At 41.3% G+C, this 923505-nt stretch overlaps 2 protein-coding genes, 3 long non-coding RNA genes, 1 other non-coding gene and 2 pseudogenes across 23 annotated transcripts in view; 3 read left to right on the forward strand and 5 right to left on the reverse strand.

Moving 5' to 3' along the window:
• The window catches only part of SIPA1L1 (signal induced proliferation associated 1 like 1), a 387762-nt gene extending 180547 nt beyond the window's left edge, over positions 1-207215 (forward strand). The window contains exons 6-27 of the mRNA XM_049113648.1: positions 47188-47333; positions 48176-49975; positions 68826-68956; positions 73832-74020; positions 87993-88167; positions 97649-97752; positions 100819-100976; positions 115129-115702; positions 116332-116606; positions 134991-135260; positions 151760-151909; positions 156008-156132; positions 158419-158481; positions 158919-159037; positions 161853-162295; positions 181788-182030; positions 182954-183119; positions 187943-188186; positions 200634-200780; positions 202138-202252; positions 204526-204610; positions 205241-207215. Coding sequence (XP_048969605.1) covers positions 48478-49975; positions 68826-68956; positions 73832-74020; positions 87993-88167; positions 97649-97752; positions 100819-100976; positions 115129-115702; positions 116332-116606; positions 134991-135260; positions 151760-151909; positions 156008-156132; positions 158419-158481; positions 158919-159037; positions 161853-162295; positions 181788-182030; positions 182954-183119; positions 187943-188186; positions 200634-200780; positions 202138-202252; positions 204526-204610; positions 205241-205384 — 5418 coding nt within the window. The 5' untranslated portion in view covers positions 47188-47333; positions 48176-48477 and the 3' untranslated portion in view covers positions 205385-207215. The remainder of the gene's footprint in view (positions 1-47187; positions 47334-48175; positions 49976-68825; positions 68957-73831; positions 74021-87992; positions 88168-97648; positions 97753-100818; positions 100977-115128; positions 115703-116331; positions 116607-134990; positions 135261-151759; positions 151910-156007; positions 156133-158418; positions 158482-158918; positions 159038-161852; positions 162296-181787; positions 182031-182953; positions 183120-187942; positions 188187-200633; positions 200781-202137; positions 202253-204525; positions 204611-205240) is intronic.
• Positions 71608-72957, reverse strand: LOC125755667 (uncharacterized). Its single transcript, XR_007412709.1, has 2 exons — positions 72289-72957; positions 71608-72140 (listed from the first exon to the last, which is right to left on the reverse strand). It is a non-coding gene; the product is annotated as an uncharacterized LOC125755667 (long non-coding RNA).
• On the forward strand, positions 86886-87431 carry LOC112657592 (39S ribosomal protein L42, mitochondrial-like; annotated as a pseudogene).
• On the reverse strand, positions 188518-188655 carry LOC112658231 (U4 spliceosomal RNA). Its single transcript, XR_003135615.1, has one exon. It is a non-coding gene; the product is annotated as a U4 spliceosomal RNA (small nuclear RNA).
• Positions 207216-339008: 131793 nt separating the features above from the next.
• RGS6 (regulator of G protein signaling 6) lies at positions 339009-919143 on the forward strand. Of its 18 annotated transcripts, XM_049113649.1 has the most exons (24): positions 339009-339075; positions 339543-339692; positions 340942-341200; positions 342762-342920; positions 351641-351736; positions 359876-360252; positions 384813-384916; positions 737707-737806; positions 818717-818767; positions 821693-821799; positions 823018-823069; positions 829040-829104; positions 832552-832628; positions 835023-835104; positions 836824-836898; positions 838589-838687; positions 839795-839856; positions 857813-857923; positions 869082-869207; positions 876749-876935; positions 890347-890436; positions 894095-894148; positions 906338-906404; positions 915056-919143. In XM_049113649.1, exons 7-24 carry the CDS (start codon positions 384833-384835, stop codon positions 915220-915222), a joined length of 1656 nt encoding a protein of 551 aa, XP_048969606.1. In that variant the 5' UTR covers positions 339009-339075; positions 339543-339692; positions 340942-341200; positions 342762-342920; positions 351641-351736; positions 359876-360252; positions 384813-384832; the 3' UTR covers positions 915223-919143. The 18 variants fall into 18 exon arrangements, 17 of the variants coding, with proteins under 17 accessions (XP_048969606.1, XP_025299208.1, XP_025299219.1 ...); XM_025443425.3 differs by lacking the exons at positions 339009-339075; positions 339543-339692; positions 340942-341200; ... (1 more) ...; positions 351641-351736; positions 359876-360252 and adding exons at positions 374284-374445; positions 374790-374868; XR_007412708.1 differs by lacking the exons at positions 339009-339075; positions 339543-339692; positions 340942-341200; ... (1 more) ...; positions 351641-351736; positions 359876-360252 and adding an exon at positions 360818-360977 and having other exon boundaries at positions 894099-894148; positions 915056-915107.
• Positions 412404-412518, reverse strand: LOC112658236 (U4 spliceosomal RNA; annotated as a pseudogene).
• LOC112657408 (uncharacterized) lies at positions 661850-673149 on the reverse strand. Its single transcript, XR_003134984.2, has 3 exons — positions 671815-673149; positions 663511-663614; positions 661850-662122 (listed from the first exon to the last, which is right to left on the reverse strand). It is a non-coding gene; the product is annotated as an uncharacterized LOC112657408 (long non-coding RNA).
• LOC118355409 (uncharacterized) lies at positions 863090-865950 on the reverse strand. The gene is made up of 2 exons (XR_004817767.1): positions 864493-865950; positions 863090-863516 (listed from the first exon to the last, which is right to left on the reverse strand). It is a non-coding gene; the product is annotated as an uncharacterized LOC118355409 (long non-coding RNA).
• Positions 919144-923505: the final 4362 nt, after the last annotated feature.

Below are 923505 nucleotides of genomic sequence, written 5' to 3' on the forward strand. Positions count from 1 at the left end.
GCCTTCACCTCAGGTCATGATCTCCAGGTCCTGAGATTGAGCACCCTGCTTAGCGGTGAGTCTGCTTCTCCCTCTGCACCCCATTCCCCCCGACCGCCCTGCACCAGCTCATGCTCTCTCTGAAATGAATAAATAAAATCTTAAAAAAAAAAGAAAGGCTTTTAATTTTTTTTTTCTTTTGGGTATTCTCTGATGGTGCATTAGGGGTTTTGCCCAGTGTTTACTATCCTACTAATGTCTGCTCTAAAGAGAAAGACAAGCAGATTTATCTAATCCATAGCAAAAAGACCAGATTTTCAACTTGTAATGTCACTTGACCTTTTGATACATAGATAAATCTTTATTTTCATTTTGGAATATATGTGAGTGGGCATCTCATAGGAATGCATCTTTTGACAGGAAATAGAAGAAAGCCATTGCTCACCGTGTAATTTTGTATTCTGCAGGCATAACTACTGTTTTGTGTCTGTGGGTATATGTGCACAAGCATGTGAGGTTGTTTTTGTTTATCTAGGGCATAGCTCTTTGTTAGACATTGCCACATTCATTTTGGTTGTTGAAAATCAGGTGTTCAAATTAGAAAATTATTATTAGCACTTATGCTGAATTAAGCTAATAGATTTTAGAGTAAGTTTCTAAGAAACTGTGAAATAACTCATGAATACCCTTGACAAAATTCTGAATTATGTGGTTAGTTAAGCTTTTTTCCCTAATATGTCACAAAGACCTTCATATTCACAATTTAAGTTATGTTTATGAAGGATGCCCGTTCATGAAGAGCTGTGATCCTTGTTTGTCACGAGGACTTGTTTAGTACCCAATTAACCTTTCACTTAATCTCTTTCTGCAATTAGGAGCCAAGAGACCATGCCTCAGTACCAAATACAAATCACCCAACCTTACAACCCTTAGTTTGCATATTGTGTAAATAATTGGGTCATTAGCCAATACCTAAACAGAGGGGCATGAAAGGTATATCTCTAGTTAGAATTTAACATCGCTTTATGGTTTCCAGATTAGTTTCTATAAATTATTTCTTCCATGGTTGTCCATACCTCTGTTTAATGGGTGCAGTGAATTGTTAAACCTCAGTCATGAATTCCAAAGTTCTTAATGAGCGTTAAAGTACCTACAGGAGTTTAATGTTTGATTCTGTCCTATCCCCTCAGGAGCAAATACCTTCTGACTTTGTGCAAATGAAGTCTCAGTTTTCTGAGTGAATGCTAATCCTCGATGAAAATTTCCCATCTCTCTCTTTTTTTAAAGTTCTCAAATCAATTAAATAAAATTAGTCTGGTCTGTAGGGTTAGGTGCGCCTTCTGTAATCTGGAGAGCTCTGCTAAACTGTGTGTGAAGGTAGACCAGCTGTCTCTTTCTGTCTGGCTATTTTACCCCATCCCTAAAATTTGATAATGTACCCCCTCTACCCACCTTCATTGAGGTACTAGTCGATTGCTATACTCTGCAAATGTTTAGAGTTTATTGGTTGTAAAGATTTAGTCCAAGGCCAAGCATTAGTTGCTGGCATAACTTGATCCTTCAATTGTATTTTGATGATCATTTTGAATACCATCCATTCAGTTGTATTTATTCAAAGCATCAAGACAGTCTCATTTAACACTGAGCATATTTAAAAAATAACTTTAATACATGCTTATGGAAATGTAAAGACAGATAAACATAAAGATGAAAGTGAGAACTGTGTATAATTGTACTATCTATAAGTAGATGTTACTAACATTGGTGAATCGTGTGTTCTCACAGGACACAGATCCTATCACTAAAACCGATAAATCTCTCACACCACTTATTAATAAAGGACTGATGGGAAGTTGTGACACCCAGAAACCCTTCAGCACCTCTATCTGGTACGTGTTCAGCCTAATATCATCTAAACTACTGCCAGTGTTTATTTCCACGGGTAGTGACCACTTCCTCACAGGGTGAAGCTGGACTGTGGCCCGTACTGGTTTCTTTTGTTAACATCCATTTTTAGGGAGAGATTTTCATGGGTAGGGCGTATTTCTTGTTTAAGTGAAGGAGTATTGTGAAATAAGCTGCTATATAGAAAGAGTAGAAGAGTAGTATACTTTTAAAAGAAAGACGTTTTGTTGATAGGAGAGAAAAGTCAAGCGGCCGAAGGCTGTGTGTGCTGATTCTTCAGGGATCACTGAAAGGCAGAGTCTCTCGTGGGCTGGCTGTTTTTGAATCCAGCGTATCTGGCCCCTGGCACGTCCTCTCTGATGTCCCTCTTCTCCCTGCTCCCCTCCCTGTCCTGTAGCACCTTCACACGACTTAGCAGCACAACAGGGCAAAGCTGTGGAGCTCTGTTCTGCATTGACTCAGACCTCTCCTTATCCCACTCCGTGCTTTAGTTTACGATAACTTGGGTTATTGTCTGGTTTTCCAGACATCACACCACAAAAACTCAAACAACAGACATCTCCCTGGATCTGAAAGTATTTGTCCTTTGTGGTGGTGTGACAGTTTCTGAGCATTTGTTTGCTGGCCTCCTTCTCTGAGGCCCAAAATAACTTGGTATGCCACAGCCCTCTCAGCTTCCAATGGGATGCTTTTAAGTGGCCTTAAGTGAGGCATTCTCCATGAGCAGGGATGCACTCCAGCCGGTTGGCCAGTAATGACCCCCACAGTTTCTGGTCCTGAAGCCATTGTGGTGTAAACAGAACAAATGAGAAGAGCTCTGGCCTTTGTCCTCTCCTCCAAGGAAAGAGAGTAAAAGTCGCTTTAAAGGAAGTCTGCATTTTGTGGTATCATTCAGTTTTGGCGCAGTCTCTTTAAATTTTAGCCTGGAATTCTTTGGGAGGCTCCTCCTCTGGAAGTGGATGAGGATTTTTAAAAGAGTGTTAATGCTGAAGCTGTGAACATTAGCAAGAACATTCTTTGTTACACAGCTGCAGCTTACTGATTTCACGTTTGCCATTGCAGTGCCTTCCATTGAGAGGCCAGGGAATTATATTAGGCAAAAAAGGTCAGCTTTTACATTACTTGATAAGATTGTATTATTGAAAAACACTTCAACTTAGGTTCATTGGTGTCACAATGTGTTTTTAGTTTTTTTGTTTGTTTTGTTTTTAGTTTTAAGCACAAAATTGAGATCTTTGTATTTTAATGGTTGAAGAAAGCAAATTTTAAGTTTTTAAAAGTTATTAATAAATAATAATCCTATCTTTTCTACCTGTTCTACCTGTGGAACATTTAGATATTACACGATGATGTTCAGTAGTTGTGAACCATTGTCTTTTTTTTTTTCTTTAAGATTTTATTTATTTATTCATGAGAGACAGAGAGAGAGAGAGAGGCAGAGACACAGGCAGAGGGAGAAACAGGCTCCATGCAGGGAGCCTGACCTGGGACTCGATCCCGGGTCTCCAGGATCACACCTGGACTAAAGGTGGCGCTAAACTGCTGAGCCACCCGGGCTGCCCTAAACCATTGTCTTTTTATCCACAACGTTGGGATTGTGTATCAGTTGGATAGCACGAATTAGATTGATTTCAGGCAACTCTTCTCAGCCCTGGTCCTAATGCCATAAGTAAAGAACCCTCTCCATTTGTTTCTTTGCTACTTGTACTCTTAACAAGTTATAAGACTGTCAGTGGGTTCCTAATTTTATTAAGTTTACTACTCCACACCAAGACAGCTTGATGGGTTTTTTGTTTTTAGGTATGATTCCAATGTAATCCCTTTTTGGAAAGGATTTGGAGAAGTCATTTTTAGTGGGTCTCCCAGTCCCCTTGTTCCTTAGAGTGGACTACCTTTTTTCTTCTCTGTTTCCATTTGTTTCTCCTATTCAGATGAGATGGAGACATGGAAATGGATATGGGGTTGGGGGAGATGTATAGGTAGATAGGTTTGACTTATTTATTTTTTTTAAGATTTTATTTATTTAATAGAGAGCAAATGAGAGGGAGAGAGAATCTGAAGCAGACTCTGCACTGAGCACAAAGCCTGATGTTGGGGCTTGATCCCACAACCATGAGATCATGACCTCAGCTGAAACCAAGAGTTGGACGCTTAACTGATTGAGTCCCTTGGCACCCCGGGTTGACTTTTTCTAAGTGGAGAATGAGAATAAACTAGAGTTCAGTAAGGAATAAAGTGATGGACCTGATCTGGGGAAAAAAATTAGGGTAAAGAGTTTGGGTGAGGAATTTGTAGTCTAAAGAGTAAAACACCAAAGAGAAATTGCTAACTCTGCCATTATTCTGTCAACTGTTTTTTTCTCTTGACTTCACTTGCACTGAGTAGTCGTTATTTGCTGACCAAGGTCTGAAGACAGCTTTTGAGCAATAGTTAACTTGTCAGTGGTTTTTTTTCTTTTCTTTCTCCATAGTAGATGCTCAGTTAATAGAATGTTTGATTAGCTTGCTCACTTAACAGCAGGGGAAAAAAAAAAAAACAAAAACCAGTCCTTAAAATAGCCATTCTAAATTGCTACTAGGTGAGTTCCTCCTTCATTAATTCTCTGAGGAGGCTAGAAAATAAGTGGACCACTTTTTAAAAAAAAATTGGATCTTCTTCCCTACTGTTATACACTGAGATCTCCCCCCTCCCCTCCTGCCGGGAACGAAAAATGTGAGAAGTTATTCAGGTTTCAAGGTAAGAGGGTGCATTGTTGTCTAACTCCCAGAGAAGTGATTTCCAACCATTCTTATATTTCATTGTCCTCTGTAAATTGGATGAATTACAATTTTGTTCTGAAATTTTGTCACATCCTTTGAGATTCTTGGAATCCCTTAGAGGTAGAGGGGAAGCCACATCTCAGAATTGCTGTATTAGGGATAATCCCTTGGCCAGAAGGCAGTTAATCTGTCAGGTCTGGAGGAATGGGATCTGGAAGCTAGAGTGTTTCTCTTCTGCCTTTTCTAGTTTGCTGCCTCAGATCTCTGTCCTTATCACCACATCTTTAAACCTCAATGTTAAGTTTACTTTCTTCCTAATGTTACAAAATAGAGGTAAGGTCATGGCACTTCTTGGAGGAGTTTGTATGTGTTTTTTGCTATTTCTGGATGCAAAAGGCAAAGTCGGCCCATTCTTCTAGGTTTTAAATGCTTGAAAAACAGATGAAGGCGAAAGAAGGAAAGAAAGTCTGATTTCTTAAGTAGTTACTGTCTTTGTTTTGCAGACTTTTTTTTTTTTTGGTCATGATTATTGAATGTAGACTGACTATTGAATGTCCACTGACTACAGTTATGAAGTGTTTCAAATCTGGGAGAACACCATGATCTGTAAAATGGTTTCTTAGTTACTTTTTCTCAGCTGTTTTTCAGCACAAGAGAAGATGCAATTATTTCAGTTTTGTTAGTTGTTTTCCTCTGGAGGCAGAGGAGAACATTGTTTTTCTGTGACTTTCCTAAGGCCATGTGGTCTGTTTGATGCTGGATGTTCCCTGTAGTCCTGCATAGATTTGGCCCATTTTTCCAAAGGAGATAATGAATACAAAAATGCTCTCCTAGTAAACTGTAAAGTATAATAAATAGTTATAACTGTTATTCTGTGCTAGAGTTGGTGACCATAAATATTCTGTTCAGTTCGTGACCTTCTGTCCAAGAATGGCTACTTTTGACAGTCCTCTTTCCAGGGAATAGCTAGTTCTTGATTACACCATTTTTTATCGGCCTGGACCTTTTGCAGAAGAAAATGATTTGCATATTGAACAAATGTTGTAGTGTACATTGCATTAACATGAGTTTCTGACATTTCACAATATTTACAAACACAGGAGTCACTGCCCTTCATATACGGCAGTAATTGTCTGTTGGCAATGACCATGAAGTTCCTGGCCATGTGAAAAATTATTTCAGAGTCTCAATCTCCTTGTTCAGCAGGGGGACTGGACTGCTTCTCTGGCAGTTGGACATGTTGCCTTTGTGGAGCTTTTGTATAGCATATTGCTTTTTGTTTGGGCTTAACTCTTTGCCCTCAGGCTTTTCAGTGGTACATATCTATGCGAAAGACTATGCTGACTTAGAGATGGGTAACCTGGTCTACTAAAAGTATAACTTGTAAGGAAAATAAAGAGGGGGCAAAAGATGCTTGCTCTCTCTCCCAGAGGAACCACAAACCAGAACCGTTCTTGTCTGTTTTAAGTCCTAAGCCCCAGTAGGTGAAGAGACGCTGCTTGTGCAGATACTGTTTGAACAGGTGCCTTCTTCAGTGGGACAACGCCATGTGACACTTGCAAGCAGTACTAAAAGTGCTTCTGCATTGGCAGCAACCACCTCATCAGAAATGCTTCCTTGGGTTTCATAGTGAACCTGTGCTGACTTTCTGGGAGCTCTAAAAATACTGTCTTGTGGGGGATTTGACATTCACAGTAGCTGGCCGATAGTTTACATCGACAAGCCTCGTGGAATTATTTCCAGACGCTGATCGCTGGCTTATCCGAGGCTTGTTTCACTGAAGGGAGGAGATGGGCTGATTGATGATTGCGTGTATTCTAAGACTGCCTGATTAGAAGGACATTTCTGAGCATGTCACTGTATGTTCTTTCCTTTCCAGTATACAGATCTTCCTCAGCTTAGGAGGGGTTCCATTCCAGTAAACCTATCCTAAGTTGAAAATAGTCTAAGTCAAAAATGCATTTAATATACCTAACCTACTGAACATCAGAACTCAACCTAGCTAGCCTACCTTAAACGTGCTTAGAACATTTACATTAGCCTAAAGTTGGGCAAAATCATCCAACATAAAGCCTATCTTACAATAAAGTGTTTAATATCTTGTGTAATTTGCTGAACACTGTACTGAGAGTGAAAAAAAGAATGATCATATGGGTACAGAATGGTTGTCAGTGTACTGGCTGTTTACCTTTATGACCGCACGACTGACTGGGAGCTGCAGCTGGCTGCTGCTGCCCAGGAACGTGAGAGAAGATCTTAACATATCACTAGCCCAGGAAAAGATAAAAATTCCAAGTATGCTTTCTCTTCTTGCTTTTGCACTATTGTAAAGTAAAAAAGTCGTTAAGTTGAAGCATCATAAGTTGGGGACCGTCTGTATATTGAAATTACAATGTATGAAAGGCTGTGATAAAGTTGATTCATAGAATTTGTTTTTAGGCGTTTTGGGTTTTTTAAAGCACAGTATTATAGCTGGCTAACAAAGTTTTCAGTTATCTTGGAAGTGATGTCTTGGCTAAATAAGAAAAAGAAGAATAAAATAGCAGTGGAAACCATTGATTCATCCTGATGAAAACATTTTAAACTCTTGTTAGTATAGAAGTCTCTTCTCTTTGGAGGGCACCTGGGTGCCTCAGTGGTTGAGCGTCTGCCATAGGCTCAGGTCATGATCATGGGGTCCGGGGATCAAGTTCCAAATCAAGCTCCTCGCAGGGAGCCTGCTTCTCCCTCTGCCTATGTTTCTGTGCCTCTCTCTGTGTATCTCTCATGAATAAATAAAATCTTTAAAAAAAAAAGGTCTCTTTCAAATGAGAGATGATATTTAAACTTAATTATTGGGGCATTTTATTTTATTTTATTATTTTATTTATTTATTTATTTATTTATTTATTTATTTTTTATTGGAGCATTTTAAATTGGAATTAGGGTGAGATCAAGAGCGCTCAAACACAGAGAAAACCAAGTGTAAGTTGTAACTTCCGCAGCAACAGACTTGTTTATGCTACAAGGAAGCAATTTCTTGTCTCCACCTCTGGTACATATATATAATTCACTACCCCATATGAGGTGAATTAGCTCTTTTATTGGGCCATTTGTTAAATGTTAAGTTCCATCTATTGGTGAATAAATCAACCTAGTGAGCATGTTCCATATTGAGAATGTTTGTCTAACCTGAGGATTCTCACGTTTATTACTCTGTGATATCTCCGTTTTAAGGATAAGTAAATACAGGCCTAACTGCATAGTTATTTGTTAAAAGTAGCAAACAAGTCACTTGAAGGGCAGGAAACAGATGGATCCTTGCATACTTCTTCCTCTGAAAGATAATCCATGTTGACACAATGCATGCTTCATTCCAACAAGAGAGATTTCAGCCCTTTGCCAGATACTGTCTCATTATCTTGGGCGGGTAGTATGGCTGCTGCGCATGGTACCTAGAGGTCCTCCTCTCCATACCTCTCCCATCGAATGGCACAGAAGAGCTCTGCATACCTGGGGACTGACTGCTGGGGTAGGAGACGTGGAGGAGACAAAGGCAGCTCCTTCATCCTGCCCATCCCATGGTTCTCTTGCCTTCCAGATATTGATCCTCTCCCTGCACATCCCAGCTCTGCCTATGAACTCCATGATGGATCTTCCTACGTGTCTCAGGCCTCTCACCCTCTCTGGTTTCCAGTGCTGGGAAGACAAGCGTGGGGGAGGGGATGTTTACATCATCACTCCTTTATGCCTGTCGTCTTCCAAGATTTGTTTTGTTTTGTTTTTTGAGACATAATATATATGCAATAAGATGCATAGACCTTAAGTGTTAAGATTTAGGTTTTGTCTGTTGGCAGTTATGAATAAGGCTGCTGTAATTATGAAGTCATTTTCTGGGCATATATTTTCCTTTCTTTTGGGTAAATACCTGTGGGTAGAATTGTTAGTTCATGGAGTAGATGTATGTTTTGCTGTATAAGAAACTACCAACTTGTTTTTCCAAAGTGGTTGGGCCATTTTACACCAGCAGTTTATGACGTTCTAGTTGCTCCACATTCTTAATCAGCATTTGGTATTGTCAGGTTCTGTTTAGTTTTGTTTCTCATTTTAGCCATTTCTGGTGGACTAAGTGTGAAACAGTATCTCATTGTGATTTTAGTTTTTTCCTGAAGTCTAATAGTTTTGGGGATCTTTTCATGTGCTTCTTGGACGTTTATATATTTTTTTCAGAGTATCTTTTTTTCATGTCTTGACAGTTTTTCTAAATTATTTTTGAATTATCTTTTAACTCCATTTGTAAGATTTTAAATATATATTAAAATACCTATTATGTATATTTAAGTAATAAAGTTACATACAAACACACACACACACTTATGGTGCCTCTTTAGAAGAAGGCTCTGTTTGAAATTTAATTTATCATTTTTCATGATCATTGCTTTACTGTGTGTTATTTGAGAAATCCTTGCTTCTCCAATATTGGGAATATATTTTTCCTATATTTACTTAAAGATGCTTTAGGGTTTTATCTTTTGCATTTAGCTTGATAATCTAACCTTAATCTTTTTGGTATGTGAAATAAGGTGATTGTTGAGGTGAACCCCCCCATATGTATATCTAGTACCATTTATTAAAAGACATTTCTATTAACTGAGCTGGTCTTTTGTTGAAAATCAATTGCGCATATATGGGTGAGTCTATTCTTGGGCACTCTTCTGTTTCACGGGTCTGTTGTCTGTTCTTATGCCAGTTACACATTGTCTTGGTAACTTTATAATAAGTTTTGAAATTAAATAATGAAATCTTCCAAATTTGTTTCTTATTTTTATAGTTGTTTTGACTATTATAGATTCTTTGCATTTTGAAGTAACTTTAGAGTCAGCTTGGCTTTTTTTTCCCCCATAAAGCTTTCTAGATTTTTTTCCTTTCCTTTTTTTTTAAGGTAATCTCTACACTCAAAATGGTGCTCAAACTCACAGCCCCAAGATCAAGAGTTGTATGCTCTACCCATTAAGCCAGCCAGGTGCCCCTAGAGCTTGTTGGTTTGTGTATGTGTGTGTGTGTGTGTGTGTTTAATTCATGAGAGACAGAGAAAGAGAGACAGAGAGACAGAGGCAGAAGGAGAAGCAGGCTCCTCGCAGGGAGCCTGATGTGGGACTCGATCCTGGAATAATGCCCTGAGCCAAAGGCAGACACTCAACCACTGAGCCGCCCAGGCATCCCAGAGCTTGCTAGGTTTTGACTGGGATTTCATAGAGCCTAATTTTCAATTTGTGGAGAATAGACATTTTGGTAATACTAAGTCTTTCATCCACAGACCTCTCCATTTAATTTCTCTGAGCAACATTTTGTAGTTTTTAATATAGAGGCTTCTCACATATTCCATTAAGTATTATGTTTCTATAAATGATGTTTTAAAATTTTATTTCCAATTTTTCACTTGCTGCTTGTATATTGACTAGCAAAACTCCTACGTTCTCTTGCTGGTTCTAATATTGAGTGCGTGTATACTTTATAGGCTTATTGACATACATGATCATGATAGATGTCTGTGAATCGTGACAGTTTTACTTCATCCTTTCCCATCTTTAAATCTTTTTAAAGATTTATATCTTTTGAAAAGATTTGCTTATCCTGGCCTTACTGAACTAGCTAAAACTTTCAGCATAAGGCTAACTAGTGGTAAGAATGGAATCCTTGCTTTATTTGTGATCTCAGGAAAAAAGTTTTCAGTGTTTCCCTCTCAGTTTATACCTAAATTTTTTACACAGTGGCTGAGCCCTATAATTCTTGATCTCCTTATTTCCAGGAATGGAGTTCTCAATCTTCATGTTCCTGTTCTTTCCTTTGTGCATTTGTGCTACATTACCCTCGTTCTTCTCTTTGTTTTCTGCCTCATTTCCCCAGAAGTGACTCTATTTCTCTTCCTCCTCCTCATCCTCCTTCTTTATTCTTCTATCTCTGTCCCCCTCATCTTCCTTCTTTATTCTTCTATCTCTGTGAAAATAGCTTCTTTTCTTTTACTGGTTTTTCTTCTCATTCGTTTATTCTTCCATCAAATGTTTATTGAGCAGGTACAGTGTGGCTGACTATGCTGGTGTCTGGGCCTATGTAGGTTGATGAGACCTGGTCTCTGCTCCCAAAGAGGAGCACGGGAAGTGCTTCAAAAGAATGAATGGCTCCTTGGAATCCCTTGGCAGAGGTGAACATCTCACCTGGTCTGGGGGCCAGAGAGGCCTCCTGGGGGGGGGGGGGGGAGACTGTACTGTTCTCTCCTCTTCATGTGCGGTCACTTGAGATAGGGGTGGTTCTCCTTTATTCCTCCACGTGCGGTCATACCTCTTCTCAGTCATGTCCATCCCCAGGCAATTTCCACATCCAGTTGGAGGCACAGGTGTTAGAATTACTGTGCTGCTTACTGTTTTGTGTCCTCTGCGGTTTTATGAAGAGCTAGCCTAAGAGTTGTTCAGCACTTAATTGTAGTAACTTGCTTTTTAGCTTCAACAACTGTAGAATTTTATATGACTCAGAAACAATGTTTTTGAATACATGAGCTCCTTGAAAACCTTTTTTTTTTTTTTTTGGTTTATTTGTATCCTGTATTTTACTATTAGATAGATTTTTAAATTATGAAAATGATTTTGGAATGTGTTAATTTTCCAGGATTATTTATTTTGCTGGAATGTTTGCAGGCAGGGTTCCTTTACCTCTGAGCTACTGGACAGTAGGATGGCTCTCTGGTTTGTTACTGTTGGCAGAGCAGACTGTCTTTCCTTGACTAGCAGATGTTCATGAGCTATGCTTTTTCAAGATTCCTACCTAGGATTTTCATCTGTTTCTTTATCCAAACAATGTCTGTTTCTTTTCCTTTGTCTGTCAAATTGCTTCCCTTATTAAAAAGCTCTACTGATCCTTGTAGAGCCATTATGATGCCACAGAACACATTTCTTAAAGGAGGTACCAACTAAAGATTAATGTATTTTCAGATCATTAAATTATAAAGCTATGAATAGTGTCTTAATGCTAATGGAACAGATACACTAAGCATTGTTTAGTGATTTCACCAGAGTGAAGGTGAAGCAATGAAATACATTAAATATATACAAATTGAATTATATATTTCTTCTTTCAGGCAAATATATGCTACTTAGTATCCATTAAATGTGTCTGAATAGCTTTACTGTGCTTAAGCATCATGTCAGAAGTCTGTAAACCCAATTGTGTAATGAAAAGTCTGTTATCAGCATTTAATTCAATGTGTTTCTGTCATTTACAAAATTTAAATTACTTTGAAAGATAAAGAATTTATCTTTTATTACCAATGGATTTTTCTTTTATCCTTACAGAGAGGAATGTGCTGGTTATAGAAGGTATTTATGTATCAGTTAAAATCAGTACATAAGGATGTATGTTTTATTGTGATTTTTTAAGTGCCCTAAAAATGCAGTTATCAACATATAGTCAACAGGAGAATCACTATTTTAAATATAATTTACACTAGGATGCAAACATTTCTAATATTCTGAATTAAAAATAAAATAAATATGGTATTCAGTGTAAAAGTGAAATGAAAAGACATGATTAGACAGTGAAATCTTAAACTGTTTGACCAGAAGCAATTATTAAGCCTTATTCCTCAGAGGCTTATTATCATTGTTCTTGTTTTTAAACTCAGGTCTGCCTTTTCTGTTCTTTTTCTTAATACATGATTAAAAATTCTTCACCTTGGGGTACCTGGGTGGCTCAGTAGGTTAAGTGTCTGCCTTCATTCAGCTCAGGTCATCAGGTTATCAGGTCATGAACTCAGGGTCCTGGGATTGAGCCCCACATTGGGCTCCCTGCTCAGCAGGGAGCCTGCTTATCCCTTTCCCTCTGCTCCTCCCTACACACTCTCCCTCAAATAATTAAATAAAATCTTCTTAAAAAATTGCTTTACTTTTATTGTACCTGTTAATAGTTCATAGTGATTTAGTATGTTTTCAGCTCTGGAGAAAGATTTGGGCAGTCACAGTGGCTCCTTTGGCTTTTATAGAGGGCCTCACGATGAGGAGGGTCCATTTATCAGTAGATTGGGATTTGCTAGGTATAATTTATTTTTATCGATTGACTTCTCTCTGAATCCTACCTTTTCAATTATCTTACCATCTTTTAGGCAGAGCCTTACTTCTGAGAGGTCACTTTTTTTTTTTTTTTCTTTCTTTCTTTCTTTCTCCCCTGTTACACCTTGAGTCTTATTCTCCCTATGCAGGATGCTTGCTTGCCCTTGCAGGGAAGGGGCTGTCCCACAGGGAAGCCAGGTAATTCTGCTATGGCCATTCCAAGCCATTGGACCTCTTTTGATTATTTCTGATGTGTTATTTATCCTCTTATTCTCTGTGCCCAGATTGTCCAGATAGACAAGGTCAGCTGCAAACATGTGATATTTTCAATCACAAATTACTCAATCGGGAGAAATCTATTTAGTTCTTGAACTAGGTCACCAGACACATTGTGTTAATCCCATAGTTTAAATGGGCCATCTGTTGAGTCACCCTGGTAATTGTTCCCTTTTTGAATGCTAGTGTACCCAAGTTAAGCTGCAGCCAAGGATGTTCAGAGTCTTTTCAAAGAGACTAATGCATTAACTGTGGGTCCCTCTCAACTGAAACTTGCCCTTGGAGAGTTTCTATTGTCTACTTCCTTGCTACTGTATTCCTTTTCTTCAATTGTGAGAATTTTTTTTTTTTTTTTTAATTATGAGAGTTTGGGATTGGAAAAGTTGAAGGTCATGCTTGTTGAGGATAATTAGAAAAAAGGAGAAGTGAGATTGGGAGTAGGAAAAAGAGGCCAAACGTTTGTCAGTAGCAATAATGGATTTCTTTACTTGAGAAGCTTCGGGAAAGGGAAGGAAGAGGATGAACAGTAAACCTGTTCTGTATACTTGGGCTTCTCTGTGACTCAGGAGAGGAGCTTAGAAGGGTAGGATGGGGGTCATCAGAGCTGAGGATTTTAGCAGAAATGGGTTGCCCAGAGCCTCTGGAATGTGCATTTTACCTTGTGTTTCTGATTTTCTGGGGAGATCTGGAAAGAGTAAAAAACATGGAGTGTGAAGTCTGGAAGGCAGTGGCCATGTAGGTGGAGAATTGGACTGTCAACATGTTATCCATGAAAAAGAGAAATGCCAGCTCTGTCATGTTGGCCTCCTTTTCCTCTTGTCTTCTCTCGAGATGATGTCTTCTGGTTCCGGGACTTTCAGTGCTGTCCATGTACCTCAGTGCTACTCCATCCTCTACCTCCAGCTCAGCCTTGCTTCAGATTTGTATTTTCAGCAGCCTCCCTTATATCTCCATATAGATGTCCACTGGAAGTGTTCAACACAAAACTCTTGATTTCTATGTACAGTGAGCAACTTATCTTACCATGGCTTCTCAGGACTCTTAGGTTTTAATACCCTTTGGGGAAACTTCTTAGTCCCAGGCAAATCAGCATGGTTGGTCATCCTATTTCAATTCCTTTTTTTTTTTTTTTAAAAAAGATTTTATTTATTTATTCATGAGAAACACACACAGAGAAAGAGAGAGAGAGAGAGAGAGAGAGAGAGAGAGAGAGAGAGAGAGAGAAAGAGAGAGAGAGAGGCAGAGACACAGGCAGAGGCAGAAGCAGGCTCCATGAAGGGAGCCTGATGTGGGACTCGATCCCTGGCCTCCAGGACCACACCCTGGGCTGAAGGTGTCGCTAAGCCGCTGAGCCACCCAGGCTGCCCCCTATTTCAATTCCTTAAGCCTGCTTCTCTGCCACTCTGAATTTCTCTGGAGATTGATTCCTCAATTCATAGGGTTATACATTCAGCACTGTGTTATGTGGCTTACCAACATCTAAACTGTCAGCATGCCTTGTTGTCTCTATCTTCAAAAATACCCACCTTGTCCACTTCTCTCCATTTCTGCTGATCCTACCTTAACTCATGCCATGTGAGTCTCATGCTGGGTATGTCATAGGACAAAGCTGTGGAACACTGTGACGACTTCATATTGCTCTAACCAAGGCCTCCAAGCTTCCTTACAGTCTGATGCCATCACCTCTCCCACCACTGTAGCCATACTGGATCTCTTTACACTGGGCATGCTAAATCTGTTCATATTTTAAGGTCTTTCTTCTTGCTCTTCCTTCTGCCTATGATGTCCTCCCTTTGTTATTGTGGTGGTGGTGGTTGTTTAAAGATTTGTTTATTTATTTTAGAGGAGGGGGGATGAGGGGCATTTTATCCTTGAGGTCACAACCAGAGCCGAAATCAAGAGTCAGACACCCAACTGACTGTGCCACCCAGGTGCCCCAGGAATGTCCTTCCTTTGGGTAGCAGATTCCTTCTTGACATTTAGGTCTTCTTATCTTAAATGACTTCTTAACAGAGAGGCCTTCCTTGACCAACCAATGGATGAGAATAGCCAACCAGACATCTTGACCATATTACTTTTTTTTTTTTTAAGATTTTATTTATTTATTCATGAGAGACACACAGAGAGAGAGGCAGAGACACACACACAGGCAGAGGGAGAAGCAGGCTCCATGCAGGGAGCCCAATGTGGGACTCGATCTGGGACACTGGGATCATGCCCTGAGCCGAAGGCAGATGCTCAACCACTGAGCCACCCAGGTGTCCCTACCATATTACTTTTTAATTTTATTTTTCCGGCTAGCACTTTTCATTCTCTGACCTTTATATTATTTGTTGATTTGCTTGTTCTTGCTCTTCCCTACTAGAATGTAAGCTCTTTGAATGACAGCTTTACCCCTGTGTTCACCATCCTATCCTCAGGTTTTAGAACACTTCACAGAGTAGGTATTCAGGAAATATTAATTGAAGTAAAGAATAAACTTAATTATCTTAGATAAGGCATCTAAAAACTTTGAGTGAAAGAAAATTTTGAAAGATTTTTAGCAAGCAAAGTCAGTTAGTGGAAATTTTGGGATATCTGTCATTGCTGCCACAAAATGTGTAGAATATCATTGATGTAATTTCATTTAATGACATCCTTTGCTTTGTGTTGGTTAAAATTCTTTCAGAACCTTTCCAGGTTTATTTGTAAATATATTTTCCTATGTCTTATGTTTTCCTATGTCCTATATTTCTTTTTAGCTCATAAGTCATTCAGTGGCGAGCTCCCCTCTGTAGTTTTCATGACTGTACCCCTGAGTGTAAAAGTAGAATCATGGTGTACATCGGTCTGTGGGCAGTGCAGAGACCCTGAGAGCCTTCCTTACTTGTTTGACCTAAGGAACTAGTCTTGGAACTTGGGTGATTATAAATCATTGCATTTCATTGTCTACACCAGAGTCTGAACCTCTGGACCCTGGCACTTGAGGCCAGATGATTCTTTGTTATGGAGGCTGTTTTAACCAGAAGATGTTAGCAGTCTCCCTTGGCTTCTGCTCACTGGAGAAGAGCAAGAGCACACTGCTCCCCAGTTGTAACCATGAATGACTCCAGATAGTGCCGAATGTCCCCTTGGGGACAAAATCGAAACCACTGTTCTAAACAACCCTGTCTTTCCTTCTATATTCTTTACATTGGGAAATTACTATGCAAAGAAATCAAGTTGATGGCTGATTTGGGAGGGGGAGTGTAGCGGATTTTTAAAAAGCTATTATAAAGAAAGATTTTTCATTTTACATCATTACTAAGTTATAAGAATCTATTTTCAACTTAGTTTGCCTCTGTAATTCCACAGTAAGCTTTGCGTTAGAAACCCTAAAATATTCTGAGGGAATTTGTTCTTTCAGTGTTTCTATATTTTTCGCCTGCTCCCATCACCATGGAGCTAAATACTTTGAGAGACATGTTAGGTTAAAAACAGTAATGACAGAAGAGGGAAAAATGTGTTTCTTCTGCTTCATTTTCCCTTCTCTTTAGTTCTTCTTTACCCCTCAGTCAACTGAATGGGATCTTTAATTTGAATGTTGTTAAATTTGGCATCAAGGTAGGAAAGGCATGTTTTTCAGGAGGTGGTCTTTTTCCCCGCCCTTGGAGAATGCTCACATCAGAATTTGAGCAGACCTATGAATTGATGATATTCTAAGATAAGGGAAAATGTACCGGAACTGGGTAGGGAGGGAGCCTTTTCCCTTGGCCTGCACCTATGTTATATAGATTTATGTATATTAAAGGTCACATTGAACTGCTTAAGACTCTTCTACACCATATAGAATATTTTTACATATGAAAAGCAATTATCAAAATGTGTATATGCTCACTTTTAGTGTAGAGCTGATTCTTTGAAATAAATGCAGTCCTCATCAGCTTTCTTAAACTGAGAGCTTAGCACAGTACTGTATGTGAAGCATTAAGTACTCAGATAATCTATTAATTGAAGAATTTGAGTTTCTAATCTGCTTTATTAGTAGTGGAGATGTTGCAGATTGGTGAACACAGCATGCTGGAATCAGTCATTTCCTATCCACAAGAAACAAAAGATGGCTCTGATTGTTCTTTGTATTTTTCAGGATAGGGTTTTTATTTGAAATACATGCCCTCACCCAATTATATACTTTGAGCCTTGACCTGTCTGAATGGAACATTTGCTAGTACTTTCACAAGGATTACTCTCAAATCTGGGAAAATTCTTTTCACCTATATTTATGAACAGTAGCATCTTCTGTGAGTTTCTAGGAACATGTACTGATACATTGTTTCTGTTCAACAAAGGTGGTTTGGAGAGTTCTTCTGTTTAAATACTACATTTTTCTAAACAAATTAATTCATGTCTTTTAGTATCAGTAAGTTAGTGGGGGTTTCACTGTGCTGAAACCTTCAAACATTAATTTCAGGAAGCGTAGATGCCTCATTTCTTTTTAAGCAATATTACTGCTTCCTTTTGTATGAATGAAGACGTGGTATTGAATTTAAGGGTGGATGACTCTTAAACTATGGAATTTAAACATCAGAGACTTAAAAATAACTGCAAAGATTAAAAAACAGGAAGGTTAAAACCTTGTATCTCATTTTGTGCTATGGACTAGTGAGAAAAGACCATCTTTTTCTAGTTTCATGAAGTCTTTAGCTTCTTATCAGTTACCCCCAGGATGAAACGTAAGGAGACATTCTTTGCATTCTTCAGTAAAACTCCTGCCATGTGATCTTCTGTATAAATTGCTGGTGTGTGCTTTTTCTTTGTTCATTTGTATATTGATCAGAACAAAGATAACAATTCACAAATTACAACATCCTCTGGTTTTATTAAAAAAATATTTCTGGCATGTTTTTCAATGTTTTCTTTCTTGTTCCCCTTGCCTTCGGTACCCAGACTACCCTGCTTTTTATATTTTATAAATATAAACATACATACAGAAAAGTTAATCTTTACCTCTTATATTTTTAGTATTCCTATTCTTTTTGCAAGTATATATAGACACATCCACCCACATGCATGTATATTTACATTTGTATGTATATGATTCTTTTTTTTTTTTTAAGATTTTTATTTATTCATGAGAGACAGAGAGAGACAGAGACACAGGCAGAGGAAGAAGCAGGCTCCACTCAGGGAGCCCGATGTGGGACTCTATCCCAGGACTCTGGGATCACGCCCTGAGCAGAAGGCCAACGCTCAACTACTGAGCCACACAGGCATCCCATGTGTTTATTTTTCTATGTTAATGTTTTTCTTTTCGCTTTCCGTGTAAGCAAGAACCTATTTCTAAGTACCGGCTATGTGCCGAGTGCATTGCTTGGAAGTGTGATGAGCTGGTAAAGACCCTATCTTAGAGCCCATAGAAAAACAGTTTAGGGTTTTTTTCTTCTTTCCATTGTTGACATTGTATTACATAATTTTTTAAATTTAAACTTAACATTATGTTGTGTTCTCTGATGTAGTTAAACACTTGAACATAGTTATGAGGAGTATATAGTGTTGTGTTTGTGGACATTCCATAATCTCTTTAGAGAATCATATGGTATTTATCTTATCTCTGTCTGACTGACTTATTTTGCTCAGGATTATCCTCTCTAGCTACATCCATGTTGTTGCAAATGGTAAGAATTCATTCTTTTTTACAGCTGAGTCATATTCCATCGTGTGTGAGTGTGTGTCTGTGTGTGTGTATGTGTGTACCTCTTCTTTATCCATTCATCTATTGATGGACACTTGGGTTATTTCCATACTTTGGCTATTATAAATAATACTGCAGGAAACATAGGGGTGCATGTTTTCTTTTCAGGTAGTGTTCTTGGTTTTTTTTGGTAAATATCCAGTACTGTGATTGCTGGATTATATCTATTTTTAATATTTTGAGGAAGCTCCATACTGTTTTCCATAGTGGTTGCACCAGTTTGCTTTGTCACTGACAGTGCAGGAGGTTTCCTTTTTCTCCACATCCTTGCCAACATTTGTTGTTTCTTGTGTTTTTGATGTTAGTCAAATAACAGGTGTGAGGTGATAACTTTTACTGTGGTTTTGATTTGCATTTGCCCAATGATCTGTGATGTTGGGCATCTTTTCCAGGGTCTGTGGCCATCTCTATGTCTTCTTCTTCTTCTTTTTTTTTTTTTTTAAGATTTTATTTATTTGAGAGAGGGAGAAAGTGAGGGAGAATCTCAGATAGTTGCCCCACTGAGTGTGGAGCCCAATGCAGGACTCAGTGTCACATCCCTGAGACAATCGAGAGTCATACGTTCAATTGACTGAGCCACTGGGGCACCCCCTGCCCATTTTAAAATTGGATTATTTGTTTTTGGGGTATTGAGCTGTATCAATTCTTTATATATTTTGGATACTAACCCTTTACTGCATATGCTATATTTGCAAATATCCTCTCCTATTCAGTAGGTTGCCTTTTAGTTTTGTTGTTTCCTTTTTTATTTTAATGTAGTCCCAGTTTATTTTTGCTTTTATGTTCCTGCCTTCAGAGACATATCTAGAAAAAGATTGCTACACCCCATGTTGAAGATGACTGCCTGTCCTTTCTTCAAAGATTTTTATGGTTTCAGGTCTCACATTAAAGTCTTTAATCCATTTTGAGTTTTCTTTTTGTGTATGGTATAGGAAAGTGGTCTAGTTTCATTCTTTTTCATGTTGTTGTCAGGACAGTTTTCCCAACGCCTTTTGTGGAAGAGACTTTTTCCCATTGCATATTCATTCCTCCTTTGTCAAAGATGAACATATAATTGTGGGTTTATGTGTGGTTTTTCTGTTGTGTTCTATTGATCTATAAGTCTGTTTTTATGCCAATGCCATACTGTTTTAAATACTACCACTTTATAATGTAACCTGAAATCTGGAATTGTGATACCTCCAGTTTTGTTTTCTTTTTCAAGATCACTGACTGTTCGAGGGCTTTTATGATTTCATATAGTTCTTTTCTATTGTAAATAATGCTGTCGTGAACATTTTCTCCATAAGATATGTCTTTTGGGTATTTCCTTAAGTTAGTTAGTTAGTTAGTTAGTTAGTTTTATTAATTTATTTATTCATCAGAGACAGAGAGAGGCAGAGACACAGGCAGAGGCAGAAGCAGGTTCCACGTAGGGAGCCCGATGTGGGACTCAATCCTGGGACTCCGGGATCACAGCCTGAGCTGAAGGCAGATAGATGCTCAACTGCTGAGCCACCCAGGCATTCCTCCTTAAGATATTTTCAGGAATAAAATAGCTGGGTAAAAGTATGTAAACATTTTATAATGACCCTTGGTACTTATTTCTAAACGTTTTTTTTTTTTCTTCTTAAACTAGTTTTCACTCCTCCCAGTAGCCAGTGAGTACATTTTACAAAAAATGAGAACAACCCCTACCCCCCCCCAAAAAAAACCCTCATTTTTATTTATTTACTGAAGAGAAATTTTTTAAAAACGTTTAGCCAATTTATTGTTTTCTCCTTTGTGAATTGTCTGTTAACACTACTCTTCCTAATTCTCTTTTAGAGTCTTAGTATCTTTATTTACATGACTCTTCATATATGCTTAGTATGTAAATCTGTATTGAATTCATTCCAGTTTTCTTGCTAGTTTTAGGTTTGCCATTTAATACACAGATGTCTTAAAGTTTTATGTAACCAAATCTATCAGCCTTTCTTTTCTGATTTCTTGCATTACTTTTATACATAGAATATCTTTCTCTATTATATATCATTTCTCCCCTCACATTTTATTATATTTTTCGTTAGGTTCTTTGCAATCATTGATTCTGTAAGAAAGGAGGTCTGCTATTTGTTAAACAGGGAGGACGTTGTTACCAGTGATGGCAGCCGCGGGTTGTGTTTTTGTGCTTCTCTCTGAACAGAGGGACCCTGAAGCCATTTACCTTCTGACTCTGGTTCTGGATACCAGAGTGCTTGTTGAATTCATAGGCTGTAGTTCTATTAAACATGGTACTTTATTGAATACAAAGAATGGAAATGAACAAAGTAAAATAAAATTAAACTCATTATTGACTCCTACTTGAGTTCTTACTTGTTTTAAGAGGCCCTGCAATGAAGGTTGACTTCTTTCAGGTGTAACTGATATAAAGAAACATACTTTACTTTTCCGTGGTGGGAATACTGTTACATTAGGCTTGAGTTGACTGCCAGATAGAATGTAAAGTATTATTTCTGGCTTATTTTATGATGAAAACCACTGATTTCCTAATTTGTACAAGTTTAGTTTTTTAAAAAATATGTAACTCATTTGAAATGAAAACACTTCCAATTTGCTGGAAAATGAATACTGTTAAGCTATATTGTAGCTAACTATTAAAAGTATCGGTTTGTGATATGTTAATGTTGCCTTTCATGATTTTTTAAGCCAAAATTAATTTTTTAGAGTTAATATCTTTGGTGGCATTCTAGGTACAATAGCTCAAAATAATATTGTATTGAATTCAAAGCCTAAGTACTGTCTGTTACGTTTATGTCATTTTTACCTGTTTATTGTCTCTCCCACTAAATGTAATATTTTTAGGGCAGTGACTAACACATAAAAAAGTTCCTCAAGTATTTGTTGGATAACAAACACTTGCAAGTGAATATCAGGGCAGACTGAAAAAAAAGAAGGAAAAGCAATACTTTTTTGCTTGAGTGTCCAGAACGTATGAAGCATTGCACTAGATACTCACTGTTCTTAATGACTATATATGGATATAGAGCTTTGCTTTTCTAATGATGAAACTGGTTTTTACCTTTTCTGTTAATTTTCTGGATACCTTATGAGCAGTAGATTGTTAGACAGTAGGAAACTAGACATGTGGAGAATGCCAACCAGTTTGAAGTTAGATGTCTATTCTGTGAGAAGTTGTGTCAAGATCCTCAACAAACCACTTCCTGTGCTTCCATTTAACCAACTATAATCCGAAACGGCGTGGAAGGCAGGTGGAAAGCTGGTGGGTGCTATGGAATTGGCATACACACACATAGGTGATTTGCTCATGAAGGTTTAGTTTATGTCTCTAAATAAGTCACCTGTTTTATTTTCTAAAGCATTTTAAATGTATGCAAACTAGTAGCAGATGTCAACATTTTCATTTGCTGCTCCAACTTAACTATAGCTTCACTTTTTGTAGAGAAATGCAAAGCAAGATAAAAAAAAAAAGTATTAAAAGCTTTTCTTAATGTGCACATTTCACGGATTTTTTTCCCCCTCAGTGACATTGGACTCCCCCAAGAAAACCTATATACCAGGATTGTGTCAGAACATTATGAAAGATCAGGGTGCTACCATTTAGGACAGTAATAATCTTACAGAGATAGCAATGTGAAATATCGTAACTTTTTTTTTTTTCTGACAGGTTAATGTAGAATAATCATTTGATTACAGTCAATTTGATTTTTTTAATTAAATAATTTGGATTTTATTCCTGATTCTCACTAGAATACTTTGAACCTGATTCACCTTTACAAACAATACAAAGTTGGGCAGCCCGGTGGCTCAGCGGTTTAGTGCTGCCTTGAGCCCAGGGTGTGATCCTGGAGACCTGGGATTGAGTCCCATGTCGGTCGGGCTCCCTGCATGGAGCCTGCTTCTCCCTCTGCCTGTGTCTCTGCCTCTTGCTCTCTCTGTGTCTCTCATGAATAAATAAAATCTTCAAACAAACAATACAAAGTTTTCTGCATTTTTTTATATGTAAAATTTAATTTGGGGCATTTCCAAAAGCAGGTTTTCTAACTGTTGAAAAATAAGAAGCCAGCTCCCATTTAAAGTAGGAAAGAATTATATAAGTTTATTTTTTGTGTAAAGACTCATACTGTTTTCCTGAGAAAGATTTGACATGGTATACTTTTTGTGGCTAATCATTAAAATATAGGCTGAAAAGAGACTTCTTTATTAACACCCCAAATTTATACTTCATGTGTAAGATTTTTCATATATATTCTACTGGACTCTAATTACTGTAGGAGCTAAATTTAGAGAACTATCTTAAAGATCCTATTATAATCTTCCGTTTATTTATTCATTTGTTTCTTCATTTCTTCATTCTTTCTACAACCTCTTGTTTAAATATCTTTGGTCAAAATAGCATCTACTTTTGGTAAAAATTAAATGGCAAATATTCATAAATAGAAATCACCTTTATGCAGATTTATTTCTTCTATAAGTTAGGAATGTGATCTGCTTCAAGTATTAGAAAATCACAGTGGTTTAGGCAAAGGGAAGTTTATTTTCTCAATAAGTCAACACTTCCAGGTCTGGCACACATGCTCAGGGATGTCATGGAGGAACCTGGGTTTTGTTCTTCATTCCGTTAGTGTCTTTTCTCAGGCTGGCCTTTGTAAATATAAGATGCCTGTTGCTCTTCCTCGTTTCCTGTACTTCCAGAAGGAAGAAGGTGATAGGCAAAGGGCCCAGTCCATGATTGATTTAGAGAAGTCCTGCTTTCTTCCCTGGGGCTAGGATAGAGGATGCCTACCAAGGTGCTCCTTGGCTTCCTGAACTAATTAAGAATCTATAGTTAGGGTAGAATTGGGAGGGATAAATTCGAGGTAGGTAATGGAGGTAGGTAATTTGTGTCTTCCATACCTGCTGGAATGAGTACAGTATGTACTAGATAAGTTTAGAAGCTCTGTGCATTTTCAGTTCCCTATACCCCTTAACTTCTGGGAATAAATTATAGATATTTTTTCAAAATTTCATTTCAGATATTCTTATGTAGTCATAACCTGTCATTTTCACGGATGACTCACTAGGACAGCAAATGCTGTGTTTTCCTTAATATTATGATGAAAAATGGGACTTTAGGGTAATATTTTAAAATTGGATTTTGAAATCTGAAGAATTTGTACTTTATAAAAGGAGTTCTTTTTACTAGCTAAGGATTAATTTTGTTTTGTGTTTAAAACCTGAAGATGATTCATTTTCAACATGCATAAACAACTGTATATACAATTTTGCATTATACTTTTTAAGTTTAATATTGTATCATAAAATGTTTCCCTTGTAGTATTTATGCCATTTTAAAAATCCTCTGGGGTCTTAATTTATGTAACCATGTTCCAGTTATACATTTAGTTTACTTTCATTTTGTGCTATTAGCAATGCTTTTTCTTTTATATTTTTATTTGTATAGATTGATTTTTAATGTTATGGATTTTTATGTTGTTGTTAAATCCCCATATTTTAATGGCTTTTGAAACAGTTGTCTAATTGCATCCTGATAGCATTGTATTAAAGAATTAGTTTGAATTCTGTTTGTTTTTGTTTGGTACGGTAGTAAAGTGAAACATTTTCTTTCATATTTTCTGGTGAATAGACTCTTCCTGTTCTTTTTTTCAGTGTGTTACTTTTTAAAATAAGTACACTTTTTATACTGTGAAATTATACTTTTTCACTTTGAAACATTTGTTAGCCAAATGCTGTCATCTCACAAACTACTACTAATAGTTTCTGAACAACTTGTGTTGTTCAGAACACAAGTTCTGAACTGTGTTTATGCAAGTGATTATATATTTTATTCATAATATATATACTATTCATTTGTTTCAGTCTATGTGCCTGATAATATTAGACCCCAGGAATACTATGGTTAATATAACAGCTATCATGTCCATGATATCAAAAAACTAATGGTACATATGTCTCAGTTTTTTCTAATACTTGTATCATTTTTATTTTAGTCATAATGAATTATTCGATTTCCAATGATAATTTTTTTGTTGCCTAAAATAAGTACTTTTACCAAAAATAGAAGCCATTTTTATAGAATTCTTGCATAGAATTTTATTAAATCCCTACTTTGTGTCTATTAAGTGATCTTACACCTTTGTTCTTGTTTTAGTTATTTATGTGAAATACCAACAGCTTTAATAATGTTGCCTAAAATTTGACTTGTGTTTGTTGATGATGTATGTGAAGTTTTCATTACAGTACTTGGCAAATGGTTATTTCTCAATAAATAAAATACAAGAGTTTAGTTTTCTTTTCTCTAGTATTTGAATATTGAAATTGGAATTCTATTTAACTTAGAATTGATTAGATAACCTGCCAACTTTTATTTTATTTTATGGTTTGTATTTTGCATGTATTTTTTTCCTATGCATATGGAACATATAATACATGTTCTCTTAATTTAATTAAGAAATTAGGATTTCTTCAAGTTGGAAAGAATTTCCAGCTATTTCTGTATCTCATATTTGGGAGGTATTTTATTGATTTTTTTTTTTTTTGTTTCTTCTTTAGCTTTATTGGTCTTTTTTTGATATTCTAATTCTTCATACTATTGTTTTAATAGGAAATCACCTGTATCCTTGCTTATTCATTTTCAGAGGTTTAAAAATATTCACTAGTTTATATATATATTCTAATCTCCAATTTGCTTCTCTTTTATTCCTACTAATATGACTTTTAGAGATACAAAGATTTTATTATTTTTATCAAAAAATCATGTCTTAGGCATATTTATTTTATCATTTTATATTTATAACTAATTAAATTTTACTTTTTATTTTTTCTCTTGACATTTTTCTGTATTTTCTGAAGGTTATGAGTTGAATTCTCAGTTTATCATTTATATTAAGAGTTACAAATTTATCTCAGCATATGATACTGGCTTAGTCCAGTAGGTTAGAAATTTCCCTCTTCAGGTTTCAGGAATTCTAATAGTTCTTTTTTATTTTTAATTTTTTTAGTGAGAGAGAGAGCACATAGGGAGAGGGGCAGAGGGAGAGAGAAAACCTTAAGCCCTCTCCATTCCCAGCGCACCTGACTCAGGGCTCAATCTCACAATCCCTGAGATCATGACGTGAGCTGAAACCAAGAGTTGGGTGCTTAACTTACTGAGCCACCCAAGCACCCCACAATTTTCAGGAATACTAAACATCTTCTCATGTTTCAGTTTGCTCCTATCTGTAGTTATTATTTTGTTTTTATCGGACATGCCTAAAAGTTAAACTTTGATCCAAGTCTATAGACTAAGTTTTTAAAAATCCAATTTAGATTTTTTAAATACTTACTGTTGGCTCAGTTTATATATGTATATACACACACCATAGAGAGTGAACTGACTAGAATGGTAATTCTATTTTTAGGGCATAGAGGTCAGGATAATTTTTGTTTCATGAATTTTGTCCTTTAGTGTCTCTTCTCATTATTGTGTACACTGGATCTGTGTGACACTGACTGCCTTGTTCCCTTTTCACGTCTTGGCAGAAATGTCCACACCTTACTTTTGGTCTTCTCTGACCTTGTTTAGAATTGAGATTCCCAGGATACGTGGGTGGCTCAGCGGTTGAGTGTCTGCCTTTGGCTCAGGGTGTGATCCCCGGGGTTGGGGATTGAGTCCTGCATCAAGCTCTCCGTGGGGAGCCAATTTCTCCCTCTGCCTATGTCTCTGCCTCTCTCTGCCTCTCACGAATAAATAAATAGGGCAGCCTGGGTGGCGCAGCGGTTTGGCGCCGCCTTCAGCCCAGGGCGTGATCCTGGAGACGTGGGATCGAGTCCCGCATCCGGCTCCCTGCGAGGAGCCTCCTTCTCCCTCTGCCTGTGTCTCCGCCTCTTCTCTGTGTCTCTCATGAATAAATAAATAAAATCTTTTAAAAATAAATAAATAAATAAATAAAATATTTTTAAAAAAAGAACTGAGATTCCCATCACTCTTCTACTTTATTCTTTATAGCACTCTGCAGGTATAAAAAATATTATTTATTTTTTGCCCGTCTCTCTCCCTAGACTGTAACTCCACTGAAGGCAAAGAGTTTTGTCACTTTCATTCAGTTCTGTAGCCTGGGTGCCAAGAATAATACCTGGTATAAAGTAGACACACAGTAAATATTTGCCTAATTAATAATCGAATATGATTGTTTTCACTTGATTCCTCCTTTTTATGTTTCAGTTTTTCCTTGATTTCATTTGTTAGGTAGGACTTGACATAAAATGTCATATTTTATTACACATTTCTTTTATCATAGCACCAGCTTGGTTTTTTTTTTTTTTTAAAGATTTTTATTTATTTATTCATGAGAGACATAGAGAAAGAGAGGCAGAGAGACCCAGGGAGAAAGAGAAGCAGGCTCCATGCAAGGACCCTGATGTGGGACTCGATCCTGGGACTCCCAGATCATGCCCTGAGCCAAAGGCAGATGCTCAACTGCTGAGCCACCCAGGTGTCCCACTTGATGTTTTTATTTTAAACTTGATATCCATTAATTTTACCTCCTTTCTGTTTTTTTTAATCCAGTTTTGTAAAATATCACCCTTAAAATTTTCTGTCTTCTTTGGGGTTACACATTTTGAAAACATGTGGGAGTTTTTGTTTTGTTTTATTGCAAATTGGGTTCTTTCTATAAGTTGAAGTAATTTGCTTTTATTTTCATATTTATATTGCTAGATTCTTTTAAAATCTGAGAACCTGTATGATAGTGTTAAAAGCTTTGACCCCTTAAGAATTATGATAATTCCTTTTGACATTTGGACCATAATTTGTTTCCATTTATACCTTCATGTAATTTGGAGCATAATCTCTGGACCAAACCATTTCTCAAGACCTTTTTATGTATTATATTAATGTTCTTAATCCCATCATAATTCTTCTGTATACCTCATAATGCAGCACATATTTTGATTGATTCACCACTGCTTTAGCACCTGTTCCTCTTTTACTGAACTGTCGTCTTCAAGCTTTGCATCCCAGCTCCCTCCTATTTTATCTTCAGGCAGCAGCTCACTCTTCACTCCGTGAAGCCCTCCCTCTGCAAATCTTAAGTCCTTCTCCTGGGTCCTACTGCACTCTGTGTCCTCTAATGCAACATGTCTTCCGCGGTCCTTGATATACACTAAGTGCTGAATAAATATTGCTATCTATATTTTTTTATAATATCTTTTGTTATTTATACCACTTCCTATTCCCAAACAGGAAGTAAGGGAGTAGGGTGACTAGCCACCTGTATTTTTTCATCTTCTTCTTTAATGCTATTTTGTTTTGTAATTTATAAGGTAGTTGTACCTTTTTGTGTTCCTTTCTCTAGACTCACTTTTCATTGGCTTCATGTGAATAAATGATGTACTTGATGAGTTTTTTTTTTTTTTCAAATACCTGGAGGCCTACTATGTTCTGGTATGTAGTCCGCTTAGAAATATGCACAATATTTCTCTTCCTTCCTTGTTGTCATCAGTTTAAAAAAAAATGTTTTTTTTGTTTAAAGTAATCTCTTGGGACGCCTGGGTAGCTCAGTGGTTGAGCATCTGCCTTTAGCTCAGGGTGTGATCCTGCAGTCCTGGGATAGAGTCCCACATCGGGCTCCCTGCATGGAGCCTGCTTCTCCCTCTGCCTGTGTTTCTGCCTCTCCATCGCTCTGTCTCTCTCATGAATAAATAAATAAAATCTTAAAAAAAAAAAAAAGTCATCTCTCCATTCAGTATGGAGCTCCAACTCATGATCCTGGGATTAAGAGTTGCATGCTCTACCAGCTGAGCTAGCCAAGCACCCCACAGCTTTTTATCAGTACTTTTCTGTATCCCCAGCTCCTGACTTAAACTATCTTTTTTCCATTTCCTTTCATCCTCTGAATCATACCCCTCCATTTCTCTCTGTAGAGAAAATACTTGGATTTCACATCATCAAATTGGCAAAAATTAAAAGCTGTTGAAGAGAATGTGGAGAAATGGGTCCTGTCTTGAAGAACATTACTGCTTTTCTATTTGTTTATATTTTCTCCTTTGGAAATTATCATTTTTCTTCTAGCGTATTTCATTTTCATATATACCCTAATGCCTATCATTCACTTTATTTCTCTGACAATTTTCCCTTCACGTTATTGTCCAATTTTTGTTTTACTTATACCATATACAACTTTTTCAGTTGGTCAGCGTATCATTTTTCTGTTTTCTAAGTCACTAGGTCTTGGAGACCTAGTCTTTAAGGAGACTTTTTTGAATTCATTTCTTGTATGTGCTCTGAAATAGAAAGATCCTGAATTTGGTTTTGGGAAGGGGGTGGGTAGCCCTGCCTCATAGTTTCATTGAAGATTAGATCTTTCATTGATTTTTATAATCAAGTCCAAACAGCATTTCAAAAATGCTTTTGAAAGTGTAATCAATCTCTTTTCCCTACCAAAATCATAACAAAGGTAATGTAAGAACACAACCTAAAGTGTACTCCTTGCCATAGGCTTTAGTGAAGATATCGGGCTGTATGGAGTAGTGTCATATTTGTTAACTGACAGATCCTTTAACATTGCACAAATACCCATATATGATAAGATTTATCCCTTTTTAAAATATTCTGGCATATTTTCATGACTTTCTTACTGATTGATCTCTCACTAGTTTTAATAAAAATTATGGAGCATATGTTATTTTGTTGCATATTACTTCCAAAGTAGTTGTGGTTTTTTAAACTACTCTATAGCAAATAGCTATAAAGAAGAAAACCCTTCCTTCCAAAAAAAACTATTTCAAGTGTTCAACTAAATCAACTCTTTGATTTCCCTTGTATTTGAAGTCCTCGTGTTTTTACATATATAAATATATGTTTATAAAGTAGAATATAGCAAATCTTTTTTTTTTACTCAACGTTGTATCTTGGGCAGCCCCGATGGCTTAGGGGTTTAGCTCCGCCTTCAGCCAGGGTGTGATCCTGGAGACCTGGGATCGAGTCCCACGTCAGGCTCCCTGCATGGACCCTGTTTCTCCCTCTGCCTGTGTCTCTGCCTCTTTCTCTCTGTGTCTCTCGTGAATAAATGAATTTTAAAAAAATGTTTCTTAAAGGAAACCATATTAACCATTAGCCAATTCAATAAGGTAACAAAAAGGAAAAAAATATCATTTTTGCAAAAAATTAAAAAGAATCATTAAAATTTTAATACTAATAAGAGTTCAGGAAGATTACTGGATATGAAATAAATAAAAAGTCCATAGCTTTTCAGTATACTAGCAACACTGTATTAGAAAATGTGATTATATGAATGAATCTAGTCTGAATAAGAAAATACTATAATGTACCTGATAGTAAATATAACAAATGATAAGCAGTGACCTTTGGATTAAAAGATCTTAAGGAAGATCTAAATACATAGAAACTATGTATGTTATTGAATAGGAAGACTCAATATTACAAAGAATTTAAAGTTTTATGAGTTAATTTATAAATTTAATGCAATTCAAAAACAAAGCAAAATGACAAAACCAAGAGAGATTACCATGAAACTTGATAAGAATGATACTAAAATTAGTTGAAAAAGGAGAATTAATGGGGTCAGCAGGTTATATTATAATATTTTGATATTTGAATTGGTTCAGCATTGGCAGATAGAAAAACAGACCATCCAAATAGATAGGGAGACTATAAGAAACCTCTGTATACATGAGGACTTGGCTTGACATGGTATTAAAAATTAGTATAGAAGAAACAGGCAAAAAATAATGGTAGGGCAGAATGGTAAAATTAAAAATGTATTCCTATAAACAGATTTTGGCTGAAAAAGACATACATTTTAAAGAGAAACTCTTGGGGGCACTTAGCTGGCTCAGTTGGCACGTGGGACTCCCCATCTCCGGATCGGGAGCTCTAGCCCCACATTGAGCATAGGGCCTACTTAAAAAAATAAACGGGGACTTTGCAACTTTTAGAATAAAATCTAGGAAAGCATGTGTGTGGTGTTGAGGATTGGGAGGATTTAAAAAACAATTTAGGCTCCACATCCAGAATGGGGCTTGGACTTGTGAGCTCAATATCAAGAGTCAGATGCTTTGCCAACTGACTGAATCAGTCAGGTGCCCTGGAAGGATTTTTTTTGAGCAACATACAAAGAGCCCAAAATATAAAGGGGAAGAATGATAAATTTGTGTTAAAAATTTTAAATGTGTATATGAGAAGATATACTGTAAACAAAGGTAAAAGGCAAGCTACAGAATATAAGAATACATTCAAATACATAGGAAGGATCTCATTAAGGATCAATATCCATAGCATATAAAGAAGTCCTACAAGTCAGTAACAAAAGTGGACAAAATGTAAATAAGACCAATTATTTAAATGGTTTATTAAATTAAATTATTTAATTCTTACCTAGTTATCAGGGAAATGCCAGTGAGAGCAACAAGGTAACATTTTATACTATCATACTGGTAGTAATTTAAAGGCAAAGATGATGGAGCAAATGATGTCCTGTATGTTGTTGGATTATAAAATTGTTTCAAGCACTTTAGAGAGCAGTTTGATGTATCTAATAATGTTGAAAGATGCTCTGACTCAAGGTTTCAGCACTTCCCTTTCTAGAATCCTTTAGAGAGACTTTCACACATCTTCCCAAATAAGATATAAAAGCAATGGCTATTCTTTTATTGTTTGTAATAGCAAAAAGTTGGAAATAACCTAGATTTCACTCAATAAAATCTGTCATATACAAAGAATGGAAAACATACAGAGGTTATTATAAAGGCTCTATATCTTTTTGTATCAACATGAATAAATCTTTAAAAACAATTTTTTTGTGTGAAAAAAATTGTAAAAGGATGCGTTCCAAATGATATCATCTGTATAGATTTCATGAATACACAAAATTCTTATGGGACGAATGTATAGCATCTTTCGTTGAGAGGTTTCTTCAGAGAAGCTGAGAGTGGAATGGGATTGGAAATTGATATTTTAACTGTATTTGTAACATTTTATTCCTTTGTAATTTCCTTTGTAATCTGAAGGAAATTGGCAGAATATTGTCATTTATTAAGTCCAGATGATGGGTAATAGGTATGTCTATGTTTTTGCATGTTTCAAATATCTTGTCATTGAAATTTTTCAATTTAGACTAATAGCATCAGTCTCCAGTTTAACACATCAAATTGAACATATGCCACAGTTCTTTCTTTCCTCTCTTAAAGCCCTATGCCTTATTAGAAATATAAAAAATTGTAAATATTTAAAGACAAGAGGAAAATAGTAGATTAGAATTATCAACATAATTTTGGGAAGCAGAGAGGGATGGATGTTTTGTAACTAATTTCATGATGTGCACAAAGCTGAGAGTGAATGCCTTTACAGAGGGGCTCCAGGTAATGTTAACCTTGTACAACCCCAGAAGTGGAGGACCCAAGTTGAGGGAAGATTGGAGAGGTCGGACTAGTTGTAGGTAGATATTGGGGTCCCTTCCCTATCCTGGTATAATCATAAAGCCTCCAGAAAGCAGGAAGAATTATTTAAAATAGTTTTTGCTGAGCTTGGTTCTTGGAATGCTGAATGCTAGGCAGGAAATGGAACTGTTCTTTTCTAGAGAAACTGAAGTGTATCCTAAAAATGACCTATATACACTTGGCATTTGTGGGTTCCCCCAGTATAAAGGGAAAACCCTCTGTCTGACTTATGTTGGAAAAAGAATTTAGGGAAATAAATGACTTGCAGAATCACTGGGAAGGCTGCAGAACTAAGTTTGGAAAATAGACGAGTACAAGGGACGCTCAGTCACACAGAACACTGAATGTCCAGCTTTGTGTTACCACTGAGGGCAGCACTAGAATGAGAGGCACTACTGCTGCCACCACTGCCCATGTACATGGATTCACTACCCCTTGCTCTCTCCAGATACTGCCTTTCAATTCAGAGTTCAAGATGTGCATATCTCATTGACTGGGGGCAGGTTGTATGTCTGTCTGTACCCTGTCTGTAAGATTGTCTACTTAAGTGACAGTGTGGCATTTGTAGCTTCCATTGTGAAAGATAGACTCTGTATAAAGCAAGGAATTTCCCTGGATATAGGAAGAGAGGTCAGAGACTAAAAAGATGCTAGACAGTGATAATTATATTGTTCCCTATGTTCAGTTTTCACAACTAAAACAACTGGGTACCCAACCTCTCCCCTAGGAAAGTTTGTGTGGTAGTCAGCAAACCCTGCTTCAACACAGAGCTTTTGTCTTCCTTTTTAATGCCTGAATATGAAATATAAAAGGATAGCTAGTGATAGTAGATCTATGAACAAAAGCCTCCCAAGTGAGAAAGACAGTGATCACAATAAACAGAAGAAAAGTATGTATGTGGAAGATATTCATACTGAATATGAAGAAGCTTTAAAAATTAGTTTAATTTTAGTGAGGATGAGGAAAAAGTATTATAGTTATGAAATAAAAATAGAATTTATTTTTTTTAATGGAAGAAACAATCACTGAATGCAGTTTTTTTTTTTTTTTCAAAATTAAGTCCAAGAGCCAATATGAAACATTTTATAATATGGTTAGGAAATGAAGGTAAAAAAAATTCTCCCCAGTATCTGAAAGAAAAAGAAATGAGTGGTGGGAGAAAAGAGATAACTAACTATTCAGGAGATCCAGTATCCAATAAATACAACTTTCAAAATGAAAGGGAAAAGGAAAGGATGGCAATTATTAAAAAATAAAAAAGAAAAGAAAGAAAACTTCACTTAAGTGAAAGACATAGATTTTTTTTTAAGATTTTTATTTTTTATTCATGACAGACAGAGAGAGAGAGAGGCAGAGACACAGGCAGAGGGAGAAGCAAACTCCATGCAGGGAGCCCAATGTGGGACTCGATCCCGGATCTCCAGGATCACACCCCGGACCGAAGGTGGCGCTAAACCTCTGAGCCACCGGGGCTGCCCAAAAGAGAGAGATTTTTGTATTAAAAGGCTTAATGGGTATACAATACAAGGATAATAAAAAGACTCACAGAAAGGCTACTCCAGTATTTGAAAAGATCTTAAAAACTTCTTGGGGGGAAAAAAACCCTAAACATGTAATGTATAAAAGAACAGGAATCAGAATATCACTGGACTTTCAGTTCCAACAATGGAAGCTACAAGATAATGAAATAATACTTCTAAATTCCAGTGTTAATGGGCAGCCTGGGTGGCTCAGTGGTTTAGCGCCACCTTCAGCCCAGGGCCTGATCCTGGAGACCCGAGATCGAGTCCCACATCAGGCTCCCTCCCACATCAGGCTCGCTGCATGGAGCCTGCTTCTCCCTCTCCCTCTGCCTGTGTCTCTGCCTCTCTCTGTCTCTCTCTCTCATTAATAAATAAATAAAATCTTTAAAAAATAAATAAATAAATTCCAGTGTTAAATGTTTTCCTACCCAGAGTTCTATACCCAGCCAAACTGTCAGTTTAAGGCTAGACATGCCAAGTCTCAAAGCTTGTACATACATACTTCTTAGGCATTTGGTGAATGAAGGTAGTGGTCATCAAAATGAGAGAGTAAACTTAAGAATGATAAAGATGTGAGAACTGGGAAGCGTGGGATCCATGAGAGGGGAAGAGAGAAGGAACTGTCAAGATAATAATGATGGGGTGCTTCTGAGAATGCCAATGCAGTAGACCTAGTAATCAGCCAGGTCAGGTGGGAGTGCAAGGATGGAGGGCTTAAGGAGAGAGGGTTCCAGAAAAGAGAAATGGAACTGATAGGGCACATGTTATTTTTAACACTGGAAAGCAGTAACAAACTTTTTATTCTTCTGTTGTTGAGTTTAGGGGAGAATTAAGGGTAAGGTATATAGAAACTAAGCAAATGAGGGGGGAAATGAAGCAGTTGATAACTCCAGGAAAAATAAGGGGAGTAATTGAGCAAATACAGCCACAGTAAGATAAATCATGCTATATATGTATAGCTATGATACACACATGCACATACAAAAATATGTACATAGTATAGGGCTAAGGAGATAGTGAAGTATGCTTATTTCTCATTTTCCACAATAGAGCTTCAATAGATAATACTTTAGATAAATCAAGAAATAGCAGTATGAACATATTTAGGAATATGGAAATATTGAAGGGAACAATGGCATGAATTGAAAGGGATAGCTCCTGTGAATGGAGAAGACAAAGCATTCTTGTTTCGTTTTTATTTTATGTTGTACTACTATTTGCCTTTAATTATTGTATGCAGTACTTTGATAAAAATGTAAATGAAAAACTAAGTAAATAGCATAGCAGTGAGTATTCTTGTACAATAGGTTTTCCTTCTATGGATTGTAAGATCACTTCTTAGTGTTTGTTATCCCACTTGTTCTTGTAATCAAATGTGGATGACATTTATCATTAAACTTCTGTAGGAACTAAGTATCCTAAAGCTAAATAAGGCATAATCCCTTGCCTCATGGCCTACCTGTGGCTTAGTTGATGGTGCATCAGAAAACCTTGAAACAGCAGGATATTTTGTATGATTATCTTTTGGGAACCAAGGATGTGATGGGAGTGTTAGAGACTTTAAGACAAAAGAGTGAATATATGCCTAGAATTCATAAGGAATGGAAAGTCTGGCAGAGATTCCAGGGTCTGCTGGAGAAATAAAGATAGGAAAGAGCTGGCCTAAATATGAGGAGGAATTCTGGGGCTTACCAGAGGAAAATGCCTTTTGCTTCTGGACAACTATGCATTTCCAAATGTTGAAAGAGATTACAGAGCCCAACAATATGAATATTTTCTGGTTTATCTTTTTTTGTTTGTTTGTTTCCCCTGAAAGGGTTTTACCAATTTTTATTGCCTTTATCAACATAAGGATGTCTGGTGCTTTTTTTTTTTTTTTTTTTTTTAAGGTTTTATTTATTTTAGAGAGAGAGCATGAGCAGGAGGAGGAGCAGAGGGAGAGGGAGAAGCAGACTCCCCCGCTGAGCAGGGAGACGGTGCTAAGGATGTCTGTTTTAACTGTGCACCATTACCAGTGAGTACTGGCATTCTTAGGATTTTTCCTAATGGGTATAAAATGATGTACCATTGTTTTGATTTGAATGTCTTTGATGCATATTATACCCATGATTGTTTTAACACTAGTTAGGCCTTTTTTTGCACCTGTGTTCTGTTAAAGAATTTTCTTTACTCCAACATATTTTTTCTTTCAAACTTGTTTTAACTGCAATTTTGTCAAAAAAAAATTTTCAAAATCAATTATTTTGTCAGAAGACATCAAACGGAGAATCCTTCATTTATTGCCAGCAGAGCTGGTGTTAGAAGATAATGATGCATAGTAGTAAAGTGATGATTTCTTTAAAGTAGAGAATCCCTGTCTTGATTTTGAATCACCAGAAGTTACATGCAGTACTCTAAAGGGATGCTGTATAAAAAAAGATAACATGGCAGGGACTGGGCTGGAGTGTAGACAATGTCCTAGGAGAGGCTATACCCAAATGCAGTCTTGAGTAAGAGTTGAACAGGAGAAAGAGGGTGGTAGGAAAAAGCCAAGAGAATGAGGGAAGAGAATTATAGGAGGCTGTGTTCCATCACAGGTTGCCTACTTGGTTTTTCTGAAGTCTTATTCAGGATACATTCAGGGAATTGTAGCTGGTTCTCTTGCCTTTTGACTGGAGCTGAAGATGTAGAGAGTATAAAGAGACACGCCGTTAGCGGGATCTATCGTGCATTTGGAGATTGTTCTTTTGCCTTGAAAGTGGTGGGAAGTTATTGTGAGTTTTTTTTTTTTTTTTTAATTTATTTAATCATGAGAGACACACAGAGAGCGGCAGAAACATAGGCTCCATGCAGGAAGCCTTATGTGGGATTCGAGCCCAGGACCCCAGGATCATGCCCTGAGCCAAAGGCAGACATTCAACCAATGAGCCATCCAGGTGCCCCTATTGTGAGGTTTTAAGCAGAAGAATGTAAGTATTGTGCTTGCATGCATGTTATAAACACTCAGTGTGGAATGGAGTGATGAATTTTAAAGTTTGAGTGCTAATGAAGACACACAAGATGACATTTGAGGATCAGACTTACCATACCAGTCAGGGGATTTATTTCACTTTGTCACAAAAATGAAAAGCATGGCCAAGAAACAGAAAAAGACTTCTTGCCTCAAAATTTTATCTTTGAGCACTTGGTTGGTTTGCATTTTAGTTAGCTTTTTTTCTCGTTTGTAAATGAAAGTTCAAATGATAAAGTTAATATATTTGAGAATAATGTGGAATCTAAAAACAAGCCCCTCCCCCCCCAAAAAAAATCCAAGCTCATGGATATGGAGAATAGATTGGTGGTTGCCTGAGGTTGGGGAGGGTGGGGTGAAATGGGTGAAGGTTGGGAACCTGGGTGGCTCAGTAGGTTGAGCGTCTGCAGCTAGTCTGCTGCTCCCTCTGCTCGTGATCTCTCTCTTTCTCTCTCAAATAAATAAAACCTTTAAAAACAAAGAATAGAAATGGGTGAAGGTGGTCAAAATGTACAAATTTCTGGGTTTAAAATGAGTAAGTCATGGTGATCTAATGTACAGCATGGTGACTGTAGTTAAGTATGGTATTACATATTTGAAAGTAGGAGAACAGAACTTGAAAGTTCTCATCACAAGAAAAAACTTTGTAACTATGAATGTTGACAGGTGTTAACCAGACTTACAGCTAATATGCAGTTACCATTTTACAGCATATACAAATATTGAATCATTGAGTTGTACACCTGAAACTAACATAATGTTATGTCAATTATTCCTCAATTTTTAAAAATAATAAATTTGTCAGTAACTCTCTTTAGAAGTCAGAGATTTTTAAGTATGAGAGAATCAATAAAAATAACTTTATTTGAGGGTTACGTATAAATGCGTATGAGTATTTATATACATACATAATTAGTGAAGGAAAAAACCTGGGGGAATGGTGTACATTGGTTTAAAAAAAGTTACTTCATTTGTTTTTGTGTTAATTGCTGTTGACAAGTTGCCAGAAACATTTGTAGAGGGCTCATATTTTCAGAACCAGGATTTATATATACATGATTTAAAATATGCCAGTCGTGAAGTGTTTCATCAAGTATTTTATGTCAGCTTGGCAAGGGAGGAAGTCCTCTGCTTCTCCTGGATGCAAGTATACTTTGTACTTCACCATCCACCCCTTTGCCTTGGTTTCCTGGTTCTGTACTGGATTAAGTCTCTTCAGAAGTGAGCTCTCCTATGCCCCAGATCCTTGCCGGCTTCTGTTGTTATCATTCAGTGCCTGTCTTACTGTGAGTGCACAACCCACACAGTGTCTGGAGGAATTCACAAACTATTAGGAGTAACTGCCCATGGAGTTAATAAGTTAATATCGGGTGTCCTCAGTAAGAGAGAGATTTTTTTCCCTTTTTCTGCACTATTTCTGTTTTATGTTTTTTTTTTTAAAATAAAGCATATAATTCATACACTTGAAAAACAGTATTGCAAAAGGGGGCAGCACTTGTGTGGGAGAAAAAATTACATGAGCAAAGAAGATAATTATCTTGACCATAATGAATTTGATGGCAGTTATTTGTAATTTCTGGTTTCTGTTGTCCTTCCCACCTGTGCTGTACTAACCAGCCCCCTCCCTTTTCCTGTGAATGTGTTTATATACTTGACTAGGATTTTAAGAGCTGATTCTCTTGTGCATTAGTTTACCTTGTGGTGACTTCATTGTGATGGTGCCTTGCCCAGTTCTAATGGATGAACTTCTGGTGGCTCTTTTAAAAGATTTGCTCATTTGTGTGGCTATTTTTTCATGCCCTTTGATGGTAACTAGATAGAAGAGAAGAAAGTCAAGTTGCTATTATTTTTTATTCACTTCTGTTGTAGTTGTGAAGTCTCCCAAAGAAAGATGAAGCTGAAATCTCTATTACATTTTGGTTGAGTGGGTTTTTTTTTTTTTTTTTCCCTTGACCCATCCCCCTCAACACTGGTATTTATGAAATGACCATAACTGGGCAGCCCGGGTGGCTCAGCAGTTTAGCGCTGCCTTCAGTCCAGGGTGTGATCCTGGAGACCCGGGATCGAGTCCCACGTCGGGCTTCCTGCGTGGAACCTGCTTCTCTCTCTGCCTGTGTCTCTCTCTCTCTCATGAGTAAATAAATAAAATCTTAAAAAAAAAAAAAAAAAGAAATGACCATAACTGCATGTATGCATATATTTATTAGTTATAGATTTTATTTATTATTCATGAGAGACACAGAGAGACAGAGACCTAGGCAGAGGGAGAAGCAGACTCCCCGTGGGGAGCCCGATGTGGGATTCGATCCCAGGACTCTAGGATCATGCCCTGAGCTGAAGGCAGACGCTCAATCAGTGAGCCACCCAGGTGTCCCAACCATAACTACATTTTATAATATGAATTCTATTAATTTATCTGTTAATTTCTAATCCATTTTAACCAAAATCAGGTGATTTTTGTATCTTAATGATTTCATTTCAAGGATATTAAGCTTAAATGCTTTTGAGATTAAAAAAAAAAAAAAAAAAGCCCTCAGGAACCTAAACATTTAATTAGGGAGAAAAGGCAAAGCCTCGTGTAAGGTTAATCATGAATTTCAGAAAGGAGGAAGAGGAGAGGCATTTTTAGGAGAGGGCGTGTTCTAGTGCAAGCAGCATGGTTTAGGAATTGGACCCACGCACTGATCCAGTCTCTTTGGATTGGCAGGATCCTCACACATGAATTCTGTGGATCACACCTCCCAGCACTTACTGTGGGGAGTAAACAAGGTTGTGTATAGAAATTGGTACATAACGGATACTCAAACTATAGTTAAAACTGATGGCAACAGATCGTTGAGTGTGTTCGAGAAGAACATCGTGGCATGACTGACAAGATAGGAGCCTGGGAATGAGGAAATCTGGCTTCACACATGGGCTTTGCCCCTCTCTTTTTGCCTTTGGTGAACTGACAGTTGCTGAACCTGAGAGACACTGTAGAAGATGAAGGGTTTGGACAAGGTATTCTTTCTCATAATTCACAGTTTTAAATTTTGAATGTGAGTTCAGAGAAGGATACAATTCAGGTTCAGTCATCCAGTAGATATCTATGGAAAGGTGCCACAGTTTGTCCAGGCCTAAGTCAGACAATAACAGGGTGGCACTTGAGGAGCCATGAAGGTTCCCAAAAGACAAGTAACTTGACACTGGCATTTTAAGGAAGTTAATTATCAATATTTTTCTCCCACTAGATGTATTTCTGCTAGATGTAGAGATTCATACTGGAGTTGGACTTTAGATGTAATAACTTAGGCTATACAGGGAGACTTTTCTTCTTTTATAATATATTTTTGAAGTAGTTGTTTGCCATAAATTCTCTGCCAGTCAGGTATTTACTGGAGCAAGCTCACTGGATGTGAGCACTTTGTGTCATATGCAATCTACTTACCTCCCTGAACATGGAGATACCACCTCACAGGGGGCTCATGAGGACTGAAGTCATAGGATATGTGTTGGGGAATGAAATGGATGGGAGTCCTGGTGCTTCAAAGCTCCATAGGGAGAGCTTATTAAAGTCAGAAATAAGGGTATGATGATACAGACAAATGAACCATCTGCAGTCTGTATTTAAGGAAATGCTAAGACAGTGTTGGGTGATTTTTATGTTTTAATTATTTTTTTAAAAAAAGATTTTATTTATCTGAGAGTGTATGCACATTAGCAGGGGTAGGGGCAGAGGGAGAGAGAGGATCTTAAGCAGTCTCCCCACCGAGCTCAGAGCCCCACGTGGGGCTCCATCCCATGACCCTGAGATCATGACCTGAGCCAAAACCAAAGTTGGCTGCTCAACCAACTGAGCTACCCAGGCGCCCCTTTAATTTTTTTCTCTTAAGTCTTGGTCTGTGGGTGGTATTTTCAAGTCGTCTTAAGTGAAATATGGTTATTGCTGATATTAATCATGACTATCAATTATTTGGACATCAGAGTTGTACATAGGGATAACTTTTGTTTATCTATTATTCTTACACTACTTTCTACTCTTTTTCTAAGCTGAATTTTACATGTGCTTTTTCAAGTGTACTTTCTTACTTTCTTTTTGGAATATAAATACTCAATTGAAAGAACTGCAATATCTTTAATAAAGCTGTTTGTGATGTTCTATCTTAATTGACCCTCTGGATTCCTAAATTCCTCTCCTCTTGTTCCAGGTACTTTAGAGGGATTTGAGGGTGGAAATGTTCCCTCTGTGTCTTCTGGGAGGGTAACTTAGCATAGTGCAAAACACTAACCGGTGCCCTGGTGTTCACATTGGCAGCTGGACAAGCTGTCTTAATGATGCGGATTCTCTGCCTTTGATCCACACATGAGGAACTGTGTGTGGATCAAAGGCAGCTTTCATAGCTTATCTAATTTAAATCTGACTTAATACAGTTCAGACCTCTTTTCCTCTGTCCCCAGAGGAGGTCAATACTATTAGACTCTTCCTCTCCAGGTTATATACTGTTTGAATTTATTGAGCCATTGATATCTCGTGGGAGAGTCAAATGGTGACATTCTTAACGTTGAGTCTGAATCTCTGCAGGAGGGGGACAGTGAGGACAGTAGGTGAGATGTCTTCAGACATGGGGAAGTATCACTCCCCAGGAAGGGGGACGAGTGATGATGGCTCAGCCTCACTCCTGTTAAGCAGCCTCACCTGGTTTTCCGATTCACCACCACCTGATGAGGTGCTGAAATGGAGGCCTGTTGGGCAGGAGGAGACTTTTATATTGATACTAAGTTTAAAGAAATCATCTGTAAATGAGGAAGTCCAGGCAGTTGTGTTAATCATCTGTGTGAAGTAATTAATCAAATCTGTAAATACTGCTGATCTTACAGTCTTGAATACTCTACACTTCATGTAGCCCTCTTTGATTTAATTTAAATCAGGCAATTTAGTGGAAGAACCACAAATCTGTTGAACTTTGACTTGTTTGGTGATTTGAGTGGTTGGAGCTTTAACATGTTGCGGTATCTTATAATTAGTATTCAGATGTGTGTTCATTGTACTACATTCCCAGGTCTTTTTTTTTTCTTTTTAAGTAACAGAGTGAAAGGTTTATTTTTTTTTTTCTCTTAAGTGTTTCTTCTGATTTTTAAAGTTACACATGTTCATTTTATAATATAAATAGTACAAGTACCAATAAAAAAAAAAAAGAAAGAAAGAAAGAAGAAAGTCCAGAAGTTATTCTTAAATCCAATTATCAAAAGACAAGCATTGTAAATACTTTCAGGAATTCCCTTTGGCTTGCTTATATATCTACATATGACTTTAAAAAAGAGAAAAATAGCTGTATTTATAATGTACATACAATTTTGTTTGTATCCTAGCTTATCCCAAAATTGAGCATTCTTGTCCCTAATTACATTCTCAGTAGGATGCACAGTGTAAAAATGTTCTATTTTTTTTTTAAAAAGTGAATCCATGATCCTATTAGTTAAGAAATCCTAGTTTAAATAAACTAATTTTTTCTTTCATGAAACTTTTAATCTACTAAAAAGTACTATCATGTCCTGAGGGAGGTGATATATGGTGTGTCCCTGCCTTATATAACTATGGGACCCTTTTTTGTGGATTAATAACTTGCAGAATTTGAAGCAAAATTTGAGAAAAGCTGACAAGGATTTTCCTCCTGCATATGAGACATTTATTGGTTGTTCCCCTGACATCCATTTGTCACATTCTCCTTTCCCTAGATCATATTTAGTATTAATTGGTCTAGCACAGATCAGCTGTGTAGATCACAGTGTACAGTACTGAATACAGTTTTTATGTATTTTATATGAATATAAATGTACAGACTAGTACATTAAAAACACACATTTGTTTCACTGATCTAGTCTTGTCACTTAATATTGGTGCCAGGCATGGAAATGCTCAGTGCCCCTGATGAGTGGGTATGCTCCGATTTCTTTTCCTTGAAAGTATTTACTGTACCTCAAACACCTATTATTTTCTCTCTAATAATTCTGAGTCACCCTCCTACTTGTTACCTTTTACTTTACTTTCTACCTTGAGCTCTTCAAACCTAGCTTATTAACATTAGTAATTGCTGATTTCAGTCATATTTAGGTACAAGAGATAAATATTCCCATTTATTTCTCTTCTTGTTTTGCCAGCTGTCGAATCATTTCATTGTTTATCAGTAAGTCCACCATATAACTTGCTCAGTACCTTCTTTATTCTAGCATTCTTTTTCTGCCATCAAGCTTTCTGCCAGATTTTGTTGTTTCCTTCAATTAGGCCTTTGAAGTGTAACCTTTTTCATTGAGCTTTTTAAGTCAGGCAGGGGGTAGGAGCCAGATGTTACTCTCACTTTTGGTTCTTGCTCTGGCCTGACAGATACATTTTAAACTGCTTTCTTATCTACAAATTCAAATGTAACTTGATCCTGTTACATAGGTTTTGTATCCCATCAATTTTTTACTCCGTTAATTTCAGAGCAAGTTTTTTGAATCTTTTTTGCCTCCATCAGTGGTGTCTTTTTCAGATAGGGAATATTTTGAGAACAGGAACTAGATTTATCAACCCTGTTTTTCCTCATCCTTCCTGCTTTTTGTTGGAGGGACAGGACGGAAATGAAAGAAGGAGGAAATTCCTGTCTAAAAAGTTGTGTGCTGATTCATGAATCTTAAATTTTACAGGACATTGCACTGAGATGTCCACTGAGAGGACATTGCATCTCACTTGAAAGAGTGAGACAACCCTTCCATCTGAGATGGTACTTATATGTATTGTGAGTGAAATTCAGGAAAGTCAGGAAGGGAAATAAAGGAAAGAGTTTACCTTATTTGATTCTCTTAGCTAACCTCACGTTCAAACACTGTGAGGTTCTATTTATATTTTATTTTTTTTAAAGATTCTATTTATTTATTCATGAGAGACACACAGAGAGAGCAGAGACAGAGGCAGAGGGAGAAGCAGGCTCCCTGTGGGGAGGCTGATGTGGTACTTGATCCCAGAATGCCTGGATCACTAAGCCAAAGGCAGAGGCTCAACCGCTGAGCCACCCAAGTGCACCATTTCTGTTTTAAAATAATGCTTTCTAGGGGATCCCTGGGTGGCGCAGCGGTTTGGCGCCTGCCTTTGCCCCAGGGCGTGATCCTGGAGACCCGGGATCGAATCCCACATCGGGCTCCTGGTGCATGGAGCCTGCTTCTCCCTCTGCCTGTGTCTCTGCCTCTCTCTCTCTCTGTATCTGTCATAAATAAATAAAATATTTAAAAAAATAATAAATAAAATAATGCTTTCTAAAATTAAATAATAAAATAAAATTAAATATAAAATAATAAAATAAATAAAATAAAATAATGCTTTCTGTTACATTCTAAAGTATATTTATGGGTATTCTAAATCAATGTATATACACAACTTTGTAAGCTATTTCTATTGATATTTTCATAAATACTCAAATTTCATAACTAATATTAAATAAATACCAGTGAGAGGAATCTAACAACATCCCATTTTGGAGTGCAGACATATTTGATGAGCAGTGCTACATCTTTTTGGTGAACATACTATATTGTGTTATAAATCATTTCAGGACAGGAAGTATAATTGTTGAGTTTTTTGGTTTGGGGGTTTTATTTTGTTTTTTCCTTTCCACATTTTCTTGTGTAGCCTTTAAACTATTATTTATGCCCTTGGCACAAAGAAAGTTTCTCATGTTGTTCCTTTCAATTGGTTCCTTCAATTATTTATTGTTCTGACTTCCTTATCCCTCATTCATTTCTTGAAAAAAAAAAAGTTGTTTTTCCATTTTTCTGGTAGTTAATTCATTGTACAAAATGGGTAAATAAGGAAGATATGAAATGAATACTTGCATATATTTTATCTGGAGTTTACAGAGAGGGTTATGAGTAGACATTTGGAGGTAATTGCACAGAGATTATATTTGAAGGTTCAGGTACCTATGACATCACCAGAGCACACTGGCTACCATGCAGTCATCTCCCCCCATAAATCCATTATTCTGTTTTCATTCAGTTGCATAGGCAGCTGTGATCCAACCAAGTCAACAACATCCTACTCTCCAGAGTAATATTTTTATTTGAGTGTCCCCATGCCACCCCATACTGCTGTCTCATTTTGCTGTACTCAGTTCTCTCAGACATCCTAATACTCTATAAAGCCCCCCTGCCCAAGGTAGGAAGGATGATAAGAGAAGCCAGCCAAAAATGCCACTCTGGAGTCATTAGCTTTTAAGTGGAGCCCACCAGTGATACTGAAGAGTGAGCAAAAAGACAAAGCAAGAGAAAACAAAGAACATGGTTATCATGGAAATCTAGAGAAGAGCATTTTAGGAAGGAGGGAGGAATCAAGAGTTTAAATGTCTCAAGGAGCCAGAATGATTAGGATTGTTTTTACACCTATAGGTTCCCTTGAATGGAGGGTTTGTTTCCTCAAATGTCCCTAACACTAAGTGTGTGGTTGATGCTCAGAAGGAAATTCAGAAATGCTGGGAATGATTTAAAACAGAGGAGGAAGTCCTTCTGGAAGACTGGCATTATCAAAAAAGGATGGTGGGTTATGTTGTGATAGACCTTGAGTGATAAAAAGACTGTCAACCACTAGGATTTGAATGCATCTTCTTGTTTTCTGATAAACAGTGGGTTGATATTCTTGCTGAATGGGTCTACCATAGACTCAAGTAGTAGTACCTAGAGGTGGAAAGTGAAACATGTACAAAGAAAATTTTTATATAGCTTATCCTTCCAACAGATGGAGATGACATGATATAAATTAGTATTGTTCTATTTAAATCTATTGCTTTTTACTGTATGTAATGATGCTTAAGCAGGTTTGCTGATAATTAAGAGAATTATTAATAATTATAAGCATATGTTTGTTGTTCTCTAAACCCTAAGCAATAGGTCTTAGGTGTTACTGACCTGTCACACATGGCTGACATCTTTATTTTTGGCTAGTTTAACAAATGCAAAATATTCATATATTTCTACCTATACCAATCTCTGTCCAAAGTTCATATTGTGCTGAAAGGGGTTTGATGCTATAAACAGGATAGGGAGAAAGAAAGAGGGATGGGGCAGGGAGGGAATGAGAATAGTAGAGAAGATCCAATGACAGCATAAAAACCTCGTTATTTAACTTAGTTGTCTGTCTTCAATGCCTTAGTTTTTACAGGTCATTGAACTATGGGCACGTTCTCTCCCTATGTGCCCATCTGTATTTTGAAATTAAAAGAAAACTTGCAGTGTTTTACAAGATGTAACAAAAGTCTTGGCATTTCTTTCACACTGCAAAGAAATTTTTATGAAATATAAGATTTTTTAAAACTCATTAAAAAAAAAAATCCAGAAAGCCTTTGAGATGGTTCTGAAGAGGAGGTCTATAGTAGAGACAGCCAAGCCTGGGCATTTCCAAGTCAGTTCTATTTATTGTCTTTTAGGGCTGGCTTTCAGTTCCCTCCTCCAGTGGATACAACTTCACATATCCTAAAAAAGACAGTTCTGCAACAAAGTATTTTCTAAGGGAAATGAAATGTGACAAGAATGTCTTGTTATCACGGTGGCATTAGTGTGTTGGCCTTTTAGAGGCAAAGCTCTGGGAATAGTATATTTATTTGGGTTTCTGTGAGCTGGTGAGAAAGCATCTGATTTTTAGAAGAATCTACTCAGAATTGTTCTTTATGTCAGTGTATTCTTTGTTTGGAAGATATTTCATAGACTTAAACGCCCCACCCCACCCCACCCCCCCAGTTACAAAACAGCTCATAAATTCTAGCTTTGGTTGTCTAGAGGTTTTTTTTTTTTTTTTTTCCTTTTGGAGATGGACTGGAGATTACTTTGCATTTTGGCTCAGTTGGCTGGTTTTCCTCCCATTTTACGCAGAGCACTTCTCGAACCTCAGCTGTGGCCCCATGTGCTGCCCCTCGGCCTCTGGAAGCAACAGTTAGCACGTTATTCCACTTGAAGGCTTACCGTTCAAGAGGAGCCTGCAACGTTTTGAATTGTAAAGGAAATCCTAGCAATCCGAGGACAGAAGTATCTAGAAAGCTCCAAAGCCAGGTTTAATTAGGTAGCGGTGCAAAGCCTTTATCCGGGTCACAAAAGCAAGGGAAGAGGAGCCAGAGTGAAAACAATTGGCGTTTATCTGCCTGGCCTATGGGCCCTGCCCCGGAGCCCAGCTGGAGCTCAGCCGGCCCTGCATTCTGCAGGCGGCGTGCAGTTTTTGAAACTCCCCTAAATGTTCCAGCCTTTAAATAGCAGCGAGGCTTCTAAAATGATGCTGCGTACTGCAAGAGGAATTAAAGCGGCTGCCTCGGAGGCAGGAGGCCGACTAGCGAGATGCTTAATTATCGTGGAAGTAAGTGCTTGTTACCGAGGAGCGGAGTGCAGCGAGCGCGGGTCGTCCTCGGGGTGTCAGCCGTGATTTGTAGACAATGCAGCCCTGTCAGCGCAGTGCTGGTTCAGCAGCATCCCTCCAAACATGTCTTTGGCAAGAATTTAAAGGCCACCCCTTGTGTAATTTGTGGAGCCTTGGAACAGGGTCCTCTGCCTTTATTTTCAGGATGTATGCAACCGTGCGGGGTGTTGTACTCAGAATGTGTGCCTCTTGCCTCCTGCCTGACGGGCTCACGAGGAAGTTGGTGTTCTTCACCCATCACCTGCAAGGATGCTAACACTCCTCTGTCGTCTGTCGGGGAATATGGAGAGGTCTGTCCAGAGCAGCATTTTGTTTCTGCTGTCTTCATAAATCAGCACCGGAGGGTCGGGGAGGATGCAATGCGTAAGGAAATGCAGGCGTTTTGTTAATTAGCCGAATATTTCTAGCTTCAAGAATAGACTAAGGAGTGCTGGGGAAGAGGTGGTGGTGAATGCGGGATTCATCCCTTCCTCGCAGGGGTAAGTAATAAAGTGAGGGAAATACAGAGGAGTGCTAATGGATATAATGGCTCCGGGAAAACCCTGTTTATTTTCTCTCTATTGTATTTGCTCTTGCCAACTATGTTAAGCCTTTGTAAAGAAACCGAAAAAGCAAGTCGGGATTTTAAAATGTGAAAGATGGTAAAAAGTGAGTGTTGCAGTGTACTCGATAACACCATTTTTAGTCTTGTTAAAAAACTGACCATATGTTGCTCTGATTATTGAACTCTGTTGGTCACGTCTCGAACTTCTGGTCGGCACAGTGGTTCGTGACGCTCCACATTATCGGAGGTCACTGGAGCCTGTACTTGGTCCGTACTTGGGGTGGGAGCCTTGATGTCCTGGAATAAGATCCCCACCCTACCCTCCCTACTGCATGAGACAGTTCAGTGAAGTTAAAGTATTAAGAGTCTTTCAAGATGTGTATCATTTAAAAGATGGATTTTTATAAAATGCTTTCACGTTCTTCCTTTCTTTCAAACCTGCTTTACTAAAAAGATGGGCTCTGAACTGTGAACCACAATCCATTATTGAGTCTTTTATTTTCATGCGTCTGGGTTTAGCAATTGCATATTTATTTTTAGAGATATTTATCAAATGCTAATTCTAATTGTCCTTCCTCTCTCTTTTAGAGAAAGCATGGGATTGTGGCAGTCACGGAGTCCCCGTAATACAAGTTCCATTCAGTTTTTTCTGAAAGAAAGCTGTCTGTGAAAGTAAAGCAAAGGAACCATTGTGGATTATAATGTTTTGGAGATCTGGATTTTCAGCGGTTTGGAAATAAAGGATCGTTTCACCTTTTAAATGAAAAAGATTAAGATCTCATGCAACTGCTGTGTTTTCTGGAAACCGTTCTCCAAAAGGGAAGTGCACATTTAAAACTTAGATATGATGGTCCTTGGTGGAGGGATTTGAGTCTGATTGCTTCTACATCATGACCAGCTTGAAACGGTCGCAGACAGAGCGGCCTGCTGCCCCCGAAAGGGCCTCGGTTGTCACCACAGATGGCGCTCCCAAAGTCCACTCTGACGACTTCTACATGCGGCGCTTCAGGTCCCAGAACGGCAGCTTAGGGTCCTCGGTCATGGCTCCGGTAGGGCCCCCCCGAAGTGAAGGTTCTCACCATATAACCTCCACCCCCGGAGTCCCCAAGATGGGGGTTAGGGCTAGGATTGCGGATTGGCCCCCAAGAAAGGAGAACGTGAAAGAATCTAGCCGTTCAAGCCAGGAAATAGAAACCTCAAGTTGCCTTGAGAGCCTGTCCTCCAAAAGCAGTCCTGTGAGTCAGGGAAGTTCTGTTAGCCTCAATTCCAGTGACTCGGCCATGCTGAAGAGCATACAGAACACGCTGAAGAACAAGACGAGGCCGGCGGAGAACATGGACTCCAGATTTCTCATGCCCGAGGCCTACCCCAGCTCCCCGAGGAAGGCTCTCCGCAGGATCCGGCAGCGGAGCAACAGCGATATCACCATAAGTGAACTTGACGTGGACAGCTTCGATGAATGTATCTCGCCCACGTACAAGACGGGGCCCTCACTGCACAGGGAATATGGTAGCACCTCGTCGATCGACAAGCAGGGAACGTCGGGGGAGAGCTTCTTCGACCTGTTAAAGGGCTACAAAGACGACAAGTCCGATCGGGGTCCCACTCCAACCAAGCTCAGTGACTTTCTCATCGCCGGTGGGGGCAAGGGCTCCGGTTTCTCTCTGGATGTTCTCGACGGGCCCATCTCCCAGAGAGAGAACCTCAGGCTGTTTAAGGAAAGGGAAAAACCACTCAAGCGCCGTTCCAAATCTGAAACTGGAGACTCGTCCATTTTTCGGAAATTACGCAATGCCAAAGGTGAGGAACTTGGGAAATCGTCGGATCTCGAAGACAACCGGTCGGAAGACTCCGTCCGGCCCTGGACGTGCCCAAAGTGCTTTGCCCACTACGATGTCCAGAGTATATTATTTGACTTGAACGAGGCGATTTTGAACAGGCACAATGTTATCAAGAGGAGAAACACCACCACGGGGGCATCGGCCGCTGCCGTGGCCTCCCTGGTCTCGGGGCCTCTGTCCCACTCGGCCAGCTTTAGCTCCCCGATGGGCAGCACGGAGGACCTGAATTCCAAGGGGAGCCTCAGCATGGACCAGGGAGACGATAAGAGCAATGAACTTGTAATGAGCTGCCCGTATTTTCGGAATGAGATCGGTGGAGAAGGTGAAAGGAAGATCAGCCTGTCAAAATCCAATTCTGGTTCATTTAGTGGGTGTGAAAGCGCCTCCTTTGAGTCTACGCTTAGTTCCCATTGCACAAATGCAGGAGTGGCGGTACTCGAGGTGCCCAAGGACAACCTCGTGTTGCATCTGGACAGGGTCAAGAGATACATCGTGGAGCATGTGGATCTGGGTGCATATTACTACAGGAAATTCTTCTATCAGAAGGGTGAGTGGAGATCCTGTAGCATGCTATATAAAATAGTTAAATGTTACCTACTACAACTTACCTCTCTTTGCCTTTTTGAGTTCCGTCCTCCTTTTTGAGTGTAAAAATGTATACTTAATTTTTTTTTTAAGTTTAGTGGATGAAACTATAGTCTTTATGTAAAAAAACTAGCTCTGTTACGTGGAGAGGGAAATTCATAAAGTTGAAAATATTTTCTTATTTTTTTTAGGATTTTTATTTATTTATTCATGAGAGACACAAAAAGAGGCAGAGACACTGGCAAAGGGAGAAGCAGGCTCCATGCAGGGAGCCCGATGTGGGACTCGATCCTGGAACTCTGGGATCACACCCTGGGCCAAAGGTAGACGCTCAACCACTGAGCCATCCAGGCGTCCCGAAAATATATTAAATACAGCTTTTTTTTTTTTTTTTTAAGGACTGCAGAAACAATCATAGTGCCACCTTTTCTTAGCACTTTTGTAGTTTGTACAGAACCACTTCTTTCCTGCCTCAATGTTCTCATCAGCAAATGGGACTTCTACATTCCTATCCTTTTGATAGGAATTCTATTGAACATTAATTACATTATTTGACAAAAGTCACAGAGCTCGTAAGTCTTAGGCAGGAATCAAATCTAGGTTTTATTGAATGGGGTAGAAAAGGAACTAAAGAGTTAAGTACCCTGAACATGTTGGAGACTTCCTTTCTAGTCTTTTCTGTTTGGGGTGAGGGGGGAATACATATGCATATATTTTTGGGTTGTACTTTATAGTTTTATCTCATGCTTTGAAGAAAGGCCCAGTGATTTACTGAACAGTACGTAGTTTAAAAGAAGTCTGAGGAGCCATCTAATAGTATTTTTGAGCCACATTATTAATTGAAGAGTGAGCTTAAGTTCTGTAAGTACCCAAGCCAAGAAACAGGATGCTTGCCAAGGAAGGACCTACACTGTGATCCATTAGCTGCTCAGGAATCTCTGCAGCCTGGTTAAGTGGTCCCCTGGATGCAAAGTACTTAGAGCAGTGTTCTGACTTTCTACCTACTGCTTTGAGGTTTTTGAATCTTACTTAGTCAACTTCTTCCTAATAAAGTTCCACTTCCAGGGCTCTTGTAGTTATATTGCATTGCTCACATTGAGATAAAACTTACTGTAAGGTTATTACATCATAGACCTTATTCAGGAGGGTTTATTGACCGTAGGAATCTTGTCTTGCTGCTAAGTATCCATGTTTTCTAAATATCTCTGTCATATATATTTGACAATATGATAATGGAAATCCCATTTTCACTTTTAAGCAATCTATGCTCTCAATAATTTTATAGAGTTCTGCTTTTATTTTTTTTTTGAAATTTATTTATTTATTCATTCAGAGAGAGCGAGAGAGAGAGGTAGAGACACAGGCAGAGGGAGAAGCAGGCCCCATGCAGGAAGCCCGATGCGGGACTCGATCCCGGGTCTCCAGGATCACACCCCAGGCTGCAGGCGGCACTAAACCGCTGCGCCACCGGGGCTGCCCGAGTTCTGCTTTTTTAAATCACTTTTTCCTTATATACTGTCCTTTAAGGTACAAGGTTTCTCAGTGTTGCCATCTTGGCATTTGGGCCCAGATAATTCTTTGTTGGAGGTGGCTGTCTTGTGTGCATTGTAGGATGTAGGAGGATTAATAGCCAGCCCTGGCCTCTATATCCTAAATGCCATTAGATAGACCTCCCCCAACTGTGATGACCTAAAATGTCTCCAGGAATTGCCAGATATCTTTTGGGAGTTGCATCTAGCTGAGAACCCCTGCTTTATTGTACCTGGGGACATTTTCCACAGGTATTTCTGAGTGGTCTGTTGGTGGAGGCCATCTTGTTAAAAAAGATACATTGAGAACATATTGGTTATGAGTTTACTTATGGAGTAGTAGGCACTTTTTCTGTTAGGCAGTATAATATTATTAATGAACATTTTTGAGCACTAAACTATGTACCAGGAGCTTTTCTTAAGTATTTGATATGACCTGTGTTTTCTCATTTCAACCTCAAAATGCCCACTGAGATAGGTACTGTTAGTGATGGCATTCTCCAGATGAGAAGACCAGGGGTTATGTGGTTAAGCACATGTAAGCAGTTCAGCTGACATGGAGCTAGTAGTGTGGGAGCCAGGATGCCACTTCTGGTGTGTCTCATGTCATGTTCTTAACCACTGTGCTCTTCTCTCTACTATACTAGACTGAAGGGAAAGAATACGTTTTTGTGTTTAAATCTGGTAGAAATTTATATGGGATAAAAATTCGGACATCTATATTCCAGAGGAATCCAGCTTAGATCATAACACTTCATAAATTTAAAAACCACTAATCCAAAGTCATTTCTGTTTTGAAGCATGGAAAATACCCTCTTGCCCAGCATAATTGGAACTGGTTAATTGAAAATAACCAGTTAAAAGCAGGGAATCTTTAAAAAGTTATGCATACTCAAAGTATTTTATTTTCAGTAAAATATATAAATATATATGAAATATATTCAGACTCTTGTAAAGCCAAGGGTTTTTCTTTGACAGTGATCCTACTATTTTGAGTTTTACATTGTATTAAGAGTATAAGCCATAAGCACTACCACAGACACTAGCAAAACAATCCAGTCTTACAGAATCTTAGGTTTCATTTTTTTTCCCTCCTTTTTTATAGTTGTCTTGCTCACTTCTAATCCAGTAGCTTTCTTTTTAGTGACTTACTTTTATTAAGTCTTTCCAAAGCCTTCAGCTTAGTTTTTAATAGAAACAAGATTTATCTTTTATACTCTTATTCCACCAGCTTTCATAATACTTAATTAAATTTCATAATTGCAATAACAAGTCGACTGGCATGAACAGGTTTGGGAAGACACAGCCTGGCTTGGTCAGCATGAAGTCCAGCTGGTGGGAACAGCGTGTGTGGTGCTGGAGATCGCCCACTTGCGTTCTTGGGAATTGCGTTCTTGGTGTAGGGAGAGAACTCTGAGCACGAGTTAATCCAGGAAGTTGGTCCAGTAGGGGGCAGTTTCAGAGTGCTTACTGTGTTTTTTGGGGCCACACAACTTAGCATTTTCAAATCAGACAGGTCATTTGTCATAATATGGCAATAAATTATGGCTCTGAGTAACCTCATTTGAAGCTGAAATTAAGTCCCTGAAAGTGTAACTGCATATTTAAAAAGTTATATATCTGTATTCAGTCACTATATAGAATATGGTTAACCTGTAGAACTTGAGGCCTTTCCTTTATAACTTGAGTGTATTAACTCCTTTCTTCCTAATCAGAAGCTGAAAGTGAGTCCTCTTGTTGGAGGAGTACATCGATGTTAGGTGCAATTTCTCTTCGAGCATCAGAGTATAGCACTGCTGATCTGGCTGTCAGTCCAGCCTCTTCATCACCAGTGCTGTGTAATGCATTCCTGACTTCACTGTGGCTGTCTCTGGTGGGGAGGGATTCACTTGTGTGAAGTACCCTTGGCAGTCGACGTTATATGTAAAATTTAAGTTTGGCCCATGAAACTGCAGTCACTCTCTGATATCACACTGTTTTTATGCATGTTGTTATTTTGTGTATTTAGACTTCAGAGGCTATCTGGCTATGCCGTGTAAGCCCCGTCTGTTGCTGGATAGAGGCTGGGCCAGTGGAGGAAGCCCACCGTTTGCACTTACTAAAATAGGCACCGCACCATCAAGCTTTTCTGCTCCTCACTCCTTTCTCTTGCCTACTCCCCTTTGCTGGTTTGCTAGTGTGTGTGACACTTTATTATTAAAAGACAGTAATAATACAGTTAACATATATTGTGTTTTTACTTGGGGTTTTATGCGGACTTCTCTCTCTCAGGCCCCTGAAGCAAAGCTGTCCTTGTGATGAGTGCAAGAGATGAACCGGAGCCTTCCTAGAGAGACACAAGACAGGCAGTAGGATAACATTAAAATTAATAGAGTCCTCCTTCTTTGAGTCCATATATGTATTTTGTGTTTAGTTTTTTTTTAAAAAAGACTTATTCATGAGAGATGCACAAAGAGAGAGAGAGAGAGAGAGAGAGAGAGAGAGAGAGGCAGAGACACAGGCAGAGGGAGAAGCAGGCTCCATGCAGGGAGCCTGACGTGGGACTTGATCCCGGGTCTCCAGGATCAGGCCCTGGGCTGAAGGCGGCCCTAAACTGCTGAGCCACGTGGGCTGCCCTTGTGTTTAGTTTTTATTTGGATAGCATGATCAAAGTACCCAGGAAGTTTCTAAGTGGAGAAAACTGTTAGAGAATGGTTATGATGTTGCCCAGAGCCAACATGGCTTGTTGAGGAGGAGACTCTCCCAGCCATCAATCCCCTCACTTTCTGTGGCCATATAGGACTTTTCTAATTTTGCACCGAGTGTACAATTGTCAGGGAGGCAGGCCTTCTCTGAATCCCATTCAGAGTGATGCATGTGTGGAAAAGAGGGGCCACAGGTTGTCTCAGCAGTGGCGTCTGTTGCATTGTAGATCAACAGGGTTGATAGGCTAGTCCCTATGCCAGGTGGGATGTCGCTCTCAAAGTCCAGTTATTGGAGATGGTGTGGTAGGGACAGGCCTCTCTTTGTTGCTCAGTGGCTGGGAGAGACTGCCATTATCTGGTCTGAAGCTCATCTAAGAATAGTTTCCCACTCCTGATGCTTGTATATCTAATTATTATTCTGATAACCTTAAGCCATAAGATTTGATTGCTTTTATTGTTCACTCCCTGTCCTCTGCCTCCACCTCTCTTCACCCCACCACACATGTTTGGGTGTGTTCTCTATCTCACATACACGTACACATCAGTTACAGCAGTAGTGTGCTGAGCCCCAAACAATCAATTGATAATTGGATTTCAGTTGCCCTTGTAATGTCCACTTTTCTGTATAAGAGGGTGAGAGGTAAATCAGCCATCTTCAGCATCATTTCTTTAGAATATATATATATGCCTTAACTTCATGTGTACTTGAAGTGATAGTTTTAGCACTCTGATATATTCTCAATTTTGCTATCGAGAGCTGGTCTTGAAGCTCAAGTTTGTTAGATGAGCATCAAGGAGCTGGTGTTAAGTTTTACTGGAGGAGAGTGTGGTGCATGTAGATCATCAGGGAACACTGTCCAGCCAAGCTTACTTGAAAAATCTGTGTTTGTTGTTTAATCCTCCTATAAGTATTGCAGCATTAAACTTGAGAAAAGTTAGGTTGTCTTACAGTTCAGGGTTCTTTAAGGTTAATGATGCTGTTTAGTGTTTTGATGTGGACAGTTTTATTTTTTTTTTTCAGGGAGGTGATAAGCCAACAAGTCTACTTGACTGAAACATGTTGGGCTCTGTGTTCCTGAACTTAACAGTTAATTTTGGCCAACATTCATAAGGAAGGATTTTATATGTGTATAATAATTCGTTGTTTTAATAGCCTTGTTTTTAAACTGAGATCACATAAACTGTACATGATTGGTTTGAAGGTAGTTCTCTACTTAGGTCACCCTTTCAGGGAGATTTTGAGCTAATTTAATTTTCAGGGAGATTAAATACCTTCTTGAGCTAACCCAGGAGTGTGATTTGTTACCATCTTTTTATCTGCTCAGGGCTTCCAGAAGTAAGGAGGCCATTAGGTATGAAGGTTTGCATGTTGGCTCCTTTGGAAACAATCCTCCCCTTCTTTGTTGGCTGTGATCCCCTGAATTTTAATACTGATGATCTGCACTCTGATCTGTACGGAATTCAGGATGCCATATGACCTGAGCCATCTCAACTCAGAGGTTTGTGAAGTTGGTTAAAAAGGGTATGTGCCTCAGCTGTTCCTTCCTATGTTTTATTTTTATTTTTTAAAGATTTTACTTATTTATTTATTCCTGAGAGACACACACAGAGAGAGAAGCAGAGACATAGGCAGAGGGAGAAGCAGGCTCCATGCAGGGAGCCTGATGCGGGACTTGATCCTGAATCCTGGGATCATGCCCTGAGCCAAAGGCAGACAGACGCTCAACTGCTGAGCCACCCAGGCATCCCCCTATGTTTTATTTTTAAGTCAAGATAAACCATCAGAAGGCCACATTTGCGCAAACACTTGACTTTATTCAAGGTCATCTTTTTAAGATGCGGTCATATAAAAACAATTTATTGTTGCAATAAAACTGGAGATGAAGCATTGCCTATCATGTCATTTTTTAGCCTCTTTGGAGAGTTCCATACAAGAAACTTATTTTAGAATTAGATGCCAGGACTTGTTTTCTGGTAGCTCCTGAATGCCCGCCCGCTCTCTGGTGATAGGTATGCTTTATTGGTTTGCTTGCTTTGTTTACTGTGTCTCCTATTCCACTTCTGCTCCAACAACCAAATTTGATTCTCAGCTATCCAACCTTCATTATTAACACATTGTTTCCACTTGGATCTTTTATTTCTATTTCATCAGCATGATTTATTTATTTCCTTTATAATTAATGACCTCAAAAAATTCTCTTTGGAAAAGATAATTAGCATACTTCTCCAGTTGCAATCCCTGTGTGCCCAGGCTTTCCCTTCTGTTCTAGATCCCTTTTCTTTTCTTTCTTTCTAGTAGGCTCTGTGCCCAGCATGGAACCCAGTGTGGGGCTTGAACTCATGACCCTGAGGTCAAGACCCTGAGTTGAGATCAAGAGTCAGAAGTTAACCAACTGAGCCACATTGGTGCCCCTAGCTACCCTTTTTGTCAGCAGCTGTCAGCTGCTTCCAACTAGATGGCTGTCAAGTTGGCAACCCCAAGCCACGCACATAAATGTTGACTTCTTAGTTTTTTCTCCCTAACAAGCCTTCCTCATCAATGCCCTCTTGCTGTAAATGCCACTGGTTTCACCAGTTACTTGGTTTTGAAGCACTGCCGCCTCTTTGTCTCCTCTGCTTGTACTCCAGCTCTGATCAGTTGGGAGGGCTCCTTGAGTCTACCTTCAGATGGCTGCTGACTTCCTATTCTCCATGTCCTGTTCTCAGCATTCTGGCTGTAGGCCCTCATTGCCTCTTTTTTTTTTTTTTTAAGGTTTTATTTATTTAATCATGAGAGACACACACACACAGAGAGAGAGAAAGAGAGAGAGAGGCAGAGACACAGGCAGAGGGAGAAGTAGGCTCCATGCAGGGAGCCCAATGTGAGACTCGATCCCGGGTCTCCAGGATCACGCCCTGGGCTGAAGGCAGCACTAAACCACTGAGCCACCTGAGCTGCCCCCCTCATTGCCTCTTGCCGAAGCTTTAGCATAGATGTCTTAGTCTCAACATCTCTAGTCTACCTTACTCAAAATCCAGTCTCTTGCCTTTGCCAAATATAATCTAACCTTACAACAATGTAAATTTATATTATGTTGTGAATTTAGTCCTGTAACAAATACATTGTGTAACATGAGTCCTCTGAGAAGCAGATGTTGAGATGGTACAGACTTTCAAGTGGTTTGTGGGGGGTTTGGGAGTGATGCCTCGGAGAGAGGAAAGGGGAAGAAGCAGAATTGAGTAGGGAAAGCCTTCAGTCCATGATGTAGATGTGAATCTTGAAAGGAAAAAGAGCAGAAGTAGACAAGAGGAGCCTCAAACCATGGTGCAGATCTCCCAAAGTTGTAGTCAACACAGTGGAGTGAAGAATAAGCTTTAGAGGACTTCTGTGTTGGGCAGTAATGGCCAACCCCAGCATGCTCAGTTCATGGATGGGAAATGCCCGGGAACAGAGTGGCTGAGCTGGAAAACTCTCAGGAAGGGAGACTCAGGTGTTGCATGTCCATGGCTGCCACGTAGGCATGAGTGCGTACATCATGCTTGGCAAGGTTTCAGGTGCTGGAATGGTAGGCAAAACAGACCACCGTCATGGAGGGTGGAGGAAACTGGCAATAAACAAGTCACACAAAAAATATACATATGCTTATTATAAAAATTAATAATACAGAAGTGAAGAAAGTAATCCCTCTCCTAATCCCAAGATTTTGGTTTATAATCTTCTATATCTTACATATACGACACACACATTCATTATCCCACTTAGTATTAACAGGAGTGTTCTTCGTGTTTTTTAAAGTAGTTTTAAAGAAAGCAACAAGTAGGGGTACCTGGGTGGGTCAATCTGACTTGAGCATCTGACTCTTGGTTTCAGCCCAGATCATGTTCTCAGGGTGGTGAGATCGAACCCAAAGTCAGGCTCTATGCTTAGAGGGAAGTCTGCTGGAGATTCTCTCCCTCTCCCTCTGCCCTTCCTCCCACTCACATGTGGGCATTCTCTCTCTCTAAAAATAAATAAATCTTTAAAAAAAACAAAAAAATCAACGAGTACACATGGAGCACCTGGCCGACTTAGCCTGGTAGAGCATATAACCTTTGATCTAGGGATTGTGAGTTTAGGCCCCATGTTAGGCATAAAGCTTACTAGAAAAAGAAAGGCACATATTTATATCTTCATTCATTAAATAGTATTGATTGAGCATTTACTCTGTCAGCTACTATGCCTGCCAGAGAGCAAAGCACCTCCACCGGTCTTCATGGTGTTTAAAGTCTGATGTTGAGACAAATGAGAAACATTTGAGCGTTATGAGAAATACTTGAGAATTAGAAATAATTCAAGCATTATTTTTTCTGAATTTTAAGAAGTAGTTTTAAAAATCTACAGTTTATTTGTGCCTTCTTTCCAGAGTCCATTTAGATGAAGAGTGGAACCTCTGAATTTATCCTCCGTGCTTTGCTTTTGTAATTTGTTTCTTTTTTATTCTTTATTTATCAATTTTACCTCTTGGACAAGGGATTGGTGTATGCCTTTCTGTGTTCTTTTATCTAGGCCTTTCTCTTATTTCACTAATTGTGTATTTAATCCCCAGGATCTCATTATTTTTGTTTCCCTGTAGTTATGTTTGACAATAGCTTCTCCTTATTTTTTATACCCCACATTCCTCCATTGCTGTTCATTAGAAATTTTTTCACCTAAGTTCTTCTGGTGATCTGTATCTTCTTGGATTTATTTTGTTTTCTTATTTTTCTCTCTCACACTGTGATTGGTTTTCCTTAGTTGTCTGGTGATCTTGTTTATGGGAGAATTAGTGTGGGTGGCAGGCTTCCCCTCAGTGCTATGGGTCCCTTTCCTCAGCAGGCCTCACTGGACGGAGGGCAGGTGCTGGAACAGTAGTGCAACCTCCTAACACAAAAATGTCCCTGGAGAGTGAGAGGGCAGTGACCACCATGCAGGAGGTGATCCACGTGGGTGTCAGCCTTGGGCAGACTTCATGCTCTGTTCTGCCTGGAGCTGCCTTTCCTCCTCCACCCCGGTACACACATGTTGTATTCCCCTCTTAACCACCTGCCAGGCTCCTGCCTCTCGTGGGCCTTCCCTATCACTGCCCTAAGTCACCCTGTGCGCGTGTTTCTGTGTAGCATTTCCCATGATGCGTTGGTTCATAACCAGTCTGAGCACTCCTTGAAGGCCAGGACCCCAGACCAGGCAGGCTCTGTGAATGTTCCACAGTAGAATGAGTGTTTGGTGTGGATGTGAAGTCTAAGATCTATTGAATATGTCCCATTTTTATAGTGTCAGGGAGAGGCCACAAGGGCCCTCTGTGCACATGACCTTGTGTTCTACTACAGACCCCAAATAATATGTGGCAGTTCCTTTCCCTCTCTTTTCAGGAAATGAGACCACAGACAAGTCTGTGTGTGGTCATGGTGGTTTACTGAGAATTAACCAGGACCACCAGCTGATCCTCATAGGCCCAGAACACCCATATGGAGATTGAATTTTACTTTTGTGAACTGTATTAGACCAACTGATAGATGCCAAAATCTGTGAGTGACAGGTGAGGAGAAGCAGGGGTTGTGTAATCTCAAAAGATCTCCCTGCAAGATAGGACCTGGCAGGTGCCACCTTAATGGACTGAACCCCAGGAATTGATGCACTGGGAAGGTGACATCATTTCTGTGGCTCTCTTGCCCAAAGTACATACCCTCAGTCCAGTCATGTGAGACCACCAGGCAGACCCCAGTGGGTTGGTAAATACTCTGACCACCAGGTGCCATAGTCATGAAAGACCGGCAAAAACCAAGTAGCTATAACAGACCGCGGGGGACTAAGGAGAAATAACAAAGTACAACATGGGACCCTGCTGGGATTTGACTAAAAGCATTAGTTAATGGGAGTGAACCAGTGTGAGCCTCCTGGTTCTGATTATGATAATTGTTACTAGATGGAGTCACATAAGATGTTAGCTTCTTATGTGACTCCATCTAGTCCACATCCCAGGAGGACCCTGGGTCATGGTTCTATGGAAACTCCCTGTACCATTTTTGCAGCTTTTCTCTAAGTATAAAGTAGTCAAGTTGAAAAGCCAAAAACCAAAAACCTCAGGTGTGGTCAATTACAGTAGCTCACATAGGATACGAACCATCCACAGGGGAGGCACAGGAGTGCTTCCCCAACTTCCTGTTTCAAAGTGCATCGAAATGACTGCCATGCTTATGGATTCCCATATGCTCTTTCTTCACTTTGCTGTCCCAAGGGAAGAAGGGTTCTTTAGATCTATTCTTTCAGTACAACTTGACACATAATAAAAGCCTGTCTCACATGTTTTCCAAACATTATAACTTTAGACACCCAGTGATGATCCCTTCATCTTGAGCTCTTAAATTGGATGCTCAAGCTTTACTGTGTCAGTTCCTTTCCTGGGCTTCTCATGGAGCCCCTCTGCTGTACATGGAGGCCATTCATCAGATCTTCAGGGCAGCAAGAGTCTTTTTAAAAGATTTTATTTAGGGATCCCTTCCCTGGGTGGCGCAGCAGTTTGGCGCCTGCCTTTGGCCCAGGGCGAGTTCCTGGAGACCAGGGATCGAATCCCACGTCGGGCTCCCGGTGCATGGAGCCTGCTTCTCCCTCTGCCCGTGTCTCTGCCTCTCTCTCTCTCTCCCTCTCTGTGACTCATAAATAAATAAAAATTAAAAAAAAAAGATTTTATTTATTTATTTGAGAAAGAGAGAGCACATCAGTGGCAGGGGAAGGGCAGAGGGAGAGAGAGAATCCTCAAGCAAACTCCCCGCTCATCAAGGAGCCTGACACGGGGCTTGATTCCACAATCCTGAGATCATGACCTGAGCTAAAATCAGGAGTCAGGCACTTAACCGACTGAGCCACCAAGGCGACCTCTTTCTAACTGCCTTCAAGTCAAGTAGAAGTTTTGGTGTTAGAGGAGCATCGGCAGGAGCAAAGTGTGCAGCTGGTGTAGGCAGCCAGTTAAGTCTGTGGGCTGTGCTGTTTTGTTGAGACACCCTGTGTTGTCCCTGACCCCCTGAATAGCAGCAACTTCTCCTTTGACTGCATTTCTGGCTGAGATCTCTGAGGGACATTATTCCAGATCCTTCGAAAGCATTTTTAGGTAGGAAGACCTCTTGCTACAATATCTCTGGTAAGGAGGGACAAAGAGTGTTTTAAGTATAATAAAGTTGAGTTAGAGACCGGTGTTTCATTGTAATTTCTCTCATTTGAATGTTAAATGCATTTTTTTTCTGACCTGACATTTGAATTAGTGTTAACATGAAAAGTAAAGAGTTACTAATACACAGCCTTTTAAAGTGTTTTTAAGACTCATTGGCCATTTGCAAACCAAATACATTTTCTTATATTTTTAAAAATCTTCCCATTATGGGAGTTACATATGTATTCATTACAGAAAAATTAGTAACTATAGAAAATTAGAAAGTTAATCATGGAATTACTGGTGATTTTGTTTCATCTTTTTAATACAAGCCTATTCATTTTTTTAGTAGATAGGATCATTAGATACAGTTTATAAATTTTTTCATGGTTCCATAATTGGCTGTGCCATCATTTATTTAAAGTTTTCCAGCAAATGCAGATATAAGATTTTCCAGTTTTTCATTATTACATAATGTTTATTTCAGATATTCCTAAGGTTTGTTTCTTTCACTTTTGTTTTCATTTTCCCCCATTGACCTCTTTGGCAGTTTGGCAAAACCTATGGATTCTCCTTAGAATAAGCTTTTTTTTTTTCTTTCTTAAATTAGAATAGTATATTTAAGTGTATAAAAATACAAAGCAAACCAGGCATATTAAAATACAATTGTAAAAGTGTTTAAAGTTTTGTCGACATACCAATAAATATGTTTCTTTCTTCTACATTGACAAAGTGATCTAGCATCAGGTCTGATAACTTTCAAAGTAGTGATGAGCATAATTGACATTTTGATATGTCTGTAGCAACTATAATATGATGTGAAAATTTCTGTGGTTTCTTTTGGTGTCAAAGTCACATGTACAGCTAGTATATTATTGTAGTTTGTCTTACATTGACAGAAATGCTACATTTCATTTAGAAGTTGATGAAAATAAAGATACACATTTTTTTCATTCATGTTCATGGGCCCCATAATTTCTATCCATAGATAAGATTAAAAAATCTCTGACCGTACATAAATGACCTTGTTACATAACTTTCCCCCCACCTACCCAGTTACTTCCATAAGGTAGAGACCTGTAAATCAAATGCTGTGAACTTTATAGGACCATTGATTTTTACTGCCAAGTTGTTCTTAAGAAAGCTTAGAACAGAAATGTCTGACTGGTATGTTTAAGATTGTATAGATGAACATTATCTTGTTCATCATTCCATTACTTGGAATACTTATAGTTTACATTTTTGAATACTTATTATAGTCCCAAAGCATTTTTATTTCGTTCAAAATTAGTGAGCTTGAATTATTGGCTAATTGTCATAGATAAGGGTCAATTAAAATTCCTCCATTTTGATTCTGTTGCCCTTTATTGTCCCTTTATTTCAAACAGTTTTGTGTTTTTTTCCTTTAATCATTTTGATGTAAGTTATTAACGTCAACATAACTTCATATTAAAGTCTACATTTTATTGGCAAGTTAGGGGGCTGTTATGGGCTGCTTAGTCACATGCTCTCACAAGCCCCACCACTTCATGCAGTTTTGGCAAGTAGATCACTCTCCTTTTTAAGAATTACCTATGGTAAAAAGAATTGGGACTTCAGAGCACTGTGTGCTTTGTCAATGTGCACAATGACTCTTATGCAACAATAATTATAAGCTTAGTGGAGAGCTTTGGGACAGGCTTCTGGCATGTGGCCAGTCCTGTGTAAATGTCCCCATCCATTACTCTGACCTGCTTTTGATTATGATGCAAAGTCCTGGGCTATTTAGTTCTCATGGAACCTCCACCCTTATAATTAGGATGAGCCCTTTGGGGACCAGAGACTGAGAATATCTGAGTGGTGCACTTCTCGGAAAGAGCCATTCTTTACAAAGTTGGCCTCTTATTGCCTCTCCTTTGCCAAGCCTGTGTTTCATTTTTAAAAGTAGAATATGCTGCTGTTGCTTTCTTTTCTTTTCTTTTTTTTTTTAATTCTCCTAACTTTAGACCTGTCCTCTCTTTCTAACCTAATTATTAGTCTTGTTAAGATATAACAAGTTGCATGGAAATGAAACCTTTGTACAATTCGAACAGGCAGAGAGGAGCAGCTCTGCAGAAGCATGTGCTGCAGTGAGGGATCTTCCTGTTGGATCAGGATTCTCTGTCTGATGACAATACTGAAGGTCAGAGTTCAGGTTGACGGCATTACCAGTGCACACTAGTAACAAACCAAGTAGACTGTTATATGAAAAAATAGCTTAAGATACTGAAAATGGTGAAATAATAATAATAATAATAATAATAATAATAATAGTCAATTGTTCCATTCTCTGACCTGTAGACATAGGGAGACCCAAGTCTGTCTGCTCAGCACTTGTATCTATAGAGTTTCCTTCTGCAGGGACTTAAGATGCTTTTTTTAAGAGAAAATGGAAGGGGCCATTTTTCCTCCTGCATAGTCAACCAGGGTAACTAAGATGAGAATCTGAACATTTTTGTGATGTTAGCATATATTGTTTAGATGCTGTCTGAAATGGCTGGTATCAGTTCACAGTGCCACCAATGGAGTATGAAGGTGACAGCTCCACCAAGCACCATCTTTCACTTCAGAACTGTGGTTGCTAGTTTGCTAGGTGTGAAATAGTAGCCTAGTTTCATTTGCTTTCCCTTTGTTTTGTGTTTATCCTGTCTGTTTTCTCTTTTTAAATTTTTAAATTGACAATTTTAAGGAAATATTTTAACTTTACAAATTATTTAAAAAATATGCTTCTGTCCATAATTCTACACAGTGCAGATTGTGCCAATCTCCCTAGAGAAATGTACAACTGAAGTATTAATACAGAGTCTGCAAATATCATGAAGACCCAACTCAGATGATCCAAAAATTGCTGGTTGAACCCTATAGCTCTTGTGACTGTATTTTTCTTTCTTCCTTTATGGGTTACCAGGCTTATCTTTTTGTTGCCTTGTACACACCTGTTTATATGCAGCTCATAACCAGGTGATGTGACTGTACTTAATCTAATTACTTGGGGGTGTTGAGGGAGTTCCCCTTTCTCAGAATGTGAGATTACTTACTATTGTGAATGTGTTGACCAAAAATATAGTTATTTATGTGGAATATTCTAGTGATGGCACAACTGCTCATTGACATTCTTTGTTTCTCCCTTGCTAAAACTCAGGAACCAGAACTGAGAACTTCAGGGTAATTGTTGGTTTGGGTGTGTGGTGTGAAAAATGAAGGTTGGGGGGACAATCAACCATCTATGGATAAAATGTTAATATCTCTCCCTTTAAACACAGGGAAGCCGTGACTTATATCAAGGAATAAAGCTTTTGTTTTGATACAACCTCTATTTTTTAAAAACCTGATTTCAGATATTTTCAGAGATTTCTGATTAAGATACTTCTAAATTATCTTAACCTTTTCTGGTAATATTAAACCAATCCAAAATCCACGGTTTTTTTTTTTCTTCCAGAAAATGCATAAATCGCCCTTCTGGCCACTTGAGCAATTTGAACTCAGTAAAGCTTTCTCTACGCATGATCTAGCTAGTTAATCCCTTTAGGCATCCAATTTTATTAGACTTTTGTATTCATAATATAATTTCAGAAACTTTAGGGAAGATAATGTTAATATAAAATGGCTAAAAAATTGAGCTTTGAAATCAGTTAAAATCCTGTGTTTGAAATCTGTTACAGTTGTTTGCTGGTTGTGGCTGTGCAGTGACTTACTCTCTCTAAATCATAGCTGCCACATCTGTAGAAAAGAAGGGAATACCTATATTTTCATGGTGGATACAAATATTAGAGTGCTTGGCAAAGTGCCTCACTTCCCTGCATTATATCATTCTGATAGAGTGTTTGCAGTATCGGTTTCTGGCATTCCAGTATGCTGGCACTAAAATGTCATTAGTTTTAGTGGCCTAATACCTACCTGCATTTCTTTTTTGTTGTTGTTTTAAGATTTTATTTATTTATTCATGAGAGACACAGTGAGAGACAGAGACAGAGACACAGGTGGAGAGAGAAGCAGGCTACTGTGTGAACAATTTGGATAAAAGCCAGCCAGTTAGAAGACCTACAAATATCTAGGCATATGATGCTGAGGGTAAGCCCATGGCAGTGGGATGGGAAAGAAGGTAGGTAGATTTGAGAGCTGTTTAGGAGCTAGAATTCCCAGGGTGTCTGGCATGGGCAGCTAGGTCAATGTCATAGCAGTTGTTGAAATCAGGACTGCAGGGAAAGCTGTGCAGGCTTCTGTGGACGGTAGTGAGTTCATGTTTGTAAATGCTCATGGACAGAGCACCTTTGGGAAGATGTGAAGATAGTGGGTTTGAGATGTCTATAGTAGGCAACTAGACTTTTGAGAGTCCTCAAGTTTGAGATTATGGTAGAAGTTCTTTCTGAGTGTGGGTGAATTATTCACAATGGGAAGAGGAAGGGCGGTGGAGTAAGAACAGCCAGAGTGCAGAAGAAAAATCTACAGAAGAGTGCTGTCACAGAAGCTAGGAGGTGAATGTCTTTCTAGAGAAAATGATCGCCTGGGCCAGATGTTATGGAGAATTTGGAGCACAATAAGGGCCAAAAATATCTATTTGTTTTAACTTAAAAGTTGGTGTTGGTGGCTGTGCAACAAGAGTCAGGTTGTAATAATTTTAAGGTGAGGAACTAGGCAGGTCTTTCACAAAGTTGCCAGTGGAAGCAAAGACAGAGGAGACAACATGAAGGATGATAAGGAGTTGACAAGTTTTCTGTTTAAAGATGATGGAGACAGGAGTCTGATTCAGTGATGATGGGAATGAGCAAAGTAGAGAGGGAGATGCTGAAGATGAAGAAGGCAATTGAGGCATGAGAGTTCCAGGGGAGGTGGAATGAGTGAAGACCAGACTTTAGGTGGGAGATTGGGTTTGGGATTATAAAGAAAAAGAAGCAAAAGTCTGGCTCCAGGTCAGTTTGTGTGTATGATGGTGGAAAATGACACAGCTCCTTTATTTTCCATGTGGTGTTAGTGCTGTCATTTGCTAAGATTGAAGAGAAGGTAGATTATGGGACGGGGCTATGTGGAATGAGAACAGAGGACCTTTGAAGTATCTGCCCCAGGACAACTTGAAGGGAGTTGAGGTTACTGGCAATGAATTGATAGCAGCTTTGAACCTCTCCAGCCACAGAGAACAGCAGTCTCACCTGCCCTTCCTGAGGTCTATGAGGTGTGTTGGAGACCTTTCTAGAGTGTTGGATTCCAGTCAGGTCCACAAAGTGCAAAGAACAGAATATAACGCATGTGGCTCATACTCCCCTTTGACACATCCACTGTATTGTTCTGTTTTGTGGTATTAAAATACTCTCTGAAGTTCTTTAAGTGTGTTAATAAACCCTTTGCTTAAATGGCTAGGACCATTTGTTTTTCTTTAAGTTCTCTCTTGTTTTCCTTTAAGTTCTTGCTCACTTTTTCATACAGTTTCTGTCTCCTGCCTTTCTGTTTTCTTCCTTGTTGTCAGTTGTTCTTTCACATTGCTGTCTGCATGCAAGTCTTTGTCAGCCCTACACTCTGGACTTTGTCAACATCTGGAATGATCACACTTCTGAAATAAAGCCATGAACTTGAAGACCAGATAACCAAGCTTATTAAAATTTTATGCAAAGTAAGAATAAACAGTCTTGGAGTGCAATTCTCACAGTGCTGGGCTTTGAGGGTATACATGAGTGTTTGTACATAAATTTTATGACATCTGTTGGGTTGCTTCTCCCATTGTCCCATGTATGAGATGTTTGCTGCCTATATTCCCATTCGTTTCCTTCTTTTGAATTTCCATGGATTATGATAATGTTTTTGGAGAGCCCTCACTGTGTCATTATATCTTCCATAATCATTCTTTAGTACTTGCAAGGTAGCTTCATATACGCTACCTAAATTTTAAAACTACACAATCAGACATTTCATGCCGTTATTTCTTCTTATTCTCATGGATTTTCAAATACTTCTATATTTTATATGGGAAAGATATGTATTTTCAATTGTATACATTTTGTATGAGGATAACTTAACCATGTCATGACTCCGTCATCTAGCCTTGTCACATGTAAATGAGATAGGACCATGTGAAGAATTGTGAAGGTTTGAAAAATAAGTTATCTACTTTAGCTTTTCCTGTAGTTCTGTGTTTTATGGACTTCCTTATCTGTGAACATCTAATTTAATTTTTTTAAAGAAGTATATACTTATTGTGTAGTGAATATCATTTAAAAAATATTTTTGTAAGTTAGTTTAATTTTGATCCTGACTTTCCATCTGGTCCAGAGGAAGAAAGTATTCAACCCAAGTTATTTGGAGACTTTTCCCCAATCCCAAGGTTGTGCTAAGGTTTGGGGTCTTGAGCAGTGCCAGCACACTGAGAAAACGGCCCTGAGTCATCAGGCACCTGACCACACTACTTAACCCAGGAGAGACCTGTTATCCCAGCCCAAACCTGCCCTTCAGGTTCTTGGCTTTGCAGGGTGTCTCTAGTGCTCACTGTAGGGGAACCAGAGCCCTTTGTGTCTGCTGCTGTCTCCTAGGGGCTCTTAGAAGCTCTTTCCTCATAGACCCCACTCTTGGTGGGAGAGAGTAACTCACAGACCTTTCTCCCCTCTCCAGTTCTGGGAAGTATCATCATCATCATTAATATTATTAATTTGAGAGAGAGAGAGATGGAGAGCACAAGCAGGGGGAGGGGCAGAGGAAGAGGGAGAAGCAGACTTGCCACTTAGCAGGGAGCCTGATGCGGATGCCCACCCTCCATCCCAGGACACTGGGATCATGACCTGAGCCAAAGTCAGATGCTTAATGGACTGAGAGGCACCAGGTGCCCCCTGGAAAGTCTTTTTTAATCTGGGGGAAATCCCTCAATCCTCAAATTGTATTCTCAACAGGTGTAGGGTTGTTTTTTGTTTTTTAACAAAAGCTAAGAAGTGCTGGCACAAACCTTCCCTTAGGCAAGGAAGCCCACACTGTGTAGCCTATTTAAATAGTAGAATATGGGACAGAACACAATTTCTTAAAAAAAAAAAAAAAAAGGTAGAGTGTAGTAAGTTGCAAAATAGTTTAAAAAAAAAAAAATCCTCTGTTCAGTGCTGACCAAACTTGCGAAGCCAAGTCTGATTTTATTTTATTTTTTTAAAGATTTTATTTATTTATTCATGACAGAGAGAGAGAGAGGCAGAGACACAGGCAGAGGCAGAAGCAGACTCCATGCAGGGAGCCCAACGTGGGACTCAGTCCCAGGTCTCCAGGATCACCCACTGGGCTGAAGGCAGGCGTTCAACCACTGAGCCACCGGGGCTGCCCCAAGTCTGATTTTATAACTTATTGAAGAATATTTGTTAAATGTGTTGACATTTTATTTACATAACTTCTGAGTGATCTGAACCTCAAACAGATTATAACATTTTTAAAGTGTTGTGTAAATGTTCTAATTTTGTTTTCTTATTTCGCCTAAGAACACTGGAACTATTTTGGGGCCGATGAGAATCTTGGTCCAGTGGCTGTGAGCATTCGAAGGGAAAAACCAGAAGAAACAAAGGAAAACGGATCTCCATACAACTACCGAATAATTTTTAGAACCAGTGAGGTAAGTTGCAAACCAGAAAGATTGAGGCTTGATTGGAATGAGGAGCAGCAGTAGCAAAGCAATTAAATTTAATAGCACATAGCTACAAATGTCTTAGAATAAACAATGGCTCTTTTCATTTGTTCTGGTGGTGATGGGGGTGGACCTAATGGTTAGATTTGGGTCCTTCCTTTCCATCTACCCTGGGGTAGATGCAGTGAATGAATGGGAGTTTTGATTCGGAGAAAGATACCGCAGTTAAGCATGGCCCCAGGAAACTGGAGCCTGCAGGATTCCAAATTGGATGTTGCATATCCTGCTCCGTGGGCCGCTCGGTTGGCTGGAAAGCACTGAGCCCCAGCAGCCCTACAGATGAGAGAGGGTCATCCAGGAGTTAACCGCCCTTCCAAACTGTTGCTTCGGACAGTTCTTGACCCAAAAAGGAGGAAGGAGACTCTTCTTCTGCTTCTACTTTGCCCTCTCCTGGGCCTGTTCCCTAGACTGTGAGGAGGCTTAAAAATAACCCTGCAAACCCGAGGCTCTCTCCAGACCGGCTCTTGGAGCTCTGTAGGAATCAAAGCACACAAAATATTTGAGTTTTTATTTTAAAATGAAATTCAAGTCAGAAAAGAAAAGGGAAAATCAAATGGCCAACAAAGCAGTTTGTTGTTGTTGTTTGTTGTTGTAAACTCATGAACAAGTTTGGGACAATAAGGTTTCTCCTTTGTTTTCTTTCTAAACATGTCAGTGTGAATTTATTATTGCCTCCCTGCGCCAAATGCACTTTAGCATTGTTGTTATGCATTAATGCCTAATACTCCCCTGAGGTATCTAGGAAATAATGGTTTTGAAACTAGTTTAAATAGGGCATTTACTTCATTTCCCCCACTGAATACAAGGCCAGGTTTCAGGGGTTGGCTTCACTTAGTAATTGGTCCTCAGCTTGAACTCCAGGGAAATTAAAAATAGGATTTTTTTAAAGGCATGACTTCAGCATCTAATAGGTTGTGTGTAGTGGTCAGAGAGAACTGAAGAGCTCACATGCTCTACTGCACTGTCTCTCCACACCAGAGCTGATCGTGAAGAGGGTAAATGCTTTCGTTGAGCATGAAAAGCACAGAGAACATGCTGGTTTTGAAGTTGGACGTAGGGAGTCGCCCCTTTCTGGCTTCTTGGATTTCTGTGAGCATGTTACTTTGCTTCAGGTATTTTTGTCCTGTTCTCACCTGTTTCCCCTCCCAGGGCCACTCCACTTCCTGCTGTCCTTCATGCCAGAGGTTGGAGTGTTCTAAGTGAAGGATTTCTTCCCCCATCCTGTCACTGGTCTGTTGCCTGCAGCTTGCTCTGCGGGTATCCCCATCTGGTCCCCGCCCCTCTGTCTCCAGCTGTGCTAGGTGAACGTGATCCCCCGCTGTGGTTGGGGGCTTTGCCTCTCCTACCTCCGTCCTTTCATCCCTTCATCCCTTGCTACCTGGACCCAAAGTGGGCCCATCCATCGTCCCTTCGGTCCATTGCCTTAGCCTTTGACTGGAACATCCAAGTCAGATGTTGCTCATGGTTTAAGATACCATCATCACTTGCTTTTATGTTCAAATTAACGTTTAACTGACAACTCTGTTACTGAAGTTGTTCAGGCCAGAAACTTAAAGTCACACTGGACTCTTCTCTCCTCCTTGCCTCCCAACCCCCAGTCGGGTATGTCAGCACAGCTTGTTGACTATGTCTCCAAAATATGCCCAGAATTCAGTCCCTTCTTTCATTCCCCCACTTGGGCCTGGGCCCGGCCGCCACCACCTTTCTCTGCTCTGCGCCAAGCCCTGCAGGGACCCTACAGAAATGTAATCCCTGTGTGTTCTTCCTCAGTGCAGAACCCTTTAGCACTTCCCCTCTCCTGACTACAAGCCAGTCAAGGGATACTTGTTTTATTTCTTATACTTATTTCTTATTGTTGTTTTCTTATGCTCTGATATCCCTTGCTACTTAGGACACCATGCATGCTGGCCTCCTTTCCCCCTGGGCCACCTCCTCACCTCTGCCTCAGGGCTTCACTGCCCCCTGTTCCTCCTTCCTGCTGCATCTTCCCCTGGCCTCCTCCTGCTGGGGTGCCCTCATTTCCTCCTGACCTTTACTCCTGAATCACAGGGGCCTTCCCTGGCCACTGGATCTAACATTTCTACTCCCATACATCCCATTTCATGTCTAGTGCTAGGCTTTGTTTTTTTGTTTTTTTGTTTTTTTTTTCACAAACACTTCATACCATCTCACCTCACGTGTTGCACTTTTTATTGTGTTTGTTTTTTCCCTCCGCTAGAATTTAAGCCCCGTGAGGATGGGGACTGTTGTCTGACTTGCTCATGGCTACAGGTCTAATGCCTATAATCGGAGGTAGTGCTATCCCTTCCTCCCCATGGCCTGCCCTTCCCTCTCTCATGTGTACGTAATAAAGTATCCTTAGCTTTCATGTCACTTTTTCCTTTCCAATACAAGTCATCCTTAGATGTGGTCCAACTGTGATAGGTTACTGAGACTTTTCACAGAAATAAACTAACAGAAGTCCTTTGAGAGAAACCTCTCTAGATGGTTGGTCCCTGTCCAACAGGCACTTCACTCTTTCCTCTTTTCATTTTGGTAGAAATTGTAGAAATCGTCATTGTAAAACATAAACAAAAACATTTTTTTAAAGATTTTATTTATTTATTCATGAGAGAGAGAGAGAGAGGCAGAGACACAGACACGGGCAGAGGGAGAAGCAGGCTCCATGCAGGGATCCCAAAGTGGGACTTGATCCCAGGACCGCGGGATCATGCCCTGAGCCAAAGGCAGAGGCTCAACCACTGAGCCACCCAGGTGCCCCAACAACATAAACAAAAACATGAACATATTTGTAAGCCTCACAGTTGATGAACAAAACCTGACAACATGTGAGTGTTTTTAAGCAAAGGTGCACAGGGAATTAAAAGGATTCTTGTCTTGTTTCTGGAAATCATTTAAAAAATCCAGATATAAAAATGAGTCATTCTTTTTCTCCTCTGCTTTGGCTTCCTTGAGGTGAGCTGCTGTCTGTCTGTGGTGCAGGATTAGCATTCCTGGTTTTGGTTTCTCAGCTGAAAAGACTTCCAGCGCCTGCTGCTTCCTGTCTCTCCGGCACAGGTTATCTCATGGAAGGAGGAGCACAGTAACTGGGTTGTTGAGCAGTTTCCTGTGACTTAAAACACAAACATACAAAGCCCCAGAAGCCATTTCTGCCAAATTCGGTATTAAGTCACAGGGAAAATGATTTTTTTTACACAAGTGTCATTTGAAAACAAGTGATTTATAAACGAAAGAAAAGCTATTAATCAAATGAATAGTACCTTGTTCTTGTATGGAGAGCAAGATGTTGGTAAATTTTGCTTTTCCTGCCATCTTCTCTCTTACCCATCAGTTGGCAGATGTTAGGGATTCGACTTCCCTGGTGATTCTTCATTTGGTTTCCATTTCCCTGCTAACCCTGTGTCACGTCCTCTTTGACTGATTTCCCAGAATGTCTTGTCTGCCTGCGGCTCCTTCCTCTTGCTGTTCATCTTAGAGTACACATCACCTTCCCTGTTCAGACAGGGTCTGAGGCTGCCCGTGGGAGCCTGATGGGGTGCACACCCCTCAGGTGCACGCCTCCCCGCCCCGCAACCTGCCAGCTTCACCAGCCACCCTCTCTTCAGATCCCGCTACATGACAGCAGTGGCTCTTTCTGCCCCACTTCCTGTTCTTCCTTACCTCTCCACCTTTCACTTTCTGACATTATTTTTTATAGAATTTCCTCTCAATTCCAGGGCCCCTTCTTAGTGCCCCCCTCTTCCATGAGGGTGTTTTCTTATGCTCTGAGCCACAGCGCTCCACTTCCTGCCTTGGGACCCTTTTCCACCTGAACATGTTGCACTTCCCTCAGTAAACACAAGCCTTCTGAATTGCCATCGTGTACTTCTTCCCCCTGCCCTTTGCACACCCCACACCTGCCCATCAGCACGCACTCCTTCCTCGGTTAGCTCTTGCCACTCCTGCTGCAGTCCAGGGCCTCACCCTACCCCCTACCGGCTTCATGGGCAGGTGTTCCACATGATGGGTCACCATACAGTGTTTATGGTGTTTATGTTGTATTAACAACTGTGCAGCATGACAACGTTTTGGGAAATGAGACTGCTCTAGGCTTTGTATTTACTTCAACAGATCATTATTTCATAGGGAAATTGCTTATGTTTCTATTTCATAATAATGGAAAGTATCTTAAGAAATAAGGGGAAATTGAAAGTGACTTGCAGTGCTATTGACTATGCTGCTGTACTAACTACAGTCATGGTCTTACTGTAGTAGCATTTGGGGATACAGATAGCTTGTGCTTGTCAGCAGTATGTTATGAAATTTAAAACTTTATCCTTCCCCTTATCTTTTGTAATTAAATAATCTAATAAAATTATGTAATAGAATAACATAATGTAAAATAATTATGTAATACTATAACATAATGTAAAATTTTTTAAAAGGTGCAACATCTAAATCCTGAGCATTTGTTCTTCAGATATTTCTCTGGGATATCTCCTCAATTTGGTTAGTGGCAGTTTACAGCCATATGAAGACCTTGAGCTTACTGAGGTCTTTATGGAAATGCTTTATTTGTTCTTGAAGTAGGTGTCTTTGGAAGGCCTGATGATGTGTTCCTTTGGACTTGCCTGGGTCTTCTTGGAAGCCTTGGCCTCGTTTTTCATATGCAGAGTATTTTCTGTCACCCTCCTCATTCAGAAGCCTCTCCCCACTCTCAGGGGGCATCGCAGCCTCGGGTATGGGTGCCGTGTGGGTGCAGTCTGCGTGTTTGCACCTCTCCCACACCGAGAGAGGCCTCATCAGAGCACGTCTGTCTTTCAGCTCATGACACTGAGAGGCTCGGTCCTGGAGGATGCCATTCCCTCAACGGCAAAGCACTCGACAGCCAGAGGCCTGCCCCTGAAGGAAGTGCTGGAGCATGTGATTCCTGAGCTTAATGTCCAGTGCCTGCGGCTGGCCTTCAATACCCCCAAGGTCACAGAGCAGCTCATGAAACTGGATGAACAAGGGGTGAGTTTGGTTGCTGGGGGAAACCATTCTTGCTGCCCAGATTTCCAGAATACAGACCTTGATATTTCTCTTTTGACAAGGAAAACATATACCATTTATTGCCAGGGATGATATCTTTGCAGTTATTTATTTTCTTTCTTCTTAAGTCTCTGGGCTCCGAACATTTCTCATTTGACGAAATTTTCTACATCCGAATTGATGGATTTGGTTCTTTTTTAAAAAAATTATTTATTTATTTATTCATGAGAGACAGAGAGAGAGAGAGAGAGAGAAGCAGAGACACGGGCAGAGGGAGAAGCAGGCTCCATGCAGGGAGCCCGATGTGGGACTCGATCCCGGGACTCCAGGAACGCGCCCTGGGCCAAAGGCAGGCGCGAAACCGCTGAGCCACCCGGGGATCCCCAAGAAGTTTTTTTTTTTTTTTTTAAGATTTTATTTATTTATTCATGATAGTGACACACAGAGAGAGAGAGAGAGAGAGGCAGAGACATAGGCAGAGGGAGAACTAGGCTCCATGCACCGGGAGCCTGATGTGTTTTTTATTTTATTAGGCTGATGTGTTTGCAGGAACTGAAGTTAGGCGTTTTAATTTTTAGAAAATTTTAAGTTTTAGAAAATGAATACGTGCTTATCCAAGTTTTCACATTCTCCTTCCTGATATCCTTCTGGGCCTCTCACTATTTATTAATGCCCATGTCCATCTCCCTATACAGGGCAATAACCTAAGTGATATCACACTGTCAAGAATTTAGAACAGATTGTGGCTCAGAAAATTCAGGTCAACTTTGGATTGACTTTATCTGTCTTGGCCCTAAGATGTTCACTTATTAGATAATTAAGAGCATCATTTATGATAAAAACAAGGTAGACCAGTTTTCTTATTACACTGTTGTAAGCACTTCACCATGTCCCAATTTATTTATTTATTCCTCATTGCACCCTGCACAGAGGTTCTAATCATTGGCCTGTTTTATGGTTGAGAAGATGGGAGATTTTCTCAGCACTGTTTTCCCTTAAGAGTCCTGATCACTGGGTACACACATTTGTAGAATACTGCCCTTTGTTTTTACAGTTTGCAAGTTTTTATACCTTTGCATGTCTCGAATTATTTAGATTCTCAAAACTGTGCTGTGAAATATCAGGAACTATTCAAGCCAACTTTTTAATGATACAGCTAATAGTTACTTTTAAATTTGCCATGTCAGGGATCCCTGGGTGGCGCAGCGGTTTGGCGCCTGCCTTTGGCCCAGGGCGCGATCCTGGAGACCCGGGATCGAATCCCACGTCGGGCTCCCGGTGCATGGAGCCTGCTTCTCCCTCTGCCTATGTCTCTGCCTCTCTCTCTCTCTGTGACTATCATAAATAAATAAAAATTAAAAAAAAAAAGATTTAAATTTGCCATGTCAGAGCCATTTTTCTTCATCAGTCATTTAAAAAACACGTTTATGTTATCTACTCAGTGCAAGGGGAATGAAAAGCCCCTGGGCTCGGCACATGATACACACCAAAGAACTATTAACTGTGGTTGATAATGATAAAATAATACCTTGTTAGTAGCCCATTACATGCACTATCTCATTTAATCTTTGTAAGCATCCCATGAGAGAGCTGCTGGTACAGGCAGGATAATGTTATGCTCACCATCATAAGTAAGCACAACTGTTTCAAATCTAATAAATGTTTATTGAGAACCACTCTTTGCAGATTGTTAAATACCATGAAGAATAAATAAGCTAGTAAGACACAGTCCTCACCCATGAAAAAGACAAGGTCATAAATTACTATAATGAAAGTCAGGTTTAATATAATGAATATAATAAGAGAATTGCAAACGAAGAGCAATAGAGGTGCAAGCCAACAGGGCCAAGTCATGATTGCTTAGGCCCATTCCCAAGATGGGCCGTGGAGGGGAAGAGGATTTCATCAGGCCAGAGAGCAAGCAGTGCGGTGGTCTAGACTCAGAACAATAAGAACAAAGCACAGAGGGATGAAAGCACTCTAGCTGAACAGGAGTACGAGGCACATGGAAAAGAGTAATAAAAATAGATATTTTTTTTATTGAGCAGTGACCAAGCCAGGTACCATGTGAAGCAATTTACATGAATTACTTTAATTAGTCCTCAGAACTCTTTGATGTCAGTGCTGTTAATGTTCTTGTTTTACAGACAAGAACACTGAGACATAGAGGCCAAAAGCCCCCAGCATTCATAATTAAGGTCTGGTGGAGGCAGGTCTTGAATCCAGGAATGCAGATTCCAGAGCCTACATTCTTATGCAATGCACCAAACACCCCATTCTCCTTTCCCTCCCATGAGTGGGAGAAGAAACTGTGGAAAGATGGCTCCAGACATTATTGCTGCTGGCTTGAGTGCCCAGTATTAAGTATAACATATTAAAGTACAATTGCCAGTTTGTAGTAGAGAAAATCGGTAGTCCTGTTTTCAATAGGAAATGTCAAGTTTCATGTTCACAGTGGTGGTTTTACCTAAATGAGTATCTCTACTATTTTTCTAGATAGTTCTTAAAAATACAAAGAAATGAAAATATTCCTTAAAAACTTACCCTTCAAGTTACTGAAGTTAAAGGGGAAAACGATCATATCTAATTAGGTCTGTAATATTTCAAGAATAAATGTTAAGGAAAGCAGCAATGTTTATTTAATAATGGATAGTGCGGATTCTTTGATTAAGGATATGGAGGATATTCTCTGCTGGCGTAGCCTATTCATTGCCATATTGCACTATTTTACTGAGGACAAATGAGTTTGACCAGCCACTTTCTTCTTTGATTCAGGCAGTTAGATTTAAAGAATGAACCATAAGGAAAACATTTTTCCCAAAACCCATGTTATATGAATGAAGTTTTGGCAGAACAATTACCATTCCTGAAATTTTATTCTTCGTCTAGATTATGATAACAGCTAATACACAGTTAAAGTTCAGGTGGACACCACATTGGTTTTAGATAACTCAAGGATGTATATGTACATTATCAGGAGAGAAATACACGTGACAGTCATCAGGTATCACTGGTAGCTTTATCTTGTCTATTCACAAGTAATTATTACTCTGCACTAGCTCATCTGTGTTCTTTTGCCTGGGTGAGTCTAGGTTTGGATGACTGGTTGGAGTCCTTTCCAGTGGTAAGATTCTGTGATTAACACAGCTGATAGCAGTAGCATTTGGAAGACATTTGACTATGGTAGGACTGCGGTTTACTGGGATGGAGGTGGGCATGGCACAGACATGCAGTGAAGACTCTGGTTCGCAGTCCAAAAAGAGTAATTGGGTGCAGATATTTCAGTCCTGACTTTCAGTGGTGTATTGTGTTTTAAATTCAGTTTTAATATAAAAATCTAAACTAGTTTCTTTCCTGTGGAATGTACCGTAACTAGCTGATATCTTCGAGTGGTACAGAAATCAAAGTAATTAAATCAAAGTAATTATGTTTACTCAGAAGGATTCCATTCCTACTCTGTTCTGTCTGCCACCCCTTCCTACAGTTACCACTTTTATCAGTTTCTTAAGTATTCCTTTCTTTCTTTATATAGATATCATCAAATATGCATATAGAGACTTAATTCTTCCTTATACAGAATATAACATCTTGTGGACATTTTCTTTTTTCACTGAGTAATGCATTTTGGAGATCTTTCTATGTCAATATTTAGAAAGCTTTCCCATTGTTTTTATGACTGCATAATATTCTATTATATTGCTATACTATAATTTATCAGCTTCCCTATTGATGGGCATTTGGATTAATTCCAGTCTTTTCCTATTAAAAACAATGCTGCAGTGAAGAGCCTTTTTCTATATAATAGAAATTCATCTTAATGTCAAATCAAAACCAGGTACATTTGTTACCAATTTAATACCCATTATGAAGCATTTTATTTTTTTGAGAAATTTCACACATTAGGGATCCCTGGGTGGCGCAGCGGTTTGGCGTCTGCCTTTGGCCCAGGGCGTGATCCTGGAGACCTGGGATCGAATCCCACGTCGGGCTCCTGGTGCATGGAGCCGGCTTCTCCCTCTGCCTATGTCTCTGCCTCTCTCTCTCTCTCTCTGTGTGTGACTATCATAAATAAATAAAATTTAAAAAAAAAAAAATTTCACACATTAGATTATTGTGTTTGTTTAGAATTTTTTTAATGTTATGTGAAGATAAAAATAGCTTAGGATATGTGCACAAATATAAATAATTTTGACAGCATCTCAGTCAGATTTTTTTTTTCAGTCAGATTTTTTAAATAACTTTCCTACCTAGTATCTATGCCATTTTTAAAAAGCAATCTAATTTTTGTTAGTAATTCCCAATGAGGATAAATTTTCTAATTAGCATTTTTTGCTCACAACAGTGAATTTTTCCAGTCTCTTTGACATTCTTCTTAGGGGGCAGTATAGTGATGAGTCTTTAAGAAGTGGTTAAGAAAGTGGTCATGTTTATGAAGAACAAGCCAAAGTAAACTATCGGTGTGAATCATGAGGATTTTAAAAAATTAGCAAGGTCTTCATATCCAATAATGACAGAGTAGCTTGCTGCAGACCAGCCCACCAAATGAGAATAACCAGAAACACCGAACAAAATATTTTTTAGAAGTAAGTTTGTACCTTTGCTCCTGGAAATATGAGATAGATCTATTTTTTGCTTATTCTTCCTGCTAGTACAGGTAAAAACCTTGTACACTGACTGTATATGAAGCAAACATAAAGTGAATTTGCAAAGTAGAGAGGAGGCAGATTGACTAAGGACCATGGGATTTGAGGAACAACACAGTGGTCATTTATGATAAAAATGGAAGTAGAGAGAACTTACTTAACTTAATGAGAAGCATCTATAGCTCAAATCCTATTACTGATGAAAGACTTAGTGTTAAGAAGACAAGGATATACGCTGTCACCGTTGCTATTCGACATGGTGCTGGAAGTGCCAGTTAGCACAATAAAGCAAGAAAAGGAAATAAAAGATGTTAGATGAAGGAAGTAAAAAAATAAAACTGTCCCTATTTCAGGTGACATGATGGTCTGTGTACAAAACCCCCGTGAATCTACAAAAACTTCCTATAACTATGGAGATGTGTTCAGCAAGATTGTAGGATTCAGCATCAATTCACAGTGATCAATTTGATATCTTTGTTATTTCTTTTAATTAAAGTATAGTTGACGCACAGTGTTATATTAGTTTCAGCTGTACAGGGCAGTGATTCAACAAGGGTATACACTATGTTATGCTCCCCACAGTGTAGCTACCGTCTGTCGGTATTACAGTATTACAGTAATTACAGTACATTACAGTACCATTAACTATATTTCCTATGCAGATCTTTCATCCCCATGACTTACTCATTTCGTATCTGGAAGCCTGTACCTCCCACTCCCCTTCACCCATTTTGTCCTTGCTGCACCCACCCACCCCTGCCCTGCAACCACCAGTTTGTTCTCTATATTTGTGGGTTTGTTTCCGCTTTGTTTGTTGGTATATTTTAGATTTCACATATAAACAAAATCATATGGTATTTGTCTTTCTCTGACTTATTTCACCTAGCACAATGTCTTCTAGGTCCATCCATGTTGTTGTAAATGACAAGATCTAATTCCTTTTTATGATTATAATCATAATATCAGAGTAATATCCCATTGTATATGTATTCTACATCTTCTTTATCCATGCATCTATTGATGGACACTTAGGTTGCTTGCATATCTTGGCTGTTGGAAGTAATGCTGTAATAATCATAGGGGTTCGTTTATCTTATTGAGTTAGTGTTTTCACTTTCTTTGGGTAAATACGCAATAGTGGAATTACTGGATCATTTTCAGTTTTAATTTTTTTGAGAAACCTCCATTCTATCTTCTACAGGGGCTGCCCCAATTTGCATTCCCATCAGTTGTATATGAGGGTTCCCTTTTCTCCACATCCTCATCAACACTTATTATTTCTTGTGGTTTTGATTTTAACCATTCTGAGGTAATATCTCATTATGGTTTTGATTTGCATTTCTCTGATGAGTAGTGATGTTGAGCATCTTTTCATGTGTCCCTTGGCCATCTGTATATCTTCTTCAGAAAAATGTCTTCAGGTTCTCTGCCCATATTAATTGGATTACTTATATAGGGTTATTTTTTCTTTAGTGTTGAGTTGTATGCATTCTCTATGTGTTTTGGGTATTTATTAATCCCTTATCAGACATATTATTTGCAAATATCTTCTGTTCAGCAGTTTGCCTTTTCCTTTTTTTGATGGTTTCCTTCACTGCACAAAAGCTTTTTACTTTGGAGTAAAAGTAATTTGATTTCTCAATTTGATTTCTCTTAATGTGTGGAACCTAAAATTAAAATACAGTACCACTTACAATTCCACAATAAAAAATGAAGTGCTTGGTTATATATCTAACAAAACATATATAGGACTAGTGTGCTAAAAACTATAAAACGTTGCTGAAAGAAATCAAAGAAGACCTAAGTAAATGGAGAGACATGCCATGTTCATTGATTGGAAGACTCAACGTATTAGTGATTCAGTTCTCTCCTAATGGATATATAGTTAACACAATATCAAAATCCCAATAAGATATTTTGTAATTGTAGACAGGATTATTCTGAAACTTATATGGAAAGGCAAAGGAACTAGAATAGCTAAAACAATTTTGAAAAAGAAGAATGAAGTGGGAGAAATTATTATTCTTCCTGATTTTTAAGACTTAATATGTGACTATAGTAATCAGAACTATGTTTTATTATTGGGAGGACAGATTAAGGGATCAATGGAACAGAATAGAAAAACTAGAAATACCATCCATCTCCATATATATCCAAGTGATTTTTAACAAAGGTGTAAGAACAGTTCAGTTTAGGAAGGATAGGTTTTTCAAGCAAAGGTGCTGGGATAATTAAATATCCACAGACAAAATAAGAATCTTGATCTAAATATCACACATCATGCAGAAATTTATTCAGATGGATCATTGAAATGTAAAACTATAAGAGTTTTGACATACTCTTTGGGACCTAGGACCTGATAAAGAGTTCTGAAACATAACACCAAAAACTTGATCCAGGAAAGAAGTAATTGAGAAAATGGTATTCACCAAAATATCATGCAATACTTTTTTCCTTAGACATTTGCTATTGTATGAGAGGCTTGAGGCTTAAGTCCACATAAAGCTGCAGATAAAAGTTAGGTGACAGATGAACCTTAATTTCATGAGGGCTACAGAATTCAAAAATGAAGCTCAGGAATCACTGCATCTGTAAGACCATCAAATTGAAATTCTGGAATGGAAAAAGTTAACATTTCAATAGATGTGTTTAAGAACCATATTGAGCAAAAGGGAAAATTGATGGATTGAGGATAAGCTATGAGAAAATTGTTTTTCTTTTCCTTTTCCTTTAAAATCATGATAAATGTACTCTTTAATCTCCATCCCCTTCATCCCCTTCTTCTCCCCCTGCCCACCTCCCCTCTAGTAGCTATCAGTTTGTTCTCTGTAGTTAAGAACAAATGGTTTGTCTTCCCCCCATTTTTTCCTTTGCTTTTGTTTGTTTTGTTTCTTAAATTCCACATATGAATGAAATCATATGGCATTCGTCTTTCTGTGATTGAAGTGTTTCATTTAGCATGATACTCTTAAATGCATCCATGTTGTTGCAAATCACAAGATTTCATTCTTTTTTTATGGCTGAGTGATACTCCATTGTGTGTGTATATCCACATCTTTATCCATTCATCAGTCAGTGAGCACTTGGGCTGCTTCCATAGTATGGTTATGTAAATAATGCTGCAACAGACATAGGAGTGCAGTTACCAGAAAAGTTAAAACTGAAGAATGGAGACAAAAAAGAACCCCCCCAAAAATATTTTTTTAAAAATGAGAAATACAGAAAACTACATTAAAGGCATTGAGCCAGAATGAAATACATATATGTGACGGAATTCCCAGGAGGAAAACAAAGCATTATTTGGGGTACAGAGTCAATATTTGAAGAAATATTGGTAGAAAGATTTCCAAAGTTGATGAAAGATAATGGATTAAGATGGATTTATGGAGCACTGCCTGCCCTAAGCACAATAAATACAAAGAAAATCAGGCATATGTCCATCAGGATACAAATTTCTGAAAACAGAAGAACAAGAGAAAAATTACAAACCGTTGGAAGAAGGACTGTAAGTAGAATAGAACAATTAGTTGTTAACATCAACCATTTGTTGTGCTCAGAAGCCTAAAGAGAAGGTAGAAGCCGGCACAGGTTTCTAGAGTGCCAGAAGAGTAACCCTCACAGTGGATATTACCCAACCAAAATATTCTTAAAAATGTATGCAAAACTATTTTATAGTGGGGGAAAAAATACCAGTGAGCATCTGAGTGAGTTCATGCAGAGATTGACTACAACAGGAATCAGGAAACTTGGAGATAATGGAAATTTTCTGTATTTTGATGGTGGTACAGTGTATTAGAGCTCATTACATCAAATGGATGCAGTTTATTATTCAAAAATTATATACCAATAAAGTTAATTTAAAAATTCAAGACAGATTTCTGCTTCCAGCTACGATTAAGAAAAGAGGGACTAGATTTATCTTTCCATCTGAAACAACTTTAAAAACAACTAGGCAAAACAATGAAACAGTGATTTTTAGGACATTGGGCATTAGGCAGCAAAGGACAGTGATCTCTGGGAGGTGGGCTACAAATTAAATGAATGGTTAGATCACACCAGCTTTCTGCCTGAAGAGTTTCCAGACCGCACTATTGGGAGGGGCATCTGGGAGAAGCCCAGCAGTGTCTCTGGGTTGAGACTTAATGTGAGTTCAGGGAAGCCAAGGAGGGATGGGGTTTGCAGAGGTAAGTAAGTACTAGTAAGTGTGCGTGCATTTGAGGAAGCTACTTGAGACTAAGGTAAGAACCACCCTACAGGTTTAGGGGGGCAAATCCTCGGACCTCCCATAAGTCTGGGAAGAGTTTCTGCTTCCACCAGGCAGACTGCAGAACCTCATAGTTCATATGGCAGAGAGTAATCTCAAAATGGTTTTGCCTCAGTAGTGGGGCAAAATTATCCTCACATTAAACACTGCTGTTGTACTAATGAACAGAATTTAAAAGCACGAACTGAAAGGATCAAACTTTTTCCAAATAGCTATGTCCCAGAGCAAAGCTCAAGCACCCTCAGGGCTTTATGGCCCACACTCTGAGAACTGCCTCAAAATGAAATACTATGACTCATAGTGACTTTTAAATTTCTGGATTAAGTCAGACAACATGAAGATTTTACAGGAATTTGAGAAGTCAGTTGTTCTCATGGTCTTTGCCGCCCCAGTAGCCTTCCTGAGACTGGGACACTAGGCAAAAAAAGTTGAAAATGCAGAACTTCAGGTCAGTTCTGAGAAGCTGATGCTTCATCTGTTTCTGTTGCCAGAGGGCTCTGACTTTATCATTCATCTTCCCAGAAACTCAGGGCTTTGCAAATCAGATGGCAGTATTTGTTCCTTTGATTCTGTTGAAATATCCACTTCATTAGAGGAAGAGCAATTTTGTGTACTGATGGTTCCTAGCTGTGAGAGCCCATGTCACTTTTGGTAAGGGTTTTAAGGATACTTTGCTTTCAAGAGCTTTATCTCAAATATAGCCTTTGTCCTATTGACCATCATTACTTTTTTTTTTTTTTTACCATCATTACTTTTTATGATAGAACATTGTTGAGGTTCCAGACACTTCCATAATGCTCTCTGTGAAAAGCTGATATGCATACAAGACTTTTGTATAGCATGACCTTGAGATTATCCAAAGCAATAATCCTAAACTGTGGATAGATACAACCTGTTCTCAGAATGGCTTCTGGTGTCATCATAACTCCATTTTGAGCATTACATGGAAGTATTATATATTCATATATGTAAACCCATACAGATGTGTTTGTGTGTGTCTCAAAAAAAAATGCTGTTATATATATAACCTAATAATGACTCAAAACCCCAAACCTTAGCTCTGACTCCGTGTACATTTGTTCTTTCTCATGACACATTCCTTATTATATTTACATAACTCCTCCTTAATAGCTCCTCTTACCCTGGCAGGGAACATGGTTGCTGACTAAGGATCCCAGGAGCCTGCATTCAGAGAATACCACCTACCTTGATTTAATTGCAGTAGAAACCAAGAATAGTAATATTGTCACGTTAGAGGATAGAACAGTGACATTTGGCACAGTTTCAAACCGGAGGAAATTTGACATTCTAACACATTTCCTAATCCTCTTAAAGGCTTCTTCTTCTCACAAGCAGCAGACACCAGTTTGTGCTCCTAGTTGCCAATGGAGTTCACTAGAGTAGGAGAAATCCGTCAAAAGACGGCGGCACACTGTCTCAGTGGCCTCAGATTCAGCTTCTCCAGAGGTTTGGGGCAAGTCTCTTTACTTCCCTCTGTAGTGAACTCCTTTTTTATATAAACGAATCCTTTTGAACATTGCCCAGTGAAATCTTAGGCCTTTATCAGAGAAGTTTTAAAAAGCCATCTACAAATCCAGTGTCACTGTGATGCTTTCTCTGGAACAGAGTGACTTTTGTTTTGCATTGTGGCACAAGAAGGCTGATCTGAGAGGCACAGAGCCAAACAGCAAATCACTCAAAGCCCCTTCCTTTCTCCACATGGTTTCATCTCTTTGATAGCTCTCCATGCAGGGAGAGAGTAAGGATCTGGCTGTATTAAGGACTTCTTTTGTAGTTGACACAGAGCCTACCACTACTTTTTATTTGTTGAGACCTAACAGGGTAGGTACTCAGATTAATTCTAAAGCCAAGGTGTGATCTCTACCTGTGGGAGTCCCACTGCAAGCATTAGTCAGCCACGGTCAGACATTTGAAGCAGGCCAGCAGAGAGAAGGGTGCAATGTCAGTAGTGTGCAGTAGGTTTTATTCTAACTTCTTCTGTTTCGTTTTTCCTACATGTGGTTTATGAAAATAAGTCAAATGTGTTTCTGTCAATAACTTAAATGAAGTAGAAATAATATTCCATTATTGCTGTATCCAGTTATTTGAAAGTTTCAGACTTGGAACTTTACCTTCTGCTTGCTGGTATAGGCAGAGCAAGGTGGAGTCAATTCTGTGCAATTATAGCACTTTTAGGGAGCTCTCATGTCTGGGGGGGTCATATAAAGGCTGTGGAACTTCCTTGTCAAATAGGTAGTATGCAGTGGAGGGAGGAAGGCAAGTGAGAGATTTTCCCCCATGACATTTTCTTGTTACTATTAGGAGTCATTTGGTTTAGAAAGTTGGAAAGAGTAGCTCAGGTTCACAGTCACTTATGTAAAATGGCAGGGATTGGATGTGTTTCAGAATTCAGAAATGTCCACATTTTATAAGGATAACAATGTATACATCATATAGTAATATTCCCAGTGGGTTCTGAGCACCCCACAATCACATTAATATTTCTACAGGGGAAAAATGTGAATATTCATATAATGTAGAATAAATTAAAGTACTAATGTACTTAAATAAATAATAATTTAATTAATTTAATTAATTAATTAAAAGTACTAATCCCACATCGAGTTTTACTGCCAGATGTGTTTGCTTAAATTTGATTTTTAACCTTTCAACTTCAGAAGTGCAAATCAGAGGCTGTGGACTATGTTGGAGTGCTAGAAATCAAGACTGCTTGAATCTTGGTAATATTTAATGGTGCTGAGTCACGGGACTGAGTTTGTGGTTTTGTGTCTCCCTACTAGACCAGTCACTTCCTCTTTCTGTGCTCCTACTCTGCTGATATGTCACACAGGATAATATTAGCTGTATGGGCTGTTGTGAGGATAAGCTAATGTATCTTAAATACTAAACAGCAATTGACATATGGAGAATATTCAGTAAATGTTAGCTATTAAAATTTTGCCTCTTATCTTCCCCTTTTCACTTTGGGAGATGAAAATTAACTGATGCAGTGGTTGCAGTGCCACTCTGGAAAGAGGACAAAGCAGTATGGAGCACCTCGATTTCTGTGGGGAGTTAAAAGTCTAAATTTTTATATTGGAAGCTAACATCTTGGGGCCCCTGGGTGGGTCAGTCGGTTGAGCGTCTGACTCTTGGTTTCAGCTCAGGTCGTGATCTCAGGGTCTTGGAATCCAGCCCCATGTCAAGCTCCACACTCAGAAGCTTCCAGATCTTCTCTCTCTGTCTACTCTCCCCCCACCTTACTTTCCCACACGTGCACTCTTTCTCTCTCAAATAAATAAATAAATCTGAAAAAGAAAAACTAACATTTTGTTAAATGACTAATACCACCTTAAAATTTGTTTGCAGAATGACTAGACTTTTCAATGATGTATAAATATTTTGATTAATGTTATATCATATTTAAATCTCCTGAATGATTTGTTTTAATGTCTCTGAGGAAGGAATATTTGCCACTAGCTGATTTGCCATTATGAAACCCCTTTTAAGTTTAAAGTTTCTATTCAGGCACTCATCTTTTAGAAAAATACTTGAAAAGTACACTGTTGATGATGCTAAAGCTCTAACAAAGATATGTCAGATTTATAATTTAATATATTGGAAAAACGGCATTGGGAATGAAATCTTTTCCAGTTTTACCAAAGGCAAAAAACCTCACAAGTAGATTTATGGGCTTTTTAGTGTGAAACAATATATTTTTAAGTATCTTTTATAAAGTGAACCTCTGCTTTTAAATTTGTAAAGCCTTCCCTTTCTAAAAGGGGGAGATGATTTAAAAAAATAACCGGGATTGAGGTAAAATGGCGGGCTCGTGGTGCCGCTGACACAGGGATGAAAATAGTTACGCGTGGAAGCAGAATTTAAAATCCGTCTCTCTTCAGATCATCTTTCACAACACCCAATAGCATCTTGATTGACCATGGCATAGGCAGCAGTAAAATGGGCAATATCAAACAGAACTGTCTGGAAACATTTATTTCCAATTCAAAATGGAGCTTTATATTGTGTTTGTCATAAATCTACGTATTCTCCTCTACCAGATGACTATAATTGCAAAGTAGAGCTTTCTTTGACATCTGACGGCAGGACAATAGTATGCTACCACCCTTCTGTGGACATGCCATATGAGCTTACAAAACCTATCCCTCAGCCAGATCCTGTGCATAATAATGAAGAAACACATGACCAAGTGCTGAAAACCAGACTAGAAGAAAAAAATGAACACTCTGAGCAAGGACTCATGATAGAACAACTTGGCAAAATGTTCTTTACTACTAAGAATCGTTGGTATCCTCACGGACAGTATCATAGACGTCTTAGGAAACTGGATCCTCCAAAGACAGATGATACTGAGGTTTTCAGGAATCAAAAAGATGTTATCTTTTGTCACATTTGCCATTTGAGAAACACAATTGAGTATATTCACTAATATGTTATATAGCAAAATAATAATAAAATGTCTTTTCATATGTTAAAAAATTACCTTTTTTTGTCAAGATGTTTTTTTACAGACTCATTTTGTATTTGTAATCCATTCAGAGAAATTCCCTACAGTATCAAAATCTGTTCTAATGATGTGTGATCTTGGTGTACAGAAAGTGTTAATTCGTTTTCCTAACCTTTTATCTAAATTTGTGAAGATTATAGTTATAGATGCTTGTTCTACTGTCTTTTTTCTTTTTCTTTTTCTTTTTTTTTTGGATTAGAGGCAGAAAAATTAAAACAGAATGGTTTCAAGGGGGCTGTCTGGGTGGCTCAGGGCTTGAGCATCTGCCTATGGCTCAGGTGGTGATCCCAGGGTCCTGGGACTGAGTTCCCCATCAGGGAACTGGAGGGAGCCTGCTTCTCCCTCTGCCTATGTCTCTGCTGTCTCATGAATAAATAAATAAAATCTTTAAAAAAGAAAAAATGACTTGAAGAGAAGAGAGATGTTAGCTATATGATGGGCGTGTGCTCTATCGACTCCTAAAAGTTAGTGGGCAAGGTGGGTCTGTCTCTATATGCAATGTACTGCCTCTCTCCACAGCTGAACTATCAGCAGAAGGTTGGCATCATGTACTGCAGAGCCGGACAGAGCACTGAAGAAGAGATGTACAACAATGAGTCAGCCGGCCCGGCCTTTGAGGAATTCCTTCAGCTATTGGGAGAGCGTGTTCGGCTCAAAGGATTTGAGAAGTATCGGGCACAGCTTGACACCAAAAGTAAGAAATACTTAGACTCTCCTGCTAGGCTTATTTCCTTCCTGCTGTGTTGATGTTCATCTGCTAAATTGCCCATAAAACAACATTGCCATTTACTGCGGAACACTGCTGGTGATAGGGGAGAGGAAGCCAGAGAGGGAGGATGTGGCACCAAAACAATTGAAGACTATAATCAAAGTAGCTAGGATTGGACTGTTAAAAAAAAAAAAAAAATAGTGTTATCAGAAGTGTTGATGAAGTAGTAGAGCAGTGGGTGCAAATCATGCAGAATTGCTCCTGGATAGTGTTGCATAAATTTCACTATATTTAGCTGAATGTTGGAGTGAGTTAAAAATGCCAGAATCTTAGAACCATCTGGTTGTAAGCCCTAGAATTTTTTACTTTCATGAATTTCTTTCGTAATCCTGATGCAGTCATCTATGCAGTTAGCCTTTGTATGGTATGTATGTATTCTATTAACATTGAGGGCTTTTGTTTGCTTATTTTCTATTTTTATTATTCATAGTCTAATTGAATCCCTAAGAAAATCGGCTTCTTAGCTTTGGTATTAGTTTCGCTCCTGATATGTGTTGATTAAAAGTACAACGATGAAACAGTTGTTTTAGCTATGGCTTATGAACATACAAGGTTTTACACTGTCATTCCCCAAATCTTTAATAACATAGTTAAGTTCTTAAGTATCTATTAAGGTTAGAGTATGTTGATGTCTGCTGTGTGTCTGTGAGGAGACAGTTTTAAATTTTATCTCAAGATCCATCCATGGACACCTGTGACCTGTTTTTCTTTGAGAGGGTCTTTGGATTAGCACATCTGTATTGCAGTCTATAGTAATCTCTCCGATTTTCTGTACAGGAAATTAAATAAGGAGTTGAGTCATGAAAACAGAAAAGCATTCATAAACTCCACTGCAGGGAAGAATTTCCTGTTGCCATGGTTTTGCTGTTGCCAACTTGGAAACGACATGCAAGAGAGACTATTAAAGCCCATAAATAGCCTCAACTCTTAAATATTATTTTAACGTTCCATACTGTGCCTGCAAGTGCATAAAATGTTCAATCTCAATATGTCCTGAGACCCTTCTTTTCCAGATGCTCTGACATTTGCCCAATACGCTTCATTCATGTTGTCCCAATTTGTTGTGTTATATAAATTATCCTTACCACAAAGAGCTATATGAAAGGGTCTGGGAAGAGAATATAATAAGCACCCTGGTTCTTTTTTTTTTTTTTTTTTTTTTTCAATATATAGTATGTTAGTTTCAGGGGTAGAATTTAGTAATTCATCAGTTGCATGTAGCACCCAATGCTCCTCACATCAAGTGCCCTCCTTGATGCCCATCACCCAGTTACCCTATGCCCCCACCCACCTTCCCTCCAGCAACCCTTAGTTTATTCACGAGAGTTAAGAGTTTCTTATCGTTTGCCTCCCTCTCTGTTTTTATCTTATTTTTTCCTTTTCTTCCCCTAGGTTCATCTGCTTTGTTTCTTAAATTCCACATGTGAATGAGATCGTAGAATTATCTTTCTCTGATTTATTTCGCTTAGCATACATAATACCCTCTAGCTCCACCCACATCGCTGCAAATGGCAAAATTTCATTCTTTTTGATGGCTGAGTAATATTCCATTGTATGTATATACCACATCTTATTTATCTGTTAATCTGTTGATGGACATCTGAGCTCTTTTCCAGAGTTCAGCTATTGTGGACATTTTAAGCACCCTGATTCTATACATGAATGGCCAGATTAGAAACTGATAAGACTGTATTTTTTGTGCATTCACATATTCCCAGGCACTTCTTCGTGATGAAAGTCAGTGTGAGAAATGTATAGTAGGATGATACATTAAGCAGTGTAGCATCAATGGAATAAGCAAAATAAGCACTCTATGCATATTTTGTCCCAATATCCCAATGACTGTGAAAGCTAGAGGGGGATAAACCTAGATTAGCCAACTGTCTCTAATGGCACGTTTTTATAGTGTAATAATTCAGCAGGGAAGGAGTTCCCTTTTCACTTACAGTGCCCTCATGACAGGCCTCTATAACCTTTCAGGGTAAAACTGATGAGCAGAAGAGTCTGTAGTTTCTTTTTCTGCCCTTTCAGAGTATCAGTTTTTCTCCAGGTAACAGAAAGAGAATATTTCTATTCTAAAGCTCAGAACAGAGGCAGTTTGTTATCTCTCTCTGAGCTGATAGGGTCAAAACCAGCCTCTGCATACTCCAGCAGCCTCTCACTGACCATGGCACACCCAGAGATGAAACTTTGCTCTGTATGCTAGGAGGTCATTTCACCATATTTTGTCCAATCTTATTTTGTGTCACCTAAGTCTTTCTTTTAATATAATAATTGAAAACAGAAAATACTGGGGTGCCTAAGTTGGTTAAGCATCCCAACTCTTTATTTCAGCTCAGGGTCTTGATCTCAGGATCATGAGATTGAGCCCCAAGTCAGGCTCTGCTCTGGGCATGGAGTCTGCATAAGATTCTCTCTCTCTTCCTCTGCCTCTCCCCACTCTTAAAAAAAAAAAAAAAAAAAAAAAAAAAAGGAGAGGAGGGGGAGAGAGAAAGCTTTCCAGTTCAACTGTTCTTAAAGGATCATATTCTTTATATTCAGCAGTGTAAGTGTGATTGGATCTGTTGATTCATAGTTTTTATCAAATAAAAATAGTAATTGCCAGTTTTTTTTTTTTTTAGATTTTATTTATTTATTCGTGAGAGATTCAGAGACATAGTCAGAGGGAGAAGCAGGGAGCCCGATGTGGGACTCAATCCTGGGATTCCGGGATACCCTGAGCCAAAACCACTCAGGTGTCCCAGTAATTGCCAATCTTTTATTTTTTTTTTTAATTTTTTTTTTTATTTATTTATGATAGTCACAGAGAGAGAGAGAGAGGCAGAGACATAGGCAGAGGGAGTAGCAGGCTCCATGCACCAGGAGCCCGACGTGGGACTCGATCCCAGGTCTCCAGGATCGCGCCCTGGGCCAAAGGCAGGCGCCAAACCGCTGTGCCACCCAGGGATCCCAGTAATTGCCAATCTTGACTTATTTTTTCCTGTCCCCATCTTCTGAATATTCAATTATACATACATTAGGTCACTCACTGACATACCATGGGTTAATGAGGCTCTGTTGATTTATTTTTTTAACCTTTTTTTCTATGCTTCCATTTGAATAATTCTTTTTTTTTTTTTTTTTTATTTATGATAGTCACAGAGAGAGAGAGGCAGAGACACAGGCAGAGGGAGAAGCAGGCTCCATGCACCGGGAGCCCGATGTGGGATTCGATCCCGGGTCTCCAGGATCGCGCCCTGGGCCAAAGGCAGGCGCCAAACCACTGCGCCACCCAGGGATCCCCCCATTTGAATAATTCTTATTAATATATCCTCCAAATTCACTATTTTTTCTTTTCTTCCATAGTGTCTTAATCTGCTGTTAATCCAGTCCAGTGAAATTTTCATCTTCGGGGCCAGAATTGAATTTGGTCCTCTTTTCTTATATTTCCTACTTTCTCATTAAGTTATATTGTTCTTTAAATACTTGAACGTATTTATGATAGCTGTTTTAAAGTCTTTGCATGCCAGTTCCATCAACCTTCATATGAGGTCTCCATTTAACAGATTCTCTCCTGCTTTTGAGTTCTATGTTACTGCTTCATGTGTCTGGTTACTTTTGATTGGAGAGTGTATATTGTGAATATTTTATGGTTGAGTGTCTAAATTTTGTTGTCTTTAAAGAGTGTTGAGTTTAGTTTTGGTAGGCAGATAAGTTACATACAAAACAGCTTAATCTTTATAAACCTTTTTCTTAAGCTTTATTAAAGCATACCCAGGGCAGTTCTTTACTGTCTAATTTATCTCTTCTACTGAGGCACGATTTTTCTTATGTCTGAATACCTGCATGTTTAATGAGGTCTCTACTGTGGCTGGTTAGAACTTGAGTGTCTTTGAACCTTATGTGGACTGTGAGAATTGTTTGCTTTACAATTCTCTGGTAGTTTTTCTTTGCCTAATAGTTTTTCTGTTATTGAGGTATAATTGACACATAGTATTATATTAGTTTCAGGTGTAGAATGTAATGATTCAATATTTGTGTATATTGTAAAAGTCTAGTTATCATGTGTCACCATACAAGGTTACCAAAAATTTTTTTCTTGTGATGAGAACTTTTAAGATCTACTCTTCAACTTTCAAATATGCAGTACAGTATTACCAACTATAGCCACCATGCTATACATTACCCTAATAGTTTTTCTTTGCCTGGCTTTTGGAATCTTACTCTGTGTGTGCAGCTTATACTATTTAACCCAAGATTCAAGGGGGCCCTTATGCAGATTTCTGAACCCCTTTCACAGTGTAGCTCTGCCCAGCAAATATCAGCTACCTCAGGCTTCTAAACACAAGTATATTTTGGCTTTCCTCTTCAGAGCCATGCTCTGTGCTGTTGTTCCAAAAGTACCTCCAGGTAGAAAACCTAGTGGGATCAGAGGGTTCATCTTCTTTGGCTCTTTTTTCTCTAGGATCATTATCCAATGCTGTCTATTATAAAAATGTGTGAAAAAAGGCTGTTTCAGATATTTTGTCAGTTTTTTAGTTACTTATAATGGGAAAACAAGTCCTATACCGAGTACTTGTGTGGCTGGCTGGAAGCAAAAGTCCCAGGTACTTTTTATATTTGTCATCTCATGTAGCCCCTCACAGACCTTGCTGAGTACTAGTTATTCCCATTTCACAGACTTGGCTTCTTTAGATTAAAGTGCCCAAGGTTAGACAGGTAATAAGTACTTGGGAAGTAGAACAGACCCTAGTGCTATGGTTGATAAAGTGTTCAGAAAAAGCATAAATGTACAATTAAGTACAGTGAAGCCCAGAACTCTGCCTTGTGGTTGTGTCCATCCCTTTCTCAAGCCCTTGGGCTCAAAGTACCGAAGCCATCTCAAGAAACGGCTTTGCTTGTCATGCATTACAGTTCTATTCAGATTTTTGATGGAGCTATTGAACCATTTCTTGTTTTTCCCAGTTTTTCATACAAGTCTCTTTTCTTGGTTCAGAAATAAGGTCTTTTAGCAAACAAGCTACAGATGTGACAGGGGTTGGACCAGTTCTATAATGAAGACATTTTCATTGGTGGATTTTTTTTCTTCCTCACTTTGTCTCCGTATTTGGATGACATGACCTCTAGATAATTACCATCCTCTCATACAGCAGTAAAGACAAAAATAAACTTACCACAAAGCAGTTTGTTGTTTGAAAGCTGGAGACCACCTTCATGTTTAGCTGTGGATATGGATGATTATTTGGAAAATCATTTCCTGGATGAGGCTCATTTGTCAAGACCCAACATAGGAGACTTTAGAAGCCCTTGTAAAGCATTCCTTAAAAGCCTTGCTTTCATTCATTTGCTGCAAATTAGTGAACGCTTGTTGCTTCCCCATTTTTCAGCAGTGTTACGTACCTCTGAGATTCAGAGTCTCAGAAGAGATACAAGCTTTTTCATAAAGAAAATAAGTCCTTTATTTGGAATATTTAAACTTTGATAAAGAACTGGAGACAACTACCATTGCTTAAATGCTCTGTATATGCAGAGGGCCATATGGAGTTGTAGGCACTAATGAATGAAGAAAAGGATTCTTTTTTCACCTCTTTAACTTTGAACTGTTCTAAGATTTTTCTTGTGCGTGTTCCTGGAATGCACTTGGCAAAGAAATTAAAATATGTAAAGGTTCCTACTTAAGGAAACTACACTTTTTACCTCAACTGCACAAAATTCTAAATTCTAATCACATCTTGAGCATCTTCTTTATGGGCTAGCCCTTTCATATACATTATTTCACTTAATCCTCACAGCTGTAAGAATATCAACAGGCAGAGAAGTGAAATGACCTGTTGTCTTTTAGCAAATGATGCTGCTGTCATTCAAATTCAGATATTCTTACTTCCAAATTGGGAATCCAGGTAATTGTAGATGTCTTGCCAAGTGAGTCATTAGCAGAAAACAGTAGGGGCTAACTCCTGAGTGCCAGCCTCGCACTGTCTCAACTTTTCTCACCCCTCTGTTACTGATTTTTAAGAAGCTCAAATGTGAGGCTCCGTGCACAGTGTACATTCACATGCACACTCACACATGCCTTGAACTGAAACAGTGTGGATTCTTCTGTCATGGTCAAGGGCAGGACAACAAACCCTTCTTGGTCTGACCCTTACTGAAGTAAAGGAACACATCTCCTGGCCATGGCTGAATGTACCTTGAAAAAATACTAGTAGACACGGTGGATGCCAGAGTAGGTAGAAATTCTTGATTTCCCCAAATACTTCATTAGTGAGTGAGTGCGTAGTACCACAAGGGCAGAAGTGTGTCTCCTCTTGAATATGTGCTGATGTTCCAGATGTCAGTACGGGGCCCTGGCTGTGTTTCTGAGCATTAACTTCTGCATTCCCCAGACCCTGAGGCGAGGTGCATAAATGGGACATCTGAGGGTCTTCAAGGGGTGGTCCCCAGCAGCCACCTGACTATTATTATATTTCAAATTAAATAAAGGGATAAAAATGCGACCTACAAGCAATCTGATTTCATCTTGCATTTGACATGTTCTGTAGTGGTGAGTTACATTTAATTAATGGAGCTTAAGCCTTCTTCATTCTGTTGACTTTATTTAGCCAGCGTGTGTTTAGTTAATGAGATTACTTTTCTCATGTGTTCGTAAATATTTAAAACTAGGAACTTTCCTGAAATCAAATTCCATAGGCTTGTTTTCTTTCATCTAGCTTTTCTTAACTCCAATACATCTGTTAGTGACTGAGAAATGGTTGTTATGAAAGTCTGATTACTTTTCCTCATTCAGATTTATATACATTCACCTTATCAACGAAGGTTTCAGACTACCTAAAAGTAACAGAGTTGAGCCCAAAAGAGCAGTCAAGGATGATTATGACACAATCTGAAACTGTTCTCCAAACTCATTAATTAACCAGTTCATACCATCTTCAAATAGAAATACCTAATGTAGGATGTTATCATGTATCTACACTTTTTCAAAGCAGCTGAGAAAAATATTGTCACCATTCCTCAATTATTCAGTGCCTTTTATCTACACGGAATATTAGAAATTTTACTTTCTATGACTTAGCATAGAGTGCTGACCTTATTAGTGGGTGTGTGCCACTTGCTGGTAGTATGATTTGCAAGCAAATAATATGATTATCAAGATGACCCATAGGATGCCGGAATTTACTTTTTGACTTTTAAAGCTCCTCACCAAATATGAAGGAGCATTATCTTCCTTCCATAACTCTCTTCTTAAAGCATATTTCCCTTTAGAAAATTTTCAACATATGTTCTCTTCAGCCAGAGAGAAAAGGACTTTTGTCATTTTCATTTTCCTGATTGTCATGCTATTAAATTTTTCATGGATTCAGGGTTTCAGGGTCACTAAAAATATATAGTAATAGCAACATTGGATGCTGTATTCTTTAGAATATATAACAAACCTCATTTTCCATTCTCCCCGATAAAGGTTAACAATTTTGTTTTTATGTACTTAGTATTTTCAGGATTTTGGTATTCCTTTCTTCTCAGAAAGGAAAATTTCATTATTTTGGCCCTTTTTCATCTCGGAAACTTCTGAAACTATTCAAACTGTTTATCAGCAAAACTTGGGGGTTTCCAAAAGTCCCCAGAAAAAGGCTGGTCAAGCAGTGTACATTTTGTAAATGAGGCATGCAGAAAGGAAAGAGAGAATGTGCCAGCAGTAGAAAAACAGATTATCTTCAGCGTTGTCTTCCATATCAGCTTCTCTCTCTGGCAGTAGAATCCTTTTAGAATTAGACAGACATAGAAAGCGAAATGTAATTCATGAATACTAGATGACAGTCTCTTTTCTGGTTCATTAATTTTGCTCAAAATTGACTTGAAACACATGTAAGTACATGTCAAAGCTGACACGTTCACTTTAAGGTTTTAAAATGTCCTAATCAGTTCAAGAGTTATTTATAGCAAGAGTCCTTAACAGTAGATATGTTCTTCATACTTGAGACCTGTCTTAGATAGTTCAATTATTTATTGTAGTAATTTGTAGTTTTTGTGTTGCTGGTCATTAGCATTTAGAAGATTTTTTTTTCCTTGGGAAGTTATATGTTGGTACATATTTTTTCAATTTTTGAAGTGTAATCTATGCTTTATTTCACTTTTAGCTTGCTTTTAACCCTTTGCATCTAATGTCAGCTTTAAAAATTAAGATCTCCAAGAAGCTTGAGGTTGAAACACCAGGCCCTTGAACATTTTTACAAGTCTTTGTGCAAGCCACCATTGTGGTCTATTCTTGGAGCAGTGCCTAAGGGCAGTGGAGCTACTGCATTACAGTCACCCTGGGGGTGTTTATTAAAATAGATTCCTCTGCCCAGCCCCAGACCCACTGGGGGTGGTGCATGGGAATCTGCCTTTAAACCAGTTCTCCAGATGCCACTGTGCATACTAAATTTGAGAACAACTGCCTCATGGTGTATGCCAGGGGCTTTGTCTTGGAGCTTCTCTAAAATGCAGGAAACTGTTCTGGTCCTCAACGGTATGGTTGATGGAGGCTTCAGTTTACCCAGAATGAACGCACTTCTGTCATTTTGCAGCCTATTAAGTCCAGTGCCTTTAAGACTAGAGGTAGTACTCCCTTTCGTTTGGACACTTAATAATTCCCTTCTCTGGTGTCCAGTGGTTTGTGGCCAATTGGTTTGTTAATGATCAAGTGGGTAGAGGTTGCTGTTTAAGAAAGGTGAGAGCAGAGCACAGTCTTAAAACATTGTTGGACATTGCTCTAATATCTTTGTTATTCAGTGTTACAGTCTTGTTAAATTTTGTTTCTTAAGAACAAAACATTTCTCTTAAAAGTATTGGAAAAGATGTCCTTCTTCTGATGTCTGTGGACAGAATTTAGGGGTGTATAAACTTGGATGGGAAATAATTTTACATTTATTTTCACTGACCCCCTAATTAAAATTTAACACTTCCTTCAGTTTTGAATGTAGGCAGCCAACTACAGTTGTGTAAGTTCTACCTATGATTTTATTGCAGGCAGAAAGTGAAGATATTTTCATACTGTATTTTTCTTGGAGATCCTTCAAAATATTGCTTATGTACATCACTACTTCAAAATCATAGTGGTTATTATTAAATCAATTGCTAAAACTTGTTATAGAAATCTAACATCATATTTTAAAATTATTTTTGCTATTTTACAGTATAATGGAGTTCTATTGAAAACATATATATTATACATTTACAAATATTATTCTGAGAAGGTATCTTCACTAGACTACCAAAGAAAATCAGATACAAAAAGTGGGCGAGAACACCAATGCTAGATCTTATCTAACATCTTTTCATTCTAAACCATTTCCCCCTTTTTTTTTTTTGAGATATTTTCCTTAAGTGAACTATTTTTCCTATTCTTATAGTCATCTCATCATTATATATATACTTTTTTTTACTGTAGCTGACTCCACTGGAACTCATTCTCTGTATACAACATATAAAGACTATGAAATTATGTTCCATGTTTCCACCATGCTGCCATACACACCTAACAACAAGCAACAGGTAAGAGATCCTGGTGTTGTCTGTGTTTCTTCGCCCTTGTTCATTTCCCCCAGAAGCCTAAGTGGCAAGTTTGTAAAATCTTAAACCAGAATTTAATGTTGCACCTGTCACCGCGGCAGGAAGCTTTGTACTTTGCGGAAATAACGAATAGCAAATGAGCTGAAAACAAATGAAGAGACACAAATTCTAGGTTAACAGCCAGCTGGATGGCTTTGTGAATTAATCATTTGCTTTTCACCCACGAGGATTGAAGTTTTCATGGAATCTGAAGAGAACAAGTTGAAATCATGGTGATTAGGTGACCCTGCAGGGTTGCAGAGAACAAGTATGAGTGGGTGAAATTCCATCTCAAGAGGCTAGGGTACAAAACAGGAAAGTACTGATGTGTCATTTCAGTTTTCAAAGGAGTTCTGGTATACTAACTTGGAGAAAAACCAAAATAAATGTCAATGGGCTTTCAGAAAAAGGTTTTTTCTTAATGTTTGTCTGGAGACAGCAAAGAACATAAAAAATGTTGATTGCCTTTGTGTACATCACAGAGTTTCTTTTAAGAGGATCTAAAAGCACAATGCCTATCACTAAAATGTGGTCATTGACATAGTAAATGAAGAAAACTTAAAGTGGCAGATTGTTACAGAGCAAAATAGAAACGTGTACTATTGTTTTAGAAAGTATGTGGTAGTTGCTGTTTTTAAAAAAACATTTCAGAATAAATGATACCAAACTGACATTTAAAAGAGCCAGAGAACTAACAGCTTCTCCTTTCAATAGCAGTTATAAACACAAGTGGTCCAGTATTACTTCTGACCCTAAAATGGATATAGATTTTGTTATTGTCAACTGTTGTGCTAACAGAACACAGGCCAGCTGCAGAATGAATCACATCCTCTTTCCCAGAATTTAACCAAACACTGATCTAATCTAACACTTCATCACTGCAGGTTTGATTAAATCACAAATCTAGGTAACAAAATTTTGCCTCTTATGATTACCACAGTAATCAAAAATAGGAAGCAAAGCAGTGAATCAGTCACAAATCTGAAATAAACCTATTTAAGATAAATTCTATGATCTGGAATTTGTTGACAATTTTCTATGCAAATTCCAAGTTCTAGATTATCCAGAGAGGAAAACATCATGCTAAGAAAAAATATGTTTTTCTTATTCTGATTGGTAAGTAGACAAAAAATTTCAGAACATTGACAAATGATCTTTAAAGGATCCTTTTTTTTTTTTTAATTTTTTATTTATTTTATGATAGTCACACACAGAGAGAGAGAGAGGCAGAGACATAGGCAGAAGGAGAAGCAGGCTCCATGCACCAGGAGCCCGATGTGGGATTCGATCCCGGGTCTCCAGGATCACGCCCTGGGCCAAAGGCAGGCGCTAAACCGCTGCGCCACCCAGGGATCCCTAAAGGATCCTTTAAAGGATTATTCTTTCTACCTGATTACTCAGAGAAAGTATGATATATGTAGTTAACAAGATTCAATTACTTGTTTATTTCTCCTAAATGAGTTGAAGGGTGTTGAGCAGCATAAGTTGGCATTTAAATGGACAGCTATTTAAATTAGTTAATTTGGAGGCCCACTCAAGGCAAAAGTGTTTTTATGGTCCTAAATCAGAGTGAAGAAATAATTTGTACTGTTGCATATTAAGAGATTTTAGTTCTCTAGCTAGGGAATTTATTTCTTCTACATAGATCACTTTATGCTTGGGGGGGAAAAAAACCAGAAAGAACATATCTTTTAAAATCTGTGGCAAGAATTTGTTTATAGATACTGTCTTTCATTATAGATAATGTGAGATGGGTAAATGGATTTATTTCTATTTGGGTCCTTTATTAAGACCTTAGTGTTACATGTCAATCAATGTTTGAAGAAAGAACGACATTGCATCAAAAAGGCAATGAAATCATCTATGCAGGAATGACATGATACATAGACCAATTGATTTTGTTGTTGTGTCCAAGATCTTGAGTAGATTAATAATGTTTAATAATGGGCATATTCTGTATAGCAATCAGTACAGACCTTTATTTCTGTAACATCCAATAATATATCATGTTTAGAAATGAAAGTAAATGGCCTCATTAGAAGATAATTTGGGATGCTTTGAAATTCCTAAGGTTAAAAAGTACATTTCTGGAACATTCTAACTCCCAATTCTCAACCCTAATCTAAAAGGCTATTGTTTCTCCCAGCCGGCAGCCAATATTAGATCATTGATTTTACTGGTATGTAATTTGTGTAAGTTAAAGTTGCTGGAAAATTAAGAAAAAAAGTTTTATAAATGTAAGCTTATGCCTAACAGAGTTGATATCAATGGTATATTTCATTATTTTTCTCCTTATTAGAGGCTCTATATTAATAAATATGAGAAATACAAATTTTGTTCAACTTTATTTCACACTACTGAATTAAACTATCTAATAAACCCCTCTTGGCCTAGCCTGACTTGGGTTCCCTGAATTTGAAAGCCACCTTTCCAAAACACCATTAGCATTAAATGTGAAACAGAAGGTGGTCTTAAGCAGCTTTCATTGTAATTAAAAAAGTGATTTAAACTTGTAATTTAACCTGCTTTAAGGAATATTAGTAATTTCTGCATTCCCAGCTGGTGACACAACAAACATGTTCGAAAACACCTTAGCCACATTTCTTTAAATGAAGTGAATTAAAGCAGAACATAAATTGCATTGTAATTACTTCAGCCATTCTCTTTTCTAAAAAATCTTCCCTATGGCAAGTTTCTTTCTTATGTGAAAATGGAACAAAACTGTTGTTATGGAAACTGAGACTTTGGAGAGGCTAGAACTTGGCATAATATGCCAGATATTGGTTTGCTCCTGAACGGGCTCTATATTTTATGCAAATTTCAGAATACTCATTTCTATATTCTTCCTGGGAGGAAATAAGACAGGCTAAAATATTGACAGCAACTGTGGAGATTGCCTACCTTAATATGGCCTGATTAATAATGAATGTTTTAAATACAGTTACATAAGGGAATTGAGGAAAATGCAGAGTGTTGTCATTTATGGTGTTTGCTTATTTTTTGTTTTAGCTCCTACGGAAGCGACATATTGGAAATGATATTGTAACAATTGTTTTCCAAGAGCCAGGAGCACAGCCATTCAGCCCAAAAAACATCCGATCCCACTTCCAGCACGTTTTCGTCATCGTGAGGGTTCACAACCCCTGCACAGACGGTGTCTGTTACAGGTACTGGCACAGCAGCAGTAGCTGCATGGGTGTTGGCCGGTGGTCACACAGAGGGCCCCATCCAATTCTTTCTGAAGTGTCAGTGGGAAGCTATTACTATTTATTTTTGTCTTTAAACTGTGCGTGTAGATGGCCAAATTCACACAATGACGTAACCTGACGGCACTGACATTGCCCAGACACGTTGGTTAGACACCTGCTATTTCCATTTGCACCTCCTCCTTAGGTGGTGTCCTTCATCCATACCATCTGGTCACCAACTAATTACTCACACTGCTAATTATATTTAGCTTTTGGTGTGGCAAGAGCAGAGAAGAATGATCATAATAAGTAGAAAAGTTTTGTTTTGTTTTAATTATTATTATTGAAAAAGCTCAAATCCTTGCTTAGGACTGATGGGATTCACTCTAACATTTCTGACTGCAATCTTTGAGGCGTTTCTATTCTTTAGTAAGCCTCTGGTAAAATTATTTTCATGTTGCTTGTTCACCTAGTCTCATGAGTATCAGAATTCAGGCATCTGTCTGCAAGAGGCCTTTGGGTGTTGACAAGGATAAGGACCTGAATTGCTGGGTTGACATGGACATAGTACCACGAAGACGTGTAGGGCTATTCTAGCATTAGTAAGATGTTTCTAATATGAATCTGTCCTTTTAAAATACAGAATTTTGTCCTGTCTTTCCATCCCTAAAATTCGGGAGATTGGACTTTGTTAATGTTGGATATTTGCTTTTGAATTAGTATAGCCACCTACACAAAAAGTGGCCAACACAGACTGATAATTGGTTTGTTGTGAGATCCACAACTGTCTAATTCTGGGTGTCAGTGTGGGTTAATTACAGGAGTTGAACAAGTGGGTTCAGGGAACAAAACAAATAATAAAGGATGCTCTGGACTACTGCAAACTGTCACCTTCCCTGCACATCCTACGAGAACTATGTATGTTGGCCTCCTCTGATAAGCCTAGCACTAATTCTAGGCACTTTACCTGGGCTACCTCATTTGATTTTTAAAACCCATACATTTGGTACTGTTTCTAAAAATCCCCATTTTAAGATGAAGTTTAAGCCATGGGGACAGATAACTTGTCTGTAGTTAGCTGGTATCAGGTAGTTTATTTATTTGACAGAGAGACAGAGAGAGAGGGAGCACATAAGTAGGCAGAGCAGCAGGTAGAGGGAGAGGGAGGAGCAGGCTCCCTGCCCAGCGAGGAGCCCAACATGGAGCTCAATCCCAGGACTCTAGGATCATGGCCTGAGCCGAAGGCAGACATTTAACTGAGCCACCCAGGTGTCCTGGTATTGGGTAGTTTAGATTGTAATATACTAAATCTGGTTCCAGATTTAGTGGAACCACCAGGACTTGGCCCCTTCACTGGTTCTAGAGCCTAGCCCCTCACAAGGTCTGTGAAGCATGGATCTGTACTGCCCTTGCTGCTGACACACAAGCTATCCCAGAACTCTAGGCTAAGAGGTGGAAACTCTAACAAAAGAGACCTGGATCTGCAGCCTCTTAGAATATGGTCTCTGGAAGCTGCTTTATTTAGGTATAAAATGACAGACTAAGTGCAGAACTTTTAACTGGGAGGGATGGCTATTGCATTCAGAAAATACCCCAAGCAATTGAAACATCCTCTGTACTGGATTCATGCAAAGGAGTTCATACAACTTTGATAGAAAGCTAATCCCTTTTTGATTGGTCACTATGAAGTTTGGGAGTAGAAAGCTATACAGTTTGTTTTACAGAGAGATTCTGTCTAAATAAAATGCTGTTCAACAGAAATGTAATGTAAGCCATATATTTTATATTTTTGATAGCCATATTTTTAAAATAACAAGAAATAGGTAAAATTAATTTTAGCAGTATGTTTTTGACCCAATAATACATTTTATTTACCTGCTGTATCCAAATCTTATTATTTCAAAAGGTGATTTTTAAGTTTTAAAGATTATTGACCTATTTTACTTATTTTGGGACTAAGATTTTGAAATCTGGAGTATGCTTTAGACTTGGAGCTCATCAGGATGCTTGATTTTCTTTTTTTTTTCTTTTTTTTTTTTTATTATTTATTTTTTTTTTATTGGTGTTCAATTTACTAACATACAGAATAACACCCAGTGCCCGTCACCCATTCACTCCCACCCCCCGCCCTCCTCCCCTTCTACCACCCCTAGTTCGTTTCCCAGAGTTAGCAGTCTTTATGTTCTGTCTCCCTTTCTGATATTTCCCACACATTTCTTCTCCCTTCCCTTATTTTCCCTTTCACTATTATTTATATTCCCCAAATGAATGAGAACATATAATGTTTGTCCTTCTCCAATTGACTTACTTCACTCAGCATAATACCCTCCAGTTCCATCCACGTTGAAGCAAATGGTGGGTATTTGTCATTTCTAATAGCTGAGTAATATTCCATTGTATACATAAACCACATCTTCTTTATCCATTCATCTTTCGTTGGACACCGAGGCTCCTTCCACAGTTTGGCTATCGTGGCCATTGCTGCTAGAAACATCGGGGTGCAGGTGTCCCGGCGTTTCATTGCATTTGTATCTTTGGGGTAAATCCCCAACAGTGCAATTGCTGGGTCGTAGGGCAGGTATATTTTTAACTGTTTGAGGAACCTCCACACAGTTTTCCAGAGTGGCTGCACCAGTTCACATTCCCACCAACAGTGTAAGAGGGTTCCCTTTTCTCCACATCCTCTCCAACATTTGTTGTTTCCTGCCTTGTTAATTTTTCCCATTCTCACTGGTGTGAGGTGGTATCTCATTGTGGTTTTGATTTGTATTTCCCTGATGGCAAGTGATGCAGAGCATTTTCTCATGTGCATGTTGGCCATGTCTATGTCTTCTTCTGTGAGATTTCTGTTCATGTCTTTTGCCCATTTCATGATTGGATTGTTTGTTTCTTTGGTGTTGAGTTTAATAAGTTCTTTATAGATCTTGGAAACTAGCCCTTTATCTGATATGTCATTTGCAAATATCTTCTCCCATTCTGTAGGTTGTCTTTGAGTTTTGTTGACTGTATCCTTTGCTGTGCAAAAGCTTCTTATCTTGATGAAGTCCCAATAGTTCATTTTTGCTTTTGTTTCTTTTGCCTTCGTGGATGTATCTTGCAAGAAGTTACTATGGCCGAGTTCAAAAAGGGTGTTGCCTGTGTTCTTCTCTAGGATTTTGATGGAATCTTGTCTCACATTTAGATCTTTCATCCATTTTGAGTTTATCTTTGTGTATGGTGAAAGAGAGTGGTCTAGTTTCATTCTTCTGCATGTGGATGTCCAATTTTCCCAGCACCATTTATTGAAGAGACTGTCTTTCTTCCAATGGATAGTCTTTCCTCCTTTATCGAATATTAGTTGCCCATAAAGTTCAGGGTCCACTTCTGGATTCTCTATTCTGTTCCACTGATCTATGTGTCTGTTTTTGTGCCAGTACCACACTGTCTTGATGACCACAGCTTTGTAGTACAACCTGAAATCTGGCATTGTGATGCCCCCAGATATGGTTTTCTTTTTTAAAATTCCCCTGGCTATTCGGGGTCTTTTCTGATTCCACACAAATCTTAAAATAATTTGTTCTAACTCTCTGAAGAAAGTCCATGGTATTTTGATAGGGATTGCATTAAACGTGTATATTGCCCTGGGTAACATTGACATTTTCACAATATTGATTCTGCCAATCCATGAGCATGGAATATTTTTCCATCTCTTTGTGTCTTCCTCAATTTCTTTCAGAAGTGTTCTATAGTTTTGAGGGTATAGATCCTTTACATCTTTGGTTAGGTTTATTCCTAGGTATCTTATGCTTTTGGGTGCAATTGTAAATGGGATTGACTCCTTAATTTCTCTTTCTTCAGTCTCATTGTTAGTGTATAGAAATGCCACTGACTTCTGGGCATTGATTTTGTATCCTGCCACGCTACCGAATTGCTGTATGAGTTCTAGCAATCTTGGGGTGGAGACTTTTGGGTTTTGTATGTAGAGTATCATGTCATCGGCGAAGAGGGAGAGTTTGACTTCTTCTTTGCCAATTTGAATGCCTTTAATGTCTTTTTGTTGTCTGATTGCTGAGGCTAGGACTTCCAGTACTATGTTGAATAGCAGTGGTGAGAGTGGACATCCCTGTCTTGTTCCTGATCTTAGGGGAAAGGCTCCCAGTGCTTCCCCATGGAGAATGATATTTGCTGTGGGCTTTTCATAGATGGCTTTTAAGATGTCAAGGAATGTTCCCTCTATCCCTACACTCTGAAGAGTTTTGATCAGGAATGGATGCTGTATTTTGTCAAATGCTTTCTCTGCATCCAATGAGAGGATCATATGGTTCTTGGTTTTTCTCTTGCTGATATGATGAATCACATTGATTGTTTTACGGGTGTTGAACCAGCCTTGTGTCCCAGGGATAAATCCTACTTGGTCATGGTGAATAATTTTCTTAATGTACTGTTGGATCCTATTGGCCAGTATCTTGTTGAGAATTTTTGCATCCATGTTCATCAGGGATATTGGTCTGTAATTCTCCTTTTTGGCGGGGTCTTTGTCTGGCTTTGGAATTAAGGTGATGCTGGCTTCATAGAACGAATTTGGAAGTACTCCATCTCTTTCTATCTTTCCAAACAGCTTTAGGAGAATAGGTATGATTTCTTCTTTAAACGTTTGATAAAATTCTCCTGGGAAGCCATCTGGCCCTGGACTCTTGTGTCTTGGGAGGTTTTTGATGACTGCTTCAATTTCCTCCCTGGTTATTGGCCTGTTCAGGTTTTCTATTTCTTCCTGTTCCAGTTTTGGTAGTTTGTGGCTTTCCAGGAATGCGTCCATTTCTTCTAGATTGCCTAATTTATTGGCGTATAGCTGTTCATAATAGGTTTTTAAAATCGTTTGTATTTCCTTGGTGTTGGTAGTGATCTCTCCTTTCTCATTCATGATTTTATTAATTTGAGTCTTCTCTCTCTTCTTTTTAATAAGGCTGGCTAATGGTTTATCTATCTTATTAATTCTTTCAAAGAACCAACTCCTGGTTCTGTTGATCTGTTCCACAGTTCTTCTGGTCTCGATTTCGTTGAGTTCTGCTCGAATCTTTATTAGCTCCCTTCTTCTCTTGGGTGTAGGATCTATTTGCTGTTTTTTCTCTAGCTCCTTTATGTGTAAGGTTAGCTTTTGTATTTGAGTTCTTTCCAGTTTTTGAATGGATGCTTGTATTGCGATGTATTTCCCCCTTAGGACTGCTTTTGCTGCATCCCAAAGATTTTGAACGGTTGTATCTTCATTCTCGTTAGTTTCCATGAATCTTTTTAATTCTTCCTTAATTTCCTGGTTGACCCTTTTATCTTTTAGCAGGATGGTCCTTAACCTCCATGTGTTTGAGGTCCTTCCAAACTTCTTGTTGTGATTTAGTTCTAATTTCAAGGCATTATGGTCCGAGAATATGCAGGGGACAATCCCAATCTTTTGGTATCGGTTCAGACCCGATTTGTGACCCAATATGTGGTCTATTCTGGAGAAAGTTCCATGTGCGCTTGAGAAGAATGTGTATTCAGTTGAGTTTGGATGTAAAGTTCTGTAGATATCTGTGAAATCCATCTGGTCCAGTGTATCATTTAAAGCTCTCGTTTCTTTGGAGATGTTTTGCTTAGAAGACCTATCGAGTATAGAAAGAGCTAGATTGAAGTCACCAAGTATAAGTGTATTATTATCTAAGTATTTCTTCACTTTGGTTAATAATCGATTTATATATTTGGCAGCTCCCACATTTGGAGCATATATATTGAGGATTGTTAAGTCCTCTTGTTGAATAGATCCTTTAAGTATGATATAGTGTCCCTCTTCATCTCTCACTACAGTCTTTGGGGTAAATTTTAGTTTATCTGATATAAGGATGGCTACCCCTGCTTTCTTTTGAGGACCATTCGAATGGTAAATGGTTCTCCAACCTTTTATTTTCAGGCTGTAGGTGTCCTTCTGTCTAAAATGAGTCTCTTGTAGACAGCAAATAGATGGGTCCTGCTTTTTTATCCAGTCTGAAACCCTGCGCCTTTTGATGGGGTCATTAAGCCCGTTCACATTCAGAGTTACTATTGAGAGATATGAGTTTAGTGTCATCATGATATCTATTCAGTCTTTGTTTTTGTGGACTGTTCCACTGAACTTCTTCTTAAAGGGGAATTTTAAGAGGCCCCCTTAAAATTTCTTGCAGAGCTGGTTTGGAGGTCACATATTCTTTTAGTTGCTGCCTGTCTTGGAAGCTCTTTATCTCTCCTTCCATTTTGAATGAGAGCCTTGCTGGATAAAGTATTCTTGGTTGCATGTTCTTTTCATTTAGGACCCTGAATATATCCTGCCAGCCCTTTCTGGCCTGCCAGGTCTCTGTGGAGAGGTCTGCTGTTACCCTAATACTCCTCCCCATAAAAGTCAGGGATTTCTTGTCTCTTGCTGCTTTAAGGATCTTCTCCTTATCTTTGGAATTTGCAAGCTTCACAATTAAATGTCGAGGTGTTGAACGGTTTTTATTGATTTTAGGGGGGGATCTCTCTATTTCCTGGATCTGAATGCCTGTTTCCCTTCCCAGATTAGGAAAGTTTTCAGCTAGAATTTGTTCAAATACATATTCTGGCCCTCTGTCCCTTTCGGCGCCCTCGGGAAGGATGCTTGATTTTCATTGGAAATAACCTGTGTTTAGATTTCAGAGAATTTGCAACTGGCAAAGTAGATTCATATGCTCAGAATGTTCCAAACATGCTTTTTCAAAGCTTTGGAATAACTGAATTGTCACTTTTAAAATTATAATGTGATTTAATATTCCTTGGTCATTTAAAAAAAAAAAAAAAAAACCCTTGGTCATAGTTTGGAGTGCTCAGTAGCCTACATGTGGCCAGTGCAAGTCTAAATAGAGTAATCAGGAGGAAATATCTCTTAACCTTCTTCAACACTTTGCTAGATGAGGAATTGATGTCTGTCTTACTCTTTAAACCCCACCCCTTACTTCAGTCTTGAAAATCATGCTTTTTGTAGTCTCTTTTATTTTATTTATTTACTTACTTATTTATTTATTTGGGAGAGAAAGAGAGTGAGCATAAGTAGGGAGAGTAGTGGGTTGGGGAGAGAAGCAGGTTTCCTCCTCAACAGGGAGCCTGACATGGGGCTTGATCCCATGACTCTGATATCACCACCCAAGCCAAAGGCAGATGTTTAACCAACTGAGTCACCCAGGCACCCCTACTGTCTCTCTTATTTTTAATCTGTTGCCTGAAGAGCCCATCTTCTTAATCCCACCATGCGATATGATGTTGGACCCTTTATGGGAGGACACTGAACACCCCAGTTCAGGCCACGTGAGCTAGCCTGGGATTTCCTAGTTGCCAAACTTGTTTGAAGACCCAACATGCAGTTAAATTCACATATAAACTGTGAATTTGGGCCTTTTTTAAAATCCAAGAGAACGTATCAATTTGTAACGTCAAATCACAAGAAACTAAAGTAGTGATCTTTTCTTCTTGTAAACTTGTGGTGTATTAATTGTTCTCATGTTTCCTGGGGTGTGTGGTAATGTTAGGAGATGTTTAAAGTCCCTGAAAAGATAAGGCAACTCTCTTGTAGTTAATGCATGGGGGAAAGTGTGTAAAGGGGATTCGTGTTCTCGTGAAAATAAACCTATTATGGGGGGCCAAGGTGGCTCAGTCGTTTAAGCAGCTGACTCTTGACTTCAGCTCAGGTCATGATCTCAGGGCCCGGGGATCAAGCCCTGTGTTGGGCTCCACACTCAGCGAGAAGTCAGCTTGAGGATTCTTTTTCTTCCTCTCTGTCTGTCCCTCCCCTGGTGCATGTGTGTGCACACACTCTTTCTCCTATAATCTTTAGAAAAAAAACAAAAAGAAGGGACACCTGGGTGGCTCAGCATTTGAGTGTCTGCCTTCTGCTCAGGTCATGGTCCCAGGGTCCTGGATCAAGTCCCACATCAGGCTCCCTGTAGGGAGCCTGCTTCTCCCTCTGCCTATGTCTCTGCCCCTGTCTGTGTGTCTCTCATGAATAAATAAATAAAATCCTTTTAAAAAAAAAAGAAAAATATATTATGAAGCAGAATAGAAAATTTATATCAATTTTAAGATAAAACATAAGTGTTTCAAAGAGTTTCCGTACCTGTGAGTTTTTCTCCTACCCCAGCCACTCCCCAAACTACTAGGGATATGAATTTATGGGCCTCTTTTATTAGAGGTACTTTGGTAGAAAAGCTTAGAACTGCACTGATTTATAATAAATTCGATTTAAATGTAATTTAACTATATCCCTCAAAGAGTTAGTAATTCAGATACTTTTTATCATGGAAAATCTCATTTCAAACTTTCTCCCCTGAGAACATTCACATTTATTTATTGACATCTATCTGGTGCCTGTAATGAGGAAAGTGCAAAAGTTGTTTCCTCAAAGGAGCTTCTTGCTGTAATCGGGTAGAAAAGTGTAGGGTCAGTACAGGTTAAAGAAGTTACAGGGAACATTTAACTGAGAAAATGGGGTTTGGCGTGTTTTAAAGCACAGATGGATGAAATTCGGTGGGAGAAAGAGAACTAATTCTGGGAGTGGCCAGCATTATACAGAAGTTTAGACACAGGAAGGAAGGTGGAAGGTATAGTGAAAAGGCTGCTGTTGTAGATGGGGTTACCAGGCAGCAGAGGCCCTTGGAATGCTAGGCCATCTAGTAGCATGGTATAAATAGAGTTTTAAGGAAATACACCCAGTGTCACCATGTAAGATCTTTTGTATGCAAAAAGGCAAATTTGGAGCTTATTGTTGTTCATTTATTTTTTGCCAGTTTTTTTACAGCCTTTATTGTATATGTGCTAGGCATTATTCTAGGTCCTGGGATGCAGCAGGTGAACAAAGAGAAAAATCCCTGTGGTAGATGTAAAGAAGAGGTCCTGAAATAGTGGGTGTTATTTCCCTGAATACTGAAAAGTTTGTAACAGGAAAAACTGACTATTTCAAACTAATTCCAGAGGTCAGTTAACTTTGAACAGTAGACAGAGCCAAGAACTCAGAAATTAATCACTAACTCTGTACTATGCCCATACCTGATGAGAGAATCCTCCAGTTTCTTCATTTTATTAGGTATCATTACACTGAGCTTAATTGTCTGGTCCCGGTTGATAGAGCAGATTAAAAACAACAAATCAAAAAGATGAGGAACTATTCAGTGGCAAGGATATGCTGAAAACATCAATAAGTGATTACTGATAAGAGAAATGCAGAAAAACTCTTCACGTCAATGATACAAAGCCAATCAATAAGCATAGCAGTCTGGGGTCATTTAGTTTGGGAGCAAAGGACCAGATATACTTCATTCACACCTCAGGGCCTCACTCTGTAAAAACTCAGTGTAAAATTTTTTTCAACATTTTTTAGCAACCAGTGAATTAGGAGATCTAGGCATTGATCTTCAGAGAAGGCAGATATCACAAAAAGAGACAAACGTGTCTCATAATGGAAGGACACAACCCCACTTATGAATTAGTCTTGTTCCCTACCTCCCCCAGCATGCTGAACCTGAGTCTAACCAAACTTCTTGGAGAAGCCAGTTTACAGGAAATACAAAAGACAGAAGAACATGCCTGTATTCAGCAAAATTCAGATACCCCACAACAAACAGCCCAATTTCCTCAACACATAAATGCAAGAAGTAAAAGGGAAAGTGAAAGAAGTGGAGAAGAATTAACAGAATAAAAAAAAATTAAGATATGATTAATTGAAATATGTGGGTCTTATTTGGATCCATTTTAGATAAAAAGACTTAAAATTTTAGGACCTCTTCAACAACTGAAAATTGGAACATTGACTCACTATCTGACAAAATTGAAGAATTACTGTTAATTTTAAAACTAGTATAATAATAGGTGGTTATAATAATAACCTGAGTCTTCAGGTGTTAAACTGTGGTCAGTAACTACATTTAGAAAGGTAGAAATGTATGTTTCTCCTCTCAGAAAGATTTTCATATTCAGAGGTTAAAATATAATGAATGTTGAAAGGAGGTAGTATGATATAGTGCAGAAAGCACTTGGAACCAGACCAGATTGTTAAACCTCTCAGATCTTAAATTTCCTTTTTCTGCAGTGGATGGTTGCTTGACATCTACTTAAAATCCCATAAGTAAAGTATCTGGTGTAGGCTGGGACTGTGGTGTGTGCATATGAAATGTGCATGCCCTTCTCTTCTTGATTAAAAATAAATAAATATGCAAGCTTCAGCTAGGAAGAAAAAATCCAAGTGGGTCAAGTGGTAGACATTTCTTTTAGAAAGACTCTTCTAGGCCTAATCAGCATCCTTATTGTCCAGTGTAGCTGACCTTTTTTAAGAAAAAAATCTGAATATGTTACTCCCGCTGCTCAAAGCCATTTTGGAGAGGTTCAGACACTCTAGCGTACAGTCTACTGCATAAGGTCCTTTGGGTCTGGCCTTCCCACTCTGAGCCTCCACTGGGGCCTCTGCCAATTCTCCTCCCCACCCCTACCCCTGGAGCTGTGTGGAACTACTTACAGTTCCCAGAACATACTGTGCTCTGCCCCTCTTCTCTGCACATGCTGCTGCTCTCCAAGCAGGAATGCCTCGTCTTACACACCTCTGCCCCTCCTTCAGCAGATGAATTCCTGCTTTTCTTTGGGAGGGCTCCCCTGACCTCCCAGGTCTAGGTAAATTGCCTTTCCAAAGTGTTTCCAGTAGCGCTCCACACCTCCCACAAGAGCACTCCGACTTCTGTATGTAGCCCTGCTAGACTTGGAGCTTCTGGAGGGCTGAGCCTCTGACAGTTCATCCTCGATCCTCAGCATGAGCACAGTGCCTGACACATAGGAGGTGCTCAGGGAGCATCAGTGAGTGAATATTATTAGAATTCCAGAGCCCCCCAGAGAGGGAATGATGGGCACACATTTATTTCTTCTGCCACTGATCTTTCCTGTCCTTTGCCCAGGTCTGCTTTCTGAGTAAGCTCTCCAAGCTGGCAGTGTGATCCAGCTCCGAGAAGGGGAAAATTTCCCTCTACCATTCTGATGCTGAAGCCCCCTCCTCTAAATTTGGGGTTGGAATTGTTTATTGCCATTTCCATGGTGGTTCAGAAATTCAAACATCATCACCTTCTCACTTTTTTCCATTGAGACTTCTGTTCAGATGTCTCCGGAACAGTCTCATGTATCAACTTGAAATTGGCTTTCAGTGTCGAGATCTGCTACTTTATCTAATGTCTTCTATGCCAGCAAATGCTACAAAGCCCAGCTTAATTGGGGTCTCTTCAGCTGTGTGACACTTGCGGGTCGTACCTTTTTGCAAGCCCCTCAAGAGTTTAAAAATGTTCCTTCAAAAGGAATAATGTGGTACTATCTTAGAGCACTCTGCTGGCCATCTGCAAGTTCAGATTCCAGTCCAGGCTCTCTATATCAGGCTTTGGGCAAATCACTTTACTTCTCAGAGTCTGTTTCCTGGAGAAGTGAAGATTTCTTACCAGCCATTCAAATGGAAGTTCAAGGCTATGCCATCCATCAGTAAAACAGAACATCTTCCTAGTCTTAAATAGTACTCCCAAGATTTGGGGGACAGGATATCTTTTTGTGTTAAAATGAACTCTGATATTCCTCAGGAGAATGCAAAATCAAGATGACTTTTTAAAATGAAACTCAAGATTTTATTGGCAGAGTTTGAGGAACACTGAATTCACCATGTTCTCTTCCGGTGCTTTCTGTAATTGCTTCAGCCTCTGAGCTTCTGTCTGTGGGATAACTCTCTGCAGTGGAACATCCAATCCTGAGCACTGCTGAGTACATGAGGCATGGCTATGATTGTAAGGAATGTATTATTTCTAAGGTGATACCGTATTGCATATGAGGCTAACACAACTGTGTCCAAGCAGGAGCCCTTCTGAATCTGCTTTTACAAATAGCAAGAACCATTTATAATTAACACATCTTAAGTATCTATATATAGCAAACTGAAGTTCTAGAAAGGCTTCTTATGAGGCAAAAATATTTTTTCTTCTGAGCTGCAGGCAGGCCTTATTATCAGGAGTTTGGAATCTGTGGCATCTAAATCCATGAGCTTTTAACCTTGTAGAAAACCTTGAAGTTAGATTAACCCAAAGCAAGACCTTTCATTTGAAAAAAACATCCCAGGGCATCATCCTCCTCATCTTCTGCAAGGGTTCTATTTCTAATGATGCAAAACTGATTTTAGCATCTGTATCATTTACCTCTCTACTGATGAATCATTGATAATTATATGTTAGGGTTTCAGTTCTTTCCCTCATAGCTCATTCTAGAGGCTTCTAATTATCATTGGGTTTTCAATATATGTTTGTCTAAAGTTCTAGCAGTTAATAAATAGATCTGTAGAAAGCCAGGGTGTTTAAGGGGCAAGTGGATAGTTGGTGCTCCTACTGGCACCCCCTGGTAAGCATTTTCCTCTCATTTGAAAGAAGACTACAGCTGGTTCTTGAGAAAGGATAACAATTTGAAGTGAAATTAGCAAGAGAAGGAATTGCCAATTTAAAAATGGGTGTTTCTGGATCCTTATAGGATTCTTCTTTAGAAAAGCTGGAATATCTGGATTTTAACATCTTTTGCTTGATTTTTTTTTTAAACGATCAAATTAAAATTATACAGCTGTCAGCATTCAAGCCAGACAGACAGCTCACAATAGACAAGAAGAATTGCCTTTCTAATACTGGTGTAATTAGGCTTCTGTGAATTCTCCTCTCCAGTTAGAAAGTGGAGTTTTGCTTGCCACCTTTCTTGGTCATGAAGCCAACTAGATAGCCTTTTTTTTTTTTTTAATAAATTTGTGAAAACCAACCAATAGGCCATTCCATCGCATCTTCAGACAAAATAGGTAACTTTTGTCCTGGGTTTCCTGATTTTTATTCATGTATCCTATTTTCCTGAGAAATAATCCTTTTTTGAAAACCAAGGCTAAGTATCTTAAACCCTTCCAAAAACAAAACAGAACAAAAAATAGTAATGATATAGAGCTCATCAGTTTATTTGAAAGATATATACACTCTCTGATTATGATTTTTCCATTCTGGAAATTCAGAAAAAGCATTTTGTATTACTTCCCTAATACTTAGTACAATGCATAATGGACTGACTTTTAAAATAATTATATAATTTGAAAAGATGGACATTCAGTCTGTTAAAAACATCATTTCCAGCCCTCTCAAACTTCACTAAGGTCCTAGAATGTGGTCTTAGAACATGACAGAAAACTTACACAACCTTTCTGTTTCCATTTAACTTTTGTTGTTACTGTTTTAGGAAAAACATGATTTTTTTTCCTTTTTGAGATTAAAAATAACAGGTTATTACAGATGCTCGTAAGATCCTTATCTTAGTCCCAGTTTTAGCAATATTATGCAGGAAAAGTGACTGTGGCAAGCTTTCTCAAATCAATCTTGCTTAAAGGAATAGGAAAAGGAAACTATTTCCTCACAGAAAAATTGTCAGAATCATATACCAAAGGTAGAGAATGTGGACCAAAGAATAGCTCAGTCTAAAAATTTGATTTTAAAGCACTGTTGCTATTACTTAAAAATCATAATCATTTTAATATTGCAATTACAATTTTTATTTTAAAATTATGCTTTTTGGTCTGGTTACATAGGCCAACAAATAGTGATTTGTTTAATTTAAAAAAAAATCCATTGCTTTTATGTCATGCATCTTTGGATATTTTCATTATAAGCTGTGTGCACATAGACATTATATTTAAAATGGAGACTACAATTGTGTTCTTAGAAAATCTGTTCTAAAAGGTTATGCTGATTATAGTAACCCCTGCTTAGAAATAATCAGTAGGTATTTAAAGGTAGAATATTACAGTACACTTTTTTTTTTTCATGAAGTATGGTTAGTTTACCACCCATTAATGAGAGGAAAGTTTTTACTGTAAGTTTTTGGGTTTTTTAAGACTAGAAAAAATTTAATGTTCTATAAATCCTAAATGTGGTTGAATGAAAAGGTGTGCTCATGTTAAATAGAAATATATATTATTTCTTTTGGGACAGTGATAGTTCTTTTCCTCCTGAGGTATACCTTTTTCTTGGAGCAGGTGTTATTTTATTCTCATGTTGTGAGACCAAGAAGGACTGACGCTCCTCTTTTTGCCCTTTGCTTTGTCTCTTAGTGTGGCCGTCACCAGGTCCAGAGACGTGCCTTCCTTTGGACCTCCCATCCCCAAAGGGGTCACTTTCCCTAAGTCAAATGTGTTCAGGGACTTCCTTCTGGCCAAAGTGATTAATGCAGAAAATGCTGCTCATAAATCAGAAAAGTTTCGGGCCATGGCAACTCGGACACGCCAGGAATACCTGAAAGATCTGGCAGAAAAGAATGTCACCAACACCCCTATTGACCCATCTGGCAAGTTCCCATTCATCTCTCTGGCCTCCAAGAAGAAGGAGAAGTCTAAGCCATATCCAGGAGCTGAGCTCAGCAGCATGGGAGCCATTGTGTGGGCTGTCCGGGCCAAAGACTACAACAAGGCCATGGAAATAGACTGCCTGTTAGGGGTCTCCAACGAGTTCATCGTTCTCATCGAGCAGGAAACAAAGAGTGTGGTTTTCAACTGTTTCTGCAGAGACGTGATAGGGTGGACCTCAACTGACGCCAGCCTCAAAGTCTTCTATGAGCGAGGAGAATGTGTTTCGGTGGAGAGTTTAATTAATAGTGAGGATATCAAAGAGATTGTGAAAAGGTTGCAGGTGAGTCTTTTCCTTCCACTTACCCAGTTTCCCTTTCCTAAAGCTTTCAGAACAGACTTTAGAAGCAAGTTACGAAATGGGTGCTGTTTTGTCGGCTCCTCTGAAAACTCCCTTGATGGTATGAAGCAAGCGGAGTCTACGTGACACTCATTCTCCATCATTTTTCAGAAGGAAAAGTAGAACCAGTGGGAGAAGACACATTTGCTGTGCTTTTGTGTTGGAGACCATTTGCATGTGACCTGATCCCACTGCCTTGATGGCTGGTGAGGTAGCCCAGCCAGTCTGCTTTAGCTGTTGAGAGGAATTGTTCGATCGAGCATCTGCTGCCTCGAATTTTTTAAGGGCGAAGCAAGTAGCAGAATACAGCCTCTGTTGGCTGCCAGCTCCCTGTAGGTCTCTGTTAGAGGCTTCCTTGTAAGCTCACTGAAGCCATTGAGTTCTTTGGATGCAACAAGTATGTTCTTTTTGGCCTAATGAATGGGGGTTAGTGAAGGGGAAGTAACCAGACGCTCTTCAGCTGGCAGCAGGGTATTCAGAAATAACCCTGCCTGCGGTGTTTTTCCAGTTCCCTGTCCGCCACTTAACACCCTCTGGCATTAAACCATGATACCTTTTGTTTCCTTGTCCAGTTTGTGTCAAAAGGTTGTGAATCGGTGGAGATGACTCTGCGAAGGAATGGGCTAGGGCAGCTTGGCTTCCATGTCAACTATGAGGGCATCGTGGCAGATGTAGAGCCCTACGGCTACGCCTGGCAGGCGGGGCTGAGGCAGGGCAGCCGGCTGGTAGAGATCTGCAAGGTGGCCGTGGCCACCCTGAGCCACGAGCAGATGATTGATCTCCTGAGAACATCCGTCACAGTCAAGGTCGTCATCATCCCCCCTCACGATGACTGCACCCCACGGAGGTAGGTCTGAGTTGGCAGCTGTGAACCTGGGCATCCGAGGCCGGGTTTGCACACCATGTAGAACGCCTTCCACTGGGCCGGGGGGTAGTGAATCGTGCCAGGTTACATGTGGTGCTCCAAGTTCCATCTGTGGAAAGTCTGACTCGGGACTTAGCTCCCTCTTCGTTTCTTCGTTGTGGCAGCAGCAGCTGGAAAGAGTGAGTGACTTGGACCATCCCCAGGATTTACATCTGTGGGTTTCTAAACTTGCCATTACAGATAGAGAAGGCCAGTAATAGCCATCTTAAATATCTTGTGCCAGTACCTAAGAAACAGTGAGTGCTTAATATTAGGAGACACTCAGCAACACAGACTGTCAGGCTTCTTTCTTTTATGTTCCATGACACTCTTATTCCTTTTTCTTTCCAAAATTCAGAGTGCTGTTTTGACCTCTCCTCTCTGTCTGGAGCCCTGGACGTGACTTAGCAAGCATTTTCTTAACTGCATCTGTGTGTGTTAGGAATTGGCTTCACATGAGCTGGTCCTGCTCGTGATGGTTTGGCTGTTTGGTCCCCAGCCTTTTCGCCAAGGGAAGTCCAGGAGCTCCTGTCCCTCCTAGCTCCTGCCAAGCCAGCAGCACTCTTGAAAATTTAATTTCTCGGTCTCTGGGGAGGTTTCTTGATGGAACAAATTTAATCAACTGTTTCTTTTCTCCTTTGGGCATGTCCATGCTATTTTTACTAGGTATTTTGTTCCCCCCAATAAGTTAATTTGCTTTCAGCCCATTATTTTCCAAGAGTTTCTCTTAAGCTTTGGCAGTTAATTCTTAGGCCTTCTAAAGCCAAGACAACATCCTTAACCTGGTTTCTCCCCCCTAAAAACATGACTTGTCCTACACCTGAGCTCTCACAGATTCATGAACAGTCGATGGTAGATTGTGTAAATAGTTACAGTGGGTTATTTGTGTCCTTTATAAAGTAAGCAGCAATGACAATCTACATGTACTTCAGTTCATCAGACCACCTGTTGCAGACCAGATTGCGCTTGAGGTAGTGTTTCTGAACATTGCTGACTGCCTAGACAGCCCAGAGATGAGGTGCCTCTGTCAGAATATTGTGGACTCCCTTTGTCTAATAGCTTAAACACACATATCCTGCCTTAGTTAACCAGGTGTTTTCTGGTTTCCTGAAGCGCATTACCATTAATGTTTAGGCATTCTGCTGAACTGGGATTCAGGAATGACTCTGGAGGCGGGTCATATAGGTAGTTAGGTCCTTATGACACTCCCCAGCTGCTCTGCACTCATCTTCTGTCTCTTGACCTCTCCTTCACATCATCTACTTGATTGCTTCTAAATAGGCAGCTCTAAACTGGAGAATATAACCAAGCTTTGTAACTTGTCAACCTTAATTACACACAGTACAGAATAAAGACACTGGTCTAAGGACTAAAGGTCCGAGTGAGTCTATGGATAGTGTAGTGCCATCTAGTCTGCTCAGAAGCCTTTCCCCAGTCTTCTAGGCTCCCCAGCTTGTATGGGGTGGGGAGAGAAGGAATAGGTGCCCATGAGTGTTTGTGATGAATGGATGGGGCAACATTACCAACATTGAATTGTGTGTGGTTGTTCCTGGAAAGATGGGTTGGGAGGCCTGGCCCTGGATAGATAGATCTGTGGTAGGAGGTAGTTTATCTATAGCAATATACTAAGCCAGATATGTATGCTGTGTTGTGTTGGTAAAAACAACTAACATTTGCTGGAAATTTAATTTGCCAGGTCCTAGAAAAGACACTTTTACATGGATTCGGACATTTAATCCTTATAACAACCTTATGAGGTGTGTTAATATTATTTCTGTTTTAAGGAAACCAAGACTCAGATTAGTCATGAACTTTTCAAGCTTACCTGGCAAATTTAGATCTCACTTAGAATCCAAGCTCTTAACTACATCTTTGTATGCTTGGGGCACAAATCCTTCTTTTTTATTTTTTTATTATTATTATTTTTTTAATTTATGTAGCATAAGCAGGGATCTGCTGGTATGTTGGCTTTCTATTGAAGAAAAGAAGCTAGATTTGTAGCATTTGATGATTCCCAAGATGTAAATACTGCTTCTGTGGTCGACTTCTCGCTACCAGCATGACACCACTGTACTCAGAGTTGGGATAGATGCCCATGGTCGGCTCTTTGCAAGCCAAGACAGGCTGGCCCCTGCACACCCCTGAATAAATGAGCTATATTTGTTTCATCTTCTAGCAGTGCTGCTGAGACACTGATTGCCAATTTCCTGGCCAGTAGAGCTGGTAGTGACAGGACAGGAAGGTGTTAGGAACCTGCCCTCTTTAGGGTGTAGAATGGGAGATTGGGATGAAGGATCAGTGCACCGTACAGCCCCATGCCTGGGAAGCACACCATGTGCCTTTCACACTACGGCTTCCATGGATTCCCTCCGAAAAGCCAGTTACACCTTCTGGGCAGGTGTGAAATGGTGCCATGGATGCCTTAGGGGGACTGGAAGCCCTGCTTTTCCCTTCACTCCTTTAGAAACAACTTCAAAGGAACAGTTGAAGTATTAACACCTTGCTGTAATTTTCAACAAAATAAGATAATGCTCTTCTGTCACTTTTCTCTCCTCCACACTTCACACTCCCACTGCTGTTTTCCTAGCAACTGATTACTCTGTTCTTTGACTAGTCACTCTCTTTGTCAGCTGTTACTGCAGCTCCAGCGGGGGGGAATAGGCATCCTCTGGATCCCCTGTCCCACGGCCCCTCAGCCACCTGCTGCTCCAGGTGGCCAGGATCCTGATGGGTCACACGCGCCTGGCGTGCTGACCCTATGTAGCTACAAACACCCGTGTGTGTTCACATGGGAGAGTCCACAGTTTTGAAAAGGGAGGCTTTTTGTTTTACTGAAAACAGTTTAACAGTAAAGTGGGGCTTCAGTAATACAAAAATAAAATAGGACTCTTTCCATATTTCTAGGACATAAGCAGATCCTCTATGAATTGTATTCATACTAAAGTTGTTTTTAAGAGAAGCAAGGACAGGGGAAGTAAAGTAAAGTTCCTGAACCCCTGCTGTGTATTGGGCATTAAAAAAAAAGTCTTCCATTTCCACTAAAACAATGAGAAGAGGGTTTGGAGAGGTTCCATCACTGCCTACCCATCAAGTGGGACCAGTGAAGACGTAACTTGCTGCAAGCAGTCCTGCAGAAGGGATTCAGTGTTTATTCACGCCTCTACCAGAAAGTTTCCCAGGGGATGAAATGTCAGACATCAGGAGGGGCCCCTCACCCCCACCCGATCCTGACTCTGGAGTGCTGGAGCCCGTGACCTGTGGTTGTCTGTTGGTGCCTGTGATCTCCGAATCCTCAGCAGCCATTCTCTTGGCAAGATGAAAAACAGCCTGCTAGAGATTTCACCCACATGAAATCATGATGTTCTGAGTGGTGTTGCACAGGAGTGGTGGACCTTTATTCTGTAGAGGGCCACTAGCCTACAGCTTTTGAAGAAAGCAATCAAGGACCATTCAAGAGGAAGAGCTAAAAACAAACAAGTTACATAAAAGGACCAAATCACTTTTTACGTAGGACGGATCACAGAGTTTTGTCTTCATTTTAAAGCAAGTATTCAAAATGCAAAAGCATACTGCTTTGGAGCAGGAAAGGCTGTGAGAGATCATCTGGTTCAGATCTCTCATTTTTCAGGCAAAGAGCTTTGGTGCAAAGAGGTTAAGTATTTTTTCCAAACCCAAATCACATGACCTGAGGGACCTAGCTGTCCTCAGACATCAGACTACTGATTTAAGAGTCCATTGTTGAGATGATCTGTTGGGTATGCTGTACAATGGTTTTTTCTTTTTCTTTCTTTCTTTCTTTCTTTCTTTCTTTCTTTCTTTCTTTCTTTCTTTCTTTTCTTTCTTTCTTTCTTTCTTTTCTTTCTTTTCTTTCTTTTCTTTCCTTTTTATGATAGTCACACAGAGAGAGAGAGAGAGAGGCAAAGACACAGGCAGAGGGAGAAGCAGGCTCCATGCACCGGGCGCCCGACATGGGATTCGATCCCGGGTCTCCAGGATCGCACCCTGGGCCAAAGGCAGGCGCTAAACCGCTGCGCCACCCAGGGATCCCTACAATGGTTTTTCTATCTGTATTCTTAGTGTTGAAAGGTTGAGAGTAATGGGTAATCAGAAGCCAAAGGAGAAAGAAAGAATAAAAAGACCGAGAAAAAGAGTAGGGAGGAGGAGTAGCTTTTCAACCAGCCGGGTTTCAACATGGTGCCATGTGTCTTGTAGGCCTGAAATACTGAAATTGTAATTGCTGTCGCCCATCACTCTCTAAAGAATGTTAAGTTTTCCATTTTGTTGCAGACTGTGCCCTGAGTGAAATGAGTGGTCCCTGGAAGTGGAGAAGTCTGGGGATTTGGAGTAGATGTATTCTTCAGTTAGTGATTAAAATGAGATTAAGTTAGATTTAAATAATCTAATTTCCACATAGATTAATTCTGGGAGTTCAGATCCTGGCTCTGCCACTTCCTGGCCTTACAGTCTCTGGTGGATTACTCTCTCCAGGCCTCCATTCCCTCACATCTAAGAGAGTGGGGATAATGATAGTGCCTACTCTAGACCTGCTGCGGCGCTGCCAGATTAGCGTCTGGCCTGTTGTCAGCGTTCACTGCTGTTCAACATCACACCTACTTGAATGACGTAATAAAAATCCTTCTATGAATTTTCCTGTGTGTCACTAAAAGCCAGCTTTTATCTTTGTTCTTCAGTGTACAACTGACTTCTTGATTCCACATATCCTTCTTATATTTTCAGAGATAGTAAGTGATGGGAAGCTAGCAAGTGGTCTGTCCCATCGTGGATGGCAGTTAGACATGGCGAGTTGGCCAAGGTTTAGCATTGTGGATCTGCTGTTTTTCTTTTCTGTGAATGAGTCTTCTCTCCCTGCTGCTCTCCCTTATCATAATGCATCCCGTTATCATCGACTGTGCAGGAAGTTTCTAGCCCCACGTTAGAGGTGGTGGAAATGAAATACAGATTAAGAAAAGACAAAATTTTTGGCTACTGGAGTCTTCTAACCGATTTTACCATGAAATGTTATGTAGCTTAAAAGACTATTTGAAAGAGTTTTTTGAACTAGAAGAGACTTCAGTGATTACCAATTCCAAATCTTTCATTTCCCAAAGAAGCTAAGGCCCCAGAGATGAAAGCAGCTTGTCTGTTACATAATACATTAGATTTGTTTATATTATCATTAGTTACTTATTACCATCTGCCATGATGCAGTATGGACATGAAGCAGCCTGTGCCTGTAAAGGTGCATGTACGGGTACCACGGAGTTAAAGCCAACGGGAGAATCTGTTGGGGGGGGGGCAGGGAGGGGGTTGTGGATGTGGTGAAGAGAAAACATGACCTATTGGGACATTTTTGAAAAGTTTTTGCCCTTGGGGATCCCTGGGTGGCTCAGCAGTTTAGCATCTGCCTTCGGCCCAGGGCATGATCCTGGAGTCCCGGGATCAAGTCCTGTGTCAGGCTCCTTGCATGGAGCCTGCTTCTCCCTCTGCCTGTGTCTCTGCCTCTCTCTCTCTCTCTCTCTCTCTCTCGAATAAAGAAATAAAACCTTAAAAAAAAAAAAGTGCCCAAAATAGATGAAAATAATGTTCTGAATATGTGCTGGTTGCTAGCACCCAACAGAAAGAAGGTGTGTGTGTGTGTTGTGTGTATGTGTATAAATGCTGTAGAAATGATATGATTCATTTAATTTACAAGTTAAAACAGACCACTGCTGAAGTGAAGCAAGAGCTAGTCCTGATTTTGGGTGGAAGGAAATTTTCCCATGGATTTTTGCAAGTTTTTATTATTGCCCCTTTTGCACGCTGTAGCATTCTTGCATTATATTTATAGACCCAGAGCACAACTGACTGTATAATATGCCATATTTGGTCAGAAATGGAAGACTTCAAGCCATACTACAGTAATATCTCTATTAAGAACCAAAAAAGTATTGCAGCTTTTTTGTCGGAACTATCAGAATCAAAACTAAAAATTATGTCAAAGCTTGAGGTGACATTCCTTCCTTCCTATCAAGAGGAAAGGTTTATTACATAAGAAGTCATTATCTGCCAGAAGTCATGTCAGATGTGCCATAAAGCAGTGTTTTGCACACTGCAGGTTGTAACTCCTAAATAGATCATGAAATTCATTTAGGAAGCTGCATTCAGTGTGTTTCTTTAATGAAATGGACTAACAGAGAATATAGTAGAATAAAAGGGTGTGTGTGTGTGTGTGTGTGTATTTGTGGCTGGGCTGCATCACAGTGTAATATGTATCTCTTACTAGGCTCATGGTCCCAAATGTTTGAAAGCCACTGTCATTAAAACTTCTAAGGGGTACAGTGGAACCTTGGGCAGAGGATCAGATTAAGGTTAACTTAGGCTTTTAGGGAATCAGGAATGGTAAGAAAACTCTAAGAAAAGGTGCCTGTTGGATACTGAGGCTGAGACTGAGCAGGCAAGGATCCCAGCAAATACACGTGCCTCAGAAGCAGCCCTTCTGAAAACCCATGTCTCTCGTGGAGGTGTGGGAGAGGGCACGTTGCAGCATACACGTTAGAAATGCCAGGAGTCCTACCTGACACACTGGTGCCTTCCACTGTGCTTATTCTCCCACCAACACAAGCCCATTTCCCAAATCAAGACCCAAGCTTTGGACCTGTACTCTGTGTGCAGTCAGGAGCCACAAGTCACCTGTGGCTAAGGGGTCATTGTCATGTGGCTAGTCCGAAGTGAGAAGTGCTATACATGTAAAAGACACACCAAATTTAGATGAGTGTACATCACCTAATCGCTAATTTTTTTATATTGATTTATTGATTACATGTTCAAACAGTAGTGTCTTAGATATATTCACCCGTTCCCTTTTACTTTTTTCATGTGGCTGCTAGCTTGCACTGTCTCCATGGACAGTACTGTGTGGACTCTCCTTCCTCTCTAAAAGTGTTTTAGAATCACTTTTAACCCTTCCTTTACCAGTCCCCCCACCCGCTGCTCAGTCTTTGAAATTCCTTTAAGCAAAAAAGTCATTTTCTTGCTTAGTAATGAAAACCAAGTACACAGTTTGAGTTAATGCTTTATTGGGCATAGGTTTTTCTCAGTAATTTGTCCATCAGTCAAGTTTATAATAGACTGAGCCTTGGTTGTTTGGGTAAAGGAAGTGGAGAGTAAGTTCCACATATCTTAAGGTTTGGGGGTTGGGACAGTAGCACCAAGAAAGGGGGGTAAAGCAACAGAGGACATTTGGGGCATCAGTTTCACTCAGGCTGCTACGTGGGGTCAGCCCAGCTATGGGAGCTGTTTGCTGGTGGGGGGAGGGGGATCTGATTTCATATTATGCTTTGTTCCCTGGTGATAGGATAATTGCAGAATTTCTATAATTGGCTTTTTGTTTTCTCCTCCTGAGCTAAATTTGGCTCTCAATTTGGATTTCAGAATTTATCACCACTTAATTTTTTGACTATTAAGATTCCAAACAAATTCAATACCTTTTTAGGTCCCCAGTCATGACACTAAATGAAGGATGTGTAAAGCTGACTGCCTGCTTCCTCTGAGGCCCAGTCTTAGGGTTCTGCTGGCCTGTGGCCCACCCTCCTCAGGCCTCAGTACTGACTCTGCCCTTATCTGTCCCCCCCCACCCACCAGGGTGACTGTGAATCTCACTGCTTTTTTCAAGACTCCATATCTTAGATGCTTTAGTTGAGACTGAGCAAGAGAAAATATACCAGTATAGTACTTCCTGGGGTTCTGGTTTTTGAAAGGACAGTAATTACAGGGCCCAATGATTAAAAGACAGTTTGAAACAAAGGATGATGTGTTTGATCCATTTTAACTGTTAATGAGAAACAGTGTGGTTCCACCCACAAGAAAAAGCAATATTAATTTTTCTTCTTTCTGTGCCCCTGATAGGAGTTGCTCTGAAACCTACCGCATGCCAGTGATGGAATACAAGATGAATGAAGGGGTATCATACGAATTCAAGTTTCCCTTCCGAAATAATAACAAATGGCAGAGGAATGCCAACAAGGGGTCTCATTCGCCTCAAGTCCCCTCGCAGGTGCAGAGTCCCATGACCTCGAGGCTGAATGCTGGGAAAGGAGATGGGAAGATGCCTCCTCCAGAAAGAGCTGCCAACATCCCTCGAAGCATCTCCAGTGACGGACGCCCACTGGAGAGGCGGTGAGTGTGCCTTTAAAGGTTTGCTCTGAATCTCGGCCCTAGATTTAAAGAGCACCAAACCCACAAGCACTAGCTTTACATTGTCCCATATTTTCCTAGAAATCAGGAATTGTGAGGTGCCTGGGTGGCTCAGTTAAGCATCTAATTCTTGATTTCAGCTCAAGTCACAATCTCAGGGTTGTAAGATTGAGCCCCATGTCAGCTCCACAGTGGGTATGGAGCCTGCTTAAGTTTCTCTCTCTCTCTCTTCCTGCCTCCTCCTCCCCACCCCCCCAAAAAAAAGAAAAAGGGAAAAAAAAAAGAAATCAGGAATTGAAACAGAAACCGGTGCATGCCCTAGTGGCTTTCAAAGCATGGTATCATTCTAAAGCCATAAGGATGCATGAGGACACATTCCAGCAAAGCATTCAGCTCTAAGTTGGTGGTATTTGTGCTTTGTGCTTTCATTTCTGTGTGATAGCAACAGAAACCATCACGGCACACTTAATGATTTACGTGGGTTAGAACTTGGCAGACTCATTGAGGGGACATTGACCATATTATCATCTTTGACAGTCTTCGTCTTTTGGGGAGAAGTGATACAATAGTAGCAAAAGAATGCAGGTTTTTTTTATTATATTTGTGTCACTTTCTTAATAAAGATTACTAAAAATTTTAAATAATGATACTGTAAATTACCTATGCTAATGAAGGATACAGTTTAATTCAATAAGCTGATAGTCGCCCACTAGAAGCCAACTTCTTTCTGTTTGCCGCCCTTTCCTCAGCACTTCTGCTTGTCTTGATCACATCTCAGACCAAAATGTGAGTCTAGTTCAAGTGAACAACAGGAAACGGGGCACCAAAGAAAGTCGGGCCCCAGCTATGCTCAAATAAGTCTTTGACTGGTTCAGATTGGGAGCAGAAAGCTGGAGGTTTTAAAAACTACACTGATGTCTCTTACCTTAGTTTAACTTGTGAACTATTGCATAAGACATTGTCACTTAACTAGCTCAGAAATATTAGGATATCAGATAGAAATAATTTATGGGCAACAACATCAAAAAACGAGTTGTCTTTCTAAACTTCCTCGCTTAATCCTAGAGATCTACTTACAGAGCTTTCTTATTTTATCTCAATAAAAGACTACTCTCCCCAAGTGGCTGCTTTCCCATCTGGACTCCTCTTGTTTTCATCATTTTTGAGGAGGAAAAACATCCAAGAGATCTCTGAATAAACTCTTTGTTCTCCACATTCCAAACTTGGCTTTCCCCGAGGTGTGTGTATGAACTGGAATTCATGATTTGGCCCACATTTGGAAAGATGAACCCTAGGAAATCATTGTTTAGACAAGGACCTTCTTAGTGCTATTTTCTTTCTCTTCTGAAACAGTCATCAGACTTTTACAAGTTAAATTGTTTTGTGTTGTTTTCTCTATACAGTATTCCGTATAATAAAAGAACAGGATATATTTTGATTCTGTGTTGAATTTAATTTCTGCAACAGAAACTAAAGCCTGAAAAAAATAAAAAAAATAACTAAAGCCTGTTGCTGGACATCCTGACTTCAAAAGTGGGAATATTTTTTTGTAGTTAACTATCATCTTATAATGCAAGCAGCTTTTTAGTGCTAGAGAATACATCAGCTCCATTATTTCCAGATGGAGCTCTTTGAGTTCCAGAGGTGATTTCTGGAGGTACGTGACTTGTGTCTGCCGTTCCATCTTCACCACCACCCAGTCCCCCACCCCTGGGGAGAAGGAATTTGAGTGCTCCCCCTATAAGACCATAGGAGCAGCCCTAGGACTGTTGGAGCTTTACAATGAAAGTGGCAGAGCGAGGCTAATAGTGGTTTTCGGAGAAATTTAACCTCAGTTCCCTCTAAGACTGAGTTTCAGGTATTCTTTAAGACACTGGAGTAATACTTCAGCTCTTATGGTGGAGGCTTAGGTGGCTTATAAAATCTCAGTTCTACATATAGAGGGTATGTGGGTTATTTGGCTCATCTTCCTTTTGAAATATGTGGTAATTGGATATTCTTCCTCTGTGAAAACTTAAGCATTCAATTTCCTATTCCCATCATTGCTCACTTTTAGGAATACATTACATATTTCTTTTTAATTTTTAACTTGGAGTCACAAATAGAAGGTAATACTTGAGAAATTTTGTTTTGTTACTGTTTCGAGGATATTTAGATACAAAATAGACTCATGCCATTCATCAGGAATGCTTCTGAGTCCTCCATGAATCCTCAGATTCAGATATTTACCCGGGAGTATAATTTTCTCTATGAAATATAATAAAATATAACTGGAAAGCATCCCCTTCATGGTGTTACTGAGAACAGAACACCTTACTGAAATGGGTAAGAGAGGCCCCTGGCTGCCAGGCTCTCTTCGCCCATTCGGCCTTCCCCTTCCTACCAGTCCTGCCCTAGGTGCCATTTGCATATGTACCTGTGGAGTCTATAAAGTGTGACTCCTTTCAGATGAATCGCAAATGGTCAAAATAAATGGCAGGATCTGCTACACCTTAAATCTTCCTTTACCAATAATGGCATGAGCCTAATCCTGGATTAAAGTACTGCCTTTATGCCTTTACATAAGTTTCATTCCATTTATTTTCCTCCCCCACGTTAGGCAAGTTGTATTTAACTATAGAGAAACCAGCTGTATTTAAGTTGAAGCCAGCAGCTCTCTCAAGTGTGCCCTGCCGAGATTGCTACACAAATCTGCCTGATTCATTCACCCTGGCTGCTTCCACCACGGTTCACTGTAGATAACACCACCAGTTTACTGCTTGTAGAAGCATAGTTTTTCTTGCATTTTTATGCAAGATCCCAGACTTAAAGGTCATTAGAAAGAATTAAAAAAAAATACTTGTGGAACAGATTTTCCTTTATCCTTTAATACCAAGGGCATGATTTATATAACATACCAAAACGTGTTGGTGTTTGAAGTTTCTAAGAAGAATTATTTCACTGAATTGTGTTCTGGATACATTGTTTAGAGAAACTGATGCGGTAAAAACAGAGGATTCATTTGCTATCTAAATAGACTAAAGTCTAATTCTCTTTGGCTTACATATGTGAGCATTATGCTCTCCAGGTGGCCTTTTGAGTACAGAATTTTACAGTATTTATGGGGAGTAGTATTTATGAACAGAATAAATATTTATTCAACAAAAATAGGTAATAAGACACAATCAGTATTTTAGCCTCAAATTTATCTCCAGTGTAAGGGTAGGAATGGAATTAAAATATCTGCTGTTCATTGAACTTCTCACATCACTGTGTAGGGTTTTTTTAAAATTTTTATATATTTATTAGAGCACACAAGTGGGGGTTGGGGGTCGGGACTGAGGGAGAGGAAGAAACAGACTCCCCACTGAGCAGGAAGCCTGACCCAGGGCTCGGTCCCAGGACCCCAGGATCATAACCTGGGCTGAAGGCAAACACTTAACTGACTGAGCCACCCAGGTGCCCCCACATGACTATGTTTAAACATAGTGTGGGATCAGCCATGAAGCCCTGATCTGTGTTAACATGCTCAGAAAAGTTTAGGTATTTCAGGGGCTTTGCCAAACAACAGGCATCTTAGCGTAAGAAATTTTCCTTTCTCTCTCTCTCTCTTTTTTTTAAGTTGAAGCATCACCAGCCTTTATGCAGATATTTGCTGTTGGATCTTAACCACCATTGGTACTTTTAAGTCTTACCTGGATGCCACTATCCCCGCTTCCCTGCTGCTTATAGCTCCGAGCAGCTGGGGGAGCACCTCCCCACAGGAGGTTAAGGCTGGCTGCATGTGCAGCCTGGCAGAGAGCATGACAGTCATATGTCTGTTTAGTTTATAAGGAGATGATCTCTAAGATTTCAGCAGTCCCATACCAATCTTCACTGTCATTTTCTGCTTCGGCATAAAGCAAGCAGCCACTTAATCCCTCCTCCTCCTCCTCTGTTAAGGAAGTCAGCTGTGGTTAGAAGTTTCAGGGCTTGCACATTCCAGATGCTCTCCACCTGGATCATAGTTTTTTAGCATGACTTGAGGACCCTTAAATCCTAGAACTTTAGAGCTTCACTGGAATCGCTCCGGTTACAGCTAAAGCCACTGGATGTGATGGTCTTCAGTGATTCTGACCCCATTCGCCGCTCGCTCCTTCAGGACTCCTTTCCCTGTCCTCTGAAACTTTACTCCTGGTGCTTTTTGGTCAGCTCTTTGCACCTGTCTCCTCGACACCACCCCCTCAATTTTGTGTTCTCTGTGGCTCCCTTATCACTTTTCTTTTAATCCGATACCATGCAGTGTCTTGGGGGAGCTCGCTTATCTCAGCAACGTCCGCCGTCACCGTGTGCAGTTCCGTAATGGTGCATATCTGCCTTGACCTCCTTTGTGCTTTCCATATCCATTTGCCTGACACCGCTCCGAGTCTGCCCCGAAAGTCATGCGAGTCTCCTCCTCACAAGCCCGAGTGGACTGCTCCTCTGTCCCCTCTCCTTCCTCCCGTGTCACCCCCCACGGCGAAGGGCCGGCTCCCCGAGTGTCCAGGGCAGCGCCAGGATTCATTGGCAACTTCCTCTCCACCCTCCTCCCCGTCCCCACAGCCGTCTAGTGAGGAGCCCCAAACTGCTTTGAGTTCCTGGTTTTCCAGCCTCCTCCCTGTCATGGCCGTGGGGGCTGTCGGGTCACGCTAGGATTTTTCGGGCACGGCAGCTCTCCCCCACCTCTGTGCTGCGTAGCGCGGGGCAGGCTGATGACAGTGGAGGCGCCCCTCACCGCCGCCCTCTGCACGAGTCCGCCTCCCCGGGGGTGCCCACTTCCCACCTGCCACCCCAGGTCCAGCCCCGTGAAGGACTCTGTTGCCAGGTTTTCTCTCCTTGATGCCTTATGCGCGTGGCCCTACGCGGTCTGCCCGTCCATTCCTTGTTTCCGCAGCTAACAACTGGTGCTCGCAGAATTTATTATAGTTGACCCGTGAGCAACACAGGTTGGGACTGTGCGGGTCCACTTACATGCGGGTTTTTTTTCAATAAATACAGTGCAGTACTGCAAAATGTATCTTCTCTTAAAACTCTTTATCTGCTTACTTTATTATAAGAATATAGTATATAATATATACAATATGTATCATGTGTTAATCCACTGCTTATGTTATCAGTAAGGCTCCAGGTTGACAGGAGCTTATTAGTAAAGTTTGGGGACAATTGAGAGTTATACATGTATTTTCACCTGTGGGTATGGGGGGGGCGGTTAGTACCCCTCAGACTCACATGGTTCAAGGGTCAACTGTATATTTCATTTTAATCTTATTTGTCAGTTTTTCCAACTCTAGCCTGTCTTATTTATCATTGTATCCCCAAGGATCAGCTATAAATTCTGGCATTGTCATAGGTCCACCATCAGTTTTTTAAAACCTTATTTAGTAATTAAACCAATAAGCAAAAGAACTAAAGAAGCAGGAACCGAAGTAAATCACTTCAGGAGAAAATAAATCCTTTTTTATTTTTAATTTTTTTTTTACTTTATTATGGTATAATATACATAACCTAAAACTTCCCACTTTAACAGTTTTTGAGTGAGGGGTTCTGTGGCACTGTGTACAGTCACCCCACCATCCATCTCCAGAACCTTTCACCTAGCTGAACAGAAACTGTCCCCATGAAACAGCCCCTTCCTGTACCCTCCCCGCCCCTGGTCACCGCCATTCTACTTTACATCTCTATGAATTTGACTACTTACGTAAGTAGAATCATAAAATATTTGTCTTTTTAGGACTGGTTATTTCGCTTTAACATAGTGCCTTTGGTTTCATCTGCATTGGAATTTCCTGTCTTAGTAGTGGCAGCTATAGCAAAACTCCATTGGCCAGGCAGCTTAAACAGCAGTTGTTTGTTTCAGAAAGTTCTGCAGCTGGGAATGCCAAGATCAAGGCTCCAGCAGATCCAGTTCTTGATGAGGACCCTCTTCTGGCTTGCAGACAGCAACCTTCTTACTATACCCTCACATGGCTGAGAGAGGGAAGCTCTGGTTTCTCTTTTTCTCCTTACAAGGATATACATAATCCCATTGTGGATCATGACCTTACTTACCTAAGACTAATCACCCTCAAAGGCCCTCCTCCTGATATCATTACAATGAGGATTAGGGCTTCAACACATACATTTAGTGGTGGTGGTGGTTTAGGGGGGACACACATTCAGTCCATTCACACTTCCTTTCAAAGGCTGAAGAGAGAGAGGAGAGGCAAAGACACAGGCAGAGGGAGAAGCAGGCTCCATGCACCGGGCGCCCGACATGGGATTCGATCCCGGGTCTCCAGGATCGCGCCCTGGGCCAAAGGCAGGCGCTAAACCGCTGCGCCACCCAGGGATCCCTACAATGGTTTTTCTATCTGTATTCTTAGTGTTGAAAGGTTGAGAGTAATGGGTAATCAGAAGCCAAAGGAGAAAGAAAGAATAAAAAGACCGAGAAAAAGAGTAGGGAGGAGGAGTAGCTTTTCAACCAGCCGGGTTTCAACATGGTGCCATGTGTCTTGTAGGCCTGAAATACTGAAATTGTAATTGCTGTCGCCCATCACTCTCTAAAGAATGTTAAGTTTTCCATTTTGTTGCAGACTGTGCCCTGAGTGAATGAGTGGTCCCTGGAAGTGGAGAAGTCTGGGGATTTGGAGTAGATGTATTCTTCAGTTAGTGATAAAATGAGATTAAGTTAGATTTAAATAATCTAATTTCCACATAGATTAATTCTGGGAGTTCAGATCCTGGCTCTGCCACTTCCTGGCCTTACAGTCTCTGGTGGATTACTCTCTCCAGGCCTCCATTCCCTCACATCTAAGAGAGTGGGATAATGATAGTGCCTACTCTAGACCTGCTGCGGCGCTGCCAGATTAGCGTCTGGCCTGTTGTCAGCGTTCACTGCTGTTCAACATCACACCTACTTGAATGACGTAATAAAAATCCTTCTATGATTTTCCTGTGTGTCACTAAAAGCCAGCTTTTATCTTTGTTCTTCAGTGTACAACTGACTTCTTGATTCTACATATCCTTCTTATATTTTCAGAGATAGTAAGTGATGGGAAGCTAGCAAGTGGTCTGTCCCATCGTGGATGGCAGTTAGACATGGCGAGTTGGCCAAGGTTTAGCATTGTGGATCTGCTGTTTTTCTTTTCTGTGAATGAGTCTTCTCTCCCTGCTGCTCTCCCTTATCATAATGCATCCCGTTATCATCGACTGTGCAGGAAGTTTCTAGCCCCACGTTAGAGGTGGTTGGAAATGAAATACAGATTAAGAAAAGACAAATTTTTGGCTACTGGAGTCTTCTAACCGATTTTACCATGAAATGTTATGTAGCTTAAAAGACTATTTGAAAGAGTTTTTTGAACTAGAAGAGACTTCAGTGATTACCAATTCCAAATCTTTCATTTCCCAAAGAAGCTAAGGCCCCAGAGATGAAGCAGCTTGTCTGTTACATAATACATTAGATTTGTTTATATTATCATTAGTTACTTATTACCATCTGCCATGATGCAGTATGGACATGAAGCAGCCTGTGCCTGTAAAGGTGCATGTACGGGTACCACGGAGTTAAAGCCAACGGGAGAATCTGTTGGGGGGGGGGCAGGGAGGGGGTTGTGGATGTGGTGAAGAGAAAACATGACCTATTGGGACATTTTTGAAAAGTTTTTGCCCTTGGGGATCCCTGGGTGGCTCAGCAGTTTAGCATCTGCCTTCGGCCCAGGGCATGATCCTGGAGTCCCGGGATCAAGTCCTGTGTCAGGCTCCTTGCATGGAGCCTGCTTCTCCCTCTGCCTGTGTCTCTGCCTCTCTCTCTCTCTCTCTCTCTCTCGAATAAAGAAATAAAACCTTAAAAAAAAAAAAGTGCCCAAAATAGATGAAAATAATGTTCTGAATATGTGCTGGTTGCTAGCACCCAACAGAAAGAAGGTGTGTGTGTGTGTTGTGTGTATGTGTATAAATGCTGTAGAAATGATATGATTCATTTAATTTACAAGTTTAAAACAGACCACTGCTGAAGTGAAGCAAGAGCTAGTCCTGATTTTGGGTGGAAGGAAATTTTCCCATGGATTTTTGCAAGTTTTTATTATTGCCCCTTTTGCACGCTGTAGCATTCTTGCATTATATTTATAGACCCAGAGCACAACTGACTGTATAATATGCCATATTTGGTCAGAAATGGAAGACTTCAAGCCATACTACAGTAATATCTCTATTAAGAACCAAAAAAGTATTGCAGCTTTTTTGTCGGAACTATCAGAATCAAAACTAAAAATTATGTCAAAGCTTGAGGTGACATTCCTTCCTTCCTATCAAGAGGAAAGGTTTATTACATAAGAAGTCATTATCTGCAGAAGTCATGTCAGATGTGCCATAAAGCAGTGTTTTGCACACTGCAGGTTGTAACTCCTAAATAGATCATGAAATTCATTTAGGAAGCTGCATTCAGTGTGTTTCTTTAATGAAATGGACTAACAGAGAATATAGTAGAATAAAAGGGTGTGTGTGTGTGTGTGTGTGTATTTGTGGCTGGGCTGCATCACAGTGTAATATGTATCTCTTACTAGGCTCATGGTCCCAAATGTTTGAAAGCCACTGTCATTAAAACTTCTAAGGGGTACAGTGGAACCTTGGGCAGAGGATCAGATTAAGGTTAACTTAGGCTTTTAGGGAATCAGGAATGGTAAGAAAACTCTAAGAAAGGTGCCTGTTGGATACTGAGGCTGAGACTGAGCAGGCAAGGATCCCAGCAAATACACGTGCCTCAGAAGCAGCCCTTCTGAAAACCCATGTCTCTCGTGGAGGTGTGGGAGAGGGCACGTTGCAGCATACACGTTAGAAATGCCAGGAGTCCTACCTGACACACTGGTGCCTTCCACTGTGCTTATTCTCCACCAACACAAGCCCATTTCCCAAATCAAGACCCAAGCTTTGGACCTGTACTCTGTGTGCAGTCAGGAGCCACAAGTCACCTGTGGCTAAGGGGTCATTGTCATGTGGCTAGTCCGAAGTGAGAAGTGCTATACATGTAAAAGACACACCAAATTTAGATGAGTGTACATCACCTAATCGCTAATTTTTTTATATTGATTTATTGATTACATGTTCAAACAGTAGTGTCTTAGATATATTCACCCGTTCCCTTTTACTTTTTTCATGTGGCTGCTAGCTTGCACTGTCTCCATGGACAGTACTGTGTGGACTCTCCTTCCTCTCTAAAAGTGTTTTAGAATCACTTTTAACCCTTCCTTTACCAGTCCCCCCACCCGCTGCTCAGTCTTTGAAATTCCTTTAAGCAAAAAAGTCATTTTCTTGCTTAGTAATGAAAACCAAGTACACAGTTTGAGTTAATGCTTTATTGGGCATAGGTTTTTCTCAGTAATTTGTCCATCAGTCAAGTTTATAATAGACTGAGCCTTGGTTGTTTGGGTAAAGGAAGTGGAGAGTAAGTTCCACATATCTTAAGGTTTGGGGTTGGGACAGTAGCACCAAGAAAGGGGGGTAAAGCTACAGAGGACATTTGGGGCATCAGTTTCACTCAGGCTGCTACGTGGGGTCAGCCCAGCTATGGGAGCTGTTTGCTGGTGGGGGGAGGGGGATCTGATTTCATATTATGCTTTGTTCCCTGGTGATAGGATAATTGCAGAATTTCTATAATTGGCTTTTTGTTTTCTCCTCCTGAGCTAAATTTGGCTCTCAATTTGGATTTCAGAATTTATCACCACTTAATTTTTTGACTATTAAGATTCCAAACAAATTCAATACCTTTTTAGGTCCCCAGTCATGACACTAAATGAAGGATGTGTAAAGCTGACTGCCTGCTTCCTCTGAGGCCCAGTCTTAGGGTTCTGCTGGCCTGTGGCCCACCCTCCTCAGGCCTCAGTACTGACTCTGCCCTTATCTGTCCCCCCCACCCACCAGGGTGACTGTGAACCTCACTGCTTTTTTCAAGACTCCATATCTTAGATGCTTTAGTTGAGACTGAGCAAGAGAAAATATACCAGTATAGTACTTCCTGGGGTTCTGGTTTTTGAAAGGACAGTAATTACAGGGCCCAATGATTAAAAGACAGTTTGAAACAAAGGATGATGTGTTTGATCCATTTTAACTGTTAATGAGAAACAGTGTGGTTCCACCCACAAGAAAAAGCAATATTAATTTTTCTTCTTTCTGTGCCCCTGATAGGAGTTGCTCTGAAACCTACCGCATGCCAGTGATGGAATACAAGATGAATGAAGGGGTATCATATGAATTCAAGTTTCCCTTCCGAAATAATAACAAATGGCAGAGGAATGCCAACAAGGGGTCTCATTCGCCTCAAGTCCCCTCGCAGGTGCAGAGTCCCATGACCTCGAGGCTGAATGCTGGGAAAGGAGATGGGAAGATGCCTCCTCCAGAAAGAGCTGCCAACATCCCTCGAAGCATCTCCAGTGACGGACGCCCACTGGAGAGGCGGTGAGTGTGCCTTTAAAGGTTTGCTCTGAATCTCGGCCCCAGATTTAAAGAGCACCAGACCCACAAGCACTAGCTTTACATTGTCCCATATTTTCCTAGAAATCAGGAATTGTGAGGTGCCTGGGTGGCTCAGTTAAGCATCTAATTCTTGATTTCAGCTCAAGTCACAATCTCAGGGTTGTAAGATTGAGCCCCATGTCAGCTCCACAGTGGGTATGGAGCCTGCTTAAGTTTCTCTCTCTCTCTCTTCCTGCCTCCTCCTCCCCACCCCCCCCAAAAAAAAGAAAAAGGGAAAAAAAAAAGAAATCAGGAATTGAAACAGAAACAGGTGCATGCCCTAGTGGCTTTCAAAGCATGGTATCATTCTAAAGCCATAAGGATGCATGAGGACACATTCCAGCAAAGCATTCAGCTCTAAGTTGGTGGTATTTGTGCTTTGTGCTTTCATTTCTGTGTGATAGCAACAGAAACCATCACGGCACACTTAATGATTTACGTGGGTTAGAACTTGGCAGACTCATTGAGGGGACATTGACCATATTATCATCTTTGACAGTCTTCGTCTTTTGGGGAGAAGTGATACAATAGTAGCAAAAGAATGCAGGTTTTTTTTATTATATTTGTGTCACTTTCTTAATAAAGATTACTTAAAAATTTTAAATAATGATACTGTAAATTACCTATGCTAATGAAGGATACAGTTTAATTAAATAAGCTGATAGTCGCCCACTAGAAGCCAACTTCTTTCTGTTGCCCGCCCTTTCCTCAGCACTTCTGCTTGTCTTGATCACATCTCAGACCAAAATGTGAGTCTAGTTCAAGTGAACAACAGGAAACGGGGCACCAAAGAAAGTGGGCCCCAGCTATGCTCAAATAAGTCTTTGACTGGTTCAGATTGGGAGCAGAAAGCTGGAGGTTTTAAAAACTACACTGATGTCTCTTACCTTAGTTTAACTTGTGAACTGTTGCATAAGACATTGTCACTTAACTAGCTCAGAAATATTAGGATATCAGATAGAAATAATTTATGGGCAACAACATCAAAAAACGAGTTGTCTTTCTAAACTTCCTCGCTTAATCCTAGAGATCTACTTACAGAGCTTTCTTATTTTATCTCAATAAAAGACTACTCTCCCCAAGTGGCTGCTTTCCCATCTGGACTCCTCTTGTTTTCATCATTTTTGAGGAGGAAAAACATCCAAGAGATCTCTGAATAAACTCTTTGTTCTCCACATTCCAAACTTGGCTTTCCCCGAGGTGTGTGTATGAACTGGAATTCATGATTTGGCCCACATTTGGAAAGATGAACCCTAGGAAATCATTGTTTAGACAAGGACCTTCTTAGTGCTATTTTCTTTCTCTTCTGAACAGTCATCAGACTTTTACAAGTTAAATTGTTTTGTGTTGTTTTCTCTATACAGTATTCCGTATAATAAAAGAACAGGATATATTTTGATTCTGTGTTGAATTTAATTTCTGCAACAGAAACTAAAGCCTGAAAAAAATAAAAAAAATAACTAAAGCCTGTTGCTGGACATCCTGACTTCAAAAGTGGGAATATTTTTTTGTAGTTAACTATCATCTTATAATGCAAGCAGCTTTTTAGTGCTAGAGAATACATCAGCTCCATTATTTCCAGATGGAGCTCTTTGAGTTCCAGAGGTGATTTCTGGAGGTACGTGACTTGTGTCTGCCGTTCCATCTTCACCACCACCCAGTCCCCCACCCCTGGGGAGAAGGAATTTGAGTGCTCCCCCTATAAGACCATAGGAGCAGCCCTAGGACTGTTGGAGCTTTACAATGAAAGTGGCAGAGCGAGGCTAATAGTGGTTTTCGGAGAAATTTAACCTCAGTTCCCTCTAAGACTGAGTTTCAGGTATTCTTTAAGACACTGGAGTAATACTTCAGCTCTTATGGTGGAGGCTTAGGTGGCTTATAAAATCTCAGTTCTACATATAGAGGGTATGTGGGTTATTTGGCTCATCTTCCTTTTGAAATATGTGGTAATTGGATATTCTTCCTCTGTGAAAACTTAAGCATTCAATTTCCTATTCCCATCATTGCTCACTTTTAGGAATACATTACATATTTCTTTTTAATTTTTAACTTGGAGTCACAAATAGAAGGTAATACTTGAGAAATTTTGTTTTGTTACTGTTTCGAGGATATTTAGATACAAAATAGACTCATGCCATTCATCAGGAATGCTTCTGAGTCCTCCATGAATCCTCAGATTCAGATATTTACCCGGGAGTATAATTTTCTCTATGAAATATAATAAAATATAACTGGAAAGCATCCCCTTCATGGTGTTACTGAGAACAGAACACCTTACTGAAATGGGTAAGAGAGGCCCCTGGCTGCCAGGCTCTCTTCGCCCATTCGGCCTTCCCCTTCCTACCAGTCCTGCCCTAGGTGCCATTTGCATATGTACCTGTGGAGTCTATAAAGTGTGACTCCTTTCAGATGAATCGCAAATGGTCAAAATAAATGGCAGGATCTGCTACACCTTAAATCTTCCTTTACCAATAATGGCATGAGCCTAATCCTGGATTAAAGTACTGCCTTTATGCCTTTACATAAGTTTCATTCCATTTATTTTCCTCCCCCACGTTAGGCAAGTTGTATTTAACTATAGAGAAACCAGCTGTATTTAAGTTGAAGCCAGCAGCTCTCTCAAGTGTGCCCTGCCGAGATTGCTACACAAATCTGCCTGATTCATTCACCCTGGCTGCTTCCACCACGGTTCACTGTAGATAACACCACCAGTTTACTGCTTGTAGAAGCATAGTTTTTCTTGCATTTTTATGCAAGATCCCAGACTTAAAGGTCATTAGAAAGAATTAAAAAAAATACTTGTGGAACAGATTTTCCTTTATCCTTTAATACCAAGGGCATGATTTATATAACATACCAAAACGTGTTGGTGTTTGAAGTTTCTAAGAAGAATTATTTCACTGAATTGTGTTCTGGATACATTGTTTAGAGAAACTGATGCGGTAAAAACAGAGGATTCATTTGCTATCTAAATAGACTAAAGTCTAATTCTCTTTGGCTTACATATGTGAGCATTATGCTCTCCAGGTGGCCTTTTGAGTACAGAATTTTACAGTATTTATGGGGAGTAGTATTTATGAACAGAATAAATATTTATTCAACAAAAATAGGTAATAAGACACAATCAGTATTTTAGCCTCAAATTTATCTCCAGTGTAAGGGTAGGAATGGAATTAAAATATCTGCTGTTCATTGAACTTCTCACATCACTGTGTAGGGTTTTTTTAAAATTTTTATATATTTATTAGAGCACACAAGTGGGGGTTGGGGGTCGGGACTGAGGGAGAGGAAGAAACAGACTCCCCACTGAGCAGGAAGCCTGACCCAGGGCTCGGTCCCAGGACCCCAGGATCATAACCTGGGCTGAAGGCAAACACTTAACTGACTGAGCCACCCAGGTGCCCCCACATGACTATGTTTAAACATAGTGTGGGATCAGCCATGAAGCCCTGATCTGTGTTAACATGCTCAGAAAAGTTTAGGTATTTCAGGGGCTTTGCCAAACAACAGGCATCTTAGCGTAAGAAATTTTCCTTTCTCTCTCTCTTTTTTTTAAGTTGAAGCATCACCAGCCTTTATGCAGATATTTGCTGTTGGATCTTAACCACCATTGGTACTTTTAAGTCTTACCTGGATGCCACTATCCCCGCTTCCCTGCTGCTTATAGCTCCGAGCAGCTGGGGGAGCACCTCCCCACAGGAGGTTAAGGCTGGCTGCATGTGCAGCCTGGCAGAGAGCATGACAGTCATATGTCTGTTTAGTTTATAAGGAGATGATCTCTAAGATTTCAGCAGTCCCATACCAATCTTCACTGTCATTTTCTGCTTCGGCATAAAGCAAGCAGCCACTTAATCCCTCCTCCTCCTCCTCTGTTAAGGAAGTCAGCTGTGGTTAGAAGTTTCAGGGCTTGCACATTCCAGATGCTCTCCACCTGGATCATAGTTTTTTAGCATGACTTGAGGACCCTTAAATCCTAGAACTTTAGAGCTTCACTGGAATCGCTCCGGTTACAGCTAAAGCCACTGGATGTGATGGTCTTCAGTGATTCTGACCCCATTCGCCGCTCGCTCCTTCAGGACTCCTTTCCCTGTCCTCTGAAACTTTACTCCTGGTGCTTTTTGGTCAGCTCTTTGCACCTGTCTCCTCGACACCACCCCCTCAATTTTGTGTTCTCTGTGGCTCCCTTATCACTTTTTCTTTTAATCCGATACCATGCAGTGTCTTGGGGGAGCTCGCTTATCTCAGCAACGTCCGCCGTCACCGTGTGCAGTTCCGTAATGGTGCATATCTGCCTTGACCTCCTTTGTGCTTTCCATATCCATTTGCCTGACACCGCTCCGAGTCTGCCCCGAAAGTCATGCGAGTCTCCTCCTCACAAGCCCGAGTGGACTGCTCCTCTGTCCCCTCTCCTTCCTCCCGCGTCACCCCCCACGGCGAAGGGCCGGCTCCCCGAGTGTCCAGGGCAGCGCCAGGATTCATTGGCAACTTCCTCTCCACCCTCCTCCCCGTCCCCACAGCCGTCTAGTGAGGAGCCCCAAACTGCTTTGAGTTCCTGGTTTTCCAGCCTCCTCCCTGTCATGGCTGTGGGGGCTGTCGGGTCACGCTAGGATTTTTCGGGCACGGCAGCTCTCCCCCACCTCTGTGCTGCGTAGCGCGGGGCAGGCTGATGACAGTGGAGGCGCCCCTCACCGCCGCCCTCTGCACGAGTCCGCCTCCCCGGGGGTGCCCACTTCCCACCTGCCACCCCAGGTCCAGCCCCGTGAAGGACTCTGTTGCCAGGTTTTCTCTCCTTGATGCCTTATGCGCGTGGCCCTACGCGGTCTGCCCGTCCATTCCTTGTTTCCGCAGCTAACAACTGGTGCTCGCAGAATTTATTATAGTTGACCCGTGAGCAACACAGGTTGGGACTGTGCGGGTCCACTTACATGCGGGTTTTTTTTCAATAAATACAGTGCAGTACTGCAAAATGTATCTTCTCTTAAAACTCTTTATCTGCTTACTTTATTATAAGAATATAGTATATAATATATACAATATGTATCATGTGTTAATCCACTGCTTATGTTATCAGTAAGGCTCCAGGTTGACAGGAGCTTATTAGTAAAGTTTGGGGACAATTGAGAGTTATACATGTATTTTCACCTGTGGGTATGGGGGGGGCGGTTAGTACCCCTCAGACTCACATGGTTCAAGGGTCAACTGTATATTTCATTTTAATCTTATTTGTCAGTTTTTCCAACTCTAGCCTGTCTTATTTATCATTGTATCCCCAAGGATCAGCTATAAATTCTGGCATTGTCATAGGTCCACCATCAGTTTTTTAAAACCTTATTTAGTAATTAAACCAATAAGCAAAAGAACTAAAAGAAGCAGGAACCGAAGTAAATCACTTCAGGAGAAAATAAATCCTTTTTTATTTTTAATTTTTTTTTTACTTTATTATGGTATAATATACATAACCTAAAACTTCCCACTTTAACAGTTTTTGAGTGAGGGGTTCTGTGGCACTGTGTACAGTCACCCCACCATCCATCTCCAGAACCTTTCACCTAGCTGAACAGAAACTGTCCCCATGAAACAGCCCCTTCCTGTACCCTCCCCGCCCCTGGTCACCGCCATTCTACTTTACATCTCTATGAATTTGACTACTTACGTAAGTAGAATCATAAAATATTTGTCTTTTTAGGACTGGTTATTTCGCTTTAACATAGTGCCTTTGGTTTCATCTGCATTGGAATTTCCTGTCTTAGTAGTGGCAGCTATAGCAAAACTCCATTGGCCAGGCAGCTTAAACAGCAGTTGTTTGTTTCAGAAAGTTCTGCAGCTGGGAATGCCAAGATCAAGGCTCCAGCAGATCCAGTTCTTGATGAGGACCCTCTTCTGGCTTGCAGACAGCAACCTTCTTACTATACCCTCACATGGCTGAGAGAGGGAAGCTCTGGTTTCTCTTTTTCTCCTTACAAGGATATACATAATCCCATTGTGGATCATGACCTTACTTACCTAAGACTAATCACCCTCAAAGGCCCTCCTCCTGATATCATTACAATGAGGATTAGGGCTTCAACACATACATTTAGTGGTGGTGGTGGTTTAGGGGGGACACACATTCAGTCCATTCACACTTCCTTCACAAGGCTGAATAATACTACATTCTGTGTAGATACCACATTTTGTTTATCCATTCACCCTTCAGTGCACACTTGATCAATCAGTTCATTTTTATAAAAATTAAAAGATCAGTAAAAATGAAGACTCAGTAGTCTGACAAAGCTGTAGAATTAAAGCTGGATTCAAGTAGAAGTCCTTGATTTTTGTTGGCTAAGTTTCGAATGCTCCTGTTTTAAAAGTACATTGAGTAAAGCTGTCTCACACTGACTCAAAGTGAAATGTGAGTTGTTCTTGATTGAATTTCCTATAAAAGCTTTCAGTTTAGAGGAAACTTGAATTATGGTATTGTATTTATCGGCCAAGATGAGGAGGAAAAGCAGAGGGCCATACTTGACTTAAACTCACTGGTCTCTTAAGGCTCCTTTTCCTGCAGCTCTCCAAAGGAGCTGACATACTGTGGCATCCACACTGGGATTAGAGTTAGATGGTGTGCAGGCTCACATGTTCAGATTATACTGCAGTGATGTTTCCTATGTAAGTATTCAGGAAATGTGCACAGTGCTTGAGTTCCTCATACCCTGCCCCCGTTCCCTTTCCTTTATGCACTCCAGAAGGACGTAGGGAATGAGATCAGAATGTTCCAGTGTGGCCCCCCAGCTCAGGCTCTCCAAGTGCTCAGAAGTTACTCTCTGGGCCAGCTAAGTAGCTGTCGTGCATCCAGCCCAGACAGATGTTCCCACAGGGCTTCCACCCTACAGAGGTTCCAGGAGCACAGAGGCTTTGGTTCACATTCTGGCCCTACCACTTAGAAGCCATGTGGGAAGTTCCTTGTCCCCTCTGTACCTCAGGGTGCCAACAATCCAGTGAGCACCAGCCCCATCCCCTAGAGTTCATATGAAGATTGATTAAGGGAGTAGGGTGACCCTGTACCTGATCTGAACTTTAGGACAGGCCTGCCACATGTTGAGACTTAGAAAATGGTGCTTGCTCTTTGTCATTTTGTAGAGGCTCTTCCAGACACAGCTTCATGGAGGGGAAACAGATCATGTTCGGGGGGCTGGAGGGGCGCCTCTCAGGCTGTGGTGGCACTGCCAGCCTGGCCTGGTGAGTCCCTCTGCAGCCTAACCCAAGCTAAGTATCTGGTGGGTCACTGAATTTGCACAAGGAAGTCATGTTGTCTACAGCAACAGTGTCACGGTTTACTGTGCTGAAAACAGCCCTGGTGAGTTGTGCATTTGCAGAAGGTGTAGAAAATTCTGGAAAACTCATCCATGCAAATTAGAATGACCTTCAAGAGGATTTTATGAAAAACAGTTAAGAGTTCTGGGCAGAGCAGTAAGGTGGCATGTGACCACGTCACTACGGAACTATAGTCCTGTGAGCAGCCAGCAGCACGATCTTACCCCCCCTACCCAGCTCAAGGGGTCTGCTGCATTAGGACTGCCCGAGGAGGCCTGGCCTGGTCACACCTATGGGAGGCTCTACAGAGGCCCACCATGGCCCTGGGGCTTCCTCAATTCTTACACACACACACACACACACACACACACACAAGGCCAGCCTTCCTAGAAGCTAGATCTAACATATGTCCTGCTGTCACCCTCCTTCCCATGGAGAAGTTAGGCTTTGGTGATGAAAGCACATCAGCTACATGAACACGTGTATTGAGAATTTAACTCACAGAGAAAAAAAGTATATTCTGCTGCCTTATATTTGAAACCCCTGACATTTTTCTTTACTATTTGTTGATTGCATAATACATATATGTAAACTTGTAGAAATTAATGATAATTATGACAAATTAGCTACCAAATCCACTGCCACAATCATCCGGGTGAAATTTTCCCAAAAGCCTTTTGTTCAGAGTCCTGGACAGTGAAGGGTCTATGGTCAGCGTCCACTTGTGAGAATCAACACAGTATGGTTACAGAGTGGCCATTCTGGATCTGCTTAGCATTCAAGTGCTTGCTGAGAGAAGTAGATTTAATTACCTTTTGACTTGGAGAAACAGTTGCTATATATAACGGGATGGGCAGAGTGTCCTTAGGGCTGGTCTTCAGAGTTAAGTCGCTGTCCCACTAGAGAGTATATATTTCTGTGTTGGGTGTGTTTGTACTAAGTGCTAGGTGCTTGGCTGGGTCCCACTCGAGAGTATATATTTCTGTGTTGGGTGTGTTTGTGCTAAGTGCTGGGTGTTTGGCCATGTCACAAGAGGGCTTGTTAGACACTGCCTCAGGCCACATAAAGTGGCCCTGGACCACTTGCTATGGAGCTGCAGGCTCATTTTAAGGAACCTAGTGTGAATACATCAGGGGGGCTGGCAGGGGAAGGGCTGACTCCTATGCTTGTGGCCCTGCAAACATGTATGTGTAGGCATTCATTGTCCCAACCAGTTCCCGCTCTGGAGAGAATCAGGACCCAGTCTCATTGAACAGCCTGGAGTGTCCCAATCTGTCACTTTTTGCTTGACTCTTTTGGTTTCCCATTATATTTTTAAAATGACAGATGATGATGGCATATGAAATGGCACAAAATAAAAATAGGGATGTAGAGATGAAGATGTGATGCAGCCCTGAACCATGGTTAGCAATATGTGCTTGTGAATAATTGATGGACTAGTCTGCAGATGGTTCAGGCCCAAGTCCTGGTAGGGTTTTGTAGGAAAGGAGAGTGGGTTGTGTGGTGGTGTTTTTCTCTTCTCCTAGCTCAGGCCAGTTGTGTGGAGAGTGCTGGGGGTCTCAGAGACCCCTCGAGGAAGTTGCCTGTGGGCAGCCACTCTGAGCAGAGGCCAGCATGGCATCTATATTTCAGCTTCTGCTTCCCATGTTCTTATTTGTAAACTGTGATAAAGAATGAATTTATCTTGCCTGGTTTTTTCCAGTCTTTAAAATCTTAGCATGTCAAAAAAAAAAAAAAAAATCACTTAGCCTCTCACTAAAGATTTGATTGTGACTTCTTTTGATGAAAGATTAGTGAATGTTGGTGGAGGAGAGTAGGACTAATCGAAGAGACAAATGTTTTTAGTGGGCTAATGGGTTCATATTTGTCTATATCTCCCTCAAATTTGCCTGCTCACATAGATGCTCTGGATTAGCTCTGGCCATACCACTGCTTGGCTATAGAACCTTCTATGCGTCCCGGTTACCAGACAGAGAAGGGAAGTGTTTCCTCAGCTTACCATAGAGGAGCTCACCCTGCAAGACCCACAGTCACAACCCCTGCAGATCTCCCACCCAGGATAGTGCTCCAGCCTAACTCAGCATCATGGCAATCACATACACCCTCACACTCATGAGTCCTAGCTCCTGACTTCTGTGGAAATTCTTGGTTTCCTGCAGACTTATTTCACATGCATTTCTTCGTAAAGCTTCCTTTCTCCTAGTTTTCACAGTAAGAGTTGGCTTCTAACCTGCCTAAGCCCGCCTGCACTCTGTGTGTATTGCCCTCATGCCAGTTCCATTTTACTTGTGTTTTACTTAAAAACTTTTAAGTAGATAGGGCAGGCCTGGTGGCTCAGTGGTTTGGCGCCGCCTTCAGCCCAGGGCGTGATCCTGGAGATCCGGGATCAAGTCCCGCATCGGGCTCTCTGCATGGAGCCGGCTTCTCCCTCTGCCTGTGTCTCTGCCTCTCTGTCTCTCTCTGTCTCTCTCTCCTTCTCTCTCTCTCTGTCTCATGAATAAAGAAATAAAATCTATTTTTTAAAAAAGACTATAAGTATATGATATTACTGAGTTCATATTCTAGGCCAGGCTCTATTGAGTCATTTGTTTGAGTTTTCTCAGTTCATCTACCCAAAGCCCAGTTGCTCTTCATGCTCTGTTTTCAAATACGGATGCCCAGGGATTGAGAGATGGGATAATCAGTGCAAAGTGACAGGAGTTAATGGTGGAGCTGAGATTAGCATCCAGGCCATTGGACTCCAGAGCCTCTCTCTTAACCACTGTGCTACTTGAATGAAACCTACCACCATTCATAGACAAGAGTTCAAGAAATATTTGTCAAATGAGTGCATGCATGTATGCTTGGGAGGCCCAGTCACATGCACTGCAGTCAGAGCCAGCTTCATGGGAGTGCAGCCTTGCAGTTGCACAGACCCCTGCTTAGAAGGTTCCATACTGAGTTTCATGCTCTGCTGTCATTGTCTTAAAATTTGCAATACTGTGTCAACATGGGGACTTTCATTTTCATTTTACACTGAGCCCCATGAATTATGTAGCTGGTCCTGCAAGTAGTCCATTTTTATTTTCTGTTCTTTAGAGTCACCCTGAGATATAAAATTGACTCTTCCTAAGAGGCACCTATGATGTGTGCCAGGCTGTGAACTTCTAACAGCTTGCCAGCTACTGTGACGTGATGATCCATTTATCTCACTGTGATGAATTGCTGTATTTTCCTAACTGTGGAAGGGAGTTAGTCCTTGTTGTAAATTGACTTTGTCACAGGGGGCTCATCAGAACAGGATTTCCATGATTCAGTCCAAACAGCTGATATAGACTGGTCAAAAAGCCAGGGGTAGCTCTGGTTCACAAAGAACACGGTAGGAAGAGATGAAAAGACATAGAGACGAGTGGCTTGAATTTGAATATAGCTTGTTCAAACTCTAGTCTGGAGATAGCACCAGATTACATTACCTTGAATCATTTGTGAGGGTTTTTGTTTTGTTTTGTTTTTTACATAATTCTGGAAGAATCCTGGTTGATATATATTGCTGAAGACAGATTTTAACTTGGTCCTCATGTTCCCTGGGTGAACAGCATTTTAATTGCTAAGTTGTGGTAAAGTGCTGTGCTTAATTATGGACTCAAGTATCTAATTTGTCAGTCATTGGTACTATTTGAAACCTTCTCTTGTTTTTACCATCATTCCACCAATGGCGCTTGGGTTACAGAGGGCCTTATCTCCTTGGACACATCTAGGCAGTGCTGTCACTTTGGAGTACAAAGCAAGAGAGAGAGGCATCATTAAACCTACATATAATTACTCAGGAAAATGTCTTAGACGTAGCCACTTGGAATCTGAGAATTCTTTATCCATAAGTTGATAAGTTATAACCCATCACAATCTGAAGAGATCAACTCAGTGAGAATCTATTAATGTTAACATTAATAGATTGTGTATAGTCCTGTGTGCTGATTTATGGGAAGGGTGCTGTAAAAAAGCAAGAGTTACTTTATTAGAAATCTGAGTTTTGTGGGTAAGTCTCTTCTCCCTTTTACCCTGGTATAAGAATGATTCTGGAAAATGCACTGATTCTGAAATTGGACCACCTCTTCCTAAATGTCCATTCCATTCAGCTCTTTGTTCTCATTGCAGTGAAATGCATTGCATATAAATGAAAAGCTGGTGTTAGTGGAGTCTTGGAGACTATGGAGGTATTGTCTGTCTGGCTGATGATCATGACTTTTGCAGTTGCTGCATTTTTCATAGAATCAAAAGGTCCTGGTGTTTTATTTCTGCAGAGGGAAGTAATAGGAAGCTCCAGAGAACTTTTAATATCAGTTACTTTAAAAACATTTAGTTATTTCTTGGCTAAATTTACAAAAATGTGGAGGAAAGAATCTGCTGAAATTAACACTGAAAGGTTTAGATGTTTCCTTTCTCACGGTGACCAGCACATTCTTGAAAATTCTTACATTCCACAGAATTGAAAAATCTCATAGCAACTGAAAGATGTGTTAATGTTAGTCCCGTAAACCCATTTGGCATTAATACCCAGATGTCGGAAGCTCTTCAAGATGAAGAGAAAGTAGAAAGATCTCAGTTTATCTCAGAAGAGAAGAAAAGCCTTGGTTGGGATCTTTCACTAACTCTTCGCTGGCCTCAGCAACCCTTAAAGTACAGTGGGTGGTGGGGGATGGAGATTCAAGAAGTCAGCATGCTGGCTTCCTGTGTGAGCCAGTTTGGGGGGGTACCCTTTTTCAAAGTGGCAGGACAGCACACAGCCCAGCTTGAGTGATGACCACAGCTCTCTCTGGCAGAAGTGAGCTGCCAGGGCCAGGCCGGCGGCATCTCCCGCTCCCTCAACAAGGTCTGTTCTCAAATAATATTTGTGTGATGGTATCAGTGTCAATGTGTTTGAAAAGAATAGTAAGTCGTCAGAATAAGGGCTAATTCTGAAATTCTTTTGTCCGCGATACATACATCTAGATTGGTAAAAACATTTGGGTGGAATTCCATCAGTTTCTGTTTGTTTGTTCAATGTGTGTGAACAGACCGAAAACAAAGCCACTATTGAGTTATATAAATGCAAAAAAGGGATGGGAGTGAATGCTGGCCTTCTGGAAATGCTATTTTTTCACTTTGGGATGACTCCAGTAACCAAGTAGAATTTTCTGATACATTTGCCAAATAAAAGAGCTGAGGTTGAGAACTAGCATGAGATATTTTAAATTAATGTACGTTTTGGAGAGCAGAGTAAGAAAAGCAAGCTCTAAATACAAATGTAAAAGTTACATCTTGACTTTTCCTATGGAATCAGTGGTCACTTCTCACAGAAACAGAAACATTTGAAGGTTCACCATACATATAGTTCACTGGCATTACTCGCTTACCCTGAAGACAGTTGGAATATCACGGGCCTTCCGGATGTTGCACTGGCCCTGACCATATGAACATGCTTGTACTGTGTTTCCTTAATTTCCATCATTCTGTAATACCTCCTCCTCTGCACGATAGGAAAAGCAAAGCACCTACAAATGAAACTGCGTTTGAAGTTTCTCTGTATTATGAGTCTATAAGGGCCAAATTCTTAAGGCAGAAAGGAGTATGGTGTCTTGTTATATTTGGATCCATGCTGCTCCTTATTCCCTACCTAGTTTCCTTTGTAATTTACTTCTCCTATGCCTCCTCCACTCCAGCCCCCCTCTGATTATTTCAAAATAAACAGCGGGAAATTAGGGAGAGGTCTTAATGGAAAAGAATAAAGGTAGGTCTCTTTTACAGTCCTCAGATAGGTGTCTTGATCTCTCTTTTATCAAAACATGTTACCCAAAGTAGGCATGAGCCAGTGTTCCAGGACCCCACTGATCCCTGACCCACTGTGGCTGCCCTGCCCATACTCCTTTCCTGAGTCTGTATCCTCATGAGAGAACCAGCTGTGTAGCTAGTATTTCTCTGAGTCTGTGCAGCAATGACAAGACTGGTAATAACAGGAGGAACTTAGGAACTCTGCCTTTTTTTCCTAGCTTCTCATACCATTCCTCCAAGGGCCTGGCATACTTGGTGTCCTTACTTGCTCCACTGGATAATACCCAGAGGAGCCATTAATAGTAAGTTCTCTTGCTTACTATTACCATTATATGTCAGAGTGATGATATGCTCAAGGGTGTCTGGGTAGAAGTCCATCATTCCTTTTTCTCACATTTAAGGAAGAATATTAACTTTGAATCTGTTCTCGTTGCTTTTAGTATAATATTCAATAATTGGGGCCCTTTATTGTTAGCGACCAACTGTTTTTCAACTGATGTAGACCCACCATGGCTGAGAACCCCTAGCTTGGGCATCTGATGTCACTGTGGGCCTTTATTCTGAACCCACTTACTGTCCTTCATTTTCTGCACTACTGACAGGGATTCTCATTCATTCAGCAAACATGTTTTAAGCAACCAGAGATGTAAAGATAAAATGGCTCAGCCCTGCCCCTTAAGGGGCAAATCTAGTTGGGAAAGTAGACACATGTAAAACTAACCATGCTGAAGGATGTGCTGTGATGGCGCAAAGAACAGACTGCATGGTACTCGAGGAGGTTCTAACTAATCTATAAATTCAGGATTATGATTTTGGAATTAGGCCTTGAGAAAAAGGATTTTATATCAGAAAGGAGGAAAGAGAGCGGACAAGATGAGTAAAAGTATGCATATGGTAGCAGAGTCTAAAAATAGGACATATTGAATCTGTCCAGAATGTAAGGTGCATGGATGCAGGCAGAAAGCATGGAGGGGAGGGAGGGCTTGGACAAGATAGTCCAAAGCCTGGAAGAAGGGACCAGGGATTCGGCCCTCTGTTCTATAGGCAAAGGGAAGCTACAGAGAGCATGTTAGTAGTCAGATGACTTGGCATAGTGGAGACCGGAGGAATGGGGTGGACAGAGGCTGGAAATCGAAGACCAGTGGCATCGGCGGTAGACGGACGGGAGAGAGACATCCCTCTCCCTGGGCTGCCCCACCGGGCGCATTTCCTAGGGCGAACGAAGCTGGGGGGTGTGCCAGGACCTGGGAGAGAGAAGACGTTTGTTCTCAGGGTGGAGTCCATGACATGGTTCTGGCCTAAGATAGTTCTTCTGGCGACTGGCTTTTGGAGGATAAATTCTGGGGCTTTATTTTATTTTTTTTCTTTTTAAGATGCTACATAGTCAAACAGAATTAGATTGGTCTTTTATGGCATAAAATTAATTTACAGTCAAACTCTCAATCACTACTTGATGATTATCTGGAGCCTCTCACCCCTCTCCCACCCCCACCCAGCTGGTTCCCTGTCTGCTACCATTCTGCTGCCTCATTCCAAGCAAGGGCCACATGGGAAAGGTCAGGACCAGACTTGGGGCACATGTGCTAGAAGAATGAGTGGTGGCTGAGGGGTAATGAGGGAAAAAAACAAGATCAGCTAGTCTTCTCCAGTTAGAAAGGGTAACAGAGTTGACTGTTGCTACTAAGGACTTCCCTCTCTTTGACAGTTGTTATTTATTTACACAATGAAACACTTCTGGCAGCTGTTCTACAACATTCCACAGTTATGCCAATCCAGGCTGGAGATGGGGGAGTTGGGAGGGCGATCGAGGGGTTGAAGACCAGTTACTTTCCTAGTCTTTGTATTGTCAAGACCAGCACCCAGGGTGCCTGACACACTGTACTCATTAAAAGTTGAACTTAATTAGACTAATCGACATGGAAGATGAAGGGGAAAGGTGCTTAGCTTGAGATAACAAATAACAGGATTGACGGGGGACAAGGGAATGGAAAAACCTGTTAGGTTTGACATGATTTAATTTGAGTTGCTGTTGAGAGCATTCGGTAAAGAGGTCTAGGAGATGGCAGGAGATTCTTCTCAGAGCAGAGAGATCTGGATTCTCAAGTCAGATCTACCTCTTGGGCATAGATGGATTTGGGAGTAATACTCTCAGCACCCATCCTTATTCTTGTTCTGTTACAAAAGCTTCTCATTGTGTTTGTTATCTCTTCTGTCAACTTCCTGTACCCGAAACCCCATCCTGCCCTGAGACAGAAGGCACATGGGTTCACCTTTAGAAAATGCTCTATTTCAGTGAATCAGGTTCTCTCCCCTGGCTTCAGAACATTGGTTTGAGACAAAGGTATCTTCTCACGCAAAAGCATCTGACTGACCATGCAGACCCACTGCAGGCTGTCCAAGTAAGAAAACCCAGCCTCTTTGGCGTTCAACAATTGCTTAGCATAACGCAGTGGATTGACAGTCAAGAGGCCTGGCTTACTGAACGAACGACTTAGACTCCACTTTCTCAGCTATCCCATGGAAATGACTTACCCTAGTGCAAGAGTCAGGATTTGTGCCAGCTTTCACTCCTGAACTAAAATATTAGTAGTAAGCTGTATTTCACACCCAGTCACAGTTGCCAGAATCACTTACTGATGTCCCTGGGGTTGCCCAGTTGTCTGTGAGAGCAGAGGATCTACATCTGTCCTGATGACAGAGCTCTGATTTCTGTCCCCAGCGCCTATCAGCAAGGTGAGCAATCTGTGGAGTATACCTCTACTGTGATAATCTATAAATTCAGTAATTCCAATTAAATTCAATATCTGGCATTGTAGACTTTTTTTTTTTTCATGGAGATTTTTATATGGTGATACTACGCTATCAACCACGTTTATAAATACTAAACACCAAAATCTAAGTATTCATTCCAGGCTTTGAGTAATAAAATTGGAAAACAAAGACACATACAAAGAATCCACTAGTCTCACTGTGGTCATATACTCTGGGAAAATTAGTGTGAAAAATTGGAATTAATTGCTATGTTAATGTCACTGGGGTTCAATTATCCTCTGCACTGCCATCCTAGGAAACTGTATAAGCAATTCAGTGCATTGAATTTTGGCAGCTTTGGGAAACATACATGTTTCCCCCCCCCCTGTTATTTTTTTATGTCCCCTACCCCCACCCCCTGTAGGGCCATTCTCTAGCTGTTCCCTTAGGGAGTAGTTTTATGAGGAAGTTTCTTTTGTAGGCCTCCAGCTGGCTTCGTTTTCACTATCTCCATGAAGTCACTTTCCTTGTCACGTTTATATGATATTATCCATCATGCACTGCCTTGGGACTTCTCCTTGGATTGACTTACTATTTCTGGTTTGTGTTCACAGGCTGTCTCCTGGTTCCGACATCTACGTGACAGTCTCATCCATGGCTCTAGCAAGGTCCCAGCAGTGCCGTAACTCCCCGAGCAACCTGTCTTCATCCAGCGAGACTGGCTCTGGTGGAGGCACTTACAGGCAAAAATCCATGCCCGAAGGGTAGGTGTGCTGCCCCTTACATGTGGCCCCAGTCGACATCACTGCCTTTCATCCATAATAAAGGAGCAAAAGGGAAAATGTGGTTAATATTCCAGCTAGAAGAATGTTCTAATGTCTAGTTCAAACCACTTCTCAGGAAATTTATCATTCTCTAGCCTCCAAGGGCTCCGTGGCAAAGACATCAAGTCACATCATTTTCTCCAGTTGTGTGCATTGTCTAGTTTCATAGTACAGATTGTGTTTCTTCCTCCAAAGCTGACTCTTGTGGTGCTGGCTGGAATTCATGTTGATGTTAAAGTAGGGGAAATGATCATCCTATCCAAAGCTTAAAAATATTTTTCTCACACTCTCAAAGTCTTCTGTTGTTTCAGCTTATGGGTGGTTTTCTTCTTTTTGAAAACACAAAACACCCAAAAGTAAAACTATTTGCTCCTGACACGACTTAAAAATAATAGGCTAAATGTACATGATGTTAGAGGCTACTAAAAAACAAAAACAAAAACAGCCACAACCACTCCCGGAAAGTCTGAAGCTGGGAAGTTATTAGCAGCAAAATGTTACATGGCACACGCATGCCATCTTTGCCCAGAGGAAGAGTAAAAGAACCATCAAAGACTTCCTGCTGGGTTATGTCTCTGGGGGAGTTGGTGGAGAACTTGGAACCATTTGAAAATCAAACGTGAGGTATTTATAAAAACTGATGTTTCTATTCTTAGTTTCCCACAAATATATTTTTACCAAATACATAATTTGATTACTTTCTTAAAATTTTACCCTGTTATAAAATAGTCATACTTCCTAAGAGTACCTTTATAATGGGTATTTTTTTAATCCTATAGCATTTTGTTGGTTTTTGCAGCTATTAAGTGTGATTTTGTTGTTGTTGTTGTTGCCAAATATTTATGTTAGCAGAAAGTAGGTAATGAAACCACTGTAAAATACGCTTCCCCCACCTGCCTGCATCCTGATATTCCTGGATTCCCCTGGCAGTATTTCTAAAAAGCACATGTCTTCTTTTAATTACTTTAATGACAATCAGAAAAAAAAAAAACTTAGCTTTTATTTATGAGTTCCTGCAAAGGGTTTTATGAGTTAAGTATTACTATCATCCCATACCACAAGCTCAGCTAATTATTTCTTGTTTTAATTAGTAGATTTTAAATGGCTGGGTTTGACTTTGAAAATAAGAATTCACTGCAACTTCAGTGTTGGTACAGCAAGAAAACAGCAGCACTGTTTTCTTGTGACCGTGATACATTTTAAATGTGTACCAAAAATGAAAGCTGAAACATGAGTGTTTTGGTGAATTTTAATGTCAGAAACATGGTTTCTGCACAGTGTTTTTAATGAGGTGGTATTTATTGGACCTGATACAAAACACCAGTGCTACCACAGGTGGTATTGAGGGTTTCTCCATTGTTGGCAAGGTTACCCAGTGGTTGTTTACCATACATGTAACATCTTCTTTACCCTGGGGTGATCGGGGACAAGAAGATTAATGATACAGTGTTCTCCCCTGGACCCCAGTAGTTCCTGCCTATACCACTGATGCAGGAGACTGTGGGCTTCTGATTTACATACATTGTCCATGGGCTGGGTTGGATTCTAAAGTTACCCTTATCAAAAAAAAGAGGAGTGCATCGACCTGCAGCATAACCCATAAATGTAGGTATGCACGAGCTGACAGTGGAGCAGGACCATACATAATCCACTGCAAACTCAGTAATGCTCAACTCTAAGAAGCTCGGAAGTGTAGGGTAGTAACAGCAGATCAGATCAGGACACAGTTGCTGTCCACAAGTGTAATCTGCTCCTTCTTGGTCCTCCATCCACCTTCAGTGGGCCCAGTATATGCCAGGGGTGGGGGTGGGGGGTGGCGTGCTTGTCCGCTCCCTTTACTGATGCCATACAGATGGGTTGAGAGGTGAAATTTCACAGGATGACTAATAATGCCGTTCCATGCAGGTGGGGGGAAAGGCACCCACATGAGTTTAGGATGGCAACAAGAGATAAGTTACAAAGCAACACTGTTGAAAAGACAGAGTCTCTTCGCTCGTCCTTGCATCTAGATGTCTTCAGGCCTCATGCTTTGAGGAATGTTGACTGGGAGGCAGACAGTGGCCGGAGGGAGGGATGGGCTGGGTAAATAAGGAGCTTGGAGATGGTGGCCAGAAGCATTACTGAGGGCATATAGCCCTAAGACCTACCGGCAGGCAGGCCGGCCACCCACTGTAGCTTTCTTCCAGCACCCATATAGAGGAGAGAGGAAGCCTGTCCCCGAGGACCACTGAGACCAATAAAGGAAGGTTGCAGAGAAGTTGCCAGCCCATGATGAGGAGAGGCAGTGAGCCTGCTCTGCAGAGCCATGGACTGGCTCGTGAGGTGTAGAGAGTTCATGGTCACGGAGCAAGCCTCACATGCCAGCCTGATGATACATGCTTCTCAAGGCAGGGTTGAAAGACAGCCTTGCTTTATCGTCATTTAAAACCAGCCAGCCAGAAAAGCATTGGGCTTTAAAGCCAGAGGTTTTAAAGGGTGTCTTTGGTTTCGACTGCTACCAAAAAGGAAAAGCAAAATTAGAATCCCTGTCTAACTTTTATCTCTGTGCCTTTTTGTGAAAGTCTTCATTTATTGCAAATTTAGAATAAAATCATAGGGCCAGTTGGAGGCTGTTCACTGTTCTAAGCTAAATGAGGACCCTACTTAAGGAGATGGCAAAGATCATGATTAGTGACTCTCCCCCACCACCCTTTTTTGTTGTCATTGTTAATGAAAAGAAGGATTATTGCATCAAGTAATAAATACCTACAAAGATGCAGACAGTTTTAGTCATTTTCTTCCAGATGTTTGGATCAATTTACAGGAAAGGCAGAACTGAAATCTGCCTTTGGTTCCTTTGTAGGAAACACCTTCTTGTTTTTTAAAGAGCACCTTTCAGTGAAATTTTCATACATCAAGTTTTTCATGTATCACAGTGGAGGTTACTTGTTCAAGGAGGCTTGGATTGAATTTGTAAACAATTGTCAGTGTGCAGAAGTAATGAGGGAGATGTTACAGCAGGAGGTCAACATTACAGCCTTCTCTGCTTTGCAATGCTTTTGTAAAGATTTGTCTCCCCAGATCCATATGGTGGAATTGCCATTTTACAAATAAAGAAATGGAGACAAAACTCAAGTGTCTTTGAGAGAGGGAGGGGCTGGAACTTGGCTCCTCCTCCTTGTCTCCTGCTCTTTCCAGGACATCACTAACTGTTCTCCCCATGCATTTCTCAGGCTTTAGCAAATAAGACACCTGTCATAAGCATCAGTTAGCCTGGGCTCTGTTGATCTTTTATTGTATCGATTACTCATAAGCTCATTAGTAACCACACACACAAATGTATAAATGTCCACATGAGTCTTTGAATCTATGCTCTGGCCCATTTTCCTGGGCTCAGTCAGGATTTACCTACTGATACTGCTAATCAAAGCATATGCTTTAATTAAGCATATATTATTATTCTACCTAGGGTAAAATAAAACAGGCTCATGAAATAGCTAACTGTTCTTTCCAGAAGTAGACATTTGCCTTTATGTATGCCAGTTTACCTACTTCCAGATTGCCTTTCCCAAAGGCGGTTTAAAATTTATACGTTTGGAAGTCTGTAATGTAAATGACACCTTAGAGCAGATGCTCCGAAAATACTGACCCCACAAATGAGTGACTTAGTGATTTAGCAGGTTACCAAGTTCAAAGAAACCCCCTGACCTGTTCCAGTCAGAAGATATAGATGGAACATGAGGATGGTGAAATCCTTCCTTTGCCTGTCAATGAGAATCTGAGCTTGGCTACATGTGGGCTAGAAAATTTGGGTTTTCTTACTCTTTTTTTCTTAGGTTAGCTCGTGCTAATGTCTCCTGCCCTTTTGACAGTGTATGTACTGAGCATACTTACCTTTCTTGAGCAGAGTGAGGTGTGTTGACCGTGACACAAACACAGGCATGAGCATGCCAGTAGTTCCTGTTATTAGAGTTGAGTTTGATGTCCCCAGGACTGTCTTCCCCTTGTGGGTAAGGTCCCTGATATCCTCTTTGCCTTTGTTTGGGGGAATGGTCGTAGGTTTGGAGTAAGCCGCAGATCGCCAGCCTCCATCGACCGACAGAACACCCAGTCAGATATTGGTGGCAGCGGGAAATCCACGCCCAGCTGGCAAAGAAGTGAGGATAGCATTGCTGACCAATTGGGTAAGTAACTAATTCCTACAAGAAGCAAGCTGCTTTTATACCCAGGTGACTTTGGCCACCTATTGACGATGTCATTAAAGCCTTCTGTGATAGAATACAGTCTTGGTTAATGTGAATAAGAATTAAGTCTCAGTTTGATTATGTATGAGTAAGGGCAGCAAATCCAGCCTGAGAGAGAAGTCAAGGAAATCTAGGTGACACCCCTCCCCTCCAGTTTGAAACTAGAAAGGGCATAAGAATTATTTTGATCACTGAGATTAAAATGCCAGACTGCCAAACCACATGTGTCCTAGGTATCCCCCTCGGCCCTTGTTTGTTTGTTTGTTGTTGCCTACTATAAGCACCCTGAGAGAATTGTTGGTATTCTTAATGTCAAGTTAAAAAAAAAAAAAGCAAAAAAGAGCTGTACAAAGTGGGAAAGAAATGCAGTTGCTGTTCAGTCACATCTGTAGTGTGATTAGGATCTCTCTCCTCCCTCCTGTGCTGTTCCCCCACCACCACCGCCCCCTCCCCCTCCCCCCGCTCTGCTATTAAGCTGTCAGCTGAGGACATGTCTTGTAGTATAAAACAGCTGGATGGGAAAGATTTGCATTAGTGAGCTCTCATTTGGATTTCTGCATAGCCCTTTCTCTCTCTACATGCATTTCTTCTACAGTGACACTGTAACACTAGTTGATACCATAAACTTCTGCCATGAAACAAGACTAAGTCTCAGAACAGTAGCATCAAGGATTTAGTGTCAACAGAGTTGACACATCAGGAACTTGAATCTGGACTGTCGGGTGGGGAACCTTTATCCTATCTCTAGTAGCATTTCCACCGCACAGGTAAAAAGAAATAAATTTCAGGGCTGAAAAAGGTAAAATTTTAAGGCAAAGACCTATCTCTTTTATCTTTTTTGCAACTACATTATTTTGCTCTGTTTTAATGACTTTTCCCTTGTAAACGTACTAATAACCGCAAACGTAGAAAGGAGTGGAGACGTGTTTAGCTAAGACAGGAAATGAGGAGGAGAAATGTAATTCTCAGGTTCTGAAGATTTGCTTTGTTCCAGTAACTTCAGTGAGATGTGCCTTGTTACTGAAGCCATCTGTCATTCCCCACTGTCACAGCACCCACCCCCAACATAGAAAACCTGAGCATTTTCCGATCTGCTGTTCTGCTCTTGACAGAATGTTTTTAATCCCATATGTTTTGATACTGTTGAGATGGTAACGACACATATGAAAAGGATCCCTTCTTCAACATGACTTTAGCAGCTTTTTTTGGCTCGTAGTGCGGGCTCCGAACAGAGCTGCCAGCAAGCCCTTTGTACAGTGCTTGGTGCCACACTTCCCACTCATGTGAAGTCACTAAGGTATCTTGGGACTGGAAAGGGTAATTATGAGCTTTGTCCTAGACCCATATTCATTCTTTCACGTAAACCTCCCTCCAGTCTTTTTTACTTTGCACCTACTCTCATTTGGTGGTGTCCCACCCTTAATAGATTAATAGATGAGACTCTGAAATTAATATCAATGATTCTTTTTAACATGTTTGTTCATCCTTTTAGTAAGATACGCCTTTTTTTTTTTTTTTTCTTTGAAGTAAGATATCCCAGAACCTGCCAGAGAAGCCTTTTTACCAACTGGTGGCCTTTCTCTATCCAAAATCGAAGGCTTCAAATAAAATGTTAAAATATTTTTTCCTAACTTTTTTTATTCCACCATTCTAGAGAAATGACCAAGCTTTCTCTAACTGGCACATCAGCCAGAATTTGGGGCTTGGTTGGTATAAGCCATGCTAGGGAGAAATCAAGAAAAATAATTGTTCTGTTCTCGTTACTTGGCACACTGTATACAGAATGTATCAAGGGCCAATCCTTTATACATTCAATTTGTAAGAACGATTCTCTAATGACTTTCGGGTCACTGAGTGAAAATGCTGAGGAGACTTTTATTTGTTAGCCAGACCCACCTGTCTTTGTACATCCGTGTGTGACAGACTGGTGCCCTGGTGGAAATGAGTTGAGCTTAATTGGCTCACCCATCTCAGCGGATTTCATTTTTCTGCCTCTGCTGTTGGAGATGGTTGAGAGAGTAAAAGAGGATGTCGCCCCGTCCTTTACGTTTAGGAATGGTGTTGCAGAAGTGCAGAACTGTTGCTGTTAGCTATCGGTGTGTTAAAGAAGCCTATATCGCTTACCTTTTACCTTTGGAACCCCATCTTGAACGCCAGCTTGGAGTCCAAAAGGAAGCAATTGTCTTAAGTAAACTAGTTGCTGTGTGTCTTTTCTGTTGTGCTTAGCTTACAGTTATAGAGGACCTCAGGATTTCAATTCTTTTGTCCTCGAGCAGCATGAATATACAGGTAAAATATTTCCAAAGTGTCCTGGTAAGTAACACGTGATTGCATCCGTGCCTGTCTAGGTAATGTAGACCAAGCTAGGTTAGCCATACTTGGCAATGAATGACTTTCATAAATATAATCCATATATTCTCAACTTGCCCCCAAAACCAAAAGTTGATTCCTAACTTTGCCGCGTTGTTCATGGCCTTTGGTTTGGTGGTACTTGGCTATGCTAATGTGTATGATGTGACACACTGTCACCAGCTGCAAGCTTTACCCATCAGCCACTTAGTTTCTGACATGCTGTCTATTGTGTAAACTCTCAACAAGCTTATCGCTGAAATTCAGAGTTTGCTGGTCAGTGACCTGAGAGATGCAATGGCAAGCCGTCTTCATTTGTCAACATGTGCTTGTACCCGTTTAGTGCCTGCACCATAATGTCCTGTGCTGTATTCCAGAGCCAACGTGCCATCTCCCAGCAGTATCAAAGGTACTGCCTGCGTTCCGAGAGAGCCCCAGTGGGAGGTTAATGCGGCAGGATCCGGTGGTCCATTTGTCTCCAAACAAACAAGGGCATGTAAGTTAACTGTAAAATAATAAAAATGACAAGATTTCTAGCAGTGTAGCGATGTGCAAAGTGAAAATGGCAGAGGTGTGCTTTGCTGTTTCTTCCACATGGTCAAAGAAGTCATCCTGGCAGAAAGTGGAGCATTTGCCATGACCCTGGAATTTCTACTGCCAGTGGCCCTAAGGCTGCTTGAAAATAAACTCAAATTCCTCTTTGGTATGCACCTGCCACCCTCACAGATCTGGATGGAAGGCCATGTGATGCAGACACAAGCAGTCCTAAAATGTTGGGAACAGAAATGTGCTAAAAATGGATTTTATTTGCTTATACAGTTGCAAGCATGAGATATGGTTGGAGCATCAGTCAAGGGGACAGACAGCTTCCTGACAACTGCCCTTCCTGCTTCTCTTGTGTAGCTACACACATTTTTGTTTTACCATACCTATACATAATTCCTTATCACTTATGGGTAGAATTAAGAATAAGAGCTTTTGCTCTAGTAAAATGAATATGAAGCTAAGGAAACAGAGCGCACGCCCATGCCTGGGAAGGCACCTTGCACTAGGCTATGTGGTGAGAGATTTACTGAAGGAACGTGATGTTATCATAGTTCTACTTGTAAGTGATAAATTGCCCAATCTGTCAATTTCCCTTCCTTCATTAACACTGAAGGAACATCATTTACTGATGACATGATAAAATAATATTTTGAATAGATTGGGTTAGATTAAATACATTCTTAAAATTAATTTCACCTGTTTCTTTTTAACTTCTTAAAGTCTGGCTACTATAATGTTTAGGATTACAAATGTGGTTCATGTTGTGTCTATAGAAATCTGTTATGTATTTCACACTCTCAGCATATCTCAGTTCGGACTAGCCACGTTAAAAGTGCTCAGCAGCCACACGTGCCAAGGGGCCACCAAAGCCCACAGCACGGATCCAGAGGTGAAGAAGTTCTGTCCTGCAAACATTAAAAATAAATGAAGGCCTTCTAACATAAATGGTGGTGTTGCAAAAAACTAGAGCGGCACCAGTAAAGTCACGGGTTAATTGGTTCTTGTTTAAGAAGACATCTTCAACTTTGAGGTGTAATGTTTGTGTCCTCTCCTGCTGCTTCCCTTCCCCTGGGAAGAGCATGTCCCTTCCTCAAGCAACGGACACACACACTTGTAGCTCCTCTCTTCCTTTCACTCTGTCTCCACCAGCTATCCAGGCGTCCTGTCTCCCATCTAATTTAAAATATTATTTTATTCAGATACCTTTTGAAATATCATTTCTTTGGTGTAAACTATAGAATGTTCTAAACAACTAAGCCACTGTGTAGAAAGGGTTCTATACACATTTTAATTGAAATAATTCACATACCATAATATCCACCCATTTAAAGTATACAGTTTAGTGGGTCTTAGTATATCCACAGAGTTGTGCAACCACCACCATGATCTGACTGCAGAACGCTTTCATCACCCCAAAAAGAAATCCTGAATCCTGAGCCATGCTGGCTCTTCCTAAAATTCCACTCCAAGCGCTTGACCACCAGTCATCCACCTTCCATCTCTGTGGACTTGCCTATTCTGGACAATCATACAACATGTGGCATTTTGTGTCTGGCTTCTTTCGCTTAGCAAAGCATTTTTAAGGCTCATCTGTGTCATAGCATGTATTAGTACTTCTTTCTATGACTAATATCCCATTGAATAGATATACCACATTTTTTAAAATCCACTCATTGGATGATGGACATTTGGGTTGTTCCTCTGTTTTGGGCTATTATGAATAATGCTGCTGGAAATACTCATTTAGAAGGCTTTTTATGAACATATTTTTATCTCTCTTGAATAGATACTAAGAATGGAATTGTAATCATTTTCCCATAGCAGTTGTCCCATTTTACATTCCTACCAACAATGCTGACCATTATTACTGTCTGTCTTTTTGGTTAGAACCATCCTAGTGTGTGAAGTGTTACTTCATTGTGGTGGTGTTTTGTACTTCTCTAGGGACTCAAGATTTTGAGTATCTTTTTATGTGTTTGTTGGCCTTTTGATACATCTTTGAAGAAATGTCTATTCAAATCCTTTGCCCATTTTTTAATTGGGTTCCTTGAAGCACAGAAGTTTTTAGTTTTAATGAAATCCAGGTTATTTTTTTCTTTTATCTTTTGTGCTTTTGGTGTCCTATCCAAGAAACCATTCCATAAATAGGTCATGAAGATGGACACGTAGGTTTTCTTCTAAGAGTCTTAGAGTTTTAGCCTCATACATTTAGGCCGTTGATCTTTTTTAGTGTATTTTTCTGTGTGGCAAGGATTTAACTTCCATCCTCCCTTTTGCATGCAGATACCCTGTTGTCCTAGCACCATAATTCTCCCCCTCCCCTGCCCAATTGTATTGATTTGGCACCTCTGCATAAATTTTACTTTGAAGGACTCCTTAGAAAGCTGTTTTCTAAATAGCTGCCAATTGGGGAAGGAAAAGGAGATCTCTTTGGGAATAAATCTTATATTCTTCCTTATATTTATTCTGAGTGGAGGACTTTTGGAATCCAACATACTCTCCGATTAAGGTGATCTCAATACTATTGCTATTTTAGCCAAGTGAATGAAAAATTGATTCTAAAAAAAACCTATTTCTAGCACTCTTTGCCGTGAACATTCTGAATAGGCTTTTCCAGGCATCTCCTATCTGGTTTCTATCATTGGAATTTTTGTGCTGTGAGAACCCCATAGCCAGAAACATGCCATGGGGTCTTTGTCCCAGTATTTCTTCCTAGTGTTCAAGAAGCAAAACGTACACTTAGGTCAGTCTTGCTTCCCTTGCAGTCCGATAGCCACTACTCGAGCCACTCCAGCAGCAATACCCTCTCCAGCAATGCATCGAGTGCCCACAGTGATGAGAAGTGGTACGACGGGGACCGCACCGAATCTGAGCTCAACAGCTACAACTATCTGCAAGGCACATCTGCCGACAGTGGCATCGACACCACCTCCTACGGCCCCAGCCACGGCAGCACAGCCTCCCTGGGGGCTGCCACGTCTTCCCCTCGCTCAGGACCAGGCAAGGAGAAAGTGGCACCCCTGTGGCACAGTTCCAGCGAAGTGATCTCCGTGACTGATCAGACTTTAGAGACAGAGGGCCTCGGCCTGGACCGGAAGACCGAGTCCTCCCTGAGCTTGGATATCCACAGCAAGAGCCAGGCCGGCTCAAGCCCCCTGACAAGGGAGAACAGCACTTTCAGCATAAATGATGCTGCTTCCCACACGAGGTAGGTGCCCTCTCCTGCCTAGGCCATGCCCAGCCCAGCCCTGGCCCGGGTTCCCAGCCTCAGCTTCATCCCACTTCCCTTCGCTCAACACGTACGAAGAAGGGGTTTTCCATGCACTGACTGTTATTTTCACGTACGCCTGGTATTTGTCACCAAAGTACTTTTTTCCCTGTAATCCTAATGCATTATTTTCAACTGAGGAAGGTTTATGGATTTGGTCTATAAAAACTTTCTTTGTACCAGAATCAGAGAATTTTAGGATTCTGGCTTTCAGGTAGTGATAGAGAATGAAACAGTCTTAAGACACTGAAAGAAAATCTTGAGCATATTTTTAAAAGAAAGGGGTCTTTTCTAAGACTAATGCATCATTATTTATGATGCTAAACACATCCTTCACACTGCCTCTCTGTCAGAGAACATCACTTAACCAATGCTTGCATGGTAATTCCTCCTCACGAATTGCCTCCTGACAGTGTGTGTTGAGTTGAGGGTGGGGTGGGGGTATCCAGTCTAAGAGTGCAGCTAAAATTAGACATCCCATCTACCTTTCCAAATAGGAAAGCACACATTCTCCTATAGCCTTGGAGATCTTCTGATAGGCAAAATAAATAGCGTTCTTCATTTTATCTTTTAGATTTGAGCTCCAAATCCAAAATATGACAGGATTCTTCCTTTTTAAGGAAAAAATACTCCACCACTATCTTTTTGAGCCTATTGATGTCTGTGGTGGTTTCACCTTTTACCTTTTATTGTTGTCAGTCATTGGTTATTTTTCATGACAGCACCTAACCTTGCTGTCTGCTGGGCCTCCTTTATTATCATGCCCTAAAGAAAAGTAGCAGAGAAACTAAATTTAGTTTTACTTTTCTGCTGGGAATCTAGGCACATAATCTGTCAGTAAACCCCAGATCATCTTAATAACAGAGGATGTACTCTGTTTAATTTGGATTTGTTTAACATGATCAGTTAAATATTCAGTCCTCTCATTGTGTCTGTACTGTTACTGATGAGATTCTTGAGCTTCCCGTCTGAAAATGCCAAGCTGGCGTTTGAAGCACTTCACAAGTTTTATTTCTGTTTACTACCACATTATCCATCTAAAAACCACATGACCCCCCTACCCCCACCCCCAGCGTAAGCAAAAAGGCAATGGGAAAATTGTCTTGGTATTCTCGAGTACCAGGCATCCAGTTCCCTTTCCACAATTAAGAAAATGTTTGCTTCAGATAGGTGAAGGAAGTTTTTGGGAAAGTAGAACAGAAAGCTGAGTGAAATACCATAATGATGTACCGTGGACCTAGAGTCCTGTGACAGAATCATGACAATGACTCGCTGTTGAGGACATGCCCCACCATCTCATCAGCGAATCCTGTGCCCTGACTCAGACTGTTTTTCAGTTCTGAATGGTTTCTGTGTCGTTTCTAGGTTTAGCTCAACTCCTGTCTTGTTGGTATTCAGTTCTTTATTTTGAAAGGAGGCTATCTTTTTAAGAATTATACTCCATTTGGGGATATCGTGCTCTGGTCTAATTTGATGGCAGAAGAAAGTTATGGAAGTCTTACCTAGAATAGCATCCTCATGAAGTAAGGTTGAAAAGGGTTGGACCTCTGAACCCAAAGCACAAGATGTCAGCTGTGCCACCTAACAAACCCCAGGGGATCCACAGAGTTCTCCCCACTGAAAAGGAGGCACCTGGGCTTACATCCTCTGAATGTGCTGACTGGAGTTGCTTGCAGGCCTCAAAGGATTATCTAAATTTTCTGCTTCAAACTGACCATGCAGAAATCATTTAAATCATCATTTGGGAATAACTCTTCTGTTGAAAGTCAAACTTACTGGAGAAGAGAAGAATGTGGCCTTTCAGGGAGGGTGGCAAAGCATTCCCCCCCACTGATAGGTTGAGTCACATTCATTTCTAGACTCTGGTAAGCGAGGATGCTTTGTGACTTCAGTCTGTTGATCTTGGCAGAGTGAGCTGGATAATCAGAGCTTTAGCAGACTTCCTTCTCTGGAGGAAGAAGGACTTAGCCACCAAATGCACAGTGCTGGAGAAACTAAAATCACTGCAAATTAGAGTGTTTGTGTCCTCAGAAGACAGGAATAGCAATTAATGTGGAGATCTCTTGACAGTGCATAAAAGAGCTCGTACCTGGGTCTCAGTGACAAAATCTAAATTACAGTGATTAAGTTCCATTGCGTATTTCTGGCTGGGCTGTGTTCCTACCCTTCTGTCCTCCAGTCCCCCCCTGTTGATGATCGTGCAGGTTTTTGTGGCACCCCAGGAGAACTGCATTAATGTAAGTTGGTAATTACACAGGGTTGTTCTGTTCACATGTCATTAAGAGAAGCCATACACACTGATAACTTCCTACAATTAAAAAGTCTATTAATTGCTCTGAAGTGTTGCTCCCTAGAATATGTATATATTTTCTGTGAAGTTTGGAAATGTAGGGAGAGATTTTTATTTTTTCTTGCAATGGCTATTTCACTTTCAGGTCTTAAACCCCTCCAAAAAAAAAGGTTTATGGCAACCATGGGAGAGATGAAGACCATTCTAGTTTTAAAACATTCTTACCAGGGGCTCCAGGGTGGTTCAATCAGTTAAGCATCCAACTCTTGATCTCAGCTCAGGTCTTGACCTTAGGATCTTAGGTTCAAGCCCCACATTGGGCTCCATGCCCAGCATGAAGCCTGCTTTAAGAAGATTGAAAATAAAAGTTAATAAAAATAAGACTCTTACCAGCTGGGCTCGTCTTAGAGTTCTGGCCTGGGCTGTAGGCAGTGCTAGTTTGTGTGGTGACCAGAGACTCCCTTAGCATAGTGTTCTCGTCCTCCATAACGAGTAGTATTACTGACGTCAGAACTAGATTCAAGACACACATTTTTTTTTAATTTATTTTTTATTGGTGTTCAATTTACCAACATACAGAATAACCCCCAGTGCCCGTCACCCATTCACTCCCACCCCCCGCCCTCCTCCCCTTCTACCAACCCTAGTTCGTTTCCCAGAGTTAGGAGTCTTTACGTTCTGTCTCCCTTTCTGATACTTCCCACACATTTCTTCTCCCTTCCCTTCTATTCCCTTTCACTATTATTTATATTCCCAAAATGAATGAGAACATATAATGTTTGTCCTTCTCCGATTGACTTACTTCACTCAGCATAATACCCTCCAGTTCCATCCACATCGAAGCAAATGGTGGGTATTTGTCATTTCTAATGGCTGAGTAATATTCCATTGTATACATAAACCACATCTTCTTTATCCATTCATCTTTCGATGGACACCGAGGCTCCTTCCACAGTTTGGCTATTGTGGCCATTGCTGCTAGAAACATCGGGGTGCAGGTGTCCTGGCGTTTCATTGCATCTGTATCTTTGGGGTAAATCCCCAGCAGTGCAATTGCTGGGTCGTAGCGCAGGTCTATTTTTAACTCTTTGAGGAACCTCCACACAGTTTTCCAGAGTGGCTGCACCAGTTCACATTCCCACCAACAGTGCAAGAGGGTTCCCTTTTCTCCACATCCTCTCCAACATTTGTGGTTTCCTGCCTTGTTAATTTTCCCCATTCTCACTGGTGTGAGGTGGTATCTCATTGTGGTTTTGATTTGTATTTCCCTGATGGCAATTGATGCAGAGCATTTTCTCATGTGCGTGTTGGCCATGTCTATGTCTTCCTCTGTGAGATTTCTGTTCATGTCTTTTGCGCATTTCATGATTGGATTGTTTGTTTCTTTGGTGTTGAGTTTAATAAGTTCTTTATAGATCTTGGAAACTAGCCCTTAATCTGATACGTCATTTGCAAATATCTTCTCCCATTCTGTAGGTTGTCTTTTAGTTTTGTTGACTGTATCCTTTGCTGTGCAAAAGCTTCTTATCTTGATGAAGTCCCAATTGTTCATTTTTGCTTTTGTTTTTTTTTTTTTGCCTTCGTGGATGTATCTTGCAAGAAGTTACTGTGGCTGAGTTCAAAAAGGGTGTTGCCTGTGTTCTCCTCTAGGATTTTGATGGAAACTTGTCTCACATTTAGATCTTTCATCCATTTTGAGTTTATCTTTGTGTATGGTGCAAGGGAGTGGTCTAGTTTCATTCTTCTGCATGTGGATGTCCAATTTTCCCAGCACCATTTATCGAAGAGGCTGTCTTTCTTCCAATGGATAGTCTTTCCTCCTTTATCGAATATTAGTTGACCATAAAGTTCAGGGTCCACTTCTGGGTTCTCTATTCTGTTCCATTGATCTATGTGTCTGTTTTTGTGCCACTACCACACTGTCTTGATGACCACAGCTTTGTAGTACAACCTGAAATCTGGCATTGTGATGCCCCCAGATACGGTTTTCTTTTTTAAAATTCCCCTGGCTATTCGGGGTCTTTTCTGATTCCACATAAATCTTAAAATAATTTGTTCTAACTCTCTGAAGAAAGTCCATGGTATTTTGATAGGGATTGCATTAAACGTGTATATTGCCCTGCGTAACATTGACATTTTCACAATATTAATTCTGCCAATCCATGAGCATGGAATATTTTTCCATCTCTTTGTGTCTTCCTCAATTTCTTTCAGAAGTGTTCTATAGTTTTGAGGGTATAGATCCTTTACATCTTTGGTTAGGTTTATTCCTAGGTATCTTATGATTTGGGTGCAATTGTAAATGGGATTGACTCCTTAATTTCTTTTTTCAGTCTCATTGTTAGTGTATAGAAATGCCACTGACTTCTGGGCATTGATTTTGTATCCTGCCACACTACCAAATTGCTGTATGAGTTCTAGCAATCTTGGGGTGGAGACTTTTGGGTTTTGTATGTAGAGTATCATGTCATTGGCGAAGAGGGAGAGTTTGACTTCTTCTTTGCCAATTTGAATGCCTTTAATGTCTTTTTGTTGTCTGATTGCTGAGGCTAGGACTTCCAGTACTATGTTGAATAGCAGTGGTGAGAGTGGACATCCCTGTCTTGTTCCTGATCTTAGGGGAAAGGCTCCCAGTGCTTCCCCATTGAGAATGATATTTGCTGTGGGCTTTTCGTAGATGGCTTTTAAGATGTTGAGGAATGTTCCCTCTATCCCTACACTCTGAAGAGTTTTGATCAGAAATGGATGCTGTATTTTGTCAAATGCTTTCTCTGCATGTAATGAGAGGATCATATGGTTCTTGGTTTTTCTCTTGCTGATATGATGAATCACATTGATTGTTTTACGGATGTTGAACCAGCCTTGTGTCCCAGGGATAAATCCTACTTGGTCATGGTGAATAATTTTCTTAATGTATTGTTGGATCCTATTGGCCAGTATCTTGTTGAGAATTTTTGCATCCATGTTCATCAGGGATATTGGTCTGTAATTCTCCTTTTTGGTGGGGTCTTTGTCTGGTTTTGGAATTAAGATGATGCTGGCCTCATAGAACGAATTTGGAAGTACTCCATCTCTTTCTATCTTTCCAAACAGCTTTAGGAGAATAGGTATGGTTTCTTCTTTAAACGTTTGATAGAATTCCCCTGGGAAGTCATCTGGCCCTGGACTCTTGTGTCTTAGGAGGTTTTTGATGACTGCTTCAATTTCCTTCCTGGTTATTGGCCTGTTCAGGTTTTCTATTTCTTCCTGTTCCAGTTTTGGTAGTTTGTGGCTTTCCAGGAATGCGTCCATTTCTTCTAGATTGCCTAATTTATTGGCGTATAGCTGTTCATAATATGTTTTTAAAATCGTTTGTATTTCCTCGGTGTTGGTAGTGATCTCTCCTTTCTCATTCATGATTTTATTAATTTGAGTCTTCTCTCTCTTCTTTTTAATAAGGCTGGCTAATGGTTTATCTATCTTATTAATTCTTTCAAAGAACCAACTCCTGGTTCTGTTGATCTGTTCCACAGTTCTTCTGGTCTCGATTTCGTTAAGTTCTGCTCGAATCTTTATTAACTCTCTTCTTCTCCTGGGTGTAGGATCTATTTGCTGTTTTTTCTCTAGCTCCTTTATGTGTAAGGTTAGCTTTTGTATTTGAGTTCTTTCCAGTTTTTGAATGGATGCTTGTATTGCGATGTATTTCCCCCTTAGGACTGCTTTTGCTGCATCCCAAAGATTTTGAACGGTTGTATCTTCATTCTCATTAGTTTCCATGAATCTTTTTAATTCTTCCTTAATTTCCTGGTTGACCCTTTCATCTTTTATTTTATTTTATTTTTTTCCTTTCATCTTTTAGCAGGATGGTCCTTAACCTCCACGTGTTTGAGGTCCTTCCAAACTTCTTGTTGTGATTTAGTTCTAATTTCAAGGCATTATGGTCTGAGAATATGCAGGGGACGATCCCAATCTTTTGGTATCAGTTCAGACCCGATTTGTGACCCAGTATGTGGTCTATTCTGGAGAAAGTTCCGTGTGCACTTGAGAAGAATGTGTATTCAGTTGAGTTTGGATGTAAAGTTCTGTAGATATCTGTGAAATCCATCTGGTCCAGTGTATCATTTAAAGCTCTCGTTTCTTTGGAGATGTTGTGCTTAAAAGACCTATCGAGTATAGAAAGAGCTAGATTGAAGTCACCAAGTATAAGTGTATTGTTATCTAAGTATTTCTTTTCTTTGGTTATTAATTGATTTATATATTTGGCAGCTCCCACATTCGGGGCATATATATTGAGGATTGTTAAGTCCTCTTGTTGGATAGATCCTTTAAGTATGAGATAGTGTCCCGCTTCATCTCTCACTACAGTCTTCGGGGTAAATTTTAGTTTATCTGATATAAGGATGGCTACCCCTGCTTTCTTTTGAGGACCATTCGAATGGTAAATGGTTCTCCAACCTTTTATTTTCAGGCTGTAGGTGTCCTTCTGTCTAAAATGAGTCTCTTGTAGACAGCAAATAGATGGGTCCTGCTTTTTTATCCAGTCTGAAACCCTGCGCCTTTTGATGGGGTCATTAAGCCCGTTCACGTTCAGAGTTACTATTGAGAGATATGAGTTTAGTGTCATCATGATATCTATTCAGTCCTTGTTTTTGTGGATTGTTCCACTGAACTTCTTCTTAAAGGGGAATTTTAAGAGTCCCCCTTGGGATCCCTGGGTGGCGCAGTGGTTTAGCGCCTGCCTTAGGTCCAGGGCGCGATCCTGGAGACCCGGGATCGAATCCCACGTCAGGCTCCCGGTGCATGGAGCCTGCTTCTCCCTCTGCCTGTGTCTCTGCCTCTCTCTCTCTCTATCTGTGACTATCATAAATAAATAAAAATTAAAAAAAAATTTTAAGAGTCCCCCTTAATATTTCTTGCAGAGTTGGTTTGGAGGTCACATATTCTTTCAGTTCCTGCCTGTCTTGGAAGCTCTTCTCTCTCCTTCCATTTTAAATGAGAGCCTTGCTGGATAAAGTATTCTTGGTTGCATGTTCTTCTCATTTAGGACCCTGAATATATCCTGCCAGCCCTTTCTGGCCTGCCAGGTCTCTGTGGAGAGGTCTGCTGTTACCCTAATACTCCTCCCCATAAAAGTCAGGGATTTCTTGTCTCTTGCTGCTTTAAGGATCTTCTCTTTATCTTTGGAATTTGCAAGCTTCACTATTAAATGTCGAGGTGTTGAACGGTTTTTATTGATTTTAGGGGGGGATCTCTCTATTTCCTGGATCTGAATGCCTGTTTCCCTTCCCAGATTAGGAAAATTTTCAGTTAGAATTTGTTCAAATACATATTCTGGCCCTCTGTCCCTTTCAGCGCCCTCGGGAACACCAATTAAACGTAGGTTTTTCTTCCTCAGGCTGTCGTTTATTTCCCTTAATCTATTTTCATGGTCTTTTAATTGTTTGTCTCTTTCTTCCTCAGTTTCCCTCTTTGCCATCAACTTGTCTTCTATGTCACTCACTCGTTCTTCCACCTCGTTAACCCTCGTCGTTAGGACTTCTAGTTCGGATTGCATCTCATTCAATTGATTTTTAATTTCTGCCTGATTAGCTCTAAATTCTGCAGTCATGAAGTCTCTTGAGTCCTTTATGCTTTTTTCTAGAGCCACCAGTAGCTGTATAATAGTGCTTCTGAATTGGCTTTCTGACATTGAATTGTAATCCAGATTCTGTAGCTCTGTGGGAGAGAGGACTGTTTCTGATTCTTTCTTTTGAGGTGAGGTTTTCCTTCTAGTCATTTTGCTCAGTGCAGAGTGGCCAAAAAGCAAGTTGTATTGGGAAAAGGAGAAAAAGAGAGGAGAGAAAGAAGGAAAGAAAAGAGAAAGAGAAAAAAAAAGGAAGAAAAAGAAGAAAAAGAGAAAGAAAAAGAAAGAAAGGGGAAAAAAGGGTGGGGGAAGCAAACAAATCAAAAAGCAAAACAAAACAAACAAACAAAAAAAACCCACGGGGGAGTATCTTCTGATTCTGTGTACTTTAAGTCCCTTGGCTTCTCCTGGAAGTTGTCCGTCTAGCTGGTCTTCTGGGGGAGGGGCCTGCTGTGCTGATTTTCAGGTGTTAGCAGTTGGGGGAGCTGCTGTGCCCCTGCCTGGTGCAGGGCTCAGTGGGGGTTGTTTACCCCGTGAGGCCCCAGGAGCAACAGCCCTAGTGGCGGGGCCAGCTCTGGAGCCCTGGAGTCAGCCCCCACAGTAACTCCGGAGCTCTCGGTCTGCAGGGCCTGGAGGCTCCGGGGCGGGGCCGCTGATCTGCTCAGCTGGGGCAGGAGCGTCCTCGCTGTCCTGGGCCCTCCCGGCCTCTGCCTGTCCCGGGGGAGGCCGGATCCTGGGCTGTGTCCCGGCGCCCTGTGCTCCGGAGCCTGCGCTGTTGGATTCGCGCTCCCGGGCCGCGCAGCCCCCTCCGCGGAGCCGCCGCCCGAGCCCCTCCTGGCTGCTCCGGGTCCCGCCGGGTCCGCCTGCGCGCTGCAGCCCTTAGGGAGCTCGGGGCACTCTCCTGGGAGCGCAGTTGCTCTGTTACTGTCCCGGGGAACCCGAGGGCATCCCCGCCCTCCTGGGTCCTGCTCCAACTCCCCGCGAGCCCCTTTCCGCCCGGGAAGGTCGGTGCAGCTCCTGCTCCTCCGGGACGGGGCTCTCCTGTCCTGGGGACCCTCGCCCCGGCCTCAGCCCGGCTCCTCACGGGGCCCCTCCCCCTTGGAGGCCTTTGTTCCTTTATTTCTTTTTCCCCGTCTTCCTACCTTGATAGAAGCGCGAACTCTTCTCACTGTAGCATTCCAGCTGGTCTCTCTTTAAATCTCAGGCCGAATTCATAGATTTTCAGGATAATTTGAAGGTTTTCTAGGTAATTTGGTGGGGACAGGTGATTTGGGGACCCTGCTCTTACGCCATCTTGCCCCTCCCCCAGACACACATTTTAAAGCTAAAAACCCCACCACAGAGTTGCAAAAACACATTTCTTCTGTAATGACCTGACCTGACCTATTTCAGCATCCAGGCTTCTACAGCCACCCTCACCTGCCAGCCATTCTGCTGCTTCCTCTTGATTCCTGTAGGCCCCCTTAGAGCTCTGTAGCCAGTGAGCACCTACCCATGTGATGACGTACTTCTCCCTGCAACCGCTGGGATTTCTCAGATAAGGGACACCTTATCTGAGGATTTCTCACCCGCTCTGTTCATCCTAAGCACCTTTGCATATCGAGTGCCACTGTGCATATAGTAGGTAGGTGCTCAGTACATCTTGGTCATCAAATAGGGAGAACTTGTTCCTTTAAGTTTCCACTCTGTCGCCTGATGACTCCTCAGAGCCCCCACTAATAATCTAGTTCAAAAAAGACATGAATCCTCAACTCCCGACTACCACTGTAGTATTTCGTACTGTATAGATGTGTCAATATCTGCACACAGTTATAGTGCTTTTATGTTTAGATATATGTATATGTATAAGAGTATACAAAAGTCCCAGTACAGCATGGACTTTTAGTAGAGTCATCTCTATGTAAGATTTTTTTAATCTGCAAAGTACAACCAGGAAGCATTTCAATAGCTTATATGCAAGGATCAATCAGTATCTGGATGTAAGTTGGTCGGTGTCTGACATTCACTAGAAGGAATAAAGTCTAGGGAAAATGCCTGCCCATGGTCATCCGTATGGTTCAATTTCATGAATGTGGTTTTTCTGGTTGACCTAATAAGTTAATTCTTCATGCCAGAAACGCTGTTATGTCTCTTAAGAATAGAGGTAAAGAAGGATTTCTTATATTTAGTTTATGTCAAACACCAAGACGTGCCTTGGGCTTTTGGAGTACACTGGACCATCTGTGTGTGCAGTAGAGCTGGTGTGTTTAAATCTTGTTCTCTGCCCTCTCTGGTATCTGTATATGTGAAAACTCAGTCTTCTTTGTTTAGAAATTATCCTGTTGTCTTGATCTGTAATACTTCTCTTAAATCTGTCCTGCCTGGAATTTTTTTTTAATTGCTAACAATTAATTGCCTCTCGTCGATACTTTTTTCTTAAGGTGAGAGTTTCATCTAAGTTTTATGGGCCATTTCAGAATTTAAAAGTGCACCCTCTGGAATGATAAACCCAGAACCTCTCTTCAAAACATTGTTGGCTCTGCTTATCGTATGTTTGTGGGTCATTTGCATTAAAATTTCTTCTTTGTGGTCCAACACACAATGGATATTCAGGATTATATTATATTTTGCTTTTATATAGCAGAACTTTAGGTGACCCTGTGCTAAGCTCTTGTGCCCCATTTCTTTCAGTGGGTGATTATTTTATCCAGAATATAGTAAGGTTCAGCTAACCTCAAAGATGAGAAACAGAACCACTATGGTTGAAATTTCAAGTGAACATTGAGAAAATGAAATCTCTTTCAAGCCACAGATGTCAGATTGCTCGACGCAGCCCTCACTGCCCCTAAGTTTATCACTACTTTGCTCTGTGAGGCAACTAATTCATTCATCCTCTCAATATGAAAAGCCTAAATTCTCCAAATGCCATTAAATCATAAGGCCAAAAGGAATTCTGAAAGAACAGAGTCCATCCCTTATCCTATTAAAACCATCCTACCAGGATGAGAACTTGTCCAACTGCTACAACATCGGGGAGAGGAGAGAGAATCCCAAAAGAGAGAGTCCACACCCTTTCTGAGGATTTCCAGTGCCTACCATGTCCTCTCCCTCCTCAAAACTTTGTCCCATGTCTCCATATCTGAAATTCCACTCGCTGCAGCTTAAATACACAATTAAGAGATAATAAATGGTTTCTCTGAGCTGAATTTTTTCTAAACATTAAGATTTTTGAAGGCTAAGATTATAAAATTTATAGACACCAACAAGAGACCATTGGAAAAAAAATTTTTTAATTTTGTAACAGCCCTCCACCTCCAGGCAAGTCGAGAGGGATGTTAGGGAAACTAGATTGGCATCCTGAGATGCAACTGCAAGTCCACTTCTGCCACTGACCAGCGCTCTGGCCAGTCGGGGCATTTCACCACACTTGTCCCTTATCTGTGCTCTCATAAACACCCTGCCTTCTTACTGAATTGTCATTTTTATATGTCTGTGAGAATAAGAAAAGGTTATGGAGTATATTGCAAACTGTAAATGTTCTTTTGAAATGAAAGGTTTTCTGGCATTTCCTTGTTTAAGCTCTCCACCACCCACCCTAATGAGGCTTATCTTGCTACTTTTCCTTCAGTTAACACATATCTACCACAGGTCCTGTGATTATCCTTTACGTGTCTCATTCTACAATTACAGTTTTGCTTCTCAACTTTTGTGCTTTGTGTTCTTTGTCCTTTTTAGATGCCAAACCCGAACGTGACATTCTTATCAGCTGTGCCTAAAAAATGATAATATTTATAGTTCTCTTGTTAGCTCCCTACTTTATAACTAGCTCAGCATTGCAGACTTGTTGAGATTGTGGTCCACTGTGACCCCTGAAGCCCCTCCTACTGTGTATGCCCAGCCACCCATCTCCCTGTGCTTTATATATTAGTGTGCCTTGTACTCATGAAATAACTCCTGTTACTTGTTTTTATTCTAGTTAACATACAGGGCAATAATTGGTTTCAGGAGTAGAATTCAGTGATTCACCCCTTATAGGACGCAGTGCTCACCATATAAATATCTCATGTTGTAGATGAACAGCTTTCTTTACCACAATTACTTGGATGTCCCCTTTGCCAGCTACATCATTCCGTACTTGTTTCTCCCTGATCCTTTAGAATTAGTGTCTCCTGAAGCCCAGTATTGGACAGAATCGGCTAGTGTTAAAAATAGTAGGAGCAGGAGTCCTCCTCAATCTCATATCCTCCACATTATTTGTCACCCGAAGGCTTATTTGTTATTTGTCCAAGTAATCACAGGAAACCCAGTCGGCTCCCCTTCCCTTGGTGTTAAGCCAGCACTCAGCCTTTGCGCAGATTTTGTCGTAGTCATTAGGTGACTAATTGCTGGTCTCCCCTTCCTGAAAAGATCATCCTTCGCAGACTGAGGCAGTCTAAAATCTGGCCCTCTGTGTCACGTCTGGATAGTAGACAACCACGTGTTTCCTTCGGCAGCACAGTGTGGCCGATGTGTTCCGCAGGGGCGGTGGTCTCAACGACAGTGCAGAAATGCAGGACAGCTTCCCAGGCCCTCAGCGCTTGGGCACTTGGGCCTTTGTCTCCTGACACTCAGGCTGCTCCATCCTCTGCAAGGTCGACAAGCAGATGTAACTCCCACTTTGTGACGTGGTACCTGCCGTGACCAGCAGATTGATCATCCAACAACCTCTCCTATAAAGTTTTACCACAGCGGGGAATGTAAAATAACCAGGTTGCAGTGCATTTGGTTCATGGTTTCATTGGATTGAGACTAGAAGTTTGGACAGACTGTCCTGCATGTTGAGTAACACTGTCGCCTCTTTTCTCTTTGTATGACATACCCTGTGTGCCCCTGTGCATGCAACTCTCTTCCATTTCAAAATTTATGTCCTGAAATGACCAAATAAATCAAAGCTTGGTCCCTTTTTAGGAAAGGGGGAATGCCCTGTAGTTTATATAAAAAATAAAGTTAGTGGCTTCTTCGTGTGGCATCCAGGAGCACTCTGACCAAATTGTGAGTGGCTCCTGTTTGGCCATACAGTTAAACTCACTCTTGATACCATGAGAAAAGTAGCGGGTATTGTGTTTGTCATGTCCTAACGTACTGATTACTTTTCTCATTTTGTTACATATTACTCACTCATTACATCCTTACCCAAGTCCCGTGGAGAGATCTCATTTGCCATGGGTAAAAGCAGATTGCAGCATATTGAATTAACTTGAAATCTCCAGGATAACGAAACAACCCAGCCACACAGTTCCTCTGTAAAAGTGAGCTGATGGCTTTGTTTTAGTTGTTCTGTAATTAAAGGCACCTCGCAGATTCCCAGGGGCAACATGCACCTGCACGGCCCGCTAGGTGGTCCAAGGCCAGCAGGTTAGTCAGCTTCAAGGAGCCCCACCAACATCAGGGCCTGGGGACGAGGCTACAAAAGAAGGAGACCCCCCATTTTAGAGTGGGAGGAGATGAGAGGCCAACACAGTAGTCCTTAAAACTCTAGGGACATAGGAATCCTTTGGGAGTTCGTTAAACTACAGCTCTCTGGGGCCCTCGAAGATCTGCCACAAGCCAAGGAGTCCTCATTTATATAGATTCTTGCAGGTGGCCGCAGGAACACTGCTCTGTGGCTTCACCTTCTTGATCTTGACGATATGAAGTTAGATTTTTGATGAAGTCATAACAGTATGAATAATTCAGCTGATTCCAGCAGTTCTCAATCGGTGTGCACGCTTGGGGGAGAGTTGGCAAAAATACATATAACCCAGGCACCACCCCGACTCTATCAGATTAAAATCTCTGGGATTAAGGCCCAAGAATGTGCGCTTTGAAAGCTCCCAGGTGAACCTCCCGTGCCTACTTGGAATTAGAGGCCAAGTGAACCAAAGTACTCACCTTACTTCATGCTGCGAGTTGTATACATTAAAGGAAGGACTGCCTATGAGTTATTCATTTGTTTTTGCTTTTACCTTTGTTCCCAAATCTAATCAATCGTTAAGTAGGGCTGTCTTGATTATAACCATTAGTGAATACGAGTGTGCTTTTATTTCACACTTGGGAGCTAGTGCCAGCCATCATGTTCACAGATAAAACCAATAATTGGGTCTGTGGCCTTATTTAAGCAATTATCCTTTTAAGAATACACTTGTAAACAGAAGCATAATCTGTAGATTGGATTATTTCTTTCAATAAAAATAAATCGACACCCAGTTTTAAATACAGCCTGAGTAAAACACACTGGTTTCATGCATAAATCTCTCATACATTTCAAATGAATAGCTAATTTATTTGACAGTTTCTTTCATCACATATTGAATGCCTACAATGGCCAGCGACTGTGGTGGGCATGGAGAATATAGCAGTGAAAGAGAAAAAGTTCAGCCCTTGTGGGGGTTACATTTAAGTGGGGGAGACAGACTCTCGACAAGATAGAGGAGTAAATAGCACACTCCATACATGCTAAAGAGATACCCTTTGCCCAACAACTATTTCATTGGCAGTCTACTGTATTCTGACATTGTTAGATACACAAAATAAAAATTCTGCCTTCAAAGACTTATAATCTCGTACAAAAATTTACTGAATGCCCCTCAGGGAAATGATACTAATTAAATTCACACAGGAAGCAAAGATCTCTGAAAACTGTATATGCTCTATATATTGCTCTCTCTCTCTCTGATGTTTCCAAGCCTTTTCTGTAACTTCCCCTTTTCAGGCAGGCTGGACATTATGGCTAAAACCAGCATAGCTGTTTTGTAAAACATGGAGAAATGATTTTTTTTTTGTTTTTTTTTTTATTGTTTTTAAGGAGAAGTGATTTATAAATTAATTGGACTATGCAATTTGCTTTTCTTCTCATGCTAATTATTCCTGTTTTGACCAAGCATTTCATCTTTGAAAGCCCCAGGGTTTTGAATGCTCATGCTATCATATCAAGATTCTTGCTGCAGAGAAATGGAAACAGTGGGCATTTCAAATGCACATCTGGTATGGTGGTTTTCAGGTTATGAGTTAAGGACCACAGCATCAGCTGGGAACAAGTCAGAAGTGCAGATTCCCATGTGCCTGCCAACCTACTCCATCAGAATCCCTGGGGTAGGGTCCTGCAGTCTGTATTTTAACATGCCCAAAATGTGAGCACTAGCTCTAGTAATGCAAAAGCACTTGCATTCACTGGTGGACGCTAATCAAGGCAGGTAGAGCAAGCAGGTACATGATTATCCAAGACCAGAGGTGTGCATGTTAGGCCCCAATTTGTTGTTTTTCACTTTATGGGAGTCTGCTTCAGACCAGGACTACGGAGGAGGCTTGAGACACCCCGACATCTGTGTTATATGTGTGCATGAGGCTAGGTATAGTCAGGTGGGGAAAGTGCAAACCTGAGATAAGCTCTTGTTCCTAAGTAAGCAGTAAACAGCCACCTGCCTGTCCTCTTGTGGCAAATGACCTGAAGGCTACTGCATGCTTACCACTTAGGAAGCTCCTTTTGATGCTCCTGGAGTTACAACGTGTTGCTGATAACCTGTGTCTCTGGTACTGCTCCTCGTACTACTACTGTCCTTACATCCCTCCACTTCATTTTTCCTTCTGGTTCATCTTGCACTTTTTGTCTGTTTTCCATAACAGACCTACTATTATTTTGTTCTTGTTGATTTAACGTATGGCATTTGTGGAAGAGTTCTGCATTCCTTTTCTTCATTTTAAAAGCAAACAAATGGGATATTTGTTATCAAGAGGTAAAAACTAAATGAGATTGCATGGCTTTTAAATTTATGTTGCCCTTTGAGGGGTTGTGAGGATTTTGTTTTTTCTTTCCCTTCCTCTCTAGCTACAAAAATCTCTGGGAAAAAAGGAAACTGTTGGAGCAATCAGAATATGGCTAGTCGTTTCTTCTTATCATATTTTGTGTGTGTGTGAAGTTTGAGCCCGGTACCTCCTCCTAGTTACAAAAATAAAGGAAATGTTTATATCTGATCTGCAGCAATAAGGCTCAGTTATGTGAAGAACCTTCCAGATCACCTTCGTTCTGTGCCCTGTTCCCTTGTTCCATCCTTTGCCCCATCCCCTCAACCTGTGACAGAGCCTCATGGACTGATAGGGCCTTCTTCACCTTTCAGGTCCTCTACTTTTGATTTATTTTTTGTAGGTGTGTTCTCGTTGAAGTATAACACACATACAGAAAGAGGTTCAGGTCATACCTGTGCATCAGCATGAATTTTCACAAAGTGAACATACCCACGTAATCACCATTCAAATCAAGAACTGGAACATAGCTGACATCCAGACACCCCTCCTCTCACTTGCCTTTCCTGGTCATTCCCACCTCCTTCCCAAGATAAACACAATCTTGAACCCTAAAATCACACACGCATTTTGCCTATTTTTGGCTTTATATAAATGGAATTGTACCATATGTTTTATTCTGTGTCTGGTGTCTTTAAGTCCGCATTATGTTGGTGAGATTCATCCGTGTGTTGTAGGTAGTAGCATTAGTTTATTTTCATTGCTGTGTTATATTTACATTGTGAGAACATACCACAACTCGTGTATCCATTCTACTGTTGAACATGTGGAGTGTTTCCAGTTTTGGGGGTATTACAGATTCTTGTGTATGTCCTTTGATACATATATGTGTGCATTTCTGATGAGTATAAACCTAGGAGTAGTGTTGCTATGTCCTACGATACGCATACATTCAACTTTAGCAGAGAATGTGAACCAGTGTGTCACAACCAGACTGTGACAAGTAGCACTCGCATCAGTAGAGTGTGAGAGTTCTGGTTGCTTCACACCCTTTCTAGCACTGGATGTTACAAGTCTTTTTAATTTTAGCTATTCTGATTGGGGTGTCCTGGTTCTTCTTTTAGCTGCAATTTGCATTTTCCTAATAACTGATGATGTTAAGCACTAGTTTATTGGACTTTTAGATATCCTCATTTGGGAAATTCCCTTTCATCTTTGCTTATTTTTCCTATTAGGTTGTCTGCCTTGTTGATTTTTAGGAATCTGTTCTGGATAGGAGCCCACTGTTGGGTACATGGTTTACATCTATTCTTCTCCATGTCTTCTGAGGAATAGAAGTTCTTACTTTCAGTGGGGTTCAATCCTTTCCTTTATGATCCTATTAAAGAAACCTCTGCCTCTATCATAAAGATGTTCTCATGGGATGGCCCAGAATCTTTAGATCTGCATATAAATATGTAAGCCAACTGGAATTGATTTTTCGGTAAGGTTGTAGGTGGGGGTTCAAGACTGACTCTCATCTGTGTGTGTTCTCTCAGCACCACTACGATTTGGGTAGTTTTTGATTTTTGTTTTGTTCATTCACTTTTTTTCCCTAATAAAAAATTGTTTTTATTTTAGAATAGTTTTTGATTTGCAGAAAAGTTACAAGGCAGTACAGAGAGTTCCCACGTACCCCTCACCCGTTGTCTATGGTACATTTGTCGTGGCTAAGTAAAATCCATACTTTATTCCGATCAGGACCATTGGTTTTTGACAAAAAATGTGTTGCTGGCAAATGCCATGAGACCACATGCTGGTAACTAAACCTTCAGGGACAAAGTCCCCTGTCGTAGGAGCCAGTGTCTCTGGTCTCAGCCTAAACTGGAGAACTGAGCGGGGCTCACGTGTGGACTCGGATCCTGTGAGGTCATGGGGAGGGACGTGTGGAAATTCTACCACTGAAGGGCCTCCAGCGTCGTGGACCACCTGAACTCTCAGCCCCAGGCCTAAAACTCCTGAGTTGTAATGTGTGATGAGTAGCCTTCTCCTTGAGTCCCTTAGACTTTAATTTGTAATCTTGAAGCAAAGTTTAAAATGCATTGATGATGAACAGCTTTGTACTTTAATATTTAGTCAGCGTGCTGTACATTTCATCCCCGGGACTCCTCTTCTATGTGGACGTTTGTAGCTTTTGGCCCAGTTCCTCCATCCTCCACCCTCCACATCCCTCCCCCTACTACTCCTCTCCCCACCAGTGGCAACCACCAGTCTAATCTCAGTATCTGTGAGCTCAGTTTATTTTTAGATGGCATACAGAAGTGACATTATACAGTATTTGATTTATTTCAGTTAGCATAATGTCCTCCAGGTCCATGTATATTGTTGCAAGTGGCAGAATTTGCATTTGCTTTTTTTATTGGCTGCATAATAGTTTATTGTATATGTATACCACATTTTCTTTATTCATTTATCCACACTCAGGTTGTTTCCACAGCTTGGCTATTGTAAATAATGCTGCAGTGAACATGGAGGGGAGTGTAGATAATTTCAGATTAGTATTTTCACTTTCTTTAGATCAATACCCAGAAGTGGAATTTCTGGATCATATGGTAGTTCTATTTTTAATTTTTTGAGGAACCTTCGTATTGTTTTCCACTGTGGCTACACCAATTTACATTCCTGCCAATGGTACAGAAGGGCTCCCTTTTTGCCACATCCTTGTGAACACCTGTTATCTCTTGTCTTTTTGATAACAACCATTCTGACAGGTGTGAGTGATAATTCATTGTGTTTTAGATTTGCATTTCCCAGATAATTAGTGAGGTTGAGCATCATTTCATATACCCATTAGCCATCTATATATCTTCTTTGGAAAAATATTTATTCAGTTTCTATGGCCAATTTTTAGTCTGATTTTTTTTTCTATTGAAATTTTTTTCTATTGAGTTATAGGAGTTCTTTAAATATTTTGGATTTTGTGCCCTTATCAGGTATACGACTTATAAGTATTTTCTCTCATTCACTAGGTTGCCTTTCATTTTATTGATGGTTTCCTTTGCTGGACAGCTCCTTAATTTGAGGTAGTCCTCAAATTATTTTTGCTTTTGTTGCCTTGCTATTAGGGTCAAGTCCAGAAACATCATTGCCAAGATTGATGTCAAGGACCTTACCCCCTGTGATTTCCTCTAGGAGTTTTATGGTTTCAGGTCTTATGTTCAAAGTCTTTAATCCATTTTGAGTTGTTTTTTGCATATGGTGTAGGATAGTGGCCCATTTTCATTCTATTGAACAGCTTTTTAGAGAATCCTTCTTCATGCCAGACACCATGACGAAGGAGACGTCCGTGGGCCCCTTTGGCCTTGGATGTGGGTGTTTGGAGAACTGTATGCTGATCCAGCTCTGACCTGTGGAGCCATCATCATGACCCTTAGTTCCGAGGAAGGCAAGGCAGACAGCCACTGAGACTGCCAGACATTTTATTGCCAATTCTCCTGTTCCTGTCTCTTCTAGACCACCATAACAAACTCTGGTGTGCCAGCATGTTTCAGAGCGTCCCTGACAGTCCCAGCTATTTTTACCTTTTAATTTAAAGTGCAGACGAAGCCCCAGTGACCATGTTTCATTTTTACAGCAGACATTTAAATTATTGCGAGAAAACAAGAAAGACTAGTCAGCCCATGCCATTAATATTTTATGAAATAGTCATTGTTCTTTAACCTGGCCATAACCCCTGTCCTGGACGACACTTTTACAGCCATCGTGCTGACCCCGGGGATGCACACATGCACACTGGGGTTCTTCTTTGTCATGCTTCTCCTCAGTACCATGAGCTCCCGACACTCTGCCAGCCCGGTGGTCTTCACCAGTGCCAGAAGTTCCCCTAAAGAAGAGCTTCATCCTGCCACATCACAGCTCGCACCTTCCTTCCCCTCCTCCTCCTCCTCCTCCTCTTCGTCTGGCCCTAGGACCTTCTACCCTCGCCAGGGCGCGACCAGCAAGTACCTGATTGGGTGGAAAAAACCCGAAGGAACCATAAACTCCGTGGGATTTATGGACACGAGAAAGTAAGAATTCTTTTGCTTCTCTTGCTGGGTGGTTTGCTTTTATTTTTTTTTTTAATTTTTATTTATTTATGATAGTCACAGAGAGAGAGAGAGAGAGAGGCAGAGACATAGGCAGAGGAAGAAGCAGGCAGGCTCCATGCACCGGAAGCCCGATGTGGGATTCGATCCCGGGTCTCCAGGATCGCGCCCTGGGCCAAAGGCAGGTGCCAAACTGCTGCGCCACCCAGGGATCCCTGGTTTGCTTTTAATGTGACAGAGAACAGAAAAGGTTGAGGCAGTTTCCTACCCCAGAGGAGTCCAGCTGGGGTTTGGTAGGGAGAGGGGCTTTTTCCTCCCGTTATTTCTCTGCTTCATTCCTTAATAAGTTGTGTGGCAAAACATTGATTTGAGAATCTCGGATCTCATAGGAAAGATTATGTCTGAAGAACAGACCTCAGAATAATTGACCCTCAGGCCCAAAGACAACACGCTCCCTTGGATGATATTAATCACAGCCTTCCCATGTAATTGGTAACTCAGGAGCCACCAGAGGGAGTGCTAGAAAGTGACTGCCGTGAATATAAAGAACTTTTTGACAAAATAGTACAGAGAAAAGCAAAACTACCTCTAAATGATTCATTCAATTATGTTGTTGGTGTTTGTACAAAATTTACATTTGGGATTCATAGCCTGTGGTCTTACTAATAAGTCTGGCTAATTTTGGCTTAGTGGAGCTAATAGTTTCCTGTAGAAGGACAATTTATCAATCAGCTTTTTTATTTTGTGTTTCCCATCAGTTGTGTCTCTTTCACAAGCATTTATGTGAGCAGATCGGCCTTTGTCCTCCTTTGGTATTTCCCCCCTGACTTACAGCCTCAAGGTGCATCATGCCCTTATGTCACCTGTGTCTGTTGGTCTCTCCCATCTCTTCCCTTCCTTTCAAGGCGCCATCAGAGTGACGGCAACGAGATAGCGCACACGAGGCTGCGCGCCTCGACCAGGGACCTCCGGGCGTCCCCCAAGCCGGCCTCCAAGTCCACCATCGAGGAGGACCTCAAGAAACTCATTGACCTGGAAAGCCCCACCCCCGAATCCCAGAAGAACTTTAAGGTACATGCGAGGCAGAGCCCAGCGCGTTCGGGAGGCCAGACGGGGTGGAGCTGCTCACCGCAGCGGTGCCCTCCGGCTCCGGGAGGTGTAGGCTCCGGGCTCCTGCCACCGCCTGCTCCCCAAAGTTAGCTCAGTGTTTTCCAAGTGTTCTGTCCCCGCTCTCACACCTTAGGCCAGCTTTATATCTGCCTGTCCCTGCCGCCAGTCTTGTATCTTCTTCAGTGTACCCTGCTCCACTGCATGAGCCACGCTTTTTCACAGACGTTAACTCGATGACATTGCTTCTGAGAACTTTGCAGAGGCACCCGTGGTTCCCTCATCAGAAAGTTTTCTGTAAATGCTTTAGTGCCTTCTATCTGAAGGGTCCCTCCCAGTACTAGGAGCCCCCAATTCACCTCCTGCACTGAGGCCCCGCCTCTGCCCCCTGAGCCCCGCTGGGCGAGCCTACCAGCTGTGCACCACATCCTGTTCAGTCTCTCGGGAAATAGCCCGATGGACACCCACTCTCTTCACCCTTCATCCCCAAAAGCCACCTCTTCAGCCCAGAAAACTAGGTCTACATACTTATCTTCAGAACTTTCTAGACTCTTTACTTCACAGAACCTTCTCTCCACTTGCCTCATGGAATTTCAGACTAGAAGTGTCTTCTTTAAACCGAGCCTCCCTCCCCATCGAGCACATATTCAGGGTTTACGTTTGTGTGTCAGTGGCCAGAACTTTGCAAGACCCTGTGGAAGAATTTGTTTTTCCCACCTCAGCTCAGAGGACCCCTGAAGCTGGTACTTTTAAGGCTCTTTGCTTTCTTGTCCTGAAAGTGTCCAGTCTTGCCCTCCCGGGGCTCTGAACTGGTGTTTGTTGGGTGGGGCCCAAAGGTACTGCGCTCTGAGCACAAGGCTTCTACATGCAGTGTGTTGTGTAGCCCTAGGAGAAGGGACTCTACCCCCAGGAAGGTCAGGGCAGCAAACTTGGACATGTTCTCTTGTCCAGGCTCTTAGTTGAACGACTGGGTAGTCTGTTTAAAGTTACTAAAGAGTGTAATTTAAGAAGAACTCTGGCATTTGATTGAAAAGGTAAGCTGAAGTATTTCCCTCACTGCTTGCTGTCCTCAAACTGGAATCAGAATGCAGGGGCAAACCTAGTGGGATGAGCTGTGTGCCCTTGTCCATTCCCATTCACGCTTTCTCATCACCACTCTGGTGTGTATGTGCATGCCTTCCTCAAGGGTCAGATAGACACCCTAACCTTGAAAGATCAGCATTTACAGAAATTATATGTACTCCAAAAGCCATTCTGGGGTTCTGCTGAGAAACAAAAGGTTTATTAACATAAACATTAACATCATAAATCATTTTAAAGACTTGCCATTCTTGATTTCTGTGATTTTTGTTTCCTAAGCCAGCACTTACCAGTTCTGAAGCATCATCCAGGGTATAAATGGTTTCCTTAGTAACCTCGCAAAAGATAGTCCTTGAAACTTCTCTATCCATCAGAACCCACAGAGGTGTATTAAAACGTTTAAGTACCAGTTTCAAAATAAATTTTTTTTTCAGATTTTTTTCCTTTGAGGTTAGAGGAGAATAAAACTTGCCCTGAAAGGAGTCTTCCCCCAATTCTCAGTTTTAACATTTTTGGAAAGGGGCAAACTCAGAGCTTTCATTCTTTTGATTTACTGATGCAGTGGAAATAATTGAAAGCAAATGTCTGTTTTGTCCTTATTCCAGTTCTCGGCTTTTATTTCCAAAATGAATTATTTTAATATTCCTAGTTGAAGCAGGGGTGCGCTTTCTTTATGTCATGATGGCATTACAACGAGACCCTCTGCAAAGAAAGCATTCTGCTGGCTACTCTGTTACTGGGCAAGACTGGAAAGCAGGGCCTGGAAACAAGGATGTTTTTTTCTCTAGTATCCTCCTTTCCAGCTTGGTTTCAGATGAGTTTAGCTAAGTAGCTCTGTGTGTCTTTGAGATTCTCCGTCAGAATGCCCATGGCTGTGCTGTGTCAGGAAGGCCAGCATGCCCTTGAGAATCTTCCAGGCTGTGCCTGGCTCAGGGCACTGAGCCACTGCATCAGGTGTCAGGATCCCAGCAGTGGCCAGCTTTGGGCTGTGACACTTGGAACCCATTGGCTTTCTTGGATAGCAAGTGCTTCCTATGAGTTATCATTAATATCAAATGACCATGTCCCTCCCCGGCTTACTTGCCAGCAGAGCGAGCTATCTGCTGCAGGACATGGCAGGCTCTGCAGGGCAGGCCTGTGGCTCGGAGGTAGGTGGCTGCAGGGCCTAAGCAGTTGCCGCAGAGCTCCTGCCTCAAGGGAAACGGCGGAGCTCTCACATTCTGAGGAACCCCATCGGCAGGCAGAGAAGGGATCACCTTATCTTCCCTGAGGGCTATGTCCAGCGGCAGGTGAACAGAGCAAACTACTACTCGTGCTTTGCAGCTGGAAGTCTCAGGCAGAGACCAAAGGGAGAGGCTTCGTGCAGCTCCAGGGTTCAGGCAGAGCCGTCCTGCTTACTGCAGGTGCTTTACCCACCTCCCGGAAGCCAGGACGACTGGCCTCAGGGAGCGAAAATATCACTTCCCTAGGCCTTGTTCCTCAGCTTTGAAATAGAGACCCGGAGTAGATCAGTGACGCCCAGATGATTTTAAAATTCAGGGAACTTTTTAAATGAAATTATACACAGAAGTCCCATACGTAGAACTGAGAAAGCAGAATTTCTCTGAAGAGAGGGGTGGGTGTCCTGGATGCCTGGGCCCCTGCTGAACGTCCCTTCTCCCCAGGCAGGATGCTGGGAAGAACCCATAGAGGTGAGAACCCCCCGGCCTAATGTGTTCTCAGGTCCCTTCCAAGCCAGCTGTTGACTCCATCTTGGTTCTTGCCCAGGGCTGGCAGCACTGGGCACCACCCAGCAAGCACCCTGCATAGCAGGGACAGGGCGCTCCTGGAACTAGACCAGTGTGCCTACCTTCAAGACTGGAGTAGAAGAGGGACAGAGTGGGGGGCCACCCCAGTAACTTGGGACAAGACACTTGTTAATGGGTGGAAAGCAACAAGGCCGATTGCTACCTTCTGTCTCCTACCCTGCTTCCCTTTAGCACAAGATGTTAAAACTTTTAATAAAGAATGCTGCCTAAAGGATCTCTTCAAGGTAGCAGTTCACTGCCTCGATTAAATATTTTAATATTTCCCAAAGAGGCTAAAACTAGAATTGGTGGAAAACCACCTTCCCATATAACCATCCGGGTAAGGATACTCCCTAGAAAAGGATGTCCCTTTGCTGAGCTCAGAGGTGCTAAAGAAGATCGGGAGCAGTGTTTGAATGGAGAGATCTGGGGCCTGGCCCGGTAGGCAGGAGCCTTAATGTGATAGTCCTAGAAGCTTGCAGATAGGAGAGAGTGAATCTGGCTATATTTTTTAAAATTATAATCAGCAAGCCATTTAACCTCTGTAATGCCCACCATTATCTATGAGGTGAAAAGAGAAATCACTGTTTCCATACCCAGTTCTCTGCATTTAAAGACACAGAGCATTTATCACAGCAGCTTCATCTTCCGGGCAAGCATATATGTACCTTCCACTTACTCATGAATTTTTAGAAGTGAACACAATTTTACACAGTTGGCTACATCTGGGGCTCATTTACAACACGTTTGATCGATAATTGCAGCAACTGTGCACACCACTTTGTGGGTAGCTTTGGCTTAATTAACTCTTGGGTTGAGGAACAGAAGCATGTTAGACCCAGAGCACATGAATGAGCCAGGTGTCAGTGCTGTTCTCAGGGTCCTAAATGGAGACGTGGCTGTGTCACTATCTCTCTGCCCCTTCAAAGTATCATGGAAAGTCCCACAGAGGCTTTCTGCCAGCTATGACTCAGCCCTCCTACTCACATCTTCACCTGTCCTCCACATTGTTCTCCCTGTCAAGGTGAACACTAATCTAAGGAGGAATGAATAAGTATAACTTTATTGCTAACAGACCAAATACTCTTTTGGCTCTCAGGCTGGAAATTTAAATATTGTTAATGTGTCTGTTGTTTCTCAATGCATGGGAGTCGAGCTTGCTTTCTGCAGAAGAATCTCATGTAAAATCAAATTGGTAAGCAAGGCAAAAGACAAGAGATAGCAGCTATTTAGAACTTCTGCCATTTATATATAACTGTATAAATATTTGTCACTTACTAAGACGGCTTCCCTATTTTAATTTAATGAATAGAGATCCATCCTAAAAAACAATATCTGAAACTCATTAAATACACTATTAGTAGTTGATGTTTATCAAGAGGCATCTACTTACTAGAGTTAATCTGTTCTGATGATCTTTTGCTCGTTGCCCAGCAAACATGGCATCACTTGCTAGGCTTCTGGGGACACCCTCCTGGCATTGTGGCTGTTCCCCTGGGGACCACTGACAAACGCTATTGTGATCAGTCCAGTGGCTCATTTAATCCTGAGACATATTGGGCTCAGATTCGGTCAGTGGCACATGATTCAGATAAAACACCTCTTTGTCTGATTGTTATCTTGCTCTTACCACAACATGGTCCTGCTCTATCTACTTACTCTCACATCTGAATCGTGTGGCACCGACAGGCTACAGGCAGCATGTTGAGCCACAAGGATAAAGGAACTCCCACCTCTGCTCTGAAGGATGTGTAGATAGAGACTCTGGAGCCTGGAGGCTTCCTTGCCAAGCTCCAGGATTTGAAAGGAGTGTGCCCTCTAAGAGCAGTGAGTTTTGTCAGCCCGTTCCCCCCACCCCAACCCAGGACCTGGGGGTGCGGCCCAGGAGACTAACTTTGTTGTCGTGACTCTGTTTTACAGTTCCACGCACTATCTTCTCCTCAGTCCCCATTTCCTCCCACCCCCACCTCAAGACGGGCCCTGCACCGAACGCTGTCAGATGAGAGCATATACAGTGGCCAGAGGGAGCACTTCTTCACCTCCAGGGCTTCACTTCTGGACCAAGCCCTGCCCAACGACGTCCTCTTCAGTAGCACATACCCTTCTCTTCCCAAGTCTCTCCCATTGCGGAGGCCTTCTTATACCTTGGGAATGAAGTTGCATGGTAAGTTAGTGTTCCCACCGCAGCCCTGCAAAGAGGCCAGTCCCCAAAGAGAATGGCCACTCCGTGTGCTGACAGAGTGGTGCCTGGAGGAGGTGTGGCCTGCCTGTTCCAATTCTCAGCTCACCAACCTCCCTCTATCAGCCTGGCACCTGTAATCCTAGACCGTGGGGTACAGGTGCTCAGCCTCACCAGACCAGAAGAGTCATCTGGGATGCTTGTTCTATTTTTTATCAAGATGTAACTAACTTACAACATTATATTAGTTTCAGATGTACAACATAATGATTCGATGTTTGTATCTGTTGTGAAATGGTCACCACAGTGTCTAGTTAATACTCGTCACCTTGCATAGTTGCAAAGTTTTTTTTTGTGATGAGAACTTTTAAGATTCATTCTTAGCACCTTCTATTAGCAATAATCGTGCCTCGGATAACCCTCATTGGCTACGATACTACCACTGCACAAAGCTCATTCTTAGCACCTTCTAAATATGTGGTAATTATTACTGTAGTCACCATGCTGTACATTACAGTAAGCCCTGTGACTTATTTGTCTTTCTTTTATTTCAATCAGCCTAGGACCCTCAAGTTCCATCCATGTTGTTGCAAGTGGGAAGATTTCATTTTTTCAGACTGAGTAATATTCCATTATATATATATATATATATATATATATATATATATATATATATATCATCCATCCATCAGTAGACACTTAGGTTGTGTCCGTATCTTGGCCATTCATGCAGTGAACATGGGGATACTTTTTTTTTTCAAGAATGTTTTTGCTTTCTTCAGATAAATACCTGGAGTGGAATTTCTGGATCATATGGTAGCTCTGTTTTTGAGAAACCTCTATACTGTTTTCCACAGCGGCTACACTAATGTACATTCCCATTAACCATGCACGAGGGCTCCCTTTTCTCTACCACCAATGTTTGTGTCTTCCCTTTTGGATAATAGGTACTCTAACAAGTGTGAAGTGGTATCTCACTGTGGTTTTGATTTGCAAATCCCTGATGATTAATGATGCTGAGCAGCTATTCCATTTACCTCTGTTGGCCATCTGTATGTTTTCTTTGGAAAATGTCTATTGAGATTCTCTGCCCATTTTCTAATTGGTTTGTTTTTCGGTTATTGAGTTGTAGGAATTCTTTATATATTATGAATATTACCCCTGATCAGACCTGATTTTCAAATATTTTCTCCCAGTTCATAGGTTGCCTTTTCATTTTGTTAATGGTTGTCTTTGTTCCACAGAAATTTTTTCATTTGCGTGTAGTCTACTTGTTTGTTTTGCCTTTGTTACCTTTGCTTTTAGTGTCAAATCCAAAAGATTATCATCAAAACTGATGTCAGAGAGCTGACTGCCTGTGTTTCTTCTGGAAGTTTCAGTTTCAGGACTTACAATCATGTCTTTTATCCATAAGAAGTTAACCCTTTTTTTTTTTTTCCCATAATGAGTTAACTTTTGTGGATTGGTATAAAATAGTGCTCTGGTTTCATTCTTTTACATGTGTCTGTCCCCAATTTTCCCAACACTGTTTATTAGAGACTGTCCTTTCCCTATTGTATATTCTTGGCTCCCTTGTCATAAATTAATTGACCACATATGCATATGTTCATTTCTAGGCTCTCTGTTCCATTGATGTGTCTGTTTTTATGCCAATAACGTATTGTTTTCATTACTATAGCCTTGTAATGTAGTTTGAAATCAGGAAGTGTGATACCTCTAGCTTTGTTTTTTTCCCAAGATTAGCTTCGGCTATTCAGAATCTCTTGTAATTACGATTTTAGGATTGCTTGTTCTACTTCTGTGGAAAATGTCATTAAAATTTTAGTAGGGATTGCACTGAATCTGTAGATTGCTTTGGGTAGTATGAACATTCTAACAATATTAGTTGTTTTATGAGCATGGAACATCTTTCCATTTATTTGTGTCTTCAGTTTCTTTTATCAGTGTCTTAGAGTGTACAGGTTAAAGTTATTCCTAGGTATTTTATTCCTTTTGATAGACTTATGAGTGGGATTGTTAATTTCTCTTTATGATATTTTGTTATTAGTATATGAAAGTGCAACAGATTTGTGTGAATTGATTTGGTATCTTGCAACTTCACTGAATTCCTTTATTAATTCTTAGAGTTTTTTGGTTCAGGGTTCCCAAATATAATATCATGCCATCTGCAAATAGTGAGTTTTGCATCATATTTGGATGCCTCTTTTCCCTTGTCTAATGCTCTGGCTAGGACTTCTAATACTTTGTTGAATGAAAGTAGTGAGTGTGTGTATCCTTGTCTTGTTCCTGACCTTAGAGGAAAGCTCTCAGCTTTCACCATGGAGTATGATGTCAGTTACGGGCTTGTCATACACGACCTTTTTAGGTTTAAGTATATCCCCGCTATACCCACGTTTTGAGATTTTTTTTGTCATAAATGGATGTTGCTTTTTGTCAAATGCTTTTTCTGCATCTACTGAGTTGATTATATGATTTTTATCCTTCATTTCATCAGTGTGCTGTATCACATTAATTGATTTGCGGATGTTGAACCATCTTTATTTTTTTTTTTTTTGAACCATCTTTATATCCCTGAGACAAATCCCACTTAATCATAGTATATGGTCCTTTTAATGTTTTGTTGAATTTGGTTTGCTCACATTTTGTTGAAGTTTTTTATATCTATGTTCATCAGGGATATTGGCCTGTGATTTTTTTTTCTTGTGGTGTCCCTATCTAGTTTTGGTATCAAGGTGAGTAATGCTAGCCTCATAAAATAAGCTTCAAAGTGTTCTTTTGCTGCTTTTCCTTTTTTGGGAAGAGTTTTAAAAGGGTTTTCTTTGAATGTTCAATAGAATTCACCAGTAAAGTCATCTGTTCCTGGGTTTTTGTTTGAATCAGTAATCACAAACCTCCCAACCATCTCCTTACTAGTTTGTTCAGATTTTCAGATTTTCGGTTTCTTCATGATTCAGTCTTAGTGACTTAGCACAGCAGGTGGCATGCCAGTCTCATAATCATGATTCAGTCTTGGCAAGTTGTATGTTTATGGGGTTTATGCATTTCTTCTTCTGCACAGTTTGTTGATGTGTAATTTATTATAGTAGTCTCAAGATCCTCTATTTCTCTGGTATCAGTTATAATGTCTGCTTTTTCATTTCTGATTTTGAATCTTCTCTTTTTCTTGGTGAGTCTAGCTAAAGCTTTGTCAGTTTTGTTTATCTTTTCAAAGAACCAATTCTTAGTTTCACTGATCTATTTTTTTGTTTCGTGTCTTAATTTTTGTTTTTTTATTTCCACTCTGATCTGTTCCTTTCTTCTACTAATTTTGGACTTTATTTGTTGCCCTTTTCCTAGTTCCTTCAGGTGTAAATTTAGATTGTTTATCTGAGATGTTTCCTGATATGTAGATATGCATTTGTCACTATGAACTTCCCTCTGGGAACTACTTTGTCCACATCCCATAAGCTTCATTCAGTATGTTGTATTTCCATTTTCATTCTTCTGAAAGTATTTCTTGATTTCTCTTGTGACGTCTTCTTTGACCCATGGTTGTTTAGTAGCATGTTATTTAGTCTCCACGTATTTGTGACTTTTCTTGTTTTCTTCTTGTAATTGGGAAGAGATGTTTAATTTCATTTCAGTCATCTTAAATTTATTGAGACTTGTGGTTTTTTTTAATTTATTCATGAGAGACACATCGAGAGAGAGAGAGAGAGGCAGAGACGCAGGTAGAGGGAGAAGCAGGCTCCACACGAAGCTCAATGCGGGACTGGATCCCAGGACCCCAGTATCACGCTGTGGGCCAAAGGCAGGTGCCAAACGCTGAGCCACCCAGGGATCTCCTTAATTTTATTAAGACTTGTGACCTCACATAATGATCCATCCTGGAGAATGTTTTATGTGTGACTGAAAAAGAATGTATATTCCTTTGTTTTGGGATGGAATATTCTGTATATAGCTGTTAAGTCCATCTGGTCTAGTGTGTCATTTAAGGTTGATATTTCCTAATTGACTGTCTGGATGATCTGTCAATTGGTGAAAGTGGGTTATCAGAGTCCCCTTACTATTACCAAATTGCTATTTCTCCCTTTAGGTCTGATTATATTTGCTTCCATATTTAGGTACTCCAATGTTGGGTACATAAATATTTTACAAATGCTATATCCTCTTATTGGACTGACCCCTTTATCATTATGGAATGCCTTTTTTTGTCTTTATTATAGTCTTTTGTTTTAAAGTCTTTTTTGTCTGATATAAGTGTAACTATACCAGCTTTCTTTTGGTTTCCATTTACCTGGAATATCTTTTTTCATTCCTTCACTTTCAATGTGTCCTTACTTCTCAAGTGACTCTCCTACAGGCAGCATATAGACGGGTTATGTTTTTTAACCATGCAGCCACTCTGTCTTTTCATTGGAGAATATAGTCCATTTACATTTAAAATAAATAATGATAGGCATATCCTTTTGGCTCTTTTGTAGTTCTTCTGTGTTCCTTTCTTCTGCTGCTGCTCTCTTCCTTTATGGTTTAATAACTTTCTGTAGTGTTAGGCTTAGATTCCTTTCCCTTTATCCTCTGTGTGTATCTATCATAGGTTTGTGCTGTGTGGTTGCCATGAAGCTTTCCTATAACTTATATTTATTTTCAGTTCATAACAACTTAAGGTTAGAATGCATTCTAAAGTTCTACATTTTTACTCTCCCAACATTTTCTGTTTTTGATGTCACAGTTTACATCTTTTTATCATGTGTATCCCTTACCTAATTACAGTTGACCCTTGAGAAACAAGGGAATATGGTCAAAAATCCATGTAAACCTGACTTCCCAGAAATATTAACTACTGAGAGCCTAGTGTTGACCAGAAGACTTACCAATAACATAAACAGTCATTTCAAATATTTTATATGTTATAGATCTTATATACTATATTCTTACACTAAAGTAAGTTAGAAAAAAGAAAAGTGAAAATCATAAGAAGACACATTTACAGTACGGTCTTTACCAATACCATAAGTTTACCTTGTCTATTTACATGATTAACCATCTATCAGTACCTATCCCAATTTTGTCTAATATGATACAAAACACTGTAGATATTATACACATTGCTAAGACTAGACATCAAAAGTGAAACTGTATCAAAAGTGAAAAAATCTGTACTTATTTACAGATGTAACAATTCATGCATTGATAGTGAAGCAGCAGCAATATGATTGCTCTATGGTAGCCTAGTGGAATTGATACAATTCTTCACAGTAGCCTTGCATATACACTAATGAATAAATCAATAAAAATATTTTATGGCATAAAGTACTACAGTCATATTCATAGTACAGTTTTAGAAACATTGTTACATTTTTAAAAAATCACTTACCTGTGATAATAGGCTGATACAGTTTCTCAGTTACAAGAGTGAGAGGCATGCTTTAATGTAATTCCTTGAAAGCAAAATTATAAAACAGTAAGAAAACTAAAATATTAATTTTATATTAAACATCACTCACAAATGCCTAGGTAAGGACAGGCTATCCGGTTCCATACAAGACTTACACTCTCAGTTTTCTTTCTATATGATGAATACTTTGGCAATGATGATGATGACACAAAAGCATCTCGTACAATTCTTGCTGTAGAGTTATTAGATTTTCACACAAAAACAACAGATAAGTTTATTAACTATATGGCTTGATGATTATTTATTATTCATTAAATGGAAGTGGATCATTGTAAAGGTTCTGCACCCTTGTCTTCACATTGAATAGAGGAGAGGGAAGAAGATGAAGGGATGGCGAAGATGGAAGGGGAGGTGGGAGAGGCAGACATATTCCATGTAACTCTATGGAAATTCATTGTCATTTTTGGCTTTTCTGCTTTTTTTTTTTTTTCCTAAATATGTTTTTATACAGTACTGATCCTTCCACTGTGAACTTTAGTTTTGGGGCCCATATCCTAAAATGGTTCATGTTGTAAAAGAAGTCAGAAGCAGTCTTGGAGAATCAGAACCCTTCTGCCAGACTATCTAATGTCAATTTGTTTTCTGGCACTTCTTCTAAGTCTTGTTCCTCTTCATCTGGCACTGGTTTGGAAGCACTCATCTCCATCAAGTCATCTTCTGTTCATTCCTCTGATGTGGTGTCTATTAGTCTTGGATTTCTCCAGGATCTGCATCTTAAAACCCTTCACCTCCTACCTTTTTTGCCATATTCACAGTCTTTTTCATGATTTCCTTGATTGGCTCTGTCATAAATCCTGTGAGGTTATGTACAACATCTGGACGGTTTTCTTCAGCAGGAATCCATTATTTAGGGCTTGATGGTTTTCATGGCTTTCTCTGTTACAATGATGGCATCTTTGACGGTATAATCCTTCCAGAATTTCATGATGTTCTATCACAGTTCCCTTCTATAGTGTTGACAATCCTTTCCACAGAATACTGTGTGTAATCAGCCTTAGAGGTTCTTATGACCTATTGATCTGGAGGTTGAATTAGAGATGTCCTGTTTGGGTGCAAGTAGACCACTTCGACACCTTTGGTGTTGAACTCATGGGGTTCTGGGTGGCCGGGGCATTGTCCAGTATCAAAAGTACTTTAAAAGGCAATTCCTTACTGGCAAGGTACTTCCTGACTTCATGGACAAAGCATCAATGGGACTAGTCCAGAAAAAGGGTCTTCTTATACAGCCAAAAGTCTGGCAGCTGGTATTGTTTCCCTTCAAGATTCAGGGGTTGGTAGGATTATAGAAAAGGGGAGTTTTCATCCTAAACCAAACTGCATTTGCACAAAATAGTAGTCTGTCCCTTCCTTAAATCCTGCTGCTCACTTCTCTTCATATGGAGTAAATAATAAATGTCTTTTGTGGCATTTTATTCCAGAACAGGGCACTTTCGTCTGCATTAAAAAGCTGTTCAGTCAGATATCCATTCTCCTCAATGATTTTCTTAATGGTGTCTGAGAACTCGTTTGCTGCCTCTTGTTTGGCAGAAGCTGCTTCTCCTGTTATCTTGACATTTTTAAAACCAAACCTCTTTCTAAAATTATCAAACCATCCCTTGCTGGCATTAAATTCTGCAGCTTTAGATCTTTCACCTTCTGTTTGCTTTGAGTTGTCATATAATGACTTTGCTTTTTCTTGAACCATACGAGAGTCTGTAGGAATGCCTTTCTTATTAGCAGTCCTGGACCCACCTAAAAGCCACATTTCTGATAGGAGATAAAAAGTTCTTTCACAAAAAGTACAAGGCTTTTGTGCCTACTGGCACCACTGCGGTGACAGCTTCGTGCATTTCCTCTTCTTTTTCCACAGTGGTCCTTAGGCTACGTTCATTTACCTTGAAATGGCAGGCAACTGCAGCAGCAGACCTCAACCTGTGATACATAGCAAGCAATTCAACTTTTTCGTGTTAGTTCATGTCTTTTCTCTGCTTTTTGGAAACACTTCCAGCATCACTAGTGGCACTGTTAATTGGTTCCAGTGATGTTATTCAAGGTTTATGGTATGGCACTAAACATAATGAAAGTACATGAGAATGGAGAGCAGTTTTTACCCTGATACCCAATTTACTGGTTATATAAGATAAACTGCTCATATGGAGATGATTAGCCTCACATGCATTTTAAATGGCTACATTGAACACTAGGCCTCACTGCAGTAGCAACAGGAGGTGGCTACAAAATTATCACAGTAGTACACTGCACATACCATAGTTAATTTTGTGCAATTATGACTTAATACTGCATCTTTGGTCACATTCCTCTCAACTGTGAGTGTGCCATGTACAGTATGTGCACATTTTGGAAAGTTGTAGCTTTTTATAATAGATTTGTATATATTTTCTGTATTCATGACATCCTAAATTGTTGTTTGCCAGTTTTTGAAATTGTTGCAAATCTTCAAACATTTTTCTGAAATATTTATAGAAAGTCCACATAGAACTATACCCTTGCGGTTCAAAACCTGTGTTGCTCAAGGCTAACTGTAAAACAATTGTTTATTATTTCTGTCTTTTAACCTTCTTACCAGCCTTGTAAGTAATTGATTTACTATTCCCTGCACTGTATGTTCACGTTTTCCAGTAAGATTGATACTTTTATGTTTTCTTTTTACTAATTAGCACTCCTTTTAATATTTCCTGGCAAGGCCAGTCTAGTTGTGTTGAACTCCTTTAGGTTTTTTTTTTAAGATTCATTTATTTTAGAGCACAAACAGGGGAGGGGCAGAGAGAAAGAGAGACAAGGAAACTCCCCACTGAGCAGGGAGCTGAATACAGGGCTCAAAATCCCACAACCCTGAGATCATGACCTGAGCCAAAATCAAGAGTCAGACACTTAACTGACTGAGCCACCCAAGCGCCCCCTTTAGCTTTGTTTTTCTGGAAAACTCTTGATCTCACCTTCAATTCTGAAGGACACCTTTGTTGGGTAGAGGATTCTTGATTTGCAATTTTTTTCTTTCAGCCTTTAAATAGGTCATGCCACTCTCATCTGGACCAGAAAGTTCCTGCTGAAAAGTCTTATGGGGATTCACTTATACATACCAGGTTGTTTGCTGTTTTTAAGATGCTCTTGTCTAACTTTGGGGACTTTAATTATAATGTGTCTTGGTGTGGGTCTTTTTACATTCATCTTATCTGGAACTCTCTGGTCTTCCTGGATCTAGATGTGTATTTCCTTCTCCAGGTTAATAAAGTAGCTTAAGCTATTTTTACTCCTTTTCATTCTTTTTTTCTTTTTGTTGCTCTGATCGGGTGAATTCCATTGTCTTGTATTCAAATTCACCAATCCTTTCTTCTGTTTCATTTGATCTGTTGAACCCCTCTAGTATATTTTTCAATTCAATTATTGTATTCTTTGGCTCTGTGACTTCCATTTGATATTTTCTTACATTTTCTTTTTGTTGACGTTCTCAATGTGTTCATCCATTCTTCTCCCAAGTTCAGCAAGCATCTTTATGTCCATTACCTTGAACTCTTTGTCAGGCAGATTACTTATCTCCCTTTCATTAAGGATTTTTTTTTCTCTGGTTTTATCTTGTTCTTTTGTGTATTACATATTCCTCTGTTTCCTCATTTTTCTGGACTCCTTGCATTGGTCTATCTGTTAGATAAAACAGCCACCCCTCCCAGTCTTGAAGGAGTAGCCTCGTGTGGGAGATGAACTTTATTCAACCCTGCCCTAGCTCTTTCTTGTCTCTCAAACATTTGTTTGTCCAAAAAGCCCATTTCATTTTTAATAGATCCTAGTAGTTGAGAGTGTGCCAAGACCAGTGTCCCAAAGGGGAGCATCTCAGTCAGCACCAGATTTAGGCTGATTATAAGCCAGACCCTCTGGCAGCAGCTCTTGAAGTATGCAAATATATAGTCTTTTGGAATCTCAAATGTAAGCCCCACTGACCACCAGAGCCAGGTGACCTCAAGGTGTCCCCTGGGTGGCAGTCATAAAAACCAGGGTGCTAAATGCATGTAGAAGTTCCTTTCTCAGAGGTAATAGTGAGCCAGAGGAAAGCAGAGGGCAAGCACAAAGATAGCATGCACTGGCTTCTATGTCCCTTGGACACAGCCATGGTCCCTTAGTTATGTGCCAAACCCGAAGCATATCCTTAGACCAAAGCTCTGGAACCAGCAGATAAGCCTCTTTTACAGAAAGATTGGAGTTTGTGTCAGTCTGCTTTCTGTGCAGTGCCCTGCTTTCTGTAGCCTGTCAAGGACCATCCCTCCAATTGTTAAAGTCCCATGGGACCCAGGAATGCAAGCTCCCCTGGCCACCAGAGCCAGGCAGTCAGGGGGTATCCCTTGGATGCCAGCCATAAATACTAGGGCACCAGATGCATATAACAACCTCCTCCTGGCATGCTTGGTAAAAATAAAGATTTCTAGAACTTACTCAAGACCTGCTGAATTTCCATTTTAATACAGAGGTGTAGTTCGGGGATTATATTTTTACCAAACAAACCATATGCTACTATTATTGGACAGATTTGGCTAACATTAAATTATTTTTTGGAGACTTGTATCCACTGGCTCCTTCAAGCCACCATAAGAACCTGGACTTACCATTGTTCTGTCTCTCCTGGACTGTGAGGATACAGCCTGTGGTGTCAGCCAGTCATGTGTTAACTGATTCATTCATTCAGTGAAGAGCAGGTATTGGTTTAGGGGAAGGTGTATTGATGCCAGGCACCTCCTTGTTCTTGCCTTTGGTTCATAAATGCCTTGTTTGCTCTGTTACCTAACTAGGTCCCAGGCTAATCAAAGGCCACATTCTGGGACTATGGGTTTACATTTCTTTTCCTTTCTCTTCAGTCTGTCCACCTCCATTCCAGGGTTCTGCACCCACCCTCCCCAACTGTGACCCACCCAGTAGTGAGCCTGCTATGGAGCCTGGGGTCCTGCTTGTTCATTACACATAAGCTCTAACCCTGGCTCCCATCTGCCCTTTTTCCTTCTGGGCATTCTGCCTCTATTCATACCCATGTTTCTCTTTCTTTCTGCTGCTTCTCTGAAGCAGTATTTTCTTTGGATATCCTGCTTGCCTCGTTCGGTTTCTCCCCTCATCACACCTGAGCTCTCAACCCACTCTTGTGCGCATTCCTCCAGCACCTCCATCCTGCTCACCTTCTCCCCAATGGCAGACATCACTCAGGGATCCTGCCAGCTTCCTCCTGCTGCCATGCCCCCATCTGACTACAGCTGGAATCTGGCTTCCATTTTCTCCATGATGTCACCCTCCAAAGTTGACATGTGAAATGACCAATGTTGCCATCCTGACTTTAGGAGAAAACTTCATGGTAGTGCCCAACTAGGCCCTAACCTTTTCTCCCCATGTGCCTCCAACTTGGGGCCACTCTCCACTGAGTTCCACTGCTCCTGCACCAATAAACCCTTTGTGAAGGCATGTCCACATGTGTCACGTCGAAGTGGACCCTGTCTTTTAGACGTGTACATTCTAAGAGCAATGTAGAAATCGCATGTGTGGTCACGGTCCAGCTGTGGGAGGGAGGGAACGGGCTGCCCTCCTTGAGCCCCTCTCATCCCCTCTTCATGCTTTCCTGAAAGTCAGGCAGCAGCACGGTGACCCCACATCCTAAATGGAGCAACCCTAGTTGGGCTTATCCCCAACCTGGCCTTGTTTCAGCGACTGTCACTGGGCAATGGGGAGGAGCGGCTTCTTTTATACATATGGAAATTCGGGTGCCAGAGATAAAAGGGCAGAAGGGCTGTGAGTGACACACAGAATTGTGTTCCACCTACTTACCCTTGGTGGGAACACGTTTAAATAGATCAGAGCATTTAATATCTGGCAGTATTTGTTGATTTCCATTTACTCATCATTTTGCTAATTTAAGCACATTAATAACTAGCAGCTGTACTTCAGAGCAGTTCTTTATGTAATTTGAAAGGGAAAACAAGCACTAAATATACTCTAGTTTACCAGGCTATCATCATTTGGGAAACTTTTTAACTCCTTGTAAACAGGTATTTCTGGAGTCACTCAGCAACTTTAACTGAGATTTTAGCTTGTGTTGGCATGGATTTTTAGTATCATCACATTCCGAGGGTGGCCTCTCTCCAGGAGTTGCACACTCTGCCCTCGTCCCTGTGCCAGCTCCTGCCCTGTTGAGAGCATGAGCCCAACGACACCCCTGCTCTGTTCTCTGCCTCTGTGAACTTGAGCAGTAGCAGCCCGCGCTCAGATGTCACACAGTGGCTCATTGTGCCTACTCCTCCCTGCCCCAGGCCAAGCGAGGGTTAGTTGTTATGACGGTTTCATGTATTTTTAAAGTTGTCACCTTAGAAGCAGCTCCTGCTATTGGACTGCTCTGATCCAAAACTGATCCCAAGAGTTGCTGCTTATGTTCTTGGGAAGGGGAAGAATGCCAAAATCAACCCTAAACTCACCTTCCTATAGTAACTCCATATGAATAATCAAGCCCCCCCCACCCCAATCTGATTTGGTTTTCACATCACCCTGCAGACACATCCAGCCATGGAAACCAGCAGGCCATCCCCAGGGGACAGGGAGTCCACGGGCAGGTGGGTCAGATCCCAGGGCCCAGTCTAGTAAGAATAAGCCTCATTATCCCTCACGACAGGTATCAACAAGCTTCTCTGGTCTGGCTTCAAAATCCAGAAACAGGCCTCATTGACCTACCCTGAATCCTTGGCTCTGTGGCAGGGAAGCAAGACACTGGAGCTGCCCTGGATCCCACTGTAGACAGACAGCTCCCACAAAGACAGATGCAAAACTAACTTTTCTAAGTCTCACACTACTAGAAATGAGACAGTGGGAGATGATTAAAAAATGAGCTAAGACTGGAGGAAGCCAATTCCTAGTTCATGTCAGCTTTAGAGTAGCCCCTGATGGTCTACTGTACTAGAAACGGATTTTGGGTAACAACTGACTGGTTGTCCTGTGGGCACAAGAAGGATTTTACCTCTCATCTCTTTCTACAGGAGAGTTCTCGGCCTCAGACAGCTCCCTCACCGACGTCCAGGAGACCCGAAGGCCTCCCATGCCTGACCCTGGCCTGATGCCCCTGCCTGACACTGCTGCGGATTTAGATTGGTCCAACTTGGTGGATGCTGCCAAGGCCTACGAGGGTGAGTCCGCTGAAGAGCCAAGCAGGAAAGCGCAGGACTGACAAGGCCAGGCTGAGTTTTGGAGGCAGGGGAGGTGTGAGGCTCTGGTCAGTCTCCATCCACTCTGCTGCTGTGAATACACTGACGGCACATGTACTAAACTGGCACAGCTGGAAACCAGTGGAGCTAACAGCTACTGGGCATGCAGTAGAGGCTCACGCTGTGGGATTCAGTCCAGTGGAGCCTGACGTTCGCTCTACCTAGGAATTCATAGCATGGATGTCTCACCTCCCCATACGTGGGAGGGGCAAGGAGTGGGGGAAGCCCAGCAGTCACTGGAATGAAGAACACAGGTCTAGAGAGAGACCCTTCACCATGTCCTAAGGGTGGCAGTGCTCATGTAGTGCTGCATGTGTTAGGGCCTGGCCCCAGGCTCCACACATGTCGGGGACTCCCTGACCTCTCCCAACTCCATGTGCATTCTCCTGTGCCAGCCCACCATTGGGGTGCCTGCCTCGGTGCAGGCCCTCACACTGCAGCTGCTTTCTCAGACATCCTAAATGCAGTGCTATCTGTGGACGTGGACATAAATGCCTTTTTTCACTCTATGGTCATCATTCTAAATTCTTTGGTGCTAAAATATTCTTCATCAAACAGTGATAGCAGATGAGTGGTTTGGGTTTTGTTTTGTTTTGAATTGCTCATGTTTAAAGAATTAAAAGTGGCTATTCCATCAAGTTACAGTTTTCAGAAGAAATCGAATAGGCAACCATGGAATAGCCCATGAGGCCATCCCCATGTTAGCAGATGGCAATTCCCCAGGACTGCACTTGATTTTAAATTTCAATTTGTTAGTCACTCTCCTTTACAGGAGGTGGCAATAGTTTTGTGTTTTTAATGAGAGGTTTTAAACTTTTGATTTTGGTGTCTTGGCTCAAGTCTTTAAGTTGGGTATATTTTGAAACACGTATGGTTGGACTTTGGCTAAAACCCACTGAGGTAGCCAGGAATCTTGTGGAAAACATACTTCTAGAAGTGCATTTTATATCCTCACGAGTGGAAAAAGCCTTGGTCTGGAAATTTGGCCCAATGCCTGTTTCCAGGGAGACATTTCACAGAATGCTACTTTGATGAGTAAGAAAAAGAGGACTACAGATTGATTCACAACAAGTGTTTTCAAAAGGGCTCTTACAATGCTACTATCCTCTTACCACTTACACCATAATTCTTTCCTCCACGGGTCAGGAGACAGGGTTCCTGATGCAGCCCCACATGTAGATTAGATTTGACTGTCCTTGTGGGCCAGCTGTCGACCTTTGATGGGACTAGACCCAGGACATGGTTCCAAATACTGAACAGCTTCTTCTCTCCCTTCCAGTCCAGAGAGCCTCCTTCTTTGCTGCTAGTGACGAAAGCCACCGGCCCTTGAGTGCTGCATCCAATGGTGACCAGCTTGAGGAGCAGGCTCTGGCCCAGATGAAGTCTTATAGCAGGTTGGTCACCCAGCAGCGAGGTCATCACTCCGCACCGTGTGTCCCCTGCACTCGTGACAGCGAGTGTGGGGAAGAGATGGAGGCCACATGGATTAGCTGATTGAAGCTCATCACCAGCATGCCAGACTCTTCACATTCTAGAATGCTATGTAACTAAATACTGTAAACATAATTAAACTGTTCTTGATGACTTAGTCATCATCATGAATATTCATTATTATTGAATGCCATAATGCATTTATGCTCTCAGGGTTTATCGTGTTAAGGTGAGAAAAATCATTTGCCTTATTACATCCTTGAGCCTGGGTTTTGAGTTTCTCTCCCTACTCTCAGTTGGTCAGACTTGTAAATCTGCCTGCATCTTAGCAGCTTCCCAACATGCTGCTTTGGATCTGCATTAGGTCTGGGTCATCAGGATAGGGAAGATTCAATATAGAATGAAAAGCAAATGGTAGCTGAGGTCCAGAGAGTTTCCTTAGGAGTTAAGAGCAGAAATTTTGACTTTTGTTTCACTCTGCAGAGGCGGTCTTCCATTTTCCCCTCTTTCAAGTGGTGAGGATGTTGGATAGGTGTGTCATATTACTCTATATGACCAGAGGCTGCTGTGCTATGTGTCATAGGTGCTCCCTGATGCAGAAGAATTTTCATCGATTTGAAATCTCTCCTTTTAAAACCTTTTGAGGATGGTTAAGAATCCAGGTTACCTATAAAGTTGGACAGAAACAGACAACAATAGGAAAAGTGAGGCTGGCTTAGGTTGTTTAAATAGCCCAGGGGAGGGGGCTGGTTCCTGAAGACCTCACTGAGCAAATGTGCAAGGAAATGCTCTTGACAGAGAAAGAAGAGTTCATGGATAGTGCATTCACTCTTCTCACTGAGGCATCTCGGGAGGGAGAGGGGCAGTTTGTTAGTTTGGCTATTGAGAACTTAAAAAAAACAAACTGTAGAGTCAAGGGTGCAGTGAACCCGAGGTGTACCTTCTTAGTACGGGGCCTCCCACAAGGAGAAGTCAAAGTGAACAAATCCATTCTCCTAAGAAAGGATTATTGAACAATAGTTCTTAAAGCTTAAGCTGAGGGTGATGGTTGGCATTTTTCTTCAGTGAACAAATGGAGTTAAAGGTGTTTTTAAAAATCAGAGCATATACAGACATGTAATTCACTTTGGAAACCTTCAGACATCAAGATAGGCTGCTAAGAATTTTCCTTGGCCATCCCATTTTAAAAGTTTGAAGATCCTTATCATTTTACTTATTAACAGACTTGAGACACACATGCCACTGTGAGTTTTGCCTTATGGGCTTGTAGATCTAGAATCCTCAGGAGACAACAACACAGCTCAAGTAAAGACTGCCTTTTATTCCAGCATTCATCTGTGTTTTGACCTCTGGAAAGAGGCAGCTGCAGGTTCTCCCGGTGGAGGGCTCGAGACTCTTGGTTGTGTGACTCTGAGGTCGTGTGTTCGGTGAGAACCCAATTGGAAACTTTCTGCAGCTTGAATACAGGTAGACGGGAGTTGGACAAAGGACAGTTGACAGGGGTCTTCAGCCCTCGCCTGCTGGTCATCTGTCCAGGTAGTTGGGTGACCTTCTCATGCTCTAACTCCCTGGGATTTTATTTTTTGGTATTCCACTAGCAAGGCGTTACTAGCACTTCTATAAATTGGGAGAAAGAAAATGGGGAGGCCTAGTTTGCTAATCATGATAGTAAAGGAGACATTAGCATCAGACCAACGAGCTTCTGAAACATATTTTTTAAATATTTTAAGATACTTAGATAAGCTTTCAAGACGGAAGCACAGTAACTTAGCTGTACCTGGACGAGTAACCATAGACAACTGTTTTCTGGGGGACTCAGAGACCTCCCCTGTCCTTATCCCGGTTGCCCCGAGGTAGAACTGACATCAGCCCTCTGCACACAGGCGCTCTTCTTGAAGAGCACAGGAAACACTCCACTGCTTGACACCTGTGCCTGCCAGAAAATACCTCTCCTGACAAAGAGACCATTTTCACTTACTGTCCTATATTCCTTTGTCGTGAAGATCCAGCATCTTTAACAGAGGAAGCTACTGATTGGCTGTGGTTCACCCTTGTATTACCCTTTGTTAAGATTACCATTTTCTTTTTTAAAGTGAAAATGCACATTGGGCCACCGTACTGAGTAATTTGACATTTAAAAAACCATTTTGCAAATACAGCGGCCTCGTTAAAAAATGCCAAACAAACCCAGCCGTGGAGGCTTCTGCCAACACCATCTTTTGTTTCTTGTCCCCAGCAGTAAAGATTCCTCCCCCACTCTGGCTTCTAAAGTGGACCAGCTGGAAGGTATGCTGAAGATGCTCCGGGAAGATTTGAAGAAGGTAAACACATCTTCCCAAAGCAGAGTGCCTGGTCTGTGCAAACTGCCCTTGAACAAACGCCCTTTTAGTGGAACAACATGTGGGTGTTCTGTTTTCTCGGGACACACATTCCACGAGCTGCTTGGAGCTCTGTTCCCACTGACACCCCTGTGCAGGCAGGCCTGCCTTGTCATGTGTACAGAAAGGTGGTTCCCAGCTCGTGAAAGCCTTCAAACCCCAGCCAGCCCCTCTGAGCCCTCTCTCTCGACCTCCCCACCTCTTACCTAATGGGTCAGTAGCCCAGACCCACACACCTCCATAGGCTTTCACACCAGGAGAACTGAAGGTTGCTTTGTCTCTTCCATGGCTTTGACTGTATTAAGACAGCGGCCAGCAAAACCATAGTCCAAAAGTCAGGACAATCCTTACCAAAGACATTAAAGTACACGTTAATGTCTTTGCATTCCAAAATAAACTTTAGTGGGTCTCTGGTAGACCCGTTCCCTGGCTTGAGTAGCCAAATGCCTACTATCAGGCCACACATAGAGATGTTTAGCAGATATTCAGGACGAAGAACAGAGTTGGGTGAAGGGGACAGATGGATCCGTAGCCCCCCGTCCCAGCCCTTTTCTACCCTGCTCTACCTCCCAGGAGAAGGAAGACAAAGCCCACCTGCAGGCAGAGGTCCAGCACTTGCGGGAGGACAACCTGAGACTGCAGGAGGAGTCCCAGAACGCCTCCGACAAGCTGAAGAAATTCACGGAATGGGTCTTCAATACCATAGACATGAGTTAGGGCAAGCAGCCATGGCCGGTCGGGCCAGGGGGCCCCGGGGTGCGCTCTAGTGAGGCCCGGCAGTCCCTCAGCCCTGCCACTGGACGCCTTCTCCGCACACCCGCCCTCGCTTCCTACTTCGGCCCCTTTTGGGGAGCGCACAACACAACAATTGCAGATCAACAATCATTATCTGCCTTTTGTAGAAAAGAAAAACAAAAAAGTAAATAAAAATTTTAAAAAGTAAAATAAAAGTTTAACTGCTAAAATGTGAATGTCTTTATTTTTTTGCACAATATCTTTATCTGTTACGTATTTAAAAAAGAAAGTGGGCCAAGGCGCCCTGGCCCATCTGCCTCTATTTCCATTAGCTCTTACAAGTTCAGGTAACCCAAGCTTTCCCTCGTTATACTGACAAATGTCATTGCTCCTAGGAAAATAGAGTTTTTTAAAATTGTTTATTTGGGGAGGGGGGTTTCCTTACCTTTATTCCTAAAATGCCTGGGGAGGGAGGTGCTTTGAGAAAATGCCTTCCTCCCCTGAACAACCTGTGCATGAGCTAGCGCCCTAGAGCCCCTATCTCCCCATGTCCGTGTCTGGTAGGGGCAGAGTCAGCGCCCCAGAGACAGAGCCAGGGCCTCGAGCCATGCCCCTTTGCGGTCCTGCATTGTGACGTCACTCCCCCCTTCCTTTCCTGGGGGAGATGGGCCCAGGTGTGCGCTCCTCAGAGCTAGAGCCCTTTTGATCTGGTTTAAGGGAGTCCCGTCCAATTGGAATCCATGCCCCTCCAGCTTCCTGGCTCCAAACATTAATTGGTTTCAGAATCCCTCCAGAGTGAAATCTTACTTGTATGCGTTTTGGTCCAAAGTATAGCTTTTGTTTGAGATGTGTAAAGATGAAAATGTGGCAAAATTGTATTTTTAGTGGACTCAAAATGGCCAGATTAATCCTTTCCAAAGCCAGACTTCACCAGTACTTATAACTAGGGAAAGTGAATGTTAAATTGTTTAATACTTGCTTGTTGGGAGCAACGACTGTGATCCTAGGACGGGCTTATGAAACCTGCATGTCCTGGTGTGCACTTGAAGCACGGTGTTTCCCGAATCCTTTTGTGGCCAGCCAGAGGATTCTGTTGCAGAAATGATTGATGTGCTGTTTTTCCTGTCTAGTGATGCAGCTGCTCTGGGCCTCTGGCCATTGTCCCAAGGCCCCCAGCCCTGCAGACAGACACACTGGGCCCACCAGTGTTGAGGGACCCGGGGAGCCCCTGGTGGCCTTGTTTCTTGCCTTCATAAAATGTCATGCAGCTGACACCCGTGTCCCTTCAGTGGCAACCTTGATGTAGGGAACGTTCAGCAATTTAGTGTCATCTGCTTGGAAGCTCCCCACCCCAAGTAATCTCAGCTCCTTCCTCCATCCCTGAGAGAAACTGGATGGATTTTCCCTCTACTCCTCCCACCCCCTCCACCAGACTTTTATGGTTTCATTCATGATTGTGATTTTTTTTCCATGGAATTTTTTTGGGGGGTGACATTTCCATCATGGAAATAGGAAGATTTCGGAGTGCTTTGTAAAGATCTCAATTGTCTGTCTATTTTCTCTCTTTGACTTGTATGAAGGAGATTGTTACGTTGCCTGGTATCTCTTTGTAAATGAGAAATATCGCTAACATCCAAGCATTCTGAAGTCTTGCTGATCCTTCCGAGTTTTAGTTTTTATTTAGTCTTTCATTTGTTTGGGGGCTTGGGGCAAGCTATTTATTAGAGTTTTGCAACAGAGTTCTTGTTTGAAGTCTTTAAAGACTACTTGTAAAATTCAAACAATAAAATTCATTTTAAACGCTCTTTTAAAATGCCTTGGTATTATTGCTTGAGGTTTTCTTATTTGAAAGACCACCCAGTAACTCATTGACCCTCCTTGCAGCCGATTTTTTTTCATGAGGTTCCATAAACACTGAAAAAGGGTTCTTCAAAGTTTCTGTCCCTCATAGAATGTTAATGACCTTTTTTACTCTCTGTACACATGTCCTTAGAGAATTCCTAATTTGGCTTCTCTGCTTATAATTTAATATTTGCTGAGCACTTCCTAATTAGTTCCCTCTTCATTATCCATGTGTGGATTTTCCATAACAACACCATCATTCCCTGAGCCCAGCACATTTTTGGACCTCCGCTACTGCATCACTCGAATCTGTGTTAGATGTTGTGTGCTCAGGGAATACAAATGCCTGTTAATATTAGGCTGTACAAAATATAATTAGAAAAGTTAATCTACTGAAAAAGTCATAATGCATTCCAAAGCCAAATGGAACCAAATTTTTAAAATCTTACCACATCACTGTTCCTCTCCACTGGTGCAGCTAATTGAGAACTGACAGTTTCTTCCTTTTATTTGGTTCAACAGTTCTACAAATTCTAGAATTACAAGACAGGGCAAGACTGGATGCCACAAAATAAATCTGATTAGCAAGCTAAAAGGGTCTGTCTGGACCATGATTCTTACCTGGAAGGAAGGGCTTATCCTTTATTTCTGAAGGGCTTGGAAGTAGGTTGAGAGTCCCTGGGAGACATTTCCTGCCTCTCCTCAGGCCATTAGCCTACGTTGATGGAGGGTCTTCATCCTTGAGCTGATTGGAGGGCCATCTGGTTGTGCTTCATATCTGCTGCCTGGGATAAACAGATGGGGTTGGGTTGGATTACCAACTCCTCAGACGGGAATAAGATGGGAGTCCAAGGGCAAAGGAAATAGGCCCAGTGAGGTCAAGCCCCTCGTCTCTAGTTAAATACAGAATGATAACCTGAACAGATTCCAGTCTTAAAATTGATTCATTTCAGCAACCTTTTGGTGCTGCTTCCCCATCTCAACCAAAGTTGAGATGAAAGTGCAAGATGGCACACCTGGGCCAGAAACACATGACCAGTAGAAGACCAGGGCATTGTTCAACAGGAATTCTGTTACTTTTTAAAAGAATGATACCACAATAATGTTGGATGCCTTTTCTCTGTATGAATTGTGCCACTAACGACCTATCTGTAATGAATAAACCTTGGATCCAACAGATAAACATTTGATGTGGACTGAGACTCAAACCCCACCCACTACACAGCAGCTGTGACTTTAGATAAATTACCTAATCTCAAAAAAAATAAAAATAAAAAGTTAATCTCTGAGCTTGGTTTCCTCATCGGATAAAATAGTAACAGTTTCATATAGTTTGAAAGATTAAATGGGATCACACATGTAAAGCCAGTGATTGGGAAACCAAAGACACAATAACTTACCTTGTCCTCCATCTCCAATATTTTAAGGCTTTTGTGTTGTTTTCTGGGCCAGTGTCCTGGCATGTTAATAGCAGAATGGGACGGAAGGGCCAACATGAGCTCCACCCCTCGGTTTCCTGTCAGGTGCTTTCTACCCTTTGCTATATATTTTAGAACGCTGACTCAACACTTACGTTTCCATCGGTATTACTTGGAGATTTTGTTAAAATGCATCATCACAGGGCTGCATCCCCAGAATCTGATTTAGCAGGACTGGGATGGGGACTTAGTGTTAACATTTTCTAGAAGTTCCCAGGTATTGGTTTAGAAGCAAGGCTTTCAAAGAGTAGAGTTAACAGGTGGACATCCACACCCAGTAATAATGAAAAGAAATAGATGCTACTACTGTAGCACGTACTACGTCCACATGCCCAAGTATCATTTTTGATGGGTCAGCCAACCACAGAGCACCTTGCAGGGGAAACGGGCTTAAACTATACTAAGGAGAGGGTTTAGGTACAATAAATTTTTTCTTTTTTCTTTTTTCTTTCTATATTTATTTATTTATTTATTTATTTATTTATTTATTTATTTAACTAAAGAGGTAATTTAGATCCCCCTTTGCATGAATCTTTTTGCCACTTCACTATTTTAAATTCCTGTGTTACCTGGACGGTACTAGAGTGTCCTCACGACTATTAATGGGATGAAACTAGTTACCAGGTCAGCAAGAATGACCTAGGTTACCTTGCTGGGGCGGTGGGTGGCTGGCTGACAGTTTGGATGGCAGTGCTGCCAAGGAAAGCAAGACATGGGAAAGCAGGTGAAGAGCCCTTGGCCAGGCCCACGGTGTGTGGCCACTGGGAAGTCCAAAAACTGGGAGACTTGGTTCTAGGCTGGAATGCTGAATTCCACTCACCCACTTCCAGATTCAGTCCAGCCTGCTTACCCCAATCTCCAGGAACCTATCAAATCTCAAAGTTACCTATCAAATCTCAAGTTTTCAACTGCCCTCATTCCTGCCGCTACTGTTAAGAAACCAAATCCTCATGCTGGAAGACCAGCCCATCTTCTCCACTTCTGTCTGGAGAAGAAGAAAGAGTTGCTTATCTTCCATATCCTTTGGATAAGCTGCAGCTCAGAGATCTGAGGACAGTGGCTCTCTTTCCTGAGGTGATCATCAGAACCTTGGTTTTCTGGACTCCTGCTTTGGCCCCTCATTGTTGCCCTTTCCAACAGATCTCCTGCCTCTCCTCAGGCCTGCCAGCCTTTGCTCCCTCCGTTCCTTGTCAGACTAGCCCTCTGGCCTACCATCCTTGCAAATCTAGCTTTTCCTGCTGTCTTGCATTTGTGTGTCTGCGTCATCACACCTGAGACCCGAGAGATTTCACCTTCACCTCCCTTCACCTCTCTCTTTTTTTTTTCCCCCTTCACCTCTCATTACACCCCTCAGCCAAGCTCGCCTTCAGTGCTGGGAGCCAGCAGCTCTCACATTGCCTTCCCTCACTTACTTTGAGCACATCCCTTATGCCTCCCTCCTTTACAGCTCCTCTGCCGGGCTCAGCCCCTCCTTTAAATACATGCAGCTCGTTTTATTCTTCAATTTGGACCTCTCATGACCCAGTTTCAACCTGAATGATCTCCCGGACAAAATAACTTAAGCCTTGGGTACCTTACTCTGTATCTTTAGACAAATGCTTTCCATAAGGGATCTTGCCACATATTCCAGAGATGCATCCACCATTCTTTTTTCCTTGACCAAAGTGTTCTGTGTTCCTTTAAATAGACCAATCTCACTACATGTTTTTTGTTGTTGTTACATATTTGTTAGCACGCCCTCAAATCTCTAGTGAGTCCACCCAGCCTCATCTCTCCTCTAGAGGCATTTCTGTAATTCAGCATGTAAGAAAAGCACCATAAAATGATATCCACCAATAAAATCCAGCCTCCTTTGCAAAAGTATAAATGGCTTGGGAGGGTAGGGGCTCTCCAGGGCAACACAGACGCCTCCACCCCTACTGCCTTCCACACTTCCCAGCTCACCACACACATTTATGTAACTGGCCTGGTAAATAGGCATTCAAGTGGCTGTCCTCTGGATCCTCTTGCCAAACCCAAGAGAGCCATTAGCTTCACCAGCCTCAGGCCCTATCATACACATGCACTCCCATCACACCCCCACCCTCACCCACCTGCTGTTCCCGGGAGTGAACACTCTTAGAAAATACATGGAAGAAAGTTGTCAAGTTCAAATAGCAAACTAGAAGTGACTAAAACGTTGCCTGGAAGTGTTCCTTCAGTACCTATCTTAATGAAGAGGGAGGACGGATTTGTTAACTGACCTAGTAATTTTTCTAAAGAGCTTAAAGGTATCTGAACGCAGTTACTTTTTTAAGCTGCTTAAATGTTCCGTCATCTTAAAACAAGGAATAGGCTTAGCAAACTTGTTTTAGTTGGTACAAAGATAAACTCGGCCCAATGTAGGTTCATATCAGATCAGTGAGGCTATGCCTCTTAAAACACACATCATAAATGCAGTCTAGCTTATTCGTAAAGATTCCAGCTGGTGGAGATGCTCGGGCTTCATTCACATATACTAGGAATGAGCAATTCGACCACCTGAAAGAAAAGACGGGGTGGAAGATCAGAGCGGTGGGGACTTGGAGTTCCTGACCACCGCCTTTAAGGATTTGATACCCTGCACTATGAAGGAGAAACCAGCTTCGATGTCTGGGGTTCTGGAGGCAAAAATGGAACCAGTGGATGTTTGTTGCAGGAAAAATTTTGTCTCCAAGATAGCCAATCGATGGCGACAGGGTGGTTTCCTGGGCTTAAAGCCAAGAATTAAAGAGTCATACTAGGATCCACCTTGTGAAGATGCCATCCCTTCATCTATTCAAGTGGGCTGTTCTCCTTTTTTTTTTCTTTTAAGATTTTATTTATTTATTCATGAGACACAGATAGGCAGAGACACAGAGGGAGAAGCAGGCTCCATGCAGGGAGCCCGACAAGGGACTCGATCCCAGGTCTCCAGGGTCAGGCCCTGGGCCAAAGGCGGTGCTAAACCGCTGCGCCACCCGGGCTGCCCTCTGGTTCTCTTTAAATAAACTTGGAGTCATGAGTCACAGACTCGTGGATAGAAGGGGACCTTTAAAAACAGGCAATTCTACCTCCCGGCCCAGACAGGACTGAATCTCATCTTCATCCTCCAGCCACCTGAGCGTGAGCACCTCGGGTGACGGGGAACTCATGACTTCTGGGGCAGCACACTGTATCTTTCAACTTCTCTTTTAAGTCATTCCTTTCAGGGACGCCGGGGTGGCTCAGTGGTTGAGTGTCTGCCTTCAGTTCAGGGTGTGATCCTGGAGTCCCAGGGTCCAGTCCTGCGTCGGGCTCCCCACAGGGGAGCCTGCTTCTCCCTCTGTCAATGCCTGTCCCTCTCTGTGTCTCTCATGAATAAATAAAATCTTTAAAAAAAAAAAAAAAAGCAAAATAAAGACACTCATTTAGGGAAAATCCACTTCCCTGTAGTTTTTGTGACTGCTCCCAGTCCTGCCATTTCAAATTACACAAACATAAATTTCACTCCCCAAGTAATAACCATCAATATGTTGGAAAATATCAAGTCTTCCCAATGTTATTTATTCCCTGGACAAATGCCCCCTATGCTCTCAACTTTTCCTCCTGTATCATGGATTCCGGCCCCTGCTCCACAATCGTATAATCATATATCATATGCATCAAGGGCACAAATGCCCTACATGCATCGGCCCACTGGGCCCTCACACCCACCCTGTGGGCTGGGGCTATTATTGTTCCCATCTTACAAAACTAGAAACCAAGGCCTAAAGAGGTTGAATAACTTGTTTGCAGTAAAATAGCTGGTGAATGGGTACAGCTGGGATTCAAACCCACACTTCAGATTCCAGCACTGATATTTATTGAATCTATATTTTCTCAACTCCATTGGTCCCACCTATGGTCCCCTTATTGCCTGGTTTCATGGATCCCTGCTGAAGGGAGCCAGGCAGTGAGCATCACGGACACTAACTCATAAATGGGGTGGGGTTGGGGGCCACAGAAGACAACCAAAAGTGTATCTAAAGACCAGAAAACTAGGATGAAACCACCCATTTTGGGAGCTCTTAACAGAGAGAGGGGGCTCTGAGGTGCTTCAACCTTCTCTCACATACAGTATAGATGTTCTCCCTGCAAATTACAATTCAGGAAAACATCTCCGTCCAACCCCAGGCCAAGTGTAGAGGTACAAGAATCTTTGAAAGCCTGAGTCAATGGTTTTTTGATGTTAGCACCATCTGGACAAGTTGTTTAATTCCTATTCTTTGACTCTAAGCTTAGGGATTCAGTATTAATAGGTCTGGTGGAGTCAGGGAATCTTCATTTTAATAAGCATACCAGGTGTTTATGACATGGATGATTCCTGAATCCATTTCTTTGAGAAATTCCACCCTAAGCTTTCAAAAACCGCTGGCCAGCTCTTCTGAGCCAGGGAGCAGCAAGTCCCAACAAATGTTATAGGTGAATATATAGGTTATACCTGGACACTTGGCTGGTTCTCGGGAGAATGGCTAGCTGGGCCCAGCTGGGCGGGCAAGATTCTCTATGAGAGGAAGGTAGAGTGACCCTTTGAAGAGCCATTTACTCAGTGGCTAAAATTTTCAGCTTCACCCCACCGTATACCCAGGTTTTTTTTTTTTGTTGTTTTTTTGTTTTTTTTAACCAAGAGGCATTTGCTTAGTGGGAGTCAATGAAAATCTTCTTTTAAGATTTTATCTATTCATTCATGAGAGACACAGAAAGAGAGGCAGAGACACAGGTAGAGGGAGGAGAAGCAAGCTCCACGCAGGGAGCCCGACAGGGGACTTGATCCCCAGACCCCAGGATCACGCCCTGAGCCAAAGGCAGACACTCAACCGCTGGAGCCACCAGGGGTCCTGAAAATCTTTGTTTTAAAACCAACTTCTAAATGCTGTATATAACACTCATCTTTCCTTAGGATAAATTGCAACGATGTTAATTTTACAGTCTGGTCTAATCAGATCTCATTACTGATGTTCCTGTAATATCCTGCTACCAGTTCTGTATCCTTCTCAGTGAGCAGATCGGGGTCATAGATTTCAAAGTTGCTCCCAGTTTTCAGCAATCAAATAAAAAAAGAAGAGACTTTATGCCTCTAAGCACATCTCTTAGAAAACTGCCCAAGGTCCTCGGAGTCTGCTTGCTAAAGCAACAGAGGGACAGAACAAGCCTAGGTTCCCACTGTCAATCCTGGCAAAAGCCCAAACTCTTCCCAACTGCCAGCCGACGTGCACCTAGGGGGCAATGTTCCTGGTCAGGATCTCTTCCTTTAGTTGGTGTTCTGGTTATCAATGGCCATCGAAGCTACTTCATACTTAGTACTTAAAACAACTACCACTTTATTAGGTAGCCATACCTCCTTTTATTGTGCTTCACCTAATTGCACTTTGCAGACATTGCATTTATTACAAATTGAAGGTTTGTGGCAACTGTGCATTGAGCGAGTCTATTGGTGCCATTGTTTCAACAGCAGTTGCTCACTTGAGGTCTCTGTCACATTTTGGTAATTATCACAATATTTCAAACTATTATTATTATACTTGCTATGCTGATCTGTGATCAGGGATCATAGATGTCACTATTGTTTTGTGTGCCGAGAACCATGCCATCACCTTAATAAACAACCATTCCTCCATCTCTCTCCCTCTCCTCAGGCCTCCCCATTCCCTGAGACACAACAATATTGAACTTAGGCCAATTAATAACCCTACAATGGCTTCTCAGTGTTCAAGTGAAAGGAAGACTGGCGTGTCTCTCATTCTAAATCCAAAGCTAGAAATAATTAAGTTTAGTGAGGAAGGCATGCGGAAAGCCAAGACAGGCCAAGAGCTAGGCCTCCTGCATCAAACAGTGAGCCAAGCTGTGAACGCAAAGAAAACGTTCTTGAAGGAAATGAAAAGTGCAATTCCAGTGAATGCATGAATGGTGAGAAAGGAAAACAGGCTTGCTGATATGGAGAGTTTTAGTGGTCTGGAGAGAAGATCAAACCAGCCAAAGCCTAATCCAGAGAAAGGCCCTAACCCTTTTCAATTCTGGGAAGGCAGAGACAGGTGAGGAAGCTGCAGAAGAAAAGTCTGAAAACTAACAGAGGATAGGTCATGAGGTTTAAGGAAAGAAGCCATCTCCATTACATCAAAGTACAAGACGAATCCCGAAGTGCTGATGAAGAAGCTGCAGCGAGTTATCCAGAAGATCTAGCTAAGACCAGTAGTGAAGTAATGAAGGTGGCTACAGATTTTCAGTGTAGACTAAACAACTTTTTATGAAAGATGCCATCTGGGACTCTCATAGCTAGAGAGGGAAGTCAATGCCTGGCTTCCAAGCTTCAAAGGCCAGGCTGACTGTCTTGTTAGGGGCAACACAACTAGTGACTTTCAGTGGAATCCAGGGCTTGTGGACCATTCCAAAAATCCTCCGGCCCTTCAGAATCATGCTAATCTACTTTGCCTGTGGCACTATAAATGAAAAAACAAAGTCTGGATGATAGCACATCTATTTATGACATAGTTTACTGAATATTTTAAGCCCACAGTTGAGACTACTGCTCAGAAAAGAATTATTTCAAAATATTGCTGCTTTTTCATTAACAACTCACCTGACCACCCAAGAGCTCTGATGGTGATGTACAATGAGATTACTGTTTTCAGGTCTGCTAAGACAACATCTATTCTGTAGCCCATGGGTCAAGGAATAATTTGGGCTTTCAAGCTTTATTATTAAAAAAAATACATTTCATTAGGCTATAGCCACCACAAATAGTGATTCCTCTGATGGATCTGGGCAAAGCATCTTGAAAAACTTCTGGCAAGGATTCACCATTCTAGATGGCATTAAGAACATTCATGACCCCTGTGGAAAACAGGATGGAGGTTCTTCAAAAAATTAAAAATAGCATTACCATATGATCCAGTAATTCCACAACTGGGTATTTACCCAAAGAAAACAAAAACATTAATTCAAAAAGATATATGCGCTCCTGTTTATTGCAGCATTATTTACAATTGCCAAGGTACTCAAGCAACCCAGGTGTTCATTCATAGATGAATGGATAAAGAAGATGTGGTATGTATCTATAATGGAACATTACTCAGCCATCCAAAAGAATGAAATCTTGACATTTGCAACATGGGTGGATGTAGAGGGTATAATACTAAGTGAATTAAGTCAGTCAGAGGAAGACAAATACCATATGATTTTACTCATGTGTGGAATTTAAGAAACAGAGAAAAAGAGACCAAGAAAACCCAGACTCTTAAACATAGAGAAGTTACCAGAGGGGTGGGGAGTGGGAGAATGGTTGAACTAAGTGAAGGGGATTAAAGAGTACAATAATCATGATTAGCACAGAGTAATGCATAGAATTGTTGAATCACTATATTGGATACCTGAAACTAAGATAACACTGTTCACTGTACTGGAATTATAAAAAAAAAAAAAAAAAAAACAACTCGTGATTCATAGGGAGAGGTCAAGATATCAAGAATAACAGTTTGGAAGACGTTGATTCCAGTCCTCTTGGATGACATCAAGGGGTTCAAGTCTTCAGTGGAGAACATAACTGCAGGTATGGTGGAAATAGCAAGAGAACTGGAATTAGAATTAGATTCTGAAGATGGAACTAAATTGCTGCAATTTATTGATAAAACTTTAATAGATGAGGAGTTGCTTCTTATGGTTGAGCAAAGAAAGTGGCTTCGTGAGATGGGATCCTCTTCTAGTATGAAGGATGTTGAAAGGACAACAAACGTTTTAGAATATTACAAAAACTTAGCTAATAAAGCAGCGGGAGTGTCTGAGGATGACTTCAATTTTATTTTATTTTATTTTTTAAAGATTTTTTTTTAAATATTTGATTTATTTATTCATAGAGAGAGAGGCAGAGATACAAGCAGAGGGAGAAGCAGGCTCCATGCAGGGAGCCTGATGTGGGACTCGATCTCGGGTCCTGGGGATCACACCCTGGACGGAAGGCGGCACCAAGCCGCTGAGCCACCCGGGCTGCCCAGATTATGTATTTATTTATTTATTTATTTATTTATTTATTTATTTATTTATGAGAGAGAGAGAGGGAGAGAGAGAAAGAGAGAGAGAAACAGGAAGAAGGAGAAGCAGGCTCCATGCAGGGAGCCTGATGTGGGACTCCATCCCAGGTCTCCAGGATCATGCCCTGGGCGGAAGGTGGTGCTAAACCACTAAGCCACTGGGGCTGCCCTGACTTCAATTTTAAAGAAGTTCTGTGGGTAAAATGCTATCAAATAGCATCACGTGCTACAGAGACTGTGTTCATGAAAGGAAGAGTCAACTAATGTAGCAAACTTTTTTGTTGTCTTAAGAAATTTCCAAGCCACCTCACCAAGCAGCTACCACCACGATCAGTCAGCAGCCATTGACATGGAAACAAAACTTTCCACCAGCAAAAAGATTACAACTCACTGAAAGCTCAGATGATGGTTAGCATTTTTCAGTAATAAAGTATTTTTAAATTAAAATCTATACATTATTTTTAGACATAATGCTATTGCACACTTAATAGACTACAGTATAGTGTAAACATACTTTTTTTTTTTTTTTTTTTTTTGTAAACCTAACTTTTACAAGCACTGGGAAACCAAAAAATTCATGTGACTTGCTTTATTGTAGTGGTCTGGACCCAAACTTGCAATCTCACAGGGTAAGCCTATATACAATTCCAGAGGTCAGGAACTTGGGCAGGGCTCAGTTGGGTGATTCTTCCACTCCCTGTGCTGTTAACTTGAGCGACTTAGTGCTGTTCAGCTGGGATGGTTTAGAGAGTCCAGGATGGCCTCACTCATATTTTTATCCTCTCAGCAGGGCCCCTTCTTCTCTCTAGATAGTCTCAGAGCCTTTCTATGTGCTCTTTTTTGTTGTTGTTGCTCATGAGAGAAAGAGAGAGAGAGAGAGAGAGGCAGAGACACAGGCAGAGGGAGAAGCAGGCCCATGCAGGGAGCCTCATGTGGGACTCGATCCTGGGACTCCAGGATCATGCTCTAGGCCGAAGGCAGGCACTAAATTGCTGAGCCACCAGGGATCCCCCTCTATGTGCTCCAACTAACAGTGTAGTTGGGCTTCTAACATGGTGTTCAAAGCTCCAAGAGACCAAGGTGGAATCTGCCAATCTTCTTAAAAGCTAAGTCCAGAAATGACATGGTGTCACTTTCCCAAGTTCTTTTAAGTCTAGTAGAAACAGACTCCACATCTCCGGGAGAGGCTTGTCAAAGAATATGCACCATCTTTAATCTCCCTCAGTTGGCCTCTTCTCCTTTGGTCCTGATGTGATCAGAGTCATTCTCTCTCAGACTCCTAAATCCTTCACAAAAACTAGAATATGAGGTTCTAGCTCAAGATGGCCATGTAGGGGGATCCTGAATTCACCTCCTCCCACAAACTCTGAATCTACTGTTATATATGGAACAATTTCCTCTGAAAAAAAGAGCTTGAAACTAGCTGAGTGACTCTTACATATTAGGCAAATGAGGAAGAAACCCACATCAAAGTGGGAAGAAGAGTCTGAGATACAATCCCATCCTTGGTGTGTGGCCCACGATGGGGAGGGAACATACAAACCAGAGTTTGCTGAGGAGCAAAGGGTTTGAATCCCACATGTAGCACCTGAACTTTTAAGACCTGCACCTGAGAGATAAGCTCCAAAAACATCTAACTTTGAAACCAATGAGCTTGCATCCATGAGACCCACAAGGCTATAACAAATAGAGAAATAGTTCCTAAAAGGTTCACAGAGGCAGGCTCTCCACCCCAGGACCCAGAGTAGAGGCAGAGGCTTATTTGTTTATTTTAAAGTATCAGCCTGAGGAGCAGGCATCTAATTTAACATACATCTATCTAAAGGGCTATTCAAAAAAACACTCTTCTAAGGCTGGGGCCAATGGGCACCATTTTCATCCTCTCCTTCTATTTCTTCCAGTTTACCAGTATCTCCCAGAAAGGAGCTTTACTTTCATCTGGCACCTGGTTTTTGTGGCTGCCACCAGAGGGACACAAATTTCTTGGCTCTGCTAGCCAGGAGGGCTTATGCTCATCATGGGCGTCACAGAACTATAATATATGGAGAAAGAGTACCTAACTGGCTATCATCTCTAGAGCACAGCAGTTAGGAGAGAGACTCCCAGTCTCTCTATGAAACAGGCCTATTAGTCTATCTTCATAGCTCTGCCCTGAGGGCCAGGCTTCTAATTAAATACACATCTAAAAGCCAACTGTAATCATCTCTGGGAATATCCTCCCACTCTCCCTCTGCAGTGCTCCAGAGCACAGGTACTCTAGAGGGGAGCCTGTACACATGTCTGGTGCCCCAGTTTTTAGTCTAGTGCCCTGATTTTTGTGGTTGTCACCCAGGAGATATCCCTTGATCACCTGAGTCTTGTGGCCAGTAGGACTTGTGTTCATTTCAATGTGATGGTAGCCAAGAAAGAAACAGTTCTTTACTGGCTATCATCCCAGGGCTCAGGACAGAGGGAGCAGAGAGAACTACCAACTCCCAATGTTACCCTCCAAAATATATTTGCATATTTTAAAACCTGCAGCTTAAGGGGATGGCTTGCAATTAGCCTGAATTTAGATGCTGACTTAGACTCCTCTCCCCCTCTTTGGGATACTGACAAGTGTTAACACACTGTCAACTAGTAGGAGCCACTAAAAATAAAGTTGGCTGCTTGGACAATCACAAAGGTTTGGGAGACAATTAAGAGCTAAAGCAGGGTTGAACAATAAGCTTCATCACCTATACCAGACCATTCCTTCAAGATTGGGAGAGGTAGCTGTTTTATCTAATACATAAAAACCAACACACACACACAACCTACCTACAAATAGAGTCAAGAAAAATAAAGAAATAGATGAATACATTTCAAACAAAAGAGCAAAATAAAACCTCAAAAAAAGACCTTAATGAAATGAAGATAATTAATTTACCTGATAAAGAGTTCAAAATATCAATCATAAAGATGCTCACTGAGCTTGGGAGAAGAATGAGTTAAAGTGAAAATTTCAACAAAGAGAAAAATATTAAAAGTACCAAGTAGAAGTCACAGAGCTGAGGAATACAATAACTGAATTAAAAAAATACACTAGAGGGGTTCAACATCAGACGTGATAAAGCAGAAAAAGTAAAGACAAGTCAATGGAACTCACCCAGTCAGAGCAGCAAAATGAAAAAAAAAATAATGAAAAAGAGCAAAGGTAGTTTAAGGGACCTATAGACAATATCAAATGGACCAAAATTTGTATTTTAGGAGTCCCAGTTGGAAAACAGAAAGAGGTAGAAAATTTTGAAGAAATAATGGCTAAAAACTTCTCTAACCTGAGGAAGGAAACATACATCCAGATCCAGGAAGACCAGAGTGTTCCAAATAAGATTAACTCAAAGAGACTCACACTAACACACATTATAAAAGTTAAAGACAAGGAGAGGTCCTCAAAAGCAGCAAAGGATAAAACAACTTGTTATATATACAAGTGAACCCTCATAAGACTTCAGCAGATTTTTCAACAGAAACTTTATAGGCCAGAGAGAGTGCATGATATATTCAAAGTGCTGAAACTAAAAAACCTTCCAACCAAGAATACTCTACCCAAAAAAGTTGTCTTTAACAATTGAAAGAGGGATAAATAGTTTTCCAGACAAGCAAAAGCTCAAGAAGTTCATCACCTTCAGACTGGCCTTCAAATTATTTTCAAAGCGACTTTAAACTGAGACAAAAGGGTACTAATTAGAAACAGGAAAAATATATGAAATATATATCTCTATGGTAAAAGTAAATATATAGTATAGTTCATAATACTCTAATGTAAAGATGGTAGATTCATCACTTATAAAGCTAGTATGAAGATTAAAAAACAAATGTAGTAAAAACAACTATAACTACAATAATACATTAAGAGACACACAAGATAAAAAGATGTAAATTGTGGCATCAAAAACAAAAATGTTGGAGGTGGAAATAAAAAGGTAGAGTTTTAGAATGTTTTCAAACTTAAATTTTATCAACTAGAAATATATTATTATAAATATACATTCTTTTATGTAAGTCTCATGGTAACCCTGAAGCAACAAATCAATAGTAGACACACAAAAGACAAAGAGAAAAGACTCTAAGCACAACACTAAAATAAAGCAGTTAACAAAGGAAGAGAGCAAGAGAAGAAGAAAGGAACAAAGAAACTACAAAATAGCCAGAAGACAATTAACAAGATGCCAATAAGGGCATACCTATTACACATCACTGTAAACGTAAATGTACATTTTCCAATCCAAATACATAGTGGCTGAATGGATATTAAAAAGAAACATAACCCACCTATATATTATATGCTGCCTACAATTTGCTTTAGATATAAGGACACACAAAGACTGAAAGTGAAGGGATGGGAAAAGATGTTCCCTGCAAATGGAAACCGAAAGAATGTCAGAGTAGCCATACTTACGTCAGAGAAAATAGACTTTAAGACAAAGACTACAAAAAAAAAAAAAAAAAACATAAAAAAAAAGACAAAGACTACAATAAGAGACAAGGCCATTACATCATGATAAAGGGGTCAATCCAATAAGAGGATATAACATGTGTAAATATTTATGCACCTAGCATAAGAGCACATAAATATATAAACCAAATATAAACAGACCTAAAGGGGAAAAGAGACAGCAATATAATAATAGCAGGGGACTTTAATATCCTACTTGCATCAATGGATAGATAATCCAGACGGAAAATCAATTAGGAAACATCACTCTTAAACAACATGTTAGATCAGATGGATTTAACAAATGGATGAAATAAATGGAACATTCCATCCAAAAACATAATATGTATGCTTCTCAAGTGTACATGGAACATTCTCCAGGATAAATCATATAGTAGGCCACGAAACACATCTTAATAAATTTAGGAGGATTGAAATCACATTAAGTATCTTTTGTGACCACAATGGTAAGAACTAGAAATCAGTTATAACAAGAAAACTAGAAAAACACAAATACATGGATATTAAACAACAACCAATGAACAATCAACGCATCACAGAAGAAATAAAAAGATACTTTAGACAAACAAAAATGGAAATGTATCAAAATTTATTTGATGCAGCTAAAGTAGTTCTAGGAGGGGAAGTTTATAGTTATAAAAGTCTACACATCAAGTAACAGATCTCAAATAAACAGCTTAAGTTTACACCAGATGAAACTGGGAAAAGAAACAAAGCCCAAAGCTAGTAGAAGAAAGAAAATAAAGATCAGAGCAGAAATAAAATAAAGACCCAAAAGGCAACAGAAAATATCAATGAATTCAAGAGATAGTTCTTTGTAAAGATAAACAAAACTGACAAAACCATTAGCTCAATTAACTAAGAAAGAGAGAGGAGGCTAAAATAAAATCAGAAATGAAGGAGAAGATTTTACAACTGATACCACAGAAATGCAGAGGATCATAAGAGACTACTATGAACAATTATATGCCAACCAGTGGAACAATCTAGAAGAAATGGAAAATTCCTAATCATAGAACCTACCAAGACTGAATCATGAAGAAATAGAAAATTCACGGACCAGCAGATTATACTGGGAAATTCCACCAAATGTTCAAAGAACAATTGATACCAATCCTAAGACCTATTATCAAGTAGAATTTATTTCAAGGAGGTGAGGATGGTTCAACATCCAAAAATCAATCAACATCATACACCAGATTGACAAATGAAAGATAAAAAATATATATCATTACAATTGATACAGAGAATAGTATTTAACAATATTTGACATCAATTTATGATAAAAACTCTCTCAATAGAGTGGATATAAAAGGAACATACCTCAACATAATAAAGGCTTTATAAGACAATCCCACAGCTAACATACTCAATGGTGAAAACCTGAAAGCTTTTTTTCCAAGATCAGGAACAAAATGAGGGTGACTACTCTTGCCACTTGTATTCAACAAAGTATTAGAAGGCCTAGCTAGAGCAATTAGGCAAGAAAAAGACAAATAAGGCATCCAAATAAGAAAGGAAAAAGTAAAACTGTAATTTTGCAAATGGCCTGATACTATATATAGGAAACTCTAAAGATTATACCAAAAAATGTTAAAACTAATAAATGAATTCAGTAAAGTTGTAGAATACAAAATCAATATACATAAATCTGTTGCATTTCTTTACACTAACAATGAACTATCAGGGAAATTAAGAAAACAATTCCACTCACAATTGTATCAAAAGAAATAAAATTCCTAGGAATAAATTTAACTAAGGAGGTGAGAAACTTGTACACTGAACAGTGTAAGATATTAATGAAAGAAATTTAAGACACAAATAAATGGAAAAAATACATTCTCAAGGAATGGAAGACTACTGTTAAAATGATAATTATTGATAACATTTTATCAAATTTGGGTGTTGAATATTGTTAAAATATCCATGCCACCTAAAGCAATCTACAGATTCAAACAATCTCTATCAAAATTCCAATGTGGGATTTTTTAGAGAAATAGAACAATCCTAACATTTGTATGGAACCACAAAAAATTTAATAGCCAAAGCAATCTTGAGAAAGAACAACAAGGCTGGAGGCATTAATGATACATTTTCCAAACTATATTACAAAGCTATAGTAACCAAAATACTATAGTATTGGCATAAAACAGACACCTAAAGAAATGGGACAGAATAGAAAGCCCAGAAATAAACACATACATATGTGGTCAATTAACTTATGATAAAGGAGCCAAGAATATATAATGAGAAAGGGTGAGTCTCTTCAATAAATGATGCTGAGAAAACTTGAAAGCCACATACAAAAAGATGAAATTGGACCACTATCTTACACCATACACAGACATTAACTCAAAATGGATTAAAGACCTAGATGTAAAACCTGGAACCATAAACTTCTAGAAGGAAACAGGCGGTAAACCCCTTCACATTGGTTGTGGCAGTGATTTTTTATATATAACCCCAAAAGCAAGAAGAGCAAAAATAAACAAGCAGGACTACATCAAACTGAAAAGCTTCTGGATAGCTAAACAACCATCAACAAGATGAAAAGGCAACTTACTAAATTGGAGAAAATATTTGGAAATCATATCTGATAAAGGGCTAATATCCAAAAAAACATATAGAACTTTCACAACTCAAGAGCAAAAAATCCAATCTGATTAAAATATGGGCAGAGGACCTGAATAGACATTTTCCAAAGACAGCATATTGATGGCCAACAGATACATGAGAAGATGCTCAGCATTACTAATCATCAGGGAAGTGCAAATCAAACCCACAGTGAGATACCACCTTGCACCTGTTTGAATGACTATTATCAAAAACACAAGAAGTAACAATATTGGCAAGGATATAAAGAAAAGGGAACCTTTTCTAGTGGGAACATAAATTGGTGCCACCACATGGAAAATAGTATGGAGGTCCTCAAAAAGTAAAATTAGAACTAACCAGAAACGATCCAGAAATTCTACATCTGGGTTTTTATCAGAGGGAAATGAAAACACTAACTCAAAAAGGCAACTGTACCGCCACGCGCATGGCAGCATGATTTACAACAGTGAAGAAGTGCCCATCAGTAAATGAATGGATAAAGAAAATGTGATACACACACACACACACACACACACACACACACACACACACACCGAGGAATATTATACAGCCACAAAAAATAAGGAAATCTTGTCATTTGTGGCAACATGGATGGACCTTGTAGGCAACATGCTGAGTAAAATAAGTTAAAGACAAACACTTTATAATATCCCTTATTTGTGGAATCTAAAAAAATGCTAAAACTAACAATCCCCTCTACCAAACTCTGAAGTTACAGAGAACGGATTGGTGGTAGCCAGAGGTGGGAGGTGCAGGATGAAGGAGGTGAGGGCAGAGCATCAAAATTTACAAAGGTCCACACAGAAGAGGAGTCCTGGGGATGAAATGTGCAGCACGCTGACTAAATATTAAAGTACAAAGCTGTTCATCATCAGTGCATTTTAAACTTTGCTTCAAGATTACAAATTAAAGTCTAAGGGACTCAAGGAGAAGGCTACTCATCACACATTACAACTCAGGAGTTTTAGGCCTGGGGCTGAGAGTCTACGATGCTGGAGGCCCTTCAGTACTAGAATTTCCACATGTCCGTCCCCATGACCTCACAGGACCCGAGTCCACACGTGAGCCCCGCTCAGTTCTCCAGTTTAAGCTGAGACCAGAGACACTGGCTCTTACAACAGGGGACTTTGTCCCTGAAGGTTTAGTTACCAGGATGTGGTCTCATGGCATTTGCCAGCAACACTTTTTTTTTTGTCAAAAACCAATGGTCCTGATCAGAATAAAGTATGGATTTTACTTAGTGATGATGCATTAGCCACGACAAATGTACCATAGACAACGGGTGAGGGGTACGTGGGAACTCTCTGTACTGCCTTGTAACTTTTCTGCAAATCAAAAACTATTCTAAAATAAAAACAGTTTTTATTTAAAAAGGCAAACTAAGCAAATGAACAAAACAAAAATCAAAAACCACCCAAATCGTAGTGGTGCTGAGAGAACACACACAGATGAGAGTCAGTCTTGAACCCCTACCTGCAACCTTACCAACAAACCAATTCCAGTTGGCTTGCATATGCAAGCGTAGATCTAAAGATTCTGGGCCATCCCATGAAGGACATCTTTATGATAGAGGCAGAGGTTTCTTTAATAGGATCATAAAGGAAAGGACTGAACCCCATTGAAAGTAAGAACTTCTATTCCTCAGAAAACATGGAGAAGAATAGATGTAAACCATGTACCCAACAGTGGGCTCCTATCCAGAACAGATTCCTAAAAATCAACAAGACAGACAACCTAATAGGAAAAATAAGCAAAGATTTGAAAAGGAATTTCCCAAATGAGGAGATCTAAAAGACCAACAAACACTGATATTCAGTACCTTCAGTTTTCAGGAAATTGCACTTTTATCACCAGCTTGGTCTGAGGGCCATGGTCTGGCAGAGGACGAGGCTATCAAGCTTCATCCCAGGCCCTCTTCCCATGAAGACCAAGAATTTGATGCTACAGCCCTGGCAAAGGTGGACAATCGCTGTAAGTCCCCAAACCTGAAGGGCTGAGAAAGAGCAGTCTCTCTAGGCCCTCATCTCATTCCCGAGAAGGTGGGTTTTGCTCTATATTTGGGGGAGCCCTCACAGCCCCCAGAAGAGCACCTGAAGCTCCCAGAAGGACAGGGGAAGTGGGGCAGCGAGAAGGTAGCTGGCAGGAAGTGGTAAGGGAGGCCCCAGCCAGCAGCAGGCCGCGCGTCCACCCCGAGGCCCCGAGGCCGGAGCAGGTGGCCGAAGCTCCAGGAAAATTTCATAGCTGTTCTGGGAGCAGGAATGACAGCACTTCTGTTGCCAGGGAAGGGATGTGCCCAGAATTGCAGTTTGCGGGGCCGTGACACCCTCTGCCTGCTGTCTGGAGGTATGGGCGGCAGCCTGGCTGCCCTGCCTTCTGGGCCTCAAGCCTGGGTGAGCTTAATGGGGGAGATCTGTCAGCTTAATCCCCTAAACATCCTCCTCCTGTGAACCTTGTGCTCGGCTGTGCGTCCTGCCAGCTGGCCCCCATCCTTAACTTGCCAGAGAACTGGTCACAGGCAACAGCAGGCATGGGGATCAAGGAAAGTCCCCAGCTGGGGTGCAAGGAGCATCTCCTGGTACCACCGTGACTCTTTAAGAAAGATGCCGCCGGATGAGGAAGGGACATGCCCGTCCCCCTGATGCCTACAGGCCTCTTCACGTCCCGGCCACCTCCGCTGGTGTCTGCCTTCACAGCTCTGGGCCCCACTTCGTAGCAGTGACGGGAACCACTGCCCCAGGTTAGGGACAGCGTCCCCGTGTTTAGCCAGGGGGGCTTCACGCCTCCCCTTTCCTGGTGGAAGGGGGTCTGCGCAGGGTAGTCAGAGAGGAGCCAAGCACAGTTCTTCTCTCAAAGGCACGAAGAGCATAATCACTAAACTCTCCCTGGAGGTAAAAGGAAATACTTGCCATCAATCTCACTAGGCCAGCACAGCACACAAAACCGTCCCGTCTTCTGCATTATAACCACCCCAATGTCCAAAAGCTGCCCTCTGTGGAGGAGAAGCCCCGAGTGCTAGAAGCATCTTTTACACTTAAACCAAAAATTGTCTCCCTCTAACTGTTGTGTAATAGTAGCCAGAGGGACACATTATCAAGCACTTACAGGGTTTCTGGACTCTTCACGACTGTGGTCCTGTCCTGGGGGTGGTTCTGGGGTGCAGCTGAGAAAGCCAAGGCCCAGAGGCCTAGGGAGATCCCTGAGTCACTCAACTGGGTTTGGACATGGATCTGCGGGATCCCGATGCCTTGGGCCCATGTGCCTCCCAGCCTGCTGGGCCTGGTTCTATCCTCCGAAGCCCCAAAGTGTCACCCCTCTTTCCCACCACCGTTCCACATCCCTGTCTTTGCTCCTGGACCAAATGAACATCCTTGGGTCTCTCACACTTGCCAGCTTTGGCCTCAGTCCCCTCCCTATCCTGGGGCCCTGGGGTCCCTTCTAAGGGTGACGAGCAGGAGTGGACACAGTCTCCAGCACTGGGAGCCACCTCTCTGATTCTGGATTCAGTATCCCTCATTACGCAGCTGATGCTTCTCACGGCGTGTGTTTTCCTTGTGTGCCAGGTGCCGAAAAGCAACTCCGACACCTGAGAGTTTTTCACACGTGGCGTTTTAGTTGTTCCTTCCGCCTTCAAAACTTCACATTTATCTCAAACTTCATCTGGTTCAAAGTGACTATTTCAGTCTGTTGAATACTTTTAACAAGCAGAATCTGTCATTTAGGACAATGGCCATCCCTCAAGGTGTGTCACGGTAACCGTGATTGACATGCCTCAAGCCGCCATGGCCATCCCTGAGGACCGTGCTGAGTGGCTGAGGTGGTGGCCTGTGGCCACCACCCTCCAGACCGGGACCCCTCGCTTTTAAACAGGAATCCTCGGGAGCACTGTTCAGCCAGTTATGAACCGTCCGCTTAATCCAAAGCCATGCCCACCCTTCCAGGCTCCCTCCCGGCCGCCACTGCCTTCTCCTGCCCTTCAGGCTGTAGGCTTGTGCGTCTGGGCAGATGCAGGCCGCCTTTGACTCCTGCGGTGAAGAAGCATCGTCGGCGTCTGCCCCGCTGCCAATGTTCTCTGTTGATGGTTGGGTGGCTGAGGCTTCCTCACGTGGCCGGGGGCGGGGGGATCAGGGCACAAGCGACAGGAGGAGGCCCTTGGGAGACAACCGGGTAACTCAGTGGGGAGGAGGAAGAGGCAGGGGAAGGTGCTCTCCTGGAATACGAAGGTCGGAGCGCTTCTGAAAGCAGCCGGTGCTGATGGTCAGGAATCTCCAGCACCTGCCCTGTGAATGTGTGGAGAGGCCATGGGCGCTGTGGAGAGCTCGAAGCCTTCGCAGAGGGAAGGACAGAAGACCTGGCCTGGCTGAGCCCACAGGCGTGGGGAGCGGACAGACGTTGCCTCTGCTCCTTTTTTTTCTTCCCATTTTGCTCAAGAGGGGTTGTATCCCACATTTGCTCTGACTGGGCTCAGCCCCTCTTTGGAAACGATACCACCACAGCCCCAAGTGCAGGCTGCCTCACTTTAGGGATCCCTCTCCCCACATCTGGCATCGGAGAGTTGGCTGAGTTGATGACTTCATGGCCAAAAGGTGCTGCTTATAGTCGGTGCATTCATTCAGGGCCCTCGGAAGCTGGGAGCAACTCTAACGCTTTCCCACAGGGCCACAGATGAGCCATTCAGAGAGAGCCGGAGGGAGGGGCAAGCAGTTCAGCTCCAGGAGAGGGGCAGACTGTCTCCTGCAAAGGAGTGGGACACGAAGGGAATTCCCTCTGCAAGTCTGAAAGCTGTTTCCGCCTGCTTCTCGAAACAGGGCCACTGTGGAAGGCCGGGTTGACATGCAGACGGACACAGGCCCTGACCTGGGAGGGAAACCACAGTGGGCCTTGGGAGGCATTCACCTAAGTGACTGTGTCTCCAGTGTGTCCCAGCGCCTCGGGGACAGCCACCACGTCCTCCAAGTTACCAGATGGCAGCCTGAGCGCGAACGGCAGGCCGCTGGCTCCCTCTGCTGTCTGCTTCTGCGCTTGGCCTTCGAGGGAAGGAGAGCTGCGGCCCAGAACATCTGAAGGCCAGAGGCTCGGCTCTCCCAGGCCCGGCCGAGCCGGACCCACAGCCCCGTCAGTGTCCGGGCTACTGGCTGGGGTGGCCGCTCTTGGGCCGGGTGAGCCCGGCGCTTCTGGGGGGGGGTGAAGGGGAGTCCCTGAAAGCAGACGGATCCCCAGAGCGCTGAGCAAATGACCAAGACATGGCCTCAACCCAGGAGGCGTCCAGAGGAAAGGCTCAGAGGGACGCAAAATGTCCTGCCACCGTGACCTCGCTCCTCCAAGACCTGAGCCAGCGTGGAGAGAATAGGGACGGGGCTGGGGATGAGGTGCTCGAGTGCGGGGAGAGCTGCCAGGCACTTGGTTTCTCCGCCCGGGGCTCCTTCCACTCTGACCTGCGCAGTGTCCAGACGCGGAAACACAGATCGTTTTTCCCCTACGGTATGTTCCCGAAGCACCACGGAAGGCCCCAGTGCCCACTTTTCTCCACACCATGAGCTCCCCCTCACTTCTAGATTGCGGGGCAGAGAAAAGGGGGGAAGAGTGTCAGGATTCACCAAACTTATTTATGTGATAGATAATGATTTTGTTGAGCACAATGGTGTGTACGAAATGTCGCATTTCTTTTTCCTGCTCCAAATCTGGCTAATGGGGTCTGATCTGGCTATGTTGAAAGGTCATTCTAGTTTGGAAACTACCGAGGCTTTCACCTGCCCTCCAAGTGTCATCTAAATGTCCCGAGGGTCCCAGCAGGGAGGTCTCTGGCCTCCCCATCACCACATCCCCGTGTGTGTGCTCCTTGTCCTCAGTCGCTGAGCTGCGGCCTGGAGGTCACCGCCCAGCCCGGGGTCCCTGCCTCTCCAGCTGTGTGCAAGCAGATATTCCTCTGAGGTCCCCTCACATCCCCGGGACACTGCGCTCAGAACCCAGGAGCTCCTGTCCCTTTCCCCAGGCTCGGGGGATGCTCTCAAGATGTCATCCTAGACTTCCTGCTTTTCTGTGCCCAGTGCAGCCTGAGGCAGGTGGACCCCAAAGAAAACGTTCCCTGGGGCAGCCCAGGTGGCTCAGTGGTTTAGCGCTGCCTTCAGCCCAGGGTGTGATCCTGGAGACCCGGGATCGAGTCCCACATCGGGCTCCCTGCATGGAGCCTGCTTCTCCCTCTGCCTGTGTCTCTGCCTCTCTCTCTGTGTGTCTCACATGAATAAATAAATAAACTCTTAAAAAAAAAGAAAAGAAAAAAAGAAAACGGTCCCTCAATTGCAGCAGCACCCTTAAACCTAGGTAACAGGGGGGCCACGGTATACAGGGCTCACAAATCATGCACCCACGCAACATACACAATGTGCAAGAGAACGCCTAGGTCACTCAGGTTGTGCCCCCAGTGCTAGTACAGCGTCACTTGCAACCCTAAACCATCCTCAATAACACTGTCAGGAATCAGAGAAATGCCTGTCTTTGCCTTTTGCTCTCTGGTTTTAAAACAAAAAGTGGCTGAGGTCGACGCCTCTCAGGTTTAAGGGTACCTGCTGCTGCTGTGAAACGTGAGAAGGATTTGCACCCCGGCAGTGCTTAGGGTGGAGAAAAGACAAATTAACTTGTCAAATACTTCCTCATAGATGGCATCAAGGGAATAATTTTGTGCACAGTAAAGTGTTGCTCCTGGTGGTGTCAAGTGTCCATTTTCTTGTTTCTCTTTGTGTGCTCATTCAGGATTCCCATTCTATAAGACGACAGATGCATGTGGTGGTTGAGGAATGTTTTGTAACATGAAACAGTTCAAACGACTCTTAAATGCCTGTTTGTAAAGCTCTAGAGGTAACCGGTTTGAAAGTGTGATACCGATTCATTGCTATTTTTACATTTATGGTAATTGACTTTTTTTTGATAAATAGATACAATTCATTTCATTTTTCTAGTTCCTTGAAAGCATGGGAACAAGTCAAGATAATGATAAAAATAGAAAATATGACAGCAGAGCTCAGAAAAGAAAAAAACCAAAATCTTCAGAGAAATGAACTGCTTAAATTCTTAAAAACTGGAAACACTAAGAGTGAGCAGGTTTGCATGTCAAAATGCACTCATACCATTATTAAAACTGACAGAAGAAAGCCGAATAAACAGCTACTAGTCACGGTATTCAACAAAGACAAATAAGTATCAAGGCCTAAAATAATATTATACATCAACATTTAGCCAAATATAATGATGCTTTTGACGGCAATAGGAGTGCAATATTTACAGAAAACAGTGGATCGTTTTTAACTTTGATGGAAATGATTTTAAAATTTGATGCTAGAATGGTTGAAAAGTGTAGTTTGGATAAAAATCAAAGACATAACCCCTCTATAGGATGGGAAATTCCAAATGAGATTACTAATTTATGAGTAATAAAGTGAGAAAAGAAATCATACATATAATATAGCCAATTGAACTAGATTATACTAGGGAGGGAGAAAAGTCCTAATGCATAACTAACATTTATTACACATTGAACTACGAGGAGAAAACAAGGAAGCTGCATTTAATGTTGTTAGCTGATTTTACAAATACTGTAAAAGATAATATTCTTGTTCTGAGTGAAGGACTGAAAAAGCTTAAATTTCAGGCATTGATTTAAAGTAGAAGTCCACAACCTTTTTATGTAAAGGGCTAACTAGTAAATATTTCAGTCTTTGCAGCTGACTGTGCCTCTAATTCTAGCTCTCTCAGGCACAAAGGGCAGGTCCTGGGATCATACTGGGGTCAGCCTGTCCGAGCCGGAACGCTTTAGGAAATGCTGCAAGACATCACGGGATCCCCGGCTCCGGATGCGAGGCAGGGTTCCTGTTTACAAATGTGCCCACGAAGGGGCTTGTGCAGAGTTAGGACCCCCATCTCTATTTTTCAAACATCCTGTTTACCATCTGCCACTGGAAGCACAAAATTAGACATGCCTGTGGCACATTATGTTTAATACTCTTATTGATGCTGCATATTTTCTTTGTGAAAATTTAGGACTTTTCTCATTTAACTGGAGTCTGACATCCTCTACAGGGATCCACCCTCTTTAACCAACCAAGTTGAGCCTTGACATTGAAAAGCCAATACAGAAGAATTTCCTGGTTCTTTTATATTTTTTTAGGTTTCTTTCTTGGGTCCAGCCCATCACCTTCGTATTTCTAGAAGAAGGAACATGAAAAGAAAAAGAACAAAAGCCCTCACAAGCTCTTGGGGTTTCTATTACCAGCATGTCATGCCACTATCCTAAGGAAAGCTGACTGCAGAGTTACAGGGAAAACTTAAGAAGTTGAGACTATATTTTACTGTATGTTCTTAAACAGTTTTGTTATTTCTCTAATAATACATGCAGTCTCCTTTGAAAGAGGGAAGACAGAGTCTGAGAGAGGGAGGGAGGCCTTTTCATTTTTTTTTTTCTAAATGTACCGACGGGCCACCCTGGGCTGGGATTAGACCCAGAACTTCAGAGAGAAAAGGTAGGAACTCCTCATCTCTTGAAGTTTGCCTGCTGGTCTCCTAGCAACTGGCTTCCTGTCGGAGGTACAGCTGAGCTGTGTGGGGACTCAGAACCCTGTGAGGGGGCACATAGTTGCCCCCCCCCATGATGAAAGTGTTTGTAATTAATATAAATGCTCTATGTAAGCAGCAAAGAAGGAAAGAGGAAGAGTTTTCAGAAAGAGCTTTCTTGAGTTGCTGTGCCTGCTGCTGGCACCAGAGGCAGGTGTGTGAGGCAGGGCTGCTGGAGGGAGGGACCATGCTGGCTCTGCCACAAGGGCCATAGGGCCCAGGGGGGCTACCCGACTGAGGTGAGGCGCTGGAGGGCAGAGCCAGGTAGGAGGCATTCACTCTCACTCGCAGGGTGAGGCAAATGCTGACTCCCCTCCAGCAGGACCCTGAGAGGGAATCCTGCTGGCATGAGGCAACAGGCTCACTCAGCTCACGCCCTGCTGGGAGGGGGCCTCATCCAAGTCACCTGCAGAAGAGGGCAGCATGTCTCACCTGAGACAGCATTTATTTGCCCTGAGACTGTGAGCCCAGTTATCAGATAGTTTGCTTTTTCAAGAAACAATAGGAATCTAGATTTGTGTGTGTGTGTGTGTGCGCGCACAAGTGTGCACTAAACTCTCCCAGTTCAAAATATTTTCCCTCAAACTTTTTCCACTCATTGGAGACCTGTGAGGGCCACAATCTGAACAATAACCCTCTGCTTAAATCTTTTCTAAGCAATCTTTGCTGTTACAAAATCTTTTCTCTCCCATTTTTAAAAGCCACACCCCTCCTCTTGGAGCAGGGTGATGATCTGGGAGCGTGAGGGGCATCTGACGCTTTCCAGTCTCACAGACACGGGGGGTGGGGGGGTGGGGGGGGTGGGGGGGTGGGGGGGGGCTGGTGAGCCCTGTCCCCAGACACAGGGGGCTGCGGCCTCCTAGAGCTGTCCCCCGCTGAGGCAGATCCCTAGTGGAGGGCCATGCTGAGAGGGGGGACCCTGGCCACGGGGGACGTGGAGGGACCAGGGCTGGCCATCTGCGTGCATGGGGAAAAATACTGCAGAGCAAGGGATGGAGAGTGCACATTGAGGGGGGGTGGGTGGCAGGCACAGGGTGGGCCAGGGTGTAGCCAAGGGCAAGTCCGTGAAGCCAAGTTCTGCTTCTGGGTAGGTTACATGGATCAAGGCAGGCCAACTCCCCGACTGGCAAAGAGCAGGAAAAAAACCTCGGTGAATTCCCAAAGTCCTATTTTTGTATGGCATCTGAGAATTGAGGAAGGTGCAAGAAATAATGGGCTAAAATTCTAGAAAGAGGCAAACCGTTAGAGGAGGGAGACCGTTGGCTGTGCTTCACTTTCCTGCATCGTTTCCTGCTGGTGGTCTGGGCCCAGGCTGCCCAGTCGGCCGGGCTGGGGCAGAGGACGTGGTGGTGCTCACGGTGGCCCCATGGGGTGGGGTGTCCTAAGCAGGGGTTTGAGGGGCCTCCCCCTGGATTCTGGAAGCTACCAGAGCCTAGGAACCTGGGCTTGTCCCTAAGTCGGCTGCTGGAGGACCAAGAGCTTATGACATTTATGAGACACCGAGGAGACCCCATGGAAGATCAGAGACCTCAAGCAGATGGTTGGGCTCCCTAAGGTGAGGCACTCAAAGTCTCAGCACAACACCTCTGGAGGCAGGGCTGAAATCTCCCGCAGCCTTTCCGAGTTAAGGGGCTCTAACTGAATTCTCTGGAGAGTCTCACCCTGGGACCGGGGGCAAGCTGAGGGCAGATGGGGTCTTCCCATAACTCTAACTGGAACTGTGTCCATGTCTTGATCCAGCTCAACCTTTGATGAGCAGTCTCCTGCTGGGTGCCTGAGAAGAAAAGGGCTGATAGCATTATCTGGAGCCTTTGGGGGTCTTTATCAAAATGTCTGGCATGCAATAAAAATTTGCTAAAGAGCAAAGATCATGTCACAGACAGCTAAGTTAAAAAAAAATCAGGCAATAGAAATAGACCCACAGGTGGCCCAGATGTTAGCAGTTGCAGAAAGACCTCTGTTCCCTCTCTGCTGCTTGGCTAGATCTTCTAATGGAAGGAGGCATATTTTTTGGACTGCAGAGTCAGAGAAGTCTGATACTTCTCTGCCACATATTTCTCTATTTGGGGAGGCTGATGTGTTAAAAATGTCTCCCACACATGGCCTCCCTCTCTCTTCTGCATTCAGCCTTGTGTGAGGCCGTAAACAGGCCTGCCTGCTGCTGGCTGACTCTGCCCTGCTCATCGGGTTTCCTCTTGAACTCACTATGTGCACAGTTTCTGAGATTTAGACTTTGAGAGAAACATAACGATGATTTTTTTTTGCCTGTAGGCCCAAGCCTCATTCTCTAATCCAGTCTTACATGCAATATTTGACTCCCTATTATATTTATTAATTGCTTCAAACTCCAAGGGGATAGAGTGAGCTTTATTATCACCCTTAAAACCCCAATAAGACACACCTCAAAAGTTACATCTTCTCTTAAGCCTTTCTCAATCCTTCTCCCTTTCTCACTCTCAAGCACTTTATTATAGCAACCTATTGCCTGGTAATTATTTCTTAATCTAGAAGCCTTCCATGCTAGGGCAGGCTCTTTGAGGCAGGCACCATATCTGATTTGTTTTTGTTTCCTTGTATCCTCTGACAGCATCTGGCACATTCTAGGTATTCAAGATTTGTTTAGGGAAGGAAGGAAGGGACTCTGGAATTCACCAAATATCACGGTGTGAGAATCACTAATGCTAGCAACTAGCTCTTTGCTGTGCAGCTGTTTTCATTATTGGGTTCAGTGCCATTGAGACAGGGACACTGAAAGGACCCCAGGAAGAAGTGCTTTTTTTTTTGCTCCTTTTCCTGCCTCTATTTTTGTTAGCACCTGCACGCCTGCCTCCACATGCTGTATGCTACAAATCATGTATGTCCCCCTTGTGAAGGTCAAGGAGTTAATGATTTTTTTGGAGTCTTGCAGCACGATAGATAACATCTAAGGAGTGACTGGGTGGGGTGGTCATGTTCCTTTTTCAAGACCATGGACTCCAGACACCACTGACTCCTGATGCCAAGACCCCTGGCTCCAGGGCATAAGTGACTTATGGAGGACGCCTGAGCACTCATCCTCGCTTTGACCAGTTCCTGGATGCCTGAGAGGACTTGTACCCCAGACTACCATCCTCAATAAAAACTCCAGACCCCAAGTAAAGATGAGACTCTCTCCTCTTCTTTCCTTTCTGAGTCTCCTAGATGCTGTGTCTGCATCTGCACTCTCTCTAGGTCCTCAATAAATCTGCTCTCACTTCCTCCCTGCTCACATTTGATTTCTATTCTGCAGGAAGCCAAGAACCCTCTTAGCTGGTCCTGCAGGACCCTCTCTGGGTCCTCAGACTCAGCCTGGCTCCCTCATAACCAGGAATGGGCAATTTAAAAGGTTAGCTCTTAGATTAAAAAAAAAAATTCTAAGTGTCAAGTCTAAATTTTTTAACCTCTTGGAAAAATAGAGTTTCCATACATTTGTAAGTATATTACTATATAACTTTATTATATATATTCTTTTGCTCTCTGAAATAGCATATCTTGAGCATACCATAATGTTCCAAAGTCTCAGGACTATATCCCACAAAGTTCTATTGAAATCTAAGTCTCTTTGTACATCAAGTGACTGCAATAATTTTCAAGTTCAGGGCTTTTTATCTTCCCTTTTCTGTTCTCTGACACTCATTGCCTCTGACAGGGCTTTAGCTCTAACAACCTGTTAGCCACTTCCAGTCTGATGGTGGTTAGGAAACCAGGTAACAAGGGCTGTCATAACTACGTGTTTAAAAAGAGTTAAGGGCAGCCCAGGTAGCTCAGCGGTTTAGCGCCACCTTCAGCCCAGGGCCTGATCCTGGAGACCTGGGATCGAGTCCCATGTCAGGCTCCCTGCATGGAGCCTGCTTCTCTCTCTGCCTGTGTCTCTACCAATCTCTCTCTCTCTCTCTCTCTCTCTCATGAATAAATAAATAAAATATTAAAAAAATAAATAAAAAGAGTTAAAAAAGATTCTGAGAAGCTCTTTTAAGAGTCAAGAGCCTGGTTTAGTGCATGGATGTCATGAGAGCCATATTAATGGTCTACACTGCTGGGTGATTTCTGTGTCTGTCACCCCCATACTTGGATCAGGTGCTGGGGAAAGTGTAGGTGTGGGAGTAAGGGATATATGTCAAGGAGCACAAGAGAAAGTGAAAATCCCAGCTCTGGAAGAGGTCCCATTTCTTAAAGAGATAACAAGCATGGGGAGGAGGAGCAGGGAGGGTGAAAAGACAGCTGTTGAAACCACTTATGGGAGAAAGATCGGATTTGTTGTGCTTCATTTATTGATGAGCTCACACTTAGCAGTGACTCTGAATTAATTTACTTTAAACATCTTAAATACAGTACAACAATATAGTTTGGCTCCATGAGCGAAGCAATCAGCCTTCCCAGACTGAGCTGGCTTAGGAATGAAAGGGTCCTCTAGGGAATTTAACACAGAAAGAATTTGGCTTATTTTGTAAAGTAAAACAATTTTTAATAGCATGTCTTACTAATTACCAGGGAACTGAAATATCAGCTCTGGAATCACTTAGGAAGTTTCAGCCAACATCAGGTATATCCAGATGTTGACCCCACTCCCAAATTGGATTGTATATATTTTGGGAAAGACCTGTGCAGGTGGTTCTTATCAACAGTGTTATACACAAAGCAGGAAAAGCAAGGGAATCATGTATAAGACTTTATTTCTCCCTTGTATTTATCTTAAAATAATTTTTTGTTTCATATAAAATTGTTATTGCAGTTTTATTTGGATATTTTCTCCCACAATTTATGGACAAGTGTAGCTTTGGATATTTTCATTTAAATGAGAGAAATGACCTGTGTCCTGCAAAGGATCTCTTGTGAATCCCTCTCAGTTATGTAAATACAAAGAGAGTTAGCCTCATTGGTCTAAAATCAGGGATAAAAAGATTCTAGAGTTTTTTGAGCATCCTAGAAAAAAACACCCTCTCCCATGGTATGCAGTGTTGATTTCCAAAGAGGAAATGAATTGATGCAATGATCTCTTTGGTTGCTGGCTTTTTTTTCTTCTTTTCTCTCTCTTTTTTTTTTTCTTTTCTTTCCCTTTTTTTCATTCTTTCAATAGTTTTCATGAGATATAACTCACATGCCATGTCTCAGTCTACTTGGGAGCTGAAACAAAGTAGACAGGCAGTTTAAACAACTGATTCTGGACTTCCAGACTCACAGTTCTAGAGGCTGGGAAGTCCAGAATCAATGTCCTGGCAGATCCTGTTCTTGATAAGGGCCTCCTCCTCGCTTGTATGCAGCACCTTCTTGCTGTGTGTTTACAGAACGTTCTTGCTGTGTGTTTACCTTCTTTTCAGTGTGTTCCTTGATGCATGCACCTGGACAGAGAATCTCCTTGTCTTCCTTACAAGGGCATAATCCCAGTCTGAAGGTCCCACCTTCATGACCTAATCTAAACCTAATTATCTCCCCAAAGCCCAGCCCTTAAATACTATTATGATGGGAGTTAGGGCTTTGACATCAGAATTTTGGGGAGACATGTTCAGTCCAAAACACCCTATAATTCACCCATCTAAAGTATACAATTCAGTGATTTTAGTATACTCACAGATACATGCAACCATCACCATAGTCAACTTTAGAACATTTTTTATCACTTTAAAAAGAAATCCCATACTCTTTAGCTATTAGCCCATTCTCCCCCTAGTACCCAAATCCAAGCAACCACTAATCTACTTCTGTCTCCATAGGTTTGCCCATTTTGTACATTTCCTCTGAATGAATTCATATAACACATGACCATTAGTGACTCAGATGGGTGGTGTGGATAAGGCTCTGTCATGAACTTGCAGTCAAGATGCTGGCTGGAGCCTTCATGGGCAGGAGATTTCAGTTCTTCATGACACAGACCTCTCTCTATGGCTGCTTGAGTGTCCTCACAATGTGACAGGTGACTCCTCCTAGAGCAAATTACCTATTATAAAACATTTTATGACCTTGCCTGAGAAGTCACACATCATCACTTTCACTACATTCCTTTTGTTAATGCCAGTCACTAAACCTACACTCAGAGGACAGGAATGAGATCCACCTCTTGAAGAAAGGAGAATCCAATAATATGCGGACATATTTTAGATCACCACAGAAATATTGCTGGATTAAAGATAAGTTAAAAACCAATACCAGGGATGCCTGGGTGGCTCAGCGGTTGAGCATCTGCCTTTGGCTCAGGGAGTGATCCTGGAATCTGGATCAAGTCCCGCATTGGGTCTCCTGTGGGGAGCCTACTTCTCCCTCTGCCTATGTCTTTGCCTCTCTCTCTGTGTGTCTCTCATGAATAAATAAATAAATCTTAAAAAACCCCAATACCATTTCTGGGGTGCCTGGGTGGCTCAGTCAGTTGAGCATCTGACTCTTCGTCTCTGCTCAGGTTACAATTTCAGGGTGGTAAGGTAGAACCCTGCATTGGTCTCTGTGTTCAATGGGGAGTCTGCTTGAGATTCTCTCTCTCTTCCTCTCCCTCTGCTCTTCACTCATGCACAGGAGCACATTCTCTGTCCCTGTCTCTGTCTCTGTCTCTCTCCTCAAATAAATAAATAAATAAATAAATAAATAAATAAATAAATATTTTTAAAAAACCCAGTACCATTTCTTTATACAAGCAATAATAAGCTAGAAAGTATAACAACAACGAAACACACTACTTATCATAGTCTCAAATAAAATGGATTTAAGAATTAACTAAGAAAAGCAAGTCCTTTATAAAGGATATAAAGAAAGATCTGATAAATGAAAAGATATTCCATGTTTTAATCATGGGACAACACACAAATATAAAATATTCAGTCTCCTTCTTCAGTTATCTAAAAATTTATTATTACCAAAATGAAGATTCAGTTTTAACTGAGATTTTGATAAGCTTATGCTAAAATCTATACGGAAAAAGGGCAGTCTACAAATAGGTAAAATAATTTTAACTTTAACAAAGAAGCATAAAGAAGGGCACTTGTGGGGTGCCTGGATGGCTTAATCATCTGGATTTAGCTCATGTCATGATTTCAAGGTCCTGGATCCAGTCCCAGGTCAAGGCTCCCTGCTCAGTGGGGAGTCTGCTTGTCCCTCACCCTCTCCCTCACCCTCCCCACTCATGCACACTCTCTCTCTCTTTCTTTCTCTCAAATAAATAAATAAATAAAATCTTTTTTTTTTTTTAAAGAGGGGCATTTAAAAAAAAATAAAAGAGGGGCATTTGCCCTATCATATATTAAATGTATTGGAGAATTATAATAAAAATCACACCAAGCCCCAAGCAGTGTGATATCAGCACAATAACAGTCAAATGGACTGTTGGAACAGGGGAGAAAGTTCATTAAAAGAGATACAAATGTATATTAGAACTTACAATAAATATGATGCCACAAATCAATGGGGATTGCTTCGCTTGTCTGACAAATGGTACTGGGAAAGCGACCACTATATAGTGCAAAGCACAATGCTTGCCTACCTAACACCATGTAAAAAGATGGACTCAAGATGAATAAAAAAACTAAATATAGAAGACTAAACTATCTGATTCATAGGAAAAATGTCGACAATATTGCTCTAAATTAACAGTATAAAACTTGACAAAATTATATTTGTTTAAATAAAAAGTATTGCTTTTCAAAAAAAATAATAAACCATGGATATCTTTTGACAGAATGAAAGATGTTCGTAATGTCTAAAACTGAAAATTACATTAATATCTAGAATGTTGCTTCTGAAACTTTAATAGGCATACTAATTCCTTGGGGATCTTGTTAAACTTCAGGTTCTAATTCAGTAGGTCTGGGGTGGGGCTCTGTATTCTGCTTTTTTAACAAGCTTCCAGCTGATGCAAATGCTTCTGAAAAGCAAGGATCTAGAATATATAACAAACTTCCCAAATAGGAGAAATCCCAATAGAAAAATGGTCGTGAGCACATAATTCATAGATAAAAAACTCAAAGGCCATCAAAAATATGAAGTCTCAAACTCATTAGTTATCAGATAAATTCAAGTTAAAACAAAAGCAAGGTATTATTTTGCCAATGTGTCAAAAAATTTTAAATTTAAATTCAATTTGCAATGTGTCAGGAATTAAAGAAGATTGAAAATGCCAATTATTGGCATGGATTTGAGGAATATGGAAACACTCATGCACTGCTGGTGGGAAGGTAGATAGACATAGCCATTTTTCTGAGAAGTCTAGCACTATTTAACAAATTTAGATATATTCACATCAGATGTATAGGCACTCTACTCCTGGTTACATTTTTCCCAAAAAATTCTCACAATGGCTCATAAAAAGACATGCTTATTTATAAAGATGTTTATTAGATTGTCATTTATGGTGCCAAGAAGTTGGAGGTTCTCTGGAAGTCAGTTCTTGAGAGAGTGGATAGTGCCCATTTTAGAATGTGCACCATGTTAATGGATCAGAAAACTTAATGTTGTTAAAATGACAATACTCCCCTAATAGATGTACAGATTGAACATAACGCTATTAAAATCCAAGCTACTTTTTCTGCAGAAATTGACAAGCTGATCTTAAAATTCGTATGATAATGCAAGAGACATAGAGTAGCTACATGAGGAGTGCCTAGGTGGCTCAGTTGTTTGAGTGTCTGACTTCTGCCGAGGTCATGGTCTCCGGGTTTTGAAGTCAAGAGTCCCACGTTGGGTTCCTTTCTCAGCAGGGAGTCTGCCTGAGATTCTCTTTCTCCTTCTTCTTCCTCTGCCTCCCTTCCCTCTTTCTCTCTCTCTCTAAAATAAATAAATCTTTTTTTTTTTTTTTTTTTAAAGAATAGCTACATGGGACTTTTGGCACGGTGGAGTGAGGATTTAGCAAATCCAACAGCTAATCTTACTCAATGGTGAAAGACTGAATGCTTTTCCCCTAAGATGAGGAACAAAACATTTATGTCCTATGTTGCCACTTCTATTCAACATTCTGCTGGAGGTTCTAGCCAGAGGAGTTAAGCAAGAAAAATAAGTAAAAGGCATCCAGATTGTAAAGAAAGAAGTAAAACTATCTCTATTTGCAGATGACATGATCTTGTATGTAGAAAACCCTAAAGAATCCACTTAAAATATTATTAGAACTAATAAATGAGTTCAGTAAAGTTGAAGGATACAAAATCAATACATAAAAGTCAATTATATTTCTATATATTTGCACTGACCAATTAAAAATAAAGTTAATAATATAATTCATTTATAATAGCATCAAAAAGAATAAGAAACTTAGGAATGCATTTCAAAAGGGGTGCAAAACATGCACTCTGAAAACTATAAAACATTGTTAAGAGAAATTAAAAGAAGACCTAATAGGTGGAAAGTCATTTCATGTTCATGGACTAGGAGATTTTCTATTTAGATGACAAAACTCCCCAAACTGATCTGCAAATTCAATGCAATCCTTATCAAAATCTCAGTTGGCTTCTTTGTAGAAATTGACAAGCTGATTCTAAAACTTGTATGGAAATTCAAGGAACCCTGAATCATCAAATAATCCTGTGAAAGAACAAAGTTTGACAGTTCACGGTTTCAGAACTTAACTATAAAACCATAGTAACCAAGACAGTGAAGTACTGGTAAAGATAGACATAAGGTCAACAGAATGAAAATTAGAGATAAACTGTCATATTTTTAATCAAACATTTTTTGACAAGGATACTAAGATAATTCAATGAGTAAAGAATAATCTTTTCAATATATGATGCTGAGACAACTAAATATCTACATGTAAATTCATACTTTGGACTCTTCAAACCATGTACAAAAATTAATTCCAAATGGAGCAAGGCCTAAATGGAAAAACATTGAAACTTTAATATTTTTAGACAAAAACATAGGCATAAACCTTCACCACCTCCCATCAGGCAATAGCTTCTTAGATATGACCCCAGAGGCACAAGTCAGAAGAGAAAAAAATTTGGAGCCCAATGCAGGGCTTGATCCTAGGACCCTGGGATCATGACCTAAGCTGAAGGCAGATGCTTAACTGACTGAATCACTCAGATGCTCCCAAATTTAAAAATTTTTGTGCATCAAGGGATACCATTAAGAAAGTCAAAAGGGAACCCACAGAATGAGAGAAGACTTTTAGAAATTATATGTCTAATAAGGGACTGATATCCAGAATATGAATATATGGAAAGAGGAATAAATATATAGAAAGATAGATTTGCAAAGAACCCTTAAAATTCAATAATAATCTAATTAAAAATGGGAAAGGATCTGAATATTTCTCCAAAGAAAACATACAAATAACCACTAAACACATGAAAAGATACTTAACATGACAGGCCATCAGAGCAGTGCAAATCAAAACCACGTGAAATAGCCAGATAATACAAGTGCTGGTGAGAATGTGGAGAATTTGGGACCCTAATAAATACATTGCTAGTGAGAATATAAAATAGTACTGCCATTTTGAAAAACATTTTGGTAATTTCTTAAAAGGTTAAATAAACTTTCTATATGGTCCATCACTTCTATTCTTAGGTATTTACCCAAGAGAAATGAAGCATGATGTCGACACAAAGACTCGTAAGGCACACGTGTAGAAACAGGAAATAGACCAGTGTTGGCCTGGGTCTGCAGGTGAGAGCGGGTATTAACTGCAAGTGGAATGAGTGAACTTCTGTGGTAATGAAGACATTTTTAAATTGGAATTTTGTGAGGGTTACACAGATCTACAAATTTAGTTAACAGCATTGACTTACATGCTTACAGTGGGTGAATTTTATGGTATGAAAATTATACCTTTGTAAAACTGTTAAAAAAAATAACCAGTAAGAGGTAGGAGGAATGGTGGTATGGATAAATTAAGACTGGAAATATGTTGGGGTACCTGGGTGGCTCAGTCAGTTAAGCATCTGACTCTTGATTTTGGCTCAGGTCATGACCTCAGGGTCGTGGGATCAAGCTCTGCATGGGGAGCTCGTGCTTAAAATTCTCTCTCCTTCTCCCTCTGCCCGTCCCCTTGCTCTCTCTTTCTCAAAATAAATGTATAAAATTTTTTAAAAATTAGCGATATGTCAAAAATTGTTGAAGCTTCATGATTTGCAGAGGTTCCATTATACTATTTCTTCTACTTTTGTATATACTTGAAAATCTTCATGGTACAAATTTAAAAAATAAACTAGTAGTATTCTAAGAAAACTTTGAAACCAAAAAAACCATGTGACAGGAAAAGTCTACTTAATGATAAGACTATTCAGAAAGAAATTGCACATTGAGATTAATTGTACACATCTCTAATAAATTCAAACAAAGCATCTGAGTTGTCTTTCTTCAACTACCATTTAAAAAGGTAAATTTTGAAAATCTGTATCACAATGCTCACAGGTCTGTGTTCCCCAAAACACCATTTTGCTAGTGCTCGGCATCTCCTCCTGTGGGCAACTGAGATTGTCCACTGGGTGATCCCCCTTGCTCTCTGCAGGTTGCTTGGCAACAAGCTACCTGGGATAAGTAGGTTTCCCTCCTCCAACATAAGGGACTGCACACAGTCTTGACTTTCCACAAGGTCTCCAGGTGCTGGCAGCACTGGTCTGCAATCCCCCTGGACAGCTAGAGTTTATGTTCAGACTATTTTTTCCTTTTGTGAGCCTACCCTATAAAAATGCAGAGCAACAGAAAGAAAGTTTCCACATGAAGCACATAGAGCTTGTTTTGCTTATAGATTTGAAAAAGTTAACGGGGTCAGTTAGATCATCCTTAGTGTGGGAGACATGGCTCCAGGGGGCAGTGGTAGGCCACTGGCCTAGCTGAGATTGTCAGTGACCATGTGGTCCAAGATTTATGCCCATGGACTGCAGGAACCATAGAGTAGTGGTTCAAACTATAAAGAAGATATATAATGGAAGATAAGCCTGCCAATAATTCTATTACTTAGCTTTTCTGGAAAATAGGACAAGAAGAAAGGAACAAAAAAGGCTTTCCTAGGCCACCAACAAAATGGCTTGGTCATCCGAACCAGTTAGATCTGAAATCTACTAATATGCAACAACCGGGATCATTTTGTGGATAATCAACAACTGCAGTGTGAGTTGGCTCCCTCCATCATTGCCACCACTGGCCAGAGGAGTCCTGAGAAGTGTGTTCATTTATAGGACATGAAAGGGCCACATAGGAGAAGTTAAGGGAAACCAAGAGGCAGGCAATAGAATGGGTGGTTAATCAAGATCCTCTGCTGCTAAGTGAATTGTCTAGAAACTGTCCAATTTGTTTTTAACATTTATTTTATTTTTTCACCATGATAAATGTACTCTCCAATTGCCACCTTCTATTTCCCTCATCCCCTCACTCACCTCCCCTTCCTTTAATGATCAGATTGTTCTCTATAGTTAAAAATCTGTTTCTTGGTTTATCTCTCTCTCTTTTTTCTTTGCTTTTTTTGTTTGTTTCTTAAATTCCATATATAAGTGAGATCATGTGGTATTTGTCTTTCTCTGACTGACTTATTTATTTTAACATTATATTCTCTAGATCCATCTATGTCATAGCAAATGGGCAAGAGTTCATGATTTTTCATGGCTGAATAATATTCCATTGTTTATATACACCACATCTTTTTTATCCATTCATCTATTGATAGACAGTTGGGCTGCATCCATTATTTGGCTACGGTAAATAATGCTATAATAAACATAAGGTCGCAAGTATCCCTTTCGATTATTGTTTTTGTATTTTTCTTTTTTGGGGGAAAATACCCAGTAGTATGATTCCTATTTTGTAGGGTAGTTCTATTTTTAATTCTTTGAGGAAGCTCTGTACTGTTTTCCACAGTGGCTGCACCAATTTGCATTTCCACCAACACTGCATGAATATTCCTTTTTCTCCACATCCTCACCAACACCTGTTATTTCCTGTGTTAATTCTAGCCATTCTGACTGGTATGAGGTAATATCTCATTTGTATTTCCGTAATGATTAGTGATGTTCAGCATCTTTTCATGTGTCTATTGGCCATCTGTATGTCTTCTTTGGATAAATGTTTATGTCTTCTATTCATTTTTAAATTGGATTATTTGTTTTTTGGGTATTAGGTTGCATCAGTTCTTTATGTATTTTGGATGCTCTCTTTCAGATATGTCATTTGTAGATGTCTCACCCATTACGTAGGTTGGCTTTTTGTTTTGTTGAATTTTTTCTTTGCCGGGCAGAAGTCTTTTATTTTGATGAAGTCCCAAAAGTTTATTTTTGTTCTTATTTCCCTTGCTTTAGGAAACATATCTAGAAAAATATTGCTACAACCAATGTCAGAGAGATTATTGCCTGTGCTCTCTTCAAGGATTTTTATGGTTTCAGGTCTCACATTTAAGTCTTTAATCCACTTTGAGTTTAGTTTTGTGTATGGCATAAGAAAGTGGTCCAGTTTAATTCTTTTGCATGTAGCTGTCCAGTTTCCCAACACCATTTGTTGAAGAGACTGTCTTCTTCCCATTGGATATTCATTCCTCTTTTGTCAATGATTAATTGACCATATAATTGTGGGTGTATTTCTGGGTTTTCTATTCTGTTCCACCGATCTAAGTGTCTATTTCTATGCTAGTACCATACTGTTTTAAACACTACTGCTTTGTAATATAGAACCTATACAGTCTTGAATTGGGTGCCAGGGGATTTGGGTCCACAAAACTGAACAAAGGAGACATCTCTAAGTCCTTGGATGGAGAATTCTACTGATGTCATCATGGTCATTTGAGATAGTTTGTGGTCATCATGAGGAGCTTTCTACAATACACCCCTGAGTGAGAGTCTTCCAGATGATTTACCATGGACAGAGATTTCCAAATAGAAAACACACCTAATCTTGTTCTGTTAGTGAGGGGGTGGGGAAGTATCATGAGATGTAGGATAATGATTTTAGCTGATGTCTACCATGACTCAAGGGAGAAGATGGAGTTAAGGAGCCAAATAGGGACCCACATGTCTGGCTGCAATGGAAAGAAAGGGGTGGAATTAGGAGTGAGCAGAGAGAGAAGACCTAAGGGTCAGATTCATATAAGACAATGGCTGTTGACCAAAGGGGTTGTTACTGGGGAAGCAGACTGACTGACTACCCAATCCTAATCTGTGAGAAAAATAAAAAGGCAGATTTCTGAATTCTGAGCTGCTGTGGGCTCTGGGATCCCCCTTCCTTCCTGGGCCAGGAGCCTAGGAGGGTCCTGAGGGGCTGTATCTGTCTCCTTGCTGAGCCTTAACAAGTGGCTCTCTGGCCTGAAGACCTCTCCTGGCCAATCTTGGCCCCTGCCTAGAGGGACAGAAAAGACAGAGGCCACAGAACAGTTGTGGGGGTGGAGGAGGTAGCTGGTAGGACATCCTGCTTGGACATGTTGCAAGCAGGGATCCTGGAGGATACAGTCTTGGGTCTAGGGGTCATCTAGTGGCTTCTGTTTTTGTTTTTGTTTTTTAAATCTCATTCTCGCTTTTTTTTCACCTCCTTGTTCCCAGGAACCTGTCATAGCCTGAGTGATCTTCATAATGGACAAGTCCTGGCTTACAATGGAGAAAGTGTGATGACCACGCGGGCTTTGTTTCACTGGGAAGTGACAACAGTGGCAGCCATAGTAATAGCCAATCCAGGCTGATCCCTCTCCCAGTGAGGACTTTGCACATATTAACTCATAAATCCTCACAATGACTCCAACAGGTAGATTACCTCTGCTTTACAGATGAAGAAACAGAATCACAGGGAAGTTAAGTAACTAGTCCAGGGTAATCTAACCAGTGAGATGATGTAGGTGTTTAGAAGAAACCACTGTGACATGAATGCACAGACATGGAAGGACACAAAGACTGCCTCTCAGACCACAGAGTACACACCTGTGCCGCTTTCCCATCTCACCTCTGCTGTTTCTCAGAAAGGCTAGGGCAGTGAGTTGTGGGGTGTGGTATTAAAGAAAGTGAACTATGGAGTCAGATGGTCTGAGTTCAAGTCCTGGCTCCACCATGTGGTCCATGGCAAGTTACTTAGACTCTCTATGCCTCTACTTCCTCATCCTTAAAAAGTAGATGGTTATATTAGCACCTCCCTCATAGGACATTATCAATATTAAATGAGACAATGTGTTAATTCTAGACCCAGGGCTGGTTATGTAGGAAGCCCTCAGCAGATGGTGGTCATTGTCGTTACCCATACAGCTAGAGGTGCGACTCACACATATACGACTTATTATATCCATACATCCATATATACCCAGGCAGCAGGAAGGAGGAAGGCAGGAAGGACAAAAAGCTACCTTCTCTGTTTAAAGGAACCCTTTAGGAAGTCCAATACAACTTTCCAGCTTGCATCTCAGAGGCCAGAACTTTTGTCACGTTGGCCACTCTGGGCACACAGGAGACTGAAATACATGGTGGTCCCAATTCCAGGTTCTGATTCCAAGGAGGAGGGGATCATGGATGATGAGATCCATTCTCTGCCACACTTCTCCAGACACGTGAAGGTTTTCAGAATTTCAAATTAATCATGGAGATGGACGATGCATTCAATTTCACATTGTAGCAGAATCTTCTTGTGGCTTCCTCAATCAATACCCATTCTCTCTATCTCCTTTCTAGCACATTCCTTATTTTTGAGGAAGAGAAATTCAAGTTTGAAAGAAAGCTGTTTTCTTCACTTCCCTTGTGTAAAGTGAAGCCAGGGGGCCCACTTTGGACCTATGAGGCATAAACTAGCATCTTGCTCAATATATGCTCTCTAGGAAACCCTTTGCTTCCTAGAGAGAGTCCCTTTCTGTTGTTTCCCCTCCTTCCTGCCTAGAATGTGGATGTGCTGGCTTGAGCTGAAGTATCACTTTGAACCCAAAGGCAAAGGCCAACTATAGAGGAGACCTTAATTTTAATATCCCAAAGCCTCTCAACTCACATCAGCAACCATGCATCTAGACTTCTTATAATGAGAAAAAAACAAAACCCACTTCGGTGTTTAAGCCACCACCAGCCTCTAGAACTGTGAGAAATTTATAAATGTCTGTTGTTTAAGCCACCTATGTTATGGGATTTTGTTTTAACTGTCTAAACAGACTAGGACAAAATGCATACGAATAAACTGAAGAAATTAAAAAATTCCCCTGCATGGATGTATATAAGACTTGAAACAGATGGAAAGCTAAAATATTTCTGATAAGAAAATTCAAATTTTAGAGATGTTATTTTACCTATGATCATTTATGCCATGATCCTGATTAAAAAAGGAATATTAACTGGATATTATTGAGAATTGGACAACCTGAAATTCAAATGGAAAAATAAATGGGTAATGGAGCCAGGCTATCTCCAACCCAGTTCTTCAACGAAAATGGAAGAAAGCAAAAACAAACAAACAAACAAACAAACAAAAAACAAACAGAAATGTTCTGGTAAAACTTAGCATATCCTTCATTTAATTGGTAAGATGGAGTCATGAGGCCAGACCTGGCTGCTGGTGAGGGGGTGGGGCTGGGAACATGGTAGCCTCCCAGTGGCCCAGTACCTATGGAAGGGGATCCTTTGCCTTAAGTATTTCTTCCAAGAACTCGCAGGAAGATTATTATCATGCCTGTCTTAGAGACCTTTCTGAGCTTTAGGGAGGTTAAAAACCTTCCCGAAGTTCATAATTAGTAATTGTCAGCACTAGGAATCAAACTGGGTTTGTTTTGCAGCAATGAATCCCAAGTCTGAATTTTTTTTTCTCCACGGCGTGTTAAATTTTAGAGCTGGAAGGGAATTTAGAGATTACTTAGTTGCCCCTGAGGCTGTAAAATGCATGTGGGCATCTCCTGGAGTATCCACTCAATTATACACGTCGCCTGCCTGATTCTCCTCCAGATGAGCAAACTGAGGTCCATCCAGCCTTTGAAGGTCCTCGGGTAGTTAATGGCAGAAGTGGGATGAGGCCCCGTGTCACCATATCGCTCCGTCTTCTCGGCCACAATACCATGACGTCCCCTCTCCTCTATATGAACACTTCCCAGCCCATCCAATCCTTCTCGCCACAGTCTGTCCTTCATCCTGCACTATGAGGGTAAACGTAGCTCATAGGCAAGCCCTGTGCAGTTCTACATGCAACAATAATTTCACAGAAAGGCTTGACTTCTCCTCTGAGGTCCTTCATTTCACTTCGGAGGCTTGACCAGCCTTCTTTCTTGCTGATCCCACTTCTGAACAAAAGCAAAGTTTCTTCTGGCTTTCCTCCCTCCTTGAATTCAGTTTGGAAACGGCCCTAGACTCTTCACACCTGGACCTGGTTTCTCTCTCAGCTGCTTCTTTACAAATCTGGACTCTCTTAAATTGTCATTCCCTTACACTCCTAATCTGAGGCCAGATCCACGTTTGGTTTAATTCCAAATGCCTTCTGCCTAATAATTAACCATTGCTATTCCCCGCAGTCCCAGGGAAGAATCTTGCATTGGCCCCAACCCTATCCCCAGATGTCTGCTTTGGGTCACATTTGCTCTGCTCACACCAGGACTCTACCACTGAACTTTCCTGCATGGTTTAGTCCCCACCAGTAAGCTTCTTACCTATTACCAATTTGCACTTACAGGACACACATACATACACACATACCCCTTACAGACACATACAGCCTCACTATTTTTATGGGTTTGTTCTTACCTGCACCTAAATACAGATACATGTATTATACCCCCAGAACCAGTGGGTTATTCATCACAGCAGTAATGAATCTGGGAAAGCCCAGATCTGCCCTTGGAGCTGACTTCACTTTTATTCATCAGGAATGATTCTCCTGGGTGACAGGTGGAAGTAATTCACTATCATTCACTGAGATGCAAGAACCGAACCAAACCAAACCTCAACAACTCATAGCCTGAGGCACTGAAGAACTCTAATTAAAACCTCTTTAAAGAAATTTTGAGAGGCAATGGTTATCTTGCTAAGTAACCCCTATTTTAGGTGTCGTCCTTAGTAGGAAAATTTCTGTCTGAATAGGCCAGCATACTTTAAATTTCATGCTGATGAAAAATGTGTCATAACATTAAAGATACAGGAATAAAAAGAGTTCCTTAAACTCATGTATTTATTTGACACTGAATATAAGAGCTTTCATCACAAGTAATATTATGTGATGTCTTGAGCCTACTAAGTTGGACATTCGGTTATATCATTATATCATTTATCCACATTCACATTATACATTCTCATCTTATTTCAGGGAAAAGAATGTAAATGCAAATAATCACAATGTAATCAGGCCATAAGGATTCGTTACAAATCCGCAACAGACACTGCACCTCTCCCTTCCTATGATCGCTTCTTTCGGCTAAGTCTAAAACACAGATGGTAGAACTGCAAGGACCAACCCCAGCTAAAGTCTTGGGCTCACTCTCTCTCTCTACATCAGGAAAAACTGAGGGCCACATAGTCTGAATGCAACATCATTGAATTTCTTCCTGTTCATGTCCTAAACCTCCTGGTTTATTCTTATCCAGGGAAGGAAAAGGAAAGTTAGATGTTCCCGTTGAAAGGAGGTTGCTGTGTGAAAGTCACCCAGAGTGAGCTGCCAGGGAGGAGGTTCTATGGAGAGAAGGGAAGATGGAGGAGGAAAAACCAAAGGTGTTCACCAGGCTAGGGCCAAGGCAAGGTGGCTATGCCAACAATTTGCCATCTGTCTGGAGGCCATCACAGGGCTGTGGTGCAGGGGTGGTGAAACAGGAGGACACGTGAGGGGTCTAGCCTGTGTCTTAGGAACAGCAACTGAGGCAGGAAAGACCATGTGTATTGGGCCAGAGCACATGAATGATGCGCTTTATTGGGTGTCTTGCGGATGGATACAAGAACGAGGCAGAGGGATGCCTGGGTGGCTCAGTGGTTGACCGTCTCCCTTTGGGTCAGGTCATGATCCTGGGGTCCTGAGATCGAGTCCCAGTTGGGCTCCCTGCGAGGAACCTGCTTCTCCCTCTGCCTCTCTCTCTGTGTCTCTCATTAATAAATAAAATCTTAAAAAAAAAAAAAAAGAACGAGGCAGAGTGAATGCTGGCAGCAGGAGAAACATCCTAGTTTTAATAAAATAGTGAGAAGAGATGCCTTTTATATGGGTAGCGTAGTTCTATTCTTGGATCTCCAGAAGCTCATCGGATAGGCCAGTGCAATGGGGTGATGTTCTTTATTTCCATGACACCCCTGTGGCCCTACCCTTCCACTAGCATCGATCAGTCTGTGTTCTCAGGGGAGAGCTGTCAGAGTGAAGTGCTAAGGACAAATGCCACCCATTTCTTGGGTTTTGACTTTCTGAATGGACGTTTGTTTACATGGCTAATTGGGCAAAAACCCAACTTGTGAGTACCAAAGCCACAGTTTGTGCCATACATACACAAGGAAGCTGGATGCTGTTGTGGCCAATTCTCTTGCCCTAAATTTGATCAAAGGTCTGCTGGCTGAGGAGAATCAGGGAAGAAGATGAGAGCCATGGTGCTGATGTGTGGCCCTGTGCTCTTGCCCCATCCTACCTCTTTGGGGGCTGAGTCTGGGAGACAGATCCCTTTAGGAGTATAGGGGGAGAGAGAGAACATGTGCCTTGCTATCCATCTGGTGCCCTGAGAGCCTCACAAATGTGTGGGTAGAGGCAGTTTTGGCTTGGATGGTGTCAGGGTATGAAAGGCTTGATGCTGGCACAAGGGTAGGCAGCTAAGAAGGGCGTTTTCTGTGTGAGATGGGGAGGGAGGAGATAGACTAGAAATGGAGATGGTAGAATGCCCAAGGTCATTAATCTCTGCAGGAGTTTGAGTGGGACGGGATGAAGATGAAAACCCTACTGGGATTTACAGCTTTCAGCCCATCTCTCCCTCCTGGGATCAGGAATTCCACAAGTTTATCTCTTTGATTGTTAGTTTGCTTGGTCATTACTTGATCATTCATTTCCATTGTTTTCAGCACCTACTATATTTCTAGAGTTTAAATCTTAAAAGAACTACCTAAACAGCTCTTCCCAGCTTTAGGGAATGTTTCCTCATTCCATCCTGGGAAGTGCTGATCAACTGGGAGTTGCTCTGCCCAGACTTCTCATTGTTCTGGTTTCTGTGATCATACTCACTTTCAGCTGGAAAGGTAAAGTTTTTAGAAATTTTAAACCATCAAATATCCGTGTGGTCATTTTGCGGAGAAGAGAAACACATATTATCTCTCTGTAGAGCTTCCTGCAGCTCGGCCGTTATTGCACTTATGAAAAGAGGTGAGAGAACACCTAATTTTCAGAAGTCAAAGACATTTAAACTCTTCCTCTTCAGGATGGTGAACATAATAACTTCTTTGTGGATCTCAAGATCAGAGGGCTCAGAGAAAAGTTCCAACTGCCTTTTAACTTCAAGCCCCTTGACTTACTATTATTCTTCTCGCGCAAATAAGGCAGTGACTATGTTCCAAGCGTTTCTGAGGAATAGACTCCATAAACATTGGAAACTCAGTAAGTGAGCCATAGAAATTTAAGTGATCTAGGACAAAAGTGTAATGGCTCCCAGAGGCTGTCAAGAGCCGCTTTCCTCAAGCTTCTTTTATTCTTAGGTTCCTCTGGGGGAAAGAGGGGTGGTAAGTGGATTTATGGACCATACATTGGGTGGATAATCAACCTCGACATTTCTAGAAGAATCCATTAACATAGCGGTAGACATTCAGACATCCTGCCTCCTGTGTATAGAATTCAAGACAAGGTTATTTTCTATACATTTGCAAAGGGGACTTTTTCGATACCCATTTCCTTAATGTAAAGAACAAGAAAAGTGGCTGAGGTATTTTGCATGTCAAAGTGTGTAGATATCTAGGCTGATCACCGTAGTAATTAGAGCAACAGTAATGAAGCTAAGGGGTTAGTCCCTACCTACACTCATTAGCTTCAGTGTCTGCCCACAACTTATCCTCCTAATGTGACTTGCAAATGCCTAGCATTGGTCATGAAAACTGATTGAGAAGTACAGATGGCTCAGTGCATATCCATCACCCCCAGTGGGGAAGTAATGCCAAGTGCATGCTGACAGCTTATTCCAAGCGACAAATGGCTTCCTTTATGGTTGTGTTGAAAGCTGAAGGTTTTTCTTATTATAAAAAGATGCTATTTAAATTATTGTTTGCTTTTGCTCTGATGTGAGAAAGGAAAAAAAGAAAGTGTGGATGCAAAGACCCCTTTCCTGCTGAGATGAAACTGAGAAGGATAGGCTGCAAGCTGAGAGGGCATCTGTGGTCTCTGCTTGCCTATAGATCCCGGGGTAGCAGGAAGACACCTTCATTCCATTATAGGGGTAACATGGATTCAGAAAGGAAGCACAAAAGCCTCCAAGGTCACGGGCTTTCTCTGAGAGGAAAGTCACTAATGAAGGAAGCCACAAAAGAGATGGCAAGGAAACCAAAAAGGAATGAGTCTGTCAAGAACAATTTTCCATTGGCTTTTGTTATGCACGAGACAATCAGGTGATATTCAAGGCCATGTCCTTTGAGGGCAGTCATAAACAAAGCTTTCTCCAGCATCTGCAATAGGATCACAGATTACCTACCTGGGTCAGTGACTCATTTGCAATTCAGCTGGTAAATGATGCCCCTGCCCTTCAGACATCATGTGGCAGGTTGTTCTCTGGGCTTTGAGGAATTAACGAAGATAATTGATAAGATGAAGAGTGACGTTCAGAGCATAGCTGGTATCACCTGAGATAGAACCTTTTGGGGGAAATTGAGCCTCATTCTGAGCAGGCCCATACATTTATTTTTGGTTTGTGTGTTGAGAGTCAGTGCCCAAGGAACTGACTCACACTAACGAAACCCACAAGAGGCAGAAGCAAAAGCCCAAATAACAACTCATTAATTCGTAGCAAGAAATGCAATCGTGGCATACTATTTCAGCTGGTCAACATGTTGGCTCCCCAGAGGGATGGCAAACCCCAGAGCTGATAAGGCCAAGCAGGTAATCAAATGACCAAAGATAAGGTGAAAGGGAATCATGGAGATTGTACTGAACAGGGAACCCTTTCCCCTGATAAAATATGCAGCCCGTGTGATCTCTACCAAATTGTTGGTCAGAGTTTGCTGTGTCCAGAGTTTCCTGGTTTTTCAGAAGTTGAAGATCTAGATTTATATGAGAAATTTCCTGATTTATAAATATTAGCAAATAATTTTTAAAAGTTTAAAAAAATCACTGTGCAAGCCAAACATGCCCACACACTTCTCATTTATAACCACTAATTAAATTAAAACCAGATTGCCGCTTTGAGAGCCAGTTTTAGGACAAAGGAATTAGTTGATTGACCTCAACAGTTAGTGTCATCAAACTGTAAAATTTGATGCATCTGTTTCCATCCTGCAGCAGGCATCTGCCAGGAAGGATGGAAATCTCTAGTCCAGATACTCCGTCAATTTGCCCCCGCCCCAATAGCAACTCTCTTCATTTACACTGCTTTGCAATATTTACCAATTAAGGCTCCACCTTTCCGTACATCTTCTGGGACTGCATTCTCATTCCCCAGTTGGATTTTACCAATAGCCTGCTTTTTACCGAAGGATTCAGGAGCGTTCTGTCCATGTGGATACACAATTCATTAGGAATTGATTTTTCTTGTTTAATTTTCCAAAGGAAATAATGACAATACTAATAATATTCATTAATTCAACAAGCGTTTATTGAGTTCCTACATTGGACCAAGCACTGAGCAGGACATTAGGGATGCATTAACAAACAAGAAGGAACTCAAGGAGCTTACATTCTAAGCACTGCCAACATTTATCAAGCTCTTTCCAGGTACTAGGCTCTGTGGAAAACATTTTATGTAATTACCTCATTTAATCTTCAGGCCAACTCTACAAAGCTAATATTAGAATTATTTCTGTTTTATGGTTAAGAAAACTGTGGCTAATCAAGATCAAATTGAGACAGGGAAACTAAAGGGATCCCGTGAAAAACTGCTTTTCTTTGCTCCTTTTCCTGCTCCAGTTCTCACTAGGACCTGGACTATAGTACAAATGATGCATGTCCTCCTTGTTAATCATCTCTTTGAGTCTTGCAGCATGGTGGATAGTATGTAAGGAGTGACCAGGTGGGGTGGTGGTCATGTTCATTTTTCAAGATCACTGCTCCAGACCCCTAGCTCTGGGGCATAAGTGACTTGAGAAAGACACCTGAGCACTCATCCTTGTTTTGACAAGTTCCCTGATGCCTGAGAGGATTCCTACACTAGACCACCGTCCTTGATAAAAACCCACCATCCTGAGCAAAGATGAGATTTACTCTTCTCTCCTTTCTGAGTCTCCCAGACACTCTGTCTGCACCTGTACTCTATGTCTTCAAATAAACTCTGATCTCACTTTCCACCCACTCATACTTGATTTCTATCCTGCGTGAAGCCAAAGATCCTCTCTACTGGTCCTGTGGACCCAACCAGCCTGCATCAAAATGACCACATCTCCACTCTCTAGAGAGGCACTATGGGTCTCCAACTATCAGCCTCAGTGTCTAACTAGGTTCTCATGACTCAGCTCCATTTCACACAATGCTGTTTTAGAAGGGGACTTGGTGGAAGGTAGCAGCTCTTCTTATGGAAATTCCATGTAAGTGTTCAAGATCTTTCCAATTCAAGAGTTATTAATAATAATTATTTTTAAAAAAGATTTATTTACTTGAAGGAGTGAGTTCAAGCAGGGGGAGGGGCAGAGGGAAAAAGAGACAAGCTGATTCCCTCTTAAGTGGGAAGCCTGATGCAAGGCTTGATCCCAGGGTCAAGGTCAGATCCCAGGGCTCTGAGATCATGACCAAAGCAGAAATCAAGAGTCAGAACTTTATCAACTGAGCCACTCAGGCATCCCAAAAGTTATTAATAATAATTATTAAAAAGAGACATCCTTTTCTGAGTGATTACAGTGTGTTAGGCCCATGATAAGTACTTTACAAATGTAATTCTATTATATCTTCAAAACTTTCATATGAAGTAGGGATTATGGCCCCTTTTGACAAAAGTAGAAACCGGAGCTCAGAGAAGTCAATAATTTGTCCAAGGTTACACAGGGGTCACTTTATATCTCCAAGAGGCATGGATACTATAGAGCATAGAGTTAGGTGGTACACAATCTAGTCAGTTGTTCACAGAGTTAATACATAGTAGTGTCGAGAAATAAACCACAGCAAATACAATGAGATTGGAGCATAGGTGAAGGTGGAGAGGAAAGAGAAAGCCAAGGAGGGATTTGAGAGAGACCTCCCAAAGTAAATAGGAAAGGCCAACATATATATGGAAACAACCTCACCAACATCCTGATTTTGCTTATGGTCAATCCTACCCATTGGAAGAGCTGGCTCAGCTAATAATCAGCTCTAAACACAAGCAACTGCTTGCTTCACTTATAAGATAGAATCTTGTAAAACTGATCAATTTGTTCAACATCTTTGATCTGACCTCAGAACAGAATTGGCTTTCTTGGCCAGATATTTTGACATCGTGTGGACATGTGGTATAAACAGTCAACTCTAAGAAAGTCTAGGTCAAGACGAGATTAAGAAGAGTCAGAATGACAAAAAAAAAAAAAAAAAAAAAAAAAAAGAAAGAAAGAAAGAAGAAGAAGAGTCAGAATGTTTTGTAGATCATGGGGCTTTCCCTATTTATTGGTTTGTCCTATTGTGCTACCTGGGTTTGAGGAAGGAAACATTTTCTTAAGGTTTAAAAATATACAAGTGGAAAAAAAATATACGAGTGGAATGCTATCAGAAGCTATAGATGAAGACAGTCCCTGGAGAACAGCCAAACAGGATTTCTTGGTGTGGCAGCCTTCCTGAGGAACAAGACAACTCCCCGACATGTCATATGGCTTGCAAATGGTAGTCTTGAAATTCTAGAACATTACACCTGAAAGGGATTTCAGAAGCCAGCTAGGCCATCTCTCTTTTTTCTTAAATGAGGAACAAACTTAATGACCAAAGAGACAGAGTTACTTACCCAAGGTCACACAGCCAGTTATGAAGAAATATTAGGGTGAAGTCTTCCTGAAGCTCTTATAATGTGCATTTCTCTAACCCTAGCCCTAACCTTAACCCTAACCCTAACCCTAGTCCTAACCCTAACCCTAACCCTAACTCTAACCCTAATCCTAACCCTACTTGGAGCTATTTGGGGGATTTAAAATAAATAGTTGATTTTATTAGTGTTATAAATTCAAAAACATAGTTTTTCTCTTTTATATTTAATTTATGTGTTATATTTTATATTTATCAAACAGCTTTATTTAACCCAGTTAATAAGATTCTTTTAAAATCCATTAAACATTATTTATAAAGGTCATAGATTTCATTTTCATTTTTAAAGGTTTTAAAATGTCTGAACTAATAAACAACTTTCCCAAGTACTTAACCCTAACAAATCTAATAAATCTAGTAGAATTTTTAGTGACCATCAATCTTAACTGCTTCAGTAAAATGGTAAAATTCTCCTAACATCTATGAACTGAAAATTGCAACCTAGAGTCAACTACTCAATCTTACATTTTTAAATTGGAATCACAAGGCAATGTTTTATTCTCTAATATACCAAATTCTCTCAAACATTTTAGACATTGTAAGCATCAAATATACACAGACTATCCCAATGTTCATAAAATCTGTTCTTAAAATTAATAAGAAAGTATCAGTTCTATGCAGTTGGTATACTTCATTATCTCTTTATTTGAGTCTAAGGACAAAGCAGCCATGACTCCATCTTAGGTTGAGGATGTCATCTCAAGAATTGAAGTTGCTGATGGAGAGCCCTGAAGAACTTGGCTGTGATGAGCAGTTGAGAGCTTTAACAAGTAGGGGAGTCATCCCAGGATGTGCATTACATTTTGAACACTTTTTAAATTGTTGCTTCAATAACATGGTCTCCTAGCCCAGTTCCTTTGGTTTGAAATGATACCTAAATTTTTTTTTTTTTTTTTCTTAGAGAAAGAGAGACAGGGCACATCCCTGCGAGTGGCTGGGGGGAGGTATAGAGGGAGAGAGAGAATTTTAAGCAGGCTCCACACTCCGCACGAGCTGATGGGGGTGGTGGTGGGAGGCTTGATCTCATGACCCTGAGATCATGACCTGAGCTGAAATCAAGAGTCAGATGCCTAACCAACTGAGCCACCTAGGTGCCCTGATATGTTCTTTCTTTTGACTTACATCTCCATTCCCTTCCCACCCCTAAGTGTGTTTTGCAATTTGATTGGATTCTGTTAATCTATTTACTGCCTGGTTGTGTTCAAAGATTTTCCCTTGTTCCTGTTGCCCAGACTACAACTCTTACAGATATTTAAATGACATTTGTTTGGGTGTCTCAGACCTTTGTCCAGTTCTGTGGTCTCTGTGGTCACATAATCTAATGGCACCCCAGAGGTCTTCCTATCACATATCTTTCTCTGTTGACGTGATGGTCAGTCTTTGGGAAGTGTCTGGTGATAGTAGCCCTCTCCTTACTGTCTCCCAGAAAAAAATATCCCCCAAATGCTGATTGCCTCATAGGCCTCTGAGCCAGGGCCCAATTCTTCCCAGGGAACTAGTTTCCCAAGTGTATACAGGAGCCTATTATGGCAGTGCTCTTTCTTTTCTTTCTTTCTTTCTTTCTTTCTTTCTTTCTTTCTTTCTTTCTTTCTTTCTTTCTTTCTTTCTTTCTTTCTTTCTTTCTTTCTTTTTCTCCCTTTCTTTTCAAAGCAGTGTTGTTATATGGAAGAAATTTCAATAAAAAGCTTTTTAAGATAATGAGATTTTTGGTGTCTCTTAATACGTCATATGAATATAAAATTTGGAGGGCATATTTTGGTAGAAATAAAATAAAATAAAATAGTTATGTGGTATGCCCAAATTGTACTTAGAAGAGTCCTGGGAGCTCCAAAGTGATTGGGAGGCACACTTTAGAGAAATAGAAGCTCAGGTATAATAGGAAGTCCAAAAGGCTTTTAGTCAGGAGTAATCTATTCCATGTATTAAGATACTGTAAACAGGGAAAATAAGCAATGGTTTAAAACATGAGTTCCTTATCAAAACTCACCTTGAATTACAGGTGTCGATTTGCAGTCGAGATACTTCTATTGTTAAGCATATTCCTGGGTACAAGGCAGTTGGGGATGAATGATTAAACAAGGCTCCATGATTATGTGTTCATATACGTGTGTACTTTTTCAAATTAAAAAAAGAAACAGGGGTGTCTGGGTGGTTCAGTCAGTTAAGTGTCTGCCTTTGGCTCAGGTCATGAACCCAGGGTCCTGGGATCAAGCCCCACGTGGGGTTCCCTGCTCCATGAGGAGTCGGCTTCTCCCTCTCCCTCTGCCTGTCACTCCCTTTACTTGAGCTCTCTCTCTCATTCTATGTCAAATGAATAAATAAACAAATCTTTGAAAAAATAAAAATAAAAAAACCAGAAGTTCCTTTAGCTACTTTATCTATAAAAATATTTATCTGAGCTTGACAAAATTTCTGAGCATGTGCAGCAGACATTATAAATTTGTGCTCCTCTGGTAAAACCCAGCCTGTAGATAGGGTAGTTTAGTCCACCAGCAAATATTTACGAGTAGGAAGGTAGCACATAAATCTCTGAATTTCTTAACAGTATCCCTACTTGGCTATACAACCAGGGTTCCCACAGGGTGACAATGCTGTCCCCACTAGAAGTGGTTTGCATTCTCCAATCCATCACAGTCCTCATTGGTCTCCATTTCTACCTGACATTGCGTGCCGGTTGCTGTTTATTATCACTCTCACCCTGTTCTTTTTCTTACAGTGGCATTAAGAAACAGCAGCATAATTCTATCCAAAATGGAAAAATAAGACGAAAGGAGTTGTGTGTTTCAAGGAATAAAAGAGTATTTCTGTGCAGAAGTATTCCTGTTTTTAACATGCGAAGTTTTCTTAGACCTGACATTATGCACTGACCTGGGGTTTAGCACATGAATACGCACGGCCCTGGGTAGACTGTGCTTGGGAATAGATCCTTATATTTGGCTTCCTGACAACAATGAGTGTCAGCATCCTGTAATGTACTGAAACTTTCATCGCATGGAAGGTTGGTGAACCTCACAAACTTCAGTTTCTACTTCTTATGCTCCCTAAAATCTTAGAGTGAACCCTCTTTTCTTATGAAACTTTCAAGCCAGTTGCATAACTCCACTTTACACAAACATAATTGCCTTCACTGGTACCTTTGCTTTTCCAATCTCCCTTGAAATAACTGGGTTATTGCATTAGAAGGGTTCCTGCCGATAGAAGCTAATAGAGATAGGTAACACAGAAGGCTCAACGCTCCCTTAGGAAATTAGAGTGGAATAGAGTCGAAAAGGGAAGATATTAAAACCAAGACAATGTTGAATGAGATTGAAAAGGACACATGTAATTGAGGGGAGGAAAAGAAAGTCGTTGGAAGGATTTCTTGATTTTAAAATTCATTCTACTGAGGCGCCTCGGTTGCACAGTAGGTTGAGCATCCAACTCTTGATTTTGTCTCAGGTCATGATTTTAGGGTCGTGAGATTGAGCCCCCCAGCAGGCTCCTTGCTAAGCAGGAAACCTGCTTGAGATTCTCTCCCTCTGTCCCTCTGCCTGCTGGCTCTCTTTCTCTCCCTCCCCCTTTCTCTTAAAAAAAAAAAAATCATTCTATTAAAAGGATGTTGGTTTAGAATAGGCCCTACTCTTAGCTTTGATTAAAAAGTTGGAAGAAGAAATAAATATTTCAAGCTTTAATATGGGCAGAAATAGGGTGGTGGATCACTCATTTCAAAGGAGAAAAAAAATGTTTTCTGACAGTAGTGGAAATAGTACTGAAGAAGAGGCATATTTTTTCAGACAGTGAATCTGATCTACTTAAATTCAGGGTCTGGAGAAGCATAGAAATAGCAAAGTGCTAGGGAGTCACTGTGATCATGTCCTCACTTTCATATATGAGACTCGCTTATGGAAAACCACAACCAATGCAATGAACAGAAAGGACTGAGTGCTAAGGTACGGCCCTAAACAACCTGACTGGTACTCCTACCCCCAGATCCTGGCTCAGATCTGCTCTATATAGCTCCTTTTCCTGACTCTCTTGAGATCTAAGGCACATTCCAGATTATCTTGGTCACTTGCAGATAAGAAAAAAAAAATCTGAACACCTCGAGTCACAAAATCAGTCTCCTCTCAGTAATTAGGATATTTGGTTCTATGAAATCATCAAAGTTCCAACTACATTTAGAGTTACAGCTTCTTTCCTTCTTTAACTCAGCTGGGTCCTAGGAAAAGGTTGGTTGATTGAATTCTTCATTTCCCAGTCTAGCACTTAATAACAACTGTCTCCACCCTCCTTCCTCAGTTTGCTAACCACCATTTCTGATCATTCTAGGGCAAAGGAAGAAGAGGAAAGAGAGGGAAGTTGTCAGGAGTACACTTACCTGACAGAAATGGACATGACTGTCTTGGGACACAAAATTCAAGGGCCCCCCAAAGTAGTAATCAATATAAATAACATTTTAACATATAATTCTAAAGAACTAACTAATGCAAAAATCTCTGATGAAAAAAAGGTCAAAATTTTAAATAAAGACAGGAAAAGTTGAAATTCATTAAAAATTATTTCAGTTAGTTAGACAAGGAAAGCTGTCAAACACAGCAATTCTCTTCATTGAAAGTGACACAAGCAAATACATTTATTTTGAAAATATTGTTGATAAGTTTATGTCCATAAAAGCCAGAAAATTAAAATGATAGATAGTAAATCAGTTTGGGATATAAATCTGTTTAGGATATAAATTAAATATTTAAATTTAAAGTAATGTTTCAATACACTTCAATTTTTCAATATTTTTTCAACTCTGTTAATGTTCTGGAAAAAATTTACCATGAAAAAGACACATTAAAAATGTATACAGGGGACATATACCTTTCTTTTCACCTTAGGCTCCAATATGGCTTGGCATGACACTGTTACTAATTCCTTCTATATTTTAAATTTTATTTTTTTGTTTATTCATCGTGGATGTTTTAACTTTAATTTTTAAAAATGTTGTATCAAAATATTATTCATCTTGATTACTGAGTTTTTTGGTGTCTCCTTAAATTTTGTGCCCACCTGAAATTCCTTAGTCCCCTTACTCTAATCCTAGCCTGGCTGACACTGTGTTTGACAGTAAGCTGAACAGATGTTTAAAGGTGACTTTCACCTGGGTGGCTCCCTTGCTGCAGGTGCATACACTCTGTCTCTAGATACTCATAGTTTCTCCCTCAGGCTTTGGACATCCCACAGGACACTTCCAGGCCTTTCTGTAGCTCTTGGGCATGGTCACTAAGCACACCTAACCGACAGTCAGGTGCCCACACCTTTCCCAGAAAGCAGGTGCCTTCAACCCACTGTTGGTGGAGTATAGATATATTTCAGCTATAGCCCTCTCTTGCTGTCACTACCTCCCGCCTTTTAGAGTTTTCATGTGTAAGTCACTGTATGCCCCAGGGATTCATATCTGGTTTCTAAAGTGATGTCTCTCTCACTAATCTTGAAGTGAAGGAAAGGTAGCCCTACATTACCCCCCTGGGGGAAATTCCTCTGATCCTCTCTTCAGTATCCAACAACTGTTTCTACCTCTACAAATTCTGAGACTGGAAGACTTGGCTTGCAAAACTTTTTTTTTTTTTTTAAATAATAGCATTATTGAAATTTAATTTACATATAATATACCCATACAAATTTGCATACAATGAATCCATATAAGGTATAAAATTCATTGATTTTTGTATTCATAGAGTTGTGTAACCATCACCACAATCAATTTTAGGGCATTCTTACTAGCCCCAAAATATAACCCATACCCATTAGCAGTCATTCCCCATATCTCCCAGTAGCACCGCTAACTCTAGATCAGCACAGATCCACTGTCTCTATGGATTTGCCTATTCTGGACTTACCATATAAATAGAAGAATCATGCAATGTGCCGTCTTTTGTGATTGGCTTTGTATAATTAGCATAATGTTTTTAAGGTTCATCTACATTGTAATATGAACCAGTACTTCATTCCTTTTTATTGCCAAATAACATTCCATTGTAGAAGGAGATGTCTATTCATATTCTTTGTCTATATTGTTAAGTATTCATTTACGATAATGCTGTAAGAGTTTTTTCTATATTTTGTATAAAAGTCCCTTATCAGGTATATAATTTGCAAAAAAGATTCTCCCATTCTGTGGATTGTTTTTTCACTTATTGATAGTGTTCTTTGAGGCAAAGAAGTTTTGAATTTTGATGATGTCCAGTATATTTATTTTTTTCCTTTTGTTACTTGTGCTTTTGGTGTCATAGCTAACAAGTCACTGCCTAATAGAAGGTCATGAAGATTTATATCCATATTTTCTTCCAAGAATTTTACAGTTTTAGCTGTCTGATTGAGGTCTTTGTTGAACTTAGAGATAATTTTTGTAAATGGTATGAGGTAGGGGTTCAAATTATTTTGTATTTTGTATGGGGATATCCAGCTGTCCCCGTACCATTCATTGAAAAGATTGTTCTTTAGTCATTTAATTGTATTTGTACCCTTGTTTAAAATCGACTGTGATTGATATGGTTTATTTTTCAATTCTGTTCTGTTGACTTATATGTCTATTTTATGCCAGTACTTGACTGTCCTGCTTACTATAGCTTCATAGTAAATTTTCCAAATCAGGAAACATTCATTTTTTTCTTCCTTTCCAAATTGTCTTGGATATTCTAGTCTCTCAAATTTCCACACTAATTTTAGGGTCAGCTTGCCAGTTTACACAAAGAAGCCAGCTGGGATTTTGATAGGGACTGCATTGAATTTGTAGATCAATTTGGGAAGTATTGTCATCTGAACAATATTAAATCCTCTGACCCATGAACAAGGGGAGTCTTTCTATTTATTCAGTTCTTCTTTGAATTTCTTCCAACAATATTTTATAGTTTTGAGAGTATAAATTTTGCACTTTTTGTGAAATTTATTATATTTTAATTCTTTTTGATGCTATTGTAAATGGAATTGTATTATTAATTTTATTTTTGGATTTGCAAATCCAAAATGCAAATGTATAGACATAGAATTGATTTTTATATATTGATCTTATATCCTGCAACTTTGTTGAACTCGCTTACTAATTCTAATTATTTTTTAGTGGATTCCTTAAGGTTTTCTATGTATAAGACCATGTCATCTGCACAGAGGGATAGTTTTACCTCTTTCTTTCCAACATGGATGCCTTTTATTTATTTTTCTTGCATAATTGCTCTGGCTAGAATCTCTAGTACAATGTTAATAGAAGTGACAGAACAGGACATCATTTTTTGTTCCTTATTTCATATATGGCATATATCAGATTAAAGAAGTTCCCTTCTCATCCTACTTTATTAAGTGTCTTTATCATGAAAGGTTTCTAAATTTATTCAAATTTTTATTCTGTAGCTATTGAGATGATCATGTGGTATTTATCTTTATTCTATTGATATGTTGTAGTGTATGTGAACTGTTTTTTGGATGTTAAATCAACCTTGCATTTCTGGGATAAATCACACTTGATCATGGTGTATAACCTCTTGTATGATGTTAGATTGGTTTGGTAATATTTTCTTGAGGGTTTTTGGGTCCATATTTATAAGACATATTGGTCTGTTTCCTGTGATGTGTTTATCTGCTCTTGATATTGAGTAATAATAGCCTGAAAGCATGGATTGGAAAGTAGTTTCTCCTCTTCCTATTTTGGATGATTTTGAGAATGATTGGTATTAATTCTTCCTTAAATGTTTGGTAGAATTCACCAGTGAAGCCATTTGGGCCTGAGATTTTCTTTATGGGTAAGGTTTTTTTGTTTTGTTTTGTTTTGTTTTTGTTTTCCCTAATTCAATATCTTTACTTGTTACAAGTGTATTAGTATTTTGTTTCTTCTTGAGTCAGTTTTGATGATTTGTGTCTGTTAGAAATTTTCCCATTTTAACTAGGTTATCCAATTTGTGGGTATGCAGTTGTTAATAATATTCTTTTATAAACCTTTTTTACTTCTGTAAGATTAGTAGTAATTTTCCCTCTTCATTCCTGATTTTAATAATTTGAGTCTTCTCTCTTTTTTTCTATGCCAGTCTAGTGAAAGGTTTGCAATTGTGTTGATCTTTTTGAAGAATCAAGTTTTCTCTATTGTTTTCCTATTCCCTCTTTTGTTTATTTCTGCTCTAATCTTTATTATGTTATTCCTTCTGTTTACTTTGCACTTAGTTACTCTTCTTTTTCTATTGTCTTAAGGAGGAAAGGTGGGTCATTGATTTTGAGACCCTGCTTTGTTATAAAATAAAGTTTATTTGTAGAAGTGTTTTATATTTACAGAAAAGCTGAGCAGATAGTACAGAAGTTTCTTCAATATCCCCACCACACTTTTCCCTATTTTAACATCTTACATGAATAAAGTACATTTGTTACAATTAATGACACAATATTGATATATTATTAATAACGAATGTCCTTAGTTTATTTTTATTTTCTTAATTTTAACCTAATATCCTTTTTAAATTTAAATTTTATTTTTATTCAAAATTTTGTAAATAAGACTTAATTTTTTTAGAGAAGTTTTAGGTTCACAGCAAAATTAAGAGGAAAATATAGAAATTTCCTATATACCTTCTCCCACACACATGGATAGACTCTGCATTATCAGCATCTTCACCAGAGTGGTACATTTGTTACAACTAATGAGCCTGCACTGACACATCATAATCACCTAAAGTCTATTGTTTGCATTAGGATTTAGCCTTGTGTTGTCCATTATATGGATAATAAATTTTCATAATGAATAGCAGAGACGGCACTACAAAATCCATCAATATCTCATTGAAAATTTCTTTAACTTGACCAAAAGAACACATTTTTACCCACATATCATTTAAAATGGAGCAAACCAAACACAATGATATGTCAAATTCATTAATCGCTTTAGTTCAATCAGAAGTAAAAATGTGATTGACTTTAGTCTCTCAGAGTTCAGATATGCCTTTGGAACATGTAAAAATGCATCATCTCAGTTTGGCTATCTCTTTTTCTTCTTCTTTTCTTTTTCTCCTAGAGGGGGAGAAAGAGAGAGCACAAAAGCGAGCAGGGGAGAGGCAGAGAGGGAATCCCAAGTGGTCTCCACATCCCACATGGAGCCCAATGTGGGGCTCAATCTCACCACCCTGACATCATGACCTGGGTTGAAATCAAGAGTTGGACGTTTAACCGACTGAGCCACCCAGTCGCCCCACTTGCCAAAATATGAAGTGTTTCTGAAATTTTGAAAGAAGCTTTAAGCAATTTTATTTGCTTTCCATTGTTATTTCTAGCTCTGACATCTTTTTTGTTAGCCACAGAACTTCTGAAACTCATTCAAAACTGCATGATTGATTTTTAAATGACACTGCAGTAATGGTTCTTTATTGATCAGTTTTATCACACAGAGTTTTGTCATATCAGAGTTTATGCTGATTTGCATCTCCACAATGATAAAGCCCAGGTTTAAAATGAGCATCTATGTACATCCTACACTTAAAATTACCCACAAATTACTTGTTATGGTTTTGGAAATACCATCTTCTTTTTTATAAGATGACACCTAAAAGGTAATGAACATGCATTCAAGCAGCATAAGGAGATGCTCATGTACACACATGGGCAACGCTTAGGAGAAGCAGCCCACACCAAAGCCATGGCGATGCACCAAGAGTCATACCACACTTATTCAGATCACCGTGCCTCAAGGGGTCTGTATTTGTCAGGGTAGAACCAATAGGTTACATATAGATATATGGAAAGAGATTTATTATTTGGAACTGATTCAGGTAATTATGGAGGCTGAGAAGTCCCACAGCTTCCTGACTGGCAGCTGAAGGTTAAGGAAAGCCAGCATTATAGATCCAGTCCCAAAGTAAAGGCCTGAGCCTTGGGGAGCAGATGTAAGTCCTAACTTGGGTCCAAAGGCCTGAGAACCAATAGTGCTAATGTCCTGGCTTAGGCAGAGAGTAAATTCATCTTCCCTGTGCCTTTTTGTGGTATTCAGGCCCTCAGTGGATTGAATGGTGGTGTCTACCTGCATTGAGAGGTGGGGTGGGGGGTGAGGATGTTTTCTTTACAGTCTACTGATTGAAATGCTAGTATCTGCGGGAAACACCCTCACAGAAACACCCAGAAATCATGATTTGCCAGCTGTCTCAGCATCTCTTAGCTCAGTCAAGTCAACGTATAAAATTAACCAGCATAGGGTCTGAGTCATGACCTTCTTGGTGGGCATCAGTGCTCTCACTTTGCTCACTGGTAAAAATAGCATATAAATTATGTAAAGACCAGTAATTCAAACACTTGCTCCTTTTGAGAAAGTTGAAAGTGTGTGCCAGCACATATCTACATGCTCTCCAGGCTGGGACAAAGCGCTCATTAAAATTTTCAGGCCAAGAATTAAACTGTTGTTTGTCTTTGTGGAGACAACGTTAGACCTTGTAGCAAAGGTAAAAGCATGAAAGGGAAAATGATTTTATTGTTAACCTTGATGATAAAAAGTGACTCACAAAGTTGTCTTTTTGCAGCAGATATTCTTTTCAAGATTGAACATTCTCATTCAACATAAAGGCTAAAATAAAATTTTTAATTGCACTTGATCACAAATAAAACTGAAGTTTGAGAGCTTGGTGAAGGCAGTCAATTGTGAGGACAATGAGTCATTCCAGATGCTATATACCTGCATCCAAAATTGGTAAAATAAAGAACAACATTGGTAGTTATCTTTTATCACAGAAAAAGCCACTTAATGACTATTTCCTAAGAGAGTTAAAGAACCAGACAGGGGCTCCTGCAGGACCTCATGTGACAAGAGCAACTTGACCTCTTAACAAATATACATTTGTTGGGGTGCCCGGGTGGCTCAGTTGGTTGAGTGTCTGACTCTTGATTTCTGCTCAGGTCATGATCTCAGGGTCAGGATCTGATGGGTTGTGAGATGGAGCCCTGCATTAGGCTCTGCACTCAGCCGTGAGTCTGCTTGAGATTTTCTTTGTCCCTCTCCTTCTGCACCCCCGTTCCCCAATCATCCGTGCTCTCTGTAAAATCAATCAATCTTTAAAAAAAATACCCATTTGTTGACTTTGCATGAACTGAGTTTCAGTAGCCTGAACACCCACTGCTACAGACCTCTTAGGTATACTTCTGGCAACTCTGCTTGGTAGTTACTGTGACATTTTTTAAGCTGTAAAAAAAAAAAAAAAAAAAAAAAAAACCCACTTGTAGCCATTATGTTTATGTAAATCTCTATTTATAAACATATGACACCGAGGTAGAGAAGAGATGTTACCTCAGTGGTGGACGTGCTGTGCGTTCCCTTACACACCCCAGTCCTCTGTCCTGCCAAGACAGCTCCAGTTGGCAGGACTTGGCTCCATTTCCCCTGTTGCTTCCTCTTTGTCAAACTTGGGGAAATCAGTCACACAATGATCACTTCCTTCCTGGGATGTAGTGAAAAGAGTTCTTATTGACCTGGGAGTTTTTTGCAAAATGCTCTTTAAAGTCTTTCTGGCCCAGTTCCCAGGTTATCTGGTAGGTACTTCATCAACATGTGCTGTTGAGTGGTGTTCAGCTGCTGTGTTTTGTGGGCTTTCCCATTTGGGGTACTTGGGCTCTCATTGCAGTTTTTGAAAAGCGTTTTCATTGTGGCATTCTTTTTGACTTTGCTGGTTTCGAGTGCTTGGTATTTTTGGTCTTTGGCACACTCTTCCTGGGTTTCCAGTAAGAGGCCATTATTTAAATAATGTCTCGCCTTCCTGTGAGTTTGTTTGCCTGTTTTTGTTTTTTTTTTTTTTAAATCTGCTTCCTTCTCACGAGTGTCCACATGCTGTCAAATTTCCCTTTTCTAACATTGAATGGCTATCCTTGCTTTTCTCTCTCCCTGTGGGCAGTGGAGGAGAGGTGTGGTTCGTGTTGAGGAAGAGAACGTTCATTATAAATACAGTATAGCTATACATGTAATTTTATTTAATCCTCACAAATGCTTATGCCCAAGGTTATTATAATAAAAGAGGCAATATTTACTGAGCATTTACTACCTCACTAAAGACTCAGCTTTTGCTAAGCGTATGTGTACTATTTCATTTGATTCTCAAATGGAGTAGAATATAGTATTCCCACCAATTTTATTGTAGGGAAGCAGAGGTTCAGAGAGGCCAAATGACCTGTCCAAGGTCTCATGTCTAGGAAATGGCAAAAATAGACTTCATGCTCTGTCCAGAGCTTTAGCAGCTGTGCACTTGAGCATCCTGTTAACAGCTGCTGCGGGCAGGGTCCACAGCCCAGCTGGCCTGGCTGTGTTGGCCATGCTCTTCCATTACAGCAACCCTACCTCCCTCACCACTATGTACTTTTAGGCTTAACTGCAGCATGTGCAATTTAATTGTCTTGCAATTATTGGCCTGTGGTGAAAAGGGAATATCCCCATATTGCCTCTACAGATGTAAAGCCATAATATGGCTGAACAACTGTAGGCATATGGATATTAAGGGAAATAGATGATCTGAAAATTTATGCTGAATTTTGAATAATTTGCAATAGGTTAAATGATATTAAGAGGCTTTTTCTGTACAGGATGCAAAAGATTCACTAGTCCTGTATGTACTTGACCGTGTACAAATGACTCCAATTCATTCATGTATTCATTTGTTCATTCAACAAATATATATTATTAAATCCCACCAATGTGCTAGGCATGTGATTATATACTAAACAATGTGATTATATACTAAACAAGACCAATAAAGCCTCTGTCCCCTTGGATTGTAGTCTAAGGATGACAGGAGCCACTGGGAGGTTTAAGCAGGGTTGGTGGATTGTTCTCATGTATGTTTTAAAAAGATCACCTTGGGGCTCGTGGGTGGCTCAGTCAGTCAAGCAACTTTGGCTCAGGTCATGATCTCAGGGTTGAGATGGAGTCCTGAGTTGGACTCCATGCTCAATGCGGAGTCTACTTCTCTCTCAAATAAATAAATAAATAAATAAATAAATAAATAAATAAATAAATAAAATCTTTAAAAAACAAAATAAAATAGAAGGATGACTCAGGATGCTGGAGGTCAAGAGTGGAGGAAGGTAGGCTAGACGGAGGGATTTTGTAGTGGTCTGCACAAGAAGTCATGGCAGCTTGAATGATCAAGGTGATAGGGGTAGAAGGCTGAGGTCAGGATGTATTCTGAAGGCACAACCAATGTGACTGCCCACAGATGAGCTGTGTGGGGTGAATGAGAGAGAAAGTGGAGGATGCTCCCAGGTCGGGGGCTGGATGGTTGGATGCATGGAAATGCTGTGTACCGTGTAGGCGAGACCTATGGGGGAGCAGTGTGGGGAAGCAGTTCTGTTTTGACACGTCCATCAGGTGTACTTTCAGGTGCCACTTCAGGGTGATCGAAGATGTGTGGAGCCCTGGGGAAAAGTCAGATGCTCCCTGCATCTGAACTGCCCCACCCAACACGGGTCATTCAGAGGTTGATAAACTGGGACTAAGGTTTCCTGCCTCTTCCACTAGCCAGCGATTGACCTCACAATGCAAGGACCTAGAGGAGGCATATGTGGTTTCCCTGGTGTGCCCTCCTGAGGGGCACCTGCTCCCCCAGTGCTCCTCACATTTCCACAGAAGAAAATTTCAAGACAGAGGACATGGCTTCCAGGGCTCTGGAATGGGGCACCCAATGGCCAGCTGGAAGAAGTTTCAATTAACTCTCCCTGCTGGATTACTTTGCTACCTCCACTCTTCCTTCCTAAATCTGTGGTGAAATAACAACAGTAAATACTCACAGGAGCCAGACGCTGTTCTAAGCACCTGAATCGATCATCCCATTAATCCTCACAATCCCATGTGGAAGGAGCTCTTATTATCCGGATTTCTGAGGCACAGGGAGGGTATGCAATACGTGACCAACAGGCTGGGCTGCCCCCCCATCCTTCTGATTCCGATGAGGTCCCCCTTCCTTGGACCTGCTACTTACCCTAGTCCCCCACCTCCAGTCACAGCCTGGCCTAGGTTAGGTGAACCCCACTTCTCTGTTTGACCTCTGAAGCACCTTGAGCATCCTCCATGAATTTGCCAGACAAAGTATGACTGAGGAAGTTCCAAATACAGGAAGAGAAGGCCTCATGGTTCCTTATACTGCTTAGAGCTCGTCACCTGGATGAATCAGTGCAAGAGCTCCCCACTGACTGTTTCTGCCCTACTTGATCACATCTCCTTCTGGGTCTCTCCATAGTGTTTAAAAATTTTCCTTCCTATATCCTTGTACACTTTTTGCTAAGTATCTTGTTAGGTATTTTATCTTTCCTTATTGTTACTTAAGTTAAAAAGAATTCCCACTTTACAAACTGGTTACCATTTATATATGTGTGAAAACTACTGATTTTGTATATTTATGTTGTATCCCACAAGGGCACTGAACTCTCACTGTTAGCCATGACTTTTCACCTAGTTTTCTTGGGTTGTACAGGTAAAGAGCAATATCTTCAAATAATGAGGATTTTAGCCTCTCCTTTTCAATTTTTTATATTTTTAATTTCCTACTCTCTCCTGACTGTGTTAGCTAGTCCCTCCAGGATAACGTTAAATAATGGTGGTGAAAGAGAGCAGACTGACTTCTTGACTTTACTGAGACTGCCTCTCCTAGCTCCTGATTCACTCTACATCAGGCATGAAGGAGACACATCACATTGAGAAAGATATATATATATTCCTACTTGATTGTGCGTTTTGATCAAAGTGGTTTATTAATTTTGTCAAAGGCTGCTTTAGGTCTATGCACATTATTACATGATTTTCTCTTTAGAGTTATTAATATTGGTAAATTATATTAATAGTTTCTTTAAATATTGAATCATATGGGAATTCTAGGAATCAACTCCACTTGGTCATGATATATTGGTTTTAAATGAGCTGTTAAATTCAAAAATGATATCCACACCTGAGATTGATCTATAGTTGGTTTGCTTTGTACAAGTTTTGACAGATTTTATCATTATTATACTGACTTCATAAGAGGAATTTGAGCTTTTTCCTTCTTCTTCCACGCTCTGAAACAGTGTGCGATAGAATAATCTGTTTTTTGAGGGTTTGGTAGAATTTAATGGAACTTCCTGACACCACCTTGGTGGTCAATTCTTTGACAACTTTCTCTCCTTATCCTATGGAATAGGCCTTCTGTGATTTTCTCTTCCTTCTGGGTTGGTTTTATTAAGTTATATTTTCCTAGAGAATTGTCCATTTCATTCCTATCAACATGTTGTAACTCTCTTAATTCCCTGTGTATCTATGGTTATTGTCCTCTTACTGTTGATCATTCTGTCTCCGTGTACTTTCGTCCTCCCTCTGCTGACTGGAACTGGTGGTTTGCTGGGAGTTGGATTCTCAGGGTAGTGGGCTATGAGGAGAGTTTAAGGTGTATGATGTTTATTAGAGAACACAGCTAGAATCAATATCTGTGGGAGGGAGAGGGAGGAAGTAGGAGCAGTGCAGAAGTGAGGCAGGTCCCAACAAACTCTGGTGACTCCTTGAGCAGTTCTGGAACGAGAACATTCCTCCAGAGTTGTTCCCTATTGGGCTGGGTGGCCAGGCCTCTATTCCTGCCTCTAACAGATAGTGGATATGGGTCACTTCCGAAGAGCTGGATCTCTACAGCTGAGGCAATCCCCAAAGTTGCTGACAGCTGAAATGACAAGTCTTTCAAGAACAGAGAATTGGGTTTTGTGGCACATCTCTGCATCTCCCACGTGGGTTATCAAAGTTTTACTCCTCGAAGAGTCTCCTTTTTGATGTATTTACTGCCTTTGCTGTTTTTTCCACTAACATATCAGTTTCTGCTTTTATCTGTATTAATTTCTCCTGTCTTCTTTTCTTGTTTATTTCCTGACTTTCTGAGTAAGATGCCTAGTTCATAGGTTTGGTTTTCTTTCATGTTTATTTTTATAAATATTTTTAAGGTTCTACGTTTTCTTCCGAATGTGACCAGCTGTATTCTGTAGGTTCTAATACATCTTTGTTATCCTTTCTTTTCCTTTCTAGGAAGTTAAAATTTCTGTTTGCGTTTCCTTTTGGACCTCAAAGTTCTTTAAGAGCGTTTAAAATTTGCAGATGGAAGGGACTTTGTTTTCTGATTGCTATTAATTTCTAATTTTATTGCCTTTGACTAGAACATGTTGTCTGTGCAATTTCTACTACTCGAAATTTACTGAGGTTTCTTTGCAGATTCAATATATGGCCAGTTTTTAGGAAAGTCCCACAGGCACTTGAAGAGAGTGTACACTTTTAATTTTTAGGAAACACAGTTTGATGTGTATCAGTTTAGACAGACTTTATTAATTATTTAGGCATTCTACATCTTATTTGTTCTTTGCTCCACTAAATGCTTTTTAGCCTATATTCTAGCTGAGCTTATATTTAAGACTGTAACCTCTGCTTTTTTTGTTTGCTTGCTTTGGTCTAGTATATTTTAGCACAGATTTTTGTTTCCGATTTTGCTGTATACATTTATTTTGGTTTTTTTTTATGGGTGTATTTTACATGTTGCATAGAGGTAGTTTTTGCCTTGTGATCCAATCTGAAAGTCTTTCTAGTTTACTTAAAAAAAATTTTTTTTTTAAATTTTTTTTACAATTTTTTAAAGTAGTCTCCACAACCAATGTGGGGCTCAAACTCATGACCCTGAGATCAAGAGTCATATTTTCTATCAATTGAGCCAGACAGGAACCCTTTGAAAATCTTTCTATTTTCATAGTAAGTTAAGCCATTTATATTAATTGATGTGACAGATATATGATTAAAGTTCTATTATTTTTATTTATATTTTCTGATTTATATTTTCTGAAAAACTTTTAAAGATTTTATTTATTTATTTATTTATGAGAGACACAGAAAGAGAGAGAGAGGCAGAGACTCTCTGCAGAAGGAGAAGGAGGCTCCCTGTGGGGAGCCTACTGCAGAACTCGATCCCAGGACCCTGGGATCACACCCTGAGCAGAAGGCAGATGCTTAACCACTGAGCCACCCAGGTGCCCCATATTTTCTGAATTTAAAGAAGTTCTTGTTTTTTTTTTTTTTTTAATGTTTTATTTATTTGAGAGAGAGAGAGGGAGAGAGGGAGGGAGCACACACAAACGAGTGGGGAGGGGCAGAGGGAGAGGGGGAATCTCAAACAGACTCTATGCTGAGCACAAGCCCAATGCAGGACTCAATCTCTCAACACTGAGATCATGACCTGAGCAGAAACCAAGAGTTTGTGCGCCTAAGCAACTGAGCCACCCAGGTATCCCTAATTACTTAAGATTTTTGTTTGTTTGTTTGAAAGATTTTATTTGAGGGAGAAAGAGAGAGAACATAAACAATGGGAGGGGCAGAGGGAGAAGCAGACTCGCCCCGAGCAGGGAGCCAGATGTGGGACTTGGGGCTCAATCCCAGGACCCTGGGACCATGACCTTGAAGCAGGAGCTAGGTTCTTGTCTCACAGAGTCAAAGAATGAAATCTCATGGACAAAGGAGAGTAAGTAAAGCAATAGAAGTTTATAAAGTAAGGATACAGAGAAAGCTCTCAGAAGTGAGAGGGGTCCCAAAAGGGTTGCCACTGAAGGTTTTTTAGGCTGGTTTTTAATTGAAAAGTTGACTAGGGAGGGTGTGGCCTTGAGATTCTTGAGCTATTTTAGTTTGAGCAAGGACTATTGATAAGACTCTTAATGACTTACTTCTTTGTGGTCTGGTCATTTTCTGCGATTACATTGTACCAGCCAAAGAAAATACTCCCTAACACCTGGAGCCAGGTGGGCTGGTCTATTCCTTTATCTCTGGTTTCCTTACATCTCAGCATTTTTGGGATTTCTGTGAGCCTGGACACATAGCCCCCTATCTCTATCTCCTTACTTAGCCTGCCTGTCCCTTATTCAACCTGAGTTGAAGGCAGATGCTTAACTGACTGAGCCACCCAGGTGCACCTTCTTGTTAAGTTTTAAATGATATCTTTGGCTCCTATTTTTACAGATGAGATCATCTGCAAACTTACTCTACCATCCCTAATAAGCTTCCCCTCCCTCTCTCCCATTTTCTTATTGTTTAATTTTTACACTGTCAGGAATAAGTTTCCCTGACATGTGGTGTGCCATTTCAATATGCAAATTTAAGATCAAGGAAAGAGCTCTTGAATTTTACTTGTTCTTCTCTTTCATTGTCTTGACGTTTTTTGCTTTTGATTAAAGGCATATCTAGTTTAATTCATACATTCTCCATCTGTTTTCTCTAACCCTTTTTCCTTTGCTGACATTTCATTTTAGTCTTGGTTTTTATTTCGAAGCTCTGTGTCCCTTATTACCTTTTTCGGGAATGCCTGTGTTCCCTGTCCTCCTTCCACATTTTGCTTTTTTTTTTCCTTTGACATTTTTCTGAGTTCTACTAGCTCAGGTTTTATCTCCTCCTGAAGCCTGCTATCTCCTCCTTGATTTCTTACATTTGTGCTTTGTGGATCTTCCTTTGCAGAAGCAATTACTTCATTAGGTTAATTTTAATTCTTAGCAAAATATCTGCCAACCATCTCCATCCATTTCATTGTAACATTTTTCTGCTAGCAATTTTATCTGTTGGTAAGTTTTATTGCTCTTCTCTGCCTTTTTTTTCCTTATGGTACCTTTGTATCAATATTGTGTCAGTCTCCTTATGATTACTCGCCTTTGAGTGAGCTATATTTTTGTGAAAGCTATTTGCAAGAATTTTCCTTGGGGTAGGGAAGCAAGTAACTTTTAAGGCTTCATAATTCAAAGGCTCTCTACTATCTGCTGCTGCAGAGAATGCCTTTTGCAAATATGGCTCATGTTAGACTGCCTTCTGCAAACATGGTTCATCTGGTGACTCTTCATATAGCTCTTCGCACTGCTTCTCTGATGTCACCCAGACCCAGGAGGTCACCTGTTCCCAGCCCTACTCAATTCAGTTCCCATACTTGTGTTGTAAATAAGAGATATTTGCACTTTGGGTGAGCCTTGTCACTTTCAGCAAGAGTATTTTATGGCACTTTCATAGATATCATACCACTGAACCTTTCTGTAATTCTCTATGTCTCACCTTTACGTTCTATCCTGTTTTAGCTGCTTTGGGGCATCTTTTAGCATATTTTGAAGACTATGAATATATTTGTCTCCTAGTATTGCTGAAATTGAATTTGTGAGTTTTCTTTCCCATTTTCTTTATTGCTTCTGTATAGTTTCCAGGAGAAGGGAAAACATATTGATTTGGATACTTTGTTTATATCAGAAGGTCTGAAAAATGACCTCCTTAAAAGAAAAACCAAATCCTCTCATTCCCAGCTTGAAATTCTTTGTGGCTTCACATTTCATATAGAATAGAATCCAAATTCCTTTGTACTAATAAATCTTGTGTGGTGGCCTAGTCTCTGTTCAGCTGTCCAACTTAACCTTAAATCTCCCTCACACATGTCATGATCTGGCCACATTGATTATCTTGCGGTTCCTAGGACATACCAGGTTCTTGTTCACCTAAGGGTCTTTGTCCATTAAACACCCTTTCTGCTCCCCCTCTGGTCTCGGCATTCTTTACAGTAGGTCTTTTACATTTTATAGGTCTCACTTAAATAACACATTTCCAGTGACGGCCTTCTCTGACTATCCTATTCCAGCCCCTTGCTTGTGATGGCAGCACAAAATGCCATTCTAAGTGTGCACTGTTGGCATATTGATTATTCTGAGCTGCAGGAACTTGGAAACCAGCAAATACAAGGAGAGGCTTTCCCTGAACTCCCCTATAGGCCTCAAGACAGACCCTCCAAAAGGAACTCACTTGTCATAAATCCCCTTCCCCAGAGTTTCATCAACCAGGAAAGATGGACACTTAACAACAGGAGGGGAGGCCAGAAGTCAACACCACGCCCAGACAAACTTTGTCACAAACCATTCTACCTCCCACCCATTTGTCTAAGGACCCATTCATCTTCCCTAGAGACCTACAACCCTTCTCTTCTTTCCTCATTAAGATGGTATTAAAAAAAAAAAAAAAAAGATGGTATTTAATCCTGAATTCGAATGGTCTGGGGGAGTAACTCAGTTTTCCTGGGTATCTCCCATGTGTATGTGTAGTATACATGTTAATAAGCTTCTGTTTGTTTTTCTCTTGTTAATCTCTCTTTCATCATAGGGGTCTCAGCTAGGAACTCGGAGAACAGGAGGAAATTATTTCCACTCTATGCTTGCTTCTTTCATACATTTCGTGATTTTTTTAATAAAGATTATTTGTTTATTTATTCATGAGAGACAGAGACACAAGAGAGGGAGAAGCAGGCTCCCTGTAGGGAGCCCAGGATGGGACTCCCATGACCCAGGATCACTCCCTGTGCCTAAGGCAGATGCTAAACCACTGAGCCACCCTGCTGCCCAACATTTCGTGATTATTTGTCTCTTTCCCTTCTCTCTCTCCTTCTTTTCTTCTCTCTTTTCTTTTTTCTTTTCCTTATTTCCCTGCTTCCTCCCCCTACCCCCTTCCTTTCTCTAAGCTTTAGGAGGACAGTGAAAGAATCGTGATTATCTTGTTCTCTGTTTATCTTCAGCTCTAACACAGTGCCTATCGTCAACATGTGCTCAGTCAGCATTTGTTAAGAGAATTAATACATTAATACATGAAGATTGTTTTCACATATGAGTGTCCTATTTCAATAGGGAAATCGATAGGATCTGTTGTTTGCATTAGAGAACACACAGGTTGGAAGGAGGTTTGGAGACTATCTCTTGGAAGAGTTGGTTGTAGGAATAAGGGATATTTCATTTTGGACAAAAGAAAAGTTTGGAGATAGATATTAATGACCTTCAAATACCTAAGTTTAATCTTGTAGAAAAGTGGTTTTCATCATCAGAATCACCTGAAGAGCTGTTTAAAAATATGGAATCCAGGCTGTTCCCTGATCTTTGATTCTGTGAGTATGGAGTAGGACTAGAGAATCTGAGATTTTCTGTTTCTTTGGTTGGTTTTTTAACCCCAGTAGTTCTTTGTATCAGAAAGTGTTGGGAAGTGCTATCTGATAAGAGGGCAGTTTTGTTACTGTGGGAAAAAACTGGAACGCACCGGTTGAAGTCATAGAAAGGCGACTTTGATTCAACAAAAGGAAGCTCTTTCAAACTAGAAGGGACCAGAGTGGCTGAGGCTGCCTCCCTGGGGGGATGTCCGTAGAGCTCATCACTCTCCAGGGGCCAGTTTTGCTGTGGATCTTGCAGGGAGTGAATGTGAGCTGAGAGCCAGGCCAACATGGAAATGTAGAGTGTTTTAAATGCTTGGGGCTCGCAGCTATTGTGCCAGTGGGAAAAGGCAGGAAACAAACAACCCCAAACAAACAAGAAGAAAAAGGAAAACCACATACACAAGCCCAAGGGAGATTAGAAGCACAACAGGGGATATAATAAAAACCTCAGAGGACTGGAAAAGCAGAGGAAACCTGACATTTTCAGTACAGGTAGAGCCACAGGACAAACAACGATGACTGTGAAGTGAGTTGTAGTCTCAGTAACTAAGTGCATGAGCCTCAGCAATGAACTTGCCCAACTGCTTTGCATTTGCAAACAGAAAATTGTGAGGGAACTGATTGGGAAGCAGCAGGGGGATGAACTTGCCAGTAATTGTTTCTCTGTGGCAGGTAATTCCCCAGGTGGTCCCAGGGTGCAGGGAAGCCTGTGGCCATTCTGACTTCCACAGGGAACACAAGTCTAAAGCAAAAGGTCTGGTTTGTTTCTGGATCCTAACGCTGCTACAGAAACAAAGCCTGATTCTAGAAACTCATCCTAGACTGGTCTGCAGAAGGCTCAGAAAGTTGGACTTGATCATCAACACTGTTAACATTTATTAAGTCATGTATATTATGATTTCATCCTCACAAAAATCTTGAATGATGGATCTCATCACCCCCATTTTACAACCAGGATACCAAGCTTCTGTTTCTTCTTGTTATGTATGTTGCCCAAAGGAACATCGCTTTCTCTGAACAAAGACCTTGTTGAGTATTTTCTGGTACCAATAAGTGAGAGTTTAGATTTGAACTCGTATCTAACTCTAATGCTCACACTTAAAAAAAAAAAATCTGTTTTAACAAAAGGTCAGTTTTAACAATAAAGAAAAGGCTATTACAAACCTGTGAGAGAGGGTAGCCCCGGTGGCTCAGCGGTTTAGCGCCGCCTACAGCTCAGGGTGTGATCCTGGAGACCCGGGATCGAGTCTGCATCGGGCTCCCTGCGTGGAGCCTGCTTCTCCCTCTGCCTCTCTCTCCTCTCTGTGTATTCTCATGAATAAATAAATAAAATCTTAAAAAAACAAAACAAAAACCTGTGAGAGAAACTCCAAGAATCAAAAAGGAGAAATGGCAAAGGGCAAGAATAAAGAGGCTACCAAAAAATTAATACAAGTGAATTTAAAGGACATAAACAGGGTGTAAAAGTTTAAGGACATCACAATAAAAGGAAGGCAAGGAACAAGCAGTGGCATATTTGTTGGAGAACATATAAACTAGTGCAAATTTTTTGGAGGGCAAGTTAGCAGGCAGTACCTATGAAGATTTCAAATACACATTCCCTTTGGGGCACCTGAGGGGCTCAGTCAATTAGGCATCTGACTCTTGATTTAGGCTTGGGTCATGATCTCAGGGTCCTGGGATTGAGCCCCATGTCAGTCTCCATGCTCAGCAAGGAGTCTGCTTGAGGATTCTCTTCTTTACCTCTTTCCCTCCCCTGCTAAAATAAATTTAAAAATCTTAAAAAAAAAAAAAAATTCACATTCCTTTGGCCCAGAAATTCCACCCTAGGATTTTGTATATATGTATATCAAATATATCAAATATATAAGCATAAACATACATACACACACATATAAAAGCAAAGATGTATCTGAAGACACCTCAGTGTTTTTGTTCAGACAAAAGACCAGAGAAGCAACTCAAATGACTTTCAATTAGAGACTTAGTAAGCAAATCATGATAAAACACAAAATGAAAAAAAAATTTACAAAGCCCACACTTCACTATTAGGAGGTTCTGTTCCTCAATGATAATAAGAAGACCCTAGTTATGGCACAACAGAGAGAGATGTTGAGTTTTGTACTATTTACAGATCACTTGCAAACTGGCCTTATTTTGAGACTTTTAGCAATGTAGAGAAGCAGATAGAGCAGGTGTTGTCCCACTCTGTAGATAGACAAGGAAACACGGGAGTACCAAATACATAAAACATAAAGGAAATAATTGATAATAACATAATAATAGTAGGGGCCTTTAACACCCTGCTTATATCAGTGGACCAATCGTCTAACCAGAAAATCAATAAGGAAACAATGGCTTTGAAAGACACACTGGACCAGATGGACTTAACAGATATATTCAGAACATTCCATCCTAAAATAGCAGGGTACACATTATTTTCAAGTGCACATGGAACATTCTCTAAAACAGATCACATAGTAGGCCATGAAATAGGCCTCAACAAATACAAAAAGATTGAGATCATACCTTGCATCTTTTCTGACCACAAAGCTATGAAACTAGAAATCAACCACAAGAAAAAATTTGGGAAGACCACAAATACATGGAAGTTAAGCAATATGCTACTAAACAATGAATGGGTCAACTAGGAAGATAAAAAAGAAATTAAAAAATACATGGAAACAAATGAAAATGATAACATAACAGTCCAAAGCTTTGGGATGCAGCAAAAGCAGTCCTAAGAGGGATGTATATAGCATTACAGGCTTGCCTCAAGAAACAAGAAAAACTCAAGTTAAAAGTATGTTTGTAACCATCACACTGTCAATAACACAAAAAGTTGAGGAAATATTCCTCTGGCATTCAAAGTCATCAATTAAATGAAGAAGAATTCACTTATGTTATTGACAAGTAGAATTCTGACATATTTTTTATGTGGTTCACTTTCATTTTCTTTATTAACATAAATGAAAATATTAACCAACATTCATGTCTGAACTACATTCCTTTGTCAACTGCAACCAAAGATTTGGACTGTTATGTTATCATTTTCATTTGTTTCCATGTATTTTTTAATTTCTTTTTTATCTTCCTGGTTGACCTATTCATTATTTAGTAGCATGTTGTTAAACTTCCATGTATTTGTGGTCTTCCCAAATTTTTTGGTGTCAACCAGGACTGTAGGAGTTCACTAAAAACCAATGACAGCATTCTGTGAGATTTAACGGGCTAAATGGAATTTATTAAAAAGGGTCTTATGTTTTATTTTTATATCTAAATTGTGGTAGTATACATATCCTTTACATTACTAACATTTGTAATAAGCTTATGTAGTATATGTGTACAGAGTTTTTGTTTTTTTGGAGAGCTGGTTGGAAACAGCAACACAGTGGAACATTAGCAATAACAAAAAATGGAGCCTAACTGCATAGAAAGGGGAGGTGTGCAGAGCTGACGTGTCTGGGGATGGCTAGGAACACAGAAGATTAGAATGGGACCCTCAGTATCACAGAGTCTACTGTACTTCCTGTGGTGGACCCTGGCTGTCATTATCACTGAGGACTTCAACAACCCCTGAGACAGCCACAGACTCCCTGCAGCTGTCATTGCAGAGGACCCCATAATGTTTGTTGGCATGGACCCCAGTGGTCTGCTCCAAAGAGGACGCCCACACCTTACTAGGAAACCAACAGTTATCACTGCTGTGGATCCCTTGGAGAGGGAGATGTTACTGTGCCCTTTGCCCCAAGAATGAGTTATTGTTGTGCCAGCCTGGGCTTGGAGGTGATACCCCTCCACTGAGCCCTGCATTTGCCCTGGACCCAAGGGCCATGGCTTCCTTGTGTGCACCTGTCCTTAGTTACCAGATCCACTGTTATGGTGGGCTAACCTGTGCCTTGAGTTAGTTCTGGACCTCAGCTCTGTGGCTCCTCTGTGAGTTTCCACACTGGGGAAACTAGAGCCACCACTGTAGCAGGCGTGCCTGTACCCCGAACCCGGGAGCCATGGTCCCTCTGCTCGTAACCCCACTTAGGACCCTGGCTCCATAGCCATTCTGTGAGTACCTGTGCCTAGGACACTGGGCCACCACCTCAATAGGCATGTCTACATCACGAACCCCAGAGCCATGGTTACTCTGCACACATTTGTGCTCAGGACAGGACTCTGCAGCTACTCTGGAAGTGCTCATCCAAGGGCACTGGAGCCATCTGCAGTGGGACCTGGACCAACTATAACTCTGCACATGTCTGTGCTCTAGATTACTGGCTCCATGGCTGTCCTCTGGGTGCCTGGACATCAGACACTGGTGCCATCACCATTGGGAACACTCTCAAAGGCCAGAACTAGTACTAGAAGGATTTTCTTGGCCACAACTTCCCCTGTGGGAAAAAAGACCAGGAAGAGCCCAGAACCCTTTGCCACCAAAGACCCCAATAGCTCTCACTGTTTCTATGATTACTTACAATGTTGGCTGCTGAGGACCCCTGCAATCCTTGCAAACACTGGCCTTGGTGGATGCAGAAGCACTAGACTACACCACTGTGCCCTTGCTGGAGCAGGAACTGCCACTCTCCACCCAGCCAGTGCCCTTGCCCACACCCATAAGTAAAGGTCATTCCCCACTGAAACCAGTTCCTAAAGTCTGGAAGATATGACTGCTGCATCAAATGCAGAGACATCAACATCTACAGAACCATGAAAAATCAAGGAAACATGAGACTGCCAAAGGAACACAGTAATTTTCTAGGAACTAACTAAATGGTATATAAACAAATGGTAAGTTCAGCAAAGAAATAGAAATCATAAAAAGGAACCAAATAGAAATTCCGGATCTGAAGGGTACAATGAATGAAATAAGAAGTACAATAGAGGGCACCAATAGCAGACTTGAATAAACCAAAGAAAGCATCTGAAAACTAAGAGATAAATCGTTTTAAATAACCCAGTTAGAGGAACAAAAAGACCAAAGAATGAAAAGAGAATGAAGAAAGCCTGCCAGTAAAGGAAACCACCAACAAAATGAAAAGGCAACTTAGGAGTGGGAGAAAATACTCACAAACCATATATCTGATAAAGGATTAATATCCAAAATATATAAGGAACTCATACAATTCAGTAGCAAAAAAAAACCTCCAAATAACCCAATTAAAAAATGGATGAAGGACCTGAATAGAGTTTTTCTTTTTAAAGATGAAGGACAGTATATGGAAACATGCTCAACATCACTAATCACCCGGGAAAATGCAGATCAAAACCACAATGAGATATTACCCCACACCTGGTAGGATGGCTATCATGAAAAAGTTGGAAGATAAGTGTTAGTGAGGTTGTGGAGAAAAGGGAGCCCTTCACACTCTTGGTAGAAATGTAAATTGGTACAACCACCAGGGAAAACAGTAGGAAGGGTCCTCAAAAAGCTAAAAATAGAACAACCATATGATCCAGCAATCCCACTTCTGGGCACATAGATCCAGAGGAAATAAAATCACTCTCTCAAAGACATACCTAAACGCTCATGTTGGTTGCGGCATTACATTCACAGTAGCCAAGATAATATGGAAGCAAGCTAAGTGTTTGTTAATGGATGAATGGATAAAGAAAACATATGTCTCTACCTACCTACAGTGGAATATTATTTAGTCCTAAAAAAGAGGAAATTCTGCCCTGTATGGCAAAATGCACAGACGAGGGGGACATTTTGCTAAGTGGAATAAGCCAAACAGAGAAAGATAAATACTGCATTGTTCCACTTATAGGTTGAATCTAAAAAGTAAGTCAAACTCATAGTAACAGAGAGTAGAATGCTATTACCAGGGGCTGAGGGATGGGGGAAAAGGGAGGTGTTTGGCAAAGGTTATAAGGTGGATTAAGTTCTGGATACAGAACGTACAGCATAACAACTATAGTTAATACTATTATTAGTTATACTATTAATCACGTATTATATACTTGATTGAAAGTAGCTCTCAAGTGTTCTCACTAAAAGGAAAACAAAAGGTATCTATATGAGGGGATGGCTATGTTATTTAGCTTTTGTGGTAACCACGTCATGATGTATACGTATACCGAAACATCTCAGACACCTTAAATACAGTTTTCTTTTGTCAGTCAGACCTCACTAAAGCTGGAGAAAAATTGCTAATACCTGGATCCTGTTCCCCAAGTTTCAACTGTTACAGGTTTCTGCCTTAACAATTATGTCAGCCTCAGGCTGGGAATTAGTGCCACAGAGATTTTCAAAATTAAATTCTAGAAAGTCTAGGTGGAGCCATTGGATCAGGACTGGCTTCATGGAAGAGGACTCCCAGGCTCAGATGACTAGAGGGCAGCTTTAACCTCTGAGATGCAGCCAGCCTATCATCAGGCAATGATATACAAGCTCCCAGTTCTCAAAAAGATTCCAGGTAAGGCAGGGAGGGAAGCTTGGTATAAATGAAATATGATGAATAATGCAGAGCTTAAGAAACTAAGCTCCAGATTATGGGAAGAGGAAGAAAGTGTGAAGATTGATTTGTCACAGGCAACTAGGTATGTACATGTTGGCAATCGTATACTATTAGAGATCTTTCTGAAGGAGGCCAGGAGTAGCCCAGGGCCAAACTTAAAGAGGTTACATTTCTAATTAATAAAACATGTTAAACTACACACACACACACACACACACACACACACACACAGCACAGCACAAGTGAGTGCCAGAGGCTGAAATACAGATAGTTTAGAGAGAATATTGTCTAAATCAGTAGTTTCTTTTTTCCCCCCCCTCTTTTGGTTTCAAATTATTCTTTATATATTTATTCCTATCAATTTCTTTCTTTGATCTTATAGTAAACACATCTTACTCATTCTTATTGAAAAGAAGCAGAGTAACTCCATATTCTTCCCAAGCCTCCTAAGAGCCAGCAGACTGCTAGGAGGCTGGCCAATTAGCCCAGGATGAGGCTCTTGGGAAGGTAGGAAATGAGGGCTAGAGGTTGCCAGGAAATAAAAGGAAAAGAGCCATTAAAAAGTCAGCCTATGCCTATTTCTTCTGATCACACACAGGTGAAATTCAAAAAGACCTTCAGATAGAGTGAAGCCGACAGGGGTAGGGAGGAGGGGTGGCAAACATCGTCCTCTGCTGTGACTCACAAGTTGCAGCTGCCCTGACATCCCTCCCAGGGTACTGCAGGGAGACTAGTGGAGAATGCAGACAAACCTGGATTGTTCTACAATAATCTCATCTTCTATAATACATTGAGACTGACTTCAGTGCTGTACACACTTTAGATATTTTTAAGAGATAAGGATTAGAACAAGATATTGGAAAGAGCTAAATTGAGGAACTTGTGGCAGGCTGTTACTTATCCCCCATAGTTTAATTCTCTTCTTTCTTGTTAATACAGTTACCATTTCTTTTTTTTTTTTTAATTTTTATTTATGATAGTCACACAGAGAGAGAGAGAGAGGCAGAGACATAGGCAGAGGGAGAAGCAGGCTCACACACCGGGAGCCCGACGTGGGATTGGATCCCGGGTCTCCAGGATCGCGCCCTGGGCCAAAGGCAGGCGCCAAACCGCTGTGCCACCCAGGGATCCCACAGCTACCATTTCTTAACCAGGCAAATGATTATCTAGAATAAAACCCACTCTGCTGTTTGTTGAGGCTTTGTGGCAAAGTTCGGAAAATAAGACAAGGTTATGTGAGATTGTAGAAAATGTCCTTCTGGTGAGGATATGCATTTTTTTATCTCGTCCTCCTTCTTATTGACTGGAATGAAGATGTAAAAACTGGAATATTGCCAACTATCTTAGACCATTGGGGATGACAAAGAGCAAGATGGAAGGAGCCAGAGTTCTAATTGCTGGTAAGATGGAGTAGACATTGCACCTTGTTGCTCCCACTGAACACAGCTATAAAACCTGGATGGAAAAAAAAAAAAAATAAAACCTGGATGGAATACTTGGAATGGATATTTGAGGATTCTAAAATTAAATGACTGTATGAAGATAGGGGAAGAAGACCAGAATTCAAAGAATCACCAAAACGGTGATTTATTTCCCCCCTTTTTTCTTCTGTTATCCCCCAGTCAGGACTCAAGGTACCCTGAAACTAAAAGTAGGCACCAAGGTATGGATGTCAGGGCTCCAGGAGAGGCCTTTAGCTCTGGCTTGAAAAGTGGGAAAGGGGATCCCTAACATATGGAGAAATCTTCCTTGTTTTCTTTATTCTCTTGCATCTTAGCCCTGAGGCAATCCTATGATGGTAGTGTCAAGAGCAGTGACAGTGGCCCCACTGGAACCTGCAAGTACCTAAAACTGAAACAGAGAAACCTTCCTCTCTCATCAAAGGGACCATGGTCCCAAAAGTATAAGGCTAACTTCTATTTTGTTTTGTCTCTTTGACTTCCTGTCACTTGTCCTCTGTTAACAGGTGCAGTTGTGGGAAATATGTAGCAGAGCAAAATAAGAAATAAGCCAGTTGTCTGGCCAGTGGATCAAGAGGAGCCCCTGGAAATCAGAAAGTACCAGGAATATGACAGAAATGGGGGATCTTGGGGAAAAGAATCTCATGAAGTTCCTGGGTTCGTCCTCAAATTGTACATACTTGGACCTGACCCCAAGAGCATACCCTAGATGTGGGGAAGGAGCTACTGGTTAGGCTACTGCCTAAGTCCCAGACTGGCCACGGAGGGGCATACATGACTGACATCTGAATAGCACAGTAAAGACTTTAAAAACAGATTTGATGCTGGCATTACATTCCACAGAAGACCGGTCAGAACTTGATGTCCAAACCCATGCAGGTCTATATGCTGGCAACACAAAAATATCAATGTTCTCTGTGGTATTTAAACAAGACTTGGGATCTCATAATATTCAAAATGTCCAAGATACAAAATAAAATTATTTGGCATATTAACGACCAGAAAAATCTCAATTTGTATAGAAAAAGACAATCAACAGATGCTAATCCTGAAAAGATATAGATGTTGAGATTACTGGGCAAAGACTTTAAAGTAGCAATTACAAATTTTTGTAAAAAGTAAGAGTGATTTTTTTTGTAATGAATGGAAAGATAAGCTCAGCAAAGAAACAGAAGATATAAGAGAAAAAAGCAAATGGAAGTTTTAGGACTAAGAATATAATAAGTGAACTAAAAATTTCACTGGTTGGATTCAACAGTAAAATGGATAAGGCAAAGGTAAGAGTTAGTGAACTTGCAGATTAGAACAATAGAAATTATCCAAGGTAACTGCAGAGAGAAGTAGATTGGGGAAAAAAATTAAGAGCCTCAGGTACTTGTGGGACAACACTAAATGGTCTAGAGTCCTACAACATGAGGAGAAAGAATATGTTACAGAAAAGAACATTTGAAGAAATAGTGCCTGCCAAGAGCTTCCCAAATTTCTCTCAAGACCTAAATCTACAAAACAAAAACAAAAACAAAAACAAAACAAAACCCTAAATCTACAGATTCAAGAAGCTCAGCAAACATCAGACAAGATAAACCAAAGAAATCTATGTCTAGCCACATCACAATCAAACTGCTGAACACTAAAGACAAGCAAAAAAATTCTTAAAACAGTGAGAGAAAAACAACACACTGCTTACAGTGGGAAACAATTCAAGGGATTATGGGTTTTTCATCAGAATTCACAGATGCAAATAATAATAATAATAATAATAATAATAATAATAATAATAATAATTCACAGATGCCCAGAAAGAAGTAGAATAGCATTTTAAGGTGCTGAAAGAAAGTAAATATCAACCTAGAATTGCATTCCTGGGATAAATCAAACTTGCTTATAACACAGTCTTGTTTTTATAACTTTGCTGGATTTGGTTTGGTAATATTTTGTTTAAATTTCCCCCCATCTAAAAAAAATAAAAAATAAAAAATAAATAAATAAATAAATAAATTTCCCCCCATCTTTGCTCACGAGTAAGAGCACACAAAGATGTGTTTTACTTGTCAGATTTTGGGTTCAAGGTTATGTTGCCTTACAATACAAATAGGGGAGTGATCTCTCTTTTTCTATACTTGGTAATAGCTTGCGTAAGACTATTTTATTTGTACTAAATTTATTTGGTAGAACTAGTTAGGAAGCTATGTGGGGCTCAAATTTTCTTTATGGGATTTTAAAAAGTCAATTAAATTTCCTTAATGTTTTTAGGGCATTCATATTTTCTATTTTTTCTTGAGTCAGTTCTGGTAAGTTACATTTTTCTAAGTATTTACTCATCTCATCTAAAGTTCTGAACGTATAGGCACAAAGTTGTAGATCTTTTTTTTTTTTTACAAAGTTGTAGATCTTATTATTTTTTAAATGACTGCATCATTTAGAGTATATTTCCCTTTTATTCCTAAAATTGTTTAATTTGTCTTTTATTACTTTTATTAGGAGTTTTTCCAGAGATTTTTTTCAATTTTATGAGTTTTCAGGCAATCAGCCTTGAGTTTTAACTTTCTCTATTTGCTATTTCATCAATTTCTGTATTTATTTTTATTATTTTCCTCCTTCCATTGCCTTTGAGATTATCTTACTAGCCTTTTTCTAAATCTTTATCTCATTTTCTAACTATAGCTCAATAATTTCCAGCCTTTTATCTTTTCATATATACACATAAGCATGTAAGATTATAAATATCCTTGTAAGCTCTACTTTATCTTATCTCTTATGTTGTAATATGTAATGTTATTTTTATGATCATTCATCTTGAAATAGTTCTAATTTCCTTTGTGATTGAGAGACAGTCTAGCATTTTGATTACAAGTGTGGAATCTAGGACTTTACTGATTGAATGTAGCATTGCCAGCTGTGTGAGCTTGGGTAAATCACTCCTTAGGGACATTGATTCTTTGTTTGTGGAAATGGGAGAAAATAATAATGATGTGTACCTTGGGTGAATTTTTGCACAGATTAAATGGAGACTGGTACCCCGTAGAAACAATGCACATGTTAGCTATTATTCAGTAGCTGTTATTTCTTCTTTGATTAATTATCATTTCTTAATTCCAATTTTTTTCTAGTTATATTTTACAATTTATTTCTAGTTTTATTACCTGTAATCCAAAAACATTTTCTGTATGATTTCAACTACTGATGATCCAGTGAATCATCAAAGCTGCAAATATTCTGAGCAACTGGGTGGTTTAATCAGTTAAGCATCGGACTCTTGATTTCAGCTCAGGTCATGATCTCAGGGTCATGAGATTGAGCCCAGTGTCAGGCTCTGTACTGGCATGGAAATTGCTTATTATTATTTTTTTAATAAATTTATTTTTTATTGGTGTTCAGTTTGCCAACATACAGAATAACACCCAGTGCTCATCCCGTCAAATGCCCACCTCACTTGCTTAAGATTCTCTTTATTCCTCTCCCTTTACCCCTCCCCCTGCTTGCTCACCCATTCTTCTCTCTTGCTCTCAAAAAAAAAAAAAAAAAAAAAGCCGGAAATATTTCAAATATGTTGGAAAAAACCAATGTATTCTGCAGTGTTGAGTGTAGTGTTACACTCTGTTGGTGTATCAGTATCCTCTGAGCAAAGTGGAAACCATTCTAGGTACTTTAGAGATAATTTAATACAGGAAATTTGTTACAAATTTGTTAGAAAAGCAAAAAAAAAAACAAACAAAAAAAACGTGTGTGTGTGGGTAGGATGCTTAGTAACCGTAGAAAGCCAATGCCAGCCATTAACATTTCTTAGAATTTCTCCCAGGAGAAAAAGTTAACATGGCTTTATCCAAGAACCCAGTATTTCCACACATCTGAGGATGCTAGAGCACCCACTCCGACATTAGAACCGTTGCTGTTGCTTTGTGCAAATAGGAGCCTGGACACCTGAAAAATGATGTAGGAGCCCAGCAACCAGCAGTCATATGGATTGCTGCTGCTGGTGGAGTTGCCATCAAGAAAAGAAAGGGAAAGAAAAGAAAAGAAAAGAAAAGAAAAGAAAAGAAAGAAAAGAAAAGAAAAGAAAAGGAAAGGAAAGGAAAGGAAAGGAAAAAGAAAAGAAAAGAAAAGAAGAAAAGAAAAGAAAAAAGAAAAGAAAAGAAAAGAAAAGAAAAGAAAAGAAAAGAAAAGAAAGAAAAGAAAAGAAAAGAAAAGAAAAGAAAAGAAAAGAAAAGAAAAAAGGGCTTCCCTTTCTCTTCTGCCTTATGATCTCTGACCAGTACCTCCCTTTGGTAGACTATAAACTGTTGCCAACTGACAAAGGAATCTGGAAATGTACTTTGTGGGATTCAAGCCTGTTCCAAGACAAAGCAATGCTTGGGAAAGTCAATGACTAACCAACTTAGATGTGTTGTTCAAATCTTCTCTATCTTCACTGACTTTTTTATTGTTTGCTTTATCAGTTATCGAGATAGTGGATTGGTATATTTCTTAGAATTCTATTCAGTTTTTCCTTAATTACTTGGATGCATACAAATTTAACATTTTTAGAGCTTCCTAGTAAACCGGATCTTTTATTTTATTATTATTATTATTTTACAAATTACGAAGTGACCCTCTTTATCTATCTCTAGTAAGCATCTTTGTCCTGAAGTCCATTACTGTGATATGATAGTTTGTTCTAGGTTGGGTTCCCTAAGAGCAGAACAGAGACAGCGATTCTGATGCAAACTTTATACCATTTTACTCATTTTTAAGTGCACAGTCCATTGGCATTAAGTACACTCACATTGTTGTGTAACCATCATTGCTATAGATTTTTAGTAGATGCCCTCTATAAGGCCGAGGCAGTTTCCACTTTTCCTGGTTTGCAGAAAGTTATCATAAATGTATGTTAAATTTTATCAAAATGTTTTCCTCTAAGATAACTATGTTTTTTCTTTTATTCTGTTAATTTAACAAATCATAATAACTTTGTATTAGAATATTCCATGAAAATATTTTGGATTAAAACCTACTTGTTCATGGTGGACTACTATTTTAATATATTGATGGATTCATTTTACATTTTGTTAAGGATTTTAAAGTTTATGTTCATGAGTGATATGGCTCTGCAATTTCTCTTTCTTTTAATATTTTTGCAGTTTTGTTATGGCTAAGCTGGTCTCATAAAAACAAATTGGGTAATGTTTCTTCTATTATTTGAAAGAATTTTTGTGGGATTAGAATTATTTCTTCCTTAAATGTTTGCTAGAATTCATCACTAAATCCACATAGGTCTGAAGTTTCCTTTGTGGAAAGGTTAATTACAAATTCAATTTAACGGATGTTCTATCTCTTCTTGTGCTTTGGCAACTTGTATTATTGGCATAAGGATGTTTGTAGTATTCACTTATCTTTTCATCATATGTGATATTGTCATTATCTTCTGACATTGGCATTTAGAGTTTTTTCTCTCTCTTTTTAAAAATTCAGTCTCGTGGGATCCCTGGGTGGCTCAGCGGTTTGACGCCTGCCTTCGGCCCAGGGCGTGGTCCTGGAGTCCCGGGATGGAGTCCCATGTCGGGCTCCCCGCATGGAGCCTGCTTCTCCCTCTGCCTGTGTCTCTGCCTCTCTCTCTGTGTCTCTCATGAATAAATAGATAAAATCTTAAAAAAAAAATCAGTCTTGTTAATGTTTACCAATTTCATTAATTTTTCAAAGAAGCAATTCTGACTTAAATATTTTATTGTTGTTTTTCTATTTTCCTTTTTAAAATTACTGTTCTTACTTTTATCATTTCCTTCCTATTACTTGTTTTGTGTTTAATTTGTTTTACTTTCACTAGCTGTTAATCTAAACCATTGTTTTAAGCCTTCCTTTTTAGTAAGATCAGCATTTATGATTATAAATTTTCCTTTAAGTAGTGCTGCATCTTACACATTTGTTGTATTTTCAGGGTTGTTCAGTTTAAAGTATTTTCTAGTTTCTTTTATGATTTCTTCTTAGACAAGATGTTGATAAGTATGTTGAATGATTTTTAAAATATGGAGTTTTTATAAGTATCTTAGTTATCAATTTCTAATTGAACTTTATCATGGTCAGAACATACACCCTGCATGATTTCAATATTTTGAATATTTTTGAGATTGTGTTATGGCCCAGCATGTGGTCTCTTGTGGATAATATTCTATGTACACTTAATGAGTATATTCCACCATTTTTGGTCATTATGTTCTAGAAATGTCAATTAGGTTGAGTCACTTTTTAGTATTCATTTTTTCTGTATTCTTACTGATTTAAAAAAAAATTTACTTGGTCTATCTATCATTGAAAGAGAACTGTTAAAATTTCCAAATTTGTCTATTTCTACTTTTAGTTCTACCAAATTCATTTCCTGCATTTTGAAACTCTAATATAAGATACATATTGCCTTAGGATCATTATATTTTCCTGAAGAACTTAGCCTTTTATCTTTATAAAATGTTCCTCTGTATCTCTGGTTACAGTCCTTATGATTTTTTTCTCCCTCTACTTAGTACCAAGGTTCAAGACAATTCACTTTCCTTATAGTCTCATGATTTTGTGGGGGCAGACATAACTAACTTTATACCAATTATGTAGTTATTTGGGGTTCCATAAACAATAGGTGCCACTTTTTTTTGAGATAGAGAATGCTGAAAGAGATGTAGCATCTAGGTAAACTGAAACTTGTAGACTTGATATATTTGAGATTCCTAAGAGCTATACAAATATAAGTGGAAATATTTTTTGAGCCTTTTCTATATGACAAGCACAATTCCAAATACTTTACACATACTAACAGAATTGATATTTGTAACAGCTCTATGAGGATAACATTATTTTTCTTTCTTTCTTTCTTTCTTTCTTTCTTTCTTTCTTTCTTTCTTTCTTTCTTTCTTCCTTTCACTTCCTTTTCTTTTCTCTTTTCTTTCTTTTCTCTTTTTTATTTTCCTTTCTTTCTTTCATCTCTATACCAAATGTAGGGCTTAAACTCGTGATCCTGAGATAAGGAGTTGGATGCTCTACCAACTGAACCAGCCAGGTACCCCCCCCACAACTTTTAAAAAAATTATTTTTTATCAATGGGAAATGGAAGCTCAGACAAGTTAGATTATATGTAGGGGTGCCTGGATGGCTCAGTGGTTGAGCATCTGCCTTCAGCTCAGGTCATGATCCCGGGGTCCTGGGATTGGGTCCCACATCAAGTTCCCCACAGGGAGCCTGCTTCTCCCTCTGCCTTTGTCTCTCTGCCTCTCTCTGTGTCTCTAATGAATAAATAAATAAAAATCCTTAAAAAATTAGATCATATGTAGAGCTAGTAGAGGGCAGAGGCAGAATGTGAGCTTAGGCAGTGATGCTCAGGGACCCAACTCAACCACTATGAACATATAGTGGTAGAATGATCCCAGGTAAACTCTTAGGTTCCGAATCTGATATGCTCATCTGATCACAATATTTGACTGCTCAAATCCTTTTAATGGCTTGTCATGGTTCTTAAGCTGAAGACCAAAATTCTTTATCTGTTCAAGGAAGATTTATCTCCTGCCCACTTCCCCAGCTTCGTTTTGAGTTACTTTCTCCCTTGGTCTACCTCATTCATACCATTTAGAGAAATCATCTCCAAGATTTTCCAATCTAGTATGCTTTCTCCTTCTTCAAGAGCATGACATATACTGGATCCTTGGCTTGAAACTCTCTTTCCTTCTATCTTTGTCTCATCATCCTTTAAGTCTCAAATATTATCTCCTCCAGGTAGCCTTCACTAATGCCCCTTGATTAGATTCTCCAGCCTTACATGCTCATAGCAATCTCTAACACAGCATGCTTGGAAATCCTTGTTGGATATATGCCTTCTCTTCTTGATTTTAAACTCAATAAGACCAAGGAGGGTAACTATCTTATTCACAACTGGGTCCCTATAGCTTAACAAAGGGTTTGACATATAACAGTCATATAAATAAATATATTTTAAGTCCCAAAGTAAAACTGGCATCTTTAAAAGATAGTCCTCTCTCAGGGCCACAGTCTCTGAGAATTTAGATATCTTCAGGCACTTTATAAGGCTTACATCCAGGACATAATTCACTATCTGAAAATTAGTTTAGCATTCTCCCGGGACCAACCCTCAGGAGATGAGATGTTTGGGAATTTTGCTTTATAAAAGTTAGAGAAGCATTTCTTCTGGTATTTTGACCTCATAGATTCCAGTCCCATCTGGAGCCTACAAATGCAAAATTATGTATACTTATGAGGAAACACATGGCGACAGCTGTGAGCTAATTCCTGTTTTTCAGATTCCAAATAAATTTGTTTTAACCAATGAATAGAGGGCATAGGGGATATTGTGTATAGAGGGATTGATTTAAAGTATGAAATATATGTCAACAAATCCCCCATACCCCGAAGCATTTCCTTGATGCTGCTTTTTAGTTCCTCTTGCAACATTTGTTTATTTTGGATTAAAGCAATTGCCTCTTTCTTTAAAAAAGAAAAATTTATTTATTTATTTGGGAGAGAGCATGCACAAGCACAAGAGCCTGAGCAGGAGGAGCGGAGGAAGAGGGAGGGGAAAGAATCTGGAACAGACTCCACATGGATCTCAGGACCCCCTGAGATCATGACCTAAGCCAAAACCAAGAGTTGGTTGCTTAACCTACTGAGCCACCCAGGAACCCCACAATTGCCTCTTTTAAGATGCAAATATCTGGGCGCCTGGGTGGCTGAGTCAGTTCAGCAACTGCGTTTAGCTCAGGTCAGGATCTCAAGGTCCTGGGATCCAGCCACCACCCCTCCCTGCGAGTGGAGAGTCAGCTTCTCCCTCTGCCCCCTCCCTCTACTTGTGCTCTCTTTCTCTCTCTCTCTCTCTCTCTCTCTCTCTCTCTCAAATAAATAAAATCTTCTAAAAATTGCAAATATCACCAGGGGTTGAGGGGACAGAGCTAAAGGAGGTAGCACAATGAGCTGCTTTTCGTGTTCACTTGTTTGATTCTTTCTCCTCCAATTTTTTGCGAATTAGTAAATCATCTCCTTCCCAAACCCACAAACAAGTTGAAAACAGGTTCCATGAGGAGGAAAAGGGAGAGAAAGGACAAGAGGAATCACTGTCAAGGTGATCCTTCTTGGAATCAGTGTGGCAAACCCTGGATGCCAGGTCAGCAGGAATTCCACAGAATGCCAGGGAAAGAGGAGAGGTCCCATTTAGGTAGAAAGGAAAGCTTCACAAAGAAACTGCGTCCTGTTCACACTATTTCAAGGGACAACTTTTTCTTTTTCATTCAGCATTGCTTAATGACCAACACATACCTCTATCCTATCCCTATTCATTTGAAATAAGATATCTTTCTTTAAGGACAGTTTTATTGAAGCATAGTTGGCATACAATAAATTACACATATTTAACATGTACAATTAAATATTTTACTCTCTGAATACACCTGTGAGCTTTTACCACAATCGAAAAAATGAACGCATTTTGCCAACTCCAAAAGTCTCTTTGTTCTGTTTGCAAATTCTTCCTCCTTCCCCTTCCTGCCCTCTTCTAGGCAACTACTGATCTATCACTATAGATTCTTTTGCATTTTCTTGAATTTTATACAAATGGAATCATGTTGTATATATTTATTTCATTTGGCATAATTATTTTAGATTCATCCGTATTGGACATATTGATAGTTCATTACTTTTTCACTCCGTTGCCTGTATATGCCACAATTTGTTTATTTATTTGCTTATTGCCCATTTGGATTGTTTCCAGTTTGGGTCTATTACAAATAAAGCTGCTATAAACACTCATGTATAAGTCCATGTAAGTCTCTGTGTAGACATATGATTTTAGTTCTTTTGGGTAAATACTAGGACTGCAGTGGCTGGGTCATATGGTAGGAGTATTTTAACTTTTTTAAGAAAAATGCCAAACCATTTTCTGAAATGATTGTATTATTTTGCATTCCCACCAGCAGTGTGAGAGTTCCCATTTTTTGGCATCCTTGCCAGCATTTGGCATGGTCACACTTTTTAATTTTAGCCATTCTATTAAGTGTGTAGTGGCTTTTCCTTGTGGCTTTGTTATTTCCCTAATGGCTGATGATGCTGAGCATTTTTTCATGTGTTTATTTGCCATCTGCATGCCTTCTTTGGTGATATGTCTATTCCAATCCTTTGCCCATTAAAAAAAATTGGGCTGGGGGGCAGCCCGGGTGGCTCAGCGGTTTAGTGCAGCCTTCAGCCCAGGGCCTGATCTGGAGTCCCAGGATCGAGTCCTGTGTCAGGATCCCTACATGGAGCCTGCTTCTCTCTCTGCCTGTGTCTCTGTGCACCCCCCCCCTCCTCTGTGTGTGTGTCTCTCATGAATAAATAAATACAATCTTTTTTTAAAAAATCGTGTTGGTTTCATATTTTTGAATTTTGAGAGTTCTTTATATATCCTGGATATAAGCCCTTTATCACATATATGCTTTGCAGATCCTTTCCTCCCACTCTTCCAGTTATTTTTTGTTGTTGTTGTTGTTGTTCTTGTTCTTAACAATGTCTTTCAGAGAAAAGTTTTTAACTTTTGTGAAGTGCAATTTTTGCTGTAATGTATTATGCTTTTGGTATCACATCTAAGAAGTCTTTGTGTAACTCAAGGTCACAAAGAGTTTTCTCCTGTTTTCTTCTAGAAATTTTATAATTTTAGTTTTTGTATTTGGGTTGTGATCCATTCTGAATTAATTTTTGTACATCCTGGAAGACTGAATAGAAGTTCTAAATTTCGGCTTATGGGTATCCAATTGTTCCAGCACCATTTGTTGAAAAGACTGTCCATTCTCTAGCAAATTGTCAAAACACAGTTGTCCATATATGTGTGGGCCTATTTCTGGACTCTCTTCTGTGCCATTCATTTATTTTTTAGTCTTTATGTCAATGCCACATTGCCTTGATTATTATAGTTTTATAACATGTCTCTAAATGAGATAGTGTTAGCCTTCCAAATTTGACTTTTTCAAAGTTATTTTTGGTTAGCCTATATCCTTTACATTTATCCACTAAGTGTAAAATCAGCTTATGAATTTCTACAAAGAACCTTTTTAAATTTGGATAGAGATTGCATTGAATCTATAGAGCAATAGGGGAAACCTGACATCTTAACAATTTTGAGTCTTTCAATCCATGAATAATATATCTCTATTCATTTTGGACTTTCTTTAATTTCTCTTAGCTATTTTTGTAGCTTTCAATGCCCATGTTTTAAACATCCTTTGTCAGATTTATCACTATGTATTTCACATTTAACACTATTTCAATTTTTGGTTCATTGCTAGTAAATAGAAATATTACTGATTTTTTAAAAAGATTTTATTTATTTATTTATTTATTTATTTATTTATTTATTTATTTATTTATTTATTTATTTATGAAAGACACAGAGAGAGGCAGAGACATAGGCAGAGGAAGAAGCAGGCTCCAGGCAAAGAGCCTGATGTGGGACTCAATCCGGGAACTCTGGGATCACGCCCTGAGCCAAAGGCAGACGCTCAATAGCTGAGTGACCCAGGTGTCCCATATTACTGATTTTTAATATTGATCTTGTATACTGCAACATGGCTAAATTCATTTAATTCTAGTAGCTTTAAAAAATAGATTCCAACAAATTTTCTTCTTCTTCTTTTTTTTTTTTTTAAAGATTTTATTTATTCATGGGAGAGAGAGAGAGAGAGAGAGAGAGAGGCAGAGACACAGGCAGAGGGAGAAGCAGGCTCCATGCAGGGAGCCCGATGTGGGACTCGATCCCAGGACTCCAGAATCATGCCCTGGGCAGAAGGCAGGCGCTTAACTGCTGAGCCACCCAGGGATCCCCTAAATTTTCTAAATAACCATATTAAATGTGGGCTACATATAAAGACAACTTTATTTCTTTCCAATCTGGATGCTTTTATTTCATAGTCTTCCCTTGCTGTACTGACTAGAACCTCTAGTACAGAGTTGAATAGAATTGGATAGAGTGACATCCTTGTCTTGTTCTGGATATTAATGGTGAAAGACTGAATGTTTTCCCTGAAGCATTATGTTAGCAGCTAAGTTTTTCTAAATTGGTAATATCTAGGTGAGAAAGTTCCTTCTGTTCTCAGTTTGCTTTTTCTGCATCTATTGAAATGATCATATGACTTTTCTTTTTAAATAACTTTTAAAAAGTGTGTTACTAGGTGAATTATATTGCTTTTTGAGCATTAAAACAATATTGTATTCATGCGATGAATTATATTTGGTCTTGATATGTCATACTTTATATATTGTTGGAATAAGTTTGATAATATTTTGTTTAGAAAGTTTACGTATATGGGGGGCCTAGGTGGCTCAGTCAGTTAAGCATCTGACTCTTGATCTTAACTGAGGTCATGATCTCAGGGTTGTGAGATTGAGCCCATATTGGGTTCTGTGCTGGTCAAAGAGTTTGCTTAGGATTCCCTCTTGTTTCCTTTCTTGAAAAAAGTTTGCATATATGCTCATGAGGGATTTTGATCTGTAGTTTTATTTTATTGTAACCTGTCTGGGTTTTGGTATCAGAATAAATGAGTTGGGATAACATTATAGAATGATTTGGGAGGTATTCCTTCCTTCTCAATTTTATGGAAGAGTTTGTCTAGAACTGATATTATTTCTTCCTTAAATATTTAGTAGAACTCATCAGTGAAGCCATCTAGGCCTCCGATTTCCTTTGTGTGAAAGTTTCTAACTACAAAGTCAAGTTCTTTTTGATATAAAGTTATTCAATTTGTCTATTTCATTTTGAGTAGATTTGACCCATTTCATCTAAATTATCATAAAGTTGTTCACCATATTTCCTTATTATTTGTTTAATATATATAGAATGTGTAGAGAAATAGCCATTCTCATTCTTGATTTTGGTAATTTGTGTGTGTGTTTTCCTGATCAGTCGGGCTAGAGATTAAAGAATTTTATTGATTATCTCATAGAATTAGCTTTTAATTTTACTGAGTTTCTTTATTGCATTTCTGTTATTTAGTTCATTGATTTTTGTTTTAATATTTATTGTTTTATTTCTTTTGCTCTTTTTTTTCTAGTTTCTTCAGGTGAAAACTGAGGTCATTGGTAGGATATCTTTTTTTTCATAATACAAGCATTTAAAGATGAGGGATGGAGGAGGGGCCAAATGAGTGAAGGGGAATAGGAAATATAAACTTCCAGTTATGGAATAAATAAATCATGGAAATAAAAGGCATGGCATAGGGAATATAGTCAGTGATAATGTAAGAGAATTGAATAGTGACAGGTAACAGCTACACTTGTGGTGAGCATAGCATAAACCATAGAGAAGTTAAATTACTACATAACAACATCTGAAATTAATGTAACATTGTATGTCAGCTATCTTAAAAACAAACCAAAAAAACAGCTATAAATTTCTCCTAAATAATCATTTTTAGCATTCCTTAAAATGTGGATTGCTATATTTTCATTTTGTTCAGGTGAAAATACTTGCTAATTTTCCTTTTGATTTCTTCTCTAATTCATGGATTATTTAGAAGTGTGTTATTTAATTTTCAAATAATTGGAGATTTTCCAGAGGCCTTGGCAATTTAATTCTGGTGACAGAGAACATTCTTTATATGAGTTGAATCCTTCTAAATTTACTGAGACATATTTCATAACCCATAATATGGTCCATCAGGGTAAATTTTTCCTGTGCACTTGAAAAGGATATGAATTCTGCTATTGTTGAGTGGAGTGTTAATTAGGTCACCTTGGTTAATTGGTGTTGTTCAAGCCTTTTCTATTTTTACTTATTTTATCTTTTTATTTTACTAGCTATTGAGAAAGTGGCAATACAATATCTGGCTATAGTTACAGATTTGTTTGTTTTTCTTTGAAGTTCTACCAACTTTTATTTTATGGACTCTGAAGCTCTATTATTAGGGGCATAAACCCTTATTATTGTTATGTTATCTTGATGAATTGATGCCTCATCATTATGAAATGACCTCTTTATGATTGGTAAAATGCTTTGCTCTGAATATTACTGATATTAATTTAGTCACTCCAGCTTTCTTTTGATTAGAATATACATTTTTCCATTCTTTTACTATTAACTTGTGTCTTTAAAATAAATGAGTGTTCATTATACAGAGCATATATTTAGGTGCATCTTATTTTTCCCCATCACTCTGACAATCTTTACCTTTTGACTTTTTTTTTACCTTTTGATATTTTTGATATTTTTGTCTTCCTAAAAATGTTCCTAAGTTTAGTTTTTTTTAAAAAAGATTTTATTTATTTATTCATGAGATACACACACACACACACACAGAAAGAAAGAGAGAGAGAGAGAGAGAGAGAGGCAGAGACACAGACAGAGGAGAAGCAGGCTCCATTCAGGAAGCCCAAGGTGGGACTCAATTCCGGGACTCCAGGATCACACCCTGGGCCGAAGGCAGGCACCAAACCGCTGAGCCACCCAGAAATCCCTCAAAACTAAGTTTAGTTTTGAGATACAATTAAACTACTTAGAAATATTTTGCTACTTTCAGGTTTTGCTTTTAAGATTCTTTAGGTGGTATCAGAAGGTCCCAAAACCCTTCTCAGTAGTCAATTTCCTTGACAATTCTGAGGTTTTTGACTCTCCTATCTCATCTTTTAGAGTGGTTCTTTCCCTGATCTTGAGTAATTTCCTCACATGAATGTAATGATCAGTATGTTGCTGAGTACTCAAAGCAGACCCTCTGCATATCTTCCGGATTCTTGCTGTGTAGTGCTCTTATTTTGATACTCTGCCCTGGCAGCTCTGCTTTGGTCTCCACTAGACTCTGTTCCGTGTCTTCAAATTGGGAATCTGCTGGGCTCTACATAGGATTCCCCTCCACACACCACAGCTTGGAAATTCTTTCAGGACAGTAAGTGAGGACAATTGTAGGGCTCACTATCTCTTTGGATGACTATCCTTCATTTTCTAATGTACAGTGCCATTGATGTGGAAATGTTGGGGTTCAGAGCAAAGAGTCAGAAAGAATTCTTGTTAGAAATGCAGAATCTCATACTTTGCCTCAGAACTGTTGGGTCAGTCTGCACTTAGTAACAGAAGGTCTGGTAGGAGACACTTCATTGAAGGAAGAACATCCAATCTGAAAGCTGAAGGACAGGTAGATGGTTTCCAGGTAATATATGGGCCTGGTGACATCTTTCAGGTAGAAAGAACAGCAAGTGAAAGGCCTTCGAGATAGGAGAGAGGATGCTTGAAAAAGTGAAGGAAGGCCTTGCTGGCATGGTTAACACGTTAACTCAGGATAGAAGGGATTTAACGAAGGTAACAGTCAATTGCAGTAGCTTGGTTTTGTTTAGATGCTATTTTGAGGAAACCTATGATAAAAAGATGTTTTGAGACAATTGAAAACTTGAATACAGAGTAGATATTAATACCATTGGCTTTGGTGATGGTTATGTGTTTATATAAGAAAATGTCTGTGTTTAGTAGAGATATGTATGGAAAGATTTGGGGGCAAAATGACCTGATGACAGGAACGGGCTTGAAAAAATAACTGCAGAAAATGGAAGGCAGATGAAAAGGAATGAAGAAAGTAGAGCTCAAAGTGAGTGACTGTTGAATCAGGGGGATGTACACATGAGGTTCATTATATTATTCTCCCCTCTTCTGTGTATTTTTGACAACTTTTATAATAAAAAGTTAAAACATTTTGGACTTCATCAAATCTCTTATCTTTGCTTTTATATGAAGTTCAGTTCATGATTAAACTATCCCAAGAGCTATGCACAAAGCAATATTTTCCTTCTTTGAAGACAATTCAGAAGCCCTTGACAGAAGGTCATTTTGAGCCCTGTGAATCTACATGCATTTTCTTTTATTGGAAAAAGCAGAAAAGCATGGCTTTGTGGAGGTTTGACTCATTTCTTTAAGCAGATGCATCTGGGTCTAGGGCTGGGGAGCATCTGCTCAGAGGCTGCAAAGACTAGTGCCCAGAGGGTCTCCTGTGGTGCAGGCACAGCCAGGCCTGCAACTTGGTGGGCAGCACTGTGCTCTGGACATGAGAAAAATGTACACTTTTGTGCTCCTGAGTTTGAAATCATGTGTATACAATAGTGGCTTTTGATAGTGAGGATTATGGATTTTTCAATCTACAGAGACATTTACCACATCTCTGGGAGGATCAATAAAAAGGAAATGAGGACAGAGTAGAAGGGATGGCTTTGGAGCCCCCATTTATCAGCTCTGTAGCCTTAAGAGAACTACTAGGTCTCTTGAGGCTTCATTTCATCACCTGTAAAATGATTTTACCTGCTCAGTTGGGTGGCTGTGAAGATTTAATGAGATAATTTGTCTAAAAACTTGGTCTCATTGGAAGCTGTAAAAAATGATCAATAATGTTGCATTTTTCCTGAATTGGACTTCTTAGTATTTTCCCCTCTTTCTTAGGAGGCTTAGAAAACTTATTTTTGGCTCTCAATTTGACTGCTTTCCTTGAGACCTATCTTCATTTCTAATGCAAAAGGTGACCTTTAGCATGTGCCTCTTAACCTGGATCTTCTTTCTGCCTGCAAGGTTGATGTGATCCTGGAGGTGCAGTAGCCATCTTGTCATCATGAGGCTTATCCTATACCCTAAAGGTATCAAGGCAGAAAGATAAGGAGACTTCGGTCCTTACTGGCAGTGTTGGATGGTACCAGGGTTGGACTACCCACTGAACCTCACCTTTGAAGACCACATATTCTAGAATTTAAAACTCCAAGTGTCACTAAAATGAGAAAGATAATAGGTGTAGGTAAGAAAGCATTGCAGAATACTGATAAATGATGATCTGAAGATTGGATATATGCATTTACTCTCTTTTTCTACTTCTGTGTGTGTGTGTGTGTGTGTGTGTGTGTGTGTTAATGTGCACATGTGTATGACAATTTTCATAATAAAAAGGAAAATATTTTTTGATCTTCAAAATATTTCCTGTCTTGATTCTCGTATGATGCTTCACCTCATGATGAAGCTCTTCCAAGTGCAGAGCACAGTGGTTTCCTGTTGGCAGAGTTTCATTGGCCTCACCATATACCCAGGCCTGCCTCCACGTTCCTGCCAAGCTGCTGCCCCCTGCTGGCACCTGACATGTTGTACGTCTGGGTTTAAGCCTTCCAAACACTTCAGAAGGTCCTGGTTGTAGGCTCTCTCTACTGAAGGTATTCAGGGAGACATCTGTCTCTTGATTTCAAATCATATTTAATAAGTGAATGTCCCTTCTATTCCAAATTTCTTTTTTTTTAATTTTATTTATTTATTCATGAGAGACACAGAGAGAGTGAGGCAGAGACACAGGCAGAGGGAGAAACAGGCTCCCTGCAGGGAGCCCGACCCGGGACTCGATCTCAGGTCTCCAGGATCACGCCCTGGGCTGAAGGCGGCGCTAAGCTGCTGAGCCACCGGGGCTGCCCTATTCCAAATTTCTTAATGTCTGCTTTTTACAAAGTACCATCGGCCCTCAAAAATGGCAATATGTGGAAATACAAGAGACATAAAACCCTATTCATGTTGTGAGGATGAGGATTCAGAAAGCCCCCCCCCCCCCCCCCCCCCCCCCCCGCTGGAGTTGATGCCCTCCTTTTTATTCTCATTCCTCCGATGTCTTCGGTTATCTACTTGTGGACATGTTCTGGGATAGGATTCTGAAAGCCCATCCTTTCGATTTTTATTTGATCTTAGATTTCATGGGAGTGATGCTGGTGAAATATTTGAGATGGATCAGGGAGAGAGAAGAGACTGGGTGTGCAGTTCACCAAGGAGATTATGGAATGACTTTTGTGACCCCAGATCTAAATAGAAATTGTATCACTAGACTGACTGGCAAGAGACTGAAGAAGTTGCAATATCTTTTCAAGTTTGGAAAAAATGAACAGATTCACATCCTCCTTTCTTAATATTATTAAGGCTGCAGAAACTGCCTTGTAGGAATAACATTTTTGTATGTTGTTCCTCAAATTCCTCATGGCTTCTGGGTGACCAAAGGCAAGGCTTTGCAAACAGGTTGTATCTTCCATGTCCATTTATTCAGGAGCAGATAAAATTGATTTGTTATTCCTGAGGGACGAACAGGAAGGAAGCTGTCTCATTCCTGCTTACTCATGGGAGGAGGATATGTATTAAAGACAGGCACTGATAATCTAGATAATCTAGAGATTATCTAGTTCATTCTAATTTTAAGTACATGGGAACAGAGGGTCATATGAGATGTGGTGATTTACTAGATGTCCCATTGCTAGGTCAGTGGTAGGCAGGCACTGGAGCATTGACATATTTTCAAGTGCACTTGGACTATTTGCCAGGAAAGATCAAATCCTGGAACACAAAAGAAACCATAAGATATTTAACAGAATTGAAATCATACAAGTATGTCTTCTAATCATTATGGAGCTAAACCACAATCCATCAACAAAAAGATAATAGGAAAATCTCCAAACACATGAAAAAAATCAAATAACACATGTCTAAATATTCATTCATCAAAGATATAAGTCTCAAAAAGTATGAATATTGTGAATTGAATTAAAATGAAAATATAATATATTAAGACTTGTGGAATGCCACTAAAGCAGTGTTTAAGGGGAAATTTATAGCATTAAATACTTGTATTGGATGATAAATCTTTCAAATTAATAATCTCAACTTCCACCTTAAGGAACCAAGAAAGAAGAGCAAAATAAACCCAAAGCAATCATAAAGAGGGAACTAAAGATAAAAGTAAAAATTCATGGAATTGAAAACACCAAAAAAATAGGGAAAAATCAATAAACCAAAAACTGATTCTTGGAAAAGACTAATAAGATTGATAAACTTCTAGCAGGACTGCCAAAGGGGGGAAAAAGGAAATAAGAGCAACCACTTCATCCTGGTTTGCCTGGGACTTTCCAGTTTAAGCACTTTAAGTCCTGCATCCCAGGAAATCCCCCTGTCCTGAGCAATCTGGGATGGTTGGTCACTCTACAACAAATTACCCAGATATGAACAAGGAAATTTCACTACAGACCCTGAAAAGGATAAGAAGGAAATACTAGAAACAACTTTATATGTATAAACTCAACCAAACCAGAAGAAATGGACTAGTTCCTTAAAAACTATAAGTTAACCAAAACTCACCCAATATGAAACTCACCCATATAAAACAGACAACCTGAATAGCCTTATAAGTACTAAAGAAATTAAACTCATAGTTAAAAACCTTCTTTAACAGAAATCTCTAGTCCTAGATGGTTTCACTAATAAATTCTACCAATTATTTAAGGAAGAAATAGCAGCAACTCTATACAATCTCTTCCAGCAAGTAGAATAGAAAGGAACACTTCCCAATTCATATGATTATTCAATTACTCTGATAGCAAAACCAGGAAAGAGATTACACGGAAAGAAAACCACAGACCAGTATCCCTCATGAACATAGGTACCAAAATTCCCAATAATACATTAGCAAATTGAATCCTGCACATTGTGTCTATCTATCTACCCATCCATCCATCCATCCACCTACCTACCTCTCACCATGACCAAGTGGGTTTTATCCTGGGAATGAAAGAAGACTGGCTCAAGTTTTAAAGAACAACAAATGTAATACACCATATTAACAATCTACAGAAGAAAAACCACTTGATTATATTAATTGGTGCAGAAAAAAATGCTTTTGACAAAATATAATGTTCAATCATGATAAACATTTTTGGTGAACTAGAAATAGAAGGTAAGATTCTCAACCTGGTAAAAAGCATCTATAAAAAAATTTGCAGCTAACATCTTACCTAATGGTACAATGTTTTTCTTCTAAGATCAGGAATAAGACTGGGATGTCCACTCTCCTCACTCCTATTCAACTTGGTACTGAGTCTTATTTGGTAAAATAGGGCAAAAAGAAAAAAAAAAAAGGGCATACATATTGGAAAGGAAGAAATGAAACTGTCCCTATTCACAGATGACATGACGTCATTAAGAAAATCCAAAGGAATCTACCAAAAGCAAAGACAAGACTTCTCCCAGAACAGGTGAGCTTAGTGACAAGTACAAGGTCAATTTCCTATTCAGTTTTATTTTTGTATATTAGCAATAAATAATTGGAACCCCAAATTTAATATAAATATAGTAGTCAGCACCCCTTCCCCAACAAAAAAGAGAAAACAAGAAAGAAAGAAATACTGAGGTCTAAATCTGACCAAACATGTGACCAGACATACATAGGTTCTGTATACTAAAAATTACAAACTCATGAAAGAACTCGAACACCTAAAAAAATGCAGATATATATCTTTTTCATGAGTTGGAAGTCTCAACATAATAAAAATGTCAGTTCTTCCTAAATTGATCTACAAATTTAACATAATTTAATACAAATTCCAGAAGAACTTCTTGTAGATGTGGCAAGCTTACTCTAAAACTTATTTGGAATGGCAAAGGAACAAGAATAACCAAAACAATTTTGTAAAAAAAAAAAAAAAGTTTGAGGAATCACACTATACAATTGTAAGACCTATTATAAAAAGCTACAAAAATCAAGACAGGGTGGTATTGGTGAGGGAACAAATAATAGAACAACAAACAGAACAAAGACACCAGAAATCAACCTACACAAATATGGCCAATTGATTTTTGACAGAGGTTCAAAGGCAATTCAATGGAGAAAGAGTTATCTTTTCAACAAGTTGTGTTGAAACAAGTAGACATCTATGTATAAAAAAAAAATGAAACCTAAACTTCACACCAAAACAAAATTGAACTAAAGTAGATCATAGACCTAAATGTAAAACATAAAACTATAAAACTTTTACAGGAAAAGGTAGAAGATCAAGATCAGGATTAGGCAAAGAATTCTTAGATAGGACACCAAAAGCATGACCCACAATAGAAAATATTGGTTAAATTAGACTCCAACAAAATAAAAAGATTTCTCTGATAAAAATACTGTAAAGAGCATAAAAATACATGTTACATACAGGGGGAATGTTTATAAATCACATATCAAAGGTCTTATATGCAGAGTACATAAAAAGCTCTCAAAATGTAATAGGAAGAGCAGGATTGATCCAACTATCTCAGTCCTCCATATTTACCCTAGGAAATGAAAATTTTGGATCATGCAGCTCTATCTAAAGTCTACCCAAACTGAAAACAACTCAAATACCCATCAAAAGGGAATAATAGCCTTGGTGGCTCAGTTGGTTAAGTGCCCAACTCTAGATTTTGACTCAGGTCATGATCTCAGGGTTGGGAGATGGAGCCCCATGTAGGACTCCATACTAGACATGGAGACTGCTTAAGATTCTCTCACCTTCTCCCTCAGCCCCTCCCCTCTCTCTCCCTCCCAAAAAAAATTCATTTAAATAAATAAAACACATTTTTTAAAAAAAAGGTAATAAGTAACGAACTAGCACATCTATACAACGAAACTTTATGCTGCAATAGGAAAGACTAAACCATTGATCCAGGCAACAATCTGGATAGTCTTCAAAGCACTATGCTAAAAGGTGATATATTCTTGAAAAGACTAAAGTATAGTAAAAGGAAATAGATTGGGGTGGTGTGAAGGTGTAATTACCCTGCTGTACCTTTTTGGGTTATGTGAACTGTTCTGTACCCTGATTGTGGTGGTAGTTAACAGAAATCAATACATGTGTTAAAATTCACATAACTTTACATCATATGTTAACTTAAAAAATAAAATAATAGCTGGGTCTTTAATAATAATAGACATTTACTTTCCTGCAATAATTTCTAAAAACTTGAAGAATTGGGGGTCAGACTAAATGACCCCTCATGATTCTTCTAGCTCTAATTTTTATGGAGCAGTTCTTTTGGAAAAGACTAAGGAGAGATTCATCTATATTTAGTTTAACTGATTACAATACCACAATTTTGGGGCAGTACTCACCCTTCAATACTCAGGATTGAATGCTCAATCTTTAATTATAGAATAACAGAAAATTTTAAAAGTAGATATTTTATTTATCATGGAAACAGTCATTTTTGTTAATGTGTGAGGCAAAAGATAGGTGAGAATAGAATAAGAGTCATTTTAACCTAATTAGAACACATTTTCATTTCAGCCAGGAACTGTTTTGACCACAGTGGTTTAAATATAATAGGGACTCAATCTTCTATTTTTCGCTCCCCCATCCTTAGCATACAGCCTGCATCTTCAAGGATGCCTCATGGGCCAGAGCTGATTATCTCCAATGATTGTGTTTGCTCTCCAAGGGAACAAGAAAGATGGAGAGGAGTATTTGCAAAAGGGTACATCCTCCAACTGAGTCAAGTCCTTTTAAGGAGTTTTCTTTGGTGTTCCTTATATACTTCTCCTCACTGGCCAGACCTTAGTCACATGACTATAACAATATGCAAGAGAGGTTGAGAAATGTAGTCCTTTAGCTGGGCCCAATGAGCCCAGGATAAAAACCAGAGTTTTGTTACTTAAGGAAGCAGAGGAAATATATGACAGGAATTGACTCACGAGATTATGAAGACCAAGAAGTTCTATGCATTCTGGAAGCTGGAGAACAAGAAAGGCCAATGGTATAGTAAGGTCCAGGTCTGCAGGCCAGGAAACCAGGAGTGCTAATGTCCAAGGGCAGGAGAAGATGGGCATCCTGGTTCAGGCAGAGAGCAAATTCACCCCTCCTCCACCGTTTTGTTCTAGTCAGGCCCTCCATGGATTTGATGATGCCCACCTGCATTAGTGAGGCCATTCTTCTTTACTCAGCCTACCAATTCAAATGCTAATCTTTTCCAGAAACACCCTAGCAGACACACGGAAAAGGTTTCACCAGCTATCTGGGCATCTCTAGCCAGTCAAGTTGACATAAAATTAACTACAGTGACCTACATTTATTTGGCATTTGAGCACAGGCATGGAAGGCACTGAGAAGCCACAGAGCTCTGAGTGAATTTGGGGAGCTCTAAAGTGATAAAATGTGGCAGCCATGATAACGACAATAATGAAACATACAGACTTACAGCCCCGCCCCTCTCTCAGTGTAACCCCCTAGACCTTGTAGCAGTCATTGTCAATTTCTGGCCCCTCTGCCCCCTTCACCCCCACGCCCCACCCCCCAACCAATTTCTTTGGGTAGCACTTGCATTTCTTTGCCTGGGAACCTTCTCTTGCTACTGGAGCCCACTTTGCTGCTTACACAACAGACCAGAAATAGTGGGGAGTTAATGCCCTCAACCAATAGCTTATATGAATTGGTGTATAAATGGCATCCCGTGTGGGCCAACTCTGAGGCACCCACTTTATGCGGGCTGCCAGGGTCTTCCCAACGGGGATAAGCAACAAGCATCCATTTGGTAGTTGCCTTAAGAACATACTCTTAGCTGCCACTGGTCTTCCCTTCACTTCCCCTCAAAAAAAATTTATCCTTAGGGTCTGCTTCTGAGTGAACCCCAACTAAGACACGTCCCAAGTGAGAGTACTGTGAGAAACAGCACGTACAAGCAGACAAAAGAGACATCACTAATTTCGTGCACTTTTCTTTTTTGAGGAGCACTGCTGAGTCTCACCCTAATGACTTAGCTATCATTATTTCATATCAATTCTAAGCAATCTTAGATGTCTATTTTCTAAACCCAGAACAGGAGTAAAAAAATTAGAAGGAAGTAGTTTTATGCTCCAGGAAGGAATAGAAAGAACCAAAAGATGAATATAAGGGAAGGGCAAAAAATGATTGAAAATATGCAGCCATGGGCAGCCTGGGTGGCTCAGTGGTTTAGCGCTGCCTTCAGTCCGGGGCCTGATCCTGGAGACTCAAGATTGAGTTCCACGTCAGGATCCTTGCATGGAGTCTGCTTCTCCCTCTGCCTGTGTCTCTGCCTCTCTGTGTATCTCATGAATAAATAAATAAATAAATAAATAAATAAATAAATAAATCTTAAAAAAAAAAAAAGAAAATGCGCAGTCATAATTCTTGGTAGCCTCAGCACATGGGAGCCACCTGTTTAGTTTAGGACTTGCAGCTCTACACAATTCAGGTGTGGCCTCAATGGATCAGTGTTTACAGAATTACAGATGAAATGGTTTTAATTACTAAATCCTTGCTCTTGACCTGAAATAGTAATCCATTGGCCACTGCTGTTGGCCAGGTATAGACTCCTCTTATTTCTTGCTTAGACTCTTGCAATAGCCACTTACCTGGTCTCTTTGGCTCCGCCTCACCTCTCCTTAACTCACCCCCACTGGTGTTGCCAGAGAGAGCCTTTAAAAATGCAAACCAAGTTATGCTTTAAATCCATTAGTATTTCCCAGCCAGTGAATGTCTAAGATGTCCTAGGGGGTTTATGCCCTTAAAGATTTTTGTTTTTTTTAATTTCCAGCTTCGGTTTCTATTTTTCTGAATATGAAGTTTAGAATTACATAATTATTCCCACCTGTTGAGGCTGAAGCATTTGCTCCCTTCCAAGTGGGTGTACAGGGTGGTTATGAGGTGGGAAGAAGGAAAGCTCTCTTAAAGCAATTACTCAGCTGGGATTTCAAGGGACCACTGATATGCATGGTGGGTTTTTTTTAAGCTGTTATACTATTTTAAGTTATTTGTATTTTAGATCCTATATCTTAAAACATATACCCACAAAGGATTAAAAGCTAAGAATGGATACCTGTAGGTACTTATGTTGAAATGCAACAAACGAATGGAAAATATAAGAAAGACATTTTCTAAATCCCAAGATGGTTTCATCAGATCTATAAGTTGCTGTTATATAATAAAACATCTTAGACAGTTTATCAAGCTACTGCTGATACTTGTGACTCGTATCCAGTTTATTGGGTACGGAGACCACTAACACCTGTAAAATGTTCTTTGCTAGGAAGGGGTGGACAAGAGCAGCCTGAAGGCTTTTTCTAATTTCATCATTTAGAAACAAACATGAACGTTTCAAAAATAAACCCGTTGGCATTTTTTTTTTCATAGCAAAGGCAAGCATTCCAACATTAGGTCATGAAAGGAGTTTTCATCTATTTTTGATGCTGTAAAATGTCCTCAAAATCATTCTATATTAGGTGTGTTCACTCTCAAAACACACAATGTAAGATGTTCATATTAAATGTACTGGCCAAGAGACGATGCCTTTCTTTGCATAATTAATAAGGTAAATTAAGGAGTGTGAATTGCTTATTAATGGAACAAAAAAGAAATATGTATTTTAAAATAGATGTTATGAAGATTATTAAAAAGTGAAACTTGTAATCTGTTAATATGCTAATCTGAAAATATATATTTTAAAGATTTTATTTATTGATTGATGAGAGACACACAGAGAGAGGCAGAGACATAGGCAGAGGGAGAAGCAGGCTCCATGCGGGGAGCCCGGTGTGGGACTCGATCCCAGGACCCCAGGATCACACCCTGAGCCAAAGGCAGATGCTCAACCACTGAGCCACCCAGGCGTCCCCTGAAAATGTTTTTTAACTCGAAGATAATTCTTTAGCATATACCACATACAACTGACCCTAGAAAATCCTCCAAGAATGTCTCAAGCCTACTTATTATCTATCTCCAAAGGGCATTCTAGAGTCCTGTTTAGACCTCTCTGTGTGACACGCTAGCCTCTCTGAGGCATGGACCGCATTCCTGCCCTTTAGCAATGCACAGTGCCTTCCCAAACTATGAGAAGTTTCACTAAACGTATCCTCAAACTCTGGGTTTTTGCATGCGCTTCTTTTTGCCTGGAATGTTGTTCTATCATTGTGACCATTTGGGAACGGAAGCATTTCTTACTTAATCTTTGACATCAATTTCTCTCTAAACATTTCCCTTTCTGAAAGTCAGGGAGAGTTAGATGTTATGTTCTGTGTTTTCAAACCACCCTTTTCACAATCCATTTAATTATCAGGAAGTTTTGTGAGGAGTTGATTAGTCCCCTGTCTCTCCCACGAGGCTGTGGAGCCTTTGCTGTGGGGCTTGTGTCTTATTTATGTTTGTATCCTTTTGGCATAGTGCCTGGAACAAAAATTGGCCCCCAATAAAAGTTTTAAATGACATACCATAAAGTGACCCTATCAAGAAAAGGCTTAATTATACTCTACATATTCTTCTTTGAGAGCCAGGAACTATAAAATGCATTTTGGAGAAGATTACCATCACAAATGACTAAAACAGAAACAAAGATATTGACGCTTAAAAGGGTGTCTTCTCAGATCTTCCTGGCAATGGGCTTCCTGCAGAGCTCATTCCCTAAGGGATCCTGGATGGGTGGACTGTGCTGGGCTCAGAGTTGCCTATTTGCTTCTCAACACTGACTTCTCGTTATCTTTGGAAAGGGCCCTATTGCTGGAATTAATGGGATAAAGTTAGAAAAGGGCAAAGGAGCCAGGCTACCATTGCCATAAGACATTATTTTAGTGTCTCAAGAGGAAAGAACCCCTTGGAGAAAGGAATCCATGTGCATGAGCATGTGAGGTACATTTAATTTCGCTTCAGAGAAATCCTAAGAAAAGCTGAAGGAAAACAATGATTCCTTTTCTCTTTCTGGCACAAGAATAAAAAGAAATGAATGCTAAAAGCCTCCCCGTTCCTAATAAATCAGGGCAGGGTGGGGCTGCTGGGCATCCTCTCTTTATGTCTGATGAATGTCAGAACATCTCTAATTAACTATTTGAAAAGGTGCTCTAAACTTTTTGGAATTTGGTCTGAGTAAAACTCCAGGGATGAGGAAATAAAAAGTCAGGTCTTAAAGTCTACTTCTGTTTTCTGCTTGAAAGGGCACTAGTGCATTCGACCAGCTTCATCCGCACTTCCCTAAAGAAGAACATGCAGGTTAAGTGGGTCACCCTTAATCCTTTCCAAGAGAGTTTAATTATTTAACTCAATTTCAGGTGATTTAGTTGAAAGCAGTTTAGGCAAAGCAATTTGGTCAAACATAAGTTGGCCAATAAGAATATTTTGGTCAAAATGAATGCTTCTTAGTCATTGATTTCTCACGAATTAGTCATTTTGGCAGAAGGTGCAGGAGGTTTTGCAACCCTTACTACATACTTTTGAGCATTTTTTTGGGTCTCTTCTCCCTTTCTTTTTTTAAATACAAGAAATTTCCACCATCCTTCCCTTATTCTTTGGATATTTAAAATTTGGAATTAATTTTCAAGTAACTATTCCAGTTTTGTGCTCCATATGATAATGAAAAATTGGAAACCTCCTAAATGCTTAGCAAAGAATATTAGTTGAAGTAGCCTCTATGTCCAAAAATAGGTGGACTGCTCAAATAAATTATGCAGTTTCAAAGAAATGTGAAAATCCTCAGCTATTCCCCTCAGATTAGCTATTGGTCAAGACTCAGTCTTAATAACTCTATATTTATCAAGAGCTATAGATGTGTAACTCATTCTTATAGTAAAGATATATAGACACACAAAGAAAATATCTGGGGACTCCTGGATGGCTCAGTGGTTGAGCATCTGCCTTTGGCTCTGGGTGTGATCCTGGAGTCCCAGGATGGAGTTCTGCATCAGGTTCCCTGCAGGGAGCCTGCCTCTCCCTCTGCCTATGTCTCTGCCTCTCTCCCTGTGTCTCTCATTAATAAATAAATAAAATCTTAAAAAGGGAGTGGTGGTGGACAGGGCCCTTGCCCTTCCGTTCTTCTGTCCTGTTGTCTGAACTGGGATGTGATGATTGACATTCTAAAAGTTAAGACTAGGGATAATTGACTGAAAATAAACTAAACAATAAAGGAAAAAGCAGCAAACCTCACTGGCCAGGACATGAAGATATTTAGAAAAACAGACAGGCATTCATAGAGGTTGTAAAATCACCCCAAAAGGCCCTAGAATTGCTAATATTAAAAAGGGTCTGTATGTAACAGGATGAAGACCAGTACCAAGTGAGACTTTTTCTTCATCTTGGTTGGAACTGATAACTAACTTTACTGCTGGAAACAAAATCTCAAGTTTCCCTATATTGTAAGTGCAGAGAATGGCCAGCTGTTGGGGATGGCAACATTCCAAAGTGATTTGCTGAGAGGCAACATTTCCAGCAGATCCTACACCACCACTCCATACCAACTCCAACCTTCCAGGGTCCCTCCAACCCCACCCTAAACTTCCACACCACCTCCCAATAGAGGACCTGAGGGAGAGAAATGGTCTTCTAAGTAGGGGGATATGATGAAGAATGGCGATGTCTCACCTTTCTTGCACCCCTCATGGGGATGGGGAGTATGATCCAAGACAAGGAGAAGGAGCTGGACCTGAAGAGATTCACTCGTACAACTTGGAAGTGTCTTCAAAGAGGCAGGCCAACATCTCTCATCTTCTGGCTGGGACTAGAAAAGGCACCTTGGATGAGATGAGAAAGCCAAATGACCAAGCAAGGCAGGAACAAGGACCACACCTTTAACTTCTCCGTTCCTGGGGTCTGGAAGATGGGTTCCACTTATGCTGGCATATTTCAGGATTATGGGCCTTCTCAAGTTGATGAAGTGGGCATAGGGCTCACTGGGGTCCATCATAGCAAGAAGCAAAGAGCCTAGATCTCCCAGAGGTACAGTTTAGACTGCTCCTGGGGGTCATCCTGAAGATGGGATCACTCCTCTTGAGGGATCCCATGCACTTTGGGAAACTGAGTCTCACATTGATGAAGCCTATTGAGACCATCAACCATCCACATCCAGATCACAGAAAACAACTAGGACACTAGTTATGACAAATCATGGAAAGGGTCATATATCTACTAGGCCTTCATGGAGACAATGCCATTCCCTGCTCTTTCTTCCTCCTACCCTGACCCCAGGGGAAGTACATAGGAAAGAAGCAGGGGAGGTGTTGGGGAGAGTCCACCATGCCCCCCTCATGGTCCAATCCAGTCCAGGCTTGGTAGGGATGTGAGGGGATGGAGAGCTTTGAATTGAATTTGAAGTGGAAAGATTCAAATACACAGGACTGAACTAAAGGACTAGAATAAGGCGACTTTGATAACTGGAAAGAATTGAAAAGGTGTGAGCTGAAGTTGAAATAGCATTAAGGAAGCTCCCTCCTCCGTGGGCACGGGTGTTCCACAGGGCCTGTAGTGAGCAGAGAGAGAAAGCAGATTCATTTCGTGTTTACACCCCAATGTGGGATTCCCTCTTCTGAAACCAATTGTAATCCTTTTCAGAAAAATTGTCCAGCTGATTATACTGTTTCTTTTCTTTCTTTCTTTCTTTCTTTCTTTCTTTCTTTCTTTCTTTCTTTCTTTCTTTCTTTCTTTCTTTCTTCTTTCTTTCTTCCTTCCTTCCTTCCTTCCTTCCTTCCTTCCTTCCTTCCTTCCTTCCTTCCTTCCTTCCTTCCTTCCTTCCTTCCTTCCTTCCTTCCTTCCTTCCTTCCTTCCTTCCTTCCTTCCTTCCTTCCTTCTTCTTTCTTGACTATATTGTTTCAAACCAAATGGCATGCCATCCTGAAGTCTTGACAGGACCTTGCAATGAAGTGCTCACACAGTGCAGGTATGGATGAAAGTTCTAGAAAGGCACCTTGTGGTATATTGTATCGGATACATTTCATGCACCATTTCCAATCCTCTGGATCTCCCCTGTCCCTGGGACCTTTGACTACCTGACCGCTCCAGCAAACATTTCCAGCAGCCACTTTCAGGAGGGCATGAGCCCACAGCCCCTTAGCCTTTTGCTCCACTGCGCTCTTTCTAACTCCTGTTCTGGGGCATCCCTGTTGGTGGGAGCTGCAGCTCTGCTGTGAGCTCAGCTGGGGTGCCAAGACAAAAATCATGGGGGTTCACGCCCTGTGGGACAGCCATCTGCCCCACAAGGAACAGAATGTGCGAATACAGCCTGTCTTGAGCTGCAGTTTACAGCACCCCTCAGGAGGCAGGTGTTTGAGGTGTCAGTCAACTCCCTCCTTTCTTGCTCATCCTTGTCCTCCTCACTCGCACTTCCCCGGGGTTGCAGTCTTTAATAAGGAGCAGCATGCCTTGGGCTGTGCCTCTGGGGGAGCTCAGGCGGGGACAGGTGTGCAAACCCACCTCGGTTTCAGAGTATTGCTTCCTGGGTTCCTGGGCCAGATTCGCCTTGAGAATCACCTTGAGTGTCTTGAGTGCTAGAGCTGAGGACGCCTCCCACTAGAGGTTAGCCAGCAGGGTGCTTCTCGGCCTTACACCCAGCGCCCACGGGGGTGCAGCGCCCATGAGGGTGCAGGTAGAAAGCCCGGAGCAGACCCCAGCCGCAGTGTGAGTGCCGGGACTGGACTGCAGCTCCCGGGGCCCTCTCCCAAGTGAGGGAAGGGAGACTGTCCTTCGCTTCGCAAATGCAATCAAGTTGAAATGACAGTTCCTGGAGACACTAAGTGTCTCTCCAGACCATGTTGCTATCGTCACTCTGAGACTAAAACCCAACCTGACACACTTTCCCAACAAAGGAAAATGACACAATGTGCTAAGTTCAGAGTAAAATAACCGTTTTGAAAGAGAGAACATCTGTTTCGGCTATAGAATGCCTGTTAATAAAATGAGGCAAAACCTTTAGGTAAAGCCCCCTAAGCCACTTTAGCATATCAAACCATGCTTAACACAGTATAGTTTACCAAAGGAAAAAACTCCATGCCGAGGTCTTTGGACCCCACCCAGTTGATCCTTTTGTAAGGATGTGGTACCCCAACAAAAGGCCAAACCATCTCTACTAATCTTTAGCATTTTTTTTGCTTCTTCTTCCCATTCAACTATTTGTCCCTTTGCAACTAGGTTCAAGAAAGCTGAGTAGAGTCAGAATAACAATGATGTCGACGTGGGATATATATATATATATATATATATATATATATATATATATATATATATAATGGAATATTACTCAGCCATCAAAAAGGATGAATATCCATCATTTGCTTTGATGTGGATGGAACTGGAGGGTATTATGTTAAGTGAAATAAGTCAATTGAAGAAGGACAATCATCATACGGTTTCACTCATATGTGGAATATAAGAAATAATGGAAGGGACTATAAGGGAAAGGAGGGGAAGAGTAAGGCACCCTTCCATGTGTGATACCCGCTCCATGTCTGGGAAGTACATCCAAGCTGCCAAGAGTCCCCGGAGGAAAGGATTCTGAGGCTGCGAGGCTTGGCTGCTGTCACTGCCCAATGCCTGCCTCAGGCCCCCTGGAGCCCTGGCACAGAACATCTGGAGGGGACCACTGGCAGGCAGTGATGCTAACCAGAAGTCCAGGGGAGCCACTGCCAGGGTCCTGCCCTCTCCAGCCTGTGTCCCGGGTGCCAGGACTGTCCCCTGAGATCGCAGAGCTAAGGGCTGCACTGCCTCCCACCCTGGATCACTCTGTAAGGCAGACATAGTGTCGTGCTTGAACCTCTGGGGAGAACAGAGGTTGTTCACGAGTTCCGTGGAGAGGAGGCCGGCAAGGGCAATAGTGCGGTGGGAGTACCCGAGAAGTCGGATCGCCTACTTCCCAACTCTGTTGAGGTTTCATGCTGACTTCTGGGTCAGAATGGAACAGCCCAGGTAAAGCTTCCTCCACCAAGACCCTGTTCTCAATGACTGCGCTCCTTATGGGTGAGGAGCTACTTGGTGAATTCAGAGTAGTTAGGAGGTTGAACCAGACCCACACTATCAAAAAATGACTGAAGGGGAAAATCCCCAAATAGAACAGTTCCCCTAGAATCTTCTACTCACACAAACGGAGGCTAACACAGACCACAGATATGTAGTTGATAGAAGCCAAACTGCCTCCCAAAGACACCAAAACACCTTTTTTTGCTAGCTCCTGAACAACTATTGTGTTCCTTCCTTTTGTCGCGTATTTGGTGACTCTTCTTCCTTTAGACCATTCACTGAGTATCCCAAGATTTGGTCTTGATCGTCTTTGTTTTGAATCTCTTCTCTTTTGAGAGCTAATTCTCAAGAAGCCCGATCCCCAAATATTACTTCCTTGGACTCCTCGCAAAATCCCTCTCTGGTCCTGCCTACCTGTGAGCCTGTCCATGTGAACGCTCCTATGACCCAGGTGTCAACCCACAAACTCAGAACCTGGATGTGTCTCCTACCCCGACCACGTTTGATGGCCATCGAGTTGCACGATTTCCTTCATCTCCTTCCTTTTTTGCTGTTCCCAGGCCTGTCACGCTGACCTCAGCTCACCCCTGAGTTACTGTGCCAAGGGATCCAGCTTGCAGCATCCTGTGCTCTCCCGCTCACTGCACATCTCATCGTTGGATGAATCGTCCTCGGGCATCCTTCACCACGTCCTGCCACCCACTCGCAGCCAGACCTCTAACGACTCTTTCCAGATGCCCCAAATTTGAGCCTGACCTGTGTGGGGATGGAGGGGGAGGCGAGCAGAGCGACAGGGCAGGCGTCCCTCCTTGACAGCTCTGCTCGGAGCAGCCGTGGGCAACCGCCCAGCAGGGCTCTGGCTCTGGTTTAGACTGAGGTTTATTCGGTTCTAATTACAAGTGAACACAATGCCACCCCCTCTCCTTAGCCACTAACTCCTGTTACTCTCACTAAGAGGAGCTGAAAAATGAGCAGTTTTCCACACTTCCTCCCACGAGATCGGATAAAAGAAGAATCGATTCGGTGACTCAGGGCTTCCTTCTCCCACTGACAATCCCACCCTCCCGCCCGAGGGGCACCCAGTTTCCCAGGATTGGGCCCGCCTGATCCTGGCAGCGGCTGGGTGGGGGGATTCTCTAATCAGGATGAAGAGGGGAGCCACTCCTTTCCCCTCCAGCTCAAGCAAATGCTGCTTCTCCCTATGGGGCCTTACCCGGTGTGAGGGGGTCTCAAACCATTCATTTCCTTTGTCTGGAAGCCCCAGGACTTTTCTAGGTCTTAAAGGGAGTTTTTAATCAAATGGTACAATTGATCAGAATCTAGCGAAATTGAAGTAATATTATGTATAAATGTAGAAAATCTATTCTAAACCCTCATTGAAATGATTTTTAAAAATCCAGCAGTTTTATTCTTGCCATAGCTTCTTTTCTTTAGGGATGGTGATTTAGACTTTTATTTCTTAGAGTCCTACCAAGACTCTGCTTCTGTGTCTGGTGGTGTGCCGTTTTACCAGACATATTCGGCATATTTGTTTGCTTTTTTGGATGTCATCACTTCCTGGTCCATTCTCTTTTCCGTCATCCACAGACCCCTTGTCTGGGTTCTCAAACTTTGTAGGATGCTGAGCCTGAGGATTATGAAAAGGGAGAAAAAATTGAGACTAGAGCTGTAAGATCTCGTAGGGAAAAACTCGCTGTAGATTTATGGGAGAAAGTTATTTCCATTCCTTCTCTTGGAAAGCACAAAATGAAAGTGCTTGGAAATATAACAGCTAATTCTGAAATTTGCTTTATTCCGAAGTGGAAGATTTGACTGGAAAGAGGAGGAGGGACAGTGAAGAGGACTGGTGGAGAGCACGGTGGAGACTGAGCTAGCTCTGCTGTGTGACTAAAGGGAACTGACTTAACCTCCCTGAACCTCTGTATTCTCATCTAGAAAACAAGCAGGTTAAGTCCTCACAGTGTTGTGAAGACTAATGAGAGGGGGCTTCGCACACAGCCTGACACACAGTAGCAGACAAAAATCACAATCCCCCAAAACTAAAAGTAAGCCCAGCAATTGAACTGCACTTTTTTTCTCTCCTTCCTTCCCCTTCCCTTCCTCCTTCCTGTCCTCCCTCCTTCCCTCCCTTCCTTCTTCCCATTCTTCCTTCCTTCTTTCATTCCTCTTTCCTTTTTATTGTGGTAAGATATCCACAATATAAAATGTACCATTTTAACTATTTTTAAGTATATAAAAATGGCACTAAATACATTCACACAGTCATGCAACCATCACTACTATCCACCTCTGGAACATTTTCAGCATCTCAAACAAACTCTGTATCGTTAATTCCACATTCCTTCCTCTTGCTCAGCATCTGGTAACCATGATTCCACTTTCTGTTTCTACAAACGTGACTATTCTAGGTGCTTCATATAAGTAGGATCGTGCACTATTTATACTTCTGTGACCGGCTTATTTCACTGAGCATAATGTCCTCAGGTGCATCCATGTCCTTCCTTTTAACAGCTGAATAATACTCCATTGTGTGACTCTATCACATGTTGTTTATCCATTCATCTATTGGTGGGCTTTGGGTTGTTTCCTCCTTTTGGCCATATTGTGAATAAGCATCACAATGAACACTGGTGTACAAGCATCTCTTTGAGTTCCTGCTCTCTGAACAGCACTCTTAAAAGCTGTAGTTTGTCATAAAAAATTGTCCAAAATTTGGAAACAGACAAATGGGATTATTGGATGTGCTCTCAGGGCTGTGCTGGGTCCCATTTAACAAGTCAGTCTGGTGTCAGGATGATCTGATTTTCTAGGGATGTTTACCTTTGGTTGATTTCCTATTTATGATTGATTCAGTTATTTTATAATCTGTAAAGGTAGAGAGGTTGCAGAGTAGAAAACCAGTGTTACAAATGATGCTCGTCCAGTCGCAGTGCAAATGATTTCTGCGGAGGAAAGAAACTTAACCCCAAGGTTACAGTTAATACCTGGTAAGATATTTTGGCAGGTTTAATGGAGGCAGTGAAAGAAATAGAAAATCTGTATAATGTGAATAAGGATGGCTTTTGCTTCTTGGTATGTCTTGCTTTGCTTCCCAAAACAGCAGTGTTTTGTGGACTTGCTTGTTTGGGGATCGGAAGATTTTTTGGTCAAGAATCCTTATTCTTGATTGGAGTCTTCATTTCTTATGGAGAATTCTGCTCCCCCTTCTCAGCAGTTCAGACATATTTCCCTCCCCTACTTCATTTTTATGACTTATATTTGTGTATTATTTTAGTTTGGTGATGGGCAGGGTGTGGAAAAGAGATCATGAGTGAGCAGGAGGGGGCCAAACTGATACGTTGAGTTTTTATAACCAGCCCTCCTAGTGCCCTCGAGAAAGTGGCCCTGTCTCGTCTATGCCAAGACGTACTTCATTCTTCTCATCTAGAGAATAAGGTCTATTCTGTTTTAGTAGTAGAGCTGTTTACCAGCTGTTCACCAGTCCTGTTTTCCACCTGTTTGTGCCCATTTGTCATGACTAAGAGAATCTGTGTCTGGATCTACTCATTCTCTTATATCCTTGACAGAATTCAATTCCCTGGAGCCAGAACTAGGAGCTAGATGCAGGGGAGCCTGGACACACAATGCCAGGGTGGTCCAAGGGCAGGGTCGGCACCCTGGAGTGATGATGCCTGCTTCCTTGGTGCGTCAGAGCTGCCTCACTTGCCTTACCCTGGCCCCGGCCCTGCTATTCCCATCCCGTGGAAGCTGACACATGGCCAATCAAAACTTTCTCTCCAATGCCATCTCTCTCCCTCAGCTGACCTCAGACAGTTTCACCCATCTCCCTTTACTCCCCTTAACCCTGCCATTCTTCTACCTCACCTACTGGAAGAAACAATTCTACCGAGATTATTAACAAATGGTGGTTTAACCAGCACTAAGGAAAACAAACATTTCTACTTCCCTAACGTGACCAAGTCCATTTCTTTTTCTTTCCTTCATAAACTAACTCAGTATATACTAAAGACACATCACATTGATTTCTAGAATGCCTGAATGAGGCAATAGGACAGCCATCTCTGGATGTTAGAAATTAAAAGTATTCTTCACTGCAGTTCTTACAAGAGCAAATTCTAAAGGAGGCAGCTTACAGTTTTGGGGAGCTCAAGTGGTGGAAAGAGAGCAGAGCACATGGGGAAAGTCTTGGTTCTCCTCCTCTTTCATGAGGGCTCCCTTGGTGGGTCAGCAGGACGCAGAGGGGATTTGAGGAGGAACAATGATTGAGGCTTTTGAAGAGTTTGAAACATAAACAAGGGTTGCAGCATTAATAATATAGTACATTCTTTTGAACATAGGAGAGTTCAAAAGCTCTTCTTTTGGGATATTAGCTATTGTTTCCAGGGCAGGCTGCGTTCAGAGAAGCCCCTCCCCTTCGGTGTTGTTTTTTACCAGTAGAACATCTCTCTGTGGCCACAGAGGAGGAAGTGTACTTAAGGGGAGGATGAAACTCCTTCCTTCCCTCCCACTCCCCCCTCCTTCCTTCATTCCTCCTTCCCTTCCTCCCTCTCTGCCTCCATCCCTCCCTCTCTCTTTCTCCTATCTCTTTCTCTGCCTTTCATCTTCTTCAGAAATGCATGTGATCCTAAATTCCAAGAAGGGAAATTCATCATCTAATCCCTTAGAAAACAATACACTCTCAGGACCTGGACTGTTGAGGTTGAAGTAATTATGGTGTAAAGCCATATTGATGACAGTGAATTGTGCTTAAATATGGCCTTCTTGGAATATTCCAGGATAGTAGATCCACTGCCTACCCTAATTATAACTCTCTGAGACTCTTCTTTTTCTGTGTAAGAATTGATGGTCTGTCTCTCCCATTAGAAGTGAAGCTTGTTGAGAGCAGTGACTTTGCCTTATGCACATACCGCTGTGCATATCACATCAATTAATGTTGGATAAATGAATGAACAAGTGTATGAATGAGTTGCATTTCAGTAATGAGTAATTTAAATGCATCAATAACAGTGTGTTGAAATTTTTCTATTTAGTCATTGTTCTATCTAAAATATCACTGGGGACGTATGCCAGGCAGAGTGCCAAGCACTGAGGATAAGGCAATGAACAAGACCAACATGGCTCCTGCCTCATGGGGCTTAGAGTCTGGTAGGAAGTACAAGCAATAAATAAGTAATTTCAGTGTACTGCATTTTTCATAAGGTAGAACTTTAATTTTGTTTGTTTGTGGGAAAAATAATTGAGGTATAACTTGAAGGCTGCTGGGTATAGCTTGACAAATTCTTGAAAGACATCCAGGGCTTCTGATAGGCCATTATGCATTAGAGGTTGCTTTTGCTTGCATATAATGGAATCTTGACTCTGGAAGTGTAACCAAATTGGAATTTACATTTCCTCATAGAGAAATAGGCCAGCTGGGCAGCCTAAGACTGGTCCAGTGGCCCCCTGATGCTATGATTGTTTCAGAATCTTTCCATCCTCCTGCTCTGCCATCTCAAGCATTGGACTTTACTCTTCAAGGTGCAAAATGGCTGTTTTACCTCAGGCCTCATATCTACTTTCCATTCACTAAGAAGGAAAAGGAAGAGACACTGTGGAGAGGGAGGTGCCTGTATTGGGAAATTAAAATCTTCCTTGAAGTCATCAGAGACTTCTTCCAAAACTGTGTCAGATGTTCATCCTCAGATGCAAGGAACTTTTTGACCTTGGGCAAAAGATGTATTGAGTTGAGGGGGAATGGCAGGTGCCACTCCATTACAAAATGGTTCCTATTTCTAAGGGAAAGGGGGAGAATACATAACAGGTAAACGATGCGCAATTAGAAGAATCTTCCACAGAGGACTCATTTCCTCCCAAACTCGTTCAGATGGACTGAGCTGGCCTGACTGTTGGTTAGTGACTGGAAACAAGAACTTAGTGAGTCACGTAGAAGAACACACCTTCTGGATGCTGAGTTTTTAACAGGTGGTGACAACAGACTCAAACACCAACAGCAGGTGCAGTGACAAGGCCCAACAATGTACCTCTCAGTTTGGTGACAGTAGCAACCAGGATCTGGTGCATGTTATATTAAACAGGGGACAGATTAGAGTGATATAAGAGAGAGCCCAAAATACAGTGTCTTGAGCAAGATCGAAATTTATTTCCCTTATATGTAACATTCTAGAGGTAAGTTGTCCAGGGCTATTTGAGTAGCTGTCATTCTCAACTTGTGGCTTCCATCTCAGTACAAGAAAGCTACTCCAATTTTCTTTATGTCTTGGCCAGAAGGGAGGAGAAAAGGGCTAGAGATATATATGCCAATTTTTTTTAAAGCAAGGGCTAGAAATGGCACACACTTCATTTCTCTTCATATCTCATTGGTTGGAACATAGTCATATGAATACCCAGATCCCAGATGCATGGGATACTGGAAAATGTAGTCTTTTTAAAAAATATTTTATTCACTTATTTGAGAGTGAGCAAGATTGAGAGAGAGAGAGTGTGTGTGTGTACAATCAGGGGTAGAGCAGAGGGAGAGGGAGAAGCAGACTCACTGCTGAGCAGGGAGCTTTATGTGGGGCATCCTGGGACTCTGGGATTATGACATGAGCTGAAGGCAGATGCTTAACCAACTTAGCCACTCAGGTGCTCCTGGGAAATGTAGACAGTTATGTACCCCACTAAGACTATATAACTAAGTAAGAAGAGGAGGATGGATCTCAGCAGACAACAACCTCTCACACTTATAAGATCTCCTAGCCTCAAGGGGTTATTTTGATTCTATTAGTGATTCAGGAGTGTCCAAGTCTGATTCTCTTTGTGTTAGTAAGATCTGAAGTCCATAAGAGGATGAAGATTCCACAAAAAAGACATATTTTTAATTAAATGGGCAGATGAGAGCTGAAGTATTGAACTAGCAGATAAGTTATGAACTGCTGGATAAATATTGAACTACTGGATTCTATAGGAAGGCTTTTATTTGTACTCCATTCTGTGAAGTGGAACTCCAAGTCTCAATAGTAAAATGTGATGATTAATAAAGGGAACTATCTTAATCTGAGTACTCCAGAAAATAAAGCCTGAGGCAAGGATTAAAGTGCTAACCCCCTTTTTAAGGATGCAAGCCCAAAGCAGGAAGAGTTAAGGAAAAAGAAATGAAGGAAAGATGGTAGGACATGATGTTATGCAATGTATCACCACACTAGTCACCACTTTACTGAACTACAAAGAGACAAGGGACACAGCTGGCTGTTCAGCAGATGTGCTCATTCAGCATCCAGGACTTCTCCTGGGAGAGTTGTAAAGAGAAATCACACCCTGGAGTAGCTAACAGGCAAAAAAGAGGAGGGACAATTTATCGATCTTCGTCCCATTCATATCCTATTTCTCACTGATCAAGGTTCACATTGTAGGAAGTTCACCCTCAATAACCACTCAGATTGGCCAGATTCCATGCTCTGCAATACAATGTTCTTAAATCCATAAGTGGAAGGGTGACTTGATATAGGTAGACTGCCAATCAAGAGAGAAAAAGAATGAGGTAGGCAAAGGAATTTCCAAAGATGTACAAGTTTCTGTTCTAATTATAAGGAGATACAAGCTGTGATGAGACCTTAAAGGTCCAAGAAGACCTACTCTGGTCTAAAGGGTCAATTGAGCTGCACAAATGTATCTTCTCCATTTGGCTGCTAAGGGGCTAAAAAAATATCCTTAGACATATCCCTAAGAGTTACTGTATTATTGAAAGCAACAAGAATAATAGGACTTAAATATGTTACCTAGGAAAAGTACTTAGGAGTTTTTCATATAGATGAGCTCTTCACTAAAGCATTATTGTCATCTGATATAGGTTGAGTATGAAACATGGTGCACCAGAGATCCCAGAGATGCATGCTATTGTTACTGCCCCATATGGAGAAAGAAAAATAGAAATACACGAATAACATTAAAACACAGCACATGCTAAGTGCCAGGTGAGTGATCTAGAATTCAGAGGAGGACATGATGACTATGGTTTGCCAGGAAAGAAGCATGCTTCCTGGGGGTGGTCAGATTTGATGTGGGTCTTTCAAAAGAAAGGTGGACTTGGGTATGTTGGAGTAGGTGGAGGGCATTCTGTGTTGGGGGAAAAGCACAGACAAAGACATGGTTGTAGGAAAGTACATGTGAACAACAGCAGAAGAAATAGTTGATATCTGCCTTTGTCTGAAGGAAAGATTGAGAAATAGCTGTAAGATGGGCTAGACCTTAAATTGTAGATATTCTTAAATACTTAGGTATAGAATTTGGATCATTTCCCTAACAGAGAGTTGTGGAGGGAATTTAGCACTCCGAGAAGGGGACACTGCAGAATAGCTTTCAATGACTGGGGGGAGGGGGTTTGGGAAAAAATCCCATTATGGAAACCCTCCCTTAAAAAGGATCCTTTAAGGGTGCTTGAGTGACTCAGTCGGTTAAGCTGCCTTCGGTTCAGGTCATGATCTCAGGGTCCTGGGATTGAGCCCCACATCAGGCTCCCTGCTCTGTGGGGAACCTGCTTCTCCCTCTTCCTCTGCTCCTCTCCTCCCCTTCAAATAAATAAATAAAATCTTTTTTTTTTAAAGGGCCCTTAACCAAATAGGTCATACCCACTTAGCCAAAGGGGATGATTAAGTGGGATGGGTATGTGGGACTGTATATTTCAGGGGGGTGTAAATTGCAGAAAGGAAAAAATAGGAGACAACAAAAATAATTTTTCTATGTTGTCATTTTGCCAAGTTTCTGCTCTGAACAGACCAAAGATTTGGCCAGCCCAATTCACATGGAGTCCTTCTAATGCTCTGTGGGCAGCATAATCACACAGGAGAGGTCTGCCGTAAGAAACTGCAGGAAGAGGTATTAGTATGATTTTAGGGCTCTGTACTTAAGGTTTCCTTTCAACACATCACAATTCCATGGCACCTGCCTTCCTGTTAGGCCAATTGTCAGGTGTTTTTTGGTGAGCATACAACCTTTGCTCGAACCCACCCTATAAAAGGTTATTTTCCAGTTTATTCCTTTTCTAATCATGTACCTGCTGCTAACCTTTAGTGCAGTTAATTCTAGGGCTTCCTGAAGATTGTGGCATGGATGTTTTATAACTGTTACAACTTACTTTTCAAAAGCATTTGGGATGTTTTCCCTGTAGTAACTTACCCTTCTAGAAAGTCTTTAGTTGCTGCCCACACACCACATGAGTCACAATAGACCTTGATTCACAGCTAGTGAAACCTTTAAGAATAAAACTGTTATTAGTTCAGTTCAGGAGCAAGCAAGGAGGATTTGATTCAGTTTGGGCTTAAAAACAGTAAATTCTTTTCAAATAAAAATTTTCTTTCCATCTCAAATCTATGTGTTTTGAGAAAATGTTAGTATTCAGAGGGAGTTCTGATAAAATGTGACAAAACTGATTCAAAAAAAGAAAGAAAGAAAGAAAGAAAGAAAGAAAGAAAGAAAGAAAGAAAGAAAGAAAAAGAAAGAAAGAAAAACTGATTCCAGAATTAAGAGGTGATTTACTTCAGTTTTATTTGATGTCTGGAGGACAGGAGGACTTCTCTGGGTCTGGAACAAAAAGAAGGCTCCACAGTTGTTAGGACAGTCTGCCAGTACCAGACAAGTCCACTTTTTTTTTTTTTTTTTTTTTTTTTAATTTGCCTACTGCAGTTCACAGAATATGGTAGTTTGTAACATTTGTTCCCAGATTTTCTTTAGGTCATTGAATCAGTCCTGGTTCTGGTTACCATTGTTGTAAGACAAATTATTCCAGGGACAGAAATTCCAAAGGGCTTGGCTGGGTAGTTCTCACTTGGTGTCTCTCATGTAATTGGTCAGATGTCTACTGGGGTCACAATCATTCGAAAGTTCAACTGGACTAGATGTCCAAGATGGCTTGTCACATGGCTGGCCACTGATATTCCCTGTTGGATGTAGGAATATCTACACATAGCCTCTCCAGTGTGGCGGTCCTAGGGTAGTCGGACTTCTTTCATGGAAGCTGGTTTCCCTCAGAGCAAACATCCCAACAAACCCAGGTGGAAGCCATATGGCTGTTTCAGGTCCAGCCTTAGAAGTCATATGGTGCCAGTATCGGTTGAAGCAGTTAAGCCCACCCACACCCAAGGGGAGAAGGCAGAGACCTACTCTTGATGAGAAGGTATCAGATAATTTGCAACCCTTAGGATAAAAAGAAATGTCAGCAAACTGCTATCCTCATATACAGACAGCTTTAGGTCTCTCTGAGCACCTTTCTAGGGATTCCTATCAAGTTCACATCTAACCTGGTTAGTATCCTGATATCCATTTAGGTTATCTTCTCCACCTTCTTCCCAGAACCTCCTTGTCACATTTTTTTTTTCCCATTTCTTTCTATCTACTTAGATAAATCACCTGAAGGGGATATCTCATCCTTTTTTTTAAAGCACTTTCTACCTGATTTGGTTTTAATCAGTTAATGGATTCCTAACGTGTATAACATGTCAGTCATAAAATTTTATTTCTGTATTTATTACAAAGCAGATATTTTAATTTAATAGCTTAGTTTTTGAATGATCTTTCAAATGATTGCATTACACATGAATCTTCTTATAATACACTGAAATAATCATTTTGGTGAAGAGTCAGTGTTTTTCATCTTTTTTTAAATAAATTTATTTTTTATTGGTGTTCAGTTTACCAACATACAGAATAACACCCAGTGCTCATCCTGTCAAGTGCCCCCCCCCCCCAGTGCCCATCACCCATTCACCCCCACCCCCCACCCTCCTCCCCTTCCACCACCCCTAGTTCGTTTCCCAGAGTTAGGAGTCTTTATGTTCTGTCTCCCTTTCTGATATTTCCCACACATTTCTTCTCCCTTCCCTTCTATTCCCTTTCACTATTATTTATATTCCCCAAATGAATGAGAACATATAATGTTTGTCCTTCTCTGATTGACTTACTTTACTCAGCATAATACCCTCCAGTTCCATCCACGTTGAAGCAAATGGTGGTTATTTGTCGTTTCTAATGGCTGAGTAATATTCCATTGTATACATAAACCACATCTTTATCCATTCATCTTTCGATGGACACGGAGGCTCCTTCCACAGTTTGGCTATTGTGGCCATTGCTGCTATAAACATCGGGGTGCAGGTGTCCCGCCGTTTCATTGCATCTGTATCTTTGGGGTAAATCCCCAACGGTGCAATTGCTGGGTCATAGGGAGTGTTTTTCATCTTAACAGCATCTAATTGCCCTTCTATTTCAAACAATACGATGAAATTCCTTCCTGATAAAATATTATGGACAGTCCTTTGGAAACAGTTGTAATGAGTTGGGTCCATATTAGAAAAGGAAAGATACTGAGAGCTGGTTGATTGCCTGAGAAATTGTGTTCTGTCAAATATTTCAAGCAATTAGTCACCAATAATCCTCATAAAAATAGATTCTTCCCTGCTTTAAAAACTGGATAATTGCCAATAATCTTCAGCCAAATGGGTACAGCCTTCCTACAATCACCCTAGAATTTCCTTCTCAGTCTTCCTAGGGCAGTTTGAAAGTTATACTCCCATTACTTGCTTCATAATGAATGGGCTGAGATTAACAGACTGGGACCCTACTTGAGTAAGGATACAAGAGTGGTCTCTCTTTTTGTAGGAAGAGGTTCCGAGGATGGATGGTGTCAGGGAAGAGCAAATGTCACAGTATAATCTGAGCACTTCACACTGAGGGCTTCCAAGGGTGTGGACTTTGATTTGCAAACTGTTTAAACTGCTCTCTGAAGCAAAAGGAAATGGTAAATTTAGAGAGAATAGCATGAAATGCCAATAGGGTTACTCAATAAACTATGCTTTCTTAGAAATTAAATGTAGGTTTTATCAGACAATGGGTTATTAGGGATCTACAAATATAATATGGTTTCTATAATACAATGGCATTTTATGGCTTTTCATGATGATTTTGTATTAATGTTTTGTTTTGTATGCAGTTTGGTCTTACAGAAGTAGTGTAACAGGACAATATAATGTGCTCTACATATAGATCAATAAGTGACCTGAGCCAGTATCATAGAGGCAGTGTTCTGCCCAAGGGTATTTATTTGCTATGTTGTTTGTAATTTCCTTTAAAATATTTCTGCGTAGATACTGTAAAATCTGTATTAGTTGGTTTTTATCTACACTTCAGAAGCAGTTAGTTAATATTTGAAGTACTCTAATCGGAAATTATACACCAAAGGGATGGTTAATTAGCATTTGAAAGTTCTAAATAAAGTCTATACTCTAGAGACAGCTGGTAGGAGAGGGACTTAAACATTCCTTATCTCTGATCTGCACTAAAGGCTTTGATGAATAGAGTGGATGTTATAATTTTGTCATCGGTGAAATGAGTGCTCTTTAAATATGTGGACTTGCTAGAAGTATCGTGTGGGCAGTTCCACCTTTAAATAGATAGAGTATAAGGATCAAGCAGGGCCAATACCTCTCTCTAGGATTCTTTTTTTTTTTTCTCTCTCTAGGATTCTGATTCCACACTCATCTTGTGCTCAGATACTGACTGGAGAATTTTCATGACGCTGCTTTGGGTTGGCAGCTGAGTCTGCTGCTAAGACTATTCACATTTACTTTGAGTAAACTTTACCTGAAAGATGCTCAGTACCCACAAGGGCAGAAATCTGGAACTTTATTGAGTGTACAGAATAGGATGCATGATTCATTTTGTGCTTATATTATGAAAGTAATGTCTCAGGCAAATTAATGACAAGCATGTATCAAAGGTATTTTTCAAACTTGCTGCCAGGGAAGAGTCTTATGAGTGCACACTAACTTAAGTATTTCCTACTTGATACAGATTTTGTAGGAAAAAAAAAAGTTGTTTAGATAGTCACTATTTGTATTATTTTTTAAAAAAGAATGTTTAAATAAAGGTTGTTAAACACTTGGGAGACTGGTCACAGGTTGCTAAACAATTCCTGAGGCTGACAGTAGATGTGTTAGTCGAAGTCTTAGTAGAAAGCAATGGCTCACTCAAAATGGGTTATGTAAAGACGCTGGAAGAGAGACTGTTACGGTACATACAGGGTTTGTGGATACCAACAAGGGATGGTGTGGTCCTCAGGGCTAGCGACAGTGAGAGCCATTTCTACTTCTGGGTCTAAAGGGGCAAGGGAAGGGTAGACCCGAAGATGGGAGCTATATAGAAGGTGCCATCTGCCAGGAGCAGAGGCCTTCAATAGAGAGGTAGAGCCCACCCCTCACATCTCTGCAGGGACAGAACCAGGCTGTGTATATCACCTCCATTCTGCTGCCCTTTGCCTTCCAGTCTCCTGCTGGTGCTTCTCACTGGGCCAGGCTTAACTCAAACTGCAAGGCCACGAAGCCCAGGAATGCAGTCCATGCAGGCTAGCTTCCAGGGCCCAGGAGGGTGGGGAAAGGTGTGGAGTAGAGATGGGGGGCAAACAGAAGATCTAGCACAATAAATATTCTAGAAAGGGCTCTTGAGCTCATTGAAGTCTATCAGGAAATAGCTTCTGTGATTTATCAGGAACAGTAATTACTTCTCCAAAGGAGCAGCTAATCACTTCAGACCACAAAGTTCTGCTTCAGTTCAGGGACAATTTTCTTTCTCAGTGTGTGTAGCAGAAATTGGTCTGACCTGGCTTTTATTATAAATCACCACCTGGTAGGAGGCCTACTGCTTCATCTACCTATAAGTAGTGGTAGCTATGAGGAAGGGATTTTCTTCTTGATACCTCATATTTGTGAAGTGTTAGATTGGATTAGGCAAACTTTCTACATCTTTATACAGAAAGCATTTTGTTTTTTTTTTCCTCATCATACATGTTGCCATTCATAATTATATATTTCTTAACTTCTTGATTTGTTTGCCTATTATTCCATTCAGTGACTATAATCCATGAACACCAAGCGATAGGTCTCTCTACACTGCCTAACATGGTGCTGGGCACATAGTAGGTGCGCAATAATTATTATTTACTGAATGAAGGAATAAATGAGTACTCTGGTTATCTGTCAGCAAGGCAGCTCAGTGAAGTGGAGAGAGTGTGAGCTCTGGAATAAGGAAGAATCAGGTTTTGAATCTTGGCTGTACTTAGGAGTTGAGAAGCCTTAGCAAATTGCTTAATCTCTTAAAGTTGCAATTTCCTCCTCTGTAATATGATGATTATAGAATTTACTCACCTAAATTAACTCACTTAAGTTTGAATCAGACACACTGTTAAGTGCCTAGTAGGGCTGGGAACATGGAAGAAGGCAGTTGGGAATTAGAGGGACACCTGCTGCTGTCCTCATCCACCATTGTTGTTTTTGTAAAATAATATTTACAATAAGGGAAGACTCTTTTTAAAAGAGTAATGATCATTAAAAAAAGTAATTTTCTCAAAGGAACAATGAGGGGCTTGACATATAAAGTCTTCGTCCTTTTTGAAGGTTATTGGTATTTCTCTTTTAAATGATCATTGGTCACTAGTGTTTAGTAGAATATATATGCAGCTGAGTCTGAAGCATCTGTGAAATAGGGTATTCTATGAAGTTGGCATGGTATATGCAATAGAAATGTTCTTAAAATATGTAGGAACACTTTTATTGATTATAACACATTTTAAATGCATTAGGAGCATTCATCCTGTGAGTTTTCCTCTAAAGCTAAGAATGACCTCACTATCAGTTATTTTAAATCCAATTTCCTTTAAGTGATGTTGATGTGGGGAGAACCCATACACTGATGATGTCCTCTGGGCTGGCTTTCCAAGTACTTGTCAGTAAAGCACTCTCCCCCCCCCTTTTGTTTTGGAGTGGCCTTTAAATTCTTTTTAACCATACAAGTAGACTATAGAAAGAAATACAGTTGAACAAAAATAATTAAAAAAAATAATTAAAATTAAAACCCACCCAGAATCAAACTTTTCAAGTGTGAATTTGTATTTACCCCTTTTTTTCCTTTTTTAAAGATTTTATTTATGTATTCATGAGAGACACAGAAAGAGAAGCAGATACATAGGCAAAAGGAAGAAGCAGGATACCCTGATGTAGGACTTGATTCCAGGACCTAAGGCAGACACTTAACCACTGAGCCACCCAGGTGCCCCTGTACTTACCTCTTTATGGGCTTTACTAAGAAAATTCTTCATCAGAGGTACTTTTTCCTCCCTGGAGTATCAGTAGGGTTTCAGGAGTTTGAGTATTTTTGTAAACTGGATCCCTTTTGCAAATTTCCTCCACTTTCCCACGGCAAGAAAATGCGATTAAGAACCTGTGATTGCCTCTCCAACATTGACTTGAACGCCTCCACAGTAACAACTATGTTGTTTAGGTGGAAATGGCTCAACCCCTCAGTTTTAGGGATGGACACTATGGGGTTTGAGCCAGTCCAGGTAATCTTATTTTCCTTTGCTGATGTGATTGGTTCAAGCAACCTAGATCCTGCAGCCCAAACATTTCGAAATTCCTGGCTTCCCCCAGCGAATTCAAGGATTAACTACCTATATCAAGAGTATGGACTTTAGAGTCAGATTGCTTTGATTTCAAGTCCTGACTGCTCCAAACCATTTGTGTGAATTTTGGCAGTTGCTTCACTTCTCTTGGCTCAGGTTTTCATCTGTAGAATGTATAAACCATGTAAAGTATTTCATACATTGCAAGCACATGGTGAGCATGTGATAATGTCTCACCCAATTATTAATGTTGTTTCCAATCTGACTCAGAGTTACCTTGATTGGTAAATTCTTGTCTACATGCCAGCAGACATGGGTTACCTATTGGTCTTTCTTTTTGCCAATCAGTATATATACATTTTAACAAAGACATCCTAGAGACAATATACTTAGTTCAGATGCTAGTGGAACGGCTCCAGTCATTGAAGGCTCAGGCCAACCATAAGGTGAGAATTGTATGACTGCCTCAAAGTTGCTTGGATCCTCATCCCATCCCCATCTCCTTGTTTTTCAGTTGGTCTTGTGCACAGAAGCTGTTGATTGCCCTCATAATATCTATTTCTCCTTGCTAATAGAAACCTAATTTTTATGTTTATTGGTCATATGGCTACTTTAGGGGATTGAATCTTGATGATACCAATTTCTAGGCCAGTGATTGGTTTAGAAATGAATGTGTAAAAAAAAAAAAAAAAAAAAAAGAAATGAATGTGTAATACAATTTTCGTCAAGGAAATGTGAGGAAAGCCTTTTCACAGGCTTCTGGAAAAGAAAACTTTCTCTTAAAAGGCAAATAGAGATGGAACATTCTGTCTTTGGATATTGATATGCGAGGAGGTGATGCTTGAGGTCACTGTAGCCATTTTTCGATTATAATGGGTCAAACTTAAGACCAGAGTCTACATTCTGAGGAGAAAAGACTCTGGTTCTTGAAGACACTGTTGAACAACGGAAAACCAAAGTCCTTCAGGACTTCTTGTGGCGTGGTAGATTAAAGCCTTTTATTGTTCAAGCCACTGAGAGCTGAGTTTTCTGTTACTTGCATAAAAAACAAAACAAAACAAAAAAAACTTCTAAATGGCTCAACTACGGGACGTGAAAAACCTATTTTCTCCTCTTAGATATTGTTCTTTCTATTCAGAGAGAAGCAGGCTGTGGAAAAACATGAATTGCTCCATTCATTTTGTAGACAAAAAAATTACTAACGGTTCTTTTGGCAACTCGCTCTTTTCATAGCCACTTCAGTGACATCACATCTTATTGGCTTAAAGAAAAAGCAAAACCTTTTGTTTCTGTTAGATGTGGAGACTTGGGTACTTCCAAGAGAAATTTGGGTATCTTTGGCACATTTTACTTAGTACAGTTTTTAAAAATCTGTATGCTCACAGAGGTATGGAACTGTTGGAGAAATAGAAGATTCAGACAGAGAAAAATTCTCTCCTTAAGGACAGAGAGGAAAACTCTTGGAACTGCAACTTCTGGCAAAGTCGATATAGTTTAGAATAGATGCTGTTTCTGGACATGACAAAGGACATAAATCAAATATATAAGCTTATTTGCCTTTGGAAAGTAAAAGATTGTGTGATATTTATTTAAAGGCAGATCAATTCCTCTCTCCGGCTAAATTAGGAAGAGATTAAGTGAAATCTTAATGAAGCATAAAATTGGGCATTGGCGATATTGCCTGCAACCATTGTAGATCGAGAGATAATGCGGCCAGTCTGTTTACCTTATTGGAATGAGCCCTGGGACGTGATGCGCCTGATTCCTAATCTGGGAGTCTAATCTTTACTCCTTAGATTTTGTTGACAGGCTGATTTCCTGACTCACTGGATCACCCAGGTATAGATCCAGTCTCCTTTGTTTCTACCTACAAAAGATATACTGACATTTGTCTAGGCATGGCAGGGTTCCAGCACTCTATATGGAAAAGAACTCCAGAAATCTGGGCTGCAGGAAGACCTGGTCGTGTTAAAAGCAGTGCTCCCTTTAAAACTGCATTAGAGAAATGATACCTTTTGAAGAAAGCACATGTGGTAGCCATCCTCCCCTCTCTATATGTCAGCCACCTTTATAATTACATGACTTCTTTTCCTAACTAGTTGAGTTCCTTGGAAGAAAGGCCTTTCCCTTATGAATCTCTTTATCTACCTCTTCCTGGCATAGTAGGTGTTTGATAAATCCTACTTGGCTGACTGTTGAGGTCAGCCTGTTTTCCAACCTACATTTTGAAAGGTTGGGTTCATTAACAGTGAGGCTCTAGATAAAGATCACCAGGAATTAATAGATTGTACTACTTGTGTTCCACATTGAGTGTGCTGGGTCAGAAAGAAGGTGGGTGTCCCACTTCAATGAGGTCAGCTTCTGAGAGAGAGGTCCTGGGGTTACTCAGACAAATCAAAGCATCAGGCAGTGAGTCTGAATGATGCTGGGTGGGAAGAAGAGAGACTGGAGGGTGGGAGGCCAGGAACTGGAGGAACAAATTAACAAGTGGAGTTCACATTCTTCTCTTTGGGCCCTTTCTTACCATTACCACTTCTGAACATAATGAGTAAGTCATTGCCAATCCATATATCTGTATACTAAATGTTAATAAAGCTTCCTTTTATCCCCCTCCAAAGTTAGGTAAGAAAAAAATAGAAATTCTACTACTGTTGTAATTCATCACTTTTTTGCGCATCCCACTATAAAGACTGCTTGTCGGGATCCCTGGGTGGCGCAGCAGTTTGGCGCCTGCCTTTGGCCCAGGGCGCGATCCTGGAGACCTGGAATCGAGTCCCGCATGGGGCTCCTGGTGCATGGAGCCTGCTTCTCCCTTTGCCTGTGTCTCTCTCTGTGTGTGTGTGACTATCATTAAAAAAAAAAAAAAAAAAAAAAAAAAGACTGCTTATCTGCACATGGATAAATAAGATAAATACAGTTTCTGTCCTCATGGGGTTATTATTCACTGGGGAAGATTAGTGACAAACAGGCCATTGCAATAATATAATATCTATATTCAGATATAGGTCTCTATAGTTAATATTAAAAGAATATTAAAATAAGTAAATATTAACTGATATTATGGAAATTAATACAAGAAAACTCCTTTAGAATGGAGTTGGGGGCTGGCAGGGGGAGCTCTTACCACCCTAGCAATCCTGGTCAATCCTAGACCCAACAGAAATAGAAGGATGGCACATGTGGATACTACTTTACTGTCCCAGCAGGAAGAAGACTTACCTCCTTCCCTGGTAATAGCCCAACCAATGAAAGAAGCCACTACACTTCCAGCTTCCTAGTTTACTCCAATGGACCTTTTGTTTATGACAGCCATCCCAACTTCCCTGTTTGTTTGTTAGTTTGTTTTTTTCTATAAAAGAGCATTCTTCTCCTTTGCTCAGTGGGACTTGTCAATGGTTTTGCAGTAGTTTACTTGTCTTGGATTACAATTCTCCACTACTCTCCAAATAACTCCCTTTTTTTTCTACTGGTAAAATAACTGGCAGAATTATTTTTCAAGTCAACACAGCATTTTTTTATGTAATTAAACAGACAAAGATATTTTTCAGCCATTGTAGCAGACCATCAGAGCTTCTACTACCCAGAATCTATTTCTTGTTTTTTGGGGAAGGAGATCTGGAGTGTTTTTGTAGGAAACTATCTCTCTTTTCCCCTGTACTTTTAATGCATGGGGTTTGGTCATCCCTCCATCACCCCTCCCCCCAGATCTGTAGGTAGGAAAATGATCCAGATCTCAGTGATATTGTATTTTAATCCCAGGCTAGAGAAACTGTTTTGGAAGTAGTCATGTGACCCATGCTAGTCCAATCAGAGGTAATCCTGGGATTTTTTTTTTTTAATGGAGTAACATAGAAAAGGCGTTTTCTTTTCTATAGACTTGTAATCAAATATGAATGATCAGAACTTCAGGCAGATATCTCCTCCATAGGAGGAGAAAAGAGAAACCAAGATAGAGGTAATATTCAAGAGCCAAAGGCAGAGCAATTGAGTTTTAATGTTGTTGAGCTCCTGAATCCCCTGGAGACCCCTTCCACTACTTCCATTTACATGAACCAATAGATTCTTGATTTTTTTTTGGCTTAAGCCAGTTTGAATTGGGTTTTCTCTCACTTAACAACTGAAAGGAAACTTGGTACCTGATTTACGAATTTGGAGCTGCTTTCACTCAGTGGTAAGCTAACCTTGGTCTTGTCTCATGTCTGAATGGAAATCACCTTTCCAAGATCCTGAATTTTTCTTGGATTTATACTTAATATTTGTCTTTCATTCCTTGGCTTTTAACAATGACAAGGAATTCTAGATACCATTGTCCTCCCCCTGCCCCCAATTGTGATTTTAGCTATTCTAGCATGGCTTTTCCCCAGGTTGTTTTGGAATCTCATGTGATGCCCATTGAAAGTGCAGATGTTGAGCCATATGCCATGAAGATCTGAAAATCTGCACTTTTTGAAAAAGATTTTATTTATTTATTTATTTATTTATTTATTTATTTATGAGTGTTAGAGAGAGAGAGAGAGAAGGAGGGACTGTGTGTGTGAGTAGGGGAGGGGCAAAGGGAGAGGGAGAAACAGACTCTCCTGCTGAGTGGGGAGCCCTATATGGGGCTCCATCCTGGATCCTGGGAACATGACCTAAGCTGAAGGTAGATGCTTAACTGACTAAGTCACCCAGGTGCCCTTCAAAATCTGCACTTTAAAAATGCTCCCAGATGATTCTGTTGTAAAGTTTGAAAAACAGAGTCCTAACACCAGGCCCTCATCTATGATTGCTTTCTGCTCTTACCCCTAAGCCCATAGGTGACTCTCTATCCCTGATCAGTTTCTCTTCCCATCCATGGGTAGATCATAAATAAGAAATAGTAGAGCTACATGGACTTCCCATTGGTTACTGTGACTCTGAGCTTTCCCTGTCATTCACTTAGCTAGTAAAATTTTCCTGGATGAACTATCTCAAAACTCAGTTCTTTGCCCTTTGGAAATCTGAACTTATGCCTTCTAATAAGATATATTGGTGTAGTCTTCTGTATTCTTTGGAGCTGTAGTTTTTTTTTAAAATAATTTATTTATTTATTTTAGAGAGAAAGAATAGGGGAAGGGGCAGAGGGAGAGGGAGAATCTCAAGCAGACTCCATGCTAAGCATGGAGCCGAATGGAGGGCTTGATCTCATGACTCCAGCACAACCTGAGCTGAAACCAAGAGTCGGATACTTAACCAACTGAGCCACACAGGTACCCCCACAGCTGTAGTTTTTGAAAGGAGCACAGAATTCCTAAAACTCAGCTCAAATCAGAGATTGAAAAATATACACTTAGAATTTAACACCATATTTAAATATTTTCCTTTTTCTTCCACTTGTATGAGAGATAGGAGAGGTCTGAGGCTGCTTTCCCTCTCTTCTGTAAGGTGAGTCCATTTATCCTCTGGGCTTTTAAAGCAGCACAATATCAGGCTCTTTAAGCAAAATATCCAAAGATTTTCTCAAATTTGATGGATTGTTGATGATTGTGATACACAAGGCTAAAGGAAAAGTCATGGGACAGACATAGAAGCCAACTTTGAACTGTAAGGCTTTCCCAGGACCTGTGCCCCCAAAATAGTAGTTCTCTGCCAGTGACCATCTGCAGCCTTGATCTGACCCTGCCCCAAACATTTGGCATGTGGAAGCTGGCCCAGTTGTCACAGAGCAAGAAGATTAATTTTCCAGTGCTTACAGCCTTCTCTTGGGCTTCTGCATGTCCTCACAGTAATCACTGTTTAAAAACACTGATAAAATTCAAGAATGTGCCAATAATAGCTCCCTCATCACAGGCTGGGGTGGATTTCCAAAGCACCAGAAGCTGAATGCTGATCCTCCCGGGAAGGCGGTGAGTAGGGTGCTAGCGGGGGCCCTACTGGGGGCACTGTTTTCATATTGGCTCCCAGACCCACCTTATGCCAAAGCACAGGACAGGTCTACTGCAGGACAGGGAGATATGGGTGGGGCAAAGTGGACAATAAAGGAAATCTCACTTTTTACATTAGCCTTTCTTAACTTTCCTCTGCCTTGAGGATCCTGCTGCTTGTCTTGCTGTCTCTGTCTCTCCTTATTCCCCATGGAAACAGATTCCTTAAAGCTTCATATAGAAAGCTTTGGGTCACCTCCCTTGACACACCATTCATTTTTCCTCTTTGCCCTCCTACCTAAAACCTCCTTCACTATTCAAGTGAGTACCTAAGACTTCATCTGCATTGAGATGTTAGAAAATATGTATTTTTAACTCACTGGGGAAGACGATATATGAGATCTTCCATTTGAATCAAGAAATTGAAAGAGGCACTCTGGTTTATTTAGGGACAATTCCTTCAGAAGATCCAGGTTGAAGTCAGACAAGTTAATGGTGAACAGCATAATACTAATGCATTCCTAGCACTTCAGGGAAATTCAAGGACACCCACCCCTCAACCTATTGTCTACAGAACATATCCCATCAGGAGGACTAAGGTAAGGGTGAGAAATAAGAGGGTTTATGGGTTTATGGATCGAGGTAGAGGAAGTACTATAGTTGAATGCGATAATTCTTTCCTTTCTCTTGGGAAGGATCTCTGCAAGAAAGAGAGGCATGGGTCCTCCAGAGGATCGATGTTTATATCCTTCAAGAAACATTGAATGTCTGTTGTGTGGTAGGCACAGTATTAGATATGGAGGATACAAGGATGAGCAAACAAAATTGGTCCCTGCCTTCATGGAGCCACCATCAGGAGGGATAACATTAGTAATCAATTAATCATTAAATAAATGTGCAAATGAAGCAGTGATGACCGCTGTGAAGAAGAGGTCTCTTTTGGGCTAGGACAGGCAATATGGGAAAGGATTTGACCCTTGTCTAAAGGGTCAGCAAAAGCTTTTCTAAAAGAAGTGATGACTAGGTTGAGGTCAGAATGATGAATAAGAATTAGGCAGATAAAGAAGGAAGGACGGGGCATGAGCTAGGGCCCTGTGGGGACCTGGTGGGCAGAAGGCACTGGAGTAAGGACTGTGCATTGGAGCAATGAGAGCAAAGGGGTGAGGGGGTGAGGCTGGAGAGGTTCTAGGACACAGATCAGGGAAGACCTTGCTTGTAGACCTTGTCAAGGATTCCAGTCTTTATCATACAAGCAACTAGAAGCCATGGAATGGTTTTAATTGGTGGTGGTGGTGGTCATGGTAGCGGTGGGGGATATGTCCAGCTTTGTGTTGGAAAAGATTGGTTACAGTGTGACTGGGAGTGGAGGGGGTAGATTCAAGGAAGAAAGAACAGGAAGGAGGGTCTTGTAGCAGCCCAAGCAAAGAATGGTGGTAGTATGGACTACATTGGTGGCAGTGATGGAAAGAGACATTCAAGAGGTAAAATCAACAGGGTGTGGTATGTATGCTCCCCTTATCACCTTCAAGCTTCCTCAAGTGTAAATCTGACAGGAGCCCGAAGGTAGCATGCCCACTGGTGCGTGAGAGAGCAGGTCGAAGCTAAATTATGTGTATCTGAACAAACAGCACTGGTGCAAGATCCCAAGGAGCATTTTCCAGCCCTCCTGCATCTTCAGCATGAGCAGGCACTGAAAATGAAGTATGAGGGAAGGAAGCAGGCCCCAGGTTATTTTTAGCAAGCTATAGGAAATAGCCAACATTCTAATTTGAATTCATCTCATTAAAACCCAGAGCCTAACCCCACACAGTTCTTGTTTCTAATGTCTGCAAACTTCTCTTTCTCCAGATAATTGACAATAGACCCCCGTAGAAGTCTTCTCAGCATTTCTGCAAAAATTTAGCAAACATTAGGTTTGACACCATCATCATGTTTGCCAAGACAGCAAAAATCCCAGCCGGCGAAACTTCAAGTGTGATGAAATGGAACAGAGAGGACAGCATGGAGTGACTGATCATTTCAGGATATCTTCTAGCCGGTTTCCAATGTTGGAGTTTTCCATGGTCTTTGCAGTAGGAGCAGTAGGGAACATGTCATGGTGATGTAGGTAGGGTTTACTCCTCTTTCTTTCCTACTTTTCCTCCTTGCCCTCAAGTGGTTCCCAGAGTTAATTTTTTAAAAAATATTTTCATTTAATAACAAAAAACACTTTTTTATTCAGTAAGTTCAAATTGTATAGTCAGTGTTTGGATTCTGGCCGAACTGATCTTTATGTTAGCATTTTAGGCCTTCCCCCAGCTTGACCCAGGACATGTTATTTAGCTTCTTTGGGTCTAGATTTCTCCACCTGAGCTATGAAGAGGTGTTAGACTAGCTCAGCATTTCTCCAGCTTCAGTTATTTGGCTATCACCTTTGTAATACTCACCATATTGACTTTTCACTTATTTTTAAACATTTTTTAAAAGATTTTATTGATTTATTCATGATAGACACAGAAAGAGAGAGGCAGAGACACAGGTAGAGAGAGAAGCAGGCTCCATGCAGGGAGCATGATATGGGACTCAATCCCAGGACTCCAGGATCACGCCCTGGGCCAAAGCAGGTGCTCAACCACTGAGCTGCCCAGGCATCCCTAGTTCTTAACATTTTCTTCTCTAAATCGATTCATTTGTTTATTTAAGTCCTTTAAAAAAAAAAAGGCTTGGCAATAATATATGTGAAATTGTGGGACTAAAGTGATAGTGACCTTTTTTTCTAATACACAAAAGTAAGCACATAATGAAAATAAAAATGTAGGGATCCCTGGGTGGCGCAGTGGTTTAGCGCCTGCCTTTGGCCCAGGGCGCGATCCTGGAGACCCGGGATCGAGTCCCACGTCGGGCTCCTGGTGCATGGAGCCTGCTTCTCCCTCTGCCTGTGTCTCTGCCTCTCTCTCTCTCTCTCTGTGTAACTATCATAAATAAATAAAAATAAAAAATAAATAAAATAAAAATGTATATATATGTACATATATCTATATAAAATCAAACTACACTCTACCTTGATGATCTGTAGACCCCACTGTAGGAAATTCTGGACAAGCCAACCTCTAGCTCTCTTGCAGTACTAGTGTATTATCATTCATATCTGGCTTACCTACCTAGACTGATTTCCCATAGCTTCCTAAAATAAAACCTCAGGTTTGGCCAAATCAATGTCCCTGTTACTCCTTATGGACAGGATGTGCAAGCTATTCCCTTCATCTAGAATCAATATTTTACTAAGGAAAGAGAAACCAGACCTAAGTAAGAATTAACGAATTGGGAAATTTTATGATTGGGTCAACAAGTTACCCTTGATCAACAGGCCAAGAAAATCCTTAGGGTTGGCAGTTGCTGGGGGAAGGTCAAGTGTAAAGAGTTGAGGGATTGGTCATTTATGGGCTGTTTCTTTTCCTTGAAAAAGAGGGTTATCCATTCATAGGACAAATTTGCTGGGCAAAGTTTTGAGTATCCTCTGGAAGTCTTCAACCTTATCTAACAGAGAAAAGATCTAACTTGAACACCTGCTGAGTAATCATTATTTGATATAGAAATTTATTAATTCATTTATTTATAATGTATGATGTTTTTTCCATGCTAGAGACTGGACACACAAAGATCATTAAAGATATTTTTCTACCCTCTAGGAGCTCAAGTTTGGCAGGAGACGGAGAGAAAATAGATGAGCATGATAAGGCATCGTAGACCCCCAAAGTATGTCCAGGGTACAATGTGGCACAGGATGGATAGTGTCAGTTCTATTGGATCAAGTATAACTCCCTAGGGGATGTAACTTGATATATAAGGTAGGTCTTAACTCATAAGGCAGTGCTGGTTAGGTGCATGGGGGCAGTGTAGGATGGAATGCCCTCCCAGGGACAATAATTAGTTATAATATTTTCTGGCATATTCAGAAAACTGAATGCAATTTAGTAGGGGTAGAACATATAGTTGCCTCTCTGTGTGTAAGAGAGAGAGAAATAGAAATAGAAAGACAGACAGGAAGAACTCTAGAGGTCAGACTTCTTAATTCAAGAAGGAACTGTTAAAGACTTTTAAGCAAGTGGGAGATATGTCCAGAGCTGCATACTGAGAGTTCACTCAAGCAGCTGGGTGGGGGATGATTGGGTAGGGAAGAGTTCCCAAACCATAGGCAGAAACCCATCGAAAAACACTATTCCAATGGTCCAGGAGAGAGATGATGAAGCAGCGGTGGGAAAAGAGAGAGGACAGCTCTGAGGGATAGTATGAAGGAAGTGCTGATGAAACTGGGAGGTGTCTAAGCAGATGTCAAGGCTGCCAGCTTGGCGATTGGGTAGCGGTGCCCTTCTCAAAGTTGGAACCCAGCAGGAAAGGTGCAACCTGGGGAAACATGAATTCCTTTGGAACTGTATCCCCTGGGCCCTGCATGGCAAAGTGACAGGGCATGGGGGCAACAACACCCGAGTTCTTTAACTAGCTCTGTCGCTATGACCTTGTTTGACTTCGCATCATTTCTGAGCTGTCTCTTTGTCCCTAAGATGTATTGCCTGCTCTGGTTTCATTTGAAGTCTCGGGGAAAAGAAATATGGGCAAGTACTTTGTAAATGTCTTCACAAATGTAAATATTTATGTCTTCAGGGAAGTGCAAGGTGTAAAAAGCAGAGTCATCACACATTTAGCTTGTAAATCAGCAGAGTATGTGGCTCCTGTGCACCATGGCAGAGCGTGCAGCAGACATTTCTTTGCAGGATTGCCAATATCACCGCTTGTCCTTTGGCCAAGATGGCTTCATTTCTATGAGACAAAAGGTATTCCTTTGTTCTGCCACACACCAATGCACCAGACATTACATCTCCGTTTTCTTCTAAATCTTATAAAATCATTTTTCCATTCCCACTTGCTAGGGTGGGCAAAACAACCACCTTTGGATCACATAAAAATCTTGTTTTTCACTGGTGAAATGAGTGAGGTTTAAGAAATGTAGGTAGACTAGAACTACTACACAGTGTTGGTTTGCAGCCCTCTCAGGAGCTTTCCTTGTATAATCTAAAACTGGCCTCTGCCCTCAGAAGGCAGGGAGAGATGGAAGAAAGAGGTGGCCCACTCCAGGTTGGTAGATTGCAATTTTAATAATAGCAAAGGGAGCTTACATATGAGGCTTGTCTTGAGCAGCAGTAAGATGAATGGATCCCTGTCCCTGCCCACCAAATGTTAAATGTTATAAAGAGGCCTTCACTGGGTTCAGGCACATAAACTGTGCAGGTGTTCTCAATGGCATATCACTACCTCAAGGTTATGTCCTCGAAGTAGCCTCTGGGAGTGGGAAAGGCAAGCAGAATGCATATTTCCTGGACAGGGGAAAAAGGGAGGGGCCTCCAAGTGCCTGGGCCCAGCTCATGGGTCAATTGGTAGTCACTTTTTCTTTTCTTTCCTTTTTTTCTTTTTTCTTTTCTTTTCTTTTTTCTTTCTTTCTCTCTTTCTCTCTTTCTTTCTTTCTTTCTTTCTTTCTTTCTTTCTTTCTTTCTTTCTTCCTTTCTTCCTTTCTTCCTTTCTTCCTTTCTTCCTTTCTTCCTTTTCTTTCTTCTTTATGACATTCCCAACTCAGGTAGAGCACCCTTGCATGAACAGTAAACTAGTTGTCCTAAGTTTAGGAAAGCCCATAACACCTGTTGATTCAGACCCAGGTCTTTGCAAGCCATTCCCTCTAGGACTGTGGAGAAGGGGAGACCAAGGTACCCATGCCCAAGACATATCAAGACATACCTAAGACAACTCAGCAGCACTGTTATCCAGACCTTTAGGAATTAATTTTGGTTGCTCTTGTGTTCCCGGTTTGCTGTAGAATAACCATGTTCTTCATAAAGAGGAGAGCTGTGATGTCAACAGTGTGGGGAAGGTGAAGGTGAAGGTGGAAGGTGGGGCTGGTGAGGAGGGCTGATGGCTGAATGCGCATGATGGAGCAGAGGTCTGCTGCAGAGAAGGAGGGAGGAAAGAGAAACTTTGTCAGGAAAGGAGGTCAGATGGTGAGAAATAGGAATAAGAAGGCATTTTGAGTTAATGGCAAAGAACTCAAAGATCTATCTTATAATTCTTTCTTGTGAATGGAGAGAAGATCAACTTGGGGTAACTGCTCTTAGAATAGCATTTCTGATTGGGTATCTTAAACGCTAACTCAGCTCCTGGGAGGAGAGAAAAGGCCATCTCTTAGAGCAATGTTTTGAGGGTGGAATAAATATTCTACTGGTGGCCTGTAAGAGGATGGTTGGAGTTAAACATTTGAATATTCTTCTATTTTAAAAGTTGCATGTTTATTTGATGACAATCATTATCTTTGATAAGTATACTTTTCTGTTTAAGGCACTGGCACAACATTTTCTCTTAAAATTAATTTGAGGGGGGAAAAGAGAGCTGATTTAAAGAAAAAGGACTTATTATAAACAGGTGAGAGAGTATGGAAAACATAGGCAGTATTAGAACGACTAATGCTTGGGAAACATCAAAAGTTGTTCTCTGTTTGGGTGGAGAAGCAGGAAGGAAGGGAAATAAGTACTTGGTTTGTGATGGCCCACAGGTGGTGTCCCATAGGTGATAACTCACACGTGATGGTCCATAGGTGCCTTCGTAATCAACTCAGTTCATCACCCGGGCTCTTTTCTCATGAAGATTATTCTCTGAAAATGGAAAAAAATCCAAGTAGAGAGTCATATCTTAACATATGATTAGCAGGTTTTGAAATGATCTGCCTACATCCTGACCTGGGCATGTCTGGAAGAGGGAAAGAGATTTCCCCTGCAGTGGGGCTGCAGTCAGGGGAAGTGGAACCCACCCCAAGGCAGTTCATCAGGCTCACAGTTTCACCCACCTCTCTGGTGGAGAGAGTCCTAGGGTAGCGACACTTAATCTAGTGCAGTGACAAACAAGTGAATTGAATGAAAATGATCTGAAGGTTTAGCTTGAATGTGATGATGAGCACCCTCTGAGGGTAGTATATGTATGTAGATCCTGCAGTTCTTAGAACCATGCTCTGCACATACATGTGTGCTCAGTAAATAGCATTGCTGATTTCTGTGGTGTAAATATGTGCATTCAAGCTAACAACCGTTTCACAGCTAGCTTGCAAAATTCCTGCAAATCTAAAAATCAGTTCTCATAAACCCCCAGATACTGTTAACCACTGGATGTAATGATACCAACCCCACAGGGGTGTCAGTCGCTCTTGGAGCACTCACTGCCTGCTAAGCACTGTGCTTGGATGATCTCATTTTGTTCTTGTAGCAATGCTATGAGGTAGTCACTATTATTATCCCTATTTTAGGGATAAGGAAACAGGGTGTTGGAAAAGTGAAGGGATTTGTGGGTGGACACACAACCAGCCTATATTCTTTCTACTAGACTGCCTCATCTATTCCTTGAATGGAATCAAAACAGGGCAAATACTACCTACAGTGTCTGGTACATAATAGATACTTAATTCATACCACTTTCCTTGCCCTCTTTTCTGTTTCTGTAAAATTTATATTGGTAGAAAATGTCTTGGACCAGATCTCATAAATCCCTGGATAGGTGTTAATATTGGGGCAGGAAAAAAAGAACAACGTAAGAAACTGTGAAGATATGATAAAATCCAGGCATTGTTTTAAATATTTCAAGGATCAATTTGTTTTCTAATGACCCTTTTAACAAGCCAAGGACTTTGAACATATATGATTCTCCTACGGGAGGACACACACTACCTCCACTAACTTTCTGCCCAGAGAGCTTTGTAATGATTTAAACCAGCAAAGTGAGAGCTTCTTCCTTGCCTGCTCTCTCTGCTGTTGGCATTTCACACAATGAGCAACTCACAGGTGTTTCTAAGAATTTGAATCCAGCTATTCATTAGATATATAATATTTAGAACTAAGCTGATAGATTATTATGTATTTTGTGCTAGAAGAGAATGAAATTCTTCCTTCAGAGAACTTGGGTTGAAAGAAGTTGGGCTGGAAGATTTGGCTAAGTAGACAGGGCCTCCTACCCAGAAGTCATTCTCCTCCCATGTCCTCCTGCCTGACAGAGCCACCTCCATGAGATGCTGGAAGCCACCACCAAGGTACTTTATTAAAGGGAGGGTAGCTGGGCAGCCCCGGTGGCCCAGCGGTTTGGCACTGCCTTCAGCCCCCGGGTGTGATCCTGGAGACCCAGGATTGAGTCCCACATCGGGCTCTCTTCACAGAGCCTGCTTCTCCCTCTGCCTGTCTCTCTCTCTCTCTCTCTCTGCCTGTCATGAATAAATAAATAAAATCTTAAAAAAAAAAAAAAAAGGGAGGGTGGCCAGGTAATCTGCCCAATTCTGGCCAATGAGATTTAAGAGGAAGTATGCTAAGTGGCTTCAGCAATTTTCTTTCTTGGACAAAATAGAGACGTGAAAAACTAAACAAAGCAAACAAACAAACAAACAAACAAAAAAACCAACAATTCCATGTGTCCCTACCAGCTTTCTGACATTGCTATCTGAGGATGAAGTCTAACTTCATTTTGAAGTCTAACTGGATGGATAGCCTAGAAGTACCTACCTACTTGTTTCTTTTCGTTCTTTTTTTTAATTTTTAATTTTTAATTTCATTTTTAATTTAAATTCAATTTGTCATCAAATTGAACAACACCCAGTGCCTACTTATTTCTTGATAGGAGAGATCAAGAACTATCCTTGTTGTTTAAAACCTATTCGTCATGCATTTTGTCATTTGCAGCCCCAAATATCTACCAATAATAAAAATGGATTGTCAAGTTTACCTGCTTGAATTGCCAAGTTTACCTGCTTGTTAGAACTGTTTGGGGTTACCAAACCCCACTGTGTCTGTAAGGAAGCTTTCTGCTGCAAGTAATTCAAAGTCTTGACTCACGCTGGCTCAATGTTGGGAAGCTCATTACCTTATGTAACAGGAAGAACAGAGTCAGGACAGGCTTCAGGTGGCACCCATGCCCTGGCTTTGCTTCTCTGAGACTCTCCATCCTGCTCTCCCCTGTGAGTGGGTTTGGTCCTCAGGCCAGCTGACTGCCAAGCTCTAGGGACCACATCCCAATGAGACAATGCCTAGTGGAAGCAAAGGGATTATCCATTCCCATGTCTCTTCAGAGAAGCGAGGAGAAGTCATGTCATGGTCATGGAGAAGTCGTTTGTCAGTCATGGTCCATATTCAGGCTATCCTAAGTCAGTCCCTGGCAATGGGAGCAGGGTTGTGGCATTCCTCACAGGCTACCTCCTATCTGGGGGTGGGTGGTGGGTGGGATGGATTTAGGGAAACCTTCACCAAGATACCAACTCCAGGTGTCACTTGTCTTGTCTCTGCTTGGAGAGCTTGTTTTTCATGCTGGGAACCCTAAGTGATCATGTATTTTTTTTTTCTTCTGGCTTGGCTTTGAGCCTTCACTCACACAGGTCCCTCCTAGCTGACAAGTGTTTCTTACATTTCGCCAGTTAGTTTCTCTTAAAAGAATCCATTCTTTTTGTTTCTGGGTCTTTAATGTCCCAATTATAAAAACAGGTTTTCTTTTTTTAAAAAATATGTGATATCAATGTCTCGACAGAAAAAAAGAATCTAGACATACACACTACTGTTTTCATGATTAAACATGTTTCACTTCCATTTGCTCTTCTGCTTGAGCACATTTTTATGTTCACAAAGAAAATAGGTACCATGCCTTTAAGAGTAGATACCTGTCAGATTTTTAAATTGATACAAAATTACTTAAGGAATAAGAGCAATTAAATGTGAAGCCACTTTTATCTGGGGAAAACTTGGAGACTCGACTTGGAAGAGATAGTAGAGGAGAGAAAGGTGTGTGTCAGGGAAACCCTTTGATGGAAGCCCTGCCCTTCTTTCTCCCCTCACGGCTCTTTTTCCCCCTCATGACACCTTCACCTGTATTCACCTGTAGCGGATATACCGCCAAGGTTTGTTTTGTACCTGATTTCTGCTGCTTTGAGTCTAAGAGATGCCTGTGAATCCCCTGGGTGTATTGTGAGCCAGCAGTACTGGTTTGGCCATGGTTAGGAGACTGCCTGGTACCCCATTCCTCCCTCCCTCTACCCTAATAGGACCCAGTGTCCATACACCCTGGATAGCCTGTGCTATAGGGGGAATCTGAGGCCACCCCTGGCTTTAAGTTGGGATTGGTCGTCAGCACATCTGCTGAGATCTTTTATTTTTTAATTACAAGGGAAAAGATACAAACAGGGATCTGATTTACCCTAAAATAATTTTGTGTTCGCATTTGAGTTGATACAGTAGTTAAAAAAATCTCCTACTTAAAAATACTCTCTCAGTATAAATATTTATGTGTGTATATTTTCTTAAACCTCGATCTTTTTCCATTACATGAAATAGTTTTCATTCCTGGTACGCAATTCTATTAAACAACCCATCATCTCAAAACTAAGCACTCTAATAATTTCCCCCTGGCAATTAGTTTTTAATCTTAACTTTCATCAGTTCTATTTTTTGGGGATAATACGATTTTACCACATTTTAAGATATTTAAATGAAAGGCAAACAAGTGGGAAGGGAGTTATTATGATAAAGATTTGTTTGAAACCCACCTAAGGTACAGGACAGCTGTGGATTCTAAGCAGTTACATTTATTCAAATTTTCCTCTTCTTGGTTAGAGAATAATTTTTCTTTTTCCCAAAAAAGGATGTTCCTAACCAAACCATGACCCGCCCCAGTGCTGGGGTAAATAGGAAAGAGACAAGGGCCCATTTCCTCTGTGGTCATGCGCCTGGAGAAGCTTGGGGAACTCCAGATAAGGAAAGGAGTGGGTTTTGTCATTTGTGTCTCGTAAATCCTCCAGAGTTGTTCCCAACTTGTGCGCGGCTTCTAGCATAGTCTGAAACTTGGAAGGGAAGAAGAATGAGGGCTGGTTCTTTCCTTGACTTGTTTAGATTTTCCAGAGTGAGTACATGTAGGGGCCAGGACAGCAGGAGTCCTCAAACTTTCAGCTGTATCTGAACTACCCAAATTACCCAGAGAGCATGGCACCTCACTGATTTTTAGCTCCATTGTGAATTTCCGATTCAACAGAACTTTGGGGATGAGGAATTTGTGTTTTTAAACTGCATGTCAACAAGATGTACATGTGTTAGTGATATTTAATGAACAGATAAGCCTAATATTTAAAATATCCTAGTCAGGAGTGCCTATTCCGGGAGTAGTTTAGGGAGTTCCTAGAGACTCCTCTGAAGCCCATGTGTATGGGGAAGGGAGGTGGGCTTACTAAACACAGCTTCAGTTATCTTTATATCCCATCAACACCAGAGGGTCTATTAATTAGCACAATGCACATTAGAAATATTTTTCATTGGTAAAATTAGCAGCACTCAAAATACATAGAAAGGCTAAAAATATTACACAGGCAGCCTGCCCTTGCATTAATGTGGTAAACTAGTTGTCCTAAGTTTAGGAAAACCCATAACACCGGTTGATTCAGACCCAGGTCTTTGCAAGCCATTCCGTCTAGGACTGTGGAGAAGGGGAGACCAAGGTACCCATGCCCAAGACATATCAAGACATACCTAAGACAACTCAGCAGCACTGTTATCCAGACCTTTAGGAATTAATTTTGGTTGCTCTTGTGTTCCCGGTTTGCTGCAGAATAACCATGTTCTTCATAAAGAGGAGAGCTGTGATGTCAACAGTGTGGGGAAGGTGAAGGTGGAAGGTGGGGCTGGTGAGGAGGGCTGATGGCTGAATGTGCATGATGGAGCAGAGGTCCGTTGCAGAGAATGAGGGAGAAAGGAGAGACTTCTTCAGGAAAGGAGGTCAGATGGAGAGAAGTAGGAATGAGAAGGCATTTTGAGTTAATGGCAAAGAACTCAAAGATCTATCTTATAATTCTTTCTTGCAAATGGAGAGAAGATCAGCTTGGGGCAACCCTCTTCTTAGAATAACATTTCTAGTCAGGGTATTTTAAATGCTAACTGCTTGCTTGCATGTATATTAAATCTAGTGGACACACTTATATCTTGCTGAGATGCAAGTTAAAATCCATTTAGTTCCTGATGCTCCAGCTGGAAGTCTCTTAAGAAGGACTAGAAGAGTGATTTTCAGTAGGAGGAGTCCATGGGCTTGTATCAGGATATATGTGTGTGTATGAGTACGGGTAGTGAACGCAAATTATATGCTTGGAGGATTCTCCCAATTTTGAACCTGTTTTGATGTCTGTCACTGCTACAGAAAATTCTCTAAGTTCCATGGCTTTAACTTCCACCTAGGTCATATCTCTGGCCCTGATTCCCCAAAGTATTGCAGGAACCCCCAGCAGATTTTCCATCAAGTCTCATTGGTCATAACTCTACAACATGGCCACAGAAATGGAACTCCCACGAGTAGTGTAGTCTAATGAAGATCCACTCTAGTGGAAGTGGGACTAGGCTGACAAAAGTGGAGGAAGCCAGCAAAGAAGTAGAGAATAGAGAGGGGTCAGAGATGGGGATGGCACAGGGAGTAGGTTTGGTAGACAATAAACAGTGTCTGTTAGAGAGTCTATTTTTATGTTCTACAGGTCAGTAAATTTCAAATGGGTCCTGTCCTCCTGGGAGAAGAGCATACCAGAAGTGTGATACTTATCAAGACAGCCAGTATGGATACACAAAATGTGGTATGTCCATACAATGAAAACACTAGCTGGCAGTGAAAGTAAACAGACGAGGCTACTTGCACCATTGTGGATGGATCTCAAAGGCATTATGCCAAGAAGCCTGACACAAACGACTGTGTACTGTATGATTTTGTTTATATGACATTATGGGAAAGGCAAAACCATATGGACAGAAAACAGACTGATGGCTGCCTCACAAGGGTGGAGGGAGGTGGCTGGATACAAAGGAGAAAGAAGGAACTTTTTGGGGTCATGAAAATGTTCTACAGATTAATGAGAAAACTGCTACTGAGTCTTGGGTGATGGTGTGAAAAGGGGCAAAAGCCATTGCAGGAAAGTTTATTTTGGGCAGAGGATACAATTCTGTTGTTTTGAAAAACAGGGTTATCTGCTCAGGCTTTGGCTTGGGCAAATGGCACAAGTTTTATTTCTATGTTCTTCAGGATATCAATGAGTGGGCAAACACAAGGTTGAAGGGGGCAGAGAATACCCTGTGAGCTGAGCCCCAATTCTTAAACAACTGCTAATGGCCTCTAATGGATTAAAATACGGTTCTTCTTCTTTTTAAAAATATTTTATTTATGATAGACATAGAGAGAGAGAGAGAGGCAGAGACACAGGAGGAGGGAGAAGCAGGCTCCATGCAGGAGCCTGACGTGGGACTCGATCCCGGGACTCCAGGATCAGGCCCTGGGCTGCAGGCAGCGCTAAACCTCTGTGCCACCAGGGCTGCCCAAAATATGGTTCTTCTTAAGAAGAAAGCTTTGCCGTGTTTTAAAGAGGGTGTTATATGTTCAATGTTGTTTTTTTGGGTTCCCTGTGACCTTTGGTGGCTGGGAATTTTGATAGAGTTTGTAACTGACAGATTTTGCCTCAATAAAGGATCCTTCTTGTTGAACTACCTCCCTGGCCATTTACCATGGTCCTAAACAAACGTGTGTAACTGACTTTGATAAACTATAGGAATCCCAGCACCTAGCAGGAGAGTGCTGGGAGGAGGTATTTTTAGTTTAGGGGACCTATTGAATATTTCAAGTCACATCACACAAGCAGTTGCCTATTCTGTGGCAATTCTGACCACAACATCTGGATGGTGGTTATATGAAATAGCGTCTCTGAGGTAATCTGGTGAAGAAGCTTGGTCCAAACAATTGGTGTGAACAGAATCCCATGGTTATTTTGGGGCTGGTGTGGGTTTTTAAAAACTTATTGTTGATATAAATTTTCTTTCATGTGTATTGTATATATACACGCATATTCCTGCATCCTAATTATTAAAGCACCGGGGCTTTGTAAATAAGCATTCCGTTCTGACCTAACATTACTTCTGAGTTTCAGACCATATCATTCCAGCACCATGAAATAAACACATCCTTTCCCAGACACATGTTTTTCAAAGCCATAGATTAAGTGCTAAACTATCATCATGAAATCCACTTCATGTTGTAATCTGCTTGCCTCCTATGGCCCTCTCCTGGGAAAGAGATTATGTAATTAGTAGTGACAGAAATGCTAGGTATTCTAGGAAGGAAGCATCCCACAGGTTGTGGGTCAGTCACAAACTATCAGAGGAGGTAATTGAGAAGACATGACCACTGTTTGGCCCTCAAGCTGGTTGTGGACAACTAGAGGCTTCTCATCCCTTCCTCTGTCCTTGGAATGTATGCTTCATCCATTGTTCCTGCACTAGGAACCATTTCAAGGATGCAGCCTAGTGAGAATAATGTGTTGTTGAGACCATCTGGATTGGGTATGTGGGCTGGGCTCTGCTGAGGCCTCTACAGAAACTTTAAGATTCTAGCAGGCGGGTGCAGAGATCTACTCATCTTGTGGCTGCTCAAGACAAGCCTCATATGTAAGTCCCCTTGCTTATTAGAACTGTTGCCTACCGCTCTGGAGTGGCCTGCCTCTTTTCTCAGTCTCCTTGCTCTCCATTTAGAGGCCGGTTTGCAAACCAATGCAAATTTTTATTCAAAAGCACATTCCCTGATCCCATCCTTAGAAATTTCAACTGATGTCGGAGGTGGGGTCCTAGAATCTTTATTGCTAAGTTCTCATAAATGCCCCAAGTGATATGGATAATGTGGCCTTCAAGCCATCCCTTGAGAAAGATCCTTTTCCAAAATACCTAACCATTTTTGCCTCATTAGTGGCAAAAAATGGTTTTGCATTTTTGACATTAGTTTTCTCTCAAGATTGGACAGGAGGCAACATTTACTGAGAATCTTTTTTTTTTTTTTTTTTATTGTCAAAGTGCAAAGAAAATAGGCCTTAACTCTCAGGAAAAGAAAAAAAGACTGCACTACAGAGTGAGGAAAAGAAAATGTGGGGAGGGGGGGTCTTAAGAAAAGCACATCAGTTGTCAAGTGTCACAAATTCACAGCCCTAGGAAATAGGCCACGTGGTGCCAAAGCCCTTATCCTCCCTGAGGTCATTGCCATGCACATACGCACCAGATGCACTGACACTAATCACATTTTTGACCTTCACCTGCCAATACAATCATTGCAACTAAATTGCCAACTTGTTTTCATTCTGTTCAATTTGTCACCAGGTTTGATCGATTCTATTACATACTTTCCTGCAACACCTCACTTGGTAATGAGGTAATCAAAAGACACAGGAAGGGCACCTGGGTGGCTCAATGGCTGAGTGTCTGCCTTTGGCTCAGGTCTTGGTCCGGGGGTCCTGAGATCGAGTCCCGCATCAGGCTCCCTGGGGAGAGACTGCTACTCCCTTTGCCTGTGTCTCTGCCTCTCTCTGTCTTTCATGAATAAATAAATAAAATCTTAAATAAAGATTTAGGAATTTACCTATATATTTCATTTTATATTTTAGAGGAGTTTTGGGAAAGATCCTGTATACCGCATAATTTCTGAGTGAATGAATGAAATGTCTTGCTGAATCACATTATTGTGTATATTCACAAAATAGTAGATCAAATCATATTTTCAGTACAGTTAACAGAGAGCTGATTTTTAAAGAAAATCTATGGTGAACACTTTTGAAAGTGAAGGTGATTTTTATTGTTGTTTTGTTTCCTTTTTTTTTTGCAAGAAGAACAATTATACTATGATATATTTTTTTAAACTTTTATTTTGAAATCATTTTTAAAAAAGATTTTATTTATTCATGAGAGACAGAGAGAGAGAGAGAAAGGCAGAGACATAGGCAGAGGGAGAAACAGGCTCCCTGCAAGCAGCCCGAAGCAGGACTTGATCCCTGATCCCGGGGCCATGCTCTGAACAGAAGGCAGACACTCAACTGCTGAGCCACTCAGGTGTCTCTGAAATCATTATAAATTACAAAAAAGTTGCAAAAAATAGTTCAAAGAGCTCCCTCATATTCTTTAAGGCATTAACATTTCTGAATCATCTGACAGTAAGTTACGAATGTGATGCTTCTTTATCCAGTCATATATCAGTGTGTATTTTCTAAAAACAAGGAAACTCCTAAATAACCACGTACAGTCTCACATCAGGAAAATAACATTGATCCAATTTAATCTAACGAAGTCCACTGGTGAATTTTACACCAGTTATGCCATTATTGTCATTTATAGGTCTTGGATCCCATTAAAGATCACCTGTTGCATTTAGTTGTCTCTTAGTGACTTTTAACCTAGGAGAATCTATTTTCATAACCTTGGCATTTTTGAAGAGTACACACGAGTCACTTGAATTTCTCTCAGTTTGCATTTGTCAGCTGTTTCCTCGTGATTTATATATTTATGTAGAAGAAGTGCTGCCGTGTTCTCATTGTATTATTCTCACTGTATTATATCAGGAGGCAACATGAGGTTGGTTTTCTCCATCACCAGTTTTTACTTACGTGAACTTTTGCCAGTTGATTAAGATGGTATCTCCCAAGTATTATAGCTGTCATGTTTATTGGTAAACATGTTGTGGTTATTAATTAATAATTAATAATATATTGAGAATGAATGAATATTTTGGGGACATACATAGAGACTGTCAATATCTTGTTCCTCATCAAACTTTTACTCGCAAATTTTAGCATCCATTGATGATTCTGGCTTGAATCAGTTACAATGATGGTTGCAAAATGGTGATTTTCTAATCCTATCTTTTTTCTTCATCTATTAGTTGTATTCTACTGGTAGAGCTTTCCTTTCCCCTTTTTTTCTTTCTACCACCATGAACTCATTGATTTCTATTTTACTCAAAGTTTGCAACTTGTTGCTGTCATTATTTATTTTGATGCTTATATTGTTCTAGATTTGGCCAGTGGAGACCCCTCAAGGCTCCTATATTCTTTTGACATGTCTCCATAATTCTTTAAGTACCTTCTTATTTTCTTGCACAGCAAATTATTCCAGTTTCATCCACTACACCATGGAGCCATAGTTCCTTTCAGTGGAAAATGGTATTTAAATATCAAAGTTCGAGTGTTAGGTGTGTTCATAGCTACTGTGGTACTATTGCATTTAGACTCTCTCAGGGGACAGAACTAGGAAACATATCAACATATACACACACATATACCTATACTTATATTTTTCTTTTTATCTATGTAAAGTACAAATTATTTCATACCATCACCTTTAATTTCCAGCCACATTACTGGAGTCTATTCCAATCTTTCTTCCAATGTGTAATTCCCTTCTCCAACAGTGAGAAAATTGCCTACCGAAATCCTTATGTATTTATTTGTTTGCTTAATTCCTGGTGTGTAAACTAATTTGTTGGCCATGGTAGCAAAAAGTGTGGGCTTGTTCTATGAAGTTAGTTATTTTTTATCATTTTAAAAATATATATAAATTATATTTATAATATAAATGTATGTTATATTAAAATTATGTACAAATTATATATTAGAATATATGTGTCTGTGTGATATACATATATGTATATGTGTGTAATTAAATATTTTATATGAAATGGAATATAATGAAATAAAATGTTTTTCATATGTATACAAGAAATTATATATATCACATATTAGAAAGCCCATATAGTACATAAAATATATCAATATAAGTAAATACATATAAAATATCTGATTTTATATATATGTTTTCCCCTAGCTTTACTGAGATATTACTGATATATAACATGAAATTCAAGGTGTACTATGTGATTATTTGATATATATTGCAAAATAATTACTACAATAAAGTTAGTTAACACTTCCATCCCCTCACATAATTACTACTGTTTTCGTATGTGCATAACTATGACAATTTACACTGTTAACAACTTTCAAGTATAATACAGTATTGTTAATTGTAGTCACCATGCTATACATTAGATCCCTAGAACTTATGCATCTTATAACTAGGTTTGTACCTTTTGATCAACATCTCCTCCTTTATCCCACCCTCTGGCAACTACCATTCTACTCTGTATTTCTATGAGTTCAACTTTTTTAGATCCCACAGCGAGTTCATACAGTGTATATGTGTCTTTCTCTGATTTATCTCACTTAGTGTAATGCCCTCAAGGTCCATCTATATTGTTGTAAGTAGCAGGAAAATGATTTCCTTCTTTTTTGTATGGCTAATAATGACTCTTCCTGTGAAAAATGCCACTGAAATTTTGACAATAATTTTGATAATCATAAATGTGTATATGTGTGTGTGTGTGTGTGTGTGTGTGTGTGTATGATCCATTCACGTGTCCATGGACACTCAGGACATGTTTCCATGTCTTGGCTATTGTAGATAGTGCTGCAATGAACACGGGGATGCATATATCTTTTGAGTTAGTATTTTTACCTTTTTTTTGGATATATATCCAGAAGTGGCATTGCTGGATCAGTTGCTAGTTCTTAATTTTTGAAGGAAACTGCATATTGTTTTACATAGTGGCTGTACCAGTTTACATTCCCATCAACAGTGTACAAGGGCTCCCTTTTCTCTAGTTCCTCGTTGATATTTGACTTTTGTCTTTTTGAAAATAGCCATTCTAACAAGCATGAAGTGATATCTCATTGCGGTTTTAATTTGCATTTCCTTAAAATTAGTGATTAATGATGTTGAACATTTTTTCATGTACCTGCTGGCCATCTGTATGTCTTCTTTGGAAAAATATCTATTCAAATCCTTTGCCCATTTTTTAACCGTTTTTCCCCCTATTGAATTATATGAGTTCTTATACATTTTGGATATTAACTCTTTATCAGCTAGATGGCTTGAAATATTTTCTCCTGTTCTATAAGTTGCTTTTTCATTTTGTTGACCATTGCCTTTGCTGTGCAGAAGCTTGTTAGTTTGATGTAGTCCCACTTGCTTATTTTTACTTTCGTTACTTGTGTTTTTGGAGTCATATCCAAAAAGTTGTTGCCAAGCCCAATGTCAAAGAGATTTTTCTCTGTTTTATTCTAGTGATTTTACCACTTTGTGTCTTATATTTAAGTCTTCAGTACATTTGGAGTTAATTTTTGTGAGTCGTATAAGAGAGGGGTCCATTTTCATTCTTTTGTATGTGAATATCCAGCTTTCCCAATATCGGTTATTGAAACGACTATCCTTTCCCCACTGAATATTCTCGGCTTCTTTGTCAGATATCCATTGACTGTATATGAGTGGGCTTATTTCTGGGCTCTACATTGGTCTATGTGTCTGTTTTTATGCTAATACCATGCTGTTTTGATGACTATACCTTTGTGAAATCAGGTAGTGTAATGCTTTTAGATTTGCTCTACTTCTCTATATTGTTTTGGCTATTTTTTTTTTTTATCGTACCATATACATTTTAGGATTCTTTTCCTACTTCTGTGAAAAATGCTATTGGAATTTTGACAGAAATTATGTTGAATCTGTAAATGGCTTTGGGTAGTATGAATGTTTTTACAATATTAATTCCTTCAATCCATGAACATGGGATATCTTTCCTTTTATTTGTATCTTCTTCAATTTCTTTCAGGAAGGTCTTGTGATTGTCACTGTATGAATCTTTCACCTCCTTGGTTAAGTTTATTCCAAAGTATTTTATTATTTTCAATGCTACTGTATCAAGGGAAGCACACAGTAAGGCCTTTCTTCAGATGCACCTGGAACTCACTGCTTCTATTTCCACATGATTGTTCCCTTATGCCTAGCCCTCAAGAAACTGCTGGTCTCAGAAATGCAGAGCTCCCCAGAGGAAGAGCCCTAATAACCACCCATCTCTCAGTAAGCATCCTATTCTCGAAGTGTTACAAACAGCTGCAGCCAGCTCTACAGAGATGCTTAAGCCAAATGCTAAACCCAGGGAAGGAAAATTTTTATATTTCAATTTTAATAAATGAAATAACTGGGGTATCCATTGAAATTATATTTTATTCACTAAGTTAAGTGTGGTTTCCCTAGGTTGCAGGTTTTCTTCTTGGTTTTGGAGGTACCACTTCATGACTTAGCCCAAGGTGGTAATACATATATCTGCTTGTGTACTGTTCCCATTAGGCAGAATGGTAAGGGCGGGACTTATTTCATCAATTTCTAGTCCTTAGCAGAGGGTCTAACACATGGTAGGTGCTAATTGCTGTTTATTGAATGGAAGAGTGAATATATTCATCAATCAGTATAGAATGATGGGAAAGGAGATATACCTCGGGAAGAAGACTTTAAATTTCAACCTCTGGGGGATGCCCGGGTGGCTCAGTGGTTGAGCATCTACTTTCGGCTCAGGTCCTCATCCAGGGGTCCTGGGATCAAGTCCCACATCTGGCTCTCTGTGAAGTGCCTGCTTCTCCCTCTATGTCTCTGCCTCTCTCTGTGTGTCATAAGTAAATAAAATAAAAATCTTAAAAAAAATAAATATCAACCTCTGGACCCACATGGATGAAGACAGCCCAGGTCACCCGTCCTTAGAAACCTTTAGATATTTTATGTCAAATTTTTGTTTTCCTGGTAACACAATACAATTCAAGAATAAACCTTGAATTCGTTCTCGATAATGATTACGTCGATATTGCACACCAATCCATGGTTGCCATCCAGCACCAACCATCTTGTTCTCTTTTCACCTGCAGCTTCCTGAGTATTTAACTAAATGTCTGATTTCAGAAATCCCACATTAAAGAATGTTGTCCGTTCAAGTCACCCTTTTTCATTTTTGTCTTCAACTTTTTTCTTTCTTTCCCCAAGAATACCCGCAAGAGTTAATTTTTCTTGAAAATTCTTTTGTGGTGTTCCAGATACGAACGATCATAAACCACTCCAAATGCAGCACGTGGTGTAAATGCTGAATCGATAAAAATGACGAGGTTAGCCACAATATCCCTGACGTTCGCGGTGGCCCGTTTTAATTTAGAGGGCGCCAGCTACATTGAAGCGACTCAAAGCTCCCGGAGCAAACCACTCGGGACCTGGAATCCCTAAGACAACCCTGACTGACGCCGCTGAAGTTTCCAGACGCGGCCAGCTCTGGAGACCAGACCGAAGGAGGAGACTCCGCATCGCTGAGCCGGGCTCCCAGTTGTCTGGGCGGCACCTAAACTGCCAGGAATTTCCAGGGTTTCCCTTCCTCGGGCGAATCACACACAGTCTGCACGGTCCGCGGCGCTGGGAGCAGGTGAGCGCGGCGGCGGCTCCCCAGGGACGCGCGCAGGTGCTTCGGCCCCGCCCCCCGCCCCCTCGGCCCCGCCCCTCGGCCCCGCCCCCTCGGCCCTCGGCCCCGCCCCGCGCCCCTCGGCCCCGCCCCGCGCCGTGCAGCTCGGGGGCCCAGGTGCCGGCGCCCAGGTGCGCGCGGTCCGGGGCTGCAGCTCCGCTCCACACCCGACAGCGGGCGCCGCTGCGGCGGTTCGCGAGCGGCGGGGCTGAGCGGCTTCGCGAGTTGGGGCAGCTCCTGCGCCCGGCCCTGCTCGCGGCGAGAGCTCCGCCCGGCTCCGGCTGCCCTGCGCTGCGGGAAGCGGCGGGCGCCGAGGGGGCGGACCGACCTCCGCGGGCCCCGGCGGCGCGGGGCGGGCGAGGCGGGCGAGGGCCGAGCGCCGGAGACCCCGAGCGCCCCGCGCCCAGGCACCATGCGCCCCGCCGCGCCTCCTCGCCGGCGCCGGGCTTCGCTCTCCGCTCGCTGAGCCCCGCGCTCGCCGCCGCCGCAAGTCGCGAAGACGCGGCGGGTCGCTGGAGAGCCGCGGGGAGACCGCCTCGGACGTCCCCTCCGCCCCGCGGAGGCTGCGGCCCCTCGTCCCCTCGTCCCCGGGGCTGCTCTCTAGCTTTACCATGAACCTGGCGCGAGCTTGGCTTTAGGAGAAATTCAGAAGCCGGAGGGCGAGTCAGTGCAATTCTTTGGTTGCTAAGGTAATTGTAGTTGTGACAGAAACGGGCGAGAAACAAATGGGGGGAGAGAGGTTTTAAGACGGCAGCTCCCCCTCCCCCCATTCGTATGTGTTGCTTTCATCTCATCCCCTGAGTGTGGACGCTGTCCATTTCAGATGCGTGACAGGTGTCGGAGCGTGTGTCTGCGTGTGTGTGCGGTTTGGGACTGTAGAGGCACGAGCTTACATAAGTGGTTAGGCAAGCTGGCGTGCGGACTTGTGTGGGATGGGTGCAGGTCTGCATATAAATCATGTTCCCGGGGTTCTGGTGCCAAGCGCTCACTGACTGGGTCCAGCGAGCACAGGGTGCGTGCTCCTAGGTACCTCCCTCCAGTCTTAGGATTTTGTGATAGCAGGTGGGGCACCTTTACCCCAGAAGCAGACGTTCATTAAGTTTTTCTCTGAAGAAGCTCGCCCTTTTGCAGTTTGGAGGAAAAGAAAGCAAGTGGTGGTGAGGTGTGGAGGGCAGGGTGGGGGGAGGTCAGCCCTTTGGGACCTGCTGCGGGACAAGCAACGGTAAGGCATCCACGCTCTTAGGGCGACAGCTAAACTGCTTGCATGAAGAGACCCTATCTACCGCCACTGTCAGGCTGTAGACGTGGCCCCGGGGAGACAGAAAAAAAGTGACCCAGAAAATTTAATGTTGTTCAGAATGGAAGCTGTTGCATTCAATTTTAATTTTTAAATTTGATGGAGGAGGCACGTTATTTCTTGTTGAGAGGAGCGGCTTGTCTGTGTTACAAATCGAAGGTATTTTGGGGCTTGTTGGCTTGGGATTGTTCCCTCAGCATTGATCAATGCTTAGAAGCTGGGTCTGCCGGTACTTTTTAATTAATACCTTTTAGCAGCCCCAAAGTAAGACTGCAGAAATAGGCAGCCTTAGGCAAAACCCCCACATTGGACCCTTTTCTCACCAGAGGGGGATGAGCGACGGAAGAATGAGAACTAGGCTTCTAAGTGTCTGTATGGAGTTACAGACCCAGCCACAAGTTTGTGTGCGTTCTGTCAAAAAGTGTTTGAAAGGGGACTGTTAGGTTTAGCTTCATGATAACAGCGAGCCGGCTGTAGATCAATTTGCGTAGGCAGGTGGGGTAATTATATGGTTTGGGAACTGGGGGTTGGAGAAACTTTCTGAGAGTTGTATATTCTTTATATTATTTATTATTACTAATTTATCAATTTTGCAGTGAGTGAGACTGCTCTGTGAAAAAAAGTAAGCAGAGGACTGAGGGAAATTTAAGGGTCTTTGGCGGATGCCCCTGTGTAAGTGAAAGCTTGCATGCTCAACAGCCAAACCCAAGATAATAAGTTCTTTTGAGTTCCCTAATACTACTGTTAAGCGAATTGTTGCAAAGTCTGGTAATCTTAGATAGTATAAATGTTGAGGTATAATATATTATCTGCACCCCCCCCCCCCACGCAACTCATTCTTTCCTGAAAGCATCTGTAAATTCTAGAAATGTCAGCTGTTGTGAGGTATTTTGGTAAAACAGGTAGCCGCTAGAATTTCCTTTTTCGTAGTCATCACATTGGTTAACTTAATTTTCCTGCCTCATTTAAAAGGCTTAATTAACACTCACTGAATTTATTTTGCTCAGAGTTTCAGTAAAACAATGCCAGTTTTTCTTCAAGGGAATGAATTTGTCTTATCAAGTGAAACATTACAGCAGTGCTTCTGCAGCAGAAATGTCTCTTTAAATGAGACGTTCTTATTTATTTATCTACTTATTTATGGCTCATTGAGTAAGGTAACTGATGTAGATATTTTTTAAATGAGCAAACATTTCTTGAGAAAGAAAAACATTTTTTAAAGGGTATCAAGGACAATGAAATTTGCCAGTAATTTTGGATGTCTTTTTGTCCACGGGGACAGAATTTTATATGAAAGTAGGATCACTCTCTGTTTCTTATTTCTCTGATATTTTCCCATGCATTTTATCCCCTGAACTCCTAAGACATTGCCAGGAATTGCTGAACATTCTGTTTTGTGCCAGGGGTTAAACATCAGGGCGGTATGAGTAAGGAGCTATGTGTCACATCAACGTTTTTCAAAAGGGATGCTCTCAGAGATTTCAATAAATGTTTCTTTTAGCTTCACAGTTAGCTTATCTTAATTCATAGTGCTTTGAACCTAGGAAAGCATTTAACCTCTTCATTTTTAGTGCCTGCTGGAAGGAATGTATTTACAGAATTTCATCTTCATCGTAACATATGGCATGATATAAATAATTACTACACACACAGTATCCTGCTGTATGGAGAGAAATGGAATTACAAAATAAGCCTTCATGTTGAGTGATTTGGAGGTAACATTTCAAGAAGCAGTTTTACTTTTCTTCTTGATTACCAAAGTAATATACAACCATTGGGAAAAATTCAGAAAAATACAAAGAAAAAAGATCGTTTATAATTCTCCCCTGGAAGGCGAACCACAGTTGACACTTCTGCATACTGTATATTTTTCCAGATTTTATTCAGATCACGTTATTCATTGTATTTTTATACTTCTCTCCCCCAGCCTCCCAATTTTCAAGTCTTGTAAATGGAACTTGGATGTGTTAAAGGTTTGGGAAATTACTGCTAGTTTACTGGATGGTTTCAGTAGATCAGATTTAAATTTTTGTTAGTGGTCCTTATTTTCAAAGACAGTAGTTTCTCTTCTGTTTTCTTTGAAAAGGGAAGGTTTTTCCTTTGGGTTGGTAGTACTTGGGGTTCCCCATAAGATTTGGGGATTAAAGCATCAGAAAAGAAAAAGGATGTTGGCTATATGTAGAGTTGGGTGTGTGTGTGCGGGGGGGAGGGCAGGTAACTGAGTTCCAGTTTCAATTTCTCCACCTCATGTGGCCTTTGGTCCATGGGCTTCTGTTTCCTCAAAAGATAAATGAAACTTTGAGATTTAGTTAATAAACACTAATACTTGTTATTTTGACATTTGATGACAATGATAGTTGTTTGAAGCAGACTTTTTCAAACACAAATGGCTGAGGTCAACCCCAGAGTTTCTGATGTAATCAGGTCTGGGGTGGGGCCTGAGAATTTACGTTTCTAACCAGTCCCCAGATGATGCTGACTCTGATGGTTTGGAGACCACACTCGGAGCTAGATGATGAGCTCTTTGGGGGCAAGAATCCCTTTTTCACTTTTCTTTGGATCCATCTGCCTTGTACCTAGCAACGCACCTGCCAGTAGGACCTCAGTAAGCATCGGTTGAATCAATATTAGTTTTAAACATGGAGAAAAACTTTCTGAAATAGTCAAGATGAGAAAGATAATCATCCAGAATTTGGAACCATTAAGTCTATAGTAAGAGCAATAATCAGTCATGAAACCCAGTTCTTTAAAGTGCAAGGAAAGCAAAAGTGCTTATAAGTAGGCCGTTAAGATGAACATTAAACCTAATGAGTTATCTTAAATAATAGCTCAGAGTACCTGCTTGAAGTGTTACAAACTGCAAAGCTTATGAATGCTTCACTGTTGCCTTCCCGAGACCTAGAAGAGGCAATTCATTTCCTGCCACATGTACATTCCCTAAAGGGTGTGTCTATGTGTGTAAATTCACTATTAATTTTCCTGGCTACCAAAGCAGAAGATCAAGGAAGCAATGGCCTAGATTCCTGCCCCCGACCCTGTCCAAAAGGTAGAGCAATGCTCCTTAGAACATGGCAAAATGTTCTAAGACTTAGAACAAGCATTAATCTACATAAGTCTACAACACTGCTCAGTGGCAGCACCAGAAATCAGACCCAGGCCTGATTTCTGACTGACACCCAAGGATATTCTTCATCACTTCCCCCTAGAGACAGGACACCGAGTGAATGCATTTGATGGCCTGGAGATTACAGCTGGCTGAAATACCCCCATTACAACTTTTGGTCATCCTTGCGTGGCTGCTTTGTGACTAGAAAATTAATCCTTCTACTTAGGTGTTAGAAACATAGGGTGCAGACAACCTCCATTGGTATGGATGGAGAGTTAAAAAGCGTAAATATTCGAGTAGGAACAAAGTAGATGTCACATCACCAGGCTATCCAAGTGAGTTGTGAGATGCACGGTCTTGGCTTTTGTCAATACTTAGTAAAAAAGGAGAAGTCATCTTGAAGTTTTTGCATGGTAGAGTTCTCTTATTCACTAGTATCTGCTCTACCCAGGAAACTATTTCCTTGCCTGGAGGGATGCACACCTCAGGCAAAGCCCTCTGAGATGAGCACTGCATGAACCTGTGTGAATGGGATGAAGTGGTGACAGCCCTTGGTCACCTGTACCGGGCTTCCTGAAGACCTGGCCAGCCCCCCGAGCCCAGAGACCTGAGACTGGTGGGTCTTAAAGTCATACAACAGGCTATTAAAACCCTGTTGATGGTGTTTCTGAACGTCAATTTCCTCATCTACCAGACAGGAATAACCAAATGCCCCTGGAGGCTGAGTGGTTGGGAGGAAACGAGAACCTGCTGGCATGCTGCACAGAGGAGGCACAGTGACGCCAGGAGGTGGAGCCTGTCACACCAACTGCCTATTATGTAATAATTTTGATTAGAGTTGTTGGTTTGCAGCCCTGGGAGTTTCTCGGGTGTAATCTGAAACCCAGCTGGGTACAAGGAGGGCAAGGGGACAGAGGAAACAGGTCACCTCCGATTGGTAGGTGGCAGGTTTAATTAGCAAGGAAATTTACGTATGAGCTTTGTCTGGAGCAGCTGCAAGATAATAGACCTCTATACTGTATTGCCTGCCGGAGTCTTAAGGTTTTTATAGCAGCCTTAATGGGGTCCAGGTAGGCATTCAGTCTGGAGGGAGTTCAACAACACCTTATTCTCCCCGGGCTGTGTCCTTGCAGAAGGCTCCCACTGTGGGAACGGTGGGCAGAGCAAACATTCCAAGGACAAGAGGGCGTGGGGAGCCTCTGAGTGCCCAGGTCCAGCTCCTGGGTCACTGGGTGGTCACGTCCTCTCAATGACCTCCTCCAAAGTGAATCTCTTGGGAAGTCTGTATTTCAGGGTAATGGTTCCCTCTTCTGTTCCTGGGGACCTGCATTTGAGGCACTCCCAAATCCCTTGGAGAATCTGCTCCATAGTTCTAAGAGTGGATTTGAGAAGGCTCATAGAAAACAAGTGGCCCAGACACTAGGTGGAGAGGGTGGAATGGGAAAGATCTGCCTCTGCAGTCGCCGAGGATGATGAGTCTGTTTCCTCAAGCCTAAAGGCCTCTAATGCCCACGGGAAGAGACGTGAAAATGAGAGACTGCTGCTGCCTGGCTGTGTCTCGTGCCAGATTGTGAGCCACCCTTGAAACACCTTGCGGTGTTTTTCGTCTCTACCCTTGGTATCTCTTACAGTGTTTGGAATAATAGGAGTTTGGTGAACATTTGTAGAGTTATTGACTTGTAGAGTGGCAGCTTGAGGTGGGTGAATATGGGAGGGAGGATGAACAAGTATTGGTAGAGATGCATGGACTAGTCTGGGTGCAGGTGTGTGGGCAGGTGCAGGTGTGGATACAAGGTGCAAATGGTTATTACCCCCATTCTTATTGTTTACTTGATTTTGCCTGGCTAGATAATCTTGGATTGATGATATACTGAAGTCCTCATCCTGGTTTGTACTTACACTAATATTTGTCTCACCCACTGTCTGTGGTCTGCTTTTTTTTTAAACCATGATTTTTATCCTGGATCCCACACAAGGCCACTCACATAGTATATGCTTGAGAAAGCACTTGTTTTTCTAAATAAAAAGTCGCCAGGCCTACAAAGCTGTGAATCTGTCTTAAAGTAGTGGACTGATAATTCTCAGCACTTGTAAAACTTTTTGTAGATCACAGCCTCTTAGCAAGAATTAGGTGCTATTACTCCCATTTTATGGACAAAAGACTGAGGCTGAAGAAGAGGTTCAACCACATGCCCTATGTGAGATAGTTATTGAGTAGAGGGACACTGGGAGATTTATTTTTTTTGTAGATATATATTTTTTATTGGAGTTTGATTTGTCAACAAATAGTAGAACACCCAGTACTCATCCCATCAAGTGCCTCCCTTAGTGCCCATGACACAGTCACCTCATTCCCCTGCCCACCTCCCCTTCCACTACCCCTTGTTCATTTCCCCGAGTTAGGAGTCTGACGCTGAGAGATTTAAACCCAAATCTTATCTCACCACAAAGTCCTGAGTCTCTCTGACCTATGACAAAGTGGGGGATATACAGAGATTTTACTTTTCAGATCATTTTACTTATCTTGGAGAGAGATATTAGAAATAAACAGAAAATTTACAATGAAGGATGTTAATGACAGTTTAGGAAAAAATTCATGGAATTTTATAAGTCAGATTAGATAGCAAATAGATAACAAAGCCAGTAAGTACAGTTCGGTGCAGAGGAAGAACATTGTATGATCAGACCTAGTAGAGACAGGCTTTGAGAAATAGGTGGAAATTTCATAGGTGAAGAGAAGGATAACAGCAAGCTTTGCAGGTAAAGGTGTTGATAATTGGTGAGTAAAGCAATTATTGTTTGCTTTCAGAGTTAAGGACCTATGTTCCTGGAAACATGGGGCCTTCTGACCCAGTTTTGATAGAAATATGGGTACCAAACAACACTTTTATTTTTTTCTAAAAGCAAACCAAGCCACCCATGTGTGATGATGAATGGCGTGTGACACTGAACTTCAGGGCTGGGAAGGTATCAGGGACAGGTGAGGACTGTGTTAAAGCAAAGGGTATGTATGTGCTGCTCAGAAAGCCTTGTTGTTGCCATTCATTTTTAGTCACTAGCAACTCATTTCAATTAGAAAAACATGATGTAGATGTACATTGCCCAGTCCAAGCCAGACACTTGTTTGAGCTAGCTTTGTTTTTCATGTTTGTGACCTCTCTAGGAGAAAAGCAACTTGAAAAAAATGTCCAATGTATTTTTCCCTGAAGCTGCTATGTAAGTGCTACTGTATTCAGATTCCAAACCAAGCAGGAAGATGCCATTATATCATTTTGCTGACCATACATCCTAAAACAAAGACTGATTCAGCAGCTGGTCAAAATAGAAAGGATGCATTCCCAAAGAATAAATTTATTGATTATATTTTAGATTTTTTTTTTTTTTTTAGGGGAAGGCACTTTACCTTTTAGAATGGCAGATAGTTTAGGGGCTTGGCTGCTGGCTGGCTTCTGCCGGAACCCCAGGGTCTGTGACATTGCACAAAGTAGCTCAACACTATTGATCTGCATTCTCCCCAAATGAAGAATAGGGCTGAGAAATTGTGAGTGCTCCGAGGGCATTACTGAAAGAGAGATTGTTCCTGGAAGTCTCTGGTTCAGGCAGCATTTAGTTGGGGTGAGGGTGGGGGTTCTTCCACTAGGGCACAGTTTGTCTGAGGTCTCTGCTGTTCCTCCCTGCTTTTCGCCTGGCTTGTCCTCATTGGCAGTAGGTCCCACTACTGAACAGCCTTTTCTAGATGATGATTAATGAGGTATGACTCCTGTTTTTGAGAAGTTTAAATTCTGTGGGGGGAGAAAAGAGAACCAGAACGTGGTAAGACAGGCACATGTAAATGGGATGGGGGAGAGATTTACCAAGAGATTTCATGGAAGATGTTGGATGGGTGAATTGGACATTTGATAACCCAGGGCTTTGTGGCCTGCAGAGATGGGGGTGGGGGATAGAGGTAGCGAGGATATACTTGAGGCATTTCAGTGTAAATAAAAGGACAGAGATGAAAAAGTGGGCAAAGAATATCCCCCTCTTGAGAATCAGGTTCTTAACAACCCTTTAGGCAGGACAAGTCCATGTTAGTGAACTTGAAACTTAAGGGGATACAGGGATAAGGGAAATCTAGATGGTAAGCAATATTGTTTAATAAATATTTATGTTTACCGAAAGTAAAGAGAAAACAAAGTAGATCGAGAGTGACGTTTTCTTCACATTCTGTTGGTAATAGAGAGTGTGTCATAGTGAATTTCTAGTTGCTATTTTTCTAAGAGGTCACTCCCCGGCTGAAATGCTTGTAATGGTTTTGCTTTATTAGAGTCAATGCACAATTCCCGTGCAAATAAATGAGTACTTACTTCCCTGCACGGTGTCAGGCTGTCTGTCCAAACATTCAATACCTTTTAGACTTTCCGACTGAGAGCTTGACCGCTGACTCCCAGATCTTCCTGTGGCTCAAGGGTAAAGTGGATGAATCTGGGATAAACCTCATTTAACTTGCTTGGCAGAACTGATTAGGAAGTTCTCAGATGTCTCACCCCAATGCGTAGGGTATTTAGCTTCGTGCCAAAGCATATGCTGTCAATTCCAGGTTTTCATTTCTTTGGCTTCCTGTAGCTTTCAAAAGCTTCTCTGCAAAAACCGCTTCCCCTGCCTGCCATCTGCCTTACAACCTCCCTCCCCCACTTTACAAAAATCTGTGCCTAAGCCCCAGTTTCTTGTATTTTCTAATCATCCATACCAGGAATGATGTGTTGGCTATCAAATGTGTGTTTGGGAGTAGATTGGTTTAAGTTGAACTTGGCTTATTGGTAATTCTTGGATGGAGTATGTTTCCTGGGCTTGAGATTGGACATGCTGTTGGCCATAGGAAGATGGACAGTGGTTGGACAAGACTAGAAATTCAAATTGGGTCCAGTCTGTTGGGTACTTGAATGCCACATACATACATAGCGGTGGGGGTGATAATGGAGATTCAGGGCTTTCTGGCTTATAGAAAAAACCTGAAAGAACTGAATTAAAGCAAAATTTAAACCAACTCAAGAAAAGGAATTTATGTGACTCATACATCTGAGAATTCAGGCATGGCTGGATCCAGGGACTTGAATGGGACTGTCAGCATTTTTAACTTGATACCTCATTGTCTTGACTTCTTCCTATGGTGACACTAGAGAAAAAGAAGATGGTCTCTCATGTCCACCTACTAATATCCTTTTCACACTGTCCCTCACATGAAAGGGGTCTTCTTTTTTCCAGTGTCCTTATCTTGGTCTCCAGGAAGGATCCTGATTGGTCCCGATTGTCTAACTTGATCCAATTAGTATGCCCAGTGATATAGCATACTCTAACTGGGATAGATAATGGGCCCATCTTTCCCTCTAAGAAGCAAATTCAAGAGCAAAAAATATACTGGGTAATAAGAAGCAGTAGCTGTCTCAATCTTCTTACCTGGTTGAAGGACTTTGGGTTTCATTTACTAGACAGTAGAATGAATGCAGAGTATTTCAGCCACTATTTGAAAATTGTAAGATACTTTGTGTAAGAGTTGGAAAATTTCATTATCCAAAATAAAGCTTTTGGATAATGTGAAACATTCCCTCAATTGTGTGTTTCTAATCTCGTTTTGCTTCTATACCAGCTTTCTCATTCAAGGATTACTGCTTCTGATCTATAGCTGCTGCACAGATGCCAGAGCGAGTGTGTCTAATGGTGACAGACACCACCTCTGGCTCATCCACCATCCCTGCAATCCTGCAGCTCCATCACTTTTTGCATTGCTATACCTGAGATAGCTCAGGTGCCCCCTTGAGAATAAGAGGTGCTGTATCCTTCTCCCAGAATATTTGCACTATTCTTCTTTAAACATACAATTTTAGAGGGTAAGACATTCACAGAAAAGTACATAAATCATTGCTCAATATATTTTCAAATAGTACATCCATCCACATTTTCACTCCCAGATCAAGAGAGAGAGTATTACTGTTCCCCTGGAAACTACCTCATGTACCCTCCCAGTAATTACACCCTCTCTTTCCCCCATTGTAACTACTAAACTGACTTCTAATACCATGGTGTTCCAATTTTGAAAGTAGATGAAATATACATGGAACTTTAGATATATGTATATACCCCCTTTTTTTGTGGCTTCTTGTGCACATTACTTGAGAGAGTCCTCCACATTGTGATGCGGAGCAGTAGTTTCTTTTTATTGCTGTATAGCAGTCCATTTTATAACATTTTCCAGATGGTTCATTCATCTACTATTTGTTGATGGGCATTTGGGACATTTCCAGTTTAGGGCTACTATGAATAATGCTGCTCTAAACTGTTTTGTGTGTTTTTTGGTGTACATGTGAATGCATTTCTGCATGGTATACCCCTAAGACCAGATTGCTGGGACTGCAGTATGTATGTCCAAATTTAGTAAGTTCTTACAAAGAGTTTTTCTAAGTGGTTGTACCAGTTTATATTCCTGTCATCAGTTTGAGTGTTTCAGTTTCTCTACCTACTTGTCAACACTTGGGATTGTCAAACTTTTAAATTTTAGACATTATGGTGGGTATGTAGTGGTGCTTCATTGTGGTTTTGATTTGCCCTGGTGACTAATGGTGTTGTGTCTTTCTAATATTTTTTTGGTCACTTTTGTTTTCTTTTATAGTCTCTGTTCAAGTTTATTGCCTATTTTAAAATTGGATTGTCTTTTCCTTATTGATTTGTAGGAATTTTTAAAAACAAATCTGAATACAAATATTCTACCCAGTTATATGTATTTAAAATATCTTTTATTATTCTGTGGCTTGCCATTTGACTCTCTTTGATTAGGAGATCTTGCTATAAGTGTAATTCAACTTGCTAACCTCTTCCTTTATGGTTATTGTTTTCTGTGACTGCTGAAGAAATGTTTGCCTACCCTAAGGTCATGAAGTTACTTTCCTATTTTGATTTGTAGAAGCCCAATTGTTTTGCCTTTTACCTGTAGGTAAAAAATCCACCTGAGGTTGATTTTTTTTTTTTTTTACCTATGACATAAAAAAGAGATCCATATTTATTTTGTTTTCCACATGTATATCCAATTAACCTCCTATGCTACTTATTGAAAAGTCTCTTCCACAGCTCTGAAAGGTCATTTCATTATAAATCAGGTGATCATTTATATGTAGACCTCTATCTGCTTTCTAGCACTTTCTGTTGTTCTATTTGGCTATTCTTATTCTGATACCACAGTCTTAATATAGCTCAATAAGGAGTCCATATCTGATAGCATATGTCCAGTTTTGTTCTTATTTAAGAAGCGTCTTATTCTTAGACATATGCATTACTCTACAAATTTTAAAAGCCTCTTTGATGGGATTTTGATTGGGACAGAATCAAATCTCTAGCCCAATTTAGGAATAAACTAATGTCTTTTTTTTTTTAAAGATTTATTTATTTATTTATTTATTTATTTATTTATTTATTTATTTATTTATGAGAGAGAGAGAGAGAAAGAGAGAGAGAGAGGGAGAGGCAGAGACACAGGAGGAGGGAGAAGCAGGCTCCATGCCGGGAGCCTGACGTGGGGACTCGATCCCGGGACTCCATGATCGCGCCCTGGGTCAAAGGCAGGCGCCAAACCGCTGAGCCACCCAGGGATCCCCTAATGTCTTTTTTTTAAAACTAATGTATTTAAAATTTTGCCCAATTTAGGAATAAACTAATGTCTTTAAAATTTTGCCTCTTTCAATTAATTAATGTGGTGTATCCCGTCAATTATTTAGATCTTTCATCTCTGTTCTCCATGTGGTAAAGGTATGGCACATCTTTCTTCAGATATAGTTGTAGTATTTGAAGTCAGTTGATGCTATTATAAATGATAGCATTTTAAAACATATTTTCTGGTTGTTAGTCTGTGGGTATACAGAAATACAGCTGATTTTTATTTATCCAATGACTTTCCTAAATTCACTTATTAATTCAAATAATTCTGTGTAGATTATTATGGAATTTCCATGTACACAATCAAACTACCTTCTTCCTTTGCAGTCTTCCCTTCCTTCCTTTCCTTTTATTTTCTTGCCTGTTGTGCTGGCTTAGACCTCTATGATAACACAGAATAGAAGTGGTCATAGCAGGCAGCCTTGTCTCATTCCTAATCTCAGTGGGAAAGTTTTCAAAGTGTGACTATTAAATATTATGGTTGCTATGTTTCGTAAATACCCTTTATCAGGTTAAGCAAGTTCCTTTACTTTCGAAATTGGCTAAGAGTATTTTCATGGATAGACGTTGAATTTGACTACATGCTTACAGAGTAGTTGCATGGAATATCTGGCTCACCTTTGCACTTCCCTTTTCTTTTGGATCTTGGTCTCACATGTCCTCTTTGCCCCGGGAGCTCTCCTTTTTCAAATTTTATCTGTCTTTTCTAGTTCTTGAGGGTTGTTCTGTAATAAGGTAGCCGCCCCCCCACCCTGTAGGAAGTGGTACATGCTAATTGTACTGTTTTTGTCTTCCATCAAATACAAGTAAAAGTGTAAGCAGCCCTAGAAACCTATTCAATTGTTATTTCTTTGACCTATATTGCTTCTGCCTGATGAGCTTCCTGAATAGATCTTTTTTCTTTGTTTGTTTCTTAAATCTTGCTATCTCCAGAAGAGAAAAGGGTATTACTGCTGCTCCAAATGTAGGCAGTCTGGAGTCATAGAATAGATGCACTTGATATTTAAATGCCTAGTTTAGGGGTAAGAAGATACCGATTTTACCTGTTTTAAAAAAGAAGAAAGAAAAAAAATCAAGGAATATAACTGACATTCTTAAAAAAAAAAAGCCAATAGGAGTGCCTTTCTTCTTGGGTCCCCTGGGAACACGCACTCCTCTTTATTTCTTAGTCATCCCCTTCTTGTGTATGAAAATTGGCAAAGCTTCTCTGTCACTCCTACTTCTTCCCTGGCAGTGATACAGTCTTTATCATGTGAAATCAGAGAATAATAAGCATTGCTTCTGCAGTCCCTATAGTCAGTAGTATTAGACACAGGGATCTTAGAGCTCATACTAATAAAATGTAAGTTCTCTCATGTGGGAGGAAAGATCCTTGGAACCTGAAGACCTAAATTTTAATGCTGCCTCTATTACTAACCAGCAAGATGACGTTAGAATATGATTTGATCTCTCAGACTTTGGGTTCATCCTCTGAAAAAATTAAATGATTGGGCTTGTTCAGGAAACAGGAAGTTTTTTATGAAAAGGATCAAAACAGTAAATACTTTGAGCTTTGTGGGCCATATGGTCTCTCTTGCAGCTACTCAATTCTGCTGTTGTAGTGCAAAAGCAGTACAGACAATAAGTAAACAAAAGTGTTTATTTATAAAACTTTATTTATGGACACAGAAATTTGATTCTTGTATAGTTTTCATGTGTTAGAAAGTATTCCTCTTAACTTTTTTCAACCTTCTAAAAATGTAAAAACCAGTCTTAGCCCACAGACCATACAAAAACAGTCAGCAGGCTAGATTTGTCCCCTTGGCCACAGTTTGCCAACCTTTGAACTAATAATTGATTGCAAAGCGCTATTCCAGAGCTCCGTCTTAGGCCTTAATATACTAATCTCTCTCTCTCTCTTTTAGGATTTATTTATTTTGAGAGGCAGAGAAGTGGGAGGAGAGAGAAATCTAAGCAGACTCCCCATTGAGTGTATAGCCTGATGAGAGGCTTAGTTTCACCACCCTGAGATCATAACCTGAGCCAAAATCAAGTAGGACACTCAACCAACTACACCACGGAGGTGCCCCTGGTATGCTAATCTTTAAAAAAAGTATGTTTTTTTTTTTCTTGTCCCTTGAACGTTCTTCAAGAATGTCTATTCCTTTCTCCTAAATCAATTAAGAATAAAAAAGGAAAATATTTTATTTTCCCTTTATTTCTTCCTTGATGGTTGTTCTTTATTTTTGTAGACCCAAGTTTTTGACTTCTATAATTTTCTCTGCCTAAACTAGCATTTCCTGAAGGGCAAATCTACTAGTGATAAACTTACTCATTATTTATTTGTCTGAGAAAGATGATTTTTCTCTTCATTGTGAAGAAGAATCTTACTAGATGTGGAATTCTAATTTGGCGTTTTTCTTTTCAATATTTTAGCTATTTCACTCCACTCTCTTGCTCTTCTGTGGTTTCTGATCAGAAGCCATCTGTGATTCTTGTACTTGTTCCTTTTAAGGTAAGAGTTTTTTCCCTGTGGGGTCTTTTGAGATCTTCTCTCTGTCATTGATTTTTTGCAATTAAATATATACACCTAGGGGGTATATATATATATGTGTATATATATATATATATATATATATATATATATATATATATACATATTGAATTTATAGTGATTTGTGTTATCTGATATTTCTATGTTTGTGGTTTGTGGTTTCTAGACCTTTCTAGATTTATTGGAATCTTTTTAAATTCCAAAAACCTTGGAATGTTCTCAGTTATTATACCTTCAGATATTTCCACTTCTTTCTCTTTCTTCTCCTGGCATTCCAATTACACTTATGTTTTATACCTTTGGCTATTGTGCCATAGTTTTTGACTATTCCATCTCAGTTCTTAAAAATTTCTCTCTCTCTCTCTCTCTCTCTCTCTCCCCATCTCCCTCTCCCTCTCCCTCTCTCTTTTCAGTTTGGAAAGTTTCTGTTGACCTTCAGGCTCACTGATTCTTTCCTTGTCCATTTTGAGCCTACCAATGAGCCCTTGGAAGGCATTCTTCATTTGTTACAGTGTTTTTGACTTTTAGCATTTACTATTTTTTTTTAAGATTTATTTGTTTATTCATGAGAGGGAGAGAATGAGAGAGAGAGAGAGAGAGAGAGAGAGAGGCAGAGACACAGGCAGAGGGAGAAGCAGGCTCCATGTAGGGAGCCTGACGTGGGACTCGATCCCGGATCTCCAGGATCAGGCCCTGGACGAAAGGTGGCGCTAATCCGCTGAGCCACCTGGGCTGCCCCTAGCATTTACTTTTTTGAGGGTTTTTTTTTTTAATTTTTTTAAAGAGTTTCTATCTCTCTGCCCTCATTACCATCTGCTTTTTCTATCAGAGCCTGTAGCATATTTAATCACAGTTATATTAAATTTCTTGTCTGATAATTTCAACATTTGTGCCCTGAGTCTGGTCCTGATGATTGTTTGTCCTTTCAGACTGTGTTTTTTCTTGCCTTATATATGCCTTATAATTTTTTTGTCAAAAGCCACGCATGGTGTATCCGGTAGTGGGAATTAAGGTAACTAGGCCTTTCGTGCAAGGTTTTATTTAATTTGGCCAAGAGTTGAGCTGTGTTTAACTGTGTATAGCTGTAGCTGTAGGTGCTAGAAACTTCAAATTCCCCTCGTGTCCTTGTTTATGTATCCTCTCTTGACTTTAGGTTTCCCTAAGAAGTCCTCAGAGAGTTTGTGTCTTGCAGATGTTTGGCCTGTAATCCATTGTTATTATACTAGAGCCCTGTTGGTGTGGTGCTAGGGGATAAGTGAGGAGGAATATTTTATCATCTTCCAATTAAGAGCAAGAGTGGAGCAATTTCCCTTTAGTAAATATGGCAACACTTCCTCTATTGCAAGAGGAGGGAAGTCAAAGAACATGGTGGTTTAGATGACGGTGCCTCAAGATGAGAGACTTGCCTTTTGATGGCTTCCATTTCTTCAACGAATTTTGAAGTGAGCCTATCAACTGAGACTGTGTGTGAAGCTTGAGCAAAAAGAGTACATGAGCTAGCCAATTCAGATAGGGAGACAGCAAACTCGTTGGGAAAACATCTTAGATTTGACAGGCAGTGTTGACTAATTTAAAGTTTGTGCTCATGAATTTAAAATACAGCCAGTCTGGTTGTGTGATTTCTTCCTCACTCCCACCACAAAGAGTGCACCTGCTTGGGTGTGAGTTTAGATGTTGAGATATGTGGATATTATATGGTGGATATTCTGGGTCCATCAGCATCAGAGTTTTGCCTGGAAATCTGCCACAGAAAGGGCATATTGAGGCAGTTGAGGATGTTTGCAAGGGTGTGACTATGAGTGGCTAAAATGATGGGACTACTGAGAGAAGGATGTGAAGGCAGAGTGAGGAGGAGTAGTAATGGAGGGTAAAAAAACCTTATGAGTTCCATGGATTAAATGTCTAAATAAGTTTGAAAAAATGTGTGCATTGAATGTCAAGTAAGTAGATTGGAAAGAACTGGTAAGTGAACTGGGATTTGAGGTGGTATAGTCACCAATGATGATGGGGTTCAGCATGTGGCCATGTGCAATGGTGGCTGAGGTAGAGGGGTGGAGGAAAGTGTTTAGGTTGGGAAATAAAAGGATGGAGAAACCCACCTTCCAGATAGATCTTTGACTCTGATGTTCAAGTCATTGAGATTGATGAAGGAGTGAGGGATGGAGAAGAAAACCTCTGAGAATGGGAAGCAGGAGTTCTTAGGAGATGAAAAGGCTTCATGGGAGGGAGGCAGGAAATAGTAGTGAGGGTGGGTAGAAAGTGGCATAGCTGGATGGTCTGAGTGCCACAAGTGCAGGAACTTGTATAGGAAGATGGAAGGGAGATAGTTTGAAGCAGCAATGGGGAGCCAGGAGGATGCTTCTCTTACTTCCTGGTTTGAGATATGTGGGGATGAGAACAGCTGGGCTCCAGGGGAGGAGAGTGTTTTGGGGGGAAGCCAGGTTTTCATGAAGGTCACTGAAGGTCGGAGTTCAGAGAGGAGGTTGGAAGGACATAGTGGGCATACTGTTTAGGGAAGAGTTGGAAAGGCAGGAAGAATGGATGAGTTGGCAGGGTCTGGGGCTGTCCAGGGAAGTGCGGAGTCCAGAGCCCTGGTGAGAGAGGATGCTGGGTGGAGCTGAACTTGGAGTAGGAATTGCAGTAATAGGACTGTGAGCCATATCATATGACCAATCACATCACATTATGCGAAAAACTTTCTGCTTTTCCCTCCCAGATTAATTTTTTTAAGGACTTTTGTTTAGTATGAAGAATGCAAAAATATTTATCTTTATAAGCAGCTTTTAACAAAAATTTAGTTTGTTTGGGCTGTAAGGCAGCTGTGGCAACTTAAAGAGGATTGTATTTATATGTCTTAAGGTTGGGTTAGTATGGGGAAGTCAACCTCACTGATATACTAGGAAGCAGTAGGCAGGAACCACAAATCTGTTGAGGTCCTACTATGTATCAATTGTACTATGTGTCATAAGTACTTACTACTAAGTACATTATATGTAGTATAGAGTTGCTAACTACTTTATATTTAAATATATACTAAATTTTGTATATTTACAAAATATTATTTTGAATATATTTTGAATTTTGATGTCACTGGAGACCAAGTCTGACAAGTTGGAAATTATGTGGGCATTGGAGGCAGTCCTGGGTTTGGATTTTAGTTTCTTGGTTGACAAGCTGCTTTACTTTTGGCAAGTGACCTATGTTCTTGGGCCTCAGTTTTCTCATCTGTCGAGTGGGAATAGTATCAGCCACTTGTTAGAATTGCTGTGATACCTTTGCTGGGCAATTCTGAGAGGCAGACAAGGCTGAGAACCCCTGATACAGGTAATCAGTATTTGTTCCATTTTATAGATGAGGAAACCAAGGCTCAGAGACGCTAAGTAAGTATAGCCCTAAGTTGTTCATGATCACATGGCCTGGCCAGGATTGAAAGCCTGTTCTTTGACTCCAGGACCCTTGCTTTTTTTTTCAGTACAGAGAGTTTCTGCCTAAATACAAGGGAAGCTGAAGGAGCTCCACCTCCACATGGTTGCCCAGACAGTAGGCAGGGTGGCTGGGGTGGAGAGGTTAGGCGAAGAGAAGAAGAGAAGGCAGGCTCATGGAATCCAGGTCAGTGGTTCCCAGACCTGACTGGGCTTCCACATCACCTGGGGATTGCTTACATTATAAATCTCCAGGGCCCACCCTAGGCCTACCAGATTGGAATTTTGAGGGGCATGGGACCCAGGAACCTGTGTCTTTAGAGTCCACCCTGGGTGGTTCTGTGGCTGCCAGTCTGGTTCAGGTCGTTGGACCAGCTTTTGGGAACCACTGAATGCTAACTAACGTCCTGAAATGATCAAATGATTACATCCCAGCAGAATCCTGGGTGCCTGGCATGGCCACCAAAACTGGCCTCTAGGGATTGAGCTCTAGTACCTTGCTTTAAGATCTTTGGTGTCAGACCTGCAGCCGACTCTTGCTCTGTCACTGAGCACCTGGAGTTTGAGTTCGCCTATATAGAAGCCATCACGTCAGCAGGACCACTAAACAGGAAGAGTCACGTGTACTTCAGAGTCGTTGTTCTTTCTTTTTCCCCCCTGGAGGCTCCTGCCCACTCAGTCAGATTACAGCTATATAAACAAGCTTGTACTACTGAGCTAGCACACATCTTGTAAATCTTTTTTTCCTCAAGTGCTTAACATTGCTGATGTCAGAAAAAAAAATCCATTGGGTTTTAATGGGCTGAGGCAGACAATGTGAAGTTGATACAATATGGAGGAGAGGAAATCACATCAACAGAAATTCTTCTTTGGCAGCACAAATATTCAGGCTATATTAGAGTCAGGCTTTGTTTACCTCTCCCACAAGATATTTCCCTGAATAGAATTTTGAGGGCTAGATACAGAGAGGGGCAGGCATGACGCTTAACACGTTCAGTGGCATGTGATGGTGATCTCAGCAGCACTGGCGTGTCACTGAGGTGGTCTGCCTCTTAGTTGTGTGTCAGGGTCACCAGAGAGGCTTGCTGAACAGCTGATGGCTTCATCTCCGAATCCCTGAGGTGGGGGGAAGGGTTTCTCCAACGATTTTGATGCTGGTGGCCTGGGATTTCCTGAAACCAGACTGCCGGTCAGTCGCTACCTTCATTCTGCACCAGGGAATTTGCATGCCTTATTTTATTTCCTCTTCAAAAGCAACTCTGCAAAGTAGAGGGGTCTCATCTTCCAGATGGGAGTGAGGGGGGAGGTGGTCAACTGCCAAAGGCTACCCAGCAGTCTTGGTGTAGCCAGAGCTGAGATGCTATTTCAGGTGTGACTTCAAAGCCCCTTCCTTATCCACATTACTGAGGTCCTTCTACCTGCTGGGCTCAGCATTGTTATCTGCTGGACTCTAGGCTTTGCTTGCTCTAGAGAGGCTGGCATTACAAAGGAAGACAGCTGGCATTTGTTGTAACTGCAAGCTACGGATGCAACATAAGTTTGGAGTAAATTGCAGTCCTGATTTGCAGAAGATTCACTAATCAGAGTTTGAGTCATAGAAATGCTCAGTTGTTCTGTTATTCACAGGGTCTCTCCTCACTATACTTTCCATCCTCCCACATATTCCTTCTTATCTAAATTGCTCATGGATGGAACACCTGGGCAGCTCAGTCGGTGAAGCGTCTGACTCTTGATTTTCATCCCAGGGTCGTGAGATCCAGCCCCATCTTGGGCTCCGTGCTGGGCGTGCAGCCTGCTTAACATACTCTCTCTCCCTCTCCCTTTGCCCCTCTCCCCCCTCCCCAGCTTGTGCCACATGCTCTCTCAAATAAATATAGATAGCTTATGGATTCCTGAGTTCAGGGCTGACTCATACCAATAAATTCTGGCGGGGAAAATCTGATTCTGTACATAGTTCTTTGTCATTAAAGAGCCTTCTTTGTGGGGCAGTTTTAATGACATTTTATCTAGATGAATGTTCCTGAAGGAGTGCCCTGCATCTTGGTAGAATATTATCAATTTCATCATTTAGGAATATTTGAATGCCTACTATGTGCCACACCCTCTTCTAGGTGTTGGGGATAGAGGGGTGAACCCCACCGACAAAGACTCCAACCCAAGCAGAATTGGCTTTAGTAGAGATCCCTGTTGAATGAGTAAACCAAGAGAGGTGCGAAGCCCTGTTTTTTCTTACCCCACATTTGACTATCCACTTAATCTCCTTGAGATCATATTGTCTTCATGTTTTTTTTTTTTTTTTCTCTCTTGGGTGCCTACTGCTTCTGGGACTTCAGATGGCCATGCCTGCATTGTCCGCTAGGCTTAAATGGCCTCTTCTGCCTCCCCCAGACTCCTATCCATCCTTCTGCTCTGATCTCAGTTGCCAGGTTCTATCCTGTGCCAGGATAACCAAACACCCACATGTTACGATGTCCTGCTTCTGTGGACATGTCTGTCCCCCCTCCTGGACTCTGAACACTTTAATGAGAGCATCTGTGTCTGATTTATCTTTATATCTCCAGGGCCTAGCATGCAGCTTGAGTGAGTGGATGCTCAGTGTGTTTGCTCCAAGAAGAAATGTTGAGTCCCACCGCACCTGGTGGTGGGTGGTGGTGTTACGGAAATTGCTTCAAGGGGAGGGATGCCCAGTCTGGGAGGGGACGCTTCACTCCAGCAGTTCTGTGATTCTTTGACAAGTTCAGCATGAGCATTGCCATGACTCAAGGACACAGGCTAGGATATAGGCAGTAATGATTGAAGAGAGGTGGTTTGAAGGAAAGTTAGAAACGAGTTCTGAGGTTCTGGGCAGCTGGGAGGAATAGTGAAGATGCAGGGTTTTACAGTTATTGTCCACCTGGGGTCCAGAGACGCTGTGGCCTCACCTGGTTCTGACAGCTAGTTAATTGCAAATCAGTTTTGGGAACCAGGCCACTCAGTTCAGAAGGCTTTCTACTATGCTGGGATGGTGGTGACAGGTAAGGAAGCAAAGGCACAGAGAGGTGAAGTAGCTTGCCTCAGGTCACACTGCTTGTAAGTGGTGGAACCTAAATTCGGATGTGGATCGGTCTGATGACAGATGCCAGCTTGTAACCACTTAGCTACCTGTCTCTTCTTGGGGACTTCAAAAATCAAGCTCTTAAGGTGTTTTCAGTTCTCCCCTTTGTTAGCTGTAAGCCATGATAGGAAAGGAATATCATTACTGTGCTTTCTTTCTGTTGAAATGTAGGTGTGTGTTTTCAGAAAAACATTCACATTCTCCAAATATTAAAATAAAAGGTCATGAATTATTTACTTTGTATGTGTACATGCAGTATATATAAATAACATGAAGAAGTTTTTGGGGTTCTCCTACCATGAGATGTAAAATATTCCTATTTCATTTCTATTGTACTTCATTTAAAAATAAATATTTCATGCTATATTGTAATGAATGAAAATATAGCCCTTTATGTCATGAACTCTAGCATCATAGTCAATGAATATAATTATAACCTCCTTACCTGTGTAGGTTTTGCATCCTGTTTCTCTAACATCTGTTGACACATGGCCTGGAAAGTGGTTATATCACTATTTTAGAAATGATCCTTTCTAGACACAGGAAAGTTAAATGACATTGAGTTTCAAAATGAGCTGCTAGAGGAACCAAAAATAGAAGCTTTTCTACTACATACTAGACTCACTGAAATTCCTAACATGGAGACTGTCTGCCTGCACTTGTAGTCTGAAGTCCCAGTCCTGGCCCAGTGGCTTGTTGTAACACCAGAAATGTTTCTGTAGGGGGCGGGGAGCGGCCAGGGAAAGGCAAAGGCAGGGCTGACAGGATTGTTTCTAGGTCATTCCCAACCTTGCTGTTTTAACAGTTTTCTAGGTGGGAGATAATATGGTCATTAAAGTCAGAGTGTTCATTTACAAATAAAGCCAGAAACCCAAAAATGGCTCTATTACATATATAAATGAGCAGACAAATGGACTCAATTTTTGTTTTTCATGCTCTGTTATATTCTGTATTCGGGCAAAGGAGTAGGCAAATAAGTAGCTGTTGAAAAATAAAAGTGTGTTGTTCATTTAACTTTAAAAGTCGCTGATTGGAATTAATAATCAGCGTTGCATGTAGCACTATATTCACAGAAACACTGATATTACAATGTGTAGAGAGAAGAGAAGTATGTTTTTTATCTCTTCATGTAATCTAACTTTAAAAATGCATCTTAATTCACAAATGATGAAGAAAGCAAGCAACATTCAAATGGTTATACTGTGGGCATTTAAATTCTTAGCACAAATGACAAATTCCTGTCTCTTGCCCATCTTCTATCCAAATCTGTTTTTATGGAATGACCTTTGGTACCAACTTATTTTACAATAAAATATTTCTTGCATTTTTATTTTGAATTGAAATGGCCTTTTCTGCCAAGTATGGTATTTATAAAAGTTTCTTTGATGAACAGCCTATGAATTTTGTGCAAATAACCCAGGCAGGCTCTCAGCTTAGTGATAACATTTGTATAGGACTTTTATGGCTTTATATGATACATTCACATTCAGTTTATTAGACCCTCACCTGTGAGTACTCCATGGAATTCACATTTTACTGATGAGAGCAATGTAGAGGGAGGGGCCTCAGCATGATTCTGGGTATACAGCAGGCATTCAGCATTTTGTTTTAAAAGGAAGTTAACAAAGAGAACCGAATAGGTTAACTTGTTCATAGTAGCACAGCAAATAGAGTATGATACCAAGAACTGAACTTCTTTTCTCAAAAATTCTGTCATTGTTTCACTGATACCTTTTCAGACTTTTTAAAAAGGTCAAATTAAAAATATTCACTTAATTGAGGTAAAATTCACATAACAGAAAATTAACTACTTTAAAGAATATATTTCAGTGGCATTTAACACATTCACAATGTTTTGCATCCTTCACCCCTATCTAGTGCAAAAATGTTTTCGTTATCCCAGAGGAGACCCCATATCCATTAGGCAGTAACCCCATTCCATTCTCTGCCCAGCTGTTGGCAGCTACCAACCTGCTTCCTGTATCTACACATTTACCTGTTCTAGATATTCTACATAAATGGAATTATACAATATGTCTCTTAGTCTGTTTAGGCTGCTGTAACAGAATATCATAAATTGGCTGGCGTATAAACAACAGAAATTTATTTCTCATATTTCTGGAAGCTGGAAAGTCCAAGATCTAGGCTTGAGTAGATTTAGTGTGTGGCCCATGGGATGGCTTTATTCTCACTATGTCTTTAAAATATTTTATTTATTTATTCATGAGAGACACAGAGCACGCACGAGAGAGGCAGAGACACAGGCAGAGGGAGAAGCAGGCTCCATGCGGGGAGCCCGACATGGGACTCGTGGGACTCAATCCTGAGTCTCCAGGATCACACTCTGGGCTGAAGGCGGCACTAAACCACTGAGCCACCTGGGCTGCCCTCACTAGGTCTTCACATGGCAGAAGGGAGCTCTCTGAGAGTTCTCTTATAAGGGCATTAATCACCTCCCAAAGGCTATACGTCCTACTACCATCACTCTGGGAGTTAGGATTTCAACAAATGAATTTGGATGGGGGTGTGAACATTCAATCCATTGCAGTGATTTTTGTGTCTGGCTTCTTTTACTAAGCATGATGTTTTCAAGATAAATCTATGTTGTATCAATACAGATTTTCATGGGTGAATTTTATTCTGTGGTAGGGATAGACCATATTTGGTTTATCCATTCATCAGTTGATGGACACTGAGTTGTTTCCATGTTTTGGCTGTTGTGAAGAGTACTGCTGTGAATGTTTGTATTCAAGTATTTGTTTGAATACTTGTTTTCAGTTCTTTGGGATATAGTTGAATTTTCAGGTTATTGGTGATTCTGTGTTTAACTTTTGAGGAACTACTAGACTATTTTTCATAGCGACTGAACCATTTTACATTCCTACCACAAGACACAGTGCTTAGATTTCCCCACATCCTTGTCAACACTTGTTATTTGAGGTTTTTCTTTTTTACTATGACCATCCTAGTAGATATAAAGTGGTATTTCTTTGTGGTTTTGATTTGCATTTTCCTGATAAAGTATTTCAGATTTTAAAACAGAATTAATCAGAAAGTGAGCTTTGGTAAGACAAAATCAACATCAAAATGAGTGTGCTTCATCTGTCTTCAGGAGATTATTTAGAACTGGCATGAGCTTACCTTTAGGGTACAAGATTCTGGGCTGAAAATAATGAACATGTTGCTTTGGGATTAGAAGAATGTATGTGGATAACAAGACCCCAATTTCCCCTAAACATTTTTTTAAAATACTGCTGAAATCAAGAGGAAAAATATGAAATTCTTCATGTTTTATTTTCATATCACCTGCCAAAAATGCTTCTTTGCATTAAGAGGTTTCTCTATAGAATTTTTTCATGTCTTAATGGTCTGTTCATTTATTTTTGCAGCGTGAGTGAAGACATCCGGCATGGCTCAGGGATCTGGGGACCAAAGAGCAGTGGGGATTGCTGACCCAGAAGAAAGTTCTCCAAATATGATAGTCTACCGCAAAGTAAGGCTCTCATTAAAAGCTGGGGGTGCTGCCTGTGTGTTTGTTGTGTGTAGGGTTGACTGATGGTTGACAGCTTGACAAATGTTTTCTGCCTAAACTGCCTTGACTGATAAATGAATATCATTTTCTTCTCATATCCTCTGATTTTCCAATTCAAAACTCAAGGAACTTAGGTTTGTCATACTTGAAAAATATGATTTGATTTTCTTTAAAGATTTTATTTTTAAGTAATCTCTACACTGAATGTGGGTCTTGAACTTAACAACCCTGAGATCAAGAGGCACATGCTCTATAGAGTGAGCCGGCCAGGCGCCCACCCAAATCTTTAAAGAAGATTTGGTTTTCTTTAAAAAAGCAAAGATTGCCCAAGCAATGCAGAGGGAGATCTATTCTCCTTCAAGGTAAAGGCCTCTGTATAACATAGTTTTTGAACCCTTATTGTACAAGAACTGGTCTAGATGCTATGGGAGATACAGAGGTGTGCATGTATTCGCAGTTGGTAGGAGACATAAGATGTACAGAAATAACTGTAATAGTCTAAGTGTTAATTAAAAAAAAAAAGAGGTGCAAATAGAGTGTTACATGAAATCAGAGGAGAGGGTGATTACTTCCAGGCTCAGAGGTCAGGTGTGGACTGGTGGAAAAGTAGTCTTTGAACTCAGTTTTAAAGGATGAGTAGGACTGCTTTATGTGGAAAGCAGAAGGGAAGAACAACATTCCAGGTGGTGAGATGCATTCAGCAGAGGGAAGGAGCTGAAGAAAGTGAACAGCAACCAGAACCAGTGAGCTTGGGGGCATAGGTGGCTTACATGGAGTAATGGAGGTTAGGTTTTGGGAAGAGAGTCTGGATGGAGCCAGATTTTTAGATTGTCAAACCATAGGCAATTTAATCATGAACAACTTTTGTGCCAAGAGTTGTAAAATTAATATCTCTTTGGAATTGTGAGTCTTGCCCCAGGGTGCCAGATGTATGGTTGTGAAGGTAGATTTGAGGCTTGAGGGGGTGCTGTTGATGTTTTTGTCTCTGTGAGAAAGGTAAGGAGGACGTTAATTTAGCAGGAGAAATGCCCCCTCAGAATTGAGTGAGACTGAGCAAAGGGATTAAAGAGTCTGCATTAAAAATGACTTGGAAATGGAATGAATATAGAATTAGGAGCGGAATAAAGAATCAAAGATGACTGCGTTTTGACCTTGGGTTATAGAAAGACATTGCTGCTGTTCATTCAAATGGGGACATTTGGAAGACTGTCTTAAAGGAAGGAAATATGGCACATAGGTTTTATTTGTGCATATGTTGAATTTGAGGTAACTGTGGGACCCAGGAAATTGAACAAAATCCCCTACCCCTGGACAAGCAGAGCAGGACTGATACTTGGACCCAGGCTCGAGCTTGTAAATAAACCCTCGTGTGATTGCATCGGTGTCGGCTCCTTGGTAGTTTCTCAGATTCGCGATCTTGGGCACAACAGTAATAACTGCTTCTTATTAATACAGCTTTTTAAGGCTTCAATGTTTGTGAAAGTTTCTCCTAATTGTATTACATATTAATAAGGAAAATGAGTTTATGGTCATTCATTTCACTAAATATTTGAGTTGTCTGCTGGGTTCTGTGTATTCTGCAAGACTCTGCGTTTGATCTCTGCTAACCATGTGGGCAGGGTTGAACTAGATATATTCCTGGATGATCAATATGGTGAATTTTTCCCTTTTCTTATAAAAATAGAACTCAAACTAATCTTGCTTAGAGTATCAAATTTTTTTAATCCTTTGCTTTGTAAGAGAATGCTTAGATGCATTTCTAATAGAGATGTCTATTAAGTTGTCGTAAAGAAAAAAGAGGTTAACAGGGCTAACCAATTAGTGAGGCATACAGAATAAAAGATGTTTATTCATTATTACCTTCTTAACCCACTCCATGCTGGGAAACCCTGTGCCAAGCTCATAGGAACATGAGCTTTGGAATCAGATGTAGATTTAAATGATTGCAACTCTACCATTTCCTGGTGGTATGACCTTGAGTTCGTTATTAACTTCTGTGAACCTCAAGTTTCTTCATTTTTGGAAAAAAAAAAAAGGTGGGAGAAAGGATGGTACCTCTTGGGGTCATTGTGAAGATTCATTTAGACAAAGTAAATGAGACATCTCCCATCTTGTTTTGTATGGAGGCGGTCCATAATGAATGCTTCTTTTTCTTTTATCTTTAGGTCATATGAAGACAGTGTCATTTGTAGAGGAAATAAATTATAAAATGTGTAGATGTTGGTGCTGTTAATTGACTAAAGTATGTTTATAGAGTGAGTTGCTTTTTTAAGACTCTGGAAAACAATACAAATATTTTTATATTGTTCAGGAGACTGTAAACCAATGGGTTAGTAAAGGTTAGTAGGAAATGTAAAGGTCATGCAACCCAAACACCTTTCTACTAGAACGTTTGGTATTATGTTGAAAGGAAAACTTCCTTCAGATTTGTGGGAACTCAGTTTTTACTTTTTAGGTAGTAGGAGGGGACTCTTTTCTGGTTTAATTTAGATACAAAGTTGTCGATTGCTGTAGTTCTTCAGAGATAGAACTACTAGCCATTTGGTTTCTATATTGGAAATATATCTTGCTTCCTTATGACAAATTTGTATGTGGGGTATGCATGTGTTCATGTTATCTGCTATATTAGTTAATTAATATAAAAGGGATATTGCATCTGTTCAATTTATTAGAAAGAAAGAAGGCATTGCTTAGTATGGGTCTAGGGCCTGGAATCATTTAAACCTGGTTAATTTGACTAAATCATGGTTATGTTCCAACTGTGAGAGATTTACCTAGCTCTCTGCTTGCACTGCTGTAGATCAGCTGTTGGCTACAACCAATACAACCAATATTGCAGGACACTATCCTCAAGGTGTCAGTAAAGATTAAACCTTGAAACCAAGGTCAATTCAAAACATTTACTATATAAGTCCTTTTCCATAGTGATTTTTTCAAGGTTGTAAACTCTAAAACCAAATCTTTTCTTAGAGGTCTACAACAAAAATTTACATTAAAAATTATGCAAATAGTGCTTTCCTTTTTTTTTTTTTTTCTCTTTGTTGTTTCTTACTCATGTCAGATGTTTTTAGTGTGAAGTTTTTGCTTGGACTGTGTTGTGTTGATTCAGATGCTGACATTTAAAAAGCCAAATCTAGAGAAATGGAGCTTTTGGGTAAACTTCCGAGTAATAAGTGGGATGATTATGTCCATAATGTTGTTGTGACTTTTAAATGCCATTTAGGATGGTAACCTTCTGACATATGAGTAATGATGGGTGGGTTTTGTAAACCTACACTCTCAGAATCCTCTTCATTTTCTTTTCATGTTTTCTGTGTCATTAACTGTGAGAAGTTGTACTTTCCCAAGGCATGATTTATTTATTGAGTGGAACAGACTTTCTAATTTAGTTTTTCATCCTTCACATTCACATTTTGGATTGGCGGTGTGTATGAAAAATGTATTGGTCACATTAAAAATCTATTTAAGAGAAAAAGCTTAATTATTTATTAAGTCACCCAGACCCTTTTTTATATTCCTGGATTCAAAAGCTCCTGGGTCATTGAATTGTCCGATGTAGGGATGATATTTGAACCTGACTGAACATCAGATCACTTAGGGATGTTTTATAAAAATATTGATCCTCAAAGGATCCCCTCTCCAAGATATTTTTGTTTCATTGGGTCTAAATTGGGTCCTGGGGATCTGAGTTTTAAAAAATTTTTTATTAAAATTTTTTTTAAAAAAGATTGTATTTATTTAAGAGAGAGAGAGGGCATGAGCAGGGGTGGGGTGGGGGGAAGAGACAGAAGGAGAGGGAGAAGCAGACTCCTGCTGAGCAGGGAGCCCGACACTGGCCAATCCCAGGACCCTGAGATCATGACTTGAACCACAGGCAGACACTTAACCAACTACCCAGGCACCCGCTGGGAATCTGAGTTTTAAACTCTTCTCAGGAGAATCTGAGTTTGAAATGTACTTATTTAGTATCTTTTACAATATCCAGGTAGAGTACATATGGCAGAGTAAAGGGAAAGTTGATGTTTTGAAGTGGGTTTTTACTTTATTTATAGATCTCTCAGATGTGGAAGGACCAGTTTCCTGTCATAGACTTACAAGTAAGGGATTTTTTAAATTTTTTTAATTTTTTTTATTTTTGTAAGGGATTTTAGTAACAACATCATTTATATGAGCAAACTGAAGTATGGAGAGAGCGTGTAACTTGCATAATGTTACCCAGCAGTTTCCCAGTGAAGCCATGATTGTGTTCAGATAGTCTGACTCCCCCCATCGGTGTCCCTTCCACGACAATGTTATCAACCTCAGACTGCCATTGCCACATAGTTGGGGCTCGACAGACATTGGATAAATTAAATAAATGAAAATACTGTGCAGCAGATCTTTGCTTTCATGCTGATCCTCAGAGATTTGACTTGAGTAAACGTTGAACATTTGTAATGCTAAAGCTTCCTTCTACTTGCTGGTGCTCTTGTTTCTTGGGTAAAGATATTCTAAAATGTTTACTTTCTTTTATAAACTCAGGATTCTTTTGAGTACAAGTAGGTTGCTTCCCGATTTTGTTTAGTTCTCTGAGTGGTGTTAATAACATCTCTTGAAAAATTTCCAACTGGACTGGTAATTTGATTTAGAACTCTGGGCAATTAGATGGTAGTTGGACAGAGAAAATTGTAGCTTAACTTGACCCGGACTTGGGTCATGAGGCAGTACAGTGTGATGGAAGATGCCAAACAGGGAGCAGAGAGCCCTGGATATCTGGCCCCAGCTCCTACTCTCACTGCTTTGGTTCTCTGGATGGGCAACTTCATTTTCCAAGCTCCGTTTCATATTTTGATTTCTTTCTCTCTCCTTTCTTTTCCTCCTCCCTTCCGAACCACAAAATACTTCTTACACAAACAGAATATATTCATTGTCCACATAAAGTAAAAAGAAGCATGATAAGATGAACCCTGTGTACCTAGCAACCCATCAATATAATAAATAAAACACTACTTTGGCTTCATTTCCTTTTCTGTAAAATGAGAGGATTGGACTAAATATTGTAAACATACTTTTCTGCAATGATTTACAAGTTTCATTCTGTAAATTTTTAATCATTTAGAAGTTAATAAACTTTCCTGATGTCAAAACAGTGTTGTGAGACTGTAGGTGTACTTAGGGTCTTTTGAACTTTTTTCAAAAAATATTTTATTTATTTATTCATGAGAGAGAGAGAGAGAATGAGATTGAGAGAGAGAGAGAGGCAGAGACACAGGCAGAGGGAGAAGCAGGCTCCATGCGGGGAGCCCGACATGGGACTCGATCCCGGGTCTCCAGGATCAGGCCCTGGGCTGAAGGCAGCGCTAAACCGCTGAGCCACCCGGGCTGCCCATCTTTTGAACTTTTCTGGAAATATTTTAAGCAGTCCTACAAAACCTAAACTGAATTGAGATAAAACCTAATGTAGTTTGGCATCAGAAGAAAAATTGTACTTTAATGATTTAACATTCAACAGTTAAAGTGTTTTCTGGGTGGCGACTTGTTTCTTTGGCTGGCTAGTAACATTTAAAATGTTTGTACAGGTATCATTTGGTGGTACTGATTGTATGTTAGATAGTAGGAACTGTGTTTAAATAGTATCACTGGGTACTGTCAGTAATGCATAGTGTTAGGGATGAATTAGAAGTCTTAGAGAAAGGAGAAAAGGCTAGTGTTATTATATGTCATTGCTGGCTTCCTTCACTTGTTAGTTTCCAGTTTTTTATTCCTTCTCTGCTGGAATTTTGGTCTTGCCTTTGTGTTGCCCTGATACTCCAAGGTCACTTTCCCTAATATTCTAGGACCCTTGCAGTCTTGGGCAGAAGTTACTTTAGGCATATTTCCAAAAAGTAAATGTAGCACTATTTTAGTTACACAGGCAATGGTATGCAGCACGAAGGTAGGGGGCAGGGGAAATCTAGCCTGGAAGAGACAAGCCTGATGAGCAAGCTGGGAATAGGACATTGTTTTGGAATTCATGGAAGGCAGTTGTAGTGGCCAGCACAACTGAGAGTCAGGGAACCTGTAGATCTTGGTGACCAAGGCACAATGAGGATTAGGAATAATTTAATCAACAAATATGTATCAAGTGTCATTTGTGTGCCAGATGCTAGGAACGCAAGAAGAGGTCTGCCCTGACAAAACCTAATGGGTTAGAGTACCTAGAGAGTTGCAAGAGGCAATTGGTAGAGGTGAGCTGAGGAATGTGGAAGGATGTAGAAGGGTCAGAAGCCCATATCAAGAGAGAGGATAATAATGTCATAGAAGACATCCTGAGGATTTGGCACCTACCTTAATTCGTGAAAGATGACTAGGAATTACCCTGGCAGAGAAGGAAAAAAGATAAGTGCAGGAAGGAGAATGACTACCACATGGAAAGGGACAGAGTGTGATGTGATAAACTGAGTTGGGGGAACGTCAAGTGGCTGTTTTCTTGGAGCTAGGTGTATGTGCTGGAGGTTGAGAAATAAAGTTGGCTGAGGAGATTAGGCCTGGATCATGGAAGACCTTACATATCATGCCCAAGATTTAGGACACCATGCAGTTATCTTCCCTTTGCATCTGCACACTCACATTTGACCCTTCCAGGCCCCAGGAGGTAGACTCACCTGCAGGGCTTTTGGTATCTCTGGCTTTGATTCAGATTTGGTCAGTAGAAGCCTGGAGAGAGAGGGGAAGGAGGAAGTAGAGCAAAGCCAGGGTGTTCCTTCTCGTGGCTCTCTCTCTACAGAGTCTTCCTTCTTTCTTGCCCATGCCCCTTGACTGAAGGTCATTGTTGCTCCCAGGGCAGACTTTTCTCCTCTGCGTCCTGCTACCCTTGTCTTCTCCTCATCTTTTTGTGCATCTGGGTGGCTCCAGTTTGTGTAGTCTTCTATGGCTGTATAGCCAATTACCTCAAAATGTAATGGGATTAATTGGCTTAAGCACATTTATTACATCATAGTTTTCATGAGTCAGTATTCTTAGGTGGGTCCTCTGGGTCATGTCTCTCACAAAGACCACATTAAAGATGTTGGCAGGATTGCAGTTTCATTTGAAGGCTCACCTGGGGAGAGGTCCACCTCAAGCTTCCTCATGTAGTTGTTGGCTGGATTCAGTTCCTCTAGTGCTGTGGGAATGATAGCCTCAGGTCCTCACTACCAGTTGACTGGAGCCACTCTCAGTTTCTTGCCACATGTGTTTCTCCACGGGGTAGCTCCCAACACGGCAGCTTGTTTTATCAGAGTGAGTAAGAAAGAATGGGAGTTTCACTCTTTGATAACCTAATCTTGGACATAACATCCTATATCCTTTCTGTTAGGAGCCGGTGAGTAGGTCCACTGCTAGGTGAGGGGTTTATGCACAAGTCAGAGGTTCCTGAGTGTTCTCTTGTGGTTCTCCTATACTCTGCCACTTCTTTATACTTTATCCTTTTTGAAATAAACCTTTTTTGAATTGTCTTATGTGTGCCATCTGTTTCCTGACAAGTCTCTGACTCATGCAGGTATTAGCCCCAAAGCAAAGGAAAGCCACTGAAACTTTGTTTTTCTTCATAAAGAAAGTCACTACAAAAGAACTTAAAGCTGGGAAGTCATATGGTCAGTGGGGAGAATTCACTTGTGCTGAGAGGGTGTAAGAGAAATGGTAAGATTAGTAGACAGAATGGTTTGGTGATTTTACAGGAATTCAGGTGAGGACAGGATGATATGTTAATGGTAGTGGTAACATAGACGAGGGGATGTATTTGGAAGGTACAACCAACAGGATTTAGTGACCAATAAGATCTAGAGCGAATCTGAGGGGAATGAGGAGGTATCTTTTCACCAGGTTACACCTGGGAAATGTCAGAAGGTCTCCTGGAACCAACAAAATTTTGAACCAAATAACTGTAGAGCAGGATTGCCCGCACCTCCACTCCTTGTGTGTAGAGAAATCAAATGTCATGGAAGGAGTATGTAACTCGGCCACCGTGTCTCTGTATTGATTATGGCTACACCACTAGCTCACTTTGGGCCATGCCCAAGTTGCTTCTCTTTTAAGTCTAGTTCTACAATTTGTGAAGTGAGGAGTTAGCTAGGCTGAGTCATCACTTTCAGCTCTAACATGCTAGGGCTTTCACAATCTAAAATAAAGACATTTACATTTCCTTACCTGTTTATTCTTCTCATAACCGTCTTTTCTTTTAAATTTTCTTTAAAAAGTTAACCTAAGCAAAACTTTAAAAAAGTCATGTAAGTCAGTATGTTTCAAACAAATGCTTTTTGGTCTCTTGAACATTTAGGCCTTCTTTTTCTTTTCTTTTCTCCCAAGGACTAACTTCAGAGAGGTATTCTGGGTAACTAATTTAATTGTTCAATCTGCATTTTAAGATTCCTCTCATTAAGTATTTTGAAGGTTTTTTATTGCCTTAGGAAAAAACTGTTCTGTTTTCCTTTTCCCCTAGGATTGGACTTGCTAGAGGAAAAGCTCCCCATCACATTATCTTGGTTGGCAGGAGACAGGAGTGTGGGCAAGTCCCCGACCAGTGGTATCAGTGTCCACAGATGAAAGGGATGGTATTTTTAGTGTCGAGAATAGCTCAGTGTGGTTTAATATGATGTGTTTCCACGAGTATAGGTTTCTAATTTGGAAAGCCCTTGGTGTGTTCAAGGCTTTGTTTCATTTTTTCCTATTTCCCACTCTTCATTTCATTTCAAAGAGTCTAAGATTTTACATTTTGGCAATTTATTACTCTCATTATTGACACTCCTTTGCAGTATCCCTACACTGTGGATAACTTGAATAGCCGTAGAGTGAAGGCCTCATTCTAAGGATTTGAACAAGAAAAACTAAAAGCCTACAGATATCTGTGAAGGGAAAATACATAAATATTTCAATCATTGCGATATAGGAGCATTATTGTTAAGAAATGTTTGCCAATAGAAATCAAAATGGAAAATGGACAAATCTTTTGACCTGCATTCTCAATTCTAAAAATGTATTATAATAAGGGAATGGAAAAAATATACAAATATGGACATATAGATATAGACACACATTCATAGCAAGAGAATATTCATACCTCTATAGTAAAGAACATCAAAAGATATAAATCAATTGAATATTTGTTGAAAAGGAATTAAATAATCATGGGGGGATAGGATTTATATTTGGGTGACCCCTCAGTTAGGTTACTGAATCCCTGTTCTGGTAGACTTACTAATTTCATTGAAAGGAAGATGGTTATTGACATCCTAGGATGTGGTCCAATCGAATATTCTGTACTTTTAAAACCCTACAAGACTTTGCCATTTTAGTTTTATTTGCTAAATACAATCGATGGTGTAGATTTACAAAAAAATTATTGTTTTCATTGCTTTATTATTTTCTACATCTCTGTGCTTACCTCTTGGATCATTTTTTCTTTTGTCTGGAGAGCTACCTTTAGTATTTTCTTTAGTCAGGTCTGTTGATACAGATTAAGAAAGATAATAGGGATTTATTGGCTATCCACTCTATACCAGACACTGCTGGGTACTGCACATACACTGAAGCATGTAATCACCAGAATGGCTTGTTAGGCAAGTGATGATCACCCTATATTTACATGTAAGAAAACAAGATCAGGGGGATCCCTGGGTGGCTCAGTGGGTTAGCGCCTGCCTTTGGCCCAGGGCGTGATCCTGGAGACCCAGGATCGAGTCCCACATCAGGTTCCCTGCATGGAGCTGCTTCTCCCACTGCCTACGTCTCTGCCCCTCTCTCTCTCTCTCTCTCTCTCTCTGTGTCTCTCATGAATGAATAAATAAAATCTTAAAAAAAAAAACAGGATCAGAATAAATAAGTGACTGGTATTGAGATTTGAATCTGGGGTTTCCTTTATTCTAAAGTTTGTAATTTTTTTAAAAGAAATTAAATTATGTAGAAAAAAAGATCTCAAAGTTGTTTGTGGTTAATTATAGGAAGGTTGGTGTCGACAAGGTGGGTTTACAGAGGAGGAAGGAATTTTTGTGTGTGTTTTTTTAAGATTTTATTTATTTATTCATGAGAGACAGAGATGGGGCGGGGGGAGGGGAGAGAGGCAGAGACATTGGCAGAGGGAGGAGAAGCAGGTTCCATGCAGGGAGTCTGATGCGGAACTCGATCCTGGGAGAGCTGGATCATGACCCGAGCCAAAGGCAGATGCTCAACCATTGAGCCATCCAGGCATCCTAGGAGGAAGGAATTTTAAGAGAAATAACTTGAATTGCATGTTTAAGAAAGGGGAGAATTTTGTTCTGTAGGAAGAGCCAAGAAATGATTTTAGGTGATGGGAGTTGTGGAAGCAAAGGTATGGTGATAAGAAAGCATAGATATACTTAGGAGGCAGCGTATTTTAGAACACTAAATCTCGGAGGTGTGCCTGGTGTAATAATAGCCTTATTCTTCATATGGAGAACCTGAAGCAAGAAAACATTAAACATTTTTAGTTCTGAAACTCACATGGTAAAATATTGGTAAAGCTTCTGCCAACTGCTTTTCTTTCTTTCCTTCTAAAAATTCATTGTTTTCTATTTTAAAACTAATAATTCATTTTTAAAAGAATATACAAACTGTAGGAAAAAATATCTCACATACTCCTATCATGCAGATATGACCACAGTTAACATTTTGGCCTATTTTCTTCCAGGCTTTTATATAAGTAGTATATATATATATTATATTAGCACATATATAATATATAATATTCAGGGCTACCCTGACTAGCCAAAACAATCTTGAAAAAGGAGAACAAACCTGGAGGTATCACAATCCCAGATTTCAAGATATACTATAAAGCTGTAGTAATCAAAACATTATGGTACTAGCTCAAAAATAGACACATAGATAAATAAACAGAACGAAGAACCCAGAAATAAACCCACAATTATATGGCCAATTAATCTATGACAAAGGAGGCAAGAATATACAATGGGGAAGATGGTCTCTTCAGTGGTGCTGGGAAAACTGGACAGCTACATGCAAAGGAATGAAACTGAACCATTTTCTTCCATCTTATACAAAAATAAACTCAACATGGATTAAAGACCTAAATGTGTTACCTGAAACCATAAAACTCCTGGAAGAAACATAGTAATTTCTTTGACAATTGTAGAAATATTTTTCTAGATGTGTCTCCTCAGGCAAGGAAAACAAAAGCAAAATTAAACTATTGGGGCTATATCCAAATAAAAAGTTTTTGTGCAGTGAAGGAAACTATCAACAAAACAAAAAGGCAGCTGACTGAATAGGAGAAGATATTTGCAAATATATTTGTTAAGGGTTTGTTATCCGAAATAGATGTAGAAGTCATACAACACAACAAAAAGCCTCCAAATAGTCTGATAATGGGCAGTGAAACTGAATAGACATTTTCCAAAGATATGCAGATGGCCAGCAGACACATGAAAGATGATTAACTTCCCTGATCACCGGGACACCTGGGTGGCTTGGTGGTTGGGCTGCTGCCTTCGGCTCAGGTTGTGATCCCAGGGTCTGGGATCGAGTTCCGCATCGGGTTCCCTGCATACAACCTGCTTCTCTGCCTGTGTCTCTGCCTCTCTCTCTGTGTCTCTCATGAATAAATAAAATCTTTTTTTAAATAAATAAAATCTTAAAAAAAAAACCTTCCCTGATCACTAATCATCAGGAAAATGCAAATTAAAACCACAATGAGGTATCACTTTATACCTCATAGAATGGCTAGATTCATAACCAAGAAATAACAAGTGTTGACAAGGATGTGGAGAAGAAGGAACTCTTATGCACTATTGGTAGGAATGCAAATTTGTGCAGCTACTGTGGAAAACAGTATGGAGGTTCCTCAAAAAATTAAAAATAGAACGACCATATGATCCAGTAATTGCTGTACTGGGTATTTACCCAAAGAAAATTAAAACAGTAGTTTGAAAAGATATATGCATCCCTATGTTTATTGCAGCATTATTTGAAATAGCCAAGATATGGAAGCAATCCAAGTGTCTGTCCATGGGTGAATGGATAAAGGAGGAGTGATATATATATATATCATATATACATATATGATATTACTCAGGCAATTAAAAGGATAAAATCTTGCTATGTGCAACAACATGGATGGATGTAGAGGGTATAATGCTAAGGAAATAAGTCAGGAAAATGCCATATGATTTCACTAATATATGGAATTTAAGAAACAAAAAAAAAACCGCAAATAGACAAAAGACTTTAAAAAATTTAAAATAAATTAGCATAGTGTATTACTAGTTTCAGAGGTAGAGTTTAGTGATTTATCAGTTGCATATCACACCCAGTGCTCATTACATCAAGTGCCCTCCTTAATGCCCATCACCCAGTTACCCCATCTCCCCACCCCCACCCCTCCAGCAACCCTGTTTGTTTCCTATAGTTAAGAGTCTCTTATGGTTGTTTCTCCCTCTCTGATTTCATCTTATTTTATTTCCCCTCCCTTCCTCTATGTTCATCGGTTTTGGTTCTTAAATTCCACATATGAGTGAAATCATATGATATTTGTCCTTTTCTGACTGATTTCATTCCACATAATACCTTCTAGTTCCATCCATGTCATTGCAAATGGTAAAATTTCATTTTTTTGATGGCTGGGTTATATTCCATTGTATATAAATACCACATCTTTTTATCCACTTATCTGTTGATGGATATCTGGGCTCTTTCCATATTTTGGCTATTCTCAACATTGCTGCTATAAACATCAGGGTGCATATGCCCCTTTGAATCGCGATTTAAAAAACTCAACAACAGGGGTGCCTGCGTGGCTCAGTCAGTTAAGCAGCTGCCTTCAGCTCAGGTCACTATCCCATAGTCCTAGAATGGAGCTCCACGATAGGCTCTCTGGTCAGTGCGAAGTCGGCTTTGTGTTCTATCTCTCAAATAAATAAAAATCTTAAAAACAAACAAACAAACAAACAAACAAAAAACAACCGACTCTTAAATACAGAGAACAAACTGGGAGTTATCAGAGGGGAGGCAGAGGGATGGGTACAATAGATAAAGGAGATTAAGAGTACATTTATTGAGCACTGAGAAATGTATAGAATTGTTGAATAACTATATTGTATGCCTGAAACAAATATAATACATGTTAATTATACTTCAATTAAAAAATTAAAAATTAAAAAAGTATATATTAGCCTCGTGGGTAATCATAGCATATATACTATTGTATGTTCTCCTTCCATATCCTAAGTATTTATCTGTGCCACAATATACCATCATAATCATAAGTTTTGAAGATTGTATTATATTCCAAGTAGATAACGTGCTGTAATTATTCAGTTCTTTGTTATTATTAGCAAAATTTGGAATTTCTAGGTCAGAGGGCATGACTTGTGTCATGACTCCTGATACATATTGTTTTCCAGAAGGTCAGTGTTAGTTTCTACATATATAGGTTGGCCTTCCCTGGGTTGCTGTCAGTGTTCATTGAATGTCAGAAAGAGGGTGAAGGGATCTCTAATAATTAGGGCTGGAGTATGTTTTCCTCTCTTACCTTGAAACCAGATCCCTCCTAAAGTCTGACTGGCTTTGCAGCACCACCCTTATCTGGAGAGCCTCAATGCCTGGGTATTGAGAAATTTTCAACTTGGAACCTTTCCAAGCCTCTTGCTATTTTATTCTCTATTTGTTTTTCTTAAAGCAACTAACTAAATAAGAATAACATTTCAACCTCTTTCTACTCCCCACCCCCTGCATTTTTCTTGCCCGCACCACCTCTGCCTCCAGTTTAACCAGGGGGTTGCTTCTTATATTTTAAAGCTAAATACAAAAGCACAGTTCTGAGATGCAGCCAAGTTCTGCAGCCAAGTTTGAAGAATAAAACTTTAAAACAGCTCTTCTGTCACACACTTGCGAGGGGAGGCAGGCTTTGCTATAAATAAGGCACATTCCATTTCTATCTCATCCTTTGCAGCCCTCTTGGATAATGCTTTTTGTATATGACTGCAGTGTTCTCTTGCTGCCCACTCACCCTTTCAACCTTCCCTTTTATATCGCATTTTATCTAAGTGTTCAGTAGTTCTGGAGTTTAGAGACCCTGCTTGAGAGAGGAGTAGAAGTTTCCTTTCATTCTTCAGGGTTAAGTGTACTGAGATAAAGTGGCTGACTTGTAAGAAACTACATTTTATCCGGGACATTTTTAGCAACTGCTGTATTAGTTTCCTATGGCTGCTGAAACAAATTACCATGAGATTAGGGGCTTAAAACAAAACAGATTTATTCTCTTATGTCCTGGAGGTCAGAAGTCTAAAATTATTTGGCAGGGCTGTATTCCTTCTGGAGGTTCTAGAGGAAAACCCATTTCCTTCCTTTTTTCTAAAGGCTGCCCACATTTCTCGGTTCTTGACCCTGCATCCCTCGGACCTCCTTTGGCCACCGTGTCTCCTTCTCTGACTCTGCCCCTCTTACATCCATCCCTCTTTTGGGAACCCATGATTACATGGAGCCCACCCAGATAATCCTGGGTAGCTGTCCCATTTCGAAATCCTTAACTTACTCACACTTGCAAAGCCCCTTTTGCTGTGTGCGCCAGTATATTCCAAGGATTTGGGAGTTAGGATGCAAGTATCTTGAGGGGGAGGAGGGCATTATTCTGCCTACTACACTATCTTAGGGAAGGAAAAATAATTTTGGAATTTTATCTGTTTTTCATAGCTACAGAGAGGATGTGCTGAAGGATTGGTTTTCCTTTCAGTATTTGGGATGGTAGATGTATGACAACCTAAATTAAGTCGAGGCTATCTGTTAGTATTTGCTAAGGTCCATATGAAGACAGGAAAGAAAAGCCTTTCAGTGACTGGCCACAAGGAAGGGGATGGGTGTCTTAGTTAAAGGCCTTCCTTCCCTCCTTACTGGGTGCTTATTTTAGGCTCTTCATAGGTCACTGAGGGGAAATGACCAAGCAGGTGCAGTTTTTTTTTTTTTTTTTTTTTAAAGTAGGCTGCATGCCCAACGTGGAGCCTAATGTGTGGTTTGAACTCATGACTGTGAGATCAAGATGGGAGATTGAGATCAAGAGTCGGATGCTCAACCAACTGAGCCTCCCAGGTGCCCCCCAAGCAGATGCATTCTAAATAAATGAAGGGAAACCTCCTTTACTATAGCCTCCTACAGTGTGATTTTCTTATGGCACTGTTCATCTCTAGTTATTTTATGTTTTGGAATACATAAAAACTGTGATACTGAATAGTACAGTTAATAAACACTTTCCTGGTAGTTAGCCAGAGAGTACAGTAGAAGGAAATGACCTTACGTTCTTTTCTCAAGCAGTAAGAGAGCACTGGCAAAATGCAGCCCCATTAACCTGAAGGCATGTACCAGTCTGCTTGTTGACTCCTGAGGCCTCTCTTTTCGCCATTATTCATGTTCTGGTGAGTCATGATACATAATGGCAGACAAAAGGTACACAGGTGATAGTGTTGGCCATAAAACCATCAAGCAACAGGGTTTCCTGGATGTTAAAATGACTCAAGGCAGATGAGTCCCTCCAAGGAGCTAGTCAAGGAAACAGATGATAAAGCCTAATTATCAGCAAGGGCATGGAATGGGCTTTTTCTTCCTAAAAGAAATGAGTACTATCACTAACTTCACTGCCTTCTGGGGAAGGAGAGGTCACTAGTTGAAAACAAAATTTACTGTGGCTGATGACATGTTACAATTTTAGGGCAGAGTTCAGCAAACTACATGCCCTTGGACCTAACTCATCCTCATATCAGTTCTTATATAGCACTTTAGCTAAGAATGGTTTTTACATTTTGAAATGGTTGGAAAAAAATAAAAAAAGAAGCAGTATTTCATGATGTGTGAAAATTATGCAAAATTCAGATTTCAGTGTTCATAAATCACATTTTACAGAAACATAGCTGTGCTATTCATTTATTAGTTGTCCATGGTGACCATGGACGAGTTGAGTGGTTGTGGTAGATGTTGACTGCATGACTGGCAAAGCGTAGGATATTTTACTAATTGACCTTTTACAGAGAAGTTTGCAGCCTCAGCTTTAGAGGACATGGAGGAGACTGAGAAAGCCTCTACAAATGTCCTTGTTGGGACGATATTTCCATAGGAACCAAGACCCCGTGATTCTGCACAGTGGGAACTCATTTCTAGGAAACTATAGGGGATCTAGCTGGAGAATGGGTATACAAGATAATCTGGAAATCACATATATTCATATGATGCTATAAATAATACATAGATCCTGCCATTCACTCTTTGAGTAGTGTGTCTCCTTCACTAAGGGGTCATGGAGTTTATTCCAATACTTTACTGAAGAGATTTTATTTGGTTGGTTGTTTGTTTTTTTAAATGAAGAAGAGCATATTGAGCTGCTGGAAGTGTTGGGCTGTGTGTTCTGAAATATCCCAGTAGGATAAGCGCCAGCTACCTACGTTTCAGATGCAATGTCCAAATGGCTCTCATTTCTCCAGGACCCACTTTGTCCAGGCATTGGGCCAGTGCTTTGGCACATGATGGCTCACACTGACAGCACCTCTGCAAGATCATTGGTGCTGTTCCCACTCTGCCTGGGAGGAAAGGGGCTCTCAGTGGGAAAGCCTATGCCTGAGGTCCTGCTTTAAGTGTGAGGCCACTTCTTCACAGCCCTTGCTCTTTTCACAAGACCTGGAAAGAGCAGGCCAGCCACTTGGGGCACCGCTTAGTTCTGGTCTTTTCTTTGTGATAGCAGGGCTAAAAGAAGCTCATGAGCCAAATGCTCTAATCACTGAGTTATAGTACTCAGGGATAGCATTAATTTCCATCACTTTGGTGGGTGCGATATCTTGACTATAGGGACTAGTGCTGCAACAAACAAGGTGCAGGGATCTTTCTGAGATACTGACTTTGTTTCCTTCGGCTATATACCTAGAAGTGTGGGATTGCTGGGTCATATATATGGGAATCCTGTTTTAATTTTCTGAAGCTCCATACTGTTTTCCACAGTGGCTGTACCAACTTACATTGCCACTAGCAGTGAATAACAATTCCCTTTTCTTCTCATCCTCACCAACACTTGTTATTTCTTGTCTTTTTGATAAAAAACATTCTAACAGGTGTGAGGTGACATCTCATTGTATCCTTGATGTACATTCACAATAGCCAAGATATGGAAACAACCTAACTATTTGTCAGTGGATGGATGGATAAAGAAAATTTGGTATGTATATACAGTGGAATATGATTCAGGCATAAAAAAGAAGAAAACCTTATTATTTTAGAAGACACGGATGAGTCTGGAGGACATTATGCTAAGTGAAATAAGCCTGGCAGAGAAAGACAGATACTGTATGATTTCACATTTCACTTATATATGGAATATAAAAAAAGATTAAAAATAAAAATGAACTCATAGAACCAGAGAGTAGATGGTGGTTGCCAGGAGCTAGGGAGGGGAGGAAACAGGGAGATGTTGGTCCAAGGGTGCAAGCAGTTCTGTTATAAGATGAATACATTCTGAGAATCTAATGTATGGTGACTACAGTCAATAATACTGTATTGTGTGATTGAAATTTGCTAAAAGAGCACATCTTAAGTGTTCTCACCACACACACACACACAAAGGTAACTATGTGAGGTGATGGATGTGTTAATTAACTTTGTTGTAGCAAACATTTCACAATGTATATCAAATCATGACAGTGCATTTTATATAGGTACAATTTTGTTTGTTAATTATACCTAATAAAAATATTACCTTCCATTTTATAGTTCCTTTCAGCAGTCCATAGCCTTCATATTATGTTTGTGAAAGTCCTGAGATAGTTTATCTAAACTTAATAAATGAGGAAACTGAGGCTTTTGTGAAGTCAACCAGCCATTAGTAGCGGAGACAGACTTTCTGACCTTGGGATCTGGTGTCCTGCACACTACTTCTCATAGCTGCTCTGGGCAGGGCCAGGCCTTCAGTCATATAGCCATGTCACTTACACCAATCTTAGCAGAGGTCTGTGCTACAGTCTAGGCATCTGGTACTTGGGTTCATCCTGGTGGTGGTCACCAACTGATCTCCAAAGACCAATTTTACATCCTAGGTATTTTTTGGCATTACTCTAAAATTGTGACTCTGTTGAGCATGGTGTACTGCTCAGTCTCTTTCTTTTCCTCATCACCCCACTATTGCTTGTGTTACAGCCCCAAACCAGCCAAAGCAAACCAAACCAATAATGGATTCCCATTCCCATTCCTCTTACCACATGGCTTCAAATGAGGAAAGGTATAATGCATGTATTCTGTTCAGAAAAAGGCTGAAAAATTGTGGGAAAACACACTTTCAAAGAATGTTTGTGTTCTTTGGGACATAGGAATATAGCATTCATCACAACTGCTGCTTACAGCTGCACAAGTTATTAAAAGAGTTCATTTTCAGCAAATTTTAAATAGTGGAGATGGTTCTTGAGTGCATTTAACAAGCACTCTGTCCTGGTTTTGCCCCAATCCCTGCATGTTCCTTCTCAGTCTTCATCCCTCGAGTGGCCCCCTCTGTTCACCTTGTAACGCCTTGGCCCCCTTCCTTCTCTTCTGTATGCTGTCTAGGGGCAACGTCATGTTGTGCATACACTGGTTTGGGGATTCCTCCAAATGCTATCTCCTCTCCAAACTCCAAATGCCTATACCCAGCTGTCTAAAGGACATGTCTGAATCTTCCTTACTTATTACAGATTCAGTAGATAGAACATAACTGAAAGCGTTTTCCCTCTGGAACTCAGTGGTTGGTGTGTCACATTCATCCAGTTAGCATCTTGACTAAAAATCTGAGCATGATTCTCCTTTATGGGACTCACCACTCCACCCTCTTTGCTATGTAAATATTTTTATTTTTGTGTGTGTCACCTTTTGTGTTTGGCTCCCTATGATACTGTAAATGCTTGGCATCAGGTAGGCAATAAATAAATGTTTGGTGGACAGTGCTATTGATAAGCATTCCTGAAACGTATCCTGTTATCGTTCCCAGATCGTTACCATGTGACTTCTCCTTATACTGGCTTGATTGTGTAACTCAAACTTTGGTGCAAAGATTCGTAGCATCTCTCTGAGCTTTGCAAACTTATTTATCTTAGGAATTATTGGGCTTGGCAGCCATCCACATCGTGTAACAACTCTGCTGTCACATTTCTCTCCTTGCTTGCTTTGCTCTCTCCCCACTTTTCACATTCCTATCTGTGCGAGAGAATGAGAAGAAATGAAGAATACAAACCCATATTTCTCTCACCAATTAAAAATATCTTTCCATCTTGTTTTACTATTAAATCAGTTCCTTGTCCTCTTTCTATATCACAATTAAAACAACTTCTTTCCTATTTGGTGTCTTTAACATTTTTTATGGCATAAATGATTCATGTTTATTATACAAAATTAGAAATTCTATACAAACACAAAGAAGGAAATAAAATGCATAATCCTCCTCGCTCGGAGAGCTATAGTCAACTTTTATTTTTAATTTTTTTAAGTTTTATTTATTTATTCGAGAGAGAGAGAGGCAGAGATGCAGGCAGAGGTAGAAGCAGGCTCCATGCAAGGACCCTGATGTGGGACTCGATCCTGGGACCCCAGGATCAAGTCCTGGGTCGAAGGCAGGTGCTAAACTGCTGAGCCACCCAGGATCCCCTATAGTCAACTTTTAATATCATACTACTTCCATACTTTTTTCCCTATACACTTATTTCAACAAAAATGTAGACTTCTTGTATTTGCTGTTGGAAAGCTTCTTTTCACTGAATAGATTGAGAACATATTCCCATGAAAGCAAACATTCCTCTAGATCAGGTGTCAACAAACTTTTTCTGTAAAGGGCCACATAGAAAATATTTGAGGCTATGTGGGACATACAGTTTCTGTTTCAACTACTTTACTCTGCTGTTGTTGTACAATATGTAAATGATTGAGTATGGCTATGTTCCAATAAAACTTTATTTTTTTATTTTTATTTTTTTTAAGATTTTATTTATTTATTCATGAGAGACACACACAGAGAGAGAGGTAGAGACACAGGCAGAGGGAGAAGCAGGCTCCACCCAGGGAGCCCAACGTGGGACTCCATCCTAGGACTTCAGGATCAGGCCCTGGGCTGAAGGTGGCGCTAAACCGCTGAGCCACCCGGCTGCCCCCAATAAAGCTTTATTTTCAAAAATAGCCAGTTGGCAAAATTTGGCTCATAGCTGGGCCATGGTTTGCTTATGCTTGCTCTAGAATACCATTTTTAAGGGCTAAACAGTGTGCTGCTCATCAATGTATCATGATTTACTTAACCAATCAGAATAATAGCTAATGTTCTTTGAGGCCTTACAAACTCTTTGAAGAGTTTGTTCTATCTCCTTTTTCACTCTTCCTGCCCACAACTCTGTGAAATATAGGTATCATTTTTTCCTGTTTAACAGATGAGGAAACTTAAAGAACAAGTAGGTTATTTGCCTAAGGCTAAATGAGTATCAAGTAGAAAAGACAAAATTTAATTTGATATTTAGAAGCCATGCTTTTAACTATTCATTATATTTTTATGCACATCGGTGGTTATTTCCTGGAGACAAATCTCTAGAATTAGAATTACAAGTGCATCTTATGGCTTTTGATCTGTGTTTCCAGGTTGATAAGTATGCCAAGTCCTATTTCCTGGGTGATCTAAACCTTAGTGATAATACTTCATTGTTTCAAATCACATTAGAAATTATAAATTTAAAAAATTATAAGTGCAGTGATAGACATTTATGCATATTTCTCATCTGTATTTCCTCTTAGGTGAATTTCTCATTAATGTCCTCTTATTATTCTATAAGAGTTGTTTTTTCTATTGATTTATTGGAGCCTTATATATGGAACTCCTCTGGTGTTTTAGTTGATAGCACATGGCTTGTTATAAAAAGGGTCTGTTTACTTTAAAGAGCTATTGTCTTTACAGTTAAAGAGAATTAAACAGAAAATTATTTGGTTTTAGCATAATAACACTAATTAGACTTCTGGAATTAAACAAATAAATAATAATAATGATAAAAAAAAGCAAAACCCTATAAGGTAAGAGAGAACTTACTGCTGCTGAGGAACTTGTCCCTTTAGTTCACATCTTTTAAGTCACTAGGATTTGGGTTCTTTAATTGGAACTACTGCTTTGCTGTGGCTATGGCAACATATCTTAGCTGCCATGAACAGCATACACCTTGACAAAATATTTTTTAGAGAGTGGGTTTTAGATGGAATTCATTATCCAGTGTATTCATGGAGAGTCTAGATGAATTAATGGGTGGTAGACCAATAATTGTATAATCATAACAGTAATAAAAATAGTGAAATTAACAGTTACTGTCTACTGATCACTTACTGTATCCCAGGCACAATGCTAAATGCTTTATATTTATTTTGATCTTAACTGTAATTCTAGATCATAGATATTGTTATTACCCCTGTTTTATACATGAAGAAACAGACCAAAATCCTAGGTGCCCTGGACTCTACAGCTCCTAAATAGGAGTGGAGCTTGACTTTGACCCTGATGCTCTACTGTCTGAGACTTACAAATGTATTACAGAAAGATGTTAGGGTATTTGCTTACTTGTATGCACGAGTATGGCATATATCTTGATTGTCAAATGTTGAGTCAGTACTACTAGACTCTAATAACACTAGGATCAGTGGGCCATGAATCTGACCCAGGATTCAGAACCCCTGCTCTTATAAAGATGAGAGTTAGGATGATTTATGAGATTCAAAGAGCCCAAACCCAAAGGGTAGCTGCCCTAACATATTCTATCTTGGGTTTCTCTTGAGGACCATCAAATTGGAAGAGGATTTATATAATGTGGAAAGGTAGAGTTCTAAGACATCTTAGGCAGTAGAATAGAACACACACACACACAGGGACATAATCATTTGAGAATGTGCATATTATGAAATATTTGCCATGATAAAGGTAATGAGCACATTTGTCACCTCACATAGTTACTTTTTTGTGTGATAAGAATGCTTAAAATCTACCCTTTCAGCAAATTTTATATTCACAACACAGTATAATTAACTATAGTCACCATGCTATACAGTAGATCCTCAGAACTTATTCATCTTATAACCAAAAGTTTGTACCTTTAACCAATATCTCCTCATTTTCCCCCACTTCCCAACCCCTGTCAGCCACTCTGGTTCTGAGTTCAACTTTAAAAAAAAATTTCAAAAATAAATAAATAAATAAATAAAATAAAAAATAAAAAAAAATTTCACATGTAAAGTGATATCGTACAGTATTTGTCTTTCTCTGTCTGGCTTATTTCACTTAACATAATGTCCTCCACATTCATCCATGTTGTCAGTTTCTTCTTATTATAGCTGAATAATATCCTGGGGTGTGTGTGTGTGTGTGTGTGTGTGTGTGTGTATGTATATCATATTTTCTTTATCCATTCTTCCATTGATAGACACTTAGGTTGTTTCCGTTCTTAGATACTGTGAATAGTGTTGCAGTGAACATGGAACTGTAAATATCTCTTCAAGATACTGGTTTCACTTCCTTCAGTTTTATACCCAGAAGTGGGACTGCTGGATCATATAGTAGTTCTATTTTTTTTGAGGAAACTACATAATGCCTGTACCAATTTACACTCTCACTAACATGTATACAAGGGTTCTCTTTTTTCCACATCCTCACCAACTCTTATTATTTCTTGTCTTTTGTTAATAGCCATTCTGACAGGTGTGAGGTGACATCTCATTGTGGTTTTAAATTTCATTCCTCTGATGATTAGTGATGTTGAGAATCTTTTCATGTACCTGTTGGCCATTTGGATATCTTCTTTCAAAAAATGTTTACTTAGGTCTGTTGCCTATTTTTAGATTGGATTATTTTTGCTATTGAGTTGTGTAAGTTCCTTATATATTTTAGATATAACTCCTTATGAGATAGAATTTATGAATTAGTTCTCCTACTCTGTAGATTGCCTTTTCGTTTTGTTGATTGTTTCCCTTGCTGTGCAGAAGGTTTTTGGCTTATTGTAGTCCTACTTGCTTATTTTTGATTTTGTTGATTGTGCATTTGATGTCACGTCAAAAAAAATCATTGTCCAAACCAATGTTAAAGAGCTTTTTTCCTATGTTTTCTTTTAGGAATTTTACAGTTTTATGTTTTACATTTAAGTCTTTGATCCATTTCTAGTTAATTTCTTTTTTAGAAAAGATTTTATTTATTCATGAGAGACACAGAGAGAGGCAGAGACAGGCAAAGGGAGAAGCAGACTCCTCGCAGGAAGCCTGATGCAGGACTCGATCCCAGGACCCCACTATCATGCCCTGAGTTGAAGGCAGACACTTAACCACTGAGCCACCAAGGCATCCTATTTCCAGTTAATTTCTGTGAGGAGTGTAAGATAGAGGTCCATTCTCATTCTTTGAAAATAGATTACAGGTTTACTAACACAGTTTATTGAAGAGATTATCCTTTCTCCATTGTGTGTTCTTGCTTCCGTCCAAGATAACTTGACCATACATGTATGGGTTTACTTCTGGTCTCTCTAGTCTATTGGTCTCTGTATCTGTTTTAGGTCAATGCCATACTATTTCGATTACTAGAGATTTGAAATATAGCTTGAAATTAGGAGTTGTGATGCCCCAGCTTTATTCTTCTTTTTTGAAATTACTTTGAATATTCTGGATCTTTTATGGCTCCATATAAATTTTAGGGCCGTTTTTCCTATTTCTGTGAAAAATGCATTGGACCTTTGATAGGCATTGAATTGAATCTGTATATTGTTTTTTGTAGTATCGATATTTTAGTATTAATCCTCCCAATCCATGAATATGGGATATCTCTTCATTTATGTGTCTTCTTCAGTTTCTTTCGTCAGTATCTTATAGTATTCAGTGTATAGGTCTTTCATGTCCTTAGTTAAGTTTATTCCTGAGTATTTTATGTTTTTCATTCCATTGCAAGTGGATTTTTTTTCTTAATTTCTCTTTCAAATAGTTCATTTATAGTGTATAAAAATGCAACTGATTTTTGTATGCTGATTTTGTATACTGCAACTTTACTGAAATCATTTATTTTACGTTTCTTTTTTGGTGGAGTGTAGGGTTTTCTATATATTAGGATCATGTTATTTGCGAACAGAGACAATTTTACTTCTTTCTTTCTAATATAGATGCCTTTATTTCTTTTTCTTGCCTAATTGTTCTGGCAAGGAGTACCAGTATTGTGTTGAATAGAAGTGGTGAGAGTGGGCATTCTTATCTTGTCCCTGATCTTAGAAGGAATGATTTCAGATTTTCACTGTTGAGAGTGATGTTAGCTGTGGGTTTGTCATACGTAGCTTTTGTTATGTTGAGGTGCATTCCTTTTATACCTAATTTGTTGTAAGTTTTTATCATGAATGGATGTGGAATTGTGTCAAGTGTTTTTTTTTTCTGCAGCCATAGAAATGAACATATGATTTTTATTTTTCATTTTATTAATGTGTTGTAACGTATTTATTGATTCGCATATATTGAACCTCCTTGCATCCGAGGGATAAATCCCTCTTTATCATGGCATATGATGCTTTTAGTGTGCTGTTAAATTTGGTTTGCTAGTATTTTGTTAAGGATTTTTACATCTATATTCAACAGGGTTATTGGCTTGCAAATTTTCTTTTCTTGTAGTATTTTTGTCTGCCTTTGATAGTGGGGTAATGCTGGCCTCTAAAATGAGTTTGGGAGTGTCCGCTCTTCAATTTTTTGAAAGAGTTTGAGAAGGATTGGTATTAATTCTGTAAATGTTTGGTTTAATTCAGCAGTGAAACCATGTGGTCCTATGATTTTCTTTGTTATGAGATTTTTTGATTACTGATTTAATCTCTTGACTCATTGCTGGTCTGTTCAGATTTTCTATTCCTTTATGAATTAGTCTTGGTAGGTTGTACGTGCATATGAATTTATCTATTGCTTCTAGGTTATCCAGCTTGTTGGTATGTAGTTGTTTATAGTAGTCTTTTATGATCTTTTTATTTCTATGGAATCCGCTATGTCTCCTCTTTCACTTCCAATATTATCTGCTTGAATTCTCTCTTTTTTCTTAGTCTAGCTAAAGCTTTGTCAATTTGGTTTGTCTTTTCAAAAAATTGTCTTTCCATTTTATCTTTTCTATTATTTTTTGAGTAGCTTTCATTTATCTCCACCCTAATCTTTATTTCCTTCCTTTTGCTCATTTTGGCCTGAGTTTTTTTTTTTTTTTTTTTTCTATTTTCTTGAGGTGTGAAGTTAGGTTGTTTGAAATCTTTGTTTCTTTTAATGTAGGTGTTTATTGCTATAAACTTTCCTCTTAGAATTGTTTTTTCTGTATCCCACAGATTTTCCCATGATGTGTTTCCATTTTTGTGTGTTTCAAAATATTTTTTGATTTTCCTATTATTTCCTCAGTGATCCATTGACTGTTTAGAAGTATGTTGTTTACTTTTAACATTTGAGAATTTTCCAGCTTTCCTCCTGATTTCTAGTTTCATACCATTGTGGTTGGAATAGATACTTGTTACGATTTTAATCTTATTAAATTTTTAAAAGACTTGTTTGTAGCCTAGCATATGATCTGTCCTAGGGAAAGTTCTGTATGCACTTGAGAAGAATGTGTATTCTGCTGCTCTTGGATGGAATGTTCTGTGTATCTGTTAGGTCTGTTTGGTCTAAAGTGTAGTTTAAGTTCAGTGTCTCCTTATTGATTTTTTTGTCTGCGTGATCTATCTATTGTTGAAAGTGGAGTATAAAGTCCCTTGCTATTTTGGTATTGTTGTTTATTAACTCCCTTCAGATCTGTTAGTATTTGTTTAATATGTTCATGTGCTCAATGTTGGGTGCATATGTATTTACAATTGTTATATCCTTTTGATGAATTGGCCTCTTTATCATTATATAATAACTTTATCTTATTATAGTTTTTGATAAAATCTGTTATATATAAATAAACATATAAATATTTAATGATATAAATGCAGCTATCCCTGCTCCCCTTTGGCTTTCATTTGCATGAAATATCTTTTCTCATTCCTTTACTTTCAGCAATATGTATCCTTAAAGTTGAAGTGAGTCTCTGGATAGGCAATATATAGTTGGGCCTTAAAATTTTTTTTAATCCATTCAGTTACTATATGACTTTTAATTAGAGAATTTAATCCATTTACACCCAGTGTAGCTATTGATAGATAAGGATTTACTTTTGCCATCTTGTAATTGTGTTCTGGTTATTTGCTAGTTCCTTTGCTCCATTCCTTGTCTCTTGCTATCATCCTTTGTGATTTGATGATTTTCTATAGTGTATGCTTAGGTTTCTTTTCCCCTGTCATGTATGTAATATAGCTTTTGCCTTGAGGTTATTATGAGACTTACATAAAATATCTTATAACAGTCTATTGTAAGAGGATAACTTTGCATACAAAAATTCTGCCCCCCTTCTATGTTTTTGATAGCACAATTTACATCTTTTTATATCATGTATCCATTAACAAATTATTATACCTATAGTTATTTTTTTAAGATTTCTTACTTTTTGAAGTAATCTCTATATCCAACGTGGGGCTCAAACTCACAACCCTGAGATCAAGAATCACATGCTCTACTGACTGAGACAGCTAGGTGTCCCATACATATAGTAATTTTAAGTCTTTTTTTTCTTTCAAATTCTTTTCTTTATACCAGACTTAAGTGATTTACACACTACCTTTACAGAATTAGAGTATTCTGAATTTGACTATATACCTTCTTTTACCAGTGAATTATATACTTTTATATGTTTTTATGCTATTAATTAATATCTTTTCATTTCTGCTTGACAAGTCTCTTGGTGTTTCTTATAAGGTGTGTTTAGTGGTAATAAACTCCCTCAGCTTTTGTTTGTCTGGGAAAGTCTTTATCTCTCCTTCATTTTCAAAGGGCATCTTTGATAAGTATTCTTGGTTGGCAGTTTTTTTCTTCCAACACTTTGTATATGTTATCCTATTCTCTTTGAGCCTGCAAGGTTTCTGCCAAGAAATCAGCTGATAGCTTTATGAAGGTTCTCTTGTATGTAACAAATTTCTTTCTCTTGCTGCTTTCAAGATTCTTTCTTTGTCTATGATTTTTGACAGTTTTATTATATTGTGTTTTAGTGAAGTCTTCATTGGGTTGAATCTGATTGAGGACCCATAAACTTCATGTACCTGGAAGTCTATATCTCTCCCAAGATTTGGGAAGTGTTCAGCCATTATCAGAGGAACTACTTTTTTTTTTTTTTTTTTAGATTTTACTTATTTTTTCTTGAGAGACACAGAGAGAGAGAGAGAGAGAGAGAGAGAGAGAGAGAGGCAGAGGGAGAAGCAGGCTCCATACAGGGAGCCTGATGTGGGACTCGATCCTGAGTCTCCAGGATCAGGCCATGGGCTGAAGGCGGCACTAAACCGCTGAACCACCCGGGCTGCCCAGAGGAACTACTTCTGTTGGCCACCCAAACTACTCCCAGGTGCCTACCAGTTTACACATGAAACTCCCTTTCCTGACAATAAAGCATTCTACTAACTGATCCCAATTAGCAATAATCGCGCCTTGGATAAACCTCATTGGCTACGATACTGTCACTGCGCAAAGCTACTAATTGATCCCAAACTATGATTTTAGTCTTCAATCACATGACTCCATAATATGTACCCAATTCTCTGGGCAAACAGACCTGATTCAGACAGCTTGTGCTCTTTTTCTCTTTTGTTTAACCTGTTTTATCTACTTGAAATGTCTTCAGTTTCTCTACCTCAAACCCTCAAAGTCTTCTCTGTCAGAATTCTCTGCATTCCTCAATACTGGGTTAAAATTACTGATTTTTATTTTTTACTTTAAAAAATATTTTATTTATTTATTCATGAGAGACACACAGAGAGAGGCAGAGACATAGGCAGAGGGAGAAGCAGACTCCTCACTGGGAGCCTGATGTGGGATTCTATCCCAGGACTCCAGGATCATGACCTGAACCAAAGGTGGATGCTCAGCCACTGAGCCACCCAGGTGCCTCCCTCAATTCCTGATTTTTATAGAAAAAGTGACTACCCTACCCCATTTGATTCTTATGGTATTCATATTACTTTCAAGTCAACTATAACCTACTTATTTGTAGGATAGCTTTTGTGAGTGTCTTCTCACTCGGGCTTCATTGGAAGGCCCTTGAGAATTAGGATCTAATTCATTTTTGTATTCCCTGTAGGACGTGCATGGTTCTTTGAACATAATGATTTTCCAAGAGAACTGTTCTTATGGAACCTGATTTTATAAGAAAGGAAATCTCCATTTAAAGCTTTGATATAGATTGAATTGTGCCCCCCCCACACAACTATATTGAAGTCCTGTCTTTACCTCACATTGTGACCTAGTTTAGAAAGTCATTGCAGATACAATTAGTTAAGATGAGGTCATACTGCAATAAAGTGGGCCCCTAATCCAATATGACTGATGTCCTTGTAAAAAGGGAAATTTTGACATACACACACACAGAAAGAGAGAGAGAAAGAGAGAGAGAGAACACAACATGTAAAGATTGGAGTTCTGTTGCCACAAGCTAAAGATCTGTCAGAAACTATGAGGATAGATGGGAACAGATTTTTTTCCTGGACTGTTAAGAGAGAGCATGACCCAACTGGCTCACTTCTCTAGGCCTCCAGAACCATAAGGCAGTACATTTCTGTTGTTTAAGCACTCAGTTTGTGTTACAGAAGCCCCAGGAAACTAATTCCAGCCTTATTTTCACCATCCTCAGAACAAACAAAAATGGGGTGTTTTAAATGATCCTTTTCTTGGTAGAACTGAGGGCTGAGGTGGAGTAGCCTGAGAACAAAGTAACCAGAATCTTCTCTATGAATTTGTACCCCTGGTCCTCTGTTCCAGTCTGAGTTTTTATGGACCCTCAGAGCATCTTTAGCACTGGAAATTCAGCAAGTCAGAACTGGGCAATGTTTTATCTTTAACCCTCTTCCTCCTTCATAAGGCTCTCTCAGTTATTACTACCATATTCCTTTCAGTCCCTCTGGCTAAAACCTTTTACAATCCTGCCCTTTTCTTATCCCCAATTTAAAAAATCTAGATTTCAGGTCACCTGGGTGGCTCTATCCATTAAGCATCTGACTCTTGGTTTCGGCTCAGGTCATGATCTCAGGATTGTGAGATCAAGACCTGCATCGGGCTCTATGCTGTGTGTGGAGGGTGTGGAGAATCCTTAGAATCCTTTCTCTCCCTCTGCCCTCCCACCCCTCCCTTAGCTTGCACGCATGCTCTCTCTCTCTCTTAAAAAAAAAAAAAAATCCTCAGTAGTGATGGCAATAATTGGCCATATTGAGGGGCAGATCCTTAACACTGTAACAAGACCCTCAGTCCTGCCTGATAGCACATGCCCAGCTTTGTTGGCATTGGGGACTGGGACTCTGGCCAGATGAGGTGAGAGCACTGCCCCTCTATCACAGGGATGTAAGTGTAGATTTTCTGATCCTGGGCTGAATCAGACTGAAAGTTTGCATCCTGCTATGTCACTTACTGGCTGCAGGGCAGCCATGGAGAGGCTCCTTAATCTCACTGGGCCTCTGTTTAATAATCTGTAAAGGAGATAATAATGGAACTCACTTCATAGGGGCATTGAGAGAATTAAATGATTTAATGCACATCAAGGGGTGAGAATCTGGCACATGGCAGGTGCTTCATAAATGTTCACTTGTATCGTCATACATGCAAGAAAATCTCATTGGCATTTATCCAAACAGCTTGATTATTTTTTTCATAAGGAAGGGCTATAATTAATCCTCAGTTTTTCTTTGCCTTCCCTCATCCCCTACCAGTTTTACACACATTAAGAAATGTGGTGGTAGTTTATACACACATGCTAGGCTGGCCTAGCAGGGAGTTTGCAGCAAAGCTTCTGGGATCTAACTTGGCTGAGCTCCTGGGCCTCTCCTAGCTGTCAAGTCCCCTGTGCTTACCTGTCTTCGATGTTGTTTAGGTTCCGGTGACCAAGGGCACAGCTTGGTGACTCACCTCCCGAGGCCTCTGGAGTTGCCAGGGGGTGCCTCTAATTAGGTACACTGTTGAACATGCAAGTTTTTATCCTAGAGGCAAGAAAGGCTACTGGGAATAGCTGCTTAACATGAAATGCAGGCAGCAAGTCCAGTTGTTAGTTAGAAGGATGTTACCTTTGATTTGAATCATTGGCAAAGCCCAGGCAAGCAAATAGGACCCCAACCCCAGTTGTTTGCATTGTATTCTCCTTATAGGGTCACTCCTAAGCTGAGCTGATTCATTCAGCTGATATTTACTACTGAATTTTCATAATCAATAGGGATTTATTAAGCAATTCCTAAGTGCCAGTTACAGTACTAGGTGTTGATGATAAATGAAATGATGAATAAAACACAGTCCTGCCTATAACAAGTTTGTAGTCTGGTCATTGAGATAGATGGTTGAGCTAATAGTGGTCTTGGGGTTGGGGCACTAAAGATGTGGTATCCCAGAGTGGGGGGGCGGATCCTGGCTTAGCCTGGGGGCAACTACAGGGCCATCATACTTGTCATTTTTGATCTAATGCCTCTATAAGACTGACTTTGGACAGGATAAGGATTGTGACTGTCTTTTTATTGCTGTATCTCCTGTGCTATTTGTGGTTGGCATGTGGTAGAGGCTCAATAAACATTTGGTAAATAAGGCAATAGTATCTAAACTGAGTACTGAAGGATGGGGTGTTAGCAAGGAGGAAAGTGTGTGTTGGGGGGTGGTAGAAGAGTGGCAGTAGGAAATAAAATGGTGAGGAAGGACATCATGGGGAAAGAGTGACATGTACTCCTTGGGAAGGACAAAGATTGGTACTGAAAACTGCTCATATGGTAGGGTAGTATGGAGGCAATTCAAGAGGCGTGGGGAAGGCTGATGGTGAGAATAAGGTGGAATTATTAAAGGTTTTAAACAAGAAAGACTGTTTGGATCTGACATGCATGTTTTAAGGTGTAGGAAGGGGATTGGAGAAGACAGAATGGAAGCAGAAATGCCAATTTGAGGGCTTCTGTAGCAATCTTGATTAGAGATGGGGGTGGCTGGACAAATTACTGACAATAGAGAAGGGGATGGGGATAGATTAAAAAGCAGTTAGGGATGTAGAATCACTAAGACCTGGCAATTGTCTTTAGAGAAGGAAGGAAGGAAGGAAGGAAGGAAGGAAGGAAGGAAGGAAGGAAGGAAGGAAGGAAGGAAGGAAGGGCACCACATCTTTAAGGAATGCTAGCATCTTTCACATACTTGATAAACAACAGAAGAAGAGGAGCAGTGGAGAGATAAAACCATGTGTGGACACACTGAGCTTGAGTTGCCTACACGTGGTTCAGTGGGCAGGTGTATACATCAAGGTTAACCTCAGGATAACAATCTGGTACTCAATATACAGGATTAGATGCTCATTAGCATAGAAGAAAAAGGTTTTATAACTTAGAGATCCATTGACGAAATTCAGAAGGCCCATGAACTCAGAAATCACATTGAAGTTTTAATGCACGTGCATTGTTCTGGAGAGCTAGCTTTGTGTCAACCTTTTAAAATAAGTTAACCCTTGATTCTTAGGGCTGTGGGAGCTAGCAGGAGTGATGGGATTGCTCAAGTAGAGTGAGGAAGAAGAGAGCTGTGGGAGCATTGGGATTTTGGGGGTGGGGTGCTGTGCTGAGTCAGCAGTGGGGGTCAGTGTATGAGGGATGAGATGAAGATTTACAGAAAATATTAGCTTTACTGTTTATAAAGTGCTTTCACAGATGCTGTCATTTCATGTCTCAGTAACTCAACTAGATGTTTATCATTTGGTTCCGTGTCAGAGTTCAGTACAAGACACAGAAACTTGGCTATAAATTTTAAACAAGAAAGGATTTAATACAGAAAATTGGGTGCTTACAAAATCACTGGAAGGGTGAGCCTCAGGGAAAAGATTTCCAGAACAAGGTGGAGCCAAGGTAAAAATGTGCCCCTGCCATTGCCATCCCGGCATTGGGAAGCTGGGATCAGAAAGTCCCTGTGGCTACTGCCCTTGCTGCAACTGCTTCTCAACCTACGGAAAGCTGGAGTAAGGCACAAGGACACTGCCGGGGATCAGAAGTCTCATGTTTCCATGAATACTCAAGGAGACAGAAGATGGCCACCATCTTTATCTACCTTCTACAACTCCTTGCATGCATGCATGCATCTAATTAGTGGAACCCAATTAACCCCTTTACCCCTAGATTCAGGGAAGTCTGGAAAATATCTACCTCTCCACCTAAAAAAGAGAGTGAATTGGAGGTAGAGGTTTTTCTTTTCCCCTAGGGACCAGATAATAAATATTTTGGTCTTAGCAGGCCATGTGGTCTCTATCGTAGCTACTCAGCTTTACTATTGCAGTGGAAAAGCAACCATAGAAATTACATAAAAGAATGAGCATAGTTATATTTTAATAAAACTTTATAAAAATGGGCAGTGGGCTGGATTTAGCCTGTGGGCCATAGTTGGCCCACCCCTGAGAAGACAAGTTAATTCTCAATAATTACAATGGGTTCATTTTACAGGCAATTAAGCTGAGAGATTTCGCACCACTTAGCCAGTGTAAATGAAAACATACCCTCATCATTTTGGTTTCAAAGTTCATGCTGTTTTCAGCAAACCTTGATGCTGAGTCCATCCCTTTGAGAGACTTGTGATCTAAAGAGGAGATAAAATGTGCACCTCACTTACAGATGTAAAAGCCCCAAGAATGGTACAAAATGCTTTTGCATACAAGACATGTTTGACAGAAGAAATCAGAATAGCCTTCACTGTGGAAGTTGTTTGATCTAGGTGTTAAAGGGTAACTTTAATAGGTGGAGATGGTGGTGGAGCAAGTGGGGTGCAAAAGAACATTTAAAGTGGAATGGGAAACTTCAAGGCAAGTTTACAAAAACAGCTAGCAATCCAAACTCATCTGAACATTGTGGCCTTCTAGGGTTTTAAGAGAGAAAGACTGGCTTATGGACAAGACAACCTTGGATGTTACAATTAAAAATCTCAATTTAAAAAGCAGAAGCCTTGGTAATTTTTGAACCGCAAAAATTACAGGCCGCAATGTACATGTTACTATAAGAATAGTTATCTGGTATTGTGGTGCAGAACTTTTTGACTCAGAAGCTACGGTCAACAAGAATTCACATAGGAAGTGATTGTAGTATCTTTTCATACAAAGGAAACAATGGACATGAGGGATATCTTGAGCCATTCATGGTACTTGGAAACTTACAAATGTAGGTGGGATAGAGAAGAATGGCTTTGATAGTGAGAAACAAAAATAATAAAACTTGGAAAGCCAGGAGCAGGAGGTTTTTTTTGTAGGAAAGATGGTGGAGGATGAGAGAAATGGACATATGGGGCAGGCAATTGGAAATATGGGCTTGATTTTCAATAGAGAGAGAGGTCGTTGGGAGTTGTTATATATAGCAGGACAAAGAGCCATAGAGAAGCTTGTGTCTCTGATGGTTGTGAGTAGTAGAGGATTTCCAAAGCAGAAGCCAGGGGACTTAGGTCATCAAGAACCAGGAGAGGCACAGGGACAGGGAAATGGAGTAGGGAAGATAGGTGGAGCATGTTACCAGAGGAGTCAGGGGAGGAGCTGTTTCCAGAAAAAGGAATGGCCAAGAGTGTTGCCTCTACTGGGAGGACAATAAGCATTCATGAAAGGCCACTTGGCTTGGTGATGATGCAGTTGTGGTGGGTGAACCCTGAGAGAGCCTTTTTTTTAGTGTATGGAGAATAAGTGGAGGCAGAAGCTGTGGTCTGTTCACTTGAGGAATTTGATTTGGAAAGGAAAGAGGAGAGAAGATCGGAGATTGAAATTTGTTTGTTTTAAAGTTGATTACTTCTTCAGTGCCCGAACACCATCGATAACCTCACTTGTCAGGATGTATCCTGATGTCTCCCGCTTCCTGACCAGACCTCCCTAAGGAAACGGTGGTTGAAGGAGGAGCACCATCTATTCTCTCTTGATTTCAGGATCCATTTTTTGGTCACTTGTTTGCATCTGACTTGACTTTGCTTTTTGGCTCTGCGGGTGGCCTCTCCTGGCAACCTGTGAGGTAATACACAAATGTGTGCAGTTGTTAAGCAACTGCTTCCAGCCGTGGAGGCTCTGCTAAATTTGGAACACACATGAGTCCCAATCTAAGTCTTCATTCAGCAGTGAAAAAATAAGTCCCTGACTTTGAAATTTCAGAGGTTATACATTTGCAGAATATAAAATCAGTGCGCTGAGGATTTTTGTCTTACCTCACAGGATTCCTTTAAAATCCATTAGAGAATTGCTGTGCAGTGAAGATTGCGTTCCCGCCAGCATCTTTTCTAGAAAGAAACTAGGTATGTCCAAGCTCCAGAAGGAATGGAGTCTCTTACACCAGTGCTTTCTGTGGTACTAAACAAAAACAGAATGTACACAACACCACCACCACCACAAACTCTAGAGTCTCAGATGGAAATGATTTTATCAGTCTAAATTAAGGCTCTTTATTTATTCTAACTCACATTTCCTTTCACACCTTAGTCAGTAGCTTCTACTACGTAATCAGCTGAGTCTCAAGTAGGTTATGAAATGGATGCATGAAGAGGTAACTTGGATTAATATTTTTCCCTCTGTCGAATTCACTTCCTTGCTTTCGTATTTAAACGAAATACAAAATATGCTATTCTCAAAGGCCCTCAGCTGTGCTGCTCTGGAGCTATTTAGAGATTGGAAGTGTTCTAGTCCTCTTTCACATTTGCATAGAACTTCAGTTTTTTTTTTTTTTTTTACTAATTTTTTAGGGATCCCTGGGTGGCGCAGTGGTTTGGCGCCTGCCTTTGGCCCAGGGCGCGATCCTGGAGACCCGGGATCGAATCCTACGTCGGGCTCCCGGTGCATGGAGCCTGCTTCTCCCTCTACCTGTGTCTCTGCCTCTCTCTCTCTCTCTGTGTGACTATCATAAATAAATAAAAAATAATTTAAAAAAATAATTTTTAAAAAAGATTTTATTTATTTATTCACTCATTCATTCATTCATTCATTCATGAGAGACAGAGAGACAGAGAGGGAGAGAGGCAGAGACACAGTCAGAGGGAGACGCAGGCTCCATGCAGGAAGCCAGATGTGGGACTCGATCCCGGGACTCCAGGATCACGCCCTGGGCTAAAGGCAGGAGCTAAACCACTGAGCCACCCAGGGATCCCAGAACTTCAGTTTTTGAGATGTTTAGACATCCATTAATTTCACTGGACCTCATAATAATCTGTGCGATAGGCAGTATGATCATTAAGCCCATCTTACAGATAAAGGAACTGAGATTCAGAGTAGTTAATTAATTAGATCAGGTCACATAGGATGCCAACCCCAGATTGAAGACTGAAGCACAAGTTCCCTAGATTCATATTTATCCATTTTTTTCCCATTGTGCTCCGGGTGGCGTTTTGGACATGAGTGTTTTCTTTCATTCTTAAGTACTTCAATGAATAAGCTGTGTACACCATCATGTTGGTTTCTGGTAGTACATTGATTGTGGAGGGCCAGGAGCAGAAACCACAGACTCTAAATGACAGTTAACCCTTATTGGAGGTTTGGCCTTTATTGAATGAAGAGCTCTTGTTAAGGAAAGGTATGCATTGAGATAAGAGGCTTGCCAATCTTTCAAAAAATGGAAATTTCTGGGCTCCTTGGGGATGGCTGATGATAGTGATTATGGAAGAGTTTGCAGATGTGAAGTACTTTATAAATCCTGGAGGAGTGGCAGTAGACCATGTTTCTGGGGAGATGGATATTTGCATTTGTCATCTTCTGGACATTGCTGCCGTTGGCACCTTCTTGTTTTTATAAACAAGCCTATTTTGCTTCTCTTTAGAAACAGATCTGTTATCTAGCTTCACGGTGGCTTTCTATATGTGTGAGCTGGTGCTCCAGTAAAATGGAACATTTGTACTGCTGCAAAACCGAATTTAGTGACGTTGCCAATATCTTAGCCCTCAAGTAGTCTTTAAATATTCTTAGTCCTGGGAGCTGGCCCAAGAAATTGCTTATTCTTTTCCTCATACCACTCAGCATATAAATCCTGAATTACTGCTGACCAAAGATACGTAAAGTACAAATCAATAAGCATTTTGTTTCTGTGTTGCAGGGAATGAGACGATGAGTGAGAGAAAACCCTTCGATGGGGGTTTCAAATTATTGTCACTGTCCTATGTATTAACAGAGCCAAGACTATTACTTTACTCATTTGTTGACCACTGTGTCATTATGCTGCACTAAAAGGATTTTTTTAGTAGTTTTTTGAAATATAATCCACATACCAAAGATGCACACAGTTAAGGTATACCATGCAATGGTTTTTGGTGTATTAATTTTTTGAAGTCATGGTCAAAGGCATAAAACATAAAATTTGCCATTTTAACCGTATTTAATGTACAGTTCAGTGGCATCAGCTATAACTCAGTTTTGTGTGACCATCATGACTATGTCCAAAGTTTTTTATCACCTCCAACAGAAAACCTTGTACTCATTTAACAATACTGCCACCTGAAAGGATGTTTATGCTTTGATTACTACCTTCAGATGGAGAGATACTGTGCCTGGTTTAATTGATATGGAGTGAGAAGTGGGTGGCAGGGGTTTTAAGAGCTTCCCAGGTGACTCTGAAGAGCAACAGTTTGGGAGTGACTGCCTTGGTCCCTAGGAAGCAGCAGGTCAGCACAGCTGCCACCCCCACCCCCACCCCCACCCCCCACCACTACCACCACTGTGGGAAGAGGCTGCATTTTGGAGTCAGGGAGTTTTGTGTGTGGTGCAGCCATTTACTAGCTCTGTGAGTTCTCATTTATGTTCTGCTGATAAGACTTTTTTGCTGGCCTTAAAAATAAATATGAATGGAGGTGCATTTGGGTGGGTGGGAGGAGACTTACATATAAATCAATACAAAAATGGCGAACACTTCCAAGAAAATTTGGCAAAAAATGAGAATGCATAATTTACAAAGTTCACATAACTTAAACATTTGAGGATAGCCAAACTGTGGAAGGAGGATATATTGTCTTAACGTATTAATTGCCTCTCGTGTCTGAAGAAATGAAAGTTAAAACTATTTACTTCTAGCACTCACTAGTGGTCTAGGTGGTGGCTGGAGACATTTTTACACTCTTGGTATGTGTACATTGATATGGCATTTGTGGTGGAATATGCATGCAGATTCTTAGGTGAGTCAAATCTAATTCCAGAGGTTTACCCTGAGGAAATAACTGATTGGTGTGTCAAGATGTGTGCATAAAGGTGTAATTACTGAGCCTCGTTGCAATGGTGGGAGTTTGAGAGCAGGACAAATGCTCATTAATAGGGCATTGGTTAAATAATTTATGGTGCATATCTATCCTGAAACTATGTAGTCATTAAAAAAACAATATAGCGTGCATGTATTAACAGAGAAAGATAGCACTGTGTATTTTTAAATGAGAGAAGTGGTAAACAGTGCGAGCCTATTTTTGCATTAAAATCATATTTGCATTGAAAATGACTGTAAGAAAAATACCAGATGTTAGGAGTAAACAGTGTTTTTACCTCATATCCCTCCATAATGCTTACGACTTAAAGAAATCATTACTCGTATATTAATTTTTGTGTTAATTTTATATTCAGGAAAAACAGCCACTTCCAAAAATGACATGTTTCCAAAATTAAACACACACTTCTCCATCCATATGTGCTTATGTATGTGTGTCCACCCTCGTCTCTCCCCGAGTGCTCTGAAAGGGAACAGTCTATAATTTAATTAGCCGTTATCCCTAGAATTGGGGGTCATGGGTGATTTTTGTTTTCTTCTTTATGCTTATTTATACTGCACAAATTTTTATATGATTGTATCACTCTTTCAATGAGAGATAAAAAAGAGGGAGATTTTAATATCTCAGCATGCTTGCCTGGCCTAGTTTTCTATCCACACTTTAAACAAGGCTTACATCTATCTCTTGTAAAGGGTCCTTTGGTTCACATTTCTTTCTCCCTGCCTTCTTATTTAAATAATCATTAGTATGTGTTGCATAGTTGTGTGCCTTACAAAATTAGGGGCATTTATTCTGACTTGCACATTTGTTATCAAGCTGTGCGCTTTCACTTTATTTATTTTTTTTTACCTAAAGTAAATCTGACCTTTAGATGAGGCATTTCCAAGCATAGCATCCATCATCTACCATTATACTTCTGCTTCATCTGTTAAATGGTAATGTGTCCTCTAAAAATATTGATATTAAATTAAGTCATTCCATATTTGCTCTTAGGAAGAACTTTGAGGTTATCAAATTTACCAGGCAGGTAGGATATGCAAAAAGAGAAATGCATGGAAAGCTTCCAGCAGACCAAGGCTCTTCCCTGGGTCTGACAAATTTCATTCATTCCTCTAAGCCCTAAATTAAACCTCACCTCCCCTGTCCTATATTCTTAGCTCCCCCAGGGTAAGCTGGTGCTGACTTCTCCATATGTTTATTATGGCCCTCATTGAATTTAATTTTAAGTAGTTGTTGATGGCTGTCATCCCATTAAGACTTCCAGATAGGTGGCCACCCACCAAGATGGTCCCCAGTGAATCTTACCTCTTGGTATTCATGTCCTTGACAAATAAATTATAATAGAAGTGATGATATGTCATTGCCCAGACTAAGTTATAAAAGACTGAAGTTTTGGGGCACTTGGGTGGCTCAGTGGGTTGAGTGCCTGACTCTTGATTTCCACTCAGGTCATGATCTCAGGGTCAGGAGATTGAGCCCTCGACGGGCTGCCTGCTCAGCCAGAAGTCTGCTTTTTTTCCCTCTCCTTCTACCCTGTCCATACTCATGCCCTCTCTGTCTCTCTCTGAAATAAATAAATCTTAAAAAAAAAAAAAAAAAGACTCTGGTTTCTATCTTGGGTTCTTTCTCTTAAATCATTCACTCTACGGAAAACCAGCTCCAATATTGTGAAGACAGGCAATGTGTGGAGAGAAGCTCATGTGGCACGGCTGGCCAACAACCACGTGAGTGAGCTTAGAAGCAGGTCCCCCCCCTTGTTGAGCTTTCGGATGCTACACGCCCTACTGCCAGCTTGATTGCAACGTCATGAGAGACCCCAATCCAAAACCATCTAAATGCCTTTTGATTTCTAACCTTCAGAAACTACATGTAACAATCCATGCTGTTGTTTTAAGTACTAACTTGGAGGTGACTTATTATTGCAGCAATAGATAATTAGTATGAAACTGGTACTGGAAGTGGGGTACTGACATAACAAAAAATGAAAATACGGTAGTGGCTTTGAAACTAGGGAGAACACAGTAGAAAAGCTGTAAGGATTTTGAGGAATGTGTTAGCAAAAGTTTAAAGTGTCCTGAGTACACCATTCACAGAAGTTTGGACTTTGAGGAGGCATAAAGGAAAATGAGGAGAATCATGCTGGAAACTAGAAAAGGCAGTCTTTATTATGTAGTGGCAAAAAAAAAAATGTAGCAATGCTGTCATCTACAGTACTGTGGAAAGTCGAAAACGTATCTAATGAACTGGGTGATGCAGTTAAGGAGATTTTGAAACCGTGTTGTGCCTTCCATTTTTTTCCCGTTGCTTATAGTAAAATTGCAGGGAGAGAAAAACTGAAGGCAGAACTAGTGAACCAAAGGAGCTGGGACTTGCTGTTTTTGAAGATTTCCAGCCTCTCCAGATGTTACATGATATTAAAATTAAGAAATGGTTTTGAGGGAAGATCAAATTTGGGGGCACTTTTAGGAAAAGAAGTTCCAGACATTAAGCTGAGGGTGTGACTGTAAAATCTTTTCAAAATCTCAAAAATCAAAGATAGTGTCTCAGAGAAATATGCAGTTGGCCAAAAGCCCTCTCAGGAGATAAGAGTTTGGCTTCTAGACCCTCTTGGTCAATGGTAGGGCTTCTTGGAAGCTCAAGGACATTGTACCCGAGCAATAGTACAAAGAGGAAGGCCTTGAGTGAGGAAGGCCTTACTGCAAAGAGATTTGTGGGTGTGGCCTTTGGAATGAAGCCTAAGAGGATTCACAGAAGACCTTGAACGGTTTTAAGAGTTAAACTTGAAGAGACACCATCAGATTGAAATGAAAGGGCCACAGAACAAAATGAAAAGAGGACTTTAGACACCTAAGTATCAAGTGGGAAGCAGGCAGAGAAGACTACTCAGCAGCAAATACTTATCTTTCATGAAAATGGAAGGCCCACCTGGAGGCCCAAACCCAGAGTTCAGAGGCTGGACTTAAGAGTCCTAGAGAATTATTTCCAAGCCTCAGCAAGGAACTCACATGTGTTTGGTAGGATTTCAGAATTGCTAGCCCTACATGCTTCCCATTTCCCCCTCTGTGTGCAGGAGTGTTTATAGTGGTTATCCTCTGCTTGTCTCCCTGTTGTGTGTTGAGTGTGTGGGGACACATAACCAGTAGCTCCTTCCATCAGGAGGAACCGTAGTCAGCTGTATGTCAGAGACCATACCCAATGTACCTCATCCGTGTCTAGACCTGATTTAGGCAAGGGGAGTCTGGACTGGGAGCTGACGCTGGGGTCCAATGAGACTCTAGGGACTTTGGGAGAGGCTAGTGTATATTGCATGTAGGACAGATGGGAGTCACTTGGAGCCTAAAGATGACTGTGGAGCCAACCTCTAAGATAGCCCCCATTAATCCCTGATTCTTGGCATTCAGAGTTGTTAATTTCCTCCCAAACCCGCATTGTGCTAGGATTGGTCTTTGTGACCAAGAGCAGAAGTGATGGTATGTCACTTTGAACTAAATTTATTAGAGATGGTAGCTTCTATTTGGGGGATGCTCTCATTCTCTTGCTGTCTTGGATTGCTCACTGTGGGGTACACTGTATGTTGAGGACATTCAGGTATCCTCGTGAAGAGAACCACATGATGAAGAACTTCCAGCCTCTAGCCAAGTAAGTGAACTTTCTTATAAGTGTACCCTTCAGCTCCAAACAAGGCTTCAAATGATGGAGTCCCAGCCAACAGCTTGACTGCAACTTTATGAGACACCATGTGGAAAGGAATTGACCTAGCAGACTCAATACTGCTATCCTTAGAAAGGCCCACTTGCAAGATTGGCCCTTGGCTGCTATCTGGGAACTTGGATTTAGAGAAGGTTCCCACCATTCTCTAACGATGAGCAGTTGACATTGCCGCAACTTGCAAACAATATTATTTATGGTGAACACCTGCATTTATCTGGGTGTCTGGAATTTTGTTATGTGCTAGGCAGAGGGTACATGCGTGAGCACCCCCCAGCAAAACCCTTGGACATTGAGTCTCTAATGAGCTTCCCTGGTAGACAATATTTCACAAATTGCTGTCATGGTATGATGCTAGAGGAGTTAATTCTGTGTAATTCCATGGGGGGAGGGCTCTTGGAAGCTTGTTTCCATGGACTTCATTTCCTATGGACTTCATTCCATGTACCTTTTCCCTTTATTGATTTTTGCTGTATATCCTTTTGCTGTCATCAAAGCCACAAGTAAAACTATATGTATATGAATCTTCCTAGTGACCACTGAAACTGGAGGTGTTCTTGGGGACACCCAACACAAAGACCCAGAGCAAGAACCACCTACTCAGAAACTGAGATAAAATTTGTTTATTATTTTAAGGCACTAAGTTTTGGAGCAAAAGATAACTAATCCATGAAGCCAATTATTTCTCTCTCCCCAACATTTAGCTTAGTGTCTAGGACATAGGTGTTAAATATTTGTCAAGTGAGCTGATATTTCTGCCTTTGAAGAATTTTACAGTCCATCTGGTGCCTTTGCAGGAGAAATCTAAATCTTTGCTTGATATTACGAAGCTGGCTTACCTTCCCTTTCTTTTGTTTGGAACAATCAGTCCCAGTGGCCGCAGCCTGCCTTCCCGCATCAGATTCCGCTCTCTTCCTTTCCGGGTGAGGCTCACGTGCATAGAAATCAGTCTATGCCCATGCTTCTCTGTTACTTCTTAGCTTCCTTGTTTTTTTTTTTTTTTTTTTTCCCTCTTCTATACCTTGGTAATGACAGCTATTCTTACCATTGGAATAAAACCTTCTTCCTGCTGAAAATTTAATTGCTGAGTGTTTCAGGACCTTATAAGATATTAATATTTCTCTCTTGAATCTTGCCTCTTAGTCTGTCATATGATGGCCTTGACAAATGAACGTTGTTGTTTTACATTGTCCCCTCCTCTGCACAGTCCTGAAATAGAGTTATATACAAAGATAGCAATCATTCAGGCTAAGATAACTTTAATGTGGGAGAAAAACCCAAAATATATACTAGAAGTATACTTCCTGGAGTTATCTACAGTTTCTGAAAGAAGTATTTTAATCAAAGGGTGTGTGTCTATGCTAGTGTATAGATGTGTGCATGTGCACACAAACTCACACACCTACTCCAAAGTGTTGATTTCTGTGACCTACCTTCTGGTACTTAACAGAATATTTTCCCTCCCTTCAAGTGTATTCCAGTCATAGCAGATGACCTTAAGTCCTATTTTCCTGATAATCTGAAGGTGATCCAATAGTTCTCTGATTTGATCTCCTTTTCCTTTATTAAAAAAAATACGTTCCCTCTTTTATCAAAAAATCTATTCTTCTTTCAAAGGGTCCTCTCTATAGTCTTTCCTCCCTCTTCTTGAGCATTAGTTTATCCCTGATTCTGCTTCTTATTCTTGCATTTTCTTTTTTTCCTCTTCTTACCAATTTCAATAAGGATGCTCAGGTTTCTCTAACTCTAAATAGAACAACCACCCTTTTCTTTGCCTTGCTCTCTCTTGGAACTGTAATTCTATGTACTTCCTTTATTTTGTTGCCAAGCTTCTCAAGATTAGTCATTTCTGCTGGCTGCCTCACTTCCTCATCATTCACTCACTGCTTAACACTTAAAACCCACTATGTTACCCTTCTACTCTGAAATTCCCTCTAAGGTATTTTTATGACTGTGTCTTTTAACACTGTGGCCCTCCCATACCCTGCTAACAGATTGTTTACCTTACTGAAGCATTTATTATTGTTGTTGTTACCTTCTTTGAAACTACTTTGTCTTCTTTATTTGACCTATGATATTTTTGCCTTGGTTCTTGTTTTATCTTTTATAGCTATATTTCTTAAGATTTTATTTATTTATTTATTCATGAGCGATACAGAGGCAGAGACATAGGCAGAGGGAGAAGCAGGCTCCCTGTGGGGAGCATGGCGTGGGACTTGATTTTAGGACCCTGGGGTCACGCCCTGAGCTGAAGTTAGGTGCTCAACCACTGAGCCACCCAGCTGTCCCTATAGCTGTATTTCTGATTATTGACTAATGGACCAATCAATCAAGACTTATCCAAGCTGGAAGAAATTGGTTTCTGGAATGAATAGTCTATTTAAAATAGGTCTGTTCCCTCCCTAGAATTTTTAATTCCCAGAGGTTCAGTTGCTTACATAGAATGTGAAACCATTGCATCTGAATGTGCCATCTAGGTACTGTTTTTAGCAGTCTTGTTTATTCTAACATTTGGATATGACTCCAAAATTCTACCTTTCAAGTCTCCTATTTCAACCAGAAGGTGAACATATCATCCTAACTTAGTTTTCATTCCTCCCTCACCAGATAGCTCCTTATGACCTCTCTATTTTTATCTGATTCTAAGATAGGGATCAACTCTTGTCCTTCTCTTAGATCCTTGTGTCCAAACAATCCTCAAGTCCTATCAGAATTTCTTATATAATATTTCCTTTGTTTGATAGCTTTCTATTCCCAGTCCCACAATTACTGTCTCCTAGCTCCTGCCTGTGTCTCCAGTCCTATTTCACTTCCATATACTTGGGACCAGTGGCTCTTTTGAAAGTGAAATCCTCACCCATCATGGCACCATCTGAAAATTGTGTTTCTGACAAATAAAGGGTAAATGTTGCTCTTCTCTTCCTCCCATATGCACACTGTGCCCTTCCCTTGTAGGTGCTATGGCTCTCCTGCCTCTATTTTGCTCATGATGCTCCCTTGAGTTAGCTTATGTAAGTAGAATGCAACTTGGCAGGCAATTCTGGAGATCAAACAGAAAACCAAGAGTTTGGAAAAAATATCTATTTGTTAAGAAACATATACATGTATATCATTGTTACCTGTTGTTTTTACCTTAAGCTTCATTTCAAGTTTGCAGTTTTTCCATGAAGGTTTTCGTGCTTTCCCAGTGATGGCTGCCGCTTTCTTCTGCATTAGGTTGTGCTTTTTTTCCAGTACTCCAATGCTTTCCAGTACTCCAGAACTCCAGGCTTATGAGTGTTTGTGCTCTGTTGGCACTAAGGGTTTATGAATGATAATTCATTAGGATATAAAAATGTGATAGTAGAATTGCTATTTATTTTTAATCTTTTTACTAATTTTTATTGTGATAAAATATATGTAACATAAAAATTTAACATTTTAACTATTTTTAAGTGTACAGTTCTGGAGCATTAAGTACCTATTCACATTGCTATGCAGCCATCACCATCATCCATCTCCAGAACTTTTCATCTTCTCTGAATGGAACTCTTACTCATTAAACACTACCTTTTGAGATTTCTATCTTGATAGAAATTTAAAATGTATATAAAGTTAGATAGTCTATGTATTTTCAGAATAATGAAATTTTGATGTATGGAAAGTACATGCTCAAATTTTTAAGTGACGGGGTAACACAATTGAAAGATTTAGAGGTCAATAACAATCCTGTGTCACTTGGCATTTTTTATACTTTAAGATAAATATTTATAAAAGTCACTAGGCATTTTATAAATATTCTTTGATGTTAACTTTGGATGTAAGTTGTTGACTGACACTTATCATTTAATTATTAGAGGGATTTCTGCTTTGTAGAGAAAAATTTTAAATAGACAAGCAAAAGTTAATAAATTAACATCACCTGTAATAAGATAATTCCTATAATTATTAACATTTGTATATTCTTTTCTGCTAGTTTTCTAGGCATACAGATATGATTTCTTTTAAAAAGGAAAGGTTGTGTTCAATTTTTGTAAATTTTGTACACTGCTCTTTGCACTTTCAAGATTGTCATGACTATTTCTTTTGGTACTAAACATTCTTTTCCCACACATTTTAATGGCTTTATTGTAAAGTATAAAAGTAATTTATTTAAATACCCTAATTCCTGTGCTTTTGGATTTTTAGGGTCTTCTGGGTTTTTTCCCCCTCCTCTTTTGCTATTTAAGCAGTTCTATAAAATAGATGCTATTAACCATGTCTTATATACCTGTGACATTTCTTTAGGAGAAATCCCTGAAATCTGCATGTTTCTTTAGGAGTAGAGGTTTTACTCCCATCTTTTCTGTCTGTGTCTGAGGCAATTTTGTGTAGTGGTGAAGAGCTTGGATGAGAATTTTAATTGTACCTCAACCATTTACTAGCTGTGTGACTTTGCACAAGTTGTCTTTGTATGCCTCATTTTTCCTCACCTATAAATTGGGGATAAAAGTAATGCCACGTTGCTGGGTTGCAGTGAGGATTAAATGAGTTAATAAGTGGAAAATACTTAATAGTGCTTGGCATAGAGTAAGCAAACAAGAAATTTTGGCAATTTTTTGTCCTCCTATCAAGTAGGGGACATACCTACCAGGTATCATCAAGTAGCTCCTAAAATAAAGCAGGGTTATATTCTTCAGTAAGATGAATTACATATTAATGACTCAATTTCATCAGTTCTACTAGGTAGAGACCGTGAATATTGCAATTGCAGTGTGTCGTAGTTTGTAGGGACAGAGTGTAATCTTGTAGATTTGAAAGCTTTATACAATCCCTTTTGTAGGTAGATTTTTTTTTTTTTTTATATATTTTTTTAAATTTTTATTTATTTATGATAGTCACAGAGAGAGAGAGAGAGAGGCAGAGACATAGGCAGAGGGAGAAGCAGGCTCCACGCACCGGGAGCCCGACGTGGGATTCGATCCCGGGTCTCCAGGATCGCGCCCTGGGCCAAAGGCAGGCGCCAAACCGCTGCGCCACCCAGGGATCCCCTGTAGGTAGATTTATACGGTGACAAATGAAGGAGGAATTAAAGTCTTCTTAGAAGAAGTTTGTTGTCTTGTGAGGGAACAATGTGGTAAATTTCTAGGCACCTGATGAGGGCGGGGATATGACTTCTTTCAGTTCACCATTTGTATACTGGTCTAGCATTCGGCCATAGTAGGCACTCAATAAATATTTGTTAAATAAAGCAATATTTATTAATAAACATGCCCATGCTTCATCAAATGTATTGCAATGTGTGTTGTAAACATAATGAAGGCTTTGTATAATGAACTGACACCTGCCAGTGGAACTCTTGTCTGCAGAGTGGGCTGGAGGCTTTCAGGCTCATCTGATTATTATAGGATTGGAGAGTGAGCAGATTCAGAAATGATGCAGGGGCTTTTGCTTTTGGTGAATGCCTCACTCTATGCCGGTCAGGTTCTCTGATTCCTCTACCAGTCCTGGGTGTGTGCCCTGTCCTTACTGCTGCTGCTGGATCTGATCTCACTGTGAAAATTGTGTTGCCTTTCTGCAGACCCATGGGGTTCAGTGTTTGATTAACATGTTTCCCATTTTCTGAGCAAAATACCTAGGTAAATCCCCCTTGGATGAGGTGAGGATCTGCAATAATTTACAACCACCGTGTGAGCATTGTGTTGAATCACATGCTCTTTGTGAGGATGTGGTGTCATTTTAAGGCTGGCACCAGCATCCACTCCTAGGGCACTCTCCATGTGATGTGTTGACTCCCACATTGGAGAACACTGACAGTCATCAGAGGAATGACTTAGTTGCTGCTGAATTAAAAAAAAAAAATCAGACTTACAGTATAAATGGATTTTACTCCCTTCAAAGTAGTGACCTTGGGATAGATGTAATCCTATGATGCTTCCACTAATGCTGCTATTGCCCCAGATGTTTCTGGAATCCTTTTTAAGTTGCCTTCAGAGCTATGAATATGAAATGTTCACATTCTTATGAATATTTCTGAGTTTGACCAATATTCATTCTTTGTAGGAAGCTTTGATTTTGGAAAAAGGAAAGTGCCAGTGGCATTGGGTCCAGCTTCTGAAGTGAATGTGAGGGCTGTGAGTATTGGTTCTTTCCAAGGCAAAGCAGGGTTTTCGACGTCTTGTAATTATGTCATGAGACGTACATGTGTGTTCAGAACATGACTTCTTTTGTAAAATAACGTTTCAAGTTATAAAATACATCAAGTGTAAAGAACACTATGGCATACTACATGACAGGCATGCTACCAGCCCTGTTATACAGATGCTAATGTTTGCTGTGTATTTGTTGGTCCTGTGTCTTTTCGTCTTTCTTTCCTTCTCCATTCTTTCTTTGACAGAAGATATTGTAGGTACTCCTGAAACGTCATCCTTCCCCTTGCCCATTGCCCACCCTCCTTCCCTCTACAGTCACCACCACCACCACCACCACCAGAATTCCTGTGCTTCATTCCCAGGTATGTTTATACTTTTTGAAGGAAGTGTTTTAAAATTTACACGGATTCTATTTTATTGTACGCATCCCTTTGACATTGTTTTTGAGATTTATCCGTGTTGATTTAATTTTTCTATACGAATAAATCAGTTGATCCATCCACTCAACCTAAGAGAAGGTTAAGATGATTCCATCTATTTGTTGTTGCAGGTCATGCTGTGGAGAACATCGTGTGCATATCTGCTTAGGAATATGCACTAGGGATTGTCTAAAGCAGGTATCTGGGGGAGAAATAGCTAGTTCTAGAATATGCACATCTTCAGTTTGGTGGATGTTTCCAAGCCGCTCTCCAGGGCAGTTGTAATTATGTTCCCATTTGCAGTTGTTTCCCTGCATTCTCTTGATTGAACAGATTTAAAATTTTTGCCTATTTGATCATCATCGATTGTATCTCCTCATGTTATCTCCCATTTCTCTGCTCCCTAGTGTGGTAGAGCATCTTGTCATCTGTTTGGTGGTCACTCGAGTTTCCTCTTCTGTGAATTGGCCATTCATTCTGCCATTGGCCTTTTTTTAAATTAATGATTTATAAGAATCATTTATATTCTAGGTATTAATTCCTTGTATTTTGATGGGCTACAAATATCTTTGCCTAGTCTGTGGTTTATGTTTTTACTTTTTAATGATCTTTATTTAACAGCAGTGCTAAATTTTAATGGAATATATTAATTTCTTTGTTATGGTACATGCTTTCTTGTGTCTCATTTATGAAATCTTCCTCTACCTAATTTTACAAAAATATTTCTTACACCTTCTTTTAAAGGTTTTGAAATGTAGTGTTTTACAGCGACTTAGAATTAATTTTTGTGTATTAGTAGGACATTGGAATCTAATCTTTTTCCATATGGGTGACCAGTTGTCTCATTCCATATACTGAAATTTCTCAGTGCTGTCATATACCGCATTCCCATCCATATGTGGATGTGTTCTGTGGCTTTGTGTTCTTCATTAATGGTGTGTTTTTCCACTGTGCCCCAGCCACTCTTTTACTTACTTTGGGCTTAAATTCCTCCTTCAGAATGGCTTTGACTACACCAGGCTCTTTACACTTTCAAATATATTTTCAGACTGTAGAGACCTCGTTTTGCTTTGTTGGAATTACTCAGTTGTTTTAACAGATACATGTGAGAATTTATCCTCTTATTTTTTTCTTAATTTTTATTTATTTATGATAGTCACAGAGAGAGAGAGAGAGAGAGAGGGGCAGAGACACAGGCAGAGACACAGGCAGAGGGAGAAGCAGGCTCCATGCACCGGGAGCCCGACGTGGGATTAGATCCCGGGTCTCCAGGATCGCGCCCTGGGCCAAAGGCAGGCGCTAAACCGCTGCGCCACCCAGGGATCCCGATTTATCCTCTTATGGTACTGAGTCTTCTCATCCACAAACGTGGACTAGTTGTGTTTATTTAAGTTTTTTTTTTGTCTTTCAATAGAATTTCATAATTTTTACCATACTTGCATATCTTTGTTAAATGTATTCCTAAGTATCCCATCATCTATATTGCTCTTGTTAATGGCATCTTTTTATTATCCCTTCCTATTGTTGCTGGTGTATAAGAATATTATTTGTTTTTGTACACAGTCGAATTCTCATTAATTTTCAATTTTTATTGTAGACGCTCTTGCATTTCCTACATAGATGGATATATAATCTTTTGATAATGACAGATTTTTTTTTTCCTAAGTTGCATGATTAAAGGAAAGCTGTCTCTCTACTTGGAACATTTCTGACACCAAATATGTGTTTTCCCCACATTACATTTTCCAATTTTTTGTAGACACAAACTGGGTGTCATACAATTTAGTTCAGTGGCATTAACCATCTGGAGTTAAACACAGACCTCACACGTTAAAGGACTTAGTTCCACAAGACCACCCCCCACTTCAGACACCATTTACAACTCTAGGTCTCCCATACTTCTAACTGACTGGCTATAAATTGGCTACCTTTTGAGTAGGAAAGACATGAGGGTTTGAAGCTGATGGCCAAGAAAGAATTCTTGAGATGTCTTTGGTGCAAAAAGGTGGTTTTCTTAAAGCACAGGGATAGGACCTGTGGGCAGGAAGAACTGCACTAGGGTCATGACTGATTATATACTGTCAAGTTGGGAGGTGGTTAAGGAGAACTAAATCTCTAAGGAATTTTGGAAGCAAGGTTTCCAGGACATTGGGGGAGCTAGCTATTGTTGGGAAAAGGTCATTTATTACTGTCTAATAAAACCTGAGGCATGAGACCCTTCAGACATATATCAGTGGGTCATATTCTTGGGGGATGATTGCCAACATGTATCTTGGGAAGGTAGAGACAAAGGAGGTTTCCAAAGGAATTTTTATATCTTTAAGTAGACTCACAGGATCCCCAGGGGTCAGGCTAAGATTGCCTTTTGCCCTTAGCAAAGTACTAACACCGAGGCAACAGAGTTCCTAGAGGAATATCACTCTGCTTGTTTCAAGGACTTGTCAATGGGCTATAAGTAGGAAGGAAATTTAATTTTTTTCTTGCCTTCTTTCTCACTTATTACCCCTTCCTCAGGTTTGATAATATGTTGGAATGGCTCACAGAACTCAGGAAAGTGCTTTACTTACCATTCCTGGCTTATTATAAAGGATACAACTCTGGAATAGCCAAATGGAAGAGATGAGTAGGGCAAGGTATGGGGGTGGGGTAATTGGAGTGTCCATGCCCTGTCTAGATGCACCACTCTCCTGGCACCTCTCTATACTCACTAACCCAGAAGCTCTTCGAACGCCATCATTTTGGATTTTTCTGGAGGTTCCATTATATAGGCACAATTGATTAAATCATTGGAAATTGTTGACTGAACTCAATCTCTAGTACCCCCTCCCCCCTCCATGGTAGCCAGCCTCTTTCCTCTGGAGTCATTTCATTAGCATAAATTTAGGTATGGTTCAAAGGGGCTGATTATGAATAACAAAAGATACTCATCTTACAAAATCCAAGGGTTTTAGCTCTGTGCCAGGAACCAGAAACAAAGATAAATATAAATTTTGTATTACATTACAGTATCAGAGTGACTTTCACTTATTTTTCTTGTATTAAGGTACTGGCCTGGATTATTACTATACTGCCTTTATAAATAGTTTTATTAAAACAAAACCACACTCATATTGTCTATGGCTCATTTTGCATTACAGTGGCAAAATTAACTAGTTTGGACAGCAAATTTCTAGTTTGCAAAGCCTAAAGTATTTGCTATCAGACTCTTTACATATCATTTTCTGAGGAGTGATAGAACCTTTTTGTCTTATTCCTGACCTTAAAGGGAGAGCTTGTAATGCCATGTGGTTAGGAATGTTGTGCCTGTAGGTTGGTTGATGTGGCCCTTTTACTGGGTCCTTCTACTCTCAGATTTGTAAGAAGTGCAGAAATTCATGAATGAATGTTGAATTTTTATCAAATGCGCTTTTAGCATCTGAGATTTTTCTTTCCTTTTAAACATACTTAATTATATTCTCTTTTAGATTATTCTATTTCCAGCTCTTGAAGCTAGAATCCTCTTGTTTAATGTGCTTTTGTAACTTGTGAGTTTCGTGGGCCTTTTTCTGTGGGAATTGTCTGTGGCATGGGTCATGGGGGGTTTTGTTCTAGTTTTTCCATGCCTCTTAGTGGCCGAGGACCAATTGCTTTGTTAATTTCTCAGGTTGGGCATTTCTGGACCATGCAGGTAGCCTGAAATTGTACTCCAGAAGGAGAGATCTGGGGTTTAAATTTAGCAGAGAGCTTTTTGTCTTCCTTTCCTGAAGTTAAACAAACATTTACAAGCGACCTGAGTTAGTGGGAGAATGCTTTTCAGCCCATTTTTCCTGTGGTTGCCACTCTTTGCAGGGCCTCCCTTAGGGCAGCAACCAGAATTCCACCTTGGGCAGGCCGTTTGGGCTTTGCTTCTGGTCCCTATGTGCTAGGTGAAATCTAAACCTGGATTTCACCTTTTCCTGGATCAATACTTGTTCTACTCCATCCTCTTCCTCATGATCTACTCCTTTTACCCTTGGGGGCAGTTGCCCAGTTGATTCCTCTGCTTACTTCTGATTTTCAGTTGCTGCTTCATTTCTGGCACCTGCTAACTTCTCTTTCATCATTGTAGGTTCAGTTATGCATTTAAAAGAAACCTAATATTTCCAGGTGCTTGTAGCAGGAATATGTGAATGTGTCATTTTAGCTTATCATCCTGCTAGAATGAGAGAGGCTGCCCTCTAAATGTAATTTCAGCATTCAAGAAACAAAAGCAAAGCACAATCCAATAAAACAAAAAACAAAACTCAAAAATTGGCTCCCTAAAGGAAATAACCATGGGCCAGGCAGCACACAAAGTCCTTTGCTATCAGCTCATATAATTCTTACAAAGACCTCATAAATTCTTTTTAAATGGAAAAGTTAAGTAACTGGCCCAGCAGTTAGTCAGAGGGAGACCCAAGCAAGGAACTCAGCTTTGTCAGACATTCCTTCCTCTTAAATGGCCTGAACAGTGGTAGTAGCACTGGTTATTAACTGTGCTAAAATGACTACTGTAAAAGTCAACACTAATGTCTATCTAACATTCCTATATATTGACACAATCATCTCACCTGGTAATTCTAGAACAGGCTCATTGCATTTGTGAGAATTTGCAATTTGGGGTAGATTTAAATCAGTCTGAAAAGCAATTTTTTAAGGGTTTTTCAACAGTTGAAGAAGGAACATGGGTATACTTCCTTTTCAGCATAACAGAGGCTCAGGGAATTAATAGGGACCTATTGTTTCCATGTTGGTTAAGATCTTGGAGAAATGTATCTTATTCCCAGGTCTGCTTTAAGGATATGGTTTAAGTATATGCTTTAAGGATATGTTGTCATTGTCATGCCTGTGGTTTCTGGAAGGCCACAGAGAGTTAATTTTTATATCCTCTCTTGATTTGTTTATTCATATTCTGAAACCAAGACCTTTATAAAGATGGAGTCTGTGGTCATTATATTTTGTGATTAGGGGATTGCAGACGGCTAACATTGTAATCTCACTTAATGGCTTGAGGATGGACTTCAGGGCACTCCACCACCACTCACCCTTGTTCACCATCTAATTTAGCAGCATCTTAACTTGAATCGAAAGACAGCCTTGGAGATTTTTGCTTTTGTAAGAGAATTCTGAAATATTGCATGTTACCTGATGCTTCCTGAGAGGAGGTGCTTGAGCAGTTGTGGCTTCCCTGAGGTCTGATCTGTTATCTAGGAGAGGTTGAGAAGTGGTAGAACTTCTATTCCACCAGCAGCATAGACCTGTTGCACTGTGAAGTTGTGTTAATGACTTTGCCAAAATTTTTCTCAATGCATAATAGGCGTATTTGCTGGAGGAGCTGATCTTGCAATCCTGTATATCTGGAGCAATTATGAATCTGCTAATTAGCTTGATGTTTGGTCTCCCAGCTAAGTGAGCTCTTGTGAACTCTGCCAGAATCTGGATTTCCAAATGACTTGACAAGAGAAAAGGGAAAGTTTGGGCCAAAGAGGCCATCACAGGTCAATTTATTATAGTCGGAAATTTGCTCAGCCCAAGCTCCTTGCTTTTCTGTTGCCAGAAAATATCCATTCTTCCCCTTTCATAGCTGTTAGCCTGTCCCAGTATAAACTAGTTTTGCCTCTCTTTTCTGTCTTCATCAGTAGCTTGTGGAAAAGCCTATGGCTATACAGCCTCCCCAGGGACAGATCTCACCTCCTTCCCTACTCTAAAAAAGGCCCAACCTTTCTAATCTATAACCCCAGTGGCTCTGTTAATTCTTCTTCCTCTTCCTGGGGAATTAGTGTGAATTCTCTAAGGTATAGTACTTTTCATCTGTCTCTTGCTTTTTACAATTTTTTGGAAATATTCACTAATAAATGCTAATCCTATTGAATGTGTTTTATATGCTAGGCACTTTTGAAAACACTCTAGTAACAACAACTAATATATATTGAGTAACTACTGTGTGTCAGCACTAATTAAGCAAAACAAAACAAAGACTGTCTCTCCTAAAAGCATATGTTTTATTGAGAGGCAGCCAGACAGTAAAACCCACCAGGAAACAAACATATACCATGTCAGGTAGTTCCATGTGCTCTGAAGGAGTGGGGTGGAGAGTGATAGTGCAAGTAGGGGCTGATTGGGGAGAGCTTCTGGGATGAGGGGATATTTGGGAAGAGCAGAGTCTCCAAGGGATTGAAGGAGCAAACCCAGTTTGCTTCCGACCTCCTCCTTCTCATGTCCTGCTGATTCAGATCCTGTGCAGTGTAGAACTCCAGTGTAGAACCCCTTGTCTCTGCTGGTGGTACCATTTTCTTCCAGAGCCCAGGCTGTGGGCCTGAACCTGATCCTTCCCTCTTCTTATCTAATCACCAAACCTCTTTGATTTTCTTTGAAATATGTGTGGCTGCAAACCCTTTGTTTCCACTGCCTTTGTGGGAAGGACACCATTGCTTGGCTGAGCGCGTAGCCATTCCATTTCAGAGTTATGGTAACAGCCTCCTACGTGATCTCTCTCAGCTGGTAGGCTGTCTTCTTCTGATCTATTACCACCAATGTGCTGGAACACATAAGCTGTCATTTGAGTGCTCACTTGGTGTTAGACATGAGATCCTCACAAGGACTTGATGACACTGGCATTATTCCCATTCTGCAGATAAGGAAATAGATTTTCTCACAGCCATGCACTAACCCAGTAAGTGGTAAAACCAGGATTTGAACTCCCATCTGACCAAATCCACAGGCCTCTCCCAATCTTCAGCCTTGGCTGCCTCTGCCCTGATGTTATGTGTGATCAGACCCCACTTGGATCTCTTAGCTCCTTTGCTCAGAGTTCTTTCATGCTTCCCAACATTCATAGGGAAATGTTCAAACATTTTGGCATAGTATTCAAAGCCTTTCATAACTGGGCTGTGCTCCACCTGTCTTCCAGTTTTACATCTAACTTCCCTCCAGTGACAACATTTGCTGGGCATACACAAATGTGTCACATAGGTAAATATACCCATGCTCACAAGGTGAGCACTTTTTCATTTCCTCTATGCTTTCTTGATGCTCCAGCTCAGACTTACCTCCTCTTACCTGTATTCATCTTTACTTCCAGTGTCCACGCAATTAGAAGGGTGTCCTGCCTCTTTTAGGCCAGTCCTAACTTCAGAGGATGTGCCAGGTCATCCTCCCCGAGCACCTGTAGCTCTCCCAGTCCTGATCACCCACCTGCCATCCCCATTGATTTCCTTAGTACTTTTTCACATGTGATCCTAAAAATGTTGAGAAAACTTATGCATCTGAAATGAGTATAACTTTTCTAAGTAAGGGCTTCAGGAGATATATACTTATTTCACTGAAGCTTCTCAGAGCCCAAAATACATTTGGAGGAGCTCCCTTTCTAAATTGCCTTCTAGCTACCCAAGAAAGTCAATTTCCTTCTTTAATAGCTACGACTCATTTTTGGACTCATGATGACATGAACCCAGTTCAGTCACCTATCTGAGTCATCAGTAGGGACTCCATTTAAAATTTGACTATTTCCCCAAATCAAGTTTATCCTCAAGGGATTAAAACCAGATATTCACTAGAATGTGCCATGGGAAATTCTGAAATAAGAGTTCTGAAAATGTCTGCTTAAAATGTCAGGGGATGAAACTGGGAAAAAGGATTGGAATGTTCCTTTTATTTCTTAATCCATTGTCTTTCACCTGTCTGTTTCTTAGCAGAAAGAGAGGGAGAAAGGGAAGCGTGGGAATGAAAAGGGAAGCATTCCAAGGCAGGTTGAGTCATGGGAAGCAGTTAAACCATACAGAAAAGAAAATGAACAACATTGCCCCCCCAAATTCAAGTCTTCCTCAGGGGAGGATTGGGCAAGAGATTTTATTTTGAATGTTGAGTAAGACCTGGTCCTGGTGCAGTTGTAATGATGGATAATAGAGGCAGGAGGAATGAGGTGGAAAGGCCTTTGTGCACTCAAGCAATGGAGAGTCATTTATTTGCAAATACTTCTCCTGAGGTGAGGGAGGTTGGAGGGCGCTTGGTCCAAGTTCCATTGGGAACTTGATCTCTACTCTTTTGGCTACATGTAACCGCATTACTCAACAGTTGTCTTGACCAAGGGCTCATTGAAAGCTGCCACTGAATCTTATTCTGCTATGTATATCCAGCACTTAGCACTTCTCTGGTGCATAATAAGGACTCAGTAAATATTTTCTGAATGAATAAATACAAAGCAATGAATGGGTTACTAGGAGAGATCCAGAGGCTAATTCTATACTGTCATTTCTGGTAGCAGCCACTAAGTGGTGCCTTCATGAGAGCAGAAGTGAATGAGGTCTTGACTTCAGTGGATAACTGGAGAAAAGCCTTAGGCCTCTCCCAGAACTCTCACTGGAATGCACCCCTCTAGCAATTCACCACACTTTCTTGTTCCTGATGTTGAATGTGCATACAGAATTCAGATATGTGGCTAGCCTTGACTTTATTTGGCTCAATTTCATAGGAGACCCATAGGAATCCTTCAGAAGGTTTTAATCTATGGCTCAACTTTGGGATATGAAACCAATTCTACTCCAGACCTTCACTGAGTCAAGGGAGTTCTCATTGTTCTGGATTATCCCCTATTCTCCAAGAGAACATATACTCCTACTGATCCTCTACTTTCTCTGAAATTCTTTTCCAAAGTCACTGATGGTCTTATACCCAGTTTTGGCAGCCTGTGGATTGAAGTGTTGGGTACCCCTGCATATTTTATGCTGCTGCCTGATAAATACCTGCTCTGTGCCTGGGGCTTATATGTTGATATTCTCAAAACACTTCCACAAGATGGGCATAAAACCGCTCAACAGGCATAGGCAACTTTCCCAGAGTGACACAGCTAGTAAACGGGAGAGAGAAGATTCAAACCCAGGGCCATCTCCCCACAGGCTTTACTGTGGTCTTTATTACATTTCACACAGAGCACGGTTTAATGTATCTGTATTAACGAGATCCAGGGACAATAATACTATAATAAAATTCAGATAATGTGAAACAATGTCTTACAGAAAGATTATAGTTCACTATCAGTGTGAGCAGATACACTTAGCTCTTGTCAGTTTTCAGACAGTTCCAGAGGAATAAATACTTAGCCTGAGGCTCCTTTGTGTCCATAAACCTAATTAAAGGTACTAGAGCTTCTGATTGGCAAGAGCTGGGGATGGTGCTGCTGAGTGAAGTGCTGTGTGTGTGTGTGTGTGTGTGTGCACGTGTGTGTGTTTGTGTGTGTGAGAGAGAGAATGTTAAATCTCACGAAGACCTAGAAAACTATCATTTTTGCTGGGACTGGACTTGGGCAAAGCAACAGTGTGGATGGACTTTACCTTGAACCTCCAGGCCTGTAGAGTCCTCTGCCTCAAAAGGTTCCTTTAAAACTTAACCTTTGCCTTGCTGTGTCAGGTTTCTGCTATATCATAAGCTGCAGTGAGTTGGACAGGGTTAGCCACATAAATAGATCAACATAGTGCACTTGCCAAATAGTGTTTCTTTTGGGAGAAAATTATTTAACTAAGTTAACATATCTACAGGCTTGGGAGATATTAATGCTGGGAATATCAGGAGTGGTTGGCCTGTGCAGGGAGGATGAAGGAAGGCGAAAATTCAGGTGGTAATGAGGTAGTTGAGAGGGTTGAAGGAGAGGGGATGAGAGGGCTTAGGGTCAGGAAGACCTCTTGGAGCCTCTTATTTCAGAACCTGCTTTGTTCCTTTCCATAGGACCAACCCAGAGCAGCCTGGGTTTTATGATCTGAAATGTTTTCTTTGAGCCTTTCAGAGACCTTCCAAGTAGTAATATATATGATTCATATTTTTGAACACTTAACATGCTAGAAACTGGGCATTATTTCCATTATCCTCAGAGACCTTGGGAGGTAGATACTTGTGTTCTTTCCTCCCACTCTTCTTTCAAATAATGAAATGGAGATTCACGAAGACCATAAGCTAGTTAATGGCAGTCAAAGTTGAAAGCCAGGACTGTATGACTATAAAGCTATGCTCTTCACTTCTACAGTATGCTCCGAAAATAAAGAGGCAAACTTTAGAAGTGCTTATTATCAGTAATCCTGCCAAAAAAATACTAATTTATTCATCCAATAGTGAATGTGCCAGATGCTGTAGTAAGTACTGGGGATATCAGATGAATAAAACAGACAAACCTGATCTCATGGAGTTTATTTATCTTTATAGGATAATACAAGATTTCCCACAGACTTAAGAAAAGCCTGATTTTTCTGTAGCTATGGTGACAGGTAGCTTTCAGAACCAATTTTAAATCTGTTCATTAGGTCAATACCAACTTGTCTTGGTGAAAGCTGGTTTTAAAACCAGCCAGTGTCAGCTCCTCACTTCTGAAAGTCAGCCAATCAGGGATAGATACTCTCCAGAAACCCTGCCTCTGAGTGCCAGCCAATTAATAATAGCCTTACCTGAGCATCCACCTGATGTTAGTCCACATTTGCCTCTGAACACCTGCCAGTCAGAATTTTATGTTTTCCAAAGCCTTCTATGAGATCAGCCATCTGTTTTGCTTGGAGAGGCCTTTTGGCCAGCATTGCTTATCTGTATTATAGTGAATAATAAATTTAGTCTTGTGGTTTGATTTCAGATACTGAGAGGTGTTCTCTTTGTCCTTTGATAAAATAAATACGTGCACCACATCGGCTAGTGTCTGGCTACAGAGAAAATAGCACAGGCAAGAGGTTGGAGCATGTGAGGTAGGGAGCCATTTTTACATGGAAGCTCAGAAGAGGCTGTTTGGTGGTGGAATATTTGTAGAGAGCCTAGAATGACCAGAGAAGTGTCCAGACATGTGTCAATCTAGACCTAGAGCTTCCAGAAAGTGGGAAGGGGCATCGAAATAGGAGAGGATGCCTGTGGTGGTGGTGGAGGGGGGAGTAGAAGACAAGGCTGGAGAGGAAATGGGTAGAAGCTGATTCTTCAGGGCTGTGGGGGTTTAGATTTTGTTCTAGGTGTCCTGGGAAGGCAGGAAACTACCCAAGAATGGGTAGTTATGTTTTAAATATGATGTGTATATGCTTATGTATATGTTTCTACACAAACATACACACACATTTGGAAGTGAGGTTCAAAGAACTTTTAGTTCTATAATAGTGTTTATTATGCCATTGAACTTGTGGGTCTGTGTGCCTTCCACAGCATTCTGCTGAACCTGCTACTCTCTCCAATTGGAAGTCTCATAAACAAATGATTTACTACCAAAGATGTCACCCAGTGACAGGCAATCAGCGATGTTAAAAATTGTGGGCCTGAGAGGTTGTTCACTTTGTTATAAAGTTGCTGTATTGTCTGGGTACAGGGGTGACATAGAGTTCCAAAATACTGTGAAACCTGCCCAAGAGTTGGGGTTGGTCCACTCCTAAATATATTAGCCCATTGTTTTCCTTAGTCACTACCTGCAAAGCTCAATGTCTATATTTTGCCATCATGATTTATCCTGATCATTGTTCTTACAACGGGATAGATGCCAATCAAAGGCTGAAACCTGCTCCATTTTTATTCTTTTTACATGATTGTTTCCTCAGCAAATGCACCTGACCATCTTCTGTTTTTGTTAATTAATTGATGAAACATGATTGAAACTGCTTTAGGCTATGAATCCCATATACACTCATCATTTCATCGACTGATGCTGGACTGGATGACTACATGTTTGTGCTGCTGGCTCTTGCTGACATTGACATTGGATTTACACTGTGCAATGACAGGACCAGCCTCACAGCTTTGTGTGGGTAGGTAGGCTACTCTCTGATTCCTGGCTGTTTTGCTCTTCTAAAAGCATTAACTCAAATTTGGCTAGAAATCATTCTCAGTCACAGCTGCTGAACCCATTCCTTTAGCCACACCTCCAAACTACCTTGGACACTTGGGTATGTGTTTTGCTTATTCATATTTGAATTGCAGCTTTGCTTGTGGACTCTCCCTCACCTAGATTGGTGGTTGTTTGCTGAATTCCTGAGTACCAATTACACTGAGTAGCAGGAAATAAAAAGACAAGGAACTAGTAGATGCTCAGAGGGTAGCCCTATATCATTCTCCCTTCTTAGCTAATACAGATTATTATTATTTCTGAAAGGAGAATTTATTTAAATCCTGTGGATGGTGACTTTTATGTTTGTCATAATAATATCACTGCTATTGCTTTCCTTCAAAATACAGTATATAAATCTTTAAAGAAATATCTTCATAATACAGTTTTGAAGGATGTGATCCTTCTGTTACATGTTGCTAATGTAGTGTTGTTATTGTTTTAATTAGCACAGAGGAATCCCATTCTGAGGTTGTATCTGTGCTCCATTATAATGTGTCTGTAATGGGTACAGAAGAATTGAATAATGTGGGTAGCTGAAGTATCTAGAGAAGACTTAGTACTTACTTGGTTTTGTGGCTCTGGTGAAATTCTCAGAAGATATAGTTGAAAAATAAACATGGATTGACTCTTTTATTTGTTGCTTTTGGTTGTCTAGTGAATTAAAAAAAGAAAAAACTCTGTAGTCTTCTTGCAGTCTTTTTTTTTTTTTTAGATTTTATTTATTCATTCATGGAAGAGAGAAGCAGAGACACAGGCAGAGGGAGAAGCAGGCCCCATGCAGGGAGCCCAATGTGGGACTCGATCCCAGGTCTCCAGAATCAGGGCCTGGGCTGAAAGCAGTGCTAAACTGCTGAGCCACCCGGGCTGCCCTTCTTGCAGTCTTTCTGATAGTTCCTCATCTATAGGTCCAGTTGTAATTGACATATGACCAGAATGGTTGGAATCATGAAACAGAATCCTTGTGACCCATTAGCTGGTTTCTTTTTTCTTTTTTTTAATTTTTATTTATTTATGATAGTCACAGAGAGAGAGAGAGAGAGAGAGAGAGAGAGGCAGAGACACAGGCAGAAGGAGAAGCGGGCTCCATGCACTGGGAGCCCGACGTGGGATTCGATCCTGGGTCTCCAGGATCGCACCCTGGGCCAAAGGCAGGCGCCAAACCGCTGCGCCACCCAGGGATCCCATTAGCTGGTTTCCAGCATAATATGGACTCTTATTATTTGGGTTCCATTGATAAGTTAAGGCAGGGTTATATTTTATTAAGAATCTCCTATCATTGGGAATAGTCAACAGTGGATGGATAACATGGATTGGATGTGAACATTGATTGTAAGTCACAGTGCCACCTGAAGCAGGACTCAGTTTCTTATGATCCCTCTTGCAGCAAGCACTAGCTGGGTCTCTGTTATGGAAGCCTATAGTTTCAAGTGCAGCAGCAACTGCATAATCCATGTGAGCCAAAGACTGCAAGTCTTGCCAGAAGTTGTCCAATAGTTGCCTTGCTGATTATTGACACACATTTATCTTGTCATTTGGCCATGTAAGAAATTTGGAACCATCACTATATTTTAATGTGTCAGGCTCTGCATCCTCTGAATGTGATTCAAGTCCTGGGTTTCTTGGTCATGGAAGTATTGAGACCACCTGATGCTCAGTGATGTGAACTACTATGGAAGTTCCCAAGGCTTATTCTGAGTTCTAAAGTTGTACCTTACAGAGAGGCTCTTCCTTTGCAGAGTCTACATCCAGCACCCAGAAATACTCTCCTTTACTACAGGAACCAAACCAAATGGCAGATGTGGTTGGGAACTGTGTATTCTGGTTCCTACTGACTAGTGGTATGATATAATGAGCTTCAGTGCAATGCCTTATGGAAGTGTCCCCGACCTTCATGTGATGACAAGCATTTCTCTCTTTTTTTAGATAGAGGGAGGGGCATTGGACAAGAAAAGAATGTTCTTCAGTCTCAAGATGGGGAGAAAAAGGTCATATGTTTTGTTCTTTCTGTGATGAGAACCAGCTCATTATAGAACTGAAAGTGAATGCTGGGTGTTATATTTAAGCTAGGGCTTGTGTTGAAGTCTAAGTAGTGATGGGATTTGTTTTTTTCCCGTGAGGAGGCCAACAATCTGCTCTCGAAGGTTGAATGGGAGTCTGAGTTCTAGGCAACATATTGAGGCTTTTCTCTTTTAATTCTTCATCCTGTCTGTTGCTCCCTCATTGTTCTAAGGGAAGTTAAAAGGTAAGAAGTCCTGAGATCCTTGCATTTTCTGGGACAAAGTAGAAGTATCAATTGATTTTAGTCTTTGATAAATTAATTACATACTGTGATTGTTAGAACAACCCCTAAAAGAATAGTAAAAGAGTGAATAATTTCCATGCTAACAGGTTAAAAATAAAATAATTAAAAATAAGCCAATGCTAATAAAAGAAGAGGAAAATTTGCACATTGGGACAAAGGTACTGTACACAATGGTAGATATAAATCCAAACACTTTAGTCATTACATTATATATAAACAGACTAAACATTGCAGTGAAAAAACAAAGACTAGCAGATGGATTTAAAAAAATTTTCGGGGGACATATTCAGAAAATAAGGAAATAAAAGTTAAAAAAATAAAAAGATGGCAAATATGTCATGCAAATACCAAAGAAAAGAAAAATCACTTGATATCATTGTTGATCATATCATGGATGTGGTTGACTATGGTAGGGCTTTATACTTTATGTCATATGTTTTCATAATCAGTGTTTATTATAGTTAGGAAACAATGATCAAATTCTATAATTACTAGAAAATATTCCATAACTAGCTGATTTCTTTCTTTCTTTTTTAAAAATAAAGGTATATGGTATTTTTTGCTGCATCTGATGAGGTCTTCAGCCATGATGTAAGCTACTATACATCATTACATAAGATAAGTGGACCATAAATACTTTAAGTCACTGTAAGTTATTTGGAAATATCTTATGTTAGCAATGTCATTATCTTCATGGTAAAATGGGTGGCATCGCAGTAGAAATTAAGTTCCCTGGGAAATATGTTCTATAGCTAAAAGTAAAGTCATTCTTTCCTGACCAGTGACTTAGCTTATTCTGAGTTAAACTGATCAATGATGTTCTTTAAATAGCAATATTTAATTGGATTGATTTAACTGATATGGATTCTGTAGGCCTGAATAGAATGAGGTATTGAACTGGGAATCTGGAAAGGAGAAGAAATAAGACCTTTAGCAACAAAAATATTCTAGTGTTTGAGCTTAGTTAAAATAGGGTACAAGATAAACAGTGTTAGATTTTAAGTTTGTGGATAATTATAAATATATGCTGAATAGATTAAAACGTTGTCCAAGTAGCTCCCATTTGTCAGAGGGACATGTTTATGGAAGGATAATCCCGTCTTTCTGGAAAACATTTAGTTTGCAAATATTAAATGATAAGAGTTCCCTTCTGAACTTTTTTATTGTGATATCTATGCTCAATAAGAATTGTTATTTTTACCCATTAGACATAATCTATGAATGCATGCTATAAAGAGATAGGAAAAATCCCCACATATCCCTCAAAACACAATCACTATCAATATTTGGGTGTGTGTTCTTTGATCTTTTTTCTAGGACTAGGATGTCTATATAGTATGCAATGTTTATTGTATTCTTTTATACTACTTAACGTAATTTGCATTTTTTCCCATGGAGTAGATACTATATCAGTGTAGATTCTTGGTAATATAACTCCTCAAACCAAGAACCATATGATCCTCTCATTAGATGCAGAGAAAGCATTTGACAAAATACAGCATCCATTTCTGATCAAAACTCTTCAGAGTGTAGGGATAGAGGGAACATTCCTCAACACCTTAAAAGCCATCTACGAAAAGCCCACAGCAAACATCATTCTCAATGGGGAAGCACTGGGAGCCTTTCCCCTAAGATCAGGAACAAGACAGGGATGTCCACTCTCACCACTGCTATTCAACATAGTACTGGAAGTCCTAGCCTCAGCAATCTGACAACAAAAAGACATTAAAGGCATTCAAATTGGCAAAGAAGAAGTCAAACTCTCCCTCTTTGCCGATGACATGATACTCTACATAGAAAACCCAAAAGCCTCCACCCCAAGATTGCTAGAACTCATACAGCAATTTGGTAGCATGGCAGGATACAAAATGAATGCCCAGAAATCAATAGCATTTCTATACACTAACAATGAGACTGAAGAAAGAGAAATTAAGGAGTCAATCCCATTTACAATTGCACCCAAAATCATAAGATACCTAGGAATAAACCTAACCAAAGATGTAAAGGATCTATACCCTAAAAACTATAGAACACTTCTGAAAGAAATTGAGGAAGACACAAAGAGATGGAAAAATATTCCATGCTCATGGATTGGCAGAATTAATATTGTGAAAATGTCAATGTTACCCAGGGCAATATACACGTTTAATGCAATCCCTATCAAAATACCATGGACTTTCTTCAGAGAGTTAGAACAAATTATTTTAAGATTTGTGTGGAATCAGAAAAGACCCTGAATAGCCAGGGGAATTTTAAAAAAGAAAACCATGTCTGGGGGCATCACAATGCCAGATTTCAGGTTGTACTACAAAGCTGTGGTCATCAAGACAGTGTGGTACTGGCACAAAAACAGACACATAGATCAGTGGAACAGAATAGAGAATCCAGAAGTGGACCCTGAACTTTATGGGCAACTAATATTCGATAAAGGAGGAAAGACTATCCATTGGAAGAAAGACAGTCTCTTCAATAAATGGTGCTGGGAAAATTGGACAACCACATGCAGAAGAATGAAACTAGACCACTCCCTTGCACCATACACAAAGATAAACTCAAAATGGATGAAAGATCTAAATGTGAGACAAGATTCCATCAAAATCCTAGAGGAGAACACAGGCAACACCCTTTTTGAACTTGGCCACAGGAACTTCTTGCAAGATACATCCACGAAGGCAAAAGAAACAAAAGCAAAAATGAACTATTGGGACTTCATCAAGATAAGGAGCTTTTGCACAGCAAAGGATACAGTCAACAAAACTCAAAGACAACCTACAGAATGGGAGAAGATATTTGCAAATGACATATGAGATAAAGGGCTAGTTTCCAAGATCTATAAAGAACTTATTAAACTCAACACCAAAGAAACCAACAATCCAATCATGAAATGGGCAAAAGACATGAAGAGAAACCTCACAGAGGAAGACATAGACATGGCCAACATGCATATGAGAAAATGCTCTGCATCACTTGCCATCAGGGAAATACAAATCAAAACCACAATGAGATACCACCTCACACCAGTGAGAATGGGGCAAATTAACAAGGCAGGAAACAACAAATGTTGGAGAGGATGCGGGGAAAAGGGAACCCTCTTACACTGTTGGTGGGAATGTGACCTGGTGCAGCCACTCTGGAAAACTGTGTGGAGGTTCCTCAAAGAGTTAAAAATAGACCTGCCCTACGACCCAGCAATTGCACTGCTGGGGATTTACCACAAAGATACAGATGCAGCGAAATGCCGGGACACCTGCACCCCAATGTTTCTAGCAGCAATGTCCACAAGAGCCAAACTGTGGAAGGAGCCTCGGTGTCCATCGAAAGATGAATGGATAAAGAAGATGTGGTTTATGTATACAATGGAATATTACTCAGCCATTAGAAATGACAAATACCCACCATTTGCTTCAACGTGGATGGAACTGGAGGGTATTATGCTGAGTGAAGTAAGTCAGTCGGAGAAGGACAAACATTATATGGTCTCATTCATGTGGGGAATATAAATAATAGTGAAAGGGAATATAAGGGAAGGGAGAAGAAATGTGTGGGAAATATCAGAGGGGGAGACAGAACGTAAAGACTGCTAACTCTGGGAAACGAACTAGGGGTGGTAGAAGGGGAGGAGGGCAGGGGGTGGGAGTGATTGGGTGATGGGCACTGGGGGTTATTCTGTATGTTGGTAAATTGAACACCAATAGAAATAAATAAAAAAAACCTCAAATCTTAGTGACTTCACTTAACAAAGGTTTATTTTTTGCTCATGTTACATGTCTAATGTAGATTGACAGAGAAACTGTTTATTCTAAATCAGGCATCCATACTGACATTGATGGAGGCACCATCTAGACATAAACATTCACAGTCACCAAAGTAGAAGAAAATATGGCCACCTTGCATGGGCTTTTAAAGTTTTCCTAGAAGGGAAACATCACTTGCTTACTTTGCATCACTTTGGTTAAAACAAGTCACACAGCCAGGCTAACTTCAAAGAAGATGGGCAAGTGCAATCCTACTAAGTGTCCAGAAGGAAGAGAATTAGAATATCAGGGAACCGAGATGCCTGGGTTGCTTAGAAGTTGAGCATCCACCTTTGGCTCAGGGCGTGATCCTGGAGTCCCGGAGATCGAGTCCCACATCAGGCTTCCTGCATGGAGCCTGCCTCTCCCTCTGCCGGTGTCTCTGCCTCTCTCTTCTGTGTCTCTCATGAATAAATAAATAAAATCTTTTAAAAAATGAATATTTAGGAACAGCTCTAATGACAATCCCAGATGACCACTGAAAATATTTTTTTGAACAGTTGGGAAAATGTCCCAATGAATGTCTATGCCATAGTTTATAGAGTTAGCTTTTCTGTTTGTGTTTCCAATTCCAGTACTTTATTAATAATGCTGAAATTAACATTTTGGTTTAGTCACCATACCCCACCCTGCCCCTTCTTTTGGGCACTTCACTAATCCTTATACATTATAGACTAGCTTAAGTTCCCTGCTATATACTAATGTAGCATTTAATTTCTGCCACCACAATCTAAGTTTCATATAAAGACCATGCCTTTTTTTTCCAGAGCTGTATCCTCTAAATGGAGCATAATAAATGCTGAATATACATTGATGAAGGAATGAACAAATTATAAGAGAATGGTAAAGCTATTATTAAATCTTTTTCTATATATTGCCAAATTACTTTACAAAAAGATCAGTTCACTACCTATTGCTATCACTGGTTATTTTTCTTTGCTAAGTGGAAAGGCAGAGTAAAGAGTATCTCAGCATATTTTCAGCATTTTAATTGATTACCATTAAGATTAAATATTTTTCGTACATTTTTAAAATTATGGTAAAAAAACTTATCATCTTAATGATTTTATTTTATTTCATTAAAGGTTTTATTGTTAATTTATTTGACAGAGCGCACAAGCAGAGGGAACAGCAGGCAGAGGGTGGGGGAGAAGCAGGCTCCCCACCAAGCAGGGAGCCTGATGCAGGACTCAATCTCAGGACCCTGGGATTATGACCTGAGCCAAAGGCAGAAACTTAACCAACTGAATTACCCAGACACCCTCATTTAAACGATTTTAAAGTATACTGTACAGTAGTGTTAACTATATGCACATTATTATGCAACAGATCTCTAGAACTTTTCAAAAAATTAAAACTCTATACCCATTGAACCCTTATTACCCTCCCCCAAGCCCTTGAAACTCCCATTCTACTTTGTTTCTAAGGGTTTGACTACTTTTGATACCCCATATAAGTAGAATTATTCGTCTTTTTGTGGTTGGCATATTTCACGTAGCATAATGTCCTCAAGATTCATCCATATTGTAGCATATGACAGTTTGTTTCTTCCTTCTTAAGGCTGAATACTATTTCATTGCCTATGTAGATCACATTTTATTTATTCATTGATAGACTTCTTTTTTCTTTTACCTCTCACCTATTGTGAATTATTTGTAATGAATATCAGTGTGCAGATTCTCTTCAAGATCCTGTTTTCTTTTTTTTTTTTTTAAGATCCTGTTTTCAATTCTTTTGGATATATATCCAAAATATTTAGAAGTATGGTTGCTAGATCATACGGTTACTCTACTTTTAAGTTTTTGAGGAACTTCCATACTGTTTTCCATAGCAGCTGCACCATTTTGCATACCTACTAACAGTGAGTTCCCACTTCTTCACATCTTTGCCAAAGCTGGTTTTCCACCGCCCTTTCCTTTCCTTCCTCTCTCTCACTGTCTTCTCTCTCTCTTTCTCTTTCTCTCTCATAGTTGTCATACTACTGGGCATGGGGTAATATCACATTCTTATTTTGATTTGCATTTCCCTGATATTAGTGATGCTGAGGATCTTTTCATGTTTGTTGGCAATTTGTTGATTTTCTTTAGAGAAACATCTATTCAAATTCTTTGCCTATTTTTAATTAAGTTTTTTTTTTCTTGTTTTTGAGTTCTAGGAGTTCTTCATGTACTGTGGATGTTAACCTCTTACAAATATTTTCTCCTGTTTGGTAGGTTGCCTTTTGATTCAGTTGATTGTTTTCTTTGCTGCACAATTTTTAAGTTTAATGCAATCCTGTTTGTCTATGTTAGTTTTTGTGGTTTGTGAGTTTGGTATTATTTCCAAGAAACCATTGCTAAATCCAATGTTATGAGGATTTCCCCTAATTTTCTTCTTGGATTTTTATAGTTTTAGGCTTTACATTTAGGTTCTTTAATCTACTCTGAGTTAATTATTGTAATATGGTGTAAGATACAAATTCATTCTTTTGTATGTGAATATACAGTTTTTCTCAGGACCAAATGTTAAAAGACTATTCTTTCTCCTTTGTGAAGTCGTGGAACCCTTGTTTAAAACCATTTGCACATGTACCTGAGGGTTTGTTTCTGGCCTCTCAGTTCTGTAATATTGGTCTATATGGTTTTTATCCTTTATTCTGTTAATGTGATGTATCACATTGACTGATTTTTAAAATGTTGAACCATCCTTGCATTCCAGGAATAAATCCCACAGTCATGGTGTACAATACTTTTAACATGCTGTTGAATTCTGTTTGCTAGTATTTTGTTGAGGATTTTTCATCAATATTTATCAGGGATATTGGCCTAGAGTTCTTTTTCTTGTAGTGTCCTTATCTGATTTTGGTATCAGGGTAATGGGCTTTATAAAATGAGTTTGGAGGTATTCCCTCCTCAAGTTTTTGGAAGAATTTGGGAAGGATTGGCATAAATTCTTTAAACTTTTGGTAGAATCCTTAAGTGAAACCATCTGAACCTGGACTTTTCTTTGTTGGGAGGTTTTTGATTACTGATTTAAACTTTTTACTATTCATATTTTTATTTCTTCATGATTCAGTCTTGACAAGTTGTAGGTTTCTGGGAATTTACATTTATTCCAGGTTATCCAACTTGTTTGTCTATAATTATTCACAGTAGTCCCTTATGATTCTTTTTATTTCTGTGGCATCAATTGTAATGTCTTCTCTTTCATTTTTTTTGTATACTTTTTATTGGAGTTCAATTTGCCAACATATAGCATAACACCCAGTGCTCATCCTGTCAAGTACCCCCCTCAGTGCCTGTCACCCTGTCACCCCAGCCCCCCGCCCACCTCCCCTTCCACTACCCCTTGTTCGTTTCCCAGAGTTAGGAGTCTCTCATGTTCTGTCACCCTCCCTGGTATTTATTTCCCACTCATTTTCTCTCCTTCCCCCTTTATTCCTTTTCACTATTTTTTATATTCCCCAAATGAATGAGACCATATAATGTTTGTCCTTCTCCGATTGACTTACTTCACTCAGCATAATACCTCCAGTTCCATCCACGTCGAAGCAAATGGTGGGTATTCGTCCTTTCTAATGGCTGAGTAATATTCCATTGTATACATAGACCACATCTTCTTTATCCATTCATCTTTCAGTGGACACCGAGTTTCCTTCCACAGTTTGGCTATTGTGGACATTGCTGCTATGAACATTGGGGTGCAGGTGTTCTGGCATTTCACTGCATCTGTACCTTTGGGGTAAATCCCCAGCAGTGCAATTGCTGGGTCATAGGGCAGGTCTATTTTTAACTCTTTGAGGAACCTCCACACAGTTTTCCAGAGGGACTGTACCAGTTCACATTCCCACCAACAGTGCAAGAGGATTCCCCTTTCTCCACATCCTCTCTAACATTTGTTGTTTCCTGTCTTATTCATTTTCACCATTCTCACTGGTGTGAGGTGGTATCTTGTTGTAGTTTGATTTGTATTTCCCTGATGGCAAGTGATATGGAGCATTTTCTTATGTGCTTGTTGGCTTTCTCTTTCATTTCTAAATTTTTTTATTTTAGTCTTATTTTTTTCTTATTGTAGCTAAAATTTTATCAATTTGTCAATTTTCTTAAAAAAATTACTTGTAATTCTATCAAGTTTTCTTTAGTTTCTTCCTTTGCTAACTTTGGGTTTAGTTTGTTCTTTTTCTCATTCCTTGTAATGTAAAGATCAGTTGTTGTGATGAGATCTTTCTTCCTTTTTAATGTAGATATTCACTACTATACAGTTCCCTTTTACTACTACTACTACTACTACTACTACTTGTACTACTACAGAATCCTGTAAGTTTTGGGACATTGTGTTTTCATTTTTATTTGTATCAAGATATTTTCTATTTTTTTTGTGATTTCTTCTTTGACCCCTTCCTGTTCAAGAGTGTGTTCTTTAATTTCACATATTTGTTAATTTTCCAGTTTTCCTTTTGCTATTAATTTCTAGTTTGACACTGTTGTAGTCAGAAAAAATACTTAATGTAATTTTAGTGTTCTTAAGTTTGAGACTTATTTCTTACCTGACATATGATCTATCCTGGAGAATGTTCTGTATGTGCTTGAGAAGAATGTATATTCCACTGTTGTTGGGTAGAGTGTTCTGTATGTGTTCAATCACATCCTTTTGGTCTATAGTGTTTTTCAAGTCCTCTCTTTCCTATATTCAGTTTGGTTGTTCTATATATTAGTGAAAGTGGAACATTGAAATTTACTATTTTATTGCTGTCTATTGCTCCCTTCTAATTTTGTCATTGTTTGTTTCTGTATTTGAAATATATATATATGTATACACAGACACACACACACATAATCTCTTGGTGAATGGACACTTTTATCATTATATAACACTCTTCTTTGTCTCGTGACAATTTTTGACTTTTTATTTGATATAAATATGACTACTGTCTTTTGGTTACCTTTTGCACAAAATAACTTTTACTATCCTTTCACTTTCAGCCTATGTATGTCCTTATATCTAAAGTGAATCTTTTATAGATAGCACATAGTTGGGCCTTGTTTTTTTAATCCATTCAACCACATAATGAACTTGAAGGACGCCCTTTAGCATTACTTGTAAGGCAGCTCTAGTGGTGATGAACTTGCTCAGCTTTTGTTATCTGGGATAAATCTTTATTTCCCCTTCATTTTTATAAAATATATATTTATTTTTTGGTGGGGAGGGGAAGAGGGAGAAGAAGGGGGAGAGAATCCTCAAGCAGACTCTCTGCAGAACATGGAGCTTGTTGTGGGGCTTGATCCCAGGACCCTAAGGTTGTGACCTGAGCCAAAATCAAGAGTCGGCTACCCAACCAACTGAGCCATGCAGGCACCCCTATTTCTCCTTCATTTTTGAACAACAGTTTTACCAGATACAGTATTCTTGGTTAGCATTTTATTTTTCCCCCAACACTTTGATTATCCCACTCTCTTCTGTCCTATAATGTTTCTGCTGAGAGATCCACTGATAATCTTATAGGAGTTTCCGGGGATCCCTGGGTGGCGCAGCGGTTTGGCGCCTGCCTTTGGCCCAGGGCGCGATCCTGGAGACCCGGGATCGAATCCCATGTCGGGCTCCTGGTGCATGGAGCCTGCTTCTCCCTCTGCCTGTGTCTCTGCCTCTCTCTCTCTCTGTATGTGACTATCATAAATAAATAAAAATTAAAAGAAAAAAAAAGGAGTTTCCTTGTATGTCATCAATTACCTCTCACTATTTTCAAGATTCTCTTTTGGTCTCTGGTGCCTCAGCATGGATTTTTAAGGCACATCTTAGTAGGAGTTCATTGAGCTTCTTGAATTTGGTTGTCTGTTTCTTTCCTAGTTTAGGAAGTTTCTGGCCATTATTTCTTCAAAGAAGTTATTTTCTCCTCTCTCCTTCTGGGCCTCCTGTAATGTTGTATATTGATTCAATATAGTGTCCTATAAGTCTCTGAAGTGGTCTTTTTTTTTTTAAATTTTTTATTTATTTACGATAGTCACACACACACAGAGAGAGAGAGAGAGAGAGAGAGAGAGAGAGGCAGAGACACAGGCAGAGGGAGAAGCAGGCTCCATGCACCGGGAGCCCGATGTGGGATTCGATCCCGGGTCTCCAGGATCGCGCCCTGAGCCAAAGGCAGGCGCCAAACCGCTGCGCCACCCAGGGATCCCTGAAGTGGTCTTCACTTTTCTTCATTTTGTTCTTCTTACAGGCCTGACTGGATAATTACAAATGACCTGTCTTCAAGTTCACTGATTTTTTTTAAATGTTTTATTAAGTTGAACTTCTCTAGTGAATTTTTCAATTTAGTTTCATTGTTCAGCTCCAGAATTTCTGTTTAGTCTTTTTTTATAGTTTTTATCTCTTTGTTGATATTCTCCTTGTGTTCACTCATCGATTTTTCGGATTTTCTTTGATTATCTATCTGTGTTCGTTTAGCTTATTGAACTTCAGTAAGAAAATTTAAATTCTTTTTCAGGTGATTAACAGATACCCACTTTTTAAAGTTCAGTTCTAGAGATTTATTTTGTTCCTTTGATTGGGCCATGTTTCCCTTTTTCATGTGGTGGTGTTTTTGCTGGAATTTGGCTACTTTAAAAAATCCACCTCTCTTAGGCTTTATGGACTGGCTTCATATAAAGGAAGACCACTGGTCAGCCTGGTAAGAGAATCTGGGGACCTCTCCAGCCTTTTCTGGGAATCATCTATTCTGGGCTTGTATGTATAATTTCCCAATCAGAGAGATTTGCTGATTTCTTTTTCCAGAGCTCATTTTCATTTGCTCTGTCTGGCATTTCTGCAGTACTATAGGTTCTTCGGTGCAGCAACAAGCTACCAACCTCTCCTTTGTTCTCAGTGGCCCTCAGGCATCCTAATTATGTCAGTTCCCATCAGTGCTCTGAATCAGGCCCTCCAAGTGAGGCAGCCCCCTGAAAAGTCAGAATGTTGGACACACATTTCAGTCTTCTGTCTCCTTCCTAAGGGAGAAGTTGCTAGTTGGGTGTTTTTTCCTGGTGACCCTAAGCTGTGCCAGGGAAAGCTTATCAAAGGTGAAATGCAATGGCTCTGTCTTACTGGTTTTAATGAGATTGTTCTTGGCTTTGTGCTTGCCTGGGCTACTGTGACTTGTTCACTGGTTTCTGGGTTTCTCATAAAGGCTTTTTGGACTATTGATAAATCAGTGTCTCTGAGAGGGAACAACATCTGGGGCTGCTTATTCTATAATTTTGCTGATGTTACCTCTCAGGAAGATCAAATTTTATACCTATCAGTGTAGGGGAGTGGAGAGACCGTTTTATTGGGAGTCAGGAGATAGGGTTCCATGTCTGTTTCTGTAACTAATAGGGGAACCACTGTTATCTTATGAAAAATTAAATGGTGCTAGAATAGAGATTATAACAGCATATTGTTGAAACTATAAAATCTACAGGAATTTATTGCTTATTTCTTGCCTACTCTCAAAGTTGCAATAGTGAAGAAATTTCCTGTGGTAATTTTGGTATCTTTCAAATTATCAACCTAATGAATGCATATGTGAACCTAATGCATATGTGAACCTAATGAATACATATGTGCATTCATTAATGTAATATATATTAGTGTACACATTTGATAGGTTCATAATTTAAAGGCTACTCTTTCAAAATCATCTGTAACCCATTCAGCTTGAGTAATGACTGTTAACATTTTAGAATATTTCTTTTACATTTTGTATGTACCTGCATAATGTGTTCAAAATTACATATATTTAAATTTTATCTGTACACAGTCATGTTCACTCTCTGATCACCAGACTTTATTTAATGAACTTTTTTCCCATGTTAAGCATTTAATGATTTTTCAATAGCTATATATTCTAAAATATGGCTGTATTGTACCTGATTTAATCATATAACCATATCTCATATCTATTTTGGGAGATTATAAAAATGAACATCTTTGTAGAAATATTTTATATACTTTAAAAAAATTTTAATCTTAGTTAAATTTGTTAAATGCGGTTAATTAACATATAGTGTATTATTAGTTTCAGAAGTAGAATTCAGTGATTAATCAGTTGCATTTAACACCCAGTGCTCTTTCCATCACATGCCCTCTTTAATGCCCATCACCCAGTTACCCTGTCTTTCCACCCATCTCCGTGCCAGCAACCCTCAGTTTGTTTACTATAGTTAAGAGTCTCTTATGGTTTATAAGTCTCTTAAAAGGAAGATTTCATTTTATTTTATTTTTCCCTCCCTTTCTCTATTATCCTTTGTCTTGTTTCTTAAATTTTACATATGAGTGACATCATATAATAATTATCTTTCTCTGATGGACTTATTTCACTTAGTGTAATATCCTCTATCTAGTTCCATCCGTGTCACTACAAATGGCAAGATTTCATTTTTCTGATGGCTGAGTAATATTCCATTTTATTTATTTATTTATATGTATACACACACACACACACACACACATACACACACCACATCTTCTTTATCCATTTATCTGTTGATGGACATCTGGGTATATGCTTTTAAAATGATATTTTCTTCAAATAGATTTTTGGAGATGAGGTTTCTAGATCAAGAAAGAGTGTAGACATGAATGGTTTTATACCATATACTAACTACTATTGAACAAAGTAGACAGTATCTCTTCATTGCTCTTTTTCCTCATGAGTATTTAAACATTTTATGCTAATTTGATAAATTATATTGCATTTTATGTATATTCTTTGACCATTACAGAGCTTTATTTCTTAATTATTATGCTTTTGTGGTTGGTTTATTCTTATCCCTTTTTTGCCCCTGTTTTTCTGCTGAAATATTAGAAATTTTTCTTTCAATTAGTTTTTACTCTTTAGATATTAGGGCATTACATCTTCTTAGTTTTGTGGTAAACATTTTTCCTTGATTTATAGCATATGTAGCTTTTAATTTTATCTCCTGTTCTGGCGTGTTGAACCTTTTATTTAGTCAAATTTATACAGCTTTTTAGTGATTTTCTTCCTTTGTGATTGTGCCTATAGTATGTTTCAACCAGATATTAGATAAATCTCCATGTAGATTTTCTTTTGACTTTTAAATATGAATACACATTTCTGACCTTCTTCTGAAAGAACTTCTTTTGACAGTTTTTGCAGGACAGGTTTGATGGAAATGAGTTCCCTCAATTTCTTTTTGAGAAAGTCTTTATTTTCTTCTTCACTTTGAGGGAACATTTTGTTGGATATAGAATTCTAAGTTGGTAGGCCCTTCTCCCCCAATACTTTAAATATTTTACTCCATTCTCTTCTTGCATGGTTTCTGACAAGAAGTGCACTGTAACTCTTACTTTTATTTTTCTGTAACATAATTCCTTTTCTCCCATGATTTCTTTCAAGATTTTCTGTTTAACTTTGTTTTTTGGTAGTTTGAATATGATAGCCTAGATATAGACTTTCTGGTATTTTTCCTGTTCAGTGTTTCCTAAGCTTTCTAGATAAATATTTTGGTGTCTGTGATTAATTTTGGAAAATGCTCAGTCATTAATATTTTAAATATTTTTTTATCGTCTTTTTCTTCCTTTTCTGATTTTCCAGTTAAACATATATCATACCTTTGAAATGTCTCCACAGCTCCTGTATGATTTCCTCTTCTTTCTTCTCCTCTGTTCTTCTCATCCTCTCCAACCCTTTCTTTTTCTCTTTCCATCTCTGCATTTCCATTTGAGAAATGGCTATTGACCTATTTTGAAGCTCTCTGTGGTTAGTCTCCTTACGAGCCCATCAATGGCATTCTTCATTTCTGTTTTAATGTGTTTCATTTTTCTCATTTCCTTTTGATTCATTCTTAGTTTCCATCTCTTCACTGATATTACCTATTTGTCCTTGTATATTGCCTACTTTTCTCATTAGTGCTCTTAGCATATTAATCATAGTTATTTTTAAATTCCCTGTCTGAATATTGCAACATCTGTGTTATATCTCAGTCTGGTTCTGGTGATTGCTTCATTTTTTCAGACTGATTTTTCCTTGCCTTTTAGCAGCCTTGTAATTTTTATTGAAAATTGAATATAATTCATTGGATAGTAAGCCTTTAGTGTGATGTTTTATTTTAATCTGGCTAGAAGTTGGGCTGTGTTTAGTGTTTGCTATAGCTGTAGGTGCTGCTGGCTTAGAATCCCTCTATGGTCCTTATTTTTGTCTCTCCTTTTGACTTTAGGATTCTCTAAAAAGTCCTCAGAGTCTGTATTTGGCAGTTTTTTCAGCTATAATCTACTTTCTTATGCCGATAAAGTTTCATACTAGCTCTAAGTTTGTGGGAAAAGGGTAGCATTCTGTGACCTTCACTGGTATTTCTTAGCTTTTTTCTTCTTTTTTTTTTTTTCTTTTTCTTTTTATCTTTGTTAGCTGAGATAAGAAGGCTAAAAGTGTGTTGGAGTGGGAGAAATGTCTTTCCCCCAGGTGGAATAAATCTTCTCCCTTGGAGAATATGCCTTTGTTATTGAGAATGCTTTGGGCATATTTCTTAATGGTTACTGATATGGACTGGATGTCTCTCAAAATTGATGTTTTTGGTTTGTCTCATTTTTTCTCCCTTTGTTCATTTGTTTCTTAAATTCCACATATGCATGAAATCATATGGTATTTGTCTTTCTCTGACTAGCTTACTTTGCTTAGCATTATAACACTGTATGTTAACTACACTGGAATTAAAAATTTTAAAAATCATGTGTTGAAGCCCTACACTCCAATATCATGTTATTTGGAGATGGGGTCTGGGAACATGATTAAGGTTAGATGAGGTTATGAGGGTGGTGCTCTGCTCAGATAGGATAGTGCCCTTTCAGGAAGAGACACCAGAGAGATTGTTCCTGCTCTCTTTCTCTCTCTGTTTGTCTGTCTCTCTTTCTATGTGTACATACTGAGGAAAGGCCATGTAAACACAGCAAGATGGCGGTAATCTGCAAGCCAGGAAGAGGGCCTTATTAGAACCTGACCATGCTAGCATCTGATCTTGGAATTCCAGCTTCCAGAACTGTGAGAAAATAAATTTTTGTTGTTTAAGCCACCCAGTCTATGATATAGTTCCTCTTCTTCTATGAGGGAATCTTTGGAGTTCTTGAAGGTAGGTAAAACCCAAAAAGTGTGAGGGTCCCCTCAAGAATGCAGCCTTTAGGAACTTCTTATTGCCACATTAGTCCACATTCAGCTTCCAGCAACTTTGGAGAACTACCCTTTAAGCATCCTTACATGGTCCTAACAGCTTCTGCTTCAGAGAAACATATCTTGGATGTGATGCACTGAATTCACCTGTCTCTCCAGATTTGGGGTTGGTAGTTTGCCCTACAACCTCAATTCTTTGACAGGTACAAGAAACATCGTTGAACACTTCTTGTTGTAAGGATGGGAGTGAATACTTCTAGGTTCTTTATATATCAGAGCTGAAACTGGAAGTCTTTGTATTTTAGAGTTTTACTTTTTTCCCTTGAATTTCATAAAATATTTAGTATGTGAGGTAAAGAATATTTTGAATTTCCCCACAAATTACCAGTTAAGTAATCCATCTCTTTCTCAGTGATTTATGATGCTTTCATTATCATGTTAAATACATTTTCTTTCACTTTAGTATTTTTTTCAGTACTATCCAGCTTGTGTCGTTTAGTCTTTTTTTTGTTTTTTTTTTTTTTTTTTTGGTACTTGAGTCATACTATTTTAATTTTTTTCTTTGATACATTTTGTTTTGATGCAGGGCAAATATTCCCTTGTTAACTTTCTTTTAAGTCTTCCATTCCCCACTAAGTATTAGTTCAGATGAATGTGGTTATTTTGTTATCTCCCTAAACCCATCCCTCCCTAGAACAATCCTAATGGGATTTTGGTCAGAGCTATACTAAGTCTACAAATTAACATGTGGATAATTATCATGGCATTAATAAGTCAAGTTATGAGAATTCCTAATGCATTTAAAAAATAAACTTTATTTTATTTTATTTTATTTATTTATTTATTTATTTATTTTTTTTATTCTTTTTTTTTTTTTTTAATTGGTGTTCAATTTACTAACATACAGAATAACACCCAGTGCCCGTCACCCATTCACTCCCACCCCCCGCCCTCCTCCCCTTCTACCACCCCTAGTTCGTTTCCCAGAGTTAGCAGTCTTTACGTTCTGTCTCCCTTTCTGATATTTCCCACACATTTCTTCTCCCTTCCCTTATTTTCCCTTTCACTATTATTTATATTCCCCAAATGAATGAGAACATATAATGTTTGTCCTTCTCCGACTGACTTACTTCACTCAGCATAATACCCTCCAGTTCCATCCACGTTGAAGCAAATGGTGGGTATTTGTCATTTCTAATAGCTGAGTAATATTCCATTGTATACATAAACCACATCTTCTTTATCCATTCATCTTTCGTTGGACACCGAGGCTCCTTCCACAGTTTGGCTATAGTGGCCATTGCTGCTAGAAACATCGGGGTGTAGGTGTCCCGGCGTTTCATTGCATCTGTATCTTTGGGGTAAATCCCCAACAGTGCAATTGCTGGGTCGTAGGGCAGGTATATTTTTAACTGTTTGAGGAACCTCCACACAGATTTCCAGAGTGGCTGCACCAGTTCACATTCCCACCAACAGTGTAAGAGGGTTCCCTTTTCTCCGCATCCTCTCCAACATTTGTTGTTTCCTGCCTTGTTAATTTTCCCCATTCTCACTGGTGTGAGGTGGTATCTCATTGTAGTTTTGATTTGTATTTCCCTGATGGCAAGTGATGCAGAGCATTTTCTCATATGCATGTTGGCCATGTCTATGTCTTCCTCTGTGAGATTTCTGTTCATGTCTTTTGCCCATTTCATGATTGGATTGTTTGTTTCTTTGGTGTTGAGTTTAATAAGTTCTTTATAGATCTTGGAAACTAGCCCTTTATCTGATATGTCATTTGCAAATATCTTCTCCCATTCTGTAGGTTGTCTTTGAGTTTTGTTGACTGTATCCTTTGCTGTGCAAAAGCTTCTTATCTTGATGAAGTCCCAATAGTTCATTTTTGCTTTTGTTTCTTTTGCCTTTGTGGATGTATCTTGCAAGAAGTTACTATGGCCGAGTTCAAAAAGGGTGTTGCCTGTGTTCTTCTCTAGGATTTTGATGGAATCTTGTCTCACATTTAGATCTTTCATCCATTTTGAGTTTATCTTTGTGTATGGTGAAAGAGAGTGGTCTAGTTTCATTCTTCTGCATGTGGATGTCCAATTTTCCCAGCACCATTTATTGAAGAGACTGTCTTTCTTCCAATGGATAGTCTTTCCTCCTTTATCGAATATTAGTTGCCCATAAAGTTCAGGGTCCACTTCTGGATTCTCTATTCTGTTCCACTGATCTATGTGTCTGTTTTTGTGCCAGTACCACACTGTCTTGATGACCACAGCTTTGTAGTACAACCTGAAATCTGGCATTGTGATGCCCCCAGATATGGTTTTCTTTTTTAAAATTCCCCTGGCTATTCGGGGTCTTTTCTGATTCCACACAAATCTTAAAATAATTTGTTCTAACTCTCCGAAGAAAGTCCATGGTATTTTGATAGGGATTGCATTAAACGTGTATATTGCCCTGGGTAACATTGACATTTTCACAATATTAATTCTGCCAATCCATGAGCATGGAATATTTTTCCATCTCTTTGTGTCTTCCTCAATTTCTTTCAGAAGTGTTCTATAGTTTTGAGGGTATAGATCCTTTACATCTTTGGTGAGGTTTATTCCTAGGTATCTTATGCTTTTGGGTGCAATTGTAAATGGGATTGACTCCTTAATTTCTCTTTCTTCAGTCTCATTGTTAGTGTATAGAAATGCCACTGACTTCTGGGCATTGATTTTGTATCCTGCCACGCTACCGAATTGCTGTATGAGTTCTAGCAATCTTGGGGTGGAGACTTTTGGGTTTTCTATGTAGAGTATCATGTCATCGGCGAAGAGAGAGAGTTTGACTTCTTCTTTGCCAATTTGAATGCCTTTAATGTCTTTTTGTTGTCTGATTGCTGAGGCTAGGACTTCCAGTACTATGTTGAATAGCAGTGGTGAGAGTGGACATCCCTGTCTTGTTCCTGATCTTAGGGGAAAGGCTCCCAGTGCTTCCCCATTGAGAATGATATTTGCTGTGGGCTTTTCATAGATGGCTTTTAAGATGTCGAGGAATGTTCCCTCTATCCCTACACTCTGAAGAGTTTTAATCAGGAATGGATGCTGTATTTTGTCAAATGCTTTCTCTGCATCCAATGAGAGGATCATATGGTTCTTGGTTTTTCTCTTGCTGATATGATGAATCACATTGATTGTTTTACGGGTGTTGAACCAGCCTTGTGTCCCAGGGATAAATCCTACTTGGCCATGGTGAATAATTTTCTTAATGTACTGTTGGATCCTATTGGCCAGTATCTTGTTGAGAATTTTTGCATCCATGTTCATCAGGGATATTGGTCTGTAATTCTCCTTTTTGGCGGGGTCTTTGTCTGGCTTTGGAATTAAGGTGATGCTGGCTTCATAGAACGAATTTGGAAGTACTCCATCTCTTTCTATCTTTCCAAACAGCTTTAGGAGAATAGGTATGATTTCTTCTTTAAACGTTTGATAAAATTCTCCTGGGAAGCCATCTGGCCCTGGACTCTTGTGTCTTGGGAGGTTTTTGATGACTGCTTCAATTTCCTCCCTGGTTATTGGCCTGTTCAGGTTTTCTATTTCTTCCTGTTCCAGTTTTGGTAGTTTGTGGCTTTCCAGGAATGCGTCCATTTCTTCTAGATTGCCTAATTTATTGGCGTATAGCTGTTCATAATATGTTTTTAAAATCGTTTGTATTTCCTCGGTGTTGGTAGTGATCTCTCCTTTCTCATTCATGATTTTATTAATTTGAGTCTTCTCTCTCTTCTTTTTAATAAGGCTGGCTAATGGTTTATCTATCTTATTAATTCTTTCAAAGAACCAACTCCTGGTTCTGTTGATCTGTTCCACAGTTCTTCTGGTCTCGATTTCGTTGAGTTCTGCTCGAATCTTTATTATCTCCCTTCTTCTCTTGGGTGTAGGATCTATTTGCTGTTTTTTCTCTAGCTCCTTTATGTGTAAGGTTAGCTTTTGTATTTGAGTTCTTTCCAGTTTTTGAATGGATGCTTGTATTGCGATGTATTTCCCCCTTAGGACTGCTTTTGCTGCATCCCAAAGATTTTGAACGGTTGTATCTTCATTCTCATTAGTTTCCATGAATCTTTTTAATTCTTCCTTAATTTCCTGGTTGACCCTTTTATCTTTTAGCAGGATGGTCCTTAACCTCCATGTGTTTGAGGTCCTTCCAAACTTCTTGTTGTGATTTAGTTCTAATTTCAAGGCATTATGGTCTGAGAATATGCAGGGGACAATCCCAATCTTTTGGTATCGGTTCAGACCCGATTTGTGACCCAATATGTGGTCTATTCTGGAGAAAGTTCCATGTGCGCTTGAGAAGAATGTGTATTCAGTTGAGTTTGGATGTAAAGTTCTGTAGATATCTGTGAAATCCATCTGGTCCAGTGTATCATTTAAAGCTCTCGTTTCTTTGGAGATGTTTTGCTTAGAAGACCTATCGAGTATAGAAAGAGCTAGATTGAAGTCACCAAGTATAAGTGTATTATTATCTAAGTATTTCTTCACTTTGGTTAATAATTGATTTATATATTTGGCAGCTCCCACATTCGGAGCATATATATTGAGGATTGTTAAGTCCTCTTGTTGAATAGATCCTTTAAGTATGATATAGTGTCCCTCTTCATCTCTCACTACAGTCTTTGGGGTAAATTTTAGTTTATCTGATATAAGGATGGCTACCCCTGCTTTCTTTTGAGGACCATTCGAATGGTAAATGGTTCTCCAACCTTTTATTTTCAGGCTGTAGGTGTCCTTCTGTCTAAAATGAGTCTCTTGTAGACAGCAAATAGATGGGTCCTGCTTTTTTATCCAGTCTGAAACCCTGCGCCTTTTGATGGGGTCATTAAGCCCGTTCACATTCAGAGTTACTATTGAGAGATATGAGTTTAGTGTCATCATGATATCTATTCAGTCTTTGTTTTTGTGGACTGTTCCACTGAACTTCTTCTTAAAGGGGAATTTTAAGAGGCCCCCTTAAAATTTCTTGCAGAGCTGGTTTGGAGGTCACATATTCTTTTAGTTGCTGCCTGTCTTGGAAGCTCTTTATCTCTCCTTCCATTTTGAATGAGAGCCTTGCTGGATAAAGTATTCTTGGTTGCATGTTCTTCTCATTTAGGACCCTGAATATATCCTGCCAGCCCTTTCTGGCCTGCCAGGTCTCTGTGGAGAGGTCTGCTGTTACCCTAATACTCCTCCCCATAAAAGTCAGGGATTTCTTGTCTCTTGCTGCTTTAAGGATCTTCTCCTTATCTTTGGAATTTGCAAGCTTCACTATTAAATGTCGAGGTGTTGAACGGTTTTTATTGATTTTAGGGGGGGATCTCTCTATTTCCTGGATCTGAATGCCTGTTTCCCTTCCCAGATTAGGAAAGTTTTCAGCTAGAATTTGTTCAAATACATATTCTGGCCCTCTGTCCCTTTCGGCGCCCTCGGGAACCCCAATTAAACGTAGGTTTTTCTTCCTCAGGCTGTCGTTTATTTCCCTTAATCTATCTTCATGGTCTTTTAATTGTTTGTCTTTTTTTTCCTCAGTTTCCCTCTTTGCTATCAACTTGTCTTCTAGGTCACTCACTCGTTCTTCCACCTCGTTAACCCTCGTCGTTAGGACTTCTAGTTTGGATTGCATCTCATTCAATTGATTTTTAATTTCTGCCTGATTAGCTCTAAATTCTGCAGTCATGAAGTCTCTTGAGTCCTTTATACTTTTTTCTAGAGCCACCAGTAGCTGTATAATAGTGCTTCTGAATTGGCTTTCTGACATTGAATTGTAATCCAGATTTTGTAACTCTGTGGGAGAGAGGACTGTTTCTGATTCTTTCTTTTGAGGTGAGGTTTTCCTTCTAGTCATTTTGCTCAGTGCAGAGTGGCCAAAAGCAAGTTGTATTGGGAAAAAGAGAAAAAGAGAGGAGAGAAGGAAGGAAAGAAAAGAGAAAGAGAAAAAAAAAGGGAAGAAAAAGAAAAAAAAAAAAAAACGAAAAAAAAAAAAAAGAAGAAAAAGAGAAAGAAAAAGAAAGGAGAAAAAAAAGGGGGGTGGGGGAAGGAAACAAATCAAAAAGCAAAACAAAACAAAAACAAAAACAAACAAACAAAAAAAGAACCACCGGGGAGTATCCTCTGATTCTGTGTACTTTAAGTCCCTTGGCTTCTCCTGGAAGTTGTCAGTCTCGCTGGTGTTCTGGGGGAGGGGCCTGTTGTGCTGATTTTCAGGTGTTAGCAGTTGGGGGAGCTGCTGTGCCCCTGCCTGGTGCAGGGCTCAGTGGGGGTTGTTTACCCCGTGAGGCCGCAGGAGGAACAGCCCCAGTGGCGGGGCAGCTCTGGAAACCTGGATTCAGCCCCCGCAGGAACTCCGGAGCTCTCCGTCTGCAGGGCCTGGAGGCTCCGGGCGGGGCCGCTGATGTGCTCAGCTGGGGCAGGAGCGTCCTCGCTGTCCTGGGCCCTCCCGGCCTCTGCCTGTCCCGGGGGAGGCCGGATCCTGGGCTGTGTCCCGGCGCCCTGTGCTCCGGAGCCTGCGCTGGTGGATTCGCGCTCCCGGGCCGCGCAGCCCCCTCCGCGGAGCCGCCGCCCGAGCCCCTTCAGCTGCTCCGGGTCCCGCCGGGTCCCGCCGTGCGCGCTGCAGCCCTTAGGGAGCTCGGCGCACTCTCCTGGGCGCGCAGTTGCTGTTACTGTCTCAGGGAACCCGAGGGCATCCCCGCCCTCCTGGGTCCTGCTCCACCTCCCCGCGAGCCCCTTTCCCCCGGGAAGGTCGGTGCAGCTCCTGCGTCTCCGGGACGGGGCTCTCCTGTCCTGGGGACCCTCGCCCCGGCCTCAGCCCGGCTCCTCGCGGGCCCCTCCCCCTTGGAGGCCTTTGTTCCTTTACTTCTTTTTCCCCGTCTTCCTACCTTGATAGAAGCGCGAACTCTTCTCACTGTCGCATTCCAGCTGGTCTCTCTTTAAATCTCAGGCCGAATTCATAGATTTTCAGGATAATTTGAAGGTTTTCTAGGTAGTTTGGTGGAGACAGGTGATTTGGAGACCCTGCTCTTCCGCCATCTTGCTCCTGGAGGAATAAACTTTATTTTAGAACATTTTTAGATATACAGAAAGATTTTAAAGCTAGTACAAAGAATTTTTACACAACCCACTCCCAATAATTTTTATTATTTGATATCTTATATTAGTATGGTACATTTGTCCCAACTGATGAATCAGTATCAATAAATATTGTTATAACGAAATCCCTTAGTTTTTACCTAATGCCTTTTTAAGTTCTCGGATCCCATCTGTAGAATAACACATTATATTTAGTAAGTTAAGTCTCCTTAGACTCCTCTTAGCTATAACAACTTCTCAGAGTTTGTTTCAGAGGAGTACTACTCAGATAGTTTGTGGAATGTCCCTCACTTAGGCTTTGTCTGATGATTTTCGCATGAGTAGACTGGGGCTTGGGATTTTGGAAAGAAGACCGCAGAGGTGAGTGCCATTTTCATCACATTATATCAAGTGTACATTCTATTAACATGATTTATCACTCTTGATGTTAACCTTGATCACCTGCCTGAGATAGTGTTTGTCAGGTTCTCCACTGTGAAGTTACTCTTTTATCCCCCTTTTCCATATGATCTTGTTTGGGTGGAAGTGCCTATGTGCAGCCCACACTTAAGTGGGGAGTTATTTCTTCTCCTCAAGAGCACCCCATATATGTATGTACGTATGTATGTCAGTATGGACTCATGAGTATTTATTTTGTACTTTGAGTTTTAGGCCAATACAATTTTGTTCCAATTATCACAGCTTTGGTCATTCTTGCAATTGGCTCCTATGTCTCTTGGATAAACCCCTAGTTTGTGTGTGTGTGTGTGTGTGTGTGTGTGTTGAGCACTTTCTTATTTTCCTGTATCAGAAGATGCTCATACCCATCTTGTATATTTTCTGCCCACCTATGGAATCTACCATTTCTCCAAGGAATTTTGGCTCCTTTTATTGGAGAATAGTATTAGAAACTAATATCTGGGTACTGGATGTTTTATTATCTTTTAAAATCCAAATTTAACAGAAACTTGAATTTTTGGAGAAATTTTCTTTACCAGATGAATTTATTGCAGATTTGACGCATTTAACTTTTCAGGAGGCATAAGAGTCCAGTGGTGGTTTGGTATTTATCCGGGTCCAGTTATTATGCCAGCTGCTTAGGAGAGATTGGGAAGTGATATATTTTAGATTTCTGAAGTACATATTCTAGTTTGTGTTTGGTTGGTGGGGGAGGGGACATGGGTGGGTGGAAAAATAGACAAATAGATGATTTTGATGAAAGAGAAGCAGGAAATGAAAGGGTAATGTAGGGAATGACTTAGGATTGGTTCTACTTAAGCAGTGGTCACTGGGGAAGTTCACTCAGACGAGCTCCTCTGAGTTACTTGAGTAATGCTAAGAGGCAACTCTCAAGATCAGGGAGCAGATTGTTCCCAGAAAAAGGAACCAGAATCCAAGGAAATGATTTGACATGTTGGAGGGACAGAATAAAGACTAGTGAAGGGTCATTTGGGAAGTAGTGCTTGAACAGGAGCATGGAAGCAGAGGAAGTCAGAGATCTAAAAAGGACCAGGGTGGTAATCATTGTTTTGGGGTAGAAAATGGGTAGAGCAATATATCATGGGAAACCATGCCTGGGATTCTGTCCACTTTAATTTCTCTCCAGACTTACCTCTCTCTCCCAAACCCTGATTGCATTGGCTTTGGGTTCCTGGGGGGATTTCAGGCCCTTGTCTGTTATTTTAGTTTTGGACTAGAAGACTTGCTTTGGGAAGTGGCTCAGTGTCAAAGAAGTATTATGGTTTTGGATTCAGAAAGTTCTAAATTTTAATTTGTATTCTCTTGAGGAATTTGCTTAACTTCTCTTGACCGTGTTTTTGTTAGAACCTCGCAGGAATCTTATGTGGATTGGAGGTGATATACATAAAGTGCCTTGGAGGTATACAATGCATATGGCCTATTATTTGTCATCAAAGTTTAATTGTACACTGTGAAAAGAAGTCTCTGGTACAAACTGAATAGTTGAATCATAACTAAGACTAACTCAGAGTTATATACTCTCATGAACTGTTAAGCAGTTAGAGGATTTGGTTTAGATTTAGGAATTATCCTTGTAGAAACCTCTGGGCAGTGGTGACTTTCCATGGACCCTCCTCCCAGCTTCCACTGGTCTTTTCTGGTCTTCCATTCAGTATCTAGACATGTTTCTGGGTTGTCAATGTTACACCACTTGCCTTCTCTACTTGCTGTCTGCTAGCTGGCACTGAGTCTCAGGCAGGGACCACCTTACCCTGGGGCTCTTACAACCACTTGGGCTGTTTGTGATTTTCCGCGAGCCCACCAAGCATTTCGTGGGTTCCAAGACTTCAGTGGAAGCTGGTGGTGGAGGTCGCCCACAGAGTCATAGTCCCTTCTGCTGGGCTTCTCTCCTTTCCCCTTGTCTTTCTTCTTCCCCCTATGCTTCAGAAGCAAATCTGTTCCTTTCCATCTGAGTCAGTCCTTTGGAGACACCATCTGCTACTTCAAACTGGCCTACCAAGACATTTCTTCTCAATAAATAGATCAAATCTCACTAAGAAGAAATCCCGTGATTAACACTTTTCTCTGTATTTTTTTAAATTTGTCTCTCCTATTTTTTGAGTGACTGCTCAGATGTTATCTCCTAGGAGAGACCTTTTCTGATCATACTATCCAAAAGCTTTCTTCTTTCCCACTAACCACCCCTGCCCCATCACTGTCGCTCTCCTTACCTGGCTTTATATTGGTTCATGGTATTTATCACTACTTGATGCTATTTTATGGGTGTGTTTATTTTATTTTTTTTAAAAGATTTTATTTATTTATTCATGAGAGATACAGAGAGAGAGAGAGACGCAGAGATACAGGCAGAGGGAGAAGCAGGGCTCCATGCAGGGAGCCCGACATGGGACTCGATCCTGGGACTCCAGGATCAGGCCCTGGGCCAAAGGTGACGCTAAACCACTGAGCCACCAGGGCTGCCCCTATGGGTGTGTTTATTGCCCCATATGGCAAGAACTTTGCCTTATTCATGCTTCCTCTCCAGAGGCTAGAACAATGCCAGAACATGTAGGTCTCAATAAATTGTCAAATGCCTATCATTTGACAGTCTATTGTACTGGGTCCATGGCACATAGAGATGAATTAGATGATCATATCATGATTTTGTATAGAGACAGACATACATATGCAGTATGCTGTAATGAAAGTGTATACTATAGGCACCCTAAGAATAGCATCTTAATTTGGTATGGGTGAGGGAGGTAAGGATGATCTTTCTATAGAATATAGGAGAAAACTTAGGGACTGAATTGAAAGAAATCTAAATCTCAGTGAAGAAAATTCAGTCTAGATGGGGAGTGCTAGCTGCACAAAGATATGGAAATGTGGCACCACCCGCATGCTGGGGAAACTGCAAGTGAAGGGAACAAACAAATGTGCAGGAAGACCGAGATAAAACTTCTCGGGATGGAACTTGGTGCACATGGCCAAACTTGTATATTCCAAGCTCTCACTCTAGAAAATTTGATCTTATTAGGTCTTATCTGCCTGGATGTGTATACTTTAGCCTCTAGATTTTTCTCTTAAAACACACTAAGATTCTGTTCTTTAACTCTTATGGATTCCATTCAAGGCTGTAGTGTTGCCAAACACTAAGGGGCAGTGCTCATGGCAATTCTGATTTGCTTCTATTACTTCTTCTGTCAAATACAGACCCCGTCCCTGCTTTTGATCCTCTTTTTCTCTTATGTTTTATGTTGTGCTTATTTCTGGGATCTTTGCCTTACCCTTCTGCTATTTCATGGTTTCTTTGGTTCCTACTCTACTATCTCTGGTTGATTTTTGATACTGCACTATCATAGTGCCAAGGGCTACTATATATCCATAATTTCTTGACATCACATAATGTGTGACATCACATTTATATTTTAACAGGGTCATATAGCTTGAGTTGAAAAAGACTAGAAGAGTAGAAACCAAGTTAGAAACAAGTTGGCAGAGGAGGTTCACACCAGATTTGAGTAGTGTTGAACCTTGATGTGCTCCCAGAGGTCTTGCTGCTCTAAGAACTAAAGCAAATGCTGCTGTCTTGGGACGCCTGGGTGGCTCAGTGGTTGAGCGTCTGCCTTCAGCTCAGGGTATGATTCCAGTCCTGGGATGGAGTCCCATATCCCACGTGTGTCTCCCTCCACATGTGTCTCTCTGTCTCTCTATGTGTCTCATGAATAAATAAATAAATAATCTTTTAAAAAAATGCTGCTGTCTTAATCTATGGTGACTATGGTTCTAGGACATATCGTAGAATATGTCATGTGTTATGTCCGTTTGTGTGTTGGTCAGGTATTGGGGAATTCAAACTCTTCCTCAAAGAGTTTGGTAGTCATGAAGCTCTTGGAGGTCTCTCCTTTTGTGCTATGGAGTCTCATTGAGATTATCCATTCTTGGTTATAGAGGTCAAAATGTTAGTATTTTTCCTTGGGTGTATTTTTTTTTTCTTTTGAAATTGCCATGCTAGCGTAAGGGACAGATTCACTCCTTGAATTTTGTTTTTCATATCTGACCATGGCTATAATGTTGAAATTTCAGTTTTGGACTTTTGGACATGGCACATGTACACATCTCTCATTTTATTTTATTTTAATTGCTTTTAAAATTCCCGTGTCCAGTACCTATTTTTAACCTTATATTTGGCAATCTGAGACATTTATTTCTAAAATTATCTAATTACATAGCACTTATATGATTTGTAATAAAGATATCAGTTAGGTAGTCTAGATTCCAACACTTAGTATTTTATTATTTTATTTTTAAGAGTACCTTATTTTCATCACATAGAAGAGGAGATTGAAGGGTTCAAATGTGAGATATAGTGTGTAAGAATAGTTATTCCTTTCTCCTTCATCCTTCTTTTCTCCCCCCCCCCCTTTTTTTTTGGTCTCATCCCCCACTCAAGGGAGTTATGAGGGCATTAGAAATATCCCTTAATGACTATACTTTTCAGAAATTATCATTGTTCCAGAATTTGCTGGCTGATTACAGGAACATTTGGGACAAATTATCACATAGGACGGGCTCTTTGAGTTCAGACATGGCAAGAAATTATCTCCCTCAATTGAAGTTGTATTCGTTTTCAGCCATACTGAGCAACTCCTGGTCTTCTAATATTAACAAAGAATAAAAAAAATTGATACTACATAATAACACATTTATTCACCTAATCGTATGGTCCTCTGATTTTGTTAGATGATCCAGAGGCTGAAATATGCACCAGGACTAATGTTCACATAGTCCATCCCCATTTTTACGGTGGATACTTTCCACACAAATACCATCTGTAGTAGTCATCTGAACAGGCAGCTGTTCACACATGTGTAATATGTACACCTAGAAGCTGTGGCTGGACCAGATAATATTCTGCTCTGGCAAACTGTGGTATCTAGGATTTCTTTCTGGCCACTTCAGACTGTTAAACCTTAGAAGTCCCCGATTAAGCTGTGTTGTTTCTGGAAAGAGTAACTCAATCAACAGAAATGGCTATTTTATGAGTACTTATGTGTGCCAGGCCCTGGGCCAGGGGCTTTATGTGCCTTATTTTGCTTAATACGACAAACTTGGGAGGTGGTATATCCCCCTTTGGCACATGAAGACACTGGGAGGCAAGCAACTAATAAGTGGAACTGGTAGTAAAATCCTATTCTAGCCATGAACGTCTATTGCCTCCATCACAGAGACACACTTTATCAGGTTAGTTAGCCAGTCAAGTGACCACTGTGGGTAACCAGGTAAAGGAGAGGTCAGTACGGACTGGGGCAGAGGGCGAAGAAAGTTTCACTTGCCATAGGAATGTGAGTCTGGGGTTACTGGATTTAATGCTGAACAGATGTGGCAGCAACATTGATTAATAGGCTTATTCCAAGTGTGACATTTGACCTTTGCCCTTCTATCACAGTCTGAGTCTGCAAACCTCAGAAAGGGACATTAGCTCCTGTGGAGGCAGCCCACTGTTGAGTTACGTGGCACCTGGATGAGGATCTCCTCCAGGCAAAGCAAACTGAACTGAAGAGAATGTTGACTCGGGTTTTTTGGAACAGATCATACCTGTGCCCTAGGGTGAATACTGATAGCTAAATCATCATGACCTGCCTTTAAATGTCTTCACTTTAGCAGAATTACCAAATGGCACTTTAACCCTGATTTTCCATCAAGCTTCAGAACTACAGAATTTGTTTTAGTCCATCCTGGGATTTTCTAAATCAGTGAGGCCCTTAACCCACTGCACCAGATGTCACAACTTTTCCAAAGGTGAATGCAGGGGACTTGGTCTCGTTCCTTTAAGTGGAAAGCACCTATCTCCTTGGGCACCTGCTGCCTGTCTCCCCTTACAGTGCAACGACAGAGAAAACATGCAGCAAGTAAATAAGAAGTGGGAGCCTTTTCAGGACTGATTTTCTTTTTGAATCAGAATGGAGATTTGTGGCCATAACACTTTCCATCAAGTATTTGCAAGTTTTGGGGCAATCAGTGCTCTTCTGAGTGTCTCTCACAGGTAGTAGGAGGTTAGCCTGCTCTCAATATAGACTGCCCTTTGTTACACTTTTACTTTTAGCAGGCTTTTTTTCCACTGAAGCAGAAAATTCGAGATATAAAATTGTTTATGCCATCTCTAAAATAACATGAAATCATCGACATTCCTATTTTGTTAAACTTTTTAATTTCACCAACAGTACATGGTGATTGTAGAATTTTTAAAAGAAAAACCAAGAAGAGAAAACAAACAAAACAAAACAAAAACCCAATTAACTAAAAGCCTATAATCCCACCCAGCCAGAGATAAGGTCCAACTCCATCAACTTCGCAAGTTCTGTGCAACGATTGCATTCTGTGTTGCTGATTCACTGAATATTGAGAGACTAATATAACTTTTATTATGATGGTGATTGGTAAATAATTGCACAGAGTTAATTCACAGAGATTTGAAATTATGGCCATAATAGAAAGCCAGGATTTTATTTTCTCAATTGGAAAGTAGAGAGTAAAAAATAGATAAAGAGTGAGAAATGTTTTTCTAAGCATGTATTTATTGGTGGTGCTTCTAATTTTAAGATAGAGAAAAAGTTTTAACTCCTGCCTTCCTGATTCATTCTTAGAAATAAGATGAATCATTTTCCCAATAAAACCTTGGAAACCCCCAAGGAAAGAGGCACTGGGATAGCAGGAGGAATATGGGAACGGGACCTGGTGAAGTAAAGGATTTTAATTTTAATATGGGAATTGGACCTGGTGAAGTAAAGGATTTTAATTTTCTTTTTGGAACACAGAAGAGTTGCTGGTAACACTGGCCCCAGCTTTACTCTTCTTTAATAAGGGCATTAGGTTGAAGGGGGGGGCTTCTAACCACAGGTCAGGATATTGGGAAAGCACAACAAAATATTAAGTATCTTATGATGTCTAACTTTATGCTTACAGCTTCTCTGTAACAGTAAAAACAGAGCTAATCTTTTGAAAAATGCCCTAAGATCCCACTTTTGTTAGAAGCAAAGGAGTAGGTGAGTCAGGAGCAGTGAGCCAGGAGCAAACAGGTGGGATTGGACCTGGCACCCCCGCAGCCCACACAGAGCGGCAGGGCTATAACACCGGCCCTTAGAATCCCCTTGGTGCTCACAGTTAAACATAATTGGAACTTTGCCTCTGAGCTTTGTCCTCTTGCAATCACCTGCCTCATTGCTGATGGATTTCTGCTCATGAAACCCTGAGAAGGAAACCTTCTGTTGAGCCATCCCTACTTTTCAGACAAGAAGGGGCTATTGATTTTACCTGTCATGTAGTCTCTCCAATTCTTTTATTTTTTTAAAGAATTTCTATATCAAAAAAGCGATTTTTAAAAAAGCAATTTAAAGAAATGGAATAAGTAAAAATAAACACACAAAAGAGTGACACTTGAAAAAAAATCTGAATGATAGGCCTGTGTAAAATTGACCATCATCTGACTTTGGAGTAAAGACATGTTTATTCGGTCAGTAAGAGGAAAGAATTAGAAATTCTTAGGGAAACAAAACTGCAAATTCCCGCCCGATGTGGGAATTAAAAATTCTGGGGAGGGAACAGATCTATTGTAAATGGACTATTCATTCCAGAAACCAATTTCTTCCAGCTTGGATAAGTCTTGATTAATTGGTCCATTAGTCAATAATCAGAAATACAGCTATAGGGACAGCTGGGTGGCTCAGTGGTTGAGCACCTGCCTTCAGCTCAAGACATGACCCCAGGGTCCTGGAATCAAGTCCAGCATCGGGCTCCTCAGCAGGGAGCCTGCTTCTCCCTCTGCCTGTGTCTCTGCCTCTTTCTCTGTATGTCTCATGAATAAATAAATCAAATCTTAAAAAAAAAAGAAACTGTGATAAACAGTTATGCCATTATATTTCTCTATTAGAAGACAGAGTCTCAAATGCAACAACAAAAAAAAGCACAATCTGCCTCCATGTTGTTTACAAGAGAAGTACCTGAGCAGAATGGCACCAAGTCTGACAATGAATAGACAGGCACAGATTCTAGGCAAGTACGAGCAAAAAGAAAGCAGAGCTGGCAAAATTAGTCTGGGACAATTCCAAGGAAAAAAGCATTACGTGGACAAGAGGGGATATTTTGTAATGGTGGAAGTTACAGCTCACTGTTAAATTACTATCATGGATCTTTACCCATGGAAAACCAGCTCCATAATTGCTAAAACAGAAACTATTAGGAGAGAAGAGAATTAAAGAATAAAGTAAGAGAATGTTAGCACATAGAAAATTAGAATAACAATTAAATGGCTTATTTTTATATACAAACCCAGAATATACCTAAGAAAAAGTCTGCATCTCCAAAGAAGTCTTAAAAGGCAGGGCTCTTGGGCTTGGGGTAAGTGGAAGGTACAGTTTATTCTTATCAGGTTTCAGGCACTTTCTAGAAAAAGGAATGAAAAGTTTTATTTCTGTGACATTTCCTCATGGTAAAATTCCATAAAATTGAAAACTTGGAGATAAAGGTATTATCAGGAGATACGGTCTTGGGATCCCTGGGTGGCGCAGCGGTTTAGTGCCTGCCTTTGGCCCAGGGCGCGATCCTGGAGACCCGGGATCGAATCCCATGTCGGGCTCCCGGTGCATGGAGCCTGCTTCTCCCTCTGCCTGTGTCTCTGCCTCTCTCTCTCTCTCTGTGACTATCATAAATAAATAAAAATTTAAAAAAAAAAAAAAAAAAAAGGAGATACGGTCTTGATTTTTAGTATATGAGCTGTGAATTCTGTCCTTATCACTAAGTCACCGAGAAGATGGCTGATTTTCCCAAATCAGTAAAACAGTGACCCAACCAAAAATGATTCTATTGACCTTCATTCTTCTGCATCCAAACCCTAATGCCCTTCCTGCTTATATAGATTCTAGTCGATACAGAAATTTCAGTGGCATGGTTTGTTTCCTCTAATGGAAGCTAAGATTGAAAGCAAAAGGAGGTTTGCTGGGTACCTGCGCAAATGTCAGGTGGAGGGGAAGGGTGGCGGGAAACAGCCAGGAGACTGAGAAAGATGTGCTTTGAGCACCAGCAAAAGCTTCTCTAGCATCAGAGACTTGGGAGAGAAATCTAGCTCTAGGCCAGATGAGTACATTTTGTTTAAAAGCAAAAACTTCCTGGTATATACTTTTTTTTTTTAAAGATTTTATTCATTCATGAGGGGGTGCGGAGCAGAGACACAAGCAGGCTCTATGCAGGGAGCCCCACATGGGATTCCCACCCAGGCTGCCCTATACTTCTGAATCAAACAGCATTGTGATCTTATTACAGTCTTTGGACAACAGATATTTTTAGTACATTGGTACTTAACATAGAACATGTTGATGTGCTATTTCATCAGAAATCTTTCAAGGAACATTATGGGCAACCATAATGAACATACATGGTAAGATTTCCTTACCCTCAACCCCCACCCCTTTCATAATATAGTGAATTGAAACACTCATGAAATCAATACAGATAAATTAACTTAGTGAATACTCCCCAGTGTCTGGCTATAGTGATGAGGCTCATTCCGGATGGACTTGATCATCAGCTGGGATACACAGCTTATCAGTGTTCTGAGCCATACTGTTTAGATGTCTTAATCTTTTATGATCTCAAGGAGCTAGATTCCCTCACATGAGGAATTTTTCTTACAGGACAGGACTTTTGCATGCCATTATTTGGCAATAATTATTTGAATGAAGGTCTCAGGAGAGCCAAGGAAAATAGCATTTTCAAATGATTAAAGCTACTTCAACATTGTTGCTTTTTGTTTAGTCCTTTAAAAATGATCAGGCTTTATGGGTAAGAGAGGGAATACTTTTTCTGAAAGCGTATTATTTCTCAAAGGCCACAAGAATATCTTTTAAAACTTATTGATAAAGTCGAATGAATACAATTTCAGACCCACAGAGGTTCTTTCAGTGTGCCTGATGTCCAGGACAGAGCATACGTTTGCTTACATTTTTATTGTCATCATAAAACAGCATTTTCTGCAGAGTGTGGTTCAGGGCTTTCTTATATCAGAATGGCCCAGAGGGCTTATTAAGAATGCAGCTTCCTGGTCTTCTCCCCCAGTTTCTGATTCAGTAGCTCTGGGGGGATACTTAGGAATCTGCTTTTCACCATGGTCTCCCGCAAGTTTGTAGGCATCCCCAAATTTGAAAACCACTGCTAAGGGGCATTGCAATTCTGCAAACAAATCTAGTCTTCTGTTTTCATTTTATATCATACAAAGTAGGAGTTTAAGAATTTATTTTTGGGAGGTACCTGGGTGCCTCAGTGGTTGAGCGTCTGCCTTTGGCAGCTCAGGTCATGATCCTGGGATCCTGGGATCGAGTCCTGCATCTGCCTATGTCTCTGCCTCTCTCTATGAATAAGTAAATAAAATCTTAAAATTTATTTTTGGTAACACTGGAACACTGTCTTCAAATTAATAGGACCCTGTTGTTTAGGAGAAATAGTCTCTGCAAAATTCCTCTATGAAATTGATCTTAAAAAGACCTGCTGACTCACATGCTAAGCAAATCTGTCCTCTCTCCGCCTGCTGCCTGTCAGAATTGCTGACCTTATGCCTATGTATTCAAGTGCGTCCTGAAAGTCAAAACATATTTTCTGTAGTTTTTAATGGAAAAGAACTGAGCCTGTCATTTGGTTTTAAAAGGAAAAATTGAGAAAAGACACATGGTTCAGATAAATTTTACATCAAAGAGTAGAGGGAAGAAGAGAATAAAAATTTCCTTAAGTGTTGTCAGTTATCTTTTGGGTGAGGGTATGTAAAATAAATAATTCCTCCCTCCCTCCCTCCCTGAATGACAGTGAATATTAGAATATTAGGCATCACGCCTCATGATTCCTGCTGTGTCAGAGACTAAATTACAATTAACTTCATACTGAATCATGAGGATTATCACCCTTAAGAAACTGGGAATTTTTACATTAGAAATTGGATTTTTGTGGAGTTTTTTCTTTTCTTTCTTTCTTTCTTTCTTTTTTTTTTTTTTTCGCACTTGGGAAATTTTTCTTTTTTCTTCTTCCTAACAGTTTTCTGCTAGGCTGGCAGGTGCAGGAGCTGCTTTGCTCTGAGATGACAATTCTGTATTTTGGCTGGACAACTCAGATTCTTTCTAGGTAGAACCTAGGAGATGGAATGATCCTAGCTTATTAGTATTTGACTTAAATTAGAATCATCCCAAATCCATTGAATTTCCCTCTCACTGGTATTGGGTTCTATTGTGTTATACAATTTTCTTTTCTTTCCATTCTTTGGACCTCTAGTGCACAGAATTAGAATAATCATAATTCTTGATCCATGACATACCACCAACTGTCCATGCATGGCCTTCTTTGATTTTTCTTATTTTTAAAGTGAAGACTTGTGAACACATTGTCTAATCCAAGAATCGGAACATTATTTCTTTTTTACATCAATCTCCGTCATTCTTTTATCCCTCAGCCTCTCCATCTCTCTGCCACCAGAGGTAACTACTCTGAACATTATTGTCCTACTCTTGCTTTAGCCAAATGTATCTACGTGAATGTTTAAGCAATACATTGTTTCATGCAGCCAGATGAAGAGGCATCATCCCTGGTTTATACGGTCTCCTAAAACTTGCTTTTCTCTCAACCTTGTGTTAACTGAGATTCATCCATGCTCTAACTGCCATGTAATGTTTTGTTTTGTGATTATAATGCAATTCCTCTGTAAGCTATAGTATACTTTATACTGTAATTTTTATCCATAGTGCTATCATCGGTCATTTTTTTTAAAGATTTTATTTATTTGTTTATGATAGACATAGAGAGAGAGGCAGAGACACAGGCAGAAGGAAAAGCAGGCTCCATGCAGGGAGCCCGACGCGGGACTTGATCCCGGGACTCCAGGATCAGGCCCTGGGCCAAAGGCAGGCGCCAAACCGCTGAGCCACCCAGGGATCCCCCATCATCAGTCATTTAAGATATTTCCAGTTTTGGCTTTTATGACCAGCGCTGCTATTTGGTGACATGTGCCGAGGTTTCTCTTGTGTGTGTATCTTAAGGTAGAGGAGCATCGACTCTGTGTTGCAGGATGTGAGACTGTTCAGCTTTACAGAATAATATGAAAGCACTTTCCAGAGTGATTGTATTGGCGTCCACCCCTACCAGCTGTGCAGGACATGCTCTGTTAAGCTATATCTTCACGACCCCTTTGCATTTTCAGACTTACTTGTTTTTGACGATTTGTGAGTCTAAATCTACGGATACACTTTAAAGTATTTTGTTGATCACTTTAGAAAAAAGATGGGGCGTGAGATCTGGCTCCCTTCATGTATTTCAGCTAGAAAACAATTAAATTATTATGCCTGCTTCATTTAACAGCACCCAAGTTTTTCTCTCCATTATCTCACTGTAGGCTGCTGGCATTCTTTTCCCATTATTCATGAAAATATGAAAACTTTGCTTGTACAATGAAATCACTTGGGAAATTTTTAAAATGCTAATGCTTAGACCCCTACCTCCAGAGACTGATTTATTCGTCTGGGGTGCAGCTTTGAACGTGGGAAGTTTTTGAAAGCTTCCCAGGTGATTCTGCTGTGCAATCAAGGTTGAGACTCACTGCTTTAAATTCGAGAGATCTTGATAAGCAAGTATGACCTTGGGGTAGCTGTTAATTATATATATATTTCTTTTTTCTAAAGTATAAGTTTTTTGTTGTTTTGAAGAACTCTCCTGCCTCTCATTAACCTTTGAGAGATTGTGTGTGTGTGTGTGTGTGTGTGTGTGGTTGATAGAAGTAAATAGACACTCAGTGAAAGTTATCATGGGTTAGCATTAAGTTTGGCACTTACTTTATACTTACAACTATGGATTTTTAGAGTACATAATAATCACCTGGGAAGTATTTTATTTGTTTTTTACAGTGTAGACTTTGGTTCAAAAACCCAGGAATCAATATTCTAACAAGCATGTCGGGTGATTCTGAAGCAGGTGGTTCCAGGAGCATCCTTGGAGAAAAATTGCCTCCTCATAGGCCTGTAGTGTAGATGGTCTCATTTCCAGATGAGGGAATGTGAAGCTCAGAGAAGTTAAGAAAACTGCATCAGATCACACAGCTACCCAGTGGTGAAGCCATTGCTGTTTCTTCTTAGCCCTTTTCATGGTGAGCTTCTAACGAGGCCCCCAGAATTTGGGGGAGTTTGGAACGTGTATTCTCCACATTTATGTTCCTTCCTCATCTGGGGAAGGATTCTCTCCACCAAAACAACAAAAACAACACAAAAACCTTTACTGTTCCACCAAAATCCACCTCATTCCTGCAGACCTTCAGGAGGGCTGCATTCTGGGTATGGTCCTGGGCTGCCCTCTGTGACTCATTCCTAAGGTTTATAACCAAGAGCTATGTTTTCCTTTAGACTTGCATGTATAAGTTTTATTCGCCCCTGGGTTTTGGTTACCTGGGACCCTTTGAGTTGCCTAGGAGAGAATACTAAGCTGAGCAAGCAGAAGGGAACTTAGGGGTTTACATAACAAAGAGCAGAGCAGGGAAGTAGCTGGGGTTCAGATATTTCTCAGCCCTCCAGACCCGGATCCTAAACCTGAAACCTCCTTTCGATGATGTCCTTCTATGCCTGGCTTCTCCCACTTAGTGGCTGTTGTAGATTTTGGTAAGAGTGCTGATTGTGCCTCATGGCTTCTCTGGGAAGGGAACACTCCAGAATGTACACCCTGGGAAGGCTCTGGCTTGGTTTTGGTTACATACCAGTCCAAGATCAGTTATCTGTGCATAGAACATGGTGGAAATGATTGTCAATCTCATGGTAGGAATGGAGAAGGGAGCAGTTTTCCTGTAGAAGGAGGGAATGTGTTCCAGATAAAGGGTAAGGCGGTTGCTGGGCAGTCAAAACAATCTATACTTAATTTGGTGTTGTCTGTGTCTAATTTTGGAGGGGGTGTAAATGACTTGATGTATTCGGCGGCTGTTTGTATAGTAAAAGTGTTTATTGATGTGTAAATCACTTTCTCTGGTACAGCCATCCCCATAGATAACCAAAGATAAGACTAAAAATGTTTACTTGCCTGCCATTGGCTCAGAGCTCTTGATTTTGATTTTGAGGTGATTGATTCTTCTGAGAAAACTTTGTATAGAGAATTCTTTTTTTCTAAAAATTGAGCTTGCAAACAAATGAAATGTGCTATATTTTTGTTCTTAGTTGGCCCTAGAACAATGGCTTTAGTTGTTGATGACACATGTGTAACTCTAAGAATTATTTCTAGGGAGGCCTGGGTGGCTCAGTGGTTGTGTCTGCTTTCGGCTCAGGGTGTGATTCCAGGGTCCTAGGATCTAGTCCTGCATCAGGCTCGCTGTGGGGAGTCTGCTTTTCCCTCTGCCTATGTCTCTGCCTTTCTCTCTGTGTCTCTCATGAATAAATTAAAAAAGAATTATTGCCAAACTCATGTACAAATGAATGGAAATATTTCTGCATGCATTTTAAAACTTATATTCAGTGCATATTCTCTGCACCCCCCACCAAATTAGGGCTTTCCTATGAAATCCGGGCCTTTGGCCTGTGTGTTTCAAATTACGTTCATATTGTACTGCAGCTGCAACCATCTATAATACAGCCTTGCATGTCTACATGAAACACAATATGCTTTTAAGTTTCCATTCCCTTTGTGAGCAGATGGTAGCTTGTCAAGGAAACATCATGAGGGTGCCAGTGTCTATATCTTGGCACATAAATCTTATAATCACTCTCAAGAATTACATATCCTTTCCATGTTACCTATAATAAATGCAATGCCTACATGTGTGTTGGTATCATGACAGACCTCTTTTTTATGTGAAGACAATCTTCTTAAGAATGTTTTCTGCTGTAGGCCCATTTCTCTGTGCACTGTATGTATTGCAAAGGTATATGGCAGTTCGTATCTGCAACTGCTTCAAGAAGGGTGTGTAGGGTCTGTGATTATGTTCTTGCTTGATTCTCACATGGGTATTTCCCAGTGCATTTGCTCCAGAAGAGCTACTGGTTCTCTTGGCAACATGTCAAGTGTGTTGGTTTGTTGATGCCGTTGCCTGTCACAATAGTTACCGCTGAGCTACTTTAGAAAGCTTTGCTTCACTGTCATCTCCTCCTCCCTTACATGTTCTCATTTTAACTCCTTATCAAACTTGCAGACTTGCATTACAGTGACTTCTTGAATGACTTCCAAAATGCTTCCTTCCAAGGACCTTTTGAGGGTCATCTTATGCTTTTTTTCCTTGATGCTCATTGATGGTACAAGGTCAGTTGTTCAAGAAACAGTCCTGTCACCCACGATCTCTCCAGGTTCTCAGTATGTTCAGACAGTTAGAATTTTATTCTTTGTAGAATTTCCATCTGGATTGGCAGTAAAGGCTGACATAGCTCCACATGCTCTCACCACGTCTCTTAAAGGATATGCTGATCTCTTCATTGAATGCTCCTCCCGAATCAGATCTCCTCTGGATGCCATGAGGCAAGAATGACAGTGATAAGTGACTGCCATTAAATCTGCTGTGATGAAAATGTTTGTTTATCCTGGGATATGATGCTGGTTATCATATTGTCAGTTCATGACTTTTATTTTTGCTTGTGATCCTCCATGTGAGTATTTCCAGCGCACAGACATTGACTTGCAGAAGGCGTGACTGCAATCAGTCCGGTTTTCTGAGCTGTGCTGAGGCTCCAACAAGGGTCTTAAACACTTGCGTTAGAAGACCCATTGTCAGAAAATTTCCTCTGAAGTTGGTGCAATGACACAGCTGCCAGAGAAGCATACATTTTGAGGCAGTTTTCTTTCCATGGAGTATATACGCAACCTTACTCTCTCTTCCTGGTGTTCTTGATATTAAATATTTTAAGAGAGCTGGTTAGAATTTGGGAGTGCTAATTCAGTCATGAAAAATGATGAAGAAACTCTAAAATCACATGGTTATGCATCAAAAGCATTTTTTGCATCCAACAACTCATTCATTTTAGTAGCCTCTGTGAGGTAGGCTTTTGTAAAAAGTTTTTTTTTGTTGGTTTGTTTTTAGTCAAGTGTTACTTAAAAGCAAACATAACATTTGAGAAAGGGAAACCTAATTAGTGATCACAGAGTCTCATTCTTTCCTAGACAGAGGAAGAAACTAAATTCTAAAGAGATTGAGTCACTTGCTTGTGGTCCCATAGCTACCTAGTGGTCCAACTTATGATTTCCCAGCCCAAAGATGGTTTCATGGATAAAAACACATTGAGACTTGATTTTCATATTTTTAACCGGGTGGTGTTATACCAGTAATCTAACATTTCTGGGCCTTAGTTTCTTTACCTGTAAAATGGATTATTGTCCTTATTACATTAGGCTGCATCTAAAGAAGCAATTAACCCAGTGCCTAGCATCAAGTAAGGAGTTAATTATGTTAGCAGTTCACAACTGAATTTATTTTCAATATTCTTTTCTCAGGGACCTTGAGAATCAGAACAGGATGGAGATTTTTCAATTTTTTAAATGACTTTGGAAACTTTATATGTATGTATCTGTTTCATCATTTATAATTTTTCTAATACAATTAGAAGGCCTTACCCCGGAAGAAGAGCAGGGACACTGTTTCGGAGAGTCTGATAGAACATGTCATGTTCACTCAAAGGTGGAATTGAGGTCTCTTTTTCTTGTGCATTCTCATTTAACTTGCAGTGCCTTGGTACTTAAGACAGGATGCCATATTATTTGGCACCTGGAACTGTGTTTCAAACCCATGCTTCTGAAAAGAGTCCATGTTTCATTACTGTCCAGTTATGGCATGTGTGTTACCTCTTGTTATGGTTTGAATATTTGGTGTGCCCCCACCCAAGTTGATATGCTAAAAACCCTAATGAAGCCTGAAACTCTAATGCTAAACGTGATGATATTTGGAGCTAGGGTCTTTGAGAAGTGATTAGGGTTAAAACTGGTCATGAGGGTAGTGCCCTGGCAGTGGAATGAGTGGCCTCAATAAGAGGGGAGACGAGGGAGGGGAGGAAGGGAGGGAGGGAGGGAGGGAAGGAGAGAGAGAGAGAGACTGATCTCTTCTGGGTCCAGAGAAAAGGCCATGTGAGGACTCAGTAAGAAGGTGGTCATCTGCAAGCCAGGAAGAGGGCTCTCACCAGAACCTGAATCCTATCAGACCTTGACCTTTCCAACCTCCAGAACTGTGAGAAAATAAATTTCTCTTGTTAAGCTGCTCTGTCTATGGGATTTTTTTATGGCTGCCATAGCAGACTAAGATACCTCTGCTGGAGTGTGTGTTGTTCAGCTGCTTACTTCCTTGTTTGCCTAAGTTACACACTTTGAGCAGGTCTCTGTGGTGGGAGAGACACGATGTTCAGATGCCCTGAACATCCTATGTTCTCTTCTCTATCCACCATTATCCTATGTTGTGAAGACAGTACTAGGTGAGGCACACAAAGGGGCAACAGTCAGCACACCCCTTTTCATTAGGTTTTTGATGTTTTAAAATCTCCTCTTCTATAAATCAAGAAGTTGGGCAGGTATTGATTGTCATAGATCTGTATAGAACATGAAAGCTTTATAACAGTTATTTGGTATATAAATAATTCCACTGCAAGCATTCATTCATTTGCTCTTTAGTTCCTTAATTGTTTATCGTCTTTATATTTAGCATTTCTGCCTCCCCACACCCAACTTTTTTACTATGGTACATGCTTTTATGTAACATGAACCTTAGAAGCCTGGAATATTGCAGATATGTCTCCACTTTCATCCATCGGTCATATCTGTCATTGTCTTACAAAACATATATAATCTGTCATATACAAATCTCAGGATAGACACCAACACTTTTTAGCTATTCATTAATCTTATCGTGTTTCTTTGGCTTCTAGATCATCTTTAGCTGAATTTGAAATCATCTGAGGTCAGAGCTCATTTTTATCCAAATAGATAGGGTGAAGCTAAACCTGGATTATAGCCAAGAAAGATCTTACATCAAGTGCCTACAAAATTAGAAACATCACCAGGGAAGCATCAGCAGAGTTTTGTTTACTGGTGTCTTATTCTCAGAGTTTATGCATTGGTGATGGAAGCTTTCGGTTGCTGCTGTGAAATGCCTAGGAAGTGTTTAATTTTGCTTTTGTTTAAAGTTAATTAATTTAATTTAATTAAACAGTGTTCAGTATTGTTTAATTTTGCTTTTTATTTTGGAAACATGAGTTCTTTCCTTCCTTCCTTTCTTCTTTCTAGGGTTTTTGTTACTCGGGGTTGGGGCTATCCATTTAGGGCCATTTATGTGCTCACACATGTGACTGGGAAGAATGTATGAGGTCACAGGAATGTCTTTAGCTGCTATTAACAAGTTATTATTCAGGGCTTTGTAAGAGACATATGGCAGTCATGAAGGCTGCAAGTATTCTGGCAAAATTGTAGGATCTCTTCCTTTGAAAGTAGGGAGGAGCTATGTGACTTGCTTTGGCCACTGAAATGTGAGTAAAACACGTGTTGGAGGCTTTAAGAACTGGTACATGATCCACCACATCCTATCCCACTGTCATAGTGATCTTTCAGGGTCCTTAATTAACTATGATAAACTGAATTATAGCCAACCTATATTAGCTATGTATCTTTTTTTTTTAAGTTCTTTTTTTTTTTTTTTTTTTTTATTTATGATAGGCAACAGTGAGAGAGAGAGAGGCAGAGACACAGGCAGAGGGAGAAGCAGGCTCCATGCACCGGGAGCCTGACGTGGGATTCGATCCCGGATCTCCAGGATCGCGCCCTGGGCCAAAGGCAGGCGCCAAACCGCTGCGCCACCCAGGGATCCCATTAGCTATGTATCTTAAGTACTAGTCCTTTGTTGCCATTTTTGGGGAGGATAAATACCTGATATAACCTAACCTATTCTCGTTATTAGAGGGAGACTTTTATACTCAGGGAGCTTGAGATCTAATTGGGCAGAGAATATGCACTTGCATAATGAAGAAAGAACTGGCACTTTGACTGTATCCCTTATTTAGCCATATTTATTACTGAACAATAAAGATGCTGATTATGGTGCAAGATTGAGCTTTTGAGCATATTTCTGAGACCCTAATTTCAACCGGAAATTAACTTTTTTCATGAGCTTTCAGATCACAATTGATCAAAACACCTATGCAGGGAATTAAAATTTGCTATTAATTACCCAGTGGATCCATGATATCTTTTTTTTTTTTTCATGATATCTTTAATCTGAAACTGGGGGTAAGGAGACCAATTTGAGTTAACTCTCTGTTATTCTTTCTACCTTATTATCTACTTAGGAAATGGAATGAAATTCCTTAATACAGATTTGCTTTGATGGCATCTATTAATCAAAATTATACTTTATCTTTTTGGTATGTGGGGGCAGCCTGTCTGACTACACATATTCATAGCTAATATTGGTTAAATTGGTTATTCATTCATTGTTTAAATTGGTAATTCACTCAGCAAACATTTATTGGGCATCTGGTATGAACCAGGGTTCAGCTCTAGATGCTGTGGGTACAATAAAGAACAAGACAGAGTCTCTAACTTCATGAATCTTACATTTTAGTGAGGGATCTAGATAATAAACAAAGATGCAATATGACACTAGTGAATGAGTGCTATGAAGACAAAACAGGGAGACAGGATAGAGAATGGCAAGATGCATGGTTTTATATTAGGGGGCAGTTAGGAAAGACCTTTCTGAAAAGGACTCAATTGAACAAGAAATTAAAGGGAGTGAGTGAAAATAAACCCATGTGTATTTACTGGAGGAGAATACTTCAGGCAACGGGTGTAGCAATTGCAAAGGCCCTGAGGTAGGGACATTGTAGGGTATTTGGAGAACAATCAGGAGCCAGTGTTGCTCAGAGAAGAGGAGTGAATACAGTAGAAACTGGGAGGAGAAAAAGCCAAAAGGGTGGTCAAAGAAGCCAAAGAACAGGGCCTTCTGGATCTTTACCACATCTGATGGGAAGCCATCAAGGTTTTGAATGTGGGATAGCCATGATCTGCTTCGTTTTAAATGGACGATAACTCCAGGATAGTCTATAGAGGGCAAGAGAACAGACAGGAAGATGGGTTCGGAGATTTCAGCATGAGTCTAGGTGGGGGATTATGGGGTTTGCAAACAATTATAAGTGATGATCTTGAGAAGTGACTGGATTCAGAATATATTTTGAAAGTATTGCTGTTAGAATTTGCTAATTGGATGTGGACTTTGGCCTGGCCGTCTGGCTGAATGATGATGCTATTTTCTTACATGAGAAAAACATTTGAGAGGCTATTACCTATTTAAGAGAAGATGGTCATTGAATATATGTGCCTGGAGTTCCAGCCATTGAATATATGGCTGGAAGGGTAAGATTGGGTGTTTAATTGGCAGGTGGATTTAAATTCATGAGATTGATCATGAGATCCCTAAGGGATTAGTATTAAGGGCCAAGAGAGGTTGCCCGAGGACTGAATCCTTGGGGGCTCTCAACATTTAGAGGTTGAGAAGCTAAAGAGGAACCAGTAAAGGGGACCAAGAAGGAACAGCCATTGAGAATAGAAGGACACTCAAGTAAGTGAAGTGTCTCAAAGCTTGAAGAAAAGAGTGTCAAAAACTAAGAAGGAACGCTTCTAAGAGATTGAAGACCTTCCCCATGGACATAAATGTTGGATGTAGCCGCATGAGATTGTGTTGCTGTTGACAATATCAGTGTCACTAGTTGGGTGGAGGCAGTGCTGGATTGGAATTAAAACAGATCAGGTGAGATTGAATGATGAGGAAATGGAGACAGATATATAGTTCTTGAGAGATTTTTGTTATGTGGGGAGTGTGAGGGAGGAGAGCTATGTAGGATATGAGGTCAGAAATACTTAGCTTATTTTTTTAATGGGAATTATTATAATATGTTTGAAAACTGATGGGACTTATTAGAGATAAAGGAACTGACAGAGGATCTCTAAGTAGGTGGGGATGAGACCTAGTGTATCAAGTGGTGAATTGGCCGCTTTATCCAGCGCTAAGAAGGTGCATGTTCTAGTTTGGTACAGACACTTGTAGGTGAGTACACATAGGTACTGAAAGGAGCTCTGTTGTCTTTTGCTTGCTCCTATTTTCTGAGAAAAAGTAAGAATCAAGAGCATCAGATCAGTATGAGGAAGTATAAAATGGTTTTCTAGCAATCAGAGTATAAATTGGCCAGGGAAGTGTGTGGTAAGATTATTGAGCAGAGCTTGAAAGCCTTTGAGATTAGAGTCCTATCTTTAAAGCAAAGCCAGCCAGGACAGTTGTTTATTTTCTCCAGATTGGGTCAGTTTCCCTGGTGTAGGGAGAGAATCCAAGGATAATTGTATTTAACCAGGGTTATAGCTTTGCCAACTGAACAACATGGAACAGAGAGAAAGACAGAGATGGACTGGGGACAAATGCAAAGGGGTGATTCCTGTGAAGCTCAGTGGGTCAGGCTGGATGACTGGGATGGTGGAGCCATGAGGTGGGGGATTGACCATGAAGAGGTGGTCCAGTCAACAGGTTCAGGGGCCACAGATATCAAATAGTTGACATTGGGGCACTGGAGGGAATGAACTGAAAATACCTCCGAAAATAAGAGTTGGCAGCTTTCCTCAAGCTTAATCTCAAAAAGAGACAGTTAAAGAATTACTTACTTTGCTGCATGGCTGGGGACAAAAGGTATTTTTCAAATATGACTTCAACTCATTTTGTGCCAGGATGTTCACCCTGATATTCTTGGGCAAGTCATTAAAACTAGGCAACTATTTCTGTGTCTTCACCCATAAAAGGAGATGAGCGAGAAAGCAGAACTGAATACTTCGTGATTGTTCGATTCCACGGGATTTCACTGCTTTGTTGCAGTTTCACTGACAGGCTAGAATTGCAGAGATGTCATTTCAGTTGGGCTACCAAGCCTCACATAAGGAGATAAAATTGGAATATATGGTCTTGGTTGGCGCAACAAAAGAAGCTCAGTGTGTCACAAATGAGAGGTCATTGGACAGATGTCATCTATTTGGTTGTTAAATAATAAGCACGCAAAGAGATCTCCCTCCTATCAATTTGTCCTGTGTATTTATCTTGTGAAGCATCAGTGAATAAAAAACTTGCGTTGAAAATATAATAATATCCCCATCAACGATACAATTGCAAAGTGTATTATATATGCAAATACACTTAATATCACAGGTAAATCTTGTCATTTCTTTTTGCAGTATCTTGGGCATTATAGTCTATAATATTGCAATAGTCAGAATTATTTTATATTTACCAAAAATCTACTGTAAGCTTTCTCACATACATTGTGTTTTAAGGGGAAGTTTTACCAGTGCTTAACATATGTTGTCTAGAAGGAGAGCCTTCTGAATTGAAACTGAAATAGGATAATTGCCACTTTTATTAAATATCCAGCTGGCACACTTTGAAAATGTTATCTCAGCATCTAGCACTGGTTTTATTTTGGTTTCCAACTTCCTATTTATTTTATTCTACTTTTTTTTTTTTTGGAGGGGGATTTGAGTCACAAATTTTATTTTTTCCCTGCATTACTGGTTCTTATACAGTAGTTTACAGGTTAAAGTTTGTGGATCTGTTGGGGGCTTCATCCCAGAACTGTTGGCACTATTTTTTGAAGTAATTTTAGATTGTTGCTTACAGTAATAGTTGTTTGGGGTGAATCGATGGTGCACCTCCTAAGTCTCAATGAGTGTTGGTTGATTTGGTAGAGTTAGGGTGAGGTTCACTCATTGTTTAATTTACTCATCCTAACTTCCCAATAACATTTTTCCCTGTTAAAGTGATCTTTCTGTAGCCATATTCTTCTTGTCCCTAAGACAACAAGCCATCAAAAGCCACTGGGATCATCAGGATGTTCATTTTCAAACCTTTGATAGAGCCTCTCTACTAACTGAGGGTCGTCAAATGACTATTTGAGAAAGGGCACAGTGGAAGGCATTTGTGTCTCCTATGGCTTTTGAAAGTGGCCCCATCATTAAATCATGCCTGTTAATGGATATGGTAACTAGTTACTTTATGGACTGAGGTCCGCATCTACTATAAATGATTGGTAGTATGTTGTCTTTCTGCACAGGTGAAGTTTAAAAGTCCTCCATAAAATGCATAGGGCTTCCAAAAGGAACAAATGTAGCAATGCCTGATGTGACCACTTTATTGCTGCCTTTGGAAGTATTTTTAATCTCTGAAGGTGTATGGCTTGACAGTGGGAGGGGATAGGTCACTGGAAATTTTACCTTTGCTGCCTTTCCAGGTTTCATGCTTTGAGAATCAAAGATCGATAACAGTTGGGCGAAATCCTGTATGGGGCCAAAGATTTTTCTAAAGGTCTATATATAGACCCACATATCATTACTTCAAGCTCTGCAATTGGCAGTTTGAATTTCACTGAGATTGTGTTTTCACAATATAAGAACACTTTCATAGGAACCACATTTTATATAGATATATTTTATTTAGCCTCATCAAGAGTTTTTTTTTTTTTTTCTGGGTTTAAGTTAATTTGGCATCTATCTCAGAGAGTGGCATATCCAAGGAGATAACCCTGCCTCTAAAGTACTCAGTGGCTATCCACTGAGAGCTGAAATTAGGTCAGTATTATTTTGTTTTCAGGTAACAAAACTCCATGTGAATATTGACGTGGGATTTTACTTAAGTACTTCACTTCCTGGAAAAACAAGTTTTGAGACTGAATAATTATTATATTACTGAATAATTATATCTTTCTTTCCTCTCCCAGTGTTCTTAGACTTTAGAGACAAATGGTTTTTAGAGACAAAATCTCCAATTAGCTTAAGAATGAAAGAAATGCACTGTGGATCTACAGTGGCTTACCAAAAACCTTCAGGACAGATGTATTTTGGAATTCAAGATTTTTTGGATTTTAGCAGGCCCCAATATGACACTTGTTAATCATACCCATGGGGGTCTTACTCGGTGAAATGCAGATATTCAAACTAAGTAGAATAAAGACTAACCTCCCATCAGTTCAGGGTAAGGTTTTGCCTCCTTTTGAATCTTGGCAATCAAACTTAAATAAAGCCGGGTAGCCAACCAACCAAACAAAACTTTGTTTTCAAGCTTTTGAAATTGGGACTTGCGGTTAGATTGTGGGCCTATGCTTGCTTTTCTCTGGATTATCTACCTTATTTATTATTCATTTATTTGTAAAGGAAATGAAGCCTGTGTTTACTATATGCTCTAATATTTTGCTACTCAAAGTGTGGTCCAGAGCCAACAGCTTCTGCATTACCTGGGAGCTTGCTGGAAATGCAGAATCACAGGTCCTTTCCTAGAACTGCTGAATTAGAATCTGCATTTTAATAAGCCCTCAGTTGACTTATGTGGACATAAAAGATCAAGAAGCACTGATCTAGTATTGAATTGAATTTAGGGTTCAAGTTTGGCAGGACAAAGGCTCACGTGGGAATGTTTAGTTTTTCAAACTCTTGGAGAATCAAGTTTTCTGTCTCCCATCTCTGTCCCATGGCATCCCCTTTCTCTGCAAGCCCCATCCTATGACCCTAGCGTGACTGGCTTTTATACTCAGTATTTCCTCAGGCTTTTATTATTATTTCTTAATCAGTCTGACAGCATTTGACTTTTAACTGGATCATCTAGTTCGTATATTTACATCTGTCATAATTCTTGATGCATTGGGATTTATTTCTCTCATTTTGTACTTTATTGTTTGTTTTCTCTTGTATTTTTCTGGATTGACATTTCTTTTCTCATCTCATTTCCTTTCTCTGCTAGTTTGTTGCATATTACATTTCTGTATCATAACAGTACCCTAGGAATTTGACCATATACACTCATAAAAGTCTAAATTTAGCCAATCTCTTTCCTCCTCCCAAATAATACCTTAGAGTATTTAGCTCCTATTACTCTTGTGCTGCATGCTGTTGTTATTATGTAGTCTATTTAAAACATTATTAATCACATAAGAGTTTGTTATTTTAAGGAGGCTGTTTATTTACATTTATTCACATATTTGCAACATTCTTTGCCTACTTATTTTGGTATTTTAGATCTTCTAACTATGATAATTTTTTCCACCTAAATTTTGTAGACTTTCTTCCAATAGAGGTGACATGCTCTCTATTTTTGTTTGTAAATGTCTTTATTTTTGCCCTTATTCTAATCTGTTGTTAAATGTATCTATTTGGTCTCTTATTTCAGTTTCAATATTTTTATTTCTAGAACCAATTTAGTTTTTTTTTAATTCTTAATATTTGTTCAGTTTTTTATAATAGTATTTTTTCTGACCATATTTTCAAATCTTACTGCTTAAACATATGAAAGAGTATTTTGTTCTGAATTTCATAATTCCAATATCTGAAGTCATTATGAGTCTGAATCTGTTGTCTGTTATTCATTATGTCTTGTTTCCTGGCTTTGTACACGTGTGTGTGTGTGTGTGTGTGTGTGTGTGTGTGTGGTGTGATTTAATTAACCAGTTAGTTGATTCATTTTTAACTGTGACCTACTCATTTTTCTAAAAACTTGGCGAGGATTTTTCCAGATATAGGTTAACAGATGAATTCTTCCAGAAAATATTTAAGGTTGCTCAGGTATATGCCTGAGGTATTACCAACTATGACCCTTAACATTAAATGTTCTGCTTCAGGGTTTTGGGGGACCCTGCTTGTATGAATTTGCGCTACAAACTTGCATGAGTTTTGGTTGGTTGCAATGAATACCTAGGATTGATTTCCTCCCCCTCTTCCATCCAAGATTAGGGACAGGCAAGTTTCTTTGCACTCATCCAGGAACACAGTGTAATGGGAAGTTTGTGGTGGTTATACTGGGACGGGTGTCCTCTCCATGTAGTCACACAGCTTGGTAAAGAGAGCATAGTCTGGACTTGGGCAGCTTCCCTGTTTGCTGTGGTACTTCCTGCTGGGCCTTAAACCAGAGCTCATGTACTTGAGTTAGACAAGTGATCTCAAGGCAAAAGCCAGCTTCAGGGCTTAGCTTACTTCATAGGATTCATGCTCAGTCAGATCTCTATATGCTTATATGTGCATATAGATACATATGTCAGACTGCATGTGCATATAGGTACATATGGAGCCATCTGTGCACATACAGGTATGTATATGTAAGGAGCAGGAGATGTAAGAAGCGTTTTATTTTTTATTTTATTTTATTATTTTATTTTTATTTTATTTATTTATTTATTTATTTATTTATTTATTTATTTATTTATTTTTTGTAAGAAGCGTTTTAAAGAGTGAATGGTGTCAGGGTGATGGACAGTATAACTGGTTCCTTCTAGTGCTATTGTAACCCATCAGCCTTTACTCACACATCTCTTTAACCCTCAGTCCTCTTTTTTGGGGGAAGTAAATGTAGGTCTGGGAAGCTTCATGTGTTTTAAATGAGGAGGCAGAAAGTTTCCTGTTCATGAGAAAGCAGTGGTTTATAGTCCTTTTAGGTAGTAACTAGTCCTCCACTCAATTGGCAACTTAACCTGTATCTTACAGATGAAGTTACTGGATGTTAATTTTCATGTCAAAGAGATGCAACGGCATCTTAGACATAAAGTTAGCCTTGTAACCATGAAAACAACATTGCATCCTGCCCTGGAGCTCAAATATGGCTGCACATCAGATCTACCTGGGAAACTTTAAAAATACTGCAGCCAGAAAGTTACCCCCAGAAACTGGTATCTCTGGTCTGCATAAAGACTGGGGCATCAGGAGTTTTAAAAGCTCCTCAAGTATTTCTACTGTGCAGATGAAGTTGAGGATTACTTGGTAGTAGCTAATTTATGCAGGTGCCACATTCACACTACCTAGGTTGGTATCCTAGCTCTGCTGCTCAGTAAATGTGTGACTTTAGACAAATTTAATAATGTGGCTCGATTTCTTCATCTGTTAAATGGGGATGATGATAGTAGGACCTGTGTCTCAAAGTGTTGTTGTGAAGATAAGACTAATACATAAATGCAAAACTGCATAGACTAGGGCTGGCACAAAGTGAACATTTATTGTTGCTATTTTATATATATTATTGATGAAAATTATTACTATGACGGGATACTTTTCTGTCTCAAAAGCATTTTGGGGATTAAGAATTTAAATCTTGTTTTGAATAGTACCAACCTAACTGTGGTGTTAGATTCATTTTGCCTACTTTTTTGTTTCACCGTTTTATTTAAAAGTTAGTCCTAATCACCCTCTAAATTTAGGCAGTATCTGCTGGAATCATTTAAGATGTTTGTTTCTAAAAGACTGCAAAAATTAAATCAAGGTATTTGCAGAGAAAAGATTGACAGCTTGTCAGTAGCCTAGAGAAAATGCCCCCCTCCTTAACAGAGAAGAATGTGCAATAGGGAGCTTTTCCTTATACTAGAAATTAGTGCCTCCATAATAATTTAACATATGCTATTATTGCTGAAGATATTCAGATTTTAGAGGAAAGCTTAACATAAATACATAATTTTTCTGAAGTTGTACCAATGTAGAGCCCATTTTTTCTGAAGATATACATACTCTATGCTTTTTCTCATTTTCCAGTGTCACCTCAGTGGTTTCTATCTCACATACAAGGTGGTTTAAATGTTTTGTATTCTTGGTTTTATACTATGACTGTCCCTCAAGTGAATAGTAAGACAGATATCAGCAGATATTGCATTTGTAAGTCATATTATTTTCCCATGAAATTACTGGATAATTTATTACTGGATAAACTTTATTCCTATTTTTGATTCATTTTCAACTGGCAGTGCCCCTAATTTCAGGTCCTAGATTTAGCTTCTCTTCTTATTGATTTAGAAACAACTTTTATTTTTTTAAATCATGGCGATTTTTTTCAATCTTTTTTTTTTTAAGATTTTATTTATTATTAATGAGGGACAGAGAGAGAGCAAGAGCGCGAGAGAGAGATAGAGAGACGCAGAGACAGAGGCAGAGGAAGCAGGCTCCATGCAGGGAGCCTGACACGAAACTCGATCCCGGGACCCCAGGATCAGGCCCTGGGCTGAAGGCAGCGCTGAACCACTGAGCCACCCGGGCTGCCCCAACTTTTATTTTTTTTAAAGATTTATCTATTTATTGAGAGAGAGCATGAGCATGTTGTAGGGAGGGGCAGAGAGGTAGAGAGAATCTCAACCTAACTCCCCACAGCAGGGAGCCCAATACCAAGCTCTATCTCATGCCCCTGAAATCATGACCTGAGTCAAAACCAAGAGTCGGATGCTTACCCAACGCACCACCCAGATACCCTGGAAACAAACTTTTAAATGAACTACCTTTTAAGGAAATATTTTAGAAAAGCATCTTTTGTAATGTAAATCATGTTTTGTTCAGGGTTTTCTGCAAAAATCTGCCATGTTCCTTTAAATCTTTACCTCTAGACTGGATGTACTTTCATTTATTTTGGGCGTAAAGGCATGTGCAAGTATAATTTCTGCTTATTTCAGTCTGACCTCTCCAATTAGATATCATCATTAAGAAAATCAGCTACTTTTCCCATCGAATTTAAAAGTAGACTAGGACTTGTGACATCATACTAGTCAGAGCATATATGAAATATTATTTAATTTCTTTGTTCTCATTTTGAAAAGTCATTTTCATTAATTCATAAATTCACATATGTATTCATTATTTGTGTACCCAACAAAATAATGTGATGCTATCTTGCACTTAAAGATTTTATAGTCTAGGGCAGCCCGGGTGGCTCAGCCGTTTAGTGCCGCCTTCAGCCCAGGGAGTGATCCTGGAGACCCAGGATCGAGACCAGGGATTGAGTCCCACATGGGGCTCCCTGCATGGAGCCTGCTTCTCCCTCTGCCTGTGTCTCTGCCTCTATTTCTGTCTCTCTGTGAATAAATAAATAAAAATAACAACAAAAAAGATTTTATAGTCTAGGAAAAAATATATGTATACACACTATGTCTGAAGATGTGAACAGACATTAAAGCAGAAGGTAGAATCCAAATGTCTTTTACATTTTGTTTTTCCCATGATCTAGCCTGTCTTTTCCTTCCCACCAAGTAGAATAGATTGCTTTTTATTATAAACATAATACATGTTCACTGTAAAAGAGATAATGAAAGGTATCTAAAAGAAAGAGAATTACCTGTGATTCCCCACCTAGAAGTAATAACCATTGTTAATATTTTGTTATTTACTCTTACACATTTTTGCAGGCTGACCTTATTTCTTGCAGGCATTTTCTCTGTGCATTCATAATCGGCTACAATTTTTGCCGTCCCTCACCAGTTTATGCAGGTCATCAGACAGCAGCGCCAAGTGGGCTGAAACCTAACCAATTGACTTTATTGGTCCAACCAAAGTCAATAGAAGGAATAAGTCAGGAATACCCAGGAATTTTTCCCAACACAGAGCTTGAGTTAATTTTGGTGCATTCTTCAAATTCTTTCCTCAAATTCTAAGACTTTCTCCTTTTTAGTGGAAAACATGCTCCCAAACTCCTACCTAGACCCTCTCTCCAGGCGGTCCTGGCCAGAGCCTGTGTGAGTTTACATCTGTCTTCACAGCATTAACATTTTGCTTCTTCTTTTTATAATGCCATTACTAGAAGGAGAATAGGCCAGTGCCAGAGCAAGCTGGGGGTGAGGGTTCGCTGTAGGACCCACCATGAGCACCATAGCCTTGCATGGCTATGTTCCTGTTCCATTCTTCACTCCACAAGGTAAAAAGGATGAAATATTCTGTAGTCATACCCTTCTTCTGTTCCAGTTTTATTGTCCTCACTCAGGCCTTATTGCTGATCTTACTAGTTTTTTTCCCCCATTTATTAATCTAAGTTCTTTTCATTTCTCCTCTTTGGTATAGTTTTGTGTGTTTTTTAAGATTTTATTTATTTATTCATGAGAGACACAGAGAAAGAGAGAGGCAGAGACACAGGCAGAGGGAGAAGCAGGCTCCGTGCATGGAGCCCGATGTGGGGCTCGATCCTGGGACTCCAGGACTACGCCCTGGACCGAAGGCAGGTGCTAAACCGCTGAGCCACCCAGGCGTCCCTCTTCAGTATAGTTTTAGTGTGTGTGAATTTTCTCACAGACCCGTACTGACTGTTAAGCAACAATGGGTCAACTTATACTTGATGCTTTGGTCTGTTTACCTCTTTCTTCTCTCTTTTCAGGTATCTTTTTCTTTTCCTACGTCATTGTAACTACATAAAAATAGTTTTTAATAGTTACATAACATTCCGTTGTATGGTTATCCTATTACGTATCAACTGTGTAGCATTGGAGTTATTTTCAATTTTTCAGTATACTCATTAACACTACTATTAACATGAATATCCTTTTACTTGAGATCTGCTTCTAGGTACAGGGTTCCTGAATTAAAAGGTGTCTAATATAACAGAAATGTGTGTGTGTGTGTGTTTGTATACATGTGTATATCCAAACTATCCTACAGAAGAATTGTACCAATTACATTCCTGCAAATAAGGCCTTATCATTTCCCAGAGACTTGCCAACACTGGTTATTCATAATCCTTTTTAGCTTTGTGATTAAGATTAATAAAAATATATTGATTTATAACTATTTACTGGTAAAATTGAGGATCTTTCTGTATCGTTCTTAGACTTTTGTATGTGAGTTTCCTCTTCATATTTTTGCTTGCTTTTCTGTTTGTTTTTCTTATTGATATATAATCACTCTGTGTATAGGAAGAACCTTAATCTTTGCCTATTTTGCGTAGTGCTAATGTTCTCCCCAGTTTCCTATTAGTTGTTTAACCTTAGTTTAATGTTTTTCTTCTTTCAAAATGCTAAATTTTATGTAATCTTATCTTTCAGTCTCTTCTTTATTGCTTCTGGCTTTGATGGCATGCAGAGAAAGCAGTTCCCACCCCAACGTTGTAAAACTACTGGAATATGATGTTGAAATGACGTGTTTAATATTTACTAAGTTCTCCTGCATAATTTGATCTACCTTGAAGCCCTCTAATTCTTGCTTTATCTGTTCATCTGTTCCTCTCTCCCTAACTATTGTGTCTATAGCAGGATACATATTTATATCTACATAGAAAGCATATATATATAAAGCAAACACACCTGTTACTCTCCCTTTAAATTTTTTTCCTTTCTATTCTTGAAAGCTTATTTTCTTAAATGAGCATTCAACATTTTGTAATGTTCCAAGAAAGATTCCATTGGTGCTTGTGTTTAGGTTATATCAAATTTTTAGCTAACTCATGAGAGAATCCCATCTTTGTAGTATTGTCTTCCAGCATGTCTAAGCTGGCATGTAGGCATTGTCTGCCTTTATCTCCTTAAGCTTTTTCAAATTTTCAGTAATTAGATCAAAATTCTCAAATACCTCTGCACTGAGATTCCTCTCCCCCAGCACCCACTGATGGCCCCCAGTGCTCAGACTGATGCTACACTTAGACTTCTCTTCGTTACTCTTTTGGATCCATATCTCCAATTTCATCTGCTCACCATGGTTGTAGTTTATGTCTTTGATTTTATTCTTCCATCTTCTACACCTTATTTAAGATTTTGTTTTCTCTATTCCCCTTTTATACTTTTACTGGATTTATCAAAATTTGTAAACCTCCTTTACCCCTCATCATTTGTTAATTGAATATATCTGTTTTGCCGATGCTTCTCTTCCTGTTTTTAACATCCATATATCAAACTGTATTTCTCCACCAATATACCAAAATTAAAGAGCCTCTTAGATGCCCTCCCTCAACTCAAGTGTTTATTACTATGATCCAAACCCACACATTCTCCCACAATTGAAGTAGAGCATTTAGAAAGCTTCTGTGTCCTTATTTTTCCTTCTTATTTCTTCTTTAAAAATTCCGAGGCTAGTTGAATTCATTTAGAATTTTAGTTTTAAGATGCTGTTAACTTTTGGGATGCCTGGCTGGCTCAGTTGGTGGAGTGTATGACTTTTGAACTTGGGTTTGTGTGTTTGAGCCCCACATTGGCATGGAGCTTACTTAAAAAAAGATACTGTTTTTAATTTTTTTACAGCATGCTTCTGCTGTTTAAAGAATCAAAGCTTTAAAAAAAAAAAGAATCAAAGCTTTTAAAACACATCACTAGTCACATTTATATACTCTATTTGACTTCCCTACACTATCATGTATTTAACCTGTTTTTGCTGTCATTCTTACATTCTAACTCTTGAGATCTTTGCTTCTGTGTAAGTTTTATTTTATTGGGGTGCTTTCTTAGAGTCCACTGTTGTTATACTTTTTTAAGTTTGTTTCTAAAAGTATCTTTTTTCCCTCAGTTGTGTGGTCTTGGATTGCCCTTCTCTTCCTCCACATGTGTGTAGACAAGGCTTCATTGTTATTTGCCTTTCAGTGTTGTGATTAAGAAGTCTGATGTTAGATGAATTATTTTTCCTTTTTTAAAGTTACTTGGTATTTTCAGGAAGATTTCAGAATTTTCCCCTTTATCTTTGAAGAAATTTCTCCAGAATATGTCCAGATGAGATGTGCTTTTTATTAAGCCTTCCTAGGATTTCTAAGCTTTTTTTTTTTTTTTATTCTGAAACTACAAGTCTGTTTTCGACTCAGTAAAACTTTTCAATCTGAAAGTTGAAGTTTTAAAATCAAGGATGCTTTAGAGGTGCCTGGATGCCTCAGTTGGTTATGAATCTGCCTGCAACTCAGGTCAGGTCATGATCCTGGGGTTGTGGGATCTAGCCCCACGTTGGACTCCCCACTCAGCAAGGAGTTTGCTTCTCTCTCTTCCCCTCTTCCACCTCTGATGTACTCTCTCTCAAATAAACAAATAAAATCTAAAACAACAACAAAAACCCAAATAGCTTTAAAAATAGAAAATCAAGGAAGCTTTCTTTTACTTTAAAACAAAATTACTACTACACTTGCTTTTTTCCTTATGTTTGTTTACATGTTTTCCTTGAAACAATAACAGCAACAAATGGCTCCCCTAACCCCCCAGACAAATCAGCCTACAACAGTATAGAAAGTAATGTGGTAAGTTTTCATTTAGCCAAGGCAAGAGTTAACTGTTAACTTTTTGTTATATTTGTTTCAAATATTTTTTAAAGTATAGTTTATATTGAAATACTATCCAGAATACTAGAGTTTGAGCCATTTAATCATTTCTTCATTGTACTTAGACTGTTAATTGTGAATGAGGAAATGGGTAGCAGGAGTGCCAGAAATGGCAGAAAGAAGTCTTGGGGTTGGGAGAAGCATATTTTACAGCTTCAATAAAGTGAATCCTAGATCTCAATATTGTTTTGTCAATACTTCTAGTACACAACACAATGGGGGCATTGCTGTTAAAATTTTTGGGCTGTTATAGAGAACCCCAAATCCACTTGGCATAAAGGGAAATGAAACAGTTCCTTTCCAATAACAAGGCCTCCTCAGCTTTTTTTGTTGTTGTTGTGTTTAGTTCTTGTATAGTTAACATACAGTCTTTGTGTGTGTGTGTGTGTGTGTGTGTATACCGACTGACCACCCAGGTGCCCCTATGGTGTTAGTTTCAGGTATACACTATGCTGATTTGACAACTTTCTACATTATTTAGTGCTCAGCATGATTAAGTGTATTCAAGGCCCACTCAGCTTTACCCCAGACCAGGCCCTCATGTGCTCACATTGTGGGTACAATGATTCCAGGTGTACTCACACCTGGATCCTTAGCTCCAGATATAACAGTGTCCTCAAGAATGGGAAATGCCATCTTTTGTGTTATTTCAGAGTGAAGAAATATACTTGGGGATTGAGGTCTGAAGGACAGAGGGGAGGTCTTCACACAAACGAGCAGAGATGTTCATTAGTACCTGTACCTCCAAGCATCAGGGTTGAGAATTGGTGGAAATTCTCATTGCCAAAAGTAGCCATGGTAATGTGATTAAATTCCACATTGCATGAGCCTTTACGTTTTTTCCCCTCCCCAAAACAGTGGTCTCGGAATTAGTAATATATCAGAACTTTCTGGATTAAGCAGTGAAGGGTTTCCTGCAAGTCCTAGCTTGACCACTTTGAGAAGTTGTTTTCAGTTTGGGTCCCTTATCTGTAACGTTAAAAACCTTAATTATAAGATCACACAGGTCCTGTAATTCCTCTTGCCTCAGATTAAAAAAAAAAAAAGTTTTCTTAATTCGAGAGACTACACAATTGTGATGGTAGCTACAGTGAGCATCTACTTGCTCTTTTGTTGTTTTTAGCAATCAATGAGAAGTGTATCAGTTGAAATCTCTAAAGCCTGCATATATCTGGTCAAAGCTCATTTATTGATTTTTCTGCTGAAACTCGCACATACATAGAAAACAGAGACCAAAGTTAATTTTCAGCAGCTCAGTGTATAATACTGTGGCTGCTTGACTCCCTGAAGCCTGAGTTATTCTCAAGTAATAAGCTAAGTGGTAAATATTTAAATATTTGACCAGGTGCACAGCCTTTCTGGAAGGATCCTACATATGTGCACATGCTGTTTAACTTTAAATCCCTTGGCCACACCCCTGATTGATTTCTAGGGGGAATCTGATGCATAAGGAGCCACCCCACCTTGAGCAGCATCATCTTCACTGTGGACGCGTGCTTTATTTGGAGCAACTTTCTTCCTCACAGAACCTGGTGGAGACTCCAGGTATGTGGAGGGACTTAGAGTAATTACTGTTGCAACAGTAAGGCACAGGGGAAGGAATCAAGGAGGTGAAAGGGAAAGGAGTTAATGTTTACAGAGTGCCTTCTGCACACAGCTGCTTAGCTATTTTATTTTAATCCCACGAGGTCGTTATCATTGCCTTAATTTGTGTATGCAAGGAAATTGTTGCTCAGAGAGATAAACTGGCCCAAGGTCTCCAGTATTGATTGGTAAAGCAGTGATTCCAACCCAGGGCTGTCTGGCTCTGCACACGTTGGCCTCCATCTGGAAGCACTGAGCACCGAGCCCACATGTGAGACAGGGTTTCTGTCCAGGGGCTCTCCTGGTCCATCATCACTTGAGGAAATAGATTATTTCCAAGAGGGCAGACACTGGGGCTGTGCTTAATAGGAAGAGAACAAGTATCAGAAGGGTTAAAATGATCCTCCTCGTGAGAAGGAACTTTCCTGACTATAGCATGTTATCTTTGCTTTTTGGCACATTAAATGCGAAAGTTTTGTCTTCCTTGGGCTCACTTATATTGGCCTTTTGTCATTCCTTTTCTTGCATAGAATGCCAAGACTGTGTTTATTTCTGTTCTTTTCTCTTAGAGACATATTAAAGTTGTTTTTTTTTTAATATTGGAAATAAAAATACAATGAATTATTACTGTCCTAGAAAAGACTCAAGTGAAGCTGTGTGCACATCCAGAAGAGCAGTAGGGCTAACCAGTTTCTGCCTCCTGCTCTCTACTGCTGTAAGATACTATGGAGAATAAAGCAGTTTTCCCAAAGATCTGGAACAAGGTCTCAGAGATGTTTGCAGAAGGACACTTGTGCCCTCCCTTGGCCCAAAAGCATCAGAGTTTTTCTCCCCCATTGTTTGGCTTTCTTGTTTTTTATTGATGACGATCTGGTTGTTGGGGTTCTGCTCTTTGCAACCGTGCCTAACTCCAGACCTCCAAAGGAAGCCATATACACACTTTACGTTAGGCTGGATATTTCCACTTCGTAACTTTGACAATGTTTCCAGCAATATTGTGCTTGCTCTTAAGGGCTGCTCCCTTTCTTCTGCTGTCCTACAACTTCTCTCTTCTCTCTACTACACTTTATCAGTATTAGCACATTTAATTCTTCTTCCCCTCAAAAATAATCCATACCTGAATGCTGAGCAGGAGATCTATGGGGTTCGTTTCTGGCATGCTCTGACATACCTGAAGTTGACTCATTCCTCAGCAATTAAATGACAAAATAAACTCTTGTAAATTGCTTCCTAAAAGCATGCAATAATATAGTTTTCTAACTAGAACTTGACAAATAAACATTTTCCTCTTGATTCAACTGCTAATCAGTCAGCTAAATAGTGCTGGATATTTGTAGCTAATAAGCAAGCCCCTCTCCACCCTCCTAACGGTTGATGGTCTTGACCAGACACTAATATCTAAAGCCCATTTCCCCTGAAGTATTTATCACCACATGCTCTTAGGACCATACTTATAAAATACTGAATTAGGGAGACTTGGAATATTTTATTGTGAGTATTTTTACCTCCTTTATCAGGTCAGATGAAACACATTTTTAAAAAACAGAGCTCAACAGAATATTATGTAGTAGTGAAACTCGATTCAAGTATAGGATATTCAACATAGATAAATCTTAGTAATGACTCAGTGAAAAAGGAAGTTCCATAAGGACACAATGTGTGTGATAGCTTTTCCATAAAATTCAGAAATAGAAAACCTTCAACAACTACTGCTCCCTGTTTTTGTTGTTTTGTTTCTTTGTTGTTGTTTTATTTTTTTTTAATATGTTATTTATTTACTCATGAGACACACAGGGAGAGAGAGAGAGAGACAGAGAGAGAGAGAGAGGCAGAGGGAGAAGCAGGCTCCATGCAGGGAGCCTGATGTGGGACTCAATCCTGGGTCTCCAGGATCAGGCCCTGGGCTGAAGGCGATGCTAAACCGTTGAGCCACCCGGGCTGCCCCTTGTTGTTGTTTTAAAGATTTAAAGAGAGGCAGAGACATAGGCAGAGGGAGAAGCAGGCTCCATGCAGGAAGCCCGGCGTGGGACTTGATCCGGGGACTCCAGGATCATGCCCTGAGCCAAAGGCAGCCGCTCAACTGCTGAGCCACCCAGGCATCCCTGTTGTTGGTGTTTTTGGTTTTGTTTTGTTTTGTTTTGTTTTGTTTTTTTAAGAAGAAAAGGAATGCACAGATCAGGAGTTTGATTACAGCAGGGGGAGGGTGAGCACATGAGTAACTATTGGTTTGTTCTAATTTTTGGCTTAAATCATTGGTTCATGGCTATTCATTGTTTCTTATTTAAACTAATTTCTTTAAAGGCCTCATGTGGACCAAGGAGGATCATTTCTCCTGATTATGAACAACCGGTTCTGATCCTGCAAGATCTTTTCAAGTTAGTCACATGGATGAGGTCATCCCTCCCAGATTTGGGATTTTTTAAAGTTTCTGCTATTCCCTATTTATATTGATGATTCTAATCCTCAGGGTACCGTTAAAGAAAAGATGATTCAGTCATTTGTTAAAGATAGTAAAGAGACTTTTTTTTTTTTTTTTTTTTTTTTAGTAAAGAGACGTTTAATCAAGGTGGCTACTACAGTGGAATTTTGCAGTAGGGGAGAGAAATCAGGCCCAACTCTAAAATACAGCAAGGCGTAGCCAAACAGCAGGATGAAGATCAGTGGACACGAAATTTGTAAGGAGAAACACCAGGGGTGAGGATGGTTCTTGCTGAAGGCAGTCTGGCCAGATCTGGAAGGTGGGAGATAAAGAATTGGATCAGATGTCAAGGATGATCAGATACCAGGGTGGGGGATTTTTCCCTAAATGGTCTCAGCAGGATTCTTGCTAAAACTGGAATAAGCAGGTCAAGGACAGAAACCAAGGGCAAGGCCTGGTCCAAAAGAGGACTCAGAGGAATCTAACTAGGGTTTGATAAGGGAGGAGTCTTAGGATGCCTGGGTGGCTCAGTGGTTGAGCGTCTGCCTTTGGCTCAGGTCATGATCCCGGGGTCCTGCAATCGAGTCCCTCTTTGGGCTCCCAATAGGGAGCCTGCTTCTTCCTGTATGTCTCTGGGTCTCTCATGAATAGATAAATAAAATCTTAAAAAAGAAAAGAAAGGATAAAGAGGAGGAGTCTTTGTCAGAGCTAATAGGCCTCTAGCTCCTAATGGCAGAAATAAAGGTCAGAAAAGTCTTAGAACCTCAGGGCCAGGCGGGAATGGGCAATCTATGGGATAAAGACCAGGGAGCAAGAGTTCATGCTGTGGGCTAAGCAAAGAGAAGACCAGAGTCTTTTTGAAACATCTCTTTCTCTTCACTGAAGATAAGAATTTGTTAAAAAAAAATCAATAAATAAAGGCAGTTGCCCCTCTGTCTCTGTGTTGCCAGGTGTTGGTGGCTGGGTTTGATTCAGTGGCATCCTATGCTCATCAGTGATTTCTGGGACACGTTGTGTTCATGAGAAATAAATGTGGGTGCCCTTCACCTGAATCAAGGATGGAAGTGCCAGCCGTGATGCGTGCCTGTTTCCCACCAGCACATAAACGCGTCACGGAGTGGCCGGCTTCTGGTCCGTGCAGCTCCTTCGCCTGCTCCGGGTGCCGGCAGATGTCATCTCCGCATTCGCCACGTATCACCACATTTCCATTAAGGCTTCTGCTCTCTTTGGTGAAACCGAAGTGGGATTTCATTTGAAACGATTCATTAAAATAATTTCGCTGCTGTTACAGACACTGTCACCATTATCTTTTGTCTGGACAGCGAGGTCTCTGCTCCCTTCCCGCCACCCCCGCCCCCACCTCCCTGCGCCCTCCTAGACCATTCTGCCCTCCGCCTCAGTGATCTGTTGCAGGCTTAGATTTAGACCAGATCATTCTCTTGCTTTCAAAACTCTCCATAGTTTTGCATTACCCTTAGGATAACATCCGCATTTTCATCAAGTGCCCCTGGGCTCACTGCAGTCTGGCCCTTGCCCTTGTCCCTCACGTTGTCTGGTGGCGCTTTGCCCCTTGTTTTGGGTCCTCAACATCGTGGCCTCCTTTCTGTTCTGCAGCTGCCCTGAGCTCCTTCTCTCCTCAGGGCCTTTGCATATGCTGTTCCTTCTGCTAAAACGGTTCTGCCCCAGATCTTTGCACAACTGTTGCATTCTCATCATCTCCAGGTGGGTCTTCCCTGGCCACCCTGCCTAAGGTAGCCCCGGCCCCACCTCGAGGGATATACTATCTCTTTGTACCTTTATATTCTCTTCACTGCCTTTACTGCTCTCAGATATTATTCTGGTCATGTGTGCCCCAGTGAGAATTAATTTCCACAAGGAGAATTGGAATCTTGACAGATTTCACCACTGGGTTCCTGATGCCTCGAGCACTGCCTGGCACATAGAAAAGCACTCAGGAAATGAAAGCGGGACTGGAGATGGGAACTTACCCACTGCTCTGCGCGTCTGCCACATATGTAACTGAATCAGATTGCTTCCAGTGTGAGCATGGGAGAGGCCTTCCTGTTTTTCTGGAATAATATTAAAAATGATGGAAAATAAGTGCACACAGCTGGAATGACACTAAATAATGCAGTGACCTGCTGATATACATTTAAATATCGCCAAAAGAATTAGGCCAGTGTGAGGTGACCTGAGTTGATATTCCTATATAGTGTACATTAGTTTCCCGGTGATCAAAACTGGGTTAATTAGTCTACACTATGTGTTTTCCTGTTGGGGATATGGGGATTATCTGCTCTATCCAATTTGTTTGTTTTTTTTCTTAGAAAAGGAATCATTGTTGAATTTAAAAAGCAACTTGCCTGGCCCTGTTTCCTGATCTTTTGATGGAAATGTTTTAATGGGAAAAAAATATTTACTAGAACAAGATAATTAAATCGTTTCATGTATTTTTTTTTTTTTAATGTGGATGCTTTTTCATTCCTTTGAGGGATAACTCCATGGCATAAAGCAGCAGTGAAGAGGATGACCAGTCTTTTCCCTGGCCAGATCTGGAACCTTCTTCTTCTTCTTCTTTCTTCTTTCTTCTTTTTTCTTTCTTCTTTCTTCTTTCAACTAAGTTACAGTTCAGCATGGGTGAAAGGTCCTCAGGTATGCATGGGACAGCCCTTCCTTCTCCCCTCACACAGCTCAGCTCCAAATCCCCAGAGGGGCTGATGCAAAGGGAGATGGAAATAGCCTTAGAATCAACTGGTACTTTTGGGAGGCATGTTGTAAGATGTTAGGTAAATGGAACACATCATATTTTATTAGCAACAAAAATTCTTTCAGGAATTTTATTTCTACACCCTAACTCTTAAGACTCTCCTTAAACCAGAGCTTACATAGATTTGAAAATAAGCGAATGAGTAAATACCCATAGCAGTCACCTTGTTTCTAACTCTCCACCTGGAGTCAGATAATCAGACTGTGAGTTCTAGGTGGAAGAAGAGAGAGAGAGTCTATGTATTGGGCTCTACTGTAGGTGTTTGTACACTCAGCCCATCCTCATGTCCTGAAGGAATGAAGGCAGATCTCACATGTTCCACTTAACAGTTGTGCAAACAGAGGCTCTGTGGTTTGATGCAACTTGCTCCAGAGTGAACGTACTGGGGCTGGCCCCTGAACTGGCAGGCAGTGTGAGTCCTTGGTCCATTATGGCACACACGCCCCCCGGCTCCATCATGTAACATGGGACTTCTGGCATATTGGCTTCCTCAGTGTGGAGGGGAGATGAGAAACCGGCAATACCTCCCTCCCAAGGTGACTTGAGAGTCCACTGCTATGGGAAGGCAGCTGTGTGGAAACGATGTGGAGCCCTTTGAGGATGAACAGAACAAGCAGCTAAGTTTGATTAGCACTTGAAGCCAGAACCCACATTCCATCATGGTCCCTTCTCTTCTACTCTTTCCCTTTGTTCTTCTAACCCCTCTCCTTGAATTTATCTCTCTTTCCTGCATAGCCACAGTCCTTCTTTCTGTCAGACTGAAGTTGTGCACCCGGAGGACTGAGCTTTGACTGTAGAAGGTACCCTCCTTCTCTCTTCCTGTTCAGTGTTCAACTCACTGTGCTGGGGCTCTGTCCCCTCCACTCTGCTGAGACACCAGTAAGTTCACGAGCACGTTTGGTGTCTGTGCCCCCAATTAGGGAACACACATCCCTTCGCATGAGGGGAGGAGCACGGGGTAGGCTGATGTTCTTGTTCAGTCAACAACTTGTACAGCTATATTTGGCTGGGGAATCCTGCCTTGGCAAGGTCATCAGTGCCATCCTCCTGGAAAAATCTAATAGACCCTTGTTATACTTCATCTTAAATTCTTTTCGACACTTGACACGGTTAAGAACTCCCTTCTAGAACCAACCTCCTTTCCTCAGTAGAGCTGATACCATCATCTCATGAGTCTCCTCCTAAAACCTGATGGTTTCTTTTAGTCTCCTTACAGGCTTTTCTTCTTCTAGCTGCTCTAGGTTCTGTCTTGAGCCTACATTACCACCACACAACATAAATTCTTTAAAAACCTTCTATAAAAGCCTTCAGTAGTGGGATGCCTGGGTGGCTCCATCAGTTAAGCATCTTCCTTTGGCTCAGGTCATGATCCCAGAGTCCCAGGATCGAGCCCCGCATCAGGCTCCCTGCTCAGCGGGGAGTCTGCTTCTCCCTCTCTCTCCACTCCTCTCTCTGTCTCCCCCACTTGTGTTCTCTCTCCGTCTCTCTCTCAAATAAATAAAATCTTAAAAAAAATGTCTGCAGTAGTGGCTAGACATAAAACCTGAATCCCTTTAGATTTATGGTGCCTTCATAGTTCCCTTGTTGGCAAAGTTGAATGAGTTTTATAGGCAGCTCTCCTTTCAATGGTCAAATCTACACATGGACCAGTGAAGACCTTCCTGGAGAGGGTTAATGGGACAGTTGAGCAGTTTCCACAAAGCTCTCCTTTTTGGAGACTTCCAGGCTAGTCTACTTAGTGGAATGGAGCATTAGCCAGACCCAACATGGCCTTGCTGATGTCCATGCCCTTAAATCTATGCAGCATTGACTCATGCCTCTGGTGCCACACTCCATGAGAGTCTTTGGTCCTCCCCAGTATTTCTCATTTCCAAGGTATTACTTCCTCTCCATCATCTGGGCACAGAAGTTCTGCTTCAGTGATTTCCACAAAGCAGACCCCTCCAAATGAGCATTTGTGAGTGTGGTGGGCTCCACTAAAGACAGGGGAGATCAGTGTTTAAACGCAATAGGGCAGGCCACCTGGGTGGCTCAGTGATTGAGTGTCTGCCTTTGGCTCAGGTCATGATCCTGGGGTCCTGGGATCAGGCCCCATATCAGGCTCCCCGAGGGGAGCTTACTTCTCTCTCTGCCTATGTCTCTACCCCTCTCTGTGTCTCTCATGAATAAATAAATAAAATCTTTAAAAAAATAATAAATGCAATGGGGCAGAAACATCAATACCAGTGTGAACAGGCTCTCCAGCCACTCTGGCACAGAAGGGCCGCTTCCTCAGAGATAGACTCTGCCCTTACTGTCTCTCAGGCTCCCGGCCTTCTCTCCCTGGGCTGTTCTCCCTCGGAGTGCCATGGGCATTTCCTCTGTTGCACTGGCCTTCCCCTAGCCTCACCCTCCAGTGCAAGCAGAGAGGCTTAGGCCAGTCCCTCCCTCACAGGAGTCCTGGTCACTGCTGAGGTCCCATTTTCCCTTGTTTATAGAAGGAGGGCATTAGGCGCACTTAGCTTCCTAAGGGGCACAGTGGAGTCAGGGGGCCTTGACCAAGTCACTTCAACTTCCCAGACGCTGCTTGACTCATCTTTAAATGAGGAGGCCACAGGAGCTAAGCTCTAGCGTTCTTTGTGGATCCACACTTCTGTGACTTTCATCTCATCTGAGCTTACTTTGACAATGCAATTCAGTTTTTAAAAAGTTTTAGTTAAATTCAGTTTGCCAACATAGAGTATAACACCCAGCACTCATCGCCTCTCATGCCCTCCTTAATGCCTATCACCTGTTACCCCATTCCCCCACCCATCTCCCCTTCTGAGTTAGGAGTCTCTCATGGTTTGTCTTCCTCTCTAATTTTTCTCAACCCAGTTTCCCCTCTTCCCTTATGGTCCCTTTCACTATTTCATATATTCCACATATGAGTGAGATAATACAGTTTTCTTTTTCTGATGGACCTATTTCGCTCAGTATAACACCCTCCAGTTCTATGCACATTGATGTAAATGGTAGGTACTCATCCTTTTTGATGGCTGAGTAATATTCCATTGTGTATATATACCACATCTTCTTTATCCATTCATCCGTCGAAGGACATCTTGGCTTCTTCCACAGTTTGGCTCTTGTAGACATTGCTGCTATAAACATTGGGGTGCAGGTGTCCTGCTGTTTCACTGCATTTGTATCTTTGGGGTAAATACCCAGTGCAATTGCTGACTTATAGGGTAGCTGTATTGTTAACTTCTTGAGAAACCTCCACACTGTTTTCCAGAATGACTACACCAGCTAATGCAATTCCTTTTAAATGTATTGGATTCCAGGTGATATGCCTGTATTTGTCGTGCAATCTGTTTTACTCTCTTTTCCCTTAAAGAGGTTGTAAATAATTTGGCTTCAGTTGACTATGAAAATGGCCTAAACAAGGAGGACAGAGACACTGCTGGGAGAGATGTTCAGAATAGGAAATGGCCACGCCAGGTAGGAAGCTGTTTGCCCTGGGCCCCTTGTTCTCAGATGGACTCACTTCTTGGGAACAAGCCCATGTTTGACTAGTATTCAACATTTACAAAAGGCAAGCTTGAGCCACTTGATGTTGGAGGGATAGTAGCAGTCTAGGAAATGTATTACCTTGCTCTTCTCTACATTCTCTTCTGCAAGTCAGATGATCAAAAACCAGCAGGCTGGGACAATAGGAAGGCCGTTACTGAACATAGTGGTTTATTACAGCATATGCTTTTTTTTAAAGTATTACTGTAGGAAAAGTCCCCTTGAAGAATATTTTTGTGCTATTTACTTTTTAAAAAATGAACTTACTTTGAAACAGTTTTAGATTTACAGAAAAATTGTGAAGGTATTTCAGAGGGTTCTCATAATACTGGTGTATCCAGTTTTTCCTCTTATTAATATCTTACATTAGGGTAATGAATTTGTTACAGTTAATGAAGCGATATTGACATTTATTATTAACTAAAGTCTATCCTTTTTTCATACTTTCTCAGTTTTTACCTAACATCCTTCTTCTATTCCAAGATCCAGCCCAGATTACCATGTTACACTTAGGTGTCATGCCTTCAGGCCCCTTAGAGTCCTCTTGTCTGTGACAATTTCTCAGACGTCTCTTGTTTTTTTTTTTTTTTATTTTGAATTATCGAGGCATTAAAAAAAAAAGTGTGTGTGTGTGTGAGGGGGGGAGCGAGCATGCACCCTTGGCGCGTGTGTACACCACATATGGATGGGGAGAGAGGGAGAGAATAGCCTCATAACCATCATTCAGCCTCAGAAGCAGAATAGCACAGATAGGATTGAAGCCCCATGTGTATCCTTCTCGATCCTATCCTCCTTCCCTTTCTAAAAACAAACCAGTATCTTAGATTTGGTGTTTTTGCCCTGTGCATACTTTGAAACAACTATATATAGTGTTCTGTTGCACATTTTATTTTTTTATTTTTATTTTTTTTAATTTATTTTTTATTGGTGTTCAATTTACTAACATACAGAATAACCCCCAGTGCCCGTCACCCATTCATTCCCACCCCCCGCCCTCCTCCCCTTCTACCACCCCTAGTTCGTTTCCCAGAGTTAGCAGTCTTTACGTTCTGTCTCCCTTTCTGATATTTCCCACACATTTCTTCTCCCTTCCCTTATATTCCCTTTCGCTATTATTTATATTCCCCAAATGAATGAGAACATATAATGTTTGTCCTTCTCTGATTGACTCATTTCACTCAGCATAATACCCTCCAGTTCCATCCACGTTGAAGCAAATGGTGGGTATTTGTCATTTCTAATGGCTGAGTAATATTCCATTGTATACATAAACCACATCTTCTTTATCCATTCATCTTTCGTTGGACACCGAGGCTCCTTCCACAGTTTGGCTATCGTGGCCATTGCTGCTAGAAACATCGGGGTGCAGGTGTCCCGGCGTTTCACTGCATCTGTATCTTTGGGGTAAATCCCCAACAGTCTGTTGCACATTTTAAAATAATATGAATATTACTCCATAAGCCTTGTTCTATGGTCTGCTTTTTTACACATAACATTTTTAAAATCTACATTGCTCCAATTTATTTTAATTTCTAAGGAAGATTCTATTACATGAATCCACTCTCTTGTTGGTAGACATTATGTTTTCTCCTTTTGATTGTTGCCAGGGTTATTGTAAACATTGCTGAGAAGACAGGTTTTACATATCACCTTATGCACGCATACAAGTGTTGTACCTTGTGGTTTGGGAAAGAGGATTTCTGAGTTTCAAATTTTACCTTTGACAAAATTACCTTTTACCTTTATTTGATTCAATAAATTCTGATTGAAAATCTAAAATGGGTCAGAAACTGAGCCGGGTTCTGGAAGAAAACAAATAATCCCACCGTCCTCATGGGGTTTATAGTTTATTTGAGATGACATATTAAAGAAGAAATTGAAGATATGGATGTAATACACAGATTTATTCTAAAAATATGGAACAATAAATTGTGTTGTGTGCCATGAAAAAAGATAAAGGTGGCAGAGAGATGATGAGACTTAATATTTCTTGTATCCTAAATTAGCAAATGAATTCCCTACCAGGACAGAGCTATTCTCTTATTGATATATATGCTTCCTTTTATCTAATAATAGAAGCAACATAAAGCAAAAGGTTTCTCTTTTTGCCTTAGCTACCAGGAATCTCACATCTAAATGTAGTGCCCAACTACAGTACCTGCCTCATCCCAGTTACTTGTACTATATTTTGGCTTTATGAATAAAAGGTTTTCTTTTATTTTTACATATCATCTTTTGCTCATTCCAAATCATTTTAGAAGTAACTAAGGTATAAATCTTGGGAGGCAAGACAAGCTCTTGAAAAGCTGTTAGTCACCCTCACTTTAGCCTTTCAGAGATGAGCAGCCTTCCTTTTCTTGGGGTTTGGGTGTTCGTATAAGGGTCTTACTGTACTGATATGCTTATTTGATTCCAATATGAATTCTTCAGATTAATTTATTATCCATCAAGAGGCAATTTGTTCCCTAAATAATTCACTTGGATGATGATTCTTTTTAATCACCACCAACACACACACAAACAGAGCTCCTTAGCAATTCCACTTGGCTCTGCTGCTATCTTTAGGCACATTTGTCTTGCCTTAACTACTCTCCTTTAAAGACATCTAGTTTTTTTGTGACACTGTTTACTTTCATTATGCCTTAATTATGGGATTCTGATAACCATGGAGGAGTAGAGAGACAATAAATAGGGTTTTGTGGGTGATTAAATGCTAAAGCAAAGCTGAGATGTTTGATAACCACAACAGTTGTTTCTGCAAGTATATTCCAAAGGCAGGAATATTATTGCTATTACACAGCAATCAAGCAAGCAAAAAAAGTCCTCCCACAAATCACTCCACTCATTACACTGTGCCTTTGAAAGCCTAATGCTCTTTATCTGATGTTCTTTTGACTGTCAGTCAGAGTAGTCGGCTCTTCATGGCAGAGCGTTACATGAAGGACAAGTTCTCAGTGCTAAAATGTCGTTTATCTAAATGAGTGGTTGAAGTGGACAAAATGTACCTCATCAACCATGAGAACCATAGTATAGAATGAAGAAAAATTATATTTGAGTAGGTATAATTGAACTCAATCTTACTTGTTAGATTGTAATGGATAATCTAGCACTATCAAGCAGAAATGCATTTGGCTGCAGGTAATAAAAACAGTCAATGGTGGTTTTAATAACCAGGGTATTTTCCTCACATTACAAATGTAGAGATAAGCAGTTTATAGGCTTTGTTCAGCTGCTTGGCAGTTCTATCAGAAATCCCGATTATTTTGTATTTTCTGCCCTGTTCTTCCTAATGTGTTGGCATTTATCCTTATGCTTATTGCCTCACAGTTGCAAAATGGCTGCTGCTATGACTATAGGCATCATGTCCACATTTTAAAGATTTATTTATTTATTTACTTATTATAGATAGAGAGAGGGCATGAGCAGGGGAAGGGACAGAGAGAGAGGGGAAGAACATCTCTAGCAGACTCCCCGCTGAGCATGGAGCTCCATGCAGAGCTTGATCACATGACCCTGAGATCATGACCTGAGCCGAAATCAAGAATCAGATGCTTAACCAACTGAGCCACCCAGGTGCCCTCCCACCCCCATCATGTCCATACTTTAGAAGGGAGATGTGAAGTGATGGTGCTGGCCATAGCTCTCTCTTTTTATCAGGATAGCAAAAGTTTCATCAGAACTCCCCCATAGTCTTGCTCTTAATTCTAAATGGCTGTTATAGTGTCCAGTTTCAAGAATAGCTCTGTATTTAGCTGGCCCATAAGGCTTCAAACAAAATGGAGGGCACTAACAAAGAATACACAGGGAATGGATGCTAATGGGGCAACTAATTGCTGATCACCAGCCTATCATATATGGCACATAAGAGTTTTGCTACTAAGCATTAAATGTAAAAACAAATCCCATCACCATGAAAATGGAAAACTGTTACATTTCTAATGTCATGCCAATTTCATAGTTAAAATGGAAAAAAAGATAGGAAATGCTGGTACAGAGCCTGTATCAGTATGTTTGAGTATTGATTTTAATACATGAACGATTCTGGTGGAGACCGACTAATCTTGCTTTGTTCCTGAAGACTTTGCTTTTGTTTTTCTAGGCTAAAGAGTGAACTTTGAAGGTAATTAAGAAGAATACATAGACCTACAAAATGAGGCCTGTTAATTCTGTTTCTATTCCCAGAAAATGCATGCATTTATGCCTTGATTATCCTCAGGTGATCACTAGGGAAATGGGGTGAGAGATAATTAATAACTACATTCAAATTTAAAAATCTCAGGCCACAAATTTCAATCTCATTTACCGTGTTGCCACAAGTAAAAAAAGTCTGGTTTAATTTCAGGTTTTCCCTTCTCTTCTGGTGATATCTGTCTTCTGGTCCTGTCTTGCTGTATATTAAGTTGCTGTTCCAGGAATTGGTTTTGCTCAGCTTGGTTGTCCTTGCTGGGTGGGGGAGTGTCTCATGCCCTTGCTCTCAAATGGCACCTGGGGCTGGAGTCCTCTGAACACTCGCTGAGCTGAACGTGTCCAAGATGGCTCATCATGTGGCTGGCTGTTGATCTCACCTTGGGTTCTGGCACATGGCCTCTCCATGTGGCATGGGCTTCTCCTAGTCTGGTGGTTGGGTTCTGAAGCTGAAAGTCCCAAGAGATCAAGGCAGGTACTGCAAGGCTTCTTCTGATTTAGCCTTAGAAGTACTACAGCCTTAACCTTCTGTTAGTTATGCAAGACAGCCCAGACGAAGTAGGGCAGGAGGTCCACTGATGGTCCACTGGGGACCATCTTTGGAACAAACCACCACAATCTCCTTTCTTTCCTCCCCTTGGGGATTCAAGGGCCATCAGGAGCCAGTCAGAGGAAAAGGGTGAAAATACTGCTCTATGTAGCAGGTAATGGAGCCAGGATTCTAAAAGTTACTCCCCTAATACCCCGAGAGAATCCTTTTCATGGCATTTTGAAACATGACAATGGTGGTCCTAAGTTGAAATCTTTAGCTTTATACCTTTTGAACACTCCTTTTCTGAGGAAAAAATAAGTACTAACTTAAAGACTTTTTAACACTAATAGTTGTCAACCAAACATAAAACATACAACCACCCTAAGCTCAAAAATCAAAACCAACCCTGAGCTTTGTTTGTGCAATTTCTATTCTTAATAAGTGAACATCTCCTCATGTATTTAGAGGCCAAGCAGAGAACATTCTATCCCAAAATAAATGAGATCAGAGTTGATTTTACTGACAGCATTGTCCGTGTGCCCAGACTGCACAGACACAGTGAAATGCATCTGCGTGTAACACAGGCAACTGTAAGACTTTCTTTTTATGTTGGTCTTTGGTGGTTTTTAATCTTTGCTGCTTTTTCATGTGAATGAACGGCACACTAGAGCAAGTTTTAAGAATCTTTAAGGATCTTCAGAGATTCCCGTCTTGCTGAGACACAGGAAGGCCGTAATTAGCAAACAGACCAAGAATGAAGAGGTGGAAAAGAGGGCGGGGATCTTTGCTGCTATAAACTACTAGCTTTCACCATTCTACGCCTTGGCCTGTGTTGCGGCAGCTACCTGGAACACCCCTTCTCCCCCTTGTCTGTCTGGCAGACTCCTACTTACCCCCAGATGCAGCCCAGCTGGTGGCTTCTGTGTGAAGGCACCTCAACTCCCTGGACACAGTGTTCCATAGCTACCACCCTGTCGCTGTAGAGTCACACTCCCTCACTGGACTGTGGCTTCTTATGGGCAGGGGCTACCTCTTGGCCTAGTGCCACCAGCCAAGCAATGCATAGTGTTCGGGAGCTCAGAAAATGTTTGAAAGCAGAATTTATAGTCAACGACACCAACATATGGGCCATTTTTATGGTAATTGGCGGCAGTTGTGTTAGGGGTGGCTTAATACCTTTCCCTGACCAAAAGAAACACTAAAAACAAACTGGACAGGACAGACTTTTCCAATGTTCATAACATGAGACAGCTGTGCTGCTGCTCATTTCTCCTCTATTATCTGGAGTGTACCCTTCTATCTTCTCCAGAGGCCCCCCTATCCTTATGATCTGGTTCAGGACCCCTGTCCCAAATCCCTCTGGTGCCTTGAATGGGCATCACACAATTGGACAATTATGTCCCATGTAATGCTTGCTGTCTCTTCACGTGCATGTGTCTGGCCTCTTCACTGAGAGGATAAGTTCCCATTCCTATTTCTCTGTCCCCTGAAGATGGGTAAATAGTCGTGGTTTAGTGTATGCAACAGGACCTCCCCAGAACTACTGTTGACCACCCAGAAATGGCACAGTGTTGGGGTATTTGCTGAGCACTAAGGCTCTTCGCACCTTCAAGTGGTGGGAACGTAGTGGGAATTAGTTCTTGGGATGGTATGGGGCCGGGGGACACTGATTTAGGGACATGGTTTTTCTCCAAGTGTAAAGAGGACACACTATCAGAGTTAAGGCCAGATTTGTCTCACAGATATATTTTGATTGACCTGTTTTTAGAAACAATTGAAGTAGTTGCCAACATTTAATGATCCAGAAACTACATAAGTATACAGAGTTCTAGTTTCTTGTGAAAATTTGGAAGATTTGGTAAAATAGGGCCTGGATTCCAATTACTAGTAATTGCTTCAGACGATCTGGTGACTGTTCTGTTTAGACAGAAGATGACCTTCCTTTCCTTTGTCCCCTGTAAAATTGCACCCCCACACTTTCTTCTTTCATTTGTGTTACCTTCTTGTTTCTTAGGTAAATTATTCTAGAAAATGCCTTTTATATAATAATACTGCTAAATGCATGGAGCCCTAGTACACACAGGGTTGCCAAAAGAAAACCTTGTATACAAGCAGTTTATAAATGGACTTCTTTCTCATTTTATACATTTGAAAAGATATATGAGCTCTGCACATCTCTCAGAATTGTGATGAAGAACCAGTTGGCTTATTTAATAATGATCCTAACCACTTCCTTTTTATTGAGCACTTACTGTATACTAGTGACTGTTTTGAGTGTGTATTAACTCATTAATTTCATAACAACCCTGCCCATGAGATTGGAAGTGTTGTCATCTCCATCTTACAGATCCTCATTTTTTTTCTTTTTTTCCCAGTTGAGAAGCTGTGAACTTAGGACCAGGTTCACACAGCTAGGAGGTGGTCTACAGGCTTTGAACTCGGACATGGGTGAAGAGAGTTATTTTTTTAAATTTATTTTTTATTGGTGTACAATTTACTAACATACAGAATAACCCCCAGTGCCCGTCACCCATTCACTCCCACCCCCCGCCCTCCTCCCCTTCTACCACCCCTAGTTCGTTTCCCAGAGTTAGCAGTCTTTACGTTCTGTCTCCCTTTCTGATATTTCCCACACATTTCTTCCCCTTCCCTTATATTCCCTTTCACTATTATTTATATTCCCCAAATGAATGAGAACATATAATGTTTGTCCTTCTCCGACTGACTTACTTCACTCAGCATAATACCCTCCAGTTCCATCCATGTTGAAGCAAATGGTGGGTATTTGTCATTTCTAATGGCTGAGTAATATTCCATTGTATACATAAACCACATCTTCTTTATCCATTCATCTTTCGTTGGACACCGAGGCTCCTTCCACAGTTTGGCTATCGTGGCCATTGCTGCTAGAAACATCGGGGTGCAGGTGTCCCCGCGTTTCATTGCATTTGTATCTTTGGGGTAAATCCCCAACAGTGCAATTGCTGGGTTATTATACACCTTTAAGATTTATTTCCAGGACAGTAATATAATCTTCTTTACATGGCTGCTTCATGGGCATTTAACTGCGCCCTCAGATATAGATATCTAGTTTTGGGGAGGGATGTTCCTGTTGCTTATCCACAGGGCTAGTTCATGATGTAAACAGAAGAACATATAGATGACTCTGCTGTCTTGTTAAATAACAGTCTGCTCTGAAGAAAGTTCCTGTGATGGCAGGGAGGGGAGGTCCTGTTAGTTAAAATGTTCAGTATAATTGGCTCTCAGAAGCCATTACATTTCTTGTTTTTTTTTTTTTTTCCATGAATGTAAAAGAGGATTTAGAGGTGAAATACTTATAGAGTGGCAGATTTATATATTTAGTCCTGATCATGACCTTGAATCTTGTCTCTGGAGCCACCTACTTGTAGCAGAGTTCCCAAATGCTCATAATCCTACTTGATTATTCCTTTCCCTCTCCTCCAGCTTTTCCTACTTTCCCGGCTCCTTTCTCTTCTCCTCCTCTTTCCTCTTTCCTCTCCCTTTTGTATCTCTGCCAACATCTTTGAGTGTGAATGCTACAGAGAAAAATATGGTAGTTTCTTCTCTCTGAAGACTAAGTTTAATGGAGGCAGGTAGACATGTAAAAAAAAAATCACTTTTTAAAAACCTCATGTTGTAGTGCATCATTTTTCATCAGTTTTATGCTCAAAAATACAAACAGAACAAATGATTCCTAATGCTGGCAGAACTATAATGGAATGGGTCCTCTTGTACATTATTAGTATTATAAAATACTTTAGCATTAAAGAAGTATGTGACTTTTACATTATCCAATGTACAAATCAACAGTTGTGAACTTCAAATAGGTTTGCATTTAAAACACACTGGTCCATTGAGGAATAGGCATCTGTGAGAAAGATATATCCCATCTGTGAGAAAGTTCCCTGCAGAGAAAAGGAGCCCCCAAGGAACACATGAGGCATGACTTTTTCAGGGAGTCCTGGACCAAGGCAAGACATTCAGGGTGTCTGTGGGCAATTGGTGTTTCCACAGGATAGATTGTCCACAGGTGGTGCTACAGACAATGTGGAGACCAACTGGGAAGAAAGAGTGAGTGAGGATGTAAGGGAGAGTAGACAAGGTGAGTTGCTTGGAAATGGCTGAGATGCAAATAGGTACTTATGCACAAGAAACATCTATATACTTGTCAGAAATGATCTGACAATATATATCTAAGCCCATCACAGTGCCCATTTCTTTTGAGCCAGTAATGCAATTTTGGGGCAACTAATTTTAGGAAATATTTCAAAATATGGAAAAATCCAAATGCATGGAAATTATTCACTTTAGTTCTATTTATAATAGCCAAAAATGGGGTTGCTCTGTATGTCCCTCAGGAGAGGCATACTTAAGTAAATTAAAAACATTTCCTTGGTGGAATGTTACACAGTAATTCAGTGATGCTCTTTGAAGACTGCGAAATAATTTGAAAAATGCCCAGATAATTGAAAAGTGCAGCAACAATTGTACATTTGAAACTATGTATGTACGTAAATCAGAACCATGCAAACATGCCTAGAGGGGGAAAAAAAGTTGGGTGGGAAACCCAGCTGAATATTTATGATGTGTTGGATGTGAGAGTATGGATGCAAAATGATGATTATTATACTAAGCCTGATTGTAAGATGAATTTGCAATCTCCTTAACTATGAAAATGACATAAATTTAAGCATTTAACAATAGTACTCTGGTTAAGTGCATGATAGATACAGACACAGGTGCCTCAGCGTGTTATGTGAGCAGAATTAATGGATATTTTATCTGGAAGATAATGTCATAGTTGAGTCAGTAAGGTGTGTGGCTTGAACCAAGGGCCCAGGAGATGAATGCAAAAGGGCTGCAGAGGTGGGCAAAGGATAGACAATGATGGCCCCACTGAGTTGGGAGTGTGAGCTTTGATGTGGTATGTGTATCCAAACATCCAAATCCCATCCTGTCACAGCTGGTGTGCCAAGAGAAATACGGATTTTTTCTTTCTTTCTTTCTTTCTTTCTTTGGAGCCCTTTTCTTCTACTTGATTAAGGTTTCGTAGGTCTGGGGTTGCTCTCCTTGGGAACTGTTGAACCCTAGAGAAAAGCTGGGCCAGATGTAAAAAGATAGCTCTGCCTTTGGTCTTATGAGGACCCTACTCTCTTCCCTTTGGCTCCGGCTAGTATTAATTGTCATTGGACTCATTACTTTTTATGGCAGTGACGGTAGCGATAATCATCGTACTAGTCCCAGATACCTTTGTTGAGCCCTCACAGTGTCATATGCTATTGTAAGCACTCTCAGACTTAAAGAGGAGACATTTATTACTCTCCCCATTTTTTAGATGAATGCATGGAGGCTTAGAGAGGTTAAATAATTTACTCAAGATGACGCAACCAAGCCACTGGCAGAAATACAATTAACTTTTAAAAACCTGTTTATTTTTTTAAAAATAATTTCATTGGGTGAAAGTTGGCAATCCCATGTCAGTCCCTCAATCACTATTTCCCCCCATAAAAGTTTACTTGTTTATGAAGTCACAGAGTCTAGGAAACCCTGAGCCAAAATTGCATTGAAGATTTCACAGTGGAACAGAATATTTAAAATTGGAAATGTTCTAGAAAATCCAGACTACAAGATTACCATAAGTTTCAGAAGAAGGACCAAAAAATTGGCTCGCTGCTCAGAATTGCAAATGGCGTACAAAATATCTTTAGAACTTGATAGTGCCATTAGTTAAGACCTAGGTAGTACCCTGTTCTTAGCACTTGTATAGTCCCCCCCCCCCTTTTTTTTAAAGATTTATTTATTTATTTATTCATGAGAGACCTAGAGAGAGAGAGGCAGAAACACAGGTAGAGGGAGGAGCAGGCTCCCTGTAGGAGCCCAATGCAGGACTCGATCCCGGGACTCCAGTATCACACCTTGAGCTAAAGGCAGATGCTCAACCACTGAACCACCCAGGTGTCCCAGTGCTTGTACAGTCTTACGTGTGTCTCCACAAGTGAGGCCCCCTCATAGCTGTGTCCCAGCTGTCCCAGCACTGTCCTTGACCACTCGGAATCGTCTTTAAGCATGTCTCCAAACTACGGTATAAAGATATGTGTCAAATGTGGCATGCGCTGTATTTAATAAGTAGGATTTAGGAAGAAAAGCAAAAACCTTAACACTTTAATGTGACTTTTAAACTAATGGCTATGCAACTAAATAACTTCTGTATGATTTTAGTCAAGTTCTTGAAAACACAGGAGGTAAACAATACCTTTTCATCCTGTCTCCTTTTTTCTCAGCAGTAGCCATCATCAAGCTAATTTCCACCTCCTTCTTGCTTTCTTGAATTTATATATTTCTATATATACAACAATTTAGGGAAAGTCATAATCGTAGAAGACAACTTTTCCCTTAAATAAAAAATTATAGAAGATCATAATTCCACTGTACCCATCAAGGAAAGAAAATCAAATAGTGAATTTTTCCCCCTTAGATTGAATGAATAGGCCTGGGTTTATTTGCATAGTAGACACAGGGTTCTTAAGAATGTGCTAGATGGGGACACCTGGGTGGCTCAGCGGTGGAGCGTCTGCCTTTGGCTCAGGGCATGATCCTGGGGTCCTGTGATCGAGTCCCTGCATCGGGCTCCCTGCATGGAGCCTGCTTCTCCCTTTGCCTGTGTTTCTGCCTCTCTCTCTAGGTCTCTCATGAATAAATAAATAAAATCTTAAAAAAAAAAAGTGTACTAGATGCATGCAAGGCCACTTGAAGCCTAGACTCAGAAATGGTACATCATAATTTCTACCATATTCCTTTGGTCAAAGCAAGACCAGGCAATTCAAAAGGTGGAGAAACAGATTCTACCTATGATTGAAGGAGTACGGCCTTTCTTAAAATCTACCAAAGGAATGTGTCATAGGTTATTAATAGAGATAAATGAGCTAATATAAGTGCTCAGAAGAGTCCCTGGTAGTAATTGCTATTTTGTTGCTGTTATTTCTATAAGTTTCCCCAGGAGCTTATTGAATATCTTTTTATTTTAAGATTTTATTTATTTATTCATGAGAGACACACAGAGAGAGGCAGAGACACAGGCAGAGGGAGAAGCAGGCTCCATGTAGGGAGCCCGATATGGGACTCTCTCCCAGGACCCCAGGATCATGACCTGAGCCAAAAGCAGATGCTCAACCACTGAGCCACTCAGGTGCCTCTTATAGAATATATTTAATCTTACTTTTGCTTAGTTTTTTCAAATGATGTGGGAGGAAGAGTAGTGATTTTTCAGGCCCCAAAAATGCTATTTATGGGCTGATGTCCTCTGCCATCCAAAGCAAAGGTATGTGAGGTAGGAGAGAAGTTTCTTTGGCCTCTCAGAGGCCCATCTGGGTGGTGCTGTTGGGGACTCCTAGGTATCCTGTGTTTTCATGCTTTTTCCTTTCTTCTGTCAAAACTAATGCCCATGCTTTATTTTTACCATTGTAGGGTTTATTAAATATGAGAAATATTTCCCTTTAAAGGAAAGCAGTCGGGCAGCCTGGGTGGCTCAGCGGTTTAGCGCTGTCTTCAGCCCAGGGTGTGATCTTGGAGACCCAGGATCAAGTCCCACGTCAGGCTCCCTGCATGGAGCCTGCTTCTCCCTCTGCCTGTGTCTCTGCCTCTCTCTCTCTCTCTCTTTCTCTCCCTCTCATGAATAAATAAATAAAATCTTAAAAAAATAAAATAAAGGAAAGCAGGCTTGTGAATATAGATGTGGTGTTCCATTTTTTTTTCTAAAGATTTTATTTATTCATGAGAGACACAGAGAGAGCAGCAGAGACATAGGCAGAGGGAGAAGCAGGCTCCATGCAGGGAGCCAAATGCAGGACTCAATCCCAGACCCCAGGATCACGCCCTGAGCCAAAGGCAGATGCTCAACCACCAAGCCACTCAGGCATCCCTGGTGTTTCATTATTATTATAATGTTACTTAACCATGTGCAAACATAAAGCCATGTATAAACTAATTATGCTTGCTTATTGCCTTTATGCATCTATAAAACAAAAAATTGAAAATGAAATTTTAACAGAACAGATTTAAAAATTAAAGGTAAGGAAAACTTCAGAATTTCAAAATAACAGCATTAACCTAACATGACAGATGATGTTATTTTTACTAAAATGACATCCTGACTCAAAACCACCATGGCCTTTGACGCCTTCATTTCCCCACAGTTTTCCCTGTTAAGATGACTATAAACCCTTCCATTTCACAGTGTGCTGCAAATTATTCATCCTTTGTTTGGTATGAAAGCACCATTAAGACATCAATTCCACCTCTGTCCACTTCTCTGTAGCCTACAGTAATTAGCATGGCACTACTTGGTGTCGACTTGATTATAAACACAAATATGAACACTGAAATTACCTGGCATTGCTTGATTATAAGATGGTTATATAACCTAGTGCCTTTTAAATTTTAATGTGCAGATGAATCACCTGAGAATCTTGGTAAAATGCAGACTGGGGTGGGGCCCAAGATTCTGCATTTCCAACCAATTTTCAGGTTTATGATCATGCTGTTGGTCCAGGGGCCACTGTGAGTACAAGGAACTGATTATGCCTCTATGAGTATTTTTAGGTTATTATTTAAATACATAAATGTTTGTCAGTAGAAAATTTACATGTCTATGGATATGTCCCCAGTCTAAGAATAACTACTAAACCATAAAAGGCAGCTAGGTTATTAGAGTATTATATGGGCCCTGTAGGAATCAGATCCTGACACTAGGTATGAAGCCGAATGCACTAAATGTCAGGCATCAGCCAATAATATACGAGGAATGAGGATTGTATGAAGGCCTCTCTGGACATTCCAGATATAACTCATAGATGACTCTTCTATCAGTGGGACAGGTCAGCTGTGGTTTTTGCCTGTCATAAATTGAATCTCTCTCTTTTACCCAAGCAAACATTTTTCGTACCTTGTATCACCACTCACATTTTTCCTGATCTTAGAGTTAAAAATGTAATAGAGCTTCCTTTTTCAATTTTAATGTCCTGAGGGCAGGGATTATGTTCTATTCATTTTTGTACTTTCATGCAGCAAGCATATAAACAGTTGTGGAATTGAATTTATTAGCTAGATAAATCTTGTGAATGCCCTTTGCTATTTGCATAAGTAAGGTTTGATTTTCCTAAAATTCTAGAAATTTTGCTCTCTTTTATATTTCAGGACACTTATTATTTTATTTACTACTTCCACTTTTTCTTTCTTTCTAGGAAATACTCCCCAACTTAAATGACTGAAGCTCGGTCTCTGATTTTTGAACTCATACAACATGTTTTATTCTTGGCTCTGAAATACTCTTTGCTTTTTATTTTGGTCCAAGGGTAAATGTTGAGAAGATAAGAAATGCTTTAGATATATTTTTTAAAAGATTTTATTTATTTATTCATGATTGACACATGGCAGAGGGAGAAGCAGGCTCCATGCAGGGAGCCTGATGTGGGACTTGATCCCAGGACTCCAGGATCATGCCTTGGGCTGAAGGCAGGAGCTTAACCACTAAGCCACCCAGGGATCCCTGCTTTAGATATTTAATTGATAATTTGTATGACCAGGATTACTCTTTTCTAAATAGTCCCACAGAAGTCTTCTAGAGAAAAGTCTGTAAGAAGATGCAATAGAGTGAATTTGTCTTTAATAAGAAACTTCAAGATTCTAGAGAGATTCTGAGGTGTTGGCTCTGTGCATAAAATGTTTTTCCTGTGGGGAAAAAAACAGTGCCCAACCTTATCAATAAACCATTAGAAGTTGTCTTTGACCTGGGCTCCAAGTACATTTGAGTCCCTCCTTTCGATTGAGAAGCTCAGATAATGACTGGGAAAGAAAGCTCCAGAGGTCACAGAGGGATACCTAGTAAACATGTGAACACCTTGGATAGCACATCATTGAAAAAAGAGAGACCAGGTATATAAGATAGGAGTGGTAAGGCAATCTTCCCATGGTTTGATATGATTTTTTTCCCTAGTTCTGTTTGTCAGTCTGTCTGTTTTTCTACTCACCCACCCAGCCTACCTGCCTGTCCATCCATCCATCTATCCATTTAGTCTTTTTTATTGAAAAGTAAGACACAGACTCAAAACCAGACAAAACAAGGATAGCTCACTGCAGAGATTCCTGAAGTGTGGTCTCCAGATTAGCAGCACCAGTATTGTCTTAGAACTTGCTAGAAATATACATGTTTGAGCTTCTGCGTAGACTTTTAAGTCATAAACTATGGAGGTGGGGCCTATGTTTTAACAGATGCTCCAGAGGCTTCCCATGCATGTTGGAGTTTGAGAACTTAGCTTAGTGAACTATGTGGTAAGGTGGACATTTTTGTAACTACCACCTAGATCAACAAATAGAACTTTGCCAGTCAGGTCAGGAACCACCCCCCCCACACACACACACACACACTCCCCACCTCCATGTCCCTCTTCCCAACCACATCTCCTTCCTCTTTCTGAAGAAGCCACTATCTTGAGTTTCACAGTAATTGCTTCCTTGTCTCTTTATAGTTTTCTTCCTGAATCCCACATCTGTAGGTACTATAGTTTAGACTTCCCTGTTGATAGTAACTTTGTGTCTCTCAATCTACAGCCCCCTCACCACCATTTCTTTTGCTTTCTTTTTCATACTGTGCATCTGCTAAAGAAGCTAGATTGTTTGACTTGCCCTAACTTACCAGAGTGTAGATTTTGCTGATTATTTACTCATGGTGCGGTTCCATGTGACCCTCTGCATTTCCTGCATGTTGGCAGGTAGGTGTGGAGGCTTTGTCAAACCCAGGCTTGATCCTCTTCCCAAGACTGTAAGTGGGTTTGCGTCCTTTCATCAGGAAGCATCTGGTTTTACAGTTTGTTTGCTTTTTTACAGTTGTTTGATGTTATCAAGCATAGCTGTTCAATACCTGGATCTGTTGGAACGTGTATATTGGCAATATTCTGTCATTTTGTTTTCACTTTTACTTATTAGCTGGAATAATTTATGTAGAATGAATGTTTATCACTATGTAGCTCCCCAGTGATAGAGTCATCCATGAAAAGCAGATCAAATGCTCATCTTTCCTTTTATTTACCTAGTTTTCAAGATGGTGAATTATTTCCCTGTCATGTTCAGAAATGACCAATTATTTCTTACAATGTCCTTCTGAGCTAGTAGACTTAAACATACTGGAAGGCCAGCAAACAAGCTATTTTATCCTTTGGCCAGTGGGAGCTTCTTTGGCTTGCTTCCCGATTCCTCTTGATCTGACTCTAGTTTTCTGACTTCTTCCTTCTTTGTTTCACACCCATCTGGTACATTACTTACCCTCTACCAGTAATCAATTTTATCTTTAATGGGAAAATGATAAATAAAGCCACAAACTAGGCACTCATAGCTACTGGCTTTGTCTTTTTTTCTGCATCTTTTCCATGATGGAGGTAAGAAATATTTATATCTACATGTCTTTTTCTATACCTACATAGAGATACCATGAATTTATATCTATTATAATTAAATATGTATTTAAATAAAGTTAAAATACTTCACAAATTTATCCTCCTGTTTGCAATTCAGGACTACAGAGTTTTTACTTCTTCTAAATGCTATGCATATCTCCTTTCTTCCATCTAAAGAATCTTGGTTCTCAAGGGCATAGAGGATGCTAGATTTGAATATTTCATAATTATTCATTTGCTCTTTGCCACATTATACACATTATTACCACCACCAATTATGATCACCGAGAAGAGTTTAAAATTTTTTTGTGCACATTATTTCAATTTTCCCTATACTTTATGGTTATACCAAATCTGTCTTATCAGATAATAGCTATATGTATGCTATACTTTCTCTCATTTATCCCTCATTTCACATTAACTCTTAGTTTTATATATTTAATGCTTACCATCATCTCTATGTCAATGGTTCTCTTGTCTCTTGGTTGTCTGAAACTCATTCTCTAGTAGATTCCTTAGGAAGGAGTTACAGTTCAGTTCTGATGGATATAAAATGCTTGGCTTTTCTTTTCTTTCCTTGCATCCCTAGATGTGTTACTCAGTTGTCTTCTGGTGTAAAACATTGCCACACATTCTGATAATCCAGGGTTCTTTCTCTTAGAAGTCATGTTCTGTTTTTGCCTAGGAGCCCAGAGTTTTTTTCTTTCTTTAAAAGTCTTGAAATTTTGGTAGTGTATGTCTTAGTGTTTGGTAGTTGTGGGTCATTATTCTTACATGTGTAATTTCTTTATTTCACTACGTGTTAACATGCAGTTTCTAATGTTTGTATTTTAGGAAAGATTTCTTTATCAAAGTTTTTTTTTTCTCTATATCCATTATGTTCCCTTGCTTTAGATTTTCTTTCCCCTTTCAGAGTCCCTTGTTATTTTTATTTTGTTGTATCTTTTTTGCTTGTCTTCAAAATTTGTCACTTTTCCTTGTAACATTTTCTTGGTTATCTCAAGGTATTATTATTATCGTTTTGATTCACTCTTAAGTTCCTTCTAGTTAAGACACTATTTCTAAAATTGCAAACCCTCTCAAGTCTTGTCACCTCATTTCTGAATTTTATTCTTATTTGTTCTTGTTTCTTTATGGCTAATACATATTTTCAGTGTCTATTGGCACATTAGAAATTATATATTACAGTTGTGATCTGATTTTTGAGGCTGTTTTCTTCAGTGTGCTTTTATTACCTGCGGAGATGTTATTTTATTCCCTTTTCTCTTCTTCTTATAGTAATATTGGGTAGAATTTGATCTCAGTGCTTCTCTGTTGCTCATTTTCCTCAAGTTTTACCAAGAGACTTGGTTCAGGGATGCCTGAGTGGTTGAGCCACCTGTCTTCAGCCCAGGGCCTGATCCTGGAGTCCCGGGATCAAGTCCCACGTTGGGCTCCCTGTGTGGAGCCTGCTTCTCCCTCTGCCTGTGTCTCTGCCTCTCTGTGTGTGTCTCTCATGAATAAATAAATTTTAAAAATCTAAAAAAAAAAGAGACTTGGTTCAGATAATTTTTTCTAACTTCACAGAATTCCCTCTTTTTTTTTTTTTTTTTTTTTTAGAATTCCCTCTTCTATTTGTGTAGTGTTAAAAAAACAGACAAAACTTACTGTCTGAAATTTCCTACTATCCCTTTCCTTCCCCACTGTTACCTGGATCTTTTGCCTTTTCATCTTTGTTATTCCTGTTTTGCTCAATTTTGATTTTTCTCTCAGGAGTTTCTCTCCAGTATGGGGCTCTGTCCTGGGAGCAGGAGCTGGCTAGTCACGTAGCTGTTGGTGATTTATCCTTACCTGCTTGAATTTTGGTGTTTGAGGGGGAAGGTATCTTATTACCTAGTTTTGTTATAAATGGTATTTATATGTTTTTTATTTTTCTATTTAATTGCTGCATGTTTATGGATGGGAATTCCAGGAGACCTCAAAAAAACTCAAAAAAACCCCCCAAAAAACTCAAAAAAACACCACCATCTCCAACCTCAGTTTTTAAAGTGATGATTATAGAACTTTGGATTCTAGAACTTGAGAGGCCTAGCATTTTTGGAGCTGGAGCAAAATGTTTTTAAATGTAATTATGAGAGGTAATGAAAGGAATTGGCTTCTAAAATGTAATGGATTACAATTCAGAGATGGGTAAATGTGCTCTCTGTGTTTTGCCCAATCACAGGGCAAACTAGGGATGAGGATGACAGTACAGAAGGGGAAGGTGTGATCCAGGGCAGCAGTAGGGTATAATCCACACAGTTAAGTCTTCCTTTCAGAACATACACTTTATTTTTTCATAAAGTGAAGAAACTTAAATAGTTCTTGCAGTGGACACATAGTATGTTAAGTGCTTTAAGACTGTGCCGCCCATGGCCCTTGTATCCCACCTCACCATGCTGGTGTCCACCAGTGTCACTCACAGAGGTGATGCAGTGAATGGAAGTGACTGGCCCAATATCACATAGGTGCTTTAAGAATTAGACCTCAGTTCTGCGTTTGCTTGACTCCAATCCAAGATTCCTTCCACTGCCATGTTTTACCTTGTCACCAACTAGTAAGAAGATGGATTTATTAGCCAAAAATAAAACTTGCTGATGTGGAATGTATGCTGTTTTTTTGAAGAATACTGTGAATTCTCCTTCCTTAAAAATCAGTGTTATAGCTATCACTGTGACATTCTTTTGTTCAGGCTCATGTACTCACCTAGCTGAGGCTATTCAATGAGTGGCTTACTGTATTCCAGACCTTGCTGGCTGCTCGGCACACATGTTCTTATTTAATGCTCACCACCTGGCAAAGTATTATCATCATCCCTAGTTCATACATGAGGAATCTTAAAATAACTTAGAGTATGTTACCCCGAATTACTCTGCTAATAAACTGTGGATCTGTGGAAATAGACCCTCTCTGATTCTTGCTGTTTTAGGCAGCAGATAATAGCTTGTCTTCTGTCACCATGGCCATCATAGTCTGTGTCCCCCAGTACCCTCCCCTCTCTGCCCCATTGTATGCAGACACACAAAGAGAGGAGGTGAAAAGGGGCCTCATAGGAGCCACTGTTTTCCTGTCTCTCCCTTTTCCATCTCCCTCCCTCCTTAGCGATCAGTTCATTGGCAACCAGACTGTAGATCTAGTGTATCTTCCCTACTCATGCCAACCCAAATATCCTTGTGCCATTTTCTATGTAAAATTTCTACCTGAACTCTTTATAACCTATTGCTTTGGATATCCACAGCTATACGATAAGCAGTAACTAAAACTAGAAATGTTTATGGCAAAAGAGCTTTACAGTGATTCTTTATCTCCATTGTCCCAAATCATCATCATGAGGACTGTGTGAGGCTGTGGGGCAGGAGACATGGCCCACACTTTGCCAGGCTTCATCTTTTCAGGGGCTCATCAAATCTACTAGCTTCCTCACTGTCTCCTTTTCTTGAACTTTATCTTTCCCAAATCCATTCAACACACTAACCAACTCAGGCCCTAAGATTCTTCTTTTTTTTTTTTTTTCTAAAGATTTATTCATTCATTCATAATAGACAGAGAGAGAGAGAGAGAGAGAGAGAGGCAGAGACACAGGCAGAGGGAGAAGCAGGCTCCATGCAGGGAGCCCGATGCAGGACTCGATCCCAGGACCCCAGGATCGTGCCCTGGGCCAAAGGCAGGCGCCAAACCGCTGAGCCACCCAGGGATCCCCCCCTAAGATTCTTCTTTCACTCCGTCACCTTCCTACCTGGCACCATTGATGCCTTCTTCTCGTACCCCAAATCAAACCCAAACTCCTGCCTAACTTTGAAGACTCTATAATCTTGCCCTCACAAAGCTCTTTGAGAGGAAAGTCTAGATTTGTAATTGTCTATGATCTTTGTCTTCCTTCCATCCTGCCTCTCTCTGCCCCCTTTGCTTTTACTGAATAACGTTTTCTTTTCCACAGTTACTGTAAAAAGAAATCAATTCTTTTTAGCTAAAGTAAGTTATATCCAACTCTCCTTATGTGGAAAAAAAAGCGCTAAAGTGCTGACGGATACCATCTCAGAAGTGGAGGGATGTCCTTGCTGTTTTCCTTCCAGGATGACCAGAAACAAATTTAACTGGAGAATGGCCATTCCATGTGGCAGAGAAGTGGTAATTAATGCTGAATTAGTAGACCTCCCAGTAAAATTCACTAGTTTGCCATTTTCACATTACAAATCAAATAGAATCTCAATTGGGAAGACAGGATGGGCCATCTACTCTGTCCACATTTATGTCTTTACAGTATAGCTTGAGTAACAGAGCCACATAAGCATGTTAAAATTTCTGGAGCATTGCCATTAATATTATGCATGACACCCCCAACAGGGTTTTGATAAAATGCCATTTCTTGACAGAGGGTACCACTTCTGCAGATAAAGAGACCTGAGGAGGATCTCAGGTGTGTGTCTGTGGCTAGCAGCATCCGGGGGTGGGGGAGGGGAAGGTATGGAGCTCAAGGGAACTTCAAATAGCCATTCAACATGGACTCAAAAAGGGAGTCTCAAAAGAGCAGACAGGCCATTTGCCTAAATCAATGTATGCCCATAAAAATTGGCAGACTTCAACTGGTGTCCTGATAGATTTTAATCCATGTCCAGGATGTTTCTTAACTTAAATATCAAAGGAGCGGAATGGGTCCCTGTCTGTGGGCAGTTTCTCAGTTTTGCCCTCTTTCTTGGCTATGATGCTATTTTTCTCTTTGGTATAATCTCTCTGGGAAGCCAGAATCCATTGGCAGGGTTCTGGGTTTTAGAGAAATATGGCTATAAAATGCATGAGGTTTATTCTGTTGGTACTTGTCAAGCTGGGCAGATGGTGGCATTTACCATGTTGATTGGTGAGGAGTGTTTATGCTCCCAGCCACAGATGGGCCGAGAGGCCATCCCTGCAATCTCATATCCACCCTCTCCAACACACATCATGGCTGCTAGTTAGCTGCTCCCTCTTTTTGTTTCTATAGCACTTGTGCTTGTGTTTCTTTCATGTTGCCCATTGGGGGTGATTGTGATCATCTGTCTTGATGCATACCCCCTGCAAGGCTGGCTGTCAAGTCTTCAAGGGCAGGAACCTGGTTTCTACTCCAGGGGCTAATAGGTTCTGCACTGTGTGCAAGGTCACCACTCAGTGAGTGGCAGCAATGCAGGATTCCAAGCTTCAATCATCAATCTCCAAAGCCCAGGCTCTTAATTAGAAGTCCTATCATGTTATAGCAATCATAATGGTCCTCTGAGGGCAGAATAATGGGTGTAAAATAGTCCCTCATCTGTTGATAATTACAACAGTAATTGTTTATTGGGTTCTTATAAACTGCACTAATCATTTTATAGACATCATTTCAGTTAATCCTTCCAATAATCCTATACGTAGATCATATAATTGCTATTTTCAGATGAAGAAACCAAGGTTCACAGAAATTAAAAGACTTGCCAGCCAGGTTGTACAACTAGTACATAGCTCTACCCCTCACCCAGATTGGTCTGTTTCCAAGACCCTGGTCTTACCTGCTATGCTTTAGTGCCTGTTGGCACAAATGGGCCCTTGACATCTGAGAACAACTCCAGACAGGGAGCCACTCATCTGTGTGTCTCTCTCTTGCTTCACCAATGCCCAAACTCGGTAGATCATTTCTTGTTGCCTTGAGCATAAGAAAACACACAAAGGGATAAGAATATTTTATATCTATAATTTGTTATACACTCAAAACAAAGTGTAGAAAGTAATTATGTGTTGCCCCACGTTTCATTTGAAGCCACTGGGGGTCTTGGGAGGGACCATTGCAAACTACCAATCATATCCTCTGTCAACCCCCCCCAAACACACCCACTTTTGTTTCAGTCCTGGTGAAGGGCATGGCTCTGGCAAGTCTACCCTACAATGCAGATGATTATGGTGGTGATGGCAATGATACTTTCTATCAGTCTACCCTCTATTTGTTCACGTATCCTTGTATAACCAACTTCAGAGAGTGGTGGACAAAGCATCATACATTATTATTCCCTTTTTCCTCACATAGGAAGGAACTGAATCTCAAAAGTGGTTGAGTGACACAGAGTGGATTCAAACTCAGAACTTCTATTTTCCAATCCAGTGCACTTTCTGTTAGAGTGATTGCTTTCAGACTCTGGTGTGTAGAGGTGCCTCAGACCTGTCATGATGAGGCAAGGGGGCCCAAGGACCTACATCCTGCCTCAAATAGAACAGACCCACTTTATCAGATTGATTTATAGGGGTCTGCATGAGGTTTTGTTTGTACAAAGTTTCTGGCATTCCAACAGTTTGCTATTTCTGTGTAACCATTACAAAACTTAGTAATTATTGTGCATGTGGGGGGCAGGTTGGTAGGGGTTTGGCTAAGCTCTGCCAGGCTGCCGTACTTCTGGAGGCAGCAGTGGGGCGCTCTGCTTCTTTTCTACAGGTGTATGGTTCAGCTGCGGTGGCTCTCTTCCACTGGCCTCTCATCCTCCTTGGACCAGTGGACTAGCTAGGGCATACTCTTCACATCTCCTAGGCTTAGACTTGGAACTGGTGTACTGTCTCTTCCAAAGCAAGTTGCATAGCCAAGCCCAAAGTCAGGGGTGGGGCGGTTCCCTGCTCATTTATGGGACTGTGGCAAGGCATGGATGCAGAGAGGCATGAAAAATTGGGGCCAATAATGCAATAATCTATTGCAACTACTTTTAAAAATTGTAATATCACTGTACCATCTGTTAAAGTTCTTCCAGACTCATGTACTCGAAAGCTCCACGGAAGGTGGCTGTACAGTAAAAGGCAGGAGCTTTGTACTCAGATAATCAGGCCCAAGGATTGTTGCTTGTGAGTGGTGGCCAGGTTTGGTTGTGGCCGGTGTCCTCACCTCATCTTTTCATTGCTTGCTCAGGTAGGTTGACATTTCAGTGTGTGTACATGTGCATGCGTATATGAGAGAGCTACAAGATAGAGAGACGTGCCTCTGCTTACCTACTCATCAGCTTCCATCCTCGCTGTAGCTGAAGGCTTTCTTCCGCACTTCACCTTCCCCTCCTATCCCCGCTGTCCCCAGCATTCACATTAGATTGCTCTATAGATCCAGCTCTCTTCTGCCACCAGCTCCCTGGCTGTCAGTGTCAGCTACACATCTGAGCTCTAAGCCTTTACCTGCTGAAAGCCATTCCTAGGTGGTTTGTACCTTCTGACCCTAGTCTGGCTAATTTGCCTTCATAAACTGTCAGATTCTGCTAAGGTCATTTAATTCTGTCATCTTTGTAATGTGGTTCAAGAAAAATGGATAAGAGGCCAAACGATGAGCAATCTGCCCTGGAACACAACATGCCAGCAGTATTCCATTTCATCATCGAAAAAGTGGTGCAGGAGTTACCAAGCAGAATATTTATTAAAATGGACTCCATGAGGAGGTTATAAAGACAAATGCAAAAGATTTAAATGCACAGAGTTACAGGCACAGAATAAAGGTTATTTCTGGAGGATTGGGGCATGCAGAGCCTCCATCTTACCGCCTGCTTTTGTTCCCAGTAAGTTTCTTTACTTGGGTGACAGTCATTAAACACTGCAAGCCATGTATGCCAGTTGTTCCAAGGGCTCCTCACCAAACATCTGAGTGGAAGGGCGATTATGCCATGGCACAAGTGATTTTGATAAAGGGAAACGAAATTATCAGACGATACAAAAAGCCAGGCATCCGGTCTGTTTAATCAAAATCGATTCCAATGACATTTAAAAAGATGGAAAGAATCATAACCATAGGCACTATATGAGTATGACTACTTTATCTGATTTAGTAAGTCATTTTCTAATTATCTGGAGTCAAAGCTGAGTGTATCCACATGCTAAAATCCATTTCCTTCTAATAAGATCCCATCTACCTGGGCCTCTCAACTATGTGGCAATCTTGTCAACATGGAGCATGTCTCAGAATTCAGAAGGATGTGGGAAGGCCACCAAAGCATCATCCCAAGTGTTTCAGTCAGGGTTTGATCAGAGAAACCGAGCCACGAGGATTTATTATCTGGACTTCCCTTACGTAGTTGTGGGATCTGGTTAAACAGTCAGTGGAAGGTTGTCACATCTGTGGCTGATGCTGGGGCTTGGGGTCAGTGGTGCAGGAAGTGGGGAGGAAAGATGCATGTGAAGTCGAGGAGGCAAAGATGAGTGGAACCCATGAGGTTAAGCTGGCATTCACATGCATGGACTAGAACCTGTGTTATTAGTCTCTTGCTGCTGTCAAACATTCACTATGGGGTCGACCTCCAGGGGCAGCTGGCTGACCTTCATCACGGAAATGAGCATGCACCTGGCCAGGAGTCAGAGAAGGTGAAGGAGGCATTCCAGAAAGGGCTGGGTACGCCTGTTCGCTGACTCTTGACATCTAGGTGGCCGGCAGCAAACGATGACACCCAAGAGCTGCCGTTAGCACCTGGTATCTGCACTGACCTATCAAAACAGCTCCTACTCCACTTCCTCCTTTCCGTCTCACCCAGAACACGTCCTGGGGTCTGTGCTAACCCAGAGCATCACAGGGGAGGCAAGTGTGGGAAACAGTTCCAGCTTGGTTAAGTTAGCACAATGAAGACCTACCACCCTTGATCTCTAAGCCCATTTATCACCCAGATTGGAATAATCCTGGTTGGCTCACCATTTTGTAAGGGCCACTACTTACCTCATTTGTCCAATTCTGGCACTAGGTGCACAGATGCAAACATCAGTCTGGACTGCCCATTAATGAACTGTTTGCCTGATAGGAATCTTTTAACTCTCAAGTTTGTAATGACATCAAAAGGATTATTTGAGAATAACCAGTGACAGAATGTTAGCACGTTGTACTTATATCTGCTGTGGATATACATAAACATAAATGGGTAAGACTATTATACACACATATGTGTTACAAATATCATACAGCTATTGATATAATATGGTCTAGCAATGACACACACAGTCCTTATCAGTGAATCCCAGGAACGAGAGTAGTTTAGTGGGTTGACAAATACTGATTAAGCACCCACTTTGTGTCAGGTAGTGCTAAAGCCACAGAGGATTCGACAGTTTGTTGGAACAGTATCAGCCCTAAGGAACTTACATTTCATCCCAGGGTCACTCAGCAAGGCACTGTTGACACTCCTTGCTGGACACTTCTTGGCTGTGGGATTATTCTGTGCATTGTAGAACATCTAACAGCATTGCCAGCCTCTACCCACTAGATGCCAGTAGTCTTTCCTCACTCTTCTCCCAGTGAAGACAACCAGAAATATCTTTAGACATTGCCAAATGTCCCCTGGAGGGCAAAATACCCCCAGTTGAGAACTACTGTTTTAAAGCAAAAGACAGTTAATAAGTCCCATTGAGACCCTTTCTGGTGCCAATAGGTGTCACTAAGAATATTACATGACCATGTTCAGGGTAGTTAAGAAAGCCTTACAGAGGATTGGCATATGAGATGCAGATAACTCTTCAGAGACCTGGGGTCACAATACTTGTAAGCAGGAGGAAGATCAGCACCCAGGCCCTGGGTCAGGGCAAGCTTGGGATGCTGGGCAGCAGAAATGCCACAGGGACTTGGAGCACACATGATAAGGGGAGGGAGGGTTGCATGGGGAGGCAATGGGACCTTGACCTGGGGGTTTGTTACAGGGGCCATTGAACAGACTCTGCATTTAATCTTGGCTACTCTGGGAAGTTGTGGGAGAGATTGGATCAGGGAAGTGATAGAATTATTCCTTAGAAGGACCACGCTGGCTGCTCTATGGTGAGTGTACCAATGCCTTGTTGTCCTGTAGTGCTGGGCACTCTGCTTTCTCTGTCCAGTGGCCTGTAGGGATCCATGATAACCCCTGCAGCTGGCTGTTTCCATTAACAGACTAATCAGCTAATGCTAGAGAGTCTTGAGTCTCTGTGCCTGCTGGTAATGGAAATTGGACTTGAAAATACGACCACTTTCATCATTAGCATTTCTTAAATGCTGGTTACTTCTGTTTCTGGTCCTTGCATGTATGCATTAATATCCTTGCTACACGTGCCAGGCCCCGTCCTCATCACCCTTTTAAAAACATGCCTTCTGCAGCCTTTGGTAAACATCGGTTTCTAACTAAGGCTGTAGTGGAGGGACCTCCATAGAGTTCAAGTTTGGGTGAAATATGAATGTCTCCTGCCTGCTTGCTGCCCATATTATTTTCATTTTGATCAGAAAGTCTTTACTCTCTGGGTCGCTTCTCTCCCTCTACTACCTTCCCCTCCCGCACATACCTCATACCGTCATGAGATGTTTCTCTTTAGGTTTTATGCCCTCATGTATATTTGAATTATACAGATGAGTATTCATGCTCCTTACTCATAGAAGGGACATTCTGTTTTTTCCTGGAAAAATTATTTACTTTCATTTTGGACAGCCGTGAATACACGGGGTTGTCTGAGTGGAAGCAGGAAAGTAGATCGCAAGACGAACCACTACAAGCAGGGGCGAGATGTGGCATCTGACAGCCCATGATCAAGAAAGTAGGTCCAGGTTTCAAAAGCATTGTCCTGTGGTCAGTATAGGGTCAATAGCCCCAGACATTGCCATACCCAAGTCCTCCTCAGGCATTCTTTGGGTGGCAAGCCAGCATGGCAATGGGTTTCCTAATGAATATCATGAAACCTTGAGATAAAATTAATTTCTTTTTAGCACAGCCTACTTAGCAATGCAGGGAAATGTTATACTTTTTAGTTACTCTTTAATTGTAAATGATAGGGAGAAAATTGAGTGGTTTTGGTGCTTAAAGAGTTACTTGGGGGGAAAAAAATTGATCCTCCAGAATGCTTCTCTACAGCTTACTCCTTTTCCAAATTTTATTATTTGGCATAGGTTTCAGTGGAATCTTCCAAGAGACATTAATCCATTCCTTTGCTTCGATGCATGTTTTCTTGATGGATATTATCTATTTTTCTGTTATATTGTAAGGTTTCCAGGGCACATAAAAGTTGGAGGATTTATGGTCGATGCAAACTAATTCTAAAGAGTAATGAGATTGATTTTGAGGGGTAGTTTAAGGAATACAAATGCCTTTCTTTCAGTTTTCCTAAGTAGATGTAAAAAGGAAGGGAAGGAAGAGTATCTAAAGCTAAGGAAGGAAACATTTGAGGTGAAGAATCACTAAATAGGAGTCAGACTGAGCTTTTTTTTTTTTTTTTAAGATTTATTTGTTTATTCATGAGAGAGAGAGAGAGAGGCAGAGACACAGGCAGAGGGAGAAGCAGGCTCCATGCAGGGAGCCCGACGTGGGACTGGATCCCGGGTCTCCAGGATCAGGCCCTGGGCTGAAGCTGGCGCTAAACCGCTGAGCCACTGGGGCTGCCCAGTCTGAGCTTTTTAACAGTGCTAGATAGCAGTTGCCTTAGACCATGGGGCAGAAATGAGCACAGCAAGCACTTGGGAAGCTTTTTTTTTTTTTTAAAGATATTATTGGGCTTTGACAGGAAATCACACCCTAGTTGTCCTGAAAGAAAATCGGCAGTAGTTTTCTATGGGCCATTTGTGCCAGTGCTAGCTTTGTGGGAGGCAAGATTTACAAAATTGACCATGCATTTGAAAGGTCATTGAGCAACGTAAGCTTCTAAGTGAAGGTTCCATGGATGTCCTTTAGGTTTTGCTCTTTCTGTGAAAAGCCTGCATTTTCACTTGGCTTAAAGATTTAGGAAAATAACAGTCATACATACTCACAAATCACATTCAGCCAGTATTGATTTTAGCCTTGTATGAAAAAGGACTATTCTTGGTGCTATACATGAATCAAAGGAGAAAGGGAGGGAAGGAGACTATCTCTGGCTCTTGAGATTTAGAAGTAAGCATCTAGGTGTATGCACATGTAGCTATGATACTGTACGCATGGATAACATATGTATTCTTATGGACCCAGATAAATATCCCAGGTTTATAGAAAAGTGTAGATTTCAATCTGGTTTAAAAAAGGATTGGACCCTGGCAGGTGAGGTCAACAAGAATATTCCAGTAACAGAAATAACTAGCGTGAAGGTACAGAGCTGGGTGTTACCAGCTCTGTTTTGTGAGGACAACAGAGTCCTGTGATTGGAGCGTGAGGAAAGTGAAGTATTGGAGATGCTCCTTGAAAAATATCCAAAAATATCCCACTGACTGGGAGAGCAATTATAAAGGTCTTGCTGATGAATTTGTATTTTCCAAGCAATGCAGGATCTATTACAGGATTTTGCATAGGAAATTGTCATGGAAAATTTAGAGGACCTCATTTAAGTATAAACTGTGAAATATTTTATCTGAAAGCATTAAAGAATCATAGATTTTTAGAGCTGGAAGGGGCATTAGCAAGTACCTATTGAGGTGGTTTTGTGTGAAACCCTTCTTTCCTCCAAATGATATCTTGGTAAATGCCTCATCTATAAAACAGATGGAAGAACAGTTCTGGTGGAAACATGATGGGAAGAGTCTTGCATTTGCTCCTTTCGCCTCCCTTTACCCTTGTAGCAATCCCCAAGGTACCTGCAGAGAAAGCTCATAATCATGGGACAACCTGCCATTTTAAAGATGAAATTAAAACACATTTACGAAAAGACATGTATGACAAGGTCACTAGAAGCCTTATTTATAATAGCTGAAAACTGGACCTGACCCAAATGTCTATCAATAGGAGAATAATAGATAAGCAAACTATGGTGTACTCACACAATGGGGAATACTATATGCCACAGTAAAAGGAACGCCCTCCAGATACACATAGCAACATGGATGAATCTCACAAACACTGAGTGAAAGAATCATGACATCAAAGAATTCACATTCCCTAATTCCATTTATGTGACATCCAAGACTTTGTAAAACTAACCTATGGAATTAGAAAGTGGTTGCCTGGATGGCGGAGGGGAGGGTTGACTCAGAAGGCACACAAGGGAACTCTCAGGGGGGTTGGAACTGTTCTGGAGTTTGTTTTGTGTGATGGTTACATTTATGTGTTCAACTGTGAAATCTCATGAAACAAAACACCAAAGATGTATGCATTTTGCTGCATACGTTATACCTTAACTAACAGAAGTTGAGTTCCCAAAGTCCTGAAGGGCAAGTTGCCAGTCCCCAGAGCCAGTGATGAGGAGGACTAGGGTTTGGAGCTGAGGTTTCCTGGATTCCTGGTCCAGTACTTTTCCGCATATCCCCCTCCCTCAGACCCATGTATACTCTTGACCAATACAACATCAACACTGATTCACCCCCCACAAGATACCCCCCGCCCCCCGCCGCTAGCTCAAGAACTTCACTGTTGCTGAGAAGCATTGACTTGATAGCACTGTGGAGCTTCTGACTCAGCTCTTTAAATTTTCCTACAGTAGACCAGATCTGGCAAACACTTTTCACATACTGTGCTTCATCTGTTTGTATTGCCAGCTGATTGATAAATGGTGTTCTAATCCATAGTCATGGGGGGGCTTGTGTCGCTTAGCCGTTTAAATGCTAGGTGGAAGGAGGGCAAAAGAGAAGGCACTGGTGGCTTCCATTATAAACCTGTCTACCCCAGTATGATGTCAGCTCTCAAAGTGTACCTGTTGGATAGCCTAGAGGTTCACCTACAGAAATGTACAGTTCAACTCCATAGTGGTCACCAGTGAAGTGCCACACACTGCTCTGTTAAGGGTATCATTCCAGGAGAAGGTGGGAGGTAGTGGGTGTTTATTACTCCCTTCCTGCTCATAGAAGCACTGGACAGCAGGGCAGCCCCATTGAGTCACTGACTGATCTTCAGGAGCATCGAGCTCTTTTACCCTCTGAGGGTTTGCTCATGGTCTCTCTGTCTGGAGTGTCCTGGAGTACATTGCCCATCTCAAATGTCACATGTATTCATGTCAAGCTTTCTCATACTAGTTAGAACTTTTCAAGGACTGAGACTGTATCTTAGTCTTTGTGTTCTCAGTACACACAACAGTGTCTTAATCTGGAAAGATGGATCTTAACTGGGAGCTATTTTGCCCCATTACCCCAGGGGACATTTTGCAACATCTGAACTTGTTTTTTTCAATGTCAAAACTTGGGGGCAGGGTGTTACTGATACTTAGTGGATAGAAGCCAAGGATGCTGCTAATCATCCTATAATGCATAGGGTAGCTCTCCACAATAAAAAATTACCCAGCCCAAAATGCCAATAGTGTCCAGGTTGAGAAAGCCTAATCTAGAATATACTTTACTGTACAGATGATAGGCAGTCAGCATGGAATAATTGCTTGCTCAGGGCTGAGACCAATACTTTCCAATATTATGATGGTTCTCTTGGCTTCTGTTACCCCTTTTGATTCTCCAGGCATTAAAGTCAAGCTGCTTGAGTTGGTGGGAGGAGGTGTCTGACTGAGTCAAGTAGTCACCAGCCAAATTGGAACAACCTTTGGCAGAGTTTGAACCAGTCCATCTCTTAAGCCAATGTTGCTATAGCTTAGCTTTGGATGTCTCATCCCTTAATCTGTAGCCAAAACAACAGGGGCCCTTGGAAAAAATAGTGGAGATCTGCTTGCTCTGTTTAAAAGAGGTCTGTGGGGGTAGAAAATGAGCTCAGATTAAATTTACTTGCCCATGGCCACACGGCAAGTATGTTTTGGAGCTGCATTCAAATCTAGGATGCTTCCTTTCTAGCTTTCTTGGATTTCATTACATGTTCCTACCTTTCCCTGGTAGAATTGATTTCCCGTTGTTACCAGTTCTCTAGGGACCTTGGTCCAGGGATGATGTTCTTCAGTCAGTACAGGGACATCACTGTTTGTCACGAAACCTAGTTTTACCTTCTCTGTCCCGAAGTTGAATCAGGCCAGCACTCTGGATTCTAGTTTATCTTTTTTATTCATCTTGTACACTTCATAAGAGTATTTCTTTTGTTTATGGTAGAAATTGAAATGTAGAAGAGAAATGGAATGGAATGAAAGACCAAACATTTTCTAGTTAGATTACTAATTAACTAGATGACTGAGGGCAAGCCACTTGTAAATCTTTCATCTTTAAAATAATAAACAAGACTTCATTCTAGATCTCAAAATTTATGATCATAGGGCTAGGGTTCTTTTTTATGATAACATATCCATTTTTCTTGGTTTAAATCTTCAGTATTCAACAGCTTAATGTGTAGGAATTAAGAAAGAACTGTTTTAATATAGAAGAATCAAGACGATGTAATTGGCAGAAATCCTGAAACTCAGGTTTAAACTCTGAGTGTGGATTTGGAAGCTCCTTCTTTTTTCTCTAAGAGGACTCAGTTTCTCAGATAGTCTCTGTCTCAGTTTCTATATATTTTAATGAATGGACTAAACACAGAGCATCATCATACATGACATGATCATAGAGCTAGCTATGACTGATTCTTTGGAAACCTGTGGCCAAAATCAAACTCAGAATCAGGTAAATTAGGAACTGTCTTTCGTTCTTGTGATGAAGAAGTATTCATAATGCTGGAAAACTAGTAAGAAGGTTTTTTAAAATAACAGACCCAATTTTGAATTTTAAGAATGCAATTTTCAAAAATGTGACCTGCACAAAACCTTTCCCCAAAAAAACCTTATATAGAGCAAAGATGGTGTATCTTTACTGAGAAATAAATATTCCTCTAAACTTTGAAAAACATTCAGAAAAATGTTGCAGATGAAAAACACAGAAATGCCGTCTTCTTGACTCTGTAACAGATGCCCTCTGTCCCTAGTCTGTCAAGGACTGACTTTATCTTCAATTGGCCAGAGCTTGATTACTCTGGGTAATCTGACTAAAATGACCCCAAAGTATCAATAAGGAACAGTATATAGAGTCACAGTATATAGCAGGCGCTTAAAACTTCCCTTAAACTGCTGGCTGAAGCACTAATTAAGATCTGACATGGAAGCTAAGTGACACACGCTTTTGTGGTGTCCTGCAGTGTGAGCGCACAATGGAACTGGGTTCTTTCACCTACTACTGTATCATAATAAAACAAACATTTAATGTCTCTGCTGATACAGTCTGCTTTATTATGTTGTTTATTCCATGTGAGCTCTCAATAGTAGTTATAAAAATGTCTCTGTGTCTGCAGCTGCATTTTTCATCTTATAAACTCCCAGGGATCTCATCAATTCAACCTGCTTTGTAAGGTTTGCAGCAAACCACTACAGGCAAGGATAGGCTTAATCAAAGTTTCTTCTTCATAATGAACATGACACACAGAAAAAGCATAGCAACGAATGAGCCTGTGATTGTAGGTAAAGACTTATTATATGAAAATCTATATTTAAATTAAGAGCTTTGCAATAGGATTCTTCTATGTACAAGAAAAATCACCATAGGATGCCTCCAAATAGCAAGTGTGTCCTAGGCACTTGAATAGAATTTAATCTATAAACAGTTTACCCTAGGTTTTAAGCAATTCATTGCTGGTGTAAAAAAGAAATCTGGATTCTTTAAAATAGAAATAGAAAAGCATTTGCAGCAACTGGGCATTATTATAGCTACAGAAATCCAAAGCTAATTTTCTTTTGTGTAATTTTTGAATTATAAATTGTTTATCTTTCCTTAATAACTTTCACTATAGAAAGAACTCTCTTTTTTTTTTGTTCAGTTTACATAAAAGTGCCTGGAACAGTTCAGGGACACAGATGTTGGAAATTAAGGACTGAATTCAGACCAAAGCCTTTTATCTCCAGCCCTCTCCCCACAATGCTTTTATCCAGTATTAATTAACGTAAAGGCTAAAAGTCAGACAAAATGATGTGTAAAGGGAAGGTAACGGCACTGGGGACAAGAACAAGGCTGTCTTATATAATGGAGGGACTCCAGTTGACATTTTTCAAAGGTTTTCAATGATAATCATTTTCAAAGGTTCTCTTTTACTAGTCAACAAATATAAAATACGTCAACTTCCTCCAGACTTCCAAAAGCTTGTAACAGAAAGTGTTCCACCTTTTCCTTCCAGATAGCCAGAAAGGATAGTCCTTGTTGGCAGCCTGATGCTGAGCCATTCATACCAGCCTGGGAAGGCTAGTATCATCTGGCTTGAAAGGGAGGCATAAAAAGGGGGAATTGACCCACCCATCGGGTGCTGAACGGAGCTTTTTAGACCACCGGTTACCTGGCAAGGTGATAACCATGCAGTTTGTGTCTCCTTAGTTTTGTTGTAAAAAAATGCTAACTCACCAGTAGCATGTACTAGGTTGGGGTTTGCTGAATTGTGAGGATGTGTGCCTAGCCTGTGCTGGCGACCGGCCTCCTTTCCTTCCCCACCTCCTCAGGTCCCCTTCCATCCCCCCTTTCTAGGTCATCTTTTGCCCAGTAAAGTACAGGGAACAGATAGGACCCAGCTAATTCTCATGTGCTTTTTTTCTGAGAGGTCTGGACTGAGGGTCTTTCTTCCAGTTGCCTGTTCAGAGAGGAAGGCCTCATTTTCCTAATGTGTTCATTTGTCTGCAGTTCGTAGAGATTGATGGCAGGCATGTCGCAGAAGGGCTGCTTGCTGGGGTGGGCTGACTTCCTAGCACGGACCACCATGCAGCGAAGGGGTTTCTCTCTGGCTGCCTGTCCAGTGAGGGAGAAGGCCGCTGTGTAGTTATGCGGGTGGTGGCTACTCGGGAACATTCCTGTCCTCAGAGCACAGACGGTGGGCAATCAGATGTGCTGTGCCCAGTCCTAGCTGTCTGGTGCCTTCTTCTCAAGAAGGGATTGCCTGCTCACACAGTATCTTTGATAAAGGGGTGGTACTCATTTTCCACAAGAGAGGTGTGATGATGGCTGTGCATCCTGCTGGTTTAGTACTTGGGCATCAGGAGCATTTTTATCTATTTGGTCACCTGATACCTTAGAATTCCTTCAGGCCTTTTGGGTGGGTGTTATTTAGGTGAGTCTTACTAAGAAAATAGAAACACCTGAGTTCTCTGTTTTGCACGCGGTGATCTTTTAATCAGGGCATTTGGAAGTGGCTGACTCTATGTAGCCAATTCCATGAGGTTATTTTGATTAGGAGGACATTTGACCTGACTGGACTAATGGGGCCGAATCTAAGACCAACACACTTTCTACTTTCTTGTGTCTTTTGAATGACTAAGTAATACACATGATGATTCCCCTCATTACTCTATGTAAGCCCCCCACTCTGGACTTCACAGCCCATTTTCTCACTCTGTCTCTCAGCTTCAGCCCACCCTTCAGTAGGTGGAGGGGAGTCATGAGGTGGTGGGTGTGGGGGTACATATGTGGATTATGCATTACTCAGTAGAGACAAAGCTGATGCTTGATTTTTTTTTTTTTAGGTTTTATTAAAAAGTTCCCAAGACAAAAGAACAGTGCTAAAATTGTCTTATCAGAATGTCCTATACTTTTGCATTTTCCTATGTAAGGAGACTGCCACACATGAATTATGGGTCCTGCCTATGTGAGGGTCTTGAGAATGTGATTAAAGTGATAGGGAAAGTGATAAAAACAGGAAAAAACAACAACAATGTACAAGGGTTTCCCTTTCTTCATATCCTTGCCAACATCTGTCATTTCCTGACTTGTTCATTTTAGCCTTTCTAACTGGCATGATGTGGTATCTCATTGTGGTTTTGATTCGTATTTCCTTGATGCCGAGTGATGTTGAGCATTTTTTCTTGTGTCTGTTAGCCATTTGTATGTCGTCTTTGGAGAAATGTCTGTTTATATCTTCTGCCCATTTTTTCACTGGATTATTTCTTCTTTGGGTGTTGAGTTTGATAAGTTCTTTAGAGATCTTGGAAACTAGCCCTTTATCTGATATGTCATTTGCAAATATCTTCTCCCATTCTGTCAGTTGTCTTTTCATTTTGTTGACTGTTTCCTTGCTGTGCAAAAGCTTTTTTATCTTGCTGAAGTCCCAATAGTTCATTTTTACCTTTGTTTCTCTTGCCTATGGAGACGTGTTTTGCAAGACGTTGCCGTGGTTGAGGTCACAAAGGTTGCTGTGTTCTCGTCTGGGATTTTGACATTTAGGTCTTTCATCCATTTTGAGTCTATTTTTGTGTATGGAAACAGTCCAGTTTCATTCTTCTGCATGTAGCTGTCCAATTTTCCCAACACCATTTGGGAAAAAGACAGTCTCTTTTTTGCAATTGGATATTCTTTCCTGCTTTGTCAAAGGTTAGTTGACCATAGAGTTGACAGTCCATTTCTGGGTTCTCTATTCTGTTCCATTGATCTATGTGTCTGTTTTTGTGCCAGTACCATACTGTCTTGATTACAGTTTTGTAATAGAGCTTGGAGTCATGATGCCACCAGTTTTGGTTCTCGTTTTCAACATTCCTTTGGTTATTCGGGGTCTTTTCTGGTTCTATACAAATTTTAGAATTATTTTTTACAACTGTGAAATAGGTTCATGGTCTTTTGATAGGGATTGCATTGAATGTATAGATTGCTCTAGGTAGCATAGATATTTTAACAATATTTCTTCTTCCAATCAATGAGCATGGAGCATTTTTCCATTTCTTTGTGTTTTCCTCAATTTCACGAGTTTTCTATAGTTTTCTGGGTACAGAACCTTTGCCTCTTTGGATAGGTTTACTCCTAGGTATCTTATAGTTTTTAGTGCAATCGCAATGGCATTGAGTCCTTAATTTCTCCTTCATCTATCTCATTGTTAGTGTATGTAAATGCATATGATTTCTGTACATTGATTTTATATTCTGCCACTGTTGAATTCCTATATGAGTTCTAGCAAATTTGGGATGGCATCTTTTGGGTTTTCCATATAGAGTATCATGTCATCTGCAGAGAGGGAGAGTTTGACTTCTTCTTTGCCTATTCAGATGCCTTTTATTTCTTTTTGTTGTCTGACTGCTGAGGCTAGGACTTCTGATATATACTGAACAGCAGTGGTGAGAGTGGACATCCCTGCTGTGTTCCTGACCTTAGAGGAAAAGCTCATAAGCTGGTGCAGCTATTCTGGAAAACAGTATAGAGGTTCCTCATAAAGTTGAAAATAGAGCTATGCTATGACCCAGCAATTGCACTACAGGGTATTTACCCCAAAGACACAAATGTAGTGATTGGAAGGGGCACCTGCACCCCAATGTTTATAGCAACAGTGTCCACAATAGCCAAACTATGGAAAGAACCCAGATGTCCATCGGCAGATGAATGGATAAAGAAGATGTGGTGTATATATACAATAGAATAGTACTCAGCCATAAAAAAATTGCATTTGCCATTTGCAATGATGTGGATGGAACTAGAGGGTATATTATGCTAAGCAAAATCAGTCAGTCAGAGAAAGACAATTATATGATCTCACTCATCTGTGGAATTTAAGAAACAAGACAGAGGATCATAGGGAAAGAGAAGAAAAAATAAAACAAGATGAAATCAGAGATGAGACAAACCCTAAGACACTCTTATCATAGGAAACTAAGGGTTGCTGGAGGGGAGGGGGTGGGGGGATGGGGTAACTGGGTGATGGGCATTAAGAGGACGCGTAATGTAATGAGCACTGGGTATTATATAAGATTGACGAATCAGTCAATCTGAAACCAGTAATGCATTATATGTTAATTAATTGAATTTAAATAAAATTAAAGAAAACAGAAAAAAATGCTTTGGATACAAAGTCACCTTTAGAATGATGGATGAAGATAACAGTATTACTAAAAGAAAGGTTGGAATTGTTACCTTTACTTTGAAATCAGTATGCAAAGGAACATATTATTCCACTAACGCTTCATCTTTAATTTTTAAAATTATGAGATTTATAAGATCTAAGTATAGTCTGAGTACATTTTAATATTTGTTAATTTTTTTTTCTTAAACTATGATTTAAAAACAAGTCATAATTTTAAAGCTAGGTTTCATTACTTAGGGAAACAATGATGTTTTCTAGTAGAACACATTAATGGTTTAAAAATGTAAGGTAATGAAAAAACAGTATCCACCTCAAAGTATTAGCAGAGTTCTAGCACAGGACATAATTAGCCAGAACTTTAGAACAACTTTTTAATTTTCAGGTCAACATAGATTCACATGCAATCTTAAGAAGTAATGCAAAGAGATCCTACATTTCTCTTTACCCTGTTCTTCCTCCACATCCCCTTGTAACATCTTACAAAACTATAGAACAATATCACAACCAGGTTATTGACATTGATACAGTCAAGATATACAGAACAGTTCCATTAACACAAGGCTCCTGTGAGCTGCTCTTTTGTAGCCTAAATAGGAAAGACTTCAGCCTTCTACCTGAATTGGGAAAAATCTAGTTCTTCCCTACTCTTTGTTCCCTGTGAGTCGTCTTCATTACTCACACACAACACTTCACATCTGACACTTCTAATCACCAAATGTGCGAGTCTCCCCCACACTGGGCAATTCTCTGTGACACCAGCTCTGTGCCTTAAACTCAATTCTGGCACTATCTACATGGAGACAGCATCAGATTCCACAGGTTAAGAGTTCAATTCTTTAAGAATCTTCCCTACCCTCTACTTCAGATGCCAGTCATAAGCCCCAGGTTGTTACCTGTGCTTCTCATCAACCAGCTACAGTTTGGAGATTCCAGCGACCTCCTCAGGTTTGATTAATCTGCTCGAGTGGCTCACAGAACTCAGGGAAACACTTATCAGTTTATTTAAGGATACGAGTCAATAGCCAGATGAAGAGATACATAGGGTGAAGTCCCAAAGGAGCTTCTGTCCTTATGAGCTTGGGGTCAGGCTCTGTGGCATGGGGAAGTATTTTGGTTCCCCAAGTATGGAACCTCTCTGAAAAAGGCCCAAAAGTTTTCCTCTTGGGTTTTTATGGAGGCATCATTATATAGTCTTGATTGACTAAGTCATTGATCATTGACTGATTCAACCTGTGGCCCATTTCACCTCACCAGAGGTTGGGGGAGTGACTAAAAGTTCTAACCCTTTAATCACATCATTGGCTTGCCTGTCAACCAGCCCCTGCCCTAGGGTAGGGTCCACAAGTCACCTTCATAAATAATAGGACACCCATTTTACCTTTATGGCTCTGAAGCATTTTCAGGAATGTGGGCAAAGACCAAATTTATCAGAAATATATTTCAGTCATCCGAATGACTAAAAATAAATTTCTTATAAATCATCATATCACATAGCTACACTCCTTTCTCCTGATCTCTGGCAACTACTAATCTGTTTCTGTTTCTAGAAATTGTCATTTCAAGAATGAAATCAAGCAGTATGTAACCTTGTAATATTGTCTTTTTTTCCCTGAGCACAATTTCCTCACAATTCATCCAGGTTGTATGGATCAATAATTCAATTCCTTGTTTATTGCTGAGATGTATTCCATGGTGTTCATGTACCATTCATCCACTAAAGGACATCTGGGCTGTTTCCAGCTTTTGCCTATTCTTAAAAAGCAAGGAGGACCTTTTTAAAGACATAGTTATAGAGATGCTTATGACTCTTATTACAGTGTACTTATTAGACTGAGGAGAGTACGATTCAAGGCTTAGAGGCATGTAGGACTAAAACAAATGTTATAAGCTATGCCAGTGTAGCTCAAAGTACTTTGATTTCATTAATGTAGTTTATTTTTGATGTTCAGTCAAACTTAAGTTTATTATTGGCCAATGTCCATCAGTAGAATGTACAAATAGTTGTAACGTTTTCCACCTAAAGGATTGCTCAACATACACTGTAAAAAATCTGCTTTTATAAGTTGTTTTATAAGTGTTGCTCACATATCTCATTGTTGTGTTCTGGCACTGTGATTGTACATGATTGTGTTTATTTTTTGCAGCCAACCCCAATTGTTGGGTGTTTAAAAAACATTAAATACCCTTATGCACTTGGAGGTCTCTGATGAAGAGGCTTAATTAAATAAACATTCCATTATGAACAGAAGTGCCAGCACAAGCATAGTCTGTGAAGTATACAGCTTATTGATGGATGGTAGGTTATCAGTTGAGGGATGCTCAGAAACATGTGGTTATATTGGTAGGAAGTAGAAAGAGCCTGTCTACTTCCCCTTGGATCCCACAGAGTATATGCGTGCATCTGTTCATGCTCCATGTTAGCCCTGGCAGAGATAAGAAGCAGAATAACTGACATCGTATCTGCCCAGCAGGTGCTTCTAGCAATGGTCATTTGTTGACATTACTTTTAATATAATTCACAGAATTTCTCTAGGCCAGATATGTTAGGGCTGACAATAAATGTCATCTGCTTAGTAAATTTTTCCTACAAGACTTAAAGGATTTAAAAAAAAATGCTCTGGTTTGATCTCATTACTATCTTTTGGAAATATTGTTAGCCCTCTTTGGGGCCTTAGTTTATAATTAGAGAAACTGAAATATAAAGACCAGGTTGGTCTGGGAAAACTTCATGGAGATAGAGAAATGAGTTGACTCCAACCCTAGGTTCCCCTAGAAAATGGGGACTCTAAAGAAAGAAATAGTTCTGGAGGATACAAGTTGACAGCTTTATTAAAGACTAAAGGGAATGAGGTGATTAGGCTGCACACCCCTGAAAGCAAGGATTCTCTTCATCTGTGTTCCCAGTACCTAGTTCAAGTCTTGCCCAATGGATGTGTTCAATAAATATTTGTTTAATGCATAAATAAACATATGGATGAACAAACTGCAATGATTCCTAATGTGATTAAAAATGCCTTTCTCAGACTGTTCCACTTATCCTGGTGATGTTGTTTGTATCAGCTATTTATTGCTGCATAACAAACTAATCCAAAACTAGTGGCTTACAGTAGCAGTTCTGGAGGTTCACTGGATGCTCCTGGACATTTCTTCTGGTTGTCCTTGACATAGCTCTTGTAGTTGGATAGCAGCCGGGATGGAATCTCCACTACAGGGATGTCAGGCCCCTTCTCTCTCCCGGTGGTCTCAGGGCCTTTCCTCTTTATATGGCCTTTCCAGCAAAATAGCTGAACTTCTATCTTGGAAGTACAAGGTGGAAGCTTTCAGGTTTTTCAAAGGCTCAGGCCTGGAACTGTCAGCGTGCTACTTCCTCTACCTTCTTCTAGTTAGACACCTATGGGGGCCAGCTCAGATTTAAAGGAAGGGGAAATAAATCTCACCTTTCAATGAGGCACCACTGTGGTTTTCTAACAATTCTCCAATACCAACTGGGCATTTTACAATTCCATTTGATTCTGACACTATCCAGAGTTAGCACAGACCCCCCAAGTTAAGTGTTCAGTCTCACAGAAATGCCCCCGACTTCAGACCCAGCCACAAGCAAAGGTATTCCCAAGTTATCCACATTTCTCCCTAGCTGACTGCAGGTTAGGGGTTTCCCCAAATCCCACCTCAGGCTTAGTAATTCACGAGAATGACTCAAAGAACTGGAGAAAATGCTATATTTAGGATTACAGTTTATTATGAAGGATACAAATGAACAACCAGAGGAAGAGGGATATGGGGAGGGCCAGAAGGATCCTGAGTATAGGAGTCTGTGTCCCTTTGGAGTTGGAATATACCAGCCTCTTGGTACACCAATATGTTCACCGACCAGGAAGCTCCCAAACCTCCTTGTTCAAGGGTGTTCATGGAGGTTTGTTGACTAGGAATGATTACTTAAATCATTGGCCATTGGTGGTTGTACTTGATCCCAATTCCCTCTCCCCTCCCCAGAGGTAGGGGGATGAGGCTGAAAGTTCTAACCCTTTAATTACATATGTAGCCAGCCCTTCTTCTTAAACTATCTAATGGCCCATCTTGAGTGACCATGGTAGCATAAACTCAGATAAAGTACACAGGGTTCTTTATGTATAACAAAAGGTACTTCTATTATTCAGGACATTTCAGGGGTTTGGGAAGTTCTGTGGCAGGAACCAGAAATGGAGACAAAGGCAAAATGTTTTTTTTTTTTTTTATATATCATAGGAGTAATGACAAAGAATTGTGGCTACCTCTAGTCTACCATGCTAGACTCAAGCTGGCCTGTAATCTTACACAAAATAGAAGACATTTTAAAAGTGACTATTTTCCTATCATTCACCTTGTTAAATAACAAAAATCTAACTCATACATTTTAAAGATTGAAGTGACTTTATTAAGCATAATTCACAAATTGGGCAGCATCCCATCAAGTAGAGGAGAGCTCTAAGGACTTGTACAAAATTTTTAGGGAGGTGGGTAGGACAAGAAGTTAAAGCAAAAGAAAAAAGATTGTTTCAGGCAGGGTCACCTTCCCTTAGGGGGAAGGGAAGGGGTCTTATTAGGTGGGGGGATAGAGAGAACCCACGTGACAGATTCCTCACTGATGCTGATCAGAAAATTCTTGACTCACCAGTTAAGACTACATTTCTGGGGGAGATTGAAACTGTGGTTAGGTTAGATATTGAGTTTGGTTAACTGGTTTGGTTATCTGGCTTCCATGATACCATTTTAGACTTGTGTTATTGTTGCTTTTTAACAATTCCTTCCTTTTGATCAGACTCTCAGCTTAGTTGAGAGATGTGATCAAAATTTAAGGCATTTAGTGCCGCTCTCATCTATTGCTCTGAAGTTATCATAGTTCTTTCTTTGGTATCCAGAAATCATGATGTTTTTGCTTAACCTCTGGGATCTTCATAGGTCATGACTTTGGGATCACATTCTTTAAGTTGGTCATTTTCCTTGTTCCCTTTTTGACATTCCAAGCTTAGAGAGAACATTTGTTTACTGGTTAGTGGCTACAAACATGCATTTAAAGCTTTTGAAAGAGTACAGTGCCCCAGGGAGGTTATTAAGATGATTATAATAAACAGGATCATTCCCAGTGTTTGGATTGCACTTCGGAGCCATGGTCCCCAAGACCCAAACCAAAGAAAGACTCTGTTGAAGGAGTCACCCTTTTATGCTAAGTGGCTTGCTCTATGTAACTGAGTTTCAGCTTCCCCAGATGTATTCGTCCAGGTACAGCATACGGTGGTAACCACAGTACAGATGCCTCCTTGGCTCAGCTGAAAGATACTCAAAGGCTTTCCTGTTATCAAAAACAATTTTTGCCAGAGTGTCTAAGAATCTTTGTTGGGCTGCTTTAGCAGTAGATTCTGCAATAATTTCAAGAATTAAGGAAAAGTCGCTCATTATGCCTCATTTACATTTATCTCTAAACACAGAGATAGAGACCTGCAAAAAGGGTGAGTCCTGAATCCTGAAAGCCTCCTGTAGGCTTTCTTTTCTTTTCTTCTCTTTTCTTTTCTTTTCTTTTTTTCTTTTCCTTTCTTTCTCATTTATTCATTCATTCATTCATACATCCATCCATCCATTCATTCATTCATTCATTCATTCATGAGAGAGACAGAGAGGCAGAGACACAGGCAGAGGGAGAAGCAGGCTCCAGGCGGGGAGCCTGATGTGGACTCTATCCTTGGACCCTGGGATCAAGGCCCTGAACCAAAGGCAGATAGATTCTCAACAGCTGAGCCACCCAGTTGTCCCTCCTGGTAGACGCTTTCTAATTCAACAATGTAAATTCAGGGGAGTCGACCAATGAAATGTCTTGTTTTCTTTGTGAAAAGTTAGAGGCACAATTTGCTTTTCTTTTAGCCTGAAATAAAAGGTTGTTCTAAATTCCAGAGATTACTTGCCTTAGCAGTGGCCTGGGAGATACAGATGAGGGCATTCTCTTTCCAGGCTAATGCCAGAGTAAAAGAAAGGAAAATAAGGAGAAAGGGTTTCATGTTCAGTTAAAGTGTGAAGTCTTTACCTGTTGTCTTGGGCAGAAGCAATCAACTTTGACGTCAGCTCCTTCCCTTCCTCATCAATTTGATTCAAAGCTCTCCAGCATCTTCGAGTTTTGCAGCAATATCAGTGGTTGGGAGCACTTGATAATGTCCTTCCAACAGGACTTGAACACTGTCTTCCTCTGATAACATTTCCAGTGTACCCAGTCATCAGGCTCTAGACTGTGACCATCAGCAACCTCTGAATTGGGACCTAGAGAGACTTCTTTAACCTGTTAATGACATTGGTTGGCTAGTTACTGTCTCATGTAGAATGAGTTTGTTTCTCAAAGAGGAAATGCAAACAGTCAACAAGATCAAAGGCAATACCTTAGCCCAGGGAAGTCTAGTAGTTCCAGCACATTTAGAAGTTTCAAGTTGGAGAATCCTATTTTATCTTTCAACCTTGTCTGACGATTGAAGTGATAAGGACAGTGAAAATTCCAAGAAGTTTGCAAGGTTTTCATTAAGGCTTTTATGATTTTTTCAGTGAGATGGTTTCCTCAGTGACTGGAAATTGTGGAAGGTTCCCAGTGGGAAATACATTCTATAATGGTGTCTTTGTCACTAAGAGACCTCAGCTTTGTGGCAGTGGAAGGCCTCAGACCATCTAGAAAACAAACTTAATGATAATAAGAACACAGTGATAACCCATTCTAAGTGGCAGTTGAATGAAGTCCAGTTGCAGGTATGCCAGGGCTCCAGGGGGAGAAGGTCTGAGGCCAATGGGGACAAAACGTAATTTTTCCAGGATTATGGACTTGACTAGTCAGACATTGCTAGTAGACTATTTTTGCAATTTTATACTAGTCTCCCCACCCATGTGTGTTCATAATTTGAGTCATCTTAAATGCCCTTTGGGGGATCCCTGGGTGGCGCAGTGGTTTAGCGCCTGCCTTTGGCCCAGGGAGCCATCCTGGAGACCCAGGATGGAATCCCACGTCGGGCTCCCTGTGCATGGAGCCTGCTTCTCCCTCTGCCTGTGTCTCTGCCTCTCTGTCTCTCTCTCTGTGACTATCATAAATAAATAAATTTTTTTTAAAAAATGCCCTTTGGTAGGTGAAGGAATTTAAAAATCGAAACATGGGGTGTGCCAGGGAGCCAGGAAGAACCAAGTGGCCATCTTGGGTTTCCTTTAACTATGACTGTTTGTTGAATTTACAATGATCATTTGCCCATCTTGATTATTCTGATCTGGGAGCTGACTGTTATGATGTTGGAAGGACGTCAGGATTGCAAAAATTCATCAAGAAGAGATCAGTTTTGTAGAAGCAGAATGAACTTCACATGTGCCATAACTTTTACAGATTCTGTTGCTGTTGGCCTTTGCATCAGACAACTAGTCACATATTACATTTTTTTCTAGATATCCCTTTTCTACAATCCTTAGTGGCTTTAATTACATGTATTAGCCAAACTAATACCATGTTTTTTAAATCCTCAGAAACCTCGCTTTCTAGTGAAAACCAAGTAATAAGCAATTATGAACTGTTACACCAGCAATCTTTAGATCTGCAAATTTATGAATACATTTCACAATTTTTAGAAGCCTGTTCCTTTTTCATTTTCCAGTGTAGCATGAACACATCCAAATATCTCTTACTTTAATAAGAAGTCAAAAGTAGATAAACCTATGTTCAGTAATTAATGTTTTTGTATTTTACCTTATTTGGAAATGATCTAGATATTAAATAAATTTATCATTTCGTCTAACTCAGCAAAACTTTAAGGTTTTAGGTTACCAAAAAAGATTTGGGAGACCATTTAAAGTCTGCCTGAACTTTTTAATTTTATTTACATCTATTCAATTTACTTGCTCTTAACAATTATGCTTGAATTGCCCATAAAAACTTAATGAGACGTCAAAATCTGTCATTATCCCAAGCTGTTTTTAAAAAAACATTTTATAACAGATAACATTGATGTATTTGACTTTAAATAAACCCAGGCAGAATAAAAGTTTTAATTTTAATGCTGATTACTCTAAAGACCCGTCTATTATAATTAAACCAACAATGGAATATTTTCCCAGATCACGAGACCTTGAAAAACCGTTTGTGTTAGTTTCTTTTTGAGAATTCTAGAATGCCCAATCCTTACAAATGCTTGCCTTCAAACTAACTAGATAGAGCTCTTTTACAAATGAATTTTAGCGGTACTATCCAGAGGTAGAAAAATATCTCACTCCTACAACGTGTGTGTGTGTGCCTATATATATAGGCACAGACCCATAGTTACCAGTGTTTGTGGAGAAGATTTTTAAGATTTGTGTTTGTCCCTGGAATTAATCTTAAGGAGGCTGTGCTGTATAACTCTTCTAGCAGTTTTTACTTTATTTTGTTTTTAAAGATTTTTTATTTTTAAGTAATCTCCACACTCAACGTGGGGCTCAAACTCACAACCCTGAGATCAAGAACTCTCCACTGACTAAGCCAGCCAGGAACCCCTAGCAGTTTGTATTTTATTTTATTTATTTATTTTTTAATTTTTATTTATTTATGATAGTCACAGAGAGAGAGAGAGGCGCAGAGACACAGGCAGAGGGAGAAGCAGGCTCCATGCACCGGGAGCCCGATGTGGGATTTAATCCCGGGTCTCCAGGATCGCGCCCTGGGCCAAAGGCAGGCGCCAAACCGCTGCGCCACCCAGGGATCCCAACAGTTTGTATTTTAAAAAGACCTCCTTTTAAAATTTCTTATTCAGTCTCAGGTGATTGTGGGCTAGGCCGACAACATTTCAAAGACATAAGATATATAGCTTTAAGGGCAAAGAAAGGATGCAAGTTCTGCCTAAAAAGGACTTTGGTTTCCCAGAGCCAATATCTTATAAATTGTTTGAGATAAGAAGTTTTGGAATTGGTAAAAGGAGTTGCCTCTAGAGCTGCATTTCTAGTTTCGTAAAGATTTGTAAGATAAGGACAGTTATTTCAATTCCTCAAAGAATTGGGTCGTAACTTAAATGAGATCATGTTGTCATTACCCTCAACTTGTTTCTTTCCTTCTGGGTACGTAGTTCTATTTTTTTTTTAAGATTTTATTTATTTATTCATGAGAGACACAGAGAGAGAGAGGCAGGCAGAGACATAGGCAGAGGGAGAAGCAGGCTCCATGCAGGGAGCCTGATGTAGGACTTGATCCCGGGACTTCAGGATCATGCTCTGGGCCGAAAGCAGGAGATAAACTGCTGAGCCAACCAGGGATTCCCAAGGGACTCTCACTTTTAAGTGCACTTCTTAAATGAATGATTGTCTAATTGGAACATTCCCTACACTGGCTATTGTACTTCTAAGCTGAAATTCCCCTGCGAGCCTCAGCAGTTTGGTAGGACCCGAGCTGCAAATGGAATTAACCCATATTTCTTTCCAGCCATAGCTAGCCACAGCGGGGGTGTAACCCACATTTCTGTCTGGCCTTATTTTGGGGCCCCCAACCTAAACCAAATTCTTCAGGACACAAAACAAGCTTAGTATGATTTTGCCTTTTTTTTTTTTTTTGAGCTACCTGCAACTCCCAAGATTATAATTCTTAGACATAAAATAAGCAGGTGTGCCTAAAGGTAGGATGCTTGACTCTTTAGAATGTAAGGATTCTAGTAGCTAAGCCTTTGGGTTTCTCAGAGCCAAACTAATACCTGGAAGGGATGTGCTGCTGGGTTGGGGATTGTTCATGTTTTACAATGTACCTCATTGCATGGAAGCTTTCTTGAGGTTGGTGACTGACCCACCATCAATCTCACCTGTTCCATGACCAATTTATCCTACCACAAGAATCTTCTGGAGGTGGTGAGTACTCTAGCCTTTAAATACTTGGCTTGTTCCCACCAATTTTTGCTGCTTTCTGGCTTCTGAGATTCCCTTAGCAATAACTTATTTTAAAAATTTTTTTAAAAAGATTTAGTTATTTGAGAGAGAGCATGCGCTCATGCATGTGCATGCAAACTGGGGGAGGGGCAGTGGGAGAAGTTGAGAGAGAATCTCAAGCAGACTCCCTGCTGAGCACAGAGCTCGATGTGGGGCTCCATCTCATGACTCTGAGATCACAACCTGAGCTAAAACCAAGAGTCCATCGTTTAACCGACTGTGCCGCCCAGACACTCCAGCAATGACTTATCTGCACAAAACAAGACAGACAAACATGTGCACCTTAAGGTATCAGCAGTAGCCAAGAGATGTTACTGAGTCTTGGCCACAAGAAGGCCCTGTTCATACCACTACCAGTTCCTGTGGATCTTTGGACCAGGGGGAAGGGGTTAAAGCAGCAAACCCCAAGGAATGGGGATCGAGGACTGATTCCAAACAAAATGGAGAACTCCAGCTGCCGCCAACAGTTCCCAGTGGGAACCCAGGGATAGATCAGGGCTAGGGTTTCCCCGCTGGGGAATTGTGGTCTGAAAGGCTGGAGGCTTGGGCTCTGGGAAGTTACCTTTTTGCCAGCTCAGTTGGGCTCCAGGCAAAACTACCAGCTCAGTGGGGCTCTGGGCAAACATGGAGCTCAGTTGGGCTCCAGGCATCACAGTCTGCCCCGTCCCCCGTCAAGCTGACCCCCCTGTAAAGGAGAGCCAATTAGATGGAGACCTTGAACGCAAAAGAGGGTGGAGCTCGGAACTGAGAGGGGCTCACTCAGCCCTCAGAAAGGGCAGGAGAGACAGTAAACACAGAGGGTTCATGGGGTACCACGCTTGTGTTTCTCGTCTCTGGATGCCACTGGAAGTTCGCTTCAGATCCCAGCACTGCCATCAAATCTGTTAAATAATAAAAATCCAATTAAGTACATTTTAGAGATCTAATTGGCTTAATTAATCAATTCACGCAGCAGGCTGTATCCCATCTAGCAAGTAGAGGGAAGCTCTAAGGAAGGTTTTTATAGGCAGGAGGGTGGGACAAGAAGTTCTTAGCAAAGGAAAAAGAAAGATTGTTTCACCTTCTGTTTAGAAGGGCAAAGGTCTTATTAGGTGTACTACCTTATCTTTATTTGGGGTATAGAGAAGACCCATGTGACCAATTACCTCATTGATGCTGATCAGAAAATTCCTGCCTGGCCAGGTAAGACTACATTTCTAGGGGAGGTTAGAACTACAGTTAGGTTAGGTATTGACCCCCGGTTTGATGGCCTGGCCTATGTGATGCTATTTTGGGCCTGGAAAATGACCCTGTGTCTTATCCCATTGCCACTAGAGTAGGCTCCTGGGTGGTCAATGCTATACCTATGGCAAGTGCCAGACATATTCATGGATTAATCAGGAAAAGCTACTGAACTGATGTGTGTGGGGGAAGAGGATGGTAATAGGAAAGCCCCCTCAACAGGCCTCAGTGTTGGACTCTGGTCCTCAGTCATGGCTTCTTTGGCAACTACTCCCTAACCTCTCATGCCTGCTAGGCTCTGACTTGAGGACAACTCAGACTCTATGGGTTCCCCTAAAACGTGACTGTCTCCATCATTTATTTCCCACCTCACCCCGTCTGTTCCTTTCTCCCAAGGCTGACTCAGCCCTAGTTTTTGCCTGTTTGTTTTCTTTTGCTCACAGACTATTCTCTTGGGGCAGATTCCTACCCCTACCCCCCAATCATCTTATTCTGGCTCCTCAAATAGTTTTTTCAAACCAATCTTGCTAAAAGCTATTTTAGGGTTTGACTGTGGCTGTTTGACATCATTATCTAACTGGGTCTAGTTTGAAGATTCCAATAGGATCTCTTGCTGGAGTCTTTTCTTTTTAGGATTTCCTAGTCTAGGTCAGAACATATAGAAAATCATCACTTTGTCCTGGGAGAACTTTATTTTCTCCATTCAGATACTTAAAAATCTTAATGCTCCACATCCAGAGTTTTATTTTGTAAGGGACATTTTCTGGCAAGCTGCCAATAACAATGTGTAATATGAAGTTCCGTATGCCCCTTTGGGTTCAACTGTAATCTTTATGAGATAATTTTATCCTCTTCTCTCTTGCTGTGGAACTGAAATCCTCAAGTGCAAAGAAACTTTCGTATCCCTCCCACATCCCAGAGCTAGCTTGGAGTTTGGCCTCAGGCAACAACCAACTAACAGTGCCTTGAAGATAATTCTGTGGGGAGTTAATTAGGATAGACTGAATAATTTAAGGGGCAGTTTTGGTGAGTGAAGTAGAGGAAAGCATTTTGGGTGTCAAGGGTTGATGCATCCCCCTTTTCATTATTTCAGCTCTTACCTCTACTTTCTTAATGAACATTAAAGAAAAGTAAACCTGTTTTATAGATACCGTTAATTAATTTGGTACTTACTATGGGCTCACCTCTGGGCTGGGTTCCATGAAAATTTAAGTTGTGATTATAAAGTAAGTTTTTTAATTGCACAATAAAATCCTAGACAGTCTTCAAGATCCATCCCAGAGGCCACCATCTCCTAGAAGTCTGACCAAGCTCTTCTTTGGATTTGGGCACTCCCTCATCCATACCCCATAGCACTTTTTTTTCTTTCTTTCTTTCTTTCTTTTCTTTTCTTCCTTCCTTTCCTTCTTTCTTTCCTTCTTTCTCTCTCTCAAAGAAAGAAAGGGAGAGCATGAGCATAAGGAGGAGGAGGCAGAGGGAGAATCAGATACCTCACTGAGCAGGGAACTCAACTCAAGACTTGATCCCAGGACCCCAGGATCATTACCTAAGCTGAAGGCAGATGCCCAACTGACTGAACCACTCAGCACCACCCAGCTGTGTGATTTTCTACACAGCTATATTACAGCTTTTCAGATATTGTCTTGTAGCCCTTTGTTTATCCATCTTACCTATTGGTAAGATGAGCAACTGGGTGATTGGAATGGTTGCCTTCATTTGTTTATTCAATTATTTTAATTAGGTATTGAATATGTATAGGTGTTTTTGGTCCTGGTGTTTCAAAGAATGAAGACAATCCTCATTTAGTGTATATTCTCTATATTTGTTGTGTACATCATTCTGTGGCTCTATTTCTGCTTCACACTCTTTTTCCTGTGGACAATTGAGAGATTCAGCCATTTTGAAGAATTATTTGACTATGACTTGTTAAATGTTCTCTAAGCTTTGTTAATACATCAGCAGGCAGAGGTGTAGAAGCTGGACATATTTTGTTTATAGTCTTTTCTCTGCCAGACACAATCTGCACTATCAGCTTCTGATGGATTCTTTTAGGATGGTGACTTGGCTTCATTGATCTTGGTATCTTCAGTAGCGTTTTGCTAGTATTTAGTGCAAAGGTGTTTGGCATTGAACTAAAGGAAAGGTGCTCCACTCAGCATTTATATGCCTGTGGTTTATTTTTAAAGCCATGTTTTATTTAAAATGAGACTGACTTTAAATGTACAGGGTTGGCTTCTTCTTAGAAGGAATCTGGAAGACCAAGGAAATATGGCAGAAGGAGAAATGACATGTTTTTTTTTTTTTTCTTATTGAGTCATGATTGCACCCATTTATCTGTTCCTACATCACCTTGAAAGATTGATTTTTGGCTCCAACACTAGCTGCATTTATTTCATCTGAATTTCAAGATCTTTCATGATGTTTCACCGCCATACCTTTTATTTACCTTACTAGCTTTTCAATATTTCCAATACTTGCAATTTTTTGCCCTCTTTCATCTACTCTTTTATGTTTTATGAATTTAAAGATGTACTCTATTCTGCTCCAATCCTAGAACTGAGTTGCTGAAGGAGTCTAGAATTTCCCATTAGGGACTCTTTGCTGTATGTGGAAAAGGGGACCCTTAGACTTTAGCAGGAAGATCAGTAGATGCTGACCATGCTGACCAATGAAGTCTGTTAATACTTCCTGCTTCTCTCCTTCAGAGAATTTACTAGACTTCCCCTCTCTCAGGCTTGCAGTAACCCCCTTCTCTTTGAAAGCCCATGCCTTATACATATGCCTTTTCCAGTGTTTCCTCCATTCAGAGGATAGGAAGATACTATATATTAGGGTACCCCAGTGTGTGAATTGATAGACATAACTGATATTACCTATTCTTCAGTATCAGGTAAGTCCCTAAATTTGTGTGACTCCACTACTTTCTCTGATCACCTTCTGCCATGAACCAAGCTTGTCTATTATGGTAAGTAGTCTACTCATCTCTCAAAGCAAAGGACATACTCTTATGTGATTGGTGGACACATCATATTACTGCTTTATGGAGAACATCATTCATATTCAGTCTGTTTTCTACACTTACCAGTAATGTTATGATGTAGACTTTGTGGAAGTGTGTTTCTCTATGGAAGATGATAATCCTCTTTCTTGGCTTAGCATTTTTCTCAACACAGAACTCTAAGTTACCACTATGTCAATTGATTGAAGCTGTTATTCAAAATGAAGCCCATTTGGCATTCCTAGCAGCTAGTCTTCTCTTGCCTAGATTATTCTACGCTGGTTTCTAACAATTTCCATCAACCCCCTAAGTATATTGCTGCCAATATTTTTATCCCATTGTCAGCTTTGACTGGATTACTTATTTATTGAAGCTCTCTGGTGATTTCCTGCTGCACCTAGTTACCTCTGAATGTGTTGGCTGTATCTAGAAGGATAGGTATCACCTGTTTCTACACCCCCCTCCCACATCCATTCAGGTTCTTGTCTCTATTTGGTCCATAAGTCTCTCTTCATAGGTAGTGGCCAATGCCGCATAACTCCTTTCAAGAAAGACAACACATAGTTGTTCTAGGATTGCCTGGAATGCTATGCTAATATTTCAGTGTTGGGGCTTCAGAGTTAATCCAACAGAGGCATTTCAGTCTTCCCTCGTTCTATGTGCATAGACTTACTCATTAATTAGATCTCTGGGGCCACAAATTGAAGCAGGAATGTGCCATTTAGTATGCTTCCTACATGTTTGAAAACTAGTTTAAATTTTTTGCCTGTGTTTCTTGTACATGTGCAGTAGTTGAGTTACTATCTTATACCTTGACTTCATCAACCACTGGGGTAGGATCAGTGTCTTGTAATTCTCTTTATGGCATTTAACACAATGTCACAAAAACTTTGGCCTTCAGTATTTCTTCTTGTGATAAACTTCATGGGCTCTTGGTATCTTGAAGAACTTCCTGGCCTATGGGGCAGGAGATTCACTTGGTTCTAGACCTGGCACAGACTCTCATTTGATGCTACTCTGGGGTTCAGCTAAGGACATGGGCCTCAGTTTTCTCAGCTGTGAAATGTGAGGCTGGGATTATCAGCAAGCTCCCTTCCAGATCTAAACTTAACTGAGTCCTCTTTTTCCTCTGTTCTATATCCACCACTTTCTGAAATGTCTTCTGTATTTAATAAATTTGTCCCCACTTTCAGAGCTGTTTATGACACGAGAAAGAGGTGGGAAATAGTTAACATAAACGCGTTCTGAGCAGCCTAATACTTTTTTTCCCTGCCAAACTTCTCTCTCTTCCTCTTCCCCCGATATTTTTTTGGGGGGTGGGTGGATGGGTGGGTGGCTTTTGCAATATTGATATTCAGAGAAGAGTGGAGAATGCAGGACTGCAAGGGTTCATAACAGATGGTTATATACTGCCATTTTAAGAGGGTTATTAAAATAACACATCTATTTTCCTGAATAGTAGGATGTCTTAAGTGTTTAGGCTTCACCCTACTGTTGAAATAGAAAGAGGAGGAGGAATCAAGGAAACACCTAGCTAGAACATTTTTGCATGATCTCAACTTTCTTATTGTTCCTGAGTATCTTAATTTGGACAGTGGTATGTGTTTGAGATTGAATGCAAGGAAATTCATTGCATCATTTTTCTGGCACATATTTCTCTTCTCTAAATCCTGCTTTGCTGGTGCTGCCTCCTCCCCTGACCGAGTAGGCCTGTCTTCCCAGATCACAGCTGCAGTATATTGACACAACCTTTCTCTGGAGGAATTATATTGCACTCTGGGTGGATGTAATTCATGGACTCACTATCCCCAAAAGGAGAGGCAGTCTCTGTACTGCTAACTACAAAGAAAAAACTGACCTTGTATCCATAGTATAGAGCAAGTCTATAGTTTATGTTAGGTGTTCAATAAAATATTTCTTAACTCTAAGACAACTGAGATATAAGGAAGTAAAGAGACTTGCCAAGCTTCTTTGGGATAGCAGCCTTTGAACATTTTTTTTCTTTTGCTCTGTTCATTGGAATATGCTGCCTGTGAAATTGTCACTTCAGTGGATTATCATACACTCAGTTGTATTAATGTAATTGCTTTCCTTACATGCTGAGTTGAGAACCTAGTTCCTTGGGAGGTATTATCCCATTAAATTCTAAGTGAAATAGAAAAAGGATGCCTTAGACTATTACTTTTCTTGTGCTTACATTCCAGCCTTGCTTTAATACCTTTTCTTTATCCACCCCTGCCCTTGCATGCTTTTCAGTAAAATAAAAGCCATTGGGATTGCCGTACCTCATGGATGTTAGTGAGAAACATCCTGAAACTTGAGAGAATCCCTAGATTCTCAAGTACTACAAACTGGGTGGCAACCACCAGGTGTCAAGCTGGATTTCCTCAGTGGTTTTATTCCCATTTGTGCCAGGAGCCTTATGTATATATTGTTTTGTATAATCCTTTCTGCAGCCCTATATGGTAGATATTAACAGTATTATAAAGTTGATACTGTAAGAATAGAAGGCACAGATACAGGGGCACCTGGGTGACTCAGTCCATTTAAGTGTCAGACTCTTGGTTTTGGCTCAAGTCTTTATCTCAGGGTTGTGAGATTGAGCTCATGTTGGGCTCTATGCTCAGTGCGGAGTCTGCTTGAGGTTCTCTCCCTCTGCCTGTGCCCCTCCCCCTGCTTGCTCGCTACCTCTCTCTCAAGTAAAAAAAAAATAATTAAATCTTAAAAAGAAGGTGACACAGATATGGAATCCTCAGATGCAAGGGCCTGCTAGATGCCCTGAATGAGAAAGTGAGTTCTGTCGCCCATTATGGAGACCAGAATGCAAGTGCAAAATGGATAAAGACTTCCATGGGGGTGAAGTTTGATGCCTTTCCAGCAGCACAAAATGTCACAAAATGGACATCGTGAGTACACTGAGAGGAGGAGTAATGTCCTCATCACTCTTCCTTTGCATCATTCCTGATGGAAACATACTTTATTGTAGTGGGTCTTTACCTTTGTTTCTCTTCTTTTGGAGGGGTGGTTCTTCTGTGTCATACACTGAAATGGCTGGAGACTGTCTCCCTGCTCCCTGGCAGTGAGAGCAGGGGTACGTGGTGACTTAGGCATGGCCAGTTGGTCTCTTCTGCTGCACTTGGGAGCTGGGGGACATGCTGTAGAGATCAAAGGACGCTTGAGAAAGTTCTTAAGGCAGCCATGTTGACAGGCAGTGAGAGAAGCAGCCTGGCATCCAGTGTGCTGCTGCCATCCACCAGACCTCATATAGGTAGCTCCTGGGGCAGCCACCCTTGGTTTCTGCCTGGTTTTCTTTTCTTTTCTTTCTTTTCTTTTCTTTTCTTTTCTTTTCTTTTCTTTTCTTTTCTTTTCTTTTTTTCTGCCTGGTTTTCTAACACTTCAATTAGCTCTCTTTTTCAGTGTTCTTTCAACACATTTCTTTTCTGCTTAAGGTAGCCAGACCGAACTTCTGTTGCTCACAACCAATGACCCTGTATAATTCAGTCACATAATGCAGTGTGGTTTTGCTTAGTCACCTGGCATAACGTACCTTCTGCTCAGGCAGTTTAGAGACATCCATACTCCATATGAATCACTGTTAATTTAACTTTTATGGTGAAAACTTGTTCCATGTGGAAAAGCATGATTATTTTGGTTTGAGTTTAATAAGCAGAAAACAAAGAAAAAGAAATACTGTGTTGGCTCTGAGCATTAAAATATAAGGAAATAAAGCTCATGATAGAGTTTTAGCTAAGCTCCAAAGGTTTATGTTTTCCATCTATTCATTTAATAAAAGGAACTAGGAAAGTTCATGGTAAGGAGAAAAAGCATCAAATAATATAAAAATATTGAATAAAATATTAGAAGCCCAAACACTTAAATAGTTAACATCTATTATGAGAATATTTCACATTTCTCAGGCAGATTATTTTCCACCACTTGGTATTCTGTGCCTACACTTGCATATTTAAATAAAAAATTTTAAAATCACATAAAAAATGGTCAGACTTTTTTTTCCTCATTTGACTCTGTTATTTCACTTCCATGAGACTTGTTAAAGAAACCATTAAGAGTTGTAAATGCCACCAAGTCATTCCAAAGTAAAGATTAGAAATTCTCTTGTCGATTGCTAGTTAAAAAGGTCCTGACATTTCTCTATGGATTTGGCCCATGTGATCATTTACTGGTGACCATCTGACCTCCATGCTGAACTGCTTCTCACTGGAATGGGCATGATCTTTGCACAAGGTAGAGCGACACTTCGTGGGTAACAATGGCTATAATAGCTTCTTGAAAAGCAAATTAGATTCACATTTGGCTTGAATGCTGGGTAAGATCTTTTGCAGGCAGAAAAGCAGCTATACATACTCCTATTGTCATTTCAGCTTTTATATGGCAAATCTTTATAGTTGAAAAAGGCTTTATAATCATATTTAATTAGTGCTTTCTCACCAATGCTCTGGGTGTGACATGACTGGCTGGCACCTTTTTCTAAGAAAACTGTAGTTAATGACATGGAATTGACACAAAATACTAATTGGTGGTGAGCTGGTGATAGCATCAGAGTGATGGCAGAGAGGCTCTTCCACAGCCTAGTGAGCCAGGCTGTTTCCCCTATATTTAGAGGGTTAAGGAAGGAGGAGGGAAAGGAGCTGATGACTATGGGATTGTTACAGTAAAAAGGGCAGACATGATTTCCAAAAGCATCATTAGAAATGTTAACAGAAGTCCATTTCAAAATTAAAACAGGATTTCTCAAAACTCACACCAGCACTAAAACATTCTCAATACATTAGCCAGCATGTAACCATCATCTGAGATCACATTTGGATTTGATCCTTTCCAGAGTGGCTGTTTGTGCTGGCTTCTTGTCTTCACCTGAGAGTTTTCAGCTGGGCTCCTGAGCAGGCTGGGCCTGGGGAAAGAGGTGAGCGAGGCACAGGATTTTCAGGCTTTTTGCAGTGGACTGCTGGCAGACCCACCTTAATCCTTCATTCTTAGGCATGGACTACACCCCAGCTGCCTTTCCTTTGACTTGAGAGGGGTTATTTGACCATTCTAACTCTTTCTTTGTAAAATGTGCAGGCATTCTTCTCAAGACATAAAAAACTCTATTTGAACATTACTATTTACTGTTATGTGTAGATGGTAAATACTGTGAGGTAAAGACCTGTCCTTCTCCATTCACATCATAAGCAAGCATCCTGGTGTATTCTGAGTCTGTTTGATCACAGTCCTCGCGTGAAGTTTCCGTAGCCATTCCCTCACTCAGCAGACCATGACATGGCACATGAAGGGAACAACACCTAGCTAAAGAGTGTTAACACAGGTCTTTAGTGCTCTGACCCCCATTTTGACCACTCATCTGTGACTCAGGAACTCCTGTCTTCATGGAGATTCCATCACCCTGAGGACCGGTTTTAGGAATAAGTATCCTCAGCTTCCCCAAGGTTATCTCTGTCCTCAGCGTGCAGCACTCGAGCTGCTGTGTCTGTCAGTCTCTGATGATTCTCAACTGTCTCCCAGGTCACTGGGCAGTCACAGTGCCCAGTGGGCCTGCAGGGACAATTCTGAGTTCCCACCCCTTTTTGCAGGAGTTGATTCTCTAGGCAATATCTTAGGCTTTCAAAAGCTGCAGAGAGACATACATCTCTGCTAAGTCTCAGTTGTCATCCTCATGATTCTCCTCGAGCTTGTCCTCCACTGGACAATGAGGAAGGGCACAAGGCCAAAGTTCTTTACTCCAGGTGACTTCTCATACTCTACAAAGATGTCTGAAGGGTGTACTTCTGGAAGCCCGTCATTTCTTCACCTGGATTCCTACAGCATGTGGCATCAGCCCTAAACACATCTTTGTTTGCCCTGCACAGGATCTTGGGACTCAGAGTACACTTTAGTACCAGAAATAACTTCCAGTACCATGTTCCATACACTTCCTTATCAAATTACATTCCTAGACTATGTATTTTACACTGAAAAAAAATCCTCTCAAATATCTACTACCATACTGGGCCCTAAGTAAATGCTTGTTAACAGTGTGGCATCCATTAAGTATATATTGAAGTAACTTTTTCTCCTCTGGTGTTCCTCTCTTGATCCCTACTATTAACTTCCCTACTTCGAGGAGCCACTCAGCCAGGACTTTTTGAGAGAGAAGAATTGGTATATTTAGCAGTCATCAGATAGTTACTGTTATGGTGCTGAGTTTTTAAGAACCTGTTAATTGTACAAGCTTAAACCTAAATTGCATGTTCCTCTCTTCATATGGTGATGATGATGATTTTATAAATGCTGGTTGGATAGCACTGTAATTAGTGGGCACCGGCTTCTATTTTGGTAACAATTTATTCTTATACCACATTTGAGAGGTTTCTCTTTCCCTGTGGTCACAAAGAGGTAAAAAATAAAAATGACATCCTTTTTAATAAGGCATCCCAAGTAGGCTGAGTACCTATGAATTATAAATGAAAACTTTTCAGTGATTAAAATATACTGATGCAGTCCCCTTTTCTGCGTCATTGCTTCACTAGGCTGGCATGAAAATCACTCAGAGGAAGTCCCAAGGGTCTCTGAGATCACCTCCATCTGTTTCATGCATTTCTCTAATGTAAATCAATGGGAATTAAGGACAATGGCATATTAGCTGGTTTGAAGGGAGGGGCTCTTTCTTCCAGGGGAGTCATCAGCCATTTGCTGATGGCCAGGTAGGGCCCTGAATTCCAGCTCTTCATATACTAGTCTTTATAGCTATGGTCTCATAATATAACCTGGTCCATGTTTTGTTCCCTCAAGAATCAGTTTCCATTTCATTTTCAAGGATGCTTCCATTCCTCTTTTTCACACAGGTAAGGCTTTATTTAGTAGTGACAGTTGAGAGCAGGTGCTAGGGCAGATGATTTAAGGGGGTCCTTTAACTTATGAGCAAAAGAAGCTCATAAATTGAGGAGCCTTGAAGACTGTCACTCTAAAATAAGAGCCAACACAATCTCAGATGGATACTAATCAATATAAATTAATAGCATTTGCAGGAATCCTCCTTTCCCACTTCTCAGAGCAAAGCTCCTGCTGTCATCAATGGCCATTGGGTGAGAGGCAGGTAGTAGAGAAAGAGCTCTTAAAGACCATGATGAGGTACAGGAAGAAAAAGAAGTCTGAATAAAGAAGAAAATTTTCTTCTAGCTTTGTTATTCCTCCCTGCCTTCCATTTGCCTTTTATTTGATCGGTTGTTGATTAAATAACATTAATGTCTGTTGCAGAATTGTGCATGAGAGACTTCTGGTCTTTTGCTGTTCAGGTTGGAAATGAAGGGTTATAAGCATTGCAGGTCATCAGATCTGAAATGGCCCATTTGCCAACAATTATTGACTTTTGGGGGAGCGATTAGCTTTCATCCCAAGATGAAAGCAATGAGCCCTTCAGCAAAATGGACAGTGGTTTCTGAGCTAAGGGAAAATTCAGCCTTTCATGACTTTTCTCCTGTCAAAACCTGTCTTTAAGGTCCAATATCTGATTATTTTTGACTTTGTATCTCAAATATCCAACTTATTTAGAGTTATTTTGATGGTTTGTTTAGATTAAGTCACACTTTTTTCTCAGCAATATATACCAACAAAAAGTAACACAAGAAAGATAATGCTTTAATGTCAATGATATTTATTGCCATCAGATTAAAACCAAGATAATATCAGATTAGTAAGTGGCATCTCAGTCACAGGACTTTTTTTTTTTTTAAAGTAGACTCCATGTCCAGTATGGAGCCCAGTGTAGGGCTTGAACTCATGATCCTGAGATCAAGACCTGAGCTAAAATCAAGAGTCAGACATTCAACCAACTGAGCCACCCAGAGTGCCCCTAAATCATAGGACTTTTAGAGATGTGAGGTAAAGAAGATGAATGGAAGAAGCAACTGGATTCATCTTTGGAGAATCTCAAAATCATGAATGAGATACTGACAAAACTGAGAAATCATTTCTGAATCTTGAGCCAATGACATCCTATGACCAGATCATTTAGCTATTATGTGTTTAGAAAGTCATCATGCTTCTTGGTGTTTTTAGTCTAAAAAACCTTTATCCACAAAAATTAGAGAAAAATTAGTGATGGTTGCTGGTTGGAGCTGGGAGGGGGGGTGGTTGGGCAAAATGGGTGAAGGGGAGAGGGAGGCTTTCAGTTATGGAATGAAGAAGTCATGAGAATGAAAGGCACAGCACAGCATAAGGAATATAGTCAATGATATTGTCACAGATGGCAGCTACACTTGCAGGGATCAAAGCCCAGTATATATAAACTTGTCCAATCACTATGTTGTAAACCTGAAACTAATGTAACATTTTGTGTCAATCATACTAAAAAAAAATTTAGAGAAAACTTACATAGTAAATTGATTTAAACTGGTCTCAATTGCGTGGATCACGAGACTACTTTCTTTCCATTTCTTTCTCTTTAGTGTTATTTTCAATTACTGCCCACTCAACAAAGTTTGGGAGTCATAACTGACAAAAAAAACTAAGGCTATAATGAAAAGTTTACAGAGTTACATCTTCTATTTTTCAGCCCCTTTCTTCTAGTGGACCTTGCCAGACCCATAGAACATTCTCTTTTTTTGAATCCACAGATTACAAGATGGTTGTATTTTTGAGCCTTGAAGCTCTTCTAAGCCTTTTATGATACAAGAACCCTTTGGAATGACTTGAAATAGCACTCTTCATTTATTCATAATTTATTGAAAATCTATTTGGAGCAAGGTATTATGCTAGATTTAAAGATAGAGGAGAAATAGTTCAGTCACTCAGCAAATATCTGTTGTGCACACAGTATGTGGGTAAGAACTAGGAATAGTGGAGAGCAAAAGAAGACATTGCTCCTGCCGTCTTCAAGTGGAGGTTAGTAGAGGAGACACTTATAAATAAAAAAAAATCACACATATAGGTACACGTACAACTATAATGTGTGATGTGAGATGTAAAATAGAGGAATCACATTATCTGGGAACAAAGAGCTTCTATGAAGAAGTGATTTTTAAGGGAAGACTGAAGGACAAGGAAAGATTAACTTAATAAGGACTGGGGTGCAGAATCATATTGCAGGCAGATAAAGTAGCTGGTGCTGAGGCTTGGTGGTGAGGGAGAGCTGAAAGAGCGTATCAGCATCATGGCAATGGAGCCCAAAGAACAAGGGGGAACTCAGAGTGAGACGAGTCTGGAGTGGGAGGTAGGGGCCAGACCATGCAGGACCTGACAACCATCTTAAGAATTAGGAGTTTTATCCTAAGAACAGTGGGAAATTACTGCAGGGTTTTAAGCATGAAAAATGGAGGGAATACATCTATCATTTGCAAAGATCACTCTAGTACCATTAGAGTGGAGTGGTTGCAAGATCTGTTAGAGCACTGTTGGGTCCAGGTAGAAGGTGACAATAACTCAGGAAGACATCGTGAAGAAGGGAGCCACAAATGGATTCTAGAGATGTGGAAGAGGCATAAGCAGTAGAACTTGGTAGTTATTGAATATGGTCTGGGAGAGAGGGGTGCTGGCATGATCTCTAATGTTTCTAGCTTGCTTAGTAGGGGGAACAGCGGTACCATCGACTTAGGTAGAAAACTAGGATAAAATAAGCTTTGAAGGGCAAGCTGAGTTTTTAGACAAGTGGAGTTTGAACTATTATATGGTGCTGTAAAGTAAGCTCTTGTTACATAGTCTAAACAAATGGATCTTTTTTTAGAGGTAGGGGAGGGGCAGAGGAAGAGGGAGAGAGACAATCTTAAGCAGGTTCCATGCCCAGCAGAGCCTGATGCAGGGCTTAATCTCCTGATCCTGACAACATGACTTCAGCCAAAACCAAGAGTCAGACACTTAACTAAGCCATGCAGGCGCCCCAGAATGGATTTTTAAAAACTCAAGTGGCTAGAGGTAGAATGTTCTAGTTATCTAATATTGCATAACAAACATCCAACAGTTATGGCTTAAAACAGCATTCGCTTTGCTCAGGAATCTGCAATTTTAGGAGGCATTGGTGTAAATAGCTGATCTCTGCTTCACTCCAGTGTCAACTGGGGTAGCCTGAATGCAGGAGACTGGAATCATTAGAAAGCTGGCTCACTTCTATGTGTGACAGTTGATGCTGGCTGCCAACTGGAGCCTTAGCTCAGGCTGTGGCCAGAACACTTAAACATGACCTTTCCATGTAGCTGTTGGGCTTGTTGGCTGAGGTTGTTTGGTTGTCTGGGTTCCAAGGTGACTGTCACATGAGTAAAGCGAGAGACAGGCAGAAGTTCCATCATCTTCCATAACCTAGCCTCAGGAGTCATGCAGTATCACTTCTGCTTTCCATTGTATTCTGTTCATTAGAGGTGCCTCACTAAAATAGACCATGTCTGGAGGAAAGGAATTGGTTTTCCTTTTGATGGGAGGAATATGGAGAATTTGCAAATATGTTTTTTTTTTTTTTTTTGCAAATATGTTTTAAAACCACCCCATGGGGTAAGAAGTTAGGAGAAAAACCAAGGAGCATTCCAGAAGGAGGGAACAGGTTGAAGCAAAAAGTAGAAGTTGTATTTAATAAAAGTGCTGCTGACTGAAGAGTCATGAATCATGAGAAATACAGCTAAAAAGAAAGTTTGGGACCAAATGATAGTAGAGCCTAAATTTCTGGAAATCCATGGTGTTGAACTCTGAAACAAATTGTCAGAGAAGAATTCAAGTTCATGTTCAAGTAAAGATCAAAAGTAGAGGTGACAGGGGTACCTAGGCGGTTCAGTCGGTTAAATGTCTACCTTTGCCTCAGGTCGTGATCTTGGGGTCCTGAGATTGAGCCCCACATCGGGCTCCCTGCTCAGGGGACAGCCTGCTTTTCCCTCTACCTCTGCTACTCCCCCTGCATGTGCACGCGCTCTCTCTCTCTCTCTCTCTCTCAAATAAATAAAATCTTAAAAAAAAAAAAAAAGTGGAGGTAACAGTCCAGTGGCTGGCTGGCATAGGTTAGGAATAATTATACTGGATGATTAAATGATGATAAAATGATTCATGCCAATTAGTTCTGGTCTACAAATTTTGGATCCTGTGTCTCCAAATTTAAACTGCTCACATCTTCAAATCTTTTTATTTGGGCTTTGTGGTTTGCTTTATGCCAGTTGGAAATGTGAGCCAAAAAAAAAAGAAGCATGCCTGCAAGTTTCGTTTCATTACAAGGTGCTCCTCCTTTATCCTTTGGTGGATTAGCTACAGGGATCTTGGTTTTTCTGTTCCTGGTTGTGGGTTCAAATTTTTCCATGTTCCTGTTGGACTACCCCAAAAGTCCTGGATGAGTATAGTTGGTTGAATAATGTCTCCCCAAACTCATTTCCACAGAGAACCTTATTTGGACATAGAATCTTTGTGGATATAATTAGTTAAGAATCTCAAGGTGAAATCATCATGGGTTTAAAGTGGGCCCTAAATCCAGTGACTGGTCTCCCTGTATGGAAAAGAGAGAAGTAGTCCATGTGAAGATGGAGAGGCAGAGGTGGGAGTTAACGCTTCTGCAAACCAAGGATTGGCAGGAGCCATCAGAAACTAGAGGAGGTGAGGAAGGATTCCCCTGTCGGGCTTGTGAACACCTTGATTTTAGACTTCTGGCCTCCAGAACTGAGGGAATCATTTTCTGGCTTTCTTGCTTTCTTTTTTTTTTTATTTATTTATGATAGTCACACAGAGAGAGGGAGAGGCAGGGACACAGGCAGAGGGAGAAGCAGGCTCCATGCACCGGGAGCCCGACATGGGATTCGATCCTGGGTCTCCAGGATCGCGCCCTGGGTCAAAGGCAGGCGCCAAACCACTGCGCCACCCAGGGATCCCTCTTTCTTTCTTTTTTTTTTGGTAGGGTTGTGTGTGTGTGTGTGTGTGTGTGTGTGTGTGTGTATGTATAGCTTTTTTTTATTTATAGTTTTTGTGGGGTTTTTTTTTTGGCCTTTTTTTGTGCTTTTTATTTTATGTTTTCTATTTGTGTGGCTTTTTTTTTTTCATTTCATTTTTTCTTTTTCTTTTTTCTTCAGCCACCCAGTTTGTGGCATTTTGTAATGGCAGCACTAGGAAACCAATATAAGGAGTTTGAGCCAGGCATAGAAAATATGGGTGTTGGTTTGCCAGATGCCAAACAGAAACAATTTTGAGTCTGTTGATAACTGGGTATCATTTTTGTCATTTCTACCTTCAGGAAATCAGAGAGTCTAGTGTATTTTCTTAATGTAATGGCTAAGTATATCACACTGGGAAAGGGATAAGAGGAATAGATAATGGGCTCCATCAAGTGTTCTCAGGTAACTCTGGGCTGGCACGTTATCTGCACCGGTGGATGGTTACAACAAAGGGAAATGTAGAATGAACACTCCCTTGTGTAACCTAGTGGCTAACGGTGTTCATTCAATGCAGGAGGTGTTGCTGCTGTGTACCGAAGGAGGGAGCCTGGTTCTTTATCTCTATTATGGTAAATAGGGAAGAAAGCAAGCCTTCCTATGGCAACAGGGGATTTTTAATGAAGTAAAGGAGACAGAAGAAGTGTCCCAATGGAGAATGAAGTGTGTCAAAAACAGATTGTGCGCGTAATTACTTTCTCAGACCTTCCTGACATTATCAGCAGGACTGGTGTTTTGATGAAAAAAAACTTAATTAAAATTTAATTTTTTTTAAAGTGGAAAATATTCAGCATGGTTACAGGAGGATTGAAATCAGGGCACTGTGTAATTTTAATTGCTTTTAAGAGATGCGCTCCACGAAGACTAGCGTGGGGAAAAGAAGCCAAGGGACAAAATCGGAGGTGAGTGGCCGTGCTGCATCTCCAGCATGGGCAGGATAGGTGGTGACTGTGCTTGGGCCGGGTTCTTCCCACTGTCATGGGTGATGGGATGTGAACTCCATATCCATTGTGGGGCACAGCAGCCCAGAGTAAGAAAGGGCGTGGATCTATTTTGGAGTGTACAGGTCAGGACACACTTGGGTAACACCGTGGAATCACATGTTGATTCATTAAAAATGAAGGTTTCTTCCCCCAAAAAGGGAAACCTCAAAAGTTGAGGAGGTCAAATATTACACAAGGCAGCAGTTTTTAAATGCTGATCTCTGAATTAGTTCTATCAGAATCATCTAGTTCTAGTTTGTTACATCTCTTAGAATCTATGTGTTTCTATTTTTAAAATCATCCTTCCCAGGGTGTTCTGGGGGTCAGATGTGGGAACGGCAGGCTTGTAGTAAAAGGAGTGTGGCCTGGAGAACAAGTCAATATGGGCTCTGCCCTCTACTCTTGTGTTGATTCGAGCTGCTTGCTTAGCTTTTCTCCATCACATTGGGATAATAAGCTTACCTGATGGGGTTTTGTGATGATCAAAGATCACATCAGGAAAGTGACTGAAACACAGTAAGTGATCTAAAAATGATAAAACTGTATAAGAAGAGTTGAATCAGGCTGCTTGCTAAATCGGGGAGATAAAGCAGCTTTCTTCAAATATTTAGAGGGCAGCTCTGTGGAAGAGGTAACAGATTCACATTTTATGGCCTTTCAAGGTCAGACTCTGGCCCAGCAGACAGAAGTCACAGGGAGATGAGTTTCAATGCAATATTAAGTGGATATTCTTTCTTATGAATGGTCTAGGGATGACATCGGCTCATGTCTGAGGGCTGTACATGCCCCATCACTGGAACAGCTGCCATATTGGAGCAGCTGCCAGTGAGCACCTGGAATCAGCTCTCTGATGGGGTTTCTGGCTTCCGGTGGAGCAATGGCCAGCATATAATCATTTTGTAAACCATCAACACTTGTTTGAAAGAAGTTTTGGCAGAAAGCATATACAGATAAGACCTATAAGAGCAGGGATGTCCTATCAGGGGTCCTCTATGGGGGACAATGTTGACGCTCTTTCCCCAGGTCTTTCAGAAAACAATAGGGCATAGTTAGGTTTCTCTAATATAACTGGGGAGCTCTACTGGCATTTTAGGGGAGGGGGCTAGTGCTGTAAAACATGCTGAAATGATCAGGACAGTCCCAGACAGAAGTTATCCCAACCTACTGCCAACAGTGCTCTGTTGAGGAATCTTGTACCTTGGTGAAGGTCAGAGGGATCCCCTGAATCAGTCCTGGAGGGTTCTCTTTACAGCCTAGTTTGGAAACCTCTGGGGTGGGATGGGTTACAGGGCAGCTCAGCCTTCCATCCTGGCACTCCCTGGTGACCATGAGTTCAAAGCAGAACCTCAGGTGGAAGGGGCACTGGGCCACTTTCATAAAGCAGAGTGCAAAGACAGTGGTGGGAGGGAAGGAATTTACCTCGTTTTCACCGGGGATCATATTTGGATAAACGCTGACTCATTTTGAGAAGCACAGTTAACCATTTTCCCAAACTATTCCTTCGTTATTAATGAGACGTTGGAGGACCGCTTGATGGGGGGATGGGGCATAGTTTGTGCTCACAGAGTTTGGTCTCCCTGCATGGTGCTAACCAGCTGTATGGAGATCAGATGTCTGACTTTGGCCTTGGCACCAGGCTCCAGCCAACTGACACATAGTTCTTTTTAATTAATTTAATTAGTTCCAGTTAATTCAAGTTTCCAGATTTTCTCTTCTAAAGAGATAAATGATACTAAGTGTTCCTTCTGACTCCTTTATTTATTTGTTTGTTTTTAAGTGCCTCTCTCCAACTCTTACGTCGTTTGCTCTGATTTCCTAGTGAGTGGGAAGATCCCACATCCCTTGTCTGAGGCTCTTCCCCAGGGAGGCTGGTTGTCCCAAGACACCTTGATGAGTTATAAGTGCAGGACCATGTTACCAAGCAGCATGCTAAGAAAAATACATCTCAGTGCTCTGCAAGCCTAGGAGAGGCGAGACACCATCAGGTAGTGGGAAGTAACAAAAGGTCTGAGAGAATTTGGTCCTCTCTGCAAAGGTGGGCCAGGCCGAAGTAAATATTTCTAGTGCTACATGGTTCACTCTGCCGGTTTCATGTTGGCTTTCTGGGAAGCCGGTAAACAAGGCAGAGAAACAAATTATCCCCTCCAGAGTACAAGGGCCCCTCTCACCCACACAGACCTCCTGGTTGTCACTTTGAGTCACACCCCCGCCTTTCTGGAACTGGAATGATTGTCTCTAGTTAGCTCGGGTCTTACAGCAATGACAAAGCCACCCTCTGACATTGTCTGAACAGCAGGACATTCTTTTCCCCCTGGCTTGGTTTAGCTCAGTGGAGCAGAACAGTGGCCCAGGTGAGCAACAGGTCGCTTCCTCCCTACCGTGCTCTAGAACCTTCAGGGCTTGTCACCTGGAATCAAAGACTTGTCAGCACTAAAGAGGATCTTAAAGGTCAGCTAATTCAACCTCCCACCCAGGAAATGCCTTCCAGAACAAACCACCCACGTTGCTGATTAATAATATTCTATGTGGTTACTCAGTGCCATTGTGTCATTTCAGGAGAAAGGACTCATTCATGGGGTGTCATGAAACCCATGGCAGTGAGCTGGGCCCTGGTAGAGGTTTGCTCTGGTTATCAGCCTTACATTATTAGTGGTTTAGATTCCTTAAATTTATGACGGGTTTTTTGGTTACCAATTATGATTCACTACATGCCATCTTTTAAAAAGATTTTATTATTTAAAAAAAAGATTTTATTATTCATGAGAGACACAGAGAGAGGCAGAGACATAGGCAGAGGGAGAAGCAGCCTTCTTGAGGGGAGTCCAACGCAGGACTTGATCCCAGGACCTGGGGATCACGCTCTGAGCGGAAGGCAGTCTCTCAGCCACTGAGCTGCCCAGGCATCCTTACATGCCATTTTTTGAATATAACATGAAGCTCTGACCCATTTTCTACAGGACAGTAGCAAATGTCTGACAATCGGCTGTATCCCCTTCTCATATCAGCTGTTTGAATCTACTAGGGTGGCTGGGGCCCCTTTACCTTCATTCTCTCAGTTTGGCGTTATATTACCTATTTAGGTACAGCCCAATGCTGTGGTGGGTGGAACCTCAGCTCTGTGCCAGTGAGGAAGTGAGGTTCAACCAGGGAAAGGGGCTGTGGGTTGTTCTCAGACTTCACTGGACAGCAGAATCACCTAGGACCTTTAAAAACAAAACAAAACAAAACAAAAAAACTGCTTAATCACAGTATGCAGGCAGGGTTGTGAACCAGTGGCTGGGGAACTGGTCATCAAGAAGAAAGGCAATCCAAATGGTGGTGGCCAAGAGGGGTTAGGAACAGAGTTGTGATAATGTGATTGTGTTTTAACCCTCAAGATCTAATTGGATGGTAGCAGGAGTTTCAGCGGGAACGTTTTGATTCATCAGGCAGGGACGGGATGTGGCTGCAAGAACTAGAAGGGTGGCAGGGACTGAGCAGATTGACAGTTCTCTAGCAAATAAGATGGGATCTACAGTTCTAGTGGGAGGCAGCAGCCTGATTGTCATGCTCACGTTGGGCTTACCACTTGCAGGGACAGTGGGACAGCAGGACAGCGGGACAGTGAGTCTAACTACAGAGCCTGCCTGCTGGCTGGGTGATGGGGCTCCTCTTTCATCTCCAGGCTCAAGGCTGGAGTTCTTATGTCAACAAGACAGAGGCAAGCAGAGGCTGATGGACTCAGAACAGGGAGTTCTGGATAGAAAGACTGGCTCTGGCTCTGTGGTAATTATCAGGGCAAGTCATTGGGACTGACTGGAAAGGTAAAGATATTCTTTGCTGTATCTTCTTGTGAAAGTAACTTCATCTCCCAAACCACACTGATAACATCCTTCAGCTCCCATTCGAAAGGCCTGAATTAAGTAATGTCTCTGAAGATCTCTCTCGGCTCCTTAGGAGAAAAGATCATTCAAACAGGGTGCACAGATAGGACAAAAATGGTGATTGAGCTAAGCCATGCCTTACAGCATTCAGTATTCACCCCAGAGTGGGCTCCGAGTAGCTGGAGGCAAAGTCATCAGGGTGGGAAAGCTGAATATCTGGCCACTGGAGTAGGGCTACAGCTCAGGATTGGCAAGTGCCAGAAGTTCGAGAATCTTTGGATTCCCGAGTACATATGTCTGTTACTCACTTGAAACTGGGGAGAGTCTCTCCTGTAGGAAATCTGGCTTTTGTCCCTTTGCAGCCCAGGTGGTGCCAAACATCCTCCTTGTTCTGGGAGGTGAGTCCCAACTCTCCTTGACCACCGTGCTGTGGATGTGTGCTCCTGAAAGAGTACGTTTTCGGTTCTGTGTCCTATCAATGAGATATCTCCAGGGGAAGAATCTGAACTTTTCCCTTGGGACAGCGGGGAACTATTGGATATGTATAGACAGGTGGACAACATGCTGGAAAAAACTTTAGGAATGTATGCTGGGCTGTCGTGTAGGTGGGGGATAATAATACTTGACTGCTGGCTTGCTGTGAAGAACAAACAAAATGGTATAAGTGAATGTGAAGATGCAGGACCTCCATTCCTTCACTCATTCTGGTGCTTTCTCTGATGCCTCATGCCCCCAGTGACACAGTTTTTTCTTGACCGGTGCATTAGTTTGCTAGAGCTGCCATAGCAAAGTACCATAGACTGGATGTTTTAAACAACAGAAATTTATTTTCTCATAGTTATGGAGGCTAAAAGTCCAAGATCAAGGCATTGGCAGTGTTGGTTTCTTCTAAGGGCCATGAGGGGAGGATCTGTTCCAGGTCTTTCTCCTTGGCCTATGGATGGTCATCTTTTCATTGTCTTCCCTCTGTGTGCGTTTCTGTGTCCAAATTTCCTCTTCTTACAAGGACATCAGTCCTATTGGATTAAGGCTCACCCTAATGACCTTATTTTAACTTAATTCTATAAAGCCCTTATCTCCAAATATGATCATATCTTGAGGCTCTGGGGATTAGGACTTCAACATATTAATTTTGAAGGCACACAATTCAGCCTATAACAACCAGTCTTCTTGGAGGTGAAAGAGAAATCTTTTAGGACCTTATACTTAAGTAATTAGAGTCTATTTTAAGGGGTATTTAAAGACCCAACAACTACCCCCCTCAACGTACCATCTGCCCAAAATTATGTTCATCATCTCTTGGTACTTTGTGTCCCATCACTAGAATTATTTGGTTGAATAAAGAAGTTTGCTAAGATAATTTCCATATATATACACTCCTTTTATGTAGGAGTAATAATAGCAGCCAATTTATTGGATGAATTTGTTTCCCAAATTATGAACAAATGCTAACATATGAGCACTAGTTAGGGAGCCAAAGAGCCTACAGTACAGAATATATAGTCTATCCCTATAACACTGTGGGACATAGCAAGGGCTCTGGAGCCAGTCTGCCTGGGTTTGAATTGCAGCTCTGTTCTTTTCTCTGTGTGACCTTCGGCAAATTATTATTCTCTCTGTGATTTTTGTCTTCATCTGAGCAATGGGCATAATAGTAGCACCTGCCTTACATGGTTGTTTAGAAAATAAACAAACTAGGGTGCCTGGGTGGCTCAGTCAGTTAATCATCTGCCTTCAGCTCAGGTCATGATCCCAGGGTGCTCCCCACTGAGCAGGCCTGCTTCTCCCTCTCCTTCTGCCCTTCCCGCTGCTTGTGCTCTCTCTTTCTCTCTCTCTCTCTCTCAAATAAATAAAATCTTAACAAAAAAAGATAAATGAACCAATACATATAAAGTACCTTGTCTATAGTTAGCTTTCAATTAAAGTTAGGTGCTGGTATTGATTGTTGTTATTATAATGTGTTATGAATTATGAAGCACAGCCCTGTTTTCTTCTTTGCTCTTGAAACAACTCTGTGAAGTAAGAGTAATTAGTTCCACTTCACAGATGGAGAGACTGAGGCTGTAAGACATCAAGTGAGCTATCCTAGGACATATGCAGTGTTCCCAAATTGTATCTCACCACTGATGATGCCTTTTGGAAAAAAAGTAGAACTCCAAAATGGCAAGCTTTTTCCCTGGAAGGTAAGGCCAGAGTGTGGGTTCCTACAGGACAACCTTTGGGCCGAGCAAGAGTGTAAGCTCCTGCTCTGGGGAGAGGCATCCTGAGGAGAAAAGTGATGAATGGAGCAAACAGGTGAGAAGGATTTCAGAGAATTTTGCCTCTTAGTGCATCACCGGTTGTGACACTGTCCAGGAGGTTGTACATGAAACTTTCTAGGCTGTTTGATGCTAAAGGCAGTCTTTGTTTTTGTTGTTCTTTTTTAAAGATTCTATTTATTTTTTCATGAGAGACATAGAGAGGCAGAGACATGGGCAGAGGGAGAAGCAGGCTCCCGGTGGGGAGCCCGATGTGGGACTCGATTCCAGGACCCTGGGATCACGACCTAAGCTGAAGGCAGATATTCAACTGCTGAGCCACCCAGGCGTCCCCTAAAGGCAGTCTTGGATAGGATGGTTTCCTCTATTGGATTTGTGGAATTCATTTCCCTCAGATTTCCCAGTCCCATGGCTGCTGTGCCAGGTGGCCCCCTTGTGTGCATTTTATGATGCTTCCAGAGCTCAGTGTACAGCCTATGGGTTTTTGTTGTTGTTGTTGTTGTTGTTGTTGTTTTCAAGACTCCCAATGGTATACTCAATGCACTGACCCAAAATAAGTTCCTCCCTATTCTCTGAAGTGTGGCCCTCACCAGGGTCCATTGCATCCTTAAGCATGGGCACCAAAAATTAATGGGGAGAAGGTCCGTATTCTCTTAGTGATAAGGCAGGGTTGGAGGAGGACACTGTTAACACGTCTATATATTGCCAACTTGGAACTTTGCACATGTCTGTAAAGTTGGCCAATCAGGTTAATTTTAAAAATTTTAAATCAGTTTAAAGTGCTTTATGAAATTATTTTTTATAATATTGTAGTTCTTTATGCATGTGTCTTTTCCCCATTAGGTGATGAGCCAACTTATGGATGAGCACCAGAACCCACTTAACTTTGCACCAGAGAGCTCAGTAATGCCTGAGAAATGGGTATTTGGTAAATGTGGTCCAAAGCTTAGATGTAATCTATAAAGATTTTATTTATTTATTCATGAGAGACACAGAGAGAGAGGCAGAGACATAGGCAGAGAGAGAAGCAGGCTCCCTGTGAGGAGCCCGATGTGGGACTCGATCCCAGGACCCTGGAATCACAACCTGAGCCAGAGGCAGACGCTCAACCACTGAGCCACCCAGGCACCCCAGCTTAGATGTAATCTAAACCGCCTCCCTGGGCAACTGGAAATGCCTATATTGTGGTCTGAAGCATGCTGAATTCACATGCAAAAATAGAAGTTATTTTAACAAAACTGCGTGTTTTGATAAAGGCAGAATTATAGCTATTTCTTTCCCCCTTCTTCATCAAAGCAGCCAATAAAACTGGAAGCTAATAAATATATAAAACAGTGATTAAATGCCATAGGAGTAGATTACTATTTGGTTTACAAATGATTCCTCTTGTTGAGTTGCATGTGACAGGAAATGGACAGAGATGGTGTCAGGCAGAAAAAGACTCAGTTCTGTTGATAAATCGTTTACCTTGACTACCATTATGGGCTGATTTGTGTTCCCCTCCAAATTCGTATGTTGAAGCCCTAACCACCACCACTGCCACCACCCCGCCCTAGCCAGTACCTTAGAAATGTGATTATATTTGGAGACAGGGCCTTTAAAGAGATGATTAAATTAGTTTGGGTCCTAATCCAACCTGACTGGTATCCCTATAAGAAGAAGAAATTTGGGCACATGGAATGACACCAGAGATGTGTAGCCACAAAGGTAAGACCACATGAAGACACAGTGAAAAGGCAGCCATCTGTAAGCCAAAGAGAGGCCTTGGCTTCAAAAGAAACCAAACCTGCCAACACATTGATCTTGGATTTTCAGCTTCCAGAACCATGAGAAATGTTTATTGTTTAAGCCGGCCAGTCTGTGGTATTTTATTATAGCAACCCGAGCAAACTAATATAAGCACCTACTTTTCAGCATCTGCAGGATCCAATGAGTAGAGATTTCAGAAATCAAATGGGAGGTGATGGGAATGGACACAGACTTTTTCTTGTTTAATGGAATTATTATATCCCAGTGGACTATGAAAAGATCTATGAGTTTTGCAGCCTCTCTCCTTGGCTTACAAATGGCTCCCTTCTCACTGTGTCCTCATGTGGCCTTACCTTTGTGCACACACATCCCTGGTATCGTTTTGTGTGCCCAGATTTGCTGGTATCTCTCAAGCAAGTAGGATTTTATGGCCAGCCTTGCTTGAATTAAACTATTTGACCAAATAATAAATGAGAAAAACAAAATGTGAGTCCTTCCTTCTACTGTATGATGATGCTTCTGTTTTCCTCCTGTTCTTTAAGTTCTGTGGGAAACCCATGGGAAGGGAGAGATGCTAGCCAGGGGGCTTGACTTCAAATCCCTTCATCTCCTTTGTTCTTCTTCTCATCTATTCCACTGTGTTTTTATAATATACTCAAGGGCAAGATTAATAGCAGAGCAGAATGCTGCTATGAAAATTTGAGTGATGTGAATTCTTCATCAAGATTTCAAGAATCAAAACTTTGTGATATAGTACGTAATTGGCACTCGTATGCACTTGACATTGTTAATTTACATAAACTAGCATAAAATGCCTAATGAGTGTAGTAGAAAGGCGGGGAACTGCTATATGGGAAAAAAGAAATGATTGTTCTGTTTCCCATTCGAGGGAAGGGTTGGATTTATTCTCAGTTCTTTATGGAGGAAGATACTTTTGGTGGTCTTTTCAGAGTGGGAGAGCAGTGGGACCCAGCCTGCCTCTGTTTCCCACCAAATTGTCTAGAGGGAACACTTCTGAGTAGAAATGATGCAGAATTACTCTGCAAGGTGAAATCAGGGGAATTTTATGAGTGGTGGAGAGAGAGAGGTGAGGTGTGATGGGAATGAGGGTCTGGAGCCAGGGATTACTGAGAAGCTCAGCCCAGCTGGGAGATGGTTGCCAAGGTGGGGGTCAGGACAGCAGGGACTGTGGGAATTGGCTAGGATGTGACCTCTGCCCATCACAGAGGTCATAAAAGACTGCCAAGCGACTGGAGACTCATCTCTGGGAAATGAAAACTCCTATGGTTTCCTTATTAGAGTTAGTATGTGGGGCAAAACAGCATCACAACAGGAGGTAAAATGCGAATGACACTTAGTAGGACCAGCAGATCAGAGTCAATAGATGATAGTGACTGTAAACCCTCCAGGAGTATACAGAAATTTTGAGGAGGGCACTGGACTCCCACAAGAATGTGCAATTAGTGAGACTTGCTTTAAACCATTATAAATAAGTACCTTCGTAGTAACACCTAGAAAGCTGGAGATCTTTGGAGAAAGCCAGGCCCCAAATGTTTGGGTTTTGCTTTGTAGAAGCTTTGAGATCTCTCCTTGAGGATAGGGAGAGAATGTTTCTGTTCATATGCCTTTGGAGACAGGGACTGGTTGCCTTTCCCAGGGGTGGTGGCAGGAGAAAGGTAGGCAACGAGGGAGGTAAATAAGATGGACACATCTCATGCAGCGGTGGGTCATCACCTAAGAAGGTTTCAGAAAAGAACAAAAAATGCCCTATTCTAGCCAGCAAGCTGAATTGATTGTTAAACTCCTACTCTCCCAGGATCCACTGGCCCTCCCTGGCTGGAAGATGCCTTTTAGAGTGTTTTGTTTTGTACTGTTTTATGCAAAGAGATTTTCTGAGAAGAGTAAAAGAGAGCTCGGGAGTGGGGAGGGGGAAAGGCGGTATCGGTTATCTGCCTTCCTGGCACAGGGTTGTGGAGGTGTGTAGCTCTCTGGAATTAAAAAGAAACCTGTGTGTGATCTGTAGGTTGTTTGTTTTGCTCTCTGTATCAAGTACAACTCCGAGGGACTTTTTCATCTGGCAGCTCAGTGAGTGCATTCAGTGCCTGCCTGACCTGCTGCAGGAGGTGGGCAGGGGAGGGGGTGGACCCGGCATGCAGGGTTGGAGACCATCTCTGTGTCAGCTATCTCAAGTGGATCATCTTACCCAGTCCTCAACACAAGCCTTGGCTATGGGGTTGATTTTTCCATTTTAGAGATGAGGAGACCAAACCACAAAAAGCCTTAGCAAGTAGCTCCTTGTTATGCTCAGAGTTCTTTTGTCAGAGATGGGAAATTTCATGGCTAAAGCCTCCCCATCCTTCCCCCCCTTCCCCTCTCCTCCCTTCCTTTCTTTTTATCTGTCATGAAATCAAGGGTGGTTAACTCTTGAGGAGTACAGGTACAATCTGAATAAATGATGACCCTTAAGTTTATAATCATATTTTATTCTACAGTTTTAACATAGGTGACAGGTTTCAGGTTATTTTTCAACAGGCGTGACAAGGTGGTGTTTGACTGTGACGTTGTCATTTATTTTCCGCTCCTAAATTCAGGGCCAATGTGCAAACCTCTAAAGATGACATGGTACCAGCAACCACCTAGGGCTGGGGTGGGACCAGGAAGGTGGGGTGTGTTATAATAGGTCTATCTCTTTTGACTAAGGGGCACTGCTTCAGTGGTCACTCGACGACTACTTCGTGAGTTCCAACAAGGAGCCAAGTATTGTGCCAGGGATAGAAAAAGCAAAGAAGCCAGGGCTCACTTTGGGTTGTTCACCAAGCCTAGAACATGAGTCAGACCCCAGCAAGGAAACACAGTGCACACGTGCTCCAGCCTAGAGATGCAAGGAACACTTTCCAGGGGACTTGGACCCAGCAGATGGACTCACGTGTAGGAAATAGAGCATGAAGGAGGAATAAAGCAGTCCTGTGGTTGCATCGTCAGGAGGAAAGGTGGCGGGCGGCAGCGGTGTGTTTAATCTGGCCTTACTTGGCCTTACCTGGCACGAGCAGTTGGGTCCCCACCACCCCACCTGCAGGTAGTTATACTTTACATCCGATAGCTTTCCCTTAGCTCACAATTTAAAAGAGTGTTGCTGGGTTTCCTTTGGGGCCCTGCTTTTATTTGTTGTGGTCTGGCAAAATGTACTGCACGGATTTTTACAGCTTGCTTTGTGCTTGGGCATCTTTCCACCCAAGCAACATGTTTACAAATGCCAGCCCTTCGTTTTCTGAAAATACCGCTGAAAAGAGCAACTGTGTTGGGATGTGCCACGAGTGTGAGGAGACCAGGCAGCCAGCCGCCAGTACTGGCTCTTCTTGGTGAGGTTTCTGCTCAGACTCATGCTTCACTATGCCTGTGCATTGTGTAGTTCCCCAGCACTAATCCAAAAAGGGCCTGTTCTCTGTGGACACACTGTTCTTTTGGAAGTCAAAACCCTTTCTGGAAATTCCTGCTATGCTTAGTGTAATAATGTGCTGGCATAAATTTGTCATGCATTCTTGAAAACCCCTTTTTATAAATTTCCCTGTATTACTGAATGTATCAAAACTCCATAGGGAACATACGCTAAGAGATCCTAGAGTTATTTTGCAATAACTAACCTGAATGTTGAAAAATTTGCCTTCCCTGCGCAAGTCCTTTCAAACCACCCCTCCTTCTAGCCCCATTTTGAGAGAGACAGACAGACAGGGACAGACCCCACCATACCTTACTTTCAAGCAGTTAAAAAACTGATTGGTTAGGTAAGCCCCTCTTCTCTGCTACTTCCATTATCTTCTTGCCATCAAGATCAGTCCTTCTATTGTAGTTCTCTGTTTCTTTTACTATGTTTCTTACTTTCAAAGATATGCAAGAAAGTGGAAATTAAAGGGCATTTGTTATATTTGCAAACTTCTTTCCACTGGTAATCCGGAATACAGACCAGCAAATTCTTAGTGCAAGAGAGAACAGAGGGTTATGCTGCTTCACACATTCAGGAGCTTCCCAATTGAGGAATTTTCAGGGTTGGGGAAGATCTCATGACATGGTGACACTCGTCAGCCTGGTGTCTTACTGGACCTGTCAGTGATAGGTCTCAGAAATAGACCAAAGATGGAGGGGAGTTTGAAAAGCCCAAGTAAGGAAGGACGGGAGCTGTTCTTAAGACTCAAGGTAAAGATGATCAGTCAGAGGGATTCCATCTCATGACTGGAAAAAGTATAAGGAAAAAGTACAAGTACTTGTCTATGGACCTTTTGATTTCGGCAGATAGAACAGTGAGAGAGGAGGGCAGTGGTCACACTCCGGACCTTCCTTCTTCTTCTATGTTCTATGTTCTTCCTTCTCAGATGTTCTCAATTTATTCTGAATGTTTTCTCTACCTAATTTTCGATGGCAATTTTTGAGGGCTGGTAGCTGGACTATTCTTATTCATTCATTTGTTCACCATATCATTTTGTGTGTGTTTTTGCTACTGTTTTAAATGTTGGGCACTGCTTTGGATTCAGTAATTTATTTCAATTCCTTACCAATTCACTAGCACCTTTCGAATGAATAAATGAATCATTCTTAGGGAAGTTTTTTTAATTTATTATTATTTTTAATTGGTTTTGTTTTTAGTGAGCTCTACCCCAATGTGGGGCACGAACTTGTGACCTGGAGATCGAGAGTCACATGCTCTGCTGACTGAGCCAGCCAGGTGCTCCCTACCCCCTTCTTATTTTTTAAAGGGATAATGTTTATTTATTGAGGATAGTGGCCTAAAGAAGAAGATAGCAATGGGCCCACCTACCCCACTTTGAGTTCCCAATCCTCAGCGTTTTGCATTCAGCCAGGTGGGCTGATACCAAATGCTGTGTCAGTGTTGCCTCTTGGTCTAAGACTTGATCTGTGGGCACCCCTGTTTCTGCTCTTTGTTCTTAAAGGGGAAGTTTGGAGGGAGGGGTCAAATGGGATTAAAAGCATCAGGTGAACCACAGCACTGCCTCCTCAACACAGTTTGAGATCTTTAATAAGGCACACCCCTGCTCCACACACCTGAGGTCCTACCTGTGAGATCAGCAAGGCTAGCCCTTTGATGATCCCTTTCTTGCAAAGCTAGTGCATCAGAACTAGTGGACTCGGTTGCATTTACTTAATAATCTTATTCTAGTTAGAAATACAAGATTGAAACCCTAAAAATAAAAATATTTTCTTGAACAGATTGTATTATTTGGAACAAAATGGTTTCAAATCTATTGTACATTTAAACTAGATTTTTTCTTTTATTTATAAAAATGTAAACACAGTGACAAAACTAAAATAATACAAAAGCTTATACAAGCAAAGTAAAATCTTCCTTCTCTCCCCTGAATCTGAGTGTAACTTAACAAGTAACACGTTAAGGTAAGAGTTTATTAGTCTAAGAATTTTATATTTGTACACACATTTATACATGTATGTCTGTGTATACATGCATATTTGTACATTTCAACCAAAACACACTTGCAAACTGTGTTAGCTATCTATTTCTTTTTCTTTTTTTTTAGCTATCTATTTCTGTGTAATAAACTACCACAAACATAGATGCTTAAAACAACACATATTTGTTATCTGACAGTTTCTCTAGATTAAGAATCTGGGCCTGGCTTAACTGATCTTCTGTTTCAGGGGCTCTCATGAGGTATTTGCAGGACTGGCTCCTATCTGCAAGTTCAGCTAAGTTCATTTTGAAGTTCGTTTATGTAGTTGTTAACAGGATTCATTTCCCACAGAGCTGTAGGGCTGAGGTCCCTCAGGTCCCAACCGGCTGTGGACCAGAGACCCCCTCAGTTCCTTGCCAAATGGGCCTCCCCATCATGGCAGCTTGCTTCATCAAAGCCAGCAAACAAGAGAGTTTGCCAGCAAGAACGGGTTACAGTTCTGCATAATGTAATCACAGAGTGACATTCCCATCACCTTTGTCATATACCATTGATTAGAAGCAAATCACAGGTCCTACCTACACTCAAGGGGAGGGGATCACACAAGCACATGAATATTAAGATATGAGGGTCATTGGGGGGCCATCCTAGACTCTGTCCTCTCCACTATTTGAACATTGAATATTAATATCATTTGTACGTCTGCATAACAATGCTCTCCAGAGGAAAATTCGCCGTGTACCAGGTGATAACCCTGATCTTCTTGCTTTAATTCCTTGCCCCATCCGTGATTATAACTAACAAAACTTTAGGACATATCAGTGGTAAAACAGAATCCTTATTCTAGAAATGTAATTAATAGCCAACATGAGATAGGACCATTTGTGTATTGTAGGTAAACTAACACATTATCACCAGGAGAAATGGGTCAGAATATATAAAACACAGTAGCTAATATTAACCAGCTAGGGGTGATAGAATAACGAACAGCCTATACAGAGGGTGTTGATCAAGGACTCTGGCACTGTTGGAGCCCTGCCTGGAAGATCCTGGCTGTGCTTGGTATTAAGCCATCGGTTGCTGAATAGTGGGGAGATTTCTGGTGGAAATTTGGGGGAAAGAGTCTGAGTGGTAGAGATAGAGGACTCTGGGGGAGCTCAGGGTAATTAGATTTACTAACCATTAGAGACGTATTTTAATAACAATAATTGGTACACCTGCCAGCACATACTGTCTGAATATCAGCTCTTGTTATTAGCTAATAATTATAGCCAGTACATTGTATTCATAATGCACAGAAAGAGAATGCAACCAATATTGCCTGTGCCAGTGTCTAAGCTCTATCAGAGGGACTAGCAGTCCATGTGATTTGATTTATAGCTTTTCATATAAAGGCCCAAAGTAGAAAGGATAATTTATTCAAAAACAGTTTGCCAAGCACCTGCTATGTGCCAGGCCCTGTTCTAGTTTCTGGGGAGTTGGAGTACACAAAACAAGGGAACAAAGGCATAGTTTAAAGTGCAGTGCTTTTATTTCCATAATATAAACATGTCCAGCAATATCTTTAGCCCTAAACTTTTGAGGACACAGACTTATCTGAAACCTCAATGCATTTACCTGCTGGGGCATATTACAAACAATAAAGTACTGGGGCCCAGTTCTGACCAGGGGAAGTACGGGACAGTAGGAAGTTGTCCATCCTCATACAGGGAGCTAGCTCTCTGGAGCTTCACAAATCATCCTAGGTTATCCACTGCCTTGTTCTGAAATTAGAGTAAGAGGTTCTTTTCCTCTGCCCTGGGTGATTGCAGATTTTGTTAGTAGTCCAAGCTTCTACTGTTACTGTTTTATCAGATTTTTAAAGCAACTCCTACTCCCTTAATATTATGGGGCACTGGATCAAAATACAAATAGATGAGCAAATATCAAATGGGAAAATATTTAAAAGATATAAATCAAGGCAACAAAATAAATGTTTTCTATCTTCCAACCTTGACAAATGTGCCTCTATAAGGATCTCCAGGCCAGGTTTGAATTTAGAATTCTTACATACTTTCAGGGCCTGTGTGACCACTTGGTGGGGTCAGGGGGGGAGCCAGTTTCTGGCCTCCACCCTGCTTCCTTCCATTTTCCATCCCTGCCACATTCTTTATTGTGAAATGCCTGGCACACCTTCAGGGATGCAGCCTGCATCCCCATGCCCCTCAAACACCTACTCTTTGGTCCCCCTCAAAACTTGGAGCATGGGGCTCGGCAGAGGCTTTCCCAGAACCTGGGAGTGGACATAGGATCCTGCCAGTAGGGAATTCTAGGATCAATAACCCAGAGCATGCTCTAGAACTGTGCTCTGAGACACAGCAGCCACTTTGTGGCCATTGAACACTGGTTGAGATGTGCTATAGTTGTAAAGCACACACTGGACTTTGAAGACTTAATATGAAAAGGGAAGTGAATATTTTATATTAACGATTACTATTAAAATACTAATATTTTGTATATATTGGGTTAAATAAAATATATTATTAAAATTAATTTCACTGGTATCTTTTTTACTTTCTAATGTGACTACTAACAACTTTAAAATTACATGAGTATCTCCTGTTTGTAGCTCCCCTAACCTTTCTATTGGGCTCTGCTGGTCTAGTAGGAGGAAATAGAGGTCTGCTAGGGTACATCCCCTTGGTACCTTGGGCTTCTTGCCTTGGGAGGAGGAAGAGCCACAGCAGAGCCTTCTAAAGCATGGGGTCCCAAGTCCCTTGTGGTTTTGCTTTAAGGTGATGTTCAAAATTAATTTGCTTTTCCGTCCTCTCCTGGCTAAATGACCCCCGACCTCACTCCCCTTTGCTCATAGGTGGTTTTACCAGAGGCAGAAAGATCACCCTCACACCCCCACTGTCACAACCATTTCTGAATCAACATGTACCAGGCACTGGAAGTAAAGCTGTTGTATTTTGACAATGATCTTTTGAGAAGCTGTCTGTCATTCTTTGGTTAAAACAGAATCCAATCACTGAACAATTTCTCTGCAGGCACAGAGCCTCCTTCCTCCCTCTCCTTTTAGTCTGGAGAGCACATTTATCTTTCTGAATTGATTCTTCTAGTAAAATGATGACAAAAGGATCAGGAATACCTTTCTGTATTCAAGAGGCAAACATTTTGCTGTATTTTAGGAGTTAACACAAACTATTGAATTACAACACGGATACTGTCTTAGAAGAAAATTTATTTATCTAATCTCTAGAGAGAGAAAACTGTGGCTAGTCCCTTATGACTTGTTTAAGAAATTCATGTTCATGATATATTGCTTTATGACAGCTTTAAGACTTTACAATGAATGCTTTAGATTATGGCTTTAGGGTTTCAATAGAAACAATGGCTTATGGGGGGGAGGGCAGGTTGTGCCTTTTGTTCCCGAATAAATCTGATTTGAGTTTACAAGTAGGAAGGATTAATAATTTAGACATTTGAAATCTCTTTAGTTCATTGCTTCTTTTCTTATTTGAGGCGGAGGGTGACTAATTCTTAATAAAACTGTTTTTTCATCCTGAACACATAGCTGGAGTACATTACCCAGGCTCCTTTGGAATTAGGTGTGGCCATATGACTGAGACAGGCTCTGAGATGTTGGGCGGTAAGATGTATTCCTACCCACATTGTCATTTACTCTGTCCTTTTCTTCCTCTGCCTCTAGATACAGTCTCCATGGGAGAGATTCAGAATCTGCATTTTGACAAGATCTTCAGGCCCATCCCTATGCACATTAACATTTGAGAAATACTGCCCTAGGAGATAACAGCCGCCTAGATGGAGGGAACACAGGTTCCTTCCTTGTGGCTTAGAGGGGAGCCACGCATCCACATGCTGGGAGTAAAAGTTTATTGTAGTAAGTTACTGAGATTTGAAGTTAGTTTGTTATAACAGCTAGCCTTCCGTGGCAAATATATTCACAAAGTATTTGAGGAACTCTGCACGTGTAATGTATTCCCTTCTAATACACTCTGCCCATCAAAATGATCTTATATACCTCCATTATCCAAATTATTTAATAAACACTAAAGTAGATCGTATAAATGATATTTCTGTAACCTGGTGGATAATTTTTAGAAATCACCAAAATTATAAAACATTGGCAAATTTGCATTTGCCCTATAAATATTTTACAAATTTCCTCTTTCCATTCTTTTATTTTTTTCAACTGCTCCTTCACTTCCCAGTAGTACCAAAGGGGTGAAAATTGTCTTTGCTTCCATTATGGGTGAGGAGGTCACTCATTTACAAAATCCCCATGGAAGCTGGAGTATAGGAAGATGCAGAGGCAAGCATATACATTTTCATTTCTCTTAACTACATTATCTTAATTTTCATGGGACGATCTTTAATTTCCGTAGGCCAACATTGGTTTCTATTGCTTAATTATACAAGTTGAAATAAATTCAATCTTTATCATTACAAGGGGTACAATTATTTGTATATTCATCCGTTCATTAATTCTAGGTATGGAGACTAATCCAATCAAAAATAATCTGTTATACCTATGATAGGTATAGAACAGCCCTCAAAAAAAAGAAAAAAAGCCTCTAAGGCAATAATAAGAGATTTACTGATTCCCCCCCACCCAAAGATTTGGAGATGCAAGGTATTCACGAGATGGATGAGTTTATTGGATGTCTATGTGTATTTCTGAGTGTATCCAAGTAGGTAGCTGTCTGTGTTGGATTAGGCAGAAACAATATTTTAAAACCTTCATCAGAATTCCCTATATTTATACATTTTAAATTAAGAAATCCAGGTAGTATTTTCTTATTGGCTTATATTATACATAGAACTAAATTATTAAAGCACCAGCATGTCTAAATCTCATCATTTTCCTTAGACACATATATGCATGCTTGCACATACATGCATGTACAGATACTCCCAGGCACACACACAGACACAGACACATACATTATAAAGAAAGAAGCTGAAGGGGTGTGTGCACACATGCATGCACATATCCTTTCAGCTTCCCCGTTTTTCTTCCAGCCAGTCATTGCAGTGAGGAATGACAACTTCCATTTATTGCAAAAATTCAAGCAGAAAAGTGTAATATGCAAGAACCACCAGCCTAATAGTAGAGGAAAGAAGATTCTTTGAAGCTTTTTGCAACTGGGCTATACTAGCAATAGACAGATGTTTCCCAACACAGAGATTCATCAAGGCATTGACATTAGGTGCCACTGTGACAGAGGTTTTACCAAATTTTAGCTTTCCATCACTTCCTACCTAAAATATTGTTGAGGTTATATGTGCTGAAATGTCTTTTTTTTTTTTTAAAGATTTATTTATTTGAGAGAGAGCAAGAGAACACAAGCAGGGAGAGGGGCAGAGGGAGAGAGAATCCTCAGACTCCCCAGTGAGCAAGGAGCCAAATCCAGGGCTTGATCTCAGGACTCTGAGATCATGAGATCATGACCTGAGCTAAAATCAAGAGTCAGCTGCCCCACCAACCAAGCCACCAGGTGCCCACCCCTCTACTTTTTTTTTTTTTTTAAAGAGGAAGCTGTCTTTTTCTGAAGCGGGAGGAGGAAACACAGGTTCTCTGGTTTCTATTGTAAGACTTCACAGCCTGATTGTTACTATCCTTGATGGCAAAGGAAAGGGAAACAGACAATTACAAAATACGAGCTCAATTAGCCCAAACTTCCATACTGAAATCTAAATTATTAACAAGTGCTTTGTGTACCTTTTTTCATTTAATTCTTACAACAACCCTATGAGATGGGTACTATTATTGTACCATTCTGCAGAGGAGGAAATAGGCACAGGGAGTTAAGTTACATGGCCAATGTCTCATGGGTTCCAGCCCAGGTCATCTGGCTCCAGGAGCTGGCCTCTTAATCAGCCTTCATCTGCTGTGGAGTCGATGTGCTTGCCCACATCTCATGGTCATTCCCTGAGGCTTTGCATCCTGTGATTCTGGCTAACTCCCTTACATTTGGGAATTTCACAAAGATTCAGATTGCTCAGGGATATGAAAATGGCTCATGGGTAGGGTGGGGCTTCTAAGGAAATCCATTTCATTCCCTTCTTAATGGGCTCTGCTAGTTTGCAGAAATCAAGAACTGTGATGATTTAAGATGTGTTTGAACTCTTTCAGATTTCCATAGAATCTCACTCAGCAGTCCTTTTGAGATGATGTCATAGTTCTTCTGTGTAAGCTAGTATTGCCTTCCAGGGGAGGAAGCCAATGTATTTTACAAATGTTATCTTATCCTTACAGCACCCTTGAGGCTCAGTGAGTGGTATTTAGTTACTGTTTTATAAAAATTAGGTTGTGGTTTTTAAAGTTTATTTTTATACAATTGAAAATTCATATACTTACATGTGTATGCTGTCTGCATAGTATTATATACCATGTATCATATGTATCTACACATGCATATATATATGTTTCATGAAACACTATTAGTGTATGTGATGTATCTTGATATGTTGCATTCTGTTCCTTTCTTCTCCACTAAGAATGCTGCTTGTGATCCACAAAGCTGACTGTATTACCTACAAATGGAGTATAACCTACAGTTTGAAAAACATGGACTCTGCAGTGTTTATGGACATAATACAGGCAGTGCCCCCATTGACCCCCTTCTAGTATTTTGCAACTACCACCAATTGTGACTTTAAAACATTAATTTTTTTTTAAGTACATGGAAAGTTAGCATTAGATCTAGCACCATGTCCTAGAATCTCTTCCACATGCTCAGAGGATATTTTTTAAGTGCAGGCTATGTGTCAGGCCCTGGCATTACAGTAGTGACTCAAACAGAGTCAATCCACTTGAGGACCTGGCCGTCTAGTAAGGGGAGCCAGAGAGAAAATAAATGTATCCTCTAACAGGTGGCAGGAAGTGCTTCTGAAAAAAGATGAAGTCAGCTAAGTCACAGTGACATTTCAGCAGAGGGATACTTCTGCAGCTTTTCCCAGATCTCACTTCATCTGAGGCTTTTCTTGCTCTCAAGCAATGGTTCCCAACCAGGGGCAATGTGAGCCTCCTAGGGACATTGGCAATTTCTGTTGTCACAACTTGGGGAAGCAGTGCTGCTGATATATAGTGGATAGGGACTGAACATGCCGCCAGCATCCTACAATGTGCAGGACACCCCCACCCCCTGCCACAAAGAATTATTGACCTCAGAATGTCAGTAGTGCCAGAGCACAGAAATCCTGCTTGAGAGCCATACTCAAGATCTAGTAGTAGATCTTCTGAAGTAGACAAACTCCTTTTGTCAGGGATCCCTTCTGGCCCAGGAGAGTCTATGCCATAGCCTGTCTAGGTGACAGAATTGTCTTCTGTTGAACCCCATGGTTACTGGAACCAGGATGCTGCCCTCATGCTTAGACTTGCCAAGAACACTTGCAGTACAATGTGCATTCAGGAAGAGGGCCATAGCGATGCGACACAGTTCTCTGTTCTTCTCCATTAACCTCCTACCTTGAATGGGTGCTGGAGAGTCTGACAGGAACTGCTCATCTGGACTTTGGGCCTATGTCGTGGATTTTATTTAAAAATACTCCATGACCCAAGGTTCTTAGGATTAAAATAACCGAATGGCACCCTCCTGCCCCTTCTCCGTCAATAGAAAAATAAAATAGAAACATCTACTCTGTTATGGCTGTGGCTACAAAAGAAGATGAGAGATTTACTTCCTTTTCAAAAACATGTCATACTGCTCCCTTTTGTGTCCTCTTCATAACTGGCCCTCAGCTGCTAGAGTTCCCTGTCCATGAAGTGGTTTGAGAGGATGCTCAGGCCACTTGTGCAAGGAAATACCTTTGCAGATTTCTAGGGCCACAGCCTCTTGCTCTGGGTAGAGCACACCAACAGGCCCCTTTCCTGCCCTGGTGTATAGGAGAGAGGGCCAGCACGGTGGCTTCTCCCTGGAGACATGCTTCAGCCCCATGCGCCCCTGACTTAAGGCAGCACCATGAAGGATGGTTAAGCAACCTAGTAGGAGCCAATGCTTTGGTCTCCCATGATTCTTGGGAACAGTCTTTTGAGCCTCCCAACCAAGTGGCCCAGAAATTCCAGGATATTTTTAAGAGTAAGCTTAAGAAGAGGGGATCTCAGAAAAAAAACTCCTTAGAGTTTTTTCCAGCTCCTGGAGATCTTGATGTCAGTATGTAGCCAAGCCTTAAGTGGGCCTGGTCAGGGTGTATGGACTGTTTGTTAATTCTGCTTATGTCTGGGTCTTCACCCCTTCTGTAGGCCAGGAGCCTCCCTGGTACCCTCAGATTGAGAGGGACTTAGTGCCATGTTATATCTTTAGATAACCCACAGACCCATCAGAATAATCAGTCATGTTATGGCATGGCGGTGAGTTTGAGGGTCATAGTGATGTCAGGAGATGGCTGTTTGGGTGGCTGGTGGCTCACGCTGAGGCCCTCATACAGAATGAATCTATCAAACATCTTTCTCAGTGGTTATAAAATAGAAAAGGAAAGAGGACATTTAGTTGTTGCAGAGAAAGGAAAGGAGTCAGGTTGGTTTTCTGGGCCTTCAGAGCTCAGGTGTGTCTATTATCTGGGAAATACATTAAGAGATTGATTTACCCTTCCTGGGAGCTGTTCCACATGTGGGAGAGGCAATGTACTGTATGTCATGGAGTGGCCATTCAGAACTTTTTTGTTACTGTTGGCTGATGTGTACAATTATTCAGTGTTTTTCTGGCAACTTCTCTGTTTTGATCAGGAGTCTCCCCCACCTCAAATCATCTTCTCTACCCTCTCAGAAGCCTGGATAATTCTCTCATTCTCTTTGCCATTTTCATATCATGCACCTGGAACTCCTATTCTGGTTAAATATTCTAGCATAAGAAAGAGGAAGCAAGAGAAGGCATGAGAGGGTGTGTCTAAACACACTGTTACTGCTAGAATTTTCAAGTTAGTCATGCTTCATAACTTCTGTGCCAATTATCAACTTTCTTTTCCCACTAGAGGCAAAGTAGCATGGTTGTAACATCTCGTATGTATAATGACTTACTTCATTCATGCGTACATTTATTAATTCATTCAACAACGTTTTATTGAGTACATGTTATGGTCTAGGCATAGGGCTGGGCTGGCCCTGTGGGAAGTGCAAAGATGAAATAAGACACCTTCCCTCTCTCAAGCAAGTTTGAGTGGTATGGAGAAGACTAGGTACTGGCTTAGGAAACTGTAAACTATCCTGGATGACAGTGGTTTGAGATGAAACAAGGCACTGCATAAATGTCAGATGAGTGCTTCAGTCAGTGAGGCTGGGTCAGAGCTTCCTTGAGGGTGAGGACCGTGCTGAAGAGTCACTGGTTGCCACTGTAGTGCCTGTTGGCTGATGTGTGCTTCTTAAGTGTCAACTCAACTGCTATGGTAGTGCTGAGGGGGAGGCAGAGGAGATGCTTTCTGGAAATGATCCATGAGGGATAAGAAGTTGAGGAGACTGGCCTAGGAAGATGGGCAGCACTGGTCCCCACCATTCCTTAATCTTGTAATGAATGAACTCTCAGCTCAGGGGGTTTGGATGAATGTGGCTGTATCTCTCTGTCATGAAGCATCACTAAGACATGCCCTTCCTTGCTCCCCAGGTTATCACTAAAGTGACTCCTCTTCCTCATCTCAGGAGTAATTGGAAGCACATGGAATCTTGTAGAGGGAGCTTTCAGTTGCAAACAAAGGCAGCAAATTCCAAGGGAGGAATCTCATGTGGAACCCCAAGTCAGTGTGCAGATTCTTCCAATCCACACCTTAGGTAGAATGAGATAGAGATTGTTTAGTGTCATGTATCAGCAAGCTAAGTTGGCTATTTTCAAGCAGTTGGGAGTGAGGAAGCATGCATTTGTAGAACCATAGTTGTGTAGCCCAAGAATGTGATGCACTGTCCTTTGTCCTTTTCTTCCCCTCCCCCTTTGGGGAGAGATGACTTAGGGCGTGCTTCCTCATGCACTTTGGAAGATTCTGCAAGAAAGGGAGAATGGCATTCTGCTCCTCCACTTAAGTTATGAAGTAAGGGCCTGCAGACCTGCTCTTGTGCCCCCAGAACAAGGGGGAAAGAAGCAGATGCCATCAAAAGGGGTGAGGATTCCAGTTAGCACACAGAGCTGGTTGAGGAGGTGGCCGTGAACCAACTTCACTGTGTCCTGTTTCCACTGACATGCCTTTACCCACATGCCAGCCTCTTCTCTGACTTTGATGCCAAGAAAGAGCAAAGAGCAAGCCTGAAGCCTTTTGGGAAAGCAATGCTAGAAAGTAGGAGAGGAGGCTGAGAAAGAACCAATTTAGGGCTGTGAACGGTGATGAGTTAAACTATTTGAATCTGCCTGAAAATTTACTAAGAGTTTAAAAGAGGCTGAAAATATAAGATGCACTAATTTTGCCTGTCTCGGTGAACTTCCACACACATACGTATATAACCTGCACTTGGGTCAAATATAGAGGACTCCACCACCCAGATGACCTCTTGCGTTCCTTTTCAGTCACTGTCTCCCCAAGATAACCATTATTCTGACTTCTATCTCCCAAGATAACCATTATTCTGATTTCTATCACCAGTGATTAATTTTGTCTGTTCTTATTTTTTAACTTCACATAAATGAAGTCATATAATAGGTACTCTTGTGTGTCTGGCTTCTGTCCCTCCACATAATGTTTATGAGATTTTTCTACATTGTACATATCGTTCATTTTTTTCTCATTTTCAAATACCCTGTATCACTCCATAGTATAAATAAACCACAATTTGTTTATTTACTTGTTGATGGAAATTTGAACTTTTTCTAATGTGGGTACTTTTGAGGGAACCTCCCCACGTGCATGCCTTTTGATGGACAAAAGGACTCATTTCTCTTAGATACACGTTTAAGATTGAAATTATGTGTTGTGAGATAGGTCTAGGTATAACTTTATACCTGGTTTGTTCCCTTCTTCTGCCCAGGATAAAGGTAGCAAACAGGGTATCTGAAAGCAGGGAGGTTGAAAAGGCTTGAGCAGGATAAGTGGATGGCTTGTGCAGGCAGGGGAGCAAGTACTGGGGAGATGCTAGAGGAAGCCTGAGGCTAGGCCAGCCAGAGACTCGGGAAGATTCATTAGGAATCACTTTTTACTATGTCTGGGTTCAGGGAAAGCTGAGTAAAGGGCCAGAGGGGTAGATTTAAGAAACTGGAAGATTTTTAGTCTGTCTAGTTTTGTCTACTAGCACAACATAAAGTAATTCACCTTGGGCATATCACAGGATCTTTCAGCTCTAGTTTCCCATTTATAAAATAAAAAGGCCGTTCAGGGTGATTCCTAAATGATCTTCGAGGTCTCATCATCCCATTATAGGAATAGTAGCTTTGTTGTGAATTACCAATTACAGTATAAGAGAAAAATCACATGGAGATTACTAGGAAAAGCTCAGCAGTTGCTTCCTTCTGTTGTCTTAACATCTACCACTGGAGGTTAAGAGAATATGAGAATTCTTACTAGGGTTAGATCAGTCCAGCTAGGTACTCTTGGTCCTTTATGGGCAGCGCCCGAGCCTCTTCTTGTCCCCTGCCCCAACTACATGTCTTGCACCCTACCCAGTAGCACTGTGCCCCACAGATGCCAATCCGTTTCCTCCCCATATCTCACTGATTCAGCCACTGCTCCTGGCTGGTTTGCTGGCTGTTCTGATGCACTCACTAAAAACCACATGTGAGGGTAGACACAGGTAGGTGGACGGTGTTCTTTTACTCATTTATCCATTCACAAAGTAACTCTGGTTAGGGCCACTGCTGCCATCTCTGAGCCACACTGAGCTATGATACTCTTCTTGATATTTTTCTATGGCCATGGCTGCCCAGCCCTGGTCTACCCCTAGAAATGGCCTAGATCTCACTCACCTTTCTTGAGTTGGGCCAAATCATCTCCCCAAATCAGCCGTCCCCAGAGGACACTCCTGATTCCTATTGCTTCTCCCCAGCTTTTCAGCTCAGGGACTAGAAAGAAAACAGTTCAACCCCAGCCTTTATGATGCTCATCAGGGGATGTGAAATAAACCTCCCATCAAGATGGTGCTCTTGGGGGCTGCTAAATCACAACCTACTGGATAGAGCCCACGCTTGTGATATCTCAGGATGCTTCCACCTAAAGAGCCCAACCTCCTGCAGGAGGGAAACCCCTTTATCTCCTAAAACTATCCTGGTCTTGGAATGGACATATAACCAGAGACAATTTATTCCCCTTCTACCTGGGAAGTTCTAGACCTCACCAAGTTCTAGTTTTTTTCCTTCTTTTAAGAGCTGCATTAAAATACCTTTACAACTTGTGTTTTATTGTTTGTTGAAATTTAGCTACTTTTAAAAAAATTATATTTGTGATAATGTAAGGGCCATATCAGTCCATCTTCCCTATTATTGATTCTTAGTTTGATATCCAGTATATACAAAGCATTCATGCTGAATGAAATGAAAATGGGAAGTAATTTTGCCAAGAACCTTACTCGAGGCTGAGAGGTGCTGACGTCTTATTGCCAGCTGGTGACATATTACCTAAATTTCAGGAATATGCAATAAGACAGGATATTGATAGTGAAAATTTCAGATAATACCACAGAATATTTTAAAGGAGAATGGTCTTCATAATTAGTATAAGTAGTTCAACATTTAATACTTAGAATAGTTCTGCACTTGTGGCAGTACTGTGATAAAAAAAGAATGGATATCTGGGGGTCTGGGGGAAAATCCCTCCCTTAAGTGTAAATATCAGTCACTATAGTCTCTAAACATTTTTATACCACATTTTGTCACGTGGAATTAAGCACATAGTTCTGATCTGGTGAAAGCTAAGAGAATCTCAGTCAAAAAAATAATCAGAAAATTATAAGATAGAAATTGGGCCCAAGACTGTTTCTTGGAAAAATAAGGTACTGCTTTGAGAAATGAAAAAAAGACAAATGAGTCCTAGCATTGGAATAGATTTTTCCAAAAACTGCAAGCAAAGATCTTTTTTTTTTTTTTTCCTGTTATGCAGGTTATCTGATTTGCAATTCTCCAAGGGCTAAAATGTGTGCTTAACCTGCATCTGAGTGTTGGCCCCAGGTGTGGAGGGCCTGTGAGGATCCCTCAAACCCATGTGACTTAGTTAAGGAGGGCTATCAGACTGGATTTCATATTTCAACAATTTCGACCCAGCCACCCTGAGCTGGCAAGGGCTGCTTGATTTATAATAGAGCCTGGCACATGGTGGGTGCAGTGTTGATTGAATGAGTAGATATTCCCACCAGGTGTAGGCAGCAGCACTGGTGATTAGCTGTAACATAGCCCCTGGCAGTGACAGAAAAGACAAGCCTTCTTTAAGCCCCTGCTGCACACAAAGCATGTCTCTGGTCATAAAAGGAGCAGGGATTATTCAGCCAAGTTATTTGCACTTGGCTCCTGCCAGCACGAATTCTGCATGACCTAGATGTCTCCTTCCTCCACTGTTTTATTAACTCCATATTTGAAGAGGCTGTTCTTTTAGGTTATTTGTGAATGGAATCCTCTAGTGTAACAGTGATTCTCAAAGTTTGGTCCCTGAGCCAGCAGGCTGACATCACCTGGGAATTTGTTAGAGAGGTAGTCTCAGGCCCCACCCCAGACCTACTGAATCAACGATGGAGAGAGGCAGCAATCAGTGTTTTAATAGGCCCACCAGATGATTCCAAAGCACATAAAGTTCATGAACCACTGCTATCTAAGGATTGATACTAATCTAGTGTCACAGTCAGAACACAACTTTTTACCTGTTTGTTCTGATAGGTCAGGTGTTGTCTATGTTGATCCTCTGGCAGATCATCTCTTGATAATTACTTGGATTTTCAGCGGTGGGAAATGAATGGGAGGTTAAGAAGGAAGTGTGAGCTTTTACTGATGGGAGAATTATAAGAAAATTTAATTCTTCTCCATTATTTATGTGATGACTGAAAGTGGCTGGGGTCTGTTGAAACTTCAGTGAATTACACCAGTGCTTACATTTGAGCCGCCATGTTGGTTGTAGCACTTAGGTAACATGTGCCCCCCTATGTGAAATCTTAACACCAAAACTCTTGAGCTAGACTAGACAAAGGGACTTCCTATATAGCAGCTATTCTTATGACTGAATGTGAAAGATGCTCAATGTTTAATAGCATAGAGTGGTTGCAGTTGTTGAGTGGCTCTCTCCTACCTTTATAAACAACAGATAGCAGCAACTTGATCTTAGCCTTTAGGATACATGACTTTTCTTCTCTTAAGACAATCTCAACCACAGGTCATTATGCACTCAGTTGGCTATCATGGGAGACTGTCTCAGAAATGCCCCCAAATCTATTCTTCTGAGGCATATTTAGGTTCATCATCCATTTTAAGAATTTAAAATTCACCCCATGTGTCTTGATAGCCAGAGTCTTTTTTTTTTTTTTAAGATTTTATTTACTTATTTATTCATGAGAGACGCAGAGAGAAAGAGAGGCAGAGACACAGGCAGAGGGAAAAGCAGGATCCATGCAGGGAGCCCGATGTGGGACTCGATCCCAGAACTCTGGGATCAGGCCCCAAGCCAAAGGCAAACGCTCAACCACTGAGCCACCCGGGCATCCTGATAGCCAGAGTCTTAGTAAGAGCCTCCTGTCTTATAATTCCCTACCTATATTTGTATTCAAGTGCTCTCTTAATCCTGGCAAGTCTGCTCGAGGGATGGAAACTTGACATTGTAATGCATGTCTTCAGTGTCTCTGCAGTGTTGATTTAATTAAAAATACTCAGCTTTATTTGTTTCCACTAAATAATAATTCATATATTAGAAAATCATTGTTGGAAGCTTTGGTTAGTTCAGAAAATGGGGAATGGTATTTCCTATCCTTGACCTTCATGACTAGGTGAGTAGCAGATGAAATAACCTGTGTTGCTAGGTAGTTGTTATGCCATCATGATAGGGAAGGCCGTGTTACCTGACGTTTGATCCAGGCCCTTGTAATTGCTGTACAGACAGTGTTCAAAGCCAGGTCTTTTCTGACCATAAGGTGCTGACAGGACACTCATTTTTGCCATCATTTAGAACTCTGCGAGAGGGCAAATTGCTTGTTACTTAAATGTGTCTACCTTTGAAGAATAAAAAGCTGAACTGACACCACTGGGATTTGAGCCTCTAGGTTGTAGGGATTCAGGAAACCTATGTATGGCATGGAGCGTGGCTTAGCAGGACTAGATGGATTCTGTCAGCATAATCTACTATACACAGTTTACATTGTGTGGAGTGGAGACCTCTTCAACCACATTTGGAAGATGGGTATTTTCTTGGAAATATTTCAACAATGTGATAAAAACCATCAGGTTCTTGCTAACCGAGAACACAAGCAAACTAATTCTGTGGTAGTCCTACCAAGAGTATGAAGCTCTTTTTTTTTCTAACCAGCATTTGAGTGCCTTTTATGTGCCTAATACAAGGTGTAAGAGTAGCTCACATTACAATTAATTTGAGTTATCAACAATTTGTCTTTATTATGCAAATATACAGTGGCAGCAATAGGAATGATTGTTAGTGATGAATGTCTGTATACTCGCAGATTACTAAGTGACCAATTTACTACAAAAAAGAGAAAGGAAAATTACTGAGATTTGTTGCTTTCTGCTCCTCGTTTTGCATTATGGTTCAGTTTGGATTTTTGCAACAATTCAGAAATGAAAATTGTTCTTTCCGTAATGACATCAGGGTTGAGTTTTCTCCTAATTTTTTTTTCTTTAGAAAATGTACAGCTTATTAGCTCCAAAAAAAAAAAAAAAACCACCCCAAGTTTTAAAATGCAAGGTTGGTGCTGGGGGTGCAACCCAGCAGCACCGTGGGCTTTTTAATTCAGTGAGCGAGAGATGGTGGGTGGGCTATTCTGGGAAAATGCTGACAGGAACATCCATCCATGTTGAAAGTCGAGTGGAAACCTGGTCCAGATGAGAGCAAATTAAAATACGGATGATGTTTTCAAAAAAGCAGGGAGTAGCAGAAGAGCACACACTGTTTTAGATAAGGTCAGCAGCAATTTCATAGTGTGTGAGAAGGAAAATCCATCCTGGGGAAGCCTGCCAATGACTGTTTTTAGTTAAATGTTGGAATGGACAAGATTTAGCAGTATTTTACAAAATGCACTCTGAAGCTTTGAGAAAGACATCTAGTGTTGTGGTCATTGATGACTTCTTTTTCACACTGTCTCTTGTACATGATACATGTAAGAGAAAGAAAGAATGATGTAGGGTTAATCCACTTCCCTTGGCCCATCCTAAGCTAGTGCTTTCTTCAGCCACATAGTAAAGTTCCTGTAACACTTGATGGAGACCATGGAGGGCAAAAGGTAAATGCTTCTGTGGCTGTGGTTTTGGAAATGCACTCTTATTAGCCTTCAGATTTGCTATTAATTACAAGATGAAAAACCCCCTTCTATTTGATCTGATAGGATAGCCTTACTTTATGTCACTTTAAAACAAGAAGCCAAGCACCACAGATATCAAGTATTCAATGGCAGTGCTCCATTTCTGCTAGGACAAAGAAAGCCTGGCATAGGTAATTGTGCTATAATGTTCAAACCTGGCTGTATTGCTTTTGTCCCCGCAAACCTCTCTTTTATCTTTTACATTCATACAGGTGCATCTCTGCTGCATGTACACCCAGAACTTAGTGTAGCCTCTGATATAATTTGAATGATTAACGGACTCTAGGTCCAGCCAATTCCTTATATTGTAGGTCTCTAAGTTACCATAATAATATAGGCATAATTGACCTTCAACCCCAAGGCAAGACACACAATCCCAATTTGGTACATAAACAGTACATCAATTTACAATTGGGTGAGGAGCAGGGAGACAGTGTAGTTTAAAAGACATAACCGCTAAACCTGAAAACAGGGAGAGGGACCTTGCAGCAAGTGGGGAAAGAGATTGCAGAGAAGTTTAAACACAGAAGAAAAGAAATACCAAAGCAAATGTGCTCACATCTCAAAAAGAATGCTTTTTCCTTCCTCTGTGAATCTGAGCTGCCTCTGTGTGACTGGGTCTGCCTTGGGGATCAAAGGGCCTGGTCAGTGTTGGGAATCAAGGTTCTTCATCTTGGAAGGCATATTTACTTGTGTTGGCTCGACTCTGGGTAAATATTCCAGATGATCAATGTACCAAAACCCAAAATTATGCCATTTAGAGGATTGTTCATCAGCAGTCTACACATTTAAGGAACTTCCTGCCAGCTAGCACCCTCTGTAGTTTCTGTGACATTAGAGTCAGAGGTTTAGCTTTTAATAAGAATTTTCTAATTAAAAGCAAATTTATTGTCCCTACATCTTGTCTCCGTGTATCCCCAGCTCACACATTCTTTGAGGCACCGATCAGATGTTGTTTGAGCAGCTCTCTCAAGAAGCTTCTTATGGGCAGAAATTGGACCTCATGGGTCTTTTATTTTTTACAGTGCTCTCCACAAATATTTACTGACTAAATAAATGATATAATTTACAGAAAGAGTCTAACTTTCCAAACATCTTCTTTGAGATATTTAATAAAGCAATAAAAAATACTGGCATTTAGCAACTACTTGTTCATATAACAAAAGTATTTTATATACATAAAAATAAAACAATTCAACAAGCCACTTAAGGGAAACCATTAAAATGATATCGTTGTTGCTAGTTATTGAGTTTATAGTTCGTGTATGCTTTCCCTGGATGTATTTTGTATGCATTATATAATAGCTACAAACAAACAATGACCATTTCCATGGTTAACACATATTCCAGGCCCAGAAATGCTTAGTTTGAAACAACAGGCAGGATAAGAGAACTTGTGTACATTCCTTTACATGGTTAGTCTTGGGTTTCCTATGGAGTTGATGCAAGAATGTCACATTTGTTTTTCTGTCATTTGGCAAAGCGTATCATTTGCCTAAGCACAAGAAGATATATACTTTTTTTTCCTCCTGGCACAAGGTATTGTTTGCATAAATGTAAATTGTTAAACGTATTTATATGTATATTCCTTTCTGAGTGTTTCTGTAAATGACATGCTTCATTTTGTGCCAGGTCCAATCTTATTAAAATCCCCTCACAGAAAACTCTTGATAACCTTCGTGATTATACTCAAGTCTTCTCAATAACATATTTATTTCAGTCAGTATTTAATACCGCAAAATGACAATACTACACATGAGGGACAGGATGTAGCTAACTGGCATTCAGTGAATTATTTGGATGGGATTATAAAGTAGATCTAAATGCTCTGTATGAAAGAGATTGCAGTAATTAAAAATCATGAACAGTAGCATCTGTACCCAATTTTCTGATGTATTGACTACTTTCCAAACATTATGTGGTTGATCTTCAAAACAATCCTGTCAGTGTCGCTATTATCTCTTGTATCAATGGCAAAAATGAGCCTCTCAGAGGGGATCGGCCTTTGGGCAGCTAGTAAGGCGGTGCCGGATTTGGTGATCTGAGTCTGGTGCTTTTACTCCAGAGATGTTGGCCAAGCTCACTGCTCTTGCTCTTTCAAAGACCAAAGCTGATGCCACTGTCTGATCCCATTTCTCTCTCACTGAGCCAAGTGAAGCCCAAGAATCCGCAGTGTAGACAAAATCTGTCCACTCTCCTGCCCTGTATTCCTTCAGCGTGCATTTTTTCTGGGCATTAGAAATGCCAGAAATGAATAGTGCAAATGAATAGTGCAAATGAAACACAGCCAGAGTTGGTGTAAGAAACGTGTGGCCCATCACCAGTGCCTTAATGTGAGCCTCCAAGTCTCCATGGGTTGAAGGAAGTAGATTTCCTGTAACAGGTGTTGATTTATCTTCTCCAGAACTTTTGTCTGCTTTGGGAGAGGAAGGGGTCTTCTGCTAACCATCCATTCCCTTTGTTTCTTACTTCCCAAAAACTTTAATTGGACAATTTTACATGTGCTAAGGTGACCTATTTCTGTCCGGGATAACAAAAACATTCCGGACGACTGACGCCTTTTATTGGGGACAGTTTGACCTAATTCTCACCCTCCTGCTCTACTTGCCAAGGAAGATGATCACTGATAGGCCTTAGTGCCGACCTCTTTTTATTTCTCTACATTGTTTTTCTATTTTCTTGCAAAAATAGCAGACTTGTCCAAGTGCCTAGCTACTATGGCAATAAGTGCTATTTAAATAGATGCTGAATACATGTGTCCCAGCTTCAGTGAGTCAGTGGAAGCAGTTGTGGGATCTGATTGCATAAATGCATGGGAATAATGTTTGTCTCTAGGGCAACAGAACTCCTTTTGAGCCCTTGAGAGGACTGTGTTCAGATGCAGAAAGGCTGATGTAATGATCATACACGTTCAGGTGGAAGGGTCAGTTTCTCCCTGAATGCAAAACGTCAAGAAATGGCCATTTGGGTTTTCTGCTTTGTAACCACAGCAAATGCCTCAAATAAAAAGAGAATGAATAGAAAAGCCCTCAAAAAGCTCAAAAAGGACCTGGAAAATGTAAAGCCATCATGATTGGCTCATGGTCTTTATGTGTCTAAGCAAATAGCCTGGCTTATTCAAATATATGTATTGATATATTTTTTTGAATATACAACTGACATTAAGAAACTTGGTCCTAAATAAATGAACTTTCGGAGAATCCTGCTGACCATGTCTTGAATACTCTGGGAAACCACTGCACACTATTACAAACACCTAAACTTGGTGACACAATGACGACATTTTCTGGAGATGTCTCTGTCGTGTGGCTACAAGTGTGTTGTGCTGAGTCTACCACCCTAAAAAGCTTAGGGCACATGGGTGGTCCATTAGTACTAGTTAGTTACTAATTCTCCCATTAAAATCTAGCTTGGTTCCTTAGATCAGATTCCTTCAGAATTGGCAGTGGACTTGAGCACCCACATATGCCCAGAGATTAGCAGCCTATTTCTGTCTGTCAGTAGGCAAATAAAGGAAGGGGTCTGAAATTTCAGTCAAAGACAAGTTCAACATTAGAAAGGCCTTCCTGATTTTAAACACCCATTAATGTTTCCTTAAAAAGAAAAAAATGGGGGATGGGACGCCTGGGTGGTTCAGTGGTTGAACATCTGCTTTCAGCTCGAGTCATGATCCCGGGGTTCTGGGATCAAGTCCTGCATTGGGCTCCCCATGGGGAGCCTGCTTCTCCTTCTGCCTGTGTCTCTGCTTCTCTCTCTGTGTCTCTCATGAATAAATAAATAAAATCTTTTTTAAAAATGCAGGAATCTTGCAAGCCTTCTCCTTTCCACTCCTCCCCCACCATTCACTCCTACCTTTTCCTTTTTCCTTTCTTTAGAGATTTCCCATCTATAAAATGGGGAGAATATTAATAATACATTTGAATCAAATCCTTAGACTCCTTGCTTTCACCCCTTATGCTGTAAACAGTGTCTTCTTATCCGCCTATTTGGTGCCACATTTTTTGCATTCTTTGTTCTCTTGGTTGGTGATTTTACTGTGCTGTCTTGTGCTCCTAAGTGCAAGAAGGCTGTGACGTGACTCAGAAAATGTGTGTGTTAGGTAAACTTTGTTAAGGCCCCAGTTACAGTGCTGCCGCCTGTGAGTTTAATGTCAGCAAATCAACAGAATATATTAAATAAGGTGTTCTTAAACAGAGACGTGCAAGCCAACTTTTTGTGTTGATTGGTTGATGAAAATGTGACAAAAGGCTCTCAGGAACCTAACTCAGTTTCTCCAAGGAGCAGTAGTGCGGTATTCACAGAAACTTTGTAGAACATAATTATCACAAGTAACAAGAGTAGACTGTGCCTTGCTCTGGCGTTGTCGTGAGGACCACATGAAGTAAAGCTTGTTGACTGTGGGGTGCCTGGCATGGTGGCCATTGGCATCATCATCAGTAGAGGTTAACACATAGGGAAAAAAATCACTGATACTCCACTATTTTATCTCAACATCTTGCTTCATTTTGAGTATTCCTTTCAGACTTTGTTTTTCTGTATTCACATTTTTATACTACTCATTACAATGCATACAATTTCAAATAACTCCTTTAAATTATTGTCCTGTCATGTGCTTCTTTCTGTGTTATGACACAGCCTTCATTTCCCTGGTCTTGTTGAAAACTTGGTTCCTGGGATGACTTCAGTGCAATCTTTTTTTTTTGGTTTGAAGCTGATTAATCCCTCATGATCCCAACAAGCCTTAAAATTCTGTAATTAATTGTTAAAAAAAAAAAAAAAGAGCTCAGCAATGGAATAGAGAGAAGACACTGAGCAATTTACTATGCAATCTTTTTTTTTAAAAAAAAGATTTATTCATTTATTTAAATAGAGAGAGTGAGTACAAGTAGAGGGAGGGGCAGAGGGAGAGAATCTCCAGGGGACTCTCCGAAGATCATGGAGCCTGATGCAGGGCTCAATCCCATAACCCCAAGATCATGACCTGAGCTGAAACCAAGAGTCAGGTGCTCAACCGTCTGAGCCACCCAGGTGCCCCAACTATGCAATATTTTTATGTCTAGTGAAACCTGTTTTTTAAGCCCAAGGGTCTGGGGCATTATTCAGTGGCAAAAGGGTGCTGGGAGTACAAAGGAAGAGTAATTCTAACCTTAGTGAAAGCCATGGTCTAAAATAGAGGTTGGCAAACTTTTTCTGTAAATGGCCAGATAGTAACCACATTAGATATTGTGGGCCATATGGTCTCTGTCACAACTACTCAACTCTGCATTGTGACTAGAAGGTAGCTGTGGATGATACCTAGCCAAACGAATGTGGCTATATTCCAGTAAAACTTCACTTACAATTAAGGTACCACAGAATGTCTGAACGCTCAAGGGGGCACTGCCTGTGTTACTCTGTTACCTACACTTCTAGTATGTGTCAGGTCTCATTCTGCCTGGAAGGAACACCAGCAGGAGTACCAAAACACAATTTTCCATGTCTTGTGAGATTTACAGTCTAGAGGGGAAGAGAGAGATCTTAATGAATAATTATATAAATTAACATTTAATTACTTATGCTGATAAATGCTGTAAAGGAAGAGACTAGTTGGGCAATAAGACTAAAGATATGCAGACATTAAGTTAAGAGAAGGAACTACATTTTGAGGATGCATCTAGAAGTTCACTGGAGAAGTAGGGCCTTGATCATTGTGGAATAAGTGAGTTTCATTAACAAGAACTTGATGTGCAGGCCCTGTGGTGAGTAGATGCTAGCTCTTAAGAGATTCGCAATGCTCAGTTGGTCATTGAACCAGGGCAAAATTTGGAGCTTTCTACCTTGAACAATTAATCCCTCAGATTACCCCTCAACTTTTACCCTGGATGGTTATAACAACCATGCCATCTGGATTCCTATTCTAAAACTCAGGGTTTCTCCCCCCCACCACCTCTTTTTATATAACATCCTTTTTTTCTTATGGTTTTACTTACCAGTTCCTCATTTGCTGACCTGGGGCTAGATTTATTAGTGTTGACCACTCCCTGCATATTTTATGTACGCATGCATGTATGTATGTATTATATTATTGTTTATTCCTAGGAAGAAATGAGTAGAGTATGGTTGAGACATGCACAAGATTCAGAGTTATCCTTAGCTCTGGGCAGCTTTCTGTTAATTCAAAGTTCTGTCCCCTTTACTCAACCAACCTGTGCCTCCTTTCCCTGGTGGAGGGGCATCCAATGAGTACCTGCTCCTGCCTCTGCCTTCTCATCACCTGGCGCCTATAGAGGCTGCCTGAGCCTAGTAGCCCTGTGGCTCCTCATTGATCGTCTTCCCTGGGGAGAGCAGTACAAAGAACTCTCTGGGAAGTGCAGTTGTTCTCTCACTCTGGTAAATAAAATGTTCTACTTCATTACACTCTACTGACAATTTCAATCACTCTTATTTCTGTATGGGAAAGGACTATTTTTCCATGGTTTGATTCTGTGAATCAAGTGTAGAATAAAAAGAGAGACATCTTGGAACTCGTATGTGTGGGAGATAGTGGGAAACAGCTGGCTCGGGCTGACATTATAGCCACTCATAGGATTACCCGGGGTGACTGTGGCAGGGAAAGAGGCCCCCAGAGCAACTGCCCAACAGCTGCCCAGCAATTGATGCTTCAGGAGCAGTGAAGAGTCACTGGGCTCATGCTCCAGACCCCAGCCCTCCACTGATTTTGCTGGGGCAGGGTCTGGGCACCCATAAGGGGCTTCCTGGGATGAGACATGTTGGTCCACTTACATGGGAAAAGACCAGAGACTTTCTAAAACTATGTAGAGCAGATTCTAAGGGATGAAGGGTGGTCAGCTGAGAATTTGATTTGTACAGTTTCTTGCTGTTTTAAGTTTGTATTATAGTTTCTTACTGTTAATGTGATCCCAGTTTTCTGCTGTGGATGTGATAGGCTGTGCAGCCCATCTAAGCATGGATTACATTGTTAATGTGCAGAAATTTCTGGTGGTGCCTCTTTTTAGCTGTTCAATACTTAAAGTAGTCCTTTTGAAATCTCTGTAAGTCTTTGAGATTAGAAGTGTAGGTTGTCCCATATAGTGAGCTTGTCAAACCACTACTGGGTATCAAGTAGAAAGAGATTTATCTCTCCTCCCTAGCAATGTATTTATTTTTATAATGGGTTTGTTATCCTTTGTTCACTTTCTCTGGGAAGGCTTCCTTGCTACTCTACCTTTCCTGTTTTTAAGTAGGCTCTATACACAGCCTAGAACCCAACATGGGGTGTGAACTCATGACCCTGAGATCAAGACCTGAGCTGAAATCAAAAGTCAGATGCTTAACCAACTGAGCCACCAAGGTGCCCCCTTGCTACTCTGTTATTATATTATATTTTTATTTTTAAAAAGATTTATTTATTAAAGAAAGAGTGCATGTGCATATGTGTGTGTGAGAGTGGGGAAAGGGGCAGAGAGGGAGAGGGACAGAATCTTCAAGCAGATTCCCCAGAGCGTGGAGCCTGACACAGGGCTCAGTCCCTGACCCTGAGATTATGACTTGAGCCAAAACCATGAGTCCAATGCTTAACTGACTGAGCCATCCAGGTGCTCCTGCTACTCTATTTAAGAAATTATCCCATCATTATTATTCTAAGTAAATTCTGTAGTATCTTTTAAAGGGGGAAAACTAATCATGTGACTCCTTTTCTTAAAACCCTTCATAGCTCTCCAAAGATGTTAGGCTTAGGGGGTGGAGACAGGATGCAAATGAAAAGGAGTACCAAAAGTCAATAATCAAGATACAAAATATTTAATGCACTATTTTCTAAAAATCTAATAGGCAAACTATGGCTCACATCTGTATTTACAAATGAGGTCTTGACCCACACTCATGTCTCTGTGAGGCCACTGTAGGCCTCATCACACCTCTCTACCTCCTGTGTTAAACTCCATCCACACTGACCTCTGTGGCCACTTTCCTTTCTGGAACCCACAATGCTCCCTCCCCTCTAAGCCCTTGCATGGGTTGTTCCCTTTCTGCATCCCTCCCTGGGATTGCCCCAGCTCACCCTTTAGACTTCACTCAGTGTCCCTCAGGGTCAGGCAGCTCTACTGTAAGTCCTCATACAAGTGAGTGCCCTTCCTTAAAAGTGTTGTACAAGTAGACATGCACTGGGGCATTTTGCTTATTGACCTCTAACTCTTCCCACTGGCCATAAGTTCCCTGAGAATAGGGCTGATTCCTTTATACCTTTCTTAGCACAGTGGCTCCCACCTCAATGATTAATAAACAATTAATGGGTGTTTGTCTAATGTGCTTCTGGTGTACCCCCACAATACTGGATATGGAGAGTTCAAATGGTTGTTTTCCTGGTAGTGGGAGGAACAGCATACCTGCCCACCATTTGTGGAGATCTTTCTCATCTTCACAGCAGGCAGCAGGTAGATTAGGATACACCATTATCTCTGCTTATCTCTGTCTCAAATCCTTAAGAGGAAGGAGTACTATGGTAAAAAGAAAAACGAAGCCATCACTCTACAGATGAGGAAAGTGAATCTCAGAAAAGTTAATCAGCTTGCCTGGAAGTCTGTGGCACAGCCAAGAATTCACCTGGGTGTTATGACTCTTGGTGTACATCCTCATTTTACTCGCCTCCATTCACTCTGTCAAGAGAAGGTACTGAAGGAGATTTTCCTTTTTCTTTCCAGCAAAAGGGCAAAGGAGATTAGGAACCATTTCTTAGCATTAATGCCTTGACAATTTCTAGACCTCTTTTTCCTGTTAATCCCTAGAACATCTAATTTGCACATCTCTGCACTCAGAGGCTGAGTATTTGGTATCAATTCCACAGCGAATAAAAGGCAATAAAACAAATAAATAAAAAGCAAAGAAAAGTGTGTCCTAGTAGAAGATAATTTTCTTTCTCTTGTCTGCTGTCTCAGGTTAACTTTATCCTCTTCACTGTGAGAGACTTAATTGGAATTGGCTCTTATTAGCCCTCAGGTTAAATTGGCTTCCAGAGAGATACTGTCTCTTACTAGTTCACTTGACAAGCCTTCACGGAAGCACTTATTCATCAGTGTAAGGACGGAACCATAGTTCTGAATGGCTCTTTGTGGCCATGCAGAAGCCCTTGGCTGCTGTTTGCACTTCAGCCTAAACCCCACTGTAGTAAAGGGTCAGGCCTGGGAAATACTCCGCTAATAGCATTATTAACATTTGTTCCCTCTAATAAGAGGCCACATCATTTCCCACCTCCCCACCCCTCCCCACCCCCCGTAGACACTGCATGGTTCAGAGAGGATTGGGCGCTACTGCAAAGAGTTTTTTTTTTCTTTTTAAATAAAGATTTTATTTATTTATCTGAGACAGAGAAAACAACCAGTGGGGGCAGAGCAGAGGGGGAAGCAGACTCCCCACTGAGCAGGGAGCCTGACTCAGGGGCTAATCTCAGGACCTTGGGATCATGACCTGAGCTGAAGGTAGGCACTTAACTGACTGAGCCACCCAGGTTCCCCTCTCAATGGTTTTCTATTCATTCATTCAGCAAATATTTACTGAGCATCCACTATATGCCAGGCATTTTGTAGGCTCTGGGCATATGTGGTGAACAACTTAAAGCTCCTGTCCCTTTGAAGTTCACATTCTCATGAAGGAAACAGTCAATAAACAAGTAATCAAATAAGTTTTATTTCCAGTACAAGTGCTGTGGAGAAAATTTGATTAGGGCCAATTGGGATAATGTTTGGTGATCATGGAAGGTGGCATATGGGGTGGTCAAGGAAGGCCTCTCCAGAGAGGTGACATTTGAACAAAAGGCTGAATCATGGGAAAAGGGAGCCACATGAATGTCTGGGGAAAAGTTTGCCAGGCGAGGTACAGAGCATGTGTAAAGCTGAGTCCAGAGTAAGGTTGATTGTCCATCAGTTAGCAAGAGGCCACTATGGCTGGGAAGCAAGGAGTGAGGGGCAGAGTGGCAGGAAGTGAGACCAGAGATGTGGGCAGGACCAAAGCAGGAGGAACTATTATGCAGACCACAGTCTGTAATGGAAGGAGCATGATCTAATTTATGCTCTAAAGAGAACATCCTGGATGTTTTGTGCACTGAAGAATGGATTCTAGTTGGGCAGGGAGATCCAGTGAGAGGCTACTGGAGCAATCCAAGTAAAAGAAGAAGGAGACTTGGAATGGAGTATTAGTGGAGGTGGTGAGAAAAGGTCTGGTGCTTGTGTGTTTTGAAGGTGGTGCTCACTCACAAGTGATACTGGACCAGATGTGGGCTATGAAGGAAAGAGATGAGTGAAGCATCACTCAGGAGCTCATTTATGAATATTTATTGAATGTCTATTATGGACCAGCCATGGTTCTATGTGTTTGGATATACCAATGAGTGAAATAGTTAGAGATTCCTAACCTTGTAAGGCTTACATTCCAGCAGGGGAAGGCCAGAAACAGAAAACAAAGTAAAAAAAAAAAAAAACAAAAAAAAACAAAAAACAATAAATTGTATTGCATATTTAGAAGATGATATATTTTATGGCAAAAAGGAAAAATTGAGCAGAGGAGGGACATTTGAGAGAAGGATAGTTACACTTTTAGTGAGGGTGGTCAGAGCTGATCTGCTTAAGGAGTCATCCAAATTCTTGGTCTGAACAGTTAAATGGGTAATGTGGCTATATAATGAGGTATATAAAAAGAACAAAGAGATAAAATCAGAGGAAGAAACAGATTGAAAGGGTGGTGATGAGCTGTTCAAGTAGTGATCTTGGACTGCCTCTTAGAGAAGATATCAAGTAGGTAATTGGATATTCAATTTTGGGCCTTGGGGAGAGGTCAGAGCTTTAGATTTCAGTTACCAGAGTCTAGAAGGTCTTTTAAAAAGCTACAGCACCAGGGGTGCCTGGAAGGCACAGTTGGTTGAGCATCAGACTCTTGGTCTCAGCTTAGGTCCTGATTTTGGGATTGTGGGATTGAGCCCCAAGTTGGGCTCTGTGCTCAACGTGGAGTCTACTTAAAGTTATCTTTCCCTCTACCCCTCCTGCTTGTGCATGCTTGCTCTCTGTCAAATAAATAAGTCTTTAAAGAGGAAAAAAAAAAGCTATAGCACCAGATGAGACCTCCAAGGGCATGAGTATAGAGACTGAAAAGAGGGCCAAGAGTTCCTGGGTCCTCCAAGGGGAGGAAAGAAAAGAGGAATTAGCAAAGGAAACCCAGAAAGAGTAGTTGGGAAGGCCGAGGAAAGACCCAGAGCATGTAAGAAGAAAAACAGAAGCTGGGTTGAAGAGGGAGAGAGCAACTGACCGTGTCCAAAGCATCCAATGTGATGGTGATCGTTTGGGGCAATGAACAAGATCTTTCTCACAGGCTACTTTCTTGGGTGTCAAGTCATTACATTACCTTGTGTCACCATTTCACTGTGGTGTGTGGAGTTACAGAAGGGTGTGCTCTCGCTGTGTGCCAACCAAGGCTGAGCCCTTCATGTTGGCCAGTGTTGGTGTGTGGTTCACTTAAGAATAAGTGCATGTCCTCTAAGGCAATGCCATTGGTTCATTCAGATCATGGAAGACTCTTGAGTGCCACGCACAAAATCGTGGACTTAATTTTGTAGGGGGTTTAGGTAAGCTTTTTTTAAGCAGAGAAGTGACATGTCTTAGCCTGTGTCATGTAGATCTTTTCAGGAATGGAGGGAAGGATGAGGTGGAGTGGGGAGAAGTGGGGGATAAGTAGGGAGACTTGTTATCAGTGGTGGAGACAAGAGATGGGAGGTCTTGTGCCAGAGGAGAAATGGAGAATGCAAAGGGGTGGAGATGTGAGAGAAGGCAGATTTGACAGCATTTGGTAGGTGATGGGGATGGATGTTGAGAGAGGGAAGACTGAAGACAATTCTTGTGTTTCTCTCTTGTAGTGACTCAGGGACGGACCCACTGTGGATTTCCGTCGGGAGATGAAGGGAAGGGGCTGCCAGATTAACCAGTTTATGGATTAATTATTAAGACACAGCAGGGACCTGGGAGCTCCCCTCTTCAAAAATTAGTTAGCTGGTAATTAGGCAGTGGCTGATTAATGCTATTGCCTGCCCCCTGTGGGGTGGGAGGAGAGCCTCTGAGCCTCCCCCAGAGTTGCTGTGGTGCAGGAGGGAGGGGGACCCAGAGTCTCTGCCACTATATGACAGCTCCTCTGCTCCTCCCAGAAACCCAGCTCTGAAGGGACATTCTGGACATCCAATTCTGTTTCCCCATAATTCTTCAGATGTTCTTTGCCTAATGGTGAAAAAACAGGGAAAGAGGACAAAATGGGCACCACAGAATTGTTGTTCTCAGTAGCAGTGTTACACAAAAACACCATGGCAACTTTCCTTTTCAGGTAGTTGAGGTCCAATCTTCATGCATTTGTCAAGTGCACATCAAAGTTTTTTTTTCCCACTTTGGAGCTACGACCTGAGTCCCTCTTCCCCCGCCCTGGGCCCTGTCCTCCTGAAAACTGCCTGGTCTAATATGAAATGAAAATCCCCCAAGGCTGATACAGCAGCTCAACCCTGAGTGTTGGGGAGAAACCTGAAGCTGAATTCAGTAAATGCTTTTGAAATCCACAAATTCCATAGAGACCTAAGTTGCTTTAATTCGTAAAGTACGTTTTGACCTCCTGTTGGAGCCATGTGAGAGCTAAAGAAAGGGTGATTGAGTTGGAAGGAATGTTCAGGATCTCCCTCTCTAGTCTCCTAAATTCCAAACTTTCTCCGATCGTTTGTGCAAATACTCAGGCCAGACCCCATTAAAGATACCTCTCTCAGGCAAGAGTCATGCATCTGCAAGGTTCCCCGACCTGCAATGGACACATGGACAGAACACTGCCAATGCAAAAGGGCCCAGAAGAACAGTGGGCAAAGAGCAAAGAAGACAAGAAGGGGGCAACATAAGGGCTGAGTGAGGGCTTTCTTTAATAGTATTTTTAAAAATGAACATTAAGTGCCAAACTTTTAAAATTGGTAATTTTTGTTTAACAAACCCAAAGAATCCTGCTTCTTTAAAAAAAAAAAAAATCAGAAGATGTGGCACATCAGGGCCCTAGTTTCCATTTGGCCTCCATCAACTGGAGGTGAGTAGATGTCCTTCAGAAATGAGCCCATGTGGTCCCCAGAGGGTCACAGCCCCCACCCTGCTTTGCTGTCTTGGCTTCATAGCAATGAGGTCCTTTAGGACTCACTGGTGAGTGATGTTCTCCCAGAAGCTTTCCTTAGTCCTGCATGCCAGGGTCAGGGGCCCACTGATGCTTTATTGATCAATTGACACATATGAGCAATTAAAATATAGCAAGTGTCACTCTGTGTGTGTGTATGTGTGTGTATATATATATGTATATATATATTATATATATATAATTTTTTACTATTTTATTTTCATTTTTTTCTGACTTATGTCAGCCCCTGCACTGTCATTTAGGCTCCATGGGAGCAAGTATTTTGTCATGTTTGCTATTATACCTCCAACACCATGCACAAGGCCCAGCCCAGAGCAGGCATTCAAATCAATGAATTCACAAAATAAGGATAGTAGATTCAATGAACTCTATGGTTTGTCTTAGTTGTGTATTCTGTAGTTGTGATGTTTTCCTTCAAATGTGAACCAGCATTCATGAGATTCCTTCTATGAGGAAAATATTCTCTTTGTCTCTATGTACACCCAAGTAAGATGCTCCTCTTTGATTTAATTTCCTCCCTTTTGGCTCATAGCAGTAGAGGATGTGAGGGATGGAAAGGATTGTGGAAGGTAGCCCCTTGCTCCACAGCTGGGAAGCTGAGGCTTGGGGAATATAAGTGACTTTTGTAAGGTCATGCGGTCATAATTCAGGTTAGATCTTGAGCCTTCAGAGAGAATAGTCTACCTGCCTCCAGCTCTTGGCTGAAGAAGCTGAGCCAATGATCAATGTAGAAGGAAAGAACAAAGTGTCTCCTGCCAGTGTCTCCCGAATGGTGAAAATAATAAGCACTAGAGGGTTTATAGGAGGATAGAAATCCCTTCAGAAACATAATTAGCCTTCAGTAATCCAGTGTCCAAAGCAATTGGCTTCAAACTGGGGTGTTCAGGGGCATTCCCAGGGAAACTTTGGGTTCTCTTTGGAAATAGTGAATATGTGTACATTTGGGTCACCTGATGCTGAATTTCAGGGGCTTTGTTTCTCCAAGAGGGTTTGGCACTGTCCTGGCCACTGAGGGGGAGAAAGAAGGGAAATGGATTTGTAAGTGGTGTCATGTATTAAGTGAAGTCCCAGTGATGACATGGTGCTATTTTGTTGTGGTTCGGGGTGGTGGCAGTTAGTGAATTTCATTCTGCAAGCAATGATTTCATTGCAGCAGACACCCTCACTCATTGTGTTATTTTAACATAGTTGACCATCACTAGTTTTGTATTTAATTTTTGTATTTATTTTGGTTTAAGAATTACATAAGAACAGTAAGTAAGCAAAAGCATTTTGCATCAAGTTGTGTTAATTTTATACATACTTAAGCAAAATTGCAATAAAAATAATCTAAAACAATGCTGAAGGTACAGGAAATTTTATCTTTCCTTTAAAAAGAGCTTATATATTATTCGAGGTTGTTGCATACACTGACTTCCTGTCACATTTGCATTTAAGTTACAAGGCCCTGTTGACATGAGAGAGAATTTCACTAGCATGAGCTCTTCTTCAGAGTGAATTACTGAGAAGGAACTCGGTATGGGAGATGTGATATACTATTCTCTCAGGAGGTAGCTGTTCCCACAGGTGATTCTAAAATCTAAGAGGTAATTCTGACTATTGTTTTGCTAGTCTTAGAACCTAATCCATTGTAAGATATTATGATATACAACGTCTGAGGGGTGAAAAGGTCTATCTTCCATTTAACACGATGTAATATGTTTAACATGAGGTCAGGAGACTGTATAGCCTGTGGGCCAAATTTGGCCCACAGATTATTTTTGTCAAGAAAGTTTTGTTGAAACTTAACCACACCTATTTGTTTACAGATTGCCTGTGGCTGCTTTTGCAGTACAATACACAGGAGGATAGTTCTGATGGAGACTGATGGCCCCTAAAGCCTAAAATCTTTACTATCTGGCATATACCTGACATATGTATTCTAAATATAATCATTTCTGCACTGTGCTTTCAGCTTCTGTACATTTCAGTTATTTGATTCTCTAAAGTGACCTGATCTGTTCAGTTTTTACAATTATGAGATTCAAATGATTGCCGTTTTGTGTAAGATTCTTTGATTTCTCTATGAGGGAATCTAGTCTGTCTCAACATCAATTGCTAGTGTCTTAAAATAGTTAGGAAATTGGAGGCTGGTGTGATGCTGCTGTAATCCTTGACCCCTACCTGGTAGAGCTGGCCTGAGCTGAGCTGTGAGTTAGATGTCTGTGTTTTCATCTGTTGGCCTTTCCCCTCCCACCTGTGCCCTGGCTCTCTCTCACCACCTCTGGGACACAGTGCTCTGACTCCTTGTGTTTCAGCCACATCACTGAAGACTCTGCTGCCTTACTCCCAATCTGCATTCAAATTCATTTTTCCACTTCTCATTTCCTTTGAGGTATTTGCACTTATAGCTTTTACTCCTACTGGGGAGTAAGCAGCATTGGCCTGTCTCTTAATGATTTGACCAACTTAGAGGTGTTGGGGGAGATTGGTAAGATGGGAATGGCGGCACAAAGAGAAAGGATGGGGACAGAGATGACCCTGGAAATGGCACGAGTCCCCCTCGGTAACTGTATGGTTCAGTACCTCTAATTCCTGAGTTTTCTGTGAACATCAGAATCTATGCCTCTCTTACCTCAAAAGCCCCAAATTTTCTGGAGGATAACAGACTTTAAAAAAGTTCTCTCAATGAAGTTGGCTTTTTTATAGAACCACCCAAGACTAACACAAAAAACAGAAGACTCAAATGCTGTTTGGGACACTTGACTGGGGATGACTTTTACTTGGACATGACCAGGGAAATCATTGAAGCACTAGGGTAGTATGGGATGATGTAAGGACAGTTCCTAAAAGGAGATATTTACTGCTAAGTTTACATTGCTTAAAAAAAATAAGTTCGTGTGGGACTAACCAACAAGGTGAGACGCCAGGGGTATCTTAGCCAAAATGTGTCATTCCTGATCACACCAGCATTGCTCGCCCTCTGAAGATTAGGTGAACTATAGTGAGCACCCCTGACTGGTAAAAACAACTTGGGAACTAACACATTGGTGCATTTAACATTGGTTACGAATCTAGGCAGAGTTGGGTTTAAATGAAAATCACATATCTACCTCTTCTGTGGGAAGCATTAACATGGTGGCTCTGAGGACTGTTGAGCACTTCCTTACTTCAAGTCTCTATTGGTTTCATGTGGATGTCTCTTTGTACAAGTTAGGGACTACTCTATACTTGATGAAACAACCCATTTTCACCAGCAGGAGAAGATTAATACTGAAATCTGGTGATGAGGTGAGAAGGGGGGAGACCAGGCTGCACCACCACGACATGATTAGAGGAAAGCAAAGTCACTCAGCTGAGGGTACAAAATCTCTTTGGGAAAGAGATGTCTCAACAGAGTAAGAGTCTGTGTGGTGTATCTCAGTAAAGTTTCCCTTGCCCTCCAGATTCTCCAGCAGTCCAGCACAGAGTCCATCCTGCAAGAGGGCCTCTCTCTGGATCTAGAAACTCAATTCTTAGCCATTCTGCAAGCCTTTATTTCAGAGGCTCTGGAAAGAACTCACACAATCAGCCTGTGCCCTGTGTTTCACAGAACACTTTAAAACAACTGGCTCTCCTTATCTGTAGCCGAACTCAGAATGAGCAAGTCCCCTCTCCTGGGAGCAGAAGGAAGACCAGCGCCCAGGTGTCCCTGCATGGCATCTTTGCCTTCAGCTTTTCTGCAGACTGGAGATGCCCTTTGTCCACAGGCACTGGAGCAGCAGACCCCTGGAAGGAAGGAAGGAGGCAGGGAGTGCAGGAGAGCAGGCCTGGGGGAACAGGGGTGGCAGATGGAAACATGCATGGCTGCAATTGCCCACCTCTGCCTAACTGGCAAGTTGGTCCCATGATGTGAAGCCAGAGCTTATGTAGAATGGATCCTGTTTTTTTTTTTTTTTAGAAAAGGTAGACTCTTAGTACGTCACTCCAGAAATTGTTCCTAGCACGGCAGATACCAGGTACGTAGGGATCCTATGTCTGAGAGAATGCATGCATTAATGAATTAAGACCTCAGACTGTGGAGACAGGCAGAGTTGGGATGAAATGCACTTTTGCCAGTTGAAAGCTGCTTGTTCTCTATGGCCACATTATAAATTACTTTCAAATTGAGAGGTTTCAGTTCTTCTCTGACAGTTTCTGTGGGCAGGCAGGCTGGTTATGGCTTTGCTGGGTCCCTCTGCTTCAGAGTCTCTCCCAAGGCCTGACAGTCATCTCAAGGCCTGACTGAAGGAGGACCTGTTTCCAACTTGACTTACAGCTCTTGACTCCCTCTGTCATGAGGCTTGATCCCTGGACCCTGACATCATGACCTGAGCTAAAGGCAGACACAACCCCCTGAGCCATCCACACACCCCAGTTTACTCTCTTTCTTCTGTGCAAATTTCCAAACATCTCTTTAATGCATCTCCTCTCTTCCCTGATGAGCTGTCCTATGCAGTGAATAAGAAACAGTTCCCCTGGAGCTCTGCACATGGGATTATGTAATGAATAAGGAGGCTTTTTTTAAAACTATTCCTTAAAAATTTCCAAAGTGGCATTATATGTATCTGTCCTTGTCCTGTCTCACAGGTCAGTCCTACCCAGGTCAGAGTTTCCTTCCAAACCCCAGCATACAGAGGTGTTCTGGGGTCACCATACATTCCAGCCATACCTTTATACTTCTCCTTCCATAGTCCTATAGGAGATTATCAATTTGGATCCATAACTAATCAGCTAAAAATTAATTCAGATTTTAAGTCAAAGAAGTGAATTAATATTCTGTACAAAGGTTTCCAGTGATGAGTATTTTGGAAAGATTATTGAAGACATTTGAAATAAAAATAGTTTCCTGGCTAAGGCTCAAAAACCAAAAATAATTACTGTACAGTGTTTCCCAAAGTGTTTCTGTGGAATGAAATGCTATTTGCTTGCCCACTGACCAAAATTAAATTGATAATCTCTAGGGTTGATGAGAATATGGTGAAATAGTCATAAATTGTTTGCTCCTGGGATGATAAATTGGACTCTTCTTTGGGGAGGAAATTTGTAGTTTCTATCAGAATTTAAAACGTATGTACTCTTTGACCCAGAAATTCTACTTTTAGAAATTAACTTAAATCATCCTTGCACACCTACAAAAAGGTACATAAATAAGGAGCTTCACTGTGATATTGTTTGTAAAAAGAAAAAATTAGAAATAATTCAAATGTTCATTAATAATAGACTAGGTAAATCAATCACAGTGTGCCTCTATTTTGGAGCACCATGCATTAGTTAAGACAATGAGGCAGATTGATATGCCTGCACATGGAAAGATGGGTAGTATTTTGTTACTTGGATGAAGCAAGTCATAGAGCAGTATTTCAGTATGACCTCTTCTGTAGGAACTCATATATATATATGAGTTATATATATATATATATGAGTTATATATATATATGAGTTCATTTATATATGAGTTCATATATATATATGAAATATATAGGAATATGTATGAAATCATTTATATATAAAATGTGTATAATATAAATTATATTTATCTCATATATATTCTTTATATATGTTTAATATTATATATATATGTATACTCACATAGATTTATTTGGAAGGATACACACCAAACTGTTAATAGTGGTTACTCTTCCTCTTGGGAAAGGAATGGAATTTTCTAAGGGATGGGATTGTTGCTTTTTACTTTTTCCACAGCCTTGCATATCATTTGAATTTTTTATAATTACATACATTGCTTTTTAAAACTTACTATGGAAGTAACATATGCTTATTTTTAAGCAATAGAAGCAAAAAAAAAAAAAACAAAAAACAAAAACCCTGTAATCCTTCACTCAGATGCAATTACCAATAATCTCTTATGCCTTTTCTTATGTGTGAGTTGTTTTTTTAAAATGTAATTATTTAATATAGACTATTTTTTTAAAGATTTTATTTATTTATTTATTTGAGAGAGAGAGCTCAAGAAGGGGATGGGTAGCAAAGGGAGAGGGAGAAGCAGGCTTCCACTGAGCAGGTAGCCATATGTGAGGCTATATCCTAGGACTCTAAGGTCATGACCTGAGCCAAAAGCATATGCTTAACCAACTGACCTACGCAGGTGCCCCCCTATAGACTTTTTTAAGCTACTTATTTTAGTTAAAAAAATGATAGAAAATATAATAAATTTGATAATTCCCTAAAGAGTTACATAATAAACATATTTATATATCAGTATGTATTCAGTTATGTCTAATGGTTATAATATTGTGGTTTTTAGGTACTTGAGATCACTAGAAACTAGGAATTAGAAATGAGGAAGGTCAAGTTTTAATGCAAATACCTTTTACTTGGTTCTGGGCATTCAGTCTTGTCCATCTCTACACCCACACTATCCATAGTCTATACCTGAACTCTGTCAATGTCTTAACAAATCCTCCGTAGCCACCTTTGCCCTCAAAATCAAATTTTACCTTCCTCATATGGATTACAAGGTCTGTCATTTTCTGGCTCACGATTATCCTCCAGCACATCTTTGGTCAACCCCTGGACCTGCAATTCCTGCCAACCTCCCTCCTCACCCTGGCTTTCTCTTCCTCCTTCACGTTTCTGCTTTCATTCCTCCATTTCAGATTCAACCACTTCTCTGATTCCCATAGTGTCCTGAGCTTACCCTTAGTCCTGGACAGCTCTTATTTTTGGTACCCAACAGGCAGTCTGCCTTTTCCTCACAAAATCATTAATTGTGTGTGGAGACCTGGGGCAAGATTATTAGGCAATCTCTATTTTTCAAGCTTATCATCCATGAATAGGATAATAATAATATCTACCTCCTAAAATTCCTAATTGGACCAAATGAATGAATGCATCTTAGTGGCTTAGAAGTGTCTGGTGTATAGTAAGGGTTCTGTGTGTTTATGGCTGCAGATGCTATTTTACTTATTTGGTTTGGTTGAGATTGATTTTTCCTTCTGCTCTAGAGGTAGATTATGGATTAGCTAAAGTGATCAGTTATCTCCTTTTACATTGTGTGATTGGTCCAGGGAAGGACATGCAACCCAATTTGAGCCCATGAAAGTCACTATGAAACCTTTAAAGTTTGAAGGAGAGAAACTCTTCTTTCTCTGGGGTTGAGCGTGATGTATGCCAGACTCACTGCTGCTGCAGCCAAGAGCCAACATAGAGGCAAGCAGAGCAGAACAAAGAGAAGGAAAGAATGGTGACACTGTAGGGCCCTTTCATGAAGCTGAAGCTGTGCTTGACCAACTCTTCTCTCCACTCTTTAGTCACTTGAGCCAGGATGTTCCTTTTTCTGCTAAATCACTTAGGGTTGGGTTTTCTGTCACTTGTGACCCAGAGTTTCAAGACATGTATCCCGTGTCTAACCAACATCAAACCTTCATGTAATCTTGTCTGTTTGTCTTTCCTTCTCACTGGGACTATGCTCTATGGGGAAAAGACCTGGGTCATACTTACCTTTGTACCTCCAGCTCTTAAGACCGTACTGGAATATTAGATGCTATTTCTCAAGTGAATAAAACACCCCAGAGGCCATTTCAACATATCATTTGAGTGTTTCAATATAGCCTGTTTTGTGCTGCTGGCTTATCCAGGCCTAAAATTCTCCTGATTCATTAGGAAGACATAGTGGGATAAGGGGATGGAATTAACATTATTGAGTACCTGTTAGGAGCTATGTAATATATACCTTAGTCCCCTCTTATCCACAGGAAATACCTTCCAAGGCCCTTAGTGGATGCCTGAAACTACAGATGCCTGAACCCCATATAGACTCTGATTTTTCTTATACATAAATGCTTATGATAAAGTTTAATTTATAAATTAGTCACAATAAGAGATTAGCAACAATAATAAAATAGAAGAATTTTAACAATATACTGTAATAAAAGGTACATGAATATAGTCTTTCTCTTTCAGAACACTTACTATACTGTACTTACCCTTCGTCTTCTTGTGATGGTGTGAAATGATAAAATGCCTATGTGATGAGGTGAAGTGAGGGGAATTACATGGGCATTGTGACATAGTGTTAGGCTACTCTTCCCTTTACGATACATCAGAAGGAGGATCATCAGCTTCTGGATTGCGGTTGACCCCAAGCAAGTAAAACCACAGAAAGTGGAACTGGGGATCAGGGGAGACTACTGTACAATACTTTACATAACATGATATCATTTAATCAAGAAGCCCAATTGCTCTTCTCCCCTACCTGTTTTCCCATGATGGGAGAGTGATTTTATAATATGGAATAGTGAAATAGTCACTGTGCAAGTGAGTGATGAAATAAGAACAAACTATGAACTATCTTCAGGCATCTAATAAGAAAAAATGGAAAGCAGATAAAAAGCACACAAGTTATGTATTTTAAAAGGAAGCAATCATTTGAGTCTTTTGAGCTCAAGATGCTAGGATTTATAAATTATTACCATTGTTTTTGAAAGGAGTACTTTCATTAAAATATGTTTAAAAACGTGTCAATTCAATTACAAAACATTACAATTCAGAATTCCCTTAAGATACAGAAGAGTGAGGCGCTTGTACTCAACTCCTTAATTAGCTGAGGGAAGTGACGTGGTGGCCAATGGACAGGCTAATTTGCAAGTCACGGGAAACCCTTTCCCCTCTCTAGGCTGCCAGTTTGTTTTCCTCTTCTTGGTGACATTCAGTTTGGGGACAGGTTTCCAGGAGAGCAATACTCAACAGCCTTCACTCCAGGAGGTTTTTTGTGTTGACTCTGTCCCTGACTTCTTTTGCTCAAGGAGTGTGCAGTAATAAGAACATCAAAAATATAATGCTTGTCCTCCATCTATAGGACACATATGTGTAATGTCATGCAATATCCTATTGGCTTCAGGTGTATATCATAGTGATTCGATATTTTTATACATTATGAAATGATCCCCATGGTAAATCTAGTTACCATCTGTCTTCATACAAAGTTATTACCATATTATTGACTCTTCCTTATGCTGTACATTACACATTGTTTTGGGTTAGTTTTTCAGAGTATAAGAATGAAGATTATAGTATGGCCCAGCTCTTTCTTGTGTAATTACTCTTTATAAAGCAATCTATACAAGTATATTGACAAAGTAAGAGGAGTTATTAATCACCAAGTTATCTGTATAATGCTATTTAAGAATTATTGAAACTGATTATTGCTATATTGATTAAGTGACCTATAGAGCATCACTCTATGGATCAAATTCTTTGGAATAAAGAGATACCCAGGGAACAATGGGTCTCTTGTCTATAAGGAGCTGATAATCAGGCTGAGTTGTCCTTGAATCACTTTATTTCCTTTGTGATGTGAATTTTGTGGATGGAGGAATTTATCTAGAAGTTGATTTATCTAGAATGTGGTTGGCCTGCATGTGGGTTAAAGATTTATATGTTAGTGAGAGCCAGAGACAGACCAAGCACACTGTTCTTAGGTCAAACGTAGTGGGTTATTCAGAAAAGAATGTGTAAAGGCAAACTGGAACTACTGCCTTTTTGCTCATTGTCAGAAAGGTGAGTTTCTAGAGTCTTCTAGATCAGGTTGCTATGCCTTTCTCACATACTTTCGTGCCCCCCAAATCTTCATTTTATCCCCAAATTAGCCCTAAGTTTAATACCTATTTGTGCCTAATAAGGGAGAGACATGAGACCATATTATGTGTACTTTGAAGTGGAAAATCTTTGTGAGAAATCATTTTTATGTCATTAGAAGGAAAGAATTTGAGTTTTGAGTCCTTGCCAATTCAGATCTTTGTCCTAAGAACAGAATCAATGTTATTTATATTCTGCCTCAGTGAGAATGATCTTGGTGGAAAAAGCACTTCCAACTCATTGCATCCTATACTCTAGAAAATGCAACTAACGTTAGCAGTAGAATACCCCTTTAGGATTGATCTACTTGGTCGTCGTCTTTTTCCTTTCTCCATCCTGTCTTGAATCCCCAAGTACCACATCTTAGAACTCTCCTAAAGCTATTGACTCTCCTTCCCTGCTGTCCTTTCCCTGCTGGTTTGTTTTATAAATTTTCACCATCTTATAAAGGGATAGATTCCAAACAAGTCTTAAGTGAGTGATAAAGGACAAAGAATAGTAAACGTTATGTGTATGTATTCATATTATCAATCAATATACTTAATAACAAAATACTACTTGAAAAATGACCTGGGTCACATTTTTCATCCTTGGTCAAAATCAGAGCTCTCTTTTATTTTTTGCTTTTGAATTTGAGAGAGCCTGAATTCCTAAGAAAATGCCCAACATATCCAAGAAATTGAAACAGATATATGTGAGCAGAGGAGGGCACTGACACTAATCTTGGCCATAGCCTGGAGTCACTCAGAGAAGATATCAAAAGACAAATCTTGCAGGTTTTCAAGGGCCAGAAAGATAAAGGAAACCCAGGATATTGAGGTGTCACAGAAGCTAAGGGTAGGTAGTGTTTCAAGAAGTAAGAAGTGGTCAAAAGTGTCAAGTGCTACTAAAATATCAAGAACAAAAAGGACTGAAAAGTATAGTTTGGGTTTAGAGACTTGAAAAGTCATTAATAACCTTTATAAGCATTGTTTTAGAGGAGTTCTGGGTCTTGAAGTCAAATTGGCAGGTGGACAGATGAGTGGAAGAGAAAGAAATTGCAATGTGGATATAGACACATCCTTCAAATTAGCTATGAAGGGAGTAATAAAATAGTAGCTAGAGGAATATGGGGATATGCAAACTAGAAAGTATTTATTTCAGATGGGAGATGTTTGAACAGGTTTAAAAGCTGATGAAAGAATTCAGCCAGGAGGAAGAGACTGAATAGATAAGAGTGATGATACATGTAATAGATGATGTTAAGTTCCTGAGATCCACAATGACCCCAAACCCAATAATCATCTTAGAATCGACCTGATATACCAGGTTCACCTGGAAAAGACCCTATTTTAAGATTACCTTTGGATTTAGAAAACCCAAGGTTCACCAAATTAGCCTGAAGTTGAGGGAAGAGAGGGGTGAGTTGCCATTTGCTCCTTCTTTGACTCTAAAGAACTCAAAGTTATATGAGACATTTCATCAGGCCTTGAAAAATAAGGAAAGGAGAAGGTGATGAGGATGTATATGGTTAAAAAGAAAAACTAGACATGGCCAGTAAATTTATAATAGATACATCTAGCTACCTTTGCCATAAGTTGAGAGAGAAATGGGTGGTCAGGCAGCTAGGTTTTATCTGAAGTTGGACTTGCAAATATTGAAAGCTGTCACCAAAGAAATTAATGTAGAGCCAACCCATTAGCTGGGGAAGAATACCTAGCGCCATAGATCTTGGTGTGCCTGAAAAAGGCCAGAATTTCAAAAATAAAATTAAAATAGCTGTGACTAATGAACAGCTCCCTCCTGACACCTCATTTGCACACCACTCCTTTTATGTCCATTTTGAGGGCTCTCCCCCAAGACTTCTAAGACATGAATCACTGGACAATGCTTTGGAGAGGTGACAATGCTAATTATGCTGAGTACCCATGATTAGCTGTCTGGTCTTATATTCATATCGATAACTTAATCAGAGTCTCAGTTCAGCCAAGCTGACCTTACTGATTGCCTGTCTTGGCTGCCGACAATTTCAACAGGGAGGAGGGAAATGGGGAAACTGGAAACAGATTGTGTTGTGATTTATATGGAGCCATGAAGGTAGTGTTTTTGTCAGTGGGAGCTGTGAATAGATGCTGTGGGTAGCTGGATATGGTTGGGATTTTTCAAAAATTGGCAGGCATGTTACATTTGGAAATTCTCCAGGGAAACATCAGAGATTTAATAAATTATTACAGTTTTGTGTTCTTGCTCTCTGTGACATCTCTCCTTTTTATGCTTTATCAATGTTTGTTTCTCAGTATGTGTCACTGTTCTTAATTTTAGAAAATACAAGAAAACCTCCAAATTAGTACATGGCATCTAAGAGTGATTTTTCTATGCCTTTTGTTAGACAAAACCCCACAATATACCTCTTTTGTAGGCTGATGAAAAGGTACTTGTGCATAGGTACTGGACCATTTATTCCTTTTGAAAGACCCTCCTATCAGGTATATAACCTCATTGTATTCCAAAGGAGTAAAGTGGTGGTGGCGGGGGGAGAGAGTTGGACAGGATGCCAGAGTAGTGAGACCAGCATTCCCCTGGATTATTTTATAATTTCTTGTGTTAACACTAAGGGCTTGCTTGTTAGGTCTGTAGGTTTCTTCTTGGAGGAGAAATAGTCTTGCGGCATCTTTGGGCTGCTTTCCCAATTCTTACCATTACTTCTATATATCTTCCCTTGGAAGCTATGAAGTAGGTGGGATGGCTACTCAAAGCTTCCTGAGTACCTCTTTGATGTTATTCCCAGGAGCTTCCGGAAGGGGTCAAGAGAGAGCCCTAAAACAGGACACTATACATGGGGTTAACTCACATACTCTTCTCTCTCCCATCTCAGATTGCACTCTGTTACATTAACTACCCAAGCTGGCTGGAGGGTCGTATGAAATATCGTGGGAAACAGCACTATCTAATGGGACTAACAACATACTGGGTAACAGTGTGTGAGGGCAGACTTTGAGCTTAGTATTAGAACCATAATACACTGGCAGCTGCCATTGTCTCGAGTACAGATGGCAAACAGTTCCTGGTAGGTGAGAGTTTATTCATAAACATCAGAAATTTGGGAGTTAAATGGAATTTTTTATTTATTGACAGTGTTGAACTTCACCTGAGCCCTGTGCTTCTGGAAAAGAGTGATGATTAAGAAACATCCCCATTCTTTTGTGTATTGGGAGACAGCTTACTGCAGAATCACCTTCCCCATGTGACTTATATAAGATGCACGAATGACCTCTGTGTTTACCTATAACAAGGCCAGATACAGACGCTCCAAAATGCCATTCTTGGCCTCATAAATGATTAGTGAATGTGCCCCACCAATCAGGCTGGACAAAATGCCTGCTAACTTGATTTGACCAAACTTTAGTTAAGCCCAGAAGCCTCTGCTTACCCCTGAGTTTCAGCAAGCATTGGAATAAGGAATAATCCCTCCTTAATGGTGCTTCCAGAAACTGCTGGCTGTGAAGAAAACCTTTTCTGCTCAACTGTTAGATTGTGCCACCTGATTATCCCTCTACACCTGCTCCTCCTAGCCTTGTTTATTCCTCCCTATTAAAAGGGAAGCCCTTTCTGCCTAACCTTTGATGAGGCAGAGGCTTAGAGATTTTATGGTCAAAGCATTGTCCCTATTGCACTAACTCCCCTCCCCTTCTGAAATAATCTTTTAAAATAAAGTCTCTCCTTATCTAAATCCGGATTTGTTTTAATTTGACACTATTTTATTATTTAACACTGAGTATATTGAATATGACTTTTTCCTGGTGGCTTGGCTTCCTCCTTGAGACTGTAAGTCATGGTATTGTGTTCAAAGGGTGGTTGTTGATGGTAAAGCTAATGCTGGGTGAGATATTGACTCATCTGACACTAATACTTTTTATTAGTTTATTTTGTGGTATTGGGCATCTACTTTTCTTTCATGTATTTTTTCATTAACATTGAGTTCATTGGGTAGAGTATAATGGAGACCTTTCACTTAGCTGGAAACAAAATGAAACACTGTTTAAAAAACAATCAGTTCACATACACATACACACACATATATATCTATATATCTTGTAGCTACTTTCTAAATATGAGTTTTTATTTCACATATACATACATATGTAAATAATATGCATATGTGTTTATGTAATATATATATGTATCAAACTATTACATTTAGAAATAGGCCATAAGAATCAGATGTGAGGTAACTTTCTGAAAGGCTACTGAGATATAACACAGGCATCTGGCTGCCATCTTATTTTTATCCCTGGTACATGCAAATGTTAGCAGAAAAAAATTAAGTAGCAACTTGTTAGCATAATTATTTAATTATACCTATAATATCCAGAAGAACATGTAGGTACAATCCTTTTTCAGAAAGTAGTAGGGAAAGAAACAGTTTAGGGTAGAAGAAAACCATCCTGCCATGAGCCTGTAAGAGCATGTGATGTCAAAATTATTCCCATATTGCAGATAGAAGAAATGAGATTTGAGAAAATGTGATTTGCATGGTGTCATCTTACTTGTAAGAAGTGGAGCCACAACTGAAATAAGTGATTCTATCTTCTAGACTAGGGTTCTAATCAGTTCTCCATGAAGCCCTCCCTCTAATGATTCCAGAGGAGAGTTCCAATTTTGCTCCTTGTTACTCATTTCACTGTCAGACTCTGCAACTTGTCGCCTTCATTGCTGCTTTCAGCACCAGAAGCCACTAATCTCATCTTCCTTTTCTAGCCAGCTGTCTTATTCAAGCATGTAGGAATACATTCCTGATATCTAGCCAGAGGCGTGATCTCCACTCTGTCCATTGTCTCTTTGGGGTATTTCTGAGAACCCGAGGGGCTACTGCTTTCCTGGCAGAAATGGGGATAGAAAGAGAGAATGCTTTGTTTCTCTTTCAACTTCCCAGCTCTCCTGGAATTCTTCTTTAGCTTCTGAAGGACAGAAAACATCTTAGATACTGAAATAGTGTTGTATTCCACTCAATATCCATTCTATCATCAAAAGATCTCATGATTAACAGTGTGCATAAGCACACATTTTACTTTATGCAGTGTAGCCAAATTCTCTTTTGAGAATTACATGGACTACAGATCTAGTTTGTTCCATGGAGGTGGCATTTTCATTTCAGAGATTGGGTGATAACCTTAGAGCCTCACTTGGTGAGGCACATGCCTCACCCAGAGCAAAGTACAACCCTTTAGTCTAGCCAACCTACTGGGTGCTGTCCAATATTTTAGCTGTCAGATCATACTCTCTATAAATGCAAAGATGCCATATATATTATGGAGAGAACACAGATGTATTCAGAGCATGCAGGCTTTGCATTTATCCTAACTCCTCCTAATAGCTACTGCCAGGACAACAAAATAATTGTAAGACATAGCCCCAACACGAGGAGTTATCAATCTTGTTATTGAGGGGAGAGAAGAATTCTTCCATATAGGGTAAATTTCTTTCCAGGCTCTTTAAATGTGAAATATAGTAAGATATTTAAAGATCATTTCACTAACACATAAAGGAAAATACGAACACATGCACATTAAATTGCAGGTCTCACAATTTTGTGCTAAGGAAACAGTAATTAAAGTAAGTTCAAAATGATACTTGCTGACTGGGAATGGATGAATTGAAATAGTGAACTTGTAAAAATAGTATGGAAGAGCTAATCAGGCTTAAACCACCCTCCCCTTCCCCAACCTCTCTCTCCCTCTCTGCTGTTGCTCATCTCTTGCTTTTTCTCTTTACTTCCCTTTTTCTGTGCCTTTCATGAAACACATAATTTTTACATTGGGCAACAAAGTCACAATTCCTTTTAGTAATTACATAGACTGAGAATATATTTGTTTTTGGAGGGAAGAAACATTCACTTTGCAAATATAGAAAAAAAAGAAAGAACTTGGACTTTGTGGTACAGATAGCCAAGTCCTTCCTTCAGCAAAGGAAAATAGGCACACAGAATATATGGGTTTCACTATATAGTGAAGGCTTCTCCTAATATGGATCTCATGACAAAAATGACAAAGTTGTTGATTCAGGGGCTGACTGCAGACCCCTCAACTAACATCTTGAAGATAAGGAAAATCCAGGTGCTCCCTAAGGGTTAAATGAGGTAAGTGCACACACAACAGATACCATTAGCCATCTGTGGTGGGAAAGAAACAGAATTTCCAGCAATGCATGGTTGAAGAGTTTGAGAACACCCATAGCTCCCATCAAGGTGATATGGGAGCTACTTCATGGAACTGGGTGATAGTTGCATTTAGTTGTTAACAGTCTCATCAGTGATGTTCCCTTAGGAAGACTGGACGGAAAGGGTGATGTTAGTCCAGAGCTGGGTTTCTCAGGGTGGTGAGAATCACCAGCCCACCTAGGAATCTCCTGAGATGCCTGTGAAAATGCAGATTCTGAAGCTTCATTGCACAAACACTGGAAATTTGGGGGTGGGATAAAGGAATCTGCACTTGTTTATTCATATCCAACTGATTATTTGTTTTTATGCTTTCTCTTTAAGTTTCTTAAAAATAAAAATTTGTAGGGCACCTAGGTGACTCAGTTGGTTGAGCATCTGACTTCCATTTTGGCTCAGGTCATGATCTTAGGGTCATGGGATTGACCCTGACCCTTAGGTCAGGCTCTGCACTCAGTGGGGAGTCTGCTTGGGGATTTTCTCTCTCCCTCTTCCTCTGCCCCTCACCCCACTTGTGCACGTATGTGTTCTCTCTCTCTAAAATAAATAAGTAAATATTTTAAAAAAGTAAAATAAATAAATCTTTTAAAAAATATGTTCATTGTAAATGAGAATACAAATATGATTGAAAAAGGTAAATCTTACCAGACTCTGTTTCTTCTACCCTGAAGTAACAATGTTAGTAGCTGGGCGAGCATACTTCCAACCCCATTCTCTGCATTACCCATTCAAACATATATACAGTCTTTGGAGGGTTTTTATTTTTGTTTCTGTTGTTTATTTTTATAAACTGGGTCATATTACATATATTGTATTAAAATCTATATTTCTCAAGTCATAAAAAAACCCTCCAGGTTTAAAAAAAGTATGTTTATATACATTTGTATGTACACACACACACACACACACACAAATATATGTGTCAGCTCGCTTGGAAATATAGCTCAATGGACGATAAACTCCATGTAAGGCCAAATACTGCCCACAGTAGTTAACCAGTACCATAAAGGAAAGTTGAAAAAAAAAAAACTCTGAAGTTAGATATAGATACAGATATAGATTTATATATTTGTTTATTTATCCATTCATTCCTTAAATTTGTAAAATTTCCCATCGCATGGATATATTCAGATATTCAAGCATTTCCCCATCAATGAATATTCAGGTAACTTCCTAATATTGTTATGTGTTTTGTTGCCATTATAAACATTGCTTTTATTTGGGGGGAATAGATGTGCAGAAATGATATTTCTGGATCAAAAGCTATATTCATTGTTAATATTATTAGTATTATAATACTAATTTCTTAAAAGCTCGAGTCAAATTACGATTGATTAGGATTCCACTTAATTATGGACTATAAAGTCAAAGAAAATGGAAGATTACCTTGTTTGACACCAGCTGGAAATGTGCACAATGAATGACTCAAATTTTTCACCCTTCTGCACATATCCATGAATGACCACAAACGGCTGAAAAATCATTGCAAGTATTGATTCTGAGGTTACAAATAAATTTCAGGGCAGGGTGCCTGGGTGGTAAGATTGCACCCTGCATGGGGCTCCCTGCTTAACAGGGAGCCTGTTTCTGCTACTCCCTCTCCTGTGCTGTCTCTCTCTGTGTCAAATAAATAAAGTCTTTAAAAAAATAAAACAAAAAATTTCAGGGAGTAGGTGAATTTGTACGTACAAAATTCTCAAATAATAAAGATTAACTATATTCCCACCAGAAATGTATTTGTCATGCTCATCATCATTCATCTTCACTGAATGTTCTCACTTTTTGAATATTTGTGAAATTTTTGTGAAAAATAATTCCTTGTTGCTAACTACTAGTGAGGTTGAGAGTGTTGTTCTGCATTTATTGTACATTTGATTGCAGTCTTTGACCACTTGTCTGTTCATGTACTTTGCCTTTTTTAAGTAGCTTATTTATTTACATATGTATTTATGTATTTATTTATTTTAATTTATAGAAACATTGGATCTTTAGGGATGTCAACCCTTTGTCATATATTATACAGATATTTTTTCACTCTATTGATTGTCTTATTTTTGGTTTGAGTATCTTTGTCATATTCTTTAATAGCGAAGTATATCTCTCCCTTTTGTGACTTAAGGTTTTTTATCTTCTTATATTTCCAAGATTATCTAGACTTCAAATTTTCATCCCATATTCTTAGGATATAATTTATTTTTAAATCTGGAGTTAACATTGCATCATTGAGATCAGCCATCCCATGGAACAGAAAATAGAAACCTGGTAAGTTACAAATTAGAAGTGTCCATTCAAGCACTGTGTAAGGAAAAGAACACCCTAGCTCAAAGACATGATCTTTGTGTCCACATGGTAAGTGTATCTCTTAAATCAGTTAGGACCCTATGTTAAAATTAAATTAAATTAAAATGACAGGGGATCCCTGGGTGGCGCAGCGGTTTGGCGCCTGCCTTTGGCCCAGGGCGCGATCCTGGAGTCCCGGGATCGAGTCCCACGTCGGGCTCCCGGTGCATGGGGCCTGCTTCTCCCTCTGCCTGTGTCTCTGCCTCTCTCTCTCTCTCTCTGTGTGACTATCATAAATAAATAAAAATTTAAAAAAAATAAAATAAAATAAATTAAAATGACATATTAATAACAAATTCATTCACTTATCTCCCTGGAAAATCCAAGGTAGAATGGATTTTCAGGGGGCACCTGAGTGGCTCAGTGGTTGAACGTCTGCCTTTGGCTTAGGTTGTGATCCCAAGGTCCTCGGATCCAGTCCCACATCGGGCTCCCTGCAAGGAGCCTGCTTCTCTCTCTCTGCCTGTGTCTCTGCCTCTCTCTCTGTGTGTCTCTCATGAATAAACAAATAAATCTTAAAAAAAAAAAAAAAAAAGAATGGATTTTCAGGTTGCTTTGATCTAGTAGCTCAATGATATTTCAAAGACTTGGTTTCTTTCTCTTTATGCTTAGCCTTCCTCAGTATCAGCTTTAACCTAAAGCTGTCTTTCTCCATGTTCGTAAGGTGTTTACCAACAGCATTAATGAGGACTATATATTCTTTCTTATGCATGATGGCTAGGGTGGACATACTTCTACATGGATGTGGTTCTTCTATGGTGGTTGAGTTTCTAGGATCTAGAAAAGTAGTGTTAGTGTCACATAATGAAGATCATTGTCAATGTGTGATGTGGTTGAGTGTTTTTTCCTATCTGAATTATTTCTGGATCTGCCCCCATCTGAGCCTATTTCCAGGCCCTCAGGCAATTCTGTGAGCAACCTAGTATCTTTTATTAATTTCTTTCTTCTTAGCCTGGTTAAAGTCGATTCTGTTTTTGCAACTAAGTGTAGTAATTGGTGCCTGAAATGTTTTCATATAACAGACTGTCTGGGAAATAGGAATCTGGGATTAGTTATTTAACCTAGTTGGGTTTGAAAGCATATGCAATGAAATATTTTCTTAAACATTGGCTGTGGTTAATTGAAGTGAACTGCCTTTTGAAGTCAAGACTGGTGGGCTCAAGGGGCTGCTTCGATATAATATTTCAAAGAAATGTGTTTGCACTGGCTTTGTGTAATTGTGCTAGAGAATTTAAAGAAATAAAAAGAAAACAGGCTCAAGATTTTCAATTCTTGCTTCAATGTAGGTTCAGAAGACAAGGGAATTTTCTATGCTTGACCTTAAAGAATATCATCTCTTACAGACATGTAGTTGATGAAGCTGAGCATAAAACATAGGTTCTGATCCTATGCCTTGTTGAATTACAATATAGGCTGAATTCACAAACTTGCTAGGTCCCTTAAGTGAATGCTAAGGCATTAAGAAGGGAAGATAGAACCCTGAGAATTGAAATGGAGACACTTGAGAGAATTCAGATGACTCATAGCTCACTTATTTCTGAAGACCTTCTAAGAGGATGCTGATTCTTCATTACCCACTCCTCTGACCCCCCACATTGCTCCATTCCTCTATCTGAAACCAGATACCAGTATATCACACAAAGCTAATCATAACATCATCTCTTGCAAAAAAAACCTATTTTTTCTATTATTTCTATTATAGTTTTTTATATGTCAAAGGAATTTACAAGATTTTTCAATTTTTAGTCACAAAGATCTGCATGATGTTATCCATTACACACTTTAATTTGCTTCCTAACTAACATGAACATCTGTTTTTGCAATGACTCAGCTAAAATACCATATTTTCCAAACTTCCTAACATCTAGAGATGGCCATGTGACATAGCCAATGAGACACAAGTGTAAGTCTACTGATTATTTCTTTAAAAGCTTTGTTGCTGGAACGCCTGGGTGGCTCAGCGATTGAGCATCTGCCTTTGACTCAGGGTGTGATCCCAGAGTGCTGGGATCAAGTGCCACATCAGGCTCCCTGCATGGAGCCTGCTTCTCCCTCTGCCTATGTCTCTGCCTCTCTCTGTGTGTCTCTCATGAATAAATAAATAAAATCTTAAAAAAAAAAGTTTTACTGCTTTCCAAAGTGCTGTTCTTCCTTCTTGTACCTTCTTCCATTCTACTGCCTGAGAATGGTCATTTCTGAAACTGTAGAAGTCATCTTGTGCTCATGAGGGAAAGATGGGGACAACTGATTGGACCTTAGATCTGACCTTTTTAAGACTCTGAATAAATGACAGGGATTACCTACTACTACTTTTCTTTTTATTACTTAATAGAGGGACAAAGAAAGGAAGAAACCTAATTTATTTAAATCATTGTTTTAGTTGAATTTACTTTTATGTCCAGCCATATACCATCATGAACAGGTGATGTGGCAGATGGAAAGCTTCTATTTCCCCTATGAAAAAGTAAAAATTCCTGAGGTTCACTGATTAGGCCAGTTTTGATACCATACCAAGCTCATGTCCAATTATGTTAGCAAGAGGAGTGCTGTGTGCTAATTGGTTAAAGCCAGTAAGAACCCTCCCTTGGAGCTGGGTCAGTCTCATTAAACATATTTGCAGCTCCACAGTGTAGAAGTGCTGACAAGAAGAAGAAAGGGAGGTATGGATGTGAAGTAGGCAGGTAACTTGCCCACTCCATCTCTATTGTGGGCATGCCATTGAAATTTATTACTAATTACTCTTACTCTGCTTTGATGGTCGCTGAGCAATCTGCTAGTTTTATTGGACTCCCAAAGAATTTATAATAGAGTGATAAGCACTTCTGATATGAGCCTTGTGGTCTGATTGCCAGTTTAGTTAATATACTTACATACAAGATTTCGTGACTCAGCAGATCTGAACTTAATTAACGTGAGTTCTTTATCCCCATCTTCAAGATATAGATCTGGTCTGCCTGTAATAAACGAGGTTTTGAGTCTGGGAGGCTGAAGACCACATCCCAGAGCAGGGAATACTCCAGATAAATGGCACCTTATGAGCCATCCTGGCATCCATCCCACTTGCCTTCTGGGGAATGCCCTCTGCTACACTTCTTAGCATCTACTTGAACCCTTGAAACTGACATGAGTGCTATGAGTGTTACATTTTCCTTATGAAACATTTCAGCAGTAACATTTGCCACATCTCCAGAAGAACCTAAGAAACAGTGCAAGGTGGGACAGATTCAATTCATATCTTCATAGAGTGAGCATGATTGAAGAAACTTCACTACTATAAGATGGAGTCACTTTGATGAGCTGCAGTTAAGTTTAAGGGTTATGTGACCGATGTAGCTAGGATCATTACCTATATTGTAGAGAGAGAGGGTGAATCTGCAAAAAGAAAAGTGAGATTGAGGGACACCTGCGTGGCTCAGTCAGTTAAGCATCTGCTTTTGGCTCAGGTCCCAGGGTCCTAGGATCCAGCTCCACATTGGGAATCCCTGCTCAGTGGAGAGTCTGCTTCTCCCTCTCTCCTTATCACTCTCTCTCTCTAGCTTGCTGTCACACTCTCTCTCAAGTAAATAAAATCTTTAAAAAAAAGTCTGATGGATTCTGTAACCCTCAGGCCACCAAGTACTTAGTAAAAATCTGGGCTATAGGTAACTGGCTAATATTTATGAGTATAATAAGAGATAAATATTTTTAAAAAATTTTATTTATTCATGAGACAAAGAGAGTGAGAGAGAGGCAGAGACATAGGCAGAGGGAGAAGCAGGCTCCATGCAGGGAGTCGGATGTAGGACTCGATCCTGGGTCTCCAGGATCACGACCTGGGCCGAAGGCAGCGCGAAACCGCTGAGCCACCTGGGCTGCCCAATAAGAGATGTATCTAATAGAAATATTATCAATGATAATCACTAGGATGATGAGGGTTCTGGACTGGAATAGAGGAACCCTAAGTGCTGATATTGTTTACTATGGGTGCAACTGAGAATCAATCACCTCAGCTGAATGATCTTGAAGTTTCCTTTCAGCTCCAAAACAGTAATCATGATGATTAAATGTTTCCTGAGCAGTTTTGTTTATCTCATTAATTTACTTAAAAAGGCCTCTCTTCATATCATAAAGCCCAACTTTATTGTGGGTTTTTTGAGCAAATTATAACAAATTTTGTGTTTGTGGAATCCAAATTAATGAGATTTAACTGCATGCTAATTAAAACTCCTTAGAATTCTATACAGACTTTCCCTTCAAGAGTTCAAATTTGTTGATGAAATTTTCTCATTAGTCTTTCACTGTGAGCTTGGGAAACAAATGATCAGGCTATCAACCATAAAAAAGAAAAATTCTGAGCTATTCTTCATACTTTTTACTAGGAAAGGCACTAACCGAACAACATAGAAACCTAACCTTCTGGTTTTAACATCTTGCAAATAAGTCACTCTCTTAAGGAGATTTTTATAATGATTAAAAACCAAACTGAAATGTAGCAGTGAAGCTCAATTAGTAGATTCATTAGTTGGGTCTTGATCATACCTCTGATTGTCACCTCTTTTAGAGTGAGTTAAAGTGTTCATTCATTATAGTCGTTAGTCCCTGTCCTAATGAGTGTGTTAAGTGATGTCTCTGATGAGAACACATATTGGTTGTGGTTCAGGGTGGTGTAGCTCATTTAAATGCCATTCATGTAGATACAGCCTGGGAAGTTTGTAATGGCTGGGACAGGTGACACCACCCAGTCTAGTAATAGAAAAGGACAGTTTAGAAGACCAGACCTTCCAGAGTCAGGAAGGAAGGTGGTTTACACCTAAGGGAAAGGGTAATTGCTTCAGCCCATCCAGGAGGGACTTTTTGCAATGGAAAGAAGGGTTACATTAAGCCAGTTCTATTCCACATTGGGTGGGAAGACCACCTTCATCAGAATCATTTAAGAAGCTTGTATGAAAAAAAAAAATGTCACCTCTTAGGCCACACTACAGACCTTTAGAGAGAGGGTCCAGGGACCCGTGTGGTTAATAAGCCATTTGGGTTATTCTGGGCAAGCTAAAATTTGAGAAACACCACAGAAGACATCTGCAAGAGGAGATAGAAAAGCAAATTAGGTGTGGCAAAGACATCAAAGCACTTTGTAACAAAATTTTGGGGAGCCATTCAACTTGTACTTATTATTGAGATTTTTTGCCCTAAACAACTGAGGTAAGTTACTGAGAGGGCAGGGGTCTAATTTGCGACAAGTAGCATGAGAATGAAGTTTTTTTATCCTTTAGACATTTTGATTTTTCTTTTGCCCTTATATGTGGTCTTATTTAGTTATGTGTGTTTGACTTGGCTACATAAAATAATTTTTGTGTTTCTTATGATATATATAAGAAACATGGATGTGCTGAAACCTTTTTCCCTGCTTCTGAAAAGTTGCACATCAGTAATTCAAGATACTTTTTAAGGTACTTTATATTTCAGGGGTCCCGAAACCCCTATGGGTTCTGATTTCCACAAATCGTAAGTGTACATAAATATATAAAGTTTTATATTTAATTTCTGGTGCAATTCATAAACCTCCCCTAGATTATGAAGCCCACATTGAGAATCTCTGACCTTTAAATCACCCACTAGCTGCTCTATAAACTCCAGTAGCTACACCTAGCACACAATTAAAGTATAGAGAAAAGGGCATAGTATTTGTGGAACAAATGGATGGTAGCAAGCCTGCAAAATTCAGCATCCCTCAAAGCCTTGACCTGGACCTTCAAATCTGTCAGAATTGCCACAAAAATATTTGCTTCCCTGTAACATTAGAGGTTTACCTAGCTTGGGTGGCAAGTCTCAGATGTTCCCCTATTTGCTCATTAGGGCCTGATGGGAATCATAATTAAGCACAGGTTCAAAGCTGGTCTGCCTGGGTGGCTCAGTCGGTAAAGCAACCAACTCTTGATTTCAGGTCATGACCTCAGGGTCCTGGGATCAAGCCCCACATCTGGCTCCCCACTCAGTGGGGAGTCTGCTCGAAAATTCCTTCTCTCCCTCTCCCTCTGTCCTGCAAAATAAATAAATAAAATATTTTAAAATTTGTATTTAAATTCAATTAACATGTAGTGTATTATTAGTTTCAGAGGTAGAGTTTAGCGATTCATCAGTTGCATATAATACTGATTGCTCATTACATCACTCTCCTTAATGCCCATCACCCGGCTACCTCCTTTCCCCACCCACCTCCCCTCCAGCAACTCTCTGTTTCCTATAGTTAGGAGTCTCTTATGGTTTGTCTCTCTCTCTGATTTCATCTTATTTTCTTTTTCTCTCCCTTCCCCTATGATCCTCTATTTTGTTTCTTAAATTCCACATATGAGTGACATTCCATAATAAGTGTCTTTCTCTGATTGACTTATTTCACTTAGCATAATGTCCTCTAGTTCCATTCCCATTGTTGCAAATGGTAAGATAATTTTTTGATGGCTAATATTCCATTATATTATATATATGATATATATCATATATATATCACATCTTCTTTATTCATCTGTTGGTGCACATCTGGGCTCTTTCCATATTTTAGCTATTGTGGACATTGCTACTATAAACATTAGGGTGAAGGTGCCCCTTGAATCACTATGTTTGTATCCTTTGGGTAAACAATATTGCAATTGTTAGGTCATAGGGTAGCTGTGTTTTTAACTTTAACTTTTTGAGGAACCTCCATACTGTTTTCCAGAGTGGCTGTACCAGCTTGCATTCCCACCAGCAGTGTAAGAGGGTTCCCCTTTCTCTGCATCCTCGCCAACATCTGTTGCTTCCTGTGTTGTTAATTTTAGCCATTATGACTGGTGTGAGGTGGTATCTCATTGTGGTTTTGATTTGTATTTCCCGGATGCCAAGTGATATTGAGCATTTACTACTCTCCACGTTAAGCCCCTGGTCAGATTTAGGCTCTATATTTATATTTTTCAACAATAAATAAAGATGCTGTTTTCTAGCATTTGAACTTTGCATTCTTGTTTAGTCTAGGGATGTGTGGAAGTAGGCCCATTATAAATTAGATTTTTTTTTAAACTGTTGACTTTGGAAAAAAACATATTCTATAATACCATTATCAAAATACCTAGTATTCATAATTTAGAGTGTTTTACTCTAGCAAACATTGTACACTTTTTCCCAGAATTATGATCATACTAAATGTAATCAAATATGATTTCTTCATTTAATGTATATTAAATATCTATATCAGTAAATACATCTACTTTGTCATATTTACTGGTGGCTGGTATGTGTATACTTTATTGAACTAAGTGCCCATAAATGGATGCTTAGGGTCATTCCGTAAGTTTGATTTTTCTAATATCTTTCTGTGCTTAACAGCTGTTAACATGTGGAATTCTTGCCGCTGTTAGGACTAATCTTGGAGTCTCTAAAAAAAAAAATGGGTGCTTTGTAGAGTTCAGTTTTCTTGCTTAAAAGCAAATTTCTCAGAGTCAAGGGTGTTTAGATGTAATTTTCACTTCATTCTGGAAAACTAAGAATAAATAAAAATCCAAATCTATAACTGATGCCCACCCACCTCAAGAAAGTAATCAGCCTCAGTCTCTGAAATTTCAAAGGGAAACAGCTGAAAATGCCACTTAAATCATTGTTAATTAGGCATTTAGCAGTTCCTGAAGCAAGTTATAAGTTGGCCTTCAAAACCAGTATTTTTAAAGAAAGGGCCATTTTAATTGGTATATTCTTGTTTAGCATTTTATATCAGATGGTAAGTTTTAGAATTTAGATCATATCTAAGTGTACCAGACTAAGAATATGATTTCTTCTGTCTTCTAACTAGCTAAATGATGGCATATTACTGGATATATCTGTGTGGGTCTCTGGGCGAAAAGAGAAAATTTCCTACTCACTATGGCTTGATACCATGTTTGGGGCTCTAGAGCTGCCACTTTTATCATGTTCACCTTGTAGAGCCTCACTACACACAATATGGTCCATGGGCCAGTGATATCAGCATCACCTGGGACCTTGTTAGATGAGTAGAACCATGGGTTCACCCCATACCTCCTGAATCAAAATTGTCCTATTAGCAAGAGTCCCCAGTTAATTTTTATACACTGTAAAGTTTGAGAAGTACTGCTGGACAGGACACCCAATAAATCAGACCAACCAAATATATAAACACTGTCCATCTATGGCTCCCCATTAGATAAACAGAATTTCTTTTAAAGGAATTGATTCTTGTAGTAGTGTTTATAAAGGGACTTGAATATGAAGATGTTGTATGTGCCTTAATGTTAAAATGCTTGTATTCAATCAAATTGACATAAAGGAAAATTTTACATATCGTGAATTTTCTTTCTTATTTAATTTTCATAATAAAATTAGATACTTGCAGATTAGAAAAATATCCCAGTGTGTAATATTATAATGAAAAACAAAGAGCAAGTGAAGGTATTCAGCAAATCCCTGGTATTTTGGTTGATGGTGATCTTAAAGGTTTTGGAGCCTCTTCCCAACACCAGCCATTCAACAAACTATTCATGAGCACCTACTGTGTTCCATGTACTTCACTGGGGATGGGGGAAAAGCAATTCATGCACCAACAATCATAAAAGCAGAAGTGCCCAGAGATTAGAGAGGGCACCTAATTTTGCATGAGGGTGCCAGGAAAGCTTAATAGTGGAAGAAGCATTTGGACTGAATCTTGCTGGATAATCTTTCCCAGGAGGAAAGAACACATCAAATACCAATAAGAATGAATATAAATATACAAAGATAGGCTGCCATTGTTAATATATGTGGTTGTCATCTTGGTAGTGGGGAACTGCTGGGGGATTTTTTTCAGAGGCCTGACCTGATAAGATTGTATTTGGGAAAGATAATTCTGGTATTTAGAGGAAATAGGGAGAGGTGAGGGGGTGGGGGGAGATAAACAAATATGTTGTCACAACAGTGTGAGTGGTAGAAGCTGATCTTGAAGAAAACAGTTGTTGTAGCCATAGTAATGAGAGGACTGAGTTCAGAGAGATGTTGGAAGTGGAATTGACAGGATCAGTGGAATTGTCAGGATCAGGACATTGACAGTAAAGAGGATAGGGAGAGTAAAAGGACAAGACAGATTGAAGATTCTAGCTAGGCTAACTTGATAGTTGTCGGTGCCATTAAATGAAGATAGAAATATAAAGTGTTTTCCTGCTTTTGTTCTACTACAATTATTCCTTGTTTGTATGTCCCCTTCTGTGTGAGACCATTGTAGATACATTGGTAAGAAATAATACAGAGAGAGCCACATGCCCTTAACCCAATTTCCCCCAGTGGCAACATCTTGCAAAACTATAGTAAAGTGAGCTGTTCTAAAAATTGTATGATCTGGGGGCACCTGGGTGGCTCACTTGCTTAGGCATCAGACTCTTGGTTTCAGCTCAGGTCCTGATCTCATGGTTTGTGAGATTGAGCCCTGTGTCAGGCTCCATGCTCAGTGGGAGTCCATTTGGAAATTCCTGCTCACACTCTCTCTCTCAAAAAAAAAAAAAAAAAGTCTTTAAAAATAAAAATTGTATGATCTATGAACAATTTTGAGTTAAAATATCCATATGCTTTAATGCTGATTTTTATTTTTTAGTTTTTAAATTTTTTTTTTTTACTTAGAGAGTACATGTACACATGCACACATGAGTAGGGGTGGGTAAAGGAAGAGGGAGAGAGAGAATCTCAAGCAGACTCCACACTGAGGGCAGAGCCCAATTCAGGGCTTGATCTCAGAGTCCTGAAATCATGACCTGAGCCGAAACCAAGAGTTAGGACTTAACTAACTGAGCCACCCAGGCACCCCAAATGCTAATTTTTATTTAATCAATTCTCTGATCCCTTGCCTCCATCCTCATCCTATCCACTGGCTGTAAGTCCCAGCTCCTGTTCCCTTTCTCCCCTGGTGGAACAGGTCTTGACTTTGGTGTGGAAAATCATGTCCCTGGTGGTCAGTAGATGCTTGGTGTCCATCTGATCCCCTCAGGGCTGGAGTTGTTCACTGTAGGCTGGTGGTCCCACAGAGCCACCCTCTGGTGTGTGCTTGTAGGGACTATAGACTCAGCAAGACTCTTTACCATATTGTTAAACATGTGACATGTCATTGATTCTGGCCCAGCTCTCCCCAGATGACTGATAGAGTCTTTTAGGGTTTTTATTCCAAATTTCTGGAAAATCTGTTCCTATAGTATTCAGGACTTTGGTATGCAAGTGACAGATGCACAGATTAAATTAACTTGGAGAATCATAAGTGTATTGGCTCACTGAACTGGGAAGTCCAGGGATAGAGTTCCCCTCAGAGATTTCTGACTCAAACAATATGATCAAGGCTTTCTTTCCTTTCTCCCTTTCTTGCCCATCTGTTGACCTTATGCTCTTCCTTGTATAGTAGATCTAACTCACATCCTTATAGCTCAGAGTGATGCCTGAGGCATAAGACTTGTCCCTGTACCATTCAATATAAAACCCTACTGAGAAAATCTCTTTGGCTCAACCTACATTTTATGCCAATCTCATAGACCACATATTCAGAGTCATGTAGTATATTTTGAAGGACTCAACCAAGCTACTTTTCATCTGATGGTCCTGGGATTATTGAGGTATCAAATTAGCAACCTTGACAGATCCCAATGGAAAGAAAGGATTCTTCCAAAGGAGGGAAAATGCAGTGCTGGGAAAAACAACTAGTTGATGTCTAGTTTAGTTTCTCTAGGATTGGCATTTCCTCCTGTGGTGAGGAGAGAAGCAAAGTCACACAGTACCTGTGGATGTCCCTTCTGGGAATTATGGTCAGTGTTGATAGAAAAAGATAAGGGTGACTGCAAGTAGGGTGACTTCTATACATGTGAGGGTGGAACTTGAAGTTCAGACCTAATAGCCTTAATTGTCTTCATGAAGTAAAAAATAAAGTGGCCTGCTACAAGAGACTGGGGCAGAGTATGAAGCTTGAAGAACTAGTTGAGGGTTTGAGGAATAAGGGCATAGATGACTGGGGATGATAATAAGAACTGCTAAGAGATATTGGAGGCCCGACTAAGATCGGAAATTCTATAAGTCAGGATTCTCCAGAGAAACAGAATCAATAGGATGGAGGTGGATGTGTGTGTGTGTGTGTGTGTGTGTGTGTGTGTGTGTGTACACACATACGGATTTATTTCAAGGACTTGGCTTAGGCAGCTGTGGAAATTGTCACGTCTGAAATCTGTAGGGCAGGTCTGTAGAAGGAAAACTCTCAGACAGGAACAGATGCTATCTTGAGGCAGAATTTCTTCTTCCTCAGGGAAACCTCAGTTTTGCTTTTAAAGCTTTCCCACTGATTGGATGAGGCTCACCAACATTCCTGAGAAAAACCTCCTTTACTTAAAGTCAGCTGATTCCAGATGTTAACCACATCTGCAAAATACCTTTACAGCCACACCTAGGTTAGTATTCGACTACATATCTGGGTACAGTAGCCTCGCCAAGCTGACATGTAAAGCTACATGTCACATAGAGACCATGAGCTCTAGGGACCAATCTGCATTTTCCTTCCCTCTTCAGTTCAGTAGAGCAGGTGGGAGCAGAGAAATGAGCTGTCAAACTGATAAAAGATTTGGGGTGATTTTCAGGGTGGGGACAATAGAAGTTGAGAGGAGATGATAGGAAGTCACTGCTAAAGAATGGGTGAGTGCCAGCTCCCTGTGGGGAGCCTGCTTCTCCCTCTGCCTACGCCTCTGCCTCTCTCTGTGTGTTTCGCATGAATAAATAAATAAAAACCTAAAAAAAAGAAAAAAGAATGGGTGAGTGTTGTCCATTGGGTAGAGGCTGGACTAAGAAGCTCATTCCCCAGCTGTACAGTGGAAGTAATGAGGATATCAACCACATAGGTTAAATAATGCATGAAGAAGACTTATATTGGACACTGAACTAAGCACCACATGTAATCATTGTTGTGGTTTCATGTAACTGCCAAGGAATGGATAGTTCCCATAAAGTCAAAAAGTAGGTTCAGTGGAAGTAAGAATGTGAGGTAGGTGTGATATATTGGAGTTTATTTATTCACTCCTCCAACAATTATTGAATGAGTACCATTTATGAGCCAGGCACTGTTTGAAGTGCTGTTGATATAGCCGTGGACAGAAGTCTCTGCCCTCACATGGCTTATGTTCTGTTGGTGGCAGGAGGCATCAGCCAATGAGCAAATAACTTCAATGAACCAAGCAGCAACTGGTCCCATGGTAAAAGTGCTGGGAAGAAAAATAGAGTTAGGCAATAGGGATAAGGGGGCCAAGAGGGCATGGGCAGGATGACAGGGTCACAAGGAAAACCTTTGTGGTAAAGAGACATTTATATAGGAACCTGAAAGAATGAAGGGAGAGTGTTCCAGGGAAAGAAAGTAGTACGTGCAAAGGGCCTGAAGAAGTAGCCTCTTCTTCCCTGTCAGGAGGAGAGAGGTGGGAGATGAACTCAGCTTGGCGGCAAGAGACCAGATAAGGTTGAGTGTGGTCAGTCATCATAAATTCTCTGGAGTTTATTCTCAGCAATCCAATGGAGAGTTTTGAGCAGAGTAGTGACACCATCTGAGTTCTCTCTCATTAGGGTCATTTTGGTGGCTGTGTGAGGAATGCACAAAAGGAGGACAAGGGTAGAAAAAGATCAACGTGGTCCAGGACCTTAGAACAGCATTTCTGAGGGAATCTTCTACATTGACATGGAACTTGTTCATGATGTGGCAGGATAGATAGGGCTAGGGATAGAAATATGGACAGTGATCTCAGCTCTAAAGTCCTTCATGAGGGGGGATATAACTAAGAAAATGGTAGGGGACAGCTGTAAAAGGGTGTAAAAAGGATTTAGATTGATGTCAGGCTCCTGCCTCAGGTCCTTTGCATTCACTGCTATCTTTCCCTGGAACATTCTTGTCCTTTTTCTATTGAGGTTTCTATTTATAGACTAGAAGACTGTTGGTCAGGAAATAGTATAGTAAGAATTAAGGCAAGAACTAAGAACTAAGCTTCTACCCCTTTATCACCTGGGATGCAAGAGAATGGGCAGCTTCCACCTGAGATGTCTAACATGGAACTAGTGTCCACAGGGATGAGGTGGGTCAGAGCTGGGCCCAGAGGTGGAGGAATTATCCTGTAAAAGGGGTAGGAAGGCCAGGGACATTATTGACCGTGAACCAAGAGTCTCAGTAGGCACAACAGGGATCATCGTATCTGAGGAAGGTCAGTAGAGGAGGAGAGAACCAAATGGGGAGGAAGTCCTGAGAGACCTGGAAGGGACAAGAGAGCTGAGGAGACCAGACAATGTGGTAACTGAACTTAGAATCCTGGCAAGCCTAAAGCCAGACACTTCCTGACTCCGGCACTGACAGTCACCCAATTGGGCTGATAATATTCTTCCTTTAGATATTTTAATGCTAGGTCTTTGGTCTTTGGTCAAGTTGTAGTCTTACTTTGAGAGTAAGTTTCCTCTGTGTAGTCTTTTTTGCCAATCACTGTTTCTATCCGTTATTTCTGTTTTACGGCTGTAAGTTCTTTGGGAAATCTTATTCCATTTCCAAATTTGAGGAGAAGGGTAAGAAAAAAGTGGGAAAAGTAGGGAGGCACTGTATTGTCAACCCCGTCTCCCACCAAGAAAGAATATTACTCTCTCCATTTTACTGTTGAGTAAATAAGGTCACACTGCTGTTTTTTTCTGTGTGTTGTTGTTGTTGTTTTTCCCAAGCACTCATTGCCATCCAACATAGTATTCACTTAGGTGTTTGTTTGTTTATTGTTGACTTCTCTCATTAGGATGTCAACTTTGGAAGAGCAGGGCATTTATTTTATTCACGACCATACTCCCAGTACCTGGAACAGTACTTAGCACAGTGTAGGTGCGATATATATATGTATATATAGTGTGTGTGTGTGTGTGTGTGTGTGTGTGTGTGTGTGTATATGATGGATGAATGATCAGACACTCAGTCTTAGGTCTGTATGGCTCTTAAGATGCTGTAACACACCCCAGACTCAGTTTGGTGAGACAAACAAAGGGAGAGAAATCTAACAGTATCTGAGTCCAAACAAAAATCAAGTGAAAATTCAGGGCATGTTCTAGGGTGACTGGTGTCCCTCCCTCCTCTTAAAGAACCAGGCTGGCCTAGTGGAGACTGGAGCTGGTGACATAGTGATGCAAGAATGTTGAAGGCCTTTCTGAGCCTTCAACAGAAAGTCTTGATTAAAATGATTGAATTACCAGCATGATTGAAATAACCTTGATGCTAAAGAAGGAAGCAATTTGTGCTGCTTTTAATATTTTTATAAATGGTATCTGGATCTAGATGAGTCATTTATAATTTTTCCTTTATCAATTTTATTTCACATATTTTTATCTATATGTCACATGCAAAGGAGACACTGTTTACCTGGTAGCAGCTCCCTGCATGTCAGACATAAATATCAAAGAAAATAAATTGGCTGAGAGTTGCTTTTTTGCACCCCCAAACCCAAAATGTGATCAGATGACTTCACTATAGTCTGCTAATTTGCTAGTTGTTAATAGATAGTTGATAGACATATATATTATTCTGCATATTTTATTCTGAACAATAAAATTTGAATAGCCAACATATTTTAACTTATGTGTCCAGTATTGCATATCAGATGCACCTCTGGTACAGAGATAACATAAATTCTAGAAATTGTTCTATATTTATTGTGTTAGTAGAATTATTTTCTCTGAGTCTTCTGAAAGGCCATTAAAAAAATATCTTGTTCCAAATCCAGTGGAGCTACTTACTGTGAGTTTTGTACCTTCTTCAATAATTAAAGAAAGCAAACAAGATTTATAGACAATGCAATTTACATGATGCATTGAAAAATGTGTTCTCATAGCAACTGTGTTTATCACCACTTTCATTTTCTTAATATCTTAAAATTACATGGCAAAATGAAAGGGAGAGTGGTTAGGGGCCTTTACAACATTTTATTAGTATATAAGAAATATATAATTATATTATTAGTATATAATTTTCAAACAAATAGAAAATCTGAAGGAATTATACAGGAGTACCCATGTACCTGCCACCTGCATCTTACGATTAACATTTTGCTATATTTACTTTGTCACTATTTATCCCTCTCTCCACCATCTTATTTTTGATGCTTTTTAAAAATTTTTTTGAGGTTTTATTCATTTATTTGACAGAGAGAGAGAGAGCACAAGCAGGAGGAGTAGCAGAGGGAGAGGGAGAAGCAGACTCCCCACTGAGCAGGGAGCCCAATGCAGGGATTGATCCCAGAACCCTGAGATCATGACCTGAGCCGAAGGCAGATGCTTAACTGATTGAGCCATCCACGTGCCCCTGATGCTTCTTAAAAAGATTTTATTTATTTCTTTTCAGAGAGAGAGAAAGAGAGAAAGAAAATGTGAGCAGGGGGAGGAGCAGAGAGGGCAGGGGAGAGAGGGGAAAGAATCTCAAGCAGACAGGGCTTGATCTCATGACCCTGAGATCATGACCAGAGTGGAAACCAAAAGTCGGATGCTTAACTGACTGAGCCACCCAGGCACATTTGTCATGCTTTTAAAAGTAAGTTGCAGAAATCAGTACACTTTACCACTAAATAATAAACACTGCTAAATCCTAAATAAAATAATACTTATGGATTTTTCAAGATAAAATTTTTGAAACTTTATAAATTTCATTTTATAAATTTATAAAATTTGGTGACATATACAAAGTCTAAATTTTCTATTTAATGACCTAACAAGTGCTTATACCTATGTAATGCCAATTGCACAGAGGTAACCACTGTTTTGATTTCTCTCTTCTAGATTAGGTTAGCCTCTTCTAAACTTTATACAGTTCTAGAATTTGAAAGTATATATACTATTTGGGGGTAAATAGATATAGTCTATACTATTTTTCATAAGATTTTCATTCAGCATATTTTTGAAATTCATCTTTTTTTTTTTAATGTATCAGTAATCAGTGCCTTGTTGAATACTGACTAATATTCCTTTGCATGGATTTGCCAAAATTTATTTATCCATTTCCTGGTTAAAGTTCCCCTAGGTTGTTTCTAGTTTGGGGGATATTATGAATAAAGTTGCCATGTACATTCTTATCTAAGTTGTTTTGTAGGTACATGCTTTTTGTTTATTTTTGAAACCCCTGGACTGTGTAGCCTGGCACAGGGTTTATATAAGTAGTGGATAGCTTATTGACCTGGCACAAAACTTACATGACACATTGGGCTTTACAGTGTAGCTGACACTTTCTTCCTCATCTATTCTTGTAAAAGCTGCTAAAGAGACAAAGGAGATTCACCGAAAAGGAAGCTGAGAAGTTAAGGTCCTTGCTAAGTGTCATAGTAACCTCAAACCAAGATTTCCTGACTCCTAATCCAGTGCTCTTTTGACTACTATCAGAGTACCAAACAAAAGGTGTTCCCACTTCACATCCTACCCTTCCTTCTGTGAAGCATTTGCTATACCATGGTTATGACCTTTCATAGTTTCTGGTTTATACTTTGGCAAAACAGAAAACTCATGGTTGTTGCCACTTAAGCTCCTGCTCACTGGATGTATGAACTTTTTTCTCTTCTCCATCATCTTGTTTACCCACTGCTAGGCCTTCACAGTGTGAGGTGTGAGGGGGCTGGAGGAGGCTGTGGAGGGGAGATGTGGAGAAGTGGCCTAAGCCAATCTGGTAGCTCTTGTGGGGGCTGTCAGTTACCTCCAGTGAGAGAATTCAGCCATGAACACCCAAAGTCTCTCTCTACCATCTCTCTACAAGTGGGTCTGTGACAACAAAAACCAGCCTCAGGCCTGATTCAACAAAATACAAACATTTATTAGCAAGAAGATTCAAAAGCTCTTGTACAACCTGTTCTATAACCTCAAGGATTCTTCCGTCTGTCCTTTTAGGCATCCAGTGAGCACCGCTCCCAGGTAGTGGTCTAATTGCAAGGTCCAGTAGCTTCCTACTCAGGACAGAGAACCAGATGAAGTTCTGGTTGTATATGTTGTATATGGCACCAAATTTTATACCTCCTTCCTGCAAAGCGTGAGGTTTCTACCCAATTCACACATCACTCATATCCCTCCTTCACCACTGGGAAATTATTTCTAATATCCCTTTATGCCAATCAATGGACTTTCTGGTGAGATTCAGAGAGGGATATTTGACACTTTTGTGAAAGCTACCTCAAGGAGCATGAACTCCAAATGGGATCTTTCAAATACTATCTATATATTTCTACTGAGGATACTCCACATGTTAACTAATAACTCTCAGGGGTGGCTTAAACCTGAATCCATGTACACAAAGCTCAATATTAAAGTATTTCAGTGCAAAATACAGATCATGCTGGGGAGTTACGAGAGTTCATGCATACCCTTCAACCCCCAACCTCTCTTTCCTCCAACCCCACTGGAGTCCCCCTGTAATCCTGGCTTTTCTGTAGGATCTTCAATTTTTTTCCCATTTGACGTGTTGAAAAATAAAATTCAATTGTGTAAATTTTGTCCCTGTAATACTGGCTTTTCTGTAGGATCTTCATTTTTTTTTCTGTTTGAGGTGTTGAAAAATAAAATTCAATTGTGTAAATTTTAAGACTCTTATTGGCTTTATTCAGTGATTCATGGATTGGGCAGCATCCTGTCTAGCAGATAGAAAGGAACTGTATAAAATGGAAGAGATTTATAGGCAGAAGGTAGCAGGACAAGGAAGTTATTAGCAAAAAGTGGATTGCTTCAGGCAAGGGGAAGGCAGGGGGTCTACTAGGCAAATAACCTCACTAATGCTGACCAGGTAATTCCAGACTAACTGGTTAAGATTACATCCCTGGGAGAAGCTGAAACTGCAACCAGGTTAGGTAGTAAGTCTTGGTTTGATGACATGGCCTTAGCGTAGGTGTGACTCCATTTTGGGCCTGTTTTTTCTTTTTAAACAGAGGAAATCCTTTATATTAGTGTCAGTTTCTGCCTCTAGATTTAATGTGATTTTAGAGTTCCAGCCCTAATGCTATCTCCCTCATCCCCTCCCACCCTCATTGATGGCAAACCAGTGTGAGTTAAGGATTTACTGAAATTCATTCCTGGGGGATTTTTAGATGCAAGTCTAATGTTTAAATGCAGCTCTCATTATGGCTCTTGGCTATCGGAAGTGACTTTTATTTGGATAGAGAGCTGTTATGCTTAGGGCAAACAGCACAGAAACCGAGCAGCAGTGTATTGCTTTCAAGTGACTCTTCAGGCTATTAGAATGCCACCCGTTTGGTAACTATTGCTGTTAATTAAGTTTACAGCCTCATTATTAGTTCCTGGCTCTGCTATTGTTATTAATTATGTCAATATCAGTTTATAGTGGAAGGCGGTTCCTCAGGGGATTTTTTTTAATTGTATGTTAAAATTAAAAATAAATATTTGTTTCCTTATCAATATACTAAGAATTTGGGGATTTTATTTCCAGAACTTCCTAAATTTGATTGTGTGATGGCTTGAAAGTTATGTTATGAATGTTATTTTTGTGGTTTTGTAGCAGAAATTTTTACATTTAACTGTGTGGTTTAGTATTTCAGTGTTCACCCATTCAGTGGTAACTTGTAGCTAATTCCAACAATTAAAATCATGCCTTTATAAGGGAAGGAAAAGAAAAGGTCTGGCATGGGACTCTGTGTACTGTAGGAATTGAAATTGGGTTGGACAAATGCAGATAGAAACAAGCTGGTGTGTATGTTGACAAGAACCATCCTTCTCCCTTTACTTAATAATACTGTGTGCTATATTGTTTAATTTTTGAAAGCTTTAAATCCTTCCCTATCCCTTGATCCAACTTTCTTGATGATGTTTGCTAACTGGGAGCCTAGGTAGTCATGGTACATATTGGCTCTTTTACCTACAGCTTGGTTTTGGTTTTTGGTTTTTACTCTTGTATCAAGAAAAAAGTCAGGTGCTCAACCACTGAGCCACCCAGTTGTCCCCCTCTAGACACCTTTTGAAGCACATATATCAAACATAATTTAGATCACAGTTTTATGACTTTATCTTACCCCCCTTTTATTTAACTGTTCTTTGTTACCAGGCATTTAAATTGTTTATAATTTTTGGGATTATGAAAATAAACATATATTGAGCAGCCCTTTAAATAGATATTTGAGAGCATCTCCAGTTATCTCCTTAGAAGCCTAGAAAAGAAATTTTTCCTGAAGACATGAACATTAATGATACATATTTTTTATTTATTTTAAAGATTTTATTTATTTGACAGAGAGTGAGTGAGTGAGAGAGAGGGGCAGGAGGAGGGGGAGAAGCAGACTCCTCACTGAGCAGGAAGCCCTACACGGGGCTCTATCCAGGGACTCCAGGATCATGACCTGAGCTGAAGGCAGATGCTTAACTGACCGAGCCACCCAGGTGCCCCTAATGATAAATATTTAAAAATTGCTTTCCAAGGAACTATACTAATTTCAAATCCACTAGAAGCATTTCAGAGTGCCTGGCCCACTGTAGCCATACCACTTACTGTATCTAATAAGCTAATAATATCCACTTGCTAATTTAGTAATTTTTGAATTTAGAAACTTGATGAAGGATATATGCTGGAATATCAAGTAATGACCTTTTCTTTTCAAGGCTTCATTTTGCTTTTGTTGGGGAAAAAAATATCTTTTCTTTTTTCAAATTGGATCCAATGGTTGGCATCCTGCAAATTAACAGTAACAACAATTGACAGGAGAAAATACAAAGTTTTTTTTTTTCCATAAGCATGTGAGAACTGCTCAGTAATTAGTTACTTTAGCCAGAGGTAAAGTTTTATATATCAATTTAACAAAGGACAGGGAGGTGGGAGTGGTGGGTGTTAGGTCTTCAGTGGGAAAATATGGGAGATTCTATTGGTGTTTTGATGTTAATGGCAGTGAACAGTCAGTATCCCTGAGATACTGAATTTTACAGCAAACTTTGAGGGAGCTCAATGACAGTTGTGTGTTTGGGAGACTCTGCTTTAGTCAGATAAAGGAAGTTCAGATAAGATTTCTTTCTGTATCTTCTGTAGCTCAAAAGTTTTCATGTCAAAATAATCTTTATACCAACAATGGGGTTCTGAGTCCCTATGCTCCATTTTAAAAAATATCATAAGTAAGTGTGCTGAATGATAAATATATTTTCTATCATGAATTATGCTGAGGGTTAGTAGTAATGGTGTTTTCTGTCATTTATAACTGGATCTCATGCCAGTGAGGGGTGATATAGGAGAATAAAAGAAGAGAAGAAAGAAGTTCCAAGTATAATTTTTATCATAGATATGAAGATATTTGCTTGGAACTAACAATTAGTTCTAGAAGAAAATTAGGCAGAAATTGACCCTAGTGTGTTGGGGGAGGGGAGAGACAGTAGTTGTGTCTTTCAAAGAATTTTTAACATACCTTTCAATATAGTATTACCTGGAGTTCATTTATTTTAGATTATAGTCATGGGATATGTTTAAGACTTCTGAGCTATACTCTTTGGGATAGTCACAAATATCAGAGACGGAAAATTAGATTAATTTCTCCTTGTGTTGTTATTCCCCTAGGAAACAGTTTGTTCTGCAGATATTATTCAAACAAATCTCAGTTCCTTGAATCTTGACTTTTGCAGCCACCCCTGATTTAAATATCCCCTAGCAGCTTTGTGGATAATGCAGTGTGAGAGACATAATTGAAAGGCATGACAAGTAACAAAATGGATTATATACCTCAAAACAAAGGCTCATTATACACGACAATGCGATTCATTTTGGGCTCTCCATTGCATACTTGTCATATATATTCATTGCCTTCCAATTCTTCCCAGATCCTTTGGCACATCCTACAGGCATAAATCACGAGTTGGAAAACGTTTCCATTTTAACCAGATAGGCCCCTTCCCGCTTCATTTAGATTTAATATGAAAGTTAAATATGTTGTTTGCCGTGAACCACCTTGCTTCCTTTTATTTTGTTTAGGGAGGGGGCATTTAAACATTTCCTCTAGGAAATGTACATTTTTTTCTCTATCTTCATAACCCTGGCATCTGGTGTGACTGATTCAGCTCTTCAGTCTGGGACAAAGCGACTTTTAAGTTTCTAGAGCTATGAGGAAGCTATAAAGGGAATGCAATTCACTCTGTTAGAGAAATAACAGCCTGGGAGCTCAGGGACCAGAAATGTTGCTCTCCAAAGGTTTGTTAGAGCTTTACTTTGAATTTTATTCCTCAATATTTTTGTTGGCCTGAATCAGTGACTCTAATTATATATAGAAGATAGAAATAGCAGATATATTTAGCAAGTTGGAAAAATTCCTGCAGTCTACCCTAGGAGCAGCTAAACATATGGAACCAACCTGAGACTCTGAAGACCCAGTATATTCCCTAGGAGTTATTGATGACTTAATAGCCATAACCCAAGGAACACAGCAGAGCTAGAACACCGAGAAGGGAAGGTCATCAATAAGACCTCCAGGAGAATCCTCAGTCCCCCCTCCATGCTTTTATTTCTTATTTGTCTAATTTTTTTTTAATTTTGGAAATTTTCTGTTTCAAACTTTCATTACTTTCCTCAAGTGTCAATTCTACCTACCTCTCTCTAAGCAAACAACCCACACTTACTACTTCACCAAGAAAACTGCCACCAGGGGAATAATAGTTCCCACTGTTTTGTGATCCTATTTATTCCTTAGCCTGTGCTTCTACCTTTCCCTTTCTCTCAAGAAGGGGATGGTTGTACATGATCTCATTGTGTCATTCCTTGGACCTCCACTGGGAAGTTGCTCCAAGAACAAACTCCCTCCACCAGCCACTGGTTCCTTTCCTTACACCAAGAAGCCAGTTAGAGTTGCATAGTAACTGAAGGGAAAAAATGATGTCTCACCTGGGCCCGTGGGTGCCAGAGCACCCAGCTCTGAGGTCCCAAATATACCAGGCTTGGCCACTCACCTTTGACAAGATCCAAAGGCAGAGAGATGAGTGGTGGTGAAACAAGAAAGGGATTTATTTCAGTGAGACCAACACCAGGAAGTCAGTGGACTAGTGTCCCAAAGATGGTCTCCAAAGTGCTGAAAATACTTCCAAGTTTATGTAAGGAAAATGTGGGGCAACAGGTGATGGGTATGTGCAGATGAGCAGTAAAGGTCAGGTCAATCATTGTCTTGGGGTCAGTTATACAGGGTCTTGCTGGTGTCAGGGTAGTCCTTATTGCTTGAAGGAATAGTTTTGATTCCCATCATAGGATCCTTTGCCCACCAGATCTTTTGCCTGAGTTAAAAAGGTAAGCTGGAAAGAACTTAAGCAGTATGAAAGTACAGACTGAGGTCAGAATGTAGGTAGATGAAGTCCTCTATCAGATGGAGGGAGAGCTTGTGTGGGGCCTAAAGCAAGGTTCCCCCCACCCTGAATCCCACACAGATATACCCCCCGCCATGTCTAGAGTGAACCAAGGTGAGGCCATGAGTGCCATCCACCCCAGGTGCAGGTAATAGGGGATGTGTCATCTGTGGAAAAAAATGCTAACACAATAATAAAATAAACTAAGAGTTGATCTGCTTTTTATTATTACTAGGTTCTAGCAATTGTAAATTGTCAGCGAAACAATATTCCTCCCCAGAAAATTCTTTTGTTGGTTTAAGTTCTAAACAATTGGTACAATGATTGTTTAGTCTTAGTAATAATAATAAAGTATCACTGTGTTAACTAACTGGAATTTAAATAAAAAGTTAAAAGAAAAATAAAAAAATAATAAAGTAGCATCTTAATGACTTACTAAGTACATACAGTTCTATTTTATGCTACTCGGAAGTTAATTTGGAGAACTCTCAGATATACATTTTGACTTCTACACACATGGACTCAGTTACACACAATAAAAAATGTGATGGTTAATTTTATGAGTCAACTTGACTGGACACAGGGTGCCCAGTTTAAACATTATTTCTTTTAAAAAAAATAAAATATTATTTCTGGGTATGTCTCTATGTTCCAGGTGAGATTAGCATTTGAACAAATAGACTCAATAAAGGAGTTTGCCTTTCCAAAATGTGGGTAGGCATCATCTGATCTGTTGATGGCCTGAGTAGAAAAACAGAGGAAGAAGGAATTCACTCTTTTTTTCTGCCTTGCTGTCCTCGCTGGGACATCTCATCTTATCTCCTGCCCTCAGACTGGCATTTATATCTGGCTTTCCTATTTATCAGGCCTTCAGACTTGGACTGAATTACACCTCTGGTTTGCTGGGCCCCCAGCTTAGAGAGGGCAGATCATGGGACTTCTTACCCTCTGTAATTCCTCTTTATCTATCTATCTATCTATCTATCTATCTATCTATCTATCTATCATCCATGCATGCATGCATCCATCCATCATCTATCATGTCTCCAATTGACTCTTTCTGTGGAGAACCCTGACTAATATAATTAATAAGAGCTGGAATTATTTGAGGTTGCTTTCAGCACAGTCTGTATCTCTAAGCCCTGTGATATAGTCCTGTGTTTAAAAGTAGATTCAAAATAAACAATGATGGCGTAAGAATTTTAAGGATAAAAAAACAAGGCTTGCCTGACTGCATAAGTCTTTCTCTGAACCTTATAAAGTTTACCCCTTTAGAGGTGCTTCTTTTATATGCCTTTAAAAATACTTTATTATAATTAAAAATTATTAATCCATTACTTTTTCCCTCTTTTTTGTATTATAGCAATTAATTACTGGCCTAATTATATATGCACAAAATTTAATAGAAGACAATTCTTATATTTTAATTTCTTTTCTGGCCTTTATTATTGTTTGCTTTTTTTAAGATCATTTCTTTTTTTTTTATAAATTTTATTTTTTTTAATTTTTTTTTAAATTTATTTATGATAGTCACAGAGAGAGAGAGAGAGGCAGAGACATAGGCAGAGGGTTCGAAGCAGGCTCCATGCACCGGGAGCCCGACGTGGGATTCGATCCCGGGTCTCCAGGATCGCGCCCTGGGCCAAAGGCAGGCGCCAAACCGCTGCGCCACCCAGGGATCCCTTAAGATCATTTCTGAAGACAATTTTGTTGTATAGAGGAGGGAGGTCTTTAATGATCCACTCTAGGTACAGCTCCACTCCTATCCCCACTGCTCCATGCTGTCCCCACTCTTTCCTTCCTCATTCCCATGCCTCTATAAACACCTAGAAGTACTTCACTTTTGTGAATACTTGTCCTGATTAGTCTACCTCCTTTCTTTGAATTCCTCTAACATGTCATGGTATCCCACAAGACGTAGCATGTGGCTGTATGCTTAGATTTCTTTCTAATATATTCTTTTCTCAAATAGAATGTGAGCTGCCTGAAAGCCTGGGTTATGCCTCAGGTCTATTCTTTTGTGTTCCCCAAACACACTTACTAGAAGTATCTGATTGATGGAGATATGTGCTCCCTAGCACCAACAAATCCTTCCATAGTAACTCCTCCACCCTTGAGAACATCATTGTAAGAGCTCTTACAATTTTATATGATCATTGTCTGCCATCTTTCCTGAAACTTTGATCTGAGTGACCAAATTTAACTGCTTATCTTCAAGGAAACAGAGCTTGTTTCAGACATTCATTCTAAAGGCACATGCAGTGAGAAAATGGGAATCAATAGTGGGAGTTAATTTCTGACTTTATCCCCCCATGTAGGTTCTTTTACAGCACTGAAGTGGAACTGATTGGAGAGATGCTAGCAGACTCTAAGCTTGGTCAATGAAAACCAGCTTTATTTGCATCTTCTCTCTTGAGGCAGCAGTCTCAAAGTATGATCCAGGGGTCCCCAGGAGTCCCAGAGACCTTTTCAGAGGTTCCATGAGATCAAATACTTTTCACAACATCACCTGGACATCATTTGCTTCTTTCATTCCCCTCTCACAAGCATATACTGGAGTTTTCTGGATGCCGCCTGACATGTAGTAGTTTAATAGAGTCAGTGTGGAAGCAGAAATGAAAATCTAGTGTGGTCCGTTAAGGCAGATAATCTGTAAAGAGATTTGCAATGAATATAAAACTGTGCCAGTCTTATCACTACATTTTTTGGGGGAAATATTAGTCGTGAAAATATTCTATTTGTTAGCATGTAGTGGGTTTTTTTTTTTTTGTTAACTTTTAAGTATAGCTTTAAGTACATATATTTTTAATTCTTCCAATTAAATCTAGCAAGTAGCACTAAATGTAACCCACAGAAACAAAAGCTCTTTGAGGTCCCTCAGTAAGACTATGAAAACCAAAAATTTTGAATATCTCTGTTTCAGGCCAACTGTACCCATCTATGCCTTTCTGAACTAGTCCATTATTCCACCTTCTACCCATCATGCTGATCAACTCTCTCTTTCTTTCTCTCCTAAGCCAGGTTTTCAGCTCCAACTCAGGAATTTTATCGGATAAAACTTAGCTCCTAATGAAACCTGATGAGGGGCTAACCTGCTGACATGTGTATTTACTCTGCAACATGAATAGAATGAAGGATCTATTTGCAGTTGTGTTTTTGATGGCCTTTTGGATTAATGGAGCACAGAGGAGTGGAGTTAATACGTTAAATCAAGTAAAGGAATAAGCAACTGCCAAAAAATACCAATGTTTCCTTCTGTTTCATCATCCTTATAGCCTCTCCCATAAATTCCCCTTGTGGATATTCTCCTGGAATTCTCCTACCTTGAATTCATAGGGAATTGGACTTTGTAAATTGGGTGATCAAAAAATCCCAAGCAATATGAAAACATTGACAAGATTTTGCAAAGAAAAATAGTCTAACATCCGATGTAACTTTGATAATAAAAGAAACTCCCAGGATCTAAGAAGGTATAGGAAAATATTCTGGCACTCAAAATTAAATTCATTTACTTAATATTAGGGAAGTAATAGTTATTGATATAGGCCGGTGGGTTTTGACCATGGACACACATTAGACTCACCTATTAGCTTGTGAAATGAAGTGTTCATGTCTGGGCCACTGAATCAGAATCTTGTAGTGCTCAGGTACCTCTCCAACATTTTTAAAGTTTTGGTGAGGTGATTCTGATGCATAATGAGGATTAAGAACTAATGGTACAGCCCAATACATGAGCAAACACCAAACAAAAATCATAATTTTCAAGTGTATGGATTCAATCACTTATTCATTTAGCCTTTATTCAGAGCTAGGACCTGCCCAGAAATTTGAACTACAGTCCTATATAGGACTTTATTTTCTGACTTTATAGGCTAATTGTTAGCCCCAATGGAAAATTTGTTGAAGGTAGAAAGAATTTTTGTTCAATTACTCAATTGTAGTTTACTCCCTGGATAAGCAATGTCATTGAAATGAAGACCCTGAATTAAACTAGAAGCAATGTGTTAGGTTAGTTTTTACACTACAGGATGAATTTACCTGTGTTTCTTTGTCCCAGTGATCCCAACCCATGGGACAGAGATCCCTGGAGGGCTAAGAAAGTATCACAAGGAATGCAAATCAATATAAACATCAAGCATTATCTGTAAACGAAACATATAATAGGATTCACTCACACATATATCAGACTTTTTTTCAAATGTATGCATGGGTTTAAGTGACAGAAAGGATAAAAATTATCAGAAAGCATATGGAACACATGATTCTTTTTATCAATTAATTAAAAAATATTTAATGAGTACAACTATGTACTAAGTCCTGGGTATTGAACAAGATAGCCCCAAGCCACAGACACCCACAGATTAACAGATGATTGTCATCTAATGAGTTGAGTACCAATCCCATTGTATCTATCTGTGGCATAAATTTAGGTGTCTGTAATTCTAGAATAATTGCCTTTAAAGCCAGCATGTCTGCTCTCATCTCCCTGTTAGCCTGTACAAATCTGCTCAAGTGGTAATTAGCCATCCCAGGAGAGAAGTAATGTCATTCACAACTGTCTCAACATTACCTTTAGATATAGTAAGCAATGGTTTGTGATTGATGACTATGATGGTTTTAGCCAAATTCATTTTCTTAGTCTGTAGTTAATCAAAGTAGAGCAATAGTCATGTGGGGTGGGGATAGGGGCACACGGTTGATCCTCAAAATGCATTGACATGAAATGGTTGAAAACACTGATGCCTTCTGATCACCTCCTTTTACAGAGGAGGACTCTGAGGTTCAGAGAAAGACAATGGCTTGTTCTAGATAAACAGCTTATTAACTCTTGGTCCTTGGACTTTTCACTGTACTGAGCTGACTGTAGCATACCAGGGTAACTTCTTACTGTCTTTGCCAGCCATTGCTGCTTTCTCCCCAAACTCTAACATGTAGGGATGGTCAATTATGTTATTACTCCTAATTACTGTTGCTTGTTTGTAAGAGTATTATATATCCCTGTAAGTAGTCAGGTAACTGACAGTGCCTCCTTGTGGTGAAGAGTACACTTCTCCATCTAGTGATTGATGTCAGGCTGGGCCGTGTGACTTTCTTTGGCCAATAAAATGTGAACCAAACTGATATAACTATACACATCCATGCTTAAGCTTTAAGAACCATCATGGGATTAAGCCATGCTGTGCCATGCTAAGTCACCTCTGCCATGAAGATGGCATATTGTAACAGGGAATTCTCTACTAGCTTTTGAGGAAGACCCAAATCAGAGCTACAGCCTGCCTATAACTGATATGTAATGTGAATGACAGATAAATTTTTGTTTTGGTAAACCTCCGTGATTGCGAGGTTGTTACTTCAGTGTAACCTAGTGAAAGGTAATTACTACAATAGGCCAAAGATCCACAATTTTGTTCTTAAAGGATCAAATAGTAACTATTTTAGGCTGTAGACCACATACAGTTTCTGTCATAGCTACTTAACTCTATGGAAAAGTAGCCATAGACATATGAAAACAAGTTGATGTGGCTGTGTTCTAATAAGACTTTATTTACAAACATAGAAGGCTATAGTTTCCCTACCTCCTTGAAGTTGGATATGGCCAGTGAAATTGGATATGACACTTGCTTTGGCTAGTAGAATGTAAGCCATTTTAAGAATTAGTGCAAGTGGTAGCTTCTCTGTCAGCCTGAATCTTGAGAAAGAATATCAGAAAGCTGAGTGCTAGCCGACCCATGTAGCAGGACTAAGAAACAAACCTTAGTGATTTAAACCAGTAAGATCTGTGGAGTGTTTGTTACCACAGCATAACTTGGCCTATATTTATAGATAGAGGTCTCTCTGTTTTAGAGAACCTCTGCTTACTACCATCCCAGTGGTGGCATTCTACATTACTGGCTTCTTTATCGCATTTGGGTTGTTGATCATAATGACAGAATTTACTTAGATGATGTTTTGATTGTGGTAACAGTGTGTGGGGAGGATTGTTCTATTGAACCAACACAACCACAAATATTTTACAAATAGTTCGATTAATGAGTTCTTGAATTTTTTTAAAGTATGAATCCATCTGAAATAATTTTTAAGTTAAATTTGTGGTAGATAAAATCTTTTAGTGGATTGATTCACAAGGCTGGTCTTTGGAAAAGCACGGAGGCCATCATATGAGCTGTATTTTCTGTGGTGTGTAAAGGTTAATTATCAAACTTGGTGCTTGGAGACAAAAACATGAGTTCATAGAAGTCATCACATTATGTAACCAGAAGCGTCTTTCTTCAACACTGTCAAGTCTAGGCCAATGTGTGATGGCCTGCTCAGACCTGTGGCTTCCTTTGCGTTATGCCTTCCCTTGTAGAGCTGTGTCTGCTTCTTGGCAGTGAATAGATGAGAGCTGTCCTTTCCACATTCCCCCTCAGATCTGGTTAATTGCTTCTCTGTATAATGTGTCAACCAGCAGCCTTATACTGTTATCCAATTTGAGCTTGCCAGAAACACCTTTACACCTACTCCATGAACTCCACTGTTATTTCTGGAAAACCCGATTCACAAGGGGCTCTTTGCCTCCCTTCGTTATGCCCAAGGGAGAGCAAATCAGAGAGAAGCAACAATCTCTCTGTGTCTCAAGCTACAAGTCCTGGGTGGAAGAACGGAATGAAAGATAGAATCCCTTTGTTGCCCAGAGAATACTTAGTCCCTGTGCAGCAATCACTCACAGCGGGTGTGGGCTTGTGGGCACCATGACAGTGGCTCATGCTTTTCAGATGTTCTCTATAGCGTCACCTACAATTAGTCTTAGAGTTTTTGTTTTTAGTGAAAGGTAATAGATTAGTGTTTTAATCATGTTACCTTGGGTGAGGTATGGTGAGGCCAGATCCAGATCAAGAGAGAGAAACTGGGGAGTTACAATTTTGTTACAGCTCCCTGGGGGGAGAACACAGGGCCACTCAGTGGAGGCTCCAGGTCGATCGCCAGAGTGGGGTGGGGAACAGTGGACAAGCCTGCTTATTGTGGGTAAGGAAAGGATAAAGCAGAGCAAATGGGTTTAGGATTCGATAATTTAAATAATTTCACAGACTCTGTGGCAAAGGGGCTAATTAATCCTGGCTGTCTGGTACCTGGCCCAAGGTGATTAGGGTGGGTGCACAATGACCCACAGTGTGAGAGCCCCATAAAAGAGGTGACTGGGGATGTGGACTTAATTAGCCACTCAAGAAGGGGAACTGACTGGCCTCAAGACAGCACATAGAAAAACAATAATACAAGAGACACCATGTGTCTCTACTAGGGCAAAGGCCCTAGTACCTGCCACAGTTCTTCCATAAGCTGTGTTTTGTTATGTCTAGTTAGAGTGTCATTAGTGGTTATTTGACTGAAGTCTGTGTTTGTTTAGATAAAAGTTCTGAATTGAGTTTCCTACTGGCTCCCAGAGATGGACAGAGACACGTGGATACCTCAGGCAGGCGAGGAAGGGGACACTCACATTCTCCAGCTCATAATTTTTGGGGAAGCTTATGAAGAAGCTGATTTTCTGTTAATAAAAATTCCATACTTCTTTCTTTATGTTCAGAATAACTACCACACCCAGTACATATAAAAGAGAATTTTTACTTATTTGTAAAACTTTTATTCCCATTTCACATTTTCTGCCATTCCTTATTAAATAGAATTCATTGCTCACATTTACTAGGGATAGAAATAAGTAATGATTTACAAGGAAAATCCAATTCAAACATCTATATTCTTTCCTGGTTTTTATGTCAGTAAAATGTCTCCCCTTTTTTGTTAGCTTTTCTTTGTGACTTCTTTTGTGATTTTGGAAACATAGAACATCTTCTGACACATGTTAAAAATTCTCAAATTTAAATACTAAACCACTTGTTCCTTGTAAGCAGTATCATACTATGCTTTATTTAGTTTTAGAATTTCATGTGAATATCACTAATAACTACAGGCATCTATCAATTTACTGGTCTTGGGATTTGGGGCAAGATCTGTAACAAAACTCTGTAACACAAATGTGTACCCTGAAATGTGTCATAGAGATGAGTTGACACCGACAAAGAGGAGTACTTTTGAAAAATTTTTCATGTGATGATTCTTTCTACTTCAGTGGGAGTTTTGCCAGTGTTGTTAGAAGTTGCTGTGGAAACCAGAATTATCTGGCACTATATTTTTGATTTGTTTTAGTGATCTTGTAATGCCCCTCATGGATTATCACCCAGGCAATTACTAGATTGACAATATGTCCTGAAAAAGAGTAGTTTTTGAACTATGTTCCGTGTAGCCCTAGGATTCTTCGAAATTACTTAGAGGTTCTGCTAACCATCTGGATCACATTAAAGCAGGCTCCTTAATAAGACAATAGCTGAGGAGCCGTGAGGGTTGGCCACCCTGGAGGAGAGAGTGGAGGGGTCAAGCTGTCTTGACAACAGCTCTGGTCTAGAAAGAGCAGCCCACCCAGGGCCAGCCCACAAGCCTCACTCCCAGTAATCACGTAGCCACAAAATACTGGAGGTGCATGCAGGATTTGGAAAAAAAAGAGATTTGCTGCCTAAAAGGCTTAAAAACCACTGCTCTAGCATTGTTTATGAGGAAAGAAACTGAGATTAAGAACAATACAGAATTTGAACATCTAATGTCTTAAGACCTGGGAACATCCTGTGCTCTTATACAGTTATAATTTAATCAAAATACATTGGAACCACACTATAATTCAATTCTAGCCAAAGAACAGAGTTTTGTACACAGCTGATTCATTTTGGAACACACTCTGGGGATTTGGTTACAGAAAAGTGCAAAGGACTTGTTTGTGTTCCTTCACCCATAAAGCTGCCCCATAGCCTGATTTCAGAGACAGCATTATACCCAGAGCACTCGGTGGACATTTTACTTCGTTTTTACAAGGCTCATTTGAGTTGCACTCTTTATATAATGCATCCACGTATTATATTTAGCCAGATTCTATAGACTGGTTCTCAAACTGGAGTTCCAGATCAGCACGTTAATTTGTAGTTATTAGCACAGTGGATTTTAATGCCTCCCAAAGGGGCATGCTGCATACAATGTACGACTTTAGAGGGCACCATTTGTATCGTGATCATGTTGTGTTCTAGGGAACTGTTCACCTTCACAATGCAATAGCTCTGGGCAAGCCCTTCTCCAACTCCTATAGTATCCAGGGGTGGGTTACATCTGAGTTTGAGACTCCTGCTATGGAACTGTGTTGTTTTGAATAGTCAGTTGAGCATTTGACATGGAGCCAGAACAGATGGGTTGGGTCTTCACATTTCCTGATTCAAGTGTCAATGATCAAGTCAGTTAGCCTCATGCAGGCTCAGTTTACTCAGTTGTCATATGGGATCAGAAATGTCTATTTCACAGAAATAATGTCTATTTCATTGAATGTCTGTTTCAATGTTGTAAAGATCATTTGTAACCTGCTTTGTTCCAAAGAGGATTTAAAATGGACCTATATCTCTACCTCTCTCTCTGTGTCTCTCATGAATAAATAAATAAAATCTTTAAAAAAATGAAATAAAATGGACCTATACATTTGTATGAAATGCAGCAAGATGACATAAGTTAAAAGTAGATGAGAAATAAAAGTGGACAAAAATGGTTAGGGGGTTGTACCTTCTGTCCAGATCTATATGCTTGCTAGGATTGGGCCATAGATTTGCTTCTGTGCTCTCTGGCAGTCAAAGAGAAAGGGGAAGTTTGGTCATTTTCTTTCATACCAGTGTCCACAAGATCAACAACAAACTGGAACTTAGGAAAAATATTCCTCTTCCAAATACCTTAACTGAAGGAGACTACTCTCAAGGGTCTGCATAGAGAAGATCCTCCATTTTGGAACCAACAATATCTGCTACAAAGGGAGGTCACAAACTAGCAGCCTGCAGATATCAGCATTTGTGGGGTTTATGTTTTGTTTCAACTTGATGTTTAAAAATTTTGATTTAGTATCAATTTGATTCAATACAATATCAGTAGATTTCACAACACCTGAAATTTTAAATTTTCTTTAAAAAAAAAATCAGTTAACATCTGAACTGCACACCAAAGTTAGTTGGCCCTGAATAGCAGCTATTTCTTTTAATAAAGATATTTATTTATTTATTTATTTATTTATTTATTTATTTATTTATTTATAGAGCAGTGGGTGGGGCAGAGGGAGAGAGAGAATCTCAAGCTGACTCCATGCTCAGCATGGAGCCCAATGTGGAGCTTGATCTCATGACTGTGAGATGACCTGAGCTAAAATCGAGTTGGACGCTCAACCAACCGAGCCACCCAGGTGCCCCTAGAAGCTACTCTTTTTATGTAACATAAGATTTCAAGTTTGTCACAGTCCCCACTCTTCTCTACTATTACTTTCTACTTTATATTACCTGCTTGGTAACTTAGGCATCTGAGTAAGTGACTCCTATATTAAAACATCCTTATTATAGGCCCAACATTATGTTTTATCCCTGAGAGGACTAATTGAGAGAAGATATTGGGAAATGCCAGCATAGCATACAACATTATACAACAGCAGAAGTGTACAATATTTTCATTGTTAGTCTTCTGAAATCAGGTCATTGAAGGTTAAAGAAAAACACTTAATGAACAAGAATTTGAAATAGCTAATTAAAACTGCTTCAACAAAGTCATAAATCCCCCAAAGTACTTTGCTTCTAGCAAGGAGCTTTCCCAGAGCATCTGTTCCATTTGTTTTCAATCAAATAAAAGTTTAAGAATATTTAATTTAAATATTTGCATAGCTGTATATTTTAATCAGAAAACAGTATTATAGCAAAGGCATGTTTTATGTAGGCCTTTACATGTATAAAGTATGATTATTGTGCTCTATTATATGGTTATAGTGGTCATCACTATTAGAGCAGAATCCCTGTAAACTTGGTGTTTTAGTCAAGGTGAACTTCTGGCTCATTGACTTTGGTAAGATGTTTTCAGCACTGAGTTGCTAATTTTCCAGCAACATAATTTGAAGTGAGGATGCTGAATGGGACATTTTTAATTATCAGAATGAATTAATACTCCAAAGTTGAAAATGAGTGATAATTATCTAATGTTCTAAAATGGAGTGCTAGACATGGCTATGGAGTGTTTAATAAAGATGTCAAAACCAGTCTAGTGACTACCAGTCCTATCCCAGCTCTAGCCTACATTACAGATGACTAGTGACTCATAAGGAGATTGGAGACAGTGGTTTCCATAAGGAGCCCTGGGCTTCATAAAGAGGGCTGGGACATTTCCCTCCCAATGCCATGGAGCAAGAAGTGGAGTGCTAAGGGGAGTTTCTCTCATATGGAGACTGGAACAAGAACTCCACTCCCCAGGGGGCTGCCTGCTGAGCTGCCTCCAGCCAGTCAGAGTAGAGCACAGTGAAGACATGGGGGTTTGTAAATATAGAGGCAGGTGTCAGTAGCGGCAAGCTCAGCTTCTGCCCTTTGATGCAGAAAAATGTGTATGTTCTCCTTGAGTCAAGCAACACTGGAAAGGTAGAGAGTTTGAGCAGTTATTGCTATCTTTGCCTGGGAGATAGAACTTTTGGGGTAAGTTGACCCAGGCAGTGGACCCAGACTGTGATGTGCATGCTGAAGTAGGAGATTTTGTGTGTGTGTATGTGTGCATGCACATGAGTGTGTGTGTGCTTGTGCATGAAGTGGAGTGGGAAGGTAGGTCATAAAAGACCAGTCAAATGGTTGTTCAGCCACAATAGGGAACTAGCCCTGGGCAGTTCCATGGGGCCCTGAAGAACCTACAAATGAAAGCTTCCCAGGAAAGTTCCAACATGTGACCACTTGCTTCACACAGCTGAGTTTGATAGTCAAGAGAGAATTGCCAACAGCACAAACTGATGATGTAAAAAGATAGTCAGCCTCCATTCCATTGATGTCTCTCTCCTTGTGCTGACCCTAGAGGAGCTACAAGCAGCCAGGTGATGGGGGGAGCAGTGAGCAAAAGGAAAGGCCACTGCAGGTCACAGAAGATGGGCAGGAGGAGAGAAACTTTGAATTGGCTGAAATTGAAGTTTTGATATGATATCACTAGACCTTTAATAAATGAATGCACCTCAGTTTCTACAAATGAGACTGTTCTTACAAGTGAAAGTGATTGGAAATCTATGAGGTCTTTCTGAGATGCTGTCCAGCCATAGGGAAGCGAGGTACGACAAAATATGCCACAGATCATGATGAGAGCAAAATGAAACCATATTCTTAAATCCCTACCGTCAATAACCAGTTACCAACCCCAGAGAACACTAATGATAACACTCTATAGAAAAATTGATAAGATTCTAATATGAATCTTTCCAAACAAGGGAGCCTCTTCTCTTACCATCTTAAGTATGTTATAACAAATTTTTTTGGGGGGAGGGTGGTTCTTGTCTACAACTGAAGTCTTCTAGCCAAAAAATCAAAATCATCCTCTTGTAAGCTTTACTTGAAATATTTTCTCTTACAATTGAATTAGAGCAAATTGTCTTCATTAGTTAGTGTCAAAGGTGAATTTATTCTAGAGAGTTTTTTGAGTCATGATACATAATAAATTTAAAACAATATTGTGATTTTGATCTTCAGTCATGGTGATTTCGAATGAGGTTATTAAATTACTGTAACTTTTGAAGAAAATATGAAAAAAATTAGCCTAAAGCATCTTGGATTTCTTCCTTTATTATGTTAGAGTCACTAGTGTCTTCTAGCATTTCCAGATTTGGAAGGCAGGCTCTAGTTTCCTCATCATGGCTTTTCTTTTGAGGGCTGTTGGTGGTGAAGAAAGCAGGACTGGGGTGACCCTCACAATGGGACAAACTGTTGGTTGCCTCCTTCAGAAACTTCACAGGGAATGAGTAGTAGGGAGCCTGCTTGAGCAGCCATAACAAAATACCACTGACCAGATGACCCAAACAACAGACATTTGTTTTTTCACAGTTCTGCAGGCTGGAAGTCCAAGATCAAGGTGCCAAGGTGCCAGAGTTGGTGTTTGGTGAGGTATCCCTTCGTGGCTTGTTTATGGCCACCTTCTTATTGTGTCCTCACATGGCCTCTTGTCTGTGCAAGGAGAGAGAGAGTGAGAGTGCAGGAGAGCCCTGGTCTCTCTTCCTCTAAGAACACCAGTACTACTGGATCAGGACTCCACCCTGTGACCTTCATTACCTCCCTAAAGGACCTGTCACCAAATACAGTCACATTGAGGATTAGGACTTCAACATATGAATTTGAGGGAAGACATAATTCAGTCCCTAACAGGGAGGAAGGAAGAAATTCTTTTAAAGTTTCTTAAAGTTGACATGTCTGAAAAGAATATATTTAATCTCCAAATTTGGAAGACTTTTCAAGCCAATTGCTTGTGGAATTTTCTTCACAAGTGACTGAAACCCAGCTCAAATAAGCTGAAGCAAAACTGGATATTTTTTGGCTCACATAGCAGATGGCAGAGGGTCAAATATGTTAGCCACAGCTGGATCCAGGGATTCACATCATCAGGTCTCCATTCCCCTCTCCCCAACCCTGTTTTCCATGGTGTTGGCTTCCTCTTCAGGTGGGTCTTCTCTCTTGGTGGCACTGATGACTTGGGGCTCTAGGCTGACCTGATCCTTAGCATGTACAACTCTAACAGGAGAGCACTCTCTCCCAAGGGTCAACTCTGATTGCCCCTGCATGGGGTGGAGATACTTGCCGGCAGCCTGGACCTCTGCAGTTATGAGCTGGCCGATCCAACAGGTGGGAGAGGACCAGCTCTCAGAGAAGATTCTGGGCAGATTAAACTGTAAGATATGCCACAATCTTAGTTCTAAGTTCTTCCTTCTAAGTTCCTGACATAAAACCATTTGTTTGTACCTTGTACCTTGTACCTTGTAACTTGTATAATTCTATAAAAGTTAAGAGAAGGTTCAAGTTCACCTTTATCATACTCTAAGACATTCGATTTTAGGATCATTAGAATCTTTTGGAAAGCCAGCTGGTATCATGTTGACCTTTGCAGGTGTCTCTGCAGACCCTTCAGACTGCCTCGCCTTGTCACCATTGGCAGATTTGGTTATGGCTTCTTTGCTGCCTGCAGGCTGTCTAGAGATATGGCCTTCATCTCTGGCCTGCTCCTTAACCTTTCCTGTCTCTGCTCCCTTCTGCACCCTCAGTAAGCCCCTCTCATGTGGGTTCAGGTGTCTGAAGCCTTGTCCAAAATTCTTGGGCTGAGATATATTTCTAATTTTAGAAAGGTCACACTGTACATATACTGTATATTGGCATTCCTAGCAGGGTCTGGGGCAGCAGCCGGAGATCCAGCTCATTAACACATCTGCAGGGCAATATGTGAATATTAACACTAGGTGGAAATAAAGGAAGTCTATAGTAGCTTCACATAAATCAGTTCGGGTCAGGTGTGACCCTCAAACAAGTTAGGAGAGATTTGTTTTCAAGGCTCATTGTATGTCAGATTTGTAAACAAAGAATCCCAGGACCTCTATTTGCTTGTGTATGGTAGGTGTCCATGAATGGTTTGTTGGAATCTCACTCACTCTGACTGGTGTCTATGAAATTTAAAACTTAAGGAACATTTTAACGTAAAGCACTTACAACAGCATTTTCCAGTGCTTCAAATATGTAAGTGTATCCATGTGGGTAGATAACTATAAGGAGGAATAGACTTCACGCCAGTGTCTTCACTTTGAGATGAGAGCTTTCTGGTGGGCAAAGAGTTAGAAAGCCACCAAACCTGAAATTAAAAGTTTTTATTTATTCATTTCTTTAAGGTTCAGCCTACTATCCAGGGGAGAGGAAAGCACTCTCACCAAAAATGTTATTACCAAGTGAAATGAGGTCAACATGAAATGAGGTCCTAACCCTCTTTTTCAGGCCTTCTGGGGTTTTCACAAAAAGATTTTCCAAATCTTTTGTCTCTGAGCACAGAAATTAGAGAGCACTCTTACCAGGAGTGAAAGCAATTCAAGCATCCAAAAATAAATTAGTTTACCACTTGGAACTATGAAGTTCAAGAGAATTTTCAAGTTTACAACATTTGGTCTCTACCAGGGAGATGCAGAGGGCAGAATCAATTCTACTTTTGCTAGTGTTGCTGCCAGCTTATGTCAACCATTTACCATCATGGTATCTCAGTTGTCCCATCTGTCAGCTCAAAGAGTCTTTGATGTATTTCAACATATCATGTTTTTAAGAACTTCTCAACACTACATTCTGGTTCTTGGCAACTGTCATGGATGGATTTGATGCACCTCTCCCTGATGCCTGCCAGGAGGGAGCTGAAGGAAGGGCTTAGAGAATCTTCTCATAAATCCACATAATGATCACATACATGCTGCCATCAATGTGGGAGAATGGAATTAGGGGTAGCTGTCTTACTAGAATTGTGTGAATTCACTTGTCAAATACTCTATGTGAGAACTTTGGGGTTGGCCAAGTGCATGTGAAATGTCCTAATCTGGAAAACATTTTGGGGTGATAAAATTGGTGGTGTTTGAAAAACATGCTTGGTTAGAATGGTGGCACAAGACTTGGCATCCTTGCATAAATGAGGCATCTTCAAAAACCCAGCAAGCCGAGGAACTCTCAGCAGAGCAGCATTTCCAAGCTCACTGATCCTGGGTCTCTATCCTCTATTCTGAGGATAGAGATTCATGGGGAATCTGCCCCCTGGGTCAGCCATAGGCCTGGTGGTTCAAATGGAGCATTGCCAGCTGGGGCTGGTCATGGCATTAGTGGGCAGAGAAGACCTCTTAGGAATTACCTGCCTGTATAGAACCTCCCTTTCCTGTTTAAGCCAGCCTCCAGTTTCTTTCCTTCCAATAGCTTTCCTAAATTAGTTAAGCCCATATTGACCTTTTGTTTATCTAAAGTTTAGTCATATCACTTTGGGGGGGGGGGGTTGGAGGAATATATCTCTTCATACTCATGCTTATCTATGCTATGCAAAAAACTACCCCCAAATTGAATGGCTTAAAACAGTTAACATTTTATCATGTCATATCTTACAGTTTTGTGGAGCAGAAATCCTTGCAGAGCCCATCTAGGGGGTTGTTTTGCACCCTGTGGCAGCAATTGAGGTTAATCAGTGGTTTCACTTGGCAAATGGGTGAACTGAAGGATTCTAAACTACACACACATGCCTGGTGCCCTCGTGGAGATGGCTAGAAAGGGGGGCTCAGGTGGCATATCCACTCGAACACCTATACCTACACTTGGTGGTCTCAAGACTATTTGCATGGCAACTGGTTTTCCTAAGAGTGGCCACTTCAAGAAAAAGGACATGGAGGCTACATGTCTCCTAAGCCTCGGCCCAGAGTCACTATCGCCATATTCTAATGGTCAAGCAGTTAGAAAGTCCTCCCAATTTTAAGGGAAGAGAACCTAGAACCCACCTCTTATTGGTGGTATGCAGAGTTGGCTGCCATCTTTAATCTACCACACTTGCCTTCCATGTTATCCAAACTTCTTCAGTGTTGTGCTGCTTTCTCCAAATCAGATTGTCTCATAAGTTTTTGGTATGTAGGGCAGGATTCAAGAAATATTCATTGAAATGAAAAGAGAGGAGAGAAAATTTCTGCCTCTAACCACTTTCTCAAAGCAATGTCAGGGCTTCTTGGAACAATTTGGGAATACTTCTTATAATCTCATAGTTTAGGGCTCAGAACTAACCTGACAGTCATTTCTGGATTTCTTTCCAGGTGTAGCAGGTTGGGGATATGAGGCACTGCTCTTTCTATCCAGGGCTTAACCACATCCAGGCTGAGCCAGAGAGCGGTTCTGTCTGGCTGCATGAAGACTCATTTACTGCCCACCCACTCCGCCACCACCCCCCGCCCCAGTCACAATACTTTATTTATTTTATTTAAATTCAGTTTGCCAACGTATAACACCCAGTGCTCATCCCATCAAGTGCTCTCTTCAGTGCCCGTCACCAGTTACTCCATTCCCCCACCTACCTCCCCTTTTGCAACCCTTTGTTTGTTTCCCAGAGTTAGGAGTCTCTCATGGTTTGTCTCCCTCTCTAATTTTTTCCACTCAGTACTTTAGATCAGGGTCCAGCAAACTGTGGCCCACCGGCCAGATCCAGTATGCTTCCTATTTTTAGGAATAGGAATAGCTCACCCATGAGCTGACTGGGTGATAATATGACAAGGGACAAAGATGCAAACCATGGTGACAAATATATTTTTTGTCATTCCAACTTCCTGGTGCAAATGACGTACTAAAAGTCAGAGAAGAAACTAATTACTTGGACTGGGAAAAAAAACGAAACCCTTCTGTTGTTAGAATATTCCTAACACTTGAATTTCTTCTTTCAGCCCACTTACATTAGTGATTCTTAATATAAGCAAAAAAAAAAAAAAAAAAAGTATTTTTATCCCCATAGCCAATTAATTTCTACCCTGAAGGATATGATTATTTCTGTCATTATCTTAGTTCCCAGAGCCACTGATGACTCAATGACATACATATCCACACACTCATATCCACACATACAAACATTTATCAGAAGGATCTGACTTAACTTTCAGGAGTGATAATTTCTCCCTAATTATTTTACAAATGGTTATTAAAGTTTTTGTGTTCTATATACTGAGATTTGCTGGCATTTATGCTTGCCTTGTAGACTGTTGTTCTCCAATCCAGGACATCATAGGAGACGCTCATTTGAAATAGCCCACCCCAGTTTCCGGTGAGCTCACCTTTCTGGAACTCTTATCAGTCCCGAGGGAGGCCCTCTCTTGTTAACATAAGAATGACAAGCCGGTACCTGAAAGTGAGTTTTTTTCCCCCAAAGATGTGGTATTGGGAGTTTTCTGTGTTTCTCTTTCCCTCTTATATGCTTTGTTTTCCTTTTAAATTCCATGGCGATTTTTTAACAACCTCCCTGCCGGTTTGATAGGCAATGAACTTTCTCTCATGGTGGTTTCCACCTGAGGGAACAGAGATAGCATTCCCCACGATATTGTTCTTTCTTCCTCCCACTCTCCATTACAGATTAAGGAGGACGGGGGTGGGGGGGGGTGGGGGCTGCATCTGTGTGCTTATTAGCATGGGCTCCTTAGCATATGAATATTCAGTCACACTCACCTGAAATAGGATTTCATTCGCCAGTTCCTATAAGTTACTTGTGACTTCTAATGGACTTTGCCGGAGTTATTCATTTGCCCTTGGCTCAGAGAGAGAAAGATTTGGGGTGAGGAAGGATGGTAGGGAGAGGGGAGATAGGGAAGCAGAACAGCTGTAGCAGAATCCCTCCCCACAGGCCGTAACAGCCTTTGGCGTTACATGCTTTATGCCAAGAAAGATGGCACCTTGCACGTTTCCTGGTTGGTTCTTAGAACAATTCTGTAAAGTAGACTGACATTACCAAACACAGAGGGGGAAACTGAGGTTCAGAGAGGCCTGTAGGGGCTTGCCCAGTGATAAACAGCTTGTAAGTAGACCTGATCTTCCTGCCAAAATATGCTTCTTCAGAGCCTTCTCATTTCAGTAAATGGCAGTGCCATCTTCCCAGATGCTCACGTTAAACACCTTGCTATGATTCTATTTCTCCCACACATCCCACATGTTCTCCTTACATCCTTCTTTGAGAACAGTACTGAATCGCTGTGAATCCAGCATCTATCACGTCTGCCAGTCTGGCCCTCTTCCAAGCCGCCAGACCAATGTGCTATCCTCCTACCTGGTTTCCCTGCTTCTCCCCGTGCTCCCCTACAGTGTGTTCCCAACACATGGGCAGATAAGCCAGACTGAACTCTTGACTGGAAATCCCATTTCATTCCTAATAAAAGCAGAAGTCTGTACAGAGTCTGCAAGCTGCCCCCTTACCCCCATTACTCTTCTGGCCTTATCTGCCATTATTGCCCCCACTTGGTCACTCTGCTTCAGTTACACTGGTTTCCTTGCTGTCTGGAATAGTTGGCGCCTTTGCACTTAATACGCCTTCTGCCTGCAGTACTCTTATCCCAGGTAATGGAAGGACTTACTCTCTAACCTTCTTTATGTCCTTGCTGAAAGGATACTGTTTCAAAGCCTATTCCATGTAAAAACCTTTCCCACTCTCTCCCTGAACACTCAGGATTCCTGGTTTCTGATACCTGCTTGAGTTTTCTTCATAGCCCTATTCATAATTTGACACACTGCACAGTTTACTCATTAATTTGTGTGTTGTCTATCTCCTACTAGAACGTAAGCCGCATGAGGGTATGACTTCTGTCTGTGTCATGCAGTACTGGGTCCCTAGTACCTCTCCCAGTGCCTGCTACATAGTAGATGTTCAATAAACTTCATGAGTGAGTGAAGGAATTATTCAATCTGAGGACTTGAAATCCAAGCATGTCTGCTCTTTCCAGAAGCCCACCATGCTGCTGGTTAATTTGTATATGATCATAGTGATAGAAAACACCTCATTTCAGGAAATAGATGAAGAATGGGTGTATAGGAGAGGAAATTGGCCCTGACTTCTGAAATCCATTTGGACTTGGATATTCTATGACAAAGGCTGGTTTTGTGAGACAAGATTTTATCTGAGTTCTAGAGGGTGGGTTTCCCAGATATGGGGTGTCCTTAAGCTTTGGATGTCATCTCTTTGGTCCTCAGCTTTCCTGTCTATAAAATATGCAAGTTGGGTAGACAGTCATTACTTTTATTTCACATCAAAAATGATATCCTTTGATCTGTTAAGTTAAATAAAACCTGATGCTTGGTTTGTGTTGCCTGTTACTAAATGTGTACTAAAAGTTCAAGCTCTGACAACCAGAACTGAGCTTTCTTTCTCTTGATTTTTTATTTCCTCACATTCCTATATGTAATGTCCTGTGCTCAGTTGCATTCAATATCCTCTGTTGACACAACTGAAGACAAAATTGCATTGAGTGCTAAGCTCACCCTCAGTTTGAATTCTGTTGTTTGATAAATTAGGTCTAAGAGAATAGTCCCTGTTGCCAACATCAGAAGTCATTACCTTTCTGTGCACATATGGCTGCATCCACAGTCATCCTAATCAATAAGACACTTCTGTTTGGTAAAGTTAATTTCGCACAGAGATCAACATTACAGGCTATCAAGAAATGTTAGAGATATACTGAAAATCTTCATGCTGAAAATCTTAGGATTTATGGGTTGTAAGAGGTTAGAAGTTCAAAAGTCACCTTAAATGAAGAGATGAGAGTTAAGACACCAGTGTGGTTCGATCAACATTGGTGGGCTACTGCTTATTATAGAAGATTAGAGGAAAGTGTATATGGGAAAGGAAACAGCTTTCAGTATCCCAAATATGCAGCCTCAAAGAAATTAAGGTTTTTGAAATATTGAAAAATGTTTTAAATCTTGATGGACCTTTAATGACTGTGATTCTGCTGCTAAAGATTTTTAATGATAAGAAACACAGGTGTGTTTTAATGTCACAGTCGCCACATTTTAGTAAGAACTGGTTGATTTTCCTTTACATATGAGATTTTAATGTATGTTATTTTAATAAGATATTATAGATGGTATTATATGATAGGACAGAATGTTTTCTCCCTTCAAAGGAGCACTTCCTTCATTTTATAGAGAAAATAGGTTTTGAGAAGAGCTCATGCTCGAGAACCAACTCTCTCTTCCCCTCCCCCCACCCCCTGAACATTTTATCTCAATGAAGTGCTACATACCTTTAATTTTATGTATCAATGTGGGCTTAGTCTCTACTGAGTAAACAATTCTGTAGGAATATTAGAGGATAAAAAGATGAAATATATATATAAATGTGTATATATATATATATATATATATATATATATATATATATATATATTCAGCCCTCAGGAAGCTTACATTTTGGAGAAAGGAAAAAACAAAAAGCTAGAATTTATAACCGCATGACATACATGCCAACAATGTTGCAAGGGGAACATTCAGAAGAGATTTCCTGGAGGAGGGACTAGGAGGGGAGACACAGGAATGCAGATGATTTAGATCAGGTCCCCTTATGCCACATGCTCCTGTTTGCATTCAAAATGCACTTGTGTACAAGATGTCAGCTTATGTGCAACTTTTCTGCACTCAACCATCATTTGTAACGAGGTTCATGCCCACAGTGTTGGTCCATGGAAAAGAATGAGACTGGGTGACAGCCAGAACAAATGGAATCCTCCCGGGCAGGAAGCAAAATAGAGGAAATGAAATGGCATAATCCCAGGAACTACCAATGGGAAAGGCTGGGAGAGGACAACTGGCAAAGATAACGACGTGGTGTTGTCAACTGGCCAGCCTCTCAGATGTCACCAGAGGACACCGCCACAATTAGCATGCAACCAGACATGCACAATGACTACACATTTTGGCTTGGTTGGCGGCAATAGTTGAGTCTTAAACAAAAGCAGTTTCAGTTGCAGATCTTGTGCCAGGCTTTCAGAGAAAGAGAATAAATTAGGCTGCTGTGACAAGCTGTTCCACTGCAGCGACAATAGTTTGGACTTCCAATGCTGCCTGTCAACCAGGCATTGAAATACATCTTCATTTGTTGCTGGGCGGTTGGGGAAGATGAGTCATTCAAAAACTTTATGATATATTAGAGACCATGATTGTCACCTCTCATGCAGACACACCTGACCCCAGCCCTCATCAGCCACAAGAAACTATTAGGATACCTAAAGTGAGGTAGAATCCTTTTATTCATATGCTGTGTACATATTTTTGAGAACTGCAAAAAGACACAGAGCATCCTCTTAGACATGCATTTCAGTTCTACAGGTGTTTATTGACCACCTCGTGTATGCCACGCATTATACCAGTTGATGAATAAAAAAAAGTTGTGGCCAGGAAACCTGTGCCTCTCATTCAGTGCAGGAGAAGGAGCATCCATGTTGTGTTCAGAAGATCAGGGAAAGGAGAAGTGGTGCTTTTAAGAAAGTGAGAAACTAGTGTGTCCATTCTGCTTATTTCCATTGTAGGCACCACCGGTTCACAGTTGGTCAAGAATCAAGGAGCTGGTTGGCGAAATATGCCATTCCTTCCACATAAGAACAAAGCATTTTAACATGTGATGGATTTGTGTGGCATCATTCCGACTTTGCACTGGGTTTTTAGGGTGGCTATAACCAATTACAACAAACTTAGTGGCTTAAAAGAACACAGATCTTACAGTTCTGGAGATCAGAAGTCTGGCATGGGTTAATTGGGTAAGATCTAGGTGTTGTTGATACGATGTATTCCTTCTGGAGCCTCTAGGGGGAATTTGTTTTCTTGCCTTTTCCAGATTCCAGAGGTCACCCGCATTCCTTGGTTCATGGTCCTCTTCCCTCTTCAAAGCCAGGAGCAGTGAGTTGACTTCTTGTCACACAGCAAGTTCTTGTCATCACACTGACCTTTTTTTGCTTCTTTCCACTTTTAAGGACTCTTGTAATCGCACGGGGCTCACCTGGATAATCCAGGATAATCTCCCTATTTCAGAGACAGCTGATTAGCTATCTTAATTCCATCTGCAACCTTAATTCCCTTTTACCATGTGACCTAACCTACTCAAAGGTTTTAGGGATTAGGATGTGGACATATTTGACAGGGTGGGGCATTACTCTGTCTACCATAAACAGATCCATTCAGTTTCCCAAACCAACAGTTGTGATCAATTGTATAACAGCTAGGCATGTGTACTCTAGGCTCAGGAGAGAGGAGAGTTACCTGGCCTTTGCCAAAAGTGGCCTCCTCTCACCATACCCAATACATTTGAGGTTATTCATTCAAGGGAAAAATGATGAACAGTATGTTACAAGGGAGCAGCACTTGCCTTATCAACAAAAGACCTGGATTTTGGTTTCTCTTCTGAAAACAAACCACCTAGTTATTGTAGGCAAGTCATTGGATTTCTCTGGCTTCCATTTTGTTCTCTATAAAATGAAGGTAGTAGATCAGGTGTTCTCAAGTCCTCCTTCAGTGTCTTGCTTTCCATGGCTCTTCACTAGGAAATGTACTGAAAATAAGAAAGACTGGCCTATTGGAAATGCACTGCCATCATGACGGTATCAAAATGCTAGACTAGTGTGCCAAAGGTTGTCTATATAGAACTCAGTGTCTGTACCCTCCTGGGCTCAGCCCCATCATTTTGCCCCTGATAACTGTAATGCACAGTAGCCACCCACATTCTTTTTTCCCTAAATTGGAAATTATACCGAAAGAGTAATGCCAGTGAATTAGGTGAATTAGATATAAAATCATGGCTCTACATTTGAGACACAACATTAAGAAAATCGACTTGGAGATGTCTGAGGTCACATATAATTGAAAGTGAGCATTCTTGGGTGACTTGAGAAGGTTGAGTCACCCTTTCAAAGCTTGTATGATGGGTAAGAAACTTGAGCCTAAGGAAATAATATGCATGTGGGTCATTAGACAGCCTCCTCCCTCAGACAACCTCCTCCCTCACTACCTTTTTTCCTTTAATCAAAGAACCATACATATGCAAGTAACTGGATCACCTCTCTTCTCTCCTTTTTTCCCTTTAATCACAACGGAGAGGAAAGTTTCCAGCCTAGCATTAAATTGGGTCAACAGCTCACACAGCATGAAGGGAGACAGCAGAGACAGCAAGGGGTATAGACACAGGAAGTAAATGACAGTGTGCAGCCGGTGTCGATAAGCTCTTGAATAGTGCAAGGGCCCTATTAGGATGTAAAGGTAATAAAAGATGGGAGGAAATATGGTTACCAGCAATGGATCGACATTCTTGCCTTATAAAGGCGTTCATTTCACTTACTGGCTTCTAGTGCCTCAGGTGTAATCTCTCATGGTGACCTTTATCCCCCAGAGCCAGCCCAAAGAACACCTAGAAAATGTCACCTTTGTAGTTGCTCAAAGAGTAACTTTGGGTGGCTGCAGGCAGATCTGACAAAAGTAAGTGTGGCAGGTGCATGCAGTTGCATCCATTTGTGAAAGCTATCGTTGATTCAGCTTAAGGAGAACTTCAAAAGCGTTTTAGAAAAGGATCATAGGAAAGCTGCACTAGCCCTGGTATATGCGGATAGACGTGGCATTTCATCAGGAGGGTGTATAGAAATGTGACTAGCTGCAAAGCACAGGCATTCTCTGCTCAAGTATGGAGATGATTTGGAAACATTTGCTGGTGCCCAACAGTGATATTTCCTCACCACAAAACACTGCTAATATTGGACTCTGACCATCCATGTCTGGCAATATCTAGATTGTTCCTGGAGATCTGGGGGAGTCATGGCTTCCCATGCCATACCCAGTTAGGTGTGTACCAGATAGCTATTTCATTTCCCTCAGGCAAACCTGCAATAGCCAAGGCAATGGGGTAGTAGTGGTTCTAGCATCAGTCCTCACTGGGTCCAGAAACATCTTTACCTGTTGACCTAGGAAGTAGGATCATGATCTACTTGAGTCTATTATCTGACTTGTCTCACTACCCACCAGTGTGATTGGAACTCAGGTATGTGTCCATGAATCCTCAAACCAAGGCCTCCTCAGTGCTGCATCCAAGGCTTGGGGATTCTGCTCCCTGCACTGGTGACCATGTAATTAGGGCAGCTCAGTCCCCACCACTGGCACCTTCCAGACTTCCAAGACTGAACCCAAAGGCCACAAGCATCAGGCCCAAGGCTTACACAGTAGGCAAAATACTGGTCCTCAATGATGTCCATGTTTGAATGCCCAGAACCTGTGTATATATTACCTGAACGTCAAAAAGTCCCTTGCATATATGAGTTAAGATCTTTAGTAAGGAAAATTACCCCAGATTATCTGCCTGGGCCTCATGTCATCAATAAGGGGATGACGGGGGCCAAAGGTCAGAGTGGTGCTACCACTGGCTTTGAAGAGGGAAGGAAAGAGTTGCAAGCCAAAAAAAAAAAAAAAAAGAGTTGCAAGCCAAAGAATGTAGACAGCCTTTAAAAGCTGAGACAAAGAAGGAACAGACACAGCCTTGCCACCCATGTTAGACTTCTGACCTCCAGAACTGTAAGAGAATAAACTTACGTAACTTGAAGCCACTGAGTTTGTGATGAATTGTTACAGCAATTGGAAACTGCAGTTTACCTTCTTCCCTGCCTCAGAATTAGCCACTTTATGGGTTAATTCACAAGAACACATTCATTTCCTTTAACAGAAGACTTAACCCTCACTCACCACCTTGGTTCCAACAAGTGCCACAGAGCCCTGTAGCATCAACCCTTGTCTGCTATAGTATTTTGCTTTCATGTTACAATTAACAAAATGTTTATTTCTCTTGTGTGATGGTTAAATTTGGTGCGTCAGATTACTACTTCTACTATTCTAATTTTCTAAGTGTGTCTTTAATGAGCATACATTAATTTTGTGATTAGATGATGTAATAATGTAAAATGCTAAAGGATTGGATTGTTTGTTTCTTTGGTGTTGAGTTTAATAACAAGGCAGGAAACAACAAATGTTGGAGAGGATGCGGAGAAAAGGGAACCCTCTTACACTGTTGGTGGGAATGTGAACTGGTGCAGCCACTCTGGAAAACCGTGTGGAGGTTCCTCAAACAGTTAAAAATATACCTGCCCTACGACCCAGTAGGGATCTGTTGCACTGTTGGGGATTTACCCCAAAGATACAAATGCAATGAAACGCCGGGACACCTGCACCCCGATGTTTATAGCAGCAATGGCCACGATAGCCAAACTGTGGAAGGAGCCTCGGTGTCCAACGAAAGATGAATGGATAAAGAAGATGTGGCTTATGTATACAATGGAATATTACTCAGCTATTAGAAATGACAAATACCCACCATTTGCTTCAACGTGGATGGAACTGGAGGGTATTATGCTGAGTGAAGTAAGTCAGTCGGAGAAGGACAAACATTATATGTTCTCATTCATTTGGGGAATATAAATAATAGTGAAAGGGAATATAAGGGAAGGGAGAAGAAATGTGTGGGAAATATCAGAAAGGGAGACAGAACGTAGACTGCTAACTCTGGGAAACGAACTAGGGGTGGTAGAAGGGGAGGAGGGCGGGGGGGTGGGAGTGAATGGGTGACGGGCACTGGGGGTTATTCTGTATGTTAGTAAATTGAACACCAATAAAAAATAAATTAAAAAAAATAAATAAATAAAATGCTAAAGGAAAAGAGAAATCTGTCATTTCTATAGTGCATTAATCTGTGTACCTAATCACTAATGAGAATGTGAGTGTCGTTTGCCCAAATAGAAGGTGAAGAAGGGTAGAAGAGCAGTCCTGTAAAGTGAAAGCAGTTAATTACCTCACATACCAGGAACAATGCGCAAGAGTGAGTGTAGCCTGTAGATTTCCAGATTCTTAGGAGTTTACTAAGGGCACTGTGATGGGTAGAATTCTAAGAGGGACCCCAAGAGCGTACCTGCCCTGCATAATCTCTGGCTTTATGAATATGATGGATTTTACTTCTATGATTAAGTATATTTTATGGCACAGACTTTATGACAGGGAGATTACTTGGGTGGGCCTGATCTAATCACATGGAGCCTTTAAAGGCAGAGAGTTTTCTCTGGCTAATAGCAAAAGAGGAAATCAGCCTTGAAGTATGAGTAGGAATTTTTGTACCATTGATGGAGAGAGAGAGGAGAGAAAAAGGTTATAAGGAATTGGCTCATGTAATTATGAAGTCTGACAAGTCCCAAGATCTGCAGTATGAGTCATCAAGCAGGAGACTCAGGAGAGCCAATGGTGTAGTTCCAGTCCAATGACTGGCGGCTCAGGACTCAGGAAGAACCAATGTTTAAGTTCAAGTCTGAAGGCAGGAAAAACAACAACAATAATGTCCTACCTCAAAGACAGGCAGGAGGAATTCTTGTTTAGGAGACCAATGGCCTTTTTGTTTTATTTAAGCCTTCAACTGGTTAAACCACATTACAGAGGATGAGGGGCTCTACTAGATTTGTCCATTTAAATATTAATCTCATCTAAGAATACTCTCATAGAAATCCCCAGAATAATGTTTGACCAAACATCTGGGTACCCATGGTCCAGTCAGTTTGATCCACAAAATCAACTGTCACTTCATGATACAAAGAATGTGCACATGGAGTCAAGTCTCAGCTTTGCCATTACCAGCCCACCATTTATAATCTCAGACTACCAACATGTGAGGTGGGGATGATGTATTTATCTCCCAGGACAATTGTGAAAGCCAACTGCTAATATAGTTACTCAACAGATGTAGTGAGCACGAGCTCTAGGCCAGGCACCGTTCCCCACACTGCAGACATAGTAATGAAGAGAGAGACCATGACCTTGTTGTGCTCATGGAGCTCACAGTGTAGTGAGAAGAGATAGAGGAAAGCAAATAAATCATAACTGATTTAATCACTCAGTGCCCAGTATCAGATTATACAATCACTTGCATCCTGAGAAGTAGTTCTTATTTTCCTTTCACAAACATTGAAACAGAAGTAATTTGCCTAAGACCTCTCTAGGATCAAGTGTCAAAGGTGAGACTCAGCCCAGGTCTTCTGACTCCACATCCTGTGTTCTTTATATAGTCAAATCCCTTTCCTGACAGAAAACATAAGTGTGCAGTCCTCACATACTTACAGAACATAAGTGTGCAGTCCTCACATACTTACTCTGAAGTAGAGTACAATATCTCATGTAGACAGATGGTTATGGCTTTATATACTAACAAAATCTACTTAGGCAGATGTTTAGTTGATGACAATAAGGATGAACATGACCCTAATGGATTTGCTGAAAGTTATTGGTTCCTATTAATACAGAGATAATTTATTGGTGTATTAGTACAGAGAGTAAGTCTTATGTAGCAAGCTAAAAGTGAGAGTTAAACAGGATCCTTAGGACAAGAGAAACCACTGGAAACTAGTCACGTTTATTTCATGAATTCCAATGATACTGAGTTTCTAACACTAGAGTGGTAAATACAATGAAGAAAATAAGAGGGGATGGTAGGATCAAGTGACTTGGGGAGGAGGTTTCTTTATGGCCAGGCAGAGCTTCTGTGAGGAGGCAGATATGCGAAAATATGGAGAAAGCCCACTGTAGGAGAGAGAATGCAGGGGGCAAGGGCCCTGAGGCAGGGGAGTGGGCTTAGTGTGCTTGAGGAACAGGATGAAGAATGCCTGGAGATTGATAAGCAAGTGGGACATGATAATCCACGGGTTTAGGAAGGTAGAGAAGAGCCAGATCCTGCAGGGCCTCATAGCCCACACTGAGGGATTTGAATGTTATACAAAGTGTGGGGGAGGCCATTGAAGATTTTAAGCAGACTGAAATGATCTCATTTGTGTGGTTTTGGTTGGTTGGTTGGATTTTTTTTTTTAATCATTGTGACTGCTATAAAAGTATCATCACTTATAGGGCACTTCTAAACTTTGAACTCTTTTCAAAGATCGTTGTGAGCTGGTTCATTCATGCATTCCAGACTTGAGATGAACAAGTGAGGGAAAATGTGGAACTGAAAGAGTAAAGAACTGCTAGGATCCTGGCTATGGTGTAGACCTTTGAGTCATGGCATCCACAGAGGAGTCTATGATGAGTACAGTCCCCTGATTGTCACTGCTTCTCCATCAAGCATACCTGACCTTCATATGACCTTTCCCACTGCTTGGTGATGGGGTTCCACGAGATTAGCATTGATCAATTTCCAGGTCACTGTGACAGATAGTCAATGTGTTATCCTTTTCAGGTAACAGGGTTCCTTAAACCATTTGAAATGCCCAAATTTTCAAAAAGCCCTTAATATGTGGGATTTCTAAGTCTGTAGCATACTTCAAGGAGAGGGGCTGGAAGATAGGACAATAAACATAGGCCATGGTGGCCGCATGCCTCTGCTCCCTCAGGTTTAAGACATGAATCAAAATTTCCCTTTGGCTTGTAGGATAACAGATATATTAAACATGTATAATTTTATAAGTAAAAACTCTCCTTCAGAAAGTACTAGAAAACTCAATTCTTGTTAAGACTCTTCTATTATTCTCATGTGTTGGCTTCTTACGTAATGCCACGAAACTGAGAATCATTCCATAATACTATGGAATGAAAAGAATTCACTGCTAAAAATAGACTTTATATTCACCCAAGTACAGCCTCCAATACTACGATAGGTTGGTGAAGGGGCTTCTCCCCCTACCCCGCCCGGAGATAATAAGGGGGCTACTCCCCCGTCTGGGGGGTAATAAGCAAGGAAGAAGGTCCTCGTGGTCCACTTGACATGGCAGAGGAATAAAACCTCAGTGGCCTGCCAAGGTCTGCCAAGTCAAAGCACAAAGATGAAATTGTAGGCAGGGGGAAAGTCAGAGTCATAATGCAAGGAGACTGGCTTGTGTGCTGAGCTGAAGACACAAGTCTAGTATGTAATGGTGGATAGCTGTAGGGTTGCTGGCCAAGGAGATTTAGAGAATGGAGTGAGACCTGGGGTAAAGAAGACCAGGCACTTCAGACAGCTGGGGATTCGAAGAAGTGTGGGCAAGAGTGCTGGGTAGGACGGCTCCTTGAAGGAGCTACTTTGGTATCCTTTTATCATAGAGGTCTCACCCTGCCAAAAATGTCTTGTTAAGACAGCATTTTAAAGGGAGACAGTTTCCCTGGCTTTTCTTACTGGGGGTACCTGAATCTTTATTCTAAGACTTAGCTAAGGTCTTACGTTGGCCTAGGTATTTATAAATGCCAATATCTAGGGGAGCCCTTGGAAGGATAATTACTATGAGGATGGCAAAGGGCCTGGATGAGCCACTAAGCCCACATTTTAACATGAGGATTAAAACCAATATATACACAATAAACCAGAAAGGATTATGCAGTGTTTTCTGATAATAGTAGTGAAACTCTCCCTTCCAGGAAATTGGTATTCACCCCTAATCAGCAGCTCTGGGAATCATCCTTAGTCAAGTGTGAATCTCCATGTTTGTATCTCCTCACTGTCTGGTGATTGCTTTCCACCAGCTTGATCTGGAAAGTGATGGCTGATTCCAGATCTCTGAAGCTTATGCTCTCCCTCTATATTTTATTGGCTCGAAAGTTCTCCCTGTGGGCTTCTTTTTTCTTTTTGTCACTGTGGTGTTCAAAACCTGTTGTCAGAGAACATGAGAGACTCCTAACTCTGGGAAACAAACAAGGGGTAGTGGAAGGAGAAGTGGGTGGAGGTGATGGGGTGACAGGCACTGAGGGGGGCACTTGGCAGGATGAGCGCTGGGTGTTATACTATATGTTGGCAAATCGAACTCCAATTAAAAAATATACAAAAAAATAAAAAAGAAAGAAAAAGAAAAGAGAACCTGTTGTCAGGATGAGTCTTTTACTACTTAAGACCCAATATGTGAATGAATTGCCCACCCATTTCCCATTTCACAGAAGCATGAATGTCATGCTGCTTCCTGGGCAACACAGCTAAGTAGTAGCATCCCCCTCTTAGTAAAAACTCCTCAGGACATTATGGTTTAATCACTCAATGCCCAATATCATAGAAGTTATACATTCTCTGTATAACTACAACTTGCATCTTGGGAAGTAGTTATTACTTCCCTTTTACAAATACTGAAGCAGAGATCTCTTGCCCAAGACCTCTCTGCTACCAAGTGTCCAAGGTGAGTCTCAGCCCAGGTAGTCTGATGCCACGTCCAGCATTCTTTATGCAGCCAGAGCCCCCTTCTGACAGGAAACATAAGCCTGCAGTTCTCACATACTTACGAACCGAAGTAGAGTACATTATCTCATGGGGACAGATGGTTATGACTTTATATACTAAGCAAACCTATTTAGGCAGATGTTTAGTTGATGACAAGAAGTGTAAACATGACCCTAATTAATGGATCTGCTGAAAGTTTTTGGTTACTCCTTGTCAGAACTGTTGTTTTGCCTGTCACTCCTCACATTGGAAACAAAGAGAGAAAAATAAGCATGAAAAAAAAAATTGGCATTTTAAAATGTGTTCATTCTTCACCATTAAGCCCAATGGAACTCTCCATTCAAAAAAGAATGAACTTTTCATTTTGGTGTGGGGCACCACAAATCAGAAAGAAGGAATAGAGAAATCCTAGGAAGATCCATCTCTGGGAAAACAAAAGGACAAAGGAGAAAGGAGTCCTTGGTAAGGATCCTGCCGCAGCGTGAGGGCTGCTTGCACTGAACTCTGGGCTTGAGAGCCACAGGTACCCTGTGCCCCGCCTGGGTTCATTCTCACAGAGACAGCATCATTCCCACGTTCCCTCCCTGCTGCACCTGCAAGCTCCTCAGGCAGCTTCCATGCCACCCTCTCCCTTCCCACGTGCCTCCCTGGGCTTTTGCTTCCTGGGTGGCTGGTGGTCAGGCTTCCCCCAGGCGGACCTCTTCCTTCCCAGCTCCTTTCCACCCTACAGCTTCCGTGTAAGGTGTCTGGGAAGCCCCTTTAAGCTGATCCTTTATCTAGTCTCAGACTTCAAAAACTTCTTAGACTGACAGGATCCCCTCTCCTAGCTGGCAGCTGGATTGGGGGTTGATTTGCTGGGTCGGGGGTTGATTTGCTGATTTGATACTTAAGCGTTGCTTCTACAGAAGCAACAGGGGAACAGTAGGTGGGGAGTGGGAGAAAATACACCTACTTAAAAATGGGTCCTCACAGGGGTCTCACAGGCCTGCCCCGATCTCAGCAGATCCTCCCACTAGTTAGTGAAAGCAACTCCTCCAACCAGCAAAACCTCTGCAGCTGGGTTGAACCATTCGCAGCTGGCAAACTCGTACAAAGAGGTGGAGGGTTTGAATCTGGGTTCTTTCCAGTTCAGAAGGTTCTTTCATTCTGCAGACTCTGGGGAGCAGGCATCTCAAGGCCAAAGATACTGAAGAGCAGGGGGTGAATTTTGCCCCTTGCTTTGGCCTCTCCCCAGATGACCACTCTGCCAGTCAGCTCTACCCTCTGCTCCCCTGCGGTGCTCCAGCTCTCACACTCCCCATCCTGGGCTGCCCTGGCCAGGCTGCAGCCAGATCCGTCTAAGTGACCTCCCAGGCTCCAACTTCCAACTCCTCATTCCCTGCATTACTAAATTTAAGCCCTTTGCATGGTGTTCTCCGTGTCTCCTCTGTGACACTCTCTACCCTATGTCTTTCCATGAGCCTGGTAGGCAAGCCAGGCAGACAGTTGCTTGTCTCCTACACACCCTGTCGACACCCAGGTAACATCCTCCCATCATTTCAGCCAGGCTACCCCTTCCTTCTTCCTCTCCTAGGGAGGCCATTCTGTTAATTCTTCACCGCTCAAACCCACCTCCTGCACTCCTTGGTAAGAGTTCACTGTTCCTGTCCTAATGCTGCTGAAGTACTCCCCTCACACCAGCACCGAAGCACACATTTGTTCACCTTTGTATTACAGTGGTGTATGACTTTTCTTCCCACCCAGCTGAAAGTTTTTAAGATATGGGTTGTGTCTCCTATCATCTCTGGAAACGTCATAGTACCTGATAGGGTACTATGACAACATCAGGGTACTAACCTGATGTTGAAAAGTATTGTTGAATTGAGAACAGCAAGCCAACCTTCCTGATGAGCTAGAAAGATAGAGCTAGAAAGGCAGAGCAGATTAGCTTTCCTAAACATGTGAAGGGCAAGGCAAACTGAAATCTTGCTTGTAAGAAAGATTCCCTCCGAGGACTCATCCCTCCACTGCGGCAGATTTGGGGCTGGGGGGAGTGATTGCTGGGTTCATCAGCAGTACTGACGGAGTACACATGTGTACAGGGCCAGTCATGTGCACAGTAGAAAGCTGCAAGAGGAAGAGTAGATGCTTTTCTTTTTACTTCAGGAGCTGGTTGTTTTTCAGTGATTTTTATCTAAGGCCCCAAAATACCTTCTAAAATCGTTATACATGAATGTCCAGCTGTATATCACACACATGCACGTTGGTATGTGTGCATATATGTATTATATACCCATACACACATATATGCTAATGTGTTTTTAATTTATTTTGTTAAAGATTTTATCCATTTGACAGAGAATGAGAGAGACAACATAGGCAGAGCGGCAGGCAGAAGAAGGAGAAGCAGGGGGATCCCTGGGTGGCACAGCGGTTTGGCGCCTGCCTTTGGCCCAGGGCGCGATCCTGGAGACCTGGGATCGAATCCCACATCGGGCTCCCCGTGCATGGAGCCTGCTTCTCCCTCTGCCTGTGTCTCTGCCTCTCTCTCTCTGTGACTATCATAAATAAATAAAAGTTAAAAAAAAAAAAAAAAAGGAGAAGCAGTCTCCCTGCTGAGTAGGGAGCCTGATGTGGGGCTTGATCTGGGGACCCTGGGATCCTGACCCAAGCCAGAGGCAGATTTTTAATCAGCTGAACCACCCAGGCACCACACCTCGCCCAGTGGGTTTTTTGAAATCCAGTGTTAAGTCACACATTTCAGAGGAAGCCTGGTCTAAGGGACATGAGCACAGTAACTTGATTGAACCCAATGCTTCAGAGCAGTAGGATCCAGACAGTCTGGGTAAAAGAGGCTATGGGTACAAATCCTCCCACCAGATGTGGAGCCTGCTATCCCCAGTTTATTGGTTTTCCCTGACAGGGTAAAATAAAGTTAATCCCTACCAGGGCCTCAAGCACTGTATTTAGTAAATTTATATTCGAGTCACAAGCACAGATTTGACCTCTGGATGGCCACCTCTGACTGTCAGCGGTTCTGCTCAACCCTCTTCTGGCACAGTGGCCAGAACCTGCATCTCAGATGTCACAACACTTCACTTTCCCTGACCATGTGTCCACAGGAAGAGTGACAGCCACATCTCCCTCTGCCAGGGAAAGGGGAGAAGTTGAGAGTCTGGGCCAACAGAATGAAGGCTGACACAGGACAAGGAGGACTGTGGAATTAAAAATGGCTGAGGAATCCCCTAGACTTAAAATTATCCATATCTGTGGACCAGAGGGGAAGGAGCTGGTCCTTGTCAAAAAACAAACCTTTCTTTTCCTATGTTCCGTTTACTTACATTTTCCCATCAGGCTGTTTTAACGGTGCCCTCTACAGTCTCTTTCTAAAACTACAGAGCCCTGCAGACCTGCTTCCCTCCATCCTCTCCTTGTTGAGGATTTTTTTCCACAGGAAGGGCAGAAAACAAAGCTTTCGTGACTTAAACAATATATTACGGATCTGTAGCTTTCTTAAAAGCTTAGAAGTGAACCCTCCCATTCCACCGGATGGAGGGACTGTCACCCTCATAAGAGATCTCTTTGTAAAGATCTCCCTTCTGATCCTGAACGAGGAAGAGAGGCCCAGAGCTGTCCTGAAAGACAGGATTCAGGACCCTTGACATGGGCAGTTGAATTGAGAACAGTGTAACATTTTCTGAACACGTGACTTTGCTGAGAGCTGTCAGTCTTCTATGACGGTTCTTTCGTATCCTTAGGGCATACTGATTTTTCTCTGGTGATATTTTTATTGTCGTTATTCTGCATCTATCAGAATTTCAGCCCTTTTTAACTCATCTTTTGCAAAAAAAAAAAAAAAATCATTCTGGGCTTGTTAGCTCCTTTTACCTCTCAAACAGACACTAAACAAAAACCTGCAGGTAGTTACACTAAACAGGTGTTTTCTGACTAGATATTTCCAGTTGAACCCCCATTCCTCCTATTCATCAATTTTGGTTCATTCTAAGCCACTATCATGTAACAAGTGCAAGAAATTGTGTTTTGATCCCCTATTATTATTCTCGATCCCTCTGCAAAATTGAAGATTCGGGAAGCAGCACAGAAAAGCAGTCAAGCAACAGATGAGGCCATTTACGAAAACTCTGGAACTGGGACATGTGTTCCACACATGGTGATTAGGGGAATGCTTTGAAAGTTTCTTCTGATGGGCTAGAGTTGGGCTTTTGTTCTCTCTTCCCACCCCTGAAATAGAAACAGAATCACGCAGATTCTTTTAATTAATAGACCTAATTTACCTTGCCAGAGAACACACCGAGAGCTCCACCTTTGGGGTGTAAATGGATTCCTTTGGGACCCCAGCATTGCACTGCATGTATAAGCCAATATCAACCAAGGGGCCTACATCCCCATTCTATTCCGACAATTGAGATGTGTATATTCTATACCCCGTGGGTGGTTCATTCATTTCATTAAGAACAGACCTAAGGAAAATGGATGTCAGACATGGCTAGGTCCTTTTCTGTAAAGGGCCAGATAAGTACACATTTTCAGCTTGTGAGCCATGCGCGATCTCTGTCGCAACTACTCAGCTCTGCTGTTGTAGTGCAAAAGCAGCCACAGACAATAGAAAACACATGGGCATGGCTGTGTTCCAGTAAACTTACTTATAAAAACAGGTGGCAGCCTGGATCTGACCCAGAAGCCCTCGTGTGCCAACCACCAGGCTCAGCAGGGCCATTAGTGATGTATATGCAGGCTGGGCCCCTTCGTGGTTGTGCCGGGCCAAGGGAGTGAGTGGGACCTGAAAATCAACCCAGGCTGTGCTTCTCCCTACCTCCTACCACAAGGGGCACTTATAATTCACACAGAGGTACCGTCTGCTTCCAGGCTGTGTCCATCCAGAAGGAGTTAGGATTTTCCAGAGAGACAGAACCAATAAAATATATATAAACAGGAAGAGATTTACTATAAGGAATTGGCTCACACGATTATAGAGGTGGGCAAGTCCCAGGATCTGCGATGTGAGGCAGCAAACTGGAGGCCCAGGGAAGCTGATGTGTAAGTTCCCATCCAAGTCCAAAAGCTGAGAATCAGGAGAGCTGACGTTTCAGTTCCAGTCTGAAGGCTGGCAGGCTTGCGACCCAAGAGGAGGCAATGTTTTGTTTCGAGTTTGAAAGGAGGAAAAACTCCCTCCTACTCAAAGGGGTGTCAGTCTTTCTGTTCTATCAGGCCTTCAGCTGATTGAATGAGGCCCACCTACGTTGGGGAGGGCAATCTGCTTTACTCAGTTTACTGAGTCAAGTGTTAATCTCACCCAGAAACACCCTCCCAGACCCTGGAAAATAGTTTCTCCAGATTTCTAGGCACTTCATGGCCTAGTTAAGCTGACCCATAAAATTAACCATCCTACCTAATTAGCAAAAAAGATGCCAAATGTACAAACAGTGGTGCTGAGTACTTTTCATTCTTTGGTGGGCTTTATTTTCAAAAGTAGCATCTTACTACATCTGTTTTAGTATTCCTATCCCTCTTTTTTAGACACAAATACTGTCCAAATGTAAATGAGTGGTACCACTGTTAGGACCATTTGTCTGCAAGGAGTGGAAGCCCATTTATTCTCCCACCTTAATAAAGGGTCTAAAAAGAACAGAGGGGCAGAAGATCAAGCACAGCAGGCTACGAGCATAAAAAGCAGAAACTGTTCCCTCTCGTAGAACCACACATGGTCCCCTTATCATTGCCTCTCTCTATTTCTTCATTTTCTCACCCATTTCTATGTACACATGGTCTGCCTCAGCCCTAGATCCATGACTCCTTTCATTTTAGGCATTTGCCTCTCACCTCCAACCACCTAAATGATCTGCAAGTTAGTGCAGATCACAACTGCTAGTTGTCCTAACCCCAGATTGGACGGAGAGGGACCTCATTCTCCTGGATTAGCATTAGGGTCAACCTTTGATCTAGTCGACTTTCTGAAATGAACAGAGTCACATGGTTGAAACACGGCTTCCTTGGCCAACACCTCAGGCTTGGGAGGAGGTGATGTGAGGAATTCTAAAGGAGCTGTGGACCGGACAGGTACTCCAGACAAGGGGAACTCTGAAGACCATGTTTCATTTGTTTAGGGAGTGCTATGATCTGAATACTTGTTTCTCCCCCTCCCCAAATTCATATGTTGAAACCTAACCCCCAAGGTGATGGTATTAGGAGGTGGGGCCTTTGGGAGATACTTAGTTCAGGAGAATGGATCCCTCATCAATGGAACTAGCTCCCTTGCCTCTTCTGCCACTTGAGGTCATAGTGAAAAGATGGCCATCAGTGAACCGGGAAGTGAGCTCTTACCTGACACCAAATCCACCAGAACTTTGATCCTGGACTTCTCAGCCTCTAGAATTGTGCAAAATAAATGGCTTCTTTATAAGCCACCCAGTTCATGGTGTTTTGTTATAGCAGCCTGAATGGACTAAGACAGGGATCTTGTTAGGGGGTATTGCCAAAGCCATAGTCCTGTTAAAAATTGTGTCCTAGGCTGCTAATCTCCATCTTAGAATAGCAGAATTTTTAAAGTGGGAGGAAACAAGGCGGGACTTTTTTTTTTTTTTTTTTTGCATTTTAACACCAGAATTCTTTTTTCTCAAATAATATATCTTGTATGGAGCTCTAGTACACACCACTGAGAAGGCAGAGTGAGAGCTCTGGTACAATTGGAGAAGGAAGCTCACAGCCCCTCACTGTTCATTTCCCTCCTTGGCCTCCTGTCAGCCCCAGGGCGGCTGCTGAACCTCCTCCAGGGAACCCGTGTAGAAGCTGCTGATGTCACTCTGCACAAAGAAATGAGATAATTTGTGTTAATAACGTATTCTTCCAGCTTCTATTTGGAAAAAAACACCTTTTCCTTTCAAACTTCCCCCTCTGTAAACTTCTTCGATGCACATATATTTAGAATATTTTATAGAGATTAGTGTATAATTGTGAGGCTTAATGTAATATTGGTATTTGACATTCTTTCAGATCTAAGCAGCCACTGAGGGTGGAGTTAATAAAAATGACTGCAGGAAAGAAACTGCCATTACTGTTAGTTCGCATGGGGATGGAACTGCGTGTCAGCTGTGCATATAAACATCTGGATAGACATTTTCTCAGCTATTTGTTTGTATAGAAGCATATTTACATACAGTGAAATGCATAGCCCAGTTTGAGCTGTGCTGACAAATGCCTATACTTGGGTAACCCACAGCTCTGTCAGAATCTACAAAATCTCTATCACCCAAGAAAGTTCTCTCGTTTGCTTCTCCCCTCCCAAGATCCCTCCTCACTTAGAAGGGAACCACAAACGTGATTTATATCACTATAATCTGTTTTTCTATTCTAGAATGTCATATAAATAAAATCACACTGTATGTGCTCTTTTATGTCTGGCTTCTTTCTCTTAGCATAACATTTTTGAGATTTGGGGCACCTGCTGGCTCAGTCCGTAAAGCATGCAACTCTTGATCTCGGGGTTGTGAGTTCGAGCCCCACGTTGGGTGTAGAGATTACTTAAGAGATTTTGAGATTCATCCATGTTGCAGAATATGTCAATATTTACTCCTTTTTATGTTTGAGTAGTGTTCCCGCTTGTGATAGAACATACCATAGTTTATCCATTCTCCTGTTGATGGATGCCTGCAATGTTTCTGGTCCTTGGTTAGTACGAAAAAACTAGTAAGAATTCTTGTCCAAGGCTTTTTGCAGACATATGTTTTCATTGCTGTTGGATAGTACCTGGAAGTAGAATCACTGAGTCACAAAAGAGATGTAGGTTCTCTTTTTTAAAAACCGTCCAAGAAGATGGTAGCTACACTTGTGGTGAGCATAGCATGATATATAGAGAAGTTGAATTGCTATGTTGTACACCTGAAACTAATGTTAGCACTGTGTGCCAACTATACCCAAATAAAAAAAATCATTAAAAAATAAAAACCTAAGAGTTTTCCAAAATGGTTGTCTATTGTACACATTCAGTGGCAATATATGGGTACTCTGGTTGTTGCACATCCTTGCCAATGCTTGATACTATCAGCCATTTCAATTTAGCCATTTTAATGAGTATATAGTAGTATCTCATTATAGTTTTGATTTCTATTTCCCTGTAACTAAGGACATTCATTGCCTTTTCAAGTTTAGTGATTGGCCATTTATCTATATTTTGTGAAGTTTCTGTCAAATTTCTTGCTGTTTAAAAAAATATGTTGTCTTTTTGTTGCTAAACTGTAGGGATTCTGGATACAAGTTCTTTGTCAGATATTATCTGGCAAACATTTTCTCCCAGTCTGTGGTTTGCTTATTTTATTGAGGGTATCTTTTTTTTTTTTTAAGGTTTTATTTGTTTATTTATGAGAGACACACACAGAGAGAGGCAGAGACACAGGCAGAGGGAGAAATAGGTTCATTGCAGGGAGCCCAATGTGGGACTCAGTCCCCGGAGCCAGGATCATATACCCTGAGCCAAAGGCACATGCTCAACTGCTGAGCTACCCAGGTGTCCCTGAGAGTATTTTTTGATGAGCAGTTTTAAATTTTGAAGTTCAGTTTATAAATATTTTTTCTTTTATGGTTATTGCTTTCTGTGCTTTAAGAAATCTTGCCTTTCCCAAAGTCCAAAGATATTCTCTTCTAATTTCTTCTAGAATATTATAGTTTTAACTTATACATTTATGTCTATAATCCATTTTGAATTAGTTTTTATGTATGATATAAGGTAGAATTCAAAGTTTTTTTTCTTTTTCCATTAGGATATCCAGTCATTAAAGCACCAATTGTTAAAAAGATTTCCTTTTTCCATTGAAAAAGCTTTGATGACTTTGTTGAAATTTATTTGACCATATATGTGTAGGTATAGTGGGCTTTTCTATTGTATTCTATTGTTCGATTTTGCTTTCCTTATACCAGTGTCATAGTCTTGATTTCTGTAGCTTTCCTGGTAAATTTTGGAATCAGATAGGGTAAGTCCTCCATTTCTAGAATGTTTTGTCTATTTTGGATCCTTTCCTGTAAAATTTTAGAATAAGCTTATCGAGCTAATCACACGCTTTCCCTAGGAACAAGGAGATACTTCATCCTTTTTTACTACAAAGTCTGTCTCCTATAGTCCCTACGGGCTACACTCCAGAGTACGTGGCCCAGCATGACATACAGTGTCCTCCTCCCCCAGGTTGTGAGTATATATGACTGATAAATTGCCATCTATCTCATTTGCCTGATGTCAGGCATTATATCTTTCAGCCATCTCCTACTATCTAGGGAAGAGGATCCCCCCTCACTAACTAGGTGAATAAGAGACAATTAGAACAATTCCACATTAGTATGCATAGTAATAACTTATCCTTTTAGACAGCAGCAAAGAATTTCACAGTACAAACTAATTTACTGATGCGGTTCTCCACTAGTGGACATTTAGTTTCCACTCTCTGGTAGCACAGCAATACTATAGCGAATTTTCTTGAAGAGGTCATCTCACCTCTAAAGGAGTAACTTCTAAGAAGTTGAAGTATGGATCAAAGACTATGCACATTTGAATTTTTCATAAACAGTACTAAATTGCTGTCCATAGAATATAAATCAGTATTTAGACTCCCACAGGCCATCCCCACAACCTTGTCAATCCAGGAGGTTAAACTTGCTGATCTTGGTCAAGGTGATGGGTGAAAAAAATGTCAAGTCACTGTGCTTTAGTTACGTTCTTCTTATTAGAAGTGAGGGTATCTTTTCATATATTAAAGAGTCACTTGTATTTCTGGTCTTTTTCATATTGACTTGAAGAAGTTTTCCTATTTAAGTAATTAGAAGTTGAAAACTTGTCATTTATCATTGGACTTAATTTATAGTAGGTTTTGCTGTCCAGATTTTTATTTCATTTTACGTTGTTAAAACTACCTTCATTTGTGGATTCTGGTTTTGGGGTCATACACAGAAAAGTCTTCTGACTATGTAGTTGTATAGAGATTCTCTGTATATTTTTGTCTGGTTTAGTGATTACATTTAAATCTTTGATTCATCTAGAATCTATATGATGATGTAAGTTATTAAAGATCCAAAACTTTTCTTTTTTCAGTTGACTACCGATTTGAGAATAATTTGTCTTTTCTCTACGAACATGCAATGTCACCTTTATCAAATGATAAGAGATTGCTTTTGGTATGTGATCTGTTCCATGGATCTGTTTCTTCCTGTACTAATACAAGAATGTTTTAATTATTATGTATCCAAAATATATTTTCATATGTTACAATTTCCATTTTCCTTCTTTTTCTTACTCTTCATTTTGTTTTCCACGTGAACTTTAGAATTATCTTGTCTACACATATTCAATTGCTGTTTTTGTTGAAATTATCTGAAATTTATATACTAAAAGAGAATTGAATCTTTAAGATGTTGAGTTTTCCAGTCAAAAGATATGATATGCCTTTTGTTTCTTTAATGGTCTTTATGTCCCCGAACAGTGTTTTAAAAGTTTAGTTTATACAGATCTTGCACATTTCTCATACATTTATTTCTAGGTATTTATGTAGTAGTCTTTACTTCCTTTGATATTTTTCTAACTAGTTATAAATAGTAAGGGCACTGACTTCTTGATATGAACCTCCCCCAGACATCTACTTGAATTTTTTAAATATTTATAATAGTTTTCCAGATATATAGTCATATTTCTAAATAATAATGATTTTACTTCTTCATGCTGTTTTTATAGTTCTTATTTCTTTCTCTTGTCTGTTTTGGGTTGGACTTCAGAACCACACTGAGTTAAAGATAAAGGATGTCTTTATCTTATTTTTGACTTTAACCTCTGTGATTTTCCCACACCAAATACCAACCAAGTATCCTCTATATTCTAAGAACCAGAATATAGCAAATCCAGCCGTCATTCAAGACTCCATTCAAATCCACCTTCTTCCAAAGCCCCCTTTGATCAACTCAAGCAGAAATTGTCTTTCTCTCCTCTCAACTTCCTATTTTCGTCCCTTGTGTCCCGTCCTACTTTTTATCCTGTTTTAGAGTTACTTATGTCTTTGTTATTTTAGTTATTTTAGTCTCCTAAAAAATAATGTTCAGGGGAGGCAGGGTCTTTGACGAATCATCCATTGTGCTCAGAATTCTGTCTTGCACACAGCAAATGCTCAGTGCTGTGCTGTTCAGTTCATTTTTAACCCAATAGTATGAAGCTCTGCTCCAGGAAACTTCAGGTAAACATCTGCTCAAATAAAATGCCGGATTCTCATACAGAGCACTTAGCCATGAGTAATAAATATGAATCCAGCTGATAAAACACACACATATGCATGTTTATATTCAGCACTAGCTAAACAGGGGGTACAACATTGCCCTTTCAATTGTTAGGGAACAGAACAGAAAGGAAATAGCCACTTGGAGCCAGAGGGCTTGGAACTTCGGACGTTGGTGAGTTTTCTAAATCTAGGCAAAATGATACAAATCATCAAGTTATTTCATACCTTTTAGGTTTATCCTCAGAATCTTTTTCTCTAAAAGGCCTCTCTCAATAGGGATAATAGAGTGAGTGACCTTAGTATTAGTGCTTGGTTTCTCTGTAATGTGCAGTTGGTTTTATCTGGTATGGCATGACCTCTGGATTTTAAATTCCTATTTTTAGCTTCTCCACATATTATGTTGTGTTCCCTTCACCATTCCCCTGACACAGTGATTTACCCTTTGCAAGTCTATGTAAAACCTTTAATGGAGAGCTGAAGCTATTTGGGGGGACCTGTTATCAGCCCACTGGCACCTCCTACCAATGTCCTCAGAGGCCTGAGTGAGGATGGGCCTAGGGAAGTGGCTGTGGGAGCCTGAATTTCCTGACTCCTCAGGTTATAACCCATAATAGGAAGAAAGTGTATCTTGTCTAGGAACCAGTGATGAGGCCCTGAAATATAGGACACCGCTGGCACACGTGTAGCTCTTCATCAATATCTATTCCATGAATGACTGACCAAATGGGGATGAATGAATGAATGTGCTTAAGTCTCCACAGGAGCTAGATCGTGGACTGACTTTCACTAAAGGCTTTTCTGATTTGCCTGTATGGTTGAAGCTGGCAGCTTGTACGTTCGCATTTGGTTTAGGAAAGTTCCTATATACTGGTCCTCATGCAATATTGTGAAGTTTAGGTCGCTGGATAAATATGGTTTTATTATTAATTCATGCATTTGAAAGAACACATGCATTGAAAGCATTGGCAAATCTTCTTAAGCTATGTGCTCTCTTGAAGAGGTTATTTCTTTCAAGTTCAGGGGAAAGCTCTGGTGATAGTGGCTATGTGCTTGGTCTGCCAAATCTCTGGTCATGGCCTATGGAGGAGAGTGCTCACAGCTACAGGCCACCTGTATCTTCATTTCTGCAATTGGCCAAATTGCATTTTCAGGATTTAATTCAAAGAATGATTTTGTGATTGGGGACATATTCTGGGCACTGTGACCAGTAGTTGGTCCCAACCTTTCTTCTAAGGACTATCATCATTTCTTTCTCCCCCTCTCATCACTGGTATAAAGTGAGTTTTGTGGGTGCACACTGCCTGTGTGGGCTCTTTCAGAAGACAGCTCCTCTCCCCCTTTGCCTCCCCATCCTTCCCTCTCCGCCAGCTCTTCCCGGCATGTTGGTCATGCATTATTGATGACCTTCAGGTCCTCTCTCCACCCCAGTGTTCCCGAAGCCCTTGTGCACCGCTGAGTGGAAACAGGTGCAAGGCCTAGTGGGGGGCCAGGACTGCTGTTCCACGGCTGCCAGGGGCTCCTTTCACTTCTTGGCCTCCGGAGAAGACCCCTGGCACCGGAGATAGGGCAGCGGCCAGGGCCTCAGCCGTATTAGGGAGGGTTTCTTTCTTCCTCTGTTCTCTAGGAAGTGAAAGGTTAAACTGTTCATTTTAAGAGACCCCCTGGGTATAAAGTACTGACCTTTGTCTTTCTGGAATTGGCTGATTCCTAGGCTCTTGACCTTTACTCCAACACATCAGCTGCCCATTCCTCACAGTGGTTTCCTTTACTTCCTATTTGGTCACGACGAAGGAGGCTAGTGTGTGTCATTAGCTTAGTTATTGGGGGCAAGCACTGCAGGAGAGGAAACATTCTCTTTGTTCCCCCCTTCTTATTCAACCAAGTTTTGACAAGATACAACTGGCTGAATAATTTCCACAGAGTGCGCTTTCTGAAGATTCTCTGCTTGAGGATTCAGCAGAGAAGCCTGGAGTCACACCGCTGGGACCTGCCTTTACATTTGTATGCATAATTTACACACATTGAGCTCCGTCCACACGTCCACAGCCAGCCTCTCCTGAGGCTTCACATGACACAGGCTACTGCTTCAGGGAATATTAGCAAGCCACCCTTCAAGGGACTCATTTGACTTTGACTTCTTCCACAATGGTCAGATTTCCTATTTAAGGATTCAGAATTCACAGGGACCGGGGTAATGTTGGCAAAAGAATCAGATATCTACTTCCCAGTTCTGAAAAGTTAAACTAAGTATTCTTGAGAGAACTACATAAAAAAATTGAACTCTGCTGTGTGCCAAGCACCAGGCAACCTTGTTTTAGAATTATTCTGGAAAATAAGGAAATGATTTGTATGACCGCTCTAGCTAAGAAGTGAGGAGAGAAGGGGAGACTATCTTTTTCATCCTAGTCTCCTACAAGGGACAGTGCACCTAAAGCTTTTTGAGCCTTGCTCACAATCGTGTCACAAAACGAACAGTCCTTTGCTCCACAAAATATTTTAATGAAAGCCAGAGATTAAGAGCCTCATGTACTACTGGTCCTACCTAGTTCTCATCTTCAAAGGCCTTTAATAATCTCCATTATGTGGCTATGTGATTTTTATCACACAACCTCAGACTCTTACAATTTTTAAATAATTTACCACCAAGAACCAATGTCAGAACTAAACGCTAATAAGATTTGGTCTGGAAGACTAGCATGGTAAGATCGTTAATGTTTAATGCACTCACATCAAAGTGGGATAATCCTGTGGCTGAAGGTCAAGAAATCCTTTTTAAAAAAATAAATAGGACAGAAAACAGTGTAGATGTTCCTTTTTTTTTTTTTTTAAACCCCCACTCAAATGAATCTAGTATAAACTTATTTCAGCCAAAGCCAGCATAGACATTTCCTGGTGATCTGGCACTTCCTTGTGTCATTCTTGTGGTCTGACTCTTTCCTCTTCCTCTTTGTTTCTGATGATGATGATGATGAAAAGCATCTCTGGGATATACCGCATCTTCCAAGTGCTCTCATTGCCCCTCCAAAAGACCGCTGTTAGGTTTTATAACAATCCTTTACATACACAGCCAGTTTGCATACAGAGTTGTGGTTTGGTTTTAGAGCTGTCGTAATAGAAGTTATCTCTTCTGATGGGAAAAGGAAGAATGACCTTCAGCAATGCAGTAGGCAACTGCAAAGAGTTGGACTCCCTGTTCCCTTGCTAAATCAAAAGATTACAAGGGTCAAGATCAATTTCTTCATTTTCTTTAGGCAGTATTCTGAAAGGGCCCCAACAGAAAAATCCAGCCCTAAGATTTCTGGTAATTGAAAAAAGAAGCAACAGTTCTTGGGTACTGTGTGATGCCCATAAAAGGGCACCAGCTCGTGGGGGCAGCCTCGAGTTTTGGGGTTCAGTTGGCTTGTGCTGTGCAAGGATGGCTCCTGCACTTTCTGCTGGGGTATGCATCCTAGTGTTCATTGCTAAGCTTCTACTCAAGCTTATAGAGTTGCTTAGTTGCCTAGTGTTATGTGTTTTTGTTTTAGAGTTCTTTTTTGGTACCCAGCCTCAATTTTCCCTGGCAAATTATTCCATCACTTTGAGATAGATGTACCTATTGAAAACTCTGGAATAAATTTCTATGTGGTTCTACTATCACTAAGCATTTTGTCAAGAAATGTTAGTGAAGAAAGCTACAAAGTGGCCAATTTTTTTTGTGGTTTTTGTTTGTTTTCTTTGGTTGCTGCCTTTTCATCTTATTGTGTTTTAGTGGGAGAAGAATCCACCTGAGATGAGAGGGTCAGGTTCCAGTTTTAACTCTGCCCACGAATAATGTGTTTCTTTATGCAAAGGTCTGAATCTTTTCAGGAATTAATTTCTTTATTTGTCCATTGATGCTAATAATACTTGCCCCAGCCATCCTATACCATAGTGGTAAGGGTAAAGTGAAATCACAGATGTGAAAGTGTTTGCAAAATTCCAAAATGTTTAGATAGTGTTTCCTCCTGTGTCAAGGGAGTAATGAATTACACCTCTGCTGCAAAAAGACGGTTGGGATTGAATGTCAAAGGGCTTAGTGGAGACCCTGGCACATAAATAGCATCCTATAGATGGCAACTGGAGGACCAAACAGCAGGGGTGTTACCCCCCGAATCTCTTCCATAACCCTTCTCCCATATGAAGCAAAGGAATCCAACTAGCCTCAAAGGTCACTTCAGTGCTAATATTTTTTTGACTTTGGGGATTCTATCTCCTGGAATCTCACATTCCTGCTTCCCAGATATTTGCAGAGTTTAACTATTCTTTGGAAGGGAATGAGGCATCAACCAAGAATGACGTTGGAGCTAGAATGACGCTGGAGCTGGAATGACCTTGGAGCTGCAGCAACTTGAGTTAGAATTCTACTCTGCTTTTTGCTTGCTGGATGTGGCTTGTGCTTCTCTTTCTTCATCTGGAGATGGTGTTATACTGTCTCCCTCACAGGGAAGTTATGCATTAAAATGGCACAATGTCACTGTCAGGAGATACCACTTTTCTTGCAGGGTATAGTACAAAATGAAAATGTGGGGTTCCTTGTTCAAACATTATTAAGAATGTCAATATGGCAACAGCAGAGCTGTTTAAACACAGCGTGGGGGCCCTTCTGAGGTCAAAGTCCTGGATAAGTGTGCAGGGCACACCATGAAGCCAGCCCTGGCCACAGTTCCTGGCACAGTGACAGTCTGCTACCCGGTAGGCACTCGTTGAAGACCAGTTGTTTTTCTTTCTTTTCCCCTCTCCTTTTCTCTCTTCTTTCCTTTATAGCTTTATATCCTACTGTAGTTTCTCTTACAAGTCTCTTAGGATTAAGTTCTCTCTGATGATGAAACTCCTTCTTCCCTTTTGTCCTGAAATCAGGGAGCCAGGTGGTAGGATCGAGAGAGGACAGTTTACCTCCAGAACCCCTCCATCTCTGTATCTGTTATTTCCCCAGCTCCTTCAAAGACAGTGCAAGAAAATGAGAAACAGAATCATGATGCAAAACATGGGGCTCTTAACTCTGGAGAACACACTGTAAATGCTGGAGGGGCTGTGGGTGGGAGAGAGGCTAGATAGGTTATAGGCACTAAGGAGTGACCTTGTTGTGATGAGCTCTGGGTGTGATATGTACATGATGAGTCACTAAATTTTATCCCTGCAACCAATATTATGCTGTATGTTAACTAAAATTTAAGTAAAAATTTGAAACGGACAACAACAACGAAACAAAGAAGGAGCTAGACTGTATGTATATGGGACAAAAGGAAGGGAAGAAGGATGGAGAAGACAAAGAAAAAAAGAACACAAGAAAATGAAGGTATTAGAAGAAGATAAACCCTGCATTTCCCAAAGGATATCATTTTGCTACCATATGTCCAAGCACAACTGTGGCTGATTATATAATCACCTTCTATGCTTTCTTCCCCAAATCTCAGCCATTTTCTTGAAGTCAAAACAAACATTTTCTGAGGTCTTGGCTCTCTTGTCTCTGAACTTTATAATTAACAAAGTATTTTGTTATGCATTACTTTACAGAATTCACAGTACTTGTGAGTTTGGGTATGCTACTTATATCTTCATGTTATAGAGGAGGAGAGAAATTAATTTTCCATAGTTACTGTGTCTGTTGGGGATGTTTGGCTCCAAGTAGCAGAAAATCTGAATTACTGTGTCTGTATTTGGGGAGAAGTCCTCTTTAAAAGAGGCTTGGAGGCAAACTGCTGCCTCAGGGGTTGGGCAACTCACAGACATCATGGTTCCTTTCTGCTGTTCTCTTGACCTTTCCTTCAAGGTCACAAGATAGCTGCTTTGACTTCAGGCATCGCATCACATAGTCAAGAGAAGAAGAAATGTGAGAAGGAGCAGTATCAGCCATGCTGATGTCTTTTCTCATGGAAGTTAAACATTCTTGGGCATTCCCTGGCTTGCAGACTTTGCTCATGTCTCATTGGCCAGAACCATGTCCCGTGGAAGTCTTGGCTGCATAAAAAGGCTGAGAGAGTGTTTAGTTTTCCCAGCCTTTATACTGATGATGAGAGAGAAGGGTGTTGAGACACCTCTTGGGTGAAGCATACAACAGCGTAGGCCATAGTGACACAGATAACAAGTGGCAGGAACAGGGACTGAACCCAAATCCTCCATTCCTGAGTTGAGTGATTTTACCACTGCCACATTGCTTTTCTTTTTAAAATGTGTTCAGCACCATCCAGCTTGGCCACTTCCTGCTGAGACAAGCAAACAGAAGTCACTCCCTCCACATTATGGAAATTTAAAAACAGGGAATACATTTACTATGCCCTGCTTTAAGGCTCCTCAGAGAACCTCTTCCAAATTATGTAAAAGTGAGAGATAGATGGTTTATAGAGAATTTTTTTCTTACGTGAGAAATTCTGTGCATTCGAAGTTTCACAAAACTAGTTGTATATTTAGAACACATAACAGAAATTGTGTGAAACATTACTTTAGGCTCTGTGCCCTGGAATTTCCAGGCTTAAGCTGCCCCTCCTCCCACCCTGCTTCAAATCACAACTAACTTGTTTTTTGGTAGGAACTATTTACATGTGAAGATGATATTTAGATACCCTTAATAAATTGTTAAACTTGCCTTCCTAAATGAGACCAGAGTAAAAAACATGCATAGATATCACCCTGAGAGATTAGAAACAAAAGCCAAGATGGAATTTCTCTGCTGTTATCACCACATGCAGTTATGACAGCAGAAAAGCTGATATGAGTGATTCAGTCCAAGGTAGAGACATAACAGAATCTGGAAATGTAAATATGTTCTTGTTGGAGATATTTGAAATAGCATTATCATCAGCTTCTTCCTTTTTAGCTGGGGAATGTTGTTTGAGGAATTTTTGTTGTGTTTTCTTTAAATGCTCCTGGCAGTAAATTGGAAGTATAGCACCTGCTAAATGTTTAGTTGTAGTTGAAGCATTGAATAAATCATGAAATCTGTGTAGGGCGAACTGAATAATAGCTGCCCTGGAGAGAACTGTAATTCAATGTTGACAAAATAAATCACCTTGCATTTTCTGGAGAATCTTTTTCTTTTAGCAAGAGTGTTTGATACTCCTAAGTTAATTAAGAGTTTTGACAGATTGAAATGTTTTAAACCTAGCAGTTATGTTTAAGAATTACCATGTATGTGCTAGGCACCAGGTTAGACAATTTTATAAGCATTAGGCCATTAAATTCTCCCCCAGCCCTGTACAGTTCTTAGCCATGTTTTCCCAGATGAACAACGGAGATTCTGAGAGGTCATGTAAGTAGGCCTTCTAGCTAGGAAGGAGTGAAGTTCTTCCACCATTTATTTGTAAAAGTTTTTCCTAGGCAGTGTGACAGACCTGACAGACTGGCTCATTTAACCCTTGTCATGACTCTTTCTATCCTGTCTATTTCCACCACCAAGGCCAGACACCTCAAACTCTAGCCTTCTCAGGGTTGGTGTAGCAGGAAGTCCAGTTCCTTGATGATATTGGCCAGTTGCACTAGCCCTAGGCTGTGTGATGGGAGACTCCCTGTGAAACAAGAACTATAATCTCTTAAAGTATTCAAGGGGTCATTTATTGCTGTTCTGTCCACCTCCTCATCCCACATAGCCAGATCAATAAACCTGCTTCCTCAAAGTGGCCATGTGGTAGCTCCCAGTATGTAAGTTGTTCCTTAGGTATAGATGATTGAGAAATGTGATTACACATACACACTTACATACACATTCAATGTTGCTGTTAAGAATTAGAATGCAATTTCATTGAAATGATAGTATTAACTAGATGACTGATGACTTATGCTGATTAGAGTAAAAGATATAATAGCACTTATTGATTTTGTGATCTTGAGCTAATTAGTTAAACTTACCTCATCCATGATTGGGGCTAATAATACTTATACCTCATAGAGACTTGGGGGGTATTTGGCACTGGATTGGGTACATAATAAGCACTCAGTAGGTGGTATTATTGTTACTACTACTAATAGAATTAGTCAAGACTTGCATATTGAGGGAACATTTATAAAATATACAGCCAAAGTAAAACTGTTCTAATTCTCTTTCTCTCTCTGGATTCATCTGTTACGGTTCCTTTTAAAATTAACATTACTATCCTTCCAGAATTAAATCAATTATTTCTTAAAGGTCAATGATTTCTCTCTCATCCTAGGGAAGCTTCTTTAAGGCCTTTTGGATGGTGATAATGTGTGTGTTTGCCCCTTCTCTCTATTTCCATTGTCAAAGGCCAAAGCTACTTTACCTAATTACCCTAGCTAACTGCTTCCCAACACATCTAGGGCCTCAAGGTTCACTACTTGATTTGGTTTCCTTTGACTCCAGTGCCCTGTGTGGTGTTGATTTGTAAAACAGCTATTCTAAATGCTAACCTAGAAAGAATACCTATATGAGTCTGCTAGAAACTCTGGAGTAGTAAAAACATCATGGTAACACTTTAAATTTTAAGATGTCCTCAGAAAGAAAGCTCTTCATATTTTCTTATTGAAAATCCTAAAACAGAAAAACAAGATGAGGTACCTAGGTGGCTTAGTCAGTTAAGCATCTGCCTTCTCCTCAGGTCATGATCTTCGGGTCCTGGGGTTGAGCCCATCATTAGGCTTTCTGCTCAGCTTCTCCCTCTCCCTCTGTCTCTCCCCCTACTTGTGTTCTTTTTCTTTCTCTCTCTCTCCCTCCCTCTCAAATAAATATATAAAATCTTCTTTAAAAAAAGAAAAATAAGAGTTAAATGTATAAATTCCATTTTCAAAGAAGCTTGGAGACTCTGTATCCATGAAACACAATATATGACATAGGGCTGGCCAAATGCAGTGAAACAGGGGTTCAGGAAGAGCTAAGAGGTGACTATGACCAGCCTGTAGTTTTTGATAAACTGAGCAGAAAATACATCCCCAAAATTGGCACTCCAGAGTAGATATGCCCTGAACAATAAAACCAGCAACCCTTTGACAAATGGCAAGAGTATTACAAACCTGGACAATAAAACCAGCAACCCTTTGACAAATGGCAAGAGTATTACAAACCTGGAAGCATAAACATTCTTGGACCCTACCTGACACCATGTGGTAGTCGATGAAACTGAAAAGGTAAATGCACAGATATGCTGTGTATAGAGGAAACAGTCTGTTGGTAAGACATTGCTGCACCCTGTTGGTTGAGAAGAAGCAGTGGCAAAAATAACTCGTAAACACACAAGCATTCGTAGTAAGACTTAATAGTGAATCAAGGCAAATTTTTACCAATTCACAACATCCTGCCTCCTACCCCACATAAACTTTTTCCAAATATCTGGATCAAAAAGAATTCTCTGCATTCAATTCAGAGTGACAATAAAAAACCAGTGCAGGATGCTGTAACATCCTACATGCTAACACAGAGACACTACAAGAGAAAAGGAGAAAAAGAAGTGGAAAACAAATGGTAGAAACAGAACTCTCTGTAGTGATTCTAACAGCCAAATTAAAAAATAATGTGATCATGAACTCAAAAATTTAAAGAAACCACCAAAGAACTCAAAATAGAGATAAGCCATCAGGGGTGATGATAGAGTGAAAGGAGAAGAAAAGAAACAAATGATATCATTCACCAAAGAAGTGAAGGACGAAAATCATCACAGAAATGAAGGTGATTTTAAAGCATCAGAAAGTAAAATAGACACTGCTGAAAATAGAATAGGGGCTCTGGAAGATGGGATTTTCAAAGCAAATAAAATAATACGGAAATAACAGATTAAAAGGGAATTAGAGATAAAATGGTAGACTTGGGTGACAAAGAAGACCCAACAGATACATAGTAAAATATCTCTGAAGAAGAGAACTAAACAAATAGAACACAAACCACCGAGGATATAATTCCACACAACTTTCAAAAAAATAAAAGATGATTTGAATTTATAGATTTAAAGGATCTACCATTTTCCAGAAAAATTTGCTAAAGAGCCATCAACACTATGCTATGTTTTAGATTTAGGAGTATTAATAAATTTTAGAGATAAGAAATAATCATTTAGTCAACCCAGCAGGAATATCAAGTGACCTAAATAAAGCCATAGATTTTTAAAAGTTAGCTTAGCCTAACATCAAAAGATAGCAGAGATAATGCCTATGAAGCCCTCAATGAAAGAGGGGAAAATGTGTGGCCCAGTAAGAATTTGATGCACAGCCAAACTGTCATTAAAAAAAAAAATAGCAATAGGGGATCCCTGGGTGGCTTAGCAGTTGAGCACCCACCTTCGGCCCAGGGTGTGATCTTGGAGACCTGGGATCGAGTCCCACGTCGGGCTCCCTGCATAGAGCTTGCTTGTTTCTCCCTCTGCCTGTGTCTCTGTCTCTCTCTCTTTCTTTCATGAATAAATAAATAAAATCTTTTTAAAAATAAAAAATAAATAAATAAATGGCAATAGATAAAACTTGCCCCCCCCAAAAAAAAAACTTGTCCAATATTTCAGAACCCATAGTAGATAGCTTCCACTGAGTCATGCTTTAAAAAACTATGAAAAGGAAACTAATAAAGAAAGGACTTTAATGAAGAGATGAATGGGGAATTCCTGGCAAAAATAAACTTCTGGGGATCCCTGGGTGGCGCAGTGGTTTGGCGCCTGCCTTTGGCCCAGGGCGCGATCCTGGAGACCCAGGATCGAATCCCACATCGGGCTCCCGGTGCCTGGAGCCTGCTTCTCCCTCTGCCTATGTCTCTGCCTCTCTCTCTCTCTCTGTGTGACTATCATAAATAAAAATTTAAAAAAAAATTCCTTTATAAAAAAAAAAAACTTCTGGTGAACACTGAACCCACTTAGCATTTAGACTCCGTCTAAAATAAATGTGGAAAGTTTGGTTGAAAAAAGTATAAGCTCTGAATGTATATAAATGTTAGAACTGATGTAATATTAAGAATGGAGAAGACAGAGCAGCCCGGCTGGCTCAGTGGTTTAGTGCCTGCCTTCAGCCCAGAGTGTGATCCTGGAGACCCCGGTTTGAGTCCCATGTCAGGCTCCCTGCATGGAGCCTGCTTCTCCCTCTGCCTGTGTCTCTGCCTCTCTCTTTCTCTCTCTCTCTGTGTATCTCTCATGAATAAATAAATACAATCTTAAAAAAAAAAAGATTAAAAAAAAAAAGAGTGGAGAGGGCAGAAGATGGTGTATGTTGATTTTTTTCATCATTTTTAGCCAAAGATTAAAGGATCTCGTTTAAATGTGATAAATCAAGGACTTGATACATAAGTACAGTTAAATATACAAAGGTAAAAATTGTAGGAGTAATTGTATATATTAGTTTTATGTGTATATATAATTACATATATATTACATGTATATTTTTAAGTGAATTCAGGTGATAGAAGGAAGGGAAAATGCAGAACAATTTTTATTATTCATAGTGAATGTCAGTGTTTCAAGAAGTAGAGGATTTAAATAATTAAAGTTTAGTTATAAAAGGAGATCCCTGAAAGAATTAATCATAATACAAACCTGCCCAAATAGTGTAAGGAACACTCATAAGAACGAAACAAAGAAAATAAAGACTTAAGAGTATAATATTTTTAAAAAATAAAGCAATAGAAATGTAAAACATGACAAAATATTGTGAGTGAAGAAAAAATGTGTCATAGCAATATATATAAATGGGTAAAACTCACATATTAAAAGGAAAAGATTCTAAAATTGAATAATAAAGTATTAATAAAGGAATTAGGAATAAAGAATTAATAAAGGAATAACATCAAATGCCAACAAAAAGAAAAGCAGAGGCCATGATCTTAAGTATAAAACAAAATTGAATTTAGAGATGAAAGCACTAAGCAAGAAAAATAAAGATACTTAGTATGATAAAGTGTGTCTTCCACACTGATCTAATAGTTATATGTGCTTCTGCACCAACTAATATAGTATGAAAAGCCATTAAGCAAGAACTACAGAAAATACGAGGAAAAATAGAAATACTTTAGTTACAGGAGGCTTAACAGATAAAGTGGACCAGAGAATGTAATGATATAGATGGCCTAAATGACATAATTAGTAAAGTGAGATAGATCAAAATCTATCCCTAAAAACTCAGAGTAGATCTTTTTGTTTAGATGTCCATAACACATTTCCCAAACTGTACTTCAGACCACACAGAAACCTAAATAAACTTTCCAAATAAGTGGTATAGATATGATCCTTTAATCACTATGAGTCAAAAGGGATCAATCTGAAATTACATAATATTTAAAATGACTAACAGTAGACTGGGTATTTACCCAAAGACAACGAAAACACTAATTTGAGGGACACCTGGGTGACTCAGTGGTTGAGTCTGCCTTTGGTTCAGGACGTGATCCCCAGGTCCGAGATGGGGTCCCACATCAGGCTCCCTGCAAGGAATCTGCTTCTTCCTCTGCCTGTGTCTCTGCCTTTCTCTCTGTGTTTCTTATTAATAAATAAATAAAATCTTAAAAAAACAACAACACTAATTTGAAAAGATACATGCACCCCTATGTTTATTGCAGCATTATTTACAATAGCCAAGGTATGAAAGCAACCTAAGTGTCTATTGATAAGTGAGTGTATAAAGAAGATGGTTCTAATATCTGAGTTCATTTCTTTTTGTATATAGATCCAGGGGGATATTACTCAGCCATAAAAAAGAATGAGATTTTTGCTATTTGCAACAGCATGGATGCACCTAGAGGGTATTAAATGAAATAAGTCAGAGAGAAAGACAAATACAATATGATTGCATTTATATGTGAAATCTAAAAACAAAACAAATGAACAAATTTTTTTTAAAAAAAAGCCAAAACAGACCCATTAATACAGAGAGCAAACTGATGGCTACCAGAGATGTGGAGTCAGGGGGATGCATAAAATAGGTGATGAAGAGTGAGAGATACGAGCTTCCAGTTATGAAATGAATAATTTACATGGATGAAAGGTACAACATATGGAATGTAGTTAGTGGTATTGTAATAGCATTATATAATGACAGATGAGAGCTACGATTCTGGTGAGCATAGCATAGTATATAGGCTTGTCAAATCACAATGCTGTATACCTGAAACTAATGTAAATGTTGTGTGTCAACTATACTCCAATTAAAAAAATGACATAGTGGTTATAACCACATTGCATATCCTATGGGATTAGCTAAAGCAATTGCATAAAGAAAAATTCATAGGCAGAACTACTGAAATTAATGAACAAAAAGGAAAGGAAAGGAAAGGAATTCATTGTCTTATATGCATAAGGCTAAAAAAAGAATAATTAAACTAAGAAAAATATAAGAAAGATAGTAACAATAATAAAGTCAGAAAATAATAACTTAGTTAAAAAAAAGAACAAATACACTGGTTGGTTTATTAACCAGGTAAGTTGGTTCTTTAGGGAAAAACCAATCATTAGTAAACTAATCAAAATAGATGCAAATAAATCATTTACTAGGAAAATATAAATACCAAGCATGCCCCAAATAGATAAAAAAAAAAAACTAAACTAATTAGCATAGAAAAAAAACACAGAACATGGACAAAAAATAAACCTCTCCAAAGAGAGCAAGAAGCCCAGAATGTCTCACAGATTACTTCTACCAAACCTCTAAGGAAAAAAGTAGGTCCCAAATTAAACTCTTTCAGAGTACATAGAAAAAGAAGGCTTCCAAATTCTTTTTTCTAAAGCTAGGATACATCAAACACATCCTGATAAAAAGAGTACAAAAAGGCAAAGCAAAAACCAATATTGCTTATGAATATGAATACAAGAAATCCTAATTAAAATATTACTAAATAAACCCAAGCACTCACAAAGACAGAATTCACTACAACCAAGTGGATTTATTCCTTTAAACTGTAAGAATGTTTTGAAATCCAGAACCATGTTAATTTAATTTACATGACATATCAAAATTAAGAATCATTATTATCATCTCTATAGATAACTGAAGAGGCATTTGATAAAATTATGCTTCATTCTTGATGAAAAACTCATAATAAAATAGTTCATCACACACACACACACACACACACACACACACACACACACACATACTCTCACACATACGTGATAACATATGTCCCCAGAGCTACTAATATACTTACTGGAGAAAGATTCGAAACAGTTCCCTTAATGTCCACTACAAGAAAATATACCTTAATCAACAGTATTTGTTAACATTACTCCAGAGATCCTAGCCAGCCCAAGTAGAAGACAAAAAGAAATGAACTCAGATATTAGAACCAATAACTATTTAAACTTATCGTGACACACAGATTATATTATTATACATTGTAAAACACAAAAATATCAAATGGAAATAGATATACAGGTGTAGATAGGTAGTTCTGTAGATATACATATATAGATAACAGATATAGATAAACATGATAGATGATAGATAGATAGATAGATAGATAGATAGATAGATAGATAGATAATAGATATAGAGTTGCACAGTACCATACTTGAATAGCCAGGAAGCTCAATGGAAGAATGTTTAGAAGTAGACTAGACTACATATGCTAAATATAGTGTTACATAGCAATGTAAAAAAGCTGTATTCAATATACTATTGAAATAATTGGATACTTCTTTAGGAAGAAGGATTCCATCCTCAGAAGAACCCTGCATTTCATCCTCAAAACTTACACCAGAAGAAAAGCCAAATAACTCAAAAATTTAAAAACAAAACAAACAAAAAAATACCACAAAGGCACTGGAAAAAAATGGTAATTTTTATGAGCCTGATGTGGGGAAGACCTATTTTTTATTCAAAATGCAAAAGCTATAAATTAAAATATTAACAAATTTTGTTTGCTCTAAATAACACATTTGCATTGCAAAAAAGCACCATAAACAAAAGAAAAGAAAAATAACATGCTGATAAAAATAATTTGCAAAGGACTTCTCTTAACATATTAAAGATGATAGTTAATTGTTCAGTATTACACACTTAAACACTTATGAAGAGATGTCACATTAGGGGCACCTGGCTGGCTAAGTTGATAGGGCATTTAACTCTGGATCTCCAGCACATGAGTTTGAACCCCACATTGGGCATAGAGATTATTTAAATGAATAAATATTTTTTTTAAAGGGCAGCCCCGGTGGCTCAGCGGTTTAGCGCCGCCTGCAGCCCGGGGTGTGGTCCTGGAGACCCTGGATCGAGTCCCATGTCAGGCTCCCTGCATGAAGCCTGCTTCTCCCTCTGCCTGTATCTCTGCCTCTCTCTCTCTTTCCTCTCTGTGTATTCTCATGAATAAATAAATAAAATCTTTAAAAAAAAAAAGAGTTAGTGTTCTCACCACACACACACACGACAAAAAAGGAGCAGGAGGAAAGTTTTGGGTGTGCTTTAACTTGATTATGATAATGGTGATGATTTCATGGATGTATGCACATCTCCAAATAAACCAAATTTTATACATTAAATACATCTAGTTCTTTGTATGTCAATTGTGCCTCAATAAAACTGCTATTTAAATATAATGGAAATGAAAAAGGACAATGATTGCAAATAGGTAGTTCTGAAAAGAAATATTCATGATGCACACAATGGAAAAAATGTCGATTCTCCCTCAGAATGAGAGAATTGTACATTAAGACTACTGAGAGATACTGATTTTCAAAAACTTAGCCAGATTTCACATTGACAAGGATCAAAGAGTTTAGTCACTCATTGTTGGCAACATTATAGGAAAATCAAATACTCTCATAGATTTTTGGTGGGACTATGAATTATTACAATATTTATTTGGAACAAATTGCTAGTATTCATCAAATTATAATTTGCTGAGTCTTCTGACTTAGAAATACTGTAGAAATTTATCCTATATTGCATTTGTGTGCAATTGTGTATGTGCAATTGTATGAAATATTGCATGTATAGGAATATTCCTTGCCACATCATTTGTAAGAACAAAAGATTATAAACTGAGTGATGTTTAAGATAGACCCATTATTGCAAAGATCTGGTCAGTTTATATGAAAGGTTATTATGTCCTTTAAGGAAAAGGGCTCTAAGAAAACAAAATGCTGAGAGTGCTGTAGGGTATGCTATCGTTACTCTAAAATAATGATGATGGCAATCATGGCTACTATATATAAAGTGCATGATTATATGAATAGAATATAAATGACAGTATACATGTGAACCTAGTAGCAGTGGATGCCTCTTGAGAGGGGGCTTCGGAGCCATCGGTGGGCAGATGATACCTAAGCAAGGTGATACCTAAGCAAAAAATGAATCCATCTTCAATTAATTTAGACCTCAGTTCAAATCCTACATCTGTTCTTTCCTGCTTTGTGACTTTGAGCAAATTGCACCCCTGTCTCCCTCTCTGTGAAGCAGGGACGATCAGAATGGCCCCTCGAAGGCTATGATCGGGGCTACATGAGATAATTGTGAAAAAGCACCCTGCCCAGCGCCCAGCAGTGACATGTAATTGCTTAGCAAATGCCATCCACCTCTTTTATCCAAGAATTAAAGTAAGCTTCACCTAACTATCACAACTTAATAAGGTGTATAACTGTCCTTTGCTGTGTTTTTAATTTTCTTTGTAATACACAAATGACTTCAACATCTGGCTTCCTTAGGCATAATTAAGTACAAGGGAGGACAGTATACATCACCAGTCAGGCATACCTCTTCCCCTGCTGGAAAATAACACTTTTTATTTCAAGAGCCAAGTCCAGGTGTTAACTAGTCCTTGGCACAACTAGAATAAGATGAAATGGACTAAAGCTGCCAAAGTACTATTTTGTACTGGCCTTGGATCTCAGAGACCTGGGTTCAAACCCCTCTCTGTCCCTCCTGACTGCCACTTAGCAGTCCTGTGCTTTACTTCTCTGCCCTTCCATAGCATCACCTTAAAAGAGAATACCCTACAGAGCTGCTATCTGGATTAATTACAATCAGTCTAGACAAGCATGCAATCCATGCTAGGCACCCAACAAATATTTTTGGAAGAGTACTAGACATTTACTTGTGCAAGGAGCAAGAAATGGTCTCTACCTTCAAAGTCCTTACAAACTGACAGATGAATCAATGACTCTGGTAACTCGAGCCAAAGCCACTTCATGGTAGAAAGTGAACTGAAGGGGCCTCTGGGTGGCTCAGCGGTTGAACATCTGCCTTCGGCTCAGGTCATGATCCCGAGATCCTGAGATCAAGTCCCCCTTCGGGCTCCCTGCAGGGAGCCTGCTTCTCCCTCTGCCTTTGTCTCTGCCTCTCTCTCTCTGTGTCTCTCATGAATAAATAAATAAATAAAATCTTTTTTAAAAAACTGTCCTGGGAGGATGTCATAGGGCAGCCTTTCTCCTTATCACTTCTGACACAACTTACTGCCCTTGTCTCCATAATGAATTTTGAGGTCAGAGGCCACTCCATCAAACTTCTAAGTGGAGTAAAGACTCCCACGTGGGGGCACCTGGATGGTTCAGTCGGTTGAGTGGCTGCATTAAGCTCAGGGTCTTGGCATCCAGCCCCGGGTCCATCGGGTTACCACGGGCTCCCCTCTTAGCAGAGTCTGCTTCTCTTTCTGCCCCTTTCCCTGCTCTTGTTCGTTCTCTCTCTCTCTCTCTCTCTTTCCCCCTCCCTCTGTCTCTCATATATATAAAATCTTAAAAACTAAAAGCTCGCATGAGGTGAACTATTAACTCCTTGACAGTATTGTGTACATTTTGTGTTGTCCACAATACCACACGCAGCAGGTGCAGAGTGTCAGTGAGGGATGGACATTGTAGGTACATTGGTCTCTCCAACGTCCAGAGTCTTGCTAGGCTCTGCTACTGCGACTCCAGCCCAGTTTGGTTTTAAACGTTCAGCCACTTTTCCCCCTACTTGGAGGGCTTTGACCGTGACAATGACTACATTAAATGCATGTATTAGATGCCCACCATGTGTGTGTGTAACACACAGCCCATGGGGTGCTAGGGAGGCCCCATGGAAGGAGCGATGCTTCTGCCAAGGAGGTTTTCCAAGCTCTTGCTGTCTTTCATTGGCATGTCTGTGATTTTGAGTGTACCCTGCAGCACCCCTCTGCTATGAAGAGCAGACTATAAACGAGGGAGAAGCGCTTGAGAACCTCGGTGAGTGCCTTAGGGCAGCAGCACTCTGCATACTCCTGAATGGGGAAATGGGATGCTGGGTGAGGACTTAGCATGGTCTCCCCCACCCATACCAGGGACGTTGTTGACAGGTTGAAAAATCGAGGCATTTGCCATGTCTCTCCCTGAGTTTGATTCATCTGCAAGGGCATTAACTTCTCCTATACCTCCGCTAAGCAGGATTTGAAAATCTGTGCAAGGGAACGGCTATTTCATTTCAGATCCACTGGGCCCACATCTCAGCTTAATATGGCATGCTCATCAGAACGAGTTCCAAACCATCTCACAGCAGCCTTGCATGGGACTTAGAGACTCCTGGCCAGATGGAGGTGACATTTTAAAAGTTTTTGGTGTGTCCCATCTGCACAGACAAGATGTGTGTTTTTGTCAGTCTTACCTCTTTCCAGAGCCCAGTGGTCTGCAGGGTGCCTTGGAGCAGAGCTTCCCCTCCCCCCAGCTAATCCGTTTATCAGAGATGATGCAGGCAGGGCTGCCAGCCCAGGCAAGCGAGGGCTTTCAGCAGAGCCCATCTGGAGGGGTCAGTCCACAGAGGGATGCAATCAAGGCAAGCGACAGGCCCGGGATTGTGCTGGGCACAGAAGGCTGCCTGGCTGAAAGCGGTGGTCAGGAAGACTCAGGACGCTTTTCCCACTGCTGTGGTAAAGCACACCCACACCTAATGTCAGGAAGATGGAGCTGTTCATTTGCAATCTGGGAATAACTATGAGGCTGTGTGTTCTTACAGGGTTTGTCCCTGTCCTCTGCTTTGCGAGACGGGACTGCCCAGCTAACTGGTTATTATAGAGGGTTGAATAGGATGAAATCCTGTTGGAGAGTTTTGTCCAGGGAGGGCAGCCTACAGAGCTGCATTTCCACTTGGTGTCAGGCAAGGGCTGCCTGGCCTGGGGCTTCAGTGTTCCTTTCAGACCAAAGCTCCAAGGTCAAGGGTGTGCTGCCTTTTTCTTTTGTCCCCATTCTTTCTCTGTCTCTGTCTCTCTTTCTGTCTCTGTCTCTTTCTCTCTTCTTCTTCCTCCCTCTCCCACTTCCCCCCTCCTTCTCTCTTTTCCACTCATTCTTTTCTTTCACTGAACTTCCTTCGATGCCTGCACAAGCAGTATCTCCCTCTGCCCTTGAGAACCTCTCTTTAAGACTACTCCCAATAGAAGAGAGAAAGGGGTTTGTCCAATTTATTTTTGTAACAAATACCCAATTTTGTATTTCTCCATGGCCTCTCCAGATGAATGCTTCTTTCACAGTTCACATTTGCGGTATTTTGTTCCTTAGAGAGAGAAAAAAAAAATTGTTTACAAAGGTGAAATTATTCCGATTATCTAATCTGTTGCATTCCTCTGCAATGCAAAGAGTTAAATGATGCATGAAATCACCTGTCAGCCCACATTAGACAGGGCTGTGTCTATATACCCAGGGGTGGCTTGTGAATTATTTAACCGAAAGGACTCTTGGCTCTGTGTCTGGCTAGACACGGTCCAGCCCCAAGTTACTCTGGAGGTACTGTTTGCAGCCCTGAACTTCCACTTGGCTGTGGAAACTGTCTGCCAGACACTGTGGGCCGTTGCCAGCACCAGGTCTCCTTGAGAACAACTTGAACTTAGCTCCTACAGGCTCCAGATGGCTCACAAACTAGAATGGAGTTTTGCAGGGCCCTGCAAAACTTTGCCAATAAAGAGAGCTGGCAGTGTTTGCACCCAGGCGGTAGGTTTGCCCTCACGCTGTGAACCTGAGGGTTATTGCTGGGGTTTAGGAGTTCATTTAATAATGACACCCCCAGTTTCCACCGGAGTTTGGATGCAATGAAAGCAAGGGAAGAATGAGGTATGGGAAAATCAAAATATCACCTTTATTACCGGTTGACCTGCTGGAGAATGTGGGGAGATGTCCTGATTTGAGACCCCAGAATGGAGGCACGCTTCCTCACCCAGGGCTGGAAACCAGCCTCTCTTGTGGAGGAAGGGGAGAGGCTGCACCAAGAGACAAGGGCAAGGGGTTGGGGGTCAGGTGGTGGCAGCAGCATTTCCTGTCTGTGTCTGTCCTGAGCAGCTGTGAGGAGCTCTATCTTGGGTGGACAAAATTGTAGAAACTGGAAGAGCAGGTTTCAGAAGCCATTGAAACCCTTTTGTTTGCAAAAGGAAACTGAGGCACAGAGCTATTAGGGACTTGCCCACAGTAATGCAGCTTTCTAGAGGCAAGGCTGAGTTCTGCATGCGTCTTGGTCCATGGGGGGCCAATTGTGGATCTCAGGCCTCAGGCCCACCCCTACCTTTACTGTCCTCCATGGGAACAGGACATGCTTCAGGGATGCACAGTGATCTGACTGCTGTGTGCACTAAATGGTAATTTAGAAAAAAATTACTATTCTGAAATCGAATCAAGTCAAGGTCTTTGTTGATGCTTTGTCTGAGCTTTTTCAACTCTGAACACGCACTTGGGAATGCAGTCAGCTCCTGCCTGAGCCATAGGGCAGGACTGGCAGCTAGGGGAGAAACCAGAGAGGGCAGGGGCCCTCATTGGTATGTCGCCAGGAGAATGCTGTTGCCTCCCAGGCAGATGGCAATCACTGTCCTGCCTGCTTCTGCAAGTGCTCAGAACTCTAGGCAGCTCCTTGGCTTCTTTGTGTCCTCTGGACATAGTCCCCACTGCTGTATTTTGCCCCATCAATGATTTTCCACTGTCAAAATCTTGCCTCTCCCAGCCACTCTCTGCATGGTGCTAGATTTATGAAGTGTTTCCCGCAGCCGGTGCTTGGGGCTCAAACCCCAAGTGTTTTGCTCTGGGCCCCAGGCGAGCACCAAACCTGGGAGAGGGCCCTTCCCGATGCCCCCAGTGACTTCGAGGAGGCACTCACTCTTGCCGTCACATTCCTCAAGGGCTCTCCTTCCCTCAGGGCCTGAGGAGCCCCTGACATCGAAATGCCCACAGGCTGAGCTATCTCCAGCACTGCAAGGTAACACGTTCACACGCACACTCACGTGCATGCACACATGGACATAAGCACACACGCATCCCATTTCTATTCCCATCAAATCTCCTCATCCCAAAATGACCTACGTGATGGCAAAGGCTTTTTACCTGTCAGAAGTTATTATCAAATGGAAGCTTCCTCTCTCTGTGACACACACATTATTGCAAATGCAGGTTGTACAGTTTCCCTCCATCCTGCCCTGTGCCCTCCTAAACCCTCTGCCCCCCCACCTCTCCAGGTTCCTGTAACATCCAGGGAGAATGTCTGAGCCAGCAAGTCAATGGTCCAAAAGGAGGCCCCCCCTTGGGGATAAAAGGGACATGTTTGAGAACTCACTTATATTTCAGATGGTGCTGTCCATCCCCCTAAGGCCCCCCACTATGGCAGAACCCACCTCTCCCCAGGGGCAGCTGGGCCTGGGGCAGCCTGAGCATAGCCCCTCCCAGCTCTCGAAAGAGCTTCCCATACGTCTCGTCTCGTTTGAACCCTATGCTGACTTGGGGAGAGGCAGAGCAGGTGGCTAAGAGGTTTAGGCCACAGGGTAGGCCAGGGACAGGGAGCGCTTCTTCCTCATTTCTCCACCCCTCCCCATGGAGCCATCATTACCTTGTAGGTAGGAGGGATGAAGCAAGCTGGTCCAGATGGGCCTGGAAATACCCAGAAACCCAAAAGGTACCCATACCAGCACTGGGATTTCAGGGAAATGAGGGAATTTATCTGTCTTAAACATTTTCTGCAAAACCATGTTCCATGATGCAGCCAGTCCGATTCATTCACAAGGAGACTAAGACCCTGGAAGGGGAAGTGATTCCCTCATGACAAAGCAAGGGTAAGACCCACATGTAGAAAGGCCACTCTGAGGACTTATGAGATGAGACATCTCTCCTGCCTCCAGGACACTGTGCCCCCCACCCCTGCCAGGCTCTGAGGGATCCTTCTATCCCACTGTCACCCACACCCCTTCTGCTTGCAGCCCCTCACCTGGACCTTCCCTACCTTAGAATTCAAGTCTCAGGCTCCCCCCTCCTGCCACATCCTCACTTCCCTCAGTCCCCGGTCTTCTTTGTGGTCCTCTTCTCTCAGTTCCCTGGTAAAAGTTAGCTCATTGGATGGACTGACTCACCCCAGGGAGGGCTAAGCTCATGGACTAACAAATTTCTCTTCCAAACTGACTTAGGATCATTTTAGGTTGCAAAAGCAGCTTCTAGGGGCCATGACTTGACTCAAGAAGTGCTTTAAGAGTTGGGCAGTAGCATCTCCAGAATCTCTACATAGAAAGAAAGGGCTGTGGTCCTTGCTTGGAAGCTGCATTTACAGAGCAAACACATTTTTTACTGTGTGTATTTTTCTTTTTAAGTTGATATTTGGGATAAAGGAGTAATCACTGCCCTACCAACTTCTACCTCTGCCATTTAATGCTTTCATTAAGATCTAGGTCACTTGCTTTTATGTTCACTACAGTTGGTGGGTCCTCTTCAGTCTGGTGCTAGAAGGGAACTTGGCATTTTTAAGTGCAGCCTCATCAGTACAGATGAGGGCCCTATCACCTCCCTCATTAAGGGCAATATGTTTCTGCTAATGCATCCTAAGATCAAATTAACTTTTTGGGTTTTGTTCGTTTGTTTGTTGTCACAATACATTTTAAGTTTCCAGTTGATTCAATGGCAAATTAGTTTACATTTGGGCTGCTAAGTCATTTATCTCTCAAATTATTTGCATGGTGTTCATCTATATGTCTGTGCTGTACGTGTAGGAGTTTCTATATATTCCTTATCACAGATAATTTTAGAACAAACAAAAGACCAACTCTAATTGTGATACTCTTTACTCTTGATTCTGGAAAACAAGAGTCTTCCTGACCTTCCTAGTTATGCATCTGGTCTGTGAATCCCAAACCTAATGTTAGACGTAGTCTTGGCTTTCAGAAAGCCAGAGCTTCAAAGTAGTATGCTGTGTGGCTTCCTGGGGACCAGACAATACACAAGATGTCAAATTAGTTAATTTTGCTCATGGAACACTGTCTAATCTGAATATAATTAGTCATCATCTCCTGGGACAGTGTGTGTGTGTGTGTGTGTGTGTGTGTGTGTGTGTGTGTGTTTGGGGAAAGGGAGCCCAGGAAGGGAAAGGAGATGGGGAGGAAGAGAGCATGAGAGGAAATTGTTTTCATTGCATGCTGAACGGAAATAGCTGGAAAAATTAAAGTCTGTGGCCTGTAGTCAGGAGGAGTGTATCAGTGTGCTAGGGCTGTAACAAAATGTTGCAGGCTGAGTGGCCTAAACTACATAAAAGTTTTGTCTCAAAGTTCTAGAGTCTCCAAATCGAGAATCAAGGAGTCAATAGGGCTGCTTCCTTCCAAAAGCTGCGAGGGATGGATGTGTCCCAGGCCTTTCTCCTTGGCTTGAGGAGACTGTCTCCTCCCTGTCTCTTCACATCTTGCCTTTACACATCTCTGGGTCCAGATATCCCCTTTGTATAAGTCTTATTGGATTAGAACCCAACTTGATGGCATCATTTTAACATGATGAGCTCTACAAAGACCCTATCTCCAAACAAGGTCCCATTCTGAAGTAACAGAGGTATAATTTGAAATATTATACTGAAATATATGTATAATATGGCTGAAATAACTGTTCAGCCATAACCAGGGGCTTCACAATGAGGCATATGAAGAACATCACCATGCAGCAGGGGGTTCCTGTGAAGCAAGAGCCAACTTGTGGAAGTCACACCTGAGACTGGGTCTTTCTGCTGTGAGTCAGCGGAGTCAGGGCTGAAATTGCCCCTCACCCACCAGCCATTGACCTAGTAGACACCCCTCCCCAGGTGACTTAGGCCCTGTGAAAGCCCTCCTCAGGTGAGGGACAAAACCCACTGCCTCCCAAATTGTCATGGTCAGTGTTTCAAATCCAGTAGTTTCTTGATAGGTATCCCCCCCCCACACCTCCTAGATCCCCGCAACTCCTTAATCCGTAAGTAGAGAAAGAAATTTCTTTTTATTGGAAAGAGGCACAGATAGTTTTATTGGAAAGAAACATAAGTTTCTACTTACAATCTTTTTCTCCTCTGTTCCTCCTGATGACTGTGAGGTAGGCAGCATGGACTAATGACTGGCAAGCAGGAGGACCACGTTCCCACCCACCTGCCTCCCCCATAGGTGGGGGCTGGGCCCCCATGGCTCCTAGAGCCTACCTGACTGGTCAGCATGCAGGCACCACCTGATGCTTTCTTGCCTTCCTGCTGCAGAAGAGATGCAGGGAGACTGTAATAATAATAATAATAATAATAATAATAATAATAATAACTACAAAAGCTACTTAATCTGAGTGATAAATAGAAGTCATTGGCAAATGACCCTGCCATTCTCCCTGGGGGCTCGCCTGTTTTATTTTCAGATATGGGTATTTACCCCGGGTTTTCCGACGGTCCATCAGATGCTTCCCTGAGTTGCTCAAGCTCCTTAGAATAAAATCAGAATTAAATCGGAGAGATGCATACTGCCTTAAATCTCATTTTCTTGAAGATGAAAGTTTTTCTTTCAGTCTGTAATTTCAGGAGCAGTAGGCAAAGGGCTTGGAGATTAAAAAGAACACCTGTTCCTGGGCATGCAAAGCTTGTCCTTCCTTTAGGCAGATATGCACCCCCCCCCCCCCTTGGCAAATTCTGCTGCTTATCCTGGCTTGTGGTGGGACTTGGGATCTAAGGCCAAAATAAGACTGCTCTGGGGAGCTCAGGCTAATACAGAGCTGGGTAATGAAATAATAATTTTCTCTGTAGTTGGAAACCTATGCAAAGTGGGTCCCATTCAGTGAGAAGTGACTTTAGGGACACCTGTTTGGAAAGCGTGGCTCTCCAGGAGCAGCTGCTGTCCTCAGAGGCTCCCTTATAATCTCCAGGGAGCAGTAGAACCTCCTGTGGTTACTCCCTTGCCTCAGATGGAGAAAGAAATTAAAATCTATTATGAAGGAGGAGAGAGTAACATTTCTCGGGAGCAACTATCTATGTGCTAAGAACTTTTGCCTATATACTCATTTAAATCTTAGAAATAAATTGCTGTTCTTGGAAATAAAGTGGTTCCTTGATTTTAAAGAAATTTGGGGAAATATCAAGCTTAAGAAGAGGATGAAATTACCCATGATTCCTTGACCTGTTCTGTTTAATCCCTTGGTGGCTGTAATGAGAGAGGCCAGCCATTTCAGAAAGACCCGAGTGTGCCATGGTCTTCTTCGAGTAAGGAGGGAGAAAGGGCATGCAAGGGGGCGCTTTCTGGTACAGGAATGTAGGGAGGGGAAGGACTCGAACTCTGCAGGTGGGATCACAACCTCTGGGCAGTCAGTTCAGCCCAGGAAGGGGAGTCCGTACGGCATCACTTAGGTATGTATTCCAGAAAACATCAGCCCCTGGGGCTGTATATTCAGAAGTAGCATTAATTATCCACAGGAGAGCCTTGAGATATGAGACCCCAATTGGAAGCCTTGCTTTGCCCACTGGCAGCACAAATCAGTTGTCCAGAGCCCTGCCCATGGGGTCCAGTAGGATGCTGGATGCTATGGGCAGTGGCTAAGGGGCTTCCTCAGGAGAAGAGGCAGGAATCACCTGAAGTTAATGGTGTCATTGCAAAATCTTTTGCATGGCCCCCTTGGGGACTGTACCCCTTTTTCCTTTGGCTCATTAAACATCCTGGAGGGGCCTCCCCAACTAAAAGGTGAGCAGCGAGGGAAGGACCTGCCTGTCTGGTTTCCCAGCCCCTAGCACATCGTGAGTATTCAAATATATTTGGAACAAGCAATGATTCACCTCCCATTTCTCCTTTAGGACTGCTTTGCCTGATTTTGCCTCTATGGAAGCTCCCCCCACCCCACTGTGATTTATCTCAGTCTCCTCCCTCAGGGGTGACTCTTGCACTCACTGGAGCAGCTCGGGCACCAGACATGAAGAATGGTATAATCAAAGAAAAGGCCCCAGGAAGAGAAAATGACACATTTGGGTGCAGAGAGGCTGTGATCTGAAGAAATGAAGAGCATGCCCCTTGGGTCAGGCCAGGGAGGGGGGACAGATGAACTCACACTACGTAAAATCACACTCACCGAGCTGAGGAGAGGTAGGCAGGATGAGCCCTCGAGGACCAAGGGTGGTACCATGGCCAACTTCAATGAGATGCTTAGCACCAAGAAGTGGTGCCACCTCAGGTTCTTCTGTAACAGGCAGTCCTGAGCAAAGCAGGCAACTTCTGGTTCTTGCCTCACATCCTTGGAATGGAAAAAGGGGAGCAAGAAATATAGACAATTTATAATGCATATGTGTGCATGGACTGGAAACATCAAGGGTCATTTCCTAGAAGAGGGGCTTGCTTTGGAGCAAGACCTAGAAGTATGACTAGGATCCAGGTGGGTTTGCAGTAGGTTAGATGAAGCATAGTGTGGGCCAAGAGAGAGAGCAGGGAATTTTTGCAGATAGGTGTGTCCAGAAACAAAAAGCATTATAGGAGTTGATGCTGGAAAGTTAGTTTGACACCAAATAATAAAGGACCCTGAATTCCGTAGGAGGAAACCTGGCATTTATTTTGTGGCAGGAGGGAGCCACCACAGGTTTCTGAGGAGGGGATAATTTACATAAATTATTTCAGGCCCTGAAATTCATTCTAGTTGCCATTTCAGTTGTTCAGTTTGGAGTAGGACAGGGTGTTGAGGTAGAGTCAGAAAGGAAGTGAGCCAGAAAGAATAAGTGATTTCAGCATCCAGGATGTCCTTGGGGTCAGAGGGAGGACAAGTCTCATGTCCTTCAATCCTTTCCAAGCGGAAAAAAATTGCAGCGATATTCTAGGACACTGGGTGGACTGGTTTTTCCTTGGAAACAAAAGTATTGTTAGGCTCTTTCCAGCAGTAAGGGGAAGGTGATATGCATGTTAAAACTAGAATCTTTCTATAGAAACTTAATATGAAAAGATATATATTCACATTTGGAGCATTTTATCCTGCTTACCTAATTATTTGGGCTGTGTTGCCACGTCATATTCCTTGTGGGCTAGTTCTCCCTTGGCGGGCCAGGTTGAAGAATGTGGCAAGATAAAATTTGAGATGGGAAATAAAAAAGGATATTTGTTTTTCCATGTATAGAATGTTGTGTTGGCATTAATTAATGGGCCACTTAAGAAGCCCTTAAAAGTAACCTCTGAGCCACCATCTAATTGGTCCCAGGTAGACCGGAAACTGAAGCGTTTAAAATGTCATGGAAGCAATTACTTCAGGTTATAGACAGATGTTTTTGTTGTCCTCAACTCTGACATCTTCCCCCAAGCAGACTATCACAATTCCTTGGTTTGTCTGTTAAGCTGTTCAGATGGAACAGTGGGGAAATCCACCCACTTCCTCTCCAAAATACTAATCTGTTTTGGAAACAATGCAGACTACTGATTTTCCAGACATTTATTCATGAGTATGGGTCACTATATGTATTAGTTTTCTACTGCTGCTATAACAAATTACCTTAGGCTCAATAGTTTAACACAAGATACATTTACTATAGTATAGTTCTTGTTGTCCGAAGTCTGATGTGGGGGTCTCTGGGCTAAAATCAAGATCTTGGCTGGACTGCATACCTTTTGAAGGCTCTAGGAGACGATCTGTTTCCTTGCCTTTTTCCAAGGGGTCACCACATTCTTTGCCTTATAGTCTGTTCCTTCATCTTTAAAGCCAGCAGAGTCTCATGTCTCGGACATTTTTTTCTGTGGTCACATCTCTCTCTAAATGACTTAGCTGGGAAGAGTCTTCATCTTTCAAGATGATTAGACTGAGTGCACCTACACTCACCAGGATAATCATTCACCCACCTCAAGGTCCTTAACTTGAATCACACCCGCAAAGTCTCTGTTGCCATACAAAGTAACATCCTCACAGTTTCCAGCAATTAGAATGTGGACAACTTTTGAGGGGATCATTGTTTCTGCCTTCCACACTGTGTACTAAACGTTGAAGCATAAGATGTGGCCTCATCATCTGCATTTTCTTCCACTATGCTAAAGACTTAGGTGAACCAGGGTCTGCTTGGAAGTTGCCCTGACATCTGGGATAGTGATCCCAGGAGACAGCTCTGGGGCAAGACTGCCTGGGTTTGATACCAGTGATATCATTATTCAACAGCCTCATGTGGCCTTGGACAATTTGCTTGCCCTAAGTATCAGTGTGTGTTTTTTTTATAAAGGGTGGAGAATGAGAAGCAGATGGCATGCAAATTAGGGCAATTTGAGAAGATTACAATAGAGATTTTAGGTCTTTTCCCATTGCTAGAACGTATTCTTGATCAGTGTCCCTTTTCCTCATAGCTGGCCTTCTGCAGTCAGAGATTCCTTATTCTATGGCTCACCCAAAGGACCCGCTCCACTTATTTCCAAGCAAACATAGATGCTTATACAAGAGACACTATGCCTTCTAAAGCTTTGCCATTCCTTCAAGCTGAGGGGAGTCATTTGCTCTAAAATATCATCAGTAAACCATTTTTTCACTAACCAAAAACGTCATTCTTGTCTGTTTTTCTCTTCAAGTAAATGGGGGAAAATGTTTTCCATAAAAGTAATTTATGAAGCACTACATATAGTAATACTAAGACCATAAAAATAAGCTTCCAGGAGACAATACAAGTAAAACAACTTTGTCCTTTTACCCTGGCATTGCCCCTGGGTAATGTCAGGCATAGTACACTAGGGAGCTGCTCTAAGGTCAACTGATACTCGGGTGCTTATTGAACAATTCTTTGAACATTGTTGCTAAGATTCATTTATTTAATTCATTTCCAAAGCAGAATGATCTTTAAAAATGTAAACACCAAGTTCACTTTAAAGTTCAGATATTAGGGATCCCTGGGTGGCGCAGCAGTTTAGCACCTGCCTTTGGCCCAGGGCGCGATCCTGGAGACCCGGGATCGAATCCCACATCGGGCTCCTGGTGCATGGAGCCTGCTTCTCCCTCTGCCTGTGTCTCTGCCTCTCTCTCTCTCTCTGTGTGACTATCATAAATAAATAAAAATTTAAAAAAAATAAAGTTCAGATATTACTACCCATAAGATACTAATATATTAAGCATCCCATTTAATGCTGGAATCCAAGACAAAGTTCTTGAAGAATATAATGCTTATGGTGGGTGCCGGGATGGCTCAGTTATTAAGTATGCGACACTTGATTTCAGCTCAGGTCATGATATCAATCCCCATGTCAGGCTCTGCACTGGGCATGAAGCCTGCTTGAGATTCTCTCTTTCCATCTCCCTCTGACCCTCCCCAACCCTGCGCACACATACATGCTTTGTCTCTCTCTCCTTAAAAAAAATAGTACGCATGAGATGGAAGCAATTTCAATGTCCCTCAATAGGTGAATGGATAAAGAAAATTATATATATATGAAATATATCTATATCTATCCATCCATCCATCCATCCATCCATCCATAATGGGATATTACTCAGCCATAAAAACAGAATGAAATCTTGCCATCTGCAGGAATATGGATGGACTTTGAGACCATTATGCTAAGAGAAATAAGAGAGAAAGACATATGACTTCACTTAAATGTGGAAAACAAAGCAAATGAACAAACAAAACAAGTGCAAACAAACTCATTGATACAAAGAACAAACTGATGATCCATGATGAGAGAGAACAGACTGTCTTTTATTCACTGGTGGCTGATACAGAGAACAAACTGGTGGGTAGGGAGATGGAGGGATGGGCAAAACAGGTGAAGGGGATTAAGAGGTATAATCTTACAGTTATAAAATAAAGACAAGGGGATGTAGAGTACAGCATAGGGAATATAGTCAATAATGTAGCAACTGGGTCTGGTGACAGTTGGTAACTAGGTTTATTGTGGTGACCATTTTATATATAAATATTGAATCACTATGTTGTACATCTGAAACTAGTATAATATTGTATGTCAATTATTCTTCAATTTAAAAAAGGAATAGAATAGCACTCGTGTCATTCATATAATTATTCATCAGCAAATATTTACTGAGCACCTACTATTAGGATTAAATGATCAGAAAAATAGTCAAATGGGAAAAGCAAGCACAAGTTAAAGTGATAATTGATATAGAGAAAAGACAGAGGGTCCTAACAGACCTTATAACAGAACAAGCACTGAGAAACCATAGACAGATTTTAAGCAGGGGAGTTAAAGGATGAATTTTTTCCTTTAAGGATATCACACAAGCTACAATATGGAGAACAGATCAGAGAGGAGTCAGGCCTGCCCGGTCATCCTTTATGAATGTTCTTTAATACAGGATCTTTGTGGCGGACAATGTTATTTGGTGAACCCAACCCTGTTTTTATTCCCCCTCTCCCATGCTTCCATGTGGTATGGAGGCTGGATAAACTGAATACCCTTTGCCCAGCTCCCTTTACCATGCAACATGCTCTGGCCAATGAGACTAGAGCACAGATCTCTTGGCCTCTTCTGGGAAGGTGTGTGCTTCTACCAACACTCTGCCCTTCTTCCTGCCTTTCTTCTTGTTGTCAAAGGTAGAAGTGATGCCTAGAGCTGAGGCCACTCTCTGGCAAGCACGAGGGAAAGGCCAAGATGATGATTCACATAGAATTGCATAACCCCAGTAATGCTATCAGCCATCCATGCACACATTGCTTGTTATGTGGGAAAAATAATTCCCAATGTTTAGAGGTTGGATTTTTTTTTTAACTTTTATCAAAAGTATTTCAGGCTGATACAATGATTCAGAAGTAAGTTTAACTGAAAATAAATTAACAGGCATTTCAGTCACTGTCATAGCTAGCACAAGGACTCTGAGGATTCCCCTCCTGCTGTTGAAATCACCATCTTTTGAATGGGATGGTGAAAGAGGGAGGGGGGGTTCCCCTTTTTGATGACCTCTGAAAGTAGTATTCCTTAGTGTTTCACTGTCAAGCTCTTTTGAGCCTGTACTTGGCTCCGCTGCCACATCCTTAACTTTGAACCCCGATGCCAGAATCTTTCTGAACTGTATTAGTCCACAATGAAAGGGAACAGACTTTTACCCACTTCTGTAACTGTAGAAACTAAAATTGTGCCTGGCACTTTGTAGGCGCTCAATAAATGTCCACTAACCCGGTAAGTGAAGCTGAGTACATTTATAAGTTGAAAATAGCAAAGTGCTATGTTTTTAAAAATAAAAATGAAAAATAGCCTGATCTTATGGAACACATATGGGGACAGAGCATGCTCAGTGAAGCATACACATTTTGGATTAAGAAATATGATTATCATTTGCCAGCTCTGATTCCTGCCTCTGGGCTGATAAGATGTGTCCAAAGAGTCATTTTCACTCATTCATAGACACCAAAACAGAAAGGGTCTTTAATGAAATGCAGGAGCTGGAATGACAGGCATTAGTGGCGAGAAATAGGCAATTGATTGCAAAGTCAAGATGAAACGCTTCAATAGAAAAGACCTTCACGCCTGAGGCATACTTTTTTGCTAAAATTGTTGTGGGTATATATATATATTTTTAATAATGGCAATATAGTTTTCCTATTCTTGAAGTTTTTTAATCTTCCACTGAGGAAAAATTGGAGGAGCTAAATAAATCAGTTCATTGGATAATTAATTTACACAAACAAAACTAATATTGGCCTTTTGTCATTTCTGTTGGGAGTGTCATCTGTATAAGCAGAGATGAGCAGGCAAGGAACTGATCAGTAAGGAACAGTGTCAGGGCCTCTTTAGATCATGTCTCTGTCTGGCTTCTAATGCCGTTTGTCCAAAATGATTTCTGAAAACGCCAAAACTTCCCGGTCCTGCTGTGCACATCACCTTGCACCTCAGCCCAGGGAAGAGTTCTGTATGGAGCCATCTGGCCAATGGGCAGCAGGGAGAATGGAAAGCCAGAGACGTGATTGCCTGTCCTGTCCTTTTCTTGCAGACACAGCCTTACATTTGTCAAGTCAGGGAAAGTTCTTGTGTCTTAGAACTAGAAATCTTAGTTTAGCCATCAGGCCTATCACTGTAGAGATGAGGGCACTATATCCAGAGAGGTTAAGTAACTTGTCCAAGGTTGACACAGCAAATCAGTGAAGCTGAGGCTAGCCTTTCTCCTGGGCCTCAGACCAGTGTTCCTCCTGCAGTCCTGCTTCGGCCTCACTTTGTGGAAAGGTGGTTGCTTCTCCCCACTCCTCTTACACACCACAGTTATATCAGTGAATTATGTCTACTGTCTCATGATATTCCTCAATTCAAAGGAAACCCACCCTATAGTGTAACGGTTCCCATTTTCCCTGCTCTTTGGAAGAATGTTCTACGTGCATGTCAGTGCTGAGTCTTGAGCTCCTTTGTAGGAGGGTGTCCTGGTTGTTGGGACTCATCCAGGCAGAACCGGATGAGTTGGTCAAGGAGCTTTTCTGCATTACTTGCTGTCAAATAACAGCCATGTCTATTGATTGGCACAGGGAAATTTAGGTCCAACATTCTCCCTAATGATACAGAGCTTCATATTAAAGGATGTCAAGAAGTTGATGTCGCTCTTCTTTAGGAACAAAAGGTGTCTGAAGTTAGATGGGACTGAATAACCAAGAAAATATAAATAGACACCTTCCTATCTCCCCAGTCCCCACCCAGGAGCTGTGATCCACCATAGAAGATAAATCTTGCCAAGTCTCTGGGACAAAGGAAGAAAAAACACAGAGCAGCTAGGCATCAGCAGTCATTGGACCAAAATAAATTCTGAGACGGTTGATAATCTGATTATCTGGATCAATTTCTCTGTTTCCTTCTCCACCCCCTTAGGACTGAGCTGAACTTCCCCTTCAATGCAAACAGTATTAGGTGCCTTGCATCTGAAGAGCATGTCAGCAGACACTGGTCAAAAATAAGAGGAATCTTGGATTTGATAGAGTTTGGACATTAGAGTCAGGAAGACTTGGACAAGAATTTGGACTTTGCCACTTACTAGCCATTTGTCCTTGGATAAATCTAACCTTCTGAGCCTAAATTTCAAGATCTTTACTAAGTAACTTTTAAGACTGAGAAATTAATTAGATAATTTATTTAAAATAATACTGGGGACAGTGTTGATCATTTGTAGATGTTCTGAAAATATTTGCCATTATAATTTATATAGCCTCCTGGGATCCCACTCTGGATTTTTTGGTAGGTCTGTACTCTCAGCATCTCACCAGAAAACTTGACCAAAAAAAAAAAAAAAATCAGAAGCAGTATTATTAGCTGATGTTGCAGAGGACCATGCTCCAGAATCAAACTCAGCTATCACAAATTTTCCTGACACAACAGAATGGGCTAAGACGAGTATAGGCCCTAAGAATTTTTTAAGTAAATTGTGGATGGTATTATTGGAATTTCTGCATTCTTAAAAAGCATTGAATTTTAGGATACCCCACCTCTGGATTCTTGATTCTTATTACTAAGTGTTTGTGTGGCTTCAGCAATTTTTGATAGGTGCATTTATTTTAGAGCCCTGCTGTGTCAGTAAGCTATCGCCACAATTTTTCTGGATAGTAAACCACCCAAACTCAGGGCCATATAACAATAAACTCATGAGTGTGCAGATCAACTAAGGTTTGACCTATCTGGCTGTAGGTTGGGTCCCTTCTGATCTAGATGTCTCTCATCCTCCTTGCGACAACTATCTGATATAGGAATGCAGGAGAAGAGGGTGAGCATGACCATGCAGGTACATTGAAGGCCTCTGCTAACCTCACGTTCAGTATCCTCCCATTAGCCAGGCAAGTCACATGGCCAAGCCCAAAGGTCAAGGGGCAGACTCATGGATTTGGGTAAATATTAATACTATGGAGAAGTCAAGAATTGGGGACCAATGAACATTCTTCCACATTTCTGGTGTTGTAAACTATTGCTGCAATGTAATTCCCTTTCTGGTCCCTTAAGGGTGTTGTCTTTTTGACCTGGCTATAACCTCTGATAAATAATATACCTCATACATCTTGGCATATTGTGAGCCCACATGAGAAGATAGGTAGGTATTCTTAAATAAATATGTCCTTTTAAGATTTGGTGTTGGGATGAAATGACTTCATAGAGCATGGAAGAAAAGAACTGTGGAGCATGCCTCTGCACAGCCAGTCCTTCAATCCAGCCCACATCAGCAGGGAATGGTAATTACTATCATCTAATGGCAAGTCAAGAGTGTAACTGAATTGAAATATTGGCTTCCCTCCAATTCCCAATGATTTTGAGTCCATTCTATAAAAAGCATCAATGTAACTGATACATGTGGGTTCAGATAGCACACCAGATCAAAAGCATAGATTACTTTGAAAATATGACCATTTTTTTCTAGGAATAACTCTTCTTGACTATTTGTAAGGAATACTCAGACTACTCTAAATCATTGGGCTGAGGTGAGGGGCAGTAAGGCAGGGCAGTAGCTGAGACGGTAACATGAATGTGGATGAAAAATCTTCTTATCCTGTCACTTACCAGAATGTAGGTCTTCAGAGAATAACCTTTATTCTTAGCATGATATATTCATCTACTCCCTAAAGGGCCAGGAGCTTAAGATTCTTTCTCATTATCACTACTTCTCGGAAAAACCCAGAAATAACCAGAGGAAAGTGGTCTTCCTGCTTGGCTACTTTTCTGGGAATCTTATTGAAGGCAGCACAGCTCAGGGGTTAGAAACCTGAGCTCTGAAGTCTGTGGCTGTGTTTAAACTCAACTGGGTAGCTGTGTGACTTTGAGAAGGTTGCTTAACCTCTGTGGTGGTCATTGGGGCTGTTCACAGATGGTCAGTTTCCCTTTCCTCCTGGCACCCAAAAGACTCAACCCCCTGGCTCCTTTGTAGTTGGGTGGTGCCATGTAACTAGTTCTAGCCAAAGAATTGTGAGCAAAGGTGTTGTATATAGGGTTTCTTGGCTACAACATTTGACAATCAATGCAAGATTCTCCAGAATTCTCTCTTGTCCCTCTAGCACAATGATGAGCAACATTCAAGATGGTGACCATTCCATCAACCTGGGTCACAGAATAACTACAATGAGCAGAAGCCCCCTGGTGACCTGTGATAGACTTGAAGCATGAGAAAGAAATAAACTTGTTTGTACCCAGCCATTATGATTTTGAGGGTTATTTGTTACAATAACCTGATCTACCCTGGTTTGATATGTGAAAAGTGAGGGTAACATAGAATCTAGATTATGAAATAATCATGAAAATTAAGTAGGTTAATATATGTACGATATTGTGCCACATAGTAAATTCTTAATATAGTTTATCTATTGTATTTAATTAAGTAATTTTGCATTCTAACTAGTCTCTAATGAGTTATTTATATCTTTCAAGTAAGTTGCTGTGTGATTTTGAGAAATTCAACCTCAAATTGCAATACTAGTATGTTAGACTAGATGAGCTAGAGTTTTAAATCTCTAGACTTAAAGTTATGTGCATCTTTTATGGAAATACTCAGAGGACCCATCCTGGTGTTTCACAAATATTCTGTTGAGTAGGGGAACAAGATATGTGATAAAACTAAACATCATTTTCTCCCTTTTCCCAGTTGCTCCCTACCCCCAACTTCCCAAACAATAAGATCTATGTCCTTGTCAAAGATTGTTCTGTATTCTATTCTGAAACTTTCTGCCCAGGAAATTACATCTGGCCTGTAAATTCTTAGCTACAAATTGATTTCCCAATTTATGCACCTATATTCTTAGTAATCCATCTTCTCTCTTGGTTCTGTATTCAACATAAATACATAATATATTGTTTTATTAATAAAATCTCACTGGCTTCAAGCCACAGCCCACCATGGTCTTTCTTTTGGCAGTATGGTCTTCTTTAGTCCAAAAGGAGTTCCGCTTTAATCCTGGCTCAAAGTGACCACGCTCACACCACCGCAACCAACCACTGAAACCTGTCCTCCAATTTCTCTGGATCAGAACTTTCCACATCTTGATTTACAGTATTTATTTTTTTCTCCTTTGTGATACTGTCTGGATCCTACACTGGTCCCAAAGGCCACATAGCTCATATTGTTCAGCCTATATATAAACCAAATGTGGGAAAGAGGAGGAATCTCATTGCATACATATTGACTTCCATGTTGGAATCAGTTCATTAGGAATCCTAATATTTTTCCCTCCTTACCTTCTTGATCTAGGAGTCTTTAGACCATGCTTTATGTTCCTGTATATAACCTCATGACCTCCCCACCCACCTCTAGTGCTTGGTTTATTATAGATCCTGCTACTGTGTTTATTGACTGTCTAGGTGGAGGACTTTTTTTTTATATCTATTGTTCATATATATTCATACATGTTCATTTTGGGAGGAAGTGACATTTCTTTATCCTCTTTCAGAGGATTACTTTATGGGAGGAAGTGACATTTCTTTATTCGCTTTCAGATTGAAGATATCATTACGAAGATGCAAGATGACAAGACAGGTGGTGTGCCCATCAGAACAGTTAAGAGCTTTCTCTCCAAAATTCCCAGTGTTGTCACAGGTAAACATTGTCCTTTTGAGTGTTGGTGGCAATAGGAGAAGGCTGCTAAAAAGAGTTGTGTAGTCTTGATTGTTTCCTGGAATGTGTCTAAGAATTTGTGAATAGTAAAAACGATACATTCAATGTGCTTCTTAATGTAAAATTCTGGTCATGGTTTCTGAAAGCTACTCTTTGCCACTGATTCAGAATGGTCTTACCATGACCAACCCTTCTATGTACAGGTTGAGGCTTCTGGAAAAAAACAAACTCATTAGTGAACTGGATAGCCCATCAGTAACTTGGCCTATGAGATATACACAAGCACAGATATATTAAAGAAAGTACTTTAGTTATAACAAGCTTTAAGAAAGTCTTACGTACAAATTCTACAAAATGCTTGTATTTTAAGTTTTTAAACTCATTATACTTGAACTTTTGAAAGAAGTGATTTTAGAATATTTTCTGCATTACTTTGAGTACTTTGTATATTTTGTATGCTCAGACATTAAAAAAATTAACTATGAGATGTGGCAAACACATGGGTATAGTTTCAAGTATAATATTAAAATGGGCCACCTGTGCCTACCACCTTTGCTTCCTAAATAACATTTCATCAGTATCTTAGAGCCCCTCTGAACCTAATGGATGACATCTGCCTCCCTTTCGGTTATAAGTAATCACTATCTACTTTTTATCCTAATCAGTTTCTTTTCTTCATAATTTTACCACATGGGTGTGTGTCCCTTTTATCTAAACTAAAAAACAAATAAATTAAAATGAAATTTTAGGTAGTTTTCTCATTATCAAAATATAGCTATTTCCTTCCCAAATTATAGAATAATTAAAATAAAAAATAAAAAATACTAACAATACCAAGTGCCAGTGAGGCTATAGAGCAACTGGAACTCACACATTGCTGGGAGAAAGGTAAAATGCAGCTACTCTGGAAATTTCTTATAATGTTAGACAAATGCTTACCATCTAACCCAAAATCCCACTCCTTTGGTATTTATCCGAGAGAAATGAAAACATGCATTCAGACGAAAACTTGTAAATATATATGACAACTTTATTTATAATCTCCAAAGCCTGAACACAACCCAAATGCCCTTCAATGGGTGAATGAACAAACTGTGGTAGACCCATCTTCATCAATGAAAAGGAGTGAATCATTGATATAGGAACTAACTTAGATGAACCTCAAAATTATTTTTCTGAGTGAAAGAAGCCAATCTCAAAATATTACATGCTATATGATTCCATTTATATAACATTCTAAAAAAGCCCAAAACTATAGTGATGGAGAATGGATCAGTAGTTGCCAAAGATTGAGAGCTGGGGGAGCATATGACTATAAAGAGGTCACACAAAGGAGTTTTATAAGGTTACAGTGGAACTATTTTGTATCCTGATTGTGGTGGTGGTAGTGACATCTATACATAGGTCAAAATTCATAGAATAGCACACCAAAAAAAGAAAAAAGGCTAATATTAGTATGTTACCTTAAAAAATAAATACACTCAACTGAGGTACCCATAAGTATCCTAAATCATTATTCAGACTGTCACTGTTTGAACTCGGGTACCAAATAGATCTGGATAATGAAGGATCATTGTATTGTTAGTATGCTCTAATTTTGAAATTTATATAAATGAAATTATAATATTGGCTGTGATATATTTTTCATAAACTTCTGGATTTTGCTTGATAAAATGTTTATGATTTTTTTTAAATGTTTATGATTTTTAAATCTATTTTCATGGGAAGATTAGTTTGTTGTTTTTCTTACCCTTGTTGCTGGCTTGGTTATCAAATTTATGGTAGACTACTAAGATGAACCATGGAGTATATTTCTTTTGTTGATATTGTGGTTGTTCTCTGAAAAAAATTTTCTCTTTAATCTAGATTTTAGGTGTTTAGTTTCAATTATTTTATTTATTTTTTATTTTTAGAAATTCCATCTGGTTCTTTTTCCAATATACTTAGTCATTCATTCAACACATATCTATTGAGTGTTTACTATTTTCTAAGTGTTACTAGGCAATGGGGATTCAGAAAAAGTAAATGAAACAAATCAAAATGTCTGTTCATGGAATTATAGATTCTAGTGGAGGAGACAACAAAATAAATAAGGAAAATTTGCAAGATTTGAGGTAGTGATAAAAGCCGAAGAGAAAAATAAAGTGCAAAAGGGGGATAGTATCACAACTTTGGAACAGATGGCCAAAGAAGAATTCTCTGGCCAGGTAACATTTGAGTAAAAATGGAAGAGAGATGAAGGATTGAGTCACATGGATATTGAGGGGAAAGAGCATTCCAGAAACCAAGTCCTAAATCTCCAAGGCAGGCATGTTCTGGAGTATAAAAATCAGGTAGAAAAACAACAATAGCAACAACAGAAGGAACAGCTAGAGATGAAGAGGAAAATCAGGAGGACATGGTTTCTTGGATGCCACAGTTTCTAGAAAGGAAGAATAGTGTGATCTACTGTGTCAAAAGCTGTTGCTAATCAAGTAAGATAAGCACTGAGAATCAACCATTGAATGTAGCAACAATTGAATTCCACTGCTGACCTTGATAAGTGCACATTCCATGAAGCATTTGGGGGAAGGGGTGCAAAAAGCCTTATTGTAGTGGGTTCAAGTAAGAATGGGAGGAGGGTGATTTGAGGTAGTGAGTATAATTAATCTTTGAAGGAGTTTTCCTTAAAAAGAAGAAATATAGCAGGATCTAGAGGGGTAAGTAAATAGAGTCAGGACATGTAGGTTTTTTAAGTAATATGAAAGTGACAGTACGCTCATATGATGATGGTGATGACTCAGTAGGGAGGGGAAAATGCTGCAGGAGAAAGAGGAAAAATTTAAGAAGCAATATCAATGAATAGGTAAGAGATGGAATCTGGTGCTCTTTAGTTGGGTGGCTCTAGCTAGAAACATGTACAATTTATTCATAAAAGGAGGAGTAAAGGCACAGTAGATGAACCAAGTTACAAATAAGCATGGTGATGTGGTGGGAGCTTGTAAGAGTCTCCTTCTAATTGTTTCTATTTTCATAGTAATTTGGAAAGGAAAGAAGGTAGAGATGTCAGGTTTGAGAAGAGATCAGAAGCTGTGACTTAGTCATTTAGGGGTGTAAAGAGGTTGTCTGGACTAAAGAAATAGAGTTTTGGCTGTGAGGTAGCATTAAGGACCCTCTTGAGATTATTAATATTTATGAATTTAAAGAGAGGCTATTCTTTCTCCATCCACATTTAGCTCTCTGGACTTGGATATGTATCAGGTAGAAAGCTGGACTTAATTAAAGCTATAGCAAGTATGAGAGTATAATAAATCAAGAGAGAGGGAAGAGAGTGACTGAAATGATTGACCATTAAATTTTAACTGAGTAAGGAAGAAAGTGAAAGATGAGATGCATGAGCAATAGCAAAAAGTAGTGATGACCATGAACTGTAAGTCCAGTAGAAAAGGAGTTTTGGAATTGGAGACCAAAGTAAGAGAAGTAGAAATGTAGGGAGTGGTGATTGGATACTAGAATGTTTGAAATTGGGATTATGAAGGGGTTTCAATGTGTTGGTGGTCACTAGATAAGAGGTAGGTATGACCATGGAAATAAATGATTGAGATGGGATAGAAGGCAAAATCATTAAAAGAGAGGAGGTCAAGGAACTAAGGGGCCATGATTTGGGAAGGCTGAGCTATGTAAATATTGAAATCACTATTGGGGGATAATAAGAGAGGGAGATTGTGAGTCTGTGGTTAAAATCTTCATGGAAGGAGAGACAGAGACCTAGGCATCAGTAGATGACTTTCACAAATAAGAGTTATAGGTGGTTTAGGGGGATCCCTGGGTGGCTCAGTGGTTCAGCGCCTGCCTTTGGCCCAGGGTGTGATCCTGGAGTCCCGGGATCAAGTCCCACATCGGGCTCCCGGGATGGAGCCTGCTTCTCCCTCTGCCTGTGTCTCTGCCTCCTCTCTCTCTCTCTATGTCTATCATGAATGAATAAATAAATAAAATCTTTAAAAAAAAAGAGTTATAGGTGGTTTAACCTGATGTTATGAGAGTTTTTGGAGAAGAGGCAGGGAATGAAGACAGTCTAAAAGAAGACATGAGAAGCTAGGGCATTGCTTACCTGCCTTCAAAACCATGGTGTGTACAGCATGGGAGAAAAAATAGCCACCACCTCAGAGGGCTGCAGAGAACCAGAGCCACCAGGGAAGAATAAGAAGATGAAGGGAATATTAATTGAAAAGGATGAAGATATGAAAAATTTTGCTTATGACTGACCATGAGTTCCAGAGGGCAAATTTCAGGAAATGGTACATACATAACTTGGGTAATAAATGTCCACAGTTTGCTATGTACCAGGCACTAGAGTAGTCATAGGAGATGTAAAGATAAATAAAAACCCAATCTCTACTTTTCAAAAGGTGTTAATCTAATGAGAGAAACAGTCACAGGCAGACCAATAATTACATGAGCAATGTGTTATGACAGAAAATGAACAAAGTCCAGAAGAAAGAATCATGTGTTTTTCTTGAGTAGGTCTAGAACATTTCTCTGAAGTTGTGTATTATTTTTCTATTGCTGTGTAACCAGCTACCACAAATTATAGTGATTTTTTTATTTCTCGTGATCTTGATTCTATGAATTAGTGATCTAGCCAGTTCTGCTAGTCTTACCCTTGAGGCCCTAGTCATCTGATGGTTGAGTGGAGACTAGAGGTCTATGATGGCCTTACTCATTTGTTTGGCAGCAGTGCTTACTCCTAGATGGGGCTGCAGTTCCCCTCTGTGTCCCCTTGTATCACCCTGCAAGTTATACTGAGCTTCTTCATGGTCTGATGATCTCAAGTTTAAGGATTCTTAAGGCCTAAGCTCCAGAACTCATGCAATGTTAAGTACATGCAATCTGTTCTTCAAAGCAGATCACAAGACCAGCCTAGATTGGGGAGGCTGGGGAAACCAACTCTACCTTCTGGTGTAGAAGTAGAATGTCACACTGACATAGGGAGATATGATTCCTTAGAGGCCGTTATTATAATGATCTACTACATGAAATAATTTTAGAACTGGATCTTAAACACAAATTGAAAATGGGGGAAGGTCATTCCAGGCAGAGAAAATAGACTTTTCATGGGCCCAAATGCATGAAAAGTATGCCAGGTTGTAGCAAAGATGAGGTCATTTATGTATGTGTGTATGTGTTTGAAAAGAGGAGCACATTGGCCAAACACCCAGAGGAATTAAAAGGATATGAGACTTAACCTTCAAAACAGATTATAGGGGCACCTGGGTGGCTCAGTTGGTTAAGTGTCTGCATTCAGCTCAGATCATGATCTCAGGGTCCTGGGATTGAGCCCCACATCAGGCTCCCTGCTCAGTAGAGGAGCCTACTTTTCCCTCTCCCTCTGCCACTCCCCCTGCTTTTGCTCTCTCGCTCTCTCTGTCAAATAAATCAAATACATAAATACATAAATACATAAATAAAATATTTTTTAAAAATAACAGATTATAAAGGAACTTGACTTATAGACTTTATCCCTAAGGTAATTGTTGTAAATAGGAGGGGCATCACATCCAATGTTAGAAACAGGAAGAGACAGGGAGCATGAAAACTGGTTAGGGAATCTTTAGATGAGGGAGTCTAAGCAGGAAATAAGGAGCCACAGTATCAACCGGAACCACAGCTTTAGAGCCACACCTCATTTAATCTTCCCAAAAATCCTGTAAGGTAAGAAGTGTTATTATCTCCATTGTACAGGGGAGGAACCCACTAATTTAAGAGCCTAAGTTACTTTTCCAAGGTCACACAACTAGTCAATCACAGGACCTCTGCCTCCAGCGCCCTCTATGGAAGTAGAATGACTGTAAGATTCCAGACATCTGAGAGAAAGCTACAATATAGAATTGATAGGACTTGGTGACTAGATGTGGGGCAAAGGGGGACTCATTCAAAATACGATCCCAGTTAACATGATGGATCGAATATATTCATCTTTTTCTTTTTTGAAACTCCATAAAAATGATAATAAAGGATTTTTTAAAGATAAAATCCCAAAGTTGGAAGCCATTACTATAACATTCCAACGTGAAAAGTAAACATCTTTGGATTAAATAGCCTCCAAAAGATAGTCCAATACAAAAGACAATCAATGCCTCACTCTCAAGATGTGCAGATATGTGAGATCCCCATGGAGAACTATTTCCCAACACAGGAGACAGTAACAACAAAAATTAGGGATCTGAAAAACAAATGGGTATATGGTAGCTGGCACAGCTCTGAGGCAATCTACCATCACTAGTCAGTGGAGAAAGCTGAAAAACACCTCTATTTATGTGATGAAGTCCTCAAAAGGCTCAGACACTAGTAGTTCTATCTAGTTAGAATGCATTTTGCCAACATACTTTCTGTTTAACCACCACTGCATGGGCCAGTCACTAACTCAGTGTCTACTACTGAGCACTTTCAGGTCCCACACTGCCAGCACAGCTCAGGCTGGAGTTGAGGTTGCTCCTAACACTAGTCAAACTCCAGGACAAAAGATAAATCTCATGCTCAACCTGTTCAAGGTAGCAAACATGACATTCAGCCAGCACCTGCTGTGACACAGGGAACAGTTAGCAATTGGAATATAGGAACCTCAGTTGGCAATGCCAACAAGCACAGAAGAACTTAAGTCTGCACCAGTGGATACTCAGCAGCCACAGACTGAAACAGAATTTAGCTGTAATATTGTCACATGGAGCCACAGTCGTAGCCAGACCCAGTCCCATGAGCAGTATGTTTAAACCCATAGCCAGAGTGCTAGCACCAACACAGCAGCCCCAAGCTCTTCACCTCCATCAACGTCCTCTAGAGAAAAATCTAGGATGATATTTCAAGAAAACATTATACCTCCTTGCCCTCCTAAAGTTGCTGGTATTAGAGTAGAGACTACATCCAGAAAAAATCTAGATTGCTGAGACCTTCTGGTATGAAACCCAAGGTGGAAATCCATGAATATATGACCACTCTGCTACCGTGCCAATGGAGATTGTATGTACAGAGCAGTAATCAGCACACACTGTAGCCTTTTCTCCCACTCAGCACCTCCATCCATCTTTCTAACCTTTAGTGAAATAGTCAATCACCCATCACAAACCAGCAGATACTCTTTCACACATTTAGGGAGTTTTGTCACCAACATTGAAGTTTCGCCTCCATGGGCAACAACTACTCCTAACTTTCTTCTGTATTAGGACCCCAGTTCCTCAGTAAAGATCAAATGGTAAAGATTTAAAATGATGAATGAAATGAGGCTGCTACTCAGTGTCTACTGTTGAGCACTATCATTCCCATACTACCAGCACAGCTCAGGCCAGAGTTGAGGTTGCCCTTAACACCAGTTTTATCCAGGACAAAAGATAAATCCAACACAGTGTTTCTATCACTTATATTGATGGACAATAAACTGTCCATACCTAAATGTGACCCACCAACTGAATAAAATAGAAAGTGACTTCCATGGGAGAGGGAAGGAAGATGGAGACAAATAGTACAATAATGAGTGTCCTGTGGTGAAAGCTAAAATGTATGAGATTCCTCCAAAAGACTGTATTGATGAGGGCATGTAAGTTGTGTCCCAGGGCATCCAAGACCCCATCACTGAGAGAAGCTCTAGAAAGCTACTGATCACCACTTTCTCAGAGGCATGGTGAAAACCATAGATGAGAATACCATTAATCTGAATGTATCCCTGCTAGAAGGCCCATCTCTGTGCTGTCCAGCAGCTACCCTGAGTTGAGAATCTCACCAACTTATCCAAATCATCCCAAAGATAGAGAAGAATCAACTGTTAGTGACCTACGCCAAATAAATAATACATGGGAATATGCAGATGTGTATGTTTGTAATAGATCAAATGAGTGGGTCTGGGTGAGAGATTCCAAACTAAAGGTTCTAGAGTATAAGGAAAACATCCCATATAAAGAATGCATTTACCAAAAAAAAAAAAAAAATCAACGTTGAAATAAAGGAAAATATACAGACTCAGTAAATAGACTGAAAAAAGAATTTGTGAGGCATAAGGGTATTGGTGATGGGAAGATGGAACACTGAAACAAAGAAAGCTTTCTGGAATTCACAGGTGACATTAAAAGGATCCATGACATCCAGTGACACAAAAAGATCAGAGTTAAGTGGACGTTATTTCTTTCAGATGATTCCCTTTGAAACAGGCTTTATGGTACATTTGTTTACAACTTTTCTAATGTGTTGATATCTGTCAAATGAAACTAGTGACACAAGAGGTGGTAGGCATTTCTTGATCTTCCATCTTACAAATTAAATTTATCTGGTTAATTCATGCAGGACCCACAGAGAGCCTGTGGCAGAAAGTACCTATTTGGATCATTTATGCTGAAAATAAAACATTTTCCTATCATATTACTCTGTTCTTTTTTTTTTCTCTAGCCTTTATATATTTGACCTAACTTTATTGGTCACATCTTTATTAATAATTATTATTTAATAAAAATAAATATAATTTCAAATTCCAATACAGTTAACATACAGTGTTATATTAATTTTAGGTGTACAATATAGTGATTTAACAACTCTATGCATTAAGATAAGTGTACTCTTAATCTCCTTCACCTATTTCATCCATTCCCCTTCATCCTCCCCTCTGATAATCATCTATTTGTTCGCTAGAGTTAAGAGTCTGTTTGGGGTTTGTCTCTTTTTTTTTCCTTTGTTCATTTGTTTTGTTTCTTAAATTCCACATATGATTGAAATCATGTGGTATTTGTCTTACTCTGACTTATTTTGCTTAGCATTATACTCTCTAGATCTTCATTCACGTCATTGCAAATGGAAAGATTTCATTTTCTTTTATGGCTGAGTAATATTCCATTATATATATACATATAAAATATATATATAGTATATATGTGTGTGTATATATATATACCACTTCTTCTTTATCCATTTATCAATCAATGGCTACTTCCTTAATTTGGCTATTGTAACTAATGCTGCAGTAAATATGGGAGTGCATCCTTTTAAATTAGTGTTTTTGTACTTTTAGGGTAAGTACCCAGTAGTGTGATTACTGGATCATACTTTAATTCTATTTTTACTTTTTTGAGGAAACTTCATACTGTTTTCCACAATGGCTACACTAGTTTGCATTTTCACCAACAGTGCAAGAGGGTTCTTTGTTCTCCACATCCTGGCTGGCACTTGTTTCCTGTGTTTTTTGTCTTAACCATTCTGACAAGAGTGAGGTGCTATCTCACTGCAGTTTTTATTTGCATCTCCCTTGATTAGTGATGTCGAGCATCCTCTCATGTGTCATGTCTTCTTTGGAGAAATGTCTGTTCATGTCTTCTGCCCACATATAATTGGATTATTTGTTGTTTTGGTGTTGACTTGTATCAGTTCTTTATATATTTTGGATATTAACTTTTTATTGGATATGTCATTTGCAAATACCTTCTCCCATTCCAAATAAGTTGTCTTTTAGTTTTGCTGATTTTTTTTCTGTGAAGCTTTATATTTTGATGTAGTCCCAAATGTCCATTTTTGCTTTTGTTTCCCTCACCTCAAGAGACCTATCTAGAAAAATGTTGCTCAGCACTATGTCAGAGACATTACTACCTGTGCTCTCTTCTGGGATTTTTATGGTTTCAGGTCTCATATTTAGGTCCTTAATTCATTTTGTGTTTATTTTTATGTACAGTGTAAGAAAATAGTTCAGCTTCATTCTTTTGCATGTAACTATCCACAGTTTTCCCAACACCATTTGTTGAAGAGACTGTCTTTTCCCCCATTGCATATTCTTGCCTCCTTTGTTGAAGATTAATTGACCATATAATTGTGGGTTTATTTCTGGGCTCTCTGTTCAATTCTATTGATTTATGTGTCTCATGTTGTGCCAGTACCATACTGTTTGGGCTTTGTAGTATAACTTGAAACTGGAATTATTCTACCTTCAGCTTTGTTTTTCTTTTCCAAGATTGCTTTGACTATTCAGGGTCTCTTGTGTCTCCATATAAATTTTAGGATTGATTGTTCTCGTTCTGTGGAAAATGCTGTTGGTATTTTGATAGAGACTGCATTGTCTGTAAATTGCTTTTGGTAGTATGGACATTTTAACAATATTTGTTCTTCCAATCCATAAGCATGGAATAGCTTTCCATTTGTTTGTGTCATCTTCACTTCACTTCCTTCATCAATGTTTTATAGTTTTCAGAGTACAAGTCTTTCACCTCCTTGATTTATTTCTAGGTATTTTATTTTTTTTGTTGCTGTTGTAAATGGGATTTTTTTCTTAATTTTTCTTCCTGCTGCTTCATTACTAGTGTATAAAAATGCAAAGAATTTCTGTAATATTGATACAAATCCTGAGACCTTACTGAATTTGTTTATCAGTTCTAATAGTTTTTGGTGGAGTCTTTAGGGTTCCCTATATATGGTATCATATCATCTGCAAATAGTGAAAGTTTTACTTCTTCCATATCAATTTGGATGCCTTTTATTCCTTTTTCATTTTTTAAATAGTTTATTTATTTGTTCATGAAAGACACAGAGAGAGAGAGGCAGAGACATAGGCAGAGGGAGAAGTCGATGTGGGACTTGATTCTTGGACCAGGGATCATCCCTTGAGCTGAAGATAGATGCTCAACTTCTGAGCTACCCAGGCATTCCTCCTTTTTCTTGTCTGATTGCTGTAGCTAGGACTTCCAGTACTATGTTGAATAAAAATGTTGAGAGTAGACATCCTTGTTTTATTCCTGATCCTAGGGGAAAAGCTCTGTTTTTCACCATTGAGTATGCTGTTAGCTGTGAGTTTTCCATTTATGGCCTTTATTATATTGAGATGTATGCCCTCTAAAATAAATAAATTTAATAAAAATAAAAGACCTTTATTGCTCTAACCCTATTAGACTTTACCCAGTATAAAAACTTGAAGAAGTTTCAGGTTTAGAAGAGAAGACACAGGATCAGTATTAAGCATGTTGAGTTGGAGGTTTTGAAAGGATATTTAGGCAGTGTTATCCAGGAGACAGTTGGAAAAGAGGAAATGTCTGGGGGGACATTTTCTATAAGAGATTTGAGTTTAGGAATCATCTGATCCTAAGTGGCAGGGGATTTCAGTGATGTGATGATGGGCCCCTAAAATTTGTATATCTTCATGTATAGGTTATATGCCAGTCTATCCTCTATCTAGTCTGAGATAAAGCACCCCCATATTCTGTAATTTTGAATTTGAAATTTTCCTACTGAGGTGAGAAAATTATCTTAACCTCTCAGACAAAAACTCATGTACAAATTCATAGATGCTGCTAGGATGAAGAAAGTGAAGGGATGACCATTGGCTTACTGTAAGTTAGACTTTTTTTTTTTTTTTTTTTTTTTTAAGAGAGAGAGAGAAAGCATGAGCAGGAGGGAAGGGCAATGGGAGAAAGGAAATCTTAAGAGGCTCCATGTCCAATGCACAGAGCCCAATGCAGGGCTTGATCTCATGTCCCCGAGATCATGACCTGAGCTGAAACCAAGAGTCAGATGCTTAACCAACTGAGTCACCCAGGTGCCCTGTGTGTTAGACATCTTGGGTTTGGGAAGGTCAGCCCAGAGAGTAAATATCCTGAGAAAGAGAATGAATATGTTTAGAAGAAAAAGAGCAAACATAAGAGATAGCCATTAGAATACAATCCCTCCCTAGGAAGTGAAAAATTAAGAGCTATAAGAGATGAGACTTGAAAATAAATGACCCTCAGGGAACACAGATAGAGAATAGGAGAGAGAAAAAGTAGTGAAGAAAAGTGAAAATAGAACCCAAGATCAAAAGCCAAAGCTCATTGACTTTTGGGGGCAAGGTTCATTTGTAAGAAAGAAAAATAATACTAGCCTATCTCACCTTCCAGAGGCTTGGTATTTCTAAGCAAAGTGGACACAGAAAGGGCACCTCGTGATCACCTTAACCACTCCCTCTTCAGGACAGCAGAGCAGCATCCTTGGGTCCTCCTTTTTGAATAATAAGTAGGTAACAAAGATGGTTGGAGTTAACATGGTGAGGTTTCTGAGTTTCCAACTTCTAGCCTGCCAGTCCTATCTACTCCCCACTTGCCCTGCATGTGACAGACACATCCTGGGCCGAATGCCTGCCAACTCCAGGAAACCAGCCAGATTGCAAGGCCTTGCCCAGCTGTCACAGACAGTCATTCCAGGATAGTTCTCTGTCACTTAAATGTCATGAGGAATTTTCCAGGGATTTCAAAGTTTAGTTTCTCCTAGTCCACCCTCAGCAACACAATTTCCTAGCATGTAAGAGCCATAAGATTCATCTAGTCTCACTTATTTGCAGACAGGAAAATTGAGTCCCAGAGACATGATGTAATGTGCCCAGAAATCACACAGCTTGCTAGGGACTCAACAAGATAGGACCTCGATTTCATACTAACTTTGCAATGCTGTTTCCACTACTTTATGCAAAAAAATTATAGACTCTTGAATTATAATAGTTTAGATGACTTATGTATTCCCCGTGAACATGAGAATCACTTGGGTAACTTGTTAAAAATATAGATCCCAGGGCCTCCCCAGGGGCCTGGGGTCTATTTTTACCCTCTGCCCAGATTATCTAATACAACCTGTCTGAATTTGGGAATCAGTACAACCACTGCATTCCTGCCAAATGCTCTCCATTCTCTGCTTTAATGGCTGCCAATGATGAATATCATCATCTCTTATTCATCTTTGGACAACTTTGACCTTTAGAAACTTCTTCCTTATAATGGGTAGAAACTTATCCACCTCCCCATAGCTTCAATCCATTAGTCCCAATTTTTACCTCTTTATCACAGTCAGAGAATAAAGTAATGAATTTGATTAAAAGTGCATCCACCTAGCTCTTCCTTATGAATTTTTATTATACAAATAATTTTCAGATTATACACTAGGTATATACATGTAGTTTAACTCTGCTTATCTCAACACATTTCCCCATATGTGCATTTCTGTCTCTTTTTATAGTCTACAAATTTATTTATTTTTTTAAAGATTTTATTTATTTATTCATGAGAGACACACACAGAGAGAAGCAGAGACATAGGCAGAGGGAGAAGCAGGATCCACACAGGGAGCCCGATGTGGGACTCGATCCCCAGGACTCCAGCATCACCCCCTCAGCCGGAAGGCAGGCACTTAACCACTGAACCACCCAGGTATCCCTACAAATTTATTTTTAATGGCTTTATGTTGAAATAAAGATTTTAAAGTGTTTTCCTTATGGCTTCTTAGCAGTACGGTCTGGGTAAAAGAATCTTGGGCTATACACTGCTTCAGTGACTTGAGCTGGTAAATGTGTGAACTTTGACCTTCTTTGGGCCTCAGTTTCCTCATCTGTTAATTAATAATTTGGGATTAAACAACATCTGTGGTCCATGTTGGCTCTGCTTTTCTGCAATTCTTCACCAGATGTATATGAAGGCCTGTCTGAAGTTACTGCTTTCCACTTGGTGCTTTTGATATTCTGACTGAATATACTCCTGGGTTAAACTAGGCCATCAATATTCTCTTAAACTGTGATACTTACAGATGAGAATGTAAGAGAATATGGTTAGGAAACTTGAGAGGTACCCCCAAATTAATCAACCTTCTTGATCTTTGTTACTCTCTTTCTGCTCCTATATCATCAAGAGGAAGGGGGAACTTAAAAAAAAGACTCAAAAAAAGAGATAATCTGTTGGGTGCCATGGCAGGCTTAATAGTAGTGTCCAAAGATATTAATGGTATCCGTGATAAAGGGTGTTTACCTATGTGATTAAGTTAAGGATCTTGAGGTGGGGAGATTATCTCAGATAATCTTGTGGGTGGACCCTGAATGCATACACAGATATCCTTATAGAAGAGAGTCAGAGAAAGATTTGACACAGACAAAAGAGGAGAAAGTCACATGATGACTGAGTCAGATTGCAGTGATGTGACCAAAATCAAGGAATGGGCCAAGGACCAGAACTCCCCTAGAGCCTCCAGAAGTAGTATGCCTCTACCAACCCCTTGGTTTTGGCCCAGTGAACCTGGTTTCATACTTTTGACCTCCAGATATAGTAGAATAAATCTCTTTTATTCTATGCTGCAAAGTTTGCAGTGGTTTGTTATAGCATCCATAAAGAACTAACACTGCCAAAATTGTACTAAACATATTGTAGCATGAAGAAAATGACAGAGTATGTGATGTCATAGAAGGCTGGGATGTTATTAATTGAAAAAAAAGGGCACAAGTTTATAAACAATTTCTTTCAAAGTTTAGTGGAAAATATAAATTATAATATTAGTCCTGAAAGCGAACTGCACTGACATGTACTTATATTGTATAATTACTCAATGAATAATTAATTAGCTTAAATTACTTCATAATGCTATAATACAAATTTTATTTGCCCAAGTCTCAATGTAGATACCTTTTATATATCCTATTTCTGTTATTCCTGCATTTGTAATTAATTATATTAAATCAATTAGTAGTATATACATATAATTTATTTTTAATTAGCATTCCAGAATTTATACATATGTATATACTATTCCCTTCAGTGACCTTGAAGAGTGGCATATTTATTTTAAGAATGCTGTCATTGCTTTATTTCCAGAATTTCTCTCTGATAAGAGGTTTTAAAGCTTTATAATTTAAGTATCTTCAACAGAAACAAAGCCATAAATCCATATCCATAAATATATGCATACACACATACATATTGTCAAAATAGATTTTCAGTTTTCTGCTTTGGAGAATAGGGAACTAACTAGTCTACTCAAACCAACTGGCTGAGAGCAATGCTGAAATCTGAAGGAAAAAAATAAACTTGATATTATTGTAGAGTTAATGAGAGAATGAAGAATTACTGGGCCAAGATTCATGATGATATGAAAATCCATAGATGTAATCCTGGCTCAGGGGACTATTTTTGCCATGGAGAAATTTGACAATCCAAAGAGGCAATGACAAAGCTGAGCAGTGCTTTTAATAACATAATGGAATAAAGACAACTAAAATTGGAGCTGAGAGACCACTGAAGATGGGCATTCTGGTAAATTCAGCACTCTTTGAATTGAGATCCTGAAAGGCTAAAAGTGAAGTGGAAATATTCAATCTCCACACAGACTGAAGGCCAGCTCCCAGTAATTGACACAGACCACAAAAATCTAACTGCTTGATGAAAAGTGATCCCAGGTTGTTTGTGCCCCTTGGCACTGGGAAGAAGCAGTTAACTTTATTCTAGTCCTCCAATTATTTCTACCAATGACTTTCCAAATATAAAGTTGGTATGCAATCAAAGATAACCAGGCACATAAGGAGACAACATGAATGAGAGCTGGTAGAAACAACAGATGACGGAAACAATCTCGAAGGAGCTCCAGACTGAAATTACCAGACACTAACTTTCAAATAATTGTCATGACTATGTTCAAGGAGATAGAGAGCAAAAAGGAAAATTTCAGCAAGGAACTGCAAACCATAAAAAACAAACAAAAAAATTCTTAGAACATCTTTTTTTAAAAAAGATTTTATTGGGGATCCCTGGGTGGTGCAGCGGTTTGGCGCCTGCCTTTGGCCCAGGGCATGATCCTGGAGACCTGGGATCGAGTCCCACATCAGGCTCCCTGCATGGAGCCTGCTTCTCCCTCTGCCTATGTCTCTGCCTCTCTCTCTCTCTCTCTCCCTCTCTCTCTGTGTGACTATCATAAATAAATAAAATTTAAAAAAAAAAGATTTTATTTATTTATGCATGAGAGACACAAAGAGAGGCAGAGACATAGGTAGAGGGAGAAGCAGGCTCCCTGGAGGAAGCCTGATGTGGGACTTGATCCCAGGACCTGGGATCACAACCTGAGCTAAAGACAGATGCTCAACCACCGGGTGTCCCTCATAGAACATTTTTTGTGGATTGTGGCTGAAAAGAGAATCACTGGACTAGAAGTTCATTCAGGAAAAAAGAAAGAAGAAGAAGGCAGAAAGTGAACAGGATTTAAAATTGGGAAGAAAGGGTAAAAGGCATAGAATATATGAGAAAGTGAAACAAATGTTTAATGGAGTCTTAACATATAGAAGAGAGAATAAGGCAGAAACAATATTTGAAGATAAATTAACTGAGAAACTTTCCAAAACTAAAAAAAAATAAAAATAAAAATAAACCAGCTCACACATTCAGAAAGCCAAATAATCCTCAAAAAAACAAAAATCTACACCTAGATAAATTCAGGAAAATTACAGAAAACCAAAGACAAAGAAAGATACAAATTATAAAGACAGCAAGAGGGGAAAAAAACTAACTTTAAAAAAGTAACAATTAGAACAACAGCTAGTTTTTCTTGAGAAACATGGATACTGAAAGGCAATACACTGAAAGCAAATAATTGTCAATCTAAAATGCTGTATGTAGCAAAATTATCTTTATGCCAACAAATTTAACAGCTTAGATAAAAGGTAAAAATTCCTTGAACACAAATTACCAAAAATGACAAATAGAGAATCTTAAAATTATATAGAACCCTACCTGCTTAAAGGAATTGAATTCATAGTTGAAAATGTCCCCACAAACAAACAATCAAGCTAATTGACTTCCTAGGGAAATCGAATTAAAGATTTAGAGGAAGAAATACCAGTTCTACATTGAGAAGGTAAGAATACTTCGCGGCTTATTTTCTGAACCCAAGATTATTCTGGTACCCAAAATAGACCAAGATATTGCAAGAAAACTATAGTCCAATGTCTCTCATGAAAATAAATGCAAGATCTTAAAATATTAGCAAATTTGAATCAAGCAATATATCTAAGTCAGAGGTTGGCAAATTTTTCCTGTAAACACCATGTAGCAAATACTTCAAGCTTTGTGAACCATACAGTCTTTGTTAGAATTTTTTTAAAAGATTTTTAAATTTTATTTATTTGACACAGAGAGAGAGAGTGCATTCATGAGCAGGAGGGGTAGCAGAGGGAGAGGGAGAGGCAGGCTCTCTACTGAGCAGAGAGCCAATGCAGGGCTTGATCTCAGGACCCTGGAATCATGACCTGAGCCAAACACCTAACCGAGCCATCCAGGCACCCCCTCCTTGTTACAATTAATTCAATTCTGCCATTGTAATGAGAAAGCAGCCATAGATAATATGCAAATGAGTAGGCCTGGCTGTATTCCCATGCAACTATATTTACAAAAATAGATGGAAGGCTGTAGTTTGCCTCTGGTTGTCTTAGGTGTATCTCATGAACAATATATGAGCAAAAGAAGGCAGAAACAAAAGGATATATGGTATACAATTTCATTTACATAAAATTCAAGAAACAAACTATGGAATGATAGTATTGAGGGATATAGAATAGGTAGTAAAAGTTACAAGAAAAGTATGGAAGTGACCACCATTTATCTTGAAGGGGCAGGGAATGTATCATGATTGAGACAATACATCTGGAGTATTAGAAAAAAGTTTTAAACCTTAGTTATGGTAACATGAATGTTTTCTTTAAATTTTAACTGTTTTGTGAATGTAGTGTTTCAAAATAAAAACTACTTTCTGGGACGGCTGGGTGGCTCAGTGGTGGAGTGTCTGCCTTTGGCTCAGGGGGTGATCCTGGGGTCCTGGGATCGAGTCCCACATCTGGCTCCCCACAGGGAGCCTGCTTCTCCCTCCGCCTATGTATCTACCTCTCTGTGTGTGTCTCTCATGAATAAATAAATAAAATCTTTTAAAAATATATATTTTCTTTTTTCCTCATTTTATTATAAAAAGTAATTGGAAGTCAGTCTGGTGATGAAGGTCTGGGAAATGCTAACTGCCATGCAATTTTGTCTTAAATAAGGTATGACTCTGAATAAATGAAGCCGGTTTTCTTGTTGTCCTTATAAACTTGTTTATGAGTTTATTTCCAGAAGATTAAAAAAAAAAAAAAAAAACATTTGTAGCACAGCCAATACAGATTGAAATAAGGGTGTAGCCTCTGAGGGGCCAACTCTGAAAAGGACAATGCTTAATTAAATATTGACTATGCTGTGTTTGCCTTAACAAATATAACTCTACTAACACATTTTCTTTAAATGTATGCATTTTAACTTTCTTCTGATGAAGTTCCTTTTAGTAACAACATCCTGAAATCCTGTCAAGTTATAATTGTGAAAGCAAAAGGCATAACTCTGGTATTCTTGGCTTTTGTGCCATTAAAATCTTACTCTAAATGTCACATTAATTCATCTTTTTCACATTTTTCCTTGTTTGATTTTTTTCCCTTTGAGAAGAAATGCTAAGTGGAATGAAAGCAGAAAAAGACAGCTCATTTATTAAAAGTGAAACTATACCACACAACCCTCTAATTTGTTCACTAAATTTTTTTTTAAACACTTCTATTAAAAAGTCTGTTTCAGATTGAGATAAAACTTAAGAAGAGACTAGGTCCAGATTTATTGTAATTGATCCAGGGTCACTGGTTTCTCTTTTAAAGAAAGAATCATGGACACTGTGCCCTGTAACAAAGGGGGTTGGGTTAGCAACAATGACAGTTGATTTCATAGCACAGAATTCTAGACACTGAGGTGGCTAGATATATGGCTGGTAGGAAGAGTAGCAAAATCATGTTACTGGTAAGAAGTCTATATAAAGATGGTGACCATGGAGACCATTAGTTTACAGCTTACCAATTTATGTAGTTGATTTTTCATTCTGTTCCTTGGTGGACAATGACACCAGATAAAGCTTTAATTTATGGAAACACAAAACATTTTTACTGGCATATTAAAATAATTATGGCATGTGTTATATATAAAAAATCTTAAAGCCAAATTTAGAAGTTGTCATTGTGTCATCTATGAAGGCTATTTTTCCTCCTTAAACATATTGACTTTAATATGTTCTGCACAAATAAAGCCTAATTCTTCCCTCAGTTGCAGCCAGGGGAAATTTGAAGTCATTTTTATATAAAATTGGATTGCAATACTATACCTAGTCTATTATTCAAATACATCATTTTCTAGATCTAAGAACAATATCCTTGGCTCAGGATCTTTTGCAGAATCCTACCTTATGTATTCTGCAAGTAACATGCCACTAGAGCATTATTTTCCTGATAATTAATGATGACAGCAACATTTATTGAGCTCATCATAGCTAACTAACATTGGTAACTATCAATATTGTCTAAAAAACTCCCATTTTTATCCTGATACCTATGAGCAAACTGCTAGAGTGGAGGGTGGGTTGGAAAGTCCCAAGAAGGGACTCTCCAGATTTTATGGATTTTATAGCTTTTACTAAACAATACTTCCTAAATCCAAGTATTTCCTTTCTCTAAACCAAGGGAGAAGGGCTCCAGGAAAATCACTGGTGATGATAAGAGATGCCACAAGAAGAGACACATTGATTTCTCACCCTAATTAGATTATTGCTGAGCTGTTGAACCCCTAATTCTTTACTGCTTCTGTCACCAAGAAGAAAAATATAGAAAAGTTCATGGGAAGCTTGACAGGTACCTCTTTGAGTTTGTGGCTATACGTGAATAAAGAATGTCTGCTTCTTGAAGCTAAGAGGCTGGATGGGGCAGCTTGTGTTGTCTTAACAAATATAACTCTACTAACACATTTTCTTTAAATCATCACACCAACAGGCAAATAGGGACCATAGTGTGGTATAATGCCCAAGGAGAAAAATATGGAACTCTGAACCCCAGGATCCCTGTGACCCTTGGAGGCTCAAGGAAGGATCTCCATGGAAACTGAAGAAGAGACAGAGAAAGGAGAAATAGAGGAGCAAAACTTACCCTGTTCCACTATAATATCCCCTGGAAAGGGCTGGTAGAAAAGAAAGAAGAGTCAATTGGGACTTAAATTTTAAATAGACCTGATTGCAAGTAGCCAGAAAGCTAAAGGCTCTAAGAAGGCAATAAACAAGGGCAGTGGAGATTTGACTTTTCATGTTTCAGGGCAGTGATCAGGGAAAAGCAAAATCATTTCGTATTTGTGCCTCATTTAGTTCATATTGTTCAATAAACTATATAATACTGAGTGACAAAAGGAATCTGGGGCTTCTATCTCTGGTCATACAGCCAACTTGATGTCAGAAGGACACCCTTTGGTACAGAACATGGAACTGATGAGAATGTCAAGGAAATCTTTAGAGGCCATAAACTGAAAAGTAGGAATACAGAAAAGTTACTGAGTATTATATTAGCCTTTTTTAAAAAAAGGGGACATCTGTTAACCCTGGCTAGTCCGGAGCCTGGATTTTAAGAGTCATGCATGTGAGTGTCAAGAATCAAAATTGAGTAGGGAGACAATCTTTTCATAGATTCCTGAGGGGCAATGCCGTCTTCGTCTGGGGTGAAAGGGACATAATGAGAATAATCATTTTAACTTGGGTTATTATTAGAGTGAAATAAAGGGGGGAAAATTATCTTCCTAGATAATTCCTAATTCCAGATTCTAAGTCTCCTCTTGCTGGTCTGTTTCACCAAACTCCATGTGACCAACAAGGGCCAAGCAAAAAGTATAAAGTTTCTCCATTTCAGTACTTCCCCCAGGTACTGAGAAAACACATTTCCACTTTAAATATGGACCTCAAAAATCCCCAGGAAAAAAAACAAAAACAAAAACAAAGATCACTAGAAATATAAGAAAACAAACCAACATGTGTAAAAACATGTGTAGAAAGCACAAACTACAGAATAAAGATTGTGGTTGCTGGAATTATCATACAAATATGGAATGATTATTATCTATCATATGACATATTTCATATGTCAGACCATATGAAATCATCATTTCTGTAGCTCAAAACTGGTCAATATCTGCAATCTCGTATGTTTAACCTAATATTTTTAAAGAAATGAGATGCTATTGGAAGTATTTTGAAGGACTGAGGATCATGTACTCTCAAAAAACAATAGAAGTTTTTATAGAGCCAAATAAATAGAATCTCTAGAAGCAAAATATTTAAGAGTTGAAGCTTAAAACTTAATAGAAATGTTAAACACGTGGATGGAACTGGAGGGTATTATGCTGAGTGAAGTAAGTCAGTCGGAGAAGGACAAACATTATATGTTCTCATTCATTTGGGGAATATAAATAATAGTGAAAGGGAATATAAGGGAAGGGAGAAGAAATGTGTGGGAAATATCAGAAAGGGAGACAGAACGTAAAGACTGCTAACTCTGGGAAACGAACTAGGGGTGGTAGAAGGGGAGGAGGGCGGGGGGTGGGAGTGAATGGGTGACGGGCACTGGGTGTTATTCTGTATGTTAGTAAATTGAACACCAATTAAAAAAAAAAAAAAAAAAAAGCATCAGCCCTCAGATTCCAAAAGTCAAACCAATTTCAAGCAAGATAAATGAAAACAAATCTATCCAGCTACATTAACATCAAGTTGCAGAAACACATACCAAAAAGAGATCTTCAGAACAACTGGACATAAGGGACAGATTGCTTATCTAAAAGATTATTTCTCATGCAGTGACTTCTCATATATCAAAATGGAAACTACTGGGCAATGAGAGAAAATCTTCAAAAATGCTTAGAGAAAGAAATAGTCAAAGTTCTACGTGCAGTGAAACTATTTTTCAATAAGAGTAGAACTCTCATATAAAACTAAAGGGAATGTATCATTATAACCTACATTAACCAAAGAAATTCAGAAAGAAGGAAAATTATCCTAGGGAAAGTCTGAGAATGGTAAGTAAGAAACATGGTAAGTGTGGGTTAATCTAAGCAAATATGGACTACATGAAGGAAAATCAATAATCTTAGTGTGAAGAGTGAATAAAAAAAATACTTCGAAATACTGGAAGACAAAAGCTTGCAAATTGAGAGGCGGATGATCAGTTAACATGTATAAAGGTCCAGTATTGCTTAGAAACAGGATAAAGATACTTAGTAGTTCTAGACTGGCACTGTCCAATGTGGTATCCACTAGCCACACAGGGCTTTTTAAATCAAGATTAAAGTTAAAATACAAAAATTCAGTTCCTTAGTTGTACTAGTTTCATTCTAAGTACTCAATAGCTACTTGTGGCTGGTGGCTACCATATTGGTCAGGACAGAAATAGAACATCCCCATAATTGCAGAAATGTCTATTGGATAATGCTGCTCTAGACTTTAAGATTTATATATGTGTGTATTAGCTTCCCATTGCTGCTATAACAGATTACCTACCACAAAGAGTGGCTAATCAACACAAATTTATTATCTTTCAATTCCAAGTGTCAGAAGTCTGAAATGGGTCTTATGGTGCTAAAATTAAGGTATTGGCAGCACTGTGTTCATTCTAGAGGCTCTAAGGGAGAATGTGTTTCTTGTCTTTCCTAGCTTCTAGAGGCTACTCGCATTCCTTGCCTCATGACCAACACCTAGCTGAGCCTTTCTTAGACTGCATGGCTCTAACACTGAGTCTTCTGCCTCTCTCCTTTACATTAAAGAACTGTTTTAACAATGTTGGGCCCACCTGGATAATCCATGATAATCTCCCCCATTTCAAACTCCTTAATTACATGTCAAATTACTTTTGTCATGTAAGGTAATATATTCATGGTTTCCAGGAAAAGTATGTGGATATCATTGGGGGCCATTATTCTACCTACCACAATGTGTACTAAAATTTTTAGGGACCATAAGATAAATCTCAATAAATGTTAAAGATTTGGTGTCATATCAACCATATTCTCCTATAGCAATGCAATTACCTTGGTAATAAAAACAACAATATAAGTAACAAGATTAGAAATTTAAAACATACTTCTTTTCTCAATGCCTCAGATCAGAAAAAAATTATGATAGAAATTAGTAGAAAAAAAAGAAATTAACAGAGACATAAGTCTTTACTGAAATGAAAACACTTTGTTTCAAAACTTGTAGAATCTGGATAATGTAGAGGGAAATTAACAGCTGAGAACAAAGGAACTATGATTCTAATTTGAGAAGTATAAAAACAAGAGAATAAACCACAGAAAATAGACACATAAATTGATAAAACAGAAAAATCTAACTAAAAGGTCTAAATCATCTTTGAAAAGATTGACCAAGATGACAAACCTTCAGCAAAATCAATTTGAGAAATATAGAAAGATGTATATCAGAACAGCTAAATATCAGAATGGAAAGGACATACAACCACAGATGATGTTCAAAGTATATATATTAAACAACTTTATGTCCCAAACTGAGAATTTGTGTGAAATGGGCAAATTTTTAGAAAAATATAAATCATCAAAAATGACCAAAAAGTTATGATTATTCCTATAATTTTCAATGAATGTTTTAAAATATCCCTACAAGTATAATACTAGTTCCAGGTTCTTACACATAGGTTCTGCAGACATTCAAGAAGAAAATTAATTCAATCTTACACAACTCTTAGAAACAACAGAAAAGACAGATCATTCCTCACCTCATTATATAACATTATTCAACCTTGATATCCAAACTAGCCAGTGCCAGTATGGCAAAGGGAAAGTATAGCCCAATTTCTTTTGTGAACATAGAGGCAGGAAACATCACAAATAAAATAATAGATGCTAAATCTAGAAACACTGAAAAAAGGAAAACACAATCATAGCTTTTGTGGGATAAAAAAATAAAAACTCAAAGAGAGGGACTAGCTCTTGCAGAAAGTGTGAAATACTGGGGGTGGAGACACATGGGATCACAAAGGGACTGGTATCACTCGCTTGCTTTTACTGGGTTGTGGGTACTGTCGGTGGTTGTTTGATTATCATTGCATATTTAACACCAGCATTGTTTAGAATTGAATGATGAAACCTATACTTTAGGTATATTTATACTTTATACCTTTTATGTGTGTATATATATTTTTGAGATATAATTGACATATAAAATTATATTAGTTTCGGCTGGACAACATAATGATTTAATTTTTGCGTATATTGTGAAATGATGATCACAATAAGTCTAGTTAACATCTATCACCACACATAATTACAAACACCTTTTTCTTGTGATGAGAGCTTTTAAGATCTACTCTCTCAACCATTTTTTCCAAATATATAATACAGTATTATTAACTATAGTCATCATGCTGTACACGACATTGCCTGACTTATTTATTTATGACTGGAAGTTTGTACCTTTTGACACCCTTCACCCATTTTGCCAACCCCCTACCCACCACCTCTGGCAACTACCAATCTATTGCCTGTATTTATGAGTTTTGTTTGTTTGCTTTCTTGCTTTTCAGAATCCACATGTAAGAGAGATCATATGGTATTTGTCTTTCTCTGTTTTACTTATTTGACCTGGCATAATGCCCTCTAAGTCTACCCATGTTGTTGCAAATGACAAGATCTCCTTATTTTTATGGCCAGATAATATTCCATTGTGTATATCTACCATATCTTTATTCATTTATCCATCAAATGACACTCCTTTTGTGTATGTATTGGTAATGTATTTTTCAGGAGTTTACAACTGTATATATGTATACACTATAATTACAACCATGTGAAAATCATGTATACATGCACTGGTGTGTCTGGATGGGTGAGAAAGAGAGAGACTGAGACTGAGATTTTAAAGAAATATAAAATAAAAGCATATCATAAGATGGAGATAAACAAGCACATTTACTTTTAGAAGATAAACTTGATCATGCCATGCTTTTGAGTTATACATAGCCTCATGAATCTAACTTCGGGCTTTTAGCAGACAGGAGACCATTGAAAACCACTCAAGCTCATATGTTTTTGAACAGGCTGTCTTACTTTGGGTGTTGTGTGTTTAACCCATACTGTCAAGTTTCTGTAAACACACCTGCAACGTGATCCAGCTGACTGCTCCCTGGTTATTATCCAATTATCACCTATTCTGCTTATTAACAACCTTAAGTGGGCGATATTCCTACATGGAGCTGACACCCTCCCTTGATGGGTCACATGCCCAGCTCTACTCAAAATTGTGAAGGGAGAAAGCAGAGAACTTCATCTTCAGTACAGAATTCTCTTTCCTAATTCCTTCTGGTTTACTGTTTCCCAAGGATGGTCACCTGTCCTCCAGTGGAGAAGCCAGGGAAGGGCTGTGGGAGCCTCCAATCCAAAGGCAGACATTAAGGATGAGGAGCAGGGGAGACATTATCTGTGGGGAATTTTAAAATGATAATAAAAAAGAATGAAAGATCTTTATGTTATCACCATACAAGTCTAAATAATGTTGGCATTAAAATATTCTTCCCCCTGGAGTGCCTGGGTGGCTCAGATGGTTGAGCATCTAACTCTTGGTTTCTGCTCAGTGGTGATCTCAGGGTCCTGATATGGAGCTTTGCATCAGACTCCGCACTGGGTGCAGAGTCCGCTTCAGCTTCTCTCTTCTTCTCCCTCTATTTCTCCCTTAGCACTTGCACTCTCTCTCTAAAATAAATAAATAAATGCAATCTTTAAAAAAAAAAATTCTTCCCCCTAAAATTTTATTGGCCTAGGAGTTTATTGCTACAGTTACTATCAAGATATGTTATATATGTATGCTTCAAATTAGGACATTGTAATTACCAATCCTTAATAACCTCCTAACTACATGGAAGTTAACCCAGAGAACCAATAGTTATAGGGGACTCCTAACCCAATTAGCAAGGCATCCATCATTCTGAGACTAAGTGCTTAACAGTTTGGAATTAGGCACAGTTCATGCCTCAAACCTCTACAGCACCATTTAAATAGTTCTAATAGATTAAAATAAACACTGATAGCACAATGAGGAGACATATATATGCCTGTTTTAACAATGAAACAGACATAAGCTATTTCAATTCTGTCATTCTGCGTGACCACTTGGCATTTATACTTGAATTTAAATTTTATATTTGAAATGGAAAACTGTGAAAAATGCAAAGTGTAATATTTTTGTTTGGTAAATATAAGTCTCAGTCTGTGCACGAAATATTTACTGCATTTTAGAAATAGCTTTAAAAGTGAAATTTATTCTTTTTGATCATTTTGGGGATTGAAAAGTAAGAAAAAATATCAAGAAAGTGACATATTATGTTACTGAGTGGTATGATTTAGTACCTACCTAAATTGTGCTGTTTTTTGCAGTTATTTCTGTTTTATTAAAGTTCACTTGTTAGCTATTGTCAGTGAGGAGAGCATGTCCTAGGTGTCAGATACATAGGTACACCCTGGAATCCTCTTTTCCTCCTACTTCCAGAGTCTCGGTAGGAAATCTAGAGCTAAGGGCAAGTGGAAGTCTTTTCACTGGAGGGGACATGGTTTGAATATTTTTAAGGGAATTTTCAATTTCTACATATTTCCCTAAACGAGCTTTGCTTGCCATTTTCGTTATATGGCAGTCCTTTTCCCATGAACTAGATGATTTGAGTCTCTGAGGTTTTTGTCAAAAATAAATTTAAAGCTTGGGTGTCATATACATTGCACCTGAAATTACATCCTTGCAGCCATTTTAACATCTTTTTAAATGTTTAGATGTGATGCGAACATATGTAAGAGGGTTCCTAGTTCTTCAGTATTCTTTTGGGGATAACATGAGGGAGAACAGCATCTGAGGACCACCGCTGTGCAATAGTGTTAGCAGGCAGGGTGTACATTTGGGGGGATTTCAGCAGTCAGCAGCCAACTGTCCTCAGTATTGCTGCCAAAGAATTCTTAAGACAGAAGGCTCAGGCAGTTGGGATGTATTCCTTAAGTCACACAGTAAGGAGCTTTGCTTTTGGAAGTTTGTTTGCTCCTGGTTAACCACTACTTAATACATGTTTTCTTATTTAATACTCCAGACAAAAAAAAAAAATACTCCAGACAATGATGTGAAGCACCACTACATAGGACTCTTGATGAAGGTGAAGCTGACTCACCCTGCTGGGGAACCCCAGGGTTGGTTCTTAATGGGGCTGGGATTTTCACCCAGACAGCCACAGGCATCCCCCTACCTCCCCTGCCATGTGTCTAGGGCTGGCTCTGACCTGCTGTGTAATGTTGAATTAAAGAGTTCCTGCCACATTGCTGAATTGCTGTATGAGTTCTAGCAATCTTGGGGTGGAGTCTTTTGGGTTTTCTATATAGAGTATCATGTTATCTGCGAAGAGAGAGAGTTTGACTTCTTCCTTGCCAATTTGAATGCCTTTTATTTCTTTTTGTTGTCTGATTGCTGAGGCTAGGACTTCTAGTACTATGTTGAATAACAGTGGTGAGAGTGGACATATTCTGTTCCTGATCTTAGGAGAAAGGCCCTCAGTTTTTCCCCATTGAGAATGATATTTGCTGTGAGCTTTTCATAGATAGCTTTTAAGGTACTGCAATTCAGCAATGTGGCATGATACAAAATCTATGCACAGAAATCAGTGGCATTTCTATACACTAACAATGAGACTGAAGAAAGAGAAATTAAGGAATCAATCCCACTTACAATTGCACCCCAAACCATAAGGTATCTAGGAATAAACCTAACCAAAGATGTAAAAGATCTATACCCTAAAAACTACAGAACACTTCTGAAAGACATTGAGGAAGACACAAAGTGATGGAAAAATATTCCATGCTCGTGGATTGGAAGAATTAATATTGTGAAAATGTCAATGCTACCCAGGGCAATTTACACATTCAGTGCAATCCCTATCAAAATACCATGGACTTTCTTCACAGAGTTGGAACAAATAATCGTAAGATTTGTGTGGAACCAGAAAAGACCCTGAATAGCCAGGGGAATATTGAAAAAGAAAACCAAAGCCGGGGGCATCACAATGCCGGATTTCAAGCTGTACTACAAAGCTGTGATCCTCAAGACAGCGTGGTACTGGCACAAAAACAGACACATAGATCAATGGAACAGAATAGAGAATCCAGAAGTGGACCCTCAACTCTATGGTCAATTAATATTTGACAAAGCAGGAAAGACTATCCATTGGAAAAAGGACAGTCTCTTCAATACATGGTGCTGGGAAAATTGGACAGCCACGTGCAGAAGAATGAAACTAGACCATTCTCTTACACCAGACCCAAAGATAAACTCAAAATGGTTGAAAGATCTAAATGTGAGACAAGAATCCATCAAAATCCTAGAGGAGAACACAGGCAACACCCTTTTTGAACTTGGCCACAGCAACTTCTTGCAAGATACATCTATGAAGGCAAGGGAAACAAAAGCAAATATGAACTATTCAGACTTAATCAAGATAAAAAGCTTCTGCACAGAAAAAGAAACAGTCAACAAAACTAAAAGACAACCTACAGAATGGGAGAAGATATTTGCAAATGACATATCAGATAAAGGGCTAGTATCCAAGATCTATAAAGAACTTACTAAACTCAACAGCAAAGAAATAAACAATCCAATCATGAAATGGGCAAAAAACACGAACAGAAATTTCTTTAAAGAAGACATACACATGGTCAACAAGCACATGAAAAAATGCTCTGCATCACTTGCCATTAGGGAAATACAAATCAAAACCACAATGAGATACCACCTTATGCCAGTGAAAATGGCAAAAATTAACAAGAGGAAACAACAAATGTTGGAGAGGATGTGGAAAAAAGAGAACCCTCTTTCACTCTTGGTGGGAGTGTGAACTGGTACAGCCACTTTGGAAAACTGTGTGGAGGTTCCTCAAAGAGTTAAAAATAGAGCTACCCTATGACCCAGGCAACTGCACTACTGGATATTTACCTCAAAGATATAGATGCAGTAAAACACCAGGACACCTGCACCCCAATGTTTATAGCAAGAATGTCCACAATAGCCAAACTGTGGAAGGAGCCTCGGTGTCCATTGAAGATGAATGGATAAAGAAGATGTGGTCTATGTATACAATGGAATATTACTCAGCCATTAGAATGGATGACTACCCACCATTTGCTTCGACGTGGATGGAATTGGAAGGTATTATGCTGAGTGAAGCAAGTCAGTCAGAGAAGGACAATCATCATATGGTTTCACTCATGGGGAATATAAGAAATAGTGAAAGGGATTATAGGGGAAAGGAGAGAAAATGAGTGGGGAAAAATTAGGGTGACAAACCATGAGAGACTCCTAACTCTGGGAAATGAACAAATGGTAGTGGAAGGGTAGGCAGGCAGGGGGATGGGATAACAGGGTAACAGGCACTGAGGAGGGCACTTGATGGGATGAGCACTGGGTTTTATACTATATGTTGGCAAATTGAATTCCAATTAAAAAAAAAGCATTCCAAAGGGACAAGTATGGAAGGTGACATATTTCTTGAACTGTGCTTTAATTTGTAAACATGGCCAAAATCTATTCTTCAATCTGGAACACTTTTAGTCATGAATGAGGGTAGAGGAAAGCTCTTACAAGTTGACCTTTCATTTTTGCCTCTGAGAAGCTCCCCTTGAACGTTGTGAGAGAGAATTCACTCTTGCCAGGGGGAAAATCTGAAGAACTTCATGCAGTTGGGTGAGCATTTCTCCTCCTCAAAGAGCAGTTCCTGGGGCTTTTTGACTTCCTCATGGTCATGGGCAAGTACAGGACGTGGACCAAAGGGAGAGGACTGGCATCTTGGGCAGCAGGACTTTTCTGCCTTCTATCCTAGTCCTGGCACTTAGGGCACCCCCCCCCCCCTTCCTTCTGTCCCACTTCCTCCCATCTGAAAATGCAGAATCATATCTGATGGTAGCCTGCTTTTATAGTAATTAGTATTGGGGCAAATTTTTTTACAGAATTTTTCAGAAAGCATTTGTACACGAGTGAAGTCAGTGAATAAAGGGCCAATGCCATATAAATTGGAGCAGGAGCTCAGATTTCAGCTGCACTAATCAGGCTCTGCCTCTCACTATCAGACTGTGTGGCCCTGTCTCGTCTCCTGCAAAAGGGAGACAGGGGAACTTACTGCATAGTATTATTATGAAGAGTGAACGAGAAGATGTGCACAGGTGTTTACTGAGGGCTACCTCCTTAGTCATTGTCATCAGGATCATTATCATTATGAAAGGAACTGGAACCACTTATTTCTCTTTACAGGAAATGGAATAACCCCCGCCAGGGTCTACCTCTAGGGCAGAATCATAGAGGCCTCCCTCACAGCCCCGAGACCCAACATCTGGGTCACTCCTGACCCAAACTAAGACATTTTTTTCCAACCCTGAGTTCTTCCCCTGCTGCCCTCTCTTCCCCTAATGCATATAATGAGAAAAAAAAAACCTCTTCATTTTTGTCTCATAATTGGCCTACTTTAAAATCCTAAACTGTGGGATGCTTGAGTTGGTTCAGTGGTTTAGTGCCTACCTTCAGCTCAGGGCATGATCCTGGAGTCCTGGGATTGAGTCCCATCTCGGGGTCCCTGCATGGAGCCTGCTTCTCCCTCTGCCTGTGTCACTGCCTCTCTCTCTCTGTCTCTGTCTCTCTCTCTCATGAATAAATAAATAAAATCTAAAAAAAATTTTTTTAAATAAAAGATTTTTTTAAAAATCCTAAACTATAGAGTGACTCTTCATTTGTGACATAGTTTTTGAATCCCAGTATGTCCTGACTTCTAGAGGCCATGTCTTTGTGAACAGCAAATACCAGGCACCATTTGTGACATCCAACAAACTCAGAGGAAGAGGTCTGATTTAAGTCCTTGAAACATGAATGTAAAGAGAATGAACCCACCATTTGCTGAGCTAACTGTGGGTGTGCATAAGTTGTACCTTCTTCACAGGACTGTTGGAAGGATTATATGAGTTAATATATAAAAACATTTAAAATAGTGTCTGCCCTATAGCAAGAGCTATATTCCATATATGTTTCTTAGGATTATTAGTTGTAGTATTCCTCTTGTTTTTCATGTACTTCATCAGTGCTTCTTCAGAAGCACATAAAATACTCAGTTTACTCCTCAGAGCTGTGAGAAATCCTCCTGGGCATCTCAGGCCCATCTGCTAGATGTATTATTTCTGCTCCTACATCATGCTGAGAATATCAGATACCAATTGTGGGGCTGAAGTGCAGAGATGTAGGACCTTGCAGACTCCCTCTGTTAACCTTGGGAAGTGTAGGGGTACAGGTCATCTGTATCCCAGAAGCCCAAGTCTTTGCTCTGTCAACTGTGCAACCAAGTACCAAGGCCTGTCGGGGTGCCTGGCCCCTCAGCTTCCTTTTTTCTCTCCTTTGCCACCATTCAACCCATAGACTGCTTTTTCTGGGAGGCCCTAAAAGCTTAAGTGGGCTTTTTAGACTCATCTGTGGAGGACTGAATCCTGGTCATTCCCTCCCAAGACAGGGAGATCTTCCTAGCTGCTGCCTGGGGCAGGACACAAGTGAGTCATGGAAGTGTGGTAGGGGAAAATCACATAAATTAACTTATTGAAGTATTACCCAGCAATGCCAGAGAAACTTTAGAAAGGCCCCTCCAACATCCGAGAGTGAGACTTTGTCACTCGTGTCTCCACCGGATCCCCAGGGCCTGACGCATGGTCTAGGAAATATTTGGAAACTAATTGTCATGAGCAAGAGCCATCCTCAGTAGTATAGCTGTTTACTTCCCAAGATCCACCAATAATTATGGCTAGTTAGTTCGTTTTTTTGTCATTTAGACACAAACTCTTTCTGAAGACTCAGAGAAAAAAAAGTCCCACAATAAAACTGTTTGGATAATTTATATTCAAGTTTGAATAGTTCATGTAAATTAGTAAAGTTGAAGCCTATCCCATGTGAATAAAAATATTGGAATCACATTAACTAAATGAGTCCATCGAATTAATTCTCATAGATTTTTCTGATTCTATTGCACGTCCTCAAATTAACAATAAAAGTCAAACTGAAATTTAAAGTTAAGGTCCAAGAGGAGCACATGCTGAATAAACAGACTTGTGTAGTTAAAGACTCAACAACAGATGGTAGGAACAGCAAAGTGTAGGAAAACTGCAAAAAAAAGAAAAAAAATCTTCAAAAAAATAAGTGGGTCCTTAAAATAGATGAATGCCAAATAAAACAGAAGAGTGTATAAGCCATAGTTTTAGTGAAGCCTTTCACATCAGCTATTGTGGTGGTTTGGAAAATTCCTAAATATGGACATGAGAGAAGGTCTGATGGGGGGATAAAAAGGAAAACATTGGGACAGTTATGAAAAAATTTAATTATAAACCACAATGTTCACATGAAGTGAAATTATGGGATACTTTGCAAAAAATGTTGGATTTAAAATGTTTCTGTGGGAAATGTTCAGAGGTAAAATGTTTTAAGGGAAAAATAGAACAAAGCTTGTGATTAAGTAGTAATTTCATAAATTTAGCTATTACACAATCTTCCTAAAAGTTACTGTATCTGTCTAAATAAGAGCCATTTACTATGATTTCTGCCAGAAACAGTAAACCTTATAATCATAATATACCAGAGTTTAAAAGGCCTTTGTGATCCCCTGGTCCAACTGACTCGTTATGCAGGCAAGGAAGTAGAGAGTCAGAGATGCTGGTTAAGTGAGCTAGTTAGTGGTGTAATCAAAAACTAAAACTAGGTGTCCTGGCTTTTATTCCAGGTCTGAGTTCTAAAGACATGACCCTTCCAGTTGCTGGCTACTTCCTTTTGGGGCCACAGATAAACACTGATCTTCTAGAATCTTCCATTCAGACTTCATGCTCCAGGGTTGTATCCAGAGTTAAGGAAGGTGCTGTGCTAGGCTGGAAGCAGAAATTGTGAAATTCAAATAAGTTGGCAAATGCAAGCACATGGAAAAATCAACTAAAATCAGGACAGAAAGCTTTTCTTATATAAATTACCGTTGGAAAGAATGATAAAAACTTACTCATAATCCATGAATGTGTTAATTGTTTTCTTTCTTCCGCAGACACTCACTAATTTATTCTGAAGGGAATGATACATTTCCAAATTCTACTTTTACTTTAAAGAAATTCAAACTTCAAGAAAAAAAAGTTGAACACAGTATTGTGATTTCAATAGTTAAGAATATCAGCTGTCATGACTTTGAAAAATCATTAGCAAAAATTGGCCATGGAAAAGGGAAATCTGTCTAGTTCACAATAAGCATTCATCTTATACGAGTAAGTAATTCCTAATCTCTTGTTGGAGAGAAGAGCAACACCTAACTGTGCTGTCAGGATCAGCTCCTCCATCCCCCCCACCAGTGGCTGGCTCTGATGGACCCCGAAGCCTGGCTGGACTCCAAGCCTTGGCTGCCTTCACACCTCATCCCCTTGGTGGTTTCCTGCTGCTCCTCCTCCATCTCCTTCATCTGTCTAGCATCTTTTGTTTATTCTTATTCCACTGATATTTCTTGTGCCAAGAAAAAAATTGCGTGCCAAGCAAGGTACTGGGTAGGTAGAGAAAATACAATGGACAGGAGAAATAGCCCTGTGTGCCCTCCCAGAGCTTAGAATCCAATGGATTGGATTGGAGAAACGTTAGGCAAGGTATCCCACAAATAAATGAACAAGCATTGAGTGAGGACCCTCAGAGGAGAGCTACACAATGATGTAAGCGATCAGCACAGAATTTGAGTAGGCTGACTTGAAGCTAAAGTCTGACAGTCAGGTTGGTGTGAGCCAGGTAGAGATGGCTAAAAAGAGAGAAGTGGGCAGAGGGAACAGCATGTGCAAAATCCCTATCACGAGTCAGCACCTCAAGTACAGAAAAGATGATGATGGTGGCAGGAGCAGAGAGAAGGCAGAGGGACATGGTGTGGTGTGAGGCTGCAAGGGCAGACAAGAACTTTGGTCTCCAGAGCAGTTGGAGCCTCTAATGATTTCAGATAGAGGTAACATTGGATAAGAGTATTGAAAAGGTTACTCGGTTCACCCAGAGAAGCAGAACCACTGGGAGGTCACATTGAATGTCAGTATAAGTATAGATATGAATGTATGTATTTGTTACAGGGATTGAATGTTATGCAGTTATTGTGGTTGTTTGCGAGGTCTCTGTAAGGCTGCTGTCTTCATCTTGGATCCTCTGATGTTGGAGCTCAGAAGTCCAGAGGCCAGGCAGTCAGCAGGGGAAGATGGAGTGCAAGGAGTAGCTGGGACCCACACTGGAACCCATAAAGACTGACTTAGACCCATCTCAGTTCTCATTGCCTCCCTTGATGATATAGCTGTCCTTTAGCACATTCTGGCTCCCATGATTACAGAGATAAACATGCACCTGGCCCAGGAGTCAGAGAACCTCAAGGAAAATCCAGGGGAAGGTGGGGCAGCTGCAGGTCCGGCTGCTGCCCCATCCCAAAGAGGTGAGCCCACCAATAAGACAAGGTATGAGTTATGTTCACTTCCCCTCCATTCCACAAGGTATGCCACCCTACCTGGAAACATTGGGGAAAGGGAACCTGGGGAAGGTGGTTCAGCCTGGCCAAGTTGATGCTTTACAAAGCTTCCCACCCTAGGCGGTGGCCAATGTGGGCAATGAGTGTGCAAAGCCTTCCACAATTCTCTCTGGATGCTCCCACCCTCGTCTCCTGAGTCAATGTGTGCTTTCAGGGACATAGCCTCTCCACTCTGTAAGAAGCTATCCTGGGGAAGGATTTGGAATTCCCAGATGAGCTACCAACAGGCGAAGGTAGGGAAGCAGTAACTAATAACATTATAAGTCCATTTGGCAGAGATACAAACCTCCACCAGCACAAGTAAGATGAGTGGAGGGAAAAGAGGCTCTCTTAATGGACAAATCAAATAAAAAGTGGCAGGCTTCTGAAGATAATGCTGAACCCTGCATGACATGTCAGTGGAACAAAGAGTCTGATGTCATTACATCTTTGGTATGTCTGCTTAGATAGAGGGTGTTTTTCTGTCTCCTCCTACCTGAGAATCTCTAAGTCATATGCAAGAGGGTCTAGTACAGTTTGGCCACCACTTTTCTCAGTGTTGGGGAAGCAGAACCATGCTTGTCTTAAGACCTCCTGTGATTTAAGATAGGATTTGAGAAAAATAGAATTTGAGTGGTCACATAGCTCAGTGGTCCTTCAAACTGGCTGTGCCTTAGAATCGCCTGCAGAGCTTTACAGTCTGTCCAAACCTAAGTCCCCCCACAGCTTGGGATGAGGACGAGGCATCACTAGTTCATTAAAGTCCCAAGGTGACTCTGATGTGGAGCAAGGGTCGAGAACCAGGGATCCAGTCTAATCTTGTTTCTAGGTAATGAAGCTAACCCATAGAGAAGTCAGGCATGTTGGCCAACAGTGCATACAAAGGAGTGGGATCCCAGTGTCCTCACTCTTAAACTGGGGTACTTTCCACTGTGTAGACAATATCCCCTGTCAAAATGAAGAAACATAAATTAAAACTGCATTCTCTACTGTGTTCTGAGAATGTGGTTTCAGAAAACAGGTTATTTATAGAAGACAAGACTGATAACTCAGTCATTCACTCAAACTCTTGAAGCATGTAGACAAACACATGTGACCCTATAGTTTCCATACTTCCCAGCAGTCTGCCTTAGGTTACCCTGTCCAAAGTATAAGAAAGAGAAAGGAAAGTAGGGTAGTTAGGAATGTATTCCATGAGATGCATTTTAGAACGATTCTAGAAATGACAGGACAGCCTTAATAGCCAATAATTAGGTCTCCTAAAAATGGAACCGTCTTAGCTAGCATATGGTCACATGCTCAGTTTAGAATAGAGCCAGGAGCCCCTGTGACCGTTGCTTTGAAAAGAAAAGCAATAGAGAGAAGGAAATGGTGAATTGGAATAAGAAAACTTTTGCAAATAAGCAAAGCAAGATTCAACCTACAGTCTGTCCTCATAATTATCATTAATTATTTTTTAATAGAAACAAAATCAAAGGATCAAACATTTTCGTTCTGTAGCGATCAAATGTTGTACCAGTATCTACTTTACTATCTCCTTACTTTATTGAAAAAAATTTAAGTACCAAATAAATACATTTTAATGTTAGAGCAAAGTATCTAGTGGTAGGGAATATGATGTTCACATTTATGACATAAATATCCACAGATTTCAATTCAAGTATAATTGACATGCCATTGTTATATTAGTTTCAGGGGTACAATATAGTGATTTGACAAGTCTATACATTACTTAGTGCTCACCATGATATGTTGTATGGTGACAGATGGCGAGATGGTGACTATTTTTATAAAATTTTAAAGAAATGATTGCAACATTGTTTCTATTAAAATCATACTTTCTCATTTCAAAGAATTCAAGAGTTGTGGACAAGTACAAAGAAAAAAAAAAGTAAAATAATCTTCCAGATTGCACCATCCAAAAATAACAATGTTGAGTATCAGGTAGACATTAGTTTAGATTCTTTCCAAGAATACGTGTCTGAGAAAAAAGCTGGCTGGCTAGATAGACAAACTGTAAAATGGGGATCACATGCTAACGCCTTTTTTAAATTAAAAAAATATATAGTTAGGTCAATTTTACTTATATACAGAAGTAAAAGAAACTGAAGTAACACTGGGGAAATTCCTTTTTTTTTTTTTTGAGATTTTATTTATTTATTCATGAGAGACACACACAGAGAGAGAGGCAGAGACACAGGCAGAGAGAGAAGCAGGCTCCATGCAGGGAGCCTGACGTGGGACTCAATCCCAGGTCTCCAGGATCAGGCCCTGGGCTGAAGGTGGCACTAAACCAGTGAGCCACCCAGGCTGCCCACATTGGGGGAATTCTGAACCTCATGTAAATGTTTACTACCCAACATATTGTTTCCTTAAAGATGCCTTAACAAAAAAGATTATGAGAATGATTGGAGTCATAATATTTGTATTGACTCATGGTTCAGTTTTATATCGTATCAATCCACTCCCTGCTGTGAAAAATATACATTAAAACTTCCCATTTTGCTCTCTCCCGCCTCCCCATTTTAGCAGTTCATTTTGATTCTTTCACTCAACAAATGTTAACTGAAGGGCAACTTTGTGCAGGGCACTTTCAAGGTACTGGGCTTGTCGCTACCGGCTGTAGACAGAACATACAAAACTCTCACCTGTCATGGTTCTTACATTTTAACAGAGAGAAAAAATAAATGACAATTTTGCCATTGTACTGATTCTGTTCACTAAGCCTCACAATTGTTCAGTGGTGTTTCTATAATTGAATTCGTTCAATGCATATATCTAAATAGAGGTCTGGCAGACGAAAGAGAGAGCCAGACACCAGACACACTTTATGAAAATGGGAGGATGCTTGAAATTCCCCTCCATCATTGAAAGGCAGCCTATCCTTGACTTACCTTCTTACCTTCATTTGTCCCACATCCCTCACCACTCTACCTCTTTAGAAGAAGGAAAGGCTTTCTCCTTGTCAGATTCACAGGAAAGTTTCCCCATTCTGCTTATTCTCATGTTTGTTTTTGAGAAGCAAGGACCAGAGTAAGGGTTGTGGTTACAGGCTTTCCCTTTGTGGTTGCTGCTAACAACATTTTTATTTGGTTTTCACCATTTTGATGTTGTAATTATTCATTTTATTAAGTATCACTAAGTTAGAAAAATGTTATGATCAGAAATTGCTATCTTATTTACTTGAAAATACCATTAAGAACACGAATCCCTGATATAAAATCAAACCATCATGTGTTTCCTGGAGTGGGGTAGAGAGGTATGTTAACTAAATTTTCCTTGTCTGCGTCATGTTGGATCAATTCCTAGAGAATAATTTCCACTCTGTCTCTTTTAAGCTTTCCCAGCCCTGGCTTGCTCTCGTGAAGGGCTTCAAAGCAGATGGGAGAATCTTTGATAATTGGCTGGGTTCACAAGACTTATTGTTGCAACACATTCCATCACTTGTGGGGGTATCACAACTACTTTGTTACTAGAAATAAAGAGCAAAATTCACAAATGATTTTATATCTGTGAAATGTTGCTCAAGTGAGGGGATGATCAGTGGAGAAAGTTAGGCTGCATGACCTCCCAGGTCCCTTCCAACCTTGCAATTCTGTGGCAGTTTGGGATTTCTGAGTGATTTGAATGAGAAAGAAAAGGAAAGTATTTAAATAGATTTTTTTAAGCTACATAGGAAGCTTTCTGTAGGGCTTAGATAATAAAAGGATGCATGCAACAAAGCAAGGAAGCTAAAGAGAAAAATATAAAGTATCCAAAGCTGAAAGAATAATATTCAAATAGGCTAACAGTGAGAAAGGTTGGAGTCTTGTGAAACATCCAGAGGTCAACAGCAACAACAAAATCCAGATTTGGAGTCACGAGAAAGGTGAGTGAAGATCTCAGAGGAAACAGATGGCTCACTGAGGATATTTGAGGGTATTTTAATAAAAAGACTTTTAAAGGTATAGGTAGAGTACAGAAAGGAACAAGAGATGAAGCAAGTCAGAACCTGAAGAGAGTGATTGGGAAGCTCTCAGTGGTGGACCCCAGCCAAGCCAAGGAATCACACAGGGGTGAGCCAACCCCACTTTTTCTTTTCCCTTCTCCCTCTGCTGCTACCTTCTATTGGCTGAACCCAACAGAAACCAGAAGGTAAGGGGACCCATCGATGTGGTCAATTCGGGGCCCAGAGCATGGTGGAGAAAGGTGGTGTTTCTCAAGGGATAAACAGATGTCCAGCAAAAAGGACAAAGAGGGAACAGAACTACTTCCTGCCTAAAGAGATTGAGTTGTCACCGTACTTGACAATAAGAAAGCAGGTGAATTCAGTACCAACTCCGTGTTTATCCTTCCCATCAATGGCTGTGTTAGGTCTAACTGGAGAGAAATAAGCAAACAGGATTGAAGCCCAAATAGTCGAGACCATAAACCAATACTTAATTATTTTAAACCAATTCAATCTATAGGCCTATGTGAATTTTATCTGAGAGTGCTGAAAAAAGATGACATTCAAGTTCCAGAAAGGGTCAAAATAGCAATTATTGAATCTGTAATAAAATTACTGAGATGAAAAGGAACGGTAAAAGTCTCAGGTATCGTAACTTCAGGAAGATATTTGATGGTGCCCCTCACAGTTGGGTTGGGGATATATTGCTGGAGCCATGCTGGTGTGGAGTAATGTTGTGTTTACCCCTGGCCAAACAGTTCTACACAGTGAGGGTTCACTAGCAGGGATGCTTCCATGGCATAGAGGAAAGAGAGCACGGACCCTCTGTGACCCACTCCTGTTCAAGCTCTTGTGAAGGACTTGAGTGAAGACAGGAGATATATTCATATCAAAGTGTGACAGATTCAAAACTGGGAAAGAAGAGCTATTCTGAGCTAATTCCTTTTGCAGGGCATGATGCCATGCAAGGGGTGGAAATTCCGGAGCATTGGAATAATACTAACAGAGGCTGGAGGAAAGGTGTTTGATGTGCTCTGGATGGAACCAGAGCTGGGACAGTCCTTTCGTCTTGGCCTAGTGCTGCATCTGAACTTCAGACGCCAGTTCCTATGGATGCCCCTTCACCCCTCAGGGAAACCCCTGTTGCCAGTCCCTCTGCTGCCACCCAGCAGCATGCTATGTGAGTTGTTCCCAGGAATGCAGAGACACCGCATGCCTCAAGATGCTCTCTGTGGCCCCATAGAGCAAGCATGACAAATAGGCCACATGACAGTGTTTTCAAAGAATTCAACTAATGGACCAAATGAAATGAAATGCTATGTGATGGAATGTTATGGCTTATAGAGCTAATTTGTCTACCCTATGCAAAGAATGGGCCAAAACTAAAGCTGAGTGACAGGACTGCCACTGCAGTCACCGCCACAGGTGGAATTACAGTGTCTAAATTAGAAGTGACATAACAAGAGCACATCAGGAGTGCTCTCTACATCGTAAGGCACCCATTTTAAGAGAACAGTAACAAATCTCAGTTTCTCACGGGGAGTGTGACCCACAGGGTGATGAGGCTGAGAAATTCATCAGTGTGAAGGACCATGCAAGCCAAGGGGGACCCCAGAGAAGAAAAAAATTCAAGGGGATTTACAAGAAGCTGAAGAAGGCAGAACTAAGAGGGACGCAGTTGCAGGAAAGCTGATTTGAAGATCTGTGCAAATGGAAAAAAATTCCTTGACAATCAGAGGTGTTTCACACAGAACCAGCCACATTTGGAGACGGGGTCACTGGAGCAAGAACATGAGGAGAGAGCTGGGTGACACCTGTCAGAGAGGTTGGACGATCTCTCGCTCATGAGCCTGAAGCTCACGCAGGACAGTGGAAGGCAGTGTGGAAAAGATGGGGAAGAGGACCTTTTCACAATATCTTCACGCCTCCTTTCCCCAATAAAAGTGACTAGTTCTTCCTCCCTGAGCATTATAGCGAACTGGCCCCAAATGACCACTCTACCCTGGGCATAATACCTTACATTTGTTTAGCTGTTTAAACTCTCAAAAGGACATTTTAAACAAAGCCAGGAGTAAAGAACTCATTTTGGAAGAACCGGGTTCAGAGTCTGGCCCTACTGAGGACTGACCGTGGCGCCCTGGGCAGTCACTTGAGCCTCAACGCCCCGCCCCCGGTGAAGCAATGCTGCCCACCCAGGCTGGTGGGCATAGACAGCACTTGTGTGTGCACACATGCAATCGTGTACATTTGTGGAAGCAGCTGCCACCTGTCACCCACACAGCCTCATGTCACCGCACACAAGCTCATGGAACTCCCAGCACTCAGAATTTGGGGGAGGCACAGACCTCACCCCTTACCCTGGGGCTCTGTGCCTGCCCTTCTTAGCTGAAGGAGTCACTGCCACTGCCTTGGGTGACTGGGATTCCCTTTTCCACTTCCTGACGTGTCATCAGCTCTCACTTCCAACTGTGGTCACTGCCTTGTACCTTCTTTTGAAAATCAGAATGCCACCTTAGTTTCTCAGGGCTGCTGTCTTCTTTATAGAATGCTGCCCTCTCCTGTGCAATGTGTCCTCAGGCTGCTGGGGCTGTCGTGAATCCAGATTTTAACATTACTGTAGACACTAAATGGGAGGGAGTGGAAGGGGGTGTTTTAATGTTACCCAAGAGCCTTGCAGGAGGTTCTCGACTGTAAAGGAAAATACCATTTTAGCAGAACATCCCCTGGGCCCTGTGGCGCCGTCTGCATGTTCAATGTTGTGAAATTAAGGTAGAGGCAGTTGTGTGTGGGTATAGGGGACTGGCGCCGGGAGTACACAGGGGCTGTCCAGTGTGCTGGAGGGAAGTATAGGCTGGGGGGCGAGAGGGAGTGCTCAATCCTATCCCTGGCTCTCAGACTTACCCCAGGGATGAGAAAAGCCCATCTGTAGCTACAGTCTCCAGGTCTGTACTGTCTATGTGCTTGGCAATGTCTGTTCTTCCCTTCTTCCCCCTAGTTGATGTGCACCTGTACAGGTGTATTCACCTGGGCATTTCAGAGCCCAGACTCACAAGGCCCCCACCCCATCAAGGTTGGTTGCAGGTAATAGACTCAGGGAAACCGGCCTTCCTAAGGCTGTATTTGGTAAGAAGGGAGGAAGGAAGACAGCAGCCTGCTGTGGGCTTTTGGTTTTGCCCACTGTGGGCATCCAGTCTTGATTGCATAGTTGAGTTGGCACATATAATTGAGGTACTACATGTAACATTAACCCAGATTTGATGAAAGCAACTCATGAGAATGCCTCAGGCCACATTTGGTAATGAAAATTACGTATACTAGACCTTTGATCAATGCAGGCATTGGAGCACCAACCCGCCTACCCTCCACCCCTGTGCAGTCAAAAGTCTGCATATAACTTTGGCTCCCCCAAAACTTAACCAAGACCCTACTGTTGACTGGAAGCTTTATGGATAACATAAAGAGTTAACACCTATTTTGTACATCATATGTATTATATAGTGTATTCTTACTAAAGAAAATGTTGAGAAAATACATTTACCGTTCTGAATTGTATTTATTGAAAAAATCTGCGTATAAGTGGACCAGTGCAGTACAAACCTATGTTGTTCAAGGGTCAATCAACCGTACAGTGTTCTTTAGTTACATTGACATTGGGACATACTGTTCATAATTAATTATATTGATTTGTAGTGTATTGTGTCATATGTCATTGTATGTTCTAATACCAAGTACCAAGGTCCTCCTCTTAAAAATTGGTAGCCATCATGAGGTGCCTGGCCATCTCAGTTAGAATAGCATGTGACTCTTGATCTCAGGGTTGTGCGTCCAAGCCTCACGTTGGGTATAGAGATTACTTAAAAATAAAATCTTAAAAAAAAAAAAACAACAACTGGTAACCATCTCTAATCCCTATGGCAGAGCATAGATAGTTCTGGAATGCTTTGGGTTCTCTCCTGTATATCCCATGCAGCATCACCCCAAGCTGCCTGTGTTAAGGTGCCTACATTTTTTTTCCCTTCAAAACCATCAGGTATGCTTATTCAGAGAACCATCTTGGAGTAATGAGCCTATATTGGTTAATTCTATGGAAAGTTTTCCTTCCCTCCAGTACTGTCTGATACTGCTGTCCCCTGTTCCTCTGATAAGTGCTGTATTACTTCGCTGCCCCTTTCACCCAGCAATGTAAGTGTTATTCCAGGCAGTGAACTAGAATAGCTCCCTTTTAAAGCCCCCTTTGTTAGGAAGCATTTCTTCCTTATAGAATCTGACCTTGGGTGAAACACAGATGCCATGACCTATCCAATACAATGACATTAAAATCCCCCTTTCCTCCTATAGTTGATGCTCTGGGAAAATAGCTGTGATAATGGGACCATCTCATGGTCTCCCAATAGACCAATAATAACATCACCATCTTTTTTTCTTAACTCATGTTTTACTTTTTTTTTTTAGATTCTATTTATTTATGCAGAGACAGAGAGAGCACATGAGCAAACAGAGGGAAGAGCAGAGGGAGAGAGAGAATCTTAGGCAGACTCCCCCCTGAGCACAGAGCCCATAGCATGGAGCCTGACATGGGGCTCGATCCCATGACCCTGAGATCATGACCTGGGCCAAAACCAAGAGTCGGTTGCTTAACCGACTGAGCCACCCAGGCATCCCTTGTGCTTTACTCTTATCATGTTTGTGGTGATCGGTATGAAATGGGGAAGGTGATCAGTGTAGGAATAGGAGCCCTATACTTGAAACAGCAGAGCCAATGATTAAACCTCCGGGTTTGCTTTGCTTTCTGCTCTCGGACAGTCTTCCTCTCTACTCCGCTGGAGTAGAGTCATCTGAATACTTGGCTCCTGCTTTCTACAAAAGACATGCTCCTAAAAAGGTTGTATTTCAAGCAAGTTTTAATAAACTGCTCTCGTGAATGTATGAATGACTCTTCCTCATTAAAGGAAATGTTGAGGGACCTTTTTGTTGTGCCAGTGCAAGGCTGACTTCCATTAAGATCTCTAAACTCTTAATGGTTCTCAGATTTGAAAATTCTGCTACTCTTTATAATTTTGTCTCTTGACTTTTTAAATGATCATTGTTTTCAATTTTTCTGGTAATCTTTTCAATGCTTATGATAGTTATCTGTATATGTAATGTAAACGACCACTGTATAACTAGGAATGCCACAAGGTATCAGTGCCTAAAACCTAGACATTATCTAAAATAACATCATTTAACTTTGAATGGTTGCAAGGCATAACGGGCTGTCATTTCGTTGACAACATCTGTCTTGTTTTCATTTCGTACTGTGTTGAAATCTATCACCAGGTGCAAAAGCAAAACTTCTCTTTTGCCATGAGAGTTCACAGTTGAATGACATTTTTCTAGACTGGAAATTTAGTTTCTTGGGGTAGTTAACAAATCGATTTGGCATCATAGAAATGGCATAATACATCAGAGTCACATACTACTTGAAGTGTCGCAGTCTAATGATAAAGGACAGAAAAGACCATATTACGTAATTGATACATTTCTGCTAAATGAAGTTGTGGCAGTCTGTACAAATAGAAGTTTCATAGTAATTTGGAAAGATAAAAATGATAGGGGAATAGAGTCATCACAGGGAGCCTGTAGCATCATACCTGTTTTACTGTGCTAGCAGATTCTTCTTTGAGTTCCAACTTGGTACAAACAACTCAGCAGAAAATACAAAATGGCTCTATTTTGATGAAATAATGTGCTTTTAAGACACCTGGGCTGCTCAGCAGTTGAGCGTCTGTCTTCAGCTCAGGTCGCGATCCTGGGGTCCCAGGATCCAGTTCCGCATTAGGCTCCCTGCAGGGAGCCTGCTTCTCTCTGCCTGTGTCTCTGCCTCTCTCTGTGTGTCTCTAAATAAATTTTATTGTTTTTTTTTAAAGATTTTATTTATTTATTCATGAGAATACACAGAGAGGAGAAAGAGACAGGGAGAGACACAGGCAGAGGGAGAAGCAGGCTCCATGCAGGGAGCCCGATGCGGGACTCGACCCCAGGTCTCCAGGATCACACCCTGGGCTGAAGGCGACGCTAAACCCCTGAGCCACCCAGGCTGCCCTCTAAATAAATTTTAAATAAATTTTTTAAATCTTTTAAAAAAGAAAAGTAAAGAAACAAAGTTTCTTTTTAAGTTTTTAAGTCATGTATCTCAGGGTACACTTGGATTGATTCTGTAAAGGAAATACATTATTTTAAAAATAGTGATGATAGCAAGAATAATAATAATAAGAGATTCCAGGAAGGGGATTCCCCATAGTTCATTGTCCAAAGACTGAAGTTAACAAAAAGTACAACATGTAAATTACTTTTTTTGCCACTGGTATTCACGACCTACAAAAATGGCAGGTGCATATCATTTGACCGAAGAAGCACAAGAGTGGCAATTTAGTGTCAGCAAAGCAACATCCATCACAAGGATTAATGCTTCTTAATTTGCACTTCACTCTTCTGTATCTCTGTATTGCACATTCATTGGCTGGATGGCTTATGTAAGAACTAAAAGCATAAAAAGCTTATTCCTCATTTTATGTTTATGACATAGAAATAAAAAGAATGTAAATACTGCAGCACCACAACAATGTGTTCTTAAACAGAGCTCCATATCATTACTCACTTTTGAGAAACGTTGATGAATATTCCTGCCCCTGGCGGACCCCAAACTCTTACCACAAACGTTCAAGCTGGTGTTCTTTTCTTCTTATTATCTGCCTGCAGCTCTGAACGGGAGAAGTTTTGCAAATATTCCAGAGCTGCATATTAAGCCTAAAACTCATAAAGTATCAGATTTGTCATGGAGTTTGATTCTCTTTGATTCTCAACATGTTTCCAGTTCAGGTTAGCCCCAAAGTATAAAGGGACACTACCACCTCCAAAAAAAAGTCAAGCAAAGTCATTCTGTTTAGGTCTTTTGGTGGAACTCCATGAGTGCTGTAAGGAAGTGGCATTTGACACTTGACGTTAGGCCCCAGCGCCAACATAACCCGAGTCAGTAGCTGCCCACCACTAGCAAGGAGCTGATCCTCCAGACTCAGGCTCAGGACGAAGCAAACATTTCTCTCTTTGAGGTTTCTGAGCCAGCTGAAGAGTGTGCTTACAAGTAGGGCCTTTGACAACAGACTGCCTGGGTTCAAATCCCACCTTTGACACCAGCTATGTGGTGTTTAATTTCTCAGTGCTTCCATCACAAAATGGGTCTGACACTAGTGTAAGTACCCCTGTGGCAATGGTGTGAAGGTCAGACAGCTTAAAGGGTACGTGGAAAATGCTTAGAATAGTGCCTGGCACATGGTAAGCATGCAGGAAATGTTAGCTGCCAGCATCATTACTTCTACAATCACTATTGTTAGTACTGCGGCCGCCTAGGAGGGCCAAGGGACCTAACCCTCCAGGTATTCCAGTGTTGCACCCTGATTGCGACATCTGCATAAAGAGAAGAAATGGATTGTGGGCAGCCAGTGTTCTGCTCCCTGCCAGCTGAGCTGCATGATAAGCATCAGGCTTGGAAAGAACTGGAAAGATTTACCAATATATTGATTGATTATGTCATTGTCAAACATGTCCAGCCTCCTGAAACCTGCCGGCTGGTTGGCCTGGGAGGGTTTGGTTCTTCATTTATTCTCTCACATCCATCTATACCTTCCCTCGGCTAGCAGTTGACAGAGGCTCATGCACTGGCAAAAAAGTGGCAGCTAAGTGGAAAAGATGGCTTGGCAATAGGCCAGCAAGGGAAAGAAGGCCAAGCTGAATATCTTGGGTGTGTGTGTGAGTGTGGTTTTCTTGTTTTTTTGTTTTTTGGGGGGTTTTTTTTGCCCCAAGACAATAGAGAATCTGAATTTGGAGACAAGAAGTGCTTCTAGAACTTGTGGCACTCTATCAACAGTGCAATTGTAAATAACAATGAGCCTACTGGGGAGGCAGGATCATTGGTAAGAGGAGATGCTGGGGCTGGTTCTGGGTTCCATCCTGGTTCTGCCATTCATTGGCTGGATAATCTTGGACAAATTACTTAGCAAATCTGTGCCTTAGTTTGCTCACCCACAAAATAGACATGAAATATACATAAAACAGGACCTGGCGTGCCCTCAGTTCTAAGTGGGTGTCTGCCATTGTTTCCTGTCTCTTTGGGCATCAGAGACAAGACACAATTGGACCACATAACATCACATCCTCTGTACTCAGGGTTTTAATGGGCAGATCAAATGCCCTGCTTTTGGCTTCATATGGTGGTGGTTTATAGTGTGGCTCAGGAGATGTAGGGGATCTTGGAGGCAGGAAGACAGGTTAGGATGTCTGTTGTTTCCATGACTCTCCATCTGTCCCTCTCTGCCTCCCTCCCTCCATTCCTCCTTCCCTCCATGCCCCACACATCCACCTGCTGGAGCCATGGTCCCAGGTCACTGAATCCAGGCATTGTGGGAGAAGTCAATGGGGCAGCCATAACCTCCTCTTTTGGTGCCAGGATCTACATTCAAAATTACCTTCTTTGCCAGGAAATGGAATTGGAAGTAGGTAGAAAAAAATTGCAACAAGATCATGAAGACAGGAGGATGTGTCTGGGGTTTCTTGAGGTCTTTTTTTTTTTTTTTGTATTTTGGTTTTGTTTTTTGTCTTTTTCAGAAATCATGGTGCAGCCGATATGCACTTGCCATTTTTGTGGGTCATGAGCAGGTCCACGGATAGGGAAGCACACTCATGGCTGACCTCTAAGCTGGAGAGAATGTTCCAGACCTCCCCTCACAGAAGGTGACTCAGAGCACACTTACTCTCCCGGGTTGTCCTTTCTCACCTCTTTTCATCCCCTCTCCTGTCTTCCTGGCTATCCTTGAATCCCAGCGGATAAAAGCACATATCTGCTGAGAGGATACATGTCACAAGTGGTCAGGTGAATTACAGCCATAACACCACAGAGATAAGAAGCAAGACTGGCGCCTGGGTGGGCCTGGGAGGGGGATGCAGGATACTCACCATTATCAAATTGTGCAATTTAGCAAGCGGCCGGTGGCAGGCTGGGATGATAGCCAGTTAATCTGTTTTGCATGCACTCTGAAGATGCGAAGCTGGAACCCACCCAGGGAGCAGGCTGTCTTAGGTGGCTTTTCCCAGCTCGCTGCACAGAATGCCAGTAAAACTAACCAGAGATGTGAAGGGGCATAGGGATAAAGACAAGGGTGTGTGTGTGTGTATGTGTGTTGGGGGGGGGGGTTAGCCATGAAAGAAAGATATTACTAATTAGCAAGAAGTCCTAGGTGTTAGTATTGTAATTAGTAATGATAAAAAAATACTATTCAAAGCTAGCATTTATGGGGAGCTTGCTTTGACTGGATACTTTTTCAAGTGCATGACTTTTTTTTTCCCTTGCTACCCAGGCAGGTGACCCAGGTGGGGACAAGGGGATCAGCCAGTTTTGGTTACTGGGTGAGTGATAGGGCAGGAGGCCAGGCATGGGAGTCACTAAAGTGTTATCTTACTTTTAAAGGGCAGCCCATGAGAGGTTAATAGGAGCTCCATTATCTGGTAGGTTTGGGAAGCTGGAAATGAGGCTCCCACAAGTAAATACCTTCTCACATCAGAACATAGAAGTGGTGCCATGGATTTTCCCTGACTTGAGTTTAAGTCACTCTGATAAGGCATTTTTTATCCTCCCAGCACCCATGGGAAATGGCTGTTCTCATGACCTTCACCATATAGGTGAGGCAACAGATGCACAGAGAAACCCCAGAGCTTGCCCAAGTTTATCCGGCTTGCAAGTGTCAGAGTCCGGCTATGAACTCGGGTAGTCTGGCTCCAGAGTCCCAGCACTGACCATCTGCAAGCCCGGTCATGGCGCAGGAGAGACAGTGTGAGGGCACCAGGGACAACATCCCGCCAGCTGAACATCAGAGTATTTAAGTCAAACTCAGATCCATTACGCGAAATAGAACGTGTGTGTGCATGTGATTGCTAAGTCCTTCAGCCATCTCCTGGGTCCCTGTGTGTGCCAGCCCCTGGGCTGGATCCTGTGGGATGGGTGAATCAGATGCAGACATGGCCCTGAAGACCCAGTGGGTACAAAAACATTCCAGAAATCATAACACAAGAGGAAAATGGTAGATGCTAAAAGGGAAGTATAGACAAAGTACAGCAGATTCATAAAGGATTCATAAAGAATTCATAAAGAATATGAATTCATAAAGAATTCATAAAGAATTGAATTCATAAAGAATTAAAAGTACATTCATATTCATAAAGAGATAAGCTCCATACCTGTGAAGCCAGGGAAGTCTCCTCAGAGGAGGTGGCCTTTGTGCTGAGACTTGAAATAGGAATAAAATTTGAGAATGGAGCAGAAGGTAAGAAGGGCAAATAGGAAAGGGGGGGGTTGGTTCAGGGTGCAGTTAATGGTCCAATTTGGCTACCTGAGAGTACGGGACAGAGAGATAGCCTGAAGGACCAGGAAGGCTGTCACCTGTGGGCAGGATGGGGGGAGGAGAGGTGTGTGTCACACTCAGAATGACTCAGAAGGCAGCTTGGCCAAGTCCCCCAATTTGCAGATGACAGACTCAAGACTTAGGAATAAGTGGCTTGCACAGTGCAATCATTAGTTCACGGCAGAACCCGGTCTCAGACCTCGGGCTTGCCCCGGGTTTCTTTGTCCTCCTCCCCAGGTGTAAACACGGGCATGTTAAGGGCCTCACATTGCCAGAAAAGCTTTACTTTTCAATAACCTGTTCTCTGCGAGGTTCCCCAAATACATGGCCTGCATTTGGAGTTGGATCAGCTAAAGACTGCCCCTGCCTGCAGGCAAAGCCGAGCACCCATTCTATGAGGGGAGAAACTGAGGCTTCAAAGAGGCAAGGTGGCTGCAGACACTTGGGAGAAGCAAGGCCTCCAATCCAGTCTCCTGAATTCTGGCCCTGCCGGCCTGATCACACTTCTGGACTAAGCAGCCATCACAGCTGCGTCATTTACAAGGCTTGCGCCACCTGACTCGGCTTCCCCTCTACCATTTTTTAAAGATTTTTGTTTATTTATTCATGAGAGACACACACAGAGCGGCAGAGACACAGGCAGAGGGAGAAGCAGGCTGTACACAGGGAGCCTGATGTGGGACTCGATCCCAGGACCCCAGGATCCCCCCCTGGGCCAAAGGCAAGTAGGTGCTCAACCGCTGAGCCACCCAGGTGTCCCACTACCATTTTTTGATAGAACTAAAACTCTTCTTTCCTGCCTACTCATTTGTTCCCCTGGTATCTCTTGGACCACAGCAATTCACACGTTCATCTAATCTGTATAACCGGAAGGTCCAGAACACCCCCTTTTTTTTTAAGGTTTTATTTTATTTTACATTTTTTAAAATTTAAGTTCAATTTGCCAACATATAGTATAACACCCAGCACGCATCTCATCAAGTGCCCTCCTCAGTGCCCATCACCCAGTTACCCCATCGCCCCCACCTCCCCTTCCACAGCCCTTTGTTTCCCAGAGTAGGATGAGAGTCCAGAACACTCCTAAACTCAAGGAAGAGCCTTTGCAAGGGACCTCAGCTGGAAGCAGATTCCCCTTGGCCTTCACTGTGTGCCCCTGGAAAAGGCTGTGATGTCACACAGACTTCAGATACCGCCTCTAGAACTAAGAAAGGAAGCACTTTGATTCAGAGCACCGATGTTTATTAATTTAGGAGAAATAGGAAATCAATACTGCCGGCGTGGATCCTGGCGTGTTCTTTCTCCTGCCTGTGGAAGCAGTGTGGCTTTCAAGGGCAACAGCGCCCCCGTGTGATGATGGTGCGCATTGCGCCCCAGCAGCGCTTGAAAACTCTGGGCTGGAAAGAATGCCAGCGCCCTGCAAGGACGTCTATTCGCCCCAAAATAATGTCTGCTTTAAACCCACAGGCGGGGCAGCCCAGGTGGCCCAGCGGTTTAGCACCGCCTTCAGCCCAGGACGTGACCCTGGAGACCCTGGATCGAGTCCCACATCGGGCTCCCTGCATGGGGCCTGCTTCTCCCTCTGCCTGTGTCTCTGCCTCTTTCTCTCTCTGTGTGTCTCTCTCTGTGTGTCTCTCATTAATAAATAAATAAATTGCCTTAAAAGATTTAACTCAAAAAAAAAATAAAAAGTAAACCAATAGGCCGTGTCTGCCGAAAAGATGAGGGCAGTGATGTTTTATTGTACCTGATGTATTGTCTTAAAACTTAGCGAGGATCTCTTTTCCTCTGTGAAATGAGAAAAGGACAGCAAGCAGCAGGGGTTGGTTGAATCATGGCCAGGATTTGAAAGCGTGGGGTGAGTGGGAGGCATGGGACTGGAGAGATGGAGTGAAGGGCAGGAGAGAGGAAGAGTGAGTGGCCCGAAGGGCTGGGAACCAGGGGGTAGAGGGAGGTAGGCTAAGATCTGTCTGGTAATAAAAATGATGGGAAATGTGGTGGCTTGGGATTTAAACGAAGCAGAAGCTGCATAGAAATGTCTTGCAGGCAGAACAGAGAAGTAAACTGGTGTCACCAAAATTCAGAACTCCTAGCTATAAGGTCATGCCTTCAGTGGCTGCCTCCCTGCCTCAAGCTGACACTCCATGCTCTCTTGAGAAAGGAGGATGTAGTTTCTCCTAACTGTGAGCTGTGTCTGGGATGCAACCCCTCCAGGAGCCTCCAAAACCACTGTGCCCTGACCTCTGAAGAGGCATGTGGGAGAAGGACAAGCACTGGACTCAAAGCCGCAACACTGGATTCTGTTCCCAGGGGCAATGGGGTGCTAAAGGGTGGGGAGGGTACTTATCACTGACATCTCTGATTGTTCTGAAGTTCTCTGTGGACGGCACGCTTCTGATGCCCACACCCTGCCTGTAGCTCCCACCTCCTCCTCTCTTGGAGACCACTGCACCCTTGACCTGTGGTGTGCCACAAGGCAGATGGGACTCCAGTGACCTCATCTGAAAAGTGGGACTAATGCCACCTGCCAACTTCACGGACTCGTCTCAGGGGTTCAACTGGATAGGAGGATGGAATTCTTGAATCATCATAACTATAAGTACAGCTTTATATCTGCAATATAAGTAAATATATAATAGCATAAGTTAATATACATAGTATCTTTATTGTAATAAAGGGGTGAGATAACCTAGTAATTCTTGTTAGTGTCTACATCCTTGGGGAGACCAAATCTAGAGAAATGAGAAGTCTGAGATGAAGAGGTGGCCCTGGGAGTGAGTGCCAATATAGGATGGGGTGGGGTCAAATTGGAGGAGTTTCAAAGAAATGAATAAACTGGTGTCACACGTGAAGGTAAGTGCCATTCAACAAGCGGATGCTGGAATGATGCATCTACCAGCCAAGGAATGCCAAGGATTGCCAGGAACCACCCACCAGAAGCAGCCAGGAGAGAGGTACCAAACAGTTTCTCTCTCACAGCCTCCAGGAAAAACCAACTCTGCTGACACTTTGATTTTGAACTTCCGGCCTTCGGAAGCTGAAGCAATGTTTTGGATGAGGAACACAGCTCGGGATAGATTGTTTTAGGAACCATCAGTGCCAGAGCTGGCTATAGACGAGATCACGAAATTGCCAGAAATGGGTCCCCCTGATAGGCGTTTTCTTTTCCACCTGTATTTCCCCAGTGTCATATCTGTCTGTCCCTCCTATTCATGCTGGATGGCCTCAGGATGGCTTTCTCCTCTCAAAACCAAATGGCTGGTACCTAATTCAAAGATATAAAATGGGATAGAAACAACTTAGCAACTTACTCATTGCAAAGCCATTTATCACATGCAAGTCACAAGCCAGGGCGCCTGCCCACCCTCCCATTCATTCCTTCAGTGCTAGGCTAGGGTTAGGAGAAACAGGAGCAGACATATTCCAGTGACTTCCAGTCTCCTAAGGACACTTACTCAGGTGGTGCAGCTCTACAGGTGGCATTTTTGGCCTGAGTTGGTTCCAGTAAATGGAGGTGGGAGGGTCTCCTTGGGCTGCCTGCCACCTGCTTGGAGGTTTTCTTGGTAAGGCCTGGTGCTCTACCTGGACCTAGATAAACCCATGTCTCTTCTGCCAGGGTAAGGAAAGTAGTCCATGTATCCTGTCCTGTTCCAGGTTCTGCTAGAATGCCCCACATGTTATGGGCTGAGCCTTTGTGCCTCTTCCAGAACACTTAATTTGGGGATGAGTTTTCTGAGGATTAATTGTTGTGCTTCAAAGAAAAATGTGGGATTAAAAGTGTAACAGATAAATAAACAGAGATTTATTCAGGTTGGGGTTGGCAACCTGAGAACATTGTGACCTCCCTTGAGTCCATGAGGTCCAGCCAAGGGGCAGTAACCCCGAGATGCTCTTTCCTGACTCATGGGCCTTTCTCAGTGAAAACCCTTCAAAGGAAAGGTAGTTCTTTCCTTGCTGGAATTCTGTGATTCAGGAAGATTCTAAAAGGAGTCTTGAGGGATAGATAATATCTGCATTTAACTGACTAATGAAATGAAGCATTATGTCATTGATGATGATTCCTTTTGGGCTGATATGGAACAAAGTTTATCAGCTACTTTCTCCAGCATCATTTCAGGTCTTCTCGTCCGTGGCTGTTCATGTTGCCCTTTCCTGAGCATCATCATGCCTATAAGATGCCCTGAAACCTGAGAATCTGAGTGCAAAGCGGCATCACTATAATGCCTATGAGGGGCCAAGGCCTTCTGTGCAGCTAGTCTTTCAATAGACCGGAATGTGTTTTGGGTTTGTGCTCATTTCAGTTTCTAAACCTTTCCAGGATAAATATTCTCATTCTGAGCTCAGCTCTATGCTCTAGATAAAACTCCAATGCTGAGAACAGTAGCAGCCATGCAGGAAGTGGGCAGTATTTGTTGAATGAAGGAACACATGAATTCAACAAAAACTCATAGGACCTCATCCCTTAAAAAGCCCTCACAATATTGCAGGCACAGCAACAAAGGCAGAAACCATAGAAGAAAGAGTTGATGGAGTTGAACATAAAATATTTAAAAACTCTACCTCTGAAGGCATCTTAAGTGTAAATAACAAATTGAAGGGGGGACATTGCATAGCACAGATTTCAGATAAAGTGTTATATCCTTAACACTTCATAAGTCCCTATTAATCAATATAAAAAGATGGGTCCCACAGTATAAGAAATACAAATAGCCAATAAATGTATCAGAAACATTTACACCTCACTGATGAAAACAATTCTTTTCTGAAACGGGCAACCCTTAACTCCCAGTTGGGTTGGCAATGATAAGCAAGCATGCAGATATCCAGTGCTGTGTAGGGTCCGGGGAGACACGCATGAGTGTGCATTTCCAGATGAAGGAGAATTTGGTGTTGTAGGTTCTGAAGCCTTGAAAGTAAGCCAGAAATTACACTCACAGAGATTTATCTTGAGGAAATCATGGACGCTATAAAAAACTTACAACTGTTGATTGCTGTAGTATCGTTGCAGAAACAAAGTGGAAAACGAACTACAGAGAGCTACATATAAAAATGTAAACATTAGTTTTTATAAAAAGAGGAGAAAGAGAGAGGGAGAATCTCAAGAGGAAATTATGTGTTGTTTTTCAAATTCAAATTCAGGTTAGTTAATATATAGTGTATTACTAGTTTCAGAGGTAGGATTTAGTGATTCATCAGTTGCATATCATACCCAGTGCTCAGTACCTCAAGTGCCCTCCTTAATGCCCATCCCCCAGTTACCCCATCTCCCCCACCCCAACCCCTACAGCAACCCTCAGTTTGTTTCCTAGAGTTAAGAGTTTCTATGGTTTGCCTCTTTCTCTCTGTTATTATTTTATTTTTCCTTCTCTTCCCCTATGTTCATCAGTTTTTGTTTCTTAAATTCCACACATGGGTGAAATCCAATGGTATTTGTCTTTCTCTCACTTAGTTTGCTTAGCGTAATATACTCTAGTTCCATCCACATCATTGCAAATGGCAAGATTTTGTCCTTCTTGATGGCTGAGTAATATTCCATTATAGGGGATCCCTGGGTGGTGCAGCGGTTTAGCACCTGCCTTTGGCCCAGGGCGCGATCCTGGAGACCCGGGATCGAGTCCCACGTCGGGCTCCCGGTGCATGGAGCCTGCTTCTCCCTCTGCCTGTGTCTCTGCCTCTCTCTCTCTCACTGTGTGCCTATCATAAATAAATTAAAATTTTAAAAAAATATATTCCATTATAATATATATATATATATATATATATAGAGAGAGAGAGAGAGAGAGAGAGAGAGAGAGATTCCTTATCCATTCAACCATCAGTGGACATATTCTTTATCCATTCAACTGTCAATGGACATCTGGGCTCTTTCCATAGTTTGGCTATTGTGGACATTGCTGCTATAAACATTGGGGTGCAGGTGGCCCTTCAAATCACTATTTTTGTATCCTTTGGATAAATACCTATTTGTGCAATTGATAGGTCATAAGGAGTTCTGTTTTTAACACTTTGAGGAACCTCCATACTGTTTTCCAGAGTGACCACACCAGATATGATTTTTAATGAATTTTTTTTGCTTAGTTGTATTTTCTGAAGTTTTTATTAAAATAAAATATTTTACTGTGATATTGACAAAATTAATTCCTCAGGGATAGAAAATCATGGGTGCTCAGGTAACAATATAATTATTACCAAGTGACCTGTTCCATATTATTAAGTCTTTACTATATGCCTCTGAGTTCATCTATATCAAGTCCTTACCATAATTCTCTGAGTTAGCAGAGAGGTGGCATTCTCCCTCCATGTCATGACAAAACTGAAGCTCAGAAAAGGTAATGACTTGTTGAGTATCTCAGTTAATAGCAGGCCTGGTCATAAAGTCAGGGGCACCACACCCACAGCTCAGCAGGTGCTCCTTCTTCTGTGGTCTGTTGCTTCAGGATAAAAATCCAGATGAGCATTAGACCATTGTTGGCCTGCAAAGGTACAGAGCGAACTGTCCCGTGGTTTGGGTAACACTTACCCAGGCATTATCCTATTAGATTGTTAGTGTCAAGCAGGCAAGGTAAGTTTATTTTTCCCATTTTACAGATAGGGAAGCTGAGGCTCAGAGCCGTTAAGTGACTTTTTCAGGGTTGTGCACAGTAAGTGAAGTCGGGGTTTATTTAAACACACTTTTAGTCCAAATCCCCTGCTAGGTCTACTTCATAATAAACTGTCACCTCATCAATACCTGTTAATTTGCCCGTCACATTCTCAGAGGTTTATAATTTGTGTAAGTCCTTCTTAAGTGCCCTTTCAACACGGTTGACGTGTTGACAAGACTTTGGTGCTAACCCCGTGTGGCAGATTGCATTCCCAAAGATGGATGGAATACTATCCCCTATCCCACATGCTCTTCTAGAACTTTGTCACTCTTCCATCTCCAAAGGTGGAGCCAATATACCATATTGACGTAATGCTTTATAACATGGTACTTCATGTTAGCCAAGGCCAAGTCATAAAAATGCTATGCACTTCTGTCTTGTTCTGTTGGGATGCTTGCTCTTGGAATCCAACTACTGGGCTGTGCTGAAGCCCGGAGCAGCCCATGGAGAAGCCCATGGGGAAAGGAGAGGCCCCAGCTCACACTTCGGCTCACACCCCAGCCATCAGCGAGAGCTAACTTGCCAGCCAGGGGAGGCGTCTTGAAAGTAGAAGGTCCTGCCCCCAGTGGAGCCATCTCAGCTAATGCTGCATGGAGCTAAGTGAGGTGAACCCATCAAGCTCTGCCCAGATGGCAGATTCCTGAGCAAAATAAGCAATGTTATTTGGGGGCAGATTTTTTTTTCCAGCAACAATAGCTGACACATCTGGAAATCGCATCATTCTTTTAAAAGTAATTCTACATGAAAAACGTTCCTTTTGTGAAGTACCTACTACATGCTAGACATTTTTCCAGACTCTTGGGATGTGTCCCCACACAAAATCAAGGAGGAGGTCCTTGCCCCAGTGAAGTAGTTCAGCCCGAGGTACAGACACTAGGTAGTAAGTGAAGCATCTAGTATGTGAAAGGGGATAAGTGCCTTTGAAATTTTAACAAGTAGGGACGCCTGGGTGGCTCAGTGGTTGAGTGTCTGCCTTTGGCTCAGGGCATGATCCCGGAGACCTGGGATCGGATCCCACATCAGGCTTCATGAATGGAGCCTGCTTCTCCCTCTGCCCTGTCTCTGCCTCTCTCTCTCTCTGTGTCTCTCATGAATAAATAAATAAAATCTTTAAAAAAAAGAAAGAAAGAAGAAAAAGAAAGGAAGGAAGGAAGGAAGGAAGGAAGGAAGGAAGGAAGGAAGGAAGGAAGGAAGGAAGGAAGAAAGAAAGAAAGAAAGAAAGAAAGAAAGAAAGAAAGAAAGAGAAAGAAAGAAAGAAAGAAAGAAATTTTATCAAGTAGAACAGGGAAAAGAGTCAGGAGAGCAGCATGGGGGCAGTTGACTGTGGTCCTAGTGTAGTCAGAGTGCCTCAGTGAGAGGGTGACTGAGAATTTGTCCTGTAGGTTCTGGGGAAGAAGCCAAGTGGCAGGGGAGGGGTGTGCTCAGATGATGGAGAGTCTTGTGGGGACTTGTAAGGACTTTGGCCACTTCAAGGTTCTGAGCAGCTCTGACCTGATTGACACCTGCAGCTGCTCTTTCTGCCATGTGGGGAAGCAGCCACAGGAAGGCAAGGGTGGCAGCAGGAAGATCAGTTAGGGATCCAGGCATGAGATGGTGGCCAGTCCTGGACAGAAGCAGTGGAGGTGGTAAGAAGCACTGGATTCTGGGACACATTCCACGTTTGGAAGGTGAAGCCAAACAGATTTCTTGAGACATTGGATATGAAGTGTGAGAGAAAGAGAAGACTCCAGGATCACTGTGAAGTATGGCGCTGAGCAACTATAAGGATGGAGCTGGGGGATCCCTGGGTAGCGCAGCGGTTTGGCGCCTGCCTTTGGCCCAGGGCACGATCCTGGAGACCCGGGATCGAATCCCACGTCGGGTTCCCGGTGCATGGAGCCTGCTTCTCCCTCTGCCTGTGTCTGTGCCCCTCTCTCTCTCTCTCTCTGTGTGTGACTATCATAAATAAATAAAAAATTAAAAAAATAATAATAGTAAAGGATGGAGCTGTCATCAGCCATGATGGGGGGATGGGAGGGGGATGGGAACGGGGTGAAAGGGGAAGGTTGGGAGACCAGCCGCTGTGTTGTCGGGTATTTGGACACTATAGGTTGTAAAGGTCCATTGTTCCACAAGTACTTATTGAGTGGCTACTAAATGGTGGGCACTGAGCCTGGCAATGGGGATTTAGAGACGAATAAGACTCAATGGGTTTTGCAGGTGGTCGCGAATAGTGAGAGGAACAGATCCTGGGCAGGCAACAGCAATGCAGTGTGGCAGGCATTTTGATGGGGATGCATGTGTGAGGGGAGACGGTGGCATGTGAGTGGGGCCTTGAAGAGGACTTGGCAATAGGAACAGCATGTACGGAGACCCAGGGCGTGGGCAGGGAAAGGCTGGGGGATGGGCTTGGCCTTTTCTACGTCCTACCGAGAGTCCTGAACTTTACCATTCAAAATAGGACATGACGAGAGCTGGAATGTATTTGGAGAACTGAAATGTTTAAGTATTTGCACAACCTTTGAAAATCATTCTGTTGTGCTCTCTAAATTCTGGTGCAGAACCCTGATCACTTTGACTCAGCTGTGATTCCAGAGTCTCCACATGATTTGTAGACAGGAAGAGGGCTATGGTTTGAATTTGAAGGTCATTGGAGTGAAGAGCAGTGAACGGAGAAGCCAACATATTAAATGGGTCCTCCATGTGGATAACAGGGTCATAAGGATAACATGTTATCCATGTGGATAACAGCAGGATTTGGGGTAGAGAATAAAATTGTGTCAAAGTCTTTCATGAATGAGGAGGAATTAACAAAAATAGAGATGACAGGCCAGAAGAGGAGTTGAGAGGGACCTAGTGGAATATGTAAGCCTCAAATCATCAGGAATTTTTACATAAAAAAGAACAATCATAAAGGGCGTCAGAAGCAAGGAAAATGCTTACTTTCCCACCTAACCCCAAATTAGGTGGTGGGGCGGGGGAGGGGGCATAAAAACAAAGGCACTGAAGGGGCACCTGGGTGGCTCAGTCAGGTAAGCCTCTGACTCCAGGTTTCAGCTCAGGTCATGATCTCAGAGTCTTGAGATGGACTCTGAGCTCAGTGGGGAGTCTACTTGAGATTCTCTTTCTCTCTCTGCCCCTCCTCACCATTCATTTTCTCCCTCCCTCCCTCCCTCCCTCTAAAAAAAATTTTAAAACAAAGGCATTGGAAACAGCAGCAGGGAAGACCAGGAGGAAGAGTGTCCTTCTGTGCTTAGGTGAAGACTTTTCTACCAATGGAGGCAGAGAACAGAGGTTTCAAATGTGTGCATGGGAAAGGAGGTGAGAGGCTCATTAAGGGAAGAAGAAGCTCAAAGCAACAAGAAATGAGACAGAAATAATGAGGCCCCAGAGACACTGGAGTTTTACTAGTGACTAAGGACGAAGGAGAATCAACTGATCCCAACATTTCTTCTAGCTCAGGTTACAGGTCATCCAATACATAGTTGTGGATTATTTGGATAAAAGGATGGATGGACAGATGGATGGATGGACAAACAGATGGGAGGATTTATTTGTCTCTGGAAGATTCAGCCTCACCTGGAATGGTGCTGTTTCTGAGAAAACCCTAGCAGGATCTGTTAGCTCCCAGGCCTCGCCTCCTGTTGGAAGCAACAGATGGCAAAGAGGAGGCCCCCTGAGCATCTTGGCTTTCTCCAGATCAGCCTCTTACTGAGGCCTGCAGGCATCCACTGCAGAATGCCTTGTCAATGGCCACCTGTGATGGCTCCTAGAGCCACCCATTAAACTCCATGGAGCAGTCGAAGTGCCCTCTTGCAGCAGTAAAATCTCATCTCTGACTTGAAAGTGGAAAACCCAGTGGGCATGGTGGGTACCACTTTCAACCCTTTAGAAATAGGATAGCAATGGTGTTAGTAAAAAGGAGTCCACTCTTGCCAAAGTTTTTCCAAGATCAGTGGTCGCCAGCTTGATTAAGGCTTATTCAAACACAGATTCTTGGGGTTTGTGATTCCATAAGACAGGCGTTGGTTAGGTTGAAGGTGGGGATTGCTGTGAGCGTGGCCGGGTAAGTCAATGTCAAAGGCCCCCGGTGTATCCTTGGGAAACAGAAGGGAGTCAGTGATTGGTTGACCAATCTCTGCCTTCTGTTGAGGCTGTTGTCTGGCTTTTGAGAGCTGGGCTGTTTGCCAGCTGAGGGGTTTGGAGAAGTCTGTGAAGGAGAGAACTGGAAAAACTTGGGATGACAGGTTGAAGCTGGCCCTGAAAGAGAGAAATTAGGGATGGGGAGGGGTGGGAGTTGGAGGTGAAATATCTCCTATCATTCATCAGAACTTGGATATGTGTTTCTGGGAAGGCATGACAGTGTGTTCATCTGGCCTCCAGGCGTGCACCGCAGCAGGAGACAGAGGTAGCCCGGGGAGGCCTTGTCATGTTTGGGTTAATATGTCACACACATAATATGAAATAAAAAAGGTTAGAGCAGTGTTAAAAGGAATCAGCCACGTCACCTAAAGGTGAACCTAAAGTTTGCCACCCCCAAACTTCATGAAGGGGATCCATGGACCCAGACAACACTTTTTGAAAGAGCCCTTTCTTTTCTGCCTTTTGCTTCTCTCACACGCTGGAGCGGTTCTGCACTGTCTTCTCCATCACCTCCACTCTAAACAGAACAAAACAGGAAGGCCTTCCAGTAGTTACTTACCCTGGCCTCCTTGTGTCTCCCTTGCACTTTCCTCCCACCACATATTGGCAAAGTCCATGGAATGCTGTGGCTTTTCCTTTGAGGGCCGAGGTGGTGGGGGCGATGGGGGAGGGTGGCCAGAGACAGAGGGACCAAGCTGGAATCCTCATCAGCAGACAGGCGAGGCAGAAAGACGGGAAAGGCACACTCTGACTTTTGTTTTCTGCACAGATCTTGGCTTGTGCCCCCAAACCAAGGTCTCCAGCTAAGATGCCCTCGGCCTTACTCAGCAAAATTGCCACCTTTTCTGAATTACTTGGTCCTCTCTGAGAGCCCCAGCCTGCGTCTGGCACCTGCAAAACCTCCCTCACTACTTTCTCAAATTACTCTGAAGGCTAGTAGCTTTTTTTTCCCCCTGACCAGGGGGTTCAGTATGCAGTTAGGCATATTATATATAGTTACTTACTTTGTGATCTTCTACATCATTTGTTTTATCTTGTCTCCCTACCCATGGGTATGCTTCTGAAGTGTAGGAACCGCGGCTTTAAACCCCTACAGCACTAGTGTCTGTGGTTGGCAGGTCCCAGAAAATAGTATTTAATCAAAAGACACGTTCCTTTGTTCTGCTCCACTTAATTCTTGCCCTGCTGGTTGTCTTCTTTCATCTGATTGGAGGAGATGTTCAGAAGCTCTGGTGACAGCCTGAATGATGTATATGCAAGTGTTGCATCATGCATGCGGCAAACATTTCTTAAGCGCTTACGCTATACATTGCTGCTGGGGGCCATAGACAGGAATTAGAGGGAAAAGTCTGTATGTGCTAGGATCTTGCAGTCTAGTAGGAGAGAATGGAAACAAGGATCTTTTGTGGAGAGAAGGTGCCTGATTTTTTCAGCAGCCAGAGTGGACTGTGGACCATCTGTTCCCCCAATCACCACACGGATCTTTTAAAATGCAGATTTCAGGGTTCGCCACATGCTTTTTGGGGATAGCCCCCCAAATCTGCAATCTCAACAATCACTCAGTTATTTCTGCTCCTTATAATCAAGGCTTTTGCTTTTCTACTGTGTGAGAGAGGGTACAAGAAGGCAGTAGAGTCGGAAGGATTGCTGTTGCTGTGCTTTTGCATTTTTAATTTGTTTTTTCAGCACCCTCAGAAACTATGCTTCTGACACGTCTGCTCCCCTGAATCCTTGCTAGACTTGATGCTGTATCAGGACCTCCCATTTCTCTGTGATCCTTGACTCCTGAATGCTGGCTTGTCTATGACATCCACTCTGGTTTTTATCACTGTTTCCTGCATTTCTCCATCTGCTGTGGTTTCAGATTATCTGTTATGCCTGCCTCTGTTTTGCTCTTGAACTTGGCCTCAGTAATCCTGGTGGGCATCAATTGCCTTACCTCAAGTCTGGTTTTCTAGTTCATCAATGACAGGTTCTATTCTGGTAACTACCATGATCCTAGGGAGTGAGAGGTGTCATTGAAAGAGAGAGGGAAAGGCTTTGCCCTTGTCTCTCACCTTCTGAGGGTAAAGCGATGCGCCCTCTGAGCTGGCTTCCTGGCTACAATGCATAAGAGAAAAGGTAGTGGAGAAGAGAAGACAGCCAAGAGTAAAGATCATACAAGAGACCTGGCGTCATTGCCCCAACCAGATCTATATTCTAATCTTCAGTCTGTATCAGAAAACACTATTCCTCCCTCAGTACAGTAGCCTCAGCACACATCGCAGAAGGTCTCACCTGGTCCTTGCTCCTGCCCGCCCACCCCCCTTCTCCAGGGGGGGCAGAACAGAAGAATCCATCTCACCCTGGTAAAAGTACCTCTGCTTCTGAAGTGAGATTTAGAAGGAGCTCATCCTTCATGATGTCCCGTAGCTTTCAAGTTCTGGGTTTGCTTGCTTTCTTATTCACACTCTCTACTACTCTTCGACCCTTCCCTGGAGCCATGCAAATGCTTGACCCCAAGCATGGATTCTGGAACCAGTGTGTCTAGGTTCAAATCCCAGCTTCACAGACCGTGTGACCTCAGTCAAGGTACCTAACCTCTCTCTGCCTCACTCTCTCCACCTGTCAGATGGGGATAATGACAGTATCTGCTTCATCAGGTTTCTGTGCATATAAATGAGTTAATTATTTTTAAAAAGTGTTGGGAAGAGTGCCTGACATTTAGTAAGTACTTTACCGATGTTTGCTGATTCTGTGGCTTTGCATATGTTACTCTCTCATGCTGGAATGCCATCCCCCTACTCGCTAATCCTAGCTTGTTCTTTAGGATTCAACTCAAGCACCACCTCCTCCAGCAAAGTATTCCTGGCAGCCAGGGTTGATGTAGCCACCCTTTTCCTATTCTTAGTATCCTGCAAATATAGCTATCAATGTGCTCAATGTGTTGAGGAACAATCATTTGTTTGCTTGTCCATCATCCTCCTGAGACTGTGAGCCCCTTGAGCATAGGAGCAACATCTTATCAGACATTGAACCCAGCAGGTAACTTAATCTTAAGACATGGGAAGATCTCCTGCTGAATGAGAGAATGAAACCTGAAACTATCCTGAGATCCACTAAGTTCATATATTTTCCCACCTGTTCATTTACTCCTTCATTCATTCAAGAAAGAAGTCTACTGAGCATCTGTGGTATACCAACTATATTTTCCATGTACTTTCTGACCATCTACCTATAATTTCTGTGGAAACCCTTGCAGCTAGCTGGGACAAGGGAGGAAGTAGATTTTGAGCTATAGTTACACATGGCCTGACTTCAATAAGAGAAATTTTGGAGACCAAAAGTCTTACTGATAACTGAGTTAGCTATTTCTCTCAAATTCAAAGCTGTGCTGTAGGCCACAGACTTCCCAGCTGGGCTTAGACAATGCTACAGGCCATGGCATGTCTGATTATTTCAGCTAAAATAGGCATGTTAGAAAATGTTCTGCCAAAAGAATTACTTGAACCTCTTTTTTTAATCAGTTGCCATAATACTTCTCAAGGTTTAATGCTACCTTCTTAGGTGTATTTCCTCAATATAGATTCGACGTGTTGCCAGCTATGTTTTGAGAAGAATGCTTTTCTTCCTTCCTAAATATAGAGACCCTTCCATTTGCCTAACAGCCCCACCTGCAAGCCTGCTGTGACTGACCCCAGCATCCACTTCTCCTTCCCTCTTTAGTAAGAAAGCCCCATTTTTGGCTAAGCACAGTGTTGCCCGGAGTAAGAGACTATTTCCCAGCTTCCCTTGCAGGGAAATGTGGTCAGTGACTGAGCTCTGGCCAAAGATGTGGATGGTTTCCTATTGCAGCTACAACAAATTACTGCAAATTCAGTGGCTTAAAACAATAAAGATGTATTATCTATGGTTCTGGAGGTTGCAAGTCTGACGTGGGTCTTAGAGGGCTAAAACCCAGCTATTGGCAGAACTACATTCCTTCTGGAAGCTCCGAGGGAAAGTGTGTTTCCTTGCCTTTCCCAGCTTCCAAGGGCTGCCTGGATTCCTCCGTTCATAGGCTTCCTCTATCCTCAAAGCCAGCAGCAGGCTAGCCTTTCTCTCTCTTTCTCTCCCTCTCTCCATCCTTCCCTCCCTTACCTCTCTCTTCTCACTTGCTCATGCTCTCGCTTTCTCTCTCTCGCCTGCGCGCATGCATACACACACCCCTTCTGCTCTCTCATCCTATCTCCTCTTCCTGACACCCCACCTCTCTTATAAATATCCTTGTGATTACATTGGTCCCTCCTGGATAGTCCAGGAATCTCTCCATCTTGAGCGCCTTAATTTAATCATATCTGCAAGACCTTTTTGCCATGTAAGGTAGATAGTCACAGTTCCAGGGATTAGGACATGGGCATCTTTGAAGAGCCATTATGCTGTGTTCCACAATGTGTAAATGGAGTAAGGGACTCCCAGAAATGTGCTTGAAGGGAGATGCATCAACTGGGAAAGACCCTTTTTAGCTCTAGTGTCTTTCCTTCTTTCTTCTGCCTGAAGCTAGGAGGTGATGCCTGATGCTTTGACAGAATTTTGAACCATCAAGTGACCTTGGGAATAGAAGCCAAACTTCAGCAAGGGTGGAAGAGAAACATCAAGGCACGGATTCGTGAGGTCCTGAGGATCTATGGAACCACCACCTCTAGAATTCTTTTACCAAATATACTTCTATCTTGGTTAAGTCACTCATTTTATTTGGGTTTGTTTGTTTGTTTGTTTTTCTGGAATGTGCAGCTGAACCTAATCTCAATCCTTCAAAACTATACACAAGTCTCTACTTAATAAACTCCAAGTCTGGTTCTCTCAATCCACTACCCTCCCATCAGCCTGGATACGACCACTGCTCAGAAAATGTTTTAGCAAAATGGACAGGGCTTTTATCATGTATTGATCAGACACTAGCCTTTAGTTCTGCTTAGGCTGGAGCTGTACAACTTCAATATTAATCTCGGCTTTAACAATTCTTTCAGAGCTTCGACCATATTTTACTATGATAGCACCAGGAGAATCAGCGAGGGCAAGACTGGACTAGTCCTGAATAACTTAAAATAAGACCTTGGGCTGGCTCCGTCATCTTTAACACACATAAATAATCTGCAATAGTAAACAGAAGGTAACTCTCCATGCCGAAGATCTGGCCTGTCTTACTATCAAGATTCAGTAGCGGCCCTAAGAAGTAACCAACCTTATTAAAACCAACATCTAGAAGAAAAAGGCATAGTTATTAGCTATACCAAAATGCAAATCGATTTTGACCAACACTCTTTAATATATTCATCAGATGTTTATTGAAAATCTGTGATACGCTGTGTGGAATGAGACAGGGAGGCAGAGCTGGGAAGATGGGCATCTCTCTCCTTAAAGACCCTCATACGCATCAGTGGAGAAGACAGGCCAAGAAATGAGTGCAATCGACTTTATCCTTTTATTTTTTCCAAGAATCATAAGCTAACTTCTGCGCTCACAGCTCACGTTGGCTCGGGGTACCTCGTATAGCTCTCCCCGCTCATCATTTGGATCCTGTTGTATTCTCTTTATTAATTCTAGCAATATCTTTAATTATTCACCACCTCAAACCTATTCCATTTTGGAAGTATCCAGCACTTGGGTCAGGGGTGGTGATGAGAAAATGGGGCTAGAAAGAATAAACTCATGTTGGGTTTTATACTTATTCTTTCCTAGTTAATTGCAGGGTTTCTTCAATTGGGAATATTCTCAGTATCTTCCCTAAACAGAAGCCAGCTTCTCTCTGTCTGGAGTTGATTGGTATGAAATGAGGCTTGCACTTCAGAAAGACACCTCGCTCCCACTCCCAAAGTCTTCTAACACGGTGGGATCTGAAGCTTGAAGTCACCTCCAGGTTGAGTGACTGTGTCTGCTCAGAAGCAGTGTTCACACAGCAGTGCTTGGCCACAGGCCAGCTCCAGAATCACACAAGATGCTTTCAAGGAGTCTGCTATGATTTAGTGTTAGAAAAGCCAGAAAACATGTTTAAACTTGTCATAAATCAGGAGAGAACACCAAAATCCTAACTGTCTCTTTGGCTTGGTCACTGGACAGAGCTGTCAGGGGCCATAAATGGTGGTAGTGTGGATTTTCCCCCGAATTGAGACCTGAGCAAGAGCAAGAGCACTAATGACTCCAACAGCAAGTTGTGGTAGAGCCTGGCAGAGAAGATCCGGTGTTGGAGCTCATTTCCCTGCTGTCTCCCGAGAAAGGGAATGGAGTGCCATGATCCCAGGATGAGTCACAAAAGAGAGCAGCCTGGGCATTCAGAGTAATGGAAGGCATTTCAGATTGAGGAAGGACAGGCTTGTGTTCCCTGGCAGCTGCACCACGTATAAGCCGAGGGCTTCATTCTAATGCACTCCTCTTCTCGTCCACATTTCCTCATCCAGCACCATTTCTTTGAAGTACATTCCTATATCCCAATCACTCCCAAACAGTATCTCCAGTCTGCTCTGCCCCCAAAAATCCAGACCCATTTTCCAATGGCCCACTTGACTTCTTTACTCAGATGGCTGCTATATATAAATCTCAGACAAGACATGGCCAACAGATGAGTCTGGGCTTCCTCCCCAACCGGCTTCTGTACCTCACTTAGTCTGAGTCCCACTATGTAGGCATTTGGTTAAGCTGGAAACCTTGGGGTCGATCCTGACTCCTCTCGTTCTGAGACTTTGTGTCCCATCCATTAGAGAGGACCAGGAGCCCTGCCTCCGAGGTAGGCTGGACTCCACTTGCTTCTCCCTACCCGCCACCACCATTGGAGCCCCACCAGCATCGGATTCCCCCAACCCCTTGAAAATGGCTGCTAGCTGGTCTCTCAGCTTCTGGTCCTTTCACAATCCCCACTCCTCCCAGCAGCCCAAACCATCTTTGACAAGATCTCAGCCCTTTTTACAGCTGCTTAATACTATTGTGTGTACGTACCACATCTTTCTTTTTTTTTAATAAATTTATTTTTTATTGGTGTTCAATTTACCAACATACAGAATAACACCCAGTGCTCATCCCGTCAAGTGCCCCCATTCACCCCCACCCCCCGCCCTCCTCCCCTTCTACCACCCCTAGTTCATTTCCCAGAGTTAGGCGTCTTTATGTTCTGTCTTCCTTTCTGATATTTACCACACATTTCTTCTCCCTTCCCTTATATTCCCTTTCACTATTGTTTATATTCCCCAAATGAACGAGAACATATAATGTTTGTCCTTCTCCGATTGACTTACTTCACTCAGCATAATACCCTCCAGTTCCATCCACGTTGAAGCAAATGGTGGGTATTTGTCGTTTCTAATGGCTGAGGAATATTCCACAGCTTCTCTATCCATTCATCTTTTGATGGACACCGAGGCTCCTTCCACAGTTTGGCTCTTGTGGACATTGCTGCTAGAAACATCGGGGTGCAGGTGTCTCGGCGTTTCATTGCATCTGAATCTTTGGGGTAAATCCCCAACAGAGCAATTGCTGGGTCGTAGGGCAGGTCTATTTTTAACTCTTTGAGGAACCTCCACACAGTTTTCCAGAGTGGCTGCACCAGTTCACATTCCCACCAACAGTGTAAGAGGGTTCCCCTTTCTCCACATCCTCTCCAACATTTGTGGTTTCCTGCCTTGTTAATTTTCCCCATTCTCACTGGTGTGAGGTGGTATCTCATTGTGGTTTTGATTTGTATTTCCCTGATGGCCAGTGATGCAGAGCATTTTCTCATATGCATGTTGGCCATGTCTATGTCTTCCTCTGTGAGGTTTCTGTTCATGTCTTTTGCCCATTTCATGATTGGATTGTTTGTTTCTTTGGTGTTGAGTTTAATAAGTTCGTTATAGGTCTTGGAAACTAGCCCTTTATCTGATACGTCATTTGCAAATATCTTCTCCCATTCTGTAGGTTGTCATTGAGTTTTGTTGACTGTATCCTTTGCTGTGCAAAAGCTTCTTATCTTGATGAAGTCCCAATAGTTCATTTTTGCTTTTGTTTCTTTTGCCTTCGTGGATGTATCTTGCAAGAAGTTACTGTGGCCGAGTTCAAAAAGGGTGTTGCCTGTGTTCTCCTCTAGGATTTTGATGGAATCTTGTCTCACATTTAGATCTTTCATCCATTCTGAGTTTATCTTTGTGTATGGTGAAAGGGAGTGGTCTAGTTTCATTCTTCTGCATGAGTACCACATCTTTCTTATCCGTTTATTTTTTATTTTTTTATCCTTTTTTTATATCCATTTGTTTATGGACAGACACTTACATATCTTGGCTGTTGTAAATAACACTGCAATAAACATAGGGCTGCATCTATCTTTCCAAATTAGTGTTTTCATTTTCTTTAGGTAAATACCCAGTAGTAGAATTATTGTTAGATCATATGGTATCTCTATTTTTAATTTTTAAGGAGCCTCCAGAAGTCATAATGAATGAAGAGATCACAGGGACATAAGGGAGGCAAAGCATAGGGAATGTAGTTGATAGTATTGTCATGGTGTTGTATGGTGGCAGTAGTAGCTACTTGTGGTGAGCACAGCATCACGTCACTTGCTGAATCACTGTGTTGTACACCTGAAACTGATGTAACATGGTGTATCAATGTAACACTCAAATAAAAAAATTGAAATAAATACATAAATACCTAAAAGAAATGAAAGCCCACCTCAAGTCCCTCCTCTTCTCAGAACCCTCCAGAGTCTCCCATAGGTGCTGTGGCCCCTCCTTCTTCAGTCTCATGTCCAGCCTGGCCTGTGTCTCCAATCCCACATGGCTGGCTTCTGCTCTGTCCCACCCGGGGTCTTGGCATCCCTGCTCTTCCCCCAGGTACTCACACAACCCATCCTTCCTGCTGCTCAGGCCTCCAGGTAAACGCCACCCCACTCACCTCCCAGCCTCCACAGCCCACAGCCTCCCTCTCTCCCATCACCCCATTTCGTCTTCATTATTGCACTGGTTGGTTGTTGTTGTTGTCTTTGCGTGGCTTGCTCCTTAATTGTCTGACTCTTCCATGGAGGTGTGACATGTTCAGATGAAGAACAGCATGGAGCACAGCAGGAGCTCTGCAGATCTCTCTAGAACAAATAAACAAAGAAGCAGTTAGGCTCTGAGCCTCTGCTTCCCCAGCTGTAAAACGGGAGCATCTGAGTGAAAGCTCAGGTGTACTGTGACGGTGCCTTAGGGCAGGTATGTGTGCGGCCCCTTTGAGCACCGCATCTCCTCATAGCTGTAAAGTATCAGTGTTGGCGGAACCAGGACATCAGAGCAAAATCCTCCAGCCCTGCCTTCCACTACAGTAAAGCATGTAAATGTGCGTGAACAATGATTTATGGATAGACCTTATAATAAATGCTTCCTCTCCTCCACTTCTCTGCTGGATCCTCTGCCTGGGTCCCTCCAGAGCCACCCTCCACCCTTCCCACCCAGCTCTGCATCCTCAGAGGCTGTCACTGTCAGCTGCACTAGTAGGCAAACTTGCCCCTTCATTACGATGGATTCAAGCCTCGGGTGGCACCAGCAGGACATCAGTGTAGACAAGGAGAGGTCACAGCATTTGTTCCTTTGCAGACCTCGGTCTGATAGTGGCTCTATTCTAAAGGCCGCAGCTCCTGTCCAGCCATCCTGTCCTATAGCAGCCACCTCCTCTGGGTTTCCATAACTGCCCTATCTTCCTGTCCCCGTTGGACCTAGCAGAGGAAACTTCTCTAGCTGATGCTCTGGTTCCAGACGGCTTCACCATCCTTTAACCTGACCACACCTTTCTCTACAGCACCTTCATTCCATGCTCCCCCCGCCAGGACCTCACTGACACAGCATCCGCACGACCGTGCTTTCCACAAAAAGCATGCCCACTTGCGGGGGTGGCACTTATGCTTTTCTTCCTGGCCTTTTCTTTCCCATCTCGTATCCCAATCCTCTGCCCTCAGCTCCTCCTTAACCATGGAAGACCAACATCACCTGGAAGCTTAAAAGAGAGAATGTGTTGGGCATCTTGGAGATGCGTGCAGTTATTTATCCCTTCAGTGGGCTGAGCTCGGCCTCTCTTTTTCCCCCTCTGGCTACTGTGTGGAAGCAGTCAGGATTCCTCCCAGCAAGGGGACTCAGGGCAGCTGACCATATGCATCATTCTGATGTTGGGCCTATACTTTGTATCACTTAGTTTCTAACAGATAAAAATCATTCTGTCTTCAAAATTTGTTCTGAACCTAAACTTTTTGGTCATTTGTCAGGATTTTAGAGATGGGGTGTATTACAGGAGCAATGAGATATGACATATGGAATATCAGAGGGTGTATGTGAGCGTGTGAGCGCATGTGAGCATTAGGGCTTGTGTGCTTGAGTGTGTGTCGGCTCTGTGTATGGGTAGGGTGTGCATGGGTGTGGATGTGTGTGTGTGTGTGTGTACACCATGAGTGCTAATAGGGCATGCACAATCACTGAGAGGGATGGAGAGTGGGGATGGGGGGAGGAAAAGCTGGAATGAGAGCCTGAGGGAGTGAAGAGGAGGGAGCCAAGCCCTGCTAGCCTCAGGGTCCTCAGTCCCCACCCTCAATGTCTCTTACCTCCGGTAAGATGGGTCTGAACTGTAGACTTTTCTAAACTCCCCTCCATTCAGTGGCCACATCACTTTTCCCTCAAGTCCTTCAAAGGGCCCTGGCCCCTTACTCATCTGTTTGAAGGAGAAAAGCAGTTAGGGATTTCAGAAGGCAAGAGTGGGGCAGGAAAGGCAGGTGGTGGGCCAGCTCCCGTCTGGGTGCAGTCCCATGTCACAGTGATGGCCGGGCAGTGAGTGCCATTCTGCTGGCCTCCTGGTTATCCAGGGTCCTGGCCTATCAGCAAGTGCAGGACATACAGGCCTCTGACCAGCTCCTGTCACTCTGGCCACTGCTTGTGTTTGGTGCCAACGCCTCCCTGCTACCAGACAACCCAGCTCTCTCCTTCAGCACTCAAGGCTGTCAATCCTGGTGGAGTCAAGGGAGAGGGCTCCTGTGAAGGCAAGATAACAGCAGACCCCAGAGAATCCAAAGCCACTGGCCCTCCCCTGAAAGGTGGGGAGGCAAGGAGATGACCGGGGGTGTGCTGCTCCCCTTCTGGGTTCAGGGGGGTGTCACTGGCAGCGGAGATCCAGGGGCTGCAGACCCAGCAGGGTTCATGGCCACCCTGGCAGTGGCCATGAGGCTCAGGTTGAGAACAGAACAGAGGGAAAGGCCAACATCCTTATGCTGGGAAAACATGAGATCATTCCTCAGCAACTCTGAGATCATTTCCCTTTAGCTCTTCAGCCTGGTTCTTTTTCTGATTCATGCTTGAATCTCAGCCTTTGCTGTCTTGCCACGGTGCTTTGCATGTAAGGGATGCCAGCGCATGCTGGTGACTTTTTGCCCTCCTAGGACTCTTCCTTTTCACGGAAACTTGCTATTAATCCACCTTGACCTCAGCATAAATGTTAGATGTCCCAGGAGCCATTCATGTGGTTGCTTCAGGCTGCTGTGGGAGACTCCTGGGTTCTGCATCCAAGACTCCCTTTTAACCAGCCTTTTCTCACCATTTCCCATGGATCCCAAACACCTGCTTCCTGATGCTGGTTGGCCAGAACACTCCCGGTCTGTGGCCCCAGAGCACCCCACAGATACTCCAGTCAGAGTCCTTGAAGCAATTGGTGCCCTTTTTTGTTTTAAGGGCAGAGCTGTTTTATTCATCACTGCAGGTAGATAAAGGAAATATTCCAGTCAGAGTAACAGCAATAATAATCATCAAGTCAACATGTACTCATCATTTGCTATGTGTGGAATGACACGATCAAGTCATGTCTACCCTCTCAGACTGTGTTTTTTTCATATCTTATAGGAACTGAAGCTTATAATTTCAGGGCAAGACACATCCCCAAAGTCACAGAGCTGGTGGAAGGGGGCACCTGGATTCACACCCAGGCCACTTGCCCCCTCAGCTGCTCCTATGGGAGAAGCCAGCCTAGAGCTGGGCCATAGCTGGGCTAGAGGTCTCGGATGGGTCCTCCTGATGTTTTGCCTCAAGAACTTAAAGTGGACCTGGGAATGAATCCCCTGCTGATAGAGAAGACCCCACTCCAAGTTTGAAAGGGTGGGCTCATCCATCTGAACAAAACAAAACAGAGAAGCTTGGAAGAGCCGTACTAGAACACATTGAACTCTCTGGAGGGCCTGTAGCATAGGCCTGGGGAAGAGTGGGGAAATGATGTAGGAAAGATGTTAGGATTCGAAGCTGATGGCCAAGAAAGAATTCTTGAGACATCTTTGGTGCAAAAAGGTGGTTTTATTAAAGCAGGGGGACAGGACCCATGGGCAGAAAGAGCTGCACCGGGGTTATGAGGAGTAGCCCATGATAGACTTTCAAGTTGGGAGGGGGGTTAGGAAGAGCACAAGTGTCTGAGGAATTTTGTAAGCAAGGTTTCCAAGACCTTGAGGGGGGTAGCTACTGTTGGGAAAAGATAATTTATTATTGTCTAATAAAACCTTAGCCATGAGACCCTTCAGATGTGTATCGGTGGGTCACATTCTTCGGGGATGATTGCCAACATGTATCTTGAGGGGTAGAGATAAAAGAAGTTTCCAAAGGAATCTTTATATGTTAAAGTAGACTCACAAGATCCTGGGGGTCAGGCTAAGGCCTTTTGACCTTAGCAAAGTATCAACATCAAGACAGCTGAGCCCCTAGAGGAAGGTCATTCTGCCTGTCTCAAGGACTAGTTGATGGGCTGTAGGTAGTAAGGAAATTTAATAATTTCTCTTCTGCCTTTGTTTCCCACATCAGAAAGAGGCTTGATTCCAGGTTAAGGATCTTCCCCCTGGGAGATCTACTCCAGATTCCAGTTTGGGCAGATGGAGGGTCTGCATTGGTTGTAGGTAAAAAGTAGACTCGGATGATGTCTATTCTGTTACCTCATCTTAATCATCATAACAATGTAAGGTGGATTCTGTGATCAACCTCATTTTGCAGGTGGGCAAACTGGGGCTCTGCGTGATGGAGTTGCTCATCCAAGGTGATGCTCCTGCAAGGGCAGAGTCAGGCCTTGAACCTAGGTCCATCTAATTACAAAAATTCACTCCACTAGACTGGAGCTGTTCTTTGACAAAGCCTAGAGGCAGGCTCCCAGGGACCGGAGCCGGAATTAGTGCAAAACTGATAAGATCTTTGCTTACAAACCCGTGTGTCCCTGGCTCTGCTTGAACCCTGGCTTGCTCACACTCCCTGCTGTGCACTCCTCATCCGTCCCAAGGTGGTGGCAGATGTCCAGTGCCCTTTGCAACTTGAAACCTTAAAGCATGCTGCTGAACTGGATCAGTATAATTGCTATAATAGTGTGGACGGATGGATCGCATTCCAGATAAGTGACTACAGCCTGCGGACCTGGGCATCATAAAGGCAAGATCCTCCCCCCTGCTCTCCTCAAGAAAGGCTTAGGCCCACAGATTAACTTAAATATAAATTCATGTGTTTCTAGACCACATTTCAGATTCAAAATTTGCAGAAATGAGGTGACCATTGGACAATGCTGGGAGGCAACGTAACCCCGACACCTGCCAGCCACAGAGGCCCCTCCAGCCCACCCCAGAACCTCCCCGGAACACTCAGCCGCCCCCAGAACATTTGTAATGCTCTCCATTGGGTGCTGCGGGAGGCCTGGCATTAGCTCACTTCTCTCCTGGAGCCTCCAGTCTGCTTTTGGATGGAGCTGAAGGCACGCCTCTGTGGCCACCACCCTCAGGGATCAGAGGCTACACCCCCTGTGGCCATATCCTCCATCTCCCTGCACCAAAGCCCAATCAGTATAACCATGTTCAGCCTTCTCTTTAATAAGCTGATTGTGAAGCTAAATCCTGAGTGCTCCCCACCTCCCCTGGATGCTTTTGATTGACAAAACTAATCTCTCCTCCACCCCCACGCCTGCCGCCACCGCATCCTCTTGCAAATCATGTACTCGGCTGCTGACAATTAGATATAAGGCCTGGGATTGGGACACAGGAGGGTTATGAGGTTATGAATCAATCGTGGGGGCTTGGGTGAGATAACAAACCAGGGGCCCATCTCAGACACCTCACCGCAACCCTCAGAGCCTCCTGGTTGATTTATGAGTTGGTAATAACCTCGCCTGGTCTCCTGCCCCCTATTATTTTTCATAATGCACAGGGAAGCTTTAAATTTGAGAGAATGGGGAAACGCAGAATCAGAGCAAGGAGGCTGGGCTGGGGGGGAAGGGCCTACCAGGGGGTTCCCAGCAGCTGGTCCTCTTTCCTGCTGTGTGGGCCTTGGGTCACAGAGGGGCGCGGTGGCCACACACCCAGGCAGGTCAGCAAACTGATTTGCCTGGCCTAGAAGAAGACCCCAGGGAGGTGGCCCTGACAGGCCCTGGTTTAAGAGTGGGTATGGTGGTCATATATGGGTACCACTGGGTTCAAAATTATATTTGACATGTCTGGGTTTAATTCCTCCAACCTGTTCAAAACCAAGTCAGACTCTGCAGAAGCCTCCCTGTGAAGAAGGGAGAATCACACACTGGATCAAAGCCAGTCAAAGGCGGTTTGAACTCTGCAGTCTGGAAGCCAGTGGAGTGAGCGGAGAGCCAGGCGGAGAGCTGGGAGGGGGATGGTGGCTGTCAGCCCCAAAGGAGAGAGGCGAAGACCGCCTTTCCTGTGCTCACTGTCCTCTTGAGTGACCACCAGTGTTGTGTAAAGAAAAGAAGGCAGCTTCAGGTTGCTGCCTAATATTTTTTTCAAGTGTTCATTTGTTGAGCTTTCTCTATACAAAAGATGTGACTTTTGAAAGATAACAATGTCCATAGGTAAAAAACCCCAAAACTTTCACCTAAAGCAGTGGTTGCAAAATGCCCATCCACAGTGGATGGCATTTTGATACTGGTTTCTGATGAGTTTTTCATGGGCCACAAAAATTGAGAGAAATGTTTAAAATGTAATGAATATGTGCATATGGATGGGTATATATTACATAATGTATACTTGGATACAATCGTTGCTCAGTGAGCATTTATTAAACCCCAACTCCATGCCAGGGCTTCACATGGTGCCAGAGATAGGACAGTATGACAGAGTCTGCTGGCCCGGAGCAATAGTTTAGAGAGTGTTAGAAGTTGAATTGTGTCTTCCCAAATGTTGGTATGTTAAAGTCCTAACCTCCAATATCCCAGAATGTGACCTCGTTTGGACATAGGGTTATTTCAGATGTAATGAGTTAATGTGAACTAGTTAGGGTGGGCCCTAATCCCTTATGACAGGTGTCCCTCTAAAAAGGAAAAGTTGGATGCAGAGGCACGCACGCAGGGGGAAGGCCACGCAAAGATGAAGACAGAGATCAGGGTGATGCATTTGCAAGCCAGCGAACACCAAAGACTACCTGCAGAAGGGAGGAGACAGGCCTGGAACAGAGTAGACTTTCCCTCACCGCTCTCAGATGAACCAACCCAGCCAACACCCCAGTCTCAGGCTCTGGCCTCCAGAACTGTGAACCAATCAATTTCTGCTCTTTGAGCCACTCCGTTGGTGGTACTTTGTTGCAGAAGCCCTAGGAAACTAATACAGATGGGAGAGGCAGACGATCAAATAATCACATCATGATGTCTAATTCCAAATGGAGGGCAGCCCCGGTGGCCCAGCGGTTTAGCGCCGCCTTTAGCCCAGGGTGTGATCCTGGGGACCCAGGATCAAGTCCCATGTCAGGATCCCTGCATGGAGCCTGCTTCTCCCTCTGCCTGTGCCTCTGCCTCTCTCTCTCTTTCTCTGTGTCTCTATGAATAAATAAATAAAATCTTAAAAAAAATAATAATTCCAAATGGAGAAGGAACCCCATTCTCTGCAAGCGAAAGTCAGAGAACTTGAACTTGTTTGGCAGTGAAGGCTTTCCTGGGGATGTTAGGGCCAAAGGACACACAGGAGTCAGCTAGAGGTGGGGTGGACTGGAGAAAGGAGAAAGCGTTACTAGCCCACAGAATAGCTTATGCAAAGGCCCTGCAGCGGGATAGATCATGGTGCATCCCGGGAGTGGAAAGGCGGCCCATGAGGCAGAAGGGGAGAGAAGAGAGAGGAAGAGGATGTTGGGATGTCAGGGACCAGCGCACGCAGAAGAATGATGCTCAGTTCATTATATTGGACTGAATTGCAGTGGGGCGAGTACACATGCTCTGCCTTCCACTATCGAAAATTCCTAGTTGCTGCTGCTTCTCTGGGACGTGCGGATCACGTGATTAGACACCTGGCTCCAAGACAAGGTCCCTGAGGCACAGACTCTATCCGTGGCTAATGTGTGCTAATGCTTACTCTGTCCGGGCACTGCGCTGGCGTCGCACGTAAGCACAGCACTTCCTTGGATACCTGATCTTCCTTTACCCTCTAAGCAGGTGGTATTACCCCCTGTTGACCCACGAAGAAATGCAGGTTGGGGTGGAGGGAGGTTCAGGGACCTGCCCAGGGTCACACAGTGTGTAAGTGATGCAGCGTGAACTCAATCTGACTTTAGAAACACCGTGCCTTATTGCTTCATATACTTGGTAAACAAGCATCTATCTGTGAAATTTGCCACACTTTTCCTTGGAAAAACTCAAACCCATTGACCAAACACTACTCCTCAAAACGCCGCTAAATTTGTCACGCCACACAGTTCTTCCTCCTGACGCTCCTTCTGTCGTCCTGCCAGCTAGTCACTGTGTCCAAAGCCCTAAAGTTTAACATCTCTTAAGTAAGTTCAGCTTTCCCTGCTAATTGTTGCAGTGTGTGTGTGTGTGTGTGTGTGTTTTAAAGATTTACTTGTTTGTTTGAGAAGGGGGAGGGGCAGAGGGAGAGGGAAAAAGAGAATCTCAACAGATTCCCCACTAAGCATAGAGCCCCACATGGAGGCTTAGGAGTGGAAAAGGCACTCAGGGAAAAGGCAGCTTTGAGTCATGCCTTCATTGTTCTCCGCCCTTTCCCTGGAGGGCAGGAAATGCCCAGGGCCCAGGGGCAGCAGGAGGCCACTCGAAGTTCCCCTCACCCTCTCTACCTCGTGTCTGCAACCTGATTCCCCACATTCTCTCCACGCCTGGTCTCAGAGGCCTCCATGTCCCTCTCTGCTCTTTGGAATGAAAAGTATTTTTCTTGGTGCCTAAGCCACATATTAATGTTCTGTGAACTCCAAATAATAAGTACATGTAAAGAATAGAAGTTTCGGGATCCCTGGGTGGCTCAGCGGTTTAGCGCCTGCCTTCAGCCCAGGGCATGATCCTGGAGACCCGGGATCGAGTCCCACATCAGGTTCTGTGCATGGAGCCTGCTTCTCTCACTGCCTGTCTCTGCTCTCTCTCTCTCTCTCTCATGAATAAATAAAATCTTAAAAAATAAAAAGAATAGAAATTTCCTATAATTTGACCCTCCTCCCTTTCCAAGATCACCTGAACAGTTTAAATATTCTTCCAGAATTTTCCTTCTCAGTATCCATATATGTCTGTATGTACGTGATTAATCGGATACAAATGTAAATATGTCTTTTCTGTTGTAAAAACGTCATTAAAAATGTTTTAAAGATTTATTTGTTTATTTATGATAGACATAGAGAGAGAGAGAGAGAGGCAGAGACACAGGCAGAGGTAGAAGCAGGCTCCACGCAGGGAGCGGGACGTGGGACTTAATCCTGGGACTCCAGGATCGTGCCCTGGGCCAAAGGCAGACGCTAAACTGCTGAACCGCCCAGGGATCTCCCGTCATTAAAAAAATTTTTTAAAGTCATTTTACAATACACACTGCTCTAGATCTGTTTTTTCATTTAATACAGTAGGTGTTCAATAAATATGTATTGTATGGACAAGCCATAATTAATTATTCAATACCCTACTTGAGAACCTTTGCGTTATGTCCAAATACCCCCCAATACACATGCTTATATGTGAAAGATATAATTAAAGTACTTGCATACAACACATATAGAAACATAAATCATACCTGCATATAATAAATGTATACTTCAGTATACTAGCAAACCATGCATGCTATGCAGGAGAGTTTCAGGTGCCCTCTGATGTTGTTCATGGAAATCCCTGGAATATATGTGGATTATATTATCCTCAAAAAGAAAACTTTCAGCCAAGTGTTTTAGAACCGTTGGGGATAAAGGGTGGCTATTCTGCATTTGTCCCTAATGTTTCTACACTGGCTTTAAAGCCTTGGTAGGGCAGTTTGACTAAGATAAGAGCCGAATCCAACAGTGGTAACAAAGGACAACAATTAATTTGAGAGAGAATAGAAAAATAATCTGCTTCAAATTCTTTTTAGAATAGGAGGGAAAGAATGATTGGGGGCCAGAGGGGAAAAGGAAAAAAGGAAAGAGAAAACAGAAGAAAGATCTTTCTCCTGACGGTTGTTTGCACAATTCTCGCCTGATTCTGCAGTGTAATAATTGTAGGTCTTTTAAAGGACATAATATTATGACAGATTTCCCTCCCTTACTTGTTCCCGGGGCTGACATGCAACATTTACTTCCTGCCACAAGGCTGGAAGCCGGCCCCTCCTGGGTTAGTCCGAGGAAGCCTAAAATACCCCACACCCAAGATGAACAAGAATGTCCAGCACCCAAGGGGTTGTCCTGTTCGCTGAAGGCCACCATGCAGGCCGCAGTGGGTGAGGGACAGTGGGGTTGTGGCTACCACTGCAAACAGGGCAGTGGCCCAAGACTGCCAGGGGCTTGAGGACAGTCACACCAGTCGCCAGATGAAGACCCTGACTGTTACAGTGGCTGCATCAGGGCAAGAAACCCAGGTCTATGGTCCCCACATTGCCAGGTAAAAAGGAAAGAGGATTTTGTGACTTTCCCTTCTTTACCAAAAAAAAAAAAAAAAAGAAGGTGGGGGTGGCTTAAATGTGATCCTTCAGCTCTGTGAATGCAAACCAGGGCCTGGTGGACTGGGGAGAACAATTAGGCCAGACACTGAGCACAGAAAACCAAAAGGGGGTAGAAATCTAGACAATGGTGCTGAAGTCTCGGGTGGGGTGGACGGGGGAGCGGATATGATAGCAAGGAAGGAGTTTCAATGTGAATGAATACTAATTAGTGACATGGATATTAATGATGACAGTAATTAACAGGGGAAAGGAAGGGCTGTCATTGTCCCAGGGTGAGTAATCAATCTTGGCAGGTGATAAATAATGGTTCAGCAAGCTCAGCAGAAAGATAATCCGCCTGCCCGGGGGAGAGCTGTTGCTGATGCTGGAAACCTATCCGTTTCCAGGCAACCCACAAAAAAGAACTATTTTTCTTTTGAGGAAAAAAACAGGTTAGAGTCTCTCCCCCACCCCCAACTTGGGATTACAGTTCTTATTTGATTTCTGCTTTGTTCTTCATTTCCTAGGACAAATGTTGAACTTGTATAATTTGGAGGAGATGGACACACACACACAAGCACACACAGACAGACTCTCCTTTCTCTCAAAGAATGTGAATGAATAGGAGTGGTTTTCATCCAAAGTTTAGCTCACAGATACCATCCGGGAGCAAGAGCGGGGAAAAGCTTAGAAGTTCTGCTTTTGAGGTTGAAATGGGGGGAACTTGCTGGGCTGTGTCAGTGGAGGCTGGTCCCGGGGGAGCACAGAAGGAGTAGGATGGCGCCCTGGTTGTCTACTGAGCCAGGTTCATTCTCCCTCCAGAGAGCCAGAGAGAAACAGGCCTGTGTTGCTCTCACCTCTGGCAACCAGTCAAATTTCTGAGAAACTTTATTTCTGGGAAAAAGAGCAATGCTCCCTAAAGACTTCTGGTAGTTCTTCATGTTTGCAGCTCGGAATATGTTCCAGGAGAGCTATGGGCAGACCCTCTCTCTCACACCAAGCCTCAGACCCATGCACGACAGGACTCAGACATCTAGAAATGTTGCCCTTTTCAGGCTGCTTTCCATCAAGCATTCCATCCTGAGGTGACAAAGCCACCTTTGAAGATCTGTACTGATTTAAAGTGAGATGGTTGAGTGAAAAGGTGAATTGACTGGGAGTTCAGAACCTTCCAGAAATTTGGACTCCTTGACTCCCACAGTGGCTCTAGGCACGACATTCTCAAAGGGAGGCAAACAAAAGAAAACATATTCAGAGGATTGTGACCAGAATGGGAAGGGGGTCTAGGTCATGTCATGGGAGGAAATGGCTGAGGGACCCAGGCATGTTTCACCTCAGGGAAGTAAATTCAAGAAGAATGTTGATAGTATATTGGATGGACTCCCTCCAGAGCAAGAAGGTCTGGGTTTGTTTTTCTGTCATCAGAGGACAAATGTTAAGTCCAAGAGAGGAATTTAGAGAGGGTCATATCTCTGTTCAGAGAAATCACTGGGACAGGCTAACTGGGGGGGGGGGGGGGGGACTGTGATTCCCAGGTAAGAGGGTTTTTCCCAGTGGAGATTATGGCACCTCCTGTCCAGGGTATTATGGATGGGACTCCAGTATTGGCAAGGATTGGAGTAAGCAAGCTTTAGAAGTCCTTTCCAACTCTTACAATTTTGAGTTAGTTAAGGTTGGACTCGATGTCAAAACAGATAAATCCCAACTTCTAGGGCTTAACACAACAAAGTTTTTGTTTTTTGTTTTTTGTTTTTTGTTTTTTGTTTTGTTGTTGTTGTTGTTGTTGTTGTTTTAAATCAAGTCAGAACCTAAAATGGGCATCAATTTTTGTGGTTGTTCAGGAGCCCAGGTTCCTTCCACATTGCAGCTCTGTCCTCCCCTGGGTTCTTGGGGTTCTCTCCATTCAGCCAGAAGATAGAGAATGAAAGGGTCAAATGGGAGTTTTCATGGTCCAGGACTACAAGGGGTATATGTCATTTCCAGCCATAATACATTCAATCTATACCCAAATGCAGAATAGTCTAGAAATGTAATGTAGTAACCTAAGGGTTAGAGGAAAGAGGTTTTGGTGAATAGAAATTTCTCCCCAGAAATAAGGTCATTGTCATTTAAAATAGGCCCATGCCAGAAAAAAAATTAGAGGTTTATTTTTTTTTTTTTTTAAGGACCTGTAAGGTCACCTTTGTTGGTCAGGCCTTGTCAGTTAGAGTAGGATGCTGAAGAGACCTCCTCCCTCAGGAAATATCCTGAGAGCCAGGTGTGATAAAATTTCACCTCACCTGTCTCGGGGAAGTCATTGAAATCTGTATTTGCAGGAAGTCCCCTGTAGATACTCCCTAGAAGTATGGACACAAGATCATCCTGAGTCATCAGAAGTGGATTTTTTTTTTTTTTAATCTATGATAGTCACACAGAGAGAGAGAGGCAGAGACATAGGCAGAGGGAGAAGCAGACTCCATGCACCGGGAGCCCGACGTGGGATTCGATCCCGGGTCTCCAGGATCGCGCCCTGGGCCAAAGGCAGGCGCCAAACTGCTGTGCCACCCAGGGATCCCTTTTTTTTTTTTTGGAAACAAATAGGATGGTGACTATGGAAGTGTCCCAGTAGATAGACATTGTTAGGAATGAAAAATCATCAATATTACCTAGCTCAGTGGGCATGTGCTAGTTGGAATTAGGACTTTCTTAGGTAACCATGTTTCTTCTGCCACAGGATAAGCATCATGACGTCCTCAGTTCAAAGTGCTTTATCGTTTCAGGTACTGACATTGTGCAGTGGCTTATGAAGAACCTTTCCATCGAGGACCCAGGTACTTGACCCTGACCATCCTCCATGGTATTGAGGGACATCCCACAAACAAATTCTAAACCAGATTCTCCTATCTTCCTGAGAACTAGGCTTATAAATGTGAATCCCAAGATATGGAATCACTCTATTTGCAAATAAAATTAATTTATTTTCTTGACTGAATATCTATCTTTAAATCTAAATCACCCTTTGAGGAAATGAGCAATTATTTAGAGTGCCAAAGAGCCCAATACAATAACATGTGAAATGAGATGAATTCTCGTTAGCCACAGCAATTAAAGATAAGTTGTAGAGCTATCACAGAACAGCCTTCTAGAGCCAGCTCTTAAAATCAGATTGCTTGATCCACAATTAAGATGTTTAATTATTTGCTAAGACTCCTTCTGTTTTCTGCTTCTACAAGAAGTGAAAGAATGATTTTTTTTTCCAACCTTAATTGTGCATTTCAATTAGGAAAACCTTACCAGAAAAACAACAACAAAACCCTGGCCAATAAAACAGTTTCCAAATCTGTCCTCCCACCAGAAAATAAGTAGTAAAATTTATTTTCACAGCATAATTAGAAAATGAGGAGTTTCAGAAAAATGAAAATTGCACATAAGTAACTATCTATCTGTGTTAGTTAATATTTTTCAGAGTTTATTATACACTTCCTGTTTTGACTGAGTATCCTTGATGCCTGAAGGTCATATTTATAAATATCCATTAATGTGTTCTTATGTTCTTGGGGATTAAACCTATCTACCCCAAATTAAATAGCTTCCAGTGGCTATGCTTTCTAAAGATTTTTTTTAATACCCTTTCTAGGCATCTGACCTTCAGCTGTGATTTCTTCCTGGGGTCACTATGTCAGCTCAGGAATTCCTATATTTTAATCTGGTGCTCCCAATATACTATTGACTATGAAACAATATAATTTAACAACATAATTTACACAGAGTTCAATTAAATACAGTTGCCAGAAATCTGAGTGCACAAAAGCAGGTCATTAATGGAAGCGACACTAGCCTTTTTTCACCATCATGATTAATGGTCACTTCCATGACTAGTGAAAATTCTTAATTCTAGTCAAGCTCTTAATCCACAGGGAGAACCCGTGAATTCAAATCCTTTCAAGGAAAGAGCCCGAATTAACTACGCCACATGTTTCCCTCATGCAGACTGGACTTCCAATTGTCCACTTGTAAAAACTGGACTGGTACATGTCTATGGGTTTAGTTACATGCATGTAAAGCCAATGTTTCTTTGTTATAATGCTAAGCCTAAGGAGTCCTTTTCTTCAAGGTGGTCTCTTCTCTTCCAGTTGCACAGTTTTCTTTACCCTTCTACGATTCTCATTGTATTCCTGGCACATACTTTATTATGATCATTAGTAGCAGTAGCAGTATTGTGAGAGCCCTGAGCCAGTGAGTGGTAGAGGAATAGGCTTTAGGAGACCTCTGGCCCTCACCTGAGAAGCTTCTCTGAAAGGTCATGAATAATAAAGATCATATCTCTGAAGGTCTCTTATATTCAAATGGGCTTTAGGAGGATATCAAGTTTTTGGGAACTGTTTGGGCTTCTGAAAAAAATGGATGAGCAGGAGGAGATAAGATCAATTCACCAACTAGGAAAAGAAGTGTGGAAATGAGGCAAATCAAGGCATCGGGAAGCCAGGCACATCCAGCGTCTGCCCCTCCTTCCCCATTTCCTCCCCATCTGCCATATATCTAAGCAAAACCACAAAGGATGAAGTGAGAGTTCTAGCTCCTACATTGGTGACGTGAAAGTCGCCGTCTTACCAGATTTTGTTCTCTCTTCCCTGTGGAAGAAGCAGCTGCCAGCGATGAAACTCTTCTTTTGCTGGACCCATGATTCTTGAAGCACGTAGACTTTAAAAAGCAATCTGGTCATCACTAAGCAAATAAAATACAACTTCATTCATTCCGATTCCACCAGCTATTTCCCAAGGATAGGTGGTTCTAAATAAGCAAAACACTTAGATTATATACAACCTCTTGAGAAGTTCGCAGGACAAAACAAAGCACTTTAAAAAAATTCAAAGCTAATGAAAATTAGTAATGTCTGGAGTCTCCCTAAGCATATCAGTAATTTCCACATCCAAAAATTAGTTTTTACCAGTAAGAGTAATTTTATATTTGGGAAAGATTATCATGCATGGTAGACCCATTTAGATTTGTTACTTTTTCCTTAACTCTGCTCAGAATAAATGTAAATTCTTAACCGTGTGACTCGATTTATGGCCGGTACAAAGTAACAAAAACAATGGGTTAATTGTGGCAAAAATATAAGTATTTCTCTCAGGTTGGTCTCCCTATGCCACTGCCCACTATAGTGCCCTTTCTCCAATCTCATAAGAAAGTGAGGTTTTACTCTGTGTCCGTAAGAGAAGGGCAATACTCTCCTCCTCTCCAGTGGGACTGTCATATTGGGGAATATAATGTGAGTCCAGAGTCTCTCTGGGCAGTGAGGCCGTGTGCTCGTTGCCGGGGATGATAAAAATGATGAAACTACGAAGATGAATCAGGACTGCCAGCACCTACTGAGCACCAGGCCCTGCTAAGCACCTGCATGAAACATACTCTTTGATTCAGTACAGGTGTGTATGTGCCCGAGCCCGTGCTCTTAACTGTGAAGCTACTTTTTTCTGGAAGTCTTGGGGGAAGTTAAGCAATGTCAGATTCTCAGAGCTGGAACCCAGATGGGGCCTGGACATATGTTGTCCCTTCCCAACCCCACTCCCCGCCTCCAACCCAGTACATTTATATCAAAGGTTATCAATCAATCATGCAGTTATCTGGGGGTAAGGACAGCTGGCTTCCAGTTGCCTGACTTACGATCCAGCTAAGGAGCCCTGCACTCTGACAGCTTGTTAAATACTCCTCTCTCTCTCTCTCTCTCTCTCTCTCCCACCCTGTCCATGCAGTTGAAGCAATACACTTGGGAAGCCTTATAGCTGCCCAGGGCTACATCTTTCCAATCTCAGACCACGTTCTCACCATGAAGGATGATGGCACCTTTTACCGTTTCCAGGTAGGTCTGCCCGCCCAACCCCCTGAAGAACGTTCTCTAATCATCTGATCTCAGATTAGAACTACCTACAAAACTGAGGGTATTTAAGGGAGCAACCCTTACCTCCCCCCAGCACTGGGAAGGCCAAACAAGCTTTTATTTGGGCCATTTGTTGCTGGATGGGGTTGGATTTTCCCCATATTTCCTCATTCATTCTGAATAGCAAACTTTTGGGAGGTAAATATCACCCATTTGACAGAAGAGAACACTGAGGAGGTGCTCTGAGGATTAATAAGTCTGGGAGGTGGCCTTGATTTGAGCATAGGTCAGCCCTATGGCAAAGGCTTCAATCTTTCTACTCTGGCATACTGTTTTCCTAGTATGCAGTTTCTATCTGCTGCCTAACCCTTCCCACTGATTTTCCTCTCCTTTTCTCAGATCCTGTCCTAGAAGGAATTGAGGCAAAGGTTAAGGGGTTGTGTCAAGGTCAACACCAAGGGGTTTGGAGTGGAGTTTTTCAGATAGAATCAAAGGGTATCCTAGTCTGCTCTAGCTACTATAGCAAAATACCACAGACTGGGTGGCTTAAGCAACAGAAATTTATTTCTTACAGTTCCACAGGCTAGAAGTCCAGGATCAAGATTCCAGAAGGTTCCATCTGTGGTGAGAGCTCTCATCTGGGCTTTCGGGCAGCCACTTCTCACTGTGTCCTCTCAGTGAAACCCTGCCTGAAAGAGAGAGAAAATGAGTTCTCTAGCAATTCCTCTTATAAGGACACTAACCCTGTGGGGCCAGGGCCCCACCCTTGTAACCTCATTTAACCTTAACTACTTCCTTACTCCAAATACAGCTGCAGACTAGGGCTTCCACATATCAGTTTTAGGTGGACACAATTCAAAGGGATAAAAGGAACTTGGAGCTTACATCCTCGTAAACTGTGCTCATCTTACTTCTACTGTCTTAGGAAAAAAATCTTTGCTGTATAAACTAAGTCTCTCATTTTTGCATTTATTTTGCTCACCTTGGATTTCATTTCTCAGTACTGAGATTAAAATGTTGACGGCCTCAGCTGCATTAAGAATGGGAGAAGAGGGTGGTGTCAGCACAAAGGAAACAGGGGCGGGGCGTGTCACTGGGAGGGTTCCTCACTGGGGGCTGGAGAGGGTAGATCCTGGCTCCAGGCAGAGGAGAACAGGGGCTGCCATTCCCTTGAGTCCTGACATCGGTGCTCTTTTGCAGGCCCCATACTTTTGGCCTTCGAACTGCTGGGAACCTGAAAACACCGACTACGGTGAGCAGTGAAGAAGTGTCACTTCTGGGAGTGTGGAAGACAAATGCCTGGTGTCTGGGTGACTACCACACAGGGAGGAGGGGTCGCTATCCTGCTTAAGGGAGGAGGGGTCGCTATCCTGCTTAATCCTTTTCATACCGTTGACGTGTAATATGCTCCCTGTTCCACATAATGAAGAAAGGCAGTGCAGCCTCTGGAAGGGAATGGGGGAAGGGAAGAAAAGTTCTATCAAGCTGGCCAACATGCTCATTCCAGGGAGCCATGGAGAACCAACCATGGAGAACTGGCTGCTGACCAGTCCTTTCTGGGGCAGAGTTTCAGGAAGGGCTGGATCAAGGGGCCACCTCCCCCTTGGTCTGTCTATTCTCATAGCCTTGTTGAGACTTACTAATAATTCATCGGTGGTTTTGCTGGTTAGAAGTTAGGCAGAAAGGGAGACAGACCAGAGAGGAGTGTACAGAAGTTACCCTGGACTAGGAAAATAAGAGTGGCTGAAGTTGGGAGCTTGGCAAGAACAGAGTTACTTCTGTCCAGGCAGATATCTGTCAGACTCTTACCACATAATCTCCATGAGACTCTTTAATATTTCCACATGCCAACCCTCTAAAGAAGTTATATTGTCTCCATACTCCAGATAAAGAACTTGAGGCTCAGAGAGGCCACACCCTCACACTTACCACCTTGTATTCTACTTATCTGGATGTCCAGTCAGTTGTAAGCTCCAGGCAGGTACTGGGCCTCTCTGTTCATTCTTTTTTTTTTTTAATTTTTATTTATTTATGATAGTCACAGAGAGAGAGAGAGAGAGAGAGAGAGAGAGGCAGAGACACAGGCAGAGGGAGAAGCAGGCTCCATGCACCGGGAGCCCAACGTGGGATTCGATCCCAGGTCTCCAGGATCGCGCCCTGGGCCAAAGGCAGGTGCTAAACCGCTGTGCCACCCAGGGATCCCCCTCCCTGTTCATTCTTATGCTCCCCAGTGCAAAGTTCATGGCTGAGGTTTAGTTGGCACTTTGTAAATAGTTGCTGACAGTTCTGGTTCTTTCTTAAAGGTGGTTAACAGACACTCAATGGTAGCATCAGAATTGGAACTCAGATCTGAGTGGCTTCCAGGCCCATGCTCCTTTCATGGCCTGTCCTTTTGCACAGCATCCTTGTCACTGACTTCGATGCTAAGGCAATCCACAGTGGCTCTCCTTGGGACTGGGGCACTTGGTGAGACACACAGCTTCTCCCGAGGTACTTTGGAGGATTGCTTGCGCAGGAAGGCAGAGGCAGCTGAAGAGTATGGAGGGAGGTGTGCTGCTGGGTAGTGTTCAGGGAAGCCTGTCCAGGAGACCTTGAGATAAGTTAGGTTGGCTTACTCCCAACACCAGCAGGTGGGAGCGATGCCAAGAATGGGGTGTGGATGACTCATGGCTTGTAAGGCGACAGTTGTTGTTTTCAGGTCTGAAGGACGGCCATCGTGCAGGGGTCTCTGCAGCTATCTGTAGGTACCACAGTGGGTCCCCCTGGAACTGGGCTGTGCTCTAAATGATGTGATAAGTGGATAAGCAAAGCTTCCAACTCAAAATCAGAGCTACATTTGGCTATTCACAAAACAAGTTCTTCTGGGGCTGAGGTACTGCTCACAAAAGCCAAACTGGAAATTTGAGTAATTGTAGCTCAGATCCATGCAGCAGCCCATGTGCCCTTGTGAATATAAAACCCAATATTCTTACAGGCCGTGAAGACTGGGGGAGGATGACAGGACCAGATAACTAGACCCTAGTAAAAGGAAGATATCTAGTTGAATATGAACCCATAAAGCTTCAGTTATTGGAGTTATTGGGCACTGCGTACACCAGGGCATTAGTTCCTTTTCTCTACATGGCTTCTCCACGTATGATTTTAGTTGTGCAGCCTGAACAAGGGTAGAAATAACTATTTATATCAGACTCTCATTAAAACAAAATTATTTTGGCAAGTCGGATGGAGAAGTCAAGGTATGAGATGCAAAGGTACTCACCAGCATTTACAAAGCAATTTAGTCAGAAAATCAAAGTATTTACCAAGAGAGAATTTAGGACAGCAGCTCCAGGGTCAACTGGCTACACTAGCTGTGTGATCTTGGCAAGTTATTTAACCTCTCTGTGCCTCAGAAACTTCATGTGAAAATTAGAATAATAATAGTACTCATTTCCTAGTGTTATTTTGTTAAAATGAAATGCAATGCCTATTACGTTTGCTGTGTGACCCATGGTAAGGACTCAATAGAAACCATGGTGATGGTTAGTATTACTACTACTAAAGTAATATTTGACAGTATTAGTTTTGTGATGACCCTCTTGCCATTAGTTTTGTGATGACCCTTTGTGAAAGCAAAGCTTAGAACACAAAATAGGGGCAGCCCCAGTGGCTTAGTGGTTTAGCGCCACCTTCGGCCCGGGGTGTGATCCTGGAGACCTGGGATCGAGTCCCACGTCGGGCTCCCTGCATGGAGCCTGCTTCTCCCTCTGCCTGTGTCTCTGCTTCTCTCTGTGTGTCTCTCATGAGTAAATAAATAAAATCTTTTTTTAAAAAAAGAACTCAGAATAGGTATGATTTGGATTGATGAAAAACCAAAAACTTTCATTCCACAAACCTTTACTGATCACCCACTCTGTCAGTTGCTATGGCACAGATTTGAATAAATCACAGTCTTATCATGTAAGCATTCCAGGCTGGGGGAGGAATCATGGTGGGAAGGAAGAGAGTGAGGAGGAGTCTGATCTGAGTATTCAGAGGTTTCATGTTGATGAAGAATGACTGAGAAAGTTGAATTGTTTGGGAGGGGCAGTTTATCAAAAAGCCTTTGGAGTGGGGAAGAGACATTTAGAATGGATGTAGCAGCCTTAGGGAGTCTCAACAATGGGGAATGACCTGAAAACATTCCCTCATCTGTAAAATGAGGATAATCATAGGGTTATTATGAGGACTGAGTAAGTGAACATTTGGAAAGTCTCTAGAATAGCACCTGACATTCAATGAGCTTCATGTAGGTGGTAGGGGCTGTTATGGTGATATTCCAACATGTAAAACACTACTTGGCACATAAGAGGCACTCAGTAAATGTTTAAATGGGTGAGTGAATGAATAAATGAATGAGTATATAGGGCAGCGAATGTCATTATGGGAAAAGCTCTGAACTAGACATCAGTTCTAATTCCACCTCTGCCACTAACCAGCCTATAGGTAAATCACTTCACCTCTCTGGGCCTTTGGTTTTCCCATCTGGCCATAAGGGACCTGTGCTTGATGGTTACCAAGGTTACTTCCAATGCTAAAATCCCTTTGTACCAAAAAGCAATTCAAGGGTATGAGAAGCACAGAGACATACATGTTAAGGCAAAGTTTAAAAAGGGAGTCTGTTCTTTAAGTACATTGAAATAGGAGGAGGTCAATATTTTCTTATTGTTTAGTTGCACATGTAGTATATGAATCTGTTCACTTCAAAAATTTTTAATGTTTTCTGTTTTTATCATGGTGAGATGTGATGAGCTTGAAATGGCAGTGGGTCATCCAAATGAGATGCCAGGAGGTAGGATTGCCAGGTGTGAGGGCAAGGAGACAAAGGCTTTCCAATGAGAAATTAAATATCTGAGAAAAACCAACATCTGAGCTTAAAGCGAGTCTCCCAGATGCCCTGTGATAGGACTGGCTGTCATTACCAGTGGCCATTTGATTGGTTAGGCATTAGAGCAAGCATGGTTGAAGGCACCATAGTAGTACAGACAAGCCCCAAGTTCTATACCAAGGAAATTTTGATTTAACAGCTACAACCTACCTACCTAGTTGTGGTGAAGAGACTCCTTAACATATGGCGTTAGCCCCAGGGGGAGCAAGCTGAAAGCATGTGACCAAGTAGCTCAAAGTCATCAGGAAGGGTACCAGCTTTGCATTCCATGCATGGTATTTTACTTTACAACCTAGCTGGCCCATTTTGACCCAGATGAGTTAGATATTTCTCAGGATGATTCTGCTTAAATGAAGTCCATAGCCCAGCCTGGGTTAGACTTTCTTGAGTCTTACATTTATCCAGTACAAAATACTGTTTGGAACAGCATTATCAAAGCAGCTTTCACCTCCACTGAGCTGCTCTGCTCCTGGGTCCACAAGGCCAGTGTGGTAGGGATGGTGACAGGCTCCTCTTTAGTAGCCCCCAATTCCACAGGCTGCCTAAATGGCAGTCCAAGAGAGTGAAGGAGGTAATTTGTAATAGAGCAGATGCCCCTTCATCAGACATTATGGAGAATTATGGCTGCCTCGTTCTTTGGAAAAGCTGGTAAGTGGAGGGTTACGAAAAAGAGATACATTTCTACTATAATCACTTCATATCAACCAAAGCTAAACAAAGAAACAATCTTTTGACAGGTTTATGAGATGGACCAAAGACTCTCATCGATTATGGGCCCCAGTAATTTGAGTTTCTTTCTTAACTAAAGCACACTCAAAATAAACCACCCAGTTTTGCCATCTTTAAAGTGCATCAGGAATTTAAAACCACTTTTGAAGCAACCTGTATGTTTACCCCTTTCAGATTTTTAGTATTTTTCCTCATTTTTTTCAGTTATTTCACCTCCACCAAACTCATGAGCATTTGTCTTAGCCAACTCTTCTTTATCAAGTTGTTGCAAACCATTCACCTGGGTCTTCATAGAAACAGCAATCTCTTTTCACATCAGTTTCATCAGTGATATATGATATATAGTGAACATACAGTGTTAAAATAATAGGTGTGCCTGATATAGACAGATTTGAGAACAAACACAACTGACTCTCATCCACATATAACTCAACTGGCATGAGCGGAAGCATAAGCATGTCAGAGGAGGCTGCCAGCCATGAGGTGCAAGCATATTGTAAGCTGCCATGAGCACATTTTTCAGACCACATGGAGGAGGTTGGTTGATCCAGCAAGGATTTGACCAGATCTCCTAGTATAACTAACTTGTCAAAACACAGGTCAGCCACACGTCCTCTCTGACCCTCTCTCCTGGTCATCCCATTGGTCAATCATATTGTCTACTTGGCACTGGAGAAGGAAGGAGATATTGAAGAAGGAGACATAGGGAGAGGAAGAGGAAGTGGTGAAGTCAGGTTTCAGGAAGAATCCTCTGGCAACTGAGGGCCAAGAACTCTTCCTTAGCTTGGGAAGAGAGACCCAAACTGTCCACCCTTTCCACTGTTCATTCACTCCACCTGGCAGTCCAACACTGATGCTAGGTATAGAGATTCAAGCTGAGTAGGACACAGCTTCTGCCCTTGAAGAGCCCTCGGCCCAGAGCCAGGGACAGTCTAGTAAACCCGTAATTATGGTGCACTGGAATTAAGTTCCATCGGTGAGAATTGGTAGATGCCATCTGGAACACAGAGCTAGGTCTTCCAAGATTAGTAGAAGGTTACCAGAGAGAGGAAAAGAAGAGGGAAGTGGAAAGACCTTTCATGCAGAGAACACACAGGTGGAAGAGTGGAACTGAAAGGGGTTTGGTAGCCTCATATGCCCAAGTGAGGCAGGGAAGGAAGAGATTGACAAGGTAAGCAACTGGATCTTAAAGAACCAAGCATGCCACCATAAGGAGCCCAACCACTCTTCTGAGGTCACTGAAGAAGCAATGCAGAGAGGGTAGGCAGGAAGGTAACATGACCATATTTGTAAAAGGTGACCCTGGTGGGGGTTGCTTGGAGTGAAACAGAGTGAGGAGGGTGAAAGGGATCAGTCAAGACTTGGAAGATGGAGTCCTCATCTGATCCTGATCTGCTGGAAGATTCCTGGACATTAGGTGTCATGGCTTCCACATGGAAGCATATCCTGCACGGATCAGGGCTGGGCACACAGGGAACGCTGGCTGGATGGCTGGGTGAATGAGTGGATGGACAGATGGTTGGATGGATTTGTGATGCCACCACACTGCTAGTTTTGCACATGTTGTAATTTCTCCTCTTCCGTCAGCCATCTATCTCTGTAAGAGGACAATGCAGAATAAAGCAAGGCTGGAGCTGGCAGATTATGAAGCAGTAAGTATGGTTGTATTTCAGCTTTGGTGTGGGTGGAGAATAAAACCCTATCTGCTGCTCTGTTTCTGCTTCTATTTTTCCTTTTTTCTTTCCCTAGTCCCTTTCAGGCAGTGGAAAGGAGGTCCCTTTTATTTCCCCTCCTTTGTTCTCACCTCTTCTTACCATCCAATAAAATTGCATCTTTATTTAAAGAGCTCTCAAAACTCAGCAATAAGAAAACAAACAGCTCAAAAATGAGCAATGAACCTGAAAAGACATTTCACCAAAGAGGGCAATAAGGATGACAAATAAACACATTAAGAGATGTTCAACATCATTAGCCGTTAGAGAAATAAAGATTAAGTCCATGGTAAGATATCACTTTACAGACCCATGAGAGTAGCTAAAATAAAAAGTCTTGGGAATGCCAAGTGCGAATGCAAAATGGCACAGCCACTCTGGAAAAATGGTTTGGCAGTTTCTTACAAAGTTAAACGTATACTTCCCATATACCCAAGCTGTCCGGCTCCTAGGTATATACCCCAGAGAAGTCAGAACTTCTGTTCACACAAAAACCTGGGTAGAGCAGCTCTGTTTGTGATAAGCAAAAGCTGAAAACAACCCAAATGTGCTTTAAGAGGTGAATGGTGAAATAAACATTGCTATGTCCATTCAGTGGACTCCTCCTCTGTGGTGAAAAGGAGTGAATTATTGATCCACATGACCGCTTGGATAAGTATTTAAGACATTACATTGAATGAAAGAAGCCAGTCTCAAAAGATTACAAACTGCATGATGCCATTTATGTGACATTCTCTTAAATACAAAACGGTCATGAGGGAAAACAGGTGACTGGTTTCTGGGAGTTACAGGTGAGGGTAAGATGTGGCTACAAAGAGACAGCACAGGGAGTTTTCTGGGGGTGATAGAACTATTCTATATCCTGACAGTGGTGGTGGTTCCAGGAATCTAATCTATACACGTGTTAAAATGCATAGAGCTGTATGCAAAAAGGAAAAATAAAGGAGCCGTATGAGAATTTTTAGAACTTACTATATGATAATTTTTAATTGGATCTTTAAACCCAACTCCCCTGTTCTTGGCCATAGAATCTAAGGACCAAATTCAATCCAGAAGATAAGATCCATATCAGATGAAATATATGCATTCCCAGTTTTCCTCCTGCACCACCTTCTTTCACAAAATGTGATTCCTGCAAAACTTGGAGGTCCTGCCACCCTCATACCCATTCCCATTTAGCAGGGCCAAGGCACGGAGGACTCAAAGACTCAGATAATTTTTTAAATATTTCAAATTTATGATTGCAGAATCTTTCCCCCAAACCAAACTTTATATGGATCACAGAGAATCTGGGAAATTGGCCAGATTTTCATGTACCCTCCAGAAGGCATGGAAGCTGCTGAGCCATAAAATAAATGACTAAAGCGCTGGCAGCTTTAGGGGGAGAGCAGCACTGGGGACAGTGATGAGTACTTCCTTGATAATCCAGCATTAATAGGACTTCCATCCGGATCCTTCCTTCCAAACGTCCCTCTTGTGCTGCCTCAGTTTTCCTTCCATATTAAGTGTGAGGCCCACTGCATCAGACTGTCACTGCTAGGTACCTGTGCCTGAGCCAATGGGGAAATAGTCCCTCCAGGACTATTGACCTAGGGCCCCAGGACCTGGCCACAGTGTGCTTATCAATGGGAGCCATTAAACATAAATATGTGGGAACATTATGATCTTCCCAAGCAAATCCTAGCAAGGCTGTTCTGTGGATCTGAGCATCCTGGGCACCCAGTTCCTGTCCCCATCAGCCCTCATGTGCCAGCCATCACCTCTCTTTCAGAATCTTCTATCCTACTTTTGTGCACACAGTGTGAAGTGCTACATCCCTCCCCTAACACGACCTACAGAAAGACCCAGCCTGCAGAAGTGTGGGTCCCCTCCACCCTGTGTCTCTCTTCCCCACATTTTCCATGTTTTAGAAAAGGTCCTAAATAGAAAAAGAAGCATCAGCTCCTGATATATTTCCATTTTCTCTTCTGTTGCCATATAATGTTCTGCTTTAACATTTGTAAAGAATATGGCATTAAGATGTTCTTTCAGGTTGAAGTTATGCCTAAAAGGGGGTTAGAAAATTTTAAAAGTATTTTGTTTTCAAAATTCAGTAATTTTATTAATTTTTTCTGACCATACATTCTCTTTGTAAAATCAAAACTTCAAACAGCAAAGAAAGGAGATGAAAGAACCTGCAACTCTTCTCCCCTAACCTTTCTTCTGTACATACATTTTTTTCCTTGACATAAAAACTTAAATCATACCCTGAACATTATTCTGTAAGCCACGTTTTCCCCAATCATGTGCTGTAAGTATATTGAGAATCTTTCCATGTCAGTAATAATAATCTAGATTATTGGTTTTGATGACTGCCTAGTATTCCATGGTATGACTGTTCATAATTTATATAACTGCTCCCTAGTTGACTGATGTATAGGCATTGCCTAGAGCAGCGGAAGAATCAAAAGAACAGGGTTTTTTGAGGTACTTGTACACTGAGCCTCGGTAATAACTGAGTTTAGGTGTGTTGATCTTCAACTGAAGCTCCTTTTATATTAACAATCCACTAATGAGGGTAATCAATTAGTGTTGGCATGAGCTCTATGAAAATACATAGCATAATATGGGCTCTGTCCTTGCATTCCATCAGAATTAGGTGGGTCATTAGGGGACCTGTCAAACACCACCACCCACCCCTCACTGTCCTATTGTGCCACCTGGTAAGCCTACAGACTTAGAGAAAAGGCTTCTCCCCTCTTCCTCTAAAGGCAACCCTACATGTCTGTCTGTCTTTCTTTCTTTCTTTCTTTCTTTCTTTCTTTCTTTCTTTCTTTCTTTCTGTTTTTGGGTTTTCCTTTCATGAACATTACAAATATAGACACTCCTTTTTCTCTTGCTTTTGAATCCAAACTTTCAAAGGCATGAATGCCAGGTCATCAGCGTTTTCCTTTCCTGCCACCTTCCCAGGCCCCTGCTTGCTGGAAAAGGAGTCATGGAAATCCATACTTGCTTTTGCTCTCAGAAATGTCCAATAGCCTGCAAAGAGCCCCCCCATCCCTTCCCCAAATCCTGCATAAGTAGCCACAAACCCTTCTCCCTATCTTTAGCAGTCTTGATGACAAGCAATATATGAGTGGTGTTATAAAATACACAAGAGAAGAGGAATCAGGTGAACCACAGAGACTTTGGATTTAATGGGTGTGTAAATGAATATTAATAGTTCTACTCTGTACAGCAGGGTCTGGTGCAAAATCACATTGGGTTCACAGCCAGTGGATTTAAAGTGGGGTGCTGCTGTTCTGTTGGGAGTAACCAAAATAGATGACTGCCTTGTAATAAGCATAGGTGTCGATGTGCAAACTTACAAAGATTAATGCCCTCTCGTTGATTTTCATTTCTCATTAGGAAAACTTAGCAAGACTCCAGAGGGCCTTTGCAAGGAAGTGGGAATTCATCTTTATGCAAGCAGAAGCACAAGTGAAGTAGGTGAACTTAACAGAGACCCTGGAAAAGAGAAAAGACTCTCTGGAATGTGGAGGTGGTGTGAGAGTGGTATTGCCAAGGCGGGGTTTCCTTCCACGGCCGGCCAACTATGGTCAATGCTGTCATCTTGCATGAGAGCAGCAGAGTAGAAATCAAGGCCTAGATGGATAAGTTTCATCTTTGTCATCAATGGCACTCTGAAATAACTTCAAAAGCAGGTGTTCTAGCAGCCAATGGGCTTGCTCTGCAATGTAGAAATCTGGTTAGAAGATGTTCCTATTTCCTAAAGAGGTTGCCAATGATCCTTCTGTGCTCAAGAGCTGAAAAACATCAGCCCCCTTTACCTGTAGGTCTGGAGGTTTTGTCTTCATAGGAAAACATTTTGGAGCTTTAGGGAGCCAACTCTTCTCCCCTTCCCCCCAGAGGAGGGGTTCAGAACCAATCAAAATAAGGTGCAGAAGTCAGATGTTGGAAGCCAGTGTGTTTAAGATTATTACTGATAAAAGGCAGGTTATAGGGTGCGACTTTGGATCTGTGACCACCGTTCTTTACCTGGAATTCAACTCGCCCATGCTGAGCAGAGCCGGATATCTGCAGAGCCCCCCACCCCAGGGTAGAGTTGAGCCCTGTAAGTTCACTGCATGCAGAGGACAGGCAACCTGAGGACAGGCTGACCCAGGGCCCAGAAAGGACCCACCCTAGCTTTCTCGATTTCTTCTTTCAGATCAACCAACAGGATTCAGGCCCTCTTTCTCCCCCCAGAGTACAGGAGATGAAAGTCTAGCTGGAGTGTTTGCCCCACACTTTTCCTTCCCAGGGAGTGTAGTGGAAATTTCTCCCTCTCTAAGGTAATATGAGAAGTGGCCAATAACTGTCCGCCTGCCCACAAGCGAGGTTGTCAACCAGCCCCTTTCAATTCTAGGCAATGAGCTTGCTCAGGTTGGGTTCTCCCTTGCCCCTTCCAGCAATGATCTCTGATTTAGCTGGAGGTGTTAACGGAAGAAATAGGACAGAGGAGGGGATGAGAAAGGGATGCTGAGCTAGGCAAAGGTGAGCATTTTTTCTCTGGGCACCGCTTGTCCCTGAGCAGCATCTTCAAAGGACTCCCTCTGCACTCTGGGCAGTGTTACAGCCCACCACCCAGGGCTGGGTCTCAGGCCGTGTGGGTGAGCCTCCATCACAGGTGTGGTTGTAGTTGGAAATTACCCGAGGACTTTAGGTCCAGTGTCCTATTGCTCTTCCCCTCCCTCTGCAGTGTCTGCCTTTCCCCTCTGCCCATGACTCCACACCCCTGCAGACCACCCTGCGACTACCGGCAGCCCAGGAGGGAGGAGGGCACTGGGCACTGGACACTGAGCTGAGCTGGAGAAGCCGTGGCCCCTAAGGAAAGAGAAAGTGGGAGGTGGTGGGGGAGGAGAAGACAGTTGAGCCTGTGTACTCAAAAGCCACTGCGAAGCAAAGAGGAGAGCTAATTTGCACTTTCAGGATCACACAGCAGTGCATGTTTAAAAAGGAGGGGAAATTGTCACTTTGTACATATATGGTATTTCTCGATTAACTTTTTTGATTAACTCTGAGATTACATTATAATTGTGGGCCATTGAAGTACACAGTAATTATCACAAAAATCACAGGGTGATTATGGTTTATTTCAGGCCAGTAAACTAAAGTGCTCCCAAGAGAGCCAAGAACCAGAAGTTACACAACAATTAATCTGTTACTTTTTACTTAGAGAGGTAATATGAAGTAATACAGGCTTGAAAAAAAAAAAAAAAAGAAAGAAAAAAAAAAAAAAACCTCTTATCTATGTTACTGACCAGAACATAAAGAATTTGTCTTTGTCACCTGTAATTTCCCTCTTGCAATTTGTGCCTCCCCCAGCTGAGGCCAGTGATATTTGCCTTCTGGATCTTGTCACATGCTAGGGATATTACTCTGCTTTAGAAAGCCAAGTGCTTTAAGTGACTTTTAAAACATGGGACATTTCTATTGACTGTCTCTAAAGCAAACTTTCAAATTTGACGATGAAACACTGCAAAGCCTATGGTTATATTCTTTCCTATAATATGAATGCAGTATCCACTTTGATGGGGGGGGCATGTCCATTGATAATTCAGCTCTGAATAATCTAAATCCTAATCATTCAAATGGACAGTTGGGTTCTGGTTCTCTCCTTGGGCCCAGCATGTTCATCCCACGTCTGTGATGATTTGTGGTCCAGCCTAGAACAAGTACTCTTCCCACGGGCTGATTTCTCGAAGTTTCCTTTGAGGGAATGGTCTGCCACATTTTACGGCTCTGCAGAGACCAGAGACCACACAGATGCCAAGAGCCCTGTGTGCACTAAGCTCCTAGAAACGAGAGCCTCTGATTTCCTTTCTTTGCTCTTTCAGGATAGATCGAAAAAAGGACAAGACAGAAAGGAAAATTTTGGATAGTCAAGAACGGGCCTTTTGGGATGTGCACAGGCCAGTGGTGAGAAAACTCTGCTTGGTTCTCTATGATTCTGTCTTGTTTTTTGTTTTCTTTCCCTCCTTCTTCACTCAAAAGAAAAGACTATCTTTAGCCACCAGGTGTCTCATTCTTAAAAGTAAAGTGAATTGCTAAACTTGGTGAAATTGGTTTTGCCATTCAGTCAATTTAATCTCGGTAGGTAGTGCAGAATGTATGACAGTTGCAGCTTTTAAAAATTATTCATCCATGAAAATATGGACTTGGAAAAGGAGAACCGTGGGAATTCCCCCTTAGGACCTCTGGGCCCCAGAAGTTTATAGCCCCAAATTAGGCAGTTTCTGTTTGTTTGTTTTTTTTCCATACATTTGGGTGTTCCCAAATTGGGTACATAAATATTTACAATTGTTAAACCTTCTTGTTGGACTGTCCCCTTTATTATGATATAGTGCCCTTCTTCACCTCTTATTTGTCTTTGGTTTTAAGTCTGGTTGTCCGATACAAGAATGGCTACTCTGGCTTTCTTTTGACATCCATTTGCATGATGGATGTTTCTCCATCCCCCCACTTTCAATAAGCAGTTTCCATTTCTACTGTCATTCAACTCTAAATCTTAGAATAATTCTTCTTCAAATGCAGCCCATTGTAGTATTCACGGTAGTTACCTTCTGCAAAGGAGCCGTGCATGCTGAATTAGTGAATGCTGAGCCATTATCCTGGGAGAAATCCAGGGTTAGGTTCCTGCCAGCTCCTCGATGCCATCTTGTCTTCAAGTGATCAATACATAACCATGTCGAAAGCCTGTTTCTGTTTAAAGACATCTTAGTCAATGTGTGTTGATTCATGAGTACTGAACTCACAGCCACCAGCACTATAGCTCATGCCTGAAGGGGGCTTACCTGACACACCTTGTTCTCTGACAGGCACCGCACGGCCTTCTTGCAAGCAGGTACACTAGACGACACCACACTATGCTTGGGGGGCATGTTAAATAGCAAAATCACCAACCAGAAGCACAGAAACGTGGAAAAGTTGGTCCTAAATAGACTGTGAAAAGGACACTGGTTTACATTAAGAGATGAAACAAGAAGCCTCTCTTGGAACGGGCACGTGGGGGCATTCACAATTTCTGCTGTTTGCACCTGTCCATGAATGATCACAAATGTACCACAAATATGGATTTGGGGGTTATAAATAGAATTTAGCTCATAGGTCAGTTCACAAATACAAAATCCCATGCATAATGAGGTTCGACTGTATTTCGAATTTCCTATGATTAAAACAACTCTCGCATTTTCTTCATAAAATGGAACTAAAATGAGGAAACTATGCCAGTCCTTCCTAAAAGCTGGTCAAAAGAAAAACCCAAAAGCAATTCCCCATCGTGCTATTGGATTGCGGATAGATGGTCAATTAATGTCTAGTAAACAAAGGCTGTGGCTAAATCTATCTGGCCACTCTGAATAAGAAGTTTGCTCTTATAAACTGCACATTCTATCCTCTACATGTCACCCCCTACATAATGGGACGTAGGCTTTTATATTTCATATGGGAACTCTGTGCAGAAACACATAATGAAGACGAAACATCTTGGTAAAAGGCATTGTAAATGGCCAAGTAGAGATAATCATGTATGGTCTGTAATGGGAAAGACAAAGACTGGGTCTGATGATGTTATTTGAGTCACACTGAAAGGTGTGATTTTCACTTAGTAATTTATATGATGATTCTCTTTTTCCTCAGCCAGGCTGTGTGAACACAACAGAAATGGACATCAGAAAATGCCGGCGTCTGAAGAACCCACAAAAGGTTAAAAAGGTTCGCTGGTTTAGCTGAATTAAAAATTCTTGACGCAAATAGCCCTTCTGTTTCTGGTACTGTTCAAACAGTCATTTGCTATTTGTTAATTCTACCCCGTTTTGTCCTTTGAAACCATTTCATTCATTCATTCTACAAATATTTGTGGAGTGGCTGGTGTGTACTTGGCACCGTTCTTGCTGCTGAAATAAGGTGGTGAGAGTCGTCATAAAGCCTACAGTCTGGTAGGGGGGTGGGGAGAGGTGAACCCCCAGGCAGAAGTGTCAGGAGGGCTGCGTCAGGGAAATGTTGAATGGCACCAGGAGGGGGGTTGGGGGTACCCCACACTGGGGGCTTTCTAAGGGCTTCCAAAGCAGGCTCAAGTGTGCTGAAGCGTGCAGGTTAAGTAGCAGTTGGCTCTGGAGAGAAAAAGAAACTAAAGGAACAAAAATTATCAAAGTCCCACAGGTGAAGGTGAGCTTTATACTTTGAAAGTCCTTTATATAGCTAGATCATCCAAATTCAAATCACCATCACACCCAACTGTGAATGGGCCAGTGATCATTTGTGTTTCACTGTCCTTGAAGGGACAGTGGCCATGGTATACTCAAGGGTGCCACACTCAGCCCACCTCACCATTGACATATCCCAACTTCACAACAGCACCAGGGACCATATTGTAGAAAAACATGTCTCTCCCCCATAATACGAATTTCAAAAGGTTAGAGATGTAACCCCCAGACATTCCTAATTCTTGTAATAACCAATGCTCTCCTTTTGTCAAACACACACACACACACACACACACACACACACACACACACACACAATATGATATGTATATCAACTTTTTGAATCTATTTACATATTTTATTCTTTGGATAGTCATGCCCTTGTATGTATTAGACTTTATGATGTTCATCTTAAAACATCCTCATTTAATCTTTAAGGGCCCCCTAATTCTAATATTCCAGAATTTCATGGAGCTCACATCTACTCTATCTGAGCCCTTCCTGATTTTACAGATTTCAGCTATACATTGCATAGCCTTTGGGGTTTCATTTCATTCCCAAAGCAAAGATTGTCTTTCATTTGTCTCTAGCACAAGGACCAGCTTAATAAGCAGCCATAGCATGCAGAGAAACTGAGGCCAGAGACCTGTTTGGCTGAAAAGGAAAGAATCTGAAACCCTGCCATCTCAGATTTGTACCAGATGAGCATGTCATCTGCTGGGGAACAGAAAATCTAGAGAGGATCTTTTGTGTAACTCTCAACAGTTGTTCTTGAAACTTCTTGTGCCTTAGAATCACCTGGGCCCTTTGATAAAAGTGCAGGTTCCCAAACCCCACCCACAATGACTCCGATTCAGTAGGTGTGGGGTGGGGCTCAGCAATGTGCTTCTTTACCAAGTACCCCCAGATCATTCCTTGCAGATGGTCTATGGACCATATGTGGAGACACACTGATATTCAAGAGACTGTTGCAGCCTAGTGAAAGGAAAGCTCTTCTCACAGTGCTCGCCCAAAGATGGGACAGGCTGCCTCGAGAGGAAGAGCTCCCTTCACTGTAGAAATTTGCTTGGAGGCTGATCACTTACTGTCAGGATGTCACAGAAGGGATAGGAAGCATCAAATGAGCTCTTGCATTGCCTACCCTGAGGCGCCCTGCAATTCTGAGGGTGCGTGATTCTGTGTTCTTGCTTCTTCTCTAGTCTGTGTATGGCGTGACTGAAGAATCCCAGTCGCAAAGCCCCGTGCACATACCCAGTCAACCAATCAGGAAAACTACAAAAGAGGACATCCGGAAACAGGTGAATGAATTGACTACTGCACTCCCAGGAGGAGACGTGGCCAGTTTGAAAACCCTTTGAATGTTCACCTCTGAAGGCTGAGTGAGCTTTGAGTTCCTGGAAACCACAGTGGAACCCAGCTGTGGATGACTTGAACCTCTGAGTGCTGTGTGTGAACAACCCATGGAAGCTTGAGAGGAAAAATGCTCTACCAAGCTCCCCCCAGCAGTTATTAGAGAAGCACGTAACAGAGTTGCCCCAATGCCTCGGGGTGACTGCTATAGTCAGGGTTCCCACAGAATAATATGGGGGCTGAAGGGGGAAGGGGCGGACTGGTGTCACAGGGTCCTTAACATAGTAATGCACTGACAGAGTAAGCCAGCTCAGAACCACCGACTTTATTGCTATGATTCAAAAGGCAAGTTTACAAATAAAGCCATCCTCACTCTCAGAACCACTTCAGCATCACTTGGTTCAGTGTTGTCTTCCTTCATGATGAGAAGCTAACTGGTCAACCCAGGTCAGCAGACAATGGCTAATTACATTACTCCTTTCTAGAGTTCACTGGCAATCAAGTAACTTTAGGATCTTTACATTATGTTTTACTGGCTTCTGGCAGTGGTGGTGGGGGGTCCTGAGGTGCCTGCCCTTGACAAGTTTATTTTGGGTGGGGAAGAGGAAACAGATGTAGGCAAAGAAGCTATTTGATGATCTAGTCAAGTATACCAAGCACATGGTGGGTGTGATGTAGGTGTGAAGGGTGCACAGAGGGAACTCACTAGAAATTAGTCCACCCAGATATTTACAGTGCCTGTAAGTGTTGCTAAGCTTTGTAGGATATACACCACTGCCTCTAAGTTTGCAATCACTTTTGGGAGTCAAGACTTAGGCTACCACCCAGTACAGAAGAATATTGACATAGGCTAAATCGTAGAGTATGATTCCTGAGTGTGGTGGAAATTTCCAAAAGAGCAAATGATCATTGGAATACAAAGCTGGAGGGTTGGCAAAGGCTGGCCAGAGATGCTGCTGTTTGGATATTTTTGGAAATACAAGGTTTGGGTTCATGGGGTGAAGGGTGAAAAAAAAAAAGTTTGGTCTTAACACCTCTGTTCTATCTTTCCCCAGATAACATTTTTGAATGCACAGATTGACAGACATTGTTTAAAAATGTCCAAAGTGGCTGAAAGGTATGTTTCTCCTCAATAATATTACTACTTTCTTCTAATTTAACAAAAGAGAAGTGTGACGGGGTCGTGGCTAACAAGTATGCACCACGTCAAGAGGCAGACTGTAGTCATTTCTTAAACTGATGAGTAAAAAAAACCGCAGGCCCTTGTGCGAGTACAGCTAAGACAGCAGACCTCCCTTGAGTGATGTCAAGAAATGTTTTGTTGCTGAAGCTTTTCAGGGGTGACCACGGGACCCTGTCAATCTAGGAAGAATGTCCTTAAAAGCTACATAATGCATTTTTGCCTTCAGCCTCTTGATTAATTCAAATAGAATTGCTCCCTTTTCAGCTATAAAATGCCCAGGTTCACTTTATAGGGGGAAGATATTATGTGTGCCCCTTTGAGGTGCTGGCCACGCAAACAGGAGGGGGCTGGGCCATCAGGAGGCGTTCCACCTCCACACACCATCAACCACAGAACTGCATCAAATCAACTGTAAAGAAAATATTTGGCACCTCCAGCCTGGCTTCCTCAGGAGCATTTGTGCTACAATCTGCACCGGTAGCTGGTTCCACTCCCACTCCGTTAACTCATGGGAAACTCAATTTTGTCAACTAAATGGTCTGTTTTTAAAATTCTCAGTGAAGAGGAGAGACCACCTGGGGAATCTGTTATGGAATAAATCTGATCGGACAGTCCCAAACTGAACGTTTGTTCAGCCATATGCTACTGTTGAAGCGATGACCAGTATCCGAGGGATCAAGGGCTTATGCTGGGTCTTAGCATTTCCTGGATATCACAGTAAAGTGGATCCTTTAAACCCAGCTCACACAGAGGGCTGGCTGTGTGTTCAACCTGTGAGCCTTTCTCTGCTGGCCCCAGGTTGATCTGTATGTTCTTTCTAGATAAATAACAACAAATCGAGGCTAAGAAAATTCTACTCCCAAACCCAAACCCCTCAGTGAACATCCTGTGTTCAGGGGGCCAAGGGCAGCCCTGGATTTGCACTGGCATCTCTGATGGCATCTCATATCTACTCTGGGACTTAATGATAGTGTCACTATTGATATTCTGGGCAATCTTGTGCATTTTAGGATAGCATCCCCGACTTCTTCCAGCTAGATGCCAAAACCCACATCACAACTGTGACAACCAAAAAAAGTCTTCAGACATCATCAAACGTTCCCAGGGCAGGGCCAGAGGGGAGGCAGCATCAAGTCATCGAGATTCCCAGTAAGAGTTACCGAGATTCCCATTTTCCCTAACACAAGTACTTTGGCAGGTGGCCACTGACTGGAGCTCAGTTTGACTTCGACACAGATTGCTGTGGAGTCAGGGCTGCAGCTGACTCTGCAAGTCACAGAGCACCCCCTCTGCCCCCCTCTACTGTCATGATGCGGGGCTTCCCAAGTACCAGGCTCTAAAGTTGCTTTTCCCATCTCACTGTGGTTGCCTTTGTTCCAGAGAGTGCCCTTGAGTGAGGTAGCAGGATGACCTTGACTGCATTGGTGCTAGAGCCTGCAAGGGACTCTGCGCTTCTTTCTCTGTGGAAGAGCGACAGGAACGATTATTCTTGTGTGCTGGGGGGATCAGTGCTAGTAATGCCTGGCCTTCAAAGGGCACATATGAGTTTGCAGTCCTAAGAGAGCAATGTGGGGGCGGCTAGAGGGAGCATCTTCACTTGGGTCAAGTCACGCAGGTCCAGTGGTTTTGAGCAGGACAGTCCAGGCAAGGAGGGGTTCAGAATGGGTTTCTCAAACCCTAGCTCTGGGGATTTGGATTCAGTGACTCCAGGTAGATCCAGAGGAGCCTGCATTTTGAATAATCTGCAAGAGGACTGACCAGGTCTTTGAGAATTTGGGGGAATTTGGAGGGAATTTGCCACTGCCTGGCCCTCACTGACCTGAGAGCTCACAGGCAAAGAGGCATCCAACTTTGTCTGATCTCTGGGGGATATGGGGAAAGAGCCTGAACCGAGCAGCCTGAGGGAAGCCCACTGACTCCAGGCAGGTGTGCTGAGGCCTGAGGCCGGCCAGGGAGACAGTCCAGGTGGGGCGGGGAGCCTGGCAGGGCCTACTGTTTGTTTGTTTACTGCTGTCAGGAAGGGCCCCACCTGATAGCATCTCATTATGCCTGAGAGGCTGCTCCCCTGGCACTGGAGAGATTATTCCAAGGAGCCACTCCGCACTCCTAGCTCCGAGCTTCAGGAGTCTCCTCCCAGCAGAGACTAGATTTTATTCCCAGCAGCAATAACTGGCAACTTTTCAATGTGACACAAGGGTTTTTCATTAGAACCACAAGGAAACTCCCAGATAGAGAGGAGGAGGGAGAGGAGCCGGGTGTGAGCAGGAGATAAAGCAGCCTGGAGCCTTGGCCTGTCAGCGGCTCAGTGGGGGCGGGGACAGGGAGGCGGTGCTGGCAGCTGGCCTTGGGTGCGACTGCTCTGCTTCCCAAAGCTGAAAGCTGAGCTGTCTCAGGTGGGCACACACGTCCCCATGCCGGGTGTGCTTTCCCTGGGCCTGCGGCCGGTGATGGGTGGGGATTAGCCATCAGGCAAAGGACCTCGTCCATGTCATGCATGCAGTTCCCCGGGAGCTGATGCTGGGGAGAGGCATGAGGGCTGGTGATGGTGAAGATCCGGTTCCAAAAAGGCAGGAGTCAGGATTGGGTCAAAGGTTTTGGCCACACCCACCCACTCCCCAGAAGGGAATAAGGAAACTTGGCCTACTGAAGGAACAGAGCAGAACAATGTAGAGGATGGGTGTGGAGCCAGCCATCGGGCTTGTGATCCTGCCTCTGTCATTTCTAACTGTGTGACCTTGGGCTGCTTGCTTCATTTCTCTGCCCCTCTGCTACTTCCTTAAAGGAGAGAGAGCAGTAGCACTTAACTTAGAGGGTTAATGAGCTCATCCAGGGCAGGAGCTTCACCCAGTCCTTGGCACTTGCTATATTTGCAATAAATATGAACCTTTATTATGGTTTTCCCCTGTGGTGCTTAATGGTGTCTTGGAAAGAAGCAGAAATCAAGGACGTGGAACAGAATGAACTGGGTGCGTGGTGTTCAAAGGAAGGAACAAAGGGCAAGCCAAGGAGTGAAGCTGGTCCTGCAGATGGCAGCTTTGTGCTAATGCACTCTTTCCACCCTGTCTCTTTTCCGTCTGCTGCACAGAGAGCCCTACGAAGGCCCTGCAGTCCACAGTCTGTGTGTCTGCCCTCGGGTGCCTCTGATAGCACCACTAATCTGGCACCTTTGAGGAAGGAAGGGCCAGATGGGGAGAGTTCGGTTCTTCTGTGCAAATCTTCTCAGGTCGTTCTGGTTTCAACTGTGCTGTCCCATTGTCACCATGAGTGGTTTCAGGCCAACATCGTGGCAACCAATCTCCATTTCCCAGCCTATGCTCCTTTTGCACCTGGAAATAATACAAAGTCCTATCTGTTACCTGATTTTTGCTTTGGATAATATGGTCTCCACACACACAAATGAATTTCCCAGATAAATAACATTTAACACCTTAAGCTTTTTATGTGAACTATTTTAAATGAGAATCTTTTACTTTAAAAAAAAAGATTTATTTATTACAGAGAGAGAAAGGGAGAGTCTCAAGCAGACTCCACACTGAGCACAGAGCCCAACACAGGGCTCGATCTCACCACCCTGAGATCACCACCTGAGCCAAAACCAAGAGTCAGATGCCCAACTGACTGCACCACCCCAGTGCCCCAAAATGAGCATCTTTCTTAAGTAAGGTTCATGCATTTGCCTTCTTAAAGAAAGGACACTATTTTTCAGTTAGTTTTCCTAGATGACTTTTATACTGTGCTTTAAAACCACCAGTGGGGCAGCCCCGGTGGCGCAGCGGTTTGGCGCCGCCTGCAGCCCAGGGCATGATCCTGGAGACCCTGGATCGAGTCCCACATCAGGCTCTCTGTATGATGCCTGCTTCTCCCTCTGCCTGTGTCTCTGCCTCTCTATCTCTCTCTCTCATGAATGAATAAATAAATAAAAAAAAACACCAGTGATCAAGGTCTTACAAAGTGCCACAAACTGCTTCCCTTTCCCTAAATAGCCTCAGACCATTACAACCTTTGAGTGTCTGTTTCTGCTTTTTTAGTTATTGGTTTGTTTTCTTGTTCCCAGTCAACAATCTATAGCAGACCAGGTGTTTCAGTTAGATATCGCTGAGTAACAACTGGCCTCAAAACCTAGTGGCTTCAAACAACAGGCATTTGCTACTGCTCACATGATTATGTGCCAGCTGGCTCCACTGGGTTCATGCTTGCATCCGTGTGCAGCCGTGGATTGGGGAGGCAGCTCTGGGATCATCTTGGCTTCAGCTGGTTTAGGATAACCTCAGCTGAGATACCGGGCTCTCCTTCACATAGTCTCTCATCCTCCAGCTCACATGAGAATAGCAGAATTTCAAGAGAGCGTAGAAGCAGGCAGAGCTTCTTGAGGCTGGGAACTGGCACTCTCACTTCTGCTGTATTTTATTGGCAAACACATGCCACAAGCCCAGACCAGATTCTAGGGCTGGAGAAATAGACTCTTTTTTAAAATTGATCTGCTATACCAGGAAATCAAATGACCAAGTTCCTTAGCCTTGGTCCTAAAGCAAGAATAAAGAGTTTTTTCCAAGGGGTGTGCTCTTCTGAATTCAGATGATGAGCCTCAAGGCATAGGGTTTATGTCCTTGTAAACTCTGCTCAGAGGCCCTTTGGGTCGTATATCTCACCAGTGTTCCCTCAGTAGTTAAAGTTACCAAATAAAAGAAGTCTTTTTTTTTTTTTTTTTTTAATTTTTTTTTTTATTTATTTATGATAGTCACAGAGAGAGAGAGAGAGAGAGGCAGAGACACAGGCAGAGGGAGAAGCAGGCTCCATGCACCGGGAGCCTGATGTGGGATTCGATCCTGGGTCTCCAGGATCGCGCCCTGGGCCAAAGGCAGGCGCCAAACCGCTGCGCCACCCAGGGATCCCCAAATAAAAGAAGTCTTACTGTCCTTTGCCAGAGTTCTGAAGGGAGCCCCCTTTTTACTTACCCAAGCCTTATAGCACTTGACAAACCAATTTGGGAATGCAAAACTCTATACATTTTAGTTCCATTTTAGTTCAGCATTTGCCTGAAAAGTCTCTATGTTTTGTAGGGTTTCTGCAAAGACTTCTCCCCATTCACAGGGGCACTGAGCTATGCCCAATCACTGCAGGAGTCACGCCACGCTGCCCCACACAGAGAGATCGAGTTGTCTCATTCCATATCCGCCTGTGTGCTTGGCTGTCCTTACCCTATCCCTGGGAGTCATTTGTGCACCACAGCTGACTGCTGAATTGGTTTTTTACATCATCTTGCTTGTCCATCTTAGGATCGCGGCTACTCTCTGAAACTGGATTCTGGTTCCTTCTCTGCCTCCCAGCCCTCCACGATCATGAAATGTAATTAACGAAATGAGATAAGACAGCAAGGGGCTGGATACCCTAAGGGTTATTAAAAACCTACTAGGGTGATGGAAGTCCAGGAACTTAATGCCTAATGATAATTTCGGGGAAGGAAAAAAGAGGCCAAAGAGGTCATTGCAACGTGGCCTTTATGTGATTCCAGACACCGTGAGATCCTTGCTTCTCCTTTTTCCCAGCCCACTTTAGGTGACAGAGAAGGAAAGATCAGAGGCAATGTAATAGCCAGGGCGATTGTATCCAGACCAAGACCTAGAAGCGCTGAAATATCTGGCCTGGTATATACTCTTCTTTCTGAGGGGCTAATTTCAGCTTCACGTCCCTTCACTCATCCCAAGTTTCCCCAAGGAATCTATTTTCTCTTGGTGATCCCCAATTTAGGAGTTCTTTATATCTTCTCTTTTTCTCACCTTCTCCAGTGTGAAAAAAAATGTGATGAATGAATGAATGAATGAATGAATGAATGAATGAATAATGTTGCTCTTTGCTCTCCACAGTGCTACTTGGCTTTTCCCTTCCCTCTCTAGCCAGAGCCTCTTCCTATCCTGGTTCTCTTTAGTGCAGAGTCTGGAAAACTGCACATACAGTTTGAGGGGCTGCAAACACACTCTTCTAGTCACCTTTTCCACATTCAATTTCCAGGTTTCCTCCCCCTGTAGAGGCCCCAATTTCCTAATGAGTGCTGTAGCACCTTTGTATTATATTTCTAAAGTAGGAGTGATGGTCACTGGCCCAAAATGCTTTATACTCGATGCCTTCTTGTCCCACAGCTGCAAGCCATCCCCCACTGTCCATCTCCCTGGTCTCTGTGTCTCCATCTTCTCTCCCATCTGCTCTGTGGACCACAATCCATACGTGTGCATCACTCTAGGGGTACCTTCCAGGCACCCCTCAACCCATCACTTTTTCCTCCAACTCACCTTACTTTTTTTGTCATATTCTTTACAAAATGTAGCAAAATTATGTCATTATTTTTTGCTAAGGGAGAAAGGATGAATTCTAAAACTTCTCTCTCAGATTGTTTTAAGTAGTTGGACTAAAAGTTTTCTAAATTTGCTATTGTTATTTCTTTCCTCTCTAGGTTTATCAAAAGTGGAACCTAATTAACAAACTGTGTTAATAACCCCTTATTATATACATACAATTAGTTGACCCTTGAACAACGCAAGTTTGAACTCCACTCATACACAGAATTTTTTCAATAAATATAGGACAGTACTATAAATGTATTTTCTCTTCCTTATGATTTTCTTAACATTTTCTTTTTTCTGCTTTATTGTAAGAATACAGCACATCATACATATAACATACAAAATATGAATTGTTTATATTATTGGTAAGGCTTTAATCAATAGTAGCTATTAGCAGTTAAGTTTGGGGGAGTCAAAAGCTGTATGGATTTTTGACCGCACAGGGGTTCAGTGCTCCAACTCCCATGTTGTTCATGTTGTTCAAGGGTCAACTGTAATATATATAACATATATGTCATATATATGAGTCCTCATATATAAAATATGTATATGTGTGTGTGCGTGGATATGTATATATGTGTGTTTATAGTAACCCATGACTACTAGTTAAAGTTGTTAGAAGCCATGACTTTGCTCTGAGCTCAATGTGAGCATCATCCTGTGATCCAGAGAGCTGTTCACTATTTCATGGCACTTGTAGTTCAATAATATTGACTGAATGACTGACCATGGGCTCTACTCTTGACAGCCAGATGGTGAATTTCTTCCCCTTTCTACAAGGAAATGGAAAGAACTATGGGGATAAATTGGTCAGCTCCACACTCCACCCAGGAACCAGTTCAAAGCACCTGATGATGGTGGATAGCCTTTTTGCTAATGACTGGTGTGTCAGCATCTTCTAATGATGTGAGAATTTGGCATTTGATAATAACAACACCATATACTAATCAGAAGGAGGCAGAAATAAAGGGACAAGGATGTTAAAACTGCTCAGTGAGAAGTCATGTTCCTAATGGACTTCCCCTGGATTTCTTGTATTTAGTTTTTTTCCATTTCTTCCTGTACTAGTTAGCTCAGGTGGCCATAACAAAATACCACAGACTGGGTGACATAAACAACAGACATCTATTTTCTCACAGTACCAGAAGTTGGAAGTCTATGATCAAGGTGCCAGCAGGGCTGGTTTCTGGTGGGGCCTCTTTTCTTGACTTGCAGATGGCCCCCTGCTTGCTGTGTCCTCACATGGCCTTTCCTCTGTGCACACACACACAGGCAAGAGAGCTCTGGTATCTCTTCCTCTCTTTATGATGAAAGTCCTAGCAAAACAGAGCCCCACCCATGACTTCATTTAATCTTAGGCTCTATCTTCAAAACAATCACATTGCAGGGTTAGAGCTTCAACCTAAGAAATTTGGTTGCAGGGGGTGGGTGGCAGGACAATTCAGTCTGTAACACTTCCCTGTTCTGCCTTAGGCCCACCCACATACCCAAGGATCTGTGAGCATTGTTGCTTGTATGCTATCGTGTGCCAGCTGTCTGCATAGCTCTTTCCTTGCCTCTCTGTTCTCTCTCTATGCTTTTCCTATCCAACTCAAGTCTTCCTGTAGTCATTGATGTTGACTTTGGACTCAAACTTTCTATCAACCACTGCTACCTCCCTCATTGCCTACTGGCCCATTTAATTGCCTTTGTGTGTCTCCAGGAGACTCTAGTATCTTGTCTGTGCACTGCAAGGAAGTGCATGTTCTGGGGGAAAAGAAGCCTCTCTAGCTAATGCTACAAAGAGCTGCCTTCATTAACTGCCCTTCACATTTCCATCACCTCCATCCTTTTTTTTCAATTGTATTGCTTTGTTGCCAAGCAATAGAACCCCAGCTTGAACCCAGTTCAGCTAAAAAGAGCATGTGCTGACCCACAGAATACGAGGAGGAGCTGCAGAATTGAGCTCTGGGATGACCAGCGATACCACTAGGCTTAAGAATAGCTGGATCCAGGGGGTACCTGGTGACTCAGTCAGTTGAGTTGACTCTTGATCTCAGCTTGGGTCTTGATCTCAGGGTCATGAGTTCTAGCCTCATGTGAGTGTGGAGCCTACAAAAAAAAAGAAGAAAAAAAAGAAAAAGAAAGAAAGAAAGAGAAAGAAAGAAAGAAAGAAAGAAAGAAAGAAAGAAGAAAGAAAGAAAGAAGAAAGGAAGAAAGAAAGAAGGAAGAAAGAGAAAGAGAGAGAGAAAGAAAAGAAAGAAAGAAAGAAAGAAAGAAAGAAAGAAAGAAAGAAAGAAAGAAAGAAAGAAAAAGAATGAATAGCAGGAGCAAATAAATAATAGCTCAACACTCCCAAGACTCCTTCACTACTTGTCCTGCCCCACTTTCCACGTTGGCCTCATCATCTTTCATCACAGACAGGTGTTAGAAAACAGGACTGTCTCCAGTCCCTGAACTTTGTGACTACAGATCCTACACTTGAAGCTAGAGAAAGAGAGTATTAGCCCAGCTTTGGTCAGTAAGGTATCCATTCAACTGTGGCCAGGAGCACAGTTTATAAGTACATGGCAGCGCCTAAAGTAGCCCTGGTGCAGCCCTATGTGTTGGGGTGCAATTCCCAGAAGATAGGTAAAACTGAGCAAGAACCCAGAGATGTCTTCTGGGCTAGTTCATGCATTCTGGAGGGCTACTCACCACCCAGGATCCCTAGCTGCTTCACTCAAACCCCAAGTGACACAGCACAGGGGTCAACCTAACCAAGTACACTCACTATATTCCTGGATGGCATTTCTGTCTCCATTTGTACCTTTTTTCACACCTAAGAAATGGCGTTGCACAGCCCTGGTGCAGACCCAAAGGTATTCTCTCTGCATGAAGCTTAGATCTTATCCTAGGTAACCAACCCTTTGTTTCTTTCCTCTGTATCCCACTTTGGGGATACCTTTAGGATACCTTCTTAGCATAAAACCTCCAGGAGAGATGAAAGAGACAAGAGAGCAGGGACAAGATGAGCAGTGCTTGCTTTTACTCCACCCCTTGTATGGTTTCTGGCCGGTCTCATGGTGTTGAGAAGCATAGGGAAGAGGAGAGCCCCTTCCATCTCTTCCTGGTGTGGGGTACTCTTTCACCTTCTCTCAATCCTCTGCCACCACAATTATGGAGTTAACCTTCTCTGCCCCTCTCTCTGAGAAGGATCAACCCCCCAAAAGTTAGGAGAGGAGTTAAGGCGACGGACTACTAAGAGCCAAAGCCACTCAGAGGAACCTCCAAGAGAAGGCACTTTGCTGTCTCCTGTCTTTTCCATGCAGTGGTGACAAACAGGACACAGGCAAGCATAGATTCATGAACACTGAGTTTATTTGCATAGGTTGTAACAATGACAGTCCAATAAAACATGTTGGTGCCATTCCTAAAAAGTCCATGCCGGCCTTGTATACACCTTTTACCTACCGGCACACCCTCTGTTAAGTGACTTCATTCTCTACCTTCTGGACAAATGCCTCTCATATTACACCTGTGGAAGATAGAATAATAGTCCCTCAAAGATGCCCAGGTCCTAATCCCCAGAATCTATAACTGTGTTAGGTTACACGGCAAAGGGGGATTATGTTTGCAGATGGAATTAAGGTTAGTAATCAGTTAACCTAACATAAGGGGATTACCCTGGATTATCCAGGTGGGCCCAGTGTGACTAAGAGACTCTTTGTTGTAGACAAGGGAGGCAGAAAGGTCAGTGTCAGAGTGATGTGACATGAGCCACCCTTGACCAGGTATTGCTGGATTTGAAGAGGCTCCCCAGGAGCCAAGAAATATGGGATACCACTACTAGATGGGAGGGAAAGGCAAGGAAATGTATTCTCCCCTTGAGCCTCCAGAAGGAACATGATCCTGCTAACACCTTGACTTTAGTCCCACCATGTCCATTTCAGACTTCTGACCCCTTAGAACTATAAGATAATACATTTGTGCTTTTAAGTATGTAGCAGTTTGTTCCAGCAGCTGTAAGAAACTAATATACCATCCAATATCTCACTTCCTCTTAGAATCTCAAGATCTTCCTTTCTAAACTACCTTTAAAAATGTCCACGTCTTGGGCAGCCCGGGTGGCTCAGCGGTTTAGCACCACCCTCAGCCCAGGGCCTGATCCTGGGGACCCAGGATCGAGTCCCATGTCAGGCTCCCTGCATGGAGCCTGCTTCTCCCTCTGCCTGTGTCTCTGCCTTTCTCTCTCTCTCTCTCTCTCTCTCTCTCATAAATAAAATAAAATCTTTTTTAAAAAAAAAAAGTCCATGTCTCAGGGCACCTGAGTGGCTCAGTTGGTTAAGCATCCAGCTCTTGGTTTCATTTCAGGTCATAATCTCAGGGTCGTGAGATTGAACCCCTTGTCGGGCTCTGCATTCAGTGGGGAGTCTGCTTGAGATTCTCTCTCTCCCTCTGCCCCTCCCTACTCCCTCTTTAAAAAAACAAACAAATTCCAAGTCTCTTGCTTGGTCAGAAGGTCCTGGTGTAGCCCTAATTCTTTTCTTTTTTAAAAAAGATTTTATTTATTTATTCATGAGAGACACAGAGAGAGAGAGGGAGGCAGAGACACAGGCAGAGGGAGAAGCAGGCTCCATGTAGGGAGCTTGATGCGGGACTTGATCCCAGGACTCCAGGATCATGCCCTGGGCCAAAGGCAGGTGCCAAGCCACTGAGCCACCCAGGGATCCCCAGCCCTGTCTAATTCTGATGATTCAGTCAGTACATCCCACTTCTACCAATAAAATATTACATTCAAAATGCACATACTATCTTCTTTACAAAGCCTCCAACCAACTTTATTTATGTAGCTATACTCTAACAAAATCGCTGTGTGTCTTCCAATACAACAAACTTCCCTGTTGATCAATGCTGTCTACCATCGGCGCTGGTTGACTGATTAGGGATCATGCTGATTTGTTCTCTGTTGCTTCGGTGCATATTGCAGGACTTCTGTAGGAGGTTCTTACCTCTCTCTTCACGTGTTCTTCCACATATAGCCAGGGTCCCATCTGAACTCTGCTCTGAGAAAGCACGATGCGGGGTGAGGCCATAGGAACTTCATTCACACCTAATGCCGGTTCCATAGTCCTATCTCCTGCTCTTAATTTCAGTGGTTACAAAAATCCCTCCTTGGGCTCTCAACCACTTCTCTAGAACCATCATCATCATTAATCTCACCACCTCTTCTCCACCTTCTGAAGATATCCCCTAATTTCTCTTAAAGAGACCTGGCTGAGAGCCAATGTTTCATTACAACTTGTGTCCTCCTAGCTGTTCCCTGGCCTTGTAAGGTGCTGCCGCCTTGGGCTGGCCAGCACAGCAGCTGTCTTCATTAGGCAATGACTAACAGGCCGCCGAAAGGCAGGCTCCCCCGAGTGCCTGAGTACTCAGAATTCTCACCCAGCCTCTCCTGAGCCTCTCTTGCCTCCCCTCACCCCAGGTACTTCTGCTGGGCTCCATCCAGGAACCTAGGTATGGCATGGCCGGTCAGACCTGCCTTCACCAGTTGTAGGTGTGGCCACATAAAACAAGCTGGAGTGGCATCCAGTGCAACCTCTAGCCCATCTCACAGAAATCTGAGGAGGGGTAAGGAAGGCAGGGGAGGAAATCTTGTTTTCCCATCTCCATGTGTTATTACTTGAGGGAAATCCATTTCTGGTTTTTAAAAACATCCTCCAAGACACGTGGTGGCTCAGTGGTTGAGTTTCTGCTTTCGACTCAGGTCCTGATCCCAGGATCCCAGGATCCCAGGATCGAGTCCCATATCCCCGCAGGGAGCCTGCTTCTCTTTCTGTGTATGTCTCTCTGTGTCTGTCATGAATAAATAAATAGAATCTTTTTTAAAAATTAAATTAAAAAATAAAATAATTTTTAAAATCCTCCATAACTTGAAATTAGTTCGGAGACACACTCCCCCACTCCAAACACACATACCCTTTGCCTTGGGTTGCTTAGGTAGAAGTCTTTCATTTGAGATTGGGGCCACTGGAGACTGAGGTTATTGGAATGGCTAGGGGCACATTCTGGGAGACAAAAGGGTCACCATTGAAGAGAGCCATGGACTACACCCACCATCTCAAATTCTGAGAATGCAGTGGACACCCAAGTACATCATAATCAGGAAAGCCTCAGCACCTCACCATGCCTCAGACACATCTCCCATTGGCCCATCGTCCCTCAAACAGGATTGAGGTTATCAGCTGCTGCTTTGTTTTTGTGGCATCTTGAGTGAAGGAATCAGGTGGTCAAGTGTGTCCTCTCCAGCCTCATGGCCACATTCTTTCACGTTCCTTGCAGTGGGTTGAATAGTGGCCTCCAATGGGGTATGTGGAAGTCCCAGTCCATGGGACCCATGAATGTGACTTTATCTGGGAAAAGAGTCTTTATAAATACAAATTAGGGATCTTGAGGTGAACTTGTCCTGGATTATCCCCGTGGACCCTAAATCCAATGGCAAGCAAGAGAGAGAAGGGAAGAAGGCCCAGACCCAGAGGAAAAGTCATGTGAGGACAGAAGTAGAGATTGGAGTTACATACCTACATGCCAAGGACTGCCTGGAACCAACAGAAGCTGGAAGAGGTGAGGAAGGATTCTTCTCCCTCAAGCCCTCAGAGCGGGCATAGGCCTGCTGACACCTTGATTTCAGAATTCTAGCCCCCAGGAATGAGAGTAGACTTCTGTCATTTTAAGCCACCAAGTTAGTGGTCATTTGCTATAGCAGCCCTAGGTGACTATTATGTACTTTAATGTGCAACCCATTTCTTTCAGAAAGGATGGAATTATCCCATGTGGCAAAGGATGGCTCCCTGTGGAGCTGTCACAGCACAGGCCTGTAGTCTGAGCCTTCCTGCCACGGTGCTGCCCCAGAGCCCTAAGATGCTACAAAGCTCTTAGGGGTGAAGGCTCGCCTGGGCACACTGTCTACTTTGTACTCCTACAAGGACAACATGCCTCCACTGCACATGCTAGTTGCAATCACATATCTTACATGTGTAGAAGACTTGGAAGATTCTTTTGAAATACTTTCCCACTTTTTCTCAAATGGTCCTGAGTGCTCAGCAAGGCCATTATGTAACATGGCGAGCTTGACAAAGAGCACTTAAATGGTTCACCCGAAAATAAGAACTAAGGTTTTCCAATTTGGACCAGTGCTCCTTCTACCCTCTCCCCTGGACAGGCCACACCTGGGACAGCGAGGAGGCTGTGAGGCTATAGGAAACATGCAGTCATGTTTAAAACCAGAAGTATCCCAGACTCCTTCATTTTGCTTGGACGAATAAAATGTGTGTCCTGAGCCCCTAGGAAAATTAAAGAATAAGATGTGGTGCTTCCCAGACTTCAGTGTGCATATAAATCACCCGAGGAATCGGATTAAAATGCAGTTTCTAACTCTGTATGTCTGGGGTGGCACTTGAGATTCTGCATTTCTTGGAAGCTCTCAAGTGATAACTGTACTGCTGGTTTGCAGACCACACTTTTTGAGTAGCAATGAGATGTAGCTGCTGGCTAATTTCTTCAACTTTCAGCAGTAATTGACCGTGCTTGCTCTCTGCAATTCAGTAGTAAGAACGGTGGCTCTGAATTTATCATTTCAGGAGAGATTGGTGACTCTCAAGTTGTCAGTGCTTAGAGAAAAGTTTTATTGTGAATTGATAACCATAAAAATATTCATATCTTTTGGCCCAAAATTTCCACTTATGGGTGTTAATTCTAAATAAGTAACCCAAAAGATGGAAAAACCGATATGAACAATGGTGTCCTAAAACACTTTAAATTCTGTGTCTAGTATAAAGGAAATGATTACATTAATTATTATAAATTCACTCAAGACAATATTGTGGACATATGTTTATTTTCTCTCCCCCTCAAAAACAATATGTAAGCAAAGGAATAGAAATGGTATAAACTGACACAGTCAACAAATTAATGGATTAAGAGTTTCAACAGATTTTTCCAAGATTGAGAGTCTATGGAATTAGGGCATAACCATGGTCCCCTATCTCTATTTTTTAACTGGGTGGTGGGTATAAGGGTGATGTCCTTACAATTTTTATGTCTTTCTGTATCCCTGGAATATTTCAAAATTTAATTTAAAAAAGAAGGTTGGGGACAGAGTGAAGAACATTATATCCTACATGTTAAGAGTGTAAGTATTAAAACAAAGTGAGCCAGATTACCCAACAAAATTTGCTCTTGGCTCTTGAAGTTCTAGAGACCATGGAAGTTAAAAATAAAGCATGAGGCTAACCCAGACGAATGGGTAAAGTCTGTCTCTGGATTTTTGGATGCCTAGATCCATGCCCTGTAGGAAATCATCTCTCCCCTGTTTCTACCACCATAAAAGATGGGTAATTTATTCTCCAGAGAAATTGAGTCATATCAGCTCAGAATTCAGGCACCTTACATCATAAAGAGCCAGGTGAAAACAAGCAGATTAATAGAAGATCTATATACTGAACAGTGGGACCATCCACCCCTCCTCTGCCTGGCTCTCAACTGTCCAGGAGCTAAATGTGTATATGCCCACAGGCAAGAGACTCGGAAACTACAATCTGGGGGCCAAGTCACTCCATTCTACTGTTTTTGCAAATAATGCTTTATTGGAACACAAGCACACACATTCATTCATGAATTATTTATAACTGCTTTTTGCTGCAACAGAAGAGCTGAGTTATTGCAACAGTGACCTTCTGGCCTGTAAAACCTGAAATATTTACTGATTCTTACAGAAAACATTTACTTACCCGTGCTCTAGAGAAAAATCAATGTCCCCTGAGGAGAGGCCCCAAATCCCTCATTTGGAGATCTAGTTTAAAAAAGTCTGGTGAGCTGCCCATGACCTGACGATGAAGCCCTGTCCACATACACCTGTGTCTCCAAGCAGGTTTTAGTATCTTACTCTTACACACAAGCAGATGTGTGTAAGATTTTCCAGACACTCAAGGGAAACCCCAGTATGAAGGACTGTGATGCAAACAAAGAGCAAAAGCGACTTGGAGGAACCAAAAACTATTCAAAAAACAGAAAACAAAAATATGGAATTAATATCCTCAGAATGTTAATATCGGGGGCACCTGGGTGGCTCAGTCAGTTGAATGTCTGACTCATGATTTCAACTCAGATCATTATCTCAGGGTTGTGGGATTGAGCCCCATGTCCAGCTCTGTACTCAACAAGGAGTGTGCTTGAGATTCTCTCTCCCTGCCCCTCCCCCTCCACTCACACTCTCTTCTCTGTCTCTAATATATATATATATATATATATATATATATATATATATATATATATTTTTTTTTTTTTTTTTTTTTTTTTTTTAAGAAGAAATAAGGATGCCTGGGTGGCTCAACATCTGCCTTCGCCTCCCGGGATCAAGTCCCATATCAGGCTCCCTGCGAGAAGCCTGCTTCTCCCTCTGCCTATGTCTCTACCTTTCTCTCTGTGTGTCTCTCATGTCTCTCTTCTTTTAAATAAAGAAGAAATATTAATATCAGATATCAGAAGATATTTCATCTATGAATCAAGAACTAGATCCTATCATAAACAAGAGTGAACTCTGGAAACTTAAGAAAGTGATAGCCCAAATAAAATAAATAAATAAATAAATAATCAAACAAACAACCAGATAGGAAGGACTGTCAAGCAAAAAGACAAAAAAGATGAAAAGTGGCAGGGCAGAAGAACATTCTAGAAAAAAAAAATCTAAGAAAATTAGATTACCAATCCAGAATGTCCAACATCCAACTAGAAAGAATTATAGCAAGAGAAGACCAAGGAAATTAAGGGCATGAAATTAGCAAAGAAATAATACTTCTGGGAAATAATATTTTTTAAATTTCTTGCACCTTGTACCCAGCATAGTAAATAGAAACAACCAGCAAGGGCCAGGGTGAAATTTCAAGGCACTACAACCATACAGAGAAGACACTGTTTCAAGAAAGAAGAGACCTAAAGCCAAAGAACAAGAATCGAACTGAAGCCAGACTTCTCAGCAGTAACACTGGATGTCAAAATATGCGGTAGAGCAACGCCCTCAGAATTCTGTAGGAAGGTGATTTTTAATTTGGGGTTCTGTGTCCAGCACTTTCAGTCAAGTATCAAGATAGAATAAAAAATATGTTTCGACCTGCAAAGCTTTAAAATAGTTTTTACGTGTCTTTTCTTAGGAAACTACTCAAGGAGTGTTTCAACCCAACCAGGGAGTAAAACCAGTCAACAGATGTGAAGCCCAGAAAAGCAAGGGCTCCACACATAAGTGAAGGACATCCCAAGAGGGCGATGTGACATCACATGTGTGGAGCAAATAGTCCAGTCTGGAGCAAGAGTACTCAAGACTTGGAAGCGAGGGCCTCTGAGAGACAGGGAGACAGAACTGAACAACGATTATGTATTGTCTTTAAGATATGGAAAAATTATTGCTAGATGTTTTACAGATTTGTTAGAACACTTGAGGAGGGTAGTAGGCTACTTAGTTCAGCATAAAATAATTTGTATCTAGTTTAATAATGTGGACGCTGACTATTGATTTAACAAAAATTATTATATGTCTCCTAGGAGGATCATGAGAGGAGGTAGAGAGGGGGTAAGTTGGGGACTGGTGAAGGGAAAGTTAAATTCTCATCTAAAATAGATATTCAAGGGGTGCCTGGATGGTTCAGTGGCTGAGCATCTGCCTTCAGCTCAGGTCATGATCCCAGGGTCCTGGGATTGAGTCCCACATCAGGCTCCCCATGGGGAGCCTGCTTCTTTCTCCCTTTGCATATGTCTCCGCCTCTCTCTGTGTGTCTCTCATGAATAAATAAAATATTTTTAAAATAAAATAAAATAGATAATCAAGAACAACTGTAAAAACAAAATTTAGAAATATACAGGTAAGTCCTTAAGGAAACAGAATGGTAGAAAGTGGATGTCTCTGTGAGAAAGGATGGGAGAAAAAAAACTCTCTCTTCTCTTTTTTTTTTCTCTAAATTTGCTATTTGTGTGTGTATGTGAAATCACTTAGTACTGTTTTATTGTTTTAAAAAGATTATATGGCTGTTTAAATTATAACTGAAAAAACTAAGTCGCTTTGTGGAAAAATGCTTGTAATGCATTACCTCCTTTTGGTCTATCAGGATTTTAGTCTTTGAAATAAAGACATTCCCCAGTTGGGAACCCGTGGCTGGCAGCCTGAAGGGACTCTGGTGTCCTTGGTGTGACCCAGATGTCCTGAGATCCATAGTCTCTGTGAGGGGTAACACACAAGCAGGTGTAGACCTATCAGTCAGGCTAACCGCAGCCAGGAAGGGTGCGCCAGGGTCCAGGTAAAGAGGAAAGTGGGGAAAAGATATAAAATGCATATGTATACTATGACGGCATGATGCAAAAATGATACACTGGCCATGAGAAGGAAACAGGCAGAAATGAAACAGTTGAGTTTATCAGAGGTGGAAGTGAAGGTGTTTTTCCTTTAACTTAGAATTATACGAAGACAGTTTTAATGCTTGTGTAAAACAGAATACAAGTTTTTATGGGAAATCAGCGGCATTCTTTGCTCTGCTTCCCTCCTGCAGCTTAATTGCTTACACGGAACAGTATGTGGAATATGATCCTTTGATCACCCCAGCCGAGCCGTCCAATCCCTGGATCAGCGACGATATCACTTTATGGGACATAGAGATGAGGTAAAAAAAAAAAAAAATTAATTTTTTAAAAAAGTGTGAATGTTTGAGAAGGAAAGAGATGTGGGGGGAAGATCATGAGATAGTGAGATTCCATTATTTCCTATCTTAATTTGACTATTTTTATCACTAGAACAGAAAGCCTTCAAGTTACCTCCTAAGTTCTGCTTGCACATGGCCCTGCCTCCCTATGCCTTTGGTTTGTGCATGGATCCTTAGTGGCTTCCTCTGACCTCTCTCTGCCCCTGGGATATCATGCTAACAGGGACAGTCCTTCACATTTCTTAGTTCTTTTCTTTTTTTTTTTTTTTAATTTTATTTATTTATTTTTAGAGAGAGAAAGCATGGTGGGGTGGGGGGCGGGATGGAGAAGCAGATCATGACTCCAGCCAAAACCAAGAGTCAGGGCCTCAACTGACAGTGCGGCGTTTCCTAGTTCTGATTGCTGGAGGGGAAAAAGTCTATTGGCCAAATTTTTTATATATATATAACAGTGGCAACAACAATAGTTAAGTGTTACCCCTGACTCAGCACTGGCCACGTAGTACGGGAGTGCCTGGAGTCCCCACGGCAGGTAAACATTATTCTCAACTTTTAACAGAGGAGGAAACTGAGGCATAGGGGAGTTAATGAATTTGCTCAAGGTCACACAGCGAGTGGGTAGCAGAGTTAGGATCAGGACCCAGACAGCAGGTTCCAGAGCTGTGGTTTTCATGGCTCTGCTCCTCAGGAGGGACTGCAAGGGGCTCTTTTTGCCTGTGAGGGAAGCTAGTGGGTTTACTTAACAGCTGAGAAGCCGAAGCCCGGAGGGACCTGGACCAGAGTCAGTCACAGAGGGAAGTGCACAGACAGATCTCATGTGGTGTGTGGTGTGCCCCTGCACCCTCTGCCCCTCGGCTAGAGTTTTTATTTCATTTTTCTTTCCTGTATATCACCCTCATTTGCTTTCTGGTTTCTTGCTTGTTTCTGGTTTCTTTTCTGGAAATAAACCTTACAAAAAGTTAAACCTTAAAAAAAAACAAGTAATAAACCTTACAAAAAGTAATAAAAGTCTGGGGCGCCTGGGTGGTTCTGTCAGTTAAACATCTGCCTTCGGCTTAGGTCATGGTCTCAGGGTCTTGGGATCAAGCCTCCCACCTGTTGGGCTCCCTGCTCAGGAGGGGAGTCTGGTTCTCCCTCTTCCTCTGCCCCTTTGTCACTCGTACTCTCGTGTGCTCTCTCTCTCTCTCTCAAATAAATAAATAAATCTTTTTTAAAAGATGAGAAATCTTTTTAAAAAGTAATAAAAGTCTTTTATTACTCTTATATTTTGCTTGTTATAGAAAGTTTAAACTATTCAGCTGTGCTTAATGAAGAAAAGTCACTCTCCCTCTCATCCAATGTCACTTTCCAGAAAGAGTCTTTGTTTATGATCTAATGCATAGGCCCCAAACTGAGCCAGGGCACCCTGGGCTGCTGCAGGGAATTCACAGGATTACCCTGGGGCTGCTCGAAACCCTTGGGGAAGCACGGTGACGTCTGATGTGTGTCAGAGACTGCATGAAGTACTGCTGGAGGCCCTTCCCTGTTTTCAACATCTCACTTTACATTCCTTTCAGTGATGTCATATCTTTGTAAATCTGGGTTTTCAGGGCAGTTGCTAGATAAAAAGCCAGTACTGTACAAACATCAAAATGGAACAGAAAATGAGCGTGTTGGGTTCCAGTCTGATTCCAAAGTACAGGAAGATATACGGTGCTCAACAGGCCCACATGGTGGTTGTTTATGAATGAAGTAAACCTTGTTTTTTTCTTTAAATTTATATGTACTTTTAGGACGTAAATATATATTAAGTCTTCTGGACCTGACTATTTAAAAGACAAAGCTATTACATGTTTTGTTTGGGTTTTTTTTTTTTTTGGCCCAGAGGCACCATGCAAACATTACTGAGACACTAAGGGTACGGTGAACTTGGGAAGTTTGGGAACTTTTGATTTAGAGTCTATCCTTTTAGATTCTTACCTATATACAATATCATATTCTATTGCATAAATTAATTCATTATATATACATTGTCCCATAATTTTTTAAATAGCACATCATGGGAATCTTTCTCTGTAAATACATATAAACTCATCTTACCTTACCCTTTTCAATAACTATGTAGTGTCCCCTTGCATGAGTGTAGTATAAAGTATTTAACCAATCTCCAGGTTGTAAACATGAAGGTTATATCCCCCCCCCCTTTTTTTTGGCTAGTGTAAAAAATGATATTAAGGACATTCTTATACACAAGTCCAATTATTGCTTTAGGATAAATTTCCAAGAGTGGAATTGCTAGGCCTGGCATGTATATTTTGATTTTAGTTTATATGGCCAGATTCCTCTTGAGCAAAGTAATACCATTTTTTTTCATGCCTTCAGCTTAAAAGTGTCCGTTTCCCACATCTATCACCAACCCAAATGTTATCAATCTTTGTCATCTTTGCAAGTGTAATAAGTTAAAATAAAAATCCCATTTCTTTTTCACTTCTTTGTTAAGAGACTAGAGAATCTTTTCTCATGGTTGGTATTCATTTTTCTCTTGTGTTTTGACTGTTTTGTGTTCTTCACTTACTTTTCTAGTGGCATGTTTTGCTTTGGACATTGAGATATAAAACAGTTACATTTACTTGGATTATATATTTTATCTTTTTCCTGGTATTTCATGTTTTCTGGATCTTATTCTTTTTGTTTCTTTTCCTCTTCCCTGATTTTTGCTTTATTAATCAAGTGTTGTATTAGCTTTCCTTACCCTAGTTTCTATTCTAGTCATATTTACTTTTAAATGTCTTAAATTATGGGCAGCCCTGGTGGTGCAGTGGTTTAGCACCGCCTGCAGCCCGGGGTGTGATCCTGGAGACCCGGATCGAGTCCCACATCAGGCTCCCTGCATGGAACCTCCTGTGTCTTCTCCCTCTGCCTGTGTCTCTGCCTCTCTCTCTCTCTCTCTCTCTCTCTCTGAATAAATAAATAAAACCTTTAAAAATAGGGTTTTTAAATTCTAACTAATGCCATCAATTCATACAAATAATAATAAAGTGTTTAAAATAAAGAATAGAATAAAATAGATTTGCCTCCTCCAAATCCCATTCTTCTTGATAGGTTTGTTAACCTGATATATTTTAAACCAACATTTTGGGACTTATATTTCTCCATCAACATTAAATGAAAAATAGTTTATAGATGAGTATCTTTTTTCTAATAGTTCTGATGTGTCCTACCTCATCTCTTCTACTCTGATCCAAGAATTAAAATCTTTCTTTAACTCAAGGTATTTTCTCTCCTTTTCTTTTTAATCACTACTACTCTTTCTTCTGTTTTATCCTCTCTTTTCAGGAAATCCTTTGGTAGAAACTCAGCCTCTGGAATGGAGCAGCCATATCTCTCTTTTCTCTTTTATAATTCCCATCTCTTAGTCCTTTTAGTCTATATTCAAGGATAGAATTCCTTGAGTTACTCTTCAGAGCCTCCAGCTTGGTATTCAGTGATGCCCATTCTGTGATTTTATACTTCACGAGTTTTTCTTTTCCTACTGAGTGTTGGGAGGGCTGAGTGACAATCATGCTTTTCATTTCCAAGAATTCTTAATACTTCTTGGACTCCTTTTTCTTAGTAGTCTGCTCTGTTCTTCTGATATGTATCCTTTTAAGTCCCTCTGAGGATGTGATACAGGTTTGGTTTGGTTTGGTTTTCATACTTCCTCTCTATTTGTGACAGTCTGTTTCATTGGTGATCATTTATCACAGAATCAATCACTGTGACTAATCACCACCGTTCAGAGCAGATCAGCCTGTCTTTTCATATACCCAGCAATTTGAGGGACTGTTGGTTTTCATAAGTGAAGTTCTTGACTATCAACTCTAGCCATACATTAGAACCACCTGGAGAGTTTATTAACACAGCAAACAGAAAATAAAAACAACAACAACAAAAAAAAAACTAATGCCCAGTCCCCTCCCTGGGACAATTAAATCAAAATTTCTGTCAGTGGGGCATTAGTTGTCTGTTTGTCTGTTTGCTTGTTTTTAATCTGTCCAACTGATTCTAAAAGGCAGCCCTGATCTAGATGGACTAGATTAGTGAGGACTCCCTCAGTAACTTTGGGGGTCTGTGGTTCCCAAAGCACGGGGTACATCAGATTCACCTAGGATGCTCATACAAAACTCAAAGACAACCTACAGAATGGGAGAAGATATTTGCAAATGACATATCAGATAAAGGGCTAGTTTCCAAGATCTATAAAGAACTTATTAAACTCAACACCAAAGAAACAAACAATCCAATCATGAAATGGGCAAAAGACATGAACAGAAATCTCACAGAGGAAGACATAGACATGGCCAACATGCACATGAGAAAATGCTCTGCATCACTTGCCATCAGGGAAATACAAATCCAAACCACAATGAGATACCACCTCACACCAGTGAGAATGGGGAAAATTAACAAGGCAGGAAACAACAAATGTTGGAGAGGATGTGGAGAAAAGGGAACCCTCATACACTGTTGGTGGGAATGTGAACTGGTGCAGCCACTCTGGAAAACTGTGTGGAGGTTCCTCAAACAGTTAAAAATATACCTGCCCTACGACCCAGCAATTGCACTGCTGGGGATTTACCCCAAAGATACAGATGCAGTGAAACGCCGGGACACCTGCACCCCGATGTTTATAGCAGCAATGGCCACGATAGCCAAACTGTGGAAGGAACCTCGGTGTCCAACGAAAGATGAATGGATAAAGAAGATGTGGTTTATGTATACAATGGAATATTACTCAGCTATTAGAAATGACAAATACCCACCATTTGCTTCAACGTGGATGGAACTGGAGGGTATTATGCTGAGTGAAGTAAGCCAGTCGGAGAAGGACAAACATTATATGTTCTCATTCATTTGGGGAATATAAATAATAGTGAAAGGGAATATAAGGGAAGGGGGAAGAAATGTGTGGGAAATATCAGAAAGGGAGACAGAACGTAAAGACTGCTAACTCTGGGAAACGAACTAGGGGTGGTAGAAGGGGAGGAGGGCGGGGGGTGGGAGTGAATGGGTGACGGGCACTGGGGGTTATTCTGTATGTTAGTAAATTGAACACCAATAAAAAATAAATAAATAAATAAATAAATAAATAAATAAATAAATAAAAAAGAAGACAGATGCCCCAGAATGGTTCTGGGTGTCTGTATTTTGAGCAAGTGTTCTAGGTGATTCTGAGGCACAGCAGTTTGAGAAGTCCTTGTGTGGTTCCCGGAGTTTCCCCGACCACCACCCCGCAGGCTCTCCTCTGAGCAGTCCATGTGGCTGTAGGGCTTCACTGGAGTGTTATGGGGGGCCATAGGTCAGTCAGCAGGGTCTGCCTCTGGGACCTGGCCATCTGGGCCAAGAGCAGACTGAAAGACTCCTCTCAGAGCAGGACAGGTGGTCGAGCCCCACCTTCCCTTAGCCTGACATCCCAGCAAGCTGGGTGTTCTGCTCTGTCTCAGATCCCGAGGGGTTTCTGAAGTTCTTCAGTTTCTTGTCTTTATGTTCCCAATAAGTCCACTCTTCTCCCTTCTGCTGAGGGGTGATATGGATCCTGATTAGATTACAGAAGCCAAAGAAAAGTAAGAGGAAAACCGAAAGTCGTTAGAAGTTTCCCTGTTTTGCTGAGATGTTTTTCCCAGCTATATTTGCTGTTCACCCAAGATTACAGAGGCACTACTCTCTGGTTTTATTACCCATATTATGAGCTAACTGGAAAACACCCCCGATTTGCTGAAGACACCCTCTCTGCCATAGGGAGCCTCTGGTCCATATTTCTTTTTCTTTCTTTCTTTCTTTCTTTCTTTCTTTCTTTCTTTCTTTCTTTCTTTCTTTCTTTTCTTTCTTTCTTTCTTTCTTTCTTTCTTTCTTTCTTTCTTCTTTCTTTCTTTCTTTCCTCTTTTTTTTTTTAATCTGGTCCATATTTCTGAGTTTCTTCCATATGTCCCCTGTCCAATGCCCACCAACTGCCTCAACTTCCAGTCCTACTGCTCAGAACTTGGGGTTTTCCCAGGCTTCTGGGGACGCAGCTAATTTCTTTCCAGATGGCCCCAGAATCAGGTGGCTCTCAATCAGTTGACACCAGTTCAGTCCATCTGCTTTATACTTTCCCCAAATTTCTCAGTTTATCATCTGCTAATGGCAAATTTCTTTGCCTCTACGTTCTATGGACTTTTTTTCATTTTAACTTTATTTTCTTGAACTCCAGACTCTTGCCTGTTCTCTCTTCCTGAACCACTTCCCCAGAACCTCCCCTGGTTCTTTTGAGAACTTTCCGTTCTCATTCGAGTCTCACTCAGCATGGGTGACCCTTCCTCAGAAAGGTCTGCTGTGATCATTCACTCTCTAGTGGTCACGCCACCCATTCAGCTATTCTCTAGCACATCCTCCCCCTGGTTCTCTTTCTAGTTAGGACTTAAAATAAGACTGAAATAGGACTATGTCTGACACATAGTAGGCATTCAAAAAGTATAGACTGGATGGAAGCTAGATGAAGGAGTGACTATTGCAAATACGTATTGAGAACTTACCATGTGCTGCTTCCAAACAAAAAGATCTCTCAAGGTGCAAATGTAACAAGGTGCATAAAGCATGCTATCCTCCCTCCCAGCCCCAGGATTCCTTCTCATTTAGCAAAGGACATGGTTAAGTCACTTAGGCACAAAAATCAGGCTCTGAAGGCAGGGGTGCTGACAGAGACTCAAACAAGGGGAGGGACTTGTGACATAAGAAAATGAGAAGAATGTATTTTTTTGTTTCTGAGAGGGGAGACCTAAGTGCAGTGAGAAGCAAGAGATAGCAGAGTGTGGGAGAGATCAGGCCTTGGTGCAAGGCCAGGAGGAGCCCTAGTACTGCTGGTGTCCAAGGACTTTGCAAAAGCAGGAAAGTCAAGCATATGGTTTTTTAAAAGTCTGCTGCTGGGTGGTGCAATAGGTAGCCCCCTTCTCAAGACTTTTGAATCTTAGTAAAGGCTTCTACCCCCTCCAACACCTCATGGGAAGGAGATTTGGGGTGAAGATGAGTGGCGGGTTGTGGGAGGCTTGTTGAAAAGTGGAGGCCATAGGTAGGAAAGCAGGACTCCCCTTGGGAACTCAGGTTAGTCTGAGCTGGGCTTTGATTTCTACTGGGCCTGAGCAAGGGGCTCCTCAAAGTCTGCAAAGGGGAGACTCGTTATGATGTCCAGAGTAGGGGGCATCACACAGTGTCTGTATTCTACGGAGTTCATCATACTGTCTCTGCCATATAGACGGCCCATTGGAGGACAGCAACAGGACTTAACAGGATAACTGGCAAGGTGATACAGGATATAGTATAAATAACGGAAAATTGTACTTAAATCCTTTCTCCTTCTCAGATAAACTATTAGATCTAGAAATCCAAGGATCTGTTCAGAGGGCAATAAAAGATTGCCCTTTTAGGGATGGGCAAATGACATCTTATTTATGTCTATCTGATAAAACATTCTGAGAAGTAAAGTTTAAAGAGAAGAGTGACAGCCAGGGCTCACTGTGGAGGAAAAATCAGCTGAAAGTTGCCAGGTTGCAGTTGGAGAGAACCCTGTAGTCTAAATACCACCAGGAGAGTGTCTCAGGGAGGCCTCTGGAAAGTACTCCTGGTCATGCCATCAACCAGATAGTGGATCTAACAAAAATGTGGCATTGCCAGAATTGTGGTTCATAATTTGCTTTCTCCATGTGATTCAGGTTTATCTTTCTTTCTCCACTGGACATCAGGTGCATGAGCCAAGAACCACAAGGAATCTGGTTTATCCTGTTCGGCCCTAGGTACCCAACTACCAGCCAGCCTGACCTGCTGAGAGGCAGCGACTATCCCCAGACACCACTGCCTATACTCAGCAAGTCTGACAGAAGTATTAGTCCAGCATATTAGTCAAGCTTCTTCTCTGTGATGGTCAGTCTCTAAATACAGCCCCATCTGCGCCTTCCCTCTTTGTGTGCATGGGCTACTTCTTACATCAGAAGGTGACACCTCCCTACCTTTTCACCTGGGCTGGCCGTGGAACCTCATTGGAACAATAGAGTGTGGCAGAAGTAACATTCTGAGAACAGGTCATAAAGCAGCTCTATGTCTTATACCTCAGTCATTTAAAGACATTTGCTCCTGAGACATTCCTTCTTGGAAGCCACCGGCCATGCTGTGAGAATCCCAGGCCATCGATGAGACCATGTCATCAACAACCCCGGCTGAGCTCCTGACAAACAACCAGTATCCCTTGCCATGTGATGCACAATCTTGGGTGTGCAACCCAGTTGAGCCTTCCAATGATCCCATCCCCAGATTCTAGCTACAGCTACTTAAGACCACATATGAGAACCACCCAGCTGAGTCCAGTCAACCCAGGGGACAGTGAAAACGAATAATAAATCACCATTTTAAGCTAGAGTTTGGGGATGATTTGTTACACAGCATTACATACCGGGACCACTTGCCATCAGAGTAGTCAGGACCCCACAGCCGTTCTTGGGGCATCAAATAAAATTGCCATTGTTCCTTCAATAGCCTTGATCCTAAAATGGCATCACTGGATATTTTCTGTTTAAGGAACTGTCCCTTGTTTCATAATTTTTCTAATGACTCGAAGGTATTTTCAAGATGACTTACATCATTCCCTAAATCTTCATTTGGATATCAAATGAGGGAAATGTAATAAAAGGCAAGGTAATGGAAAAAAAAGAAAGGCTTTAGAGACAGGCAGACCAAGTACCAATTCCAGATTGCCTTTTACCAACCATATGGCTTTGGGCATTCTGACCTCTCTTGAGCTCTGGACATCTGAATATAAATCTTCACTTTGCAGGCTTATATTGAGATTCAAAGGGACCACAGTAAGGAAATCTCCTTGTGTAGCACTACATTGGCCCTGCAGAAATGTTTTACAGATGGCTGCTTCTTCTGAGTATGGCTTTCTTATTCTCAATGTGGGGGATTTCTACCATGCTTAGGCTGGGAGATCAGTGGAAATGAAAGATGGACTCCACTGGGAAGCCACCTGTCTTTGCTCCCTGCTGGTTTGGGCTGCCCAGTGGGCCATAGGAATTTGGTGAGAACTGGACACAGAAGACAAATTAAAGAAAAGGCATCCACCTAGCAATTAGAAAATTCTGTCAGGGTAAGGACATATCATCCACATCACTATACACATTTTCTTATTGATTTCCTCTTAATGCAGAACATTTGTGATGTGAAAATCCTATGATGAACACAAAGATTCATGAGACATGGTCTCTGCCCTCAAAGAGCTCACAAGGTAGCTGGAGGGCCAGTGACATACCCTTGAAAGGTTAAACAATGGTACAAACTATAAGCAAACATATGTCATAAGGAAGCATTTCTATGCAATGATTAGAAACAAAGGCTGTGAGTTCCATGAATTATTTGTTGGAGTTAGGCCAATGGAAAGTTATTGTACCAGTTACCTGGTGATGAATTTCTAGAGATGTTTTAATTTTCAAAATTATTTTATAACCCCACAAACCATTCAGTGGTAGCAACATGTTCAAATCTGATCTTGAACTTTAAAGACGGTGATGCTTGAAATACCCAAGTGATGCAGGAAACACATGTCTAGAGAAGCTGTGTCTAAGAAGCTCTTAATTGAACAGATCCCAATGGCCAAATGTACTAGGACAAAAGGAACAGATGTGGAGCATCCACATGTAGAAACAGGACCATGGATAATGGATAGTTGAGGGAACCCAGATGTACTTAGGTTGAGTAGTGTCACCCAAAAATTCATATCCTTCCCAGAACTTCTGAACATGATTTTATTTGGAAATAAGGCTGTTTCAGATACAGTTGGTTAAGATGGGGTCAAACTGGAGTAGGTGGGCTCCTAATCCAATATGACTGGTATCTTTATATAGAGAGAAAACAGACACATGCATGGGCAGAGTGCATGTCACATGAAAACAGACATACAGGGAGAACACCATGTGAAGACAAAGGCAGAGATTGGAATGATGCCTTGTAGGCCAACAATCACCAAGAATTGCTGGCTTCACCAGAAGCTAAGAGAAAGGCATGAAACTAAGTCTCCCCTACAGCCTTCAGAGAGCATGGCGCTGCCAACACCTTGATTTTAGACTTCTAGCCTCCAGAACTATGAGAGAATAGATTTTTGTTATTTTAAGCCACTCAGTAGGTTGATATTTTGTTATGGCCACCCTAAGAAACTACTGCATCAGGGCATCCTGTCTCTCCAGACTACCTTATTTCTGCTGAACGCTGAACTTGCAGCTATCTGGATGTCCTGATCTCTGTCCTATGGGCAGTTATGGCATGTGGCTTATGACCTAGGACCCTATTTCTACTTGAAGGGTCAGTGGAATATGTACACAAGTGAATTGCAAATGGAACTACAGAGCTGAAGGAAATAGTCTTATCTTCTGACAGCAAAAGAATAAGACCAACCCCTCCTTTGGTCTGAGGAGGTTCCCATGGGTGTGGGACAGCACAGCCCGGCTAAGAGCTATACTCTGGAGCCACACTGTCTGGACTCGTCTTGACTCCCATCACTTCCTAGTGTGTTTCTGGGCAAACGATCACTAGGCCTCAGTTTCCCTATCTGTAAAATGAGGACCCAGTGAGTTAGCAGAGTTAAGATGCTCGGAACAATGCCTGGAACATCGGAAACACTGAGCAGGTGGTTGTCCAAGAGACACAACATTCTGCTTCTAAGCAAGAGGTAGGGTTTATCCTGGATGAGCTGATGCATTTCTGACCCTTCTTATGTCACTCAGATCTAAATGAGACTAAAGGTGGTAGAGTCGAGAGTTGGGCTATTACTGACAGGCCCAGGCCATGGGAAGGGAAACCAAATCAACGGGGCTGTTTCATTTCCTGAGGACAGCGGCCGCTTGGCGGGTATCCTGGTGACCCTCACCTAAATGCCTTCTCCAAAGAGACGTTTTACTGTTGGCTGATGTTGTGCAAAGTCTGCATCTGGCGTGTGTGCAGGTTTATAGAATCCATCACTTAAATTTGAGACGTTGCCCTTCGGCGTGTGGCAGCAAAAACAGATTTGAGCTGGCGGAGGGAATATGACACAGGTTTTTGCCTGGCATTGATCATTTTTCTAAACCTTTGTTCTCCTCAAAAGCAAAGAGCCCAGCCAGCAGCGAGTCAAGAGATGGGGCTTCTCTTTCGACGAGGTATTAAAGGACCAGGTGGGGCGGGACCAGTTCCGGAGATTCCTGGAGTCGGAGTTCAGCTCAGAAAACCTCAGGTAACTCTCGCAAAGGCTGCAGCTGCGTGCCGAGTGTGTATATGAGATTCACATGTTCAGGCTTCCTTTCTCAATAAAATGTGATGGTGCCGACTCACATCCCCGCTAACCTGGCTCAGGCAGGAGTGGGGAAGGGCAGACTTGATGTGCAGCTCTGGTATCACCATGTCAGCACTCCTCGAAACCAGCATTTTTTGTTCTGTAAGTCCAGGTGACATCTGTTCAAGCTGTTGGAAACATGTCTCCCGTAATAAGTAAATGATCAAATGGTGACATGATCATTTGATGACACCGTGCATTAGCTAAAACCAGAGAACCGTAATGCTGCAGAGTGGAAAGGCAGCTCAGAGAGCCTCGCCTTCAAAACTTCTCACTTGGGGATCCCGAATGCTTGACAGGCTAACCAGGAAAAAAGAGGGATCCCTGAGCTCATTTCAGAATTTCAAAAAGCCAAAGTAGATACAGTTCAATACCTGGAGACATAATTGTAAAAGCTAATTAAAACATGTTTTTCCTTTTGGAGGGATGCTATCAACTCCGTGTAACGGTCGCTCTGGTCACCTGCTGCCAGTGAGAACATCTGATGGTTGCTGTTGGTCTCCAGCTAATCAAGATGAGGGAAAATGTATTGATGCATTAATAATTACTGTTCGGTAGAAGGAAAAAACAAAACTTTCAGAACAAGAAGTCCATGGAGAGAGGGAGGAGAGAGCATTCAAAGGGAAAGGGTCCACTGTCGTGAAAAGTTTGGGAACTTGTGGTTTATTCAGATTTCTATTGTATTAGAAGTAGACCTTGAGATCTATGGAGAAGGTGACTGGTCGGAGCCCCCTTAGTGATCTTAGCAAATTGGTGACTTCTCAGATGGAAATCTCAGTGTTTTTTCATGGTACCAGGTTCCTTTCTGTATGCTAGGTTAATTCCCATCTTCTAGTGTTTTTTTTTTTTTTCCAGAAGGGGTGGTTTTATTAAGTTTTAAAATGTTTTTTAACTTTAAAAAGTCAGAGCATATACTGTGGGCAAAGGACTGTCCACTCCGGTGTAAATGTGCAAAGTCCGTGTTATTTATTTGGCAGTAGAGACCATATCAGTCCCATATATCAATCAAACGATATTTATCCACACACCTATGTTGTATCAAGCCCTGCAAGAGTTTGCTGAGAGATGCACAAAAGTCAAGATACGTGATCTTTGCCTACAATGACCTTGTGGGTCCTTGAGGAGAAAACACAAGAAACTATTAAATCATTAAATGAATGTAAATGAGTATAAACTCTAAGAACTCTTTTGGAAATGTTTTTAAAAGGGAGGCATGAATATAAGCCAGAGTAGGCAAATCATAAGCTGGACTTTGAAGAATACACAGGATACCGATAGACAAAAAAGGAGGGAGAGTATTCTAAGCCGAAGACCCTACGAGCAAAAGTGTGGCAGTGGGACTCCCACATCGCACAGTCCCAGGAGGACGCATAGATGCCAGTTAACTGTATGTATCCAGGCCTTTCTAGGCAACCAGGTACCTAACCTAAAACAGATAAGGGCTGCATATCTGATTCCAGGTCAGGACACGAGGGTGTTTCCTTACGCTGAGGCGTTATTCTGAACACACTTCAGAGCTTTACTTCAATTCCTAATCAAAATTTGTAACAGAAGGCTTGACTTCTAAAACTCCTCATTAGGGTAGTGTTCGAACCAGCCTCCCAGGCTGTGCGCAGAGGTGGGTCTTGATTAGGAAGCATGATGCACTCAGGCAGCCTTTCTGTGCACCAGCCCAGGACCCACGCAGAGCTTGGTCCCCGGGAGCCACCCCTGGGAGTCTTGCTTTCCCATTTCTCTTTTTATCTCTGTCCCCTGTGGGGCCCCCAAAATAAAGTGGTATAGAGGCCTCCTTTACCCGATTATTTCTCAGCCCACGAGTGGCCTTTTGTGATCCTCGGCCACCTGCACCATTACACAGACTTTGCAGAATGACCAAAGGGTCCTGGTCATTTTGAGGGTCATTTTGATCAGGAGCGTCTGCTGGCTCAGCGCATCTGTGCCCAGTCTGAGTGCAGCCAGAGCCACACATCGCTTCAAACTAGTGTAACAAAAATGCATTACATTTAAGGCCAGGAGGGCCTGGAGGAGTATGTCCCTGGCAGGTGTTCAGCACCTCATCCTGCCATTACCTCTTGTCCCTTTGCCAGTTCCCTCCTCCTCTGTCAGGAGGCTACACTCAATCTTGAGTGAAAGAGTTGGGGGGGGGGGCTTGCGAGTGTGCCAGTGGCTAATCTACACCCCCGGCATGAATGCATAAATCCACACTTAAAGAGGGACCCCCTCTGATCCATGGCAGGAGAGAGGATAAAGAAAATAGAACAGCCAGAGATAAAAAGTACAGCCCAAGAGCTTATCAAATCCTCTCTGGAGACCCAAGTTCCACTTTTATGATATTCAGCATAATTGGATATATGGGGGAAAGTTCAGTTTGAAATCACACAGCTACCTAGGACTCTTCAGTCATCCAGAACCAGGTGGTTTTGCCCCTCCCCTTTGTATTCATTCCTCTGGCCACAGCTACTGGCTTAGCAGCCACCAGGACCCAGGGCCCAAGGACTCAGAGCTTTCCAGGGCAGCCACGGGGGTGCTGCAGTTGCACCTGCACCATGGTCCATGTGAATGGCACCCCCTGGAGCTGTATCATGTGGCATAACTCGGGGATCCTGCCATCTGTTGTGTTGGCCACGCTAGGGATCATCTCCTCTCCCAGGATTGATCAACAGCCCAGGCAGTTGGCAACAGAGGATGGGAAAAAAAGGAAAACCAGAACTCGACTGGATACATTGCAAAGGGCATCTCCATTTTGTCTTCCTCGCATCTCGCCAGCAGAAGGGCTACTTAGATCATAACATTTTTGCACAGCACCTGGAGTGCCAGTTAAGTGACCAAGTGGAATCTGTACCAGAGCTTCAGAGTACAGAACAGAGGAGCCCCAAAGGACGCAGAAATCGCTCTCATGACAACAAAGTGTCACCCTGGATCCTTAGAGGAAAGAGGTCTATGATAAAACGATGTAAGTTCAAGTCCCCTTTCATCAGGAGGTGAGATGAGAGAGAGGCGTCGTCCTCAGGACCTGGACGGGGCATGGCCAGTGCATTTTGCTGCAGCCCGCACAGCGTGAGAATGTACACTCCCTGTGACACCCCGAGCTGAGCCCAGGGCTCTGTTCAGTTGGAGTGAGCCCCTAGAAACAGCTGTTGGGGTCGGAGGGGCTGTAGAATGTGCATGGGCTCTCATCCACAAGGCGAGAAGCCGAGCCTTGGAGTGCATTATCTGACTTCGTCCTCCCGTCTCTTGAGTTCTCCCAGAATGGAGACAGGAGTCCCTTGCCCCCTCTCCACCTCCCCTATACCAGTCTCTGTCCTCCCCGGCTCGAGGCACCCTCTGCTGCATGGCAGGCCACGAGTTAAAACTCAAAACCCACAGCAAAGCGCGATCCCCCTACATTTTTTATGAGCTGTAACGTCTCCTGAGAGGACGTGGTTGTTCTTCTAACCTGCAGATTGATTATCCCAGTTCCACACGGTGTCAGCTGAAGGGAGAAGCAATTAAAGAGAGCATGGGGGAGTTGCCAGGTTTGCCTGGAGAGCCCCGCTCTCCGACAGTTGCCCCCGGTCCTAGGAGGACCCGGCGGGGACTCACCGCTAACCAAACACCTGATTAATCGGAACACAGGTGGCTCACACGTGGCCGTGGCAATCCTCGGCACCTCAGCCACTGCCCGGTGAGCGTGAGTCAGCCGCCCGTGGCCGCTGCTGCTGGTGGCCTGCCTGGTGGCCGCCGGGCCCCTGAGGATTTCTGCCCGGCCGGGGCCCCAAGCCACCTGCCTCCGTCTTTTCCCTGAGTCTCTGTTGACCAGCAGAGGGCATAGAAAGCCTTCCTTCAGCCGAGAGTTTGCTTTTCTCTGGGAATGAGCTAAAAGCCAGATTTTTTTCTCCCTAAACCATGAAAATCCCTGTTTATGGAAAAAATAGGTAAAGTAAGAACTGAGGGGCTGCCCAGAGCCCCCGGCAAGAGGGAGGATGACAACGGCTGCGTGGTTTTCCTGCTTCCAGCCCCCCTCCAGGAGAGAACCCCAGGGCTCATCAGCACCGTCCCGGGGACAGAGGGGGCGCCCGGGGCAGGGGCAGCGCGGGCACTACCCCAGGCCCACCGGGCTGCAGGGCGCGTGGCCTCTGGCCCCCGCCGCCTCCCTGCACAGGCCCCGGCTGCCCGCATCCCCGAAGCGTCCGCCCGGCTCGCTCGCGCCCGGGCTGCAGCGAAGCGGGCCAGATGGCCTCCCCGATACCAGCGCGTCCTCGCGGCCTGCCAGTCATGACAGCCCTTCTGCCGCAAGCCACCGAGGCTCGGCTGGCATCTTCCTCCCGGCCGCGGCCCCCACGAGGAGCCGGAGCCGTACCTGCAGGCTCCGAGCCTCGGGCCGGCCTCTGCCCTAGGTGGGGGTGCCGTGGCCCGGGGGGCAGCGTGGCCGGGGGTCTCGGAGGCCTCGGCTCGCGCCCCGCCTGGCCCGTGGGCTCACAGATGGCAAACGCGAACCACAGCCTGCTCTGAATTTCAAATTGACACAACGGTTCTCCGAGGCCGGTGACGGTAAACACATATGGGATGTCAGGATGCCGTTGTGACAGCATTTTTGCTGTCACCTGAGAAGGATAAGGCAGGTCACCTCCAAGGCAGACAGAAGGCTGGGTGGGTCCCCGGGAGGGCGGGGAGGGAAAAGCGGCTGAGGAATGCCATCTCCTCCTCCTCCTCTTCTAACGGGCCGTGGTTCCCCTCTTGTACTTTTATTTTCAAAAAGTCTTGGTGTATGACCAAGGGAACCTTCTCACTGTCATGTAAAACTTTGTCACATTGGACTCTGAAATCTCCATCCACATCCACTTTAGCCCTTCTCTGTACCCGGCTGGGTGATGTGCCTTCATGTGGCTCCCAAATCATTCTGCCCAAAGGGGCTCTGAGGCCTCAGCAACCACGGGAGCCTGCAGAGCTCAGAAGCTGCTGGGTCCTCAGGGCCTTCCCGGAGCTTGAGAGCTCCTCCTCAGAGCAGACTGAACAAGTGACAGAAGGTGACGCCCCACATGACATTGATTGAGGGAGCAGGAAATTGCCCGGGAACCATCCATTTGTGTGAGAAACTACAGGGTCTAGTAGCCTGGGGAAGGATGCTGGCCCAGAGAAGGTGCTTCCAGCCCAGGGACTCGGCCCAGAGGCGACTCCCTGAGGGGGGGCCCTTCTCCTAACAGTCCCACGACTCACCTAGTCTTTGGTGAGTTGCCCACGAGCACTCTTCCCAGTCCTTTGAAAAACCCACCCCAGCTTCCTTCTTTAGAGCTGGGTTTCCTAAATCTCACCTGCCCTCCAGACAAAGAAAGCCTAGAGGCACTGTCATCGCCAGATGACTATTTTCACCTTTGTGTTCCGGCCACCTCCTTCATTCCATGGCAGACTTGGAGGGTGGGACGGGGAGACCTAAGGAACCTGAGGCACGAGGCTGGGAGGTGAAAGAGCCCCAGTCCCCAGCTGAGTCTCAGGGGCCGCCTGAACAACCAGGCAGGTTCATAGTTCCTTTCAAACTCTGCCTCCAACCCTTTGCACTTTGCTCAGGGAACCCTTACAGTCCTCTCCCCGGTTGCCAGAGAATATGAGCACCAGACCTGTGGAAGAAAGAAAGCAGGCTGATGGTGAGAGGCAGGTGACCACAGATGGCAGCAGCAAGAACCCCTGGCAGTTTCTGCCCAGCCACCCAGGAGGAAAGGCTGGTACTGAACCTGTGGTCGCCGTCTTGACCCCTCCATGGCTCCCACCTGCAGGACCTGAAAGCATTTTGGTTACACCTTGGTGGGAACGTCTTCAGGCCCACATCATATATCCTGCCACCCTCTTCGAACCCACTTTACAGATAAGGAAAGAGGTGCCCAGAAAGGCACAATTCCAAGACAGCAGCATAGTCAAGATGAGGACAGAACTGTGTTTCCTGATCTTCTGGCCAAGTGAGGTCATTAAATCTCCTTCCCTGCCTCTCACTCTTCAGGACCAACAAGAGAATCATGAAGATTTTCTTTAAAGAAATTATTAGAATCCCAAAGGGCAAAGCAGGGGAAGAGTTGGAGTCCATTGAGCCCCAGCACATACTCACACACACACACACACACACACACACACACACACCTCCTTATAGAAATGGAGCTGTATTCCCGCAGTTAGCCACTGAGTGGCGCCTTTGGGCCATGCACTTGTCTCCTCTACAGCAACAGAAAAACATGCTTAACCTTTAAAAAAAAAAAAAAAAAGGAAAAAAACAAGTACATCTTACTTTGGGTGCAATTCGATGACAGATTGAATGCACTTTCCACCATGCCGTGGTTCAGCTTCTCTGTCCCTGCCCTTTCACTGACTTGAGTATGTGTGAATCCTGTGGTTGTGGGAACCACATAGCCTGGGGCCTGTCCTCATGTCTCATTGATGAGGACACTGGCCTGTCTTGTTCACAAGGCACAAAGTGTGCTACCCAGATCTGGGTCCTGCTGCAAGCCCTCCCCGGGGCTGCCTTGGGAACCATCCTCACGACCAGGATGCTGTTGTCCAAGCTTAGCTCTGTTTGCTGCTGCTCTCAGCAGAAAAGAGCTCACACCCAGCTCTTCCAACAGCCGCTGCCATGCTGATGCTGAGGAATTCATGAAGGCACATATGGAAGTGAGCAAGAGGCTTTTCTCTCCAGTATTCTTTTGGCATAGAGGTTCCCCATGTATGCCTCTTCAGCTTTGTTCCTCATGAGCCCATCTTCAATCCAATAGCCATTTATTGAGCACTTACTATATACTAAGCATCATGCTGGACACTAACCTTGCAAATTGGCTGCTTTCCCAACTGCAACATGAATAGCTGGGTGCTTAAGCTCAGATATTCTCTATGATCCCAAGATTCTATCTACCTCTGTGATTCCCTTAATTTTGATGCTGCAAGCTGATCCCAACCTGATATGACAAAGGAATTCACATTATCTGTGTCAGGCACCTATGTAGAGCACTGGCTCTCAACCAGGGGTGACTTAACCTCCTAGGAGACATTTGGTAATATCTGGAAACATTTTTGGTTGTCACAACTTAGGGAGAGGTCACCACTGGCATCTGGTTGTGTAGAGGCCACGATTGCTGGTAAACATCCTACAGTGCACGGGGAAGCCCCACAACAGAATTATTGAGCCCAAAATGGAAATACTGCTGAGGTTGAGAAACATGGATATAAAGGGAAAGAAACCTCTTTTTGGTAACCAGAAGCACAATGATTTTCTAATGGGCACTTCCTTTCGGTTCTCCACAATAATGGAACACCCTATGAATTTCCAGCAGTCCCTATCATCTTTGTTACCTAGGCAGTGGCAGCAGGGAAGGCTGGGGGATGCAGCAGAGTGAATTTCATAGGATGTCAGTTCTGGGACCACATCCAGCTGAGTCCAGATGCTGAGCCCCCTGGAACTGACTTTCTTTATGCTTCCACTTCAGGTTCTGGTTGGCTGTCCAAGACCTCAAGAAACAACCCCTGCAGGATGTGGCCAAGAGGGTAGAAGAAATCTGGCAAGAGTTTCTGGCTCCAGGGGCCCCGAGTGCAATCAACCTGGATTCTCATAGCTACGAGATAACCAGTCAAAATGTCAAAGATGGAGGGAGATACACATTCGAAGATGCCCAGGTTTGCTTATCTACTTGAGTGGTTCTTACCTACTCAGAGGATATTCATGTGTCCACTCCACCAATCCAACCTTTAATATAAGTCCAAGGCATTGTGTATAGTTAGAATTTCAGGTTTTAATATTTGTAAGGCCGTCAGTGGAAACCATTCCAGGCAGGTGCATAGTGAACTCCTTCCTAGGATTGTCTTCCTAGGTTAGGTGTTACATTGTTACAGAGAGATAGGCACTTAGTTATATGTGTTATCTTTTCCAGGACAATCTCAAAGTGTTTTACAAAATCTGAAGTCCTGTAATGTCAGTAGTAGAATCTAGAAACCATAACACAACATCAGCAAAGTGTGTACAGTGAGCTGGCAGGGCGGTGAGTCAAGCCCACATCTAACCATGAAGCTCACGCTCATAACCCCCACCCTACACTGTTTCCATAGTGATTTCCAACTCTGCAGTTACTATTTGGGGATCACTTCTATATCCCAGGCCCTGTGCTATGTGATGAGACACCACAAGGAAGGATAGAAGCCCTGACCCTCAAGGAGGTTCCAAGCTAGTTGGGGAGAAAGACAAGAAAATGGGGAACTTTACCAATGGGAGAATCGGGGTGAGCTCCCAGGTTTAAGGTTTAAGGAAGCCCACAGGAGGAACTCCTAAGCCTGGTTGGCACAACTGGGCACTGATGCTGAGGAAGCTGGCAAAAGAAACAGAAGCCATGTAAGTCACTCTGAACAGAGTTTTTTTAAAGATAAGAATCTAGTCAGTTTTCCATTTCCTGGCCCCTAACTATGATTCCCCCTTACCCGTCCTATACCTGGTGATGGGGCTTAAGGGTTCACTCTTGTCTCCTCAGCCCTCTTCATATCTCTCACCTGTGTGGTCCCCACATAAAGAATTTGTATAGTTTGCTTTCCTACAGACATTAGTATCCAATTTAGGAAACTCAGTGGCATTGATGCACATAATAGCTTAGGAACACAATCAGTGTCCCTTTTCAGCCAAATTTGCCTGGTTATTTGCTCAGAACTTCAGAACAGAAACACCTCCCAAGCTCAACACCATAACTGTCTTTCTCGTTCCCTGGCCATGAGTTCTGCTGAATGTCGGTGCCAGGCAGATTTGGTTCTATAGAGTTCAGTGTTATTGCTTTAGGAAAGTGCAACTTCCTCACACTCTTTGCAGCTTCAAGGCAAAATATTTAAGTCATGAGAGATCTTTTTTTGTATGTGTCTTTGCTCTTGGGAGCAAGCGCATATTGATGTATCCTGATAAGGAGAGTGGTGGAGAAGCTCCATGGGTGATGAAGAAGCTCCCTGGGTGATAGAGAATCTCCTTGAGTGATGGAGAAGCTCTGTAGGTGATAGAGAGGCTCTCAGATGAATGGTCTAAAACACAGAACTCAACTCTCCATTATTCGTAAAACACGAGACCAGGGATACTGGTCAGAACCATGATGCACTCCATCTACCATTATCACTCTGGCATGATGTTAGGAAGGACTTATTTTAATCTTTTATTATAGATATGTGTAAACATGTGGCAAAGTAGGAAGAGCAGAACAAAAGCCTTTATGGGCCCTTATCCAGCCTGAGCAATCATCAATACAGGACTGATCTCATTTTATCTGTGTCCCCACCTACTTTTTCAGCTACCACTGGGTTATTTTAAAGCAAATCTGAGACATTTCCTCAATTTATCTGTGAATACCTAGGTATGTAGCATCACCAGCACCACTATCACACCTTAAAAATTATCAGTGTTCTCTTTATATCACCAAATGCCAAACAAGTGTTCAAATTTACAGCAGTGGCATAAATACCATTTTTTAATCTTTAACTTAAAATCAGAATCCAAATCAGGCCCACACATTGCAGTATATTGACATGCCTTTCAAATACCTTTTAATCTACAGGTTTCCTTTGTATCCCTCTACTCCCCTCCTTGCCCCCTTGCAATTTATTCCATAAAGAAATTGTATTCTTTGTCCTGTAGAGATTCTCACAAATCTGGCTTTTTTTTTTTATTACAGCCCTGTGGTGCTATTTAACATGTTCTTCTACCCTCTGTATTTCCTACAAATTAGTTTGATTTAGATATGTAACTGGGTTTACATTTGATGTTTGTGAGCAAAACTACTTCATAAGTTGTGTTGTGCTTTCTTGTCAGAAGACACATAAGGTCTAGTTTTCTCTCGTGATTTTAGCAAGTATTGATGTTTATTGCTTAGATCCATTCATTAATTAGGAATTACAAAATGGTAATATTCTATCATCTCACTTCATTTATTAACGGAAATACAAATAATCAAATACATCTCCTATTAGATTATCTAATAATACAATTTGTATAGGAAAGATAGGATAAGTATTTGATTCTATCCCTTTATTTTCTAGTTTTCAAAACAATGAGTGGTTTACTATCATCTTCTAATGGTGACCAATTAGGGCTTTCAGTTTTGCTTTTAATATCATTGTAAACTCACACATTTAAACATATTTACTGTGTTTTGGTCCATTTTATTTATTATTTTTATTGATGCTTGGATTGTGCCATCTCTGTCAGTGGCTCCTTTTAACATGATCTGGGTAGTCTTTGATGTCACCCAAACAGCAAAGAAGCTAAGCCCCAGATCTGGAATCAATCATTTCTCCAAGGATCCCTAGTTTCTCTTAGTGAGAAATGGTTCTTAGAGACCATAATCTAGGCACTGGAGGTGCACATTGTTCATGGTTTGGTCATCCTTTCTAGACCTTTTCAGTGGCCAGAGCTAGGAAATTAGTGGTTGTTGTTTGTGATTAAAAATACATCATAAGTTCATACTGATACTTTCCATTCAAATTGAAAACTACAGGGGATTTTATTTAACCTCTGCTTTTTATTTTTTGTGCCTCCTTTCTCTATGCTGAGAGTCTTGGTTCCCAAGGATGCCACAGATGATAGCACTAGCACTTCACATCGTTACTCTTTCACTTTCTCCTGCCTTACTACACAGCAGGCTCAGAGCTACAGTACCAACACTAGCAGCAACAATATGATTATCTCCCGGTTCGTTCATTGCTGCATAGTATTCCCTTGTGTGGAAGCACCATAGTTTAACCAACTAGTCCCCTCTTCTTGACATTTATGTTGTTTCTAATTTGAGAAAGATTTGATAGGAACTCTTAGGAAGTCAGCAGGTTGTGCCTTGACAAGTTTCTGAATACACAACCTTCATTAGTACAATGCTCTGCCATTTTTCAGGCACTGCCACAAATATGATGCCTCCTTATTGAGGTAGAGTGGACACCAGGCTACTCAGAGCCTCTCTAAGTTCCTTATTATCTGTTAGGATTCATCTCCTATGAATTCAAATACATTCTTCCTAAGTGAACTTGTTTCAACCTGTTCCCCTTTTGTTTCTTAAGTGTATTTCCACTGTAAACATACAATGTGCTTCTAACTAGCATTGCAACCTTGGGCAAGTTACTTAAACTCCCTGAGTCTTCCTTTCCTCCTCTGTACAACAGAGGTACAGGGGTCCCTACACATGGCAGCAGAAAAAGGACCAGGTGAAGTGAAGCACATCAATAACTAAAATGTGGTCCACAGTAAGATAGAATAAGTACTTACTATTTTATTTTCCTAATGTGATTAATGTTTATACCTTTCTGTTTAACATGCTTGGTGAAAAAATTCAAATAATTGCATGTAAGTTTAGCACCCAGAGATAATCTTCATTTTAGTGTATTTTCCTCCTCAATTTATGTGTACAAGGTGATTATGCAGATATGGTGATTCTGTAGCCTGCCGTTTACATTAACCAGGGTTTGGTTAAAAAAAACTAAACTTTTTCTGTAAAGGGCCAAACAGTATAAATTTTAGGCTTTGTGGGTCATATGGTCTGTGTCACTACTACTCAGTTCTGTGATACAAAAACAGCTACCTTGTAACATTACAATGTAAACAGCATAAAGAAGTGTATATGGCTGTGTTCCAAAAATCTTTATTTATGGGTACTGAAAGTTCAATCTCATATAATTTTTCATGAAATATTATTATTCTTAATTTTTTTCAGCCATTTAAAAATGTAAAAACCATTCTTAGCTCACAGAGCATAAAGAAATAGTGGGCCAGATGTGAGTTTGAGGCCTGCAGTTTGAAGCCCCTGTGCTTAACAGTATATCATGAAAATCATTGAAACACTTTAAGAAATCCAGAAAGGCAGAAAATAGAGGGTCAGGAGTGGTTAATCTTCCACTTCTTTGGGAGAGCGTATCAGAGGGGATCTGTCTTGGTGCAGTAGCACAGCAAAGCCAATCTGCAAATGTTTCCAAGTGGGTGTTGGATGTCACAGAGCAGACTGAGAAGTCAACCAGTCCCACGATCCTCTCACTGCTTACCCTTCCTGATCAGCACTGCTGCCTGTACCAGCTACTCAGGTGTGATTCAGAAGTTTCCAGGTAAGGAATAGAGCTTAAAAGCCTTAGCAGCCCATGACCAGTCTAGACTTGCACTCAGGTCTCCTGACTTATTGGCCAAGTGTCTGCTGCTCAGATCACACTGCCCCTGGATTGTTAGTTGTTGAGGGCTCGGTTGTCATGCTGAGAGCTGAAGAAACTCCTGTTTAGAAGGGCCCAGTCAGGAAGCAGGCTCTGATCCTCCTTCTGCCACCTGCTTTGTCTAGGATTGTACATTTAAGTCTTAAGCTTACATTCCTCATTTTGCTCATCTGCAACATGGGAATAATATCACCCAAGCCCTTTGAAATCCTTCCCAGTTGGGATCAGGAGCTATAAGTGGCTTCTTCAGCTGGTCACAAAGGTTCTCAGAAGGCCCTCACAGGGGTCAGAATGCCATAGAACTGTGACTGTGTGCCCTACTATTAGTGGTCAGTAGCCAGAATGGCTCAGCCAGATTTATGGATTCCTTTGAAATGGGAGGTGGTGGGGAGGCGGGTGCCGGCTCTCTTGGAGGATTTTGTTTTTTATCTGACCACATGCATTGTTATAGCAAAGTTAATTGCCTGTGTTTGCTTCCTGTGGAAATATTTCACAAGACACCCCGTCAGCATGGGCTCCGCATTTGCAACTTGTGTTTTGCTGATCCATTTGGCTTTTTTGAAAATTTGGGCCAAGACCAAATCTTCCATAAAGGTCTGTGGGCTGTGACCATAGCCCTCAGCTGTTTGCTGCGTTGTTCCAATTTCATAGATTTAGCTTTGCAAGGGGAGAAAAAAAGAAAATGGGCCATGATTTAAAAAAAAAAAAAAAAAGAAAGAAAGGACTCAGTTCTTTACGATAGGGATTGAATTCTCTGTTCTCAGCCATGGGTCATCAGAGGACCTGCATGGCCACTCACTTTGCTATGTGGTCCCAGGCAAGAATCTTGACCTTTCATGCCTTAGTTTCCTATCTAGAAAATGGGGATGATGTCTTCTATATAGCCCTCTAAGGATTTTTGAAAAACCAGATGAGCTAATGGCCCTGAAATTTTTTTGAATTAAGTAAGAAGTGCTACATATTTATGTGTATGAATGCACAAAATTAATGGCTTTAGTATTCCCAAGGTCTTATAATTCCAAGCTAGACCAAAAACAAATTCTCCCAAGAGGTCTGCTCATCTAAGGAGTTCTTAGGAGAAAAATGCAGAAAAAGTTTATAGGAGCCAATTGCTAGAGGCCTCAAGTGTCATCCTGAGGAATTCAAACTTTCTCACCCTGAAGATAGTAGGAAAGCACGGAAGGCTTTTAGCTAAGAGAGGGTATCAGAGAGTAGTGGACAGAGTGAGCTGCAGCAAGAGAAGTCTGAATCTTGGTGCATGTAATCTAAAGCTTTGCTGGTGGTGTTTGGAGGAGAATGAAACCACAGAAAGTATTGAGAACCTAAGGCTTCCTTTTAGGGCGTTCACCCCTTTCGAGCCTCTGAAGGCTGGAGGAGGGAGATGGGAGTCAGCCTGCTGGCACAGTGGCTGCTTGCTTCAATTTAAAAAGTCTCAGATGTTCCCAGGATTGTGTCACTGGGTCAATTCAATCATTCGTCCATCTTCCCATCCACCCATTGCATGAGCAGTCATTCTCCCTTTCCAGTTGGGAGACCTTGACCTGTGAGCTGTGAAGATCTATAGTGAGGGAAATTGCAAATAGAGCAGGAGACTTGGATGACTCTGCCATCAGAAAGAGCTTGTCTAAGAGCATATCATTCTTTACAAATGAAACAAAACAGGTCTAAGAAAACACTTCATTGAAATTGGATTGGATTGGAAATCTGTCCATCAAATGGATTGACAGTTGAACTGGGCAGACCAACCCAGCCTTTGCCTCCAGTTTCTACAGGATCCTGTGTTGGTTTCCTAGCTGTCCAAGCCCTAGTACTTTCCTGCCTTGCAGGAGCTGCTGAAATGCCTCACCGAGGCCCATCTAGGCCTTCCAACACTTCTGGACTTGAAAGTTCTTTGATGAGAATTTGGTTTTCTTTGCCTTTCATAAGTCCTCACAGCACTAAAGTAATGTTCTGCACGGTTCAAGTCTTAAAAAAATTTCCTTGACAACTCTGTCCAGAATTATAATACTCTGAGCTGCACTTGTCATTAGAAAAAAGAAGGACAATTTGTCCCTTGGCTTTCTACTTTGAAAAATCTTGCCAAACAACCTTGGGGAACACATATAGTAGGTGATCAATAAAAACCAGTTAAGTTACATTTCTACAATATGCTAATTCAGCAAAACTTGGAATACTCACTAAGAGTCATGTGTTCTGCGAATATACAGATACATAGGAGGGCCCCTTCCCTTAAGTAGACCTCAATCTAAGTTACTGAAACTCGACTCAGCCATCATCCGTGCATGGAATAATCAAAGGGCAACCTCAAGACCAAAATGAGGATGGGTGATGAAAGAGATGAAAAATATACCAGCAAGTCTACACCTACTTTAAATAGACAAGAAGCCTCTAGTCAAAAGTCTCTATTATTATCTCAACTAAGATGTTTAAATGCAACTTGATTAAGGAATGTAAGGCTTCTAACATGTGCTTTGTTTAAAAGCCAGAGCTTTTATGTGAAGTACACATTTACGTTTGTCCCAGTTTATTCAGAAGTAGAAGTCTTCGTAGCCTGATGAAGGCTGTTCACCTTTGCTCTGGTGGTGGAGGTGGTGGCATTGTGTGCCTGTATCACAAGACTGCACCAAGTTTCCTGATATTAATCCTCAATTGGAGGGCATTTCCTGGTATGCTTCCCATGCCAGGCATAATTTAATAAAGAATGCCATGGCACTGCTTGCTCCAGGAATTACTCATTTTATTCTGTGGGTGGTTTTATTTTAGGGAGACGAACAGCAGAGGGAGGGATGCATTCTCCAAAAGAACAGATCCGTTGTTTGTGATCTGGTTCTGTTTATCACCACACAGGCTAGTAGTTCCTAGAGAGAAGGCGCCAGAGAGCTAAATTCCAAAATTTCTTTGTGGATGCTTCAGAGCATAGATTGCTTGCACCAAACCCCATGACCTTGAAGAGGAAAAGGAAAATACTTCTGAGATAATGCCCATGGTATTTTGGGGAGGTAAAAAGCAATACACAAAGTTGTGTTCAAAGCTACTTTTCTCTCCAGAATAGCATCAAATGCCTGCACCCTTTGGTCAGTTAAATTGAACACATTGATAGAGACGCTTCACAGGTAAAGATAAATAATGCATACTTACATTCTCTTATGATTTGAATGCTGCATTACATGGAAACAAGGGTTCCTGTGTTCCGTTTAGAAGGACAAAGAAATCAAACAGGGGCTTCTCATTTAAGAGCCACATGATCCTAGGATGGTCATCTAAAGCTGCTCCATGAGGACAACACACTGCCACCTTTCCATACCGTCATGGCATCTTTTCTGTTGCCTCTCCTGCATCTATTTGGCAGATACTGATTTAGGACCCGCATTAAGTCCTTAGCCCTGTGCAGTCCCATCTTGTGTCCTCCTGCAGGACCCATGTTGAAACAAGTGTTAATTTATCCTAGGCCCCAGATAACCATGCCTAGGGTCTGAGGACCTTTGTTTTATGATATTCCAGAGTCTCTTGAAAGGGATAACTTGCTTTGATACAGACCTGCTGCTCATGGCTTGCCAAGGGCCCAGTCAGCCCCCAGAGCATTGCCAGGTCAGGACATTCCTTCTAGTATGAGAGGCAGGTTGCCTACGGTCTGTGAGGTAAGAAACCTGAGCCTGTTGCCCTGGGTGTCCCAGCTACCACCATCCCTGATGGTGGAGATAGTAAATGGCTCCCGAAGGGCGGCTCATCTACTACAAGGATGAGTCAGATCAGGACGTGAGAGAAAATCCCTAACGTTTCTGCCAACCACACATCGAAATCGTTTTTCACGCAAGACTGACTCCCCTCAAAACTCCAACTCAAGGACAATGAAAAGCAACATGTTGCTGGGAGAGAGTGTGAGCTTTGGGGTCACACGGTTCTGGGTTCAAATCCTAGCTCTTGCACTTGTTAAGTGACCAGTCACTTAACCTTTTAGAGTTTCAGTATTCTCATCTATAAAGTGGTTGTTTAAACCTAAGCACCGATTCAGAGCAAACAATAGCAACTAAAAGAATGTAACCGGGCTCTGCTTCACTTTTTCTACTACCTCAGGGCTCTTGGAGTCTTTGGTCTCACCCCCATGTCATTCCTAGCAAGGACAGTCACAACATGGAGGCCAATTATTATTACTTTACACGTGTATGGTTTTTACAGTGCTTTCACTTCTATTTCCTCATTTAGTTGTGTGATGGGTAGGGCCAGAAAGGGGCAGGGCCAGGACCTGAATCAGAGCCTATGGATCCCAGTCCAGTCTTGCTTCCCTCACTCTGCCCAGCAACATCACATTCTGCCCCACAACCTCATCTTCCTCCAAGGGATTGCGATGGACCCAGCAGTCCCCAAAGTCTAGGATGTTGTTCCAGGAAGTCTAGATGTGGAGGGCAGAAATGAGGCACATATCTCTACAAAAAGAAAAATAGGACACTTGAAAATCACAAGAAGGGCTCTTGGCAGCTGTTGCAATGCTCCAGCTGAGTGGTTTCCCACTCTAGGAGGATGTTCGAAAGCTGGGAAATGAGACCGTAGCTGTTTTAGGGACCCATAGCAAAGAGGAGGACATGAGGGTGCTCTTAAATAATTCGACTGCTCCAGCATGCTTGGGCCCCAGGCTCCAGGCATTGGTCGTATTACCTTCTCCAGTGCTTGTGAGGGTCACTGTGTTTTGCCTAAAAATAAGGGAGATTTCCAAACAAGGACTATCACAGCAAAACATTGATTTGAAGCAGGTGTGGTTTTGAGACAGCTTGCACTGCTTGCTCCTTCCAGCGCCCACATATGTCTCGCGCCCTACCGATTCCAGTTGTTTTTGCTTCTGCCTTAGCATCCCAGGCGAGCCGAGCTCCCCATCCCAGGCCTGGGTCCAAAAAGGGAAATGAGGGTGGAGTGTCTCATCAGGATGACATCTCTGTACTAGAATTGTCAGACACTACAGGGGTTGATTCCTTCCCCACTCTGAGAATTGTGGCGAAGATGTTCAGTATGCTTTAGGGCCCCAAAGCATCAGTTGCTCAGCCCCATGGAGAACCATCCTCATCCTCCCTGGAGTAGGAAGGCACCCTTCCCATACATCAGGAAGGCTAGTTCTGCTTGTGAACTATGTGTAGTCCACTCACCTACCCCTTTCTGAGGGGGAGAAGAAATAAGGAGGAGGAGGGAGGAAGGGAGGGAAGGAAGGAGTGAGGAAAGAGATAAAGATGGAGGGAAGGAAAGAAAGGAGAGAAAAAGAGAGAAGGGAAGAAGGGGAGGATGGGAAAGGAAGATAAGACAAGACAAGAAAAGGCAAAGAAGAGAGAAGATCAAACCTCTTTTTCTCTAGCCCCAGAGGAATTCCATCAGTGGGGGCTTCCTGGTTTTGCCAGTGGCTCTTTGCAGATTCTGGATATACATTTCCCTTAAAGCTGGTTGTCTTCAGAGCAGGGGAAACAAACCAGAACCTCCCATAAATCAGTAGAGGTCACTGCCAAAAGCTTTGTACACTTGCTGTCCCTGGCAGTGATAAACTCATTGCATTTGGGAACTGGCCAAAGACCCTGAGTCCTATCTTAATTCTCATTCCCAGAAAAACCTCAGTGCTCCGTTCACCCACCCCCTGTTTACTGTCTTTGTGCTTCTTAGACACAAGCTGGCAAGGAGGAAGGAACAGTGTTCCATAATCGGGTATATCAAAGGCCCCACTTCTTGGCTCAGTGGAGCAGAGAAGGGTAGGGGACAGTCATGGATCTCCAGACTGTGAGAAAGGGAGGCCCGGGCGGGGATAAGTGGGGACATACGCTATTCTAGCAGGGTAGGTCATCCCATATGTACCCATTCCCTGCTCCCTGTGCTGGCACTTTGTCATTGGAGCCCTTAGCTCAAACATACCCCCAGATCTACAAAAGTTTCAGATTTACTCTCTTGCTGATGGGAGAAGCCCACTGCAAGGAGCCACACAAAATTCACTAGCGGCTGGGACCTGAGACTGCTTTGGGAGTCATAGTCTGTCACTTTGTGCATCAATCTTGCCTCATAGCATCTAAGCTTTACGACAGCAGGGACTTAGTCTTATTCAGGCTGTCACCTCAATGCCTGACAGAGTGCCTGTACCTAGTAGATGCTCATTAAATATTTGCTGACTATTCCTGTGACTAAATGTTTAGACACCTGCTTTATCCTGCTCTTTTTAAATTGACAAGTTCTTTCTTTTAATGGACCGGGCTTTTCCATCCCACAGTGAAGCTGGAGGAATTAGCTGGATCAGGGGTGAAATTTGTCGCCAAGGCCAGAAGTGCTGGACTGGGAGAGATCTCCTTACTTCCCTTGGGCCTGTAGGGGGGTATTTTGAGAGCTACACCTGGGATTTAGATTCCTCCGAGAAGCCGGAATAAGAAGCAGGGACCTGTTACCTTGAAGAGGGGTTTGGAGAGGGTTCAGGTCTGAGTGACAGGTCTCTCCAGACAACTCAGGAGCCACCTGGCTCTGTCAGCCAGACACAAGCGATGCCTGAGACAAGAAAGAGACAGTGAGTCATTAACATTTGTACCTAAGATTTAATGGTAGAACAATTTAAAGAGACAACATGTGAGAACAAAGACTGCAGTGCCTCAGCCTAGGCTCTGAGGCCATTACAGATGACCCAAGATGATCACACACAGGATTCCTTCGAGCTGAGTGTAAGCCCCACTCCCCTTCCACGCAGAGGGCAGGAACTGGTGAGCATAAACCACAAGCATGGAGCCTGTAAACTCGCTGGATGTTACACACACACAAGCACTCCAGTGAACCTGGAAACAATGTCATCGACGTCAAACCTGTGCTGGACACTGCACATATATAAGAAATAAAGACATACTGTTCCTACCCTCAAGGAGCTTAAACTAAAATGGGCTCAATTTTTGTCCGAAAATTGCAGGAAAACACAAAGTGAAGCGTGTTCTCACTAGGTTTATTAAATGCACCATGTCTGGATTATCAAAGTCAGTTCATATCCAAGCCACTCACTGTTGAATTTTGCTTGGCTCCTTGCAGTAGGCCATCCCATTAAGCAGCTTGCATCCTGCCTTTATAAATATGGGGGCATCACAGGAAGAATGACACTGGTGCCCAAACTGAAGATGATTTGGAGAAGGGTCCACATGTGGCCAAGGACTTGCTTGCTTTTTGCTCTCACTTTCTTTTGAGGTGGAAAGGGAGAGGCTCCCAGAAAGCCCTTGCCATTGTCCCAGGTTCCTCTGGGGTATGACAGCAGCTTGGCCAGGTATCTCTAAAGTGTACCCCCCAGGGATGCCTGGGTAGCGCAGCGGTTGAGCATCTGCCTTCAACTCAGGGCATGATCCTGGAGTTCCAGGATCGAGTCCCACATCGGGCTCCCTATGGAGCTTCTCCCTCTGCCTGTGTCTCTGCCTCTCTCTGTGTCTCTCATGAATAAATAAATAAAATCCTTAATAAAAAAATAAAATGTGCCCCCTGGCTGAGGGGAAGCTTCCCTTCCTCTACCCTCTCCTGGAAAGTGAATACCCAGGGAAGAGGTCCTTAATGACCAGTCCTGCCTCTCAACTGAGCACTCTCTCCTCACCAACCCACTCTTCATTCCCCTGAGCCTCGGGCCCAGGTCCAGCTTCATGGGATGAACAATGAGTATATAAGGGAAGATGCTTCCTCTACCAGGCCAGCCTCTGCCAACAATCCCACCCTCCCTAGTGAAAGCCCACCATCCCTCTTAACAGCCAGGCTTTCCTGTATAGCTGAGCTACATTCATTCCATCACAACTGATAAGTAACGCTTTTTCAATCAACGAACTCCTTCTTTTAAGGTAGCAGGCTTTCTCTGCCCTTGCTGAGGACAGATCTGTTAGGAAGGGCCCACAGACTATAGGAATTAGCTGGAAATCACGGGTGAAATTCATCACCAAGGCCAGAATACAAATGCCTCTAGAAGCCCGGGTGAAGAGAGGGCATCACGCCACAGCATCTGCCTCTCCTGGATGTAAGCCTTAGGTCTGTTATATTTGCTCACATGCCCCATAAATGGTTGCCAAGGGCACTCTTCCAGGATAGGATGGTGGCCCTAACATGCACAACTGACCTATTTGCATCATTGCCTATGGAGTTGTTAGGGTTTTTTAAGTGAAGCTTCTTATTTTGAGATACTTCTAGATTCACATACGGTTGTAAGACATAATACAGAAATGTACCAGTTCCCCAGTTTCCTGTAATGGTAACATCTATAAATCCATAGTATGATATCATAACTATAATATTGACATTGCTACATCCACTGAGTGTATCAGATTTCCCAATTTTACTTGTACTCATGTGTGTGTTTAGTTCTATACAGCTCCATCACCCCAAGAATCCTTCATATTGTCTTTTATAACCACACCCTTCCCTACCTCCTCCCATCCTTAGCCCCTGGCAACCGCTAATCTGTTGTCTGTTTCTATAATTTGTCATTTTAAGAATGTTACATAAATGGAATCATACAGTATGTAACCTCTGGGGATTGGCTCTTTCACTCATCATCACTCCCTCGAGATTCATCCAAGTGGTTGGGTCTATCAGTAGTCTGTCGCTTCTCACTGCTGTACCTGTGGCTTTAATCATTAAGCAATATTTGCATCTCAACGTGGCACCAAGGCCCAATTACAAAGCCTTTGGGACATGATCCTCAAGGAGATTTCATTTTAAGAGAGAAAATATATTTTGTTTGAAGTTTCTGGGTGGGAAAAAACCAAAACAAACTGTTGTCGAGTGTTTCTAGACACATGCAAGCACACCCCAGTTTGTTTCTTTCCTAAAACAGTGGCCAGTTGGGTTGTGATTCCCCTTCCTTAGCAGCAGTTAACAGTGCTTTCTTGTGTCTTCCCACCTCCTTCCTTCTCAGGAACACATCTACAAGTTGATGAAGAGTGACAGCTATGCCCGCTTCCTCCGGTCGAATGCTTACCAGGACTTGCTGCTGGCCAAGAAGAAGGTATCTTTGGGAAGGGCAGGCCTGCCTTTCTTAGCACTGTTAACCCTTGCCTGCTGCTTGCTGCTGGTGTAAAATGAGAATATCATCCCTTGGGTTTTATTTTTCTCTTTTCTTCTTTCCCTTCTCCATCTGCTCCCACTCCAAGGGAAGACAAGTAGAAACATCACCACCCCAGCGCACCCCCAAGGTCCAGGGGGTAGCATCCTGGCTCCATGTTCCCATTACCTTGGTCTGCACGTTCTGCCCACAGTAGGGAGTATGGCCAAATACGAAGGCCACAGAGTGGCTCAGCACAAGGGTTCAGGACTGGCAGTGATGCCAGTGAATCCCTTAGGAAACCAGAAAGAGCCCCTCACTGGAAAGTCTGGTCCCCTTACCTACCACAGACTTTAAATAAAGTCTGACCAACTCAGAGATGAGGATGAGGCAAGGATAGGCCAGCCCCCTCACTGAGTAGAAAACCTTCCAGGTTTTAGGTCCTCCCCCCAAGCTCCCATCTGGCCCCAGAAGTCACTCCTGGGGTTGTTCCTTCCCTGGTGCCCCCACAGCCATGAAATAACTGTACCCTATCTTCTTATTCCTCCTTCCCTTGGAATCAAGTCATAGTCCCCTGCAGCCCTTGGTGTCTGGATGGGGGTGCCCAGGGACCCTCAGCATGTAGATGACAAGGGGCAGCTGAAGCAGGAGAATGCAGCTGGAATCCTGGGAGGAGGGAAGGAAGAGCCTTGAGGGGCCTGAGGTCTGAGAAAGGGAAGGAGGCTCGGGATTCCAGTATGCCTGCAAACCCTCTGCACTTTCCAGCTATCGTGCTCCGAGACCCACGTGTGGTTAAGTGTGGCTCTCCTTGCACCCAAAGCCGCAACTTCCGTGCCGTGCCACTTAGGAATATGTGCATCCCCTCTTCTCCCCTCTCAGCCCGCCAACCCCAGTCCCTAAGCTTGCAGTGGTCCACCCACATGCTCTCTGTCAGGGCTGCCTCTGCCCGCCACGCAACCCTTCTCTCTGTGTACTGTCCACCTTGTGTGCCAGGACCTGTCTGCGTATCTGGTTGGTACCATTTAACTCTAGAGTCTACAAGAGCATTTATATCCTATTCTCCTGCCCTTAGGTAGCCCTGAGAATATCCCTGATAGTCTGAGCAAGGAAAAGGGACTTCTAGAATGCCCAGACTTTATTAGTTTCCTGCACCCCTTCCATCAAGTGTCACTGCTTGATGGAAAATGTGAAGCCTGGCCTGTTGCCAGCTCCCTTGAAGGAGGATGTAGGTAGAGGGCCTCTGATGGAGGGGAACATCAGATGCTCATTTTTTCAAGAAAAGTTATGAACCCTTCTGGTATCTCCAGCCCAGATCTCATGGGAGAAGGTCAAAATGAATGTTCCTATTTCTCGTGCCTCGAGACCCTGAACCGATGACAATTTGGAGAAGTTCTAAGGTTCTGGCAGTCTGGCTTCCGCACCCACCTACATACCCAGGAGAAGCCGGAGGCCATTCAATCTCCGTAAGAGTCTGAACACAAAGTGGAAACGCACCCTGGCACAGGGAGTGGAGCTGATACACACCTGTGCCCGCAGGTCATCCCAGAAGAGGAGAACTTCTCAGAGGAGATCCCTCACGTGAGGAAGGGATCCATGGTTTGCCTGTGAAATGTTACATGTGAAACTCGTTAGAATTATCCTCCCAGCCCCCAAATGAAGAGAAGTTCTTTGGCAGGAAACTCTTGCAGATGCCAACACCCTTGCAATGCCCAAGGGTTAATTGTTTCCAAAAACAGTGACAAAACCTCCTTTTTCTTCCATTTCTCCCTGAGAGTCTCCAGGTGTGGATTGGATTTGTAACTCGGCATTTTCAGGTAGGCCTAGAAGTACCTTGATTTCAGAAATGGGCTTACCGTGCGATATAAATGTCCAGGGCATAAAGGTATGTGAGGGTCACATGCTCCAGCTACAAGAGGGGGCCCAGATCGGCCTCACTTTTCAGCTTTTCCATCTTGTGATGGAGTCTGAAGCCACAGCCTCCCGAGCCTTCAACCCCTAGTTCATCCTCTATCCTAATATTGTCAAAGATAAAGTTAGTTGCTCTGGCAAACCAGGGACCTGTGTGAGCTGGATTTTGCGGGCTGCTCCAGCACATGCAAGGCAGGAACCCGAATGAGTCAGGTCGATGGTGACCCTTTGTGAGCAGCAACCCAGTAGCCAGAGACAAGAAGGACAGGCACACCGTGCTAGCTGCAGGGACCAGGACCAGCCCGACCCAAGCCAAGTGCGTGCCACCTGGGCCTCGCACGGGACTGAAGCTGAGTCCTGCCGTCCCCAGAGCCGGGACTTGGTGTGGTAACCTTCGGGTCCTCGTGTGAGGAGAAAGACCAGCCTGGCTCTGCTGTGGTGTGTTGTGTGTGTGTGTGTGTGTGTGTGTGTGTGTGTTGTGTTTTCCTTCTGCAACATCCTGTCTCCTGGCAGCCAGCTGAGGGGTGAGGGTCGTGACTGCCATCTGAGAAGCCCTCTGACCTTGTCTGCACAGACAGGTGGCTGCCCTTTGCCTGTCCCTCTGCTTCCAGCACACTGCAGACCCACAGGCACCTGGCTGTGTCTTCAGCTCTCTAGTTCCATTTTTGCTGGACGTGTGTGTCTGTATCCATGTGAGTGATTATACTCTCCAGATTTCCCAGGGTCAGGGCTCTAGGATAAACCGGCCAGTGTTTGGGATGTAGTTCTCTCCCAAAGCTCTTGGGAAAGCAGGAAACTTAGAGACAGGGTCAGGTGCACACCACAGCCTCCCTGTGGTAGGGAGCGATGAGGCCTGGGGAAAGGATTCAAGGGCTTTGCCTCTTCTTGCCCTGGCAGGGGCTCCTTAGCTAAGAGTTCTCCACAGAGGTGTCTGCGCCTCCTGGAGCCTGTCCTGTGTGAACCTCGGAAGTGGTCACCTGCCTGCATCCGAGAGAGCGTTTTCTGTCCGAAACACTCCTTCTCAGGCCCAAGACCCTTTGTCAACACAAAGGACACGCAGGTAGACCCTCCTTGCTCTAGGGACACAGAATGAAAGTCAGTAGGGGGCCAGCGGGAAGTCACTGGAGTTAGCACACCTTCTGGCTGCGTCTGGGTGGGAGGAATCTCAGAACCCAGGCTCCGGGAAGAGTTGATGACCTCACCTTGCCCACAGCCACTTCCTGATGTCCTGTCAGGATGCCCTACACATACTCAGCCTTCAGAGGTGGTAGCCTTTGCTGGGGTCCTACTCCAAGGCCCCCCAGGTGAATGCCCCCGGTCTCAGGGACCCAAACCAGGGGCTCCAGCGGCCCACACAGCCAGCGGGAAGCAGGGAGCAGGCTGCTCCAAACTGCCGCCCGCGGGAGGCCCCGTGCAAAGGCCCGGGGGCCTCGACCCTGAGCCCCCCACGATCCTGGCCGCTCTAGATGCAGACACCCCTCTCTGCTAGCTGCTCCGAGGAGGCGGCACCACTCCTGGCGGGCTTCTGTTGGCTGTCTCTCCCCCTGACTCACGTACAGCGCTGGCTGCTTCTCTTTTCCCCGTTTTTCCGCCCTGTTTTGCTGTTGTTTTTGTTCATTAGCTGCCGCTGCTGCTGTTTGGAAACCACATGTAAGCTGAAGAGGTTTTTTTTCTGTATTTTTCTCCCTACCTTTTTTTTTTTTTTCCCCTAAAGCCAGAAAGTGAGCCAGGTCGTAGAACTTCCTTAGAAAAGTTCACTCGCAGTGTGGTAAGTTCAGCTGGTTTTCTTCCCTCAACGTTTCTTCTGGGGTTTTTGTTTGTTTGTTTCTTCCATCTTTTTTTCTTTTTCTTTTTCTTTCTTTTTCTTTTTCTTTTTCTTTTTCTTTTTCTTTCTTTCTTTCTTTTTTTTTTTTTTTTTTTTTTTTTTTTTTTTTTTTTTTTTTTGGTGTTGGTTGTTGTTTCCTTCGGGGTGGGAGGGAGTCCAGTGCTTTCCCCCCACTCAACACACCCTTTTTCTTTTGCGAGCGTCTGCAGCTTCTCTTCTAGGGACGGGTTTGCAAAACCCGAGCGGCTCCCTCTGCAGAAGGTGCATACACAGCCGCCCAGCCCCAGGGCCCCCCCGCACTTGATCTTCTGTCCGGGGCGTTGAGGAGGAAGTACCCCACTGCCCTTGGGGCTGCACGGCTTGTGCATCTTCTGCAGCAGCTCAGGGAGAAGGCCATCGAACTGTACCATGAAATAAATTGGCTCAGAACCATAGCTCATCTTAAAAAAATAAAAAAGAAAATCCAAATTCCCCTCTGTGAACTCTGGCAGTCATGCAGGTGCAGGTCGCGAGCTGATGCTGCAACGTGGCGGCTTTTGCGTGTGCAGGAGGTGGCCGAGCTGCATGGGTTCTGGCGATGCGGTCTAGCTGGTGTGTGTGTTAGTGGCCTCTGCATGAGTTCCGCCGGCCCTTACAGCCCCTGTCAGCCTCATCCACATAGTGTAACAGGGAGAGGAGGGCAGTAGCCGTGGGGTGGAAGGAACAGCAAGTCCCTGCACTGTCCCTGTGTGCCCAGGGGCAAGACCTTAGCAAAGTCCCCAGGTTGTGATTGTGACCCAAGGGGTAAAGGTGGGCTATAGGTTCACTCTTCTTGTAGGGAAGCTGCTTGTTTCTCATGCACATCCAGCCTAGAGGGTGGTAGAGAGCAACATAGTGGCATATAGGAGACCCCGTGCTAAGAGGGGAGAGCACTGAATGAGGACACCTTCCCCATGGTACATGGTGGAAGTTCTGTGCTGTGGTCTGTAGAACAGCACAGACCCACCTCTCCTCTTTGTGCCATTTTCTCCAAGATTTGAGCATAGGGCTTAGTGTACAGGAAGTACTCCGTCTCACTCATTCACGCACTCATCAAAAACGAGCTGCTGAGTTCATGGGGCCCAGCCAGCCCTATTAATGCCATCCAGCAGAAACCAAAATGGCAGCCAGGGAAGAGGACTCCCCTGCATGGAACCGGCCCCACTTCCCTTCCCAAATGACAGGAACCCACTGAGGCTGACTTTCCCCTTGGTTGAAGAGGAGAGTCCTTGTAAACCTATTATGTGATCCGTATCTTTATTTCATTTTTTTTTATTGTAAATGCTAAGAATTCTGGGTTGAAAGCAATCTGTCATAGCTAGAACTGAAATATTATTTCGAATTTGCTTGATGTAAACATCACAATAGCTGTAGTAGGTGGCAGTTAAAATATGAGTGAGTGTTCATCCCTTTTCTTCTTTGGTCTTCTCTCTCTATGGGCTTTCCTCATTAGAAATCAGAACTTGCAGGATGGAAGGCCTACTGGTCCCTGGTGTGTCTTTGTGACTGGCGTGTCATGACTATGTGGCTTCACACACCAAGAAGGTGCCTCAGGCTGTCAGAGGCAAGGCCTAGGGGAGTTTCTCCATCCCTGAAGCCCTATGGAGAGTGGTGGGAACCCATCCTTCCCTATTGCTTTTGAGGCCTGCATGCTGTGGGTAGAGGATGTTTAAGGATTTTGCTGATAAACCCAGAGTGTAGGCAACTTGGACCACTGGGTGCAAACTGCAGGAGAGCGGAACTCCCACAGACCCATGGAGGTTCTCATGGGCTGAGAGTGTAAGAGAGGAAGGAAGCCTGGTATCCAGACAAGATGTTCAAATATCTCCAGGCTGCTTTTCACAAGAAGTAGGTATCAGGAAAGGCAAGAATGATCTCAGTGAAACTCTGTGAAGAGCTTTTAATGATGTCTCTTCATCCCATAAGTAGTGTTGGGTCAGTGGTTCTGCAAAGTCTGTTAACAGAGCATTTGGAACAAGAAATACCAGACACCTTCCAAGCGTCTCAAGTGTGCATGTAGGACAACTTACAGAGTTGTTTTCAGGACTAGCTGAAGGAGAAAAATCTTCCAAGCTACTGAGATTTTTAGCATCTATACGATAAAAGATCCAAACTTCAAAAAAAAGTTTATAAATTCCCTGCTGTTCTTTTTTGAAGACTCTAATGGGTGGTGCATTCCAATCTTTTGGTTCCAGTGGTGGAAATGGATCTGCATTGAGGCATCCACACTCCCTGTGCGCTCAGGGCAGCACCATATACCCACAAGATGTGGCTGTGTTTGAAAAAATGGTCTATGGTTATATAATAGTGGCAACTCTCAGGGCGCTTGAGGCTGGAACCCCAGAACTTTGTCTAAAACAGCCCAGTGTTCTAATCAAATGGAATTAACCAACTAACCAACATGTTTTGCAATCTGATAGTCATTTTCTAGATATACTACTATACATAAAGTGCTAAGTTTTTCTAAAGGAAGATCTATACGAATATATCATCTAGTACCTACTGCAAATTATAAAACTCAATGAAAGACAAGTTGAATAGCATTTCCACATTGCTGGGAAAGGTGTTTAAGAGGGCATCTATGTCATGGGACTAGTAATGGAAAAATTAAGGAGCGAAGCTAGGGAGTTTCTGGACCAAAGATGTGGGCCAGCTGCCATTTAGGACTCTTTGGTGGCAAGAGGCCTTGATCCAAGTGGTTGGATAGCTCAGTCAGCTCTTCTCTCATACCAGTTTCCTTTCTTTTCTTGGTAAAAGAGAAACCTTTGGAGAACGCAGATTGTTCTTTCCGAGTTTTAAGATGTATTATGACACGGAGGGATTATCTGTTGAAGGCCAGAGATGGCCCCTTTTACATGAGATCCTAGGGAGCAGTTTAATGTGGTTCATGGAAGCTGCTAGGGCCTTGCGAGTTTGGGCACAGAGGGGGCCTTGGAACCCCCAGTAGAGGCAGCAATGTGTGAGCTTCTCCTTCCAATGGAAATTGCATTCTGAGTCACCCAGAATTTGAATACAACGCGATTATCAGTGGACAACTATCATGTAGTTGGGTGTCCTAGAGCCACAGGGTCCACACAAAGCCCTGCCCATTTGACAGGGAAGGCTCAAATTTTTTTTTTTTTTTTTTTTTTTTTTCTAGAAGGCTCAGATTTAAGACCAAACAGAACTGAAAGTCTATGGGTTGGTGCAACCAGCCCATGTTGTACCTTCATTCAAAACAGAAAATAGGACTCCTCCAATGGGGCCATGCCCCACAGACGGCCAGCTGGCCAAGCACAGTGCAGGCTAGATTTCGGCCCCTACTTGACCTTCAGCTGCCCTTGGGCAGTGACTGACCCACACCACTGTACATGGGGGGCCTGGTCCGAGGGAGCCCAGTCCAAGAACTCGAACCAAAGCAGCCTCACAAGGGGGAGCCCCACATGTGATTTCAGGCTATACAAACACAGCCTATCTCTCTCCTAGTCCTGTGTGCTGGGAAGCTTCCTTCCACCACAACTATAAAATGTGTAAGCCACAGCAGGAAACCTGCGGTGCATCGCGGTGGCTCACCTTTGCATCACCTTCCCCCTCCTCCTCTGATTCCTTGGTGGAGGTCCTGGTGGTACCGCGTGGTGGAGCAGGGGACTTCTCCAACTAAAGACCACTCTGTACTGCTCACTGCCCAGCAGCCTGCCATTCTCTGCCATCTGCCTGGTTTTGCTGTTGACACATGACGAGGAGGGCGTGAGGGCGGCCAGAGCTGGAAGGCTTGCCGCCCCTTTGCTCTCCCTTAGGTATGCTCCTTTCCTCAGAGCCTCTTGGGACAGGAGGGGCCCCACCGTGGCTGCCTCTGACACACAGGACCCGGGATGCGTAGGAGGAGGGTGAGGGGAAGCAAAGCGCCTTCCACCGAGGCTCAGTGGCAGCAATTTGATTGTCCCTTTCTGGGTGGTGGCCGAAGCTACCTGGTGAGAACTCCAGCCTGGGGAGGAGAGAATGTCCTCTCTCCTCGTGTACAGTTCTGTGGAAGAGGCCACAGGGGGGCCTCGAGGGAGGGGAAATGGCAGCCCAAGTGATGCTGGCAGGAGCTTCCCCTGACACCTTGGCCGAGGGGGTTGGTTGAAGCCTCAGCTGCCCTCTCAAGAGCTTCATCACCCAGAGCCTCAGGCCCTAAAGATGGGAAATGGGGTTGCTGGGGCCTGAGCGAGCACTAGAGGCCCCAGAGAAGAGCGGAGATGAGGACCGGGTATCCATCCACCTATGAGGACATGGCAGTGGAGCTTTGTCAAGGTGCTCCTTGGAATTGAAACCATGGGGCCCGAAGCCGAGGGTTGCATGGCACATTCCCAGTGGCATCTCCACAACAGGCATTTCCGTCTTGCCTGCCAAAGCTGCCAAGGAATGCAGCAGGAAAGTCAGCTGGAGACCAGGAAGCTCTGGAAGCCAGCTGTCACCCACCCTCCCTCGCCCCTCCCTCCCTCTCCCTTTCCTCCTTCTTGGCCAAAAGAAAAGCTAATGAGAGGGGGAAAGTCAGCAGCTCACCTTCCCTCCTTCCCCAGGCAGCTCTGCGGAAGAAACCCTCAGCCCCAGGCCCAGGTGCTGAAGAGGAAGTGGAAGGCTGAGGCTCCTGGCAGGTGAGGCAGTAGGCAGACCAGGAGGGGGCCACCCCAGCCCAGCAGTAGCAGCCCCTTCCCCCAGGAGGCTGTCCCCCACCAGAGTGTCATGGGGAACAGCCACCCACTCTGGTGGCATGAGTCCTCAAATACCTGGACTCAGCAGGGCCCCTGAAGGGCTTTGACCTTAGGCCAAAAAATCCTTTTGGGCCTCTAGCAAAGTACTCTTGGCTAAAAATCTTTACATACGGTTGGTTTTGACTGCAAATAGTTCTTGGGCCCCTTTGAAACCACGAGATCAGACTGTCGTTCTAGGCTCTCTCCGGCCAGAGCCCCGAGGCCCAGCAATAGTGAAACCGTGGCCTGCCTGGAGATGGAGATGGACTTCCATGGTAGAATTTGGGAAAGAAAGCATAAAATCCTACCTCTTTTGAGCAGTGAGGACTTCTGGGGCCCTGTGGAACTCCTCAGCAGCCCCCATGCAGAGTGGCTCCTGCTCTCATCCCCAGGGCTCACTCACACACTGTGACCCCTGGAGGGCAGGGGGGGAGGGGTCACCAGAAACAGGGTAAGCAACACATGCCAATCACTCCTGTCAGTTCTGCAGTCCCTGCCCTTCCAGATGGATGCCCAGCTGGGTGTGTGTTGGGATTAGGTAAGGGGTGAGGTCCGCTGGGCAGAAAGGTGGGCTCCAGAGTGGGTGCTGTGGCATCAACCGTGCATTGTGGGGCTTGGGAAAGAATGCACGGTGAGCATCTGGGGACCTCAGCATCGCTTTGCTCCTCACCTGCAACCATACTTTCTGGTTCCCTGGAGAACTCTGGGCCAGCTTGCCACTGTCCTCTCTCAGAGGTGAGCAAAAGGAGGTTACCAGAGTCTGTGCTATCCTGGTTATAGCCAGTGGTCAGTTAAGCCTCCTCTGTACCTCTCTCTCCATCTTGGCTCCAGGCAAAGCTTCAAAAAGCATATTTAATATTATAGCATTGTAGCTGAAAAATGCAAATGTAAAAATCTATTTTTTATAAACAAACTATATAATATGTAAGACAACTGAATCACCTTGGCTGCCAGGATTCAGAAAGGGAAAAGTGATCAAGTGATTCCCGATGGGAGGGGATAGGCTGGGGTCTTCCAAAACTCTGGGAAAGGGTGAGATTTCTGTGTATCAAAGAGGGTTAGGCATTTTCAGTTTGAAGAAATTTAGCCCTACATCCTGCCACTCCTCTCAGAAGGAGGAACCCCCAGCTGTTGCAGCTGATGGTTCAACCTGTCAACCCAAAGCAGCCAAAATCCTCTTCCCACGGAGTGCCCTCCCCCAAGAGAGAAAACCCAGCAGTGGCTCAGCCTCCCCACCCAGGGGGCACAAGGAGGCAAGCTCTGCAAAGCAGCTCCCGCTTCCTCTCGCCAGCCCTCCCTCCCCACCACCCAGACCCTCTTTCGCCTTCCCCAGACCCCAGTGTGACGAGCAGTCAAGTGAAAATCCAACTCCTCTGAGGCAGAAAGGCACAGCTGTGTGTTTACAGCCACTGATTCAGATCCAAATCGCATACCCTGCCAGTCTCCCGCAAGGCAGGCTGGGGGCAAACTGTGTCTCTATGTTCCAGGAGGGAATCTATTTTGGGAAGTGACCTGCAGCCCTTTGCCATAACAGAGCCTTCCTCTCACTCCCACCCCCCCACCCCCCCAGTCAGGAAAGACGTGCTTCTAGAAGGAGCTTTCACTTTACCAGTGGCTGATGAGGTTGTGGGATTTCACCCTGTTCCTTGTCACTTATATAGTCAGACTTTTGGCACATGTCCCCAGGCAGCCACATGGGAATAGCCATGGGCTTCCATCTGTCTAGTGAGAAGGCAGAGGGTGAAGGTGACCGCAGGGCCGTCGGTGACATGAACAGCGGGAAGTGCAGACCGCTCAGCAGGACAGGACACCCACTTCTGCAAAGGATGGAATCTGCCTGTCTGGCCAGGGGGACAACGGGGCCGAAGAGAGAAACCCCCAAGTGTTAGTCAGGCTTTGGGATAGCAGGAACTTAGGAAGGGGACAAAGCTGCCAATGTCAAGGTCAGGGAGAAGAGCCCCAGTCTGCCTGTGTCCAGCCGGGAAAGTTAGAAGTCAGAGAGCTCGAGGTCTAAGGTCTAAAACCATGGTGGAGTTCTCCCCAAATGAGCTCTTGGTGAAAATGACTGGTGGTGGGGTCTCCCCTTTTGTATACCAGAAAGTGAGTATCTTTGGTTTGACTCAAGTTTGAGAATCTCAGCATTCCGGAAGGAGGGCACGATATAAAATCTTATGTAGGGACAATCTGTGAGATGTTGCTGTGTAGCAGAATGCTAAATGGAACACTGCCTGGGGGGCTGAGAAGGCTCAGAACAGGGGGATTGTCAGTTCGACCATGTTACCTGAAGGCCAATGAGAGAAGGACACTTCGGTGGCTCCCCAGCAGATGGGAAGGCGAGGCAGGGTTGGGGAGTGTGTAACCACCCCAGCAGTGGCAGGGTCCAGCTAGCAGTGATCTTTGCACTCTCCCTAATCCCAGCCAAATCCTTTCAACCTGAGGACCACGGCCCCCAACAGGAGTGGTTCTTCTCGGTATGATATTTGGCAGGAACTTTCCACAACTCCCCTGTCAGCCTGGCTGATTTTAGAAGGATGACCTGTCATCACTACACCCCTTGCTCCAGAGAATATTTATTTGTGTCCTGCTGTTAGTGCAGTAAGGTTGAAACCAATATCTGTTCCTTCCCTTCTCCCCTTCCACCTCCACTCTCTCTGTGTTTGCCAGAACTGGGTAAAGCAAGTGTATTCATGGCATCTTAATGACTGGTAAGAGGGTGAACTCATAGATCTGTGTCAACTAGAAACTGCCTTTCTGGTAGGCCACATGGCCCTGTCCTGTCGACCTCCTTTGAGAGGACTCAGATGAAGAGAAAACACCTCAGTCATATTAACAGATCTGAAATTGCAAGGTGTTGCTCATTCAGGAGACAATGGAATTCTATTTGAAAAGTATCTCCTTCTGGTGGGATCGTAGGTCAAAAACAACTACATAAAATTTAACAACATAAAATTTATGTTAAAAAAATTCAGCCTCATAACTATAGGATGGCATTCATAGCCTTTGCTGCAATCCAAGTAAAAAAAAAATATCTTGGGTTGTAGCTGGCTATAAGCTTCATATAAGCAAAAGCAAGGTGCAGTTGCCTTAAAAAAAAAAAAAAAAAAAAAAAAAAAAAGCTACTTTAGGCTATAATAACCAAAGTGGAATGGCCAAAAGAGAAAAGAAAAGTGGCTCACTGTTTTCATGTTATTCTAGGCTGTGTTGAGTCTTGGTTCTGAGCACCCACAATTTGTCAGAACTTGAACAATCTAGGGATATTCTGGAAGAGTCACTGGAGAAACCATGTCAGGGGGGATAAAGATGTCCAGCTCCTCAGGAGACTAGATAACCATCATGAGATATATTTGTATCTTCCACAGTAAGTGGACCTTTCTAGGGAGTTCCAGGCAAAGCTAGAAGAAATGGGTAGAAGATACAGGGAGGGCCGCTGTACTGGAGAATAATAGTAGCAACTTCCCAACAGTGGGATATGTCACCTGGAGGATCACTGAGCTCCCTGGAAATATTCAGAAGCTGAATGGCCAAGGGTATCACAGAGCAGACTTCTGCATTGGATTCTATCTTTTTTTTTTTTTTTCTTAAGAGAAGGAGAAATGGAGGGGAGGGGGAGAGGGAGAGAGAGAATCTTAACTCAGTCTCCACACCCAGTGTGGCAAAGCCCCATGCAGGACTTGATCTCACGACGCTGAGATCACAACCTGAGGAGGAATCAAGAGTCACGTGTTCAACTTACTGAGCCACCTAGATGACAGCCACCCTCTATCATCTCTTTTAGCTGGAATCCTCCGATGCATTACTTGTTAAATGGATCCTACTGTATTTTATTCTATGGTTTATAAATAACCCTTAAAAAAGGAGAATGGATCATATGAGGGAGTTTGCTGAGATTGGAGGAGTCAGATTAGCCTCTGCCTTTGAGGGAGAAAAAGCCAGATGATGACACAGGCAAAGCAAGGAAAACTGTCAAGGAGCGGAATTACTGCCCTTCACATGTCATCCTTGCCTTTTGTTTTTTGGGATTGTTTTTTTTTTTTTTTTTTTTTTTTTAAGCCAATCGCTGCTGATGCAGCTGAGCTCTGGCAAGAGGGCTCTCTCCCCTGAATGCCTGAAAGGAGGTCAGCGAGCAGAGGACACAGGCGCCCGCTGGCACAGGGCAGCTGAGCGGCTGTAGTGCAGTCAGGCCGAGCACAGCCGGGGTGGGCATGTGCGTGGGACACCCTGGCTCTGAGTTGGAAAACGCTTGGCCTGTCCTCATTCCCATCCAGAAAGGGTGCTTTGTGGAAAGTGGAAAAGGTGAGAAAGCCAGTTGCCTCTTACCCAGTGCCAGTTGCAGATTTCAGGTGGGCAAGCTGGCACCCATACTATCTCCACGTGGCCAGGAGCAGAACACGCTCCCAGGGGCCTTAGACCAGGGAGCAACTGCCCTTCTGGGGCGCTCACCTCCTGGGCTCTGCCTTGAGGACTTATCTTCAGCCTAACTCAGGGGAAGGAAGGGCTCCATGTCACATTCTTTCCAGCTGTCCTGAAGACCAACACGATTGCAGATGACACTCGTCTTCTCTCGGGCTTCACCAGGGCTGCTTTCAACTCATCATGGGATTGTATAATTATGGTGATTACAGCTTATGGCTTTTTTTCCTCTCTTCATCTCTTGCTTTCAGATTCTTTAAGGCCTCTCATTATACATGGCGATCCCCGTGAAGTCAGCAAAGTTTTAATAAGACATTTTTTAAAGCTAAAGAAAACCCAGTTAGAGTTGATTGGTACTATGTCCCCTCAGACAGTCCTCTAAAACTCTGTCGGGCACCATTGGTGCCTGGATATGAGATGGGGAGGGAAAGGTAATGGGGATCCAGAAGGCACCCATGCTTTTTCACAGGTTGAGAATGGTTTGAGAACCATTCCATGCCATGTCCCTGGCCTTTCTCATTTGCGCTAAGAGTGGGGTGCATCTGAACCCCCACGCCTAATGGGAAAAGACAGACCATCAAGCAAGGATAGCGGCCCTGGCCTTTATATCATAACAAATTAAGTTGGAAAATAGACATAAAGCAGCCAATACAAAACTCAATCCAACCTTGTAATCTGCGGCAAAAGTAGAGAGGAAATTCTGATGGATTTTCTGTCCTGGATGATACTGGAAGGTTCTGGGGCATCCATTTTTCTAACTATGTAAAGGAGCCAACCATTAGCATTTGTGACCGATCGCAACAGGGCAATCATATACTTGATGGTGGTTTCCTTGGTAATGGCACAGCTCCAGAGCCCGTCATTTGCTAGCTCTCAATAACAGCTTTTCCTAAATTGTTTCTAGATCTGTAGGATGTTATGGGAAGGATCACCAGGAAGGAGTGCAGGTGGGGTGGCCACTGGAACCCCCGACCCGCGCTTCAGTGGCTTTCCACGGGTTTAGTTTCAGGGGCCTCTTCTTCTCCACACTCCCTGGGACCACATGAATAACCACAGTGAGGTATACGGTGCCCCTGCGGGACCCGCCTTGGAGAGACTCCTTGGGGCTGACTGCCCAGAGCTGTCCAGACTACTTCTTACCCTGGCCGTAGCCAGGGGGTCACACCTGGAGTGTACCTGAGCAGCACCCATCACCCAGAGCCAACTGTTGTTGAAACCTGGCACATTTCCAACTGCATTCTCGTCCCCCACTGAAGACTGACCTGCTCACTTTGCCCCGAGAACAGTGCCCCTTTGGTGGCCACCAGAGAGCATGGAAGCGTTGGGTTAAAGATGGACAGCCCTGGCTGACACCTGTCCAGCCACCTGGGACTGGCACAAGACCCCAGGGGAGCCGCTCACCTGGCCAATGGTTAGAGCACAGCCCCAGCCTGCTGCACAGGGGGATACTGGCACCAAACGAGGACAGAATAGTAGTCACTGCCATTTCTGGGGGGCTCGCAGTGTTATAGTATGGGTGTCTGCACCATACTGGGCTTGGCCAGCGAGGGACTTTGTTTCCATTTCAGTGCTACCACTTAGCAGCCTCTCTGAGCCTCAGTTTTCTCATCCGTGAAAGGGAGATAAGAGTGACAATTAAGTGGGGAACAAATACACCGGGTGCTTAGCAGAGTGTTTGCAGTACGTGTGCTCAAGTGGAACTCTTTGTATTATTATTTTCATTATTACGCTGTTTTGCCCCCCGCCCCCCGCCCCCGTGCTTAGCTTGTATTACCTTACTTAATTTCCAACAATATTCTCTGCAGTAGGTATCCTGTATTTTGCAATCGGGGCTGGGGACGTGCATATCCCATGTATGACAGTGGTGTGCAAGGCACATCTAATTATGACAGTGACCGCTTGTCGAACGACTTGCTATACGGTAGCTATTATTATTGGCTCACTTTTAAAGTCCAGAGCTAATTTCTCTGCTTTCCTTCGGAATGGAGGGACCGAGGTGACTGGCAGGCCAGTTTCTACCCTGCGGTCAGTTATGTGGGGCCCCTAAGCACTTCCCAGGCCATGAGAGCTGTGTGGTGCTGGGGGTGGGGAGAGCCACTTAGAGAATGTTGCATCCACTGTCAGGATCTGGCATTTGCCACCGCCGCCCCTCTCCCACCCACCCATCGAGGTGCACAACCCTGAGACACCTCCTGCTTCCAGATACGGATCAGGAGTAGTTGTCTCCATGGTAAGAGCGTGAAATGCAGTCCTCCAGCTGTAGCACTCTGCACAACAGAAGCCTCATTCCCAGAAACCCTCACCTCTCAGCTGTCTGCCTGCCTGGAGCCACCCTGAGCAATACAACCTCAGCGAGTCTGGTTGCTCCATCTGCCAGATAAACAAAGGCTTGTATTTTTTTAGCCACACACTACAAAGTGGGGTTGTTGGAGGAGTCAGAAGCAAGTGGCAGGGGATGCTTTGAAATCCCTCCTAAACCAGATCCCTGGGGTACATGCTTTTCCACTGCTTGTAGTATTGACAGAAACAGAAGCAGAGAGGCCATTTCCACTGACACGAATGGCTTCTTCCGGGGGGAGAATTTGGGTTTTATATCTGTATCTTAAAGTAAATGCTTTAAGTTTGCAGTGTTTGTCAAAGATTGGCATCGTAGGAGCCTGATATAAAGCTCTGCGGCCAATCACATAATTGCTTATGCAGCTTGCATGAGATGCTTCTGTAAGTGCCTATGGTGTAAACATGCACATGAATATGTGTACACGGCTGTAGCACACAGGTGCATGTATTGCCTGCCTGACCTATGCCTCTGTGTTCAGTGTGTGACTTGTGAGTAACATACGCTGCAGACTCGCATGTGCCTCTGCGCATGCATTGCATGCCCGCTGCAGCTGTGTGCATGTCTGGGTAGGGGCACCCCGAAAGCCACAGGTATTCATGGTTTCAGCTGGATAAGTTATTCTTCACTTCCCTTCTTAAAAACACAATTGCCTAGTGCTGCTGGCGCAGAGTCAGAATGGCCGCTGCATTTCACCCCCGAGGTGGCTTCCTTCCAGCAGTGGGTGAGTGATCCCCGCGTCCGCACTCTCTAACCTTTTTTGGGATCCTTCTGCACAGAAGGTGCTCCAAAATCTGGAAGAGATGATCTGTTTGTCCGTGGCCTTGTCTCTGCCTACCTCCCTTGTTCCCACACCCTTGTTCCAGGAACAGTCAGCAGCACCTAGTTTTTGGTGTCCCCATTTTTTTCTGCCCATTTTTTGCACCTGTAGTTTTTTTTCTTCCTAAGGGCCAATGAGCCAGGGGTCCAGAAATGATGCTAAGCTATAAGTCCCTTGTCTCAGAGGCAGTGTGCAAATAATGTCTTTAGGTGCTGATCGCTTCTCCTAAACCCCTAGCAGAACAAGACAGAAATGTTCACTACCTTTGATGGTGCTTTTAAATCCAACAGCAGCATCCTTGCACTTACAGAGTCCACAACCCTTCCCCTGTGGCCCAGGGCCAAGTCCCCCAGGAACATTTCTACCTACTAGACCATCAGGAGAGAAGAAGGTTGGGCAAGCACCTATCCACTGTCCCATGGGCACCAAAAGCATTGCAGCAACATATAAAAAGGGTCTGTAGGGAAGAAGGTTCCCAGTGGATGGGAGTTCCACCGACCTGAGTTTCTATCTAGAGATCCCTGAAAATGCTGTTTGACCCATCCCCTAATGTACTTTTTCAGGTTGGAAATACATGTGTGATAAATGCCTACTGAAGCGCATTCCTGGTGGTAGGGAAGAAAGAGAAATAAGCTGGCCTTCCTTGCATTTGTGTCCAGATGGACATGGACATTCATGGAAGGATTATGCTTTCGGGCGGTGGGGGGGCAGTCCTCATGTTGACTGCCTGTGCCTTCTAGACTCTGCTTTGGCAGCCGGCTTAACCACAGACCCCAACCTATAGATGAGTTTTGGCTGAACTTGTTCATAGGAGGTGAGAGGTGCCCTTGGGAAGGAGATTTAGAGTCCCCGTGGTTCTGCAGGAGAGTCACACGTTGCCAAGCAAATGATTCCACCTGCTGTCTCTTCCACTAAACTTCAGTGGCACTCTCCCCTGGAGCCATGGTCAAGGGTCACTTGCACATCCTACTTGGAAAAAAGTATCACATTGTTGCTAGTAGCAACACAGCCATGTCCCTGTTTCCTGGAGTCTCTTGACCTTTGCCTAATTTGGAGTGAACCGGAGCTAAGATCCTAAAGCATATCTGGGGAGGAGACGGAGGAACAGGGGAAGAGGAAGGCATTGCATGGGCTACAGGAAGGCATACTACTGAGGGGCCTTGCAAGCGGAATGCCCACCTCCACTCCACTCCTGAATCCACCAAGAACTTCCCTGTAAGCTGAGTATACAAAGAGCACCAGGGTTGTTCAGTCAGAACCAGAGGAAGGAGAGATGGAGATCTGATATGAAAAGGGGGACATTTCTCCCTGCACAGAAAGAACACAGGCAAGGTGGCAAGGCACAGCTTGGAAAGGAAGCTGGGGAATCTGCGCCTGGGCATTGTGCCACCAGCTTAGGGCACAGATGCTATCCCCTTGTCACTCTTGGCATAGCTGCCTGGTTCCGGATTTGTCCCTGCATAGCTGGGGGACCACGGAGGAAGCTCTCCTACCACCCGCCAAAATTAACAAGAGAGGCTGGCCTTTGCAAAGAGCCCCATATGTGATGAGCATGATGGAGGGCAGGAGGCAGGAGGCAGAAATGCCACCCACCGAGGGCTCCCCCAGCCTGGCTAGGACACTGGATTTAGGCACTTGGTTCTAATTGGAATTGGTTCCAATTAGAGTAAGACAGCTCCACCTGCCCCTCCTTAGAAAGGTAAACATTACACCTGCTTCCCTCCTGCCTGGGACAGTTGCTATGGAGACCCTAGAGGCATCAGCACCAATAATATGTGAGCACAAACAGAAGTGCTAGCTTCACCTGGCCTGTCCAGCAGGTGCACTTTAAAGCCATGCACGCCAGGCTTTGGAGACAGGGGCCCCAGCTCAGTGCAATAGCCAGTCTCACTTTGCCGGGCTAGGCCAGCCAAAAGATGACACCTTCCCTCTCAGGAGTCCCAAATATGATGAGGGGAAGGACCCCAGACAGAGCAGAAATGCTTGCAGTGGTATCTGGCATGTCCAGGAGTGGAAGCTTCTTTCTCAGTGAGGTTGAGGAGATCTCCTTGGGCTGCCCAAAAAGATTGCCCAGTGTGGATTGGCATGGAGGCGTCGTTAGTCTCTGAGCGTCTCCATCTCCCTCCTTCCTTGAGCGTGATGGCCACATACAAAGTAGAAAGCTTATGGAGGCCGACCCACTTAGCTCTGCCACTGACTAGCTGTATGCTCTCGGCCCAGGGACTCAAGCTCTATTTGAGCCTGTTTCTTCATCTATCCTGACACCATATATCATAAGACTTTAACCTAAGATATCGTAAGACTTTAAAGTAATGCAGAACTGGCAAGGATGGTGTGGACATTAACACCAGTGTCTGTAAAATGCCTGGTGTGTTTGACACACAATAGTTGTTCAATGTTCTATTGTCAGGTAGCTGTTAGTAACTGTCCTCAGTAGTTAACCCCGACCCCTGGTAATGGGACCATTCCCACCCCGTCACCATCAAGGTCCATGCTAACTGAAGAGGAAGGCACTTGAGACGGGAGAGTTCCTGGGATATTGACACCACCCCATTGGGCAGGAATAAGAAATTCAAAGAGAAAGTCCTTGGGAGATCACAGCATAGATTGGTCCTTTCACATTTAGTACCTTTCACATTTAGGAGCACTGGCAATTCACCTTTTCTAAGTTAAAGGAAAAAATTAAGACGAAAAAGCACTGGTAGCTGCCATTATAGGCCAGAGTAAGGTTTCTGAAACTGCTAATGGCCCCAGTGATATTTTATGGGAATTGTTTTCAGATGATATAACTACTGGTAGATCCCATAGACCCACCATTTTACACTGCAAAATCTGGTTGGTTTTTTACTGCTGTACCTAAAATAGTGAGCTGTTTCCAAAAAATCCATTATTTTTATTGTGATCATATTCCTTATTTTTTGACAGGTTTAAATGCATATGAGTGAAATTAATTCTTTAGCCAGTGAACTTTTTTTATTATAATTCAATTTTCACCTATTTCTGGGTTTTTTTATTTGAGCGTTGTTTTATGTTTGTGGTATCTTCTTTTTAAAAGTCAAATAGAATATTTTAAAGCCAAATAAAATGCCCTTCAGCTCCTGAGAGAGATCAGAAAGCTTTGCAAGGACCCAAGTGTAATGTAGACCCCAGGAATGGATCTTGCCACAGGCTCTGGCCCCCAACTACTGCAGAGTGAGAAGCCTAAAGCATGCTTCCTCCTCCCTGTGGGGCTCCAGCCTGGCCCTACTGTGGATTAGCAGTGTGTGATCTTTGGCTAGTCCCAAGACCGGGTTTTCCCCTTTCATGTGCTCCACTTGGCCATGAAGTTCAGCAGAGGCTGAGTTGATGAGAAATGGAGACTTGAGAAGTTTTTTGAAACTCATCTGTATTAAGTATGGATTTACCTGCCTTTCTCTGCCAGATTCTAAAACCCGTGAACTACCCCAAGCAAGTGGCACTCTTTCCCCAGAATGAAACATCACTGAGAAAGGAGGTGTCACAGAATCCCTTATACGCCTGTTTGAAATCATCCCTTTGGCTTTGCTCAGTGGAGAGGGGGTGCCGGGGGCACCAACCTCCAGGGAAGTCACCCGATGAAGTCAGGCAGGTTCTTGACTTCTCCCCTCCTGCCAAACCCAAGCCAGGACCCTTACCTTCCCACCTGGTTCTTAGGCTCCTGATTGCTCTCCTCAGCAAGCCCTCCTCCCCAGGCCCGTGATTTCATGCACACTCATCATTTATGAGCCCAAGCATCATCTACTCATGGGTGACCTTCAGTCTCCTTGAAGAGGACAGCTTATCCCGGGAGCCTCCCACTTCTTGCCTACTGAGGTCATTTGGTGAGCCCTATTCAGCAAAACACAATTTTCATTAGCCAGGATGAAAAATGCCTGTATCACAACGAGATGATCAGTTTGGATCAATGCACTAGGAACAGTGTTCCATACAGGTTCTATTGCAAGTTCTAGTTCCTCTTGCTGAAGAATCCGGTTTCTCCTACACTGGAGTAGATAAAGCACTGGATTAAGCCCAAAGGCAAAGTCATAGGGCCAGCAACTGAAAAAAGAGGAAGGAGTGGGAAATTTCAAAGCAGAGATGCAATGGCTGGATTTTTTTTCCCTAATCTCTTTTTTTGTCTTGGGTTATAATTACATATAGCAAAATGAACAGATCTGAAATGTGTGGTTCAGTGAATTTAACAAATGTTTTGTACCGGTGTCACCTATGCCCCATGACCCTGGAAGGTTCCCCCATGCCCCTTTCTACACAATGCCATCCTTCTCCTCCAGAGGCAACCACAGTTGATTTCTATCCCCGTAGTAACATGGATTTAGACTTGGCAGACTTGAGATTTGTAACTTTGGTCTTAGGTCATCTGGGCAAATCAGCTTGAGAGTCTCAGCAGCAGCTCAGATGTCTTTACTCCCTTAGCATTGAGAAGGGTCCTGCCTGAGTCCCTAGCGCTTGGCTCTGCTGCCCCCAGTATGCCACCTAACCCTCAGGGTTACTGTCTGAGCCACAGCCCTCCTCCCAGCCAAAGAGTTTAGCATCAGTGTCCCAGGTAAGTAAGCAGTGAAAGCTCCTGGTAACCCGGACCGTGCATGCTTTGTTGATTAATATCTGGAAGTGCAATGCACAGAGCCACAGCATGTCAAGCAGCATGTTGATTTTTCTTCAAGCACTGCACAAAAGGGAGCCGTTCCTTTTGTGCATTTCCTTTTAGAAACAAAGGATTCCATGACCACCTTCTTCCAGGCTTCTAGCCATCAAGACGGCCACAGAGCTAAAATGATTAGTCAGGGTGGAGGGTGGATGTTTGTGAACCCAGTCCATGAAATTGAAGGATCCTAATTCTATTGGATTAACTTTGCCAAATGTCTCAAAGGTGAAAAGCACATTGTCTGTATGCAAAGCTTCGGGTGACTCTGGAATGTACCTTCTGCAGTTCAGTTCTTAATCACTGTATATTTTTTCACTTGGACAAAGGCTGCCTGCTAATAGCATTTTCAACCACCTTCAGCTGCTTCGCTCGGCTACGCCAAGGCCTCAGGCTGAGCTGGCTGCAGTTTCCTGGCACCATGGTCCGTTCCCAACTGACCAGCACTGGGGAACATCACACATTCACACCCTGAAAAAATGGCTTCCCTTGTCACTATGCAAGATGCCAGGTGGAAGTAGAACTACCACTCCCCTTCCTGAGTGTTTCCTACAGAATCATCCAATTAGAGGCGGGGAAGGGGGTGAAGAAGAGGGAGAGAGGAGCCTGAGAGGGTGCAGGGCAGGAGCGCTCTTCACTCTGGACAGGGCAGGTAGCTCAGGGGCTCCCAGCAAGCCCCTAGCAGCATGGACCTTGGGGCAGCTCATTTCTGAACACAGGTAGTCTCTGCTGTCAGATTTCACTTTGATCCCTGAAAATTACAGGAGCCTCAGCTCTTCAGAAGAGAGGCAGCTGCTGAGCTGGTGTGATTGCAGGATTTCTTCCCCAAAGCCCGAGGCCAGGCATCTAGCCATGCCTGCGTCCTGCATGAATAACCACCTGCCAGCCCCACCCAGGAGGTTACTGAGTAGCGGCCAGATTGCAGTTGGACCGAGCTGCCCCCTGAGCCGACCCTAAACCTCACGACCTCCTTTAGCAGCAGAACTGGCATTTGAAAAATGTATGTGTGCAGGGCCGGGGGGAGGGAAGGGAGACAATAATGCCAAGGAACACCACCTGGATTGCTGAGAGGCTGGGAACAATCTCAGGGCAAGTTCCCCAGGCTGGCCTCTGAAGTCCTGAGAAATGGAAGCAGCTGGGGGGAAGGGGAGGAGAAGGCATTGACGGCTGGCCACAGGTCCTTGGAGTCAGAGCTGTGAGGCTGAGCTCCAGGACTCAAGCAGGAAGAGATTAATTAGTGCCTCCAAGCCTAGCCCAGCCCCTTCTACAGAACAGGGAGGGGCGGAGGGTAGGGGACCTCAGGGCCAAAGGCACCTAAAACAGACAGTCCCATAATAATCCAGATACAGAATCTCCAACCTCCCTCAACGTACAACCCCCTCTCCAGCCAAAATGACCTCACTAATGAGGAAGAAGCTATAATGAGGGTTTAGATGCCTGGTAAACCTCACCTTCTTTGTTTCTGGGCTCTTAACATACACACTAGCAATAGACTTATTCAGGAGCTTTAGTGATTTTTTTTTTTCACATCCACCAGCTAAATCAGAGCCCGAATACCACGTATGGCAAAGCCAAACATCATATTTGGTGACATAACATGTAATTTGTTGCCCTGGTGGAAAAGGGACAGAAGGAGGGGGGAGGAGCCAGTATTTGGTGTGTGGCTACTGCAGCAATAACGGACACCAAGAGGCAAGCAGAATCCGTCCGTGCCCTTCAAACAAGCAGGGATGGTCATGGGTAAAGGGGCTGGCGGGATGGGGGGAGGGTTAGAACCCTCGGACCAGGAGGCCCCAGCCTCATCAGCTCCACATTTCCCCAGAGGGAACCTCACACACATACCCGCGCTTCCTGCCTTCAGGCCTGCATCAAGAAGGCACAATCCCAGATGAACCAACAGGATGACAAATGCCTCGAGCTCCATCTAAGAAAGGGCAGTCAAGGAGAGTAGCAGCCATGTGTGTGTCTTAGAATCCAGGGCTGGAGAAAGTCCCTGAAGGTCATCAGCCTCTGCCAGCTGCGAGCTCTCGTCCTGCCTAACCCGTTCTCCACAGAGAAGTAGCCAGCCACCTTGCCTTTAGTGATCTTGCAAAGACTGGCACTGTAACCCTCTAGGATTAAAAAAATACCAATCTGATTAAAAAAATCCTTACCCTGGTATAAATGTATCCTGCTGCAGGCTAAGTTTAGTGTATGTGAAGATTCAGATAAGGTTGCTGATGAGGAGATTCTGTGTGTGTATGTGTGGGGGGGCTTAAAACAGGGGAGAAAAAAAATGAAGTTTTGTCTCACTAGGGAAAAGGAAGAGTGAAAGAAAAGGAGAAAAAGAGCAAGGGGATGTAGATGCAGACTTTCCAACAGCTCCCGAGGGCAGATCCATTTCTGGACAAGCTCCCATGCATGCCACTGGAATTCTCAAAGTCAATCTGGCATGTCCCTCTATGGAGAGCTAAGCCAGATGACACGTTGTCTTGCATCCAGCAAACTCACAGCCCTTGCTCATTTATTAGATATACCCATTATCCATCAATTCATCAATCAGTAGGTTTATTGAGTACTCTACCAGGCTTCACAAACCTGATCAATTTTTTTTAATTACATCCAGCTTGCACACAGCCAAGCCCAGTAAACAAGATGAGCCCTGACACCCCCACTTGGAAATGGACATGAGGAGCTGCTGGCCCTTGCAGTCTCTCACTACCAAACACCACAGCCCATGCTGATGAGGACCACGTGCTCCCCTTTGCAGATGGCGATGGTGTTGCTGACCCGCTGTCAATAATAGCATGGGTTTCGAGTATTTTCTCAGACCCCGTGATCAATCTGCTTGGGTCCAGCCACACTCTCCTCTAGACCCCTGTCTGATGCTCGGGATTTCTGAGGAGGGTGAGCAAGGAATGGGCCCAGGCTGAGTCAAGGGAAATAAGCAGAATAACTGAGACTCGCTCATCCCCCTCCACCAGCCTCCTGGTGCTCAATCCCACATCCGAGGCTCCTCGGCCACCTATTCCTTGGCACAGGAGTCACTGGCCTCTCTCACGATCTCAGTGCCTCACGCACCAGGACTCACGGTCCAGTTTAATGTTTTCATTTTCAAGAACTGCTATGTGGGCGGCAAGCGAAGGGTTTGTAGGTAGCCTGAAGTGGAGTCCTCAAACACAGGCCCCCAGGGAGCCAGGAACATAGGACCTGGCAGGAGTGTGCTGCTCTGGGTCTTGCAGTGGCACCTGTTCACCAGCCCAGGATCCTGTCATCAAGAGTTCCCAAAATTTGTGTTTCTCTCCCGGGAAGGGCTCAGTCCTGCCTTTCAGCCAGGATCCTGGGTCTTCTGCATGCGCCTGCATTCCCCCATCTCCTGCATTCCTAAGACTAGCTCATTCATTAGCTTCTAGCCACCCGGATCCTTAACCATCACCTGTGTGGGTCAACCCCCCACTTCCCCATCTTACGACTCCCCAGTCCAGCTTTATTCCAGCGAGGAAGAACTGCTACAGGGGCGGCAAGTGAAGGGCTTATAGATGTCCCGATGTGGAGTCCTCAAACACCCTGGAATAAAATCCTTCCTCGCTGGAATAAAATCCAGGCCAGGGGCAGCCCACAAGCACTCAGAGGCCCTCTACCTACGAGTGGCAGCAATGCCTGGTTTGGGGTAAGTACAGTTCCCACACACATCCCGCCTGGAAAGAGAAGAGTGCCAGCAGCACACCTCCACTCCCGCCTGGCCCGGAGTCGAGGCTCCCCGGACCCGAGGTCGCCAGGGTCACTTAGCTCGGCCGTTTGGCCTCCGTGGCTCGGGCGGCAAGGAGGAATTCGCGCGTCTGGCTGTCTGTCTGTCCCTGTCTGTGTGTGCGGGTGCGCGTGCGCCTGTGCGTGCCAACCCTGTCGCCTGTCTCTGCAGGGAAAGTCGCTGGCGGGCAAGCGCCTCACCGGCCTGATGCAGTCCTCCTGACGGTGCCCACCGCAGGGCCCGGGCCCGACGACCCCGCGGGCAGGCGGCGGCGCTCCACCTCCGCGGACAGAGGCTCCCTGCGGGGAGACCTGGTCACTGTGAAAGAGAAGGAGTGAGGGCGCTGGCGGGCGGCCCAGGGGAGCCCCGGTGGGTGACCGGGGACGCCGCCGTGCCAAGTCCGCAGAGCCCGGGGTCGGCCCCCGCAGAGGCCCCTGTTTACAACCCTCTCGTCCTTGTATAGTTGTGCGCCGACACCCCGTTCTCTAGGAGGTCCTGGGCCCTGACTCGCCCGGGCCGGCGCCCCGTGGGGCTCCCGTCGTGACTGTCACTCCAGATTACAATCTTCCCCCCCTGGCTGGGGGATCAGGCCTCCCTGCAAACGCCAGAGGGGCCGGCTGGCCCTGAGCACATCCAGTATTACGCCCGCCTCCCCCCCGGCTCCGGTGCACCCGCGGCACCCCCGTAGTGACAGCCACTGTGTCCCGACCGCCCCCTCCCCTCCCCACGTCTGTGTAAGCCCTCCCCGCCAATGCCACGTGTCCCCGGTGCGGCCACAGTGCTGAGCAACCTCGCCGATCGCTTCCCCACCAGCTCCTTCAGGCCCCGAGGCCAGCCTTCCGAGAGGTCCCCGCCGGCCTGGGGCTGCCCGCCGCACCTGTCACATGCCTCAAGGCCCCACACCAGAGGAAGCACCGAGTGGACGAAAGAGCTTGTGGCTCGGCAGGCTGTGGAGGTTCTGACCACCTTTTAAACCATTTATCATTTCCCCATTTATTCTGGTTTTGCCCCTTCTCCTTGGTTTGTTCCCCTGTGTTTTACTCAAAATAAACATGGCCATGAACTCAGGGCCACTGGGGTCCTCCCCTCTGGCAGCCCCCCCGCCCCGGGGTGCGGGGAGGTGGCTGGGTCACTCGGCTGGCAGCCCCAACGACATGGTGGCGTCCTGACAGGCACGACCGGGCCCCTGCCCGGCCAGGTCTCCGCTGGGGCTGAAGTTGGGACTGAAGCTGCCACAGAGGGCCTAGGCCAGGGCCAAATGGTTCTCCGACAGCCCGGCGAAGGCGCCGCTAAGCAAAGTTGGTCCTCAAGGAAAAAGCAGACACAAAGCAAAACCTGCAAGAACCTGCAAAAAATCCACTTGTACTCCCTTCATGTGTATGTCAAAATGACTATCTGCCAACTGGCCGTGAGGTAATATATGTAAAGCACCGAGTCAGGTGCCTGGCGCGTAGTAGGTGCTCAGCAAACGGTAGCTATTACTCTCCTCATTGTCACTGTCACCATTGTGATGCCTGTGAGCCCTCGGACGAAGTGGTATGAAGCCACACGTGGTTGAATTCAGACGCTCACGCCACCTGCTAGAACTAGCCTCCTTTGATCTGTTTTTGTCCATAGGTAAAAATTTTCCTGGGGGAGTATATAAATAGCAAACACAGAAGCAAAAAAAAAAAAAAAAAAAAAAGTGATCACTGGTATTTCTTTACTCACGTAGGCAGATTCACCAGCTGGTGACCAAAGGCTCATAAGCTTATTCGCAGACCTTGCCTCCTGGGTGCTTCCATGACCATCTCTGCAGCCCCATGTCTGTGCTGTCGTGTGTCCGTTCCACAGAGCCCTGTCCCCAGGGCACCAGCCTTCCATCCCTCCCAGCAGGGCCACTCTGGGCAGTGGGAGACTTGGCTCCAGTTGTACCCTTGTGGGTTCTTGACTACTATGCCTCAGTCTCCCCCACTGGCAGTCGTTGCTCTCTCTGCCAAGTACACTAGACAGTAGAGAGATGACATGTGTTAGGTCCTCAGGTTGCCTTCAGCAGCGGCAATAGACACCCGGATTCTCGTCAGGCACTCCCACACCCTGGTTCCACAAAACCTCCGCACAGGTCCTGGCCCTCGTAGATACTCGGTAACTACTTGATGAGTAAATGAATGCAAGGAAGCCCTATCCCATGTTATGGGGTCTCTGGACTCCTCTCTTTGTTCCACCCTTTTTTATCTCCTTGCCTTTCACACAGGGCTCCTTTTCCAGAACCAAAATGCAGTCCAAGTATTTCTGCACCCAACATTGCCCCAAAGAAGCTCCTCCCGGTCAAGGGTCCCCAAGATGTTGTTGACATCGAGGCAGTAGGTATGTGGACAAAGGACATTCTAGCACAGCAGGTGCCTCTGTGCCCTCAGTTACCCAGGGCAAAGTCCTGGCTGCCTCCTGCCCTTCCGCATGGGCTGCAGACAGGGCAGGGTTGGCTTCCCTAGTACTCCTGGCCTCTGTTTCTGAGCGATGGTGGCCAAGACTTGGCCAACCCTGGAGGGCCCCAGAGAGCCACCCCCCCAGAGCCAGGTGGACTGTACCCCTGAGACAGCGCAGGCTGAAGGTATCTAAATACCCCTGGGGACATCCAGAGGGAAGGCATGCCAGAAGGCTCAAAAGAGGAAAGGGTGCTCCGGATGCATTCAGACACAGAGCAATAAATCCCATCACCCCACCTCCCAACCAGGCATGCTCAGTTCTGTGGCCACCATGTGCTCCCCAGTAGATCAAGCCAAGCAACATGGGGAGTGGGAGGTGGGGTTGCTCTGCCCAGTTGGTCAGTCCTAGGTCAGTCTACTGTGCAGACCTTAGATTGCAAGCACACTTGGAAAATACGGTCTTGGCCAGTTCCCCATTGGCCTGGTCTACACAGCCAAAACTTCAAACCAGATTAGACTTTGGAAAGCAGTTCTATAGCAAAGCAGTTTCCCCTCCCTCCAGAAGCTTCCTTAGCTCCCTTGACTGGGCACAGTCTCTGGACCTGGGATTCTTCCCATTCAGAGCTCCTGGGACAAATATCACATTGGCAGCCCCACAGCCAAAGCTTCAGGGGAGCCACAGAAGCAACCATCGAGCCAGCAAGTCAGATGCACAGACATCAGGCATTGGACATCAGACTGAGATCACCTCCGCCTCAAGGGAAGAAAAAAACTGGGGGCTGGGCCCGTGTAAGTGCCCAGCAACAGCCAGAGGGCTCAGTCCAAGCAGCAGGAACTCTCTCGCTGGGGAGAGGGCTTCTTCCCTTCCAGAAAGTGACGCTGTCAGGTGTGGCTGAACCCCAGGAACAAGGTGGGGCCCGGCCCCCGGGGGCAGTCAGCTGAGCTGTGCTACTGGCCCCACCAAGGCCGAGGGGTCAGGCACAGGCCAGCACCCCAGAGTTGTTGCGTAGACCTGTGAACACGTGGGGACATGCTCCAGGGGCGCTTTTCCTGGCAGGATCGCTGGGGTGTTCAAACTACCTCACCAACGGGACCCTGAACCGGGAGCCTGCCGCCCATCTGGCCTTTTTGCTATTGCTGGAAGTTGATGTTTCTCCTAAAACGCACCCTTCCCATTGTGCTCCAAATGCATGGGCTTCAGAAGCCACCACTAAGAAGCCTTGCGCCACGCTGGAAAGGCTAGGGGGCTGTTGGTCTTTGGGCCTTGCGGAGAATGTTGGAGGGAGGTGCTCCAAGAAGGGAGCTGGAAAGCCCTGAGGCTGGGGGAAGATCATGGGCCACCAGCCTCCAGGGGGTCTGGCCAGGCCGAGTATGGAGCGAGGGCCGTAGGAGGCATAGTTGACTAGTGGTCAAATGAACTCACCCCGGGACCCTCTGAAAAGAGTTCTGTGCTATTGTCACAATGGCAAGGGCAAATGCCAGCAGCCTACTCATTAGTACCACCCAGTGATAAGGCCTCCCCTGGGCGCGACCCAGGGGCCATCAAGTAGCAAAGTAGCAAATGTAGCAATAAGGGGCTCGAGGCCTTAAGGGACAGGGTCCAAATGATCCAGTCTTGGCCCTCTCCCCAGTCCCAAGGAGGGCTCAGAGCCAGCTGCTGCCAGCTGTCCGGGGAGGGCTCCTGGTCTATATACTATGCCCACTCACAGCATGATCACGGACACGTCGGAACGGCCTTCTCATAGTGCATGGGGTTCTCATTAGTTTATTTTTCTGGAATTTGGGGTTCGGACCCCAGAACCAAACATGCTGGTACCGTCTAAAAATAAATGACTTTAACCCACTATAATCCAACTAACTCTGTGTGGCTACTTGGTTTGGGGGTTTATTGGGCAGGATTGGCCTCTAGAAAAAAAAAATGTACTACCTCTCTTCCTTCTCTGCTCCCCACCCAGCCCCATTATCACACACACACACACACACACACACACACACACATACACACACACACACAGTCTGTTTCCCACCCCCCCCTCACTCCCTAGCAGAAAAGCTCTGGGAAGTCAGATCTCTGGGGTGGGGGACATCCTGGTAGGGTGGAACAATGGTGTCACCAGAAGGCTAGAGCCCCTGATTCTCCCAAGTTCTCCCTGGCTGCTTGGCCTCTATGCCCCCTTGTTTGTGCTCAGCCACAAAACCCGGTGGCCTGATGAATGCCAGCAGTGTCCAGACTGCACTCCGCTGCCCTTAAATAAAGTCCCAAGATTGAAGTCTGCTGCATACAGATGGTGCTCCTCACAGGGAGCCTTGGTTTCCTGAGCGACAGACAATCCCACCTCCCACTAACACTGAAGCAGCGGGGCTCTGAATGCCTGGAAGTCAGGTTGACGAGAGGAGGACAAGAATGAGGTAAAAAGGAGCCACACAGTGCTGCAATCCTCTCTATTAAAAATAAGGCAGGTACCTAGCAGCTTGCTTCAGTGGCAGAAACTTCACTTCTGGAAGTAGCAGTGATCTGAGAGGCATGGGAATGGGTTTTTGGGCACCTGTGCATGGGAACAAGCCTGTCTCCCACTCCCTGGGCTACCTCCCAGAGCCCACACCAGCCACAGTGCCTGAATTGTCAAGTCTGTGGTATATCCCACTGTCAGGTCTTGGCCCACCATAAAAAAGCCTTGCTTCCCTGTCCTCTATGATCAAGGCCACCACCCCCAAGGAACTCAGAACTCCTCCTACCCAGCAGAGCCGTTAGCTTATTTCCAGAATCTTCCTTTAATAAGTGACCTCTGTCTATGTATCCTACTAACCACTGAGAGCAGAGATCTGCTCAGGTTCAGGGTGGAGGGGGCATTTGAGCTGCCAGTTATACCACTAAAAGCTGTGCCCACCTAGGAATGCCTGTGTAATCCTCTCTCCGCCACCCCCTTTCCGAGGCTTCTGATGCAAAGGGCATGAGGCTATTCCTTCCCGTGGTGCCAGCATCCAATTGCTCATTAGTCTCAGCTCCCAGGGGGTTATTAGGGCATCTCTTAGGACATTTTCTGGGATGCGGCAGCCTCTAAACTCTGTGGCTTGGAGAAGCAACCAGGAGGCCCTCTGAGGGGCATGTCCCCTGCTGGGCCACAGAGTTCTGATGGCATGCTTTCCCTCAACCTGCCTTCTGGAGCAGAGAGTGCCCACGTGATCTCCTGGCTTCCCTTACTGGGACTTGCAATTCGTGAGCTGGGCCCCCTTCCCTATGCCCAGCCCTTCAACACCCACAGTGGGGTTACGGGGGCTACCCTTGAACCCATACACAGAGGGGCATGGCTTCCTGGCCAAGGAGAAGCTACAGGGCCTCACTTGTTCTGAAGGGGCTCGAGGTGGGGGATGCAGCTTGGCATGAGCTCCTTCCAGAACAGAGCTGTTATGCTCCTGCTCCCTTAAAGCCTAGGCTCTATGCTCCCAGAGTCTGGCTTATTTCAGTGGACAAAAGAGAGAAAGGGACACCTGGGTAGCTCAGTGGTTGAGTGTCTGCTTTCAGCTCAGGGCATGATCCTGGGGTCCTGGGATCAAGTCCCACATCAGACTCCCCACAGGGAGCCTGCTTCTCCCTCTGCCTGTGTCTCTGCCTCTCTCTGTGTGTCTCTCATGAATAAATAAATAAAATCTTCAAAAAAAAAAAAAAAAAGAGAGAAAGAGCCCCTGATTGCGAGGCTGAGACACACAGCCTTGGTTGGAGTGTTAGTTCCTTCATTTGTAAAACAGGGACAAGAATTTTAAAATGTTATGGTTGTCATGAATGATACGTGCCTGGCACATAGTAAGTGCCCATGAAACAGGATCTGGCATTAGTTATTGCTACATCTGAGAGAGGCACGGAGAGGTGGTGAGAGTGGGGTATGTTAGCAAATCCCTCCTAGGCAGCTTTCCCTGCAGCCTGGCCCTGGACGGACCGACAGACAAATGGAAAGTTGGCTCTTCCTGCCGGCAGGGAGGCCATGGCTTATTTGCCTGTGCAGGGAGCATCTAGACCTGCCTGTGTGAAGCCCCTTGGTCTCCTTTTCCTACCTGGGACTTCGCTGTGTGTCACTTGATGGTCTCAGCAATTCCACATTAGGCCTCAGTAAATAGCAGAGCAGAGGGCCGAGGGCGGCGAGGGGGAGTTTCCTCCTTCACACCCTGGATGGAAATGGAAGCAGAAAAAAAAAAAAAAGGAAAATGGAAGCAGAAGTCCACATTCTCCATCTAGATTCCCACCCATCTGACAGGCCACCGTGGCTGTTTCATTGGGATTTGAATTCTGAGCTGTTGTTCAGAAATAGTCCATTTTAGGCCAATGATTCAGACCTCAGACCTAGGACAAGCAGCTGGGCAAGGCCTGCCCTCTGAGAACGTTCATCACGCACACAGACATGTGTATGTCCATGGAGGGACTGGCCTTGTTCCTGAAATGGCCAGCCAGATGAAAGAAGCCTGTTTTTCCTCCTTTGCCCATTACATCACAGAAAGACTGTTTTGAGTTGGGGAAGGGTAAAAAAAAAAAAAAAAAAAAAAAATCAGGGAAGGGAAGTTTCAAAATGAGATGAGGCCCAGGGCATCTCTTCTTGCTGCCCTGCCCATGACCGTATGTCTGGTGGAGAACCAGTGAATCCTGGCACTGAGAGGGACCTTAGAGAGTTTCAAGTTACATAGTGAATGTGTTTGAGTGTGTGTGTGTTTGCGCGCACGCTTGTTTCACATTTTTGTGGTGTTTTAAAAAGATTTTATTTATTTGAGAGAAAGAAAGAGCATGAGTGAGTAGCAGGCAGAGGGAGAGAGAGAAGCGACTCCCTGCTGATCAGGGACCCCAGTGTGAGGCTCGATCCAGGACCCCAGGATCATGACCTGAGCTAAAGGCAGAGGCTTAACTGACTGAGCCACCCAGGTGCCCCACAGTTTTGTGTTTATTGAAGTATAATTTACACACAGTAAAATTCACTCTTTTTAGATACAGCATTATAAATTTTGACCAACCGACACAGTGATGTAACACCATCAAAAATCAACATAGAAAGTCTATCACCCCCAAAAGTTCCCTTGTGGCTCCTTCTAGTTAATCTCTTCTCCTCAGTCGCTTGCTTCTGACAACTATTGATCTGTTTTCTGACCCCATAGTTCTGCCTTTTTCAGAAAGCCACATAATAGGAATCATCCAGTATGTGGCCTTTTGAGTCTAGCTTTTCTTGCTTAGCACAATGCACCTTGTTGCATATATCAGTAGAACATTCCTTGATGTTTTGTTTTTAAACATAAAGAAACAGGCCCCGAGTGGGGAGGCAAAGAAGAGGTGGAAGAGCAGGGCCTGGAGTCCAGGTCCCCACTACCAGCCACCCCACAGGCTTGTCAGCCACAATTTCTTCAGTAAAAAAGTCATTTTTACACCCCCAAAATCCATGCGCTCCTGTCTGAGAAAGCACATGATGACAGAACCTGCACACTGAAGAGAATGCATGATTATTCATCTACCAGAAGCTTACTTGGAAGCGAAGGAAAGCAATGGTGCATATCAGAGTGAATCTTTATTTATTCAGTTAGCAAGTAGTGCTTTGTAGACCACTACCAATAACTCTGGGGCTTTCCCAATCCTTTTCCAAATAGATTAGCACAGAATAATGAAGTGATAAGCTACCTGGAAGCAAAGTGCTGGAACAGACCCCAGGGACTTAGGGATCTAGGGTAGAGTGGTACAGCCATGAAACCCAGGCTATGAGGAAGAAATGATATGGGGCTCTCCTGTTTAGAGATCTCAAAATCCAAAAGTTCCAAATAATTGAAGGTTTTTAAGCATCATTATAAATTCATGAATTTAAATGTATTTGAAGTATTTCAATCTATCACATTTATTATCTTTATTGGTATCCAAAGTGTCCCATTTTGAGCCAGTAAAGAGCCTCTTCAAGTTGGCTCCTGAGTCCTTTAGATACAACCTTGGAGGTCTTTGACAGTTTTGTTACTATGTGACATGGCAAGAGAATCTAGAATCATCTTGTACATTTCCTGTCTCATACCTAAATTCCAGATGAATGAATGTCTAATGAACACTTGGTCATAACATCAGGGGGTCCTGGGATAGATTTTGTCTATAGAAACTGAGTCTCCCATGCCTCCAGACTATTCGAATTAAAAATTCCTTTAATAATCAATCAGCCCAGGCTCTTCATTCTAGAGAAAAGGAAACAGAGGCCCAGAAATATG

The sequence above is a fragment of the Canis lupus genome, chromosome 8 (assembly GCF_003254725.2).
Source record: "Canis lupus dingo isolate Sandy chromosome 8, ASM325472v2, whole genome shotgun sequence".
In the NCBI taxonomy this organism is placed as follows: Eukaryota; Metazoa; Chordata; class Mammalia; order Carnivora; family Canidae; genus Canis; species Canis lupus.

Bases quoted from the DNA above. Each gene is read 5' to 3' on its own strand.
- RGS6 (XM_049113649.1), top strand. From the start codon at position 384,833: ATGGCTCAGGGATCTGGGGACCAAAGAGCAGTGGGGATTGCTGACCCA. The intron at 818,768-821,692 runs GTACTTGACCCT...CTGTCCATGCAG, and splicing joins CCTTTCCATCGAGGACCCAG to TTGAAGCAATACACTTGGGA. The intron at 839,857-857,812 runs GTATGTTTCTCC...TCCCTCCTGCAG, and splicing joins ATGTCCAAAGTGGCTGAAAG to CTTAATTGCTTACACGGAAC.